The 1,153,433-nt window shown below is 42.8% G+C and overlaps 7 protein-coding genes and 1 pseudogene across 13 annotated transcripts; 3 read left to right on the top strand and 5 right to left on the bottom strand.

The window, feature by feature from the left end:
• Positions 1–44,931: 44,931 nt before the first annotated feature.
• Positions 44,932–653,392, bottom strand: SORCS3 (sortilin related VPS10 domain containing receptor 3). Its single transcript, XM_028098753.2, has 27 exons — positions 652,754–653,392; positions 483,129–483,196; positions 385,257–385,356; positions 327,926–328,084; positions 249,282–249,355; positions 200,884–200,948; positions 183,723–183,841; positions 154,063–154,152; positions 146,100–146,279; positions 137,080–137,226; positions 135,446–135,548; positions 129,694–129,770; positions 126,388–126,479; positions 116,021–116,128; positions 91,110–91,227; positions 89,967–90,100; positions 79,632–79,745; positions 77,950–78,121; positions 75,379–75,565; positions 69,420–69,553; positions 59,871–59,994; positions 58,367–58,479; positions 54,086–54,217; positions 52,251–52,350; positions 51,133–51,238; positions 45,732–45,892; positions 44,932–44,996 (listed from the first exon to the last, which is right to left on the bottom strand). The coding sequence occupies exons 1-27, from the start codon at positions 653,390–653,392 to the stop codon at positions 44,932–44,934; spliced, it is 3,681 nt and encodes a 1,226-aa protein (XP_027954554.1).
• LOC114205343 (mRNA export factor pseudogene) lies at positions 319,841–320,958 on the top strand (annotated as a pseudogene).
• Positions 653,393–820,384: 166,992 nt separating the features above from the next.
• CFAP58 (cilia and flagella associated protein 58) lies at positions 820,385–923,998 on the bottom strand. The gene is made up of 17 exons (XM_028098607.2): positions 923,720–923,998; positions 921,737–921,885; positions 917,963–918,119; positions 916,900–917,094; positions 914,416–914,553; positions 912,289–912,448; positions 908,395–908,477; positions 904,854–905,045; positions 892,847–893,008; positions 891,652–891,798; positions 885,866–886,006; positions 884,869–885,092; positions 882,271–882,382; positions 880,101–880,205; positions 827,175–827,294; positions 824,716–824,849; positions 820,385–820,802 (listed from the first exon to the last, which is right to left on the bottom strand). The coding sequence occupies exons 1-17, from the start codon at positions 923,954–923,956 to the stop codon at positions 820,691–820,693; spliced, it is 2,568 nt and encodes an 855-aa protein (XP_027954408.2). The 5' UTR covers positions 923,957–923,998; the 3' UTR covers positions 820,385–820,690.
• Positions 923,999–942,880: 18,882 nt separating this feature from the next.
• On the top strand, positions 942,881–966,140 carry ITPRIP (inositol 1,4,5-trisphosphate receptor interacting protein). 2 transcript variants are annotated; one of them, XM_028098586.2, is made up of 2 exons: positions 942,881–943,089; positions 962,386–966,140. In XM_028098586.2, the coding sequence occupies exon 2, from the start codon at positions 962,399–962,401 to the stop codon at positions 964,052–964,054; it is 1,656 nt and encodes a 551-aa protein (XP_027954387.1). In that variant the 5' UTR covers positions 942,881–943,089; positions 962,386–962,398; the 3' UTR covers positions 964,055–966,140. The 2 variants fall into 2 exon arrangements, with proteins under 2 accessions (XP_027954387.1, XP_027954386.1); XM_028098585.2 differs by lacking the exon at positions 942,881–943,089 and adding an exon at positions 960,448–960,738.
• An 8,219-nt stretch (positions 966,141–974,359) lies between these two features.
• GSTO2 (glutathione S-transferase omega 2) lies at positions 974,360–997,020 on the bottom strand. Of its 2 annotated transcripts, none has more exons than XM_028098588.1 (7): positions 996,948–997,020; positions 991,038–991,199; positions 990,661–990,769; positions 988,387–988,609; positions 987,123–987,224; positions 975,649–975,755; positions 974,360–974,653 (listed from the first exon to the last, which is right to left on the bottom strand). In XM_028098588.1, exons 2-7 carry the CDS (start codon positions 991,066–991,068, stop codon positions 974,494–974,496), a joined length of 732 nt encoding a protein of 243 aa, XP_027954389.1. In that variant the 5' UTR covers positions 991,069–991,199; positions 996,948–997,020; the 3' UTR covers positions 974,360–974,493. The 2 variants fall into 2 exon arrangements, with proteins under 2 accessions (XP_027954389.1, XP_027954390.1); XM_028098589.1 differs by having other exon boundaries at positions 991,038–991,148; positions 996,948–997,011.
• A 1,040-nt stretch (positions 997,021–998,060) lies between these two features.
• Positions 998,061–1,009,682, bottom strand: GSTO1 (glutathione S-transferase omega 1). Its single transcript, XM_028098590.2, has 6 exons — positions 1,009,351–1,009,682; positions 1,009,048–1,009,156; positions 1,005,337–1,005,559; positions 1,002,435–1,002,533; positions 999,039–999,145; positions 998,061–998,291 (listed from the first exon to the last, which is right to left on the bottom strand). The coding sequence occupies exons 1-6, from the start codon at positions 1,009,382–1,009,384 to the stop codon at positions 998,138–998,140; spliced, it is 726 nt and encodes a 241-aa protein (XP_027954391.2). The 5' UTR covers positions 1,009,385–1,009,682; the 3' UTR covers positions 998,061–998,137.
• Positions 1,009,683–1,024,105: 14,423 nt separating this feature from the next.
• On the top strand, positions 1,024,106–1,131,817 carry CFAP43 (cilia and flagella associated protein 43). 3 transcript variants are annotated; one of them, XM_088019839.1, is made up of 39 exons: positions 1,024,106–1,024,170; positions 1,025,500–1,025,753; positions 1,030,494–1,030,590; positions 1,033,343–1,033,510; positions 1,044,202–1,044,352; positions 1,049,719–1,049,878; positions 1,052,736–1,052,803; positions 1,055,388–1,055,519; positions 1,059,834–1,059,950; positions 1,061,582–1,061,662; positions 1,064,835–1,064,983; positions 1,067,519–1,067,622; positions 1,070,714–1,070,854; positions 1,071,658–1,071,830; positions 1,073,115–1,073,264; positions 1,075,333–1,075,463; positions 1,077,430–1,077,582; position 1,077,755; positions 1,078,069–1,078,170; positions 1,078,922–1,078,999; positions 1,093,253–1,093,378; positions 1,097,119–1,097,223; positions 1,098,471–1,098,587; positions 1,099,498–1,099,725; positions 1,101,291–1,101,497; positions 1,103,343–1,103,432; positions 1,103,727–1,103,807; positions 1,104,432–1,104,557; positions 1,111,905–1,112,024; positions 1,114,939–1,115,046; positions 1,117,258–1,117,344; positions 1,118,581–1,118,669; positions 1,120,665–1,120,878; positions 1,121,998–1,122,110; positions 1,123,108–1,123,267; positions 1,128,490–1,128,654; positions 1,130,557–1,130,637; positions 1,131,308–1,131,461; positions 1,131,651–1,131,817. In XM_088019839.1, the coding sequence occupies exons 1-39, from the start codon at positions 1,024,106–1,024,108 to the stop codon at positions 1,131,815–1,131,817; spliced, it is 5,013 nt and encodes a 1,670-aa protein (XP_087875965.1). The 3 variants fall into 3 exon arrangements, with proteins under 3 accessions (XP_087875965.1, XP_087875964.1, XP_027954705.2); XM_088019838.1 differs by lacking the exon at position 1,077,755 and having other exon boundaries at positions 1,077,430–1,077,577; XM_028098904.2 differs by lacking the exon at position 1,077,755 and having other exon boundaries at positions 1,077,430–1,077,577; positions 1,078,078–1,078,170.
• Positions 1,131,818–1,135,270: 3,453 nt separating this feature from the next.
• SFR1 (SWI5 dependent homologous recombination repair protein 1) lies at positions 1,135,271–1,138,875 on the bottom strand. 3 transcript variants are annotated; one of them, XM_028098811.2, is made up of 4 exons: positions 1,138,826–1,138,875; positions 1,137,957–1,138,078; positions 1,137,035–1,137,445; positions 1,135,271–1,135,941 (listed from the first exon to the last, which is right to left on the bottom strand). In XM_028098811.2, exons 1-4 carry the CDS (start codon positions 1,138,836–1,138,838, stop codon positions 1,135,750–1,135,752), a joined length of 738 nt encoding a protein of 245 aa, XP_027954612.2. In that variant the 5' UTR covers positions 1,138,839–1,138,875; the 3' UTR covers positions 1,135,271–1,135,749. The 3 variants fall into 3 exon arrangements, with proteins under 3 accessions (XP_027954612.2, XP_027954613.2, XP_087875977.1); XM_028098812.2 differs by lacking the exon at positions 1,138,826–1,138,875 and adding an exon at positions 1,138,489–1,138,814; XM_088019851.1 differs by lacking the exon at positions 1,138,826–1,138,875 and adding an exon at positions 1,138,254–1,138,814.
• Positions 1,138,876–1,153,433: the final 14,558 nt, after the last annotated feature.

Below are 1,153,433 nucleotides of genomic sequence, written 5' to 3' on the forward strand. Positions count from 1 at the left end.
AATTACTCCCAAGTTATATAGAAAGACTCACACTTGTCCCCATATAGCTGCTAGAGACCAATATCTGTAACTTGTCTACCTTAAGGAGGGCACAGACACAATCTCAAGTCCAAAAAGGTGAACAAAATGGGCTCTATGATCTGCACAGCTCATATCTCCCTGGGACTTCCAGCACGTTCCCTGTAATGGTCTGCATTCGACAGAGTGGACTATGATTTCTTGAAATAATTGGTGCACTAGCTGACTTGCATTTTTCTCTCTCATGGGTTTCTCTATGTAAATAAGAATCTACCACAGTAAATCATAAAGGGCCAAAAAGCAAAGTGCAGGGACTCCCTATTTCAGACCCAGCTATTTAAAGAACAGATCTCTTCTGGTTCACAGTGACCATCCCAGAGTAGGAGGCAGGGCCAGGACATTTTCAAAAGCAGCCTCCCCTTTCCAAGAACATGAAAGCTGTGCAGGGGGCAGCTTTAGCCAAGGGTCCTTCTGGATAACTGCAGCCAGTTATATGATGACCAAGCATCACAGTTTGCCTGGGATTGTCCTGTTTTATCACAGAAAGTCCCTCATCCTGCAACAGCTCCACGCATGCATCCCACCCCATCCCGCCCAGTCCAGGGCAAACCAGGACACTTGGTCCCCCTAGACGATTTATAGAGTTCAGACCAGACCAGAGCCCTGTGCCTTGGTTCTTGCCTGGTGCCTAATTGCATCGTTTGGGAATTTAAATGGTTGCATTTCTAAGCAATCATCTGCATTTACCTCTGGGAATTCTGATGAGCGTATGCTAATAAATCAAAAAGTGATCAAAAGGACAGAAACAAAAATTAAGAGGCAGCTAAAAAACAAAACAGGGAGCAGATGCTATTACTCCTTTTAATTCATAAAGCACTGAATTCCTTCAAGAGACTGCTCAAAACACCAATTTATCTGGGGAGCAAAGACTGGTGTAGTGGCCACCAGAAGGCTGGGTGGGAAATACAGAGGATCTCAGACCCACTACTGACTGGACCCAGTGACATCAAGAACTGGACATAATTGCTCAAGATGTTCGCATGGTATTTTGTAAGGAAGTTAGGCTTAATTCCCAGTGAATTAATGAATAAAGAATAAAGAAAAGAGAAAAGTACCTTCAATGGTATGACATTTGGAAAAGGGTCTTCAGAGTCATTATTTCTAGATGTTTCTGAACTTAAATTTAAGTAGGTTTTCTTGGCCAGCCTGCTCTCATCCAGACCATCCAGAGCCTTGTCCCACATCTGCATCATCAGGATGCATCAGTTAGAGCTGTGTACCATGAGCATTGTACATCCAGCATAAGCTCAGTGAAGCTCCAGTTATAGTTATGATGCGGGGAAAAATCAAGTATAGTCTATGCTGATCCAAGCCTTTCCCCTTTCCTGAATTAGGTAAAGTATGACTTCTTAGCCTTTATTTTTTTGAATTGCACCATCCGGAGGGGAACTCTGTCATGCCAGATCAATTATTGGGATTTCTGTGGTTAGAAAATCAGGTGAAAACCAAGAGGGTTGTTTTTTTGAAGAGTGATTCAGTAGAAGAGAGAGTGAAATGAGGAGTTTTCAGAGACCTGAAAGAAGCTATGATTCACCTTCACAATATTCTAGAAATATAAATTAGAAAATGAATTAATTCATGATTAATTTTGTGACATGAACTATGTTCTTTTAAACATGGCACCATTACAGGATAGAAGCACATAGGTCATGATCTTTAAGTTTAAAATAATATTCTATGTGGTACTATTTTATACTAATGACAGAATATGACAGGGGGCTGCCTGGGTGGCTCATTCAGTTAAGCCTTTGACTCTGTATTTTGGCTCAGGTCATGATCTCAGGGTCGTGAGATCGAGCCCCATGCCTGGATCCGCACTAGGCATGGAGCCTGCTTAAGATTTTCTCTCCCCCTCTCTCTCTGCCTTCCCTCTCTCTCTCTAAAAAAAAAAATATATATATATATATATATATATATTATAGCAGGAAAATAGGCTATTCTGGTGTATCAATAGCAATGCATAGCAGTTCTTTACATCAGTGAACGCAACCTGCTCTAACACATATTCACAACCATGTGACAGCATACTATTGTGTTACATATTCTGTTCACATTCTAGCACCTAAAATTTTATATGCAATTATTGCATTGTCAAGCAAGTCTACAGTATAAACTAGTCTGGTAATAAAAGAGTCTCATTAATTTAAAGTAAATTATGGCAATTTTGTTTAGGAGGAAATACAAAGAATAAAAAATCAGAAAGTCTGTGTGGCAATCCCAGCTGGGCCACTAATTTACTGTGTGAATTTGAGAACTTTCTTTCACTGCTTTAGGCCTTAGCAACTGAGAGTTACAATACATCCAGTCTACACAGAGATTTGGGGGATAAGACTCGACCCAAACAAGCCCATTGAGAAAAATCTCAAAATCCTATATAAATGAAAAGTTACTATGACATACACCGCACGAATGGGGACTTGCTAAAGAATCAGGAAGATACAAGTGTAAGTGTATTAAGCAGACTTTACTTTCAGTCTTCTCATGATGGTGCAGAAAGAAGAACAGAGGTAAAGCAGGCCCTATAAACTGAAGGGGGGCAATTTGGTTCAATGGTAGTGCTTCTATTTTGGATTACCATCAAGGTAGTAAACATTAAATGCATTATTTGCATTTAAATTTCCTTGAGGCTTACCCTATAATGATTTAGAGACTATTTCCCGTGGCCTTTGTCAGCTCCTCCACACACCCTGGTCCAATCTTACTGGCCCCCACATACATTTACTGGAGCAACCGCTGCATGCAATCTTGAGTCAGGCATGCCTTGGCTCCTTATTTTTTGTGCCGTTAGCGTCGGAGTTAACCAGCCCTCGGGAACACTGGCAGAGAACCCCAGCTGGTATCAGGAGGGAGCTGTCTCTTCTGCATTAAATCCCTGATTGCAAGATTTGTGGCTACCATGACAAGAAGAAGGAGTCGCCGGCAGGAAGCTTTGGTGGTCCATGAGAGCACATTCTGGGATTAAGGATTAACTTCTTGAGCCTCTGGTTTTGTACCTATAATTGGAAGTATGGCTATTTTGAGGACACCAAGAGATGCCTCATGTTTGGCATTTAGTATAACGTGGAACACATAGCCACGCACCAGGTACATATATCTTATTTATTACTACTTTCTCATCCTTTAAGTCAGTCTCCACAGTTATAGAACTCTCAGAAAACTGGATTCCTTTTCTTCGTGACTCTGACAATGCCTTGTCATTACACCTTCATGACTGTGATTACTTGCTTAAAAGCACACTTATCACCTTGTGTGCACAGCCTCCTCAGTAGCTTTTGTTCGGCTTTAGACTCCTGCTACCAGCACAATGCCTGGCACGTGGGCGATGCTCAATGCATATCTATTAAATAAAGAAATACATGAGCTCCATGGAATTTATATTAACGATCACTGAGAAAATCAGCAAAAGTCATTATGAATCATCCACCAGGCCTAATTTTCCCATCCCAACAACCCCGCCCACCCCACCATGTGGCTCTACACAGAATAGCTGGTTCTGACTGCAGAATAGTTCAGGGAATATATTTTACTGCTGGCCCGAAGAGCCTGTCATCAGGAACCTCAGTGCACTTTGATTTGCTTTTCCTCTGGACCAAGATGGCTGTGGATGTTCATAAAGACCAGAAGGAGAGACTGGAGCGAGAGAGTCTGACCTGACACTGGGCACATCATCTGCTCTTTTCTCCCCAACTTAACGTCTTCTTTGTCTTGGCTTCCCATCTCCTGACCAGGACTTTACTTTTGCTACTGTTCTCCCCAAGTCTTCTAGCCCTGAGCATCAACCCTGGTCCTGACCAGGGTGATGGATAGGTGGTCACATCTATACCAATGGGATTGGAAGTCTAGTGTCTGAGCCACCAGGCTTCAGACTGAGATGAGAATCCAGTACCGACCCCAACAGCTTCTTCCATCTGTGTGACCTTGAGCAAGTCACTGACTTCTGTCGGCTTCTGGTTTTAATCCACGTGATGAGGAAAATATATAAACGTCACAGAGTTGTTATGCAAATAAAATTTTTTCTGTTTACAACACCATTTAACCACTAAGTAATGATCATAGCAGGCTCACATATTGAGTGCTGATTCTTGGTTATTCATAATAAAAGGGTGTGATACCTTCTGGTAGGAATCTTATGGTCTCTGAGATGAAGCAAAGGTGAAGGAATAAAGCAAAAACTAAAAAAAAAAAATTCAGGAAAAATCAATAGCTAGTTTTATGGGAAATACAGAGAAATAGCAGGGTGGAAAACTGTGGAAGATCATCTAGTTAGTGTTTCCCAAATTTGCCTGATCATAAATATTTCCTCATTAAAACACACAGCTTCTAGACTTCCACCTAAGTCAACATGTCCAGAGGAAGATACTAGAGAGTTAGATTAATAAGGATACCAGGTGGTTCTTATAACTAGACAAAGTTGGGAAACCTTGCTTTATTTCGTTCAATCTCTCCTAGTTACTTGAGAGCTCTTAGGTGTGTTCCATGGGCCAACAACATCAACATTACCTGGGGACTTTTAAGAAATTCAGAAACTCAAGCCCCACCTCAGACCTCCTGAATCAGAATCTGCATTTTAAGATGACACTTAGGTGAGTCTGAGGGTCACTAATATGTGAGAAGCATTTGTCCAAGGTATCACATTTAATTATGGACCCTTTCAATGACAGAAAACACCCTACCTCAGAAAACATCATGACCTCTAGGGAAGGCTTTTTCCACCTCTAAGGACCTCTGACTGAAAATGCAGGAGCCACTCCCAACTCTGAGAGTCTGCACCACTGACAGCGTTTTAGGACCTGAGCCAAAGGTTGTAACACAGACTGGGTGTCCGCTGACATTTCCAGGATACCTAATGACAGTAGGTTATTTTTCTTCTTCTTATGTTTCCTGTTATATTTCGTGGGAGAAGCAGGACATGCCTGTATTATTTTATTATAAATTAAATGCATATTTCATATCCCAATATTATAACTTTACATAGACTTAAAACCTACATGATAAACATATCACTTTTACTTTTCATAATTAAAAAATGAAAAGAAATGCTTCAAAAATAAAGGTAAGTTGAAGGATATAAGTATAGTAAACACTCATACACCCTCACCCATTATATATTTTACTCACTTATCTTAAAATAAGTTACATTCATCAGACTAGTTAGCCCTTATACACTTGATCATGCATCTCCTCAGAGGGGACACTCTGCTACCTAGTACGGTGATTATACCTAAACAAAGTAAAGAGAATTCCCAATATCATCATCTAATATAGCACATGAATTTTAGTTTTCTTAATTTCCACAAAAACAAGTTTTTGTAGCTGAATATTTTTAACTAAGATTCAATTCAGTTTCACACATTGCATGTGGTCGTCTCCTATCTTTGGTCACATTAACTATAGAAAAGTGGTTCACAAGCTTTTAAGTCTAAGAACCCCTTTATACTCTTAAAAATTATTGAGGACCAAAGAGCCTTTTGTTTTAATGTTCGTTATATCTAGCATTGGTTAACATATTACAAATTACAACTGAGGATTTTTAAATATTAATGAATTAATTCCCATAAAATAATAATCCCATTACCCATTAACACAAATCATACTTTTTAATGAAAATCACTGTATTTTTCCAAGACAAACAGAATGTAGTAAGAAGAGTGATATTGCTTTACAGTTTACAAATCACTTCAAAGTTTGGAGTTTGGCTAAACAGAAGATGGCTAGACTCTCATATCTGCTTCTGTATTCTTTTTGTTGCAATATATTGTTTGGTTGAAATATAAGGAAGAAAAAATGGCCTCATATAGACAATCATTTACAAAATGGAGAAGTCTTTTTTTTTTTTTTTTTTTTTTTTAGAGAGAGAGAGAGAGAGAGAGCATGTCTGTGAGCAGGGGCAGGGAGGGGCCGAGGGTAAGGGAAAGAGAGAATCTTAAGCAGGCTCCATGTCCAGCGTGGAGCCAGACTCAGGGCTTGATCTCATCAATCTGAGATCATGACCTGAGCCAAAATCAAGAGTTGGACACTAACTGACTGAGCCACATAGGCACCCCATGGATAAGTCTTTTAATAAATAGTTTTTTGGGCTATTAATGAGGTGAAATCAAAAAAGGGGGCACTAACTGCTAGGATAAATGAGGCAGAAGAGAGAATCAGCGATATAGAAGACCAAATGATGGAAGGTAATGAAGCTGAGAAAAAGAGAGATAAACAACTACTGGATCACAAGGGCAGAATTCGAGAGATAAACGATACCATAAGACGAAACAACATTAGAATAATTGGGATCCCAGAAGAAGAAGAAAGAGAGAGAGGGGCAGAAGGTATGTTGGAGCAAATTATAGCAGAGAACTTCCCTAATGTGGGAAAGGAAACAGGCATCAAAATCCAGGAGGCACAGAGAACCCCTCTCAAAATCAGTAAAAAAAGGTCAACACCCCGACATCTAATAGTAAAACTTACAAGTCTCAGAGACAAAGAGAAAATCCTGAAAGCAGCTCGGGAGAAGAGATATGTAACCTACAATGGTAGAAACATTAGATTGGCAACAGACCTATCCACAGAGACCTGGCAGGCCAGAAAGGACTAGCATGATATCCTCAGAGCACTAAATGAGAAAAATATGCAGCCAAGAATACTATATCCAGCTAGGCTATCATTGAAAATAGAAGGAGAGGTAAAAAGCTTCCAGGACAAACAAAAACTAAAGGATTTGCAAACACGAAACCAGCCCTCCAAGAAATCTTGAAAGGGGTCCTCTAAGCAAAGAGAGAGCCTAAAAGCAGCATAGACCAGAAAGGAACACAGACAATATACAGTAACAGTCACCTTACAGGCAATACAGTGGCACTAAATTCATACCTTTCAATAGTTACCCTGAATGTAAATGGGCTAAATGCCCCAATCAAAGGACACAGGCTATCAGATTGGATTAAAAAACAAGACGCATCAATATGCTGTGTGCAAGAGACTCATTTTAGACCCAAAGGCACCCCCAGATTGAAAGTGAGGGGGTGGAAAACCATTTATCATGCTCATGGACACCAAAAGAAAGCTGGGGTAGCAATCCTCATAGCAGACAAATTAGATTTTAAAACAAAGACTGTAATAATAGATGAGGAAGGACACTATATCCTACTTAAAGGGTCTATCCAACAAGAAGATCTATCAATTGTAAATATCTATGCCCCTAACATGGGAGCAGCCAATTTTATAAGGCAACTAATAACAAAAGCAAAGAAAGACATTGACAACAATACAATAATAGTGGGGGACTTTAACACCCCCCTGACTGAAATGGACAGATCATCTAAGCAAAAGATCAACAAGGAAATAAAGACTTGAAATGAAACACTGGACCAAATGGACTTCACAGATATATTCAGAACATTCCATCCCAAAGCAACAGAATACACATTCTTCTCTAGTGTCCATGGAACATTCTAGAGAATAGATCACATCCTAGGTCACAAATCAGGTCTCAACTGGTACCAAAAGATTGGGATTATTCCCTGCATATTTTCAGACCACAAGCTTTGAAACTAGAACTCAATCACAAGAGGAAAGCCGGAAAGAACTCAAATACATGGAGGCTAAAGAGCATCCTACTAAAGAATGAATGGGTCAACCAGGAAATTAAAGAAGAATTAAAAAAATTCATGGAAACCAATGAAAACACAACTGTTCAAAATCTTTGGGATACTGCAAAGGCAGTCCTAAGAGGAAAGTATATAGCAATACAAGCTTTTCTCAAGAAACAAGAAAGGTCTCAAATACATAACCTAACCCTACACCTAAAGGAACTAGAGAAAACACAGCAAATAAAGCCTAAACCCAGCAGGAGAAGAGAAATAAGAAAGATCAGAGCAGAAATCAATGAACTAGAAACCAAAAGAACAGTGAACAGATCAACAAAACTAGGAGCTGGTTCTTTGAAAGCATTAACAAGATTGATAAACCCCTGGCCAGACTTATCCAAAAGAAAAGAGAAATGACCCAAATAAACAAAATCATGAATGAAAGAGGAGAGATCACAACCAACACCAAAGACATAAAAACAATCATAAGAACATATTATGAGCAACTCTATGCCAGCAAATTAGATAACCTGGAAGAAATGGGTGCATTCCTAGAGATGTATCAACTACCAAAATTGAACCAGGAAGAAATAGAACCCTGAACAGACCTATAACCACTAAGAAAATTGAAGCAGTCATCAAAAATCTCCCAACAAACAAAAGCCCAGGGCCAGATGGCTTCCCAGGGGAATTCTATCATACATTTAAAGAAGAATTAATACCTATTCTCCCGAAACTGTTCCAAAAATTAGAAATGAAAGGAAAACTTCCAAACTCATTTTATGAGGCCAGCATTACCTTGATCCCAAAACCAGACAAAGACCCCATCAAAAAGGAGAATAACAGACCAATATCCTTGATGAACATGGATGCAAAAATTCTCACCAAAATACTAGCCAATAGGATCCAACAGTACATTAAAAGGATTATTCACCATAACCAAGTGGGATTTATCCCTGGGCTGCAAGGTTGGTTCAATATCCGCAAATCAATCAACGTGATACAATACATTAACAAAAGAAAGAAGAAGAATCCTATGATCCTCTCAATAGATGAAGAAAAAGCATTTGACAAAGTACAGCATCCTTTCTTAATCAAAACTCTTCAGAGTATAGGGATAGAGGGCATATACCTCAAGATCATAAAAGCCATCTATGAAAAACCTACAGTGAATGTCATTCTCAATGGGGAAAAGCTGAGAGCTTTCCCCCTAAAGTCAGGAACGTGGCAGGGATGTCCACTATCACCACTGCTATTCAGCATAGTATTAGAGGTCCTAGCCACAGCAATCAGACAACAAAAAGAAATTAAAGGCATCTAAATGGGCAAGGAGGAAGTCAAACTCTCACTCTTTGCAGATGATATGATACTGTATGTGGAAAACCCAAAAGACTCCACCCCCAAACTGCTAGAACTCATACAGGAATTCAGTAAAGTGGCAGGATATCAAATCAATGCACAGAAATCAGTGGCATTTCTATACACCAACAACAAGACAGAAGAGAGACAAATTAAGGAGTCAATCCCATTCACAATTACACCCAAAACCATAAGATACTTAAGAATAAATTTAACCAAAGAGGCAAAGGATCTGTACGCAGAAAACTATAAAATACTCATGAAAGAAATTGAATAAGACACAAAGAAATGGAAAAATATTCCATCCTCATGGATTGGGAGAACAAACATTGTGAATATGTCAATGCTACCTAGAGCAATCTACACATTCAATGCAATCCCCATCAAAATACCATCCACTTTTCTCAAAGAAATGGAACAAATCATCCTAAAATTTGTATGGAACCAGAAGAGACCCCGAATAGCCAGAGGAATGTTGAAAAAGAAAAGCAAAGCTGGTGGCATCACAATTCCGGACTTCCAGCTCTATTACAAAGCTGTCATCATCAAGACAGTATAGTACTGGCACAAAAACAGACACATAGATCAATGGAACAGAATCGAGAGCCCAGAAAAGGACCCTCAACTCTATGGTCAACTCATCTTTGACAAAGCAGGAAAGAATGTCCAATGGAAAAAAGAGTCTCTTCATCAAATGGTGTTGGGAAAATTGGACAGCCACATGCAGAAGAATGAAACTGGACCATTTCCTTACACCACACACAATAACAGACTCCAAATCGTTGAAAGACCTAAACGTGAGACAGGAGTCCATCAAAATCCTAAAGGAGTACACAGGCAGCAACCTCTTCGACCTCAGCCGCAGCAACTTCTTCCTAGAAACATCGCCAAAGGCAAGGGAAGCAAGCGCAAAAATGTATTATTGGGATTTCATCAAGATAAAAAGTTTTTGCACAGCAAAAGAAACAGTCCACAAAACCAAAAGACAACCGACAGAATGGGAGCAAATATTTGCAAATGACATATCAGATAAAGGGCTAGTATCCAAAATCTGTAAAGAACTTATCAAACTCAACAGCCAAAGAACAAATGATCCAATCAAGAAATGGGCAGAAGACATGAACGGACATTTTTCCAAACAAGACATCCAAATGGCCAACAGACACATGAAAAAGTGCTCAACATTGCTTGGCATCAGGGAAATCCAAACCAAAACCTCAATGAGATATCACCTCATACCAGTCAGAATGGCTAAAATTAACAAATCAGGAAATGACAGATGTTGGCCAGGATGCGGAGAAAGGGGAACCCTCCTACACTGTTGGTGGGAATGCAAGCTGGTGCAACCACTCTGGAAAACAGTATGGAGGTTCGTCAAACAGTTGAAAATAGAGCTACCATATGATCCAGCAATTGCACTACTGGGTATTTACCCCAAAGATACAAATGTAGGGATCCGAAGGGGTACGTGCACCCCAATGTTTATAGCAGCAATGTCCACAATAGCCAAACTGTGGAAAGAGCCAAGATGTCCATCGACAGATGAATGGATAAAGAAGCAGTGGTATATATACACAAAGGAATATTATGCAGCCATCAAAAGGAAGGAGATCTTGCCATTTGCAATGATGTGGATAGAACTGGAGGGTGTCATGCTGAGTGAAATAAGTCGATCAGAGAAAGACATGTATCATATGACTTCACTGATATGAGGAATTCTTAATCTCAGGAAACAAACTGAGGGTTGCTGGAGTGGTGAGGGGGTGGGAGGGATGGGGTGGCTGGGTGACAGACATTGGGGAGGGTATGTGCTATGGTGAGCGCTGTGAATTGTGCAAGACTGTTGAATCACAGATCTGTACCTCTGAAACAAATGCAATATATGTTAAGAAAAAAAAAAGAAGATAGCAGGAGGGGAAGAATGAAGGGGAGTAAATCGGAGGGGGAGACGAACCATGAGAGATGATGGACTCTGAAAAACAAACTGAGGGTTCTGGGGGGGATGGGTTAGCCTGGTGATGGGTCTTAAACAGGGCACGTTCTGCTGGAGCACTGGGTGTTATGCACAAACAATGGATCATGGAACACTGCATCAAAAACTAATGATGTAATGTATGGTGATTAACATAACAATAAAAATTATTTTAAAAAGAGAGATCACAAAAATAAATAAACTTGGGGAAAAAATAGTCTTTTGAATAAATGTGGATATTATTCTTTGATACTATACCCAAACCAGAAAAGTGGTAGTTTATTATAGATTAGTTACAATGTGGAATGTGAAACTATTTCAGTGCAATTTTACTGCTCTATTATAATTGATTAGTCTATCTTGCATTTTATGCCTTTGAATAAAAAATATTGGTTCACTGGGTTATGCAGATATTCCAAATATTGAAACATTTTATTATAAAATATGAAACAAGTCACATATATTAATATCACCCCTGATCTCATCAGGAAAGTCTTCAAATTTTGTTAATATTTTAGGGTCATAGTGGCTTAAGCAAGTTTTCCAAGTTTCAATATTCTTAAATTTTTCATTGGTAAAAAATAGTATCCATTGCTTTCCATGAAGTGACATACTTACAACATTTATTTTTGAAAAGATGTCTGCCAAATATTTCAGCTGAATAATCTTAGTTTTTTTTTCTGCCTGTCATTCTTTCAAGTAAAAACAGTGTTCTATGAAACAAGTCCCTAATTCAGATTGCAACTCAAACAATTGTACAAGTGTTTTTCCTGGAAGCAACCACAGTCTTTCACATGGCAGTAGACATAGTTTATGCATTCCTAATATTTAGAAGTCATGTACTTGAGGTCTGAGATTTAATAAATTTATTATTTTTTCTGCTTTATCAGGACATTTTTAAATGAATGTCCCTCCTCCCTTTTGTTGACTATAATTGCATAGTAGTGGAACACATCATTATTCCAAGTAGAGTCTGGTTCCTCTGCCTGGATTTGTGTGACGGTGTTAAGAGTTTTATCCACTGTTGCTTTTTGCACCGGGAGTGTAAATATCAACAGAGTGAAAAAAAGCAAATAATGTCTTAGTAAAGTTGTGAAAATAGTTTTGACCTTGTGGACCCCAGAGGTCTACAGGCCACACCTTGAAAATGGCTACACTAATTTGTTCTCTGCAGAAATCTTTTCCCTTTCCCTGACTCTTTCTCTCTCTTTTTCTCACTCTTATCATCTATCTATCATTACCTATTTATCTTTTCATGCAGTATAATTTTGCCTTGCCTTGATGTTCTGGCCTTCCTCCTTTCCTCCACAATGACCATTACAGGGTTTACTGAAAATATAGATCAGAATTACATCATCTCTGTATCTGTAACAACCTGTAAGATCTCAATAATTCATTACACTTACATCTGCTCTAAGGTAGAGTTTTACCTACAGTGATTCAATAATAGGAAATTTCTGTCTGTAACCTAAAATGAAAGACATGTTTGGAAATATAAAGTTTATACATTTTTATTATCTTTGTGTATCAGATCAGGTCCTTCTAAGAAAACAAAACTCACTATATATATTTAAAAGTGTATTTTAATTTAATAGAAGTAGATGGTGACTAAGGTTATGGAAAAACTGAAAAAAAAAAAAGCATATAAATCTGTAGGGAAATCCAGATTTTAGCCATGACAAAAAGCCATTGCCATTCCTAGGCTTAAGGGAAGAAGGAGGGTTACAGTGTTGTTCTGCCCCAGGGGCTGGGATAAGTTCAAGTCTTACAAGTTAACGATCCAAAGCGGAAAGTACCTGTATAACCACCAACAGAAAATGTTCAATAGATTGAATGGATCTGAGAGAAAACAGGCCAAGGATGGACACGTATTGACTTTGTTGTAATATTGCCACAGAAGAATTTAATTTATTTTTTTTTCCCAAATCACTTTGTAGTAGTTGAGCAACTCCTACTACGTGCTGACCCCTACTGTGGGCGGTGAGGATTAGTGGTGCACAAGAAGAAGACATGACATGAAGCTGATGACCTAATGAGAAAAGACAGGCAAATAACCCTACAAATAAAAAGTAATATTAACTATGCAAAAATTTAAAATAAGATGATTTGACAGAGAGTGATTGTGTTGCCCTTGTAGATCAGTGGCGGGCAGGGGGTCACTGAGAAGGTGAGATGTCAACTGCAATATTGACAAGAGGGACCAGGCCTTGAAGACCCGAGGACATTATTTTTCAGGTCTTAAAGGCAGAAATAAGCTGGACATAGCAGAACAGAAATAAGGCCAATGTGGCTGTGAATCATGGATAGAATAGAAAATAAGAATGGGAGTTGGGTGGAAGCCAGACTGGGTAGGGATTTATCAGTCTACAAACCTTTTCATTGCAAGGTTGTAGAGTTTCCTTTTATTCTAAATGCAATGAAGTGTCATTGGAGGATTTTAACCATGGCCATCACATAATATGGCTTATTTTAAGAGGTTCTCTGGAGGGCAAGAATGGAAAGAGGGAGCTAAGCTAGTCAGGGAACCAAGAGAAAATCCACTGAAATCATTAAGAATGCTCTCAAGAGTACAGATGGAAAAGACAATGAGCCAGGCACAAAGAAGTTTATGAAGGAATGAGGGAATAAGGTAATTGAAGCAGGATATAGGGCAAGGTCTGATGGCATGAATTTCACAGAAGCAGTGGTTTTGAAGGAAGACCGAAGTGGTTTGTAAGTAGATGTCTTCATGCTCTGAGGTTCTTGGGTAAAAGCATTGCTTCACATGCCGCTTTCTCTAGAAGAGACTATTATTGCAATTTACAAGGGGACATCCAGATTTCTATTAGGGCAAGAAGGTGAAGAGAAATTTTAGGGAAAGGGGGATGGTATAGGGTAATTCACAACTAATAGATCTTAAATTAAAAGAGAACAATAGAAAGTTATTTTCTGGGAGAAATAAGAAGTAATTAGTAACTACAGAGAGTACTATGAGAAGGGGCTCCTCATGAATGAATAGTTTATTTGCTCTAAGGACCAAAGAGAACAGGGATATGAGGTATGATTAGATTAACCCCAGAAAGTCCTAGGAGGAGGTAGTAAGTAACCAGGTCAAGCTGGACATCTAGTATTTCCTAATGCTCAGGGGGCATGACAAGCACAAAGTGAGCCCAGGGTCCTTCAGGGTTGCTATTGGTAGCTGATATGGCAGAAAGCACAGGGTGGGCTGTGGGGGCTGATGTTGAGCATCGTCTTAACTCTGCAGGTCCCTGGGCTGTAACAGCACATGTGGCCTTAATCACTGTCCTCACCAAGACACGTTCATGGGGCACAAGACTCTGAATGAGAATGAGTGTGTTTCAAACTCCTCATGTGTAGACCCCTTTCTTAAGTGAAAGTTGATGTAAAGGCCCAAAACACTCTCAACCCTGAGACTCCAAGAGAGCTCAGGCCCACTGGGGTTGATGAGACATGCTTAGCACACCCCTGAACAGTGCAAACCCCAAACAAATCACAAATACCAGATTCAGTGTTGGTGTTATTCACACTGTTCTGGCTGACACGACAAACATGGTAAAGCCTCACGAATTTTGAATAATGAGACTAATATAACACACTAACAAAACTAAATTACAGTTGTTTTGTTAACAAAATGCAATTTTATTACTTTCAAGTAGAGAATGTGTTATAAACTGAGCTATAAATGGATATTATTAAGCTAAACGGGATGAGTTTATGTAAAATTACAACTCACAACAGACCTACATAGAATGGTGATGTATCAGAAGCATGTAAATCCTTTAGCATAAGCGAAGTCCTTGCTGTGGTTGAGAAATTGAAGGCAGAGCAAAAAAAGTCTTTGATTTATTGTGTCCTTGGTTTTCAAAGCTAGTACTTGTAGTTTGAATTCTCCCTTATATATAAGACCCTGAAGAATCAAAGATAAAGAAATTATTTCAATATTTACTTGGAAAAAGTAAAGTGTACAAAATTACTGGAAATATCAAGTGAATCTGGTTGGTGATAATCAGATGCCATTGTATATTTAGGTCTGGGTCCTTGATGATATTTGAACACAGATACTAAGTTAAACAGGTCAAGTAATTTATACAGGTGCAGGACTCCTCAAAAAATTTAATATGCTAACCTAGAGCATCTGAACTTGAATGTAATTAAAAAATAACCTGGCACATGATGTGATGAGCACTGGGTATTATATACAACTAATGAATCATTGAACATAGTATCAAAAACATGATAGCCAACTACATGTTGGCTAACTGGATTTAAATTAAAAAAAATAATAACCTGGGGGATCCTGCTAAGATCCAGATTCTGACTCTTTTGGTCTAAGGTGGGACCTGGGATTCTGAATTTTCCATGTGATGCCAGTGCTAAAGATTTGTGTACTATATGTACCACTTTGAGAAAGAAAAGTACTATTGTGCATCCAGACTTTATTTGATATTTGATACGACATATATTTTTTGTGGGAAGACAGATTAGTGAGAAGCTAAAAGATTTTTTTAATTCCAATTTTTGTACATATGACTTACCTTTACTAAGTAGGAGGATCTTTTAATTTCAGCCCCTTCTCTGTTTTGCCATCTATACTTTTTCTAAGCACTTAGAAGGGGGACTTGCATTATGGAGAATTAAGCAAGTTACACAGGAAAAGCAAATGCAGAATTCTCCAAAAAAGTACTCCAATGTTGGCATGGTGGTCCTGTAATAGGCTTGTTTGACATTAGTTTTTAAAATAGTATATTTCGGGGCAACTGGGTGGCTCAGTTGGTTAAGCATCTGCCTTTGGCTCAGGTCATGATCCTGGAGTCCTGGGATAGAGTTCTGCATCGGGCTCCTTCCTCAGAGGGGAGTCTGCTTCTCCATCTGCCCCTCCCCCTGCTTGTGCACTCTCTCCCTCTCTCAAATAAATAAAATCATTAAAAAAATAAAGTAGTGTATTTCCTTTAGGAAAATTAATTTTGTTTCACTAATGCTGTTTAGTCAGTGACTTCATCTAAACATGTTCTTAGAAAATGACTTTGCTTCACTTAAGAGTAAAGCCAGAGGAGCACCTGGGTGGCTCAGTTGGTTAAGCGACTGCCTTCGGCTCAGGTCATGATCCTGAAGTCCCTGGATCGAGTCCCGCATCGGGCTTCCCGCAGGGAGCCTGCTTCGCCCTCTGATCCTCCCCACTCTCAGTACTCTCTCTCTCTCTCTCAAATAAATAAATAAAATCTTTTAAAAAAATTAAAAAAAAAAAGAGTAAAGCCAGAAATTGCTCTTTGGATTCACAGACTTAGGGAATTTTAAGGTGAGCAGGTTATTAGAGTGCCTATCATCTAAAATTCTTGCTTTTCAGATGAGGCGATAGAGATCCTTCTTTCACTCTGTGCCCAGTACCACCCAGAAGGTTCTGGTAGAGTCAGGTTTAGTTCTCAAACCTTCAGTCTTTCTTTGAATTTTTAAAGGAACATGTGAGCCTCAGTGGCTCTGAATTTAAACTCAGATATTACTTATCTTGTGTACTTCTGGCTTATTAAAGTAGTTACACTATGTTTGTAAGGGTGTCAGTCTAGTATACATGAGTCTTAGGCTCCTACTCGTGACCTTTTCTTTAGTGCTTTTCAGATGCTAGAAAATGTGTGCCTTGAACTGTGTTAGGATCAGTAGCTTTTTTATTTTTTTTAAGATTTTATTTATTTATTTGTCAGAGAGAGAGAAGCATAAGCGGCGGGGGGGGGGGGGTGGGTAGCAGGCCGAGGGAGAAGCCGGCTCCCCGCTGAGCAGGGAGCCTGATGTGGGACTCGATCCCAGGACCCTGGGATCATGACCTGAGCTGAAGGCAGATGCTTAACCGACTGAGCCACCCAGACGTCCTTAGGATAACTACCTTGAAAGTTGAATGTCCAGTTGCTTCAACTTTCCTGGCCATGTTCATGTTAGGGATTTATAAGAGCCTTCCTTTCCCAGATAGATTTAACTGAATGGCCACTTCCTCCTAGAAAGAGATGTGTTTAGAGGAGTTGTAACACAGATTCAGGAACAGAGACTTACACAGCCCCCAATTATTGTCCACACAGGGGGCTGAATGTCCCTAGTAATCTGTGAAATATGCAGCAGGCACACTCTCCAATTCCAGTCGCTCGCCACTTAGCCCCAGTGAGCTGGCTGGGCTCCCATTCAGGTAATTGCATCCTGTCTGCTCAAATTTCCTCTGCAATTGCAATCAGATATGTTATCCTCCTTAGCGTGGCTGCCCAGAATGATAGTTTGGGATTCCCTTACAGCTGCTAAACAGCTGTTGTGTTCAACCCAAGAGGTGACTACATTTCAGTAGTGGGCAAAACGATTCCTTGTTATTTCTTTTCGCCATCACAGAGGCATTCTGAGGCTTAATTAATTAAGATGTGCACAGCTTCCGAGATGCAAAGGTCGATGGTAAAGAGGGCATTTATTATTAAGCATTTTTAAAGAGTTCTGCACCTGCCTTCATCTCGAAGTGGAATCTGGGGATGATATGTTACTTGCACTACAATAACTCCTGCTTAAATTTAATAAGAAAATCATTATCAGAAACTGGCATTGGCTGAATTTAGAATTATACAACATATTTCCTCATTTTATCACTTTAAATGATTTTCAGTTCTGAAGAAGCAAATATCTTGGGGCATCTGGGTGGCTTAGTTGGTTAAGCGTCTGCCTTTGGCTCAGGTCTGATTCTCCCTCTCCCACTGCCTGCCACACCCACTGCTTGTGCGCTCACTCTCTCTCTCTGACAAATAAATAAATAAAATCTTTACAAAAATAAAAAAATAAAGAAGCAAACATCTCACTTAGAACTACATTAATAAACTTTCCATTGATGATTCCACATTACTAACTGCAGATACTACAAAGGTATAGAAATTTTTTTTTGTCCATGCTTTCCCCAATTTTGACACATGGCTTTCTATGCATGTACCTTGCTCATGAAAATATGCTGTATTTAACAAACTATCCCCAAACTTAATGGCTTAAAAAAAAACATGATTTTATTACATCTCATGATTTTATTGATCAGGAGTTTGGGAACAGCTCAGCTGGGGAATTCTTCTGCACTACAGGATATTGACAAGGCTCACTTATTAGTATTCAGCTGGCAGCTGGACTGCTCTGGACATCCCAGATTGCTTTGTTTACATGCCCAGTGCCTGGTCAGAGTCAAGATGAAAGGCTAGGCTCTGCTGAGTCACTCTCCATTTAGTTTCTGGGCCTCTTCACTGGTGTCTCCAGTGGGGCAGTCAAGCTATTACACGGAGGCAAAGAACTTCAAGAGACTGAGACAGAGGCTGACAGTTCTCCCAAAGGGTGGACACAGAAAAGGTACAGTGTCGCCTTAATTCTATTTTTTGGGTCAAAGCAGTCACAGTCCAGCCCAGATTCAAGAGGAGGGAAAATAGGTTTACCTCTTAATGAGAGGAATGTCAAAGAATTACGGTCATCTTGAATCTACCATACTGACCACGCTGACAGTGTTCTTACCCATGGTAGTTTCAACAAAGAGACCAGAGTTTCCCACAAGGGACATCTTTACAATTCAACAACCAGATATAAGGACAGACTGGGTACCAACATCTTAGCTGTAACATTGGCCTAAAATACCTTTGGACATGTAGCAAAAGCAGATACTTTCTCAGCCTTGGCACCTAATAAAAGGTGCTAAGCACAATAATTCCTGTTTCTGCTCTCTAAAGGATACAGTACTGCCCCCCCAAACTATCATTTCAAATAAAATTGCAAATAGTTTTAATTATATCAAGTGCATTTATACCTAGAATTCTCAAAAAGACTTGCAGTGTAGATAGCTCAAGATATGATTCCTACTATTTTGTTGCCGAGGAACATGAAGTAGAGAGAAGTAGTAGTTGTGCTGAAAAGCCTCCAGATAATGAGTGTAGAACCACTCAGTCCAGGACTTTATCGACTTCCCTCCAGTTCCTTCTCCCTGTTAAGATTTTGACTCACAACCGAAAAACCCTTAATGAGATTCGGGATTCCTGACTTCACTATAATGGAACTGCTGCTAGTGTACCAAGTTTCTTTCTTTCTCTGGGCATGGAGTACGAGAGTCTTCCATGGCTGAAGGATGTGTGGTTTGTTCCATTTGGCCAAAATGCAGCCAAAGATGTAAGACCATTCCAGTCCTCTGGATTTTCTCTTCCTTAAGGAAAATGCATCATCTGCCTTATTCTTGACCTTTTCTCTAATTCCTCAGATCTTCCTCGGTCTTGAAGACTCAACTCCGTTTTCCCAACTGCTCTAGGGAGACGTCTCCCACTCTGAGTCCATATTTCACTCTTTCCCCTGAACTCAAAGAATTTTACAGTCCGATGTATGCATTATCAGAAATCAATTACATGCATTCTTTCACTCATCAAAATGTTCTAAGCACCTTCCCTGTGTATTTTCTAGGTTAGGTACCCTGGTAATGTAAAACCAATCACATGTGGAACTTGCTTTAAAGAGCTAACAGCATTTCAGAGGAGGGTCCTAAAGAATCATGATATACCTTGCACTGTGGTATAAGGGCATCACATACGTTATCTTATGGACACCTAACAACAATCTCTGAGGGCTTCATAGATGATGAAGCTGCAGCTTTGTGGTCCAAGGTCACATTACTAGAAAGCGGCAGAGATAGGACTTAAGCCCAGAACTGTAACTCCAGAAACAAAGCTCTTAGCCACTAGGCCCTAATGTCTTTGGATAATTGTATTATATACATGCACTTCCATATATCTGTCTCTGTGTGTAGACATAGTTATTCAGGGAAATGTATGGTGACATTTGTATTTCAAATGTCACATGAAGCATAAAAAATGCACAGGCAAGGTGCTATGAGACTTCAGACGGAAGCAAAATAATTTCATCTGAAATAAGATTTATGGCACTTGACCTGAGCCTTATCAGGACAATAGTGAGTAGTTTGGTTTAACACGAGAAAGGGGTGGGTAAGCATGGTAGGTAAGAACACAGCAGGACAAACTCATGAGAAATGTGCTAAGAAGTTTGAACTTAGTCATACAGTCATTGCTAAGTTTATAAAGGTGTTTAATGTGGGTTGACAAGATCAGAAATGAACTCTTAGAGGATTAATCTGCCAGCCTGGGCAGCAGGATGCATTGGAGTAAGACCATGTCAGTGATATAAATTAAGCCTTGTCCTTTTAATTCCTTCCAAAAGTAATTATGAGTCTATTACAAAAGTCCAAGTAAAGTAAAATTATAGCAGTCTGCCTCTATTATATACCTAATCTTGGCTTGTTTGTTGATGGTTTTAAAAGTGCATTTCTTGAATTGTTAACTGTTAATAATAAAAATAGTAACTGACATTTTTTCAGATACTTTCCTTCTTACGTTAGACCTTCACACACATTATCCACTGAATTTTCTTTATTTTTTTTAAGATTTTATTTATTCGTTTGACAGAGCGAGAGAGCACAAGCAGGGGGAGCTGGAGAAGGAGCGGGAGAAGCAAGCTCTCCGCTGAGCAGGGAGCCTGATGCGGGGCTCCATCCCAGGATGCTGGGATCATGACCTGAGCTGAAGGTAGACGTTTAACCATCTGAGCCACCCAGGCACCCTTATCCACTGAATTTTAAATGGGACACTGACTCCACAAAGCTCAGGATTATAGGCTAGCAAAGTGCTGAAGATATTGTTGCTGTTCAAAATGTTTGGTTAATTTACTAATTAATCTGCAAGTGGCCAATCTCCCTCTATTCTCAGAGCAATTCTCCAAGATGCCCCCACTCGTAGTTATCAAAGCACAAATAATAATCACACAAATGATAACAGACTCCAATAAACAAGGTATTATTAATATTCAAAATGAATCAAATTATTTAAGCACAATCATATAAGATATATATTATTATGTGCAGTTTATATACAAGGAAACTGGAGGCAGATAAGTTAAATATTTATCTGGGCTTATCTATCTCTTGGGGATGAATCTGGAATTCAAAGTCCAATAGGCATGATGATTCTGGAGCCTGTGTATACTTACTCATCAAGCTCCCAAATCTAGATTTTCTAGTCTTGGTTCTTGAGTTTTAATAAGACAAGAGATCTTTTACTAAGGGCAGAAGAAAGAAAAGCTATCTGCTTTCTAAAAACATTTTTGGACTCTCTAATCTAAATAGAGTTTGGCCATGTACATCTATATTTAGGATATAATTTAAAGACTGTCTACATTGCAAATCACAAGTTTAAACTTAACTGTGTTCTTCCAAGTTTAACATGTCTAATGGCAAAAGGGGAACTTGAAAACCAGTAGGTGGAAAGAATCCAAACTCCCTTATCCAAAATGAGACTCAATTTCTAAATCCCCAACAGGTTTTCCTCCTCCTAGCAGCTGGCTGCCAGGAACAGAGTGAGTTCACCACAGCCCTGCACAAGATTTAATGGGGTAATTAAAAAGTGTGCTGAGAATTTGGCCTGGGACTTGGTTCTGTTTTCGCTCTGCACATTTTGTGTTGGTGGAAGCAGTTTAGGCAATTCATCATTTGTGTTGGCAATGCCGCTGACATAAGTCAGTTCTTGGAATGCAGTAGGGGACAATGGTATGGTACTGAGTGGGTAGCCAAGGTTTGACAGCAAACTATAAAGGCTTTAGGGACATTTTGGCTGTGGCTAGTGTTCCTCTCAAATAACGTTAGCAGCGAGTGGCAAGGAAAAATGGGACCGCCACTCCCCAGTCTGCCCAGACTTTGGGTTTTTGTTTTTGGCCTTTTTTTTTTTTTTTTTTTAACACATCCACATGTAGACTCTCACTTCAATAAGAAAGCTTCATATGATTTTACCGATCTGATAGAAGTGAGAAATAGTATCTTTAGAGTATGTGAATGAATAATTATGAGATAGATCTTCTTTTCAAATGTTGGAGAGCATTTGTATTTCCTTTTCCATGAACTGTCTATTCGTGCCATTGAGCAGATATCCACAAACTGCAGTGCTGAGTTATGAAATGGGTGCCCACATATGACGATTGTGGAAGTATAAATGGGTTCGGCAATTTGTCAAGATTGGTGAAAAATTTAAAGTGCTTAGTCCCAACAATGATACTCTTATGTATTCACCTTACAAATAAACTCACATATGTGCAACATGACATACTTCTAACACCTTCATTGTAGCATTTTGGATAAGAATAAGATAGAAAACAACACAAATATTTATTGATTCAGCAGATGCCTGGTTGAGTAAATGATGGAAGGACCATCTACTTGCAGCCATGATGGTGTAATTAGCATAAGTTAGTTCCGCAGTCATACTTATAGGACTGGATAAAATATATGAGGTGATATTCTTCATCGGTGGACCACAAACAGCACAAGACTGTGACCCCTGAGAGAAGAGAGAGTAAATAGGCAAGGCCCACAGTGGTCCAGCCTTCTACTTAGGGAAAATTTCCTTACCATGGTACAGACAACTGGCATCCATGCAGGCTGTGGCAGTCCTTCTGAGTTGAGGGAACAGTGATCAGAATTTGGGGAACTGAAATGGCTGGAATTTGCAGTGTGGGGTAGTATAAAACAGGGGAGCTATATTCACAGAAAGCCCCAAATAATCTACACAAAAGTTACATTTACATTTATATTGGCAAGGAACAATTGGGAATTGAAATTAAAATCAGTACTATTTACAAGAGCACATACACACAAAAAACATGAAATACTGAGGTATTTCAATATGCCAAATATGTACAGTATTTTTATTCTGAGAACTACACAACACGGTTGAGACAAATCAGAGAATACGTTAATAACATAGAGATCTACTTTATTAATGGATTGGATGGTTAATAGTGTTAAAGGGTCAATTCTTCCATAATTCATAAATAGATTCAATGTAACTCAAGTTGTGTAAACATGCTAAAATTTATGTGGAAAAACAAAGGACTAAAATAATCCAAACAGTTTTTATAATGAAGAATAAAGTTGGAAATCTCACATTATCTGTTTTCAAGATTGTTATAAAGATATGGTAATCAAGACAAAGACTAAAAGAACACAAAATAGTCCAGAAACAGACCACCACATATTGATTTTTGACAAAAGGGCTAAGACAGTTCAATCAAAAAATGGTAAGTTTTTCAACAAATGATGCTGGAATAATTTGATATCCATATTTTTAAAAAGAAGAGAAAAACTGAGTCTGTGGCTCACACTAGTATAAAATTTAACTCAAAGTAAATTGTAGGCCTAAATATAAAACCTAAATCCCTAAGACTTTTCACAATAACACAAGAGAAAATCCTTGTCACCTTGCATTAGACAAATATTTCGTGGATAAGACACAAAGAGCATAAACCATAAGAGAAAAAAATGTATATATTACACCTCATCAAAATTAAAATTGAAGCTCTTGGAAAGACACTGAAGAAAATTAAAAGATAAGCTGTAGACTGGGAGAAAAATATTTGAAAAACACATTTGTATCCAATATACATAAAGAATGATCACACCTCAATAAATAGGCAAACAATCCAATTCAGTTCAATGCAGAAAGGGAAGGATTTTCAGACAATAGTGCTAGATCAACTATACATCCATGATATAACAAGGGGGGAGTGGAATTGAATGTCATCTCATACCTTATTCAAAAATTAACTTGAAATGAGTCATAGACATAAAACCTCAATCAATAAAGTTTTTAGAAGAAAATATAGGAGAAAAATCTTTGCAACCTGAAGTAGGCAAAGATTTCTGAGAACACAAAAGAACAAACAAAAAACATTTTGATAGACTGAACTTCATCAAAATTAACATTCTTTGCTCTTTGAAAGACACTGTGGTAGACAGAATTATGACCCATGCACACACACACACCAAAAAAGATCTCATGTCCAAATCCCTGGGATGATTTGAATATATTACTTTATAGGAAAAAGGGACTTTGTAGTTGCTAAATTAGATTACTATTAGATTACCAGCTAACCTTAAAATAAGTAGATTGACCTGGATGTCTGGGTAGACTGCCATGTAATCCTATGAGCCCATAAAAGCTGAAGAGAAAGGCAGTAGGGAAAGTTGAAGAGATCTGAAGCATGAGAATGGTTTAATGTTACTGGCCAGAGGGAGCCACATGTCCAGAAACAGGGACCTCAGTCCTACAACTACAAGGAACTGAATTCTAACAGCAACCTTAATGTGCTTAGAAGTACGTTCTTCCCCTGAGCCTCTGGAAAGGAACACAGCCTTCCCAACACCTTAGCTTTGGCCTCGAGAGACTGTGCAGAGAATCCAGCCACACAGCACCAGACTTATGCCATACAGAGTGGTGAGATAATAAATAGGTGCTGTTTTCAGCCACCCTGTATATGATAATTTCCTACATAGCAATAGAAAACTAACACAGTTAGTGTTAGTTTTCTTAACTAACATTAAGAAAATGAAAAGGCAAGCCAGAGACTGGGAGAAAATATTTGCAACACATATATTAAGCAAAGGACTTATATTCAGAATATATAAAGAACTCCTACAATTACATAAAAACCCCCAAATAACCCAATTTTAAACTTAGACAAGAGATTGGAACAGATAGTTCACAAAAGAGGATATATAAATGCCCAGTAAAACTGTGAAAACATATTCAACATCATGAGTCATTAAGATTCAAGTTATACACACATTGAGCTATTTTTGAACACCTATTAGAATGGCTATGATTTAAAAGATTAGCCATACCAAGAGTTGGAGATCATGGTGCAAGTGGAATACTTATACGTTATTGGTAGGAAAGCGAAGAAATACACTTTGGAAAATTGCTTGGCAATTTCTTAAAAATGTGAACAGACAACTACCATGTGATTCTACTATTCCATTTTTAGATATTTACCTCAGATAATTAAAAACATCTATGTATGCAAAGACTTGTATGCAAATTTTCATGGCAGATTTATTTGTGATAGCCAAAACTGGTGGAAAAAATACTGAATACCCATTGAGAATTGAATGGATTTCAATTTTGAAATTATGGTGTATCTATACAGTGGAATACTACTAAGCAATAAAAATGAAGGGACTACTGGGGGCCTGGGTGGTTCGCTTGATTAAGCATCTGACTTCAGCTCAGGTCATGATCTCAGGGTCCTGGGATTGAGCCCCCAACAGGCTCCCCACTCAGCAGGGAGTCTGCTTGTCTCTCTGCCGCTACCCCCACTCATATTCTCTCTCTCTCAAATAAAATATTTAAAAATAAAAGGAATGGACTACTGACACATGCAGCAAAATGGTTTAGTCTCAAAGGCATGATGCTAAGTGAAAAAAGCCAGACAAAACATAGTACATAACATAAGATTATATTATATAAAATTCTATAAAATGCAAATAAATCCATAGTGACAGAAGCAGGTCAGTGGTTGCCTGAGCATCGTGGTGGAGGGAGAGATGGTTGACAAACTGGCATGGGTTACAGAAAAATTTATTATCTTAATTGTAAAGTTGGTTTCATGGGTATATACATATGTCAAAATTTATCAAGTTGTACACTTTAAAATTTGTAATTGTTATACTTCAATTATGTCTCTATAAAGCTGTTTTAACAATGATATGGCCCACAAAGCACATTTTCCAGCCAGGGAGACATGGCTGTGGTCCAATGGCTTGAATTCTCAGATGTCATGATTATCATAAAAGTCAGAAGGACAGTCAGATAGTTAGGATTCTGTCCCAGAACGATCCAAGTCAGGGTACCTATGAGAGGCAGGTGGGGAAAGGAGGAATTTTCTTTCTCTGTCTCTATTGGTGATTTGAGGGAAGTTGGCCTCCTGAAGAACCATATTGCTATGGTCAACTCCCTTAACCCACCTTGTTATAAGCCACTGAGTTATAATCAGTTTGCCAGCATTGGACCCAGCAAAGTCAAGGGGATTTCTCAGGTACAGGGCTCAGTTCTTTTTTTTTTTTTAAAGATTTTATTTATTTATTTATTTGAGAGAGAGAATGAGAGAAAGAGAGCATGAGAAGGGGGAGGGTCAGAGGGAGAAGCAGACTCCCCGCTGAGCAGGGAGCCCGATGTGGGACTCGATCCCGGGACTCCAGGATCATGACCTGAGCCGAAGGCAGTCGCTTAACCAACTGAACCACCCAGGTGCCCTACAGGGCTCAGTTCTTAGGATTCTAGAAGACTTTATATTTGGGCCCCCATTGTTATCAAGCATTGCATTTGAGTTTGTTAGTGGTGGCCAATAGGATTAACTATAGAAAAATTTCAGGGACTCCTTTGGTTTAAAAGATAAAGGAAAACCCGGGAGAACTTTTCTAGCCAGCCCTAGAGCAGCAGGATGACTTTATCACATCTGTGAAAGAAAGAAAATTGTTCAAATCACATCTTTTGCATTTTTTATTCCAGAGCCAACTTGGAGGCCTATCTATCTGGTGTTTCTGCCTTGTAGGGCTAGTTTCCAAGCTCAGTGCTCTCAGGAAGCATAGCTGATTGCTGGGCAGAAATCTAGGAATTGCCAGTAGGGGAGAATCTGGCTCCTCTTGGTAGAAACACCCACAGCAGAGCAGAGCAGACTGACCTCCATCCCTCCCCCAATGTGCTTTGGCCCTGGCACAGACAACAGCCAGCTGCAGAGGCTTTGACCCTTTCTCCACTAGCAGAGTCAGTGCCCATTTGGGAAACAAGAAAGGATGTAATCTCTTCTCTGTCACAGGCAGCAAGATCAGTGAGCAGTTCAGATGAGGGTCTTCACATGATGTCATTCCTGTTAGCCTCAAGACATCCCCCTTGCAATCCTTATTCTCCAGGAAAAGCATTTTATTGCATCTTGAGTAAGATAAGTCATTTAACCTTCCTTACAATGCAAGCTAGATATCATCCTAAGTGTTTTATAGTTGGCAAAACAAAGGTTAAGGAATTCACCCAAGCCATCAAATAATTGTCCAATCTGTAATTTGAACACAGTTCTTGAAATATGTCAAACCCATGTACCTTCTACTCTATCAGACACCTTAGTAGATGACTCAACTTGTTTTAAGTGATTTTTATATGGTGATGCTTCCTTAGTTACAGATCTTCAGCAAACATGTTCACATTATTATCCCTGGCACCTTTGTAGGGCATTAGAATAGTAAAACAGCATCTGGATTCACAGGTCCTTGGTGGATTCCTATAGTTTTGGGTTCTCAGTCTTTAGGTTAAGAACTCAATTTTTTTCCATCATCAGAAACTAATTTACTAGCTGCACAGGAATCTGATTGATATATAAGAGGTCTAATTCATTATTTAAAAGGCTAAATAGTCCCAGAAGACAGATGGGAATGTTGGGCATAGCATCTCATCCATTCCACAAATATCCACTGTGTGTTAAGTGCTAGCAGGGTTCTAGATGCTTGGGAGAAGACAGTACATATGAGAAAGGCTTCCACTTTCATGGTGGTTACATCATCAGTCCTAAAGATTTAAATTGCTAGTTGAGGGGGAAACAGTCATGCAAGCCATGGGATGTTCAGCTTTGACTATGTAGAATCTGAAGTGTCTATGGGTTAATCAAGAGGTCATTTTCAGCAAAGGCAATGGTGTGCTGGAGTTGGCTCATGCCAGGTCTGGAGAGCCAACTGCTAAATTTTCAGTTATTTTGTGAGCTGGTCGATGCCATGGTCCGTGTATTGATGCCATGAAAATTGGCAAACTTCAAATCAGAGTTCTTCTTTCCTTTCTCAGTGAGATCCAGTTGTTAAAGATTTGCTGGCACATCACTGGACAGAGAAGCAGAGGACTGGGTATGCAGACTGGGGGAAAGACTTTAACTTCCTTCCATACAGTTTTCCACAGTGGCTGCATGAGCTTGCGTTCCCACCAACAGTGCACAGGGTTCCTTTTGCTCCATATCCACATCAACACCTGTTGTTGCCTGTGTTTTTGATTTTAGCCATTCTGACAGGTGTGAGGTAGTATCTCATTGTCGTTTTGATTTGCATTTCCCTGATGATGAGTGATGTTGAGCATCTTTTCATGTGTCACTCATATGTGGAATTTAAGAAACAAAACAAATGAACAAAGAAAAAAGAGACAAAAAAAAAAAAAGAGAGAGAGAGAGAGAGACTCTTAAATACACAGAACAAACTGATGGTCACCAGAGGAGAGGTGGTGGGGGTGGATGAGTGAAATAGGTGATGGGGAGTAAGAGTACACTTATCATGATGAGCACTAAGTAATGAATAGAATTGCTGAATCACGATCTTATACACCCGAAATTGACATAACACTGTATGTTAATTATACTCGAATAATAAAAAAGAACTTACTCGATACCAGACATATAGAGCATTAGGCCCTAACTTCCCTGGCCTCAAATAGTTCTCAAAAATGGGAAAAAGAAAAGAAAAGCCTCTGTGCTAAGAGTTCTTTGGAAAAAGTAGAAAAGGAAAATTTGAAACAACAGCTGAAGTCAGAATGTAAGGGTAGAACAAGATGGCAATAATTGAAGGTCAGTCTGATTTTCTATCAGCAAATTGAGGACAGCTCAGACTCCAAAAGCCAAACACAGGGTACCTGCAGCTTCTCTGTGTTTATAACCATTGGTTCATCATTTCAGACAGTACAGACCATTTAGTCCGCTTGACAGACCGGTTAGTTTCTCTCTGGTACAAAACCATCATCTGAACACAACCAAGAGGAATATGTTGATTTGGCTTGGCTAATTCCTATCAAAAGCAAACATATTTTTCTTCATTGAGAGCCCCAGTCCAAGGCACAAGAATAATGCACAGGCCAGAGGCACCAAGATCAGCATTTGATAAATGGGAGCTGAGTGGGCTGCCATAATTAATTAGCTCCTATAATCCTCAAATAGTACCACGAATTACATAGTTTATTATTTGCACTTTGAGATGAAAACATACATAAACAAAAGCTTAGTGATGTTAAGTCACTTGCTAAAGTCACCAGGCAGAGAAGGCCCAGTTTTGTTCCTGCAGTCCATTATTACACTGTGCAGAAGGTATCATCCAGACTTCTCACCCGAACTAACCCACACCTTCAGCAATAGTGGGATGATCACAGTCTAAGTTACACATTCACCGATCACCCTCAGAGTAGCAATGGCCTACGGGAAGGACCGTTGTAAAGAATGACCTAGAAAAGCCTGGATGTAATTAAGCAAAAGATAACATATGAACAGCATAGGAAATGTAGTCAATACCATTGTAAGGTAAAAGTGACAGGTGGTCACTACACTTATTGTGATACATTGTCTAATGCACAGAATATATGGAAGGAAATCGCTATGCTGTACACCTGAAACTAATAACATCATATGTAAACTATTCTCCAGTAAAAAAAGACAATATATGAGTGGATATTCAGTTGTGTGAATGTATTCAGAGTTATTGAGCAAAAAAATAGAAATACACAGGACTTCAAGTAATTGTTGGGAATGGTGAGCTGGTCTTAATTAGCAATAATTGCACGAGGTAATATGGCAGTGTTTTCTCTGGCAAACAGAGTTGTTGGAAACTTTTAATTAGCAAGAAAATCTCCCAAGTGTGGCTTGTATCCCTTCCCGCCAGGCAAGTGCAATGTGAAAACAGTTTGTGCAGTGACGAAAGCACAGAGTTAAATAATGAACCAGGTCTCCAGTCCTTGGGAGGGAAGCAGGGCAGACTTTCCAGGGATTCACTTAGTGTTGACTGGAGGGAGAGAAGAGAAAAAAACATAGAAGCCATTCACATACCAGATGTTCCCATTACGCAATCACTTTCAAAAAAAGCTCAGCTTGTATAAATGATAAGCATTCTTGAGTTTGGGGGCTCAGCAGCCACAGAAGAGAATTCCTCGTAGAGGGAGAGCTGCTCTCTCAGGCCCACTGCTGGGATAGGCCATGGTACTCTAGTCTTGGGGCAGGAGGACTCCACTGTGCTGTGTACTCCCCTGGCCTCTGCGCTGGCTAACCACTGGGGGCTGGGACTCTAGCACTCAGCTCTCCATGTTTGGTCGGGGGAGGTCAGAGGACGTGCTTCTCCTGCTCCTTGAGATATTATATTGAAGAAAGTCTAGGTGTCCTACATATCTTATATCTGTGCGGGCACTTTGAATCCCAGGAATGGGGATGTCTTGTTTTGTGATCAGACCACCATAGAACAGTGTCTTAGGTTGGGTTTCCAAGAAGGAGAGCCTGAGACAGAGATTTGGGGCAGGTAAATTTTTAAGAGGGTGATCTAAGATAGTAGGATGAAAAGAGAGAAAGAGTCAAGCAAGGATGTAGTCTCAGGTTGAGTTTAGTTTGGACTTGACCCCAGGGGGCTCAGGAGCATAAACGATACCATAGACGTGCCCCATCAATGCGGAGGGTTGGGGTGGTGCTTCCAGGAGGGCCAACGATCCCTCTGGGGCAGGAGCAGCTGTGAGACATTAGCAGCCAACACTCACAGATGCTGGTACTCCACTGCAGGCAAAGAAGTGCAAATACAGGTGTAGGGAGAAGCCAGGAAATTGCCTTCCAACTCATCTCATTGTGGTGGCAGCTCAGAGCCAGTATATTAAATTCATTACAGGATGGAGTATCTCATTTGATACATAAAATGACCTGATCAGATAAGCAGGGCAAACACAATTTCTCTTTGTCACCGTCTCCTATTTCATAGAGGAGGAAATGTGCCCAGATAGACTGAATTACAAGCCTAAAGAAGCCAGATAATAGGAGATGAGTTGGAACTAGAATCTAAGACATCTGCCTTCAAGTTCTGTGCCCTTTCTGCTACGTCTGTCTCTTACCGCTCATGGTTAAAGGTGAGCAAAGTCAAATGGTGACAGCAAGCATAGCGGAGATGGAGGAAGCAAATGCCATGGGGAGCGGGGACAGAGGAGCAGACCTGAGCTGGCTTCAGCAGGAAGCCTTGATGACGGGTCACATCTGGGCTGAGCCTCTTCTATGGTGGTTAAGATTTGGATGATGAAGGGATGAGAGCTTCTCAGGCTCAGGTAGTCCAGAGACTAGAATGATCCAGGGGGCATCTGGAGTAGAGTATGTGAGTCATTCTGGAGAGGGGCTGGATTTGTGCAAGCAATGTTGGGCCCTGGGTGTGTGTGTGTGTGTGTGTGTGTGTGTGCTGGAAAGGGGGTCCTCAGTCTCGGAAGCCCACCTTTGCTCTCATTCATCTCACAGTCTCTCCATGTACCATCCCACCCCTTCTCCAGCTTGTAAATTCAGTTGTAGTTTCTGAGTGTTCACTCCTGAATAACTGGCCCCAGACTGTGGAGGGTTGCATGAAATTGCTTTTCATGATCAGATGAAGCAGAAGAAAACTCTTTAAACCTAACACGCAGTTTCTATGAATTCATGATAGGATTTCATAGAATTAACATGGCCTAGAAGAGGTCAACGTATCCAAATGCCCCGCTCTTACCTTAAACACTCCTACCCAAGAGTTCCCCAGAGTCTCAAGGAAAAACACAAAGGAAAACAAATTGCCACCTTCTTGTTCCTAAGGCCTGGGCCACAAACCTTAATGCAGAAGGTGTTGAGAAATCTGAATGATCCCTGTGGCCCAGCCTAAACACTGAGGTGGCCTCCCCACCCCTTTCCCCTCCTGCTGCAAGCTCCTGGGAAATCCCAGGATAGAGTGGCTCAGTCTATTCCATGAAAATTTGGAAAGCTGCAAGAATGCATAAAAAGAAAACTCTTTTTTGCTCTGGGATGGCCACATCATAGCAATACAATGACCCCAACAACTAGCAAAGGAGGCCTGATCTGTGTCCTAGAATCTGAGCAATGGGATCACTCTCTCTCCTCCTTCAAAGAGAAGTGGGGATGCAGGTATTAGTGAAATGTCTTGTTAATAGACCACTAGGCTTGTGGGATTGAAGGACTTGTACAAGTTATGGTATCTAGTAATAATAGCTTATAAAATGCAGACTAGAGAAACAAAGTCATAGCAGACAGCCCAGATTCACTTTAGAGAGCCAAAGGACTGGCACAGTAGCCGGGTAAACTTTGATGGGGAAGGAAGAAATGGATCACGGGGCTTGGGATTGGATGCTGAGAGCCACTAGATGATGATCCCAACTTTTATTTTTTCGCTTAACCTGTGTGTGTGTGTGTGTGTGTGTGTGTGTGTGTGTTTAGGAATGGGCTTATGGTATGAGTTGAAATGATGACCCTTGAAAATATATATCCACCCAGAACCTGAGAACATGACAGGTCTCTCATTTGGAAAAGGGAATCTTTGCAAGTAAAATTAAAAGTCTTCAGATGAAATCATCTTGGATTAACTGGGTATAGCCTAAATGCGATGATATGTCTCCTTATAAGAAAGAAGGGGAGAGCACACAGAGGAGCCGTATGAAGATGGGAGTAGGGGTCAGAGTAATGAAGCTACAAGCCGAGGAACGCCAAGGATGACCAGCAGCCACCAGAATCTAGGAGAGAGGTCGGGAATGGAGTCTTCATTAGAATCTTCAGAAGGAACCAATGCTACCAACACCTTGATTTTGAACTTCTGACCCTAGAACTGTGATGGAATAAATTTCAGCTGTTTTCAGCCACCTTGTTTGTGGCAGTCTGTTCTAGCAACTCTCGGAGATTGCAGCCTGTTAAGTGCTGTGGCCCGGGACCCTCTTAGTAACAACATGGGGATGGATGAACCGCCAGTCTGCTCCCAGCCCAGGGACCTCAGCTACCAGGGAGCGAGCCTATCAAGCAGCATTCTAATCTGCATTGAAACATGGGGGTTTCCAGAGTCCCCCAGGGCCAGGGACCCCACGCAGAAGCTTCTGCCTTTGGCCCATCAGCCAGCATCCCTGCTCAAAAACATCCCATTAAACCAGGCTTAAGCACATCTCAGGGCTCCTGGGAAATATGTTCAAATGACAAAGCTGTTCTCCTTTTTGGCAAAGATCTTTTATCAAGCGATACAGAGTATATTTTCAATCATTCCCATATCACAATGAAGAGACAAACCCTGTTAGCGTGTGTTTGCTGAGAAAGAAAAAACCAAACCAAAACAAACGTAAAATGCCGCCGTTTGGTTCACCCAGGGACTAGCTGGGCTTTGAGCCTCCATGAATCTTCGCACTAGCTAGTGAAGTGTACTTCGATCTTTTTAACTTCATGATATATATTCATGTCAGTGGCTTTAAGATAAGGAAAAGACTTTGGTGAAAAATGAAACTTCTGATGAATAACCTGGAGGACATTGAATAATATACAAATATTTCTTACCCCTCAGTCAGAGAGATTCCAAATCCTGCTGGGCTTCCATCCCTGCCACTGCCATCCTTGTAGAGGGAAAACAATTGGGGAGGAGGAAAGAGAAGAAATCTAGGCACTTGGGGTGGGGGGCGATGGAGACCAGGGAAAAGAAGGGGAGGAGAAACTCAGCATGTAGTAGTTGAAAGATCCTGAAAGATGCAGGAAAATTGGCACACTGTGGATAATAACCATAATAACAAAGTTAATGATAGGCTCTCGGAAGGACCTCCTTGGTCTCAGATTTGTTAAAAAGAAAAGGAGCCATTCAGCTGGCAAGCATGGCTGAGTTTAGCAATGCAACATTCATCCCCAGCAGCCCAGTCTGGGGCTGGCTATTTGTCTCTCGCATCCTCCCAGCCCCCTTTCCCCCCTACAAAATTATTGGTATCGAGCCTCTTCTCTGAGACTTGACAAAAGAACAGGTGTAAACATTTATGGGATGGAGGGGGTGGTTTAGGGGTTGTCTTTTCTAAATTGTTTCCTACAGAAGGGAGGAGAGGCAGCCCTGGCTTTGTCAGATGGGTTAGAGCAGGACACATCTGGCCCAGAGGGGCAAGAAGCATGCTTTGGTGGGTCCAAACCTTCCCCTGCTTCTGTCCTGGTAAGGAGTCTCTTTGCTCTGCCACACAGGTGTCCCAGGGAAGCGCAGAGGAAGGTTGGGGGTGGAGGAAATGCTCCTTTATGATGAACCTGTGATGCTCTAGATGTTTTCTATTTCACTTCCTTCATAAGAACAGAAGAGAAAATGAGGCTTAGGGAGGTTAGAGACTCACCCAAGACCACACAGCTAATAAATGAAGAAGCTAGCATTGAACCTGGATCCATAGCTCTTCAAAGGCAAGATCCTTGGGACAACATCGTGAGCCTGCCCCCACCGGTGGAGGCAGTGCCCTAGAGGAGTCTGGGATAGGATGGGAGCCCTTAATTCTGAGAGCTGCGTGGAAGAGACTCCATTCAAAAGAAGGACGTTTGTATGATACACCAATAAACACTCTTAAAAAGCATATGCTGTAAATGGAAAATCGTTTGGAGAACAGACTCTTTTCCAAAGCCGGGGGGGGGGGCATGTGAAGCTGCTCGCCTTCCATTCCATGTCTTCCTCAGGTGATCTCACCCAGGCCCACGGCTTCCAGAATTCCAGTTCGGAGCCTCTAGCTAACCCCCTGTATCAGAGCATCAGGTGGGTGCTAGAGCTCAGGCAAGAAATTGGGTCCTAGGTTCCCTTCTGTTTAAAATGTTTTTCAGCAACAGGCAATGCCTTCCCCAAGCTAAGTTCTTCATCCCACAGTTCATGCACAATCTCTTGCCATGTTTGATAACCACTCAGAACCTTAATTGGTGTTGTTTTGTTCCAACATTTGTTAACAACAGCAAATTATTTATGGATGGGACATTGCCAGTAAAATTGCTAGGCAGAGAAGTTTCTCTACTTTTGTGAAAGAAATAAAAGAATAGCAGAGAACAACATAAGAGCCATTTCCTTTGCCAAGAATCTTGAGTAATGATTTCCTGTATCTTTAATACTCATTGTGAAGGACCTAAGTAATTACAGTTTCTTTTTCCATTTATAAAGACCAATAAACCATTCTCGAGCAGATACTATGCTACCACAAGTCTCTTTTGAAGTTATTGTCCATCTTTGACCTATGAATGTTCCTACTTTAACTATGCTTAATAATTGGTATTGCAGCACAATCATTACATTTTTTAAAAAAGTTTAAGAGAACTTGAATAAAATACTCAGAAACCTACTACATCTGGAAAACCATTATGTACATTTAATGTGACTTTTACTTTCTTCTTTATTTTTAAAACAATTATGAAATGAACATATGCTCATCAGAAAAATTTGGAATAATATGGAAAACACAAACTGTTGTGTGCAGATTGGAAGGTCCACATTTTTGTAAATCCAAATCTCTGATTATAAAAAAAAATTAAACAATTATTTATTTATTTTAGAGAGAGGGTGTGTGTGAGCTGGGGAGGAGCAAAGGGAGAAGGGGAGAGAATCTCCAGCAGACGCCCCGCTGAGCACAAAGCCCAGTGCAAGGCTGGGTCCCAGGACCCCAAGATCATGACCTGAGCGGAAATCAAGAGTCAAGCGCTTAACCGACTGAGCCACCCAGGCACCCCCCCAAATCTCTAATTTTTAAATTTGTTTTACAGTTGCCTTCCAAGTCTCTTTCCCACCATCCCTGCATTCCTAGTCACCCTTCAGTTCTGCCATTTCCTCCACGTTAAGAGTTCTATCAGTGTGCCAGGAGGACAGGGAAAGGAAGATTCTAGGTGGAAAAGAAAGGGTAAACCCCAACATTTGTAAATGTCATTTCCTTTGAGAATTCATCCTTCACTTTACCACCACCTTTCCTCTGGGGGGGTGGTGATTATCCCACTCTACCTGTTACTTTTCTCTAAATGATCCAAGTACTCCCCCAAAGCGTGACAGAAAATCAAATAAATACTTACAAGACTGTTCCTTAAATTGTAAGTTCCACCAGAGTAGGATGTGGCCCATAGACTCTTACCTGAAATTCCAGCACCTACAGCATCACACACTTTGTTCCTTGGTTTGTGCTCAATAAATGTTGAAAGAAGAGTGACTTTTAAAATGACCTGAAGGCTTATCCTCTGACCACCATCCATTCTGCCTTCATTCCCATCTTCTTATTTTCACGGGTGGCAGAGGAGGGAGGACTTGTTTGCTAGTGTAGGGAGTCCCCGTGGGAGAGTAAACCCAAATGCCTCAAAACCTCACTTCAAAACCCAGAGCAATACTTAACAGTTTTATTTTCCCAGATAGTTTCCCTCACCTTTCGTTTTCTAAGGCTGTCATAACAAGTACCCCAGGTGAGGTGGCTCACACAACAGAAATATATTTTAGCACAACTGTGGAGGCTAAAAGTCAGAGGTCAGGGATCAGCTGTGTGGGTTTCTTCTGAGGCCCCTCTCCTTGCCTTATAGAAGGCTGCCTTCCCCCTGTGTCTTCACCTGGTCAGCTCTTTGTAAACTGTGTCCTAATTTCTTTTTCTTATAAGGATATCAGTCGGATTGGACTTGTATCTACCCAACAGCCTCATTTTAACTTACTTCTTTAAGGCCCTATTTCCTAATACGGTCACATTCTGAGGTGCTAGAAGTTAGGGCTTCAACATATGAATTTCAGGGTGACACACTTCAGTCCATGGATCATGCAGTGAGCACGTGACCTAAACTTTACCAATTGGGAAATTTATCTGGAACTTTGAATTTTCAGTAACATGAGGATAGAAGAGATAATTGGAGTTCACTCATTCCTGAGGTAACCTCTGGTAAGATACGATCTGCCAGGAACCCCTAGTAGGAAACTGTCTGTGTTTCTTGCTCCCCACACCTCCAAAGCTATCCTAGCTCCTGCCTCTTTCCAAGTTGTGTTCTTCAAACTTGAGTTGATTCCATGGGCTTCTGATAACCTTCCCATAAATTCTTTTTGCTTGAATTTGCGAGAAGCGGTGACCCCTCTGCAACCAAGAAACCTAATTGATATAATGTAATAAATATATTTTTAAATTTTTTTAAATATTTATTTGAGAGAGAGAGTGTGTGTGTGTGCATGAGTGGGGGAAGGGGCAGAGGGACAGGAAGAGAGAATCCTAAGCAGACTTCCCACTTGAGCATGGAGCCCAACACGGGGCTTGATCCGAAGACCCTGAGATCATGACCTGAGCTAAAACCAAGTTGGCCACCTGACTGAGCTACTCAAGAGCCCCTTAGATAACTTTCTAAAAACCATCTAAGGCTTTGCTCACTGACCTCTGACCATGTAGGAGTTCACCACCCCAATGAGAGGCCCTCAAAAGACTACAAAGCGGATAGGGGATCTCCATAAACAGTTTTTGGGCTCAGATAATTGGGTTTCTAACCCTGGGTAAGGAATTAAAAAACAATTCAAGAGTGAATGGAATGTTGACACATCTCTGACTTTATGCCCCCTCTGAATTTTAATTTAGGGTGACCATACATCCTGGTTTGCTAAGACAGTCCTGCATCATGTTTGGTTTCCCAGAGTAATTATGACCAGTGCTCCATTCACCCCCAACTGTGTCCCAGTTTGTATAAAAAAATGATACCGTCACCTCATATTAAGTGTGTTTTGAGCATTAGCTTCAGTATCCAGAGCAGAATCTGTTGGAAAGCAAGTTCTCAATACAAATTTTAATTTCTTTTTCTTTTTTAAGTTTTTATTTAAATTCTAGTTACTTCAACATATAGTGTCATATTGGTTTCAGGAGTAGAATTCAGTGATCCATCACTTACATATAATGCCCAGTGCTCATCACAAGTGCCCTCCTTAATGCCCATCCCCCATTTAGCCTATACCCCTGCCCACCTCCACTCCAGCAACCATAAGAGACTATTAACTCTAGAGCTCAATAAATGCTTTTTAAATGAGTGAATGAACAAAAGGGATCTTGCCCCATTATCATCTATAGATGCACATTTAATTATTTATCTTTCTTCTACCTGATGTCACTTACTGGGTCTGTATCATTAAGCCAAGAAGTTTTGGAAGGACAGCATCTTGCTCTGAGGAGCTCTTTGAGACACATTTGGAAGTCTGCCATGTTCCTGTTAGCACCCATGGTAGTGGTGGCTCCCTCTTTAAAAGGGATGCATTGCAAGGCAAGGTGTGAAGCCCACCTGTTGTTAGAAAGTCTGCCAAGATCTAAGCTCCATGGGGCTCAGAATTCTTTCTCCCCCTACCTTCCCTCCCTAGTGCCTGGATGAGGCTCCAACTCGATCAGTAGGCAACCAACATGCCACTAATTAGGAGGCACAAGGCATAGCAGAGGATGATTAGCTCATGATGAGCACACACTGCCTAGAGTTGTCTTGTTACCATTATAAATAGATTAGAAATCTGGGGAGCATCTGTATTTTCCCCTCACAGAGGAGAATCTGAAATTGACAGGTTGAAATGAGAATGTGTCAAGTAAAGCTTTGTAATTGACAAAGATTAACTTTATTTCTCTAGACTCATCTCTCTCATCTTCCTCCCTCAGTGCCCCTCCCACAAAATATCCCAGCTGCCAATGGAAGAAGCCCAGCAATTCTCTAATTGAACCATAAGATTTTGGAAGGTCAGTGCATGAAAACCATTCTGGCGCTCTGAGGACCAGGTGTGTGTTTATGGAGATAATTAAGTGCTTCCCGGGTGATTCTACCCAGAAACCAAGGAAGATAGATTAGTGACAAGAAAAACAATCCTGTTCTCTGTTGCTTCTTGTGTGGCTTCCTTTCTCTTTCCATCCACCATGTTTGGACATACTCTTAATTGCAGCCAGTTCCTGGAGTACTGACAGCAATAACCCTCTGCAAGGGAGAATAAGCAACAAAAGACTGTGCATCATAAGAAGGGGCTTCTGGGAGAGCCTCTGGGGAGGAGAAGTAGGACCTTAGTGGGGATAAATCCTTAGAGCCTAGCAGGCTTCAGCTCATCGGACACTTTGGGCACAGATATTTCAGCTCAAGAAGTCTCTGTTCTTCTGGAAACAGACCGCATACTTTCTCAGGAGCAAATTACTGAAGGCCCCACTTTATCTGGTTCATTTCTAATAGCTTCAAACAGTGCTGTCCCCCAGATACTGAGCCGTAATGACAGATGGCATGTGTGCCTGTCATGATCTATTTTCCTGTCTTTGGTTGACATTTTGAAAAGAATCTGCATCTTGTGCTCCCTCTCTGAAAGCGCTCTCCTTGAGCTGTGACCAGAGTTGAAGGCAAGAAACACATCCTTGGTACTTCAGATATATAAAATGTAGTGGCCAGACCCAAAAGGTACAGGAAAGGCTTTACTGGAGCCACGGCACCACCACCCCCCTTTATAATTAAAAAAAAAAAAAAAAAAAAACAACACAGAAAGTCCTTAGACTAACCTCCCCAAGAATAGTTGAGGCCCCATTTATACACAGAAAATCCCCGCCCAAGTTCTTACTCTGGTCCAATATGCTAATAAGGGGAAGAAAAAAAAATGCCTCATCCTGATTGGTTGGAAGGGCCTTGTCCTGATTGGTCGATACTGTATCTGGGGCCACACCCTGATTCTGCTCTGCAGGAGAAACTTTTTGACAATAACAGCCAATAGAAAGTGTTCCAGGCGCGTGTTTTTCACCTGGGGATTGCTCCCATGGTCCCTAACTGTATCACAAGGAAAATTAGATCAGTCATTTATATTAAAAAAAATAAAATAAAAGGAGTTGTGACCTTTGGGATTAAGGTGTAAATAGCTGATTTTAACCAAAATTCTCTTCTTTTTGAGGGAGAGTTGAGGAGGACGGTATGTCTCCCTAGGTAATTGTGATTCTTTCCCTGAAATTACAGCCCTAGGTGAGAGTAGGTAGGAGACTGGTCAGATAATTTTTACAACTTGAGGCCAGGGAGGACAAAGAAAGGAGATCCAGCACAAAAGAACTTGGGCTTCTCAGGTTCAATTCATTATTTGTCAAGGCCTAGTTATTTTGTGTTGTTTTTTTTTTTACCCAAATTATCTCATTTGATCTGGGTTCCAACCCTGTGAGGTAGATAGATGTCATTATTGTCAATTTATAGATAGGAAATTGGACCCTGATTATGTCATTATACCCCTCTGGGCTTCAGACAATGAAAAAGTAATGGAGTTTTATTGAGACTTTTCATCTCTAAATAAATTGAACTCTAGGTGAGGCTCTCCTCCCATTTTTGTATACAACACCCCATTGATTCCGCTCTGAATGAACCTATATCTCATCATGATATATGGCCTGAGAACACAGAAGCAAAGAGCATTTTAAAGGGCACTGTGGGGGCGCCTGGGTGGCTCAGTTGGTTAAGCTGCTGCCTTCGGCTCAGGTCATGATCCCAGGGTCCTGGGATCGAGCCCCACATCGGGCTCCCTGCTCAGCGGGGAGCCTGCTTCTCCCTCTCCCTCTGCCTGCCTCTCTGCCTACTTGTTCTCTCTCTCTGTCAAATAAATAAATAAAATCTTTAAAAAAAAAAAAAGGGCACTGTGCTACTGTAAAGTTAATGGCAATTAAACCAAGTTTAAGGGACATCAAGATGCAGTAGTACTCGGGAGGAAATTGTTGGGCTACATCTGGTCCCCTTCGGCAGTATCGTTGGAGGAGACAGAATTTGGCAGGATCTGGTGTGTGTGTCAGGATGAGGCATTCCCATTGCTTATGTTTGCTCTCTGGCCTTCTTCCCTATGAACGAGGCCAACTGCTTTAAAAGGCAAGCAGCATAAATTGGGAAGCTGGGGCCTGGCAGCTGTCTGTTGAGCAGCCTTCTTTCTGCAAAGTGAGGGAAGCAAGGGCATCAGGCCATGGGCTGCTAAACAAGTGGGTCAGCAGGGCAATGACATGTGGAGGGAGGGTGTGAGCCACTAGATGAGGAGCACATTTGGGAAGTTAGATTCTAAACCGTTACAGACGCTCGAAGTACAGGAGCCATCCTGGCATAAGCATCAGGCTGTCCACTGACGTTCTGTAACGTGTCGTTCAGTTTTGCCTTTGTCAGGAGGGTATGTGGTGGAAAGAACACTGCCCTAATATCAAGAAGATATGGGCTCCATCTTCAGCTCCACACTCATTTGCTGTCTAACCTTAGGGAAGTCACTTCACTCTCTGCCTCCCAGTTGACCCGGCTACGGACTAAGAGAGGTCCCCTACGTATGCTCATCCTAGTCATCTATCAATTCTGGAATTGGCAATGTGCTCTTTGCACCTCTGTAAATCCAAAGTAGCCAGTGAATCAGGCCATAAAGGGTTTGCCTTTTGCAAATAAGAAATCGTGGTCCAGAGTGACTGGCTGAAAGTCAGAGATCTCCTAATTCCTGGCTTAATATTCTTTCCAAGGCGCAATCCATCACCACCTTGACTCGCAGTGTGTTTTTGTTCCAGATAACTCAATCGGGTGGCTCTCTCAGAGCTGCAGCTGTTGCCCAGGAGGAAACGAGCCAATTTGGAAGTGGTTCTCACTTCTGCAGATGAAGGTGCCTTGTATCATGGTAACAGGAGCCAGGGGAGGTGCCCTTTCCCCAGTAACTCTCCCTGAGCGATTTCAGTGGCGGATAGAGCAGTTATTCTCTAACTTTGACGGGAGAATCCTCAGAAGCTCTGCTTCAGGTGCTGATAGCTGGGCTCCACCCTGAGGACTTCTTCGGGCTTGCTTATCGGGTTTAGAATCTCCTGAGAGAAGACAATTCCAGTGAGAAACCCGACAGAGAAATACACTCTCTGCTATCTGCCTTTGCCTGTCTGCTAGGAGAAATCTGGCAGACCTGTGCTGGTGGGGGATGCACAGTCTCTATTCCTAGCATGGCTTAGCCCAAAGGAACCAGCTGACTAATGCTGTTTTACCACATATTTCACTTCCGTCCTTTTTAATCTGGTGGAGTGATTTTATCAACCCCAGTGTAAACGAACATGGGAAGGGCTCAGATCCCATTGGAAAGCAAAAACTATTGCATTTGGAAAAATACTTTTGATGTGGGATCAGAATATCAGACAGATTACATTACTGGGGAAGCTCCTTATAAACCCCTTCAAGATGTGCAGGCACTTTATGTTACGAATCACTAGTTAGACCAAAAAAAAAAAAAAATGTTTCTTTTAAAGGTAACATAAATGACTCCTCAATATTTGAAGAAGTTAATTATATATTATAATTTTTAAAAGGTGAGTAGAATCCAAGAACAGTTACACCAAGAATAATACATAATTTTTAAGTACATTCACAAATCAAAAGAAAACCTTTGTTTCATCCTACATCTTAATCATTTGAGTTCAGAAAATATGATTCTGGAATGGTCAGCTAGCATCCAAAATATAGGAGTAAATTAATGACCAAAGTTCTCTGGTTTCTTGGGTTTCTGGGATCCACGGTAATTTATTACATAGTTTGAACACTAAAAAGATTAAAACATCTAACTTACAGCCCTTATTCTAAGTACTTAGTTCACGTTCCCTTATTATCTAATGTGGAGAAGACCTACTCACTCATTCTTCCAAATTCCTTACTCAGCAGTAGGCAAGAGAAGATCTTTTGCTGGTTTGATGCATCAAACAGCATTAAAAAGGTTAACAACAATAATAGTGAAAAAAAATATACGTCTTCTTGGTTCCCTCTCCTCTTTTCATTTTCTCTGCTAAAGTCTTCAAGGCCCACGTTGCAGTTCTATCTACCACTCAGTGGGATCTGATGCCACTCAAAGATCTTGTGGTTGCCAAACCTTCCACTCAGAAGTTCCTGACCACAAATATTGGGGTAGGAAACTTGAATATGGGCCATCTAATGAAAGCTCCCCCCAGGACCACAGAAAATGAATAAGTAGAGTAGACTGAACTATCGTTACTACCGTTCCCAACATATCATGCCCTCCCCTAGACCAGAATCCTGTTGTCATACTGTTGTCATGTAACTCTGTGGTACCTTACACCAGAGGAGGTGGAGCCTATTTCCCTGTCCCACTGATGCTGGGTGTGGCCATGTGGTTTCCTTTAGTCAACAGAATGGAGACAATGGTAAACAGGATGACCATTTTGAGCCAAGGCCTTACAGGCAAAGAGTATTCTGCTGGCCTCACTTGGAATTCTGTAATCCACCATGAAAGACCATGCCCTGGGTGGCATCTGGTCCCAGAAGATAACAACTCATGAAGCAAGCCTGGATCCCCAACTGAAGCCAGCATCCCAACTAGTTCAGGAGAGCCTGGTCAGTTCAATGGAGTTCAGGCAAACCGCAACCAACCTGGAGATTCATGAGTAAAACATATATATCTGGGTTATAAGCTATTTGTTCTGTTTTGGTTTTGGCCATGTAGCCTTATTGCAGCGATAGCCGACCGACAGCAATAGGTGAAGAAACCAGCCCAAAGAGAAAAATCTCAGCCAGGTATATAGCTTTGATGTACAAAAATACATTTATTTTCAACAATTTCAAAACCACTGTCTTTTTTTTTACAGTAGAAATATTCAAATGGGACAATAAAATCAAGAACAGTATATGTACATATACTGTATATATAGACATGACTCATGCATTTGTATTCCAGTATTTAGTACAAGTATTGCAATTGTCTGCCCCATTTAACCCTTGAAACAAAAAAGCAGGATCTCTAGAAGCACTCCTTTTCCTGATCTGCGCTGTAGCCAGTCAGCCTTCTCTAGGTCGCATTCTCTCAGGGTCTCACAGACAAGAAGGCAAACGATAGCTCACAAAAATTAACAGGTACAAAATCTGGCCTTTCCTCCCATATATATATACAGTGTATCATTTTGTAAAACAAGTGTACTCAGGCTGCACCTGAAAAGAAAAGAATGCTTACGTCATGGCTTAAAGTGACCCTATGGAACAGAAGTGTGTGCGAATGGGTGGAGGGGCCAGGGGGCTGGGAACGAGAAAGCTGGCTTGGAAAGCCGCTCACCCAGAGGCAAGAACTATCTTAAGGAAACTGAAGGCAGACATTTGACTTTAAGGAAGTTGAGTACATCTGACAAGCAAATAGCACAGCTTTGCTAAAATCATCTTGGACTAATATCATGAAAGGCTAGCCCCCTCTTTGGCCTGCAAGGGCTTACACAGACTCGTGATGCCACAAATGCCCCATCCCTCCCACGCGTTCTCACTCCTCCTGTGCCGAGGAAGGAATCCAGCCAGAAAGCAGAAAAACGGTCCCTTTCTGATCCACAGCCGAGCTTCTTTAGAGAAAACCCATCTTCTCAGCCTGATAAACATCCTCCATGCTTTCCTTTTGGAGGGGAAGCCCTGTTGCCCCACCTGCGTCTCAGTTTGAAGTCTCTGGTGGGCTTCGTCTTGCAACTTCTTCCAGGTCACCGATGGCACAGAAAGCCCCCCATGTTCTAGGATGTCAGTCTACTCCTTCCTTAACAACTCGGCCCAAAGAAGCCCACCCTGCACCCCTTTATATACATAAGTAGAAACCAGCTATGGCATGGGACACAGAGATGCAAGAGTTAAGTGTGACAGACAACTGGAGAGCGTCCAGAACCCAACACATCTAGCAGGCCTGGGGGTTGGTCAGCTCTGAGGGTGAGTGCATAAGCCAACACACGCATCTTTCTTTTTTTCTGTTTTCTTTTTTACTAAACATTAAATTATTTCTTAGGAAATAAAAAGCTATTTACATTGTAATTATATACAGTAAGCCATCTGTAGCCTCGCTATTGACATGCATGAGGCGAGGGCCTCTTTCTCGTAAAGGTGTGCACGCTTTCTGCACCTACTTTCACTCCCCACCAACCCATCTCCTGCAAATCTAACTGAGAAACGGTCTATGTCTTAGAGTGTGTGTGCTGGGGGTAGGGTGTGGGTGATGTTGGGGGGCCGGGAAGGGGGGCATGGGAGGTTAATGAGAAGCTAACCCAACTTAAAAAAAGGAAAAAAAAAAAAAAAAGAAGAGACCACAAGGAAAAAGAGAGTCCTCACATGGTCAGTGGCAGAAGAAAGCAAGAAGGCCAGCGGAAGATGCCTCCTTTGCCCTTAGCACAAATACAGCCATTTATTCTTTTTGTCTCATTTTAACCAGCTAAGAATGCCTTTTGTCTCCCAAAGCTAAGCATCTGCCTGCTATTTATGAAGGGGCCCTTGGTAAACAAAAGGTAAAAAAGACATTTTCATTTTTTCCATAATAATAGTCATAGTAATCATCAAAAATAAAGTCAGAAAGATGGCTGACCACGTGGCTGGTTGGTGTTAAACGCTAGTGCAGTTGGGGATCTCCTTTGTGCTTTCGCTGTTTGCAATGGCGGCAATGCCTCCTGCAGGGGAGAGAAGACAGACAGACAGACAGAAAGAGGATGTCAATTTCACAAGGGCAGGAATCTTGTCTATTTTATTTACTGCTACATACCAAGCCATCTTGAATGGGTGCTTGATAGGTATTTATTAAATGGGACACCTGGCTAGCCTATACTACCAGCTCATTGGCTTCTGTCACCTATGTTTAAAGTGTACACTTCCCACACCAGCACACGAGGGGGGAGCAATGACTTGTCACCTTACACACCACTCATGACAACACTAAGAGCCAATATGCAGTGAACACATCCTCTGTGGCAGGCACTGGGCTAATGACATACTCTCATTTCATTATCACCACAATTTTAGAAGGTAGGTACTATTATTCCCATTTCACAGATGAGGAATATGCTAGAGCCCTCTTGTATGTGGTTATGAATTAGGACATCTACTGCTTTTGCTTCATAGAAGAAAGGAAAAATCCCAACAGTGATGGAGAGTTGGCCTCATCCCTCCCCCACTCTGACTCCAGCACTTTCGATCTTGGTCTACTTTTAAGGAAAAAAAAAAAATCTGCCACTTTCATGTGGCCAAAGGTGGCAGACAAATTTTAAAAAACACGATTATGTCTCTGTAGCCAGCCGTTTCCCACCCACCTCCAGTTTGACATGAGTTGAAGGACAGGCCACGTGGGCTGACTGCCCTCACGTTTGGAGGATGGGGGACACAGGAGCTTGTTGTACCAGCACACATACCTATGACCCGGGTGTCCAGCTCTTTGTCCAGCAGTTCCTCGGGCTCGGTGAAGTCACTGAGTGTGATTTTGGGGGCGTTTTCACTTTGGCTCACTGACCCAATCATCTCCTGCTCCTTGTCGTGTTGGACTTGAGCATAGATGTTAATCCAGGGGATTTTCCTACAAAAATCAGATTATGATCACAGGGTATGCCAAACTTGGGCCATTGGGAGATTCTGGGCCATAAGGGGGAGAAAGAAGCTATTTATAGGACAGGCCAAATGTCTGGGAGAGGGGCTGGTCACCCAGACATTGTAGCCATGAGGCCAAGAAACACAAGGCCAAAGACCAGATGCCCAGGGGAAATGTAAACCACAGAACTCCCTGAAGAATGCACCTTCTTCTGGGGTAAACCAAACGGGTGTCAACAGAAGGGCAATGCTGCTAAGCAGGTATGCACTAAAACCCTTAAAATACCTATCCCTCACTAAGTTTTACAAGGAGCTGGACTTTGAGATGCACAAGATTATATCACAGTGAAAAGACATCTTTTTCCAAGGTTGCATCAAGTTAATCAATTCACATTGGTTTCCTTTATGAAGAGCCCAGAAAAAAAGGCTTCTAGCCATTGCTCCTATCTTCAGAACACCACTTGTGGGCCAAAGATCCTAAATACTTGGACAGTCAGTTTCCTCATCTGCTCCATGGGAGTAACAATAGCTTCCTTGTAGGATTGTAGAAAGGATTAAGGCAAGGATTAAGAGAAGCTAAATAATCTCCTTCAAAGACACAAAAGTTGTAGGTTTGGAAACAAGGCAGAAAGACTTAAGGTTGGAGGAGCGGCCGGTTGAGATTAGAATTTTCTTAGAGGATTCATCTTCTGACCCCTCTCCATACCCCTGATCCACCGGGTTCCAGGCCTGTAGCCTCCTGTGAATTCCTCTCACCGAGTGCTTCCCAGACTTTAATGTGCTTATTTCTCACCCGGGTTCTTGCTAACGTGCATTTGTGACTCGACAGGTCTGGACAGGATGGGGTGAAATACTGCATTTCTACCAAGCTCCCAGGTGACACTGAGGCTGCTGGTCTGAGCCCCAAACTTTGAGCTGCAAGAACTTAGTACATCAAACTCATCCCCACCTTGGAGACTTGAAACCAGCTGTTCCCTCTAGAACACTCTTCCTTCTACTCTTCTAATGATGGTGTCCTTTTGGTCCTTCAGAACTTGGTTCTGAGAGAATTCTCCTGACTACCCCACCTCTCCTGTGAAAAATACAGACTTATGGGACAGTGTTTATGAAATAAATGAATAGGGTGTTGGGTTTAGGGTGATGTAAGAAGCAAGTGTGCTGACTTTGTTTCCCATGTGTGCTGGATCTATAGTCTCTGTCTTCTCTGCTGTACATGCAATTTCGCACAGTGCTTGGCATATGGTTGATATTCAGTAAGTATTTGTTGAGTGAATGAGTAGATGACCTCAAAACTTGTGTTCTTTCTTTCATGTCTTAGATTCTCAAACAAAAAGACCACAATTTTACATCGGAATATTATCTCTAGAAGTGACCTCTCTTACCCAGATTAAAATCCAGACATTTCTTGAAGCTGATCACTGGCAACGATATTATTAAAACTTAAGGTATCTGACACCCACCCCAATCCAGAACATTCTGCGCATTTCTGAAGGAGAATCTCTCTGTTGTCCTACAACCAAGCAGTGGTGTTTTCAAGCTTCTATACTCCCTTCCACCACTCCAACCCCAATGAGGTAGAGTATGGGGGCATTTAATGAGGTTTGCTTATAGCTAATTCCGAAGGAAAGATCCCAAAATAGGAAACATGGGTGGTTCCTACCACTCCTTTACATTCAGTTTTTGTTTCTTTAATGGTTGCTTTTCATACATTAAGAGAGGTGTCCTTGTGACTCCTACTGGTCTAAACCAGCTTAACATAATTTACAAGGACCTTACATGAATAGATTCTATGTGAGGCAGCAGACCGCAGGCTCTCTAAATATGTATAATTAAAAATTCATGCTGGCCCTTACTTTCCTCTTATCTAAATAGAAATGCAACCTAACGACTTAGATTTCTTCTAATCATAAAAGTACATATTACTCATGAGCGGTGGGATCAGCTGTAGTATTTATTAGGTGCTGGAGGCAGTCAAACTCTCCTGATCCCACAAGTTTGTGTACTTCAGAGCTGTAGCCAGAGTTCACGGCCTCCCCCCTTGATACTTCCCTAATGATACCTGGGAGGATGTGGATAAACCTTCCCTTACAAAGATTGTTCACTTTATTTCAATCTCTAAACAACAGGCAGAAAATTCTTCAACATTTTTCAAAGATGGTAGAAGGGATACAATTTTACGGCATCATGTGCACATTTTAAAAACTTGTCAAATTGCTTTTCATCTCTTAACACACGCACTCGAAGGACGGGAAAATATCAGACTAAGCCCCATTTTTGCAGGTAAGAAAGGTGGGAAATAGAGATTTAGGGGCATCTCTTGGCCTACATATTCATATAGGTTTTAATAAGAGAAGGAAGATGGATCAACCGAGTCACCCATAAAAACTTCAGTTTTTGTTTGCTCCATCTCTAAGTGTTAGGAGCCTGTGGGAGGAAATTTAGGTCTCTAAATTTCTCTGAAGTGAGTAGGCCTCAGAATGTGATGAAAGACTTGCTAAAAAAAAAAAGGCTGGAAAAACATATAAAGGCTCAAAAGTTTTCTTGGATAGCCAGAAAAAAACCCAGATCTACAGTATAGAAAGAAAGTCTTGTTAGGCAGGATTTTCAGATAATAAAAGCCATATCATAATGATTTCTAATTACTTTGTCTAAAACTTCAGAAAATAACTATCCAAGAATAAGATCAAATGTGAGAAACAGGGTGATATTTACATAAAGGAAGCTTGCGGCTCACCATAGCTCTCTTCTCTTTTCCCTGATAAGTGACCACTTGGGGCACTGAGATTGTTTTCAGTGCCTGGCACATAGTGGACACTCAGTAAATGTTTGTTGGATGAATAAGTGGTTTAATGAGTTAATGCTGATGATTACGCAGAGAAAAGTGTTGAGTCTGAAAACAGCGTGGCCAGTGATCTGGAAACAGAAACAGAACTGCCCTTTCTCTAGATGTACTGAATGTTTGCTAGCCAGGTGCAGGTATTTAAATTTAAATTAATTAAAGTTAAATACAATTTAAAATTCAGTTCCTCAGTCATACTAGTGGTTCCTGCATTGGGCAGTATACATTAAGGACATCGCAGAAAGTTCTATTGGTGATTAAAGAAACAAAGGAGCCTCTGGGAAGCACAAATAAGAACCTGACCTTTACTCATCAGCAAGCCCAGCACCCTCCAGAGAGCCGTCAAGAGAGTTCCAGGTGATGGGGAGGGAAAAAAGACCAAATAAAAGAAGATCCAATAGGACCTCAACCAAAGGGCTTAAGCGTTGGGAAGAAAACTTCCAGAAAAGGTAGCTAGAAAAGAAAAGGTAACAGATGATTGGTAAGTGTACCTAGCTGACTCTCCTGTTCATCCAGTCTGAGTGGTGTTTCTTCCCTGTGGCCTTAGCTACATAATTCACTGTCAGGGACACAGAAAGAGTTGGCTGATATTGGGAAATGACAGAGGAAGAATAATTCAGAGATGTCATTACCTGGCAGAGATTCAAGAATTCCAATGTACACATTTAGAGACGCCTACATTAATAGCTTGACTGTCTAGGGAGTTTAGCAGCATTTGTAAGAGAACAGAAAACTTCCTAAGTCACAGGATGTCTTGCCTTAGTTTGGAGATGCCTGACACAAATAGCTTTTTGCAGGACTTCTACTGGCCCTTGTCCTTAGCAACCATGAGGTTCTAGAAGTCAAAAGGTGACAAATTTGGTTTAGTTTCTCTTCAAGCTCCAGCAACCACCAGCTTCCCCACAATCAAATCCTTGGATGAATAAAAGTGTGCTTTGCATGTAACTGAAGTATATCCACAAATGGGCCTTGCCTTGACTAGACCATTTCTATATGGAATCTTTGTTCTCTACTTATGATACAAAGGTTTGTTCCCATCTTCAAAGGCAACATGGGTAGGTGGGTTCGCATGTCTTGATCCAAGAGGATATCTATTAATTGAGTAGGAAGGTAAAACTCTGTCCTGATATGGAGGGTGTTGAAGGCTTCCCACTAGTTTGGCAATGCTGAGATGAATATTGAGGAAAACCCATGTTCTGAAGCCTGAGCTACCCACTAGAAGGCAGTGAATGAGGTCTGGGGGAGAGGGTGGAGCACAGCACCTTTACAGCTGATTGCTTTCACAATCTAAAAGCATTACCTTCAGTACCTAGAAAGACTCCCAGGACCAAGTTTTGCTTTCAGAATAATTAATGATATTTTTACTTTAACCAGTCTTTGTATGAAGCACATTTCTGTGCCACTGATAGGATTTTTTGAGAGCCTACCATGTGCCGTGTTGGGACACAGAAGCCACCTTTGGATGTCATGTTCTCTGTTATCTAAAATAGCTTAGCGTTGTTGATTATTTAGTATGTACCAGGTATAGATGTTATTATATTTAAACTGCACAGTAAGCCTATTAAGTATTGTTTTGTCCATTTTACAGATAAAGAGATGAAGGCTTAGGGAGGCAGATTCAATTGCCCAAAGCTACAAATGCTAAGTTAAAATTGGGGGTCTGTCTCATTGCAGAGTTCATACTCTGAACCGGGACACCTCTTGGTAGAAGCTTATTCAAATAATGGTACAGAATGATTGATTTCAATTTCATGTTTTAATAAGAATCCTGTTGTGTCACCCCTCCTGTGGCCTTCAAACATAATTTCTGAATACATGTGAAGTTTAGTTTTCCTGATCAATTGCCCTTTAGAAACAGGAAAAAGAGGGAAAGGGTAAAGGTTGAATACTTTTAGCATGCAAATTTACACAGAGAGACCAGGTAAGCTGCAACACAAGATAGGAAAATGTGTGTGTGTGTGCGCGTGCGTGTGTGCATGCACGTGCGTGGGTCCATGTGTGCTCCAGATTTCAGCTGCATTTGGTCTACTTAACCACCCTAAATGTTTGGTAAGCTGTAGAAAAGATATCCTGAATATCCAAGACCTTACTTTAGAAATTTAGGTGAGGTTTGAAAATTCTCTCCACTTCTCTTAAAGAGAATAAATTGATTACATAGGCTATCCCTTATCTTCCTAACTCAATATACCTATAAGTTGGATAGAGTTCAGATTTTTAAACCCATTTATTCCTTGACCCTCAACCATTCCTGCTTTCCCCCAATGCCAAACAGAACTTCAAAGAGAATTAATTTCACATATGTGGGATGAGTTTAGGAATGTTGGCTATAGAAAGAATCAGCTCCCAAGAATCCAGCTTCAATAACAAAATTGAGTGACAGTAGCACATACCTTTTAAACTTGTAGATTAGAAACACAGCCAGGCCGACAAACACCACTGACAAGAGCATAAGCATGGCTGAGCTGCTGTGCCCAGCACTGGAGTCCACCAACGGAGCTAGGAGGAAAAAGCAGATGGCTCACTTGGAAGCTACTAGATGGAGGGAGTTCCCATTGGAGAAAGGAGGCCAGCTGATGTCCCAACCTTATATCTAGTCTCCACTGCCTTGCACTGTGTGCTATCCAGAAGCTTGGTTTCAATGATGAAAATAGTATCCTCAATCACAGCTTCTTAGGACAACTCCTCTGCTCTGCCTGGAGAAACTTACTGTTCTTGGTGTAAACTGAGTAATGTGTATCTAGCTAAGGGGAGTAAAGAAGAGGGGCTTGAGTGCTCTTTCTCTTAGAAGGCCTGAGTACCTGTCAACATAATTATGGGTGGCCCATTGGGAACTTTGGATTAAATATTGATGCAATGTTTCATTCTCTTCCTTTACATGGTTCTGGGAAAACACTGCTGGGTGGGCACGTTTAGAACCTCCACATCTGAAAAGTCCTATATTAATAAGAGATATTTAGCAAATAGGCTCTCCTGGAGAGCCAGTAGTGGATGCCCAATGGGACATACATTTTCAAATTCCTTTTACAAATCAATCACTAGAGCTGATCTCTGTATCAATTTAGATTTACCTGTTGTAAATCAAAAGGAGTTTTAAAGTTATCTCTTGTGGCCTCCCAACCAAGATTCATGGAATCAGAGAATTGTAGAAATTAAGAGACCCTGAGGACTACCCACTATAATCCTGACTGTTGTGGATAAAAACGAACGAACGAACAAACAAACAAAAAACAATTAAGTCAAAGCCCAAGGAAATTGTAGATTTTCCCCCAAGGTCATCCAGAGATTCAATAGCAAAGCCACTTCTAATGAAGTCTTCTTGCCACCTCAACAGGAAGCCCCAAGAAAGATGTGATTAATCTTTCGTAACCATAACTACACACAAGAGCCCCGCCCACAAAGCTATTTTCAGGCCTTTGTGGAGAAGTGTCTGCTAATGATCTCCTTCCTTTTCTCCCCAGGATAATAGATCACCATCTCCATTTCCCCCTGGATCCCAGCAGGCACTCACCTAATGTCAGCTGTGTGACAAACACAGTAACTTGAACCCCTGGCTTCAGCTCAAACTGCACCAAGTTTTGGTTTAGAGCATTAAACAGCATCTCTACAATCTGGAAAAAAAGAGAGAGAGAGAGGTGCACAGGAAGACATGACAAGAGACAGTCCTCCCTCGTGGAGCAAGAAACCAGGGTCAAGAGGCAAACAGTGACCAAGTTCTAGCAGGAGACAGGATATTGGGACATTTTCATCAATCTGGTTCTCATAGGCCTCAGAGCCCTGCAAGGCCAAAGAAGTCATTGGTGTTATTCGCTTATCCTGGAGAGCAGAGTGAGACAGAGAGAGGTGTGTCCAAAGTCACTCAGTGAATTACAGTTGATAACAGACATCGATGTTTCATTCAAACCCTGGTTCAGTGCTTTTTCATCCATGCCTTTATAACTCACCGTAGCACAACCTATTGTGGTTTCCAATGAAAGGACATCAACCCATCATTAGTTCTTTAATCTAATGAAGTAACACACACAGGGTAGAGCGGCCCTTGCCAGGATGAAAGCCGGGGACGTACGTCCCCAGCCCACTCCTCTGCTTTTTCTCTTTTGGAGACAATGGGAGGCAGACATCAAAGCAGAAGCTGCCTTCTTTTTATGGAATAATTTTTCCCCTTTACTTTTCCCCGGCAAGTCTCGGAACACATAACATCAATTTAATCACTCTGTAATTCCCACATGAAAGCTGGGGCCGACTTGGGTTATGGTCCCTAACTCTTATCTGGCTGTACGTGCCTTAATATCACAGCTGCTATTCATCACCGTAATTACCTATTTATCTAAACGGATGGATATTGTAGCTTCCAAATACAGTTCACATATGCCACTTGCTATTTCAGAATAAAGAGGTCTTGTAAAAGTGACGTGTGCATTGAGAAGCTGAATTTATTTCTGGCCAACTTGCGTATGCAGCCCTGAACTACGAGGATCTGCTTCATTTTCCAGAGGAACGGACTGTGCCGGGTCTCTGCTGCCCGAGGAGGACGTGGACGGCCGTGGGGATGAGGTGGCAGGCAGGTGAGTATTGGAGAGACACGGAAGATGTCTGCACAACGACTGCCTCGTGTGGGAGCAGATGTGTGCTTCGTGTCGATGTTGAGAAGCCTCAAACTCACTTTTTTCTACCCCTCCTGACAGCATCACGGGAAGGCAGGGAAGTGTGAGGCAGAGCACAGCCCATGAGAGCCCAGTAGGAGCAAGAAGTGAGAGAGGGAGAACCAGCTCCTTGACTTCCGGGATGGTGTGCCCATCACAGGAACCACATGCCCATTTGATGAGGACGGTAAACCACAGTCCCCTTGGACATGCTGTTTCCTTAGCCAAAACGCGATGAAACAATCCATTTCTCTCCACAGAAACATGTTTAAAAGCAGCTCGTTTTCTCTCCTGAAGCAGAACTTAGACTGACCGGGATCTTTAAGGACAAGAAGCCTATTTTCCCAGAAACATACAGGGACACTCAGATCCCTCCTTCTCTCTCTCCTGTGTCCCCCCACCCCCACCCCCCAGGGGCAGGTCACTGGGCAGGAGACCTGAGGAAGTTGCAGGAATGCCAACTGCTGGAATGAGTGCTTCTGGGATGCCTTCCCTTCTTGTGTGCCGAATGCTCCAGTCTGCGTGCACCTGGGCATTTTCTGGGCAAGCCTGTTGTTTCTCACAGCCCTGGGTGCTGGACAGACGGACAGGCCGCTGGGCCAATGGGAGGAAGCTCCCCTCCCCTTGCAGCGGGAGGTGAGGTTGTGTGCCCTTGGACTGGGAGGTGCAGGCAAGCACCCCCGCCAAGCGTTCCCTCACTTACTTGTTCCAGGTCCTCTTCGTTGCCTTTCCTCCTCTCCGTCAAGTTCTTGGGGGGAAGGATGAAGAGCTCTGCTGAAGTGGGAAGGCCAGGGAACACGGCCACCAGGATCTGCTCTTCCGGGACGCCAGTTACCTGCAGAGACCACAGAGTGAAGGTGTGGGAGAGAGCCAGCCTCCCCGAGTCCATGACAAGGAGCAGAATATGCCCGGGTGTAAGGCTCACGTGTGTGCTGCCTTACACAACATGGGAGGCACAGGGCCCAGTATATATCCAGGCTTCCTTTCTGTCTCCCCAGAGGGGGGCTGTGATTAGTCTCACTACCTCCTCTGGCTCTTACATACGTTTTTACTGAAACTAAAATACTACAGTGATTTTCAGAATAGCATTTGCTGGGAACACGGGCTACAGCCCATCCCATATTTTCCATTTTTTCTGCATGGAGAGGACTAGAGCTTCTGGCAAAAGCACGAACGTACTGGCTGCCAAGAAGGAATAAGAGGTTACAAGCAAACGTGGGGAGACGCAAATTTAAAAAAGAACAAGACAAGCAGCACGATTTTCACTTACTAAAGCAGGATTTTTGTATTAAGTTAAAATTGCTAATATGGGTGAGGCTTCAGTTAAGAGGCTCTCTCATTTGTGGCTGGGCTCACTAAAAATCAATGCACGTTGCCAATTTGCTTTTCAAAAGACTTACTTTAAGGCCATAAAAATATTCAGAGCCTTCGTGCAGTAACTGTAACTTGGAGTGTTTGTCCTAAGGAAATGATCCAAAATATAGAAAAAGCCACATACAGGAAGAAAAACATTATCTATAATAGCAAATACATGGGGAAAAACTCAAATATGCAAAAACTTAAGTAAGTAATGGCATAATCACCCGAAAGAATGTTATTTTACCATTACGATGATAATTAGTACAGTCAGCCAACATGGAAAAACACTTATGATAGTTGCATTCTGATCTATTTCCTTACATTCCTTTGGTTACAACCCTATAAAAATGTGTAAGAGTAAAAAAGCAAAATAAAACACTAAAAGTTGTGTTAAGATGCTGAGATCATGAGTGAATTTTTTCTATTCCTGAGTGTTTAGTAAAAGGATTATATTGCTTTTTGATGAAAACTTAAAGGAAGCTTCTGTCTGGAGGTAAATTCCTAAAGCAAACAAAAGTCTGAGTCATCCCCCACCCTTTGTAAAGAGTATGGTTATTCTTTCTTATGTGTCTCCTGGAGGTCTTTTATCCAGAACCCCTCCTCCTCTTCTGCCAATTCAAATAGGGTAGCTTCTGATTTGGCAGAAATACCTGCTTCCTCCAAGAAGTCTCCCCTGACTATCTCCACTTGCAGTGACCTCCTCCATGTTAGCCTCTCACACCAAGCGCTCCCAGATACCATGTCTACCACATTTCAGGGACTTAGATCATCTTGGCTGTGATATGCATGTATCTGGCTGATATACTCTTTTCTCTGATAGGTTCTTATGAATGTTTACCCAAACATTCCTGGGGGTCTTTGTGGCTATTCACTGTTCTGAAGATGCCTGCACAGAGCAGAGACTCAATAAACAGTTCCTGGATTGAATAGAAGTTGGGGAGTTGTTTCCCATCCGCTTAGCTCTGATTCATATTTGGGACTAGGCTCACAGATTGGAGTCCATTCTCAGGGATGTGATAACAGTGAGAGCACCAACTTGCAGAGAACTAGCAAGTAGCATTCAGAAGCCTGAAAAGTCCACCAAACACAGAGGATCCCTTGGAACTGGCTTTGCCAGATGCCTTGGTTTCCTGACGGGAGGCATGATCCCAAGTAGCTGGAAGTCTTGGTACTCAAGTCTATGGGGCGAGAAGGTCTCATCCCTCATCCTAACCAGCCAGGGGAAGCAAGTCTCTGGAGACCATTCTGAAGGGCAAAGCACAGAGGAGCACCCAGTGGAGTGAAGGGGGTAAGGCTGTGAGCACCATCGTTAGGCTGACCCTTCATCCCAGGGAATAGTGGTCTCGGGGGGCGGGGTCAGTCAGTTAGCAACCTTGGGGGGACTCTGGAGCTGTCTAGACTCATTTAATCCCATCCAAAGGGACACTTGAGAGACAGGTCCTCATGAAATTTAAGGCCCAGGCATCAACCGACATGGCTGATTATTATTTATTAGAATTATTATTATAATTACTAAGTCATTTATTAAAAAGCTAGTATGTTTTTAATAAACACAATCATGCAAAATATACACAATTCTGGATGTTTCACAGTCACAGACCATATTAAGAGCTGTCACATTTCCATCCCTTTCTATGAATAATCTTTTCGTAAAAAGATTTAAGATGAAGACCATCTGGTAGACAACTCCCCACAGGAATGCTCTCTTGAATCATTCTCTTTTCCTTCTTCTTCTTCTTTTTCTTTTCTGTCAGCTCCTTTTCCAGGTCCTTCCCTAGATCATCCTCCTCTGCCTTAGGGAGCATCAGCGTTCATGTCTGCCCTGCCCCCCACCCTCTGGGGGTGGTCTAATCACCTCCACAGTCTCAGGTCCCACATCTCTGCCTTCGTTCAGGGAACATCCACTTGACCTTCAGATCCATATTTTTAAATCCATATATTTAATTCCATAATTTTTATCTTCCCAACTGTTCCTCATGTGCTCCAAACTCACATAAAAAAAAAATCACATCATTGGGATGCCTGGGTAGCTCAGTCAGTTTAATGTCCAACTCTGTATTTCAGCTCAGGTCATGATCTCGGGGTCGTGGGATTGAGCCCTGCATCAGGCTCCACGCTCAGCGGGGTGTCTGCTTGTCCCTCTCCCTCTGCCCCTCCCCACCATCCACTTGCTCTCACTCTCTCTCTCTCTCAAATAAATAAATAGAAAGATAGATAGATAGATAAATAAATAGATAAATAAATAAATAAATAAATAAATAAATAAATAAATATCACACCATTACTGCTCCTCAAACATGTTTCTCTGACATGGTCCAACAAAGGGTGAGGCCATCTCCCGGCTCTGGAATCAGAAAGCTTCTCTTCTTCTCATTCCCACTACATACATACTATTAGTCACCAATTCTACCATTCAACTTCCCAAGTAACCGTTGACTCTTTCCTCTTCGAGATCTTGTTACCTCTGGTCTGGAGAACTGCAGTAGTCTTTTAACTGGTCATCTTTTGTGAAATTTCTCCCCCACCCTATTCACGTCCCACCTCAGCAGCCCATCCTCTGTACTGTTACCAGATTGGGTTTCTGAATATAAATCTATTGTCAGCATTTTTTCCTTAAATAAGAAAGCATTTTTCCAATTCCCAGTGCTTAGTGGGTGTCTGTCGGACTTCTGTGACCTTCTCCTCCGATCCTTCATGAGCTGCCCTAACCATCCTAGCTCAAGTCCAGCCGCACCGGCCTTACAACTTGTAGAATGGCTACACTAAACTCTGCCATTTCCCCAATATGTTGTGCTTTTTCAATAGTCCATGGCTTTGCACACACTGTTCATTCTACCTGAAAGACACCATCCTCTGTTAACTGTTATGTATCCTTTAAAACTGAGCTCAAGTATTCCCCGTAAAGACTATCGTAATAGCTCACAAGTACTTAATGAATCACAAATAATGTGCTAAGCTTGCGTTTCCCTGGATAGAGTGAATAATACTTTTCTCCGTGCTCCATGCTGGCCATGCCTCTGCCATAGAACTAGTCACATGTTAGACTCACCTCTACATTTGAAAACCCATGCTGCATTTGTCATTATGTTCTAGTGCCTTGTTCTGAGCAAAGGGTTAACAAAACCCTTTCAAAGCTCTCTAAGGCCAATCTGACCTTGGGTTAACTCTAGAGCTCTACTACCCTGATGGCATGTTCTGTTTTCTGGCCTGTAGCCTTCGGATTGTCATGTATAGTCAATGGTGGTCTTGTGAGTCTGAATACCTGGTTAAGAAACCCCCTTGGTGGGCAAAGAACAAGCCTAGTGCATGAGATTTGTATACACTCAATGTGTGCTCCCTCCATTAGTTCTTTAAAGGGGTCCAGCTCTTGTCTTAGAAAAATTCGGTATAAAGAGAGGGCTAATTATCATTCCCAAACACTGGTTCCTGTCTGTCTGTCTCTCCCCCCACCCCCCTTCCCTCCATCCTTCCTTCACCCTCCTAATTCGTATCTCTCTTTTGACAGAAAGATAATCCTTATATAACTGTAGAATGGTGCTTTTAACCCATGAAAATTTATTCGGGATAGACCATTTGGTTCTTTTCTTTACCTAATAACATGTAAGCAAAGATAAAGCCGACTTACTTTAACCAAAGCTCTCTTGATGACATTGCCAATATCTTGCCTCCACTCAGGAATGTCAGGGTTGTGGTAATCCAGGTTTGGAGAGAATGACAAGAGTTGGGACTGGAAATATTCTGCAAGGATAGAGGGTGTGTGAGTGGGGCTGAGAGAGGGGTGGCGGACTGGCAGATGCTTTAGGGAAAGGGTCCACTCTTCCATGTGGCCTCAGCTAAAATCCCTTCCTATTGGCGTGTTTCTTGGCTTCTGAAAGAAGGTGGGATTTGGTGACTGGGAGGGGGGCTTTATGCTCCTACCATGTAGGAGTTCCTAGCATCTTAAGCCCTTCTTCTGGCAAAAGAATATTCCTTGAAATGAAAGACAAGTATGAAACCCCAGAAGAAGGAGGTATTTGCTACTGGTGATGGTATCATGTGGAGCCAATGATAAAGCATTGACAAGCTGGGCTTGGTTGGAAGGGGGCCTTGCCACTTGTCCTCCCCTGGGTTCCTCTGACCTTCCTCCTAGAAACTATCTCAGGGGATTAGATCAAAATCCTGTGTGTAGGGTGTGGGTAATGTTCAGTTTCTTGACCCAGTTGGTGGGTACACACGTCTGTTTACTTTGTGGTAAGTCATGAAACTAAACACTTGTGATGTGTGCACTCTTCTGTATTAAATTTACATTTAATTGAAAAAAGTCCTCCAGGTACCTGATGAGAGAGCCAGAGTATCAAATTTGCAGAGATGTAGGAAAAGGTGCTACCTGAAGTGAGGTTGAAGAAATATGTTCTGAGTCAGAGGATCACATACTTTTAGTACAACTTTTTAGAAAGCCCCAGGTATAGTGGCAGTCTTTAGGGGCCCGGGGGAGGTTGTGTGGAATGGTGCTCGGAGCAAAACTTGATTTAAAATAAATTTAATAATTAGGAATGGCTTTCTGGATTGAGAACAGGATAGTGGCCTTATTATCCACTCTTCTTTCTAGTTCTGCCCTCATATTCTTAGCCTTACTCTTGAAGCTTTGCAGCCAAGGATGTTAGAATTTTCCAACAATTGGAATATGTACTTCATCTCAGTAACTCAGCCTTTAGTTCTGCAAGGTCAGGGAACCATGACTCCTCTTTTGAAATCACTGGTCCCCGTGGTCACAAAGGGTCGGTGCTGCATACATATTGTAGATACCTCAGCAGGACATCGGATCTAGATGCTTCTATGATAGTCTTTCCAGTTTAGCATCCTTCAACTTATGATATGTGTTTGTCTAATGAGAACCTGATCAGGATGTGATACAGATACATATTAGGGAATAAGAGATGCTTGTCTATGCCCATGTGTGCCAGTTTCTCTTACAGCCTCAGTGTCTATTCAGGAGCAAGGTAGAAAGTATGTTTGGAAAATTCTGGTTGACCTACATAATTTTCCCCTAGCCTGGGGAATTGCCAAAGCAGTCAGGCGTTGCCATGAGGGTAGGCAGAGGGGATTGGTTGGGCAGGAGGGAGCATCACAGAACAACTTTCAGGGCTTACCATGCACAGCAATGTCTTTTGTGTCCTGAATAAGGGCATTCCCTGCAGCCACCTGGACAGTGATGGTGTTAGTGCCTTCGGCCAGGAACGTGAAGGAAATGCTGCTGTCCAAGGTGATGAAGGGCTAAAAAACAGAAGGAGAAATGCTCATTTAGTCCTCTGTGGGATATCAGATTTTCTTCCTTTCTTACAAATCTCAGACTGTCACAAATCTGCGTGATATTTGTGTGTCCCCAAGGGATCCTAACTTGAAACAAGAAAAAAGAAAAGGGCTTTTCATAGCTTCGAAAAACTGTGATTATATCCAGTATCCAGGAAGAGTATTAATATCCTTGAAATACGCTGTAAAATGTAATCCCGAAAGATGAAGATAAGACTGGACACTCTGGATTTTGCAAGTCACTCTGTTCCTTCTCCTGGGGCAAAGTAGAAGCAACATTTGTAACCTATTCCAGCTGGCTCTGGGAATAGATCATTTATTTTTCTTCTCCTCCAATATTCTGTGTCACTTCATTTCCTCCTGTATTCCACTGGACTACAAGACCTTTCAGAGAGGTGGTCACATTTTATTTACTTCTGTCTCATCCATCCTGGCACATTACTTTCCTACAGTAGAATATATATGTTAGTTGGATGCATGGTCCAATCACTGGCATTTTGCTTTATTATATCTGTGTTTTCCATTGCAAAGCATTTCTAACATTTTAAATAGGTTGGAAAATATTAAACATATATATGTGACCATTTTAATCCTTTTTTTCTTTTTCTGCTTTATTTTCCTGATCACAACATATACAGGTTTCCCAAGGATAGAGAGAAACAGAATATATTACTTTCCTGAGGATTAGGACCTTGATAAAAGCAGGTCTTTCTGGGATAGAAGAATGCAGATCCTGAGGTTGAAGAGTCATTATTCAGGGGTCATCTTAAGGCCTGTGCCCTTCCAAGTTCCTGTTGTTTGCAAGGTATGACACAACAGTAGGAAGCTGCTCTAAGGCAGCTCTTAAAGAGATGTTACAAGCACAGATGAGCAGACTCCCTCTCCTCTTTGTGTGTCAGGACAGCCATGGGATGGAGACCAAGAAGGTAGCCATTTGAGGAGGCACAGAGCAGCTCTTGAAGGGGGTGGGTATGGGCCAGCACTCAGGCACTCCTAACTGAACATGGCCTAGATGTGTGTGCCAGAGCCCTGCAAAGGCTCAAAGGTGTGGCTTTCAGACGGCGTCCCTGCTACAAGACTAGAATTGCTTTCTAGCTCAGAATTTCCAACTAGGCCTCTGAAACCTAATTTGATTTCTTCTGCTTTAAAATGCCGGAGTTAGGCTACTGTTGCACCACAAGTATTATGCCAAGTGAAATAAGTCAGTCAGAGAAAAACAAATACCATGTGATTTCATTCATATGTGGAATTTAAGAAACAAAGCAAATGAGCAAAGAGAGGAAAAAGAGAGAGAGAGAGGCAAACCAAGACACAGACTCTTAACTGCGGAGAACCAAATGATGGTGACCAGAAGGGAGTTGGGGGGGGGGCGGGAGGGTTGGGTGAAATAGGTGATGGGGATGAAGAAGGGCACTTGCGGTGATGAGCACTGGGTGATGTATGGAAGTGTTGAATCACTGTATTGTACACCTGACACTAATATTACACAGTATGTTAACTAACTGGAATTTATTTATTTATTTAGATTTACTTATTTACTTATTTGAGAGAGAGAGAACATGAGTGGAGGGGAGGGGCAGAGGGAGAGGAAGAAGCAGGGTCCCCGCTGAGCAGGAAGCCAGATGTGGGCCTCGATCCCAGGACCCCGAGATCATGACCTGAGCTGAAGGCAGACACTTAACCCACTGAGCCACCCAGGTGTCCCTAACTAACTGGAATTTAAATAAAAACTTTAAAAAATAAAATAAAATAAAATAGAATTCTGTAGCCCCCTTATTTTATGACCAGGCTGATAGCTGGAGTTGGGCAAGATGAGAGATATTGCCCTAAGCATGTGACATACTTTCTTCTCTGTTTGCTACATGAAAGAAAGCAGTGAGCATAGAAAGGAGGACACTTGTGTTGGGCACTGGGTGTTACATGTAAGGGATGAATCAGTAAGTTCTACTCCTGAAACCAATATTACACTATATATTAACTAACTAGAATTTAAATAAAAATTTGAAAAAAAAAAAAAGAAAGAGAAAACAGTCTTCCCTTTAACTAAGGGCAGACCCCAGAGTTCAAGTATTCTTAAGGCTCAGTGAGAGTACACACAAGGATGTGGCCTTCTGAATTAAACAACGAATGAGTTGCAAATAGGTTCTGTGATGTACATCAACTCCCATGGGCTGATAGTGGCTGTTCAGTGTCCTGTGTTGAGAAGGAAGCTGAAGTCAAGCTGGGTTCAGCATACCAATGTTGGCCATAGCAATGGAATAACGTGTGCCACAGAGTTGCCATTTCTAGTGTAATAAGAACAAAGACTAGCAACGCGGGCTTTATTCAGTTGTTATTATAATAAATTACCTTGGGCAAAGTAGACCCGATTTTTAGCCTTAGTTTTTTATCTGTTCCATGAAGGGTTTGTGTTGAAAGAGCTGTGAGCACTTACTCAGCAATCAGAATATACAGGATTGATGAATGGCTTACGGCAAACTTTCTAGTCCCTACTGGTCAACCCATTCAATTTTATCTATTAGGAGACCTTCAGTTGCTTCATTACCTAGTCATATTCTTTGGAATAAAAATGAGATACCACTTATACCCAAAAGAATAGCTAAATTTTCTTTAAAAATGGGAATATAGAAGATGATTAAGGATGCAGAGCAACTGGAACTCTCATACATTTTTTGGTGGGATATAAAATGATACCACCACTTAGGAAAAAGTTTAGTTTTACAAGAAATTGCAATAATTTTTCCAAAGTAGATGTACCATTTTATATTTTATGACTTAGCAATTGCAGTCTTGAGAATTTAGTCAAGAGAAAACATATGTCCACAAACCAACAAAAATGTTCATGGAAACTTATTTGTAACAGCCCCAAAATGAAAACAGCCCAGGAATTCATCAACAGGAAAATGAATAAACAAGCCATAGTATATCCATACAATGAGCACAAAAGAAAAAAAAAGGTTACATAGTATGGATAAATCCCAAAACTATAAGAAGCAAAAGAAGCCTTACATAAAATAATTCATATGGTATAATCATATATATGAAGTTCTAGAACAGGCAAATCTAATCTATGATAGAAGAAAAGGAGTGGTTGATTTTGGGGATTGGGGGTAAGTATTGATTGAGAAAGGGAATGAGAGGACTTTCTGGAGTGATGGTAATATATATTTTTGTGTATATATACATATATATGTATATGTATATATACATATACGTGTATATGTATATATACACGTATATATGTATATATACGTGTATATATGTATATATACGTGTATATATATATGTATATATATACATACACACACATAGAAAGAGAGAGAGAGAGAGAGTTTAGGTTACATGTGAATGCCTTTGTCAAAACTCAGAAAGTGCACACTTCAGATTTGTACATTTCATCATTGATACCACCACGGGGAAAAAAGTGTAGGCAAATACTGAATCCTAGTTAATAATTTGCAAGCTGAAGCATTTAGCACAAAGTATATTGGTGTCTAAAATTTGAAATGGGTGAAAAAATTAAGATTAACTGATGGATGGACAGAAGAACAGACAGATAACCAGACGTGATAAAACAAAAATAGTAAGTGTTAATGGTAGACTACAGATGGTGGGTATACAGATATTCACTGTAGAATTATTTCAATTTTAGTGTATGTTTGAAGTTTTCCATAATAAAATGTTGGGACAGAAAACATGAAAGAAATAATCAATGTGATTTTATTTTTCCTGATTCCACGAGTGACTTTCTCTGACCATGGCTACATTCCATTGTCCTCCATTTTAGTTCCCTGCCCTCAGCTGTCATCTTCCCACCTCTCACCAGCAGGCAGTTTTCTCCCTTGACAGTTGTCTCTTCATGAAACCTTCACTACTTCCATGTCATCTTCTTCAGCTCTTAGTGGTCCATGTGCCCCTGCCTTTCTTTGCACACTCTTGTAGCCTTAGACTTGGGGAGTTGGTACTTTGCCAGACAAAGGAACCACTTTTTTTTTAAGATTTATTTATTTATTTGAGAAAGAGAGAGAGAACAGGGTAGGGAGGGGCCGAGGGAGAGGGAGAGAGAATCTCAAGCAGACTCCCCACTGAGCATGGAGCCCAATGTGAGGCTCCATCTCACAACCCTGAGATCCTGACCTGGGCTGAAATCAAGAGTCGGACACTTAACCAACTGAGCCACCCAGGCGTCCCTAAAGGCATCTCTTTTGAGAGGAGTGGAATTCTTGTCCCTGCAGATTTGCTCTTCCCTCCATCTGGCTGCTTCCCTAGGAGATCCAGGAGCCAAACAAGGGTGCAGGGCTGCAGGACAAAGGGGATGCCATCTGTGATGGGAGGGAGCATGCCATCCTATCAGCCAGTCAGGGCTCTGAGTCACAGCAAATAGTGCTGAATGGGAACACTTGGTCCCCAGGTGGCAGACCACAGGCTTCCATGCTAGGGAAGAGACAGGAGCTAATTTTGTTTTCGAAATTGCCTTTGTTGTTCATCAACTGATATGGCATCATGGCTGATTTTACCTTCCTTGCAAAGCTGGAACACTCAACAGTATTCCTGAATTCTTTGTTGGCCACCAATACCTAGTGCGTAATGCTAAATTAAATCAAGTATTTTAAGGTTCATTTACTAAATCTATTAGGCAAGCAGACACATTTATTAAGCCAGACCTCTGTTAATCCAAGCAAATTGGCCTTTCAGAGCTCTACAAATCCAACAGGAAGCTGATTGACTTCTCTGTCTCTGTACTTTGTCCAAGCTGCAGGGCCAGCCCACGGTGAGACTCCTTGGAATAATACCTTATTCCCTGCCTAGGTTGTGGGTTACATTCCTGCCCACAGAGAATCCCTTATGTGCAACAGGTCACATATTATCCACTGAGCCCAGAAAGATACTGACAAAGCTCAGGGTGACTATTTAGTTATGAGATTTCCACTTGACTAATGGAACAAGAAGCTTCAGGGAAATCTTTGAATGCAGACTACACCAGTTCCCAGACGCTGTAAGTCAAGTTAATATTGAACATTATAAAACCTCCACAATCTAAATGTATACCTTGCTAAAAGCTGCCATTCCCAAATTGGACAGACTATGCTATCACTATGCTTGCCTACTTAAAGCTTTCAGCAGATTATACAGTTACATGTAAAAAAAGTGGAAAAGGCAAGATACATAATGGTAGATATACTATGATTAGAACTATGTAAAACAACCTGAAATATATATACAAAGACCAGAATGAAATAAAGCAAAAGGGTATCTACAGATGGGTTATGGCTTTGGGATTAATGTGAAAATTCATAGTTAGGGGAAAAAAATCCCCTCAAACCTTCACACACACACACACACACACACACACACACACACAGACATATATCCAAAGCTCATCAAAAGTTTAAAGTATCACTGTCCATGAATCTGGTTCTATCTTCTGTCATCCTATAAATACGAACTTCAAACAAAAATCATCATTTATGCCACTCAAAGCCACCTGTTATGTATCCCCCCTACCTTTCAGTTTTTTCTCTAAATTTCTGCCCAAATGAATCCTCTGTTTTGTCTGAATCTGTCTATACAGAACACAGCCATGCCTTACCTTTCCATACAAATCTCTTTTCCTTCCTCTGCCTCAATTCTACTGTTTTTTCAATGCCAGGGTAAGACCAACTTCATCCATGAGTCACTCCATGATCAGCAAGGTGTGCATCCATCACCATCGAGGCTGCTTGACTGGGCCAGTACCATTACATTCCTACCACCATACCTTAGAGTACCTATAACTTCATATTCTCAAATAGATTATTTCTTAAAGGAAACAGATGGAATTTGCACTGATTTGTATTCCTCACAACATCTAGCACAAAATATGGGCTCTTGAAAAAGAGCCACAGAGCTACTGATGCAATTTCACATCTCCCCTGATAGGTCTGTAGGCCTATGAGACAATTATTGGATTAGGAATGCTTGCTCTCTTCTATTTACTTATACATCACAGTTGTTCACCATCACTGCATTTGTGTCCATCATGCCTTCTCACTTGGACTATAATCTTCTTGAAGGTAGGGACAATGTTGTACATGCTCCTCTATTCCAGAGAGCACCAAGTGAAGGTCTAGATATAAAGGCAGGGGTGAGTTAATTCTTCTTGAGAACTTGATTTAATTCAACCATCTGGGTGAACCTGCCCAATTCTCTTAGTCACAACACACACACACACACACACACACACACACACACACACACACATTACTTTCCAAGGTTATTAGCCTATGTGTTTTCTCTGAAAAATGGGATAATTTCTCCATCAGTGATGTCCTAATGATTAAATTAAATAATGTGTACAAAGAGCCTCCTACAAAGCAGAAGTAGAAATAAATGCTCAAAATTAGCTCCTTTTACAGATCAGTTTGCTACTCAAAGGGAACTAAAATACCTCCAAAATCAGAGTGCTCACCAGAACACTCAAAGACACTCATTATTTTGCTAGTCAAATATGGTGCTCATTGGATCAATTATTGGGCAATGAGGTCATCTTGATGTGTTTCTGGTATGGTGCTGCCAAAAAGCACTGAAAATACACCTCGTTCAACTGGATCAAATAACCATTCTTAGAGGTGGGAGAGAAACCTACAGAACCAAGTCAGATATACCATCGAGATGTAGATGCCATTGATGTAAAGGCTGAGCACGATAGTGACTAATATTTTCAAGTGCTTAGATTCTAAACACATCTAAGTTACTAATATTTACTATTACTAATTACTACTTGTTTACTCTGAGGTACTAATAGTTATTGATGTTATTATTCTGACATTATAATGACCAAAACTGAGGTTCAGAGAAATTGCATGATTTGATTAAATGCATATTGCAAAAAAGAATCTGAGTCTGGACTGCAGCCCAGATTTATCTTACTTCAACACTACTCTGTGCTGGGTACCCATGCAGCACTTCATGCTCAAGCTTATAGATGGGAATTCCTAACTGAAGGAACAGGTCAGGTCAACATCAAACCAAACCAAAACAAAACAAAAACAAACTATAATGCCATTCTGTCATTTAAAATTTCCTCACTTAATATGACATATTATAGATTAGCTAGAGAGATATTCCAAATAATAATTCAGTGATGTTCGTGGATTAGATATTAGTATCCTTGCTCTACCCAAAGAAAAAACACTGAGATTTAGATCAGGTGATTTGTTCAAGTGAACAAAGATAATCATTAGAGAAATAGAAACTTGACTCTGCAGTCACTTTATCTACTTCTGTGTCTATTTATCAAAATTTATTGGGTACTAATCTAGTAAGGGTCTTAAAATTCAGGTCTTAGAATACTAAAGAAAAACAAAACAAAACACGGAAAGGGGAAAAATGGCACTGTAGAGAAATTCTGTGTCTCTGGCTCCTCGTGGGTTCTGAGTAAATCACTGTGTTGACGATGGCCAATAACTGCCCTCCTTGTGCACAGCAGCCTCAGTAAAGATCACCAGGTAAATGAATACTTAACAGAAAAAAATTCCCTGGCTGGACAGCCAAAAGTTCTCAGCAGAGAAATGAACTTAAAATCCTGTTTCTAATTTTTTCCTCCCAAATGATTTTCTCTTTTTTCATTCACCATGTATGCATGCAGGGTTTTAGGGTCTATAACCTCTAGAAGACAAACACAGTGATGCAGCTAAAGCATCCTGGGGCTGGAGGTGGAGCATGGTAGCTGGGAGTTAGGAGACCGGGCTCTACAATTAACCAGATGTTTGACCTTGGGATGCTCATCTCACACAAGGAGCTTTACTTCTCTAATGTACCAAATGGGGATCTTAATAACCAACACCTGTATCTCTTGCCCGGGTGAATAATAAATTCAGAAATGCAAAAGCATTGTCGCTTATACTAAGAAACTGACTTGAAAGTATACAGCATCAACAATTCAAACAGAAAAGGGTCCCTTGGGTCCATAAGTGTAGTTCTTTTGTCAACCCATCCTAACTCCCAATTTTTATATCAAAATTAAAAGCATCTATTTAGTGAGTACCTAGTGTGTGCCAGAGAGATATATAGCATCTCACTTAGATTTCACAACAGTCAAGATGATACAGGTATTATTCTCTCCAGTTTGTGTTGAATGAATTAAATTTGGGGTCAAATGACTTCCTCAGGCTCACACAGCCAGCAGTGTCACTGTGACTCCAAGGTCCATGTTTTCACCACCATATCATGCTGCCTCCCTAAGAAAGAGCAGGGGTGAATCTTCTCCCACTCTCATCATGCAGGGGCTGAAGTTCTTTTTGGTCATCTCTAAACAAACAAAGCCATCATTGTTCATTCTTTTTTTTAAAGGAATTACTACATCAGAACTGAGAATTTATTTCCCCTTTCTTGAGATGTCCAGCATTTCTAAGTCTGATATTATATCTTTATTAAATTATTATTTTTTTTAATGAAAGATCTCAGGGTGCCTGGGTGGCTCAGTCGGTTAATCATCTGACTCTTGATTTCAGCTCAGGTCATGGGATCAAGGCCCATTTCAGGCTCTACATTCAGCACCAAGTCTGCTTGTCCCTCTCCCTCTGCTCCTCCTCTGCACATGCTCTCTCTCATAAATAAATAAATAAATAAATAAATAAATAAATAATAAAATCTTTTTAAAAAATGAAAGGTATCTCTAAGATGAGCAATGCCAATCACATCAAGAATGGCCAAGGAAAATGTAAAGATAAAATCAGGAATAGAGAAAAACATTAAGCCCTTACATTTAGGAACCCTCAGCCTAACTGCTCCCAGCTCCTCTTATATAAGTGTGGTCATTGTTGACACAACTGTCACCATCACCAGTAGCTGGGAGCAGGGGGGATGTGCCAAGTTCAGAGTCTGGCCCTCTGAAATCCCTTCTTAGAGACTTGTCAGCATTGCCACCATTCCTAAAATGAACCTTGGCCTTCGTAAATCACCTAGTAGGTCTTGGAGAAGGGTTCTTTACATGCATTGCCCCATTTGATTTTCACAGCCCTGCATTTAGAGAGAGAATTCACATTTCCAGATGGAGTCACTGGATCTCAGAGATGCTAAGTAACTCCTTTAACATTATCTATGTTGTGAGTGGAAGGCCCAGTATTAAAAAAATATAGGGCAAATGAAGTTTTAAAAATATTGATTATGGAAGCAAGTTTGTAGAGCTTCTCAAGGTACTCTTTTTTCCTTAGGATTGTTTGAACTTTCCCTATTATAATAATGAACCTGGTATAGAGATGTATGTGATATTCAATTATGTGGATTCATAGCTTTACTAAGTACTCCCTATTGCTCTCATCCCCGGTGCCCCCAACATCAACATGGCAGCTGGAGCATAGGAGAATTCAGTACAGATCTACTCAAACATGCATCAGAAAGGGCCAAACCTTTGTGCTATTCCCAAACCACCAGAAATAGGTAAGGGTCCCCAGCTGACTGGGCCACACAACTGCACTGATGTTGACCTCCTTATTTCTTATGGCGACAAATGGCACTTGGAGATGAACATGCTCCACGGGACCTGGGGGAACACAGGAAACAGTGTCAGTTTTTCTGTTCCTGGAATAAACAAACTTTATCATACTCCCAGATTCTTAATCTTAACCCCATTATCATAAACTATAATAAAACAAGGATCACAAACTCACAAATGTTGAGGTGTGTGTGTGTGTGTGTGTGTGTGTGTGTGTGTGCTTGAAACAAAGCACCTTGTATAAGAGGGAACTCAAATCAGGCTTCAGAATTTTTGAGTGACATCTGAAATTCATTTACATCTGATGTGCCCAACCATGAATGCTTATGAACCTCCAATCCAAGGACAAACTAGTTGACTAGACACTTAGCCAATAAATAGGAAGAGAAACAGCAGTCTCTTTCATTTCTGACAATTAGCCTGTATTGTGATGTGGGGTCAGTGCATCACATGGAGGGCTCTTCCATTATCCTTGATGGTTAATTGGTTCCATCCTCTTCAATAATCCGCCATTGTGCTGGTCATCTGCAATACTCAGTGGGTGTCATTCAGAAGCTGGCAAGGCTGTTTTACAAAAGGAAAACGTGTCTTTCCCTAAATCAAAGGAGAAACAAAGGCCACATTCCCAAAGAATAAAAAAACAACTGCTTGCAGAAAGGTGACCAAATTTCTCTTCTTTCCCCTCAGAAAGCTGATACAGCAGCAAGAGAACACACGTGAGCAAACCCTACCCATAATAAATGAGGATTGTAATTTAATTCATTTCCAAAACAAAATGAGAAGAGGAAAGAAAATGCTGATGAGAAATACTAACGTGTCAGTGTCGCACTCTGGGATGGGGATGTTATTTTTCAACTCTGGGGGGTTTTCTCCTTCTCCCCACTCCTTCCTCCCCTCCTTTCCTTTTTCTCTCTTTCCCTTCTTCCCTTCTTCCTCCTTTCCCTTCCTTATATCTCTCCTACTGAACCAAATCCAATTAAAGTATTCTAATTAACTGTTTACACTCTGCTAGTGCATAGTTTCCCAGTTTCCACTATGCTAGAGCTGATGTGCAAACGTGGCTAATGGTCAAGACTGCAGTCCGAATGTCTCCTTAGCCTGGGGGCCCTGAGCTCTTCTCACAGGTGGGGCATTTTCCTGATCACTCAGCCTTCACTATTTACATCGTGGGTCACTCTGGGGACAGCTCAGCTTAAAGGGAAGACAACAGATGGCTTCTTCTCATTTCTGGTCTGGTTTAAATGTAGCTGTGTGATCTTTCCCTCCATTTTCCAGAGCCTTGACCCTACACAGACTATTTCCACGTCCCCTGCCTTCCTTATAGGAATAAGAACATATGAATAGGATGTGTGGATGTTAAAAGTACTATCGCATTAGTTATGGGTTGGCACAATTTCTACCACCATCATCACCACCATCACTGTCTCCATGTATCATTGGGTAGATGTCCCTCGAAAACAGTGGGAGTTTGTCTGAGTCTCACGGCGTTGTAGGTAGATTTATGCTGGGGGAGAAGGTGTTGGAACAAAGACTGATGTTTAAGTGAGGGGAGCAGCCTGGTCAGCTTGTCCCCATCCACACCGTACTTTCCAGAACAAGCAACAAGTGTTCGAGAATCTGTGTATCTACCGCCTGAGAATACTCTCTGCCTACAGCTTGACCTGACCACAGACAGATGATCCTCAAGGTTTCTCCCAGCAAATAATTTCTTCTGGCAAATCATTTCAACCTTGCTGCTTCAGAAACACATTTGCCTGAAGGGTTAATTATTTTCAATAAGAAAGTCTGCTCGATTATTTTTGTACGGTTTGACTGTTGGTGAAAATAAAAAAAGAAAAACACAAGGTATGAGAAAACACTGGCTCTTTTTGTGACTTTATTTACTCATTTGTAGGACTTTATCTGATTTATCTTTCTTTGCTGGTGGTGTTTTACTGATCCGTGGGGAAGAGAATGAGGCCGTAGGAAGGAGTGCCCAGCCAGCCGCGTCCTGGCAGGGAGGCGAGAACTCTGTGTCTTATGATAACACCTCAGTCTTTCTCGGTGCCCAGATGCAGAGCTCATTCCTCCCCTGCTGGGCAAAGGGCCCTTTACCCTTAAAGTCAATGCTCCTGTTATTTCTCTCCCTCAAAATGCATGAAGCTCATTCCTCTGCCAGCTCTTCAGAACCCCAGGCCTTTCCACAGTTAAGTGACAATACTGCTAATGGCTTCTGGCCCTGGAAATTCTTCTCAGCTTTCTGTCACTCAGGGGCCTTGGCCCAGCCACACACTGTCAGGTACCTATGCCTAAAAAAATAAAATGAGATCTCCTTCTCCCTAAACTCATGCCAAACGAAGGGATATGCTTCCATGAATTGGCACACCATCAAACATAATCACATTTATTCCAGCTTTAAGACAAGCATGTTTGGCTAAATAGAATCTCAAGGAACAACAACATGTAACAGCTTTTTAGGGCAAAGAACCTGAGCCAGAAGCTCCAGGCTTCAGCCTAGGGATGGACACACCATAAATCAGGGAGAAGAGAGCTGAAGGGAACACAGCAAACTCCTAAAATCCTGTCAAATAGTGCTCTCTTTGATAAAAATCTAATAATCTATGTGAGATTGGTTATTATAGGTGGCTAACAGCTACTTTTGTTAGCTAATGGCCCAAGGTGAGGCCAAGAGCAGTTTCCGCTATAATAACTGTCTGGTAAATGCAGCCATGATTGATGTGGAGGTAATTATGAGTGTGATAAAAGTTTCAAGGAACATTTCCTCCTTCATGCACATAACCCACAGTATAAATCGGTTCCTTGCTGTTGTATTTTTTGCCACTAAGATACACTGGTCTTTGCACCCTTCAGGCAGGTCCACTATTGGTGGAATTAGGAATATGGGTGGGGCAGGGGGTTGGGATAGAGGAAAGTAAAATTTCTCTCTTTGTCTTCATTTTTAAATGCAACGGAAGTGCCAGGCAGAAAGTTAGTGGGTAGTATTTAGTAATTACTAGAACAGGTCACATTCATCATGTGCCAAGCTGGGTGGTAAGTGGCATTGTATACTGTGCAGGGAAATGTTAACATAGACTTGAAATTGCCATCCTTAGAAAGACTTCTGTGCAAGATTGGTCCTTGCTAGCATCTGGAAACTTGGCTTTGAGAGTGTTTCCAGTCAACACGTAAGTGATAAGAGTGGTTCAATATGCCTAGACTGTTTATGCCAATAATACGGTTTAATCTAAATATGTATTTCCCTTAGGATGTCTGGAATTCTGGCATATGCTAGGCAGAGGATGCCTACTTGACCAGTCCCCAGTAAAACCATGGGTACCTTATGACCCAGCAATTGCACTACTGGGTATTTACCCCAAAGATACAGATGTAGTGAAAAGAAGGGGCACATGCACCCCCAATGTTCATAGCAGCAATGTCCACAATAGCCAAACTGTGGAAGGAGCCCAGATGTCCTTCAACGGATGAATGGATAAAGAAGATGTGGTCCATATATGCAATGGAATATTACTCAGCCATCAGAAAGGATGAATACCTACCATTTACATCAATATGGATGGAACTGGAGGGTAGTATGCTAAGTGAAATAAGTCAATCAGAGAAACACAATTATCATGTGGTTTCACTCATATGTGGAATATATAGAATAGTGCAGAGGACCATAGGGGAGGGGAGGGAAAACTGAATGGGAAGAAATCAAAGAGGGAGACAAACCACACACGACTCTTGACTCTGGTAAACAAACTGAGGGTTGTGGAAAGGGAGATGGGTGGGGGAATGGGGTAACTGGGTGATGGGCATTAAATAGGGCACGTGATATGATGAGCACTGGGTGTTGTAATCAACTGATGAATCATTGGACATTACATCAAAAACTAATGATGTAGTATAACTTGGCTAATTGAATTTAAATAAAACAATAATTAAAAAACAAAACAAAACATGGGTACTGAGTCTCTAAGGAGTTTCTCTGGTAAATAGTCCTTCTCACGTGTTGCTAAAACTCTTGCTGGAGAAATTACACGTGTCTTGTGTGACACCATCGGGGGAGGACTCTTTGGAGGTCACAACTGGTTTCCTCCAGACTTTGCCCCATGGCTCTTTTCCCTTTGCTGATCTTGCTATTTCCCCTGTAATAAATCATAGTCTGAGTATGATTATATGTTGAGTTCTATGAGTCCTTTGAGTGAATCAACAAACACGACGGAGTGATCTTGGGGACACCTGAACCATACATATAACCCAGTCTGATTCTCATAGCTTCCCTATAACATAAGTATTCAAGATGAGGAATCAGAAGTTTTTAAAGAGTATGAAAGTTGACCAATATTATATTGTTTATATGTTTAACAAAGGGATATGATCAGATTTCAAACAGAGGTCCCTTTGATCTAAACCCTGGCTTATGAATACCTTGCATACCACTTGCCTGGGTTTTTGACCTGGTGCTTCTGGCACAGAATGAGTAGAATTGGTGGAGCGTGGCCCATTTCTAGCAGCCCCTGCCCTCCCCCACCAGAAGGTAAACTCTGCCAGGCCAAGGCAATATCTGTATTGTTGTTTCCCCAGGTCCTTGCAGAATGCCTTACATATATATATTAAGAACTCAACAGATATTTGTTGAATAAATTAGTAAATAATTGGATGTTTTCTTTATATTTCCTATTTGTTGTTATAAGAGCCCCATGAGGCAAAGTACCAGTTAGAATTAAGCCATTTTAAAGTTGGAGTTCAGAAGACCCACAGAAGAAATAACTTATCTCATGGCCATGTAGCCTGGCATCTTTAGGGACAGAACTGATCTATAATCCAGGTGTCCTCCCATGCACATCCCCCTATCACTGTTGGTCCTTAACGCTACTATTAGTATCAAAATGCTGGAGACTAGGCGGCTTATGGTTTTCCAGAAACCTTTTAAACGTGGGTTGTTTATATAGTGGAATTTGTCATCACTCAGTTGGAGGTACTCCTTGTATTCACTTAGACTCTTTTAAATATACATTTCACCATATGTAGCATATTACTCCCAAAACATCGTGGGGTATATAAATTAGAACTACAGAATCCCTTAGGCCCATGAATATCACTGATAAAGGCATACGAAATCCATACCAGACCCATAACCACACGTTTTGACCCAACAGTCTAAAATCATAGTATTTAAGTTTTAGTTTACATGAATTAAGTCCCAGGATAGCGGATACACAAAACGTATCCCGGACAAAGTACTTTGGAAGTTCAGCTGTTGTTTGCTTTGTGCCAAGCAACAGTCAATAGCAATGAAATACATTCTAGGACAACAACAACAACAAAAAAAATTGGAGAGTCTTTACAATTGTTCATAACAGGAATGAACTTGCAGTAACCTTGTATGTAAGAATTAAGTTATTTTGTGTGTTCAGGACTACAGTTTTAAAAATCCAAATGTGTCTCTTTAATCCTTCTTTGGCTCTTCCAACAGAGATTAGAAACTTACTTTGATTTGGGCTGCCTTCACTTATCACAGCAGCTTGAAAGTGAACCTGTGGCCGTGAACCAGATGAGTTTCTTCTTCCTAGATCCTTACGAGTCTCCAAAACAAAGGGAAGGGACTTTGACCTGAATGTGTGTCTGCATGTGTACACTTCCATCAGAACACAGTGGAACTGAAAAGAAGGGGCCAGTTGGGAATGTTACCCCAACTTGCAAAATAATCAACTTCAGTATCAGAAAACTGAAACACGGAGGAACACACATCTCAGTCTTTCAATTTGGGTCATTATTTGGGGTAGTAGTCACACCAAATCTAGTCTCAGCTCTGCATCCCAAAAGTCTGCGGACAGCGGGAGTTGCCAACTGGAAGGCACAGAAGAAAGGACACAGTTCAGGCTACTTACAAACCACATGCAGGAAGAGGACAGCTGTGTCTGAGCCCAGGTTGTTCTCCGCATAGGCCGTCACCTGGAAGATCCCCGCACTCTTGTACACGTGCTTGATGCCATCCTCAATGGGGCTGAAGTTAGCATAGGACACCGCAATTCCATCCCCGAAGTCAACCTGGATGTTTGTCCTTTGGAGATCACCCTGAAGGAGGCGGGGGCGGGGGGGAGGCAAGGGGGAATAGCAGTTGGCCGGGGCTCATTCACATGGTCCAGTCTGACTCCTATTGGATGCTTTGTCCTGTGCCTTCAGCATCACCCTCTTGGGAACCCAGAGCCTCTCCCAGGGGGCTGAAGCACCGTCCACACAATCATCAGACTCTTATCAGATATCCACTGGGCACTATAGGCAGGTATTATGGACATGTTATCCCCGCATGCCCAGGGCTTGGGGCAGCCTGAGCTGGTTGAATGGGTGCTAGGGGATAGCGTAAAGCCTCTAGGGAGCTCTGGAGTGGGAAGGCCGATAAATTCCCTGGCTCCCTCACACACTTGGTTGAATTATTCCTCTCCTGTGTCAAAATCCTAACAATAGCAATAATAGTAACAGCTAACACTTATAAAGTTTCTTTCAAGTTCCAAGTAATTAATCTCCTCACAACTTTATAATGCAGAAAGCATTACTTCCAATTTTACAAATGGGGACAAAAAGAAATTAAATAAGTAGACCCAAGTCTCACAGCTAGTAGTGGAAGAGTCAAGTTTTGAACCCAGGCAGTCGGGTTTCAACACTGATGATCTCAACTACATTGCTATAATTATAATTGTTCCTATGTTTTGAGATTTATTATTATGTTCTAAGCATTATGCTAATCACTTAACACATACTCTGTACACTTTCAAAATAACTCTGTGAGGTAGGATGATTATTCCCAGTCTAGACATGAATCCTGCATACCAATCAGAATTACATCTGTGCTCTGTTGACCTTGGATTTCCCTAAACCTGCCAAAGCCCCTCTTCCCTGAAGCCTTTTCCAACCATCCCAGCTCACAGATATCTCTGCCTCTTGGAAGGCCAAGAGCCCCCTGGGTGCTGCCTGGTGGTGTTGCCTGGTGGTGTAACGGCATGGGTTCAGGTGAGTGCATCTTACCATCCCAAGCTGATGCTAGGCTTCTTAAGAGATGATGCTGAACCCCACCCTTCTTTGTTCTTCTTCCCACTACACTGGGTCAATGAGTTTGGATAAATGCAATTGAACCTGACCACAAAACAAGGATCCTGGATGAAAAAAGAAGAATCGGCTCTCTCTATTTACATGGTTGTAAATAAATGGTTGTAGATGGTTGATGGAATAAAAAGGGATATACATCATTTTGGAATTATGAGCCAATCCTTCTGTCCAGTGAACGTGCACTGATCACAGTTTCATGTTCTGCCTCTTCCCCTGTGGCAACCCGGATGTGAGTGAAATATTGATACGTGCTCCCTTGCCCCCCGCACAATGGTGACTACCCTTGAGTTTATGAATATAAATTGAAGTGGAAATGAACTGGAGGCAATTCAAATGGATAAGATCATGGCTCTTCTCATCCATTCAAGAGAAGGTTTTTATAATGCTGGTCCTGGAAACTCCCTAGTGGAAATGTGATAATGACCTCCTCTGAATCTTAAAGTCCTTTAATTCAAGTGCCCAGTGTGGGTGACGGCTGAAGACTCTGTCAACCCAGGATAAGGAAACTTCACTGTCCTGTTCAGTATGGGCCAGACTTTAAAGGTTTCTAAAGTATTCACATTTGGGAAAAAAAACTCCTGGCTTGCTTTGGTCTCTTTCCAAGATCTGAAGAGCACAGAGCAATTTGCATACAAATTTAGAGGGCTTTGTAAATCAGGCAAGCTTTCTTGCCCCACCACCTCAGCAAGGAGTGCCTGAAAAGCTCCCTGGTTTGGGAAAGAGATGAAATAGCTCATATAGGGAGCAAGAAGCATACGACAGAGCTATTTCCATCCTGGAATGAATGAATGCAGGCTGATTTTACTGCCCCGATTGCAAAAGACACAAAAAAGTGAAATAATGGAGCAACTAGCTGATGGAAAAGCAACTAATGTGACATTCTTTATACAAATAAGTTTAAAGGATGGCAATAATCTTCCCCTACACTCACACTTATACTTTTAAGACCCTTTGAAAGCCTTGTGGGCTTTTTTAATCAGGGGGTTTTAAGGGTTAGAATAAAGCAAAGGAGGCTCCAGGGAGCAATAGAAAAAAATATGAATTCCCTTCTTCTGGCGAAGTTTAGAGTATATGGTCTTCTGGTGATAAACATTCCTCCAACAAAGCAGACCCTAAAGGGGGACCTCAAAGAATATATCCAGATCTGTATCTGCCCAGAGACAAGTGGGACCCTGCAGCCTGGGTCTGTGATGTGGGATGAAGGGAATCAGGTCCCAAAATATCTAAGCCTTCTTTTACCCTTTGTGTCTTCTCAGCATTGACTCTGGGACTGGGACCTGTGGGGACACATGATCTTTTTCTTCCCTCTCTAGAAACAGTGAGTTATGACCTCAGAGATCCAGGACAACACATACCTCCTCCATGAGGATGATGAAAGTCGCATTATGCCCCTGCTCTGCCACCAGGCGTCCGTCGGTTGTCACCACATGGAGGCCTCGAGGGGCTTTTCCAGGACACATCTGGGCCTTGGCCGTGTACTTCTCCCTCAGCCCGTCCGTGCAGTTGTTGGACACAATCCGCCGGTACCTGAGGAGTATTGACAGTTGTCGGTGGTGTGGGGTGAGTGTGCGTGCGTGTGTGCGTGTGTACACATGCACAGGTTAGAAAAAGAGTGCAAGAAAGCCAGAGGGAGAGATGTTTCACACAGCTGCTCCTAAAAACTGAGTCTCAAAGAATGCAGCCATTTAAGAAGCCAAACAAACGCTGAGGAACTGCTATCCCTCCATCTGAGGAAGAGCAGCTCTTTAAACATTATTATTGATCCTAACTGGTGAGCCACGGATCAGATCAGTGTCTAAACCAGCCAAGAAAAATCAATGTCTGACCCACATGCAAGACGGAAGGAGGCAGAGCCACTGGACTAGTGGAGCAAGAAAAGCAAGTGCTCCTTTCTGTGAGGGAGGGACTTGTTTGTACTTCCCTATGGCCGTCTCCAGTTCTCTCTGTAGCGAGACGCAGCTAGAAGATTAGACTCCTAACTCTGATTCATCAGGAAGCCTTTTCCTGCCTTCCCTCCACCCCCAGGACGTCAATCCAGCCTTTCCTACCTACTAGTCCTGGCTCTGGAGCCACTGGGCTATTTTATAGCACATTTTCTCTCCTTACTAATATTTCACTTCCCACTCAACACAAATACCAGATCAGAATCGCACATTTGAAGCTCCTATGCAATCCTGCTGAGGGAAAATTAGCTCAGAAAAAGCATGGGAAACCTCCCCACAAAGCACTGTGGCCTTTTAGGACAAGGGCATCTTTGTGCATAGTGATGCGACGTCATGTCACTTGACCACTGATCTGAGCACAGGAAGCTGAGCCAACAGCTTGTCCACTGTCCTGACCTGTAGGATAGACACTATTTCCACTGTCTATAAAGCTGCATACAATCAACCTCCCGGTAAATGCACATAATATAAATGCACATTAAAATGTGAAAGGTGCTGTCTCAGACCACCAATCCATTTTCCAAATCTCTTCTGGGCCATCGAGGTGGCAAAGGAGAGGGGAAGACAACAAGTCTTTAAGGCAATATTTTATCAAGCACCTGAGTAACTGCATGTGAGCAGAGAGAGAAACACACATATAATCTGACAATTAAAGAAAGTGTAGCTTGACCTTCTCATTCCAGGAAGCCCTAGAATGGGACTTCTGAATTTTCAGTTTCAGTTTCCAGCATCAGTCTAGGAGAGCTTCAGTCCATCCAGCCCTGGAGGGCACTGTAACATGTGCATACCATTTGTATTAGTTTATTTTTTCAGGGTCCCCAAAATAAGGTGGCATCTCTTTCCAGAAGATAAGGCCTGACCAAAATAATAGCTATGGTCTGTCAGAGGCAAATGGAAAAAGGTACTGAAATCTAGGAATCACAAATCTCTTCAGATGTTCCCAAAAAAGCTACAGAACTCCTCAGCTTTCCTCAGAAGCCACTTGTAAACAAACTCTCTATGCTCCAGATTGCTTCAACAGAAATGCTACCTTTGATACCAACCTAGGGAAACAGAAGAATAGCGATTAGAGTTTCTTCCGGTGTTTTACTTACCCAGTACTGTTAAGGTAGCTTTGCCCAAGGCTGCAGTCCTTTGATGGGGATGCTGGGTTGTACCAGAAAGCTGGGACACACTGGCTCTCTCCATGTCTCTCATAGCCATAGTCGCTGTTCAGAAAATGAATATTGCACACTGGTATAGATGCACAAATGCTAAAACACACCCCCATACACACAAACACAAATACATCCCTACAGCCTTCCAAAAAGCCGCAATGCATTTTTTCAAATATTCCCAGCAAGAGCAAATATTCGTACTTTGTGAACGGAGTTTTGGATTTAGAAATAATCCCAAATCATTAGAAATCCAGTGTAAAGAAAGAATAGTACATTATCAAATGAAGATTCCAGGTAAAAAAAAGGTATGGATGTACATCCTATAGCAGGTACCCTGGCTGGAGGTGGGCGTCAGGATTGCTGGAAGTTTAAAAGCATCCTCTGGATCACAGTGGAATTACTGACAGAAGTAGGTGACAATGACAACCAAGAAGATGATTTTAAAGGTCAAGATTCACTTCTGGGTAAGAGTCCACAGATGTTATTTCAAAATTAATTTCATAGATTTTATTTTAATTTTTCCTATAAATTCTTTCTCAAACAAATATATACATTTGCATTCATATAATACAAACAGCCATTCAAACTGTCCCAGATACATATAACACAGGTCCCCTGTTTCCCTACAACCAACAACACAAAACTGTGGTTCTTTTCCACATTTTCATGAAAGCCTATGATAAAATAAAGAAATTCAGGTATGATTCCCTTCTCCTTCCCTCCCATTTCAAAATGAAGAAGTAATAGACCAGTGTAGAGAGGAGGGCCCCCATCTGAAATGCAAATGGTGTTTCCTTACTTCTTGGAGTTTCATAAGGCTCCCATAGGCATAAATGTCAGGGTAGAAAAAGAGCAATAAAGTATTATTGCTCTTGAAACCAACCAGAGGTCAGTGAGGGTGGCTTCACTTGGCAGGAGAATTCATGTTTCTAAGTTAAGCATCCTGAAACCCACAGACCAGGCAGAACAATCTGGACATCTGAATATTGATCCATTGAGTGTTAATGAAACATAAAATAGCAAGGAAAGTCACTCTCTCCAGACCTACCCCTCCTTTCTTTTTCTGCTGTCATGTTCTTTGAGCCAAGATTTAATTAAAGCCCAATGAAAATGGAGGCAAATTTTGGTCTATGTGTGTGACTAGGGCAGAAATGGAAGGAAGATAGGAATACAAGTTCAATTCCACGTTTATTTATTACTCAATATGTACTGCACTGTCCTGGGAAAGAAGAGCAACAATCCTTGCCCTCAAGGACTTTTGAGTCTTTGGGGAGAGGGATACAACATGCCTCAAATCCAACCGAAGGAGCATGAAGCAGAACATGATGATACGGTATGAAGTGGTACAGTTAGGAAAGCACCAACTGATTATATAAAATGTCTTCCAGGCATTGCCACACCCTATCTCCTCACCATCTTCCTCTACACCAAACTCCTGCCTGACCAGTCCAGACCAACTTTTCAACCCTCTTTGTCTCTGCATGTGTTATTCTCTGGGCTTGAAGCCCTCTACCTTGTCTGTGTCTGATAGTTTGCTAAGTATTCTTCTTCAATATCTAGGTCAGATGACGCCTTCCCTGACTCCCCAGACAAAATCTCTGTGACCACAGCATGTTGGAAACTCTAAAGCTATAGAGACCTCTGTTGGTTTTGCTTGCCAATATAAGAGTTCAGACCAGTACTTAGGATGTTGGAGGTACTAAATATTTACTGGGTGAATGAATACTCCATTTATGTTTAAAAATCACACTAATTATCTCATTGCATTGGGTCTATCTGTGCAGGGAGATGTGAGCCCATAGTTGACCTTCCTGTGTGGACCACAGAAAGCATCCCAAGTGCTCCAGATTCCTGAGCTAGGAAGGTGGAACTCAAGACCAGCCTTGATATATCATGGCCATGTTTATATGAAACTGGAAGAAAAGGAGAAAGGGACATGTCTGTCAAGCAAATTTTTAGCCATGCCTCCTGATCAATGATTGGAGATCTCCCAGCCTGCAAGTTCACTGTGGACTCAGTGTTGTGGCAGCTTGTAACCGCTCGTGAGAATGGACTTAAAATTTCTGGAATTTTGTAAGCTCATTAATGGTTGTTAAACACAGCCATTATCAAAACTTATTTCAAATTTTAATGAAATAAATTATATTTGAAAGGTAACAAACACTCAAACACACAGATTCCTCATGATTTTGTTGTATTTATTATTATAAAAATATTATTTTATATGTAAAGCATTAGGTATTATAATTTTACCTACGCTCCTGAGGTTATTTACCTTTATGTACCTGTGTGATAAAAAGACTATATAATGTTGTGCTACTGCACATCTCTTCTCAATTCTGTATTCACTGATGTTATGTTGGTAGCTTGAAATTGGCCACATTTGGGGATATTTATAGCAATCAGCAAATGCTACTAATGAGGGCTTATTTATTTGTTCCAAGAGAGCTGGTAGTTAGATATTTACCAGCACAGCACTGAATATCTGATTTCCAAGCATTGCTTACCTGTAGAAACATTTGGGCTGTGGTGTGTCTGCACTGCTTCTGGAAAATTCCCCACCTGCTATATGACTTAAATCTATTGAATGTTCTGCTAACCCTAAGAGATATTAGTAATCTTTGAAGGAAGGGTGCCCTCCTAAACAGCTTACGGAAGGAGAGAAATGTCTTAATGCTCTTTCCTAAATGGAACCATCTTTAGCAGTTCTGTTCAACTCTGCTACGTGTTAGTGATGCAGTAATTAAAAAAGGTGCATCAGGCATGCTGTTTTGCCCCAAAGAGAAAAAGCACCCCATTAATATTTAATAACATTAACAGAAACATCACTGGCTGCCCCTAAGCTGTGGACTTCTTCATTAACTTCTGCTAAATGTATATTAAAATCTCATACTGCCCAACCTACCCCCCAGCTCTTGTGTTTGCATAATTTCAACAAACAAGCAGTTCCAGCAGCTGCTCCAACTTCCTGGGGGAAAGGTGTTTTTCTGTTGAATTGTGACATTTGGAGAGAATGTGCCAGAAAGTCTGATTTGCCTCGGGGAAGTATGCTGCCACAGCTTCTGCAAACACACAAGCAGTTTCCTTCCAGAAATAAGTCACCTCTGCATCTTTCTTGACTATAAAAGGGTTTAGAACTTCTAAAACTTTAGGGAGAAACTTGTCCATTTCCAGGAGATGTATGTCCTCCAAATCCCATTCAGGGAGAAGCCTTAGACCATCTCAAGAAGGAATAGACAAACTTCAGAAATCACAAAGTTTCTGCATATCAGAACTGGAAGGGATGCTTGTATTCATTGGGTCTAATCCTCTTAGTTGGTAGATTGGGAGGGAGAAGCAAAAGAGGAGAAGTGACTTGTTCAAGATTGTACACAGCTGACAATGGCACATGGAGGTGATAATGGAGACTCCTGACCCTTGAATCAGCATTAGTACAATCTCATGGAGCACCCACTTAATTGTCATAAGGGAGGACCCCCTGGTCCCCAGGAATGACATTCTGAGACTCTTGGAGCCCGCCCAGAAGTCATGGTCTCTGCTGGTGCAGCTGCTGGGGCTTTCGTACTCTCAGGCCACACACAGCCCTATCATTGCTTCACGGACCCCCAGTTCCTCCGTTCTCCCATTTGGCAAGCTGAGATTCCAGAAACAGTCCTCCACAGGTGTTTCTGTCCCACTTTAGGAGACAGAATCGCCTGCTGGTTTGGGATTGGACAGATAGAACTTTTTGGCAGGCTCAGAGTGAACACTCAACAAACTGGAGCAACCGTAACAAAAACATCAATACAAACAATGGAATAATAATTAACATCGTCAGCATTTCTCTAGGGCATAAGCCTAAATATAGGCATAGAGAAAGATGATTACATTCGAACTATTTCAGAAACTGTTTGAATAAACCAACAAGCATCCCTCAAATATTTCTCCTTACCAAACCCCATGCTAGCCATCTGCCCTCATCCCTCTACTCATCAACAACTCATCCCTCAACTCATCCCTCTACTCCAACAGTCTCATACAACTGCTTTTTTCTGAAGTGCTGCCCTTATTCCTTGTACTCGACAGAAAGTCTACACAGCTCCATCACCACCTCCTACAGGAAGGCTTCCATCATTACTCCTGTCTTCAACACTCTGCTCTGACCGTCTCTGGCACTTACAGTTAGGAACAGTGCTGTCTGAAAGAACCTTCTCTTCTACATCTATGCTATCCAAAATGGTAACCACTAGCCACGTGTGACTACTAAACACCCAAATGTGGCTAGTGCAACTGAAGAACAGAATTTTTAATTTTATTTATTTTTAATGCAAATAACCACATGTGACTGGTGACTATTACATGAGACAGCATAGGTCTGGATTATAGAATTTAGTCCCTAGTAATATTATTATTTGCTGTTACACTTTCATTGAGTTTGAAACTCTGGTTCATACATCTTTGCCTTTTCTACAATGCCAGTCTACAGAAAAAACATACATAATTGTGCTCTATATGCAGGATACTTACCGTTGGATGGATTTCAGACACACCTGAACTTAGTACTATAGCATCCCCCTATCTCTTCCCTCTCTCTTCTGCATTACCACATGATAAACTCAAACTCATTGTGTGGATCTGGAACCATACTGCCCATGGAAGGAAACACTAAAACACACCAAGACTTAGGACTCTGGGTCAGAATATTATTATTTTGAAGGAGTTACTTAACCTTTCTGTGCCTCCATGTCTTCATCTATAAAACGCCTACAATAACATATTCTCCTTCCAGAAGCTGGTTGAGAAGATTAAGTAAGATAATCCATCTAAAGGACTTGGTGCATAGTAGGTATTCAGCAAAAGTTACTGCTGAGTGAGTGGTTGGATGAATAAGAAAATAATTTCTGGTTCAACCTGGTTCTAGCTGAACAAAGGTATTTGCATCTCTCAGATGGCAACTCCTTTCGAGGAGCCTCACATGACTTCAGAGCAGAACACTTTTGCTCCTTTTTCTGACCACACGCTAGTCCTTGACAAACTTAATTTTCAGGGAGGATTTATTCCTGGCCCTTCACCAGTGCCACAATGGAAGTGGCTCTCTAGAATAAGCATGAAGCTACTGAGCAGAAACATCACTATTTATGCAAAATTCATGCTTATTACTGACATGCACTTTGGATGGAAGGGTGAATATTATTCTACAAAAACGCTTCTGAGAATCTATAAAACCTTCCCTCTTCAAAAAAAGGAAAGATACAGTGTGAATATACCCTCCCTTTCTGGATCCAGGCTACACTCCTTACCTGTTCCACCAAAATCAAGACGTTTAATCCATCCTCCTCAATCCTGCTTTACCAATCTGATTAAATTAGGTTACTCCCTCTCCCTGCTGTCTCTGACACTTAAAAGTTGCCTGAACCAATCAAATGAACATGACCTGTTTTGGCTTAGGCAAACAACTAGGTAGAATGAGTATCATAATTACTTACACTAACTAAGCTGGGCTTTTCAAATTCTTTAGCTAATAATACTTCCTAGTAGGAAGGACCACTGAGAAGGACATAAGGCTATAAAATTGTTGCCACGCACGGATTTCCAGCAAGGACACTGGAGACAAACCATATTTGATGGAAAAACTATATTTTTACATCAATACCTATGCTTATTGAAGTTCACTTAAAAACAAAACAATCTCAAATACTCAGTTCTACTGTCTATAAACACCACTGTAGAAAGACAACAGAAATTTCAGAAATGAAACTGTCTCTTCCATACTCAAAAGTAGTGTAAAAGTGCTTTTTAGGTCACATGATTACATTTTGCTCTTGCTCTCAGATTCTGACCACTAACCCAGCCTCCAGTCTTGTATATTTGTTTATCCTACCTCTGACTCAAGTGGTTCTTTATTATTATTATTCAAGTATAATTAACACAGTGTTCTATTAGTTTCAGGTGTACAATATAATGATTCAACAATTCTATACACTTCTCAGTGCCCATCACGATAAGGGTACTCTTAATCCCCATCACCCATTTCACCCATCCCCCCACCCTGCCCTCTGGCAACCACCAGTTTTTTCTCTGTTTTTAAGAGTCTGGTTTTGTTTTGTTTTGTTTTGTTTTTTGTCTTCTTGTTTGTTCATTTGTTTCTTAAATTTCACATATGAGTGAAATTATATGGTATCTGTCTTTTTCTGACTGACTTATTACACTTAGCATTATACCTTCTAGGTCCATCCATGTTGTTGCAAATGGCAAGATTTTATTCTTTTTTATGGCTGAGTAATATTCAGTTATATATAGAGAGATATAGATACAGATGTAGATATACCCCCATCTTCTTATCCATTTAGCTATTGATGGCCATATTTGGGCTGCTTCTATATTTTGGCTATTGTAAATAATGCTGCAATAAACATAGGGGTGCATGTATATTTTCAAATTAGTGTTTCTATTTTTTTCAGGTAAATATTCAGTAGTGAAATTACTGGATCATATAGTAATTCCATTTTTAATTTTTTGAGGAACCTCCATACTGTCTTCTATATTCTTGAGATACAACTGAGAGTGGAAAGACCACCACATAATACTTCAAATACCAGTCCCCCCCGCCAAATTCTATAAAGTCTTCTTGAACACCATATACCTACTACAATTCCAGGACCAATGGTCAAACTACTTCATTTGGAATTGGGTTAAAGTTAATGGAACATTCCAGATTAATCCATATCAACAGCAATTAACCTAGGTCATTTGAGGATGAATTCTAATTTTAAAATAACTAAACTTGAGGAACTGTTTCTTATGAAACATAAGGTAAGTCTAATAACAAAGACTTGTTTGATTTCTTAAGAAATGGCATATTTAGGAGAGAACATAGAATTTAGCTAGACTTGCATTTGAACTCCAGATTTCTCCCAGTTGTGTGATCTTAGTCAAGTAACTTATATTCCAGATGTTCATTTTCTTCTCATTAAAATGCCATAGTAACAATGTTGATATTACAGAATGTTGGGTCCAGGTGGTACCTCTACCAATGCAAGTATGGGAGCCAAAGAATACCTTGCAAAGGCTTTTTATTTCTCCCTGCTTTACTCACAAATGCATTCTTTTTTTTTTTTTAAGAGATTTTATTTATTTATTTGACAGAGAGAGTGAGAGAGAGAGAGCAAAAGCAGGGGGAGTGACAGAGGGAGAGGGGGAAGCAGACTCCCCACTGAGCAAGGAGCCCGATGCAGGACTCGATCTGAGGACTCTGGGATCATGACCTGAGCTGAAGGCAGACGCTTAATCGACTGAGACACCCAGACACCCCTCAAAGATGTATTCTGATAGCAGTTCCCAAAGAAAGGCTCAGAAATATTTTAGGCAATGCCGCCAATAATGAGTGAATGGATTACACCCAAAGGTACAACTTTGTAGATAGGGCTCATTTGGATGGATAAGCTCTGGTTTACTTGCTAAAAATACCATGGGGACCACTTAACTCTGGGGTATAAGATTAACAACAGCAGCAACAACAGCTACCATATGGATTCTTACATCACTAGGATGAATGCCTTACCTACATTAATGATGTAGATTAATTCACTTATTCCTCCCTAGCACCAATGAGATACATGATCTATATTTGTATTTTATAGCCAAGAAGGTGAAATCATAGAGATTAAGAAAATTTCCCAAGGTCAAAAACTGAATATCAGAGCCGGGATTTTTTTTTTCCCAGACCAGTAAATGTTAGTGGAATTACTGAAAGACAAATATCTAGGTTACAATTCTTCTTTCTCCATTGTGAGGTTTCCCAACAGCAGGATCTATTACAGCTCAGAGAGACACAGGAGAAAATGTAGCATGGCATGCAAAGACAGTATGCCTCCATGGAGTCAGTCTGCAGAGGGGGACACAAGGAAGACTGAAATTCATATTCTGAATATTCAAACTGACATCCATATGTCATGTAGCATAATTCTCAGGGGCCTACTGTATACATTGCTATGACAATTTTGCTGGATTGTATTGGAAATCAGTCTTCCCAAGTATGAAAATATCCTCTGTCTCCAAACGGTCAGAAGTGTCACAGATAGGACGCTAACATTCAAATTAAATTCCATTTAGCATATCCCATTTGAATGACTCTCACTGAGGTCAAGCTTTCCAAGGCATGAGTTCAGGGATGAAGAGTAGCTAGGGAGCAGCCATAGTCCTCTAGCTGGCTTGCAGTTACCAGTTATAGTCCTAGTAGAAAGTGGGGAACCAAAGAAGGCTTCCAGCACAAAGCAAGCCTCAGAAACAGGCTGGATGAGGTTGTTGGGCAGGGGCAGCTGTTCTGCACCCATTTGGATATACTTCTGTTATTCAACACCAGAAAAGCCCAGTTGCAACTCTGTCACTGCCCTGCCATGTTTATAGGCTGATGCCAGAGCCCTTAGGTTTGTCTTTTAACCTGGAATGGGTTATGGACATATCTATATTGAACTTCAACTTTTGACTGTGATGTAGGGGAGGAATTTACCCAGCTGGGATCAGAATGGGATCACCCATGCCCACACTTGGGACATCTGTTGACTCCTAAAGGAACAACATTCAGGAACATGGTGCAACTATTTAATTTACTATGGGCGAGGCACTGAAGCAAGTCTAAAGTTCCCGCCCTCATGACACTTGCATTCTGCTGGGGAAAGACAGGTGGTAATAAGGCAATTTAGAAAACATGATCACTCCATATGGTGACTAATACTAAAACCATGAAATCTGTGAGGTGTCACAGTGACAGGGTATAGGTGAGATCAGGTGGTCTCAGAAAGCATTTCTGAGAAGCTGCTATTTTTGCTGAGATGTGAGTTACCTAGAGGTGCCAGCCATGCTGAGATCTGGAAGAAATCCTTACAGTTGCTATTGTCTCTGCTAGGAATGAGCCTGGATTAATTAAGATACAGAAAGAAGATGGTAATGTGGCTGCAAAATGGTGAATGAGGGGAGAATAGTAAGAAATTAAGGCCCAATGGTAGCAGGCCAAATAATGTAGAGTAGAGAAAGCCAAGGAAGGAAGATGGCATGATATTTTAAGGGAGAGAGGAAGCCACTGGAGTGTTTTAAGTGCAGGAGTGATAATATTGGATTTGGGTTTTTACAGTCAAATTTTGGTTACTGTGAGGAAGAGAGGTTTTAGGGCAACGAGGGTGAAAATAGAGAGACAACAGACTGTTGTAGTGTCCAGGCTGCAGTAGACATGGGCAGAGGTGCTTCAGGTTAGAATGTATTCTGGAGGGGCCCCAGGTGGCTCAGTCAGTTAAGTGTCTGACTCCTGGTTTGGGCTCAGGTCATGATTTCAGGATTGTGGGATCAAGCCCTGCTCTGGGCTCCATGCTCAGCAGGGAGCCTGCTGGAGATTTGCTCTCCTTTTCTACCTCCCTCTACCCCATCCCCCTGCTTGCTCTCTCACTCTCTCCCTCTCTTAAATAAATAAATAAATAAATAAATAAATAAATAAATAAATAAATCTATCTAAATGAATGAATGAATGAATGTGTTCTGGAGGTAAAGACTCACAAGGACTTGTGGATGGACTGGACCTGACGGTAAGGGAAAAATCAAGCTCTCCTGGGATTTTTACTTAAGGAACTGTGTGTTTTATTGAGTTTGGAAAAACCAGTCCGAAGAAGAGCTGAAAAACTCCTAGCAGTTAAAGATTCAGGAAGAGCTCCCCCTTGGCCATACTGAATCTGAAATCCCTACTAGCAATTCTAGGGGAGATGGTGGCTGAGTACGTACATGGACACACATGTCTCCATCCTAGAGGTCAGTGAGATCAGAGCTGGAGATAAATATTTGGACATTTGTGAATCATTGCTTAATAGGTGAGATTTAAAGTTGTTCTTTGTGATTGTTGTTAGAGGGAGGAAGAAAATGATGAAAAGAGAGTTCACATGGAAAATCACGGTTTGAGCTAATGTGTCTGGAGGTACCTGTCCATGGTGGCAGCTCTCCAAGCTGTCAGTGCCCCACCCAACCTCTCTGGTACTTTCCCAGAGCTGCTAACTGATAATGAGAAGGTTTCCTTGGACATGCTGCTCTAATAGAACAGTGGGCTTCCTTGTGAAAACGTCTCCTCCTGTCCTCCTTCCAGCGATGCAGCCTTCCCATCTGGCCCAGGGACTGGAGCCATCAGGCCCAGAGGCCAGCAAACACACCTCCCATCTGAGGGTCATGACTTCCTCCCTTACCTCCATCTTCATCCCCATCCCCCAACAGGTAAATGTCTGACTGAAATTGACAATGAGATGCCAAGGGACTCACCATTCAAAGTCCCAGTCGGCACAGGCACAGGGTTCTGAGACCACTGTCCCTGAAGAGTCTCGGCCCAGGGCACACTGAGCTCCTGGCTTGCGTTTCTTGAATATTTTCCTTTCTCCCATGACGCAGGGCTCCCCCTTAGAAAGAAAGTCCATAGTGAGAGAGGCAGAAAAACACAAAGGAGATGAAATAAACCAGCTTCTCGATAAGAAACATTAGCCTTTTCATTCTCTTTTAGTCACTCTGTGTAGCAATCTCTTTCCCAGTAACCATTCAGGAATCTCGAGGGAAAAAGGGCCAGTCTGTTACTACCATACCAGAGGAACATCATAGAGCTGTCCCATCACTACCCTTCACCCCACCTAGCCAATGATGTCTGCTTCATCTTGTTTCTTTTCCACCTTTAGAGAGAATGCACCTTCAAAGAGAGTTCACAGATCTCCAAATTGCCCAAATGACCTCGGCATAAATTCTAGTGGAAAAGAACCCACTTCTGGCACAGTTTTAACACCATCTTCAGAGTAAAATTGAAGCTGGCCCAAAAAGTTCTCTCTCTCTGATAAACAACCATGCCTAAGTCCTCATTCCCAAGCAAGGGCAAAAAGAGGAGAAGCTGATACAAATTACATGAACCCAATGGTTCTGAGAATGCAGAAGTCTGCTTACATTGCATAGCAACAAATATCTGCCATTTCTACTAGAGTCACTCACCGCCATCCCTCACCCTTTCTCTATGGTCCTGTTTTCAGTGTTCTTGGGCCTCTTACTGCAGGCTGGCCTGACAAGTGTTCTCGCCCTCTCCATTGGAGGTGAGATGATGAAACCGTTGAAAGGTCTCTTAGCTGTCTGGGCTTATTTCTCCACAGATAGAGCTAAAGCCCCAGCTTATCATTGTTACCTCACCCCTAGGCTACTTGGTGACCTCAATGGGTAGATCGGAATCCCAGGGTGCAAAAAGGTACTGAAATACCATCTGTCTATGCTGGACCTGGATGTGTGGACTCCATCCCTTCCCCCCAAATCTACTATTATCTTTGGATGGCTCGCTACCTTCCACCTCCAAACAGGAAGGCCCAGAGATGACCAAACAGGGCTTGTGGAAGCTCCACCTCCTAGAAGCCAGTGTGCCCCTACCCTATGGTGTACCTGATTGAGCAGGTGCCAGGTCTGATAGTCCTCCTTGGTGCAGCGCCGGCTGAAGATAGATTTGTAGTCCACTTTCACCAACTGCCATTCAGAACGGAGGCTGAAGTGGCCAAAAACTCTAAGTGTTTAGGGAAGGCATGGGAGAGACAAGCAGAGAGAGCCCCCTAGTCAGTCACTAATGCACAAAGACTGGAGGGAGAGAGACCGAATTGCAGCCTGGACTCAACAGATTCTTCCAAAATGAGGTCTTTGAAGGTCACCAAGGACAAAGCGCACCATTTTATAACTCTAGCCAATTGACATGGTATTCACAGTGGGTTTAAAACTAACCATTTTTTCAGTTGCAAAAGTAATATATGTGCTTTATAGGAAGCATTGAAAACACAGAAAGATACGAAGGAAAAAATTCACCCAATAGTTCAAAATCTTCCACTCAGATAGAACTGTTGTGCATATCTTGACATGTAGCCTTCTTGTTTCACCTTAATGCAAGCACAGTTATTTTATCTACTGATGTCTACTAACAGGGACTCAGTTTTCTCACCTGTAAAGTAAATTGTATATATGTATGTTGGAGGGGGGTGGGTTAGCTAATCTAAAGTATGGCTTCCAGTTCCAATATTCTGACTAAATCTCAGTGTGTTTTAGTTGAAATCCTCATTGCTTAATTCACATGAATATCACTCCTTCCCCCTTCCCTGAAAAATCATAGTACCCTCATAAAAGGAACTCCTATTTATGTATAGTAAAGAACCATACCGGTAATCTGTGTGACTTAGATAATCAATACTGCCCTTTTCAAAGCCCAGAAGTTGATGGCCCTGTAAATATGAATGATCAATCGTTTCTAGAAAAATAGAAAAAAAGACTGATCATCCATACTCCACTCGGGTGGCATATCTTGTAATTACGATGCAAGACATCTATCATAGTGCTATAAATGGGAGAGCAATCACTCTGGGAACCTCAACCAATAGGAAGTCTTTCAAGGCACTGGATGTCTTCCATGTGAGCAAAACTTAATCATGCTCCCAGCCCTGGATTCTCGTCTCCCCACAGCCAGCTCTTCCTATGGTGACACCTAAGAGACTAACTCTCCTTCAGGGACAGTCCCTGCTGCTATCTGAAGGATGAGTTCAGATGCTTTGGGAGGGGTGAGAGTGGACTAAAATTATGAAATAGACAAAGAAATAGGATCATTTTGTGGATCGTACAACTTATATTACATCTTGGGAAATGCCCTTTAATGTTCTATCAGTTTAAAAGTTAAATACAATTTTTTAGAGTCTTGTCTAAAAGAAGATTAAACAGACTTTGAGGTGAATGAGTCTTGGGCATAAAAGGCACAGGCCAGGGAATATAGTCGATGATACCATAATCGCACTGGATGGTGACAGATGGTAGCTACACTTGTTGTGAGCGTAGCATACCGTATGGAGATGCTGAATCACTATGTTATACACCTGAAACTCATGCAAACTGTGTGCCAACTGTACTAAAAGAACAAAACCAAAAACGTATGGTCTTTATAAGAATCTTAGCTCAGCACTGAGTAGCAGAAGCCATGGGGCTAGAATATTTTGGGTTATGTGGCCAATAGCGTGTAAAGCAGAGTGAATGTAAGCACCTCCCCCCTGGGTTCTCTCTGTTCTCCTTCACTCATGCGGTATTCAGTGGTCTCCAAACCCAATTCATCCATGCCAGGTTACCACTGAAGTACTTCCACCTTTTAGTCTCAATTCATTTCATGGAGAGGTCAGGAGTCAGTTGCTCTTAAATCTCTAACAAAGCAGTTATATCTTAAAAATTTCTACTTGTTTGAAGAGAGAGTTATATTGAAAGATCGTTGGAAGAAACAAACAAACAAACAAAAACCAGTGGGAGGAGACTTGGATGAATGTCTTCTGTCTTTATCCGGCCCATCTAAATCCTCCCACATTCAAATGCTACCTCCTCTAGTCAGTCCCCCTTGGAGTACTCTGAGTAGAAGAACTTTAGTGATGCCAAACCAAACACTTCCACTTACTCCAAATAGCTTACAGTTAAATTTCATGGATCACAAAACACATCATGTCCGATTAATCCCATTCCTTTCTATGAAAGGGTTACGAGGCAGACAGAAGAAGGAAATATGAGACACATGATTCACCTGGATATTAGCAAAGCATCTGACAGTGTTTGCCATAACAGTCTTGAAGAAAAGATGAAAAAATATGAGCCAGGTGCCAGTAAAATTATGTGACTGAACAGTACCTAATTAAAGCATTAAAATCAACCAGAAGGGAGGACGTGAGTAGTCAGTTACAAGGTTCTGCTATCTGCTCTTTCCTGTTTATCATTTTTATTAATGACTTGAAGACATGAAAATAATGGTCCTCATTGGAAATCACATTTTCTGATGACACAAAGCTGGAAGAAACAGTCAATATGCTTGATGGCAGAATCAGGACCCAAAAAGGTCTTGACAGACTGAAGGGAGAGGCTGAATCTACTAACATGTGGAGTCACAGAGAGAGATGTCAGGTCCTCCCACTCACAATCACATAAGTATCGAATAAATGAAATAATGCTTGATGCAATTCAGGTTTAATAATAATAGTAGTAGTAGCGATAATTAATAATAATAATAATGTGGCAGCTTAAGACTTATCATACACAATGTGATTAATATAAGTGAATGCTCCAGAGAAACCAAAAATATTTAAGATGATCTTAGAATGCATTAATTACTGCATTTTGTTTATTACCTAGAATGAAAGAGGCAATATCCAGGTCAATTTCACATTAACTAGATCACAAAGAAAAATTGTAGTTAGTTTTGAATGTCACCATTCAATCCCCTGAAATCTTAAATAAAAATATGCATTTGTTGGCCCATGTGTATTTATTATGGAGAAATTACATTTATTTTATCAGACTTTCAAAGGAGTTCACAGTTCCCTAAGCTTAAGGACCACTGAAAAAGAGAGTACTAAGATGATGTACTGGATGGAATAGTTGGCTCCCCCAAGGGACATGAGCATGTTCTATTTCCTGTAACCTGTGAATGTGACCTTATCTGGACCTTTGCAGACATAAGTAAGTTAAAAATCTTGAGATGAAATCATCCTGGATTATCAAGTTGGGCCCTAAGGACAAGGGCCCTTATCCTTATAAGAGATACAAGATGAGAGACAGGCAGAGAGGAGGAGGCCATGAGAAGAAGAAGGGAAGATTGGAGTTCAGTGGCCACAAGCCAAGGAACACTTGGAGCCCCCATAAGATGGACGTCTTCCCTCCCCACTAGAGGCAGTGCTGTCCTGCTGCCATCTTGATCTTGGACTCTGGCCTCCAGAACTGTTAGAAAATTAATTTCTAATTGTTTAGCCACCTAATTTGTGGTGATTTGTTACAGCAGCCACAGGAAGTTCATACAGATGGTGATATGATTCAAGACCACTTTTCATCTATCTAGCCACTAAGTGGTGTGCAAACACTGGCCAGTTAACTGGGAGATGACACAGGAAGGGGCAAGGGAGGGGAGACCAAAAAGTGGGCACTCTGGGGAGATCTCTTGAGTATAAAAAAACTAACAAAATGGAAAAATGTGAAAGTTTACAAAATGCGAGAGAGCTTTCAAATGGACAAACTTGCCCACAGAGGAAAGGAATGCTCAAGACTGAGTAAACACAGAACCTCAAGCTCAGACTTAGCCATTTCCCAGGGCTGCTGCTGAGCAGGATGCGAGTGTCCTCCAGTGGCCTGGCCTCATTGACACAGACCCTCTAAGGAAGTCCATGATGTTGGTCTTCCCAACTCTCTGGGTTATCTGTTTCTTGGCTCAGAGAGCTCATTTCAGAACTGAACACAAAAATAGGGGCCCAGTCAGGACTTGTACTAATCCAGCTTCTTCTCTCCTGCAGTCTTGCCAGGCACACCCTTTCAGCTAGATTTCTTTGGCTTCTATCCCAGATATCCTTACATGGTGTTTCCCAGGTCTTTCCCCAAATTGTAAATTGATACGTTAATATTTTTACTTGGGAGAGTGCCAGTCTGCTCTCCCATGTGATCACTTTCACATGCCATTTAAGCATCTACTGTTAGGATTATGAGCTTTGCTCATTTTCACATTGGACCCCAACTAAGAGGAGGGGAGCCCAACTAAAACCCCTTGGCAACTTTCAGACATTAATGTACTCCCCATCTCTCCATCCATTATCAGTTCTGGGAAGAAAAATGTTCATCATGGGCCCCTTCCTGTGGGGCATAAGCAACTGAAACATGCTCTCTCTTTTGCATGTATCTGGGTTCTCTAATTCCGCTCAATACTGCATTCATTCACAGCTCTTCTGATTAGAGCCCATGGAAGCCAAGGAAATGACAGAAAACGCAGCAAACTTAGCAGGAGATAAAATAAGGACTAATTTAAATTCAAGAATTTCTCATCCCTTTTCATAACCACTCTTAGAACAGATGTTAACATTCACAATAGGATTTGTGAAAGTGAGAACCCAGCAGAGAAACCAGGGTGACCATCATGAGAAACGATGTCCGTCACTTTGGGGTGATAAGCACCCACAAGGTGGATTAGGGATAGAGAAAGCCAGACCATTTCTAATTAATAATAAAAGAATTTCCCAAATAATAGTTTGTCACCCATTGGAAATGTTTCTCTAAAGTTACAAAGCTCATCACTAATAAAGTAGGCACAGCATACTCCTCCCACTTGTGGTATATTTTTGGGGAACAACGTGGTTTATACATCAATTTAATATGGAACCCAAGAGAGGTAGGGAGGGTGGAAGAACCAAAGACATGGAATATCTCTAAAAGGATAATGCAATTCACAAATCAGGTGCTACTTCTTTCAGAAAGTTTTCTGTGACTGTTCTAGCAACATGAGCTCTTTCCTCAGAAGCTCAAATGGTCCTATTATGTCTCCTTCCAGAGGTTCTCCACTGTCTGCAGCAGAATCACCTAGAGGGCTTGTTAAGTATAGATTGTCTCATACCCAGACTTGTATGTTTTGAGTGACTGATTATTTGCATTTCTAAAAACTCCCTAGGTGATGTCAATGCCGGTCCCAGGACCACCCTTTAAGAAACACACCTCTAGACCACTTATCTAGAATTTAATTCTCTTATCTTTGGTCAAATTTGTGTCAACCAATTAGAAAGCTCCTTAAGGCTTGGAATGCTCCTTGTACTTCTTTGTATGCCATATGGCCTTTCAATGGTAGATGCTTGACAAAGAATAGGTAATTAATTATTGAGGAACAAAGAATTTTAGAGTGTGGTTTCTTTCTCAAATCTTTGGCAAAAAAAGGTAATTTCTAGCATGCCCAAATCCACTATCATCCAGAGTTCCACTTCCTTGCAATTACCAAGATAAACTATTTTGAGACTCTTCTGTGGAAATACATTCCTAGTCCCTCTTCTTTACTTCAAGTGTATTTTCACCAACATAACAAAACCTTATCATGTGCGATAATGTATGGGAAATCTTGAAAATTCCAATGGACAACAAATGTTCATTACCATCACCACCATATTGCTGGAACCCCCACAGACTCATACCCAAGGCCCTGCTCATCAAGAGCTTTTGATAGATTTGGCTCAATATCCCTTTTTCAAGGTACATACTAACTCAAATGCTAACTAACTCTAACTCAGGGTGTGTGTGTGTGTGTGTGTGTGTGAGAGATATTTGATACAGAGCCTTGGAGAAAGTAGATGCTTCCTACATAAATACAAATGACTGACTATCTGGAAACAGGTAGCCTTCCCTTTAGTTCCCTTGAAGTTCTCCCAACCACAGAACAAAATTAATGTATTCTCTAAGCCATTTCTCACTATATGGATTTTCAGGAAAAATCAATTAAAATTTATTACTTGTCTTTTTTCTTTTTCTTTTTACCTTGCCACCTGGATTTTTTCATGAGAGTTTTTGGCTCCACTTAAGATTCACCTTCTTGGGCTATATAAACCTAAGAGACCATCTCTTTCTTTCTTTAAACTCTTCTGGTGGGTCGCCTGGGTGGCTCAGTCGTTAAGCATCTGCCTTCGGCTCAGGTCATGATCCCAGGGTCCTGGGATCGAGCCCCGCATCGGGCTCCCTGCTCCACGGGAAGCCTGCTTCTCCCTCTCTCACTCCCCCTGCTTGTGTTCCCTCTTTTGCTGTGTATCTCTCTGTCAAATAAATAAAATCTTTAAAAAATAAAATAAACTCCTCTGGTGCCAAGAGTCTACACTACAAATGTGACTCTGGTCAGACAGTGTCCTCCTACGCTCTTGTGCTATTATTTGACTTCTAGCATACAGACGGTCTGGGAGTGGTGGCAAGAGCATAAGGCAAAGATATAGAAGACATCTTTCCCTAGTCCTGGTCTGCCATTAAATTAGCTAGGTGACCTTGAGCAAATCACTTCCTCTCTCAAGCCTTTAGCTTCCTTACAGAAGATGTCTTTAATCAGTGACACGTATACTCCAAGGATGGGTGCAAGAAACAGTTTAGGTGGAATGTGGCCCTTTCAAGATAATTTCCAAGAGTTTATTTTCTTTCACTTCCTATGTCTAACTCCAGGTGTACCTATCTCTGGTGACCCCATACACAAAGGATTTATCTATTAGAGTCATTCATCTTTGTCTCCACTGGCACTTCTTCTATATAACAGATGCTCATTAAATAGCTCTGGGTTGATTAATGGATAGAATTAATCTATCAAAGTCATTCACTTCTTCTAAAATTGGGGTAATAGCTTTACCTGCCCTTATTTCTGGGCCGAAGAACATGGTTGAGCTGCGTGTCCTTTGGGGTTTAGAAAGACAAAAACAATCTCAAGAGGGAAATAGCGGCGGCTTCTCTGTCTTTGTTATCCTGGACTGTGATAGGATTTCCACAAACAACTATGATTTTCTGGGACCCTAACTAACATACCCTGTCTAATCCACCATCAAGACTTGAGTGAGCCTTTTGGGGAGGGGTGTGATTAATCTGAGGGAGGGAAGTGGTTCACAAAAATAAAAAAAACTTCATTACAATTCCATACACACCAAGGGTTAGCTACTCATTAATTAAATGATTTCAAAGGGGATCTTGGTATATAATTGCTATAATTTAGGTGGAAACAATGCCACACTAAATGTAATTAGAGGAGCAGGCTCTGTAAAGATGTTTTTCTCTTTATAGGGAAGCAACTCTGGGTCACCTGATTCTCCCCTGCATAGTTCTTTTTCCCCACCTCCAATTATACCAACCTTCATATATAGCTGTAAAAGCCGAGAGAAGTTTCTAGGAGATGGTTGTTGGTCACAGGCCTTCAGAGAGGAAAAGGACAAAAATTCAATACTAGAAAGTGACTAGAAATGTGCAAAAGAAAGAACAAATGGTGCCTGGGGAGTCAGATTAGGACTTTACTGAGGACTAATTTTTGAGAGAACATATGATCAAACTCAACTAGGATGATGCTGTGTTGCCATCCACCTGCCCCAGAACCACCCTCCCTTTCCCTTATTTTCCTCAGGGACTCCTGCACCTGCATCTCAAGCTCTACTAATCACCAATTCCCCCATTTCTATCTGCACGAAGAAAATCTTAAGAGAACAAGGCCAAAGCTGACTATATCAGTTCCTTCCTGACTTTCCTCTCCTGTGGCTGACTCAACTGAGTTCTCAGTCATCAGACTAGAAACCGAATTCAACACCTTGTTTTTGCCATTCCTTCATTCTCTGTCTATCCCAATCTCATTCTAAATGCCACCTCCTCTTAGAAGCATTCCTTAGATATTTCAAGTCTAAGTGATCTCTCCTTCTTCTAAACTTTTGACTTCCTGTGTGAGCAGATGGGACCTTGTTCCACAGAGGCAGAGGATTTTCCTCAGTTTCTCCAGCCCTCTGCTTGAGGGACACCATATTCTCTTTGACTCCTCTTACTTCTCTAAGTATTTTTCTCACCCCTCTTCTTCCTCCCATGTCTGACTGTTGTAACTTAAGCCTTCTTTTTCTCAGTTCCTACACTTGACCTTAGCAATCCTATTCATTTCAACAACTTCAACCTCTATGTAGAAAACTCCCAAGGTACCTACTCTTGTCCTTGAACTCTCATAAGATCTAGTCATGAATATCATGCTAAAACCTTTGAATTTGATTCAAAAGCCACCCTGCAGTAGCTTCCATCTACCTTTGTAGTATTACCTCCTGCTACTCTCCAATGCTGCTTGTGCTCAAACAGAATTCTATTCCTTCCACCAAAAGCATCACGATTTCCTAGTGCCTGCTTTTCCTCTGCTTGGGATGCTGTTCTGACATCTTATCTTGTCCAATTTCTACTCATTCTGTAAGTCTCAAGTCAAATAATAGGCAGGTGATGGGGAAAAAAATGGGTTAGAGTGAAAGAAGGGGAGGGAGAGCTTTTCAAATCTAAATATTTCATAGTGGCCACTTTGATAACCTCTTTAAAAATCAAAACTACTCCTAAATAACCCATGGTTTTATTTCCAAACATATGGGGTTTTTTCTTTTATTTTCCTCATCATCATTCTATTTTTTTAAAAAGTTTTTATTGTTACGTTAATCACCATACATTACATCATTAGTTTTTGATGTAGTGTTCCATGATTCATTGTTTGTGCATAACACCCAGTGCTCCATGCAGAACGTGCCCTCTTTAATACCCATCACCAGGCTAACCCATCCCCCCACCCTCTGCCCTCTAGAACCCTCAGTTTGTTTTTCAGAGTCCATCGTCTCTCATGGTTCGTCTCCCCCTCCGACTTACTCCCCTTCATTCCATCATTCTATTTTTTAAAGTTTTCATCTAATTATAACATTCAGAGAGAACATGATCTCAATCATATCAGCTCTTTGGAATTAGTCCAGAATTTCCATGTGGCCCAGTGTATAGTCAATTAAAAAAATTAAATGTTTGCCTAAAAATTATCTATTCTCTATTTGTTGAGTTGAGTGGCATATCAGGTTTTTAAAAAAGCTTACTAATAGTATTATTTATCCAAATCATACCAACTTTTTGACTGCTTGATCTATTGGTTTCCATGTGAAATTTATTAAAATATTCCCCTATGATATTGCAAATATTCTATTTCTCCTTGAGTTTTTGTATGTTTTTGCATTACGTAATCATAACACTACACAGGTTTTGAGATTAACACTACACAGGTTTTGAGATTATTCTATCTTCTTGAGGGATTATTCTTTTTAGTTTTAACTCAAATGCTAACTTTTCTATTATGTTCCCCGTGATATTCCCTCTTCCTGCATTCCTTTCCTTAGGAAGAAATAATAAATATCTCTTTCCTCTGAATTCTGGTAGCATTGTTTCTATATTTTGCATAATACCCTTACTACTTCCAATAGGGATCAAAATTCATATACTATATACATAAGTGTCTTAACCTCCTTGCTAGATTTTAAACTCTTAAAAGTTTGCAACTTACATATGCTGTGCCTTCCACATCATAAATGCTTATCATATATTTATTGTCTGAGAGCCAGTAGAATGAAGTAGTCAAACACAAAGGTATTGGCATCATACAGGGCAAGATGTGAGTGCCAATCCCATATCTATAGAAAGTTCTTTACACATATTAATTAGACTTCAGTTTCCTCATGTGCAAAATATGGATAATAACAGTACCTGACAGAGTTCTGAGGTTTAAATGTTTTTCATAGTTATAGTGTTTTGTACAAATTAAGAAGTAAATAATTTTAAACTATTAATATTTTTATATAAAGTACCCAGTTATGATAATTTACTTTATATCCTTTGTCAGATGCCTGAGAACTTTGTGGGCAGATAGTACGCCATATGTGTTTATATCCCCATGATCTCTACAAGACTGCAAACAGTAGGTACCCTAGGAAAGGCAATGAAATAACAACAATAATAATTATAAATGCTAATAATAGTGATAATTTATCATACACTTATAATTTATTAACCACTTTGTATGGATTATCCCATTTCATTTATTATTCCCATTTAACAGAAAGGGAAACTAAGGCTCAAAGAAGTTAAGTAACTCATCCAAAAAGAATTATAGAGCAAGTAGGTGTTGGAGCCAGTCCAACTTAGGCAGTTGCTACTAATATTATAACACAGTTTTAGCACTATAATTTTAGCAAGGCCCATACACCTTTTTAAGTGTTTCATGATTCATTAGAAATCATTTGACTGCACAGTTTGGCACTGAGGTATGGGCACTGAGGTCCTCTTAGTACCAGCTCATTTATAGGCTGCCTGCACAAAAGGCAGGAACCCTGTGAAATATATAAAACTGAAAGCACAGTTGGAGGAAGGAAGAAAAGAGAAATCTGCAGAGAAGATGTGTCCAGAGAGCTTCAATTATGACCCAATTTGTCTCAAGGTCTAAGCATCTACTATATGGGCAATTATGTATTTGAATCTGAACCATGACCACCTTTATTGGTTCCTTCTCTAGCTGCGAGTCCATGGGGCATGGAAAAGGACAAACAGAATTATAAAGTCTTAGTCATCCAAGGGTCCTTGGGATGAACCATTGACCCAACCCCTTCACACGTTGGCTGGAGAAACAAAGTAGTAGTCTGCTCAAGAACACAAAGAACTGGACCCAAGTCTCCAGAAACCTAACTCTTCCTCCCACACTGATTGCTTTTCACAGGAAACCATTGCAGCATGCAGGCTGAGTCATGCTGTGCCATGTATAACAGTAGTGCTATAAGTCATTACTTGGTGGAACTCAGAGTAGACTAGAGATAGTATCTGGGGCTATGGCAAAAAAGGGAAGTCTTCGGCCAAGATTCACCTTCCACATTTTGCTGGCTCTTCCTTCAGGCTTCTACGTCTAAAGGATGCTCTGGATTTTCCAAACTCTAGCATGCGAATCTAGAACTACAGATGTGTGCTCCAGCTTCTTTTAGGAAAGAGGATTTTCTTTGATTTGTTAAGATGTAGAATTTTCCTCTATACACTTTATCGAATCATATGAATCGTCAGAATGACAGAGACAATGATGTCCCTGGTTTCTGCGGAAGTGAGCCTGCTTCTCTCCAAAAACAGCTTAGCTGTTCTCACTAAGATAGGTGAAGGTCAGAGATGCTAGGGTGATGGAGTCTAAGTTGAGCTTCACAGGAGACTGGCAAGCTGGAGGGTAGGCATAAACCTTCAATTTATAAATGAGGGAGAACCCCTGTGGGTCCCAGGGAAGAATTCTCCCACCGGTCCAGGTACTACCTCCACATTGACATGTAGATAAATGTGCCCCAAATCAAATCTTCTGCAATGACCTCGTCTGGCTACCTGTAATTTCCCCTATTGACACACTGGATTTATTTCTCATTCTCTAAGTAAACAGTTAAACCTGCTGTGGATTCCGGTGAGTCACACACCATCTTCTCTGCCACCTCCGTCCAGGACTCAGAATTAGCCATTGCTAGGAAACCGCAAATCCCAACTCAATCCTTTTACCCAGCCTTGACTCCTTTCACTGGCTGGATGTCATTAATTTGAGAGCAAATTATTAGAAACCCGGAAAACAGTTCTGAAATGCCTGCAGATTTATGATGAAGTCATTTCACAAAAGGTCACAGGCAACCCTGTTATATTTAAATCTTTCATTAATTTTTAAAATACACAATAACTTACAAATGCATCATAAATTAACCAGATGACCTTGAAGAAATTATTTAGAGCACTGCTTCATCAGAAGCCACTATCTGGCAATTTCCTGAATTTTTATTTTATGAGTGGGATTTGTCTATTTTCCATTCTGGTCTTTGATTGGATTCCAGTAGCCTGTTTATTTGAAATGATTTTGTATTAATTCACTCAGAGCATTAGTTAGCACTGGGAAGTGATGGTAGATAGTTAGGCCTCTCCCTTCCTTTAGGTCATAGCCTCAAAGGTAGAGTAAGTGTGACCCACACAATCACCCAAATATACTTAAATGCAGCTCCTCTTTTTCATTACCCAGGAGATACTTTTTTTCTCATGTGTACATTTTGATAAATGATTTCCCTTTTCTCATTATAAAAAATTAGAAAACTATAAAAATGTATAGATGAGAAAATAAAAGCCCCACTGGAGGTAACCACTCTTACTATTCTGTGAGGTTCCCTTCTATTCATTCACAGTGTTGTTCTTTCTCAGACTAGAATGTAAGCAATAATCAGAAACCACAGCCGGGGTTGGAATTGTTGGAAGCTAGGGGTTCCCTGAGGTTTATGGCAATCTCTCTCTCTCTCTCTTTCCCCCATCCCTTCCCCCCAACCATGTGTACCCACCACTACCACCACACCAATAAAAGCTCATAATTGGATTATAGAACAGATTCCATGAACTCTAGCCCTGAAATAAACCTCACACAAAACTGATTTTTTTTCCATGGGGTGTGCAAGAGGGTTTAAAACACAAACTTCCCATCGGCAGAGCCCTTGACTATCTTGTGCATGCCTTAGCCCAGCTCCTAGAACTCTTAGAACAGTGTCTATTTTGTAGTGGGCATGCAAGGCTTCCTGTTGAATAAAGAAGTAATAAATATTCTTGTAATAGGAGCTTGATACATGTGGACCCCTGAGTCCTTTTCTAAATATCTAGTTCTCTGTGGAAGGCCAAGGCTCCCCATGCCTCCTCTTGTCTCCTTCTCCATGAGCCTTCCTCTCTGCTTCCATGGAAGCAGCTGCTGAGGACTAAATTCAAACCAAAGCAGAAAGCCGTATTCTGGGAAGGCCAGCCATCAGCAGCCCAGAGTTGTCGGTCTCCAGAAATTCAGGCCGCATCCTTGGCTACTGGTGTGTGTCCGTGCCACCTGATTGTTTTCTCATTAGGGTGTAGATGGCTTAGCACTAAAGGAGGTCAGCAGCTGCAGTGGGATTGCACTGAGTGAAAGGGAGACAGGAACCAGACCTTAATAGAAATAGGTAGGGGACCAGCAGCAAGGGATCCTGGGAGCAGAGCCCATCCCCACAGCATGACACTCCAATCCTTGAGATGGTGGACAGAGGCAGGGATTAGAAGGTTTGAAAATAAGACCTGGAAGAGGCAGAGAGTGGAGGGGAGAGTAAGAAAGAAACTAAAAGGCAGTGGAACCAACAAGGCAAAGGAAAGAAAGCTGGGTTTTTGCAATGAATTTTAAGAATCATTCTATGTCTGAACAACTTTAATTCCTTTCTCAAAACTTAATAGGTTCATTCAATGGGTTAGAAAGTTTGAAGTCCATAATAGTGGTTTAGAAACTCTGGTCTGCGAACCTGTGAATAATGAGTCAGGAGTTGGGGGAAGAAGAGGAATCTAAGTGATGGACACAAGAGGGAGAAGGTGGACGTTCAAGACAGGAGGAAATGGATGGAAATCAAAAGAGCTGGAAGAAAGGAAAGGAGTGCCACCTGGTTTTCCCATGGCATTGTATTTCTCAGTCTCTTACTTCAAGTCCTGAAGCAAGAGATAAAAGGAATCCTAGAAAGCATAAAATTCAGCCCTTGCCCTTAAATGTTTGCAGTGCAGTCCAATGGTATTATTCACTCACCATGTATCTGCTGTGCACCAATCGTGCACAAGCCTCCATGTTCAGGGCTCTAAAAGATGACCAATAAGACAGTTGCAAACCCTATGAATCTCACAGACTGAAAAAGACTTCACACTCCCACTGCAGAAATGACCAATACGTGAAACACTCAGAAAACAGTGCAAAAATAAAGACAATGGCAATTTGCCATGACCCAGCCATCCCACTTGTAGGTACAGGGTTACAAGAATTCTATGTAGGCACCTGGAGGCATATGCAAAGATAGAATAGTACTGCTGAAAATAGTCCAAAACTAGAAACAACCTAAATGTCCATTGATAAGAGAATGGAGAAATAAACTGTGCGTATTCCTATCATGACAGAACGCCATATAGCATTAAAAGTGTCTGGACCAGATGGATATGCCCCAAGATAGATAATGTTGAGAGACAGACCCATGTAGGAGAATGATAGCACTTAGATAAATTATACACTTTAAAAACACATAAATCCATATTACATATATTTCTGTCGATAATTAAACACGTACTAAATGTATCAACACATGCACTAGAAGGCTATACATCAAATTCACGGCAGACCCTGATCTGTGTAGGGAGTAAGGGAAAAGGGTCTGAAACAGGGCAATAATGAGAAGAGCAATTCTCCTGGGATTCCCTGTATATTCATTTAAAAAAATCTGAAGCCAAAGTCATAGTGTGTTAAAAGTTACTAATTCCAGGTGGTTGGTACACTGGTGCTTATGAGATTATTCTTTGTACTTCATTACTGCATGTTTGAAACCCTCAAAGAGAACTGCAAGAAACAATATAGGTATGAAACTGTGGCTGTAGGATCTATAGTGGAAATCACAAATTGAAAATTTTACAGAACCCAGAAGGGCAGCTTAAATGGACCATGAGGGAGCTGAAGCAGGGGAGCAGACTCTTGTACATCAGGTGAGAGGTGGGGCCCAGAAGAGCATGCCCAGTCCGAAGCAGGCAGCTGCCTTGCAGCTCCAGAAAATTGTTAGACTACAGGCATTTGGGTTCAGTGCTGCCAGATGTTTCCAACTTTGCAAATTTGGGCTCCATTTAAAAAAATGCAGACCAAACTAAATACACCTGTGAGCCAAACCCTGCAGCTTAAGAAATTCAGTGAAAGGGAATGAGTAAGAGCTGAAGGAATTGAGGAGGGCTTCCCAAAAGAGGTGCCCTGCCTGTGTGGTTAGGATAAGAAAGGAGGAAACTTCTAAGGCATTCCAAATGATCTGCCTGTTCAATCTTTCATAAAGGAGTGCGACTGGGCATGTAGGTTGTGAGTGGGCAAAGTTCGTAGAAACTGGGTCAAAAATTCAAATTATATTTGTAACAAGTCACAATACATTAAGCTCCATGTGCCCTCTCATTCAGAGTCCACAAATTACAACCTGTGGGACAAATCTGGCCTGCTCTCCATTCTGGCAGGCCTACAAGCTAACAATGGTTTTACATCTTAAATGGTTGGGGAAAAGTAAAGTAAATGAAGAATGGTACTTTGTGACGTGTAAAAATTGCATGCAATTCAAATTTCAGTGTCCACTGGTAAAGTTTTATGGGAACACACTGATGACCATTGATTTGCATATTGTGAGTGCCTATGGCTCCTTTCACCCTAGATCAGGAGTCAAGTAGGTGCACTCGAAGACCCTGTGGCCAGCAAAATCAAAAATCTCTAGGGAAGATCTTTGTCGACCCCTTTCTAAGGGGCCAAACTTCTTCCCTGCAAGTGACCCATTTCTTGCTTATTAGATGACGGAGGCCACAAACATCTCTAATGTCCCCCTGTGGAGATTATTTCACTTAATTCCCACATCCATGCCAGCAAAGCCAAGCTCAGAGGGAGAGCAGGTGAGGCTTCTAAGGTCACAGGGATGGTAATGGTACCCTGAGGGCTCTCCCCGGAGTGTGGAGCTCCAACACCCAAGCTCTTGGCCACTGCTCCATCCAACACAGCAGTTTGTTGGTCAAAATAAGTCTTTTCCTTCCAAGCTGTTGCCAGCCCAATGACATCCAAAAGCCCCTATGTGGGCACACATGCTGCTTTTGTGTTCCTTGGCACCAACAGGAGTGTGCTTTTGGGATGATGGAAGTCGGCTGACAATGTGAAGGATGTGAACCCAGCAGCCAGCCTGAGAGGCAATGACTTCAGAATTCCACTGGATTTACCGATTACTCGAATGACTTACTTTGGGCAAAGTAAAATCGGGCTCTTCCAGCAAACAACAGAGAATTGAAAAACAGATCAATGGAAGCAGCGCTGGTTCACTTCCAATGACTTTATCGGATGCAGTTACTGGAGGCTAAACAATGCATTTATGCTCAGGGTTGGGTCTCTGTGTGGCGCTGAGGCTAGATTTGAGGGCACATTCCCTGCTAATATCTGGTCACAGTCTCTTAAGTGGAAAGAAGGTCTCTATTTTTTTTAACCTCTGCATCTTCAGGGTTTGCATAATTTTCTAGGCAAAATGTTATCTCCCCCCCTTTACTATGGCTATTAGTTCTGCTGGTGGAACAATGGATCAGAGATTTATGCCAATTAGAATTGGACTTATCCAGGGAGTCAGCAAGGCAATTGGCCCTAGACAATTTGCTGTAAGCATCTCTAGCCTTCCTACCGCTCACTCTCGCCTCTGCAGGCCAGGCACCGTCTACTGCTCCATGTTTGCTCATAATACTCCCTCTCTCCTTCTTCTCTGCAGAGCCACAAAGCCTTTTCTAGCTATTGTATTTTCTGCATTTATTGTATTTTCTGCAATCGCTTCTTTGATATCCAATGGCAACTACAATTTGCCCCATACCTTCCAACTTCATTGTTCTCCAGGTCTAGCACATGTTCATCATATCTTTTCAAACAGGTTGCGTTTGAATAGATCTGCTCTGACTTGGTGTCTGGAGCACGGTGGCCACCCCTCAAGACTTAGTGAATAACTAGCATCCCACGACTCTTGCCCCACATACCATGCTCCTTTATTGAACAAACCTTGGCGAACTCTACTACCTTTCCTCCAATTGCAGCTCTGAGCCTGATGTTTGAAATTCACATCCCTTGCTCTCAGTCTGCCTCTTCCTGAACGTGTGAGCAGAGCACTGAATTTCTCTTGAGCCTCCATGTCCATAATTGCCCAGTCATAATGATCTGATGAACTTGGCAGGGTTGTTGTGAGAAATCTATGAAATCAAATTTGGGAAACTGCTCAGATACCTGGCACAAAAGTGGGTGTTGGACAGACACAGGTTAGTAAGAAGATACTTCTGACCCCTGGCAAGAAGTGTCCACTTTCTTCCAGGGAGGCAGGACTTCCCTCTTGGTTTCATTGTTTTTTTCCCCTGAGAGGCTGCCAGGTTCTCCCTAGTTCCTGTAGAAGATCAGCTAAATCACAGCCAGTTGGTTCAAATATTTCATATCAAGAAAGAACTTCAGGGGCGCCTGGGTGGCTCAGTCACTAGGCGTCTGCCTTCGGCTCGGGTCATGGTCCCAGGGCCCTGGGATCGAGCCCCGCATCGGGCTCCCTGCTCCGCGGGAGGCCTGCTTCTCCCTCTCCCACTCCCCCTGCTTGTGTTCCCTCTCTCGCTGTGTCTGTCAAATAAATAAAATCTTAAAAAAAAAAAAAAAGAAAACTTCAAATGTAGCTTTGAGGATGCAGGAAAGCAGTGTTTTTCCATCTGATTCCACATCTGAGACACGCAAGAAAAGAGCTTTCCATAAAGGCTAATTTGGGGGCAAATAATAGACCAAAGAGGCCCGAGTGCTCTAGCAGCACATGCATCTCAGCAGCTAGAGAGCTACTGCCTGAGATGGCAATAGGCCCTCTGGCTTGTCAATCATCCGGCCCTTTTCTCAGCCTTAAGTAATAAGAATGGTCACATTTCACAATGAATTAGGCTAGACTAGATGGTTCCTGTCAAGGTTACCAAGGAGATGTTGAAATAATAACATTTGAAAAGACAGTGGAAAAAAGAGCAATGAAAGTAAGCAAATCTCATGCCTGCAAGCCGGGGACTGTCTCTCTCACACAAATTCCCCTGTTGAGCTAGTGTTAGAAGGTACCCTGCTGCCCAAGCACTGGCCTCCAGAAGTGGAAGCTGGGGGACTCTTGTGAAAAGTGGAGGAAATCAGGATCACTCCCAGGAGGGTCCCCATTCTCTAGCTGCCCCGTTGTGCCCATGCATCATTCCACCCCTTGCCTCATCATCCTCCATAGACACCTCTGCACACAGAAGGCTCTGACTCCTACCCAACCCCTACGTCCCCATAACTTGCAACTACTGGATTCTGATCATAGCACCTCAGAGTCCAGGGAAGTCACTATAATCACAACCGTGGGAAGATTATTGGGGACCAGGCACCGGGGTGGCTCAGTCGGTTGAGCGTCTGCCTTTGGCTCAGGTCATGATCCCATTGGGCTCCCTGCTCTGCAGGGAGTCTGCTTCTCCCTTTGCCCCTCCTCCCACTGGTTCTCTCTCTCTCTCAAATAAATAAATAAATAAATAAATAAATAAATAAATAAAATCTTTAAAAAAAAGATTATCGGGGGACCATAAAATACACTTAACTCATTCACATATACATTTAATCATTCAATACATATATGCCATGAAATCCTTAGTGCAAGCACAAAACTGATAAACATATGGCACCCAAAGGACAAAATATACAAAGATCCTCCCTCATAAAACTTAGAAGTCATGTATGTGTTTACACACATACACACATATGTCTGTCTTTCTTAAAGGCAGATGAAGATGAGGAGGAAGTTACAAAAAATGCCATATTTATTAATATTTATTGTTGAAAGCAGTGCAAAGGGAAACTACCTAGGGCTAAGACAGCATATGGCAAGGGGGTCCCCAGTGTGACCTGATGGGCTAAAGAAGGTGTGCTAGAATAGCTGATCTGTGAGCTGTGACCTGAAAGATACCTAGAAGTTTGGTTGTTCAAGTGTGGAGTGCAACCACCTTCTAGGCAGATATGCAGACAAAATTCTCAGGGCAGGAAGGCACCATTGGGTCAGAGAAAGGTGGTCAGAATGTGGGGGCCAAAAATGAGGTCCCAGTCATGTGGTCAGTGTAGATATTTGTAGGCCATTCAATGAGTTTGGATTTTATCCTAAAGGCAATGGACAGCCTTCTAGAGGTTTTGAGAAGAGGAGTGGAATTACCATATTTTCAATTTCAAGAACATCACTTTGGATAAGGTAAATTCCTAAACATAACCTAAGAACCCTCACGGTATCAATCTCTTGACACCCAGCCATGCACTCTTCCATGGCTCTTTGTTTTGTTTGTGTTCTTTGTCTTCAAATCAGTCATTCTTTCAACAAATAATTACTGACTTCCTACAATGTGGCAGTTCCCCTTTCAGGAGGAGTACTGAGGTCACAGTACTCAACAAAATGATTAAAAATTTGTGCTTTCTTTGAGTTTACATTCTATTACCTATTAATTGGCTTTTCACTGGTAAACTGCTATTGAAATTTCAAGACCAACTCAATTGAACTTTTTTGTGTGTGTGAAGTCTTCACTTCCTTTTACTTATATCCCGGCAATACAACTAGGGTTTGTTGATGATTGGTGTTATCTCCCTCACCCAACACACTGGCCTGAATGTTCCTTATAGGTAAAAAGAATTGTATTTACCTCTTTAATTCCCTCTAAGAGAGTCTGAAACATATTAGAAGCTTATTACATAATTTTCAATAATGAACTGTATATTATTCAGAGCTCTCCAGAGAAACAGAACCAATAAGATATGTACATAGAGTTGACCCTTGAATAATGCAGGGGTTAGGGGCATCAAGCTTCTGCATGGTTAAAAATCTATATATTAGGGCGCCTGGGTGGCTCAGGTGGTTAAGTGTCTGCCTTCAGCTCGGGTCATGATCCCAGGGTCCTGGGATAAGAGTCCCGCATCAGGCTCCCTGCTCAGCCAGGAGCCTGCTTCTCCTTCTGCTCCTCCTCCCTCCTTGTGATCTCTCTCTCTCTCTTTCTCTCTCATGCTCTCTCTCTCTCAAATAAATAAAATTTAAAAAAATCTGTATATTACTTTTGACTCCCCCAAAACTTAGTAGTCTACAGTTGACTGGAAGTCTTACCGATAACATAAAGTCAATTAACAAATATTTTGTATATATGTATTATATACCATGTTCTTACAATAAAGTCAGCTAGAGAAAAAAAAGATCATAAGAAAGAGAAAATACATTTCTAGTGCTGTACTGTATTTATTGGAAAAAAAAATCCACGTATAAGTGGACCTGAGCAGTTCAAACCTGTGTTGTTCAAATGTCAACTGTATGTGTGGGTGTGTGTGCGTGCACATACATGTGTATACATAAATATATATAGATAGAGAAAGAAAAAAAGAATTTACCATAAGCAATTGGCTTACACAATTATGGAGGCTGACAAGTCCCAAGATCTGTAGGATGAGTCAGCAAGCCGGAAACCCAGGAGAGCTGATAAGAGTGGTTGTAGGCTTGAAACCCAAGAAGAGTGGATTTTTTAGTTGGAGTTAAATGCCAGGAAAAGCCATGCCCCTGTTCAAAGGCAGCCAGGCAGGGGGAGTTCTCTCTTGCTCATGGGAAGGTGAGCCTTTCTGTTCTATTCATACTTCTAACTGATGGGATAAGCCCCACCTACATTAGGGAGGGCAATCTGCTTTATGAGGTCTACCAATTTAAATGTTAGTCTTTTCTTTTTTTTAAGATTTTATTTATTCATTTGACAGAGAGAGACATAGTGAGAGAGGGAGCAAAAGCAGGGGGAGTGTGAGAGGGAGAAGCAGGCTTCCCTCAGAGCAGGGAGCCCGACGTGGGGCTCAATCCCAGGACCCTGGGATCATGACCTGAGCCGAAGGCAGATGCTTAAGACTGAGCTACCCAGGCACCCCGATTTAAATGTTAGTCTTATCCAAAAACACACTGGGGAGGGTAAGTACTATGGTGAGCGCTGTGAATTGTGTAAGACTGATGAATCACAGACCTGTACCCCTGAAACAAACAATACATTATATGTTAATAAAAAAATTAATAAATAAATAAAAACACCCTCACAGAAACATGCAGAATAATGTTTAATCAAATATCTAGGTACCCTGTGGCCCTGACAAGCTGACATATAAAATTACCTATCCTAAACTGATAAATATTTAAATCCACCAAATGAAGGTAACAAGAGAAGCCAATAAAACCTTAGTGAGAATGAGCTAGCCTTTCTTCCTCTCTGACCACAGCTGAGCTAGAGTCAGGGTTAACTGTGAGGAGAAAAACACAGCAAATAGCCTACATCATGAGTGAGTTTTGGTTAAATGGCAAGAGTAAGCACGCTTATCCCCAAATGGGCCCCTTGCCCTCACAGTGCTTAGGGGATATATCAAGTTTTTTGAACTCCTACTTCAATCCATGTCATTGTCATTCCATGAGGGAAAAGATCTGGTTGGCCTTTTGGGTCACCTGATTTTAAAGTTGTTTTCAAATCTAAGGCAGAGACAGAAATTGCCTCTTGGCAATCTTTCCAGGGCTCACGCTTGTGGTTGTCTAAACAGCCCTGACCACATCTGGATAGTTTTCGTATTAGAGAAACTCTGAATTTAATAAAAAGTTAAAAACAGGCAGCCTGAATTGCTTATACTTGGTTGGACAACTGCTTCCAAACTCATCTTAATTTCATGAAAGAACAAATACCTATCTGTCCCAAATCCCATGTAACACAACTGTGCTCTACCCTTGTTCCTTTTCTACTTACTAGCATTTAAAGTTATCTTGCTAAAGAAGGTAGAAGGGGGCAGAAGCTTTGCCGCTCTTGCGGAGTGTTAGTGGGGAGGAAAGGAAAACAGGAGTGCTATCTTGTCTTTTCAGTAAATGGTTTGGCCCTGAGGTCAAGCTCCCTCATATCCATGTGACCAGCTAAACTCCATCTGAAGCTGAGAAAAAAGTTATTACCATTTAAGATTAGATGAACACAGAATTTAAACTGTAGCCTTAGACTTGCTAGGGAATGCCCGGTCATGTAGAGGTTGGTGTACATGGGATATTGTTCAATGTAATGCCCAAGAGAAGCATGCAATGAGTTTAAAGAGGCCCCATACAAGAAAATGCAGGATAAATCACATTATGGGATGAGGAGAAAGCTAAAAAGAAGAGGGAGCGGTATGTGTCCTTCATATAAAAGCAAGGAGCACCTGACTTTAGAACCATATATATCTTCACTGCCCAAGATTCGAGGACCATGTCAGGTTTGACTGTGATGAGCAGCCACATCTGGTTTAATAAATTCAGGCAAATTATACAATCTTCTTGAACGTGTGTACCTTTGCCTCCTTATGGAATTTAGAATTCACTACTTTAACTCCTTGATGGCCATATCAGAGGAAGTCCTAGAAAAGTGGAAGGTTTTCTTTTTATAGCTAGTGACTAAGTGAGGGATAGGACATAATTTGCAAAAGCTAGCTCACGTCAGAGATCCTCATGAGCAAAGATGGTGGTATTCCCAGTATATCATATGTTTCCCAGAATTTGTAAGAAAACATCTTAATCTCCTGGCAGAGTATTCTGGGTAAAATGACAGAGTCATTTGTATGTCACATTTATTTAATGCACAAGCATGCTAACTTTATGAAGACAGGAATTTCTGATTTGCCCATCTAGAACAGTCTCTACCACATAGGTACCAACAATTTTTTTAACTTTTATTATTATTTTTTTTTTACAGTATAACCTTACAAAGGTCTTGCCAGGACCCTAAGTCCTTGGGATTTCTCTCTCAGTGTATCTCTGTTACCTATCCCTCCCTGTATATACATACATGGATACGTGTGTATGCAACCGTCTACACATACACTCGCATATACATATTTGTGATACATGTATATCTATATATTTACCAAATCATTTGCATTTTAGAAATAATATTTATATTATACTTACTTTAAACATCTAGCACTTAGGTTACACACACATTATTGCTGTGTATCCACCAAATGCTGAAGCTTTAGACTCAAAGCATTAATGATAATATGCTGTATCTTAAATACTGTTTATGCTTTGCACAGCTACACTTGCATACAATATTGTTAACTCTTAATAAAGCAAGTTTTCAGCTTAACAATAAGAGTCTCTTTGTTTAGGAACTTTAATTAGAAATTTGGTTGGTGAGACAATTCTGTGGAGGGTGTACTTTAGGAAAATGGGAAGAAATTACTGGACAAAACTCAAATTACAGCCTTACATCCTGAGCAACAAATTCTACGGGAAATCCTTGCTCACATTTTACAACAGAACTGCCCAGAGAAGTCTTGCCATAATACAGGTTCACATTTACAGACATCAGTTACTAATGCAATACACCCCTTGGGAGGATCAGAGCAGCTCTTCCTAGGGCTTGATATCGTATCTTTCCATTTTCAACCAGAGAGCTCTGGGGCCCAACCCTGCACGTAAAACAAAGCAAATGCTCAAAAATGAGTGTTCAGTCTTTAAAAGACAAGTTCACCACCCTTGGAGGTTTGGTTTTTATTTATTTATTTATCTATCTATTTATTTATTTATTTGAGAGAGAGAAAGAGCATGAGAGGGGAGGGTCAGAGGGAGAAGCAAATTCCCTGCCAAGCAGACAGCTCAATGCGGGACTCGATCCTGGAACTCCAGGATCATGACCAGAGCCGAAGGCAGTCGCCCAACCAACTGAGCCACCCAGGCGCCCCCACCCTTAGATTTAAGAGAAAATATTACCCTGACAATTTAGAAAATTCAGAGAGAATTAAAGAAGAGAATTTAAAATCACTCTTTGTTACACTTGCCCTAAATGTTTTAAAGGCATTCTTGTGGAACCACTCAGGTTTTCTATTATAAAACCTTTTTTTTTTTTTTTAATAATGAGGACACTGGGAATCCTAGACTTTTTCTCTAGACAAGTCCTGTAGACATGAGACCCTTGCTGTACTTCTGCTAATTTGCTAAAAAGGTGAAGATTTTTAGGATTTCAACATTTTAAAAAGAGGCAGAAGGAGTGATTCTATCTTAGAAATGAAGAAAAGAATTACCAGACAGGTAAGCCACGGCTACTGGATTGTACAGAATCCTAACTCAGGTGCCCTAAATCTGAGATGAGCTTTTTGTCTATTTGTTTTGTTTGTCTTCCCCAATTTGTGTACCAGTTTTCACCACAGCTGAGTATTTGCTGTCACTCGGAAAGCCCAGAGGTCTGGCCAGTCAACACTTTGGGTGTGAGAATGGATGTAGAGAGGTGGGCCATGGCAAAGTAGTCAAGTTGGGGGCCAGATTATGACATTTGGACAAAACTGCACAGCTGTAGTTGTAACAGATTATTTTAACTGATACTCTCGGGAAAAAGTAAAGCACAGAACTAGCCATTTGCCCTGTATTTGCCTCTTCCTCAGAGCCCATGAGTCTCATCCCGGAAAAGACTGATTCAAACTATAAAGACATTCATGAACGCAAAGTTTCAAAGAACAGCAGTGTTCCCTATGGGAAGAAGACCACACTCTTCCCCCAAACCAGCAGAGAAGCATTCTGTGAGCCCCATCTGTGCCAACCCCACAACATGGCAGATTCCCTTAATATTGTGGAGCAACTCCCTTCATTCCATTCAGCGAAGATGAAGGTGTACAATGTTCTAGTCACTTCAAAGTGCGGGAGGCGAGGGTGGTATTGGCTGGTGGAGGGTTACCATGACTATCCTCCCATATCCTCCTACATATCCATGTGCACACAAAAACACATAGGTGATCAGTTTTTCAGAAATTAGAATTAGATAGACTTTTAAAAACTAGTACCAACTTATTAAAATTTTCTTTAATATTCAGAAAGTACTTTGGGGATTTTTACAATTTTAAGATCATCTATTCTCGGTGTAAAGGAACATAGAAAAATGTTCACAGAAAACTAATCTGAAGTAGAATGACAACTCTGTGTGTGTCGTTTGTGTGTATGTATGCGTGTGTGTGTGTGTGTGTGTGTGTGTGTGTGTGTGTGTGTGTGGCACAGACTCCAGGAGTTTCCCTTAAAATATTCTCTTATTTCAGTATGTTGGCTGTTTTATTTCCTGTGACTGTCCCTGTCCCTTGCCCCCTTCTGGACTGTTTTGGAAAGAAAGAAGACATGTCTTAAGACTGAAGCTTTCTGTTTGCTTGGATTTTGAATAAATGGAAATTTGTTAGAATATCTTAAATACTGTTAGAAGCAACTGGTCACTTAAGAGCCTAGCTTCTCAGATGCTGTCAGCGGCCTTCTGAATCGGTGGATATAAGAACACATATATCCACTTTACAGATGAGGAAACTAGGAACCAGATTGGAATGCTCTGGGGTTCCCTGCCTCAGTGGAGACAAAACCAGGTCTCGGGCTCTTATTGGCCACAGCAAAATAAGTACTCACGTCATGATTTGGGTCTCCACTCCTGCCTCCACCAGAGCCCCGTCAACAAAGAGAGGAACCGAAGTGAAGCCATACTTGTCCCAGGAATGGCCCTCGTCAAAACTCACCCTGGGTTAGAAACAAGTACAGGAAAGAGACAGCTGAAAACCAAACCACACTCCTTTGCAACCATTTTTCAGGTTATTAAATTCTCCTCTGTATCTCACTTTCTGGCAGTTCGAATTATCAATAGACATTCATCTTCAACATCTCCCCATATTATTACGAGATTTGATCAAAACTGCATTTCCTGGCCCAGGCAGAGACAGCACCAGAACTGCAGAAATATTTCAACATATTAGAATCAAAAAACAAAAAAAAAAACAACCCAAGAAGTAAGGCTTAGTGGATGGAGTGTCACGTTTCAAGTACTCCGAATGGAACCCGAGGCTCAATTTACAGCACAATCAATCCGGTCTGTGGAGTCTCTGACACAGATAAATTGAGTAGTGCGGGGTGTACCCTATGGGAGGGGAGGTGTGTGTCTTTCAGATCAAACTTTAAAAGAAGCCATTTCCTATTTGTTCAGAATGAATGTTAGGATCGTTTTCCCTCCCCAGTGCCACTTTCAGGAGCTTTTAGAGATGAGTGCTGAGTGTCTAAGATGAACTGGGCAATACTGTGCCATCTTTCGTCCAATAGTAAGAAAAGGTCCGGCCCTTTGTGGTTATAGCACCTGAAACTCTTTAAAGGGAAGGTTACTAGTGGAGGAGACTGGGGCAATTTTGAGTGCTTGCTTCTTTCCCTTTCTTGATATTATCAAGTACCTGACCCTCCTTCTTCCCCAAGGCAGCTTTATTTGCTTCATTCCCTGTGATCCTTCTTGGCTAAATTAATTCTTAATTTCTTCCCTGACTCCATAACTCAGGATTCTCTGAGTTCAACTGAAGGAACTCTGTAGGCTTCTCCTCTTATAATGCTGAGTGATGACTTCTTAATGGACTCTAAATCCACCAATTCAAAACTATAATCTTGGGAGTTCACTGGTCATGTATGTCTGGTTTGTTGAATGACTCCTTAACACCACCCATACATCTTTATTATAATGTTTCTTACCTGATATTTAATAAATATAGGTCTGATTTTTCCACTGAACTGTGAGTTTTTTGAGGTCAAAGGCCATACTATTCATTTTTGCATTCCTAGTACCTAGCAGAAAAATGGGCATCTAGTTGGCACTATTTAATGTTAAATGAATAAATTAACAAAAGAAATAAAGAATGATTTACCACACTCTTCTAATCCATCCATTTTTTTTGAAGCATGCTTTATGCTGGCATCCATGAACTGGATGCAGGAGTCCCTCTGCCCATTACTAGTCAACCTACTCAGTCCATTCTCTACGTATTTACTTCTTTGTCTCTCTCACCCTCTCTGGCTCTTTCTCTTTGTCTTATACTTTCTTAACATTTTTTTTTTTTTAATTTGTGGTATACCTAAGTCTATCTTCACAAAAAAAAGGAAAGCAGACAGTCTGACATTACGTTTTTATGAGTTCATAAATTATCAGTGTCTGTCTTAACTTTTTAAAAACAATTTTATTGAGTTATTTTTGACATGTAAAAATTGTATGTATTTACAGTGTACAACTTGATATTTTGATATATGTATACATTGTGAAAAGACTGCCACAATCAAGCCGGTCTTGATCAAACAGGGGTGGCAGGGTGGGGGCAGGAGGGAGAAATGAAGACACATTGGTCAAAGGGTTTAAAGTTGCAGTTATGCAAGAGGGGTGAATCCCGTGGATCTAATGTACATGATGATGACAGTTAACAATATTGTCTTGACTTTTAAGAACTTGGTCATTTCACACTTTTTTTTTTTTTTAATAGGATGAAGGTTACATAACCACCAAGTTGACCTAGAGAATGTTGGGCAGATCTGAATGGCTTTTCTTGAAAATGAGTTTCTTATTTCAAAATGGAAAACAATTGAGAATGGACTTCACCTTTCTTAACATGGATCTGCTTGGTTCTTAAAATAATCATAGTTGTTTTCGAGTATGCTGTGGCCACTAACTATTTAACTAGGAGAGAAGTCTAGGAGATAAGAAATCATTTGTTTGGTTTTCTGTTTGGGCGACTAGGATAAACTGATTATTGTATTGATAGGAAGAAGCCAAAGTGAGCTGATGACCTCTGTCCTTCTCAGAATTTCCTGACCACTGAAGGTCATTATTAACACTAGCACAGTAAATAGCAGTGGGTGCTACCAGCATCCCAGGGAAGGAGGAGGCTTCATGCCACTGCCATTGAGAACAAGGCAGAAGACAGTCATTGTTACTATGTACAATATGAAGACAAAATGCCACAGAGTAGACAAGGAGGGGCCATCACAGCCTTCTAGCTCTGAGATGGAGGTGTCAAGGAAAAGCCAAGCCCAAGTTGGAAAGAAAAAGTGGGAGATAAGAGGCCTGTTGTATGAACTGATTTCATATAGAAGGGGAAGAAGCATGAGTTAGAAGGAAGAATGAGATCAGAAGAAAAACTAAGAAATGCCAAAACCCAGGTGGGAAAGCTAGCATATACAATAACTGAAGTCCAAGGAAGCCATTATAATCCATGCTTATAAGCATAAGGAAGGGGACAGCTCTACAGAGCCAGGGCGAGGAACAGATCCCGCAGTTTTCATTTATGGTCAACGTACCACTTGGAAGCTCAGGACTGTGCCATGCAGGTGACTTTAAGAGATTAGTAATTTCTAACACATGACGATTGTGAGCTGAGGTAATTATTAAAAACCAAACAAAATAAAACTCTCTAAACAAACTCCCAAAAATAGGACATGAGAAAATTTAATCTCTTAGGTATCAGAAATTTGGGTCTGGACGGCCTGCCATTTGTGAGAGCTAGTCTTTTTTGATTGCTAGGAGTTTTCCTTAATGCTCTGAAGTAACAATAGTGAATGGTTTCCCCAAGGGATGCACCTTCTTTCCCCCACTCAGTTCAGTAGCTCCTTCATGGTCAAGACAAAGGAATTGGGAACTCTTTATTAGGTCCACAGCTGAAAGTGAAATTGGTAGGAATGTCACTACTCAGAGAGATAGATGTAAATGAAGTTCCAACAGACCTCCAAGTAGTGGCAAGACAGGACTATAAGATCAAAATAAAATAAATTTCCTTGGTCAAATATTTATTGACACCTCTTATGTGCCTGGTCTGGCAGTGGCCTCTGTTCAAAGGACCTAGTGGTGAACAGGAAAGGGAAGGCCCTAGCTTAAGTAGAATTTACATTCTAACTTGAGAAGGCAAACGATATTCAGACAAATGGGTTGAAAAATATGAGTTGTAAAAAAAATCTGAGTTATAAATACTTGTCATGAAGACAGTTAAAACAGAGTGATGTGATAGAGGGTGACTGCATAGCTACTTTGTACTGAAAATCTAAGAAAGTCCTCTTTTAAGAGGTGACATTTAAACTATGCAAAGACCCAGGTGAGAGCCATTTCCAACAGAGGGCAGATCTAGTGTGAAAGGAAGGTGCTGTGTGGGAAGGACAGAAAGACAGTCAGTGGCCTTAGGTTAGTGGGGAAATAGATTAGTAGAAGGAAATGGAATAAAAAATAAGGCCAGGAAGACCATGAAGGACCTTATTTCCAGCTGAAATGAGAGAAATAGGATTTGATTTAAACCTTAAAACATAATTTTCATTTCTTTATAGTGAATGGATTGTCAGGACTCAACATGGATACAAGGAGATGAACTAGGGGAAAGAGAAACAATTTTAAGAGACCATGTAAGAAAAGTGGTCTGGATCAACGTTACAGTAGTCTAGAAAGAAAGAGACGGAAAGGATATTTTTAGAGGTGAAATCAATAGGATTTGGTGATAGAATGTATACAGGTTGCTTGAGCAAAAGAAAGAAATCAGGGACAACATAGATTTTTACGGTTAAGCAGTTGAGATCGGGAAATGGGAAGAACAGGAGAAGCAAAGCTTTCTGCTTGTTTCTGTTTGGTTCACTTCAAGGTTTAGATGCTTTTTGGACTTCCATGTTGTGATGTACTGTCAAGGAGACCTTTGGATGGATGGATCCAAATTTCCAGGAAGTAATCAAAGTTGGGAATATAGATCTGGAAGTCACTTTTAAGGTAGGACTAACTTAAAGCAGAATGTTTAATAAGAAAGAAAAAAAAAAGCCCCACAGCCAGAGAAAGGAAAACAGTAACTAATGATAAGCTCAAACTGAAAACAACTAGGGTCACTGTCAATCATAAGTGTGTTCTAGAAATGACACTATTGTGAGAGGTGATGAAGCCACTGTGAGTCTAGTATGTGTTCACAGATAGATAACGTGAATAATAGAAGAAATTATCCTACTAAATCCTAAATACTAGGTTTAGTTACAATCCTTGTAGAGAAACTGACAATCAATGTGATTAAAGTTAAAAAACAGGTTGTTCTAGAAACAGGTTATATGAATTGAAGATAGCTTAGGGAAAAGAAGAATAGAGCTGAATTCATTACCTTGCCTTTTAATTTTTTTGGTAAGAAAGCTGTAGTTAAACAAATAAAAACAAACCTATTTGTTGACTACTGAAAAGGGGAAATGTCTGTGAAAGAAATCAGTCATTGGATGCATAAAAATATTAATTAAAAATACAGATAAAATAAAGGAGAAAATATTTCCATTCTCATAACTGTTCCAAAGAGAACAAATATTTTTGCACAAGAATTTAAGCTCCCAAGTATTTTGTCTTGTTCACTTTTACAACCCAGCCCTTAAACGAATGCTGGATAGATAGTATATGCTCAATGAATGTGTGAGGAATGAATGCATAAATGCATAAAATCTGTTCTCAGTTGCATCTCTGATCATTTTCCAGAACTTAGAAAGGGTAGACAAAGAAATCTCTTGAGGTCCTTTCTAGCTCTATGATTCTAAATATCATGTGCAATTCTGGATCAGACTTATTCAGCATAGCTCTGGGCAGCAGAACAGATACTAATGGACATTAATTATAAGTAGATTCACTACTGCTCAGCATAAAAACAATCTTTTAACAGCTAAAGCCATTATACAAGATGGGAACTCTGTCTTGGGTATATGTGAGTTGTTCAGCTCTGTGGCATTGTGGTGAAGTAGGGTGATCCTCTGGGGTGTCAGAGAGGTATCTGCCACACTAGGTGTGAACCCAAACTACGTATTCTCTAAAACCCTTCCTTATTCTAGCATCTATGACTTTATGATATTGAGATGAGATCCACTAAAAGGAACAGAATCTTCCAAGAATAACCAAGTCCTCCCCAGAAGTCTCTAGCACAGAAATAGTGCTATAATGGTCATTGAGAATCAGTGTTCCTCCCTTTGGTCAGTTGCATCACTCTTGATCACAAACACATGAGGAGGTGGCAGTTTAGCGACCGGGAAGTTCTTCACAATAACATGTGCACTTTCGTTTTTCAGAAGAGCTTATTGGTTAGGACTATTGTTTGCATGGCAATGTGCCTCTGGACAAGACACCAGCGCTCACAACCATTTATAGAAAAACAAAGGAACACAAAGGGCCAGGTGATGTTTCGTTTCCTGTTTCCAAGAACATCCTATTGGAAGGAGACACTGACAGCTTGTCAGGGCTAAGCAAACAGTAGGACCCCCGTCTACCTGCCAATTAGTAGCTCTGTCTATTGCAAGTTTTTATTAGAGCACTGCCTTCCATAGGGCGCCATTATTCATTTCACCCTAATGCATCCATGGTCTGAAGAAAATACTGGATGGAGGGCTTACCTGAAACAGCACTTAGGTTCTAATCTCTATGTATCCAAATGTACACGGTCACAAACAGATGGGTTCATTTGTATGCTGTTTTGTCTTCATGCATATCTAGCTACCTATCATTTCAATTTATGGGAAACAGCATGCCTTATTAGTCTAGCTAACATTTCCTCAGCTTTTCAATTATGACTCCTCTTTTCTCTGAAATGCAATATAGCTATTATTTAAATTTGAGAACCACCCTACCCTTGTGTAAGAGTGGGTCGGCTGGTGTTGGGTTTTTTTCCTATGCAAATATATATACATCTGTGTACAAAATAACATCAGTTTGAGGCCTACACAGAAAATAGCAATGAACGGATAACTTTTCTTTCATTTAAAATGAGCTATTTGTTTACCTTGAAGGTTGTGACTTAATTAGAAGCCACTGGTGATGAAGAAACTGCTTAAGTTTCACAAGCTTGCAATTCATAAGCATGAGACAAAAATCAGTCAAGAATCTCATAAAGAAACACTGGTGATAATGGTATAGTCAAGTCCTTCCAAAACACTCACTTAGCCTTTGAAAGAGAAGTGCAAAGGAGAATTCTTGAATGGGTTATTTCTTGTTGTGCTCTGACACACGTCCTCAAGGGCTGCCATTTAACCAGTGCAGAGATTTACAGAGAATGGCATTCACAGCTAGGCAAGTAAGCAGAAATCATGGGTGCTGTTCAAGTTCAAGGAAACATGTGTAGCATTTATGACAAATGGTTGTGTCGACATCCTTTAAATGGAGAAAATTCTATCTCAAAAGCTTAGTGTGAAAAATCATGTTTAATACTTTGTGAGTTGGAGTAGGCAAACACAGGGAGGGTGGTATTATCATTATTATAAGAGGAAGTTGAATGGGAATGCAGCTATTTTCTTTCTGAGTTTTGCAAACATTTTCTACCAACAAAAGAGATATTTCATGGAGCAAGGGAAAATGCAAACTTTGTACTGGTAACTTTGAGAGGCACGATTTTATCCTACTTACATATCCCTGAGAGAATATTAAACAATTTTTCCAGCTTGGATGGTTTCCCTCCAGAAATTCCCAGACAAATGCTCCTTTGGGAAGTGATCAGGTCTTGGGTGAGAAACCACTGCAGAACAGACTGAATGGTCAGATGTGAGGATGGAAGATGAACCAAAATCAAAACTCTCTAGTCCCTTCGTTCCACACCAGATATACTCACTTCTCCTATCCCCAAAAGGAAATAACGCCACCAAATTCCTCTTTTCCTTAAAACAAGGAAACTTTTGTGCAAAAGGCTCTAGAAATCAACCACTAAGTAAGTACTAAGTTCCTACCATAATGAAGGAGAAAGAGCAGGAGGGTGATGGTCAAGTGAGAGATGGGGTTGCCACCCCTTCTCTCAAGACTTAAGTGGAAGAAATCTGCTCAGCTATATCTGTCTGCAGGGCATTTACCGATTTTCTGATTGAGACCTCAACGGAAGTTCTTAGAACATCATGATGGAGCTAAAAAAAGTTTGCCTTTCTTGGTTAAGAAACAAATAAGCAACTGAACTTGTTTTAAGAGTTAAGTAATCCTCTCTGAGAGTACAAGTGCTCTTCAGTCCTCAGTAGACAAGTTCTTCCCTCCACAAGAAGGCAGGTCTTTGCAGTAGAGGGTATTATCTACGGGGTCAACCTGGCATTTAAGTTCTTCTGAGTCCTACCCACTCTACTTTCTCCCATTTTTTATTCTAATCAAATATATTTTCTGAGCACTCCCTACTTTTCCTGAATCCCAGGCTTTGGTAACAGTTTCTCTTCCCTTGGCTTGCCTTTCATCAGTCCTCTGACACAGGGCATCCTTTTTTCAAGAATTAACTCTCATGTCAGCAGCTACATGAAGACCCCCTTACACACTAGGCAGGACTCCATCCTGTGCTAAGATCGCAGCAATACACATGGCCAGCATGCTTAAGCAGGCATTGCTTGGATTTCTGGTGATATGTGGACTAAGCTCCTTATCTTGACTATGATCTCCCAGAGAGCTGGGGCCACGTGATAAGCCTCTGTGTACTCATTAAAGTATCTGGAAAATTCAGTAAAAAGAGAAGAGCAGCCATAACAGAGGCCTATTTTAGTGCTGCCAGGTACTAGCTGTGTAGACTTGAGCAAAGAACTTAATATGTCTGCATTTCAATGCCATTATAAACATGTGATAAAGAGTACCCACATACATAGGGTTGTTAAAGAACTAACTTAGATAATTCGTGTAAAGGATTTAGAATGGTGCCTGGAATATAATTCCTCAAAAACTCCTATCATTAGTATTAAGTAATTTCATGCTTCTAATTTATCCAAAAAGTATATAATCAGTAGTAAAGGGATGATAAAGAATTACAATGGGAACTTGTACAAGCTCATTCTTGAGTTGGTAGAGTACTTTTCCTTACAAATGGCTCCACGCATCTTTTCAAAATTTAATCTCATAATCTCTCTGTATGAAGACAGAGTGGTAGATAAAACCATTGGACTTTATGTTACCTCAAGCTCTAAGAAACTGATGATATTTGACCAGTTTTGACCAACAAAAATGGCAAAATGATATGGTTTAACTTAATAACTGAGAGAAACCTTCTTAAGTCCTTGCCAGGGTGACTTAAGCTTGAATTTGGCACCTGGAAGTCCTGTATCTTTTACTGGTTACAATCTGATGCTTCCCAGTAAAACTCTGACTTTAAAAGGGTGAGTCTCCCAAAATCAAGCATCTGGGAGTTAAGCCAGAGTCCATCCTCCAGCTCATGGCTCATCCCAACAACTGTACTCTAGATAGCATACCCTTTACTGCCAAATTTTCACTCTCAAATATTCACTCTGCTGCATCTGAAGCCTGAAATTCTTCCCCTTCAGCATATAAACACACATGATACTTATTCATCCCCTGCCAAAAGCCAAAACAAACAACAGAATCATCATCATCATCATCATCAAAATATATTCTCACAAATCTTTCTCATCATCATCATCAAAATATATTCTCACAGATCTTTGTCCTCACTGGAGGGTCATGTATATACACACTCAACCTCATTCCATAATTGACTTTATTGAGAGTTATCTACACTGTCTCCACTTCACTCCATTGCTTATCATTCATTCATTCATTCATCATTCATTTCATTCATAAATCTACTGTAATCTACCTTTCAATCCCACTTCTCTTTTGAATCTGCTCTGATACAGATCACCAATGACCTCCTTTACTCCTCTATATTGCTTAATCTTAGATTGTTTTTCATTCCATAACTAATTTGGTCTGATTATAGAATTTGGTGCTATTGATCACCCCTTTCTTCAGCATCCATGAAAACATTTCTCCTGGGGCGCCTGGGTGGCTCAGTCGTTAAATGGCTGCCTTCGGCTCAGGTCATGATCTCGGGGTCCTGGGATCAAGCCCCGCATCGGGCTCCCTGCTCAGCAGGAAGGCTGCTTCTCTCTCTCCCACTCACCCTGCTTGTGTTCCCTCTCTCGCTGTGTCTATCTCTGTCCAATAAATAAAATCTTTTTTATTATGTTATGTTAGTCACCATACAATACATCATTAGTTTTTGATATGGTGATCCACTGTTTTCGTATAACACCCAGTGCTCCATGCAGTACGTGCCCTCCTTAATACCCATCACCAGGCTAACCCATCCCCCCACCCCCCTCCCCTCTAAAACCCTGTTTGTTTCTCAGAGTCCATAGTCTCTCATGGTTCATCTCCCCCTCTGATTTCCCCCCCTTCATTTTTCTCTTCCTTCTCCTAATGTCCTCCATGCCATTCCTTATGTTCCACAAGTAAGTGAAACCCTATGATAATTGACTTTTGCTGCTTGACTTATTTCACTTAGCATAATCTCCTCCAGTCCCATCCATGTTGATATAAAAGTTGGGTATTCATCCTTTCTGATGCATAAAATCTTAAAAAAAAAAAAAGAAAAATTTCTCCTGTGTTTTTATTGTTTTGTCTACTTCTTGGTCTGTTCCATAATTTATTTTCTGCTCTGTGTGTTGGTATTTAACAGTGTTCTGCAGGAATCCCTGGTTTCTCCTTGTTGTACCCACTCTTCTGAGGCATTGGGACCACTGCCACGGCTTCACCTACCATCTAATGGCTAATGTGTCCAAATCTAGAGTGTCAGCCCAGACCTCTGTCCTGACCATCAGATGAATATATCTGAAAAATCATCATCTCTGCTTAAATATTCACATACATTTAAACTCAAATTATCTAGAACTGAAATTCGTATCTACTACATGAACCTAACATTCTTCTTGTGCCAATTTCCATTTCCTGTATTTTGGATTCTTAATCTTGTCTGCTTGAACTCACAGGTCCTTCCTGGTCTTTTCTGCTTATCTGAGCCCCCATTCCTACCGCCCTGTTCTAATCATCATACTTCCCCATCTAAATTTCTGGCCTACCAGAGGGTTAGATGATGGGATGTGTAATAAATGGATGTATAGATGAATAAATGGAAGAGGAAATGGGTAAATGGGTATAAAGTCATGCAGAAAAACTTGTCCCAACACTTTCCACTAAAAAAAAAAAAAAAATGCTTATTAATAGGGTAGGGAGCTGTCCTTACCACAAATGTCTGACTGGTAGAGGTGTGTGTTTCATGGCCACGAGGGCGCCACCCCAGTCTAGGAACCAGACATTGTACTCTTCATCAAAGATCTGGAACAACAACAACAACAACAACAACAACAATCTTAGCAACACCTTACATTTGCATAGTGCTTACAGTTTACAAAGTCTTTCACAAATATTGTTTCATCTAGGTTCTGAGCCTTCCAACAACCCTATCAGGTAGTTTGGCAAATACTATTATCCCCACTTAATAGATGAGGACATGGGCTTTGGAGAGAACAAATAATTCTCCCAAAGCCAGTCAAATGGTATTTCCAGGGCTCCCTCCACTAGTACTGTGAACCAGTGTGCTACAAGAAGTTGAGACAAGATGCTCAGCCAGATAACCCAAAGGAAAAATATGACTTCAAAAATGCTTCCCCATCTTGGCATCTGAGTAAGTTACTACTCAGCTCTCTCTTCTTTCTCATCTATGCAGATTTTTGCTAATTTATAAATGGTCTGTATCTTAGAGTGTTGTTCATAAACTGTCTAGGAATGTAAAGACAATTTCTCTAGACATTATGGTATACATGATGACTGAGTTCTTAGACTGAGCCACCATCTCCTAGGTTTCCATGCAAGCTGGATGAAGGCCTAAGTTGGGCCCTTGCAGATCTTTACTCTGAATGTGCATTGGAACACACTGCTTCCAGGGATCCAGAGTTATTCATTCTTTGATTCATCCCTTTGTCCATTACCTATTCATCTGTCCACTCATTCATTCATGCATTCAGTGATCCATTCATCCATCTACCCATACGCATTTCCTAAGCACCTATTATGATGCCAGGCTCTGAGCTATGAGAACTTCAGAGGTGATCCCACATGTATCAGTGCTTCTATTATATATAACTATTGTATCTCCAACCTGAAACAGGAAAAAAACATTTCTGCAGCTGAAAACCAACCTCCTACTTTAGATCTTCTGGAAGAAAGTGGAATTGGACGATTCCTGTAGCTCTTAACCACTACTGGTGGTTCTTACAGCCTAGATGGAGAGGTTGGGATGGTGGATTAAGTGAACCATAGTAGAAAAGGTAAGGAGGTATAAACATATTCAAAAGGGAGGGAACAGGAGGAATGGGGTCTCCTGTACATATGCCCCAGGGAACACCATAGAGAAAAAGTAAATGGATTCTCAGGCCTAACCTCTCAATTGGTTTCCTTTCTCACATTTGCCTTTTAAGGAAATAAAAATATCCACACTAATGGTAGTCTCAATGCAAAAAGGACCTCAGGGTGATTCATTTCTCTAACAGATAGAAATGGACTCTGGGCCTATAGTGCCAGTGTTTTCTCTCCAGAGCTCAAAGGTAGGCTCTGTGCTAAGCCACATAATGGAGAGGCTGGATTGAAGTCCGAGGATGAGGGGTACAAGATACTTGGCATGGGGGAGAGAGAGACACCATTATCTTTTCACTTTCTTCTCTATCACTCTGGCCACTGCTAACAATTGCCCTGTCCAACACTGGAGTGGAAACTGGAATCCTTAGCTATTTGGAAAAAGAAAAAGAAAACCAAAGTAGTAACAACACAAGGAAGGAATGTTGCAGTAGTCACCCGGCCAGGTGAGCTATTTCTTGAGTTGGAGGGACAATGGTTTGTTGCTAGGAGTTTCTGTACCAGAAGAGTTGAAGTTCTAGTTTCCATCCTCATTTGACACTTAAATGAGATTATCTTTTATTCTGAAGATATGTTCTGAATTATGTGTCTGCTTCTCATCTGCCTAATTATGGCCTTGTGGGTAGGAACCTTAACTTATTCTTTGTTGTATGCCTTATAGTACTTAATTAAAATAGCTGGTTGCATCTGGTGGGTTCTTGGTAAATTTTTCTTTTGATGGTGGTAGTGGTGACAGTGGTGGCAATGGGGGTGGTGATGGTGATGTTGGTGATGGTGATGACAGCTTCATATAGGGATCCAAGTTGGAACTTTTCCAACTAGATTGCAGATGGTGGCTGCACCTACATCATGATGTTCAGTGTTCCTCTTTCATCTTCCTCAGGTGAAAACCTTTCACCTTTAAGACTTAGTAAAATGTCAACTCTTCTTGTGAAATCTTTCCCAGTTTCTCCCAGTAGAAGTAATTCTTCCCTTTGCTCTGCAGGCTAAAAATGCTACTAAAATATATTCAGGGGCACCTGGGTGGCTCAGTTAAATGTCTGACTCTCGATTCCATCTCAGGTCACGATCTCAGGGTCCTGAGATCAAGCCCCATGTAAGATTCTCTTACAATTCTTAAGATTCTCTCCCTCTCCCTTCTGCCCTTCCCCACTGCTCATGGGCGCTTTCTCTCTCTCTTAAAAAAAAAAAAATCACTCTAAACTATAGTTAGTTATTTATGAAGCTGTTTTCTCTACTTAATTTTGAACTCCTTGAGGAAAAGGACTCCAAAATATTCAACTGCCTCCTCAGGTTTGTACTTGACACCTACTGACATTGTATTAATCTGTGTTGTTCAATACAGTGGCCACATGAGACAATTTAAATTTAAATTGATTAAAACAAAATAAAAAATTCAGTTCCTCTGTCACACTAGCCACATTTCAAGTATTCAATAGACACATGGGATGGCACAGACAGAGAACATTTCCATCTTTGCAGAAAGTTCTATTGGACAGTGTGCTACAAATGTTTGTAAAATTGAATTAATTTTTCATGTAGTGATGTATCTATTAAGCTGCTTCTTCTTACTTAAGGCTGGGCCTACATAATACTTAACCCACCAGAGACTTCCACAGCTTTGTGTTTTTAGTATTCTAACCTGCTCATCTTGTAGATAAAGAAACAGATCCAGCAAGGTAAAGAGACCTATCTGCCCAGATCCCATGGCACATTAATGATAGGAAAAGGTTCATCAGTTGTATCCCCAGAAACCAGCACAGTACTTAGCATCCAGTGGCTGTCCCATACTTACTGCTGAATGAAAGAATGGAAAAAATGGGAAAATTCTGGTTCTTCCTATTTCTCACCCAATGCTTCCATTTTACCCTGCTGCTCATCTGTCAGCCAAAATGGACCAAACTGAACAGTTGCTTCCACATTTTTTTTGCAACCACACTCATACCCTTCCTATTTCTCACCCAATGCTTCCATTTTACCCTGCTGCTCATCTGTCAGCCAAAATGGACCAAACTGAACAGTTGCTTCCACATTTTTTTTGCAACCACACTCATACTGAGCCTGAGAATCTACAGGAAAAAGAGAGGGTAGAAATTGCCCTAAATGCCTCTTCCCTGTCCCCGATTCTCCCAGTTACCTGTCTCCATGTGTTGCCCCCATCAGAAGAGATGAACACACCAATATCAGTATATGAGAGCTCCGGGCCAATGTTGCCTGAAACATAAGCAGATCGTTTATAATTGTTTGCAGATTTGGGACTGGGGGGAAGGCGGCAGAGAGGAAAGTTTTCCAAGTTATGTTTAAAGTTGATGTGGAGTGCCTGGTTGGCTCAGTCAGAAGAGCATGTGACTCTTGATCTCAGGGTCATGAGTTTGAGCCCCCCATTGGGTGCAGAGATTACTAAAAACAATGATTAATTAATTTTTAAAAATTCCTTTAAAATAAATAAAAATAAAGTTGATGTGTGTAGTGCTTTCTTGGTATCATATCAAAAACCCAGCAAGAAGAAAAAAACAACACGGGAACCAAAGTAAATAATATGACAGGAATGCATCTTTAAATGGTAAGAATCAAAGACTCGATATTAATGAGCTTGGATCTCTTGAACTATTCATGCTGTTACCAACAGTCTCTTAAAATTGATCATGATAGGTGCTCCTGAAGGTGGCAAAGAGTGGAACAGTAGACATCCGTGCAGAAGCTGGGCCTAAGGACAACTTCCTCCTCATGTATAATTGTAGCCTAAGGAAAACCGGTATGTGTGTGTCCATGTGTATACATGTGAGTGTGCCTCCAACTTAAACGTGTCCACTTGTCCCTTGTATGCCAAGCAGTTGAATGACCCAATATTATATAGACTATGTAACCAAGTTTACAGGGTGCCCAGAATAAAACGATCGTACTCAGCAGATCATGGCTATCAAGTAGGGCAGGAAAAGAAGGCATCTGGTTTGTGCCACTCTTAACTGCCTCCATCCCAACACCCCTTCATTCTTTCTTTCCCATTCTTTTTCTTCCCCTTGCAGTTATGTTCATTAAAAAAGGCAGTGATCAAGATTTTCTAGTCTACCTATGTTGCCCAAGGATCCCCAATGGGCACCCCCCACCTCAGAGCCCAGAACAGTGCCCCAAATGCAGTAGTTAATCGCTCAATAAATAATTGTGGAATGGATGAATGAGTCAACAAATGATTAAACCATGTTCCAATGTTGATGTGCTTTTGGGAAGGTATCAAGAATCAGGAAAGTACCCTAAAGATGTAAGAATTTATCATTTTGGCTGATATTTTTTTCTTTAAAAATAGCAGGAAGGGAACGTTAGCTCCCACACATCTGTAGCCTAAATAAGAGCACAATAAAAATGCAATAATGAAAATGTTAATTGAGCTCCTGACATTTAATGCTTCAAAATGAGAAATTAAAGCCGGGCTACAGCTTGTCAAACTCCCATCAGCACCAGGGAGTACATAGCTAGCCAACTTGTTTTGACACTCAGGCTTCCAAAAATAACCCTGGGGCTCACAGCTCAGGCAGTAGGTGCAAGAGGGGCAGGGAGAGGCACAGTGAGCAGCTCTGTGGAGATCTGCCTGGAATCTGGAATTCAACTCTCCAGATAGGGTTTGTGGAAGACAGAGATGAAGAAAGAAAAGAGGGATGGGACAGAGAATGTCAACTCCAATCATTTGGTGATGGTTGTCTGCTAAGAAGGATTCTGAAGCCAGAGATTTGGTTTCAAAAGAACAGAGCATGGTGATCAATCAGTCATGTCTACCAAGGTGGTTGAGAGCGAGAGACAGAGGCAGGAACAGAGTCACCCTTGACCTGGAATCTGCTGTCCCTGCTGTCATGGCTTCTTAGGATCTCTCTCATCATTTTGTACCCTCTGTAGGAGCTGGTTCTGTCAACTATCTAAGCCCCTCTTTCAAAGTTCCACCAGACTGATTTTGGAGGTGTTGTGGTGATGAGAATCCAAGGCTCATAAGCGAAGCCTGTTTTTGGAAATATCTTCGGTCAACTGAAAGGAGACCTGAAAGAAATGCTGCTGACCACAGGAACCAGAAAGTTTGTTCCCAGAGGAAGGGACAGAAAAGCTGTATCCAGGACAGTTGGCTCTTAGAACATGGGCAGTTCTTAAGTGGCCCCATGGGGAATCTCTGATAGGAGGAATTTGGGTTCTGGTGTCAGAGAAGGAAGACTTGCAGAAAATGCCTCACTGGCAAAGTGAAACCAGGAGGCTCCCCGAAGTGGTCTCTGGTCAGGTTGGAAGATGTAGCTATTCCCCACTGATGTTCCCCACTGAAGCGGTGCAATGGGAGAGAGGAAGGAGAGACACAGAGAGGGACACAGAGTTTCTCTCACCAATGGCTTAGCTGGTAAATCCTGGAGGTTCCACTGCCCTTTTTGGCAGCTTTAAACAACTTGTAAAAAACCATTTCCTCTCAGGGCTACCTTTCTTTGCTTCTTAGTTAAACACTTGTGCAAAAAAAAGAAAAAAAAAACATAAAGAGATGGAGAGAATTCTGTAGTCCTCTGGAGTAAGAGATGCTTCTCTCACCAGCCCAGATGCCCGTTCAGAGGATTAAGGGCTCGGTGAAAAAGGAAGCAGACAGTGCACAATGCACTGCAGGGAGGGATGTGCCTCCATGGAGCTTCAGTTTCTAGGAAGCCTGGTACGGAGCCGGGGGTAGCGTGCAGCCAGCACATGAAGGGGCTCAGGACTAGCTCCGGCTGGACAGAAGAGAACTAAAGCCAGAGTGAGTGTCGGTGTGGGCCTGAGACCTCTTCCTCTTCCTCCTCCATCACCTCCTCTGTAAACTGAGGAGAAGACTCATCACCGTTTCCACATGATAGAGCTGCCACGCAGTTGAAGCACAGAGAATGCTTTGCACACTGTAAGGCACCATGAAGACCGGAGGTCTTGACGCATAGGCTTGAAAGCACAGTGGTAAGAATATTTAGAACCCTGGTGTACCTGCTGGCTACAGGCAATTGTCAGACTCTCCAGACTGGAATTCCATCTGCCTTCTGAGACAGCTTCAACTGGAGTTAGAGATGGCTCCTGGTCTCCACGCAGCTTCCCTGAGACCCCACCTCAGAGTGAAGGGGAAGAGGCGGTGAGCAGCAGGAGTGGACAGGAGTGAGCCCAGGGTCACAGATACCCAGAGGCAGGTGAAATGACAGGATGTGCAAAAGGGCCCTGGAGAGACAGGCTCCATGCCAGCCACTGAAGACATCCTTGGCTGACTTCGTAATTATTTTCCTGACAGCGAACAACCTCCCAGGGATAGTGGACAAGCATGGTAAGGAGAAGCTGGGCATGAGGAGGCATGTGCCCATGACCCACGGCTGCCTTTCTGTCAGGATCTCTTCAGCTGTGTTACATCCCTCCCAATGTCACAGGGCCATTTGTATGGCAAGGAGCCATACAAAGTTATAAGTGTTACAAAGGAGGAGAGGAAAAGGCATTAGTAAATTCTGATATTCAGTTGATCCTTGAACAACATGAATTTGAACTGTGTGGGTCCACTTGTGATTTTTTTTTCCCAGCAAATACAGTACAGCACTGTAAATGTGTTTTCTCTTCCTCATGATTTTCTTAGTAACATTTTTTTTTCCTCTAGCCTATTTGATTGTAAGAATACAGTATACAGTACATATAACATATAAAATATGTGTTAATCGACAATTTATATTATTGGTAAGGCTTCTGGTCAACAGTAGGTTATTAGTAGTTAAGTTTCGGGGACTCAAATGTTATATGTGGATTTTCAACTATGTGGGGATCGGCACCCTTAAGCCCCACGTTGTTCAAGGGTCAAGTGTCTATGGACAAAAACCTTTCAAAAACAAATCTTTGGGGCGCCTGGGTGGCTCAGTTGGTTAAGCGACTGCCTTCAGCTCAGGTCATGATCCTGGAGTCCCGGGATCGAGCCCCGCGTCGGGCTCCCTGCTCAGTAGGGAGTCTGCTTCTCCCTCTCCCTCTGCCTCTCCTCCTTGCTCTTGCTCTCTCCCTCTCTCAAATAAATAAAATAAAATAAAATAAAAACACATCTTTAATGTGTCCATGTTTGTTAATTTATAAAAGCTTAACATGCAACTAATTTAGGGGCACACAATGGTCACAGGTAAAATCTACAACTAATCCCACCTCACTATGCTCTGAGCACTCTGCTGGATCTTGTAGACATACTCTTCTATCTCTAAGTTTTACAAACTCCCACAAGGTAGGAAAAAAAGAAACCTGTTTTAAAAATGGGGAAAACAAAGCCCAGTGGTTGAAGAACTAAGCCAAATTCACTGGGCTAGAGTCAGAGCTCAGCTTGGAAAGCAGGACACCAGGGTTCCTGAGTATATTCATTCAGTCAGCGTAGGTCTAGTGTATGCATATGATTTATGGATTCTGTTGAAGAAGATGTATAAATCACAGTCTTCTGATACATGAAGACCAGGGTTAAATTTCTGTAATATTACTGATGATAACAGCTAATGTGTATTGAGCATTCAATATGTCCCAGGCACTGTCCGAGCACCTTAAATCTAGTTCTTCATTTAATCCTTCAATTCTGTTATGTCAATACTGTCAACCCCACTTTGCCAATGAAAATACTGAAGTTCAGAGTGGTTAAGTCACATACGACAATGCCTGGCTATATAGTTGGCATATTAAATAATACTAACTTTTATTATTGATTACTGCTTTCTTTTCTTTCTTTCTTTTTTTTTTTTTAATTACTGTTTTCCATGTTGCTTCTATTCCAAGCCAGGGTGTCCAGCAGGCCTGGAGAAGAGGCAGAGAATGTTGCAGTCCCTGAGTTGGGAGGTCCAACCCACAAGGATTAGGGAGTGTGGGGATTACTCCCCAAGCCAGAATAGCAACACAGCCTGCCCTCATCTCTTGCTAACCTGGACTGAAGCCTGTCCTGACGCCAGTGGTGTTCCATACGGGGATTCAATCCCTATGGGGTTGAGAGAAATGGCCTAGAATGCTTGAGAACTACTCTCGCTGCAAATCTGATCCACGTGGTCAGTCACCGATGGTGTTTCAAAGTTCCTGCAGCTGGGGGCATGGAGAAGGAAGTCGTGTCTAGGAGAGCAGTGACCCAGGAGCCAGAGGTTCGGGTTGATGAGACAAGACAGAATGTGCCATCTCAGGAAATCACTGTGACTTTATCTGCTTTCATTAGAGAAAAGCCTAACACCAGAACTCTAACTTCGGAGATTAGAAGCCTGCCTTGCTTTATGCCATCAATGTATTCCTGAAAGGTACATGTAAATCAAACGCATGCTAATCAGAGCACATTCCCCAGAGATTTTCATTTTCATTGCAGAGTTGCTTTATCTTCATTTCTGATTGATGATCACTGGACAGTGGTTCCAACAATGCAACCTTAGGGGTTTTTTTGCCCTTTCCCCCAGGCTCTCAGCCAAGTGGTTAATCATGTGTAAACAAACCTTTACATGCACCAGAGACCTCCTGATTAAAAACAGCTCTGGGGTGAAAGCCTTTGCAAAGAATCCTCTGTGTAAAGAGAAAATTGCCCCAACTTATATTTGGTGAGCTAGCAAGTTCATATATCAAAGGTGTCTTAAAGTGAGAATTCCCTACGACAAACAAGCTTTCTGATCAGTTTACTTTGAGAGGAACTCTGGCCTCTTGCTAAGCACAGGGGACAGCTCTGTGACTGTGTGGGATGCGCAGTAACCTAGAAGTTACAAGTGTCTGGAGCTCTTTTCCTGGGTCACGAGACTGGCCCTGGGATTCCATGACCCTGCCTATTTTCTGGGGGGAGTGCCCATCACTTTCACCCAAATGTTCAAATGAGTCCAAAGAGGTGATAAATATTCCAGAAGCTGTCAGGGAGGAAGAAGCACAGGGAATGTCTTTCTTACCTGTAGCCACCACAAGTCCCGGGGCTGTCTCCTTGCTAGAAATTCTTCCTGAGGAATATGGATTTTCAGAGATCTGCAAGTGCAGGTGTAAGGAGCAGAAGGGCTAAAATGGAGAAGAAAACAGCTTCGTTCCGGCAAACTTCTGACACACACCCCTGCCCCACCAGAGATGAGGCTTCCAGAAACAGTCTCACACTAAGATTTGGGCAGGAGACATTTCTGCCTGAGGCAGCTAGTATGCTCACATCAGAAGCTGCCCCCATCACAACTGTAGGCCTCCCCTCCCTTCCTCATACCTGCCCCATCCATCAAGGTCCAGTCCATGGTCAGCCTTAGGAAGCCTCCCTGACCATTCCTTCCCACAGAATGATCCTGACCTTCCCCTGTTTCTGATCTTGACCATCACATCCTGCTTTTTAGAGCTGTAGGCGGCCACTGGGAGGGATGAAGCGGGGAAGCTAAGTAAAGCAGTCTCCAGGCCCTCTACCCCCTTCTTCAACCAGATTGTTTCTGTTTCTCCTTCACATTATTTGACTCCTGTTTATAATGTTACTTGAATTTTACCTAAAATGTTTGAAGACACTGTCTAAAACTAATAGAAATTTATTTACTCATTTATCCTTTTTTAGGTGTTCTTAAAAAGGATGAGGGATTTATAGATAGGTATCCTATATAATAAATAAAAACAAGAGAATGATGAAATTGGAGAAAGAAGAAAATTAGGTTAGGAAAATAAGATAAAGCCATGGGTAAGGCCTAGGAAAAAAGAAAATTCACACTATGACCAGCTCCTAGGTGGGTGCGCATTTGGCTCTGATCTGCCTGGAACCCCAGCTGAAAAGAGGGGGTTAGATTGAAATCTACAAAAAAAAAAAAAAAAGGAAAGGCCCTGTCCACCCCCATATCCTCAGTTTTTAACATAATGTCTACAGTGTGGAAAGTTGGTAATAAATCTTTTTAACAATGGCAAAAGGCAACTTTTTGCTAAGAGAGAAACATAACCATTTCCGAGGCCTTGGAAGAGTTTCTCACATAGGTCCTTTCTAAGACAGCACAGAGGGTTCATGAACTTCACTGTTAATGACCTGCCTTCCCTCCCCACCTAGAGTTCACACACCTGAGGGCAGAGAAAACTTCTTATGCATCATGTCCTCCAGAGTGCCTACCTCAATATTCCATACACCGGGCACTCCCTGGGAATGCTGACAGAGTAACCACCGTCCCATGTGGACACACCATCCTGACCTCTCCTGGGCTGGCAAGGCAACTTTTGCTTACCTTGACATCTAACAAGCACTTATCAAACTGAATCATATCAGTATCAGTTAGCAGGAGTGTTTCTACTCCTGAGCCCTGTCTGGGACTCTGGAATGCAGGCACTGTCTCTTAAACATGTCTTTATCTTACTAAGAGTTGGAGCACATAGTGTATTCTCAGTACATGCCTGTGAGTTTCAACTGAGCTTTCCATCCAAGTGGTATGGCAATCTGAGCCTGGAGATCAACGCCCTGAGGGTTGTGGGAAATGCCTGCCCAGCAAGTTCCTAAGACCCCTTGCTGGAAGAAAGCCCCTGATGGGACATCCCCAGGTGACCAGCCTGCCCTGTGGACTTCATGTGAGATGGGGTGACTGACCAGCAAGCAGTGTACTGGACTTCCACGCAGGTCCACATCTGGGGCTTGAAGTAGGCGCCAGTCTCTGCCCTTGTTGTAAGTGATATACGTCTTCACCTGGTCATCCACCTTCTTGTTTGCCAAGAATATCCCTTTGATACCTGCTACCTAGGAAAAAGGGCAAGAGATGGAGAACCATGTTGGGCCAAATGCTGATAATCTTGGAGAAGCCCTGGGAGAAGCCCCAGCGCTTTCCACAGGGTGTTGGGGGTATAAAAGAAGAGAAGAGGAGGAACATGGTGAGAAATGCCATATACCATGTGGTCTTTGGGAGAAGTTTAAGTTCATCTCTGCACCCTCTACCACCTGCCCCTGACCCAGATATCCCACTGCCCTTTTATCCATCTGCTTTTTCCTACTTTATATGTTTCTGCATTCTGTTCATAGGATCTTATCCTTGATTAACTATTAACATTCCCTCTTGAGGTGGCAGTGGTGGGGATAACAACCGAAGGAGTTACCCCTTCTGTGGAATATGTACTTTGGCTCAGGAGGAGTTTGTAGGCAGATTTTGAAAGCATTAAGGTATAGTCCTTAAGGCTGGAAGTTTAGCCTCCTGATTAGTAGTGAGGCAGATATTTTCAGGCAGACAACCCAGCTTGGTGACCTGGCATCCATCTTTGTGTGATCCTGCATAACTTCCATGTCACCTTTGGGTCTCAGCCAATGGTCACTTTGAAATAGACAAAATCAACTCTGCCCTTCCTCTTTTTCCTCAGCTGGCTAAGCATGGATACATGAGAAAATGCAGAGCACTCTTGCCAGAGTTCCTGATCTACTGGAATTTGCATACCCTTGATATGAAGAAGGGAGAAGATCATCGCCACAAAACAAGAAGCTAGAGAATTAAAAGAAATTTATGATTCAGAAGTGTTCTGGAGTAAGTCAGATTCAACTCAAACTTTTATTCCTTCCACGTCTACATTTTGGGCAATAAGAACAGATATTCTGAATGACAACAGTACCTCAAAGAAAGATTCCCTAACTTCCTGTACAATCTCAGCATGTTCCAAAGCCAAAAGGCAAGTCAACTCATTTAAATGTATATAAACATGAAGTTGAATGACAGGTTTTCTGGAAAGAGATATCTCAGAATTTTAAGTGTATTTATTCCCCATTCTTTGAGAATCATGGTTAACTGAGAGAATACTAGTGGGAAAGAATTTTATAGAAGTGAGCTCTTTTATTTTTTTTAATGACATAATTTAGTGGGTGAAATAAGAAGTTTGTTTTTGTTTTTGCTTTTGTTTTTCTTAAGTAATCTGACTGCCCTTGAAAAAGAATGCCAACGCAGATAAAAACAAACAAAAAATGGACAAAGAATGTCAAGAGGAGAACAGAATTTATCTGGGAAGGACACCACCAGGGGAATTGGACAAATGGCCAACAAAGAAATGATTAAATTCCTAACTTGAACAGAGGGTGGGTACGGACAGAAGCCAAGGTGGGGGGAGGGGCACTGGTGTCAGAGTTCTGTCCTTACCGGACAAACCCTCTCTGCCCCAGCTGCTTAAAGTCAGTGCCATTTTGGGAAGACTGCCATCTTCTATGCTCATCTAGAGGCTCTGAGGCTCTCCTATCACCTCGGTCTTTATTAAAAACCAACTGCAAAAGTGTTTCTCTTAAACCTGACTACCAATTATTCCTCACAGAGAATGGATAGAACCATCTGTATGATGGAGGCCTTTTGGTATTTTCTTCAGCCATGGAGCTGGTACTTTTTCTGTTGGACCACCAGATGATGATTCTAGAGAATGCTCTCCTATAAGCCAGCTGGTCCCCTCCAACATGTGCCCAGGGCCTTGGTGTCTACCTCCCTGGAGAAATTTACAAGTCCGACTTAGATTTTGGAGCCTGTTCCTGTGGGGCTCTTGTCACCCCCATCCACTGCCTCCTAGCTGGATGCATCACAGCATCAATTACTAGCCATTCAGTTGCCTCTTGGGTTCTTCTGGATGAGTGTCTTTGGCAAACGGAATGGTCACTACCACATTTTCTCACTGAGCACCACACCACTCAGATGGGCATTTTTCGTATTCCCTACATATTCTGAGAGCAGAATCTGGAGAGTGGGGTCTGAAAAGACACAGGGAAGCCATCTGCAGCTCTGAAGGACTTTCTCCTATAGTCGAATATGAGCCATCTCCCTCCAGTCCGAAAGAACCAGAACACTTCTGATTTTTATTTGGATTGTTCAAAACCCTTACATTATTACTGAATTGCTTCTTGGCTCTAAATCGTGTATAAATAGGCTATAATTTTACAGGGCACTTTGCTTCTGTGTGCCCTAGGCCAACAGCTTTCAAACTTCTTGACTGCAGCCCCAGTACAAAATGCATGTATGCTACAGCCTAGGACTCATACCCATGTACACATGCATGTGTGCACATGTAGGCACATGTATGTCTCTGATGCAAAAGTATCATGAAACACTACTGAGCCTCACTACACACGATATAAAGGAATGAGAGAATGAGACACCCATTTTAACTCTTCCACCCAAGGAGGTACTTGGCATCTGATAAACTCTGACCATGTTTCCTCCCACTGTTGTTTAAAATCAGAAGCATGGCTTGCAGCTGCCGGCCCCAGAGTTCAAAGAGAAGGGCACCAGCTTGGGATGGTGCCCACAGAAGATGGTAGTACAAGTACAGGCTTGTGTGGCCCATTTTCCTTCTGGAAATCAATTTGAGGTATGAAGGGGAACTGACAGCAGCTTCTTGGCAGAGCACTGAGTCCAGGTGGTATGGGCATCTGTTTCTCACCTCCCTGGGCCCTTAGGACAAGGAAACCAGGGCTCTGCTGAGAAAAGCAATTACCATGGTCTGCCTTGGGCTGTCCCTAGAGTGGAACTGGTGGTGAGGGGCTGATGAAGGTAAGGCAGGGAAATATGTGCCTGTGGAGTCTATAAGCAGCTGTCCATCTGGCCAAAGATGGGTCACTCAAGTTCATGATAAAGCAAGGGTGGGGAGCAGGCACAAGGGACAGGGAAAGCAAGGGAACATCAATAAGATGGGCAAAGAAAGCAGAACACTTAAGATGACTCAGAGAGTCTCATTTTATCCATCCTGGTGAGTTCCACATAGTCATTAGGAAATTCAAATTAAACTCACACTAAGGTACCACTAGGCTCCTTTCACAGTGGCCACACACACACACACACACACACACACACACACACACCTGATAATGCCAAGTGTCAGTGAAGATGTGAAGCAACCAGAACTCTTACATCTCAGGTGGGGATGCAAAATGAGAATACCACTTTAGAAACAGCTTGGTGGCTTTTTATAATCATATTCTACCACATTCAACCCAGCAATCCTACCCCTAGGTATTTACCCATGAGAAAGAAAAACTTCTGTTTACATGAACGTTCATAGAGGTTTTATTCATTACCACACAGAACTGGAAACAACTTTAATGTCTTTCAACTGGTGAATGAATAAACAAACCAGGGCACATCCACATAATGGAATACTACTCGGAAATTAAAAAAAAAAAAGGAACGTCTACTGATATTCAACAACATGGGTGATTCTCAAATGCATGATTCTAAGTAAAAGAAGCCAAACTCAAAAGACTATCTACTGTATAATTCCAATCACATGAAAACCCATAAAAGGCAAAACAGGAGAGAGAAAGAAATCAGACTGGTCTGCCAGTGATTTGGGGTGGGAATATGGTTGGCTACAAAAAGGCCATCAAGGAAGTATTTTGGGGTGACAGTTCTCTATCTTGATTATGGTGGTAGTTACACAGCTGCATACCCCTATCAAAACTCACAGAACTGCATACCAAAATGGGTAAGTTTTACTATACATAAATTAGGCCTCAATAAAAAAAATAAATAAATGTGAAAAAAATGCATGTGGGAAGAGCCTGGCCTTTTTATTCAAATATACATGGACTGGTTCAAACATAGCTCTACCATTTTACTATCTGTGTGATCTGAGCCAAGTTACTAAATTCTCTGCACCTCTGTACTCTCATAGGCGCCAGGGGGGATGATACCTACCACAAAGAGATATGGCAATGATAGATAGATAGATAGATAGATAGATAGATAAATTAGGGTTATGCAAACCAATACTATGGCCACTAGCCACATATGGTTACTGAGCACTTGAAATGTGGCCAGTAGGACTAAGGAGTTGAAGTTTACCTGTATTTTATTTGAAACAATCTGAACTTTAACTTAAAAACCAACACCCAATTCTGTTATTGGCAAACTTTTAAGTGTGTTTAGAATAACTTGGGTATGTGACTCTACTTTTTTGACTGCACATTTTATGAAATGTGAATACTGATCAAGTATCTCTGATGAAAATTTAGCATATGAATTGAGATATGGGGGAAGTGTAAAATACACCCAGAATTTTGGAGATTTAGTATGGAAAAATATAAAATATCTCATTAGTAATCTTTCAAATGGTGCACATACTAAAATGATAATATTTTAGGTATTTTGGTTAAATAAAATATATTATCATAATTAACTTCACCTGTTTGTTTTACTTTAAAAAATGTGGGTGGTAGAACATTTAGAAGTGCATCTGTAGCCAACATAATATATTTTTATTCAACAATACCGGTCTTAGGCATTACCTGGTATGCTGTTGTTATTATTATAATGAGGTACGAGTTGGATGCTTTACATCCAGGAAAATATTGAAGAAAATGCATCCAACCCACAGCTCAGAGCAATGTTTCCATAATATAATTTTGAGGGTGTTGGAAAGAATATTTGTTTCTTGATTTATCAGTGGAAAGCAACTAAGAAGAAATGTAGTTTGGAGTTAGTGATGTGAAGAAACCACAACAAAGCTCTACGTGAAAAGAGTATCACAGAATAATGGTGAACACACATAATAGATTGTACTCGTTGTCATCATCAGACTTGTTTTGATGGAACAGGCTCTGACACCTTAAAAAAGAAATTATTATTTGGCCTTTAAGAATTATTTTCTCACCTGATTATGTAATTACAGCCATGACAATATTGTACTTGGAAGCAGGGATTAAAGGAAGAATGAGAAGAGACTCTCTACAGAAGGAGACTGCTCCAACAGACCAAGAAATAAACAATGTCTCTGCCTTATTCAGTTTTAGGAAGTTCAGAGGGGGTGGATTCCCACCCACTGGCTTCTAAGGTCTTTTAGTGCCAAGACCTGCAGGGTGAATTCTCAAGTAAGTTCTCATTTTCTTTGTCCCCTTCCCATGGTCAAGAAGAAGCTTGACAGGGCCACGTGAAAGATGGAGTGATACACTAGTAAATAGATTTGAGTGGCTGTGCTCATCCCGAGCCAATCCACATCTGTGTTACTTAAAGGCATCTCTGACATTTCAGACAAGGTTAAACAGGTGTAATATCCTAACACATCATAATATACATTAACTTGGCATAGGAGACTGCATCAAACATCCAAATATCATTTTTAGGTATGTAGATGTAAGGGAAAAACAGAGAGAAAAATCTGCCCATCAAATAAATGCCCAACTCTTCAATTTAGCTCTTTACTAGTATCTTTGCAATATTTAACCCCACTGTTCCCCAAAGTCACTCAACATTCCATGAAAATGGGCATCTACTCATCAGACTCTGGTTCTCATCTCATGCTGGTATTCCACCAGACATGCCTTTCTCCCAAGCTCCAGTAATTCATCCTTTAAGCCAATTCATCTCCAAGTCCCCCCAAATTCCTCAAGTTAGATTTAACCTTCCTCTTTAGTGATTCTACAACACGGAAAATCACAGCTTTAATACAAGTTAGTCTGTGATCACTAACTACCCTAATAGGGTCATGTATCTTTCCAGTAGATTGTGAGTCTCATGCACCACCTTCATCTCATCAAACAAAATATACTCTATGAAAGTGCATTAATTTAGTTGAATTGAATGTGAAAGCTTCCTAGTTTTCCCAGATGCATTACTCAAGGGCATTCAGAGTCCAGAAAAATTATAGTCTCTTTGCTAACTGGCCATATGGTACACAATCTCAGTTTCTATAAGAATCTCCAGTGAAGGAGGTTAAAAACTAACGACCCCTAGAGACCAATTAAATTCGGCTTTATCTCCAAATCACAGAATGCATCTCCAGGTACAAAACGGCAACACCCTCTAAAAGCCTTCAATACGGTCATGGTCTAGATAGTGTCTGGATACAATTTATTCTCTTGGTATTAAATGCCTTCTAGAATCTAAACTCCAACCACCTATCTGGCACTCATTCTTGTACCTGGTGAGCATCTATTTGATGCAATTAGATTGGCTAGCTCATGGTCTTACAAATCTACACCATCCAACTAGTTCTTGACTCATGCAGGTCTTAAAATATGGAATGTCTTCCACTTCTTCCTCTGCAGGGCAAAAAGATGGTAATCAGATTGGTAACATTGCAAAAAAAGAACTGGGCATATACGACTCATCCCCAGGTCCACTATTTTGGGGATTTGCCTGCAAAGATCACATTCTCTGTACCTCACTGCCGTGGTGTTCTAGGAAGAGGCTTCCACAAGACAGCTTCTGATTTACTATTTGTGCATGTGACTAGATGGGTGCATCCAGGTCTGGCAGGCAGTATTAGCAAGCCCACTTGCTCCTATATAACTTTTATTTTTTTTTAAAGATTTTATTTATTTATTTGACAGAGAGACACAGCGAGAGAGTGAACACAAGCAGGGGGAGTGGGAGAGGGAGAAGCAGGCTTCCTGCGGAGCGGGGAGCTTGATGCGGGGCTCGATCCCAGGACCCTGGGATCATGACCTGAGCCGAAGGCAGACGCTTAACGACTGAGCCACCCAGGCGCCCCATCTCCTATATAACTTTTAAAAGCAGTAAAGCTGGTATTTGATCTCCACTTGTCTCACCCTTTGTCTCTGTCTCAACTGACTACAGTCTGGGCAGGTAAAAAAAGGAACTTTGTTCACAGGCTTCTTCAAAGCCCAATAAACTAGGTTGCAAGCTTCCAGAGGGTAAGAATCGGTATCTCTCCTGCCTTACTCATGGGCTTTAACACAAAGCAGGGGCCCAATGAACCCGGATAAAATTAAATGGAGAACAAACTCAACACAACTGGTTTTAGAGAAGTTGCCTGGCCTGGTATGTCTTCCTTCTGTATAGATGGAATGACACCATGCATTTTCCCCCCAAAAGACCAAAAAGGCATGGCTGACTTCAGCAAGACCAAAAAAATACATATATCTAGGCATATTCTTCATTTTGATCCATGTTCCACTTCAGATCAGAGTGTCTCACTATTCACAATGACCAAGGTGCTCTTTATTACAAAAAGAACAGCACAGTGCCAAACTCACCTGCCTTATCGATAGGGTCAGAGACACAGGGATTTCTCAATTGGAAGGTCGTCTGCAGCAATGTCTACCCTGTCCTACTGAGGTCTGACCACAGGAGTATGAATAATTGTCTCATCTCTATAGCCTCACTTATGTGAAGAGGAACCTGGTTGCAATGGCCTCAGTCCTAGGAACATTTCGTCTAAACCTTCCCACCAGAAATGATTTACTGCCCAATAACAAAGGGTATTTCTGCCTCCAGGTATGATTAGAGGCATGTAAAGGTAAGCTTCCCAAAGCCCTTTACACACCTTAGTCATCTTTACCAGTTTTTGTAATTCTAAGAAATTTTTGTAATTCTAAGAAAAAATCTGGGCCATTTCCCAAATGGGGACCTTGTCGTTAAGGGAATCAGCACTTGTCAACAACGTCCTAGGAAATCACGGTATTTCTACTGATTCTGTTTTACACCCAGTGCCATTCACTTCTCTCTCTCTCTCTCTCTTTTTTATTGTACTTCTATTCACCCCCAGAACTTTGTGTGGTCCTCTTACCTAATAAAATAACTAGAATCTTTTACCACTCTCAGTAACTTCGATACCAGTGTAGGGATGCTAGAACTTCGCCAGGCACTGCTCAGAAGACACCACAATAAAGCAGGAGCCCCTACACTGATCTCTCTATTCTGAAAGCTGCTCCCATGCCTCAAAGATGAAAACTCGTAAGGGAGCAGTTCACCCACACCATCTTAAGCTACCGCTCATGACAGACAACTCCTCCCTCCATGAATGAATGACCTCCACCAGTGTAGTAGGTGTAGGTTTGACCACCAGTCACTAGTGAATGCTGGATAATGAAATACACCCCTTTACTCAAATCAATCCATCATACCAACAAGGTGAGCACTGTGGCCAGGACCATCAAAGGTCATACACTGCCATTAGAGACATAAAAAGTGACCCAGGCTTAAGGTCACTGAAACAACTCGTTTTTCTCTAGTTCCTCTGTGGAGTCACTTGGTTTCCTAGATAAATTAATTCTTTAACTGGTGATCACATTTAAAAACAAAACCTCAATATAACTGAAAACTCAGTAAGGTGATCATATTAAACAACAACTCAAAGTAAGTCAAGGTCAGTTCTTCACCATACTCCAATGTTGGCATCCGGTGGCATTTTAGGGAATCTGTCATCTCCAGCACTGATAGTCACTTTTCTTTTCCTGTATAACTTGTTCATAAGATGTTATTTTCCAAATGATTTAAGATATACTAATAGATACGTGCCTCCACTCAGAGTCCGTAGAGTTGAAAAAGGGACTTAAGCGAGCCCACGTAGGTCAAATACCTGGGCGTCTGGCTCATAATCATGCTCATCCACCAAAGAACATTCACTTCAGCCACCATCTATTCAAGTTTGCTGAGTCAACCACCACTATAGATGCTTTACTTATGTTCTCTCTCATTCTCACAACCATCTCATTAGGCAAATATTTTATCCCTGTTTCACAGGTGACGAGATGGAGGCACAGGGAAGCTAAGTTACCTGCCCCAAGTCACACAATCGCTAAAGGGTACAGCTGCCATCTGAACCCAGGACTGGCTGACTGCAACGCTCATGTTTATCCCATTAAAACTCCTCCAAAAGAGAGGCAGACCCAGGTGCAGGACCATCTTGGCTACATACCTCATACAATTCAATAATAATGTTTCCCATTAGACCTCGGCTACTCTTAATGTTCTCCATGGCCAGGGTGAAGTAGATGCCACGCATGTCTGAGATGTAGAGGTTGTACGTGTCATTCTGGTTCCATTCTTGGACGGCTGCAAACACTTGGTTCTCATCGGTACTGATGATGTGCATGTCCTGGAAGAAGACAGAACACCTGTAAGGCAGCAGATCTCCATACCCCTCTGCCCATGGGGACCCAGAGTAATTACCATGACTTATGAGTGGTGGAGAAAAAGCCTGAGTTATAGGCGATGTTAAACAATTCTGTGTCGGACCAAGGCTATAAATTAAGAACTTCGTGATTTCTGTTCCTTGCTAAATGACAGCAAGATGGGTGTGAGGGGCTTTGGTGGTTACCATTTTCCATGGTTTCAAGGGATTCATCCACTTCCATTTTTTTTATTTTTATATCTGAAAGTTAGTGTTAGCGCTAACGGAGACATATAGCCTTGCCAGAGGAAACTCACACATGCAAAGACAGGGCTTAGCCCTTCTTTAGATATTCATTTACTTTTCCAAACTTTTTAGTGTAGTGGTTGTGAAACTTCTCTTCGGGATCTTCAGAGTCATGCGGATTTCGAGAAGCGTGGCAGGGAGGCAGAGCCAGTGGGCGGGGCTCTGGGCTTGCAACTGTCTTTCAACCAGAGCGGCACCACTTGAATCTGTTTTATCCTGGAGTTCTGCGTGATATTTGGGGAGTAAAAGGTGAGGGAGGTTCTGCTGCTAATAAAATAATATTTGAAAATCACTGATAGTAGCAGAAAGGATACTCAACCTGGAATTTAGTGTTCTGGGTCCTAGTAGGAACTCTACTAGAAGTTAGCTACATGATGCGGGATGTGTCTGTGTCCCTGAGCTTCAATTTTCTCACCAAAATACTGAAGAGGTTGGGCTACTGCTAAAACTAGTTAACATCTGAGCACTATTCTAAGGCATCTAAATGTATTATTTCAGTAAAAATCCAAATAATTCTACAACAGAGGTAGTATTATTTCCATTTTATTGAGGAACAAACTAAGGTACGCAGAGGTTTGCCAACTTGCTTCATATTACATAGCCAGTTAGTGGCAGAACCAAGTGGTGAACCTCTGTCGTAGGGCTCTAACCTTATTGTTAGCTTCTAACCATTTGGATATATAGCCTCTGGATCAGAAGTTGCAATCCTATGACCCATATGATGAATGTGAATCATAAATGTTTGGTCTGACCACAGCCTCTACTGAATACCTGATGGTGTAGTCTTTTAGGTGAAGTCAGCACTCAGGAAGACTCAGCCTTAAGTACCCAAATGTTCTTATAACCTGCCTCTTAGATATTCATGTTAACTTCCTGGTCCCTGAAGTCACTTTAGTTTAGTTTGTATACCTGGACTAGAACATTTCTAAAATCAAATCTAATCAGTTCACAATTCAAAAGAGTTTATAAAAGCCAGTTTTCATATGTGGCTAGGCGCCATACAAAGAGGATCACAAACTCAAGTCCTTCCCTAAGGAATTCACGCTGTCAGGAGGAAATGTTGACACAGATAAACACTGGACATAATGGAAGCAGTTAAAAAATTCATAACTACACAGGTATATATGCCAAAGAGTAATGGCATCCTGAGAAGGCAGGAGAGGACCCTGGTCACCGTGGTGGCAAGCATTCATAGTAGGGGCACGGGCAATTGGAGCTGACAGTGAGTAAATCACGAGGCCGGATCTAGCTTTTACCATGTTTGACCAACCTTTCCCAGAAATGATTTCAGTAATAAAAGGAGGTAGCAATGTTTATAATATCACAACTATGGAGCGCTTCTCCAAGACATTTTTCAAAAGGAGCAAGCTCATTCAATTTGGACAACGAGGAGGTGGGAAAAGTGAGAAGCGATCTGGATCTCTTTATTGGAGAATCTGTCAGATCTCAGCATCTGGCCTGGAACTCCCTAGGTCACCTTGACTAAGATCTCACTAGCTCATTTGTGCTTACACACCTTATAGAATTACAGGATCCCACTGAGCTGCTTGAAAATGGAAATACGGCTTCCTCTTAAAAACCCTGTGATGAAATTGTGTTGTGTCGGTGTGGAATGAAAGCCCGAGAACCCAGTAGGAGGGGAAATAGCAGCTGCAGGAAATACAGATTAAATTCACTTACCCTGTTAAAAATGCAATAGAAATGCTGGGCTTTTCCCAGATGTTTTGGTTATAAAAATGAATGAGCTGAGTTATTTTAGACTAAACTAATGTAAAAGAAGTAGAAAAAACAACTTAAAACACGGGGGCATATGGTCAGGATGAAAGGTAGCCAGCTTAGCCATGAGTGTGGGCTGTATCGCCTGGCGTGCAGGTACTGCAGGCTCTGGGGGACAGGGTGCTCTCTAGCAGCCAGGACTCTGCGAAGTCGGCTTGAAAAGTTCTTAATTTCCCTAAGTCACTTAGCTAATAAATGGTATTACTAATATTTAAACCCAAGACTATCTGAATCAAGAAGCTAAACTCTTTTATCAGTGGGACTATAACTCTATTATATGCATCAAAATGACCTGGAGATCTTAAGAGCACACAGACTCCCATGTTCCACTGCCTGAGGTCTGAGTCAGTGTGTCTGGTTGTGAAGGCTTAAATCCTACCATCCGAACCAGGCTTCCAGACAAGTCAGGTGCATGCAGTCTGGGTCATCACTCTTTGAAAAAGCTCTGAACTACGTGTCCTCTCTCCAAATAGATCTTCTAGTTGAATAGGGATCAACAAATAATAACCAGAATACTAAGTGTTCAAGAAGAAATAAAAGCATTTTCAGTAACATTGGTCAAATAGGGATCTGAATGATAATTAAGTGTATTTCTTGAGTCCTGTGATCTCAATCTAACCCCAAAGCATGTCCCACCTCCTTCCAAAAAAAATCAAAGACATTCTTCCTACTCCTGAGAACATGCAGGGTGAGATCTGACTGGTGATGAAGAGAGACACCAAAGTGGGGGAAAAGCAGTAAGTAAATTCTGATTGGGACTTTACTAAACTGGAACTTGGACAGCATCAGACATAACCACATTCATGTTTTTATTTGGAGAACAATTATAAATAACACTCCCCCTATGCCCTCCCATTAATTTGGAGGAATCATAGCTGCCTTTCGCAAACCTAAACGTGAGACTTTGTAGGTAAACGATGGTGAAAACACTTCCCCGTGATTGAAACATGTTCGTGTAATCTGGGCTGAATGTAACTGCATTCATTATAAAAACACATATGCTATTCAGCATCTGCCATGCACCAGACGTTGTAACAAAAATGCAGAGAGGACCAAGATGTAGAACCTGACCTCAAGCAGATGCCCAATGGCGGTGGGCATGTCATGCACTCTTTGCCTTCTCCGAAGCTGACTAAGGTCCCCGGTACAGGTACTGATAGGAGTACAAAGGCTTATAGATGGAGGTGGGGGTGGGGGGCAATCCATGGAAATGTGTGGAAGTGGCCTGAAAGCAGTTTTTCCTTGACGAAGGTGAGGACAGACAGTGGCCAAACTTATGGGGCTCTGCATGGCACACCTAAGTTTTACCCAGAAGGAAACACAAAACTAGCACAAGATTTTAAGCAGGAAAAAGAGAGAATTAGAACTGACCAATGCAGAGATTTGGTTGGGGAAGACCAGCTTCATTGTGTGATCACATTTGTCACAGAGGCAGCTTGAAAGGTGGATTTCGGTGGGGCAGGGGAAGGCTTACGAGGCGGCTGTAACAATCTCAGTGAGGGCCTAAACTAATGAAGCAAGTTTTCCATGAGAACCCCATGAAGTGGACTCGTGAGATATCAGGGAGGCAGAACCCATAGGGGATAAAGGAAAAGGGCATATCTTTAGTATGTCAGATACCTGACTTACAAAATTCCCTGCTTATTAGCATGCTCAATCATAACCCAAGACTCATAATTAAATATGTGTGTAATTACTTATTCTACGCCAGTCTCTCTCATCAGCCCATAAGCTCCCAGAGGGCAGCCACTGTGCCTTTCTTACGGATCACTTCATTTCTAGCACTTACGAAGTACCGACGGTAGTACACATGGTAGCTAACCAGTAAAAGTTTTCGTATGAATGAATAGATGGAATAAGCAAACACAGGAGAAGGGTGAAATTTTAGGGATACGACATAAGGTAGAGAGGCTGAGCTCAGTTCTAGAGTTTTAAAATGGGATCTTTCAGGGGAGGTACTTCAAAAAAGCAGTCCAGGGTTCAATGAGTATGGGATGGGACTATGGATAGAGATGTCACCCATACGAAGAGAAGGAATAAGGTCACCTAGGAACCATGAAGAATGCCAGGAGAACTTAGGATCATCAACATTTAAGGGTGGCCGGGGAAGGAGGTCCAGAAAAGTGAATCAGAATAAAATACTCCACAGGGAAGAGTATCAGGTATGAATTCTTTTCCAACAGTGGCAAAAGCTCCAGAAAGGTTAAAAAAAAAAAAAAAAAAAAAAACCAAGATAAAGTTGTAGAAATGTCTATTGGATTTGGCATGGAGGTGCTCCCTGGTAACAATGGCTAGAGGATTTTTGGTGGAACAGTGGAGAGAGGGGTGTGGGAAAGCAGAAGGCAGCTGACAGTGGGTTGAAGAGAGGATAGGAAGCAACAAAAGAAATTAGAATTACAGATAACATTTTAAGAGTGTGGCGGCAACACAGCAAAGAAGGATAAATCAGTATTTGGGGAAATGTAAAAATTAAGGAAAAACTGCCCCAAGGAAATTAAGGAAAAGGTTAATATCACTGTCATTATCATTATAATAAATTTTCTCAAGCATATTTCCCTCTCCTCCCTTTTATTATTCGAAGCGGGATTAAACATATTCTACTGTCAACTAAAAGCAAACCCAGACTTAGGTAGGGAGAGCCTTTATGTGCAAGACTATTGCAAAAGGGAGAACACTCTGGCTATCATATCTGCAAGCCCCTCAGAGTGAAGGCAGGAAAGAATTATTTTTATGTAGAGAAAGTAAAACAAGGCTACAGAGAACTGGGTGTGGGGAGCAGGGTGAGCAGTTGGCGCAAGAGGGGGCCATTGAACAGGAAACCGTCCTCCTTACAGTCAGGTGACTTTCAGAAGGGTGGTTAACAGGGGTTGTTCTGAGTTCTAGTGCCTACTTAAGCGCACAGGAGGGGGTCAAAGTTCAGGCGCTAGGCAGGGAAGGTGAAAAGCCAGACTAAGTCTGGTCCAGTCAAATTAGCCAGCATTTTGTCCAGATTGTCCCCCAGTGGGGACAAAGAGTTCAGTTAACCATTTATAAATAAAGAGTGTGGATTTGGTCTCGTCAAAGGTAAATAGGCAGGTATCTGCATCTTAGCGAGGTGCATGGGGAAGAGTGGTTTTTCAGTGAGCTACTTCCAGGAACACAAAAGAGTTGGGTATTTCTTAAACCTCGCTGGTCTGCAGAAGCACTGGGCTCAGTAAAGTTCAATGGTATTATGATGCCCATTTCACAGATAAGAAGACCTGGGCTCCTGGATAAGCAAGTGGCAGAGCAGGAAAGAAAGCTCAGGGCTTCTTGCTCAGAAGCTCCATTGCCTTTAGGCCAGGCTACCATGGCTCCCTGTCATCTGCCTCCTCGCCCCCTGCTGGTGTGTGCCTTCCATGTCCCACCCTCCCTCCCCCGCACCTATGCCCAGGGACTGGTTATGGAGGACTCAGCACAAGGTTGCTGCTCCTAATAATGCCACTCATTATTAATGGTGTTCATTTCATTCTCTGCAAAACACTCGAAGCCATGGAGTGCCCCAGGGGAGCATGTTCTGAACAGACAGGCTGGGAGGAGAGGTGTGAGGGCAGTGATGACAGGGAGCTTCTCCTTGTTCTTGTTTTTAAGCAAGATGCCCAACAGCAGCCACAGTCCTGGAACAGCAACAACTTGCTCAAAAGCCATTTCCATTTTTAAACACTTCCACCCCCTCTGTCCTCACCTCCTCGGCCTAGGCTAGGAAAATCTGAGCCAATGCTGGCTAATAAAGGGGATCGATAACCATCCAGCTATTTTCACAGCAGCCCTCATATTAATGAAGCTGCTCTGGATGGAGTTCTAAAGGGGCCACATGGATGGTACTCTACCACGATAAATTGCCATGGGGTTGCTGATCATTAATGGAGTGTTCCAGGGTTGTGATCAATCCCAGGCTTCATTTGTCCCCACCTGCAGCCACACTGCCCAGGGGAGCAAACTGTTTTCCTCGGAAGGTTAAAAATACATAAGATATGCACACAATGCAGAGACAGAACAGGCCTTACACGGGGGATATGGTTTGGAAAGTTCCTGAAATGCTTCTCCTGAGCCAATACATGGAAATCATCAAGTTACTGCAAGGGGTCTTTCTCCTTCAGAAAGAACATGATTGAGAACTTCCCTTTCCTCATCTTCTCCAAGCAGGGATACCCCTTTCCTGCTTGGGTTTAGAATATCTGATGGGTACATCCTGCAATCACAATGCTATATAATGGTCCCACACCAACCAGTCACTGAGAGGGTAGAGAAAATGAGAAGTTGATCCCATGGCCCCCAAGGCTACTTAATACAGTCCCTGCTCATCCCATCAGCCTCCTCTCTCTCTCTCTCTCTGCAACCCAGTCTCTTGAGATGATGTTTCAGTTTGTTGAATGAACCATATTCTCTCTCTTAAAATAGGGCCTGTTTGTGTCTTTTCTATTGGTTTTCCAACCCTTGTTTGCAGGGTTAACTCCTTAATCCTCTTACATCGTCTTAAACCTTTCTTAGGAAACTCATCCTCAGTATCCATATAGGTAAGCTCCACCTATTATGTCACAATGGTCCTTGAACTTCTATCCCTATAACACTCCCTACACCTACAATTGCTTGTTCAATGTCTCTCTTCTCAACCAGAATATAAGCTCCACAAAGGCAGAGACCATTTGTGGCTTCTTTTCTACTCTCTCCCTAGAGCTTAACTTATTGCCTGGCACAGAGTTAAAGCCTAAATGGGAGAAAGAACAGTTCAATGGATGAATAAAAGAAGGATCAAACAAATGAATGGATTCATGCATGCATATATGAATGAATGAATGAATGAATGAATGAATGAATGAATGAATGAATGAAAGAAACAACCAGGGGTAGACAGTTACCCACCTTCTTGTCCCATAATCCCTCCCACCTTGGTACTCATTTAGCCTTTCATGATGTTTCCCAGCACCAGCTTGCAGACCCAAATCTTTGCCACATTACATTTGATATGTGTCCAACCAGAGACTTGGCTTTTTTCTGCAGCCTCATTAGGCAATGCAATTATATCCTGTCCATGTTCAGACTGAGATTCTAAGATCCATCTCCTCCAAGAAGCCATTGTTCACAAGGGATGGTGTCCACAGGGTAAGTTTTATGATTTTCCAATAGAGGAGTTAAAATGCCATCATTTGATATTAACATTATAGTAAAGTATTCCTTTTTAATTACTCATAGTGGCAGAAGGGAGCAGAAACATAGGCAGTGCATTTACATTTGGCATTAAAATGTGGAGAGAAGCATGAACTCCACGAGACTCACCTGTGCACCTTTATGCACACGTACATAAAGTGTCTGGGCTCCCCCTGGGCCCTTCTGAGCCTGTCCCTCTGTTTGGCAGTAAGGCCTTTGCAAGAGGGAGGAACTCCCAGAAGGGATTGAGTGCTAGCTCTCCTTTCCCTGGGAAGTGACCCCAGGTGATACAGGATGTATGAGACACAGGGAATCAAAGCTCTTGCCTGCATACCCTGCTGAGCGAGGCATAGAGAACCCAGGTTCAGGGCCATCAGCAGAGGCCAGAGCCCCACAGTGGCAAGTCAGGTTCAATGCCAGCTTGTCTCCCAGGCAGAAGTCAAACCTCCCTGCCGCCCAACGTGGTGGCCTCTCCCTGCTGCTTTGTCGGACAGGACCCAGGGCAGCAGGTTGGACATACCTTGGGCAGGGAGTACTTGGGCAGCTTTATCTGGGTGAAGGCCTCTCTCCGATAGGACACATAGTAGCTGGCTCTTCCACCAGTTGTCACCTGGATCATAAGGGAAACAGAGAAGTCAGATGGCACCAAGGATCATGGACAAGTTGGAAAGTATTAGCTTCTCCATCAACAGCCACAATAGGTTTGTGATAACCTTTCAGAGAGTATCCCTTGCTGGCACTGAGCCTCCAGTTCCACAGCACCGAGTTGCTCCCATGTCATGACACTTAGACAACAAATGAACAATGACAACAGTCTTTCCCAGTGGTTGGCATTTTCGGTGAGAGCAGAGACTCTATATTTGGTCACTGTGCTCTGCACATGTACACACTTAATAAATAGTTTCAACTGCAAACAGAAGCTACTGATGTGGGTGGGATGTACCGAAGACTGATTTATTCTGCCTTAAAATAAGTTTCTAATCCACTGTCATCATGACATGATTGTGAAATGGATTTTTTTTCTGAATCTAAATAACTACTATTGCTCAAAAGCTCTAGTTACTTCGAAATTAATTTCATTTCTGATCTGAGCACAATTTTTTTCCTTCATATTTACAAATCCATGCACTGAGTGGGTGTTTTTTGGTTCTTTCCATGTGCAAGTTACTTAAAGGAATCGAGGGTCAGAGGAAGAACTCTGGATCGGCAAGTAAGAAATGCTGGGTCAGAGTCCCAGCTCCGCCATCTGATGGCTGGGGGAGTCAAACTCCGTGATCTCACTTGAGAAGGATGGATTCTTGTAGGAACCTGGAAACCACTCCAAGAAATGGTCCTCTGGCCTGGGCTCGTTGAAAAGTCCTGCCAACATGGCACAGCTCTGCAGATGGCTGCTCTCAGCCCAATCATCCTAACTCGGGGGGACATTAATATTCACCAGAGAAGACACCAGAGGCTGTTCAGAGAAAATAGCAGGATGACAATAGCAACCCGGCCGCTGTGCCGAGGAGGCAATTACTGGAGGCCTCCTCTCTGTTCTCACCAAGCACTTGCTGGAGACGGGCCAGTCCTCCCACTCCAGTCCAAACCTGGCGTCCATCCACAGCGGCTGTGGGGAGCAGGCGAGGTGTCACATCTCTATTGAAAACCACCCATTGCTCCTCACTCCAAGAGATGGCATCTTCCATGGCTCCCCCTAGCTCTGCACAGATTGGAAGCACACAGACTGCTAGGCAGAGCAAATGTTAGAGTCCACATGAAGGCAGAACCTTGGAAAAAACTTGGTGCAAAGACTTAAGCTATGAATCAAGAGGAGAGACTGGTTTGGTCCCTAGTGTTCAGCTCTATCCCCGCATCTCTATTTCCTAATTAGAGCCATTCATCTCTTGTGTTCCAGGACTTTTGTTTTTCTGGTTTTTCTTAAGATTTTATTTATTTATTTGAAAGAGAGAGCACACAAGCAGGGGGAGGGGCAAAGGGAGAGGGAGAAGCAGACTCCCCGTTGAGCAGGGAGCCTGACACTGAGCTCAATCCCAGGACCCTGGGATCATGACCTGAGCCGAAGGCAGACAATTACCAGACTGAGCCACCCAGGTGCCCCTGGTTTTTGTTTTTTTGATAAGGCATCTGTTCCAAATCTATATCGTTCTGCACTGGATTAGAAGTGGGGCATTCACATATTAAGATCAATGAGTTGCTAAGAAGTCTTTTCCTTTTTAAAATAAATTTCAAACTGCATAGAATCAGATTAAAATATAATCTTTGGTACTAAATACACAATCACCACTAGTCCTTGCTTGATCCTATTTGTTTATTTTTCTTTCTCCCTCCCTTCCTTTCCTTTCCTTCCTTCCTTCCTTCCTTTCCCTCTCTCTTTCTTATTTTTTTAAGTCCAGTCTAGTTAACATACAGTGTTACGTTAGTTTCAGGTATACAATATAGTGATTCAGCAATTCCATATATAACTCAGTGCTCCTCATAAGTACCCTCTTAATCCCCAACACCTATGTCACCCATCCCCCCACTCAGCTCCCCTCTGGCAACCATCTGTTTGTTCTTTGTAGTTAAGAGTCTGTTTTATGGTTTGTCTTTTCTTCTTTGTTCATTTGTTTGTTTCTTAAATTCCACATATGGATGAAATCATATGGTATTTGTTTTTCTCTGACTTATCTCACTGAGCACAATACTCTCTAGATCCATCCATGTTGTTGTAAATGGTTAGATCTCATTATTTTTTATGGCCGAGTAATGTTCCATTGTATATATATACCACATCTTCTTTATTCACTCATCTATTGACGGACACTTGGGCTGCTTCCATAATTTGGCTCCTGTCAGTAATGCTGCAATAAACATAGGCATGCATATCATCTTTTTGAATTAGTGTTTTAATCATAAATTATAAAACCAACACATGTATGCCTCTCAACCCAAGAACTGGAACAGTAGTTTTTAAATTTGAGCTGCATGAGAATCACTTGGAAAGCTGCTTAAAACTCAGACTTCTGGGCCCCACCTACAGAGTCTTTGAGTTGATCAATCTGGAGTGAGGTCCAAGAATTGTCTTTTCTAATGAGTTTCCAGATAATGTTGATGCTGCTGGTCTGGGGACCCCACTCCAAGCAGCTCAGAACTAGAACTTTAAAGGTAACTGACATACACTTCTAAAGTGCTTCCATGCCCCACACCTGTCCTGACCCTGGCCTCCTTCTCAGATATAGCTATTTTCCTGATTTTGTGTTGACAATGATGCTAATGTTTTTTTTTTAATTGGGGTGAAATTCCTATTACATAAAAATCACCATCTGAAGATGTACAATCCAGTGACATTTAGCACATTTGCAGTGTTACACAACCTCTACCCAATTCTAAATGATTTTCATCACCCCCAAAGGAGATCTCATACCCAGCGATGAAGTTTTTAAACCCCAAAGTATATGCTCTGGTCACTTATCATATGCTTAAAAAACAGCTCTCTACAGGACACCCTAAATATCATCAAGCTTGCCTTGGGGAAGAAAAGCGGCATCAGAGAAGGCTAGTCCCATCACTGAATGCTGGCCAGAGCACGGCAAAAAAGAAGCTTCTCCTGAGAAGATCCAGTTGGCTCCATAGAGAATAAGGTGAGAGCATCGCCAAGCTTCTGATCAGCACCATAGAACAAAACTGGGTCCCTTGCGGTTTCCAAATCACCAAGAGCCAAAGGAGAACAGAGTGTTCTCCTCAACAGGGTGATGGACCCCACCAACTCGGGAACTCAGCCCAGCCATGCCTGACACAGCCCTGCACAAGCACAAACCCTCTTTTTCACAAGCTCACACACACAACCTGAGGGACTCTGTGTTTGAGTAATCAAGATGGAGATTACACTTCAGATACATGATGGGACGAACCAAACTACTAAGGGGCTGATGAAGCCCCAGGAGCCCAGAGGTTCTTCCGGTACCTATGATATCAGAGTATCTCCCAGGGATACCAAGCCAGCTCCTACAGTTCTGCTTGGTCCTGGCTGTATCCTTCTCTGTACCTGTTACCATCTAATTCATGGTTTAACTTCACTGTAAGACCCATGGGTTCGTGGAAGGGTTTTGGATGCCACCAATGCATTACGATTTCTCTCTCTTCTCGACTCTGTTCTCTCTATTCCTACAGCCCTTTCAACATTTACTCTTGTGGGACACGTATTCCTTCGATCTTTCCTCCATGTCTTCTTATAACATTTCAACCTCCCTGATTCCTAGGCAGTGCTGGTCTCGTGGCAAGTGACTGGTGAATACATAATAATAAAAGTAATGACACAATGGTCATTGATGGAGTTCATCTACCATGATCCAGAACTCATGTAGCCATTATATAAATTATCCAGTTTAATCGCCATGACAACCCTTCAAAGACTATAAGGTACTGAGTGACTTGCCCAAGATAAGACAAATTTGAACCTAGCAAAGTTTGGCTCTAGACCTGTTCTCCTCCTCCTATGACTAAGAAGGGTCTCCATTCACCTCACACATCTCACTATAACAACAATATATTTTCTTGACTCGAAGATGTTTTTTAAAAACATATAAAAACCTCCGTAACTGGCATGTGTATACATGTTTATCTTTCTTCATATTCCAGAAAATCTGTTATGACATTGATGGCATATCTTAAAAATGATGTCTTCATAGAAGAGAGGATGTGAGGTAATAAGAACAAGATTAATAATAACTACCATGCAATGAAAGCTTATTACACAGAAAATGGGACAATAAGCAGTTTATACACCACACTTTATTTGATTCTAATTATATATGATGTAATATACAGTACCTCTACAGGTCAGGAAATTGAGGCTCAGAGTGGTCAACTAACCTGCTCGACATCACACAGCTTTTCGTTGTTACAGCCAATCTGTGACCCTCCCCTGTGTCCAAGCCCTTAACTAGGAATAGTGCATCCCCAAAATATCAAGTACAGAGCAGGGGCTCAATACTCACTGACTAACTGAGTAATGAATTGCGGGGATTAACCCACTCAACCAGAAACACTTTGAGTGTGATTTCCTCTGTTGTTTAGTGACTAAACCATGGACTCACAGAGGAGCTCTCCATTCCCACCCAGTAGGTGGTCACAGGAACTTATCTCCAGCACTCCCCGCTTTGGGAGCCAGATCCTCAGGGTGTTGGGAGGATACCAAGCTGATGCATTTGCTGCCTCTCCACTATTATTTGCATGACTCTCTGGCAACCACACAAGGAAAGAATGAAGTTTAGTGACTATTAATCTATTTTGATGAACTTTTCTCTTCCTCACAAGCAAATCTGCTGGCATTGTAAATCCCAGAGATTATTACCACTTTCCCTTTCAGTGACACCTTTTATTTCACATATGATGAATGTCATCCAATTATTTGCTCTGGGCCCATCCGTCATGCTAAACACTGAATTAGCTGGGTCTTTTCCTCACTAATGACTGGCTCGTTAATCTGATTTTCTGGATTTCCATTTTACAGGTTTAACTGGGCTCCTGGCCAGTGAAAATGATTCCTTTGGACAAATGCACTGACCATTAAACACATCTGTCTCTTCTGACTTGTTCGCATTCTTGCTGTAGCCAAATCTAACCTGACATATCTTTTATTTTTTCATTTCTCCTTGATTCTGGAAGATAGCTTGCCCTGGAGGAGAGAAATCTGCAAAAAAGAAAAAGAACCAAAGCGCCTGGAGTCATGTTAAGCCTGTTTCTGCCATAGATAGAAGAAAACTTGTAATATCTCTAGAACTCATAAGTGGGCATAGGTAATCTGAAAAGAGAAGCAAAAAATAACATTTTCAGGTGTCCACTATGTTGAGTGCTTTATATTCATGATATTATTTAATAGCCACACTAGTAATGATTACTATTATTGTTAGTAATATTAGCAGTACCCTACAAGGTATAAATATTAATAACATTCTCTGAGTATTTAGTATATGCCAAGCCCTGTTCCTCTGAACATATTAGCCTTCTATTTTATGTTCAAGTGAGAAACTGAGCCATGGGGGAAGTTACACAACATACTCAAAGACACACAGCAAGTAAATGGTGAAGCTGGAATCTGAACCCAAGTTTATCTGACTGCAAAGCTTATGCTGGTCCCTCAGGCTTGGTCAGGTTTCCAAACCTCTGTGGAGGGGAATGGATCCCATGTCACTCAACTTCCCACTTCCCAGGTAAGATGCCTACCAACAAGGCAGATCTTTTTATGTGACGGATCATATCGGTGTCTCAGTCCTGAGAAATCAATGCTCTATTGTTACACGGGAGTGAACGGTGTTGCTACTAGAATTTGTGAATAAGCGGGATCAGAGTGGAAAGAATTTCGGCTGCACAAGAAATGTAGGAAATGACATTTAGAAGGTTTCTCAGCTAGAGGACCTTGCTGGGCCCAGTATGATGGGACTAATCTGCTGAAGCAAGAGAAGTGGCCACCTGTGATTCCCACACAGCCTCTGCAGCATGCCCTCCTCCTTCAAGAAACAAAAGGGAACAGCACAGTTGTCAGGATGCACAATTAACTTTTCCAATTGCTTTTCTCATTAATTCTATTCAGATTATTTAAAATAAATCTTGACGTTGTTAGGCCTTTCTCTTCCTCTCCACCTACATAATTCCTTCCAAGATCACATTTTTTTTTCAAGAATGAAGGAGCAGGATTTGACTGCTGGACCACAAAGTTGATAAACAGCCACAGGTCTCATCAGGAAGTTGCCCTAAGTGTTGGGATGGTCCTGGGGGCTTCTGCACAGCACGTTACATTGCCCTTGCCAACTTAAGCTCATTTTCCAAAAATGTTTTGCTTAGGCACCACACTAGAGGTCTGAATCAAAATTTGTGGGCTGGCATTTGGAACAACATGACATCTTACCAGCAAGCCATCTCCTCTGCTAGACTCTTTGATGTTGAATTCAGTGTTTGTCAAACTGGTGTTTGCTCATTTTATGTCCTGGAGGCTGTGTGATATTAATGTAATATGCAGTTTTATCTGCCTGTTTCTAGAAAGAGTGGGTCTATTACCTACCACACATATACTATGCTAAGGCTGAACCTCCTTTGAAACAGATTTGCACATATAATCTTTTACTGGGGCCCTAACACAATAAAATCTTTTACTGGGCACCTAACATAACAACCCTAAAATAATCTCACCAATAGATTTGGAATAAGATAGTTGACACTGAAGCCAATATAATGCTCTCAATTTGGTGTGTGTGTGTGTGTCTGTGTCTAAGGGAGGTGCTGGAGGGAAGGTGAATACTGAGGTTGGCCAAAACATACTGACAAAGAACTGCCACCTTCACCAACCCTTGCCAAGGCTTCTTGGAACCTTCACTGCCTGCTGGGAATGGTAGGAAGGGAGAGAAAAGGTGAGTTAGAAAAGCATGGGGGAAAGACTTATGTCCAGACCATCCACAGCACTAGAAGAGGAATCGGTCCATCTGACTCTGAGTCTGTTTTTTTCCAAATTCAATCAAGGTCTGGACTTGATAAGTTTCCAATTACATTCTTTTCAAAGAGGACTCTTCCTCTGATTTTTTTTAGCATTATAGTACATTGGTTGGAATCCCAGACCTGTGCTTAAATCCTGCGTCTGCCACTTGCTGGTTTGGTGATCTTGGACAGGTAATTACTTTAACCTTTCTTCTGGAAAGTGGAGACATCAATACTACCCATCAACATGTTGTCATGAGGAGTAAACACAGTACAGCACGTAAAAAGCGTTAGCCCTGAAGCCGGCACATACTAAGTGCTCACTGCATAGAACTTGCCTCTGCTGAGCTAGAGGACAGTTGCCTGCACCAACGTTAACATCTTGGGGTCGGCTGGGGGTTGACCGTGGTGGCAGTTTATAGATGCCAACTGGAGCTTTAGGAAGTGCTGGCATAGCCACATGGACTACCTGGTCAGAAGTGACGAGGGACAGAGGACTGAAATTCTTCTTGGGGCCTTTAGGAAGGATAACTTCATGGAGAAGACACCTATGCAGACCTTGAAGCCAACATGTTTCATGCCAGAGATTGAACCATTAATGGCTGCAGGACTTACCTTCTTTTTTTTTTTAGGATTTTTATTTATTTATTTGACAGAGAGAGAGAGAGCAAGAGAGCACAAGCTGGGGGAGCTGCAGGAAGAGAGAAAAGCAGGCTCCCCACTGAGCAGGGAGCCTGACACAGGGCTCGATCCCAGGACCCTGAGATCGTGACCTGAAGCAAAGGCAGCTGCTTAACTGACTGAGCCGCCCAGGTGCCCCTAGGACTTATCTTTGTGTTCTGGCTTTCATGACTTAGAGAGAGGGAAAGAAGTTCTTGGAATGTGCATCTGACCCTTCAGGATGGATGGAAGTCCTTTGCCTTCCTTCTCCTAGTTTTTTTTTTTTTTGGGGGGGGGGGGTTGGGGCATATAAAAAGCAAAGGTAAGTGCAAAAATAAAAAAGAACAGATAAGGACTTGAATTGTCATCTCAGAGCACAAAAGTTGGGAGCACCTTGATTAATTATATATACATATATATGCATATATAATTAATATAATAATAGCTAAAAAGCCAAAAACTAAACCGTCTACTCTGAGTGTTCTAGGTCAGGATACCAGAGCTGCCTTAAAAAAAAGAAAGCAGGGGCGCCTGGGTGGCTCAGTTGGTTAAGCAACTGCCTTCGGCTCAGGTCATGATCCTGGAGTCCCGGGATCGAGTCCCGCATCGGGCTCCCTGCTCAGCAGGGAGTCTGCTTCTCCCTCTGACCCTCTTCCCTCTCGTGCTCTCTCTCTCTCATTCTCTCTCTGTCAAATAAATGAATAAAATCTTAAAAAAAATCTTTAAAAAAAAAATAAAAAAAAAAAAAAAGAAAGCAGTACCATGGAAACCCTAAAGTGACATGTTAAAACTCTTTACCAAAACATCTCCCCCTTCCTTTCTCAGAAATGGCCCTGTTCCTGGAAGACCGGGAGCTTCATGTGGATCCAGGAAAGATGGGACCAGGGAGGCTGGGGCAGATACTGTAAGGAATCTAGCTCCATAGTCTTCTTACACTTACATAAGTTTTCTCTTTGACTTGAGACCTCGCATAGCCTTTTTCCTTTCTGCAGGTGGATGTTATGAGCTCAGTTCATTGACTGAAATCTTCCCAAGCCAGACACCAGCCTCTGTCTTTTCTCTAGTATTCAAGCATTTCAGAAAATAAATACAAAATAGTGGGAAAGGAGAAGGAAAAAGGGTGTAAGGTCCTGGTATACCTAATGTCTTTGTTTCCAGTTTCAGCTTAACCAGTTATCAGATATGCAATTTTGGCGTGGTAACTAATCTGTTGGAGTTTCAGGGCTATTGTTCTATATAAAGGGAGCAAATAATTACCCTTCTCTTACAGAGCAGTAAACGAGATAATAAAATGCTCTCATGGAACTGTAAAGTGTTCTATAACGTAATGATTAGAATGTTATAATTGACCTGTGGTATGTACCTAAAAACACAAAGATGTTAGAAGTATTTTCACTGGAAAATTGCTGTGGACAGAAAGTTTGTGTTCCCCACAAATTCCTATGTTGAAACCTAATCCCCAATGTGATGGTATTTGGAGGTGGGGTCTTTGGGAAGTGATTAGGTCATGAGGGTGGGGCCCTCATGAATGGGATTAGTGCCCTTATTAAAGAACTCCATTGCCCCTTCTACCACATGTTTATGAACCAGGAAATGGGCTCTCTTCAGCCACCAAATCCACCAGTACCTTGATCTTGGGCTTCCCAGCATCCAGAACTGTGGGACAGATTCTGTTATCTGTACATAAGATTCTGTTATATGGTATATCTGCTATAGCAGTATGAACAGACTAAGACAGAAATCAAGCTGATGATACAGATAGGCCCACTCTATTGATTGTGGGGGCACTGAAATTTGCCAGTGAGGCTACAGCTATTCACAGACTGGTGGGCAATAAGGAATGTCACAAGAGAAGCAGGAAATGGATGGGCAGAGATAAAGAACAGAAGTGCATTCAGCCACACAAGATGAATGGCAGGCGTATATAGCCACTTAGAGAATGATTAATTTTATCGATATGTTCAAGATATTTTACATATCCTAAAAGGGCAAGGCAAACAAAGTCATTAATTTTCTAGAGAAGCAGGGATGATGCTTCTTTGAGACATGGGGCTTCCAGACGGCCTTGGAAATATGCGTGGGCTGCTAGATACGACAGCAAAACTTGGCCAACATGGGATTTGCATGCCTCATGAGTGAATTTTGGGACAGCAGTGGACAGATTTAAACCATCTGTCAAGTTGTTTCTCAGGAAACACTACCACTTCCCCAAGAGAGCCAGGAATATTTGTGAAATGCGAACTGCTACTTGGAGCCTCCCCACTGTACTCCCCACGTCATGCCTTTCCTGTCCTCCATCAGCAGAAGCACCTCTGGGAGAGTCAAGCTCTGTGCTCACACTTTGTATGCGCCGTCTGCTCTCATGCACAATGACCACACGGAAGAGATACTTTGCAGTCCCACTCTACTGGTAAGTTAACTGACGTACATGGGATCATGCAGCTACAAAGTGGCAGAGTCTGGATTTGAACTCGGCTCTCAAAATCCGGACCACATCCACTACACTGTGCAACCCTGAACAAGCCTAAAGTGTCTCCTGCAGAGCCTTTCCAAAGAATGGCTAATTTAGGACCAATTACCTGGAGGGATTTACCATGACCCAGATCATGAGAAGCCTCCAGCATCAATGAAATCACAGTGACTGGCATCATAAACCACCTCCCTAAGGAAGGTTCCCCACCCCAATTTCCCAGTGGGAATTCATCTTTTCTTCCTCTGATTTTTAGGGCTCTTTGTTTGTGGCCTTCTCGCTGCACTTACCAGCTGCTGTTCTAAATTATGGGAAACTGGTACCTTTTACTTCTCTTGTACTATCTTCTATGGTAGATAATGTGCTACATTCCCATTTCACCCTCTCTTAGTACCTGGCACCCATGTCATAACAACTAATATTTGTAGAGGACTCTATTCTCTGCCATTAGTTTTTATTATTGGACTGAATCTCATTTGGTCAGGGCACAACCCTGTGAGGGAGGTCTAATTACATCCCCATTTTAGAATTAAGGGGCCTGACTTTAGGTCACCTTGTTACTAAAAGGTGAGGCTCAAAGCCAACCACAGAACTTCTGCCTTGAATCCCCAGGCTCTTTTCATGTTGCCAGGCTGCTTCAGTCTGTGTCTGCTGAGTCAAGATCAGAAAAAGACAAAGTGGAGATAATTGCATGGGTTTTCACAAGTGGGTCGTGATTTTACATCAAATACTCCTTTGAGTGTTTGGCAACACAACATGGCGATAAGAGAGTGTGCTTTCCTGGGGGAAACAGAGAAGAAGATTACAAGATGTTCTTCTCTACCTACTGCTGAATCCACATGTTAATTAAGGGTCTGGCCAAATTCCCATCATTCCTTAAACACTGCTCACATTTAGATGTTTCATGATGGGTACTGGCCCCAATTCTACTATATGTTGCATGTGTTAATCAGTGAGCAAAAACTTATTCAGCCCTCTCGTGCCCAGGCTGTATCAGGTACCATGGGAATCACAGGACTGCGACCTCGTGGAGTTTACCATTTCTTTGTAAAAGTGAGCCTAACATATAAGATGTACAAATGACAACATAATACCAGTGATGATGCTCTGGTACCCTGGGCAGGTAAAGGCCAGGCGCTGGAGAAATACCCCCCAGAACCATAGTACTTTACTCCACTTATTTTCATGCTCCTTCTAGAATTACCATAAAATCAGTGCACACACGACACACACACACACCCTGTAACATAGAGTACATACATATATATATATGCATTATATGTATAATATAATGTATTATATTATACATATTATATATATGTATGTAGTGTTATTGACACTCCCACAGCCTTTGGAGAAGAATGGGTTCTCAACACTAAAAGACTTTCTATTTGTTGAATGGTATGACGGATTTGAAGATGGAACAATGGAGTAACCAGGATACGATTAAAGTGTTCTACATAACCAAGGGAGGGATGGAGAGAAAAGGTGGGGATCAGGTGGGGATGGATCTTGAAAGAAGAAAAAGATCATAGCAAATCTGGAGAAATTGCAGGAAGCGAGATCCAAGAGGGTGGGTCACTGGTCATTGGTTCCTGAAGTGGTGCTTCAGAGGAATGCCAAGAAACAGTGGGTGTGTGTAGGTTTTATTAAGTGTTTTTGCCATGCAGTATCTGACATAAACACTGCGCTTTGTTTTTGTTTGACATTTCCAATAAAAAGTTTACACCACACTGCTCAATAATCTCATTAAGATTTTATTTATGTATTTGTTTCTCTTTGCAGAGGTGTTTCATATCAAGAACGTAGATCTGCTTCAAGAAAATACCCAAGAGTTATAGCTGGGTTACCAGAAATTTATCTTTCTGAGGCTTTTTGGTTACTTATTTAGTTCTTTGTTATGAAAATTCACAAAGAGGCTTGCATCAGAAGCCTAGACATGGATTCTATACCTCCCTCACCTGTACTGGCTATTATGGGTCTCTGGGAAAAGCAGTTAACTGCTTCCAGATCTCAAGTCCATCCTAAAACGGGTGGGCATACTCACAACATATTGGTCCAACTTGTGCCAGACACAAAGTAGGGACTCAAGAATCTCATGCCCCTGTGCTTCTCATTCCTTCACATCCGGGATCCTGGTTTCCTCAGCACAAGGGTTTTCTTCAACTCCTATCGTAAGATTCTCTGCTGCCAGTTTCTTCTGGAGTCATTCAATGACTCCACAAACATGTTTTGTGTTAAAGGTTTCTGCTCCTACTTACTGCCCCTTACATATGTCTTGACCCAATTGGCTCAAAACATAAGAACATTTAGGCTCTGACTCTCATTCAAAAAGCAGAACGAGTGTACTGGTATCAGAAGGCGCAGATCAAAGTCTCTGCTCCACTCTTTACTGGCTGTGTGATCTTAGGAAAAGGACTTTACCTCTCTGGGCCTCTTCTGTGAAATGGAGGTAAGAGTAGGACTTCCCTCGCAGGATGTCATAACAACAAAATGCTTCAGTACTATGCCTCGCTCACACCAGCCACTCAGTGAGTGTTAGCTATTACCATTATATGTAATTGACTCCACAAGAACTACAGATTATTCAATAAGAAAATTAGCCAGGAGGTAAAAATCACAGACGAACGCAGAGGACAAATCTTAAATAAGAAAATGCTGAGAATTATAGTGTTTCTTATACGGAAGGGTTCTGTTAATCAACTTCCTGAGGACTCCTATCAGACATTTCAGAGGAAGTAAGGAAGCCGCGACTCCCATGCCTTCCCTCCCATGCACACACAGAATACCTAAGAAGCAATTACATCGCAGAATGAAATAATAAACACAATCATATTAAGAGCACTTTGATTATTTCTCCCTACTGCAATCTAGAAGCAATCGCCACCCGTGGCAGGCAGTAAAACCGCACACGTTTATTCCGGAGAATCAGACAGAAGGCCTTGGGGGCTGCAGACTCCGCGTTCAAGGAATCACCACTGCGCATTATAACAAGGTGTGTGTCCCTTGCGGAAACATTTCTCAGGGGGAGAAGACCGAAGCAATCTTACCTGGCCTCTAGAGGTCACAAGGCCAGAGGGAGAGGGGAAGTGGCTCATGGTCCCGTGACATACACACTGGATTAGAGGAAACAAGGAAAGAGAGAATGCAGATGAAAGAATCAGACAACTTTAAAGCCTAAGAAGCATGGAGAGGAAAGGAGCCAATCAGCTTTTTTTTTTCTATTTTGCAAGAGATGTTTCAGTTGCAGACCCAAATCTAATAGCAGTTGGTGTAGTAAAGATGAAATACTTGGAGGAAGAAAAAGAGAGAACTAAAAAGGAAAGGAGGAAGGGAGACAGGCTGGCAAAGGGAAGGTGAATCCCCAGTGCCTCCCTGTCCTTCCCTGCTTCTTCCCGCTCCCTTCTGCCCACAGGGACAGGCGGGCGGTGTCCCGGTGTCCCGTTGTCTCCCAGCCCTGCAGCCCCCTGCCTGCAGGCACTCCTCACAGGAAGGCAGGGGTAATCAGGCCCATCCTTCAAACATCTTCATTCTATTATTTCCATAATTGGCTTCTAACGTTCTGTTCGATAGATGTGGGGCCAACCAGACCGAGCGCTTGAACAGCTGCTCGGGCCATGGAGCTATTCTCTGTGCCATTGATCACAAAGACAAAAATCAATCCTGGCTAAGGAGAAAGAAGTTAAAAATAAATTGCTGGGATTGATTTCTGTTCAGACCTTCTGACTCCCAGTTTGGAAAGGTGGAGGGAAGAGTGCGCGCAGATCCACCCGTCACGAAATCATTTCATATGTCCCCATCTCAACAGCAAAATCGGGAGGTATTTTACAGGCACATACACACGTGTGTGTGCACACAAACACACAGGCACACATGAGCATAGTTTTCTCTTAATTTATGCTCTTACATTATTTTATTGTTGCCTCCTAATAACTATCAGAGATGAGAATCCATGTGAATTGTAAACTCCCATGGGAAGAGGACTGGGGTTTGTCTCGTTCACTACCAAAGCTGCGAATTAGGGCTCCATGCTTTGTGGATAGCAGTAACTCCAAAAGTACTTGTTAATGGATGACAGAGTAAATTAATTATTGAAGTCCCTTCTTTGCTATGATCAGCTCTTACAATTATGTTTATTTCTTCATTGATGGATCACAGCATGTAATTATTTTTCTTCTTCATTGTTCTGCATATGTATGATCTCTCTCTCACTAGACTAACCCCCCCCATGGCAGGAACCTTTACTTTTTTGCTTTTTAATTTTTCATCTATTGCACTATCTCCACCTTGTGCCCACCCCCCCATCCAAGTACTAACCAGGCCCGACCCTGCTTAGCCCTCGGCAGATGTATGTGAAAGGAAAGGAGGAAAGAATAGTTCAGCAACTCTCTTAAGGGATTAGCTACAACCTAAATATCTTTTGTTTTGCTTCTGACACTGAAGAAATAAGTTGGGAAATACTTCTGAATAACAGTCCCCTGCCCATCCATGTTTAACTAAATGGAGCATCCTGGAGAGTGAGTAGACTTGCAGAACAGTAGCGTTGGAAGGAAACTCTGGAGTCATACACCCCACTGCCTTGCAAACTGGATTCCATGGAGTTCAGGAATCCTACAGTGATGCCTTGGAGGTGTCCACAATGGGTGACGAAGAGGCTGAGTGTGTGGGAGACTTCAAACAGTCCCTCACGCTCCTTTAACTAGATCCACTCCACCTATGTCTGTTTTGCAAAGGTGATGGCCCAGGGTCACTGAGTGAGTTAATGGTGAGACCAGACTTAAATCCAGGAATGCTGTACTGCCCGACCCCTGTCCCTCCACTGGCCTGCCCGGCCCATCCTGTGGCACACTGTCTCTTGCCACGTAAGGGTCTCTTCCTTGGAACACTGGCTAGTCCTAAATTTAGATTCCTCAAGTCAATTCTCCACTTGGAGACCTAGCTTGGACCTTGCCCTCTCCAGAAAAGCATCCCTGATCATATCATGCCTCGTGGGTCTCCCTTACTCTGAGAAAAAGCCTAGCACTTTCTCAAGAGCTTTTGAACATTGCTCAGGGCAAGTGTCAGGCCATAGAGTCCTACCCCCTCACCTAGTCTGAAACAAAAAGAGGATAACAACATCTTCGGTCTCCTTTACCATTATATTCCCTTCTTTAGAATAACAGGGACACATTAAGTGCTCAACAAATGTTTGTTGAATGGATGAATGAACAGAGGATCAATCCTTCTGGCTAAGACAGAACCTATCACAGCCGGGAGCACATAGTAGGTGCTCGATCAAATTAAGCTGATTGACCAGCCATGGGCTCTGCCACTATTACACTCTAAAAAGACTTTAGCTCTGACTGATCATGAGGGCTTTTAGAATCAGATTCTTAAAAGTTCCTTGCAGAAATCCAAAGCATTTGTTTACCCCATTAGCTAGCTAGAGAGTTAAAGGCAGAAACTGGTTAAAATTTTTAAAAGCTGAAACTCTGAAATAAATAGATCTGTATCCTAGTTGGAATGGTAATGGGGAGAGGAGTGGACTTAATAGTCTTCTTCTCAGTCCACAGACCAACTGCCTTTATTATCAGCACTGTCGTTTTTACAATACAATTATCTTTAATAGGGGAAGGCCCCAGGAAAGGCATCCTCCTGGGAGCTTTGCTTAGAAGAGAGGGTGTGGGGAACTTACTGGGACTTGGAAGGGAAGGACAATGGGGAGACCCAGCTGGGTCATGATTCAGTAGCTCCTCTGCACCCAGGGATGGGACTCAAGAGAAGCTGTGCCCAGAAGCACATGATGGAAACTGGGTAATTCAAGGCAAGAGGTACAAGGTAAGTGGGGAAAGCTGAAGAAAGTGGAGCTGGGGATGGTAATGATGATTAACCATGCTGCCACTCACCCCCCTCTGCACCCTAGTGATGAGTGTTTGAATAATCCTCTAAGAGTATCTGAGGGCCCACTCTCAGAGGTGCGGGCATGATTACATTTTACTGAATCCCATTAAGCCCTCCTTGGGTTAATGGTGCAGAAAGTTTCTGATCTGAAACAAAACTGAAACAGATCCTGACAAACAGTGCACTGAACAAGGAGGGAGTAAGCCTTCCCTGCCCCTGGTGTCCACCACGATGGGGGCAACAGCTGCCTCTTTTTCACTTTTACAGATCCAGAAAAGTTTCTGGGAAAACCAGCTATGCAGGGTTAATGTGAAGATCTTTAGATTGGGAAAATGAAATGAGAAACAGATTACTATCCTCTTTTGCCATCCCTTATGAGCCCAGGCAGCTCTGATGTCATATCCCGACCCTGCCATCCACTGAGCTCTAGGACAAAGGGGGATTCTCTAAACGTCTCTGAAATTCTCCATTAAACACTAACGAGAATAATAACCATCACACCCAGAACCTATGAAGATTAAAGTAGAATAAAAAAATAAAATACACACTTAGCAGTCATACATTTGGCAGGGAATAAATGTAAGACACCACAAATCAGTCGTGACAACCATTCTTCCAGCTGGCTGATGGGTGGGTAAAACTGGTGGTGAGGTTACATGGAAAGAGCATTCTCATGCATCGCTGCTTTGAAAACAGGAAATTGCAGGTTTTCAAATCGTGGAAGAGACTGAGTGTGGCTGATCTCACTCTTTTGGGCTGAATTACAGAAACACTCGTGGTCCCCCGGACAACAAACCGGCTTTCTAGACCAGAATGCACAGGCTGCATCTAATCATACAAGGCTCCTGGATAATTAAACATGACGAGTGCCACCCTTCCTATAAAATATACTGCACACAGCGTCCACGCCACTACTCTTCCTTCTCATGCCCATGGAGACACTACTAATTAACAGCAGCACTCTTTCCTACTGAACCACAACAACACAGCCTTCTATGCAGCTATTACTAACTACCCAAAGGTGATACACAAAATGAAAACAATTTGACACCCAGGAGCCAGACATATCCCATTCATGTACTACCAGAAAAGCAAATACTTGTGTTATAATATGGGGCAGATGACAGAACAATTCTCTCAGAGTAAGGGAAAAGAGTCCTTGCTGTGCTGGCCTAGTGAGTAACAAGGACTGTAACTTTCATGGAGCTTCAGCAGATCTCTTGGGGAAAAACAAGTCTTCATCATTTATTAGGGGCGTGCACAGCAAAGCCCTGAATGGAGTAAAGAGATCACCAAGCCTAGAGGATTGGTGGGCTTTCTATAAATAAATAGCCCCTCCTGGAGGCTCTGTGTCTCAGCAGGAGACACTAGGGAATCATCAGCATCTGGATGGTAACTGATGCCATGTTGGAAGGATCAAAGAGATAGATGGGATTGCTCAGAGAGAGCAGAGAGAGGGAACCTACAAAAAGCTCGAGAACAGCCCATATTTAAAGGGTGGGCAGAGGAAGAGGCCCCGGTGTAGGAGAGGAAGAAGAAGATGCCAGAGAGGAAGGAGGAGAAGCTGAGGCACGCACTGTGAAAGGAGCAAAGCTGAGTGTGCTCAGGGAAGCACAGCAGGCAAGAGACCCTGGGGCTGCAGACGGGTCAACTAGGTGAATGATGGAGAGGTGTTGTCTGGATAGAATTCAAAGACATCGTTGATGAACTTGGCAGAAGTAATTTCAATGGAATGGACAAGGCAGAAGTCAGCCTCAAGTGGGTTAAAGAGAAGGAAATGAGAAAATGGGATAATAAATATGGACAGCTCTTAAGAAATCTGCTTGTGAACGCAAGATGGAATATTTATAGAGAGGAACATGGGGTTCAAAGGAAGTTTTGTTTTCTTTTTTTAATTTAAGGAGAGTAGATATTTTGAGTATTTCAATACTGATGGGAAGTCTGAAATAAGAATGAATATGCTCAAGAGATAGGGGAAGAAGGATAATAGGTAAAGCCAGGTCCCTGAGAAGTGAGAAGGGATGGGATTGGGTGTTTGGATTAAGAAATTTTATATGGGCATGAAGATGATTCTTTCTACTTTTTTTGGATAGTTCAATCTATTCACAATACTGGATACACAGTAGGGGCTCAATAAATTTGAGAGTCTCTTAGTTTCCTTGAGTTGGGTTCCCTCTGCCTGGAAATGTAGAGCCTGAGACAATGGCTGTTAACGCAGGTAGTTTTATTTTGTTTTGTTTTCGGTGGGGCGCTGTTTTGTTTGTGTTTGAGAAATGATCCTAGGGAACAGAAGTGGCAGAACTAGAGAGTAGGAAACGAGGGAGGAAAAGCAGTTAAAATCCCAAGGAGTATATAAAAAAAAAAAAAAAAATCCCAAGGAGTGTTACTGAACTGGTTATTACTATGAGTAATTGGGGCTCAGTCCCTCTGGGGACCCTATGAAGACCCATAGAGAATGGGGCTCCATATTGCCCTCCTGACAGGAGGAGAGGAGTATTTATCCACTGGCTCCAGACTCCTATCGGTCTAACTGGCCCAGAGGATTTTGCCACCTTTGTACTTCAAGGTTTGTATCTCCACCAGGATGGCTAAGGGGTCTCTCGTGAGCATCCCATTTGGGGAGAAATCAGCCCAGAACAAAAAGCAGGAGGTTCACAGTGCAGTGGAGGCAAGGTGATGCTAGGTCGCCTCTGCACACAGCTATCTGCTGAGCAAACACGAGCCAGAAGGACGTGAGGTAGCACCTCTTCAACACCGAGATCGACTAAACATCATAACTTCCCAATCAGTTCACTAATTTGTGTTTATTCATGGAAGTATTTCAAATACCAGCAGTAACTTTTACATCAAGCCACCGAAATCATTGCCTGTATAGGAGACACATCCCAGCAACGTGCTATTTAAAGAACTTGCATTAGTGCTGGCTGTTGAAAACACCTCACTTAAGATTCTGAAAGTGCTTCAAGAATATTCACCTGAAGATGTCTTTATTGAATTTCTTTTGAAGACTGTCTCTGCAACTCTTTCATTTTCCTTTAAACTCCTGTGTTGTAAATGTGTCCCTAATGATGAAATTGCTATTTATTTAACATTCAAATCTCTCCCATTAAGGCCAAATTAACATCATTTAAAATATTGCCAAATAGTTTTTCTTTGAATAATCACACTCTATTAATTTCTGCCTCAGGGCTTTTTTTCTGTTATAAAGAGAACTATTCAGGATACAGTAGCCATGCCATAGAGGCTTTGCTACCTCCCATGCTGGTCCCTAAACCAGGAACCTGAACCATCAACACCCAGGGGAGCTGGGGACCAACATGCTACAAGAAGGCACAAGAGTCTTGAAAGAGAATTAAACCCCAGAATATCTACAGTTACAAATCTATCATGAGAAGTTGGTTTCTTTGATAACTAGCACTATGGAAGGTATGTGGGAAGATTTTATCATGCACATATGTCGATACATGAGCTGAATCCATGAATAATTACAAAATGAATTGGGGGAAAAGATTCAGAAATCTTTTCCATGACCGGCTTATAAAAACTCTTATTTTTTTTAAAAGGTACGTACGTATGTATGTATGTATGTATGTATGTATGTATGTATGTATGTATGTATTTGACAGAGAGAGAGAGAGAGAGCACAAGTAGGGGGAGCAGCAGAGGGAGAGGGAGAAGCAGGCTCTTTGCTGAGCAGGGAGCCCGATGCGGAACTCGATCCCAGGACCCTGGGATCATGACCTGACCCGAAGGCAGACGCTTAACCAACTGAGCCACCCAGGTACCCCTGAAAACTCTTAAAAGAGAATGTGCTTACACAAAAGTAGGGAGGCTGGGGGCATCTGGGTGGCTCAGTCGTTAAGCGTCTGCCTTTGGCTCAGGTCATGATCCCGGGGTCCTGGGATCGAGCCCCGCATCGGGCTCCCTGTTCGGCGGGAGGCCTGCTTCTCCCTCTCCCACTCCCCCTGCTTGTGTTCCTTCTCTTGCTTTGTCTCTCTTTGTCAAATAAATAAATAAATAAAATCTTAAAAAAAAAAAAGTAGGGAGGCTGATTTTTGCATGTGGATTTATCTCCTGATTCTAGCATTTGATAAGGCTCTTAGAGCATTTCAAAGCCATTTCAGAGCGTTTCAAAGCCATTATTATCTCCCTTGATCCTCACAAAAACCTTTCAATTTAGGAAGGGCAAGGGGTGTCCTTCCATTCTATGGAGATGAGAAAATTAGGGTTCTCAAAGTCCAAGCGAGCAGCCCCGTGTTCCCCAGCTGGTAGGTGGCAGAACCCTGACTATAACCCCGAGTTCAGGGTCCTCTGCCCCACATCAGACCACCAGCTACTTGAACCATAAACTGCCTGAGGGCAGGGACAACGTCTTCTAGCCCTGCCATGCTCCACTGCACCTGGCATACTTCTAGGACCTCAAGCAATACCTGTTAACTAGCTACTAGTACTTATTAGTTGCTAATACTTCTCCAACACCTTTCAACTCCGAACAACAGCAACTTGTATCCAAATTACTGACCGGCTCCACTTACTGGAATTATCCCAGGACCCCTCTTCTGTACCCCATTGCTCCATCCACAGGATTCCTTGCTACAGAGGGGACTTCTCTTTGGCCCACATCGACACAACATTGCCAGGAGTTCAAAGTTGGATCTACACACTGATACTGGTCTAGCTGTGGATGTTGAGAAGGATTTGGCAGAGTGGGGATGGCCTTCCCTTTGAATTTTCTGCTTTCTCCATGCCTCTGGAGTATTTTGTTCATATCTTAATTATGGATCTGTGTCTGTCTCTTGTGTTTTAGATATCTGTATCAGACCTGTTGTTGTTGTTGTTGTTTTAATACAATTGCACTCACAATGAAACTCTATTCAGTGAGTGAATGAATCTTTATCACATTGAAGGCCACTTCATGTGCCGTGAAGAGGGGTGAGGCCAGGCTCCGTGTAGTTCAGTGAAGACACACAATTCTCTTAAGATGGCTTATTAGGGCTCTGTTCTTATTTCTTCATCACACTCCCTAATAGCCAGGGCATGAATCCTATCACTGAAGGGATTGTAAAGCTACCACTGCTGAACCACCTACTCTCCAGGATAATCACTAGAAAAGCTACTCCATAAGGAGAAAAGGCAGGATTTCCAACTTTCTTGGCTCAGAACATAGAAACCAACTTATCTGTATCCCCCCTGCCCCTACAGAGGAAAGCCAATTTCTCTTTTATCCATGTGGAACGGAGACATTTCAGGCAGACACTTTCCCATTAAAACAAGGGCTCTTCTGGGAAGGATTAGCTCCTTTTGATTTCACTATGATACCCCAGGCCTGGGGCCCCCTGCACAGAAAAGGCATTGACAGATTAACAAATTTTGCAGTGTTCTGTACGTCTTCAGCTCAGCTGAAAGCAGGAGATCCAACACTAGGTCCCCTCAAGCAAAACCATCAAGATGACTACCTTTACCTCTTTGTCAACAGAACAATAAAAGGTGAGGCAGAACCTTGGGGTCTCTCCTAAACCGTAGGAGCCATATGAGTAGTGTGTGGACCCTTCAACCACATACAAGATACAGAGTCAAAACTCATCATGTTTAGAAAAAAGAAATAACTGGGCACGAGGAGCTTTCCTTTAGAAGGGCAAATTTTTTTGAGGTTTTTTTTTTTTTTATGCAAAATGAATGTCATGGGAAGTTTATTATGAAGAGGTTCCCTGGGTTTTTGGTTATTTAAACTTTACTCTCAAACACATATACATTTGTGTATGACTCACTCATGGGTAAATAACTATGCCTTACACACGTATGTATTATTTATTAATTTGCAGAGAAAGGAAATGGGACTGTGTGTCACCTGAATCCCTGGTGGTTCAGTTGTCCACACACAAAAACATCTGACCTTTGACCCAGGAAGCCAACGGTGCTACAGAAAGTCGGTGGTTTTCAAACATGTCTTAGCAGCAGATGGCTTTTGTTAAATGAAAAAGGTATTAAGAACCCTGACATGCAGAGCAAACAAAAGCTAAGTGACTCTATTTAAGGAGAGGTTAAGAGGGCCAGAGACCTTCTTCCATTTTTCGGTAGCTCCTGAGACAAGTTCCCTAACAATCAATGTAAAAACTGCCAAAAAACACATTTGGCAAAAAAGGCTGGAAAGACTGAGGGGATCGACTGGCATCCTTTTCTATAAGATTTTTCCTCAATTGCAGGTCTCTGATGGCACTAAAAATAAGGGATATCAATACTCCACAAAACCAGAAAATTCAAGTGGATAAATCCCTTAAAATTATGAAATACCAAAGCCACCAGAGCCCTTTATGCCCACCCAGCTATTACTCAGCTGCTCAGACTGTAGGCAAAGAAGAAAATCAAGTGGCTCTACAATGTTCCCATTTAAAGGCCAAACTCTGGAGCCACTGCAAGCATCCTTCAGAAAATACAGTCCTCAGCGACCAGCTCTGCCGGAGCTTAGCGGAGCTCCTTGGAGATGTCACCCATGAGGGGTGGGCTGGACCTGAACCTTGACACACGACAGCTTCTTCTCTTGAGATCATTCTTTAGAAAATTGCTGGCAGGGGAGGGACATACTACCTACCAGGATGCCCTGATACTTTCCTTGCTCAGATATAAATCTGTGGGTCTAAACCCTGGAGGAGAAGCTACTATTGGTCTGAGGATTTTCCACCCTCACAAAAGCGTTCTGAGGCAGCTTTATTTCAATGAACAGAATGAGGAATCCCTGCCTTTTCCTTGCTTCTGAGATGGACATTAATCATTGCAGTACAAATCCGACCTTCTCCATAAAGCCTTTCCTGATCCCCATTTCAATTTTCAAAACTCAGACCCTCCAAAAAAGATTAAAAATTCACACTGATTTCAGAAATTTCTCTGCAATGGCTTCCAATAATTAAAAAAAAAAAGCAATAAGCAACAACAAAAAATAAATAGGTCAAAGAAAGCAGCCACGTGATCACAAATGGCCAGCAGGAGAAAGGAAGAGTAATACCACACAGCTAACCGCAGGGAAACTGCTACAATGGACAAAAAATTAGTTCTGAGCTTCTTAGCACTGTAAAGAGAGAAACATGAAGTTGCCCAGATTTCATGAAAGGAAACAGAAAAGGCTCACCTCACCCGGACAATCTCCTACTTGATTTTCCTGCCACTTCACTCCCTCCCACAACGACACCTGTCCTTGGATAAAGGTCCCAGTACATTATGTTCTCTCACTTTTTTAACTTTATGTCTGCCTCCGTTCTGCCTGGAATGCTCTTTCTCCTTCACCTACCTAACTAGTACTCCTAGTCTCCCTTGCCGGGAAGCTTGTACTAACCCTCCTCCCAAAGCTCTTCTTGCTTACTCCAAGAGCAACATGTGCTTTACACTAATATAGCTCTCATCACGCCACATTATAATTGTTTAGCTGTCTGTGTTCCCCACCGGGCTGATTGTATTTTAATATATTTAAATGAATGAATATAAAAAGGGCACTGAATAGCATAATGGATAACTGTCGGACGGCAGTTTTATAAAAATGCGGAGACATTCTACATATGGTCATTTCTTATGCAGTGAACAATTGCCAATTACCCTAAGTTGTCTTATATTGTTAGTCCAAGAAACAAGATTCCCTTGCTTTAAAAAGATAACTAACTGCATTCCCTGAGAATAAGGATGGTGTCTTATCGTCTCAGTTCAGTTCAGTTCAACAAACATTTATTGAGTACCAGTCATTATGCTAAGTGCAGGAGAAACAATGATGGATAAGACATAGTCCTGTTCCTCTTAAAGTTTACAGACCTGGCTGGGGAGACATAATACATATGGGTAAGTAGTCAGCAAAGAAGCTTCGTGCAACCCCTACTGAGGATGTCAGGGAAGACTTTCTACAGATAGCAATGCCTAAATTGAATCTAAGGATGAGTTTATCTAGTAAAGGGACATTCCAAGCAGGTTTTTCATGTAAGAAAGGCATGTTAGGCAACAAATGACATCGTGTGTGTATGGACACTGAACAGGTTTAGTGTTTATGGAAGGTTAAAATATAACAAGGGAGGTATACAGTGAGCCACAATGGCTAAGGAATTCCCATGAGGGTGATGGAGTATGCAGGACCCAGATCATGGAGGACCTTGTAGGCAATGTTAAGGAAATTAGATTTTAACCTATAAGTGATGAGCAGCCACTAAAGGCAGGGACATTGATTTTTGTTTTAAATAAATTACTTTGGAAGTCGCGCTGTGAATGGATTGGGGGTGGGGGTTGCAGGTCTAGGAACAAGAAAATCAGTTAGCAAGCTATTGCGACATTTCAGAAAATACATGATAAAGGTTTGTAAATGGTTTTAAATAGCCAAGTAATAATGGTGCTTCCTTTTTCCTCTCATGAATCACCTTGGAGCAACAAGAAAAACAAGAAATAAAGTACAAACGCTATACTCAATGAAAATATAACCCTGAAACACAATATATATGGAAAGGAAGCCAAATTCAATGAAGAACAAACAGGTTACAGACAGGCACCAGGGCAAAAATGCCTACATCTATAAACCTTGGATCAAGCCAGAGAAATAGCATTCTCTAAAGATGACATTTCCCAAGGAGCAAAACTAACAATCTATTATTTGGAACCAAGGGACTGTGGCCCAGAATAGACTGTGGTCTATTCTGGGAACTGAGCAGTTTCAAGAAGCTGGAGAGGTGTGGCTGGATAAAGAAGCCACCAGGCAGTTTTACCTTATGCGAAGAACCCATTCACAGACAAACTATCTGAGTTATGTGGAACCTCACTGAGAAACAAAGAAGATTCTTGTTATGCTGAAACAGAGCTCTGGTCTATCACCAAGAGGAACCTCCTCAAACAGTCTGTCCAGGAAGAGCTCGTGTCAGGAAAAAACAAATAATGGTTAAAAACATAAAGATAAAAGAAAACAGCACAGGAATTATAAAATAATATAGCAAACTAAGAGAGGGAAAGGAACAGAAAAAAAAAAAAATAGAAGACACAGAATAAAAACTGCTCCCATGAAGCAAATGAAAATTGTGACCATACTGCTATGATTAAGAATAATCTGTATGATGAGGAGATCACCTCTGTATGAGAAGAATTCAGCGTAAAAATACAAGAGCTAAGGGTAGATATGTTGAGACAACAAAAAGTCATAAAATATAAGCTGGCAAAGTTCAGGAAAGAAGTTCAACAATAATAGCAAAAAATGTAAAAAGGAGCCTGGACACTGCTAACCACTCGTTCATGAACAATGTGGGTAAGACTTTTTTTTTTTTTTAATATCACTTTGTTCAGGGAGTTAGAACTGATTAGAAGGGAAGAAATGATGACTTCCCTTTGCTTTTCCTGCCTATTGTACACATCCTAAGTGTCCTGGAGGATGAGAACCAAAATAATGAAACTGAAATACAATACATATTTCAAAATATAAATCAGAAACTTTTGAGAAATTAAAAAGGAAGGGGAAATTGAACCAACTGAATGAGACTTACATTTCAGGAAAAAGAACTGACACAGTATGACCAACTGCAAAACATATACTAACAAAGTAAACAGTATTCAAATATATATTTTTAAAAGGACTGTTGGGTATCAAGGGCAAAAAAAAAAAAAATTAGGACTCCCTAAAAGGGAAAATATCAGGCTGGCCTGACACAGTAAGATTCAATAAATTAATAGAGCAAAGGTCTCATGGAAAGCAAATGACACTCATTTTATAGCCTAGAGGGAGAGACAAACATATTTTCAACATTCACGAACTCACCTTTCTTGAAAACTTTACTAAAGGACAAACTGCAGACAACCAAGAAATAGGAAACCTATAGTAAAGGCCCTAGATTTACCTGTAAAACTAAAATCAAAATAAATGCAGGAATGATGGTTCACAGAAGAATGTGAATGCTCTGAATGATTTAATTAACAAAACTGGAGTTGAATACAGGTCATAAGCACCGGCTATTTTTTTCTACCTTTGTTCAGCCATGCTTCATAAAATATTTAAGTCTAACAGAATTATATTTTAAGATAGAAAAGCAAACAAAGAGATAATACAACCATCCAAAACCAGGGGAGGAATTTAAGAGAGAGGGGAGGACAGAGAAATATGTGGATATCCATAAATTGTATCATTGCGCACAAGAGGAAATCAATAGATATAATCCAAAAATAGAAGATTCTCTGTTAAATTCATAAAGTTAAGTAGCTAGAACAAATATTCAAAATTATCAAAGAAATACAGCATCAGGAAAGCAAGGAAAACACCATATAATGAGTTTTTTTTTTAACTAAAGACTAAGCATATACTGTCAGAACTAAGCCATAGCTTTCATACTCATCAATGCCGAAGGCCAATCTCACCTATGAGAAGGAAAGAACTCATTAGCTACTGCTGGCCGAATGACGCACATCTGTACCTGTCGTATGCACAGTTGTTCATGTGTAACCCACCCCCATGCTTCTACTGTATTTTAAACTTAGCCAAATTCTAGTTGCAAATAATAGCATTTCATCTGTGTTTATTTGATGGTTGATGAAATTCCATGTTTTTCTCAAGAGTATCAGCCTTTTGCATTATTTGGGGCATTGTTATTCCATGCTTCCCATCTCTCTCATGGTTACAAACAAAAATCTTAAAACGGCCTTCAAGGCCCTGTGGGATCTAGTACCCTAGGTCTATCCTGTGGCTATCTCTAAACTCTGTGACAAGGTCTCGTTTACTCCTTCCTTCTCATCTCCCTAATATTAGAGTGCCCTGTGCCCTGGTCTTTGCATTGTTTCTCTTTTCTGTCTGTACTTACTCCCTTGGTGACTTCAATTTTGCAATTCAAAAATAACACCAATATGCTGACATCCTTCCAACCTATATCCTCAGCCCTGGCCTCCCCACCACCTCTGCTCCAAAAGTCAGTACAGGGCCCAACACACCTGGCTTTATGTCCCCCTCTGACTGCTGACTTCTGCCACCCACTCCTGGTTCGCCACTCACTGAATGAGGCCTTTTCAGGTCATCCTAAATAAAACAACACCTACAGGTACCTAACATTCACATTCCTCATGAGTTTTCAGCCAGAGCATTATCATTACCTGATATATTCTGTAAATAGATAAATAGATGATAGCACAAGATAGAAAGATGGCACTTTACAGATGTAACTAACAAATAGAATCTGCCCAGCAACCCATGGAGTACTGTAATTACCCTCTTTTTACAGAGGAGTCAAATGAAGCACAGCTCGAGGTCACCCAACTAAAGTGTAGCCTGCAGAGGTCAGAATAAATGTGGCCATCGGATTTCAAACTTTAGGTTCTCAATCACCACTCTTTACAGTCTTTCATCACATCTACATATGTATATATATATATATATATACACACATATATATACATTTTTCCCATCTCCCACTAGAATATAAACACCACTTGGGCAGAAACTTTATTGTGTTCACTGTCTTAACCCCAGCTCCTAGAACAAGGGCCTGAAATGTAACAGGCAATCAATAAAACTTTATTGATTAATGGGAACTCTTATCTCTTTAAAACAAAATAAAAATTGATGCTTATAAAAAAAAAAACTTCTACTGGCTTCCAGTCTAATAATAATAAAAGATATTTCAGAAGTTAGAAAAAAAACCTGGATGTCTGCCAGCAGAGTTACAGAAAACTTTATGCAATAAAAGGAAAAATGAATTTTAAAAAATCTGAACATTTTAAATTCTAAGTCATGTTTCCCAGAAATGATTCTGCCATGTTCATCATTATATGCAGTATTAGCATTAAGGAAAGGGCAATCAGATTGGTAAATTCATAAATCATCTCTGTGCTTCTATCTTGAAAAAAATTAAATAAAGACAAAAATAATAAAGCCTCAAACTGGGACCATGGCAATGGGAATGAAATGAAAAGAAACATTTGAGAAATAACTAAGGGTGATAAGAGCAGGAGCTTGGATTCACTGAATTTGGGGACATAGACAAACCTGTAGTTTGCTACCTCGAGTGACCTGGTAGAAGATAGTGCCACCAGTGTGTCAGGTTCAAGGGGGACACGTTGATTTTATTTTAGCTGTGCAACATCCAAGTTGAGATACCAGGATAACTATTAGACATAAAGATCTGCAGTATAGAGCAGAGGTTACAACTCCCTGACTTGAGAGTCATCAGGACATGGAGGTGGTACTTAAGAACACAGGATCTCCCAGACAGTGAGTACTAGGTGCAGAGAGAAGCAGGCCAAGGGCCAAAGCTAGAGAAAACCAAGAGTTATGCCTAATACTGTTTATTTTGCATTGTATGTGTTCAGTACATACTCATGATTAAGGAAATAATAGCACCAATGACCTGCCAAGATTTAGGGAAAAAAATTCTGAAGATTCTGGCTTTTACTCAAACTAAGAAATGGGGATTTTCTTGAGCCACAAAGACCTCTCTTTCCCTCCCTTTTTCAAGCTGGTTTTTGAGTGGCTGGCTACTTTTCCTGTATTTTACAAGCCCTCAAAAGTCTACACAACTAATTTTTTAAAAGAAGCAACTCCTCCGTCTACAATTTATCAATACAACAAGTGGTCACTGAGCACCCTGCATTTGCAAAGGCTTCTTGTTAGGGCCAAGGATGAGGAGTAAAATGTGGGTATAAAATATTCTCCCTATTCTCAGGGAAATGCAATTTAGAAAGAAGACAAATCCACTAAGATTTAAGTAACAATTCCTAGTAGCCCATGTGCTAAAGGACTGGCAGACAAGAAGAGCTGCAAGGGTTCAGAGGAAGAGAGGCATCCCCAGCTAAGGGGAAGTGGGGCTGAGCTGGACTGGAGACCAGGAGTAGGGCAGAGAAAGTCATTCAGGTGCTTCGGTCTGACCAAACTCCAGAAGATTCCAAAGATCAAAGTTCCTATAGGAAACAGTTTGCAAAGGAATGGACAGCATAAGGGTGGGAAGGCAGAGTGGGGGAAATCAAAGCTGCTGTCAAAGGTCAAGTTCAATTTCACACACACACACACACACACACACACACACACACACACACACACACACACACAGAGTAAGTCACTTGGTGGAACATCACCTTTTACCTTTTGTTTTTCCTCATTTTTGCTCTTCTTTGCATTTCCTTCCAGGGAAACTCAACACCTAACACAAGGCTTCCCTCGCCTGTCTATAAATGTGAATCACAACTAGCTTTCTCTGTGAGTCAGAGATCTTGGGAATGTAGGATTTTGGACTCGGAACATATCAGGGAGTAATCAGCGCTGGAAAGGGAGGGCAAAATTTAGTGAGTTCTAGATTGTTCTAGAAAGAAAATCCTAGAGATGCTTCAGTTCTTGGGGATTCTCATTCCCAAGTTAGACAGGTCACTTTGGACAGAAACGGAATGGAGCTTTGATAAACTACTTAAAGTCAGATCCCATGGGAGATGTGGCTCTAAGTAACCTCCAAACCCTAGACCACATCCTAGTCATTTCCAGACCCATTTTGGCATAATGAAACGGCAATCCAACTGAGGATTCAGTGGGCCACTGAAGTCCTCTGTACGTGAGACTGACCCATAACGCCTTTATCTTTCACCAGAAGTCTTGGATCCCCCCAGAGAACGGGTCACCAGAGCAGCAAAGGAGGGACCACACCCCAGCTCCACATCTTCACAACAGCATGAAAGCCGCCTTCATTTTCCTGACATCACCCGAGCATCCCCTCTCTACCACTGACTGCATTTTCTGGACTCACCTGAATGAAGATATATTCATCCTGAACAACCAGGGAACTGATGTCAATGGAACGGGCAAAAGGCCCACTGCGAGTGGTCTCGGCACATTCCTGGATCCTGCAGGTGAGGTAGTGAGCATCTGAAACGGGAGAGTGGCACTTAGACACAAGGGCAAATATGGTGACAAAGCTCTCATCAGTACCCAAGGCTCTACCTCATGGGAAATCAATGATGCAGTTTAAAACAACAAGATTTCATTCACGTTCACAAGAGTTGTAATAATTTAAAAAATGGCAATATCTAGATGAGGCAAGGGAGTGGGGAAAGAGTTAATCTTACATCCTACTGGCAAAAGGGTAAACTGGTGTAGCTCTTTGGAAGAACAAATTGGAAATATCTATCAGAATTTTAAATGCGCATATCTTACACCAGCAATTCTAATGCAAGCGATGTCTTCTAGGGAAATACTCATATATTTTCCCAAAGAGTCAAGGGCAAAGATGCTCATTGTGGCATTGTGCACAGCAGTGAAAAATCAGAAACAGGCTAAATGTCCCTGAACATTTCAATAAACCAAGGTGCACATATTACAGAGGGCTAGCTGCAATTAAAAGAATTAAGTAGATAGAGAAACATTCACATGCTGATTTCTCTAAGGTCCCTGTTCCTTTCCAAATAACCTTTGACAAAGTATTTGCCAATATGATAGCATGATATAATTCAAGTCCCCAAAAGCTTTGTCTTTATAAATGTATAGGTTTGTGCCACAGTGCAGAGAAAAAAAGTGTTTTTTTAAGATTTTACTTATTTACTTACTTATTTATTTACTTATTTATCTATTTATTTGAAAGAGAGAGAGAGAGCAGGGGAAAGGCAGAGGGAGAGGGAGAGAATCTCAAGCAGACTCCACGCTGAGCATGGAGCCCAACTTGGGGCTCAATCCCACAACCCCAAGATCATGATCTGAGCTAAAATCAAGAGTCAGACGCCTAACCGACTGAGCTACCCAGGTGCCCCTGTGCATAGAAAAAAGTTTTAAAGGAACCCATAAAACATTAGCTATGATTACTTGTGGAGGAAAAGAATGGACTTGAGGAGGTAGTATTGAAGTGGGACCTTTGCTTTTTATATTATATACATCTTTATTATTTTTACAATTAGAATGTATTCACCTATTACTTGTATAAAATCTATAAAACTTGTACAATTACTTGTCAGATCTTCTGAAGATCTCAGCAGGTGAACAGCTCCTCAAGCAACCCAGGACCATGATGGCAGAAGCTGTAGCTGAATAGGAAAAATCTTTGACTATAAAATGCATTCTCATTCTGATCATAGGTCATCCAAGAAAGACAATCCACTCAGTTATTTGCTCCTTAAGGAAAAACTACAGGTAAGTCTCTGTGAAGAAACCTCTATGTACACTGGCTTTTAAAATGGTTTTTATTGGGGCATGTGGGTGGCTCAGTTGGTTAAGCGTCTGCCTTTGGCTCAGGTCATGATCCCGGGGTCCTGGGATCAAGCCCCGCATCGGGCTCTCTGCTCATCGGGGAGTCTGCTTCTCTCTCTCCCTGCCCTCCACCCCTGTTCTCTCTCATGATTTCTCTCTCTCAAATAAAAATCTTTTAAAAATTAAAAATAAAATAAAATGGTTTTAATTGAACAGTATTTAAAAATAGTAAGGGGCCAAAATGAAAAGTTAGGAATCATTTTATTATTTTATTTTTTTATTTGAGAGAGTGAGCATGAGCGAGAGCAAGAGAGAGTACATGAGAGGGGGGAGGGTTAGAGGGAGAAGCAGACTCCTCACTGAGCAGGGAGCCCGATGTGGGACTCGATCCAGGGACTCCAGGATCATGACCTGAGCCGAAGGCAGTTGCTTAACCAACTGAGCCACCCAGGCGCCCCAGGAATCATTTTAGTATTAAAAGCAGAGAAGTCTCTGTTATCACCTAAAACCACGTTCATCACTATATGCATCTCATGTGATTGTTCCTTGGAATGTGCGCCCAGGTGTGCACAGGTGTCATGGGCAGCTCGCAGGTGGCAGAGATAAAGGCAAAAGGCTTAACTAAGCAAAAATTTATAACAATTGAGTTTAAACCACGAGTACTTTAAATTATCCCCTTTTATCTTTAATTAATTAATTTACTGGTGGCTTCACCGAGCCTTTCTTGTGCACACACAACGTACCGGGGATTGCTCAGGTGCTAGGAATACAGCAGAGAGCAAGAGAAGTGTACCTGCTGACTAGGAGAGGGCTGATCACATTATCTGTAGCCAGCTATTACACACATTTATTTATACACATGAGGCTAATTTAACAAAGAAACATATTTGGGTAAGAAATGAATTCATTATGGGCTATATTCCAACTTCCTGAGTGTCCAGAGCTGAACACAGTCTATTGTTGTTGGTATTCTTACTCAGAACACATCAAACATCCACTTCCTTCTCTCCATTAGCGGTTGCTGGCGTCATCATCTGCCCACGAGTGCAAGCCTCTTCCCTTTTCTTTCCTCCACGTGCCATATAATCCAGGTGGTTCCTAGCCCTGATAATTCTGCCCCTGAAGTGCTTCCAGAGTCTCTCCCCTTCTCTCCACAAGCCCTGCAGCCTGCCTGGGGCGTGGCCTACTGCGTCTATCTCATGACTCGCCCGCACACGCGTGATGGACTGGAAACTGCACGGGCCCGAGGCAAGGAACAGAGTCATCTCTAAACCCCAAACCTGAGCTCATCTCTCCTGGCTTTCAAACAGCTCTGAGGGTCCTGGGATAAAGCCCAAACATCTTTCTATAGAATGGAAGGCTTTTTACAAGAAGCCTAATAAAATCAAATGCCTAAGGAGCCAGACAAATCATGTGTAGGAGTAAAATGAGCTGGATGAATATGACAAATGGCAGCTGGTGCACAGCCTCAGTGTCAGGGATGACTGAGGAGTGCTGGGGACTGCAACAAAATCGCCAACACTGAACTCTTCAAGGAGAAGCTGCTCCTCAGTGTCCATTCGTTGACAGGCAGGAATAAGACGTTCTGTGTTTTATAAATCTAACTGTCCCTATTTTTTTAAGGTGAAGTTGCCTGATTTTTTAAAAAATGGACAGCTAGGGGCACCTGGGTGGCTCAGTTGGTTAAGTGTCTGACTCTTGATTTGGGCTCAGGTCGTGATCTCAGGGTCGTGGGATCAAACCCCACATCGTGCTCAGCGTGGAGTTGGCTTGTCCCTCTCCCTCTGCTCCTCCCTGGGTCATGTGAATGCTCTCTCTCTCTCTCTCAAACAAATAAATAACATCTTTAAAAAATGGACGGCTATTTTAAATTTAAAACAGGGTGCAGACCAAACACTGTATAGCCAAACAAAACAAGCCTACATCCAAATACCCCCAGGAGCTGCTCATTCCCTATCTCTACTCTGTAATTTGGTTCCTACCTACCTCTCCAGAGAAGAGACAGACCCTCTTCCCCCTCTTCCCTGACCCATTAGCAAGACCAGATTGTTTGCCATTCTGTAAGTACAGCCTGCCCATGCTTTCCTCTTTGTCTCTGTTCGCAGAGAGAGCCAGGAGTGGCCTAGCTCTCCACTTCTGGCTGAGAGGGCGAGGGAAGGCAAGGAGCCCAGGCTGGGCCAGGCAGCCCATGGCCTGCCCACCAGGAATACTCTTGGACCCACAAAGCCTTAGCAATTTTCTCCTAGAATAAGGCACTAAAACCCAGCAAAAAGCTGTAGTAAACACATAGGAAGAAACCACAAGTGTTGACATGACAACCTGCTTCCTTCTTGCCAGCCAGGGTCTCTGAAAGCTCCTTACACTGTGAATCAAAGGTACACACAGGAGGACATCTGCTTGTACTGCCTCTCCCCCCACCCCCCGGGCTCATTTTCCCCTATTTACTATTCACTCTCACATTTGGACACTTTGAAAAAAAAAAAAAAAAAAAGAACCGAGAGTATTCAAGCCTTCCCCAAACAAAATCAAAACCTACCAAAACCCTGGCCCACAGCAGGTGAGCTATTGCGCCAAACTCATCCTACTTGGCTCTCCCATGCTTGCTACTGCCCAGCATGGAACGAAAGGTCCAATTTAACAGGAAAGCAGCTCTAAAATGAATTTTTCAAATCCACTTAAAATTCAGGGGCCTTGCAGTCTTTAGCTGGACTCGTACATTAGAAATCTCAATGTTTTTATTTTTCAAAACACAGAGACATGATAGTAAGCACTATGGCGCCCAATGTCTGGTGAGAACCCAGAATGGGGGGAACGGGGAGAGTAAACTATCAGGTAGGCCTGGCCAACAGATGGAAGTGACTGAGGGTGACAAGGGACTCTGGGTGTCAAAGGTGAGCAGGGGACACCAAGAACCTCACATTTGTGAAAGTTCTCAAATTCAGACTTTGGACATTATCCTAAAATGAGGCCAGATACAGTCATGGAGATTCAAAGATGAAACTGAAAGATATTTGTCATTTAACTTGAATCCCAAACTAGGCTTCTAACACATGTGGCCTTTTCATTAGCTTTTAATAAAAACTCCAGATGCCTGATAAAATGGCAGAAGGTCAGATCTCTTGAGCGCAGCATGGTGTTTGAAAGCGAGGCCTCTGAAGCTAGAATGGGCTGAGTTCAAATCCTGAACCTGCTATTTGCTGATCACCCTTGACTAAGTAGCACGGCTCTTCGTCTGGGAGATGCCTGTAAGTCAGCATTTGCCTCCAAGGACTGTCATCAGGATTAGATAAGATCATGTATGAAAATGCTTAACACATTGTTGGATCCATTTTAAAAGATTAATAAATGTTATCTCTTTGTTGTTATGAAAATAGAAGGAAATTTAACACTCAGCCTCTCTCATATCTTCAAATAATAGCACTTAATGTTCTGTTTGACTGTGGAGAATCAAAAGGCCGTATTACAGGTTCTCTTAGTAGTCATATTCCAAAATTATATCACTGTTTAATACCTTAAAGTACTTTGGGTGTGCAGACAAGAAAAAGACAAAAACAAAAACGTGTCTGAGCTCGAATAACCAAGAAGGACTTAAAGGAGGAGGCAGCCTTTGTGTTCAGCTAAGATGGAGAAGGGAAGTAAAGTTTTTTTTACTTTTTTTACTCCTGGAAAGGGAGTAAACACTATACATGGTCTTTTAGGTAGGCAAAGCTCATGGAAAGCACTATATAATCACATGTCAATGGATTAACTTTGATTAATCCATATCCTTGAACTTGTATTTTGTATCCTTTCCTTTGAAATGTTCTCAAATGAAAAACTAGAAAGACCAGATTGAATGAAGAACTCATTTGGATATCTCTGTAAGAAAATTAGAGAGTGATTTCCCCAGTGGTTGAGAGTCAATCATTACCCTGATGATTAAAGTATTTCTAAATGTCAAATGTCTTCCTAGTGTATTTCGAAGAGCTGGTGTAGTCACTGCTCCACTTAGAAAAGTTAAAAGTCAAAGCCTTTGTTTCCTACATGTGAATAGAGGGATCTACTCAGTAACTTTAGAAATATCTGGCCCTGTTGGAACTAGCTCTAGCACTGGAAGACTCTTTAGGGAAGGTGCGAACATCTCCCTAATGCATCCAGCCTTCATGCCTTCCCATGTAGCAAATGTTGGGCCAAAGGTCTCATATAGCAAGAAGGGGTGGTCTTAGACTGACTGATTCATTCCTTTTTGTAGTGGGTCAAGGTGTACATGAAACCGCAGGTGTCGGGCACTCCCTGAAGTTCCAGGAAGTGGAGAACAAAAACCTAAACTTTTTTGTTATGTTGAATGATATTGTGACTTGTGGTAATGGTTTGCCCTTGAGATTACTAAATAGTCAAACTATCCTAGCCATCTTGCCTCTTGCCACCTCAGAGAAAGAAACTTTCCATGATTCACTCAACTTCCATCCTTTGGGTAATATACATGTTGTCAAAATTTGAAAAAGTGCATTAAAATCGTGAACAAAAAGCAAATCAGTTCCTCAGGTCTTCTCTTAGAGAAATACTCAGGAGCTATTTATTTTGAATGATAACATTAACTCTCTGATGCAAATAAGTAAAAACAAGCAGATTCCAGGAACCTTTGAGAAGTTATTTAGCTTCCATAAGCCTCCTTTTCCTTGATTGAGGAGTGAGGCTAACCCGTGTGCAGGACATCCACACTGCTGCAAATGCCTGTACGGCTCCCGAGACATAGTAAGTACCAAAAACAGAATCAACGAATCGAAAAAGGTAGCTTCCATTCCTGCCTGTTGTGCTTATGGTTCTAGAGTTTTTGTGAAACTTCCAGAGGCCCAAAGGAGAACTCTAGTGTCGCCTGCTTTCTTAAGGCACAGGAGGCATCTGGCAGTTACAGATATTTACAAATCGCAGTGATCTTGAACACCTTAGGACTCCGAATACTGCATTCAGGTCTCTTTCTACTCCAATTGCCAAATAAACTGAGCCTGACTGAATATGGTGACTACATAATGATCACAGCAACGATGACAATTATATTGATGACTAGATGATGGTGACGATGACGATGACAATGACAATGGTGATGACAATGATGACTAGATGATGATGACAATGACAATGATGACTAGATGATGATGACAATAATGATGAGTGACGATAGTGATGATAACGACAGTGATGATGATGATGATCGAGATGATGCCAATGGTGACAATAATAAGGATGATGACTGTGACAATGATGACGATGATGAGGACAGTGATGAGGACGATGATGCTGACTATGAGGACAACAATGATGATGACAAAGAAAACCACAAGAAGTAACACTTTTGAATGCTCACTCTGTCTTCCGGTATTACAGGAGCTACATGTATTAACTGATTTAATTCTGGCAACAATCCAATAAGGAGTTAAAATTGTTATCATCCCCATTTCATAGATGAGGAAACTGAGGCACAACAATTAAGTGATTTGCCTGAGTTCCACAGCTTCTAGGAAATGACAGAGTTGGGATTGATACGCAGGCATACTGACAGCAGAACCAATGATCCCAACCATTATGTATTTGAAATATGGAAAAAAAATCAGTCTGGGATGCCTGGGTGGCTCAGTCAGGTAAGTGTCTGCCTTCAGCTCAGGTCATGATCCGGGGTCCTGGGATGGAGCCCCACATCAGACCCTGCTTCTCCGCTCCTTCTGCCTGCCACTCCCACTGCTTGTGCTCTTTCTCTCTCTCTCACACACACACACACACACACAACACACAAATAAATCTAAAAACACAAAAAGAAAAAGAAAAATCAGTCTGAGAATTAGACCAGAATCCATGTTCTGGTTCAGTCATCATCCCTGGTTATCTATGTGACCTTGGGAATGTTGTTGCACATTTTAGTGCTTTCCTGAAAGTGATGCAATTTTTCTATTTCAACTAAAAAAAAAAAAAAAAAAACCCTGAACCCTTTTATCAAAGACAATCCCATGTTCTCAATACAGAAAGTGTATTTTAGTGTACCTGCTCTGGGTGAATAGAAGTCAAGAGTTCTGCAATCCCGCTGACTTAACCCCACACCTCACCCCCATTTTGGCCTCTGAGTTCTTAGAACACTGCTAGAGCTTGGAGTTACACAGTTTAAAATTACTGAACTAGTCAATAATGTAAGGTTCCTTAAGAGCCAATATTCTGTGTGTCTAGAACCCAAAGGTTAGGCTGCAGAGTTAATAGTTTTGGCCTGTGTGCCAAACCCCTTTGATTACTTATGACTCCCTGGAGTCTGTTAAGAAATACTGGGCTTTATCTTGACTCAGCGAGAAGTGCAGGGATTGATTAATGACAGGTGATGGTAACACCAGGACAAGAAATGGTGGCATATGTGCTAAAGCTTTGATTCTAGAAATTTACAGGGTGCCTAAATGTCAAAAACTTTCTGCCTATATCCAGGTTCACTTATTATAGTGTTCCTATGAAACGTCCAAAGGGTTTATGCTTGAGACTTTCTAATGAACAGAAACTCATTACTTCACATAGTAACCCTTGCCATTCTGGGGTACTCTTTTTTAAAGATTTTATTAACTTACTAATTAATTAAATTATTTATGGAGCACAAGCAGGGGCAGGGGCAGAGGGAGACAGAGGCTCTCCAGCAGACTCCACACTGATGCAGGGCTTGATCCCACCACCCTGAGATCATAACCTGAGCCAAAATCAAGAGTGGGATACTTAACCGACGGAGTCAACCAGGCGACTCTTGGGGTACTCTTAATTGTTGCTCTTAGGTTCACTGAACTGAGATCTGCCTCACTGTAAATTTTAGTCTTCAGTAACACCTTTATTAGCGCATTGATGAAAAAACTAATACCTAATAAAAATATTTCTTATATTTGTTAGGATTTTTTTGAAATATATAAAGCACTGGAAGACAAAGGATCACAGAAAGGTTAAGAAAGTTCTCCAAGGTCAAACAGCTTCTAAATAACCAAAATAATTCTTCAGCTCAACTCTTATGGCACCAAGGTGATGCCCTTTTAGTGACATCCAATTGTCTTCTGGATGGAGAATGCAGGGTGTGTGTGTGTGTGTGTGTGTGTGTGTGTGTGTGTGTGCGTGTGCATATGTCTGAGTGTATATTGGGGATGGTAAGGAGAATTCACAGGGGACATTCTGAGGAAAATGACTTCTAGAAGACAATGGGAGAAAAAGTCATTTGAATCCTGAATTGCATGGTAGAAACAGGTTTCACACTGCTCTTAACCAAACTGGCTGGCTTGCCTTGTTTAAGCCCTGCCAGGACAAGAGAGAATTCAATGGCTTCAGCATATAATCTGGAAGTCTGACTCCCAAAAAGAAAGGACAGGAGTGGGCTGGAGTGGAGATTCCTACATCAAAACAAGAACAGGGACCAGTTCACACTGGGAGTTCTCCAGCCTGTGGAAGCCAGGATGAGAGAGAGGATGGTCAATGTCACATACAATACAGAAGAGCCACCCTCTGTGCTGTTGCACCTGCAGTCCCTCCAGACTAGAGCAGGGCTGTCCAACGCACATACAATGTGAGTCACAAATAACCTTTATTACAAAGTCAATCGAAAAGTGAAATTAATTGTAACATAGTTTATTTAACCCCAAATAGCCAAAATATTACGATTTCATCATGTAATCAATATAAAAATTATTAATGGGTTATTTTCCATCCTTGAATTCATAGTACATCTTTGAAACCTGGTGTGTGTTTTGCACACACGTTACATCTCAATCCGGACAGCACGTTTCAAGTGCTCAGCAACCCCATGTGATGATGTGGCTGCCACACTGAACAGCACAGGTCCCCGTCCCCCTTTCTACCATCCTCCTGGGAAAATCCAAGTCATCTCCCAAGATGCAGCCTCTTCTATGTGGCCTGCGGTTACTCCTCAGCAGTGGGAGTACCCTTCCTTTTGGTTCCTGTAGCACTTTCTTCAGGAGATTTAAGTCAGACGATCAGTGGCTTTCAGCACATTAAATCACAATAACAATCTGTGTATCTATCTGCCTCTCCCCTCCCCTGTGCACTTCCCAGTCCCAGTTGCGTCCTATTCATCTGTATACTCCCCACAGCTTAGCACAGCGCAGTGCTGATCAGAGTGGGGTCCACAGACCATCAGCAGCACCGGGGAGCTTGTCAGACTATGGAATGTGTGTTTTAACAAGCTCTCCAGATGGTTCATATATGCATGTTACATCTGGGGATGCTCAGATCTAGTGCGGTGGTTTTCAGTCCTGCTTGCATTTTAGAATCACCAGGACAATTTTATAAAGGGCCAATGCCCAGGACCTTCCCCGTGTGTGTGTGTGTGTGTGTGTGTGTGTGTGTGTGTGTGTGTGTGTGTGTGTGTATGTGTGTAAGTCCTCCAGGTAATTATAATTAATGCTAGGCTTTGAGAACCACTGTCTTTTACACATGGGAAAGTGCTCCATTTCAATGAACTGAATGTCAGAGGGTGAATAAACAGGAAACACACATTTCTACATTGCTATGAGTATGAATGCCTGCATCCCTGTCTTGCTCTGGGAACTACATAGAGTAACATTTAATTGTTTCATAGCCATATCTTGTTTCTATTCTCTGAACATTCTCACGGGTTTTAAACCATTTCTACTACTACTTATGAATCTCTCCCTCTCACCTCAACAAGTAATATGGCTTTAGACACATGAAAGTTATCTTGACTTGGAAAGTGCTTATAGTGAGTTATGATTTATTATGATTTTGTCTTGAGAGACAAAAGGGAAAGAAAGAAGGCAAAGAAAGACATGTCTGCCCTATTTGTATGTTCTCATTTCCAGCCCTATGAACCCATGCATTTTCCACAACAGGGTAATTCCAGACTCCAACATCAAGGCTCTTTCTTCATGCTTATGAGGATGGAACTGTGCTGTGCTGTAATCCCAGCATCAACTGAGGTCAGGGATCCTCAAAGCAGTGTTCCTGAATGGGTCACCTGCATCAGAATCCTATCCGGACCATGCCTAGCAATATATAGACTCCCTACAGCAGACCATTTAAACCAAAATCTCTGGGGTGGGATCGATCCCAGGAACCAGGGAACCAGGGAACCAGGTTGCCAGAGGATCATGAATATTAGAAGCTGAGAGAAACGGCCATAGGAACTGTGCTGCAGGAAGAAACAGAGAATGGAATTTTACTGCTCAAGTCACCTTTGAGGGTAATTTGCTAAATAGTAACTAGCAAATCCAGAACATGGGGTAAATGGTCTGAAAGGGGCTGATTAAGGAACAGGCTCTCCAAGATGGAAAAAAAAAAAAGGAGAATAACAAAGGAAAGTCAGAGGAAGGAAAAATAACAATTATCTAACACCTACTAGTTCTTTTGATTTAAGATTTTCAGAGAATTATTTTCATTTTAAACATATGAATCACAAAACAAAAGGGCTAGAAAAATCTAAGTTTCAACTGACTTCAAATATACCAAAAAGAAAGAAGTAACCTCTCCTGTGAGCTCCTAACGTGTCCTGTGTGTAACTATTACAAGGCAATCAGTTATTCAGGAACTGCTGGGATATCTGTCTGCCTATTCCCTTTTAGAATACAGACTTTGGGGGCAGAGATCATGTCTTATTCCCTCTTTATATCTCTAGAAATCCACGCCATGACTAGTATCCAGTAGATGCCCAGTAAGTATCCTATAAACAAATTAGACAGAAAAATGAAAAAATTATTAATTCTGTTTCATTTTACAATGAAGGAACAGGAACCTCAAGAATTTTAGTTGCTTCCTGGAAACACAGCCTCTCAGTGGAAAAAACTGAAATTAAGATCTAGGTTTCTATTTTCCCAGGCTGCTTGCCTATGAATATCTGAAAGACCATTTCTCCCTGCTCCACAAAAGGATAAACATAAATTGCAAACATGGCCCCCATGGAGACAGAACTGGAGGGATGATAGTGTTTCTGGTGCCTCTCCCACTACCCGCTCCCTGCCCCCAACCCCCCCGGCCAGGACCGTCCAACCCTCTGCCAGGGAGTGGAGACTGTACTCATTCCAGCAGTCGGCCCGGGCCCACCTGCCTCTCTTGGCAGGTAGAAAGCACAGGCTATCTCAGCAAGCACAGTGTCACCAGACAAGAAAGGACCTGGACACAGAGCTGGGAGTGACTAAGAAGCCTCTCTGACCAATGCACCACCCCTGAGAAGCAGGGTGCAGGATGCCACCTGGTCTCATCACAGACACCATTCTCTCTCTGTTCCTTTCCCCTGTCCCGGTCAAGGAGATCAGACACAAGCCAGCCCCCTTCTCTATCTCCCAGCACCATTCCTGAGTTAGGAGCCAAGTTAGGCAGGATGGGGGACTAGGGAAACATAGCAAAGCCGCCTTGTGCACCAGAGATGGGGGCATAGCAGTGTCGGGAGAAACGTCTCAGAGCTGCGGTCTGAATAAGCTGGAATGGGTGCTTGCTTTTTATCTGTCAGCTGTTATGGCTTAAACATTAAACATGCCAGCAGAAGAGGCAGAGAGAAAGGAACTTGAAACAACCAGGTGGGACTGTCTAGTATAATCCATATCTAAGGTCACAGCTAGGAAATTACAATGGTAATATGAAAGCTTTTTCATTATAAAGGTAAAAATAGCCTTTGATGCTTGGTGTCTTAATGTGGATCGCGGCTCAGGAAGCTCCCTACCCATTCCTTCGCAGGACGTCCCCAGGATACCTTTACTGGCCTTTTCTCCCTCCATGTCTAATAGCCACAGACCATAATCCACAGCCTTGCACACACCACTCTTCATGGGTGAACTCTGGGCACATGCGAGGCTCTCTGCTCTATCCAGAATGTTCTGATAAATTCCTACTAATCTCTGAAGTGCCAGATCAAACACTTTGTCTTTTTAAGAAGTTTCCCCCAACTTTCTTAGACTATTAGCCATACTCCCATTTGTAACTCAACATATGTCCAACTCTATGAATATTCCTGTCAGCTTGTGCTAGAATTACTCAAATCCTTAATGTTTCCCTAGCCAGTCTACAAGCCCCTTGAGGTGAAGATAGTATCACATTCACCTCTATGTCCCCTCAGTGACCAGATTATACAGATTTTAAATAAACACTGAATAAAAGAAGAAATAAGTGGATCAAGAAACTGATTAATTAATTAATCAGAAAAGGTAGGAAGTTCTATAAAACTAGAAGCCAAGAACTGTGTTCTCTAGTTTTTCCTCAATATAGGTTATATTAGTATTAATTTTAAATATTTATTTAAGTAACCTCAATATCCAATGTGGGGCTCAAACTCATGACCCCGAGATCAAAAATGGCATGCTCTTCCAACTAAGCCGGTCAGGTGCCCTCCCTTTTTTCCTTACATATTTATTTTAGTATTTTTTTAAATACAAACTTCTTTCAATTTCTACACAGTAATTTTTTTGGCATACAGTTCTAAAGTTTTAACAGACATATGGATTTATGTGACCACCACCACAGTCAGGTTGCCAAATATTTGTATCACCCTGAAAAATTCCCTCATGCTTCTTTCTTGGGAAATACTTCCCCCACCCTGGAAACCACTGATCTATTTCTGCATCGTTACAGTTTTGCCTTTTCCATATGATCATATAAATGGAATCATACAGTATGTAACCTTTTGAGATTGTCTTATTTTACCCAGTATAATGCCTCTGAAATTCATCTATTTTCTTTTACAGATGTATGACAGCTCACTTATCCATCCATCCATTCAAGGATATTTAAGGATATTTAGGTTGTTTCCAGTTTTGGGTGATTATTAAGTCTGCTACAGACATTTGTGTACAGGTTTTTGTGTGATTATAACATTTCTCTAGGATAAATATGCAGGAGTGAGATTGCTGAATCATAAAGTGTAACTTTATAAGAAATTGCCAAATATTTTCCCAGAGTGACTGTAATATTTAGTATCCCCACCAGTAATATATGAGAGTTCCAATAGTTTTCAATCCTTGTCAGCAATTGGTATTACCAGTTTTGTTATTTTAGCAATTCCAATAGGTATTTATGTAATGATATCTCATTATGGTTTTAATCTGCATTTCCCTAATGTCTAATGATGTTGAGCATCATGTCATCTGCCTATTTGTCATTCTTAGATCTTCTCTGGTAAGTGGTCTGTTCAAACTTTTGCCTATTTTTAAAAAATTGCATTGTTTCTTATTGCTATGTCTTGAAAGTCCCTTCTATGTTCTGACCACAAGTCCCTTATTAAATGTGTAATCTGCAAATATTTTCTCCTAGTGTCTTCATTGTACCTTCAGCAGAGCAAATGTTTTTTAATTTTGATGAAGTCTATTTATCAATTCTTTATTTTGTCAATCTTGCTCTTGATGCCAACCCACAGTTGTGGAGATTTTCTTCCATGTTTTTTCCTATATGTTTTATAATTTTATATTTAACATTTAGAAATATCCATTTTTGAGTTAAATTTGTTTAAGTTGCGAATCATAGGTTGAAGTTCACTTTTCTCCCATATGGCTGCCCAATTTTTTTCAATACCATTTGTTAAAAATTACATCCTTTCTCCACTGAATTTGTTGTCTCCTGCAACTTTGCTCAACCTACTTATTGGTTCTAGGAGTTTTTTATTTTTGTAGATTTCTTGGGATATTCTACATACACAATTGTGTCAATGAGGATAATAATAGTTTTAATTTTTCCTTTGCAATCTGTATGAAGTGCATTTGCATTTCATTTTTCTTCCTTTATTGCTCAGGCTAGGACTTTCAGCATGATGTTGAATATGTGTGGTGAGGCTAAATAAACATCTCTTCCTTCTTCCTCCTCTTATACGGAAAGTATTCAGTATCTCATCATTAAATATGATGTTAATTGCATGTCTGTTGTAGACATCTTTTGTTAGAGGTTCCCTTCTATTTCTAGTGTATTAAGAGTTTTGTGCTTTAGGGCGCCTGGGTGGCTCAGTTGGTTAAGCGACTGCCTTCGGCTCAGGTCATGATCCTGGAGTCCCGGGATTGAGTCCCACATCGGGCTCCCTCCTCGGCAGGGAGTCTTGTTTCTCCCTCTGACCCTCTTCCCTCTCGTGCTCTCATTCTCTCTCTCTCAAATAAATAAATAAAATCTTTAAAAAAAAAAGAGTTTTGTGCTTTAGTTTTTATTCTGTCACTAGCTAACTGCATGAATTTGGGTAAATTTTATTTCAAACTACCATGTCAGAAAAAAAAGGAAATAAAATACATGCTGTGCCTTTTTGTGATGATTAAAACATGAAGATGTGTGTGTATGTGTGATTTTATAAGTAAGAAAGCTCTCACCACATAGCACAAAAGAAAGGCATCATGCATTTCATTAAGAGATGTAAAATACAATCTCTCCAGGTTAATGCAGTCTTGTTATATGCGTCTTCTAAATAAACGTGAGTTAGAGCCAGTCTAAGTTGAGAGAAGATTAACTATTGAGAAACTGATTTTAAAAAACCTAGAAAATGGAACATAACCAATATATACTATACTTTAACCCAAGCGTGGCTCATGACATTTATCCCTGCTATAGTCCTGTCTGCTTTCTTTGATTCTTGACAATAGGCCAGAAACTATTCTATGTGTTTTACATTTTTTAATCTCATAAAATTTTGCAGCAGTCCTGCACCACAGGCCTTATCCAAATTTGGATCAGAATTCTTAAACTTTCATAAAATAGGTTTAAGCTTACTATAAGAAATTAGCTTAATAAAACAAAACATGGGAGCTGTCCAACAGTAGAAAAGGATGTGTCTAATTAAGCCTGAAGTCAGGGAACCTGAGGACACACTCTCAGAAGTTTTCAGGGAAGGGATTCCTACACTAGGTAGGAGGTCAGAAAATCCTATCAAGTTTTACCAACTCTAAAATACTAGAGCCAGCCTAGATCACATATAAGGCATAAAAAGGTTGACATGGGAAGCCACGCCAAGGCAGGGATCATACCAAAAACTGGCCTGTGGGTCATCTGAGAGCTAATATCTGCCCTCCTGCTGCAGCCCTGGTTTGCTCCTTCATACCCCTGCATCTCACTCTTCCCCCAGTTTCTTTCTCAGCAGTAAGAGTCAGATCATATAATCTTAGATCCAAGCTTTACCACCCTTCTGATCAGTGAATTTGAATACGTGGTATTATTTTCCTGTCTTTTTTTTAAAGATTTATTTATTTATTTTAAAAAGAGAGAGAGAGAGAGCATGAGTGGGAAGGGCAGAGGGAGAAGGAGAGAGAGAATCTCAAGCAGACTCCATGCTAAGTGCAGAGCCCGATGCACGGCTTGATCTCACGACCCTGAGATCAAGACCTGAGCCAAAACCAAGAGTTGGACACGGAACTGACTGAGCCACCCAGGTGCCCCTATTTTCCTAAATCTTAAATAGCTCTTCTGTTAAAAAACATTTTTTAAGAGTGTGGACCATCCTTCATCCTTGTCTGCTTCAGAGACTTACATTTATTCAAGGACGAAATAAGACCAATTAAAACACATACACGCGCGCGCACAGAGAAAGAAAGACAAAAATTAAGTATTCAGCAGAATGTCAGACATATAGTAACAAATGTGGCTATCTTCTAAGTCTTTTAAAAATTAAAAAAAAAGCAAATGAAATATTCCCCAAAATGCATGTTTCTGGCATATGGACTAAGCACATGTAGTTTTACTTAATGTATTCTGAATGATACTCCAACACCCACAGCCAGGTCAAAACTGAACCTCCTTACATCTATACATTTTGTAATTTCTATAACATCCTTCTCCATTTGATTAGCCTATAACTCTCTGAGGTGGGCAGGGCAAGATGAGTATTCTCAGACGATGGAGGGATTTAACACAGAGATCAGAGGGAGTTTCCACAGACCCCATCACTAGTGGGTGGCAGAACCCAAGACCCCAACTCACAAACAGGTGCCTATTCTGCTGCATCCCTCCATCACTACTATTTCTATAGACTTTGGCTCTATTGTTGACCTATGCTAATTATATTCTTATCTATTTCATATAGATCATATATTTTCACATATTTTATATATGTTTTAGTTGACTTTAAGCTGACTTTTCTGGGTAGAGAAGAGCCTTATAATAATATGATCAACTCCAGGAAGAGTAAAATGCTTAAAGCAGTGCAAAATGATATGTTATCAGTCAAATTCAGTGTAACATGTACGCAGGTGCACAATGTACAAAGGGGTCACGTTTTCAAGATCCCAGGATTCTACTGCTTGTTTGTAGGGACAATATAGTTTGCTCACCACTGTATCTCCAGGGCCTAGAACAATGCCTGGTACACAGTAGTCTGTCCTTACATATTCATGGAATGAATGAATAAACAGTTTGGAAAAAATTTCCCAGTGACTTTTTTTGGTAAGCTTAACTATATGAAGGGTTAATTTTTAAAGCTGGCAGCCCCTGTAATTTGCTGTGTGAATGCAAAGTACTGTGATGAGCTATGGACACCCCTATCTGAATTACACTGAAGATGCCAGGAAATTACTAACAGGAGCCTCAAAATTCATCACATTAACTCACATCCCCAGAAAATTCATTCCTGAGGGTTTATTTCAATAAAACATCTCCCTCGGGACCAGAGGCCTCTCCCCCTACTCTGGGAAATAGGATGGATCTGGCAGTAATGGAGCTCAGGGCTTTTCATCTTTTCAAGCCATTAAAATGCAAATTGGGGGAGGAGAGGGACCTGCTGGCAGATCTCCCCTGGCCTCACCCACGGCCTCAGCACTCACATCCATCGGCGGTCCGCACCTCCATGTGCACCAGGTCTGCTTCCTTATCCAATCCAGCCACCGACCTGGGGAAGGAAGGAGACACAGAAGCTTAGTGAGCACATGGACGGCAGACAACAAAATTGGGAAAGCATTTCAGGGCTATTACTCAGAAAGCCACTTCAGCAGAGTATGGCCACTGATGATCCTGGCAGATACAGCTGTCACGTGTAATGCTCACAACTAAGGAGCCTGGAATGGTATCAGGGAGTCAGTGACTCTCAAAACAAAACAAAACAAAACAAAAAAAACATGAAAGAGGACAGAGTCTACAGAAATCCAGGTCCAAACCTCTGTCCTTGCCTCTTCTCTACCACCTGGCACCTAAGAAGTTCTCTCTTCCCCACTATCTTCCTTCTTCCCACAACTCCCACCACCCACACACCCCTCCCCCGCCCCAGTCTTGCCATGCCTGATTCTTTCCAGCACTTTGCACCCCTCTGTCCTCCCGCTGGGAGTGTGCTATTCCCCACCCTGTCCTGTCCTCTGAGGAGGGTGTTTTAGCCTCCGCTCTGGCTATTTGCTTCAGGGCACTGTTGCCCTCCCAAGTTTGATGCTATCTGCCCTTCCTTCCTCCTGCCCAGAAACAATGAACGTCTGACGACAAACATTTTAAAAATCTGGTCTGACAAGAACAAAATTCTCCTAGGTATCAGGGTGGGAGAGCTTAAAAGTCTATGGCCAATAGCCAAAAGAAGACAGGCTGAAAATCCTTACAGACTAATTCTTGTGGGCCTCCGACCTTGCGCACGTAAAGCCCAGTCAGCCATCCCCCATGTGAGATATCCAGCCTGGAGGATGACCCAAAAAGTCAGCTAAAAGAGGTAATACAGACATTAAAACATCCATGCACTAGAGAGATCACATAATCCACTCTCTTAGCAAGCTCTTACTCACAGTCTACTTACTCTTATTTTAAATATCATTCTAAGATGGGCTTTCTGGCTTTCCCGTCTTCAGCAAGTCAGAAAGAGTAGAATTTAAAAGGATGAGAATCAACAGCTGATACCCAGACAGCAAGAACATGGAAAAACCTATGAAAAACAGACCTAAGAACTCAAAACCCAATCCTTTACACCATAAATCTCTACACTTCTCACTGGCCCTGAGGCCATTACCAAATTAGAGCAGAGTACAGTATCTGACACCTGTGCCGAGGGGAGGGAGGCAGAGAAAACAGGAAGCAGGGGGCAAGGGACATCCCACATCAAAATGGCTAGAAATGGCTGAGATGCGTTCTCACCATGAACCGACCCATCCAGTATAGTGCCACACAACCAGGAGGGAACCTCCAACTCCCAGCTTCTCACCCAGGAGCAAAGGGTATGGTCTCCACATCTAGAATCTCAACTTTTAAGGTTTGCACCAGAGGGAAGGGCTCCCAAAACACCTAGCTCTGAAAGCCAGTGGGGCTTATGTCCACTAGACGATAGCAAACAAAGAAGCAAATCTTCATGGGTGCAGGAGCAAACACTGCAGCAATTGCCCTAGGATTCAGTGTACCTTCTCCCCATCTTTCCCTGAAAGTGGTTTATCTGCATACTTTAAAAGCTGCTGCTTAAGGGCTAGGCTTCTAATTTAGCAGGCTTCAAGGGGCTGATTGTGATTCTCCCCAGAGATGGAGGAAGCCCACTGACACCTTTCCCATCTTCTCTCTGTAGCCCACTCCAAGTTGTCAGTAGCTCTCTGGAAGGAGTAGTGCACATGACCACACCCCAGCTTTCAGGGCTGCTCCTCAGGGGATGGGACCCCAGATTGCCGGGCTCTGATAGCCAACAGGGCTTCACTCATGAGTCCCAGAGGACTGCAGCAAATGAAGAAGCAGTTCTTAACCATCTACTTCCCCAAGGTTCGGTGCAGAGGCAGCAGGCTAAGAAAACCATCTCCCAGTCTTTTTGAAAGGGGTTTATCTGCATACATTAAACCTACCGCCTGAGGGCCCGGCTTCTAATTTAGCAGATATCTGGGGGCTATCTGTAATCCTCCTCATGGACTGGGGAAGCTGGCAGACACTTCTCCCACCAGCCTGCTCCAATAATAAAATCAAGTCACCAGTATCTCCCTGAAAGGAGGTTATACACATATCTGGCACCCCAGCTCTTGTAGCTATCACTTGAGCGATGGGTCCCTGGATCACCTGGTGCTAGCAGTCAGTGGGCCTTGCATTAATGAGGCACTAGCGAGACTGCAGCAAGCAAAGAAACAGTTATTAATGGGCACAAGAGCACCCCCACCCCTGGTAGCTACCCACCTGGGCCCAGGACTGAGGGAACTGGCAAAAAAAGTTTCTCCCTGAAAGCTTAACTACATATTTTCCCAGCTTGTACCTGAGGATGCAGCTTCTCATCAGCCTGTATCTCGATGCTGACTGCAATCCTCACTGACAGGTCTTGGGACATTCATAACTACTAAAAGCCACCAAGAACAAAGAAGGACACTTGGACAATCACCAATGACAGAGTTGAGAGACAGCTAAGAACTCAGTCAGGCTAGTCTACGAGGTTCTTCTCCTATATGAGATCATTCTGACAAGACTGAAAGGGGTGGCTATTTAACTAATGTTCAGAAACCAACACGAAGAGTCAAGGAAAGTGGAAAACAAACAAACAAATAAAACAACCCAGAAAAAATACGTTCCAAACAGAAGAACAAGATAGATCTCTAGGAACTGATCTTAAAAAAAGGAAGGTAATAATCTACCTGATAAAGAGTTCAAAATAATGGGCATAAAGATGCTTAACTGAGGTCAGAAGAACAATGAGAATTTCAACAGAGATAGAAATATTAAAAAGTACCAAACAGAAATCATGGATCTGATTCCATGATTTTTTAAGATAATTTAAGAGGACAATAATTGAACTGAAAAAGAGGGGTTCAGTAACAGACTAGATCAAGTGGGAGAAAGAATCAGTGAACTCTAAGATGGAAGTGGAATTCCTCCAGAGGAGTGAAAGAAAAAAGAATAAAACACGAGCGAAGATAGTTTAAGGGATTTATGGGAAAACATCAAGAGGACTAATATTCTCATTGTAGGGGTCCCAGAAGAAGAGAGAAAGGAACAGAAAACTTACTTGAAGAAATAATGGCTGAAAACTTCCCTAATTTGGGGAAGGTAACAGACACCCAGATACAGCAAGCCTGGAGAGTTCCAAAAAAGATAAATCCAAAGAGAACCACATAAGACACGTTATCATTAAATTATCAAAAGTTAAATACAAGTAGAAAAATCTTAAAAACAGCAAGAGAAAAACCACTTGTTATATACAACAAAATCCCCATAAGATTATCAGCTGGTTTTTCAGCAGCAACTTAACAAGCCAGAAGGGGGTGGGATGATATATGCAAGCACTAAACAAACAAACAAAACCCTGCTAATCAACCAAGAATACCCTACCCAGCAAAACTGTGCTTCAGAAGTGATGGAGAGATAAAAGAGTTTTCTAGACAAACAAAAGCTAAAGGAGGTCATCACATAGATCAGTCTTACAAGAAATGTTAAAGAAAGTTCTTCAAGCTGAAACAAAAAAATGCTAATTAGTAACAGTAACATCTTCTAGGATGTTTCTGGAAAAATTAACACCTAAATCAGTAGACTGAGTAAAACAGATTGCCCTTCCAATGTGAGTGGGCCTCCTCCAATCTGCTGGAGGCCTGAATGACACAAAAGAAGGAGTAAAGGAGAACTCACTTACACTGCCTTATATTCTAGCTGGGAAATTGGTCTTCTCCTATACTCAGATAGGAATTTACAGCATTGATGCTCCTAATTCTTAGGCCTTCAGACTCATACTAGAAATACACCACTAACCGTTGAATCTCCACTTGCAGATGGCGAACTCTGGGCCTTCTCAGCCTCCATAATCACATGAGCCAATTCCTCCTAATAAATCTCTCTCTTTCCCAGGCTCCTCCCCCACCCTCCTATTGGTCTGTTTGCATATGCTATTGTCTCTTCCATATCCCACTGGTCTGTTCCTCTGGAGAGCCCTGTTCTTCATCCCATTCTGACATTACAGCCTGTTTATCCATGTAAGCCTATAGCATACTTGTGTGAGTGTGTTTCTGTATTTGCTTAAGCCATGAATTACAGAGAATGATTCTTATTAACATACAACCTGTCAGACAGTGAGTTTCCTAAGGACAGAGACCCTAATTATCTTTCTCTAATATTTACTACCACACACAGTTCAAGATTAGGTGTACCTTCAGATTAAATGATAGTGATGAGAAATTTGTACTTCAAAGCTGCTCTGTCTCTGGATCCACAGGAGAAGGGATTAAGTGGCTCAACTGGCCAGAGGTAGAGCAGGGAAACTTGGATGCTATGGGTAAGAATACTCCTGCCCTTTTCCAGCACATAGGGGAAGGCCACTGCCTACTTTCAGCCATAGTGCTGGCATTAGCCTGGGGTTTCTCAATGCTGACACTGTTGACATTTTGGCCTCGATAATTCTTTGTTGTGGGGGCCATCCTATACATTTCAAGATATTTAGCAGAATCCCTGGCCTTTACTACATGCAGTAGCATTCCTGCAGGCCTGACAATCAGAACTGTCTCTGGACATTGCCTGTGATCCCCTGGGGTCAAAACTGCCCCCAGTTGAGAACCAGTGCTTATCTGAACACTATTAATTGATGCCTGGACTCTACGTCTCCCCTGCTAACAAGACAGCAAAAATAAGCACACACAGATTTCACCTCCTCCCTTAGTCCTAACACTGCTGAGATGCCCACGAACTACTGCTATTCAGGGCCACACAACCTTATCAGGAAGCTCTGACAATCATCAGGTCCCTAATCTTAAAGCCTCCCAAAGCCCCCACTTTTAAAAACCTAATGTAAGAAAAGTGCACACAGATACAGCAAGCAAAGAAATACTAGATGTAGATATTTTGTGATTTTTCTGAGGGTAGGCACAAGTTGTAAGGGATAAACCTGTGGAAATTTTAGGGAAAGTGCATATGGTAATAAGGATAAATGCTAATGGGCATTGAGACCATTGATATGTCAGGCATCGTGTTTGGTGTTTTAAATGCATTATCGTAATAAATCCTCAAAATGACTCTTTAAGGAAGATACCATTCATCGAACTTTCATCCTTGTTCAAATGGGGATAATAAGAGAGATTAAGTAAGGTGCCTAAAGTCACACGATAATAACAATTGATAGACCTAGTACTGTGTGTCGGGCCTTGTTTTAAATGCAAATGCTGATCTTGAATCCTCACATCAATCCTAAGAGTCCTGAACCAATCTTTCTGCATAGTTTCCATATTAAAAGGATGCAGTTAGGCACTGAGAGATTAAGCAACTTGCCAAAAGGCACACAGTATAGTAAGCAGCAAAACCCCAGGGTCAACCAGGCAGGTGGCTTTGAGCCAGGAGCTTAACCTCCCAGGTAAACTGCCTCTCTTGGCTGGTGAGAGGTTTGCAGGTAGCCATCTCTCTCAGAACCAAGGACCAGAACCATCTTGCCCCATTGCCTCCTCTCCTCCCATCTGAAGTCCTTTATGGCAGCGTTGTAGGAAATATACATGCACTCTGCATACATTTTCAATACAGTGTCTCAGAAAATTTTGAATTGAGACGACATGAACTGGGAGTCCCTCCTATTGGTGATAATCATTAAGAAGGATATGCTGGGAACAGAACAAGGAGGTTGGGCCAATAATAGAGAAGTAATAAATGGAGATCCTTGAAGAAGTCTGAGAAGGATAAATATAGTTGAAGAAAAGAAAATGTGGGGTTTGACCTTGAGTATCCTTTGGGTCTATGAGGATGGAATGAGCCAAGACATATATAAGAGGCACCATGAAGCTGCCATGAGTATAGGGGAGGGGTTGAGAGGCTTGCCTGCTCAGGTAGGCCAAGAAGGTTAATCATCGCCCCTGACACCTCTTCATTTGCAACCATACAAGCTCCTTCACATTTCCAGGACCCAATGTGAGGCCAAGGTGGGCTGGAAAGCCAGGAGCTGTACCCAGTGCAGAACCAGCATGGCAGGGGCACCTGGGTGACTCAGTCGGCTAAGCGGCTGCCTTTGGCTTAGGTCATGATCCCAGAGTCCCAGGATCAAGCCCCACGGCGGGCTTCCTGCTCAGCGGGGAGTCTGCTTCTCCCTCTGACCCTCCCCCCTCTTGTGCTCTCTCTCTCTCACTTTCTCTCAAATAAATGAATAAAATCTTTAAAAAAAAAAAAGAACCAGCATGGGACACATCAAGCTCCCTGTGCTTAATGCCTGCAACAAAATAAAAATGAAATTGCAAGCATCCCATTGAAGTTACATGGAGGGAAACTATCAAAATTTCTAAAATGTATCGGGTAGTAAAGAGAAATTACCTATGTGGGGATTACTACTAATGCCAAATGAAAACAAGTCATCAGTAGTGCCTTTATTTGGTGATGTGTATTCCTGGTTTTAATGAAGTGACTATAAAATAGAATGTAAAAGAACAAACCAGTATCAAGAACAGGTAAGAATCTATAAGAACCCTTATAAACATGTAAAAATTCCTCAACAGTTAATTCTCCTATCACAAGGTTTTCCTGAAACTTAACACCCATGATTGGGGAAAAACTAACATTTTGCAGGGGATCTTCCCATTCTTCCTCAAGAGGAGAAGTAAGATCAGGCCCCTTTTTGCAAGCCCCCCAACATATGTGCCAATAAATGATTTTAGTTTCTGTATCTGTGAAATGGGAAGATAACACTGACCTCACACAGTTACGGGATTAAATGAGCTAAGTAGTAAACACTTAGAACAGTGCACCTGACACAAAAAGCATTCACCACAGTTTAGCTATTGTTATTTTTCATTAGAAGGGTGGGATAAACTAATCTGCTTTCCTGCCTGCCCTCAGACCTCAGCTCCACATTTGTGGAGCGCTGAATAACAGCACTGTTCCAGGCACTAGATCTGAAAAAGCCCTGCTAGGGAGATTCAGTGTAAGTACCTCTCCCCTTCATCGGATAGATTATACACCACAAACCTGGGGACCAAGCATTGCTCAGGGTCCCTTTAACAGCCTGCTCTCCTTTCCAGGGTTGAAACCATCACGCTGAAAGGCAATCACCTCTTTCTGCCTAGGGGACACAATCCTTGACTTCACGGGCTTCTGCTGGATTTTCTCTTGACATTTTCCATCACAGTGCTTAGCACATGGTAGATCATCAATATGCATTTGATGAATGAATGATTACAACACTTTCAGTCAGATAAACTTCATAAGGCCCTCTGTAAGCCTGGAGATCACATTTGGGTTGCAAAGACAAACCTCTTCAGGCAAAAAAGATCTCACTTTCCTGCCTGTGCCCCCAGATAATGGTTATCATGTGGATTGCTCAACGGGTGTTAAAAAGGGGGAAAAAAGTCTATAGAGGCATGAATATGCATGAGGTGGTTTCTTCCTGAGGATATTTAATTTTCTAACACTTAACACTTAACAGCTAAACACACAAGGATCACGTGAAACTCTGAGAGGGTCACAGTTATTCTCCAAAACTGATGGTCTTCTGAGTTCTGAGCCAGGACCAAGGACACAGGGAACAAAGGCAATAAGGAGCCAAACCAGAGCCACACCTCCAGGGAAGAAACCCACATTGGAGCCTAGGACCATATAATCACAGGTGTTACTGATGAAAACACTTGAAAAAGGTCAAGTAGCTTTCAAACGTATTTCTGGCATATATACCATCTGTTCAAAAGCAGTCTCCAAGTCCTAACATATAAGTAGGTCAAACAGGGACTTATCGGGAACCGTTAGCTGCTCACCCAGATGCAACAGTGCCCGAGACAGCTGAATGCAGCCACCTTTCAAACACTCTGATCTCGTCCAACCCCTTCACAGAAAACTGAGCCTCCCCCACCACCAAAGACACAGCAAGTTTGCATCCTGTAGCCTTAGATTCCAATTTGGAACTTCATTCAGCCCAGCCTCTCCTAACACTCTGCTGCCAGGGGGGAGCGGCGGGGCTAGGCTTTTGTGTTTCTCTCCTTGCGAATGTGAATCCCACAGCAAAGTCTTCACCAGAAAGAAGAAAACTGGACATTGAGGATGCATGAGGATGGTACCGAGGGTAAAACAGTGGTAAGGCCAAAGCTCAAATGCTTTTAATGAACTTATCAGCTATACCTTTAAATTTACAAAAACAAACTTATCTCAACAGATTTCTCCAATTCACATCACAGTCTCCTCCTTTATGTCTTTGCTCAGGTCACCATTGGAATGCTCCCTCCATTCCACTCTGCATATTCCCTGTGCATGGCCCAGCTCAATACCTACTTTCCATGAAAGCTCCTGAACCTGGCAAAATAGTGTAATCCCTTGGGAAACTCTTTAAGGATACTAAATACCAATAGACAGACCCTATCCCAGGAATTCTGCTTTAAATTGGTCTGGAGCCACAGACTTCACACAGTTCAGTTATATCAGTATCTCCTTGTTAAAACAGATGTTGGGGCTCTACCCTCAGAGCTTCTGATTCAAGAGGTCTGGAGTGGGGCCCAAGAATCTGGATTCTTAGGAAATACAGAGATGATATCATTATACGTTCAGGGATCACACTCTGAGAAATACTAGCCTGGAGTATAGTTCAGGAATCAATAGCTTTTAGATGTTCCCAGGTGATAAAAAATGTGCGGTCAGAGCTGAGAATCACTCATTAGAGCTCAAAACACAGCCTCCACGAACTCAACCTGAAACAGCCACTTCCTTTGATATGTCAGAGCAGGAATTTGGAATCAGACTCTGAGATGAAGTCTTGGCTCTACCAGGTACTAACTGTGGAATCATAGGCCATTTACTTTACCTTTTTGTGCCTCAATTTGTCTCATCTGCACAACGGGGAGGTAATAATAGCATCCTTCTCATTATTTTTATGAGAACCAAATGAATTAAATGCACATAAAACATTTTGAAAAGAGAGGCATGTGTGTTAACATTTAACACTATATATAATGCCTACTATTATAGTGCTCCCATTATCTTAAGTACAATTAATATTTATTGAGTGCCTAATGGACCAAGAATGTACTACCAATTTAATGTTATCTCAATGCTTAAATAAACTTTTGAGACTGGTTACATAAATTTATATACCTATATATTTTATATATTTTCCCCCCTCCCCAGAAGAGGAAATGGAGATTCTGAGATGTCAAATCACCTAGCCATTGGTACAGGGTGAGAAAGAGATGGAGCCTGGATTCAAACATGGTCTGTCTTACTCCATCTTCAGTTATTTGTGGGCCTGAATTTTTTCTCTGTGCTATCCTCAAAGACAGGCTCTAGAGCTGATTAAATCACATTTTCCACCAGGGCCCAGCACTGTGCCTTGCTCTTTACTTTTTAAATATCAGCTGAGTAGATGAATAAATATACACAAATCAGAACAAGAACCCCAGCAGTGTGTATAGGATAAATGTTGAAAATAGCTCCATAATATGGTGAAGCAGATTTCATTCATTTAATTAATCTCTAGGCAATTAGGTGAATAAAGTCTTCATTTTGCATTATTATGCTGCTATTTTTTGCCATTTATCCTCAAAGCAATATTGGATCTGTCAAACACAGTCATCTGTGATTTGCTTGACAAATGTGATCATCCTGTGAAAATGCTGGGGCAGCAAAAAGAGGGATCTCACCCAGCTCAAACGAACATGGCCCCCCTAGTGGGCACTTTTGGAGCTTTCCTCCCAAGTCACCAATAATCCCCACCTCCCCCAATATTCAGATTTCTAGGTGCAAACACCCATGCCTATGTTTGTACTATATGGCCCCATCCCTTCTCTACAGCTGATTAGACTAGGGATAGACCCCATACCCAAGCTGGGTCAAACATAGTTGTTTCCCAAACTTTGGGATTGGTTTGAGAGACTGTACTGAGAGCAGGAGCAATCTGTCTTGGGCACTTATATCTGTTCTGCCAGAAAGAAGAGAGGAACAGAGAGAAAAGACAGAAGAAGAACATTCTGTGAGATCTGGAATAGAGTCCCTTCTAAGATCTGAATGCATTTATTTTCTTGGATCCCAATAATTCATTTATTGTCATTCTCTTTCTCTCTCTCTCTCTCTCTCTGCTGGTCTCTCTCTCTCTCTCAGTAAGCTACCTCACGTTAGTTACTGTTTCTTGCAACCCTAGAGTCATTACCAATACACCTGATAAAAGTTGTTCCGCATACACTGGGCCTTGTCATAACACGTGGATTCACCGCTGTCTCTTCAGCTTCCTGGTCCTCCCAGCAGAAAGGGCCCCTGACTACTAGACAAGTATCTTTCAACCTATGGGCTATGACCCATTAGTGGGTCATAAAATGTATTTGGTGGATCACGGCCCCAATTTTTTTATCAAAGAGAATGAAATGGGATAGAAAATACCAGAGAGAATCTCATGTGGCAGACTAAGTATTTTTATGCAAATTTAAGAGACATATAAAGACACAGGGTTATAATGGATCATAAGCATAACACTGCCTACTAGAGAAACAGTTTTGAAAAAGGAAGAAAAAACCAATATGGTCTAATTCTATATATTTTTATAAGTTCTTATAAATGTTTGGAACCAAATACAGCAGTCACATGAAATAGTTTCAGGACAAGGCAAACACACACCAAGAGGTCATTCCAAGCAGACAAGGAGGTTGAACTTAACTGGAGAGTCTCAGTGAAGCATAGCCAACACCGTGCTACATGCTGGCGGGAGTAATTTGAAACTGAGCTTTGGTCACTGGGGCATGATTCTGCTAATGCAGTGACAATTCATGAGGCTTTCTCTAAATATAACTGAAACAACTAGGAATATGAACAATAATCCCTCGGCAAGTACTGAATACCTACTCTATACGAGCATTCAGGGAGTTGTCAGACAGCCCACCGCTGGGCCCATGTGTTTGCTGCGTATGTGTGGCTACGGCCTGGCATAGCTCTAGTGAACAGCCGTATATTTCCAAACAAGATGGTTCTACATGACACAGCCCAAAGAAGACAAATATTGCTCATAGAAGACCTATTAATCCTATAAAACCGTCCAAGTGCATTGCAACACTTGCTGAGTGGTCCGAGAGAATGGGTCAAGTCCTTTATCCTAGACATTTGATTTTGGAATTGCCATTCTCAGACCCCACTACCTATCTCCTGAGAGTATACTATTCATTTAATAGGTATTAATGGGGTGATATATAAAGGAACCTTTGGAAAGGCATGTAGATCACGAAGGGTTTCATAGAGATGGGGAGACGAGGGCTAGGCTTGGAGAATGTGTGGGATTGGAAAGTCATGGAGAGGAAAGGGATGACATGATGCCAGGCCCAGTGGGGCAAACGGACATGCTGTAGGAGTGGAATGTTGGGCAGAGGTTATGAAAGATCACTCTGGAGACACAGTAAGAAAGAACTTGAAGGCTGTGAAAAGCCACCATCCCAGAATTATGGATCAGTTCCTACAAACTAAAGTCTATAACATTCCCTCCATTTTGATTGTATCATTGAAAAAAATCCTGTTTCTGAAGGTATAGTCATTTTATTTCTTTAGAAATGAATTCATACAAATATAACCTTTGCAAACTGGTTTATTTAGAAAAGTCTAGGCTTTTTAAAATCTTGCTTTCTCTTTTTTTTTTTCAGTTTTTGGGTTGTGCTTAAAATATTACAACTTGGAGCAAGTGTGATCCCCAAATAGTGGTGTTTGTGGTGACCCTCTCACTCCATCCTTCACCAAGGGCCTGAGTCAACACCCATGGCCACTCAGGTGGGATACAAGCCAAAGAACAAGAAATGCAAACTCAGAATGAAAGTAGTGCACACCAAACTATCCCAAAACACCCAAACTCTGCCACGTGAGAAGAGTGGAAGGGGGCGTTCTGATTGGTAGGAATTTGGATTAAGAGGGAACACTTCTCTATCATCCCCAGGGTCACATGACAGGGTCTCTTCTGGGCAGAGCACCAAACTAAGTTATTCATTCTACTATTCACACACAAATATTGAGCATTAACTACAAGTCCAGTACCAAAAAGATGATGGGGGGGGGAAGATGCCAAGGTAAGATAAGATTCCAGCTCTCTGGAAGTCCAGGCTGATGTGTGAGAAGAGACAGGCAGACAGAATTTATATGAAATGTTAGGAGAGTGGTGTGGGAGTCCATAAAGGGGTAGGTTTTTAAAATTAGGTAGAAGAAAGAGGCACAAATAGAGGAGGTACAAATAGAACCTATTGGTCCACCAGTGTGGCCCTGTGGCTCCCAAAACAAGTATTTCTCAAGAGCTTTCTGTGTATCCAGCATGGAGACTGAAGATAATATGAGGATCAGGGGGCCAGAGGCCGTGGAGGGATTGGTAAGGTGGGGCAGGACATAACTTCAGAGAAATAGATTTGTGAAGGTTTAGAGATCAGTTAAACAAAAACAATTAGAAATGAACAAAACCCTCAGTGCCCCGCATTTCCCAAGCTGCAGTTTGGGATAACACAGTTAGTGCTTACTGGCATTTCACTGACCAAATTGAGTACTATTTTTAACTCATAATGTGTTCTGGGGACAAGAACTTGTCCCTCAATAGTCCAGCGGTTAAGACAGGCGCTTTGGAGCCATAGGTTCTAGATCCTAATTCTGGTTCTACACCTATTACCTGTGTGACTCTGGGCAAGTTAGTTAACTTCCCTAAACCTCCTATTCTCCAAAACCATCAAAACTTCCTCATCTGATCTTGATGAGGGTGAACTAAAATGACAGATGCACACATTTAGCAAATGTGCACACTCGGTTCCAGGCATCTAATAAAGCATCCAGGGATGGACACACACATGTGCACATATGTGCATGACACAGATGCACACATACACTCCTTTCGACACCTACCGTCTACGTAGAAAGTGTCTAATAAAACTTCGCACTGGAATGTATCAGAAAGACCACTGGACTGAATCAAGGACAAAGACCTGGATTCTGGTGCTAGTCTGTTCACTGACCCGATACATCACTGGACTCCCCGGCAGTTTCTTGCTCTGCAAATTGAAAGCGTTGCCAGGACTGTGGGGCACCCAGGGATCCTCTCAGTCTCCGGTCCCTCAGGTTGGGTTAAGAGCGGGACTCAAGTTCCTTCTTTACATGGACAGCTCTTCGACTCCTGACTGTCAGGTTCCTTTTTGTTCCACCCCACCCTGACCCCTGCTCTGAGGGAGAACTTTTCTTTTTCTTTTTAGAGAGGGAGAGAGGAGAGAGCAAGCAGGTGGGGGAGGGGCAGAGGGAGATAGAATCTTAAGCAGGCTTGACGGTCAGCATGGAGCCCAATGTGGGGCTAGATCTCACGACCCTGAGATCATGACCTGAGCAGAAATCAAGAGTTGGATGTTTCACTGACTGAGCCACCCAGGCACCCCCAAGGGAGAACTTCTATAATCAGCTGGGTGCCCTGCAAGGCAGAGAAATCTGCTGGGGACATACCCAAGGTGCCGCTCACCCCTGGCAGGGACCACAGCCAGCTGGGGAGGGCTTCTGTGAACATGCTCCTGTTACCAGAGACAGCCTGCCCCCGCACCTCCACAGGGACATAAAAGCTGAGCAGGCCTGGCAGCTTCCAGAGTCTCTGGTGCGCAGGAGGTTCCCTACTCTGGACAGTTTGCAGAGCACTTTCACATCATCACCTAATTTTAATGGCTTAATCTCGAGAGGTAGATGTCATGGTCCCCAGTCCACAGATGACAGACTCAGAAGACTGAGGTCACCGAAAATCAGGAGCCCAAGCTGGGGTTCCCGGCCAGCCCTGCAGACTCAGCGCCCAGAGCTCCCGGCACGGTGGGCTTCCCCGGCGCCCCTCAGGTGAGCCCCGAGACCACACAGCCTTAGACGCAAGATGATGTGTTGCCCACTGGCAGTGCAGGAGGCATTCAGAGAGTTAATTAAAAAAGGCAAAGGGCATGAAGGTCATCAAAATGAAGGGCATTTTGATGACCCCAAGAAGGAGACGGCTTGGGAGGATGTTGTGTGGAAGTTCTGGAGAAGAAAGAGAAAGGAACCAGGTGTATTTATAGACTAATAATGTGCAGAAGAGGGGGAAATATGTGCCGCCTTTGACAATTCTCATCAAGTTAATGGATGTTGCCAATTATTATGGTAACATTTTTAATTGTATCTTAGCTCTGAAGAGAATAAAAACAGAATTTCCTAGTCTTTGCCTCAGGACTGTTAGGGGCACTCATTCTGGGACATTAGACCAGTGTAGACATGCCTGCCCAGAGTCTGCTCGGGAAGGCCTTAGTCGCAGCTGTCCCGGGCCTAACTGGGGTTGAAAGTAGTTAGAAAAAGGGCATCTGCTTCATGAGTTCAGGAGTACAGATGGGTGTGGAGGGCAACAGGCAAGTGTGCGAGGGGACAGGCTGTGGTCTCATACAGACCCCGCGAAGAGAACAGTGAGCACACCGCACCCCCAATGAGGACATGACAAGAGCTGGGGGTTGATGCACTATGCTGTCTTACCGCCGGCTGGTCCCTGTTATATTTGCTTTGTGTGTGTGATCTTATTTAATACTTAGAATACTCGGTGTGACTGTTTGAATAATGTCCACCTCCCTTCTGGTTTGTAAGCTTCTTGAAGGAAGGGGGCATTGCCTGCCCACGATGGTAATTTTACTTTCTAGCACAAAGCTGGTGCTCAATCATGTTAGTTGAACAAATGTTCAAATTCCTACAAGGGAGGGGCGCCGGGGTGGCTCAGTCGGTTAAGCATCTGCCTACGGCTCAGGTCATGATCCCAGGGTCCTGGGATGGAGCCCCGCATCATCGGGCTCCCTGCTCAGTGGGGAGCCTGCTTCTCCCTCTCCCTCTGCCCCCACCCCCTCTTGTGCCCTCTCTCTCTGTCAAAAATAAAATCTTTAAAAAAAACCCACAAAACAAACAAACAAGACTCCTACAAGGGAGGTACAATATTTATCTGCGTTTTACTAACAGGGGACTACAGGCTCAGAGCAGCCAAGTGGCTTGTCCAAGTCATGCAGCTAATAAATGGTAGTCCTGGGATTCAAACCCAGGTCAGACGGACCCAACTCTGGAGCACATCCTGTGATGCAGCATGGAGGCCACCTTTCTTGATGACAGAAAGGGAGGAAGGCAAGAACATGACCAACATGTGTTAATCAGCTACTCTGCACAGGGACCTTATTTCTTTACATCATTTAATCCTGAGAAGGAATCTATGAAGCATGCATTGCCCACAGACTGTAAAGCAGAAACAGAGGCCCCGGCTATTTTAGTGACTTGTCCAAGACGACTCAGGTAGCAAAGGAGAAGAGAGAGGATTCAAGTGACTCCATAACTTAACCTCCACAGAGTTTCCCTTTATTTCATGGCTTCCCAGAAAGCAACACCACACAGATGAAATTACATCCTAAAAACACCAGGCACTGAGGGGAAGAAAATAAAATTGTATGGCTTCCTGTTCCTTCAAACAAATCCTCTAGGACAAATTGGGGACAAATTGTGACGCAGATCATTTTTTTTTTGATGATCCCTCCATCCCTGACTCAACCTCTTTTCAGTTCTTGGATTTCTACAGCCAATAGCCTCATGCTTCTCATCCCCATGTGCCCCTCTCCTGCCCCAGGACCCAAGACAGTCCCCCCTACTTAGGCCTACCCTTCCTGGGTAATATTCTGGGCTCTAAGATCAGCCACCGGTAGCCCATGGATATGCCCAGGCCCTCAGCCAACAGCAGCCAAAGGAAAGAAATTGAATGAATGTAAAGATCTCCTTCAGTAACAAGCAAGGTCTTCCTGGGAGGGGCAGCACAACAAACCAGCAATAACGAGTTCTATTTATTAGGCCAATGGCAGACATTGAACACCTTCGGCTCAGCATCACTCTCTATGCAGGGGACACATGAATGAAATGCCCCCTCTGCACCGGGAAGGGATCACAGTCCAGGTGCACATACATATACTAACACCCCACGATCTCCACACCTGGGACCTGCACGAGAGTTCATGCCACAGGTTTTGAGAACTAAGCCTGGCTAATCTGAGGATCAGCCGTCCTCAATTCAAAGTCAGCACTGGTCCCTTCCTGCCTCTGTCTTTTTCTCAGTCCAACCTTGTTCAGGACATCTCACTGTACTGAACAAGGTTGACAAGGGTACTGGTGTAAAGCATGCCCTTCATGCTTAGAGAGACCTGGGTTCAAACCCAGCCCCACTGCCCACCAGCTAAGTGACCTTGACATGCACTTGATTTCTCTGAGCCTCAGAATCCTCATCTCTGAAGGGGAAATAATAATAATCCCTACCTCAAAGTGTTGTCATAAGAATTTAACTCGATAATAGAACGAAACTTCTAGTACAGGCTTAGGAACAGTACACACCTGGCAGCGATGAGTCTTTCTGGTCTTCCTAACGGATGATCAGTCTTTGACCCCCACTACTGTCATGAACCCCCATCCCCACATTATACCTGCATTGACACTGCTATGGCCACATCTCCTGGCTTAGAGGTGAAGCAGGGGAAAATCAGCAGAAATAATCTTCGGGTAGAGCTCTTTAATCTGTCCCCCAAAAGAATTCTCCCTGGGGCCCCAGCACATTTCAGAGGCATCATGTGAACATTCTCAGGCCCTGGAAACCGCAGTCCGAGATGACAGCATCGTCCTCTGAGATCCTGCTCACACCTGCATCCTTGCACCTGGAGAAGGGCTGCCCAGGTGAAGAGCAAGAAGTCAGACCCTCCTGGACAATTAAAATTCAACTGAACCAGACACTCTGTAAACCTCTCTTGGGAATCATTCTGCCAAGCCTGGGGTAGGGGCAAGACCACTTAATGGGCCCTTTTTCATCTTTAATTTCTCTGATTCAGAAAGTTTACAAGATCAATTGCTAAGCAGGCTAATGTGAGGAGATGAGGCAGCAAGTTGGTCTGGGCCCAGCGTCAGCTAATTCCTTAGTTTCTAACTAGAGCCCCCAGGGACCCACTTATATAAAGCCTGAGAACTTGCCTTGCTCAATCACCCTCCCATCTCAAATCCTCCTCTATAGAAAGAATTTGAACTGCAACCCACCAAGAATAGCAGATCAGCCCGAAGCCAGCCTGCACTTCCTAGGAACCTCGGGAAGATCCTACTTCATACACTTCGGCTTCTGCCTAGGATGGGGCTCATGAGTCCAGAGCCTGCCCCTCTCAGTCTTCACACCAAAGACCCCAGGGACCTTGCACCTTCAAAGGCTCTCTGCTGCAATGCGACATCATGATCTAGTCACTGAGCTCTCAAAGTGCACAGCCTTAAATCACATTTCTAGTCTTCCTAAGCCTTGGTTTCCTCATCTGTAGATGGGAGTCCCAACAGAGCTTTGTGGGGCCACAAGTAAATAATGCCGGTTAGGTGCTTAGCATGGCTTCTGCACTTAATAAATGCTAGCGATCACTGGCTGTCCATTATGCCGGGGCAACCTGGGGCCAGTCTCCCGTGCTCATTCAGAGAGTAAGTAAAATCGAACAGCACGAGGAAGCTCCTGTGTTTCACAGGAAAAACTGGACTGTAATCAGACTTCATTTTTGCTAGCTCCCTAGTAGCTGCTGCTTCCCCAGAGAGAAGTGACAGCCTTTTTATTCCTTTTATTATTTTCCCTATCTCCTTTATTCCTGTAGTAAGTTAAACCCTCCCTCCTCCAATATCTCCCCACAGGAAGCCACATACGGGAACAATGCTGGCTGATGACAGTGCTGCCAAATGATGCCTGGAAACAGCATGGAAGAAACAATAGCTGCCTCCCATTCAGGAGACCTACATTCTCCGAAAGGAAAACAACCCAGAAGGGGAAGAGCTCAAACCAATTGTTCCGGAGGATCCATCCTCCAGGACCCTTCAATTTCCCTAACAGGACACTTGCTTCTCTTCCCTCATCGTTGTCTGCGTATTTTCCTTAATGATGGCAGAATTAAACTGAACTTTTTCTGCACAATTGGCTCTGGGGGATTCTAGAAAGCCTGGGAAAGAACTTTCAATTTGTTCACTTGCTGAGAATGAATTCTGCTTCATATAACTCCTGACAAATTGCCATTTTTAAAGGGTTTGTTAATTTCCAATGAGCAAATGGCATATCAGATATCTTGTTTATTCAACAGATGCTCCTGAGCTAAACAAATGGTTTTTGTTTAACAAACATGGAAACATCTTGTCAGCTTTGCCGAGATCATCCTGCTTAACTATAAAGGGAGGGTCTCATGGCTCATGGAGAAATTATGAGCTGCCTCCCTCCCATAGAGAGTTCACAAAAGGGCTGGGGATAGTGTATCCACTGAAAGAGATGATGTGAAGCTCCTTGATCACAAGCTGGGAAGTGGCTCTTTGACAAAGGACCTGGGATCTCTCCCTTTCTCTAACGATGTGGATATTTCTGATTTGGTCTATTTAATCCAGCAATCTCCTTGGTGATGAATCTGAAAACAGCCTTGAAAGAGATACTCATTTGACACAAGGAGGTGGTAGAGCATTGTACGTAGACCTCAGCTTTGGAGTAAGCCTAGCTTGGATCCCAGCTCTGGCGTTTACTAACTGTGTGAACCTGGACTGCTATTGTAACCTCCGTCGATGTCAGTTTCCTCATCTGTGAAATAGGTCTAATGGTGACATGAAAACCAAAGATGCTGATGACACTGATAAATGTTTACACTATTCATCCTAATCACACTTTTGAGAAATTTTTAAATGAAACAGAACCCAGGAATGAGTGTGAGGGGCAGAGAGAATGTTGGGAAGAGCTGAACTCCTATGTCCTCCACTGTTTGGAAGGAGTAAATGTAGAATGTTGGACAATGTGATGGCTCAGTGACTCCAGCCAGAAACAAAATCTAAACAGACAGTGGAGTCTTTCCAAGCCTCAAAACTCCAGCCTGATATCATAATTATGTTCAGCCAGTGAGCTAAGGATCTGGCTAGACTAGGAGGCAGGCTGGGATGGGGAGGGCTAGGAAAGAAGGGAAAGGAACAGGCCAGCTTGCCGGGGGCACACGAGGACACATGGAGAGAAATGATGGCTGACCTCTGTCAAGTCCGAATGTGCAAGGAAAAATCCATCTGCTGATGGGTGCAGCATAGTACAACGTATTAATTATACGAGGGATGGCATTTCAAAGCCTGCTGGAAAGTATCACAGAGAATTACCTTGGGACAACATCTAACTTGTTGAAAATTAATTTACTCCACAGTTTAGATGCTTTGGAGAGATGCAAAGCGAGGTTGACCCCAGCTGAGCATGGCATTACCGTGTGCTGTCTGAATGAGCTGCAGATATTAGCGAACCCAAATGCATGGAAGGGCCACAGAAGAAGCCCCCAGGCAGCATTCATTTCCTGGAGAAGTCCTGACAGACTCTCCATAGCAACTCTCTGAGGTAGACAGTGTTCTTATCGGCATTAGGCTGATGAAGAAACTGAGGCTTAGAAAATTGGCCCAAAATACTAGAGCCTCTAATGCAGGAGCCAAGATGTCTGTTGCAGGAAACATCCACTCAACAACTCAGTGTGAGAGAGGGTGCAGGTCATTGCAAAAGTAAGGTAACTCCAGAGCAAAACTTTAGAAGAGATTAAGTAGTTTGCCTGGAGCTCCATGCCCTGTCTTCATCCTCCTGGCAAAGGGGAGGCGTGACTGAAGACCCGCAAGGAAACATCAGAACACATTTGCAGAACAGTGATGGGTGCCGAGAGTAGGTGGGAGGTGAGGAGCAGTAATGACTGTGAATTTGGAAACAGTTCTGGAAAGTGTCAGGTGTCAGAAGGCACTCTACAGCATGCTAAAGTGTTTGGAATTTAATGTCTAGGGTAGTTCTTCTCAGTCTTGATTCCCTGAAAAATCTGTGGTGGATGCCATTCAGATAAGACACAATCAGATGATGATGGGTGCCTGGGTGGCTCAGTCAGTTAACCATCTGCCTTTGGCTCAGGTCATGATCTCAGGGTCCTAGGATCGAGTCCCCCATCGAGCTCCCTGCTCAGTGGGGAACCTGCTTCTCCCTCTGCCCCTACCCTGGCTCATGCACTCTCTCTCTCTCACAAAAATAAAATCTTAAAAAAAAAAGACACAACCAGGTGAGCATACTGTGATTTTGAGAAAATCTCAAATCATCTTTAGTGAAGCCCTGAGCAGCAATGATGGAGATTCAGTACATCTCTTTATGGCCTGTGCAGAAAGACAGCTTACTACAGTCAGGAAGAGAGACAGAAGAGGTCAGGGACACATTAGCTGTCTTTCAATTGATTTCTGTTCATTTAGGAATGCAAAGTATGTAAGAATGACATAATTTTATTGATAACTTTGAATTGCCTCAAATTTCTAAAAAAAAAAAAATCAGAGGAGAGAGTGCTCATCAACATCAGTTATTTATATTTGGCCACAAAAATTTTGTGACACATTTCACAAGTAATCATGACTCACCAGTGTGTCATTACACTTTTATTTAAAATTCTTTTATAGTCCTCTCTTGACTTCAACAGCAGCTTTTAACCAGAAGATAACATCATTTTGTCTGCATTTGAGACAACTTACAAGGCAATACAAAGGATTGACTCAAGGGGCAGCAAAGCTGACGGCAGAGAAGAAACTGGCCCAAGCAAAAGATGATGAGCACCTGGTGTAAGAAAATGCCAGCAGGAACAAAAAAGGGCAAAAGGTCTTGAAGATGTCAGAAAATAGCATGGGGATCAAGTGGGTGGGATGGCTGCGAAAATGCATGAAAGGGGTGCATAGTGATTTGAGATTTCTAAGTTAGACAAGTAGATGGAGAGAGAGATTGTCACTGAGATAATCTGTGAAATCAGGAGGAATAATTTAACCACGTTGGGGGAGGGAGGAGATTTTTGTGCCTTTGGGAAATGCAAAATGTTCTGTTATGGATACTTGGGGCTTTAAGTTATATGAGAAATACCACAGTAGAGCTGTCTAGCAGTGGCTGAGCAATACTGGGGTAGAGATGTCTAGCAGGGCGTGGGAAGTGTGAGTCTGAATTTCTAGGGAGAGTAGAGTGGGGGAAGGGTTTGGTGGTCTTTACAGGAACTAACAGTAGCAATGACTAGTAGTGGGTACACTTCTCTGGGAAAATGGACCTTTTCAAAACCAACAATGATGTGAGCATCCTGGAAACACTGACATTTACAGGGTCCCCAAATCAGGAGGAGCCAGTGAAGGACGCAGCAAAGGAATGGTCAGGAAGACAGAAAGGAAAACAAGAAAATCACAGCGGTCAAGGAAGGACAACTCTGGAAGGAAGCAGACAACAATGAGAACATCGTGCTGAAGTCAGGCAGAATGAGGAATGAAGAGAAAGTACAGGATTTGGCAGGAGGAGGTCCCTGATGATCACAGTCCAGGCAAGCAATGGTGCAGAGACCAGATGGAGGGGGGCTTAAAGGTGGTTTGAAGGGAAGGAAGCATATTCATTATAATGATTTCATTAAATTTGGCAACAGAAAAAAGGAGACAAACAGGGAAGTCACTTGGGTGGAAGACCAGACGGTTTCCTTTCCTTTTCTCCTTTCGTTTTCAGGATGGATGAGAAGTAATGATGTGTTTAGGTGGAAAGGAATAAAGAGTTTGAATTTACTGGGCAGAAAGGGTAACTGATGAAGCAAAGCCCCTAAAAGGGGGGAAGAGACAGGGTGAAAGTATAACTGGGAATTTAAGTTGACTAGGAAGGGACAGCTAATCTTCTAACTCAGCAGAGAAATAGGGCCAAGCAGAGAGAACTCTGGGGAAGGAGGGACAAAGGAAAGTAGGGTGTGTTTAAATGTTGCAGCCTCTTGTTTTTATGAGACAGAATGCTCAGTGATCACTGAAAGAAAGGAACAGAGAAGAGAGGGGCAAAGTGAGTGGTGAGGGTCCAGTAAAGATTGGGACAAACCCACCAAAGGATAGGAGGTGAGCCAATTAGAGAAAAACACTGTGGCAAGAGCAAGGGCCATTTGGCTCATCACATAAGAGAGTGGAAGGAAGCAGGTCATGGATGGTATTGGGCAATATGTTATGGTCCTCTTTCTTCAAACATGGAGTGACACGCGTAGGTGCCCATAAAATAAGTGGCAGAGAAGGATGACAAATTCAATTAGATCTTTGGATGTAATGATCCAAATTCAATGTGGCAAATCCCCAATCCCATACCGGCTCTGCTCCTGGCAAGGAAAAAGCAGCAGCCTTTTCTGGCCAGTGCGGTGGCAGCCCCAATCTGTCCCTAATTTATCTCCAGCTCTTCCAACCCATAAACCCAAAGTCCAATGTTTCCTAGCAAGATCAAGTCCAGAAGAGATCATCCTGCCTTAAACACCGAAGAAGGGGAAGCCAAGTTCATAGGAAAAGATTTCAGCTGGGACAGGATGAGGTGGGGGGGAGGGCTGCTTCTTAGTATTAACTCAGGTCTTTTGTGCAACACGATCACAAAATGTCAGCCGTGAATTGTTCCATCAGATGAGCCCATGAAATGATATCAATTTTTTTTAAAAAACCCTTTTGAGTACTAGCTTTTTTTTTTTTAAGATTTTATTTATTTATTTGACAGAGACAGAAAGAGAGGGAACATAAGCAGAGGGAATGGGAGAGGGAGAAGCAGGCTTCCCGCGGAGCAGGGAGCCCCATGCAGGGCTCGATCCCAAGACCCTGGGATCATGCCCTAAGTGGAAGGCAGATGCTTAACCATCTGAACCACCCAGGCACCTGGAGTACTAGCTTTTTTATAAAGCACAATATTTACCCAGGGGACCATCCATAACAGCAATTAAAGAGAGACACTCTAATTCATTGTATTCTAATATCATGGGAAATAGAAATCCTTTAAGTACCTTTACTCTGCTTCATGGGAGCTACTTTTCAAAGTTTAAATTGCTTATTTGCACACCACTCACTTCCTAAATTGCATTTATAAATCAAAGTAGCTTTTGAGCAATTTGATGGGAGTGAAATGGATTAAGAAGAACAAACAAAAAAACTAAAGGAATTTGCAAACACGAAACCAGCCCTCCAAGAAATATTGAAAGGGGTCCTCTAAGCAAAGAGAGAGCCTAAAAGCAGCATAGATCAGAAAGGAACACAGACAATATACAGTAACAGTCACCTTACAGGCAATACAATGGCACTAAATTCATATCTTTCAATAGTTACCCTGAATGTAAATGGGCTAAATGCCCCAATCAAAAGACACAGGCTATCAGACTGGATTAAAAAACAAGACCCATCGATATGCTGTCTGCAAGAGACTCATTTTAGACCCAAAGACACCCCCAGATTGAAAGTGAGGGGGTGGAAAACCATTTACCATGCTCATGGACACCAAAAGAAAGCTGGGATGGCAATCCTTATATCAGACAAATTAGATTTTAAAACAAAGACTGTAATGAGAGATGAGGAAGGACACTATATCCTACTTAAAGGGTCTATCCAACAAGAAGATCTAACAATTGTAAATATCTATGCACCTAACATGGGAGCAGCCAATTATATAAGGCAATTAATAACAAAAGCGAAGAAACACATTGACAACAATACAATAATAGTGGGGGACTTTAACACCCCCCTGACTGAAATGGACAGATCATCTAAGCAAAAGATCAACAAGGAAATAAAGACTTGAAATGACACACTGGACCAAATGGACTTCACAGACATATTCAGAACATTCCATCCCAAAGCAACAGAATACACATTCTTCTCTAGGGCCCATGGAACATTCTCCAGAATTGATCACATCCTAGGTCACAAATCAGGTCTCCACCGGTACCAAAAGATTGGGATCATTCCCTGCATACTTTCAGACCACAATGCTTTGAAACTAGAACTCAATCACAAGAGGAAAGTCGGAAAGAACTCAAATACATGGAGGCTAAAGAATGAATGGGTCAACCAGGAAATTAAAGAAGAATTAAAAAAATTCATGGAAACCAATGAAAATGAAAACACAACTGTTCAAAATCTTTGGGATACAGCAAAGGCAGTCCTGAGAGGAAAGTATATAGCAATACAAACCTTTCTCAAGAAACAAGACAGGTCTCAAATACACAACCTAACCCTACACCTAAAGGAGCTGGAGAAAGAAAAGCAAATAAAGCCTAAACCCAGCAGGAGACGAGAAATAATAAAGATCAGAGCAGAAATCAATGAAATAGAAACCAAAAGAACAGTAGAACAGATCAACGAAACTAGGAGCTGGTTCTTGAAAGAATTAACAAGATTGATAAACCCCTGGCCAGACTTATCAAAAAGAAAAGAGAAAGGACCCAAATCAACAAAATCATGAATGAAAGAGGAGAGATCACAACCAATACCAAAAACATACAAACAATTATAAGAACATATTATGAGCAACTCTATGCCAGCAAATTAGATAATCTGGAAGAAATGGGTGCATTCCTAGAGATGTATCAACTACCAAAATTGAACCAGGAAGAAATAGAAAACCTGAACAGACCTATAGCCACTAAGGAAATTGAAGCAGTCATCAAAAGTCTCCCAACAAACAAAAGCCCAGGGCCAGATGGCTTCCCAGGGGAATTCTACCAAACATTTCAAGAAGAATTAATACCTATTCTCCTGAAACTGTTCCAAAAAATAGAAATGGAAGGAAAACTTCCGAACTCATTTTATGAGGCCAGCATTACCTTGATCCCAAAACCAGACAAAGACCCCATCAAAAAGGAGAATTACAGACCAATATCCTTGATGAACATGGATGCAAAAATTCTCACCCAAATACTAGCCAATAGGATCCAACAGTACATTAAAAGGATTATTCACCATGACCAAGTGGGATTTATCCCTGGGCTGCAAGAATGGTTCAACATCCGCAAATCAATCAACGTGATACAATACATTAACAAAAGGAAGAACAAGAATCATATGATCCTCTCAATAGATGCAGAAAAAGCATTTGACAAAGTACAGCGTCCTTTCTTGATCAAAACTCTTCAGAGTATAGGGATAGAGGGTACATACCTCAATATCATAAAAGCCATCTACGAAAAACCTACAGCGAATATCATTCTCAATGGGGAAAAGCTGAGAGCTTTTCCCCTAAGGTCAGGAACGCGGCAGGGATGTCCACTCTCACCACTGCTATTCAACATAGTATTAGAAGTCCTAGCCACAGCAATCAGACAACAAAAAGAAATCAAAGGCATCCAAATTGGCAAAGAGGAAGTCAAACTCACTACTCTTTGCAGATGATATGATACTGTATGTGGAAAACCCCAAAGACTCCACCCCAAAACTGCTAGAACTCATACAGGAATTCAGTAGAGTAGCAGGATATAAAATCAATGCACAGAAATCAGTGGCATTCCTATACACCAACAACAAGACAGAAGAGAGACAAATCAAGGAGTCGATCCCATTCACAATTGCACCCAAAACCATAAGATACCTAGGAATAAATTTAACCAAAGAGGCAAAGGATCTGTACTCAGAAAACTATAATATACTCATGAAAGAAATTGAAGAAGACACAAAGAAATGGAAAAACGTTCCATGCTCATGGATTAGGAGAACCAACATTGTGAAGATGTCAATGCTACCTAGAGCAATCTACACATTCAGTGCAATCCCCATCAAAATACCATCCACTTTTCTCAAAGAAATGGAACAAATAATCCTAAAATTTGTATGGAACCAGAAGAGACCCTGAATAGCCAGAGGAATGTTGAAAAAGAAAAGCAAAGCTGGCGGCATCACAATTCTGGACTTCCAGCTCAATTCCAAAGCTGTCATCATCAAGACAGTAGGGTACTGGCACAAAAACAGACACATAGATCAATGGAACAGAATCGAGAGCCCAGAAATGGACCCTCAACTCTATGGTCAACTCATCTTTGACAAAGCAGGAAAGAATGTCCAATGGCAAAAAGACAGTCTTTTCAACAAATGGTGTTGGGAAAATTGGACAGCCACATGCAGAAGAATGAAACTGGACCATTTCCTTACATCACACACAAAAATAGACTCAAAATGGTTGAAAGACCTAAATGTGAGACAGGAGTCCATCAAAATCCTAAAGGAGAACACAGGTAGCAAACTCTTTGACCTCAGCCGCAGCAACTTCTTCCTAGAAACATCACCAAAGGCAAGGGAAGCAAGGGCAAAAATGAACTATTGGGATTTCATCAAGATAAAAAACTTTTGCACAGCAAAAGAAACAGTCCACAAAACCAAAAGACAACCGACAGAATGGGAGAAAATATTTGCAAATGACATATCAGACAAAGGGCTAGTATCCAAAATCTATAAAGAACTTATCAAACTCAACACCCAAAGAACAAATAATCCAATCAAGAAATGGGCAGAAGACATGAACAGACATTTTTCCAAACAAGACATCCAAATGGCCAACAGACACATGAAAAAGTGCTCAACATCACTCGGAATCAGGGAAATCCAAATCAAAACCTCCATGAGATACCACCTCACACTAGTCAGAATGGCTAAAATTAATAAGTCAGGAAACGACAGATGTTGGCGGGGATGTGGAGAAAGGGGAACCCTCCTACACTGTTGGTGGGAAGGCAAGCTGGTGCAACCCCTCTGGAAAACAGTATGGAGGTTCCTCAAACAGTTGAAATTAGAGCTACCATACGATCCAGCAATTGCACTACTGGGTATTTACCACAAAGATACAAATGTAGGGATCCGAAGGGTTACGTGCACCCCAATGTTTATAGCAGCAATGTCCACAATAGCCAAACTGTGGAAAGAGCCAAGATGTCCATCGACAGATGAATGGATAAAGAAGCGGTGGTATATATACACAATGGAATATTTTGCAGCCATCAAAAGGCATGAGATCTTGCCATTTGCAACAACATGGATGGAACTGGAGGGTGTTATGCTGAGTGAAATAAGTCAATCAGAGAAAGACATGTATCATATGACCTCACTGATATGAGGATTCTTAATCTCAGGAAAAAAACTGAGGGTTGCTGGAGTGGTCGGGGGTGGGAGGGATGAGGTGGCTGGGTGATAGACATTGGGGAGGGTATGTGCTATGGTGAGCGCTGTGCAATGTGTAAGACTGTTGAATCACAGATCTGTACTTCTGAAACAAATAATGCAACATATGTTAAGAAAAAGAAAATGAAGAAGATAGCAGGAGGGGAAGAATGAAGGGGAGTAAGTCAGAGGGGGAGATGAACCATAAGAGACGATGGATTCTGAAAAACAAACTGAGGGTTCTAGAGGGGAGGAGGGTAGGGGGATGGGTTAGCCTGGTGATGGGTTAGCCTGGTGATGGGTATTAAAGAGGGCACATTCTGCATGGAGCACTGGGTGTTATGCACAAACAATGAATCATGGAACACTACATCAAAAACTAATGATGTAATATATGATGATTAACATAACAATAAAAAATTTAAAAAAAAAGAACAAACAAGTACATATATATGTGGTCATTTGAGTTTATAAGATTTTTCTATTTTTTGTCTTTGACCTCTTTTATGGAGAATGCTCTGAGCTAGGTCTGGTGTGTTCATCTTTGGCCTGGAGATCAGGTGTTCTGCCAGAAAAGGACATGTGGCTATCTTCTTAGAATGACCACCATTTGACTCTGATGAGACCATGCCTTCTGGGTTCTATCAGTGCACGAGAGTTGACCTGCTAAGGTCTCAGAGACCCAGGCTGAAGAAGAGTTTTTTCCAGAATAATATCTTGTCATTCATAATCACTCAACTCCAGGTTCTAGATCTCACCTTGGGTATTTTATAATGCTGACCTAAAAGTTTCCATCCCACCCAATTAGACACAAAGTCTCTTTGTGCTGAAAGAGTGCTCAGAGGGCATCTTGTGTGGCTGGTTTTCAAACTACTTGGGAGGAATATATTTTCCCAAACTACTGCAAACTGATATTTTTGTAAGTGCAATAAAAATATCACAGAATGTCAAACTGCTATACAAGTTTCTAAAAAACTCTCAGTGGATGTACTTATCTGTACTTATCTCATCACAGGTTGGTAGCACTTTGCAGATCAGCACTGGTCCCTGGACCACACTTAGAGTAACAGTGATGCTGGTATCAACTCCTCATTCTTCAGGTAAGGAAGCTGATGTGAATGAGGAGCAGGCAATTAACCACAAACACACAGTTTCTTAACTGGAGAATTAGGTTAGTACCAGGACTACTGATGCCAGCCACAACTACTGAACCTCGTCATAGTCACTCACATATAGATTAAGACCGATGGACGCAGCAGGAAGATTTCCTACCTGCACTCTACATGTTTTGATTTTGTTGAGTTTATTTGTGACTCTGACTAGGTTAGGTTACACACACACACACACACACACACACACACACACACACACACACAGTGAAAGCAGGACTTTAAGACTCCTAGATTATGCCGAGTCTGTCCCTTTGACATTCATATGACAACTTTTAATTGTCCTTTATTGCTTTTAGCACAGTTAAGCAATCCCATCTTTAATTCTCCGATTATTTGGTTACTGTCTGTTTTCCCTACTGGACTGTACTCAGGGAGCAGAGACCACGTGGGCCTGGCTTACCATTACATCCTGGGGCTTAGTACAATGCCTAGCTCCTAGTAGACGTTCAACATGTGTTTGTTGAAAGAACGAATTAGTGAGTGAAGAAGTCCTGTGGGGCACCACTCTGGGCTCATCTGCAGGTGCTGGGGAAGCTGGCAGCCTGCCCGGAGCTGCCACCCTGAGGGAGACGACCCCAGCAAAGTCACAGAGCTGAGCCTGGCTCTTCAAGCTACTGGCTGACTTGCTACGTTTTCTCCAGGGTGGCTCCTCAAATCTAGCCACTTCTGTGGCCCTTCATTAATACAGCAGGCAGGACATCACTTCCCTCTTCCCTCCCTGCCCTGCCTCCCGTCCTGTCTCCCCCTACTTCCTTCCTTTCGGCCTTCTTGCCTCTCTGTAACTATTCCTGTAGCTAAGACTGTGGGAGGCAATGTATACAGAGACAACCTAGAAGGACTGTTGCCTAGAAAATGTTTCTAACCTAGTAGCAGAGATAAGTACCGTGAGTAGGTCATGAGAGAAGTCAGCAAAAATAAACATTGAGACAACATGACCCCCGGAAGGTTCAACTCCTCCGCCAGGATGGCAAGCCCTTCACAATCAGACCATATCCAGTCTGGTCAAGGAGCTGGCGTGCTTCAGAAAGCCCGAAGTTCCCAGCACCTCCAGGGTGGGGAGTCCCCAGAGGGACTTCTGTCTCTGAACCTCGGGCTCCTACTGCTGTTCCACCTGAAACGTTCCTCCTGCCTTCTTTTGGCTTTGCTAGGTCTCACCTGGCCAGACTTAGCTCAAGTGCCATCACCTGGGACGTGTACACGCCGCTTCGGCCTTGTGGGGCACAAGTGACCTGCCATATGCAGGTGCACGCCAGGGCATCTGACACTCGTGGTCAGGCCTCCCAGCTGGACTATAAGGCTCTCTGAAGGAAGGGAACGTGCTGGTACGTATGCAGTGACCCCACAGTGCTCCAAGCGTGAAGCTCTGAACGCTTCTGTGGAAACAGGCTGCTAGGCCAAAACAATTTCATTTGAGACCATTTTCCCACTCTACCCCACCTGGAACACATAAAAGCAAATTCAGGGCAACAGATACAAAGAGTGTCACTGAAAGACATGGCGCCTTGCCCCGGCAGTGGTTACGCTGAGGTAACACGCGAGACAGGTTTCCAAGATTTAGTTCGTAAACTGTGAAATGTAAAAAGTCTGTAAGATGGGGACAGTAAAATAAATAAAAAAATACAACTGGGACAATAAGGTCAGCTGGAAATAATAGAAAAACTACATAATTACTAGGAATAGCAGCACCATAGATAGTGTCTACACAGTGATTCTGGGTGAGATACTTCACCTCCTGGCCTCAGTTTCCTTATCCGTGAGATGAGAGTGCTAGGCCTGCTTTCTCTAGTCTCCTGTCCCTCTAATCATCCAGGTGTCGCTTAGAAACCAGCCTGTCTCTCCTGGGCTCCCAGGGTCAATGGCTGTTCCAGAAACGGCTGCTGACTTCTTCCAAGCAGCCGGAAGGAAAAGGTTCCTATTCATTACACAGCCCCATAAATCATCTGGAGTCCATAGGATGTTTAATATGGAATCACTTAATTTAATAGTCATTTTGACATAAGGAATATGTTTTCTTAAAGCCAGAACTGGCTGTAAAACCTCAAGTGATATTTTATGGCTGCCATATAATAAAATCATTCAGCAATTAGTGATTAATGACATACAACAGTAAGTTTCTCTGTGGCCACCTCCCCCGCTGCTGTTTTTCTCTGCTCTCACCCACTTCCCAGTGCGGCGATCATACCTGGAGTGACGAGTGAGTTTTTACAATTGGGGTAGATTTCTGAGCCTAAAAGACCATCACCTCCAACAAAGAGTGTCCAACAGAGCCTGGCGCTGAGGTGGGGCTGAACAGAACCACCAAAATAGACACGATCCACGGCATGGAGCAAAGTCAAAGCATGGCGCTTCCCTGGACAAACTGCCAAGGGTGGGTGTTCGGTACCAAGTGTTGACTCCCTAGGTTCTGTCGTTTGCATGACAGCGTCACCCTTGCCAGGGAGAGGCATGACAACACTCTGAGCTTAAGAGGCTTCTTCACCTTCTTGCCTACCACACTTCTGCCCTTCACTGCACTTTTAGCCCTGACTCTCCCACCCTCAAAGTACCTGACACCCCCTTGCTGAGCGGGGTCCGGTTACAGCACGCTTCTCCAGCCTACCCTTCCACAAACACCAAAAACCAAACTTGCTGGTACCAGCTCTGAACGAGGAAAGACCAGCCCCGCTATTTTCTGGTTCACGCGAACACTAATTACAACCCTAGGGAGCAGACGATTGGTGTTAATCCCATTGGTGTTAATCCCATTGTTTTATGAACAAAGAAACTGAGGCCCTGGTCACACAGCTAATGAGCATTAGGAATATGAGTCCAACCCAGTGGTCTGTGGCCAACCCGACACTGGGCTGGCAGCCCCACCTCTTCCCTGCCTGCCACGTTCCCTCATCCATCAAAGGGAACATGGTCCCTCAGAGCTCCCAGTAAACCTCCTACACACCACAAGCCTCTGTTATAAAGTCTACTTACCAAGGGGACACCACCTACAACATACACCCATGCCAAAAACAAAAACCAAAAAATTTAAAAAAACAAACGAAACCCACAAAAACAAACAAAACCACTCAGAGAACATTGTTTTGGTGCCTTTTTACACTGGGAGAAATCATACCTAAGCCCAGAACGTGGCTTTCCACGAAGTGTGTAAACGTCATGCCGAATTTGAACATCCATTAAAAGATTTATTTCTAATGTCTCCAAATCCGTGGTCATCATAACTTGTCCATTTACTTCTAAGTACGATTTGAGTTTTTAGATATTAAGAAACCATTAAACAATATTCTAGGACCGAAGAAGGATTTGGATTTATTTTCTATTCTTCAGGAGGTTCTTTTCCTCAGTTATTTATTTTTCCTTTCATTTCCTCTTTTAATTTTAAAGCACATTTTCCAGAATTTCCTAGAGTTCTGTCTCTTCTTTCCAGTGCTCCCTGCTCCAAATAATAGCCTTTTAACAGGTCACCTGGTCTCCAGTGACTTGCCCTTCATCCCACTGCAAGAATGACCTTCCTAAGGGCCAGTCCTGAGCATTCCCTGGCCCTGAGCAGAACCCTTCAAGGTGTAGAGTATTAACTGCAAATCGTCCACCTGGCATTTAGGGCCTCTCAGCGATCACTTTAATCTTCTTTTCCAGCCTTATCAGCATCTCTTCTCCCACAAGCACAGAACGTGAACTTCCTGACAATCTCAACTATTAACAATTTTCCAAACACATCCCATGCTCCCCCACTTTTGAAGCTCTCCCCCTGCTCCTTCCTCTGCCTGAAATTTCTGCCATCACATCACACAAGCAGGCTCAGGAGCCCACACACAAGCTCTGCCTATTGGAACAGAACCTATCTTTCCAGGTTCCTCCCAAATGCCGCCTCCTCTGTGAAGACTTCACTGCTGCCACCCTCTGTCACAAGCTGTACCTCCCTCTGCCACTTCGCCATTGTCCTTTGTATCAGATACTTGGCCTTTTGTCTCAACTCTCCTTTGTCCTACTGTATCAGCTAGCATTTGCTGCATAATAAGCCATCCCCAAATTCAGCGGCTCACAACAGTCGTTCTTTATTGTGTTCATGCATCTAGAGGTCAGCTGAGGATTGGCTTCTCCCAGCTGGGCTCCATGGGAGGCTCTGTTCCATGCTACAAATCCAGCAGAGCCTGGCTCCTCTCAGAGGCAGGGGTTTCGGCATACGTCCTGTGTTCATGATGGAGTCTGGCAGGGGGGGAGTGGGGGGGCAGGGGTGTGTGTGTGGAAGCCACAGCGACCATGCCACAGCCCACATAACAGGTACTTTAAACCTTCCACTAATGTCATGTCTACTAAATTGGAGAAAGAAAGTCACATGGATGAAGCCACAATCAAGGGGTGAGGAAGTACCTGCGTGTATTGTTGAAAGGTACCAAAAATTACATGGCAGCAGGTTTGGATGTATAATTCTATTACTTCAGAGAGCTCAGAACTGGAACAACCCACATCAACTGTCCTTTATTTCCCTTTAGATGGATTCACAGTTCACAGAGTAGGTACTCAAAACCAGCTCTTGAACAGAATTGCTCAGTAAGTACATCTAAATGGACATAGAGAAAAATCAATAACCTCATTCATGCCATAGTGTTTATAAAAACTAGAGGCATTATTTTTATAATGACTAACATCAAGACAGCATTTTGCAGTTACAAGGCATTTCAATAATGTCTTACAGCTTTTAAAGCACGCCTAAATATATTATCTCATTTAGCATGGAGCGCGTGTGTTTCCAAAGATGCCCGGAGGTGGCCGTGTCTCCACCGGCTGCAACTAGTCTCTAACTGGGGCTGGCAAGTGCTGCAGAGAAAGGGGAAGCTTTTGGTAAGGGGAACCCAGTACAACTCGAAGCACAACACCTGGTAGTCCATTAACTGGCCTCCCTGGTTTTCAAACCATTTCCTAAAGACCTTCTCTGGTTTCGAAAACCTAAGGTACAAAGGAGTTGCCAGGAGACAGTACTAAGGTGGAGATTCCTGATGTCCAGGTCTAGAGGTTCAGATCAAGAGTTCTGAGGTGAGACCCAAACATTTGCATTTTAATAAGCACCTCAGGTCAGTCCACAGCAGGTTCTCCCTTGACCATCAACTGAGAAACAAAATTCTCCCTGACAGTCAAAGGAGTGGACAGGATTTCCTCTTATGCTACCACCTAATGCCAGAGATCAATACCCAGGCTACAAGGGGATCATGGACTCCTAGCGGAGAAGAACTGATCCAAGGCTCCAAAACCTTCTGGTCAGCCCTTTGAATTCTACAGCCCTTTGAAGACACAGAAGGCCTGAGAAATCTCTGAGTGCCCCCAAGGGCTGGTTCCATTCCAGGGGCAGAAGCAGAATTTGCACCCAGAAGCCCTAACTCCTACACAAACTGTCTTCCCACTATACATCACAAGTCACAGATTCTTCTCTACCCAATTTACTGAGTTTCTCCCTGCTCTAGAAAACTCCTAACAAATCTCACAGAAGGAAAGGGGAAAGGGGAAAGGGCAAAAGAGAAAGGGGAGAGGGAAGGGAAGGGAAGGGAAGGGAAGGGAAGGGAAGGGAAGGGAAGGGAAGGGAAGGAAAGGAAAGGAGGGAGGAAGGAAGGAGGGTAGCAGGGAGGGAGGGAGGGAAGGAAGGAAAGAAGGAAGGAGGGAGGCATGGCTCCCCCAATTATGCAATCCATGTTCCAAATCTCCTCTTCCATGAAAGTACAAAATAGTCATAAAACCAAATTCCATTTGTTCTATTTCACTGTTGCTTTTTTTTGTTATGTTATGTTAATCACTATATATTACATCATTAGTTTTTGATGTAGTGTTCCATGATTCATTGTTTGCGTATAACACCCAGTGCTCCATGCAGAACGTGCCCTCTTTTCACTGTTGCTTTTTTTAATGACACTTGTTAAACAGGGGGCAATAATGCTAAGAAATGTATGAAGCAGGATCTTGAGCCTCTCGTTCTCAGAGTCACGTGGACAAGTGCATGGCCATCCCATTTTAACCCCACAATGCTTTTGGCCTGGCTCCCTGGCAATTCTTGCATACTTCAGTGCCTTTTATAGATCAGCCTGGTTCCAGGGTCTGACCTTTTTTAACACTTGAGTCTCCTTGCATCCATCCAAAATGCTGAGTGGGCAGAGCAGGGATTCCCCCGGGGGCATTCTCTCTGCCTCCACTGTGCACGGTTCAGCCCAAAGTACTTGACAGCTTCCCTTCAACACTGCTGGAGGAAAAGGTTGGAGAGCATCTGAATAGGACAGGGCTGGCCAGTGGGGAGAGGAGAAGGGGCGGGGCCTGCCCCTAATCCATCATCCAGGCTGTCTTCCTGGAAGAGCAAACGTGAGTTAGATGCCTAAGGCAGGATAACATACCCTGAGTGGGGGAATTGGAGGAGAAACAGCATAGATTCTTGAATCAAGATTTTGTCCCTCATTGTAAGCAAAGGGGATCAAGGTGGTAGAATTTGCCAGTTGCTAGATTCAGAAATGCACAAACACGTACACAGGCAGAAAACTGCTGTCTTTGAAAGGCATTATGCTGACAGTACCACCTAAAAGAATTGCCTGTTTTAGGCATCCCTTTGAGAACAAAACAAGTTAGGGTGTGACTGAATGAAAGATCCTCAGTGCCATATGCCACCAGAGACGAAAGCGTCCATCTCCTCCAATCCAATCCCCACAGTCTTCTATCCACCTAGCTCTGTGAATTAGCACTTCACTTCTCAAAACCATGTTTAGGGCACCTGGGTGGCTCAGTTGATTAAGCATCTGCCTTCAGCTCAGGTCATGATCCCAGGGTCCTGGGATGGAGTCCTGCATTGAGTTCTCTGCTCAGCGGGGAGCCTGCTTCTCCTTCTGCCTGCAGCTCCCCCTGCTTGTGTGCACTCTGTGTGTGTGTGTGTGTGTGTGTGTGTGTGTGTGTGTGTGTCAAAAAAATAAATAAAATCTTAAAATAAATTTAAAAAAAACGTGTTTATGTGACTGTGGGCAATTTTCTCTTCACCAAAACGTGGTGAGCCCATGGATAGAGAAGAGGGTCAGCAGGTAGTGTCCTCACTAATACAACAGTTTATGTCGTTTGCCACCACTGAAACAGTGTCTACACTATGAAGCTGGACTTGTCAGGATGTTATAAGCACCGAAGAAAGATATCCAGAAGACTTCCATCCATATGCAACTTGTGTAAAATGAAAGGACCAGTCTAGATTAATGATTTTGTAAACATTTTTGTTTCTTTAATAAATGGTCTTCTATCTTCAAAGGAAATTGTATGCAGAAGCCTAATATATAAAAATAATTAAGAAGCTGAGTAGTTCTGGCTAAAGAAAAAAGGGTGGGCCAAGGAACTGATCACCAAGCACCTTACAGACTTTTCTGTGAATTACGTACAGTCCTTGGGGCAAATTAACTGAACCCCATAGAGCTTTCAAGAGCACCGTCAGAGAAATCAGCAAACCTCATAACATGACAGGGTCCTTTCCACTCTTAACTTTTCCATAATTCTTTAGTCTAAATGAGAGTATATCAATTCAGGGGAATATTTTGTCACCATCAAAATGATCTTCATGAAATTATGTATACATACAGAAAACTGTTCAGGTTAGGTATAAGTAAAAAAGAGAAAGATCCAAAATGGACACATATTAGAACTATAATTTTGTGAGAAATTGCTTTCATGTGTACAATAATTGTAAGATGACAAGAATAAAAACTGTCATGTTAAAAATGATTAAATCCTTAGTTTAATAAAAATTTTAATGCCACTGTATCAACTGAAATGCACATAAAAATGTTATTTTTTAAAAAAACATATATTAGATATGCATATTTTTTAAAGTCTACAATTCTGTAGTTTCTCATCAGAGAATGGAACTCAGAAGCAGGATACTTGAGAAGATTTGCATCTGCCCTGAGAAAAACCAATAGCTTATCTACTGACAGTGAGCTGCACAGAAATGCACTTAATGCATCTCAAAAAAAGTACCATATGTTAATAAATCTTCATAAAACATGTATGCAAGCCATTCACCTACACAAAAGATGAATGCTCTCCATTAGCCAGAGTGACAAGTCTAAATCATTTTCCCGGTATGTGAGGCCCTACACAATCCGAATCAAGTCTACTTCCAGTTTGATTTCTCACTGCCTCTCAATGCAAATCCTATTGTTCTGGCACAGTGGTTCTCCCTGGCAGGGGCTAGCCCAGGAAGGTGGTTTTTCTTCTCAGAGAACATCTGGCAATATCAGAATAGCTGGAGACATTTCTGGTTGTCACAACTTGGGGAGGGAGGGGTAATGTAGCATTTATGGAGCAGAGATCAGGAATCCAGCTAAACCTCTGACAATGCAGAGGACAATCATCCAGACCAAAATACCCACAAGGCTAAGGTTGAGAAACCGTATTCTAGCAGATCCACTAACTGCTCTCCAAACATGACCTCCAATCATGACCTCCGCTTTGTTCCAATTATTCTCCCTTCCCAGGAAAGCCTGCCTCCCTTTCTTCCTCATCAGTTCAACCTGCTCTTCAAGATTCCTCAATCCCAACTCCTCCAAGAAGACTCTGCTGAGCATACCAGGCTATTCCGAGCCCTGCAGCCTCTGAGGGACATTTGCTCTAATATTCTTCTGGTATTTCCCGTTTCTGGCCATGGTCCCTGGGCAATCCGCATGGATTTGTCTCAACATCTGCATCACATCTGTTAAAGCACACATCATCTGATACAACGCAATCTTTAATTTATAGTCTTACAAATTTTATTTCATTTTATTAACATCAAGCCAGAAATAATTTTCTCTAAAAATAGTTTTAACACGTATAATAATAGACATATGCTGATAGCCAGAAAAACAGATCAGAAGTGCAAACACCAACTATTAGGCAATGGGATTTGAATGTGGGAAAAAAAAAAAAAAGAAAAAGATATTCAGACACACCCAACCTTGTTTAGTTACAAAGAGAGGCTAAGTGCTATTTGCCACCGAATTAATGAGGACGGTCACTTCTTCCAATTATCTGCTTATCTTATAAGTTGTTTCATTATTAATTTTATAGCTAATATTTATTAAGTACTTATTATGTGCCAGGCTGAGAAGACTGGCATTCAGCCAGGAGGCAACAGTAGGGTCTACCAGCTGGTGCCCCTTCTGACTAATGGGGCATTGGTCAGAGATCAAGTACAATTGTCAACAGCTTTTAAGAGCAAAGCTCTCCTCCTATGTAGATCCCAAAACCCCCCAAAGAATTAATCTCTAGTCCCATCGTACTCTCCTAATCACTTAAAGTTTAAAAGACATATTTTCTTTATAGTGTAAAGTATCTAATGGCACCAACTCTATATGCATGCAGGCAAATTACAGCCACACATCATGGTTACCCAGTCCAATCATGCCAATCTGAAGAGAGATGGTGTGTGCCAAACAGCTTTACTTACTACAGCACCAGAAGTGAAAAGTCCAGAAAAATACATCAACTAGAAATGTGTAGGACCCATATGAAGAAAATGATACAGCTCTCCTGAAGAACACACAGAAGTGGAATAAAAGAAGAGACAAACCATGTGGCCAAAAATGAAAACCAGATATTGGAAAAGACCCAGTTCTCTCCAAATGAATTCATAGCTTCGCTGCAATTCCAATCAATAGTCTAATTAGCTGCTTTGGTGGGGGGCGGGAGGGAGTAGGAGATTTTGGAACCTAACAAAGTGATTCCAAATTCATTTGGATAGATAAATGAGTAAGATAAGCCAAGAATATTTTGAAAAAGAAGTCAGGGTTCTATTTTTGTTTTATTTTGTTAGGTCTTGCAGGAGAGGAGACTTGCCCAGCTAGGCACTATGCTGTGTTATCAACAATAATTAAACCACAGTAAGCTCCAGCTCGGGGCACAGAGGACCAACCAATCCAGTAAAATAAAAGCTGACTAATGCCACCAACATCAAAGTACCTAACATGGACTAGAGCTTCTCTTGCGAGAAATCATCAGAGGAAAGAGTTCATGTGCACAGAACTAAGTGGGAACATGTTCACTGGATTTTATTTTACTTAAAAAAAATAGAAATCCCATAAATTCTAAAAATACCCATCAGTATGAATAAAATGATTAACTTACTAAACTGATTATAATATGGTCACAAGATGATATGGACAACTATTAATATGAGATTTCTGAAGCATAATGTCAGAGAATGCTCAGTATTTTTATGCTACATATTACCTAATTTATATACTATATACATAGTATATAGTATATAGAGTGTATATCTAATATATAAAAATATATCGTGCATATTATTTAATAAAGCTGCATTACAAATCAGAAAACTTCAGATAATGTTCACACGGTCACAGGTTGAGGACACTATCTGAACATGAAGTAAAAGAAGACATTATAATGGGAAAAATAAAAAGATTTGATCAATTTTTTTAACTGAAAAGTATGTTAAAAATCATAAGGCAAATAAAATCCAAAGAACAAACTGGGAACAATATTGAAACAAAATGAGAGACCATATAAAGAACTCATAATAAAGAAGAAGAAAAAACAGATGGCCACATAAAAGAAATACAATGGCTAATAAATACTTAAAAACATGTCTAAACTCACCGGTCTGATAAGAAATGCAAATTAAAACAAGGAAAATCCATTTTTGCATATTGAATTAGATTACTTTTTTAAATTAAATTTTTATGAGGTGTAGGGAAGTGGTATTTTACTAATTGGAGTGGAAACTGGCATAAACCTTCTGGGGAATAATTTGGCATGATAATATTGAATATATATATATTATTTTGGTATTCTATCCTTAAAAATTCTAATCATCAGACTTTGGACAAACAATTACTTAAAGGTTTTCAAAACAACATTCCAATGCCTTTTTTAATAGTAAAAGTTTAGAAGCAAGATCAATGTTAAATGATGAATGAATGATGAAATTATTATATATCCACCAATTAGAATACAATGCAAATAATACAAGTTTTAAGTTATGTTTGGGAAGTGTAGAGGATGGTACAGGAAAATGCTGAAGTACATTTTTAAAAGGTACAAAATCTTATAAACAGCATGATCTCACTTATGATGAAAACTTAAATATTAATGTTCAAAATTATGATAGGGAAAAAAGTCTATGAAGAAGTACTTGATTTTTTTAAGTGGTATTCTCTGAGCAATGAAATTACAGGTACTTATTTTCTTTTTATTTTCCTGCCTTTCCTTAAATATTTACAATGAGCTTTCATTGTATCTATAATCAGAAAAAAAAAAGTGTTTCTTTTTAAAATTATTTGTGTGGTTTTGGCATTGCCTCTCCATCTTTCCCCATATGTCTAGCCCTTCGTGCTCCAGAATTCTTGTTGGTAAGAGGTTCTCTACAAAGTTCACATGCCTTTCCAAGCTGTTCCCGGTTTGACACCCTGCTATGGACTGATCTGAATCGTGCCCCCCGCCCAAATTCAGATGTTGAAGCTCTAACCCCTAAGGATTAGGGTCCTTATAAAAAGAGCCACCAGAGTTTGCTCTCTCTCTCCACCATGTGAGGGCACAGCAAGAAGGTGACCATATACATGCCAGGAAGAGAGCTCTCATCAGAAACTGAGCATCTGGCACCCTGATCTCAGACTTCCGGCCTCAAGAAATGTGAGAAAATAGATATCTGTTGTTTATACTGCCAGGGCTATGGTATTTCATTAAGACAGCCCCAGAAGACTAATACACACCCCTAGCCCAAGCTGGAAGAGAACATTCCTCCATTTCTTTAGTGAGAAAAAGGGTGACTCCTCCTTTTCACAACCCTGCATCCAACCTGCATCTTAAAAAGCCTCCAAGCCTTCAATTTGGTGTTTTCTCCTTGGGCTGCTCAGCTCACCATTCTTCTCTTCCTTTTCTCCTTAAGCCTCTTCCTGACCCACCAATTCTCATACTCCCTATTCGTGAGGCTGCAGAACAATTTACTACTATCCATATGTACACTCTCCCCACTTCTTCTTGTAAGGAGGAAGTCCTACATGAGCAATCTGGGCTTCAGGAAGACTACAGTGGTCAAGATGCTCTACTCTACGTGGGGGCTCTCCTGACCCGGCCCTCACAGGACAATAACTGACTCGAATCTCACCCACTGTGAGGACAATCAAACTTGCTCTCCTCTGAAAGTTTATTTATCAGTGAGATTCCACAGTCTCTGAGCTGAATGGATATTCTCATGTCCTCCATGTAATCATCTGGGTGGAATAAGCATTTGGAAGTCATGTATCTCTGATTCCAGAGACACTAGCCAAGGTTAGGGAAAGAAGGAGGAATGGTATTTCCATAGTGTCCTGGAATTTTTCTTACACTGGATTAGGTGAGTAATGTGGCTAATTTTTGAATTCTGTTTAACACATACAAGTATTTTCAGATATCCCAAGGCCTGGTCAAATAATGATGTCTTCTCCTCATAACAGAAAAGTCATTAAGTATATAGCTCCATATGTCCCCTTATGTCCTATTGCTCATAAAACACATATGTGCTAAGCATAATTATCACATGAATCCAACACATCTTGATTTCATTCAAAGTGGTGAGCATTCTGTCTTCCTCAGTGCCCTGGCTGACTACTATGGATAGCTTTTGAGCATTGCATTTGCTCTTAGCATTAACATAGCTCTTCCAAGGCCAGGATGCAACCAGACATACAGCATGGGCAGCCCCCACCAGCAAAGTAGAAACTGATTTCTGCTTGCAAGCTGAGTTTTCACATCTCCCCTCCTGACCTTGCATGTATTATTTTGAATGTAATGCATTTTTAAATTGCCACACCATTTTAAAAATGTAAGGGAGAGCTGAATTAAATATTATTTGTGGCATACCCTGGTTTGCAAAGGGCCTCTAAATCTGATCTCTTATATCAGGTCGATGCCTAAATCCCATTACTTAAGATTGCAAATGACTGTGTTTGCAAAATTGTAGATGCACATTTAGAGGCAGCTTCAAAAATTCAGCCCATAATGTTAACTTTGTTTGAAAAGACCTTGATTTTCCAGGAAGCAATCTCAAGCCATTCTGCCTGTTCCTTAACTCTGTCTCTGTCATGGATAATGTATTAAGAGCCTAAAGATGACTCGCCATGTAGTTCTTCAGGAATCGTACTTTAGGGTCTAAATGAGTTCCTGGATGAATAAAAGGAGCCCATTTTTGAAGCAAAGCATAGGATACAATTCCAGAACAGGTGAGATCTACAGAGTTCAAAATTGAGGTGAAGGTTGTAAGAGAGTTCACATCAACCATGTTATCTCAAGGTAATTACTCCCCATTTTTAACTCCTGCTTCTCTGCCCAATGTCTTCTACACCCACAGCTGCTACTATGCTGAGACGGTACGTCTAGGACTCAGACACGTGGGAGTTTTTGCCTTAAGTGAAATTAACACTTCTCCAAAAGGGCACGTGCACACTTGTTGTATGACAGATTACCATAAAACGTAGCAGCTAAAAGCAGCAAATATTTATTATCTTCCTGTTTCTATGGGTCAGGAATCATGACGTGACTCAAGTGGGTGCCTCTGCCTCAAGTTCCCTCACAAGGCTTCAATCAACGTGTTGGCCAGGGCTGCAGTCTCAGCTGAAGGATGAGTGGAGAAGGAACTCCTTCCAAGTACGCTCACACAGTTGTTGGCAGGGTTCAGTTGTTCCTTGTTGGAACTGAGTGGCTGGACTGAGGCTCTCTGTTCCTTACTGACTACTGGCTGGAGACCTCCCCAGGTACTTGCCACATGGGCCTCTCCACAGCGCAGCTCCCAACAGGGCAGCTTGCTTTGGCTAAGCAAGCAAGAGAGCACACCTGAGATGAAAACCACGGTCTTTTTGAATCCAAATTTCTGAAGTGACACCACCTCTGCCACATTCTATTCACTAGAATCAAGTCACTAAATTCAGCCCAAACTCAAAGGGAGGGGACTACACAATGGCATGGTCCCCAAACAGAGACCATTGGAGGCCATTTTGGAGGCTGCTTGCCACAAGGAGGAAATGCTAACTATAAATAAACTTATTTTTTTACATATGTTATAGGTGGGAATGTATGTTAGCATACAACTTTGATTTTTTTTTTTTTTTGAGAGAGAGAGAGAGAGAGAGAGTGAGCGTGAGCTGGGGTGGGGCAGAGGGAGAAGTTGAGAGAGAATCTTAAGCAGGCTCCACAACCAGCACGGAGCCCAATGCAGGGCTCAATCTCATGACACTGAGATCATGACCTGAGTGGGAAATCAAGAGTCAGATGCTTAACTGACTGAGTTACCCAGGTGGCCCAATGTTGATATTTTTAATGACAGGTTTTAAAGATATTCAAAATGTGTGTATTTTGGATGTAATTATTTCCCTTCTGGTGACGATCAAACCAAAAATATTAAACCCTAACAATTACCAATCCCCCTCTTCCATGTTCTAAGGGATGTGTGCCTAACAAATATTACATTGATTTGCTAGAGGAGTGGGGTGAGAGTGATGGGTGGAGAAGTAAAGCCAGAGCCTAGGTCGCCATACATAAGAAAAGCCTGTGATACTTGGGGAGGAAGGGGGCAGGGGGAGGGGAGCTCTGGAAGGGCACTGCTCTGACAGTAAGCCTCTGACTGAGAGCCTATAGAAAGAGAAGGAAAAGATGAGAAAGTAACCCGGATGATCAGGACTTGTGGAGTCAAGTACAGGCAAAGGAGTTTTAGAAAGACTCACTGTGTGCTGCATGATATAATGCTTCTTTGCAACCCATTTAAGAAAATGTTCAGTAAAAAGCAGCATTGCTCTGAAATGCTTTCTGTATTGAATGTGGGTCATAATTACTTAAATGTGACATTCCGCTGAGACTGGGAAAAACACAATCAAAGTTCTTACTTGGGCTACCTAGACACTGGTGCAAGAAAACAATCCTAGATATTAAAGATATATGCACAAAATATTAATGAAACTTATGGTAATCAAAAATGTGAAAATTTCCAATGTCCAATAAAAAGAAAACACAGTAACAAAATATGTATCTTTATATAATGAAGTATTTCATAGACAATTAAAAATGATGGTTATAAAGATTTTATACTAACATAAAAATTGCTATAATAGAACATTAAGAGGAGAAAGAGTAGATTGTAGAAATTCACATGTAATGTGTGTAGGCTACAAATGAATGAGCATATGCAGACAAAAAAAACTGGGGAAAACAAGAATAGAAGCTTTGAAAGGCAAGATTGTAATGAGAAGACTTTTAGTCCATTGTCTTTTTCCATGCCATCCCTTTCTCCTTTAAAAGGCATTTTCCTGGGACCTCCTCTGTACTTTCCCATTTTCCCTACCCTCCTCCTCACGGCCTTTCTGAAAACCAGAAGAGAGAAGCTGCCGGCACAAATCACCACTAGAAGTCTACAGTGAGTACACTGACCTTAATCAAAGTACAATAGAGGCGTGGAACCCACCCTGCCTGTCCCTATACGCTAGCCACTAATCAGCCTACAACCAGGCATCATAACAGCTCAAAAGAGCAGTCCTCAGGGGAACTTCTTCCTGCTCCTCTAAAAAGGGCTGATCTAAAACCAGTACTACATGTGGAGAAAGGGGAACCCTCTTACACTGTTGGTGGAAATGCAAGCTGGTACAGCCACTCTAGAAAATAGTATGAGGGTCCTCAAGAAGTTAAAAATAGAGCTACCCTATGACCCAGCAATTGCACTACTGGGTATTTTCCCCAAAGATACAGATGTAGTGAAAAGAAGGGGTACCTGCACTGCAAGGTTCATAGGAGCAATGTCCACAATAGCCAAACTGTGGAAGGAGCCGTGATGTCCTTCAACAGATGAATGGATAAAGGAGATGTGGTTCATATATACAATGGGGTATTACTCAGCCATCAGAAAGGATGAATACCTACCATTTACATTGATGTGGATGGAACTGGAGGGTATTATGTTAAGTGAAGTAAGTTAAGCAGAGAAAGACAATTATCATATGGTTTCACTCATATAAGAAATAGTGCAGAGGATCATAGGGGAAGGGAGGGAGAACGGAATGGGAAGAAATCACAGAGGGAGACAAACCATGAGAGACTTTTGACTCCAGGAAACAAACCGAGGGTTGCAGAAGGGGAGGTTGGTGGGGGGTTGGGGTAACTGGGTGATGGGCATTAAGGAGGGCACATGATGTGATGAGCACTGGGTGTTACACACAACTAATGAATCAATGAACACTACATCAAAAACTAATGATGTACTACATGTTGGCTAACTGAATTTAAATAAAAATAATAATAAAATAAATTAAACCAGTACTACATCTATTGACTTCTAATAGGGTTTCTTACTCTCAAGACCAGTCATTGTTGCAGCCCAAACATCCCAGAAAAGGATTAAGAGTTTAAAGTCCCTGATACTTTAGGGTGTATTATTTTATCAGAACACACTCCTGCAGTGATGGCAAGAAATAGGAACAAAAAAGACCCTGATCTTTCAGGAGACAGAATAATGAAAGGGCAGTTAATAGGAAGAGATATTGGAGACATTCTTTCTCTCTTTCTCAAGGCTATACAAGCAAATTTCATCAGACCAGAGGCATGTAAAGGCCAAGCAAGTTATACCAGAAGAAGGGAACACCTAGGGAGGGTGAGGGGCCATAAAGGCAAAGCCGTGAGCCACAAGTATTCACATTGGATGTGCAAAGAAAACAATCTTCCCACTGCAGAATCCACCTGTCTCTTAAATATCTCCCAATGGAAGAGTGGAAATACTATTCATTTGCAGCCCAGTAGGATATTAAAAAACAAACAAACAAACAAACAAAAAAACAAAAGAAAACACATACTTTTTCCCCATGACAGCTTTGCCCAAGCAGACAAGAAAGGGATTATGTTAAGACACTTTCCATAGTGTCTTAGTGTCCATATCCCAAGATACACTCCACTTTTGTGCTCTGCTTGCAAATTATAATTGCTAAAGCAGATGGGGTGATAAATGGGAACATAAGACAGGCCTGGTAATCTTCCTGTTAACCAGGTATCAAATGAGTGAAAGGGTCACATATAAAGAAGGAGTTTTCAGGTCAGTCAGTACTATTCTTTGGGCATGCACTGGATAGCTGAATCACTCTATAATGTAAGATTCCTAGGTGACCTCTCTTGATGGGGTTAGAGCATCTGGAATTCACAAAGAAAATTTTACCTCCAGATGAAGCTTTTATAACTGCTGCTAATAAATATTATGCCCCATGCCCTGCCTAACTCAAAGGCACTGTAGGGCACTAAGGAGGAAATGGAAAATAATGGCAGCCCCTGACTATTCCCAATACACGTTCATGGCCATTACAGCAAATATGAGGCATGTCTGGTTGGTTCTTCCCCCTGCACCCTTGGCAAAGATCACTTCTGGATCACAGTGTTTTTCCTACAAATCCCCTCCAGGTGCTATTTTCCATCAACTGAAGGCAGAATGAAGAAGAAACTTTATATTCACAAAGGATCCATCCCTAGACGACTACAAATCTCCAAATTATAGATAACAATATCTGGGCGATATTACTCGTGAGCTGCACGTACACTCTCTGTCTACATACAAGATAAAAGTATTAACATCATCCTTCATCTCAATGTCTTGTTTTTAGCATGCCTACACTCCTTCCAGTGTGTCCCCACTGTCCCCAACACTTCACTGCACCATCTCTCCCAGAGAAGTAGTTTTAGGGCTTTCTGTTGTTTGATTTGTTTTGACTGTACCACTGCCGCCGCACAAGAATTATGACTCAAAGAGTAGAGGGCAGTAGAGGTTAGGATGAGAAGTGGACCTTTCCGAGTAAATCAGATCCAATCAATTGTTAGCAGATGTCCACAGGTATACAAATCTCATCATGCATGGGATACAAATTTGTGTCCCAGAAAAATGATGAATCACTTAGGTGTCATGGTCTTTGGAAATGCCAATAAGCATAATTCTTAATGATTTACAATGTACAAATGATTAATGTGATATGAAATTGAAGAGATGAAAGTGACAAATGTCCAACTGATCATATCTGGTCCTTTATAGAACCTTATGAAATTGACAAGAAGAATCTTGTTCCCATTATACAGATGAGGGAACCACAGCTTGAAGAGTCTTCATGTCAGCCAGAGCAGGGCTCTACACCAGACAGATGCACACTTTGTCTTTTTTCAAGGAGGTTCTGAGGTAATGTTTCTACACCCAACCCATACAGGTCATGTCTCTTCAACACAAATGGTTTAGAGCTTTAGACAGACATGGATTTTGTCACTGGGGGAAAAAAATGTCTGTATAAAGTGAGCTCTTCCACTGCAACTCCTATGACACCTAGAAGAATAATCATGGCAATTATACATCAGAAACGAAGAAGTGATAATTACGAAGATGGAATTGCCAGCTACCACTTGGCTAGCCAGCACAGGCACTAACTTTTATATTTCCCCATGGGGGCATATATGAAAGAATCACAGAGTGCAGGAGAGATGAAACACAATTATCAGGACCTAGGGATTTATTCTTTCCACTACACAAAGGAAAGGGGAGGGCAGACTGCAGCTGGAACCTTCTCTTCTTGCTCTTTGCAAAACATAGGAAAATGCTGCCCCTCGTCCACTTACTTTAATTTCCCTCAGAAATGATGACAAGGCTTATCCAGTCTATTGTACTTTCCTTTTCCATCAACTTGACTTCCTAGTCAGCCAACAGCCTCACCATCTCAAGAGTTTGTTCCAGAAATAGCAGAGGGCTTTTTTTTTCTTTTTGAAGGACCTGTGAGTGATGGCACGCCAAGAAACTGGTCCCTTTTGGCTGAGCAAAAGGCTCTAGTCACATAGCTGGAATATCAGAGAAACAAATACTTCCTTTTTCTGCCTTAGTTTATTAAAAAATCTTAATAGTTCTAAATACAGACCCAATAATAAGTGTAATAACAGTACAGACCAAATAATAGTTGGTCTGAAAAGGGCAAAATAAGTGGGGACAGTCCAGGTGTTGAGTCAAGAGCACTACCCCCCCACTCACTGTGTGCAATCAGTAGGTTGGTACACACTGTGTACTCACGGGATGCTTCTGCAGTTATCTTTCTGAATTTTGGTCATAATTTTGTACGTACACAGGGAACTGGGTGGAGTCATTGCTTTCAAAGATGTTGGTGTGACTATATATATGTACAAAGTACTCATCACCATCCACACTACACACACACACACACACACACACACACACACACAACACCTCCACCTTATATAAGACAAAAATGGCCATCTTGTGACTTTTTAAGGGCACTGAACTAAGGTGCTTAAAAAGAGATAGAAAATAGGGACTACTTTCAAAGATTAATTTTGGTTTTGTTTTAATTAAGCATATAATTAAGCATATTAAACACTTGGGTGCATGCTTCTTAATCTCTATTCCTTTGGCTATACCTCTGCTGAAATGAAAGCAAGATACAAGTAAGAAGACTTTTCACATTGCAGCAGGGAAGAATAAAATATAAAATTATACCAAACCACGTTTAGCTTGCTACAACCAAGGTAAAAATAGCACGCACGTATAAAGGAACACCAATTAATAAAAACACTTTCTGATAGGCGGAGGGCTAATTTTCCACTTGGAACATATACTCACTCTTTAAAAAAGGCTTTTCAGAATATGCTCCACAGAAGCTGTTCTGAAGGATTTATCATGTGTGACATGGGAAAAGGATTCTTTAGTGAAATAAGTTTAGGAGGCCTCTTCAGTCTCTGGGTTTCTCCAGAGTCTTAATTATCCTAACATGAATCCTGCATCTTCACTAAGGCAGAGTTAAATAATCATCACTTAAAATTGCTTGACCATAGAAACACTTAAGAAAGGAGAAGCATTTTGTGGAACTAGTTTTCTTCAGAGTACACTTTAGGAAATACTGCTTTTAGAATAGGTACACAAAATATATACTTCTCCCAAACAAAGGGAGATTAGCACCCAGCTAAGAGCACCTGGTCATGACCTTCTCATGGAGCACCCTAGCCCAGTGCATCTCAAACTTTAACGTACACCTGAATCACTAGGGACTGTGTTACGTGCAGACTCCTACTCAGGAAGTCTTGCCTGAGACTCTGCATTTCTAACAAGTTCCCAGGTGATGCTGATGCTGCCAGTCTGTGAACCACACTGAGTAGCAAAGGGCTAGAACACACGTGTCTTCAAGTGCTGAAGGTGTCTCCAGTATTATCCTGAGTGCTATGCTCTCTGATAATTCTGTATCCAAGAGGGTAGTGGGTCTGCGGATGGGACTTACCAGTAAAACCTGTTGGGTGTGATGCGTTCATGCATGAGTTGCCACCGTCTTCCAAAGTCCATGGAGCTGTAGAGCTGCAAAACAATGAAGTGAGGAAAGCATAAGCCTCAAGGGCACAGGTCAACATAAATACACGTGGCATCCCCCTGGATAAGGACATTCTAGTGCACCAGAGTGCCGACCTCAGTTGGTATCCATTTTATCTAGATAAAAGCTATGAATATGACCATGCCATGCTTATCATGGTGACTTCTGCACCAAGTAGTTGCTAAACATATATCCAATCGACCAATGATTTTGAGCTGAGTGTAACTCCTTTCTGATGCCATCCATCATTCTCTCCTTCAGGGGTAAAGCCTTTCATAAAATTCTTATTTTTCTTCAAATTCCTTGATATCTTTAGCTCCATTCAAAACAATTCAGCAAAATTTATTTAAAATTTATTTACTGAATAGCTCCTACATGTAAGGCACTCTGGTGGACATGAAGATAAAGAAGAGGTAGATTCTGTGTTCTCAGGGAAATAAAACACATGTAAAAATACTCATCTGCTGGTATCTGAGCCAATATTATGTATAAAATATTGCGCTGTTCAAGTTTTATCGCTCACTGCTCCTATATATAATCTAAATGAAATGGACTCTTCACTACCAAGGAGGATACCACGCTTGTTTATAGTCCTAGGTCTTCACAGAGATAAGGCCATGCTTACGCCTAAGTAAGCATTACACAAGCGTGGGTGGCTCCCTCCATGCAACCTTTTCCAACCAGTCCAAGCCACTCATCTTTCTCCCTTCTCAATTCACTGCACTCATCTTTGGTTTCCACCGAACACTTATCATGAGGTAAAACGTGGTTATGTCTTTCGGATTCATCTGTACTATTTAGTTGTGTTTATATTCCTTCAATATATATGGAGTTCACCAGATATCTGTTGAATAAATCAATAATGAAAATGGGCATGTAAGAATGGATAGTAACTCATGGAATGAGAAAAAAATTCTAGAAGAGCCTCAAGACTTTGGAAAAATAAAGAAGAACCCCAGCATGGCTAATAAAGTCAGATTCCAAATTCACTTACTTTTATGGATGTAGAGTCTGACTCCTTTTTAACACGTAAGAGAAAGGCCAACATTCCTATCACAGACTAGCCAAGAGTATGGAGTTTATTTCCCATTGTATGCCTGGAAGTATAATAGCTCTGACTGATAATGGAAATAATAGAAATAATAATAAAAAGAGGTAGACTACACTGCTCTTTCACATACATTTGAGCCTTACAAGGACACTGAAAGGCAAGGCAGTTATGACTACTTGAATCCTTGCTCTCAAGCATTTTCTGACCTGCCAGGGAGCGTCAACCACTCACCCCAGGTACCATCACTATTTTTACTGTCTGCCTCTAAGAAGCTGTTCACACCAAGGCAATACTGGTTGGCATGCCCCTCCTGCCATTAGGCTATGAGTCATAAGAGACGCAGGAATCATGCCCGACTCACCTCTGTGTATCAGTGGTTACAGAATGCATATACAGGTGAGCACACAAACCTCCTGTTTCGTAGCTAATGAACTCAGTCTTGGGGAAGTTAGGTTTTGGTCAAGAACTAGGATTTAAGTTTTCTGACCCCTGGCTCCCGGCTTCTTCCATGGACTCACGGTGCCTAGTTTATAGGGAGAATTCTACCATGTTTATGTTCTTCACACTTTCACAGGTCGGGAAATTGGGAAAGGCAGAAGTAGATGGGCCTTAAGTTTATAGAAATGGGGTCAGATGAAGTATCTTCCCATTATCACATCCCCAGTACTGTTGCCCTATAGGGATGTGCTGTCTGGCATACCACACCCAGGTCACGCTGCCATCTGTAACGTTCTGAGTCCCTGATCTTGCAACTCATACAGAAGTAATTTTTGAACGAACTTCTGGTAATCTCAAGTAAGCCTTGGGGGGCTTAAAGAAGTTTTATCCCATTTAGCCCATTTCATATTGCCCATCTCTCAACTTATAAACAGATGACTCTCAAATATACATACACCACACCAAAGGGGAAAATGGGCCAGAGGTTAGAGCTCTAGAAGTTGAGAAATGGGCAAGATTAACAGGAATGGAAATGGAACAATGAGCCTTCCTAGAGCAACATAGCTTGAGCTAGGCCTTTGGAGATAGGTGGTATAGACAGGAGAGAAGGTGAGTAGAGATTTTATAGGGTGAAGAAAACAATAAGAACAAAGGTGTCAATATGGTTAAGATCTTGAACTTGGCTTATGGGGAAGTTTTTAAGAGGAAGCAGAGACGTGACGACTGTCACTGGCTAAAAGGAGGTGGAGGTTGTCTGTCTGCGCATTTTCTTGTCTGTCTCTCTTTCTATACACCCAACTATTTGTGGCTGATCCTATATTTATCTGTATGTATATTCATATTGGGGAGGGTGTTGGGAGGAAGGAGAGAGTTGGTAAGGACCAGACCATTGCATTGGAAAGAATATACCCTTATATTTTTTTGCAAGGACTGAGATTTCCATGCATAGTTTTAAGAAATGGGTCACTCTCCTTCCCATGGCAGGTGTCTGAGAGACAGATGCTCAGACTTAAGACATGTTTCCCAATTAAACACAGAAGAGACTTCGGTTGGAGCCTTCTATAACCCAAAGATATCAGACTCTCTGTCAGCCCAGATTCCAATCATAGAAGCAGAGCTCCAAATCCCTTCAAATAAAACCCAGCATGATTCTGTCTTTCTCTGCTGCGAACTCTAGAGACAAGCCAGGGAAGAACCATGAGGGTCACACTGACACAGCTGGAGTCTCAATCCTCCAGAGAAATTATCAGTCCTTCCATCATGGAGGATCTGGTAGCAGCAGAATGCCTCCACCACAGCTCCTGCTAGGACTCACCCTTGGGAGAAGCATGACTCCTCTCGTCTCATGCTCTTCCTAACAGAGAAAGAACAAGAGATCAGCTGCTGATCTCCTCATCCAAGCCTGTTCCACCTCCTGCCTCCCTTGTCTCTGGTTTTGCTTCTTCAGCTCTTCCACTTGACTGATGGGAGAAAAATTAAATTGAATTCTCTGCCTAGAGGCTGATTCAGATGAACAGAAAGAGCAGGCTCCTATTCATTAAGAGCTAACCATAGCTACCTTGTCTCTCCATCCACATAAGTTGCTGAGTCTGGAATGAATTTTATTCTACCGCAAGCTGGATCCTTGCAGCCTCTCCATTCACCTATGTGTTCATCCATTTCTTCCTTCCTTCATTCATTGACTAAAAGCGTATCAAGAAACCGCTATACTTTAAGCACTCAACTAAGGCTGGAATTACAAAGGTTAAAAATGCCATGAACGGTGGAAGACAGAAATTCAGACAATTACACTGCCATGCAATATATGTCATAATATTATTACTAGTTATCTCTGCAAGGGTAAGACTGGAGGCCATCAGTATTTTTTCTTTTGGTTATCTGGGTCTTTAAAATTATTAGGACCATGCATTACTTTAGTAATTAAAAAAGCTCTAACACTCAAAGAGAAATAAAGAATTTAGGCAACCATTCAATAGTAAGTGTTACAAGATCATTTAATGATATGAAAATGCTTATATTATTTATTTTAAAATATATTGCAAAACATGCATACATTGACACTAATTTTATTTAAGTATTGCAAAAACTTGAAACACATCAGAAGGAGATATGCCAAAATATTATCAGTGGTTATTTCTGAATTGTAGGACTATGGTAACACATATTTTTTAAAGCTTTCTATCATTTTCAGATTTCTTTACAATGGATAATATTTCAATAGTAATATAAGCCACAGTTTTATTCTATTTTTATTTTTATAATAATAATTTCTAATCATAATGTATTCATTATATTTACCTTTAAAACTACCTTTTAAAAGGCCAAAAATTAGAATTCCAATTTTTTCCATGAGTGACCTGGAATCACACAAAGCAATATGGGATTTTCCATAAAATGGTATTACACAGAGATCATCATGGATAGTGGTGAATCCTTCCTAGGACAAGCAACATATTAGCTCACATGCTGTTTAAATAGTCCTGCATGGCTTCAACCCAACGTGCTTTATGCAACACTAAAATAGATTTTCCGAACAATAAACATCTTTAGAAACATTTCTCCTTTAGGGTGCTTGGGTGGCTCAGTTGGTTTTAATCTTCTGACTCTTGATTTTGGCTTGGGTCATGATCCCAGGGTTGTGGCATCAAGCCCTGTGTCAAGCTCTGTGCTCAGCACAAAGTCTGCTTGTCCCTCTCCCCTCACTCTCTCACTCACTCTCGCTCAAATAAATAAATAAAACCTTAAAAAAAATTTCTTGTTTATACAGAGTTACATATATGAGTCTGTTCTCCACAGCCTGCCTCCTGATGCCCCCCACCCCCCGCAAGGATGATATTCCTGAACCTTTAGCAGAGAACAATCCAGATCCTCTCCCTTCCCTTCTTCCCCTATGTGTCATGGTCTCATATCTCATAACAACCACATATTCAGTGGCAACACACACACACACACACACACACACACACACACACAAAGCCCTAAATGAATCATTGGAACAGATGGAAAATATGAAAGAAAATGCTCTTTTCCTTATTGATCCAGTTATTAGTTCCCTAATTACATCAGCCTGCCAGGGAAAAGCATCTGATAGCTGAAGAACTAGAGGCAATTTAATCAATGTAATATTCCACAAGAGGAACAACAAGTTGTATGTGGAAAGCTTAAGTCCAAAGAATGATACGATTGCATTAGGAGGTTATTGCTTGAACTGTGTTCCCCCAAAAAGATATGTTGAAGTCCTAACCTCTAGCATCTCAGAATATGACCTTATTTGGAAATAAGGTCTTATTGCAGATGTAACCACGTTAAAATGGGGCCAGGGTGGGCTCTAACCCAATATGACTGATACCCTCATAAGGATAAATTTGGACACACAGACAGGAACAGAGGGAAGACAATATGAAGACACATAGAGAGAAGGGCATGTGAAGACAGAGGATTGAAGTGAGGTATCCACAAGCCAAGGGATGTCAAAGACTAATGACAAATCACCAGAAGCAAGGAAGATGCGAAGAAGGGCTCCCCTTTAAATTCTAAAGGGAATGTGGCCCTGCCAACACCTTGATTTTGGACCTCTAGCCTCCAGAATTGTAGGACAATGAATTTCTATTGTTCTAAGTCACCTAATTTGAGGTACTCTGTTACAGTGTCCCATGTGAAACTAATATAATTGACCCTTGAACAACATGGGTTTGGACTGTGTGCATTCACTTATACACAGATTCTTTTTTTGATAAATGTAGTCCAGTGCTGTCAATGCATTTTCTCTTCCTTATGGTATTCTTAATAACATTTTCTTTTCTCTAGATTGCTTTATTGTAAGAATACAGTATCTAATACATGTCACATATAAAGTATGTGTTCATTGACTGCTTATGTCATCAGTAAGGTTTCCAGTCGACAATAGGCTATTAGTAGTTAAGGTTTTAAGGAGTCAAAAGTTATACATGGATTTTCAACTGCACAGGGGATCAGTGTCCCTAACCCTTGTGTTGCTCAAGGGTCAACTGTACAGACATCTTACACCTACCACCAAGAGTAATAATGACAGGGGTGCCTAGGTGGCTCAGTCGTTAAGCATCTGCCTTCAGCTCAGGTCATGATCCCAGGGTCCTGGGATCGAGCCCCACGGTTGGGTTCCCTGTTCCATAGGAAGCCTGCTTCTCCCTCTCCCATTCCCCATGCTTGTGTTCCCTCTCTCACTGTGTCTGTCTCTGTCAAATAAATAAATAAAATCTTTAAAAAAAAGAGTAATAGTGACAGATCTTGCTACATTTCTCTGTTTTTTTTTTTTGTGGGGGGGGTTTGTTTTGCTTTGTTTTTTTGCTTTTTATTTCTACTCCTAGACATTTAGTTGTAAGACCAGAAGTCTGGTGTATGACCAGATTGTTGAATCTGTGATTAAAAGCCAAAATCTCATTTGCCTATATTTTTCTCTCCAATAATTTTCACCACACCCCTAAGGATAGTATTTTCTAAGAATAAATATGAATTAATAATGACCATATGGCGGTAACCAGACATACTCGGAAGAGGCAACAAACTATGCATTTTTATGGGAGCTTTTGGTGATTCAGCCAGATTCCCTAGAGCCAGCATATCGTCCATAAAGAGGGAAGAATGGTTTGGAACACATTTATATAAAAGCTCTCCTCTGTAGCAAATTCAAACTTAATGTACAACTGTCCTGATTGTTTTTTTCTCAAAGCCTATAGAATTTTGGTAGCATTCTGCTGAATCGTGGTCATGATGGTCTTTGTCTTTCAAATAAAATGAGGCTGGTTTGATAAAAATAAGGTTTCTGCACTTATTTCCTTGGTAGCAACAGAGGGATGGTAGGGCTTGGCTGGGCTATGAAGGACTAAAGGGAGAATCCCCTGGATTGTGGTAGTATTTATGGTAGGCAGGAGAGAAACCAGGGTCACACAGTAGCAAAGAGTCCTTTCCAATATGTGCCTCTGGCTCCTTCCTCAGATGTTCTCCAAAACACCCCTCCCCTGATAACTGGTGGGGACAACCCCATCCAATGTCCCTCTAAGCTCTGGGTACAGATAAGAGCTTCTGTCCTCAGCAGCCTTCTTCCTTTGTCCTTGACAGATATAAGGCATCTCTGCCATAAATATACTTATTTTTTAAATAGGCACTCAGGCTAGTATGTGATTCTTTTGTAGAAGGCAACATTTTTCTTCTCTTCTTGAAGATTTCTAACCATAGAGGTTGTCTTTTTCTCAAATGGCTTACATCAGTCATTCCTTTGTTTAACACGTATTTATCAAATGTCTATTAACAACCAAGCACTGTGCTACAGGTTTAGGATACATCAATGAATCAGACAAAAGTCTCTGCCCACAGGGATCTTACTTTCCAGTGGAGATCAGGAACTCAAATGCCCTCAAGTCTCTGGTGTGAATGTGCGAGGGAGGTGTAAGAAAAATGGTACCATTTTTGTATTCTTTAGACACATGATCATTTTGCTAGCACTTCACACATGAAGAAAATTTCTTTACTTACTCAAGAAGATGATTTTCCCCATTTTTATTGAAACGCTTGCCACTTTAGGGCTATCTTTTGTTTTCCTGCTTTTAATAGAGACACAAGCTCAAAAAACATGTCGTTTTCCTCTCAACTCTAAGGAAAACAGGTGCAAGTGTGATAAACTATCTGGCAGACGACATTTCCCCACAACACTGGGGAGAAACAGGGAATCCAGAAAGCTCATGCTCCATCTAAAAATGGGCTTAGCTGTTCCTTAGCTGGACAAAGAGAGCTAATCTAGTGTGATCAGGCCTTGAAATTTTTCAAGGGGACTGAAAGTTGAGATTTCTATGAGAAGTCTCTGTATTTTTCAGTTTTGGCAAAAAATTAAACATTTAAAATGTACTTCAGGGTAAATAAGATGTCTTGATCCAGCAGGCCAGGGCTTGCCTGAGGACCACCCATTTGTGACATGAATCTTAGCATAGTAGACGTATGACTGTCTGAAGGAGAGAGTGTGACTATTTGACCTTGAAGTAGGGTTACCAGATTTAGCAAATAAAACATAGAATGCCCAGGTAATTTGAGTTCAGATGAAAAATAACTAATTTTTTGTGTAAGTATATGTCCCATGCAACAATAGGGATCTGCTTGTGTTTTTTAAAACACTGTTATTTACCTGAAATTCGAAGTTAGCTGTGTTTTATCCACGTGTCCTGCATTTTATCTGGAAACCCTCCCTTGAAGTCTCCTCCATTCCATTTCTAAGCATCTGGATCATAAGATACATTCCCTTACGCTATGCGTCTCTATTTTTTGACATTGGATGTCCCAAAGTAAAGAATTGTAAATACTCCCTGTAGTCTATTAACTCACATCATTTTACTCAACTTATTTAGTATTCCTTAAGCACCTAGCATGTGCTAGGCTCAGTGCCAGGTGTGATGATCCAAAGATGAATAACACCAGGTTTCCTGACCTCCAGAAACTCAGAACTCCGGTGGGAAGACAGACATGTCAACAGATAAGTGCCACACAACACAACAAGGCCCATGCCCACAGAGGTGGACAACAGCGAGGGAAACACATGGAAGGGGTGGTCAGTGCTGTTGGGTCAGTCACTGAGCCATGGGCTGAGTCATAATGAATGAGTAGGAGCTGTCCTGAATGATAAGTTCCCCCCAAACATTGCAGCTAACAAAGGTGAAAAATTCTGGTCATTAGGAAAGATGTTGGAAATAAAACAGAAACATTATCTCATCATCCTCCAAAAGTATCATTTGCTTGGCCCTGGATCCGTGCACATTGGTCTAAGTGCCACAACAAAAAGGAGAAAGAACAGAGAAGGAAAAGGAGCCAAACAAGGTCATCTAAAGGGTTTAAGAGGAAGAGGAGGAAATAAGTGCATCAGAGTGTGGGGTGCAGGTAAAATGAAGACTTCAAGATGAGCAGCAAGAGTGAGGTCTGTAAGATCGGGGAGTGTAGGCAGATATACACTCATTCCTCAAATTTGGAAACACCCTCCCTCAAAACCTAAAAGAGGCAAGATTAAACACTGAACATGAAGAACTACTTCTAAAAGCGAGTTCATAAAATTCACTACTGTAGGAAGGTGGTGAGAAAGGCACAGGATATCCTATAAACAGCATCAAATACAAATTAAGACTCCATGCTTCTCAAAGTTGTTCGTCAAAACATCTCCCACAGCCAGAGAATACAGCATCCCACCAGGAATCTGGGAGTTTGGCCTTAAGCAGTCTGATAAAAGGACAAAGATCTTCAACTCTCTTAACTCTTACTTTGAACTTCCATGGATGTTTTGTTAGTTTATGCTACCACATATCTGTGCTTAGAATACAAGATAAATTTTTTCACAAATCTTCAGGTGAAGTGGACCCTCTAGAAAGACACTCTATACCTATTATACTTACTCCCTTTTACCACTGACCCCCAGGGGTGCATTGTTAAGCCAAATGTGAAGAAGGGATACCAAGAATGTCTGGTGCATATGTATGACTCCTCAGATTTATCCTCCTAAGTAGGACTCCAATGCCAGAGGCCATGTGTACATTTGAATAACCAAAGCCTTCTATATTTCCCAAGTCAGCAACCTACTCTCTGATGGAAGTGCTATCAACTTAAAGGTCCATTTGAGAACACAAAGCACAGATCATGCTCACCCCCTTTCTCCCAGTGCCCCCCACCCCTCAGTATAGAGTGTTTTCCTCCACTGGGCATGCAGAAACTAGCTCATAATGGGACTGATGTCTACACTGTCAAAGAAGCGACACCATGCTCATATTCCCCCTGCCTATTTCTCCAGGATTCTCTTCTCCCCCTTATTTTCCAAGTTCCAGCCACACTGGTTTTCATTTGACTTCTTAAACATGTTGTGGGCTCTCCAGTCTCAGGACTTTTGCACATGCTGTCCCCTCTACCTAAAATGCTCTCTTCCCACTCTGCATTTCTCTCTCTTTCCATTCATGTACTGAACTGCTATTCACACGTCAGGTATCAGCAGAAATAACACTTACTAAAGGAAGCCCTCTTTGGTTACCTCCTGCCCATGTCTCTCCTGCCCCCATGGCCCTCTAGTCTCTTATTTCATAACATTCATCAAAATATGAAATTACAGGGAAGCCTGGGCCACTCAGTCAGTTGAGCGTCCGACTCTTGGTTTTGGCTCAGGTCATGATCTCAGGGTCATGAGACTGAACCACATGTCAGGCTCTGGGCTCAGTGTAGAGTTGGCTTGTCCCTTTCTGTCCCCCTCTACCCTCCTCAAACTCAATAATAAATAAAATATTTTTTAAAATACTAAAAAATATATGGAATTACATATTCATATAATTATATGACTGATGTCTGTCTTCCTTTGTAGGTAGTGGGGATTGCTACCTTAATAATTCCAAGTGTTTAACACCATGCCAAGTACAAGAGGATAGATGTTCACATAAATATTCACTGAATTAATACATAAATATTCCTTTCCAAGTCTTTTAAAGTTCTATTCTTTCTACCCCAAAGCCCCATAATTCCCTTCCCAAATTTGTCTAAAGTCTACCCTTCTTTCCATATTAATTCAAACTGTCTCCCTTCCATGATGCCATCTGTGGCCATAGTTGGCCAAAAGAGGCAAGATCACAATAGAAAAACTGAAAAACTACTTTTAAAAGCAAATTCACACAACTCATTACTATAAGATTCTGGGGAAAAAGGAAGAACACCCTATAAACAGTATTTCTTTTCTCATATTTAACACCCAGTGTCCAACCAGATTCTAATAACAGTTTTCTCTTTTAAGTTCTAGAACTGTTTTCATTTAATTCCATCAAACAGTGATCTAGTCACGCATTCACTTATGCATCAAAACTTCAGGTGATCGCTTCAAATTGATCATTGATTAGAGGTTCTGGATGACAGGAATCCCCTCTGAAATTTTGATCTGCCGTCCCCCACTTCAAAGAAACTGCCTCTGGGCTGCTTAACAACACAGAATCAGAGAATAGTAAACTTTTGCAGCTGAGACTGAATCATCTGGACAAGTGTTTTTACACACGGGGAAGCGACATCTCAGAGAACCTCGGTGTCCTGCCTGTGATCCCACACCTCCTCATCTGTGAAGCTAGGATTCAAACCCAGGGTCCTGACTCCCATCTCAATGCTCTTTTTACTGCATGTGCAATTTTTTAAAAATTAATGGCATAACTTTAAAAGAAAAACAAATTAATATTACCTTACCGGAACAATCGCTCACTTGAGTATGCCATGCATGAATGACACTGTACCTTGAATCTATCTAGCATTTTTATTTACAAGTCATTCTCACAATTCGCTTTATCCTCTTTTATACTGAAGAGTATTTTCTGAGCCAACAGTCATATAAAACAATCTTATAAATAATTTACATAGTATTTACCCAAATCCATTCTTTTGTCTCCACAAGCCTATTCTCTTGACCATTTTCCTTTGCAATCAGATTCTATTCATTTTCATACATTATGATTCAGAAACATCTCATGTTAAGCAGTGCCCTTTGAACACAGATGCTGATATTACTCTGTGAGCTGACTTTTTTGTTCGAACTCACATCCCTCCACCCTAACCTGTGTTTTCTCTCTCCTTAATGATTTTGGTTTCACACCACATCTTATTATTAAATCCACTTTCCTGGCCTTTTCACTGCATCCAATTTGTCCTTAACTCCTTTCCAAATTCAGATTTGATTTTCCTTCCTAAAACCCTGAATCCAAAAGAGGCATGAAGAACTTAAATCTCTTAGTTTTAGGTCATTTATTTAATTTAAATTACCTTCTCTAAGTTAACAATAATACCTGCCTTCAGTTGGGAAGAAATGAATACTTCACTTTCCCTAACATATGAAACACCATTTAAAACATATCTCCAGGTGGACATTTCAACATGCACATGATTTTAGTATTAATATATAGCCAGAAATTTTTAAAGTTCATTCAAACTCAAGATATTAAAGGTTTAGGTCCCTTAAGATATAGGATTTTTGATTCCTCATCCAAGAACAGTAATCCTAGGAATAGAACCCAACAGAATATTACTACTCATGTTCCCTAAACATTTGTAAAAGCTGCCAGTCAAATGTGGTGAGAAAGGCCCAGGACTCTGTGTGGCAGGCTTTGTTGGATTCATTCAGCCTCCCTATATCTATCGTCTTTATAAAGCAACTCTCAGCCCTTCCCCTCAAGAGCTAGAATTTATTTCCTCACCTTTGAATCAAGGCTGTCCTTGTTCCTTGTCTTGGCATCAGAATGCCGTGGAAGTGGCAGTGTCCCAGTTTTGAGGGTGGTCTCTAAGAAACCATGAATATTTCCAATCTTTCAGAGTGCTGTCATTCCCCAAGTGACATTAGCCTGATGGGGGTTGAAAGATCACACAGAGAGAATCTAGGTATCCTACTGGAGGCCATCTCAAATCACCACTCAGCCATGTGACCTCTAAACATTAAGAGAGAGTGAGCCAACATCAGTATAGTTCCATACTCAACCATAGATGACCACAGACACTTGAATGGATCTAGCCAAGACAAAACCACCCACTAACCCACAGAGTTGTGATCAATAATGAATGTTTACTGTTTTTAAGCCTGAAAGCTAGGGAGAGTTGGTTACACAGCATTAGCTAGCTGATACACAGAGCAAGATTCAAGTTGTAGCTCTATCAATGACCTCACAGGACTGTTTTAAATTCCCCAAGCTCAGTCTTCTTATATAAGTATGAGGAAGGGCTTCTCTCTCTTATATAAGTATAAGGAAGGGCTCTCAAATTTCAAAGGCACCCAGATATCTTGTTTAAAAATGCATTATCCAAGCACCCCTCCAGAAATTCTAGAATCAGGAGGTCAAGAGTGGAGCCTGAAATCTGCAATGCAACAAGTAACGGATGACTCTAATGTACATGCTAAGAAGCCACACATTAAGAAACGCTGCTCCAAACAAAAAGAAAAGAGAAATGACCCAAATCAACAAAATCATGAATGAAAGAGGAGAGATCACAACCAACATCAAAGAAACACAAACAATTATAAAACATATTATGAGCAACTATATGCCAGCAAATTAGATAACCTGGAAGAAATGGATGCATTCCTAGAGATGTATCAACTACCAAAACAGAACCAGGAAGAAATAGAAAACCTGAACAGACCAATAACCACTAAGGAAATTAAAGCAGTCATCGTCTTTCAACAAATGGTGTTGGGAAAATTGGACAGCCACATGCAGAAGAATGAAACTGGACCATTTCCTTACACCACACACAAAAATAGACTCCAAATGGTTGAAAGACCTAAACGTGAGACAGGAGTCCATCCAAATCCTAAAGGAGAACACAGGTAGCAACCTTTTCGACCTTAGCCGCAGCAACTTCTTCCTAGAAACATCGCCAAAGGCACGGGAAGCCAGGGCAAAAATGAACTATTGGGATTTCATCAAGATAAAAAGCTTCTGCACAGCAAAAGAAACAGTCCACAAAACCAAAAGACAACCGACAGAATGGGAGAAAATATTTGCAAATGACATATCAGATAAAGGGCTAGTATCCAAAATCTATAAAGAACTTATCAAACTCAACACCCAAAGAACAAATAATCCAATCACGAAATGGGCAGAAGACATGAACAGACATTTCTCCAAAGAAGACATCCAAATGGCCAACAGGCACGTGAAAAAGTGCTCAACATCGCTTGGCATCAGGGAAATCCAAATCAAAACCTCAATGAGATACCACCTCACACCCGTCAGAATGGCTAAAATTAACAAGTCAGGGAACGACAGATGTTGGCGGGGATGTGGAGAAAGGGGAACCCTCCTACACTGTTGGTGGGAATGCAAGCTGGTGCAACCCCTCTGGAAAACAGTATGGAGGTTCCTCAAACAGTTGAAATTAGAGCTACCGTTCGATCCAGCAATTGCACTACTGGGTATTTACCACAAAGATACAAATGTAGGGACCCGAAGGGGTACGTGTACCCCAATGTTTATAGCAGCAATGTCCACCATAGCCAAACTGTGGAAAGAGCCAAGATGCCCATCGACAGACGAATGGATAAAGAAGATGTGGTATATATACACAATGGAATATTATGCAGCCATCAAAAGGAATGAGATCTTGCCATTTGCAACGACGTGGATGGAACTGGAGGGTGTTCTGCTGAGTGAAATAAGTCAATCAGAGAAAGACATGTATCACATGACCTCACTGATATGAGGAATTCTTAATCTCAGGAAAGAAACTGAGTGTTACTGGAGTGGTTGGGGGTGGGAGGGATGGGGTGGCTGGGTGATAGATATTGGGGAGGGTATGTGCTACGGTGAGCGCTGTGAATTGTGCAAGACTGTTGAATCACAGATCTGTACTTCTGAAACAAATAATGCAACATATTTTGAGAAAAAAGAAAAAGAAGAAGATAACAAGAGAGGAAGAAAAGGGGAGTATGTCAGAGGGGGAGACGAACCATGAGAGATGATGGACTCTGAAAAACAAACTGAGGGTTCTAGAGTGGAGAGGAGTAGGGGGATGGGTTAGCCTGGTGATGGGCATTGAGGAGGGCACGTTCTGCATGGAGCACTGGGTGTTATGAACAAACAATGAATCATGGAACACTGCACCAAAAACTAATGATGTAATATATGGTGATTAACATAACAATAAAAAAATTAAAAAAAAAAAAAAAAATCTCCCAACAGACAAAAGCCCAGAGCCAGATGGCTTCCCAGGGGAATTCTACCAAACATTTAAAGAAGAATTAAGACCTATTCTTCTGAAACTGTTCCAAAAAATAGAAATGGAAGGAAAACTTGCAAACTCGTCTTATGAGGCCACCATTACCTTGATCCCCAAACCAGACAAAGACCCCATCAAAAAGGAGAATTACAGACCAATATCCTTGATGAACATGGATACAAAAATTCTCACCCAAATACTAGCCAATAGGATCCAACAGTACATTAAAAGGATTATTCACCATGACCAAGTGGGATTTATCCCTGGGCTGCAAAGTTAGTTCAACATCTGCAAATCAATCAATGTGATACAATACATTAACAAAAGAAAGAAAAAGAATCATATGATCCTCTCAATAGATGCAGAAAAAGCATTTGACAAAGTACAGCATCCTTTCTTGATCAAAACTCTTCAGAGTATAGGGATAGAGGGTACATACCTCAATATCATAAAAGCCATCTATGAAATACCCACAGCGAATATCATTCTCAATGGGGAAAAGCTGAGAGCTTTCCCCCTAAGGTCAGGAATGTGGCAGGGAAGTCCACTATCACCACTGCTATTCAAATTAGTATTAGAAGTCCTAGCCACAGCAGACAACAAAAAGAAATCAAAGGCATCCAAATCGGCAAAGAGGAAGTCAAACTCTCACTCTTTGCAGATGATATGATACTTTATGTGGAAAACCGAAAACACTCCACCCCAAAACTGCTAGAACTCCTACAGGAATTCAGTAAAGTGGCAGGATATCAAATCAATGCACAGAAATCAGTGGCATTCCTACACACCAACAACAAGACAGAAGAGAGACAAATCAAGGAGTCGATCCCATTTACAATTGCACCCAAAACCATAAGATACCTAGGAATAAATTTAACCAAAGAGGCAAAGGATCTGTACTCAGAGAACTATAAAATACTCATGAAAGAAACTGAGGAAGACACAAAGAAATGGAAAAATGTTCCATGCTCATGGATTAGAAGAACAAACATTGTGAAGATGTCAGTGCTACCTAGAGCAATCTACACATTCAAAGCAATCCCCATCAAAATACCATCCACTTTTCTCAAAGAAATAGAACAAATAATCCTAAAATTTGTATGGAACCAGAAAAGACCCCGAATAGCCAGAGGAATGTTGAAAAAGAAAAGCAAAGCTGGCGGCATCACAATTCCAGACTTCCAGCTCTATTACAAAGCTGTCATCATCAAGACAGTATGGTACTGGCACAAAAACAGACACATAAGATCAATGGAACAGAATAGAGAGCCCAGAAATGGATCCTCAACGCTATGGTCAACTAATCCTTGACAAAGCAGGAAAGAATGTCCAATGGAAAAAAGACAGCCTCTTCAACAAATGGTGTTGGGAAAACTGGACAGCAACATGCAGAAGAATGAAACTGGACCATTTCCTTACATCACACACAAAAATAGACTCAAAATGGTTGAAAGACCTAAATGTGAGACAGGAGTCCATCAAAATCCTAAAGGAGAACACAGGCAGCAAACCCTTCAACCTCAGCCACAGCAACTTCTTCCTAGAAACATCGCCAAAGGCAAGGGAAGCAAGGGCAAAGATGAACTATTGGGATTTCATCAAGATAAAAAGCTTTTGCACAGCAAAAGAAACAGTCCACAAAACCAAAAGACAACTGACAGAATGGGAGAAGATATTTGCAAATGACATATCAGACAAAGGGCTAGTATCCAAAATCTATAAAGAACTTATCAAACTCAACACCCAAAGAACAAATAATCCAATCAAGAAATGGGCAGAAGACATGAACAGACATTTTTCCAAAGAAGATATCCAAATGGCCAACAGACACATGAAAAAGTGCTCAACATCGCTCGGCATCAGGGAAATCCAAATCAAAACCTCCATGAGATACCACCTCACACTAGTCAGAATGGCTAAAATTAACAAGTCAGAAAACGACAGATGTTGGTGGGGATGTGGAGAAAGGGGAACCCTCCTACACTGTTGGTGGGAAGGCAAGCTGGTGCAACCCCTCTGGAAAACAGTATGGAGGTTCCTCAAACAGTTGAAAATAGAGCTACCATACGATCCAGCAATTGCACTACTGGGTATTTACCACAAAGATACAAATGTAGGGATCTGAAGGGGTACGTGGACCCCAATGTTTATAGCAGCAATGTCCACAATAGCCAAACTGTGGAAAGAGCCAAGGTGTCCATTGACAGATGAATGGATGAAGAAGAAGTGGTGTGTGTGTATATATATATGTGTGTGTGTGTGTGTGTTTGTGTGTGTGTGTAATGGAATATTATGCAGCCATCAAAAGGAATGAGGATCTTGCCATTTGCAACAATGTGGATGGAACTGGAGGGTGTTATGCTGAGTGAAATAAGTCAATCAGAGAAAGACTTGAATCATATGACCTCACTGATATGAGGAATTCTTAATCTCAGGAAACTGAGGGTTGCTGGAGTGGTGGGGGGTGGGAGGGATGGGGTGGCTGGGTGATAGACACTGGGGAGGGTATGTGCTATGGTGAGTGCTGTGAATTGTGCAAGACTGTTGAATCACAGATCTGTACCCCTGAAACAAATAATGAAATATATGTTAAGAAAAAAAAAAAAGAAGAAGATAGCAAGAGGGGAAGAATGAAGGGGGGAAACTAAAGCAGGAGACGAACCATGAGAGACGATGGACTCTGAAAAACAAACTGAGGGTTCTAGAGGGGAGGGTGGTGGGGGGATGGGTTAGCCTAGTGATGGGTATTAAAGAGGGCACGTTCTGCATGGAGCATGGGTGTTATGCACAAACAATGAATCATGGAACACTACATCAAAAACTAATGATGTAACGTATGGTGATTAACATAACAATAAAAAATTTAAAGCAAAAAAAAGAAAAATGTAACCCTGCTCCAGATAATTCTCAGGAAAGATTAGACATTTATAACTAAGCTCACCCCCGTCTTCAGCCAAGCTCTACCCCATCACAGGTAGACAATGTCCAGCTGAAAACTCAGAGCTCCACTGAGACAGAAATATCATAAGCTTGCTCTGGGGCCTATTAGAGAAGAGTGACTTGACCTTAAGTCAGATATCTCTTGACTCCTGGGAACACACTCCTAGCTCCATTACAGAAGCCATGGCCTTGACAAAGGAAATGGCAGAGTGTTTCCACTCAAATACCATTCTGCCCAACTGCCAATGCTGGAATACAATTAAATAGCAAAAAGCATAGCTTCAACTAAAACGCACAGTAACAGCTGGTCTGTGCTCCCTGGAAGTACAATGCATTTATTACACACATAATTAGACTTCCCTCTAGATACAAAAGTGATATGGCCTATGCAAAAACTTACCACAGCCTGGCCAACCCTCGCCCAAAGCTCTCAAATGGTGCTGATCCCTGGGTTCTAAACCAGGGTGAAGAGGGTGAGAGGGTAGGGGCAGGAAGACAGCAACTGCTTTGAGGATCTTCTGTTCGTGGCCTTAACGACCCAAATCAGTGGTTCTCATCTCTGCAGGGGAGTCACCCAGGAGTTTTAAGCAATACTGATGCCTATGCCCCACCTCAGAAAAATAAAATCAGAATCTCTGGGAATATACCACCTGGGCACAGGTCTGTTTAAATCTCCCCAGGTGATTCTAATGTGCAGACAAGGTTAAATACCATTGGCCTAGAGCAGAGATTGGCAAACTATGATCCACCTGTTTTTGTAAAGAAAGGTTGATTGGAACACTCATTTATTTAGAGTTGAGTTGTTGCAACAGAGATAACATGGCCAGCAAAACCTAAAATATTTACTATTTAGTCCTTTACAGAAAGTTTGCCAACCTTGCTCTTAGGTACTGATCTTTAATACTGGTTAAGGGGTCCTAACAGGAGTTTTGTCTTGAGTGCCTCCTATCTTGGTTTCACAACCCTTTGACCTATTTTTCCAACATCAGGAGCTCAAAGTCTATAATAATTTTAGCAGGCACTTAGTATGTATCAGGCTCTAGGTTAAGTGGTTTGCATCATCCTACCTAATCCCTACAACTACCCAATAGAAAAATTCTGGTTATCTTCATTTAAAAAACAGAAAACAAAGATTTGGACAAAACTAAGTCACTTGCCTGAAAACAGAGCAAGTGTGGAGGTTATATTCAGACCAAGCTGTCTGGTTCTCTGGCCCATGTGCTCAGTAACCATACAAGCCAAGATTTACAACATGGAGACAGAGCTTCTGAGCCACACTGTACTGGGAGCTTGGGCAGGCCACTTCAAGGGGTGTAGGGAGGGGGTTCTAAGATGCCTACCTCATAGAGCTATGATAAGATCAGAGGTAGCATGATGCCTAATAAAATGAGAATGTCTGGTACAATGAAACACAATGAAACTATTCTTTTGTTGAATGTTTTCCTTGAGGCATTCCTGACTATATTTCACTAATTCTTTGCATCCATTTAATGAACTCAGTAATTTAGTGAGCACCATCCATAAACCACGTGTGGTTCCATGTGCTAAACATACAGTAGAGAACAAGATGCTGGAAAACACAGTTTGCCAATCCCTGACTTCATGGAGGTTACACGGAAGTGGGGGACAGACATTTATATATACATAAATAAGCAAATATATATATTTATATATATTACTATATTATTAACTTATAAATTAAATATTATACACTTCTCATTATCCATAGTAGTTATGTTCTAAATTGAATTTAAATAAAATAGTAAAATAATAATACTTAACTCATAGAATTGTTTTGGGGATTAAATTAGAGAATGTAAGTGCTTAGTAAAATATCTGGCACATAGTAAATACTCAATAAAAACTTTTATAGCTGTAAAAAAAATGTCACCACAAACACTGATGTAGCAACTATCATTGCTCCTAGGGGAAATCTCTGGTCACATTTTCATCAATCAATATGTAACCTTGTTTTAGGTGTGTCTCTATTTAAAGACACATTATTAAATGCATATTGTTAATCCACTAACATTGGACTCACAGCCATCCCATCACCAGAAGGCACATCATAGCCACCTTCTGCTTAGAAACACCAGCCAGACACTCAGCACACTTGCGGGTCATTTTAAAAGTGGAACCACTGCAGGAGAGCACAAAAATTGCCAAAACCATGACACACACACACACACACACACACACACACACACACAAACTACAGAAAGGACAGCTGCTTGCAGTGTAAGAACTAGAAGGGGAACGAGGGTGTCCTCAGCTGAGAACATGTACATGGGGCAACTCACCTCTTCTGCCACTCTGCTCATGTCCACAGATGACCACGAACATAATCTGAGCGTCGCTTTGGGGATTAGAATACATTTTAGCGAGTAAGTAAATTCACAAATACCCATAATGGGCACATCATGAGGGTTTGCTGTATAATGTCACACAGAGATAAAGCTAAGGAGAAAACTAAAGCATGACAAGTAGTGCCATTTTTGTTGAAGTGGTCAGAAAAGCCTTCTCTGAAGGGCGAACCTTTGAGCAGAAAGCTGAATGAAGTGACAGAGCCGGTGAGGTGAACATTGGACGGAGAGTGGCCGAAGACAGCAGAAGAGCAAGGATGAAGACTGTGAAGTGGTGGCATGGGTGGTTCTCTGAGGAGCGGCCAGGCCAGTGGAGCTGGAGTGTGTCCATGAGGGAGAAGCAGGGGGAGATGAAGTGAGAGAAAATCAGGGACAACATCATGTCCCAAGGCACGTCTGCCTAAGATAGGACCCAGGGTGTCCTTCCGTGCATGACAGAAACTACCAGAGGTGTTTGAGGGGAAGGTGGCCGTGATCTAAGTTTTCAAGCTCCCCAGCTGCTCAGCAGAGAGCAGGAACTGGGGAGGCAATGGGAAAGCTGGGAGACTAAAGCAGTGGTTGAGGTGCTCCAGGGAGAAGAGGAGGCTTGGAAGAACATTAGAGGTCTTGCTGGGGAGGTGGAGGCAATGCCAGGCAGGTCTGGTCATGGCTTGACTCTGACATCTGAGAGTAAAAGAGTCACAGATAACTGCGATTTGGCACTCGGTCCACTGAGTTGTAGAGGAAGATGAAGGCAACTGATCATACTCAGGGTATATTTTGAAGGTCGATTTGCTGCTGTATTGGAGGTGGGTTTGAGAGAAAGAGACAACTCCAAGACCTGGAGCGCATGCCAAGCGGTGTCATTTCCTGCACTTCAAATCTGAGAAGGAAATGAGGCTATGGGGGTGTCAGGAGTTGCATGCATTAACATATTCCTCAGGTTGTGTGTGTGTTTGTGAGACAAAGGGAGAAAATTACAAAGAAGTAATAGGTACTCACCAAAGATTTATAAACTACCTATTGTGCATGTTCTGCTAAGTGCTCATGATTAGACAGAAACAAAACACAGCCACCTGGGAGAAGCCTGAAGTTTAACTGGGGAAACAGACAAGTCAACAGGTGATTATTTAAAAAAAAAAAAAGGAAAGAAAGAAAAAGCCACACCTCAATACAGGTTTTGAAGCCAGAGAATGTCAGGCAATGCCCAATGCTGCACAGAAAGAACACTGGACAGAGATCCCCAAATCCTAATGTGCAGAAACTCCAATTTCTCCAAAGGAAGACCTGAGGCAGGGTGATTTTGCTGGTCATGGAAACACACCATTAGAAGTTTTCAGCTCAGGGGGCTCAGCTGACGATTACCTGGGAAGAGTTTATGAGAAACCCAGCTGGGCAGGCCAAGAGCCACAACAACAGTAAGTGCCACAGAAATGTCTCCTCACTCAGATGAAAGCCAACACCCATGAGGACTGGCATCTCCATAGTCCTTCCTTCAACCAGCTGGATATATCTCCAGATGTGGTTGTTGCTTTTAACGTGTAACCAAGAGTAATTCTTGGGGAGAGCCGCCAACAAAATGAAAAGCCTTTAAGCAGGGAAACCGAAACACAAATTCCTCCAAGGTTTGAGTCAGGGAGAAATAGCTCTCGGGGAAAATCCCTGTTGAAGGCAGGATACTTTTTTCTGAGTTTGCTTCTGCCTTTCTCTCTGGTCCCAGCACCGACAGAGACAAAACTGAAAAAAGAAAAGACAACAATCCTTTCTCTTAGTCCCCTCAGGACAGCTGTTAAAGACCAGCATTTTCAAAAAGAACTTACTCTAGAAATCCAAAAGGGAAATAGAGAAAGAAAATATGAGAACTGTGAAAGCACTGCCATCACCAAGCAGAGGTTCCTGACCCTACAAGAGCTGTTGCTTACCAGGCACACAGGCTCCATTTTGTTGCACATTCTGTTTGAAAGTTCCGGGTCCAGAAAACACCTGTTAAATTCTTAAGAAGGCAGCTCATGCACACACAGACATGTAGACACATTCCTTGGCTGCCTCTTTTTTAGATAAATGCCTGGAGTGGAAACTCCAATCCAGTGGCAGTTTGGGGGGAAAACATATGGGTATTAGGGTTACTGAAGCCCCCCCTCCCCAGGCAAACAATGCAAAACTCATATTCCTTCAAGCATATAACAAGAAAGACATGGGTTGGGCCAGGATCTGATTGCCTCTCCTTTTCCCCTGCCCCGACTGCATCCCTATTTCATGAAAATTTTGCAATCCAGGGCTGGGAGGTTCCATGAGATCAACGCTAACTAACATCCCCTTTGAAGCCAGTAACCCTGATAGATAGGCTTTGTATCTTCGTCTGATCATAAAGTGGCCCTACAACCCTCCCATGTTGGCATTCTACACTCCAAAAACAGGGAAAGACAACAGTCCAAGGCACTCCCAGCTCCGTTAATGGTTACAAGAACAGAGAAGTATGCACAACCCTTTGGAAAAGACCAGGAAGATGACTGACACAATTACACAGGGTCTATTCAATGCACTCTCTCCCCCACGCTTCGTCTGTGCTACGGCATATCACCTGTGGCATGTGAGTTACACACGGATACACACGCCCCTTCTGCCATTTTGCTTTCCATTTGTATTTTCACATTATTGTACAAAGAACACTACTGTTCTGACAGTGTTGCCATGCCAGAGTCAAATTACAAAGATGAAAGTAATTAGGCTGGGAAAGGAAATGCTGTCTTCTCCTCGAAATGGAGCCTCCCAGCCCCTTGCTTGCCCGGGGAGGTGCAAGGGCTCACTGCTCCTCATGTGAGCTGGCCCTCCCATTTTCAACTGAATTCAAGGAGTTGATAATTTCTTGCTATTTGTCTCCCCCAGCCTATCCCCATGCACAGCTCATAATTTGCCAGGAAATGTAGAATTTATTTTCCACTTCCTCCTCACTGCATTGCTCAGCAACTACTGAGGTGCCCCAAACTGATTTTCCAACACCCCCCACCACTGTCCCCAGGCAAGGGACAAAAGTTCCTATTGGACTCATCACTTGGATGTGCTCACTCTCTGTGGCATGATTTATAGAAAGGCGGCCTCAATTACAATTTCTCTTACTCATTGACAAAATGCTGAAAATACAGAATTGCCAAGATGGCACGGTACACAGCCTCCAACTCAAACAGCTTTCTGCCGACAGCCCCAGGCACCAAAAAAAAAAAAAAAAAAAAAAAAAAGCTGCTGTGCCAAAAACAATGACTTAATCCATCAGTGCCAAAGAAGGCAAGACCGGGAGCTGTTTTCCTAACTCCGAAAAGTGGCCTCTGCACTGCAACTTTCCTCTTCAACCAACACCAGGAACTCTCTGCTCGCTTTCTTCTAAGGCTGGGAGCTGAGAGGCAGCCACTGTTGTGGGCCAAGCAATTTCAGGAGCAGTCAGCAAACAGGAATTGGGAGATTAAACATTAAATCTGCATATGTGCTTCCATTGCCAGCCCTTGTTTATTCATAGTAAAAACATGAAACCAGTAACTAAAATGAAAACAAATAGACCCATTTATCTACTGGTCTTGGTTTCATTTTTATTCTGTTGATTTGAGACTGGTGGGAACTCCAAAATTGTGTTTCTGATTCTGACCCTCTGACCAGGAGTGAGCCTGGGGTAACCTCACAGGCGTCGTTGGTGGGCAGAAGGGGAAGCAGGTTAAAAACCAGGTTGTTCTTGGACAATCTTCCACAGACGTTCCAATCTTTTTTTTTTATCCTATCTGTTCTAAAGTCTCTTTATTATAGACTTAGTAATCTTGATGGCACCTTAGAAATTATTGTTTTAAAAGCTCCTTGTTTGGTAAAAGTGAGCAGAGGAATAAACTGTCATTTCTGGCTTGCCCAGTGTACTTTCAAACCACTTAACCATAGTCCTACTGGCCATGGCCTTTCACCAACTTCCCAAAATGTCCAAGATGGTTTTCTGGGTAAAATATTCAAGAAGTCATCTCTTGGCAACTGGGCTGTATTTTATTGTGTTAATTACTTAACTGAAAAAAAATTTTTAATTAATACACTTTATTCTGAGGAGAGTAGTTGGTGACTTACAGAAAAATGAAAGTACAGATAGAGAGTTGCCATATATCCTGTCACCTCCCCCTAGTATTAAGGTCTTGCATTAGTGTGGTACATATTTTACAATTCACGAGCCAATATTGATACATTATTATTAACAAAGTCCATGGTTTACATTAGGATTCACTCTTTGTGTACATTCTATGGGTTTTGACAAATGACAAATGTCTGACATTTATATGATATATAATGACATGTATCCACAATTGTGGTATAATATTCAATAGTTTCACTACCCCAAAAGCATCCTCTGTGCCCCAACTACCCATCCCTCCTTTTCCCCCAGCTCCTGGCAACCACTGATCTTTTTACTATCACCAGAGTTTTGCCTTTCCACAATGCATATAGTTGGAAACATATATAATGTAGCTTTTACAAATTGGCCTCTTTCACTTAGCAACATACATTTTAAGTTTCTTCCAGGTCTTTTTGTGGAAAAATTGCTTTTTGTTTTTGACTGATTGTTTGTTTGCTAGAACTAGTGACTTTTAAACCCAGGCCTGAAACTAGTTACTTATAAAACATCTCCCAACACTACATCAAAAACTAATGATGTAATGTATGGTGATTAACATAACAATAAAAATTAAAAAAAAAATAAAACATCTCCCAAGGTTCTCCTCTCTTAATTGTAATCTCTGAAGCAGATTGGGGACATCATGGAAAAACAAAAGCTTGGTACTTCCTAATACTTCTAAGGGTAAAACCACAGAGATTCATTTTATACTCTCTGGTGGATATCTATAAATATGTCAAGTGAACCAACCCAAATCATCCTGTGTCGGGGAACACTATTATAATTAATAGTTATTAGAATTATTCATTATTAAATTGAGAATATGCCAGAGTTCAGGTAGAAAAAAAAAGTGTTTGAACTCTGTAAAATAGCACAGAAGAGATATTCATTCAACTGATTGGTTAATTCCATTTTAGTGTATGTACATGCTGATGGATCAAGTACCAGCCAGTGGATGCTATCTGATAATGTAGTAATGACAAGGCTTTGTGCAATGCACTTTGGGCATGAGGATATCTTGAATACGCACTATGCGCATTAGAGGCATATGACCTGGAGAAGTGTGATGCTTGCAGTAATTACTGCAATGTTAGACATCAAGTGCTGGAGCTGGGGGAGGTACAGATCACAGGTGTCGTAGGAACTCAGACAAGGAAATCCTTTCTAACTGGGTGATGTGGGAGCTCATAGCCCTTCAGGAAGGGCAAAAAGTTATACATAAACAATGGCACAATGACAGAACAGCTTAAGGAGGATGAAGGTGATGGTAAAGATCAGGTGCCTATTTTTTTGTTTGTTTGTTTGTTTGTGTTTTTCTCTTTTGGAGGGGGTTTTGTGCAGGGTCTCAACTTTGTGACTTAAATCCAGCTTTTGATAGTTGCCTTTTTTTTTTACAGGAGAGTTGCTTTTGCTTTCTTCTTTTTCCCCCCCTTTTTTAAAACTAAAATAGCATTTTTAGTGAATTTGAGTATCTTTAGGCAGGGCATGTCCACACCGATGTATTAGTCTAAAATCATTCTTATATATAATCTGCCCCTCACTAACATGCATCTGAGATAAACCTGGGGTATAAGATTTGCACAGAGAATCAGAAGGTGATGCATCTATGATACAAACTGTAGAAAGGCTGAATTCCCTGTTTACAAGCTTGTAGTTCACCCTGACAGCAAGGGAGAGCCACTGAAGATTTGACAACTTTGGAAGAAACTATCTTATATGGTCAATAATTATGAGGCCCTTGCCTTAAAAGATTCTTTTTCCACAAAGATACCAGTAACAGGTAAGTATGGGCAGCCCCATGGATGCCAATGACAGAGCAAGGAAGGTTTCTGATGCAGCAACAAGAGCATGCTACACGGTCTTGGAAATCAGACACGAGAATTCTCAGAGGGCAAACTTGGGCTCTGGTTTAGTCAGTTGAGGTAAGTGGAGTCATAAAGTATTAGAGCTCTAAGGCCTCAAAATTCAAGTGTTGGTAGTTAGTGCTTTGGCAAAATTCAGGGAAGAGAAGGAAAGAGAAAGGAATGTATTTCTATGGTAACCAGTATCCAGACATAGAACAAAAAAATCAGCTGCTACTTCAGTCAGGAAAAGTGGGCCCCTATACCAAGTTGATCTTTAATTCAGAAATAAGTACATTCCTTCATTTATTCAATTTTTTACCCAACAAACGCCTATTGATGGTCTTCTGCGTGTAGGGTATTGTTCTGGATGCTCAAAGAATAGCAAAGATGATGAGATGGATTTATTCCAAGCATTCGTGGTTCTTAGATGCAAAAAGGGAGTGCACATCATTGAGCAAGGTAGAGTAAGTGCTGAACACAGGGTGTGGCACACAGTACACACTAGATAAATAGCTACTCTTAGCATCCAATGAAAGGAAGAAAGAAATGTCAAACCTCAGAGGAAGTGTGGTCACTTTTAGTTGGATGAATATAGAAAGCTTCATGGAAAAGTGGCATGATCACGGAAGTATGTTAGCATGTGGGTTGGAGAGGTAAGGAAGGAAGCAGGAGAAAGAGGCAGAACAATAAATGTTTATAGAAATGAACACGCCTCAAACAAGTATAGAACATGAAGCATGAAAGGAGGAGAAGTAGAAATGGTAGAAGTAGAAATTCCTTCTAGAACAGAAGACCCAAATGCTAACTCTAAGTACGAGCAATGGAAAACAACCGGTTACTCCTCTGTGTGAGGACAACATACTATATCATGTAGAGTTCCACAGACTGACTGAACGACAGTCAGCAGTTAGCTCAACCTCTCTTCAGTCATATCATCTATAAAATAAGGAAAGGGATGACATCTGGAGAATGATCAAACATGTCATTCTTAGGAATGTTAACTTGGCATAGGATGCTTAGAGAAGGAAGAGCCTTGAAATGACATCTAAAGCATGTTTAGGAAGCCAATACAAGTGTTGTACAATAAACACAAAAACTGAGGTGGTAACAGCGGGAATGGAAAGAGGGTGAAGTCAGTGACAGTCCACCAAGGGACAACGATTTCAGCACGGGTGAGAAGGGAGAGGAGAAGGTACAGCTTAAGTGGCAGGAAGAATGGATAGGTCTTTGGTAGAACGAGGGAAGATGAGAGAAAAAAAAACAGGTTGGAGTTTGACAGATGAGATGGCAGAGTTTTAATGTTTCTTCCATGACCCCACGAACATAAGTTTGAGAGAGAAACTAACTTTAGAGTAAGTTACTCTAATTAATCAAGGGAGAATCTGGATGAGCAGCTATGGCTTCTTCTAGACTCTCCTGAGGGAAACAATTTAATTTGATTATGTTAAGTCTGTCTCAGCTCATTACTGTACATTCTGTTTTAAAAGTTAGGAGAGAAACAAATGAAAATATAGCCTCACATGTATAACCTTAAAATGCAGCTGAAAAAAATGTCAAACCCATATTTCTACATAAGACAACTTAAGAACTTCTTTGTTGAACGTCTGTTTGTTTCCTACTCCCTACATTTTGATGTTTCCCAGTAACTTTGAACTTCCCTGGGACCACTCCTCCTTGAACCAGTTCATGAGATTTGTGTGGAACCTCCCCGACTTTTACCCTCATATCAGGTCCAGCCTTGGTAATTAGTTGAAGAGGTGGGCAGGTGATGCAATCAAAGGCAATCAGAACCAATCCCATGACTTTCTGCTAAAGGATCCCCCTTTCCACCAAGGTCACTAACACCCTGGGACAGAAGCCTGGAGTTACCAGCAGCCACCCTACCACTCTGAGGGGCAAGTTTCCTGAGAACAAAGACAATGTCTGAACAAAAATAGAGCTGAAAGATACCAAAAAAGAAACAACTGCCAGCATGGTCTGAGCTCTCAGACCCAACCACGCGTGCAACCAGGTCTTCCCTTAAATGCCACAGCTATTTTCACCCCAAAACTCCCCTTCACTTAGTGCCACTTGGAGATAGGATTTTGTCGCTTCCATCCAAAATATTGCTACCATACACAGCACATAATCAGATGTCCCACTGCACCACGGAGAACTAAGTCCAGAGAGAAGCATGTGCTATACAGCTTCAGAGGCCAGCGAACACTCCGTGCCACAGGCGGTCCCTGGAGACTGGTTCATTGTGCTTTGACTAATGAAGTTTTTACTGGGCACTGCGGATAATATAAAAAATGATCTCAGTGCAGTTCCTGCTAGTCAGGGACCTCATGATTTCCTGTGGAAACAGCTGCATGTCAAACTCAACAAACAAGTGAACCAAGTTGAAGGGGATGAAGAGTGGAGCCTAAGAGGGAAGGATCCATCCTTGTGAAACAAATGAAATTAGGAAGGACTGTTTTCTTTCTCTAAGGGTGCACTTAGTGAGCAACACTCTATGTGCTAGAACTTCTCACATTTACTATCTCTGTAGTTGTGTTCTCAAAAGCAATCGTAATAATAATAATAAAAGCCATAAAGCCCATGACAGCTTCCCCCATTTTTTTAGACTGTACTGTATAATCTAAAAGTCCATGCCACAACCTAGCAGCCTCTCGCTGCCTGGCTGATCCACTGGACTTTCTGATTACCTGATCTTTTTACTCATCCCTGAATCTGCAGAGAAGATTCTTTATTTGTTCGACACCAGTTGGAAGTAGAAAACTACCTTCTTATTCTTTGATTGCCTCTCAGGTCCTATGCATCAGTTGAACAGGACTGTCCATCGAAGATAAGGCCTTTCTACCATGCTCACCAGGACCACTTCTGTGTCGGACTCCCCTAGCCCGCCCCCAGCTACACATCCCCTAGCAGTACAATCATTTATGTAGGGACTTGCAGAAGAAGCAGATGGCTCCCTCAAAAAAATTCCCCTCATTACAACAACAAATAACCTTGATAATTACCCAGAAGTGGCAGAAAAAAAAAAAATTACCAGCATGGGAGAACAAGCAAAACTTGATCTTTAAATGAGACATAATGGAGTGTCTTGCACTGCATCAAAGTCGTTGTTAAAAATGCTGTCCTCCAAATGAAAACACGGCTCTCCTGTTTCCAAGAGTCAAATCAGCTTCAACACATCTTTCCCCCGAGGCAGTGTTCAAGATGAATAATATGGTATATGTTGTTTTAGGAAACTTTTTTTCCCTGCAACTCAGAATAACATTGATTCCATGAGCTTTGCCAGCCCATCCGTTCTCCACGCACACGCTGAGTGCAGAGACATGGCAACTCTGGCCCCAGGACCACACACAATTGGGGTGGTGGGCAGGGTAACACTGACTTCTGTCAGGGTCCGCTTTCCAGTCAACATCACAGAGCCCTCAGCAGCCTCCATCCTTTGCGGTAACAATTTATACAAGGGGGAACATGAGAAACATGATCCCCACTTGAAAAAAGAGCTACCACTACAACAGGGATGACTATTTTTTTTCTTTTTCAGTGACTGGATCGTAGACAGCGTGCTGAGGTTTTTAGCTCTACACTTTCTCCAACGTTGGGTTTCAGCTTTTTTTAAAATCCTGTAATAAGTTTGATTCTTATAAAATATATGTGATATTTGTAATATATAATGGGTAACATAAATTGATGAAGCACAACAAAACACACACCTGTACTCTTAGCACCAAAAGTTAACAAGCAGAACCTCACCTATTCCACTGAAGCTCTCTGTGTGCTCTCCCTGAGCCCTCAAGGTAAGCGCTCACCTGAATTGGCCTTTTATGGACCCCTTGCTTTTAAAAATAATTCTGCTCCATAGGTCTATAACCCTAAACACAGTATTGCTAGGCCTTCCTTGTTTCTGAAATTTATAAAAATGGTGTATTGGTATAAAGCCCTACTTGGGATATTTTCCACCCAGAATTATTTTTCCAAGATCCATCCATGTTCAATGCAATTTTTGTTCGTTAATTTTCATGGTTGAGTAATATTCCACTGCGTCGATATAACACAATTTATTCATCCATTCACCTATTTACTTCAGCTTTTTTGATGTAATAAGAAATTATGTATGAATATTCATGTATATGTCTCCTGGCAAGCATTTCCCCGGGATTTATACTCAGGAGTAGACTTTTCAGTTACAGGATTTGCACCTAGTTGGAGTGAAAGGTACTGCCAGATTGTTCTCTAAAGTGATTGTTTAAATTTAAACTGCTGTCCAGGATGTACTAAGACTCCCATTAAACCTCAACCTCCCTCATACTTGAAATTACATGGTGTCTTAATTTTGTCAGTCTGATGTGTATTAAATGATACCTTATTGTCATTCTAATTTGCATTGCAGTGATTACTAATGAGGCTAAGTATTTTTCTCATACTGGGTTGCTATTATTTCATGTTTTCTCTTAAATTTTATGCCTTTTCATTTATTTTGGCAATTATTTTGCTAATTTGACTGTATTTTCTTTATAAGTTTGTAATATTTCTTTATACGAAACAGATCCTTATCCTTTGATAGAGATGCATATTGCAAATATCTTCTCCAAGTCTATGGTTTATATTTGCACATACCATTTATGGTATCTTTTTTTAAAGATTTTATTTATTTTATGAGAGAGAGAACGGGGGAGGGGCAGAAGGAGAGGGAGAAAGAGAGACAATCTTGAAAGACAGCACAGACTCTGCGCTGAGCAAAGAGCACAACAGGGGCTTGATCCCACAACCTTAAGACCATGACCTGAGCCATAATCAAGAGTCAGACCCTCAACTGACTAAGCCAACCAGGCACCCCTATGGTATCTTTTAATGAACAACTAGTCTTCATTATTATGAACTTTAATTAATATAACTTGAATGTATTCGATTTTTGGCTAGCATTTTTGTGTCTTAATTAAGAAATCCTTCCCTATCATAGGGTATAAAAGATAGTTTCCAAAATTTTCTTCTTAAGAGTTAATATTTTTGGAGTGCCTGGGTGTTTCAGTTGGTTAAGTGTCTGCCAATGGCTCAGGTCATGATCCTGGGGTCTGGGAATGGAGGCCCATGAAGGGCTTCCTGCTCAGTGGGGAACCTGCTTCTCCCTTTCCCTCTACCACTCATTCCCACCCCCGCTCTCTCTCTCTCTCTCTCAAACAAATAAATAAAATCTTTTAACAAAAAGGTAATATTTTTCTTTACATTTTAAGTCTTAAAATACATCAGGAATTTTACTTTTATGTATCTTAAATGTATTTTGTCCCTAAGCATAAATAATTGTCTCAACATAATAATTAAAGAGTCCATCCTATGTCCACTACTCTGCTATGTCAACTTTGTTATTATCAAGTTCCCATACACGTTTTGTCTGGATCTGTTCTGAGCTCTCTATTCTGTACCAATTACCAATCTGCCTATGCCTCTGTGTGTGTGTGTGTGTGTGTGTGCACGCGCGTGTGTGTGTATGTGTAAATTTAACTACAAATTTGACATCGGGTAAGTTCTCCACCCCAGTCCAGCAACACACACTTTCTCCCATTCAAATCAGTCTGCCTTATTCTTGGACCTTTGCTGTCTTTTATGCATTAGAAAATCAGGTTGGTTAAGTTCATAAAAACACTTGTTGCTATTTGATTGAATTGTACTGAAACAGAGCAAGTGATATTTTTATGCTTTTGAGGCTTCCAGTAAATATGCATGGTATATTTCTCTACTTAGTTTGGTTTCTTTTTATGTCTTCTTTTTTATGTTCAGTTAGCCACTGTATAGTACATAATTAGTTTTTGATGTAGTGTTCAATGATTCATTAGTTAAGTATAACACCCAGCTCATCACAGCATGTGACCTCCTCAATACCCATTACCCTTTAACCCCCCTCCTCCCCTCTGAAACCCCCAGATTGCTTCTCGGGGTCCACAGTCTCTCATGGTTCATCTCTCTCTCTGATATCACCCCCATTGGATTTCTCTCCCTTCCCCTATGGTCCTCCGTGCTATTGCTTATGTTCCACATATGAGTGAAACCATATGATAATTGTCTTTCTCTGCTTAACTTACTTCACTTAACATAATCCCCTCCAGTTCCATCCATGTCGATGCAAACGGTGGGTATTCATCATTTCTGATGGCTGAATAATATTCCATTGTGTATATGCACCCCATTTTCTTTATCCATTCATCTGTCGAAGGGCATCTCAGCTCCTTCCACAGTTCGGCTATTGTGGACATTGCTGCTATGAACATTGCAGTGCATGTGCCCCTTCTTTTCCCTACATCTGTATCTTTGGGGTAAATACCTACCAGTGCAATTGCTGGGTCGTAGGGTAGCTCTATTTTCAACTTTTTTGAGGAACTTCCAATTGTTCTCCAGAGTGGCTGCACCGGTTTGCATTCCCACCAACAGTGTAAGAGGGTTCCCCTTTCTCCACATACTCGCAAACATTTGTTGTTTCCTCTTTTGTTAATTTCTGCCACTCTAACTGGTGTAAGGTGGTATCTCGTTGTGGTTTTGATTTGTATTTTCCTGATGGCTAGTGATGATGAGCATTTTTTCATGTGTTTGTTAGCCATTTGTATGTCTTTTTTGGAGAAGTGTCTGTTCATGTCTTCTGCTCATTTTTTGACTAGGTTAGTTTTTTGAGTTGAGTTTGAGAAGTTCTTTATTGATCTTGGACATCAGCCCTTTATCTGTAGGGTCATTTGCAAATATCTTCTCCCATTCTGTGGGTTGCCTCCTTGTTTTGTTGACTGTTTCCTTTGCTGTGCAGAAGCTTTTTATCTTGATGAAGTCCCAAAAGTACATTTTTGCTTTTGTTTCACTTGCCTTTGGAGACATGTCTTGAAAGAAGTTGCTGTGGCCAATGATGAAGAGGTAACTGCCTTTGTTCTCCCCTAGGATTTTGACGGATTCCTGTCTCACATTGAGTTCTTTCATCCATTTTGAGTTTATCTTTGTGTATGGTATAAGGAAATGGTCCAGTTTCATTCTTCTGCATGTGGCTGTCCAATTTTCCCAGCACCAATTATTAAAGAGACTGTCTTTTTTCCATTGGATATTTTTTCCTTATTTGTAAAAGACTAATTGACCACAGAGTTGAGGGTCCATTTCTGGAGTCTCTATTCTGTTCCATAGGTCTATGTGTCTGTTTTTGTGCCAATACCATGCTGCCTTGGTGATCACAGCTTTGTAATATAGCTTGAAGTCAGGCAACGTGATGCCCCCAGCTTTGTTTTTCTTTTTCATCATTCCCTTGGTGATTTGGGGTCTTCTCTGGTTCCATACAAATTTTAGGATTTTTTGTTCCAGCTTTTGAAAAATGCCAATGGTATTTTAATAGGGATGGTACTTAAGGTGTAAATTTCTCTGGGGAGGATAGACACTTTAACAATGTTTATTCCTCCAATAGATGAGCATGGAATATTTTTCCATTTTTTGTGTCTTCCTCAATTTCTTTCTAAGTGTTCTGTAGTTTCGAGAGTATAGATCCTTTACATTTTTAGTTAGGTTTAATCCTAAGTATCTATGGTTTTTGTTGCTATTGTGAATAGAATTGATTCCTTAATTTCTCTTTCTACAGTTACATCATTAGTGTATAGAAAAGCAACTGATTTCTGTGCATTGATTTTGTATCCTGCCACATTGCTGAATTGCTGTATGAGTTCTAGTAATTTGGGGGTGGAGTCTTGAGATTATTCCAGTCTGATGATATCAGACCACAATGCCTTGAAACTGGAATTCAATCACAGGAAAAAATTTGGAAGGAATTCAAACACTTGGAAGTTAAAGAGCATCCTGCTAAAGAATGAATGGGTCAACCAGGAAATTAAAGAAGAACTTAAACAATTCATGGAAACCAATGAGAATGAAAACACATTGGTCCAAAACCTATGGGATACTGCAAAGGTGGTCCTAAAGGAGAAATACATACCCATCTAAGCCTCTCTCAAAAAATTAGAAAAATCCCAAATGTGCAAGCTAACCCTACACCTAAAGGAGCTGGAGAAAGAACAGCAAATAAAACCTAAACCAAGCAGGAGAAGAGAAATAATAAAGATTAGAGCAGAGATCAATGAAATAGAAACCAGAAAGACAGTAGAACTGATCAACGAAACTAGAAGCTGGTTCTTTGAAAGAATGAATACAATTGATAAATCACTGGCCAAAGTTATCCAAAAGAAAAGAGAAAGGACCCAAATAAATGAAATCATGAATGAAAGGGGAGCGATCACGACTAACACCAAGGAAATAGAAACAATTATTAGAAATTATTACCAGCAACTGTATGCCAACAAATTCAGCAACCTGGAAGAAATGGATGTCTTCCTGGAAACTTACAAACTACCAAGACTGAAACAGGAAGAAATAGATGATCTGAATAGACCAATAACCAGTAACGAAATTGAAGCAGTAATCAAAAACCTCCCAAAAAACAGAAGTCCAGGGCGATGGCTTCCCAGGGGAATTCTACCAAACATTTGAAGAAGAAATAATACCTATTCTACTGAAGCTGTTCCAAAAAATAGAGACAGAAGGAAAATTTCCAAACTCCTCCTATGAGGCCAACATTACCCTGATCCCAAACCAGGCAAAGACCCCATCAAAAAGGAGAATTACAGACCAATACCCCTGATGAACATGGGTGCCAAAATACTCAACAGGATCCTAGCTAATAGGATCCAACAATACATTAAAAGGATTATTCACCACAACCAAGTGGGTTTTATGCCTGGGATGCAAGGGTGGTTCAACATTCACAAATCAATGCGGTAGAGCACATCAATAAAAGAAAAGACAAAAACCATGTGATCCTCTCAAATTGATACAGAAAAAGCATTTGACAAAATACAATATCCGATTCTGATTAAAACTCTTCAGAGTATAGGGATAGAGGAAACATTCCTCAATATTATAAAAACCATCTATGAAAAGCCCACAGGAAATATCACTATCAATGGGGAAAAGCTCTCCTTAAGATCAGGAACATGACAGGGATGTCCCCTCTCACCACTATTGTTCAACATAGCACTAGAAATCCTAGCCTCAGCAATCAGACAACAAAAAGAAATAAAAGGCATCCACATTGGCAAAGAAGAAGTCAAATTCTCCCACTTCATAGATGACATGATACTTTATGTGGAAAATCTTTTTATGTCTTTTTAAAAAGTTTTAAAGTTTTCTCCATAAAGGTCTTGCACAACTTTATTCCTTTTGGATAGTAGAAAAGTTACATTTTAAATTGTTTTCTAACTCATTATTGCTGAGGAATAAAAATCCAGTTGACTTTGCCAAGCTTTATTAAGTTTAATAATTTGTAGTTTCTTTTGAATCATATGTAGAGAATTGTATCTATCTACAAGAATGATTTTCTTTTACTTATTATGACGATTAAGACTCCAAGCACAATGCTGACTTGAGGCTACAGTATGTATCCTTGTCTCACTCCTGATTTTAAAAGAAATGCTTCTAATATTTTATAATTACACTCAATAGTATTTGTTGTATTTTTACTGATAATCTTTATCAGGTTAAAGAAGCACTCCTCTTTCGCTTGTTAAGGTTTTTTTCTTTGTTTTCTTTTCTTAGTTTTGTTTTGTAAATCACTAATGGGTGTTGAATAATTTTTTATGAGTCAGTTGAGATGTTACTGTAGTTTTTCTCTGTAAGCCTTTAATACAGTGGATCACGTTTTTAGATTTTTCTAACATTAAGTGATCTGCATTCTAGAAATAAACCAAACTCAATCTTAATATATTCCCTGTGCATACATGGCTGGGTTCAGTTTATCTCTTTGAATCTTCACATTATAAAATATGTGCTTTATAATCTCTTTACAGAGTGCATTTACTAGTGGTGTGACCACGGGTAAAGGTTCAACCTGACCTCAGGCCTGTATGACTCCAAACTCCAAGATTTTAATCATTTGCCATAGCTCTCTGGGTGCTTTGAAATTGACAACTCATGATAACATCTCAACATACAACATTTTTGTAGTGTCTACTAGGTGTCTAGTCCAGTTTTTTACTCTTAGAAGAATAAAATCCCCACCAGTTAATTTAATTACACTTGACTGAAAAAGTCATCTTTGTAGATGTGTGTATGTGTGTGAAGAGAAGAAAAGAGGCTAGAACTGCTGGCACTGAAATGCTCAAAGACCAGAGGCCATGGGTGTCAATGAAGACCGACATGTTTTTTAGGGCTGTTACGGGGAATGGCTAGAACTCGTCAGGTTCCTATCTTAATGGGAATGGGCCTCCTTACCTCCTTCCCATCTAGACTTATGAATGTATCAAATCTCTTTACCCAGCCCCACCTCTACAAAATTTCACACTTCCTTCATTCCAGACTTCACTACTGTCAATCATTCGATACTTCACTTTAGGTTGTAATTACATTCACCAGAAAATACTGGCAAGCTCTCCCCAAACTATCCAATGTCCAAAAGTCCATCTGATTGCCTCCCAAGTATGTTTTTCACATTGAACATGTATGTTTTCTCAGCCTGCTCTAGTTTCTCCATATCCTTTTTTTTTTTAAAGATTTTATTTATTTGAGAGAGAGAGAAAGAGCATGAGTGGGGACAGGAGCAGAGGGAGAGAGACAAGCAGACTCCATGCTGAATGCAGAGCCTGATGCAGGGCTCGATCTCACAACCCTAAGATCATGACTTGAGCTGAAATCAACAGTCAGATGCTTAACCAACTGAGCCACCCGGGTGCCCCTCTCCCCTATCTTTTTCTAACTTTAGCCACCCAACCAAACACCATAGGGAACTTAAATGAAGTAGGAAGAATACCTAACTCTAGGGAAGCAAAAGCCTTGGGAAACTCAAGAATGGGTGTCATGAGGTTTCATTCCTTATGTGCTATTAAAAAGCCTGCCCACCTTCAAGAGATCATGTTCTGAACATTCATGTTGCACTGCAGACCCACAGCACTGGCTCTGGATCTTTGGTTCTCTCAGACAACAGTCTAGATGAGCCTTCCCGGCCACCCTAAGCTACTATTCTCCCATCCTGGCTCTCCCTACTCCCTTCCTTGTGCTATTTTCCTTACAGCAGTTATGACCAACTAATAATATACGTTATTGTTAGACCAGCTATAGCAATAGTTGGCCAACTACATAAAACCAGTTATAATGATAAATGTTATAATTTTATTTTTAATTTGACAGATACGGCAAGCTTCATGATGGGAGAGATTCTGGCTGTCTGTGATTTTGTTTGGTTTGTTTCCTGGTATATCCAGGTGCCTTGAGCAGTGCTTGGGACATAGTCAGTGTGCAATAAATATTGATGGAAAAAGGAAGGGAAATTGGAAGGGAGGAAGAGAAGGAGGGGATGCTGGCCTCAATCTTTCACTGTGCAACCCACACTAGAAAATGATGATCACCCCTGTTGGTCACTAGAGTAGTCCCCCTACCCCTAAAATGTGGTGACAAATGACCTCAGCTCAGATATGCATAGAGAATGTCCCAGGTACGGAACGAGCAATTATAGCCATGTAATAAAGGTAAGAACTGTGTTAACCTTAAAACACCATAATCAATAGAAAAGAATGAACTACAGATACGCACAACCACAAGGAGGAATGTGAGAGTCCCTGTGCTTTAGTGAAAGAAGCCAGGCACACACAAAAAGCAAATACTGTATGATTCCATTTGTATAAAGTGCAAACTAATCAATAGTGATAAAAAGCAGAGTAGTGTTGGCCTGGGGCTAGAGGTGAAGGAAGGATGCTGTGCAAAGGGGCATGAGAAATCTCTAGTGGAGGAGATAGATATGTTCTGTATCTTGGTGGTGGTTTTGCAACAGCTTACAACTGTCAAAACTCATTGAACTATATAATTTAAATAAATGTGGTTTATTACACATAAATTATTTTTTAATAAAGCTGATAAGGAAAAATGCCATAATGGGCACAGGGAGAGGCAGATGGCTCTTTCACTCAGTCTCCCATCCAAGCAACACGAGCATTCAGACTTTGTAGTCATCGGGCCAGACATCTACAATGTGCGATGGCAACTCTGCTGTTTTCTCTAACTTACCCTCCCTCTTTCTCCAGCCATGGCTCCTCCCCCTGAAATGAAGAAATCCTCTAACAGGATCCCATGCATGCAACAGCTCCACTCGCTCATCCATCCCGTTAACTGTGTGGCCACAACAGACACTGCACCATTTGTCACTGCCTAAGATTGAACTAACACTATTTGGGCAAAGGCAGCCGAAACCCCCAACATCTCTATGGAGAATCTCACTTGGACCCTAGCCTGCCCTTCCTGTTCTCTTAGAAGTGTTTAAACATCAGAAAAGTACTACAGGAAAAAAAAAATTTGGAAGTATACTTCCAACAGAAAGATTTTTCATTTAAATGCACTTTATTGTGTGATGTATTCCTTTAATTAAAGTGTGTGTCTGGGTGCATTGGTTGCTATTACAGTGCAATCCCTCATGTTTATTGAATGCAAGAGTAGCTGGGGCAATGCGGTGGAAACTTACATATTAGCTGGAGTGGAACTTAAAGCGGTAGTTCCCTGATCTTTTGAGCTTCTAAGAAGTAGATAATCTTCAAGGTGATTTTGGTTAATGGCCAAGTATGATGAGATGTCCTCTATCAATCTGAATAGGTGTGGTCTGAAAAACCAATTCCTTTTTCCAAATACCTTGCTTGGTTCTGTCCTGTTGTCTATCTCAGATTGCATCCTTCATTTCCAGAAAGAAACACTGAACCCCGGGCCAAGGAACAGCAGGTGCTGGATGGTTTCTACAATCTTCAAAAGCTGGTACAGGGAAGTGCAATTAACAATCTGGGACATTGATATGATACTCTATGGTTTACAAAACACCTTGGTGTTTCTTCTTGGACTCCCCTTAAGGAGCTTTTGAAGTCAGGATCATAACCTCCCATAGCAACTTAAGAACCAAGACTCAGAGGATAAATGAGGCCCCCAGTTGCACAGAAACCCAGAGAGATGCATTGGATCTACGCCTCTGAGTCTGAGTCTGGTGCTTTTTCCACCAGCATGGAGCTGACATGCAGGATTGTTCCGCTTCTGCCAAGAGTTACAACTGACTTAGGGAACACTTTCTGGGTTTCAGTCTTGTCACACGTAAACAGAGCTATTTCAACATCCCTTCAGTTCTTAAATTCCAAGAGTCTTTTATATATGCTTCCATAAATTGAGAAATGGGAAACCAGAGGAAAGGGTGTTTCATATCCTGATCACCTGGAAGGCTGGTTAATTTTCTTCCCAGTCAGGGCCCTGTTATACCATGAAGAAAAACTCACCCTTTCCTTTAGCATCATTTCTGGTTTTTCTCTCAAACTTACTGAGAAAAAAAATGTCATCATAAAAGTATCAGACTTAAAAAAATCAATCCTTAATCAATAACTCCAATAGATCACTGTTTTCATTTCCCCATGGTCTCTGTCAGGCCTTGCCAACCTTTGTCTACACATTTCCATGCTGATATGTCATCTCGCTGCTGTTTCACAGGGAATAAGATACATCCTTGTGTTCTTCTTTCTGGTTAAAATTGTACCTCCTGCTAAACTTTTTCTCTCCACTTGGATTGTAAGCCTCTTGAGAACAGACACCTTAAATGTCACCTCTTTGGATGTACCTTGGCATTTACTGTTTACTGCTAGAAGCATAGAAGGACTCGACACACATTTATAGTATGTTTCTCTCCTTCTTGAATTTGTCCTTCCACAATTAAAACTGTGCTTTCTTTTTCAGATTCTCCTAATAGAATTACTTTCTCATTTAGGCTCTGGCCTCTCTCTCAGTATAGTGGTAAGTTACTTACTTCTCCATGCCATATACTTAATTCTTCAGTATCCAAATTACAAAAACAACAACAACAACAAAAAAAAAAACACCAAGCTTACCAGGTTATCGTGAGATACAAAGCACATGGAAGCACTTAACACCATATCTGGAATATAGAAGGTGCTCAATAAATACGTGCCAGCTGTGAGAATATGAACACTACGTGTCTCTGTTTGTAGTCTCTCAAAATTAAAGGGGTGAGGGGAAGAAGAAAAAAAAATAATATGCAGTCAAAACTTGCTTCAATGCTACCTTCTTGAACCCACCCAACATTGTTCTGTCAGTAACATTCAGTAAGATGGGCAGCATCCTCTAAAAATATCTTGGCTATGAAGTATCTCACCACCACCTCTTCCGATAGCACAGATGCAACAAAAACCATAGCTCAAGCATCAAATCATAGTTTAAAGCCACATCAGAGAGCTAGATGCATCCAGAATGGTGTGACAGCCTTCACATTCAGCCAGGTTTGAATATATTTCCTTGATCAGGGGCTGTTGATGGGAAGAAGGTCCTTTCATGGAGAATTACTACTAGACATCAATGAAATGTGGACCTTCATCCAAGAACTGGTTATTGGGTATTTAGTATGTGCCGGGCACTAGGGGATTCACACAAGAAAAGACAAGGTGTCTTCTCCACTGTTGCTCACAGAGCAAAAAGTAGTGGTTATAACATAAAGTGGTAGATGCTAAGATGGACATGTGTCTGCAACAATTGGAAGAGACCTAGGACAGCCTGGTAGAAATCAGAAAGGCTTCCCAGATACTTCAGCTGAGAGAGAGTTTGCTAAACAGAAATTACACTATGCAACCAGAATCATGCTTTGCCAATGACTTCCTTCCCCATCCTCTCTAGCTACCTGTTTCTTTTTTCTATTTTCTAGGCCAGCCTAAAATCTCTCCTTCTCTATGACACAGCCAATCATCTCAGCACAGAGGGACTTCTTCCCTGGAAGGAGATCTCCATACTTCTAGATTTCTAGCTGTTGTCCTGATTTCAAATTTACGTCCTTCTACTTCTGAGCTCTTGGGGCAAGGTCATCATCTGGGGTTGCTCATCATTTTATGTCCTGCACAAAGCACCTGTCTGGTAGCACTCCTATAAATAGACAACCAATGAAAAATCATCCCAACAATGGCTCTTGTTATGAAATGATCTTATGCCATGATTGTTTTTGGTTCAGAAAGCATGTTTGCAAGTATACCACTGACAGACAGGCAGGTGGTTTTGAATCCAGCTTCTGCTGCTTCACTCACTGTCCCTTCCTCACAAATTATACTCCAACATTCACCTTGGAAAAGTTACTCATGCCTTCTAGGCATTCATTTGTTCACCGGTTTGTTTGTGTCTTTCTTGGGGGGCCGGAGTGGCAGGGGTAGGGATAACAGTGGTACTTTTCTCACAGTGTTATAAAAATTAAATGATATTCTGAATGTAAGATTTTGATACAGTACCTGGAACATAGCTATTAATATTTACTGGCATCACCTGGTATCATTCATTACTGCTATGTGTGTGTGTGTTATAGGCAATTAGACTATAAAGATCCTTGAGAATAGAAATTATATCACATATTTTTTATATCTCTCATAGCACCCAACAAAGGGCTGCACAGAAAGTTGATTACAAATAATTATTAATTAGAACCCTCAGTTCCAGACTGGAATAACTTCCCTTTCTTTCTTGGGGGACAAGCTGTCAAGGATGGCTCCTCACTAGAGTGAGGATCTTATATAGGACTTTCTCAGGCTCACTCATGCAGTTGGTCAACAGGTGAATCTAAGACACTTGTCCTATGCCAAGCCTTATTCAAGGTACTGAAGTCCCATCCCAGGACTGATGAGCCCAAATCCCTGCCTTTCCGGAACTTTAATTTTAGTGAGAGAGACAAACATGCTACCCAAGAATTAACATGCTGAATGGTGACAACCCGTAATGAAGCAAAACAAAGCAGGATAAATGGTGCCAGGAACAGGTCAGAAAGAACTTGAACTTTACAAAGGTGGTTGGGGAAGGCATTCCTAAGAAGATGGTGTTTGAGCAGAAACATGAAGGCAGTGAGAACCCAAGGCAAGTGAGTAACTTGCATCCCAATGAGCATGCTAGAGAAGGGGACTGGGACAGGGCTGTGTTTGGTGACTGCAGCCAGAGTGGCTGGGACACAGTGAGTACACAGGAGGGCAGTGGGAGGCGGAGTCCAAGCAGCACTGAGGCAGGAACACAGGAAAGATGATGGAGGATCTCATGGGTCACGGAAAAGAGTGAAGGTTTTACTCTGAGCAAGATGGGATCTACCGGTGGCTTTGAAAACAGGAATGACATAATCCTCACATTTTAGTAGATCATTTGGGCTGCTTTATGGAGAATCGAGAGTAGGTGGACAGGGGAGGAAGAGGTTGTAACCCCAACCCATGGGAGGGAGGGGTGATGGCAGCAGGACCCACCAGAGCGGTGGGAGAGGGAATGTTGAGTAGTGGGCTTCTGGATGTGTTTTAAAAATAGAGCCAAAATGATTTGCTTAGGGACTGACAGTAGAATGTGAAACAGAGAGACGAGCCAACACTCCAAAGTATTTTTCCTGAAAAACCAGAAGAACAAATCTGTGAGAGGAGTAAACTTGCAAAGGAGAAGGAACAGAAACCACGTGTTTGATTTTAGAATGGAATATACGGCATATTTAGGAGACATCCATGTTGACAGTCAAGTAGGCATTTGGAGATGAACAAGCGTGGGGTACAGAGGAGAAATGTGGGATACTAATTAGGGCAAATAAATGGCATTTACAACCACAAGCCTAGATGAGATAATGATAATAATAACAGGAATAAATGAGTGAGGACAGAGATGGAAGAGGCCCAAGAACAGTGCCCATGGGCTCTTCAATATTCAGAGATGTCAGGAAGATGAGGCAGATTCGTGAGAGGCTTCTGAGAAGGAGCACCCAGTGAGGAGGAGATATGAAGGAGAATAGTGTTCCCTCCTTCACATAATTCCCCTCCCCTTCCCCCTTTCTCCCTTTCCTCCCCCTCCTCCCCTCCCCCTCCCCCTCCTCCCTCCCCTCCTCTCCCCTCCTCCTCCTCCTCCTGAACACATTTCACTGGCTTTGCTGGACATCTTCTATTCATCTTCTAAATCTCAGCCTTTGTACTCATTTTTCAGAGAGGACTTCCCCAATCTCTAATATAGAAACTACCCCCCCCTCCCCGTCATATCACATTGGTCTTTGCCTCCTTAACACTTTGGGTACGAATCTCTGCAGATACTGCTACACGACACATGGCAATTATTATCACTGCATGTTTTTTCACATGCACACGCACTGAATACCTGTCTTTAGCAAGCCAGTTGCTACCTGCACACAAGGGCCCCATGGATTTCCGTGCACCCACGGTGCACCCAGCCCTGGGCTGCGTGCCCTGCGTTCATTACCTAACTGTAACTGAAGAACCATACTGTGATGTCTGTATAATCCATCCCACTTTAGAGGTACGAAAACTGAAGCTGAGAAAGTTGAGTGAGTGGTCAAAAGAAAAGCCAGGTCTAAGTTAAAGCAGACATCCTTTCCATCCTCGCTGTTAACAACTCAGTAAATATTGGAGGCTGGGCTGCTTAAAGGGCAGCTGATTACAAATGGTGGAAGAAGGAGGAGACTTGATAAGCTAGAGCCTCACATTCCCAGACACGCCCCTACCTTTCCCCATTCTCCCTGCCGACTCCATTACTTCGCACTCACACCACAGAGCTGTCGGCGTCTGCCTATGCTGCTTATTCTCCACGTGTCCTTACTCCACAGCCACTGTCGGCCCCCCCCTAACCTGTCCTTCACCCCTGCAGGGCTCATCCGCCTGGGCTGCATCAGCCCACCTGGCTACCTCCCTGGTGGGTTCAGGCAAACCGGGGCACAGGTAGGAGCTTGGCAGGTTTCTCACCTGCCAAGGTGAAAGAGAGGTCACCACCTGCCTTTCCACCTCCCCGCTCCCTGCCTGCCTGCAGGGGCCCCCACACTTTTGCCATGGGCTCCCTCCAAGCCGATTTCAGCAGCTGGATGCACGCGCCTCCACTCAGCCCCCAGGCTCCCTCCAGGAATGCGTGGAGCCCTTTCCTGCAGCACTGGGTCCTTCAGGCGCCAGGTCCTCGCAGCTTCCTACCGCTGCCTCCTGGTGCTGCCAGCCTGGGTGTCTGGTCGTGCTGTGTTGGTCGCCTTAACCCTGCCTGTCCCTCTGAAAAAGAGTCCCTTCACTCAGTTCTCACCAAAATTCTCAGGAGCACCAATCTTCTCTGGATACAAGGTCAAAGCGCATCCCTTCTTGGCACCGTCCTGCTCGGGCCCGCGCCCCCCACCCCCATCCTGCACAATCCAGGCCAACAGGCCACCCGCAGCCTCGTGCCTGCTCCGACTTTATAGCCATCCACAGCCTGATAAAAATCAATGGAACAAAAACCCAGAGAATCTTTATCACACCGGAGAAATTTCCCATAAGTGCCCTGAAATTGTCCTGATCACCTGTGGTAAAACTTCAGGAAGGTGCGGGGGGGCAGCGGCAGGGAGGCGGGGGGAAGTCTGACATCCACGTGTACACTGGCGGTCATCCCCCTCTTTTCCCTGACGGGATGAAAAATGAAGTGCCCACAAGGAGCGCAGCCTGTCTGAGGACAGAGATAATACCCACCTGTGCTTCCAGTTCTGATGGCTGCGCTGTTTGCATAAACATTTTCAAAACCCCAGCTCCCAAGTGCGCAGGCGGGAGCCCCGCAGCATAAATCAGAGGCCGGTCAGAAGGGCAAGGTAGGGGGCCAGGCACCCAGGCCACGCTCCCGCCTCCGCACACTCGCGCAAGGATGCTGGGTAAGCACAATTAATGACAAAGTGATTTGTACAGTGTATGTAAACACACTAAACACCTTGCTCTGCACATTTATCTGACGTTAAGTGATTAACCAGTTGCATAAGCTAATATTTATACATGACTTGCAAGGTGCCATGCACATTAGGCCCAATTTATCATGGAATCGAAGAATTTGGAAAAGGAGGCAGAGTCCAGGGACATTCTGGCTGGACCCCTACATGCTGTAGATGAGGAAACTAAAGCCCAGAAGGGGACACGAGCAACGCAGGACAGAGCAAGGCAGCTCCGGGCCTGCCTCCCACCACAGTCCTTTTTCTGCCATATTATTACAATAATAAAAATATTATTATTATTATGTTAATCACCATACATCACATCATTAGTTTTTTTCTTTAAATTTTTTTATTGTTATGTTCATCACCAGACATTACATCATTAGTTTGTGATGTAGTGTTCCATGATTCATTGTTTGTGCATAACACCCAGTGCTCCACACGGAACATGCCCTCTTTAATACCCATCACCAGGCTAACCCATCCCCCCACCCCCCTCCCCTCTAGAACCCTCAGTTTGTTTTTCAGAGTCCGTCGTCTCTCATGATTCATCTCCCCATCTGATTTCGCCCCCTTCATTCTTCCCCTCCTGCTATCTTCTTCTTCTTCTTTTCTGCCACATTTTGTTACTCTCTGCAAACAAGGGAGAACAAGGTGTCCACCCCTCTTGGATTCTTGAAAAAAATAAGAATTTCTTCAACTTTCTTGAATTATTCCAGAATAATCACAGCTCACATTTCCTGAGCTCTCACTCGACGCCAGGAAGATACTAAGATCTTAATGGAGTAAATGATTTAATTCTCCCAACATCACTGTGAGATTGATGCCATTATTAAGGAACTGTGATAAAGATTGAAAGCATTGATTCTGGATCGTGACTGTCTGGGTTCCTATCCAGCTCCACCATTAACGAGCTGCATGAGATTTCTGCCCCTGTCTCTCCATCTTTGAAATGAAGATCACAATAGCATTTATCTCATGGGGGTGGTCGTAAATTAATTAATACACATACTGCAGTTATGATGGTGCCTAGAACATAGTGAGTGCTCTATAAGATATTCCCTAGTTTGTTGTTGTACTATGTTCTCTATTTTGCAGATAAGGGCAGAAAGGCAGGCAGATATTTTTTAAACCTACTCAAGAACTCACACAAATACACAGCTGCAAAGAGACAGAGCCAGGTTCCAACCCAGGCCTTCTGATTCTAGAACCAAGTCTTGTTCTCATGGATGCTGTCCAATAGAACTTTCTGTAATGATGGACATGGTTCTGTAGCTGTTCTAACCAATACAGTAGACATCAGCCACATGTGGCTCCTGAGCACTTGAAATGTGGCTAGTGCAACTAAGAAATGGAATTGTTTTGGGCGCCTGGGTGGCTCAGTGGGTTGAGCATCTGACTCTTGATTTCAGCTCAGGACATGATCTCAGGGTCATGAGACTGAGCCCCACATCAGGCTCCATGCTCTTCGGGGAGTCTGCTTGAGATTCTGTCCCTCTGCCTCTCCCCCCACTCACATGCACACTCTCTCTAAAATAAATAAATAAATAAATAAATAAATAAATAAATAAATAAATAAATAAATAAATCTTTTTAAAAAAAGAAATGGAATTGTTTTATTTATTTGGAATTAACTTTATCTTATTTGTGGCTAGCAGTTATTACATTAGACAGCTCGCCTCTTTACTTTTACTTTACTTTTATTTACTTTTATTTTACTGTCCTTATACCCTAGCTCAGTGCCTGACATATGGTAGGCACTCTTGTGTCACTCTGTAGCATATAAACCCTCATTCCCATCTTTCTGATTTTATTGCCTTCATAAGTCTGTCCTCAATAAAGGGTTATTCACCTCAGATGAATTCATAAATGCCTATAGGATGAATGAATAAATAGATGAATGAAACTCTGACCTCAGCCCAGTTGAGAAATGGCTCCATGTGAAGCAGCTGGATCTCCCAATCTCCCCTCCTCTATCATGGTGCAGACACCACTCCACAGCCTGCAGCCTTCTGGCTTCTGTCTACTCTTAAGGAGAGACCAGTGAGCCAAACTCGGAGGCCATAAACGTCCTGAATCACCTGTGACCTAAGTTCCACCTGGGCACACATCTTAGTGTCTAGAAGATAATTTGGATCTTGATGATCTCTCACTTTGATTCTGGCAGTCACAGTCCCCCATGTGGCCCTGGAAATTTCAAGAACCACTTGAAACAGATCCTGCTCTGGTACCTGAAACCTTAAGGATGCCTCACCACGGAGTCTGACCAGTCTCTGTTTGAATCCCAACTCTATCATTTCTGGCTCTTGTACCTTGGGCCACATCAATGTTCTAAAACCTAAGCTGCCTCATTTTTAAAATGGGACTAACATTGAATACTCAAATTGGTGCTTTAAAGGAACTCTCTTTCCTTTAGTGATTGCTTTAAATTCCTGGACTAGAGGAAAATTATCAAAGGTCAAATATCAAAGGTCTTCAGACTCCTCTTTCTCGTTATAGTATTAACCTTATTTTGTCGTGATTTCCAGTGTCTCCCTGCCTAGTGCCAAGACTCCTTCACTGCCATACCTTCCAGCTGACAGATGATCATTTCTACCCAAGGAGGTTCACCTAGGTTGTGCACGTTGGATTCAGCTGCCTCCACCTTTTCTAACTCCCTTATATGTTCCCCAACTGACCAATACTGATCTATAGGTAGGGACATCTCTATACCCCTGTTCAGCAGGAAGAAGTTACAGAAGGTAAGACCTTCCACCTTCAACAACCTTAAAGGTTTAAGGGTCAAAATTGTTCAGGGGGTAGATGATGAGGGAGGACAAGGCTAGCTGAGGACAAAGCACAAGCTGACACCCTGCAAACCCCCCCCCCGCCACTTCATTCCTGGGTGGGAAATGTGTGACATTCCTCCAGGAAGCTCCCAACCATCTGAATGTTAATGCCTTACTAGAGGGAAAAACAACCTTAACTTGATAATGGCAAAGGCCCCCAGTATCTTGTAGGTCCTCTTTAGCATCTGAAAGTTCTTTTGAAAACCTCCCTTTTTCCTCACCCCCAACTCCCAAGTATATAATCAGCCATCCCTCACAACCCTGGTGCAGCAGCTCTTTCTGACCACAGGTCTGCCCTGTGCTTTAATAAAACCACCATTTTGCACCAAAAAAATAATAGATAGATGATAGATAGATAGATAGATAGATAGATAGATAGATAGATAGATGATAGGATTAACAGTGCCCTTTCCCGAAGGGTTGAGACATTGAGTATGAAGAGCTTCGTGCAGCGCCCAGTGTGTTATCTGTGTTCCTGAAAGAATGTCCTGCCTCCCCCTACAAAGCTACAATGACCTCGTCCACCTCCTCTAATTGACCTGTCCTAACTGAGCCTTCCTTTCAGTGATTTTCCCCTGATGGGGTTCGATAGGCAATTCCCAAAGAAAACATGTATTCAAAGGGTGAGCATAAAGCCGGACCTGATCCCACAATTTTGCATAAATTTTTCAAATGGGAAGAGCAATTTCAAGGAAAATTTTGGATAATCTCCATCACCATCAGAAAGCACTTCAGTGCCTATGTGCTAGTGGTGTTCAAAGAAGAGGACAGAACCACAGTTCTGCCCTCCAGCTCTGCTTCAGAGAGTCCCTTAAACACAATCTGTTCTCTTTAGAAAATTGCTAACCCCAATGATTTTCTTAGTCCTTACCGCTGTAATAGCATTTGATTCTTCTCCAAATCTTGAACCACTCTCCTTCCCTAAATTCCATGGCACTGCTCTTTCCTAGTTTTCTTCCTACTTCTACCAACGTCCTTCCTTTGTCTTCTTTGCTGGCGGCTGTACAACTCTATTCTGCCACTTATTGGCTGTGTAGCCTCTGAAAACTCACCTAACCATCCTGAACCTCGGTACCATCCATGAAATCAAGGTAATGATACCTAGCTCATAGTGTTAGCTTGAAAATTATACAGGAGAGTGTGGGGCCACAACTGAATGGGACCCCAGCTCTTAACAAACATTTTGACATAGTAAATAAAGAAAAATTCAAAATCTTAAATAATTTCTGAGTTTGAAAGGAAATTCCTACATGTCAAAATCAAACTGAGAACTCAAAATCAAAGTGGTAAATGGCAATTGTGATCTGTGGTGTTTCGTGAAACACATATAGGCTCTGGGAACCAAGGGGAGGGTTCTAATAGCTACACAAGGAAAAGATTCTTGTCTTTATGCCCTACAAGGTAAATAGCTGGAAACAGTGCATATATAAATTTTGAAGTGTTATCAGATACATGACATGGAGCCTTGAAATATGTGGGCCACTATCTAGGGAAGCAGAAACAAACTGCCTTCTGATTAGAGCCTTTAATTAGGGTGGGGGAGATGGGAAGAGTCACTTGAGAGAAGACAAAACCCAAGGCTAGCTACAGCTCTGAATCTGAAGTTTCAATGTATATGACTTGCATGATGCAGAAATCTACCAGAGACAAATATGTATAAATTTGTCTATGTCCACTGATACTCCTAGAGCTCAAGCAAAAACAAAACCACCCAGAGGTTATTTTATAAATCCAGAGCATCTTGTAAAAAAGCAGACTAGGCAAGATGAACTAACCCTTAAGAGGCACACACAACCACACACACACACAAACCACTATGAGGTTTGAAATTAATGGAACTAATGAATGAGTCAGAAAGAGGCTGGAAGAGTAAAACTAGCCCAAGTAAAATATTTAGCACCTTAACACAATGCTTAGTATATATTAGGTATTCACTAGTTCCTATTCTTAGTTTTAGACATTTATTTTTGGCTTTGCTATATATCATTCACTGATTGATCCACTGACTCATTCATTTATTGAGTCATTCATTCATTCAGCAGGGGGGTGCAGGACCAGAACTGAGTTTTAGGATGACTATACTCTATGCTACCACCATATTGATTCACTACTGCAAAAAAATGATTAAAAAAATCAGAAGCAATAATGGAGGACCAGGGACCAAACAAGAGGAAGGGAGGTCCAAGGGAAAGGAAATTCTTCTGCCTACCACAGGAGGGTGGCCATGTGGTTAAAAAATAAAAAAAGGATGAGAGAAGAAGCATAGTGGGAAAGAGCTGGGAACCACTTAGGAATGCCCAGCTCTACCAGTGGACTCTAATGGGCTAGATCCATGACCTGAAGCCAAAGTTTAGGCATAAAAGGCATTCTTCCAAACTTTCTGTGTGTGCTTTTTAACAGACCAACAGTTGGACCACTGGGACATGAACCCTCCAGCCTTACATCGATAGGGCCACAGTTCAGCATGTTCAGATGTTACCACGTGTCTTTTATGACGATAGTTCTGGAGAGGACAGGAGTAAGACAAGTCCTGAGGCTCTGTCACCTAGTTGAAGGGCTTTCTTAAGGAGACTGGGGGGACTTGTGGGTTTCAAAGAACAGAGCGTCTGAACAAGGTAGAACATAAAGGGAAACTACTTCCAGTGGAAACTAAAAGAGAGAAAATTTTCATTTTTTTAAAGATTTATTTATTTGAGAGAGAGACAGAGAAAGAGAATACAGTGGGGAGGAGCAGAGGAAGAAGGAGAGAAACCCAAGCAGAGTCTGTGCTGAGCATGGAGTCGGATGTGGGGCTTGATCCCAGGACTCCAAGATCACGACCTGAGCTGAAACTAAGGGTCAAACACTCAACTGCGCCACCCGGGCGCCCTGAGAAAACTTTAATTTTACACGTAAGGCCTTTGCTAGTAATCAGAACTCTCCAAAACCAGAACTGGCTGCTTTGAGGGACTGAGCTCCCTGAAACTGGAGGTGTGTAAACAGACGCTGTGTAGCTGCTGGCCAGAGCTAAAATATGAAGGATTGGGGAGTTGGACTCAAGACCTGTTCAGCTCAAAATTCTATAAGAATTAATTAAGAAAATAAAAAGCAGAGAGGTTAAAAGAGGCAAAACAACTACCAAAATATTTACCAGTGAGATTATGTACAATGAACTCCATATCTAGAAGTATTAATAAAAACAGAGTTTAATTAAAGAAACAATAAGTATGGTTTTTATTCTCTCCCCATTTCATTCTGTAGCAGAGTGTGAGTTCATGCACACACACATAAGCCATCCAAGGAACACCACCAAGAGACACTGGCACAACTGAAATGCTAAAAATGTCATAGTTCGCACATTGTCATAAATTTCCTCCTCTGTGTGTGTCTCCATGATAAAGAGAAAGAGTTGGATAATCTGAGCACTGCTGTCTTCAACTCTGTAATTAGAGAACATGGACCCTGATGAATTGCAAATGGAGTCAGAAGCCCAGCTTGTGACTTAATGAGCAAAGACAGCCCAGTCAAAGACGTCCACACTCCATATTAATCAATGGCTGACGATTTCTGCTGGGAGACTGTCCTTAATGATATATGGTCCTATTAGCCAACTATTACCCAGTCGGCCTCTTTTGCCTGAGACCTCTGGCCTTTCGAGTTCTGAGTCTGGACAACTAGGCATTAAGGAGACTGAAGTTCCAAAGAATCTTGGCAGATAACTTCACCCAAGAGAATATACCCCCTGAAGTCTTAGAGAAGTTAAAATTCAAAGTAGCAAAAGAAGAGGAGATTTAAAAGGAAGCACATAGCTGCCCCAAGGAGAAGAAAATTGAAGTTAGCTCAGCCAGTTCAGACACCAAATCATATGAAAAGTGGTGTCATCTACTCAGCTGTGGAGCCTGGCAGCAGGCAGAACTGATTTCTGCCAAGCAGAGATGTCACATAGAGGAGGGACTTAGCATATCCATAACACCTGCTCCCACAGGACTCTCGCAACACACCTGTGAGCTCTCCATCGTTATTATCATTCTACAGAAAATGAAGCAGGCTCAGAGAGGTTATGGCATCCACTCAAGGTAACACATCTGGAAGAAGAGAAACATAGCATGAAATTTACGATTTTTGAGTCCAAGTCCAATTCTCTTCCCAGGGCCTAGTACTACTTTTCCCTCAAGGAGGCCCATTTTCAGCTGCATATTAACTATGAGATGTCCTCTAAAGTACTGATTCTTCTTAACTGAGGCTCTTTCTTCATAACTGACCTGTCACCAAGTACACATTGGGCATACTTGTACATAAGTACACTTAGGAGGTTCCTTTTTTTGGTGAAATCCCCTCATCCTCTAAAACTCAGATCCCTCCCTCCCCCAATATTCTGCAGGCTTCAAAGACCCTTCCCTGCTGGTGACTTCAGACAGTTCCTAAGGTTCCAATGGCACCGGATGCGATAAACAGTTCATGACTTTTTACCTCACACCAGACTGAGCTACTTCAGGGAAGGTCTGAGTCTGATTCATTGTTATAGCCACACAAACACTGCATATAATTATTTAAACCCTTCAAGTCCTCAGTGAAGGTTTGCAGAATGGAAAGGTAGGCTCTGGCAGGAAGAAATCAGGGTCTCATTACAGAGTCAAGATGTACACATGAAACAAAAGTTGAAGAATGGGAAATGATTAAATGCTAAACTGTGTCAAGGATTTTAACTGCTATAGAGCTAATCTCCAAGGGACAGTCCCCAGAAAACAAAAAACACACATCTATATCTCCCCTGTCCTCAATCTCTGATGTGCCTTCTCCTTTCAAGGACTGGAAGCATCCACAAAGGGCTCTTTCCAATGACTACAGTAGAGGGGTGTTAGAGTCAGGTTATCGCCTGGTCTGAAATGGATTTCTTCATTGGGATAAGACCATTGATGGGAAGGCCAAGTCTCATATCGGAGAAACAGAATCAGAGAAAAACATTCGCATCTGAAATTCTGAAACAAACTGGAGGTTCACATGAAATTGATGAAAGACAAAACTGAAGTTCTCTTTAGTTTTTTTAATGGTTAGCTCATGGTCAAGAACTGACTTATTCAAATAGCCTTTGTTATTTTAAATAGACAGTGCACCACCCTCCACATGGACTGTGTTCAAAAGAAAAGAAATAATTTCCCGAGGGGGCGGAGCAAGATGGCGGAGGAGTAGGAGACCTAGATTTCGTCTGGTCTCAGGAATTCAGCTGCATAGGGATCAAACCATTCTGAACACCTACGAACTCAACAGGAGATCAAAGAGGAGAGTAGCAACAACTATCTGAACAGAGAAGCGACCACTTACTGGAAGGTAGGACGTGCGGAGAAGTGAATCCTAGGCGATATTCGAGAGGATAGACGGCGGGGGAGGGGCCTCCGCCGGCCGCTTCTGGCAAGTGATAGAGCCGCAGAGCACAAAATTGTACCTTTTAGAAGTCGGCTCCGCTGAGGGACGTCGCTCCAGTGGCTAAGCGGGGGTGGAACCCTCGCAGGACGGTGGGGTCTCAGGACCCTTGGGGTCACAGAAAGACCGGGGGAGCCTGAGTGCGGCAGAGCTCCCAGGTATTGGAGCAGGGAAGCTGGCTGCAGAGACGGAGCTGAGGCGCGGGCTCTCAGCTCGGGGTTGCCATAAACTGTGATCGGCGGCCCAGTCGTTCCACTGCTCCTGCAGCAGGGACCCAACAGGCGGCAGATCCGGGGAGACTCCCCTTCCTTCCCGGGGAGGAGCGGCGCGGGAACGCACCGCAGGGATCTGCTGGGTTTGGAGACTCCACATGGGGTCAGGTGCCAGAGATACAAACGCTCGGTCACAGGCCGGGTGAGCACGGAGTGCGGCCGGAGACCAGGGACAAGGGAGTGACTGCTTTTCTCTGGGGGCGCACTGAGGAGCGGGGCCCCGAGTTCTCAGCTCCTCCGGGTGGAGATTGGGAGGCCACCATTTTCGCCCTGGTCCTCCAAGGCTGTACGGAGAGCTTGCAGGGAACAAAAGCTCCTGAGATCAAACCCGAGCAGCTTGCTTAGCCCAGACCGACAAGGGCAGGGCAATTCAGCCTCCGGCAAAGACATTTGGAAACCACAGCAACAGGCCCCTCCCCCAGAAGATCAGCACGAACAGTCAGCAAGCCAAGACCAAGTTGACCGATCAAGGAGAACGGGAGAACTCCAGCGCTAGGGGAATACTGCACATAGAATTCATGGCTTTTTTTTTACCATGATTCATTAGTTCATCAAAGTTAATTTTTGTTAACTGTTTTTTTTTCTTTTTCTTTTTCCCGTTTTCAACCAACATCTTATCAATCTCTTTAAAAAAAAAAACATTTTTTATTTTTCATTTTTAGAGTCATATTTTATCCCTTCATAGTAGTTACCCTTATTTTTGGCATATATATATAAGTTGTTCTCTCTTTAAAATTTTGAGATACAGTTTCTTCTAACAGATAAAAATATACCCTAAATCACTAGTGTATGGTTCTGTTCTAGTCTCCTGCCTGATCACATTCTCTCCCTTTTTTTTTTTTTAAATCTTATTTTTTTTCAAACAACTTCTTATCTTATCAAGTCCTTTTATAAAATCTTTTATAATTTTCATCTTTACAGTCATCTTCTATCCCTTCATTGTATCAACACTTATTTTGTACATATATGTCTTTCTTCCTTTAAAATTTTAGGAGGCACTTTTTTCTAACAGACCAAAATACGCCCAAAATCTAGTGTGTGGCACTGATCTATGCACTAGCCTGATCATATTTGATCACATTCTGCTTTTTTTGTATTGTTCTGTTTTTGTTTTTATCCGTTTTTTTTTCTCTTTCTTTTTTCTTTCTTTCCCTTTCTTTTCCCCTGGTTTCAGGTCTTTTCTGATGTGTATACAGTATATTTGCTGGGGACGTTGTAAACCTGTTAGCATTTTGTTCTCTCATTCATCTATTCTCCTCTGGAGAAAATGACAAGATGAAAAAAAATCACCTCAACAAAAAGAACAAGAGGTAGTACCGTCAGCCAGGGACCTACTCAATACGGACATTAGTACGATGTAGGACCTAGAGTTCAGAATCATGACTTTAAAGATACTAGCTGGGCTTGAAAAAAGCATGGAAGTTATTAGAGAAACACTTTCTGGAGAAATAAAAGAACTAAAATCTAACCAAGTCGAAATCAAAAAGGCTATTGATGAGGTGCAGTCAAAAATGGGGGCACTAACTGCTAGGATAAATGAGGAAGAAGAGAGAATCAGTGATATAGAAGACCAAATGATGGAAAGTAAAGAGGCTGAGAAAAAGAGGGAGAAACAACTACAGGATCACGAGGGCAGAATTCGAGAGAAAAGCAATACGATAAGACGAAACAACATTAGAATAATTGGGATCCCAGAAGAAGAAGAAAGAGAGAGAGGGGCAGAAGGTATATTGGAGCAAATAATAGCAGAGAACTTCCCTAATGTGAGGAAGGAAACAGGCATCAAAATCCAGGAGGCACAGAGAACCCCTCTCAAAATCAATAAAAATAGGTCAACATCCCGACATCTAATAGTAAAACTTACGAGTCTCAGGGACAAAGAGAAAATCCTGAAAGCAGCTCGGGAGAAGAGATATGTAACCTACAATGGTAAAAATATTAGATTGGCAACAGACCTATCCACAGAGACCTGGCAGGCCAGAAAGGACTGGCAAGATATCTTCAGAGCACTAAACGAGAAAAATATGCAGCCAAGAATACTATATCCAGCTAGGCTGTCATTGAAAATAGAAGGAGAGATAAAAAGCTTCCAGGACAAACAAAAACTAAAGGAATATGCAAACACGAAACCAGCCCTCCAAGAAATATTGAAAGGGGTCCTCTAAGCAAAGAGAGAACCTAAAAGCAGCAAAGATCAGAAAGGAACACAGACAACATAAAGTAACAGTCACCTTACAGGCAATACAATGGCACTAAATTCATACCTTTCAATAGTTACCCTCAATGTAAACGGGCTCAATGCCCCAATCAAAAGACACAGGCTATCAGATTGGATTAAAAAACAAGACCCATCGATATGCTGTCTGCAAGAGACTCGTTTTAGACCCAAAGACACCCCCAGATTGAAAGTGAGGGGGTGGAAAACCATTTACCATGCTAATGGACACCAAAAGAAAGCTGGGGTGGCAATCCTTATATCAGACAAACTAGATTTTAAAACAAAGACAGTAATAAGAGATGAGGAAGGACACTATATCCTACTTAAAGGGTCTATCCAACAAGAAGATCTAACAGTTGTAAATATCTATGCCCCTAACATGGGAGCAGCCAATTATTTAAGGCAATTAATAACAAAAGCAAAGAAACACATTGACAACAATACAATAATAGTGGGGGACTTTAACACCCACCTGACTGAAATGGACAGATCATCTAAGCAAAAGATCAACAAGGAAATAAAGACTTTAAATGACATACTGGACCAAATGGACTTCACAGACATATTCAGAAAGTTCCATCCCAAAGCAACGGAATACACATTCTTCTCTAGTGCCCATGGAACATTCTCCAGAATTGATCACATCCTAGGTCACAAATGAGGTCTCAACCGGTACCAAAAGATTGGGATCATTCCCTGCATATTTTCAGACCACAATGCTTTGAAACTAGAACTCAATCACAAGAGGAATGTCGGAAAGAACTCAAATACATAGAGGCTAAAGAGCATCCTACTAAAGAATGAATGGGTCAACCAGGAAATTAAAGAAGAATTAAAAAAATTCATGGAAACCAATGAAAATGAAAACACAACTGTCCAAAATCTTTGGAATACAGCAAAGGCAGTCCTGAGAGGAAAGTATATAGCAATACAAGCCTTTCTCAAGAAACAAGAAAGGTCTCAAATACACAATCTAACCCTACACCTAAAGGAGCTGGAGAAAGAACAGCAAAGAAAGCTTAAACCCAGCAGGAGAAGAGAAATAATAAAGATCAGAGCAGAAATCAATGAAATAGAAACCAAAAGAACAGTAGAACAGATCAACGAAACTAGGAGCTGATTCTTTGAAAGAATTAACAAGACTGATAAACCTCTGGCCAGACTGATCAAAAAGAAAAGAGAAAAGACCCAAATCAACAAAATCATGAATGAAAGAGGAGAGATCACAACCAACACCAAAGAAATACAAACAATTATAAGAACATATTATGAGCAACTCTATGCCAGCAAATTAGATAACCTGGAAGAAATGGGTGCATTCCTAGAGATGTATCAACTACCAAAACTGAACCAGGAAGAAATAGAAAACCTGAACAGACCTATAACCACTAAGGAAATTGAAGCAGTCATCAAAAATCTCCCAACAAACAAAAGCCCAGGGCCAGATGGCTTCCCAGGGGAATTCTATCAGACATTTCAAGAAGAATTAATACCTATTCTCCTGAAACTGTTCCAGAAAATAGAAATGGAAGGAAAACTTCCAAATTCATTTTATGAGGCCAGCATTACCTTGATCCCAAAACCAGACAAAGACCCCATCAAAAAGGAGAATTACAGACCAATATCCTTGATGAACATGGATGCAAAAATTCTCACCCAAATACTAGCCAATAGGATCCAACAGTACATTAAAAGGATTATTCACCACGACCAAGGGGGATTTATCCCTGGCCTGCAAGGCTGGTTCAACATCCGCAAATCAATCAACGTGATACAATACATTAACAAAAGAAAGAACAAGAATCATATGATCCTCTCAATAGATGCAGAAAAAGCATTTGACAAAGTACAGCATCCTTTCTTGATCAAAACTCTTGAGAGTATAGGGATAGAGGGTACATACCTCAACAACATAAAAGCCATCTACGAAAAACCTACAGCGAATATCATTCTCAAAGGGGAAAAGCTGAGAGCTTTTCCCCTAAGGTCAGGAACGCAGCAGGGATGTCCACTCTCACCACTGCTATTCAACATAGTATTAGAAGTCCTAGCCACAGCAATCAGACAACAAAAAGAAATCAAAGGCATCCAAATCGGCAAAGAGGAAGTCAAACTCTCACTCTTTGCAGATGATATGATACTTTATGTGGAAAACCCAAAAGACTCCACCCCAAAACTGCTAGAACTCATACAGGAATTCAGTCAAGGAGCAGGATATAAAGTCAATGCACAGAAATCAGTGGCATTCCTATACACCAACAACAAGACAGAAGAGAGACAAATCAAGGAGTCGATCCCATTCACGATTGCACCCAAAACCATAAGATACCTAGGAATAAATTTAACCAAAGAGGCAAAGGATCTGTACTCAGAAAACTATAAAATACTCAGGAAAGAAATTGAAGAAGACACAAAGAAATGGAAAAACGTTCCATGCTCATGGATTGGGAGAACCAACATAGTGAAGATGTCAATGCTACCTAGAGCAATCTACACATTCAAAGCAATCCCCATCAAAATACCATCCACTTTTTTCAAAGAAATGGAACAAATAATCCTAAAATTTGTATGGAACCAGAAGAGACCCCGAATAGCCAGAGGAATATTGAAAAAGAAAAGCAAAGCTGGCGGCATCACAATTCCGGACTTCCAGCTCTATTACAAAGCTGTCATCATCAAGACAGTATGGTACTGGCACAAAAACAGACACATAGATCAATGGAACAGAATCGAGAGCCCAGAAATGGACCCTCAACTCTATGGTCAACTCATCTTCGACAAAGCAGGAAAGAATGTCCAATGGAAAAAAGACAGTCTCTTCAACAAATGGTGTGGGGAAAATTGGACAGCCACATGCAGAAGAATGAAACTGGACCATTTCCTTACACCACACACAAAAATAGACTCCAAATGGTTGAAAGACCTAAACGTGAGACAGGAGTCCATCAAAATCCTAAAGGAGAACACAGGTAGCAACCTCTTCGACCTCAGCTGCAGCAACTTCTTCCTAGAGACATCACCAAAGGCACAGGAAGCCAGGGCAAAAATGAACTATTGGGATTTCATCAAGATAAAAAGCTTTTGCACAGCAAAAGAAACAGTCCACAAAGCCAAAAGACAACCGACAGAATGGGAGAAAATATTTGCAAATGACATATGAGATAAAGGGCTAGTATCCAAAATCTATAAAGAACTTATCAAACTCAACACCCAAAGAACAAATAATCCAATGAAGAAATGGGCAGAAGACATGAACAGACATTTTTCCAAAGAAGACATCCAAATGGCCAACAGGTACATGAAAAAGTGCTCAACCTCGCTCGGCATCAGGGAAATCCAAATCAAAACCTCCATGAGATACCACCTCACACCCATCAGAATGGCTAAAATTAACAAGTCAGGGAACGACAGATGTTGGCGGGGATGTGGAGAAAGGGGAACCCTCCTACACTGTTGGTGGGAATGCAAGTTGGTGCAACCCCTCTCGAAAACAGTATGGAGGTTCCTCAAACAGTTGAAATTAGAGCTACCATTCGATCCAGCAATTGCACTACTGGGTATTTACCACAAAGATACAAATGTAGGGACCCGAAGGGTTACGTGCACCCCAATGTTTATAGCAGCAATGTCCACAATAGCCAAACTGTGGAAAGAGCCAAGACGTCCATCGACAGAGGAATGGATAAAGAAGATGTGGTATATATACACAATGGAATATTATGCAGCCATTCAAAAGGAATGAGATCTTGCTATTTGCAACGATGTGGATGGAACTGGAGGGTGTTATGCTGAGTGAAATAAGTCAATCAGAGAAAGACATGTATCATATGACCTCACTGATATGAGGAATTCTTAATCTCAGGAACAAACTGAGGGTTGCTGGAGTGGTCGGGGGTGGGAGGGATGGGGTGGCTGGGTGATAGACATTGGGGAAGATATGTGCTATGGTGAGTGCTGTGAATTGTGTAAGACTGTTGAATCACAGATCTGTACTTCTGAAACAAATAACGCCACATATTTAAGAAAAAAGAAAAAGAAGAAGATAGCAGAAGAGGAAGAATGAAGGGGAGTAAGTCAGAGGGGAAGACGAACCAGGAGAGATGATGGACTCTGAAAAACAAACTGAGGTTTCTAGAGGGGAGGAGGGTAGGGGGATGGGTTAGCCTGGTGATGGGTATTAAAGAGGGCACATTCTGCATGGAGCACTGGGTGTTATGAACAAACAATGAATCATGGAAAACTACACCAAAACAAATTATGTAATATATGGTGATTAACATAACAATAAAAAAATTAAAAAAAAAGAAATAATTTCCCATCTGTAACACAATAAAGCACAAACTCCCTAGGTTAATACCAAATCCACCTCCCACCCAGGCTGACCACAGACTCACTTTCTGACCATACTTCCTATTACTCGCCATCACGCACTCTATGCCCCAGCCAAATTAAAGTACTCCCTAATCTTAGCTACACTCCCCTTTCCCTGCCTTCGTAAATTTACTTAGGCCGCCTTTTGCACTGTGTTGATTATCTTTTCCCTGTACTAATCTGACAACTTTCCCAGGAACCATGCCCCCAAAAGCCACTTTTTTTTCATCTTCCACGGTATTGTCTCAATCTCTCTACACTGAACTAAAGTACACAATGGGATGTGAGGGCAGAGGTTTGTACTTATTTGACATTTAAAATCACACTTTAGTAGTAAGAATTTTTTTTTCTACTATTAATTCTTGATTCTCAAAGTTTCTCTAATGGTTTCAAAATAGTTTTTCACACATTAGGTAATTTTCATACTTCTCTGAAACTAGTAAAAATAGTTCCATTTTAAGAGTGAAGAGTTACAATAAGTGTAGTCAGTCACACAGGACCAGAATATGGCCAATTTTGGTTAAGTGCTCCATATGCACTTAAGAAGAATGTGTGTTCTGCTTTTTTTGGGTGAAGTGTTCTATCAGAATCGATTAGGTCAAGTTAGTTGATTTGTGGTGTTCGATTCTTCCACATCCTTACTGACCTTTCCTTCTACTTGTTCTAAAAGTACCAACAAAGATTAAAGTACTGAATTTTGAATATCAGTTTTTTCAAATCACACTTATAATGTTTAGGGATAGGTCTGGAAAAAGAAGTACAAGATCTAGAAACTAAAAACTATAAAATACCACTGAGTTACATTAAAGGAAACCTAAATAAATGGAGAGAGATAATGTGGCCATGAAATAGAAGACTCAACATTTGTAAAATGTCCATTGTCCTCTGATCGATCTACTGGTTTGACGTAATCTCAATGAAAATTCCAGAAGGCTTTTCTGGAGGGTAGAAATTGACAAGTTGATTCTCAAATTCGTACGGGAATGCAAATTACCTAGAATGATGAAGAGAACTTTCATAAAGAAAAACTGGGAAGACTTACACTCCTGGACATCAAGACTTTTATAAAACTACAATAATCAAGATAATGTAGTATTGGTGTCAAGACAGAACACTAGATGAATGGAACAGAGTCCAGGAAAATACGTGCATGTATATGGACAACTGATTTCTGACAAAAGTGCAGATACATAATAATAATAAATTTTATCTCATACCTCACACCATATACAAATTTAACTCAAAACAGATCACAGTTCTGAATATAAAACATCTAGAAATGAGCAGTAGGAAAAAAAAAATCCTTGTGACCTTGACTTAGGCAAAGATTTCTTAGATATGACACCAAAAGCATGATCCAAAAATAAATAATTGACAAATTACACTTCATCAAAATTACAAACATCTCTTCATTGAAAGACACTGTTAAGAGACCTAAAAGACAAGCTATGGTAGCAGAGAAAATATCTGCAAACCCCATATATGATAAAGGACTTTTTATTCAAAATATAGAAGAGCTTTCAACACTCAATAATAACACAAAAACAATTTTTCAGTGGGCAAAATATTTGCCCAGAGACTTCACTAAAGAAAATATATAGATAGTAATCAAGCACATGAAAAATGCTCATAACAGCTACGTTACTAAGAGAATGAAAATTAAACTCACAATGAGATACAACTCCATGCTTATTAGAATCTAGGCTAAAATTGAAAAGATAGACCATAATGAGTATTAATAAGGATGTACAGCACCTGCACATCTCATGTATTCCTCATGGAAGTGTAAAATGGTACAACCACTTTGGAATATAGTTTGCCATTTTCATAAAAATTGGTACCATATGACTCCGTCCACCACTCGGTATTTGCCCAACAGAAATCAGAGCATATAGCCATTGAAACACTTGCACAAGAATGGTCACAGCAGCTTTATGTGTAATAGCCAAAACCTAGATTCAAACCAAAGTCCATTCATGGGCAAATAAGTAATCCAATGTTGGTATATCCATAAAATGGAATGTTATGCAGCAAATAAATACTCATACAGCAACATGGATAAATCTCGAAATAACTATGGGTAAGAGAAAAAAGCCATGCAAAAAATTGAGTATACAATGTATGATTCCTCTTATAAAAACTTGATAGAATGCAAACTCTTTTATAGTGACCATGAGCAAATCCCCAACTATGACTATGGTGGCAGTGGGGTAGTGAAGAAGGGTGGGAGGAAGGACTTATGAAGGGGCACAAGGAAACTCTGGAGTGGGGGTGGGTGATGGATATGCTCAATTTCTTGACTGTAGTAATGGCTGCATGGGTACATTCATGTCAACACTTGTCCAATGTGTACACTTTAACTTGTGCAGTTATTGAATGTCAATTATGCTTTGATACAGTTTTTACAGAACTCTGAAAGCAACTAGGGGCGCCTGGATGGCTCAGTGGGTTGAGCATCCGACTCTTGAATTTGGCTCAGGTCATGATCTCAGGGTTGTGAGATTAAGCCCTGTGTCAAGCTCCAGGCAGGGCATGGAGCCTGCTTAAGATTCTCTCTCTCCCTCTCCCTCTGCCCTTCCCCATTGCTCTCTCTCTCTGTCTCTCTCTTAAAAAAAGAAAAAAGAAACAAATCTGAAGACAACTCTTACAGTGGCCTTAGCTTTATTTTAAATAATGTTTATGAGCACTTAAAAATGTTTAACTTCAAAAGAATATCTTAACCCTTTGAGTATAGCTGTAATGTCAAACATTTCTGAGGCTAGGTCAGACCTTCTCCCCAGGATATGCTCTTGTAACAATCAATACTTCATTTTGTAGCACTTGTCAGAACTGCCACCAATTACTAATTTGATCAATGTTTCTCCTTCCATGACCACAGAGCTAGTATTAGTACCCTTCATTACTGAATCCCTAGGTCCTTGCACCTAGTAAGTTCTCAGTAAATATTTGTTGAATATAATATCCTTGACCTGGTATCTGTGTGACAGAGAGCAGGTTGTTGATACTTTCAATGACATACACTTAAAGCAAAGAAATGGTTTTTGCTCTCCATGCTTTTCATTTTCCCATTTATCTTATCATTTTTTCACTTGAGAAAAAGTATTTTTCAGTATTTTAAAAACATGAATCTGTTGGGGTTCGTTAGACTCTGGCCTCTGTTCGTAAGCTACCGGGAAGTAAAAAAGCCAAACATCGTGGCATAATTTCAGTGATTTTTTTTTTTTATGACTGATGGTGTGATGCTACCCATGGAGATCACACGAACAAGACCAGCTTTTTACCTGACGATTAAACTGGCATTGTTAGCATCAAAAAAGGGAAAGAGACCATATAAACCTAAGGGTAGACAAATTATATCACAAGTAATGATCTACTCATGAAACCTGAAAGCTCCCTTCGGGGGTTGGAGCCTCTGGGCTAGAAGGTTTCAGAGATCATCCGGGCCTGACAGACGTGGGAGAGTGGATTCCTCAGCCGCCTTCCCACATCTTAATTATGAAAACATTCAAGCTCAATATTAGTACAACAGTATTTGAAGAAAGGAAAGTTAAAAATCTTTTTTCCCTCACTCATTCCCTAGCTGCCTATTACAAAGCTTCTAGATTACAACCTCTGGTATCTCTACCAAGCACTTTAAATTAAAAAGTCTCCATTTTAAAGAGCCTTGTTTCAAGGACTTAGACAGCTACCGCTGGCCTCCGGCACTCTGAGCAGCCAAGGGAGGCAATGGGGCAAAATGTCAGAAAAGAAGCTAACGGGAAAAGCGACCACAAAGAAAGGTCATTATTGCCTCCATGGTACACCTTGGCAGCCGTGCCTACCCAGGCCTCCCCTCTACCACTCTGTGCTTTTGAGAAACAGGCATCTCCTTTGCCAGGAAGGAAACATGCTGTGGGCACAGCTCTCGGCCTTAGATATTTTTTCTTTCTAATCAGACTATCAGATCGACGGTGTCCTTTGGGCTCTTGTCATGGTCAGAGTCATCAGGCACTCTTCCTCCCTGTGACTTGATGCAGTCACAAAGTCTGCTTCTATTTTCAAATCATCTATCATTTGCCCCCTTTCTTTTCAACCCCACACTTACTACCTTAACCCAAGTCCTATTTATCTCTTGTCCAGGGACAACTGAAGATCGTTGTGTGTTGTAAACACTGAGAAAAACATTAGTCCCTGCATCTCTTAGGTACTTATAAAATGTAAAACCATAAAATAAAAAGCTTTCCATATGCTGAACTGAATAGCTTCTTTCCAGATTTTTCTCAAAAATCTAGGTAAGTTTAGTTACTTTCCCACAGACAATCTTGGCCAGGGAAAGCTGTCTCTAGAAAGTCATATTTGCACCAAGTTTTAGGACTAGCTAGATGAAGAAGGGGAAAAGGTCTCCCAGAGGGAAGCGCATGTGCCAAGGTATTCTGGTATGAAACAGGAGGCTGCATTCCCTGTGGCATGAGTTAAGGAAAGAGGGGTAGGAAGTCAGACAGGAAACTGTGATGGTCCATGTGCCAAGCTAAATTTATCCTCCAAACCACAGGGAAGTCAACGATAAATTTTAAGAACAAACTGATGGTTGCCAAAGGGGTGGAGGGGAAGGGAGTTGGGTAAAATGGGTGAAGGGGAGAGGGAGACACAGGTCTCCAGTTATAAAATGAGTTAAGTCACAGAAAAAAATGCACAGCATAAGGGATACAGTCAATGATATTGTGATAGCGATGTAATGGGACAGATGGTAGCTACACTTGTGGTGAACAGGGCATAATGTATAAACTTGTCAAATCACTAAGTCATACACCTGAAACTAATATAATGTCATTGGTCAACTCTACTCAAAAAGAAGAAGAAAAAGGAGGAGGAGGAGGAGGTGGTAGAGGAAGAGGAAGATCTGTAACACATTAAGGTCAACCAAACCTCTTTCTGTAACTTCTGGCAAATCTGAGATCTACTGACATTTTCAAGTGCAAAGAAAGAATAAAAATAAAATACCAAAATAAAACCAAACTAAACAAATCTAGATTATACAAGCACATAGCCATGATTCTAAAGGATAAGTTTCCATCTCAGACTTCTTTCAGACTCTGTTGCCTCAAAGTTCTTCTCAGTGGTCTCCTTGGCCTGGGTGCCATCTTTTCTGTTATGCCCTCTATGATTTCCTAACTTGATCCAGAGTCAAGCCCGAAGGTCAGTTTGAAACCTTCCCGACCAGTCTCAAGACCTCTCATGTGGCTCTCATTTCCATCTTAGGGATAAGTCCAACCCTCACTTCATTATCCCCCCACCCCCACTGCAAATCCTTCCCGGTGGATGGTTCCATTCCACATGTCTCAGGAACATCTCAGGCTACAAAGCAGGAAGGGACTCCTACTCTCCCCTCATACAGGACAGTAGAGACCCAAAGCTCAATAAGATTTCCATCACTCACCAACCTTGACATGTGTATATGTTAGGGGTGGACTGTGTTTGTTCCCTCCAAATTCCTATGTTGAAGTCCTCACCCCCAGTACCTTAGGATGTAACTGTATTTGGAGACAGTCCCTTTAAAGAGTTAGTTAAGTTAAAATGAGGTTATTAGGGTGGGCCCTAATGCACTATGACTGGTCTCCTTATAAGAAGAGGAGATTAGGACATAGATACACACAGAGGGAAGACCGTGTAAAGAAGCAGAAAAAAGATGGCCATCCATAAGGCAAGGAGAGAAGAAGAAACCAATCCTGCTGACACCTTGATTTCAAACTTCTAGCTTCCAGAACCATGAGACTTTATATTTCTATTGTTCAATCGACCTAGTCTATGATACTCATTAGGGCTGGCCTAGCAAAATAATACAGTATGTGACAAGACAGCGAACTTTTCTTTTTTTCCACCAGAATTCCTCTGAGGAGGACCTCTTCTTACTTCAGGACTTCATGGATCAATGTAAAGAGGAGTCAAAATATAGCCTGGATGGCCTGAGTCTGGGTCTGTGGATGCCTAGGCATCCAAGAAGCAGGTACAGACAAGCTGAGGATTTTGTCTGCTGTGGGACAGAAGACCTACTGAGGCTGCGGGAAGGGTCAGTGAAGGTATCAGTTTCCTAACACTGCTATAAGAAATTACCACAAACCTAGTGGCTGAAGACAACACAGATTTATGATTTTTTAATAATTTATAGAATATAAATTTAATTTATAAATAGAATTTATAGAATATAAATTACAATATTTTCTGGAAGTCAGAAATCTGAAATCAGTCTCAGGTTAAAATCAAGGTATCCATGTGGCTGCAATTCCTTTCGGAGGCACCAGGGGAGAATCCATTTCCTCGTCTTTTCCAGCTTCTAGAGGCCGCCTGCATTCCCTGCCCTCCTGGCACCATCTTTAAAGAACATCACTCCAATTTCTGTTTCCACTGTCATATTTCTCTGACTCTCCCTTTTCTGCCCTCCTCTTATAAGAAGAACCCTTGTGATTACACTGGGTTCACCTGGGTAATCCAGGATTCTCTCTCCATCTCAAGATCTTTAACTCAATCACATATACCCAGTCCCTCCTGCCCTGTAGGGAATTGTTCTGGGGATTCAGAAGTGGACATCATTGGGGGAGGGGGCATCATTCAGCTTCTGGTTTTCCTCACCAGAGGGTGGCATGACAGAGGAGAGACTAGGGACACAGAAATGTTCAAGGGAATTTCCTGAGTGGAAACCTATGTGCTACCATCCTTGACACCAGAACTCTTCAGCTACCATCACCTAATCACAAAATGCTTGGCAGAGTTGGTTCTGGATTCCCCCCCGCCCAGGAGCAGTCAACAACCCAAGAATTAAGTAGTTAATTTGGGAGACGGTACGGGAGTAGAGAAACTATCCAGGCAATGGAAGGCAGTCCATACATGGTATATTATAAGGCCAGCTAATTCTGTGGGCAACTAAAGCTTACCTGCAATGGAAAAATCTGGAAAAAAGTGTATAACACTTGGCTCAGAGTTGTCCCATGGGAGAGGTGAGGGAACAAGAGGATCTATACACTAAATTCTGTTGGTCACTGGCTGAGGGCCGCTGCCACATGTTGGCTCCCTGGCCCTTCTACTGCATAATGTGCAGAGGAGTGGGGTAGCCTCTAGAGGGTCTGGAGACAGGCTTCCAGCAAAAAAATGCAAATCCTAGCAATCAGACGTCAGTGGGAGCACACTACAGTGGAAATACCAAATGCATATGGGCAGGACATCAACAGTGTCCATTAAAATTAGATTAGACCAATGACAAGGCTGAGTTTTGCATCCTCATTGATGTGGGGTTGAAACAGTCCATAAACATGAGGTAACAGCTGACATCTGGAATACATACAGAATAAATATCAACAGAGCAGTGGCACATCTGTGCTTGTCTTATACCTGATGCATCCAGGACCGCCATTATGGCAACTCATTCTGTAAACTTCTACACAAAAACCAGCCTCGAACTCCTTGCTATCTGGCTCCAGCTCAGGACTTCTGCAGAGTCCCATTTCCAGCATTTCCCTGGTCTTAAGCCAGTTTCCCCCCTCCTCTCCCACTCCCACCACATTTGGCTTAGACAGAACATCAATCTGCACTGCCACACATCTCTATTGCTCTTTTGAGTAGATGAAAAAATATTGGATAGAGTTTCTCTCCACCTACTACTTCCTCCCTTGATTAAAAAAGAAAATTAAAAAAGAAATGACAAAAAGAAAAATCTCCAAGTGTTATTTGCTCCTTCCATTTCATTCCTAGTCCTCAGCCCTTCTTCTCCATCCCCAGCCAGAAATCAGGCACTTTGGAGTTTCCACCGCCATGTGCATGAGGACAATATGCATGTGGGTACTTTTAAGTAAGAAGTCAATGTTCTAGAATTTAATTTTCTCCTCTCACATTAAACCTGCCATTCTTCACATAATCGGAGTGATGAATGCAGAGTCTGACTTTGTCTTCCTGACATTAATACCCATCAGGACTTCAAATGCAAACAATTGTGACATTCGACTTTATAAAAATTACCAAGTGCACCAACTCCGCTTAATTAAACCATTTAAAAGTTGCTTTTGTTACATTTAATGAATGATATATTATACTTCAATGAAACATGCAGCAATACAAATACTTCACAATGCTTCCAATTAAGACTCACTTCACTTATGCCAATTGACAACACAAGTGTTCCACACTTCATTCAGTTTGTGCATTTTAAATGAACTGGTTAGTGAGAAGGGTGCTTCTGTGCTAATGAGTTTTGTAATCAAGGCATCTATTTTAATTTCAAATTGGCTAGATTGGGGGAAATTGCTAGACTAAATGACTGGTACTAATTAGGATTATAAAAATATTCATCATGCCATGGAATTAACATGGGGGTCTGATTTTCCTACATTTGCATATTGCTTGAGTTTTGGGGAAAAAAATCTTGACAAATTGTCTTCTCTTTAGTAAATTGAACAAACACTATATCTGTTTTAGCCCTTCTTTTCATTTAAAGCATAATACATATTCATGATTTGTAAATGAAGTTAAATGATTTCAACTTCTATCTTCATTACCATATTAAAGATGTTGTCTCCATAAACTTCCTTAAAAAACTTCAAATCATAGTATTACCTATTTAAATGGCAAACTCTTTGGTTTAATCTACATATTAACCCACATGTTGGAACAAATTGATGGGCAAAAAGAGCAAAAATGGACAAAACCTGAAAAGAAAACACAACTGCCTTGTTTATTTTTCTGCTGGAGGCAGAATTAATTAGTCCTATGGCCTAACATCAGTAGGCAGTTTGACGGCTTCCGGCCTCAAGGTCCCATCCTGGAACGTGCCATCAGCTGAGGGATGTGACAGAAAAACCACTGGATTCATCTGAAGGTCAAGTCTTGGCATGGCTGATTTTGCTGTCTCATTATTACAGCGTTTTCTGGGGCTGGGATTCAGTGTGAATTGGTCTATATGCGTTTCTGCCCAGATGTGGTGGTAAGTCTGTTTATCCACTAGGGAGAGTGAGGTGTGGTGGTGACTCGTAGTGGGGGATCTCAGAAAAGCCTAGGATAGAGAGTAGGCCAAGCCCCTCACTGGCTATGTGACCTTGGACAAGTTAACATTGCTCTCGAGAGTCATACGCTCACATGTACCTTGGAAATAATACTATCCACCTTGCAGACTCCTACGAGAATTCAATATAATAATGTACATAAAAGCACCTGTCACTCCCCATACATAGGAGATATTTAAAGACATATTTCTCCATTTCTGAGAAGCATCTATATGTCCAGAGCTGAATAATATAACACGGGCATGTAAGAGTTACTCAGCACAGACCTTAATTCACTGCATATGTCTCCACCCCTTGGCTCCAGAGTATCTGTTTCCATTACAGCTGTCAAATCAAATAACCAAATACTAATTCAATTTTGGGGTATAGTCGCAAAATTCATCTGAAAAACTACCAGAATAAATCACTTCTTTAACATCTATGTATAGTGGATGCTTCTAAATAATAAAACCTGTATCTATCACTGAGTTGTAAATAATATAGATTGAGGTTATATCCAACAAGAGTATAATTTTTGTTAGGAGAAAAAACATAATTTCTAGAGGTTCCCAGTTTAAAAGGGACCAGAGTGGAAAACAAAGCTGAAGAAAAGAGAAATCTCATATTCAACGTCCTCCGAGTTCAGGGAAATTTCCCTCTGCATCACACTGCCTCTTGAAAAGGTATATAAATAATGATTGGAGACAATTTCACCTAAAGTGACCCTAATTACACCTAAAATGTTTTTTAAGAGCACTATCTTGTAACTAGGGATGAACATAAGTTATTTAAAGTAGATTACTTTTCAGAATTTTTTTCAATTATAAAAGTAATCTAATGAAATAATAGAAAACTTAGAAAACAAATGGTATGGAAAAAAACCCATAAACATAATTCCATCATCTAAAGAGAACCCAGGAAATATTTGGGAATATTCCAAACTCCATTCCTTTTAACGTTTTTCTCCTTCTCTCCCTCTTTGCTTCCTTTCTTCCTCCCTTTGTCTTATTTTATTTTTTTCATATCTGTATTCAAATAGCACTACTTTACTTAACATGTCTCATGCATGTATGTGTGTGTATATGCATATATATAATGCACGTAATATGAGATATATATGTACCAAATAGGAACTAATGTGTATTCATGTTGTTACATGGTCATCATAACCACCATTTTGTTGGCTGCATAATATTCTGGCATAAAGTTTCTTAATGTTAGGCATTAAGTAAGTTTCCATGCAGTTTTTCCCACTACCAATGACTGTGATAAACATCATCATACCTAAAACTTTGTGGCATTTCGTATTATTCTCTTGGTACAGTCTCAGACGTGAAGTAACTGAATCACTGGATCAAAGTTATGATATGTATGTCTCCTTTTTTAATATTTATTTATTTGAGAGAGAGAGAGAGAGAGCACATGCACATGCACATGCCAGGTGGGGGGAGGGGCAGAGGGAGAAGGAGAATCTCCAGCAGACTCCCAGCTGAATGAGGAGCCCGATGTAGGGCTCAATCCCACAACTCTGAGATCATTACCTGAGCCAAAATCAAGAGTCAGACGCTTAACTGACTGAGCCACCCAGGCACCCCTGTGTATGTCTCCTAATACACATTGCTGAGGTATCTTCCAGGAAGGCAAACTCATGTGCATGGCTATCAATATTATGTCAGAATATGGGTTTTGCCTCAATTTTGCCCCAGTCAGGGTCATTTGTAATGTCATGCAGCTGATTTCTGGTTAAACTGGTAAAGGAAAAGACAAAGATGAATTCCTTGGAAGGAAAGTTAGAAGACAGCAGGTTAGGGAAATGACAGCGAAGGAGAATTTAAAAATATTAACTTTAGAGAATTAGATTGAACCAAAGGCAATAATTCAATGATGTTGAGTAACCCCGATTCATCCAGACCTTTCGTAAGGAAACTTTCAAAAAAATGTCCCTTTAAAATTAATTTCACAGGTTTCATTTTCAAAAATGTGTTCCTTTCTGAATTGGGGCCGTTTCCTCCACCGGCGTGAGGGTATTTTGGCCCTTGGGGTTTCTGTGCGCCGCGGCTTACCTTCGCCACCTCCGCGCCCAAGCGGGTTCGCAGGCTCCCAAGTCCTTCCTGCTGCCCGCCACTGGCTCCCCGTCGCGGTGTGACTCTCAGGGCCAGAATGAGTCTGTTTGGAACCACCTCGGGTTTTGGAACTAGCGGGACCAGCATGTTTGGCAGCACAAGCACAGATAACCACAATCCCATGAAGGATATTGAAGTAACATCCTCTCCTGATGACAGCATTGGTTGTCTATCTTTTGGCCCACCAACCTTGCCCGGCAACTTTCTTATTGCAGGATCGTGGGCTAACGACATTCGCTGCTGGGAAGTTCAAGATAGTGGACAGACTATTCCAAAAGCCCAGCAGATGCACACGGGGCCTGTGTTAGATGTCTGCTGGAGTGATGATGGGAGCAAAGTATTTACAGCATCATGTGATAAAACTGCCAAAATGTGGGACCGCAACAGTAATCAAGCAATACAGATTGCACAGCATGATGCTCCTGTGAAAACCATACATTGGATCAAAGCACCAAACTACAGCTGTGTGATGACCGGGAGTTGGGATAAGACTATGAAGTTTTGGGATACATGATCATCAAATCCTATGATGGTTTTGCAGCTCCCTGAAAGGTGTTACTGTGCCGATGTGATCTACCCTATGGCCGTGGTGGCAACTGCAGAGAGAGGACTAATTGTCTACCAGTTAGAGAATCAACCTTCTGAATTCAGGAAGATAGAATCTCCACTGAAACACCAGCATCGATGTATGGCTATTTTTAAAGACAAACAGAACAAGCCGACTGGTTTTGCCCTGGGAAGCATCGAGGCGAGGGTTGCTATTCACTACATCAACCCCCCAAATCCGCCAAAGATAACTTTACCTTCAAATGTCACCGCTCGAAGTGAACCAATACTTCAGCCCCTCAGGACATCTACACGGTAAATGGGATCGCATTCCATCCTGTCCATGGCACTCTTGCCACTGTGGGATCTGATGGTAGATTCAGCTTTTGGGACAAAGATGCCAGAACAAAACTAAAAACTTCAGAACAGTTAGATCAGCTGATGTCGGCTTGCTGCTTCAATCACAATGGAAACATATTTGCCTATGCTTCCAGCTACGACTGGTCAAAGGGACATGAATTTTATAGTCCCCAAAAGAAAAATTACATTTTCCTGCGTAATGCAGCCGAAGAGCTAAAACCCAGAAATAAGAAGTAGTGGCCGGAGATTTCTGGGTTGTCCAGAGCTGTTTCCTCTCCACTCTGCCTCGTCTTTGTACAGATTTGGGTCCCAGTGTTTGGTAGGTTGTCAGCCCTGGATGTGGATTTCAAGCCCCAGAGAAAACAATGTCCTTGATGAGCAGTCAGGAGCCCCGCCGGCCACAGTGACTGTCCTTCTCTCCATTCCACTGCCTGTTACAGATTTCTTCTGTGACTCCACGGGGTTTGAAATAGATTCTAGAAGTTAGATTCCTGTGGGCGACTGCCAGGTATTTTTCAGTGCTTCATTCAGCCATGTACGTATTTGAGAACGTTGGGAAACATTCTATGAACGCCGTACTGTATTTTGTAATAAAATATTTTGAAGATTCCCTACTAAAAAAAAAAATGTGTTCCTTTCTGTGTCATAAGGAGAATACCCAGTTTTAGGCAAAGTTGAGGAGAAACCTATATTCTGACATAGTTTTGATGGTCATGCAAATGAGTTTGCCTTCCTGGAAGACACTTCGGCAATGTGTATCAGGAGACATACACAGGGTCACCTGGGTGGCTCAGTCGGTTAAGCGTCCAGCTCTTGATTTTGGCTCAGGTCATGCTCTACATTCAGTGGGGCGTCTGCTTAAGGATTCTTTCTCCCTCTTCCTCTACCCCTCCCCCTGCTCGTTCTCTCTCTCTCAAGTGAATAAATAAATCTTTAAAAAAATGACCCTGACTGATAGTGGCCCCCTGAGGGTGGAGGATAATGACTGCACAGTGAACAAGGGGATTCTGGGAAGCCAGTCATGTGCTCCTTTAATCACAGTGCTAGTTTCACAGGTGAATTCAGTTTATGAAAATTCATCGAGCTCATGAGATGCACACTTTCCTATATGTATGTTACACCTTGCCTTAAAAGGTTTAGAGACTGACCCTGACTTTAAAAGGCCAGGTGCTGTCATACCAGGGTGAGTGGTCAAAACGGGGGCAGAGAATGGAGGCAGGATAGAAGGTATGGTCAGGTCAGGTAGACAGGTTCCTAAGTCTAGAGAGGCTTGTCAGGGAAAGGATAAGCAGAAGTCCTGAGTCCAACAGGAAAACTGGAAACATAGGGTCAGAATTAGGGACACTAGGCAGTAGTGTGAACACAAACGATCAGGGCATGCGTGAAGACATGGTCACTCCATACGGGAAATGGGTGGAAGAAGGAAGAAAAGGCTGTGAAGCTGTTCCACGTCCTTCCCACCTGTGGCTACAGTCACCTCCTTCACCAAAATACTGTCTTGGCTGAATTTCTACCATGAGAGCATAATTGCTTTGGGGAAGGTGTTGGGAAAAGATCATGAGTATCCCAGCTTATACATATATACACTGCATCTTACATTATTTTAACAAATGTTCTTTTCCCTGACAGAAATGTGTTAGCTTACCAAAATAGACACCTAGAAGGTAGAGATAGAGCACAGAAACTCTGGGACATGACACAGAGAAGCAGGCTGGGAAGACAAAGGCCACCAGATCCATAATTTTGTTGAAGGTTGTTCCTTTGAGCTAATGTTCTCGTGAGCAAAGTTGCCATGGATGGAGATTTTTACTGCATGACCCTCACTGAATGCAAGTTAATATTGTATGTTCAACCAGTTTTGTCATTCAGAACTCAGCTCAACTAGATTTAAAGGTAATATCTGAATAAAACAGAGGTTGCTCCACCTCCTTGATAAAAAATAGGCCATTCTTGGCCCACTGTTTCCGTTTTCACCTCCATGAAAGTGGCCTCACGGGAACCCGGGTTTCTATGCTGATGGAGAGAGCACATCCCCACTGTACCAACAAGATCTCTGGAAGAGCACAGTCAGCTTGCCATAGGTGAGTGGGGCTCTCAATTTTTCTCTCTCTTAAATGATACACAAATGGTTTTATAGGCATGGAAGGGACCTAATGAAATTGCAATGTTTTTCTTTATTTTTTTTTTAAGATTTTATTTATTTATTTGACAGAGAGAGACACAGCGAGAGAGGGAACACAGGCAGGGGGAGTGGGAGAGGGAGAAGCAGGCTTCCCGCCAAGCAGGGAGCCCGATGCGGGGCGGGGCTCGATCCCAGGACCCTGGGACCATGACCTGAGCCGAAGGCAGGCACTTAACGACTGAGCCACCCAGGTGCCTGTGCAATGTTTTTCTTTAAATAGAAGGTGCCCTTCATTAGTACTCTCATTCCATGGAGGATATGCTTCAAAACCACGGTCATCCCTAGTTAATCCCCAGCAGCTTTATCCCCACCAGGTGGGAGCTATAAAGCCTGTTTCTGCCAATGGCTACTGAGGAACGTTGTCATCACCTGCTAATCCTGGAGCTCTGAATACAATTACATTTCTAATCTGAGGGTTTACGGGAGAATACAAATGAAAGGAACAGCGTCATTTGAATCCAGCGTTCCCGAAACTTCCTTTTGAATTTTCAGGCCCTCCACAGTCCAGATACTCTAATTTGCCAGTGCCCTGTTCATGCAGGACACAGCAGCCCCAGATAGGGTTCAATCAGCAAAGCCTGCATGGAGGCACCATCACCTCTTCAGCTGTGGACTCTATTTGGCCAGTGACCATGCCCAAAACTGCAGCAGCTCCTTAACCAGCCTGTCAATCTGTCAGCTACTATTGAACTTGGCTGGTAGCAGGTGATCAAAAACAAAAAAAAACAAATCAACAAAAAAACATACATAGCAGCCCACTCCGCCCAACTCCTAGAACAGCAACCCTTCATTATGTGTGCTAGTGTTTCAGAAAGTGTTTTTTTATGTTGAAAATATTGTTAATTCTAGACCAGTGTAGGCTGGAAGCGTATGAAAAACCACAGAATCTGAAATCCCACAGAGTTCCTCATCTCTGATCTCCAAAGCCAGCTGTATCTGTTAAAGTTTCATTTTGCCTAAAAGATAAATGATAATAGAGACTTTTGTAACTCTACCTCTCCTGCAGAAAAATAACTGTTTTCAACTGTCTCCTGCGGAAGACCCCTGTGCCAGGATGTATGCATCTGTGAATACGTGAGCATGTGCCCACTTTAAAAAATACAAAAACAAACAAACAAAAAATCAAACCAAGTCTCTTGTCAAAATGAGGGATGTTTGAAAATCCAGCTTTCTACAGCAACGAGAACAACAACTATCCATTTAGAGGACTGTAATATCCTCAAAACCTACCTCGAAGTCTTTTTTTAAAAATCTCAGTTTGAATAATAATATTGAGCCCTCCAGCTAATCCAAAACATCACAATGTAGTTTCAGTCATCAGTGAGGCCACAGCCTGATGGAAACAAAAGAGAATCTGGCCTCTTAAATAACTGTAAATATACAGCCTTCCAAAGACGTTCTAGGGCTTTGATTCAGAGAAGAGAGGAGTAGCTTTTCTTTTATTATTCCAATTTGATCAACCATAACCTATTACTTTTGCGAGTTGTTTCACAAAGATTCTTATAAAGCATTTCCCAAGATTCATATACCCAAGAAAGAATCTCTCGTCTTCAGTAAGTACAAAAGAGTTCTTTTATATTAAAATGCAAAGTGCCAGGAGAATCTGTAGGACAGAAGAGGATCAGGAATTGGGAAGCTCCTAGGATGGCCAGAACTGAAGGACTTGGTCAAAAGCCCAGGTCAAGCTGAACAGGAAACAGAATAACTCTGCTATATTGTGACACATCAAAATTGGAGAGCCATGGCCCTCCAAAGGGTCAAGTGCAAGGTGCATTTGTCCCTACCTCCCCACCCCTTTGCAGCTTTGGAAGTTGGGAGACTTGGGTGATCTCCCACAACCTGGCCTTGACCAGTACAAGGTAGCCACGTTTCCTAGCTGACTCACAACCTGCCGTCCAGCGTCTCAACCAACACAAAGTTATGCACATGTCTCAATTTCTACGTGCAATTTTGTTCTATCCAGAATGTATTTCCTTAATTCTCCAGCAGTGGCTTCACCAAGGGAGATCTCTTGGCAAGTCTCCTGCAGCTTTGAGGTAGCAATTTGGAAGGTAAAGCAATTGGATATTGTCCCTTTAAAATATCATTCAATTAGGTCTTTTGTAATACACACAACATAACGAGATAGCCTTACCGATTCTAAAGAAATTGCTAGTGCACTTTCATCAAAGGCACAATAATGGAAACATCGATTCACTCCTCACCACAAACATCTCCCTTTGATGCTGCAGTTACCTTCCTACTCACACTTTTCATTTTCTCTAGAAGAAACCAGATGCCTCAATGCATGCACATCAGAGAAGGTTTCAGTCTGAAATAAGACATTTGTATATCAATCTCAACTCTCCATCCACCGCTGCATAGCATCCCTCTCCCTGACTCTAAACCAATAAATTAAAGAAAAACTCTTCTAAACCCTGGATGATGGAGGCTAGGTGTTTTATGCCAGCTCTGCAAAAGTTGCCAGGGGCATCGTCTGCCTCCTCAGACCATTTATTTAAAAGAATGGCAGGGTACCAGTTAGAAACTTTATGGGCCTGAAGAACATTCAGCCACTTTATGCAAAAGATGTCAACAAGAAAGAGTACCTAAGGAATAATACATCCAGAAATGTGCAGTGTGATTAGGAAAATCCATCAATACCCACTGCCACATTTCCACATATTTTTACTATGTAAAAAAGCAGCCACCAAGCCTGAAAGTATTTTGAATGCATTATATCCACAAGACTACTTCATGAGCAATGCCCCGGATGTTCTCAGTGCTATGGAGATGAGGGAAAGGGATCCTCCTTCTAGATACACCCAAGGCATTCCACGTTTGGTTTATCAACCTCTTGGCATGAGCTGTCTAATCTAGCTTGTCTCTGTATAAATAAAAACATAGTTTAGGTTTTCTGAGTGTCGTCTAAGTAAATTACCATCCAGCCTTTAATAATAGCCAAAAAATTTATTTTTTTTCAATATAGCTTCAAAATTCATAGCAATACGAAGCATCCAAACTCACAGACTACCTGACATTTGGCTAAGTCTTTCATACAATATCCACTTGATGCCATGAAAGAAATGTATTTGCAATGGCTTTTGCTTTGCAAATGTCATGTGGCTGTCCTTAGGGGATTGCATTAAGCACCTGGCACCCACCATGAGGCTCCATTAATGAGAGATATAAAGGTTATGCTGAAATTATTGTTTAAAGGTGCTGACATCTCTCTCTCTCTCTCTCTTTCTCTCTCTCTCTCTCACACACACACACACACACTCACATTTAAAATCACATATTCAAATATATACTGAGGAGCAACTGTCTCAGGATTTAAGAGAGAAGAGAAGTAGCGAAGCTATTTCAATTAAGGTTAATCTGTGGATATCGCTACACAAGGCAGTGCTTATAATTATCTATTTTATCTAATTTATTTCACTGATTGATTCCACAACATGATTACCTAATAGTTTGGCATCAAGCACTGTACTAAGGTTCTATACTAAGGAAATACAAAGAAGAATAATCTAAACTCCCTTTTCTTAAGTATAAGTTGATCAGCTACAGCAGGCTTACCATAGCATTTATGCATCCATCCACTAATTTGTTCACCTCACAGATATTTACTGAGCACCTTTTAAGTACCAGGCACTGTGCTAGCCCCGGTGCTATATCCATGAGCAAAACCGGACGTGGCCCTGCCCTCCTGGAGCTTGCAGTCTGGTGAGGAACACAGATAATCCAAAGATCACATAAGTCAACATAAAATCTCACCCGTGACAGGCCCTCTGGAGGGGAAGTGGATGGCACTATGGGAAAGAACACCACGGAGCATCTAACTTTGTCAGGGAGTTTAGGGAAGACGTCCTGAGGAAGTAATACTAGATCTGTGATCTGACAGCGACAAAGTTGACTTCAGGGAAGAAGATTTAGGCCCAGGAATGGAGCCAGGAAGACAGCTAGGATGAAGAACTGAAAGAAGGACATTCAAGGGAACATGGTAACGGTGAGTGAAGTCGGAGGAGGGACCAGCTAAGGAGGTCCTAGTAGATTCTACAGAGGACTGTGGTCTTTTTTCTGTGAACAAGGAGAAAATGCGGAAATCCTAAGATCTACATTTGGGAAATAGATTGTTCAGGTTACAGTATAAACACACTGGAAGAGGCTCTGGTCGTCACTCGAATGACAGATATAACCTAGATTTGAGTGGTGGTGGTAACAGAAGTCCATGGAATTACGAGATGGCGATAGAATGATAGGTTAGAGATGCTAGGTTAGGAATGAGGAAGTATTAAGGATACCTCCTAGGTCTCTGACTTTTGCAACCAAATAGATAAAATTAGGGAAGACTGGAAGAGAACCAGCTATGTTGGAGGGAGACCAGAAGTCCATTTTTGGAATACACTGAATCAAGAGTCTTCTGAGATGTACAAGAGACAAGGTCAAGTACACAGCTGGATAAATGGATTGTGAGCTCGAAGAGGAGGACTTATTGGGTCATTATATCTTGAAGATACTTTTAGAAAACAACAAAATGTACATGTTCGAGACTTCCCTTCCTTTGCTAAACTACAAACAATTTTACCAAATCAACACAGCATGGTATGCTGGAACATTCCCTAGACTTGGAATCTGATAACATTCATTCCAACTGTGGCTCTTCCAACTACCGGCTGGGCAGGCTTGAACAAACACCTTAGCCCTTCAGCACCTTCGTTTACTACAAATCACTATAAAATTACTATGAATACACTTTTCCTACTTGCTTCACGGGGTTGTTTTAAAGGTCAAATGAGTAAAATTATAGAGGAAACCATCTTAAGCCTATGAAATGATGCAAAGCACTGCCAATAATAGACCTGCCTGCATAGTTTGATACTAAAGAGCCGAAAGGAAAGTTCGTTGCTGCAGACAAAATGAACCCGGTTGGAATGATGAAACGTCACTGAATCCCCTCCAACATCTGGACTAAGTAAACAAGTGCTTTTCACCAGGTGGTACCTGGGTGACAAGATCTGAATAAAGACAGTGTTTGTTCACCTTTTGATCCAGACTGTATGCCAGCACCCAGTCCTCCTGCTTGGGATGGAAGAGCAGGCTCTGGATGTAGAAAGTGAGCCGGTATTTCTGATACGTGGCCCCCTCATCTGAGCTGATTAATATGCTGCTCTCCATTTCAGGATCACTAAGAAGCATGATCTAAAGAAAGGAGAGGAGAGAAAATACAGATGGAGTTAGCATGAGAGAATAAATACAAGAAATTAAAGCATAAATATAAAGTCATCTGTACTTGTATATCACAGCACAGAAAGGGGCGTGTGGGTCTCTACATGAAATATTGGCATTTTTTCCCTGATTTAGTCCTTCGTTGCTGAATGGAGCTAGAATATTATGCATGGTTAGGTCTGCATACAAATGAGGCTTCATTTTGTGATCTCCATCTTATAGGTAGTTTCATTGTTGATGTTCATCTTTTAAGTAGCGAGAGCATATTCTTATGGCCCTCTGTACCCTGACCTTGAGACCACCACACAAGCCCTCTGGCCCTCCCCCTCCCTCAATTCTCCAGGGCACTCTTCATCACACCATTGTTCTTACCTGCCCTTTAGTCAGTGAAAAGGATCTCCCTCTTATCCCACCGCTTGTTTTGTTCTTTCTGAATGAATTGTTTGAGTGATTTAATTGACTTAAGTGGTTTCAATGATCCCTTTGTTCTAGATACTTTCCCAAAGCCCATATCCCCAAAGGCCCCTGGGGCAAAGACTGCTGCTCAATAAAGTGCATCATCCCTAAGCCAAAGGGACAGAATGGTGTAGTAGAAAGGCTTTGGCATCCAAGGGAGCAGATTCAAACTCAACGCTTCTCTGTTCATCTTGGGTCACCTTGGAAACCTACTTAAGTCTAGAGGCCTCAGTTTCCACAACCATAATTGAGTAGCATGATATCCGAAAATGGCTTTGATACTTGGCGTAACATACAGTCTTACAAGTGATCGCTCTAATTATCATTGACCTTTCAGTACTTAACGTAAAAGCCCCCTCCCATCAGCGCAGATTGGCTTCTACTTACAGTACCTCGAAGACACTGATCTCACTAACCCTGTGACTGACTTTCCAGTATTTAATCCAACAGACACTTAGAAGCTCGGACCTTTCCCGCAGTTGAACTCCTGACAGTGTTCGATAGCAATGGCAATTCCATCCTCCTTTCAGCATTCCCTTCCAGGGGCTTCCATAACATCAAGTTTGTCTTGTCTCCCTTTTCATCTGTTTTGAATCCTCAACCTTCTCTGATCTCCTTATAATAATGATCATTGCTAAACCCTCAGGGTAGACCCTCTTTTCTTTTTATTCAATGCACTGTTCCTCAGTGACTTCTTCCAAGCTTTATTTTTTTCAATTACCATCTTTCTGGGGACAACTCAAAAATTCAATCCGGACATGAGGTCTCCTCTCAGTCTCAGACTCAGCTTCCTGGCAGAATCTTCTCTTTGGATGTCCACAAACACCCCAAACTCACCATGCCCCACAATGTCCCTGATCCCAGTCCTATGCCTTGCCCACCGTGTCCTGCCTGGCTCACTTCATGTTTCCACCAATGCTTTGATATAAAGCCAAAAACCTGAGATTCATCCTTGACTCCGCTTTCCCACTTGCCTCTGAAAATACCCATGTATTTTACCAATTAATTAGCTCTAAAATCAGATCCATTCTCTTCCTGCCATTGTAACTGCCATAGTCCAGAATGTGATAATCTCTACACTGGATTACTATAAAACACCCCTAGCCAATCTCAGTGCTGTCCCCACTTGCCCCCTATCCACTTTGTCACACTGTGGCCAGAACAACTATCCTATAATACAAATCTGATTCCAACATCCCCCTACATAAAACCATCCGATGGCTTATCATTGATCTTCCTATATTCTAAAATCCTTAAAACGGCCTAGCAAACTCTGCCCGCTGCTTTTGTCTCTGGCTTCATCAGCACCACAGCCCTTTTGACCTTTATTATCCAGCAAGACCCAGCTTCTTTGAGTTCCTCATGTTTGCTGAAGTGACTGAGCAAATGAGCTTATTCCCTCTTAATAGTTTTTCCTGTCTTTGGCGCTACTGCCATCAGTCAATAGGGCTACTTCTACACATGGTCTGAACCACAGGGCCCCAAGTACAAAATAAAGCCAAAAACCATTCCCAAACCATATAAAATAAAATTATTAAATAGCAGGATTTTAAAAATGTTACCCATAGCATATATTACTGTTATAAAGTAAGCTTTAAAACAGAGTCAATCCCTTTAACTGCAAAGATTCATAGTCCTTTTCCTCTTGTACTCCTTACAGCTTCCAAGACAAGCTTACTTTCTTTTTCTCAAATATTTGCTTTGGCTTCATTGAAATAAGTTATTACTAGTTATCAGCAGGTTTTTAAGGAATGGGTGCAGTATAATATTTTTTTTTCATTCATATGTGAACAATCCAGGGGAAACGTTCTGAGGTGGATTTTTCATAGACAAAATAGCTTCACCTCCCTTGGCAATGTGAAGGGGTAGGGGCAGCAGATAAAAGCACCCCTGCTGCCCTTGAGAACACCTCAGAAGATGCATCCATTCTCCTCGTGAAGTCTGAGAGGACAAATACACTGAGGAAGAATGAAGCTTTCATCACCACCCTGACTTGCTTCCCACCACGTGCTGATGGGCTACGAAACAGGCAATGAAATCATTTTTCCCCTAGTACAGAGAAATTAAACGGCTTACTTTATGCAGGTATAAAGAAGCTTCATGCCTATGATTTTAATTAGAAGATAAGACCAACATCATAAATGGACTTTATTTTATAAACCGTGAGTTACTATATACTGAATAAGGGTTACCATCAAATATCTAGTGTAATGTACTCTCTTTCCCCCAGCAGTTTCCTTCTGGGTGCATGCACACACACACATACTTGCACACACACACATTTATCCACACACAAATGCTGCATGTATGTGTGCCACACACAAATACATGTTCACACATACACCAATGCTGCATACAGGAGCACACATGCATACATTAACGAATTCATACGTAAGGCATATTGACGCTGCATGGTGGTTTTAGAGAGCTTTTGTTGGAAGAGCACATTTTTATTGCAACCTTTCTCTGACATTCTCATCAGAAATCCTTTCATATACTTTGATATCACTGGTAGGGTGAGAAGAATGAAATGAAGGGAAACAGAAACCTGTATGTTCTGGATTTCGATTCTGCACCGGGCACCTCACCAGATACTTTATCGAACCCTCACACAAATTAGGTGAAGTATCGTCAGTTGTGTTTTATAGATAAGGAAACCGAGGCCCAGAAGAGGAAAGCAACTTGCCTACTACGTCCTCTGAGCAGCCCAAATGCCACTACCTGCCCCAACACTAACACTTCCTGCACCTTCTAGCCACAGCACTTCGCTCTCTTTGCCAAGGGACAAGGAGTCAGAGAAGCAAACCTGCATCCTTTTCTTAAGCATCTCTAAGAAATCTACCAAAAAAAAAAAAAAAAAGAAAAGAAAAAAAAGCAGCTTCAAGAAAGGCCCTTTCCTCCTCTCATTCAGAGCTACCTCTGGCCTAGAGGCCATGAAGAATTAAATAAGTAGGAATCCAAAGAGGAAATAAAATGTTAGTGAAAAAAGAAAGGAAGGAAGGAAGGAAGGAAGGAAGGACCATAATATTAAGATAAATATGAGAGCAAATGCCTCACCATAAGTTGTCTTAAGATAAAATATGGGTATTGTATTTTAATATACGACATATATAACAAAAACCATCCCGATTTTTACTATTAAGCAGGGATTTCAAACACAAATGCTCAAGAGGGCAAAGCAAGTAAAATAAGTAAATGAAGGAAAAAAAGCAAGACAAGGAGTGGTGAGGAATCTGCCAACATGAAAGGCACACACCTTTCCTTAAAACATCTAAAATTAGATTTTTTTTTAAAATTGTACCCAAATTAAATATGTCTGGGGACTGAATTTATGAACTAGGCAGGTGACTCTTATGAAGTTATGATAGTTTGCTTCTACTGAAACAAAGAAATGTACAACCCCCGCCCCTTAATTTTTAGTTACTGGTATGTAAGTATAAAACCTTCAGGGATGCCTTCAGATGTCTGTGCATTCTGCATTTGTGCGATTTGGACAATATGAACGGGGAAGAGTTTCCATTGGAGACTTTTGTCCTATTTTGCTTTTGCTTCGATTCTTTATCCAGCTTTTCCTGACGTAAGATCTGCAGTGGGGGTGTATGTGTGTACTGGAAGGGGAAAAGGGTATTTCAAATATGGTTTACGAGAGTTATTAATGCTATAGGCTCTGGGGGCAGGTGGCTTAAGTTCAAATCCTCAGTCTACTACTTTGTGTGTAAACATGAGGATATTACTCATTTTTTTCCAAGTCTCTTACCTCATCTATAAAAAAAAAAAAGAGGAGATAATAATTGTATCTAACCCACAATGGTGTTGAGAGGATTAAATGAGATAATGATTCAAAGAGCTTAGCACAGGCGCATAACTGCTAAATAAACATTAATCTTTATCTTTAAATCACCCAGGGTAAGAGTGCAACTGGAGTCAGGAGCGATGCCAAGCAGGCTGGATACAAATTGAAGCAATTTGGGGATTATATGCCTCCCTCTTGGCTCCCATCATTCCTGAGCTTTGTGGATAAAAATGAAAGGGATCCATCGTGAGGGAAAGGGGAGTTGCTGTTCAGTGAACAGAGTTGCAGACAAAGTTCCAGAGCCCGGCTGTACAACAATCGTGCTCAGAGTTAACGACGCTGTATTGTAGCATTTGAAGAGCTTGATGAGAGAGCAGATCTCCTATTAGATGTTTTGGGGTTTTTTGTTTTTTTCTTGTTTTTTTATTTTTTTTTAACAACAATTAGAAAAACCATGAAAGGGTAAAAGAGAAAAAAACTACATTTTACATTGCTGGTAATATTTTAGGAAAAATGCACTCTATTAGCACATAGCAACACTGCCACCATGAACACCCATCGGTAGGTAATTGTGAATGTGCTAAATTTATTTGTGGCTTTGAATGACCACTCTCTTCTCTTCAAAGGAAGATTCTTGGAGGAATTAAACACATCACCGAGCTACGTGTGAGAACCTTATACAACCAGTCTCTGTGGATTTGGCTGTTTACTGTATGTGAATTGTCTGTATCTCAGATTAGAATTGGACAAGCTTTAGAGTTTACCAACATTTGGAATATCTTTTTTTTTTTATGTGTAATGTTTTTTTGCAGGAAATTCCTCAGCAAGTTGAATAACAGCAGCCCTAATTGTAATGGGGTTTTGCAAACTGCAAGGGACTCACGTGGAATCCAGGAATCAGGCAGGGGCTGTGCTTAGCCAACTTATGATTTCAAAAGCCTGTTAAGTTTATTTGTACCTAAACCAGTCAAAATTAGTTTTGAAAAGGTCAAAATCCTGCCCACAAATCTTTCCTCAATGCGCCCTTTCCTATTGTTTGGCATGGCTTACAATACCACTGATGAATATGTTATTTTAGTCAATTATATCCTCTCTGTTCTGTCTGCCATCTATAAAATGGGTGAAAGCTAAAGGTTTCTCAGACTCTCACTCTGCCAGAAAGCTCGGAAATGCAAAGGAACAAATTGTAGTTCAATGCTTTGAAAATGGTCTCAGAATACAAGTAGAACTCCCTCTGAATAGAAAAGGAGAATTACTATAATTTACTGTATAATTGAGTCTTAATAGGAGATGCTTAGCACAGTTAGTGCTCAATAAGAAATAACAATAATATCAATACAAGCTCACAAAGAATGCAAGAAAGATGCTCTTTAAGCTGACCCCAAAACCAACTGACATAGTTGACATGTTGTTGAGTATTGACTTACACATAAATAGAGCCTATTATAGATAAGGCTTTTAATCACTATATAGCAACATACCAGCATTCACCACCACCCCCATCCATCCATCTATCTATCCATCTGTCCATCTATCTATTTATCCATCCATCCACCATCTATCTAACACCTCTTATATCAGTGGTTCTCAACTGGGGCAGGAGTAGAGGACTTTCTGTCCCCAGGGGACATTAAGCAATGTATAGAGACATTTTAATTGCCACCATTGGGGGCAGGGGAGGGAGTTAATGGCACCTCGTGATGAAGGCCAGATATGTTGCTAAACACATTACAATATACAGGACAGCACCCCACAACAAATAATTAACCAACACAAAATGTCAATAGTACTGCTGTTGAGAAACCTTATCATAATATATACATTATATACACACACACACACACACATACATATACATATAAATCCTCTTTTGAGAAAAATATATAAACTATGTATACATTTTACAGATACATATCAATGCATATTTATGCTTCTACATGTCTCTTTCACTTAGTACCATTTATACATGCCACTCAGTACATGCCACTCACTTTGCCAAGATTAGACTCCCTATCTTTCTACCCCCACCATCGTATTGAGCATGTTTCTCCTTGTCCTTCATGATTTAATATAAGCATCACCAATAAAGCAATAATCATTGAGGCCAGTCAGGGGGGAAAAAGCCCATGGATTAAAAAATGGCAAAGAACTTGAACAGACATTTTCCCTAAAAAACATACAAAAATTGGCCAAAAAGCACATGAAAACATGTTCATCATCAGTAATCATTAGGGAAATACAAATAAAAACCACAAATGAGACAGCACACCTGACATCCACTGGGATGGCTATGATCAAGAAAGATAAAAACTAAACCCTGAAAATAAGAAGTGGTGGTGAAGATGTAGAGAAATCGAAGCCTTCTTCGTGGGAATGTAACACAGTACAGCTACAGTGGAAAACAGTATGGTGCTTCCTCAAAACATTAAAAATGGAATTTCATGCAAACCAGCATTTTCACTTCTGGATATATACCCCGAAGAATTGAAAGCAGGGTCTCGAAGAGATGTTTGTACACCCATGTTCGTTAAAGCATTATTCACAATAGCCAAAATGTGGAAGCCACCCAAGGGTCCACTGATGGAGGAATGGGTAAACAAAATGTGGCATATAGACACAATGAGCTATTATTCAGTCTTAAGAAGGAAGGCGATCTGACACACGCTACAACATGTATGAAATTCAAGGACATTATGTCAAGCGAATCAAGCCAGTCACAAACAGACAAATACTATATGATTCCACTTACATGTGGTAACTAGAGTAGTCAAGTTCATAGAGACTGAGAGTGGAATGATGGGTGGCTAAGGGAATGAAGAATGAGGAGTTGCTTAATAGGTCGAGACTTTTAGATTTGCAAAATGATTGGAGTCCGAGACTGGTTGCACAACAATGGGAAGGTACTTAACTGAATGTACCCTTAAAAATGGTTTATGATGGTCAATTTTATGTTATAAGCATTTTACCATAATTTTTTAAAAGAAACAGAAATAGAGGTGCCTGGTTGGCACAGTCAATTAAGCGTCCGACTCTTGGTTTCAGCTCAGTTCACGATCTAGAGGTCGTGGGATTGAGCCCCATGTGGGGCTCTGCGCTCAGTGCAGAATCGGCTTCAGATTCTTTCCCCCACTCCCTCTGCCCCTCCCCACTCACACTGGCTCTCTCTATCTCTCAAATAAATAAATAAACCTTTTTTAAAAAAACCCACAAAAATAAAAATCTACAATTAGGCACGAAATGACATAAAACAATGTGTTGAGGAAAATATAAAACTAATCAAACAAACACATAAACACTACTTACTCAACCATAATTTTCTGAGTCTTTGCGTCAGGCTCTATTATAAGGACTGGAATAAGAGCAATAATCAAACCAAATGAGCATCCCTGCCCTCAAAAAGCATACACGCTAGTGGGGGAAGAAGAGGCAATAAGCTAACAAATAAGTACAGTATGTCGCTTATCAGATGGTGATAAGTCCTTCAGAGCAAAATAAAGCAGGAACGGAGATAGGAAGTGCTGAAGAAGAAGATCTACAGTTTTACCACTCCTGAAAGGCTCACTGAGAAGGTGACATTAGAAAAAGGGTGTAATTTTCACTCTCGTCCTCCAAAGCTGTACCGAGAGCTTGCAGGGAACAAAAGCTCCTGAGAGCAAATCCGAGCAGATTACTTAGCCCAGACAGACAAGGGCACGGCAATTCCACCTCCGGCAAGGACATTTGGGAACCACGGCAACAGGCCCCTCCCCCAGAAGATCAGCACGAACAGCCAGCAAGCCAAGACCAAGTTTACCGATCAAGGAGAACGGGAGAACTCCAGCGCTAGGGGAATACTGCACATAGAATTCATGGCTTTTTTTTACCATGATTAATTAGTTTTTCAAAGTTAATTTTTTTACTGTTTTTTTTTTAATTTTCCTTTTTCCCTTTTTCAACCAATATCTTATCAATCCCTTTTTTTAAAAATTTTTTTTATTTTTCATTTTTAGAGTCATATTTTATCCCTTCAGAGTAGTTACCCTTATTTTTGGCATATATATATAATTTGTTCTCTCTTTAAAATTTTGAGATACACTTTCTTCTAACAGATCAAAATATACCCTAAATCACTAGTGTATGGCTTTGTTCTAGTCTCCTGCCTAATCACATTCTCTCCCTTTTGTTTTCTTTTTTTTATAATCTTTCTTTTTTCAAACAACTTCTTATCTTATCAATTCCTTTTATAAAATCTTTTATAATTTTCATCTTTACAGTCATCTTCCATCCCTTCATTGTATCAACCCTTATTTGGTACATATATGTCTTTCTTCCTTTAAAATTTGAGGAGGCACTTTTTTCTAACAGACCAAAATACGCCCAAAATCTAGTGTGTGGCATTGATCTATGCACTAGCCTGATCATATTTGATCATATTCTCTTTTTTTTTTTTTGTATTGTTCTGTTTTGGTTTTTATCTTTTTCTTTTTGTTTTTTTTCTCTTTCTTTTTTCTTTCTTTCCCTTTCTTTTCCCCTAGTTTCAGGTCTTTTCTGATTTGTATAGAGTATATTTCCTGGGGACATTCTTAAACTGTTAGCATTATGTTCTCTCATTCATCTATTTTCCTTTGGACAAAATGACAAGACGAAAAATGTCACCTCAGCGAAAAGAACAAGAGGTAATACCGTCAGCCAGGGACCTATTCAATACGGACATTAGTATGATGTCGGACCTAGAATTCAGAAACATGAGTTTAAAGATACTAGCTGGGCTTGAAAAAAGTGTGGAAGTTATTAGAGAAACCCTTTCTGGAGAAATAAAAGAACTAAAATCTAACCAAGTCAAAATCAAAAAGGCTATTAATGAGGTGCAATCAAAAATGGGGGCACTAACTGCTAGGTTACATGAGGCAGAAGAGAGAATCAGCGATATAGAAGACCAAATGAAGGAAAACAAACAGGCTGAGAAAAAGAGAGAGAAACAACTACAGGATGACGAGGGCAGAATTCGAGAGATAAGCGATACGGTAAGACGAAACAACATTAGAATAATTGGGATCCCAGAAGAAGAAGAAAGAGAGAGAGGGGCAGAAGGTATATTGGAGCAAATAATAGCAGAGAACTTCCCTAATGTGAGGAAGGAAACAGGCATCAAAATCCAGGAGGCACAGAGAACCCCTCTCAAAATCAATAGTAGGTCAACACCCCAACATCTAATAGTAAAACTTACGAGTCTCAGAGACAAAGAGAAAATCCTGAAAGCAGCTCAGGAGAAGAGATATGTAACCTACAATGGTAGAAATATTAGATTGACAATACACCTATCCATATAGACCTGGCAGGCCAAAAAGGACTGGCATGATATCTTCAGAGCACTAAACAAGAAAAATATGCAGCCAAGAATACTATATCCAGCTAGGCTGTCATTGAAAATAGAAGGAGAGATAAAAAGCTTCCAGGACAAACAAAAACTAAAGGAATTTGCAAAAATGAAACCAGCCCTACAAGAAATCTTGAAAGGGGTCCTCTAAGCAAAGAGAGAACCTAAAAGCAGCATAGATCAGAAAGGAACACAGACAATATACAGTAACAGTCACCTTACAGGCAATACAATGGCACTAAATTCATACCTTTCAATAGTTACCCTGAATGTAAATGGGCTAAATGCCCCAATCAAAAGACAAAGGCTATCAGATTGGATTAAAAAACAAGACCCATCAATATGCTGTCTGCAAGAGACTCATTTTAGACCCAAAGACACCCCCAGATTGAAAGTGAGGGGGTGGAAAACCATTTACCATGCGAATAGACACCAGAAGAAAGCTGGGGTGGCAATCCTTATATCAGACAAATTAGATTTTAAAACAAAGACTGTAATGAAAGATGACAAAGGACAATATATCCTACTTAAAGGCTCTATCCAACAAGAAGATCTAACAGTTGTAAATATCTATGCCCCTAACATGGGAGCAGCCAATTATAGAAGGCAATTAATAACAAAAGCGAAGAAACACATTGACAACAATACAATAATAGTGGGGAACTTTAACACCCCCCTGACCGAAGGGGACAGATCATCTAAGCAAAAGATCAACAAGGAAATAAAGACTTTAAATGACACACTGGACCGAATGGACTTCACAGACATATTCAGAACATTCCATCCCAAAGCAACGGAATACACATTCTTCTCTAGGGCCCATGGAACATTCTCCAAAACTGATTACATCCTAGGTCACAAATCAGGTCTCCACCAGTACCAAAAGATTGGGATCATTCCCTGCATATTTTCAGACCACAATGCTTTGAAACTAGAACTCAATCACAAGAGGAAAGTCGGAAAGAACTCAAATACATGGAGGCTAAAGAGCATCCTACTAAAGAATGAATGGGTCAATCAGGAAATTAAAGTAGAATTAAAAAAATGCATGGAAACCAATGAAAATGAAAACAAAACTGTTCAAAATCTTTGGGATACAGCAAAGGCAGTCCTGAGAGGAAAGTATATAGCAATGCAAGCCTTTATTAAGGAACAGGAAAGGTCTCAAATACACAAACTAACCCTACACCTAAAGGAGCTGGAGAAAGAACAGCAAATAAAGCCTAAACCCAGCAGGAGACGAGAAATAATAAAGATCAGAGCAGATCAATGAACTAGAAACCAAAAGAACAGTAGAACAGATCAACGAAACTAGGAGCTGGTTCTTTGAAAGAATTAACAAGATTGATAAACCCCTGGCCAGACTTATCAAAAAGAAAAGAGAAAGGACCCAAATCAACAAAATCATGAATGAAAGAGGAGAGATCACAACCAACACCAAAGACATACAATTATAAGAACATATTATGAGCCACTCTATGCCAGCAAATTAGATAACCTGGAAGAAATGGGTGCATTCCTAGAGATGTATCAACTACCAAAATTGAACCAGGAAGAAATAGAAAACCTGAACAGACCTATAACCACTAAGGAAATTGAAGCAGTCATCAAAAACCTCCCAACAGACAAAAGCCCAGGGCCAGATGGCTTCCCAGGGGAATTCTATCAGACATTTCAAGAAGAATTAATACCTATTCCCCTGAAACTGTTCCAGAAAATAGAAATGGAAGGAAAACTTCCAAACTCATTTTATGAGGCCAGCATTACCTTGATCCCAAAACCAGACAAAGACCCCATCAAAAAGGAGAATTAGAGACCAATATCCTTGATGAACATGGATGCAAAAATTCTCACCCAAATACTAGCCAATAGGATCCAACAGTACATTAAAAGGATTATTCACCATGACCAAGTGGGATTTATCTCTGGGCTGCAAGGTTGGTTCAACAACCGCAAATCAATCAACGTGATATAATACATTAACAAAAGAAAGAATAAGAATCATATGATCCTCTCAATAGATGCAGAAAAAGCATTTGACAAAGTACAGCATCCTTTCTTGATCAAAACTCTTCAGAGTATAGGCATAGAGGGTACATACCTCAAGATCATAAAAGCCATCTATGAAAAACCTACAGCGAATATCATTCTCAATGGGGAAAAGCTGAGAGCTTTTCCCCTAAGGTCAGGAACGCGGCAGGGATGTCCACTCTCACCACTGCTATTCAACATAGTATTAGAAGTCCTAGCCACAGCAATCAGACAACACAAAGAAATCAAAGGCATCCAAATCAGCAAAGAGGAAGTCAAACTCACTACTCTTTGCAGATAATATGATACTGTATGTGGAAAACCCAAAAGACTCCACCCCAAAACTGCTAGAACTCATACAGGAATTCAGTAAAGTGGCAGGATATCAAATCAATGCACAGAAATCAGTGGCATTCCTATACACCAACAACAAGACAGAAGAGAGAGAAATCAAGGAGTCGATCCCATTTACAATTGCACCCAAAACCATAAGATACCTAGGAATAAATCTAACCAAAGAGGCAAAGTGATCTGTACTCAAAAAACTATAAAATACTCATGAAAGAAATTGAAGAAGACACAAAGAAATGGAAAAACGTTCCATGCTCATGGATTGGAAGAACCAACATTGTGAAGATGTCAATGCTACCTAGAGCAATCTACACATTCAATGCAATCCCCATCAAAATACCATCCACTTTTTTCAAAGAAATGGAACAAAGAATCCTAAAGTTTGTATGGAACCAGAAGAGACCCCGAATAGCCAGAGGAATGTTGAAAAAGAAAAGCAAAGCTGGCGGTATCACGATTCTGGACTTCCAGCTCTATTACAAAGCTGTCATCATCAAGACAGTATGGTACTGGCACAAAAACAGACACATAGATCAACGGAACAGAATAGTGAGCCCAGAAATGGACCCTCAACTCTATGGTCAACTCATCTTCGACAAAGCAGGAAAGAATGTCCAATGGAAAAAAGACACTCTCTTCAACAAATGGTGTTGGGAAAATTGGACAGCCACATGCAGAAGAATGAAACTGGACCATTTCCTTACACCACACACAAAAATAGACTCCAAATGGTTGAAAGACCTAAACGTGAGACAGGAGTCCATCAAAATCCTAAAGGAGAACACAGGTAGCAACCTCTTCGACCTCAGCTGCAGCAACTTCTTCCTAGAAACATCGCCAAAGGCAAGGGAAGCAAGGGCAAAAATGAGCTATTGGGATTTCATCAAGATAAAAAGCTTTTGCACAGCAAAAGAAACAGTCCACAAAACCAAAAGACAACCGACAGAATGGGAGAAAATATTTGCAAATGACATATCAGACAAAGGGCTAGTATCCAAAATGTATAAAGAACTTATCAAACCAACACCCAAAGAACAAATAATCCAATCAAGAAATGGGCAGAAGACATGAACAGACATTTTTCCAAAGAAGATATCCAAATGGCCAACAGACACACGAAAAAGTGCTCAACATCGCTCGGCATCAGGAAAATCCAAATCAAAACCTCCATGAGATACCACCTCACACCAGTCCGAATGGCTAAAATTAACAAGTCAGGAAACGGCAGATGTGGGTGGGGATGCGGAGAAAGGGGAACCCTCCTACACTGTTGGTGGGAATGCCAGCTGGTGCAACCACTCTGGAAAACAGTATGGAGGTTCCTCAAACAGTTGAAAATAGAGCTACCATATGATCTAGCAATTGCACTACTGGGTATTTACCACAAAGATGCAAATGTAGGGATCCGAAGGGGTACATGCACCCCAATGTTTATAGCAGCAATGTCCACAATAGCCAAACTGTGGAGAGAGCCAAGATGTCCATCGACAGATGAATGGATAAAGAAGAGGCGGTATATATACATAATGGAATATTATGCAGCCCTCAAAAGGAATGAGATCTTGCCATTTGCAACGACGTGGATGGAACTGGAGGGTGTTATGCTGAATGAAATAAGTCAATCAGAGAAAGACATGTATCATATGACCTCACTGATACGAGGAATTCTTAATCTCAGGAAACAAACTGAGGGTTGCTGGACTGGTGGGGTGTGTGAGGGATGGGGTGGCTGGGTGATAGACATTGGGGAGGGTATGTGCTATGGTGAGCGCTGTGAATTGTGCAAGACTGTTGAATCACAGATCTGTACTTCTGAGACAAATAATGCAACATATGTTAAAAAAAAAAAGAAAAAAGAAGAAGATAGCAGGAGGGGAAGAATGAAGGGGAGTAAGTCAGAGGGGGAGACATACCATGAGAGACGATGGACTCTGAAAAACAAACTGAGGGTTCTAGAGGGGAGGAGGGCGGTGGGATGGGTTAGCCTGGTGATGGGTATTAAAGAGGGCACATTCTGCGTGGAGCACTGGGTGTTATGCACAAACAATGAATCATGGAACACTACATCAAAAACTAATGATGTAATGTATGTGATTAACATAACAATAAAAAATTTAAAAAAAAAGAAAAAGAAAAATGGTGTAGGAGTCCAGTGAGCTAGAACAGAGGGAAGGAGGTACAGTGTTGGAGACAGGGTCTGTATGTGTTGGAAGCAGCCTGTCTTTAGCCCAAGTGATATGGAAAGCACTGGCAGGCTTTGAGCAAGGCACTGACAGGCCATGGTTTGTATCTTGATCCTGTCAGTCCAGTTGCCACTCAGACTACATAGAGCATCACGGTGGGGGGGGGGGGGGTTGCATAGCGAGGATGGGGTCAACATCCAGGTGGAGGCCATGGTAATGATCCAGAGGGAAAGGCTGTTGACCTGGGCTAAGGTGAGTGCTGAGGTACTGAGATGTGCTCCCTCTCCGGTTATTCATTTTTTAAAGATTGGTTGATTGATTGATTGATTGATTAACTGATTTGAAAGAGAGACAGCACGAGGTGGGAGGGGAGGGGCAGAGGGAGAAGCAGGCTCCCCGCTGAGCAGGGAGCCCAATGTGGGGCTTTATCCCAGGACCCCAGGATTATGACTTGAGCCGAAGGCAGATGCTTAACAGCCTGAGCCACCCAGGCATCCCTCTGTTTATATTTTAAAGGAAAAGTCAAAAGCGTCTGCTTATAGATAAGATGGGGGGGGTGTAAGTGAAAATGAGGAGACCCATTATAAAGTTTTCTACCTATATGTTCATCTCGATGTTGCTTATCATAGTCAAAAGTTGGAGATAACTCAAATTGTCTGACAGGGTTTGGGCCTGAACAACTGGGAAGACAAAATTAGCATTTATGAGACAGGAAAGCCTGTAGAAGGGCAGGCTGGGGGATTGGGAAATAAGAAACATGGCTGTGGAAAGGCTAGGTTTAAGATACCTAACAGACATCCAAAAGGGGCCATTAAGTAGACAATGGGTAGACAAGGCTCATTTTCAGAGAGTGGGCTGGCCTGCAGATAGGAATTTACAAGGTATCCGTGCTTGAATAGCATTTAAAGATGGGAATCTGCAGATCAACAAGACAGCAAATGGAAAAATGAGCTCTCGTGCCCTGTTGAAGGGTCAAAGAGATAAGGGGGCACCAGAAAAGAAGTGTGAGAAGGGAAGGAAAACCCCAAAGAATACAGTGTCCTCAAAACCTTGAACACAAGGAAAGAGAGGTTCTCACAGAAGAGAGTATTCAACTGTGGCAAATGCGGTTGACAGTTAAGTGGGATGAGCACCGAGAATTGACCACTGAACCCAGCAACCTGGAGGACACTGGTGACCATGGCAAAGGCAGTGGAGTGAAGTAAGCAGATAATCGGTGTGGATGCGAGTAGAAGTTGGCATGACCCTTCTGGAAAGCATAGTGGCAATATGGAACCAGACTCTTATAAATATTCATACCTTTGATCCTGTCATTACTCTTCTAGGATTCTGTCCAAGGAAACCATCAGGGACCCAATAAAAGGCTAATGCACCTATAAGATCATCTCAGGGTTATTTATAATAATAAAAAACTGGAAACAACACAAGTATCTGATAGAATGATTAAATAAGGTAGGCCAAACACATTCAATGGAATATTATGCAGCCATTCAGTATGAATTCAAATAGTTTTATGACACGTGAAAAATAATCAGATGCTTAAGCAGTGTGTATAAAAGCAGGCTGAAAACACATAAGGCATAATCTCAATTTTGTTAAATGTTGTTTATATCCCACGCCTATATTTATACATAAACAACTCAAAGGAAAATTCACTACATGTTGGTAGTTACAACTATGTGGCCAGATCATAAGTAATTTTTATTTTTTCTTTACACTTTCCTATTCTTCCCAAATATTCTGCAAATAGAGCTGATATTATCTTCATAATAATGATTTTCCCTCTCTCTCTTCACACACATACACTCTATCCCATTATAGCCCTTTCAAGAATCTCAACAGGTTTATGCTACCCACTGCCTGCTCTTGGAAAAACTGGGGAGCTGGATAAGTATCTGTGCACACTGTAAGCACTGCTCTAAGCACAGGAAAAGTGTGGGGGGAAGGTAAGATACTGAGGAGACGTAAATGGAGACGGCAACGAGAGTAACTCCCAACTCAGGACTGATGATATTCCTGACATGCTCTCTAGAGCAGGAACCCCTGGTGCCCACCTACTCTCCATGCTTTAAACCATCCAGCCCACCTTGCACTGCAGGTTGCATCCGCCCCAGTCTAGCTCTGAACATGGTGTTTCCTCTCTAGAAGAAATTCCAGTACCCCTTACAGGTCATGAAAACCAAGCTTGGCACCTCAGACACTTCACAACAGAGTTTCCATATTGCTCTCAGGCTTGACCATGACAACACAACCATGTGCTCTACCAAATACTCCCCAGAAAGTTTTGTTCAAATCACTATGCCTTACCCTAACATTCCTGTCTTGGCTAATGCTACTCTTGAGCCTGGACAGCCCAGCATCCTCCCTGCCCATTCTTTCCTTCAAGGCTCATTTTCATCCCTTCCATTCCGTGAAGTGTCCTGAATACACCAACAGAACAATCTCTGCATTCCATGAACTCCGTTGGCCAATTTGTTATCACACTGAACCATGATTTTACATTTAAAATACCTGAAAATTTCAGGGCGCCTGGGTAGCACAGTTGCTTGAGTGTCTGACTCAGATCGTGATCTCAGGGTCATAAGATCGAGGCCCGTGTTGGTCTCCAGGCTCAGCATAGAGTCTGCTTAAGATTGTCTCCCTCCCTCTCCCTCCGCCCCTCCTGCTCACACTTGCGTGTGCTCTCTCTAAAATAAATAAATAAATCTTTAAAAAAATAAAATATCTGAAAGTTTCTAAGTATTTTTATATATTTAAAAACATTAGCTACATTTTGTTTCCCTTGTATTCCTCTCACTTGACCACCTAGATATTCCGTTCCTCAAAGGCATAGAGCATCACTCATTTCACGCTCCAGTTTTCTTTGCTGGGCTCAGGAAAGAACACGCTCAATAAACATCTGATGCATGGCTGAGGGAAGGTCACTCAAGGGTCTCTGAGTTTGCCTGACCAACTATTCAATGCACTGTATTTGTGACTTACCAGCACCCTAGCCAGAAAAGCTCGCTCCAACTGAATAAAAGTAGTCAGCAAAACCTTTACCGGAAGCGCTGTGGGCAGCCCGGGCATTATGAGCCCCACCTACAGTACTCAGGGCAGCAAGCCCCTCTCCACTGCAATACCTCTTTTGTGGAAATACAGATAAATTTAACACATCGATAGCCATATACTTTTTCAGCAAGGTGTTTACTTCCAATATTTTAAAAAAACAAGTCCACCCCGGGGGAGAGAAGGAAAAGGAAGTTTCACAATTAAAAAATAATGATAATAATAAAACTGAAGTCTATAGGATTTGGGTTAGAAGTAATTTGCATTACTTCTGTTGAATTATTTTTCATGTTTTGTTTTGGTTCCATGCAGGGGCTTTGATTTGCTCCTTTTGTCCTTGCCACATTAGGAGCACTAAAGAAAGATGCAAACCCAGCTGTGGACTCCCGCCCTCAGAAGGAGTGTGCGGAGACAGGGCTTAGGTGGGCAGCAGACATGGGATCTGGCACAACGTTGTCACGGGCACAGATAATAGCCAGGTGCTTTAGGAGAGGTTTGATAAATAACAAAACAGTTGCATCAAGATCATCCAAGGTGTTTGCTGTTTCGAGCATCCAAGTCGCTACTGTGCATGTCTGAGAATGGGGTGGAACCCCAGAGTGAAAAGTCACTGCTTCAACTCCTAAAATCACAAAGGCAATGGCTATAGGAAGAGATAGAGAAAACAATGCTCACCAGCATGCCTACTATCTGCCACAGAACAAACCCTAATTCATAAGCATCTTGTTAAATCTGCGTGGGAAGGACATCCTGAAAGATTCCAGGGTACAAAGGATGGTAAGTGGAAATTAATTGCACAGTACCCATTATGACTAATTTAAGAATTGCAGATTGTCACTGATACAGTATTTATTTAGTGTGCTGTCTTTACTGTTTAATTCAGTTAACATTAAAAAAAGGCGGGGGGGGGGGGACAAGGGCTTTTGTAAATTCACCTGCTAATCATATTTTTCCCTTTGGATCTTATTCTTCATATGAGAAGCCACTGACCTAGGCAATTTTCAGGGACCTAACCCTAGATATTTGGGAAAGATTATTTTAGTTAAGAGGGCAGATGACCTTTAGGTGGGTTATAGGTAGTATCCCATGTCCTGATCGGGTTAGAAGAGACTATTCAGTCAAGGGCATCACTGGTACTAGTAGCAAGGTCACTGCATTCAGGGAGCACCACCTTGCCCAGTAAGAATGCTGCTCATGTGAACACACGTTAGAGCTCAACTTCCCACACCCCACTCACTGCCCACACTTCGGAGGGGCAGGAAGGAGCTCACATAGAGCTAAACACTAGATGTGATCAACAATGAACAAGGCAACTTTCCAAGGGAACTTTGGGGCCAATGACCCACATAAGAGCCAGGCTATAATAACTGATGGCACCTTATAGTCCTTCCCCAGTACGGGAATTGGCCCAAGAAAGGGAAAGGGGGTACCAATCCCATTCTCCCAGGGGGGAGACATTCAGCTACCAGAAAGAGAAAACAAAATGGAGCCAGACCATGCAAGGAGCTGCAAGACCCGTGAAGCACTTGGTCTGTCGTTTCTACCCCCATCTCAAGACACCTGTTCTGCATCCCTTTACCTCAGGACAGGCTACACAATATCACAGGCTCTGAGTTGCATTGAATTTTATCGTTTGCCAAGTCCTTCCACAGATATTCTCTCCTTGATCCTCTCTCTCTCTCTCTGTCTCTCTCCTCCCTGGGGAAGCCAGGCCAGGTACTACTGCCTACTGTATTCACTTCCTAGTGCTGGGGACAGATGACCACAAACTTAGTGGCTTAAAACAATATAATTCCATATCTCACAATTCAGATGTCAAAAGCCCCAAATAGGTCTTGCTGGGCTGAAACCAAGGTGTTGTTAGCAAGGCTCAGCTGTTTTCTGAAAGCTCTGGGGGAGAATCTGTTTTCACGCCTGTTCCAGCCTCTAGAGGCTGGCTGCCCACATTCCTTGGCTCCTGGCCCCTTTTCATCTTCAAAGCCAGCAATGGCCAGGCCAGTCTTTCTCCTATGGCTTCCCTCTGACTGCTCTCTCCTTCTCTCCCAGGAGCCAAAGACTCCTATGAGTCCAATCATCCATCAGGAGAATCCAGAGTACTCTCCTTATTTTAATGTCTGCTGACTCAACGTCAGCCATTTATAGGTTTTGAAGATTTAATTGAAGATCTAATTCATCAGCCGTAATTCCATCTAGACTTTAATCCCCCCTTTGCCATGTGACCTAACACATTCTCAGATTCTAGGGGTGAGGACATCTTTGGGAGGCCAGGATCCTGCCTCTCACCCCCTATTCTATGGGCAAGGAACCATCACAGAGGGCGCTGAGTGCCTTCCTGGAGGTCACAGCTAGTTACCAAGTGGGAAAACTGGGCTCAAACTCGGAACTTTACCTCTGGAGTTGAATGCTTCCTGCCACACTGCCCTTTTCAGGAAGCTCAGTACAAGTGAGCAACAGGACTCAGCGAGGGCATGACAAAGAGTGCAGGCGAACAAAGGCAGAAAACCGTCAAAGCCTTTCCTCCACCGTTCTCTTCCTTTTGTTTTCTTCCTTTCAGCTGCAAATCGGACCCTTTTCTCCCCGAACAAAAGAAACTGTGGCAGTTGGTATGCTTATTTGCTTCTGGTAGGGATTTTAAGAGTTCCTGTTGGTTGTCTGGGATGCTTCCTCTCTTTCCCGAAGTGAAGCAGGTGGGGAGGGGGCAGACAGGTAGCGATCTCCCCAGGCAGGTCCTCCCCTCTCCGTAATGACCCCTCATCCTGTGCCAGGTGGTCCCCAGGCGGGCAGGAAAGAGAAAGCCACCATCACAGGAATAACCAGAGCGGAGGGCCTCACAGGGAACAACACACTGAGCCCCAGCTGCCTAGGTCGGGGAGGGTGGGCCGAGGCAGGAGAGGAGCAGGGCTGACCGGGAAGAGATGGAGGGGCCCGACGATGCCCTTCTTCTTCCCTCTGTGACTGCTCTGTGTGAGTGTGTGTGTGTGTGTGTGTGTGTGTGTGTGTGTGCGTGTGCTTTCTTTCCTCAGCGCTCAAAGGAAGAAAACCAACACCACGCATCCCCTCACCAACTTTCTGTTGTGGTTCAGGATAGCGCAGCACATTTGTCAAAAGGTCCAACTGCCACTTCTAATTCCAAAGCTCCGCAAAGAATCCACCCCTATGGTGATTTAGATTAATTGCTTCTCATTAAGAGCCAATAAACAAACTGCATTCAGGAGCTCCGCTCCTCCTCAGCCCACTGTTGCAGGGTCTAATTGCCCAGAGGGAAAGCAGAGGCACACCAGAGAGTTGTCAAACGTAATTTATAGGTTTTTAAGATCTAATCATTTTCTATAATATTAGATTAAATGACAGTCTATATTAAAGAGGAAATTACATTTCACCTTGCTTTCTTCACTTTTCCCTCCTTTTCTAGCTAGGGTTTTCAAAAAGCTCTCATCCCACAGCAAAGGGCCAGAAAACATCTTTGACAATGTACTTGAAAAGGATCAGCCAAGGGATTTTCCTGCACTCAGCAGTCTGTCCAGAGAAGCCGGACAAGAGATAAATGGGAACACACCGTTAGCTAAGCCAACTCTTATCCAGAAACCCACAAAGTCCCTCCCTCCTTCCTTCAGCCGGAGCTGTGCCATCTTAGCCCCTGACCACATTCACCACAGCTCCGGGAGTATTTATTTTGGTGTTTATGAGGTAAAAAGAGTCCCGGAACAAACATCTTACAAAATCTCATCCCCTTTAGATTTGGAATCCAACAGACCTTGTTTTTGTTTTTGTTTTTTATTTAGTCAGTCAGCCATGATGCCAATCGGTTCATCACATTCACTTATGGGGACTCTGTGTGCCAGATTCTAGAACAGGCATGGGGGACACAAGAGTGAGTAAGAGTCATAGCCCCTCTCCATTTATTAGCTCATTTATTAGGCAAACCTTCAGTTTTTCTCTGGGGGGAAAAAGTGGAATTATGCCTACCCTCAACACAGTGGTGGGTTTAGAGAAAATGAGAGAGCAGTAATGTGTGGAAACCTCCTGACATATATTGGCATTTGGCAAATGTCAGGACCTTTCTTTCCCACCTGCTCCCCAAGACATCTGAGAACAGATGTTCTCATTGGAGATGGGGGGCAAAAACAGACAATCCATTTGTGGAAGGAGAGGGGTCACGTAGGTTGCACAGCTGAGATGCGTGAAGCAAAAACCAAAAATGTAAAAATTGATAGCCACTGTGGTAGAAGGAGGTGTCCAACCTTCAAAGCACCAGGAAGGAACAGGGGGACAGCCATGCTTTGGCATCTTCAATGGCAGATTACAGAGAACCAGTTCTTGAGCCGGGAGTTTACAGCGCTTCACTCCCCACTTCCAACAGAGCTTTCCAACCCCATGTCCCCAGAGTGCCTAACTCTTGAAAAGGATCACCCAATTCACTGCTCCTCAGGCATTCTGGTGCCCCACCTTGAAGCCACTGCTGAGGCCATCCCTCTTCCTGGAATGTTCTTCTTTTCACTCTGTACACCTAAACCCGATCTGTCGTTTGAGGCCATACCAAAAGTCCTCTAAGAAAGCTCTAGATTCCTCCCTCTTCACTCTGTAGTGCTTTGTAGAGCTTACAACTAGCTGCTTAAATTACAGTAAAACTGTAAGCTTTTTCATGCAGAGGGAGATTTCCCCTCATCCACTTTAGTCCCCCACACAGTCCAATTTAGTATCTTACAGAGTGAGCTCAGAAGACCTACTGCTCTACCCCATGAGGCCTGCATTCATGACCTGCCTGAAGAAGCAGCCCTTGCTGCACCTACAGAACTCTCAAATGAGGGAAAGGGGTCTGGCAGAGCCTCAAAATGGCTCATAAGATTTCTCCTCACAGGGGGCGCTAGTCACCTCTGTTCTCACCTCACTTACTGGCCCAAGCAAACCGTACAGACAAGACTGCTCCTACTGAGGGGAGGTGTACCATCCTCCCACAGAAGAACCCCGATGGCAGGGCGGAGGCAAGGGATATTTTATACAAACAATATACTCAAATTCCACCCCTACATATGCATTCAAATGAATTGAAAACAGATATTCAAATACATGTACATTCATGTTCACAGTAGCACTACTCAAAATGTGGCCAAAACACATGGAAACAGCCCAAACATTCATCAACAAGTCAATGGATCAACGAATTACGGGACATACACATGGAGCATTAGTCAGCCATAAAAAAGGACAAAATACGGATGCATGCTACACTATGGAGGGACTTGGAAAACATGCTAAGAGAAAGAAGCCAGTCACAAAGGTCACATATTCTATGAAATGCCCAGAACACGTAAAGCCATAGAGACAGAAAGCAGACTGGTGGTTGCCAGGAGCTGGGAGAGGTGACTGCTTAATGGTTCTGGGCTTTCTCTTGAGGATGATGACAATGTTCTGGAACTAGACAGAGGTGGTGGTTGTACAATGCTGTTAATGGACTAAATGCCACTGAATCGTTCCCTTCAAGTGACTAATTTTACATTATGCGAATTATACCTCAACAAAAAAATAAAATAAGAGAGTTGTGGCCAGAACTGGTCAGCTTCTGCCTCTCCCTTGCTTGCCAAGGAAAACTAGGATGGCAATATCAAGCTAAAGATACTAGTAAGCACCAGACTAACTCCCACCTTGCTTGTACAGTGACACTGCTGTAAATCCCGCTGCTGAATGGAAAATGATAATAACACAGTTGGTCTAAACGGGTGCCACAGACCACCACCAACGGGACGGCCGGGACAGCTGCACGCACCTCACAGTCAGCTGCTGGCTAGTTGAGTCTCCTTAAAGATCTGCTTGCCTCCCACAATGCCCACGTTCCGGCTGCGCTGCAATCCACATGTCCTGCTGATTGATGGAAGCCACCGTTCCAGGTGGATTACCCTTCCCAGCAACAAATCCTATTCTAATTGCCTCAAGCCTCCTCTTTTTATTTCTTAAAAATTAGCATTACCAACAGGTTTAATCCCCAAGCAGAGGCCCCCCGTGCCTAAATGCAATGCTTGGATGCTCCCATTTTAAAAGATGGTATACAGGCACTGCTTTATATACAGCTTTATGAAGCATGTGTGATAAAAGTACCTCACCCATATGGCTTTTTAATACCATGGCAGTCCATTCAATTCAATCTCATAAAATCCAAGCAATATTTAAGTGTTAAAGGTGACTTTCACTATGATATTTATTATTGGATAATGAAAAATGGGACACGTAGCCTTCAAAACTCCGGGCAATGAAGTGAACCACATCTCTAAGCTTTTAATAAGACCACCATATTTTTTGGAAGTGACACAAACCCCCAGCGTCCCTTTTGAGATTCCCTCTTGGCAACATGAGTTTTCTTAAGAGTTTTTTGTTTGTCTGTTTTTGCTTCTTAGTGACCAAACCCCTTATCAGTTGAGGGAAAATCAGTTAAATATCTGGACCTGCCTCCTCTATCAGACTGGAAATTTTTAAGGGCAACCTTGCCCTTCCCATATGACCAAGAGTTAGTTCCCCAAGATTCTTGGTCTCCCCTTGTGATAGATATTCCTAGAGAACCCAATATAGAAAGCTACTAGAACACAGTAGAAATTTACTCTGTCACTATTCCTAACTCTGGATCTTCTTGGGTCCAACGTCCTATTGCTACTATCCATCTACTGTGCTTGGTGCCACTCACTGCTGAGTGTGTTTGTGTCCTTAGCAGACTGTGACATCTCTGAGAACACAGACTCTATCTGATTCATCACTCTTATCCCCGGCATTCAGCACAGTATCTGGTACACTGCAGGTGTTAACAGATATGTCGGAGTGAAATAATAGCCAGCTAACTCTGAGAAAACTATTACAAAGCAAGTTCATCCATCCCAACAATTTCAGTATGGCACAGGAAAAATTCGGCCATCCTCCTAAAATCCCACAGTTATCATTGATCTCACTGTTAGTCACTAGCGGCACCTTGGAAAAGACCATCGGAATTACCTGAAAAGCTTGCTAACCACTGTGCCTTCCTACCTCAGACATCTTGGCTTGGAATTTCTGCCTCAGGGAAAAGGAACTGTTGCCTCTAACAAGCACTGAGATTATTCTAACAAACACACGAGTGTGAGCATCATGCCTGTGAGGTATTTGCAGCAAGAAAACAATTCTTCTCCAGTTCCTTGCAGACTGGAAATAAAACTGTTAGTGCCTGATAATCCTCCATCAAGGATGTGGCCGTGGAGGGTTTGAAGGACTCATACAAGTAAAATGGACTGTGAAATGTAGATGCAGCCTTCACCATGATGGGTCAGTTTCCTTGGACTCAAAAGAAAATCAAGGCCTGCAGGAGAAAATGATGGGTCACACGTGCCACAGGGACAGAACTGATAATAAGGGAATCAGGGCACCATTTGTTAATATCCTTCGTTGAATCACCTTTAACCCCCTCTACCACCAGAGGTGGGGTCCCCAAATATTCCTTTTGTAAAACTTGCATAACTACACACTAAGCCCCCAGAAGGTGTGTGTCTTTCCCCAAAAGAGCTACACTTTAGGCTTTCTGAACATCACCTATTTACTGGTACCATGGTTGGAAAGTAATTAGCATCAACCGTGGAGCAACGAGCTGCTGCTTCCAGATTCTACATTTAGATTCCAGAATAGAAATGAGTGGGAATTAGCCATTCTCTTTCCTCATTAATAGGCAAGCGTTGCCATTCCTGCTAGTTTACAACACGTTAACATCACTCTAGCTACTCCCTGGCTGTTGTGCCTTGCTTAAGGTGATATCAAAGGGAAGCAAGTAAAAGTATTTGGTGTCAGTGTGTGCATGCATTTAGGCTAAGGAGGTAAGCATGTGCAGAAGGAAACTTGAATCTGCTCAGAAAAGAACATGCACGGCTCTCCACTGAGTCCCACAGTGGAAAATGGAAGGCCCCTCAGCATTTGGTCCTGTGCCATGAGTGAACGCAAACCCCAAGGATCCTAGACATCTAGACCAGGAAGCGCTAATTTAAGACTAAAGGGAGCAAAGATACAGTTTTGAGCAGTGTGTCTCAAACTCCTATATGTTCATCAATCACCAAAAATCTTACTAAAATACAGATTCTGATTCTACAGGTGTGGTGAGAGGTGTGAGATTCTGCATTTGTAACAAGCTCCTAAGTTCAGCCCATTCGGTCATCTGCAGACGACACTTTGAGTAACAAGGTCTTAGAGTGATAGAGACTGTGAGACATAGCTGGTGTCCTGCTGTGGTTCCCAAACTTTCATGGGCATCAAAACCACCACCAAAGGGGCTTATTTAACCACAGATTTCTGGGCCCCACCCTACAGTGTCTGATTCAAGAAATCTGGGGTGGGTCTGAGAATTTACGTTTTTAATGAGTTCTTAAGCAATGTATGAGCTGCTGGTTCAGGAACCACATCTGAGAAACACTGGTGTAGCAGAAGGACACCAGACACGGCACCAGGCAGAAGTGGATTCAGACCCCACGGTGGGGCTAACCTGCACATCTCTCTGAACCTGGTGTAAATGGAAATAATAAAATCTACTGGCTGGTTGGTTGGTTGGTTTAGGTGCAGGTTAAATAAGATAATGTATATACAGGGGGCACCTGGGGGGCTCAGTTGGTTAGGCATCTGACTCTTGTTTTTGGTTCAGGTTGGGATCTCGGGGTTGTGGGATCGAGCCTCGTGTGGGGTGCCACATTCAGCAGGGAGTCTGCTTCTCCCCCTCTCCCTCTGCCACTCCCTCTGATCAAGTGGTCGCTCACTCTCGCTCTGTCTCTCAAATAAATAAACCTTTAAAAAAGAGATGCATATAAAGTATTTAGCACAACTTCTTAGGATCTCAAAAATGGACAATAATGAGCTTCCTTGCTATTGTCAAGATTAGCCAAAATGAAGAATGGCTGAATTACAAGAATACCTGTCCAGAATTCCATAATCATGAATCTGTGTGTTGTGTCTGCTTTGATTTGCCCATCTCTGACCTCCACCTTTGAAACACGGACTAGTAGGTAAACCTGACTGCCCAGTACTTATCTGAGTCTTACATGTGCAAGGTAGTGTGAAAGGTGAATCTGAAACTGGGAACTAATCAAGATGGCTTCTGCCCTCGAGAAACTTACAATCTTCAAAGGAAGTTATGTGTTAGACACTTCATAGGGAACATATAAACAGCATTAGTGAAGACAAAGAAATTATCTGTAAATAGTAAAGATAACCAGAAAATATAAATATATTGCCAGTGCCTACTAGAGATATCTGAAGGGCTCTGTAATAGGAATGATCATTCCTCTAGAAACAGGAAGGTCAAAAAGTAGTCTCTCTTCAAAAAAAAATATTCAACTTGAGATGGTCCTGTTATAACACTGCTTTGCTGAAATCATTTATATTTAGAACTCAGCTTTTTAGTTACAAGACCACTGAGAGAATAAGGTTTCACATTTAGTGTGCATAAGATCACCTGGAAATCTTGACAGAACATTCAAAATCCATGCTCCTTGCTCTGGAGATGCTGAATCCGGAATTCTGTGCTGCAGATCTCTACCTCCTTCCCCTGCCCCCACTGCCCCGCCCCGCCACTGCCCTTTCCTTCTAAGATAGCATTTCCCCGGTCTGAGCCAAAGAAAAATGTTGCTTTTCCCCAAGCCACTTGGACTAGCCCTTCTATTCAAATGGAAATTTCCAGCAGGTTTTCTCCAAAACCAATTTATGAAACATGTTTGTAACTAAACCAGATCTATAAAAATAGCCTTAAAATCATAATTACAATCATAATAGATAATATTCCTAGCTCTTGCTATGAGCCAAGCTGTATGCTAAAACTGTTTACATGCAGCGCTTCATTTAACCCTCACAAGGACCCCATTTAGGACTCTTTACTTTAACCAATGGTTCAGAGGAATGTCCCGTGAGGCAGAGAAACATAACCCAAGATCTAGTAAGTAATATCACAGGAACTAAAATCCGTTATTTCTAACCCCCAAACTCACTATTGTGTACTATCCTAAAATTAGCAATTTCTTCTTTTTTTTTTTTTTGGATCAAAACAGGCAATTGGCAGTATCTCATTGGTTGTGGGTAGTGATCACACATGGTTTCATTCCAGAGGGTGACGTTTTATAAAGGACCTTGAATAGGGTAGAAAGTTCACAGGAAAGCAGCAGAAGGGTGTGGCATACAGGGGAATAGAGGTGTAAAGGTGGGCGTGCTCAGAGGAGACCTACTCTGCCCACTGCTACCCTTTATTTTTGCTCAGCTGTCACCTGATCCTGGTTTCTACCTCTGCATCTTAGATGGATGTTTCCTGCGACACCTGACACCTGTATCAGTGGGCACGTGCAGCTTAAACAAAAACTGAAGAAATTGAACTCGTGTAAATCGAATCTTATTCCTCTACTGACTCATTACCATTTCACTTCAAATTGATATTCAATGTGCAATTTAAAGTTTCTCTCCTTTTAGTTCTCCGCCAAGTAGCTAATGATCTGCAAATGAACAGTGAAATACACCATAGAACTGACCAATAAATTCACTACTCTCTCCACCCTGCCCTCCTCAGTAGGCCTAGGAACTCAAAGACTACGTATTTTACAATTCAAATGTTTATGGAGTGGGTTTTCTTAAAGGGAATACAAATTTAAACATGCACTTAGCTCTATTCAACAAGCCACAATGAACAAAGATCCAAAACCTGGACCAAGCCAGATCGCTGCCCTAAGATCTCTTTATTACCTACCTATGCGAAGGAAAATAGAATATATTTATGAAATGCTGCAAAGAGGTTCCAAGAGACAGCATCATATTTCCTAAGAAGTAAAAGATGGAAGCCACATTTAACTTCTTTTTCTTAATACTCCACATGCTGAACTCATAAGAGAACACCTTCTCTGTTAAAGCGTTTCACTCTCTTACTGAGAGAAATAATTCAGCGTGTCTATCATTCTCCTGAACTGCCAATTCAAACTAAAAGCCTAACTTACCAGGCTTCAGCTACATTCAAAACTATTTTGCTTCCCCTATGGTATATAAGCAAAAAAGCTCCTTCCACCACCCGGGTCTCCCCACTGATGCCCAAACACAAACATAGTATCTGTGGAGAACATAGCAATTTAAAGACAAAGTGAACATAGCAATTTTAAATAAAGCCAACTCTCAATTTTCTGCCTCTGGAGTGAGGCAAAGATTATGTATGCTAAAGGGGTCTACTGATTTCTATAAACACGGGAGAAAAAATAAACTGGGCTTCTACTGTCAAAGCTTGGTTATTCATACCATAGAGATGACCTGGAGGGCTGTGGAATCCTAAATAGTGACTAACCAAAGCAATTTTTTCCTTTATATCCTGGATGGTGGTCTTTTCTGCAACAAATTAGCTTGAATTAGCTTGGGCTACGATTCGCATGATTTCACAGTCCTTGGCAAAGTAAGTAATATTTAATGATGGCTGCGAGGGATGAGGGTGGTAGCCCATGGGGCTGGGAGAACAGTGGCCAATAACTAGATACTTCCCCCAGAGACACCATTGTGACCCATCAACATTGGGATAAACAGCGTGCTGGGTTTACAGCTGTCTATCCAGTTTGATAACCCCTAAGAAGAGGAACATCCCATCTTCACTCCTTCATATCCTGTGTGTTCTCCCTCTTGAGGAGCTCCCTTTCATTTAAGACTCTTCCTTTGAGCACATAAGGCATGTCAGGGTCAAAGAAAAGGGAGCCGCTGATAGATTTCAAATCAGAAAGTCAACAACATGAGGGCAGGGCTCTATCTGGGTTTTAGCTACTGTGTCCCCAGGGCCTGGCACTCTGAAAATGCCGTGAAATGAACTGCTCCATGTACAAACTGGACCCAGCTGGACCACTTCTCTCATGAGAAGTTCCTCATTTCATTCCTTTCCGCCTACCCCCTACCTCACTGCCCGTTTCTCTATGATCACCCCCATACTCCACCCAGTCTTTCAGGTTTTCATGCCCAACTGGATGCCTATGTTATATGTGAGGCTGGTTTCCCAGCTCCCTGATGTTGGTTTCTCCATTCTTGCAGGAAGCACCCACAACAGAATTTATTGGTAATAACTCACTAATTTGGTAAAGCCCTCATTTCTGTGCTTTGTAGGCCATTCTCTGCAACCTCTGTCAGGCACAGCGGAACCCTGTGGCCAAGCTACCAACCCTTTGGGGGAAAGCAAAACCCAGGGGCACTCAAGATAGGGCCCAGCAGGGATCAGTATCCCGAGTCAGTCGGAGAGGTAGACGTGTAGTTGGGAAAAGCATGAAGGTTGTATATATGTTGTCTGTTCCTCAATGCCAAGCCCATTCTTAGCCCTGCTGGGAGTCCTCTATAAAGAGTTCCTTAAACATCCTCATTCATTTTTACAGTGACAAAAATAGCTCTGGTGTCCTGACAAAGGCAATTCTGTTACTTGAGTGCTTATGTCCAAGGTTGATAAAAGCCATACAAGCCAGTACTGGGTCAGGAGGTGGACGCTTGGAAGCACTGCCTTTCTCTGGGTCCATAGGGATGGTGTATTACTGCCACAGAGGTCAGCCTCAATATCCACAAAAGGATCACAACTGTGTGTTGGCAGAGTCTTTGTGCTTTTGAACACATTGAGCGCCCCTCAAGAGGAAAGAGAATGAGCCTTTTCTCTCTAAATCCCAGCATTTTCTGAGTTTCCCTCCATCCCAAATGGAGTATGGGATTCCTAATGGTATCAGCCCTTCTTTCTAGTATCCATGGAGACAAAACTATTGTTGCCCAATCTGCATGAACTACAGCAGGCATGGATCTTACTGCTGATCTCTGCCACAGAACCTTCTTTGGTCAAAGTGCACCTCTTTCCAACAGAGTCCTTCCTTTGTCAATCACATTTTCCCTCCTGAAAGGAGAAACAGGAAAAGTGATGGGGCAATGAGGATGGGGGTAGCAGATTAGAACAGGCAACAGTATTAATTTTTATAGGGCACATCACTGCTTTTTCTGGGACGGGAGCTGTCATGCCTGGGATTGCAAACAACCCCATCTTGCTACTCCCAGAGGTAAGTTTAGCTTTAGCACAGATTCACCCCCTGCTGTCCCCACTGCTGGTACATGTGCCTTCCTATAAGCCCACCCTAAGGAACAGGCTGGGAGCTCAGAGGGAATGAGGGCTCCTGGTTTTTTGTTGGTTTGTTTTTTGTTTTTGATGTTGCTGTTGTTGTTGGTTTTTTTTTTTTTAAGTAGGACTTAAAAATTGGTTCCCATGCAGAAGGAGAAGAGGAAGGAGAATGTTTCAGTTAAGTTGGTACCCACTAGGGAGGGTGGGGAGCAGGTGAGAAGCACAGGGCTGAGCACTCCCTGAACACTCTCTACCAGTAGGAATGGGGCTTCTGGTTTCTTTTGAAACCATGGAGTCAGCAAGTCAGCAAGGCTACCAACCTGTAGGCAACTTCATGTCAAAGCAAAAGATGGGTCCTAGCATTTGTAGAGTTTTGGAAAGAGATTTATCAAAGTCCTGGCAATGGTCTGATGATGACAAAGCGTCATCAAACAATTTTGGTTTCTGCTGATAAAGTGTATACAACTACCTCCACAATAACCACACACAACCCTAGGAGAGAGAAAGAGAGAGAGGGGCAGCATGAGCCAGATGGGGAGCAATATGGCTGGAGCTCACTGAGAGACTGTGAAAATGGGACCCCAAAGGAAGAGACAGGCAACTGAACACTGCAAGAAAGAAGATCTGTATTTGCGACCCTACCTCAGTCCCCTACAAGTATCATCAACAGCCCCACAGCCCCCACTTAGCCAGTACTCATAGCTGTGAGATACCCTATGTGCTTGTCACTATGCAAAGCACTTTCATGGATTATCTCGTTTGATACTCAATCACACCCTAGAGGGCAAGCATTAATATTACTCCCATTCTACAGATAAGAAAAGTGTAGAGGCCAAGGGCAGGCACTCCAAGTCAGGCTACTTTAGCATGCAGATTATGCTGAGCTGAAAACAACCAAGGACCAAAAGACTCAGGAAGAAACTTTGACCCACCCCCAAAAATGCCTGAAAGAATTTAGACAGAGAACCTGCTCTAGGAAGAAAGCTATCACCACAACTAAATACATTCTAATATGAACTAGATGTGGTAGGGAGGAACCTAGGAAGGTCTGCTTGATCAAAGTCCTCCCAATGTCCCATTGTTTCTGAGTGGCACAGCAGACATTCATTTACCAAACAATTACTCTTTTTCATCTTCCTGTAGATCACATTCCTTCTCTTTGAAGTCCCAGACCCCTACCTCCTTCACCTTAATTCAAAATGACATATATACTTCATTAAGCCTGTCTTTGGAATCTCATGTCTATGTGGATTCCCCTATACACAAAACTAAATTTTACTTTCTTCTGTTAATCTGTCTCATATCAATTTCATTCCTAGTCCAGTTAGAAGAATCTCAGAAGGCAGAGGGAAATTATTTCCCTCTCCACAATACTAAAGTTTTCAGAACTCAACCCACTCACTCTAAATAATACTGTTAATAAGTAGTAGAGCCTAGAACTCAGGTCTGCCTGAAGCCAATGTGCGGGCTCTTAAAAACCACAAAAATGGGTGCCTGGTGGCTCAGCAGGTTGAGTGTCAGACTCTGATTTCATCTCAGGTCATGATCTCAGGGTCGTGAAACTGAGCTCCACATTGGGCTCCAGGCTCAGCTCAGAGTCTGCTTGAGATTTTCTCTCTCTCTCTGCCCTTCCCCCTACTCGCGCATGCTATAAATAAATAAACAAACAAATAAATAAATAAAACCTTAAAACACACACACCAACGGCCACAAGATGGCAACCACTTAAGTCAAAATCCATTCCCATAGTACCCTGAAGGGTCAACCATGTCATCCCTACTTGCCCAACATGACTGAGGACATACTGGTCTGAAGACAGAGCACAGCATAGAGCAAACACTTTTTTTTTTTTTTTTTTGGTGTGTGTACAGTGTGTGGTTATTTTTGTGAAACAACTATGTGAGGCTTGAATACAGCAGTCATGGCCCCCTTTTAAATCAAGGCACTTTCTTATCTTTACAAAATAATGTAAACAATGTATGAAAGTCAAAATATATAAAGTTCACAAATCATAAAGACACAGCCTCATAAATTTTTACAGGTGAATGTGCCTGCGCATTCACTTTCGACATAAAGAAAAAGGACATTAAGCAGCATCTCAGAAACCTACCTTGTGTCCCTTTTCTCCCAAAAGTAACCACTATTCTTCCTTCTTTCAACATTGACTAGTTCTGACTATTCTAAAATGCAGTATCAATAGAGCCATACAGCATATTACTTTTTTGTCTTGCCTGTATAGCTCCACATTTTATGAGATTAATCCATCTTGTCACTTGCTTATAGCAGTGACTCATTGTTTTTCTTTAATGTATGGTATTCTGTTGTATGAATAGTCTACAATTTATTTATCCATTTTACTACTGATAGACGTTTAGGTTGGTTCCAGATTGTGGTTTTTACTGCTATGAACATTCTTCTGCATGCCATGTGGTGCACATACAAATGCATTTCTGTATGATACATACCTCAGAGTAGAACTGGTGGGTCATGGGCCCTGTGTATGCTCAGCTTTAGTAGATATTGCCAGTTTTTCAAAATGGTTATAATGGTTTACATCCCTTTCAGCAGTGTATGGAAGTTCCAGTTGCTTCACATCCTAGCCAACACTCAATATTGTCTTTTTCATTTTAGATAACATGTTGGTTATATAAAGGCATCTCAGAGTGGTTTTATGTTGCATTTCCCAATGACTCATCAGCATGTTTTCATGTGTTTATGAACATTTATGTATCTTCTTTGGTGAAAAGTCAGTTCAAATCTTTTGCCCATTTTTCTATTAAGTTGTCAGTCTTTTTTAAATGACTTTAGGAATTCTTTATATATTTTATATACAAGTCCTTTGTCATATATATGTATTACAAATATCTTCTCTTATCAAGTAGCTTGTTGTTTTACTCTCTTATAATGCTTTTGTTGAATAGAGCCTATGTAAGAAATCTTTGCCAATCCAGAAGCCATGAAGACTATCTCTGATGTTCTTTTTGGGAAGCTTTATGGTTTTCACTTTCACATATCTATCTGTAATACATCAGGAATGGTTTTGTGTAGAGAGTGAAGCAAGAGTTAAGAATCTTTTTAAAAAATATATAAGGATATTCAGTAGATTAAGTTATATTTTTTAAAAGATCACCTTTTTATCACCGTATTTCAATGTTACTTTTGTTACAAATCAATAACAATATATAAATCATATATATAGTGTGTGTGCGTGTGTGTGTGTGTGTGTGTGTGTGTGTGTGTACACACCTACTCTGGGCTTTATTCCACTGCTCTATTTTTCTAGCTTTGTGCTAATACCATGTTGTCTTAATTATTGCAGTTTGAAATAAGTCTGGATATCTGGTGGTGTAATTTTTTTTTTCAAGATTGTCTTATACTTTCTTGGCCCTTCATATTTTTCAATCAATTTTAGAATTAACTTGTCAAATTCCACAGGAAATATCTGCTGAAATTTTTATTGGGATTGTTCTGACTTAGTGTGGGGGAGAATTAACATGTTTACAATATTGTTTCTATCCATAAGCATTGTTTTCTCTCCAATTTATTTAGGCCTTCTTTAATTTCTCCCAGCAATGTTTTGTAGTCTTCTGTACTGAGGCCTTCCTCATTGTTTATTACTCTATTTATTATGTTATTATATTACCTATATATTTATCACACACTATCTGATGCTATGATAAGCAGAACAATTTCATATCTTTTTAATTTTATATTTGCTCATTACAACCACAGAGTTTTTTTTTTTTATATATTGACGTTGTATCCAATGACCTTGTTATAATCACTTACTAATTCTACTGGTTTGCAGACTCTCTTGAATTTTCCACATAATTATGTTATCATTTCTTTCTCTCCAATCCTTATACATTTTATTTCTTCCACGCATTTTGCACACTGCCTAGAACCTTCATTATAATGCTGAATAAAAGAGAAGATAGTAGACATCTTCATCTAGTTCCCAATCTTAGAGAAAAACATTCAAAATTTCACCATTAAGTATGATGTCTGCTGTAGGTATTTTTCAAAACTATATTTTGTCATAGTAAGGAAGGTCTCTTCTTTTCTGATTGACTAACAATTATTACCACAACAGATGCTGAGTATTATCAAATATTTGTTCTGCATCAGTTGAGATTATCATGATTTTCTCCTTTATTTTGTAATTGTGTTAAATTATATGATTTTTAATATTAAAGTAACCTTGCAATAACCTTCCTGAAATAAACCCAATTTAGTTATGACATATATTATCCTTTTTATATTTTGCTGGCTTGAATTATTTAATGTTCTACTAAGGATTTCTACATCTATGTTCATGGCAGGAATTAATAGGTAATTTTTATTTCTTTGAATGTCATTCTCAGGCTTTGGTATCAAGGTTATGCTGTCCTCATAATGAGTTGGAAAGTCTTCCCCCCCTTTTTTATTCTCTGAAAAATTCTCTAAGACATGTGTTATATTTTTTCTCCCTAACATTTGGAAGAAGTCACTGGTAAGACCATCGCGGCCTGGTGACTTCTTGGTAGGAAGATTTTTAAATACAAATTCAGTTTCTCTAATAGATACTGGACTCTTCAAATTTTCAGTATTCCAAAATATTTCAACAGTTGCTCTAGAAGCTATGGCATTAGCCTCATAGCAGTCCTTGGGAAATGCTATAACAGGCTCCACTGGGAAGGTTCCACCCATGATCCTCCTGCCACAGTCCTCATCTTTGAGACAGATCTCCTTAATCTTCATCCTTTATCCACATTGCCTCTCTGATGAATGCAAGATTCTTTTCATTGAAAAAAAGACAACCCCTGTCCCTATAGCAGAGTGATTTATTAAGAATTTAACACAGCAGAATACACTATTAAGACATAAAATTTTGTCTTCTTTCTCAATGCTTCAGACTAATCAGCCTGAAACAAAAGTAAGGTCCCAATCCCCCACCTAAGCCCTGCCAGACAGGCAGCTAGGTCTTTGTTTGCAAGGACTAGACTCTCCTCTCTCCCAGTGGGAATATTACAACTTTTTTTTGCTACTTTGTTTCAGAGCCCAAGAAAGAAAAGAAAGAAGCTTGTACTTGGAAGCCAACCCTAAAATCATCTTTGCTTTCTTCTCTAAAGTCTATACCAGTCCAGGGAAGTTAGCCAGATTGTCTAAGTCTTGGTGCTCTCACTGAAAAGAGCAGAGTCCAAGTCCTTAGAGTCTTATTCAACAGCAGTAAGAAGGGTTGAGGTTCTCTGAGTCTGATCAGCATCATCCGGAGTGGCAGAAATTCAAATGAGGGTGGCTATGAGTGCCCATGTAAACTGTGAACAAAGTTGGTGACCTTAAGAACCCTAGAGAAGGTGGGTACAGCCCAACTCAACACGGAGGGAGTAGAGATGTTCTTCAAAATTAGCTACTTCTGCATGGATCAGACAGACACTTGTCCAGGGCCAAGTGTAGTGAAGAGCATCACCATATGAGGTCAAAGATGTTCTCATTCTTCCCTGGATTACCTAAAATCCAGCATTTTTGCATGATCTGAGAGAGACAGTCAGAAAGAATAACTGCTGTGTATTGGGTCAGTAAGTCCAGTGATGAAGGGCTTGATCTCCCAGTATCTTTTTTCATTTTCAACAAGAAAAAGTAATATTTTTTAAAAAAATATGGCTTATATTCCACCCTCTGAGTGTTGTGAAGCAAGAGAAATCCATGTCCACATCTCTTTGGACATTCTAGAATAGGGTCAGGATGAAAGCCCACAAGGAAATTAGTTTTTTAAGGAGATGAGGGCAGGCACTCCACAGAACCTCAAAGACAGTTTGGCTTGCCTTAATGTCCCTCTTACTCCCATGATACTTCTACCCAGAGAACAGAAAATACCCCATAAAACTCCAGGATGCAGGAGTATCAAGTCCAAGGGGAAACTCTTAAGGATTTTAGGAAAAGTAGTGGCAGGAACATAATATGGAGTTCAGATGGTTCACTGCTTTGATTGGGTACTTTCTGGGCCATTGTCAGTTAATAATTGCTTCTTGATTTTAGCTTTGTTGAAATGACTGTCAACCCAGTGCCAAGAACTGTGTTAGGTACCAGGAAGCCTGAACAGATAATGTATGGTTCTAGCCCTAGGGCATCCAATGTTTAGCAGGGGAGACAGAAACATAAATGGCTGAGCTGCAGGGAGATACATGCTAGACAGAAGATAAACAGAATGCTGTAAAAGCACCAAGGAGGGAGCCATCAATTCCACCATAAATGTCCTCCTTCCTCAGCTCTCTCCTCCCAGCAGAAGGTGCTAGGCTCTGGATTCTGGCAGAGGATACTGGAGGAAGACTATAAGCTATTACAGCTGGAAGCCATCAGTCCTGTTGCAATGACAGGAGAAGCCAGCAGAATGCTGAACACAGAAGGTGAGTCCAGGATGGAATAGCCAAACTCAGGTGCCATCTGGACCAGGAAAGCAGATCTAGGAAGCTGGGATAAAATCTGAAGCAAAAGCCCTCTTCGTTCGTTAGCCCTCCACAGGCCTTGCCCAGGGACAGCCTGAGAACCATCGACAGGTGGCTAAGATCCAACTACCCTGTAACAGCCTTGAACACCTGCACCATGGTTTCCCTCCAAAAAAGCAACAAGGATATTGTGCTCTGAAAGCCTGAAACATGGTGCACCAGGCACAACAATGGGTACCAGACTGGGAAAAATTCAGTGCCTGTCCCAAGAGAGCGAGCCATATTTCTACCGATAGAAATGTCAAAAGATAATATGCAAGGTGGGAGAAAACGCTGAGCCAAGTTGATCAGTAAAAGCCTCTTACAGGAGATGACCTCTGCATGGGAACCCCAAGATGGCTAGAATTCAGGTAGCAGGGAGAGAATGGGAAGGATCATTGCAAGAAGTCACCATGAGCATAAGCACAGGAGCTGCCTGGGGAGCAGAAAGGGAACTTGGTGTGTCTGAATCCTACAAAGATACGAGAGTATAAGGGAGATGAGGCCGAAGAAAATATCTGGTGCAGTTTACAGGGGAGCTTTAGCCTTCTGCTATGGAGTCTGGCCTGAATCCTGAAGACAACAGGCACTTGCTGGCAGATTTTGGGCAGGGTAGGGACTGCATACAAGCAAATTATCTCACATAACACTTCTCCCCAAGAAACACTCCTCCCTGACCAATAAACCCCATTCAATTGGAAGATGTCAAAGCATAGACTAGTCTCAGGTTATAAATTTACCTGCCAACTAACTGAGGGCCAGATCAGCCTGAGAAAGTTTGGGTCTCTGTACTCTATTTATTTCCCAGGCAAAAACTGAAGTCACGAACAACAGTAGAGAGAGAGGCAGGCTGAGGCTGAATGGGCTCCCGACGCACAGAGAGCCCTGGAAGTACAGAAAACACATTAAACTGCAGCAAAGTGAAAGGGAAAGACCGGAGTCCAAACTCTGCCAATCAGTCATCCTTCACTGGGTCAAGCGTCTACCACTTGGCTGGCTTCCATCCCCACTGGCACCTGAATGCAAACCCCTACTCGCTGCTGTGCCTTGTAATTAAAGATAAGAGTACACACCGCACTGCCAAAGGACAGCAGCCAACACATGGGTAAGTATCATTTGGAAGTGCCCAATGGCGTGGCCAATGGCATGGCAAGGTGCACACAGCAGTGGGATTCTGCCACCACTTTGCTGTGTGACCTTCAGGAAGGCCCCGTGAGGTGAGCAAGAACTGGTTCACCAGTTCCTATTTAAGCAGCCATGGGGAATGGGCATCTGCCTAGAGCTTGGGGAAGGGTTGTCCTTCCAAGACCCAAGCTTGACTTGGCTAGTAGGGACTGGAGGAAAACATACCAGATATTCAATGTCACTTTGCCTCATGGTTGAGTGCAAGTGATAGGAGCTTTCAGCCAAACGGAGAGACAACTTAAAATGGTTTGCAAAACACAGTCGGTATTGGCTATCATCTTAGAAAGGAACTTCTTGAATTTTATAGTGGACTCTTCTAATGGATTTAATATTCCATTTCCTGGCATTCAAATTAATACCCACTTTTTCTCAAATATGCTTAATTTCTAAAGTGAAATTCAACTGCAGTGGCAATGCATAAAACACTGATCCACTTGCCAAACTCGAACCCATCTTTTCAGGCCTAGTCAAATGTGACCTCTGCTCTGTCTCTTCCTCTAACTACTCATGGTAGAATTAATCGCCCATTCCTCTGTGTTACCAATGCACTTGATACATCTCTCTATTATAATATGTTTCTTGGACAGAGACCAAGCCCCATTCACCTTGATGATCCCTGTGCCTGGCATCGTGCTGAGCACAGAGTAAGTTTTCAATAAATGTTTGCTGAATTGATGGCTAGCTGGGCTGATAGGCACTCAATCCTAGGTTCAACAATAAGAATCGCAAACAGACTGTATTGTTGACTTTATATTTGTTTGCCAAGACTTATGTGTGCTCTTAAGCATAAGCCTGTCTCCTAGGATCTGGACCCATCGATACAACTGCCTAAAAGCCTTCTGAGGACTGATGGTCGGGTGGATGCAAGGGCTTTCTGGGCAGAGGAAGTAGCATGTACAGTGACACAGATGTGTGCAGGAGGGAAATGTGTTCAGGACTGCCCAGGAACGTGGATGAGGTAGGGCGAAGGCACACAGGAGGAGGTGCCAGAGGGGAGAGAGTGGATATCCCACAGTATCAAACTCAGCGTACCCCAACCAAACTATCTGTGGTCCAAAGCCTCTTGCTCTGTACTCCATGCAATGGCTTATGAATACCCCAGCCCTAACACATTTACCCAGCCACTCAACTGAAATCCTGAGACCTACCCTACAATCTTCTCTGGTACCCCCACATCCAAGCAAGCGCTAAGCTGGGCTGAACTTACCTCTCTAGCACTTCTCATGGCCAACTCCCAGGGCATCCTTCCACCACTGCTAGAGTCCATGCCCACGTCAGCCCTTGCCTAGAACATCGGGGCAGCCTTTCTTTCTCTTTTGTTTTTTTTGGGGGGGGGGTCCTGTTCGATTTCTAACATATCATTCTATCACATTTTTAAAATTTATATATAACAAATAGCTTTCCATATCAACAAAAATAATCTTTAATCTCTATATAGTATTCCATCATACTAATGTTTTTAATTTACTAATAAATCTCTCATGGTTGGGCATTCAGGTGGCTTCTAATTTTCTTTTTTGCTTTTGTAAGGCAGTGTCATACTAGACTGCTGTCAGCCTCCCCATTCTCTTTAATCACAGTGATCTTTCTAAGACACCAATCAGATCCAATGACTCCCTATTCCATCAAGGTAAATAATAACAACAACAACAAAACAAACAACAACAACAAAAAACTCCCTTGCCCAATACAGGAGACCCTTAATCATGCGGCCCCTTACCACCTCTCTTTTCCCTCTGGCACCTCCTCCTGTGTGCTTTCACCCTACCTCACCCACGTTCCTGAGCAGTCCTGAACACATTTCCCTCCTGCACACATCTGTGTCACGGTACATGCTACTTCCTCTGCCCAGAAAGCCCTTGCACCCACCCCACCATCAGTCCTCAGTAAAGCCCTACTACTGTGTTCACTCAGCTTAAATACTAGCTTCACTCAGAGCCTTCCTGACCCTGTTCGGCAGAATCAGCGTCTCCTTCCTCTGTGCCCCACAGCCCTTCTCACCCTCCTGGGCATGCCTCCATGAAAGCAAAGTCCCAGGGCATAAGACATACTCCAAAATAGTCCACGGATAAAAATGTCCTTCATTCCAACTAAACCAGCAGTTCTTGATGCTGGAAGCACGCTGGAATTATCTAGAAAACTGTAAAATCTAGGGCCTCACCCTAGCCAAATCTATTAACAGTCCCTGAAGTGATGCCTGGGCGTGGGTGGCCTTATAGCTCCTCACAAGTCTGAAGGGCAGCCAGAGGTCAGAATCACTGGCATAACTCCAGACCCTTTGAAAGCAGCTATGTGTATTTTCTAGAACTCAGGACAGGGAGTGGGTCAGAGTATGGAATCTAGAGTCAATCAAACCTGAGTTTAAAACTTAGGTCATCAACTTCTTAGTGGGGCAGATTTCTCAACCGCTCTCAGGCTCCGTTCCCACAGCTGCCAAATGGGGGTCATCACAGTGCCTAACTCACAAGGGTCAAAGGGCTGTTTTAAGGATTAATCATATCATGCCTATAAAGACAGTCCCAACCCCAAAATCCAGTGAGTATGTCATGGGATAGTATCAGCTCTTCCTTCACAGTCCCCCTCAGTGCCCAAAGCAAGCCAGCATGCACCCCAGTCATGGGGAGGACGCTCATGGAGCAGACAGCTCTGCTGCTCAGGATCCCCATCACCTCCCTGGAACTCCAACCCGAAATGCCATCACATGCTGCAGAGATTATTACTGGTGATGAGGAAGCAGTGCAAAGTGCCCCTTTCCAGCGCCAGCTGTTTCCAGAGATAATGTGAAGTCAATTTTGATTTCTTCCGCCTCTGCTGTTGTGAAGGAAAGCACAGCCAGACCTTCTCAATTGGTTATGATTCTGAAAGGAGGAGAGGAGCACTGAGCCGGGAGACTGGAACTGGGCGTGAGCAGTGGGCGTGAGCCGGCACATCCGCCTATCCCTCAGGCAGGGAGGGCTCAAAGACATCTCAGCAAGCCTCTTTCGGTTGTGAGTCTTAGAATACTAGAGGTAGAGATGAAATGAGTATGCTTACCCACACATCTTGAACAACTCTGGAATTTTTTTTTTAAATTCCTCTCACTCAAAACGCTCTGTGAAAACACACTTTAAAAACTCCTCATAGCACACATGTGCGCAGGTTGTGTGTTAAGCAGCACCCAAAAAATATATGAGATAGAGTTCCCGCTCTCCGTCCAGGGACAAGACTTGAAAACTTACCCATCACCTTCGCAGTGGGTGATGAAGCGCTGATGTTAAGTTCCAGAAATTATTTCCATACCTGGCTTTCCATCAAGAATAACTAGGAGACTTTTTTTGTTTAATACACATCCCCAAAATTCCCCAGACCTATAGAATCAGAATCTCCAGGAGGAAGTGCGGTGGGTTTCAATATTTTTCAAGGTTCCTCAAGTGATATAATGCAGACCATCCACAGATCACCTACAGAGTTTCAAGAATGGGGGGCAAAACTTGTATGTGGGAAAAAAAGGAAGTGAGATATTGGCGTGTCAGGGAAAACCTCACAGAGGAAGGAAGGTACAAGCTGAACTTTTTAAGAGGAGTAAGATTTTGGTAGGTGGAGTAGACATGCATCACGGAGAGCCAGGACATAAAGATGGGAAGGATGGTGAGCAGGAAGGGTGCTAATGTCTATATGACATTATGATCCACGCCTCTCCTTCTCTTCTCCTAACAAATTCTGTTGCGATGCCTCCTGCGTGTGGGCATGTGCTTGGAGGCGGCCGGCCGCACGCTGGCTGCCCCGGTCTGCCCAGTCCTGGCGAGGGATGCGCTGCTGGGGGCTGGGAGGGTCTGGCAGCACATCCCTCATTCGGAAAATGTGCTGTCTCCTATTCTTCCTCTGGACATTTTCACGTCTGGATGTGATTCTAGAACTGCAACCGTCTTCCCCCTGAGATGAGGAAAGCAGCCTGAGGACAAACACTCTAGATGGCAAAGCAGAAATAGTAAAAGGAGCTGGCCCTTGATGATGTCACGGCACTGGTGCACTAAACGACCTGGAAAGTACCCTACCTTTAGATGTCATCACAGGAAGCAATAAATCCCCCATGCTTTTGCGGGGCGAGACGGGGCTTTCTGTGCCTCCTGGAGCCCAAGCATCCTAACTAATACAGGCAGGTGTGATAATTTCCATTTTAGGGGCAAGCGCCTGAGGTCTGGAGCATTTAAAACTTGTCCGAGGTCACAGAACTGACACGGTGAGAGGGACCCAGCAGCGGTAAGGGAGAAGGCGGTGGGGAGGAAGCAGACCGCTACCACACTCCTCCTCTCAAAAAGTGATAGAAATTTGCACTTATTGTCAGGCATCACCACTTTGATGTGGCCTCTCCTTACTCAGAAACTTTCAAGAGCTCCCTGGTGCCTATGGGAGAAAAGCTGTACAAAGGTGTGTTTCAGCAAGTGGTGCTGAGCTTAACCGTCCACTCTTCTCTGGGGCCCAAGTACCCGCCCTAAGACTCCAGGGGGAAAATTGGCATGCAGAAGTTCATAAGCAAGCATCTGTGAGACCAAAGAGAAGTGATTGTTATAGCTGCTCCAGAGAAGAGGGGGGACAGGGAGTACTCGAAACCATTTACACTTGGTTTAGGGTCCAGCTGAGGCAAGACCGCTCCTCCAGAGAGCCACGCCACACGGCCCATTAATGCTGAGGGAGTCTTCCAGAAAAATAACTTTTTCCAACCTTGCGTCTGCGAGGCTGGTCTGCTCTGAGCTAGCGAATGAGGATGCTCTGTGATTTGGGATCATGGTGGGGCAGCTGAGACCAGGATACCAGCAGTTTATGATTCTAAGCCAGCTTTGCAGGGCTAACCTGTGTGCAAGATGCTGTTCTGACATCAACCCACTCCTCTGCAAAGGTCCAGAGCAGAGTCGGGAAAGCTTCCATGCATATCTATGCTGTCACTGCCTCCCCGGGGATGATTGAAGATGGGAGGTTCGGGCCAAAGACCACTTTGGATAATTGCATCCTATCTCTCTGCTACTCTTCTTATGTGACTGTCCGTCTTGTCTGGCCCAGGCTGACTGCTTTAATCAGTCAAGTGCCTCCCCTGTTACCATCCCCCTGACAAGCGAAAGGTACCCTATAAAAATGGGCTGCCAATAACCTCACAGGTCCCTGTGGCCAAGCCCACCTTGTACTCCGTGGCCTGCCACATCTCCCCGCTGCTCTCAGCCCTTCTGCCTGGTCCTCCCATCTGGAGCCCTTTCCCTTTGGTCTTTAACAGACCTTCTCCAATTTCAACCTTTTCTCTCCCTGTCCAGTTGTGACTCAGATTCTTCCTTCATTTTGCTGCCTTTGGCTGCTCTAGGTCCACCTTAGCCTCGGGGGCCTTATCTCTGACCACATGGCTCCCCGCTGGTCTGAAAGACTGACCTCGCCTCTTCTAATCCCGGTGCCCTGGAAATTCCAGGTTTATTGCACAAGGGCAGAGAGCGTCTCAAAGCTCCTAGCTATCAGCGTCCTCCCTAACTACGTGTCTTTCCAGGTCTGCCTGCATGATGCAGTGTCTTTCTGTGGAACTTCACAGGAAGAACACTGGGCTTGAAGCCAGAAATCTGATTTCAAAAACCACAGTTCTGCCATTAAGTACCTGTATAACCTTGAATAAGTGGCTCCCCTAACTGAGACTTGGTTTCTTTAGCAGTTTAATGAGAGGCTTGAACAAGACAAACTTTGATTTACTGACCAGCTTCATCTCCAAACAGAGCACCCAAAGTCCGAGAGAGAGAGAGAGAGAGAGAGAGAGCGAGAGAGCGAGGCCAAGAGTGCCCAGCTAGGCTGAGGGCCCACTGATAAATGGGCAGACACAACATGAAACTATCCCACAGGAGCCAGTTGTCTTGAAATTAGGGCAGTGATAAGAGTAATAATAAGCAGTATTTACGAACTGGGGACCAGGGCTCAGTCACTGGCAAAGCAGCTGCAAACAGTTCTCATTTAATACTTCTATCAGCTCTGACCTGGGTACGAAAATCACTCTGGTTGCAACAACAAGGAAACAAAAGCTTGGAGTATTTAATAATGTGCACAAGCCACCAGCTGCTAAGAGGTAGAGTCAGGATCTGAACAAAATGGCTCCTTGCCCGAGTGGAAGGAGATCTTCAGGAACCCGGCCAGCCCCTGCCCTGTGGGGGCTTCCAAGTGGGAATGCCGGAGCTTGGTCCTGCTGCTTGCTCTTGTGAATTATTGAATGCTAAGGCACTTTCCACAGGCTATTTACTGCCCCCATCCACCCCAGCATATCATTTGTCTTATGTTTAAGAAAACTCAGCAACCCTACACTCCTCTGACTTCTCCCCTCAGCAGAGAACATTCTTTTAGAACCTCTTAGCATGGGACCATGGCATTGTTGAACTAGAAGGAAACACATCCCTCTGCATATCTACACTCCTTTGTAGATAGCAAAGAGAGGTTCTAGAAGGTCATGGTGCCCATCTGAGCCCAGAAAGGCCAATAAAACACTGTCTTAAGACCTTGTGTTTTAAAGTTGGACAAGGTGGGTTCAAAACCTGGCTTGACCACTGTCCATCTAGGAGAACTTAGTGTTTTTGCCTCAGTGCGCTCGCCCTCTCTCTCACTCTCTCTCTCTCCCCATGCCCCCCCCCCACTGCTTCTCTCTCCCTCTCCCTCTTGCTCACTCGTAAAACAGTCATTCTCACCCCCTCCCCATGCCCTTCTCCCAAAACAGAAAGAATAACTGTGTTACCTTATATATTTGTCTGTGTGAGAAAAATGTTCACGTAAAACCATTAGCATGGCACACGGTAAGTGCTCAATAAACGTCAGCATTTTTTGTCTTTCTAATGCCCAAGTCAGACCAACACCCTGTCCCTGACGTCGAGCAGCAGGCTAAGCATCCATGGGGTGTCCGCAGGCACCCAGCACTGCTGCCGTAACTGCAGTCTCTGAGGGGCTGACCACCGGCTCCTCTCCCAGCTCAGTCCCAAAGGAGTGTCCCACTTAAACACAATGCCTGCCACTGTGGGGCTCCAGGCCTGAAGTGCCTGCATGCTTCCTGGGCCTGGCGCCACACAGCAAGGAGATCCGCAATCGTCAGGAAGGATCACCTTTACACAGCCAACAGGAAGCAATGCAACCGGATGTGCGTCTGCATAGACGGCGGTGGTGTTTCGTGGGGGTACAACGCTGGAGGGGCTGGGTGGGGCTCTGGAGTCAGGCAGCCCTGGAGCCGAATCCCAGCTCCACCTGCCTAATGGGGCTTGGGTGATAAGGGGTGGAAACTTGCTTTGCACACACTACCCAGGGCTGGCAACCATCACTTTTAATTTAGACTTCATTAAGTGAGGTAGAAACAATCAGTACATCGGTGAGAAGACACGGCAGGCAGGTGGCCAGAGAGAGAAAAAGAGGAGGGATGCAGAGGGGGAAAATTTTTGTTTTAGAAGTTGGAAGGACCTTGCCTCATGCTAGTTGGAGGAAAACAGATGCCCTTTCACAGGATAGTGAAGTCAGCTAGATGGACACGGGGTCCTCGGGGAGTGAGAAGCATCATGGAGCAGGGGACAAAGCCAAAGAGGTTCATTTAACCGGAGGAAAGGAAGGCACACTGTTAAGCACCTGTGCACGGCATGCAGATGTTATTTAATCCTTAAAACTGAATAAAATAAAATTGGGAGCCCCGTTTACCAATGAGAAAATGAAGGTACAGAGAAGTGAAATGACATGTGCGAGGTCACCCAGCCAGTCAGGCTCAGGCTGTGCTGTGAAACTCCCCCTTCTGCAGTCACACTGCTTTGCTGGGCCCTAGGGAGGAGCAGGATTAGGTGGCAAGTTCCTAAACTGAACACATCTTCCTCTCTTTCGGGAAGGCAGGAGATACTCATGTGCATTTCTCGTAGCTGCTTCCCCTCTGGCTCATTTCTTTCCTCTATTTGGTCATCCTCAGACAGCCTGAGCCATTTCTCAGAGTTAGACCCGTGCTGCGCAATGGCACGGCAGACTGTCTGCATCTTCCCCCTGCTCCCCGCTCCACACGGAGCTGCCAGCGCCAAGCGAGGCCTCCATTTGTCACTGAGGTCAGCAGCTCGCTCTGTACTGCCCACTCGGACCCCCAGTGGGCAGGGACAGGGACTTCCTTGCTGCAGACCTGCCCCCGAGCCATTTGGCAGACCTGAGGATCCCAGGATGCTCGCCCCTCATCACCCGGACATGCTAACCAACCGAGTGTGCGCTGAGTACGGACGTCTGTCATTCTGACCTTGGGCCGGGAATGGGGGCCGGGCCGGGGGTGAGCCATGCATGCCAGTAGCAATCGCTCTGCTTGGTTGAGCTCACCAAGGAAGAAAAAAATCGAGTGATTTCTTTCACTGGTGGTGGTGGTAGTTGCTTTTGTTACAGAAACCTCTACCTCAGGGGCAGCAAGATCCATTTGCTGTATAACTGTGTGTCGGAACATTAGGAAGAACACATCACCCTGCACCCCAAGCTCTTTGTTAAAATTGCTCTTGCCTGTGATGCTCAGAAAATACACTCAGAGGTCTGGGGAGGGCAGGGCAAGGACGGAGAGCTGGTGTGCGATGCCTAACATGGGCACCTCACCCACCCATCAGCTCTCGCCAGCCCTCCGGTACACACACAGACAGCCCTCACCCTGTCGGCCCCTGCTCAAACGTCTGCTGGGGCTCCCCATGCCCCCGCCTTGAGTCCTACCTCCATCCCTGAGATTTTCGGGGGGCCTACAATATTTAATCCCACTCTGTCTCTCTCTGGACTTGCAACTGCTAAACCCGATATGTCTGTTAAAACCCCCACAGCCTGCCTCCCCTAATGGATTGTCCTTTTGCTCTCCCTTCCTTCTCCAAATTGCAAGCTTTTTTCCAAAGTCGGCCAGTTTTTGCCTCTACTCTTCACTGGTTCTGATTATGCCACAGGATGGTATCTTCCTCAAAGCTTGGTGCTTTATTAAGTCCTTCAGACCGGGGAAATAGGGTTATCTCCTGTTTTTTTAACAGCCTTTCATATGTAAAATCCCCACCATCTCCACAGGTCATCCGGGCCTGGTGTGGAAGCCCTTTTCAGCCCATCATGTTGTTTTCTCATACCCAAGCTGACCCCTCCATGCACCAGTTCAATGCCCTCTCCTTTGGGTTGAGTCCTTAGACTTTCCATTCCTATTGCTGGCTCTGCTTTCGCCTGTACCCTGCGTTAGGTGAGCACACTAGACCAAGTGACCGCCTGCAAGGAATCCCTCCTCAGAGGCTTCAGTGAGTAACTCTGGTGGTCAGCCAGGGTCCCTGGGATAAGCCAGGCAGCAAAACAGAACCATCATTTCCCATGACTACCCGGGGACACGGGCTTTCCTTTGATCCTTAGTTCATGCCAAACCAGAGTTTGCCCAGAAGAGGAAGAGGGTTTTATTTTTCTTATTTCTTAACTCTGAACTTTCCTTAATGCTCTTTGTTGATACCTTCTGAACACACAGATGCACAAGTACACACACACAGACACATAAAATGCAAATCCAATAAAAACCAAATTTTAAAAAATAGGTTAGGCAAACACAAGCCGCTAAAAGGTACAGTTAAGTGCCTAATGTTTATTGTTCCTCTTAAATGCCTGAACAATCTTACTGCAAATCATATCTTTATTAAAAAAAATATGATATACTCAGTGCAAACCCCAAAGGGCACTTTGGAAAGAAGCCAGGCTATAGGTTTATATTCTTCCCATTTTCAAATAAAATGCAAAAGAAAAAACTAGTAATCATTTTAATGAGCCTTCAAATAAATTATTGGCTAGAGCACACTGCAGTAATTTATATGGGGAACCACATACATATATTTGCTGAGAGGGACTTTGTGACTAAAGAGTGAATTTCCAAGAATTACTTTAGATTCTCTTTCCTTTAAGTGATTAGTCTGAGTTGAACCACACTTCACATCCACTCCATCCAGTCACACTTGCGAAGACAGGTGGACACCTGTAAACCAGGATCTGTCCCCTCATGCATCCACCCTCTTCTGATGTCTTAGTTCTCCTTTATTTGCATTTCTCAGCCCCCAACTGAGTTTGATGCTTTCATTCTCCAGGGGGCGGGGGGGGGGGGTAGTTACTCTCTGGATCACTTTCTGGGTATATAAGAGGAAAAAGGTTTGGACAGGGAATCCATAAAGGAAGAAGGTTTGGTCCAAGATCTGTTCTTTTTCCTTTTTTCACTCCTTCCTTTCACACATTTTCCCATAAACACTGCTCTAGCCTCTTGGTAACTGTTAATTTATGAGGCAAGAAAAATGAGGTAGTTGTGAATTAACAAGAGTGGGGCCATTTCTCTCCAACAGCAGAATAATCCATCTCCCTCAGGCTGTCAGCAAGCTTGGTTTTAAGGGACAGGGAAGAAGACTACAGGGGGAGAAATGTGGCAGTGTGCTTCCTGGACAGGGCAGGACGTGGGGCCCTTGAAAACCCAGGGTTCTGGGGGCTGCAGCCTCTCCCCCAGGAAGCAGAGAAGCAGGCAGCCAAGCAGGGGAGGCCTGGCAGCCCCTACGGTCAGCAGGGCACAGCCAAGGAACCGGTGCACACAGGGAGGCTGATTCCAGTCTGTGATCGTAATGCCCGCTCCATCTGAGCAGATACAATCCTCTCTTCCCTTTCTGTAGCTTATTTCCTCCAAGTCAATGTTATGTTTCTCATTTTATCCTCATTTTACTCCCAACGGAGGGCATATGTAAATGATCTTTTATGCCCATTTTACAGATGGAATAACAGAGGCTTAGAGAATTTAAATGATTTTCCCAATCTCCACAGCTGAGAGAAAGGTCTAGACCAGAAACCCTAGTTCCTTCCCCAATATCTCTTCCCCAGGGGCACCAGCCCCTTGTTTCCTGGATAGCCATGTAGCCATGAGCACGGTACTCAACCATTCTGTCTTCCAACGTGCAAAAGGCAGTTTGGGTTCCAGGCCCTTAGTTTCTCAGGCAGGTTCATCTGAAATGGGATTCCAGCAGGAACTACCCTTTCGACTTTGAGACCAGAGAACTGAGAAGCTAAGGCTGTTTGTATGGCCCTACAGCTACAACACACATTCAGTGAGACAGGTGGGGAGTACATGTTTCCATCTGTTCCCTACTTGCACCCACTCGCAGCCAGCGTTCGCTATCAGATCCACCAGATTAGGAGTCAGTAGACCCAGTTGCAGTCCTGGTTCTGCTGCACTTGACTCCATGACCTGAGACAAGCCCCCAAGGGGCCTCTTCTGCTGAGAGCCTGCACAGACAGTCTTGGAGGGCCCTTTTCACTCTAACATGCAGTGAGTCTAAAATTAAATATGAGTAATAGCGAGTTAGGTGAGCACACTAGACCAAGTGACTATCAACAACCGAACCCGAGCAGGTCACGGACCTCTTTGCGCCAGACTTTCACCACTTGTAAATGGAAGAATGATAGGACCAATATCCCAGGGTTGCTGGCGAAGTATTAATGAGTCAATTCACGGAAAACATTTAGGGTAATTTGTGGCACATAGTTAATGCTCAAAAAAATGCTAGCTGCTCATCATTGTTATTGTGTTATCAACGCCACTGTCATTAATATCTCAGACACTTGTCACCGCTGGAAACAGAAATGAGTATCAGCCCAAGGAGGGACTTGTCTTACTTGCTCTTGGACACCGGGCTGATTATGCACATTGTGCGAAGGGAGAAAGCAGGGCCCACGGCGAGGAGATGCCCAGCGGGGGATGCAGCCGAGCTGGAGCACTGCCCGCGATCACGGTCGTGTCCTCACAAACCCGGGTTGCCTGCTGGAGCACATTCATGACAACAGCTCCTCTAGTTCCCTCTCCTGCAAGAGGAGGGCATGCATGCCTGGGACAAGGACAGGGACCCTCATGTGAAGCTATGCCACCTCATGCTGCTGGAAGCCAGCCCGCGGAAGTTAAACCGGCAGAGCCACTGGGTTACAGGAAAGCAACCACGTTCTGACCAAGGAACTGTAACTTCAGAAAAGAAGCTTCTAGCCTGGATGGAAGAGCTCAGCTGGTCAACCTGTGTCCATAAAGCCAAGAGCTATGGGGATCACACCTTCCAAGGACTACCCAAATGGCCGTGCATGGAGCCCAAAGTCCACGCGTCGTCACCTAGTACGATGTAGTCCTCTGAGAGGCGCTGTCCAAATGGTGGCCATCCGGACAACCTCAGCTGGAAGGAACGTCCAAGAAGCCAAGCTTGCCATTATACAGACAGGGAAACGGAGGCTCTGAGTGGGCTCTGGCTTATTCGAGAACACACAGAACCAGGGCCAGAAAGCAGAGATCTCCCTTCTATGCCTATTCTAAAGGTCTTTCCCTTCAGTGACCCCAAAGGTCCCTTTGCATAGCAGGACCTACTACACGATTCCTTGGAGTCAAATGGGAAGTCTTTGTGAGCCACATTCCACTTAGTTGATAGCCCCCACAGGCCATGAAGGCATCACTGCGGGCCCCCAGGAGGAGCACCTACTGTTATCTTTATCATGTGGCCCCCAAAGGCCACATACAAATACCAACTTTTTGGCTGGAGAACGACTTGGTACTCAGAATATGGCACAGGAAGCCACGTGGATGCAAGGGAGCGAGATGAATTTGGGACAGCCTGCCAGGCCCCACACTCCAAATCCCACATCCCAGCCCATCTCACACATTTCAAAATACAAAAGTTTCATACGGAAATATGCAGAGCAAAGCAGGAACTGACGACGGTGATGTCACAGCTGCAACCAGGCCCTCATTCCCACAGGCCCACGGTCATCGGGAGCACATTAGTAGAAGCTCCTTTCCTGAATGGCCGCCGCAGTCCCCGCCTGGCCCACATCACTCGCTGGCAGTCCCCGCCCCAGCAGACCGCGCGTCTCTAAACGCAGGAAACTCCCCTCCAAAAGACTTTGCTCAGAGCTAGACACTTAACAGATTGCTTAACAGCCTGAAATTAGCTCTCCACATTCTCCTTCTTCTCGTGATTGTTACTGCTTTGCTTCAGTGTAAGAGATTTTACGATCTGTGGATTGAAAGTGGACTCTCCCTGATCCTCCAACAATCGCAGGAGACATGGTCAGGGAACACAGGAGGCCAGTAGTTTAAAATGCCGTGTTTTGTTTCGTTTCGGGGTGTTCCCGAGTGTCACGGAGCTCAGGGTTATGCTGCTGTCTTAAGAGAACGATATGCGAATAACCCACATCCGACCACATGCACAATGCCTCTTCAACAGCCTGACAGAGGTGGCTTGCGTGTCAGAGAAATCCGACTGGTGGTTCCCACTGTATTTCTGCAGGGGAGCCTGGAAGTCATTACCCTCCTCAATGGTAAATCAATCAGAAAGGGAAGATCTAACACTCCCCTCCTCTTCCAAGAAACAGTGAATTCTCTACCACTAATGGAGAGAAAACCCCAAGCAGCAGCAGATACTATTAGGGTGCTGACTGCACCCACCCGGTCTTTGTATCCGTGCAAGGCGGCCAGCCTAGGGATCAGAGCAGACAGCATGGCCTGTGTGGTCACACAAAGATGAATGGGGGATCCTGGGCTGCTCTTGCTAGCTACTTGACAAAAAGCAAGTGGCTCAGCTGTCTGAGCCTCAGTTTCCTCACCAGTCAGATGGGAATAAAAGTACCAGGCTCAGGGGATTAGGACTGAAACTTAGAATAGGGTATAGAAGTGAATTCAGCCCAGGACTTCGGACAGGTGAGGAGCTCCATAAGAAGTAATTACCCTATTCTGGTATCAGACTGTACAGCCTCCCCACATACCGCGTGCGCGCGCACGCGCGCGCGCGCACACACACACACACACACACACACACACACACACAGGCACACCCACCTCTACTCTGCAGTACTTTAGCCAACTCCCTGGCAGACCTTCCTATGCTCTCTGCCATTTCCAAAGCACTCTTTCCAAATCTGCAGGTGGCAGCCACTTTTGAGGCAGAGCAATTTGGGCATAGCATGCCTGCATTTCCCTATCCACCTAAAGAATTGTTCTCAAATAGGCACACGTAGGAGCCAAACCCCTCTCTTGTTGGGGCACAAAGCCTTCAGCATGTTTGTATTGTACAAAGCACAGATCTGCTAAATGCAAGATTAACCTTGGCGCAGGCCATTCTGCATGGACCAGAGAGGGCAAGCACTGGCTGACAGTAGCAAGTTCTAGGAACCCAGGGGCATTTGTCTCCTGCGAGCAGAAGAAGCTGTGAGAGGGAACTCAGAGCCCCCACCCCCAGCAGAGCTCCTCCTCAGGGACACAAACCTCACACACACCTGCTTCTAGAAGGAACACACTGCTCTTCATGTGCAAATTGCCAGGCTCAGACATCACCTGGGTAATGAACTATTTGGCCAATGGCTGGAGAAAGGCAAACAGGGAGGGATGTAGAATTCACATCAAATACAGTCAGGGCAGGTCAAGGTCATTAAAATACTGCTGATGCCACCACATCACAGGAGAGTCTAGAACAACTTCAACTGGAGTAGCTCCCAGCATTTCACATCAATACTCTCATTTAGGAAAGACCAGTAAATACAACTAGTGCAAATCTCAACTTCCTTTAGGGAGTCCAGCATCACTGGATGTATCCTGACAAATTTGTCATTCATTTCCCTCACCTACGTCGGGAAAGTTGTTGCAGACTCACATTTACAAGTAATACAGCCTTGGGGTAATCAACATACAGCCATTTCCTTATCTCACCTGCTTCTAATGGCTGGGAGGTTTGGAGGTTAAAGCCTTCTAATGGCTGGGAGGTTTGGAGGTTAAATGGATTAAGCTCCTAAAAGGCAGCTTAGCATAGTAGGTGCTCAATTAATGGTAAGACTGTTACTGACAGAAGGATATACACATGTTAACCCTTATACTTTCAACCCAATGGCTTATTGGCTATCTGCATTTGGGAAGATTTTATGTTGTCAAAAAAGCATTAGAAAACCAACTACTGTGGACATTGCTGCTATAAACACTGGGGTGCACGTACCCCTTCGGATCCCTACATTTGTATCTTTGTGGTAAATACCCAGTAGTGCAATTGCTGGATCATATGGTAGCAATAGCCAAACTGTGGAAAGAGCCAAGATGTCCATCGACAGATGAATGGATAAAGAAGAGGTGGTATATATACACAATGGACTATTATGCAGCCATCAAAAGGCATGAGATCCTGCCATTTGCAACGACATGGATGGAACTGGAGGGTGTTCTGCTGAGTGAAATAAGTCAGTCAGAGAAAGACATGTATCATATGACCTCACTGATATGAGGAATTCTTAATCTCCGGAAACAAACTGAGTGTTGCTGGAGTGGTGGGGGGTGGGAGGGATTGGGTGGCTGGGTGATAGACATTGGGGAGGGTATGTGCTATGGTGAGCACTGTGGATTGTACAAGACTGATGAATCACGGATCTGTACTTCTGAAACAAATAATGCAATATATGTTAAGAAAAAAAAAAGAAGAAGATAGCAGGAGGGGAAGAATGAAGGGGAGTAAGTCGGAAGGGGAGACGAACCATGAGAGATGATGGACTCTGAAAAACAAACTGAGGGTTCTAGAGGGGAGGAGGGTAGGGGGATGGGTTAGCCTGGTGATGGGTATTAAAGAGGGCACATTCTGCGTGGAGCACTGGGTGTTATGCACAAACAATGAATCATGGAACACTACATCAAAAACTAATGATGTAATGTATGGTGATTAACATAACAATAAAAAATTATTTAAAAAAACCAACTACTATATAAATACAAGCACAATTTACTGTTTTGCCAGGGGCCACAGATCTCTGACGTTCTCACAGCCTACAAGGAAAGTAGTAGCCATTTGTTAAATAAATAACTCATTAAGTAAAAAGCAAGTGTTCCCACAAGATGAACTGAAAATCTGCTGGATTTTTCACTGGCTGTCCATGAACATGGGCAGCTACAGATAATTTGGGTGCTGTAGGATCAGAAGATCTTGCATAATGCAAGCAGAGATGAGAATCCAGAGACGACAGGTTTAAACTTTAAGACATAGATAAGAAGGAAACAAAAAAGTTGAATTACAAGGTCATTGTGATCCAGAGCACTAAGCAGTAAAGAAACAAACCAGAGTATTTTCATTTATCTCTAAATGTCATTTTGCCTATGGGGCTGGATAAGGGTAGTTCTAGTAAACTGAATATTCTGGTTAAAAGAAAAGTCACCATGTAGAGTATTTGTGAATTGTCAGCATCCAGAGGCTCAGAAGACAATCAAAAACATTTATCATAAAATGAAACAATCTAATTTCATTTTTCCTTGGATGATTCAGAAAGCACTTCAGGATCACACAGTCTCCTTATGAATTTCTACTGCTATTAAAATAAATAAATAAAACCATGGCAATACCTGTCATTTGTCTTTCCCCAATCTGAGTAAGGAAAAAAAACTGTCTCTGCTTTTAACTTTCTGGGAAGCAGTGACTCTTAAGTGGGAGTTAACTTGCTTTGATGGTGTTCCTCAGAGAAGACAGACAAAATAGGCTCAACTTTTGTTAAGTGGGGATTAATTCCCAGGAGGAACTGCTCCAGAGAGCCCATGGGGTGGATATCACTTGTAGGAAGGAGAAATGGAGACAGAATTTCTGTACCAGTGTTCTCTAAATCCCAGCTTTCTGTTCTTTCTGACCCTCAGCATCTGCGTTAACCAACCCTTTGTTTCTGCACTTTTTGTTTAAGACTTCATTTATTTATTTTAGAAAGAAATAGAAAGTGGGGGGGGGGTGCAGAGAGAGACAGACAAGCAGACTCTGTACTGAGTGTGGAACCTGATGTCGGGCTCAATCTCATGACCCCTGAGCTCAGGATCTGAAACCAAGAGTCAGACGCTTAACGGACTGAGCCACCTGAACAATCCTCCCGCATTTCTAATCACCTCTAGGTTATACCAAGGAGAGATAGAGAAGTCAGGGGTAGAGAAAAAGAGCAAAAGACCAAAGGAGACATCATTATTTTTTTAAAAAGGAGAATCATTATGAGTAGAAGCCCAACAGGAAACAGACATAACAGATGACCACCAAAATGGATGCCAACCAGTGTGTCCCTTTACATCCCACTTGGAAGAAAGACAGCTGACCTATCATCTACAAGAAAATACGATTAACTTTGTTGTGGTCAAAGGTCAAAGATCAGCACTGAAGGGTGTCTGCCACATGTCAAACACCTGCTTCTCCCACAGTGCATACACCCCAAGACATGATTCCATCTGACCCCAAGTCACTTGCATAGGATGGAAAAAGCTTTATACTGAGAGTCATGAGACCAACTGGCAATGCTGCCACCAACCAGCTCAGCGACATGGGTGGATCCATCTGTCCTCTGTAGACCTCAGCTTCCTTCTTAATGAAGGGGGCAGGGCAGAGGAAAGATTGTGACAGACCATTGCTGATTGCATTCAGTCCAGGTTTATCATGGGTCCATCATGGACGTGGCACCTAAGCTTTCCTCTGGGTCAAGAAGCAACTGCCTCAAGCTTCCAAGACAGGACTAGACTGTACATTGTAAACTACTAGGCTGTGACTGTATAGGAGGAAAAGATGCAAAGTGTGGTCTGGAGCCAAGAAATCTGGACTGAGAACCAAGAGTTCTGGCCTCTCACCTCCCTGGCTCTGTGGGCTTTTTTTGGCTTCTGTTTTCTCCTCTGTAAAATGAGGTTATTGGTACAGATAAAAGATTCTTAACTGAGACTCCATGGACATCCTGGGTCTGTGGGTGGGATTCCAGCTGTTGACAAGCTGCTAAAAACTGTCTTCCAGTTCTGTGGGCAGGGGCATGTTTCCTGGGAAGAGATCTAGAGCTTTACTCACTTCTGCAAAAGCACTAAAGTTCAAGAACTAATAATAACTGCTATTATAGATAAAATCTATGATCCCTTCCAGCTCTGATGTTCAACAAGTCACATGACAATATTGAAAACTATGGAGATGACAGCACTTTGGGACAAAGCAAAGAGAAACTATTCCATCCGAGTAACAGGTATCCAAACAGCCATCCTGATGATCATCCGGGTTTTGGCACTTGACTGGTGGGTATAGTCTCAGGTCTGGAGCCTCCTAGCTAGATCACTGGGCATCCATCACCAATACTAAACCAGGAGTCACCCATTCTGCTTCCTCCCTTTGCTGGGGATCAGGGGCGGCAGAGGTGGGAGTGAGAAGACAGGGGGATGTGAGCACTCCCGCTAGGGGTCTGAGTCAAAGCTGTTCTGCTTTGAGCGGCATAAATAATCATCATCCCAGCTCGGACTCCACCAGACTGGACTCAGAGGTCAGGGACATCTGCACAGTGGGTTGAAGCTCATTCCTGCACTTATTCTCACAAAAGAAGCGGCGAGAAACCTATGGGGGAATGCAAATCAGATCACAAGAGGAAAGCTAGGGAGTGCCGTTGTCAAGACTCCGAGAAACACGAACATGGCCTTTTAGATTCCTGGTGTGTTTCTAGGGGCTAGGCTGCCTAAGTTTCTAAACAGCAACGCCTTCCTGGCTGCAGATAGATCACCCCACCCCAGAGCCCACATATTATACAGTATTTATTTTCTAAAATGGTCCATCGTTCCGTGGACTCCCAGGCCCCTCCTCCCAGCAGGCCTCCATGACCACAGTCTGGCCTTCTGTGCTTTCCTCTATATCCTGGCTGTTAAGTCAGTTAGAAAGTCAGAGAGCAGAGGGGCCAGAAGCATCCTTCCCTTGGCAGAAACAGACTCCCTGTTTACAAAGAGCTCTCTGAAAACAGACCAGCAAGAAGAGCGAGGCTGTGGAAGAACTCAACTCCAGAGACAAGCAGAGCTACTCTCCAATCACAGAACTGTTACTTACCACTGTCTGCCTTCGGGATAGAAACCTACTCTCTCTCTGACCTTGAGTTTCTTCACCTGTAAAATGGGGACAACAGTAACTTCTAGCCCACAGATTCCCTGTGAGGATAAATGAGATAAGTCATCCCTAGCACAGAGGAACACCTTACTAGGTACATCATTTTACTGTTGTTGTCAAAATTATCATTATTATTGCTACTACTAGTGTCCAGGCAGTTACAGTGACAAACAGTGTCTGTGATGTTCCTGACCTAGAAAGAAGGCCTCTCACTGACTCCATGCCTATTGGTTTTCTTCTTCTCGCCTGGCCCCTGGCAGCCCCTGCTACCCCACAGGGAGTGCTCAGGACCCCTGACCCTTAGTCTTACCTTCCTTTTGTTGGTGGGATTGACATAGAGGTAACTGAGGACAGTCTTCAAACCTACTTTGTCATTCAGCTTCTCGTAGGTGGTGCCATAATCCGTTGATCTGCAGGTAAGAGAGAAAGGGAGGGATTGTTTTACCAAATGGGGGACTGTGTTCAGAGGGGAGCCAAGTTCTCCTTCAACGTGCACCTTTGTTCCCAAATCACAGGAGTGATTCAGAGATAAAAGGCCCCACTAATTTCGGAAGAGCAATTAGACTAGCACACCTGCTTTCTACCTAAGCTCACTCCCCTTTGCTCCCGGCCTTTCCCGGAGCCCTGACTTTTCGCCCTTTGGGAGGCTGTCTGCCTGTGAAGCTGTTGCTGGGGACTGCCTGCCTGAGGTTCAGCCAGGGGCCTCGGCGTGCTGCTGCAGAGGGAGGGACGCGAGTTCCAGCCGGGAGCTGTGCGAGAGGCCAGACTGTCTCCTGAGGTCACCGGAGTCCAGCCAACCTCACGCCACCTCCACTGGGCCCGAGGCTGGGGACCCCTGGGGTGGAAGGAAGCCCCACAGGCAGGAGCTTGGAGGGTCCAGCGGCCGTGTTGGGCCACAGCGGGGAGAAGGTGGGATGCTTTACAGAGGAACCATGGTGTGTCAGGGCCAAAAGCTGGTGCTAGGGAGTGCCGCTAACAGTTCATCACCCCAGTTATCCTGCTGGCTACCTGCTTGTCCTCTGGGCCTAACTTCCAGGGTTCTGACCTTCTACCAAAACCACAAGTCAGGACTCAGAGAGCAAAGTCAGGCGAAGCCATAGGCCCCTTCTTCTCCATCCCGCCTTTCCATGGTGGAGGAAGGAGAGCGGGTGGCTCTCAGGTAGACCCCAGCCTCGATGCCACGCTTCGTGCCTCACTCCCCAACCCCACTCCACACCCATCCCCCTCCCTTTTCAAACCAAGAGTATCATCCGCTCCACACCCCATCTTTCCCCCATTGCCTTCTTTGGCTAGATCATGAAACTTCTCCCACCCAGGCTTTAGAAAGTCCAAGGTCAGCTTAGTTTCTCTGTGGTCACCCGACCTCATGTCTGCATTCTGCCTCAGATCTCAGTGTCCGGCTCTGGCTGGGTGCTCCCCTAGTAACTAAATGCCTGCCTATTCCTACCTTTTCCCAGATTCTTCACCCACCTCCTCCCCAGAATCTGCTCCTGCCCTGGCCCATAGTTTAGTTTTACAAGCCTAGTCGCCAAAGCTTGTAGTGTGTGATGACCTTTAAGAGTTATCCCCCCTCATCTGATCGAGCAAATTCCATGTCCCCATGCCAGCTGAGATGCCCACCCTCACCTCTGTGAAGGCTCCACTAGCCCTCTTCCCAGTCACCCTCACCCCTTCTCTTCCCTGAAACAAGATTCCCCAGCCCACAGTGCACCCAAAGCACACTGCACGTGCCTCCTTTTGGCCCTGTGATATCATCGTGATGAGTTTCTTTAAGTTCTAGTCCCCCTAGCACAACATCAGCTCCCGAAGGACAAGGGAGCTCAGAGAACACTACAGTGAGACCAAAGAACATGAACTTTGGGATGTAGCAAAATCTCTATTTCTTTTTTTTTAAGATTTTATTTATTTATTTAACAGAGAGAGAGAGAGAGAGAGAGAGAAAGCACAAGCAGGGGGAGGGGCAGAGGGACAGGGAGAAGCAGACTCCCCGCTGAGCAGGGAGCCCGATGAGGGACTCGAGCCCAGAGCTCTGGGATCATGACCTGAGCCGCAGGCAGACACTTACCAACTGTGCCACCCAGGCACCCCACAAAATCTCTATTTCATTGCTAGATCCACAGCTCTCTGGTTGCATGACCACGTGCAAGTTATTTAACCTGCTAGAGCCTCAGGTTTCTTGACTGAAAAAATCAGGGAAATTTAATCTCACAAGGTATTTATTTGTAAGGATGCAAAAATATGACACATGACAAACCTCCTGGCAGGATGTAGGTATAATGAAATGTTAAAAAATATATATACATAAAAATAAAAAGGACATTCACTTCTCCTTTCCCCAAAATGTGCAAAACCAGTCTGTACACATCATACACAATCGGCATGTTTACTGAATAAATAAACATCGGTATTTCAAATCTCTCCCTAGGCTACTGGCTCCACATGGTCAGTGTCTATGGTAACTTTTATAACCAGCCCCCCAAAATTGACTTCTTATCTTCAGTCTCCTGTCTACCTTTCAGCACAGGGAATCACTCTCAATCTTGTTTGTTGCCTTTATCTCTCCAACCCAGCTCAGTCTCCCAAGTCTTAATGATTCTATCTCCTAAATAACTTGGACCCCTGGTCTTTCCATCTTCACGCCAATGCTGTGGCTCATGCATCCCTATTTTTTGCAAGAGTCCCCCAACTGGATGCTCTTCTTCCAGTCTTCTCCCCCTCCCGCCATCCTCCATGCTGTCATCAGGCCATATTTCAACCTCTGGGTCTCTCTACCTCATCCCTCGTAGTAATTACCCACTGCCTACACACGATGAGGTTGTAGCTTCCAAGCTTTAGTCTTGTCAAATATGGCTTCAGTCTTCCCCACTAGACTCATTTCCAGCCACCTGTTCACTGCCCCTTTCTCTCCAGCCTCACCGAACTCTCCTGAATGTCCTGTGTTTTCACTGCCCTCCATTTCTACAAGTATCATTCCCTTTGTCTGAACTATCCCTGTGCTATTTCCTCTGCTTGGGACATTTCTCTCCAACCTTGACACCACCAATATCACCCTCCTGCCAGCTTCCCCACTGGGAAATTAATCATGATTTCCTTTGCATTCCCATATCACCTTGTATATATTTCTATGTTAGCATTTATCCTATTGTTTCTCATACTATTTTTATTCTGGGATCTCCTCTTTGACTATAGTTCCCTAAGGGCAAGAGCCATTTCTTCTAACAGTCCCAATGCCTTGCACTATGTCTGATGCAAAGCAAGTGCTGAATGTACTGGTTTGTGTATTATTCCACTTTGCTTTGTCTTCATTTGTAAGAATGAACGAATGGTCATTCATGTTCTTGGCTGGTCAAGTTCTTGATCAGCTGCTAATGTCTAGTGGCCATTCAACACATAGTCACACCTAGGAAACACACCTCATCTAGTTGGATGCTGGCACACGTGGAAAGGTCTAGCAGCATTTGGTGCCAGGGAAGGATCTGCGGTTCACTCACACTAGCATCAGGGTTAAGTGACCAATCACCCCAAGCTCCTATCCTCTCCAGGGCAGGGAAGGAGAAAGCCTAATCTCTAGAGGCAGTTGCATACTTTTATTAGTCCAAATAAGATGTTTTATAGGATGAATCACTTCTTGGTTCTGCACTGTTGAAGACATAAAGATAGCATGGTGTGGAGAAAGAACATTGAACCTGGAGTCTAGAAATCCAGACTCTGAAACATACACAAAGTGCTACCCTGGACAAGCCAATTCCTTACACCTGTTAAAGAAAAAAATTATCCTGACATTGTTAAAATGATAAGGCAGACTTCATTCAGGACAAAGGCAATACATATAGAAACCACTGCAATGGGGTTTGCCAATGAGAGAGACTGGGTTCAACTCTGAATACAATGAAAAGCAAGGAATTTCTAGCCAAAGAGAAGGGTGGGGGTGAGCAGATGGAACATTACTAGAGGGTAGAGTAATTCCTTTATAAACTGACCTAACGGGATTCTTACTGAAGGCAGGCCAGGGTGATGAGACATCACCTAGGGGCATGGTAGGGGATGCGGAGATCAGTCAGATATTGAGGGCAGGGGATTCTGGCTAAACTGACTTAGCAGGATTCTTGGTAAAACTGGGCTTTTGAGGACATACCCAAGGGCAGAGCCTACTTGACAAAGAGCTTAGAGGGTCCTGACTAGAGTTCGGCCAAGAAGAGAGTCTGTTAAGCCCTATTCTATCATCAACACAAGAGGCTTGCCTCCCAAAATCGTAAGGCCCCGTCTGGACCTTAAATATCCTTATGCCACCAACATGGAGCTAAGCTGTTTTCCAACCAGTGAATCTTCCTCACTCTATACATAGCAAACATCTTACTTTTATAAAGAGCTAAATTTTCAGGGCTCCCTGCACGACTGATGTGACAACAAACTTCCTTCCAGAATCCAAATAAGCCTTATCAAAGGTAGTCTGCTTAGCACCACACATGGTCTCTCTTTCTACAGGCTGCAGTAAAGATTCACAGCAACTCTGCTCTTCCCCAAGAGTGGCTGCTTCTCCCAGAGTAGGGACTTCCCTACAAAGGCTTCTCCACATGTTAGCTTCCTCTGCTCATTCAGGCTGACTGAAAAGGTCTTGCTCACTGAAGACACCTCACCGAGCCAGGACACCTATGGGACGAAAGGTGCCCTGGACTCTGTCCTTTCCAGCATGGATGCTGCACACCACATTGACCACAGAACTCTGGGGGCCCCCTTTGCCTGGGGTGAGGGGCAGCTTGCAGAGAGGGTTCAGCCCCATTGCCAGAGACAGCTGCACTTGCAGAACTCACTTTTAAAAGAAAGCAGACCATCCACCACCTTGTCACTCCAGACCCCTCCAGTGGGGTCACTTGGAGGAAACAGGTTCCTTTCTCCTGTTTCAAAGCAAGCCTCTCAAATCCTGACACTAGGCTCCCAACACTAAAATGTCCAGAAATCCGGGAACATCACACATATGCATCGAGCACCTGCCATGAGCCTGGCACGAGGCCAGTTACCATTTTGAATCACTCCGAATACACAGCTAACCTGGAAAGCAAGAGGTGAGAGGCGCAAGGCCACAGGCTTTTGGCTTCTGTGCTTTGGCTTAGGTTATCCATGTCCAGCAGGTTATTCCACTATGTTCTCTGGCTCTTTCTTCCTGCCTTTTTAATGCATCATCTCCAGCACACAGAAAAATACGAGATGCCAATCATATGCCCACTACTATATTTAACAGGTATTTGTGTTCATAAACAACACAGAATCTTTTGGAGTTTTTCACATTTACATAAGCCTTATACAGGGCGTTTGTCCTGCAGCTTGCTTATTTTGCCCGACGTTCAAGTTTGGGGATTTATCCATGTTGACACACCTAGCCATAATTCATCCTTTTTTTAAAAAAAATATTTGTTTATTTGAGAGAGGGAGAGAGCATATAAGCAGGGGAGGGAGCAGAGGGAGAGGGAGAGAGAAAATCCCAAGCCCCTGAAACAGGGCTCGATCTCATGACCCTGAAATCTTGACCTGAGCCAAAATCAAGAGTCAGATACTTAACCAACTGAGCCACCCAGGTGCCCCAAATTCATCCATTTTTAACTGCTGTAGAGCATTATAGCATATGAATAAACTACTGTTTATCCTTTCAACCACTAATAAATATTTTGTTTTTTTTCCTTTAAAATCTGCGATAGTAAGCAATGTCTCAGTGAACATTCTTATCCATGGCTTCTCATGTATTTATGAAGAAAAGTTTCACGGGAGACATCCTAATGTGCAATTACTGCTACATACTCTATGCATAACGTCTGCTTTGCTGGTTATTGACAAAATTTCCTCCAAGAAGGCCACAGACACTGCCTTACTCTCCAGCTCCAACAATTTCATTCCCAGGGCCTAAGTCCAGAGCTTCTGACCCAGTCTCATCCCAGCTATCTCTGATTCCAAAGTCCTGAATTCCAGAGCATCTGAACTCAGTTAGCATCTGGGGCCCGGAATCCTGGCCCCACTAATGCTATAACTGGTTTTCCCATAGGTACCGCGGTGGGTCACACGCTCCATGGCTCCCCCACCTGCCCAGGGACCCACTTGTTCTCTAGCTGAGGATCCCAGCTGCCAACCACTCATGCTATCCCCCAGGTACCCAATGCTGACTGGCAGGCTGGACACCCTCCATCTTCAACTTCTGAGATGTCGCTGGGTCTGTATCTGGACCTGACTCCTGGTCTGAGCCCCTCAACTACACAGGGGCTCTTGTTCTATCCGGGTAGTCCTCCAGGAGAGCTCCATGTGGGCCAGCACGTCCAGAACTCCCCATCTTCATCTGCCATAACTCTGGTTGTTCGCCTGGGCCACTCTCTCCATGACAACTTCCAGAGTTGAGTTGAGAATATGGTATACTTTTATGCACCCGGCAAGCTCCCACTCCTCTAGTGAGCTTCTGGGGGAGAGGCTGGTGGCAACAAGCATATGGGCTGCTATTTTAAAAGTAAAAGAACAGAAAAGAAAAACCTGCAGCCAACGCAGCCAAGTCAGCTTCCCGGTAGAGCCGAGCTGCAACTCGACACCTCCCGTGCCAATGCCACGTTCCTGCCAGAGGTGAGAGGACTCTGGAAGGCACTGTGCCAGTTCTCGGTGGCCCGCTAGATGTTCAGGATCTTCCGTTCGCTTCCGTTCCCTTTACCACCCAGGACCTCAGCCCCCTCCTCCTTCCCTCTGCAACCCTTGTCCTGGATTCTGCAAAGCAAAGTTGTGGGAAGACCACAAGTCTTTCACTCCTGGATTCTCTTTTCAGTCTCTCAGCTCCTCCACAGACTCCCTTCTCTGTGAGGTCATCCAAATTCAGCACTCACAGGCCTGATTGTTCCTTTTCCTGTTAGCAAGTTTATTTTATTTTGTTCATTTCTTAACATATACCTATCCATTATCCATTGTGGCACCTGCCATGTGCCAATCACTGGACTTTGCTTCTCCTTTCAGACATTTACAAGTCGCTCCAGCTCAGGTTAGCAAATCTTTTTTTTTTTTTTTTTCTGTAAAAGGGCCAGAGAGTAAATATTTCAGGTTTCCCTGATCTCTGTCACAACCACTCAACTTCGCCTTTAGCTTCCAAACAGCCAAACACAGTGTGTCCGTGCGTGGGTGTGGCTGGGTCCCAATACCACTGAATGCACAAAAGCAGGTGGTGCATAATTTGGCAGCCCCTGCTGCAGCTTATTGAAGCATCAGCCCCTACCATCCCCATCACCAGCCTGACTCCCACCGCATTTCAGTCTCCGAGACAACTTCCCAAGATTCCTGCCAGGGCCGCTGATGCCCTAACTCACCTTTCCCGGCCCAGCTGCCATATCGGGTCAAAATGCCTGCCCAAGCCCCGCGTTCAAGCCCTCATGGTCTGCCCCTCCTACCTTCCATCTCCCACTCTCCCAGTGAGGGACGACTGGCACCTGTCCAGACTTCCCCCTTTTCTCTCAGCTCTCCTCATACTGATTACATGGTGGGGACTTTTCCTACAGTTTCAGCCCACACTCTCCTCTTCATTTGTATCAACAGCACCTTAGAATTACCTATTTATTCTCCGAATGGGTAAATTTTCTTTTCAGCAATTGCTAAAAGCTCTTTAAAAGAGAAATAACAAATGAAATGTCTTTTGAATCTCTGAACGTGCAGTGCATAGCTCCAAGCAGAGGAAACAAGGGAGATGGGCTGGGGGCAAAGACAACTAGACGCAGAGCCGGAAGAACTAGTTGTGTTCTGCTCTGCTAAAGCTCAGCTCAGACCATACGGGGGTGGTCATGTCAATGAAGAGGAGTGAGATACTTAGTCTAGGATCTGACAAAAGCCCTTGTTCCATAAATGCTTATGACTGTCAGTTTTACGAATGCCCCAGACTGTATTTTCCTCAAGGGCAAATCACCTTGTTTTCTAGTCCTTGATTTACACTCCTTACACTAACAGGAGGTAAGGCAGATGAATGCCCAATAAATCATTAAAGAATCTTTGGCCACTGTTTCAATTCGCTACCATGAAAGTACAAGATGGCCCAGCGGCCTGGAAAATCAGAAGACAGAACCAAGCTTCAGAGTGGCATGCCTTAGGGAAGCACCCACCAGCCATTCTCCCCGAGTATGTTCCAGTGAACTACACTGAGGACAGTCAACAAACAAAAGCCACAGGCAATTAGGGGCTCTGGTGTGTGGTGAACCACAGAGCATTCTAGGGTCAAGGTCAGGGGTTTCCACAGCACAGCTCCAGACCAATGGCTGCCCAGAGAGTCTTTATGATTGAAATGGGAAAACCAGTAATGCTCCCCTCTGGCCTGTTCCACTTCTCATCGTAAGGCCCATGCTCCAGACCATATTAATTTGTATCTTTGCAATGGCAAGAGCCCAGCCTGACCACAAGTAACCAGCCATATGACTAATTTCAGACCTCAAGTCAAGAGCAAGTGATTTAAATAGCTTCATTCTCCAAGTGGGTATTGGTCCCATCCTCTGTTTAAAAAAAAAAAACCACAGGCAGGCTGATGCCAAGGCAGAAGCTCACAAAGCTCTTGGTGACCTCTGGGTGAAAGACTGGGGTGGGGTCCTTGGCTACTGGGACACGAGTCTTTTCGTAATGTTGCAATGTTTTAAAATAAAAAGGTATCCATGTATCATTCATATAGGTAAAAATAACAGCAATAAAGTGATTTGTTACTGAGCGGTTACAATGTAGATAGTAAATTGACACATCTATAGAGGGACCCTATACTAGATAATCATTTGCATTCAAAAAGACAGCCCAACATAATCATAAGAGGATTCATTTCAGAGTCAAGCAGATTTGGTTTCAAATCCAGCCTGGAACCTTGGCTAATTACATTAAGTCTCGTGTTTCCTATCCACTCAATGAGAATATAAATATTGCCTTCATAGGATTACTGTGAAGCTTAAATAGGCCTAATATCACAGACCTCACTTCTCCACCAGTTGTTGGAAGACCCCACCGTAGAGCAATAATCACTGGAGGAGAAACTGTCCTGTCCAGTTCTGAGCAAACAGCAGCCGAGCTATGGTTACACAGTCGTCAGTGGACGGGTGAACGCCATCCCATTCCCACCAAATCCGCAGGAAGCTACCAAAAGGCACATGGGAAGATGGAGGGGTTGCTACATATAATCAGAGATAGCCTCCAGCAGGTGGCCAACACTTGCAAATTAAAGTCTAGGGAAAACAGAATCAACTTTTTTTTTTTACTAAGTTTTCCTGGGGAAAAAAATAATGAGGCACGAACTAAGAAGGTGCTGGACAGTTTTAGCAAGGCATCTGTCTGGGGAGTAGAGAGTTACCATTTCCCTTTAAAATTACATGCAGCCAGTTGGGTCCCTATGACATGCGAGCAATTATGTCTGTTTGGCAACATCCAGAAACCCCCAGGATAAAATGTGTAGCTGCCTAATGAAGAAATGTGAACTGATGGAGAGCCTCTGGACCACCCCGCTACCCTAGAGAAGTTCAATTCTGGGTCCCCTTCATTTGTAAATCTTCTTCTTCTCAGGGATAAGTGCAATGCCCTGTATGTGGTGGGCATTCAGTGCAGTAATTAGTTACTGTCAATTAACGTGAGTCTTTTCCTCCCAGGAGCAGCCAGCCTTGTAAAGAAGAGACCCTTCCCTTTGCTGGATCCTCCTCCAAGCCTCTCATCTCTCCTGGCTCTGGTTTCCTAGCACCCTGCATCTGGTGTCACTCTCCAGGAGCATTGCACCTGTTCTCTGGGGACATACATCTCTTCTTGTTGTTTTATGTCATTATTTAAGTTTTTCTGCATGAAGCTTTGTTCTCCAGACAGAATAAGTTCTCTGGGGTCAAGGAACTGCTTTGGATGTCTCTTTTAAACCCTAAAGCAGGCTGAATAATGCCATGCAAGGTAGATACTCAAACTGAGCAAATAGGTTCCAGGAACTGAAACAGTCACATTCAAACAGATTCCATTTTGACTGTGAAAATGTTCTGCTCTCAGAGCCTAGCAACAAAGCAGATGTTCCCTCATGCAGGGCTGGCTCTACCAGTGATCCTGCTGGTCATTCAGGGGAGAAAGAAGACTGAAGTCTTCCAACACCAGACATCTCCCAACATAGGAAAGAGGAGGAAATTCTCAGATACCAAGGAGTGAATCCCAGCCCTTCCAGTTGAGGCTACTATATCTTAATCACCTCATCTCCTCATGGGCCCCGAAACTTCTTCCTTTACAAGAATTATACATTGATTGCCAAGATTCCTCCATTGTGCCAGCTATGCGACATTATTTAAACATTTGCCCTCTATATTCTACATGCTAAATGCTCAAAATGAGAGGCCAGAGCACTGTAGGGCATGAAAAGCAGCCCAGGGTTTTTTGTTTGTTTTTTAAGATTTCCTTTGAAAGTCTAAGTAAAAAAAGGCAACCCAGCTAGAAGTTAGTTGGGTTTATCCTCAAGTCACAGAGTCTTCCTTAACCATCTCTGTGGCCCCTTGCAAAATGCCCCCCTCAGGATCTGAGCTAGCACTCACCTAACGCCCGGGCGGCATGGGCTGACTCAGGAGATTGGTTCCCATCGCCTTACATAAAGGCATGCCACACTCTCTGCTCTTCTTAAAAGATAAAAGTACTGAAAATTTATGGTAGAATATAAAATACAGAAAAGAATAATGCACAACATAGACATCAATTATAGCTACACCATACAGAGAAAACCTTAGTGAACATCTGGTGTTTTTTTCTCTAGTTTATGTGCACATGTACATTCATAAAAATCGGGGGTCATTCTTTGTATATGGTTTGGTGTCCTCCTTTTCCACTTAACGTAATACTTTAAGCATTTCCCCATGTTGTTAAATATTCTTCAAAAACCATTTTAAAAGCCTCACAGCATTCCAATATATAAATGTACCACAATTTATGTTAACTCTCTGCTTGGCCAGTTGGTCAGTTTCTGGCCAAATTTTTACATTATAGAACTTTGGTGTGTATCATTGTACATAAATCCTTGTGTGCATCTTTATTTGTTTCCTTAGAATAGATTCATGTAAGTGCAATTATTAGTTCAAAGGGTACAAATTATCATTAAGGTTCTTGTTATAAACTGCCCTACAGAAACATTCTGGCCAATCTGCACTTCCACTAGTAATATATGGGAGGACCAGTTTCACTGCATAGTTGCCAACATTGGGCATTACCATTTTAAATTTTCCAGACATACGTGTTCTAAGATACTAGAGGACCTACATCTTGGCACCAAAGAAAGACCTTGACTGCGTCTTCACGCAAGAATACCATGCCCTTAACAATGGCTCTCCAATGTTTATGACTCAGGATTTCTTCAGACTTTTAAACATTACTAAGGACTGGACCCGAAGAGATTTAATTCACACATTATATCAATATGTACTATATTAGAAATGACATCTGATAAAGCTTTACACTTATTAACTCATTTTAAAATAACAACAATAAAACAGAAATACCACACTTTTATGGAAAACAACTAGTTTCCAGAACAAAAACAATTTAGTGAAGAAGAGTGTCATTTTACACTTTTTTTGCAAAACTCTTCAATATTTGGCTTAATGGAAGACAACTGGATTCTATTTATGTCTGCATTTAACCTGTTATGGTATCACGTAGCTTCTAGGAAACCCCACAGCACACCAATAAGAAAATGAGAATAAATTAAGGGCAAATCGCATTTTATTATTAGAGAAGAGTTTGATGTCATTAATCCCCTGGAAGGTCACAGATATTCCCCAGGGGTTCCACAGCCACCCTTGGAGAGACACGGCCCTATGCCAAAGGACAGCAGCATCCCAAGAGGACCACCACACACAAAAAGTTGGTTTTATTGGTTTTTTGGGTTTTTTTTAACTAAAGCTATGAACTTCTTGAAAATCTCCTCTTCACACATTCTTCTTCTCTAGACCCTTTAAAGTTCAACTCCAGCCTCCTGCATAAAGCTTTCTCTTCTACCCTGCCCCATGATCTTTCCCTTCTCTGAGGCTCTACTGTTTCTAGATCACTAGAGCACTGCCTGGCCTATACCCTCTGATTTTCACAGTAACTTGTCCCCATCCAAACTAGGAGCTTCTTGAGGTCATAGATCAAGCCTCTGGCACACACTTGGGCTCAATAATTGATTTCTCAGAAGAGTGCCGCCCTAAATCACTGTAGCATTTAGGTAACCTGTACACAGGGCCTTATGCAAAACACTTTCTCTTGAAATATTTCATTCAATTCTCATGAAGTTCCTTTGACATGGGTTTTTTATATTTGTCATAAAATGAGGAAATAGAAACTCAGAGAGGTGAAGTGACTCAGTAAACAACAATGTTGGAATGGGGATAAGGTCAACCGATCCCAAATCCCCTGGGCTCTACATCACTGCTTGGCTAGTTACTTAATGCTTCACGAAGTCTCACATGGTAGGGGGTTCACTGACTCAGCCTTTCAGGGGATCTCCAAAGGCATTGCTTACTAGGAGGCATTACAGGTATTAAAGAGGAGAGTGTTTGGAGTCAAAATTAGGCTAGAGGCCTTGTTCTCCCACTTACTCCAATATGAACTGTGCACATTGCCTTATCTCTCTGGGCCTCAGTTTCCCCAACTCTAATACTGGCATAACAAATGCCACCAGGCAGAGTTGTTGGCAACATGCCGTATCAAGTGAGAAATCTGCAAAAAACACAGTGCAAAAACCAGCTGAGTTCCCTGAAATCCTTCCATTCCTTCCTAAGCCATCTTTCCACCACTCCCTGTTTCCCCTCTCAAAAACAAAGAATGACTTCAAGAAATGAAAACAGGAACTTCCTATAGTCTGAGCAATTTATTGAACAGAAAAATATTTTATCCCGAACACCTGGAAAAGTATCACTGGAAAGAGAGGAGAGTGGTTTTTATCAAAAGACCTTCACTGCCAATTCCTGCGGCAGCCTGCAGGGGTCTTGGCTCTGGAAGCCTGTCGCCACAGCCCACTCCCATCAACAGGCACAGATATTTGTCAGGCCCATGTCCCCTCTGAGTCACTGGAAGTCAGCACCTTTGCTGAGATGGGTTGCTCCCATGGCGGGGAAGGGTAGTACCCCCAACTGGGCAAGTCAAGATGTGGGGAGGAGCCAGTGCCCTGATTAGGAACAGAGTGTCTCTCAGCACATTAACAGACACCAGGACTGGCAGCAACATGATGCTATTGAGTGTCTCCAGTGGCTTAAACTTAAGCATTCAGCCAGCACCGTAAGTTCTGGTCTACTGGGTTTCCAGAATCTTGTTGTTACAGACACTCCTTGTTTCCAACCCAAAACAACGCTTCACAGTTTGATTACTCTTCTCTTTTGTAAAATGAGAGGGTTGGAATCAATGATCTCAAAAGCCCTTGCCATCTCCAACCTTCTGTGCATCTGATCAAGCTCCAAATGGCTTCTGGTTGCTTTCAAAATGCAGATCCATGCTCTAAGGATGCAAATGTGCCACTGAGGTCCTGCAAAATCTGCCTGAGTTAAAGCATGTGCCTGAAGTTAAGTGTTCAGCTTCCCAAAGGTCTATCAGCCTATGGATCCCCTATTCTAGGTACCTACAGGACAGCAGTCTGAAAGAATCATACAGTCTTGGGGCAGCAAGACCATCTCTCATTAAATAACTAGAAATCAGGGCATGAGTGAGTCCTGAAGGCCAAGGAATAAAGTCCAACACCTGAACCACCAGAAAATGATAGGCAAAATGATGCCTCACATGGGTGAAATTCTGATAAACTCCCCTCCTGGAGAGATTAGAGGAGAAGGAGAAGCGTGGAGAGGGGGATGTGTGAATAAGAAAAGGGCTCAAGAATGCAATTAGATAAAACTCTGTGAGGACAAGGGCCCTACTAAGTCCCTAGTGTCCACTCCCTGGTACTCGATCACTACTTTATTTTTTTAAGATTTTATTTATTTATTTGAGAGAGAGAGAGAGAGACAGAGACAGAGAGAAAACATGAGCAGGAGGGAAAACCTGAAGCTCACTCCACACCGAGCTCAGAGCCAGATGCAGGGCTTGATCTCATAACCAGGTGATCATGACCTGAGCTGAAACCAAGAATCAGACGCTCAACCAACTGAGCCACTCAGGCGCCCTCTGTTTTAATAAATAATAAGAGATAAATGGGTAGGAAGCAGTTAGAACAAATGCAATGGGATAGCAGTATGGTTAAATGCAAGTTTTGGAGTCAGAGACGTGGTGGTTCCAAGGCCTGGTTCCACACCCGTGACTGAGCGGGTGATCTTTAGCAGGTCACTTAACCTCTATGCACTTCAGTTTTCTCATCTATAAAAGAGGAAAGACTATCTGAGGCAACTACCACACAGTGTTGTTTGAGAGCTCAATGAGGAAATACACATAAAGCACTTATCATGATGTCGATATTACAGGTTCTCAATAAAAGGTGATACAATATTAATACAATGATGATGACTACATGTTGAAGACAGAGACATTTATTAGTGCTAAAGGATCTCAGTGGAAAGGAAGAGAGAGAGGGAAGCCTTGAGGAAAAGGTGAAGTGCGGAAAATCAAAGCAAGATAAAGAGCATGTCCAAGGGCTTCAAACCTGAAACATGCAAGTATTTTCAGAGGATAATTGGGAGATGGGCCAGGCCTGAAAGAAATGCATAAAGGGGGTAAGTTTAGATTAGTAGAATAAGACCCTGTGAAGGGTCCTGAATATCTGCTGAAGAGCTGGAACTTTATCTACAAGCAATGGGGGCCCCAAAGGCTTTTGAATAGGGCAGAGGGACATGATAGAAGCCTGTTTGGGAAGACTAATCTTTTGGTGATGTATATGATGGATCAGTGAAGCATGTCCTCCTGGACACAGAAATACTTACTAGCAATCCGTCTCACTAGCCTGATGGCAGTAGGTTGTAAGAAATTAAATAGGGATACAGAGAAGAAACATAATCTGTTTCCCAGACAGGGGGCAGAGATGAAGGAGAAGGAGCTGGTGGTGGTGACTTAAAGATTCCAAGCCACCTGAGAGCCTAAGAGAATTGTGTTGCCATTGGCAGAAATAAGAGTGGAGCTAACACCTCTGATGCAGATTATGAATGGACTTGGAGAAAGAAGAAAAACATTCTAGGCTGAGTTCCTTAAAATCAGAGCCTGCATCCAGGATTTGCAAGCTCAGAAAGTATTGAAGCAGTGCTTTTAGGCAAAACCTATCAGAAGAGAAGACGGCAAGACAGGCAAGGAGTGGCAGACTAGCAAGGATGTGGTTCTAGGTAAAGCCCAATCCAGGTAAAGCCTTGTCCCTGCAGATGGTGACCACTTCTCCCACAGCAGCTGATGGATGGGTAAAGGAAATGTCAACTTAAGGCTTGGCACATAACACTCAACAAATGTCTTCTATTATTATCAAAACTTTTAGCATGAAGAAGATGGCAAGATGTCCAACGTAGCTCATGGATGAAAGAGAACAACTCTGGGCAACTCTAGTTCTCTGCCCCTGTGCAACCTCTGTCCAGGAGTGTAATTCACTTCCCCTCCATTTCTTGATCTGCTTTGTGTTAGCAGAAAGCTAAGTAGTTGTCATTTTCTGAGTTTTCAACACTGGCCATGCAATGCATCAGAGGTGCAAAAGCAAAGTCAGGTGAGGCTTTCTAAAAAGGTGGAAGAGATGGGCTGTTTCTATTTTAAACATTTGAATATGGATGGAAAAACCTGACATGGATGCTCTATTCCTTTGGGCCCCTACCATTCACTGCTAATTCATATATTCTGGTCTAAGAGCCTCTTTCCTGGCCGGAGCCTATCTGCAAGGCTACTCTAATACTTCCGGGATTTTCTATGAGAAAATCTCTATGGCTGTATTTTCCTTTTATATGGCAGGAATCTCCCTGAAAGGGCTGTGTAACTTTAATGTTAGTTTTAATGTTCCAAGTAAGCTGAACCCTGTTTAAGAGCTGCATACTAAATTCTACAGTAAAGAATCACACCCAAATGCATATTTCCTCTGAAATAGTGGATCTGTCTAACATAAAACATGGTTTCAGTGTATAGGAAGCTGCCATTTTATTCTTTGACCCAGAAATCAATCAACAGATGTTTATTATTGAGTGCTGATGGTGTGAAGGGCACTATGCTAGATGCTGGAAAAATACCCCATATCTTGGGAATAGTAAATAGACATTCTGGCTACAGAACAAAGGTAATGTAGGAGGAAAAGAAGTGGATAAGCATTTCAGAGACTGTGTGCATCGAGGTCTAGCTGTAGTAGCAAACACCATCAACATTTAGTCACATTCCAGTGCCTTAACACTATGTTGGTGTATTTCTCACTCACATCATAGTGCAATATGGACCGGCAAGGAGGTAAGGGGCTGGAGGGGGCTCTAACTCAGGGCAATGATTCAGAGACCCCAGCTCCTTTGAGATCAACGTTCTGCTGTCTTACAGATCTTAGGAATTCTCAACTGAACTGGTGGAAGGAGAAATGAGTGAACATGGAGAATGATGTAAGAAGTGTTTTTACCAAGTATGGAAGGGACATCTATCACTCCCAGCCTCTTTGGGCCAGAATTCAGTCCTGTGGTACATTTACATGAAAGAATATAATCTAGTTGTTTGTCCTGGACAAAGATAAAATAGGTGTAGTGAATATCTATCTATTTAGTACCTGCCACAGGAACATGACGGTGAAGTTTCAGAATTTTGAAATTAGTATTTTGTCTTTTTACATAAAAGACTGACCAATTTATGACTTCTTTCTACTAAGGAGATTCTGAGCTCACTTAAAACACCCAGAAACATATCCTACTCACCAAAGGAACAGGAATATTACTTGTTGATTACCTCTTCATTTGCCAAATATTTATGCAATGTCTATAACTTGCCTGACACTATTGTAGGTGCTCAAAACACCCCATTAAAGGAAAAACAAACCAGGCAAGTATCAGGCACTTCATATTAAGACAGGAATTTTTACTTTTATCCCAATGTTCCAAATGGAGAAACTAGGTCCTTTCAACATCCCTTCATGATTAAATAAAAACAAAAACAAAAACAAAACAAAACAAAAACATTGTCAACAAATTGAGTATAGAAGGAATGTACCCCAACATACTAAAGCCATATACGACAATCCCAGAGCTAATAACATTACAGATTATTACTCAATGGTAAAAAACAGAAACCTTTTCCTCTAAGATCAGAAACAAGACAGAAATAGCCAATCTCATAACTCTTACTCAAAATGGTACTGGAAGTCCTAGCCAGAGCAATAAGGCAAGGAGAAATAAAAGGCAGCCAAATCAGAAAAGAAAAAGTAAAGCTGTCTGTTTTTGTAGATGACATGATCTTATGTATAGAAAACTCGAAAGACTCCAACAAAACACTGTTAGAAATGCTAAATGAATTTAATAAAGTTGAGGCTACAAAATCAATATACAAAAATCAGGTGTGTTTCTATAAACCAACAACAAACTATCAGAAAGAAATATTAAGAAAGCAACCCACATAAAATACTTAGGGCTAAATTTAACTAAGGAGGTGAAAGATCTGTGCACTGAAAACTATAATACCTTGATGAAAGACATAGAAGACAACACTAAATACATAGAAGAATATTCTGTGTTCATGGATCGGAAGAATTAATATTTTTAAAATGTCCATACTACCCAAAGTAATCTATAGATTCAATACAATCCCTATCAAAATTCCAACAGCACTTTAAACAGAAATTAAAAAAAAAAAACCTAAAATTTGTGGAGAACCACAAAAGATCTTAGGTAGCCAAAGCAATCTTAAGAAAAACAAAGATGGAGGGTGCCTGGGTGGCTCAGTTGGGTAAGCGACTGCCTTCGGCTCAGGTCATGATCCTGGAGTCCTGGGATCGAGTCCCGCATTGGGCTCCCTGCTCAGTGAGGAGACTGCTTCTCCCTCTGGCCCTCTTCCCTCTCATGCTCTCTATCTCTCATTCTCTCTCTCTCAAATAAATAAATAAAATCTTAAAAAAAAAAGAAAAACAAAGATGGAGGCATCTCAGGTTCCTGATTTCAAACTATATTACAAAGCTATAGCAATCAAACAGTGTGGTACTGGCATAAAATGAGACACACAGATCCATGGAAAAGAGGTAAGCCTGTGCATATATGGTCAATTAATTTTTTCTTTTTTTTAAAGATTTTATTTATTTATTTGACAGAGAGATAGATAGAGCCAGAGAGTACAAGTGGGGGAAATGGCAGAAGGAGAGGGAGAAGCAGGCTTCCAGCTGAGCAGGGAGCCCAGGGCAGGCCTTGATATCAGGCCCTGGGATCATAACCTGAGCCAAAGGCAGATACTTAACTGACCGAACCACCCAGGCATCCAAGTCAATTAATTTTCAACAAAGGAACCAAGAATATACAATGGGAGAAAGAACAGTCTTCACTAAATAGTGCTGGGGAAATCGGATATCCACATGTTGAGAGAATGAAACTGAATCCTTATCTTAAAACACACACAAAAATCAAATGCAAATGGATTAAAGACTTGAATGTAAGACCTGAAGCCATAAAATTCCTAAAAGAAAATATAGGGGTATGTGCCTTGACATCATCTTGGCAATGGTGTTTTTAATTTGATACTAAAAGTGAAATCAACAAAAGCAAAAACAGACAAGTAGGACTACATCAGGCTGAAAAATGTCTGCACAGCAAAGGAAACCAACAACAAAATGAAAAGGAAATTTATGAAAGGGGAAAAGATATACAAATTTTAAGGGGTTAATATACAAATATATACAGGGAACTCACACAACTCAGTAGCACATAAGTCAATAAATAAATAACCCAATAAAAATTAAGCAAAGGACCTGATTAAACATTTTTCCAAAGAAGACATACAAATGGCCAACACATACATGGAAAGGTACTGCCATCAAATGCAAATTAGAACCACAATGAGATATCAGCTCACACCTGAGAGGATGTCTATTATCAAAATGACAAGAGATAACAAATACTGGTGGGGATGTGGAGAAAGGGAAACGCTTCTGCACCACTGCTGAGCACAAAACTGGTGCAGCCACTATGGAAAACAGTATGGCCGTTCCTTAAAAAATTAAAAATAGAACTACCATAGGATCTAGCATTCCACTTTTGGGTATATGCAAAGAATTGAAATCAGGATCCCAAAAGGGTATTCATTGTAGTATTATTTACACAGCCAAGATATGGAAACAATCCAAATAACCAACGAACAGATAAAGAAAATATACAATGGAATATTATTCAGTTTTAAACAAGAAGGAAATCCTGCCATTTGTGACAACAAGGATGAACCTAGAGGGCATTAGGCTAAGTGATATAAGCCAGTCAGAGAAAGACAAAGACTGCACAGTATCACTTACATGGATAAACAAACAAACAAATGAAAATTTAATGTCAAACTCACAGAAACAGAGAATGGAAGAGTGGTTACCAGTGGCTGTAGGGTAGGGAAAATAGGGAAAAGCTAGTAATAGAATACAAACTTTCAATTTGAAGATGAATAAAATCTGAAGATCTAATATATATTATGGTAACTAGAGTTGATAATACTGTGCTGTGTAATTGAAATTTGCTAGAAGAGTACAACGTAAGAATTCTCACCACAAAATTAAAAATTTTAAAAATGACAAAGGTGTTGAACAAATTTAATCACCCAAGTAGAGGTTAAAAACCTCTACTTAAAATCTATATACGTTTTAGAAATGGATAGTGGTGATTATTGTACCACATTGTGAAAGTCCTTAATGCCAATGATTTAAAGCCTTAAATGGTTAAATTCATAAATTTTGTATTATGTATATTTTTCCACAATAAAACAAATGTTCATTAGAAAGTAGAAAGGAATAAGAAAAGAAAAGAAACAGGAAGGAAGCGAACTAGTCTGAGAGGCCAAGCGACTTGCTCAAATTCACACATCTGGTAAGTGGCAAAGTAGGTGTTTGAAACCAGGTCTAATTTACTTCAAAACTCAAGTTCTCCTCCCGATTCCATACTAGCTCTCAATTAAACACTTCTCTGAGCCAAAGAGACGGGTAGATGCCTTCAATACAAGCCAATGCAACCCAATTCTAAATCAGCTTCTCAATGGTGCTAAGAAGGTGATGTGCAACCAAGATTTAGCCCGCTATTGTCCACCTCCACTAGAATAAACCACATAGACTGAGTATGTGAAGTCATATGGTCTGCAGCTATCTGGGTGTGTTAAAGGCTGGCTGCCAGGCATGAGTGGGACTACCCCAGGCAACCCATTCCAACGCATGGGGACCAGAGTAGGACTTGCTCAAAGCATTGCATTCCCAGGACCACCCAACAATGGCTTCACCTGCAAGGAAGACTATGTTCTGCACTCACAAGGGAAAAATGAAATAGTATTCTCCCTAGCTTCGATCACTGACCCCTATCATCTCATAGTTTACCAGACTATAAAATAATAGGTAAGACAAGCCATTAAGTCAGTTGTAGGGGAACAACACCAGAGAAATGAAAAGCTTGGAATTTTATAAACCTTTCCAGGGTGAAAAATATATTTCCCTTAAAGAAAATAAATGGGGGGGGACGGAACAAGATGGCGGAGAGTAGGAGACCTGGTTTTCGTCTGCTCTCAGGAATTCAGCTGAATAGGGATCAAACCATTCTGAACACCTACGAACTCAACAGGAGAACGAAGAAGAGAGTAGCAACAACTCTCTGAACAGAGAAGCAACCACTTACTGGAAGGTAGGACGTGCAGTGAAGTGAATCCGAGGCGATAGTCGGAAGGATAGACGGCAGGGGAGGGGGACTCTGCCGCTTCTGGCAAGTGATACAGCAGCGGAGAAGAAAATCGGAAATTTTAGAAGTCAGCTCCGCAGAGACACATAACTGCAGTGGCTAAGCTGGGGGTGGAACCCTCGCGGAACAGTGTGGTCTCAGGACCCTCTGGGTCACAGAAAGAACGGGGGTGCCTGAGTGTGGAAGAGTTCCCAGGTATCGGAGTGGGGAAGCCGGCTGCAGAGACGGAGATGTGGCGCGGGCACTCAGCTCGGGGTTGCCATAAACTCTGATCCGTGGCCAAGTTGGGCTACTGCTCCTCCAGCAGGGACCCAACAAGCAGCAGAACCAGGGAGACTCCCCTTCCTCCCCAGGGAGGAGCAGTGCTGGAGCGCACCGCAGGGATCTGCTGAGTTTGGAGACTCCAAACGGGGTCGGGTGCCAAAGATAGAAACACTCGGTCACAAGCCGGTGAGCACGGAGTGCGGCCGGAGACCAGGGAGACGGGAGTGACTGCTTTTCTCTGGGGGCGCACTGAGGAGCAGGGCCCCAAGTTCTCGGCTCCTCCGGATGGAGATTGGGAAGCCACCATTTTCACCCTGGTTCTCCAAAGCTGTACCGAGAGCTTGCAGGGAACAAAAGCTCCCGAGAGCAAAGCTGAGCAGCTTGCTTAGGCCGGACCGACAAGGACGGGGCAATTCAGCATCCGGTAAAGACATTTGGAAACCACACAACAGGCCCCTCCACCAGAAGATCAGCACGAACAGCCAGCAAGCCAAGACCAAGTTTACCAATCAAGGAGAACAGAAAAACTCCAGCACTAGGGGAATACTGCACATAGAATTCATCGCTGATTTGCCATGATTCATTAGTTTTTCAAAGTTAATTTTTTTAACTGTTTTTTTTAATTTTTCTTTTTCCCTTTTTCAACCAACATCTTATCAATCCCTTTTTTAAAAAAAACATTTTTTATTTTTCATTTTTAGAGTCATATTTTATCCCTTCATAGTAGTTACCCTTATTTTTGGCATATATATATAAGTTGTTCTCTCTTGAAAATTTTGAGATACAGTTTCTTCTAACAGATCAAAATATACCCTAAATCACTAGTGTATAGCTTTGTTCTAATCTCCTGCCTGATCACATTCTCTCCTTTTTTTTTTCTTTTTTTTAAATCCTTCTTATTTCAAACAACTTCTTATCTTATCAATTCCTTTTATAAAATCTTTTATAATTTTCATCAATACAGTCATCTTCCATCCCTTCATTGTATCAACCCTTATTTTGTACATATATGTGTCTTTCTGCCTTTAAAATTTTAGGAGACAATTTTTTCTAACAGACCAAAATACGCCCAAAATCTAGTGTGTGGCACTGATCTATGCACTAGCCTGATCATATTTGATCATATTCTGTTTTTTCTGTATTGTTCTGTTTTTGTTTTTATCTTTTTTTTCTTTCGTATTCTTTCTTTCCCTTTCATTTCCCCTGGTTTCAGGTCTTTTCTGATTTGTATAGAGTATATTTGCTGGGGACATTGTTAACCTGTTAGCATTTTGTTCTCTCATTCATCTATTCTCCTCTGGACAAAATGACAAGACAAAAAAAATCACCTCAGCAAAAAGAACAAGAGGTAGTACCGTCAGCCAGGGACCTACACATTATGGACATTAGTACGATGTCGGACCTAGAGTTCAGCGTCATGACTTTAAAGATACTAGCTGGGCTTGAAAAAAGCATGGAAGTTATTAGAGAAACCCTTTCTGGAGAAATAAAAGAGCTAAAATCTAACCAAGTCGAAATCAAAAAGGCTATTAATGAGGTGCAATCAAAAATGGGGGCACTAACGGCTAAGATAAATGAGGCAGAAGAGAGAATCAGCGATATAGAAGACTAAATGATGGAAAATAAAGAGGCTGAGAAAAAGAGAGATAAACAACTACAGGATCATGAGGGCAGAATTCAAGAAATAAGCAATACGATAAAATGAAACATTAGAATAATTGGGATCCCAGAAGAAGAAGAAAGAGAGAGAGGGGCAGAAGGTATATTGGAGCAAATTAGAGCAGAGAACTTCGCTAATGTGAAGAAGGAAACAGGCATCAAAATCCAGGAGGCACAGAGAACCCGTCTCAAAATCAATAATAATAGGTCAACACCCTGACATCTAATAGTAAAACTTACGAGTCTCTGAGACAAAGAGGAAACCCTGAAAACAGCTCGAGAGAAGAGATCTGTAACCTACAATGGTAGAAACATTAGGTTGGCAACAGACCTATCCACAGAGACCTGGCAGGCCAGAAAGGACTGGCATGATATCTTCAGAGCACTAAATGAGAAAAATATGCAGCCAAGAATACAATATCCAGCTAGGCTATCATTGAAAATAGAAGGAGAGATAAAAAGCTTCCAGGACAAACAAAAACTAAAGGAATTTGCAAACACGAAGCCCGCCCTCCAAGAAATATTGAAAGGGGTCCTCTAAGCAAAGAGAGAGCCTAAAAGCAGCATAGATCAGAAAGGAACACAGACGATATACAGTAACAGTCACCTTACAGGCAATACAATGGCACTAAATTCATACCTTTCAATAGTTACCCTGAATGTAAATGGACTAAATGCCCCAGTCAAAAGACACAGGCTATCAGATTGGATTACAAAACAAGACCCATCGATATGCTGTCTGCAAGAGACTCGTTTTAGACCCAAAGACACCCCCAGATTGAAAGTGAGGGGGTGGAAAACTATTTATCATGCTAATGGACACCAAAAAAAAGCTGGGGTGGCAATCCTTATATCAGACAAATTAGATTTTAAACAAAGACTGTAATCAGAGATGAAGAAGGACACTATATCTTACTTAAAGGGTCTATCCAACAAGAAGATCTAACAATTATAAATATCTATGCACCTAAAAAGGGAGCAGCCAATTATATGAGGCAATTAATAACAAAAGCGAAGAAACACATTGACAACAATAGGACTTTAACACCCCCCTGACTGAAATGGACAGATCATCTAAGCAAAAGATCAACAAGGAAATAAAGACTTTAAATGACACACTGGACCAAATGGACTTCACAGACATATTCAGAACATTCCATCCCAAAGCAACGGAATACACATTCTTCTCTAGGGCCCATGGAACATTCTCCAGAATTGATCGCATCCTAGGTCACAAATCAGGTCTCCACCAGTACCAAAAGATCGGGATCATTCCCTGCATATTTTCAGACCACAATGCTTTGAAACTAGAACTCAATCACAAGAGGAAAGTTGGAAAGAACTCAAATACATGGAGGCTAAAGAGCATCCTACTAAAGAATGAATGGGTCAACCAGGAAATTAAAGAAGAATTTAAAAAATGCATGGAAACCAATGAAAATGAAAACACAACTGTTCAAAACCTTTGGGATACAGCAAAGGCAGTCCTGAGAGGAAAGTATATAGCAATACAAACCTTTCTCAAGAAATAAGAAAGGTCTCAAATACACAACCTAACCCTACACCTAAAGGAGCTGGAGAAAGAACAGCAAAGAAAGCTTAAACCAGCAGGAGATGAGAAATAATAAAGGTCAGAGCAGAAATCAATGAACTAGAAACCAAAAGAACAGTAGAACAGATCAACGAAACTAGGAGCTGGTTCTTTGAAAGAATTAACAAGATTGATAAATCCCTGGCCAGACTTATCAAAAAGAAAAGAGAAAGGACCCAAATCAACAAAATCATGAATGAAAGAGGAGAGATCACAACCAATACCAAAGAAATACAAACAATTATAAGAACATATTATGAGCAACTCTAGGCCAGCATTGGATAACCTGGAAGAAATGGGTGCATTCCTAGAGATGTATCAACTACCAAAACTGAAACAGGAAGAAATAGAAAACCTGAACAGACCTATAATCACTAAGGAAATTGAAGCAGTCATCAAAAATCTCCCAACAGACAAAAGCCCAGGGCCAGATGGCTTCCCAGGGGAATTCTATCAGACATTTAAAGAAGAATTAATACCTATTCTCCTGAAACTGTTCCAAAAAATAGAAATGGAAGGAAAACTTCCAAACTCATTTTATGAGGCCAGCATTACCTTGATCCCAAAACCAGACAAAGACCCCATCAAAAAGGAGAATTACAGACCAATATCCTTGATGAACATGGATGCAAAAATTCTCACCAAAATACTAGCCAATAGGATCCAACAGTACATTAAAAGGATTATTCACCATGACAAAGTGGGATTTATCCCTGGGCTACAAGGTTGGTTCAACTTCTGCAAATCAATCAGCGTGATACAATACATTAACAAAAGAAAGAACAAGAATCATGATCCTCTCAGTAGATGCAGAAAAAGCATTTGACAAAGTACAGCATCCTTTCTTGATCAAAACTCTTCAGAGTATAGGGATAGAGGGTACATACCTTAATATCATAAAAGCCATCTATGAAAAACCCACAGCAAATATCATTCTCAATGGGGAAAAGCTGAGAGCTTTTCCCCTAAGCTCAGGAACGCGTCAGGGATGTCCACTATCACCACTGCTATTCAACATAGTATTAGAAGTCCTAGCCACAGCAATCAGACAACACAAAGAAATCAAAGGCATCCAAATCGGCAAAGAGGAAGTCAAACTCTCACTCTTTGCAGATGATATGATACTGTATGTGAAAACCCAAAAGACTACATCCCATAACTGCTAGAACTCATACAGGAATTCAGTAAAGTGGCAGGATATCAAATCAATGCACAGAAATCAGTGGCATTCCTATACACCAAGAACAAGACAGAAGAGAGACAAATCAAGGAGTCGATCCCATTTAGAATTACACCCAAAACCATAAGATACCTAGGAATAAATTTAACCAAAGAAGCAAAGGGTCTGTACTCAGAAAACTATAAAATACTCAGGAAAGAAATTGAAGAAGACACAAAGAAATGGTAAAACGTTCCATGCTCATTGATTAGAAGAACAAACACTGTGAAGATATCAGTGCTACCTAGAGCAATCTACACATTCAAAGCAATCCCCATCAAAATACCATCCACTTTTTTCAAAGAAATGGAACAAATAATCCTAAAATTTGTATGGAACCAGAAGAGACCCCGAATAGCCAGAGGAATGTTGAAAAAGAAAACAAAGCTGGCGGCATCACAATTCCGGACTTCCAGCTCTATTCCAAAGCTGTCATCATCAAGACAGTATGGTACTGGCACAAAAACAGACACATAGATCAATGGAACAGAATCGAGAGCCCAGAAATGGACCCTCAACTCTATGGTCAACTCATCTTTGACAAAGCAGGAAAGAATGTGCAATGGCAAAAAGACAGTCTCGTCAACAAATGCTGTTGGGAAAATTGGACAGCCACATACAGAAGAATGAAACTGGACCATTTTCTGACACCACACACAAAAAGAGACTCCAAATGGTTGAAAGACCTAAACGTGAGACAGGAGTCCATCAACATCCTAAAGGAGAACACAGGTAGCAACCTCTTCGACCTCAGCCGCAGCAACTTCTTCCTAGAAACATCGCCAAAGGCAAGGGAAGCAAGGGCAAAAATGAACTATTGGGATTTCATCAAGATAAAAAGCTTTTGCACAGCAAAAGAAAGAGTCCACAAAACCAAAAGACAACCGACAGAATGGGAGAAAATATTTGCAAATGACATATCAGATAAAGGGCTAGTATCCAAAATCTATAAAGAACTTATCAAACTCAACACCCAAAGAACAAATAATCCAATCAAGAAATGGGCAGAAGACATGAACAGACATTTTTCCAAAGAAGACATCCGAATGGCCAACAGACACATGAAAAAGTGCTCAACATCGCTCGGCATCAGGGAAATCCAAATCAAAACCTCCATGAGATACCACCTCACACCAGTCCGAATGGCTAAAATTAACAAGTCAGGAAATGACAGATGTTGGCGGGGATGTGGAGAAAGGGGAACCCTCCTACACTGTTGGTGGGAAAGCAAGCTGGTGCAACCACTCTGGAAAACAGTATGGAGGTTCCTCAAACATTGGAAAATAGAGCTACCATACGATCCAGCAATTGCCCTACTGGGTATATATGCCAAAGATACAAATGTAGGGATCCGAAGGGGTACGTACACCCTGATGTTTATAGCAGCAATGTCCACATAGCCAAACTGTGGAAAGAGCCAAGATGTCCATCGACAGAGGAATGGATAAAGAAGAGGTGGTATATATACACAATGGAATATTATGCAGCCATCAAAAGGCATGAGATCTTGCCATTTGCAATGACGTGGATGGAACTGGAGGGTGTTATGCTGAGTGAAATAAGTCAGTCAGAGAAAGACATGTATCATATGACCTCACTGATATGAGGAATTCTTAATCTCAGGAAACAAACTGAGGGTTGCTGGAGTGGTGAGGGGTGGGAGGGATGGGGTGGCTGGGTGATAGACATTGGGTAGAGTATGTGCTATGGTGAGCGCTGTCAACTGTGCAAGACTGTTGAATCACAGGTCTGTACTTCTGAAACAAATAATGCAACATATGTTAAGAAAAAAAAAAAGAAGAAGAAGATAGCAGGAGGGGAAGAATGAAGGGGAGTAAGTCGGAGGACAGACAAACCATGAGAGATGATGGACTCTGAAAACAAACTGAGGGTTCTAGAGGGGAGGGGGGTGGGGGAATGGGTTAGCCTGGTGATGGGTATTAAAGAGGGCACATTCTGTGTGGAGCAATCGGTGTTATGCACAAACAATGAATCATGGAACACAGCATCAAAAACCAATTATGTGATATATGGTGATTAACATAACAATAAAAAAATTTTTAAAAAAGAAAAGAAATGAATAACTTCAACTACCTATGAATTATCTTTTGATGAAGCTTACAGATTTTAGTAGAACTGATCTTAATGGGTGGATATGTTATGATGTTGAAGTCTCCCCATCTCAAAAATGTCCCCCAACAGCCTGTCCAGTGCTTCTAATTCCATATTTAGATATTCATTTGTTTGGGTTAAGCAAAATGCATTCACTGAGATCGTTGATGGAAAAGGCAAAATCCTGGGCAACGTATTGGATAACCAATGCCTTTATATGAATTATGCTATTTGAAATTATTTGGTATGATACCAAACAATTCAAATAAAACAAGGACCAAGTTTGAAGTGAAATGTGATGGACTCATAGACATCTACCTCTTAGACAAACTCTGTCTGAAAGATTAACCCTAGTCTCCCAAAGCCCAACAAAGCTGGAACTGCCATTGCTTTGACATCCTCAGAGGATGGGTCTTTGTCTCAGGTTTGCATGGAAAATGAGCTGACCTGCCTCCAGTCAACATGTTGTATGGGCAGCACCCAATGGAGCACACCCAGCAGGCGACAGTTCAGAGCCCAGTTTTAAACTCACTGCCTCCCCTAAACGTGCTCTCTACCAGTCCAATCGTAATTCCTAGCGCCTGAGGCCAGGGGATGGTAAACTTTTTTCTGTTCAGGGCCAGACAGCAAGTATTGTAGACTTTGGGGGCAGCTGTTCAGTTCTGTCATGGTAGCACCACAGCAGGCTTGGGCAGCACATGAACAACTGAGTATGGTCACGTCCCAATAATACTTGGTGTACAGACACTAAAATTTGAATTCCTCTTATTTTTAATGTGTCACAATGTAGTATTTTTGTTTTGTTTTTCAACTATTTAAAAATGTGAAAGCTGTTCTTAGCACACAGGCTCTACAAAAACAGGAGACAGTGTGGATCTGGCCTGGGGGTCACAGTCTGCTGACCTCCACCCGTGGCAGCTGCCTACCTGCCCCCTCCCAACTAGAAGCTCCCACTACCCTTGGCTGCCCTAGCAGCACTGACACTCAGATCTCCTCCTAGACCAAGATCTGCACTCACACTTTGAGCCCATGTCTTCTTTGAGCTGTCCCTTGCCTGAACCACCCCAGTCCCAGGATGCTATCCTGGCATTTGTCCCTGGTGGTTGGCATGCTCATCTGATTCACTGTAGCTTTAGTAGTAGGAAAGCAAACAAAAGGGCTGCCAAATGTTGTGGTTCTTCATGCCTTAAAAAGATCTGTAGCTTCAGAGTGGCCATGCTGCAGCTTACCCAATGGACAGACATGCAAGATGCCCAAGCTGGGCTTCTTCCAGAAGAGAATGGGAAGCTTCTACCACTTCCTTTTTTTTTTTTTTTTTCCACAAGACCAGTGAGGAAGTATGTGTCCCATAAAGAAAGAAACTGACATTTCCAGCAGGGGAAAAAGATGCACCAAACCCATCTGGTCAGTGCAATCTGGCTAGGCCCATGTGGCTATACTCATGTTGCCTAAAGCAACAGTTTACCTCCAGGTTGGAAAATGGCAGCAATAAAAAATAAATGGAATCCAGCCAAAAAGATGACTCTCGGTAAAAAGAGACTCTGCGTAAGAAATGGGGTGGAGGGAATATTTATATACATAGAGAGAGAGAAAGACATTATCTTTTCCACCAACACATTTTTCCTAAGTTACAAATCTATGGTTTCTATTTATTCCCATTGGAGGGAAAAACAAAAACCCTGAGATTTATGAGCAGTGTTGTTTATTTATAATCCAAGAACTCTCCTCATACCATATGGTTGGGAAATTTAGAGAGACAAAGTGAGAGGAAATTGCCTGCTTAATTCAATAGCCTTGGCAAAGCTCGCAGGCAGAGAGAGCATCCCAAAGTCTACCTCCAACACATGTGCGAGCGTGTACAGGTGTGGAGGCATGCGTGCAGACAGCAGAGGCCAGGGGAGCCCTTGGCTTGCCAGCAAAGCCACAACTCGGGGCAGCGGGAATGAGAACGGCTGATGAGACCAGCTGAGGAAGGGGACTCACTTCTCCATTCTAGCGCAGACGGAGATGCAGACACGGAGAATCAGACAGGAAAGGAGAGCGAGGGCCCAGAGATGCTGGAGCAACCAGTTCTCTGGAAAAGGAAAGTGGACACGCAGCGCCTGAGAGTTCTTAGGAAGGCAAAGTGCACCCAGGATGCTACAACACTTTTGTTTAATTCCTTTCCTTCTTGGTGCTAATGGGAAATAAGCATAATTTCTGATTCCATTTCCACTGCCCAGCATGCTTTGCAAAGAAAGGCAATCACTCACTGCCTTTAAGGAAAAGATACAAGTTTGCACCTGATGGTTTTCCTTTATGCTCTACCTTCCACTTTCAGACTCAATGACAGATGGAAAGAAAGGAAAACACTGAGGTTGAAGACAACTAATACCAATGAAAACAGTATCCAGATCTGGGAAAGCACTGAAAAGGGAGAAAAAAATAAATAAATACAAATGACACAAAAGGCGAGGACAGAGGAAAGCCCAGCTCTTTGAGAAAGTCCTTGCTGACAGTGCCTGGCCACGGCACTCCATCCACCTCAGTGTCCACAGCCCACAGGACTCATTGGGGTTCCACACCTGCCACCTGCCTGTTAGCTGCCTCTTCATATGCATATGACCGCTGCTCTGGTTCACCTCCCACTTCTGTTTGGATGACTCCCAAAACTTCCTCTGCACCAGTCCCTCCTGTGGGCTCCAGTCCCACGTTCCAAATGCTGTACAACGCACCAGTACCACTGCAATCCTAGGAAGCTAGAACCGAGCCAGGCACTTCCCCCACCATAGCACTCCTCACCCATTTCTCCCCCCCACCCCCACTTGTGCAACGGAACCAAACCCGCTGACTCACCCAGGTCTGAAGCATTACAATCACTGAGAATGTTCTCTCCCTCACTTTTAATCCTGGCCAGGTCTCGTCAACTGTGCCTCAGAAATACCTCTTGCATTGGTCCTTCCTTCTTCCCTTCTGAACAACCCAAGTTCCACATCATGGGCTGCCTGGCCTGCTGGAATGGTCTCTGAGCTTGCTTTCCACCTCTGGACAGCCTCCTCCTCAGTCCAGAGGCCAACGTGGTGTCTAATCCACCCTCCTAAAGCCTAGCTGTGAGCACAAAGTAACTTTCTAGCTCAAGTACCAGCACTGTTCCATAGTGACTGTAAAATGGAATTCTGGTATTCTCTACCCCGTCTGCACTCACTTCCGACATGACTCACCCCCGACCCAGGGAGCTGCACGCAGTCCAATCTCAGTTAATTGGTTGAGGCTGAAATGGTTGGTGGCTGAGAAGAGCTATATGCTTTTTTTTTCTTTCCCTCTTTGGCTATCTGGGAGGAATGCTGCCATTGAGAGAACCTGTAGGCTTATAAAACTGAACTGATTTGACAGTTACAAATGTGTAAAACAATGATAAGAATGCAGAGGGTGGAGGGAAGAAAGGAGATTACACCAGAGTTCATGACAAATAACATGGAGGAAGCCCAGTCAGTGAGCAGCCGGAATAATTAAGAGGATGACCCCCCAAAGGGCGCGTGAGCCAGGGAAAAGTAATTTATGGACAAGGGGTACAGCCATAGCTAAACAATGAGATGAATTTGTCGGTTAGGAGCACTGCAGAAAGGTAGCAGGGAACAGGTGCTGGAGAGAGGCATAAATTTGCCACAGGAGAAAACCTGAGGTCCTTATCAGAATGGGTGAAGGAGAGTCTCAGAAGAGCAGCAGGCTGACCAGACTACTAAGTGTGACAGAGCTTGCGTGAGAAGGAAATAATTGGAAAAGCAAGGAGCCACTGTTTATCCTGCCATTAAGACTACAGGCTGCCAGGCGCCTGGGAGCTCAGTTGGTTAAGTGACTGCCTTCGGCTCAGGTCATCGTCCTGGAGTCCCGAGATCAAGTCCCGCATCAGGCTCCCTGCTCAGCAGTGAGTCTGCTTCTCCCTCTGACTCTCCCCTCTCATGCTCTATCTCATTCTCTCTCTCAAATAAATAAATAAAATCTTAAAAAAAAAAAAAAAAAAGACCCACAGGCTGCCTCTTAAGATGCAGAACAGGGACAGCAAGGAGTCTTGGGCACCTGGAAGGAAATAAGCCCTAATTCATTGAAACATACCCCACAGAAGCACCAGTTAAAGGTCCCATACCAGGGGACTGGGTGACCAAAAGTCAGACAAGGGACAAAGGAGGACAGGAGGGTCAAAAGGCATTGAAAAGAACCAGTACCTACCACTGATAGAGTTTGAAAGCCAGAAAATCACACTTCAAGTGACATCAAACTAGGGTGAACTGTGCCCTCCATTGTTATAAATGCCAAAGCCGACAAGGCAGACAGCGTGGGGACTGGACGGAAAAGGCCACTGTCATCAGTTGCTTTATACTCCGAATGAGGTTATGCTTTGGGGACTGACTCACCGCCCTTAGAGATTCAACTCCCCAAGTACCTACCGAGTATCTCCATCAGCTTTCCATCATGATCCAATTTCACAAAAACAAAATGTGAGCTGTATGCCTTCCCATTGTTCTTGGCCCAAATCAGCCACTCCATGAGTGATAAAGCAAACAAAATTGCAGCACACATGAAGCTCACAATCGGGAGGGGGGGAGATACATCGTGAACTAGTGTGCTAATAAGTAAATTCAAAAGTAATTGAGCAGCACGCCGAAGCAAATAAAAAGGAACTATGGCAGAGGCTAGTGGGGACAAGTGTCTTCTAGGAGGAGATGCCACTGAGGCTGCATCTAAAGAGCAGAGGCATGTGGGGCACCTGAGCACTACAGCGGGAAAGGCAGGTGTCAGGGCCCTGAAGCAGGAAAGAGGTTGCCCAGTTTAAGAAAGGCAGTGGGGGGGGGGGGGCGGAGCAAGATGGCGGAGGAGTAGGAGACCCGGATTTCGTCTGGTCTCAGGAATTGAGCTGGATAGGGATCAAACCATTCTGAACACCTACGAACTCAACAGGAGATCGAAGAGAAAAATAGCAACAACTCTCTAAACAGAAAAGCAACCACTTTCTGGAAGGTAGGACGTGCAGAGAAGTGAATCCGAGGCGATATTCGGGAGGATAGATGGCGGGGGAGGGGGCCTCCGTCGGCAGCTTCTGGCAAGTGCTAGAGCCGTGGAACACAAAATCGGAACTTTTAGAAGTCGGCTCCGCTGAGGGACGTTGCTGCAGTGGCTAAGCAGGGGGTGGAACCCTTGCGGGACAGTGTGGTCTCAGGACCCTCGGGGTCACAGAAAGACCGGGGTGCCTGAGTGCGGCAGAGCTCCCAGGTATCGGAGCGGGGAAGCCGGCTGCAGAGACGGAGCCGAGGCGCGGGCTCTCAGCTCGGGGTTGCCATAAACTGTGATCCGCGGCCCAGTCGGGCCACTGCTCCTCCAGCAGGGACCCAACAAGCGGCAGATCTGGAGACTCCCCTTCCTCCCCCGGGAGGAGCGGCGCAGGAGCGCACCGCAGGGATCTGCTGGGTTTGGAGACTCCACATGGGGTCGGGTGCCAGAGATAGAAATGCTCGGTCACAGGCCGGGTGAGCACGGAGTGCGGCTGGAGACCAGGGAGACAGGAGTGATTGACTGCTTTTCTCTGGGGGCGCACTGAGGAGCGGGGCCCCGAGTTCTCGGCTCCTTCCGGGCGGAGACTGGGAGGCCATCATTTTCACTCTCGTCCTCCAAAGCTGTACCAAGAGCTTGCAGGGAACAAAAGCTCCTGAGAGCAAACCCGAGCAGATTACTTAGCCCGGACTCGGCAATGGCAGGGAAATTCCGCCTCCGGCAAAGACATTTGGGAACCACGGCAACAGGCCCCTCCCCCAGAAGATCAGCACGAACAGCCAGCAAGCCAAGACCAAGTTTACTGATCAAGGAGAACGGGAGAACTCCAGCGCTAGGGGAATACTGCACACAGAATTCATGGCTTTTCTACCATGATTCATTAGTCTTTCAAAGTTAATTTTTTTAACTGGTTTTTTTTTTGAATTTTTCTTTTTCCCTTTTTGAACCAACATCTTATCAATCCCTTTTAAAAAAACATTTTTATTTTTCATTTTTAGAGTCATATTCTATCCCTTCATACTAGTTACCCTTATTTTTGGCATATATATATATATATATAAGTTGTTCTCTCTTTGAAATTTTGAGATACAGTTCCTTCTAACATATCAAAATATACCCTAAATCTCTAGTGTATGGCTTTTTTCCAGTCTGCTGCCTGATCACATTCTCTCCCCTTTTTGTTCTTTCCTTCTTTCCTTTTTTTAAATCCTCTTCTTTATTTTTTCAAACACCTTCTGATCAATTCCTTTTTTAAAATTTTTTTATAATTTTCATCTTTACATTCATATTCCATCCCTTCATTGTATCAACCCTTATTTTGTACATATATAAGTCTTTCTTTCTTTAAAATCTTAGGAGGCACTTTCTTCTAACAGACCAAAATACACCCAAAATCTAGCGTGTGGCACTGATCTATGCACCAGCCTGAGCATATTTGATCATATTCTGGTTTTTTTGTTTTGTTCTGTTTTTGTTTGTTTTTATCTTCTTTTTTTTCTCTCTTTCTTTTTTCTTTCTTTCCCTTTCTTTTCTCCTGGTGTCAGGTCTTTTCTGATTTGTTTAGAGTATATTTGCTGGGGACGTTGTTAACCTGTTAGCATTTTGTTCTCTCATTCATCTATTCTCCTATGAACAAAATGACAAGACAAAAATCACCTCAACAAAAAGAACAAGAGGTACTACCATCTGCCAGGGACCTACTCAATACGGACATTAGTGAGATGTTGGACCTAGAGTTCAGAATCATGATTTTAAAGATACTAGCTGGGCTTGAGAAAAGCATGGAAGTTATTAGAGAAACCCTTTCTGGAGAAATAAAAGAACTAAAATCTAACCAAGTCGAAATAAAAAAAGCTATTACTGAGGTGCAATAAAATATGGGGGCACTAACGGCTAGGACAAATGAGGCAGAAGAGAGAATCAGCAATATAGAACACCAAATGATGGAAAATAAAGAAGCTGAGAAAAAGAGAGATAAACAACTACTGGATCACGAGGGCAGAATTCGAGAGATAAGCAATATGATAAGACAAAACAACATTAGAATAATTGGGATCCCAGAAGAAGAAGAAAGAGAGAGAGGGGCAGAAGGTATATTGGAGCAAATTAGAGCAGAGACTTCCCTAATGTGGGGAAGGAAACAGGCATCAAAATCCAGGACGCACAAAGACCCCCTCTCAAAATCAATAAATAGGTCAACACCCTGACATCTAATAGTAAAATTTACGAGTCTCAGTAACAAAGAGAAAATCTTGAAAGCAGCTCAGGAGAAGAGATATGTAACCTACAATGGTAGAAACATTAGATTGGCAACAGACCTATCCACAGAGACCTGGCAGATAAGAAAGGACTGGCATGATATATTCAGAGCATTAATGAGAAAAACATGCAGCCAAGAATACTATATCCAGCCAGGCTGTCATTGAAACTAGAAGGAGAGATAAAAAGCTTCCAGGACAAACAAAAACTAAAGGAATTTGCAAACATGAAACCAGCCCTCCAAGAAATATTGAAAGGGGTCCTCTAAGCAAAGAGAGAGCCTAAAAGCAGCATAGACAAGAAAGGAACAGAGACGATATACAGTAACAGTCACCTTATAGGCAATACAATGCCACTAAATTCATATCTTTCAATAGTTACCCTGAATGTAAATGGGCTAAATGCCCCAATCAAAAGACACAGGCTATCAGATTGGATTACAAAACAAGACCCATCGATATGCTGTCTGCAAGAGACTCATTTTAGACCCAAAGATACGCCAGATTGAAAGTGAGGGCGTGGAAAACCGTTTACCATGCTAATGGACACCAAAAGAAAGCTGGGGGGCAATCCTTATATCAGACAAATTAGATTTTAAAACAAAGACTGTAATAAAAGATGAAGAAGGACACTATATCCTACTTAAAGGGTCTATCCAACAAGGGGATCTAACAATTGTAAATATCTATGTACCTAACATGGGAGCAGCCAATTATATGAGGCAATTAATAACAAAAGCGAAGAAACACATTGACAACAATACAATAATACTGGGGGACTTTAACACCCCCCTGACTGAAATGGACAGATCATCTAAGCAAAAGATCAACAAGGAAATAAAGACTTTAAATGACACACTGGACCAAATGGACTTCACAGACATATTCAGAACATTCCATCCCAAAGCAACAGAATACACATTCTTCTCTAGAGCCCATGGAACATTCTCCAGAATTGATCACATCCTAGGTCACAAATCAGGTCTCCACTGGTACCAAAAGATTGGGATCATTCCCTGCATATTTTCAGACCACAATGCTTTGAAACTAGAACTCAATCACAAGAGGAAAGTCGGAAAGAACTCAAATACATGGAGGCTAAAGAGCATCCTACTAAAGAATGAATGGGTCAATCAGGAAATTAAAGTAGAATTAAAAAAATGCATGGAAACCAATGAAAATGAAAACACAACTGTTCAAAATCTTTGGGATACAGCAAAGGCAGTCCTGAGAGGAAAGTATATAGCAATACAAGCCTTTCTCAAGAAACAAGACAGGTCTCAAATACACAACCTAACCCTACACCTAAAGGAGCTGGAGAAAGAACAGCAAAGAAAGCCTAAACCCAGCAGGAGACGAGAAATAATAAAGATCAGAGCAGAAATCAATGAACTAGAAACCAAAAGAACAGTAGAACAGATCAACGAAACTAGGAGCTGATTCTTTGAAAGAATTAACAAGATTGATAAACCCCTGGCCAGACTTATCAAAAAGAAAAGAGAAAGGACCTAAATCAACAAAATCATGAATGAAAGAGGAGAGATCACAACCAACACTAAAGAAATACAAACAATTCTAAGAACATATTATGAGCAACTCTATGCCAGTAAATTAGATAACCTGGAAGAAATGGGTGCATTCCTAGAGATGTATCAACTACCAAAATTGAGCCAGGAAGAAATAGAAAACCTGAACAGACCTATAACCACTAAGGAAATTGAAGCAGTCATCAAAAATCACCCAACAGACAAAAGCCCAGGGCCAGATGGCTTCCCAGGGGAATTCAACCAAACATTTCAAGAAGAATTAACACCTATTCTTCTGAAACTGTTCCAAAAAATAGAAATGGAAGGAAAACTTCCAAACTCATTTTATGAGGCCACCATTACCCTGATCCCAAAACCAAAGACCCCATCAAAAAGGAGAATTACAGATCAATATCCTTGATGAACATGGATGCAAAAATTCTCACCCAAATACTAGCCAATAGGATCCAACAGTACATTAAAAGGATTATTCACCATGACCAAATGGGATTTAACCCTGGGCTGCAAAGTTGGTTCAACATCCACAAATCAATCAACGTTATACAATATATTAACAAGAGAAAGAACAAGAATCATATGATCCTCTCAATAGATGCAGAAAAAGTATTTGACAAAGTACAGCATCCTTTCTTGATCAAAACTCTTCAGAGTATAGGGATAGAGGGTACATACCTCAATATCATAAAAGCCATCTATGAAAAACCAACAGCAAATATCATTCTCAATGGGGAAAAACTGAGAGCTTTCCCCTTAAGGTCAGGAATGCGGCAGGGATGTCCACTATCACCACTGCTATTCAACATAGTATTCGAAGTCCTAGCCTCAGCAATCAGACAACACAAAGAAATCAAAGGCATCCAAATCAGCAAAGAGGAAGTCAAACTCTCACTCTTTGCAGATGATATGATACTGTACGTGGAAAACCGAAAAGACTCCACCCCAAAACTGCTAGAACTCATACAGGAATTCAGTAGAGTGGCAGGATATCAAATCAATGCACAGAAATCAGTGGCATTCCTATACACCAACAACAAGACAGAAGAGAGACAAATCAAGGATCCCATTTACAATTGCACCCCAAACCATAAGATACCTAGGAATAAATCTAACCAAAGAGGTAAAGGATCTGTACTCAGAAAACTATAAAATACTCATGAAAGAAATTGAGGAAGACACAAAGAAATTGAAAAACGTTCCATGCTCATGGATTGGAAGACCAAACATTGTGAAGATGTCAATGCTACCTAGAGCAATCTACACATTCAGTGCAATCCCCATCAAAATACCATCCACTTTTTTCAAAGAAATGGAACAAATAACCCTAAAATTTGTATGGAACCAGAAGAGACCCCGAATAGCCAGAGGAATGTTGAAAAAGAAAAGCAAAGCTGGCGGCATCACAATTCCGGACTTCCAGCTCTATTACAAAGCTGTCATCATCAAGACAGTATGGTACTGGCACAAAAACAGACACATAGATCAAGGGAACAAAATAAAGAGCCCGGAAATGGACCCTCAACTCTATGGTCAACTCATCTTTGACAAAGCAGGAAAGAATGTCCAATGGAAAAAAACAGTCTCTTCACCAATGGTGTTGGGAAAATTGGACAGCCACATACCGAAGAATGAAACTGGACCATTTCCTTACACCACACACAAAAGAAGACTCCAAATGGTTGAAAGACCTAAATGTGAGACAGGAGTCCATCAATATCCTAAAGGAGAACACAGGCAGCAACCTCTTCAACCTCAGCCGCAGCAACTTCTTCCTAGAAACATCACCAAAGGCAAGGGAAGCAAGGGCAAAAATGAACTATCGGGATTTCATCAAGATAAAAAGCTTTTGCACAGCAAAAGAAACAGTCCACAAAACCAAAAGACAACCAACAGAATGGGAGAAAATATTTGCAAATGACATATCAGATAAAGGGTTAGTATCCAAAATCTATAAAGAACTTCTCAAACTCAACAGCCAAAGAACAAATAATCCAATCAAGAAATGGGCAGAAGACATGAACAGACATTTTTCCAAAGAAGACATCCAAATGGCCAACAGGCATATGAAAAAGTGCTCAACATCGCTCGACATCAGGGAAATCCAAATCAAAACCTCCATGAGATACCACCTCACACCAGTCAGAATGGCTAAAATTAACAAGTCAGGGAACGACAGATGTTGGCGGGGATGTGGAGAAAGGGGAATCCTCCTACACCTTTGGTGGGAATGCAAGCTGGTGCAACCAGCTGGAAAACAGTATGGAGATTCCTCAAACATTGGAAAATAGAGCTACCATACGATCCAGCAATTGCCCTACTGGGTATATACGCCAAAGATACAAATGTAGGGATCCGAAGGGGTACGTACACCCCGACGTTTATAGCAGCAATGTCCACAATAGCCAAACTGTGGAAAGAGCCAAGATGTCCATCGACAGATGAATGGATAAAGAAGAAGTGGTATATATACACAATGGAATATTATGCAGCCATCAAAAGGCATGAGATCTTGCCATTTGCAATGACGTGGATGGAATTGGAGGGTGTTATGCTGAGTGAAATAAGTCTATCAGAGAAAGACATGTATCATATGACCTCACTGATATTAGGAATTCTTAATCTCAGGAAACAAACTGAGGGTTGCTGGAGTGGGGGTGGGGTGGGAGGGATGGGGTGGCTGAGTGATAGACTTTGGGTAGAGTATGTGCTATGGTGAGTGCTGTGAATTGTGCAAGACTGTTGAATTACAGGTCTGTACCTCTGAAACAAATAATGCAATATATGTTAAGAAAAAAAAAAAAAGAAGAAGAAGATAGCAGGAGGGGAAGAATGAAAGGGGGTAAATCAGAGGGGGAGACGAACCACGAGAGATGATGGACTCTGAAAAACAAACTGAGGGTTCTAGAGGGGAGTGGGTTGGGGGGATGGGTTAGCATGGTGATGGGTATTAAAGAGGGCACGTTCTGCGTGGAGCACTGTGTGTTATGCACAAACAATGAATCATGGAACACTACATCAAAAACTAATGATGTAATGTATGGTGATTAACATAACAATAAAAAAATTTAAGGAAAGTCAGTGAACAAGGGAGAGAAAGACACATGGTAAGAACACATTATGTAGCCCAGCCTCACGTTTCACACCAAGGACACAAAGTGGGAGGAAGACACTAACACGGACTAATTGTGTCCTATGTCTTAAGCAGGGAGAGAGATTTTTCAACCATAGCCTTTGCTTTGGCCTGTAGACACTTACAGAGAGAACTAACATACACAGAACAGAATGGTCAGTCATGAGGGTGCCTGGCTGTCTCCATTGGTAGAGCATATGACTTCTGATCTTGGGGTTATAAGTTTGAGCCCCATGTTGGGTACAGAGTTTACTTAAAATATTAAAAAAAAAAGAATGGTCAGTCATGTTGGAGGTATTTTTATTGATCTTGATTTGGTAAGAGTTTGCATGTAAGACATGTCATTTTGCACCGTCCCTCAGCCAAAATAACAATCCCAATGAGCCTGATTCATCTCCCTTAGCATGGTGCTGAGCTAGTCCATTACTACTAAGTTTTTTTCTCCACTTAAAATCCAGGTATCCTCACACTAGAGACGGACAGAACCCTGAATGGACATCTTAACCATCAAACTAGAATTTTTTAAAGGGACACATCAACACCCCAGTACATATTTTTACAACATCAAACAATATAAAGTTGTAAAACTTAAAACGAGAATCCTCACAGAATATTCGTGCCGACACACAGTCTACATCTTCTTCCCAGGGGTCACAACCCTGTCTACAGAAAAATGCATTTAACAAATAAGGAGCAAGAAAGAAGCAGGGAGATTCCAGGAGCCTCGCTCTGTTTGTGATTTAAATCTTGTCACTGAAGATCCAGAAGCCAAGTCACTGCCTTTGGAGTCAGCAATTACAGGGTGTGAAATGACCAAAAGAGCACAAACATGGAAGAAAGAAGTCTGGGGACCAACGCCAGTTCTGCCTCAAAACGGACTGAGTAAACCTCAGGTGAGCACTCACCTCTCTTGACCTTGGTTCTATCACATATAACATAAGGTATAGGCACTTCTCGTTCTGGACATGATAGAGTAACCAGGACTGAATCTACCCTCCCACATGAAACAACTAAAATATACATAAATAAAATATATAAAAACAATCATTTTCAAGTCAGTGGACAACAGGCAATGAAGACCAGTGAAGTCTGACAGAGAAGAAGCAAATGAGGCAAGCCCTTCAGTTGTCCCAGACCACAGCCGAGATAGAGTTTCCAGGACACATGCAGGGAAAGAAACTGAGGTGAAGCCCAGTGATCTCCTTGAGCTGAGGTGATGCCATGGGGAGTGTGGGCAAAGGTGGCTCGAGTTTGCAAGAAACAGGACTGGAGAAGAGCCAGTACGTAAGTAGATAGACCTCACAGGAAATGCAGAGGAACCCCCTCAGGTCTTCAGCTGAGTATTACATGCATGTGAAGAAACCACCCAAGGTTGGAGAAAGAACCACTTGAAAGGGTTAGGGAACAATCCCAGAAGGTCACACAGGATCAACACTGGTTAGTGTTCACACCAGCCAGAGTGGTAACCTTCATGGAGTATCAGGAAGAATAACTCAGAAAAGTTCTGCCTCAGTAGCGGGGCAAAATCAGCCCTAAATAAACTGCCATATGATGCCACGTTATAAAGCTTAAAATCAACACCTGAAAGAATTCAACCATTTCCAAGTGACTTGAGTGTGTCCCAGAACAGTATTTATAGGAATCAACAATATTTATAGGAATTCTAAAACATCTAGCAGCCAGTAAGATAATAATCATAATAGCTGGCATCAAATAAAAAATTATTTGGCATGACAAAAGCAGAAAAATGCAACCCATAATGAGAAGAAAAAAGTCAATCAATCTAAACTACTAGTTCTGAGCTAGGGGTGATTTCTCACCCCTTCCAACCTGGGAACATCAGTCAATGTCTGGAGAAATTTCTAATTGTCATGACTGAAGATGCTAGTGGCATCTAGTGGGTGGAGAATAAGGATTCCACTAAATAACCTACAATGCACAGAATATCCCCCTCATAACTAATAATTAGCCAAACCAAAATGCCAATATTGCCACTGTTGAGAAATCAACACCATCTCAGAAATGACACAAATGAAAGAATTAGTAAAAAGGATATTAAAAGTTATTATAACTTTATTCCATATGTTCAAGAAGCCAGGAAAAAGGTGTACATGTTAATTACATATTTGAAAGATATAAAAATCAAATACAAATCAAATTTCCAGAGATGAAAACCACAATGTCTGAGCTAAAGGAGATTTATGGCAAATTCGACACTGCAAAAGGCAAGTGAAATTGAAACCATAACAATAGCAACTGTACAAATGAAATTTAAAAAAAACTGTAAAAACATAAATAGAACATCAGCGAGCTGCAGAACAACATCAAATGTAATTAGAGTCCCCAAAGGAAACGGGGGGGCAAGGGGGAGGGGAGAGGCAAATATATTTGAAGAAATAATGGCTGAAAATTTTCAAAATTTAATGAAAACTATAAACAAACATCCAAAAAGCACAAAAATTCCCAAGCACGAGAACCATGAATAAAACAACATCAAAGAACATCATAATCAAATTGCTTAATACCGGTAATAAAGACATAAAAATACAGAGACAAAAAGATATATCACAAAGACTGGAGCAAAGATATATATGACAGCAGACAAGAACATGAAGCAATATTTTTAAGTACTGAATGAAAAAGAAACAAACAAAAAAAACAAAACAAAATGATGCCAGATAGAAATCTGGATCTATACAAAGGAATGAAGATCAAAGAAATGGCAGCTATATGGATAAATGTAAGTCTTTCCTCTGATTTAAATCTCTTTTAAAAAGTCTTTTTGTTAAGAGGCGCCTCGGTGGCTCAGTTGGTTAAGCGGCTGCCTTTGGCTCAGGTCATGATCTCAGGGTTCTGAGATCGAGTCCTACAGTGGGCTCTGCGCTCAGCGGGGAGTCTGCTTATCACTCTTCCACTCCCACTGCCCCTCTCCCCACTCATGCTCTCTTTGTCTCTATCTCAAATAAATAAAATCTTTTTAAAAAATCTCTTTGTTAAAGCAAAAATAATAGCAACGTGTTGTGAGGTTTATAACATATGTAGAGGTAAAACGCATGGCTACAATGATCCAAGGGCTAGAATGGGAGAAATAGAAGTATACTGTCATAAGGTTCTTATGCCATATGCGAAATGGCAAAATGTCACCTGAGTCTAGACTGCGAACATTTCAAGGTATGAACTATAAACCCAAAAGCAATCACTAAAATAACACAATTGAAGAGTTATGTCCAATAAACCAAAAAAAAAAAAAAAGAAGGTACAATGAAATAGCAAAAAATACTCAACCCAGAGGAGGAAGAAAAAGGAAAAATGGAACAAGGGGAAAATGAGACAAATAGAAAATAAAGAATAAGGTGATAGTCTTAAATCCAAACGTATCGATAATAACATTAAAAGTAAATGGTGATGAGCACTGGGTGTTATATAAAACAGATAAATTACTGAACACTACCTCTGAAACTAATGATGTACTATAAGTTGGCTAATTAAATTTAAATTTTTTTTAAAAAAAGGAAATGATCTAAACATTCCAAAAGGCAGGGACTGTCAGATTGGATAAAAAAGCAAGACCCAACTATGATGTCTACAAGAAATATGCTTTAAATATAAAGACACAAATAGATTAAAAGCAAAATGATGGGAAAAGATGCACCAATCAAGAGAAATCTGGAGTGGCTACACTAACATCAGGTAATGTGAGTTTTAGAGCAAAGTATATTACCATGGATTAAGAAGACCATTTCATAATGATAGAGTACTCAATCTTTTTAGCAGACACAACATTCCTAATGTTTACATCTGCTAATAGAATTGCAAAATATATGAAGTATAATAAGGCACAGGCAGGGCTGGTATTCAACCATAATAATGTTAAAATAATGGAATTTGGTAAATTGCTGATGCCCCAGGCCCCAAACATCTCCCAGCCATCCCTGCGTCTCCCCTCAGATCTTCCCCAACTCAGAAACTAAAAGGGTAACATCTGTGCACCATGGCATCTCCTTACCCTATTCCAACCCTATCACCTCTATCTACACCAAATGGTTGCTATCAACTCTTCATTATTTTAAACATAACCTCTGGGCTTGGATAAAGGTAATCTCAAATTTCTTGCCATTTACAAGGTTTCATCATTGCATTTATTCAAGCCGACTGGACACAGAAAAAACGGTGAGTGGTGGAGGGGTATTTAAGAGCAAAGAAACAAGAATGGACAACATCTTCACTTGGCACGGGTAGTACGTTTAGAGGACGTGTTTGGAAAACATAGAAAACAAGGGCTTCTTCCATGGAGCCCTTTTGCATTTCTTGGTGAACACCACAAGTTTTGATGCTCTGCAGGGAAACACAAGAAAGTGCAATCTTTGGGCTCAACCAGCACATGAGGCTCTTGGCCCAACCACTCAGTCAGTCACTTTGCTCTGGTGGTACCCAGGGATTTATGGATTTGATTTCAACGTTTAATTTTCAGTTTTATTCTCAGTAGCAGGGGGATAAAAGAGTAAAATCGTTTAAAAGAGGTTAACTGTTAAAATTGTATGAGACTCTAAAAAGTGAAAGGAAGGGGAATGGTTTTACAATGCTCACTAAAAGAAATCTATGATGTCTCAATGCTGCAAGCAAGAGGAAAAGAGGTCCTGGGGGAAAGCACAGCTTCCCAGGCACCTTCAGAAAAGCAGACCATAAACTCAGGCTCTTAGAAGCACTCTCACTGGTCTCCCGCTGTGTCCATGGGCTTGCCACTCCCCATGCTGCTGGGAAGGTACGGGAGATAAGAGAGGAGGCCCGCCTGGCATTAAATGTGCAGGCCTGCGTGCTCGGACAGCCCTTGTGGGTCCGGCCGCAGCAAATCCTGACAGATGCAGCAGAATTTAAAACATCCACAGACACATGAGGAAAACAAGAAAGTAACAAAGATGCAGAGGAGGTAAGCATGATTCTCAAAAGTGGTACCATTTGAAAACAATCCAGTTCACATGAGATCCAATAAAATTCTGGGTAGGAGCCACACACCATCAATATCACCACCTGGAGATCTTGGGGCAGAGGGCAAGTCCTCAGGTAAGCACCCAACAACCTGACCCCAAGTGGCAATTCTACCCCTTCCTACAACTGGACTCCTGTCTAGGAGTGGCATTCTACGTAACAAGCCCACAGGGGCATACTAACTCGTCACCGGAAATTTGAAAGCCCTCTAAAGTCTTCATCTTCCCACCCTCCCACGCTCCATATCCATGACTGTATGTCTGGTTAATTCCTCTGCACTCCCTCTCCACACCAGCCCAATCAAATGAGCCCAAGTCTCCCACAAGTCTCCCTTGCTTCTGCCGTACGTCTTTCTAGAATGTTTTCCATGACTCCTCTCTGCCCAGCTCTTCCCTACCTATCCTTTCAGCCCTCACCCAAGCTGCTCGCACCTGGGGAGCCTTTCCCAACCAGCCTGCCATGAATGTTTTCTATTCTGAAGTCCTTCGGCATTATTATAAACAGTGAAATGTCTATGCCATTTGCTCAAATAGGGCTTTAAATTCTCCTATAATTACTGCTTATGCGAGTCCTTTATCTCCCCAACTAAATCATAAATTCCTATAGAACAAACACTCTAGAATAAATATTTTCCCTACTATGCTTAGTGAGGCATTCGTTAAATTACTTGCTAAATGAAGAAATTTGAATTGCTAGGGTTACCCAGATCTTCCACCCAAATATTCCTTTTGGGAAACTCTGTCAACCAGCACTGCTACTGAGCTCACAGACAGGAAAGTGGATAACCTGCCTGTGTCCCAGTCAGATTACTCAAAAAACTGGATGATAATTGGTCGGTAAACTGTGAAAAAAGGAACAGAAAGAAAGAAAGAAGAAAGAAAGAAAGAAAGAGAAAGGAAGGAAGGAAGGAAGGAAGGAAGGAAGGAAGGAAGGAAGGAAGGAAGGAAGGAAGAAAGAAAGAAAGAAAGAAAGAAAGAAAGAAAGAAAGAAAGAAAGAAAGAAAGAAAGAAAGAAAGAAAGGAAGGAAGGAAGGAAGGAAGGAAGGAAGGAAGGAAGGAAGGAAGGAAGAAGGAAAGGAAGGAAGAAAGGAAGAAAGAAAGGAAGAAAGGAAGGAAGAAAGGAAGGAAGGAAGGAAGGAAGGAAGGAAGGAAGGAAGAAGGAAAGGAAGGAAGAAAGGAAGAAAGAAAGGAAGGAAGGAAGGAAGGAAGGAAGGAAGGAAGGAAAGAAGGAAGGAAGGAAGGAAGGAAAGAAGAAGGAAAGGAAGGAAGAAAGGAAGAAAGAAAGGAAGAAGGAAAGGAAGGAAGAAAGGAAGAAAGAAAGGAAGAAAGGAAGGAAGAAAGGAAGAAAGAAAGGAAGAAAGAAAAAGAAAGAAACTCTCTAAGCAAGCCTGAAAGCTGTCACCATAGATAAAAGTAAACATTTTATTCAGGAAATCTAGGGAAAACATTTTCTCCACTATGTTACAAATTTTACATATTAATTTAAACAAATAGCACAATGGCAAAAAGGTTCTAAATCACATGCCATTTCTAGTTGACACGTAGTGACTTTCTTGGGCTCTTACCTAAAGGATTATAATTCCAAATCTATGTTTAGGGAAAAAATATATGTATACACACACCTACATATATATGTAATATTTCCATATATTGTATACATTATTGTATATATAATGAATGTTAGACACATATAAATATATATATAATTTATTACTTACATGGCCTCAGGGTATATTCTATGTATGTGCCTATTCTAAACAAATGGAAATACATAGAAAATTAAGGCCATAAAGTAAATGGAATGAATTCATTCCTTTTAACAAAGGTATTCAAATTCAATTTCCAGGAATACTGAAAAGAGAGAAGGGGCACTTGAATAAGAATTTTAGAGCTGCTGATGAGAAAGGGATCCAAAGAGATTTTGCTGCCTCCATACAGGAATGCCCCCAAGTAAAAGATTCCCACCCCAACACCATTGTATAAAACTATGGACCAAGTTACCTTTACTGGGAAAAAAAATATTTAAAAAGATGCATTTAAAGAGTATGGAATAGGGAGCCAAGAGACACAAACTCTAGTCCTCACACAACTGCTGTCTAGCTGGGGTGTCTGTGAGACCATCGTCTGATATTTCCAGACCCTCAGTTTTTTAATCTGTTAAATGGGAGGAATAGCCACTATGTTTTCTCTGGCTCTGAGGTTCTTGCTTTACTTTAAACATTACCAAATAACCTGTCACAGAGAATAAGTATAACTATGTGGTCTTTTTTTTTTTAAGATTTAATTATTTGAGAGAGAGAGAGAGCATGTTGGGGGGGCGGGCAGGAGGAGAGGGAGCACAGAGCCCAACACAGGGCTGGATCTCAAGACCCAGAACATGACCTGAGCTGATATCAAGAGTCAGACGCTTAACCGACTGAGCCCCCCCCAGGTGCCCCTACTCTCTCTTTTCTAACCATTGTGTTGACAATGTTGCTGTTGCTGTTCAGCTTCAGATCATATGAGCCAAGAGAAATTCTTGGAACTATTAAGAATGAAAGTAGAAAACCTAAAACATTCAGAAAACGCTATGGTGCACCCGAAACTTCCCCAAGATGATGGGATATTCATCCTACCTACGTTCTGGCTAGTTTGATGTGGCCATCTGCTTTACATCATACAACTCATGTAAGTAGGGTAGCATGGGAATGGGAGAGAAGTAAAAAGAAACAGAAAAAAATCATAAAATGAATTTTATATTTGAAGGAGAACCTTTTTCTCCTGAGCCTTAACACCCTGAAAGCATTTTTTTTTTAAAAATGGTGGCCATTAACATTTTTTCTAATCCTAACAAAATTAAAATACATAAAAATATACTTTAAAAGTCCTGCTGAGTCCTTAAGACTATATTGCCACAAGGACCACCTACACAGCAGAGTCTGTGGAATAGAAAGGAATGTTTTGAACATCTTTAAAGTGCTTCTTGTGCACTTGAAATTCAAGTGTGTGTGCCCTCAGAAAGCTACTAAGTCTCCCCGGCAGCATAAACTGAAATCTGCTGTCCTTGAGATCTTTGTTAACATGACCCTGATAAAGGCCAAAACTTGTGATTCCAGAACATGCGGTGAAGAGACACCACTGACATGGGAGACTGCAGCCCACTTGGCCGTGACTATGAGCATCCGTAAGGGGACATGGAGATGATGCTTCTTGCATGGGTGAGCTGCACATCAGTCAGTCTCCTTTGCATCAGCCTGGCTCTGGAGCAGAGATCAGCCTAGCCACTGCATTCTAGTTCCTGGCATGGTGCCTGGCACTTAGTGGATTCTCAGGAACTCTTTGTCAAAAATACTGACTTAGAAATGTATTACTAGTCCACCCACAATTTCCCAAACTCCTACCAACTTCAATGAAGCAGAAGAAATGGGGTAAGAAAACAATCTGTAAGTAAGAAATAGAAGGGATACCCTGGGCAAAGAAGCCAGTCTAGGTCTACTATGATTGGTAGCAAGCATGCCTGGAGGAACATGGAAGAAAGAAAAGCTAGAGAGGTTCATGGGACCAGATTCTGGAGAGCTTTGCTGATGGGCACCATTTTTTTCACCCAAATTACTACTTATGGAAGTTCAATACTGGATTTTGGAAATGTCTACTTTTCCTTACACCAGGATGTTCTATGGAGTATGACAGATTTTGTAACCATATTACTTCTTGAAAAAGGTCACCTCCCATCTATACCCAATGGAAACTCATCCCTCTTTTCTAAGACCAACCCATCACATACATCTCATACACTATCACCTGATTATTCTTCCCAGCTTTCATATCTAATCCTCATACAGCCAGCTCAAAACCTTCGACAGCTCCCCAAAGTCTGCTGACTGCTTCCTTAACCTGGTGTCCAAAGTCCACTGTCCTACCTTCGCTCTGGACTTTATAGTATTATATTTCAAGGTCTCTCATAGAACATACTGATTTTTACATCACAGATCCTAGATGCTGGATTGCTTTATATCACTTGTTAGGCCTTATTTATCTTTTTATCTCCTCCAGCATAACCCAGTAGGTAGTAATCCCTCCATGTTTGAGGATGAATGAATGAAGTGATCAAAGCATACATGCAGTAAATTATATCTTCTCTAAAGATCCACATCTGAAGGGTTGAAAACTGGAAGCTTATGAGCTAAGTCTTCCTGAGTAAGTACGTAAAAATATGAACCTGAATGACTTTGGAGGGGATACAAACGCTTCTGTTGACCATAGGCCCAACCCCCCCCCCAGTACCTGTCCTGCTTTATCCATTTGTTCTTCTCTGTATATTTGATTCTATAATCCTTGACTTCCAATTCATACGCATTTTAATCATAATAATAATATTTATTGAGTATTTACTTGCCAGAACGTGTTCTAGATACTTTTCACATATTACTGCATTTTACACAATCCAGCAGTCAACAGCAAGGGCCTGATGCTATGCATTTCATAGTTCAGTAATGTCAGCCATTATCCCGAATCAGAGAGTAGAATCTACAAAAGAAGAGAGAGGCTGGTCCCCACGGTTCACACACAGAAGGAACTAAAGGTGTAGCTACCGGCTACCTGAAGAAAAGGGGCCATGCCTTCTATAGGAAGTCCAGGAACTCTTGGGGAAGGTAGAGTATCAGTCTCAGGGGCCACTCTAACAAACCCACCTCCCAGCCTCCTTGGAATCAAACAAGTTGAGTTGCCCCAATCTGGCCCTGTAATACCTAAGAGGCTCCAACTAAGAAGACCCCCACCTCCTTTCAGAGCCCTGAAATGCTCAGTAGGATCACCAATAAGAAATAAGACATTCCCCAGTCGGCTGTTCTGTACAACATCCCTGAAAGACTTGACCCAAAAAGCTATTTTTCTTAGCTCAGACACTCCACCAAGCTTTTCATGATGCTAATAAATGAGGTAAAGTCTAAGGTTCTGCCTTTAAAAATACATATTTCAGAATTTTCTTTATCTTCCCTTCATTGCCAGTGAATCACTCACAGTCTCCTTATAGCCTCTGCGCAAAGGCACTTAATCTTCTCATCTAATGACACAATCTACGGAAAGAAGCCACAGTGTCTCCATTCACCAACAGCCAGATCAATCATGTGTCTCTAAGAAAATGAAGTCATACCAAGCTGGTTTTTAACATTACTGAGGGGTGTCGTTAAGACCTCAGAGACTCTTTCTCCCGATGGGCTCAGATAGCTTGTGATTAATTAGGTAGCTCTTTCCCGTAGATGCTCTCCCCACCTCTGCTGTCAAACCTACTCACCCCCATGTGGAGACTCCTGGGCTCCCCAGATCTTGTGGCAACCAGATTGAATGAGGTCCAAGAAAGTTCCCCACACCCACCCTCTACTCTGGAATAGAAAAATGAAACCCCTATGCTGGCTACTAAGAACTAACCAAGCAGATGGTACAGCCACCTGTAACCTTAAAATATGTGCCCTTCCTCCATGTAATTCCGTGATGTTGGTCTCCTGAGGACCAGGACACCTTCTTCCATACTTCACTGGAAATCAGCAGCATTCTCTTTGAAGTGAAGAGAGGGGTCAAGAAGAGATAAACACTGGGTGACAATGAAATAGTGAATTAGCATTCTTCTTTTCTAGCCCAACTTTTCACTAGCTCTTATGATATGTGCCAAGATTCTCTCATCCCAAGCTGCGGCTGGGAGAGGGCCATGGCTGGAGAGATTAGAATAGGCAGCGATAATATGGTATGGGGCAGCACCAAAATGGAAGGTTGTCCAAGGAAATATACAAATCACAGGGTATGTTATGAGCAAGGGAGTGGCCATCTGGATGCTTCTTCCCTAAACAGAATGTGCTTTCTTTCTTTAGGCCTCAGTTTCTTTATTTTTCAAATGATTCTGTCAAATTCTACAGTTCTAGGAGATCATGTTCCTTCCTCATCACAAACATGGAGACCATATTTACCGGGATTTCCTTTCAAAACCTTAGGTATTCTGAGGATACATGGTTCATAAGCTGATGCTCTGTCATTTTTTTTTTCTTTCTCACTCCACATAATAGGTTCTGTTCTAAAAGTGTCTAAAGCCAGGAGGTTTCTTTTGACCCAGGAGATAGTCCTACTTTTGATCATGCGTTTAAACCAAAAAAAAAAGTAACTTGGGAACCACCTTTATAATAAATCTGGGCATTTCACAGTTGGATTGAGAATAAAGGAGAGGTAGAAAGCAAATCAGGTGGATCTCTATCCACGATTTGTTGCAAAGGAACAACAATTTCAGATTTTTCTCCTCTACAAAAACTGGTGTACTGATCAGTGAGTATGATCTGTTAAAACCCTTCAAAGGAGAATCTTACTTCTAAATTGCACTGTGCATCTACTGAGCAGCTCAGCACCTCTGGCTTCAGATCCCATTTGGGGACTGACTTTTTCCCATCTGGGAACAGAGATGGCAGCCGGCTGCTGAGGATGCAAACAGCTTTTATCCCATTCGGTCCCTGAAAAACATGTGAATTCCTGAGGGTAAGTATTGTTGTTCCCATTTTACCAGCAAGAAAAACTGAGCCTCAGTGAGGTGTTTTGGCCAACATTGCAGCAGCTCCTTTGGAATGGAGGCAGCCCTAGCATCCAAATCTGGTAACACACCACATTCCAGGGTCTTCCTGCTCAGTCACTCTGCTTGGTTCTTGATAAAACTACTATACAGTTTTCAATCATCAGTAAATCAAAGACTTTGCCTTTAGAGTTGTCAATGTGTGTACTTATCTATATTTAAATAGAAGCAATTGAAAAATGAACACTACCCGCCCTTCTATTCTTAATATGAAGTTCTTTAGATTGTTACTCTTTTCTCTATTAAAAGAATTCACTTTAATCAAAAAAAAAGGTGCAAACTCTGTCTGCATGTTGTAGGTTCCCTCCCAAGTTTGGTCTTTGCAACTGAGTATTTCCATTTAAATGCTCCATCAATTCAATCAAAATGTTAATATTCTGATTACAAAGTATTGCTCTATGCATTTCTAACACATTTCTTTTCCACTTCTTTTCCCCAGCAAGGCACAGAGCTGGAGTTCACAAAGAGGTGGGCCATTCTGTTTTAAAGGGGGCAATTGCACACCACTATGCTGCAGTAATTGATCAGTAGAAATATTCCAGGAGATTAAACTACAATCTATATACACTCACTCTTATTCGTATCTCTTCTGTACTCTGCACATAGCTATTGCACAGCTGCTAACCCTCTGTGTGTTTGTAATGATCAGGGAGACCAGTAAACTAGCAGCTGTCCTTTTAAACCTTCATTAAACGTGGGTTTAGTGATGTTATCAAAGAGTGTAGCTCTTTTTTCATACTTTGCTGCACAAGTAATGCTGAAGTTGGAGCAAATAAACAATCATGGTTTCAACTTCAAGGCATTATCTTTTGGCCTACAGAGAATGTATATTTTAACAAATCAGATTCACAGAACCATCCTGGGAATTTTGAAATATTAATCTCTTTCTCCCCTGCATGTAGAGTGACAAATATGTGGTTTTGAAATCCAATTGTGGCTCACATCCTGACATTCTCACTGCAGAGTGAATTGTCTGTGATGGTGATCTTTTCAGTAATGACCCCATTAATACGGGCCACCTCCCTGCTTATCTGCATTTATAACGTTACAGAGCAAGGCAGGGAGGCCTGGCTGGGGGAAAGCAGGATTTCTAATCTGGGGTTGGAGAATGTGCTCGAATGTTCTGCAAGAATGCCTCCTCCCCATGGGCCAGGGCTGAAGGGTGGCTGCTAGAGGCAATAGTGAAGGAGGTGAAAACCTGTGTGATAGGATGCTTGAGGCACCAAGGAAGCCCCTGACCTCAAGAAGCTTCTCCCACCTGCTCTGACAATGATTTTAACACAAAGTAAAGACTTTCATTCTGTAATTAAGCATTGAAGGCATGTATCACTGAAAAGGCAGACCACAGTCATAAACTCAGTCATACCTGAGCATCAATACCAGCCAGCAGATTTGGACAGTGGAAAGGCAAGGCAGAGAGTCAGGAGCAGCCACAGGGGAGGGAGGGAGGTCCCACGGAAGAAAGAAGTGCTCGGGGAAGGAAGATAAATTTTGATGTCTGATACTTTTTCTCTGTGTGACTATAGGAAGAAGAGCATGGCAGCATGTGTTGGTAAGCCTCAAAGATCTTTTACAACCCCCATCACATTTTATTTCAGTCACTGGCTCATTTAGGTCACACGTGTCATTAAGCATCTAATAATCAGGTTGGGCTATAAGGAATGTAAGATAGGCCTGCTGTCTCCCCGGAACTTATAGCTTGGCTGAGGAGGCAATTTGTAATTATTTAAAAGTATAGCTGAAAGTATGAGGAAGTGAATCCAGGATGGCTTGAGCCCTGGGGAGAAGGATTTGAGCTGTGGAATCCTCACCTGCCCCAGGGTATCAGCCAGGTTGCCCACCACCATCTCCACCATCCTGAGAAAGAAGTGGCAGGTGAAATTCAACAGACTTCAACACCCTTCTTCTAGATGTTTCCACTCCTTGACCTTGCCCAGGGCCTCTGTATAGTGTTGTATAGGTTAAGGACATCCTGCCAAGGGAAAAACTGGTCTGAAACCCAATCTGTGCTCTGCTAGACAGGCTGGGAGCCCCGGCTCAGGGCCACATCTGTTCAGTAGAAGGGGTAAATTCTCAAATTCACACGCAGGCTCCATCTTCTCATCAAGGGGCCATGTACAACTAGTGGAGGTGCCTTTTGCAAATTAGACAAATGCATGTGTTAGACAGTGGGCTAGTGGTGGCCTGGCTCACCATTGTTTTCATGTACATTGCAATGCAGAATAATGGTCCCCAAAGATGTCCACACCCTAATTGCTAGAATCTGGGAATATGTCACTTGCAAAAGGGACTTTGTAGATGCAGTTCACTACAGAACTTGAAACAGGGAGATTTTCCTGGATTACCAGGTGGGCCCAACCTAATCAGATGAGTCCTCGAAAGTGTAGAACCTTTCCCAGCCGTGGTAGATTCAGAGATACAACATGGGAAGGACTTGGCCACCATTGCTGCCTTTAAAATTGAAGGAAGGGAATCATGAGCCAAGGAATACAAGCAGCCTTAGCAGCTGAAAAAGGAAAGGCAACAGATTCCCCCAGAGCCTCCAGAAAAGAACACAGCCTGCTGTCACCTTGATTTTAGACTCGGGAGACCTGTGTCTAACTTCTCTCACACAGAACTGTAAAATAATAAACTTGTGTTAAGGCGCTAAATTTGGGGTAATTTGTTAAGGCAGCAATAGGAAATTAACGTGACAGATATGACGATTATCCATCATAGTCTGTCCGTCCTAAAACTCTCCAAAATTGAGTCCTCACACACGGCAGAAGTCTCAGGAAAAACGTGTTCAGAACAGTCTCTTGTAACATGAAGCCATCCTTGAAAACCACCTGGTTCCACTGATGGAAACTGATGGAATAGGCTGGCGCTTCCCAGAGGTTCCTGGAGATTTGTCATAGCTTCAGGCTGAGCCCTTAAAAGAGATCCATTAGGATGCTGCAGGCTGCCCTCAGTGGTGGCATCCCCCACCTCTGTTCCTGGACCTTCCAGCAGATTATGCAATTCTCTCTAATCTCTTTATGAAAACCCTCCATATTTGGAGTACGGAGAGTGTATTCCCCAGAGACTGAAGCATGACTGACAATGTATAATCCTACGTACTTACATTCCAACCTACATAATTGTACTCATTTCTTCACACAAGTATTTCATTACGTTATTTTAAAACCTTTGTAAAAATCGCTTGAATGGTAACATAGTATTTCATCCTATAAGACAAATTACTTAACCATTCTCTGAACTGAGGAGTTCATTTTTTTCTCTTGTGAACTAGTATAGACATGCACATACATGGGTGCACACACATACATTTATAGTTAAAGACAAGAAACACTGGAGAAGAGAGTTCAAAGTCTTTGCAGGTTTTGAGTAAATCTTCTCAAACATCAAGTACTTTCCATGACAAACCAAGTCCTTTGCCCAAAATGCTCATCTAATGGAGTTCTCCACAGCCCCTGCCCCCAACACTCTCCTTTCCCAATCATGATACCTGTTTATTTCCTTCACAGGATTTACTACTAACTATAATTACACTGCTTATTAACTAATCTGGTTGTTAGCTGCTTCTCCCATTAGCATGTCAGCTTGCCAAGGGCAGAGACCATGCACGTCTTGTCCACACGTGGACACCCAAGGGCACAGCACAGTTCCCAGATACAGTGCAGGTGCAACATCTTTGTAGAGTAAGTGGACACACATAGTTCTCCATGAAGATCTCCATGGCTATTCCCTTGTCCCCGAGCTAATGCTCAATAAAGACCAAAGAATTTCATAAACAAATACAGTGGAGAAAAAATTGGGGGTATTTCCTGAAAGCTGGAGTTAACATAGGCACTGGGATGACAGTCAAGATACTATCAAGCCACCTAAAATCCTTTCTGGAAAACAGCAAGGCATGTATAAATAAAAATTATTCAAAATAGAAATGTTGTTATCCAAAAGACCTCTTAAGAAAACCAACTGTCTAACACAGAGATTAAAGAAGATTTTCAAAGTCAAAATATTAAAAATACAATCCATATGTTTTGGAACTTTGGAAAATTACAAATAACGACACAGCAAGGATATCCTTTGGGGGATCTGATCCTTCCCCAGGACCCTCCCTCTCATCACCCTATAAAACGAGCCTTCCTCTCCTCTCTTAGTCTATTTTCTGTCTCTCCTGTGGCATTCCTTTACAAGGCCTTGCCTTGGAAATTATTAATGGACATCTTTCTTTTTTAAATTCCAAGCCCCTTGGGGCACCTGGGTGGCTCAGATGGTCAAGTGTCTGCCTTTAACTCGGGTCGTGGTCCCAGGGTCCTGGGATCAAGCCCCATATTGGGCTCCTGGCTCGGCAGGGAGCCTGCTTCTCCCTCTCCCTCTGCCTCTCTCACTGCTCGTGCTCTCTCTCTGTGTGTGTGTGTCTCAAATGAATAAATAAAATCTTAAAAAAAAATTCCAAGCCCCTTGAGAGTGTGGCCAATCTCTACCCTGTATATCCCCAGTGCCTGGTCCAGGTCCCCACACACAGGCTTGAAGGGATAATGATACACTAAATCCCGGTGGGAAATTATATTTCTTGAACATCTTTTATGGGTCAAATACCTGTGCATTAACCACTGACTTATTTAATCCTCATCAGACATTTGATATAGTTCTATCCATTTTATAGATGAGCAAATGGGTTCTAAGGGGTAAATAAAATCGCTCAAGGTCACACAGATCACTGTGGGTTGAAATTGCTAGGGCTAGGCTTTGAAAGATGGAAAGAAGAAAAGGCAAAAAGAGCAATGGGGAGAGAGACATCTCAGGGGAAACAGCAATGTGGGAGACTCTAGGGCATGCTGGATGGCAGTGGGCAGACAAGCTGAAGCAGGGCTGGAAGTTACCAAGGAACAGTAGGTGTAGTGATGGAAATGGGGGGTAGCCTGCCCAGGCATGGGGCCATGTGGTGCGTCAGCAAGGAACCATTGCGCTGCATGTGCGGGAGACATCCCTTCCACTCTACGGTCACCAAGTGTAGGAGCCATGGAAAGCTCTATCCAAGATTCCTCACCTCCAACTCAGGCTCTCTTTTAGATCACACTGAGGTATGATCATTTCCTACAAGGACTGGAAGTTCTTTTGGGGTCTCTGGTATTGCGCCCATGGAAACAGACCTTTAATTGATCTATAATTTCTATGCTTCTACAGATAAATTTGGAGATTGCATAAGTATAAAATATCTTGGAACCTGACTTGTTAACAGCTAAAAGAAAGGACAGAAACCCAAAGATAAAGGGTAACAGTATTAAAAATAAGCACCACCCTCCAACAGCCAGAAAAATCAAAGCAAGTAATTAACATCTGATGACACAGTTATCCAAGACAAACGGGCTACAAAACAAGATGATTACAATCCTCAGAACACAATCCCTTGCAGAAATGTTTATTGCCCTTAGTGACTTACAGCTGAAGGCACAGTCCCCCTCTGTCAGCAGGCTTTGCTGTTTTTCTCAAGAAAGATCAGGTCTAACAACCAGGCCAAGGTGAGAAATACAATTTGCTACTTATTGGCATCTAACCTTGACATCCAGAGTAATACTAACTAGCGAGAAAAGACATGGTTCAAAACTCCCAAATAAACTTTAGGAACCTGTGGGCTTCTGTTTGCAGTGTTATGTGAAAAAGAGCCACCTTCTTTTTGCCATGGAAGTCCATTTAGCCATTCTAAGGCCTTCCCGTCAGTGTTACAGTGTCTAGAGATTCAAACACACTAATAATTATGTCCATTGTAGAGCTCTGCATTGACCATCAGCCTACCACTTATTCACTCAGACAGGCGTGCAGGTTTTACAATTTAGAAACATTTCTAATATGCACCATTGAGCCTGTGAGACCATCTATTTTCTCATGGACATGGGCAGGCCAGCGGCAATAACTAACTAGGAATTTCATTAGAGCAACTGGGTCTCAGCCACAATTTATAGGCTCAAATTTCTCCAACACTTCAGAGCTGAACCCGAAATTTCAGAGGTTCATCTTAAGCAAACACAGGCTTGAAACTTTGGCAGGTCAATGATTCTTAGTAATAATCAGTATCATTTTTTAAGAGTTCACTAAATTCCTGGAACTATGTGAACCATTTTACGAACATTAATTAATGTAATTATCACAGTGACTTTATAAGGTGGGCCCTACCATTATGCCCCATTTTGCAGGGAAAAAATCAAAGTTAAGAGAAGCAACTTGCCCAAGGTCACACAACTATTTAGTGAGAGCAAGAACTTGAAGTCAGAATTGATGGTTCATGTAAATCACTTTTGTGAAACAAAAGTGCAAACAATGGTATTGTGTCAAGGTGGAATCCTTGATCCAATGCCTATCCCAAAATAGAAGTCAGAGTGTAATTTTCTTATTGATCAGTCAAACACTCTTGACTTGAAAAGATCTACCACCTGGCAAACATTCATGGAGCATCTATCTATTCCAAGCAAAGTACTGTCTATAGAAGGCTTGATCCCTGCCTTTGAAGAAGATAGTCTTTTAAGGAAGAGAAGACATGTGACCTCAGAACTTGAAGGTAAGGAGCAGTTGAGAAGATGGAAGACATCGTAGACTCAAAAACAAATAGGAGTGTGGGAAAACTGAAGAAATAAGAGAATGTAATCACAAAGGGGAATTTCAAGGTTCAAGTTATCATAGATCAGGCAGGGAAAATGAGGGATGGACCAAGATTTGATGATGCTAGTAGGTGGCTGAAGAAGAGAGCTGAAGACAGTGAGGCCAGAGTACTGAAGGTGTCTTCTAACATGGATGGAGAAGTCATCACAGAAGGTGTTAAAGGACATAATGATGAAGACAGATATAAGTTAGGGACACGGTCAGGAACATGGTGAGGTATTCCTGAGGTCAAGCACTATCATCTGAAGGAACAAGAGCAGGCAGGATGGTAGTCGCCCTCCGTGACGACACCTTCACAGAGCTGAAAAACACAGTAAAGCCATTCCTAATTTCACCCATCCCGATTGCACATAAGGTTTCCTTCCATTTATTAAGAAAATTCATCTTGGGAGTTTTCAGAAGGCCCCCATAATTTAAATGTCCTGAAACTTCAGTGAACCTGTCAGTCTACAAAAATCAGGAAGTATTAGTGGCAAACGCAGGACAGGGAACAGCACACACAATTCGGGGGACAATAAGGACTTTCACAATGTTTCTCCTAACAGAAGAGCTCTTGGCAGCAGATATTCCTAACATCAGCCCCGAATGGCAATGTGGGCTAGCAACAAGACAGCAGAGGGAAAAGGAAGTAAGAGAGAAACCCAGCTGAATGTACGTGTCTCTTAGTGGCAGATCTGAATGGGCAGATACCTAAAACCAAACCAAGTACTATCTGAAAATGCCTGGTATTTTGTCATTTATCAGAATTTGTCAGCATGACCAAATCCTCTCACTCAAACAAAGAACGGGGGTATGAAGGAAGCAAACAGATAAGCAGGCTACATTCTCACCCCTATTAATGTGATTTCTCTGCTTGGCCATGTTCAGGATAAACTCCCTTCACTGTGTTAGCCTCACCGCGGCAGTGAATTTTTAATGCAAATCAACTGTCTAATAGTATTTGTATTATAATAATAACCTGGAAGAACTTGTTTAATATCAGAAGACTTAGTGGAGCAGATGAATAGTTCCAACATGATATCCATGGGATAGAAATTCAATTAGAAACTGCAAGTAGAGCTGGAGAGAGGTGGTTATAGTTCAACACAGACCACAGGGCCCTTCGCCGAGGCACAGCTATTAGCCGAACTGGTTGAGAAATTCTGTTTTCCTTTATGGCAATCTGTTAGCTTGTATAAAGTTAAATTAATAAAAACACCAAGCTGCCTCTGTGGTGGGAGAGCAGAATGAGGCCAAGGGGTAGTGGCATATTTTATAATTATGGATTAAGTGTATTAGGCCATGCAAATTAAAGATATGCCACAATTATAATAAAAATGAGAGATCATGCATCTGCAAACGGTGATTGTATGACTTCTGCATCCTAAAGAGAACACTGGGGCTCTACCCACCAAAGGCAATCATTTCTGCTACTAAAGAGAGGGAGGAATTACCTTGCATGCACACTTTTCTTCCCAATAGGTGGGACAGTGCTTCTGAAGATGTTCAAGTAAAAGCCAAATGGGGCTGCTGACTGACTCTGCTCTATGCTCAGAACTAGGTCCCACTGCTCAAAAGCCTGCTCACTGCAGTGGGGAGCACTCTAGAGTGAGTACAGGCTGCCCACCCCATTTAGGAATGAGTGCGTTCCCAGTAAGGAGGAATCTGGCCAGCAACGAAGGAAAAGCAAAGAACCAGGGGTCTCATCCCACTGAGGGAACATAGGTCCAGGACAAGGAAATCCAGAATTCAACACCCCTGACTGCATTTCTGTCTCAGAGACCCTCGCTCTGTTTCTATTTTCTGCTAGTTATGAAAACAAGAAGCAAAAGCTCTTCTTGTGAGAATGACTGACACACGGGCATCCCCTGCCCGCTGCTGCAGAGAGGGCAAGGATTCTTTGGATCTTTCTTTGCTCTTTGCTCTTTTCTTAACACATTTGTTGTGTGGGAGCATACTCGAGTGTGTGTGTGTGTGTGTGTGTGTGTGTGTGTGTGTGCACGTGGTTATAAATCACATTTTGCAAATGGAATATCAGTCCTTCTAAGCCATAAGCTCTCATGCATGGCAAATGATAATGCTTTCAGCACATAACACAATTTTCCTTCTGCCAAGACTCCAGCATATTGTGCTTTTCAGAAAACAAACTTTTCAACCCATATTGTTTGTAATGGTGTGTGGCATGGGCGTGCCTGTGCACATTTGGGCAAGCACACGACACACACACATGAGGACCTGGAGCTCAAGAAAGGAAGCTCATCAGAAACCCAGACACCCCAAAGAGTGTCAGTGCAAGTAGCCTTCTGCTTCATTCTCCCTTGCTTTTTTTCCTGTGCTGCCCGAATTCCCCAGGGATGGCTGGTAGACTAACGGCATCAGAATTCCTTGGGATGGCTGCAAAAAAAAGAGAGAGAGAGAGAGACTCCTATCCATTACTGGACCAGAGTCCCAGGAGGGTGGGCCCCCCAAAGCTGGTGTTGTAGCAGGATTGCGTTCTGTTGTGACCATTGTAATTGTGGATGCCCACTCAGTCTGAGAGTCTTGCTTCCCCAGGGCAAAGGCCCTGCCTGCAAATAGATTCTCAAAAATACTTAATCAGGAGTATCATCAGTCACCACCCTCTCACTTTCCTGACAATGAAATAAAAGTTCAGGAAGGAAACCCAACTTGCCAAAGGTCACACAGGAGTCGCTGCCAGAATTCAGTCCAGTAACAATAACCACCATTTATAATTTAACATATCATTTGAAAGTACTTTGCCAACTATTATCACATGCATTGCTCACAGCATCTTATGAGTTTTATGCAGCAGTTATTATTATATTTATATTATGGACATGGGTATAGAGGATTGGAGTAGGATTTGGTCGACTAGGGAGTAAAGTTTGTGGGCTTTATTCAGCCGACTAGACGAGTGTCAGGTAAATCTGTGAATCAATGGGTCAGAGTGAGCAGAGCAGCCTGAGAATGTGGGACAGAGCAGAAGTCACCTCCTTGTCTAAAGAAAGCACAACTGTTCCAATCAGTTAAGACTATAATCAGAACTAGAAGGCAAAGGGGCAAAATGAAGACCTCTCAGCAGGGTTTGAGAGTACTAAGCAAGCATATCCCACAGAGCGGGGTCTGCCTATCACCCCGGCGGCTCCTGCCCTCCCTCTGCAGGTTTCCAGGAAGGGCAGAAACAAGATCACCGCTAAGCTGTGTCTCAGAGGCAGGAGCGCTTTGGCCTCACCTCACAAACATCAAGAGGAAGGATCCCAGCAAGGTGGCTCAAATAAGAACGGATCAAGGATTCAAAACCAATCACCAAAGCATAATCTCATTCAGATGGGCATACTAAGAATAATTACTCTCTGTAAGAAAAATGTCTGTTGTAGACACATTGCAGAAGACTGCATAATTAAATACAGCTGCCAATTCTCATTTATCTTTCTGGAAATTTGCATTTGAAAGTCCACCTGGATTGCCAAAGGCCCAGAGCTAGTGCTCAAAATGGGGCAGAGGGCAGGAGCTCCATATTTCCAAGGAGAACTCTAAACACAACACTGGACCACTGATGAATGCTGACCCTTAAAAAATTGGTTTGCACCAATTAGTTATAGGGACCCTGTAGATAAGACTGCATGCCTTCCCTCCTCCCCTCCTGGAAAAGCTCCTTCCTTTCTCTTTGCATAATTAAACCCTAGCCATCCTTCAAGGCCTAATCCACAATGGAGTTCTCTGTGAAGCTTTCCCTGCACCTCTATTTATTCATCTGCAAAATGGGGATCATTGTAGTATCCATCTCCTCAGACTGCTGCGAGAATTTAAAAAGTTAATCTATGTGTTATTTTTGAACAGCGCATGGCATGTAGTGATCTTTCAATGTATATGACAACTACAGGCTGGTTTCTTCTCAAACTGGCCATATCTTCACATTCAAATACGCGGGGTCACACATGAGCATGTAGAGCTGTTCCGCCCACTGTGGTTTCTGCTCACTCCTGTGGTTTGTGTTGGTTTCTAAGCTCCTTGAGAGCCTGCAACCTTAAAGCCTTCAGCCTTCCCCTCTACAAACGTTCAGGAGACTGAACGTTCAGATGGACAAGAGAGGCAGACGGATGCCTCAGAGTTGGGCTCATTGCAAGATTCCTTCCAAGACAGATGTCCAAGGGAGGGGAGAGGAGAAACGGCTGGAGAAGAGGGTAGTGTGGGACAGGCCTGTCCCATCCAAACCAAGCTGGACACAGGCCCAGTGGGGTCACTCTCAACATGGCAGAATGCTGCCTTCACCATGGCTAGCCTCTCCCTCTCCAGGGTGAACTTGTTTCTCATTCCCTTCACACCTTGGCCACCCTGGGGTCTGCCCTCCTGGCCAGCTCCCTATGCCCTCTGTTGTCCTCAGGCCCAAGGCAACCTGAACCTTCACCTTTTCCCCAGACCCCGTCCAAAGTCCCTCTCAAAACAGTCCTCATGCTGATGGGCCAGGTGCTGATGGCAGTTCTAGATGTTACTTTTCTTTGAAGAGTTACAACAGTGTTTCCCAAGAACAAAAACATTGATCACATCTAATAATGATGTGTCACTTTCGTCGAGGGGCTGGCCTAGAGCTTGGCACACGGTGGGGCTCAGGAAATACCTGCTGAATAAATGCACACATGCGTGAATGAATGAACGCATGATTCCCTCTCACTGCCACTTACTAAAGGGGGTCTCGATGTTTCTCTTTCCCAAGGATTTAGATTGGCCAAGGACAGTTCCAGAACATAGGACCAGTGACAGAAACAATAAATACTAACTTAATTGTGTCCTTTTTGTTTATATGTTTCATCTGCAAGATAAAAATAGGGTAAAATGTGTCATCTCTTAAGAGCTATTGAAAATCAGAATATACATCAACTTTGTGATAAAATAGTAATAATAATAGTAATAATAATAATGATAGAGAGCATTTCTAGAGCTCTACAATATATCGGCACTGTTTGAAGAACTCTCTATGTAACGCTTCCTTTCTCCACACAACTCTATGTAGTATGTGCCACCATGTCATGCCCATTCTGCAGATGAGGACACTGAGGTCAGCTAATAATGATGGAGCCAGCAAGAGGACACAGGCAGTGAGTACCACACAATGTGTGCGGTGACGCTGCTTCCTGAGATGCCAACTGAGCGCTGAGTTCCAACCCTCAAGGCAACACATTTAAACAGGGCACAGGGCGTGTTCTGCTTTGGGTTGGAGAAGACATGGCTGGCAGCAGTGCCTGGAGGGTTCCATCGGAGAGATGCCATCAGGAAAGCAGGGGCAGGGGAAAGTTCGCTGGACAGGCAGGCAGTCCCATGCACAGCTTTGCAATAGTACTAGGTTCTGTGAGGGACGCGCTCCTTCAGACCATGTCAGAAAGAGCGATGCATCAGACATAGGAGTTAGAACTTTGCTCACAGTTTTGGAACTTTGCAATGTGGCATTTCTCAATGATGGGTTAATATCATGGATGTGCTTTTAATTAATGATCTCTAGTTGTGCATGTCACTGATAGAGACATTTCCCCAAGAAGGCAGCCAAAACACCATCCCTCAGTCAGAGAACAAACCCTATAGCACTGCGAAGTCAGAGCAGAGGAGGAAATGGATGGAGCCACCTGGGCTGAGCCACAAGGTTCCTCAGCCATTAAAAACAACGGTACATGAAAATATGAGGAAGGATGGGGGCGCGTGCTTCTAAGAACCACACGCAGCCAGATTCCTGAGTGCTAATGAATACAGAGGAGCTCGGGGTTGTAAAACAAGATGAATACCACCCCTCATTAGTGCTGCATTTGATGGCTGTGTAAAAGGAAGAAAATGATCCACTTAAAAAGGGTCTTTAACACTGATGGGTCAATTTTGGCAATTAGGATTTACGTGGATATCTTTGCACCACATTGAAATGAGCCACAGCAAAGGCAATCTCCACTCTCTTGTTTAAGCTGATGACCACACAGCTCTTTGAAGGCCTGGCTTCTCATTATCTTCTAGGTCCCAGCTCAGTTATCACCTCCTGGGCAGAGCTGGGACCAGCATGAGACAGGCAAGCAGGGTGTCTAGGCCCCAAATGTTAAGGAGGCCCTTGTGGGATCCTCAGAGGGAGCACCTCCTTACACATTGCACCCCAGGGACCCCATGGGCCTCCCCGGCCTCTCCCAGTCCCTGCTCCCAGGTGCGGTCTCCCCTGACCATGCTAATAAAGGTGCCCCTCACCTCTCCACTCCCATGCCCAATTAGTGCCTATCACACAACCCTGCGGCACTCTCCATATTGGTTATCACCTGCTTACCTGGTTATTCATCGACTATCTATCACATTCTGTCAGCTGCATGAGAGCAGGAATGTGATCCATCTCCCTCCACCCCCACCCGCCATCCCCACTGTCTCCCACAGTGTCAGCACATGCCGGCTCCCAGGAGATGGTGTACTGAGTGGCAAAAAAAAACAGCGTGTGAAAACCTCCATGGAGAACAATGTCCAGTGACCCTGGACAACCCAACAGAATCCTCCCAAGCCCTCATTCTTCCTACTTACATTAAAGTATACAGAGTGAACCAGTGTCATGGGTACGTGTTCAAGAGTGAGATACTCTAAAAGAAATCTGGGGCCAAAAAAAAGCCCCTGATGTGGGAAAGAGCAGTTCAGAAAATATGAACTCCACAAGCATTAGGACCACCTTCTCCAAATTGTTGAGAGAGAAAATGGAAATAAATAATGAATGAACCCCTCTTACAACAGGGACTTCAAGATTATTTCAGTTAATGCTCACAGGAACCCCCAGAAGTCAACTCTGTCCCCAGTTTCCAGATGAAGACATCGACGTGAAGCCTGAAGAGGTTCTAGAGTCTGTCCATGATTTCACAGCGAATAACTGAGGCAGCCGGTGTTCACACTCTGGTTTCTGCCAGCATCAAAATTACTCTCGCACGTGACCTAACAAAGCACCTGCACGGTCTTCACTTCAGTGACTCGGGCTATGAACCTAACAATGACTGACGGTCACGATTCATTGTTCCCAACTCTGGCTATTCTCAAGAATTCCTAGACCAACACACCCAACAAATCTATCCTTGAAGAGTAGTCAACATAATTAGACAATTTGCTTTTCAGAAATATGTGTTTTTTTACACATTTTACAGAACCACTCTGCTCCTTTTGCACCCTGCAAGTCCTTAACTTCTGTTACATAAACCCCTGTTGCCCTCGCCTGAATCTGTCTCTTCTTGTTCTGGCCTAGACGCCTCAGGTCCCTGACTGTGAACAGAAAGCCATGCCTCAGCACATGTCCTTGAAGGAACAACCATCACGGGCTCCCTTTTCCCTCTGAGACCTTTGTCCGGACTCACTGTTTACTGCTAAAACTAGTTCTACCTGTCTTTCCTTGCTCCTTCCCCTTCCAAGTTCCAGGGATAATACCTGGAAGGTGTCAGCCACAGGCGGATGAGTGTGAGAAGTGAACAGAGGACTCTCGTCTGATCCCTTACACATCCCCCCTCCGGATGTGACCCATGGCCGAGGACCGCTGTCCCGCCGTCAGCCTCCATGCAAGAAGCCCTGCCCTGCACAGAAGGCCAAAGATGCACAAGCCTTCTGCCCTCAGGGACTGTTCTGAGGCAGAGCCTGACTCATTGTCAGGTGCATTGCGCACAGCTTGTAGGTTACCTGTAGGGAACAGAAAAAAGCCCTATTCTTTCAAGGTTCCTCTCAGAGAAAGGCTTTTCAGACTCAGTGATTGCTTCTGGGTAAAAGCCCAGCATTTGACTGTCTTCGTGTCTTAAGTTTCCCACAATTTCTATTGTTCCTCTAAAAGGCAAAAGGTTGAGGTCACAAATCCTGAAAGATGGAGCTCCCAAGATCTTTCAGGGATGCCTGCCTTCCTGTCTGAAGTGTGCAGGTTTTACTTTTGGTCAAGCCTCTTGCCTTAACTAAGTGATATGGAGCAAGTCTTCTCCCCTCTGTGAGTCTCACTGTCCTCATCCCTACAGTCTGTAGGGAAGGCTTGATGAAATATGTCTCTTTTAGCATGAAATATCAGCAATCTAAGTGAGAGAACGTATAAAGGAAGGGATGTCCAAGGGGTTCATTCATTCATTCCCTGCCACCCAGGGAACTGGAAATCACACGTCTACCTGTCTGCTCTGGCTGGTGGAACAGTAGTGAAATAAGGAAACATTCCTACAGAAGACATAAAATGAAATGACTACAAGTGGTATAATATCTTGTGCTGTGAGAGACAGAGATTGACCAGCGCAGAGACCTCAGTTAGAAAACACGGCTAGACAACATCTCTCTGGGGCAGAGATGCTGAGACTGAAGAAATTTTTTCAGCAAGAGAATAAAATTAAAAAGAGTGAGGCTTGTGAAAAATAAGATTGGGGGCAGGCTTTTGGAAAAGGGGAGGTAGGGAGAGAAGAATATTCCAGACGCATGTGAAGACCCCAGGCAGGAAAAGTGTGGTTTGTTCTAAAGAGACTGAAAGAACACCAGCTTGCCTTTGGTGACTTGGGGCGGCATGCATCATCACCCCACAATTTGCTCCTACGGGCCTCTATGAACTTGGTGCCTCTGTCCTATCACTGATGCTTTCAGAGTGGACAATAGGGAGCACAGTGGCAGGTCTAATGACATCGCTGATGCAAAGATGTGGGGTACATTCTGGTCCAGCACTCACTGACAGATGCCACCCATCACAACACACCAAAGGGCCATGAAAGGAAGGTGGTATCACCCAGGGACACCCTTATGGACAAACCCCCTGAAGCTTGATACTGGGTACCACTCTAGGGGTGCACTGGTGACAGGAGTGGGCGGAACCTTAAAAGGACTGAGTGTGGCTTTGGGGCCAGTGTGTATAAAGAGGTCAGTGAGGTGTCCTAAGATGTCCAGAAGGCTAGACGGGTCCCTCCGGGACTGCACTCACCCAGTGATACCAAGGAGGCCAAACTCTGGGCTCTGGGGCTGTGGCTACAATGACAGAAAGCTCTCCCCCACTCCTATGGGTTCCTAACACAGGAAAATCTCTCAAAGTTTTGTGGGTTTTTTTTTTTTTTTCTTTTCCCTCTTTAATCTTAAGGCTTTTTTAAACATGTAACAATTCCTGACGTCTCTGGGCAAGACAGCAAAGCCAGAAGGCCATACGATAGCCCCACACACATGCCATCCTGTACCACTCGTTCGATACCCAGCACTTCCCAAAACATCTTGCCAGCAGGGTGTTTTGATTAGAGATAATATCAGGAACTACCTATTCCTGGCACACAGCAGCCACTCAGGATGTCCTAACAATTATAACTGCCCCCCAAGCACATATTGCCCCCACTTATCCCCCCATCTCTTGGCAATGTTCCTTTTATCAACCCTGATAAGCAATCTGGCAAATGCCACACAACAACCAGTGAATTTCGATAACTGTGGCATTCTGTGTGCGCCATTCTGTTATCAGCTGGCTGCCTTCCAACACACGCTGTCACTCCAAAATACCCATTTATCCCATCCCACACCATCTAACTGTGACAGAGGACAAGCTACAGTGCAGAAAACACTGTCACTGTGAGGCTGGTGACAGGAGCAAAAGGGGCACTAAGGACCAAGTATCCAGAGGAGGCTGCCCGGAGCTTGGGGTACCCACAGGACCCAAGGCTGCTAGACCCAGGCAGGCTTTCTATGCACTCCCAACGTGAAGACCCAAGACGCTCAGGTGGATCGTGCTCTTCCTCTACCCAAAAGACATTCATGGAACACATGTGATGTCCCAAGCACACAGCCAGGTGCTGGGAGTGATCTCAAGAAGCCAGACATGGTAAGACCAAGTAGCAGATGTGTAGGTGGGAGAAGAGATTCTAAGGGACTCCAAAGAAAAAAGAGAGAGGGTGCTCAAGAAAGTCTCCAGGAGAAATCAGAACCTAAATCCCAAAAGTGAGTAGGAGGGGAGAAGAGGGAATTCCAAAATGGGAAGTGGCATAAGGAAAGGCAGGGATGTTGGGAAGTGAGGCACAGCCTAGCTGGGAACTTAGCATTTGCTCTACTGGGAAGTTTCTCATTTCCATCTGCAAAGTAGGTACTAAGGTCCAGAGTGATGGGGTGGAGGCCACCCAAGGAACGACTCAGAGCTTCCAGCTGAGAAGTTCTGTGGTTGTGAAGAAGTCATGAGTCTGCCTATCTGAGGTGAACAGCCCAAATCCACCTGTGTGAACTTTAGCAGATTACTCATTTTATTAAAAACTCAGTTTCCCCATCTGAAAAAAGGAAAAGTACAATAGTACCTACTTCATAAGGTCTGGGGGGGACTTGATGAGATAACTGAGCACAAAACAAGCAGATGTTTCTTCAAATGAATGTCACAGCCTATTCAACAATTTTTAGCTCACATTTCCCACCTAAGGGATGGGTTTGCTGCCGTGTGAGAATACATGAAGAAGGTAAGAGCTCTTCAATCTTAACAAATAAAAGTAAGAAGGAATGTGATTTTAAATAAAGATTAGCAGACTTGATTATTTACAAAATGTGAAACCCCTGCTTTATGAAAAATAAAACTATGATAACGGGAAAAAATAGAATGGGGGAATATTGGCATCAGATTCCATGTTTTCGCTTTATGTATTACATTAAAAAAAACATGTACAGAATGATAAAGAAAACAAGTCACCAGTAGATAATCATACAAAATGTGTGGAAAGAAAATGCACTAAGGAGCTATAAATAGATAACAAATAAGAAAAAAAAAGTTCCATTCACGCTAATACAGAATCAGTAATAAAAATTTAAGGTTCAATAATAATAAATCTTTAAAACATTCATTACAAGATGAAACACCCCTGCTTAAAGCCTTTTGTCTCCCATTGTGCCCCAAGTAAAACCCAAACTATTTAAAATGGTTAACAAGACACCACAGGGCATGCCCTCTGCCCCTATGGCACATCTTAGAGACCACTCACCCCGCACCCACTGGCTTACTCCTGTTACTCCAGCTCCTTGAAAAGGCAAACTCCTCCCCACCCCCTCTACCGCAGGATCTTCGCACAGACCTGCTTGGAATATTTCCCCCTTTCTCTTCCTTAACCCACGGCTCTTGATTAATTCTGCCTTACATTTCACCCCCAGTGAAACACCCCCTGTCTTAGAAACAAGGTTTTGTAGGGGCTCCTGGGTGGCTCAGTCAGTTAAGCGGCCACCTTCAGCTCAGGTTATGATCCCAGGGTCCTGGGATCAAGCCCCACGTCCGGCTCCCTGTTCAGCGGAGAGCCTGCTTCTCCCTCTCCCTCTGTCTGCCGCTCTGCCTACTTGTGCTCTCTATCTCTCTGTCAAATAAATAAATAAAATCTTTAAAAAAAATACATTAAAAAAAGAAACAAGATTTTACAGATGTAATTAGTTAAAATGAAGTCATACTGGAAGAGAGTGGGCCCCTAATCCAGATGTCTGATGGCCTTATAGAAAGGGGGAATTTGGACACAGACATGCACACAGGGAGAACACCCTGGGAACATGAAGGCAGAGGTGGCATGATGCTTCTACAAGCCAAGGATGCCAAGGATTGCCAACAAACCACCAAAAGCTAGGAGAGAGGCATGGGACAGATCCTTCCTCCCAGCAAAAAGGTCGACCCTGCTGACACCTTGATCTCAGACTGCCAGCTTCCAGAGCTGTGAGTCAATACATACTTGTGGTTTAAGCCACTCAGTTTGTGGTACTTTGTTAGAGAGGCCATAGGAACTAATACACCCAGGAAAGCCCTCCCTGATCCCTCCACCGGGTGTCTGCTGCCTTGCTGTCTCATGGAGACTCTGCTTTCCTTCAACCCCTGTAGAGATTACTTGATGCCTGCCTCCACTTTAGAGGGAAGCAAGGAAGGCTCAGGCAGTGTGTCTGTTTGCTTCCCCACCATACCTGTGGCTTCAAGCAGGTGGGCATGCTCCGTAAGCCTGTGTTGATTATGTCTGGGGAACATGGGAATAAGCCCTGGCAGGCATGAGCCCTCACTGGAGCCTTGAAAAATTAGGACAAAAGGCAGAGCAGTCCCAACAGGAATGGAAGCCAATACAAAGCATATGCACTGTTCTAAACACTTTACCATTATTAACTCAGGATCCTCTCAGCTGCCCAGTGAGGTGGGGACTGTTGTCACTCCTTTAGAGATTAAAAAGTGGGGCCCAGAGAAGTGTCTGAAGCTCACAGCTGGGAAGCAGCTGAGCTGGGATTCGAACCCAGGGAGTATGTGCCAGTGTCTGTGCTTTGAACCCGTCTGCACAGTGACTCTCAGGAGTGTACGGGTAAGCAGGTACAGGTAACAGATAATCTCTGCTCAACAAGTCCTTCAGGGGTTATTAAGAGAAGAAGCTGAGATGTGCCTGGGTGGCTCAGTTGGTTACACATCTGTCTTTGGCTCCAGTCGTGATCTCAGGGTCCTGGGATCAAGTCCTGCATCAGGCTCCCTGCTCCGCGGAGAGCCTGCTTCTCCCTCTCCTCCTAGCCAACCTGCTGCTTGTGCTTTATCTTAAATAAATAAATAATCTTATTAAAAAGAGAGAGAGAGAGAAGAGGTTGAACACTATTCCAAACCCTCAGAGAAAGAAGACTAGACCCTCCCATGCTCCCCCTGACAATTCCATTCAGTGTCCTGGGTCTAATCCAGGAGGTATCCTTCCTTCATGTGAGACTTGCACTCAGTGGGCTGTAAATCTAGACTGCTGGGAACCCCCAAAACAGCTTCCAACCTTGGTCAGATCTAAGTGAATGTCTATCTACAGTAGGGTTACAGGCTCTAGAATCTGAGGGCCTGGATCCAAATCCCTGCTCTACAACCTACCAAGAGCACAGCCTGGGGCAAAGTTATTTCCACTCCCCGGCTCTCAGGTTTCTTGGCTATAAAATGGGGATGACAGCAGTATTCACCTCACTGCTTGTTATAAGTCTACGTTAAACACATGGAAAGCACTCCAGCCAGTGTCTAGCACATAATTAGTGCTCAGTAAGTGTGAGCAGCTGTTACTATTGATGTGGTTATTACTGTTTCCTTTTGATCCGTTCAGAATGGCCTTGATATGTTCCGTCAGCAGGAGACATGCATGTTCTTCTTGGACTATAGGGATATATCATTTTCAAGGATCTCCTTACCCAAGGAGATCTTATTCCAATAATTTCACAATAATTTGAGGCCTACTAATTACCCTAAAGCATGTAAACACGTGTGCACACCACACACACACACACACACACACACACATGCACACTGCAGTGTGTTAACTTCTCTTTTAATTTCAGAGTTGTTCTGGTTGTTTTTCTCCCAGCAACTTTCTCATCAACAACTTGACAATTTATACTAAAGTCTCAAAATGTCTCCTCCAGAAGTCTATCCTAAGGAAATAATATAAAAGGCAGGCGAAAACAAAGATTTATGTATCTAGATATTCATTACCACATTTTTTTTAAAATAGTGGAAAACTGTAAAACAATCTGAAACTCCAAAAGCAGATGAATGAATATAGTTAAGTAAATTACAGAACAGCAATATAATACACTGTTATGCAAACATTAAAATTATGTTTGCAAAACATTTTGAGTAACATAGAAAAATGCTTACTCAAATGTTATATGAAAATAAGAAACAAAATCGTTGATACAATAGGATCTCTGTGAAAACAGACAGGTAAAATAGGGATAGGTACACATGTCCTGAAACAACAATGTTTTTGAACAGGATTATAGATGGTGACTATTTCTTTAGAGTACTCTTCATTTTTCAAGTTTTGGAAAATCATTTTTATTAATGAAATTATTGCCTAAAAATTTAAATATGCAAAAACGAGAAGAAAAGTAGAAGCTTAGGAAACTCACTGTTTCTTCCCTGTTGGCCAGAGGCAATCTTGTATAACATCTCAATTCTCAAATCTTAGCGAATTCGGGCAGATAAGTTTAAAGAGAATGACACTATAAGGTATCAAAGTATCAAAGTAAATCAGATTTAATTCTGCTCAGGCTGCCTTGTTACTTCCCCACCCCACCCCCCATCCTCACAGTGAGCACATGTTGAGGAATGAAATGCAATAATCTTGAAGTCAGGCCACTCTATCCTCTGCCCCGCGCTTTCAGAATACTGAAGCCTGACCTTAGTGTGAGTACAGGGAAGCCAGTGAAGCAAGCCGCACCCCTGATGGCCCCCTCACCAGGTCCACCGTGTAAGCCAATAGTATAGAATCCACATTTCTACATCTGAAAGCCAGTCAGAGATTCAGGGACGTGGGGAGGAAGTTTCTGGTTTCCCTCAAGCAAGGGGACTTGGAGCTTACAAACCTCCCGACTTCCTCATCCCTGACCCATTAAACAGATTCATCAGATCACTGAGGGTCTACAGGGTAAGAAGATAAACACAATCAAACACATAGGTGGGTTCATAGATAAAAAAAACAAAGAGGAAAAAAACAAGACAAACGTCCTAACCATATCAAAACTGAGCCCCCGGGCTACAACTTTTCACACGCTAAATCACCGTTTCTAAAGCACAGCTATTACTTACAGTTGCTGTTCATAAACCTGTGCTCGTTCCTCTTGAGCCCACAGAAAAGGTTTCACACTGCTCAATCAGGCACGGAAGTCTTCCCCAGTGTGACATTCACTTCCTGTCCAGCCTCCTCCTCAGTTTCTTTCCCTGCCCTGCATCAACACTTTAACTCCCCGGTCTCCTGAACATTCTCCAAACCTGTCCTGGTCATTTTCTCCCCCTGGATTTTAATCTATTTCTTTATCTAGCATGCCCATCCCCCCACATTACCCATCAAAGTCCTTCTCTCCTCCAAGACCCACATCATATACTGCTCTTTACATTAAGCTTCCTCTGATTTCCCAAAGCTAGAAATAATATCTTCCTTTCTCAGGCCTCTGTTTTAAACTTCTATTTACTTCTAACAATAAATAATAATATGAAAGGCCTGTATTCTCTATCCCTATCTTGATCTGTCTCTCTCGATTGGAGATTCCTAAAAGGGAAAATATCTTCTACATCTTTGCATGGTCCACAGTGCTTAGCACAGAAATTACACATAGTAAGTCTCATTAAATGGACTGATCTAATACATGGTATAGAAGAAACAAATCTCCTGGACTCAGAGCCCTCATTCGGGAACTTCACCCTGAACCATGATGTATTTATTCCATGATGTTGAAAAGGCACCGAGCAGAGCGCTGAGTCCAAAAAAGCATTCAAAAGCAAATACTAAATGAGTTGGTCAAGGTCACAGGATACAAGATCAACAGACAAAACACAAATGCATTTCTATTTCTATTCACTAACAATACACATGTGGAAACTGAAATTAAAAACACAATAACTTTTATAATCACTCCAAAGAAAATGAAATACTTAAGTACACACTTAAACAAAGCATATGCAGGTAAAAATTTTACAATGCTGATGAAAACAACCAGAGATCTAAATAAATGAAGAGGTGTACCATGTTCATGTATTAAAAGACTCAACATACAAAAGATGTCATAAATATGAACATAGAAATCTCACTGGCCAAGTAAATATATACAGAATAATTCAATACTATAATGGTGGTATATGAATCACTTTTAACCCTAGTATAAGAGTTAAAAGATAAAAGTATTAAGAATAACTATAACCGGGGGCGGAGCAAGATGGCGGAGGAGTAGGAGACCTAGATTTTGTCTGGTCTCAGGAATTCAGCTGAATAGGGATCAAACCATTCTGAACACCTACGAACTCAACAGGAGATCAAAGAGGAGAGTAGCAACAACTATCTGAACAGAGAAGCGACCACTTTCTGGAAGGTAGGACGTGCGGTGAAGTGAATCCGAGGCGATATTCGGGGGGATAGACTGCGGGGGAGGGGCCTCCGCCGGCCGCTTCTGGCAAGTGCTAGAGCCGCGGAGCACAAAATTGGACCTTTTAGAAGTCGGCTCCGCTGAGGCACGTCGCTCCAGTGGCTAAGCGGGGGTGGAACCCTCGCGGGACAGTGGGGTCTCAGGACCCTCGGGGTCACAGAAAGACTGGGGGAGCCAGAGCTCCCAGGTATCGGAGCGGGGAAGCCAGCTGCAGAGACGGAGCTGAGGCACGGGCTCTCAGCTTGCGGTTGCCATAAACTGTGATCCGCGGCCCAGTCGGACCGCTGCTCCTGCAGCAGGGACCCAACAGGCGGCAGATCCGGGGAGACTCCCCTTCCTTCCCGGGGAGGAGCGGCGCGGGAACGCACCGCAGGGATCTGCTGGGTTTGGAGACTCCACACGGGGTCGGGTGCCACAGATACAAACGCTCGGTCACAGGCCGGGCGAGCACGGAGTGCGGCTGGAGACCAGGGACAAGGGAGTGACTGCTTTTCTCTAGGGGCGCACTGAGGAGCGGGGCCCCGAGTTCTCAGCTCCTCCGGGTGGAAATTGGGAGGCCACCATTTTTGCCCTGGTCCTCCAAGGCTGTACGGAGAGCTTACAGGGAACAAAAGCTCCTGAGATCAAACCCGAGCAGCTTGCTTAGCCCGGACCGACAAGGGCGGGGCAATTCAGCCTCCGGCAAAGACATTTGGAAACCACAGAAACAGGCCCCTCCCCCAGAAGATCAGCACGAACAGCCAGCAAGCCAAGACCAAGTTTACCGATCAAGGAGAACGGGAGAACTCCAGCTCTAGGGGAATACTGCACATAGACTTCATGGCTTTTTTTTACCATGATTCATTAGTTCATCAAAGTTAATTTTTGTTAACCGTTTTTTTTCTCTTTTTCTTTTTCCCTTTTTCAACCAACATCTTATCAATCTCTTTTAAAAAAAAAAAACATTTTTTATTTTTCATTTTTAGAGTCATATTTTATCCCTTCATAGTAGTTACCCTTATTTTTGGCATATATATATAAGTTGTTCTCTCTTTAAAATTTTGAGATACAGTTTCTTCTAACAGATAAAAATATACCCTAAATCACTAGTGTATGGCTCTGTTCTAGTCTCCTGCCTGATCACATTCTCTCCCTTTTTTTTTTCTTTTTTTTTTAAATCTTTTCTTTTTTCAAACAACTTCTATCTTATCAAGTCCTTTTATAAAATCTATTATAATTTTCATCTTTACAGTCATCTTCTATCCCTTCATTGTATCAACCCTTATTTTGTACATATATGTCTTTCTTCCTTTAAAATTTTAGGAGGCACTTTTTTCTAACAGACCAAAATACGCCCAAAATCTAGTGTGTGGCACTGATCTATGCACTAGCCTGATCATATTTGATCACATTCTGCTTTTTTTGTATGTTCTGTTTTTGTTTTTACCTTTTTTTTTTTCTTTTTTCTTTTTTTTTCTCTTTCTTTTTTCTTTCTTTCCCTTTCTTTTCCCCTGGTTTCAAGTCTTTTCGGATTTGTATACACTATATTTGCTGGGGACGTTGTAAACCTGTTAGCATTTTGTTCTCTCATTCATCTACTCTCCTCTGGACAAAATGACAAGACGAAAAAAATCACCTCAGCAAAAAGAACAAGAGGTAGTACCGTCAGCCAGGGACCTACTCAATACGGACATTAGTACAATGTCGGACCTAGAGTTCAGAATCATGACTTTAAAGATACTAGCTGGGCTTGAAAAAAGCGTGGAAGTTATTAGAGAAACCCTTTCTGGAGAAATAAAAGAACTAAAATCTAACCAAGTCGAAATCAAAAAGGCTATTGATGAGGTGCAATCAAAAATGGGGGCACTAACTGCTAGGATACATGAGGCAGAAGAGAGAATCAGTGATATAGAAGACCAAATGATGGAAAGTAAACAGGCTGAGAAAAAGAGGGAGAAACAACTACAGGATCATGAGGGGAGAATTCGAGAGATAAGTGATTCGATAGGACGAAACAACATTAGAATAATTGGGATCCCAGAAGAAGAAGAAAGCGAGAGAGGGGCAGAAGGTATATTGGAGCAAATAATAGCAGAGAACTTCCCTAATGTGAGGAAGGAAACAGGCATCAAAATCCAGGAGGCACAGAGAACCCCTCTCAAAATCAATAAAAATAGGTGAACGCCCCGACATCTAATAGTAAAACTTACGAGTCTCAGAGACAAAGAGAAAATCCTGAAAGCAGCTCGGGAGAAGAGATATGTAACCTACAATGGTAAAAATATTAGATTGGCAACAGACCTATCCACAGAGACCTGGCAGGCCAGAAAGGACTGGCAAGATATCTTCAGAGCACTAAACGAGAAAAATATGCAGCCAAGAATACTATATCCAGCTAGGCTGTCATTGAAAATAGAAGGAGAGATAAAAAGCTTCCAGAACAAACAAAAACTAAAGGAATTTGCAAACATGAAACCAGCCCTCCAAGAAATATTGAAAGGGGTCCTCTAAGCAAAGAGAGAGCCTAAAAGCAGCAAAGATCAGAAAGGAACACAAACAACATACAGTAAGGGTCACCCTACAGGCAATACAATGGCACTAAATTCATACCTTTCAATAGTTACCCTGAAAGTAAATGGGCTCAATGCCCCAATCAAAAGACACAGGCTATCAGATTGGATTAAAAAACAAGACCTATCCATATGCTGTCTACAAGAGACTCATTTTAGACCCAAAGACACCCCCAGATTGAAAGTGAGGGGGTGGAAAACCATTTACCATGCTAATGGACACCAAAAGAAAGCTGGGGTGGCAATCCTTATATCAGACAAATTAGATTTTAAAACAAAGACTGTAATAAGAGATGAAGAAGGACACTATATCCTACTTAAAGGGTCTATCCAACAAGAAGATCAAACAATTATAAATATCTATGCCCCAAACATGGGAGCAGCCAATTATATAAGGCAATTAATAACAAAAGCAAAGAAACATATTGACAACAATACAATAATAGTGGGGGACTTTAACACCCCCCTGACTGAAATGGACAGATCATCTAAGCAAAAGATCAACAAGGATATAAAGACTTTAAATGACACACTGGACCAAATGGACTTCACAGACATATTCAGAACATTCCATCCCAAAGCAACGGAATACACATTCTTCTCTAGTGCCCATGGAACATTCTCCAGAATTGATCACATCCTAGGTCACAAATCAGGTCTCAACTGGTACCAAAAGATTGGGATCATTCCCTGCATATTTTCAGACCACAATGCTTTGAAACTAGAACTCAATCACAAGAGGAAAGTCGGAAAGAACTCAAATACATGGAGGCTAAAGAGCATCCTACTAAAGAATGAATGGGTCAACCAGGAAATTAAAGAAGAATTTAAAAAATGCATGGAAACCAATGAAAATGAAAACACAACTGTTCAAAATCTTTGGGATACAGCAAAGGCAGTCCTGAGAGGAAAGTATATAGCAATACAAGCCTTTCTCAAGAAACAAGAAAGGTCTCAAATACACAATCTAACCCTACACCTAAAGGAGCTGGAGAAAGAACACCAAAGAAAGCCTAAACCCAGCAGGAGACGAGAAATAATAAAGATCAGAGCAGAAATCAATGAAATAGAAACCAAAAGAACAGTAGAACAGATCAACGAAACTAGGAGCTGGTTCTTTGAAAGAATTAACAAGATTGATAAACCCCTGGCCAGACTGATCAAAAAGAAAAGAGAAATGACCCAAATCAACAAAATCATGAATGAAAGAGGAGAGATCACAACCAACACCAAAGAAATACAAACAATTATAAGAACATATTATGAGCAACTCTATGCCAGCAAATTAGATAACCTGGAAGAAATGGGTGCATTCCCAGAGATGTATCAACTACCAAAACTGAACCAGGAAGAAATAGAAAACCTGAACAGACCTATAACCACTAATGAAATTGAAGCAGTCATCAAAAATCTCCCAACAAACAAAAGCCCAGGGCGAGATGGCTTCCCAGGGGAATTCTATCAGACATTTAAAGAAGAACTAATACCTAATCTCCTGAAACTGATCCAAAAAATAGAAATGGAGGGAAAACTTCCAAACTCATTTTATGAGGCCACCATTACCTTGATCCCAAAACCAGACAAAGACCCCATCAAAAAGGAGAATTACAGACCAATATCCTTGATGAACATGGATGCAAAAATTCTCACCCAAATACTAGCCAATAGGATCCATCGGTACATTAAAAGGATTATTCACCACGAGCAAGTGGGATTTATCCCTGGGCTGCGAGGATGGTTCAACATCCGCAAATCAATCAACGTGATACAATACATTAACAAAAGAAAAAACAAGAATCATATGATCCTCTCAATAGATGCAGAAAAAGCATTTGACAAAGTACAGCATCCTTTCTTGATCAAAACTCTTCAGAGTATAGGGATAGAGGGTACATACCTCAATATCATAAAAGCCATCTATGAAAAACCCACAGCGAATATCATTCTCAATGGGGAAAGGCTGAGAGCTTTTCCCCTAAGCTCAGGAACGCGGCAGGGATGTCCACTCTCACCACTGCTATTCAACATAGTATTGGAAGTCCTAGCCACAACAATCAGACAACACAAAGAAATCAAAGGCATCCAAATCGGCAAAGAGGAAGTCAAACTCTCACTCTTTGCAGATGATATGATACTGTATGTGGAAAACCCAAAAGACTCCACCCCAAAACTTCTAGAACTCATACAGGAATTCAGTAAAGTAGCAGGATATAAAATCAATGCACAGAAACCAGTGGCATTCCTATACACCAAGAACAAGACAGAAGAGAGACAAATCAAGGAGTCGGTCCCATTTACAATTGCACCCAAAACCATAAGATACCTAGGAATAAATTTAACCAAAGAAGCAAAGGGTCTGTACTCAGAAAACTATAAAATACTCAGGAAAGAAATTGAAGAAGACACAGAGAAATGGAAAAACGTTCCATGCTCATGGATTTGGAGAACCAACATTTTGAAGATGTCAATGCTACCTAGAGCAATCTACACATTCAATGCAATCCCCATCAAAATACCATCCACTTTTTTCAAAGAAATGGAACAAATAATCCTAAAATTTGTATGGAACCAGAAGAGACCCAGAACAGCCAGAGGAATGTTGAAAAAGAAAAGCAAAGCTGGCGGCATCACAATTCTGGACTTCCAGCTCTATTACAAAGCTGTCATCATCAAGACAGTATGGTACTGGCACAAAAACAGACACCTAGATCAATGGAACAGAATCGAGAGCCCAGAAATGGACCCTCAACTCTATGGTCAACTTATCTTTGACAAAGCAGGAAAGAATGTCCAGTGGAAAAATGACAGTCTCTTCAACAAATGGTGTTGGGAAAATTGGACAGCCACATGCAGAAGAATGAAACTGGACCATTTCCTGACACCACACACAAAAATAGACTCCAAATGGTTGAAAGACCTAAACGTGAGACAGGAGTCCATCCAAATCCTAAAGGAGAACACAGGTAGCAACCTCTTCGACCGCAGCCACAGCAACTTCTTCCTAGAAACATCACCAAAGGCACAGGAAGCCAGGGCAAAAATGAACTATTGGGATTTCATCAAGATAAAAAGCTTTTGCACAGCAAAAGAAACAGTCCACAAAACCAAAAGACAACCGACAGAATGGGAGAAAATATTTGCAAATGACATATCAGATAAAGGGCTAGTATCCCAAATCTATAAAGAACTTATCAAACTCAACAGCCAAAGAACAAATAATCCAATCAAGAAATGGGTAGAAGACATGAACAGACATTTTTCAAAAGAAGACATCCAAATGGCCAACAGGTACATGAAAAAGTGCTCAACATTGCTCGGCATCAAGGAAATCCAAATCAAAACCTCCATGAGATACCACCTCACACCAGTCCGAATGGCTAAAATTAACAAGTCAGGAAACGACAGATGTTGGCGGGGATGTGGAGAAAGGGGAACCCTCCTACACTGTTGGTGGGAATGCAAGCTGGTGTAACCCCTCAGGAAAACAGTATGGAGGTTCCTCAAACATTGGAAAATAGAGCTACCATACGATCCAGCAATTGCACTACTGGGTATTTACCACAAAGATGCAAATGTAGGGATCCGAAGGGGTATGTGCACCCCAATGTTTATAGCAGCAATGTCCACAATAGCCAAACTGTGGAAAGAGCCAAGATGTCTATCGAAAGATTAATGGATAAAGAAGAGGTGGTATGTATACACAATGGAATATTATGCAGCCATCAAAAGGAATGAGATCTTGCCATTTGCAACGACGTGGATGGAACTGGAGGGTGTTATGCTGAGTGAAATAAGTCAATCAGAGAAAGACATGTATCATATGACCTCACTGATATGAGGAATTCTTAATCACAGGAAACAAACTGAGTGTTGCTGGAGTGTTGGGGGGTGGGAGGGATGGGGTGGCTGGGTGATAGACATTGGGTAGGGTATGTGCTATGGTGAGCGCTGTGAATTGTGCAAGACTGTTGAATCACAGGTCTGTACTTCTGAAACAAATAATGCAACATATGTTAAGAAAAAGAAAAAGAAGAAGATAGCAGGAGGGGAAGAATGAAGGGAAGTAAGTCGGAGGGGGAGACAAACCATGAGAGACGATGGACTCCAAAAAACAAACTGAGGGTTCTAGAGGGGAGGAGCATAGGGGGATGGGTTAGCCTGGTGATGGGTATTAAAGAGGGCACATTCTGCATGGATCACTGGGTGTTATGCACAAACAATGAATCATGGAACACTACATCAAAAACTCTTGATGTAATATATGGTGATTAACATAACAATAAAAAATTTTTTTAGAAAAAGTAAATTCTGGGGCACCTGGGTGGCTCAGTCGATTAAGCACCCAACTCTTGATTTCTGCTCAGGTCATGATCTCAGGGTCCTGAGAAGGAGCCTCATGTCAGGCTTGGCGCTGAGCAGGGAGCCTGCTTGAGAGCCTCTCTCTTCCTCTCCCTCTGCCCCTCCCTTCCCCATTGTGCACTCTCCCTCTCTCTCTCTCTCACTCTCAAATAAATAAATAAATATTAAAAATTTTTTAAAAAGTAAATTTTGACATCACTGACATCGTGTTGTGAGAGAGAATAATTAAGTGTTGAGTTTTTGTATGCAACTGAAGTTAAGTTGTTGTCAGCTTAAAATAGGCATTACAACTATAAAAAGTATTATGCAAGCATCAAAGTAACAACAATGATAAAACCCTTTAGTAAACACAAAAATAAAATAAAAGTATAAAGTATCCTTTGATTCTACAAAGTATAAATAATCATCAAATAAGACAGCAAGAGAACAGAAAGAACTACAAAACAGAAAAAGTTAACAAAATAACAATAGTAAGTCTCTATTTATCAATGATTAGTTTAAATTTAATGTTTTAAACTCACTCACTGTCAAAAGATAAAGAGTAGCTGAACGTACTTCTTAAAAAAAAGATCTAACTATATGGTCTCTGGGAGAGACTGACTTTATACTTAAGAACACACCCAGGCAGGACACCTGGTTGGCTCAGTCAGTTGGGCAGTGGCCTTCAGCTCAGGTCATGATCCCGGGGTCCTGGGATCGAGTCCCGCATCAGGCTCCCTGCTCAGTGGGGAGTCTGCTTCTCCCTCTGCTTGTGCTCTCTCTTCTGACAAATAAACAAATTAAAAAAATTTTTTTTAAAAACACACTCAGGCTGAATGTGGAGGATGAAAAATGATATTGCATGCAAATGGCAGCCAAAATAGAGTATCGGGGTGGCTATGTTTACACCAGCCCAAACTCTCACAAGAAAAAAAAGAATGTCATTACATAATTTTAAATGGGCTAATTCAATAGGAAGATACAGAAATATATATATATTTTATATTTATATATATGCATGCACCCAACATTAGAGCACCTAAAAATATAAAGCAAATATTGACAGACCTGAAGGAATAAATAGACAGCAATACAATAATATTAAGAATCTTCAATCTCCCACTTTCAATAGCTGATAGATCATCCAGACAGAAGATCAATAAGGAAACAGACCTGAATAATACTACAGACCAAATAAACCTAACGGACATATAGAGAACATTCCACCCAACAGCAGCACACAGAACGTTCTCTAGAACAAATCACAACCTAGGTCACAAAACAAGTCTTAACAAGTTTAAGAAGATTTAAATCATTCCCATTATCTTTTCTGACCACAATAGAATAAAATTAGCAATCAATGACAAAAGGAAAACTAAAAATTCACAAATACATCAATGGGTTAAAAAAAAAAGGAAATTAGAAAATATCTTGAGATGGGGCACCTGGGTGGCTCAGTCAGTTAAGCATCTGATTCTTGATTTGGGCTCCGGTCATGATCTCAGGGTGGTGAGATTGAGCCCTGCATCAGACTCCATGCTGGGTGTGGAGCCTGCTTGGGATTCTCTCTCTCCCTCTCCTCCTGCCCCCCCCACCTCTGCTCCCACATGAATTCTCTCTTTAAAAAAAAAGAAAAAGAAAATATCTTGAGAAAAGCAAAAACAGAACATATCAAAACTTATGGAATGAAGCAAACGCAGCACTGAGAGAGAAGTTTATAGCAGTAAGTGCCTACATAAAAAAGATCTCAAACAAGCTAACATTACACCTCAAGGAACTAGAAAAAGAAGAACAAACTAGGCCCAAAGTTGGCAGAAGCAAGAAAATTATAAAGTTTAGAGCAGAAATCAATGAAATAGAGAAAAATAATTGAATGACTGACAAAAGTAAAAGTTGTTTTTTTTGAAAACATAAAAAAATAAAAATATCTTCAGTTAGACTAAGAAATAAAGAAGGCTCAAATAAATAAAATCTAAATTGGAAGAGGAAACATTACAACTGATACCACAGAAATAAAAAAGATTGTAAGAGACAATTATGAACAATTACATGCCAACAAATTGGAAAAAACAGAAAGAATGGATAAATTCCTAAAACATATGACTTAGCAAGCCTGAACCCCCTAAAAACAGAAAACCTGAACAGACCAATAACAAATAGATTGAATCAATAATCAACTCCCAACAAAGAAAAGCCCAGAACCAGATGGCCTCACAGGTAAACTCTATCAAACACTGAAAGATGAATCAATACCAATCATTCTTGAACTTTTTCAAGAAAGAAGAGAGGAAGAAACACTTCCAAACTCATTTTATGAGGCCAGCATCACTCTGATACCAAACCCAGGCACAGACAGCGCAACAGGAAAAAAAAAAAAAACCCACAGGCTAATATCTCTGATGAACATAAACACAAAAATCTCCAACAAGATATGAACAAAAACCTAATTCACAACACATTGAAAGGATTACATACCACAGCCAAGTGGGACTTATCCCTGGGACTCAAAAATGGTTCATCGTATGCAAATCAATCAGTGTGACAGACCACAGTAACAGAATAAAAGATAAAAATTGCATGATCATCTCAATAAATTCAGAAAAGGCATTTGTTACAACTCAGCATCCTTTCACAAAAAAAAAAAAAAAAACAATTCTCAGCAAATTAGGCATAGAAGGAACTTAGCTCAACACAATAAAGGCCATATATAGCTAATCTTGCACCCAATGGTGAAAAAGTACTCTCACCACTACTATTCAGCATGGCACTGGAAGTCCTAGCCAGAACAATTGGGGGGGGGGGGATAAAAGGCATTTGAATCCCAAAGGAATGAGCAAAATTATCTGCTTGCAGATGACATGCTGTTATAATGTTATATATAAGAAAACCCTAAAGTCTCAAGAAAAACAAAAACTATTGGAACTAATAAACAAATTCAGTAAAGTTGAAGGATACAAAGTCAATATACAAAAATCAGTTGCATTTCTCTCTTCTTTATTGAGATCTAATGGACATATAATTTTTTTTTGGTGTGCAACACAATGATTTGATATTGTATATACTATGAAATGATCACCACAGTAAGTCTAGTGAACATCCATCATCACTACACAGTTACCAACTATTTTTCTTATGATGACAACTTTTAAGACCTACAGTCTTAGCAACTTTCAAACATTCAATAGAGTATTATTAACTACAGTCACCATGATGTACATTATATCCCCAGTTCTTATTAATTTTATAACTGTAAGATTGTACTTTTTTAACACCTTCACTCGTTTTGCCCACCCCCTCACGCTCCCTACCTCTGGCAACTACTAATCTGTTCTCTGTCTCTGTGAGTTTGGCTTCTTTGTTTTTAAATTCCATATATAAGAAGTTTCCTACAGTATTTCTCTTTCTCTGTCTTATTTCATTTAGCACAATGCCCTCAAGGTTCATCCACACACTAGCAATGAACTATCCACCAAGAAAATTAACAGAACAATCTCATTTACAATAACATCAAAAAGAAATAAATATTTAGGAATAAACTTGACCAAAGAAGTAGAAGACCTATACACTGAAAATTATAAAACACTGATGAAAGAAATGAAAGGAAATACCAATAAATGGAAAGGCAGCCCTGTTAAGATTGGAAAAATTAACACTGTCAAAATGTCATACTACTCAAAGTGATCTATAGATTAAATGTAATCCCTCTCAAAGTCCCAATAGAATTTTACATAGAAATTGAAAAAAAATCCTAAAATTCATGTGAAACCACAAAAGATCCCAAGTAGCCAAATCAATTGTAAGCAAAAAGAAAAAAGTTAGGGGCATCACACTTCCTAATTTCAAAATACATTACAAAGCTACAGTATTCAAAACAATACTGTGCTGGCATAAAAACAGACATGTAGAGACCAGAAATAGATCCATTCATATATGGCCAACTAATCTTCAACAAAGATGCCAAAAATACAGGATGAACAAAGGATTGTTTTTTTAATAAACAGTGTAGAGGAAACTTGACCTCTACATGTGAAAGAATGAAACTAGACCCTTATCTTACACAATACACAAAAATCAACTCAAAATAGATTGAAGACTAAATCCTAAGACTTAACACCATAAAACTGCTGGAAGAAAAGAAATAGGCAAAAAGTTTCTTGACATTGGCTTTGGCAATGATTTATTGCATATGGTACCAAAAGCACAGGCAACAAGAGCAAAAATCGGCAAGTGGGATTACATCAAACTCAAAAGCTTCCGCATAGCAAAGGTAACCATCAGCAAAAGAAAAAGGCAACCTATGGAATGGGAGAAAATACTTGTAAATCATGTAACATCATGATAAAGGGTTAATATTCAAAATATATTAAGAAGCCCTACAACCCAAAAGCAAAAAATATATATATATATATATATATATATATATATATATAGCCCAATTAAAAATATGGGCAAAAAAACTGAATAGACATATAGATAAAACATACAAGAAAATATGCAAAATGGCCAACAGGTATATGAAAAGGTGCTTAACATCACTAACTATCAGGGAAATGCAAATCACAACCACAATGAGATATCACTTCATATCTATTAGGATGCATATTAAGAAAAGAACAAGAGATAATAAATGCTGGTGAGTATGTGGTGTAAAGGGAACCCCTGTGTACTGCTGGTGGGAATGTAAACTGGTACAGCCACTATGGAAAACAGTATGGTCCTTTTACTACCATATAATCCAACAACACCACTTCCATGTACACACCCATAGGAATTTAAATCGCAATCTGAAAGAGATATCTGCATTCCCATGTTCACTGCATCACTATTCACAACAGCCAAGACAAGGAAGCAACATAAATGTTCATTGATGAATGAATGAATAAAGAAAATGTGGTATATACATACAATGGAATAATACTACGTCTTAAAAAAGCAGGAAATCCTGCCATTTGCAACAACATGACACTGGAGGGCATTATGCTAAGTGAAATAAACCAGACACAGAAGGACAAATGCATGATGCCACTTAAATAAGGAATCTAAAATAGTCAAACGCATAGAAACAGAATGGAATGGTGGTTTGCCAGGGGCTGGGGGGCGGTGGGGGGGAGGGAGAGGAAATGTGTAGGTATTAATCAAATGGTACAAAGTTCTAAGTTATACGAGATAATTGTGTCCTAGAGATCTGCTGCACAACATAAAGTTACAGTTAACAATACTGTATTGCAGACTTAAAAATGTGCTAAGATGTAGATCTTATGTTGAGTTCTTATCACAAAAAATAATAATAATGACTAAAGAGGGCAGCAGGAAACTTAGAGGTGATGGATAAGTTTAGGGCATAGACTGTGGTGACAATTTCACTTATTTCCAAACTCACCAAGTTGTATATATTAAATACGTACAGCTTCTTGTATTTCTATAATATCTGTAAAGCATTTTTTTAAATGGGCCAAAGACATAAACAGACATTTCACCAAAGACAATATACCGATGCCAGGTAAGCACATAAAAAGATGTTCAACATCATTACCTATCAAGGATGCAACTTCAAACCACCATGAGCTATTACTGCCTCCCTCCTATCATGGCTAAAATTGAAAATAGTGAAAACATCCTTGCTGGCAACACTATAAAAAAAAAAAATTGGATCACTCATACATCTGTGGTAGGAATATAAAATGGTACAGCCACTCTGAAAAAGTTTGTCAGTTTCTTCTAAAACTAAACACACAACTACAACATGACCCAGAAATCACACTCTTTTTTTTAAAAAGATTTTATTTATTTATTTGAGAGAGAGAATGAGAGAGAGAGAGAGCACGAAAGGAGGGAGGGTCAGAGGGAGAAGCAAGACTCCCTGCTGAGCAGGGAGCCCGACGCGGGACTTGATCCTGGAACTCTAGGATCATGACCTGAGCTGAAGGCAGTCGCTTAACCAACTGAGCCACCCAGGCGCCCAGAAATCACACTCTTATGCATTTATCCCAGAGGGATGAAAACACATTTGCACAAAGACCTGTACTCATATGTTCATAACAGCACTATTTGCAATAACCTAAAATGGGGAACAACCCAAATGTCCTCCAACAGGTAAAAGGCTAAACCACGTGAGGTACGTACATACATGGAACACTACTCAGCAATAAATAGAAACAAACAGCAATCTGGGTGAGTCTCCAGGGAATTACACTAAGTGAAAAGAGTAACCCTGGAAGGTTACATACTGTATGACTCAATTTCTTTAGCATTTTTGAAATGAAACATTTTATAAATGGAGAACAGATTAGTGGTTCCCAAGGTTTAGTAACTAAGGGTCTGGGGAAAGGGAGGTGGTTGTGATTATAAAACGGGAACACGAGAGATTCTTGTGAGAGAAATGTTCAGTATCTTCACTGCGGTGGTGGATAGACACACACACACACACACACACACACACACACACACACACAAATGGGAACAATAAAACTGAAGGAATCTTAGAAGACTGGTGGATTGTAATACTGTCAATAAACTATTGTGATATTATAGTTTGACAAAATATTACCATTAGGGAGACTAGGTATAGAGTACACCAGTTCTCTCTGTATTATTTCTTCAAGGTGCATGTGAATCTTCAATTATCTCAGTAAAAATTTAAATTAAAAATGTGTGTGACTGCAAATGGCACACTCATCCCAAATAATATTCTATAATCAACAACCATCCTTCATAAAAGGAACAGGTGAGAATTTGCAGATGATTAAGAGCATTTTATCTGCATCTCTGTGTGAGATGGTGGGAAGGGGGAATTCCAAAAATTAAGAATTTTAGACAAGATATCTAATCAATCATAATGCCATCATTTATGAAGACTACTGGGACTATGGTACATGGTCTAAAGTTTGGAGAACAGATATGGAAATGTGGTATCAAAAACTGAGAAAGTGCTCACTAACTACATCCTAAGTTTAAAACTATTTGGGGAGGCAGTATGGCCAGCTGAGACTAACGTGGACTTTAGTTTTACAGACGTGAAGTCAAACTTCATCTCTGTTATCTGCTGATTATAAAAAACTCAGATTCATCTCTACCAAAGTGGGATAAAATCCTTGCAAGGTTGCTACAATTGATATCTTTATACATAAAGCTCCTAGCACATTCCCTGACACATTATAAATGAGTCTTTTAAATCAGTAGTAAAAGTGAAGGGATGCTCTTTAAAATTTAGTGTATTTTAAGTCTTCTTTACATTAGAATTCATCAGAAAACATGTGATACCCTTGAAGGCTATTGGTCTAGTATTCCCAAAACACCTCCCTAGCTTTTTTTCTGGTGATCCCAGTCTCCCTATGCATAGGAATGAACAAGAAGGACAGCCTAGGCCAGGAAATTCTCACCCCCAAACATAGTTAAAGTTTCAACTACTTGACTCAAGTGGTCCTTTCAATTCTCTCTCAGGACTTTAAATCACAGGGAAGGTTGCTGTCCCTAGAGAGTAGAGCCATGACATCCAGCTGCTGTGGTCCCTGGAGATAAAGACAATCGAGCCATGACATACCATGGTCCCTAGAGATGCCTAGAATTTTGTCCTTCCTGGAGTCTTATTGTTATCTCTTCCCACAAATGCTGAGTGATTCCAGTATCCTTCCAATAAACCCTGTATCTTACCTAAATTAGTGATTACGTCTATGGCTTGCAACCAAAAATTATGAATAGAAAGCCTTCCAAAGTCACCTGGAAACCATTTCCCATTTGTTGTGCCTTCTGATCCCCCAGGGAAGCTGGATTCCCAGCTGCCAACTCACCCTCATAGGGTTCATCTCAAGCAACTCCATGGATAACAGCACCTTATAACCATTCTCTTGTGGTGCCACTCTCTAAAATCAATGTTAACTGCCAATTAAACAAGCTTGATACTGACAGAATGTGAGCTATTTAGTAAGTGCCAGAGCTCATTCCAATTATTAACCTTTATGATTGTCATTTATAAAGACATGGGTGCAACTATGGATTTTTGCATGAATGACTGTGTTTCTCATTCTGAACCAACCATAAAGACAACAGATAACAGGGAAAGGTGCTATGCCGGGAGCAAATTCCCCAAAAGAAGTTGTCACGCACCTTTCAGAAGCAAAGATGGCCATGATGTCTCTTAGGTTGGGTTACATCAGAATCAAGTGGGGAGCACCTTCAAACTATAAGCAACTAGATCTTGACCCCAGAAACTGGCTCAGTAGGTTTGGAATAAGTCCCAGGAAACTGGCTTTTCTTATATTTCCCAGGTGATTCTCATGATCCACCAGAGTTGAAAGTCACTTAGACAAACATCCAAGAAACCCATTCCTAGTCCCCAGTACAGTCACTTGGCTGTAGATCTCTTATGAAATATGAATGGTAGCTGAGCTAGAAAGGCCAGGAGAGAGTGATTACTAATGTAACAGCAAGAGCAGGGGGCTGCTGAGAATGGAGAGACCTAGATTTGGGTCCCAGATCTGAAATCACTGAGCACCAACCCATTCGGGACCTTAGTTCATCCATTCATAAAATGGAATGTTCAATGCACAGGCCTCACATTCCTCCCAGAAATATGAGACGTGCCAGGCATGCATGTGAGCAGTGACTACACATATTATACCAGTTTAAGAGATAAGCGCCACTGAAAGGGGGAGCTTTTGTAAGATAAACTTTATGTAATGCATTTTAAGACTTGACTTTAGCTTTAACTTGGGCACAAAGCATTTAGAAGCAATAGCAAAATGTGAAATGCTCCCTTTGTAAGTTCAGCAATTCCTGAAAAGAAACCTCACAGACATGCAAGAGAAAAGAAGAGGGCTTTTTACCAGTTTATTGCTTCCCAAATAATATCTAGGGCAGTGGTCTTTGTGGAGAAGTTGCCAAAAGCCTCCTAAAGACATTTACAGTGTATGTCCAACAAAGTAACTGACTACCAAATGATGAGAAAGTAACTATGAAGCTTGCCTAGCTTATCTTTATAGGCATTTTATACGTGTGTGTGTGTGTGTGTGTGTGTGTGTGTGTGTGTGTATAAAACCAGGAATGGGGTATGTAAAAATCCACTCTCCTACAAACTTGGAAATAATAGGCTCTGTGCGAACTGAAAATTTTCCTTTTTTTTTCTTTTTTGGCTTCAAAGCAAATTCCAAGGGCCCACCTATCATAGTTTTACACATGTGAACATCTGGCAGGGAAATAAATTAAGGCTTACCTTAGAGAGTAGGGAAACATATCCATTTATAAACGTTATTTTAGAAGGGACTGTCTGATCCTGTTTGCTTATTAACTTCATTAGAAGGCTAATGAATCTACTGCTGAGAAAATGAGAGGGAACTCAGGCTGGGGAAAGGGATGGACAGAATTTCACACCCCTTCTCCAAATGGTGAGGTTATTTATGATCGCAATAAAGTGGCACTGCATTTGGATGAAAGCAAAAACAACATAAAATAACAATCAACAGACACAATCCATACAAAAGGGTTACATTCTCTCAGCCACTGGACAAAAATCAAGATTTATACATGTCTGGGTCCTGCCTCATAGAAGAAAAAAAAAAAAACTAGGCCATAAAAAGAACCCCTCTTTCCCATAATAAATAGGAAAACAATAAATCTGTAATCCAGACCCCCTTTTCTCCAGTGTTCTCATTTCTCTATTCTCTAACAAAGGAAGATGTTTGAGGGCTCAATATTTAGGGCAAACCCCTTTCTCATTATGTTTTTTGAAACAAAGACTTTCATAGGTTTAACGATGCTCCCTTTGTTTAATGAATTTAAATGAAGTAGTTTGGAGAGGTATTCTAGCTAACACCTGCCAACTGGCCACTATCCATCAGTGAGCAGCATGTTAGAAGAGCTGTGTCTGTGTTGTTGACACTACCCAATTTTTGACGGAAGGTGGATGTGCTAAGGACTGAGGCTGTTACCTGCTGCACATCATAAATCCCAATGTGGTGTACTTCTTGTCTGATTTCCCAGGTTGGAAGAATCAGTGGACTTGGGAGTTAAAAGAGACTTGAGAGATCATTTTATCTCACATCTCTATTTATGAGGAAACAGAAGGATGGCAAGAGTAATCCAATTTACTGGTAACTGAGATGTGCCCAGAGCCCCAGTTTCCTCTGAGTGCACTGGTCCCTGGTCCTATCTGATGACAAGAAGCCACCAAGGCGCGTTGAAAATTACACATCCTGAGTAATCTGCAGTCTTACTAAATTGGAATCTTGGGTAGGGCCCAGGAATCTAGATTTTTGACACATTCCACAAGCAATTCTGAGGTTGTGCCATGTGTGAGGCATACACAATCCCACCTTTGTTGATTACTTGGGAGGTAACAAAACTTTTCAATGGGCTTAGATTCCCTTACAGTTGCATTAAGAAGAAAATCACCAGTAATAGATGAGTTAACTCAACACTATGTTAGGGGAACTTAAATCAGATTGTGCTTTGTATCCTGTACCATTATCAGCATCTGGTGTAGAAAAACCCAGAAAGGTGTTAACCTTCCCCTTTTGCCAAGCACAGATGAGTAGCCAAAGGAGAAGACTCCAGAATATTCTCTCAATAGAAGTGTATCATTGTCCAGGCGTACCTGGGTGGCTCAGTCGGTTAAGTGTCTGCCTTTGGCTCAGGTCATGATCCCAGGGTCCTGGTGTCCAGCCCTGTGTTGGGCTCCCTGCTCATCGAGGAGCCTGCTTCTCCCTCTGCTCCTCTCCCCGCTCGCTCGCTCTCTCAAATAAAATCTTGTTGTTGTTTTTTTAAGAAAAAAAAAGAAGTATATCATGTCCAGGCATTACACCCTTAGGATTCTAGATGTGTTCTGCACCCCGCTCTCCTAAAGATATCAGTACGACACTTGTGTAGAACCTGGTAGAAGCTGTGGGGCTAGGAGAATGTGGACCTATGAACAAATAATAATGATTCTATTAAGTAATAACCAGACTGAAGGCACTTTGCATTCCATATTCCATCTCACTAACTTCTCACAAAGCTCCCTTATCATCATCCCATTTTATTGTAAATGAGGCTTAGAAAATTAAACATTGCTCAAGATGGTGCAGCTAATAAGCATTAGAGCTAGGATTTACATCCGGGCAATATGAATCCAGGACCCCCTCCTGTAACCACTACCCATATTCAATCCCATCTATTACTGGGTGTTTCTGAGAACCATGGGAACCACTAGTATATGAAACAGTCTTTCCTCTTAGGAGTTTCACACCCTAACAGAGAAACAAGATGTTTTATTTTAAACAGCAAAACAAAAAAAAATAGGTGTCATATTGATCACTTCTCTAATTCCTTCCTAGAATTGTTTTGCATCCTTTATAGAATGAGGTGGGTGATAATAATAAAAACACAGAAGTATTTCTATAGCAAGACCACTCATTGCAGAGTGCACTGTATTTTGTATATACTTATTATTCTTGCATATGCCCGATGTTGTTTCCTAGTACATTAATCTTACCTCTCAACCAAATGAAACATTCCTTGAGGATAACAAGCATGACATAATTATCCTGCATCCCCCAGCAATGAGCACAGGGCTGCTTATATAATTGATGCTCAATTAATATCTGTTCAGTTGAATGCTCTGTGACCCATTCAGGAGCTTTCACTAGATTTATTACTACCAAAAGCAAATAGAAGGAGGCCCCAGTTCTAGACAGAGGATTTCACAGCCTGTATCATCAGGCCAGCCTTCGGGACTTCACATATGAAGAGGCCTAGCGAATAGGACGGAAAGTTTTTAATTAACAGCCTAACAAAAAAATGTCATTCCAATCTGCAGTTTTGTTTCCATTAATTCACTCAGATTCAGCAGGAATTCCACTAAGGAATTGGGGTGAGCAGCTGTAGAGGGAGGGAAACACATAAATAAATCATGAGTGTCATTAAAATTTGTAAACTAATAACTTCTGAGAAGTCTTAGCAATTATTATCAGGGTTTTCTTGGCAAACAAAAAATTAATAAATCCAAAGGTCTCCATTTTCTATTAAAAAAAAAAAAAACAGCATCCCCCAGAAAGGTCACTGACGGAACAATTAGCAGAGGGAATAAATAGTCCAGTCAACAGCTTGCAGACCAGATGAAAAGTCACGGGATTCCCCAGTGGCAGGAGGATGAGACAACTCAATACAAGGAAAGTGACGGGCTGAGGCAGGCTGATGCTGCGATTGATCTGGGGCCACTGTGCTTCAGTTCCGATTGCCAAGCCCTTCTTTAGTGTAGACCAAGGGCTAGGCATTGTAGGTCTAGAAACAAAGGCTCACGGGCCCTGCTCTTGAGAGGCTCCCAGGCTGGAAACAAATCACAACACAGCATAAGTGATGCTAGTGGTGAGCAGAGGAGGGGTACCCACTCAGGGAGGATGGGCAGGGAAGCTGCCCAGGAGGATGTGTGCAGGAAGTGGTAAGCTCCAGAAACACCTTAATCAGGAGCCCCTCCACCAGCTCTGCAGGCCGCAGGAGAAATGGTTGAGCAGCCTGGTTGCTTTTCTTTTTCTTTTATTTTATTTAAAGGTTTTATTTGTTTGAGGGGGAAGAGCAAAGGGAGAGGGACGAGCAGACTCTGCTCAGCGCAGAGTAGAGCTTGACACGGGGCTCGGTCTCACAAGCCTGAGATCATGACCTGAGCCGAAAGCAAGAGTCGGACGATCAACCCACTGAGCCACCCAGGTGCCCCAGGCCAGTTGCTTTTCTAAGAGCACAGTGTGTCTCCTGCTGTTGTCAGGTAGGGGAGCTAGCAGAGAGAAGCAGCTCAGCTACCAGGTGACATGATGATGACCAACTGTCCCTGCGTGTTTTCCACGGGTAGGCACTGTGTGCCAGGCACTTCTCTAGGCAGCTTATGCATTTTATTTCATGCGAAACCCCATTCCCATGCTGTGAGGTGGGAGCCAGTATGGTCCTCATGGTACAGTAAGGACACGGAGGCACAGAGAGCTGAAGAAACGTGTTCTAGGTCACTCAGTGGCTAAGCGGAGGAGCGTGGACTCGAACCTAGGCCATTAGTCCCAGAGGTTCCACTCGTAATTACTTCGATGAGGAGGAAACCGATCCACTGATGCTGGGCCCCCTGCTTTTATTGCATCTCTCCTCCTTGGGTCAGGCTTCTATGAACCCTAACAGTGCTAGGTGTCAGCACCCCTCCTCACTGATGGGCAGCCCCCAGACTTGACACATTATGGACTGAAAATGCCCTCAGTGTGGAAGCCCTGGGTCTTTTAAAAAATGTCAGTCCCCAACCTCATTCGTCTATAAGCTTGAATCCTATATGGAAAATGCCCTTTGACTAAGGGATACCAACAGATGGTTGTGCAAATAACCAGCTTACACAGCCATCCTTGTGGTGGCAGAGAACAAAGTTTGACCCCTTTCAGTGTAACAGCACCAAGGAGTTTCAGAAAGAATGTCACGGGGGCCAAGCTACCGGCCCCCTATTGAATGCTTTTAAACAGTCTTTTGTCTATTTAGAAGTAGATGGCCTCTGAATTATTAATCCAGTGAGGCGAATAATTCTACCACACTGTAACCTGGCAGGGAATGTCATCTAGTCATGACAGGCTATTCCTATACAGAAAACTGAAGAATTCCCAAATTCAATTTCAACTTGGTTAAGCATGTTGGGCCAGATCATGAAACTGAAAGGGTGTGTGTTTAATTTAGTTTCTTTTCTCTGCACACTGTATTAGTGAGGGAGATCACAGTGCTCTAGGCTCGAACTGCAAAATACATCATCATTATCAGGACAGAAAAGAGAATGGGAGACACAGATCTTTAGGGGATGAGTAGGGCAGACAATGAAAGGTTTGAAGAAACTCTGAGGCCCCAGCACACTGGAAAACTCCCCTGAAGTTTAGAAGCAGCCCCTTTTCTCACTCCAGTCCTCTCCAGGGGTTGCTAAGCAGGGTTTTATCAGACCTATGGACCCCTGGAAACACAGCACAGAAATACATTCGTATAGAACATCTACCCAGAGGGAAAGCCTACATTATCCACCAGCTTTCCAAATCCCAAATCACACCGTCTGAGTCTATTTTCTATAAACCACACTCTGCATTACCCTCTTTGGTTTGGCCCCTTCTGTGCACATGATGAGACCCCAAACCCTTCCTCCCTGGTGCAAGGCAAGCTGCTCTGCCTCCTGCTTGGCTCCTTTCTCTCCTGCGGCCCAGCCTTACCTGGCCATTGCCCTCTGCTAGAGACACTTTTCCACTTTATCATTTGCCAAATCATAACCCACTCGTCAGTCTAACACCCAGCTCAGATTATCTTATCTACAAAAGAACATCCTTGTGTCACTAGAAATTCATGCTTCAGTTCCCTCCAATCCGCACAAGGAACAACAATCTAAATCAATCTTCTCCCCTTCCTGATCACCTGAAGATCTCTGCTAATTCATCCACAACACAGAATACATCCCGTTGGTGCCCTATAATTTCCACCACACGGACCCTGGCATCAGTGGATCCTTATAAACAAAGTCAATAACGGAATGAACACTACACAAACACAGAGGGTTATAGTAATCATTAGTCATTACAATTAAGTGAACATTTTCTAAATGTGAGTCACTGTCTTAAGGGTTTGTACATTTATTATTTCATTTAATCCTTGCAATCCATCCATTAATTCATTCACTGAGCAAACATTAAGGATCTCCTGTGTGCCAGATACTCTTCTGGGTGCTGAGAGTACAGCCCTGAATTAAAATGGACAAAAATTCTCCCTCCACAAGCTTAGATGTTAGTGGGTGTAGGCAGATAATAAATCAATCCATAAGTAAAATATTTAGCATGCCAGATGGTGGTAAGTACTAAGGAGGAAAATGCAAGCTGAGTGATAGAATATGAAGTCCGAGGGAAAGGCCTCCCTGATTAGGTGAACAGAGAGTGTAAGAAGTGAGGTGCTGTCCAGCCCTGTGGCCCCACCGAGGGAAGCAGAGAGCCAAGGGTAAGGGCTGTGATGGGGAGAAGGTAGCGTGTCTCAGCAACAGCAAGGACAACATGGTTGGAGCAAAGGGAGCTACTGCACTATTCCCAACTTACATTCAGGGAAAGAGAAATGGGTTGAATGGTGACCACCCGGAAAAAATACGTTCAACATCCTCATCCTCAGAACCTGTGATGAACCTTGTGTGAAAGAAGGATCTTTGCAGGTGTAATTAAGGATCTCAAGATGAGATCATCCTGGATGATCCTGGGGGCCTAATTGCCATGGCAAGTGTCCTCATAAGGAACAGGAGAGGAGAGGGCAGAGAGGAGGGGCCTTGGTGGCTGACAGAGGTGGAGAGGGAGTACGACACCCACAGGGGATGTCAGCAGACCCCGAGCCTGGAAGAGGCAAGGGTGCTCCCTAGAGCCTCCCAATGGAGTGTGGCCCTAAAGACACCTTGATTCCAGACTTCAAGTTTCCAGACTTCAAGTTTCCAGACCTGAGAGAGAACACATTTCTGCTGCTTTGGGCACCCAGTCCGGGGTACTTTGCTACAGCAGCCCCAGGAAACTGATACAGAGAGGTTAAGTAAGGTTCCTGCAGTTACAGAGCTCTTTGGGCGAGCGAGGTGTGACCCGAATCCTGGCAAGTAGACATCAGGGTGTTCTCGGGGCCACTCGGCAGCCTGCAGTCTCTGCTACACCCCAGGGAACATACTGACTATTATGACCAAAGGCCACACACTTCATTACACAAGGGTCTCGAGCTGTAAGCACCTGGCCTGGGTTCCCTGGCTTCGCCTGGCCCGCCCCTAGAACTAGCCAAACATGGGATGTCAGGTAGAGCTCTTGCCCATTGTATGGACAGGATTTTCTGGCTTGTTTCATTATTTGCCCCCAGAAGACAGCATGGGAGTCGGGCTTAAGGTATCAGCACAATATCACTGGGATTGGACCTGAGGGGAAGGTTTCTGAGGCTCTAATTCCCTGGGAGTCCTGTGTGAGTGGAAATAGGCATGTTCTCATCTATTAGACGAACCCCGGTTACTTATATCTCTGCCAATTCTCACTGAGCAGCAAAATTAGGTTTTGGACATCCTGTGCAAATGGAGGCAGGCCTGAGTCGATATGAGCAATTAACCCCTAAATATTTAATAGATGCTCTAACTGCTCCCCCTCCCTGGGAAACAGACTCTGGCTAGTCCTCTGCAAACAGGTCAGATGAAGAAGCAGCAAGGCACACAGATACTCAAGCCCCAGCCCCGTCTGGTTCTAAGACCACAGGAAACCCTCAGGACAGGGCTCTGGGGATGATGACGCAGCCAAGTGAATGGCCTTTGGGGACAGTGTCCTCCCCAGGGTTTACCAATGACGAAGCAAAAGGGATGGACACACACAGCCTTGCCAGAGTGTGAAGTGCCGACTCACGGTGACTGATGCAATTTGCTGTCGCCCTGTGTGACTGTCGGCACTGAGTATGTGCATGTGTGCACGCATGCGCCTGGGGCATACAGAAGGGTGAGTGCACCGGTGCTCCCCATCCAGAGCAATGCCTCAGGTCACAGCTTCATTCAAGCTCTCTCTGACCGAACCCACCTATATCCTCGCTCTCCCCATCCCCTGCGACCAGCATCCCAACAGAACAGACTTACCCAGTAGGCACAATGGGCACAGGGCTTAGTATTAGTTTCAGGGGTAGAATTTAGTGATTCATCAGTTGCATACAATGCCCAGTGCTCATCACATCATGTGCCCTCAATGTCCATCAGCCAGTTACCCCATCCCCCCCCCACCTCCCCTCCACCAACCCTCAGTTTGTTTCCTATAGTTAAGAGTCTCTTATGGTTTGCCTCCCTTTCTGTCTTTATCTTATTTTATTTTTCCTTCCCTTCCCCTATGTTCATCTGTTTTGTCTCTTAAATTCCACATATGAGTGAAATCATATGATACTTGTCTTTCTCTGACTGATGTATTTCACTTAGCATAATACCCTCTAGTTCCATCCACACTGTTGCAAATGGCAAGATTTCAATGAACTTTTAGGCTGAAAAAAGTTTTCATATACTATATTAATACATTTATCTTTACACCAATGCTGCCATAAAATATACATTTCTCTCTATATTAAAATATGTGTATTGCCAATATACATTTTAATATATATGAAGTTAAATATATAGTAAACGTTTATTAAATATATGAACTTGTTAAGTATATAGTATTTATTAAATATGTACATTAAACTTACTAACACATATATATGTTGATTTTTTTTTTAGGAGCCCACGAAGGCCACTGTGTGGACCTGAGCCCCACATGTGTCTATTCCCACAAGTACGGGTCAGAACCAGAGCTCACAGATGCAAAGGACTAGAAACGGTCCGCGGGCCAAGACTCACACCCAAGTCAGGAATCCGGCCTCCAGCAGGCTCTCCTTGCTGCTGGGCAGGCTCGTCCGCTCTCTCTAACCAGACGTGTGTTCCTCAGGCAGAATGAGACATGGCAGGAACACAAGAGCAACAACCCTGCCAAGCAGAAGGTGTGACAGGCTCCCAAAATGATAAGCAGAGTGCCAGAGGAGTTCACAGGTGAGGCCATCCCTTCCACCCCGGGCATTAAAGAGGTCTCCCATGAGGAGGACTGTTTTCTATCTCTTCCAAAACGTGCTTCCCAACTGTGTGGCTGGCATTCTTTTTGTGAGCCAGGCCAGAGTAGCTTGTTAAGAACCTCTAATCCACTTACCTCCACAGCGAGCTCTCAGTCACGCTCCCCAGATTGAAGTCATATAGCTTGGTCAGGATAAGTATCACCTGCGATGGGGAAGGGGGGGAGGGCAGAGGAGAGGAACAAAGGGGGAGAAAAAAAGGAAGCTTACTTTAGTTTGTGTAACAATATACAGTTCATCTCAAATCACCCAGAGGAGGGCTTAGTATTTATCCGTTGAGTGGAGGGGTATTATAGGATCAAGCAAGGGAAAACAGTTATTAATTTAATGTATCCCCATAACTGGTAGCATTTATTTTAATCCTGAGGATGCTTTCCATTTGAAATAAAATATGCCAAGAGGAATTAACTGGGTATCGACAGTTGTTTCTCTACATCTGTCCTCCTTGAAAGCAAGGTACCGGCCGGCTGGCTCTGATGGTTCCTACAGACACCCGGGGATCAGAGGCTGGGCTCGCTTTTGATCTGAAGATGACTCTGACTTACAGACTTGGACCTAAAAGAGTAAGAAGGAACTGGGCCTAATTCTATCCATCTACAGGGAGGTTCAAAGAGATTTTGTGTTTCCATCACTAAGGCCTCGGCAGCCACAGAGCCTTGAATGGCAGGCAGGCCCAGTCCCCAACATCCTCTGATATCATCTGCCATCTACCATTCCGCATCCGTCCTCGTCTTGGAGTAAGTAGGTCATTGGACTCCCCTGGACTCCAGGACCACTTTCCTGACTCAATTGAAATGAAGAAACCCAGAAGGAAGCTGTATGTGAAAGACAGTGGGACTTTCTGTTAGCGTTAGCAGTTTCCTGAAATGGGTCTTGGGCTGCTCAGTCTGGTCCTATGCCCTTTAAACCTCTCCAGCGGGAGATCGGGATACCAGACGTTTCCCTGGCTGCCCCATGTGTGCCTGGGCAGTGGCTCAGGCACAACTCTGAATCGACAAGGATTTCAAGCGCGTGCACCTGAATCGATTTTAATCAAAACGCAGGTGCCTAATATACAGCGCCTGCCTGCACACGTGATAATCCAGTTACACATAATTGTGTTTATCTAAATTTAATGCACAACTCATTTCACTTTTCTCAGCTCCTTCCCATTCCACAATTTAACTTCCTTCAGTTCATTTGCACAGCAGTCATTAAACTCTTTCCAAGATAATGAATTTCTGCTACCAAGATGGAACTTTCCCATTCTAGGTATCTATTTAAGATTAAAGAAAAATAATCAGCCATTATATTGAACATTTTTATGGCATTTCACTGACAACAGAACACTCACTTTGAGATGTATTCTCATCCAGCACCCCATGGGGTCGGTCAGCACAATTTCCATTCCCTTTATGTAAGCTAAGAAGAAATTAGAGGCAAGGATGTGACCCATTATAGGTCAGAGAGAGTCCATGGCAAAGTTGGTTTGGGATGTTCAAGTTCTCTGCAGTGCCATGACTGGAGGAGTCTTCTCAGAGTGCATTCTTCGGTGGAGAGTGGTGGGTGGGCAAGAAAGAGCCAAGCCAAGAACAACATCAATGACATGGCTATTGGCAGAACAGGAAAATCTACCAACTACCTGTCCTATTAACACAGCGCAACAGCAAGGAGTGTGTATCCAGTGCAGAGAATTGCTCCCCACAGGCACTCAGTGGCCCTTGCCTCTCCCACTCACAGAGAGTTTCCTCATTTATAAAATTCATGGGCTAATGAAGGCAAGGGATTTATCCCCACCCTCCCCAACCACAAGCCTAGGAATGCACTGGTAATTCCCGTTTGCTGGATTAACACACACACCTACACACAAACAGCAGACTTCATTTCCCCTTCATTCTACCTTCTTTCATCTACAAAGGCATTCACCCAGTCACTATGTAAAACCGTGGGTTGGCTATGTGCTGGCCAACACAAATTCTGGACAAACAAACTCCAAATGGCTCTTCTAGAAATAGGTCAGAACACCCATCCAGAGTTCTGCAGGAGCAAATCAGGGCATTTCATTTTCTCCCAATATCAAGCCTTCATGGACATCAAACAATCTCCAAAAAGGACAAAGTCCACATAGAGAGAAGAAAGAGGTGTAGGGGGTAAGAGTTCCACTTAACCAATAGAGCTTCTAACAAACAACTGGGTCTGGAAAGCCCTGGATAGAACCCAGAGCTGTTCTCATTCTATCCATCTCCTTACTCAAAGTTTAGACCCTCTTCTTCCCTCCCTCCAGCTTCTCTGTCCTTAATGTTTCTTGTCTATCTAATCTCAGGTTGGTGTTGGCTTCTTGGGGGCTCCAGACAGACACATCCTTCCATACCTCTATGACTATTATTTCTGCCTTCATAGTAGATAGTTCCAATTCTGGCTCTTGATTTGTACACTTTCTTGGTTAGAAATCATTGCTGGTTCCCTCTGCCTAAGGATGAACTCCAGACTCCTGAGCCTGTTATGTAAGGCACTACACATACACACATGCACATGCACATATGTACACACACACACACACTCACACACACACTCCTCCAACCACTTTTCCACAGTTCTCAAGACGCTGTCTTCTGCTTTAACAATCCAAGTTTCTCAAGGGGCTGCAAATAAACCAAACCTGTTCTCACATCTCTGCCTGCTTTCTTTCATGCTGCGTTGTATCATCTATGTCTCAGCCTTTTATTATCACCTGCATGTGCCTGCCTGTTGTTCAAGAAACAACTTAAAGCCCACCTTCTCCAGGCAGCCTCCCAGGACCAACCCAGCCATCAGAGTTCTCACTCTTCTGAAGTCCTATTGCACTTAAAACGGAATTACAGAACTTGGCACTTAGTCAAACACTATCCTGATCCCTTCTGGATCTCACAGGATTTGCCTTCTCAACTAGATTGAGGCGGGACTTGTGGTTTGTTCTTCTGTCTCCCTAACAGGTAAGCTCAATATGTCAAAGGTTCCTAAAAATAATCATTTTTGAGTCAATCAATGAAGGATAATGCTGTTTTAGTAATAAATCACAGTCTTCAGACGGGGATGGTATTAATCTAGTCTATTTCCCTCATTGTACAGAGGACGAAACTGATGCTCAGAGAGAGGACAGTACTCCAGTTAATGTCTCGATAATGTGTGACCTTGACGAAGTGCCCAGAGCACTATTCTTCCACTCCATGAGTAGAGCTGGAACTTAACCGTTACTGGGAAGCCTTGTAAATGCAGATTCTCTGGTCCCACTCCCAGCAGGTTTAATTTGGTACGTCCTGGGTAGGGTTCAGAAATCTTCCTGTGGTAACCGGAGAACCAAACTCGAGACAGACTCCATCCTACCATGATTCCTCTCCCAACTCTGTGCTGTGGTGAGCCCACCCTTCCACCATGCTGAGATCCTCATCTAGAGAAGCATCCCTCCGTTTAAGTGGAGTTGAACCTTACAAAGAAAGCACGCAGTAAGAGATGTAGGAGGAAGATGTCTCAGCCAAATCACCCCTGCATCCTCAGAACAAAGGTCCAAACACTGAGAATTTGGGGCTGAAAGCTTCCTTTCCCGAGGAGCCAGCACAGAAGGACAATAATAGAGCAATGAAGAGATGATAATGTAACCTTTAGCCTTAAGATATTCTGTGCCAAGCAAACAAAACCAAGAGTGAGACAAAGCCTGCCCATCCCTGGCTTCTCTTACCACTCAGAGCCTTCCAAAGGCCTCCAGAGATGAGGGAATTAGCAGGGAAGAAAACTGAAAGCAGAAGCAGTAAACCCACTAAGCTCCAGACTGTTGGGCAAGTACACACATCAGAAGGGGAAGACACGGGTGTACCTCGGGAATCACCAGAGGGTGGGATGTGGCACAGGAAGGGTAGCAGGGCTAGTCCGGGATCCATAGCAAAACCTGACTTGACTCCTCTTCAGCAGATGCCCCCAGAGAAGGGCGGACAGTCAAAGTCAACAAAGGAAAAGCAGTGAGCAAACATTAATTGAACTCCTGCCATGTAATAAACACTACACTAGGTGCTTCTCAATCCTCACAACAAACTTTTGAAACTGAGCAAGTGTAACATAATACCCCCGTTTCACTGATGAGAAACCTGAGTCCCAAGAGCTAAGCAAGTTGCCCCCCACCGAGGCATACAACTAGCAGGAGACAGAGCCAGCATTCCCACCCATGCGACACGCCATGCTTGCCCTGCTCGAATACAATGCTCCTCCATTCTGCAAATGTTGATGTGAGCTGGTTGTGTGTGAGGCAATGAGTAGTCATACACATAGGAAAGAAGCATATCCCTGACCTCAAGGAGTTGAGCATTTACTCATGAATTTCACAAATATTTACTGGGCTCCTCTTGGGTGAATTAGAAAGGCACCTGCTAAACTCTGGGACTCAGGGAGAGGGCCAGCGCTCAAGACCCAAGGGTGAAGGTAACTTTTGTTGTCTTTGTTCTTGGAGAAGGTAATAGGAAACAGATATGGAATGAGAAAAGAACTAGATAAACTGCTGGGAGACCCAGGTTTGTCAAATAAGCTCATTTTTTACCTAACTGGCTACAATCCTGGGGGCTTTTAGACAGCAGGAGAAATGAAAATAAATTGGAATAACTCATGAGTAAATAGTATCTCTCTTAATATAAGCTATATACCTACAGACACATACCTATAGAGTGTGGAGAGAAGTCCCTAGATAAGGGACTTATATAATAAGGTGACAATAAAGGACATGGCTAGCCTCTTACAAAATCAGCTGGTGCTGTCTTTGATGACCATCCACCTCCACTTTTCTCGTCCCCAGGCATCTAGTGTCTTCTGCTGCCCCCAGATGCTCAGGCCAGCCCTCAGCTAACTGCCTGCTCTTTAGACACACACTGAGCAGTAACTAATGTCTTTATTTCCCATTTCCCTTTTCTCTTCCATTCATCTATTCCTGACTTAGGCCAACCAAGCACAGCATAAGATTCTTGGTGATAAAGTGATCAAAAGAGAAATGGCGGCTGTTCTCATGAAAGGCAAAGTCATCCTCAACCTGCTGCTTCCAGGATTATCTATTTGAACTCAGGAGTCCAAGTCTCTGGCAGAGTTGGGGAAAGTATTATGTGGGGGCAAGGGAGCTTTCTATACTCTTCCCATCCACTTCCTATGAGAGAGGAGGTACCCACACTCAGAACTGCAGACAAAGAAAGAAGCCTCAGTCCCCATTCCACCTCAGAACCCTTCCAAATGTCCCTGTGTCTAGAATCACTTACCCTCCTGGGTCCAGCTGTCAGTCTCCTGGATGAGGTTTGCATGGCAGCCTGGAAATAACAGAACACACGCAACCTGAGGGCTGCATCAAAACCCAGTCTCACCATATGCTACTGCGTGAGACTGAGCAACTTATTTATATTTTCAGAATCTGCTCCAATTTCCTTAAAAGTGTATCCTTAATGATACACTTGCCCCCACCAACCTCAAGGGGTTGTTGATTCAAATCAAGTAAGGAAAGCTGACCTGCTTTATAAGCTGTACTATGGCAATATGAGTTATTAGTATGATAATTATTCTTCAGGAGAGAAGGATTCCAAGTGACTTTTATTTGGTGGCAGGAAAAGAGGAGTTCAGATTCTAGAGTTGCTAAGCTCCTCCTAAAAACAACTCATCTACTCTAGACCCCAACTGCAATACAGGAGGCCACAGATCAGAGCCTGTGCATTCAGCTGCCCACTCCCCACCCCCGACTCAGCTTCAGAAGGAAGGCAGGCAGCTCCGGGGGGTATTCCTGTCCTCTGAAAGGATAATGCATAATCTGCAAATTTATAAATCACTAGGACGCTCTCGCCCGTGAGCATATTCAGTGAACGGAAGACCTTTAATGCCTGTAAAATTTTACTCTGAAGGAAAATTACTTTGGTTCATTAAACCTTCCTGAAATCTTGGTGCCTTTAAATCCATGGGGTTCTCTGCACATCCCCCTCACAACCTACCACTTTATTCCTGCCCTTACCTGATAGCCCGATAGTTCGTTTCCAGCTAACTAGAAGAAGGACGGTGGCTTTCTTTATCAGAAGTAGCTGGTATGTTATGGTAACATAACAAGGATGCCAAAATGTAACCCTCTGGGACTACCTACAAGAGTGTACTTTCCAGTTCCAGCAAAGTCTGAGTCCCAGGGTCCTCCTCACACCTCCGGGAGTATTCCACCCCCCAACCAGGGAACGGAAATTGAGCACTTGCAGCCCAAACTCTGACTGATCTCCGGTACCAGGATGTCTGGCACCAACTGGGTAGCCTGAACTGTGCTAGATGTGTGCCAAATTCAGAATGACATAAAGAGTGCTCCCTGCCTGCTATGAGTTTACAATCTAGTTAAGAGGACAAGGAAATAGTACAAAATATAGCAACTTTGTCATATATAAGGTATGGAATTCCACAAAGCTGTCATCCCCTTCTCTGCTTTTTATAAGGGCCTTTAACCAACTCTGTGGCTCAGGATAGAACCTCAGCATGACCCCTGGTTCCTCCCTCATTGCACACATAGCAGGATAAACACTGAGTCTTCTGAAATATGTTTCAGTCCACTGTATTGCCTAACTTCAGGTCCCCATAATTGTTGTACTCATTCACTAAGCAAACACATAGAGAATGCTTCCTATTTGCCAGGTAGTGTGGATTCAGCACTGAAGAAAATAAGCCAGCTTCTTGGCCCTCATAAAGTTGACATTCTGGCAGGGGAGATAAACAAGTTGGTAAAGGACATAGTCAGATGATGGTGAGTGCTATGGGGGAGGGATAATTAAAGAAAAGGAGAAGATAAAGGAGCCCAGGAACGTCCTCTATGAAAAACTGGGTCTCCTGCAAAACCTTGAATGAGGCTAGAGGTTAAGTCATGTGGCTATCTGAGTAATCAACATTATAGGCCAGGGGAGCAGCGAATGCAAAGATCCTGAGGCAGGAGCACCCCCAGCATATTCAAGAAAGGGCAAGGAGACCAATGAGGCTAGAGCAGAGAGGAGCAGGAGATGAGGTCAGAGAGATATTGGGAGACTTAGATCTTGCTGGAACCTGTGAACCATTATAAGGACTCCAGTTCTTACTAAGTGAGATGCAGGCCTGCTGGAGGATTTTAATAGAGGGTGCTTCTTCTCACTCTGGTTGCTATGTTGAGAAAGGCAGGAAGGGAACAAAAGTGAATTAGGATCCTGTATTGTAATTACATCATCCAGGTGAACCATGGTGTGTGTTAGAGCAGAGCAACAGCACAGGAAAAGGGACTTGAGGGACATGATGTTTATATATATTGAAGGTAAGGTCAGGCAGAAGAGCTGACAAACTGGCTATGGGGTATGAATGAAAGAGAAGAATTGAGGACGACCCTCAGAGTTCAGGACTAAGCAGTGGGAAGCACAGAGTTGCCATTTTATGAGATGAAGACTATAGAAGAAGGAGATTTGGAGGAAAGATTAGAAGTTTAGCTTTGAACATGAAGTTTGAGGTGCCTAAGAGAATTCAAATGGAGAAGTCCAATAGTCAGCTGAACAAATGAGTCTGGAGTTGAGAGAAGAGAATCTAGGACAGAAATATCCATTTGGGAATTGTCTGTAATTAGATGGTATTTAAAGACACAAGACTAGATTAGATCACCAGGAGACAGAGTGTGAATGGAGTAAAGACATGAGGATTGAAAGCTGGAGTGTTCCAGCATCCAGAGGTCAGGGGAGTGAGAAAGGGGAAACCAGCATGTGTTCGGACCTTTCAAAATTGGCAGACTGGGTATTTGTGTCCTGCATGAATGCTCACCAAGTGGTATTTACTACAGGGCAGACTCTCAGTAATCAAATGAGTAAGATGGCCTTTAGTTGAGGCCAGTAAGCCCCTTTCCCCAGATCCCCAGTGTTTGCTCTGTGGACTCCTCTGTGGCAAAGATGGAGGCTTTGCCTGGGCCTGACATGGACTTCCTCTCGCCAAGATGATGTGGATATTCGCACCGCTATGTTCTCCACCTGCCAACATCAGAAACCAAGGCTGAGCCTCACTAAGGCACCGGGTGGTTGATTACATCGCACCCTTCCCATCACACACATGGAGCAATTTCTTCTCTGCAATTGCTTTCACTACCTGCAGTGCTTATGCTAGAATCAAAATCTTTCCATTTCAGAAGGCTTATTCACTGTCATGGTATCCCACACAACATTACTTCCAACAAAGGAACTCATTTCACAGCAAATGAAGTGCAGTAATGGGCATGTCCCCAGAATTCACTGGTCTTACCACAAACTTCATCACCCAGAAGCAGCTGGCCAGGTACAATGGTTGAATGGACATTCAAAGATTCAGTGACAACCCTAGCTGGGAGCCAATGCTGCAAAGTTGTGGTGTTGTCTTCCATGATGTGCATTTGACCAATACATGGTCAAAATACAACAGTCTGAGAATCAAGGGGCAAACATCGTGGTGGCCCTCTCATTATGGTCCCCAGTAAGCCATCACACAATATCTTCATGTCCCCACAACTTTTTGGCTCTGTTGAGAGAGAACTTTTGGTTCCTAAGGAGGGAATTGTCAAAAAGGAGACAAAGCCCCTGATCCACTGAACTGGAAGCAGAAACTAATATCCATCTATTTTGAGCTTTCATGCTACCACTGAAAAGAAGAAAAAGAGGGGTTATTTAAGAATAGGGGATAGAGAGACACCTGGGTGGCTCAGTCGGTTAAGCATCTGCCTTTGGCTCAGGTCATGATCCCGCAGTCCTCAGGATTGAGACAGCCCCATGTCAGGCTCCCAGCTCAGTGGGAAGCCTGCTTCTCCCTCTGCCCCTCCCCCAATCATGCTCTCTTTCTCTCTCTCTCTCTCTCTCCCAAATAAATCAATAAAAGCTTAAAAAAAAAAAAGAATAGGGGATAGAAATGGATGCTCACAGTAGCCGAAGGAGGGGGATTGTTCTGTGTACTTGCCGTTCTCTTTCCTGCCTATGTATTATGGGTAACAGGGACCCTGAGAATTATATTTCTAAGCCTCTCCGGTCACGTGGCTTCCAGTTTGACCCAATGGGGTAGGTGGCGTACTAGCAGGGACCAGCAGAAAAGGGAAAAGCTACTCTCCTCCCCCTTCTGTTGTGCAGTCACACACAGCAGGAGCCCGGGATGGGGACAGACTCCCTTGTAGGGGCCTGTAAAGGTTTCCGCAGTCACCAATCTTTAAGCCACTCTGCCTTTCTCTTCTTCACTCCTCCAGCCTTGTAAACAATTCCTGCCTTCAGTGTCTTCCCTTAGAAATCCTGGAGCCAGAGACCCTCACGGACACAGAATGGTCTGTGTGAGGTGAAAGAGCCCAGGAGAGTGTGTGCACTGGGAGCCAAGTAAAGAAAGCGTTTCAAGGGGGAAGGAGGGATCAGCCGTGTGAAGTGCCACTGACAGTTCATAGATGAGGAATGGACCAGTGGATTTCCCTGATGGATGACTGCAGAGCCCTCCAAAATCACTAGTTTACTTAATTTCTGATCTTCACCCCTCCTCCACCCTTACCCCAAAACGACCCTTCTAAAGCAGAGACCCAGTCCTGTGACCGACTGCCAAATAATCTCCACGGGCTTCGCACTGCCTTTAAAATCAAATCCAAATTCCTCGGCACGGCACAGAAGGTCTTTCTCCACCTGGCCCCTCTTGACATGTTAACCTCCTCCTAGAGCCACTTTCCCAAATGACATCTAAATTCTAGCCACACCAGAATCCCCATTTTCCTCCCTGTTCCCTGCTCCCAGGCTTTGGCGCAAGCTCTTCTCTCCTTGAAAGTCCTTCCCCCCACTCTTTACCTGCCGATCTCCTTCTGGTTCCTCAAGGCCCAGCTCAAACGTCATCAACACTCTGATGTCTTACCTGTCCTCCAAGACAGAATGGATTCCCCCTCAGTCCATGTTCCCCTAACTTGTTGCATGTACTTCCAATGATGCACTCGCCGGATTATATTGTAATTTTCTATTTGCATATGTATATCCACCATTAGGCTATGTGCTCCTTCAGGACAAGGATCCTGTTTTACTTGTTATTATGCCATAAGAGTATTATTATGCTGTGCCTTGACATGGTGCCTCTAACCAACAGAGATACAACACATTCACTGCATTGAAACTGTTGCCATCAGTGTTCAAAGGAGGAGAGGAGTTTGGAGTGGGGTAATCAAGGTCCTCAGAGAGGAAGAGAGGTGTAAGTGCAGATCTTAAGAAATGGGAGGAAAATGGAAATTTCCCGTCTCTTCCTTCTGGAGTATTTTATAAACTCCTTCAAGGGTGTCTTTTCTTTAAATAACCTAGTCTGCCAAGTCTCTCCAGAAGGGAGAATTCAAGGTGGTTTAGGAGAGAACTTCATCAATGTCCACAAGAGGGTAAGAAAAAGGAGACACAGGGGCAAGAAGGGAAGACAGGGAAAACAATCTTCTAAATATGACTGTATTAAGTTTTCAAGAGCTGTTATTCTGTAGGGACTTCTAGAAAAGACAAAGGTATATGCCTATACCTGACGAGATGTTAGTTAATGAAAATACTAGATCTAATCACAAAAGCATGACTTGATCAAGTAGAGTAGCTTAGACAAGAACAGAACAAATACAGAAAAAGCAGAGATGGGACACGACTATATGTTGAGCACCTACTAAGTGCCTAGCACTGTGCTTGGTGCTCTATGTGAATTATACAGAAAAGGGAAATAACCACAGTGAAACATAAACACCATTATCCACATTGTCCAAATGAGGAAACTGTCCAGGTCAGCGCCCAACACGGGTTTGTCTATTCCTGCATGATCCAACTAAGGGATAAGAGAGTCAAAAATTAACAAGCATTAGTCATCCCTATTTAAAACACGGCTATTATTAAGAAAGTACTCTGCAGAATTTGGTTGCTGTAATAAGGTAAGGGACAGATCAAGGAAACGGAAATATAGTGTTGCTGAAACAAGGAGCTTGTGAAAAATGGCTATTGAATAGAAGGGGGTTGTTCTGGTTTTGTATAACGAGTCATTAAAAATTAATTAAAAATCCATTCACTCTCATTCCCTAAGGGACTGTGAAAATGAGAGAGACAGCCGTCTCCTGGAAATGATTTAGGTAAGCATGAAGCCAAGTAAGAGGGGTGGGGCCAAACGACCCCAGAATTCTCTGCCAATGTCTATATTCCATGACAGTATTCACCAGAACTAGAGTTCATTAGCTCAAGGTCTGCCATTAACTAGGAGTCTGAGTTCAGACCTTTCTACGTGCCCATCACCCCCTCCATCCAAACACCACCAGCTCCCCCTGAGGAGGAGGCTGAGGGCAGGAACAGATGTGAGCAGATGAAAGATGAAATGCTGGCTCCAAAGTGAAGCTTTCAGAGATAATCATCAACATAAAGGAAAAGGTAAGAAATCTATTTCCTTGGGAAGGGAGCAAAACTCCAAACCAGTCTTGGTGTGGGGTCCATGCTCTGCCACTTACTTTCTGGGTGGCCTTAGAGAAGAGGCTGGGCCTATGGAGCCTCAGTGTCCTCATCTGGAAAATGAAGCCAATATCATTTCTTTCACTGGACTGTTTTTGAGAATTAGATGAAAGGTATCTTCTGCCAGGTGCACAGAAAGCCCTCAGCATGCATGAGGTCACTTCCATCCTGGTTTGTCTCTAAGCAAACCAGGTCATTTGCCACCAGAGTAGGAAAATGCCATGTCCCAAGAGGGAGCATGTCACTTCTTTAGTGATGACAACTTGAAGCTTACAAAATAAAGGGCAACCTCACCAGGTCTCTCACTGATGTAGAGATGAAAGCCCAGAGCATTCCCTGAGTGCTGGTGCTTGCTTTATGTGGACACGGATTGACAGCCTCAGCAATGGAAAGATCACAGGTCCATCAAGTCCATTTTGCCTGGTGTGTGATCCTATCCACCTGTCTCTTTTCATTTCAGGGTCTGCCTCTGTTAGTCCCGCCTGCAGGTGCATGCACTCCCCCTTCCTTCTGCTACTCCTGTCAGGGGCATCATCCCCTCTTGGTCTCAGGAGCTGAAAGAGCTCTCAGCCAAACCATTTTAGCTGCTGATCCCAGTGGATTTTCTGGGGATCAGCAATTCCCCAGATTGGAAGTAGCTACCAGCCCGAGGTGCTTCAAATGAGACCAAGAACGGGGACTCAACTAGATTGTAAGATGCCTCAGGGCAAATGAGATGGCTATAGCGTCAGCACCTGAGAGAGTTCCTGGAACCCCCTCCCCCAGCCCCACTCCGGTACACAATGGTGGAGCATATGATCTATCATCCAATCAGTGATCTCGCATTTATCACAACTTGTCTCCTATCCAACCCTACAAACTACTCTTTCATGGGCTCTACACTATGCTAAATATTGTGAGAGATGGAAAGACAAGAGATACAAAGTTCCTGACCTAAAGCACTTTCAGGGCAAGAAGAGAGATTAATATTTATACAACTACCTTTGGTGAAAATTGGAAATGGTCTGACTTACACCAGGCTGGACACATTCTACCTAATGTTTCATGTGAGTCTCGCAGTAACCCTGCAAGGTTGACATATAATAGTAATAAGTGATTTCCAAACTGGGATGAACTAGAGGATTACCCTCCAAGAAAATTTTTAGAAGAGGTGATATTTGAGCTGGCTTATTTTAGTAGGTGAAGAAAGCAATTTTTGGGGGGGAGGGGGACCTAAGGAAGCATCACAAGAAAACACAAGGAGGCTGGAATTGTCGGTCACATTTCAGGACCAGAAGGTGGTCTGCTTTAGGTGCATAGAGATGAAGACCCAGACTGGAGTCTGATAATGATGGTTTTAAATGCAAGGAATGTAAACTTCCTATTGTTTCTGTAACAGGTTACCATAAATGTGGCTTAAGACAATACAACTGTATTATCTTACAGTTTTGGAGATGAGAAGTCCAAAATGGGTTTCACTGGCAAAAATCGAGGTGCCAGTTAGGGCTGTGTTTCTATTCCCCTTCTTGAGGTTCTAGAGGAGAACCATTTTCTTGCCTTTCCCAGCTCCCAGAGGCTGTACCCATTCCTTGCTTGTGGCTCCTTTCCATGTTCAGAGCCAGAAATGGCTAGTCACTCTTTCTCACATTGTATCAGTCTCTTACTCTTTCTGCCTTCCTCTTTCCTATTTAAGGATCCTTCTGATTACATTGCATCCAGCCAGATAACTCCAAGATAATCTCTTTATCTTCAGCTCAGCTGATTACAACCTTATTTCCATTTACTGTCTTAATTCCCCTGCATCGTGTAACCTAACATAGTCACAAGCTCCAGGCATTAGTAGATGGACATCTTTGGGAGGTCACTACTCTGCCTACCACTCTAGGGTAAAGAGTTTCTACTCTACTCAGCAAATAGCACAGAGATGTCTAAGTGCTTGAGCAGGTGAATGATTTGTTGGCACCCGTATTCTAGAAACAAAATTGTCCAGAATATGAAGGGTGGATTAGTGAAGAGGAAAAACAGAGAGGCCAGTGAAAAGGATGCTGCAACAGTCGAAATCTAAGAGATAAAAGATCTGAACAGAGGCAGTGACAGTGGGAAAGAAAAGAAGGAGAAAAAAAAAAAGCCTATGAAAATTGTTGCTAAGAATTGCAAACGGGGCACAATAGAAAAGAATGGAGTCAAAGATGCCTCAGAGGTCTCCAGAAGTTAGTGTGCTTCATTGTAATTTGAAAGTGTGCACTTGAACCCAGCTCCAACACTTACAAGAGGATCATCTTGCATACTTCCATAACCTAACACCCATTTCATGCCCCAGGTTGGTTGTATGAGTTTCCAACCTAATTACCTGAATCCTTGCATCCTCCCTGTCTTTGGCTACATGCTCATGGCCAAAGTTCTCCCTCCACCCACTCTCGCTCTTGTCCCTCTACCTAAGAGATGGATGGTCATGTTTGTTATCGCCTGACCAACTGCCTGAACTTCTAAGAATTCCCCTCCGGAGATGAACATTTTTTGGCCTCACCCATGTATCTGGTCACCTCTTGAGCACATTCACAAACCATATGCCTGAATCTCACTTGTGGGTTGCCCAGATTCCCATGTTCTTCCTGAGTTGATTTTGTTCTAGATCTTGACCCAGAATGGCTGAGAACTGGGCCATGGCAGCCACATCTCAAGACATAACAGATGAAGGGCTGCCCCATTCATGTGGTAGGGAGTGGGGAGGGGGAATAGATTTTAATCTGTTCAAGCTCCTGGACAAGCACTTAGTCAGTGTCCAGAGGTCTGTACCATATATCCTAGTAAAAGGACCATCCATTCAAGCAAGAGAGTGCTCATAAATCCCAGACATTCTAATGTAGAGGTAGAGAATATTTAGTGGGTAATCAGGACCACACCATACCTAGAGAACTGCTCCCCTCTGGTCTTTTGTAGTCGCCAGCATTCCCCTAGCAGCCAAACCAATGCTCCCACTAGAAAGTTATCTGGATGGCCTAAAATAACACAAGCCTAGACTTTGTCTCCATATAACTCCTTGGAAAGGAGCAGAACCTCCAGTGGCTGATGGTGGATGATTTAAGAGCCCTCTCTCATGTAGCCTAGGACACAATAACAAAGAACACATAATTTATTTGTATTGATCCACCAGCACACATTTGATCATATCTCCCTATCCTTCCTTTTGCTAAGAATCCATGGCCACAGTCCTGAGAAATTTATCTTTTGCAAAATATCTCTGTAAAAAATAATTTCCTCACATATCTTAGCTACAGCAAAAGAGTCCAGCCAGGGAGGCTTGCCAAGGAAAAGGGGAAAGGGAGTCGGCAGCCCTTCTTGTATACTGACTCTGGTCTAAACAATCTCCCTCCATGATATGAGGAAGAAAAGTGTGCGTGGGAACCGAAGCCTCAGTTTTCAGACAGGGACTGTCAGATATAGAAACAGAAATTGGGGACAGATCAGATTCCTGCTCTAGAGGAATAAGGAACACAGAGGAGCTGGTCAGATTCTGAGACAAAGAGAAGAAATAGAAAGTGGGGAACAGAAATAAGTTTGGACCTCATGACAGACTGAGATGGCATTAAAATGCCCAGGTGTTCACCACTGCTTCCATTTAACCTTGAGTGAGTAACCTTGTATTGAGCATCTACTATGTACTTGGCTCTGCTCCAGAAGCTAGAATAGGTTAGACATAGTTTCTTCTCTCCAGAGATTCTCAATCTAACTGGGGGCCGGGGGGGGGGGGCAGTCAGACAGACAAACAAATATTTAATGTGATTTCTGAACTAACAAGGTTTCTTAACTGCACTAACTCAAGGACTCTGGTGACACTTAGAATCCCATGGTGTAGAGTCCAGAACAGAACAGAAAACAGTGGAGAAAAAGAAATGGCTTTGCATTTTGACTGATCAAGGCTGATCAACTTGGGTCGGCACAGGGAACTTTAAACCTGATGTGCTGAATGCGCTGAGTGATCATGCAGAAAGGAGCCATTGGCTTTGAAACAGCTGTATCCCTTAGTGTCCCACAGAGATGTGGTAGTAACAGGATACCCACCTTTAGCCTGTTTAGTGGCCCTTGGCATTAAGGAGACTGGTCTAGAAGACCCCAAAAGGAACATAAACCCTCCCTTCTGTCATATATTCTCCACTCCCTGTTTCTCTCCGCCTGCCAGAATCCCCCCACCCACTCTTCAAGTATCAGCTCAAGCCTGCTACCGCTGGCAGAATCTTCCATTACCCCAGTCCACAGGAATCTCTCCATCTGTGGCCAAGTTATTTCTCACTATCTCCCACCTCACATGCTTATCTCACAACTTGATCTTGATACTCCATCCATTGAGTGGTGGAGTTCCTATCCCTCCCTTTGAAAGTGGACAGATTTTTGTTACTGCCCCAACCAATAGCAGATGGGGAAGTGGTACTAAGTGACTTCCAAGGCTATATTGTGTGCCCTTGGGATTGTCAATCTCAGGTCCAAATGCCACACATGAGGAAGCACAACCCAGCCCACAACAGGACAGACCACACGCAGGGGCCACAGTGTCGCAGCCCACAGCCCAGCTGAGGACCCAGCCAAGAGGAAGCATCAGTCACCGGACATGAGGGAAGACAGACTCCGCTGACTACAGCCCCAGCCAACAATTCAGTCTCGGCTTTGACTCATTCAGCTGAGGCTCCAGACATTGCATACCTCATGCCCTATCAAACTCGTTGACCCACAAAGAATCCAAGAACATAATAAAATGTTCTTCTTTTGCATCACCAAGTTTTGGAGGGGTTTGTTATGCAGAAAAGGTACATAGAACACCATCCAAAAAACACATGCAGCATTTAAGGCAGTCATTAGGCATATGGAATTATTTTTATAATGATTTGATTCATGAAGCCTTAACCTCCACAGGTGGAAGGTATACTCCTTGAAAGAACACATTAGAACTTCACAGGCATCTTCCCACGAGTGTCCTAAATACCACATGCCCTGCAGAGTATTCATCAAGGAACCCCTCTGGCCTACACCCTCCTTGAGGAATGCCACATCTCAAAGACAGCACGATCATCCCCTCAGCTGCCCAAGCCAAACCTCCAGGAATCCTGCTATATTCCTCCCCGCAGCACGTACAACCCCACCCTACTCTTCCGTCCCTGAGGTTCATCTCCCGCCCTTCTATGCAGGCCCACCCTTCCTCCCCAACTTCAAACCCTCATCCTCTCTCATGAGCACTATTGCAACTGCCTCCTTCTGGTCTCCCTGCCTCTAGTCCACAAGCCTCTTTTCTGCAAAGTGCCAGCCTGCCCTCCTAACATCCAAATGCGATACGCCATTCTCAACCTCCTCCCTGACTCCCTACTACCTCCAGGGTAGAATTTACAGTGACTGGCAAGGCACCAGGGCCTTGTCCACCTGGCCCTGACCGAGGTCTCTATGTCTCTACCCTTATTTCCTGTCACCAGCCCTTCCCCTTGGGTTCTATTTTCTGGGTTACTCATCTGAACCAAAGAACAGAGAACCTGATTTGAGTGACTTTTTTTCAATTCTCCTCACAATGATGCATAACCAGAGCATTCAGGCTTAATTTATTCATTCTCATATTCTCTGTCTCTCTCTCTCTCTGTCTCTGTCTTTTCTCTTGGCTGAATGATCTTGTAGAAGCCTCTCTAGAGTCTAGAGCTGTGCTTTCCAATGCCATACCCATTAGCTACACATGCCTATTTAAATTTGAATAATTAAAATTAAGTAAATAAATAAAATTGAGTAAATAAAAATTAACAACTCAGTTCCTCAGTCACACTAGTCACATTCCAAGCACTCAGCAGTCACATGTGGCTGGTGACTAACACACTGGACACAGATTCTCAACTAAGAGTTGAGATTCAAGATTCACAACTAAGAGTTATTCTTGAAATATAGCTCCCTATTTTCTCACCGAAAAGGCAGACTTTATATCCCCATTACTTGTGTAGTGGAGAGCTAGCTTCTCCATGCTGCCCAGAATCCTTGCCCTCTCCTTCTGGGAACAATATCCCTTTGGGGAACCAGTTTCTCCCCATGATGAGCCATATGGTTCAGGTGGCACAAACCACAGAACTGAACCTATCCTCGGCTTGAGGAGCTGGCTCTATTTATCCTAAGCCAATCATCCACCCCAGCCCTATGGTATAGTGATGGGTTCAGGGGAAAAACGTGTTACCAAAATGGAATCAATGACAACCAAGATGAGTCTTGCTGGGGCTTCTGGGAAATTGAAGCATCCCCTTCCTTCCTCAGAAAACACCAGAAGAGACTGATGTCTTCTAAATAATACGGACTGAGGGTGTGAGTTCTAGGATACTCTGACCATTTTGCTATCTTGAAAGGAGAGCCTGAAGTTGCTGAGGGAACACAATGTGGAACCTGAGGATGCAGCCAACACTGCATAAGCCAGAATAGAAATACTACAGGAATCTAAGTTCTTGATGATAGCATTTGAGCTGCTGTAGCAAGCCTGACCTGAAGCTACTAACCTCTAGTCTTTTACGTCAAATCAGCCAGTAAATTCTTTCTGCCTCAGTGAATCCATGTTCTTAACTGTTACACCTGAACTACTCCAGCCACCCTCTAGGCCTTGGGTAAAAGTCAGCTCCTCCACAAGGCCTACCCTGGCTTCTCCAGACAGACTGCCATTGCTTCTTTGATATGACCCTTGATGCATCCTAGCATTACATCAACTTCTTACTGAATTGGGATGTTAATATTTTTTATCTTCTTATGACACTGTGGAATGCTTGAGAGCAAGTTTTGAGCCTCTTGATCTTTCTTACAAAGAAGTAAATAAGCAAACACAACCCTACCTGATACATACTAGATTCTTCTAAGTATCTGTTAATAGTAAATCTTTATAGGATAAATAGCTGCCAATTGATAAACTTCAGTTAATAACAGTAAAGGTAGTAGGACTACAAGTCAACATCTACCTCCACTACCTCATTTCACCCTCAGAGCAATCCTGTGAAATGTCCCAACCATTATTCCCTTTTCTTTTAGCGATCAACCAGAGTCTTGGGAAGATTATGTAACTAAGCTAAGTCCCACGACACATAAATGACAGCACTTGTTATATTCGAACTAAAAAATGTGGCTGTTCCCTCCCAGTGTTTCATATCCCACCTCCCCCCTGATTAAGGGTATCAATGAATTCAGCAATTTTGGCACCACGGCAGCTTGGTGTATACTAAATTCTCTGCTGGCTAAGCCTCTGTAAGGTTAAGTTCAAAGTCAACTGAACAAAATCTTCAAGATGGAACCACAAACTCAACCTCAAGCCAACTGTTTCTTCTAAGCTCAGTGGTTAAGGAGGACACAGGAAACTGCAGGTCGGGCATGATGGTGGCCGCACGACTGAGGTCAGCTCCCTGGGAGCGAGGACCTTGACACCTCCTTCTACAGTCTCCTCCCGCCTCTCTGCTTTCCTGACACCCAGGCTCCACCTCCACAGTTTGAGTCACACTCCACTTTCAGTTTCTGCCTCCAGGCCACCTACCTGCCAGGGCTTGGATGGCAGGCTCTAGTTTTTCTTCTAAAATTGGAACTTTGACTCAAAAGAGTAGATTCCGTGTGGGTCGCAGGTGATCTGGGGAACAGGAAGGAACACACACACCCCATCTCCCACCACCCAGGACATGAAGGGTCCAGGTAGACGGTACAGTGTATGCTTCTACTCCATACAGTTAAGCCCAGAATTATAGGAGAGGGACCATTCAACCAACCAGCATGTACCCAGTACCTAAAATGTGCCAAGGGCTTCTTGGGCATTGTGGACATATGAGGGGAAGATGAAGCACCTACTGAGATAGGTAAGTGAGGGGGAGGCTGAGGGCAGGAGGATATGGCGGGGGAGGGTCAGAGAGAGAAAGTGAGATGGAGATACGGTTGTATATAGTGTGTGTGTGTGTGTGTGTGTGTGTGTGTGTGTGTGTACATATAAACAAAATACACGTGCAACAGGTAAGAACCTCTCTAAGTGTGGTTCGTGGACCACAGGAATCAGACTCGTTTAAGGAACTTATTAAAAAATGCAGATTCTAGTTCCCCTTCGTGCACTGAAAGCTGAGCCCAGAGGTGGTCTGGCCTCCAAAACTGCACTGGGGCCACCAGCTGTTCGAGGCCCCTGTTGCCCGGAGACCAGAATCATCTGCGGGAAACTCCAGAGGAGGCTGGATGGTGCAACCACCTCCTGCAAGCTAGGTTTACTTTCACAACTCCAGTGACTCCAGCTAATCAAGAACTCCACAAGCAGCCCCTCCGGGAGTATTGTCTGCAGGGAGGTGGCAGAGGGCACAGGACACAGAAGACGAGGGCTAAGGTAACGGGAGCCACAGAGTATCTGCCGATGACTCCCAGATGTTTATTCCCATCTGACCCAGAACAAGAATGAACCCCCACTTTAAGGGCCGTTTGCAATGAGATCTCTGGGTCAGCAGGAGCCCAGCTTCCTTTTTACTTACGAGCATCACTCGAATTCTCCAGTAGCCTCTGATGACCCCAGCCCTGAGCAGCATGAGGTGCAGCACGAATAACATCGCACCCAAGGCAGGACACCCAGCTGCCTGGCATGGCACGATACAGACACTGGGGCCTACAGGCCGCCACAGATAGGACATTCTTGTGCAAGGCCTGCATAGGAGAGCCCCCAGTAGATGCTGAGGACGGTGGGGCTCCAGGCACATGGGAAATTCTCAGCAAACCTTTGTTGGCTGGATGCATGCAAGAACAAAGCAACCTTTAAAAAAAAGAAAAGAGCAAAGCACCCCTGAGCTCCTTGGGTATATCCCAGTGTATATACTATTTAACAGAGAAATGCCCTAGAGACTAAATGTCTAGTAGTTAAAGCCCAAATCCTGAAAGCAAACAGCCCTGGGTTCACATTCCAACACCGCTTCCTGTGTGCCCCCCCCCAAAAGCCGCTCTCTCTCTACCTCTGTCCACAGGCACCCTGACCTCACAGGCCCGCAGTAAGAAACAAAAAGAAAACCATCCATCAAGAACTCAGTGGCTGGCACATAGAAAGAAACTGGACAACATTAGCTGGTATTAGAATTAGCTCTAGAAGGTTCCATCTCTCTAAAAAGATAGAAGGATGAGAGGTAAGTGGCAGGAGGTGGAAAGTAGAGAGGCCACTCTAAGTAGGCCACTCTAAGAGGCCACTCTAAGTACAAATCTGACGGTCCCAACAACCCCCCAAAACCAGGTTCTGTTTTCCCCAGCAGCCAGCTGTGGAAGGTCAGGCTCAGAGAGGCCAAGAAACCTCCATGAGTCACACAGTGCAGAGCTAGGATTCAAGTCCAGCTGGACCTCTAAGCCTCACTCTTTCCTCAACACAAGGTGATTTATAAAAGCCTCTGGTGGGTCTGGAAGGTGAATGAGCAGAAGTTAATCCCTTCCTGGCCCATGGGCACAGCTAAGAATCCACTAAGCTCACAAACTTCCTGCACACGGGACCTGGGACAGGTATCATGAGTGTAATGTGGAAATTCGCTGCGAGGGAAAGGACAAATAAAAGAGAAACAGTTAGCAAAGTGATGCAGCTCAGTTCTATTCTTCCTTATACAGGAAAGGATAACACCTGGGTCTAAGACCCAAAGCTGTGCTTGTAGGCACCAGAGCAAGGATGTCTGAAAGCAAAAGACAGGTAGTTTATCCATAAAGAAACGTAGAGTGAACCAAGGCAGGACAACTACCCGGCGGCCCAACCTCAACAGAATACAGAAGAGCAAATTAACTCCTTTCTGAAATGCCAGGATGCGATTTGAATTAGTGAAAATTAGTTCTGAAGTTACGAAGTCTAAAGAAACAAGTATCCTCTCCACTGTAGGCTGGCCCGGGCCTACCAGGAACTATTCTAGCAGAATGACAAAGCTATTTATGCCCATTACTCTGCTAATTCCACTTTGGGTAATATACTTTTATATTCCAAAGAAATCATGCAAAAGTAGAAAAGAAAAAAGCTATTTGTATGGAAATGTTCCTAACATCGCCATCCCTCACAGGGAGGGGGGGGCAGAACAATTAAACAACCTAAATACCCAACAGCAGAGACATACTCAAGCAACTAATAGCATATTCTATGATGGACTCCACACTGTTCCTACAAACTGAACACCGAAGCTACATGCCTATATTAATACAGGCGGAAAATGTAGAAACATACTTAAGTCACAAATTAGAGCAAAGAGTACGCTGATACTTATTATAGCTACATATAAATATGTATATCCACTGAGAAACCTGTTTGGTATTAATGAGATTATATTCTTCGAAGTTATATACATAATGAAAAACTGTTTTTGTTTCAGGTATTGACTTAGCCTAAGGCCTACCTTTTAAAAAGTATGTCTGTTTAATATGTAATGGTGGCAATGCAAATATATACATCTTTACATATGGTCATAAATGACAGTTAAGACAGAATAATATTTTTAAATGAATGATCATGACGAATCTACTTTGTATAACAATTTCAAATCTTTAATTATTTATATTTAAATGTATCCAAGAATGTTATGTTACAGGATTTCCAACGGCTGACTTTCACATTGCTCTTCACTACTGTGGCTGGCCATTATTAATCGTTGTGTGGTTTACATGATGTATCAGCAATCATCCTGCACATACATCCTTCTTCTGCTAATAATGTTTGTCTGTCCTGTCTCTTTCTTGAGTCTGCAAGCTTTTTGCAAATAGGGACTGTGTCTTCCCATTTCTTCCAAGTGTATCCACAGAGAGCATCTTTGAACTTATCATTCACAGACTGGGGCTCAATTAGGATTTAATGATGAAGATAAAGAGAAAAGGAAGAATAATTATCAACCATATTTACAAGATGTAATAATGCTGAAAGACTAAAAATAGGAGCTAGGTATGAATAATTAACTTGCTGTGTTTTATTTTGGCAAAGGTCTTGGAGCAAATGAAATATGCTCCATGTTCACTAACTGATACGTGGGATCTACTATGGGTGCTAGTGATACCAAGATGAATTAAACCCAGCCCCATGCTTCCCCCAGAGTATTTCACATTTAGTGAGTTACACAGAGGAACATACAGTATATAAAGAGAGTGCTTTTGATGGGCGTCAGCATGAAGTGCCGTCAGTAAAGAGAAGGCTCTCTCGACAGGCTTCCAGGAGGAGGACTCATCCCTGAGTTGAGTCCTAAGAGGATGAAGCCATAAGGAGACAGTGGTTGGTGGAGGGACAGGAGGGGGGCTGCATTCCAGGCAAAGGGAACAACAGCTACAGAGGCATGACGATCAGGAACAGCAAGAAGATCCCACACACAGGATTTGAATGAGGGACAGCTGAACCTGGGTCACCATCAAAGCCTAGCTGTGGACGAGGGTCTCCCTCAGTTACTTTGGGTGGTGTGTGTCCTTGGAATGGGAAAGGAGGGCAGGAAGATGGGAGGGAAGAAACAGAAAAGGCCAGCGACACCTATCACTGCAGGTCGCGTCTGAACACCGGCTCCAGCATAAAAGGAAAGCTAGCTTCGCTTCCTCAACATGCCTTGAGACTCCAAGCACCACCACTCCCACTGCACTGAGTGACTAGCAACTTGAAAGCTATTCAGACGAGAGAGATTCTAGCGGAATGTTACGTGATTGAGAGAGAACACAGACCGATTTCTACCTGGTGAATTGCAAAGTTACTCTGGAATAGGGTGAGAAAAAAATCATAGTTTTCCTAAACTACTCATAGAAACCCCCCCCAAAAATTTAACTCGCCCAGATAAACTTTATCAACGAAAGAATTATTTTTTCCTGCTTGAAGAAACAGGTTTTACAATGTCTAAAATGTGGACAATGATAGAAGGAAAATGGCCTCTTCTTTTCCTCAACAAACCCATGAAAACGTTGTCATCCTGGTTCCAAATTTTGTTTCATGGCAGAGATGGATTATTCCCCTTTAACATAATTCTTTGCCAGCCCGAAGGGTCTTCAGTGGAATACTCTCATTTGGGCCATCAGTGCCACCCACCCACAGAGAGAGACCAAGGGGTATAGGAAGGACCAATCCAATGTGCCCAACCTTGAAGAAAAGAAAGCCTCCCTGCTCTGAGGATGTGTACTATGCTCACACCCAGTCATACGGGAAATGAGCTGATGCAGCCACAGGAATGGAGTATCTCAGGTTCAATCATTCCACAAATCACGCTCACACCCATCAAAGGCACTCTCTTTATATTGCTACTTTTATGTTGCAGCCACTGAGCCAGGTATGTATATTACTATATATACTATATAGTGTGTGTGTGTGTGTGTATATACATATTAGTGCATAAATAAGCTGTCCCCATTCGCAGGGAGTATTAAATCTATAATAAAAATGAGACTTGGGCGCCTGGGTGGCTCAGTTGGTTAAGCGACTGCCTTCGGCTCAGGTCATGATCCTCGAGTCCCGGGATCGAGTCCCATATCGGGCTCCCTGCTCAGCAGGGAGTCTGCTTCTCCCTCTGACCCTCCCCCCTCTCATGCTCTCTCTGTCTCTCATTCTCTCTCTCAAATAAATAAATAAAATCTTTAAAAAAAAATGAGACTTGTAGACTAAACAAAGAAATGAATGTATAATTACAAATTACAATGAAGTTTTCTGAATTAAAAAAAAAATAGTAAAGGGGATATCTGTCACATCCAGAGATCAGAACTGCCCTTTCTAAATAGTGAACGGATCATGAGAAATAGCTGGAGGCTTAAAGAACTGCAGAAAAAAAAAAAAAAATCACAGCCCACACAAGGAACAGTAGTGGTGGAGGCCCTCAGGCTGAAAAGACCTTGGCACATTTACGAAACCAAAGGAAAGTCAGCGGGGCTGGAGGGTGGCAGATCAAAGTGAGATGAAACGGGGAAGGGGGTGAAGCAGGCAGGAGCCTTGTAGAATATGAAAACAAAAACTCTCCTAAGGATGATTTTGGAGCTCAAGACCAGCTGCCGGTGTCTTGGAGTTAGAGGTGGAGGCAAACCATGGCACTAGAGAAAAGAAAGAGGTGGGTTCTTCTTCCTGTTGCTTTAAAAAAAAAAAAAAAAAAACTTAAAATTCAGATTCCCACCACCCACCTGTAACACCCTCATCAACAGGGAAATGGAGGTGAAACTGGTCCACATTTCCTCCCAACAGCCAGCTACTCTGGCTATCTTTTGGGAGGCTCTGCATGTTCCTCTTTCCCAGCTGAGACTCCTGGGGAGCAGGAGCACAGCATCACCCTGTTATGTCCTCCCCCAGCCCTGCCACAGGGCACCCACCGGCCCCAGCTTCGCCGAGACCACCTGACAGGAAGAATCTGGTTCTGGCCTGAATGGCTTCTGCTGGGAGCCGGGATGCTCAGGCCCCAGTCTCTCCCATCCTTATGCACTCGCGGCCCTGCATTCATGACTCCCTGGAGTATTTCAACCTCGTGTGTTGTTATTAGTTAAGAAAACAAAACTTTTCATTTTTGGAATCATGAGCCAGGAGTGGAGATGGAAAACAGAAAGGAAATCATATTTGAGTGGAAGAGGTTTTGTTTAGTTGCTATTTTAACTGAGATAATACAACAAAATCTAGGTCACACTTTTGTTTACTGTTTTGAGTAAATTAATAAAAGAATTCTATAGCAAACAAAATCCTGGAAGAGGTGGGGACTGAGCTTGGGCTAGGATGCACCACCTTCCCCAGCCTCATGGGGACTGAGCTTGGGCTAGGATGCACCACCTTCCCCAGCCTCGGGGGGACCGAGCTTGGGCTAGGATGCACCACCTTCCCCAGCCTCGGGGGGACCGAGCTTGGGCTAGGATGCACCACCTTCCCCAGCCTCGGGGGGACTGAGCTTGGGCTAGGATGCACCACTTTCCCCAGCCTAGTGGGGACTGAGCTTCGGCTAGGATGCACCACCTCCCCCAGCCTAGCACAGATCCGGGGGATGAGAAGTCCCCACTCTCCCTCATCTAACCCCTGAGGCTGCTACCAGATTCATCTGTTCTGACGCACACCTCTCAGGCAGGCAACTTCCTTGTTCTCAAAGTATCAATCGCTTCCCTACCTACCATCTAAGGCCTGTAGCCCTCTGTCTAGAATGCAGGGCCCTCTGAGGTCTAGCTCCTCCATCACCTCCCTGTATTACTCCCCTACTTGAACCTCTGTTCTCCATGGACTCCCAGCTTCTGAGCCCCCTCCAGCTCTAACTCCTTCTTCCCTGTTCCACAAGGCTCATCCTCAACTCCAGTCCCTCTCTCTCTCTAGGGTCCCGGTGACTAGGACAGAGAGGATGAATCCAGGCGAATGTGTGGCTCTACCACTTGAAGCTCAGTGACTTTGGGCAAGTCACTTAACCTCTGTAATAAGCCTCAGTTTCTTCCTCTGTAAACCAAGTAGGAGGCCCCTGCCTTTCAGACAATTGTGAGCAGGAAATGATGCAAGGCGCAATTCTTCCTTTGTGTCTCCCTCTCTTCTCAGAAGCCAGCCTCCGCTGCCCCAGGTGGACTCTTTCCCTGTGTGTGGGCACCTGCTACAATAACCATCCCGTCGTGGTGGTGACTGTTTGAGGTCTGATCCCAGGAAGCTGGGGCATCTCTGTGTTCCCGGGAAAGGAGCAAATAAAGGAATGTGCCAAACACCTGGCCCAGCCCCTAGCACATAAAATGTGCCAATATTTGCCCTTCTTATAGGGGATTTTAATATGTTGTCTTGTGTTGGAATTGTTGTGTGCATGTCTTATGTCTTTCACTGCATTTTAAGTTCCTTGGAGTGATGGACGGGTCTCAGTCATTTTTTTTAATTTATTTTTTAAATTCACGTCTAGTAAAACTTACTTATTTTTGGTGCACAGTTCTTTGAGTTTTGACAAATGCATCAAGTTGTATAATGACCCATCTTCGATACTTTTAGTTCTCTCTTCCTACTTTATCTCTCTATGAATGTGTACCAGAGAAGTGAACAGAAACTGAAGGAAGGAAATGATAGACAAATACTTGCTGGGAAAGTTTACACAACGTCCACCCAGAGAGTTCTTGAACCACGGCAAATCCAGAGGCTGAGACTGTAACTGCTCCACTCCCACCTTTCTACAGAGCAATCCCTTAATATCGATCCAAAATCTTAAAAAAAAAAAAAAAATGCTTGTAGCCTCTGGCCCAGTACGTCCATTTCTAGGACAACGTCTGGACAAAACAATCAGATGCCCACAATGGTTTAGGTACCAGAAAGGACACAACAGCATTGTTTATAACAGCAAACTGCCAGAAACAACATAAACACCAACAATCGAGGAAAGGTTAATTCTGGTACTTCCAGACGACGAGGTAAAATCGTATGCTCACAGGGGCACCTGGGTGGCTCAGTCATTAAAGCATCGGGCCTTCAGCCCAGGTCATGATCCCAGGGTCCTGGGATGGAGCCGCGCATTGGGCTCCCTGCTCCGCGGGAAGCCTGCTTTCTCCCTCTCCCTCTCCCACTCCCCCTGCTTGTGTTCCCTGTCTCGCTGTGTCTCTCTGTCAAATAACTAAATAAAATCTTTAAAAAAAAATCATATGCTCACATTCTTATTTTAAAGTATTGAATATAATGTATAATTGTGCCATGTCAAGTGTAAAATGCAATTTATAAAACACGATATATAATACTAACAAATGCTTTTAAATACATATGCATATATGTATATTCTGCATAAAGACAATGTTAAACAAAAATTTTTTATCTAAAGTATTAACCTAATTTTACAAAATTAAATGTTCATGTATGTTCACATAATACATCAGTGCATGATCGTGTATTTTTATTTTCATTACGTGTTTTTGTATTTTCTAACTTCTTACAATAGAAACTCCTATTTCTTTTACAATCAGAAATGTTATAAAAATAGAAGCCTTTATTTCTGCCTTAAAAATCTCATAACCTTTATTTCATCTCTAGATGATTCAGTGGTGGCTAAATTTTCACATTCAAGATGTGGCATATGGCTCTGCTTCCATGAGAATGTGCTTTCTGTCTGAAGCCTGTTCAGAAATAAGCCAGCCCACTGGTGGGTGACACATTTCCTGCACCCCCCACAGGAAGCAGACCCCATGCCAGGGGGCCGAGGCTGCCACGGCGGTGACATCAGGGGAACGTCAGACAAAGGACATTGGGACACGCAGATCGGCTTCGCCTTCACCACGAACAGGTACCTGACTGCCCTGAGCCTCAGGGCTGAGATCATGCTTCCTTCCCTTCTGCATCCCCAGCAGCTCGCAGCGTGGCCAGCCCACACAACAGACAGCTACAAACACCTGATAGAGGAGGGTGGGTGAGACATGAGTAAGAGCTGGAAGGTGGAAGAGGGAAGAGATGCTCTGAAAGTACAGAGGGGTCTTGCTTTCCTGGAGGACACAGGTGGCTGGCTGCCCTAGTGGTGGCCCCACCTGTCACACGTGCCAGCACCCATGTACATTTCCAGTTGTAACTCACAGCTTCTGTCATCGAGAGCCAGAAATGATGACCCCGTGATTTGAGTCTGGGTTGGTTTGGACTTGTTTTCCCCCAAAGAATATGGCAGAAGCAGTGGTACGCCCATTACCCGGTTCTGGCCCCGGGCCCCCAGAGACTCTGCATTTCAACGTGCTCTTTAAGAGCCCTGCTTGTCTCGCCACCAGGAGCACAGTCCCGGGTTAGGCTGTGGGGGGGGTTTCGAAACCCAGCTGATGGCCACCCAGGAGGCCAGCCGACATGGGCAGGAGAGTAGATGCATGAGGTAGCCCGGCCAAGACCACCCCAACAACTGACCAGCTGGGCCCAGCCCAAACTACTGACTCACACAGTCCTAAGCCAATTTCATGTTTTTTTAAGCTGCTGAGTCATGGGGGACATGTGACACATAGACCTTTATTTCAGCTTTTAAGTCTCTATTTATATATCTTAAAGGTATGTAAAACCCAGCACACTTAAAATGGAACTCTTGTGCTCCCTCCCGGAACCTCTAGTATTCTCGGAGTGACAGGATTATCCTTCCCATTGCGTGTGACAAAAATCTAGACATCATCTTCAAATCCCCGCTCGTCTTCTCCCACGTGGTTCTATATCCCATGCATCCAGTTCTGTTAATTTTTCCACCCAAATATTCTCCAATCCATTTACTTCTCAGTCTTTATCACTAACAATTCCCTAAGTTACGGTCAATCCATTTCCGTTGTGTGACCTCTGACAAATTACTTTACTTCTCTGGGCCTCTGTCTCCTTGACTGTAAAAGAGAGATAATACTAGTACCTGCTTCAGAGTTGTGCACAATAAGGACATAATCCATCTGAAGTGCTCCACAGAAGATCTAGTATAAAGTAAGCATTCAGTAAATGTTAGTTTGTTTTCCTTAATAATATAGCACACCAAGCCCATTTATGAGGGAACCCAGTCTTCTCATGTGCCAACACTTCCTACAATCTCACCTAGTCTGACGACAACGCAAACCACCTTCACCCAATGCCCCATTCTCTCTTTTGCCTCCAGGCCCTTACACAGGCTTTTTCCTCCACTTGGAATGTCCTTCCCAGCCACCCGTTACAGGTGTACTCCTATCCATCCTTCAAAACCCAAGTCACATCTTTACCTTCATACTTTCACCTCTCCCTGAGCCCTCCATACAGAGCTAAGCACTCCTCTAATCAGTTCCTCTTTCACGCTATCTTTGTGTTCCATACACGCTTCCACTGATTTGCACATTATCGTAACTTATTTCTTTCCATCCATCTCTATTTACTGTTAGCTAGTTGAAGGCAGAAGCCATGTCCTCATATCCCAGGCATGTAAAATAGTGCCTAGTACACAGTACGTGCTAAATAAATGCTTCACAAACGGCAAAATAAATGAAGATCCACCTTCCTGTCCTCCACCACCTCATAGAAGCAGAACATACCCTGAATCAATGAAACCAACTTCATCTAGAAGCTTTGGGAGTCTTAGTTCTTTCGGTGCCAAAGAAACTGGCACCCATGTGGAAAATATTTGCTGTCACTCCCCCACCCAGATTCCAAATTCTAGTTCAAAGCCAAGTGCCTGTCTCCCCGCCAGGGCAGCCCACAGCTTTACTGAAAATGTTTCCCTCAGCTCTCCTCTGTGCATAACCTTAGCTATATTATTTACTACCATGAACACCATAATATGTATTTAAATACACTGTAAAGGTCAGACAACTGAGCCATACCCCTTCCCGGGAATCCATTTCACACCATGGCAGAGTCAGGCCGCCCAGCACTCACTCAAACCCAGATTTGAAGGTAAATAATGAAGGCTTTTTCTTCTGGTGTGAGGACGACCTCATCATGCATCATATTCTATGGAATAATAGCGATAAATCCATCTGTTACAAGCGGGGAGAACAGCAAGTGTTGGAAGCCACAGAATGATTTTAACTTCTGGGCTGTCACCCTCACATTCACAAAGTTCAGCTATAAAAATCAAGCTCAAGTTTAAAAAAAAAAAATAAGGATCAGAGAGATGGAGAAGGCTCTCAGTGGAGAGACGCTGCTCCCAACCACCACCAATGGGAGATGCCCTGAACATGTAACTGCTAAACTTTTAGAAGACCGCTCATATGGCCTCCTTCTGGTCTAGTTCTCTCTTCACTTTTCCTTGCCCTGAGCCTTCAGTTCAGTTCTCCTTAATTCAGAGGTTCAAAGAGTTCTTACAGAAAATGATGACATGATAGGTCCTCTCTCCACAGAAACATACACTTAACGTACCATTTTCCACTCAATATCAGGGTGTTCATGGATCCCCTAAAGCCTCTCCATGTATCAAGAAGCCCCAAAACCTAATTTGTTCTACATTATCCCTCAACAAAGACTGAAAAAATGAGCAGCGGTAGGTTGAAGCCTCCAAAAACAAAACAGAACCTCCCCCAACACACACACACACACACACACACACACACACACACACACACACACAGTACAGGGAACTTAGTGAAGAGATTTTTAGGATGAGAGCTACCTAAGATCAATAGTTCAGATTGTATGTCAACTATACTTCAATTAAAAATATAAAAGTTTCTTAAAAAGAGCAACAGTCCAGAAGTGTCTGTAAATGCTCCCTGGGGTGCACATCCTGGGATGTTTTCTCAGAAGCGTTCAGAATGCTGGGAAGAAAAGGGTCGGGTTACAAGCTCTACAGAAACTGGCTCTGCCCCCAGAGCCCCAGGATCCAGGGAGTTTTCCAGAGTTTGTCATCAACTAAGGTGGAAAGTTCTCAACAGCTCAGGGCAAACCCTACTCTGGTGAACATCCCTTAGTTCTCTTCCATATGCTTTCATTATGAAAACCACAGAACACCAAAGACAATTCTGGGAAGAAAAAAAAGTCATCCATCATCACATTACCTCTCCTAGCTTTAGGATTCCTTTCTGGTCAGATGAAATGTAGACCTTTATACAGACTTGTGATCAAGGACATATGCCATTTTGAGCTACCTTTTGTTTTCACCTAATTTATCATAAATGTATTCTCATTTTTCCACAAAGACTTCATAATGATTATTATTGTTATGATGGGGAATATACCTTATTATTCTTCCTTTTTGTTTTAAATGTGATTTTTTTTTTTTTTTTTTTTTTTTTTTTTGCCATGGATGTAGCCTCTTTTCATTTTAGGGCAAGTTCTTCGGATAAATTCCTAGGTGTGGTATTACTGAATCAAAAGCCATGATCGATGCTATAAAAGCTTTGGGTTCAACCTGTCATACTGCTTTCTAAAACAATTGTTCTGATTTATAATACCACCAGAGTAATTATTCCAGTTTCATCCCAACTGAAGAAGGTTCTAGGGCTTCCTTATTAGTCACAATCAAGTGGTGTGCTGCTGTTATTTGAGGGCAATATCCATACTCCTACTGTGTCGCCTGTAACTAAGCTCCCAACCTCTCTACTCCTAGACTTAACCTCTGGGAACACAGAAAATCAACTCAGAGGAGACAACCGAGAATGGCGGAATGACTTGGACTTAGTAATAAATACTCTGTTTAGAATCCTAGCTCTACTCTTCCTCTATTCGAGAGTACAAAACTGAAGCACAGGGACCATGGTATGTAGTCCCCAGTGACTCAAACAGAACAGGTGCTCATTAGATTTGGGTGGGTTGTATTGGAAAACCAAATTACTCCTATGCAGCACCTAAGAATCAGCTATAGGTGACAACTCATGGTTTGTCTTCCCTTATTTATCTACTTATCTAAACCCTCCTTATTTGAATGAATTAATGAAACTTGAGAGTGTTCAGAGTTGATCTTTTCATAAGGCACACAGGAAGCTGACACCTACCAGCCAGGTCACCTCTAGCACTTGTGGCAGAAATCAAGTAAGTTTGCCCAATTCATATGATGTGGCATCTATTCTGGCTTCCTGATTGGTATCAATTTTCTAAATCTTATCCTACCTCTACCAGGAGCTTTGTTAACTTCTAAATATCAAATATCAACTTTTTAAAATAAATGCATTAGGGGCACCTGGGTGGTTCAGTAGGTAGAGTGTCTGTCTCTTGCCTTCGGCTCAGGTCATAATCTCAGGGTCCTGGGATTCAGCCCCGAGTCAGGCTCCTCACTCAGCGAGGAGTCTGCTGAAGGGTTCTCTCTCTCTGCCTCTACCCCCGCTCTCTAAAATAAATGAATAAATCTTTAATCACCATACAGTACATCATTCGGTTTTTTTAATTTTTTATTATTATGTTAATCACCATACATTACATCATTAGTTTTTGATGTAGTGTTCCATGACTAACATAACATAATCAATCAATAAATAAGTAAATATGATTTCCTAAGATATATCTAATAAAAATATATTGAAAAAAATAAAAAATAAAAAAAATCTTTAAAAAAATAAAATAAGTGCATTAGGATCCCACTTCCATGATGCAGCTAAGCTCATGGAAAGGGACTACATTAAGCCTCAGTTGGTGGATTTTGCTGCTAATTATGTGACAGTGGTAGAGCCACTTCATCTATTTTAGGCTCTGTATCTATATGATGGCATAACCATGCTCACCCTGCCTATTTCCAGGGCTATCAGAGTATATGAAATACTGTAAATGAGGGCACCTTTATAAAGGTACCAGGTACGATAAAGAAGGAAGGAAACTAATATTCACTTTGTGACCCTCCCATGAAGCAAGAACCATGAAGAAAACTTTCAACAACCTATTTCATCCTCTCTATAGTCCATATAAACAAGAATTTATGCACATGAAGGGAGAGCCTAGAAGAACTGAGTCCAAATCCTGATTCTGTCATTTAGCAGCTGTGTTGCCTTGGGCCAAGTACCTTAACCTTTGATTATCAACTGTCTCAACTTTAAAATAGGAATGAGGAAAATCCTTGCTCCCAAGTGCTTGTTAGAATCAAATGAGATGCTCCATGTGAAAAAGCTATGAAAACCATAGAGCAGTAAATAATTTCAAGGTATTATTACTAAGATAACAGAATGCTTTATCCCAACAAGGTAATTATATCGCTGGAGGCAAATGGGAGATGTACACCCACCAACTGGGGAACTGACATCCAAAGACAGCTCCTCAGGTTTGATCTGGGTCCCAGCATTATGTAGTAAGCAAGGACAGATGGCCCTTTCCCTGGGGTTTGAAACCGGCTTTAGGAGACAGTTGAAGATCTCTGTGACAGCAGTAAATTTAGTCAAGGAGGGAGACCTTGAGCCCTGGAGGAGAGCCCTCCAAGGAAGAGCTAAAGGAGAAAACAATCAGGAACAAAATACTGCCTTTCATGAGAATTCAGAAGGAATAATGGGGTCACTCACCTGCAGTAAGAGCCTGAGTGAGTAAATGAGCCTGGGCAACTCACGCAAGAACATTAAATTCATTCCTTATAAACAGCAATGCAGAGATACCCAGAAAGGGAGAAAGGTGATAAGGTAAAAGGACAAAAGTGCCAGTGATGGGTAGTATGGAGGATTACTGAAAGTGCTTACAGCAGTGGTTTATAAAAATATTTTAGCCCATTCTTTCTTTAAAGGAAATCGATGTGGAAATCCAATGCATAAAACAAAGTAAAATTAAGGTGAGTTAAGTGAGGAAAGGTTTGGAGCCTGAATGGTCAGGCCCACAACCCCTCCATCCCCCAAAAGCAGCCTCACTGAGGAATGTGAGGAAGCCTTTGGGATCTGACAGTAGAATCAGAGGGCCGCTGACTTAAGGGCTGGGATCTGTGACAAAGACAACCAACTCCCATTTCTCTCTCTCCCTTTTAGAGCTGAAACCCCTCCCACCACCTTTTCGTCTCCATCCAGTTAGAGATTTCATTTCCCAGCCTCCCTTGCAGCTAGAAGTGACCATGAAACCTGGGTTTTGCCAGTGGAATGTGAGTAGAAGTGGTGCATGCAGTTTCTGAGTCACTTCCTTAGAACGAAATTGACTGCTCCCTTTCTCACTCACTCCCGCATGGACATGACAATGACTAGCTTCAACCATGGGGGAAGGACAAACTTAGAAGCTAATAGAGCAACAAGATGGAAGAAGCCTGGGCCTCTGAATGAGCTTGTGGAGCAGAGCCCCCTCCCTCTCTGGACCACCCACCTACACCTGGACATGGGAAAGAAACAAATCTCTAATCTGTTCAAGCCCCAGCACTCCGAGTGTCATGGTTACAGATCCCCCATGACCTAACTCATCAAGTGTGTACGAGGGAAGGAAAAAAAGTGGGCGGGACCCTCAATTTGGTGCCTCCTACCCCACCTCCAAGATCTTCTCTGAGCCCAAGACTTGGCCCCAACACCAAAATGACAACCTATTCAAAAGACCAGAAGTTATTCATGGCTTTGAATGGTAACAGATTCTGTTTATGCTTCATTTTTTAGGGAAAGCCATTCTGTAGATGCTCTGTAGGTCCCAACTGGATCCTGGGGCTAGACTATGGCAGCACAGAGTTCCTTCCCTCTCTTTGCCTTTGCTACATCTGGCCTTCAGACATGGAGCTGGGATGTCACAGTCCTACCCATTTTCCATTTTTCAGCATTGCTGCCACCAGGCCTCTCCCAGAATGAGCCCACTGCTTTCTAGAGGAAACCTCAGCCTAGTATCTCGTTCTTTAAATCAGAAAGAGACCTATCAGCTCAGGCTGAAAGTGGTATCTCAATCCCAAGAACTATTACAAGATGTTGGAGAACAACCGTTGTATAAATCCCATAAGTCCTAACTCAGTTGCAAGTGCTACTCAGTTTCTATTCTCTTCTATTCTCTCATCTTAGATGATTCATTTGTTAAATATAGCCAGAATCAGGAGATTTTTGGTCCTCCGTTCCCATCACCTGACAGGCTCACCCTCTCTTGGCTTCAGAGATCCGGAATCTTTGTGAAACCACTGTTAAATACCAGATCATTACTGAAAATGATGATGTTGAGGTATATAAAAGAAACTTAATGCCTTGGAATATAAAAGCTATTCTAATCACTACATCTAATTACCAGGAAGAATGACTCACCAAAATATTTAAAATGTCTTAAAATATAATAAAGTGAAAAGAGAGAATGTGAGCAATTGCTTAGCAAGCTGGCAATGGGAAGTAGATCTCAGAGAATACAAGTCCCATTTTAGCATCAAAGAAGCCAGGATCTTTCAAAATCATTGTACGTTCTATTCTCATCCGTGTTTAAACTTAAGACCTTCAGAAGTGAAACTTTCAAATTTTTTTAACAGGATCTGAAGCTTGCCCTTGCCATATACTACAATGACACTGTAAGCTTTTACATATCTGTAAATTCATGTACAATTCTGGTGTTAGAACTAAACGTATGCCTCAGCATGTTAGTTCCTCCTTTCAGGCTCTGCTTCAAAACATACATGCCCAGATGAAAGTCCTCAGATGTAAAAATTATCTTCACAGCAGATTCGTATCTTACCCTCAAAGACTCCATTTGTGCTGCACCGTAGTATGTAGTTCATTCATTCACACACTCACTGTTTTTATGGCAGCATGGAGTGACAGGAACAAAAGAGACATTAGCACAGACTGAGCCAATCACAGAGCTGGGCCTTTAACAGCGTATTTTTTACTGTCAAAAATATACCCAGTGGGGCACATGAGTGGTGCAGCTGGTTAAGCGTCCGACTCCTGGTTTCAGCTCAGGTCATGATCTCAGGGTCGTGAGATCGAGCCCCCTGTCAGGCTCCGCGCTCAGTGAAAGGTCTGCTTGGGATTCTCTCTCCCTCTCTCTCTGCCCTTCCTGCTCATGTTCTCTCTCTCCCTCTCTCTCAAGGTGAGGTAGGCATTTTTTTTCCCATTTTACAAGTGAGGAAATTATGGTTTGAAAAGGCTAACAAATTTTTCCGAGGTCAGAATCAAAGATCTGTCTGGCTGCAGAGGCTGTCCATTCCCCCACACTGTCTCCCTCCAGGGAAGAAGGGAAAATGGAAAACAAATAATAAAACCTATGGTGCTTTAACCTAGTAGCCCTAAGCTCCAAATGAGACAGGCCTTTTTAATTTCCCCGTGTTTACGGACAAGGAAGCATGGGTATGGACAGATGAAATGACTTCCCCAGATGATACCAACAATAAGTGGCGAAAATGCGATTTGAACCCAAGGCCATGTGGCTATGCCCCTTGCCACTACATTAAAGCTGCCTCCCTCTACTAAAAGAAGTGAAAATACACAAATTGAAAATGAGCAATGATGGGGGTTAGCCTCACCATCAAAGTAACCAGGAGTGAGGAAGGAAATATATATGCACAGGTTTTTTCAGCGACAGACTCAGTCTAACCCGAAAGGCCATGGTTTACGTTTACTCTTGGTGTCATACAGTCAGTGGGTTCTGAAAGATGCATGATGGTATGTATGCACCATGACAGCATCAGACAGCATCTTTCCACTGCCCTAAACACCCCTTGTGCTCTACCGATTCCCTCTCCGCTAACCCCTGGCAAACACTCATCTCTTTCCTGTCCCCATGGTTTTGTCTTTTCCAGAAATGTCATAGAGTTGAAATCATACAGTATGTAGCCTTTCAGATTGGGTTCTTTTACTTAATAATATGCCTTTTAGGTTCCTCCATGTATTTTCACAGCTTGGTAGCTCATTTCTTTTTAACACCAAGTATTATTCCATTGTATGGATGTACCACCATTTTTTTTTATTATGTTAACCACCATTTATTTTTCCATTCACCTACTGAAGGACATTTTGGGTGCTTTCAAGTTGTGGCAATTATGAACAAAGCTGCTATAAACATCCATATGCAGGTTTTTGTGGGGACATATGTTTTCAACTCATTTGGTTAAATACCAAATTTTGCTAAATTGGATGGTGAGAGTATGTTTAGTTTTCTAAGAAACTGCCAAACTGTCTTTCAAAGTGGAGGTATCATTTTGCATTCCCACCAGCAGTGAGCAAGAGTTCCTGTTGCTCCACACCTTCGCCAGTATCTGGTGTTGTCAGTGTTCTGGATTTTCACCATTCTGATACGTGTGTCGTAGTACCAAAGTTGCATTTTTAAAAAGAGCTTTCCTGTGATTCTCCTGCAGATGGCTCGAGGTTGAGAAATAGGAACCTTAAAGGAAAAGAAGCCTTTACCACCAGCTTACAGTTTCTCATGTGAGGGTTACCGGGGCTGATACTAGCTGGTACTCACAGGTACAGCCCTGCCAGTTAGAATATTGACATAGTCTTAGGCCCATTAGTAAAGCACTATTGCTGCAAGCCCTCCCTATGTCCCACCGCTGCCCAAGTAGCCCCAACCCCACTGCTAAGACATTCCAGCATTTCTCACATCCTGTACCCAAGGAGCTAAGGCTTGGCCCTGAGAAGACCTCTAAAACTCTGCTCCAGTGACAGCCAGGGTCCTTCCTGACTTATTGAGCCCAGTCTCTTCAAGGTTATTAAATATTTCAAATCTCACCCCTGGAATTACCCTATGAGATTATGCACCATTTCCCAAACTTTCCTGATAACTGTATACACCTGCTGGACTTGTAAGATAATCAGGCCCCACCCTCAGAATCACTGATTCAGTTAGATCTGGGTTGGGGCCCAGGAACCTGTATGTGTGTTTTTTCCTTCTTCCTTTATTCAAATATCCAAGGTGTTGGGTTTTTGGTTTTGTTTTTATTTTTCAATCTCCCAGGGTGATTCTTATCTTTGGGAGAAAAAGCAGTGGAAAGAAATATTTCCACCCAGGCTACAAAAATTCTTCTAAGAAAAAGGCAGCTAACAAAAAAAAAAAAAAAAAAAATGAATCTTGCCATTTCCAATGACGTGGATGGAACTGGAGGGTATTATGCTAAGCAAAATAAGTCAATCAAGAAAGACAAGTATCATATGATCTCACTGATATGAGGAATTCTTAATCTCGGGGAACAAACTGAGGGTTGCTAGAGTGGTGGGGGGTGGGAGGGATGGGGTGGCTGGGTGATAGACATTGGGGAGGGTATGTGCTATGGTGAGCGCTGTGAATTGTGCAAGACTGTTGAATCACAGATCTCTACTTCTGAAACAAATAATGCAACATATGTTAAGAAAAAAAAGAAGAAGAAGAAGATAGCAGGAGGGGAAGAATGAAGGGGAGTATGTCAGAGGGGGAGACGAACCATGAGAGACGATGGACTCTGAGAAACAAACTGAGGGTTCTAGAGGGGAGGGGGGTGGGGGGATGGGTTAGCCTGGTGATGGGTATTAAAGAGGGCATGTTCTGCGTGGAGCACTGGGTGTTATGCACAATGAATCATGGAACACTACATCAAAAACTAATGATGTGATGTATTATGACTAACATAACATAATAAAATAAAATTAAAAAAAAAAAGAAAATGGCAGCTAAGTCCCAAAAGCATGGATTTTGATTGTAGAGACATTAATGAGACATGTGAAATTCAAACCCTAGTCCTACCTTGCCTGCTAGGTGACTTTGGGCAATTGATTTAGCCTGTATGAAGCCTTACCTCTCTGAAGCTACAGTCCTGCTGTAAGGATTAGGGGAAATAAATGTACGTGGCCCATAGGAGCTAGACAAACAGTTACAGCCAACATCATAAGTACCCAGCACACTGTGGACTGTCTCTCAGTTAAAAAAAAAAAAATCAGCCTTGATTCAGACTCAAGGTTTTGCTACCTTTTTCATAGCCACAAAATTGGCCAAGGCTGGCTTAGTAAACGGTATGGCTCCATCAAACCAATGTCAAATGTGGCTCCTCTGATCTTATTTATTCAGTGGACATTCAACCCACATCGTGTTTGCTTTAAAATATGCATTTAGAAGAAAAAACTTTGACTCCATTTTGAGTTAGAAAACATTTAACTCAAGCAGTGTCACTGGTCACTGAAAGTTTCATTGTACCGTCTTCTTACCTATGCCATTTGTTTTTCTTTCTATTTTTACAGCAGCAAATATTCTTGGCCCAGCTCCTTGCTTTGTTCTAAACTGAGGCATTAAAAAAGGGGGGAGGCCTCTTTCAAAGAATTTCACCCCTCCTAAAGACAAAATGATTCTTGGGAAGCCCAGCAAGCCCCTATCATTAGGGATGAGTGCCACCTCATAAGTGCTCTGCTGCAAAGAGTAGAGAAATGGGGAAATAATGAAATTACTGAACACTCAAAGTGTCAGGGACTGACAGGCTGGGGCCATCCATCACCAACTATATGAGGCATTAACATGCTGCTTTCCTATCCAGGGACAAAGACAGCAACAAGAATAGTAAATAGTCTGGAGTGGGTCTGTGCAAGAAACCAATAATTTAATGACCTGACAACCAGCGAATACCCTCAAAGTGTGACCTGCTTCTGCCCCAGAACTTGTTTTACACCCAGCACCTGCTCCTTGAGTGATACAAAATGTCAGTGTTTCCTAAACTTCAATCCTTCCTGCCCTACCTTTTTGCAAGCTACATCTGTGTAACAATTGTACTAAAAGTGATATATTTCTTTAAACTGGCTCTTCTTGGGGGGGGGATTGAAGGGGGAGACAAACCATGAGAGACTATGGACTCTGAGAAACAAACTGAGGGTTCTAGAGGGGAAGGGGGTGGGGGGCATGGGTTAGCCTGGTGATGGGTATTAAAGAGGGCACGTTCTGCATGGAGCACTGGGTGTTATGCAAAAACAATGAATCATGGAACACTACATCAAAAACTAATGATGTAATGTATGGTGATTAACATAACATTAAAAAAACTTAAAAAAATAAATAAATTGGCTCTTCTTACTAAAATTAATTGATTTCAAAAATACTCGGTATTACTACAAAAATGGAAAATCTGTATCACCTGCCATAAATGCAGAGGAATCATGAAAATAACTGCAAAGCAAGGAAAATAAGGCCATTAAAATCTAGTCAATACTGTCCCATGCTGTGGGCTCTGAGACTGAAGCCACCTTTTTTTGTTAAAATAGATTATCGAGTGTTAAAAAGGTGTTAAGACACACTAGCCCCAAACCGAGATTCTCTCCTTGATGTCCTAAAGGGATCAAAAGCACACTGAAGGCAGAAGAGAGAATCAGTGATATAGAAGACCAAATGATGGAAAATAAAGAGGCTGAGAAAAAGAGAGAGAAACAACTACAGGATCACAACGGCAGAATTCGAGAGATAAGCAATACGATAAGACGAAACAACATTAGAATAATTAGGATCCCAAAAGAAGGAAGAAAGAGAGAGAGGGGCAGAAGGTATATTGGAGCAAATAATAACAGAGAACTTCCCTAATGTGGGGAAAGAAACAGGCATCAAAATCCAGGAGGCACAGAGAAACCCTCTCAAAATCAATAATAATAGGTCAACACCCTGACATCTAATAGTAAAACTTACGAGTCTCAGAGACAAAGAGAAAATCCTGAAAGCAGCTCGGGAGAAGAGATATGTAACCTACAATGGTAGAAATATTAGACTGGCAACAGACCTATCCACAGAGACCTGGCAGGCCAGAAAGGACTGGCATGATATCTTCAGAGCACTAAACGAGAAAAATATGCAGCCAAGAATACTATATCCAGCTAGGCTGTCATTGAAAATAGAAGGAGAGATAAAAAGCTTCCAGGACAAACAAAAACTAAAGGAATTTGCAAACACGAAACCAGCCCTCCAAGAAATCTTGAAAGGGGTCCTCTAAGCAAAGAGAGAGCCTAAAAACAGCATAGATCAGAAAGGAACACAGACAATATACAGTAACAGTCACCTTACAGGCAATACAATAGCACTAAATTCATACCTTTCAATAGTTACCCTGAATGTAAATGGACTAAATGCCCCAATCAAAAGACACAGGCTATCAGATTGGATTAAAAAACAAGACCCATCAATATGCTGTCTGCAAGAGACTCATTTTAGACCCAAAGACACCCCCAGATTGAAAGTGAGGGCGTAGAAAACCATTTACCATGCTCATGGACACCAAAAGAAAGCTGGGGTGGCAATCCTTATATCAGACAAATTAGATTTTAAAACAAAGACTGTAATGAGAGATGAAGAAGAACACTATATCCTACTTAAAGGATCTATCCAACAAGAAGATCTAACAATTGTAAATATCTATGCCCCTAACATGGGAGCAGCGAATTATATAAGGCAATTAATAACAAAAGCGAAGAAACACATTGACAACAATACAATAATAGTGGGGGATTTTAACACCCCCTGACTGAAATGGACAGATCACCTAAGCGAAAGATCAACAAGGAAATAAAGACTTTAAATGACACACTGGACCAAATGGACTTCACAGACATATTCAGAACATTCCATCCCAAAGCAATGGAATACACATTCTTCTCTAGTGCCCATGGAACATTCCCGAGAATTGATCACATCCTAGGTCACAAATCAGGTCTCCACCAGTACCAAAACATTGGGATCATTCCCTGCATATTTTCAGACCACAATGCTTTGAAACTAGAACTCAATCACAAGAGGAAAGTCAGAAAGAACTCAAATACATGGAGGCTAAAGAGCATCCTACTAAAGAATGAATGGGTCAACCAGGAAATTAAAGAAGAATTAAAAAATGCATGGAAACCAATGAAAATGAAAACACAACTGTTAAAAATCTATGGGATACAGCAAAGGCAGTCCTGGGAGGAAAGTATATAGCAATACAAGCCTTTCTCAAGAAACAAGAAAGCTCTCAAATACACAACCTAACCCTACACCTAAAGGAGCTGGAGAAAGAACAGCAAAGAAAGCCTAAACCCAGCAGGAGAAGAGAAATACTAAAGGTCAGAGCAGAAATCAATGAACTAGAAACCAAAAGAACAGTAGAACAGATCAACGAAACCAAGAGCTGGTTCTTGAAAGAATTAACAAGATTGATAAACCCCTGGCCAGACTTATCAAAAAGAAAAGAGAAAGGACCCAAATCAACAAAATCATGAATGAAAGAGGAGAGATCGTAACCAACACCAAAGAAATACAATTATAAGAACATATTATGAGCAACTCTAGGCCAGCAAATTAGATAACCTAGAAGAAATGGGTGCATTCCTAGAGATGTATCAACTACCAAAATTGAACCAGGAAGAAATAGAAAACCTGAACAGACCTATAGCCACTAAGGAAATTGAAGCAGTTATCAAAAACCTCCCAAAAAACAAAAGCCCAGGGCCAGATGGCTTCCCAGGGGAATTCTATCAGACATTTAAAGAAGAATTAATACCTATTCTCCTGAAACTGTTCCAAAATAATAGAAATGGAAGAAAAACTTCCAAACTCATTTTATGAGGGCAGCATTACCTTGATCCCAAAACCAGACAAAGACCCCATCAAAAAGGAGAATTAATTACAGGCCAATATCCTTGATGAACATGGATGTAAAAATTCTCACCAAAATCCTAGCCAATAGGATCCAACAGTACATTAAAAGGATTATTCACCACGACCAAGTGGGATTTATCCCTGGGCTACAAGGCTGGTTCAACATCCGCAAATCAATCAACGTGATACAATACATTAACAAAAGAAAGAACAAGAATCATATGACCCTCTCAATAGATGCAGAAAAAGCATTTGACAAAGTACAGCATCCTTTCTTGATCGAAACTCTTCAGAGTATAGGGATAGAGGGTACATACCTCAATATCATAAAAGCCATCTATGAAAAACCCACAGCGAATATCATTCTCAATGGGGAAAAGCTGAGAGCTTCTCCCCTAAGGTCAGGAACACGGCAGGGATGTCCACTATCACCACTGCTATTCAACATAGTATTAGAAGTCCTAGCCACAGCAATCAGACAACACAAAGAAATCAAAGGCATCCAAATCAGCAAAGAGGAAGTCAAACTCTCACTCCTTGCAGATGATATGATACTGTTTGTGGAAAACCCAAAAGACTCCACCCCAAAATTGCTAGAACTCATACAGGAATTCAGTAAAGTAGAAGGATATAAAATCAATGCACAGAAATCAGTGGCATTCCTATACAACAACAACAAGACAGAAGAGAGACAAATCAAGGAGTCGATCCCATTTACAATTGCACCCAAAACCATAAGATACCTAGGAATAAATTTAACCAAAGAGGCAAAGGGTCTGTACTCAGAAAACTATAAAATACTCAGGAAAGAAATTGAAGAAGACACAGAGAAATGGAAAAACTTTCCATCCTCATGGATTGGGAGAACCAACATTGTGAACATGTCAATGCTACTTAGAGCAATCTACACATTCAATGCAATCCCCATCAAAATACCATCCACTTTTTTCAAAGAAATGGAACAAATAATCCTAAAATTTGTATGGAACCAGAAGAGACCCCGAATAGCCAGAGGAATATTGAAAAAGAAAAGCAAAGCTGGCGGCATCACAATTCCGGACTTCCAGCTCTATTACAAAGCTGTCATCATCAAGACAGTATGGTACTGGCACAAAAACAGACACATAGATCAATGGAACAGAATCGAGAGCCCAGAAATGGACCCTCAACTCTATGGTCAACTCATCTTTGACAAAGCAGGAAAGAATGTCCAATGGCAAAAAGACAGTCTCTTCAACAAATGGTGCTGGGAAAATTGGACAGTCACATGCAGAAGAATGAAACTGGACCATTTCCTGACACCACACACAATAATAGACTCCAAATGGTTGAAAGACCTAAACGTGAGACAGGAGTCCATCCAAATCCTAAAGGAGAACACAGGTAGCAACCTCTTCGACCTCGGCCGCAGCAACTTCTTCCTAGAAACTTCACCAAAGACAAGGGAAGCAAGGGCAAAAATGAACTATTGGGATTTCATCGATATAAAAAGCTTTTGCACAGCAAAAGAAACAGTCCACAAAACCAAAAGACAACCGACAGAATGGGAGAAAATATTTGCAAATGACATATCAGATAAAGGGCTAGTATCCCAAATCTATAAAGAACTTATCAAACTCAACACCCAAAGAACAAATAATCCAATCAAGAAATGGGCAGAAGACATGAACAGACATTTTTCCAAAGAAGATATCCAAATGGCCAACAGACACATGAAAAAGTGCTCAACATCGCTCGGCATCAGGGAAATCCAAATCAAAACCTCCATGAGATACCACCTCACACCAGTCAGAATGGCTAAAATTAACAAGTCAGGAAACGACAGATGTTGACGGGGATGTGGAGAAAGGGGAACCTTCCTCCACTGTTGGTGGGAATGCAAGCTGGTGCAACCACTCTGGAAAACAGTATGGAGGTTCCTCAAACAGTTGAAAACAGAGCTACCATACGATCCAGCAATTGCCCTACTGGGTATATATGCCAAAGATACAAATGTAGGGATCCGAAGGGGTACGTGCACCCCGATGCTTATAGCAGCAATGTCCACAATAGCCAAACTGTGGAAAGAGCCAAGATGTCCATCGACAGATGAATGGATAAAGAAGAGGTGGTATATATACACAATGGAATATTATGCAGCCATCAAAAGGCATGAGATCTTGCCATTTGCAATGACGTGGATGGAACTGGAGGGTGTTATGCTGAGTGAAATAAGTCAGTCAGAGAAAGACATGTATCATATGACCTCACTGATATGAGGAATTCTTAATCTCAGGAAACAAACTGAGTGTTGCTGGAGTGGTGGGGGGTGGGAGGGATGGGGTGGCTGGGTGATAGACAGTGGGTAGGGTATGTGCTATGGTGAGCGCTGTGAATTGTGCAAGACTGTTCAATCACAGATCTGTACTTCTGAGACAAATAATGCAACATATGTTAAGAAAAAGAAAAAGAAGAAGATAGCAGGAGGGGAAGAATGAAGGGGAGTAAGTCAGAGGGGGAGACGAACCATGAGAGATGATGGACTCTGAAAAACAAACTGAGGGTTCTAGAGGGGAGGAGGGTAGGGGGATGGGTTAGCCTGGTGATGGGTGTTAAAGAGGGCACATTCTGCAAGGAGCACTGGGTGTTATGCACAAACAATGAATCATGGAACACTACATCAAAAACTCTTGATGTAATATATGGTGATTAACATAACAATAAAAAAATTAAAAAATAAAAAAGCACACTGAAAAGAATTAAGTATCTCACCAAATGAGCTAATGCTACTCACAGCCACATCCATGCACCTGATGAACTCCCACAAGTCTCACACTTCAGAAAATACTACTAAGAGCTCTGGCTACAGAAGGTATGGCACTGAAAAGCTGTTCACAAATACAGAAGAAACTATGGGAATCTCAGGCCCTGCTAAATCCAAATGTGAGAAAACAACAATACTCCACCCAGCTGAAAGGTAGACAACTCATGGAATCCCTCCCCAGGAACATTACTAGGAAATATCTTAGTTTGTGATCCTTTCCTCCTTTGGATCCAACCAAAAAGGTTCAGCCAAAGCCACACCTCCACTCAGGATGGTTCTCAGTCCGAAGTAGGGCAAGGAGGCCTGACTGATGGCCTGGCCATTAGGCACATAACTTACATTATGGAGAAAGCTAAAGCTTGTAACTAGATCCTTGAATCAGGGAGCCAGGATCAAAGAAGTGTTATGGTGGCAGGTAAGACTTGGAATTGGTCTAAGATGCAGGAAATGAAAAGGAGCTGTCCCTGGTGCTGCACAGCACCTTGGTCCCAAGGATTGATTACAGAAGATAACGGGAGGTTTTCAGTTCCCAGTAGAACTGGTCTTTTCTGGCTACCACCAAGTCTTTATGTACATATAAATATACATAAATATATTTATATATATATATATAATTTAATATATATATGTTTTATATATATATTTTTACTGGACACCTCATATGGGTATCAGCAGGGCAGCTACTGGCCCTTAGCATTTTGAAAACTGGGGGAAATGAGGCAATCAATACTGGACTCAGCAGTCAGAGGCAGGAATGCTGATCATTCTACATTGGGTTGTACCATGGAAAATCATCTCACACAGCTTCAAACAGCCATCAGACATTCTTATAGGGAAGAACCCATTTGTCATTAACCAAGCCTAGAAACTAAATTCATTTTACATACAAGCAGAAAGTATTTTGCACAGTATTAATAGACTGAATTTTCTAAGCACGTAAGTACCATGTAGGTTATAAGAAGACTGCCTTTTGTTTTACGAAGGATTTTACAAAAAAGTATTGGCCATTTTTAAAAAATCATGTAGTAAATGGCAACACCATCCAAGTGTTTGTATTGCCAATACCACACACCTGTATCAGTCTGCTTTTGTAAATGCCTCTCCGTGATTCTAGGTATAGAAGCAAGCAGCTGATGACTTCATGACATCTCCAGTGTAGTCATACTCGAGCATTTATTGAAATACATCCTATTTTGTTATAAATTACTCTCCATTTATTTCTCCTTTATATTAGAGTTAGGGCATTATGTTGATTTTAATTATATGTGTAGTAGGTTACATTATCTCTGAATTTCATTTCAGTACTATAAAGTGAGTGTTTCAAAATATTTGTTATAAAAAGGGGGAAGCGGGTCGGATATGCCTGAGAAGACTGTTTTCAGCGATCGGCCCCATTGTGGTTTGTCCTCATCGTCTCTGTAACCCCCACCAAGTCGATGGAGGACCCTCCTTAGAGCAGAAAGAAACAGGCTCCTCATCCCCTCCAAGCCCTATGTCGGTGTTAGGCTATGACATCCAGAGGGACAGGGTACTTAGGCAAGGAGTTTAATTCCAGTATGGCTCCTTCTGAATCCTACCGCAACCTTCTTGTCCTGGCAGCAAGTGCTCTAAGGTATGTAGGTAGGTGTTGTCTATTGAAGTAACTTTCCAAATCTCCTCCTCTTCAACTATATGTTATATAATAAAATCAATCTCTCTCTCCCTCTCTCTCTCTCTCTCTCTCTCTCTCTCTCTCTCTCACACACACACACACACACACACACACACGATATATCCTGATAGCCCTCCTTGATCTTTTGTTTAAATCCTGATAGAGGCTCTTTTGGCCAATTTCCCCTAGATTCCTGTAGCTATTTCACCTTGGAGCTCCCAAGCCTCTCCACCCCAGACCACAGCATCTGTTCTGAGCCGCAGAGCCCCTTTTATCACTGTTTGTCTTTCCCATCAGCAGCAGCCATTTGGCTCTTCACCACTTTGGCCTCAGGATAGGAAACGTCCCAACCATCAACCTTTGAAGGAAAACGGGTGCACACGGGAATATCCCATATTCCAGAGAGATGATGAGCAATACATGTATGACATTTTCCAAACCAATATCCCGGACACAACACCTGATGAAAATATGGGCATGAAGTCTGACAGCAGAACAAAGTATTGAGAATCACAACTGTTCCAGAAATTCAGGGATGAATGATCCTGACAGGAAGATCTTAGAAGTTTTCAGAGGTAGCTGCCAAGACCAGTAGCAGCTGCATATTACTCTTCCTGGCCTGGGAACGGAGGCAAAAGGTCCAGTCCTGACCCTCCCAACACTCTGCCAGCATCTTCTCCAGATTCGCCATTGCTGCCCTGCCTCACTCCACCCCTTATATCTTGGCCATTGCCAGAGTCTACTGTCTGCTCCCCTCTCTATCTCCACATTCCATTCCTGGGAAATTTAATCCACTATGCCAGTTTCATTACCACCTAAGTGCCAATGGATCCAAACCTTCCCTCTCCCATCCAGACCTCCTTCCTGCTCTTTAGTCCTATAAATCCAACCACCTCCTAGAAAAATCCAACCTTGTGAACCACTGGTACTTCAACCACAATATGTCAAAATCATATACATTCTTCTCTCCTCTCTCTCCTGCTAAATCAGATCCCTGTTCCTGTCTGTATTCCTGTCTCAATTAATGGTTATCACTGTCTTCCCAGCACCCATAACAGAAACCTGACAGCCATATTACTAACCTAACTGTTCCCCAAACTCATGGCTAAGTCCTAAGAACATTATCTTTGCAATGATAATGTGTTACTGCATCCTCGGTTCCCACGATGTCAGTCCAGATGTTTCTCATCTTTTACCTGGAATATGGTGATACCATGGACTTACACTGATGGCTCTTTCTCCTCAGAGCCTCCCACCCATCCCCCAACCTCCTAGCACCATGGTCCTATTAAAGCGTCTAGTCAAATCTCACACTTTGCCCCCCACCAAGCTTTCAACGGTCACCCGTGGTGCAGAATCCAAGTTCCTCAACACAGTCCTCCATGACTGTTTCCTTCAATCAGGAAGGACTAGAAGCAGTTGAATCAGGCAGATCCAAGGTTGAATTACAGCTTCACAGATTTCTGCTGTGTGACCTTGGATAAGAACAAGAGTGTGGACTCATTATTTTAATTACCCTAATTGTAGAGTCTGTGTTTATTGTATATAAAGTTCAACTTCCTATTCAGCCACTTTAGTTAAAAAAAAAGTATCTATAGGAAATGGGGTTATGTTCTCTGACATTCAAAATGACTCACTTCTAAAGTGATAAAAATCTCTTCTTTTATCAAAAATGGAGACAATAATGATCCTTATCCCAGGTTTGTTGTGAGGATTAAAAAGAGAAAAATATATGTCTGTTACATACGTATATACACATGTACATTTATATATAATTATATATACATTTTACATATAGACACATATACATTTATATATAATTATATACATGTAGCATACACATATAATTTACATATAGTTTATATACATATTACAGATGTATACATTTTAGAATTATATATACACACTGTGTATATTCACATATATACATATGCATTTCTACATATGTACATATATTGTATGTGTATATATTCCAGCACAAATTCCAAGGTTCCTCTCCTCCTTTGCCCAACCATGATACTGATGTGGGAAAACTCATTAAGAGAGAAACTTGGGAAATCAATGATCCAAAAATCACTCAGTCTCAAAGTAGGGACATGGCTGTTGTGAAAGACCCAAGTCTCCTACCTGAGGGTAGAAGAACAAAAAAAAAAAAAAAAAACAAAGGATAACACACAACCTACAAAAATGTAGGAATTCTGAAAGGTAGGCCATGTAAGTCACAGTCATTAGAAGTTTCGTGAAGGAGGCTGCTTCTAAATTACCTTCTTTTGAAGGAAATAATAACTATGACGAAGAACTGTAGCCACCTTGATACCAAGAACTCTGGGAATTTCACTTTCCAAAGCCAGAAATATTGCCAAGACCATGAGGACAAACGTTCACTGCATTTCTTCTCACTGCCAGGAACGGCACAAATGCTATGAGCAACCCCCAGGGAACAAAACATTCACTGCCTTCAAGGCCCAAATGGTCTTATAAAGCCATTAACATGTTTAACTAGTGAAGCAAAGCATAACGGGATGCAGTGGAAAAGAGAAACCAACCACATGCCACAGGAGGATAACACTCGAAGTGGCATCAAGGTCGCACCTGACAACTGGGCAGAGGCCCCCAGGGTCAGTGTGGAAGAGCCATCACGTGTTCTCCACCTTCTTCCCACCACACCTGTTGCCTCCATACCTCTAACATGAGAGGCCTGTGATGTTTGAGGGTAACTCTGACTTTCTTGGGCCCTGTGTTCTAAATTCAGACCAGAACTATCCCTAAAACATGAGTTTCTCTTTGCAAGGAACATAGACACTGATCCAGGTTTCTCTCTACACTTATGCCTCTAATCTATTCCCCTCCCTTCTTTCTGATTTGATTCCAAAGCAGAAATATGACAACTCTGTGGAAGATTATAATCTCTGGCTTTGTTATGGAAAGAGATGTAGAAAATATGAATACCTGCTCTGACCACAGCCACCTAAAGACTACCAACTTGGAGAGCTCCAATTTTCCCAGAGTTGCAGAGAATTCTGGATGATCCATTATGCAAGAACAGAAGAGCTTTTCTGCTTACGAATGATGACAGAAGGGCTAAGGAAGATACCCTTGCATGAGATCCTGTGTGTCTGCAGCTGACCACATCAGAGCAGCATGAATGCCCTTCCAAGTCTTCCTATGTCACCAAAGCACAGCGGCCAGAATGCAAAATCGTAGACACCAAGACTCCCGTGTTCCAAGTTGAGAGCCAAAGGGGTGGCTTAGAGTCCATCCTTGAGGAGCCTGGATTTCAAAAGTACTTATTCCACCCAAATCCATCTCAAAAAGAATGTTCACAAAATGGCCACTCACATACCATTGATCACCACTGGACTACCACTGGGCTAGGCATCTCTCCTGGGTAGTTTGAGACCCTTAAACTCCACTGAGCCTCTCTTAAGTCATCTGTTAATGGAGGCAATATCTTAACTGGCATAAAGGCAGGGGGCTAGATCAGATGGCTTCTGGAGTTATGTTCCAGCTCCAACTCGTCTGCATAGCAACCAGGAAAAGGGAAGGCTATTTTCCAAGTTTGATGAGGGACTATTTTATGCCAAGTTGGATAGATATATGCTTGTTTATAGGGCTCTAAGTCCATATTGCCTCTAGTCCTCTACAAACACCTGCAAAGTGACCAGTTAAAGAGGAAGGTGTCTGTGTCATTGAGCCCAGGGTCTGCCTGCAGCCCTCTAATCCACCACAGCCTCCCCCTTAATTCAGGAAGTCTTGTCTTAGCCTTTCTCAGACACACCCACTACTCCACTGACCTTGCTTTGAATAGCTCATGCATATTCTTTCTGTAGATCTCAACGTTTTATTCCCAGCTGTGGGGGGCTAGGGCTACCTCCAGACTCTCCCAGTCCTACCTTTCACCTGTCACACAGCTGGCTGGGAGAATGATGCTGTTTGTAGACTACAAAACAGATCAAGGACAGAGTTGCCTGAGTCTCCATCTTTATGCAAACCGGAAGTGTCAACTTATGAAGATCAAGTAGCCATGGACTTCAATTTCCTCATCCTTAAAACAGGGACAGGAGGGTTGAATTTGGTTCATTCAGTAGAGATCCCACATGCATTATGCAAAGAACCATACTGATTCTGCTAAAGCTAAATGCCACTAGTGCTAAGACCACATTTTGCTCATCTAAGTATCCCCCTCTAGCACTGGGAGTAGTATATAGTAAGCAATCAGCAAAACAGTTGCTAAACTGTCAACCACCAAGTTATAATCTCTGCCTTCAGAGTACTTACACATTTGTAGAAAAAAAAATGGAGTCAAATAACCAACACAGAATAGAAAGTTAGCACTAAGAGAGAGATGAGCAATGAAACAGAGTTAAATCCTAAGACGGAAAACTGTTTTCATCTGGAACATCAGGGAAAGCTTAAGGGAGGAGGTGGTACATGAGGCACTAGATGGGTAAACTATTAAACTCAGAGACAGGCAAGGTCTGTCCCAACAGTGGGAACAAGGGGACCTTTCAATGGCAATCAGTCCACCTGGGGATTCCAACTCAAGACCAGAGATTTTTCTCCCCCACTGTCTTAAAAAGAATCTCTGTCCTTTTTTCTTTTCCTTTTTTCTGGCCTCCTTTCCAATATAGCTTATTTTTTGTTCCCCCTTCACCTACTTCCCCAGCCACTGCAAACTCCTACCAGGAAGTGGTTTGTTAATGTTCTTCCTTTCTTTTTGTCAGCCCTAAGTTAATGGGCTTCTGGCTAAATACTTGAATTTATGCACCCTACATTGTCTTTTCAGCACCATTTTCAGTAATTTATAGGAACTGCTGTCTGCTGCATTGTGTTATTTAATACTGTGGATGGCTTTCGAATATAGTCTGCACAGTGGTGCTTCTGTGGAGGACAGAGCAGTGTTATATGGAACCCGGATGGGCTCTCGCTCTCCTGTTCTGGGGAAGAAACTCCTGTAAGGGTGAGTTACTGAGGAGAGTTATGACAGCGTTGGCACAGAATCCCCTGAGTCATGCCAACCGATTAAAAAGAGACAGAATGAGGGAGAAAGTCCTGAATTATCCAACAAAGTTAGGCACTGGGATCGCCAAGACCCCTACTCGCCAGAGAAAGCCAGACAGAGGAAACATCACTGCACAAGTCACACAACCATATATTCTTTTTATGGGGGCAGGGGGAGCAGAGGGCTCAGAGCAGGACCGACCACCTGTTCACTTCCACATACAGCTACACTTTCAAAGGGCAACCATTTTCTTCTTAATGCTTATCAAGTTCTTGTTCTGAATTCACACTGTGCTAAGAATGATTCTATTCATTTGTTTAATTTTCTCAGCAAATCTGTTCTAGTTTCTTCATTTCCTGACAGGGAGATATGCCCCAGGAAGAGAGCCTCCCAGTTGCAACACCATATCCCAATAATATCTTGCATGACCAGGGTTTTTGAAGAAAAGCCCAAGGCAAGATGCCTTAGCCTCTGCCCTGAGTAAAACGAACAAGTCCTCACCCTCCAGGAATCTGATATCCAAGAGAAAAGAGAAGATGCATTTTTCAATAGCTTGGGGCAGAATGCATGGAGATGTAAAGAGTCAGGCTACCTCCAGGCTACCTAGCCAACTTTCCCCCACAGACTCTCAAGGTCAACACCCAGGGGGATACTTTGACAACCAAATGTGCAGGCCCAGGCATCTCTGAAGGAGGAAGATGGGACATGTAAGAGAAAGGTTCAGGAAAGGGATTGTAGAACCCCCCAGACCTTGAACAAGGTGTGACCTACAGATTATTTTCAAGCTGTATTTAATATTTTTTTTTCCAAGTGGAGCATGCCACTCTAGTTGCCACAGGCCTCACCACTTTCACTTCCTTCCTTCCTTGGCCATTTCAAACACTTATGTTACCTCTTTGACCCCTGAGATTCACAGGAAATTCTGAGAGCCCTGAGAAAGAGACTGTCCATGCCAACCTTGCTGAAGAATAACAAGACACTGGCAGAAAAGGCAGGGAGCCCAGGTGGTGGAAACAATGATGTCATTAAGAGGAAAGTTTGAGCTTCTAATAGATGGCACATAACAAATTGGTGTGGTATAAATGCAATTTATGTGGACCATAATGTACTCAATTCGTCCCCATAAATGAAGGTAAAATCGTACCTCACCTGACAGGTTCTAGTTCTTACTTATCATTAGCAGTGATAAATCCCACACAATAATGGGAGTTCCTGGAGACAACTTTTCATTCTGGGTAGCTTTGGTTAGTCACATTCAAACCACAATTTACTCATCTTTCCAAAAGCAAACCTTGCTAGGCATTATTAGATTTCAAATTCATTTTTTTAGCCTTAAGTGATTTTTGAGAAAGTAATACAAGCACATGGAAAAAAAAAAATCCAGTAGCACAAAAGGTCTTCTACAAAAAACCTTTCCCGCTTCCCCTGTCCTCAATCAAGTCCTTCCCTAGGAGTAAATAATATTACAGATATCTTGGGAGTCCTCCCAGAGATCACACTTCTAGACACTAAGTACATACTCATAGATCACACATACTTTTAAACAACTGGAAGCACACTATCTACACTTCACTGCACTTCTTTTTTCTCATTTCACATTATACCATGGACATCAGTCCTCATCAGTGGAAATAATTTCTCCTCACCCTTTTAACAGCTGCATAGTATTCTATTTTATGGCTGGACTATAATTAACTTAACCAGCTCCCAGCTGATGGATATTACAGTTACTGTTCCAGTCTTCTGCTCCCACAATGCGGCAATAAGTGGTCCTTTGGCTCCATTTTCATTTTCTTTCAATGCAGCCACTGCCTGATTCAATTTCCCCACCCTCTTCACCTAAATTCAGGAGCCTACCCTGAGAGACAGAACAAACATCTCCACAGAGCCATGGTTCTCAACAAAATGAAGTAAAATAAAATCCTCCCTCCACAGGCCCATCTGGAGGGTGCTGCTATGAGTAGAGTCTGTAAGAATAATAAATCTCTCTTGACAGGAGCTGGGAGGAGGCTGCCCAAACCGCAGTGATGGGCTTCTCAGTTTGAGATGTCGACAGGTTATATTGAAAGCAGAGAACAGAGCCATATAAATCTGTAATTGCAACCCCATTCTCATGACGGAATGCTGCCTGCTTGTAGCTGGTTCTCATTACCTGCTTACAACTGTAATTTCTGTGTGGTCTTTTTCTTTTCCTACACTGCAGTTTTCTGGGGATTCAGAGCTGGAGAGCGGTGCTAGGCATTTCTAAAAGGATAATGGAAAGGTACCAATTATGGAAAAGTGATTTCTTCTTTTGAATCCAACTGCTACGAACTTCATTGTCCCTCTTCAGGTGAGAACATCACAACCTGGTGCAAGCAGAAATTGTTTTGGGGAAAAAGAAATCCCACCTGCCCATCCTGCCCAGGAGCATCATAGCTGAATTCAAAGCACTCCCCAGCTCAAATAGATCAGTTTGTCCTCTATCCAGGCTGCCCAAAGTATGTGTCCTAGCCAAAAATGAGGAGTCTAGTTGTTTTATTGGATTCATTACAATTCATTATGGAGCCCAAACAATGCAGACCAAACAGAGGTAACCGTGGCACTAATAGGATTCATTGCAAAGGTGTTCATCATTCTGCAAAGTTCTTTCTCTATGGAGACTCCCACATCAGTGAGCCCCACCAATAAGGATACTGAGATCAGAAAAGTCAGCCTTATCCCTTACCATGTTCATTGCTATGCTCAGTTGGGGCTGTGGGGGCTGTGGACCATAACTGGTGAGACAAGTTCTAAAACCCCAAGGTGGAGACCCTGTGTCCTCTGTTCTTGCCTATAACAGCTATGGAAAGTTACAAAAGTGGCCCCAGCTCTGCAGAGGGTACTGAAAAAGGGAAGTGGGCAGTGGTCTCTTGGAGCACTGGAAAGTTCTGGTTGACTTCTGAGTGCTTTTCAGGCCAAGCTTGAGTCCAGGACCAGTGCCAGGCACCAAGGCAGACCCTGCCTGATGCTTCACAATTCTTCAATCCTAGCAGGTGGATCTTAGACCAGGAGAGCCAGTGCCCATTGAATGGAAACGCTGGTCTCATGTGGCTTGCTCTCACCCAGCTCACACTCTCCTTCTGAGCCTGAAGCCACTCCCCTCCAGCTTCTGTCTTCAAGTTTCAATTTTCTTTATTTTTTGTCTTTTAATTCCTATATCCTTTATTTTTGAGAGAAAGATTATTTTTTCATCTTTGACTCCCCAGTAGTTAATACTGTACTTGACATATAGGAACTAAAAAATATGTGCTGAATGAATGAATGAACGAATGAGCTAAAATACAAGGAGTCACTAACTCGCGGTGGCAACTTTGATTCCCCAAGAACTCTTTGTCCTCGCCAATGATAATGCTCAACACAGAGCCACAGAGCAGCCACATGCTCCAAGAAGTGTCTTGTAAATTATGCATGTCAGCTTCTGAGTTCACAAACACAGCAGTCCACGCAGCACCTCAAATCACATGCAAAACTGTGTGCATGCATCTATATGCACTCTTCTGCAAGAAGATCCTTTACTTCTATCAGATTCTGAAAGAGATCTATGGCCCCCCAAAATCTCTACATTCACAGACTTAAAGAATCAGAAAACCTGAGACCTGGAAAGGTCTCCTCTTGCCCTCCCTGATGCCGAGCAGGACTGAGGGGGGCGGGGGCACCGCAGGTGTGAGTTCTGCTGACTAACAAGCATCATTGCTCTGCTTTATGGGAACAGATAAATCACCAGGATTTAAAGAATCCCAGTCCCCGGAACGTTCTTGCGCTTGACAGCAAGCACATTTTTTTCCACCAAGTCAACATCTCCAGAAGGAGCAGCAAGCCCTGTTGAAGAAAAAGAAAAGAGTCTTGGAGCAAGATTAAAGAAATAAATAAAGCACAATCTGCAAGCTGGGAAAACAGGCTCATCCTATAATGGTGCTAAACTGCTTGATTCTCGGAAGGGAGGAAAAGAAAAAGGTGATGTACCTTGTCAGCCCTGATCCCAGATGCTCTGCTGTGAGAAGGGGCCTTTCATCCCAACCCACACAGGGGGATTCAGGGAAGCTGGGTGCTGCCTCTGAGCATGAAGAAGCACTCAGCTCTGGGTTTCTGTTCAGGGAAGTACCACCTGCATGCATGTCCTTCAGCACTGTCCAGAAAATATTCCTCATCATAAAAGGCCTGGCTTGAGTACCTGATTTTGCAAGGCCTTGCCCCACATTTAAACCAACCCCCGACCTTGTCCCTGCCTGTCTCCAGAACAGAATTTCTCTACCTCAGCATTATTGACATTTGGGGACAGATAATTCTTAAAAAAAAAAAAAGATTTTATTTGTTTATTTGATAGAGAGCATGAGGGCGAGCATGAGCAGGGGGAAGGGGCAGAGGGAGATGGAGAAGCAGGCTTCCCGCTGAGCAGGGAGCCCTTTGAGGGTCTCAATCCCAGGACCACTGGGATCATGACCTGAGCCAAAGGCAGACGCTTAACTGAGCCACCCAGGTGTGAGGCCAGATAATTCTTTGCTGTGGATGGCTGTCCTGTGCAGTTAGGATATGTAGCAGCATCCTTTATCAATAAAGCAGCCTTTATTCACCAGATGCCAGGAGCACTCCCTGTCCCACCCCAAGTTGTGACAACCAAAAATGTCTCCAGCCTTTGTGAAGGGTCCCCTGGAGAACAAAACTGCCCTGAGAATGGATGCTCTAGAATCTGCCAACTGTCCCAGGGAACACTGAGGGATGTTAGAAGGTGTTACTTAGAGGAAAATAGGATACTTTCAATAGTTAGGGAAACATCGTATTGAACAAAGATAAACAGGACCCTTCCCTGGTGGATTTCTCAGAGTCTGAAACAGATCAGGGTGTACCAAGAATCTCTGAGCAGAAAACATAATACCCAGTATTTCCCCAAAGGCACTTGGCTGCACAGTCCTTTTATCTCGGAGCATTTAGGATTACTATTCCAAGGGATTTACTTTTGGAAACACTTCTGTAAGGCAAAACTGTAAATGCACCTCTGAGGCAAACATGCCCGGAGGAAGGGATGGAGAAGCCAGGAGCAGACTATGGACACACAACTTCCCGCAACACAATTTATCTCACAACCCCAGACTTGATCATTAGAGATTAATTTTTTTATTTAATTTTATTTTATTATGTTTTTAGTCACCATACAATACATCATTAGTTTTTGATGTAGTGATCCACGATTCATTGTTTGCGTATAACACCCAGTGCTCCATGCAGAATGTGCCCTCTTTAATACCCATCACCAGGCTAACCCATCCCTCAGCCCCCCTCCCCTCTAGAACCCTCAGTTTGTTTCTCAGAGTCCATAGTCTCTCATGGTTCATCTCCCCCTCCAAGTTCCCCCCCTTCATTTTTCCCTTCCTTCTCCTAATGTCCTCCATGTTATTCCTTATGTTCCACAAATAAGTGAAACCATGTGATAATTGACTTTCTCTGCCTGACTTATTTCACCAGATTCAGACCTTCAGTCTTCAAAAGTTCCCAAATATTTTGGAAGATATTAAAACTTTAAATCACCATCAGCTAACACGTCGTAACCAGGGTAAGGTTATCAGAGAATTTCCCCACGGTGACAGCAGACCAAGTCCGATGGTCTACAGAGAATGGGAAACCACAGAGGCTCTTGGGCTGGGAAGAGAGTAACAGAGGAAAGAAATAAGGGAAGAGAGCACCTAAACAAACCTCTCCTACTTCACCATTCTGGCCAGGGCTGCCACTGAGGTAAAATTCACATTCACAGCCTCCACGTACAGCCTTCAGAAAGGTTGGAGACAGTAGGAAGGCGGTCTTGTAAGAGCGGTCAGATTTGTGTTGTGTAAAATAGATTTAAAATACTATTATTCCACTAAACAGACTTCCTTGTGATTTCCACATATTTCAAAGATCATAAAACATTAAAACTGAAAAGGACCTTGAATTATCTAACCCTATTCTTTTTTCTTTTTTAAGTAGGCTCCATGCCCAGCGTGCAGCCCATTTCAGGGCCTGAACTCATGACCCTGAGATCGAGGCCAGGAGTCAGACGCTTCACCAACTGAGCTACCCAGGCGCCCTGGTCCTATTCTTTTTTAAATGCGTTTATCTATAAAAGTCATTTACTCAAAGCCCAATACATAAAACATAAAATTGTAAATATTCTCATTTAGTATTGGCTAGAGTCCCACCCAACCCTTAACCCCCACCTCAACCTCTCTTGAAGAACCTTCTAGAAAGCCCAAGCTTCTCAAACATTGGAAACCCAGTCCCCACATTTCACAGGTCGAGGAAAGTGAGGCCCAGACAGATTATGTGACTTGCCTGGGACCCCAAGACTTCTCAGTAAGAGTTAGGAGAAGAACCTGACTCTTAGCACCGCGCTCTCCTGATCTCACCAAGTGTTGACTAAACTTAAGAAAGAGAGCACTAACCCTACAATAGAATGAGCTGCCTTGGAATGGAGCAATCGCCTATCTGCAGGTTGCCAGAACAGCCTGGTGGCCACGTGTAAGGTCTGCTCGCTGCACTGCTGTGAGGAGCTAGACATTTGTGCAGTCTCTTCCCAAAGGCTCCCAGGCACTGCCCCGTCCTGCCTCACTGTAGCCACAGGATGCTCGGGGAAGCCCACTCTTAAGAAGCAACGCAGCCCCAAAGGGGAGCCCCTGTCCGTCCTCACTGGTCCCCAAGCCGCTGCCTTCTCCTGATGAAAGTAGGCTAGCTGAAATGAACCGTGGGTGCAGCGTGACTGAGCGATGGTGCACCACCAGGTAACACATCCCTAAGCCAAGTCAACAACTCCAGGCTCAGTGCGTATCAGGCTGAAATATGACAGTGACTATCAGTCACAGGAAATATCATCAGGGAGGTTTAAAATAATAAAGCTGCCTCAGAACTCGTAATACAGATGATCCATGAACAAGATGGCAGCCCCTGCTCCAGATTACTGAGCTGTGGGAGGGCAGGTCAGCTCGCGCGTGCTCGTGAGTGTGCGTATGGGCACACATACTGGCCGAGACACACAAGTGCCCCGCCCACCTGCAGAAACAACACCAGCAGTGTGTCTTCTTTATCCAAAGGAGGAGACCCCACCATGCAAATGCTGGTAGGGGAAGTAGGCAGACCGGGGAGAGCCAGGGAAGAGGAGCAGGAAGGATCTGTCCCGAGACCAAAAGCCAGCCCAACTATGCCCACCAGACCTGGTGGTCAGCAGAAGAAACTGGAGGCACCGGATGAACTCCATCCATTCTCTGCTGCTTCCTGATATTGGGCAAGTAGCGAGCGACAGTGACACAGCGAAATGTTCTTAGTGGTTACGGCTTTTTAGGACTATTTTTTGGTTCACTCTGTGTGCTGGTCTTTTTTTCATGGGGTGTGTGTGTGTGGTGTGTGTGTGTGTGTGTGTGTGTGTGTGTGTGTGTGTGTGTGTGTGTGTGTTTTCTCCTGACATAAGCTAGTGGGTGACTCAAAGCCATGTCCTCTGAAAAGCCCATTACTACAGGCAGCCCCACATCATGCACTCCTTCTCTGTGAGCCTCAGAGATGGCTCCTGGCAAAGGCCTCTGAAATGTCAAGCACAGGGACACACGTACCACATACCAACAGGTAACATTCTGTGGGGTGGGCAGCTGTGCTGGAGGGGACGAGTCCCTTCCCCCAGCATCACAAGGGGTTCAAACCCCAGCTCTTCCACTTAGCAGCCGTGTAATTTAAGCACGCTATTTAACATCTCTGAAGATCCCATGACACATAGATGTGCGCACGAGCTCTGGAACCTTCCGCAGATGTCAGATGTCAGTACTATGGCTGCACCTGCCTACAAAGTTTCCTACTACCTGTAATCTCCAGATTACTGTACTACTGCAGAACACATCTATGTTGGTACAAAAGTGCTCTCCATTTATTACTACCAGTACTAGTATGTACAGCTAACAAAGCTACATACTATCTCTCGTAACAATTATATTGCTCCCTGATACTAAAGGATATTTTGTCGAGTAGTGCTGGCAACAGTACTCATCATAATATTCCCGTGTGTTGCTATTCTCTCCCTAAGAAGACAGTGATCTCCTGAGGAGAGATCTTACCTGACACTTCTGTGTCCCCTGTAAGATGAGCAACATCTGACAGGCACTCAGCAAACGTGTGATTGACAAAAGACCCAGGGAACTCCCGGTGGATGCCACCTGGCTGGCCACGGGCCTGGGCCCTGGAAGGGAATTGGTCCGAGAGCCTCCGTTCAGCACATTCCGGCTCAGAGTCCTCATGTCCCATCCCACCCAGAGAGCCAGATCCACACCCCATTGCCCCACAAAAGGAAAATTGGCTTTTGGATCAGAAGCCCCTCCAGATCCAAAGAGGGAAAAGAACCAGACGTGGCCATCTCATTGAACTACCTGGTCCATCCGGAAACAAGAGCAGCTCCCCAGGGCTCCTGACACTATGTGGCATGGGCTCATATGTCATTCAGGTTTGGGCAAAGCCAAGCACAGATGGATTCAGGGTTGGGGTTGGGGGGTGAGAGAACTGAGGGTCACGCCCTCAGCTTCCTTGTCCACCTCTTCCTTGTCACCTTGTCAACTCAGGGTGACCTCCACAAGTCACAGCAGGAGAGAACATTTATTATTATTACTATTATAATTATAGCTTGTGTGCTCACAGATGCCTCTGGACCTGTGATGTGCTGCTTCTCTTGCATTTGCAATTCAGTGTCTCTAGCCAAAAATACTCCTGTTATCAAATCATGCCCAGCTTTTTCTCCCCTCTGCCTCTGTACTCAGGGCAACTCTTCCCCATCCTCCACCACGCAGCCAGTTCTTCGTACCCCCCTCATCCGCATCCCACCACCCGCCTCCCTCCTCCTTCCCACAAGCAAAATAGCAATGTGCTTAAGGTTAATACACCCGCCAAGCCTCCCTCTGATGAATGACAGCTTAATGATGTGCACATCTCCTTAAATAATTCCTACTTCTAATAAGCGTGTTAGTCAGCACTTACACCACCTCAACTGGCACAGGATAGTAGTGCAGGGTGAGGCTTGTGTGCGGGGGATGCGAAGGGGCCTCCCCTGACATCCTCTCTAATCAGAGATACCTGGGAGCAAAAAGCTGCTCAGGAACATGACAACCAGCAGCAGGAGTCACTGTGCCACCTGGGAAAGGAGAAGGCAGAAGGCCAGACGGACGGAAGGATCAACATCTCAGGGGTCGGCTGATCGCTAGGCAAGAGAGAAGTCATTTCCAAGATCCCAAAATGCATTTATGAGACAGCAGCTGGACACCGCAGGGGCCGGCAGCCTCCCCACGCCCTTGGGGGTGCTCCCTGGATTGATAGTACATCACTTAGGAGGGTCCTTACACTCTTCTCTCACACGTTTTCATTTGCTCCTTTGATGCAAATTCTCCCAGTTTTTTCAGCTGTCGGCATCTCCTCTATCTGCTTAGACAACAGACGTCTGACCCCCCTTCTATCACAGAATTTCTGGGTATGAGACCACAGTAAATGTGGCTGCTCTAACAAATGACCACAACTTGGTGGCTTAAAAACAACACAAATTTTATTTTATTTTATTTTTTTGGGGGGGGAAGGCAGAGGGAGAAACAGAATCTCAAGCAGGCCCCACGCCCAGCTCAGGGCCCCATGTGGGCTCGATCTCCCAACCCTGAGATCATGACCTGAGCCAAAACCAAGAGTCGGACGCTTAACTAACTGAGTCACCCAGGCGCCACCCCTCCCCTAATTTATTTTCTTACAGTTCTGAAAGTCAGGTCCAAAATGGGTCTTACTGAGCGTAAGTCAAGGTGTCAGCCGGGCTTGCTCCTTCTGGAGGGTCCAGGGGAGAATCCGAGTTCTTGCCTGTTTAACCTTCTGGAGGTCGGCAGCATTCTTTAGCCAGTGACCCCTTCTTCCAATCACTCCAGCCTCTGGCCTCCACTGTCCCATCTCCTACTTCCCCCAACCCTGTTATAAGGACCCCTGTGATGATGTCTGGCCCACCCAGATAATCCAGGATAATCTCCCCATCTCAAGACCCTTCACTAAATCAGCTCTGCAAAGCCCCTTCTGCCATGTAGAATAATACATACATGTTCCAGAGACAAGGATGTGGACACCCTGGGGGGCCAGGCTCCAGCCCACCACAGTCAGAGTAAAATGTGCCCCAGCTATAAAACAAGGTTGCTGTGGAGCGTAAGTGGAAAAGATACTGTAAAAACACTTAACAGGGCGCTTGGTGTGTAAGTGGCCAATGACTGGTCGCCGTCCTGGTTACCAAACACAGGGAACTCATGTGACAGGTCTGAACACCTACTGTTGACCAGGAGCTCTGATGCAGATTACCTCCCCGTATGCTCACTGCCAGCCATGAGATGGATGTGATCGTCCCTCTTTTGAGGATGAGAAAACAGGCTCAGAGAGTATGTGGCTTGTCTAAGGTCACACAAATTGACAAAGGGCCAAGTTGAGGTTAAGATCCAGATTGATCTGAATGGGCAAATAACAAACGTTCAACCAGCACTGTTACCTGACCCATTATTTTACCAAATCAGGCTCCGTGACAGAGTAGCAAAACAGATTCCTGCTCCCCACCCCCACTGGCGATTCTGATTCTGTCTACAGGGAGCGGGGCCTGGAAAGACAGCTCACCCTTGAACAACGTCGGGGATGCCAATGCCCCAAGCAGTCAAAACTCTGCATTTAACTTTTGATTCCCCCAAAAACTACTAACAGCTAACAGTTAATTGGAAGTAGCTAAAACTACTAACAGTTAATTGGAAGCCTTATGGATAACATAGTCTATTAACACAAACCTTGTATGCTACATGTATTGTATATTATACCCTTACAATAGAGGAAGCTAGAGTAAAGAAAATGTTACTAAGGAAATCATAAGGAAAAAAAATGTGTCCACAGCACTGTACTGTATTTACTGAAAAAAATCCACATATAAGTGGACCCACGCAGTTCAAACCTATGCTGTTCAACTGTCAACTGTGTGTGTGTTTTTAATAAGCTAACCGTGTTCATTAGGATGCTTGGGAAAGTTTATAAAACAAGAGCCTAATCCACCCCCAAAATAATAACAGTATCCTCTCTGCAGTCACACTCAACTCTCATCCCTTTCAAACACACACACCCACATGCACACGCACACACATAAACACACACACAAAATCAGACGGTTTCTCAACAGCAGTACTACAGACATTTGGGGCCAGATAACTCAGTATCAGGGGCTCTCCCGTGCATCGTGGGATTATGTGACGGTCTCCGTGGCCTCCACCCACTAGATGCCAGGAGAGCCCTCCCCACCCCCGGGGATTTGCAGACATCTGCAAGCCCACAGCTCCACTGTGGCCTGGGCGTGTGCAATGAGCCCAAAGTCTCTGCTCCCCCACACCCCCATTTGTCTCCCTCGCTCTATGAGCACCTCCATCTCTCCCTCCCTGTAGGTTTTTCTTTGTCTCTCTGGTGCCATAGAACATGGAGGAACTAATCAAGGCTTTGCGAGGCTTCTTTTTTTTCTTTTTTTCCCCACTGCCGAATAAGCCCAGGTACTTTTATTTTGATTAAAGCTGATACCTTCAGTGAAGACAGTACAGAAAAGTTCTCTGAGTCCTGAGATATAAGATTATTACAATTTTGCCTGACCCAGGTTCTCAGAGAAGGATGAGCTGATACAGCGATCTTAGGTAAAGACCCAAGAACAGGCTGGTTCTCAGAGGTAGGCAAGGTGCATGTTTGGATTCCAGACTGCCCTTTATGAAAAGATAAAAAGACAACCTTCCGTGCAAACTGTATTTGATGTAATTAATTGGCAAGGGTGACCAACACAGAACAGGCACTTAATTCCATTTCAAATTAATCTTATTTCACTAGCAGAGTGTGATCTGAAAATGTTTTAAAAAGCCAACAACAAAAATACCTAAATATTAAGCTTAAATGTCTTATCCCGTTTTCACAAGGCAAATGTAATTGACTTTCAGATGAGGGCTTCATGCCAACTCTAACTACCCATGCAACGTCTTGGCAACATTCAAGCTGGCCTAGCAGAAAGAACTCAAAACAGACCTAAGAATTCCCCAACCCAGGGGAGTGCCAGAGAAGTCCATGGAACATGAGGAGGACTCCATGACCTGCAGGAGATGGTGGAGGAAACGGTGCGGCACTCACTCCCTTCAGAAAACCTCCCCTGGCCACTACGGACTCCCACGAACCCCCTCTTTACATGCTTTGGCACAACCACATGTCCCTCACATCCAGGTAGACTCTTGCCTTATACCCGCCCTCACCCAGCCCCCAACTCTGTCCCAACATCCTTAGCACCTGTAATACTTCGCTGAGCATACCTGTTTATGTATCTGTCTCCCAGTCAGACCGGAGTGTTCCAGAGGAAAGTACTAGGTTCACTCCCTCCAGGACCCTTAGCACCTGACACCAACAAGTGTTCAATACCTGCTTATTTAATGAAAGAAAAGGAGAGAAGGGCAGGAGGGAAAGGGCTACGTTATCATGTACTTGGCAGGGTCAGAAGCAACAACTCGGCCCTGCCTCCAGCTTCTTGCTATTCAAGAGAACACACCTTGTCTCCAAGCTAAGTGAGAATTCTTGGCTTCAGGGCTGCGTCTTTTCATCTGCAGAAGCCCATCCTGCTCCCCTGGTACTAACCCGGCACTGGAAACATAAACGCCAGTGCCCTTCAGTCCAAGAGGGAGGCAGTCTAAATGCCATGCCCAAGGCCAAGTCAGCCCTGCAGTCTGCCATTCCATCCTTACAGAACTGGTCCCAGCTGCACCAGGGCTACATCTCCTCATTGTCACCAGGAGCACGCTGACCACTGGCTTGCTAGGTCATGACTCTACAAGCTGAACATCTCTGTGCCCCGCGCCCCCCCTCCCCCCGATCAGTACACGCCCACATGAAGTGCTGATGGATGCCTCATCACGGACTGGGTGTCCGTCTGCCTGAGGCTCAGCAGGGAATCTTGCAGAATCCCCTGACTTACAGGCATCTTTGTATTCCTAATACCTAATCAAGGCCTTGCACCTAACAGGGAAAGGAGAAACCTTTATCAAGCATTTCCATGCCTCAAGCCTTGTGCTAGCTGCTTTCGACACATTCTCTCATTTATTCCTCAGTGACGAAGGGGCTCTCGCTCATCCCCGTTTTACAGATGGAGAAACTGAGATTCAGAGGGTTTACATGTATGCTCAAGGCCACAGCTAAACAAATAGCAAATCAGAGATCAAGACTCAGGCTTTTAGCTCTAAAAGCCCACATTGCTTCCAGGGCACTGTACTTCATCTCCAGAGTGGACATTCAATAAATGCTGGTCGAGTTAAACTGAATGCCCGGAACACTCTAGAATTAAATGCACACACAGACCAGGCTCCTCAGAGCTTACTGCTGCTTGTTAAAATTATTCTTGGCTAACAAGAAATAATTAGAGTCTCTGGAGTACAGTCCACTAGAAATATGTCCTTGGGAATTAGAACATAAAACAAACCTAAATAGGAATGTCTCTGCTGGCTGGTGAAGTTCGTAAAATCATACGATCTCCGTGCTGAGAGGGATGCTAGAGATCATGGAGTTCCCGTCCATGCTGCACAGAAAGGCCAACACAGGTGTAGATGGATGATGACTTGTTCAAGGTCACCCATCAAGTTGCAGCCATGACAGGACCAGAATCCATGATGGTCCCTCCTTGCTCCCTCTGCGTCCCAGGATCCCGGTTCTGAACGCCCTGGCTGCTATTTCTCGCTGCCCACAGCCCTGAACCCAGGCTCGCAGAAGGACGGCTGGCCAAATCTTTCTTGTCAGGTAGCTGGGACTCGTGGCCACAGACGGAAGCTGCCACATCATCTCAGCATTTAATCACCCGCAAAAGCCATTTCCCGCCTCGTTTGCTCCACTGCCAGAAATATTATCCTTAAATAATCAATACACAGCAGACACCCCACGAGGGACAACACTGTCTTCCCTTTTCCTGGGGAAATGGTGAAATCAGCACAGGCTGATTTCAGAAAGAGACAGGGAGGCTGCTCAGCCTTTGAGGCATGGGGGTTAACAATGCAGGCTCGCAAAACCGAGTCATAAACTCCAGAGAGCCTCCGGGGACAAGGAGAGCCTCCTTCCTGCTGTCAAGGGCCGGGACAGTCCGTTCAGTCCAGAGGAAAGGCGGATCTCCCACTGAGAGCTGTGAGCACAGGGATGGCAAGATGGGTAGCAGAGGGACTGGGGGGGTGGGGCGTGGACTGTAAGGGCACTGAACAATTATTCGTGCAGTTTCCGCTTCACCGGGAGGCACAGACCCCCACCTTTTCCCAAAACGGATGGGAACTGGCTTGCGAAATTAAACACGGCATAGAATATTATCTTTTATAAGGTCAAACTTAAAACTTTAATCAAAAAAACAATTCAAAAGGAGCAGAGAACAGGTATTTCCAGTTCTTGAGGATGCTCAGATCATTGAGAGGTGGAAGAAATGAGCACGGCCTGGTTTGTGCGACCTGGCCTGACGCCTGCAGTTTGAGCTGCTCTTTTCACTGATTTCTCCAATCTGTCTCAATATCCCCACGTGAAAAATGAGGAACCTGAAGCTCAGAGGGGCAAAACACCTTGACCGGCAACACACAGCTAGTGCCTGGCTCCCAGTTCTGAGCCCCTGCTCCCTGCCCCAGTATCAGCTGGCAGGGATGCGCCAGGAAATGTTTTAAACACCAGCTCGCGGAAAGAAAAAATAAAAGAGCCCTGATATATAGCAGTCACCAATTTCCATAGCGTAAATATTGTCATCATGGCTAATTTCAAGCAATTCATGTGCATTATACCCAGTTCAAAAAAATTCCTGAAAATGTATCAGTCAGTCCTCAAAGTCCCCGCCGCTGCGGGGGAGGGAAAGGAGGTTTCTCAGTGCACTGCCTGCCTACCTGCAGGAGCTCACAGCCTGATGATGTCCTGCGAGAGCACGGCATGCTGGGATGAAGGGCCTTGCCTCAGTCGCCCTGAGAGAGCTGACCCCCTGCCAGCCGCCTCTCCAGCCTCCTGACCTCCTCTGGAAGCCTTGGGGCTCACAACTACACTGTTCCACTGCCTGGATATCTATTCCTTCATTTCTCATCCTAAACGTTGCTTCTCCAGAGAAGTCTCTGAGGTTAGGTCTCTCTGTAAGACACTCCTACAACACCAAGACTGAAATTACAACAATTCAGTATTATGTGATGTGTCCATCCTCTGTCCAGGGATCTCAAGGACCTTTTACAGGGTCAGGGGTCAAGCAGCCATTCCATGAGTCAAACCCACCTACCTTTGTACACAGAGGCTCCCATTTCCCATGTGAGCTGAACCTATTAGTTAACTGCATCCACACGGAATCTGAAGAACAGGAAATCTTTGAATAGGAAGGCAGGTCATCTAACACACCTTCTCACACTTGAAGGTGCACAGAATCCCAAGATAGTGCTAAATGCAAATTCCAGTTCAGTAGATCAGGGGTGGCACCTGAGATTCTGCTTTTCTATCAAGCTCCCAGGTGATGCTGATACTGCTGATCTTTGGATCACACAGTGAGTAGCAAAGATCTCACAGATCTGCACTGTCCAGTACCATACCCATCCAAGCACTGTGGTTACTGAGCACTTGGCTCATGGCCAGTCCCAAGTCAGATGGCCTACAAGTACAAACTCTACACCAGATTTCAAAGGCTTAGTAGGAAAAAGGATACAAAACACTGCATTAATAATTTTATGTATTGAAATAACAATATTTTGGGGGCACCTGGGTGGCTCAATCAGTTAAACGTCCTGGGATCAAGCCCTGCATCAGGCTCCCTGCTTAGCAGAGAGTCTGCTTCTCCCTCTCCTTCTGCCCCTTCCCCCTGCTCATGCACGTTCTCTCTGTCTTTCACACTCCCTCTCTGAAATAAATAACATCTTTAAAAAAAATTTTTAAAGAAATAATATTTTGAATATACTAGGTTAAATAAAGTAAATCGTGAAAAATATTTCATGAGTTTTTTTTGTTTTTTTTACTTTTTAAACTATGGTTACTAGAAAATTTTAAATTTCCTATGGAGCTAAAGTTGTATTTCTACCGGACAGTGCCATCACAGATCTTCCCGTGAAACACAGTAAACCCCACAAAAGCAGCATCCCTGCAGAGTCCCATGGAACTATACCGCAGCCTCATCATAGGAGTCCCTGCTCCTCTTATATACAATGAGGACCCACACTCAACTCTGGAAACGCTGAGTTCATCAAAATCAAATAGATTCCTTCTCTATCAGATTTCTCAGAACCTTTATCTGGCTCCTGCCCCTTGTGAACTTCCAACAAAGGCTACAGTGTAGTTTGGGGTTTCTCAAACTGCTTTGACCTCTCTATGGCAGCGAACTGTTCCAGACTTGCTTTTCAGGCAAATTCCCATGTCCTATCCCAAGCTTGCCAAACTGGAGTTTCTGGGGGTGGGGTCCAGGAATCTAATTTTTTTAATGATCAGATGATTCTGATGAAGTTTTCTTGGAACCACTCAAAAGTATACTTTGCTGCTTGAATCCCCCTCAAAACAAGGAGCTCATCACCTCGCAACGCAGCCTGTTTGACTACTGGGCAGCTAACACTGTTGTAACAGCTATTAGCCATTGGTGATAACACTAGCATCATTACCCTAAATGGCCCCCAAAAGAAGAGTCATCTGACCAAAGGTCATAACTTATAAGATCAAGTCAGGACTTAGGGCTTGACAAGCCAAATCCTTCATTTTACAGCTAAGGAGCTAAGACACACAGAATGGGAAGTCATACTCAAGGTCACACATACAGACAGAAGTAGACATCAGACTCCAAGTCAGTGCTCATCCCCGACAGCCCTGACTCACACCTTAGCAGCAAAATGCCCCTCTGGCTCTGACTAGACGTCCTAGACCACCCAAAGGCCAGGTGCCAATTCCTGGTGGGCATCCATTAGCTCTAACAAGACATCCTGAAGTCCCCTCCCACCCCCTCCAAGTACCAGAATGAGACCCTGGTTATGCCTGACATCCCCTTCCACCTGACACTGAATCTTGCACCTGGGCCCCCAGCTCCTAGCAGGCATCTCACCCACCTGGGCACATTCCCCAGAGCTAGGACAGCAGTTGATCTTGCCTCAAGGGGTGGGAATGTCTACTGCGGCATGCCAAATACCTGACCAGATACTTATGCTCTAAAACTGCTCCTAGAAATGGAAACAGCCAGCAGCACCCCTGTGGGCACAGTGCCTGGGGCAGCCTCCAGACCCAACCTCTCTGAACTGGCCTCACCCTGGCTTTCCTTCTGGCTATAAGCTAACAGAAGCCCAACACACAGCAGTCTAGAAGCTCCCTGGGGGGTGCCTCCTTTCTCCCTCTCAGCGGTCCCCCTGGGGAGTTATGAAGAGCCCACCATCTGTGAGTCTCTCACACATAGATCCAATTCCTTATGTGGAAGTAAACTGGTGGTTCTCTGACCCTCTCTTCTGACTCTCATCAACACAGGGGAGGCGGGAGGTTTGAGAGACAGAGGCCCAGGCAAGGAGACATAGCGGTGGGGAAAGAACAGAGTGAAGCCTGATGTCAATCTATGCAGAGAGGGTGCTCAAGAGTGGAGCTCCTCTCTCCAGACATTCAGACTCCATCTGCAGAGGGAGGAGGCCTCCGTGAGCTGCCCTTGCCCCAGAACCTCCCTCCATGTCCAGGCCTTTACACACTTGTCCATATGCTCACTCTGTGCACTCACAGTGTGCCTCCGATGTCAGGTCACTCCGGTGTCACTCGGGAGGAGGAAGGCCTCCAATTAGGCAGAGAAGCAGATGCTTCTTGCATAGACAATTGGGCTGGAGGGAGCAAGGGGTGACTTGTGAAGCTCCTGAATAGCAAATTCTCCATCAGGAGAAGCTCAACAAGGACTGAATGACTAATAAGCACCATGGAGAATGAAACTTCACCATCGCCTTCAAGCGCCTCAGTGGCTTATTATAGGTGCTCTGTGTGGTGGCCATGGATACCACACTGTCGAGGAAAACAAAAAATCAGATTAGCAAAATGATGGGTTTTTTTCTTTCCTGTGTATCAAGACTTCTCCTCCTCTACCCACTTCCCCTGGCCCCATCTCGAGCACAACCTCTCATCAAATATTCCTTGCATTATAGAACGCAATTTACAGTTAGAAAAAGTAGGGCTCTAGTTTTTTTTTTAATCTAACAAATTCTCAGATTTCTCAAAAATATGCCTTGTTCAGCACCTCCTCCCTACTGAATGCCAATCGATGTGCCTACTTATCTCCTCCTGAAAGAGGAAGAGTGCCTACACCAAATGATTCTCAAACTTTGGTGCACATAAGAATCACCTGAGAGCTCACAAAACAGATTCCTGGTGCCTTCCTAGACTCTAATTCTGTGCATCTACTCTGGAGCTCAGGAAACCATCCTGATAACAAGTCAGGCACATCTTAAAAAGCTCTGCTCTAACAGTTTTAAGCGACCCAGGTCACGAGAATGTACTTAGACGTTTCTTTTCAGAAAATATGTGACTCGAGTGTTAATTCTGCTTTATCCAGTTAAAGCCCTGGGTTCTCCTTCCCTGTATCTCTCCTGCCCTGGACCACCATGAGCTTTGATGCCACTTCACCTGCAGTAAAACAATTCAGTGAGCGGCACCTACTGGCCATCTTTGGTATTACAGCCAAGCTCTAAAAGACTTGTAAATCCCGAAGAATCAAAGGAAAGAGGGGAGGGCCACAGTTCTAAAGAAAGTGGTGACATTTAGCCTAAGGGCTTGCCACAGTCAAGTCCTCTGGAGTCAGCAGTACAAAAAGGTATTATTTCTACAGGCCTGGGAGCTAGGATTGCACCTATATCTTAAGGTGAAATTTCATTTAGCATATAGGCCAGAGATCCCAGGTCTCTTTAGAGTTTTTCATTTAATCGGTGATCCAGAAAGCAGACCTTGCCAACTTTCTTGAGAAGGTCATTTTCTCAGCTGCTCCAGCACAGAGTAGGTGTACCAACATTGACCACTAACTCAATAAGTATTTACTGATCATCTTCTCTATGGAAATCATGGGCTATATCAGAACAAGTCATAGAACAAGCTCTCAGAAGGCTTACACTTGAGCTGGGAAAATAAGACCCTGAGAATCAGAACCACATTTTATGAGGGTGAGGAGGACTGGACATGAAGCTATCCACCAAACAACAACAAAAAACTGGAGGAATGTGTGCCCAAAGAATGGCCACTTTCCTATCCTTCCTCTAAACCCAGAAAAACTAGAAATCTGACATCTGTTACCTAAGCAATAATAAGTCTTACCCACCATAATGGAGTACAGGTAATATTTATGTTAAATTAAACCCCACAGGCAGTCATGGCCGAGAAAATGATGGAAGAACATGTCACACTGTGACATCTGGGGAGGGGACAGAAAGAAGGTATCATTCAAGTTATAATGCAGAGTTATGCCCTTTATGTATTATGGCCTCACATCTCCTTGAGCCCAGGGGGTAGTATTTGCTCCTCCTTCCACTTACAACTTCCCCAAATCCTGTCTTTGTCATGGTCCCTACACCATCAGCAAGAGAAAGCCAAAGTGAAGGCCCAACTTGCCGCCAGGTTGGAGGCCAGCCCCCTCCAACCATCAGCAGTATGAAGGGCCCTTCCTTTAATAAGTCATCCATCCACACTTCATTTACCCACTGCATGCCCAGGACTGTCTCTGTGCTTAAGATGCAAGACACAGCCCCTACTCCTCCCACAGAGCCCACACAGGACACAGACAAGCCAACAAGCCCTGTGAATGCAATGTACTAGGAGAAAGGTATGCAAGGATGTCACTTGACTCACTTCCCACAGTGCTCCCCTCACTCACCGCATGGGAGTCGGGGTGGGGCTCCAGCACCAGGACAAGGAGGCAAATATCAACCAGATCTGGTGAAGGCTTCCATTCCACCAAGGCTCTGTGACCCACCTTCTCCGCTCCGCTCATGGCTACCAATGAAGACAGACCACAGCCTTACCCTCTTGGTTTTCTCTAGCCTCATTTTATAGCTTCAGTGGGTCTGCCCCAGACTTTGTCTCCCTCACCCTCTCCCACGCTGTCTCCTGGGTAATTTCTCCTGAAAGCAGCAGGATCATACATACCAGAGTCAGAGAGAAGAGCTGCTTCCAGATACTCTGTAAGATAAGGAATTCTCCAGGAAACAGAGCAAATTTCCACCATCTGTGGCTCCAAAAGGCAAGTTGGTGGCTGTGGATACCCGGATGTCCCCCACCCCGGGCCTAGATGAGGTATCACGTGCAGTGGCTAAAAGCACAGACTCTGTAGGCAGACTCCCTGGGTGAGAACCCCAGCTCTGACACTGACTAGCTGGGTGACCTTGGACAATGCATTTAACTTCTCAGGAGCTTGGTCTCCTCATCTGTGAAACAGTACCTGACTCACAATGTTACTATGAAAATTAAATGAGTTAATATTTATACTGTGCTTCAAATTATACCTGAAACAGAGCAAGAGCCTTGGAAATTAAATGGAAATTTGGAAATTAAAATAATTGTTCTTCTTTCTTCCCATCAAACAGCAGATATGAAGGTCATCTAGATTCTACGCCAAGTCAGGTCACAACTCCCACCCAATGTCAACATTGCTGAAACACTACACATCATGTGCAGAGGACCAGCTGCAAGAGGGAACCAACTCTGATTGCCTGCCTACTGTAGACCAGCCACTGGCGGGAGTTTTTTCATATACATTATACATTACTTAATCACTCAGCAACTCTGAGATGTCAAAATCATTATCTCTAATTTTACAGATAAGGAAACAGAGCCTCAGAAATTCCTCTGACCTGGTTAGGAACTAGAAACCAACTCCAAGACTATAAAGCTTTGGAAGGATCCATAAACCTCTTAAATTCTTCATGTTGGTATTTGTCTGTTTCCATAGAAAGATCAGAAATTGAGCCCAAAAGGGAATGGGGTTTATGAGGAAGAGTGGAGCTGGGGAGACATCCCTCCTCTCTGTTCAGATCTGTGGAGAGAGAAATCACAGGGAACAGAGGGTGTGTGTGTGTGTGTGTGTGTGTGTGTGTGTGTGTGTGTGTGTGTGTGTTAGAGGAAACAACAAGGTTCCATGGGAGCAGAAGAAAGGTAAAGCTGGGCGAGCTGACATGGACCTAGAGAGAGGTTCTAGAGCTTAATGAGAGGAGTTTCTGGCAGGGTCTGATTCTTGGTAGAGATTCAAACCAAGTCAATCTAGTTCTAATGACCAGCCCATCACATCTCCTGTCTTCTGTCAAAGGCAGACATCAATAATCAATCACAGCACTCATACCCTCAGGTCTGTAAGCAGTCCCAGCCTTCAGACTCCAGGAAGCCCTGCCAATCAACCAGAGTTGACTACTAGATAAAATCTATGTGCCATCCCTTCTCTTCACCATGCTGTCAAAAGGAGATTAAGAAGCCCCTAGTCTTCAAAGGATGGGGACTCTACTTTAAGGAAATGATTGGGACACAGGAAACAAGTGATACTATATGTTCTTAGAGCTTGCTGGGTGAATCTTAGCTAAGAATTCTGAAAAAAAAAAATCAATGGACTAGGCAATGCAGTATAATTAACTATGCTTTCAGACACTAATAATTCATTGCTTTCTTACCTGAAACTTCTAGGACACTTTATGATTAACAAATTACCATCACTTGACTCTCACAACCACCTCCAGGCAGGCCGGTGCCTTGTAATGTGTAAAGCATGAATTCCTTATTAGTTTTCGTGGTTTGTCAATTTTTTAAGTAGGCGATCACCTCTGCAAATAATTTCCTTTGCAATTCTCATCCCCCTCATTTCTTTTCCCTATTGTTGCAACAGCCAGAACCCCAGAGCCTTGCTGCTCAGTGTGCAGTCCATGACACAGCAGCACTGGTCTCACCGGAAGCTGGCGGAAAATGCAGACTCTCCGGTCCCGCCTCAGACCACTCAGAATCTGCATTGTAATAGGATCACCAGGTGATTCACATGCACATTAAAGTTAGAGAAACACTGCTTTACTACCTGTTGAGAAATAAAAATAGTAAAAAGTATCCTGATTCTTGTTCTGATTATAATGAGAAAGTGTCTCTTTTTTCGACATCATTTATGATGCTTATTATAAGTTTTTGACAGATATCCTATGTCAGTTAAGGCAGAAAATTCTATGTGAATACTAATAACTATGAAAAAATTAAAGGTCTAGGGAAGTTAAGTGTCTGCCATGAGATCAGCCAGCTTGTAAGTAATAGATCAAGCACAAAATCCATGCTTGTGCTGCCCTCGTGCTGGCCGGCCATCACAGGTGAAGATGAACTGAGAACAAATTGTTCGTGCCTAGTGTGAGGCTCCTAGCCAACACATATTTAATGGATGGATGAATAAATGAATGACTGAATGAATTTCACTGTAAGTTGCCCGAGGTTCCCACCATCAACACACATTTGCTGAATGAACGGATGAATGTCATTGTATTTAGTTTTATGTAAGAAGTTTGTTTCTGCAGAGCTGAATGAACATTAAATTTTAGATCCTTGAATATTTGTGAACCACATGATTCAGTGTGCAAAAAGAAATCTCTATTTTAAGGTACTCTGCACTAAATCCTTTCACAAAGAAAGGAGAAAAAAAAAGCTTGCTTCATGAAAATGTACTCTCCTTGATAGATTTTAATCAACAAGTGTTGACTGGGCACAGCTCTGTGCCTATAACCGTTTTTAATTCTAATAAGGATTCAGAAGACATAAGACAATAGCTTTCATATTTAGCATACGCCAGAATCACCTGGAGGGTTTAGGAAACCACAGATTGCAGATCTAACCCTCTTTCCCCAAGTCTCTCATCCAGTAGGTCTAGAGTATGGACCAAAAATTAGCATTTCTAACAAGTCCCAGGATGATATGTCCAAGGATCATACTTTGGGAAGAACTGACCTAAAGTATCCTCCCAGCACCTAGGACAGTGGTTCTCACCTCAGCTGTACATCTGAATCACCTGGGAAGCTTTTAAAAACACTGATGCCTGGTTCCTTCCAACGACCAGGTGAATAAGAATCTCTGGGAGTGGAGCCTGGGCACTGGAATTTTTCGTAGGTTCTCCAGGTGTTTCTAATATGAAGTCAGAGTTGTGCACCCCTGTGCCCTAGAGTTTAGCTGGGAAGGTAGGAGAGATATGCAAGAGGGGTCCCAGGGCACCGGGTGCCAGAAGCAGCTGGTACCAGCTGGAGAAAGGCAAGTGCACACACCTCTTCCCAGCTCTGAATTGAGTCACATCACGTCACTGGCCTGAAACTGACCTCTGCAGGGGTATTTACACTGCAGAAATTGGCAAATGCCACAAATCAGGGCTCTCCCCACTCTCCCTAGAGAACCAGTTTTTTTTTTTTTTTTTAACGATTTTATACATTTGACACATAGAGAGAGCACAAGTAGGCAGAGAGGCAGGCAGAGGGAGGAGAAGCAGACTCCCCGCCAAGCAGGGAGCCTGACACGGGGCTCGATCCCAGGACCCTGGGATCATGACCTGAGCTGAAGGCAGCCGATTAACCAACTGAGCTACCCAGGCACCTCTAGAGAACAAGTTCTTAAACATCTACCAGCATACCACTGACGAGAAGGTAGATGTGATAGGTACCAGATGAACATTCAGGCAACAAGTATCAGAAAGATGAGAAGAAGACGAAATGCCATTGGGCTGGAGTGGTCATGGAGAACTTCATGGAGGTGGTGAGGCCAGGGGTGGACCGTAAAGGATGGATAGGATCTGTGTGGAAAGAAGGCCATCTGCCTGGGGAGGAAAACAGGAATATATGTTTGGAGGTGGGACAGGGCAAGGTGCCTCGGGGCAGAGTGCGGATTTTTGTTGTAGAAAAGTTTCTCTGAAAATCTGACTTCAGAAGTTTAGAATTTCATAGCATGGGTTTCCACAGAAAGGTGCGTACATGCTGTATAGGATCGGAGATTGGCCACACTTTCTGCAAGGATCATTAAGACAAAAGCAGGCCACAGAGTAATTATCCAGCTCTACCAATGATTCCTGGGGACCTCCTGACTTTGTACCAATCAACAGCTTGCAGGCAGTGCCTGAGAAACACCCTCCATATTCTCCCGTTGATGATACCAGTCTATTTGATTCCATGCACCTCCTCCCAGAAGCCTTTAGGGGAAAAATTTGCATCTTCAAAATCTTGCACTCATTCCCAAGGGGAGCTGGAACTGTCAATATCCATTCAGGATCCCGGAGCCTCTGTAAGAAGCAGGTGCATCTCAGTTTATTGGAAAACCAAGATGTCAGAATGAGAAAAAAATAAAGTTGGCATTGGCAAGGAAGAGCTTCGTCTCTCCCTCCGTCCCCCTAGAGGTCAAAGACAGGCTTGCAGGAGCCCTCCCTTCTGCCTGATTCCTGGACTCAGAACTCTTGCCCTGGAAGGTTTCCACTCCTGTGTCTGGGGAGGGAAGAGGCGAGAACAAGAAAAATACCCATAAATATTTCATGCAGTACCTCTGCTGACTTTTTAGTTCCCTGACCACCCATTAAAGTGCTACTATAATAATGTCATTGTTTGCTCATCATTTTCTACCTGGCTCTTCGGGAGGAAACAAACAGAAATAATAATTCCTTGCTCTGATTGGGAGGTCACAGAAAATCATCTACCACTTGCATGAAGGTTTTTGAAGATCAAAAGGCTAAACAATCACATTTTCATTTATTTGGCATCCTTCAAGCAGGTCGAATTCCGCAGACGTACATTTTCCAGATAAATGAAGCTTACCCTTAAGCACCAGATTTATTTTTGAATTTGAACCATTTCAAATGGAAATTATTCTAGAATGGTACTCACTTCCCCTATTTACTTAGACAAAATACATGGAGCAAAATATAACCTTGTTTGTAGTGCTTCAGAACCTTCATTGTGAACAGCCTGCATTTTTACCATGCTGGAATACAGGGTGTCTCAGCTTATTGTAATGCATAGGGCTGTTTGCCCTGAATTAATAGCCTCACACGGATGAGCATTCTGCATTCGCAGTTCTGCTTTTTTTTTTTTCTTCACACCTGTCCACTTTCCTGCAGCCAGTCTGCCCGCCATCGCGTCATGCCCACCTCATGCTCTTTGCCTCTAGTGTGCATTCTCCATCCTACTTGCTTCCCAATTATAATTTGTTGCTCTAAATGTGCTAGGACTTGGGAAACTTTAACAACCAACATCATTATAACACTATGTAGAAAGAGAATTAATAGGCTCTGAACAAGGGCCAAAGGCAGTGTTGGCTAAGAAAACCCTGTGACCTTGAGCACATTAAAACTCTCAACATCTTGCCTTTGCATCGCTAAACTGTATTTATTTATTTATTTATTGTCTCTTGATACATCCTGGATAGCAGAGTTTGCATGAGAAGCAATCCTTAATGAATGTCTAGAGACTTCTAGTGTTTAGTGATTTTTAATTAGCATGTGTACATACGGGTATTTATGGCTATTCATAAATACACACACACATATGTAACACTGACCATGTGCTAGGTGCTCTGGTTATGAAATCCTTTACCCGATCAGCTCAGTCTGGCAGGGAGGCAAAGCTCACACAACCCCAGTCCTGCCCCATCTCTCCAGCCTCAGCCCCCCTCTCCTGCTGAGCTGCCATTCTCCAACCACTTCGGCAAGAGTGTGCCGGGCCTGCTGTCCCCTTTGGTGTTGTGCACTTTGCACTCCCCCCATCCCAGATCTTTGCCTGGCTGTCTCCTTCTGCTCTTTCAGGTCTCAGCTCAGCTATACCCACTCTGAGAAGCCTCCCCATGTCCAAGGCTCGCCACCCCCTTCTACTGCATTACTTCGGTTTATCTTCTTTACAACCCTCCATGATCTGACATTATCTGGATCCACTCACATACTTATCGTCTACTTGCCCCACTGCCCATAAACTCCCTGAGCACCAGGGCCTCCTCTGTGTCAGCCACCAGCCCCAACTCCCCCAGGACGGCACCAGGTCCTCTGCAGAGCACCTGATGAGCTGAAAAAGCAGCACAAATGGTTAGAATACAAGGCAAGTTGGGGGCGGGGGGGGGGGAGCGCAGAGAACATGTACCCAAGCCTAGGAGTAGAAAAAGATCTCAAGAAGGTGGGTTCTAAGCTGGAAAAGTGCCTTTAGCACCTGGGCAAGGAAAGCCCAGTGGTATTCCAGATAAAAGGTCACATGTAACGGACCAAAAATATCTATGAAAATAACCCCTCCACAAAATCTCAGCCCAATTGATTTCATGGCCAAGAATCCCTGCACTGCGGGGATGGCAGTAAGACGACAGAAGCCCCTCCACTGTCCTTGCCCTCCCCAGGCGATGATTTTCCCCTCCACAAATCTAAGAGCGCACTCTCACTGTGTGGAGCCTGTGTGGGTTTCTAGGGCTACTGTAACCAAGTACCATAAACTGGGTGGCTTCAACAACAGAAACTGTCTGTATCAAGATTCTGGGGGTTGGAATCCAAGATCCAGGTGTGGACAGGTTGGCTCCTTCTGAGGGCTCTGAGAGAGTCTGCTCCATGCCTCTTCCCTAGAGTCTGGTGTTTGCTGGCAATCTTTGGTGTCCCTTGGCTGGTAGATGCATCACCCTGATCCCTGCCTTTATCTTCACAGGGTGCCCTTTCTGTATCTGCGTGCAAATTTCCCTTTAATAGGGACCCTAGTCACATTGTTTTAGGGGCCCACCCGACTCCAATATGAACTCAACTAATCATAGATGCAATGACCATATTTCCCAAATAAGGCCACATTCTGACGTCCTGGGCATTAAGACTTCAACATACGAATTTTAGAAGAACACAACTCAATCCATAACAGAGCCTCAGATTAAAATCTGTTTCCCCTGGGGTGGCTGGCTGGCTCAGTCAGAGGAGCATGTGACTCCTGATCTCGGGGCCATGAGTTGGAGCCCCACAAAGGGTGTAGAGGTTACTTAAAAATAAATAAACTTAAAAAAAATAAAAATAAGATAAAATCAGTTTCCTTAGCAGGGGCTGCCTCAGCAGGGTGAAGGCATGTCAGGGGTCACCCTCAGAAACCCGTGGAGGCAGATGGGCCTTACCAGGTCACTAAGAGGGAAATACAAAAAGAACAGCCCCCCGACCCCAGGTGTAAGAAGCAGCCTTGGAGAAGAACCACAAGAGGGATGGGAGCTCTACTTGTTCTCATGGAGGGCCACCTGACCAAGAGTACCCTACAGATCACATGATCAGCTCACAAGTCCACTAAAGTCCTAGCTGTCATTTTAAAGTGATAAGGTACAGGGCATTCGGAAAACAAGATATCCTGGAGCCTGGGCCTTGAAGAGAGCCTGGACAGATGGGGAAATGGGAGATTAAGCTTCTTGTCTGCAAAATGAGATGCTAGACAATGGCACCTATGGACCCTTCCTGTCATGGTGATCCACACCATCAGGTCCAGCTGTGACACAGTTCACACCTGGTAGTCATCATCAAATAGCTGAAGAAAGGAAGGAATAAATGAATGAGCCCATAATCAGAAGGATAAAATGCAGTAACCCTCATTCTAGTTAACATCCCTAAAAAGAAAGAAAGAAAAAAAGAAAAAAAAAAAAAAAAGACCAGGAATGAATCTGGGTTAAAGATCATCACCCTCTGGAAGTAGTTAAAATCAAATAATATTGTAGTCACTGCAACAGAGTAGTGCAAACACACTGAGGGCCTAATTAGACTTCTGAATACATATGCACACAGGCCCTGTCGGAATTTTCTCTGCCTCCAACACAGATCTCAGACCTTTTCTCCCCCCGCCAGAACGTAGCAGTTGCTGGGGTTCAGTCTAAATCCATTCTTTGGCGTGAGGGTTCCCCAGCAATCTGCCCTGAGAAGCATTTATTTCAGGGGCTAAGAATTCTCCTGTTTCCACGTCCCAGCCTGACGGGAGTTCTGCCCGCAAAGCACTGAGAAGCTACAGCCAAGAATACAATTAAGAGAAGGACAGCCTGTAATCCCGACTTTCCCTTTGTACTTTAGACAACGGCGACCAGCAGCAAGGCGGTGGGGGGAGAAAGCCACAAATGCAAGTGTCAAACACACAGCTGTGCACTGAGCCATCTCCCGGGGAAAATGAAAACTCCTCCCTTCAATGCCAGAGATTAAGAAGAGAAATCTCTTCAGAAAGAACTCAAAAGAAAGGAAGGGAAAGAGAAAGAAATAGGGAGAGAAAGTGCACACCCCCAAACTGAACTGCAAACCACCACCACAGGGCAATATCCAGCTGAACAAAAGCAAGAGGATAACCTATGCCCCCCCACCCCCCCACCCAGTCTGACAATAAAACCCCAGCCAGCCAGACAAACAGGAACACAGACACGCAGGTGCGGGACCTGGAGCTGAAGCATGAAGGAGAGCACAAAACTCAGGGTGCCATCTCTAAGAGCAAAACTCAGCCTGAGGAAGGGGCCCCCGGGAGCCAGCTCTGCTGCTTAACCTGCCTGGTATCTGAAGGACAGGCATTCCCAGCCCTGCCTCAGAGCGCTTTGCAAATGAGATGGAAATGAGCTTGCAGTGAGACTTGGGATGCACTGCGATCAGGCACTAATGGCAATTATTTAGTTTTAATAACTGGGTAATTGCTGACCAGACCAGGAGAGGCCAAAAGGCCAATGCCGTTGCTTTGCCAAGGAAACCAAGGGTTAGGTGTTAACTGCATAAAATTAAGTGGGTTGCTACCCTGGTCACTTGTAATTGGGCTGTGCTGCCACATGATGTGGGGACAGACCATTTGGGTCATCGGGCCTCTGGCAGACCCACCTGGACAAAGCAGGCACAAACTTTTGTGAGCTGTAACTGGGCCAAAGAAAGAAAGAAACCCTTAACTTGGACAACAGCAGCTGTTCAGTGCTGGCGTGGGTTAGGTGTCTGAAGATAATGGTTGATCTTGAATGTGGATACAGACCTTGCAGTTTCAGGAAAAGCCAAGTGACTATCTCAGAGGGTCTTAAAAGCAGGTGGAACTGTTAAGCGGTCACGTCCTTAGCATTCAGTCCCAGAAATCACTAATCTGAAATTCGCACGCACCAGCACCGAGCATGAACCTTCAGGATCCCAGTCAGATGTGCTGCCAGCCACTGGTGAAGGGAGGTACTTAACGTCCTAAGGGATTTGTATGGAAAATATCACCCTGACCCGATGCCCTGTGAGGTCCACTCTGATTCCACAGGCAGCCTCCACTCTGCATGCTCACTCCAGCCTCTGACTTTTCGCTCTGGCTTCTTCCATTCTCTGGATGATTTCTCCTCTCCCACTCAAACCCCACCTGCTGCCTTCCAAGCTCCACCTGACCACACACTTACCCTGCCAAGAAAGGCCATTTACGAAGAAGGTGCTTGAGTGAGCATTACCTGTCCTGCACAGTTATCTATCCCTGCTGCACTCTTCAAGCCCTCGATCAATTGCAAGCTCAAAGCGTACTTAGAGATCATCCAGTCCAACATTACAGATAAAAATAAACCAAGGCCCAGGCAGGTTACTTAGCTTATCCAGACATTCTTTTGCTAATTTCTGTTTCACCTACTGGACTCTCATCTAGCTGATAAGCTGTATGTTTCTGAAAGACAAAGCTCCTCTATTATTCTATATGTTAATCTTCTATATACCCCCATAGTAGTTAACATAGGACCAGACAGAAGTAGATTCTAAATAAATATCTGTCCATCATTGGACACTTTCCTCTCTGGTTTATTAATGACCCAACTCCAATAATAGTACTGTGGAGCTCAGAATAACTTTGACTTCCTCTAACCACACTGATGAGGAGCCACATAATAACCTAATAATTTAAAAAAAAATAAATAACCTAATAATTTTATAGAAGAACACACCACTCTGGCTGGCATCCTGCATGTAGCCAGCATCAAGGAAGGGAGAAGGGACTGGTCCTTCACACTTATGCAGATAGATCACAATTCAGTCCCCACACACTAACTGGGTGCATATCATTTGCTGGTTTTGTGTAGGGTGGCACTTGAGAGTCAAAAAAAAAAAAAAGAAAAGAAAAAAAAGACAGTCCTTGCTCTTGAGGAGTTTCAATCTAACAGGACAGATAGAATCACAGAACATGATGACTCCGTGTGACAAGTGTGATGACAGAGAAAAGGCAAAGTAGTATCATTCTCGATCATTAAAGGAAACTCTATCTCTCTCTCTTGACTCACCAACATGTTCCCCATGAACACACCATGACTGGCTTGACGATTCGCCAAAGCTCCCAACACACCCCTGCACACACTCTCCCTGCCCAAAATGTCCTCCTTTCCATGTAAATCTCACTCATCTTTGCAACTCAAGTTTCAAGTTCAATTCTAAATCATTTAGGATTATTCCTATTTCCTATCCAGGCTCTTCCTTAAACTACTTTACCACTTGCTTTCTGCAACAACATTTACTTGGTCTCTTGTGATATTTCTTGTCCAATTCTTATGCCCTTACTTAACTTTCATGCATTCTTGTTATCGATCTAAATTTTTAAATTCCTTAATGGTGGGTCCCAAGTTCTCTTATCTAGAAAATTCACACATGGACAAGTCTCAGGTGCACAGCAGGTAGTCAATACATCTTGCAGAATGACTGCATGAATGAGTGAATGAATGAATGTGCCCTATCAGTAGTCAGGTTTCAGTTGTTGTTCAACAATTCCAGATAAATCTGTCCTCTGGGTGTCTCTTCTCCTCCCCTAAACACTAACACAGACACATGATACCATTTTCAGTCAAACAGAATGAGTTCACCTGGAATGCATTAGCCACAGATCTCTGCTAAGATTAGCTAGGTTACTTCAATAGCACCTTTTCTAATTTAATTTTTTCTCTGGCATCCCCCCTCCAACCCGCCCTGACTCCATCTGGACTTTTTTAGTGCTTGGGGAAAAGGAGAAAATGAGTAAAGCGAGCTGGCAGGAATGGGGTATAATTCTACGGTTCAAACTGCCATCCACTAATGAGTGGAATAACTCTTTATTGATGCTAATAAACGAGATGCCGATACATGGGCATGGAGGTCAGGGCCTAGCCTGGTAGGGCCCCCAGCAGGGACTGACTTCTGTAATCAGTTTTCATTCCTCTATGGATATCCCAAGCTACAAGCGGGCTGGATGGAAATCATTTCCTGGGTAAATTTCCATGTCATAGCACAGCAAACAAGGCCCAGAGCCCAAACATTGTGCTCAACCACCAAGCCCCAGGAAGCTTATATTTCAGTGTCTCTCTTGACTTCTCCCACCCCAGCACCTAAAACCAAAAATGCCAATGGATAACGGGATTTTTCCCCACTGTTTTGGACTTTGTCTCTAACATCTGCTGGTAGGCATAAGTGCACAGCAGAAGTTCCTCCCTCTACAAGGTTACGGTCAAAGGCAAGCGTTAAGGCAGAAGAGCCCATGACCCGAATCTGGCCACACATCCAAATCAGCTGCAGAGCTGGCCAACAACAGCTGGAGAGATGACAACTTAGCGGGTCTTGGGAGGGACCCGACAGTCTGATTTTTAACATGGGCCCCAGATGGTTCAAATGTAGCCTGCCTATATGACACATTGATAAACAACATGGAAGCACTGCATCATGTAAACCAAATTTAAATTAAAAACAAAAACAAAAATAAAGACAGTTTCTATACAAAAAAGCAAAAATTAAAAAAATAAATAAATAAACCGCATGTGCTCTTTGGTGAGGAACGCCTCCGTGGAAATCCCAGCACCATTGTTTACGGCAAACTGGGGCAAGTCACCTCACCTCCGGCTAAGAACAGCTTTTTCAAAGAGCACTTGTAGGAATTTAAGCACATAACCCAAAATTAGTAGTGCAGGGCCTGGCACATGATGGAAGTTTAGTAAACAGAAAATGCCCACAAATATGGTCTTTGAACTCCTACCTCTCAGACTGCCTGGCCCAGTCCACATTTCACTAAATCATATCAGGTCTATCAAATTAAGGCTCTATTTCAGGATGTAAATTTGATTTAGTCATTCCACATATATAAATAATTAGAAAAAGTATACTTAGGGCTTCTGAAAATATGGTCACCAAAACGGTGGCACAGAATTCCCTAGTTCTAGGTCAGCCTTGAACTTTTAGGTCACTGATCTCTGAAGAATATCATGATAATGCTGCCTCAGTCATAACACGGGGCCACAACATAAAGCCCAAGGACAATGTCATACTAGAAAATAAGATCATGGATGAGGAAGTCCTTTGAAAACTCTACCCTAGAATAATGAAAATACCTTTTAAAACCACATTTACAGGGAACGGAGGGAAAAGCTATCATCAGAGTCACACATTATGATCCTTCTTATGCTTCTATTACCAAAGTTAATCATTCGTATAATATTAGGAAATGGGCTTTGGTTAAAGTTAAGTGTTGTTATCAGCAAATACTTGCATTCTTTCCGTTCTTGTTTTTACACCCATTTTATAGTCCGAGCATCCTTCAGAAGCCAGTCTTAATGGAAGCCGAGGCAGGACATCAGCGCACAAGTCCCCAGACGTGACCTGGCCCATCACTCTACATGGATGTAGATCACTTCTCCTTTTATATCTCTTGGCAAGAAAATTTGCTAGTAAATATCATTTAACCTTTCTCAAACAGTGAAGGTGGCCCTGGTTCCATCCATCAAATGGATTCCTCACTCTTAATTTAAAATATTAGAAGGTGCCCTAAACCTTTTTCTGTGGGGGAGACCCACGCAAATCTTATTTGGATGGATTCCCCATGGTTGTCTAAAGTCAATGCCAGATTCTTAAAAGATACCTAGCCAGGTATAGCATTTAATTAAAAGGAGGTCACTCAAAAGAGTAGACATACTCTTACTCGAGTAGTCAATTGTTAGAAAGAGTTTAGTGAAATTATTTTTGAAGCCAAAGTCCCTGTTTCCATAAGTGTTTTTTTATTTTTTCTTCAAACTCTCACTGAATTCCACCAGCAAACTCTTTCTAAGGTTGCTAAAGAGACAAAAACAAGGAGCTGTCCATAGTCATTCAAGATACATGGGAAATATTTAAACTTTCTATTTTAAGTCCACAGTAACCATCTGAAACCTAAAAGTAATTCCATTATTATATACTGCCTCAGACCACTCTTTGACCTTTGATTTTTTTTAAGATTATTTACTTGAGAGAGAGAGAGCATGAGTGCGGGGAGAGGCAGAGGAAGAGGGAGAAGCAGGCTCCCCACTGGGCAGGGAGGGAGCCTGACGCAGCTCTCGATTCCAGGACCCTGAGATCGTGACCTGAGCCAAACTTGGACGTTTAACTGACTGAGCCACCCAGGCATCCCTGATCTTTGATTTTTAACAGGAAATACTCAGATGAGAGTAATTAGATCCATGTCAGACTCAAGTGCTGGTAAGAGTAAGTGGTATTTCAGTGACTGACCAGACAGAACAACCACCACAATGGATCACAATGGAACACACTTAACGTCCTCGAGAGCTTGTTCTCAAGAAAATGGAAGGAGCCAAATGAATCTGTGACCCAGCCAGAGAGCTGGCAAACCCATGGCAAAACTAAAATGATTTCAGTGCACCCTTGAATTCCTACCACTTTTACCCCCAATGGTGACTCCCCACCATCCTACATTGGCCAACGATAGCACCACACTCAACTCTGCAATCCAGACCCTGCCCCCTGCTCCACAATGGTCTTTCCTTTCCCTAACACCGAAAGTTCCTTAAGAGTCTGTATTTAAGCCAGAGCTTTTAGAGAAAATGAACCAAAAACCTAATTCCTGCTAGAATTAAACCATTAACCACGCTTTAGCATGTGGTCCTTCCGTGAGCATTTCTTCCACTTTTAAGAGAGAAGATGAAGTCTTAATTCAATTGAATAAAACCTAAATGGTGAAATTTCAGTCACTATATAAAGTCATTGCAGGAAAAAATGAGAAAATATACCTGGGTAGGAGCCACCTCCACTTCTTTCCTCATAGCATATTAAATAAGGGGGAAGCCCACACAGCCGTTAATGTACTTTTCCGAAAATGTGATTCTTAGAGCTTGTTTTCATCCTAGAATGTCATGAATGAAATGGATCCTGATTCTAGCCTCTCACTTCACAGATGAGGAGGCTAAAGACCTCGGCCATTTAATGACTTGGCCCAAATCACACAGCAAGCTAGAGACACATCGGATTCACTCACTGTGCTTTACAAGGACTTTGGAACAATGGATATGTCCTAGACTCTTCTGCATCTACTTAACCTTTACATCCAAACAGTTGCCAAGCTTCATTTCACCTTGACAACAGCAAGAGCCTCTTAACTACTCTCCCTGACTGCAGGCTAGCATACCTCTTGCAGAACAGTGAGAACCCAGGTCACTCAAAAGCTTAGTCCCCGCCCACTGCAGGATACACCAGCAATCTACAGGAATGTCTGTTGAGATTCAACCTCCCTGGTGTTCCAGCCAAGGATTAACTTTCCATAATAGAAACTTCAATACCTCTTTTTAAGAAAACTCAGCTCATGACCAGGCACTTATTCCCTATTTTGAACCCCAATCTGTCTCCCTGTGGCTGGCACAGAAGAGCACTAGTTCTCCAATTTGAGACTACATTAAGCAGTCCTAATATTTCTTATACTTGACACCCCTTCCTATCTCTACAGGCTGCTATTATGTCTCTTCTCTGCCTTCCCTTTCTCTTTTCATATTAGGAAGTCCCCATTTCTTCAAGCATCCCCTACAGGACATGGCTTGAAGTCTTCTCATCATCAGATTCTCTTTCTCCTACATGTCTTCCAACGTGTCCATATCCTACCAAGTATTTACCCAAACAGAAAAATTAGTCCACACTAAAATATTACAAACACAATATTCCAAACTAAAAAGTGTGGAGTACAAAGAAGTCATCCCCACTCTCATTCTACACCATGCATGTATCAACATAGTTTATGGTTTTGCGGTCTTTTTTGGCTTATTATATCAGAGTTGACTCATAGGGATCCTTGAGCTTACTGTTTCCCCAGCCATTTAGTAATATTTCACTCATGATATTAATTCTCTGAAACAGGAGGGAGCTCATCTGATTTTGTGCAGTTTAATTTTGGGATTTGTAGAATTTTACATTTATCCCTGCTACATTTTGTTCTGTTAGACTTGGCCCAGATCTCTGGTCTATAAATATCATTTTATATCCTGTTTCTGTCTTAGTATTCACTGTCCCTCCTATCTTTGTATTATTCGCACACTGGATGAACTGGGAAGTATCTTTCCCAAACCGGGAGAAACAATGTCAGCATCTCTTAGGTAGACAGGAGGGTGGGGCCAAGGACGGCCCCTTACAGCAGGCTACTGGGAGATTACCTCCAGATTAACTTTCAAACATGGGTCAGGATCCTTTGAGAATGATTTGTGACCAGTTACTCATCCATCAGTTTCCCTTACATACAAATACATATTCATACTGATCACAAAGATCTCACGAGGACGTTGTTCAGGTACGTTGCCAAGATTGTTTTGCTCATGTTATTTTTTTTCTCACCTAATAGATCACTGACCCTTACCAAAAAAAAGGCAAGATTTACGCTAGCATGAATTGCTCGCATCAAATCCTCACAACATCCCAGTGATCATCACCACCTCCTCATTAAGCCCACTGACTCCTTCAAGGTTGTGACACCCATCATCTGACATCTGTCCATCTCATTCTTGAGATTTCTCAGGCTTTAACAGTGATCTCCTATGTAATGTCTTTCAGAGCCTTGGCATAAGTCTCCTCCGTGATAGAGGACTTAAATTTATTTAGATCAATATGATATTCTGTAAGTCTCTCTTTTTTTTTTTTTTTTGAGAGAGAGAGTATGAAGAGAATGGGGGAAGAGGGATGGAGAGAGAGAATCCCAAGCAGGCTCCATGCCCAATGCAGAAACCAACACAGGGCTCAATCTCATGACCCTGAGATCATGACCTAAGCCAAAATCAAGAGTCAGATGTTCAATCAACTGAGTCACCCAGATGCCCCTTCTGTAAGTCTCTTCACACACCTTGTGGCTTTTCTCATGTATCCATGTTCATCTACACATGTTCATTCTACATTGTTCATTCAGTCCAGAAATCATTTTCCTTGACACAGAAGACAAAATTGAAGTGGGAACTGAAGTGCTCTGCTTCCTCCCTGTAATGCATCATTCTAAAGGACTTCCCGCCCCCCCCCCCCCGCCCCGGGGTGCCTGGGTGGCTCAGTTGGTTAAGCATCTACCTTTGACTCAGGTCATGATCTCAGGGTCCTGGGATGGAGCCCCGTGTCGGGCTCCCAGCTCAGAGGGGAGCCTGCTTCTCCCTCTCCCTCTGCCCCTCCCCCCAGCTTGCACTCTTCTGCATGCTCACTCTCTCTCTCAAATAAATAAAATCTTTAAAAAACTAAATAAAAAAACAAATAAAGGTCCTTCCCCAATATCCATGTTCCAAATACTACAAAAATCTCATTCTTGTCCTTGGGTTTTTTTTTTTTTAAACACAAAATATTCTAAATTTTTCCCTTCCAAAGTGTTCTTTTAGGTCAATGCTACCTACTAGTTTATATTACACACACCTTGCCTTTGAACATATTTTCAAACAGACTGCTTAAAAACTGTGTCTGATGCAGATTAAGACAAAATAAAATTGTATCTACTGCTGATTCAGGCAAAATAAATTTAATAATTGTTTTCTTGTGTTGATTTTCAAAGAACAATATTCAATTCCATTATTTTGCAAGGAACCTGTAACTAGACTGGCTCAAGAAACAGCAATGAGATTATGGTTTAAAAAAAAAGGGGGAGGGGGCGCCTGGGTGGCTCAGTTGGTTAAGCGACTGCCTTCGGCCCAGGTCATGATCCTGGAGTCCCGGGATCGAGTCCCGCATCGGGCTCCCTGCTCGGCAGGGAGTCGGCTTCTCCCTCTGACCCTCTTCACTCTCGTGTTCTCTATCTCTCATTCTGTCTCTCTCAAATAAATAAATAAAATCTTAAAAAAAAAAAGGGGGAGGGCGCCTGGGTGGCTCAGTTGGTTAAGCGACTGCCTTCGGCTCAGGTCATGATCCTGGAGTCCCTGGATCGAGTCCCGCATCGGGCTCCCTGCTCAGCAGGGAGTCTGTTTCTCCCTCTGACCCTTCCCCCCCTCATGTGCTTTCTCTCTCTCTCATTCTCTCTCTCTCAAATAAATAAATAAAATCTTAAAAAAAAAAAAGGGGGGGGAATCTTTCCATGTGGAAATGTAAGGAAAAAAATGGAAAATATCAAACATGTGAAAAGTAAGCAAAATAACTGACTAAATCCTACAAACACTAACAGCTAGGAGAGTACAATAGTGAGGAGTGCTGGCTTTGTGTTTTGCAAAGTTGAAACTTGTTCAAATGCTTTCTTTCAGCTCACGCTAGGTACATCATCTTGAGAAGGCTACCTACTCTGAGGCTTCACCCTCCTCATCTGTGAGCCATGCATAACCCTAGTGCCTGCTGCTTAGGGGGCTGAGGGGATTTTATGAGAAAAGAACAATAATGAATTTGCACAGTTATTGACATACAACAAGCACTCACTAAACTCTATGGTATTTTTTATGCTCTCATTTGAAATCCACCCTTAATACTGAACACTTGGGGCCAAAAATGCCCCAATTTGTAAGGAGCACAAAATATGGGGTAGATATAAACAGCTTAGGAGAAAAAGAACCAGGAAAACAACTGGTCACAATCATGTCCAAATTGATAAAACCATCTCAGCCCGGTTCTGGCCTGGCGCTGTAACCTCCTTAAGGACAAGGTTCCCAAAGTAGGCTTCTTTGTGGCCACCGTGCGCATGCACACGTGTGCTCGCACACTTACACAAACATCATTCCTTGAGTGAGATACGTGGTAGGTGCTCAGTAACCACACCTGACTTGGCAGTGACCTCCCCAGAATTGGAAAACAAGAAGTAAAATCACAATTCTCCAGGCTACATGGAAATTAACTGCAGTAAATACACTGTCTACCTTTCCCTGGGTACTGCCTGGCCCACAGAAAGTGGAGGCCTCCACGCACTCCTGTTTTTACTTCATGACCCTCGGCCCCCCTGGCCACAGCAGATGGTTTCATGGTGGACAACTGGCCATACCTGGGAAAACTGGTTCTTTCTCCTGGGGCTCTGTTAAGCATCTTGTTACACTATTGGTAGAGATCCATAAGAAAGGTCTACAGACTCCTGCCCCTGAGGCTGTGGAATTTCCCTGGGCCCCACACTTTTCTGAGGCCTGGTTGTTCCCTGAAATGCCTACAGCACTACAGTATCTTTCCAACAAATTTCCTTTTCTTGCTTAAGTGAATTCTAGCTGGTTTCTGCTGCCTTTAACTCCAAAGGGGGAGGGGTGCCTGGGTAGCACTAAGGGTCCCACTCTTGGTTCTCTTGGTTTTGGCTCAGGTCACGAACGCAGGGTCTTGAGATCGAATCCCATGTCAGGCTCCATGCTCTGCAGGAGTCTGCTTAGACTTTCTCTCCCTCCCCCTCTGCCCTTTCATGCATTCATGCACTCTCGCTCTCTCTCTCTCTCTCTCTCTCTCTCTCTCAAATAACTAAATCTTTAAAAACAACAACAACAACAACAGCCTGAACTAAAACACTGAGAAAAACGAGGAGAGAGACCACTAGTTTCAGCAGCCCGGCCCTCACCACAGCTGCACATGCTCTGGCTGATACCAACAGCCAAAACAAGATCTCGTCATTTACTAGGTGTAAAATCAGACTCAATGGGACTCAATAAAGTTATTTAGAAAAGAAATCATGGATTCACATCATCAAAAGTATCATCAAACTCCATGAGATTACAGACTTTGGCATCAGACCACATGATGTCAGAGAAAAGCCAGGATTTGCCAAAAGAGAGATCTGTCTGAGAAGAGGAATCACGATGTCATGGCAAAGTGAAGAGCCAATGTTGGCTCGCTATGTGTTAGCAACTGCTCTATGGGCTTTTTCACACATCAGCTCATTTAATCTTCACAATAACCATGTGATATGGAGCTATTATCAATCCCATTTAAAGATGAGGAAACTCAGAGACAAGGGGTGGGCTACTTTCCCAAGGTCTCATGGCTCCCAGGCAAACAGGTCCAGGCTTCAGACTCATGGCTCTTAACAATGTGCAGTAAGTGGTGTTCCTCCAGATGCTGGCATATTCAGTGCAGAAGTGGAAAGGAGAAGAGAGGAAACTGTCTTGGGGGAATTGTTTTGCAATGTCTATGTGCACTTATTCATTCATTCAACAGACACTTACTAAAGCCTCCTACTGTCAGGCACTGTGCTAGGCACTGAGAACAGCCCCAGTGGTGCCCTTCTTGTAGACCATGAATCCCCAGGCTTACAGGATCCATACAGAGTGTAGCACAGTAGCTTACACCAAGAAAGCATTTGATCATCTTCAAGGCTCAACCTACACATCACATATGGGAAGCATTTCTTGCCTGCCTACAATCCACAGGTTAGGCTAGCACTCCTCTTTGATTCTCCAGGAACCTCATGTACCTATCACAGACTTGTCACAGCACTTTGCAAGTATCTGTGTGTCTATTTACTCCCCTATAACATAAGCTATTTACGTGTGTGACCGTGCTGTTCATCTGTCTCACTAGGGCTGGGAAGAATTCCCAGCATATGTAGGTGATCAACAAATGTTTGTTAAACAAGTTCCTCCATATGACCTATTTCTTCTTCAAAAGCCCATTGTTTGAAAATAAAAGTCACAGTAGGACACTTTGAGCAGCTGCTCCATTGACAGAGTTGGGTTTGTCCTGAACCAACCATTCTCTTTCCTCCTGAACCAACCATTCTCTTTCCTCCTGTCTTCTTTATGACCAGCTCTATCCACCCGAGAGATGAACCGGCGGATGAGGGGTCCAGACAGAGGAAGCCTGCCACTTGGGAGGAAGTACACCACTCTCAGTGAAGCAAGCATGGATTTGAACTCACGCAGACCAGACGTCAAATCCCTGCTTCTCCACTCAGTAGTCCAGTAACCTGGAGCAAGTCAACTTCTCTGAGCCTTAGTCTTCTCATTTTAATATGTGCCTCAGAGTCATTCTGAGGATGAGATGGGGATCACACAAAGGTACGAGAACATCATAGATGTCAACGAATATGAACAGCCCACCCAGCCAACACAGCATATCTTTTAAAAGCATACACTGATCCTTTTCAATGTTTTATAGACTACTTTTCTATCTCTTCCATTTGCATCTCTCTGTGTTGGTAGGTTTTTTAATATAGGTACAACAACAGGGAGCAGCTGTGAGATACAAGTGATTCAAAAGGAAAACCACAGCATTAATTGAAGATGATAGCCTCAATTAACTCAGTTTTCTGTAAAATCTTGCATGGGGAGCCCCCCTGAAACCTCCCATCTTGCAAAAACCCAAGGCTCGCAGCCATGTTCACCGTGAAAATGAAACATCACTCCTCAAACCTCAACTAATTTTATGTTTAACTTTTTTAAACAAACCGTAACAAATACTAAGTGTAGCTAATCATTCCCTGATTCCTTTGGTATTCATTGTAATAGCATTAATTACGATAAACACATTTGGAATTAATGTGCATGTCATATGCATATATCAATTCCATTCTAATTTGCCATTGATTAACGCCCGTGAAGTGAACAATGAGTCTCCAGTTTTAATACGCCACTCACGTCTTGGGCAGCACAGCCTTAAAATGGGGCCCAGGCACGCGACACCAAACCAGCAGCCTGCAGAGAGGCAAAAGGCAAGAGAGAAATTGCAGGGAGAAGATTCTGCTTGTCCTTCACTTTGCGGTGTTCACGATGCATTCTGGGGCCGCAGGTGGAGTCCAGATTCTGCAAACCCAGCATTAGAAAACACTCATGAGGGAGAAAAATCAGGCTTGGAAGCCAAAGCATGGGCTTTGGAATCAGACATACCTGGCTCAAATGCTGGCTCTGCTCCTAACTAGCCATACTGTTTTAGGCAAGTCACTCCACTTCTCTAAACTTCAGCTCCTCTGTGGGGGACACCAGAGATAATAATGTGTTCCTCACAGGACTTGTAAGAGGATTATGGGAGAAAAAGCAAACACTGCACTATTCTCGGCACGTTTTGTGTTTTAATAAAAAAAACAGCATCACCATAATTAATAATCATCATCATTACTACAATAGAAAAATTACTATTACAAGCTAGGACTCTCATCCAACAGGAAGTACCAGATAAGTATCACGCAAGCAGGCCCGGTGTGTCAAGGGGTCCCGGGGCGGGGAGGAGAGGAGGGAAGGCAAAGACACCTCTGATGGTCTATTCATTTTCAATTTTTTGTTTTGTTTTGTTGAAGAAACGGTCTCAGAAGATGGCATATGAAGGGCAGAGTGATGACGGGGCCAGGGGGAGACCTGGAGTGACCACCAGACAGAGTGCACAGGCCCGTCAAGCTTTTAAGAGTCAGTTTCTCCACTTGCAACATGAAGATGAGAGGGTCCATGTCACGGCACTGTGAGGGGCAGCTGGGGTGATGAATGGGGTGAAGGTGAAAGCATCATTATGGGAGCTTACGGCGGTTATTATTAGCATAATTAGCAGCAGCGTCATTACTAATGATCGAAGGTCTAGGGGAGCTCACTCTGAAATCCTTTCCTTGAAGCCCTAGCCTTTCCACATATGCCTGAATCAAGGGCACTTTTCATTCTCCTCTTCCGAAACTGTCTTCCAAGCTTCCGTGTCCACATCTGTACAGACCGGGCAGATGGCCTGTGTTTTCTGGCCCTGGCCTTTAATCTCACAGAATCACGCTCATGCACACAGAGGGCTTAGGGGGCATGCAGATGGCTCAAAACAAACGCATCTGTTCCCCAGGAGAAAGAACTCAGTCCACAGGCTATCCTGAGAGCCCACTCTCTGGAACACTGACTCATAGGGAAAATTTCTGTAACTGGGCACAGTTCTGGAGCACCCAGCTCCTAACACCCCTCAACCCCATGACGATCCATCCGGTCAAGGACCTCTAGCACAGGGGAATGCCTGCCACAGCGCGCCTCCCACCTTGCCTTCTACTACACCATTCCAGCATTAAACTTAACCTCCCTGGAGCTTAATGGAGCCTCCCTGGAGCTTCTGTTAAGCCTAACATTAGACCATGAGACCCTGGAGTGGGGGAGACCATTTGAACAACGATTTTTGAATCCCCAACATAGTATTAGCATATGGTGGATACTTAGTTAAAAAATAAAATCAAAAGTCTGGATACATTACAAGATGAACTGGGCCACCAGGAACCCCAGAGGGCAAGTGCACTACGACGGCTAGGTGGGAAATACTGGAGGGATCTGGAGGTAATAATAATAAACACTTACAAGTACTGCTTTCTAATGATTAAAGGAATGGCCTTAACTTACTTTTTGAAACCAAGACTGTCAAGATGAGCAGCTAATATCATATGGATGGAAAGGTATACTTTGTCCTGACTTAATGAGGCCAAGCAGTTGGCAAGATCCTAGAAGAAAGGTAAGCCTCAAATCACAGAACCTCACCCTTTTTACATGATTTCTCCACACAAACCACTTTCCTTGCGTTGAGACACACAGAAACAATGAACTAAAAAATAGTAGGTACCCTTCCTTTATAAACACTCTGCGTGATGCACATTAATCCACTGATCTTCCAGGGAGCAATGCACCTGTGTGACCCTGGCGCAGGCATCCACTCCTGACAAGGAAACGGGGATCCATACCATTATGAAAGTTACCTGGGAGACAGACCCTAAGCAGGTAACAAGAGGATGTAGAAAACCAGGTTGAGGCTATGAAAACATAAACAAGGGGACCCTTCATCTGGGAGATCAGCTAAGACTTCCCAGAGCAGGTGGCATCGAGGCAGAACGAGGAGGTAAGACAAAGCAAAAGGTTGGTATTCAGTGTATTTTGATCACTGTCTGATCTAGGAAATTACCTGCTCTTCCGAAGCCTTCATTGTATCAAGGTACACAAACTTATGAATCAAGTATTTGATTCAGTGATATATGAGTGAGGAAAGGAGGTCCCACGGATTTCTAAGACTATTTGGTACAGGCAGATATTTTTTAAGGAGTTTGCTATCATTAATGTTGATTATTTCAGTTTTATGTAATGAAAATACTACTCTGTGCATTTGTTAGCATATGTTGCAAAATTTTAAATACATACCTTTTTATCTTTTTTAATCATGCTAACAAAGAAATTCTATACACAGATTAAATACTTTCCATCTTGTCAAATACTTTCCATCCATCTCCCATTTTGTGGTCCAAGTTTTTCCTCTTCACCACATACACACTGCATCTCCTTACATACTTCCTACACAAAGGAGGTACCAACTGGAATGCTGTTTGATAGTTGAATAAACACAAAACCTGCAAATTACCATCCAGGAATCCTGGAGTCCTACAGAGGTGCCTGAACTCTGTGTTTTATTCTGATTGGCTTTTAGCAGAAATGCAATCAAAGGAGAGAAATAGGTGTGGCAGGATGGGGGGAGGAAGGTGTGATCTCACCTGTCCCAATAAAAGGGGATCCAGATCCCTCCAGATCCCTCCAGATGCACTGGGAGTGACTCCAGATCCCCCCAGATGCACTGGGAGCCTTCGGCATTGAAGCATGAGAGGACCTCATTGAAGAGCACCTGCGGCTGTGACTCCAGAAAGCACTGACCTGCCCCTGTTTCGGGGACAACTCTGAGAGCCCTTCTCTATGAAGTACAGACACAGTGTATGTCTAAGGTGCCTTTCCTTTTTTGGTAATGGACACTGATAAAAGGCTTTTCATCTGCCCAGAGTGCTTTCAGTCCTCCTAGGAGAAGAAAAAATTCAGGCAAACCTGGCACTGGGCAATTTGATCAGCCTCATCAGAGTGGAGCCAATAATAAGCCCAGGCCTGAGAATTTACCCTGGGTGTGGAACTTCCATGGGACCGTGACAGCAAAACTCAAAAAAGACTGCCTCCATTTGCCTGAAGTATTCTAAAGAGCCCTGCTAGCTGTTCTGCAAACACAGCCTCTGCTTCACCTGTCTCAGGCATTCAGAGAGAGAACCAAGACGGTCTTTTCAGTTGTCCCCCGTGTTCTGACATCTCTCAGATACAGAGGATCCAGGTCAACATGGCCCTGCGGCAGCTGATAACTAAGAATATGCCTGTACTGAGCATGCACGGCTGGATGCTCAACTTCTCTATGAATGTAAGCCTGGATCCAGTCATAGCCAGTGGCTTCCTCATATCTCCTAATAATTTTCAGAGGGTCTGATATGGGAATGCCCACTAGAGCCCACCTCCACCAGGGAACCCTGAGACACCCAGCATGTGTGGGCAGCACGTGTCCTGGGTTCGGCTGGCTTCACTTCCGGCTGCCACTTTTGGAAGGTAGAAGCGGGAGAGTCAGCTGACTAGGCTGTGGGCATTTGCAGGGCATCTGCGTACCGTCAGGAAACTCTCTCTGTATCTTCAGACCGTGGGTGCTGGGTTGTGAGTCTCCCAGGAAGACTTCAAGTTGTTGTGAGTTCTGAACTGTACACTGTTGTCCATGTGAATCAAAATTCACACAAAGTGAGCATTTTCCTGGACTATGACCTAAAAGCCATTTCATTTTTCAATGCCTCTGATAGTTTCCATTTGTGTGCACTCACAAATGTGTCTGCCTCAGAGTCTTTACATCCACTCTTCTGCTTTGGGATCCCGAGAGAGAGAGAGAGAGAGAGAGATGAAACCCATGAAAACATGAAAACCTCTCACTGGGAAGCAAATATTGCAATTTGGCCAGAGGCCCCTCAAGAAGACATGTTACCTCTGTCCAGAAAGAAAGAACAAGCAGGAGAAAACTCCTGGTTCAAATACTCCCAAGTTCTTCTGATATTATCAGGTGTTTTTAAGAGGCTACATCTGTGAATTGCTGCTTCAAAATGCATGGAGAACCTGTTTCAGGCGAGTGCCTGGGTTGGATCGGTATAAAATGTCATTCATGATGAGTGGGTGAGTTGTGAACAAAGAAAAAGTCATCACATTAAAAGTCTGAACACCAAGCAAGAAAAATGACAAATAATTGAATCAAGTTTCCAATTGAAAAAGTCAAAGGAGGACTCAGACACGGAAACATTTTGAAAAGAAAAGAAGAGGTTCACTTGCAAAGGGTACAAGGGAAACAGACTTCACAAGGGCTCATTCTCCAGAGAACATAACAACTGTTTCATCGAATAATATGCACAATTATCACAATCATTAAAAATGACTCTAATGCCACAGTGTTGTGTACAGGTCTCAGCCTATCAATTAGGAATGCTTTGGTCAGACCGACCCTTCTGGTTCTTATGACTGCAAGATGCCCTTCAGCAACAACTATCAGGAAACTTGGAAAAAATAAAAATTTATTACTTACAAGACCTGGAAATCACACAACACATCTGGGGCCATGGAGTGAGATTGCAGGTAGAGAGAGAGAGAGAGAGAGAGAGCACGCTGGCCGGGCATGCTGCTTTCATTGGGGTTGGAGGTGGGGGCCTGGGGTGTCAGGGGCTCACCCTCTATTGATGAATTTAAAACATTAAGAGCAGGGAGAAAAAAGCAAGCGGCCCAAATGGTCAGTTACAGAAATCAACCACTATTTCTAAAACAAAGCAGCCTCAGTGGGGGCGGCGGTGGCCCGTGGCTGGCAATGTGTTTACTTGAGAGAGCCATCTTTGAAGTGGATGCCACTTTAAATGGATACCCCATGATCCAAACTTAAGTGAGGCACTCATATTACAAAAAAAAAAAAAAAAAAAAAAAAACTTGTCAGGGCTCACACTATGCATAGCTCTTTGAGGATGCCAAGAATAATATCCAAAACCATGACTATTAAATTCATCAATGTCAATTTAAAATCTATATATATCTTTTTAACAAGAAGGAGAAATCTTCCTGCCGAGCAGGAAGCCCGATGCGGGGCTCAATCCCAGGACCCTGGGATCATGACCTGAGCCAAAGGCAGAGGCCCAATGACTGAGCCACCCAGGGGCCCCGTGAGAGAGAGAATCTTAAGCAGGCTCTATGCCCAATGCAGAGCCCAACACCAGGCTCGTTCTCACAACCCTGAAATCAGGACCTGTGCCAAAATTAAGAGTTAGATGCTTAACTGACTGAGCCACCCAGGTGCCCCTGAAATAGGTTTCTAAATTGACAGAATAACGGTCACTGTGCTCTCTGAAACACAGCCCTCCCATGCAACAAAACACACATGTACGTGTGCATGACACACCGTGATTCGGTGCACACATGTTCCCCCAGAGGGGCCCTTCCACTTGAGTGTTTATTTCTCTTGGGAAGATAATGGAATGGTGAGAAGAAAGCATCCCTTGCACATGAACAAAAACCCACTTTGTTTTTAACAAGCTCACACCACTTCCACAGCTTATTCCTTTTCAACCGTCCTTGTTTGAAGACAAACCCCAACCACTAGGCTTCTGCACTCCATCCAATAGACTCATGTCCGGCTGAGGAACAGATGATGGGCCACGTTCCATGATGACACCGGGAGGCCTGAGGCCCAGGAACTCAAGCATTCAAAAATTAGGATGACAAATTTAGTGCAGTCACAGGAGAACAAATAAGAAGGCTGGATGGTTTGTTTCATAAGTGGGTTCCTGGGCAGCCCAAGTATGACAACTGACAACACCAGCCCGAAGGGGATGTGCCAAGATGAAGGGGACAGCGAGTTCCACCAAGCCTCATCCCAGTATCAAAAGGAAGAAAAAGAAGAAGAAAAGAGACACATACAGCTGCCTTCACCTTGAGCGATGCCCGACCGTATTGTGTTTGGAGGGCTACATTTTTTGCGGGGGGGTGGGGGGAGGTGGTGGTCAGATGCGAGGGAGAAAAGGTCACATTTTGAAAGAAAAGAACACTGGTTATTAGAGAGCAAATCGGAACTAGTTCCAAGAAAGCTGAGGCCCGGCTGGAGCCCGTGCATGGGTAATAACCATATCCCAGACAGAAATCCTTATCAGAATGCTCATCGCCAAAGCCGGCTTCCACGGCTCCCTTTTCATCTCTGAAGCCTCCAGCGGGCCAGTGGCTCAGCAGCAGCTTTCATTAATTTCTCCTCTCACCGCTGATCTTGAAGCTTTAGCCAGGAAGGGAGCCAAGGGCTTTGTCTTTTTCATAGGTAATTTACAATTACAAGGGCCAGTTTCCTTGAATCTTACCATGGGGCAGAGGGGATTGGGGAGCAAGCTTCTTTCTCTCCAAAAGAAACAAAGGAATTGGTTAAAAAAAAAAAAAAAAAAAAAAAACCCAGCCGGTGAGAGCTCACGAATACCCTGGCTCTGGCTCCAGCCAGAAACAAACATGAAAAATAATGTAAGTTCTGAAAGTGAACAGCTGAGGATGCATTTCTGGCTGCATTTGGGGACAGCTCTCAAAAGCCACCTGGAGTTTCCTGAATCCCAAGTAAGAACTTTCAAACTATTTCCTTTTTTTTTTTTTTAAAGATTTTCTTTATTTATTTGAGAGAGAGAGAGAGAGAGAGTACATGAGAGGGGGGAAGGTCAGAGGGAGAAGGAAACTCCCTGCTGAGCAGGGAGCCCAATGCGGGACTCGATCCTGGGACTCCAGGATCATGACCTGAGCCGAAGGCAGTCGCTTAACCAACTGAGCCACCCAGGCGCCCTCAAACTATTTCCTAAGCCAATTTTTGGAGAGCCCTGAATGGCTGGTATAAGCGCCAGGAACAATGCAGGGGCACAGCTCCCGAGGAGGGGCAGCCCGGCCCCCTGCCCGCAGACATTCACCAGGCAGGAGAACCACTTGAAAGATGAGCGGCAGGGGGACAGCCCCCCCTGCCCCAGGAGTCCTTCTCTTTCTTGATGTTCTTCACCGACTCTTGAATGTGTATGTCACCCCTTCCAGGGAAAGAATTTCTAAACTGAACACCTAAAAGTGTATATTCTTTTATTAACTATAAAAAAGTTTGTTTGTTTTTTGTTTTTTGTTTTTTGTTTTTTAAGGAAAAGGGACCTCACCTGCCAGGCCTATTAATACTAAGTTAGTAACCAGCCCTGCATACATACACATCACACCATGTATACTCCCATCACATACACAAGGTCAGTGCTGTTTTTATCTCTGGTGACCAGAGAGGTTAAGTCATTTAGTCAAGGTCAGAGAGGTATGATGTGCCCGAGGTGGAGTCGAACCCAGGTCTGGCCAGCTCCGTCAAAAGCCTGCAGAAAAGTTTCTCCCGTCAAGTGGTCCCGAGCATTACCAGCGCAGGCTATGGAGGAGGATATCAGAGGTGTGCCTCTCTGCCCAAAAGTGGACCCCCCATGATTCATCCTCAAAGTGACAGTGGCTAAGGCCATCACGCCTGTGTGATCCATTATGCTGCAACCCAGCTTTCCTGAGGTCCTGTGCACTGTCGTCTGTGATCTGACTGCTTTGTTAATGATTCTTAGGAAGAAATGCAAAATCTGCCTCCGAAGCTCTTTCAATCTACGTGGGAAGACGGGGCCCAGGTGAGCCCTCAGCTAGATTACAAAAGCAGCAGTTTGTGTTTGGTGCCTAGGCTCTCGTTACCTTCTCTGCTTCGTGCCCTCGTTTGTCTCCTCTTCGTCTCTAGGAGCTCCAGACTACCTCTTGCTACTACCATTTCTCCTAAAGCTAAAAGAAAAGGCCACTAATTCATACTAAAGTGTACAGGACTACAGATATTCATCCTTATAATAAAGAAGTACGTTTCTCATGATAAAAATTAGCATAGCCCACTAGAGTAGGAAATGGGACTTATTTCTAGGGAAGAGATTTTTCTTGCAACCCTGAAAACAAACCACAAAAGCAATTTTTTCACATTTTAGATTACAACAACCTAACACATACATACTCACAACACACAAACATGCATGTAGGCACACAGACAACTTAAAAATTGTAATATTTCCACGAACTCAATCCAACTATTATATGCTGAGTGCTTCCTGCTGTGGTGAGACAGTGAGGGCAGACTGGCAAGTTAAGCAGGACACCAGGTCCATTAAGAAGCTTACCATTTGGGGACAGGCATGCATCTAAAGACACTGCTGGGGAATATCACAACCTCAGTTTTCTGGTTTCAGGGGGATGCTGAACAAAGAGCAGCCCCACGTCAATGGCATTAGGTTTGCAAGCCTGCTCAGCATGGGGGCTCCCATCTTCCTCCCCCACCACAAAATAGGGACTGAGGAAATCTTAAAAAAGGGAAACCTTTGGACGCTGCAGCAAAGTACCAAACCTGGTGCTTCCCGAGAGGAATTGAAGGGGAAACACTGCAAAGCTGCTTTATTTAAACACATAAGCTACTGGGATTATTTGAAGGCAAGTCTCCAAGATCTCCTTATATCTTAAACCGAACTCAACGCCTGACACAAAAAAATGAGCCCAAAGAGTTGGTGAAAAAGTGAATGAAGGAATGAACAAGTACATAACGTAACAGAAATTAGGGGAGGCATCCGGCCCACCACTTTTGTGTCTAGGTGGCAGCCCTGTACAGGTCCTTCAGCCCCTCTGCATCCCTGCCCAGGGAAGAGCGGTGCCGGCCCTCCCTTCCCCACCTCTCAGGGCTCCTGGGAGCATCAAAGAAGCTTATGAACTCCAGAGCATTTTCAGAAGCATAAGGCATTCTGCAAGTTCAAGGGTTGTTATTGCTCTTTTGTAGACACCCATAACAATCCGCAGCAGTTCCTGTAGGGAAATTGAATCCATCCCTGATTAATCAGCCCGTTTACTGCAGGCTGATTGTAGCCTGACTTGCCCCCACTCTGGCTCTGGAGCTCCCTCCTCCACTGTTTGCTGCTCAGATCCTCAACTTTCAGATACCAGGGCCAGGAATGGGGCCTGGAGGAGGCCTTCCTTCTCCCCAGCAGCCCCCGCCTACATGGGGTCTGGTCACCCCTACCCCTATACCCACCTCCATTCTGGGTACTCCCAGCTGCACCCAGAACACCTACACCAAGCTCCCCCAGCTAAACAGCCCCTCTAGATGACAAAGCACTGCTATGACCCTGCCCCACCCCCCTGCCAATCCTGATTGTTAGCATGGCTATTTCTTTCCAGGGAAGTGGTGAGACATCTCTGCTCCACAATATGCATGCTAGCCCAAGACAAAGGCATCTGAAAAGGCAGCAGCATGTAGGCAGATGGAGAGGCTGCTCCAAGCTAAGGAGACTGAGACTGGAGTTCATCCTTCTAATAATTTGATACTGACACCCCCACCCACCCCCTTGGGGGACCGAACGGCAAAGGCATTTGGCATTTTGGCATTTGGCATTTTTAACTTCCTGCAAGCAGAGCCTGGTTCTGAGTGTTCCTCTCTCACCAGGATCTATCATAATCTCTAAAAGCAGTGTCATGCTGGAGTGACTCGCCTCTCAAGTACAAGCACCACAGTTTAGGAACATTGTGTCCAGAGACAACAGAGAACACTGACGTAACAATGGCCCTGACCTCATGGTTCTCTATTTCTCTCTTTGTTCCCATAATGTCTGCTATTAAGCCTCCAAGCTAGCACAATTCTGTGAAAGTAAAACGATACCGTGTTTTATTATAAATGTGTCAGACTCCTTTGCTGAGTCCTTTCTTGCTTTCTTTGTATGTTGGGGTCCTTATCCAATAAGCACTCAAGATGGATTTATTGAGGGCCAATTAAACACCAAATCAACAGTAGTCCTGCCCTCCTGATACATGCACTGGAGCCAGCGAGGATTTCTTGAGCACTTGCTGTGACTAATAAGAATATTATGTCCAGGGGCACCTGGGTGGCTCCGGCGGTTAAGCATCTGCCTTCGGCTCAGGTCATGATCCCGGGGTCCTGGGACTGAGCCCCACGTCGGGCTCCCTGCTCAGTGGGGAGTCTGCCTCTCCCTCTGCCTGCAGCTCCCCCTGCTCATGCTCAATTCTCTCTTTCTCTCTCTCAAATAAAATCTTAAAAAAAAAAAAAGAATATGTCCATAATCTCATTTCAACCTCTCGACAAACCTATGAGATAGCTCCCTGTGTTAAAGAGAGGTTTAGAGAATTGAACTACTGTGCCCACGTTAGTGGAAAGGCTGAGATTGGAACGCAGGCCTCTGACTTCTGAGGCCATGACTTGAAGACAGTGTCAGTTAATCACCCGTGTGAAACCACCAGAGAACCCTGAAGGGCCACATGGCACCTACCTGTATTCCTCCCTTCCTTTGTTTTCTATCAGCGGGTCTACTGATCATCTTCAGAGGGCCAGGCACATTCCATGTACCGGAATCAGTGTCCCTGCCCTTCAGTTACTCAGTCCAGTCAATCTGCATGGGATTAATAACCTGGGCCGAGCCACGGAGGGGGCAGACTGTAGAAGAAAACTTGGAAAAACACATGGGGCATAAGGCACTCATCACAGCAGGACAAAGAGTGGGAGCCAAGTCCTACAGCCTGGCATTTAGAGTCAGGGTGACAAGGAAACTGAGGCTCCCAGAATCAGAGTGGAGGAAGAGTCAGGAATCAGGCAGCCCTTTCTGGAAGAATCCTGAGCAGTGACTCCTGGGAGGGAGATGATTTACAGTTAGTCCCCAAGCCCGACTCTTTGTCACAGAAGGAACATGACTCAGCAAATGAAGATGCAGACTAAGAAGACACATCAATTTGCATCTCTGCCTCTGGCTGGGACCCAAGAAAACTCTTTGAAAAGGTCACCGTGATATTCCCATGGATCATCTGTTATGCTCCATCACAGAGAAGTAGCTATCTGTCACAGATGTGAATGTCTGGAGCATGATGTTGTTTCTCAAAGGCCCCTCCAGGTCTCCTCACCCAGCAGTTGGCTCATCAGGAGCCAGGGTAGGGGGTAAGACCAGATAAGCAGACAGCTTCTGGCTGTCTTGGGAGTTCATTCACCCATAGTCAAACCCCACCGAGTCCCTGCCCTCCCAACCATACTAAACACACTCCATAGCCCTGGGTCATCCACAGGGTAGACTGGCAAGCCTGGACTCCTTACTTTTTTCACTCCAGGAGGGATATTGGTGATTGCCCAGAAAAATGCCTAAAGGACTCAACTGAGGAAAACATGGTGGAAAAGTGGGAGGCAGATGGGGGAGACCAGGGGCGAGGGAGATATGGCTGCTCTTTCTTGGTGCCCAATCTAAATGGATCTCTCCATTTACCGCGAAATACTTTCCCTTAATACTTTGATGATTTTCAGTATTCTAGAATGCAAGAGATATGACACAGTAGTTTAGACAGGGAGGCAGATGGACCAACTCGGGCCATGACTAGCTGCAGAGCTTTGGTCTAAACACATCTTGCCTGATCCTCACTTTCCTGGTCTGTAAAATGTCAACAAAACAGTATGTACTTCACAGGCCTACCAGAAAGGCAAATGAAATAATCCAAGCAAAGCATTCATGAGTGAACAGTGTTTGGCGCATAACACACAACCATCTCACATGCCTCCAAGTCGACTCTCCTCCAGACTACATCTCCTCACTTGACATGACTTTCAACTCTTCTTAGGATCGTGTTCCCTCTGTTAGCAGGGACAAGAAAAATAAATCCAAGATTTGCTGAAGCACCAAGTCTGAACAAAGACCTCTTCTAAGGGATGTTCACAAATCATATATTCGCACACAACTTAATAAGGTAACTATTATTGCTCCATTTGACTGACAAGGAAACTGAGGCTCAGAGAGATTCAGCACCTGCCTCGAGGTACACACAGCCTGTCGCTGGCAGATTTGCAGGTTGCCATGTTTTTCCTCTCTAGCACACCCTCTGCCTTCTGTTGTGTCCCTCTCAGAGTGCTGTGCCCAGAACAAGTCACCTCATTCCAGGTGTGGCAGAACCAGTGCCAAGGGAGAAGGACTTTCTCCAGCCTCACCACGGGCTCTGTACGTGCACTCACATAAGCTGACACATACCGAACTTGACGCTTCACATCTCCTGAAATATGAGTCTGCCAAGCCTCTCCATCCTGTAGTTGAGCAGTTGTTTCACTTTTTTAATGCAAGGATAAAACCTAACACATGACCCTATTAACCATCATTTTGATAAATTAAGTTCGTTTTTTCAAGCCTGAACTAATCATTTTGGATCTGAATTTTTTATCCGCCATATCCATTCTCTCTCCCATCGCCATGTCGCCTACATCTTCCTCTCTCTGTCATTGATTAAAGGAAATGTTAACAATGCAAGAGCAAGAACAGAACCTCGTAGCTCTAGAAACCTGTCTCTGGCGTAAGAATGCTTCGTTAAAAAGTACTCTGAGTATATTCCACGAATAACTGATCCAGCCCAAAGTTCTCTGCCTTGAGCCTAAGGTTATCTGAGAGGTTTTTCCAATACTTTGCTCAAATTAGGATACACCATGCTTACTGCAAAGAAGGGAATGAGGTTAGCCAAACAAAACTTGCTTCTTGTTTAGCAGATGATGATTCCTAGCAATTACTATTTGCTTTTCCGAGGTTACACAAACCATCTTTTGAATACTCTATTTTAGAATCTTGCCCAGGATTTTAAACCAGCTCATGAATCTATAAACTAGCTCATACAGACCACTTTGAAAACAGGAATAACTGCCTGTCTCCAACCTTCTACAACATTCCCACTCTGCAACGTTCTCCTCAAATATCACCAGCAATATGATATCACACCAAAGTCTGACATCTAACCTGGGATGTAATTGTCGAGATCAAGAGGCTTGAGCCCATTTAAGGCAGACGGAGTTCTCTATTAATTGGATCACCAGAGCTGGTCATCCACACTGATTGGTGCTGATCTACCCCAGGCTTGTGACCTGCAGGACTAGCCTCCCGGGGAGCCTGGACTTCCACTGTCACTTGCTAAGCTCAGACAAGCTGGGGCTAGGAAAGATCAGCCAGGTAGTATTTTCCAGGGCTTATACTGAGATGCTATTTGAGCCTGCAGGCCCGGGGAGAGCCCCATCACAGAAATTAGTCCTCAATTTCCAGTAGAACAGGTGTAAAAGGCTTCCCGCCTAAGGCAAGACTCACTGCAGTATCGAGGTCCTCTGGTTTACTGCACTACGTCCCCAAAGTCAAGGGTCTGTGACCTGATCTGACCTCGTCTGACCACGTGCACTGCCCTAACCTAGTTCCCAAACCCTTTCCTGGTGTCTACCACCTCCCATTACTATCTCAGGCACATCCAGACTCCCAGAATCCAGACGCTCAGGGAACACAGTTCATTCTCAGCCTCACCCATTCTCTCAGCCCTGCAACAGAACTCCGTCTCCTCGAACCTCCACCACTCAGGGCTTCGAACAGCACGGAAGGGCACGGGTGTGACCAAAGTTGAGACCTAAGCAAGGTTTAATCTCTAGAACTCATTTCCTCTAGCAGGGGTAACCTGCAAATGACAAGCTGCACCCTGACTAAATTTTAAAATCACTCAGAAGGCTCTGACCTAGAAATTCTACCTCTAAGAATTTAGCCTTAAGGAAATAATCAAGAATGATAAAAAGAGGCACAAGAGCAAAATTTCTGGAACAATCCTAAATAATATGTACCATAAGATCCAAGTATTTTTAAAAAAGATATATAAACAGATAAATGATTTGATAAACATGAAAATGGGGGAGGACAGATATTAGAGAGATAGGTAGTAGTAGTTATTTCTGGATAGTGGGTTTTCTATTGTTTTCCACATTTTCTGTAAAAACACAATGAATATTATTTTGTAATTGATAAAACTAAAAATCAATGTAGCTATGATACTTCGATAGAATTCATTCTCTCATTTATGCCTCAAGCAAGATCTAAACACCTACCACGTGAAAGGCCCTGTGCCAGGTGCTCCAAAGGGTGGAAAGAACGAGACATGATGTTGTCTTCAAATCACTTACACTTAGCTGGGGAGACAATAAGAGAGCACAAACACCATGACAAAAGACAACAGAAACAGCCTGTTTCGTATGAATGTGCAGACAGTGAGGGCCCAAGCTCAGAGGCCCAGCAAGGAGCTGATTAGCACCCTGGAAGTGGGTGGAATTTCAATAGGTGGGGATGGTGTGGGAAGGGGGTGACCTCCTGGTCCTGGTTCACCCACGACTTTACCAGCTTGAGCACTGAAAGTCCCGCATCCCAAGAATCCCCAGTCCCGGGTCAATGGAGACTACTGGTCACCCTCTTTGGGCAGTGTACTCTGGCTGAGCAAAGGTGAAGGCATTAAGATAGGATCAGGCAAGGCTTGTTCCCTGGAAGGAAGGCAGTCCACCTTGAGAAAACATGACTAGGACCCAAACCCACAAATGGCTCTGAAGTCTAGCCACAGGGAATGGATTTAACTCCGTGGCAACAGAGTGCTATTGAAGATTTTAGAGGAGGAGCAGCTTTGGAAGAATAACCTGGCAGCAGTCCACCTGGCAAACTAGAGGAGGAGATGAGGAATAAAGGTGAGATCGAAGAAAGATACCCAAGAGACTCCCTCCAGGGGAACAGCACGGCGGGATGGCACTAACACCATTTACCTGCACACGTGCAAACCAGATGGGGCGGGGGAGGCTCCTCAAGGTTTACACCCTGGCTCTGGGCTCCACCCGCCACCTCAGCTGCCATTCCGCTTGCCTAAAGCAAGAGCTCAAATGAATAAGCACGGTGTTAACTCCAAGCAAGAACACACTAACAAAGTAAACACCTTCTGCAAGCAAGTGCCTTCACAGCAATGAAGAAACGCCATGCTCCAGCACATCCATGAGGGTGTGACCAGATGTTTGCCGCATCTCCTGAGGGTAAGGTGCTCTTTTAAGCACAGGACGGTAACCCCTGGAATTCGGAGCCACTGAACGTTAGGGTAAATTTGCCTCTGGTGGCTTAAACTGCCCGACTTGTTTACTTGAAAGGCCTCCCGGAGCAGAAAGCTCAGCGGGCTGTTAAGCTTCCCGACATGGTCTTACATACAAGCAAGAGAGGGAGGTACGGGTTCCCCAATCCTAAAAACCAATTCCATCTATTTCCTTTCCCCTAATGCATACACAGAGAAACTGCTCCAATATCAACGTGAGTATAATTCCCATGGTTTCTTGCTACCAACAAGGTTACCTTCATGCAAAGACAGAGAGAGGACCCAGCTAATTTCAATCACCTTAGAATAATAATAATAATAATAAAAACACCCTGTCTTATGGGCATGTGATGTTCTTACCTTTTCAAGTGTCCCCTAATCCCGTGTTCCTTTACCCTCACCACAGTCCTGCAGGCAGGTACAAATGACCCCACCATCCCCATCTAATGGGGAAGGAAACAGAGAAATGGAGAGGTGACATGATTTAGCCTAAGATCAGACAGTGACACACAAACTTCTCTCTCTCTGTGCGGCATCCACCATCCAGTCTCCACAAACTCCCCGTTCCCCTAGGGCCTGACTCAAGAAATAGAGAAGTGGCAGGAGGTTTTGCTGTTTCATTAACCGCCCTATCACCACCATGCAGTGGGTGTGGGCTTATTTTTGTTGAGGGAATGAACCAGTTCAGGCCTCTGTGATCTTTTAGGTTATTCAGGGGCCAAGAACACTGAGAAAGAGGGTCACAGGGATGAGACGGAAAGGGCAACAGCCATCCTGCTGCCGTGGGCATCTTCTTAGAGAGGGGAGCACCACACCACGGAAACCTCCCCGTCTCCTCCTCCCCCAGACCCACCCACCCTGCAGGGAGATGGCTGCCGGGCTCTGCAATTGTTGACTGGCTCACCTGCAACAAGGACAGCCCATCCTTCCTCAGCCTCTGCAGCCCTCCCCAAACCTGGAGTGGCTCCCTGAGCCAAGAGAACCATATGTGAGTGTGGCCTAGAAAACAGCATCGAGCGAATGTTTTCATTCAACAGCAAAATTGTTTGATTTCATTCAAGCTTGTCTTTGCAAGGGCAAGTGAAGCCAGCTCGATAGAGAACCGTTAAATAGACTAATTAGGAAATGATCTGGAGAGGCGGTATGGCCGGGGTGAGGAGGAGTCAAGCAACGAGGATTGGGTTCCGGCACAGTTACTCCCTGTGTGGCTTCCGGCAGGACGAGACCCTCTCTGAACATCCGCTTCTTCCTCTTTGTTAAGTAGGAAGTACTACTGAAATCTATTCGTTACTCTCACTTTATTGTTGTTACTCCTGGAAGAATCACAAGAGAAGGAAAGTGGAGGGTCTTCCAGGTTCTGGAGATGCATTTCAGGGAGAACGAAAACCTCACAACGAATGGGAAGGTGGCTTTGTGAACTGCACCACGGGCACATCACAAGAAGCCGGAGAAAGCAGGAAAGCCAGGGGAACCTGGGCACCTCCTGCCTCCCTCCGCATCTCCACTGGTTACAGAACTCACAGAGTACCACCTCAGCTCAAACATCCCTATCTCTGAACTATCCTCAAGGTATCCCAGAGCCAAACCTAGAGGCCCAGCCTGAAAAGAGATTCCCTGAACTCAGTAACCCGTGATGCTTCCAAAAATCTTTACAGTACGACTCCACCATCATGCCCAGGGGCTGGTTCTCACCTGGATCCTAATTCCTGAAGAAATGCTGGGCTCAGGAGAGGGCACAGCTTGGTGCTTGCAAACTGACCCAGGCTGGCGCAAGCCTTGGTCCTCTCTGAACGCCAGAAAGTGAGTGTGGCCTGAGCTGGGCTGCCATGGGAAGGGCAGCTTAGCAAAGCCATTAACAACACAGCCTTGTAGGGTCAGAAAGACCCACATTAGTCTAGCCTCTGCACAACTACCCAACTATGTAACCTTGAGTAAGATGCTTGACCTCTGTGAGCCTCAGTTTTCTTATATAAGGATGATAGGAGCACTTAGCTTATAGCTCTGACCCCAGTGTCTGGCCCACAGTAAGTTAGAGATGTCCACTCGGACTACCCAGGTTCCCCAGGTTTGAAACCTGGATAAGATACTTAGCTAATGTGCAGCCCTGAGCAAATGACCAACTTCTCTGTGCTTCTGTTTTCTCAATCATAAAATGTGGACAATAAAAGAACCTATTTCTTAGACTTATTGTGAGGATTAAATAAATTAATCCCTATAAAGTGTTTAAAAAAGTGTCTACCATATTGTAAGTGCCCAATAATAAGAGCTAATACTTGTTTAAAAAAAACAAATAATAGGAAATTATTGCTGAAGGAGCTTGAAAACCAAAGCAGCCCCACCCCGTCCCATAGCCTCTTGCACATAATAGAAAATGGACAAACACGTCCAGTGAACGATCCTGGTGACCTGCACCTAATCTCCCATCACTGCTATGTTCCATCTGCTCATAAGTTGTGTTTCTTAGCCAAGAAAGGCAGAAAGTATAAACCCGTGTTACTCTCACCTTGGCCTGATGCTTCACCTACTGGCTTTTGGTGGGGATGCTGCTTACTTCTCCAACAGATTTCTTAATGAGTGAGAGACACAGATGTTATAAGCATTCTCTGAAGGAGTTGGTCTGGAGGAAGCCACAAGGAGCCACATAAAAAGGCTGCTACAGAAGATCTAGTTCGGGTCAATTCATTGCTCTGAATAGAGTGGCGGTGGGGTAATCTGGTCTAACGATGAGCACACACCTCATAGATTTGCTGTTCCTTCTGACTGCGATGCTCTTCCTCCCTTCATTCCAGCTTTTCTCAATTATCACCTCCCGGGAGGTGTCCTCTGGAACCGTTCCCTCAACATCATGTATCTGTTATCCTGCTTTGCTTTCTCTTCATAGGATTTTATGGACACTTATTCATTAGTTTATCATCTGCTTCCAAAAACCAGCAGAGACCTGCCTGTTCTGTTCGCTACTGAGCCTCGAACAGTGCCTCGTACATATATGAGCAGGCACTCAAGAAATAGCTGATAAATGAATGAATGAAGTAACGGTCTTCCCTGGCAGAGGAGACTGCCAACCGTCTGGCTAGATTACAGAGTAGACACCCTTCTACCAAATGACTTTTCTCAACCCCGGAGGATGGGCCGGGCTGGGCTGCAGGGCAAAGGGAAACTTCAAACCTGGGTCCCAATCCCATTCCTTCCGGTGGACAGTAAGACTCTGACTGCCTTTTATCTTAGAAAACACACTCAGAGACAGTCCATCATTCAATTAGAATGTTAAAGAGTTGCAACAAAATTTATTTGCTTATCACCAGGGAAACTGAAATGTCTGCAGATAAACTCTACCCCTCCAGCCCAGTTTCAGGTGGTTGATACATATGATGTGTTGGCACCAATGAGAACCAAGAGTAGAGTACTGGGAAAACTAGTTTCTAGCTGGAAGGGAAAATTCAGCAAAGGTATGAAAACACACACATACACACACACACACACACACACATCACCAAGCACTGCTGTGTGAGTCTGTGTTTTTAATGTCTTCTCCAAAATGGACAAGTGATTTAAGGAACTAAAATGTAGACTATACAGTTAACATCTCACTCTCAAGCAGAGGAGACTTCAGACGTCAATTGTAGCCCCAAACGACTTGAGTCCTGCTGTCTAGCATAGTGCTTAAGAATATGGGCTTTGAAATTAGACAAGCCTGGGTCTGGACTCCATCCCTGCCACTTACTAGCTGTGTGACCTTGAGATATTGACTAACCTCCCTGAACTTCGAGTTCCTCATCTATAAAATAAGGATAATAAAATGAACCCCATGGATTGTTGAAATAATGTATAATTATACATAAGGCAGAGTGGGTGCTCCATATGGGAAATATACTTTCATTATTATATGAATGACATCAAATATTAGCAATGTTAGGAAAACAAAAGCAATAAGAAGCATAAAAGATAATGTACCCCAAGTTATAAAGGGGGGTGGTACATATCAAAACACAGAGTAGGATGGCAACAAATGCCACCAGGATTGCTGCCTCTTCTGGGGTTTTCCTCACAGCCCTTCTGTTCCAAACCCATATGGCATTCCTGTTCTAAGCAGGGACAGAGTGAGATGGCCTGGAATGATCCCCAGGAGATGAATGAATTCCATGTGATTCATTCATAGACCCAAACACCCAGCCCAAATCTCCCCACTACCCTGCTACCTCCAAATCCCACTGCAGCCCGCTCCTTCCAAACACACAGAAGGTATATGCAGTACAAAAGGAAAGCAGTGACTTGGGAAAGCATAGGGGTGGGGAGGGTTGCTAGCCTGCAGAATGAGAATGAGAACGAGAGCCTGGAGGTCTACAGGGAATTGCTCTCCAACCAAAACCGAGAGAGGGGACAGGCAAGACAAGGTGGGGACAGAGGAAGACAAAGGGGTGAACTCCACTGTGCTGTAATGAACCTCCATCATACTGGGATGGAGAAGCCCTCTTGCCACTCTCCCCCTTTGTAAGATGACTCTGGAGTCACCAGCAATTTAAAAAAAAAAAAAAGAAAAAGGCAGCTTAGCTACGTCAAAAGGGTTCTGTGATTGCCTGAGGGGCAGGAGTAAAGAATGAGCTGGAAAAGTCATCCTATTCAGCCTGGGAGCAATAGAATCCCAAGGGAAGAAAGATGAAAATATGACAGTGGAAAGGGAACTCTAATCAATGTCAGAGTCCAAACAATGATGGGGTGAAAAAAAATGACCAGCCCAAAGCCAGCAAGTTTGGAGACAGTTCCAGAAAAACAGGAGTTACAACCCAACCTCTTTTCTCCCCAACCCAGAATGCAACCATGAATTTTTGCTATCTGTATGCACCAAACAAGTTACCATAAGCAATTTACCAATCAGTCAAGCAAACAGAAATGAACCTACTCTTTTTTTTTTAAACTAAATTCTCCCTATCATCTACTCTTTCAATGTACAATGATTCACATGGACAAGGAACCTCCCTTACTTTGCAACGTGGGTCTCTTAGGAGGAAGGACGGCCAGGGCATGGGCTGGCAAACTTCTATACTTAATTGCAAGCCTGTGGTGGCATGCAGTGCCATCGGGAAGCTGCATGAGGTGACACTGGTGCAGTCCATATTCATTCACAGCTGCGGGTGGGTTTATCCAGGGCACCAATTATCTAATTGCTGCTAATGTTCCGTATATTTACTCAGCTGCAAATTTGCAAGATGGGGCCTGACTCACAAGAAGGGGATAATAGTGGGAGATATATTTCCATTTGAAAATTCATGAATAAGCAGCAAGAGCCCTGTTTATTAAAATTCAGATGCAGATAAACAATGAGTATAGTTCCAGGAATAATTGCAGGTCTTTCACAGTTACAGAAAACCAGCTCCTTTGTCAACATTCCATTGTTCTATTTATACCTTGGGAGATATTGCACTGAGTTTCTATAAATACAACGGAAACTCATTCATCTCAACCTCTCTCACATGTAAAGTCCCAACCTTCTCAGTAATAAAAGAACTGCATCCCGAGTGTATCTGACATTAGGTCTCAAGACTGTCATAGGCGAATCTTTCCCAATATAAGAGATAAAGAAGAACAGGCTTGGATTGGACTGGGGAAGGGAGGGGAAGCAACAGGCATTCTATTCTGGTTTCTGAAATAGACATGAAGCAGCTACATTCTTGCCAGCTCTCAGTCCCTGAGTGTTAATATGGGAGATTAAAAGCAGAGGAAACAAAATGCCCAAGGTTACTTGACCCCTGCATGGGATGGTAGCTCATCAGTGATACTCATTTACACATTTTCTTTGAATGCGATTCTGCCCTTCTCTATGGATATTAGGCCCCTCTCCTATTATATTACAAATCTATATCGTGCAATCTTGAAATCTACTTCTTTGATCCCCCACCTCCAAAATACCTAGCACTACACTTTGTACCACACAGTGTTAATCAGATAAAGTCTGGTTCAGTGAAGGTCTCCTGATCCCAAGCAGCCCCAGAAAGGTATCCTGATAGCAGGACATAATTGTGCTGTCTCCAAATACAACTAATATTTATAAGAATATCACATTTTTAAATGTTTAACTGTGGAGGAGACATTGTGTGAATTACTTTCCATATAAAAAAAATCTAATCATCCTACCAGCTCTCTGAAGATGGTCTTATCACTCTCCTTTTGATAGACTAAAACACAAAGCAATAAGGGAAGTGATCCAGCCACATAGCTAGCAAGTAGCAGATCTAGAACTTGAACCCAGAACTATCTGAAATCAGCAAATATGCTCTTAGCCACCACAATGCCACATTTTTCTGCTTCTTGGATCTAACTATACACCACTCCATTTTGTGGATAAGCCCTGGAGCGTTCTATCTCTATACCATGGTTCAGACAGATGTTGCTTCTTTCAGTTAATTTAACCACTACACACACACACACACACACACACACACACTCTCTCTCTCTCTCTCTCTCTCTCTAAAACTTTTAGCCTGTGTCTCTCCATGATCCCTGGTTTGCAAGAGATGACCCCTATCTCCATAGCAATCTTTTATGTACGCATACTTACCTGTTTCATCTTTAAAGGAAAAATCATTTTACATAGATACATATATATGTGTGTGTACAATGCATATATATGTGGGGGGTCGGGGTGTATGTGTATCACACATACACATTAGCTTCTCATCAGTGTCTCCTAACAGGTAAGGTAAAATTATCCATAGGGAACTGGGATTATATCAGAAATAGGGCCCTGATGTATATGCAACCTCCCTCACCAGCTGATGTTCCATACGCTGCAGTGAAACCAGGTTCATTAAAAGGGTTTACAACACACAGAATTTTAACACAAAGGCTTCCTTCAGTGGTATATCTCTCTAGAAACTCTGGTCCCTGAACATTTCACAGGTTTCTGAGCCAAAGCAGAAGGGGCTGAAATAAGAAGTAATAGCAGAGAGAGTATCCAGGAAGCAAAGGAGACACTTGATTCATCAGCAAGACAGCAGTTGTGTTGGAAGGTGGGACAGGGGTTTGGGGAGCCAGCTGGAAGGCTCACCCAGAAATCTGTGCCCTGTTCATTGGAGATAGATTTCTGTTCACCTCTTCATTTCAAAGATGGTGGGGAAAATTCTAGCCTTTTGATATGGATTCAGCACTCCTATAGATATAGATGGCCAATTATGTGTTCAAATACCAGTGGCCCTATGAAAGTCTTATCCCCAAAAGTTCTCTCCTTCACTTACTGGATCATTCATGCATTCATTTAACAAATCATCCAACACCTACTTGAACAGGCACCATACTAGCTCAATCAGGAACATGCTCCCTAAACCGAACTTTGCTTACCCGCCCTGCTGGATTAACTGATTATGGTACTGGCACAAAAACAGACACATAGATCAATGGAACAGAATAGAGAGCCCAGAAATGGACCCTCAACTCTATGGTCAACTAATCTTCGGCAAAGCAGGAAAGAATGTCCAATGGAAAAAAGTCTCTTCAACAAATGGTGTTGGGAAAATTGGACAGCCACATGCAGAAGAATGAAACTGGACCATTTCCTTACACCACACACAAAAATAGACTCCAAATGGCTGAAAGACCTAAATGTGAGACAGGAGTCCATCAAAATCCTAAAGGAGAACACAGGCAGCAACCTCTTCGACCTCAGCCGCAGCAACTTCTTCCTAGAAACATCGCCAAAGGCAAGGGAAGCAAGGGCAGAAATGAACTATTGGGACTTCATCAGGATAAAAAGCTCTCATTGTTTCTGATGCCCACCTCATTCAAGTCCTGCCACGTGAATCACATGTTATGCCTCTCTCGTGTACCCAGGCGTTACTTCTCCCACCAGCTGCATCATGTGTTCATGAGAGCTAATTGCATTTATTCTCAAAACTATGTATAGCTGTCATTATAACTAGATTATTAAACAGTGTGTAAATCAACAGAAAATGAATACAAAAAAAATCCATGTTTCTGTAAAAGCTTATTTGGATGTTTTGCAAAGACTTGATAATGGTGAGTCATTTAAAAATGTGGTTGAACAAGTTGAAAATAGAGCTACCATACGATCCAGCAATTGCACTACTGGGTATTTACCAGAAAGATACAAATGTAGGGATCCGAAGGGGTATGTGCACCCCAGTGTTTATAGCAGCAATGTACACAATAGCCAAACTGTGGAAAGAGCCTAGATGCCCATCGACAGATGAATGGATAAAGAAGATGTGGTATATATATATATATATATATATATATATATACACAATGGAATATTATGCAGCCATCAAAAGGCATGAGATCTTGCCATTTGCAACGACGTGGATGGAACTGGAGGGTGTTATGCTGAGTGAAATAAGTCAACCAGAGAAAGACGTGTATCATATGACCTCACTGACATGAGGAATTCTTAATCTCAGGAAACAAACTGAGTGTTGCTGGAGTGGTGAGGGGTGGGAGGGATGGGGTGGCTGGGTGATAGACATTGGGTAGGGTAAGTGCTATGGTGAGCGCTGTGAATTGTGCAAGACTGTTGAATCACAGATCTGTACTTCTGAAACAAATAATGCAACATATGTTAAGAAAAAAGAAAAAGAAGAAGATAGCAGGAGGGGAAGAATGAAGGGGAGTAAGTTGGAGGGGGAGACATACCATGAGAGACGATGGACTCTGAAAAACAAACTGAGGGTTCTAGAGGGGAGGAGGGTAGGGGGATGGGTTAGCCTGGTGATGGGTATTAAAGAGGGCACATTCTGCATGGAGTACTGGGTGTTATGCACAAACAATGTATCATGGAACACTACATCAAAAACTAATGATGTAATGTATGGTGATTAACATAAAAAAATAAAAATAAAAATGTGGTTGAATCACCTGTGAACAGGAAAAGTATAAAATACTTGGCGTGGGGAAGACTCGAGAATCTTTGAATTGTTTTCCCAGTGTCTTCTTACTCCATAAAGAAAAAGAAAGCAGGAACCAGAAATTAGAGATGATGTTTCAATCACCAGCAACTGGTTTCCATCGCAATATAAGCAACTACAATCCCATGAGTCACGGGGCAGTAATGGAGGCACGTGGAATGGGAAAAGGGAGGCAGAGGGGGTAAGGTGGAGCATCTGAACCAGGCTTATGGTGGAGAAGGTGGGAAAGGGGAAGAGAAAAAGCCTTCAGCAAGAAGAAACGTTGTGTAGAGTCTTGAAGAAGAAGATCTGGCCTGGCAAAGTCGGGGTAAAGGGTATCCCAAACACACAGAGCTGCATCTATAAAAGCCCATGGTATGAAAACAATGAATTGTGGATCACCACATCAAAAACTAATGATGTATTGTATGGTGACGAATATAACATAATAAAACAAAATTTAAAAAAACAGCACATGGTACATCTGTGAATCTCCAAATAACTTGGCATGACTAGAAGACCAAACATACGGTGGCATTCTTCCCACAATGATTTGCACACTCCTGGTTTTGCCAGGTGCCATCCTGGGATCTGCACTCATGAGGCCTACTTCCTTGCTGCTCTAGGGAAAAGGTGATCCATCATACCTTAAAAAGCCCCTTCACAGATGTTCCCCAGAGCGCTGATCCTCAGACGGCTAGAACCAGGGTCTTCCTGTGCTTAGGTACCCACCCCCACCTCCATCCCACCCTCAGTTTCCAAACCCATGCAGGGTCCAAAGTTAGTTCTCAGAAAATATCACAGAAGTGAACTGGAACAGGCTATCAGCTCTGACTGACAAGAAACCCACATGGCCCAAGATGACCCAGAGCTGAAAATAACCGCATCACTTTCTCTCCTGTTGGGTGCTATTTCCTTCCCAACTGAAATGCTTACCCAACCACCCAAATGCCACTGAAATGGGTAACAGATTAGATTACCTGATAAACACCTCTACACCCTCCAAGAAATTTCCTAGTAATCACAGCAACTGCTATCTTTTCCAGCTGGTTGCTGACAACGTTTCAAAATGAATCCTCCTACACTCTTATTTTTACCCTCCACTAGCTGACTTTAATGGTAATCTCTTTAGGTTGAGAGCCCAGATGGAGTTGAAAACCTTTCTGATTTCTTTCAGAAGGGAGCTTTGGTAGGAAGCAGTTCCACCAGGCCACTCTAACATGTTTTGCTTTCATTTTCTCCCTGCCCTTACCCCCAACCCTTATAATGTTATCTCGCTTTCTTTAGAGTTCAGCTTCTAAACAAGGAGCCCAAAATCTCCTTTGGTCTTTGGGATGATTTTTGTTTAAAAGGATCAGGAAAATTTAAACTCTTGTGTAATCAATCAATTTGAAGTTTTGTCTCCTCTAACATTAATGAATTTGATCACCTGAAGGTAACCTTGGTTAAGCGTTCTGTTCACCCGTATTTCCCCAAAGCCTAGCAAAAGCGATGACAGAAAGTAGGTGCTCAGTAAAGAGAAATGGAATGAACGAGTAATCCTTACAAATGCCCCATGGGGTGAGCAAGGTGGATAGTCTTACAATTGATGACAGACTCATGAAGGTTAGGTAGTTTCCTGAGGGTCACACAACCTAGGACTCATCAAAGTTGGTCTAGAGCCATTTTACTAGACCACGTACCTGAACTCCAGCATTAGAACCGGAAGACTTTTCTTTGTTTCTACGGAGCTAAGATCAGGCCCCTGAATCCAGTCCAAGGTCCAAAGCTCTTAAGATGGAAATGCAGAGGCTGGAAAAGGGGCTTTAGGAAACACCACTTAAAACTGAATGCTGTAACACACCTGCACAGGAAACAGAAAGGGAGCGGGATGGAGGCTGCAGAAACACTGGGAGAACACCATGTGCTTCGGGTGTGCTCAGGCAGAGGAGTCCACATAGACTCCAGCAGACTGTGCACACCAGCGATCTGCAAACTACTGTCTGGGGGCCAAACCTGGCCCTCCACCTGTTCTTGTAAATAAAAGTTTTATTAGAGCGTAGGCTCACCCATCCATGTACATATTGTGCACGGCCGCTTTATACTACAAGAGCAGAGTCAAGTAGTTCACCCTGTGGCCCACAAACCCAAAAATACTGACTGCCCTTTTACAGAAACAGTTGGCCAACTCCTGGGATATTAGGCTCACTTAGCAACAACCACCCCAGCAGCAGCTGCTGCTGCAGAAATGAAACAAAGTACTACAAATGTACCACCAAGTTCAACGAGCTAGGAAGGATCATTTTCCACCCAATACCAAAAAAAAAAAAAAGACTCCATAAACCAATTACTTCAGCACTTGAAACGTGCTTAGAAGCCTTTTGTCAATAATATCTACTCTTGCCTGAACTTTTGAACTAGACATCCACTCCCTTCATTACCACTCCATTGAGGATTAGCACTCATTGGAAAAGCTACAGAAAACAAACTTTTTAGTTTATTTTAAAAGAAAAATCAGAGAAGGGCACATTGAATGCAGTGCTACAAATAAATGGAAACGCATCATGCCTTGTAAAATGGTCTAGATCTCATTAAATGATTTCTTGGCTATTATCCTCTGGGCTCACCAATGGATCTGAATGGGCTCTCCAGTGAAACCAAATGCGCGAGGTGCTCTTCTTTTGAAAGGAAATAGCATATTAAAATCAGAAAAGATGACGACCAATTGTTAGGAAAGTGGATTTCAAATGAGGAGTGTGATTTTCCATCTTTAGGCTTTGCCACTAATATTCCCTTGCAAATCTCTTAGCACATCCTACGTCTTACTTTCCCAACCTACCAAATGGAGAAAATCTTACCCATCTCCTACCCCTTACCTCCCTCCTCCCAACCAGTGATGTGAAAAGGATGCACAAAACAGCTTGCTGTGAGCTTTTTAAGAGGTCTTCATGGGGAAAGGCTAAATGTTATGTGTATATTGTTCTCCAGGGAGGGGGAGCTCAGTAAATATGAACATGACACAGTAGAACAAAAGCCTGGGAGTCAAAAGCAAATGACCTCTTAACTCATCTCCCACAAGAGCCTTATTCCAAGTAGGGCAATGCACAATGGAAAACTCTCTATGGATTATATTCTGGTAACTTCTAAGAGAAGAACTTCAACATCTTCGTCCCCTAAGCAAGTATTGCTTTCTATCAGTAGGAATAGCTTTTTCTGGAATTTGGGATGAAAATTCAAAGAGCTAAGTCACTTTCTCCAGCCAAAGAGCTTGGGTTGCAGTTGGCTGTGAGATCCACTAGGTCCCTGACTCTGATAGCCACTTCCTTTGCTGCAGTTGAGACCTAAGGCAAAGTCCCCAGGTATGGACTGATGGTGTGGAGCAGAGAGCACCTAAGGCCACAGGACCATAGGGCCCCACCCCATGACAGCAAGCATCAGCTGGTATCACCTTGATCTGAGCCTCTCTTCTCTCTCTCCCTCTCCCTCTCTCTCTCTCTCTCTCTGTCTCTCTCAATATCTCTCTCTCTCTCTGGTCTGGTCCATACACCTACCTTTGGGAAACCGCTTCTCCCCACTCCATTTTATTCTGATGAGACTGCCAATCAGAGAGTGCTGTCTCCCCGAGCTGACCAATGATTGATCCAGTGGTACGGTGGACCCATGAATCAAGCAGGAACAACTTTTTCAGAAACAAGAATAAAGAAAAGGAGAGAAGGATGAGGAGGGCAATGAGAAGAGAGACTGACTCTCTTTTCATCAACGCAAGCTCTAAATTACCACCTTACCCATCACATGAAGAGCGCCTGTTGGCAAATGAAGGCTGACAATGAGGAAAGCAGAATTAGAAGGAGAGACAGAAAAAGACAGACTCACCCAACTGAGCCTCTAGGTCCCACCACAACTGAAGCTACATCCAGCCCAGACTTCTTAGTTGAGTTTCAGTTGATTTTTTAGGTTTGGTTAAACACTTGAGTTGAGTTTCCATCACTTGCCACCCAAAGCTTCCTGACCAGTACAGTGAATGCACGTCTCATTTATCTTCATGAAGTGATCAAGGGACAGAAGGTGGATGGCTCAGGGCAAACTAGCCCACCCCTAAAATCACAGCTCGATGCCTGCCCACACACTCACGCATCTGAGGCACAGCCTTAGGCGGTACTTTGACTTCGAGCTGTTCTGTGGCATGCTATGTTTGCAATATGTCAACAGCCTCTTGAATGGTTATTTATTACATTTTTATTTAGCACTGGGTGAGAAAATAATTTCTAAGAATCTTGGAATATATTATTTCTAGAGGAAGGCTCACACTGCACCCCAGATGCAATTATCCTAATGAGTAACTATAAATCATCTATCTTTTAAAATCTTGCATATTTTAAAAAATCTGTTAGCTCCTATTATGTTCTGACAATCAAGAATTTATTATCTCTTTATCTATTTTTCCTGATTATAACTTTTCATACTTTGTACCCAAATTCTTAAATCTTTTAAGCTGATATTAAAGACTCCCACATTAGAGTGACTTTCTCCTTCTCTTAATACCCCACAAGTACCCTACCCTCCAGAAAAACGGGCCCACTCTTTCCCAAACAGACCATCACATGGCTGCCCCAGCATTTATGCAGGTGGCTCTTCTGGCCCTGAATGGTCTTCCCACCCATATCCTACTCACTCACCCAGCCATCCCAATCCCAGCCCCTCTTCAAGGGCCAATTCCCACCTCCTCTTCGAAACAGGACTAGACATCCTAGCCTAAAGCTAACCCTCTTTCCTCAGAGTTTGGACCTGTTTGCTACCTGGCATATACTTGGTAGAACTGTGACCTATATGTAGGATTGGTTTTATATTCTTGAGGAGGCGCCCTGGGGACAAGTCTTCCCTACACAAGCATGATCCCCCTTCAAGAGCTCTGCCCCCATATCCAGGGATGATAATAATAAGGTGAGGACATAGCAGTGATGACCCAGTCATCAGGGACACCAAAGCTAAAACCCAAAGTATTCAGTCTGCAAGATATTTTGGTAGTCCAAAATACTTATTCTTTTACGCATATACCCTCGGGCTTTTTCTGTGCAAATAAGTCCTGGGAATCAGTGATTCAGGCACTTCTGTCAGCTGCCCTGGAGGCTAACAGACATGATCCAAAGCCACATGATGCATCATCTCTGCTTATGAGTATCTGACATTTCCTCACTGACCCTCAAACTCTGGGAGCTTGTAGGGTGCTAGAATGCCCTTCCTTTTCCCATTCCCTTCATCTAAGTGCCACTTAGCCTCTGAGACCCTTCTATTGTGAGACTACAGGGACCCATGCTGCTTCCGTGACTCCTCCATTGCACAGGGACCCCACTTCCTCCAAAATCCTAGGGAAGGGAAGAATTCCATGGCTCATGATGGACAACTGGTTACACGCTTCCCTGTGTTATTTGTCTTCACTTCTCCTTACCTGGATTGCCAGTGTCTGGGGGTAGGGACAATTCTTTGCACAGCTTGGTTTCCTTCCCTGTGTCAAGGCCAGAATTATACAGGGTGGGCATTCAATAGCCATTTGTTCTGTGAGGGGTCTAATTAAGTTTCCTTATAATGACATCACTCATCTTTCTCCCTAAATGGTTTTATATTTAATTTGTGAGAGCTAATACACATGTGTGTATATGCACCTGTGCTAAAGGTCAGCAATACAGTGAACCATGAGAGTGGTAGTAAAAGGCCTGTTGAATATCGAAAGTAAATGAAACCCTAAAAATTCTCACCGAGGAACCTGAACACATTGAATCCATTTTGTGCTTAAAGTGATGTGTATCAGTGCACACAGTCCTTGTGCACAACTTAGATATGTCCAGTGGGCTGTCGTTTGCAGAAGGAGTCCAAGGACTTCAAAACAGGAAGCCTGGTTTTAGGTCCTGGCCATATCAGTGATCCCGTGGGACCTTGCATGAGCCGGTAAACTCTGACCCTCAGGTTTCACACCTGTAAAATGGGGCTGCTAATGTCCACCCTAATCCACAAGAGTGTTGTGCGGAGGAAATGAGGTAATGCTTTGACAAAATGATAGTGCTGCATAATGGATTTGCACGGTCCATGATTTCCTGGAGAGATGCTCCAATTAGGGGCCCTCATGAAAACCTCCTTTGCTGAACTTGAGGTAATACAGTACAAAAACACGTTAAAAAGTCGCCCTTTGATAAAGCACGATGGGGCAGGCAGCATCAGGTGCACTAGGCTTGCGTGGGCTCCTGGGTGATCGAATTAAACCCCAGACAGGACCATGAATAAGCTGAATGGCATCATTAAACTTAGACCCTTCAGTTAGATGCATTAATGGGGCTATAGATCAACTATTATGTCACAGAGTATGTTCTGGATGCATTTTAAAATTAACTATTCATAGAGGATCATTTTTGAAGTGTATTTACATGTTGGAGGCTCAGCACCCGCATGATGCACCTGTTCACTTTGAACAGCCCTCTCGTTGTGTAAAACTTAAAGCACCTGTGAACATTTTAACCAGCGTGGGTGACAGTCCTGTGATCATCAGCATATGTGCTCGGATCAAAGTCCAGACCCTAAAACTGCAAAGGAAGGAAACACCAGCTATCCTAACATCAGCCTACAGGCAAAGCCCACTGTACAGGAAAGGTTCTCTGTGACATAAAAACAAATGGCTGGCAGGACCAGCACCTGGACAATCAGGCCAAAACAAACTTTCACCAAGGAAGCCTTTGGTGCACCATATTCTTTCTTGTCCAAGTCTGTATCTGAGAGTCAATGTCTCCCGAAAAATCAGTGCCTTGTTGTGTACTAAAGAGAGCCTGGCCTTTGAATCTCTCCTCGAGCTGCACTGAGCCCTGAAATTAATTCAACAATTACTGATTCAGCTACTATTGTGCATCCAACCCTATGAGAGCTGAGGGTCCTTTATTTAAATGGTAGAATGGATGTATGAACAAAGATGTTCACTGCAGCTTGGTTCACTATATTGAAAATATGGAAACAACTTCAATACCTACCAATGGTAGTCTTAAATAAATGTTAGTGGAGCCATTCAATGGGAGTATTGTGCACAAACATCAGAAAGAATGGAAGAGGTTTATATATACAGATCTGGAAAGATGCCCAATTAGAGGAAGTGAAAAAGTAAGTTACACAGGAGAATCTATGACGGGACCTCACTAGAAAATACACACACACACACACACAGACATATATGTGCATCTATATGTTCACACATATATCATTATAAGTCTATATGAATATGATCATACACATATAGAGAAAATCCAAGGGAGACATGTGCTAAATTTATGATAGTGGTTACTTCTAGGGAATGCAATTCGTGTTGAGAGGCAGGGATGGAAAAAGGCCTTTCGCTGTTTATGTTACACATTTCAGTAATGCATGAGTTTCTTTCCACTCCTTTCCAGTGCTTTTCTACTTCTGTTATAATCATCTGCAAAAGGTTATTTCAAAACAATATACTAGACCCTCTTTCCTCAATGGAGCCTCCAGTATCCGAATAACCGCTCTCACTGATGACCATCAGCTAAGTTCCCTAATGCTCCAGCAAATAAGGGACCACAAATATACTCTTAGGGACACAGACGCAGGCACACACACTGGGAAGACTGGAAGAGCAGGTGCAGATAATAACACATTCCCTCTTCCCCTACTGGATTTACAGCACTTCTTTTCCTCATTAATTCCCCACTAAAAGATTGAGTTTGGTTAAGCTCTTCCTAAAAGCGAAAATATCTTTGGGAAGATCCTTCAGAGAGCATATGACTTCTGGTAAAATTTAAAAAAAAAAAAAATCGCCATGATAAAATTCAATTACACAGAGCTGATCCAAATGTCCCAAACCACTTCTTATAATGAAGTTCGACGTGACTTCCTTCATAGCTCCAAAGAATTCCTATTTTCACTGAAATTTATTAAGCCCTGATCACAACTGCATATTCAGTATTTTCCAAAATACAGAAAAGTGGCTTGAAATTGTATAGCTCTAAATTTTATGAAATGCTAAAGCTAGTAACATGAAAGCTACATTTACAGAGGACCTACTGCTTTTCAAGCACCACATTAGGCACTTAGATCAACGATCTCATTTAATTATCACAAAACAGAAGGGTCTTAGGTTGGGTACTTGGAGCTCTGAAACAGAGATTTGCATACATGAGGGTTTTTCCAAGGGAGAGGCTCAAGACAAAAGCCCAGGGAGAAGTGAAAGTCTGAGGACTGGGCAGAAGGACATGAAGTCTCCCTCTTTGTGAAGACAGAGGAATGATGCAGCCACAACAGAGGCTTCAGCTCATCCACAGGAATCTAGTCATCCAGCCTCAGGTCAAGATGCCAGGCTGTTAGACCTCTGACGTGGACTCAGGCTGCCTGCAGGAACAGGTATGACCTTGGACTAGGCAGCTCTCTTAGGCTGAGGGCGATTCCTGGGGAGGACTCGGCTGCCCACACTCATGGCAGGAGTGGGGGAACACAGGAAAACACAGGCTCATCCAAAAGGGGGGGATCTTGGTGATACAGCACAGCATCCACTGCATTCACTTACAATAACCATGGTCACAGCAACCAAGAGAAATTAACTAGCCTAAGGCCAACAGAAAGGCAGGATTTGAAACATCTGCTTCCAAAACTCCTTCTCTAATGCCCTGCTGCCTCCCCAAACCAAGTACCCCCTTGGGGCATCTGCCTCAGAGAAGGGTAGTTCCAGGTTCTGTATCTGACCCTTACAATTTGGACTTTTATGCTGATAAGCATATCCATCTGCCCACCAAGAGGACAGGGCGGGGGAAAGTCCTGAATCCATCAGGCCGAGCATACCTGTCACAAGCACAGAAGAGGGGCTTTACTAACAACCACATGGATAATCAAGGCCCTGTGGCTCTGTAATCACTTCAAATCCGCATCACCTCCCACAGAATCTGTGCTCATCCTACTTGCACCGTGTGTCTTACTGAAATGTTTTGTTCCAAATGCACGCATAAAAAATCCATTTATTCTATTCCATTGCCACTCTCCATGTTCCATAATAAACCACCAAGACTAGAAGCTATATGGGATAAACTGGGTGAGAGGAGAATGCATGTTTTGGCACATGAGGCAAAGAGGTAATAAGAGAGGAGAGAAGAGGGGCGCCTGGGTGGCTCAGTCGGTTGAGCGTCCGACTCTTGGTTTCGGCTCAGGTCATGATCTCAAGGATCGTGAGATCAAGCCCCATGTCAGGCTTCATGCTCAGCGGGGAGTCTGCCGGGGGATTCTCTCCCTCTGCCCCTCCCCCCCCCGACTTGTGTGCCCGTGCTCTCTCTCTCACATAAATAAATCTCAAAAAAAAAAAAAAATGACTCCCCTTGCATACTGCTTCCAACGGAGGGACAGGCATCAAACCTCAGCTGCATCCATCACCAGCTGTAAATCATGGGGCAAGATATTCTGGCAGCCTCAGTTTCCTCCACTGTTAAGTGGAAAATGATGATGCACAGACCTCATAGGGTCAGTGTGGAGATTAAATGGGATGATGAACATTAAGTGCTTAGCACTATGCATGTACAGAAAGCACTTAGCAAATGCCAGCTCTTGGTTATTACTGTCAGGGGTGTTAACATAATCATCGGCACCCTCCCAATAACCAACTGCAGCAGGAAAAGTCAGAATGAATGAAAGTGTGGTGGATGGGTTGGGTTTTTCTGAACCTTCTGTGAAGTAGGTTGACTTATAAATGGCTTTGCTTTCCTATTTAGAGATACCCCCTAAAACAGCAAGTCCTCCCCCGAAATTCTCTATCCTCTCCTGCATATCACAGCGCCCACGGTGTGGCCCGTGAAATGACAGGCACTCACCCTCACTCCCTGTGTGTGAAGCTCGCACACCCAGAGAGGGCTGCATCCCTTCCCAATCCATACACTGGAGCTCAGCCCACCTGCCTTTGCCTCCTGGCTTCACCAGTGAAAGATAAAGACTGAATCGATGCTTTCTCCTCTACTGGAGAAGGCAAGGTTCCCAGATCTGCCAGCCCCACAGAAGCTATCTAACTGTTGTTAAACCTATTTGCAAACAGGGGGCCCTAAGAAGAGTGAGCCTGGAAGCTCATGTGGCTCAAAGAGGCTTTGCTCTATGAGGACTGCCCTTGAGCTAGACCAGTGTTTCTAAGTGTGTGGTCCTCAGCTGACCTCCAACAGAGTCACCTAAGTACCTGGTTAAAAATGCAGATTCCCAGGACTCCTGAACCAGAATCTTTGGAGCAGGGCCCTGGAAGCTGCATATTCAAACAGATTTCCAGATGATTCTGATTCAACTGAAGTTCGAGGCCCCCTGGGATACAGGGATGTTTTCCTTCGCAGCCTAGATCACCAGCCTTGGTGATCATGATCTTTTTATTGAACTTCCCCAATCTCTAAATCTCTAACCCCTGCCCCCATATGTTCCAAACATCCATATGTTCCAAACATTCACTCAGTGGTCAGCAAATCCTTATTCTACACTTGAAAATGTGTAGTCTATTAATGTCCCCGGGATTTGGTAATCCATGGAGAGATGTTCCATTTTCTCAGGTAAAGTGTAAGCTTGACAAGGACAAGAACAAGAGCTCATTCAACAAATACAAGGCATCCAAAGATGGGGGCCCATCCCTGTGCAGGTAGCATGGGGGAGAGAGAAGTCTAAGCCATGGCCTAACCTTACAGGAGCTCACTGCATGTACACAGAAAACTCGACCCATCACACCCAAAGGCCTCAAAGACACTGCATCTTAACTGCCGAGGCACCTGTAATCCAGACTTCCAGCTGGAAGGTACCAGACCACATGTCCTTTCTCTGCTGCTACAGACACAGACCTCCCTGCTGTAGTCCAGGCCTCCCTCTGTTTTTTTCTCCCCAAGGGTTCCTGTATCCTCCATTCTCCCTACCCTCCACAACTGATGAGGAAGGAGATTGAAGGCTCCAATCCTTCCTCGGATCCATACTGAGACGGTCCCATCTCAAAAAGACTGCCAGTTACTAAAAGACCCCAACACCAGAGGCTGCACACAATCACCAGACCCTAAATCAGAACCTGATCAACTCACAGAAGGTTATTCCTGTGTCCACACGGCCCAGTAAGAACCCAGACGCTTGTCTGGGGTCAGGGGTCAAGTACCACAGTCCTTGCAATTGGCCAAAACAGACACACATGGAAACATCACAAGCCACATGGCAAGGGACAGAACAGCCAATGAGTGTTATTACCGAATCTACTCCACATCCTGAGTAAGCAAAAGGAACAGAGAAAAACAATGTTGTGAGAGAGAGAGAGAGAGAGAGAAGGAAAACTGGAAATGAGTGTTGTCTCCAATGCCAGGGTCAAATGCTCCAGACCAGACATGAACCAGCACAACGAAATGGCCTGAGTGAGGAGGGGGATGAATCGGGACATACTTCCCAGAGTATGTCATGTAAATCCAGGCCTGATTTCTTTCTTGTTTATTGATACTTATCCAACAGAGCTTTCTTTATTTCTGTTTCTCTTAATATTTTTTTTTTTTTTTTTTAGTTTTCTAAACCCACACACAAAACAACTTCTTCCAACCTTCCCACCCTAGCGGTTCTCACCCTCCTCCCACCCAGCTCCCATCACAGAAGGCCGCAGCCTGGTGGCTAATGCAGCGGGTCAGCCGGGCGTGAGCGGTCCAGGGGTCCCTCTGTCACTATGTGGATGGAATTCCTCTCTTTGGTTGCCATGACACCGTGGCGTGAGGGCTCTCCAGCCTCGTTACCATGGAATCCTCCCTTCCCCATCCCTTACCGCATGTCAGGAGGGCAACGGCACTGCCAGCAAGCTGCCCACAGGCTGCTGGCCAAGCCCATCCCCTGGACAGTGGCCTAGAAGAATGCAGTGGTCAGAGCCAGCTTCAACCACGCACCTGAACCAAAGCAGTCTGCAGAAGAGTTTTCCAGGAGACCCCGCAGAAGCAGAAGGTTAGCTACATAGAAACAGGCTTTTAAAACCTGTATCTGAAACACGAAGTGCTCTGAACACACGCAGGTGCTCTCTTCCATCAGGAAACCATGGGATGGTTGCTAACAGAGGGGAGCCCTTGGCACTGTCTGTCTGGTCCCAAGAGGCACAGCCAGGGTTCAACAGGGCCTATTTGGATCATGGATCACAGGGAAACACCTGTTGCCTGCCCACTACCCTCGAACCCAAGCCCACGCCTTCATTTGCTGTGTGCTCACGCTGCTAACAGGAGGGAGAGGAGGAATGCAAAAGAAGAAAAATTTATGTTTGTACAAAGAAAATAAATGTAAAGCTCCCTGCTGCACAGAAATGCACACCTCTGAATTAACCTCCTGTGTCACATGAGGATCTAGCTAGAGGAGGGTGAGGTGCCCCAGATGAAGTGACATAAAACCTTGGTTCTAGTCCTGCCTCAGCTCTGTGACTCTGGGCGAAGCATTTCTTCTCCATGAGCCTTGGTTTCCTCCTGCACAAAGCATGGGGCTCTGACAGAGAATCTCTCAGGTCCCTTCCAGGTGGCCGGGCTTCACTCTTAGCCGGGCTTCAGGGACTGGACTTCTGGATCCCCAAATTCACTCCCAATCCCCTTGCCTGGAGGACTTCCAGGTCCAGAGAACAGCTTCACCACCAAGAACGGACTTTTGTGAATGCTGCCACCCAGGGCCAGATATATTTATAAGGGAGTCTCCCACCTGCAGGCAAGGGACAAAGGACACTCCAGGCCCTCAGTGTGGACAGTTACAGAGAAATCGGCCCCCATGTCCCTTCTCCATTAACCACATCTAGGGAATACTGACCTGGAACTCCTTTTCTCCTGGCCTTCAGTGCTTCTGCTCCAGATGCCTCTCACTCTCCAGCCTATCAACAAATGGCGCTGAGTTAAGACGTGGGGACACACTGGTGAACCAGCTAACGGGACCTTGCCCTCCTAGGTATTATCCTCTAGAGATGAAGGCTGACAAAATAATCATCTAGACATAAGGGGAGTCAGGGCAGACCTCTCTGACAAGGTGACATTTAAGCTGAGACCTGAGAGTTGATATGGGGACTGTTGAATGAACAGTGACAGGATGAGGGTGTTTCATGAAGATCCAATAGCACATGCAAAGGCCCTGAGGCAGGAATAATTAAAAGACATGATTCAAGGAACTTTCAATGTGGATGAAGAGACAGATATGCAAACAACCACAATTTCACAAGGTAACAAGCACTTCATTGGCACTATCGACAAAGCAGACCATAGAAACAGCTCTGAAGGTGTCTGCCAGAGAGGCTGGTCAAGAGGGCTTCTCAGAGGAAGAGGTACCTGAGTTGAATTTTGAAGGATGAGATCTCGCCAAGACAGGAAAAAAACACAGACTGACAAAGGCCTCAAAGTATGAGGGGCACAGAGCTTTCTTAGAACTAAAAGCACTTCCATTTACTTGGAACTTCAGGTGAGAGGAGTGATGGGAGAAACGGCAAGAAAGAGATAAAGTGGGCAAGTCATGAAGGGTCTTTTGTGCCACGGCAAAAAGAATGGGGGCCGGAGTTTTGAGCCCCCAAACAGATGGAACAACAGAATGTTAACCCGATAAAAGGACACCCCCCAGTTATACGAAAAATGATGGCCCCTCTGCATGCCACACCCTCGCATCCCGGGCATGCCTGCCCACCTGCAGGGGTGGGGACAGGGCTCATCCCCCCACCCAGGTCACACAGAACCTGCCCTTGGGTGCCCCCTTGTTGCTGGGGGCTCAGGCCATGCTGCCAAGGGAGGTTCCGGGAGTCACACGTGGAGGGACAGAAGCCTGTGGGTGTAGAACAGCAGGTAACCAAGAATGCGTCAGAATCCCACCCACACCAGCTCACTCCAAAAGGCTGCTACGGGGGGGAGGGGGGGGATGAGGTGGGGAGACAGGGAAGGAGATGGGGAGGGGGAGGGGGCAAGAAAAGAGGAAAGAGAAGAAGAAAAAGAGCAGGAACAGGAGAAAAGTGGCATGAGATGCGCTAACACACCTACTGGGGTGGGAAAACTCTAAGCTCTGCTGGCTGCTTCTTTCAAGAATAAAACGGGAGGGGTCCTCATGGTTGTGTTGCTGCCACCGGGATCCGGCAAGGAGCCCCTCCACGCTCCTGCTACTCCGTCTGCCCACGGCCTGCTGGCGGGCGCTGGAGTCTCCGCGCACTGATTCACAACGCCCTCTGCATCCACCAAGCACGCAGCGCTGCATCACGGCTGAGTCCCCCCCACGTACACACACACACACACACACACACACAGCCTCTGCCCGGCAGCCCCTCGCCCCCGTCACCCCTCCTGCCCCAGCCTCCAGGGGCTGCTGACAGGACGACAGTGCTGCCCCCCACTTCCTCCCTGACCACGTCTGTGCCCAATCCTAGCTGGGACCAAGATGCGGGAGGAGATCCAGACCCAGCTTCTGAGAGGCTTGATTGATTAGGGTTCCCAGATAAAGTACAGGACATTCAGTGGAATCTGAATTTCAGATAAATAACAAATAAATGTATTTGTACTTTTATTTGCTAAACCTAGCAAATGCTATGACTGCTGGTTCCAGTATGTGAGTTCCTCTTACTTTTGCTCCAAATTCCTATCCCAAAGCTAAGGAGGAGGAGGAGGATGGGGACTCATGTTTTGAGATGCTACCTGCCAGGCGCTGTGCAAAGTGAACTACATACCTTTTTTCATCAAACCCTCATGACGACCCTATGAGATCAGTATTGTTACTATCCCCATTGTACAGATGAAGAACTTCAGGCTTGGATTTTTCTGAGGGCACACAGCTAGGAAGTATAACTAAGATTAGAACCAGGAGAGTCAGGCTCCAAAGCCTATGACCTCCAGCCCTAAGCCCCCCATCCCCCCACCCGCCACCGTGGACACCGTAGCACAGACACACTGCATTCCCCAGGCAGGTTGGGTGATTTTTAAAAGTGTGAGTCATGTGCTCTGATTGACGCAGCTTACTGCCCAGCTGGGAAAGAGAGTCCACCTTGGTGGAGGGAGGATTTAAGCAGGACTGGGATGGATGGATGGATGGATGGACGGACGGACGGATGGATGGATGGACGGACGGACGGATGGACAGAAGGGTGGGTGGGTGGTTGGGTGAATGCAGAGCCTGAGAGGGATGGGTGTGTCGTTCTGAGAAAGACCACTGACTACATGGGGCTCCTCCCAGGGGCCTGGGTCTTTTCCATCAGGTACGGCGAAAGGTTTTAAACACAAGGAGAAAGGAAGAAGGGATGGGAACAGAATAGCTAGGAAAGGGTAGGGAAGGAGAAAGCAGGGCAGGAAAACAGGACAGAAGGAAAAACTATGTCATTCTGAATTCATCTGGTTCCTTCCCAAGGTTCCTGAACCTTGTGGGCTTATTACACCAGGCTGGGGACCCCAGCTTTTCATCTCTGCAATTTCCTAAGTGTTGGTGTTCTAGAGCTCACGATGATCAGCTTTTTGTCACTTTATTTGTCCAGGAGGCTGGCTGCAGGGGTAAGGCGGACATTCTACAGCCTGAATCTGTAGCAGTTGGCAGTTCCTGCAGCCCGATCCCCAGCCCCAAGCTTGTCACCACTGCTCCTGCACCACCACCACCCCCCCACCGTCTACCATCCCCTCCCCCAGAACTGAGACCTGGAAAGCACTCCTACAGAGCCCCTGTGGCCTCCGGGAAAGACAGACCCCTGTCAGAGCTTCACTTCCAGAGACCTGCTGCCCTTCTCCCTGACCTCTCACCACAGAGAAGATGACAAGTGGGGTCTGCAAGAGAAAGCAGAGCCAGACACCCCTCCAGGGATGCCCCGTGCCGCTGCCCCCCGCCCCCGGGCTCGCCTACTTCCATTCTGTTTGCATTCACTTCGCTGCCCCAGCTGTGCTTCTCCCTGGCGCGGCCTCCCTCCCACCCCAGGGCTGCAGGACCCCCTGCCACCACGCAATGAGGAACAGACAAAGGGTCAGGAGGGGGGCCAGCCAACGCCAAAGAGGAAGGAAAGTCAGCAAAGAAACACCTATTCCACCTCCAAGCTAGTGGGTCTCACTGGGCTAGGTGCCAGCCTCCAAGGACACATGTGGAAGGGGGAGGGGAGAATGCCCGTGACCGCTGGGGAGGGGAGCAGGGATGCTAAGTCCTTCAGTGCACAGGACGGTCAGCACCAGAAGGAATATTTTCTCTACCCAAAAGTTCAATGTGCCTCCTAATGAAAAAACACTGCATGGAGTCATGCCTTATTTCCGGACCCGTGTAAGTTTTTGGGGAGGGCTCAGAGGTGTGGAAGGCGGGCCAGGGCTAGAACCCGCAGGATAAGGAATTCCAATAAACTGGGGGAAGCCGTGCTGGGCTTCGGGGCTTCAGAGCTGAGGATCAAACACAGGGGAGATGTCACGTGGGTCTGGATGTATGGGGGGCGGTGTGGTGTGCAGGTGACCCTCGCAGCTGCTGCCTCCCACTCCTGGCGGGGCAGGGAGGGCCGAGTGCCAGCCCGTGGCCCTCTGATTTCACTCCAGAAGGGCAGTGGTGCCTGGCCCAGCAGCCTCTGCCCACTAAGCGGATTCCCCTGGGGCTGGGAAGCAGCAGGGTTGGTGTAAGAGGTGACGCCAACGATGAGCAGTGAGCCCGTGCTTGGACATGATGCGTGCGCCTTTTCTCCGCCTCGCAGAGACCGTCTGGGCCTCCCCCACGTTTCGGCAATGCCCAGTTCAGTCTTCCTTCAGAGCCACCCTCACCGCATGGCTGTTACATACCCTGTCCATCTCTCGAACTCATAATTCACACCAACGTTTCCTGAGCACTTTCTAAAGAAATGCCTGGTACCGTGCACGTCCATGTGATGGCTCATTTAATCCCCACAAAACCCGCATGAGATAGGTATTCCCATCATCCCCATTTTACGGATGAGCTGCCAAGTGAGTCAAAACTGTCCAGAGGTCCCACAGGTAGTCAGTGTGGAGCGTGGCTGGCCAGCACGAAGTCTGGTGAGGGAGCACCGTGGCACGCTGCCACACGGCAGACCACGTCTGCGTGTAAGGGCCAGTCTACGGGATCCGTTCAGGCTGCCCAAGCCAAGACAGGCCCATTCCAGGTCTTGCTGGCCACTGGTGATGCTGAGCCAGACACTTCTGGTGCTGATCTACCCCAGAATTACCAGGTCTATATAACCGGCTTCGCCATTCCTCTCCAGGTTGCTGGCTGGCTGGGGTAAGAGTCAGGTGCTACACACGAGCTGGCACCAGAACTCACCCACAGCACCAGTACAATGAGCCATCACAATAGCACCAAGGTAAATGAGTAAAAAGACCTTTCCCTCCCATTTTCAGTCATTCCTACCTCAGGGCTTCATGCTGATAGTAAAATCATCCTGGAAGTTTCCCTGACACACCAGGTAGGTCTTGGTTGGCCCCTTCTCTTCCACCTCTCCATAAACAAGCAAGTGAGAAGACCAGCAAGGGTCAAACAGTTGGGGCTCCCCTCCAAGCATCTGCTATTTCTGAATCAAGGGCTCTGAGACTCTTGGGCATTCTGGCTCTGAGAAGTACTTCTCTAAGACCAAGGGGCAAACACAAGCCCATGCCCAAGCTCCCTGTTTGATCACCGTGCCCAAACAAAAAAAGGCTTTCTCTATCCAAGTCTTCCCCAGTTTTCTGGACCCATCAAGACCCAGCTCTAAGGTCACCTTGATTTAAATGGTCCATTGTGAGGAATGCAGTCGACAGGGCGAGAGTCACTATCCCTACCCCTGGGACATTCAGGGTCTTCCCCTCTGAGCTCTGTAAGGACCTGAGCCAAAGCACACTTAGATGTCATGGGTAAGCACAGTCCCTAGAACACTGGCTAAAAGCCAGTGATCCCCAGACTGGCGGTGATGCTGGGGAGGATCTGAATAGGGAAAATCCCACAGAAGACTGAGCAAGAGCCTGGAGCAGAAAGGAGAAGACCAGAGGCTGCCCGCATCTGCCCTGAAGAGAAGCTCCCAGCTTTGCTCCAGGGCCCAGAACCAGGTCCCTCCATCCCAACCTCCCTCCAGGTACTGAACTCAGGGCATCCGAGTTTCCTAACTGGGCGTCACTTTAGAGTTCTCTTCTGTCTGGGTGTCTATTCTCCAAAGACTTCAGGAACATAAAAGCATTGGATGAAGTTTCGCCCAATCTGCAACCTGCCCAGCAGCACCCCCTCTTTCCTTGGGCGGTGTGAGAGGCAGGATGCACTCACCATATCAGTGCCTACAGGAGTCCGTTCCTGAGGCCTGAACCAAGATCCTTAACCCAAGAGAAAGCATCCCTCCACCTAGAACTGGAATGGGAGAGCTGAAAACACTTTGAAAAATAATAGCTGACCTGCTAAGCATAGACAAGATGCAGGCATTCTTCAGACTTGCATGGACTGCTCCCAACAACCCCACAAAGTGGTTACCTCATTATGCCCTTTTGTACAAGAAAGGAAACCAAAGTCAGCGAGGATAAGGAACTGGTCCAAGCTCACAGAGCTAGTAAGTGGAGGGATCCAGGCCACATGGCCCCAGGCTTGGCCTCATATTCACTCATTCAGCAAATATCTATTAGGCACTGAATAGAATCAGAATTGAATCAGCATGAAGATTTTGTTTTCCAAGCAAACAAACTGCTTTCTGGAGAGGCCTTTTCTTTTCACAGCTCAGGAGATAAAGAAAAGCCAGAAAGCTTACAATCACAAAGTGTTTCTACCACCTTGCTTTGCTCAGTTTCCCCATCTCTGTCATTACCCACCCCTCACCCCCACCCCTGCTGGCAATACCACACGGGAGCTGGAAACAAAAGAGACAAATTCTCCGTCTTCATGGAGCTTCGCATTCCCAAGGGAGGGACAGACAATAAGTAAGATACATTAGAAAAATGCGTAATATGCAAGATGGTTACTGAGGAAAACTAAAGCAAGGAAAGAAGGTGAATGTGAGGAGATACACAATTTTAAATTGGGGGGAAGGGCAGGCCTCACTGAGAAAGTAGTTTTCAGTAAAAACCAGAAGGAGATGAGAGAACTATGCAGCGAGCTAGAGACAGAGCATTCCAGAGAGAGAAGAGTCAGTGCAAAGGTCCTGGGACAGGAGCACTGAGGGTCTCTTGGGGAAGAGAGGCCAGTGCAGCTGGACTGAGTGAACCAGGGGAACAAGCAAACGGTAAGGTGAGGGTACTGACGAGGGCCAATCATACGGCCTGGAAGGTTATAGTAAGGGCTCCGGCTTTGATTCTGATCAATCCCATTGTGATGGATGAAGAAATTAGGCTCAGAGAGGGCTGGTGATTTGTTAAAAACCACACAGAGCTAGCATTTAAACCAAGGCTCTGAAACAAAATCAACCCTAACAGGTCATCCCATCAGACAGAAACCCCAGGGCCTTTTCCTCATGCCCACGACCTCTTTGACCTGGCAACCCCATCTAACCTAAAACAGCCACAGGATGAATTGACGCAAAAAGACAAGCTGGGTGGTATCCAGCGGGACAGCTGACGATGCAGTCAGGGGTTGGGGAGGATGGCAGAGATGGGCCTCCCGGGGCCAAGGAAGGGACGCCAAGGTGCTGGAAACTCCCTGGCAATGGTGAGCTTTCCGTGGCTCCTTTATCTCTCCGGCTGTAAAAAGAAACCGCCTCTCCAGAAAGTGGGTTTGTTTACTTGGAGAAAATCCCCCGCTGGTTCATGAGCATCTCTCCATGTGTGTGCTGCAAATAAATAACTCACATTTCCCATTTTAAAGCAGGAAAACACGACCTACGGAGGACAGCATGTGTTACTCCCACGCGTGAGCACATCTTCCTCCCCAGAGAGAGAAGGTTCCATGGGAAGGCGTGCTACCTTCCCCTTGCACTGTCCCCCCTGCTCTCTGATCCCCAAGGTGCCCACTGGGGCCCCCGCTGTATCTCTGAGGGAACATTCTGGAAGGTGTTCGTGAAGACCCTGCCTTTGCCTTCCTGGTGCCGGCTCCCAAGGTGGGCTCTCAGGAGCACTTCGGAACTCTCAACAATGGCTCACCTGTGGTTTTCCTGCCTCCTCAAGGAGCCAGACCTCACAAGGGGCCTCTAGAGAACCTCAAAGCCCGACAGCATAACCCTTACAACAACCCTGTAAGGTAGGTTCTTTGATAATTCCCATATTACAGACAAGAAAACTGAGCTCAGGGAGGTTAAATGACCCACCCAGAGTCATATTCACCCACTGGAAGTGCCAGAGCTACAATGTGAACCCACGCAGTCCCATTTCCAAGTCCACACCCTACATAGCCTCTCTAGAGAAAGGTAGATGGCCCACCCTCTTCTGGGACACGGCCAGAGATGAGACTCAGGGGGCTGAGGAGAGAAGCATTGAACGCAGGACCAACTAATAAGTCCTGATGGGGATCAACCACCTCTATGCTACTTCATCGACCACCCCAGGCAGCCACTCTCTGCCCCTCTGGGAATGCTCTAGGTCATGCTTTCCCCGTACACTTACTAAGCAGCTCCAGCGTGGCTGGTCTGTGGGCCTCTCTCTTCCAGGGCCAGACCATGAGCTCCTTGAGGTCCCTGTTCTAGTCTGTTTGCATCCCACTGAGAGCCACGATGAGGGCTCATGGCAGTAAATATGTGCTGAGTGAATTAATGAAACAATGTGTGAATGAATGAATGGACCTGGCCATATCCAGATATTTTAGGTGTCTCCTTTAGGAACTTTAAGACAGAACATCACAACACCCAGGTCAAAGCTTCCTATCTGCCGCCCACACAGTCCCACAGCAGGACTTAAATAGATACATACATATGCTCTCTCTTGTTTTCCTTCTATTGCATTTAATTCCATGTTTCAGTTTAATTAAAAAAACACAATAGCTTAAAGTGTTGGATCCTGATGCACTCTTCTATTCATGAATATTTATCACTCTGGGCCATATAAAATTGAATAATTATTGGCAATTAAAAGAAGGTCAACATAAGGCTTTCTGGAACTCTCCACCAAAGGGGAAGGGGGAGAAATGGAACACCATGATCAAGAGCCTTGGGCAAGGACTCTGCAGGAAAAAGAAAGTCTCAGCTGACAAGGCAAAAATGCGTGCTTAGAGGGCCACCCAAACCCCTGAAGAAAGTTCCAGAAGGGTCAGAAGCAGGTCTGTTCTACCTGCAAATCATGTATTTAGATGAGAATAAGGTGCGCTTAGCACAAAAAAAGGATCACGTTAACAGCACAGGGCTTCAGGAAATGATTAGGAAAGGAAAATGTGAGCCTTGGCCAACTTACTCTACCTGAGTGCTTCCTTCTCTACCGCTCACCGGTGTTCCCAGACAAGCGAGTCATGGAAAGAAAGCACCTGGCAATGCTCCTGCTACACAGGAAGTGCTCAGTAAATGGTGGGTCCCCTCATTTCTCCTTCAAGATGGACGAGGTTCTCACCAACCCTGATTGGCTCAAATGAGCCAGCCCAACAGCTTTCACTTCTCCACAAGTAAAAGAAGCCAGTTCTCATCCCACTTAATTTCTACATTGGAAGGAAATTTGAAGGTAGATTCCAAAGTCCTCCATACACCCTAGGACAGCTACCTGTAGGGCTCCCCTGAGACTCTGCTAACCACTTCTCCTCAAGGCCAAGTTCCTCCTTACAGAGCAACAAAAACAGCTTCTTTGCAATTTCTCATTTCCTGTCGAACTTTTATCCATAAGGCTATAAAGAACAATACTTCTCCTTCTTCCGCCCAGAAGCCCTGCAAATATTAAGAGCTCTGGACCCCCAGGTCTTCTCTTTTCCAGGCTAAATGAGCCTTTGTAATAGTTTGTTTTACAGTAAGGTTCCAGCATCCTTCCCTGTCCTGGTCTCTCGGGGCGTGATGCTCTGTCTTGAGCCTCCAGACCTGAGGATAACACTGCAGACGCGCCCCAGGTGGGGAGAGCAGAGCAGGACCTCACTGTGGACACGATGCTGCTATTTCAGAGTATGTACACTTTGGGGGCTACCACAGCTCACTGTTGAATCATTGTCAGCACATCATCCATTTTTCCAACAACATATTTTGAGCACATGCTCCAGGCCAGAGACTGCTGCAGTGGACATGGCCCCTGCCTTCAGAAGGCTAACTGTGGGGGACACATTCCAGAGCGCACATGACCCCACTAGAGCTAAACCCAGCAGAGGGATCAGAAGCAGGTAGAACACTAAGTCTCCCTCACTCGCCAGCGCTGAATACTCTCTTTCATCCTAAATGGCGGTCTTGCCCCCAAGCCCTGACTCTCGCTGTCTTTTACCAGGTCCAGATGGCTGTTAAGCACCACCTCCTTTTTAACAATAACATTCATGTTCACTAATATTGACGGAGGGCTTACTCTGTGCCAGATACAGCCAAGAGTTTTACATGTATGAACTCATTCAACAGCAGCCTCTGTAGGTCTGGACTCTGCCTCTCAAAGTCCCTGGTGCGGAGTAGGTCTAGTCCACCCAACCAGTCAACCTCACATGACAGAGTCTCCTCACTTCAATAGGGTTCACTACTCCTAAAGCCTCATGCCATTGTCATACATCACCATCCTGAACTCACCACCCTGAGGGCAGAACGTAGGAAGGCATGAAATGTTGAGGCCCACTCAACATTTTGTTCTTAAAGTACACTCCAGGGGCCTATCAATGCCCAGGTAAGAAATTTAATTTTGACATCCTCACATTTTTCTGTTCTAAGACCATGCACATTTGCCTACAACTGACATCAATTATATCACTCCTGGAATGTTCCTAGGAAGTAAGAGTGTCTCCTGCTTTAAACAAATGCCTGGTCATGCACCATCCCTCCTACTTTAAAATGCTGCACTTAAGAGAAAAAGTTAGAAAAATCTCAGAGTTGGAAACAATTTCAGTGGTTCTCTTCACTAAGTATGCACATGTATGCATGTACACGCACACAAACATACACATGCTGAATGCTTTGTCTCCAGGAATGGGAAACGGATAACACTGACTCATCCACACTTTCTCCAGAAGGCCGTAGTCAGAGGATATTGGCTGTAGCCCTGGGATGGGATAAAGATTACTGCCTTCACAGAACAACAGGATAATGTCAGATAAAGGCGTCATTCCCAACATACTTTGCCCCCGGAACCTCTGTTCCAATGGCCAGTCCTAGGGACCATCAGGTATTTAATGTTTCAGTAATGAAAATGATGACTCAGGAGCCTTCAGGCAGTCACCTTCTCACCCCAACCCTCAGCCTCTTCCTCAACAGACTTTTCTGCAATGTAATAAATGCATCAGGTTCCCAGGCAGGCTATGATAGATTGGCTAATGTTAGGGGAGCATCTCGAATATATTAAAACACTGCAAAAACACATTTGCATTCATCTTTCAAAGAGTGAAAAACACTTCTTTATTCTGTTTCTTCTTTGGTGCTTTTTTGTGGTTGTTTTATATTGTTTTCACCTTAAATGGAACCATCATAATTTAGTCAGGACTAGAAAACCAAACAATAGCCTCAGGATAGACTTTGCAAAAGAGAAAGCAAAACCGACAGGAGAACTGGGCCAGCTATGGAAAGCTCGGGAAGCACAGCAGCAGCCTGGCTTGCAAACATAGCTAGGGCAGGTCCAAGACAGAGGCCTTAGCCACCTCAGATAAGCTTGGCTTGTCATCACAAAAGGTTGGGCTTGTCTGGGGTGTGGAATGGTGGGTGCAGCCTTCACTCCAGGCCGAAGCTTGCTCATTCCTCTTATTCCACGTGTACCAAAGAATGCTGGATGGCCATACCTGCAGGGCATGGACACCGAGACACCAAAGAGGCACCAACCATGTGCATTAATCTCATTCCCCAGCCATTGTGATCTGAGTGATGGGTCAACTAGCATTATGTAAAAGCTGAATTAAAATAAGAGGTAGCCCAGAGCAGAGGCACCTCGTACGATCTGGAGGGAAGGGGAAAGAAGACACATACCACCATTCCTCACTGTAGAGAGCATAAGATTGAGCTGTAGTCCATGATTAAGATCATGACTGAGATAGAGACACAGACTGAGAAAGAAACAGAGATGGAGAGGTGCAGGGAAGACCAATGTCCTAAACGCCTAGGAGGACTTTACAATAGCTGCTCTCTCATTTTACAGGTCTTCCTTTGGTTTACTCTCACTCTGGGTGCAGCAGAAAGAATAAGCCCTGGTTCCCAGAAGACCTGGGTTCTCACCCAACCTCCAGTCCTCCCTGGCCAGGGGACCTATCGATCACAACTCACCTCAGCTCTCACGGTGCCTGAAACATAGGAGGCATCTAGAAAATTCTTCTTTTACTCTTCTTGTCAGCATACATCATCTCCTTCTTCCCCCTCTTGCCTCTCTGATTCTTACTCATGTTATCATCATTATTACTCCCTCCTATAGATTAGCTTTTACATTTCTTGTAATACTCAGAGATAATCATCAAATGTTAAGCTTGAAAAAGAGACTTTTATTCCTAACCTGATAAAGGTATCTATAACCACCTACAGCAAACATGAGGATTCACTGTGAAATATTAAATGTGTTCCATGGAACTCAGGAACAAGAGAAAGATGTCTGCCATCACTGCTTCCAGTCCACACTGTAGGGAGGTTATAAGCTGTGTAACAAGGCAAGAAAGTGAAATAAAAGGTACAAAGAAAAGACCCTTTCATTATTCACAGGTGACATGATGGTATGCAAAGAAAATTTAAAAGAACCTAATATAATACTAGTAACAAACAGTTCAAAAATTGAATGTTTTTAATTCCACTTAAAATAGCATCAAAAAACATGTAATTCCTAGGAATAAACCTACTGAAAGATTTCTAAGACCTTGCCACTAAAATCCGTGGAACACTGCTGAAAGAAATTAAGAAAACCCAAATAGTGTCAATTTTCCCCAAATTGACCAATTGATATAATGTAATCCTAGCCAAAAAATCCTGGCAGGCGTTTTTTGTAGGAATTGGCAAGTTGACTCTAAAGCAAATGTGGATTTTACATAGATACTGTAAAGGGCCAAGAGCCAAGGCAGTCATGAAGGAAACACAAAAAGTTGATGAGCTTAAGTTACCAAATAATAAAATGGATTATAAAACTATAGTATTAAGACAAGTAACATTGGTGTTACAATAGCAAAAAAGAAAAAAAGGGGGTGGGCAATGGAACCAAACAGAGAACTCAAAAGCTGACATACACAAGTAAAAACCCCTAATTTGCCACAAAGATACCCTTTCAATGAATGACACTGGGTCATTTGGAGTTACATATGAAAAAAGGAAATAAATTTGACCCCCTTTTCGTATCAGATACTCAGCACATAAGAAAAGAAATTACAGGTGGATCACTGGCCTAAATATAAATATTAAAACAAAGCACGTCTGGAAGAAAACAAAGGAAAATATCTTCCTGACACAGGAACAAGCAAAGATTTTATACCCTTAAAAGAAAAAACTAACAAATTTAACTTCATTTCAATTAAGAGCATTCCTTTATAAAAATATATCATTAATAGAATAATAAAGCAAGCCGCTGACCAGAAGGTATCTATAATAAACATATCAGACAAAGAACTTAAATCCAGCATATAAAGAACTCCTACAAATCCATTTTTAAAAAGTAGACAATTAAATATAAAATGGGCAAAATATTTGAACAGGTGTTTCAATAAAGAAGATATCCAAATGACCATTAAGCATATGAAAAATGGTCAACATCCATAGTCATCAAATTAAAAACCACATGGGCTATACCACTACGCATCCACCAGAATTGCTAAAATAATTACAAATATCAGACCTTAGCAAGGAAGTGGCAAAGTTGGAAATATCATACATTGCGAGAGGGAGTATAATCAGTGTAACCATTTTGAAAAATTGGTAGTATTTACTGAAGTCTATTCTATGATCCAGTTATTCTACCCTTGGATATATACCAAGAGAAAGTAGAGCATACATACTTACTTACACACACACAAATGTAAAAAAGTTTTCATATAGCCCAAAAACTGAAACAATCCAGATGTCCATCAATTACGGAATGGATAAAAAACTGGGGTATCCCTACACTGTAATACTTTACAGAAATAGAAGAGAACAAATTAAAGCCATCTACATCAATAAGGATAGACCTCACAGACACAAAGTTCAGTGGAAAAGGCCAGACACAAAACAGAACATACTCTACATATTAGTTATCTACTACTAATGAATTACACCAACACTTAGTGGCTTAAAACAAGAAACATTTATTGTCTCAACCATTTCTGTGGGTCAGGAATCCCGGTGTACCTTAGTGGAGGTCCTCCAGTGCAGGGCTGCTCACAAGGCTCTGATCAAGGTGTCAGCCAGACTCTGGTGATCTCAAGGCTTAGCCAGGGGAAGATTTGCTTCCAGGATCAGCCATAGGGCTGTTGGGCCAAGGGCCTCCATTCGCCAGCTGTTACCCAGAAGGCAGCTCCCAGTGTGGCAGCCGGCTTCATCAGAGCAAAAGCCAGAGAAGGACCAGAGAGAATGCAAGCAGCATTCACGTCAGAGTCTTTTGTAACCTCATCTTAGAAGTGATATGCGATCACGTTTGCCATACCTCATTCATCAGAAGCAGGTTACAGGGGCCAGACCACACCCAAGGGGAGGATATTACACAAGGGCATGAATATCAGGAAGCAGAGATTGCTGGAAGCCATCTCAGAAGCTGCCTACAACACTATATTATTCCATTTATGTGAATTTCAAGAGCAGGCAAAATTTGATAGAAATCAAAATATTGATTACTTCTAGGGAGAAAGGCTATCGATGTGAAGGGGTAATGAAGGAGCTTTCTGGGGTGCTATAAATGTAAAGTTCTATAGCTTGATCTCATTTACCTGGTAGGGTAACATCAGTGTAACCATATGTAAAAAAAAATTGAGATGTATGGTTAAAATCTGTGCACTCAGTGCATGTATATTACACATCAATAAACACATGGTGGGGGAAGGATCTAGTAGCCCCTACCTTCTCCACTTTTATAACTAAGGCTGTGGAAAGATGAATTGAATTCCTGAAGGTCAGCGTAACCTCTCTCACCTGGTCAGTGTGTGCATGTCAATCCACATACACATCCAGCTGAACTTCCCCTCTGGCAGCACCATGTGAAGAGAACCTTTTGCTCTTGGAGGCAGAGGACTACACCTGTTTAATTTGCTCTTACAGCCCTAAGGTCAGGGTCACACTTGGGAAAGCATCTCCAATATATGACACAGTTCTCAGAAATCAGTTCCATACCAGAAGTTACACTTTCTGGGCTCCTTCCACCTATGGAGCCTGTTAATGATGAAAAAAAAAAAATGCCAATTATTCAGATCCTTCTAATTCAAAATTTAAAAAATCTAGATGTGATCTAGGTTATAGTCAAAGTTTTACACTGAGTTCAAAAGTGTTAACAAATTATTGGAGAAAATACAAATAGTACACTTAACCCACTTAATTATAGTTAACTTTGACAAGACAGGCATGTGGTAAGACTTTACAGGTGTATCTCACGGAATCTGAACATCAATTCCATGAGGTACTAAGATTCATGCCCATTTTGTAAATGAAGACATTTACACCTAGAGATTCTAATTGCCCAAGATCACTTTGCAAGTAAGAGGTCCAACCAGTATCCAAAACCATGTCTATCTCACTCCCAAGCCTGGGGTTTTAACTAATTCATTATATGAATCCTCATGCATCACTTAAAAAAATAAGCCACTTACTCATTCTGTTACGTGCCCGTCATAAATGGTTCTGATAGAATCAGTAAAGGGCCCCCTTATCAGTCAGACTGAGATATTCTAGGTCCCAGAAAGAACAAACCTAGATTATAAATGCATTTAATGTAGTTTACTAATTAAAAACTGTTTATGCGTGCATGCACGCATGCGTGCACATACACACACACACCTGTCACAGTAAAGTATAAGAGTAGAGCTCCAATCAGTAAGATGCTCAGCTAAGATAGGTAGCCTGGACTTTGGAAACCAAACAGAGACCGATCGACCCTAAGTCCTAGGAAAGCAACGATGAGAACTTGAACTCAAGCAGCAAATACTCCTAAAAGCTCAGCAAGGTGGTACAAATGGAGAGCAATGGGCTTCCTTAGACCCATCTACTGCCCAAGTGGGGCACGAGGATGGGAGTGCCCAGAGGTGGCCCGTGGCAAAGCACCTACAGCTCACAGAAACCTGGAGAGCATTACGTTACCTGCCACCATCTTATAGACTAGGACCAATTTTACTAACAGAAAATGTTGCTGGACCACAAGAATACAATAGGAAATCACAATCAGCCTGAACCATGCAAACAACAACAAACAAGCTACTGAACTAAACAGGATTGGGGTGGGGGGGAGAAGCTACTGAACTAAACAGGATGGGGCGGGGGGGTTGCCTGGCTGGCTCAGTTGGTTGCGCTCTTGGTTTCGGCTCACGTCATGATCTCAGAGTCCCGGGATCGAGCCCTTAATTGGGCTCCACGTTCAGTGGTAGTCGGCTTGAGGAGTCTCTCTCTCCCTCTCCCTCTGCTCTTACATGCTCTCTCTCTCTCTCTCAAATAAATAAATCTTGAACTAAACATGACTGGCCATTTCACTGGGGGAGGAACCTTGTAATGCTCATTTTAATGCTCATTTGTTACTTATCCATTCATTAAGTAGCCAAAATTTGATAAGTCTCTAAGAATTTTTTTTAACCATGTAAAACCTAGCCATATATTTTTTTCCTATAAAAAGAGCCACTGCTCATTCATTTTTGCAACAGACCTCCTAGCCTGATTCTTGGGCAAACCAAGGATCTTTTATACCAGATGAGGATATCTTCTCTCTCGAGGAGTTTACTGTCTAGAGAAAGAGAAGGTGGGGGAATTGGTAGGGAACACAGGATCAAGGGAGGAGGGCTGGCAGGCATACTTCAGGAAAAGCGAGCAGACAAATGGAGAAGTAGGGTACAGGCAGAGGAAGAGGGTAGTAGCCACAGGGCCCAGGAGATGAGCTCAGGCAGGTCAGAGCCTCTGTGAGCACAGTGCCCTGTGTGTTTAAGCGCACACCTACTAGGCGCAGAGCCACGTTCCAAGTTTAACAATATTCGAGTTAATTCCCACTCACTCTCCAATACCTCCTCACTCAAGCACCATGTCTATTCTCTCCACATCTACCACACAGTTTTAACTATAGTTTATTTACTTAATAATTGTCTACATGCACACACGCATAAAGTTGCAAGCCATGTGAGAGCACAGACTAGAGCTTCTACCTCCAACTCTTGGCTCCGCCTTTTCCAGCTGTGTGACCTTAGACAGGTTATTTAATCTCTCTGGTCCAAGAGTTCACGAACATTTTATGAGGATCAAATGGGAAATACATATAAAATCTAGGATAGCTCTCATTAAAATTATTTAATTTTCCCTAATACTGAGCAAGAACAAAGAGTCCAGGGGCCGCATTCCCTAACAGCTCCTCCTCCTTCTATTAGAGAGGTTTACTCTGGCAAGCCCTGGTCAGACCCTCCATTCAAGACTCCAAACAGGAAAGTCCTACATTCCTGCCAATACATGGTATTTTATCGGAATTCCATCCCACTGGGCAGTCTCAATCCTCTCCTCTCCCCCTCCTCCTGCCTGATGCCATGATGCCACAATCCAGTCTCTGTGACTCGGGGGATGTTTCCATGGTGACGAGCAGTGATGTCATAAAGGGGTGATTGTTACAGGGTTGAATGAAATCTGGCACCAGATGCACCCTGCCTCCTTATATAAGGGGGGGACGGGAGACAAACCCCGTGGACACGTCCCAGAAAATGGGCAACCGAATCACCCAAGGGATGGCGAGGGGTGACCAGAGGGAGAGAAAGTTCCAATCCCTTCCACACACTAGCAGCCCTATCTGGAAAAGAACGGATTTCACAGATCTCACCAAGACAAGAGTCATTTTTCACCAAAGAAAATCAAAGGAACGAACAAGAGGCAGTGACTACCGGAGACTCCACCTTCTGGTCTAGGAAGATCCAAGCAGACAGTGGCTTCAACCAGCAAAGCCCCAATGAATCAAATATTTATTGAGTAAAAAGCCACAGACTCTTTCCTACCAAAGCCTTAGATTGCCATGTGCGTCTGATTGCTCCAAAGACAAACCAATGTGATTTTGAGCCCAGCATGCCTTTTATGATAACAAGTCTTCCCAGAAAAATAGCAGCCACCCCCAGCTTAATTCCTAGAGGAATTCAAACCACCTTGTTAAGAAAATTCCCAGGGGAGATTTTATATGAAAGAGCATCCCATAATGCTGTCTGCTATCTCTAGGTTCTCTAAAAGCAAGACCAGCCTTGGGGGAGGGGGCGGGAAAGAGTGCCTGACACCAGGGGAATGTGGTTGGATGGCTGAAGGAAGGAGACCTTGACCTTGATGAGCAATGCTTGGAAGCACAGAAGCACTTGCTGAATGGAAGAACCTGATCGAGGTGACCGTCGTCCACAGCCGGTTCCTTTGCTGACTAGCTCTTGAAATTGCAGACTGAGTCACTGCCACAATTGTGAGTGCCAAGGAACAGGTCCTTCTCCATAAAAGTTTCCCTTGGTCCTGCAGGAGGCTCTGGGAGCCAGTGCTTGAGATAATGCATAGTTCTTTCTTTCTCTAGGCTGCTGCTTTTCCTGGCGAGTTGAGTCCACAGCGGTAGCTAAATACATGTGCAATGCACGTGTACTTTTATGGCCTTTATCATTATTTATGAACTAACTTCAAGGGGAAGTCATTCCCATCCAGAAAACCTGACATATGCTTTTCCATCCCCACCCATGCATAGAGATAAGATAACTGTGCTTTCTCACTATTCCGGCGAGCAGGAGATGTTTTCCGGATTTCTGGGCAGCACCAAGCCATCTACCGTGTATCCCAGAAAAGCCAAATGGCCCAGAGGCTCCATTCCTAAGCCACTCTCCAGTCCCCACACATGTCACAATCTCTCATACCTCCTGACCTTGGCCCACGCAGCCTCTAGGTGGAGAAGAGCCCCACCCCTAACCTCCCCGCCACAGCCCCTTCAACCATAAGATCTGGGTCCAGGTCAAACGGCCCAGATCCTCTCTAAATACTTCCTTCTAAGGAGTCCCTTCTCCCTCTCCTGTCCGTCCTTCCACTATGGTGGGGGGGCTCTCTGAGGGCGAGGACTGGTCCTGTTCATATTGAATCCTGGGCTGGATCACACGCCCTCGCATCGGCAGTAGACACAGGCCAGGGGGAACGGTGGGGACAGACGCCAAGATCCTTGTGCCCTGCAAATCTTCAGCTCTTCCAAAATAAAAACTGACTTTGAAAAGTAAGTTTCAGTGACTCCAGTGACTAATGTTATGGACAAGGGTCCCTTAATAAGATGGAAGACGAGCAGTGTGGTCAACTGAGAAGGCCTGGGACTCAGGAGACCCAGACGCTGGCTCTGAGCAAACGGTTTACCCTCCCGAAGCTACGATGTTCTCACCTATAGAAGAAGCAGGGAAGGGTGGACGTTTGGGCCCAAAGTCCGGCTCTGACATTCTAACTCACTGAAGCAGTACGTGGTATTTTCACACCCTGAAACAGGGGCGCGTTCTACTTCAAGGATGATTCCTCAAGGCACGTCACTGCCCTCCTAGGTTGACATGGTCCCTTTCGGCCTCTGTTAATGCCCCCCCAAGCCCCCCACCCCCCTGGTCCTGGTTACTGCTCACTGTGCATTCCCAGCTGGGCAGGGATGACAATACCCCATGAAGGGCAGCCTGCAAAACCAAGTGAACGGCTGCCTACTCAAGCTAGCCTTGTTTATGTGCGGTCCCCCAAAGGCAGTCGGCCCCTCCTCTTCCCAAACACCTCTGAGCCTCACCGTGGCCAGGGCCCCCTCCCCACCAGCCCCCAGGCACCAGCCCAGGCCCTCCCTGAGCCAGGCTAATAACATTATTTTGAACGCATCTCTGTGTACCTACATATTCTGTCATTCTCCTTGTCCATGACAAATGCCTAGTATAAAAATTACCTTCAGAAATGTGTTAAGTCGGGCAGCAAACACATCCAAAGGCCTGGGGAAGGTGAGAAGGCTGGAGATTGGTGGAGATGGTCTTCATTACTGTGCATCAGAAAAATAAAAGGAGAAAAGAGGGGCAGGGGGTGCCGGGGGAAGAAGGAACTAGTGGTTCATTCAGCAGCATGCATGGGCTCAAAGTCTATCCTGGTTGCTCAGCAACCAAGAAAAAGCATTTCAGAGAGCAAGGGGCTAATTGGATAAATGAATTAATTAGGTATTTCCGGAGTCAGGCCGTAAATGACAACAGGCTTGGGTGGCCAGTTTTTTGCTAAAGTGTCTTCCTCTCCCTACCTGAGCTTTGGTCCAGCAAATTTGGGGAACCCGGGGAGAGTGGGAGCCAGGTTAACAATGTGTCAGAGATGCTGTCCTGGGAGGGGCAGGGGATGGAGGGAAGGCCTCCTTGGGGGAGAAGTTGCACTAAACGACCTTCGAGGTCTCTTTCAACACTAACTTTTGATCGGGTTTGCCCTGCAGGGTAGGGAGGGCAGAAAAAAAAGGAGTAAATCCCCACTCTGCCAGCCTGAAGGTATCTTAACAACCTGCTTTCCCACAGCATCCTGTGGGGTTTCCCCTTGCTGTATTTAAAGCAAGCAGGTTCCCACGAAAGCCAACAGACGCTAGTTGTGGGGAGTTTGGGTGGGAAATAAGATGTTTTGTTGGTGATTGTTTTATTTTTTTTTTCCCCTTGCTCTGCTTTGCTTCCTCCTGTTGGCTTCCGTTAATCACAGCAGAACCCCACTGGCTGTTCTAATGATGGAGAGGGCCACGACTGTGCAGAGCTCATGGTGGTGAGGAGGGAGTGGGCCCGGGCATGGCTGGTGGGAAGGGAGGAGGCCAAGGGGAGAAAAGGGGAGCATCTGCTGCCAGAGCCCCCGTCTCCTGTCTCCCGGAAGGAGAGACCGCAGCGTGGGCTTCTGGTTTCGCTGTGCCTGAAACAATTTCCTGGGAGCCTCCAGGCAACCTGCCACGCCTCTCTCAGGCTTGTTTTCCCTCCTACCAAGGAGGGTGGATGGGTTTTGTGGTGGAATGAGACGGATTGATGCCCTTGCTAATTGCATCTCGCCTTTGCTCAAAATTACTAAGGGTTGCCTATTGCCAACAAAAATAAAGCCAAAATAGCCAAGGGGACATGCATGCAATGGCTCCATAATCTAACTTCACCTCATCCCTCTCTCTCTGGGTTCCCACACACACACTTTTTACCTCTGAGTCTTTATTCCTCCTGCTCCTGACCTAGAAACACCAGAATTTAAGAACAAATGTTCAGCTTAGAGAAAAGCATGGTCTAATCAGGGAAAGGCTCAGGAGCTGGAAATGCATCCCAGCCCTGTTGGGATCCGTGGTTGAACCTCATGGTCCTGAGCCCTTGCCCTCCTTGCTGGAAGCAGGTGCAGGAGACTATGGCGAGGCTCTCTGGCCCCACCTGTAAGAAGCTCTCAAGTCAGCTGGGTCCATGCGGGAGTTGTGGCTCCATTACTCAGCAGCTGTGTGACCTGGGCCAGGAACGTAACCCCTCTGTGCCTTTATTTCCTCATCCTTACCAGGAGGCTCATAATAGTAAACACTCGGAAAGGTGAGGATTAAGTGAGATGCTGAATGCAGAGCTTACAGCTCAACATCTGGCGCACAGTGAGAATACACTAAATGTTGTCTGTGATTTTCATAAAGTTATATCATTCTAGAATGAAATAAAAGTTCCTCCCCTCCTCTCTACCCAGCCATTCGCTCTGGTTCTCTCAGCCCTTCCCTACACCCAAACTCTGCAACCCCCTCATTTCCATGTCAATAATACAGCAGACTCAGTGGCCTATCATTCTCCAAAGGCATGTTCTATTTCACTACCTACTCTGTAGCTTATTAGCTGCATGACCTTGGCAATCTATGCAACCTCTCTTCATCACAGTTTCCTCATCTGTAAGGGACCAATACAATAGTAACCCCAACTTGTCGTTCGCCAGCACAGGGAAAGGAGACGGCACATATAAAGCACCCAAGACAGACACCTGACACATAGTAGGTCTTCAGTAAATGTTAGATCACCTCCCAAAGTCTTCACTTTGCATGCCAGTGTTGTTTAACTTTTCCATCTGCCTCTATTTACATGTCCTTACCTTAGGTTTCAAATTCCCAGAAGACCAGATCAAAGCTGAATTGCTCTCTGTTCAGCATCTGCCACAGCGCAGAAGCACAACTCGGAATTTGCTCACAGTGGGTTCTGAACTACTGCAGGATGATATACGTTATTTGTAAGCACATAAAAGTGCCCAAACCACAATGCATTGCTCATCATCATTCACTCCTTATAATGACAAAGATGATAACGAATACAGGCAATAACAACCCAACTATGGAGTGTGTTTGTTTCCAATTTCAGCTATAGAGAAACAAGTCTCCCATAAAAAAAAAGCTTCATCCCAAGTATGAGACTGCACTGGACATAGTGGCCAGCCTGTCAGTGATCTGGCATAACGCACCTATGCCAAGAACAAGTTGAGGATGGAACAAGGCACAGATCTCTGGGTGCAAGAACTGGGATGATTTTCGTAAATAAAGAACATGGAAGAATGGAAGATGACGGGGCGGGGGGGGGGATGGAAATACTGCCCATCTCTCAGCCCTGAATCATACAAGTTTTATCCTTTCCCCAACAACATGGGCCCCTGTGGTGGAGGAAAGGAGAAGAGGGGGAGAGATAAGGGATGGGGTAGGAGAAGGCAGAATCGAGGAACGAACGAGAAGCCCCCATATCTGCTCAGATATGGACAAAAAGAATGCAGAGCCACGGGAAGTCACTGATCTGTATTTACGGAGTTTCTGGCTGGGCAGTGAGAGAGCTCGGGAAGCACACAGCAATGACGGGTGCTCAGCAATGGCAGCAATAATCAATGCCGCTTCGAAATGGTTCAAATGGCCAACTGCTATGTTGCATAGATATTTTTAAATAAATAAGATTTGAGGAGGGGCGGGGGAAGACAGTAGAGCTCTCCCCCGTTCCCTGCCTCCTTAACCAAAGAAAACCCAGTATTAGAAGCATGTGACCAAAGGGCACCTCGGGTGCTCAGTCGGTTGAGCATCTGCCTTTGGCTCAGATCATGATCTCAGAGTCCTGGGATTGAGCCCCGCATCGGGCTCCCTGATCAGTGGGGAGTCTGCTTCTCTCTCTCCCTCTGCCACACTCCGCCCCCCACCCCCCACTCATGCTCTCTCCTCTCTAATAAATAAAATCTTTTTTAAAAAAAGGGGGGGTCGCATGTAACTGAGAGAGAGATGAAAGAGAGCCTTTGGTCAGAGTCCTCACTCTCAGTTCCTAGTGGTGTTCCGAGGCTCAGGGGGGTCAGAAAAGAAACAAGCATTTATCTGGCTAGAAATGGCACCAGCCTCCCTCTCTCCCTGAGGCCAGCCCTGAAGGTAGAAAAATTAGATTAATAGTACAGGCTAAGATTTCAGGAGTCCCTATCCCTAAAATGCCTTCCAGGTGTACCAAAGGAAATAAAATCAGTATCTCAAAGAGAGATCTGCACTCCTATATTCACTGCAGCACTATGCACAGTATCTATGATACAGAGTCAAACTAAGTGTCCACCAAAGGATTATGGATAAAGGAAATGTGGTATATACAATGAAATATTATTCGGCCTTAAGAAAGAAGAAACTCCTGTCATTGGTGAGAATGTGGGTGAACCTGGAGGCCATGCTGCTAAGTAAAATAAGGCAAGCACGGAAAGAAATACTGTGTGATCTCACTTACGTGCAGAATCTCAAAAAGTCAAACTCATAGAGTAGAAAGGGGGCTGCTGGGGGCTAGAAGGTAAGAGAAATCGGGAGAGCCTGGTCAGAGTACAAAGTTTCCAATTATGCAGGATGAATAAGTTCTGGATATCTAAAGTACAGTGCCGTGACTGTAGTTAATATTATATTACATACTTGAAATTTGCTAAGAGAATAGATCTGAAATGTTCTCACCATCATAAAAAAAATGGTAACTATACAAGGTGATGATACAGTAGCTTGATTTTGCTGATCATTTCACGATGTATACATATGTCAAAATATCACATTGTATACCTTAAATATATGCAATTTTTCCTCAGTAAAGCTGGAAAAAAGTCTAATAAAACACAAAGGCCTAAGGAAAGGGAACTGAAGCAGTGCAGGACTGATGTTAGAACATTTTCCCAGTGCAGGGAGAAGGAAGACAGTGGATGGTACTGGGCAGAGGGGAGGGAAAGAGCCAGGAAGGGGAAATGAACACATTTCCCTGGTCCCTTTCTTTTCTTATTTTACTTGAGGTAAACACCGGCCCAGCCCCAAGGCTTGAGATCAGACACAGTCTCTGGGTTGTTTCAGATGTCCTTCTGTCTCTGGAAATTCCATCCTCTGCCCAAGTGCTAACCCATGGGTGGCCCTGCTTGACTTGCCATAAATTCACAAGAAACAGTGGGTCCTACCCAGCTCACAAGGGATTCAGGACGGACTTGTTGGAAGCAAGATAAACTCTCAGTTTAAAACAAAAAGTTCAGGAAACCCCATTAGTAACTTAAACCAAGGAGAGGAGCCCCATGTGACACAGAACCATGCAGAATTTGGATGCAAGCCCTTTTGTCTCTTCCTCAGAGTCACCTGCTGATCTTTGAAGATGCTCATCCTCACCTCTTGCCATCCCGACTCCTTTTTAGGGGACATTTAAATGGGGTTGGACCTACGCTGCCTGGGATGAAAGAGAAAAGGAGGGCTGTTGGTAAGTCTCGGCACATCCCTCTGGCCATTACAGGCTTTCCTCCCCTGGACACTCAACGGGCCCCTCCACCCCTCCCCCCTCCCAGGGAGGGGCAATGGCAGGGTTGAAAAGTGCAACTTTCCTCTCCCCTTCACACACTCCCTCACGGTGGGCAAAACGGCTCTCAGGAGGTGACCGACTAGGAGGTAGACCGTGCTAATCTTCAGGACCTATTACCATCTAAAAATCTCCTTCCAGTATCCTCCACCTCAGGGCAGGAACTGTACCAAATCTCAGTTCACTAATCCCTCACAGCAGCTGTGTAATAGGGATGATAATCCCAGTTTTATAAAGGAGAGAAGCGGGTTGCAGAAAAGTAACCTGCGCAACATGACAGAGCCAGTCAGAGGTGGAGTGAGGCCCACCTGACCCAAGCACCACGATGCCACCTAGAGCATCCCTTCCCCTGTGTCTCCCCAAAGTCACTGAATGTGTTCGTTCTGCCCAACGCTCCCTTCTGGGAGAAAAAGCCCTAGACTGTATTGAGAACTTCATGGAAAATGGAAGAGCATCAGGGTGTTGTAGGAAGAGCACTAGACGAGGAGTCAGGGAGATGGACACGGGTATGGGTGCTTCCACCATCTTGGTGAATTTGATCACTCCACAACTTCACTTGGTCACGCTTTCCATATCTGGAAAAGGATGTGATTAGATGATTATTTGTTCTTTCCAGCTCTCAAATATTGTCTCTCAAATACCAGTATTTCAAAAGGACCTTACAGAGGATAATGTTTAACCCAAAGGAATGACTCTTGAATTGTCAAGTTTCAAGTAAAAACACAAACAAAAATCAAGAAGAGAATACTTCCTGCTGCCCCTCAGAAATCACACCACAAGTACAGGCAACTTCTCCTATGATTTAATAACAAGGGCAATTTAAGAGAATAACAAATATTCCCTTAAATATGTCTGGAAATGTATAGTTTATTAACACCCTTTCAAAATATATGATTGCATTTTGATTCCTGCACCTATGAAACAGATAAGGAAACTTGAGTCTGGGTTATTGACTGACTTGAGCCATTTTGTAAAGCTGGGAGATGGTGATGTGAAGGCTGGTCTTCCAATGTCAATATAATCACAACACAAGGGATACTCCTACATGTGCCTTGAGCTTGGATCTGGAGTCCTACCACAGCATGAGCCCATCCACACACCTAAGCTATCACCATCATCATCATTGCCATCATCATCCACAATGATCTTACTGGAGAACATAACAGACACTAAGTAATAGTTGCTCAAACAATTAATAAAGGAGGCTAATGCTGTTTCCATCCTTATACCCAAACACCTGCCAACTCCACCTACAAATGTGCCCTGCTTGGAGATGTGCACACATAACACTTGTGCACACACATGGCCTCCCTGCTATCTCCTCTCCTCGTCTCAGCTCCTAAAAAGGCACACTGATGGGTACTTTCTTCCCAGCCATGGCCCTTTCAGCATCCCTCAGTCGGGTACTGTCGACAGGCTTGGCTGGGACCAGAGACCAACAGCAAACCACAGGCTTTCTCCCCTGCCTGCCTACATTCAGTTATGAGGTGTGACAATGGTGTTTCACACCATATAATCCACCCTGCCCCTCCAACTCCATTTCTTAAAAAATTCATAAGTTTACAAGAAAGAGAAGAAAACACAAAACAGAACCAGAGGGGGGAAAGGCAATGGTGAAATGAATTTGACTGCAGAAGCTTATGTTCCTGCAGGCATAGTAGATATTAATAATTCAACAAAATATTACAGTAATTACTATACTTTGCAAAATCACAACAGTGCACTTTAGCACAACTCTGACCAATCTCCGTGCAACTGCAATTAATAAATAAAACACAATTCCCTATATTGAATTTGTTGTTTAAAAGCTAAATATTTTGGGCGCCTGCGTGGCTCAGTCGTTAAGTGTCTGCCTTCAGCTCAGGTCATGATCCCAGGGTCCTGGGATCGAGCCCCACATCGGGCTCCCTGCTCAGCGGGAAGCCTGCTTCTCCCTTTCCCACTCCCCCTGCTTGTGTTCCCTCTCTCGCTGTGTCTCTCTCTGTCAAATAAATAAATAAAATCGTTTTAAAAATAAATAAATAAAAAATAAAAGCTAAATATTTCATCAGAACTAATATATTTTAAATAATCAGGCAAGACCCCAAGAAAAATCCCCGGCCCCTCATCTCTCCCCACTTGAAGTGAGATCCTATCTTCACAGCGAGAGCAGAAACTGACTTCAGCTAGTAAGAAGACACCGAGTGTTAGGGCTTGAAGGCGCCCGTTGAGGGATCTGAGAACTGTTGCGCTCCAACACTCTGCTGGAATCCGGGTAGGCTGCTGGAAAGAGAGAGAAGGGAAAAAGGGGGAAGATTAATTCTTTTGGACCATGAATTCTGACCTACCTCACTGGGCTCTGGGAAAAGCCATGAATTATAAAGAGAGGTGAGGGGCAGGAAACCACCAAAGACACACTTAAGTATAGCCCCGAGCACGTATGAGGCTAATGACCTCGAAATATAGGTGAGCCTTGCTTTATACTCTAGTTATGTTCCCACAAATTTGCTACATCCAATCTATCAAGTTCTGTTGATTTTACCTGCTGTATCAGTTAACTTTTGCTGCACAAATGCTGTAGAACAAACCACTCAAATCTCAGCCGCTTATTCTCACAAGAATCATTTATGCTCGTAACTATATAGGGCAGCTGGAGGTTGGCTGACACAGCTAGGCCCAGCTGGGCAGTTCTGCAGCTCTTGGCTGGGCTGGGCTGGGCTAATGTAGGGGAGGCTTGGCTGGGAGTGGCTATATATGATTTGTCCCATTCTTCTCCCAGGACCAGCAAACTAGCCTGGGCATGTTTCCTCATGGCTACTGCAGAGGCACAAGAGAGCAGGCAGACACATGATGGCTCTTGCTAACTAAACTCAGAACTGGCACTTCTTCCATGGGCTAAAGCAAGTCACAAGGCCAAACCCAAAGTTAGGAGGTGGAGAAGGAAGGCCCCACCCCCAGAGAAAGGGCACTCCCAGGGCCCAATACAAAGTGGGTTACATAGAGGAGTGAAGAATTATACAGAGAAACCAACAATACAATCAACTCCACTTGCTAAGTACTTCTTCAGCTGGCTTCTCCTCGCCCACCTCCACGGCTACCACGCTAGCCATCACATTCTCTATCCAAAATGACAGTCTGGTCTCCTTTTCCCCATCTAATCCACAGGGTGATCAGAGTCGTTTTATTTAATGCAAATTTAATGATACGACTCTCCTACTTTAAACCCTCCCAATGGCTTACCCCTGTGTTCTCAGGCTACAGAATAAATTCCTTCCCCTGGACCCCTAAGGCCCTACCCATGCCGCCTGTCTACCTTCATCTCTCGCCAGCCGCCAGCCCACAAATCCTCTGCTCCAGCCACAACATCCCTCTCTCTGTCCCTTTCATATACCCTCTTCCCTCATGTCCCAGAAGCTGTGTGCCCAGAACATCCAGTCCTCTCTTCCTCACCTCATTAACCCCGTGCATTTGTGAGATCTCAGCTCCTCCTGCTCTTGCCTCTCTGCCCTCTCCAAGTTCAATGTGCCTCATGCAATCTTTGGTAATATCATGAACCTCTCCTTCAGAGCGCTGATCACCATTATATACTCAGAGCCCAGCAGCACCCGGCACAGAGCACGTACTCCACAAATACTTGTTGAATACTGATGAAGTTTTTAAAAGCTATCCTACATTTTTAAAGTGAAAAGTAGCTATAACACTACTCTTTTGGGGGCTAAGTTTTATATTAAAGGTATTCAGATAATAAGTGTCTATGGCAAATTGCTCTGTAGTATTTCATCCCCCCACACCATGTTGCCGATTCTATATAAATCTGATTGTAATGCATCAGGTGTCCTTAAAGGGTTGTGCATCCCTACCCTGAACAAAGCCACAGGTGGCCCATGCTAGACACCATCTTTCCCTACCCTCACCCATCCTGAGTGGGAGTGGGACACATATAATCCAAAATTAGCAGATGATGCAAAACCAGCAAGTAATCTAAGTCCTTCAAAGATCCAACAGAAATTTTCTTGACGCTAGATTTCTATCTCGATAAACCATCAAGCCAATGTGAGAGCCAAATAAATTTTTGACATGTCAAGAATGAGGGGAAAAAAAGAAAAAAACTATGGCTCAAGCACTGGGTGGCCATATAATTTATCATCCAAGCTAGAATCTTTTGAGAATTAAAAGCAATCTATCAATATTTATATCAGGATACAGGAATAAGCCAGGACACTCCTGTGCCCTCTCTACGAAAGAATACTTGAGGATAAGCCTCAGGAAAATGAAAATCAGCCCCCCCCCCAAAAAAAGGAATGGAGCCCAAGAAACAGAAGTTCTAACCTAGGAGTAGAATAAATAGAAAGAGTAAGGTGACAACAGGAAGGCAGACGAAGAAAGAAATCAGTACAAATTAGAACATCCAATAATACAACTAAGAAGATGGTATATCTTAGTATAATGATGAAAAAACAGCTGTTTCTTCTGTCTAGGAGGAAGATAAAACAATCAGAAACTCAAGACAAAAACAAAAAGCTGTATGAGAAAGCTACAGCCAAACTCATGTGGCAGAATCCTGAGCAACTGCCAGAGCATAAAACAATCTACCTGATCTCAAAGCTCAGACCACTTCTCATCACGTCACACAGATTTAGTCGTGAGGATTGTCAACCAGGCTAGCGGATTCTGTTGCAGATAATCAAACAAGCGTAATATTCTCAACATTTTATTGGTTTTAATTTATCGTGGTCTAGATTACATCTGATGTATTTCCTAATATCTCACGCTCTTCTCTGTTCTCTAATATTTTCCTAATATGGGTATCCCACACAGAAGACTATATGCTTTTTGGGTGTCCAGTCTGCATCACTAGACATTATAGCAGATGCTCCCCAAATCCTTCATATTATCTGAAAGGAATAAGGCTGAGCAATCAATACAGGTCAAGTCCTGGAACAAATGTTTTTTTAAACATCCAAATTACACTCCCATCTGAGAATTTTATTGTATCAGATGTGACTTGAAATAAATTGTACATCGTGCCTGGAATAAGAAGCCTGAGGTTTTTAACACCATGGTATGTGGGCTAATGAAAGTGTTTCACTTCTGCTGGGAGAAGGCAAAACAAGGTGGTTGCTGGACATGGTCTCAAATCTGTTGTGGAAGGACCTCTAGCTGCTTAGTAAAGGAGAGGTAAGGTGAACTAACACCTTGCATATCACCCCATTCATATTGCTTTGAGAAGTGTTCTTTTCAAAATGCTTCCAGGCTCATTATGTCATTATTTAATGGTGACATAAAGGGAGCAAAGAGGATTGTCCCCATTTCACATGTCTTTACAATGATTGACCTAATATCACATCTAGTTTGTGCTGAGATGGGCCTGCATCAATTTGTGCAACTCTTCCATTTTATAAAGAAACTGAATCCCAGAAAATTCAATGACTTTATTAGCATCACACTATGCAAAGAAATGAGTGAATGAATGAATGAATGCACATCTGCTTGGGTAAGACCAAATTTATACATGCTTAAAAGAAGCATTTTCTGGTATTTTTATCATCATTCTAGACCCTTTCCTTACTAATGCACCCATTAAAAAAAAAAACACTCTTATTCATGGACATATACTGAAGAGTCTTCATTCCCTTACACCTAAGAAATGGTGACCTGCTGAAGAGAGCATGCATCAGAAACCCAAATCTCGGGGTCTCAGCTCCCAAGCCAACATTCTTTCTAAAACATTATGATGCCCCTCATTGATGAGATCTTAGAAAGGAACATACCAACGGCAAGCCCAGCTGCTCCCTGCCCAAATCCTGATGATGTCTAAGAAAAAGAGGAATTGCACCCATTCCAAGCAGGAGATCATCTGCCAACAGGCAGAGGGAGCCTCTGTGTATTCTGAAGACCCCGCACAGGCCCTGGAGTGAGGTAAGGCTCCTCAGCCTTGACAAATGACAGGGAACACTAATTTGGAGGTGTCATCCCTTCCTCAAAGCCCCAGCACCATGTTTCTGCCACTCAGTATAACCCCAGAGTGGGCTCCTTCCTTCTGGTAGGGGCCAACTCAAAAGGAGGACCCTCTCAGAAGTGGGGTCAGTGACTTCATCTCCCTTCCCACACCCAATACATACCACAGGAGAGCTCTGAGCAGGCTTTTAAAAGAGTCTAAGGGAAATTCCTGGCTTGGTGTGATGGTTAATTTTATGTGTCAATTTGACTGAGCAGTGGAGTACCCAGATATTTGGCCAAACATGCTCTGGGTTTATCTGTGAGGGTGTTTCTCGATGAGATTAATATTTGAATCAGTAGACTGAGTAAAGCACATTGCCCTCCCAATGTGAGTGTCCTCGTCCAAGCCATGAAGGAGTGATTAGAACAAAAAGGCTGAGTGAGAAATAATTCTTTCTCTCTGCTTGACTATCTTCAAGCTGGGACACTGGTCTTCTCCTGCCCTCAGACTCAGACTCAGCCTGGAACTACAACATCAACTCTCCTGGGTCTCCAGCTTCCCACCTACAGATTTATGACTTCTTAGCCTTTCATTATACTGTCTGCTAATTCCTTATAGTAACATCCTTTACATATATATATATATATATATATATATATACACATACATATATACATCATATCCTATTGCTACATATCCTACATAGACATATATATCCTATGGCTTCTCTTTCTCCAGAAAGCCCAGACTAACACACTTGGAAATAACCAAGGTATCTTAGTTTCTGTTCCTCCAGACACATACCCTGAAAACAAAGACTTGAATTCAAGTAGCTTTTTTGGGAGGTTATCCCTAGAAATACTGTTAGGGGAGTGGGGACATGAGAGAGGGATGGGAAGGTAGCTGATAAAGCAAACAAGTTACCGTGGTAGGCAAGTGGGGCTTAATCCCAATGACTCTGGGAGATAGTGTGGAAAACAAGTCTCAGATTTACTCCACCCCAAACGTAAGGGAGCTGGGGTATTTATCCACCAACTTCCACTGGTCATTGATAAGTGGCTGCTCCCTACTCCTTGATGGGAATTAATTCCCTGATACTTCCAACCCATGCCTTGGGTGATCAAAGTGAGTTCCAGTGGGCAAACAGCCCCTGGTGCTGGTGGTTAAAAGTCAGACTGGCATGCAGAGAAACACCAAGTGCCAAGGGGATATGGGCAGGGAACCAACAGATCTGCTACAAATGGATAGACACTCAATCTACCCCATTTCCTGCCTAGGCCAATAATGAGAACATTCTTAACCAACATAACAGCCTACGATGCTAGACCCTTTATATGCACTGTCTCTAAGCTTACCAACAATCCAATAGTTCACCATTATCCCAATTTTACAGCCAGTGAAACTGAGGCTCAGAGATCTGTTCAAAGTCACTGTTGCTTGGGGACCTTCTCATAACCCAAAAGACATGTCAGAGTTTTGAGAAATCTTCCAGTCAAAAGTTTGCTTTCAAGTATGAGTAACACTGACAGTAACACAGTGAGATGAGCAACTCTTTTGCCTCTAAAAATAGTTTCCTCTACCTACCACCACCCTGGAAAACACATTTCTCTAAATCTCCAGTTTTATGGTCTCGAAACACTTATTGTAACAAGTTCCTCCACGACATGTAATCACATTCAGATATGGCAGCTTGAGCTACTTTTCTGGCCCTGGAAAAAATGTTCCACTCAGTAATTGTTCTCCATCTCCCACTGAGAACAGATGTGAAAAAGAGAAAGTTCATTTCTGATGCAGCAGTGTAATCTTTAACCTGACTCTCTAACCATCTGGCAGAGAAACTGCCTACCTCACCATAGACACCAAAAAGACTTGGGAAGTACCGAATCGGGCGCGTGGGATCTGAGCACCAGTGAGAGAGAACGAAGATGGCCAGGGGTGCAGGGCCGAGGCCGGGGGCGGGGGGTGCAGCAAGAAGAGGCCTTCCTACACCTTCAAGACACTCATTCTTTACCCAGGCAGCTTTAAGTATTTAAGAAAGGGTTTATTCCATTCAACTGAGGAGGCTTCATTTGACTGACCACCGTGCGCACACAGAGAGTGAAGGGGCACAAAGGGGAGAAAACGCCCAAGAGACAGGGGAACCACCCCGGAGCATCACTTCCTGCCAAATTTACTTCCAGAGTCTTAATTGGCTCATTAATGGGTCGAACGGACTGCAGAAAGGATGCATTTGAACAAACACCCATTTCCTTTTTTTCTGCAGGAAGAGGCTGAATATCATCTGCCCTGTTGCCAATCAGTATGCAACTAAGTGTCATCAAACAAGCCCTCCTGCAGGACGCTGTTTTTCTTCTTCTCTCCTTTGGAACAATTCCTTGTGCAGCATTTTTTTTTTTTTATTATTTCATCCTATTTATTTTCACTTCTTTCCCAGGGCAACACTCCCCCTAGTGTCTGTGCAGGGATCTTGGGTTCCATTCTTGGTACATAGGGGGCAGGCAAAAAGGGAATACAAGCCCGTATCCTGATGAGTATAAGTCACTACAAAGTAACTAGGGGGTTTGGTCAGTGTGACATTTCTGGAAAAGAGGCTGCAGATATTCTGCAGATAGTTCTAGTCATGGATATTCCCACTTTACACCAGCCATGAAGCAGAGAGAGCTAGGAGACCAAGAGAAGGAGCAAAGCTGGGACATCAAGGTCCATCTTATGGCTTCCATGTAGATGACTCTCTGGCCCTGCAGGCTCTATTTGCCACCCAGCCCCAGCAGCCCACCGTTCTTTCCTGAAGCTACACATCTCACTCACTTCCTTCAAGAAGTCTTCAGAGGTTAGCTGTGAGGTCTAATTACGGATGCCCAAGCCAAGAGAAGCTACTCTTCACCTTTCTGGGTACCTTCCTTAACCCTTCAATGAAATCCCCCCAAAATCTCCAACATATAAGCTGTTCATTAGTGTGATCTTTAACCTTGTTCTTACTATGTGATTCTAACCATTTCTATTATAAATTCTGAATATGAATTTCAAAGGCCCCAGTCATTCGCTTCTCTATCTCTTCCACTGTCTATCTCAGCACAACACAGAGAGACATCACAGAGACTCAACAGGCTGAGGACCCCAAGACAGGAGGTGCCTGAAGTGAGCATCTCCCAAGGGTTCTGGCCAAGGCTTTGCCATCGGGTCACTGGAAAACCTGGAGCAAGTACCTCCTTCCTCCGCTTCAATGTTTCTATCTGAAAACGAAGAGAAAGCCCTAGAGTACCCGGAGGGCTTACCACAGGTCGGCACTTCTTTTTAAGCACTTTGCCATGTACATGATCTCACTGAATCCTTCCAACAGCCCAGTGTGAGAGGAATTATCATTACCACTCTCTTTTTATAGATGAACAAACAGCAAAGAAAGAATAACAACTTGCCCGATGCTACACAGCTATTAAAAGACAGAGGCAGGATTTGAACCCAGGCACCTGGTTCCAGAACCCAGCCTCCTATTTACCATACGGCTGTTGCCAAGAAGTTCTGAAGAAGATTGCTCTCGTGATGAATACACTCCACAAGTATGAATTCACACCCAGACCAAGTAATCCCACAGTCCGCCTACCTAACAGGATCCTTGATTACCCGATCTAGCTCTACTTCCAGTTTTCCCCCTAAACTAGGTTCTCACCCAGTAGGTGCCAAGGAGCCCCCACATAGCGGTGGGTAGGGTTACTGGGCCAACAGTCCTGAGTGGCTAGCTCCACTGTGCTCCAGGTTCCTCTCATCTCAACCCAGTGGGGATGGTTTCCTCTGCTCCCCAGCAAGGAGTTAACAGCAGAAAGTTATTTGTGCAATCCTGAAGTTCTTAGACTCCATTACTTTTTCCAAATTTACTACAGCACATTTATTAGTGTACTCTAAAGAAAAGCATTTCCATAAATAATTAAACCCCAACTATACTGATCAAAATAAATGAGCAAAATGTGTCTGGTGATGCAAGCAGGCTTGATTCACTAACTCGAATAACGAGGTGACTCACAAGAGGCCCCCATTAACAACAGTTAGTAAGATACAGCTTGTCCGACACCGAGGAGCTTGGTATTTATGGTATGCAGCCACCTCAGTGGGTGGGCGGAGTGGATGTAGGATGTGGCCAGGGAACCAGAGAGAAGAACCTAATCTTAAGCCTCTTTGGTTAGCCTCATGTATATTCGTCCAAGGCCTCAGTCTATCCTACCTATAAAATGGGCAGCATCCTACCTCCCCTGAGTGAAAACACATAAATCCCCTTGGAAGAAAAATGGTCTGTATACCCGAGGAGAAAAGAGAAACCCGGAAGTGAGTAAGGGATGACTATACAGAGAAAAGGAACAGTAGAGTCCAGACCATAGGATGCCATGTTTCTGTCTGAGCCTCAAACCCCTCATTTCTATGCAGAGTGAGTTGATGAAGACAATTACCCACATGCACTCCCAACCTTGACATTCTGTGAGTCTCAATGCTATAGTATCTCCCCCAGGGACCCTCTCTCTCCTTCCAGCTCATAGCCTAAAGTGACTGCTTGACAATTAACCACACATCACCCCATGGCTTCTATCTTGGCATCATGTGTTATTTTAACTTTACTGATAGCAGTCTCATATCCAAAGCATATTGGAAGAACCTTGAGGCAAATGTTGTCTTATCCTTGTTTGTCTCTCCCTCCATCACATCTGTACCGACCCCACAGTGCCCAGAACACTGCCACACGTGTAGGAAACACTCAGCGAATGTCTGGGTATCTTCTGTAAGTTTATCCGGTTTCTTTACAAGTTCATCCAGTTTCTGACGTCCAAGAGAAAGAAGCCAGGATTATTGCCTAGTCCATATTACCATCTTCTTACTAAGTGGCGTAGAGATGCCTCCAAATCTTGTGCTAAAATTCATATATGAAATAATCAACCAGGTATATAAACTCAATGCTATTAAGAGACAATGTTTCCTGTCCTTTCCACGCAGCTAAGGCATTGCCCAGTTCCCCAAGATCAGTTCAGTGAGTATGTACTGAGCCATGGGACAAGCCCTGTGCCACATGCCACAAGAAGAAGAGCAAAAGTCACACTGGGGGAGGGGGGAGGGGGAGGTGCATTTGTAATGATTTCATCCCTCACCTTGAAAACACTTACAAAACAATACAAAGTTAAAATAAACAAGTACTGAACTAAATCATGATCACACGTGTGGTGCAGTCTTTAAATTCTCCGATCAGGAAAAGGAGAAACAAATGCTCTTAAGGAAAATTCTATAGAGACACTGCATTTGAATCTTGAGCAAAGCTGTGAATAACAGGTGCATCTCAATAGAGAAAGAAGGGTAATCCAAGTGGAGAAGACTTCAAGTGCAAAGGCTCAGAGTCAATGGGGCTTGGGACAATGAAGGGACTTCCTTGGCTACAGGGAAGGAACCCATCAGGGAAGCATCAAACAGAGAGGTAAAGAAGTAGACCCAGGATATAGGCAGTGAAGGGTCCTGAACGCCAGGCTAAAGGATTTTGGATTTGAATCCAAGAAGGTGAAGGTACTCAAGCCAGAAGGTAGACATACTTGCTGAAATACGCCTGGTTACAGTAACTGTCAAGTGATGAAGAACCCGAGAAAGAAATCACTGACATCCCAAGGGACAAGGACTTCTAATTCCTTCGTAGCTTCTGCTCAAGAAGACTTGAGGCTGTCACTCTTCACCTACTTGGTGGAACATGCCTGAGTCCCTCCTGCATGTGAGGCAGAGCCCTCATTCACTGCCGGCAAAACAAGAGCACCATGCAGACCCTTCCCTCCATCACCCTCCACACCAGGGGGTGGGCATGGCTAGCCAGCTTCCACCCAGCCCCTTCCCCCCATGCCAGTTCCGCCCGCCCGAGGTGGCCGGCTGATGCTCACATCCCCTATGTTCCACCTCCAAATCCATAAGACCTCTTTTCTCCCAAACTTGCTGAAAAATTATCCTTCGACGTTTTCCCACTGTAAGGAAGTGTCTCAAGCCTGCCAAGAGGCCAAAGAAAGCAGGAAATCAACAAGTGAGTCAAGCCACCAGGCCTTAGGCGTACCCAGCCTTGGATAAACCCCTGGTGCATCTTCCTATCTCAGCTGGTCTGGCTTTTCACACCTCTCTGCTCCTTACCGGATGATTCAGGGCCAGCCTATCATCCAGTTCCAAAAATCCTCAGTGACAATAACAGATTTACACGGCCCAGGGAAAAAGCAGTTCTCCCTTGTGCCCCCTGAGTCTTCTTGCCACTGGAGCCACAATCCATCCCTGCCCCCCCCCCCCCGCAACGGCCCTTAAATCCAACACAACCGGGGAAGCCACTTCCCAGCACTCCTCCTTTGCCAACTACAAAGCAAGTTCCAACTACTGCATTTCTGCAATCATTAAATCAGGCCTCCCAATTAAGAGTTTGCAAATTCTGCTCACCTTGGAAAGCACTGCTGGATCTGAGAAGCAAATCACACCCTGTAACCCAGCCATCAGGAGAAACGCAGAGCAGACAAATAGAGACAAATAGCCTCCTGTCCAGCCCCCTCCTCTCCCCACCCCACCCCCAGCCCCAGGCCAACAGTGACCAGGAGCAATTAGTGCTGCTCTGTCCCGCTGCATTTCCCAGCTCCATCTCAAAGGAGAGGCTCCCCTTGTAATATTAATTAAAAACAGATTCTTTTTGTCAAAACCCTGAAGAACGGTTTCGGTGGCAGGCTTCTTTATTAAGCCTCTGAGAAGGCAAAATGCATTAAGATATTGTGACACAAGGATTGTGAGCAGGGACGATGAAGGCGAGACAATCCAGCCAAAAGATATTTGAAAAATCTGTTTGAGAGCCACAATTAGCTGCTCCAGTGAGTGAAATACAATTAATCTGATCAAAGCTGTCACTATTTTGCACATTAGGGGTAAATATTTTAGAACACAGTCCAGCTGAATTAGTTAAAGGTATGAAATCCTGCTTGGGAGCATCTGTGTGTTCTACCTCCTAGAGTGCTAGGGAAGGGTGATCTGGAGGCGACCTGGAATTAGCAGCATTCCCTGCTTCTCTTCACCAAGGTACATTGTTGGGCACATTAACTGAAGTCCTTCCAACCAGACACACACTGCAGGGGTAGCAGCCTGCAAATCACTCTCCACCGCCAGTGAGCTGTTGGAAAGGGAAGGGGGTCCTCCAAGGGAGAATGCAGCATTTCAACTCAGCACCAGGAAGGGGTTCCCTGGCCAGGGTTACTCCAAGGAGGAGGGGGCATGGAAAAGTGGACCGTCTCCTTCACAACTTTCCAGTCTCCAGAGCCATTTGCTTTGCCAAGTCACTGAACAAGCAGAAGGCATCTTCCTTCATTGGAAAGAGAAGGGCAGAATGATGTGGGGTTTTTTTGTTTTGTTTTGTTTTGTTTTTTCTGTTTCCCTGCAAACCCTGGGGATGGAGCTCCCTCCGGGGGTGTGAAACACTCTCTTGCCCATTAATCACCAGGAACCCAGCTGGAGACTGGCATTTACCACCCCTCCAGAAGTGACACATCTTAATGAGCCTCAGAGTAGAGGCTCTGAGCCCAAGTCCCTTCACCTCTCACCCAGGACCACCTGGCAGGGTAGTAACGGTCAGAGAGGGACCCAGTCTACAGCCCCTTCTTGACAGCTTCTGGCTCAAGCCTTCCAGGCACTTCCTCCTTTGCCCCCAAGCTATCTGACCACAGTCCCTGAACCAAAGGGAATCCATGACCCCAGCCTTGGACAAGGACTTCCCTCTGCCTCCTGCCATCCCCGGGGCACAGCTGGACAAATGGAGCCGAGCATGTCCAGCCCTGCGTGCCTGACTGCGAACTGTCAGAGTGGACTTTGATTTCAGTTGTATGGGCTGACTGAAAACCCTCCCCCCAAAGGGAATTCATGTCAAGTAACGAGGTCCACCAAAGGCACCTGGAAGGAGGCCAGAAAACCCCAAAGTGTTCACAATTAAGCTGGTGGCCTTCCCAGAAAAGGACATGTTTAGTACTGTGGAAGTCAGAAGAGACGATGGAACTCTCTTTTCATGCCAAAAGAACCTGGTGCTAGGACATCTCCCTCCACGTTGAAACCAATGATGAGGGAAGCTTCCTGAAAGTTCATCGTCCCCATCACTCCTCACCCTGGCTTTTATCTACAGCATCTTCCTTTGCTGTCTTCAGGAAAGGGGGACCGAGAACAAAACCAGCCTAGTCACGTTGCAGGCATGGGTTTCCCCGCTCCTCTCATAGGGATGTTTCCTTAAAGTCCCTCAAAGACAGGGCCCCGCAAACATGTTCCCTCCTCTTTCTCTCAGAGCAGCACAGACCTGATATTCAGCGAAGCCTTTCCCGCTGATACTGCCTGCACAGTGCGGTGGGAAGAGGCATATCCAGCCCAGGTGTTCAGGAGGCAGTCGCTCTCCACCAGAAAGAAAGGACAGAACGACAGGATGGGGTCCCTGCACCCCCTGTGTGTTACCTTGTCCTTAGCTTGGACAGTTAAGACTGGCCAAGAACACAACCAATGAGCATCCTGAGGGCTGTTCCTGGATTTCCAAAATCTCCCTGCTGTCACTAAGAGCTCCAAAGCCAACTGGTCCACTCCCCAAGCGCTTCTTCCCCTCTTTCAACTACAAGCCATTCCCCCCCCGGGGGGGGGGGGGCTAGGGCTAGACTTGCCCCCTCACTTCCTCTGCTGCACCTCTGCATGGAAGATGGGCAGAGAAGGCCATGCGCATGTTACTGTTTGCAAAAAGCATCCTCTCTAAAGTCCCACCGGTAAGTCAACACGCACATAAAAATGATCCTTAAAAGCACAGACATAAGAAAACTCTTTAGGTAGAGTGAATTTATATTGTCCAAATGTGACAGTAATAAAGTCACAGATATGTGAGGACAGCACCTCCGCCTCCTAGGGATACATTCATCCCACACATTTTCTTCATCCTTCTCACCCAGTATGAACATGAACAAAAACATACACACACACTCACATACAATTCCTCATTATCAAACTAAAACGAAGTTGAGATTCCCAGGCCCTGCTGTCAGAGAATTACCTCTCCCCCCTCTCTCCTCTGGGGACTTGCAAGTCTTCCATCACCCATCCCTGCCAAGGCACGCCATACCCACCCCCTCCCCATGCCCAGAGTTGTGCATTCCGAAGCTATGGAGGTCTTCACTGGAGGCAGATGAAGCCAGCCACCGCGCCGGTGGGAAAACAGACCTCGCAAATCCTTCCAACCCAGCATCTGTACCCGGGCTGGGCTGCCCGATCTGTGCTGTGGGTCATTAAGAACCGGGAAATCTGTACTCAGCAGCGCCGATGTGGTACACTCTGCGGACTCCTGGCTTTCCTGTTATTCACTCCTTACCCCTGTGACACCCCCGGGCCCCTTTAAAATAAGGCCAGAATTTTCCAGAGAAATCTTTAATGCCAGTCATACAGAGAAACACAAAGGGGAGGGGCGGTGCTTTCCGATCAAATGAGCAAAGCTGCCTATACGGACATCCATCATCCTCCAGACTCTGCCCAACGCCGGGTTCTGATTTGATCGGAGAGCCGGAGAAGAGGAAAGGATTTTTGCAAGACTGGCTGAAAGTGGGGGGCCGTGGACGGGAGGGGAGTGGGAGAGATCGCAGGAGGCCGCCCCCCCACCTCCGCCGGAGATCGCGTTCCCCGCCGTTTCTTGGCGTGGCCGCACGGCTCCGGGCTCCGGCGGGCGGCGGGGTTGGGGAAGCCTCTCCGAGAACGCTCTGCGGGAAGCAGTAGCTGCCGGGGCCGCCCGGGCTTCGAGCCCGACGCCGGAGTGGACTCAAGGGCGCCACCTGTCGGTACAGCTGCTCTCAGGGGAACCTGGCCGCGGAAAGGGGAGAGGTGCGCAGAAAGCATGGGGACCCAACTCCACTCCGGGAGTCGTTTGTGAAGCGGGACACAGCGGCCGAGGCGAGTTTTTTTGCTCAGAGACTTGATGTGCTTATTCTTGCGTAAGGGTGAGGGGTGCGGAATGGGTGCTGAATTTCACTTCACGCTTTAAACTTTTTTTTACTGCCTCTCCTGTAGCTTTCCAGGCAGCTGCCTGGGTTTTGAAGGGGAACTCAGTGTGACCTGAAGGCCCGGGCTCGGGCGGACTAGGCGCAGCCTTCCCCCGGGCTGGGAGAAAGTGCGCCTGGAGCAGAGAGCAGCGACCCTAAGGCCGAGAAGGGTCTGGGAGTCCGAGTGGCCTCCAGCTCCCGGGTTCCCTTTCGTGTGATTGGGGGGGAGAAGGGGGGAGGCTCGGCAGTCGCCGGAATCCGTCAGTTTGCCAATTCAGGCTGCGTCCTCACCGACGAATTCAAGCGCCGGACGGGAAAACTGACTCTCCAAGCCGAGTACCAGGGAAAGGGACCACAGATCCCTTCCCTGCTCATCTTTAAGACACTTCTTCCCCCTCCCCTCCGGGCGGCCCCAAACCTAGGGTCTCCAGCAAACAAACGTACACACCATCTTACAACAAACTCCGCGAACCTGTTGGGGGCGTGGGGGAAGCCGGATGAACCTGTTCTCTCTACAAGTCAGGGCGCCCCCGCCTCTGCCTCGACCCTCCAGCAACTATCTGTCCCCCGTTCCCACCCTCCATTCTGCCCTGCTGTCAGGAGACAAGCAGATCCGCCGCCGGGCAGGTACTCACGCTGCTGTTGTGTCCCGACCAGTGCACCATGGCTTGATTGTGGGCCGAGTCCCCGGTCAGCGCGAACGAGGTGCTGGGCAGCCGGAGCTCTTCGGCCGCCGCTCCCCCGGCCCGCGGCGCCTTTACCTCCTCCCCGAGACCCTTGGCCAGAGGGCGGCTTCCTCTGGAACCATCGGCCAAGGCAGTGGCCCGGGCGTCCCCGTGTTCCAGGGCACTGGAGGGCTGCGCCCGGCGACTCCTCCTCGCGCCGCCAGACTTGCTCGGAACCGGGGTGCCTTGTCCCCACCGCGAGCCTGCCGGCGACGGTCCCCCGGTTTCTCCCTGCTTCTTTCCAACGCTGCCGCTGCCGCTGCCGCCGCCTGGCTGGGGCAGCGGCTCTGGTCCGGGCCGGCGCCCCAGTGCGGCGCCTCTCCGCGCCGTCGCCAGCTCCTCCGGCCACTGGCTTACCACTGCCCGCGGGAAGAGAGGAAGCAGCACCCGGGGCCGCGAAGCCGGGGCCGCGGGGCGTCCGGGACCGCCCGTCGCGCCCCAAGTGATCTCGGCACCAGCCAAGACCCACGTCGACAGGAGCAGGAGCCCGGTCCGGGCGAGAGGCGCCCCGGGCCAGCCTGCGGGGCGCTCCGTGCGCGCTGCCTCCATCCCGCTGCGGCTGCCGCGGCTCGGGCTGCCGAGAGTGTGGCGCCCGCCGAGGTGCGGGTCCGGAGCGGGGGGTGTGCGCGCGCCGGCGAGCCAGCGAGCGAGTGTGTGTCGGGGGGAGTGGAGAGTGGGGAGGGGGCGGCCGGGAAGGAGGTGGCTCGGGCTGGCGCGCCTCGCGGGTCCTCTCCGCTCTTCCCTCCTCGCTCTCTCGTTCAAAGGGTGATTCCAAAACCCAAGAAAAATTAATAAATAACCCCTCGGTGCTTTCCCCCCCTCAAAATAAGATCCCCCCAAATCTTCCTCACCGAGCTTCTCCAAAAATTTTTGTTAAAAGGAGTGTTCAAAGGTAATGAGAAAAATCCTCTTTTTTAAAACATGAGAATCAAGCCGGATCCAGGAGGAGGGGCTGGCGACGGACCCCAAACCAGAGTCTCTCCGAAATCCAGCCTCCAACCTGCTCCCGCCGAAGAGTTGGGAGCCGCTTCTGGCCGCGGTTGGGGGGTTACTCTTCGGGCCTGTTGTGGGGAACGGGAGATGGCGCGCGGGGAGGGTGGGGGGGTCTCGAGGGAGGAGGAGGAGTAAAGTGTTTTCAGCGCCAACTATTCGGGTTCGGAAGCCGAGGGGGAGACCAGAGCCTTCGCGTGGGGAGACAGCGCGTGGAAGCCGAGCGCGGGATGGACCCGGGACTCCGCTCGCTACTCCCGGGCCCGCCCCTCCCACCGCCCCCCGCCCCTCGCCCCTAGCCCCTCACGGCCTGCGCCCCCACCCGGTGCGGGGGCGCGGGGACTGCGTGCGTGCGCGTGCGTGCGCGCAGGCGGGAGAGGGTGAAGCGAGGGGTGCGCCAGGGGCTGGCGGGCGCCGCGGGGTGGGGGCACCTGGCGGAGCCCCGGGCTGCTTCGGTGTGCGGGGGCGCGCGGTTCCGTGCGTGCGCGTTTGCACGCGTATGTGTGCGTGTTAGTGTGAGCCACGGGGTGGGGGGCGGGGATCGGTCCGCTCGGGCTGTGGGTGCGCGCGGATCACGCACGGGCTGTGTTTGCATTTCCTGAGCCTGCGAGCCCTCAGAAAGGCAATATTGAGAGCAAGGCAGGCCGCCCTGGATAGCCCCCTCCTCCTGGCGCCCCGCGCACACATGCTCCCCCACCGGCCGCGGATGCAACCTGGTCATTCCTTAAACCTCCTGGAGGGCGAGGAGAGAGAAAAGGGAGGCGCCGGCGGCAGGGTCGGGGGTTTGCCAGCTCTCCCGGATACCTGTCTCTCCTTCCTGGGACCCCCGGTCGGAGCTTAGGAAAGACAGTGGAGATCGTTCGTTCCCACGGTGGGCGGGGGCGGGGAGGAATCCAGCCCCCATCTTCTAGCCTGAGATTGAGGTCGCGCCCTCACTTTTCCTGGATTCGTTTCTGAGCGGGCTTAGTTTTTCCTTCGAAGTGCCGACTGCCAGTGAGAGGACCCCGGTGCGGTGCAGCGCAGAGCCGGCTGATCAGACCCCCGGCCCCAGCACCCCGTACCCCGCTGCAGAAGGGCAGCCTGGGCGCGTGGGACGCAATCTGGGCTAGGACCCTTGGCGCCCTGTAGGAAAAAAGGGAGACTTCGGAGAGAGGGAAGCTAAACTCGAGGACGAGGAGAAAATGTGGTTTACAGGCCCCGGCACGTAGTGCCGCCCGCCACCTCCGAGAAGCTCCCGTGATTTCTAGAGTTGGAAAAGCGAGAAGCGCGGAGCTGGAGGGGGGGTTGTTCAAAAAGGAGTGGGATGGAGAGAGGGGCCTCGGAGAGCGTGGCGGTCTGAAGGCCCTTCCTCTCCTCGGAATTAGAGGAAGAGTTCATAGCCAGAGAGAGGGAAACCCGGGAAGAGGGGAGAGGAGAAAGGCGGGGCGAAGGGAAGAGAAGCGATCGGAGAGGAAGAGAGAAAAGGGAAAGGGAGAAGAGAGGAGAAATGAGGTGGAGGAGGGAAGGCAAGAGAAATTAGAGGCGGAAGAGGGCCCGGGGCGGGCCATGACGGATGGAGAAGGCAGAGACGGCCTGGGAATCTGAGCCGGCCACGGAGGGCGGCAACCCGCGGTTCCCGGGAGCCCCCACCCTGGCGAACATGCATTTCCAACCGCAGCTGAACTCGGAAATTGGGAACCGAGGAGGTGGGCCGGAGAACCAAGCCGGAGACAGCCCAGAATGAGCCGGGTCTTGGAGTCGGGGTTTCCCAAGCCCGCGGGCAGCGAAACACCCCAAGAAAAGTTGCGGCACAGAAGGCCGAGGTGGGCGCGGGATCGGGCGCTGGACGGGAGCCGGCAATCAGCGGGTTCCCAGCGCCCCTGCCGGGGAAGGCTGGGCGCTGCAGCTCGAGCTCCAGCGCGGGATTCGGGAGGGACGCGAGGCCCCTCTTCTGCGTGGGCTCTGGGCAGAGGTGCTAGATGTCAGAGTAGAAGTGGTCTGGGCTTGCAGGCAGGCCTTCCGGAGTGGACGTTCACAGAGACCGCGAGCGGGAGGCCTCCCAAGCCTCAGGCCCACAGGGGAGGTGTGCTGTCCAAGCCCGTGGGGGACAGTTGTCTGCAAGAGCAATGCTGGAAACTCCCTGCTCCCTCTCCCACCTGCCGTGGACCTGGACCGAGCCTGCGGAAAGGTCAGATCCTCGAGTGGACTTTGGGAGATGTGGCTATTAAGTATTTATTTGGAAAAAAATGGATGAAAGACTAACAGTTGTGCTATTTTCCCACATCTGCCCCCAATTCATCCTCTTGGCCTTGCTTTATCAATTATTGCCCCTCCTTCTATCCTCGCTCTCTCCCTCCTTCACCCTTCGCCTAACAATCCTTGTCCTCAGCCCTGTGCTGGCTCCCCCTCCGCAGCCTCCTAGTCCCCACCAGCTTTCTCTAGTGTACAGACCTCTTCAAGGAGTTCTCCCCTCCACCAGTAGTCTCCCCTTCCTCACCTGCCACTCCCACGCTGGACATTTGGCAAGCTAACGTTTGCCTTCAGGTGACTCCTCAAAGCCTTAACTCCCAACAAACACCACCTGGTGGCTTCCTTGAGACAGCGTGGCCAACAGCCTCCACTTCCTGCATTTGTAAACCTGTTCCATCTGGAAAGATCTCCTTTGGTCTATGTGGTACCAGGGTCTCCTGGGTCCTCCCTGACTAGCCAATGTCAAGCTCAGCCAACCTCTCTTCTCCCGCCACGTCTTAAATTCTGAGCCCTAACCTCCATCATGACCCCAGTTTTCTGTGCTTCATTCTCATTCCACCCTCCCTCTGTGAGTGAGCTCAAAGATCTCACCCATATCTGTGCTTTAGCTGTCACCTCTTGCCTGTTGACTCCTGAATCTACTCTGTTCTCTGTCTGCAGCTTCTCATCTGAATTCCCCATTGCTTCCTACACATGCAGGTGCACACTGAAACCCATATGCATCAAGTTCTAAAAACCCTCCTCCTCATCTCTGTCACCCAGACGAGACACTTAACATGAAACCTTGTCTACTCCCTCTTTCTAATCCCCACATCCAGAAAAATCATGGCCAAGTCCTATTTTACTTTTTTTTAAGATTTTATTTATTTATTTGACAGAGAGAACACACACACAAGCAGGGGGAGTGGCAGGCAGAGGGAGAGAGAAGCAGGCTCCCCGCTGAGCAGGGAGCCCCATGTGGGACTCGATCCCAGGACCCCAGGATCATAACCCCGGGCAGAAGGCAGTTGCTTAACCAACTGAGCCACCCAGGCACCCGCCAAGTCCTATTTTAAAAGCCTTTTTTACCTGTTGTCTCCTGTTTATTCCCAGGGTCACTGCCTTAGATCTAACCCTCATCCTCCCTTGTCTTAGGGTTTTACTATAACTTCCTGTCTTCTCCTGGTCTTCAGTTCTCTCTTTCCTCAAGCCAGCCTCCACACCAGCGCGGTCCATTAAAAGTGTAAAGTCAGCCACATAGGTAATTTTAAATTTTCTAGTAGCTTCATTAAAAATTAAAAAGAAACTAATGAAATTAATTTTAATGATATATTTTCTTGAGTTGAACATTCAACTCCAAAATATTTTCAACTCATAATCAACATAAAAATTATTGAAGTATTTTTACATATTTTTGTACTAGGACTTCAAAATCCAGTGTATATTTTTACACTTACTTACATTTCAACTACTAGCTACATTTCAAGAGCTCAATAACCACATATGACTAGTGGCTACTGTTTTAGACAGCACAGTTCGTAGATGCCTTTTTTTTTTAAGATTTTATTTATTTATTTATCAGAGAGAGAACACAAGCAGGGGAGAAGCAGGCTCCCTGCTGAGCAAGGAGCCCGATGCAGAACTGGATCCCAGCACTCGGATCATGACCTGAGCCGAAGGCTGACGTTTAACCAACTGAGCCACCCAAGTGTTCCCATAGATGCCTTTTAAAACTTAAGGAAGATTATATCATGGATTGCCCTCCTCAAAATTCTTCATGACCAACCATTGTCCATAAAGTCCAAGCTTCTCAGAATGGCTCCTTGCACTGCCTTACCTCCATGAACTTTCTTACCATATTCCTTAAGTCTGTAATCTGCCCTCTGCCACAGTTTCCATGATGGTCTGCTCTAAATGCTAGCTCTTCCATGAAATCTGTCCCCCACTATCCCATGGCACCTGACATTGAATCCGTTATTGTCACCACCTCCATCATCATCACCATCACCAAATTTTACTGCTGTAAGATGGGAGCTGTCCAATATCCATCTGGAATTTAAAAGAGAGGCTAGGGTTAGAATGGACTGTCATTTCTCTTGCTGGCATAATGCCTAGTTCAGCTGGGAAAGGCATGTTGGGAGCCAGGATTAGCCCTCACACCCACATCCACAATGGGGAGAGCAAAGAAGGCCCTCCTGAGAATGCATTTTCCCTCCAGGCTCCTGTCCCTGTTATAAACAACTGGAGAAAGCAAACAGTATCCTGTAAGTTATCCATGAGATTACACTTCTGCCACCCTAATATGACTTCTTTCCCGTTTGTTCGGTTTTTTTAACCATCACAGTGAAATAACACTTTGGGAAACTATTCTTCCCCCTGACATCACAAATACATTCTCATTCATATTCATACTCTCCCTCTCTCTCTCTCTGTCCTCCCCACCCCCCAAACATTTACTATTTTAATAGATCTTGCCATCAGCATCCAGGGACAGCATATACAGAGAAGCATTCCAATTATGCCTGTTTCTCATATTTTATAACATGTTCAGCACTCCTTATATGAGGATCTAAAGACAAATTCCTCATAAAACTTAGAGCCAGGAAAAAGTGGATTTCTCCTGTGAAACTGACATCCTTTTATAAAGGCTTTCTTAAAGTCTTAAGCCTTGGTCTTCCTCTTGTCTCCACAGTCAAGCTGAATACCAGGTTCACTTGCTCTAACTGTCTTCAGGACAAGATCTTTATCCTCTGTTCCCCTTTTACTAAATACCATTTGCTTTTATTGTCTGATACTTTTCGGTCTTACTATATCTGTGCAGTGTTGATAAGCCACTTCACATCCTTTTTGAAACTAAATAGGAAATTAATTAATTGATTAACATCAAAACAGTTCACATTGTAATTCTCTGAATTTCTACAGAGGTAAATGATTATAAAACAAACCCTGAAATGCAGATGAAAGCAATCAGAAGACCACTGGAATCAGGACACCCTACCACTGTGTGTCCGTGAAGGTAGGAAGTGTCTGTTTCATTCCACGCTATAACCTCTGCACCTGCGCGGTCCCAGGCACAGCACTGACCCTTGATAAATGTGCAATCACAGGTGAAACAGAGGAGTGTAAATAATAACACTTCTGCTTGCAGCTTCTAGTCATCTGTTCTTTTTAGCACGTGTACACTTTCTAAAGGGGCAAAAGCTCTATAATTTGACTGATGCTCTTTCCTACCACAGGTGACCATATGCCCAGCAGTCATAGGTATAGGTAGTAACATTTTTTTTAAAGATTTTATTTATTTATTTGTTTATTTATTTATTTATTTATTTGAGACAGCACACAAGAGAGGAAAGGGGCAAAGGGAGAGGGACAAGCAGACTCCCCATTGAGCATGAAGCTTGATGAGGGGCTCGACAAGGGGGTCAACAAGGGGCTGGATCCCAGGACCTTGAGATCATGACCAGAGCCAAAGTCAGATATTTAACCAACTGAGCCACCCAGGTGCCCCACTATAGGAAGTAATATTAAGAAGGTTGACCATTGTTTACAAAAACATTTTAATTAAAAATTAAAAAAATAAAAGAATCTTGGCCATAAAGTCACCAAAGACTTTATGATGAGGAAAAGCAGAAGAGAAAGAGGAAAGAAGGGAGGAGCAGGAAAGAACAGCTTCAATACTGACTTTTATTAAGGACTTCAAGTCCCACTCTGTGGCTTCTATGCCATTGCTTTACTTAATTCTGCCAAAATAGGTTTCCTTGGTTCCAGTCCATAGACTGAGGAACATGCATGTGAAGCTGTGATGATAACGGCCATCACGTGGGTGTTAATGATGAGTGTTAACATTCCCCGAGCACTAACTCTAGACCAGATGTGTAGTAATGAGTGATTAAGAGCCCAAACTTTGCAGCTAAATTATCTGTGTTCAAATGCCAAGCGTCCCAACCCCAGCTGTGTGACCTTGGACAAATTACTTAACCTCTCTGTGCTTCCATTCCTCATCTGTAAATGGGGATGGTGAAAATACTTATGATTCAGAGTCACAGTAAAGATTAAAGAAATTAATGCACAGTTGAACAAAGTGTGGCACAGATAAAGTGCTAGATAAATTTGACTGTAAATGGTCTTACTCTTCTTAACAGTCCTGTGGAGGTCAGTACTTTGTCCCCATTTTACAGATGAGGAAACCTTGATGCAGAGAGGTTGGGTTGCACGGCTTTTAGGTGACAGAACTAGGGGTTTGAGTCCAGATCTATCTGATGTTAGAGCTAAGTTCTTACACAATGGTTTATACTGTCTTCCTGCTCTAGATCATACAACATAACCTAGGCAATATTTGCATTCAGGTCTCTTTGGCTCTAAAGCCAGGGTTCTTTCTGCTGTCCCCACACAGGGACACACCAGGAGGACTGATGCTGGTGGCTGGTACTGATGGGGCACATGGCTCCTGCAACATGACTAGCAATTGAGAAGAGGGTGGTGATTTAGTTGGTGACATCCTTATCTTTAAGTGACACCCCTAGTAAGGAAGAGAAAATTGTGGTGAGTGAATTCCAGGCCTGTGATCAAGTAGCAAGTTCAGGCTGAGGAATTAAAGTCAACAATGGAAATGTAACCTCCAGGAAAGAACACACTCATTAAGCTGCTGAAAGTCATCAACAACTTTGTCAACACTTGCCCCCTACTCATGTCTCCAAAAGAAAAGAAGGGGATCAATCTAATGAGGTGGGTACAATGAAAAAGAAGGTTGGAGGAAACAGATTCTTATTTTACTCTTCTCCCCAAAGACTCTAAAAGCAATGCTGCATTTCTAGAGAAAAGGTGGGTCTCTTCAAGACAGCGTGGGAAATGAAAGCATCCAACTGAGACCCTTGACGTTGGTAAGAAGGTGAGCCAGGAGGACACACAGGTGAGCCTGGGAAGGGGCAGCGTGAGCAGTAGGAGGGGAGCCCATGGATAGTGGTATCTCCTGAGTGCAAGTGATACAAGAGAAGCAAGAATGAGGAGCCTAGATGGAGAAAGAGGGGGCAGGGATTAGCTTCCAGAGGAGCAAGAACAGCCAAGTAAAGACCATGCTGAAGCTCAGAAGAAGCATCCCACTGGGGAAAAGGATGGACTCCCTCAAGAATGGCCTGAGGCCATTTAGCTGCAGCCAGAGGAGAAGGAGATGATGTATCATGGATGCCCTTTGGCCCTCCCACCCCCACGCTTGGGCCATGACTCTTTCACCCTTCCACACTCAGAATCAGGAGCATCACGGGGGACCTAAGAGAGCTGGCAGTTCTTGGAAAATTGTTCAAGCGCAGCAGAGAGAGCAAAGCGGGGAACTAAATATAGCCTGGAAACAAACACGTGGTTTACACCCAAGTTCAGCATCAGGAAGGCAGAAAGAAGGAGGAGTGCTACTCAGGTCACAGGAACCAGAGCCCAGGTGAAGCTTCTCCTGCCAGAAACCATGCAGGGATTTGCCAGTACTCCTGGGAGCACCCTGGGTGTTCCTGCTCCCACAAGGTGCAGGCTCTCCTCCTGTGGGGTCTTTGCCTATGTTGCCTTTCCCCTCCCCACCTGCCTAATTCACTCTCAATCTTCCTTCAGATCTTAGGTCTAGTTTCACCTCCCTCAGGGATCCTCCCCTGACCTCAGGACCCCCACTATTATTAGGGTGACCATGAGCCCCAACTTAGGCTTACTTTCCCAGCCTAATTAATAATAGCACCTCCTTTCACTCTCAAAAGTGTCCCAGTTTGAGCAATAAATTGTGTGGTCACCCATCCTACCTATTACATGTTCTCCTGGGACTAGACACCTCTTCTTTAAAGCATTATTAAAATTGAATTGTTATGTGTTTAAGTAGAGATTTAATTAATGACTCTCTCTTCCCAGAGTACTATAAATCCCATCAGCAAAGGGGTCATACGTATTTTTTAATTAAACTTTTAATTTTGAGGTAATTGTAGATTCACGTGCAGTTATAAGAAATAACACAAAGACATCCCATGTACCTTTTGCCCAGTTCCCCTCAATGGGAACATGTTACAAAATTACAATACAGTATCAACAGTATATTTGACACTGAAACAGACAAGCTACAGGCCGTGTCCATCACTCAAGGATCTTCATGTTGCCATATTATAGCCACACCCATTTTCATCCTGTCTCCAACCTCCCCTGAACCCTTAGCAACCACTAATCTGTTCTCCCTTACTGTAACTCTCATTTCAAGAATGTTCTACGTGGAATCATATAGCATATAACCTTTGGGATTGGCTTTTCTCACTCAGCCTGATTCTCTGGAGATTCATCCGCGTTGTTACTTGTATCAATAATTATTCTTTTCTATTGCTGTGTAATATTCCATAGAATGGATGTATCACAGTTTGTTTCATCCATTGAAGGACATGTGAACTGTTTCCAGTTTGGGACTCTAATGAATCAAACTGCCATAAACATTCACGTCCAGGTTTTTCTGTGAATATAAGTCTTCATCTTTCTGGGATTAATGCCTAGGAGTGCCATTGCTTTGTTCCATGGTAGGCTGATAGTGTTTTAACAAACTGCTCCGGGGTTCCGGAGTGGCTGTACTGTTTTACGCCCCTGCCAGCGGTGTGTGAGTGATCCAGTTTCTCTGAATCGCCTCCAGCATTTAGTGTTATCACTATTTTTTATTTTAGTCAATCTGGTTGAAACGTAACGATATCTCGCTCTGGCTTTAATTCGCACTTCCCTAAGGCTAAGAATATGAAACATCTTTTTCTATTTTTTCCTACATTTATGTTTCTTAAAACCTGGCACAAACAAACAAAACCTGTACAAAAAGTTCATATCACTTTGAAATAGTAATCTTGAGAGACATGACTGCCTAGGACTTCCTTTTCCTCTTCCGGGGCTTTGGCCTCTTCCTGCAACAGCTTCCCTTAGAGTTCCCCTTCGGTTCAACATCCACAAGTCGTGTATCCAGAGGTAAGCTGTCTGGCTGAATAAAATATCGAATGTTATTGCCTCAAATACTCAGTGTTTCCAGCTGTCCTGGTTCTCTGTTCTTCGAGGTCATTTTCACAGCTTTGAGATGCATATTCACGCCGACATCTATACCTGATTGTGCTGTGGATCTGTGTTCCATTCTTTAATTCAACGGTTACGGTTTTGTGACTCCTTTTCATCAAAAATCTCACTAGCTTCCTCCAAGCAGCATCCTCAGTCCTTCCCATCGGAGAGTACACAAAACCCCACAACCCAGGTCTCAAAGATAAGGAATATGAATGCCTGGAAACGGAACATCTTTTTATGTACTATTTGCCAACCATATGTCCACGTAGGTGAAATATCTCTCTTCATGTCTTAGACCCATTTTCTACTTGGGTTGGTTTGTTTTTCTGTTGAGTTTCGAGAGTTCTTTATATATTCTAGGTACTGGTGCTTGTTGAATATGTGGTTTAAAAATATTTTCTCTCTCAGTCTATAGCATGCCTTTTCATCCTGTTAACAAGATCTTTCACAGAGCAGAATTTTTAAATTGTGATGAAGTCCAATTTATCAACTTTTTTTATGAATCATATTTTTGGTGTCAATAACACTTTTTGCCTAGCCCTGGGTCTTGAAGATTTCTTCCTATGATTTTTTCTATAAGTTTTAGAGTTTACATTTTACATTGTAGCTGATGATCCATTTTGATTTCATTTTTGTATAAAGTATGAAACAAGTTGAGGTTCACGTTTATGACTATAGATAGCCAATTGCTCCAACACTGTTGAAAAGCTGTCTTTCCTCCAATGAATTGCTTTTGTACTTTCATCAAAAATAAGTTGGGCATATTGTTATTCCATGTCTGAGTTCTCTGTTCTGTTCCACTGATCCATCAAATGTGCCAGTACCATACAGATTTCATTACTGCTGCTATATATTAAGTCTTGAAATCAGGTAGATTGATGTCTTCTACTTTATTCCTCTTTTCAAAATTATTTTAGCTATTTTAATACTTTTGATAAAAAGCTTTAGTCTTTTGATATAAAGTTTAGAATAATCTTATCTATATTTTAAAAAATCTTGCTGGGGGGTGCCTGGGTGGCTCAGTTAAGCATCCAACTCTTGATTTCAGCTCAGATCATGATCTCAGGGTCGTGAGATGGAGCCACACATTGGGATCCATGATGGACATGGAGCCTGCTTAAGATTCTCTCTCTCCCTCTGCCCCCCCCCACTCTCTCTCTCTTAAAAAAGAAAAAGAAAAAAAGAAAGAAAAAAATCTCCCTGGGATTTTGATAGAAATTATATTAACCTGTACATTAATTTGGGGAGAATTTTTTTTTTACAGTATCAAGTCTTCCAATCCATGAACACAGTATGTCTCTTTAATTATTTATCTTCTTTGATTTCTTTTATCAGTATTTTATAGTTTTTAGCACATAATTCCCATACATGTTTTGTTAGATTCCCATGTAAGTATTTCATTTTTTGAGTGATTATAAATGGTATTATATTTTAAATTTTGGTACCATGAATTAATTATTGGCACATAGAAGTACAATTGATGTTTGTATGTTTATCTTGTATTCTGTTCTAGAACTCATTCTAGGATTTTTGTAAATTTCTTGGCATTTTTTATGTAAACAACTACATCATATGCAAACAGGAACAGTTTTATTTCTTCCTTTTCAGTCCATATGCCTTTTGTTTGCTTTTCTTGCCTTGCTGCACTAGCTTAACTTCCAGTTGAATGCAACTATGTTGAAGAAAAATGATAAGACTGTATGTACATCCTTGGGGAAAGAGCATTCAGTATTTCACCATTAAGTACAATGTTCCTGGGGTGCCTGGGTGGCTCAGTCATTAAGCGTCTGCCTTCGGCTCAGGTCATGATCCCAGGGTCCTGGGATCGAGCCCCACATTGGGCTCCCCGCTCCACAGGGAGTCTGCTTCTCCCTCTCCCATTCCCCCTGCTTGTGTTCTCTCTCTCACTCTCTGTCAAATAAATAAAATCTTAAAAAAAAAAAAAAGTACAATGTTCCCTGTTTGTTTTTTGTAGCACTCTTTATCCAGAAAGTTTCCCCCATTCCTGTTAATGTTTTTATCATTAATAGGTGTTAAATTTCAAATGCTTTTTCTGCATCACTTGATATGATCAGTTGATTTTTCTTCTTTAGCCTATTAATATGGATTGATGTTCTTACATTAAACCAATCTTGCATCCCTGCAATAAACCCCAGTTGGTCATGGCCATTTATAGGTTGCTGGATTTTATTTGCTAATATTTTGTTACAGATTTTTGTGTCTATATTTATGAATGATATTGGACTGTGGCGCTTTTTTTGTACTATCCATCTGTTGTTGGTATCAGGGTAATATTAACTTCATAAAATGAACTAGGAAGTGTTCCCTCCACTTCTATTATTTGACAGAGTATGTAGAATTGCTTTTAATTCTTCTTTAATCTTGATAGAATTCTCCAGTAAAATCACCTGGGCTTGGAAATTTATTTGGAGGGAGTTTTTAAAATTATGAATTCAATTTCCTTAATAGTTACAGAGCTATTCAAACGATCTATTTCATACTGAATAAGTTGTGGTAGTCGGTGTTTCTCAAAAATTTGCTGTTTTGTTTGAGCTGTCAAATTTGTGTGCATAGATTAGTAGTATTCCTTTATTATCCTTTGATGTCTGCATAAAAAGTAGTGCTGTCCTCCATTCCTGATTACTAACTTCTTCCTTTTTACTTTGTCAGTCTTCTCTAAGGTTCTTGAAGTGAGAGGTTAAATTATTGACTTAAGGCTTTTCTATTTCTCTAATATATGTATTTAGTGCTATACATTTTCCTCTCAGCATTACTTTACCTGAATCCCACAAATCTCGAAGTTGTTTTTATTTTCATTAAGTGTATTTTTTTTTTAATTTCTCATGAGACTTCTTTGATCCATGGATTTAGGAGCATGTTCTTTTATTTTCATGTTATTTGGAGATTTTCCTAGTATCTTTCTATTATTGATTTATAGCATGATTCCATTGTGGTAGGAGAACACATTCTATATTTCAATTTTTTGATAATTAAAATATTAAATAATTGTATTAAAATAATAAAATATGAAAATATTGATGTTTGTTTTATAGTTCAGGATATGGTCTATCTTTAGCTATGTTCTGTATGTACTTGAAAACAAAGTATACTGTGGAGTATTTTATAAGTATTGACTAGATCCTGTTGGTCAACAGTGTTGTTGAGTTTTTCTATGTCCTTGCTGATAGTCTATCTAGTTTTATCAATTGGACAATTAATTGCAAGGGGTGCTGAATTCTCTAATTACAGTTGTATATTAGTCTATTTCTCCCTTCAGTTCTGTCAGTTTGTGCTTCACACATTTTGCAGCTTTATTGTTTGATACTTACACATTTAAGACTGCTATAACTTCTTGTTAGACTGACCCTTTTGTCGTTATAGAATGTCTCTGTCTCTGGTAATTTTTTTTTGTCCTGAAGTCTACTTTAGCTGTCATTAATACAACTAATGTCTTTTAATTAATTTTCTCTTAATGTCTTCATGGTATATCTTTTCCATCCTTTCATAGTTATAGTTGAAGTACGATTCTTGTAGAGAGCATATATGTGGGTCATGTTCGTTAATCCACTCTGCCTGTCTTTTATTTTGTATATTTAGACCATTTACAGTTTATGTGATTAATGATATATTAGTGCTTAACTCTGCCACTTTATTTTTTGTTTTCTGTTTGTTCTCTCTGTTTTTAATTTATCTCTTTGGATTCTCCTGCCATCCTGTGAGTTACTTGAACATTGTTTAAATTCCAGTTTGGTTTCATCTATAACATTTTTGAATATATCTCTGTACAAATTTTTTAGTGCTCACTCTAGGTATTGCATTAAACATACACAACTTATCATAGCCTGTCGGTTTTTCCTTTTGCCAGTTTGAATGAAGTATAAATATCTTATTTTTCTTTATAATTTTTATTTATAATTGCCTTAAATTTCCTATATATACATTTAGAACCATATGAGACAGTGTCATAATCTTTGCTTCAACCATCAAAAAATTTTAGAAAACTCAAGAGGAAAGGGAAAGCTTATTTTATTTACCAATATTTTGGCTTACCACATTCTTTCTTCCTTCCTGAAGTTTCAAAGTTCCTTCTTTTATCATTTCCTTCCTTTCTTTTTTAGGATACTTTCTGTAGTCATTCATTTAGGATAGGTCCGCTGGTGACAAATCCTGTTAGTTTTTCTTCATCTGAGAATTTCATTTTCCCTTCATTCTTGAAGGATATTTTCACTGGCTATGGGATTCTGAGTTGGTATTTATTTTCAGTACTTGAAAAATGTTGTGTCACTTCTTTCTGACCTCTCTGGTTTCTGATGAGAAATACATTGTCATTTGAATTATTTTCCCCTATAGGTAATGTGTCATTTCTCTTGCTGCTTTCAAGAATTTTCTCTGTCTCTAGTTTTCAGAAGTTTGATTGTAATGTGTCTTGCTGTGGATTTCTTTGTTTGTTTGAGGTTCACTCGGCTTCTTGAATATGTAGGTATGTCTTTTGACAAATTTGAAGTTTTCGGCGGCCATTATCTCTTTTAGCACTTTTCTTTCCCCATCTTTTTTCTCCTCTCCTTCTGTGAGTCCCAGGATGTGAATGTTAGATCTTTTGTTACAGTCCCACAAACCCCGGAGACTTTGTTCTTTTTTATTTTTTCAATCTATTTTCTGTTGTTCAGATTGGATGATTTCTACTTTTCTATCTTCTTCAAGTTAAATTATTTTTTTTCTGTTCCCTCTCTTCTATTGAATTGGTCCTTTGAGATTTTTATTTTTAGTTACTCTGTTTTTCAGTTCTAAAATTTCCATTCGGTTCTTCTTTATATCTTTTATTTCCTTGCTGAAACTTTCTATATTTCCATTTGTTTCCAACTTGTTTTTAATTACTGAAGTATTTTTACAATGACTGCTCTAAAATTTTTATCAGATAATTCTGATTTATCTGCCACTTCTATGCTGGCATCTATTGTCTTTGTCCATTCAGTATGAGATTTCCTGGTTCTTGGTATGACGAGTGGTCTTTTTACTGAAACCTGGATATTGTATTATGTTTTGGGACTCTGGATCTCCTCTGAACCTTTGTTTTAGCGGGCTTCTGATACAGCCCTGGTGGGGGAAAAGGTAGGGGTAGTACCTTGGTGCTGCCAGGTAGAGGTTTAAGTTCACATTCCCTACTTGGCCTCCATTGGTACCTGAGGGGTGGGGCTGGGGCAAGGGTGGGAGCTTCCTGTTCCCCCCAAACCTCCACTGATACCTCTCTAGCTGGAAGGGTTAGTTTGTCTCATTATTGCTTCCCATGCGGCCTCCACTGATATAAAAGCATGGCAGAGGGGGCTGGCTTCATTACCATGGGCAGAGGTAAAAATCCTGACTCCACCAGGCCTCTTCTGATACCACTCTAGCAGGGCGCCGCAGGGGTGCCTCATGGCTGCTGGGGGGCAGAAGTGGTTCCCACTGACATCACAGGTAGAGATGGGGAAGCCTCATGACCACCTAGAGCAGGTGAAAGTCTTGGCTTCCTCCATGGCCTTTTCTGACACTATTCCTGCAGGGGTTGGAACACCTTGTTACAGCCTCAAGAGGGTAGGAGTCTAGGGTCCCCATTGAGCCTTTGCTGGCATGGGTGGAAGTGAGGCCAGAGTTTTTTCTGTGGTATTTGGCTGGAGTAAAGCTCTTATAGTCTAAAAGTTCTCTGTCTTGCCAAGCTGCCCCTTTTCTAGTCCTTTAGCTAGGGAGAGCAGGATTTGTATTGTCTGTGTACATGGGCATTTCCAAGTAGATGGCATCTTCATCTCCAAGTCTGGGATACCTGAGGCAAAACAAAACAAAACAAAAACAAAAAAATAAAACCAAGAACCAGAAACAAAAACAGAATTCACATGTTATTCCTTGGGTCCCAAGGTCTCTAACTGATCTGCCATCTTCTTCCCACCTTTCAGAGTCTTCTTATGTTTGTTTTGCATACAATGTTTAGGGGTTTTGTTGTACATAGCAGCAGGAGGTATGAGGAAAAAAGTACATCTGCTCCATCTTCTCAGAAGCTGATCACACCTCCTTTTTTGTTCATCATTATATCTTCAACACCAAACTCAGTTTCTGGCACCTTGTAGTTGTTTAATGAGTGTATGAATACAACCCAATCCACATTCTCCAGAGTTTAAGTAAGCCCCTCCCACATGGAAGCTTCTGGTGGGTCTACGCTCTCTCAGGCTGTAAGGGAACCTCTTTAAGAAGTAAGTGACCTTTCATTTTCTGTAGTAAGCACATCTCTGAAGGGTTGTGTTTCTGTAAAACTGAGATAATCATAGAACCAACCTTATAGATTATGGTAAGGATTAAATAAGGAATCCACATAAATGCCTCTGTCAAACTGTAAGCTCTCAATAAATACTATTATTGTGCGAAAAACAGAATTTTTGTCAGTTAGATTGCATTTTTTTACTGATTTGCCTTATCGTTTTAGAGGTGATGTCATTTCATTTCTGATTCATTTTCAACCCGACAGTGGTCCCCAAGGCTTAGTTTCGCAGCCTCCCTCCCAGCCTTTGTGACATGCCATCAGAAATCTACAAATGGACTGTCTCTGCAGCCAAGGGTCTTTAGAATTCATTGAATTCTGGTGTTCCTTCTTTCGTCCATCCCTTTCATCACCCCCTAATTGTTCCATTTCATAACCTCACATATTGGTGTCTTTAAATTCTGCATGTTTGGAGTTGAGCGTAATTAGCTCTTTGCATGCCAGCTTTTATAAACGTTTTTCATTGGGTCATCATAGGTGGCCCCGTTATAATAATACCCAGTTTTTCTGTTGATAACAATAATAACAATAGTTGCTGCTTATGGAACATTGATTATATCCCAGGACCTTTCTTTCAGAGTTTTACCAGCATTTTATCAATTCATCCTCATGAAAGAATGGGGATATAAGCTCTCCTAAAATGAGAAAACTGAGGTTTAGAGAGGTAAGTAACTTGCCTAAGTTTAGAGGGCTGCTAAGTGCTGGAACCAGTAGCCAGCCCAGGTCTGCCTGCGGCCCAGCCCAAGTGCTCTTGCCTGGAAAGCAGGGCCACCTTCTCAAGCAACAACCACCACCATACAAATCAGTGATGTTTCCTTAGAGGCTCCCTTTCCCAGAGGTAAAGCAGTTTAAATCCTGAGCAAACCTGACTCAAGGAAATAAAAAATTCAAACAGGCTAACAGGAGGAGGTCTGAGTTCTGCTTAATTGACCCAGTGTAATTGTTTCCATTGAATTGCTCTACATCTGGGGATGGGTATTTACTAAGCAGACTGGCCCAGTGGTTCCCTTCAGCACCTGCTTTAAGATGGAAGAAGTTAATTGCATGGAAAATTCTCATCTAAATCAATGAGTTCCTTATTCCCGCCAATGCCAGAAATACACGTGCATGCACACACACAGTGCCTTGTGCCAAAAGGACTTTGCTAGAACATGGACTTGCCCATTAGCTCAGACACTGCTTCTGAATGACACAGCTCAGCCCACTTTGAGGCTCTCATAGCACAGTTATTCCAAAGAGCTGTAACAGGGCCCTCTGCATTGCAGAGAGAAGAGACCAGTAAGCGGTATGGTTCTCTGGACCCCCCAAAACAAAGACATCCCCCCTTCCCCAGCACCAAACCAGCAATAGGATGCAGGGAAAATGTGCTTGGCCAAAGTTGCCTTTTTTTCCCTCTTTGTATACACAGAGAGAAGATAAATTACAGCTTCTGTTAGTAACATAATTACTTTAATTAAAATTTAGGGGGTTGGAAAAGCCAATTCTGAATGTCAGATTTCCAGTGATGTGTGTGAAGCCAGGGAGAATGGAAATACAGCCCTGTAAATAACTAGCATATTATAACCGAAGCAGTGTGTGTGTTCTATTCACTTAGAACTGGAACAGCAATTAGATGATAACCAGGATTCCATTCCCTTGCCTCTCCCTTATTGCACACACAGGTAATAAGACTATGGTGGCTTTTCCCTTCCTTCATCCAAGCAATAGTCAACCTCCAAGGCCCTTCGCAGATTCTTCCTTGAACCCTTTGCTGAAGACTGTCCCACAGAGGTCCAACCTTCCTAATCAGCCCTGTACTTGTTTTCTGCACCATGCCTTTTTCCTCTTAATTGGACCAGTTTCAGCTTTGTGCTATATACAGCCCTTTAATTGTATTGTGTTTCCCTAAGAAGATTATAAGCTCTCAGGATGCACTGAACATGTCATTTGAAAGCACAGACATTTAGAGCTGGAGGGATCTTAGATACTATACTGCGCATGAAAAAAACAGGTCACGGAGCTATCTGGGGGCTGAGCTAGGTTCAAGAAGTCTAACTCCAGTTCCATGTGGGTTCCAACTCCTCCCTGGCTCAGTGGCATGTCGGTTCCATCCAGTATCACCCTGGTCAAGTATAATGGAAAGGGGGGGGAGGCCTTTCCTCAGACAACCACCACCCCTTTAAGCTGCATTCTAAGGGGCTTGTCCCATTGAATGGGGTGTAAAAAGGCAGGTTAGACGGGGGGCGGCGGGGGACGGACTCCTGGTCCAGAACATTATGCTTATGGCTGTCAGACTGCACAGCTCCTGTCATTTGGCTAAAGGGGAGAGTCTACTCCCTGAAGGACAAGACACCGGCCAGGCTGGCCCAAATTCTCTGTAACTCTCTGATCTGGCAAAGGACTGGGCTTGTCCTGAAGAAGTTTCTCCAGCTCCTTCCCCTTCTCCTTTCCGATTTGAGGTGTCAGGTTCCCCAGAAGCAGACGGAGTGGTTTCCAAAGGCAGTACTTCCAGGGAAGTGGGGGAAACGAGAAAAGGGAGGAGAAGCCAAGGGTGCAATTTCATGAAAGTCCTGTGGAGGATAGCTTTGCCCTGATCCCTCAGGGGTGCTCTGGAGTGTAAGTTAAACCCTCAGGGTTGTCCCAACCAGAGAACAGAGGGTTTGGTCCTCATGATCCCAATTCTTTAGGCATTGGCCAAGGACCAACTTGAAGGGACATAAGTTCTCTTCTCTTTCCTCATATGATTGGGCAGAGCAAGCTCCGGGTGGGCAAGGGCAGGTCTCTGAAAAGAAGCCACAGGTGCTGACTTAGAAGCTCAGGAACATTAACAGAGGGACCTGGGCAGAGCACCAACATTGTTAGTAGTACTGGGACATTTTTATTCCATCGACAAAAACTCAAAAATGTAATAATGTGACTTTTGTTTTCTGGTTCCATAAAGGGAGGACTTGTATGTAATTATTGGACCAGAGGTGGTGAGGAGCAGGCAGGGTTTCCATGAGGGGAAGACCCTCAGAGCACAGGTAAAGGAATGTGGTAGTTTAAGGAGGAGGGCATTCTGATCAACATGTTGAAATATCCTGCCACCACACTTAGCATGCACAGTGAGGTAGGAGTCACTAGGAAGGCTAGCTGACAGACTGCCAGGAACTTCCTCACGTGCCATTTACCTTGTTTCACCAGGAGGTGGTGGAGCATATTGTTTAAGAATGCACACTGGTTTCAACACCCAGCCCTATGACTAACCAACTGTAGGTTCCTGGACAAATTACTTTACCTGTGTAAAAATTGGGAATGATAAGAATTATCTTGTGGATTTGTTGTGAGGAATAAATGGGGGGGGGGGTGAGAGAGAGAGAGAGAGAGATTTACCAAAGCCATTGAATATAGTAAGTCCTTGCATCAAAGGAAAACTTTTCCTTTTCCAAAGGAAACCACAACATTATCTCCCACCCCACATGCTCTTTAAAACCATGACATTTTCCCATCTAGACTTCCCCAACTAGACTCCCCTTTGAGAAGTCTGGATGGGCCTGTAACTCTCCTGAATCTGGATGGGCCTGTAACTCTCCTATAACAAATAACAGGTAAATGGAACTGATGTGATTTCTGAAGCAAGATCAGAAAAGTTGAGAGCACTTCCAACTGGTTCACTGAGAATCTTGCTTTTGGAGCCCTGAGGATGACACATCGTGAGGAAGCTCCAAACAGCTCACATGGAGAGAACAAATGGAAAAGTCCTGAGTCTACATGAAGACAGAGAGATGCCAGTCAACCCCCAGCTGTTCTAGTCATTGACCACAATCCAAGCCAGAACTGCTCAGCTAAGTCTTCCCAAATTCCTGATCCACAGAAACAGTGGCAGGGTGGGGACCAAAATGATTGTTTTTGATTTAAGCCACTAAGTGGTTATTTGTTACACAGCAACAGATAACTGAAATGGTGCCTCGTAAATGCTAGGCATTGATATTGTCCTTCACCATAGCACTAGGATATCATCCACAGCCTTGTAGGTTCTGAAATGTGATTTTGTTTCATTCCAGGGAGAGGGACTCACCATCTCAGGGATGGACTGTCACTAGTCAAGGTCACAAGGGACTGATGTACAGCCCAGAATGCCAATTTACCACCATCACAGAACTGCAAGGGGGTTAAATGTTCTGCCCTCGGGCCAGATTATTTCTTTCATGTAAGAAATTTACTTTGGAAACTAAATAATCAGATTGTCTGATGAGCATAAAGTGAGAGTAAGGGAAATTAGTTGTCCAACTCAAATGATCCTACAATATCAAGTCAAGGGGACACATGGTGTTATCTCCCTGGAAAGAACCCACCAACTGCAGGATGCAACAGCCCAGACTTTGGGCCAAGACACCATCTCCTTCAAATGTCCATGGATGGACACTGACAGCATTGGTCCTTCTGTTTTTCTTTTTTCCAGCTTCAATATAGACCAGTTCCCCTTCTGAGTGGTACATGATTTCTTTAGTCCAGCAGATAGTAATGGTATTCTATGAAAAAAATGTTTCATAATGTTGTATGAAAAATGTCATATAAATTCAAGAAATACTATATCCAACAAAGTGAAAAAAGGGCTCATTAGTATAAGACTTCTCAGAACCTTAACAAATATGCTCATTTATGATGCAAACCATCCAGAGGAAGATATAATAAGACAGTGGATTCTTCCATGCACGTAAGCTTCCCCACCAGCCCCAGACTACAATGTGATTAATGCTATTTTAAAAACAGCTTCCATCTATATATCTACAATGAAATATTATGCAGCCATCAAAAGGAATGAGATCTTGCCATTTGCAAAGCCATGGATGGAACTGGAGGGTGTTATGCTGAGCGAAATAAGTCAATCAGAGAAAGACATGTATCATATGACCTCACTGATATGAGGAATTCTTAATCTCAGGAAACAAACTGAGGGTTGCTGGAGTGGTGGGGGGTGGGAGGGATGGGGTGGCTGGGTGATGGACATTGCGGAGGGTATGTGCTATGGTGAGTGCTGTGAATTGTGCAAGACTGTTGAATATATATCTGTATCACATATCACATATCTGTACCTCTGAAACAAATAATACATTATATGTTAAAAAAGAAAAAGAAGAAGAAGATAGCAGGAAGGGAAGAATGAAGGGGGGGAATTTGGAGGGGGAGACGAACCATGAGAGACTATGGCCTCTGAGAAACAAACTGAAGGTTCTAGAGGGGAAGGGGGTAGGGGGATGGGTTAGCCTGGTGATGGGTATTAAAGAGGGCACGTTCTGCGTGGAGCACTGGGTGTTATACACAAACAATGAATCATGGAACACTACATAAAAAACTAATGATGTAATGTATGGTGATTAACATAACGTAATAATAAAAAAAAAAAAAAACAGCTTCCATCAAGTTACACTTTGAACCAGGAATCATTCTGACCACTTAAGTTGTCTTTATATGTGACTTTGCTGGCCCATTAGGTTGGTTTTGTAATTTAATTATCAGAAGATTCTTCTCATTTGCCTTTTGCCCAAATTCTCTTGAGGGGTGTTACTCTGCTGCTCTTAAAGAGTTCTGGATATCGGATGGGGGGAGCAGGCATAGGGCCTATATATATAGTAATTTAGGGAAGGTGTGAGGATAGAGATCCAAAGCATTGTGATACCTACTGGAAATAACAGAAATGACTTTGGAGAGAGGCAGCATTCAAGGTGGGATTTGAAGATAGAATAGGAAGTTCAAAGGTTCAAAGGCAGAGGTAAAGAAAAGGACACCTCAGGCTGAAGGAGCAAGTTGAGCTGAAGCCTGGAGAGAAGCAGAGAATGGATATTTGGGAAGTTTGGTGGAGCACATGATGGTGGAGGGATGAAGCTGGTGATGCAGGAGGGGTCTAGAAAGCTCTATTAAAGAAACTGGGCTTTATATGAAGGTGTAGGGATCCAGAGATGGACTGTAAAAAAACTGAGTATGAACAGGTTAGTCTCCCAGGAGCTGGGAAAAGAATTGAGACTAGTGTATGGAATGCACTGGAAAAGTAAAATATGGAAAGTCACTTAGGAAGTTACCACAATATCCTGTAGGAACATCAGCTGATGCTCAGATATATGTGGTGGCTCCATAATGTTCTTCATATTTCTCTGTGCAAAGGAGACAGACTATTAAAACATCTGCTGTTAAGAAAAAAAACATCCTGAGCCCTGTGCTTGGGGCTTTTTGAAAAATCATCACCAGATCATTTTAGGCATGCAACTTTACACAATGACAAAACAAAGAGAAAGTGCTCCTTGGTGACAGCACATAAGCAAACCAAATAAATCCAGCCCTGCAGGTAGAAGAATGGGATTCATCCCAGCTCTTGATACAGGGAGACATGAAGAGACAGCCAGACATCCCCAGGCTAATATATAACAGTTGATGTCTCGTCTCTTAATCAATACTCTGTTCTGAACTCTCGCCCATATCACCAGAGGATATTCAGTTCTATAATCCTGGGGGCCTTCCTTTACATGCTGTTCAGAAGTTCCAGGGTTCTTGTACATCTTAAATTTTCAGACGAAAATCCCCTTGTCTTCAGTCCTCACAATTACAACTGGGTGATCCTGGTCTAAGCTAGTCTGGTCATCTGAGGTGACAGATCCAAGACTGAGCCCAGGACTCTTCCAACACGATGACCAAGGGCACAGTCTCCAGTCTCCCAGGCATCCCCAAGCTACCTCGCAGCAGTCCTAACGTGGGGAGTTGGCCTCTTCCCCTCACAAGACCCACAGAAGCCAGTCCTCTCCAAGGCTCAGAGAATCTCAACTCAGCTTCCCCTCCAGCTGCCTCTGCCTCTCCCCTTCAAAAGCCCTGATCTAGCCCAGGAGTCAGAGACTCAAGTACCTAGGAAGCCCAGCAGGTAGTGAAATGAATGGTACCTACCAGACGGAAGATGACAAAACGGCAGAGGACTCAAGTCTGGGTCAGGAAGACAAGGAGTGGTAGGGACCGTGGCCAACCAGACACGCATGCCTTCTGAAGGGGACACACCCATTGCAGCAACTGCAGATGTGGAGCTAATATTGACTAAGCACTCAATTTTCTGGAAAATGCCTGAAATCTGGGTTTAGATGTAGAATCTCTCCATTTAAAAGATTTTAACAACCATCAAACTTAAAAACTCTGCACTGACTAATCCTGTTCAGACTCCACCAGACACATCACTGATGTTGGCCCTTGGCTGTGCTTCTGTGAGGCACAACTGGTCTGGTGTTTCCCTTTCACAAAGCCTGGGCTTTCAGAAGCAAAGGAAAAGTCTGCTGTAGCCTGGCAACACAGAAGTTCCTGAGGCAAAGGAGTTCAGGGGTTTGTCTGTGTTCTATATTCTTGGACAAGCTTTTGAAACCTATGTTGTAGCTTATAATGACAACATAAAGCACAAATTGAAATCTCAATATGGATTCCCACCACAACTGCCTTTCCAGAGCAGCCATGGATCTGGTAAAAGGCCTGTGGGTGGCCATAACCTCCCAAGGCTTCCTGGAGGAGGGAGGATTATGGCCAGCACTGACATTCAGTTAGAACACAGGAGTTTGATTGTGTCAGCTGTTAAAATACTAAAATAAAGGATTCTCTCTCTTGTCCAAACCCTCACTATCCAAAGCTCTGAAACCACAGACGTTCAGACAATTCAGTTCTCATTATCTGAACTTACTACCTAAATGCACACTGTTCAAACTCTGTACCCGAACTAAGTACTCAGAGCTGTAGCTCTGAGCTTTATTTTCTTGGGCTTACCCATCAGGTGGCAACGCACACACAGGGTAAACAGAAAGGAGAGCAAGGTCTGGTGATACCGTTGAGCAGTTTCCCCATAGGGTAGCCCTAGTGAGAGGCAAATCCAGTAGGATCCTCAACAGAATAATAGAAGGGTCAGCTACTATGATCTGCCCTTGAGTTTATGGAGAATGACTTCAACCCCTCCAAAGATTCCCCTCTTGGTTGTCTTCTGTTGATCTCATGCCATGCTTGGGGCTCAGGGGGCTTTTGTAAGGCATGCTGTGGTTCCAACAATACAGATACACCCCGCAGATCTTCACTCTCCAGGCAGAAGGGCTGGGAAGTAGCAAGCAGAACTCATCTGATGAAGGAACAACTGACAATACTCTCTCTCCCTACCTTTCCAGTTTGGAGGGAAATCTCCACACTCCCCCACTGCTTCTCTAAGATATGTCACACCAGTGAATCATCCCATTTTCTTTTAATTCCCTCCTTTGCAAACTCCTTCTCCCCCTCCCTCCCTGCCATTTTTTGGTCCCTGGTAGTCTAGTAGACCCATGATCAGAATCAGTACATATGAGTTTCCTTTTCCTCAAAGCAGAAAGCCTTCAATTCCTCTTACTGCAACAAAGAAAAGAACTAATAACAAAGCTGTTAATGTGTCACGTGAAAACAGCCCCAGTCTTCACATCTTGCTACAAGCAGTGTGTCACTCATTTGCTGCTTTGGTCTCAGATACATTCCTTTCCTTTGCCCTGAAAGCTACACTTCCCTGACTGCCTTGCTAGCTGCCTTCTGGTTTAGCCAGTGCGAGATCATGTTGGGAGATTGGAGGGCAAAAGAGAGGGAGAAATCAAGGTATTGCTTCCCTTCTTTCTGCTTTGATTGGCATCCCTTCTCTGGTTACAGCTCACATCAGACAGTCTTTTTCATAGATCCAGTTCCTGCAGGGCAGCCCCTGGTGCTCTAAGTCCGGCTAGATGGCCCCAGCATCCCGAATCTGATCACACTATCTCCTCCCGTTATTCCCTGTACCTTAGAGCTTGTAGAGGCTTCCTGCTTTGTTAATATCTGGGTTGCCTCATGGTCCCATTTGGCTCTTGAGTTCTCCCAACGCCTTTGTAATCAATTCCTCATATTAAATTCCTTCTATTGGACTACCTAGCATGTGCCCTGTTTTTCTGACTGGATACTGACTGTTTCAAATAGGCCATCTCATCATCAGAACACCAGCCTCTGGACTTCCATTCTTGGTTGCACTTTAGGAGGGCAGAACCAAACCACTGAGAGAAGTGGGATGCATTAGCGGGATGTCATCCTTGAGATTCCAACTCTGCCAAGGCCACCACAACCTAGGAGCCCATCTTTTCTAATGTGTATCAGAGTCCTATTGTAACAAATTTATTTTAGTTGAAAGTAAAAAAATCTCCTTTTGTTTAAGGGGCAGATGATAGGAAGTGTTGTATTTGCTTTCAGGAAATTCACAAAATGAAAAATAACTCACATACTCTGGAGGAAAAGAAACTGGTCAAATACTAAAACCCACTTACAATCCCTTAGCAGTCATGGAGGTACAGGTTGGACCTAAAGGTCTTCATCCTGAGGTATCTCTCAGTTTGGAGATTAAAAATAAATTTTTTCAGACTAAGTTTTTTATTATTATTATTTCTCTTTGTCAACTGTTGGTAAAAAAAATGGAACTAATTAATTTCTTCAAAAAATACTTAATTAAAAACTTGTCATGATTATGTGTTTTTCTGCTTATCCAGCATCCTTCCTTAATTCTCCTGATAATGAAACTCAGACTTTACTCTGGAGTAAGTACCAGTGCCACACTCTCCCGACTGCCCCTTAGGTAGAGCTGATTACACCCCAAGCAGCGTGGGTAGTCACATGACTCAGGTAAGTCCAATTGGAGCACCACATGCTCCTGGTCATGGTGATTGATTGGCTCAGGAATAGGCACATGACCTAATCCAAGCCAATCAGGTCAAACAGAGCTAACCCTGAGACTTTTGCTTGAGCAACCAAGAAAGGAATGTCCTTTTTCTCACAGCTCAGGGCTGTCAAGATGCAGACTTTGAGCTCCCACATGGAGGGAGACTGCCACAGAATGAAATCAGAGAGAAATGCAATGAGGAGAGATGAGAAAGAAAGAATCCAGGTCCTGAAGGCATAATTTAGATCTTTTTATCTAGCTGTATCTGAAGTTTGCCTGCTGTTGGATCATCTATATATATTTTATGTTTTTTTGGTTTAAGGATGTTTAAGTTTGATTTCTATCAAGAGTTGCAACCAAGAGTTCTGATTAATATACCTATAACAAGTAAAGCGTTGCATTAGGCAGTGTGGAGGATCATAAGATGAGCAAGCTCTCAGGTCGTTTACAAAGGAAAGAAATGGATCCATTACTTGAAGCAGACGATGTAATGAGAACAGCAGATAGAAAGCACAACTATTCCACTTCTCTTTTGCCTCCTTTATTTCAGGAAAACTAATCTTCATACGGAGAGGGTAGAACAAATGTTTTTTCAGGGTTCAGAAATCTGACATAAATGAGGAGAAAGAAGAAAGCTCATCACTGCTTTGATGAGTCCAAATCGCTTTTCCCAACTGAGACATGGTGAAGTGTGCTTCCAGGACTTAAAGACGAGAATGCTGAGCCACTTGGGGTACTCTCTGAAAGACTGTGGGGAACTGCAAAGTAATCTGGATTTTTAAAAATGGGTTTTATTATTTACAGTCTAATGAGTTGTATTTAATCCTTGGAAAATTAAGTAGTTGGTTTTTGAACACAGAAAAATGTGTTCATTTTTCAATTAAATATTTTTTGAAGGAACTAATTAATCCCATTTTTCCCACCAGCAATTGCATATGACAGAGAGAAACCACAGTAACAAAAAGACTAAATCTGAAAAAGAAATTATTTTTAATCTGCAAATTGAGAGAGATCTCAAGACGAGACCTTTAGGTCCAACCTGTACACTCATGAATTGTAGGAGATTTGAATTGGATTTTAGTAGTTGATGAATTTCTTTTCCTCCAGAATAGCATGGGTTCTATGAACAAGTTACACCAAACCACTCCAATCTCCTTTCTTTAATAAAATGATAATATGGGCATAAACGGGACCATAGCAGATATAATTAATCCAAATAATAAAGTAGTTGGCAGTCTTTTTTTTTTTCTGTTTTTGAAAATTCTTGTTTTCAAATGAGGAAACAAGCCATATGATAGTACAGATAAAATGATTAATTATCAAAGCCAAACAGTGTTTGATCAATGGAGTAATGAAACATAGAAAGTGGCCTCCAAGGGAATGCTCTGAGGATCCATCCTATTTAAAATGATATATCAGTGATTTTCATATTATTGATTTTAAAATCATATAAAACTGCAAGAGATTGGTTGATGAAATCAGGACTTAAAAGATCATAACAGTCTACAATAATTTACCCTAAAAGCAACAAGATAACTTTTAATGGAAAAGGTAGTCCTACACTTAAGTTTAAAAAAAAAAGAACAGAATTACACAAGTACAGAATGGAGAAGACCTGGCTTAACTGCATTTCATTCAAAAAAAGATGTAGGTGACTCACGAAGTACACTATGTCACCATCATTATGGTTGATAATATAGAAGGAATTCCCTGACATGGGGAAAATCCTCATTAACATTTTCTTCAGTGGATAAAAACCAGTTTACTGAAAAGACACACACACACACACACACACACACACACACACACACACACACAGATATTAATAGAAAAAGGATCCAAAAGGTAGTAGCGGTTAACTCCCAGTGGTGAAAATATAGGTGATCTTATTTTCTTCTTTGTGTTGTTTCATATTTTATACATTTGCTGCAATTACTTTTTATAATAAAAATGTCATTTTAGTTCAATATGGATCAACAATATAACATGGATGATAAAAAGGAATGCAGTCTTAAGTTGCATACATAGAATTACATTTCCCAGAAGAGAGATATTGATCAGTTCCCTGATCTGTATGGGGACAGCCATATCTGGGATAATGAATCAAGTCCTGGACGTCATGTCTTAAAGGAGCATTTTGACAATTTGGACTCATATGGGGTTTGGGAAGGGTGTAAGTGATCTGAAGGTTAAAGAGACTTGCAAGGATGGCCTGTAAAGAAAAAAGGTAATGGAGATATGTTTGCTTTCATTATAAAAATGAAGTGTTCCCATATGGAAGGAATAGCAGATTTGTGGCAGATTAAAGATGACCCTGAACTCTTCGATACTTGTGCCATTGAGAGATGGGAATCTATGTCCCCTCCTTTTAAATGCAGATGGTTTCTGTGACTGCTTTGATCAACAGAAAATGGCAGAGTGACACTATGCCTGTTTCCAGGCCCAGACCTTAAGAGATTGGCAGCTTCCTCTTCCTGTCTTCTGGTGAAGCCGGTAGCCTTGTGAGAAGTATGCATACACTATGACCACCAGGCATGAGGAAGCCCAAGCTAGCCATGTGGAGAGGACTTGTAAAGGGAGAGATGTCTGACTAGACCCCAGCTGATCCAGCCATCCCAGTCCAGGCACCAGACATGCAGGTGAAGAAGCCTTTGGACAACTTCTGGCTGCAACTATATGAAGGATGCCAAGCAAGAATCGCCCCACCGAGCCCATCAATCCCAGAATCATGAGAGGTAATAATAGTTATTTGAAGTTACTGTGTTTGGGGACAGTTTGTTACAAAGCAATAGAAAATTGGAATGCTTGTTATGTCTAGCTTGATCTTAGTATAACATTCAATAGGGAAAGATTAAGGATTTTTGAGCAAGAGAAGTTACCTTGCCCTTCATGGTAAGTGCTCTGCTGAGACAGCGTAGGATAGAGGGGTGTGTGGCCCCTGAGACAAGCTCAGGGGTGACTTCTCCAGCTCTGTAATAAGCTGCTAGATAACCCCCACCTGTCAGGAAGACCTGACCACAAAGATAACCAAAGTTGGTTCCATCCTCAAGAATTCTCATGTGGAGGGGCACCAGGGTTGCTCAGTTGGTTAAGCGTCCAACTCTTGATTTCAGCTCAGGTTGTGATCTCAGAGTTATGAAATCAAGCTATGTGTTAGGCTCCCCACTCAGCAGGGAGTCTGCTTGAGATTATCCCTCTTCCTCTGCCCCTCCCTCCACTTGTGCTCACCCTTTCCCTCTCAAATAAATAAATCTCAAAAAAAAAAAAAAAACTCATATGGAAAGGGGACCACAGGCAGAAATAGGGGGCACAAGCAAATGGGGGTGGTGTTTATAGTGAACTGGGATTATCGTCCCTTGGGCTGGTACACATGCTAAGCCAAGTGGTGGGGGTACTTGTCCCTAATTTGCCAGTCGCTTGCTCTCCTGGTTTCTGGCTTTTTCTCTTGGCACCACCTTCATTTCTATTTTCTCCACCTCTCTACCCCTTTACTCAGAGGCCCTGCTTTTCCTTCCAATTCCTTCTCGGCATGAGCCACCTGGATTTTGGACCTAACAGACCTTGGATCCAGAGTTTAGGGCCTCTTCTGTTCAGTGCATGGGAGTAAACTTCACCCTAAGAATTCTGAGTTAGTCTGGAAGGAGAGGGAAGAACTCGTTCTTCCACAGCATCCTGCCCTTAGCAATGCAAAAAAGAGGAATACCAGAATGCTTTCTAGCATTTCCCCAGAAATGTGTTAACAATATATACTTACATATCCTTGAGATAAATCCTCCTAGAAAACTCATCACAAGAAGATGGTGCACTTCACCACAGATCTAACGGTCTCTCTTCTGAGAGGCCAGAGCTTCCTTTAGCTGAGGATCTGCCAGAAGTCACTTGTATAGGATGGGGGGAAATTACTCATCCCTGACTTTTCTCATCTGCAAAATGAGGTCTTTGGGTTCGGTGATCAGAAAGCACTCCCTTCCTGAGTTTTTCCTTCCATGTTTTTCTTTCACAATACCCATACTTGTTTCACTCTGAGACTTCATCCCAATGTGTAAAATGTCTATTTGCTCTTTCATTGACTTGTATTCTGCTAGCCAGCAAGCTCGTGAGGACAGACACTGACCTTGTTCATTACTGTCCCTAGCTCCTCATACAGTACCTGACACAAGGAAGACACGCCATAAATATTCACTAAATAAATGAGTAACTCAAGCTTTATTTTAATTTATGTCACTGTGGCTATCTTTATATATAGGTTTCATTTGTGGGATGCATACCTGGGAAACTTTCCACACACATCAGACTCAGAGGAAAAGGAGAAATAATGAAACTGTAAGAAACCAATTATCAAAATTTCAAAGTTTGGGCTTGATACATATTCACAAATAACTAGGGGCAGCCTGCAGTGTGGTGGATTAAAAATAAAGCACTTCCATGTGATTAATGTTGCTATCTTTCCAAACATTGTCATTTAGTCACTGTTGACAGGACATCCGCAAGCAGAAAAGAAGAAGAAGCAACTGTTGTGAGGGAGCAAAATTGAACAAAGTTACAGTTCTGAGTGCTGAGGGTTTGTGTTCCCTGGATTCGCATTTAAGCCAGTTCAGAGCAGATGCAAGGAAATGTGCCATAAGTGGACGTGAAGAGAAAGACAGGAGCATGTGCCCCGGTGGAAGACAGCTGGGCCTTCAGCGGATGCCAGGATTTGGGGGTTCGGGGTGCGGGGGGGACAAGATTGGGAGGGAAGGAGCTGCAGTCTCTGTCCCACTTCCAGTCACCAGTCAGTGCAGCTCCGTAGGTTTCTTACAGCTGGGGTGGGGGGTGGCCGGGCATGGCTCCAGGTAAAGATTTACATATGGTGATGCAAATTAGGGCCCCTCTGCAGTGGTGTCTGAAAAGAGCCAGTAACCTGGGGAAATGCTTGGAAGCAGCTTGGAGAAAGGAAAAGTGGGGTGGGAGGAAGGAGATGGAATGTCTTTGGCTAAAAGAACATTTTTGTTGATGAGGATGCTTTATTCACATTGGGTTCTCTGAGCCAGGATCCCAGGTAACAAGGGCTAAACTGTTGGCCTTAAGACTTAGCACCAGAAGGGAAATGCTCTGCTCCTCCAACCCATCTGGTCTCAAGATCCCTCACACCTCACACCTGTACTGCTCAACCTCACTGCAAATGAGTGGGTCTCTTTTCTGCAGCCTCTACCTTGAGGCTCCTCGAACACAAGGTCTCTCCGCTTGCCCTCTAGCCCCCATACCTAGTTGACTAATGGCTTGTAGGGTGCTTTACAGTTGTCTAAACACACCTACCTACAGCCTACTTGTCTCACTTGATCTTTATGACAATCCTTTTAGGGAACCCAACTTGGAAAGAGGAAAAGCATGAGTAACTGCTAAGTCTCTGGAGCTAGACAAAGCTGACTGAGTTTGAGTTCTGTTCTCACTTCCTAGCTGTGTGACTTCAGCAAGTTACCTAACCTTTCTGTGCCCCAACTTCCTAATCCCAGGCTGACTTTCAGCCCAGGAGGTAAAATAGAGTTTGGTTAAGAGCTTAGACTCTGGAGGCTGACTGCCTAGGTAGAATCTCTGCCACTGGTTGGCCATTTGACCTTGGGCAAGTTACTTAACATTTTGGGGCCTCAGTTGCCACATCTGGAAACTGGGGATAATGAGAATCTCTCCAACTCAGAGGTTGTGAGGATTAAACAAGTATGATGTAGGAAAAGATGTTAGGGCTCAAAGCCAATGGCCAAGAAAGAATTCTTGAGACGTCTTTGGTGCAAAAAGTGGTTTTAGTAGAGCACAGGGGACAGGACCTGTGGGCATGAACAGCTGCCCTGGGGCCATGAGGGGTGGCCCATTATATACTTTCAAGTTGGGAGGGGGTTAGAGATAGCGTAAGCCTCCCAGATGTTTTGGAAACAAGGTTTCCAGGATCCTGAGGGGGCTAGCTATTGTTGGGAAAAGGTCATTTATTACCATCCAATAAAACCTTAGTCATGAGACCTTTCAGATGTATATGGGTGGGTCATTTGCTTTGAGGATGATTGCCAACACGTGTGGGGGGGGTAGTGATGAAGTTTCCAAAGGAATTTTTATATATTAAAGTAGACTTACAGGGTCCTGGGGTCGGGCTAAGATTGCCCTTTTGCCCTCAGCAAAGTATCAACATCCAGGCAGCTGAGTCCCTGGAGGAATGTCACTCTGCCTGTTTCAAGGATTTGCCAATGGGCTGTAGGTAGTCAGGAAATTTAATAATTTTTCTTCTGCCCTTGTTTCCCACATCAAAGTGCTTATGAAACACTTAGGGGGAAAAAAAGCCTGACATGCAGTAATCACTCTGTGAGCTTTACTATTAGTCTTATCATTCTTTACAAAATATAGTTTTTCCTGCTACTAAAAGTAACACATCAGCATTGTTGAAACCCTGGGACATCTCTATTTTGCTATTTATACTTAAAATTATTTTTTAATAAGAGTCTGAGTGAACACTGCTCCAAAATATTCAGCCAATGCCTCCTCCCCATTGAACCATGTCCTCCCTCCGGGCTGTCCCAATAACTGAGCGAGGACACGGGGGTAGGAACACAGGCTCAGCTGCACACTGTCCACCCTCCACTTTGCCCCTCCTCTAATGACAACCAGGAACGACTGAGAAACAACAGGATTCAAATTAAGGCAAGAAGGGTCTTTCTCCCGCTCCAGGCTGGCTGCTTGTTCCTTTCACTTGAGTGTTGTTGCTCTGTTGTCATTTTAATTGGGCCTCTCGCCTTGTCCCGCTCTGGTAAGTAGCCACTCCCCTGCAGCATCTAGGAGGATGACAAAGTTCCTAGAGTGTGTACTGACTTGGAAAAAGAGAGGAAAGAAAATAAACATCCCTACCTTTTCCAGCAGAGGGAAGGAGAGGTCTTGTCCATGGTTCTCTGCTCCCGTGGCCTCCCTGACAACACAAGAGGAGACCCCTCGCCTTTTCACTCCTTCCGGAATGCCACAGGTGGCCAAGTGGTACTTCCAAGCACACTCCTTTGAGCTGGAAGGAGGTGTTTTTCTTAATTAGATCAGGAATGGAAAACCACTCACGTACTGTCTAGCTCAGGACAGTTTGCAGGTGGAAGGGAGTGCGGTTAACAGCAACATCAGGAAGGCAGGCAGAGACCCGGATGAGCGGCCACCCCATTAATGCCCACGTGTACTTACGCTGTCAATTCCAGTCCCAGGTCCCAGGGGTACAACCGCTTTGTAGCTGGGGGTCTCGTCATGAGAGGCCCAACTGCCAGAGCCAAGTCCCCCTTGGGGATTCAAATGGCCCCACCTTAGTTTCTCCTCCAGAGTTTTTTATACAAGGTTACAGTGTTCTGACTAGGGTCGAGGAAGGAAATAATTCCTCCGAAACAGAAGAGATGTGCGTGCTTCCTCATTAAGGAAGGACGAAACTTTATTCCATTACCGAGCGCACACTTAGCACAGGCTTTCCTAATATTTGTTGAGTGAATGGTGTTAAATTAGGGGAGTTCTCAAGATAATAAAATAGAAAAGACTGATTGTGCTTTCTTGACAACAGGCACGATGCTAAGTGCTTTACACATCTTGTTCGTAATAACCCCAGGAGATAAAAGACACCCTGAAAGAAGAGAGGAGGACACGGAGGCTTAGGAAGGTTGAATAATTATCCAAGGTCATGGAGGGGGTAAGTGGCAGAGCCAAGACTCAAACCCAAATCTTTGCCCCCAAAATCCATTCTTTTAACCACTAACAACAATAATAAAGGTAATAATAATATTGACAAACACAGTGTACCAGGCACGCTCAGCATTTTACATGTATTCATATTATGTATATATATGATCACTAGAACGTCAGTGTTACTGCATCCTTCTGACAGGTGAAGAGATTGAAGCACAGAGGCTAAATGACACATCCAAAGTCACAGAGCTCTTAAATGGCCTGAGCTGAGGCACAAACCGAAGCAATCGAGCTTGAAAGACCCTGAGCACCCCTTTGCTCTCCCCCCCACCTTGCTGCCCTATTACTCATGATGACCTAAGACAACACTGTTTGAGTGGAAACTGTTCTCTGGCAGGACTCTGAAAAAATAAATAACCAGGCAGACAGTTGCATCCAGTGTAATAAATCTGTATTACATTCTTATTTATTTGGCCCAGAGCTTCTTAGGAACTGTCAGGGACACAGCAGAAGACACATACGTTTGTCCTTTGGAACGCTAAAGTTCATTCAAGGCTGAGATTCTGGAAGTAGTTAAGTATTCACTGAGTACCAACTAGACACTAGCCCTGTGCTAGGTCTTTTTGCATCCCCTGCTTCCTTTGATCTGCACAACCAGCCCAATATGGGATATCCCCCTTGGGGATATATCCCAATAATGGGGGAGTATTATTCTCCCCCATTTTGCAGGTAAGCAAACAGTGGCTTTCAGGAGAGAAAGAGGTTTCTCGGCTATCGGCTATCGACTCTGGCCCCCCCTGACCAGGAATTCTGCCAGGCGCATCTCCAGGCCAACCAGCCTCACACATAGCAGCAGTCAGTACTCACACATAATCTTTTTTCTTAATATTCAGCGCGCACGCACACACACACACACACACACACACACACACACAGGAAAATCCTAGCTGTTTAAGAGCTAAATATAGAACTGATTGCTGGCTTCAGTGTTTATTCTAATCCGTGCACGTTCATAAAGTCCACTTAAGACCAAAATAAGGCTGACTCACATATGTAAAAGAAAATCAGTTCATATTTACAAGCTTCATAAAACCTGCTGCAAATAACTTAGGTAGAAAGATACAGCAAATGCATTTACAACTTTATCCAAATGTCTCACTAGCAGTGGTCTGGAGGAGGCTCGGAGGGGGCTGAAAACCAAGGAAGTATAAGGTTCAAGTAATCTGTGAGAGTGATATATTCTAATTACTAAATGAACCAGACAATCTAAGAATATTACATTAAAATGTTCAAAAACACTGCAGAACACTCCATTAATGGGGCTTATGACATGTTTAGAGGACCAGACTCATGGAGACACACACACACACACACACACACACACACACACACACACACACGATCTCTGGGGGAACAGAGGTGATACCTTTCTACCTGAAATGTTTGGACAATTGTTGACATTTCCACAATCCTGTACCCAGCCTAGTGCTTCCCAGGCTCATCATTCATTAAACCAACAACTACTATGCCACCAGCATCTCTTACTTGTCCTGCCCTATATGGTGCATTGAGGGAAAGATAAGAATAGAAATGCCCCAGGGCACCTAGGTGGCTCAGTCCTTTCAGGTTGGGCATCTGACTCTTGATTTTGGCTCAGATCATCTCAGGGTCGTGGGATCAGCTCCATGCTGAGTGTGGGTGTGGAGCCTCCTTGGGATTCTCTTTCTCTCTCTCCCTCTGCTCCGCCACAAATCTCTCTCTCTCTTAAAAAAAAAAATAGGAGCAAGATGGCAGAGGAGTAGGAGACCTAGATTTCGTGTGGTCTCAGGAATTCAGCTGAATAGGGATCAAACCATTCTGAACACCTACAAACTCAACAGGAGATCGAAGAGGAGAGTAGCAACAACTCTGCACAGAGAAGCGACCACTTACTGGAAGGTAGGACGTGCGGAGAAGTGAATCCGAGGCGATATTCGGGAGGATAGACGGCGGGGGAGGGGGCCTCCGACGGCCGCTTCTGGCAAGTGATAGAGCCACAGAGCACAAAATCGGAAATTTTACAAGTCGGCTCCGCTGAGGGACGTCGCTCCAGTGGCTAAGCAGGGGGTGGAACCCTCGTGGGACAGTGTGGTCTCAGGACACTCGGGGTCACAGAAAGACCGGGGGTGCCTGAGTGCGGCAGAGCTCCCAGGTATCGGAGCAGGGAAGCTGGCTGCAGAGACAGAGCGAGGCACGGGCTCTCAGCTCAGAGTTGCCATAAACTGTGATCCGCGGCCCAGTCGGGCCACTGCTCCTCGAGCAGGGACCCAACAAGCGGCAGATCTGGGGAGACTCCCCTTCCTCCCCGGGGAGGAGCGGCACGGAAGCGCACCGCAGGGATCTGCTGGGTTTGGAAACTCCACATGGGGTCGGGTGCCAGAGATAGAAACGCTCGGTCACAGGCCAGGTGAGCACGGAGTGCGGCCAGAGACCAGGGAGACGGGAGTGACTGCTTTTCTCTGGGGGCGCACAGAGGAGCAGGACCCCGAGTTCTCAGCTCCTCTGGGTGGAGATTGGGAGGCCACCATTTTCGCCCTGGTCCTCCAGAGCTGTAGCGAGAGCTTGCAGGGAACAAAAGCTCCTGAGAGCAAACCCGAGCAGCCTGCTTAGCCCGGACCAACTAGGGCGGGGCAATTCCGCCTCCGGCAAACACATTTGGAAACCATGGCAACAGGCCCCTCCCCCAGAAAATCAGCACGAACAGCCAGCAAGCCAAGACCAAGTTTACCGATCAAGGAGAACGGGAGAACTCCAGCGCTGGGGAAATACTGCACATAGAATTCAGGGCTTTTTTTTAACCATGATTCATTAGTTCATCAAAGTTAATTTTTTAACTGTTTTTTTTATTTTTCTTTTTCCCTTTTTCAACCAATATCTTATCAATCCCTTTTTTTAAAAAAAACATTTTTTATTTTTCATTTTTAGAGTCATATTTTATCCCTTCATAGTAGTTACCCTTATTTTTGGCATATATATATATATATATATATATATATAAGTTATTCTTTCTTTAAAATTTTGAGATACAGTTTCTTCTAACAGATCAAAATATACCCTAAATCACTAGTGTATGTCTTTGTTCTAGTCTCCTGCCTGATCACATTCTCTCCCTTTTTTTCTTTTTTTTTTAAATCTTCTTTCTTTTTTCAAACATCTTAGCAATTCCTTTTATAAAATCTTTTATAATTTTCATCTTTACAGTCATCTTTCATCCCTTCAGTGTATCGACACTAATTTTGTACAGATATGTCTTTCTTCCTTTAGAATTTTAAGAGGCACTTTTTTCTAACAGACCAAAATACGCCCAAAATCTAGTGTGTGGCACTGATCTATGCACTAGCCTGATCATATTTGATCATATTCTGCTTTTTTGGTATTGTTCTGTTTTTGTTTTTATCTTTTTTTCTCTTTTTTTTTCCCCTTTTTTCTTTCTTTCCCTTTCTTTTCTGTTGGTTTTGGGTCTTTTCTGATTTGTATACAGTATATTTGCTGGGGACGTTGTTAACCTTTTAGCATTTTGTTCTCTCATTCATCTATTCTCCTCTGGACAAAATGATAAGAAGAAAAAAATCACCTCAGCAAAAAGAACAAGAGGTAGTACCGTCAGCCAGGGACCTACTCAATATGGACATTAGTATGATGTCGGACCTAGAGTTCAGAATCATGACTTTAAAGATACTAGCTGGGCTTGAAAAAAGCGTGGAAGTTATTAGAGAAACACTTTCTGGAGAAATAGAAGAACTAAAATCTAACCAAGTCGAAATCAAAAAGGCTATTGATGAGGTGCAATCAAAAATGGGTGCACTAACTGCTAGGATAAATGAGGCAGAAGAGAGAATCAGCGATATAGAAGACCAAATGATGGAAACTAAAGAGGCTGAGAAAAAGAGAGAAAAACAACTACAGGATCACGAGGGCAGAATTCGAGAGATAAGTGATAGGATAAGACAAAACAACATTAGAATAATTGGGATCCCAGAAGAAGAAGAAAGCGAGAGAGGGGCAGAAGGTATATTGGAGCAAATAATAGCAGAGAACTTCCTTAATGTGAGGAAGGAAACAGGCATCAAAATCCAGGAGGCACAGAGAACCCCTCTCAAAATCAATAAAAATAGGTCAACACCCCGACATCTAATAGTAAAACTTACGAGTCTCAGAGACAAAGAGAAAATCCTGAAAGCAGCTCGGGAGAAGAGATATATAACCTACAATGGTAGAAATATTAGATTGGCAACAGACCTATCCACAGAGACCTGGCAGGCCAGAAAGGACTGGCAAGATATCTTCAGAGCACTGAACGAGAAAAATATGCAGCCAGGAATACTATATCCAGCTAGGCTGTCATTGAAAATAGAAGGAGAGATAAAAAGCTTCCAGAACAAACAAAAACTAAAGGAATTTGCAAACACGAAACCAGCCCTCCAAGAAATCTTGAAAGGGGTCCTCTAAGCAAAGAGAGAGCCTAAAAGCAGCATAGATCAGAAAGGAACACAGACAATATACAGTCACAGTCACCTTACAGGCAATACAATGGCACTAAATTCATACCTTTCAATAGTTACCCTGAATGTAAATGGGCTAAATGCCCCAATCAAAAGACACAGGCTATCAGATTGGATTAAAAAACAAGACCCATCAATATGCTGTCTGCAAGAGACTCATTTTAGACCCAAAGACACCCCCAGATTGAAAGTGAGGGGGTGGAAAACCATTTACCATGCTCATGGACACCAAAAGAAAGATGGGGTGGCAATCCTCATATCAGACAAATTAGATTTTAAAACAAAGACTGTAATAAGAGATGAGGAAGGACACTATATCCTACTTAAAGGGTCTATCCAACAAGAAGATCTAACAATTGTAAATATCTATGCCCCTAACATGGGAGCAGCCAATTATATAAGGCAATTAATAACAAAAGCGAAGAAACACATTGACAACAATACAATAATGGTGGGGACTTTAACACCCCTCCTGACTGAAATGGACAGATCCTCTAAGCAAAAGATCAACAAGAAAATAAAGACTTTAAATGACACACTGGACCAAATGGACTTCACAGACATATTCAGAACATTCCATTCCAAAGCAACGGAATACACATTCTTCTCTAGTGCCCATGGAACATTCTCCAGAATTAATCACATCCTAGGTCACAAATCAGGTCTCAACCGGTACCAAAAGATTGGATTATTCCCTGCATATTTTCAGACCACAGTGCTTTGAAACTAGAACTCAATCACAAGAGGAAAGTTGGAAAGAACTCAATTACATGGAGGCTAAAGAGCATCCTACTAAAGAATGAATGGGTCAACCAGGAAATTAAAGAAGAATTAAAAAGATGCATGGAAACCAATGGAAATGAAAACACAACTGTTCAAAATCTTTGGGATACAGCAAAGGCAGTCCTGAGAGGAAAGTATATAGCAATACAAGCCTTTCTCAAGAAACACGAAAGGTCTCAAATACACAACCTAACCCTACACCTAAAGGAGCTGGAGATAGAACAGCAAATAAAGGCTAAACCCAGCAGGAGAAGAGAAATAATAGAGATCAGAGCAGAAATCAATGAAATAGAAACCAAAAGAACAGTAGAACAGATCAACGAAACTAGGAGCTGGTTCTTTGAAAGAATTAACAAGATTGATAAAACCCTGGCCAGACTTATCAAAAAGAAAAGAGAAAGGACCCAAATCAACAAAATCATGAAAGAAAGAGGAGAGATCACAACCAACACCAAAAACATACAAACAATTATAAGAACATATTATGAGCAACTCTATGCCAGCAAATTAGATAACCTGGAAGAAATGGGTGCATTCCTAGAGATGTATCAACTACCAAAATTGAACCAGGAAGAAATAGAAAACCTGAACAGACCTATAGCCACTAAGGAAATTGAAGCAGTCATCAAAAATCTCCCAACAAACAAAAGCCCGGGGCCAGATGGCTTCCCAGGGGAATTCTATCAGACATTTAAAGAAGAATTACTTCCTATTCTCCTGAAACTGTTCCAAAAAATAGAAATGGAAGGAAAACTTCCAAACTCATTTTATGAGGCCAGCATTACCTTGATCCCAAAACCAGACAAAGACCCCATCAAAAAGGAGAATTACAGACCAATATCCTTGATGAACATGGATGCAAAAATTCTCACCCAAATCCTAGCCAATAGGATCCAACAGTACATTAAAAGGATTATTCACCACAACCAAGTGGGATTTATCCCTGGGCTGCAAGGATGGTTCAACATCCGCAAATCAATCAACGTCATACAATACATTAAGAAAAGAAAGAACAAGAATCCTATGATCCTCTCAATAGATGCAGAAAAAGCATTTGACAAAGTACAGCGTCCTTTCTTGATCAAAACTCTTCAGAGTATAGGCATAGAGGGTACATACCTCAAGATCATAAAAGCCATCTATGAAAAACCTACAGCGAATATCATTCTCAATGGGGAAAAGCTGAGAGCTTTTCCCCTAAGGTCAGGAACGCGGCAGGGATGTCCACTCTCACCACTGCTATTCAACATAGTATTAGAAGTCCTAGCCACAGCAATCAGACAACAAAAAGAAATCAAAGGCATCCAAATCGGCAAAGAGGAAGTCAAACTCTCACTCTTTGCAGATGATATGATACTGTATGTGGAAAACCTAAAAGACTCCACCCCAAAACTGCTGGAACTCATACAGGAATTCAGTAAAGTAGCAGGATATCAAATCAATGCACAGAAATCAGTGGCATTCCTATACACCAACAACAAGACAGAAGAGAGACAAATCAAGGAGTCGATCCCATTTACAATTGCACCCAAAACCATAAGATACCTAGGAATCAATTTAACCAAAGAGGCAAAGGATCTGTACTCAGAAAACTATAAAATACTCATGAAAGAAATTGAAGAAGACACAGAGAAATGGAAAAACGTTCCATGCTCATGGATTGGGAGAACCAACATTGTGAAGATGTCAATGCTACCTAGAGCCATCTACACATTCAATGCAATCCCCATCAAAATACCATCCACTTTTTCAAAGAAATGGAACAAATAATCCTAAAATTTGTATGGAACCAGAAGAGACCCCGAATAGCCAGAGGAATATTGAAAAAGCAAAGCAAAGCTGGCGGCATCACAACTCCGGACTTCCAACTCTATTCCAACGCTGTCATCATCAAGACAGTATGGTACTGGCACAAAAACAGACATATAGATCAATGGAACAGAATCGAGAGCCCAGAAATGGACCCTCAACTCTATGGTCAACTTATCTTTGACAAAGCAGGAAAGAATGTCCAATGGCAAAAAGACAGTCTCTTCAACAAATGGTGTTGGGAAAATTGGACAGCCACATGCAGAAGAATGAAACTGGACCATTTCCTTACACCACACACAAAAATAGACTCCAAATGGTTGAAAGACCTAAACGTGAGACAGGAGTCCATCAACATCCTAAAGGAGAACACAGGCAGCAACCTCTTCGAGCTCAGCTGCAGCAACTTCTTCCTAGAAACATCGCCAAAGGCAAGGGAAGCAAGGGCAAAAATGAACTGTTGGGATTTCATCAAGATAAAAAGCTTTTGCACAGCAAAAGAAACAGTCCACAAAACCAAAAGACAACCGACAGAATGGGAGAAAATATTTGCAAGTGACATATCAGATAAAGGGCTAGTATCCAAAATCTATAAAGAACTTATCAAACTCAACAGCCAAAGAACAAATAATCCAATCAAGAAATGGGCAGAAGACATGAACAGACATTTTTCCAAAGAAGACATCCAAATGGCCAACAGACACATGAAAAAGTGCTCAACATCGCTCGGCATCAGGGAAATCCAAATCAAAACCTCCATGAGATACTCCCTCACACCAGTCAGAATGGCTAAAATTAACAAGTCAGGAAATGACAGATATTGGCGGGGATGTGGAAAAAGGGGAACCCTCCTACACTGTTGGTGGGAAGGCAAGCTGGTGCAACCCCTCTGGAAAACAGTATGGAGGTTCCTCAAACAGTTGAAAATAGAGCTACCCTACGATCCAGCAATCGCACTCCTGGGTATTTACCCCAAAGATACAAATGTAGGGATCCGAAGGGGTACGTGCACCCCAATGTTTATAGCAGCAATGTCCACAATAGCCAAACTGTGGAAAGAGCCAAGATGTCCATCGAAAGATGAATGGATAAAGAGGAGGTGGTATATATACACAATGGAATATTATGCAGCCATCAAAAGGAATGAGATCTTGCCATTTGCAACGACGTGGATGGAACTGGAGGGTGTTATGCTGAGTGAAATAAGTCAATCAGAGAAAGACATGTATCATATGACCTCACTGTTATGAGGAATTCTTAATCTCACGAAACAAACTGAGGGTTGCTGGATTGGTGGGGGGTGGGAGGGATGGGGTGGCTGGGTGATAGACATTGGGTAGGGTATGTGCTATCGTGAGCACTGTGAATTGTGCAAGACTGTTGAATCACAGATCTGTACTTCTGAAACAAATAATGCAACATATGTTAAGAAAAAAGAAAAAGAAGAAGATAGCAGGAGGGGAAGAATGAAGGGGAGTAAGTCAGAGGGGGAGACGAACCATGAGAGACGATAGACTCTGAAAAACAAACTGAGGGTTCTAGAGGGGAGGAGGGTAGGGGGATGGGTTAGCCTGGTGATGGGTATTAAAGAGGGCACATTCTGCATGGAGCACTGGGTGTTATGCACAAACAATGAATCATGGAACACTACATCAAAAATTAATGATGTAATATATGGTGATAAACATAAGAAAAATTTTAAAAAATAGAAATGCCCTCAAGAAACCTACCATGTGACCCCCATGGCTTATTTAAAGAAGAAATTACTTGGGGTTTATTTGTTGAGGGAGAATCAAAGCCCAAGTGACCCAAGGAAATTACCCATGTTAAAAAGGGAGATTTGTTGGCAGGAAGAGCAGCTTCATAAGGAAGCAGGTGCGAGGAGCTGGCTTCAGTCCCTTTCTCCTCCTTGGGATGCCCTGGTTCACTCTCTAATCTCCATTCTCAAGGCTCCTCTCACTTCATCTTTCCCCACCAGCCACTCTGTGTCCACATGGCCAGGCATGTGGAGAGTGGTTGATGTGACAACCAAACCCAGCTGTGAGGGCATCAGGAGACTGCTCAAGAGAAACACTCAGAGCCACTCAAAATCATGGCTCCCAAGGGGAAGGGGTGCCACCTTGAAGACTTCATGTCCACGGGGAAGAAGCAGGCCAACTCATTTCACATGCGCTTTGAAGCTGGCTCCCTGAATCTGATTCTGTCTTGGGAGAAGGACTCTCTGCCATGGGGCCACTTTCCAAAGAGGGGTTGTAACTTACAGAGATACTCCACCTTTGTGGATGTCCGGGCTCCAGTAACTGCATCTCCTAGGATACAGAGAAGAGGAACAGGCCTGTGTCCCTGAGCCTGGGGGTGACAACATAGCCTTTGCAAGCTGCTTCAACAAAACTTAGTGACTTGAAATAGTCTCCACTCTGCAGGCATGAATGGAGAGCCTGCAAGTCTATGCTTGGTACAGGGGGACCCAGAATCAGCAAACACAGTCACTCACCTCAAGGTCAGACTGACCTCAAGGACTCTGAATCCTACCAAAGAGCACAAACATGCCCTTAATCAACCATAATCTACAGTGAAGATGGAATGTGCCTCTAAGTGCAGGGATGAAACTATATTCTGTTAAAAGACAACTCTGCGGGCACTTGGGCCTCACATTCTGCCTGAGAGACACAAGGGGTAACCCAGGCTCAGAGCCTACAGTCACACTGTTTGTTGCAGGATTTGGACCCTGCTCTTTCCTGCTCCTGGAACCGTGCATTGCCCGAGAGGGTGCAGAGGGCCCAGGAAATGGAGAGAAGGAAGGGGGATGAGAGAAGATTGCATTGCTGAGATTTCCCCCAGCCATGCTGGAGAATCATTATGCAAAATTAAATTACTAATGTACTTTCACAGTCAACAGTGTGTGGGGAAATAGATTTTAGAAGATTTGTTTGAAGCAGGCGCAATAAGGGATTGACGATGATGAAGAGAGACCTAAGGAGTACCAGGAGCAGACAGCAAAATAACATTCAATGAGCCTATTGAGTGTAAGAGTAAACGGACCCACACACCTCAGCCAGCCCTGCACTGCAATGTTACATGGTAATTAGTGTTCCTAATGATTGCCCTGGGTTATCCAGAAATGGATAAATGACAGCGACACATTGTCTAAAGTGAATAGAAGGTGCAGGCAGGATTCCATTGCCTTTGTCTTGGTCTTGGGCTAGCTGTGTGATCTCGGAAAAGTCAGTTAACTCTTCTGGACCTCAGTCCTCTCCCTGGTGAAATGAGGGTTATGGCAACTCTCAAAGGCGGAAAAGCAAAGTCTAGAAGCAAACCAAGGAATCCTGGAGAGAGAGATTATCCCAGCACGCCAGTGTCACCAGCCCTTGTGGAGGGCGACCAGTTCTCCTGCTGGACCAGCCAATCCGTATCTAGACGTTTATTCTACAGATGCTCTCTTGCTGCTCCCTCTTTGCTCCCGCTCCCCAGAAGCCCTGCTTCACAGCAATTCCACATTTGCCCAGGTTTTCGCTGGGGATAGCATGACCATAACTGTTTTAAAAGCAGGGGCACGTTGCTACTTATGACAAAGGAAAAACATATGAATATGGCAAAATTACTTCTACCCCATACCTCAAGCTGTTTAGATGCTAAGTGACTTTTGCCATCTTTAGGCAGCAAAAAAGAAAATGTGTGGCCGAGAAACCATTGAAACTCCAGTTTCTACACTGGAGAATGCTGAGGCTGAATGCGTACCTGGATGAGCTGCTCCTGCTCTTCTGGAAGCCTGCACAGTGCTGAGGGCTTGGGGGATTTTCTGTTGTCTGTCCCGTTTGCCCCATCTTGGGTTCAACCGTCAGAGCCAGTCAGGGCATGAGATTTGAAACCACCCCCCCACACACTTCCTTCCAAGTCCAGTACCAGAAGTTACTGCCTTAGAGGTCCAGTCCTGGGAGCCTTGTTCTTTAACTTCCAGAGCACACAGTTTAAAACCAAATACCCTTGGGGGAAGCAAGACCTTAATCCACAGATGGTAAATAAGTTTCATCTAAACTACCAACAGTTGATCAATTGGTAATGACTGCGTAGAGCATTGTACTGAGAAAAAATTTTAAGCTGTTCCCCAGGATGATATTCAAAGGATTTAACAACCCATCAATCAGCACAGACATCAGCTGCAGAGCTAGAGCCAGCTCTCCCAGCACAGCAACCTAACCCTAACCTTAAAGTTTCTGGGCTCTTCCAGGTCCTCTGCCGGTTTGGATGCTCACTCTTCAGTTGCTGGCTCAGTGCGGAGAGGAACAAGGGGAGCTCTGCAGGCACAGCTACTGACCAATGGCTGCAGGAGACGTTGAAACCACCTGATTCCAGGTAGCCTGTCAGCTCCATCTGTCCCCCAGGCTCATGGGAAGTGGGCACTGACAGGTTAGCCTCGTCCGCCTTCCATGGAGACAAAGGAGAGTACAGCATCATCTCAAGCATTTTCTCTCCCTGCCTGCAGACCTGACCTAACAAATCTGCGTTTTCCTCTGTGGGTCATCTGTTGTCGGCACTGTCAGTTTTGACTGGGTACAAAGAGAAACTTGAGAGGGTGCACCGCAGACACATTCATACTGGATGTGGTTACACTGATGTGTTCTGCATTGTCAGTGACCTGTTGACGTGAAACCAGATGTCATTTTACTGGCATTAACCTTGGACAGCCTAAAATGACGGAATTGCTTCTATTCAGCTTCAGTTAAAATGATGGATGGGGGCAAGCCTATTAGTCTGACACAGATGATGGCTTTCAGACCCTAGGAGTCGCAGAAAGGTGGTCGAGTTCTCCTGGCCCTTCTGGGGTGCTAATTAGAAGCTATTGCTCAAAATCTTAGGCAGAGGGCAGCTCAGGGTTGGCTTGCTGTTGGGACACCCGGCCTGGCAGGCAGAGCAGATCGCTATCTACCCTTGAAGGACATCTGGGGCCAAGGACCTAAGTCTCTCATACCTCAGGGTGCATCGCTGGGAGTGTGTTAAAAAGGATTCAGGGGGCTGCCCCACAGGATTCTAGTTCAGCAGAAATCTGCATTTTAACAACTTTCCAAACTGACTCTGCTGCGGGTTATGGATCACATTTTGAGAAACTTTAGTCAGTGGGGATGAGAACCCAAGGGGCTTCTGGGGAGATAGAAGCAGATAGTAAAATGGATGAAGACAGTGCAGTGGGAACATAGGGTAACTGACATAAACTCCACCCACTCTGGCTTTCCTAATGGGGGGACCGGCTGCTGTCTTCATCAGAGTAATGAATCAGGCCCATTAATTGATGCAGAGTAACAAGTGCTTGGTGTGCATTCGGCGACTCACCGCCTGGAAGGTGGACCCTCATCTTAGGTGAAGAAACTGGAGCCAACACCACACAACTTGAAGGTGGGGAAACCAGGACTTGAAACCAGACAGCCTGACTCCAGAGCCTGAGCACTCACCACCAGCCTGGGCTGCCCATGTTCAAGAACAATTCTGATATACCTGAGCTAATAGCTCATAATATCCTCATGGATTAGCTAGAATATAAATACAAACATCTGTTTTTCTCAGTTTATTTATTTTTATTTATTTTAAGAGAGGGCATATGAGCACGGCAGAGAGTCGGGGGGCAGGGGGAAGAGGGAAAAGGAGAGAGAATTCCAAGCAGACTCCCTGCTGATCCTAGAGCCCCACACGGTGCTTGATCTCAGGACCCTGAGATCAGGACCTAAGCCAAAATCAAGGGTCAGATGCTCAACTGACTGAGCCACCCAGGTGCCCCTGCTTCTCTCAGTTTATAATGAATACTAATGGTAGAAAATACAGAATGGAAAATAGAACTGACAGTGGCTAAAACTGTACATAATAAATTTCATTATGAGAATATAACTAAAGTATCTTATTTAGATTTATCTAGATTTGCAAAACTGAGCCCAAGAAAAGTGGACCTGAAAAAAGTAAAATCAGTCATCATGGCAAAAGCTACAATGGTCAAAAAAAAAAAAATGAAAAATAAAAACCCTGAGTGGCAAACCAAATATTCATTGTACAGTATATATGGAACAGAATTTCTCCTAATAAAAATGGAAATGAAAACCAAAATGATTAGAAATTTTCAGATTCATCACATAGCAGAAGATGATCAAGAAATTAAACGTACAGCTCAGGTCATGATCCTGGAGTCCCGGGATCGAGTCCCGCATCGGGCTCCCTGCACACCAGGGAGTCTGCTTCTCCCTCTGACCCTCTTCCCTCTCGCACTATCTCTCATTCTCTCTCTCTCAAATAAATAAATAAAATCTTTAAAAAAAAGAAATTAAATGTACTTACTGGAGTTTGCGCTTGCAAATAATTTTTTGACAAAAATTAATGTTAACATGACTTTATCCACAAGGAATCAAAATGTCCTCAGGGGGTCAAAACAGCAAGGAACGAGCTTTCAGGAGGTCACACTGGGTTGTATTTATAGATGTTGCCCATCACTTGGGCAGCCACCGAACGCCCTCACTCACAGTTAGGATTTGCGTAGTAATCAGGACACAAAATCATGCGGCAGTTGGTGGGATGCTGGAGTAGGGCACGCCCCCGGGTCCTTCCCCAGTGCTGTGCTCTCACCAGGTCCAGGTGGTTCCCAACTGACAATCACGGCTGAACTGATGCACTGATTTTTGTTTTCATCTTTGTTCTTTTTAAGTAAACTCCATACCAGTGTGGGGCTGGAACTCACGGCCTTGAGATCAAGAGTTGCACGCTCTCCTGGCTAAGCCAGCCAGGTGCCCCAGAGGCACTGTTTCTGACGCAAATGCACAACACCTCCCACAAGGGCAGGAAAAGATGTTTGAGAAACATTGCTTCAACTACTGAGAACGTGTCCTACCTCCTTGAGTCTCTCTACCCCACTCTCTCTGCCCTGGGTATTTAAATATCTGCACACTGTTTGTCAACTGCTCCTCTAGTCTACCCCATCGCCGCTGCTCATCTGGACCATGACAATAAGCTCCCCAGGCATCCTGTTTTCGCTCTGCCTCCTTAGAATCATCCATTCTGAAGCCAGAGAGATCTCTCAAAAGCATAAGTCAAATTATGCTCCTCTGCTTAAAGCCATTCACTGGTTCCCTGTTGCACTTAGAATAAAGCATAAAGTCCTTACCCTGGTTTATAAAACCCTTTACGTTCTGACCACTGCCTGCTTCACCAGATGTACTGTATACCGCCCTCCAATCCCTTGCCCTACTCCTCCTGCACGGCCTTGCTTTCGTTCCTGTTAATTCCTACCTCACACCCTTCGTACCTACAGCTCCCTCTGCCTCAAGTCCTCTGTGTCCGTCTTGTCTTGGTTGGTTCCTTCTTGACTTTCAGATCTCCGCTTACATGTCATGTCCTCGGGGAGCCCTTTCCAGAGCCCTGTCCCAAGTCAAGACACCACGTGGTCATTAATGTGTCATCCTGTTTTAATTCTCGGCAAAACACTACATCTCCTATTTTGATTGATTTGTGTGTTCATTTCTTATCTGATCATAGTACATAGTGAACCTCCATAAGGGCAAAGACTAATTTTATCTTGTTTACTCTATGTCAGCACCCAATATCTGTTGATGGATATAATGAATGGATAGAGGGAAGAATGAACGAGCAAGTGAGCGAATGAAGTACTCAAGGCTGCTGAAGTGTTGGGAGCCAGTGTGCTGGGAATACCAAAGAGAAATAAAGGTAAGGTACCTCTTCCTTCTCTCAACCCAAGACCCTCCTCAAAGTCCCCCTTTCTAGTAGGAAGCCTACCACGTCCACCATGTCTTCACCCTCCATTTACAGTTGCGGTTAGCCCTTCGTTCCTCAGTGCTGCTTTATTGCATTACCCTCCATACCTTATTGCTCCACCCCACTGCCCTGGATTGGATCTCCCCCACTACAGTAATCTCCTTGCAGGTGGGGGCTATATTTTTTGTAACCTTTAGCTCCTAATGGGCACCTAATAAATATTTCATAAACCATACGAGGTCAGGGTTGAAAGTGATCTGAGAGATCACCTTCTGGAAACTCCCATCAAGGAGGTTAGAGAGCAGAGGCCTAGAGGCAGAAAGTGACGTGCCCAAGGTTGTATGGCTAGCCAGACATAGGACACTCGGGGATCTGTGTCCTATTTCTGAGGCCAGTATTCTTTCCACTGTGTCAGTGGAGACCTTATTAGAAATACAGACTCCTGGGCACCCCCCCCACCAGACCTGGGACAGGCCCTAGCAGCAGGTGTTCAACATGGCAGTGGCCAAAGATGGTGGGCCCAAAGATGGTGCTGCTTGGGTAATCTGCTGTTAGATTGAACCATATGAAATCGCTGGCATTCAGCAGTTTTTGATACATAAACTGGCAATTTCATATGGTTCAATCTAATGATATTTTCTTGAGTATCAGGTATTAAGTGTAAGATGGGAAAAGACGCAGAGAGGAAATGATAGCTCTCTGAAAAAAAAAAAAAGAAGAAAGAAAGAGAGCAAGCAAGCTTAAGAAGGATAATAAATAGACTCCCAGGTGGAAATTTCCTGAAGACAAGGAGAGCCTCCTTTGCTGGACACAAAGCTGCCTGAGGTGTCAGGAAGGATACAAGGTATAACTGGCCATAGCAAGTTCCTCATCACAGAGAAAGTTATGCACAATAAGGGAAGCTTTTGGTTTTTTATTTTTAAGTAATCGCTATGCCCCACGCAGGGCTCACCACCCTAAGATCAAGTTGCAGGCTCTTCCGACTGAACCAGACAGGTGCCCCTTGGAAAGCTTTTAAAGTTGGCATTTATTGAGGGGATTCTCTTGCCAAGTGCTTTAAGCACTTTACATCTATCACCCCGTCCCAGCAGCAATCTCACTAGGTCGGTACTATTGTTGTCCTACTTTACAGATGAGGAAACTGAGGCAGGGAGAGGGTCAGAAACTAGCTCAGGGTTGTGGATCAGAAGTGACCCGCTGAGATTCCTGGGAAAGTTGTATGTCCACTCAGCACAGGCTTTGGGAAGATATCTCCAGCGTGGGGAGGGCAGTTGGAGGAAAGACCTTTCAGGAAACCCCCCGGCCTGGGATTTTAGGGTTCTAGGACGCTGAGTGAGCAGTTCTGGTAGACAAGTGTCTCACCGCTGTGCCTCCCCCTCCCAGGACACACTCCTCACCTCCCTCCTCCCCATCGTGGTCAGGTACACACCGTGGCTGGGGGACATGTAGGGTGTGGGTCCAGGAGTTTGGGGTTATGAACGCCTATTTATTATGCACCTGATACACACCAGGCACTGGTCGGTCTATCCACAGAAGACAGTGTATCTCATACACTCCTCTTAACACCACCGAAGATGTATATTCCTTCATTTTACAGACGAGACTAAGGCCTGGCCTTAGCTGATTAGCTGGTCCGTAACAGAGCCACAACTGGAAACGGGGTCTATCTGATTCCAGAATCTTGTGCTCTTTCTACGAAACCACAGAATACCTAGGGAATATTTCCAGATAGCAGTGGGGCCTGAGAGCTGAGAGAGGCTAAAGGGAAGAAAAGGAGTTTCTAAATTCCTGGTTCTGGCTGCCAATGCCCTGTGTCTCCTGCAGCCTCAGCCCCCGCATCCGAGAAGCTGGCCGCCCAGCCACACCTATCCCATATGACATAGGACACCCCATCCAAAGGCATGACCTGGGATAAGGGACAGGCCATTTCCCACTTTAACTGATCAACAAAATTGGAAAATCACGAGAGTCTGTCAAGACAGTCTGACAACAAACAAAAGGAAGTCAGGTTGCTCGTTAACCATTTAAATCTGGACCACACCTCCTCCCAAAGTGTAGTTCTCTTCAGGTGAGATCAGTAGGAGCACGTGTTGAGCAGCCAGCAACCCGGCAGCCCCCTCCGGTTCCCACCACGGCAGGGGACAGATGCTGTTTCCCGGAGGCGCCTGATAATGCTGTCCTTTACCCTGAGGGCTCCTCGGGCTGGCTTTTGCTTCATATGCTCCAGGAGCTCTCAGTTAGCCTCTACCCCACCATCTGCCTGAGACGGGATGGCCTTCCTGGTGGCAACTACTGTGGCTCCTGTTAGTCACAGTCCCCGTCCCCCCCCCCCAGGAGAGAGCAGAGACAGCCAAGAGCATGGCCAGGGGCCGAGTTTACTGCCACGCGAGAGAGACGCTGCCGCGGTTCTAAGGCTGATTCACGAGGGTCACCCGTTCACCCTCCAGAAGGTCTGCCGGGCAGGGGCCCTGGTGCTAGGGACCCCAGCCCTGCCTGTGGACGCGAAGAGGGCCACCTCCGTGGCGCTGAGAGGCCCAGCCTTCGAGTGAGCGTGAGCCATGTTTCCGAAATGGTTCTTCAGAACATTTATTCACAGATGTTCGATTTAAATGCCCCTTGATCAAACACAATGACACGAGTTCACTCGCAGGTGTTTACCCAAAAGAAATGACAATCTCTGTCCCCAGAAGCACTTACACACAAATACCCAAGCAGTTTTACTCTGCATCACCTAACGTCCATCAGCTGGTGGCTGGGGCAGCAACTGGGGGTGCTCCAGACAAGGGGGTGCTCCTCGGCAGTAGAAAGGAACCAACTGCTAATGCACACGGCATGCCTGAACCTCGAGAAACACTGTGCAAAGGGGAAGAAGCCAGAGACACAAAAGAATACTTGCTGTAGGATTCCATTTACGGGAAGCTTTAGAAAAGGCAAAACTAGCTACAGAAAACAGATCAGAGTTGCCAAGGCTCGGGAGTTGGGGGAGAATGTCCACGAAGGGTCATGAGTGAACTTCCTGGGTTCCTGGAAACGTCCTCTATCTGATTGTGGACTTAGTTACCTGAGTGTATATATTTGTCAAAATTCGTTAAACGGCACTCTTAAAATGAGTGAATTCCATTGTTTGTAAGCCATCCCTCAGTAAGACTAACTATTGCTTAAAAAAAATCAAACAGGTCGTTTTAAACCACAGGAAATTTTGGAGCCCTGAATACGTTTTAAATCTTCACGACGGAGCTAAAATGTCCAAGGCTTGGCAAATTCACATGACAAGGGAATTAATAAAAAGTTTTACAGGACACCAATTAAAATCTTGAGGAAACAGGTAGAGATCCCATTCGAGAATTACCAGTCTGGATAAAGCATTGCCCTCTCATTGTTTCCTTTTAAAACTCAGACCCTCTTGAGAAAAGCAGCACATTGAGCAGGACATCTTCATGGGAGGTGGGTTGGCAGACAGCTCGTTGCAGATGGAAGAGCCGGGGCTCAGCAGGAGCACGCTGCGTGGGCAGAGGCCGCTGAGCAGGGAAGCAGACATCCGGAGCCTGACCTCGACCCCTGCAAGCTTTGGCCATTTGTCCCTCCATCCAACTGTCGTTGGTCCGTCAAGGCACTCTGCCCAGTGCCAGGGAAACGAGCCACCTATGGTGCCCGCCCTCCAGTAGCTCACAGCCTCACTGGCTCTCATCAAAGAGCTGCTGTCACAGGGTCCCACCCCCTCCTCCAGGATTTTCTCCTCTGGCATCTCATTGCCTTTTCCCAGAGGGAAAGCGGGATGGGTCTCCGAGGCTTGGCCTGGCACATTCCCAGGTACCTCCTGCCAGCGTGGTCCCCAGCTCTAACCAGCAGGTCATCCCAGGCTCACGGACCACGAGAAGGAGCTCGGCACTGGCCTGGGGGTTCTGGCAGGTGGCAGCAAAGGGAGAGATTCTTCCACCTCATTTCATCTCCTGCCCTGTCCAACTTCTCCTCAGCCCTCGCTGGGCCTGCCTGTTGCTCCGAGTCGGGGAGGGGGCGGGAAACCAGACAAGAGGGAAGATCACAGAGACAGCTGTGGGCAACATGCCTGCTTTGTTAAGTGGAGGAGCCTGGGGTCCAGCTCGCTCTGCTCTCCCTGCCTGTTTCCCTTCTGCCTCTCTCTCGGTTCTCCCTGACACGGCCACCTGGCTCCTTTCCAGAAGTAGCCATATCCAGGGAAGCAAAGCACAGGTCCCAGTTGGGACCCTGGTCAGTTTCCAGAAACTGAGCTCTTAATAGCTGCACTATGCTGTTAAGTCTGTTCCCTGCCCTGTACCTAGGAAAGGAGGCAGCCCCAGAAGCCTAACAGGCTCTCCTCACCCCCTGTCTGTATTCTGTGCACCTTGCCTTGCATCCAGCCACGAAAAGATCCCTAGCCTCCACGGCCTAGAAACAAAAGTGCCCAGGAGATGGAACCTGAAGAGCTAACACACGACTGCCCTTTCTGCCCTCCTGGGATCCCTCAAGGGAGGTTGAGAGAGGGCACCTCAGGCCCCAGGAATTTCTCTGAAACGCTCTGGAACTGGTCAGGAGTTCTGGCTGCCCCTCACTTCCCACTCAGGACTCTTGGGTGGGAGATAGCACCAACTCCTGGAGAAGCCCAAGCCATCCTCCTCACACCCGCCCAGGGCCTCACGGAGGAGCTGGGAACACAAAAACATCCACCATGGCAGCCCCTCGCACCAGGAGGGGGGCAGAGAGTGGAGGGGATGCACCTGCCGCCACCTCCCCAGCTCCCCAGCGGGGACAGAAGCTCCCTGAGGGCGGCCTGGGCCTTCTGCTGCGTTCACTGCTCTGTCCCCGGGGTCCTAGAACCGCTACGAGGCCCTCGATGAACGTGTGAATGACTGAACGAATAAAATGCATGTGTGCACACATATATTTGAAAGAACCTATGTAAAATGCTTGAAATTCTTTCAAAGGAAGAAATTAAAAAAGGAAAGCCTAGATGCCTTAGGTGGTAAGTCACATGGGAGCATCTCTTCTCAGCGGAGTGTGTGAGGAAGCCAAGGAATTACGTAGTCCAGTCATTTGCAGTCCGTTCCTTCACAATGGAATCTTCCAGCATACACCGCAAGAGAAAGTGGGGTTGCTCTGGATGAGGCAGGAAGGGAAGACCAGAGCTCCCTGGAATCAACCTCTTCAGCTCTCCTCCAGCCATGCTCCAGCCCCCTCCCCTCATGGACCCATCCTGCACGCCTAGGAGAGAGGGGTGTCCACCCTCCACACCCAGGAGAGAGGAGTGTTGGGAGCACGGAGCCCCAGTGTCCAGGTGGACAAACGTCCTGCCCCATTCCCAGCCCTGGGCTCTGTGAACCACACCCCTGTATCTGGCAAGATTTCCCATATTGTTGCATAAGCCACTTTGAGGAAGGTGTTGGTCACTGGAGGCTATAGTGGCCTTAAAAAATTTCCTTCCCTGGGTGGCTTCTCTGTAAGTCTACACTTCTCCCTCTCTCCCTGGGCAGTCTCCCAGGTCCCCCTAAGCCTTTGTTTTTCCCAGCATTTGAAGCATTTGCCCAGACCAGATCGGAACCCGTGCGCCTAGGCTGAGGATGAAGAAGCAGCCAGCCTAACAACCCATGACCTTCTAGCTGATCAGCACGGTTCCAGCCTGTGGGGCTGGGGCCCTTCACACTCCATGAAGTCAAAGTTAACCCCCTTACCTCTCTTCTAGCAGAGAGGGAGAAAGAGAGAGAGAAAGAAAGAGATTGGAGGGAAAAAAAACTCTTTCATTTTTGGCAAGATCTAAATGCAATTCTAACTCAGTAGATCCATGAGAAAATTGACAAGACCCAATCCTTCGCACAAGGCATGCTCTGATTTCATGCTGACAAATTATTTTTTAAAGGGCATTAATATCACAAGCTGATAACTTCTAGCCCTGAGCAAATGATGCATTTTAATGTTTCTTTACACATAGCTCTCAGACCAAGTGAAGCTGTCTTTGGCAAAGCATTAGCAAACATTTACATTTTCAAAATTCAACAGAGGGTTGTTGTTGGGTGTTTCTTTCTTTCTTTCTTTCTTTTCATATATGCCTGGACAGAGAGATCATATTTCACACGTTACATGGTGTGGAGCATCCATTTCTAACCCCTGGCATGCTGTTAGAAGACAGCGGCGCCTGGTTTTCAGGTCTACAATTGGAAGATTGATTTTGAAAGGGAGAGATACAGTGGTTTCATCAAACACCATTACTTTGGTGGCGGGCGGGCTGTTTGTGAAACGGCTGTGTGTGTGTGTGTGTGTGTGTGTGTGTGTGTGTGTGTGTGTGCGCGCGCGCGCGCGCACGCACACAGATGCCTTTACTCCTCAGCACAGGGGTCGGCACCCGGCCTTTGATACCTTCTCCTGTCTGAGGGTCAGAGCAGGAGCCTCAGAGAGCAAACAAACCCAGCCGTCAGTGTTTTTTTCCCGGGTGCAGTCAAAGCCAAAAGGAAGGTGAACCCAGGGCTGGGTGAGAATCAGAATCCATCAGGGGTAGGGATTCATTTTCCATTTTCCATAAACACAAATCGGTTAAGAGTAAAATTAGAGGGCTGCAGCATGCCCTCAGGATCTGTTGCATTTAAAGTCATCTGACTGGGGCGCCTGGGTGGCTCAGTCAGTTAAGCATCTGCCTTCGGCTCGGGTCATGATCCCAGGGTCCTGGGATCGAGTCCTGCATCGGGCTCCTCACTCAGCAGGGGGCCTGCTTCTCCCTCTGCCTCTCTCCCCATCTTGGGTACTCTCTCTCTCTAATAAATAAAATCTTAAAAAAAAATAAAAATAAAGTCATCCAACTGTAGCTCACTCTAGACCAAAGCCTCCAGCCGCCCCACACTATACTGGTTGGAGCATGCTGACTCTGCAATGCGTTCAAATCCCAGATCAGCCCCCTTTTGGCAGTGAGACCTGGTCCAGGTGACTCAACCTCTGTTAGCTTCATTTCTCCATCTGTGAAATGGGAATAAGAGGATTGCCCATCTCCCTGGGCTCCTATTAAAAGCAAACGTGATAATCCACGTCATGAGGTCAGCATGGCCCCTGGCTGCCTGGACCTACACAGTAAGAACTGCGGCTCTTGTCAGCATCCCCTCGGCAAGGAAACCTGACCTCCCAGCCACTCCAGCATCTCCCTTTCTTACCTGGCCTCTCCTCCCATAACCATCCAGGCTAATCATTCAGAGAAACAGGATAACAAAAACAAACATCGTCCTAAAACAGAATCGCGGTGACGGTGGTACAACTCCACACATTTACTAAAACCCCTGGGACGTGGCCAGTGAGGGAATTTTATGGTATGGGAATTCATAGTCAATACAAATAAACAAATAACCAAGATGAGAAAGTTACCAAGGTTCTGAAAGGTTGGTTGACAAGGATTCACACATGGGCTGGAATCTCCCGAACGTCTGAGAGTTAGGGTCTGGGCCAAACATGCCTGACTCCTCCTCTCTTGTCCTTCAGTAAAGAAGGCTGCCCTCCCCTCTGTTCTGTGTCCCAAGGTGGGGACAGCTGATTGTGAGCCCTGAAGACAGGACTGTCAGATCCTCTCCCTGGAGGAAATCCGTCAGCACCACCCGCCCTCCTCTGTGCGCACCTTTCCTTCCTCAGGTGACATTGATCAGAAAGAACTCAATGAATAGGAATGGCACAGGGAGGGGGGAGGCTCGCCAAGGAGCCCAGACCCTGGAGCAGTCTCGCTACTGAGCTAAGGGAAAGCTACCAAGACAAGGCAATCCATTCCACCTAAAGTTCACTCGCCGTGACAGCGCATCTCTCCCACACACTCGTTCCGCCAAATATTTATCTAGCTTGCTTCCTCTCTGGGTACACAGTGGGCCCTAGCTGGCTGTAAGGGAGATGGCATTCTCCTGAAAAAAAAGCCTTTCGCTGTGCTGTGTGCACTCTGTTATTTGGCGAGAGGCAGACCTCTGGAGGGGGCTGCAGGATGGCTCCTTAGAGTCCCCAGGGCATCTTTCAGGTGCTTCCTTTCCTTCTCCATCTCTGTCCTGCTGGGGTGGGCGCAATCCAGCCTGCCTCAGTGTGACCATAAAAGGAGGGAGGGGACAGCCCTCCCAGGTGCTTGCAGAGGACACACCAGCTTTTCCATCTCTGTAGAAGCTGCCAGTGGCTCTGCTCTCTATTCGGAACCACCTCCCCCAGTCCCTCTTGCCCTGGCCTCCACTTCCCATCTCCCAAGGTTTCTGTTCCTTGCTTCCATCCTACTGAGCGTTCTCCAGATAAACCAAGTATACTTCCTGGCTGTGGTTTCTCCAACAGCCTCTCTCTCGGCAATTACATAAGGCAAAGGGAAAACACAAGTGAGAATCCCCACAACCACCCCCAGGAGAGGGGCTAAGATGGGCAGACAGTAACTGCCCTTGCTGCAGTCAGGCCCACCTGGGGCCAGCACCACCAGCGTGGCTGACCAAGCCAGCCAAGAGCTCAGGGGGCGGCAGGCTTCCACGGAAGTGGAGAGCAACAGGGAAGCCACGGAGGACAGGGCATTGGACACAGAGGATGAGCCCCGGGCAGCCCGTGGATGTGTCCTACCTGCAGGTCGGATAGGTCTTAGGGGAGTTTGGTTGAAAGATGCCCTGACCTGCCCATACCCAGAAACCCCTCAGCCTCTGTTCTTTTCACAGTTCTCTGAACAGACCAGACCTGTGTCGGGGTTTTCTGAAGCCACTCTGCAAAGCTCAAGGCCCTGAAATGACTCTGGCTTCCCACTTTCGGGCCTCAGATGTTCTCCCGTCCTGTTCTTCTGGAGCTTGGGCAGGTTCCTGCTCTTAGCAACTCCCTGGGCATCCCCGCCAGCTCCATCATCACAACTCCCCGCCAGCACAGAGGCTCCCTCATCCTTCAGAAGCTGTCTAGCTGGCCGTCCAAGGCTTGGCTTCCTCATTCCCCAGCAAGTGCTCACACGTTACATTACTCTGCCCCAGAGGGCCAGTTTCTGAAGAAGGCAGAAAAGGGAATGTGCAATACTGCAAACGGAAAGGGCCCAGGAAGCTTTCCCTAGATTCCGCCTATCTGTACTTTCCTTCCCTGGGTGGCTTCTCTGTAAGTCTACACTTCTCCCTCCAGCCAGATCTTTCCTCTCAATAAAACCCCTCACTCATTCTCTGGATTGTCAGCCCTTAATGAGATTTAGCACCAAATGAGTCCACCTCTGACCAGGCCTGTCCTGCCTTCATGGACACCCCAACCCCGACCCCTGCACCTCCACCACCGTGAACCCTCCAGCCAGGAAACATGGCAGCCATCTCTGGAATCCCAGGGGCCAGCCATAGACCTCCTGCTTTCTCCTAACTGGTGAAGATCCGCCACCTGGCATCCAGGCATTTAGCTCCTCCCCTTGAGGGTGCCAATTAGGCCGTGAATCAAGTGCCTCTCACTGGAACTCTCACTTGTAAATCCAACTGCCCACTGGGCATGTCCATGTGGGAATGTGGTAGCATTACACACTCCCCGTGACCAAAGAGAACGCTGACCCCTCCGCTCTGGCGCTCCCAAAGCCCTTCTCCCCAATAAATCTCACCACCACCCACCCAGGACCCAGAGCTTTCTCTCTCACACCTCTGGCAGCAATCTGCCAAAAAACCCTAGCAGTCCTGACTCCAACAGCTATCCTGGGTCTCTTTGCTTTTCTCCATCCTCACCAGTGCCACCCTGGTGCCTCCCATGGGTCCATGCTGTGCGCTCTGCTGTCTGTTCCTCACAGGGCAGCCAGAGGTAAAGCACCCCCTGGCTTCAAAGTCTCCACAGACCCCATGGCACTTGGAATAAAATCCAGACTCCCTTCCATGATCCACATGGTCCTACTAATCCGCAGCCCACCGTTCAGACTTCATGTCCCACCCACACTCAGTGAACGACCCACCGAACAAACAGCTGCTTCATCGACCTTATCTACCTTTGCTTCCGAAAGAGAAATTGAAACATCCAAAGGGTGTCTCCCTGTCCTGAAGAGCGCTAAAACCTCACCCCAGCCAGGAGCATTCCCCGACCTCTCCAACCACAGTAAAAACTAGAACCATCACCTCAGTTGTCTAGCCACAGTTTTCTAGCTGGGGCGTAAGCTTTACCTTCCAACATCATCCTTTCTGAGTTCACACTATTACCTATTCCCTACACAGCAGAAAAGGCAGAAAAGGCCAGAGCGGAAGTAATGGAAACTCTTTGGTGCCCCCTCGTGGTCATGTCTAGTCAGCCGGCTGAGGAGTGCCCCTAGGGAATGCGGGGTCCTTTTGCAGCTTTGGAGGTGGAGGAGAACGCTGTGCTGGGGACTTAGCAAAGGGGAGCCTGAAGCTGGAAAAGGGAGTACTCCCAGATGCCAATCCTAGAGGAATCCAGAAGAAGATGCTTGCCAGTCAATTTCTCTGTGCCTAGGATTCCTGTTTGGTAAAATAGATATAATTCCTGCACAACATTCTGCTAAGTGTGTTGTGAAGCTACCATGAGATCATCTGTACTTTTTTGTTGCTTAAAAAGGCATAGATACAGATATTATACATACCTGTATATTCTAGTACTCAATCTTGATCAATTCTAAGCCACTCCTCCTGCGCCAGCACACTTGCCTATTCATATAAACTTTCTGTAATCACCAAATGAATCAGGCAGAATGGGAATGAGGATGTACTTAAGATAATGTGTGTCTGACAAAGAAGTGCCCATATGCCACCACATCGTCATACAAAAGTGTCCTGGACAAAATGTCAGTGGGAAGACTTCACAAGCGGTGAAGCAGAAAGGCAGGGAGGGTCGCGGTTGTATCTTCCCCAGGAAGACCCAAGGGCAGAATGTTGGGTTCCGGCATTTGCAAAGGAAAGGGAGCCCAGGTGAAAAGCCAAGTATCTATGATTAAGGAAACTAACCCTAATCTCTGTATTTCCAATCCTTTTAGAGTTCCTATCTTAAAGATATTCATCTTTGTAGCCTGGAGCCTATTAAAGTGTTTGACACTAAACAGTACCTAATAAGTAGGCAGCTCACAGGTGCACATATGAATGAATGAATGCATGAATGAAATAACTTGATTGCGGAAATATTTGCAACACGTATAGCCTCTAGCTTTGAAGCTGCTTACTTTCTAGTCCTATCCAAGCCCTGGGGAGCCTTTTCAGAGCCTTCTCATACTTACTATTTTAAGTATAGTGAAAAGGATACGTGGCTTATTTTGTCATAAATGCCTAGAGTCTCTAATTCCCTCTCTCTGCACAGCTAATTTTGCATTGTCTGCCTATCACATTGTCTTAGTCTGATTTTTTAAAAAAAAAAATCTGCCTAATTCTAACAGTGAAAACGTATAACTTTTTCTTCCAAACCAGTAGTTCTTAACTCTGACTTAACTCTGACTGAACATTAGAATAAGCTGAGAAGCATGTACCCACACACACCATACGCCCAATACCCAGGCCCCATCCCAGACCAATTAAATTAAAATTTCTAGGAGTCAGGGCCTGGGCACAGTGTTTTTCCAAAGCTCCCAGTTTGTTCTAACACGCATCCAGAGTTAAGAACCACTGTGAATGAGCTGGCCTTTGCCCAGAGAGCAGAGACTTACCCATTATGCATGAGATAAAAGCAGGCTGTAATGTTGCCCTCCACCCACCCTGAGACCCAGGCCAGGAAGAAAGGATCTTGAGCCAAGGGCTGGTAAAGAGTTCCAGCCTTCACTCCTCCTTGGGCACCTCTCTTGTTGATGGCAGAGGGGAAGGGGGACCCCAAGCAAGATCTGCCTCCTCCAGGTTGGGCAGGGACAGCAATCCAGGAGCAGGTTCCCACAGGTGTAATGGTATCAGCAGACTCTAGGGTGGTCCTGCCCACTCAAGGAAGCCTGGAAAGCAAGCCATGGCCATGGTGAAGGTGGTGGGGAGGGAGCACTCCCTTTTATGGCGCTGAGAGGAAACTGGGTTTCCAATGCAAATAACCAGACATTCAAGGGAATTCTGCATAAGGAATCCTCATTTTTAAATTAGGTCTCCAGCAGCCATTCATATATTTCGAACGCAGCACATGAACCTAAATTCAACCTGCTGCATTGTATTTTCTTGCTTTTAATTTATAGCCTCAGGCTTCAACTAATTGAAGGGACAAGCTTGTGACAAAAAGGAGACCATCTTCTTACAAAAATTGTTATTAGCATAAGGCACTGCTTCCCAAATCTGCAGTGTCATTGAGACTTTCCAAGCCTTACCTACAGGTTAGGAGTTTTTTTAAGCCATGCACCTGAGCCATATAAAATAAAGTTTATCTGTTAAAGAGCAAATCATGGCTGTATCCATTTCTTCTACTCTCCACCAAACTGTTTGTTCATCTGATGTCTCCATGGTCTTAAACATTAGACGGCTGCCTTTGAAAGCACGGAATAAATATGAGCATGATTCATCACTTGGCCACGTTCAAACAGTGATTTGACCATGTCCTGCTGGCTCTCAGTGAGAACGGCCATCATCAGCTCATTAACAAGCTGCAAGCCAGATCAGAAGTCCCACCCCAGACACAGGGTACCGGTTGCTTGTCACTGGGAATATCGCCAGAAGGGCCCTTTGTGTCTGGAGGGCAACACAGGGGAGAGGGCCGTGTTTTAGGGCTCTCTGCAGGCAGCGCTGACTGGCAGGCCAGAGATCAGGAGGCACCTGCTCAAAGGGCAGAAGGCAGATTGGCATTTATCTTGACGGTATCAGCTAGCTCCAAGCAGGTACTCTGAGCTTGCCACCCTGGGGCGTCCTGCGCAGGGCGGAGGCCTTCAAGAGGCACTTTAGTCCATAGTGGAAAGAAGGAAAAATTCTTCCTCTACTCTGAAGGTCTTCCAGCTGGACTAAGAATTAAATTTACATGTGCAGATGAACGGGAGAGGAAAACCCAAAGTTGTATTAGGTGCACAAGGAGGCCCAGTAACACCTAAACAAGTGACCGAGGCAGGCAGTTTTTATACTTTCTAAACAAAGAGGCAATAAATCTTTGAGGAATTGATGACAAAGAAAGCTTAACTTTGGGGGCTTCAATTAGTAAGAAATTTTAAGTAGAATTTGGGCTGTGGTGGTGAGTTAGTAAAAAGTAGCAAGTGCTTATACAGCACTCTGGGCCCTGAATTTCCCGTCACTGGTGACAAGGAGATCTTTATCTCCTGCTACAGGGAGGGGACCTTTCACAGGGGAGATTTATTTCCTGCCTTCAGGGGGACAGAGGAGGGTTTGAGTGCCCCTATTGCACAGACTGTAACTTCTATTAAAATAATTAAAAGTAACTTTTATTTAAAATAATCAATATGCCAAAGTGGCACATTTTGGGGTGACCTGCCCTTGGCCCTTTCATGGGAAATGCGTTAGAACCACTAATTTTAGTTTTCAGAGGGCTCATCCCCTGGGATCTGCAGGAAACTAGTCTAGGTTTTTTAAAAGCCTTGAGTTCCCCCTTGCCTCCTCATCCTCCCTCCCCACCCTGCCCTCAAAAATGTGCTTGCCACAGAAAGAACATTCAGTAAATATTTGTAATAAAATTACAAACGCCAAATAAGCAATCCCCATTCAAGAGTTGACCCATGAGACACAAGAGAAGGAAATCTAGGATAGATCGTCCTCTTCTATAGAATTTTTGTTCAGAACTCTCATTCATTACAAGCTCATGATCTGAAACATCACTGTCTTGGTGGGGCTTTTCCCACTCCCTAAAATGTGAACAGAAGGTCACAGAAGGTGTTGCTAGGAGGAGTCTCAGAGATTTCTTAAATGAACCACGTTCTTTGGTGGAAGGGGGACTGGAAAGGCAGAGAATTACAGAGACCTACACATAGAAAACTTTCAATAAATGTTGTTCAGTGAATAAAGGAACAGCGTGTTGCATGGAATGTGCCAAGAATTCGGTCTTTGAGCTCCCTCTCCAGTGTCCCATGCATGGCACCACCCACAGGGAAGCAGGTCAGGACACAGCCTACACCACCTTCCTGCTCCTTTGCACCTGTAGGTTTCCACTGGAACCCACTCCAGCCAGTGAGCCCCACCTTGGTGAGGTGATGTTTCCAGGGAGCTGGAGACACAATAAGTCCAACCCAGTTTTGGAATAGATCACCGATTCTTTGATGGAGCCCCAGATTATGTAGTTAACTGTGATTAGGGGGAGAATGTTGTAAGAAATGGATTCGATAAGATATGGCCAAAAAGAGAGATGGTAGAAAATAGCAGACATAGAAAATCTTCAAATACTCACTGCACATCCAGCCTGAGGAGATGCTCACACCCCTGGAAGCCTGAGGAACTGAGGCTGAATTCACTCTTCTGACCTCACACTCCCTCCAGGATATGCTCACCATGAGTGTATCAGGCTGCTCAGTGCTCTAACAAAATGCCACAGGTCGGGTGACCTAATAGAAATTTACTTTCTCAAAGTTCTGGAAGGTGGAAGTCCAAAATCAAGGTGTGGGCAGAAGCCTGAGTTCTCTGTCCTTGGCTTACACAGGCTGCCTTCTTGCTGTGTCTTCACGTGGTCTTCCTCAGTGTGTGCATGTCCCCAGTGGCCTTTTATGTGTCTTATGGTCCTCTTCCTACAAAGACCCCAGTCAGACTGGATTACAGCCCACCCTGATGGCCTCATTTTAATTTAATCACCTTTTTAAGCAGCCAATCTCCTGTTAAAAATTCAACCAAGTAAATTTGAAGATCTGATTGACTTTATTAAACAATTCATGAATCCGGCAGAATCCTATCTAGCAAGTAGAGGGGAGCTCAGCTGAGCTAAACAAAAAAGGTTTTTAAAGGCAGAGAGAGAGAGAGAAAGAGAGAGAGAGAGAGAGAGAGAGAGAGAGAGAGAGAGAAAGAAAGAAAGAAAGAAAGAAAGAAAGAAAGAAAGAAAGAAAGAAAGAAAGAAAGAAAGAAAGAAAGAAAGAAAGAAAAGAAAAGAAAGAAAGAGAAACAGAAAGAAAGAAATTAGAGAGACATTTATTGTTTAGGCAAGTTTGCCCTCCCAAGGGGAGCGGAAAGGGTCTATCAATAAATTTCCTAGTGTTGACCAGGAAATCCCATGTTGACTGGTTGAAGTTTACATTTGTGGGGTTGCAACTGCAATTAGGTTAGGTATCAAGTCTTGGTCTCCTGACTTGGGGTCCTTGACCTAAATGACACCATTTTGGGCCTGTGGTTTTCTTTTTTTTTTTTTTAAGATTTATTTATTTGAGAGAGCGAGAATGAGAGAGAGCACATGAGAGGGGAGAGGGTCAGAGGGAGAAGCAGGCTCCTCGCGGAGCAGGGAGCCCGGTGCGGGACTCGATCCCGGGACTCCAGGATCCTGATCTGAGCCGAAGGCAGTCGCTTAACCAACTGAGCCACCCAGCGCCCTGTGGTTTTCTTTTTAACACTCCAAATATAGTCACATTCTGCAGTACTGGAGGTTAGGGCTTCAACATATGAATTTGGGGGCGGGGAATGGATGACATCTCTCTCTCCCTCTTTCCCCTTCCTTCTCCCTCACTAGCAGGTAGAGTTGCATTTTTATAAGGTCAATGCACATGCCATCAGCATGAGAGGTTTCTACATTCAAGATCCATGCTGAGTGGATGGCAGACAGAGTAAACATATCAAGCTCAGAGGATGGTGAGCTCATGGAGAACCGAGAAGGTCCACTGGTGGGCAAGATGGGGGTTGTGACTTCTGAGAGTACCTCTGGACAGACACCCAGGAAAAGAGGAAACGTTTTAACAGAGGGAACAGGGCAAAGGGAAGCAGAAGTGCCAAGTGGCCAAGATGTGTGCAGATGTGTGCTGAGCAGCTAGAGGGACTGAAGACAGCAGAGGGTTCACACCATGGAGGCAGGAGGGAGATCAGTCTAGAAGTCAAGTCAGATTGGGTCAGATCTCAGAGGAATTGCTGGAACAATGAGTATAAAATTTACATGTAGTTGTAAATCCATTCAGAACTTTAAAGTCTAGGAATGTCACAGTGAGGGGAAGGAAGGGTCTGTTTGCTGCAAAAGACCAGTCAAAAAGGTATCATGAGGTTGCAAATAGCTGGAGACCTGGGGTGACATAAGACTTCCCACAATATTCTGCTCAAAGTCAAGATTAGAAATAGTTGTTATGATCTCAGTCTGAATACCCTCCCCCCAAATACCAGAGCCATCACATGACTCATCAGCTTCAAGCCACTAATCAAAGTATAAAAACCAACCTCACACCAACGAAAATCAATTTCTGTTTTGCCCTTTGCCTCACAAATGGTCTAGATTTTCCAAGCACAGTAAAAGAAATAAGGTAACTTTTCCAATAAGATTATTTCATGCAAGAAACAGTCTCCTTTTCAATAAATAGTTTTAAACCATTCTCCCTGGTTTCTGAATTACACTACTCTCTGAAGATATATAAATATCAGGTAGCAGTTTTATTTCCTTTGAGTAGAGAGCTTTGGTTTAATAAAGAGGAGAGAGGCAGGGTGATAGACTTCTGGAGATGAAGCAAAATCTATTAGATCTTCTCAGCCATTTCACTGGGCCCGCCCAAGATTGCTCCCAGCTGCATTGACATAGTCACTGCTGCTCAGTCTAGTCCAGTTTTAAATGACTTAAGGGTTGTATATTAAAGGCTCATGACCAGCTATAAAGAGGTGCTTCTTCCTGAGATATTAGCAGAGGCTTGGCTCTAATTGTAGATGGATGCTCACCCTGCAAAAGGTCTGAGGGCACCTTGCTGCCCTTAGGCAGTACCACACCAGAGCTGTGGAAGTCACACTCATCTGGGCTATGGTCATCATCCAAGGAAAAGGACAAATGCCATGTGCACTTATCACAACCTGAGAGCAACCATGGGCTGTGCTGCTGACATAAAGAATTGCATTCTTCCTATCCATGGCAAGGAGATATGTCATTCTGTTCCTTTCTGAACCTGATTTGTATACAAGGAGGGAGGCATACCTCAAGCAGCTGGTCTTGGGATATAGGGTGGAGTGGTGCAGACATGGTCACCTCCTCCTCCTCCCCACTAAGAGTGACAATTGCAGGACTGGGAGCTCCAGAACTAGGAACATCCTGACTTGAACACCCTTAGCACCCCTTAGGTGCATAGGATGAAATGCTTTGAGTACAGTTTAACTATTTGAAAGCCTTGCTGGCCTGGTCCAGAGCTTAGAAATAGAGGAACAGGTAAAAAGAAATGGAGTGACTCAACCAAGGGACTAAAGGTCATCAGTAGTCTCAAAACAAGTCTTTAGAATTAACAATAATCAAAAGTCACTAGATTTAGCAAGCACTTACTACACACCAGACACATATATAATTTCTCCTTTTCTGGTATATACTTGGATACTATTATTATTTTACAGCTAGGGAAACTGAGGCTTAGGGCAGTTAATTCACTGCCCCACCTTATTTCCATAGCTCTCTCCCCCTCCCTTCCAATCAGCAGAATTTGGGCCCCTCATTGGCTTGCTCTCATTACTCTGCACTTGGGTCACTGTGGTGTTGTCATCCCTTGCTGTGCATATATAGGAAGGCCTGGGATCTGGGCTGTGGGGTTTATTTACTGTAGGAGATATTAAGGGTCACACATCTGACTAATTCCATCAAGGTCTTCTTAATAGTAACTCCAGGAGTGATTTCTTCCAGCCTCGGGACCTGATACAGCCCCACATGTCTACTGACCCACTAGTTTGTTTTTACCCTCAGACTTTGCAAAATCTACAAGTGATGGCATTTGGCTTTTTACATCCCCAACTGGGAACTCAGGGACCAATTTCTGTCCTGCCTCTTTTAAGTGTGTGAGACATGATTCCAGGTACTTGTGGTAACGTTTTACTCCTGGTTTTATTTTCCTTCTTCTTTCATTACTTCTCCTGCCTCCACTTTCCTCACTTAAGATTATTTTTTCTCTCATTGACACTATGTGCATCTTTATAAGTTACCATAAGCAATTTTTGAAATGAGAGGAGATATAAACAAGTTTTAAAACACAGAAAGATCTGGAGGTGAATATAGAGGTGTGTATGCCTTGTGAAAATTCAAAACTTCATCCAGCTGTATACTATGAATTTGTTTATTAAGAAGCAGAATGGTGGAATACAGAGTTCTAAGAGCCCATCCTTCCACAGAAACATTTAAAAAAAAAAAATCAAGGAAAGGCTGTCAGAATCAACTTTGTCAGAACTCTGGAAAACAAGCCAAAGTTTACAGCAATCAAGTGAGCTCTGAAACAACTAAAAGGCAACTTTAAAATGATAAGAAAGCTTTGTGACTCTTTAGTTACCCTTTGACCCAGCCCCTCTGCACCTTGACAGTGATCTTGAAGACATTAGCCTGTGTTACCCATAGGGGACCCTGGTTCTGAGGGGGGGGTGGGGAGCAGGGCTTGTTCACATGGAACTGTGTTTGTCTGTTGTAAGGTACAGGGAGCTCCTGCAGGGCTGCTGCAAGCTGCGTGTCCTTGGTTAGCCTAACACAGAACCCAGTCGGGGTAGAAAAGGCAGTGTGCATTCCTTAGAGATAGTGTGAAGCAAACAAGAAAATCTGAAGCCACCTAAGGCAAAAGGTTATAGTTGAGGCATACAATGTACCTAAAGCCAGGAAACTAAAGCTGAGGAAGAAGTTTCTTTGAGAAATTAGGGCATTCGAAAGTCCCCTTATATACTGGGGATTTAAGAAAGCCATGCATATATATGCTCAGGGTAGAATGCATGCCCAGAAAAGACCTGAGAAGACCTTACTTACACTTTCACCTGTGGCTGATCTCTAAGCTCAATGCAGGTAGGAAATGAAGGCTAAGACAAATTTTTAAATGGTCTAACTGAGCATAAAGGAATACTCCTGTACAGAACAAATCTCCATAGACTGGGACACATTTTTAATACTTGATTCTTTGAGGTTTGTTTCCTTTTTCTTCTCTCTCTCTCTCCCTCCCACCCTCTCTCTCACTCCTTCTCCTACTCCCTCTCTTTTTGGCTCCTAGAATTCAGGAAAATCTTTGTCAAAACACTAGTTGAACTCAAAAGGAATAGAAACATCAGACCACACATTAAAAGAATGTAAAAATAGTTTAGAAAAATTTCTAAGCAAATAAAGTCTACAGCAAGCAATAAAAATAAACTCTGAAGATGAATATGATTTACAGAGTTACCACATTATAATGTTCAATGTCCATTTTTCAACAAAAATTTAGGAGGTATGCAAAGAAAGAAGTATGCTCCATTCACACACATACACACACATGAATAGACACTGTCCCTGAGGAAGTAAAGACGTTGGACTTACTAGACAAAGACTTTAAATAAACTGTTTTAAATATGTTCAAAGAGCTCAAGGAAACCAGGAGAATAACGTATGAATAAACAGAGAATATCCATAAAGAGACAGGAGTTATAAAAAGGAAGCAAGCAAATTCTGGAGCTGAAAAATCTAACAAATGAAAAACTTACTAGAGGGTTTCAATAGCATATTTTAGCAGGAAGAGGGGAAAAATCAGTGAACTTGAAGATAAGTCCATTGAAATTATTCAGTCTAAGGAAACAGGGGAAAACAAGAATGAAGAAAAATGAACTTAGCCATAACCATAAAACTGTTAGAAGAAAACTTAGGAGCAAATCTTCATGACCTTGGATTGAGAAATGGATTCTTAACTCTGACAACAAGAGCACAACCAACCAAAGAAAAAATAGATTGGACTTCATCAAAATTAAAAACCTTTGTACCTCAAAGAACATCATCAAGAAAGCATAAAGACAAGCTACATGGTAGGGAAAAAATATTTGTGAATAATGTATCTGATAGCAGTCTGGTTGCCAGAATAGACAAAGAACTGTCAGAGCTCAATAACAGAAAGATGAACAACCCGATTTAAAAACAGGCAAAGGACATGAACAGACATTTCTCCAAAGAAGATATACAAATGGGGGCACCTGGGTGGCTCAGTCGTTAAGCATCTGCCTTCGGCTCAGGTCATGATCCCAGGATCCTGGGATCGAGCCCCACATCGGGCTCTCTGCTCAGTGGGCAGTCTGCTTCTCCCTCTCCCACTCCCCCTGCTTGTGTTCCCTCTCTTGCTGTCTCTCTCTCTGTCAAATAAATAAAATCTTTAAAAAAAAAAAGATGTACAAATGGCCAACAAGCACATGAAAGGATGAGCAACGTTATTAGCCTTTAGAGAAATACAAATAAAAGCCACAATGAGATACTACTTCATATCCACTTAGGATGACTATTAAAAAATATTACAAGTGTTGGTGAAGGTGTGGAGAAACTGGAACCTTCATACATTGCTGGTGGGAATGTAAAATATTCAGCTGCTGTGGTTCCTCAAACCACTAAATATAGCTACAATATTTACCAGCAATTCCATCCTAGGTACATACCCAAAATAATTGAAAACAGGTACTGAAATAAATATATGGACACACATGTTCATAGCAGCACAATATCCAAAAGGTTGAACCCCAAATGTTCTTCCACAGATTAACGGATTAAATGAATGGATATATATATTGGAAAATTAGGAATTCCAAATAAAGGAATGGAATACTGATACATTCTACAACCAGGATGAAACTTGGAAATAGGCTAAATGAAAGAAGCCAGACACAGAAGTTCATACTGTATAAATTTCATTTATATGAAGTAGTCAGAAGAGGTGGTAAATCCACAGAAACAGCTTGGTGGTCACCAGGGGCTAGAGAGGAGAAGGAATTGGGAGGTAACTGCTCTCTTTTGGGGATGATGAAAATGTTTTAGAGGTGGTGGTTGTAAAATATTGTAAATGTCCTAAATTATTTATTAATTAATTTTATGTGATGTGACTTTCACCTCAATTAAAGAGGGAATAAATCAGGTAAACCAATAAAAAACAGTTTATTAAAAAACAAAGCTACCGAAAGTAGAAATCAAGTCCATTCATCTTCATGCGCCCTCATCCCGTGATCTTTAGCACAGGCCGACACATAAAGACAATGAACGGTGTCTGCGTGGATGAAGGGATAATTTGAAGAAAAGCTATAAACTTTGGAGACTCAGAAGTCTCATAAGGTCTTTCTCACCTTTCATTCACCCTTTCTATTTGTCTGTTAAGATGTTTCCTTAGATTTTCTTTTTTCAACTATAAAAGCAGTACTCACTTGTTACTATAAGCCAAACAGACAAGTGTACTGAGTATTCCTACCACCTGCCCACCTCACCCCCCAACACTGCCACCCTACACTCTTCAAAAACACCAGGTTTCTGATATTAACAGATTGACAGTCTGGGATGTATCTTTCCACCATTTTCCCCATGCTCATTCAAATGTCCCCTGAATGATGTGTGCAATCCGTCTCTCAGTTATTATCCTGGTATTAGTATTCCAAGGATGAATTCCTCCTGGTGCTTTTATTCCTTCATCTTCTCTCCCGAGATGCTGGGGGCCAAGAGGGAATGATCAGGAGGCATTTTCCCCGGTCAAAGGAATGACACTTCCACTGCTACATGGATTGTCTAATTACACAAAGTAGGAATTTGATTTGAAACTTGAAGTGAGAAAGCTTAAGTGGGTGAGACATTTGGCAACACCCATTCTCCCATCCCTAATAGAAGCTATCTGTTATTTTATAACCATTCCCACTTGTCAGCCTCCCAGCATGGATTTTATCCAAAAGCATTTCGACTTTTATCAATTCAAAGATAGATTTTCATCACTTTCTAATATTTACTTATTTCACTTACCGTCTGCCTCCCCCACTAACACGTTACCTCCACAGGGCAGAGATTTTAGTCTGTTCTGTTCAGTGCCATATGCCCAGCACCTAGCATACCTGCCTGGCACACAGTAGATGATCAAAAGTATTCATTGAAATAAATTCTACATCTCCTCTTATAAAGCTTACCTCCCTCTAGAAAAAGTTGGGGGGTATATACATCTGGAACATTTCCTGTTCTCTCCTTCCTGGTTTCCCTCAAACATTACAGCTAGCAAGGAGGGTGGGGGAGTTGATTGACCAACAAAGCTCAAGCTCCCAGCTTCTCACCTTGCTGGGTGCCAGTGAAGTTTAGAGAGGATAAGGCCCTCCATGCACATCACCCCTGGAGAATCAAAAAGGCCCTCCACGTGATCCCATTGGATTCTGAGGCCTTACTTTGGGAGAGGCAGAGAAGAGGCATCACCATTTCAGAGAAAGACATCTGGGAGGTATCTGACTGTAAGGAGAGAGCTGAGACCAGAATCCATGGCTCCAACCACTTGTTCAGGATTATCTCCATCACCCAAGAGAAGACCCACTGCTCCCTCACAAGGTTGCATGTTAAAGCTCCGACAGTGTGTCCTATTTTTCTACCCCAGGGAGCAATGTCCCCAAACCTATTTTGAGATCAACAGAGTATAAAAGCAGAGGCTCAAGTTTATTTCAAAAAAGTACCAGTTGACCAGCTATTTTGTTAAACGCCCCTCAACTTGGGTTTGTCTGATGTTTTCTCTTGATTGGACTGAGGTTATATATTTTGGGCAAAAATACCATAGGAGTGGTATTTTTCCACAAAGTGAAGCTGTGCCCTCAGTGCTATATTCTTTGAAAGGGTCAAGGTCATAAAAGGCAAGGAAAGACTAAGGAATTGTTAGAGGCTGCAGAAGATGAAAGAGAAATAGCAACTAAATGCAATGTGGGATGCTTTAAAGGGTCCTGGAATAGACAAGGGACAGTAGTAATAGAACATCCAAAGCCTGTAGTTTTTGTTAATAGATCAGACCAGTGTTAATTTCCTCATTTTGACAATTGCTTATACTAATGGAAGTTGTTAACGTTAGGGGACACTTGGAGAAGGGTACAGGGAAACTGGACTATTCTGCAACTTTTTCTGTAAGTGTAAAATTAATTCAAAATAAAAGATTTTTAAAAGTGGTTGTTCCTTGTGGGAGCTTTCTCAGGCATTTCTTACAAGGCACTAATCCCATTCATGGGGCTCTGCCCTCTTGACCTCATCACTTCACAAAGACCCCCCACCTCCTAATACCTTCACCTTGGAGTTAGGATTTCAATATATGAATTTTGAAGCGTTCAGAGCATAGTACCAACAGCTTCTGTCCCTATTTCTTTCTGTAATCGATTAAATCCTGGACTCATCCTTATAGGTAGAAATGAAAAATAGGAATGATTTGGGTCCAACCTGACATGAACTTGACTTTTGAGGTTCTGGACAATTGTAGGGAAGTAGCGTGAGGAACACGTTCATTTTGGGAACAGACCCAAGGATCCAGAGAAAGATTTTAGACTCTGCCTCACTTTTGTGCATATAATCATATAACCATGGATTTCAAAGGCCATTGAGCACACCCTTTAGTCCCCACTCCTCATCATGTCCAGGCTCTTTGGGTCGCTGAGCTAGAAAGGTGATAAGTGACATGCTCGGAGCCACCTCCCCTGAATGCTGAGAGGGGCCATTTTTCACTCAATCCCTTCAGTGTCTCTCAGCATGAGATACAACCAGCTACCTTGTTGCCCAACATAGCAGGGAAGGGTGGCTGTCCCACATCTGCTTAGCCCATATTTTTAATTGCTTAATAATAGTGAGTGGGCGCCTCTCCTCCCCTCCAACATAGCCGCGTGGGGGGCTTTGACATTCAGGGCCCGGTGCGTGGGCAGGAAACACAGATGAGGCTGGGAAATGTCAACCTCCTACAGCTTCTTTCCCCATTAATCACAGTGTCATATGACAGGGCGCACCTCCAGTGGGGAGCACTGGGCTGGCAGTCCCCAGAGCTCAGCCCCAGCTCCAGCTCTGGCCCCACTGCTCAATTAGCTGCATGATGTAGAGGAAGGGGCTCAGCCTCTGGGACAGTGATTGAAAGCACAGGCTCGGGATCCAGACCACCCAAGTCCACCCTTGACTCCTTCACTTGCCAATAGTGGGATCCCAAGTAAATGATTTAACCGACCCACACCACAATTCCCTCAACTGCAAAACAAGCAGGATGACACCTGAGCAGCCAGGTGGCTGGAAGGACGCAGAGCCGAGCACAGTGTGAGGTCTACATTAATAAGCGTTAGTTGCTGTTATTATCCCAATTCTAGTCACCTGATTCGATTGGCTATTTCCAAAGTTCCACAGGAAATATTTTCAAAGATGAATAACACATGGAATTTGCCCCTAGCTACCCAGTCTTATGAGGACGACAAACGCAGGCATAAAACATTTGGGGTGCGGGGGGGCACTGCCTGGGGCGTGCCCTGTACCAGAAGCAGGTGCAGGAACTGCATGCAGGCTCTGCCGGCATCCTCCCATGTAACCCTCACAACCGCCTGGTTGGCTTGATCCCATTGTACCAAGCAGGAGGCACAGAAGTGAAGTAATTTGCCTTAGATCACATAGTTTGTGTCAAAGATGGGATGCAAACTCCAGTCTTAAGTCCCTCGCTCTTAAACTCCACGTCACCGGGGATTGGATGGGATTTAGGAAATGCCTCACAAAGGAAGTGGCATTTGAACAGATGAAGCCTCCACATTTTTATTATGGAAAGGCAGGATTTCTGGAGCATCTCCCAGCAATGAATCTTAGCAGCATGGGTGAGTTTTTTTAAACTCTGAGTCCTGGTTTCTTTGTTTCTGAATAATTATAGTGCCCACCATGGAGGTGACAGAAGGAGTGAGTGCGTTTATGGATGTGAAGTTCTTAATGGCATCTGGTACGTGGCAAGTGCGTAATAGATGTTGACTTGCCATCATCGTGTCATCTTCCTCGTCATTACCACAGTCCCCCGTGGGGGTTCAGTTCCCCTTGGCTGACAGGGCCACCTGTTGGTGAAAAGGGAACCTCTGTTTTCATAAGGGCTCTCAAGAGCATCCTAGCAATTCCCTGAAATGTGACAATCAGCCATTTGTTCCTTAGGTGACGTATTTGTTCTATGCCTGGGATCTCCGTGTGAACAGCAAAGCCACCAAGAGGAATGAATAACACAGACAATCCTGAAAGCACTGAGTTAGTCATTTGAGAGAGGAGTCCATGCCCAGGAAGGATAAATGAGAAGGTGAAGCAGAGGCAGAGATGAAAAAGGCCCCTACAAGTGGAGACCGCCTAGAAAGTAGGAAGAGTAGAGTGAGACGTCGTCTCCTTCACAATTCCACCAAGGGCTGACCTTTCTAGGTCTGCCAAGAGGCTGAGCCCCCTGCGCACGCCAGCTTTCAGGCAGGGATGGTACATGAGCTGGGCCCTCATTAGCATGTGCCGCTAGAGTTCCGAGGGGTGAGTGATGGCTCCCCCAGAACGGAGGCATGTTTGATGTAGGCTCGTCCGCCCCGCCATCCTTCACCGGGACCTGGGGCCAAGATTCACGTCCTCTGTCAGAGGCTCATCCAACACCCCGAGCTGGCCTCCACTGGAGTCCAATTTGTATATACTCTCTCCCTGAGAATGGCAGGCAATTTTTCAGGGCCTAGAGATGGGGAGACACACAGCAATGCTCCATTTTTCCTGGGAATAGCTTTGGGTCTGGGGTGAGGAGAAACTAAGACAAGGGAAAAGGAGGGGAGGACTCAGAAGGAATGTTATTAACCATGGATTTTTGCCTGTTTTCTGCCATTACTGCCTCCCTCCCCAGCCCTGTCTCAGGTTTTCCAGGCAAGATCACCTTTAAGAATGGTATATTATTCCATATCAGTTCGAGATTCTAGTCCATCACAAGAGACTGCTGCTCACCAGGAGAAAATAATGCCATGACGTGCAAGATCAGATTCATGAGAAATAAAATCCCCAAATCAAGATGAAACAGTTTGACTAGTTTAGTTTGAAGCTTTGTTTTGCCTCTCCTCCATTTTCTCTCTCACTTGGGTTGCCTTGTCTTTAATTCAATTCATTAAGTCCCTATTGTGTGCTAAGGGCTGGGAGACCTGCAGTGAGGGGTGAGGCGGAGTCCTGTGCCTAGAAGCCGGCCTACCAGTGGCAGGAACCAGGTCTGGGTGGCTCACTCTGCCCTGCGGCTTCCCCAGTCTCTGGGCCACAGGAGGGACCCCACAGTGCCTCTTCAGTGCTAAATTTCAATAGCGCCTTTCCCACAAAAAATGATGTAGAAACCAACAGGAGCGAAGTTTTCTTTTCTTTATCTAATCCATTCCAGGGGAATGTTTTCCTCACTTTTCATTAAAATTGGACGACAGCAGGATGCCTGGGTGGCTCAGTCGTTAAGCGTCTGCCTTCGGCTCAGGTCATGATCCCAGGGTCCTGGGACTGAGTCCCACATTGGGCTCCCTGCTCAGCGGGAAGCCTGCTTCTCCCTCTCCCACTCCCCCTGCTTGTGTTCCTGATCTTGCTATGTCTCTCTCTGTCAAATAAATAAATAAAATCTTTAAAAAAATAATTGGACGACAGCAAAGATGTTACAAAAATTGACACCACACATCAGACGACATCACCACGGGTTTGTGTGGTACCAGCAGAGGGGATTCTGGCTTGAAGGCCACCAGTTAACGCTGTCTCTACCCTCAGGTTCCTGTATGACTGTGGAGCCCCTACAGCTCTGAGCCTGGTGTGTGTAGGGCTGGTTCTCCTGCCCCATCTATCAGGATACCAGAAGCAGCAGGAGCTCAAAGATGCTTTAAAACAGAGGTTCTGACCTGGGATCTGTGCAGTATGCTCTCAAAGCCTCAGGTTGAGGAAACAAAATGGCGGCCCCCAGATGTGGGTTTGGGGCCCACCCAGGGTTTTAAAGAAAATTGAATTCGTTGAATCTTAAAATAAAGAGATCTTACATTTTCAGCTGCTCTTAAAAAATAGAAAATCTGATAACACCAGAGCAGAAGCTCAATCTGAAAATAGTCTTCCGTAAGACTGGTTTGAAGAGTGGTTTGCGTCCTTTAGACTGAGTGTGGCCTCTGCAGGTCACCACACTTCTCACCACCATCAGCTTCCCTCTTTTTTTTTTTTTAAGATTTTATTTATTTGACAGAGAGAGACACAGAGAGAGCAGGAACACAAGCAGGGGGAGTGGGAGAGGGAGAAGCAGGCTTCCTGCTGAGCAGGGAGCCCGATGCGGGGCTCGATTCCAGGACTCTGGGATCATGACCTGAGCCGAAGGCAGACGCTTAACGACTGAGCCACCCAGCCGCCCTCAGCTTCCCTCTTTTAAGCCACCTCCCCCGACCGTGTAGGTGTCCGAGTGGGTAAAAAGTCTGGCCGGATGACCTAATGGCCCGCGGCAGTGTATGGCCACCACCGGCTAGGAATTTACACTGACGGGCAAAAGCTAGCCCCCATGAATTCAGAGGAAAGTGAACTCCAGGGTGTGGGGATGGGCAGGGGTCAAGGAAAGGAGTTAGAAATGTGTGTGGTCCTACTTGCAGTCCATGTGTAAACCGTTTTGGCCAGCGCAGGGGAGCTGGGGGAGTCAAGCAGGGAGTGGTAAGTTGAGCTCATACTGTTGGAACAAGGGCCCTGAAAGCCAAGTACTATTATTCTCAGCTGTTCATGCCACAAACTCTAGATACGATGTGGGGTTTAGGGACTAAGGCTGCCAAGCTCACCCCTACATGCATTTCCACCCCCCACCTTCACAACGAGTAGAGGGAGGGGTCTAGGCCTCAGGAAATACAGGGCTGTGTACCAGGTTCTAGAAACCGCCCTCCACCTTCACAAACTCGTCATCTGTACGTTTTCTAAAGTATCCAGAGGCATCCCACAAAGACCTTGCAGCAGCAGGGGGCAAACTTCTGGGTTGAATTCTCCCAAAGTAGCTCAGGGGGAATAACAGAAGAAAGAAAGAAGGGAATAAACCTCCTTTCGGCTTCATTAGAGCTCTTGCTTAACCAAGCTAAAAATAAAACTAATTGCTTTTGCTATTCTAATGTGAAAAATCAGTTTTTAAAGGATCAAAATTCTCTCCCTGGCTGGAGAAATCATTGAATCGGTAATAGACTGACTGCCAATGAATTATGAATGTCATAATCAAGCCTTCTTGGAAGGCCAAAGTCTTGGTTACAAATGGGCACTATAATTAGCATGATGCTGAAGCAGCCTAAAGCAGACTCCCTTTTGTTTTTTTTTCTTTTTTAAGACGGAAGAGGTGCTGCTCTTCTTCAGGTGTCTGGCTTATTCCAAACAATGCCTGTTCTCACCATTAGAGGAGACATGGAAAAGCATGGGACACCATCCCCTCCCCTCTAAAAAGCCCAGACAATTTCCCCCAACAGTGATGGGGAAAGTGCTTCTGTTTTCTTCATCTATTGCATGGAATTCTCGAAACTAAAGGTATTCTAGGACAGCAAGCAGCCTCTTTTCAAATACAAGAAGGCTGAGGTATGGGCAGGGCTCAGTCCCCTACACCTTAGTGGGAGTCAGTCTGATCCAGTCCTTGCACTTGAACAAATAGCTGAGCTCTGCAGGACCGCGGGTGAAGGATATGGGCATGCGCATCAGGGAGGAAAATGAGAAGAGAAGGGCAGCCTGGCAGTGAGGGGGATGGGAATAAAACTGCCTCTCTGAGCCAAGCCCCAGTCAGGAAGAGGTCCCCTCACAACACACTGACAACAAGAAAAGCCAATCTGGATCAACAGGGCCAATAATAACAACATCCTGCCAAGAAAGAATCTTCTCAGGAGGGATTACCTTACCTTGTTTTCTGGTTTTCTGGAGGATGGATCCATTTTAAGCAAAAAAAAAAAAAAAAAGAAGAAGAAGAAGATAAACAAAAGAAAAAGAAAAAAGCTAGGAGTTGCTGCTTTTCCCTCAAATCCTTTACCTTTGACTTGGCCTCTGAGATGGGATCCGTTCTAACCAGAAAGCCTTTTCACCAGAGCTAATTCCAAGAGCTTATCTTAGCGCAGCCCTGAAAATGGCCAGTTGGGAGAAGGAGCTCAGGGCTCTTGTTCCCTCAAGCTCACGATCGAAGTTTGAGCCCAGCTCCTCAATCTCTTGCCACTTGCCAAGCACCACCATATGGGCTTAATCAGTGGTTCTCAGCCCTGACTGCACATTAGATTCACCTGGGAGACTTTTCCATGTTGCTGCCCAGGTCATGTCCCAGACCAATTAAATGTAATATCTAGGAGTCACTCCAGGCATCACTATGGGTTAAACCTTTCTAGCGATTCTAATGTGCAGTCATGGTTGAGAACCACTAACTTAATCATCCCCTTCCAGCACCTGTTCTATGTCTTCCTGCCCCTCCTCTCAGTTCCCAGACCTGCGCTGAGGGGCTTTCGTAGGATGAGAGATTCCAGAGGCAGCAACGCTTTCATCTCTTAGGGTAGGCACCAGGTCCTGAGGCATCTGTGTATGGTCCCCAGGACAGCTTCCCCACAAACCCCAAATCATTCCATTAGAAAAGACCTTAAGGCACATCTTATCCAGGGTTGTGAATAGGATTCATCCTCAAGCCAGCTCTGTTGGACCAGAAGTCATTCTCTAGGACACTACATAAAGTTCTTCTCAACAGGACATGTTGAGAAAAAGTGCCATCTTCAGTGATCAATGCCAACCAAGAAAGCAGGAGAGAGAAATGTTGGTACCAAAACTGAGCATTTGTCAAGCCTCAAAAAATTTCCTCATCTGGCTTATAGGAAAAAGAGAGCCATCGAAAAGAAGTGACATGGACATTAGCCAATTCAGTAAATCAACAAGTTAGCTTGAAAAATTTGGTCTGTGTCTAATACTCTAGAACCTAGCTACTCAAAGTGAGGTCCATAGAGCATCAGGATCAGTATCAGCTGGGAACTTGTTAGAAATGTAGGATCTCGGGCTCCACACAAGACTTACTGGGTCCAATTATACCATTTAACAAGTGCCCCAGAAGATTCTACTTGACAATGAATTTTTAAAAGTCCTGTTGGAGAGAAGATGGGACAGAGATGGGAATCACAGCAGGGTCTGCCATGGTCCAGATGAGAAATACAAGGAAAACTCAGGAAAAGAACAATGTCAAGTAGTGTAAGAGCACAGAAATGTTGTCTGGTCCCAGAAAGGATGGATATCCATGTAAATGCAAGAGCCCAGAGGCTTTGGAGAGAAGGAGGTCTTTGGGCTGGGTGCTAAAGGATGGATGGAGTTTAAATAGGCAGAAAGGGCCCCTGCCACTGTCCAGCGGCTCTCCTCCTCTCACCTCTGGGAACCCTCTGTCACCTCTGTGCCTTAGCTCCAGATGTAGACCAATTGTTTCTGGTGGGAGTTTTCTCTCCCCAAGAGGCTTGGGAACTCTTTGAGGCCAGGGACAGTCTCCTCTCCCTGCCCTGTCTCCTGTACATATCCACACAGGACCAGGCCAGAATGATCACTCAAAACATTTTTGAATGAATAAATGAGTAACTGAATGAACAAGGAAAGACTAAAGCCAGACCTGTAAAACCACAGAGTCCAGCTCCCTTCCACCCCTCTTCATCACCACCACCCTAAATTGACCCAGTGAAATTTAGGCTTGTGCCCACAATTACCAGGACATGACTTTAAAAAAAGAAAACTTAATCTATTACCCCAAAATTCACCCATTTCATTGGCTGCTAACCAGTTAGGTTCCCTTTATTCTGAAGAGAACCCCATGCTCTGTGGCCCCAACATTCGTGGATGAATCCCAGTAAGAGTAGCAGAAATTAAAGCTTGAAGGAAGGGTGTCAGAAACCCTGCCTAAAATTTTATGGGGCGGGGTAACAGTCACTCTAGAGGGTCGATTCTCCCCTAGTCAAGATGTTCCCTCTTATTCAGCAGCATTCAAAGGCCCTGACCAGCCAGTCTGCAGACCCTCCCCACCTCCATCCCTTCCCACAAAATTAATATATGTGGAAGTACTTTGTAAAGAGTAAAGAGATGTGCAGTGTAAAGAATCATCATTGCTGTATGATGAGAAAACCTCAAATAGAATCTTAAGAGTCATAGATATTTTCTGTACATTTCAAATAGCCTTACATTTGTGAACTTTGCAAAAAAAAGAAAAAGAGAGAGAGAGTTATGAGCTCTGGGGTGATACTATCTGTTTTCAGATCCTGGCTCTGGCACATTTTAGTTGTGTGACCTTGAGCAGATTATTTAACTTCTCTATGCCTTGGGATCCTCATCAATAAAAGGAAGCTCATAATAATAACACCTATTTCACAAGAGTGCTCCAGGGATAAATGAGCTAATGCATATGTGAGTTCCTAGAACATACTACATATTCAATAAATGTTAGCAATTAGTATCTGCTTTTGGTTCCTGCCCACCTTACCCTCCAGAGCCCACCCAGCTATACACATCTCATTCTATGCCCACTCTGTGGATGCTGCCCCTGGTCGCCCAGATCCTCCCATGTACATCACCCAGACCTGGCATAAGGCAGCATCTCGTGCTTCAAAGAAAACAGTGCCCTCTGACATTTTACACTTTATACCTACCATCCTCTTCAGGTATATCCTCAGGAAACTGGAAGGAGAGTATCTGATAAACTTATATGGAGTGTTACAGACTTATAGATGTCTATATTCTTTTAAAGTCACAGAATATCTGCTTTAAAAAGGAACCTGAAGATAGCAATGACCCAACAAAAAGGGACTAAACATTAGCAATGGAATTTCTGGCACAGTCCCAGATCAGGCAGGTAGGTGTTTTTTAAATAAATGAGGGGAGAAACCTGAATGCCCAACTTGGGGACGACCCTCCTCCTGCAATACCAGAGGACAAGTAGGCTCCAGAAGGAATTTCAAGGCAGATGTATGATTTGGTTAGTTCCCTACTCCTGAACTTAGAGTTCACCTTTGGGTGACAACATAAAGGAGCATCCCTGTCTCAGTCACCCCACCAACAAGTAGTCCTCCTACAGTTATAGACTGCAGATACCACCTCAGCCACGAAGGGTAAAATGCCCATTGGCATAGTGAGCTCCATGAGCTGACCCTCCCTGAGAAATCTTCAAGCACCAGCCAAATCTCCACCATTTTTGCACCTCTATCCAAGGAAAAGAGGCTCCCTCCGTGTGCAGGGGAACATGGTACTAACAGCAGGAAGGCTTAACAGTGTTGGCCCTGCTTTCTCTAGGGCAGACCACATGTGTAGGGGTAAGCCTTGGGGGAAAGAAAGGGATACAGGGATGGCTGGAGCAATGGGAGGCTGCCTCTAAGCAGGATCTCAGGCCCCACTCAAGGGTGGTTCAGGAGTCCAGAAAGAAGAGGGGAGAATTTATTTCCTATCTCTCCCTACTTGTTTGGCTACCTAGAGTTCTGACATCTCCTCGCTGCCCTACCCCATAACTGCACACACATGTGCCTTACACAACCAAGACAACAACCACAGTAGACACAACAAATACACCAGAGGGCGGCAGAAGCAGCTGTGGCCCCTGCGTGGTATGGATGTCACCTTTGTGGTGAAAAGGCGTGAGCAGGAAAGGACCAGCTGACCCAACTCTCTTTTTTCACAAAGTAAAAAGACACCGAGTCTCAGTAAGAGGCTCTCTCTTGCCTTAGATCACAGTAAGCCTGCAGCTGAGTTAGGACCAGACCCCAATTCTTTTTTACTCTCTCCTGCTGAGAACTCTTCTACTGGGTGACCTCACACAGGTCATTTCTGGCGGTGGCTGACAATAGGTACTGGAAGGATTTGGTGAGCCTGCACTTTGACAGTTCTTCCCTCATCTTGACTTGACGCTGAGGCTCTGGAGTCATGAAGCCTTGGTTATGTGTAGGTTCCCCATCTGTCTGGAAAGCATTACCAATGTGGTTCCTGCTATAATAATGCAGCCTTTGTCCCCTCCTCTGACAACGGGTGGGTTCTCATGGCGACATCTTCTCCCCAGAAGCAAAGGCTTATTTGCCATTTGGAGATGTTCCTGGTTGAAGAGCCTCTATTCCAACATCAATAGCATCTGAAACCTCTGGCCAGAACAGGGCTAGAAGTTCTTAGGGAAGATTCAAAATAGTCATACCTACCTTCAGAGAAGATATGGCATATAGGGGAGGAGACAGATCTCTAGGCCCTCAGCCTATCCAGAAATAGTAGCCAGAAGCCTCTCCGTCTCCCCATACTTCCACACTCATTCCCTCTCCACGCTCTACAAAAATGCAAGACTGATCAGGGAAAAGAATCAGTGATGTTGGAAGAAAAACAATGGATTCTTATCTCAAAATAGTGTCTCATTCACATCCCCTATTAGCACCAGCTACATTCTTGATGAATGTGTCACTTCTATGTGCTGCTCATTTTCTTTTCTACAGAACAGTACAGTCTTGTACTCAGGAGGGAGGTGAGGATGGAGAGGGTCGGGCTGAGAGAGTGAGCAAGAAGGAACTGCTGCAGTCCAGTTTTTAAATGCTACCGAAGAAACAAAAGGAGGGGTCTTCTTCAGACTAGAGGGACATGAGATGCAGAGGAAAGCTGGAATCTCCCTGCGGAGCTGGCTCTGGAAGAGACTAGATGATGTGAAAGCTGGGAGTGATGAAGAAGAATGTAGCTTAAAATCAGAAAGACCTTAGTCTGAAATCTAAGTCCTCCCCCTTATTTGCTGTGTATCTTAGACAAGGGTCTTAAATTGTATAGTGCTCAGTCTCCCCCACTTAAAATGGGATCATAATATTTGCCTCATGGGAATGTTATTAGGCTTCAATGAGCCACTGCGTGTCAACTACTTGGAATGCAACAGACATTCAGTAAATGGAAGCCAATTGTATAATGACTTTTCAGTTTTCCTTTAAGGGTTTTTAATCTCCCAAACCAAGAGTCAGCATGTTTTGCAGCAGTGACTTTCAAATCTTTTTAGGGAGCAAAATATTTTCCTCAAAATAAATCACACAGATAAAATTAGTCCCATCATCCCCTTCTCTCCCAAAGGGTCTCCTGACTGCCTCTGAACCCTTAGGGGCCTGTTGGTGCAGGATGAATCAGAAGACCTGAGTTCTAACGTCTGTCATGCCACTACCTCCCAGGAAGACCCTGGACCAGCTACTCTACATCTGGAGTCTCAGCTCTCTCACGGTTACATTGAGGAGCTTGGGGTGTGTGACCACTTATATGACATTCTGACTTCTATAACTTCAGGAAAACTCTGGTTACTGGATCTGATGATTGGCTTTTCTGTCTTTTCTCCACGCCTACCCCAACGGATCATGCTGAATGACTATGTATGGGTACTCCATGAGGTTGCTATAACCCCACCAGTAGGATGCAATTGCTTCTATTGTATGAAGCAATATCATCATGTGCTACCTTGGGCCACCCCGGGGCACTTGCATGCAGCAGAGTGGCACATGCTACAAATCAGTCATTCCCTAGGGTCCTGGGAATGAAGCTGTGGCTTTGGTCAGAGGGTGAAAGAAGCAAAAAGTGACATATCTACCTTAGTGCAAAAGACCCTGAAGTATCCTCCAAAATGGGAAGTCAGGAGCTGGAGTTTCATGGGATTTTAAAGACCACATCATTTCTCTTTAGAAGTAAATATCCTTAACCTCAGAACTACCTGTTATGAAAGAAGATGAACACTTACCAACCGCCTGAAGGCTTTAATTTGTGTCCAGAGAATGTATTAATAGGGGGCAAGTTGTCCGATCCTGAGCAAATGGCAGGAACTTGAGCAGCAAGCACGAGAAAGCAAATTCTTGAGGAGAGGGTAGACAGGCGAAGAGGGAGGGGAGGGGCCTGGCCCAGGACTTAAGGAGTTTAAGGAGTCAAGTGTAGGTCTGGGCAAGATGAATACCAAAATAAAAGCCAAAGATCTTGTCATTCCAGCAAAGCCTATCCGTCAAGATCTGCAGGCAAGGCAGAATGAGGCTTCATGAGAGGTTGAAAATCAAGTTGTAATTGTGAAAATATAGTTAAGGCATGGTATAGAAAGAGTCTGAACTCTTCCACGTCCTACCATTAGCATATACAAAACTCTGTTTTCTATATCTCCCCAGAAATGATAGCAGAATTGAGTGAAAACACATTTTAGAGTCCTTTGAAGACAATTAAATGTCTAACAAACATAAGATGCTATTTGGTAAGGTACTCGATTCAATCAGTGCTTGAGATCAGCATCAAGGTCAGCTGGCAGCTGAATTAACTGCTTTCTGGGTCTTCCTCCAGTGGGTAGGGTCTTCCAGGATAGGACTTATCCTGGAAATGAATCTTGAGATTGAAAGAATTTGTCAGGATCTGTCCAAACTGCCTAAAATGCACATGAAACATGTCATGTGGCACCCAGGCCACATATATGTTTTGCATGTAAACAATGTTTTCCCAGGAAATGACTGGCTCAGCTGGGGAGCTTGCCTAGTGGATTGCATGGAGTTAGTTCCTCAGTGTCTCCTTGGAGCTGGGGCAGGACCCTTGAAACACACCAGCAGGGGTCGGCAAAATTTGTCCACAAGTAAATATTTTAGGCTTTGCAGGCTCAATGCTGTCCTTGTAGAGCAAAAGCATCCATAGTTAATCTGTAAATAAATGAGCATGGCTGTATTCCAATAACATTTCATTTACAAAAACAGATGGTGGAATGTATTTGTCCTATAGGCTGTTGTTTACTGACCACTGATCTAAAGGGTCAGTTGCAAATCATTTTAGGCAGGACTAGGCAATACTTCACTATTACATACCCAATACATGACCCCATTTGGTTGCATATAAGGGATGTCTAAAAAGTATGAACCATCCTTTCATTATCCTGAACCTCCATTCTGGCCTTTATGCCAGATATCCATCTGGGAGAGCTCAGGTAGTCCAAGCCAACGAGTGGAGAATGTAGAAAAGATCAAGAGAAGGCCAAGAAAAGAAGAAAAATTTTTTAATGTTTCCAAAACATATATGGAAAAGAGAACCATGGACATGCAGTGTCTTAGAGTTGGCTTTGCAAGAGACCTAGTGCTTCAACCGTAAGAAGTATTTTCAGTAATCATGAACAAGAGTAGACCACTGAGAACTGAATGAGGGGGAAACTATGCCCCAGAAGCAGCTTGAGTCCAGGACGAGAACGCCCGGCCCCACATCAATCAGGCATGCATTTCATGCTCGGACCAGCAATGGGAGACCCACCTATGTTACTGTGCTTACTCCTCACCTCTCCCTCCAGCGGAATATTACTCCTCCTAAAACGTGAGAGATCCAAGGAGCAGAGAAATTAAGTCCTCGCCTGTGGACATGAAGCCAATGAGTGGGGAAATCAAGATGAAAATAGAGAAGAGTTGAATGTCAGAGCAGCTCCCTGGCTGCCATCATATTCTAAGGCCTGAGTCACTTAGTAGGGCTGGGGGTTTGTTCCTGTGAGAGTCAAGTCCAGAGAGGGGCCCCTCTCCTCCCAACAAACTCCATTTCAACTGGGGCTACTCTGGCCAGTCTCCAACTCTCTCTCGAATCTTCTGCTTGCAGCTACCCAAATTGGGAACCACTAGGAACCACTCTCCTACCCTAAGGATGCTCTTTCTTCCTTCCATGCAAGCAGCCCCATGACCTTCATGCAGGGCCCTGGAGGAGGCTTGGCTCAGCCAAGTGGGAACTCTGGGGTGAGTGAGCCCGGAGCAGACGAGTCTGTCTGAGAGGCTCCCAGAGTGACTCCCCACCACCCTCCTTGCTCAAAGGGGGTCTGGATGGCAGCTGCAAATTGCCTATGAAATCCATCCTTCAGTGCTGCCAAGTGCGGGGGCGGAGAGGCAGTGTTTTGAAGTAAAGCTATAATATGCCTGCAATAAAAGTTTACCGGCTTTTATATAGGTTCCCAATAATGAGGGGAGATATTTCAGCAGCTCCGAGAATGCCGTGAGAGGAAAAGCAATTCCTGACACCCCTCTTTAAGGCGAGAATCTGCCTTCCCCACATGGCTCATAACTGGGAGTTTTTCCCATTTAAAGGGGATTGCATCAAGTTCCGTGTCTCTTTCATTCCTCATCAGAGCTTGTAATGATTCCTCAGGCTTCCGAATCAAGAGCCATAAAGTATAACTTTGCACTGGAGATGGGTGGTGAATTTTTATGCCCACAAACCTTGGAAGAGTCAAGAGTTATAGCAACAGATAGGTAAGGAAGTGAGGAATTCTGGAGTGTTCCAGGAGTTCAGAGCTGGGGGTGGGGGCATGAAGAGAAAGTGTGTGTCCCCAGGGCGTAGACCTTGAGAAATACATTGGGGCTGGATCAAAATGTTGCTGTCCTCAACAAGGGATCTAAGAGGTGGGCTTTCCGTGAGCTGGTCAGAAACCTAAGAGGAAGTGTAGACAAGGGAGTGCCTGGGAAGAAGGTACAAACGGGCAGCCCGAGAGAACGACTGGCCGCCTGGAAGCAGAGGGAACGCCCTCCGAGATGCTGGTGAGGGGGGCAGCAGAGGGGTGGAGGCTAAGGCAAGGGGTTGGCAGGAGGGAGCCAGGCCAAAGGCAGGTGTACCCACTATGTGACCAGGAGGGATCATGGTCGCTGCTCTCCCGCACCACCCAGACAGCGAGGGCTCTTTTTGCTACACAGGAACCTGATGGCAGCCCATGCTGAGATGCCTGCGGGATGAGCCACAGCCCCGTGGGGCCAGTGGTATTCACTGGCTAATGGGCATATGTCAAACCTCATTAACAGAAACATGCCTGATTTCAAATTTGTGATCATTTGGACACAGACGAGACTCGAGTTGACATATGAGCTTTCAATGAAAACAGAGTTTGCTACACGAATCAAGAGTGTGAAAGGGTGATGGGCAAAAGGGATAATTAACCTACTTGGAAAAAAAACACCGATTTCAAGAACTTGGAATGACATTAGCTCTTTTCTCTTTGCATCCAAATAATGTCACTAACAAATGCTTGCTGTCTCATCTCAGCACAGACCCAGCAGACCGCCCCCCCACCCCGCCTCCTAACACGTTGTCGATTGCTAATCAGTGCTGCTGCATGTGCTTACAATAACAATGGCAACTCTCCCTCCTTCCAAGGTCCAGCCGGAACCACCCTCCTCTCCCCCTACATCGGGACTTCCAGGACCTCTCCGCCTATGCAACTTCCCCTAAAGCATCTGGAGCCTGGGCCACTGTGTGCCACACGCAGCCTCCCCTGAACCACGAGTTCGGCCCCACGCCCACTCTTACAGCCCCGACGAGACTAGAAGTACTCGATGACCAAAAGCAAGTCGTATTTATGGTGATTTGACCCATTAGGTCACCAAGAACTCTATGTTGGCTAATTGAAAGAGAAGTGCAATTTTCTAGCAAAATCTTTATATATGGGTATTATGAAATATTAGGAAGCAATTTAAAAAGATGAGTTGGGGCTAGATATATCGATTTATCTGGAAAGATATCCATTTCAATTTTAATGGGAAAAAATTGATTGTAGGGTTAGGCACATTGTGGGATCCCGCATTTGAAGAAAAATACTTGCAGGGGTATTTTGTAAACATTTAAATGTGTTTGAGTGCAGAGAAGAAGATAGACACCAAACCGTTAACTTTTGTTTTCTCGGTTTGGGGAATGGAGGAAAGAGTACGCTTTTCCCTTTGCAGGGCTCTGTGCTGTTTGGTGTGTTGAAATGAGCATTCATTACTTTCTACTCTGAGGGGGAGTCAGTAAGCAGTACAAACAGGGCAAAGTCCAGCTACGTCAGACTTTGCACTAACCCACACATTGCATTGCCTCTTTTCCATGAGGCTGAAGGCCAAGGCCAGGGTACGGAGGGGCCAGGCAGATGGTGTGCTCCTCCCACCACCTCATGAAGCATCCACACACAGTCTCCCTAGGGAGCTTTATAAGAGATCTTCTTATGACCTCCACAGCCCCTGCACTGCTACCTTTGAGGTTCCATCCCATCACTTGCTTCTCCCGGGGATGACCATGAGCGGTCTGGTTCTTGTATCCAGAGAGCCCTGTATGAAATGGGAGAGAGCGCTTGAGAGCTGTTTTTCTTTCCGGGTGCACACTCCACCCCCCCCAGTTTGCTCAGTACCCCCAGAGGCTGGCATCCATGGACTGCATCAATAAAACTTCCTCACCCACTGGATTGGGCTCAGCCAACAGGAGAGCAGAGAGCAAGAGAAGAGAGCAGCCCAGCCCAGATTGACAACAGCAGTATTGCTCTACTGAAAACCCCAGATCCTTCTGCATCTGTCACTTTCCCAGGGTATGGTTTGTGCCTCATGCTGGGTGGGGGACAAGTGTGGGAACAGTTTCTCCCTGTTCCTAATCTCAAAGTGCTTTACGTCCCTTGCTGGTTCCTTTAAACCTGCGCCCTTATGACCTGTCCCTTCACTATACTCCCTTCCATGCCCCTCTTGTGGGTGTGTCATCTGCCTCCTGCCTGGACCCTGAGCAGCTTCCCAGCTCTCTGCCACTAGCAAAGGGCTGTGGAGTGCTCTGACACCGAGCAAGGGCTATCTGCAAACCCGGTCTCTGCTGTGAGAAGCTTCTCCATGCCAGAGACACATATACCTTGGAAACTCCTCTCTCCAGCAGACTCTTCTGAACCTGGGGGTGGGGGGGTGGGGGGGAGCGGTTCTAACAGTGATGCCTCTCATTTCTGTGATCCACTAGCCACAGAGAGGTGGTAAACAAGCCCAGTTTACCTCCTGGCAGTCCATTTGAACAAAAGAATCTAGGCGAGCTAAAAGAGATAGAAATCTCCGTGCCCCCTCACAGGCTAGAAACAGGGGTGCTGTGAAGCCAGCCACTGTAGCCAAATCGCTCCCAGAGCAAAGTTCTGCTCCTGTGCCTCTCACCCAGTGGGTGTCAATCAGGCTGGGAACAGGGAGAGAACAGATGCAAACAAGCCAACTAAAAATACACCCGTTGCAGACTTCGTTAAATGTGCAGGAACATTCTCAGTCCCTGGGGCAATGATGGGACCTCAGGATCTCAAGAGGCAGAAGAGGGATGGCAACTCAAGTAAAACCTACTGTAAAAACAATCGCAGTAATGACAAAAATATATGCCCAATACAAAAAGTAACCCAAAACTGTTCACATTCAAATCCTATGGGATACTAACACCTAATTATTAATCAAGATAAACAAGAATGAGCCTCTGAATCAGCTTCCTTCCACTGTCCAGAGCCCATCTTTCATCCTGTGTGTGCTACTAATCCCATGCTCTCTAGAAGCCATGAGAGGGGGCCCATGCCAGGCCCCTTTCTAGACAAAGCAGGAAGCTCCAAGCAAGTGAGGCCTGAAAGCCAGGCACAGATGATGGCACATAAGCAAACAACCCCTCCACCAGCACCCACTTCTCTCCTGGCAGCAAGAAAGCAAAGGATGTTCTAGACCCAGGTTTTGAACAACCAGGAGAATAAAGGAGTGGTTTTCACATCCATGAAGACCAACATGTTACCTTTATTTGAATGAGAACACTGGACACCTTTTGTGGAAGTCCAGATTAAACTGGCCGAGACAGGACTGATTGGCTCATAGAACTGAGAAGTGTAGGGGTATTTCAGGCACAGCTAGATCTAGGTACTCAGTGGATGTCACCAGGAGTCTCTACCTCTCTGCATTTCAGATCTGCTTTCCTTAGTGGGACTTGATTCTCACTACTCATGGATGGCTCCCAGAAGCTCCAGGCTGATACCTGTTGTTAAACAACTCCAGAGGGAAGTATGAGCTGCTTTCCCAAGAGTGCCCTCAGCAATGTTAGACTTGAGTTTCAATGGCATGACTTGTGTCACCTGCCCACCTGTATATAACCAATCTCTGTGGCTAGGAGAATGGAATGCTCCGACGGGCCAGGTCTGAGTCACGTGTTCACCCCTGAGTCTTGGAAGTGGAAGAGTCTGGCATATAGTAGGCACTCCAAAAATGTACGTCCAGTGCATGAATGAATGAGTGGCCCAGAGATGTGAAAGTTCACAGTACATTGGTAATCAGTGACTTGGCTACTGTGGGCCAAAGAATGTGATGGGAAAGCCAAGAGTGAAGAGATAGTGTGTGATGTGCTGGCCACGGGCAAGGGACTTGGCCAACTGGTCTACACGCTACAGGACACATGGAGAAGCCCAGATGCGCCATCTGCCTTCTGGAGCTTACAACCTAGTAAGGAGTCTTGTTGCAACCATCCACATGTTATGGCGCAAGGGCGACGCTCCTGCAGGAGCAGAGGACGCCTTCCCACCTGGGGAGGAGTAGGGCGTCAGAATCTTTTTTGAGAGGAGTATGTGTTCCATGTGGAGTTGGCGAGTGAAAAGAGTTTGGACAGGCGAAGACAGGGACGAGCGCTTTAGGCAGAAGCGCTGCACCGCGGGTGGGGGTGGGGTGGGTAGGTCCTGAGAGGACAGGCCTGTGAGGGGCCCCAGGAAGCGGGACTCTAAATGGGCTCAGGAGGCCCCAGGGGAGGTGGGGGAAGCTAAAGCTTCTGGGTCAAGGATTCAGAGCTTTATTCTGCTGGCCGTGGGGCATTGCTGTTGCTCCTTGAGCCAGTTCCTCTGTCACTATCCTGAAAATAGCATCTTCCTGTTCTTGGGGTACAGCAACTCAAATTCATGGTTTTAGGAAATCAGCAGGATCTCTCCTCCCCAGCTGCTGCTGCAGGAGCCGTGATTCCTCTCTGAAGGGCAGCCTCTTCAGGCCGCAAATCGCCCTCCCTCTGACTTCCAACCACTTGTAGCGACAACGGCGTAGCTCATCTTAAAGAGCCAGGTTTCGCGGCACGCGTGATACACTCAGCTGTGAACTGACTGTTGAAATCCACAAGCTGTGAATCCAGTGGCTGCCAGCAAAGCCCCATTCTCTCCACTGCTTGATCTTCACGTACAACGGCAGAATTCCTATGTTCTGCTCCCGGCAGCCCCCACCGAGCCTCCTTCCCCAGACCCCTCCTGCAGTCCGTCGGCCAGCGGAGGTGTTCACGATGTCCTCTTTCCTTCCGCCCCCCCACCAACTAGAGCTCTCTCCAGTTGAGGCAGGCTGGACATTCTTGGTCAAAGCAAGCAAGGAAACCACTTGGCAGGGGTCGACTCTGCTCAGCGGAAAGGATGGACACTCAAGGATCCTTACCGGGATTTGCCCACTCTGCCAGCGATCGGTCCAGGAGGCTCAGGGAATGGCTCAGTGTGATAAGTGACCTTTGCCGGCCCTCTGGGGCGGGGGCCCCTGAGCAGCGGAGAACCTTGCCAAGGGCTTCCTGGGGGTAACCCCCATCGAGCAGCTTTACCTGGGATTCCCAGCGCCCGCACTCACCTGGCTGGGTGAGAGCTGCCTCACCGTCCCTCACACCAGAGGAACCACAGGCACAAGGCAGACAGGGTCCTCACTGTCCTCATGGTCTGTCTGTCTGTCCCCTACTCATAGCCCATGATGAGGCCTTCGGTGGCACCTGAGGTCCCACCCAGATGACCCTCTTCTTCAGCCTTCTCTTCCCGCCTTCTCTTCATATATCCTCACTTCCAGCCACACTGAACTGCCCTCTGTTCCCCCAGACACCCCTGCCCTTCATCCCTCTGCCTTTGCTCTCCCTGACTCCTCCATAAGGCCACCCCCCCGCAACCATCCCCCGCTGAGAAGCACCAGCTCCCCAGCTTCTCCCTGACTTGCAAGCTCAAACATCACTCTTCCACAAAGCCTTCCCAAGTTCCTAAGCTCACCTGGGAGGACTTCCCCTGAACCCCTGTGGTGCTCTCTGGGCATTTGTGGACACTCTTCCTGTTCAACTTTGTATTGCAACAGCATGGCTTGGAGTTGAGAATATAAAGTATGCTGTGTGGTCCTGAGAAAATGACTTAACCTCTCTGTGCCTGAATTTCCTAATCCATCCATTCCTACTACAGAGGGTTGTTGAAAAAAATGAATGGGCCAATATCTTAAAGCATGTATGGTGATATCTGGCATACAGGGACTGTTTAAAAACCAGGAGGTGTATTATCACTGTTAGGGTGGTTGTTACTATAAATATTCTATTTCTCTCACTGTGCTGGGAGTTCCTTCAGGACAGGACAATGTCTTGTTCCTACTGGAATCCCTCTCATTGCCCAGCGTATTTTCTGGCATGCAGTATGCACTTATTAGTTGATAAATGAATGAACAAATGAAAAAAAAAAAAAACAAATTGCATAGGACTGGCTTCTCTGCCTGAATTAATTAATATTGTAGCTTCTTTTCCTATTGGCCCTTCTTTACACACATTCACACACTCCTCCCCCCACATCCCCTCACATTTATACACAGTCTAGGCACATCAGATGCCTTATTCATAGAAGGAGGGCTGAAATAAGGCTCGGGAGAGGCCGGCAAAGGCTGCTTTTCCGGATACATGCTGCACAGAGCACTGCAACCAGTTCTTCTCATCATTCAGGTATTTCGCTCATTTAGTCAGTCAACACTGACTCTGCACCAGACACTGGGCTAGGTGCAGAGGCAAGATAGGCCTTGTCCTGGCTTCATGATGCTTGAATCTAGCAGAGAAGATGGACCTTAATGATTAACTCAAAGAGCTGTAAAATTATGACTATGACAGAGGCCATGAGAGCAACTGGCCTCTCTGGGAAGGGCAGGCAAGCAGCGGTACACAGCTCAGGGGCCCTTACTGGGAGTACTTGCCATGGGATTGTACACCAAGGGATGCTACTCATAGAAAAGACCATTCAAATGAACGCCTCCCAGTGGAACTGAGCAATGCAGGAGCCTAAGAAAGGCTTCTGGAAGGAGGTACCCTGGGCCGAGAGTGACAGAATGAGTAGGAGTCAACAAGAAGAAGGAGCAGAGGAGAATATTGCCGCCTGTGCCATGGCCCTGAGGCAGGAGGAAGCAAGGCGCCTTGCAGGACCAGAAGGAAGACTACTGTGGCTGAATCAGAGAACGCCAGGGACAGCAGGAGCTCGATAAGATGGGAGGGGACACAGCTACCGGACAATGTGGGGGTTTGCTGGTCAGGCAGAGGATCTGTGCCTTACCGTAAAAGTGGAGGGAAGGCGGGCAGGGTCCTTCAGAAACACCTCACAGCCCAACTTCAGCCCAGTTGGGAGGTGTCTGCCCTTGCCCTGACTTTCCATTTCCTTCCTACCTACATAGCCCCTTCCTTACACCAGAACCAAGCCTCAAAACCCCCACCTTCTAGCACACCTGGCCATGAGGGGCACATGGGGCCCTACCTGCTCCAACTCTACTTCTGGAAACCTCTTTGAGTGCTGTCATTCAGCAAACACAGATGAGATTTGTTGGAGGAATTCTTTTCTGGGAACCAAAGCAAAACCAGAGTGAGAGAGAGCACAGTTGCAAATAAGGATGGGAATGACTGAGCCTGTCTTGTGGACAAACTTCCCCGATTCCTTAGCTGCTCTTCAATCCTCCACCATCCTGGCTCCACCACCTCTTGAGAAGCCCAGAGTTTGTCCCCCTCCCCGCCCCTTCACTGCACGGGGAACGCCCAGAATCAAACCAGCCAAAACCCTGGACAGGGGTCTGTCCCCTCTGTGGACTCACTCATCTTCCGTAGCGCAGGCTTAGAGCACCTGAATTTGTGCTGAATCCAGTCAGCTTAGCCTTCTGAATTTCTCTGAAGCTTGGCTTTGTCTGAGCCACTGGTTCTTAAATCTTTGAGTGTTAGACCCTCTGGAGGGTTCTCCTCTCCTTTAGAAGGTGAGCCCACAAGAAAATGTGTCATCATTTCCCAGGGTTTATGGGCTACCTCAACCTGCCTGTGGGTACCCTCTTCCCACGCAGCTTCGGACACCCTGCCCTAGGCCTCCACTTGCAATGTGAGAGCAGGCTTTGAACCCCTGGAAACCCTCTAAGGCAGCTCCTCCTACCCTAACCCTGAGGCAGAAGGTTCTTTCCTTCTCCCTCCACACTTCCTAGAACCCAGACCTACATTTTCAAATCTACAACCAGAGATTCCAATGGAGGAGTCTTAGGAAAATCCCACCTTTGAAAATCCCAGAAGTACCCCCAAAGTGAATCTTTGCTTTGGTGAATCTCTGGCCTTTGCCCAAACCAACATATGAAAATCCTTCTGTAGGATTTTAATATGGATTGTGCAAGAAAAAAGAAAAAGAAAAAGGGGGAGAACTTTGGGAAATAGGTTTGGAAAACAGTGGATTTAACAAGGTTAATTCTGTTGCTTTGCTTTAGTACTTCTCAGAGCCTTTAATATGCTAATATTTACTCGGCCTATTTGACAACAGAACCCTCTTCACAGAGCTTCTCAGTGGTGCACAGAAATAACTTAAGAACTGCCATTCCCAACCCCTTCCAATACCAGCACAGATTAGGTAGCTCCTCAAAAGTGCCCCTACCCTCCCTCTGGGGATCTGGGAGCAGAGATTGAAACAAATGCATTGGTTGATGGAGAGCAGTGATTTTTTCATCCTTGGCTACCCATCAGAATTGCCTGGGGGGGCTTTAAAAATGTACTTCTGCCCAGACTCTACCTCCACAAGTTCTAGGTCTTCTGGTCTGGGATGGGGCTTTTTTTTTTTTAACTGTCCTCCAGGTGATTAAAATATGTAGCTAGGGGTAAGAATGTGTTGAGTTTCTTAATAGATCGGTTTTCACTAGGTTCAGCTATGAGGCCATGATGAGATGAGATGGCTTAAATAAGAGTTTATTTCTCCTTTACATAAAAGTTGAGAGGTAAGTAATCTAAGGCTGGTATGGTGGTTCTGCTCCATAAAACCCTCACACACTAAAGCTCCTGCCATCTCACTGCTCTACCATCCCTAGAGTGTGGTCCTCATCCTCATGGTCCAATGTGGCAGCTAGAGCTCCAGCTATCACATCTATGTCTTCCAGGCAGCAAGAAAGAGAAAGAAAAAAGAAGGGGCAATGAGCATGTGCCCACTTCCTTAATGAAGGCGCTCCTACACTGACAAATGGCACTTACACTTATATCTCATTGACCAGAACTTTGTTATATGGTTGGTCACACCTCTCCACAAAGAGGCTGGGAAATATGATCTTTCTTGTGGTTGGTCACATGCCCAGAGGAAGATCAGATGTTCTACAGAAGACAGAAAAAATACGTATTAGAGGACAACCTGTCACCTCTGCCATGAGTTACAAGAAGTTTAAATAGACAGTGCCCTTACACTTGCCAAGCATCCTTTCTGGCTATGCACGAGTGACCACAAAGAGGCTAGGCTAGTCCGAGAGAGTGGCAGAGGAAAGGATTCACTTGACAAGAAGGATCATCCAGGAAGAAGTCTCTCCTGGGACCCTGCTTTCACAAATGGACAAAATGCACCCCCACAGGGGCTGTGTGACATCTCAGGAGCAGCAGAGCTGGGATTCAAACTCAGGGCTGAGTATGACATCTGACATTTCGGTTGCCTGGCAGAGGGAAGGAAAATTACGACAACCCTTGCCCAGAGTAAAGAGCATCCAGACACGCACAACCCACAGCCCCCAAAGGCCTTGCGTTAATGTGAACATGTAGCTCTTGCATGGTTTCCTAGAGCAGGGGCTCTGGAAAGGACCTCCAGATGCTCAGTGCTCCCCCCACAACCCCGCCGCCCAGTGTCTATCCTGCTGGGTGAAGGCTTTGCCTTCTGCAGTCCTCTGGGAACGACCAGTGGCCAACACCTGGGCTACTCAGTACATGGCAGCTTCTTCACCTTCTTCCTTGGTAGGGAAGGGGGGCAGAGCTAGAGAACCTAGAAATGAAGTCATCACGTGGAGTGGAATGGGGAGAATTGGCAGAGAAAAGGATTACCAGGGTAGGGCTCTCTCTGGGAGTGGGGCAACCATGGGCCCCTGCTTGCTTTCTTCATCAAATCTGATCCAATTGTTCTACTCCGTTCTGGGCTCTCTTCACTCAGAGGGTCCCCAGGATTAATGCTCATCCAGGTTCAAAACACGTCAGTGGTTGACACCTGCTTCCATCAGTCAGGCAATCAAGAGCCTGTGGAGTATGGCAGACTGAGGACATGCAGAGCCCTGGGCTTGACCCTGGGTGGGAGACAGGGGGCATGACATAGAAGCGGTATTCCTTTCCCTGAGAGCTACTAACTCATTAGACAGACAGAAGGAACCCTAACAAACCTCCCAGACAATGATTAAACTACCACCGAGGGCATGTACCAGCTCTCTTAAGGCAGGTTCCCAGAAACCAGCATATGACACCTCTGTTTATGTCTCATCTGCCAGATATGAATGCGTCTGCGCTGAACTGGGTCAGCTGGGCTGGAGCAGGTGGGTGGAGATGGGTGGTCCCAGAAGGCTTCCTAAAACACCCAGACTCGGCAACTACGTGTGCGTGTGGGAAGGTGTGCCTGCATGTGCCTGAGTGCATGCGTGCATACATGGGTGTGCGTGTGTGTGCACATGCATGAGCATCTTCAGACTGGCCTTTGCCCAAATTGTCCAGCTGCAGGCTTGTCCCCGCCTCCATTTTAAGTACCCTTCTCCCCCTCTCCTCAACACCCTGTGCCTCCCTACCCTCACCTCCTCTACTGCCCAGCCACAACACACAGAAGAACCAGGGCCCCCTTCCAGCCCCAGGTATAACTGATGTATTATGATTAAATGCATAAGCTCTTACGTTACAGGGGCATTTGTCTCTACATTTTGAAAGGGGGCAATGCTTGGGCACCTGGGTGGCTCAGTCGTTAAGTGTCTGCCTTCAGCTCAGGTCATGGTCCCAGGGTCCTGGGATTGTGCCCCGCATCGGGCTCCCTGCTCAGCGGGAAGCCTGCTTCTCCCTCTCCCACTTCCCCACCCCCCCCCCCGCTTGTGTTCCCTCTCTCGCTGTGTCTCTCTCTGTCAAATAAATAAAATCTTTAAAAAAAAAAAGAAAGGGGGCAATGCTTAACCCCTAGGACTAGATCTCTAAAGGGGGGGTATAGCAGCGAGGGGCACAGGTTTTCTAACAGTTTTTAAAAGTCTCCTTTAGTTCATGCACTGTGCCGGGCAAATCATGTCCATCATCTTGTTCAGCCCTCCTAAAAATTCTGCAAAAGACACATTCTCAGCCTGATTTCTCAGAAAGAGAAACTGAGGCAAGGAGACAGGAATAGGGCTTGCCCCAGGTGACCCAGTGGTGGAGCGGAGGCATTTTTCAGCACTCTGTGCCTCGATGGGCACAAAATACGGGAGTGGGGATGGGGACATATGACCAGACAGACTCCTCAGAACCCCTCCGGGCACAGACACACAGAGAACTGCTCCTCTGTCCAGGCTGGACCCACATCCATCAGGCCCAAGGTCCTTCTAGGGCCCCACAGCCCTTCTCCTTCCCACATTTCCCTCGATCCCCCCTCCCTCTCTCCTCTCATGCTTTCATTTTGGGAAGTAATCGACAAGGTGGGATTATTTGCCCCTGCATTCACACGTCCCAAAATGAGGTGGTGGTCTGGGGCTATCCCTAAGCAGTTTTTAAGAAAGCAATCTAAACGGAATCAAGTGTACTTCCCCGCCTCAAAATTTAGCTACAGAGTCATTTCTCTAGGTAATAATGATAATGAAAAATGGCCTCCAATTATTCAAAGCCTGTTTCCATGAATAATTCAGGAGCAAAGAAGCTGGGGCTCCTTACCTGCTTGCCACAGCACCCCTCCTCCACTCCCACTCTTTCCTTGCTCCTGGAACGCTTCTTAATTTCCAAAAAAAAAAAGACTGTAACTCTCTACACACTGAAGTACCCAGGCTCTCGTCACCTGGAAATGCCAGTTAAGATAACCACCAGCAGATCCCACGTCAGGTGCCTGACAGTGGGCTAAGCATGCTGTGAGCATTCCCTCATGCAATTCTCTCAGGAGCTGGTATTTTCCACATTGTACACGTGAGGAAGCAGAGGCTCAGAAAATGAAAGAAATTATTCCAAGTTCATACAACGAAAAAGTGGTAGAGCAAGGATCCAACCCCAGGAAATGCCAGAGCCTGGGCTCCATGCCACCACTGTCCATTTGCAGCAAGGGGACAGGGCTATTTCCTGGGTTGCATTCCTGACGACCCCTCTTCTTGCCCCCACTCCCAAGTCCAAAGCAGGAGAGCTTTCTCAGCTCATCCTAGGGCTTCAGGATTTGCACAGAATCATTCCTCCTCCAGGAAGGTTGCCAGACTCCCCAGTTTACAGCACTGGCTTCTTGCAAGACCTGTTTGGTGGACAGAAACCTGGGAGATCTTTTCAAGCCCTCGGGCATCCGGAGGCAGGCTTTGCCTTATGCCAAGTCCAGTTCCTTGGAGGAAATTTTCACAAAGTTTTATGTGTAGGTGAAAACAGCCTCAGCACCCACAATACCCTCCCTCATCTTCCCATCACTATAGCAACCTATATCCCTTCATAACTAAGAGGACAGGTGGGAGGAGCAAGTTTGAAATAGCACTTTTAGCTTCCTGATCTAAGATGTTCGTGCTTGGCTCCGTTCTGGTTCTTTACCATCTCCCTTGAGACTGGGTACATGGCCCCCTGCTCTCCACTCAGCACAGGGAAGGGGCCAAGTCAGCTAAAGAAGACCAAAGCCTAGACACTTGATCCTGGGAGAAGAAAGAAGGCGCAGTCGACTCTGTCCACCCCAGTCCCAAAGAGTCTCTAACAGCCCCTTGGCAAAGTCAGCCAGTGGACCTCCTGTATCCATTCCCCCCTTCTTCCTTAGAAACAGAAGTCTGACATTTATTCCCATACACTGTCTCCAGGAGTAAAGACTCCTTACACAGCTGGGTTCTGACCACAGGAAATGTAGCAGAAGAGTGGTGGGAAACTTCCAGTAAGCCTTCTTTTCCTTCTCTTCTTCCCATTTGCTGCCGAGTACTCAGATATGCTGGCAGTACATGACGAGATCCACTGCCAAACAGGCAGGAAGAGGGTCCCTGACCTCATTCTTCTCTTGCCTGCCTACCACCTGCTCATCTCTCCTATTGGCCAGACGCACCTGGAAGAGAGAAGACTTGAGCTGAGTGGTCCTTAGTAGTCAACCTCTGGGACTCAGATAGGGAACTTCCCACCATGGCAGGCGTGACTCCAAAAGACCCCTCACCCACTTCCCCCTTAGGCGGGATCCAAATAGCTCCTAACATTTCTGCTAGAACCCCCACGCTTTGCCTTTGAAACCCACCTCGGCACTCACAACCAAAGACAATTGAGCCTGCAGCCAATTCGTATATAGACTATTATTTGTACTTGCTGATTCTTTTCATTGTTGTTGTTGTTTCCTTTTTTTATTGTGGTGAAATATGCATAACATAAAATCTACCAATTTAACCATTTTCAAGTGTACAGTTCAGGGTCATAAGGTATATTTACATTGTTGTATAACCATCTCTAGTACTATCCATCTCCAGAACTTTCTCATCATCTCAAACTGAAACTCTGCCCCCATTAAACACTAACACTCCCTCCAGCTCCTCCCCCACTTCTCCCCCGTCCAGACCCTAACAACCACCCCGCTACTTTCTGTTTCTATTAGCTGGACAACTCCAGGTACCACATATAAGTGGAATCATAGAATATTTATCCTTTTGTGACTGGCTTATTTCACTTCGCATAAAGTCTTCAAGATGCATGTAGCTTGTAGTGTATATCAGAATTTCCTTTTTTTTTTTTTTTTTTTTTTTTTTTTTAAGACGGACTCTATTCCTCTGTATGTATAAACCACACTTCGGCTTTGCATTCATCCATAGATGGATGCCTGGGTCACTTCCACCTTTTGGCTATTGGAAATGATGGTGCTATGAACAAGGGTATAGAACATAGTTCAAGTCTCTACTTTCAATTCTTTTGGATATGTGTCCAGAAGTGGGATTCCTGGGCCATATGATAATTCTCTGTTTAATTTTTTGAGGAATTGCCAGACTGTTTTCCATAGCGGCTACACCCTTTGACATTTCCACCATTGCCGATTCATTGCGTTCATGACTTTTCATGTTCCCATGATGTTTCCTCATCCAGACAATCAGTACCTCCAGGGCAAGGACAACACCTTCTCTGGCCTACAGATTTGACAGCAATAACTGTTCATGGAAGACCCACTGTAGAGAGATGCTGCCAATCTCCAAGCACATTAACAACAATGACCAAGAGCCTTTCCTAGACCTCGAGGAATCAAGGTTTTCAACCTAGAAAGAAAAACAGCCAGGAAAAGAAATGCAGGGACATCGGCTATCACATAGAAGCAACATGCTAATTCTCATAGGGGGATTTAAGGAAGGCTTCCTCGTAACGACAGCATTTGAATCAAGTTGTGAACAGAAAGAAGTATGTCTCCAGCCAGCCTGGAGAAAGGGAACTCCCACGTGAGAGACACAGGGAGAGCAAAGGCACAGCAGTATGAAAGCTGCTGGTGTGTTTGGGGAATAACAGGAGCTCCAGGGTCCAGCACCAAGAATGAAATGAGAGGCAAAGTCGGTGAGGTGAGTTGGGGCCAGGAGCAAAGACCCTGTTAGCCGCCATGTTGAAAAGTTTGGGCTTAATTAGGAGGCAGTGAAGAGCTGCTGAAAGTTTTTGAGCAGGAGATGTTATAACTAGACCTTTGTTTTATGATAAGGAAAGTGACAGCAGTATGGAAGCCTGGGTTAGGAGGGAGGAGATTAGAAGCAGGAAGCCAGGTCAGCAGGCCATTGCGAGTTGGACACATACCTCGTTAGGACTTTGAAAGCAATGCTGCGGACAGAGCAGGTTTGCGTGAGGGAGGCAGCTAAGAGAGCACTGTGCAGGGAACCCTGTAGAATGCAGGCTCATTCTCTCTGAGCTGAGGGAACCCGCTGGGTGCAGCCCTCCCAAGCCTCTCAGTTTGCATGTGGTATAGACCCAAGTCAAGAATGATTTGGCTTTCTGTGGGGTCCACTGAGGCAGAGGTGAAAGGCTGCAAAGGCTAGAAATAGACCAGCTGGGCTGGGGCAGATGGAGGGCTTGACAGGGACACAGGATGCCCTTGTAGGAAGAGCTAAGGGGAGGCCAAGTCAGGATATCTACTGATTCCAGAACCTGGGAATTCTACCAGCCTCTGCCCTCCGCCTCCTTGAGTGCCAGCAAGATGAGCTACGATCAGGTGGGCTAGCAACATCACTGTGGAAACTATGAAGGTCTGAAAACCCCTATACCCTGATCCTTTGAGAGGCCCCCCACATTTCCCAGCATCAATTTTGACAGGGCAGAAAAAAGAGAAATGAGCAAAAGCCCAGATCAGACAACATAAAGTATGTTTCCTACTCATCAGAATGTCGGATCTATTATAGTCAGAATGGAAAAGCTTCAAATTCTGTACCAGAGAAGGTGATGCTCTTACCATGTTATCTTGTATCCCCTGCACTTGGAACAGAACTCCACCCCAGAGGCCTAACACTTGGGGCTCAGTGTGCCCTGGCCACACGAGGCAGGGTGGCCAGTCCATACCTGCACCTCAGAGCTGTGGGGGCAAGGCTGTGGATTGAGGACGAACGGAGGATGAGGCTGAGCGGTCAGACCGCTGTGCACACTCCTGTGGGTTGTTCACCACACAAGGGCTTCTGGGAGCCAGGAAGTCTTTTCCTAATTTTCACAATGGCTTCATATGGAGTAGCTAGGCCCCAGATAAGACAAAGATTTTTAAACTGCTTCAGAAATCATCTCCCATCTCTGATGTTCCAAAGTCAAATACTTCTATTATTAGTTCTCATAGCCCGAGTAGCTCCCATGTGTAGCACCTGTCACATTTACAAGTTTACATCTATTTGTATGAATATTTATCAATGTCTGTCTTCCCTCCAGATCATAATCTCCAAGAAAGCAGGGAGCAAGGGGTTGCTTTGGTGAAAAGTGAAAACCACGGTCCCAGCTGTGGGTCACCATGAAGCTCTGCAGGATGACTTTGGGACCCCCATCTCTTTCTCCAGCACCGGGCTCCAGTTCCCTGGAAACCTGCTGTGGGCTAGAAGTGGATGAGAAGTTTGGCTGTAGCTACACTCCAGCACCTCCAAATTTTGAAGATAGCTCATTATGTGAAAAGCCTTAAGCCACAGGCAAGGGTAGAAACCAGATTAGGCTTCCTCACCTCTTGAGTCCCATCCCTTATGCTGCTGGTAATGCAGTGAGCCAGCCAGGGAGCCCCGTGACAGAATGACGGAGCAGTCCAATTTTCTAAAAGGCATCGAAGTCAGACTTTGTCTGAAATCTACACCCTCATGCACACACGTGGACATCACTTCAGACTGCAGAGTTACTCACAGAAGTCAGCAATGGTAAACAACACCTTTTGTAACTCTGGGGGAAATGTGCCGCTTTTCAAAGAAGCCCAATTTCTTTTTTTTTTCACCCACAGAAGCTGTCATCACTCAGGTTTTAAGAGCAACAGGCTTGGCTTAGAAAGGAAGATGTTTTGGGGGGAAATCTTACCCCACCTCCACCTCCCTTCAAGTCTTCCACCAGGGGAATAACCAACCAGTTCTTCAAGTTGCTACTCAATGTTCCATTTTGTTTCCCTAAAAAGTCCACGCGATCCCTTAAAAATAACTAACACAAGGTCTTCTACATTTCTCAGACCGTATTTTAGGTTAGCAGTTGTATTAAAAAGCTGTTGCTGCATGACAAACATCCTCTGAATCCCAGTGGCAACAACAACGTGGATCTTTCACTCACAGGTTTGCAAGTTGGCTGGGCAGCTCTGCTCCGTGCATTTCCCATCCTCATTGTGGGGCCTGGCGCGAGTCAGGTGATGGGCAAAGCATAAGAGGGCAACTCCACTGCAGCAACACATCCCAAACCTCTGCTCACATCATGTCTGCTCACATCCCACTGGCGAGCACATCCCATGGCCAAACCTAACACGGAAGGGCAGGGACAGGCAATGCAGCTTTGTGAAAGGAACGGCAAAGTGACACAGCACAGGGCATGGATCTAGAGAGGAGTAAGCCCATCCCTCGTCACAAGGAACCATCTGCTTTCCTGCTATTCACCATGTCTCCCATTTGCTGAGTTTCTGCTACATGCAAAGCACTATGGGATACCAAGTTGAATTGGATCCAGTCTCCACCCTCCAGGAATTTACAATAAAGGAAATAAGTGAGTCCATAAAAAGGTGACATTTGAATGTGAAGCAAGAGCTGGGGAAGAGGGGAGGAAGTAACACATTCTGCCGGTGAAGATCAAGGAATACTTTGCGGGGGAGGGAACACTTTAGGTACAAGAATGCTTTTGATGGGTAAAAAAGGAAAGAACCCTTAGCTCTCAAGCCAAGGGCAAGAAATTCAAGATCAGCGATGATGTCTAATGTTGTATTCTTTTGTATTGTAAACTGCTTTCGTAATACCGGATCCCAAAGACACAGAGGGTGCTAGATTGCCAGCAGGATAGTGCTGTAGAGGATTCGAGAGGTCACCTAATCGGGACCATCATGCTGCGAAGCCCTGAGGACACCAGGATGAACAAGAGCCAGTTCTTAGCCTTCAGTTGGGCAGTTCTCCCCTCAGCACAGAGGTGGACAAATGCATGGTTTGTGATTGTGAGAAATCAACAGGACCAATTTGTGGCACCCAACCACACAAAACAGGGAGAGGATGAATGTGGCAGCCTTGAGGACCAGAGAAATGCCAACGGACTTCTGGTCAAGGTCCACACTCTGAGACTTTTCCTGAAAGAGGAATTCTCTCTGCACGCAGGTGTCTGGAATAGAATTTCTCTTGAGGCCCCCGGGCCCCAAAGCATTTAGGTGAACCCTGTTTGTCTTCCCAGAACTTCGAAATCAAGAGTAGGGGACCTGGGTGGCTCAGTTGGTTAAGCATCTGCCTTTGGCTCAGGTCGTGATCCCAACGTCCTGGGATAGAACCCTGTGTCCAGCTCCTTGTTCAGCAGGGAGCTGCTTCTCCCTCTCCTTCTGCCTCTCCCCCCACCAGTGCTCACTCTCTTTCATGCGTGTGTGCTCTCTCTCTCTCTCTCTCTCATTTAAATAAAATCTTTAAAAAAAATTAAGAGTAAAATTGCCTCTTTGGATCTACCTATTCTCAGTTACATTGGGGAAACCAAGGCAGCCCAGTAGACCCTTCTCTCACTGATGATCCAATCTTACAAAGGCTCGAGGGCACCTAGAGGTTAATGTGGCTAGGAATTCTCCCTGTGGAGTCTAGGGATGGCAGTGAGTGAGTCTATAAGCACCCTGAAATGACATATGAGGTGTATGTTTTCATGAGTATAATTTTGGAGTAAGAATTCCTAGCTTTCATTATATTTACATCCTCAGTACAACTAGGACCACACCCAAGAAGTTAAAAACTTGATCCACCCCTTCCTTTATTTCTTCAATGAATACTTATTGATGCTGACCACCCAGAGACCATGTGCCCAGCACTAGGGATCCAAGGAAAGCGAGACATCCCCCAGCCTTCAGGTAGGATGATCTAGACATCATCTACCTCTTCCAAGAAGTCTGTTAGACACATCGGCAGCACTTCATACCCTTTCATAACGTGAGACATCATGCCCAATGCCATTCCTCACTGTTCCCCAAATCCTTGCCCCCAGGCCCCCTTCCCTCCCTCCCTCCTTCCCTTCATGCCTTCAATGAATATTTAAGGAGCACAGGTTTTATGCCTGGCCCGGGCTGTGTCTTGTTTAATTACTGAAACCATGGTTTGGACTGAGCTAATTTTGAGGCAATTCATCTCTATGACAAGAAAAAAAAAATTTAAAGCCTCTCATCATCTCCTCCCCGCTCCTCTCCCTACCACCCTGCCCTGCCCCAGTCAGGGAAAGCTTTGTTTTCTCCTTGAAGAAGCTGTAATGGAGACTCCTCCTATGTTTATGGTTTATGGAATGAGAACATTAGAGAATTGCCATGGTTACAGGCCCCATTCTGCCTGCATCTGAGGACCAGAGGGAGCTGGAGGAAAGCACCAAGCTGCAACCCTGGGTGCCGCTCAGCCCAGAATCATCATTAAAAAAAAAAAAAAAAAAAAAAAAGTTCACATCAGAGGAGAAATTCCTTCTCAAACAGCGAAGGGAAAATGCCAGGGCTTGATGAGATTGTTCGCAGCCTCTTGGCTGGGCTCTTTCTTCCGCATCCCCCCCACCCTTACCCCCTGCCCCATTATTATTTAAGGTTGTATTAAATCAGGCGAAGGGAGCATACGACAAAATACAACTGGGTGTCAGTGGCTCTGGCGGGACTCCCGGGCTCGGTGCCGGGCCCCTCATCTCAGCCCCTCTGTCTTCTTGGCCATCAGGGTCGGCCCCTCCCTGCAGGCCCTGCCTGAGGACAGATAGCCCAGCACTCTATCTCCCTGGGGGCTGGTGGACTCCAGGAGACCATTCCGATTCTGAAACAGAATGAGGCCATGCTAGAAACGGGCAACCAGGGTCCTGATGCAGCTCTGTGTCCTTGGGAAGGTGTCTTTGCCTCTCTGAACTATGATTTCCCTTCCTTAAAAACCAGGGCATTGGTAAGCATCCTGAAAGCAAAGCAGTGAGATGCTATTGTAAAGGGTCAGGCTGCCTGGGTCCAAATCCTGACTCTACGGTTGGCTGGTGGTAGGAATCCGGCACGGTGCTCAATTAACCTCTCTGCACTTCAGTTCCCAACCCTGTGAAACAGGAATGACAGGAGTGCTGACTGCATGGAGCTGTGGGCATAGACACCGAGTCGCTCAGAAGCAGGGAGCCTGTGCGATGTCCCCTGTCATCTCTGTGGCCACAACCTTTGAGTCTCCTTCCTTTCAGAGAGCCCAGAAACTAATACATTTCTGCAACAAGATGGCAGATGAAGCTGTTGGCTTTCTAATAGAATGATTTTGCACCCGTCTTTCTTCGTCTTCTTCCACCCTCTGCCCCTCCCTCTGAATGACCCTACAGATGGCGGGGTCATCCTGAGACCACCTGCAGGGGCCTGAGGGAGAGCTCACCTGCTGTTCATTACAGAGCAGGAGGCCTGGATTTCTGCACTCCAAGCTCCTGGAGGCAGAGACATCTTTGGGTGAGGTTCCTTGGAGAGGTAAAGTGGGAGCTAACTGAGGGGGTCCCAGTGCAGGGAGCCATAGCATAGGGGAGTAACCAGATTGTGTTAGTTAACAACAATGGATGCGATCCTTACCACCTGCACTCCCTGGGCAGGCACCACATTAAGCAAGCACCATGCTTGCCCCATTTTTCACAGTCCCAGAGCAACCCTTGGAGGCACACACTATCACACGTGGCACCCTGCCTGACCTCATACAGCTCCCCTGCGGCCGAGCCCAGCTTTGATGGTCGGGGCCTGACCTTCAGCCTCTCCACACAGTTTCCAAACATGAGCCCACAAAGAAAAGGTCTGTGGCCGGCGTAGAAAGTGCTGTGGGCCTCGGACCCCAAACCTTTTACTCTTTCTTATCACTCCTCCATTCCCTGTGGTCTTGTTGACATGCCTGAGAACTTAGTTAAGTATAACCAGAAAATCCAAGCGCCTCCGCTCTGCAGAAACCAGGAAGGAGAATTTGGAGGGCAAATGGCAGCTGTGTGAGTGAGCATGAGGCCCAGCAACCCCCTCCCACACCCACACGGAGACCCTTCCTGCAGAGATGGCCCTGGAAGAAGCAGACTTCCATTCACGAGGGGAGACTCCTTTCCCCAGGGGGTGTGTGGGTGCGTTAGTTGGTTGTATTAATCAGTCCAAGCAGCACGTCCAGCCCCCAGGGCCGGCAGGTGGATCCCAGCGGGATCAGAGACCATCTGCCTTTCTTCCTGAGCCTCATACTCGGGGCTGGGCGCAGTACTAAGTACTCCTCACAACGACCTGATTCGATAATTACTAGAGTTGTTCCCATTATATGGAAGGAAAAGGAGTCTTAGAGAGGTTAAGTGCCCCCTCCACATTCCAAGTGGAAAGTGGCAGAACCAAGATTTAAACTCAGAGCTGTCCAAATTCAGAATGCAAAGTCCGTGCTCTGTGCCCACTAAACCCCTCCTCAAGGCTGGAAGAACTCTCATAGAATCACAAGGCAGGTCTGTCTAAACCCAGAGCCCATGCCCTCAGCCCCTAGGATACCTTCCCTCTCCCCATGGAAGCGCAAACGAGTGGAAGGCCAGGGCAGGCACCAAACGCACTCAGCAGCACCCTGTGAACACCTGTCAGTGAGGTATGGAGCAGGAGGTGTAGACGCTCACAGAAAGAGCTATCCCTGAGGCGTCCCAGCTGGATGCCTGGGAGGGGGTGAGCCTGGCCACAGCAGAGGAGCCCGGCCCAAGCAAAGGCAGAGGGAGGAGGGCAAGTCGGGCACCCTGAGAAGCTAGTGAGAGGCCTCCCCCTCCAGTGGGCCGTAAGGAGTGGTGGGGTGTGCATGTTGAGTGTAAGACGGACTTTGGGGCTCCCAGAGTGGCTGCAGGCACGGAGCACCTGTCCTGCCCCTTGAACCAGGAAGCCCAAGCCCTCGTGCCCCACCCACCCCCAGCCCCCACGCAGAAGGAAAAGCAATTTTCCATATTAATATATCTGAGTCCCAAACCTTTTGACCTGTGAAAAACCCTTCCTAGTGATTTATTTGTCTCTTCTCGCTAAGACAACTGCCATTATTTTAAGTCACGCACGTAGCAGAGACACTCTCTCCCTTCTGGGGTCAGACTGGGCTTGTCATAGGGGCTAGAGAAGGCTCAGAGCGGTCCCCGGGTCCCCTGGCCCCAGGAAAGCATTGCTTGGCAGGGTCATTTACACCCCAGTAGGCAGGGACTGGGCCAGGAGGGGCCAGATGGAGAGAAAATCTGGGCTCAGGCCAACAGCCAGTAGAATAACCCCTGGAAGACTCAGTTTACCTACCTATGAAACCAGGGCACCTGGGTCACGGCCGACATCCTAGAGGAGCTCTCACGGGTTCCCCAGGGGACTCAGCTGTGGGCAGGATGACTGTCTTGTACTTAAAGGACCCTGCTTTCTCTCGGAGCGCAATACAAATAATGATATCCCCAATGTCTCACCCCACCCCATTTCCTCTTTGCTGCCAAAGGGTGGGTGTTAGGAAATGAATATTAGGAGATTGGTCAGATCACAAACAACTCGGAAGCAGCAACTTAGTCCACAATGGAACAAACACTGAGCCCCTGCTGCGTGGCCATGGGGCCCTCTGATGGGCATGGAGAGGGAGAGAATTGCCCCAGGGGGTGGCCAGAGGGCCAAGTGGCCGACAGAACAGGAACTCTGCAGTCCGAGTACCTGGGCCCCAAACCAGCCCCTGTGACCTGAGGCATGTTGTTCACCTCTCACTGGGCCTCTCCTTCCTCATCTGTAAAATGAGGTTATTAACAGCCACAGCAGAACATGATGTCTCTCCCTTCTTATATCTCCCTCATTCCACCTCGTGAATATTTTGTGGCTCACATCTGCATGGAGATCTGAGCTGTCTACCCCTCTACCTCCTATGCTCTGCTACTCCTGCTCACTGTGTACAAACCTTTATTGTGCCATCAAATATTTCCATCTTCTTTTCAGAGTGGATGTGCTGTCTCCTTAATTATAGGGACAGTGTCTGGAGGGCGGAGCTGCCTTTATGCTTACTGTTGATCCCCTCTGGGATCTGGTACAGGACCACACAGGATGAGAACTCAAGCAAGAGGTGTCTAACCAGCTGACCATGGAGGCAGGAGGGGCCCTTGGGTCAGAAAAGTCAGTCCACTGGATTGGCCGAGGGAGGACTGGCTCAGTGTGTACTGAGGTTGTGGCCTGCCATTGCCTACACATACAGGGGATGATGGACGGACGGACGGACGGATGGATGGATGGATGGATGGATGGATGGATGGATGGATGGTGGGTAGATGGGTGGATGGTGGATGGTGGGTGGATGGTGGGTGGATAGATGAATGGATGGATGGTGGATGGATGAATGGATAATGGATGGCTGGAGGATGGGTGGAATGATGGCTGGCTGGCTGGCTGGCTGGATGCATGGACACCTGGATGCATGGACAGAATGACCTTATTCTGGGGAGATTTCTCTGGCCTCTTGGTCCCTTCAAGTTTACCCTGAATCTTTATCTCCTTTCCTCCTCCACAGGCTCAATTATTCCTGCCAAGCTGCACCCGAAGTCTCAAGGGGAAGGTTGGTTAGTTTTCTCACTTGCTTATGTTGTGTAATTAAATAATATAAAAACAAATCAGTGTCATGTCCCAAATATTTCTGCCAGTGCTATCAGCCTCCTAATTAATACCATTGCTTGGTGGGCACTGGGCAGCCTGTCTCCCTGAGCTCCCTCTGAGCCCCCAACAGGTCATGCCAGGCCTGGTGCAGCCTGCACTGAGCCCCAGCCAGCGACCTCCTCTCCTGCCCACCCTGGAGACACACACTTCTGCCACATTCAGTGTGAGGCAGCCCAATGCCATCACATGCCCAAGAAAGTGGTTACCAAGATCATGTAGGGAAACAGGCTCTGTCTTTGAGTAAATGCTGGCATGGTCCTTTTAGAGCTTCCTTCCGCCGCCTTAACTCTGCCTGACCCACAGCCCGTACCCCCCCCATAAGCCTTCCCTGATTCCTCAGCCCACCCCCCTATCTGTGCCCTCCTCTGGCCTTTGCAACCTTCTGACTACTCTGTGCCCAACCTGTCTCTTTCCTCCATTCATATCCCAACCTCAGCCCATCAGAGAGGGCATCTTTCACTAGTTTCTCCTCCAAGGGACATTCTACGAAACACCTGAATGGTACTCCTTAAAACTGTCAAAGTTATCAAAAACAACAAAAGTCTGAATAACTGTCACAACCAAGAGGAGCTAAGGAGATACAATGACTAAATGGGATGAGGTATCCTTAATGGGATCCTGGATCAGAACAAGGACACTGGGCAAAAAATAAGGAAATCTGAATAAAGTCTGGGTATCAATGCTGGTTCATTCTCAGGACAAACACAACACACTAATGCAAGATGTACCAATAGGAAAACTGTGTGGGGTCTACGGGAACTCTCTCTTACTATCTCTGCAGTTTTTTTTGTAAACCTGAAACTGTTCTAAAACCAGACTATTTTTTTTAAAAGTTAATGGAAGGATTTGGGCCCCCAACCCCACCAACACATATATCCCCCAGGGCAGAACGTGTTCACACACTGTCTCCCTGCCATTTGGTGTCCCAGGAAGTTCAAGTTCCTTTAAGGCAAGAACCAAGTCTTCCCTTACTCTTATTTCATGGGTAGATTCTCAACACAGGGCCAAGCATGTGATAGGCTTAATAAATGCCTGATGATTGTTTAAAACACCTCAGGACCTCAGAAAGCTATGGAGGTGGGAAGAGATGGTAAGTGGCCCAATTTTGCATTTTAACATATATTTTCCACAAGGAAACCAGCTGATGGTGATACATTAAATGAGGCAAATTATTGCAACTTCACAATTAGCTGACCAGTCAAAATAATAAGTCACCCTTAATACATAATCATACTATCTAATACTTATAATGGGCACTCATAATGGGCCAGGTGTTGTGCACAATCTCATTTAACCCTCAGAACAATGCTAAGTAGCAAGTAGTTAGGATTGTTACAATCCCCATTTTACAGCTGAGGAACTCAGTGAGATTATGAGACCTAGTCAGGGTCAGAGGGCTAGTGATCAATGGAGTTAGATTTTACCCTAGGCAGAGCAGTCTGGCTCTGAATCCACCTTAAGCCAGTACATTCTACTTGTGCCAACTACCTACCAACCGGTGTTACTTATTTCAACCTGTTTCTCAACAAGGTCTATGGGTTCCATGTCCGCATGATTGCAAATTCCCAATAAATGGGTCAAAATAAACAAAGGTATCTGAAAGTGTCTGTCCAAACTAACAGAGAGAGGTTGCCCAGAGCTTCCACAATAGCAGCCTGTCCTCCACGGCAGCTAACCTGTCTTCCTTCTGCTGCTACGTGCTTGGTTTTGGTCCTGCCTCTGCCATCGGGTGGCTGGGTCCACTCAGGTCGGCCCCATTGTGTCTGAAGAGCCCAGGACCGTTCAAGTTGGAAAAGGCCTCATAAGTCTGCTGGTCCAGCCCTTTCATTGCACAGGACTCATGATACCAGCTGCCTGGTTATGGAAGACTGTCAAGCCTGGAAGGCAAAGGCAAAGCCCTCTTTGGTCTATTACTTTCCATGCAACTCATCAACGGGCCTATGCTCCAGAGGAAGAACTCTGAGTGGTTAAGGAAGGTACGCAAACATCCTGTGATCCCAGGGATTTGAACAGCCAGCTCTAGAGCTCCCCACCTATGGCTCAGGGGACCTACCACTTGCCTCCAGATGTGTTTGGGTACCCAATGGCCAGATGTGTTCAGAGACCACAGAGCAGAGAACTGTGGGTACCTTCGGCAGAAGAAGGGAGGCCTTGAGAGATGCCAGTGACCCCCCCATTCTCACCCCACCCCCAGTGGAAACACACAACAGGGGTTCTGCCGAGCAGCTCATTCCCTTGTAATCAGGAGTGACCTTGTTCACAGACCTGCACTGTCCACAGTGGTGACCAGTAGCCACACGTGGCTTTTTCTGATTTTAACTAAAATTAAATAAAGTTTATAATCCAGCCCTTCAGTTGCACAAGCCATATTTCAAGTGCTCACCTGTGGCTAGCAGCTGCCGTATTAGAGAGCATAGACACAGGACATTTCAGCGTTTGGGGCAGCATTGTTGGTAGATAAGAGCGCCTTTGTCAACAGAGAAAGAAATGGGGCTGCAGAATACAAATTAACCAATTGCATTTTAACAACCAAACATTCTCCCAGCTACCTGTGTGACCAAAAGATGATTGCATTTTTATGCAGAAATGGCTTTTAGTTGTACCACCTGAGGATCCAGGCAGAGCGGAAGAGGCAGAGGTATTTTCTAATGCCTCTTCCGAAGACACACGAATTGAGAGCTGATAGGATAAATGCCAGGATGCACACCCACCCAGGTGAGGAGCTTTTTAGAAATGAAAGAGAGATATTTACTTAACTGGAAAAAAGACAAAACAGCATGTTTACTCTTTACTTGGTTCTTTTAAGAAAAGAAAAGAAACAAAAGTGCACCAGCTAAAACATATCTAAGTAGAACACAAGTGTAGCAGGCCAGGCGATGTTGGCGGTGGGCGAATGAGACAGGATATTTAAACTGTCTGCTCTGACAAGAAAATTGAAGACAAATTGAGCACGGCGCTAAGCCTGGAGAAACCGAGATGGTTTCGTTGCATTGTACCTTCTCTTGCCGCAGCTCCTAGCTAGCAAGAAACAGCTCTATTTCCGGTTCATTCGGAACCTACAGCAGTCCCCCCTTATCCACAGGAGAGACCTCCCAAGACCCCCGGGGGACTGTCTGAGACCGCAGACAGCACAGAACACTGTATATACTATGAGCGTGCCGTATTTTATTGCATTTCACTTTATTGCACTTCACAGATGCTGCATTTTTCACAGATTGAAGGTTTGTGGCAACCGTGCATCGAGCAAGTCTTTCGGCGCCATTTTTCCAAAAGAATTTGCTCACTTCGTGTCTCTGTGTCACATTTTGAAATATTTCAAACCTTTCATTATTATTATATTGGTCATGCTGATCTGTGATCAGTGATCTTTGATGTTACTATTATAATTGTTTCAGAGCACCATGAACTGTGCCCATACAAGAATGAAAACTTAATCAATAAAGTATGCATTCCAGCTCCAGCCGTGGCCCTAGCTCTCCTTCACCTCAGGCCTCCCTATTCCTTGAGATACAACAATATTGAAATTAGGTCAGTTAATAACCCTACAAGGGCCTCTACTTGTTCAGGTAAGAGGAAGAATTGCAGGTCTCTTACTTTAAATCAAAATCTAGAGGGCGCCTGGGTGGCTCAGATGGTTAAGCGTCTGCCTTCGGCTCGGGTCATGATCCCAGGGTCCTGGGATCGAGTCCCGCATCGGGCTCCCTGCTCCTTGGGAGCCTGCTTCTCCCTCTGCCTCTCTCTCTGTCTCTCTCTGTCTCTCACGAATAAATAAATAAAATCTTTAAAAAAAATAAATCAAAATCTAGAAATGATTAGGCTCAGTAAAGAAGGCCTGTCAAAAGCTGAGACAGGCTGGAAGTGAGACCTCTTGGACCAAACAGTTGGCCGAGTTGTGAACATAAAAGAAAAGGTCTTGAAGGAAATTGAAAGTGCTACCCCAGTGAACACACGAATGATAAGAAAGAGAAAGAGTCTTATTGCTGATATGGAGACAGTTTGACTAGTCTGGATAGATGATCAAACCAGCCACAACATTCCCTTAAACCAAAGCCTGATCCAGAGCAAGGCCCTGACTCTTCAATGCTGTGAAGGCTGAGGGAGGTGAGGAAGCTGGAGAAGAAAAGCTTGAAGCTAGCAGAGGTGGGTTCACGAGGGTTGAAGAGAGAAGCCGTCGCCACAACATAAACGTGCAAGGTGAAGCAGCAGGTGCTGCTGTAGAAGCTGCAGCAAGGAATCCAGAAGATCCAGCTAAGATCATTCTGGAAGGTGGCTACACTCAACAGCAGATTTTCCATGTAGAGGAAAGAGCCTTCTATTAGAGAAGATGCCATCTAGGACTTTCATAGCTAGAGAGAAGTCAGTGCCTGGTTTCAAAGCTCCAAAGGACAGGCTGACTCTCTTATTAGGGACTAATGCAACTGGAGACTTTAAGTTGAAGCCAATGCCCATTGACCATTCTGAAAATCCTAGGCCCCTCAAGAATTATGCTAAATCTATTCTGCCCTTGCACAATAAATGGAACAACAAAGCCTGGATGACAGCACAGCTTCTTACATGGTTTACTAAATATTTTAAGTTTACTATTGAGAACTACTGCTCAGCAAAGATTTATTTCAAAGTGTTACTGCTCATTGACAATGCACCTGGTCACCCAAGAGCTCTGATGAAGAAATACCACAAAGTTAATGTTGATTTCATGCCTGCCAACACAGCATCCATTCTGCAGCCCATGGGTCAAGGGGTCATTTGGACTTTCGAGTTTTATTATTTTAGAAATATATTTTGTAAGACTAGAGCTGCCATCTATACTGATTCCCCTGATGAATCTGGGCAAAGTCAATTGAAAACCTTCTGGAAAGGATTTACCATTCTAGATACCATGATTTATAGGAAGAGGTCAAAATATCGACATTAACAGGAGTTTGGAAGAAGTTGATGAATCATAACAAACAACTCTTAGAACCAAGGAAAGGTAATCAATAACATAATTTAACATTTAATTAATAAATTAAATTTTATTTAATTTATTAAATAAACATAAATTTAACCATTTGCTAGGCATACTCTACACACATTGTCTCATTTGATCTTTGTATCAAATCTGGGGATGGAGGCACTGCTAGACTTTCTATTTCACACATGAGAAACACTGGGTACAAAAAGGTTTATCTGTCTAAAGTCTCAAAGGTAGTAAAGGGGAGATCCTAGATTCCGACTTGGACAGCCTGCTTCCAGAGGCTGTACTTACCATCACTACACCACACACAAGAGAAAGGCCCCAGATTCAGCAGATGCCCACGACATCTGTATTAATTACATATGCCACACAAAGAAACAAAGATATTTCCAATTCCTCCGAAGCCTGATTGCACATCTACTATGCATGGGCGCTGGCTAAGATTTAGATACTTCGGTTGCAGTTCTAGTCCTCCCAGATTGTATGTATGTACCTCTTTCAGGCACACAGAGAGGCTGGTCCTTCATGGATAATGCCCAGATCATTTTTCTTTCAAAAAACCATAGAGAAAAATAATGACATATTTTTAGCAAGAAAGGAGATGCCAGAAGGTAATTGCTTTCCAAATTACTATAAGTTATAAATGGATCAATGATTTTCTCTAGAGTTGGAATCAACAGTAATTAGCAATATGCAAATCCCACCCTGAGCCCTTTGCTGCCCACAATGAAGGGGGAGGCACCCTAAGCAGTCATTTGCATTCATCTGGAGGAGGCCCAGATGGGCGCACACCAGTTGGGGTTTGCAGGCTATGAACTGAAGGAAAGTGGAGGGGAGAAAAGTAAATCTGTGCCCTAGTGAAGTTGGGGGCCTGGGCCTGAGGGTGCTCCTCTGAGCTGAGCCTAAGCGGGATAGCAAAAAAGAATCTGGATCAGATGTACAGCGAGATTGGAGGAAAGGTAGGGAAACTGTCAGGGTTGATTTCTGAGTGGAACTGATAGGTCTGTCCCCTGAAGGAAGAAGTTGGCCTGGGTGGGAGAAATGAGCACTGGATGAGAAGCCTGGAGCCTAAGCATTAGTCCTAGCTCTGCTCTATTAGCCTGTGGCTGGAGCCAGTCACCTTACCTCCTAGGTACTTGTAAGAGGAGAGGATTGGACTAGGTGCTCCTTGTGTTTCCCTCCGTTCAGTTATTCATTCACTACAAGCACTTTACTCTACCTACCATGTGCCAGGCACTGTGCCAAGCACTAAGGACAGAAACGCAAATAAAACTTGTTCCCACCATCAGGAGCTCTCAGTTTGCCAAGAGCAAAGAATGTGAAACCAGATCATCTTTTTTTTTAATTTTTATTTATTTATTTGACAGAGAGAGAGAGAGGGAACACACAAGCAGGGGGGAAGGGCAGAGGGAGAGGGAGAAGCAAGCTCCCTGCTGAACAGGGAGCCCCACTCAGGGTTCGATCCCAGGACCCTGAGATCATGGCCTAAGACGAAGGCAGATGCCCAACTGACTGAGCCATCCAGGCAGCCCAACCAGATCATCTTAACGATGTATTCTAAGTACCCCAGGACACATATGAAAGGGTTCATTCCAAAGGAACCTGGACAGCTTTCTTGGAGGAAGTGACATTTGAGCTGGACCTCACAGAATGATTCTATACTTCATTTCCAAGCAATTCAGTTGTAACTCCATCTAGGGCCACAGAGGGTTTAAGGCAGTGCTCCTTGAGCTTTTATGAACACACAAATCATTGGGGAGCACCTATAAAATGTCCATTCTTGGGGCCCATCTCTCACAGAGTCCCATCAGTCCATCTGGGACTGGGACTGAGAGTCTGCATTTTAGCACGCTCACCAGTGACTCTGGGGCAGTTGGTCTATGGACCACATTCTGAGAAAGGACTGGTGCGATCCTTCTTGATTCTATCTGTACTGTTACAAAAAAAAAAAAGAAGAAGAAGAAAGAAAGAAAAAAAAAAGAAAGAACGAAAGAAAAGAAAAGAAAAGAAAAAGAAAAAAAGAAGAAAACCCTAAGGGCTGTTTTCAGATACTGACAAGACACTTGACGTTTGACAACAACTCCTTGAAACCTCCACATGAGTGTCCCCTCCCAAGAAACAAACTAATGGCTACCAACCACAGTGATGCGACCAAGAGCATACAAAGAACCTCTTCAAACTTGAAGCCCCATATTCCATTCATTCTGTGCACGGAGCCAGGGACTCGGCATCTGTCCTCCAGAGGTGCCCCTGGAGCAGTCTGGGAAAAGGCCCCCAAGCCGTTCACCTGGTCCCTCCCTGCTGAGTGCTGACCGGCTCTCTGAGCTAGAGGCACCTAGGTTCCTCCACCCTTGTCCAACAGGGGGTCTGCATCTAGCTCCCTCCCGGGAAGCAGAAGGCACAGAGGGCATTATGGTAGAGAAAACCAGACTGTCCCGAACAGAATGCTCACCCCCAGATCTTCACCTGGCTGGCTCTGCACGATCAGGTGGGCCTCAGTGCAGATGTCATTTCTTCCGAGAGGCCCGCCCCCAGCCAGCCCACCTAACACTTTGTCAGTCTAGCCTCACCTGGCGTATCTGGGATGGCCCTTAAGTGGTGATCCCCGATCCGTCATGTCTCCAGGTCCTCACGCCTCACACGGTCTTCTCCCCTTGGTTCTAGGCTGCTCCTGAGACCTATTTAAACCACAGAATGTAGCAGAGGGGATGCTGTGTCTTAGGAAGTTCTGGCACCTTCCACTTCTCTGCTTCTGGAAGCCTGGGGCCCTGATTTAGGAAGTCCAGCACCCCTCCTGGACAGAGTAAGTGCAGGCACTGCAGGGAGAGTGAGAGACCCAAGACGACATGGAAAGACAGAGAGAATCCGCCAACCCGCCGCCATGCAGCCCCACAGGTGACCATCAGCAAGATTTGCAAAAGAACGCATCCTGCTGAGTCCAACCCTGAATGTAGAATTGTAAGCAAATTGAATAGGTGTGGTGTTTTATTTTTTTAAGATTTTATTTATTTATTTATTTATTTATTTATTTATTTATTTATTTGAAAGAGAGAAAGATTGAGACAAAGCATGAGCGGGGGGGTGGGAGGCGGCAGAAGGAGAAGCAGGCTCCCCGCTGAGCAGGGAGCCTGATGCGGGGCTCAAACCCAGGACCCTGGGATCATGACCTGAGCCAAAGGCAGAAGCTTAACCGACTGAGCCCCCCAGGCGCCCCAGGTGTGATATTTTAAACCACTGATTTTTAGGACGGTGAATTAGGCACCAACTGATACCTGATACCATATCACTCTGTTTCACCTTCTTCATACCATTATTACAAAGAAACAAAAAGTCTCCGACCACCTCCTCTAGAAGGGAAGCTCCCCGAGGGGAGGGGCTGTTTGCTCAATGCAGCATCCCCCCCACTTGAGCCTTGCCCGGCCCAGAGCAAGGGCTCCCCCATATTGAATGAATTCACCACTGCTCATCTGAACCTCAGGCTGGACCAGGGGCAGAATGTAAGCTAAGCATCCAAAGCCCAGAAGGCTCTGACACTACCAGAGCGAGCGTCAGAGAGCCGTGTTGATTTTCCATTAACAAACCTCACACTCATCAGAGCAAACTTTAAAGGCTAAAGAAGAACAGTTAGTGAGGAATTCAGGCTTGTTCAGAGGCCCCAGAGACAGCTGGCTTGTGAGCAGCGAACGCTGCAACTCCCCGGGGGGTCACAGGACCCAGTGGCCCAGGCGCCGATCTCTGCACAGCCCCGGAGCCCACAGCTGGCCTTCTGTGCGCCGTGCTCCGAGCTCGCCCACCCTGAGTAATGACATTTCCCCGGCAGACCCTCAGCAGCCACCTCCTGCAGGAAACAGGCAGCTGCTGATGCCAGGGGAAGCCAGGGGTCCCCTCGGGGCCGGCAGGGGCGACGCAAGCTGGCTACATACGGGTCAAAGGGAAACGGTGCAGAAAGATGCTTCCTGGCTGCTTTTTGCACCAATGGCCCTCTGACACGAAGCCCCTTACTCCCACTTGCATGCTCTTCTGGTCTGTCTTTCTCTCCCCGACTATGCTGGTGAGCGCCTGAGGAAACTTTCTCTCTAGGCAGCAACTGGCTGCTAGAAAAGCAAGGGAGTGCACAAGAGTGCCATCTGCCAGGATCTCTGGAGTCCCTAAATCAGTTGACAACGGGATTTGGGGGGAACCTGGTCCACCCTTATCTTGAATTTTTCTAAGTTCCCTTGTCTTCTCTTTATGGGGGTTCTCTCAGCACTTTTGTGAAAGTTCAATTAGACAATGTATTTCAAGGAGTGTTTCTCACATCTTGCTGCACATCAGAATCATTTGGAGGACTTGCTAAATTACAGATTTCTGGGGCTCATCCCAGAGTTTCAGTAGGTCAGGGATGAGGCCCCCAAATTTCCACTTCTAACAAGTTCCCAGATGATGCTGATGCTTCTGGCCCAGGGACCACAACTTGAGAACCGCTCACTTAACATAGGAGAAACCTAAATATGAACACCTGCGCGGACACACACACACGCACACGGAGTTCAGACTTTTCTGGAATTGTCCCAATTTTTAGTCAATGGAAATATATAAATCACTTTAAACTGTCCCTACTACAGCCCTCAAGGGGCTGTCAAGAAAGCAGCCTTGCAGCAGAGTGACTGTAAAGGAAGCAGAGAGGAGAGGATAAATATTTCAAAGGCTCAGAAGTTGGTGTTCCTCGTGTGCCCAGAAAGAAGCGACGGAGTGTCTGGAGAAAAGAAGAGGAACCACGCATCTTCTGAATCCATTAGCCAGGGAGGAGTTTGAGGCAGAAGTGGGCTTTGTGGGCCGGTGGGGGGTGGGGAGGTGTTGGCTGACCAGACTCAAAAGAACCTCTTCCTCCAGCTCTAAGATCCGTGGACCACGTGTCCGTGCATCTGTGTCTCACAACCACAGCAGGTTCAGGCCCCCAGACCTGCGGAATCAGGATCTGCAAAGGTGCACTCTATGACTGATGATACACAATCCCAGGTCAGACTGCTACACACTTGAGGAGTTCCTTCCTGGCGTGACTCGAGGGTCCTTAAGGACGCAAGGGGCAAGGAAAGGGCAAGTGGGGCAGTTAGTGTTCCATGCGGACAGAGTTTTAGTCTGGGAAGATGAAGAAGTTCTGGAGATGGATGGGGGTGATGAATGCAGAACAATGAGAATGTACTTCATGCCACAGATCTGTACCCTTGAAAACAGTGAAAATGGTATGTTTTCTGTTATGTATACTTGACCATGATAAAAAAAAAAAAAAAAGACCCATCAAGGAGATAAACGTGCAATCAGTGAGGTAAGTTGTATCTGATTAGTTACAAATTACCTTCATAAAGTTGTCCAAAGGTATTGGATGGAGTGCAGAAAGGCAAAAGAGAATGTTTTGAGGTATCTCTGCCTAATTGTATGGGTGGTCTGATTCTAATAACATATATTTCTGAATAAGGCAAAAAGATCTTCAGGATAAATAGGAAGCAATATTCCTGGTGAACATCCAACACCCTTTGCTTCTTTTCTGGGCTCTCAGACAGTATTCTGATCTACGATGGGGGCTTTCTCAAGTACCACCCTTTACCCCCCCACCCCCAGGAGGCCATGTTTCCCACAGGAGCAGGTGGCTGAGAGGGCTTCTGTTGTAAATTCCCACACCACCACTCCACACTCCACTACATGCTCCATTCCCCTGGGAGCAGAGTCCTATTTGGCCACAGCAGATCTGTTCCCCAGAACCTCAATGCCAAGCCAATTGAAAAAGCTGAAGTTCTAAACTTGCAAAGCGGAAGATGCAAACGACCCCCAAGAGGATCACAAATTCCAGGAGGCCCCAGCCTGGCAAGTAAATCGTCAATGCCATCCACCGCCTTCCCCCAACACACACCGTTTATAATGAAAGTATAAGTCAAACATGGGAAATGCTCTCATTTTGCCCCAGAAATGGAGGAAGCATTGTCTGCTTATGATTTCCAAGCTCATCCAGGGGATCTGTCAGGTCCCACTTTAATCTAACCTCCTCAGCAGAGTAATGGTTGAGTTCTCCCAACACCACACCTCTCACCCTCTCCCATCTAAATGCCTACTGGACCGATCGAATCAAGGAGCTGGCACTCAATTATACATGGCCTGTGTCTTTTCCTGCATAAATCACTTGACAGAGTGCAAAAGGTGTGGGTTTCATAGCCAGAGAGCTTCGGGTTGGAGATGCACTCTGCACCTGCAGGCTGTATAACTTTGATTCTGAGTCTTGGAATCAGTATCTATGCTTAGAATTTAAGAAACCTAGCAATTAAGGTACAGAACTGAGAAGGTGAGTTACCATGGCTAGGCCTGTGCTCGGCCCTATTCATGAACACGACAGCTACCCTCTGAACACACTGCTGAGCTTCCAGACGCTGAGGAGCACCTGCTCTCCCCTGCTCCCTGCCACCACCGCCCCCCACCCCCGGCACCTGGTTCTCAAGCTTGGCTGCACAGGAGAGTCTGGTGGACAGCTTTGGATGCCCAGAGATGCTGGAGTGAGGCTTGAGTATCTGTCCTTCTAAAGCTCCCCCAGCCACTTCCCTGAAGCAAACAGCACAACATGGAGTTCAACAAATGTTCAAGAAGGACTTAATCAATTGATAGAGATGCAGAGTTCTGTGATCGATATGATTGACAGGGAGGGATATTCCTTGCAGGCATCATTATCATTAGGTTCCATTTTAATCACAAGAAAACTCCATAGAATATTAGATGCCTCCAGATGAGCATTTACTGAGTTGCCAAACACTCGGTCTTAAGGCCAAGGGTCCCAACATAGTTGTTAATTATTCGACAGCAGTGTCTCTTCACATAGAGAGTCCTTATTAGAGAAATAACCATCTTTGCCGAGACATACCTTGTTTGCTGCAGTTGTGAAAAAATAAAGGGGTCATGGAAGAATTTGGGGAGGAGAGCTGAGAAGCCCAGTGGTGTATAAATAGATAGCTGGATGGTTACTAAAGTTGATGGCAGAGTCACATAAGTCAACAACGGCGAGGTGGGGGAACCTCATTAACTACAAAAATCATTAGCAGAGAAAGAAAGAAAGGGGAGGGCTGAAAGTAGAGGTGTTGAGCTGCCAAGGGAAGGCTATTCTGGAGGAAACTGAGATCAAACCTGGAGCAGGTTCTGTGGTCAGGTCACAAGGGAGGAGCAGAGAGCTGGTCATCTCCCACACCCATCCATGGTTTTCCACAAAAATAAGGCAAGAGGTTGGAATGTTCAGGGCATTTAAATGGTCACAGTCTCTGTCTTCCATACCTATGCTCAGGGTTGTGTGGCAGCATTTCCTGCAGGCAGAGAGGTCTGCAGAGGTGACCCTGACTCTCTCCATGCCATCCATGGACATGAGGGGTCCTCTGTGATCTGAGTAGTAGTCCAGGCCAGACTCAGAATGGAGCCAGGGACCCAGATGAGCTCAGACCCCAGGTAGCCATCCCTAGCTGATGCTGCTCCCCAAATCCCAGCTCCTTCTTGGACTCTCCAAGTTCTCCTGGGTCTTTGAGTAGGGACAGCACTGACTCCTGCCATGTCCCATGATCTCAGGAGGAATTCATTCCCCTTGACTTGATTCATTCAGCTAACACATGCCATGCTCCTACTCTGTGTCAGTGAACAGGGAGGTACAGACACAGAGGATAATGCCAGATGAATGAATGAATGAATGAATGAATGCTAAATAGTAATAACAACACTAATAATAACTAGCATTTGCTAAACCCACGTCAGATGTGAGGCTCTGTGCTAAGTGCTGTATATTACCACTTTGTCTTTGGCTCATGAAGAAGGCATTATTATTCCAGCTTTACACATCAGAACACTGAAGTTCAGAGAATTTAAACAGCCAGGCCATATATCATATAGGGATTGGTGGAGCTGAAACTGAAGGCCACAGCTGCCCGCTCCAGCGTTTGAAGGGCTCAAAACCTAACTGTACACCGAGGTAAAGGTGCAGGATGATAGGATCAAAGAACCAGACCATGCGGACACCAGCACGAGTGGAGCAAAGGAGGGAGAGATTACGGGCGGGAGAGGCCCGGGGGTGCCCTGCAGTGGGGCGAGGTGGGGGGTCCAGGAACATGGCTTTTTCTCACTCAGAAGAACCCATACACATTGGGCCAGCAGTTTTTTAGGGTTTGATTCTGACTGCCTTTACCTGTAGAATGTGTACCATCCCTGGTGTCTGATCACAGTCTGATTCATACAATAGTCATTTGCTCAACTCCTATCAATTTGGGGATCCTGGGAGAAGATTATGGGCCCCCAGATAAAAATCAACCCCATGGTGAATTTACATTCCAATATTCTGCTTTATTTAAAAACTACAAAGGGACTACTTTCCCTCAATTTATTTGAAGATGTGTGTGCATGCTCATGTGCATACTTGTGTAAACATTCGCCTAAACGTGAGGCCCCAAGCACAGGGTGTGTAGAAGTTCTCCATTCTCCCTCAAAGCAGATATGCGTGTAACTTAGAGGATGCAGTGGCCTCAGGCTACCTTGTTTAAGAAGAGTGGCCATAATTTATTAGAATATGTTATACCCTTTAGAAAGGGAAAAATCCATCACATGGCCATTGCCAGGGATCTCAAAATCCTTTATAGGATTTTCCCAAGGATCCTTCATAACACCTACCCATGTGCTTCCTTGAGGAGGAGAGAAAGAAGAGCAGTAATGTAGTGTCAAAGGAATTGGGTATACGCCATAGCCCATCGAATCTGGAATGCCTATAGGGGAGTATCAAGCACCCATTCCTCACCAACGTCGTGTGAAAAAAGGGGCTGGAAATGTGTTCGAGAAGACATGATTGCTTCTCGGGACCAGTCCTGACTCAGATCAGACCTCACTCAGAAGTGTCAGCCTCTGCAGGTAGAATGCATCTGAACTTCAGGCAAGGACTGAGCAGAAGGTGTAGGAAGAGATTCAAGGCAGTGTTTACTTCCCATACCCGAGTACTGCTGACTGTGAACCCAAGGAGATACCAAATCCCACACCCCAAACCAAGTTCTATCCCATCTGAGTTCATTATTAACCTGAACAGACTTCCTTCAATAGGGTCACAGGACATAAAGATGGCAGAAAGTCCTGTCATATGGCAGAAGAGGCAGGGGATGCAAAGAAATAGAATATGTACTCACTGCTAGGAAAGTTGGAGCCAAGTGGGTCTGCTGGAGACCCCTGCTTCCAGAGAACATCTGGCTCTCACAGAGAACAACAGTGGCTCTCGCAGATTGCTTTGGAAAACCTCTCTCTTCCAAGAGGCGATATCATGCTGTTGTTAACAGGCTAGGCCTTCCAGGAGGCAAGTCCACGTTCTCTGATGCCCCATTCAGATAATCTTCTTGAGCGTGGGGAACCATGACAAGTTCCGTCCACCTTCAAGGTAAAGCCTACTATACAACTGTGCTCACGGGGGAGATTTTTAAAACCACAGCATCAAAGAACTGTAATTAAATGTGTGTGTGTGTGTGTGTGTGTGTATACACACACACACACACACACACATAAATACAGCAAATGGCAACATATAAATACGCATTTGCTTAGGTGCATAGATAAAAAGATACAATCAGATGAATGGGGAACATGGTCCCATGTTGAGCCTAAGCTGTATCACCTGTGGGACTCATATATGTTTTTGAAATATCTGACAAATTGGTCATTAGGAGGACTGAGGGGTTTACAGCAGTGAAAGTTCCTGAGGGAAGAGGGAGATAAGGGAAATCTTGACCCAAGTTCAGATGATCAAGGTGAGAGAGGAGACGTGATTCGGCTGATAGTGCAGAATCTGTCCCTTGGCCCTGTCCTTGACCAGTCCCTGAGCTGTATCGCTTGGGTCCTATTAGCTAATATCAGCTAGCATTATAGAGCATTATGGCATACATGTAGTTTTGTGTGCATTCGCTCGTTTAGCCTCTAAACAATCCTGTTTTAGTCCTATTTCACAAATAAAGGTGTTAAAGCTTAAAGAAGTAAAGAATTTCTGCAACACAGACAACTACCAAGTGGGAGAACCAGGCTTTAGACCCTAATCAGTTTGAACCCATTACCCAGATTCCAACTTCACACTATCCCGATCCCCCGGGGAGAGAGGACCCTTAATGCAAAATGAAAGAGCCCCGTGCCCAACCACTCTTGAAGGCAGCAGCTGCAGGCAAGCCTGCTTTGGGAAGCACGAAGTCGAGACAGCTATTCCTTCCAACTCTGCCACGGACTGCCATGCTTTAGCGCCTTGAAAGTTCTGGGGCATTATCGATGCCTCCCTGGCAGGGCAGGTGTTCACAGAGGGAGACCGTGATGCTCTGTGGCAGAACATGGTGGAGATGCAGAGAAGGCAGAGAGCCCTGTGGCCATGGCCGTGTCCAGCAGAGGTAGACATGCACAGTTGGCCCAGGGGCAGCAATGTCCAGCGGAAACCTGCAGCAGCTGACCAGACTTGCTTATGAAACTTCCTGGGTACACCCGGGAACACTTGAGGGGCACTGGCAAGGACTGGGGTCCTGCATTAGCAAGAGGGGGTGTGAGCCAAGAAAGCACAGGAGACCACTGGTGACATGACCCACCTTTAACATATAGGAAACCCAAGAGAGAGGAAGAGAGAACTATCTGATCCTCAGCCCGACCTTTTTTTTTGACTGATCCTGATTTCTTTCAAACCAAAAGGCCAAGTTAGATGATAAAAAAAAAAATTAATAAAATGTGCATCGAAATGAGGGTACTAGTTTCAGTAACCTGATGCCACCCTCCCCCTAAATCATCCTCCATAATGACGAGAATCTTTGGTTTAAGTCTTCCCAAACGTTCTGACCATCTCTGACCATGCAGGGAAATATCGACTGGCTCTGGGAGCAGCACCCACAGCCCCACACCCTCAAGCCATGGGGGTGTGCACCCACATCTACCTCCATACGAGCTCATGCACACCCATACAATGTAGACAAGACAGGATTAAAGGTTCAGCCCTGCTTTCTCTCAGCAGACGCCATGCGGAAAAGTGCGGGCCTGGCAAAGCCCTGTGGCTTCAGCAATCAGGCAGGGGAAGCTAATTAGTCAGTCTGAGATCCATGGGGGACATGCTGACAAACTCCAGAAGCAGCAAGCCCCTGGCCGCCTGGCTAGGGGGTGGAACCACATCAAAACGGGGGGAGAGGGGGCAGCAGGTCTGGGCGGGGGAAGGGCAAACAGGTGTTCTCCAAGGAGCCCTTTACCTACTGACCTCTTCAGCCTTTATTCCAGAAATTAGTTTCAAGCAACATTAAAGAGGTCCCACCCAGAAACAGACCCATAAATACGGAGAACACAGAGGTGGTTGCCAGCAGGGAGGGATGGGCAAAAAGGAGTGAAGGGAAGTGGGAGGTGCAGGCTTCCAGTTACAGAATGAATTAAGTCAGGGAGATGAAAGGTACGGCATGGGGAATAGAGTCAATGGTATTGTCATGGCGCTGTATGGTGACAGCTGGTGGCTACATTGTGGGGGAGCACAGCGTTCTATAACACATAGAATTGTCCAGTCACTATGTTGTACGCCTGAAACTAATGCAACATTGTGGGCCAACTATACTTCAATTTTAAAACTTGAATTATATGACTTAAAAATAAATTGAAAAATAAAGAGGTCTTACCAAGCACCAGGCACGGTGGTCATGCTTTCTCAGACACCCGTGCCTTTGAAATAGGGGAGGAGTGGTGACAGGCAGATGATGCCAAAAGTCCTAGAGCATTGCAGGGTGCACACAATACACTGTTAACCATGGAATGTTGATTCTCTATCCAATGATGTGGGAGCAGAGAGTACCATTTTCTGTCAAAACAAGCATGGGCATATTATGGAATACAATGCAAACTCTGCAGGAATGTTTTAAATTCTTTTTTTTTTAAAGAGTCTCCATGCCCATTGTGGAACACAATGGGGGGCTTGAACTCATGACCCTGAGATCAAGACCTGAGCTGAGATCAAGAGTGAGATGCTTAAAAGACAAAGCCATCCAGGCCCCCCAGGAATGTTTAAGATAGAGCAGAAGGCTATAGGATTAGAGCTACACTCCCAGACACCATCCCCTGGCCCAGGGCACATGCTCAGTATCGTCTGGAGTTGGGGTTCATCAATGGACAAGCAGAAAATATCTTTACTCTTTGTCTTTGTGTAACAATTCTAAGGGTTACATTTCAGGATCTTCTCAAAATAATAATAATAATGCCTTAATGACTTGCCCAAGCTCACCCAGCTCATGACTGAGCTAGAAGCGTAAACTAAGTGTGTCTGATTCCACCACCCGATTCAAGAAGACAGCTGAGAGAACCTAAAACCCCATTCAGACCACAAGGAAAGCAATGAGGCTCCTCAGTTATTTCCCAGATTCGCCGAGAGCACAGAGAATACCCTGGCAGGCAGGGAGAAATGGCTATGTGGAAAAAGAACTGGACAGACCCAGAGGGAGCAGGTCCCCTGATGTCCAAACCACCACTGACAGAGCCTCGGGAAACCCTGAAACAAGCAACAATTGTCCCTTCCCTTACAGGTAGGGGGTGGTGGACACTGGGTGAATCCGAGAACAAAATGTTTCTTCTTCATTTCATGTAATACACCTTTCTTTTGATGCGTTGTGACTGAGGACATCACAGAAGCCCACCAGTTGTGAAAACCTGATTTCAATTTGATCTATTTGTACACTCTTCGGACCTTGGCGGGAACATTAAGTTATAGTGGTTGCCAAGTATTTCTAAAGGTTAAAATTCATAAAGCTTGGGTGAGTTTTTATTGTATTGGCATATCTTTATTTCACTTATTCCCTTGCATGTCTTCCAAATTGAACGATATGCCACTGGCAGTGAAAGGCAGGTCTGCAGGCTGGCCGGGGAGGAGAACCTTGCCAGGGTGCTGGGGCTGGCACCCCTGGAGGACCGGAGGCTTCCTGCCCACACAGCCCTGCCCCCAGGTCACAGGAATTCACACACTCAACAGGGAGTTATCGGGCCAACTGCCCTCGGCCACAACAGCGAACTGAACAACGACAACAGTGCTTTCAATGAGTAGCAGAAACTGAGGCAAATTCACACTCTCCAATGCGTTTTGATAACCCCTGAGTAATGGCAGCAGGAGCCCAGTAACTGTATTTTTCACCTGCTACTGATTTAGTTCACCTTCCCGGGCTTTACTGCGTGCCCCAGCCTGTAAATGGAGACGGTGGTAACAGCCTTAAATGTGAGGGCCAGGACAACTAAGGAGTTTAAAATCCATAAAATTAAAAAAATACATAAAACAGAAAACACAGTGTAGCATGTGATATGATAATGACGTGGGCTTGGATCAGAGACCTGAGTTCAGGATGGGACTCTGAAGTCAGTTATCCTGTGAATTGCAAAGGTACTTAGAACAATGTCTGGCACATAGAGCCACTCCATCAGTATGAGCTTGATTAGGAACAATGATACACACGGGAAGATCTAGAAGTGACTTCTTGCTGAGTAGTACTTCCTAAGCATTTGAGACATGAACCTCAGTTACCTTTCCTCTCACCTCCTCTTTTTGTCCTCGGCTAGGTGACCGAAGCGTGCTGGGGACATACTGAATGTTGATGAACTTGTGTGTCCAATCTCTGACTTCACTGCAGACCAAAGAAACGGATGTTTTCGAACTCCCTTTGGTTTGTGGATCCGTTGTCCCTGAGAAGAGCGGAGTGGTGCTTATATCTGAATGAACCATGCTGGCCTCAGGCACCCAGGCACATGAAGGGTTTTGTTCAAGGTTTGTAGCGCTTATCACCCTTAATAATCCGGACCGTGGCCTTGAGTTCCCCATTGGATGGGGCAGTAGATGGAGCTCTCCTTACAGGATAAAAATAAATGTATCAGGCCAGGGGAAGAGGAGAGAAACAGCAGAATTGTGTGAACTGAGTTAAAAGAAAATCAGCTCTGCGTGCTATCTTCAAATGGAAATGAAACCAACTCCTCCAGCACAGGTAGATGTTGAGTAAAAAGCCCAGGCCCGGGAAGCACACACAGAAGGAGGAGAAAATCTCTAGCCACAGCTCCCCCTGACCACCCTCCCTCTGTCCCTCCCACCAGTCTTCAGCTGGGAGGAGGGGGCCCATGCTTACAAAGAAGCAACAAAGGAGCCAGTGATGATCAGAGGAGAATAGATGTCTCCACTTCCTCCCTGGTACCTTCACGCTGCTTTCAGCTCAATTAGCCACCTGTGCTCCCCTCACGCCTGGATGGGAATCAGGATGGGCTTCTGGATGGGAAACTGGAACACGGAGCAAATACCCACTGGTCCGGGAAAGGGCAGTCCACACCCTCCAGGCTCCGTCCGAGCCCCAAGAGCCAGCCACCTCTCCAAGGACGAGGACGCTGGGCTGTAGCGGGACCCTGGGCTGACGGCAGGGGCAGGCTCCCGAGAAAGGCCCTTACTTCCCAGCCAGCCCCCGCAGCACCCAACCTGCGCCGGCCTTCAGAGGGGGAACGGCAGGATCCCAAAGCACCTGGTGCCTTTCTCAGTATCTTACATGTATGAATTCATTCACCCCTGGCAAGATGCTAAAAAGTGAGGATGTCATTTTTTTTTTTTTTTAACTGATGAAGGAACAAAAGCAGAAAGAGATTAAATTGTATGACTCAGGTGATACAGCTACTCAGTAGCAGAACCGGGAGTAAGACCCAGGCATTCCAGGAGCGCCTGGGTGGCTCAGTTGGTTAAGCTCAGGTCATGATCTCGGGGTCCTGGGATCGAGCCCTGGCTCGAGGGGCTGGCTCCCTGCTCGGTGGGGAGTCTGCTTCTCCCTCTCCCTCTGCCACTCTCTAGAGCTCCCTCTAGCTCTTAAATAAATAAATAAATAAATAAATAAATAAATAAATAAATAAATAAATAAATAAATAAATAAATAAATAAATAAAAATCTTTAAAAAAAAAAAAGACCCAGGCATTCCAACTCTAGAACCTGGGTTCCTCACTATGACACTAGAAGCTTAATGGGTGAGTTCACCAGTGAGTAGAGATGGGTGAATGTATTTGAGGTCTGAAGACAAACAGATGGATGTCATTCAGCCCATCAAGCCAGAGAGCCCATGTGGAGCCAAGCTGCCCTAGAGAGATCAGCTGAGGAACGAGACGTGATTTCTGCTCTGGCCAGGCTTACTGGTTTATAATAACGGCTGATGTTTGTTGTGCACTTACCAGCACCCCAACCTTATGTTACTATTGCCATTTCATACATGAGGGAAACTAAGATGCAGAGGGGAACATGCACAAGGTCATGCAGATAAGTCGAGGTAGAGCTGAGATTGGAGTGTAGCTGTCTGACTCCAGTGGAGGTATGCCTATCCTTCCCTGTGCTGGTCATTCAGGTACAGTGGCCGATCAGGAATGGGAGAACCTCTCCTCCAACCCCTGCTCTGTGCTACAGAAACCTCGGGGCTAGAAGAGCTAGACCTGGCCCCTGTCCCCATCAGGGCCACTTTGGCTCCCTTGGCTCCTCCTGGAAATAAAGCAGAACCTTGGGCTCAGCCCTGACTCCAGCCAGTGCAGCCCTTCTCCACCAGGGAGCTGGAATTCCCAACAGCTTGTCTTCCTGAAAGCATCTGTCTTCTCCAAGCTCCTAGGAGAGTGGGCAAATGCCTGGAGGGATCTGATCCTCCTGGCCTGGAACAACCCCGAGTCTTCCATGGAAACCTGTCCAGCATGCTCGGTCCCCACACCACCCTGTCCTCTCGCCCCAAGAGACAGTCAAGTTGGCCCGACAGCCTCCCGGGGATGCTCTTCTTGATTTCAGATTTTTTGTAAAATGGCTCTTTTGGACTTTTTCAGAAGACTCTTTTGAAGCTCTGTGTTTGGAGGCACATTGAGGGTTTTCAGACTCACAATCATCATTACCCATCGCTATCCCTGATAACCTTCCTTAGTTTGAAATCTGCTCTGAGATTAATGTGGCTACTCCTGCTTTCTTTTGATTAGTGTCAGCCTGGTATATTTTCCTCTATCCATTTTTAATCGACAGACGTCTTTTTTTTTTACAATGAGCTTCTTGTAGACAACATATAGTCAGGTGTTGTTTTTTCATTCACTGCGACAATCTCTTAGCATATCAGTTATACTCACTCATGTTTTTTGAAAGCTACCGTGGTCATCCCTTTCCAGCTTTCTTTCTGCCAATCTAGACTACCTCTCTGTTCTTCACCAAGTCCATTCCACACAAGCCACTTTCTGCTCTCCATGGGCCACGGTGGGTTGTCAGTTACTCTGTTAACAATTTTATTTTGCACTCGGTCCCCGTCATTGCCGAGCTCTGCCTTTGGGGGTCGATGATCACAGTTACCATTTACTGAACATCTATTATGTGCCAGTCACTGTCTTGGATATTCTTGACTACTTCAGTGCAGGGACACTACTATTCCAGTCTTGGTGACTGGCTGCAAAAATGTCCCTCATTCTACATTGTTTTCATCATTATTTTCCAAAAGAAATTAGGATGGTCCAGAGTCCGAGTTGACACCTAAACCCTGATGTCCGCTGTTCTTGGCAGATTAGAGCCCTGACTTCCTGCCCTCTGATTTCCTCTTTTTTTTTGCCCCATGGAGGAAGGATCACTTGGCTTTTGAACCAGCAAGTGCATATTGTAATTTTCTTAATTAAATGTTTTTTAATTTTAGGGGCGCCTGGGTGGCTCAGTTGGTTAAACCGCTGCCTTCAGCTCAGGTCATGATCCCAGGGTCCTGGGATCGAGCCCCACATCGGGCTCCCTGCTCATGCAGGAAGGCTGCTTCTCCCTCTGCCTGCCGCTCCCCCTGCTTGTGCTCTCTCCCTCTCTCTCCCTCTCTCTCTCTCGCTATCTCTCTCTGTGTGTCAAATAAATAAATAAAATCTTTTAAAAAAATAAATGTTTTTTAATTTTAAAAAATTTACAGCAGAGGCATTTGAGGATAAGTATTGAAAAGGATGACTTCACCCCTTCTGGGCATTCTGATCTCATCCTCACTGTAATAATAATATTGCAGTAAAATGATAGGGGCACAAAACATTTTGGGGGCACCCTGTCCACAGCTAATTCCATGGGTGACGGCCATCTTGCCCAGGTGACGGCCTTTGGTTTGTCACTTCTGGGAATTTGAAATGGAAACTTTGAGATTGAGCCACAGATGGGAGCAGGTCAGAAGTGGAGCTTAGCTGAATCCCACTAACGGTGAAGCACTAATGCGAGGCCGGGGCTTTCTGCTGCCACTGTTGGCCTGGGAATAGCCTGGTTGCCACCTTCCCTGCGGCCTCAAATTCCACTTGGATTCCAGCAGGCCCATAGCCCTTCCTTAAGCTAACTCCAGGGACTTCTATTCCTAGCAAATATATGATCTCTAAGATAAACTGATTTTGCTTAAAAAAAAAAAACAAAAACACACGTCCTTCACAGGAATATGACAGATAGTCTCTTCTGAGCTTCAGATCATACACTGACTATAATCAAACTCCCAGGGCAGGTGGGTGCATTCCCAGCATGCGCGAGATGCTGTGGCCGAGGCCGAAGAAGAGACAGAGAGCTGGGGGGCAGCAGGCTGGTCCTATTCCATCGTGGAGGGAAGGGCCAGGAGTGAGAGCAGAAAGCCTGGCTTAGCCCCAAAAGGAACGGGAAGGAAGGCAAAGGAGCCGACTTGTGTTCAGTGCTTACTCCTTGCCTGCCACCAGCTTGCTGGCTGCCACAAAGACGGGCTGGGTTGTCTCCCGGGCTGAGCGCTTCTCCGGGAGCTGGGAAATAAACCACAACCAAACCCTCACTGACACCTTTGCCAAGCCAATAAACTGCAGTTCATGGGAAAGGTAAGCTCATCCAAAGACAGTTTTCACTAATGAAAAACTGCACAAGATACGAAAGTCACTTTTTTAATAGGAGCCTTAGAATGACTTTCAAAATTTCATGTGTCTGTATCTAGAGTGGGGGTGCTTATGTGCACATGTGCATGGGCTTTGGGGGACGGGGAGGACTCTTTGGTCGGGAAAACATAGTGCTAGAGAAAGCCACTTACTGTGTGTCCCTGAGCAAGTTACTTAAACTCTTTGAGTTTCAATTTCTTCACCCATTAAAAACAAAGAGAGAAATCACCCCATATGGTCATCATGAGGATTAAATAAATGACCTAACACATAATACCTGGCACATAGTAAGCACTCACTGGCAGCTTTTTTTTTTTTTTAAATTCAACTGGACTTGGGAGTTCAGTCAGTTCCTACAAGAAGATCCCCTCCCCCAACTCCTCGTTGTCTGCATAGGAGAGAAAGTTCCACCCGCATTAACCTTAGCCCTCTACTCTTACAACAGAAACTCCACAACATTCTTCTGCTATAATTTCTTTCCCTGTCTAAGGAAGTTGTTCAAGGAAAGCGGCAGCAAAGAAAGTGCTAGGCAACGGACCAGTGTTCATCGATGTTCATCTCGACATTTGGAATACTTTGCCTCTACCCCCCACCCCCTGTCAAATCCCCCAGGTCCGTCGATGTGCCTAGAGCAGGGGCTGCACTCAGTCCACATAAGAATAGCCTGAACTCAGGTCACATGAGACTTTTTGTCTGACCGACTCCAGGTTTCCTATTTTAATACAGCCAATCAGATTATCTATTTTAAAAAGTCCAGAATTCTGGTGCCTCTTGAGAAGTCAGACATTAGGCCACACTGGGCTCTCCTTCCTCTTTTAGTTGAGCCGAGCAGTTTCCAGTCTTCCACAGTCCTCACCACTCCCTGTTGCTTCCCATCGCTGGCCTGGCCCCAGGGCATCTGCCAGGTGTGGTCCAGAGCCACATACTTAACCCTCCCTCAGCCTTATGTTCTGTAAGAAGACAAACAGCATGGGATTCCAGGAAGCCCCTAGCACAGTGCCACAAGCAAAAAGGCAGTGTTTTGCCTTCCAGACTTTTCCAATAGGAAAAGAGCACTGGGTGGGGAGTCTGGCACCTAGGCTGTGTGTGAATTCATCCTCCCTGCTCACCTCTCTGGACGTCAGTCTCTCCTCCTGCAACTTGGGACACCTAGGAGGAGTGGGACTCAGAGACTCATGTTGGAACTGCCTTGTCATGATGTAGAGTCTCCGACTGTCTGGTTCAGCTTGGATAGAGCCGCATGATATCCCTGAGCACCTGGCTCATAGTTCAGAGCTCGTCCTATCAGAAAGAGGCTGAGCGATGGTGGGAGGGCAAACTCGCACAGCCACTCTGGAAAGTCAAAAATGGAACTACCCTATGATCCAGCAATTGCACTACTAGGTATTTACCCAAAGAATGCAAAAATGCTAATTCAAAGGGATACGTGCACCCGATGTGTATAGATAGCACTGCTGTCCACAATAGCCAAACTATGGAAGCAGCCCCAGTGTCCATCAACTGATGAATGAATAAAGAAGAGGTGGTATATGTATGCAATGGATTATTACTCAGCCATAAAAAAGAGTGAAATCTTGCCATTTGCAATGACACTTTTGCTAAGTAAAATAAGTCAGAGAAAGACAAATACCATATGATTTCACTCATATGTGGAATTTAAGAAACAAAACAAACAAGCAAAAGGGAAAAAAAGAGAGAGGGAGGCAAACCAAGAAACAGACACTTAACCACAGAGAACAAACTGATGGTGACCAGAGGGGAGGTGTGGGGAGGGGGAGGGGGCATTCGGGGATGGGGGCTAAAGAGCACGCTTATTGTGATGAGCACCAGGTGTTGTATGGAGGTGCTGAACTAAATTGTAGTTCACCTGAAACTGATAACTACGCTGTGTGTTACTAACCAGAATTTAAATAAAAACTTAAAAAAAGAAAGAAAGAAACAGGCTGAGCTGAAAAATCCCAGCCACGGAGCCTCAGCAGGAAGAAGGAGAAGAGCTAGAAATCTCTGTCTCCTGCTGGGGCGGTTCATTTACCACCAAAGACGCATGGTGGGTGGGTGTCAGAGGAAGTGGAGGCTCTGGTTGGGGATAAGCACGCAGTAAAAACTGGAAGTAGAGAAAAAAAAAAAAAACATGAAAAGCAAGAGGATGGGAAGATAAAAGGAGGGAGAGAGGGACAGAGGCTCCTGGCTGAAGGGCTGCATAATTCTGGACTAAAATAAGAATTAAATCCCAGGGGGATAAAACACTAAAAAGGGTCATCAATTGGTGTCGTGACTTACTCCCGTGCCGCCCCAGCTCCTAGAGACAGTTACATCCTCTGCTCCACCCTCCCTGCTCTGCCCAGAATGTGCTGTCTGCTCCCTCGCCCCTCCTGCCACCCAAGCCCTGGTTGCTTCCAAATGAGCCCTGGGTTCTGTAAGCTGTTTTCTTAGATTGCATCTAACATAAAATGTTCCACTAGAATAATTTTGTTTTCATTTCACCAAGCAAGAGAAAAGACCTGCGATGCTTTGAAAAAGCAACCAAGCCCAGGCAGTTTTAATAGGCTAGCGGGTGGGGTAATAAAGAGTACTTTAACAGAGATTTAAAACAAAGTAGAAGCACCAGAGATACAGAGAGAGAGAGAGAGAGAGAGAGAGAGAATGACAGAGAGATGGAGAGGCAGAGAGACATAAGCACAGAGAAGTGGGTTTTGGAGCAACCTTCTCAAACCCATACCTCACCTGAAATCCAAGGCGGGCTCTGGGACAATGGGTGCCGACAACCAGAACCTGCCCTGTCAACAATACCCATCTAATAGCCCTGGCCTGGCACGCTGTCCCTTCAGCTGGAGCTTTAGGCCAATTGCATGAGACACAGCCTCAGTCCTGTATTCATTCAACCCACATGTGCAGCGTTCTAAAGACTGCGGAAGGTCGGAACTATGCCTCTTTGTCCACTAATGTCTGCCCAGGGCCCGACATTGTCCTGACACATAGCAGGTTGCTAATAAGCATTTGTTGACCAAACAATTACTTTGTGCCAGGCACTGATCTAGGCGCAAGGGGACATGATGGAGAGTAAAAGAGGCATAGCCTCTGTCCCACGGGGCTTACAATCTGGCTGGAGAGATAAAGACCTTAAGAGACCATTACACTCTGGCATGCTGAGTGGGGGGTGGGGGAAGTTCAGAGTGCTATGAATGCACCCAGGAGGAGCATCCGACCCAGACTCAGGGAGACAGGGAAGGCTTCCTGAGGCAGGGACCTTCAATCTTTAATCCTTAGACAAAAAGGATGAAAAAGAGTCATCCAGGAGAAGTGGTGGTGGGTGGGGAGGGGACTGCAGGCAGAGGGAAGAGTGTTGTGAAGGTTCAGTGATGAGATGGGATGGAACATCTAAGGAACAGAAAGAGACCTGGGGAACCAGATGGTTGGAGACAAGGAGGTGAACGTTTGGAGGGATCCTGGTGAAGGGGAGCAGACCACTTTACATAGGGCCTGAGAAGCCACGCTGAGGCATAAAGACTTCATCCTAAAGCAGTGGAGAGCATTCAACAGACATTTATTAAGCACCTTGTATGTGTCAAGACTGGTCTTCAGGGGCGCCTGCCTGGCTCAGTCGGTTAAGCATCTGCCTTCCGCTCAGGTCATGACCCCAGCGTCCTGGGATCAAACCCCGTGTTGGGCTCCCTGCTGGGTGGGGAAATCTGCTTCTCCCTCTCCCCTTGCTGCTTGTTCTCTCTCTCTCTCTCTCTGTCAAATAAATAAATAAATAAAATCTTTAAAAAAAAAAGAGAGAGACTGGCCTTGGCATTGGGGATATGGAGGGAAGCAATTCAGTGGTGATCCTTGCCCTCGTGGACTTCAATTTAGTGCAGGGAACAGACATGAATCAAAAAATAACTGAATAAACCAATGTGTGATCATGAAGGGAGATAAACGATCCAAAATAGCCTGCTAGCCCTTCCTGTGGTGATGGGTGTCTGTAAATACAGCACGGCCACATATGGCCAGGGTGCACTGAAGATGTCACTAATGTGACTGAAAAACCAAATGTGTCATTTTATTTCATTTGTATTATCTTAAATTCAAATTTAAATAACCATAAGTGGGTAGCAGCTACTGTATTGGACGGTATGGAGAAAAGTGAATTCAGATCCGAGAGCACAAAACAAAGTTGCTGGTCTCAGGTAGGGGATCGGGTGAGCATTCCTGGGGGTGTGATATGAGGTGGCAGATACTGCTGACAGTCCTGCCTCAAAACCCCTAAGACGGGGTGGAAAGAACATTATAGCCAGAATACACGGGCTTCTGGGTCCTGGCCCTGGCTCAAGGACGCGCATGCCGGGCCATGCGTTATTCAAGCCCTCCACTTGCTCTGAGTCTCAGTTTCCTTATCTGTAAAACAGGAACAAGGGTTTTATCTAATTCACAGAACTGTTATGAGGGTCAAATGAAAGTATGTCTATAGAAAACTTTGAAACCTATAAATACTATATGAATGTAAGGTATAATTTTAGTATCTCTTTGGCTCATTTCCAGGAGAAATGCATGCCCATTGCAGAAAACTTGGAAAATGTAGAAAGATTCAAAGCCAAAAACAATTTGTAAGTAACATACTATCTTAGCTGTCTCTTCAGTCATTTTTCTTTGCATGTGGGTGCATCTCTATAATTTTTAAAACAAACACCTGCATGCTGTTTTGTAGTCTACTTTCTTCCCCTAGCAATATATCCTGAACATTCCCCCGAGTCATTATTGTTTTCAGTGGCTGCAAAGTGTTCCATAAGAAGTTATTTTACCTTCAGAGCCCATTACTTCCTTCACTAGCAGGTTGAGCGTGAGTCAAGCAAAGTCCCCTACCTGCTTCCTCTCCACAGCGGCGCTGGCATTGGGCCCAAGGATGCTGCCAGCATATTCGAATTCACAGAGCCCGGTTCCTAGAATCCATTGCCTCCATGCCCCTGAACAAACCAAATTATGAGGGAGGGAGTCCCCCAGGGCACTCAGCTGATACCACCCCTATCTGTGCAATCATTTCTCCATGGCTGCCTTGCCAGGTCCACCAGGGATCACACCTCGGCACTTGGCCCCCAGCTCTGTGTGGGTGGAATTCTCCAGGGGGTGACCATCAAGCTCCCCTCAGCAACACACCCCTCTACCAGGCTACGTGGGGAAAGTGCACTTTCTTTGTGACCAGTAAACCTTACTGGACTTCACTATTTTCAAAGTTCAGGTGGCCCCGGGCCCCCGGAGCGGCCCTCCTGCCGAATTGGTTTTCAGGCTGTGCCACTTTAAACATGATTCAAGAAGAATTACCAGAGCCTCCACTCCATCTGTCTCTGGAAATGGTCTTTGTGCTTAGATCATTTGCCAGCGACACTCCATCTCCACAATTACTTCGGCTGTTTTATCTTTATCTGTCCGCAACACTGAAGGAGAAGCAGCAGATAACACCATTATTTAAGTGACTTGTTCAGCTTCAATACTTTTGCACCTCAGAGTGTGAAATACCCCACGGCTGCACTGGCCTTTCCCTGGGGACGAGCCCCTGCGCTGTGTGTAGGTTTGAAGCATGATAAAGAGAGGCTGCTGAAGGAAGAGTTTCATCACAACCAGGCTGCATCCTTAGGAGCGCAGGAATGGGACTGAACCCCTGGTCACAGCTCGAACTGCTTCTCCACACTCCCTAACCCCTAGGTGGCCTCATGGCAGAGGCTGGGACTCTAACAATCCTCTAGCACCAAGCGCATCTTCTGTGCAACCGGAAGTTTCTGCGGTGGATAAAGCTGCAGCATGCCTGAGAGGTCAAGGGGAGAAAGCAAGAATCAGACAGTTAGGATATGACCCTAGCTGGTCCCTACACATGTATCTTTTTACATATTTACTACATACACATCCTATAGACACCAAGAGGAAAAAAGATGTTCCCGCACACCTCCCACCTGCAGGGAGATAAAATATCAGAAGATAATGAACAAAACCAGGCAGTACCTGCCAGGTTAATAAGAACAGCCAGCACTTATGGAGCTCTTAACTACATGCCAGGCATTCCACTAAACACTTCATCACATTTTCTTATTTACTCCTTGCAACTATCCTATGAGGTGTGCATGATGAGCCTCATCTTTCAGATGAAGACACTGAGCTATGGCGAGATTAAACAACTTGCCCAGTGTCATACAAACAGTGGTTGCCCCCGGGAGCTTGCTGCTTTGTGAGCAAGACACTTCTGCTTCCAAGGGGAGCAGTTACGAGAAAGGAAATAGAGGGCACAGCCCCATTCCTAATAAAGCCGATCCATCGGCCGTTTCAAGTATTAGGACCAGAGACTGACACAGCCAGTGGGTGGTGAACACAGCTCTCCATCCACCCCATTCTTCTCTAGGGACACATCACTACATTTCATACCCAGGGTGTGGTCCTTTCAGAATTTCTTTCTTTCTTTCTATTCTTTTCTCCCTTAATAATGAGATTCCGTCCTTTCCACTCAAGGACCGGGTCAAAACCAGCAGGAATACCAGCCACATGAACCAGGGGAGTGTCCTGGCAGTCGAGCCAGGTCATGGACTGGGCGAATGGGAGACAGAGATGATCTGAGAAGTCGTATGACTTCAAGGTAAGGAGGGGAGCAAGAAGAGCCCGGGATAGTATGGGACAAGGCACATCGGATCTTGGACCCAGAGGGAGAGAGTCAGAGCAGACAGGAAACGAGATATGAGGTCTGGCTTAGGGTATGAGTCCCAGCGCCAGGCTCTGAGACAAGGCTGAGTCTGAGCGTTATTTGGGAGCTGACTCTGAGAAGTGGTAGTAGCCTAGTGAGGGCTGAGGCAAGGAAAGGAAGGAAGCAAATACAGGGCATTAATAGGAAGTTTACCATTTGGGGAAATTGAGGCTAAGTTGCACCAGGAAACTCCAGGAGAAGATGTGGAACGTACCTCAAAATTGTTCCACCTAAGAGGCTAGTGAGCTGGGGTATTAGTCCACCAACACATTCACATGAATAGTTGAGGACTACTTCCATGTGACATGACTCCCAGCCTTTCAGCCTGCCCCACCTGCTCAGGCTAAGCAAGCTCCTCCTACAACCAGAGGAAGCCCACAGGCAGACAGCTGCAGAGGCTTGCAGAAAAAAAGCCCTGGTTGGGTACACAGGGAGCATATGAGCCGGAACAAACAGGAACTGGGAGGGAGAGAGAAAGAACACAGCGAAGGTCCTCAAGCTACAGGGGAGAGAAGGACTGTGAGCTCCTGAGTGCAGCCTGGCTAATGACCACACAACACAGGGACAGGCACGGCTGGGGTTTCAAGGGTGAGGGCTGGGCTAATGGGAACGCCCTCGGGCCCCTTCCCTGTCCTAGGGATGAGCTGGGCAGGCAACGGGCAGATCAGACCCTGAGCAATGAAAGGACCTCTTGCAAGTCTTTGGTCCTCTTGCCACCATCTAGCTCTCTCCGTACCCCTGCTCTGCTCTTCAGAGCCTCCGCCCCCAGTGCACTTGATCCCCAGGCCAGGGCAAAGTGAGTTTGCAGAAATGGCACCTCCTCTCTCTCAGCCCAGCCTGACTCTGTGACAGTGACCCCAGAACTGTCACTCTGCAAATAACAGTGGCCAGGGCAAGAGGAGCAGAAGCCAATGTGAGGATCTGAGACCGACATCTGTAATCGCACATTTGGAACAACGCAAACCTTCGAGCAGAAGCTCTATTTCAATTTTCTCACTTTGGTCTTCCTTAACCTCAGAGTGAGGGGGAATAAACCCTTTTTGATTTGTAGACTGAATTCTTTATAGAGCCAGTTTGTCCTCTTTTAAATGTATTTTTTCCTTTTGCTTGGGGTAGTCGCCAGAGGCCCAAAATGGGAATTTGGTACCTTGGTCAGATGGTTCAAATGTCAAAAGTTACTGTAGGGGATATCATGCTACCAATCCATCTTTCCTGCTAATCCAAAAGTCAAGTGAGTCCATGGAGGGCTTTTTTTTTTTTTTTCTAGAATTTCAGGCTCCCTGAGGACTAATTTCTCTGAAAGCTGCATTAAACTAATAGCACCATAAAAGGCCCATTGTGAGATGTAATTGGTTTGCAGGACTTTCCTATAAAAATAATAAAAAGACTGACAAAGGCAGTTTCCAAAGGTCAATTATCTTTGTGTTGCTTGAGTTGAGTGGAGGTCAGTCCCAGAATTCCATTTTATAGGCATATTAATCAAAACTGGGCCTGCCCTCCCCATTTGACCCCATCAGCTGTCAGAGAAGTCACAGGTCCCACCTTATGCTGATTGCCAAAAGGATGCTTTGGACTCCTTTTTTCCCCAGAAGAGACTGGCCCATCACCACCATGAAAGCAGAGCTGGAAGCTGAAGTCTTCAAGGGCGGAAAAACTATACCCTGAACACAGGAAAGAAGAGATAACTCAGTGAGTCGGGCAGATGTGTGCTAGGCATGTGCTTAGAGAGAAGGCCCCTGTCCCCAAGGAGCTGGTGAAATATGTTAGTCATGATTCTTGGTTATATTTAACCAAAACCAACTAAAACTAGCTTAAGTAAAAGTGAAAATCTAGTTAGCTTATATAACGGAATTTTAAGGATGGCTGGATCCGAGGGCTCAAAGAATGTCAGCTCATTGATGACAGAAAGTTCTCATTATTCTCTCTCTCTCTCTTATCTATCAATCATCCGTCCATCTATCATCTATCTATCATCTATCTATCTTTCTACCTATGAGATCTTTCTCTGTCTCTGCACTGCAGGTTCCTGCTCTTGGATAAGCTCTTTGCCACATGGTGGCAAGAAGGCATCAGGCAGCCCTTGTTGCCCATTTTCCCCAGTGAGCCACTTCACTATAAAAAAAACTTTTCCTCCTAATGTTCATATATCAATTCCAGGAAAACAAAACAAAACAAAACAAAACTCTGGTTAGCCCTGTTTGGATCCCATGCCCAACCCTGAACCAATCACTATATCGATGAGGTTGCAATAATATGATTTCTCAGATTGAGTGACACGCTGCCGCATCTGGCTAGGAGGTCTAGAGAGGGCATAACAACATATTTGACAATTAACCAGATCACATCAAGTAGAGAGAAAGGAGGTTCCTCCAAGGGTAGGATGCTGGCAGACAAAATCCTGCCCACCCAAAGAAAGCAACCCAACCTCGAAATGCACTTGACCAGTTCATTTAAGGTGTCTTCATTCCAAATATTCTTTTACTCTATTCATCCCTCCTTTCTCCTGCCCATCCAACCATTTATCTGGCAAGAGTTGGTTTTATAGGAACAAGACCTTTTCCTTCTTTCCCCTACTCAAAATAAAATCTAAAAAAACGATTGCTATTTCTGGGGCCTTAGTCTCCAAAAGGATGAATTATCCTCAAACCCTACAGTGTGTGCAAAACTCAATTAGGATGCACAAAAAAGTATGGAAGACTACACAACAGAATGTTAACATTGGTTGTCTCTAAGTGGTATGTGTGGCTCCTTTTTTTTTCTTTGTTGTATATCGTGTTTTCCAATCTTTCTGTAATGAAAATATGTTGCTTACATAATTCTAAAAAGGAAAAGGTACTGCTAAAAACCTCTCAGTCTCATTCCTCTGATTCTATATGCACCAAACCACCCTTTGAGACTTAGACTAGTTTCCCAAGTCAACTTTGCTACAAAAGAGAGAACAGTATGACCACTCAATGCACTCAGTAGCTACGTCCTTCCATAATAATACTCCTCAGCCGTGCTAATTTATCAAGTCTTTCTTGAGTCTCAGACTGCTTACAAGATGCTGAACCAATACCCGACCTCTTCTTGGCAAAACCTGAAGGCAGCACCCAAGACCCTGGAGGATAAAAATGTTTGCCTTCTCACAACAGCCCCCACGGGGCCATTACTCATTAGCTGCTAAGTGAAAGTGTACTTTCTATCATCTACACAAGGGGGGGGTAGTCTTTTGATGCAATCAGCGATTGTCCACACTAAGCATGAAAGGAATGCTCCCTTCCTGCAAAGAGCAGCAGAAATGTTCCCGCTGGGGTCGGGGGCTCCATGGAGAGTCATCTCTGTGTTGGGAATAAAGTGGAAATTATCAGACCTTTGAAATAGCTTAAACTTAGATCTTAATATTTTGAATAGGATCAAAGTGCCTTGGTATGGTACAGTACTTTTCATGGAGTGCTTTGTCACCCAGGTATAGAAATATACATATATGCCAGTCAAAAGTATTTTAACTTTTATACCCAGACCCATCTTGGAAGAAGTAGGATTGGTGATCAAATAAGAAATACAATTTTTAAAGTATGTTGGTGCTTCTCAGATGTGAAACCATTAAATGATTGAACACCAAGCTACATATGTAATATTCACATGGGCTCTGAATCTGATATAATTCCCAAGGAAAACAATGATCAGTCAGAAATAAACTAACATTTATTATTCATCTCCTATGATTTATACGTATATTTTAAGAAGTCCCTTATAACCACCCTCCAAGGTTTGGAAGGTGGGAAATCAATGAGTAATACTAGTAACTGGTAGAACCAGAGCTTAATCCAAGTCTGTCTCAACTCTGTCCTGTGCTCTTCGTCTTTCCACGACACCTGTGTGACCTTCCCAGCAAGCCCCCCAGCTATCTCTGCACAGAGCATGCATACCCATGGGCGTCACGTGTAGGAAACACTCGTGCAACGCTCAGGTGCCACATTTTCTGCATTGACTACATATTAATATGCAGGCAAGGATGCCAACTGAGAATAACTCAAATGAAAAGGGAAAATAGATGGTAGAGTTAACTCTGAACGAGTAAAATCAATTTAACTTAAAGAGTCCTTCTGCTGCTGCATAGAAAGTAGCAGCTGAGCGGTGGGTTCTGGACGAGTGTGGCCATTTCTGGATTAATTACAACCTCTTCAGAGGAAATTTCCTCAAGCGTCAGGTGGGCATAATTCTAAAATGCAATGCTACACGTCAGCAGGGAAATAACCCTACTGGTCATAAATCCCATAAAGAAATAATAAAAATGTCTCTGACTAGATAACGGCAAGACACGCCAATGTTCCAGAAAGACAAACATAAACATAAGTTGCTGCCCACTTTAAAAAAGAAGAGCTAGTGAGAAATTCACTTTAGCTACTTTGCCGAGTCCTTGCTATTAGTGCCTGCAAAGTTACGGGGCCCCGGGGACTGTTCTCAAATGCTGCATTCCAGGAGGGGTGCTGGACAAACTGGGTTCTTTTCTTCCAAAGCTAAGACTGAGGAAAGGACAAATCTTTCTTTAGAGTTTTATAGAAAACAAGACTGGCTTATTCAGAGGATGGCTTTTTTGCTGTCGTTCTTTATAATAACAAGAGGATTTGGATACACACTTGGGTTCATGAAGTATAAATCCTGCTTAAATCTATAGAAGTTAAGAAGACGTGTGGTTGGCCCCGAGGAGCAGGAAGCAGCATCTGTGTCAAATTGTATCGAGCAATGTTCTTTGTTGTTGTGAGGTGTTGATAAATCCCTGGATCTTCAACAAGGGGAGTCAGGAATAGGAAATTCATTTCAAAATCATATCTCAGGTAGGCGTCTGAGTCAAAATAAGATGAAAGTCATTAATTTTTTTTTCTATTAAGCCACCAAAACACAAGTGGAATAGTTCTCTCCTTTCCTTATTTCGACCTGAATTCTCTTAAGAACAAGGGCCAAGATGCTTGTTCTAAAGCTTCAGAGAACAACATAGATTTGTTCTTTTCCTTTTTCTTTAGCCAAACAACAAGGTGTGAACAAAACTGTCACTTAACATGTTAATTAATACAGGGAGGTATAATTAGCTGCCACAAGCATTTCTTTCTCATCTCAAACACCACTGATACCAAGGAGATTAATGTCTATATCACTGGTAGGGTAATAAGCCCACCTGATGGATAGGTGCGCTCCGCTTGTCTTGATCTGGTAACACCACACCCCAGATTAATTTCTGAGTGATTTCTTTAGCGATGGAAAGAGTCACAGAGGCAAAATGCTTCCTCAGGCAAATCTTCACATCTGTAAACATTAACAGCCTTTTAACAAGCCACGTAAACATGGGTGACGGCAACTCCGGACAACGCTGGAACAATCTCTAATGGTAACAAACTAGATAGTGAGCACCCCCCTATTTAATCACCTAAACCAAAACCTGCTCTGCCATCAGTCTGCATAAGACCATACAACAAAAAAAGACTGAAACACTATCTTTGGCAGGCTGTGTTTAGCTGGGGTTGTGCAAATTATTTATACTACATCTGGTTTTCCTTTTATTTCAAGAAAGCCAAAACTGCTCAATCAGAAAATAAAATCCAGCATGCACCTTGCCTAGTGATAAGCACGGTGCTCCTTTAACTGTATCATTCCATCACGTCTTCAACCCTCTTTTTCCATCTACAACAAAACACAATCTGTTGCCAGTCCCTTTACCTTGTGCCCCTGCCTGATTTTCTCCCTACATCTCTGTCCTGCTCATCATCCCCTGCGGCTTATATATGTGAGTCAGTTCACTGTAGCCTTTGCTGACCCTGAGATCCAGAGTCATATGCTCTACTGACTGAGCCAGTCAGATGCCCCATATTTTTTTTAATAAGTGGGAGCTTGAATGTGGTCTTCCCTATAAAATCAGTTATAAGGTATGCTACTTCTTTATGGGTAAAATTGCCATTCCATCAACTTTATTAATTCTTCAGGAGAACAGGGTTGCATTATATTTGAGTTGTGCTTCTTCCAGTATGCCTGCTCCAAACTTTTTCCAGTGCACAAATCCTGTCTTTGATAGCCCTGAGTCCTGATCTTCTCCCCTTTGCTTAAACACTTCGGGTGAAAAGGAAGTCAGCATATTTGGGGCCACCTGCTACATTGCCAGATTGCAGACACCTGCAGACCATTCTGCCTTACACTCCCTGGAGACTGTCTCCTACAGCTTGGGTGGTTGACTCTGGTTCCATTCTCAGGAGCTCCACAGAAGATGTCAACTCCCTTTCTATCTTGGTAACCCCTCAATCAACTAGAGAACACGACTTGGTTTCTGTTGTAGGAGTGTTGGGCTCAGACAGCTGCAAAAGCCTAAAGTCACACTGGATGGCTACATGGGGCCCTGGGGAACCAGAGAGAAAATCATCCAAGGGGACCAGCAGTGACTTGGCACCACATGACCCTTGTCATACATAAATGAAGATCTAATGCTGCCAAGTCTTTCAAATTTCCAAGAGAAGTGTGAAATCTGTATTTGTATGTGAAATTTCTCAGTTTTCCCAATTTTTGAAAGTTGATTACCCAGAGAAAAAATAATTTTAAATACCATGCAGGCCAAATGAAACACGCATGTGAGCCAGATCCAAACTATACAACACAAGCTGCAATCACTTCTCTGAAATGTTCTCTTCTCTGAATTAGGAATATGGAGGTTTAGCTGACAAAGGCAAATGTTGTTTGGTATCCCTTTTTATTTTTGTAGTACACACTGGCCTGCAAAAATGATTAAGTGTCCTATTGAGCACATTTATTTGCAATTACCTGGAGGTTTTTGTTTTTAAAAAAAAAAAAAAAAACAATTTCAACCAAACTAATCCTTCATGCAAACCTGTCTGCATAAATACAAATTGGATAGCTTTAAGTTATTTAGATAATTAGCCAACATCATTCATCATCCACTCATGTGTGGCCTTAGGACATTCATTTAGCCTTCCTGTGCCTCAATTTCCTCATCTGAAAACTGGGATGAAATCATTTTTCTTAGTGGAACTTAATTATTACCATCCCTTCACAGGTTGAGGTTGCATTAGCATTAGTGACTCTCTTCCAAAGAACATTGTGTGGAAAGGGAAAAATAGTAATTTTATTTTTTTTTAAAGATTTTATTTATTTATTTGAGAGAGAGAATGAGATAGAGAGAGAGCATGAGAGGGGAGAGGGTCAGAGGGAGAAGCAGACTCCCTGCTGAGCAGGGAGCCCGATGTGGGACTCGATCCTGGGACTCCAGGATCATGACCTGAGCTGAAGGAAGTTGCTTAACCAACTGAGCCACCCAGGCGCCCGAAAAATAGTAATTTTAAAGTGGAGAAGCCTGGCAAACACTACCTTAACCAAATAATAAATGTGAACCTTGCCCATGATGCCAAGTGGCTAACATGTACCAGCTGGTCTGAGGGGGTTAGAAGGGCACCGCACCTCTATGATACTCTTCTTCCAAAACCGTAATTCCCACCATATCATGAGAAAAATATCAGACAATTCCATGTTGGAATTGTGTTTAAGTAGGAGGAAGTAGTCAGTTGGGCCAAATGTTGTTGAGGGACTGTTTAAGATTAGGACAGGAAAGGTTTGCTCACTTGAGTGTTTCCAGAGGTGTGGTTGGAGACTGAAACCAGATTGGATTTAAGTGTTGAAGGGTTGAAGAGTGAGTGGAACCAAGGATAGATAATGGGTTCCAGAAGATGTTCTGGAAAAGAAAGAGGAGAAACTGGGATACAAGCTAAAGGGAGATGTAAATTCAAGTATAATTGTTTATTGGTCTTTAATGGGCCAGGTGGGTAAATATCTATATGCTCTCATTGAGAATGATCCTACAAAGTAGGACACACCAATGATGCAGGAGAGGGGTAATAAAACTTTCTGAAACAAGTCCTTGAGGAAGTGAGGAGACGGGATCCAGAGCACAAAAAGAGAGGTTGGCCTTGGTTGAAGTGGAGAGACTTTTCACCTCTTAATAGGAGAGAACTAAAGACCAGCAAAACTCCAAGTAGATGTCCAGATTTGTTGGTGGAGAGAGTATGGCTTCTATACTCTCAGTTAATATGAAGCAATCCATGAGTTTAAAGTAAGAAGGTAAGGAGTGAGGAGGGGTAGTAAAAAGAAGGCAAGGGGTACACACATGCACTAGGAGGCTTGCCAGGCCATTGCAGCAGAGAGAGAGTCAAGGGAGCTGAAAGTGTTTGCAAGGAAGCAATGGTAACTGTGGACCATAAAATCTAAGCCACATAAGGAAGGAAAGGAAGAAAAGAGATGAACAGTGACAAAGCAATGGAGTCTAAGTTTGAAAGGGCTCAATGATGTTGGGAAAGTATCTGCATTGGTTATTCTAGAACATATAATCAGGAAGAATAGGAAGCTGCTGTCAGAGGAGAGAATATTTAAAATCAAGATTTCAAGACTGGGGGGCACCTGGGTGGCTCAGTCCGTTAAGTGGCTGCCTTTGGCTCAGGTCATGATCCCAGGGTCTTGGAATCGAGCCCCACGTTGGGCTCCCTGCTCAGCAGAGAGTCTGCTTCTCCCTCTGCCTGCAGCTCCCCCTGCTGTGCTCTCTCTCTATCTCTCTGTCAAGTAAATAAAATCTTTAAAAAAAAATATTTCAAGACTGGTGGAATAATTGGATAGTGACCTGAGGTGGAAGGAAAGAAAAGTTGCTGGAAGTGAGGAACTCAAGCTGAGGTCCCAGGGCATTGTATCAGTCACGCACATGGTTGCCGAAGTCACCAGAAGTAATAAGAGGAGTAGGCATTAAAAACCACACAGTGAGACTCAAACTAAGGCCTTTGGGGCACAAGGAGAGTGCCCAGAAGGTGAGAAGGTAGTGAATGAAAGTTGAAAGGTTGGTGGGTGATATAGTATGATGGCCCAACTTCAAACACACTGGTATTTTGAAGGAGAAAAAAATAGGAATTAAAATAGAAATGCAGAGCAAGGATAATACCTACTCCATATTCTTAACCTGAAGAGCACAGACTTCTGTGAGATTTAAGAAAAAAGTTTCCACTTAAGAGGACTGCAAAGGAAGCAAAGGTGAGTCAGGACAAGGGAAAGAAGAGAGCTTCCATTCAGAAGAAAAGGTTGAGGATGTAGAAAGTTTGCAGATCATAGGTCAGAGTTTAAGAGGGTGTGATGAAGGAGAGAAAGGATAGGGGATTGGGTCAGTTTGAGCAGTATGAAAATGGAATGGCCAGGTGCTTGTGCTTTCATCAGAGACTGAGGAAAACCTCAATGTCATGATGTGGGACACGATAGAATTAGTCAAACTTATCAGTTTGAGTCTTGCCTCTGAAAGCAAGTGCCATGTTCCAGGAGGTTGCTTCCTCTCTCATGAGGTCTGAAGATGGGCTTCTCTCGAGGAGGAGATACTGTATATAAAGCAGCCATCCTCAAGTCTGGCTATAGATCAGAACCAACTCAGAGCTTTAAAAAATGTCAATGTCCACAATACACTGGGGCCAGTGAAATCAGAGTCTCTGGGGAAGGACCCAGATCTCAGTACTTTTGTAAGTTCCGCAAGTGATTCCCATGTGCAACCAGGTTTGAGAATATGGGTTCCTCTCCCAAAGAGTCAGGGGTGTGGCCTCAGCATTAGGGTTCTTAAAAGCCTTTGTGATGGCAGCTATTACAATTATTGTTACACTTAATAAGTTCCCATGCATCATCACAATGGGTAGGAGGAAAAGAAATTGTCTTTGTTTAAATAGAAAAGAACAGTGTTATTATGGAACTAGAGGAAAGAGTTCCTGGCATTCTGTCTCAGATTAAGTGTAAGAAAGACTAATCACTTATGTGAAAGAGACAGAATTGGCACAATATACTTTAATAGCCATTCAATCTTCTAATACCTATTTAAAGAGCATAATAAAGAATTCACAATCCAGGGAGGATTCTTGACCGTATCCATTCTGACAGCAGTTAAGCAGTTTTCAAGATTATTATCCATTCACCTGACCACATAGAACAATATTTTAAAACTTTCCAGGCTTTTATTAGGGCAAGGAGATGATTTTTAGATAATAATAATTAAAGCTGACATTTACTGAGCACTTACTATGTGCCAGGCACTGTGCAAATATCACATGTGATCTCCTGTAATCCTCATAATAATTCTGAGATGGGTTATTATCCTTATTTTGCAAATGAGAGTCCAAAGACTTGGGACTTATTTAACCTGCCTGAGATCAAAAAGCTATACTTGGAAGAATATGGATTCAAATTAAAAAGTTAGTCTGGTCCCCAAATCTGTGTGCCTTTAAACCCTATGCCATCTTGTCTACTTACAAGATTCTATAAGACATAAAAGGGAACAGGGTTGTGGGCAAAAATGAAGGAATCAGCCTTAGAGAAAAAGTAGAGACATGGTCTCTTGCTTGATAGAATAAAATAGAGAACAGGTATCTGGGGGAAAGTATATAAAGGAATTTGGAAGTGAAGAGAAAACTCAAAAATTCTAAAATTTACAAGGACATCTTTACATTTCCTAAAGCACTTAGCATAATAAGTTATATACAATAGAAAATCAAAACATACTGTTGACTGAATATTCTTTCAATTGTCATTGTATCATTAAATGAGAAATCTTAATGATAATAGTTGATTTGCCAAAGGGCTCACATTCTGAATGCTTTTGTACATCTTAAAAATTCTCATATTTGGGGTGCCTGGGTGGCTCAGTCGTTAAGCGTCTGCCTTTGGCTCAGGTCATGATCCCACGGTCCTGGGATCAAGCCCCACATTGGGCTCCCTGCTCCGCGGGAAGCTTGCTTCTCCCTCTCCCACTCCCCCTGCTTGTGTTCCCTCTCTTGCTGTGTCTCTCTCTGCAAATAAATATATAAAATCTTTAAAAAAATTCTCATATTTATTGCAATCATATTGTTTATACAAATAACTTAGGAAATATAAGTACTAGAAGAAAGGACGGAAAGAAGGAAGGAAGGAATGAGGGAAGGAAGGAAGGAAGGAAGGAAGGAAGGAAGGAAGGAAGGAAGGAAGGAAGGAAGGAAGGAAGGATTGAAGGGATCATTCTTCCTACCAGTAAAAAGCCAACTAATAAGTAGAGAAGGAATGATAGAATAAGAATATCACCCTTTGACAAAATATTATAATTGCTATTGATTAAGGAAAGAATCATCAATGGTGCTAAAAATAGTAGGTACAGTTTAAGGAGGAATAGAATATTAATATGGTCTCAGATTATTTATCTACCAGATATTAGTCACAAGAGTTGAAGAGTAAATTTATAGCGGAGAAACATGGTGATGCCATCTCAAGCAAACTGTCAAACTTAACACGGTCAGTAATGAGACCACTCATCAGCCTCCTGATATGATGCGTTGAAAAGAACTCAGCATCACTTCTGTGATATTCTGGCCAAAAGTATATGACCTAAATGGAGCCATAAGAAAACGTTAATATGGGGCACCTGGGTAGCATAGTCGGTTGGGCATCCAACTCTTGATTTCAGCTCAGGTTGTGATCTCAGGGTGGTGAGATAAGAGCCCTGCTTTGGGGGACTCAAGCATTGGCTCAGTGCAGAGTCTGCTTGAGTTTCTCTCTCCCTCTCCCTCTGCTCCTCCCCCACTCAAATAAATAAGTAAATCTTAAAAATAAAAAAGAAAACATTAAACAAAATCAAACTGAGTTTGAAAAATAACCTTCAGTGTCATGAAATACAAAGAAAGACTAAAGATCGCCTCTAGATTAAAGGAGTTTAAAGAGATATGATACTGAATTTTCATTTGCTATAAAGAACAAAAATATGACAACTTGTAAAAATCTCAATAAAGTCTATAGACTAGAAAATAGTGTTCAATCAGTGTTAATTTTTGAGGTTTATTTTTATTAGAGTTATGTAAGAGAGTTCGTCATTTTTAGGAAATATACTCTGACATATTTAGAAATAAAGAGACATCATCTCTACAATTTACTCTTTTTTTAATTTTTTTGTTTTGTTAATCATCATATATTACATCATTAATCTTTGATGTAGTGTTCCATGATTCATTGTTTGTGCATAACACCCAGTGCTCCACGCAGAATGTGCCCTCTTTAATACCCATCACCAGCCTAACCCATCCCCTACCCTCCTCCCCTCTAGAACCCTCAGTTTGTTTTTCAGAGTCCATCGTCTCTCATGGCTCGTTTCCCCTCTGACTTACTCCTCTTCATTTTCCCCTCCTGCTATCTTTTTCTTTTTTCTTAATATATGTTGCATTATTTGTTTCACAGGTACAGATCTGTGATTCAATAGTCTTGCACAATTCACAGCGCTCACCATAGCACATACCCTACCGAATGTCTATCACCCAGCCACCCCATCCCTCCCACCCTCCACCACTCCAGCAACATTCAGTTTGTTTCCTGAGTTTAAGAATTCCTCATATCAGTGAGGTCATATGATACATGTCTTTCTCTGATTGACTTATTTCGCTCAGCATAACACCCTCCAGTTCCATCCACGTCGTTGCAAATGGCAAGATCTCATTCCTTTGGATGGCTGCATAATATTCCATTGTGTATATATACCACTTCTTCTTTATCCATTCATCTGTCGATGGACATCTTGGCTCTTTCCACAGTTTGGCTATTGTGGACATTGCTGCTATAAACATTGGGGTGCACGTACCCCTTCGGATCCCTACATTTGTATCTTTGTGGTAAATACCCAGTAGTGCAATTGCTGGATCATATGGTAGCTCTATTTTCAACTGTTTGAGGAACCTCCATACTGTTTTCCAGAGGGGTTGCACCAGCTTGCATTCCCACCAACAGTGTAGGAGGGTTGCTCTTTCTCCACATCCCCGCCAACATCTGTCGTTTCCTGACTTGTTCATTTTAGCCATTCTGACTGGTGTGGGGTGGTATCTCATTGAGGTTTTGATTTGGATTTCCCTGATGCCGAGCGATGTTGAGCACTTTTTCATGTGTCTGTTGGCCATTTGGATGTCTTATTTGGAAAAATGTCTGTTCATGTCTTCTGCCCATTTCTTGATTGGATTATTTGTTCTTTGGCTGTTGAGTTTGAGAAGTTCTTTATAGATTTTGGATACTAGCCCTTTATCTGATATGTCATTTGCAAATATTTTCTCCCATTCTGTCGGTTGTCTTTTGGTTTTGGGGACTGTTTCTTTTGCTGTGCAAAAGCTTTTTATCTTGATGAAATCCCAATCGTTCATTTTTGCCCTGGCTTCCCTTGCCTTTGGTGAAGTTTCTAGGAAGAAGTTGCTGCAGCTGAGTTCGAAGAGGTTGCTGCCTGTGTTTTCCTTTAGGATTTTGATGGACTCCTGTCTCACGTTTAGGTCTTTCAACTATTTGGAGTCTCTTTTTGTGTGTGGTGTCAGGAAATGGTCCAGTTTCATTCTTCTGCATGTGGCTGTCCAATTTTCCCAACACCATTTGTTGAAGAGACTGTCTTTTTGCCATTGAACATTCTTTCCTGCTTTGTCAAAGATGAGTTGACCAGAGTTGAGGGTCCATTTCTGGACTCTCGATTCTGTTCCATTGATATATGTGTCTGTTTTTGTGCCACTACCATACTGTCTTGATGATGACAGCTTTGTAATAGAGCTGGAAGTCCGGAGTTGTGATGCCGCCAGCTTTGCTTTGCTTTTTCAATATTCCTCTGGCTATTCGGGGTCTCTTCTGGTTCCATACAAATTTTAGGATTATTTGTTCCATTTCTTTGAAAAAGGTGGATGGTATTTTGATGGGGATTGCATTGAATGTGTAGATTGCTCTAGTTAGCACTGACATCTTCACAATGTTTGTTCTTCCAATCCATAAGCATGGAATGTTTTTCCATTTCTCTGTGTCTTCTTCAATTTCTTTCATGAGTATTTTATAGTTTTCTGAGTACAGATCCTTTGCCTCTTTGGTTAAATTTATTCCTAGGTATCTTATGGTTTTGGGTGCAATTGTAAATGGGATCGACTCCTTGATTTGTCTCTCTTCTGTCTTGTTGTTGGTGTATAGGAATGCCACTGATTTCTGTGCATTGATTTTATATCCTGCTACTTTACTGAATTCCTGTAGGAGTTCTAGCAGTTTTGGGGTGGAGTCTTTTGGGTTTTCCACATACAGTATCATATCATCTGCAAAGAGTGAGAGTATGACTTCCTCTTTGCCGATTTGGATGCCTTTGATTTCTTTTTGTGGTCTGATTGCTGTGGCTAGGACTTCTAATACTATGTTGAATAGCAGTGGTGAGAGTGGACATCCCTGCCGCAATCCTGACCTTAGGGGAAAAGCTCTCAGCTTTTCCCCATTGAGAATGATATTCGCTGTAGGTTTTTCATAGATGGCTTTTATGATACTGAGGTATGTACCCTCTATCCTTATACTCTGAAGAGTTTCGATCAAGAAAGGATGCTGTACTTTGTCAAATGCTTTTTCTGCATCTATTGAGAGGATCATATGATTCTTGTTCTTTCTTTTGTTAATGTATTGTATCACGTTGATTGATTTGCGGATGTTGAACCATTCTTGCAGCCCAGGGATAAATCCCAATTGGTCATGGTGAATAATCCTTTTAATGTACTGTTGGATCCTATTGGCTAGGATTTGGGTGAGAATTTTTGCATCCATGTTCATCAAGGATATTGGTCTGTAATTCTCCTTTTTGATGGGGTCTTTGTCTGGTTTTGGGATCAAGGTAATGCTGGCCTCATAAAATGAGTTTGGAAGTTTTCCTTCCATTTCTATTTTTTGGAACGGTTTCAGGAGAATAGGTATTAATTCTTCTTTAAATGTCTGATAGAATTCCCCTGGGAAGCCATCTGGCCCTGGGCTTTTGTCTGTTGGGAGATTTTTGATGACTGCTTCAATTTCCTTAGTGGCTATAGGTCTGTTCAGGTTTTCTATTTCTTCCTGGTTCAATTTTGGTAGTTGATACATCTCTAGGAATGCACCCATTTCTTCCAGGTTATCTAATTTGCTGGCATAGAGTTGTTCATAATATGTTCTTATAATTGTTTGTAGGTCTTTGGTATTGGTTGTGATCTCTCCTCTTTCATTCATGATTTTGTGGATTTGGGTCCTTTCTCTTTTCTTTTTGATCAGTCTGGCCAGGGGTTTATCAATCTTGTTAATTCTTTCAAAGAACCAGCTCCTAGTTTCGTTGATCTGTTCTACTGTTCTTTTGGTTTCTATTTCATTGATTTCTGCTCTGATCTTTCTTATTTCTCTTCTCCTGCTGGGTTTAGGCTTTATTTGCTGTTCTTTCTCCAGCTCCTTTAGGTGTAGGGTTAGGTTGTGTATTTGAGACCTTTCTTGTTTCTTGAGAAAGGCTTGTATTGCTATATACTTTCCTCTCAGGACTGACTTTGCTGTATCCCAAAGATTTTGAACAGTTGTGTTTTCATTTTCATTGGTTTCCATGCATTTTTTTAATTCTTCTTTAATTTCCTGGTTGACCCATTCATTCTTTAGTAGGATGCTCTTTAGCCTCCATGTATTTGAGTTCTTTCCGACTTTCCTCTTGTGATTGAGTTCTAGTTTCAAAGCATTGTGGTCTGAAAATATGCAGGGAATAATCCCAATCTTTTGGTACCAGTTGAGACCTGATTTGTGACCTAGGATGTGATCAATTCTGGAGAATGTTCCATGGGCACTAGAGAAGAATGTGTATTCCGTTGCTTTGGGATGGAATGTTCTGAATATGTCTGTGAAGTCCATTTGGTCCAGTGTGTCATTTAAAGTCTTTATTTCCTTGTTGATCTTTTGCTTAGATGATCTGTCCATTTCAGTCAGGGGGGTGTTAAAGTCCCGCACTATTATTGCATTGTTGTCAATGTGTTTCTTCGCTTTTGTTATTAATTGCCTTATATAATTGACTGCTCCCATGTTAGGGGCATAGATATTTACAATTGTTAGATCTTCTTGTCGGATAGACGCTTTAAGTAGGATATAGTGTCCTTCCTCATCTCTTATTACAGTCTTTGGTTTAAAATCTAATTTGTCTGATATAAGGATTGCCACCCAAGCTTTCTTTTGGTGTCCATGAGCATGGTAAATGGTTTTCCACCCCCTCACTTTCAATCTGGGGGTGTCTTTGGGTCTAAAATGAGTCTCTTGCAGACAGCATATCGATGGGTCTTGTTTTTTAATCCAATCTGATAGCCTGTGTCTTTTGATTGGGGCATTGAGCCCATTTACATTCAGGGTAACTATTGAAAGGTATGAATTTAGTGCCATTGTATTGCCTGTAAGGTGACTGTGACTGTATATTGTCTGTGTTTCTTTCTGATCTATGCTGCTTTTAGGCTCTCTCTTTGCTTAGAGGACCCCTTTCAATATTTCTTGGAGGACTGGTTTCATGTTTGCAAATTCCTTTAGTTTTTGTTTGTTCTGGAAGCTTTATATCTCTCCTTCTATTTTCAATGACAGCCTAGCTGGATATAGTATTCTTGGCTGCATATTTTTCTCGTTCAGTGCTCTGAAGATATCTTGCCAGTCCTTTCTGGCCTGCCAGGTCTCTGTGGATAGGTCTGTTGCCAATCTAATATTTCTACCATTGTAGGTTACATATCTCTTCTCCCGAACTGCTTTCAGGATTTTCTCTTTGTCTCTGAGACTCGTAAGTTTTACTATTAGATGTCGGGGTGTTGACCTATTTTTATTGATTTTGAGAGGGGTTCTCTGTGCCTCCTAGATTTTGATGCCTGTTTCCTTCCTCGTATTAGGGAAGTTCTCTGCTATTATTTGCTCCAATATACCTTCTGCCCCTCTCTCTCTTTCTTCTTCTTCTGGTATCCCAATTATTCTAATGTTGTTTCGTCTTATCGTATCGCTTATCTCTCAAATTCTGCCCTCGTGATCCTGTAGTTGTTTATCTCTCTTTTTCTTAGCCTCTTTATTTTCCATCATTTGGTCTTCTATATCGCTGATTCTCTCTTCTGCCTCATTTATCCTAGCAGTTAGTGCCCCCATTTTTTATTGCACCTCATCAATAGCCTTTTTGATTTCGACTTGGTTAGATTTTAGTTCTTTTATTTCTCCAGAAAGCGTTTCTCTAATAACTTCCACACTTTTTTCAAGCCCAGCTAGTATCTTTAAAGTCATGATTCTGAACTCTAGGTCCGACATCGTACTAATGTCCGTATTGAGTAGGTCCCTGGCAGACGGTACTACCTCTTGTTCTTTTTGCTGAGGTGATTTTTTTCTTCTTGTCATTTTGTCCAGAGGAGAATAGATGAATGAGAGAACAAAATGCTAACAGGTTAACAATGTCCCCAGCAAATATACTGTACACAAACCAGAAAAGACCTGAAACCAGGGGAAAAGAAAGGGAAAGAAAAAGAAAGAGGAAAAAAAAAAAAAGATAAAAACAAAAACAGAACAATACAAAAAAAGCAGAATATGATCAGATATGATCAGGCTAGTGCATAAATCAGTGCCATACACTAGATTTTGGGTGTATTTTGGTCTGTTAGAAAAAAATGCCTCCTAAAATTTTAAAGAAAGAAAGACATATATGTACAAAATAAGGGTTGATACAATGAAGGGATGGAAGATGACTGTAAAGATGAAAATTATAAAAGATTTTATAAAAGGAATTGATAAGTTGTTTGAAAAAAGAAAGAAGATTTTAAAAAAAAAAGAAAAAAAGGGAGAGAATGTGATCAGGCAGGAGACTAGAGCAAAGCCATACACTAGTGATTTAGGGTATATTTTGATCTGTTAGAAGAAACTGTATCTCAAAATTTTAAAGAGAGAACAACTTATATATATATGCCAAAAATAAGGGTAACTACTATGAAGGGATAAAATATGACTCTAAAAATGAAAAATAAAAAGTTTTTTTTAATAAAAGGGATTGATAAGATGTTGGTTGAAAAAGGGAAAACAAAAATTAAGAAAAAACAGTTAAAAAAATTAACTTTGATGAACTAATGAATCATGGGGAAAAAAAAGCCATGAATTCTATGTGCAGTATTCCCCTAGCGCTGGAGTTCTCCCGTTCTCCTTGATCGGTAAACTTGGTCTTGGCTTGCTGGCTGTTTGGGCTGATCTTCTGGGCGAGGGGCCTGTTGCCGTGGTTCCCAAATGTCTTTGCCGGAGGCGGAATTGCCCCGCTCTTGTCGGTCCGGGCTAAGCAAGCTGCTCGGGTTTGCTCTCAGGAGCTTTTGTTCCCTGCAAGTTCTTGGTACAGCTTTGGAGGACCAGGGCGAAAATGGTGGCCTCCCAATCTCCACCCGGAGGAGCTGAGAACTCGGGGCCCCGCTCCTCAGTGTGCCCCCAGAGAAAAGCAGTCACTCCTGTCTCCCTGATCTCCGGCCGCACTCCGTACTCACCCGGCCTGTGACCGAGCGTTTCTATCTCTGGCACCCGACCCCGTGTGGAGTCTCCAAACCCAGCAGATCCCTGCAGTGCGCTCCTGCGCCGCTCCTCCCAGGGGAGGAAGGGGAGTCTCCCCGGCTCCGCCGCTTATTGGGTCCCTGCTGGAGGAGAAGTGGCCCGACTGGGCCGCGGATCACAGTTTATGGCGACCCCGAGCTGAGAGCCTGCGCCTCGGCTCCGTCTCTGCAGCCAGCTTCCGCGCTCCGATACCTGGGAGCTCTGCCGCACCCCTGGTCTTTCTGTGACCCCGAGGGTCCTGAGACCACACTGTCCCGGGAGGATTCCACCCCCCGCTTAGCCATTGCAGCAACGTCCCTCCGCGGAGCCAACTTCTAAAAGGTCCGATTTTGTGCTCCGTGGCTCTAGCACTTGCCAGAAGCGGCCGACGGAGGCCCCCTCCCCCACCGTCTATCCTCCCGAATATCGCCTCAGATTCACTTCTCCGCACGTCCTACCTTCCAGTAAGTGGTCGCTTCTCTGTTCAGAGAGTTGGTAGCTACTCTCCTCTTCGATCTCCTGTTGAGTTCGTAGGTGTTCAGAATGGTTTGATCCCTATTCAGCTGAATTCCTGAGACCAGACGAAATCTAGGTCTCCTACTCCTCTGCCATCTTGCTCCGCCCCCCTCTACAATTTACTCTTAAGTGGTTCAGAAAAAAACATAGATAAATGAATAAAGCAAATATAATAAAATGATAAAAATTGGATAATCTGAGTGAATGATATCAATGAATTCTTTGAATTATTCTTGCAACTTTTCTGTAAGTCTAAAAATAAGTCAGAAGTGGGGTGCCTGGTTGGCTCAGATGGTTAAGCATCTGCCTTTAGCTCAGGTCATGATTCCAGGACCTGGGATCGAGTCCCGTGTCTGGTTCCCTGCTCAGCCGGGGAGTCTGCTTCTCCCTCTCCCTCTGCTTCTCCCTCTGCTGGTGCTCTTTCTCTCTCTCAAATGAATAAATAAAATCTTTTTAAAAAATAAAAATAAAAATAAGTCAGAATAAAAAATTGTTTGGGGCACCTGGGTGACTCAGTTGATTAAGCATCTGGCTTCAGCTCAGGTCATGATCCCAGGGTCCTGGGATCGAGTCCTGCATTAGGATCCCCACTCAGTGGGGAGCCTTCTTCTCCCTTTGCCCCTCCCCCTGTCTCATGCACTCTCTCTCTCAAAAAGAAATAAATAAAATCTTTAAAAAAATTGTTCGGATAACCCTCTAAGGTAATCCACAAGCAATTTATCTACCAAAACAAACTTGCCCACTTTTTAAAGGAAGACAACAAACTCTAGACACTCAATGGTGTAATACTCACATTATCTAGCATCTAATAAAAAATTACCAGACATGCAAAAATGCAGGAAAATATGACCCAAACCAGGAGAAAATTTAGTCAAAAGAAATAATCACAAATTACAGAGATGATATATTAGTAGACAAGAATTTCAAAACAGCTATGATAAATATGCTCATGGATGTAACGGAAGCATGAACATAAAGAAGAGAGAGAGGAAAGATATAAAAATAACCAAATGAAACTTCTAAAGCTGAAAAATATAATATCTAAAATAAGAAATGTATTAAATGTGGTTTAACCACAGAGTATGCACTGCCCAAGGAAGTATTAGTGAAACTTTAATGCATTGCAAAAGAAACTCTCCAAAGTGAATAACAAAACAAAAAAGGAGGAAAAATTGAGAATTTAATGCCTACTCAATACTATCAAACTATCTAACATAAAAATAATAGTAATCCGAGAAAGAGTGTGCACAAAAAAAAATCTGAGAAATAATGGCCAAATTTTTTCTAAATTTTATGAAAACTATAACCTATAGTCCCAAGAGTCTCAATAACCCCCAAGCAGGATAAACATAAAGAAAACCACACCAAAGCATATCATAATCAAATCCTAAAAATCAAGTATAAAGACAAATTTTGTAAAGCAAAAGACATATTACATTCAGGGGAACAAAGATAAGAATATTTGCAGTCTAATACATACCAGAAAACAATATAACAACAAGCAAAGGGAGAAGTTGGCAAAAGGATACAAACTTTCAGTTATAAGGTGAATAAGGTCTAAGAATCTAATGTATAACATAGTGACTGTAATTGATGACACTGCATTGTATAATTGAAATTTACTAAGAGTAGAACTTAAATGTTGTCATCCCCTCCAAAAAAAAAAAAAAGGTAAATATATGAGGTGATGGATGTATCAATTAACTCAGTGGGGGGAATCCCTTTGCAACGTATACATGTCAAATAATCATGTTGTATACTTTAAATATCTTACAATTTTATTTGTCAATTATGCCTCAGTAAAGCTGAAAACTCAATACAAAGCAAACAGGAAAAGAGAAACAATAAACAGATGGGACTACAAAACAAATAGTAAGATCGTGGACCTAAACAATACTAATAATTGCATTAAATGTAATGGGTCTAATTCCTCCAATTAAAAGGGCAAGATTGTCACACTGAACTTGAAAAAAAGCAATATTCCACTATATTCTATCTATAATGAGCATATTTTAATATTAGGATATCAATACCTTAAAAGTAAAAGGATATGGTGGCGCCTGGGTGGCACACTCAGTTGAGCATCCGACTCTTGCTTTCTGCTCAGGTCACGATCTCAGTGTTGTGAGATCAAGCCCCACATCAGGCTCTGCACTCAGTGTGGAGTCTGCTTGAGATTCTCTCTCCCTCTAGCTCTGCCCTTCCTGCTTGTGCTCTCTAAAGTAAATAAATAAATCTTAAAAAAATAAAAGGATATAAAAAATATAATACAAAAACACTACAAATAATAAAGCTGGAGCGACTATATTAATATTATACAAGGTAGACTTCTAGACAAGCAATATTATCAGAAATAGAGATAATTCATAATAAAAAGATCAATTTATCAAGAAGACATAATCCTAAATATGTATGTACTATTAAAGCTTCAAAATCCACACAGCAAAAACTAACAGTGAGTGGATAAACAAAGCCACAACCATATTTGGAGATTTGACACTCCACTCTCAGTAATCAATAAAACAAGTACGAAAATCAGTAAAAATTTAGAGTAGCAACAAGTTTACCTAATTGACATTTATACAACACTCCACCCAACAGAAGCAAAATACATATCCTTTTGAGGTGCACATAGAACAAGAAACAAGATAATCCATATTCTGGCCTATAAATTTGAAATGATTCAGAGTATTCAGGGAATGATGAAATAGGTGAGGGAATGGTGAAATAGGTCATGGGGATTAAGGAGTGCACTTGTCATGAGGAGCACTGGGTGATGTATGGAATTGTTGAATCACTATATTGTATACCTGAAATTAATATAACACTGTATGTTAACTATACAGAAATTAAAATAAAATAGTAAAATGAAATAAACAAAGTATACAGAACATGTTCTTTGATGACTATAGAATTAAATTAAAAATCAGTAACAAAAGCTATCTGGAAAAGTACCTAAATGTTTGCAAATTTAAAAACATGATTCTAAACACCTCATGAGTAAAACAAATAGTCATAAAAGAAGGTAGAAACTAATTAAACTGAATAATAATGAAAACATAACATTAAAATATATTATTTATAAATTATTTATAAATAAATTAAAATATTTATATAAAAAATATAAATGTTATTTTATATATAACATATATAGAATAAAATATATTTTATATAAGATAATATCTATAACATATAAAATGAATATATATGTTAACACAACATATTAAAATAGCCAAACTGTCAAAAGAGCCGAGATACCCTTCAACAGATGAATGGATAAAGAAGATGTGGTCCATATATACAACGGAATACGACTCAGTCATCAGAAAGGATGAATACCCAACTTTTACATCAACATGGATGGGACTGGAGATTATACCAAGTGAAGTAAGTCAAGCAGAGAAAGTCAATTATCACATGGTTTCACTTATTTGTGGAACATAAGGAACAGCATGGAGGACACTAGGAGAAGGAAGGGAAAAATGAAGGGGGGGAATCGGAGGAAGAGATGCACCATGAGAGACTGTGGACTCTGAGAAACAAACAAGGTTTTAGAGGGGAGGGGGTGGGGGGATGGGTTAGCTCGGTGGTGGGTATCAAAGAGGGCACGTACTGCATGGAACACTGGGTGTTAGACACAAACAATGAATCATGGATCACTACATCAAAAACTAATGATGTAATGTGTGGTGACTAATATAACATAATTAAATTAAATTAAATTAAAATATTAAAATTAAAATTTAATTAAAATTAAAATCGGATGCATTTAAAGCAGAGTTTAGAGGAAAATGTATAGCTTTAAAGGCTATTTTTTTAAAGGAAAGGGCTAAAATCAATTACAGTAAGAAGCTATAAGAACAAGAGAAAATTAAATCCAAAGTAAGTGGAAGAAAATACTAAGTATTAGAGCAGAAGTTAATGAAATAGAAAACTGACATTAGAGAATAATTAAAGAAATAAAGAGCTGGTTCTTTAGAAATATTAATAAAATTTTGTTGATAAACTCCTAGCTAGACTCTCATAAAGAAAAAAGGAGAGGGGCGCCTGGGTGGCTCTGTCAGTTAGGCGTCTGCCTTCGGCTCAGGTCATGGTCCCAGGGTCCTGGGACTGAGTCCCACATCGGACTCCTTGCTCAGTGGGGAGCCTGCATCCCCCTCTGCCTGCCTCTCTCTCTCTATCTGATAGATAGGTAGATAGATAGATAGATAGATAGATAGATAGATAGATAAACATAAAATAAGAAAAAAGGAGAGAAGATTCAAATTACCAATATCCAGAATGAAATAGGAAGCATTTGTTCAGATCTTACCAATGTTTGGGGTAGTATAAGAATATTTTGAACAATTTTATGCCAATAAACTCAACAACTTATATGAAATATATGAATTCCTTCAAAGACACAAATTATAAAAAGTGACACAAGATAAAACAGAAAAACTGAATAGCCTTATATCTATTTAAAAACCTTTACACAAGAAAAATTATAATTTCAGATGGCTTTACTGGCAAATTATATTAAATATTTATGGAAGAAATAATATCAATTCTACAATTCTATCTATTTCAGGAAATAGAGAAGGAGCATTTCCCAATTCAGCTTATGAGGTCAGCAAAATCTTAACACCGAAACCATAGAAAGATACCACAAGAAAACTATAGACAAATAAACCTCATAAATATAGTTGTAAAAATCCTTAACAAAATATTAGTAAGTCTAATTCAACAACATATAAATACATTAAAATGACAATATGACAAAGTAGGGTTTACCCCAAAAAAAAGGCAAAATTGGTTTAACATTTGAAAATCAAAGTGATATACCATGTTAACAAAATACAAGAGAAAAAAACATGATTATCTCAGTACATGCAAAAAAAAAGAGCATTGATGAAATTCAATATACATGTATGATTAAAATATCTTAGCAAACAAGAAATAAAAGGCATCTATGAAAATCCTACAGCTAACATCATACTTCATGATGAAGGGTTCCCCTGACATCAAGAACAAGGCAGAAATGTTGCTCTCACCACTTCAATTTAAGATTGTACTAAAATTCCTGACCAGTATAAGTATAGTAATTGTGAATAAAAAAGAAGAAAAAAAGAGAAACTATCTTTATTTGTAGAAAACATGATTATGTTCATAGAAAATTTTACATAATCCCCAAAAGCTATAAAACTAATTAATTTAGCAACGGCCTAGAATACAAAATAATATACAAAAAAAGTTGCATTTCTACATACTAATAACAAATGGAAAGTAAAAATGTAAATACCATTTATAGTAACATCAGAAAATGCAAAATATTTAGACAAATTTAATAAAATATGTGCAATATCTGTACACTGAAAACTACAAGAAGTTGCTGAGGGAAATTTAAAACTATCTAAATAAATGAGAACATGTACCATATTCGTGGATTGAAAGCCTCAATATTGTTAAGATGACAATATTCCCCAAATCCATCCATAGATTCAATGCAATCCCAACCAAATTCCCAGCAAACTTTGTTGTAGAAATCGACAAGCTGATTCTAAGCTGTATATCGATATGCAAGGGACTTAGAATAACAAAAATATTCTAAAGAAGAAAAAAATTGAAGATCTTACACCACCTAATTTTAAGAGTTACCATAAAGCTATTGTTAATCAAGAGAGATAGATATGGAACTACAAAACAGAACAGAGAGTTCATAAATAGAACTAGTCAAATGGTCAACTGATTTTCTACAAGTGTTCCAAGGCAATGCAATGGGTAAATGATAGTCTTTTCAGCAAATGGTGCTGAACAACTGGATATCCATATGGAACAAAAATGAACCTCTACTCTAACCTCACACCATACATAAAATTAACTCTAAATGGATCATAAATACAAACATAGAGGCTAAAACTTCTAAAGAAAAACACAGATTAAAAAAATCATTACTGTCTTGGAATAGGCACAAATTACTTAGAACAAGGAAAGTATAAACCACATAAGAAAATAAAAATAAATTGGACCTTATTAAAAATTTAAACGTCTGTTCTTCAAAATACACTGTTAAGAAAATGGAAAGGCATTTGCAATCCATCTATCTGACAAAGGTTTTGTATCCAGAATATACAAAAAACTACAATCTAATATGATAAAAAAAATAGGCAAAAGATTTGAAGACACTACACATATGAATGACCAAAAGTACATGAAAAAATGCTTGACATTATTATCAGGAGATATCAATTTAAATATGAGATATTACTATATATCCAAAAGAATGACTTAAAAAATACTGACAATACTGAATATTGACAAGGATTGGAGTAATTGCAGTTGATGCACCTTGTTCATAGGAATGTAAAATGGTCCAATCAGTTGGGAAAACAGTCCAGCAGTTTATCAGGTTAAATGTACACTTACCTTTTGATCCAGCAGGTTCATTCCTCAGCATTTACCCAAGAGAAATGAAATATTTGTTCACATAAAGACTGGTACATAAATGTTCATAACAGCTTGATTCATGATAACTAAACAACTTGATTCATGAAACAATCTGAATTCCCAACAATAGGTAAATCAATAGACATACTGTATTATGTCGATGTAATGGAATATTACTCAGCAATAAAAATGAAAAAATTACTGATATACACTACAACATAGGTGAATCTCAAAAACATACTACATGAAAAAAGCCAGGCACTAAAGAGTATATAGCATATGATTCCACTTATATGAAATTCTAAGAAAGACATAACTAACATAGAATGATGAAAAACAGATCCATTGTTGCTTCGGCAGGATGGGGGCTGTGAATATTGACTGCCAAGGGACATAAGGGCATTCTTGGAAGATGATGATTATAGTTATTTGGGTATATGCTTTTGTCAAAACCTACTAAACTTTACACTTAAAACATGTGCTTTGGTTATATGTAAATTGTATCTCAATTTTATCTTTGATTTTTAAAAACAAAATATATTTATATATACTTATTTTAAAAGTCCAAGAAGATACACTCAAGATAATAAAACAGTTGTATTTCAAAGGTCATATTCAAAACATTTAACAATTAGGAATTATAAGCACCAATTGATCAGAACAAATGGTGGGCATGAACAATTGGAACAACCAACCCATGTGAATGAGAGGAGTGTTGGCCCCAGGAAACACCATTTATCAATAGATGGTGGGATTGTTGGTGCCCTTTTCTTCTTTTTGCTCATTCATATCTTCTAACATTCTATCCACATTTTCAATCAGGTACTTCAAAATAAAGGGGAAAAATCTATCTTTAATTATAAAAAAGAAAAATGGTACCCTGTTGATATCACATTTCATACTGTTATAAAATTCTAATGGGTCTCAAAATCCTAATGGAACTTTTAAATAATAGATATGAGAAATGGTGTACTAAAAAAGCATTGAATTAGGAGTTAAAAATGGATAATGTCATAAAAATATTTCCCATCCACTAAAAAGAAAATAGTGAGATATATTTTTAAACTATTTTACCATTTTAATATTTTAAAATGCCCTCCCTTTGCTCCTATTCCAACTAGATCTCCACATAATTGGTTATGTTTACTAAGAGACCTAGCATTTTTCCTCAAATGGTCCAAGCTCTGAAATGCCACATGGCTCAAAATTCATTATATAGCATTTTCCAATGGGTATCTTGGCCTAGGTCAAACTTCAGAATCTGAGAAAGCCAGGAGATCAAATGATAATTATCAACCCTGGATAAATTTTTATAGCAAAATGACAGCCCATGACCAGAGACTTGCTATTGCCTCCTCTTAGCATAACTACCTCTGTCTCTATGGCTTTATCACAGCAACAAACCTTTGCTCTGGGCAATTTCTTTAGAGGTAAGCACAATAAAAACCTGTCTATGAGAGCAGTTGCTGAGAAGCTATGATCAGCAAATAATGACCAGGGACTCCGTTTTATCATGTCTCTCTCCATCCACAGAGAAACCATACCAGCTTCCTCATCAGGCCAGTGGAGGAGTCAATGGCTGGTTTAGCAACAGGACTTCTTTCTGAAACTCTGAAAACCCCAGGGTAAAATGATGCTACTGAACAATTTCCTAATGTTGCTTTACAATGCAGCTCAAATTTGTGATTTTAAAAGCACCTCAGCCCACTGTGAGTTCACAGTTACCTCTCATGATTTGCAAATCTCAGTGTTTTTAACAACTCACTTTTGTACTGTGGCTATGGTGGTAACACCTGCACCTAATAGTTATTGCTTCTAATACCCTGGGCTGTCAGGGTGTACAGCAAATGAGAAGCAGTGGCAATATCTTCAACCTTTTCAAGTCTTAATTTACTCCTCCTACGTTTGAACATAAGCATACTGAGCCATCCTGAGCTGCCCTGTCATCTACCGGAGCCCGCGCCGTCTTGGCTCATGGGACCTCTGTCATCCACAGAGGCTGACTGCCCTGCTCCATCCCATGGAGAAAAAACAAGAAGATGGCAGGTAGACACCACCAGGGTCTTTCCCTCTGGAAGCTCTGATTTTTGAAGGTGAAAAATCTGTCCTCAGAGTACAAAAAACATATATATAGAATTTTTCGTGAGGTACCTGATGTGGCATTTCTGCAAGATATTCAACCTTAAACCACACTACAAAATCCAATTTCATCCCAACATTGTAGGGTCATAAACATTGTTTATTCTCTAATTTCAAAACACAAGTTATCTCTGTGTAATAATAATAATGGCAGGTATTTGTTAAACAGTCACTATGTGCCTGATACTATTCTAACCTTACCTCTGCATTAATTCATTTAATCCTCAAAACAACTCATTGTTACAATACGCCAGAACTCGAACCCCGCATCTGCCTCCGAAGTCTTTATCATACCGAGATAGATCAAGAATCATAGACACCTTTCTCCCTAGAGAAGTGAACCTCTTATGAAGCCGTCCAAGGACTCAGAAAGAAGTTGGCTACAGATACACCACAAAATGTCCCTGAATGGACCGGAAAACTTCCAAAGTTGTACATGTATAATAACTTTGCCTTGCTTTACCTTACCTGCAAAAGTCATTTGTCTGAAAAAATACGGCCCTGAGGTCAGATATCACCAGGGATTTTCAAAAATGGAAATGGTCCCACTGTGATTCTTTAGCTTTAAGGTGCTCTTGGCAAATTCTCTAGGGTACATACCTATCCTCCACCCTCTTATACGGTACACAAAGAGTTGATGACCACACCTCACCACAGGGTCACCAGCTACAGTGCAGGGTGATTTCCATCTGTCCCTTTCCTCCTGGGACCATGCAGGAAAAGCAACAGAGGATGGTACTGCCTAACCCACTGCCCCCAGCCTTTAGCGTTTTCACTGCTGACAGTCAGCAAATGCCATTTCTGTCTCCCGGCTGCCCCTAGGCTGCCAGACCCTGCTTTGCCCGCAGGCAGAAGGACCCCTGCAGAGCAGTCCTTGACCAACGCCAGTCAGCATGGGGCTTATAAATACTCCAGCTCCCTTGCCCCTGACAGGGACAACTCTGAGCTGTGATTACATTGTCTCCAGAGCCCCCTGCAAAATGTAGCCAAAGTCTCCCACCATGGAACTTGACTTAAAATTGCATACTAGCTTGATTGCCTTCCCTTCTCTGACCTACTTCCCCACTATTAGTGGGTTTCCTGGGATCACTTCATAATAAATCACTTCCCGGTCATCATTGTCTTGGATTTGCTTCTGGGGGTGAACTGAGAAAGACAGCAGAACATGCAGATGATCCCTCTAAAATCCCACCTCTCTGTATAATCTCAACAAGCATCTTGGGGTCATTAAGCCTTCTGCTCCTTGCAGTGGGAACCTTGGTCCCATAGGACAAATGGAATGATCCACTTATATTGTCCTCATCCTTGAGCTGCTTACTCCTCTATAATTTAAAAAATTGCAGAGGTCAAGTTCTTGTGAGAGATGACCAAAGTGTCCTCACATAATATTCCTGAATGAACTCACTTAATGAAGAAACTTTGAACTGAAGTCCACATAACTGTGGCTTCAACAGAAAGATAATACAATGGATTCAATGACTCTAAATGTTGGCCTAAAGCCTGCAAGCCACACAGATCCTTGTCCTACATAACTCTGTTCTCCAAGTGGGAGGTCTAAGAAATACAAGGCCATTGTCAGAGAACACCAGCCCACATCCCTCATTTTAAAGTCTTGGTTCCACTGAATCAGATCCTTATGTTAGACATTTCTCAAAGTAGTTTTAAACTTTAATTACATACTCTACCAAAGCAAAGATCAAAATCTCTACAAAGGTCCTTTTTTATTTTGTATGATGAAGTATTTATTAGTTTGTCTCTTTGGAATAGATTTTCATACCCCAGGCCTGAAAAGAAATTCCACATAGAAATCATTCTCAAAACACGTTTTAAATACTTGAGAGTTTGTCTTTTTTTTTTTCTCACCTCATTCAATGACTTGTTAATGAGGAATGATTTAAAAAGATTCTTATTAATAAGAAACACACTGCATTTCAAAAATATTTTTAAATGTAAAACCTATACACTGATGTTTGTAATAGAGAAATTCAGATCCAAAATTTCATCTCTACAGAGTGTCTAGATATGTGGTGCGTTTCAAATCAATCAATGTGGTAGTAACAAAAGATTTGCTTTATGCAATGTGTCAGCCTAACTGAATGATATAACTACAATTTGTTAATATCCATGAGGACCAAGTAGAATGTCATCACTCTTATATGTACATGACGATGATAGTTTTGTATTTCTTTTCATCCTAGAATTTGAGCACTGATTTCTCTAAATATTTAGGATCCAAGGGATTTGAAAGAGATTCCTCCAAAATGTTTCAAAGTGAATTTCATGAGCTGTTCAAATGCACCCAGCCAGGAGCTTCAGGTTAGGACTTCACTTTGGATGGCCTGTTGAGGGGAAATCCACCCCCAGTAAAACGAGGGCCAGTTGGCTTGGCCGTTGAGAATGTGTTATCCATGGGTACTCTGTCCTTATTTCTGTAAGACAGGAGGTGAAAGTTAACTTCCTTAACATCTTTTTCCTCTTCTAAGTGTGGTGTTCTCTAAGTTCCTAGGGTGAGTTAGCCACTGAACACTGCTTTGATTAAAGCTTCCAGTTTTAGACAAGGTGGTTGTTTAAATCTAATTAGGTGTTCACTGATAACACACAGAATTAGGGAAAGACACAATTAAATGTACCGTCTTAACGGTGATCTAAATGTGGACATTAAAGCTCATTATAACTCAATCACTATAGACTTGAGACTTCCAACTTGTAATCACCTTCCTGTTTTATAAAACATTTGTTTAGTTCCAAAGATCAGTCAGAAGAATCTTTCTCTTGGCTTAGTTATAATGACTAATTCACCATTTACCAACTTTTATATTCCAAAGTTGCAGTGGAAACTTATAAATATTTACCACACACACAAGATATCTTCATCAAACTTGGATATTTGTAAAATACAAATTTTCCAGACAGGCAGCAGTTATTATTAGAAATAGTTTAAGATACAAGGAAATCTGAGAAAGATAAATAAGATAGCACCTTTGGCAATAGATAAAGGAAAATCTACAACATATCTCCTTTAAATACACACACATATAGACACATATTCACACACACACAAACACACATTTGCACACATCACATTCAGGTCTCCTGCAGAGGTAGCTTAAATTTACACAAATTCCCTATTGTGTATTTAGGGGTCTTAGAGAAAACATCTTTGGAATCCCTTTTTAAAAATAAAAATTAAGCTAACAACTAAGACCAAACCCAATTAGACTTGACAACTAGAAGTGATTCACCTTAAGGGAAAGAATTCCACCTTTGGGGAAAGAATCTGGCTAGTTCTGCAAACTCGAGACCAGCCTGGGGGTCCGGGGCAGGAGAGTTAGAGGCAGGTGGGTGAGGGTGCAGGTCAGGATGGAAACATGATGAAAAGGGTGTTTTACAAAAGTGAAAGAAGGCATAAAGGCAAAAATGGCATGAGCTGCTATTTTATAAAGAGCAAGTTTAGGGAAAACATCCATAGAGATTATTCTAAATAATTCCATTTGGAAAGAACCTGTGGAGGATTGACTAATCAATCCAGCAGTCTCTTAGCAGGATTGATTTCATTATTATTAAAAAAAAAAATCATCCTCCATAAGTAGGACAAAAGCTTTAGCCTTGAGTGGATCCAATAAAGAGGATTCTTTCTAGTACTTGGCAACCTGCATACCTGATGGCTGGTGGATGCAGGCAGCCCCCTCCCCCATCCCTCTCTTGCCTTCAGTAACGTAACTTTCCCTCTCTGAAGGAACTTCAGCTTACCGCTGCTGGCTTGGTCTGAGGTGACTGATGGGAATGATGTCTCCTTTACACTGCCTTTGTAATATATTCGTGGACCATCACACTGGCCCCCTTCAGCCTCCTCCCTTCCAGTCCACACCCTCTCCGCACCTTGTTCTTGCCTCAGCATACTTTCCTTCAGCACCTGAATCCTTTTGCTCTTCTCCCGTAAACCCCTCTCTCTGTCTACCTCCAGTGTATGGATCCCCACCAAAATGGAACCGCCAATGACACACTAACCAGGTCAGAGTGGCTACAAGTAATGACCATTTTAGGGCAAGAAGAGGACAGGTAAAAGCAAGGATTCTAGAGCCGTGCTATCTGATAGAACTTTCTGCGATGATGGCAAAGCTCTCTATCTAGAGCCTAATGCTGTGTCCTCTACCTCCATGTGGCTATTAAGCAGTTGAAATGCGACTAGTGCACCTAAGGAACTGCATTCTTAATTTGATTTAGCTGTAATTCATTTTAATTTAAAAATCCACAAGTGGCCTATGGCTGGGGGCATTGCAGTTTTAGTGCATGTGCCACTGGGAGGGGCTGAGCCCACAGAGGGGCATTCCTTTTGGTTCCACACGCTCTCTGTGTCCAGAAAACTGTGTGGAGGGTGTCTGGGAAGGGGATCAATAAGGTCAACAGGCCAAACTCCAGGGCCAAGGTGGGGAGTTAGTCAGCTCTAGAAAGTTAACTAACTGCTTAGCTAAGCTGGCTGTTTGTAACTGTGTAAACTAGACTGCTGGTCTCCAAAACGGGTTGCATTTACTCTACAAGATGAGTAAGATGACCCACTGGGAGGTACAAAGAAGGTATTTAAGATTCTATTCATATTTTGTCTTTCAAAAATAAAAAAAAATCTCAGTTTACTAATTACTGACAAAGTGACAATAGTATTTTGCACACAATTTACAGAAATTAAAATATATTGGAAGTAGAAAACTATTCTAAAAAATTTCATTTTAAAACTCAAAACAAATATATATTTAATATGCATGTATATATATGGGGGCTACAAGCTCAAAAGTGTTTTACTGATAAGATAATGTAATCAAAATGCTTGAAGGCCACTGAACTGGACACATGCCTCACATTGGAACCAGCCATCAGCACAACCCTGGTGTTCCTAAAAGAAAACCACCATGTTTCCACCCAACATGCACTAATTCACAACATTAATATCAATGGTTCTCCAGCTTCCATGAACATGGAAATCCCCTGAGGAGTGACTGACCTGCAAATTTATCCAAAGCCTGCAGAATCCAAACATCTGGAAATGGGGCCTGGAAACCTGCATGTTCACCAAATCCCACCAGTGTATCTGAATCAGATAGTTGCCAGACCCAGACATCAAGACAGACCCACCAAAATTAGCTCTAATTTTTAGCAGGATTTTATTCTACCAAGAAGCTGGCATCTGAATGTGGAATGAGGGAATATTCTGATTTACAAGAAGGGCAAATTTTTCCTGGCAAATCCATTTGCATCGAGTTACTTTAAATAGTAGTTTGTCACTGACAAATCACAGGCAGATGCCCCTCCTTCACCAGGTCCCTGCAGTGCCCACATGGATGAAATACCCAACTTGACTTAAACCCACGATGTGAGCCACTACAGAATTAACTAGATAAGTTGGGTAATGCCACACAGCCAAACCAAGGTTCAAACCCACTGATTCCCTTGGGCCCACTCTCTCACCCTAGCCTTAAGCAAATGATGATAACCAAGTGAAGAGACATTTGTCAGTCCACATGTAGGTATCCTGAAACCCCAAATGTCAACCTGAGAGGGCATCATCCTCTCCTCAGAGAAGAAGAGCTCACGTCACGCCCCCAGCAGATACTGAAGGCAGTTACTAGACATAAAGATGGTTCAGAGACCGATTATCTAAAACATGGGTAAAAAATGATCTGTGGGGGCACCTAGGTGGCTTAGTTGGTTGAGTGTCTGCCTTCAGCTCGGGTTGTGATCCTGGGGTCCTGGGATCGAGTCCCATGTCGGGCTCCCTGCTCTGCGGGGAGCCTGCTTCTCCTTCTGCCTCTGCCCCCCTCCCTGTCTCTCATGAATAAATGAATTTAAAAAATCTTTTAAAAAAATGATCTGTGAGCTACTCATCATTACAGTGGCACACCTACGTTCTTGGAAAGAACAGCTTTACCAAGCCTCCACCCCTTAGCAAAATTACCTGTGTTTGTAAACGTGGATGTGCTTTTTGTTTGTACAAGCCTGATCGTGAACCTCGTTTGCAAACATTGTTATGGCATGACTATCTCCAAACCATGAGAACAGTGTTGGGGGGGGCATGCGGATCACACTGTTTCCTCTGCTCCATGTGAGGTCCACCAATGAGCAGATATTAATGGATCCCTGTTCAGGTCCTAAGGAGAGGCCTTAGTATCAGATGAGACATGCATATTGCTCTGACACAAACCAGTGGGGACCTGTAGAATGTCATTTGTTCACCCTGTGCCTTAGTTTACCCCCCATGGATTCCATGACTCTGTGACTGTCTGCCAATTATTTTCTTATCAGCAGGTAATAGGCACAACACAATTAGAAGAACATTTGACTAATTCTTACTTCTGAATGTATTCTTTACGTTTCTGAGCTAGGTATTTCTTCTTTAAGTTCATCAGTTCGTTGGTAAGTTTCTCGATCTCATATTTATATTCTTGGCTCTGCGATTCATACATATTCAACTCTGAAGACAAAACCTAACAGGACAAATAAAGCAGCATTAGCAGAAGAGACTCAGTGAGACAATATCCTTTCCTGAGATTTTTTCCTAATCTGCTGCCATTTACCTCAGTGAGGCAAGTGATATAAAACCATGCCCAAGTTTAACAGCTAATTCACTCACTTCTGCCAGTTCTCAAGGTCTGCGTCTAGGTAAAAATCTGACTGAGGTCTGCAGACTCCTAATCCAAAAATGACAAAAAGAACTCTCAGGCCACATTCAAGCAGGCTCACATATGAATGGTGTAAAGTCTTTCAGGTATACTGTGAGCAGAGACAGAAAAACTCCCAGACATACAGTATCAAACTGCATTTAAAGTCTTTTTAAAGAGCATTCAAGGAAGTCATCACTAGGGAGAGTGATTCATTTGATGATTATGGTAAAATTTATTCTGGAATCATCCTGCCACCACCACCACTAAGTAGGCATCAAATTTATGTGTTTTCCTAGGTTGCTGTTCTGTTAAATGTCTGTCACCTCTTTATGATGTTCTTTGGGACTCTGCACAGGTTCTTTCTTTCTCCCAGCACCACAGTACTTACCTCTGAGAAGCAGGGAGCTGATACGTGCATGGGAGAGTCTAAAGCATGTGTGATAAGAACCCTGATTATCTGCCTCTTCCACTCTGGTGTCCCATAGATGCTACTGGTCTCAGCTGAGCAGGAAGAGTGGGAATTTACTCATCTAAACAGGATGTGTAAAGCATGCCCAAGCTAGGAGTACACCCCACAGAAACCAGAGGGAAGGAAGGAAAGCTACCATTCTAAGGGGCATGCAACAGACGGATTTGTTTTTCCTCTTGCTCACTATTTTAAAAATTTGCACAAAAGGGGGATCGTTGTCTTCTGAGTATTCATCTGCCTCTGAACGCTTTCTCTTAATCGCTATGAAAATGATTCTGACTATGCTATCATGAGCTAAAGAATAGGACTTTCATGTTGGGACTTTCAGGTTCAGGTCTATTAATAGTCAAACAATTAGGAACAAAGGCTCTGTTTCCAAACAATGAATATAGCATTTCCTAAAAGAGCCCAGATAATGAGGACAAACTGGCAGACTGGCTGAGGACCACCACCTCTGAACCTCTTCCACCAGGGGTCACATTTCATCAGAGCAAAATTCTGGATTTCCTGAGTTAAAGGGTTAAAATACCAAAAAGCTCCTGTAAGCCATATAATGCAATCTAGCGCTGATGTGGCTATCTGACAGTAATGTGAAGACAGACATGTGCTTTTCTCATCTATACCCACTCCTGAGAAAATGAGCTTTTATTCTGCTTGGCATATACAATTGTTTAAAAGGATGAAAATAATCAAAAGATTATGCCTCATGCAAAATTTGAAATACATCTCAGGATACTCATATGAAATAAATACTGTGAGTGATAAGTTGAAAATTAATGTTCTAACTACACTTCTGTTTCATCTGCCTCTTTTAAAGTAGAAGGATGTGATTTTACAATGTCCTATTTGTGAAAGGATTGGAACTAGACAAGGAGCATGGCATCTGTATTACCCCAGGCAGAAAGGCAATGATTATTACCCCCATTGCGCAGGTAAGTGCCAGAATTCAGCCGGCGTGTGCTACATTCTGTGCATGCATATGTGTAAGACTTCCCTGACATGCCAAGAATATCTAAGTACTTGCTGAGGAGGTAAAGCTCCAGATACAATGGGAACACACACTTTTTGAGAAAACTTTTAAAAGGCACATGTAACAATAAAACATTCCATCTCCCCAGCTGAGGTTCTGAAGTCACTTAGGAGGGAATTTATGCTAACTGAATTCTAAAGTGATTTTACTTTCCTTTCATAGCAACTGATTTGAGAGATGGTCACGAAGGCAGGCCCTGGGGGCTGGAGACCGACCTGTGCTTTCTGCACATTTATTGCAGGTAGAAGGAAATAGCAAAAACCTGCTTGGGCACAGTGGTCTGCTTCTGGGGATGACGGTGTTAAAATGTTTCCTCTGTTCTTTCCCACCATCCAAGTCCTCTCATTCATCTTGAGAGCATCCCTATACACGCCACCCCCCAAATTTCCATTCTGGTGCCATCATTCTCTCTCCAACTCTTTCTTTACTTGCTCACCTCCCTCTTTCAGGAAGCAGAGAATCGTGGGGTCTATTAGTTTAGCTGCAGGGGGGTAGCTCTGAGATGTGTCCTGTTCCTCCTGGGACTGGAATTCTCAAAAAGCCAACCTCTGTTGCATGTGGCATTGGGAGACCGGCTCCTTGTACCGAGACAGTGGACTTGTCCGGGTCCCTAGCGTGAGGCCAGGAAAAGGCAGAGGCTCCCACTTACTTTCAGCTGCTTGGTCTTCTCCCGCAGCGTGTGGCGGTAGATCTGTAGCTGCTCTGCAGCCTCGGGACCAGGCTGCCGGGCCAGGATGTGCTTTAGTTCCACATACAGTTTCTCCTTTTCCTGGTGGTGAGCAAAACCACAAGGGAGATGAACAGCCCCTTCAAGACAGGGAAAGTGCCTTTACCAGCAAGGTCGGGAGAACTTGGGACCATCCTAAGATACTTCGGAGTGCCACACTGATCACATTCACCATAGATTCTATCAAGAGTGCGTCCAGGGGCGCCTGGGTGGCTCAGTCGTTGAGCGTCTGCCTTCGGCTCAGGTCATGGTCCCAGGGTCCTGGGATGGAGCCCCATCTGTTTCCTGCTCGGCAGGAAGCCTGCTTCTCCCTCTCCCACCCCCCCTGCTTGTGTTCCTGCTCTTGCTGTCTATCTATCAAATAAATAAATAAAATCTTAAAAAAAAAAAAAAAGAGTGCGTCCAAACAATCCCAGTCAAGGGCTTAGGATGGGCCCAGCATTTGGATACAAATAATACGACATATGAGGAAGGAAAAGTCTCTCTCTACCTAAACTTATGATCACACAACTGAGAGACAAGGGCAGTGATGGAAGATTTGGACAAATGTGGCCAGTAAAAGTAGGGAGTGGGGGAGTTTTCGCAAAAATGTCATTTGGATTGTTGCTTAAAGAATGAGTAGGAGTTTTTCCCCAAGCAGAGAGAGAAAGGAAAGGTTTTTAGGCCAAGGTTCAGAGTCAGGACACGGGAGAAGTGAGTCTAGTTCAGTAGGTGCCCTGGGCCAAAGGAGCGAGTAGTGGAGAGAAAAGCCTGGGCTCATAGGTAGGTTCCAGGCTTTGTAGTTTGGGAGGAAAGGATGAGCTGTGCTTGGGTTTGTCTTCAGAGGAATAGCTCCAGCAGGAAGGCAGAGAACAGAGTGAGGAGACTGCTCAGGAGACCAGGATAAGCAGAAGATGAAAACAGATGGGCCTAAGATAGAATGGAAAGAAGGTAGATATGTGAAGACATTCCTGAGATAGAATCAGTGGGATTTGGGGAAAGATCAGACAAGTGAGGAAGGAAGGAGCAGGACCAAGAAGACTCCAAGGCTTATAATATGGACACCTTGGGGGCTGGCAGGTGATGGTAATGGAGGCAGGGAGGCTAGGAAAGAAGGGGTGTGGGGAAGGGGGAAGGAACTGTTCCCACATTCTCTTCTGATTATCAGGGGGTCTGGATATGTTGAGCTTGAGGTGTTGTGGGATATTGAGAAGAAGAGTTGAAAATGCGTTCAAACAAAAGTTCGAACAAAAGAGCAAGTTGGAACTGGAGGTGGGTCATGGCTAGGGTCATGAGAATGGCTCCATCAACTAGGGATGGCATTTGGGGTGGGCCAGAACAACGAGATCTTTGGGAGAGCCAGCCTATCAGGGGTAGGCAAAGAAGAAAGATCCAGAGAAAAGGGAAAGCAACTGAATGTCCCCCAACCAGGAAATGGCAGTGTTTACAAAGAGAGGCATGATTTGAGTGGTCAGTGATATCCGATGGGCTAAGAAAAGAAACAGAAGGGGAATTGAAAATGGCCTTGGGGAAGGCCTATTAGGATGACACCACTGACCATAGAGAGTTTACAATAACATTGGGGGAGCAAAACTCACAGAGGCTGGAGAACAAATCAGAAGTAGGAGGTAAAGAAAGCGAGTCTTTTAAGAAACATGACATGGGAGGGCGGAGCAAGATGGCGGAGGAGTAGGAGACCTGGATTTCTTCTGGTCTCAGGATTTCAGCTGAATAGGGATCAAACCATTCTGAACACCTACAAACTCAACAGGAGATCGAAGATAAGAAGAATAACAACACTCTGAACAGAAAAGCGACCACTTTCTGGAAGGTAGGACATGCGGAGAAGTGAATCCGAGGCGATATTCGGGAGGAGAGACGGCGGGGGAGGGGGCCTCCGTCGGCCACTTCTGGCAAGTGCTAGAGCCGCGGAGCACAAAATCGGAACTTTTAGAAATCGGCTCCGCAGAGGGACGTCGCTGCAGTGGCTAAGCGGGGGGTGGAACCCTCGCGGGACAGTGTGGGCCCCTCGAGGGACAGGACCCTCGGGGTCACAGAAAGACCGGGGGTGCCTGAGTGCGGCAGAGCTCCCAGGTATCGGAGCGGGGAAGCCGGCTGCAGAGACAGAGCTGAGGCACGGGCTCTCAGCTCGGGGTTGCCATAAACTGTGATCTGCGGCCCAGTTGGGCCACTGCTCCTCCAGCAGGGACCCAACAAGCGGCAGAGCCGGGGAGACTCCCCTTCCTCCCCGGGGAGGAGCAGCACGGGAGCGCACCGCAGGGATCTGCTGGGTTTGGAGACTCCACACGGGGTCGGGTGCCAGAGATAGAAATGCTCGGTCACAGGCCGGGTGAGCACGGAGTGCGGCCAGAGACCGGGGACACGGGAGTGACTGCTTTTCTCTGGGAGAGCACTGAGGAGCGGGGCCCCGAGTTCTCAGCTCCTCCGGGTGGAGATTGGGAGGCCACCATTTTCACCCTGGTCCTCCAAAGCTGCACCAAGAGATTGAAGGGAACAAAAGCTCCTGAGAGCAAACCAGAGCTGCTTCCTTAGCCCGGACTCATAAGGGCGGGGCAATTCCGCCACCGGCAAAGACATTTGGAAACCACGGCAACAGGCCACTCCCCCAGAAGATCAGCACAAACAGCCAGCAAGCCAAGAGCAAGTTCACCGATCAAGGAGAACGGGAGAACTCCAGCGCTAGGGGAATACGGCACATAGAATTCATGGCTTTTTTACCATAATTCATTAGTTTTTCAAAGTTAACTTTTTAACTGTTTTTTCTTATTTTTCTTTTTCCCTTTTTCAACCAACATCTTATCAATCCCTTTTTTAAAAAAAACATTTTTTATTTTTCATTTTTAGAGTCATATTTTATCCCTTCATAGTAGTTACCCTTATTTTTGGCATATATATATATGTTGTTTTCTCTATAAAATTTTGAGATACACTTTCTTCTAACAGATCAAAATATACCCTAAATCACTAGTGTATGGCTTTGTTCTAGTCTCCTGCCTGATCACATTCTCTCCCTTTTTTTTCTTTTTTTTTTCTTTTTCTTTTTCAATCTTCTTCTTTCTTTTTAAAAACAACTTCTTATCAATTCCTTTTATAAAATCTTTTATAATTTGCATCTTTACAGTCATCTGCCATCCCTTAATTGTATCAACCCTTACTTTGTACATATATAAGTTGTTCTTCCTTTAAAATTTTAGCAGGCACTTTCTTCTAACAGACCAAAATATGCCCAAAAGCTAGTGTGTGGCACTGATCTATGCACTAGCCTGATCATATTTGACCATATTCTGTTTTTTTGTTTTGTTTTGTTCTGTTTTTGTTTCTTGTTATCTTTTTCTTTTTCCTTTTTTTTTTCTCTTCTTTCTTTCCCTTTCTCGTCCCCTGGTTTCAGGTCTTTTCTGATTTGTATAGAGTATATTTGCTGGAGACGTTGTTAACCTGTTAGCATTCTGTTCTCTCATTCATCTGTTCTCCTCTGGACAAAATGACAAGAAGAAAAAAATCACCTCAGCAAAAAGAACAAGAGGTAGTACCGTCTGCCAGGGACCTACTCAATACGGACATTAGTACGATGTCAGACCTAGAGTTCAGAATCATGACTTTAAAGATACTAGCTGGGCTTGAAAAAAGTGTGGAAGTTATTAGAGAAACCCTTTCTGGAGAAATAAAAGAATTAAAATCTAACCAAGTCGAAATCAAAAAGGCTATTAATGAGGTGCAATAAAAAATGGGGGGACTAACTGCTAGGATAAATGAGGCAGAAGAGAGAATCAGCGATATAGAAGACCAAATGATGGAAAATAGAGAGGCTGAGAAAAAGAGAAATAAACAACTACAGGATCACGAGGGCAGAATTCGAGAGATAAGTGATACAATAAGATGAAACAAAAGTAGAATAATTGGGATCCCAGAAGAAGAAGAAAGAGAGAGAGGGGCAGAAGGTATATTGGAGCAAATTATAGAAGAGAACTTCCCTAATGTGGAGAAGGAAACAGGCATCAAAATCCAGGAGGCACAGAGAACCCCTCACAAAATCAATAAAAATAGGTCAACACCCCGACATCTAAAAGTAAAACTTACGAGTCTCAGAGACAAAGAGAAAATCCTGAAAGCAGCTCGGGAGAAGAGATGTGTAACCTACAATGGTAGAAACATTAGATTGACAACAGACCTATCCACAGAGACCTGGCAGGCCAGAAAGGACTGGCATGATATCTTCAGAGCACTAAACGAGAAAAATATGCAGCCAAGAATACTATATCCAGCTAGGCTCTCATTGAAAATAGAAGGAGAGATAAAAATCTTCCAGGACAAACAAAAACTAAAGGAATCTGCAAACACGAAACCAGCCCTACAAGAAATATTGAAAGAGGTCCTCTAAGCAAAAAGAGAGCCTAAAAGCAGCATAGATCAGAAAGAAACACAGACAATATACAGTCACAGTCACCTTACAGGCAATACAATGGCACTAAATTCATACCTTTCAATAGTTACCCTGAATGTGAATGGGCTCAATGCCCCAATCAAAAGACACAGGCTATCAGATTGGATTAAAAAACAAGACCCATCGATATGCTGTCTGCAAGAGACTCATTTTAGACCCAAAGACACCCCCAGATTGAAAGTGAGGGGGTGGAAAACCATTTACCATGCTCGTGGACACCAAAAGAAAGCTGGGGTGGCAATCCTTATATCAGACAAATTAGATTTTAAACCAAAGACTATAATAAGAGATGAGGAAGGACACTATATCCTATTTAAAGGGTCTATCCAACAACAAGATCTAACAATTGTAAATATCTATGCCCCTAACATGGGAGAAGCCAATTATATAAGGCAATTAATAACAAAAGCGAAGAAACACACTGACAACAATACAATAATAGTGGGGGACTTTAACACCCCCCTGACTGAAATGGACAGATCATCTAAGCAAAAGTTCAACAAGGAAATAACGACTTTAAATGACACACTGGACCAAATGGACTTCACAGACATATTCAGAACATTCCATCCCAAAGCAACGGAATACACATTCTTTTCTAGTGCCCATGGAACATTCTCCAGAATTGATCACATCCTAGGTCACAAATCAGGTCTCAACTGGTACCAAAAGATTGGGATTATTCCCTGCATATTTTCAGACCACAATGCTTTGAAACTAGAACTCAATCACAAGAGGAAAGTCGGAAAGAACTCAAATACATGGAGGCTAAAGAGCATCCTACTAAAGAATGAATGGGTCAACCAGGAAATTAAAGAAGAATTAAAAAAATGCATGGAAACCAATGCAAATGAAAACACAACTGTTCAAAATCTTTGGGATACAGCAAAGGCAGTCCTGAGAGGAAAGTATATAGCAATACAAGCCTTTCTCAAGAAACAAGAAAGGTCTCAAATACACAACCTAACCCTACACCTAGAGGAGCTAGAGAAAAAACAGCAAATAAAGCCTAAACCCAGCAGGAGAAGAGAAATAAGAAAGATCAGAGCAGAAATCAATGAAATAGAAACCAAAAGAACAGTAGAACAGATCAACGAAACTAGGAGCTGGTTCCTTGAAAGAATTAACAAGATTGATAAACCCTGGCCAGACTTATCAAAAAGAAAAGAGAAAGGACCCAAATCAACAAAAACATGAATGAAAGAGGAGAGATCACAACCAACACCAAAGAAATACAAACAATTCTAAGAACACATTATGAGCAACTCTAGGCCAGCAAATTAGATAACCTGGAAGAAATGGGTGCATTCCTAGAGATGTATCAACTACCAAAATTGAACCAGGAAGAAATAGAAAAACCTGAACAGACCTATAACCAATAAGGAAATTGAAGCAGTCATCAAAAATCTCCCAACAGACAAAAGCCCAGGGCCAGATGGCTTCCCAGGGGAATTCTATCAGACATTTAAAGAGGAACTAATACCTATTCTCCTGAAACTGTTCCAAAAAATAGAAATGGAAGGAAAACTTCCAAACTCATTTTATGAGGCCACCATTACTTGATCCCAAAACCAGACAAAGACCCCATCAAAAAGGAGAATTACAGACCAATATCCTTGATGAACATGGATGCAAAAATTCTCACCAAAATCCTAGACAGTAGGATCCAACAGTACATTAAAAGGATTATTCACCATGACCAAGTGGGATTTATCCCTGGGTTGCAAGGCTGGTTCAACATCCGCAAATCAATCAACGTGATACAATACATTAAGAAAAGAAAGAACAAGAATCATATGATCCTCTCAATAGATGCAGAAAAAGCATTTGACAAAGTACAGCATCCTTTCTTGATCGAAACTCTTCAGAGTATAAGGATAGAGGGTACATACCTCAGTATCATAAAAGCCATCTATGAAAAACCTACAGCGAATATCATTCTCAATGGGGAAAAGCTGAGAGCTTTTCCCCTAAGGTCAGGATTGCGGCAGGGATGTCCACTCTCACCACTGCTATTCAACATAGTATTGGAAGTCCTAGCCACAGCAATCAGACAACAGAAAGAAATCAAAGTCATCCGAATCGGCAAAGAGGAAGTCATACTCTCACTCTTTGCAGATGATATGATACTGTATGTGGAAAACCCAAAAGACTCCACCCCAAAACTGCTAGAACTCCTACAGGAATTCAGTAAAGTAGCAGGATATAAAATCAATGCACAGAAATCAGTGGCATTCCTATACACCAACAACAAGACAGAAGAGAGACAAATCAAGGAGTCGATCCCATTTACAATTGCACCCAAAACCATAAGATACCTAGGAATAAATTTAACCAAAGAGGCAAAGGATCTGTACTCAGAAAACTATAAAATACTCATGAAAGAAATTGAAGAAGACACAAAGAAATGGAAAAACATTCCATGCTCATGGATTGGAAGAACAAACATTGTGAAGATGTCAGTGCTAACTAGAGCAATCTACACATTCAATGCAATCCCCATCAAAATACCATCCACCTTTTTCAAAGAAATGGAACAAATAATCCTAAAATTTGTATGGAACCAGAAGAGACCCCGAATAGCCAGAGGAATATTGAAAAAAAAAGCAAAGCTGGCGGCATCACAACTCCGGACTTCCAGCTCTATTACAAAGCTGTCATCATCAAGACAGTATGGTACTGGCACAAAAACAGACACATAGATCAATGGAACAGAATCGAGAGCCCAGAAATGGACCCTCAACTCTATGGTCAACTCATCTTTGACAAAGCAGGAAAGAATGTCCAATGGAAAAAGGACAGTCTCTTCAACAAATGGTGTTGGGAAAATTGGACAGCCACATGCAGAAGAATGAAACGACCATTTCCTGACACCACACACAAAAAGAGACTCCAAATGGTTGAAAGACCTAAACGTGAGACAGGAGTCCATCAAAATCCTAAAGGAGAACACAGGTAGCAACCTCTCAACCTCAGCCGCAGCAACTTCTTCCTAGAAACATCGCCAAAGGCAAGGGAAGCCAGGGCAAAAATGAACTATTGGGATTTCATCAAGATAAAAAGCTTTTGCACAGCAAAAGAAACAGTCCACAAAACCAAAAGACAACCGACAGAATGGGAGAAAACATTTGCAAATGACATATCAGATAAAGGGCTAGTATCCAAAATCTATAAAGAACTTCTCAAACTCAACAGCCAAAGAACAAATAATCCAATCAAGAAATGGGCAGAAGACATGAACAGACATTTTTCCAAAGAAGACATCCAAATGGCCAACAGACACATGAAAAAGTGCTCCACATCGCTTGGTATCAGGGAAATCCAAATCAAAACCTCAATGAGATACCACCTCACACCAGTCAGAATGGCTAAAATTAACAAGTCAGGAAATGACAGATGTTGGCAGGGATGTGGAGAAAGGGGAACCCTCCTCCACTGTTGGTGGGAATGCAAGCTGGTCCAACCCCTCAGGAAAACAGTATGGAGGTTCCTCAAACAGTTGAAAATAGAGCTACCATACGATCCAGCAATTGCACTCCTGGGTATTTACCACAAAGATACAAATGTAGGGATCCGAAGGGGTACGTGCACCCCAATGTTTATAGCAGCAATGTCCACAATAGCCAAACTGTGGAAAGAGCCAAGATGTCCATCGATAGATGAATGGATAAAGAAGAGGTGGTATATATACACAATGGAATATTATGCAGCCATCAAAAGGAACGAGATCTTGCCATTTGCAACAACGTGGATGGAACTGGAGGGTTTATGCTGAATGAAATAAGTCAATCAGAGAAAGACATGTATCATATCACCTCACTGATATGAGGAATTCTTAATCTCAGGAAACAAACTGAGTGTTGCTGGAGTGGTGGAGGGTGGGAGGGATGGGGTGGCTGGGTGATAGACATTGGGGAGGGTATGTGCTATGGTAAGCACTGTGAATTGTACAAGACTGATGAATCACGGATCTGTACTTCTGAAACAAATAATGCAATATATGTTAAGAAAAAAAAAGAAGAAGATAGGGGAAGAATGAAGAGGAGTAAGTCAGAGGGGGAGACGAACCATGAGAGACGATGGACTCTGAAAAACAAACTGAGGGTTCTAGAGGGGAGGGGGGTGGGGGGATGGGTTAGCCTGGTGATGGGTATTAAAGAGGGCACATTCTGCGTGGAGCACTGAGTGTTACGCACAAACAATGAATCATGGAACACTACATCAAAAACTAATGATGCAAGGTATGGTGATTAACATAACAATAAAAAATTATTAAAAAAAAAAGAAACATGACATGGGAAGAACAGAGATCTGGAAGTAGTTTGAGAGAACAGATAAAAAGCCAAGAAAACTAGGATGTATACCCTTGTAGAACTAAAAGAAAGGGCTTGCTAGGACCCCACAGCAAATCATAATTTCATAATTGAATTTATCCAACAAACAATATAGAATTCCCATTTGTACCCTAAAGTTTAATTGCTTGTAATGTGTTTTCAGATTCTTGAACTAAAGAAACTACATACAAGGGAAGATTTGTTTCTTAGGCATCTCAGTTCTGGATTCCCATTTCTCTAAACTGCAATAATTTCAGCAAACTTTGATAAAGACTAGTGTGTCTATTCATTTGTCTCCGTACATATTTATTTCTTTAAAATAATTATGTTAAAGAAAAAAATATAAGTAAAAGCCCTCTCAATAAATGACACATCCAAGCAAACAGAAACTGATTTTTACCTGGAGCTAAATATTCTTAGCATTGTCATCAAATAATCCGTTTTTGACAGAGAACATGAGAATCATTTTTTAAAAAATCAATAGAAAAAAATTCATTAACCACTCATTGTTACCATTTGTTTTAGATTTTTCTTCCCCCTGGCCAAATTATAGAAATTTTATCACAAATAACATGACTCTACTTTCAAAAGAATGTATATAACTTAAGAATTAGTTGGTTGGAATAAGATTCTGGAGAAACATGTATCAAAAAACAATACTCACATTTAAGAAATAATTCCAGAAATAAGGAAATCCAAAAGCTCATGCAAAAGAATATAACTTGAACAAATAGAATTACAAAGTGGTGGATTTTCCTTTGTTGTACAACACCTCCCATCACACCTTACAATATAAACTTCCCAGTAAATGGATGTAGCAAGCAATGGGAAAGATGTCAGGAGGTGAGTTTATTTTCTATAGCCACTTAATGCCTGCTCTGTTGGAGAAATAACACTTCTGACAAAGCTTCAAGATTCAATCTGGAGAGGGTAATAAATATGTGGAAAAGCCCATGAAACTGTTTTGTCCATTTCTTTTAGCTCCCCTTCCTCTCTACCGGAATACAGGTGGACTTGAAAAGTAAAGAATGCCACAAAGACAAGGGGGAAGCAATCTGGCTTGGGATATAATAACGTCTTGAACTGAAAAGATCGTCTTACTCCAAGAACCTTCAAATGTTTCCCAGGCGGAACACTTTTCCATGGCTCTTGGCAGGGAGGAGACACAGAGGAGAGAGGCTAGAAAAAGCAAATATTGCTACCTCGCTTTGTAAGTGAGAATCCCAAGGTCAACAGCAATGAATGGTGTGTCCCAAAGTCCAAGATGTGACAAGTCAAAAACCCAGTCGTGATATACTCGAGAATCACTTTTCCCACGCAGTGCCTTCTCTGGGGCTTGAACACATGTTATAACCCTGAAAGAACTTGGAGGAAATTGTGCTACATAATTCCTAAAGGCCACATGATACTATCAATAGAAGAATGGAACCAGAATGTGAAATCGGGTTGGCGGCCAGGGGAGAGTATGCAGAGTTAAGAGCATGACTCAGCTCCCGCGACCTAGGCCAGCTGAATGGACTCCACCCACACCCTCTAACAGGATGTGTGATCTTCACGTACAGAATGAACGAGACTGCCATTTAGCCCATCTTCCCCTACCTCCACTTCCTGGCTTTTTTCCAAGGCTGTAAAAGGCATCAAAATGGATTTATTCTAAAGAATAACTGAACGACTGAACAGCAAGGACCCACAAGTATGGAGAAAAGTGAAGAAGCTGAGTGAATTACCATTAAAACTGTTGCAGTATTCAAAGTCAAAAAGTTCTAAGAGTTAAATCACCCAGGCGAAGTGATGCTTGTGTGTTCATGGTGGGCGGAGAGAATACCAAATGAAACTTCAGGGACCAAGACAGTGGAAATGGGAAGAGCAGAGGGCAAAAAGAGTTGGGGGGTAGTGGCTGAAATACATTACCAGGCTTCAGTGTGCATAAATTTTGGTCTGTGTTTACAATAGAAAACCTAACTGATAAAACCAAAGTGAAGGCCGGTCAGCATTAACATTCCAGCTGTGTGTATCATACAGATTTGTATTTTGGGAGAGCGTTCTGGTAATTTAGATAAATATGGAGTGTTTGATGGATTGGAGGTCTTAAGTACGATTGTTTTCCAATTTATTTCTCTCCTAACCCTCTACAAGGGCCAACCAAGCTCTTCAAACATTGTGCAGTGGTGTGTATAATAGCCCCATTTAGAGACAAAGTGTGCAATTCTATTATAAAGAGAATCTATCTTATGCAACAGAGAGACTCATTAGGCTGCCCAACGTATATGGTCTCCATCAGCCAGCAGCAGACCAGCTGCCTTGTAATACATATCCTGCCCTTCTTTGTGAAGCTGCATTCATTTCCTTTTAAACCAAGTCAATTAATTTGTCACCGGGCTAGAAGCACCATATGTCAATGAAACATCATAAGAAAATCATAAATAGTTCATTATTTCCCCACCAACAAAAAATTGCATCTTCAGGTTCGCATTTCTTTATTTATTCAGAGTTTGTTCATAAGGCATATCAATATTACTTCGTAGTATGCCTCACTCTCTAAATTACTTTGTGAACAGCTATACTGGATTCTTAACACCAGGAGACTAGCTCTCACTTTGGCTGAGCACGACTTGTAAGCATAAAACATATTCTGTCCATCTTCGGAATGATGCTCCCTTGCAGTTGGACAGACTGTCAGACATGGTTCTGGATTCTTTGGCTGCAAGAGCCTCTGCTAAGTTATGCTGGATAACAGCATGGCTCATTATTAACATTGGCTGAGTATAGTGGTAAGAAATTAATTACAGTATTAGCTTCAAATAATGCTGCCATTACACGGTGACAGTCTGTAACCCCAGATTGGAAACTCCAGACACGAAGTCACTCAGACTTCAGGTGTTTGTATTTTATCTGACAATAAATTAAAAACCTACATTCTGAACAGTCTATGCAAATCAGAGTCAGTGCTATTCTGGGTACAATTCGGAGGAAGAAATGGAGTTGCTCACAGAACTCCTTTCCCCACCGAGCTACAATTTTATATTCACTGTCTGTATATATTCCCTGTCTTTTGCTCTGCATCTTCAACTGAAAACAGAAGGTAGTTCACATTCAACATGCACCTTAACACCTCTTCTTCCTCAGCTCGCCTACTTGAGGCAACAACTGATTAAGAGGAACTAATTTATTCTGTTTTAATCTGAATCTGTGCTTGGCAAATGCCAGTGCATTGATTCTGTTCACCCTGGATTCATCAATTTGCTTGGGCGAGCATTGCAAATAATTGCTTCACCCTGTGAACTAGCTAATTCATGTGAATCAGGCAGCTTGGCTCCTGATCCAAAGACACATGCTTATCTATACCCCCCAGGGCAAAAACCACTCACTAAGATGCTTGGATACTGTGCACTGCAAAGAAAGAGACACCAGTTTATCTTCACTCTAGCTCACCCAATGGGTTCAAGACGAAGGTGGTTTAAAAAAAAAATCCCCTAATCACTACTTCTGGGAGAGCCAACTTCACAGAGACGCAGAAAATCTTTTTTTCCAAAATGTCAAGATACCATTTATATTACTTCAGTATTGGGCGCCTGGGTGGCTCAGTTGGTTAAGCGACTGCCTTCGGCTCAGGTCATGATCCTGGAGTCCCGGGATCGAGTCCCACATCGGGCTTCCTGCTCAGCAGGGAGTCTGCTTCTCCCTCTGACCCAACCCCCTCTCATGTGCTCTCTCTCTCTCTCTCAAATAAATAAAATCTTTAAAAAAATTTATATTACTTCAGTATTTAGTCCTTATGAATTCATTCTTTCCAGTTGTATTATGAGCCTTTAAGGTCAGAACTCTGATGGATCTTTCTATGTGTCCCTCATACCTGCTATTGCCTTCTACTCATTCTAGATGCTCGATAATTTTGTTGCTTGTGATTATACTATCAGCAAACTGTGCCCATCATATTTTAGCAATACACATCAACAGAGGTGAGATATATTTATGGTGAGAACTTTTACTTTAATTAGACCACTGTAACAACTCCCAGTTAGCAGAGCTTATATAATTCACCCTAATGAGCTGGTTGTTCCTACAAATCATATACCTTTGAGTGAAACTTTTTCATTGCGCATATTTTGTATAACTCATGAAAACACTTGGTATACAACCTTGATCTCTTAGTAAAATGTTTATAGTGGCTTCTGATAGTGTAAGTGGTTTCAAATGCCTATTTTAATTCATAAGACTGGCAAATGGCTTCACATTAATTGGCTCCAAAGCTCTGCTTGTATGTGCGTTTGCATACAGACACATGAAAATCCAAGCTTAACTGGTTTTTTTTAAAAGCAATTCTTTTTTATTTTTTAAGATTTTATTTACTTATTTGACAGAGAGAGAGACACAGAGAGAGGGAACACAAACAGGGGGAGTAGGAGAGGGAGAAGCAGGCTTCCTGCGGAGGAGGGAGCCCGATGTGGGACTCGATCCCAGGACCCTGGGATCACAACCTGAGCCGAAGACAGACGCTTAACCAACTGAGCCACCCAGGTGTCCCGCAAGTTTAAGTCTTAAACTAAATAATGTGTGGACTTTTTAAACAGCCTCCTTAAACACAAGAATTCTAATTGCACACATAACTCTTCTACAATGAAAAAAATGCATTACATTTTTGCCTGTTTGCTTGGTTTTAGTTTGCTTTCCACTTTCCCACCCCCATCCATAATCCTTAACAAAAGACTAAAGCCAAATTTAAAATTTTAAGCAAAACTGCTTCCCTCTTTATATGAAGGCAACTCCAGAGCACTGCCTAATTTATCTAGAGATGCCTCTTTTTGTTAGTAGGAAAATAAATTAGAAACTCTGTAAACATATTACATTTCTATCTAGCTTTAGAAAAGGGAAAATAATGGCTGATACCTTGGGGCTTTCTTGTTTATTGGCTTTATAACGAAAATGTCAGTAACCTGAACTCTGGACCTACCTTGTTTATGATGTCATGAAGTGGTAAAGCCCCCTGGAGAGGCTGGGAGATGCAGGATTTGGGGATGAAACAGAATTACACAGCTGAGTTCCTCATGAGCAGGAAACTGCTTGGTTACACAGTGGTTCTTGGCTCTGGATGTAGATGATTAAGTGTTTTATGAGGCACAGGAGAAATCTGCACACACTAACCTTCACCATTTTTGTAATAATAGGAAAAATGCTTCTGGTACTTTCTAATATAAACAACACAAACTTTCTTAAGAGATCTCTTTGCAATGGGTTTTGTTCTCAAATGCAAATATATGTTTGTGAAGTCCGGGACAGGGTATATAATTGCCTAGATTGGCCTGAACTTCATTACCAAGACTGCTGGCTGGTTTTACCCTTGCACCTTATCCCACAACTTAACGTATGTGAAGAATTTGCACATATTAAGTCATGATGGTGTTGGCTTTTCTTAAAACCTATACTGAAGTTCTAGAAAAATTCAAGTCCACTAAGATCTTATTTAGTGTCAGCATGATGCATATGATTGTGCTAGTTTCATTCAAAGATAAATAAGGTCCAAACTTCAAGGAGCTCACTTTTCAGCAGAAGGAAAACAAATAACTAAGTCATGAAATAAGACAGAGTATTGCCAGGTCCCCAAAGAGGTGCTAGGAGTAGTGTGCGGTGTGTGGGTAGGTTCAGAAGTAAAGATGATATTCATTTGGTGGACTGCAGAGAGGGAAATATTTCAGATGGATCTCAGTGGGAATAGTAGTCATAGCAATAATATTTGTATTCATGAATTAGAGAAGGGTCTCACTACCAAAGGACAAATTGAATAGACAAAGCCACTTGAAGTCAATCCACTGAAAAATGGGATCAATTTTCATAATAAATAGCACAGAAAAAAGTTTGAGTTTTTTCCCTTAAAAAAACGGATCTAAAATTCATTTTAAGAATTTAATTTTTTGAGTATTTTGTCTTATAATTTTAAAATTTGCATTTTAATTGTAATAATGTACAACTACTGGATCAATTAAAATTATTGGGTTTGGGGGCGCCTGGGTGGCTCAGTCATTAAGTGTCTGCCTTCGGCTCAGGTCATGATCCCAGGGTCCTGGGATCGAGCCCCGCATGGGGCTCCCTGCTCAGCAGGAAGCCTGCTTTTCCCTCTCCCACTCCCCCTGCTTGTGTTCCCTCTCTTGCTGTGTCTCTCTCTGTCAAATAAATAAATAAAATCTTAAAAAAAAATTATTGGGTTTGGGGGACACCTGGCTGTCTCATTTGGAAGAGCACCCAACTCTTGATCTCAGAGTTGTGAATTGAAGCCCCACTCTGGGTGTAGAGATTACTTAAATAAATAAACTTAAAAAAATTATTGTTTTTTTTAAGATTTATTTATTTATTTGAGGGGTGGGGAAAAGGGGCAGAGGGAAAGAGAAAGAGAATCCCAAGCAGACTCTGCACTGAGCACGGAGCCGACACAGGGCTCAATCTCACAACCCTGAGATCACGACCTGAGCCAAAACTGAGTGAGATGCTTAACCAACTGTGCCACCCAGGCACCCCAGGGCTTTTTTTTTTATATAGCTAATGATATTATGGTGCAATTTGACTTCTTTCCTATATCTAACTTCTGCAGTACAACAGTTTTTAAATTTTTTATTATGTAATAACCATACAAAAGAATATATAGCATGTATGACTATAAAGCATAATAATAAGATGAATGCCCATGATGAATCCATCACCCAACTTATGGAATAGAACATCATCAATACCTAGTATCTGTGCATTCCTTTCTCCCTCCCATCCCTGTGCCTACACACTGCCACCATCAGCCAAGGTAAGCACCATCTGAATCCTGCTGTTGTCATTCCCTAGATTTTTCCATATAGTTTTATCATACATCTATTATTTAAGTTTGCTTTGCTTTGAGCTTTATAAAAATACATCCCGGCGTATGTAGTTTCTTTGCCTTGCTTGTTTTACTCAACATAATTGGTAAAAGATTTAATGATGTCATTAAATACATGCTTCTGGGCATGTATTTAATCTGATATTCTGTTGGGTGAAAATTCCACAATTTACCATTCTCCTGTCAGTGGGCATTTGGGTTGTTTCCGGGGTTTTGTTTATATCAACAATGTTGCCATGAACATTCTCATGCACGTTCCATAGTCCCCAATTACAAGTCTTCCCAGCATGTAGACCTAGGAGTGGGATTCCTGCATCTTAAAGAATATAAATGTTCAACTTTGTAAGAGAACGTAAAATGATTTTCTGAAGTGCTATCTAAAAATCCCCACTGATCCATCTTTGCTATTGCTTAGTGTCACCAGGCATCCCTAAGCAGAGGACCCAACTAAGAAACAATGTGCATGAAGCTGCCAAATGTGTGGTAATTTATAACAAAGTAATAGATAACTAATACAGACATCATAACTTTTGTCCCTCTAGAAATAGTAAAACAGTATCTTAATATGGTCATACATTTTATTTCCCTTCTTATAAAATAAGGTTAAGCATTTTTTTCAAGTTTATTCATCATTTGTGTTTCCTCTTCTGAGAAATGCCTGTTTCACACACAAGTTTTCCTATTTTTTACCGTTGTCTTTTTCTTACTGATTTATAATTCTTTATATATTCTGGATAAAGACATATAAAGTTTGTGCCTTGCTTTTTTATGACTTCTTTGAGGAGCAGACATTCTTAATGATAATGTAGTAAGATTTATCTATAATTTCTTTGATGGTTAGTGCTTTTTGTATTTTAGTTAAGTACTCAGGCATATTATTTTTAAAAGACTTCCGTTAGCAGAAATATTCAAAGCCTTCATTAATTTCTCTCAAATCTCCTCTTAATCCTTTGATGTTTAAAACATTCTGTTTTGAGATACCTACGCTTATAATTGTTTGATTTTCTCTTTTCCTACCAGATGCTGATTTGCCATTGCCTGTGATATGATTCCAGAATTTTTCTAATATCACTTGCATTGTTTCAAGTGATCTGGCATGTTTTACAAAGCTTACAATTGCTTTGCATTGCATTTGCATTTCTTGTTGGCTAATAATAACCTGGACAATCCTACTGAAAAAGAGAGGCCAGCGATATCAAGATGGGCAGGAGTTAGTCACATGATGCTGGTAGGGATGTCTGAGTATAGGTAACAGTCATATAAATGGCAAGCTCTTTAGTGAACATACTTATGTTATGAAAATATTCATTTTCCTGCACAATCTCAGAATTTGGGTGAACTGAACAAAAAATACTGGAAAAGAATAATAGAAGCAGTCACCGCAGCTCCCATCTACAGAACAGGTACTGTGGATGTGCCAGGCATGGTGCTCAGCTCAAATGTGGCATTTCTTTCTGTTTAAGATTTTATTTACTTATTTGAGAGAGAGAGTGAGAGAGAGAGTAGAGCACTAGCGGGAGGGAGGGGCAGAGGGAGAGGGATAAGCAGACCCCTTGCTGAGCACGGGGCTGGATCCCAAGACCCTGAGACCATGACCTCAGCTGAAGGCAGACACTTAACTGACTGAGCCACCCAGGCGCCCTTCAAATGTGGCATTTTAGTAACTCGTCACAACAAACCTGAGAATTGGTTATTATCCCTATTTTCCAGATGAGAAAGTTGAGGCTTGGAAGTGTCAGTGACTTACCTAAATAAAACTAGAAAGTAGCAGAACCAAGAGATTTCAACCTATATAATATAGAACATTTCAAAGATTGAGATAAACATATTATACCTATATAGAGATACATATATGTGTGTATGTAAAGATACACACATATATATAAAGATATAGATAGATATGTAAAAATATGTGTATATATATGTCTGCATGTGTGTATATATCTCCATCCTTGTTCTTAAGCATTACTCACACTGCTTCCTATAGCATGTGGAAAGTAAAAGAAGGGAAAAAATGAACAAAAGTATAAAGGTAAGGAGGTGAGAGCATAAAAGCATCCAGCAAGCCTGCAGTATATGCAAGGAAAGTTGCAAGCGACTATCTTACTAGACTAGAAAAGAAGACTGTATGTGTCTTGAATGACAGACAGATGAGTTTGTTTTCAATACAAAAGGCAGGAGGAAACCATGGAATGGAGGGTTTCTTGGTGAATAATATGTTAATAACATTAATATATTATCGTATATTATACACATGTACTACTCTAATAATTTATAAGACACATGTAAAATAGAACATTTTAAAGACTGAGATTAAAATGCACATATATGTAGAAGTTCTGATATTTTCTTCAATAGTCAGTGGATTGTCTTAGGTGCTCTACATTGAAGAACACTGGTCTAAGATAATAGAATTGAGGACCTACATCAGAAGAGTGGCTGGGGGACAAAACATATAAGGTTAGAAATAGATGTAAGAGCAGGGGGAGATGCAATTTACTTGACTCAGCAACTGACCTAGCGGGAGATGGATGGAGGAGTCAGAAGTGACTCTGGCATTTCAAGCCTCTGGGTGTCTGGACAAGGGGCCACACCATGAACATGCATACCCAAGCCAGGGAAGGAGCTGGCTTCAGGAAGAAGATGGTGAGCTCCATTGTAAAGAGTCAGCAGGACATCTTTTTGACAAACTACTATTAAGGAAACTGAGGCTCAGCAAGGCTAAGGAATTTGTCCAAGATCACATACCTACAAATTGCAGATGCAGAGCCAGGATTCTAACCCACGCCAGTATGACTCCAAGCCTGAACCAGCACACTCTCGGCTTCTTCCAACCTGTTATCAAGCACCCCGCCTCCACCATTCTCAGTCACCAGCCAAACCAGAGGGACGGCCAAGGTAGAGAGGAATCAGGAGAGAAAAGAGCAGCTGTGTAACTGTACATCAACAATGATAGCTGCATAAAGAAAGCGCCTTACACAGTCAAGTTATTAAAACATGCAGTGGGGCCAATGAAAGGCAGCTGAGGGAAATTTTGCTAACTTGGAAAATTCTTTGGAGTAATACATATTTTTAAATAAGCCAAATTAAATTTTAAAACAAGAAATACTCTGATGGAATTACATACTCAAGCTGAAATAACTCCAAGTAATTTGGATTTTGTGACTAAATCCTAAAAAGTTTCTAAGTAATCATAGGACAGTGACATCACAGAACGGGCTCAGAGCAGAGAGGGCTCTGTCCTGCTCTGCTCCTTCCTGTTTCCTGTGCACCCATCACACTAAGTCATTCTCCCTCCCTAATCCACCAGATTCTTTTAAGCCTCCTTGCCTTTGCTCTGGCCACCCATTCCTCCCTAATGCCTTTCCCCCACTCCCAGCTCCAGCCCTTGTCCAACACCTCTCCGCTCCAACCCTTGTTCAACACCTCTCAGCTTCCAAAATGTTGCTCAAAGTAACTTCTTTTGGGGGGCTTTTCCAAGTTTCTCAAATTAACTGCATCTTTGGTGCTATCACAGTGTTGTTAAGGATTTTAATCTTGGGTGGATTTAGTCATAGAGCAGTTCCCACTTTCATGCAGAGGATTTGTTCCAAGAGCCCCAGTGGATGCCTAAAATTGCAGGTAATACCAAACCCTATACATTCTATGTTTTTTCCCATACATGCCTAGCCATAATAAATTAGGTCCAGTAAGAGATTAAAACCGAAAAAGAACAATTACAACAATATACTGTAATAAAATGTGGTCTATACTGCGGATATGGTCTCTCTCAAAACATCTTATTGTGCTGTCCTCACCCTCCTTGTGATGGTGTGAGATGAGACAAAGTGAGGTGAATGATGTAGGCATTGTGACATAACCTTAGGTTATTATGGACCTTCTGACTATATGTCAGAAAGAGGATCATTAGCTTCTAGACCAAGGTTGACCACAAGTAAATGAAACCAAGCAAAGTGAAATTGCAGATAAGGGGAAACTACTATATTCTTCAGTTTATGGTGCACTATCATCACTGGTTCCCCTTTAACTTTATATATAGCATAAATAACACTACAATAAGCATTTCAGTGTGGCAGAGTTATGCACAACTGAGTTTTTTTCTCCGGATTAATTCCTAATGTAGAATTTCTGAGTCACATTAGAAGGCCTTTCATACATACTACCAAACTCTCTTCTAGAAAGTTGACATCAATGCAGGGGCACCTGGATGGCTCAGTCAGTAGAGCATCCAACTCTTGATTTTGGCTCAGGTCATGATCTCAGGGTTGTGAGACTGAGCCCCGCGTAGGGCTCCACACTCAGCATGGAGTCTGTTTGTCCCTCTCCCTCTGCCCTCCTCCCCCACATCCTCTCCTTCTCTCTCAAATAAATAAATAAATAAATAAATAAAATCTTAAAAAAAAAGAAAGTTGACATCAATGCAAACTTTACCCACAGTATATAGAAGTGCCTATTGCCCCCATGTTCTCACCAGCACTAGGTATCATCATTCTGTTTTTCATCTTTGCCAACTCCATAGGCCAAAAAAAGGTAATTATTCTTTTAATTTTCATTCTTTTGATTACTAGTAATGTCAATTATATTTTTATATATTTATTAGCCATTTATATTTCTTCCTTTGTGAACTGTTTACATATGACCCCTCCCACGGAGGTGATCATCTTTTTCAAATCAATTTGCAAAAATTCTTTATATATTAAGGATATTAACCCTTTCTCTATCATATTTGTTGCAAATTTTTTTGCCTTTCTATTTTTAAAATATTTTCTTCTGTACTGATGATGTTCTCAACTTTTTATGTAGACAAAACTATCCCTCCTTTCCTTTGTGACTTCTGCCTTTGATATTATACTTAGAAAGTCTTTGCCCTTTCTCTAGATACATACCCTAGAGACATGCTTATATATGTGTACAAGGAAACTTGTACAGGAATGCCCACTGAAATACTTTTACAGTAGTGAGTTTGGGGAAAAATACCTAAATGTCCATCACTTAAAATATAGGTAAATATAGTAGAAATATACAGTAGAAGGTGCCTGGGTGGCTCAGTTGGTTTGAGCTTCTGCTTCAGCTCAGGTCATGATCCCAGGTGCTGGTATGGAGCCCCATATTGGGGCTCAGCAGGGAGTCTACTTCTCCCTCCCCCTCTCCCTCTGCCCGCTCATGCTCTCTCTCTCTTTCTCTCTCACACTCAAATAAATAAATAAAATCTTTAAAAAAAGAAAGAAATATACAATAGAATTATCCACAGTATCTATGTATATCATCATGGATATTTCTCAAAATATAATGTTGAGTATGGAAAAAAAGAACACTTGCATAAATGTAAAGTACACCAAGTAGTTCTCTATGTTGTTTTTGATGCATCAATTTGCAGTAAAAGCATAAAAATACACTGAAAGAATATACATCAAATTCCTGATAGTTTTTGCCCCTAGAAAAGTCAGGAAAGAAATAGAACTTCAAGGGGTCCACCCAAACTGAAAGAGCTACTCTATTTATTTTTTTAGTCTAAAACAAATGTGACAAAACATTAATATTCGCCATTCTGGATGGGTGGCAGGTTTATTTGTTCTATTATACTTCACTTTTCTGCCTTATAATATTTCCCCAAATGAAAAGGGGGGGATTTCCTCCACCTTCCAAGAATATATAGAAATTCACTTTTATTTTATTCTATAACTTCTGTAATATGTCATAAAATTTAGAGTATGGTATGAAGTAGAACTCTAACCTAATGAATGAATGAAAATGAATGAGTGAATGAGCAAATAAATGAAAAGAAGAATGAATGAATGAACGAATGATTCTTAATGACTAATTCTCTGTCACTTCTATGAGAGCCATCATTCAGATTACATTAACATACTCAGCAAATCAGAGAATTTAGTAGCCACACTGATATTCAAGTAATCAGGGCCAAAAAGTAGATCTGCACCAGTCAGTGTGGAAACCACTTGCCATATGTGGCCACCAAGCACTTGAAATGTGGACAGTCTAAATTGATATGTGCTCTAAGTGTAAAATACATACCAGATATTATAGACTTAGTACAAAAAAAGAATCTAAAATATCACATTAATAACTTAAAATTCATTTCGTGTGAAAATAATAATTATTTTGGATAAATTCAGTTCAACAATGTATATTATCAAAGTTAATTTCATCTGATTCTTTTTACCTTGTTACTGTGACAACTAGAAAATTTACAATTACAGATATGGCTTTTTATTTATTTTTTATTGGATAGCGCTAAAATAGAGCAACAGTGTTGCTTTAGATCTAAAATTATAGAAGAAAAAACATGTCCAGTTTTCACATTTGCCTAGTCTGAATGCAAACCAGCCACCTCTTTATATAAATAATGGTATGAAACTAGATGAAAAAGTATGAGGTCATTACGCTGCACAGCCGACAACTTGGAAAATTAGACCTTACACAAATTGTTCCATAAAGCAACTTAATAAAATTTTAGGGAAGTGGAAAATTTTGTATTAAGTTCTGTAATACAAAATAGGCTCATTTCCAAAAGTAGACCATAAGGTGAGAAAGTGACATGAAATACACCAACCAGAAAGAAATGACATTCTGTTGTCAGTCTCCTCAAGTTTCTGTTGCCCCATGGACCACCATGGAATCAGTTCGTGTTATTCAGTGGTCCTGGGGTTACTTTTTTTTTAACGCAGTCTCCTCATGTCTAGACGGTGATGATTCTAGTGTAGCCCCATGACACTAAGATCCAGATGTGGACCTGTCACAGAGAAGTATCATGGTCAAAGAAAGCTACCAAAAAGTAATTTCAGACTAACTTCAGTACTTCGCTGGCATCAATGACTGTGAAGGGGGTGTATTATCCACATGGATACTTAAATCCCTCCTCTCCCATAACCTGCAGATCCTCTCACATCCTCAACTCCAAAATTCCTAGGAAAACTTCTTTCATGCGCTGCCCACCTATTCCTTCCTTCATTGTTTTCATGACTATGTATCTCAAAAGCCAGGAGAACTGTTCTGATAAGGGCACACCCCTCCCCCGAGTGGGTAAGAGAATATATGGACGTTCCTGTGGGGAAGAGAGCACAAAGCCAGAACCATCTCTAGCAGACAGAAGAGGGAAAAGCTAGGGCGGGGGGAGGGCGGGGAGACTTTTACATTTGGTGTCCTGTCCAAACCAGCCAAAGCCAGAAGTTCTAAGTCTACACGTAGGGGAAGGTTCAACATGGGGAGCGCAACTGATTAAAAGATCAGATTTTATAAAACAAAAGTTGAGGGGGAGGGGAAGTGAGCAGAGGTATAAAAATGTACCCTGAGTTGTGTTTTAACGAGGAGAAATTCAAGTGGGATCAGACCCTGCAGCATGGAAGGATTTCACAAGTCAGAGAGCGTCAGTAATAGTCTACGTGAAAGAAGAATTAAGTCTTCTTCAAATAGCTGCCATTTGGAGACATACTGATTTTCAGAAATGACCCTTACAAAGGGATGGTAAATAATAAGGAAATTTTTTCATGAATTTAGGAAATAGAGTCAGCTATAGTACAATAGGCCCTGGGTTTTTTTGTTTGTTTGTTTGCTTTGGTTTGGTTTGGCTTTTATCTGATTGAAGTAGGCTACCTGAAATTCCATGGCCAGTTTACCATGAATGCCACTAATTCTGGTGGCTGGCTTTAAAATGCCCTAAGTGCACGTTCCACCTCTCTGAATGGAGGCTCCTAGCCTGCCATCTCTCTCCCTCCTTCACTCTGCCCTCGCTGGGACCTGTAATCACTCAACCCTCCACTTGGCTCAGCCCATTAGCCTCCTCCTGGCTTTATGGTTCTGCTTCCCCCACCTCTACCCCAGAGTCAAATACTCCTGAGTGCCCTCCACAACACTTTCAGCCCTCCTCCCCGACATTCTGTTCCACCTGCCAGGCACGTTCCCAGGGCTACCTCTCTCCTGACCATTTCTCAGCTCCCAGGCCACCCAGCACTGTTGGAGGGCAATGCAGAAGGTACTGAGTGGGGCCATTACAAGTTCAAGTTAGACACATTGATTTGTTCCCTCCCTCCTCTCACTCATTTTCATTTCTTGTGAACACCCAGATATCATCTGCTCAGCAGCTTCTTCAGACCTCTCTCCTCTGGACCCCAGTTTCACTGTGGTCACACTCACTCTCAGCAGATGACCTGATCCAAACAGACAGAAAGCATCTTAAGAGACCCCAATCTTCCTCACAGGACACCAGTGCTACATAAGTTCTCTCTCCCTTCCTGTCCATATCAAGTGAAGAGCTGGAGGCCTTCACCTTCTTTCCTGGTTTGTGCATGTGAATGACCTAGGTGGACATCGACCCATGCACAGAAATCCACACGTTCTATAACGCTGCACACATGCAAACACACATGCCTACCCTGAATCTCCCCTCCTTCTGTGCTTCCTCTGTGCTCGTGCCTGACATCGACATGAACTTTACCCTGTCTCTAAAATGTTTACCAAGCACTGGAAGAGCACGTGTCACTCCATTCCACTTGGGGAGGGGGGCTGCAACAAAAAGAAACAGAAGTCTTGCCTACTTTATTTTATGTCTCTCAACACCTTGAATCTTTTATAACAGAAACGTACTCAAATTATGTGTGTGTTTAGTGTTTTTCCTCCGGCCTTACAGAGCTACACATCTTACACCGGTAACCCAAGTCTACTGTCCCCTCTCACCATCTCTTCCCTTGGAGCCCCAGCAGTCAGGCTTCATGCCCAACAACCTCCCAGAACTGGACCCTCAAAGGGCACCAGTGAGTGACTTCCTCGTGGTCACATCCTCCCCTGAGTTCTACCTCTCTTGGCAGATGCCAAAAGTGATAACCTACTCCCTCCTTGAAATTCTCTCCTTCCTTGGCCTCTGGAACTGCCCACCAAGTTCCATTGCAAAATTGGACACATTTCACTGAAAGACCCTGCAAACAGCCAAACAAGCTTCTTTTTCTTCTAAAGTTGAGGGAAGTGACAGGCACTGCAGAATGCGGAGCCTCTAAATGTGTGTATGTGTGTCTGTTTATGAAACATCATCCTCTAAAGAGCATACTACACACCCTCACACAGCCACGCTCCCCACTGTCCTCACTCTGGGGAGAAGTCAAAGATGAGAAGGTCACTCTAAAGTTCCCATAACCCTCAGAGCTGCCAAGGGGACTTCCTGTCAGCCACCTTCTACTACAGCCCCACCACATGGGCCATGGGGCGGGGTCCTCCCTGAGCTGATTCGCTCAGCCTCTCTCCACTCCACCTCTCTCTCTTACCTCTCTCTTGTGAGAAGAGGGCAAAAACCATGTCCTACCTGAACAGAATTTTTTTTTTAATTTATTTACTTGTTTGAGAGAGAGGGAGTGAGGGATGGGACAGAGGGAGAGGGAAAGAATCTCCAGCAGACTTCCTGCTGAGTGTGGAGCTGGACTCGGGGCTCGATCCCATGGCCCTGAGATCATGACCTGAGCTGAAATCAAGAGTCAGATGTTTTACCGACTGAGCCACCCAGGTGCCCCCTGAAAAGGATTTTCAAAAACGAAGAGGGGTTCAGTGCATGGACAAAACAAGGACAGACATTCTCTGGGGAATTTTATTTTCAGAAACAGAAAAGAATATCTGTGTGTAGAGACAATTAGACAAACCTTTTGAGTGTATATTAGAAATCAATGAGTGTAAGCATTAAATAAGGTGGTGCAGGTGGGAGCACTGTGCAAAATGTAACTCACTAGACAAATGTTAGATGCTTCCATCATCATCCATCTCAGAGTTGTTGAAGACGAAATTAGACAATATATGTAAAATTGCTTTGTCAACTGGAAAAAGCATTTTTTGATTGTAATTATTATGTGATGTTTTGCCTCAGGCTAGATTAAGAGTCAGACCATGGCAATATTGAAGAAAATTGAAATACCTGCTAATTTCTTTTAAATCCACATTCCTGGAGCTGTTTATAAACTGAGAATTCTAATTAATTTCCATTTTCTCACCTCTTTTCAGATGAATTGATTACAATAAACTTCAAACTCTATTAACAACAGAGTCAAAGTTCCTGGCGACTGTTAACTAGACCATGGAATTTGGAGTTGAGGCCTGAAAGTCGTCTTTTGTGCCCTTTCCATTCCATTTTCTCCTGTGACTATTTCAGTTTTTTTCATTTCAATCTCCTTGGACATCATAACATCATGGTTCTACTGCACTAGCTTCTGGGCCTTTCACTCTATCTCAGCCTCTCTGATTTCCAATCCGTCCTTCCTTCAGCTGCCCAACAACCCAACATCATTTTCATTATTCCAATTAATTTCTTAAAATAACTAATATTACAAACAAAGTGATAAGTCAGGAAATAAAAACAAACTGAATATTTATTGGAAAGGAAGAGGAAAACCATTGCTTATTAGAGAAGACATGATTATATAACTAGAAACCCCAGAAAATTAACTGAGAAGCTATGTAGTAGGATGGGCTGGATACAAATAAGCATGCAAAAATCAATAGCTTTTCAATATGGTGGCAGTAACCAACTGGAACACATAATGGGGGAAAGATTTCTTTCGCCTTAACTGCCAATCCCTACCGGAGATATAATCAGGATGAGTGAACCAGGATTAAAGGATTACCGAAGTCTTTAGTTTTTCTGTGATAGTAACTATTTGTGACCTTTGTGTGACATGGGTGTTCTTCCCTGTTTTATTTTCATCTTCTGTTTAAGGTTCAAAAAGTCTCCTGGTCCAAAGAAGACACCCAAATGGCCAACAGACACATGAAAAAGTGCTCCACATCGCTCGGCATCAGGGAAATCCAAATCAAAACCTCAAGGAGATACCACCTCACAACCGTCAGAATGGCTAAAATTAACAAGTCAGGAAACGACAGATGTTGGCGGGGATGTGGAGAAAGGGGAATCCTCCTCCACTGTTGGTGGGAATGCAAGCTGGTGCAACCACTCTGGAAAACAGTATGGAGGTTCCTCAAACAGTTGAAAATAGAGCTACCATACGATCCAGCAATTGCACTCCTGGGTATTTACCCCAAAGATACAAATGTAGGGATCCAAAGGGGTACGTGCACCCCGATGCTTATAGCAGCAATGTCCACAATAGCCAAACTGTGGAAAGAGCCAAGATGTCCATCGACAGATGAATGGATAAAGAAGAGGTGGTATATATACACAATGGAATATTATGCAGCCATCCAAAGGAATGAGATCTTGCCATTTGCAACGACGTGGATGGAACTGGAGGGTGTTATGCTGAGTGAAATAAGTCAATCAGAGAAAGACATGTATCATATGACCTCACTGATATGAGGAATTCTTAATCTCAGGAAACAAACTGAGTGTTGCTGGAGTGGTGGGGGGTGGGAGAGATGGGGTGGCTGGGTGATAGACATTGGGGAGGGTATGTGCTATGATGAACGCTGTGAATTGTGCAAGACTGTTGAATCACAGATCTGTACCTCTGAAACAAATAATGCAATATATGTTAAGAAAAAAAAAGAAGAAGATAGCAGGAGGGGAAGAATGAAGGGGAGTAAGTCGGAGGGGGAGATGAACCATGAGAGACGATGGACTCTGAAAAACGAACTGAGGGTTCTAGAGGGGAGGGGGTGGGGGGATGGGTTAGCCTGGTGATGGGTATTAAAGAGGGCACATTCTCATGGAGCCCTGGGTGTTACGTACAAACAATGCATCATGGAACACTACATCAAGAACTAATGATGTCATGTATGGTGATTAACATAACAATAAAAAATTTAAAGAGAAAAAGAAGTCTTCTGGTCCAAGCTTCAGCCCGGGTGACCTTGGGGTGGTGGCAGGGCGGGGGGCGGGGGGGGCAGCAGGAGCAAGGGGAGTGGTGTGATGTAACTACTGGGCCCCAAGGCACTGGGTCACCAGCAGCACCTGAGAGTCATCACTGACCAGGATGAAAACTGAAAACCACTTTTGACTCTTCTCCCTTGACCTTCACAGACATTCAATGGTCAAGTCCTTTAAGACGGTCTTTTTAAAGAATTCACTGATTTATTCCTTTCTCCTCACCATGAATGCCTGTCTCTTACCAATAGCCTCAGTAACTTGGGCCCAAATTACAACTGTTTCTTGGCGGCTCCTTCACCCCAGTCCCTGACCCCCTGTCCATTTCAGCCTTTCCTCCTGGTCACGTGTACTGTGCCACTCCTCTGACTAGTTAATATCCTGAGGAACACAGGCCTGGAAGGTTAACCAAGTTGGGCTAGAATACGGATTCCCCTCTCACCAGCAACTACACGCGTTTGAGACCCAGTTCTGCCACTGGTTAGCTCTGTGACTTTGACCATATTACTTAATCATTCTGATCCTCAGTTTCCTCATTTTTAAAACTGGCCTAACATATAAATAGTAAAAATTATTGTGAGAATTAAAAATAATCCATAACATAAAGGATCCATCACAGGATTGGATACATCATAACACAATAGGCATTTAAAATCTATAACCTCCGCCATGGGAGCTGGAGTCATTATCACAATTAGTCCATACTTGTCTCTGGGAGCAAGCTGAATGCCTATCTTTGGTCTCTAAGACCATGTAATTGGTCCCCACCTAACATATTCAAAGGTACTCTCTGACACCAAATAGCTAGCTGTATGTCCCTGTTCCTCCGCCCCATTACCACGCCCCAAACATAGTCACCCCACCTCGGAACTTTGACTCTTCATTTTTCCCTCCACCTAAAACGCCCCTTTCACTTGTTTCCAAATATGCCTCGTTCAAGCAAACTTTCCATTACAGGCCTTTCCTATACCAGTGCCATCACCGTCACGTGCAGTTAGCTCTTACTAACCTGCATGACTAGTTCTGTCCGAGACAGTTTGAATGAGTTATCTCATTCGGTCCTCACAACAACCCTATGAACCCAGTGCTATTACTCTGACCATTCTACAGCTGGGCCCTGAGAGGGTAAGTTGCTTGTTCAGGGTCACAAAGTTGGACATTGGTAAAACCAGGACTCAAAACTAGTTCTGAGCTCACAATTGCTATCCCATTCTTCTTCAACACTTATTTTTAGGCAATGGTTGGGTAAGCAATTGTAACCTGTCAAAGTCCAGCCAATCACATCTTCTTTGTCCGTGAGGAAGCCAGTTCTTATTCATCTCCCCTACTGCTACCCCTTTGGCACTTACAGCTGTTTTAAACAACAAACACCATATCATATTCTCTCCTAGACAGTGTCTCTTCTGCATAATTGGACACTCACTATTGTCAGTATCCAGTATAATGTAATGATGCATAATTGGGTATTGTTCACTAAGTGGAACCGTAAAGTGATAGTCTGGATTTTTTAGACACTGCTCATAGAGACCAGTCTCTTTTTTTTCTCAGATATACCTCAGAAATCTTCTGAAACAGAATATAAATTTCTTGCATGTCTTATATTCCTTTGTGTCTCACAAACTTCTGCAGACATTAGAAATACCCCAAAATACCTTTTGGTTCATAATTGGTCTTCCAACCAGGCTCTCTTATTTGTGGGGGTGGTGGATCCCTGGACGTATGCAGGACAAAACAGGTTTAAGAGGGAACGATTTTCTATTATCGTCTCAGAACAGAGAGCACACTCGGTCCCTATACACGCTGGGAAAAATATTTCCAGTTGTCAGAAGCCAAAAGCAAACTTAGTTTGATGGCATCAATATAATGCTTAATGTGCTACATATTTAGCATCTGTTCCAGAGGAGACTGTGTCAGGAACTCAAAAAAGTTCTCCTGGGCATATAGGCAGCTCTCAGTCTGTCTCCTACACATTAAATACACTCAGGCTAGGGAATATACATTTTTAAATGCATGAAACATGAGCCAGACATGACACCCATCTATCAGAGCTGCTTTAAGGATAATAAAATCAGTGCTGCCATTATAAGGAGAGGAAACTTGATGACCCACTGGAGATTTCTTCCAATCTAAACGATTCTATAAATTCCCCTAAAATCATAAAAAAGCAGATTAAGAATTCATGTAGGTGTTTGGACTATAAATACAAATTAATTTCTGCTCCAGCTGCAATTTTTCTCATCCTTGTAAGAAGCACCTCTATCTCTGAGGTATTTCTGGGTGAAACACCAACAGAGTAGCTAAAGATAGACAGGACTCCCCCAGGTGGGCGCCTGTTTTCTTCTAATTTCATAAATAAATCTGCATCTTGAAATGAACTGAATTGAATCTTGCTGCTGTCCAAAAACATTTATCACTGAAAATCTGTTTTGTTTGGGGAATAAGATATAATTGTATACAGATTCAATAAGAATCTAAATGTTCCACTGAGAAATTCTTTATTGAAACTGTTTTGTTTGGACTCTAAGTAATCTATTTATTTCTATTTTCAGTTACTAGTCATATTATTGTATTTGTTTTAACTAAAAAAAAAAAATTCCTCCTTAAACACTCCTCTAATGAAAAGAATTGAATAGTTTCTAGTATCAGTTCTCAATTGGTTTTGTGAAAATTCCAACTGACTTTATAAAAGAAAGAAAATTAATTCTTTTTTAATATCCCCTCACCTATTAGAGATCAATAATAGAAATCAAAATCATAAATAACATTTTTTAGGGATTAATTTATCAACTAATACATTTTTAGCTCACATATTTGCTCTGATTCAATGTGAAGTCAGACACCAAAATAGAAATGAACAAATGGATTGTGGATCATTTTTCCAAATGCATGGGGATAAATGCATATCCCTAAGGAAATATGCTCAGTTATGACATCACAGCTGGTTCTCCTATAAAAAGAACTATGTCCTGCAGCAAACTATAATTTCCCAAATAAAGGGAATAAAAGATTAAAGAAAAGAAAAGCATGTCAGCAATAAAATCCAAGGATAGCAATCAGATGCCAGGCACATTAAAATACCATATCTGACAAAGGATTGAAAAAAAGAAATCTTGTACCACTTGAATGCTTAAATGCAAAGTATTTCCACTCAAACTCACCAAAGATAAGAAATTGGGGTATATTGTTGCAATAATGGCTGCACACATCCATGATCTTAGACAGTTGTGTCCCACACATTTAACTTGGCCATGTGACTTGCTTTGGCCAATGGGGCAAGTATGACACAAAATGGAGGCTCAAAGCCCGTGCTGGGGCTTATCCTTTCTTGCTGCCCTTAGGAACCCTGAGACTGTCATCACGAGAATAAACCTGGGCTAGCCTAGTGGAGACGTGGTTCAGTGGCTGACATCATCCCAGCCAACTGCCAGCACCAACCACTGTACATGTGAATGATGCCATGTAGACCAACCAGCTCCCAGAAACCTGCTGCCTGCAGAAACATGAGTGAGTCCAGGCAAGCCCAACAGAAGAACTGGCTAGGTAAGCCCAGTCCAGATTGTCAGCCAGACTTAAGGCCTAATAAATGAGCATTGTGTTAAGCTGCTAAGCTTTAGACTGGTTTGTTATACAGCAAGAGCTAACTGATAACAAGGTCATCACAGAACTTATTCCATAAGCACACCAACTGATGGCCTGCTCACCATAGAGGTAAAGTGAAAGGCTGCCCCAAGGATAGATGGGTCTAGCAATTATTCCTGAAAGTGAGGTCACACATGAAATGCTGAGTTGTTATACTAAAGCTGCTTATAAGCCACTGTCGTGGAGATCCTTCCAAACTCCACCTCCAAAGTGCAATACCATGACACTGGCAGCTAACATTTATTAAGTGCAAGCATTGGGCAATGGACTTGGTAAAGACAATCTCCTTTAATCTATACAAAACCTCATGTGAAAGGGATTATTATCATCTGTATTTTACAAATCAGACTCGGAAGCTTAGGCAAGTTAAGTAACTTGCTTGGGGCCGCACAGTATTAGGAGAGAGCTTGAACTCACAACCCTGATTTGCTCAAGGGTCCAAGCTCTTAATCACTAGGCTTTTCTATATGATATTCCCCCAACCCCATCCCCCCTGAAAGGCCTCTCCAGTCCAGTGGGCTGAGAAGTTGTCTGCACCAAGAGACTTATTCTCTCCTTCTTGAGGAAGGCCAGCACTATATGGCCCAGGCCTCTTGTGATTATATGCTGATCAGATTAGCAATGCCTCCCTTCCCAGTCTTGGGGGGATGTGGGTGGGGAGGAGAAAGGAGTCATGGAAGAGCTAGAAAAACAGGTTGACAGTTGGGCAGAAGTTCCTTGTTTCTTGTGGGCAGAGAAAATGTTTCCTTGAGAAGAGGGAAGAGGTTCGATGTCTGCTGCACATTTAATATCTGTCTGTCCTTTGTTAATGAAACATCTGGAATCAGGCCTGCTATTTCTTGGATCCCTGACAATTTAAACGGCCTCAATCCTCTTAATACTGAGATGAAACCAAGAGTGAAGAGAAGGGTGTCCATCAACACAGCCCCTCTTGAAAACCACTTGTTTTAAAGCAAGTAACCCGAACAAAACCTTTCCTAAAGCAAATCAAAGATCTAGGGCACTAGTCAGCTGAGTATCTCCTTGGGTTGGCTGAAATCACAAAGTGTTTAAGGGATGCACAGCTGAACGTATAAACTGGTTTTTAACCTCTGTCTGCCTAATGGAGGCTACCAGAGCCAATCTCTTTTTAAGAAACTCCTAATGCTTGCGGGACTCAAACACCCCGGGAAGTTATTCCTGGCACACTGATAGAGAACTAGTGAGAAGGAATAGAAGGCAGGTGATAATTGAGCACATTAAGTACACCTAGGCAAGTGTGAAGGGACACAGGGTGAGAACTGTATTCACCTCAAATGAAGCTGAACACAATTTCAAGAAAAGCCCCAAACATTTGCATATGAAAAGCCTGCTCCCGCCAAGGAGACCAGCAGGTCCTGCACAATTGCCCTTTTTCCGAGGCTGGCAGATGATTTCTGAGGGTCCATAGACCTCTCTGGCCTTTAGCTCCTTCATCTGTTTTTAAATGGGGCTGTTGCAAAGATGAAGAGATAAAGTCGGAGCTCCTTCATTTTAGACTTCTTAGACGTGAATAACCCTCCCCGGCCCCCCACTGGCCAAGCTCTTGAAAGCACCAGCATAATCTTACTGATTTCATCCACCGCTAAGTTTTAACATGAACTAGAAAGAGACTGATAATACTAATGTAGTGTTTGCTCTGGTCCAGGAACTACTCCATATGTTTTACATATATTAATATAATCCCTCCAGCAACCCCATGAGATAGCCATGATTATCCCTACTTGACAAATGAGGAAACCAAGTTACCACGGACAGGTTAAGTAACCCACCCAGGGGTTCAGAGCTCATGGCAGAGCCAAGATTCAAACCATAGTCATCTAGCAATAGGATCCACGCTCTCAACAAATACAAAATTGTCAGGAGCACTCACCAATCGCTTCATAAAGGAAAGGAATGTACAAAAAATAAAAGAGAATGCCATTTCAAAAAATACGTAACATTTTACATCTCCAAAAGAGAAAGAACGCAGGGGGAGCAATGCGGTCCCCAAAATTAAAAAGTAAAATTAGCCTTATGCTACCCAGTCATTGTGCTCATTATATTACAAACCAATGAAACACTTATGTTTGGGGACATACACATTCTCCCAGTCCCCAGATCAGCATTTGGGAACTGCTGAGATACGACGCACAGAAAGCACTTCCACAACGTGCCCAGCAGACATTCCTGGTTGCTGTGGTGCTAGAAGATCATACACAAGCTGCCCAGGAACCCACCTCTTAGAGTGTTCACACTGAGCCCTTACACACACCAGACGCAGACGGGCATATAGCGTGCCACAGGCAGGCCACACGGATGTCTGCCCATCTCTGTTTATGACCAGGTTCGGCACTCCGTTTTCTGAACTACCTGTCTCCAGCAGCTCCTCCCATCCTCCCTGACACATGAGGAGCAGGTGCAGGGATGTACACATTCCCCCAGGAAGTCCCAGGACGAGGGGACAGTGGAGAAGCAGACCACAAGGAGCACGCTGGGGGAGAAGCCTCCTCAACCATCCCCGACAGTTTCAATATTCTCTGGTGAGGACAGCAAGACTTTGCGGATGGTGTCTCCCCCTCTCCTCTCACTCTCCTTCCCCTTGATTTTGAAACAGAACAAAACCCTGCAGATGGGTTTCTAGCCAGCGGATTTCACTGTGCCTTTCTGTCCCTCGGTCTGTCTGGGGAGGGAGCATCTCCAACAACATCAACTCAGCTTTGCGGAGGATGAGCACTTAATTATCTGCCAACGGAGCAGGCAAGAATTATGTTTGGTGCAGGCTACACCACCAGCGACTGGGGACGTGATATTAAAATTCTGCCTTCCATTCCTTAAAGTGGTTCTTTCCTAATTAAGCAATTCCTTTGGAATTGGGGAAGGGAATAGTTGTAGAAATGAAATGCTCAGTGGCTTTACTGGAAGGCGCCCCAGAACAGTGGTGAATGGTTCCGGTCTGGCTTCCAACGACGAAGGTTTATAGGTAGGGTTAGCGAGTCTTTTCTGCAAAAGGCCAGAGAGTTACTTTCGTGGACTCTGTGGGCCACACGGTCTCTGCCGTAACTACTCGGCTCTGCTGCTCTAGCACAAAAGGAGCCAGAGATGATACATAAATGGATGAGTGTGGTATGTGCCAATAAAACTTGATTTGTGGATGCAGAAATTTGAGGTGCATTTCATCTCATTTTTACATGTCATGAAATAGGGTCATTCTTTCCATTTTTTTTCTAGCCCCTTACATGCATAAATACCATTCTTGGTGTGAGCCTTGCTGGGTCATCGCTTACCAAACCCTGGTCTATAACTGCAGCTCTGGCATATCCTAGCCGTAAACTCTTGGGCAAGTTTTATTGTGAAGCCTCATTTCCCGCCTCTGTAAAACAGAAAGAATAACAGCACTGGCTCATCTGGGCTTCCTGTGGATACAGTGAAAGCAAAATGCTCTAGCGCAGGGCAGCTGGGCACATCCTCAGCGTGCTAGAAACGTGAGCTGTGACTGCCATTCCCCTCCACTCTTCAAAACTCTCTGCAGCTTCTGCCAAATCCATCCACACTACCATCAAACAGGATCAAGGTTCTTCATGTCTCCATCAACAAAGAAACATTCTAGACTTTTCATACTAACAACACTAGACATTGAGAATTAATGGGGCCCTAAAACATGCCTCAAACCCTGGATGCACTCATTTGTCAGTTTCCCTCCTAGGTCTCAGTGCCTGGAGCTCAAGAGCTGGGGACCAGAGTGTGAGGTTATCCTGCTCTACACCAGAAATTGTGATATTTTTTGAGCACTGGCCAATTCTCATGAGCACAGACATTCCCCTAAGGGCGTCATGCAGTTCTTTCCCGTCATCTTCAGGAACTGAAAGATGCTGAATAAGATGATGAGTTCCAAGTTTCAGAGAAGTGTTTCAGGTTTCAGAGATGATCTGAAGAGTTGGAAGTTAGGCAAAAAGCAAGACCACGCACCTAGTAACGTCACGTCGCAGGGCTCCTTCCTGAACCATAGATAGCTCTTGCAAAGAACCAGTATACTACACCCATGGGGATCTTGTTTAAATGCAGATTCTGGGGCACCTGGGTGGCTCAGTTGGTTAAGCGACTGCCGTCGGCTCAGGTCATGATCCTGGAGTCCCGGGATCGAGTCCCACATCGGGCTCCCTGCTCAGCGGGGAGTCTGCTTCTCCCTCTGACCCTCTTCCCTCTCATGCTCTCTATCTCTCATTCTCTCTCTCAAATGAATAAATAAAATCTTTAAAAAAAATTTAAATGCATATTCTGATTCATTAGGTCTGGCAGGGTCCTAAGAGTCTGCATTTCTGAAAAACTCTCCGATGATGCCAATGCCTCTGGTCCTAGGACCAGGCTTAGAGTAGTCAGGTTCTACATGCAGTGAAAATGTAAATTTTGCCCATTAATGACCAAAGTGATCTACAAGGGATTAATCAATGGGCCATGGTTTTCATGGTGAAGAGCCTTTAGAGCCAGACTGCCGAAGTCCAACTCATAACTCCACCAGGTGCCAGGTATGTGGCCTTGGGGGCAAGTCTCTCAACCTTTCTTTTTTTTTTCATTTTTTTATTATTATGTTAATCACCATACATTACATCATTAGTTTTTGATGTAGTGTTCCATGATTCATTGTTTGTCCATAACACCCAGTGCTCCACGCAGAATGTGCCCTCTTTATACCTATCACCGGGCTAACACATCCCCCACCCCCCTCCCCTCTAGAACCCTCAGTTTGTTTTTCAGAGTCCATTGTCTCTCATGGTTCGTCTCCCCCTCCGACTTACTCCCCTTCATTCTTCCCCTCCTGCTATCTTCTTTTTTTTTCTTAACATATATTGCATTATTTGTTTCAGAAGTACAGATCTATGATTCAACAATCTTGCACAATTCACAGCGCTCACCATAGCACATACACTACCCAATGTCTATCACCCAGCCACCCCATCTCTCCCACCCCCCACCACTCCAGCACCCTCAGTTTGTTTCCTGAGATTAAGAATTCCTCATATCAGTGAGGTCATATGATACATGTCTTTCTCTGATTGACTTATTTCACTCAGCATAACATGCTCCAGATACATCCACGTCATTGCAAATGGCAAGATCTCATTCCTTTTGATGGCTGCATAATATTCCATTGTGTATATATACCACCTCTTCTTTATCCATTCATCTGTCGATGGACATCTTGGCTCTTTCTACAGTTTCGCTACTGTGGACATTGCAGCTATAAGCATCGGGGTGCACGTACCCCTTCGGATCCCTACATTTGTATCTTTGGGGTAAATACCCAGGAGTGCAATTGCTGGATCGTATGGTAGCTTTATTTTCAACTGTTTGAGGAACCTCCATACTGTTTTCCAGAGGGGTTGCACCAGCTTCCATTCCCACCAAGAGTGTAGGAGGGTTCCCCTTTCTCCGCATCCGCGCCAAAATCTGTCGTTTCCTGACTTGTTAATTTTAGCCATTCGGACTGGTGTGAGGGGGTATCTCATTGAGGTTTTGATTTGGATTTCCCTGATGCCAAGCGATGTGGAGCACTTTTTCATGTGTCTGTTGGCCCTTTGGATGTCTTCCTTGGAGAAATGTCTGTTCATGTCTTCTGCCCATTTCTTGATTGGATTATTTGTTCTTTGGGTGTTGAGTTTGATAAGTTCTTTATAGATTTTGGATACTAGCCCTTTATCTGATAAGTCATTTGCAAATATTTTCTCCCATTCTGTCAGTTGTCTTTTGGTTTTGTGGACTGTTTCTTTTGCTGTGCAAAGGCTTTTTATCTTGATGAAATCCCAATAGTTCATTTTTGCCCTGGCTTCCCTTGCCTTTGGCGATGTTTCTAGGAAGAAGTTGCTGCGGCTGAGCTCGAAGAGGTTGCTGCCTATGTTCTCCTTTAGGATTTTGATGGACTCCTGTCTCACATTTATGCCTTTCAACCCCTTGGAGTCTATTTTCGTGTGTGGTATAAGGAAATGGTCCAGTTTCATTCTTCTGCATGTGGCTGTCCAATTTTCCCAACACCATTTGTTGAAGAGACTGTCTTTTTTCCATTGGACATTCTTTCTGCTTTGTCAAAGATAAGTTGACCATAGAGTTGAGGGTCCATTTCTGGACTCTCTATTCTGTTCCACTGATCTATGTGTCTGTTTTTGTGCCAGTACCATACTGTCTTGATGATGACAGCTTTGTACTAGAGCTGGAAGTCCGGAATTATGATGCCGCCAGCTTTGCTTTTCTTTTTCAATATTCCTCTGGCTATTCGGGGTCTCTTCTGGTTCCATACAAATTTTAGGATTATTTGTTCCATTTCTTTGAAAAAGGTGGATGGTATTTTGATGGGGATTGCATTGAATGTGTAGATGGCTCTAGGTACCATTGACATCTTCACAGTGTTGGTTCTTCCAATCCATGAGCATGGAACGTTTTTCCATTTCTTTGTGTCTTCTTCAATTTCTTTCATGAGTATTTTATAGTTTTCTGAGTACAGATCCTTTGCCTCTTTGGTTAAATTTAATCCTTGGTATCTTATGGTTTTGGGTGCAGTTGTAAATGGGATCGACTCCTTGATTTGTCTCTCTTCTGTCTTGTTGTTGGTGTATAGGAATGCCACTGATTTCTGTGCATTGATTTTATATCCTGCTACTTTACTGAATTCCTGTAGGAGTTCTAGCAGTTTTGGGGTGGAGTCTTTGGGTTTTCCACATACAGTATCATATCATCTGCAAAGAGTGAGAGTATGACTTCCTCTTTGCCGATTTGGATGCCTTTGATTTCTTTTTGTGGTCTGATTGCTGTGGCTAGGACTTCTAATACTATGTTGAATAGCAGTGGTGAGAGTGGACATCCCTGCCACGTTCCTGAGCTTAGGGGAAAAGCTCTCAGCTTTTCCTCATTGAGAATGATATTTGCTGTAGGTTTTACATAGATGGCTTTTATGATACTGAGGTATGTACCCTCTATCCCTATACTCTGAAGAGTTTTGATCAAGAAAAGTGTTTTTTTCTGCATCTATTGAGAGGATCATATGATTCTTGTTCTTTATTTTGTTAATGTGTTGTATCACGTTGATTGATTTGCGGATGTTGAACCAACCTTGCAGCCCAGGGATAAATCCCACTTGGTCATGGTGAATAATCCTTTTAATGTACTGTTGGATCCTATTGGCTAGGATTTGGGTGAGAATTTTTGCATCCATGTTCATCAAGGATATTGGTCTGTAATTCTCCTTTTTGATGGGGTCTTTGTCTGGTTTTGGGATCAAGGTAATGCTGGCCTCATAAAATGAGTTTGGAAGTTTTCCTTCCATTTCTATTTTTTTGGAACAGTTTCAGGAGAATAGGTATTAATTCTTCTTTAAATGTCTGATAGAATTCCCCTGGGAAGCCATCTGGCCCTGGGCTTTTGTCTGTTGGGAGATTTTTGATGACTGCTTCAATTTCCTTAGTGGTTATAGGTCTGTTCAGGTTTTCTATTTCTTCCTGGTTCAATTTTGGTAGTTCATACATCTCTAGGAATGCACCCATTTCTTCCAGGTTATCTAATTTGCTGGCATAGAGTTGCTCATAATATGTTCTTAGAATTGTTTGTATTTCTTTGGTGTTGGTTGTGATCTCTCCTCTTTCATTCATGATTTTGTGGATTTGGGTCATTTCTCTTTTCTTTTTGATAAGTCTGGCCAGGAGTTTATCAATCTAGTTAATTCTTTCAAAGAACCAGCTCCTAGTTTCGTTGATCTCTTCTATTGTTCTTTTGGTTTCTATTTCATTGATTTCTGCTCTGATCTTTCTTATTTCTCTTCTCCTGCTGGGTTTAGGCTTTATTTGCTGTTTTTTCTCTAGCTCCTTTAGGTGTAGGGTTAGGTTGTGTATTTGGGACCTTTCTTGTTTCTTGAGAAAGGCTTGTATTGCTATATATACTTTCCTCTCAGGACTGACTTTGCTGTATCCCAAAGATTTTGAACAGTTGTGTTTTCATTTTCATTGGTTTCCATGCATTTTTTTAATTCTTCTTTAATTTCCTGGTTGACCCATTCATTCTTTAGTAGGATGCTCTTTAGCCTCCATGTATTTGAGTTCTTTCCAATTTTCCTCTTGTGATTGAGTTCTAGTTTCAAAGCATTGTGGTCTGAAAATATGCAGGGAATAATCCCAATCTTTTGGTACCAGTTGAGACCTGATTTGTGACCTAGGATGTGATCAATTCTGGAGAATGTTCCATGGGCACTAGAGAAGAATGTGTATTCCGTTTCTTTGGGATGGAATGTTCTGAATATGTCTGTGAAGTCCATTTGGTCCAGTGTGTCATTTAAAGTCTTTATTTCCTTGTTGATCTTTTGCTTAGATGATCTGTCCATTTCAGTGAGGGGGATGTTAAAGTCCCGCACTATTATTGTATTGTTGTCAATGTGTTTCTTCGCTTTTGTTATTAATTGCCTTATATAATTGGCTGCTCCCATGTTAGGGGCATAGATATTTACAATTGTTAGATCTTCTTGTTGGAGAGACCCTTTAAGTAGGATATAGTGTCCTTCCTCATCTCTTATTACAGTCTTTGGTTTAAAATCTAATTTGTCTGATATAAGGATTGCCACCCCAGCTTTCTTTTGGTGTCCACTAGCATGGTAAATGGTTTTCCACCCCCTCACTTTCAATCTGGGGGTGTCTTTGGGTCTAAAATGAGTCTCTTGCAGACAGCATATCGATGGGTCTTGTTTTTTAATCCAATCTGATAGCCTGTGTCTTTTGATTGGGGCATTGAGCCCATTTACATTCAGGGTAACTATTGAAAGTTTGAATTTAGTGCCATTGTATTGCCTGTAAGGTGACTGTGACTGTATATTGTCTGTGTTCCTTTCTGATCTATGCTGCTTTTAGGCTCTCTCTTTGCTTAGAAGACCCCTTTCAATATTTCTTGGAGGGCTGGTTTCGTGTTTGCAAATTCCTTTAGTTTTTGTTTGTCCTGGAAGCTTTTATCTCTCCTTCTATTTTCAATGACAGCCTAGCTGGATATAGTATTCTTGGCTGCATATTTTTCTCGTTTAGTGCTCTGAAGATATCATGCCAGTCCTTTCTGGCCTGCCAGGTCTCTGTGGATAGGGTGTTGCCAATCTAATGTTTCTACTATTGAAGGTACATATCTCTTCTCCCGAGCGGCTTTCAGGATTTTCTCTTTGTCTCTGAGACTCGTAAGTTTTACTATTAGATGTCGGGGTGTTGACCTATTTTTATTGATTTTGAGAGGGGTTCTCTGTGCCTCCTGGATTTTGATGCCTGTTTCCTTCCTCATATTAGGGAAGTTCTCTGCTATAATTTGCTCCAATATACCTTCTGCCCCTCTCTCTCTTTCTTCTTCTTCTGGGATCCCAATTATTCTAATGTTGTTTCATCTTATCGTATCACTTATCTCTCGAATTCTGCCCTCGTGATCCTGTAGTTGTTTCTCTCTCTTTTTCTCAGCCTCTCTATTTTCCATCATTTGGTCTTCTATATCGCTGATTCTCTCTTCTGCCTCATTTATCTTAGCCGTTAGTGCCCCCATTTTTGATTGCACCTCATCAATAGCCTTTTTGATTTCGACTTGGTTAGATTTTAATTCTTTTATTTCTCCAGAAAGGGTGTCTCTAATAACTTCCACGCTTTTTTCAAGCCCAGCTAGTATCTTTAAAGTCATGATTCTGAACTCTAGGTCCGACATCATACTAATGTCCGTATTCAGTAGGTCCCTGGCAGATGGTACTACCTCTTGTTCTTTTTGCTGAGGTGATTTTTTTCATCTTGTCATTTTGTCCAGAGGAGAATAGAGAACAAAATGCTAACAGGTTAACAACGTCCCCAGCAAATATACTCTATACAAATCAGAAAAGACCTGAAACCAGGGGAAAAGAAAGGGAAAGAAAGAAAAAAGAAAGAGAAAAAAAAAAGAAAAAAGAAAAAGATAAAAACAGAACAAAACAAAAAAAAACAGAATATGATCCAATATGATCAGACTAGTGTATAGATCAGTGCCACACACTAGATTTTGGGCGTATTTTGGTCTATTAGAAGAAAGTGCCTCCTAATATTTTAAAGGAAGAAAGATTTATATATGTCCAAAATAAGGGTTGATACAATGAAGGGATGGAAGATGACTGTAAAGATGAAAATTATAAAAGATTTTATAAAAGGAATTGATAAGATAAGAAGTTGTTTGAAAGAAGAAAGAAGATTAAAAAACAAGGAAGAAAAAGAAAAAAGAAAAGGGAGAGAATGTGATCAGGCAGGAGACTAGAACAAAGCCATACACTAGTGATTTAGGGTATATTTTGATCTGTCAGAAGAAACTGTATCTCAAAATTTTAGAGAACAACTTATATATATATATGCCAAAAATAAGGGTAACTACTATGAAGGGATAAAATATGACTCTAAAAAATGAAAAATAAAACAATTTTTTTAAAAAAGGGATTGATAAGATGTTGGTTGAAAAAGGGAAAAAGAAAAATTCAAAAAAAGAAAAAAACAGTTAAAAAAATCAACTTTGAAAAACTAATGAATCATGGTAAAAAAGCCATGAATTCTATGTGCAGTATTCCCCTAGCGCTGGAGTTCTCCCATTCTCCTTGATCCGTAAACTTGGTCTTGGTGGGCTGTTGGTGCTGATCTTCTGGGGGAGGGGCCTGTTGCCGTGGTTCCCAAATGTCTTTGCCGGAGGCGGAATTGCCCCGCCCTTGTCAGTCCGGGCTAAGCAATCTGCTCGGGTTTGCTCTCAGGAGCTTTTGTTCCCTGCAAGCTCTCGGTACAGCTTTGGAGGACCAGGGCGATAATGGCGGCCTCCCAATCTCTGTCCCAGAGGAGCTGAGAACTCAGGCCCCACTCCTCAGTGCGCCCCCAGAGAAAAGCAGTCAATCACTCCCATCTCCCCGGTCTCCGGCCGCACTCCGTGCTCACCCGGTCTGTGACCGAGCGTTTCTATCTCTGGCGCCCGACTCGGTGTGGAGTCTCCAAACCCAGCAGATCCCTGTGGTGCGCTGCCACGCCGCTCCTCCCCGGGGAGGAAGGGGAGTCTCCCCGGCTCTGCCGCTTGTTGGGTCCCTGCTGGAGGAGCAGTGGCCCGACTGGGCCGCGGATCACAGTTTACGGCAACCCCGAACTGAGAGCCCGCGCCTCGGTTCCGTCTCTGCAGCCGGCTTCCCCGCTCCGATACCTGGGAGCTCTGCCGCACTCAGGCTCCCCCGGTCTTTCTGTGACCCCGAGGGTCCTGAGACCACACTGTCCCGCGAGGGTTCCACCCCCCACTTAGCCACTGGAGCGACATCCCTCAGCGGAGCCAACTTCTAAAAGTTCCGATTTTGTGCTCCGCGGCTCTAGCACTTGCCAGAAACGGCCGAGAGAGGCCCCCTCCCCCGCCGTCTATCCTCCCGAATATCGCCTCGGATTCACTTCTCCGCACGTCCAACCTCCCAGTAAGTGGTCGCTTCTCTGTTCAGAGAGTTGTTGCTATTCTTCTCTTCGATCTCCTGTTGAGTTCGTAGGTGTTCAGAGTGGTTTGATCCCTACTCAGCTGAATTCCTGAGACCAGACGAAACCCAGGTCTCCTACTCCTCCGCCATCTTGCTCCACCCCCCTCAACCTTTCTGTGCCTCACATTTCCCACCTGTAAAGGGGCAAGGTGACAGCTTTCATCTCAGGGGTGTGAGGATGATTAAATGAAATAATCCAGGGGGACCTGGGTGGCTCAGTCATTAATCGTCTGCCTTCGGCTCAGGTCATGATCCCACGGTCCTGGGATCCAGCCCCACCTCCCACTCCCTGCTCCGCGGGAAGCCTCCTTCTCCCTCTCCCACTCCCCCTGCTTGTGTTCCCTCTCTCGCTGTGTCTCTCTCTGTCAAATAAATAAAATCTTTTAAAAAATAAAAAATAAATGAAATAATCCATATATAAATCATTTAGAAGAATGCCTAAGACATTGTAATGTCCAATAAATGTAAGATAATCAGAAGATCAGGAAAAATAAAGATCCAAGGAATTATCTTAAAATGTGCTATAGGAGGTTTGTTCCCCTATACAGCTAATGACTTGTGCTGATCCATTGAAACCCTCCTATCATTCAGGCCATTTTACAGTTAAGTAAACCAGACTTGCATCCAGTCAGTCATAAAATTAACTTAGGGAGAAAGTTCACCTTGAAAGGGCAGGGCCCAGATGCCAACAAAGAAACAGCGATTTCCAGTTCAGTTCCTTATTTATATATCTGAGGGGCAGGCCCATTCCCTAGACCGTTAGGCACAAGAAATAGTGAATGCATATGACAATTTCCTAAGCCACACAAACATGAACTACACCGAAGTATTTTTCTCACTTGGGTCATTTCAATGTGTCACTTTGGTATGTAGTGTGATCCCATGCATCATAATCCCCTGGAGTAATTAACTCTTCCAGTCTACATATCAAGGGAAATCTCAGTGTTCTCATCTGTACAATGAATGTTCTGGGTAAAATAATCCAGTGTTCATGGTGTGGGGGTCAAGTTTATTTCCCTTCCCCTAAATTGTGGCTCCTCTCCTCCTCAGGTGAATCACCCTCCTTCCAGCCAGCTATCGCTCACTGTGTGCTCACCACCACCCTCAAGGTCTGTGTGTGGGGAAAGCACAGAGCCCAGCACACAGGAATCAGGCAATAAAGGATGACTGTGATTAGAGCCAAGTCAGGGCACCATCTTTTTAAATGAACCACACTATGACCATGTCATCTGGTTACTGGATATCAACTGGAATGCCAGGAGGCTAGCGGAATGTGGGAAGGCCAAATGGGAACTTGGCTGGGAAGATGCCCACCGCCTTTTCTGAAGTTGGATTAGCAAGTTACCACTCAAGTGAGAAGCTGAGTGAGTAAGGGGCTGGGAAGAAGAGGATCTACTGGTTGCTGGTCCTCAGGACCTGTCGGGAAACCTCATCTCCTACCACAGCCCGAGTCTCATCCTCTCAGTCCATCTCAAAATTTCAGTTATGGATGAAATGCCTGGCACACTGGCATGACCATCATTTCCTGGAACACTCTGGAAGCTTCTACCTCAAGTGCCAGTGGAGTCAGTTTTCTGCCTCAGGCCAGGGCTTCCTCAGATGTGGGCATGGATACAACTACAGTATCTCAATCTGCTTTCAGAAGGAGCCCAATGCCCCCAACGGGGGCGGGGGGGCAATTTTCAACCAGTGGGGAATGGGAGTCAATGAACAATGTCCCAGTCTCCCCTCCTTTGACTAGACAATTCTGAAATAGTTTCAGTGTGGATCCTCAGAGAAATTCCAGTAGCACTGGAACTCAGATGCCCACAGGGTGACCAGCTGTCTCCCTCCCTCTACTGGCTTTTCTTCCTTCCTGGTCTTACTCTCCTGCTCCCTCACTCCAGCTTCCTGAGACCACCTCCCAAACCAGTGGAACCCAAGCTATGTCTCATTCTCTGATTTGGGGAATCCACACTGACACCCCTGACCACACCAAAGTTTTTTTCAGAGTCTTACAGCATCCTGTACAGAATCACAGCCTTGCTATACTGCCCTGTGGCTGCAGAGCCCCAAGGTCTTCCAAGGCCAAGATCAAGTGGAACCCTGAAACCCCAGGTGTCCTGGCACATAGATGGCACTCAGTAACTATTAGTTGAGTGGATACCAGCAATATATCTGCTGCCTGTGCATTGGAGGGCCAGGAGGCAACCGTTGGTCTTTTTAACAACTCAGGGAATTCCTTTTCTGTTTTAGAAAAGCTTATAAAATGAAATTAAGACAGAGACGTCAGCAGCAGGGGAGAAAACATCTTAAGAAGGTCCATCTTTGGGCGCATGGGTGGCTCAGTTGGTTAAGCATCCGCCTTTGGCTCAGGTCATGATCCCAGAGCCCTGGGATCAAGTCCTGCATCAGGCTCCCTGCTCAGTGGGGAGTCTGCTTCTCCCTGTCCATCTGCCCCTCCCCCTCCCCCTGCTTGTGTGTGCACTCTCTCTCTCTCTCAAATAAATAAATAAAATCTTAAAAAAAAAAAAGGAGGTCCATTTTCTATTACGTCCACCCATGTCTGGCCCAACAAAACACACCCCAGGTTTCTCCACCTTTTTGCTTGCCTCCTCGGAAAGAACCCAGCTTCATTCACCTCTGACTGTCCATCACCATAAACCACCTGCAGCCTCTCCTTCTCCTCCCTCCTCATCTCCTCTTACTCTTTTGATTTTTATGCTCTGTACTTCCATCAAGGAATCACAACAAAGGACTAGATCAAAGAAATTAAAACAAGTAAAGCTGATTGTGCTGCTGCTGTTCCTTTAAATCTCTTTCTCCCCCAGGCCTTGAAGCCGGAGGTGGCAAACTGCCTCCTGTGGATCAAGGGTTGTTCACAGTTGTGTTTCTGGGAAGTCCATACAACGTTCTAAGGTCGCCAATATTTAAAATTCAGTATAGGAAACATAAAAATCCACATTTCAAGGTATTCTTGAAAAATTAAAGATCTGATGACATGAGAGCACAATGAACTAGGATGGGGTTAGCTGATTCCTAGAGATGGGACCCACAGCCCCCTATGTACTGCAATCCCCAGCACTCGCTTTTGCCTCTGATGCAGAGGCCCCTGTCCATTTCATATTGCCATTTCTGATTGTGATACACAGTTTACTGTGGTCTCTCTTGTTACCTGCCTGGCCCTAAGGGTGGGTATATTTGAGCTTGCTACTCCATATTTAAACACTTAGAAAAAAACAAGTCCCAACTGCTGTGTCTGTTTCTTGTGTATTTAAGTGCCTCTGGCAAAAGGTTAGGGCTTCCTACTCTAATGCTATCATGCCTTATGCCATTATTTGGAATCCCATCTTGATGATGATGATGGTGATGATGATGATGATGATGTAATGATACTTGGGTAACGGATGGTAGTCACTTATGGCACATATGCCTGCCTAATCCTACAGATGCCATTTTGTTTTTTAAATAAGTCATTAACAGGGATTCAGAAGAGATGAGGAATAAATGCATTAAAAACAGAAAGAAGAGATCACCAGGAGGCACATCTCAGGTATGCTTGCATTGCCCTTGCTCCCTTAAAGGGAAGAGTAGAGTGGACTGGTAGGCAAAAGAAAAGAAATCCTTCCCATCCACACCTTAGATTCCAATTCTCACAAGAATGCAAACTTCTTCATCTTACCACTGAAGCTGTAAAGTCAAGCTCAAAAACCATTTTCACCTTAACCCTGAGCAAGGGGAGAACTCTGAGTGCACCCCATGAATCAGCAGGCCTTGGCACACAAAAGGGACACTGACAGTTTGCATCAAGTTTATAGATCCATAAACCCACAGTAAATACCAGACTCCTACAAAGTTAGAAGTTAGTAAAAAAAATGCAAAGGCAATAGGAAGAATAATTCCCATAACCTCTCAGAGCTCAAAGACAGAACTTAAATGGCTATGAAACATATCACTTACTGAATGACCACCATTCTTCCAACATTTAATCAGTCACTAAACAAATATCTGTGGGCAAGAACCTAGGAATGAAATGATCATCAAGACAGACACAGGCACTGCTTTTGTGAAGCTTAGAGTCTAGCAGGAGTCATTAAACACATAATTACAATTATTTTGTTAATTACAAGTGTAAGGAGGGTATGAAAGAGACGTCAAGATATGGGAACATGTACCAGGAGATCTAACCTAGGAACGGGGACCCCCCTGAAGAAATAGCATTTAAGTTAAGGCCTAAAGGTTGAGTAGGAGTTGCCCAGGCAGACAGCCTGTCCATCATTATTGAGGACATCCTACATGTCCTGCTACCATATCAGGCATTGGCGTTAGAGAGAGATGAATTATCCCTTTCCTCGAAGAACTCACAGTCTATTGGGGTTAAGTAGGCTTCTATCTTATCTGCTGCAGAGAAATGACGGGGTCTCTTCATCACCAGGTACCAAATTAAACAGTCATTTAAAAAATGTTCTGACACTCAGAAAAATTCAACCAAAAATCTTCCTAATTGCAACATGTTCTAAGTGCAGAGAATTTCTCAAATAATTTAAAAAAGGGGGGGGCGCCTGGGTGGCTCAGTCATTAAGCGTCTGCCTTCGGCTCAGGTCATGATCCCAGGGTCCTGGGATCGAGCCCCGCATTGGGCTCTCTGCTCGGTGGGAAGCCTGCTTCTCCCTCTCTCACTCCCCCCGCTTGTGTTTCCTTTCTCACTGTGTGTCTCTCTGTCAAATAAATAAAATCTTAAAAAAAAAAACAGACGACGTTGAGAAACTGTCGAATCCCGTGGAGCACCTGGGGCTTCCCCAAGATAACAAGACATGTCGTGCGGGGATCTGTAAGCCATAGGAGGAAACTTGCCGCAGGTGCAGGGCGACACAACCATGCCAAAGAAAGGTTAAATGAGGGACTGAATAAAGGGGAGTGGAGCTGGATGTTAAACTTTGGAGAACTGTAAAACACTGTTTTGTGGTTAATAATGTTAACAATAATAATACAGTTAATTGTATCTGTATTAACTGATACAGATACAATAACTAATTGTATCTGTGTCTGTACATACAGAACATTGTTAAAGATAACCAAGCACACTGGCAAAGTTCTATGTGGACTTAACACATTCAGTTCTGTGGGTAAGTACTATCATCATCCCCATTTTATGGATGAGAAAACTAGGGATTAGAGAAGACAAGAAATGTCTGGGGGGTGATTGGGACAAGTGGCTGGACTCACTAAACAAGGGACTTGGGCTTTAATGGCCATGAAAGGATAAAAGATGAGGTGCTAGGCCTGTGTGAAGTGGGTAACTGATACTGAGACTCCTCCACATAAAGTTAGGGACTTAACGGGGTTACACCCTCAGTGAAAAGAGATGATAGTTAGAAGTCCACCCACCGGGACAGGAAGACCACAAAGAAATCTAACAACATCTCCTGGGCTTTGAGTGAGGAAAAAAAGCTTTGGCTGTCTGGTGAATTTATATTCATGGCTCTTCTGTCACAAGAGTTTGGGGTTCTAATATACATGAACTAAGTTGTCCAAGAAACCCCAAGGTGAGAATTTAATATAAAAAATTATCCTAAGCAAGTGGTATCTCCTAGGGCACCTGGTAGAAACAAATGAAAGGGTGTACCCTTAACCTGAACCATTCCCAAGTCCTAGAAATAAAGCCTTTCTGAAATTAGTCCACAACCCAAAATTACAACACAAAAGGAAAAAGATCCAGCATGAATCAAAGTCAGCAGTCATAGTACACATAGTACACAAAGTACACATAGTACACAAAGACTGCCAAGGCCTTCAACTAATAGAATAAAGACTACAAAATAAATGTTTAAATTAATTAAAGACATAAGGGAAGAAATAAAAACATAAGAAAAAATCAAGACACTAGCAACAAAAACCAGTCATATGGGGGAAAAAAACTCTAGAAAATAAAAATAAAATCATTGAAAAGGAAATCTTGTTCAATTGACTATTAGCAGATAAACACACCTTGACGATTTAGTGAGTAAGAAGACAAAGCTGCAAAAATGTAACAGAAGAGATAAAGAGAAGAAAATATCAAAGAGCCAGTAGATAAAGAAGAATGAATGAGAAAATCCAACCTATATCTGGTAAGAGTTCCAGAAAGAGTGAATAAAGAAGATAAAGAAGACACTATTTTTTAAAAAGATTATTTATTTATTTTAGAGAGAGAAAGATCATGCATGTGTGTAGTGGAGAGGGGCAGAGGGAGAAGGAGAGAGAAACTCAAGCAGACTCCAAGTTACATGGGCCTTGATCTCACGACTATGAGATCATGACCTGAGCCAAAATCAAGAGTCAGACACTTAACCAATGACACCACTTAGGTGTCCTGATAAAGGCGACAAAGACAAATTCAGATTCTGATTCAGGAAACAGCAAATCCTAAGCACAGTCAGCAAAACTAAGTTCATACCAAATGCATTGTGCTGAAACTCCAGGACACCAAAGACAACTGGAAGCTCTAGCAACCAAACAGAAGCAAAGGCAGGATGCCTGAGGAGGAGCAAGAATCAGGAGACTAAGAGCAGACTTCTTAATGGCATCACTAGAAGCTAACACAAAGTCCTGCCAGCTTGAAAGTACAAACAGAAAATAGAATTTCAACTTAATCTCTCATGAGTATGGCCAAAATAAAAATATTTTCAGATAAGCAAAGGAGAGTACAGCCTCTGAAAAATTTATCACTGAAATAACTATGAAAAGATGCACTTTCAAAAGGTGATGGAACCTAAATATAAGGAATTGGGAATATGAAGAAATAGAAAACGAAAGAACTGGGGGTGCCTGTCTGGCTCAGTCGATGGAGCATGTGACTCTTGACCTCAGGGACATGAGCTCAAGCCCCACGTTGGGTGTAGAGCTTACTTTAAAAAATTAAAAAACAGGGACACCTTGGTGGCTCAGTCAGTTAAGCGTCTGCCTTTGGCTCAGGTCATGATCCTGGGGTCCTGAGATCGAGTCCCACAAAGGGAGCCTGTTTCTCCCTCTCCCTGCCCCCAACTCGTGCTCTCTCTCGCTATCTCTCTCTCTCAAATAAATAAATAAAATCTTTTTTTAAAAAAATTAAAAAACAAAGAAAACAAAAGAACTGGTAAACATCTTGGTAAATCTGAATAAACGTTCATTGACTCTATAAAAACCTGACTAATGCTGGCAGGACCATAGCGGGTATTTGGAGTTAAAGCATCCAGGTCCTTGTGTCATTAAGAATAAGCGTATGGATCAACTATAGATTGGTTTAGACTTGATGTCCCCTATGTGTGTTCAATATTTGAGGAAATCCTTAAGACACAGAGTGAGAATTACATTGAGTGGTGGGAGTTATTCAGAAAATAACTAGATAAACCAGGAAAAGGAAAATAGGAGTCATTGGGAGAGAGAAGTAACTGATAGAGGGCAAAAAGAGAAAATAAAGAAAACTCAATCCAGAAAGCAGGAACAGACCTTTTTCGAACATTAAAATAATCAAGGTAAATAAAAGAAAATAAGTAGATAGAAGTAAACCGAAAATTATTAATAAATACAAGTAGACTAGACATACCAATCAAAAGACAAATACATCAGATTGGATTTTTTTTTTTTAATTACAAGATACTCACCTAAAATATAAAGACACCAAAAGTTTAAAAGAGATGAGTTTTGTGCATAGAAAACTCATGCACAAAAATCCCAGGCAGAGTTACATTAATATCAGACAATTTTGTAAGTAAAAACATTAAGGATTGAAGAAAGTTCTCACATAATATTAAGGGCACAATTCACCAGGAAGAAATAACAATTGCAACCTTTTACTCACCTTAGGAACATAATTTAAAATGTACTTAAAGCAAAAAAAGTGACAGAACTATAAGGAGAAATAGATAAATTTCTAAACATTTTCTCAGTGATTATGCAGACAAAAAAATTAAGAAATATACAGATCTGGACAACATAATTAGCAAGGTTGATCTGATGAACATCATAGAGACGCCTGAAGCTTGAGAGTACACAACACTTTCAAGCACTCAGGCATCAGTTACAAAAACTGACCACCTTCATTGGTCCCAAAGCAAGTTTCAACAAATTCCAAAGAATCAGTAGAATACAGACCACTATGCAAAAAAATGAGAGATCAGTAACTAAAAGGTAACTTAAATGCATATATATTTGGGAATTTAAAGTTGTACTTTTAATTACCATAAGAGGAATAGCAGATATTTTTTAAGACTTACTCTCAAAGGAGAAATAATTCTGAAAACAGAAAATATTTAGAACTAAATGAAAATAAAAATACCATATTTCAAACCCTGTGGGGAGGAACTCAAGAAATCATTTAAAGGATGTTTTATAGCTGTAAATGCTTCTCATAGAAAAGTAGGTTTAACATTAATGAGCTGAGCACCAGTCTTAAGAAGGTAGAAAAAGAGGGGCGCCTGGGTGGCTCAGTCGTTAAACATCTGCCTTCGGCTCAGGTCATGATCCCAGGGTCCTGGGATCGAGCCCCACGTCGGGCTCCCTGCTCCGCAGGAAGCCTGCTTCTCCCTCTCCCACTCCCCCTGCTTGTGTTCCCTCTCTCGCTGTCTCTGTCAAATAAATAAATAAATAAATAAAATCTTTAAAAAAAAAAAAAAAAGAACAGTGTGAATCTCTGCTTTAAAGAAAAAAAAGAAGGTAGAAAAAGAGCAGAATAAATCCAAAGCCTATAGAAGGAAAGAAGTAATAAAATTAGAGCAGTCAATTAAGCACAAAACAAACTTACAACAAAATCTCCTTTTTAAAGAAAACAACTCGATAGTAACCGGAAAGGCAAGGTAACGCACTGGTAGAAAGTGTGAGCTCTGGAGGTGATGGTCTGGTTTGAGGCCTCTCTCTGCCACTTCCCAGTTGCATGGCCTTGGGACGTGACTTGTGCCTGCATAGGTGGAGTCAGAGCCTAAATCCCAGACTACCCGCCAGACCCCAGTGCCCATGCACTGATTGTGAAGGTTATCCCCACAACAGGACTTCCGAGTTGTATACTCTGATGGGAGTAGCTTCCTCCCATAAAGAAACTGGGTATTACTGCCCCCATTGAGCAGATGGAGAAACTGAGGTTTGGAGAATTTATGTAAGTCTCCCTCAAGTCATGTAATATAAGGCATTGGAGCTGATTCAAGACCAGATCTTTCTGACTCCAGAGTCTGCCCTCCTAACCACCATGCTCATCTATAAGAGAAGAGGACTATCCCCATGGGCCATTCAGCAGAGCCCTGCTCTGGAAAGCTATTTCCTATATATACCCAACCTCAGCAGCAATGTCTTTTGAAGGCAAAATGTAAAAGAGAAGGGGTAAAGGCATAGAAGCCCCTTGCTCAGGTATAGAAGTTCCTGCTCTTACTAATGGTAACCCAGCAGCTAAGCTCATGGGCTTTGGAGTTAGAAATAACAGGAATGGTTGTTAATATTTATTAAATGCTACGTGCCAAGCATAACACGAAGCTTTTTTCATCTTCACAATCTCCCTTCCCACAGGTTCTGTTATTGTCCCCTAACACAGATTAAGAACCGCAGGTGCAGAGAAGTTAACCCCACGCAGCTGTAAATTGGCAGAGGCAGGATTCCAACTCTGTCCCCCTAACCCCAGAGCTTACATGCTTATCCACACTGCAGTCCTGGAGCCCAACTTCCTCATCCACTGACTGGGGGTGACAATATCCACCCCACCCCCTGAGCTGTGAAGAGGAACTGAGACAAGTAAGGAAAGCCAGCCGCAAGTACCTGGCATGATGGTAGGAACGGTGGTGACAGCCCATACTTGCAAAGACACAGGCCTAGAAGGAGGTCACCAGTCCCGATTGCTCCAGAAAAACTAAATGCATAAAATCCACAGAAAGAAGTCTTGCTTCCAGTTCATTTCACAAATCTTCAAGAGGACAGATCATCTGTGCTCTGTGAAAGCTTATTTTCAAAATCAAAATCATAGCATTTCCCATTATAAAAAGACATAACGAAAAGTATTTAAAAGAATCTGACAAATAAAACTGTAGAGAAGTGGGGGATGAAGGCTCACATCACCCAATACAGTAAGCCTAGCCTTCAACTTAATTTTCCAGAATTCTTGAAATATCAGTGATGGCAGCATAAAAGACCAATTAATCATGTTGTTTGTTCTCTGTGTGTGAGTCACTGTCGCCATCTACAGTTAAAGATGGAGCCTGCAGTGCTGCCAAATAGCTATTTCTAAAGGCAGTCCTAGAGATGGTGACTCAGCTCAGTGAGTCCAGAAAAGGAAAATGCTACCTGCAAGAGCAGCTCTTTCTCAACCACCTCTTCCGTCTTGCTGATGAGACGTTTCTGCAGGGTGTGAATCTTCTGTATCAGCTCAAAGGTACTGGGGTCACTGGCCTGTTGGAACAAAATAAAGCAGCAGAGATATCATCATTTCCAAGCCTCAAAGTCTCTGTGTAAAATAATTATTGTTGTATTAAGATGTATTGTAAACCTGCAGACCCCAGACAGAGAGAATTAAAGCCAAAAAAAAAAAAAAAAGCATAATAGATTGCAATGGCCATCAAACAAGACTGAAGTTTGGCTACTGTCTTATCTGTTGGCTCTAGTTAGCCAGTAAGTGGAAAACGAGTGTGTTTATTCCACCGGGGGGAACAAGGATAATACTAATAATAACAATAATGATCGCTACTATGCATTATACCTTATTCTTTGCCACCATCCTGACACCATGCTAAGTGCTTTTCATACAATATCAAATTTTAGGCCCACGACAGTCCTAAGAGAAAGTGTTGGTCTTCCCCTTTTACGGAGAAGGCAACTGAGGCTCAGAGGATTAAGTTGTCCACCCACACTGGTAAGGGTCAGAGCTGGATTCAAGACCAGGTATGCCTGGCTCTAAAGCCTGCCGTTCTTCATTACTATGCTCTGAGGCTTTTCCTCCTATGCCCTCTGTTTCCAAATGAATGAGACAGGCTTCCCTAACTTATTCAAACTCAGGATTCTCCTTTGGTAATTGCCAACAAGAAGATTCATTATAGCTTATGATGGGGAAGGTTTCTAGGATGTGGACTTCTGCTAATAATTGGCAGCAAAACAAGACCATGGCATTTAGCTCTCAAATGGGGTTATCAATCCGTAAAGCTTTGAGGCACCTTCAATAACTATCTGTATACAATTCAAACAAATGCTACAGTTATAAATTGATAATCTGTCCTCTCAAATTTGAGCCAAAGTTCTGCTTTCAACTGTACTGACATTTTGAATTAATCTAGCAGCTAAATATTTTCATCTGCTTCCCCAATATTTTCTAATTTTTAAATAGAAATTGACACAGAATTGGAAACTTTAAAGATCTGCTTGAAAACACATGGAATAAACTAATGCGACAGTAAATGAATTTTAAGTTTTCAGCTCTACTTCCCCAGACACATCCATATTATTGTTGGTTTAGTAAATGACACCACTCTTGGCATTTAAAGAGGAATAAATGAGGGTCGAAACCGGGGGTGCTGGGGGGGAGAAAACATTCCACTGACTTTGACTTTGCTTAAGAAATACTAAGCAGTGCCAACTGATACCCACATCCTGGGACTAGAACTGGCATACATTCATCTGGCAAGACTGGACGCTGTTAAAATTCAGGGCTCATGTTTACATAACAATTTATAATGCATTATCCTTAATGCTTTCTTCATTAAAAGGAAAAAATAGAAATGAAAACCAAACACTGACTTGGCTGATGGCTCCTTCTTATGTCATATAACTTTATCCTCCCCAAACCCTAACTGTTGGTGTAGGAGAAGCCCCTCCTGGCACCCACATGGCTGGGCACAACTCTGAGAGATGGCTATCTTTTCCTTGACTAAACAGGGCTTTTCTCTGTTATCTGCAGGGCTGGTGGTAACGTCTATCAGGAAGTCATAAAATAAAATATGAGAGTTGTTATCCATCACCTACCAGTGAGATGTTGGCTGTGTCCCCAGATCCTAAAAGAAAGGGTTTGGCTAACACAATGCTAGTCCTTCGAAAAAAGAGCTAGTTGACAAGAGCCTTATTTCCTGTGGCAAAGTGAAGAATGCAGAGACCAGCTGAAAGGAGGTATAGATGCCAGTGGCCAATGTGGCTGAAGGCAATCAATAATCCGAGACAGGCAGTGTTAGGATAACTGGTTGACCAAAAACTACCTAATAGGAAAAATGTCCATTGGTGAGGCCAGCTCACAACTCACCCTGGGTCTTCTTTAAACAGAAGGGATTTTGTCCAAGACTCTTTAAACAAAACCCAAGTAAACCATCTGGTTTTGGAACAACCCAATTTACATTTGATCCAGACTTACATTTTAGGTGACAATTTGCATAGCATTAAATAAAACCGAGCTTCTTCCTGTGCTTTAGGTAGAAGATCGTGCAGGGTAAGAGAAGAGATCTGGGAAGGAGAGCAAGGCTCTGACAGGTGTTACCTCAAGCTTCCTCCATCTGTGCACGTTCATGGGGTTCTCCAATTCCTCCTCCAGGGCTCGACATCGTGTCCTCTCCTTCAAGAATTCTCTTTGCATGTGGAAAAGCTCCTGCCTGAATAAGACAAACTTTCCTTTGCTAAGAAATTCTCCACCCATTTGAAAATCATATCTTTATGTGGTTATGGACCCACTACATCTTACATAAAAAGTTGGCATTAGGGAGACTTCTGTGAACATAGACCAGCCTCCAACCTGGGCCAGACACAGATGTTATCAATCCTTGCAGAGCGCCAACTTCAGCGTTAGCTTTAATGAAAGTACCAGAGCTTCAGAATCATGATTCTGAACAACCAAGGAGTTGACAAGTATATGGAAAGAACAGGGAGGAAGTGAATTATGAGAATTTCAATATACTCTTCGATGCTTCGATGCTATATATCTCTATACAAAGAACAATCTATCTTTTATGTTCTACCACAAAATATGGCACCTGACTGTAAGACTGTAGGACACCGAGGCTCCGGTGATAACCTGACACCAGTTAGGGCAGTGCATGTCACCCTGACTGTGCATTGCAATCACCTGGGGAGCTGTACAACCCACTTTGCCTGGACCCAATCCCCGCAGAGATTCCGCCTTCATTGGTCAAGCATGTTACTTGGGTTTCTTCGGTTGTAAAGTCCTCCTGGTAATTCTAAGGTGCAGCCAGGATGGAAAAAGCCCGAGTTAGGAGTGATATTTTATTTGATGTTCCACAACTAACTACACAGATGGCTGCAAAAGTCCTGAAGAACTAGGTCTGGCTCCAACCTACTACTCCAGTCTGCAGGATTGCAGTTAACTACTTAACTAGTTAACGGGCACTGCCCTACAGCCATTCACAGGACCCTGGGAGCGGGCTGCCACCCTATGGAACAAGGCGCTTTGTTGGGGGGTGGAGAAGAGGCAAACGCTCACATTGACATGGGCAAGATATTATTATCTGTCCTCGTCTGCTGTGGGTGTGCAGATTACTAATACCAAGCCATCTCTTTTACTTAATTGCTTCATTTAAACCAATAATACAACTTCCCCTCATTAGCAAGACAAACCATTAGAATTAACTGCATGATGTTCACTCAACAGGGAGCTCAGCACAAGCTGCTTAGAATTAAAAGCATATTTTTAACACTTGGATTTTCTAGAGTGTTGTCAGAAGAGGAGGGTGGGAGTGAGTGTTAGCTCCTGTTATTGACAGTTTATTTTGTTCTGGACTCTGTGCTAGGCACATTGTGTTTGTTTTCGTGTTTAACTACAAGTCTAAGGCTCAGAGAAGTTAAGTGATTTGCCCGAGGTCACACAGCTTGTGGATGGCAAGGCAGAGATTGGAACTCATGCCAGCTTGCCCCCAATATCTTTAGTAAGTTGTCTTCCCATTGAAGAGAAAAACAAAATCTATTATCCACAAACCAGCGATACTGACTAGGAATGGGTAGAATTTGGCCCTTTGTGTCTATAATAAAAATAACTCATGGCTGGCAAGTTTAGTAATGATCTTTGAGATCATTCAATAGCTACTTAGAATGAATCTATTTGTCTTTGAAATGTCAGTGGTGGTAGCTCTGGATAGTAAACTTATGTGTGATTTTTTTAATCCCTTATTTATATTTTTTCTGCATTCTCCACATTTTCTACAGTGAGTTTGTACTACTTTCATCATCTGAAATACAAGAGACTCTAAAAAAATGAGTATGATCCATCCTTGATAGTGGCAAATTCCTTGCTATTCCTGAATATATTCACTGCATCTAAATATCAAAACTATCTTCTAATTCAATTCATTTAAGAAGCAGATGCAGACCGTGTCCTTGTCCCAAGGTGGTCAAGGATACTGTCATCTACAAGTCCGTGGGGAATAAGGACAGCTACGGAGACAACACCAGGCCTGTTATTTGGTTTCCTGCAATTGCCTATATAAAACATGGTGATGTTTTCCCAAAGGGGAAGTAGATCTTGTATAATGCAAGATTTAAAGCCAGAGAAGGCCCACTAAGCTAAAGTGAAAGCTGCAGAAGATAAATCAAGAGTGAGATATAAAATTTGGCCGCCTTCTAAGGAAACAGAGTTTTCAAATAGTGATAAAATTAAATTTTTCCCTTCTTTTCATTCTGTATATAATTCCAAGAAAAAGATGTGCAAATGTTACCAGGATTAAATTTAAATATTGCTGCTCGATCGCTTGCAGCATTGCTACCTTCTTAAATTCTAAAAAGATCATTGGGGGGAGATGGTTTTCTGAATTGTAACTAGCTTGTGTCTGTGATTTGTCTTGAAATTTTTTTTGAAAGCCAGAATATGTTTCTAAAAAATCTTTCTGCACTCACTTATATTCCCTTGAGAGGAAACTAATTCACTTTTTTGGTGACATAGAATGGGCACAATGTAGATTCTGAATTACGGAAAAGTTGTTCTCATTATTTGCTCATAATTCCATCATATAAAAATTAATTTATACAACTTGATAAAGAACTTCCACAACCAACAAGCAATGAACATAAGGTCATTTCAGGAGCTCCCCCCAGACCGCGGTACCCTCACATCTGAAGGGGCTCCTATTACCTGAGTTCATCAACATTAGCCACACTCCTGGCAAGTATCCCCTTTTCTCTGCGAAGTTTCTTAATCTCAAGTTTGAGAATTCTCATGTCCTCCACCCTCTGGTTGTACTGGCTCTCGCCTTTATTCAGCACAGACTGTTGGATCTTGATCTTCTCGTAGAGCAAAGCCAACTCATCATTGCGCCGGACAAGCTGAGACCCGAGGATATCTCTCTCGCTGATGACCTAGAAAGATAGGGAAAGGCATGGCTATCTGGGAAACAAAAAGTCTCATTTTCATTATGGTAGCCTCTTTCCTCCTGTCGAAGATCTCTCAAATGTCCATGTGTACTAGGCATCCAGTGGGCAGGGCACTAGAAAGATCCTGCTAGACAGTCAACAGAGCTCCTCCCATGTGTTTGCAGTCCCATTGGAAAGAGAAAGAGTACAACAAATCATCCATCATCATCATCATCATCATATCATCATCCTATATCTCTTGGCCTGTGGGTGTTTGATTTTTTTTCCCAACCCGTTATTTTATAAATGTTAAATTTTGAATGACTTTATGGTGGGCTAGTTCTTGCCAGTTTCCACCACTCCTTACTGTCTTACACTGGCCAATTTCTTTTTCAACTTGCCAGATCTCTGAAAGCATTTAAGTTTCTAACTCCCTAATTATGCATTTGAGTTTCTAACTCCAGAATTATGTAATTATTCATCGCAATTACATGTGAGCAATTATATTATACTAGAATGTAAGCTCCCTGAGAACAGGGGCCTTATTTTCCCATTGGCCAGGGTAGGCCCAGTGCCAAGACGATAGTGAGTGCTTATAAATATGACTTGAATAATGAATGAATATCTCATAAGTAATCAACAGAAGATGGGCTTCTACTGCTATTCTTCCAATAGATTGAATGTAAGAGCTTCGAGAAGAAGGAGGATTCATGAAAAGTTGAATCAAACAGTTGTGTCTGCTGATGAGGTCTGCAGGTCTGGTGAGGAGATGTTCCTACCTGGTCTAATTCCTTCTTCTGTCTCAGCCTCTCCCCATCAGCCTCAGCAATGATTCGCAGAAGTTTTCTCTCTTCCACTTCCTGCTTTTCAATGAAGTGTTTGGTCTCCAGAGCTTGTTGTCTTAGCTTCTGCAGCTCGGCCTGACAAAGAATGAAAGATACAGAGAGATTTCACTCTGTAGCAGTACAAACCTGGACTGCAGGGCCCAGATTTAGATGCACAGTTGTTCTTCTTACATTTCCTCTGATGTTTCGTTTAACACGTTTGATCAAGCAAAACAAGCTTCACACACACACACACACACACACACACACACACACACGCACATGCACACACACAGGCCTGTAAAGAAACAGCAGTGCACATTACAGTGGTCATGTTTATTCTACGAGATGTGCCCTTGTGGGATTTCCATCATTTTTCTATATACATGTAGCAGAGGCTTCATTGGTATTCAGCAGCTCTTCTCTTACCAGCTAAACAAGGTGAGAATTCACAAAGAATAGTGCAGAGGAGGATGTAGGGGTGAGGACGGGGGAGGGCCTTTGTATGCACCTGTAATGGTCCTAATACCACCAGCACACCAACTACAAAGATAAAGCCTGTTGCAAGCAAAAATTAGGTTAACAAAGATAACGACCAAGTGTCTGTCTTACAAAATGTCTTGATGGAACAGAAGAGATGTCATGGTATAAAAAGATATATGGATCCTATTCCTCAGATGCTTCCACTCTAGATGAGAAGATAAGATACACAAATATTACGTGACTATTAACAAGGCCAGACAGTGATTTTTCAGTATCTTTATTAGCACACGGACAGGGAATTGATGTTACAGAAGGTCAGAGGACTACGGTTGTCAGGGAAGCTTCCTGGGAGAGCTCAGATCTTGAGGCTCTTGAGGTTACATGGAAATTGTAAAGACAGGGTGCCATGGACTGGTCAGTTTCAGAAGGAAAATACCTCTCATCGAAGGACACATTCCCTCCAATTCCACAAGTATGTTTGTGACCTACAGTATCTCAGGCATGATACCAGGACTTTTGCATAGCTACTCTCATCCCCGTTTTACAAATTCAATGTGTAGGAGACAAAGAACAGCAAATTTGTTTGCCCAAGGTCACACAGCTAGTAAGGAACAGACTTCAGATCGCAACCCAGATCTTTTGATTCCAAAGCCTGTGCCCCCGCTGTTGTCACCACCCAATTGTTCCAGGTGAAATACAAAAAAGTAAGACTTGAAAGATTCATCATCCACTAGAAATGACAAATATAACCAACCACATCACAGTGTGGGAATGCTATCTACTGTGGGAAAAGGGACAAGGGAGTACCCAGGGATGAGTTTCTAATTCCTGCCTGCCTGGGGGTTAGAGGGAAGAACCAGCGAGAGCCTTTGCAACTGACAGATACTTCCTAAGAGAAGAGGCTTGTGTCTGGGGTAAGGCATGAAACAGCCACCATGCGAACTGTGAAGTATGTGCCCCACACAGCCAAGCATCCAGTGTGGCTGGATTATTAGAGTGTGGGGTAGGGAATATCAGGAGCTAAAACTGAGCCAGACTGGGAAGGGTTTTATGTGCCACACACTGTACAGAGTATGCAATGAGGAGCCACAGAGGTATTCACATTAAAGGAAAGAAGAGCATGTCTTTGAGAGGTTCCATGCCCACATGGGAAGGACAGGTGTTTATCACAGACCAGGTCAGCAGAAAAAGAAACAAATGAGAGGAGAGCTCCGATTTCACCCACACCTGGAAACACAAGGGAGATGACAAGATGGTATTAAGGCTCCAACTTTTCAATGGCTTGCAGGTTAGCAAGTGACAGTAAAAAAGTAATACATGTTTCCTTCAGTGAAATATTGGAACCCACCCCCCACCCAGAAAGTTGACCGGGATGATAGAAAACCTCATATTTGCAAGTGCCTGTGACCCAACCCAACTCGAGTTGGGTTGGGCTCATGAAGACCAAGAGCCATTAATTCCATACCTCAAGCTTGTCCAAACAGAAGATACTGCACACCTAGTAATAGACATGTACTGTCACAGACTAAATGCATCCAGCTACTGTGAAACCAAAGGGTTCTTTAATGACATTCGGTTAGTTCACCCATGAAATGTGTTTTGGTTCAGGGATAGGCAAAAGGAAAGACTTAGTGAGAAAAGAGCTGGTCTAGTATTTACCACTTTGGGGGATTGCCTGTTGGGAAAGAGAGCAAAGAACCAGCCTTTCTCTTTCTATCATCAGTTAAGGTGACAGTGAAGACAGCCATAAAATACCTGTGTGGTTCACGTTTTCTTTAATAAAACTTTTATTTTCCCAGATGTGCAACATTCACTTCCCTGTTCCTAAGTGCCAAGAGCTGATCAGAATCCATCAGCAGAACAAAATGAAACCCCTGTTACATTAAAATGCAATCAACGGTGTGTAAAAGTATCTGTCTGAAATGTAAAACCATTCACGCGTTTGGCATTGCTGTGTGTATGTGGATTTTTCATAATATATCAAAATTCTGAGTGGTCTCCTTATGTCATAAATTTATGGGCTATAAACAAGATGTTTAGACATCTTAGGCATTAGACTATGGCGGCAAATGTTAACATCAACAAAATACCTTGAGTCTAATGCATTTAGCAGCTATAAATCTGAGCTGTCTCACCCAGGAGAGATGGTAACTGCTGTGCACCCAAAAGCCCATCAAGCAATGTTCTAGGTGGGACCTGAGGTATCCTCATCTCTCAAAGCGTTACCGGTGGTATGAAGTTGTAATACACTCACAGGACACACACTTTAGTCACTGCTTCCACAGTTAGTTTTGTGATAGGTGTTACAGAATATATATCATCCAATTTGGCTGCAGGTATACATCCTATCTCAAGAACCATACATGCAGGTGTTTCACCCATTCGTACATGATCCCGAAATTCACTGGGTGTCACAGAAACCATCTGTTTACATCTAAGATGAACAGGACCACCTAAAGTTTTCCAGCCATGAGAATAAATGGGCTTTCCTTGTCTCTCTGTGGCAGCTCCCATCCAGGTCATCCCAGTAAAAAGATAAGGTGCCCTGAAGCCAGTTGCTAATGTGATGCTGGGCTCTGGACAGAGAGAATCTGCTGCTGAATTATTCACCAGGAATCAAAGTGCTGTCACAATGATGTGGGATGATTTGGAGGTGATGAGGCAAAATTAGGGGCTTGTTAGGACATTCCAAATGAGACGGCTCCGTCAGCACTGATGAAACAAGACTGGGACAGAATGGGCAGATGAATGCACATGCTTCAATACCTAAGAGGACTATTGACATTCTGTCATAACCATAATGTGCTGATGATGTCTAGAATACTGAGAAGTCAGTAGGGCCTGGTAGCAACTGAGAAAGGAAAAGAAACATGGAAGGAGCAAGATGTTTCTTTTGAGGGGGATGAATGAGGATGATCTATTATGGACAACAGTTTTTCATCCTGGAGAAGTAGTAAATTGGGTTGTCCTGTCAAAAGGTGTCCCACGGTCTACCACACAGGAGGGGACTTGCCCTTCCAGGAGGGATTATGTGCCCACAGAGCTCTGTAGAACACAACAATAATAAGCTAAATGTCTCTTGGAGCATGGTTACTAAAAAATCTGCCCTTCTTTCCAGGGTTTTGGTTTGCAAACTTCAGATGCATGAAACCCAGAGACCTGTGTGAATCGTGATTCAAATATGAGGCTAAAAAAGCCAAGAGGCTGAAACTCAACATTTGAGCTGTCATATTTTTCTAAAGAATGTCAAACAGGCTTCATGATAGGCCAAAATTATCCAGTCGAAGCACCATTGCAAGTCACCCTTGGATAGCCTCAAATAATAAATCAAGCAGGCATCCTTTTTCTGTTCCTCATTCTTATCTCAATGGAAAATGTGGGGGGGGAAGTTATCCTGGTTTCACAATAAGTCCAAAGCAATCATCTTTCTATAATCAATGGCCCCAAGCTCTCCAGACCTAGGATTCCCCACTTAGAGCAGACTCTCTAGGGCAGAAGCCCTTTATACTGATCTTCCATGTTCACCCACTGCTAGCTCTGCTGGTCCAGGACCAAAAACAGAGCCCTTAGGCCTTTATATTCTTTTATTATGATGCTTCTTTGGAGCTATGTATGTATGATGATGGAAGGCATAATTGAAACAAATATTAACCAAAGTCAAACTCTAGAAAATTAGGAAGAATTGATCTTTTGCCTAGGACATTGCTTTTCCTAAAGCAGAATCTTGTAGAAGGCAGTTAGTTCCACCTTGGACCCCATTATGGGGTAATAATCTTTTGAAAAGAACATCAGTTGGAAAAGTAAGAGATGAGGATCGATGTCATCCCATAAAAAGAAAGAGATGATGTACCAAATAGAGTTACACTGAAGCCTCGTTAACGTGGATCCATGAGGCCCATGGTGAAGCAATGTTTATAATAAGATTCTTCTGATTCACTCAATGATAAATAAACCCATCCCACTACAGGCTCCAGGGTAGAACAAGTTACCATCTACAAAATTATTCTTTGGAACAAGGAAAACAGGGGCAAAGATGCAGGATATTTTCCAATTAAAAAATATATATTTATATTTCTTTATATGGAAATGAATTTTAATGCAGAATTTTTTTATTCCTTTTTTTATCACAAGCTAGAGTGGGGAGATGAAAGTCTCAGGTAAATATCAATTATTATATCCTTTCTGTAAAGGTCCTTTTGTTATATTTTAATCTTTCTCAAACCAAATGTGCCTTGATTTCATGTAGTAGTTTTATTTTCATGAAGACCTATCATTAAGTTGACAAAACCTATTATGAAATTGAGAGTGCATATTTCAATCTATGGCACCTTGAATCAAAGAAATTTGGCATTGAAGCTGTCCAACATCAGCTACACATTTTCAAGATAGGAACTATCTTTGAAAACTACTATGTGCAGAAACCAAGACACCCAGTCTCTCATTTGCTATAGAGTTCCTCCAAGTGGCTCATTAACATCCATGAGTATTCTGCATATACATTTTCAAAATGAAAGTGATACTTTCATACTCTTAGTTCCTTTTTAATTCCTTGGTCAAATGGATTGAAGGGAAATCTATCGGACTGGATAGGAAAAGAAAAATGCATTAGGTTTAGTGAATGTGTATAATAAAACATATTTTGTTCGGGGTTTGAAATGGTATAATTATTTGGTATGTATTCTTGGAAAAAGTCCTTATATTATATTAGTAGACATATGATGTTCCAAGTTAGTAGATTTAAAAGGATATGTCTTAGTAATATATATGAAGACAGAGGTGATTCCCTGGAGGAGTGGCTAAGGATAGTGCAGGCAGAAAAGTCAGGTGCACATAAAGCAAATACCTAAATACAAAGACAAAAGGTCTTGCCAGCACCACCTTATGGAAGGCCCAGGGAGGAGTTTGGGAGGGTTGGGTGTGGGTGTTGGACTCAGGTTGTAAATGCAAAGGGACTGTGGCAAGCCTGCAAGCCCCAGGACCTCTTGGTCACTGCTGACCTGCTAGATTCTCTCCTGCCGATGTAATGATAGCAGTTGGTGAACTAGGTGCTTATGCATCCCCACTGGCCTCTTCCCCCCTTCTACCTGGGAGCCCTGCCCAAAAGGAAGTCTGACCTGACCTGGTAGGGTTAGAGCTCATCCTCCTGGTTCCTTGGTTGTTCTCCCTGCCCCTTGTTCCTTCAGTGAGCATGGAACCTGCCTCAAGGGGGGGCAAACAGATAGACTACTGCTCCATCGCTTTTATTATAAGTTCTGTACCTTCAAAGTTTCCTTCTCCTTCTCTATCCGCTGCTGTTCCAGATGTAGCTTCCCAAGTGCTGACTCTTTGGCTGAGATTTCTTCTTTCAGCTGATCTACCTGATGGGTCATAATCTTTAATTTTCTTTTCATTTCTGTTATTTCATCCTAATAAAATGAAAGGAGAAATGTTTGAAAGTGAATTAAATAGACATCATCATCTGTATAGAAGTTCAGTACATATTCAAGAGCTTTTAAAGGAGGTTCTCTCAAAACAATGGTCTCCTAACAATTACCACTGGGCTATTCCTTTGTCCCTTGTGCCCATCAACCTCCAAATACTTGATAGCCTTAACTCTCAAAATATGCTCATGAGATATACACAAACTATGCATAATGACTATGCTACACACACACAACACACATACAACAAATACACACAACACACATACAAAACACACAACGCATACATACACAACACACGCAACATGTGGAACACACGTGACGTGCACAACATGCATACAACACGTGACGTGCACAGCATGCATATAACACATGTGACGTGCACAACATGCATACAACACATGTGACACACATACAGCACACAGAGCACTTGTACAACATACACAACAAATACATGCAATACATAGGACACACAACCCACAAATGTGACACATACAACAAACACACAGCACACAATACACGTACAACATACACGACATATACATACAACACATACGACACACAATACATTCGCAACAAACACACACGCAACAAACACACACGACACACATACAACAAACACACATATACAACACACACGCTTTATTCCTCATTTTACAAGGAAGGAATTGGCCCCACAACACACATTATAACTAAAAGATCACAAAGCAAAGATCTGCAATTAAATGACAAGAGCATGCTGCTCCCCTCTGAGACATGGTAGCTATTAGCAGTTTTAAAAATTAGAAGCAGAAGAATGGCAATTCTACATAATAATTAAAAGCAGGACCCTGATCTTCACATCCCATCAAGTTGTGTCATTTCCACTTCAAACAACTTGATAGTTCAGCACAAACCGATCTTCTCTTTCGGGTGAATTCCATGAGATTTCTTGTTTGCCCTGTTCTCAATTCTGCCATTAGGAAAACGGAAACTGCTTTAAACCCAGAAGTGGGGAGGAGTCAAAACGTAAAAACATAAGTATATTCTTTACCTGAGCCTCAACCAAATTTTTGCTGTACAGATTCCTGTCTGACCTCACAGCTTCATACAGGTTCTGTTGCTGTTTTAATTTAGTCTCTGATTCAGCGATTTTTTTCCTGTAGTCAAAAATCTGCATTTCACGGATTTTTATGTCTTCCATGTTCATGAGGACCTGGAGAAGAAAGAAGTTTATGAAATGGTTCAAGAGCCAATCTGTGGTTATCAGCTCAGGACAAACAGATTTTGATATAAGGGTAGCTGGTAGAAATGTTCACAATCAGACAATCTCACTGTGGCTATAACCACTGCAATACAACACAGAAATTCAGCCCAGCTGATGAGGGGCAGACATACATTTTATCTATGCTAGAGTTCTGCTCCAGCATGAAGGCTTAGCACAGTTATTTTGTGATCACAAGAGGGAAAAAAAAAAAAAAGAAATTCTTTCAATTCTGAAAACCTCTCCTGAACACCCACCCACCAAAAGACAAAATGAAAAGGCACAAGTTTAAACAGACCTTCACATGGAGCACTAAGAAAGATAAGAAATAACTTAGCTGTTTGGCCACACTCGCAGCTTTGGAAGTTTAACCATGATAAAGAAAAGTGGCCTTTGGACATCGATAGCAATCAAAACGCTGTCTGGCCAATGTCCAACGCACTCCATCAGGGAAACTCAAAGGACTTCATAAAAATGCATTCTATTGTGCACAAAACACTTCTAGGCAAGATGAGATGTGAGAATAACTGCCTGTTTTTTGCAAGTATGAAAAACGGAGGCACAGAATTCCACCGTGAGCCGATACTTCTCAACAGGCAATCCATCCCTCTGAAATTACATAATCATGACTCTCAGCTGCAGTGTCCACAGAAATTGGTATTTTTAAGGACAAACTGATTCGAAAATTCCTTAAAAAGAAAAACTTTTGCAAGGAAGACTGATTGAATCAATGGCATTATGGTCTGGACAAAAGCTAGAACACACAGGAGAAAAATCTTCAGAGTTTTGCTGCACCGCAGTGGCATTCTCTTAATTAATGGTTTACAGCTAAAGGAGATAAACAGAGCAACGTGACAGAGAATAGAAGGCCGGGCATGTCCTTGCAGTTACATGGCCAGGGAAGTTTCCTCTGAAGAAGAGGCATTGTATCTAGAACTGAACAGTCACAAAGTACTTAGACCTTTGCTGTGCTCCTATTCACTGTGACTCAAGTGTGGGCTACCTGTGAGCAGCATGTTCCCAATCCTTGCACTACAGAATCCTTTTTCCACCTGTGGAATTAATATCCCAGAAAATACGCTCCAAGAAACCTTGTTCTAAAGTTTCCCCATCAGAGGTAATGATGGCTGGTGTTTAATATATTCATCCTTTATATCTCTAAATAAACACCTACCAAAGTTTTCTCAGACACATTTAAGGAGGGATGGGATTAAATGTTAGTAAATGCCTTTCCAGAATATATTATTTTGTACCACTTTTTTTTCTTATTGTGTCTATTGATCTGATATACTTACTAATAAGTGTTTCCCTTTAGAAGTATTTTAATTCTATTTCTTTATACATATCCCCATGTGCCACAATTTTAAATAATGCATCAGTGTGAAATATTTTTTTCTTTTATTTATTTGGACCTTCCTTCTCTCTTCTACCCATATTAGTCCCTCACTGACACATAAAACAGGTTAACAATTTAGCATGTGTTCATCCACATTTTCCTTTTAATTCTACATATTCTATTCAGGTCTTCTAGCATAGTAACAGCTAATATTTCTCAGACACATTCTATGTACCATACGTTTTATAGGTATTAACTCATTTACTCTTCACAAAAAACGTCTGAGATGTGCATCATTATCACCCTAATTTTACAAAGAAGGAAATTTCAGTCAAAGAAAGTAATATCCACAAGTACTCAAAGTAAACATAGAGACATGGGTATTTGTTTGTCTTCCTTTGTCTTGTTTTTTAGGTTTTGTTTTTATTTTTTAGCAAAATGGGATCTTCTTATAGATGTTTGTATGCACCTTGCTTTTTAATCACTCAAAAATACTTAGGGATCATGTGGAGTAGCTCTAATTCGCTCTGTTGAAAGATGGTTTAACACTCCACAGTGTGGCTGAGCCGTCATAGACTCAGCTCTTCACCTCTGATGGGCATTAGCTTGGTTTCCACTTCTTCGCCACTCTGAACCCTGCTGCACTAAACATTTTGGTACATGTGTCCTTATGCACTTGTGCTTTCACTTCTGTTGGGATGGATTCCCAGGGGTGGAATATCTGGCTCAAAAGACATATATATATTTTCAACTTTAATAGATATTGCTAGATTGCTTTCCAAAATGGCTGTAACACTTTACATTTCCATAGCACCAGCAATAGGTTTCTTAATAGAAAAGTATCCTTGCCATTTCAGGATAAACCCTCTTTGGTCATAACTGGATGATTCTTTTAATGTACTGTTGAATTTGGTTTGCTAGAATTTCATTTAGGATTCTGCATACATATTCACAAGTGATCGAAGTCTATAACTTTCTTTCCCGTTCTATTTTAATATCAAGGTTTCTGCTAGTTTCATAAAGTGAACAGAGTACCTTTCTGTTCACCCATTCAATCACTCACCCATTTATTCATTCACTCAATAAACATGTGCGGAGGACTTATCTTTGGCAGGTACTGTAAAAGCATTAGCGACGTAAAGAACAATAAGACACATTCCCTGCCCTCAAGTTCACCTCTAGGGAGTGACTCCACCACAAAATGGGTAATCAAGGAATATAAAGAACCAGGAAACTGAGACATGTATTGGGTGTTGTGAGGGAATCAAACTCTGGAAGGCTAGTGTTTCTAGTTTCTAGTTTCTCTTCTGAGGATGGTCCTACACATACAATTAAGCAGTTAATATCTGGGATTTACACAATTTGTGGAAACTACCTCTTCCTTTTTATGCCTCAGCCATCCCAACCAAGGACTCATTCAGACCCAAGCTCTTTCCCAGGCCTGGAGTCTTTACTCATTATCCCTGCAGGAGGCATGGGTTATATACATATCAGTGCAGGAATGCCAATCAGTATTACCCCAAAAAATGCAAAGTGCATGAGCAGCACTTTTTCTGAAGTTATATAGCCTGAGAATTATTCAATTCTCAAAAGTTTGAAGAAACTCAGTTCTAAAGTTATTGGGCCCTCTGTGAGTGTTGAAGCGAATTCTCCCTCAACTTCTTTAGTGGCTTCCACAGTTACTAATCTTCCTATGATTACTAGTTCTCTACAAGTCAAACCTTGATGTATGTACATATTTTCAAGAGAATTACCTATTCAGCCAATTTTTTTGAATTTATGCCACTAGATTTGTACAAAGTATTTTTACATGCTTTCACTGTTTTATTGTTATTAAATGAGATCATCCAGTTCGTGTGGAAAGAGAGTGGCCCAAAGTAAGAATAAATACAGATTCTGGGAATGGTTTGGATGGTTGGTTGAGGGCCTAGAAAGAACAAAATTAGAAAATCTGAGACAAGAAGGTCTGGAGAAAAGGTAAGTGCATAGATCTGAAATGAAAAGAAACCCCTTTCCTTTTCCCATCATTTCTTCGATCCGTATCTGTAGAACCCTTAAAAATGAGTAGCAGGCAGTCTTTTAAGTTACCACCACCAATAACTAAAATGTGTAAGTTAGAAATAAATATAAAACCTAAATAAGATATCCATTACTGGATCTGTTATTTGTTTTATTTAAAAAAAAAAAAAAGGAAAGGCACTATCTTAGACTAAAATTTAGCCTTTCTATGGACATGATCATCCTCTTTGGGGTCAGTGAAATGAATGGATTGAAAATACTTTGAACAGCATCATCAGCATTCAGAATATCAAGCAGCACGCCAGAGAAAAGGAAAAATTTGCTTGTTCAATCACTTCGAGAGATGTTATAACAAGAATCATCCTTTGCACAGACAGAATAATGCTCCAGAGAAAGGATGCTGCCAAGGGCATTTCTGTTGGGAACATCCAACTAGCAGGGTCCATCTTTCTGCACACAACAGTGCAGGAAATCACAGGGCACTTGCTTCTGGATTCTTGAAGCTGGGAGTAATAACGACTCATCATGATACCAAGAAGATCAAAGGTATTTTAGTTAAATGACAATGAAAAAAAATATTGAAACTAAGGGAAAAGACAATTTACAAAGCAATTTAGTTCTAAGTGTCAGAACTCAATTTGTTTTGATGGAAATCATTCAAACCAATGTCAAATCCTGAAAATTCATAAAATGTGTGGGGTGTGAAGTAGGAGCAAAACCTTTAGTCAGCAGAATGGCCCCTGTTGAAAATGGCATCTCAGAGAACGTGGGATGCCAGCTGTGAGGCTGGAGCTTAATTAATTGATTACACTTTAGATGCCTCAAACCAACTGACACCCAAATATGAAAAGCTTTGTTACAGCCAGAGACTTGGAGATCCCAGCCTTTGGAAGCCCACTTCAGACTAGCCCAGAAAATGCTTACAGTGCAGTCTAAGGGTACAGTCCCAGTTTATAACCTACTAGCTTTTCTTTTTCTGTTAAAACAACCTGCCAATAGAAGTAAGAGTGAGATAAAAATCAATAATGCATGCTGGAAATCTGCAGCATAGTCAAAACATCACATAGACTAAGGAAGGGTAAGAAAGTAGGTCACTGAATTTGGAGCCCTTTAACTTACATTTGATGAAATATCAGTGTAATAAACTCCTCCAATAAGTTTTTCTGACTCAGTGTCAATGGTTTGAATGCTGACAATGCCTTTACCTACATAATGAAACTGAAAAACTCACTGTCTGGAAAAAAACAAAACCTATGTGGCTGGGCACGTGAGATTTTAAGTCTTCTCTATTTTTCTTGCTTTCTTATTTTATTCTCTACCTTAAATTTAGAGAGGAATATCTGTGTTTCTGGGGTGTTTTTTAATATTTTATTTTTTTAAGTAAGTTCTCCACCCAACATGGAGCTCCAATTCACAACTCCGAGATCAAGAGTCACACGCTCTACTGACCGAGCCAGCCAGGCGCCTCTATGTTTCTGTTCTTAATAACTTATTACATTAGGGGCGCCTGGGTGGCTCAGTCAGTTAAGCATCTGCCTCTAGGCTCAGGTCATGACCCCAGGGTCCTGGGATGGAGTCCCTGTGGTGTCAGGCTCCCTGCTCAGTGGGGAGCCTCCTTCTCCCTCTCCCTCTGCCTGCCGCTCCCCCTGCTTATGAAATCGCTGTCTCACGCTCTGTCAAATAAATACATAAAATCTTTTAAAAAATAATAAATAACATGTTACATTATATTATAAAATGAAGGATATAATCATATCTATCTCAGAGGGCTATTATGAGGATTTAAGTGAGAAAATACATGTATTTGTACCATCATATTAGTACCTAGCAGATCATAATTTAATCATTTAATAAATAACAGATTATCATAATTGGTTAATATTCTGTCATGTTAAATACTAGTACTTAACAAAAATAAATTTGATTTTTCTATGGATCAAATTCTGTTTTGCAGGAAAATAGTAATACCTAGTACACTAATTTTATAACAACACAAAAAGCTTATAATTTGTCTATGAAAGATGCTCTGTATAACCAAAGAAACACGAGTTTCATTTCATCATGAAATACCTATTCAGCCAACAATATTTCTTTGATCAACTTTTGCTTTCCTCACTCACTTGTAAGCCCTTGAAAGCACATTATTATTCCTTTTATGGAAGTTTTGTCTAGGAGAGTTTTGCTTGACACTGTTATAAGCACAGAAGCAGAGAGCTAAGGAACATGGAGGTAAGGATTCATTATGAAAGAATGTTTTTGACATTTATAAAATGTCTGGAAAGGCAAAGGCCAAAAGTTTAATATTTAGAATAAGAAAGGAGGGGTTCTAAAATAAGCCAGGTGAATAATGTACAACATGTGCCACAGATTTAATGATTAAACCAGGAATGGTTTTTTTTTATTTTTTATTGTTATGTTAATCACCATATATTACATCATTAGTTTTTGATGTAGTGTTCCATGATTCATTGTTTGTTCATAACACCCAGTGCTCCATGCAGAATGTGCCCTCTTTAATACCCATCACCATGCTAACCCATCCCCCCACCCTCCTCCCCTCTAGAACCCTCAGTTTGTTTTTCAGAGACCATCATCTCTCATGGTTCGTCTCCCCCTCTGACTTACTCCCCTTCATTCTTCCTCTCCTGCTCTCTTCTTCTTTTTCTTTTTTCTTAAAATATGTTGCGTTATTTGTTTCAGAAGTACAGATCTGTGATTCAACAGTCTTGCACAATTCACAGCGCTCACCGTAGCACATACCCTCCCCAATGTCTATCACCCAGCCACCCCATCCCTCCCACCCCCCACCACTCCAGTAACACTCAGTTTGTTTCCTGAGATTAAGAATTCCTCATATCAGTGAGGTCATATGATACATGTCTTTCTGTGATTGACTTATTTCACTCAGCATAACACCCTCCAGTTCCATCCACGTCGTTGCAAATGGCAAGATCTCATTCCTTTTGATGGCTGCATAATATTCCATTGTGTATATATACCACCTCTTCTTTATCCATTCATCTGTCAATGGACATCTTGGCTCTTTCCACAGTTTGGCTATTGTGGACATTGCTGCTATAAACATTGGGGTGCACGTACCCCTTCGGGTCCCTACATTTGTATCTTTGTGGTAAATACCCAGGAGTGCAATTGCTGGATCGAATGGTAGCTCTATTTTCAACTGTTTGAGGAACCTCCATACTGTTTTCCAGAGGGGTTGCACCAGCTTGCATTCCCACCAACAGTGTGGGAGGGTTCCCCTTTCTCCGCATCCCCGCCAACATCTGTCGTTCCCTGACTTGTTAATTTTAGCCATTCTGACTGGTGTGAGGTGGTATCTCATTGAGGTTTTGATTTGGATTTCCCTGATGCCGAGCGATGTTGAGCACTTTTTCATGTGTCTGTTGGCCATTTGGATGTCTTCTTTGGAAAAATGTCTGTTCATGTCTTCTGCCCATTTCTTGATTGGATTATTTGTTCTTTGGGTGTTGAGTTTGATAAGTTCTTTATAGATTTTGGATACTAGCCCTTTATCTGATATGTCATTTGCAAATATTTTCTCCCATTCTGTCGGTTGTCTTTTGTAAACCAGGAATGGTTTTAACCAGAATTTACAAAAGTTGAGTAACTATGGTAGACTGCAACTTATAATGCCATTCCTGGTTTCTCTCAGTTTAACTAAGAGTGAAAGTTAGAGCTCAGCAGAGGAGGAAAGTATGAGAATAAAAAGCGCTGAATCACTGTACTAGATTATCTTATGGTTCTGCAAATATTCACTCCCTCTCCCTGTCCCTACCACTTCCATGGGAAGAGTCTTCCCCTCGCTGTTGGGCGTGGACATGTGACTTGCCACGGCCAATGAGATGTCAGAGGAGAGAGCCTGGAAATGTGCTTGTGTGGTGGCTTTCCTTTCGTTCTCCATGAGAACACCATGCATCCTGGAGGATCAGAAACATGTGGACCAAAACCAGACCCAACTCACAGCCTCCAGCCAAGTGCAGGCAAGCCTAACCTAGACCACCTGAGTCCCACTCAACTGCAGATGTGTGAGAAGTGCTGGGGTGCCTGGGTGGCTCAGTTGGTTAAGCGTCTGCCCTCAGCTCAGGTCGTGATCTTGGGGTCCTGGGATCGAGCCCGAGAGTCTCTTTCTCCCTTTTTCTCTCCCTCTCCCCCTCCTCACCATTTGCACTCTCTCTTGCACTTTCTCTCTCTCATATAAACAAGTAAAATCTTTAAAAAAAAAAAAAAGTGCTTATCTCTGCATGCCAGTGAGATTTGGTAGTTGTGTATTATGCAGCATTAGTATGGCAAATGTTGACTGAGACAAGCACATAAGAGCCATCCAGTTCTGGCACAGAAAAGGATCTTTCTCGTTTGCAAATGCCAAGTTAAATTAATAAAATGTAATGTAGGGCTTTCAGTATCTAAGATTTCACCTTTCTTTCTCCAAACAGAAAGAATGAGAAGGCAAATGTTGACACTGTTTTTGCAGCCCAGAAGGCAGAAGAGACCACGCCGTAAGTCACTCACAACTAAAATTGCTGAGGATGATACCGTTAAGATTGTCCATTATGGCAACGTGTTTCAAGTGAATTTAAAATGGGGGAAGACCCATAATGATAAATACATTAACGAAGAAGAATTTAATATAAATACCTAAAAGTATGTCTTTGAGTGGTTAATTCAGATCTCTAATTACACTTTCCATTCATTCTTTCAAAAAATATTTGGTACCTATTTAGGAAATAATATGAGGAGCTCAAAATTGAATACCAATCCTTCTCCTATGCACAGCGATAAAACTAGGGCAAACCATATAAGTAATTTTGCATTCTGTTTTTATCAGATTCATATTGTGAACACGTACCCCATTTTAAAAATATTTTTCAAACACGTGGTTTTAATGGTACATAATATTGTATCAGATAAGTGTAGCACAATTTATTTTAAAGAATATCCTTTTATAAAAAAAACTCTTTGCATTTCTTATTTTTCCATAGATTGAGTTCTTACAAAAGAAATTGCTGGGTTAAAACTTGGAACAAAGTATTCTCACTCCAGAAGTTGATGAAAACATCAATTTCGTGACATTATCCCCAGCCCCTGATATCAGTCGTCAACTCCCTAGAAATAGAACACATGAAAGGGAATGTTCTACTTGTGAGAATGAGGTGTGTGAGTGTGTGTGTGTGTGTGTGTGTGTGTAGCAGAAAAGAAATAAATATGGGAGGGGCATATTTCTTATATGTATTAAGGACATGCAGGTCCTTAATAAGAAGTTCACTGCATCAAAAACTAATGATGTATTGTATGGTGACTCACATAACATAATAAAATTAAAAGAAAAAAAAATAAAGAAGTCCAGGGGTGCCTGGGTGGCTCAGTTAGTTAAGCATCAGACTCTTGATTTCAGCTCAGGTCATGATCTCAGGGTCATGAGAATGAGACCTGTGTTGGGCTCTGCAGAGTTGGCTTGAGATTCTCTCTTTCCCTCTCCTTCTGCCCCTCCCCCTGCTCACACATACACACTCTCTCTCCCTCTAAAACAAATAAATAAAATCTTTAAAAAAGAAAAAAAAAAGGTGCCTGGGTGGCTTAGTCAGTTAAGCGGCTGCCTTCGGCTCAGATCATGATCCTAGGGTCCTGGGATCAAGCCCTACATCGGGTTCTCTGCGGGGCAAGGAGCCCGCTTCTCCCTCTCCCTCTCCCTGCCACTCCCCCTGCTTCTGCTTGCTCTCTGTCTCTCTCTCTGTGTCAAATAAACAAATAAAATATTTAAGAAAAAAAAGAAGTCCAGAGATGACCCAAGTTGCTGTAGCAACTGACAAGAAATAGAAAAATTGCAGTTGATAATTTGTTACGAACTTGTGCTTAAATGATTTAGTGATACATTATATAATCTTGTGAAGTTAAACATAAGAGTTATGAAAAACAGTTACCAGCAAAACTTGGTACCTCTCCACTTTTACAAGGAAACAGAAAAATAAACAACCCTGTATTAAAATCAGTGATAGCATCCTTTTTATCACTCATCATCTATCCATTTGTTTAACTAACACTTCATTGGTTTTATTGGTGCCTACTATTTACCAGCACACTGGAAATGAAGAAATGAATGAGATAAAATCCTTGTTCCCAAGAGCTCACTGTAAAGTAGGAAAAACAAATGTGCAAAGAAAGTAATTACAGGATAAGTGCCATTCCAGAGATACCAACAAATCGAAAAGGAGGGAGTCAGAGCAGGCTTGAGCCCAGAGATGAGCATTTGAGCTGGGTATTGAAGGATAAAAGGAGTTTTTCAGGCAGAGAGGGGAAGGAAGGACTTCCCAGGGAGAACAAAGAGCTTGGACTCTGTCCCATAAATCACAGTATACCAATTGCTTTGTCTTGCGTGGGTTATAGGTATGTACCAAAATACTGACTCCCTCTCCCGGGTGGGATCAAGCAGTTAGCATCCCTAGGTTAGTCCCCTCCAGCCCTGAACAGTTTCCCCCTTATTCCCAAAGGCTATAGACATATTATTTTCTACGTGTGCTAAGGATGCAAAAAAAATGTTAGAAAGCACTGGCCCAGGTTACTGAGAAGTGACAGAAGTTTGTAAGGCCAGGAGTGATACCAAGATCACATTGGAATTTTTAACAGTTAACTTTAATAGTGTGATGGCAGCCAGGGGTGGAGAGAGACTGATTATCAGGAAGGTGAAGCAGAAAGTTGCAACAGATGATATGTTCAGATATATTTCCCGTCTCACCAAACAGCGCCTCTCCCTTAGGAGGATTATAATCCTACCCAGGGATGTTGGGCTTGGCCATGTGACTTGCTTTGGCCAAGGGAATATGAGTGGACAAGGCCTATGCCCTTCCCTCCCCAGCTAAAGCTCTAAGAGCATCACAAGGTCCACTATTACACTGTTTTCACTCTTAAAGAGGCCAGCACATCCCAACAGAATCAGCGTGGAGTGAAGAAGACACGAAGCAGGGCGGCAGCTGACCCATAAAGGCCTTCGACTTGAGCTAAAAATGAATCTTTGTTGCTATAAACCACTGAAATTTGAGGATTATTTGTTACAGCTGAAGCTGACAGATGCGGAGTCTGGGCTGGAGAATACGATTGGAGGATATGAGTTCCTGAACTGACCACTGGTTTTCTGAGAGTCAGGAAATCAATCAACGGTGCTTGTAAGATGATTAAGTCAGAAGAGAAACACACTGTATTGCTATGGCCCTCAATCAGGGCTCTAAGAATCATGGGTGGGGCGGGGGTTGGATCTTTTACAAGGAAGAGGCGTCCAGTCTGGGCTAGACTGAGCATATGCTTTCGTGTTCCTCCAAACTTATGTTCTACAAACATCTGCTCAGCATTTATTTAGTCTAAGCGAGAAGCTGATTTCCTAAAGCAAAGCTTGTTTCCCACTTCCTTAATGTTTATAATTCAAATGTTGGCTGTCCTCCTTGTCATCTTCACTGAGATTCCACTCCAAAACAAAACAAAACAAAACGTAAACATGCAAGCACACTGGTAAACACTGTAGATTTCACTGAGGAGATGAAAGACAGGGCTTACACTGCAGAGCAGATAACATTTTGCCCGGGGTTGGGGGATAGGGGCGGCGGCAAATCTCCTTAAACGAATCTTCTCTCCAAAACGCTCTTCTCAGCATCATACTGAAAACTTTACTCCATTTCCCAATGCCCCTTCCTGACACCATGAAACCCCCCTCATGAAACCTCCTGCTCTACACCATCTGGGAATGCACTGAAGACAGCACAGTCCAACCACTCCTGCTTAATGCTGGCAATGTGCTAAGACAACCGGTTAAAGTAGATTTGAAATCCCTGAAGTCGTTCTTCAAGACACTGCCGTGAGCACCCTCCCTCCTCCACAGTTTACAGGAAGTAGAGATCTGGGACTTAGCTACTCAATGTGTGAATTTCTACCACCGGTGAGGTTTCAGGTTCACAACAGCTGGAAAATAAAATGCCCTTTGAATGTGTGAACATTTACCTGATGCCAGGAGTCACTCACATCTTAATTTGAGGCCATTTAATTAGATCCCTTCCTCCTAACAACTAGTTGGAATCCTCCGTCTGAGGGGGACAAGGGTTTCAGGGACAGAGGTGGGGGGTGAGAACAAAGCATGCAGAGATGGTGATGCTGACAGCACCCCCCACCCCCAACCCAAGCGTCCAACCCAGGGAAGCTGCACAGCAGGGTAACAGGGGAGGGATCCCGAAGGGGAAACGGAGACCCCCGAAGCATTGGCCTTGTCCACTTCACAGTTTGACCCAGATCAGCCCTGGGACAGCTTTTCTTCTATCAACATCATTCCTCTTAAATTCTTATGCAAACCACCAGCTCAAATCTGAAGAAATCCTCTTTGCCACAGTGTGTGACCATCAGAAAGAATTGTACTCCTCCCACATCCTCGAGGAGTGACTTTACCTTTTGGGTCAGGTCACTGGCTTCATTGATGTACCGATCTCGCTCCTTTTCCAGCTGAAAGATGATCTTTCTCTGCTTCTGAGCCTCATCCTTATAGTTCTGGATTTCTTCCTCCAGGTTCCTCTTGGCTTGCTCATGGAGCTTTACCAGGTCTATCTGTTTCTGGGTCGCACTGACCGCCTTAAGCATATTCTAAAAATAACGACAACAGAGCAGTCACGTTACTCAAAATGTGTGGGGATTTTTGGATAAATTTACCCCTGTTTCATCCCTAAAATAATTAGATACATTGTTTTTTGGGTGAATAAAGATAATCATATTCTCTATAGCTTATTTAGAGCCTACTCTGTTAATTTTGCACAAGGCAAACACATACATAAGTACACTAAGTGACCACAACATACCAAGGAAGTGAGCACTATTTTGCTCCCATTTTAAGGGTAGGAAACTGACACTCAGAAGTTAAGGTGCTTACCTACAAGTTCATACAACAGGGGAGTGGCAGAGCCAGGATTTGGGTCCAGGGCCGGCTGACCCCAAAGGTAAACCCCATCCCAGCTCTGGCCTTGTTCCTGTGAGCTTAGAGCAATTGAACCTAATCACGTAACAGGGCTTTGACTGCAAAGTAAAATAAAATCAACTCGTTGAAAATGCAAATATCTAGAATTAATGTATGATCCAACAATTTCACTCCTGGGTACATACACCCAGAACTGAAAACAGATGTTCAAACCAGAATTTGTACATGAATGTTCACAACAGCACTCGTCACAAAAGCCAAAAGGGGGAAACAACCGAATGTCCATCAGCTGATGAAACAGGTCATCAAAATGTGGTATAACCACACAGTGGAATATTCATCAGCCACAAAAAGGAACAAAGTCCCAATACAGGCTACAGCATGGTTGAAACCTGAAAACATTATTCTGAGTGAAAGAGGCCCTACATAAGAGGTCATGTATAATGGGATTCCGGTTATATAAATATCCAAAATAGTCAAATCCACAGAGGAAGAAGGCAGTTTCTCTAGGGTTGGGAGAAATGGGGCGGGGCAGGGGGGGATAACTGCTTTACAGGTGCAGGGGTTCCTTTTGGAGTGATGAGAATGTTCTGTAGCTAGAGCACTGTGATAGGTGCACAACACCCCAAATGTACTCAAGGGCACTCACAGTAAATTCTGTTTTATGTGTATCTTACCACAATAACACAACAACGAACCCAGTTTCTTAAAATATGCAGATGCCTGTGTCCCAAAGCCAGAGATTTCGATTCAGTGAATCTGGGAGGGGACCCATGTGCCAAGAATTTTTTTTAACGCTGCACAAGTGATTTCTGCTGCTGCAATGGAAATTCCTAGGATTGGCTGCCCAAGAAGCCAGGCTTGCCCTGAAAACAAGGAATCAATGGTCTTTGCAGCTGAGCTGATGCAAGAGGGTTCACGTCTCTGACCATAGGGGAACAGACCACGGACTTTTGAAATAGGGCCTTTAGCTTTCTGCAACTCAATAGAGGACATAAACTTGGGAGCTATTGGTGATAGCCATTTTTTTGCCAAACAGACTGGAAACAGGGAGGCATTCTTCCCCAAAAGAGAGGAATGAAAGCAAAAACTCAGCAGGAAATCCAGTGATGGCAGAAATCCAGTGGCTTTCTGTATATCCCAAGAATGTCAGGTCAGCTTCCTATCAGTTCCCGAGGCCCAGCTGTATCCTTGGGTCCCACAAGGCACCTGGTTGTCCCTTCCCAAATCTCCAAGCAGTACGGACCTGCAGCCAGGTCTGAAAACCACTAGAATATAAACACACTACACCTCAGTTGGGTGATGATGCAGAAAAAAGAAAAGGTCAACTTGATTTTCAAGCATTGAATTAAACATCCACTCTATAAAAGACAAAGCCATTTTAACATGACACTGAAAAACAAAAATATATTAACATTGCTTCCTGTCAAAAACATGTCACTCATTCATTCAATGAAAGGGGCATTTCAAATCAGTGGGGAAAAAATGCATTATTAGTAAAGGTTGCAGAGGGTTGGGCGCTGTGTGAGGTTCTAAGGAAGGATGCACACTGGCCAGAAAGGGAAAAAAAAAAAAGTATACCTTGCCTTGGAAGAGGAACTGACGTTAGTCAAATCAAACAAATAAATGTGAAATTAATGTTGTGCTACATGTCCTATTGTGGCAGAAAATCTATTGGTTGTCTATCAGTATACATAAAATATAAATGGGTTAAATGCATGTCTTAAAAACACGTTTAAAAATCTAAATCTGGGGGCGCCTGGGTGGAAAATCTAAATCTAGGGGTGCCTGGGTGGCTCAGTCATTAAGCGTCTGCCTTGGGCTCAGGTCATGATCCCAGCGTCCTGGGATCGGGCCCCGCGTCGGGCTCCCTGCTCTGCGGGAAGCCTGTTTCTCCCTCTCCCACTCCCCCTGCTTGTGTTCCCTCTCTCGCTGTCTCTCTCTCTGTCAAATAAATAAATAAAATCTTAAAAAAAATCTAAATCCAACAACATTGTTTGCATGTGCAAATTTATTGAATAAAGGAACAATTTCCAGGATCATCCAAAAAACAATGGTTTTCTAAGGAGCGCTCAGCATGTAAAGATAGGTAAGCTCCTATTTCCTGAGATCCCTTAAATAGTCTTCTTTAAGCTTCCAGAGTGGTCTATTTTGTCAATATTTGTTCAATTCTGGGAAGCCGAAAGAAATAATGAAAGTTGGAGTAAAAAAAATATAAGCTGTTTCTACGTGATGAGATGACTGTCTGGACCTAAAGCCATACACTGCTCTGGAAGCAGCCTCCCCACTCTCCACCTGGCCTTTTGATTTTTCCTCCCGGGAGGAAATCCCTGAGCAGGAAAGTTTACCCTAAATTTTGGAACTAGTTAACCTCCTAAGAGTGACTGACTGTCAATGGAAGGAATCTTCTAAACTGGTTTGGAGAGGAAAGGGGTAGGCGTCCTCCCTTGGTTGGAAGCTTTCTAGGCCTCAAGCTCCTGCAACCCCTCCTTCAGCCTTGGACCAGACTGAGCTCAAAGACTAGGAGATATAAGGGCTGAAAACAAAAACAAAAACCTACAACAGTCCCCAAAAGATGGCGGGAAGGTTTATGGCATCAACCGGCCTTTCTTATACCAAACTCCTCGAAGGTAAATTGTATTAGCACTCACTTGTATCTTCTGGATTAGCAAAAGTTGCAGTTTATAGATACTAAATTCAGAAATTTTGATCAACCACTTAGGATGCCAAATAACACACCAGCAAGAGAATCAGAATCCACAAAACGCTCTTAACCCTGCTCGTTTATGTGATAATTCCCCAATGTCCCTTCTTGCCACAAGTGATAATGCAGTTTCAGTTCTCAGCCCAGGAATGGTGGACTGTGCCCGGCAGCTTGGAAGAGAACTGACCACGATGATTTATTTCTGATCTACTTTTGTTCGCTTCAGAGTTTTCTTTCCCCAGCACAAGGGGTTAGAGGCAGATATCATAGCATTAGAGAAAGACACTTGTTTACCAGGGCTATGGGAACACACTCACCTTATTTAATATGTCCCTTTCTCTCAGAAGCTCATCCATTGCTTTCTTATCAAGTTCTGCTTGTTTCTTTGAAGCCTCCACCTCTAAATGGCCAAGGAGAAGAAGAAGAAATATGGAGCCAACCCAAGAAAGAATCTGCCAAGGCCAAAGCCAATGCGACACAGAAACAGCTTTACGCGTTTATCTGCAGCTATAAAACTCCTATTTATTGAGTGTTCCATGATCTTCATTATAACTCAGTGAAGGAGGTCTCCTGTCCCACTGAACACATGGAAACTGAGTATCAGCAGAATTAAGCCACATGCCACCCGTCTGCGACCAAGAGGTGACAGGGCTGAGGCTGGGAGCATGGTTTCTCTGACTCCAAAAGTCCTTGCTCTTTTTAAATCTTTTTAATTATACAAGTAATTAGGAAGACAGAAACAAGTGAGACATCCAAATGAACAAAAGGGAAAAAAAATTCAAGTCAAGCAGAATCTACTTAGGATTTTGATGGGTCTCTTTCAGGACTTTTTCCTATGCAAATATGTGTGTGTATAAAAATACAGATATACACACATTCCTATATATATATACACCAAAAGTGAATTATACGACACATACTGTTTTGTAGTTTGCTTTTATAATTAACTAACATAAAATAAATGCCTCTCTATATTATAAATGTGCATCTACAACAGAATTTTAATGGCTCTGTGATACTTCACTATACGAAAATGCATAATTTATTTCACCAATCCCCCACCTTAACATTTAAATTGCTTCCATTTTACTTATTTATTTGCAATTATAAGCCATATATCTGTGAAAGTTCTTATTCATTTGTTACTCTAGAAGAGGAAGTCCTGGATCGAAAGCGATTAAAAAAAAAAAAAAGGCATTTCTCTCCTACTGTCAAATTTTGCTCCAGAAAACTGATAGCATTTAAATCCACACCCAAACCACCACTGGGTATTATGCTCTTTGATCTCTTTGACAATCCAATAGATTATTAAAACCCTATGTCTGTATTTAATTTACATTTCTTTGATTAGTAGTAAAGTTGACTACTTTTTCATGTTTAATGACCATTTACTTGTATTTCTGTTTTTAAAATTGCCCACACTTGCCCTATGCCCATTTTTCTCATGAATTGTTTATCCTTTTTGTGGATTTGTAAGAACTCTTTATATATAACAAAAATACTAACTCTTCGGCAATATTTTCGTCAATTTACCTTTATATAGAGAAACTTTGATACATTAAAAAAAAAACCCTCAGCTCTTATTTCATTAAATCTTCTCGATCTTGGCTTTCTGGTTTCCACATCTGGTATTAACTTTTTTTTTCCCAAAAAATAACTTATTGGCATGTTACCATCTTCTTAACAATCCATACCGCAAGCTGGTGTGAAATAATATCTTGATCTTGATGATAACCTTTTCTTTTTGTGCCTTTTCCAATCTCTTCCACTGATCTGTTTTATCAGGCATTTTCACTACACTCTTTGATTACTGAAGCTTTATAATATTAAACGCCTCGTAAAGCAAGTGCTCCCTCATCACTCCTCTTTTCCAGAATTTTATGGCCATTGTCACCTGTTTATTCTTCTGGAGGAACTCTAGAATCAGTCCTCAAGTCCCCAAAATATAACTTAATGAAATTTTTATTGGAACTATTAAATGTATAGATTAATTTAGGCAGATTTATATCCTTATCATATTGCACTTTCTCATCCAGGAACCTTGTATATCTCTCTATTTTTCAAGTCTTCTTACTTTATACCCCTCAATAGAATTCTGTAGCATGTTTTATATACATGTCTTGCAGATATCCCGGTAACTTTATTTATAGATATCTTATTACTTTAGTTGCTACTGTGAAAAGGAGTTTTTCCATCATATATTCTAGCCAATTCTCTGTACGAAAGGAAGCTATCGATGTGTATATATTTATTTTATAACCTGCCACCCCAGTGAATTCTCATTAGTTCTGGCAGTTTATCGTTAGTGCCTTGGGTTTTGTGATAGAAAATCATAACACATGGAGGACTCGTGCTCCTAATTATTATGTCCAATGCCACTCTTTGATCAGGCACATCAAAAGGTAGAGGTCCCTAAGAAGAAATAATGATGTTAACGAGATCTATAAAATAACCAGAGGAGAGAGCATGATGAATTCTGTAAACATGATTTAAGAATGAAGAATTGGGTCCAACACTAAATGAATAATTTTTTTTCAGAACTATTGCAAGCAAAAATACAGAAATTTAAATGTGGGAGTGTTTTGAAAGTCACTAAACCAGTTACAAAATATGATCTAGTAATTCCATTTTTCTTCCTGTCACTGAACACATTAGATTATAAACTCATGCAAGATTGTAAGCATTCTGAGGGCAGGGACCTCCATGCACCCAAAGCCAACCTTAGTGCCTGCACATAGTAGGTACTCAATCTATTGAAAGAATGGATAAATTGTCAAGCCACAACTGTACCTCAACAAAAGATTATTTCCTGATGTCTTGGAAAAATATCTGCACTGTTCAAAGGCTTACATAACAAACACAGTTGACCATTGAACAACATGGGAGTTAGGGATGCCAATCCCCCACGAAGTTGAAATCCACATATAACTCTGACTCCCCCAAAACTTAACTACCAATAGCCTACTGTTGACCAGAAGCTTTACTGATAACAGAAACAGTCGACTAACACATCTTCCGTATGTTATATGTATTCTATACTATATTCTTACAATAAAGTAAGCTAGAGAAAAGAAAATGGTATTAAGAAAATCATAAAGGAGAGAAAATACATTTATCTGTACTGTATTTATTGAAAAAAAATCCACATATAAGTGGACCCACACAGTTCAAACACATGTTGTTCAGGGTCAACAGCATTTCTGATAACCTTACCTAGATATTTAGGTTTTACCTAACTTTTAGTGAAGCGATGTATGTTTTTATGCTGTTACATATGTTGCCTCATTCGGGGACCTACAACTCACAGTAGCCCACATAAGTTCGACAACATGTTCCTGCCTCACATATTCTGGTGTACTTAAATTCAAACCCGGATCCTCCGTCTCTGAGTCCGGAGCTGTTTCTGCCACACCAAATTTGACTAGTAAATCCTATTTTCAATTCTATTCTTTTTCAGAATGAGATGGCATTCTATCTTACTACTTATATAAATAGTAATAAACCTGGATAATAATAGATGCCATTTAGTAAGCACTTACTATGTGTTAGGTACTATCCACAACGTGTATTAGCTTTATGTGTATTAGCTCATCTCCTCCTGCGACAGTAAATACAATGAAGGCGGGATCCAAGCCCAGGTAGACATGACTCCCTAGTTTGTATCCTTAATGGTTTTTCTGTGCTATAATGGCCTTCCATGGCACTTAAATTTTTCCTCCACAGGGCGATGTGATAGCTGGTAAAACAAGTGTCCACCACATGGTAAAGGACTAACAGAGAAAAGAAGTTAGGAGCCTTTTATTTTTGCCCCACTGATTCTTGTCCCAAATACTGCTAGTGGGGGACATTTGTTTTAGTTTATCCCCTATCTTCCATGAGAAAAGGGGTTAAAGCAGAAGGTCATGTAGAACCAAGACCTAAGAGTACATATGTTATTTAGTCCAGTGACAAGTATGGAGCAATACTTTTGGCTGGATTTAAATTGTGCCAATATAGTCTGTTGAAGAATTTTTGAAGGTAAGAAAGTTTAAGATATTCAAAATGATGTCCCCTGCATATTGGCTGCTTACCAGCTTGAAAGTTATTTTACTGATTACATTTGGCATGGTTTGTGTTTGTATGCACAGAGCCCTGGGTTACCAAATGACATTAGTCATCAATGAAATGTTTACAAAGGAATAAAACAAAGTGCAAAATGGTTCTTGGTTTACCTCTCTCTAATCCCAAGATCTGATTTTTTAGAGTTTCCTTGTTCTGTTCCACTTCTGACTTTTGATCTTCAATCTGGTGCAATTTCTTATGGATTTGTTCTCTGATTTTGTTGAGCTTCCCAATGTCAAGCCGCATCTGATGGACTTCTTCCTCTTTGGCCTGTAATTAATGAGACAGCATTAACCAGGGACACTCAGCAAATAAAGGACCAGTGACTTCATGATGGTAAACTCAGAACCAATAAAAGGAAATTGTTCCTGTGTCAGTCCAAAGTTGTTCTATGGGTTAAACAAAAACGCACACTGTTTGGTTTTGAGAGAAATTGAAAAACTACTCTCTGAATAAAACATGTGGCTTTGTAAGCTAAAAAATAATGAAAAGACTGATTAAACCTGATGTCTCAAGTTACCACTGAATTGTTGAATCAAACAGGATAAGAATGCTGAGTTGTATGTATCATAAATGTGTGAATTTTGTGTACAAATGCTGTAGTCGATGGGCAATTTTTATGGATTCACGGAGTGATCACTCTCAAAAGATTATTAACATGCTATAATATATTCAAATACTCTTGTGAACCCATGTGCCCACTTTAGTGTAATAACATACACTAGAGAAAGGGCCCTCCCGCCTCAGAGGATGTTAGTCAGTGGGTGTACATACAGATACGTGGACAGGGCAACTTGAATAGGCAAGTCTACATAAGGGCAAAAAGTACCAAAATAATAACTCTAGAAAAAGAAAACACCAGATTTTTGTCAATGGACTTCAAGATTTGTGAATTTTTTTAATTTAAATTAAATTCATTTTTTTTTAATTTGCCATTCTTAGAAATTACCGGAAAAGCAACCAGTGATTCTTCTGCAAATCAACATTAGTAATTATCCCCAGCTCTTGACAAGGAAGAAACTGCACTGAGCTGGGCATGTCATTCTCAGATTATTGCTAGAAGTAGAATTCCGTAGGTTCAGAATCTGATAACAAAAATACTCCATCTTTCAAGGTGCCCCATCATGTTATCAAAGAAGAGAATTAATGGCATAAGCATTTTTACCTTAATTTCACCTTAGGGGCTAATATATTATTTTGCCTTAAGTAGCCATTTCATTTCTGCTTCAATTTACAGCTTTCTCATAAAGAATGGTTTCAAGTCAAACCATCCAGGACTGCTTTAAATGCTCCTCCGCCTCAGAGTTACATGACCCAAATTAGCTGAACTAAGGCCCTTTCCAATTAGAACACTAGAATGTTCTAACTCAGTAGTTTTTAATCCAGACCCTGTGGTTAGACTTTAGAAAAATCCTGGAAACCTGAGACTGCATTCAAAATAAGATGCAAAATGTACACATAAGTGTGTGTGTGTGTGTGTGTGTGTGTGTGTACATGCTGTCATCAGACTGTCAAAAGGGCCTATGATGCAAAAACTGTTATAATTCACTGATCAAATCCATGTATCATTGTTGATCAGTCACTCATTTTGTGCCTAGTATCCTAAACGTAACCAGAGAAGGGTTTATGGATTTTTTCAGAATCTGTGATAAACACAAAGCTGCTCTGTTAAGCAGGTAGGTATACAATATGTACCCAAGTATACAGCTTTTATCCAAACATAATTTGCAAACATTCTTCACTGAGGACTGGGAGAAGAATGGAAAGACTGTTTTGCAATTTACAGTGGACAGAAGTAAAAATCATGGTACTACAATCCTGGAAGTAGATACCCAGGAGTACCAATCCATTCCCCGACCCCTCCCATTCCACCTTCTCCAGACAAGTCGTAAAATATAATCTGACTTCTTTGCCACTCGCTCACGTAAATGATTTAACTAGTAAGTAGTTACTTCCAAGGCTAAGTTACAGAGATGAGCATCGGAGCTGGCTTTCAAAACCATCCGCACAACCATATGATCAATATTCAGGTTTGTGGTCTTAGAAGAATGGAAGTCATCAAAGTATCTCCTTCTAGGCAGAAAGCCATCAATGAAGGCTTGTGCCTGCCTCTGACACATCAAGGCTAATATAGGTTACCCAACCAAGGGCTCCAGCCACAAAGGCAAACCTAAATTAATAGGGAATGAAGGAGGGGGTGCTAGGGAATAGATAGGTCCTCGTCACTTGGTGTTTACTTTGAGCTCCAAAGACTTCTGCTGGTTTTCCTGAGATAGCTGCTCACAAACCAAACTGTGTTGTTCATTCTCTTGCTGAAGTTTCGAATTTCTCATCTGAAACTGCTCCAGCTCCTTTGCAGCTCTTTCATTCAAGATCTGAAAGGTACATAACGAGCTGGTTAATGCTTTTTAATCTGATTACAACATCTGCATATCCACACAGGAGCCACCACCGCCCCCTCCACCACGCTGCAAACCCCCTGGGACAGTCACAGCAAGCACACTTTCTTTGTCTTTGTAGAAATTGTTCTTTATCCCCGGTGAAAGCACTAACGCACTCAAATATGATAAACCATACATGGCTGAGGAAAACGACGCCCTCTAATGAATAACACAGAAAGCATAATTTTTTTTTTCCCGAGAGCCTTGGGAAGTCTTGTTCACAGGTGGCGGATAAATATTTTAATGCCTGTTTGCCATTTGGCAAGCTTCACATACGCAACAATTGCTATAATCATTGCAAATGAGCTAGAGATTCAAACGGGTTTTATCAGCTGTGGGGCTGGGACGCTCCATCTTCAGAAGCAAATCCTGCATTAACATGCCTACCACATTTTCGTGAGCAGAACCATTCATGGACACCAACACAGAGACCATGCCCCTTAAATCCAACTGAAGTCGAAACCGTGCAACAGCAGTGCAGGGATTTCTATCTGCCTGACTTCAGTGTCAGTAGGGTTTCTTCTTCCCTTCCTTGACTATCCTGAGCAGACACAGTTTTATTAAACAAAAAAAAAAGAGGAATATATTGGGGGTGGGGTGGAGCCATTTCTATCGGCAGACTAGTGGGGGGGGATAGCAAATGCGCTGAAGGGAAAAGAGAGAAGATGCTTAAACAATTATTACAAAATATAACTTGATGCAAGCAAAAGTTAAACATGGGAGGACTCCATCCAATTTCCTGTCAATGGGGACTAAATAAAATATAGCCAGCTATGCCAAAAAGGAAATTGTCTTTTACATGAGTCCTGGATATTGCTAAACAAAGCACTGTAGTTTGATCATGATGTTCAAAAACCTCACAAATTTCATGCTCCAAGACATCTCGTGTTTTTCTTGTGGATACTTGCATGTTGTGTATTACCTGTCTGATTTCTGGCTCTGTGCAAAATTAATGAGGCAATTGGCCAAGGAATATGTTCTAATATCTATTTTTTAAGTGGCAAAATGTTGTATGGCTTGACAATTCTTTGGAACCTTCCTAAGAGAAAATATTTTCAAGAAATGACTTTTCTCCATTACATGAATTGCTTCTTGAAGAAATGAGAGAAGAGGGGCACCTGCTTGGCTCAGTCAGTTGGGCATCTCTTGATTTCAGCTCAGGTCATGATCTCAGGGTTGTGGGATCAAGCCTGCCTAGGGCTCTGCACTCAGAGGGGAGCCTTCCCCTCTCCCTCTGCCCCTCCCGCAGCTTGCACGCACATGTTCTCTCTCTCCCTCCCTGTTCCATTCTCTCTCTCTCTAAAATAAATACATAAATCTTAAAAAAAAAAAGAAAGAAATGAGAAAAGACAGACCAGAGTTACTACTATTTGAGTTACCTTAAACTGCTATTATAGGGGAAATGTTAAAAATGGTACCATATTTAAAATGCATAAAGACTGAATATGGTTTCCTAAACTTGAAACTTAAAAATAAGCCTATTAAAAATTAAATCATGTAATGGTCACACAATGAATACTTTGAGTCTGAATGGCCTTTTGAGCTCTGTCCAATAGAACTTTCCACAATATGAACATTCTCTAGCTGTGTTGTCCAATATGGGATCTACTAGACTTTGAGGCTAGTGAGCATTTGAGATGGTACTAGAGCAACGGAGGACTTAAAGTTTTCATTTTATTTAATTTTAAATAAATTTAAATCGCCACACATAGCTAGTGGTTACCATACTAGACAATGCCGCTCTATAACTACGTGGCAACATAAATGAATCCCGCAAACAGAATATTGAGCCAAAGAAGTTAAATGCAAAGCGCACACCCTGTATGATTGCATTTCTGTAAAGTACGAAACCAGACAAAACTAAACTCTGCTGAGAATTCAGAATAGAGGTGAACTGTGGGGGAGAGAGTGACCGCGAGGGAACACAAGGGACCATCCGGGGTAGTGTTTATTGGGCTGGGTGCAGGTGACCAAGATGGGTTTAAGTGGAAAAAATTCATCAAGCTGTACACTTGTGACTTACACACTTTGCTATGTGTATATTATACATCAATAGAAGGTTCAAAAGAAATTAACCCGTTGGAGCTGGGGGGAAAAAAACAAAAAAAGGAGGTCCTATCTACCTATCTGAACTGTTCAAAGAGCAATGCAATGCTAAGTGTTGTTTTATCCACATCTCTACTGAAGAGAGTTTGCTGCTTTCCAAAGAAAATTCAAAATGCTCCAAAGGCACTCTTCCTGTTTTTGCGGGGACTGCGATGTCACCCACACCCAGCGCACCTTCTGCTCCTTCAGCTGCTGCTCCAGCTTCTGAAGCTCCTCCTTGCTTTTCTGCACATACTGCTGGAGGGCCTTAATTTCTGTCTGCCTGGTGTCCATGTCCGTCTGAATCTGCCTGAGTTCTTTCTCTAGTTTTTCCTTCTTCCGAGACTCTCGTGAAGCTTCATTCTGACGTTGCTGGATTTCTTGCTGGAACTAGGGGCAAAGAAAGGACAGGAAGGAAAGAGATGAAGCCCATGCCAGGACATGTCTCAACCATCTGAGATTCTCCCTTTCTCAAATCTTATACTTTCAGGGCAGCCACCTTGTAGTAGCCTTTCCCCTGCAGGACAGTCATCTTTGAACCCCAATGTTTAAACTTCAAGAATATTCTGTATTGTTTTTCAGAGTCTTAACCAAACATCCACCCAGATGGTGGGAACAAATCCACAAAGAATGGTATAAAATCCAGTTAAATATGGAAGCCCAGAATTCTAGAGAAGCTAAGCATGGAAAGAATTCATCCAATTCTCTATCAATAGGAGCTAAATAAAACGTTGCCAGCTACCCTAAGTATGAAATTATGTTTCACATGAGCCCTGGATATTACTAAACAAAGCATTCTAGTTTTATCATGATAACCAAAATCTACGAAAAATCTTTCTGTCATCTCATGCTCAAAGGAGTCTCATGTTTTTCTCCTGGAGATTGCACGTGTGAATCATCTAGTTGACTTCTGGATTTACATAAAAGCGTTCAAAAGGGGTCCTTACAAAGGAGAAGAGCCAAGGAAGCTACTTCTTCCACCATCCCCAAACGCAGGGCATCTTGGCCTTTACCAGGGACACCTTAGGCCAAAATTGTAAGCAGTGCCCCGTCTTAGTGACTTCTCAAAGAATGTTGAGAGGAAATATACAAAGCAAACTGCTCTTGCAAGAACAAACCAGAGAAACAAGCAGAACTGTGGATGCTCCGTTTGGGCACCAGGGGGTTAGGAACAAGGATGTTGTTCTCAGAGGAACAAGATGGGAAGGACTTCTGGAAGTTAATGTTCTTTCATCTTGCCCTCCGTGGCAGAGCAGACCTGACTGATGGCCTGCTCTGCCTCCTCTCTGCACCGCTCCATTTCCTGCTGCTGTTCAGTGGTCTGAGCTAAGGACTCTCGTAATTTCACCACTTCTGACAAGAGCTGGTCTCGCTCCTTGGTCACTTCTTCTTTGAACTTCAGTAAATCTTGGATACTAAAAAAGAAGAACACAGGAGTCAGGCTAAAAGGTCATCTGCTCAGGAGTCCTCCTTATCACCCTCTGAGCTTGTGTTCATAGGCAAGACTTCGGGTCAAGGACTAACACTATTCAGGTGTGAAAGAGAAAGATCTTTATGCCCTGACCATGGACATGGTAGCTGCTTGTGAGCTGTTAACTGAAAAAGAAGTTCCAATAATAATATGCATAATATGATCCCTTTTCTTATCTTTAAATAATTACAGTGTCTGTGTATATGTGCATGTATGTGTTTTATAGACATCTTTATAGCAGTCCAGAAAAATAGATTGAAACTTGTAACTGGTTATCTCTGAAAAGCGGAATATCACTTTGGAAGAGTTGGAGGGATAATTTTTACTCCTTAGTTTCCACGCCTCTGTATTACTTCAATTTGTTACAGTAAGACTACATTGCTTTGTCAACTCTTGTAATTAACCCTAAGGAGATGTTAATTTAAGACATTATTTGGTTAATATATCCAGTGGAGGGCTATGATCACAGCCATAAAGTCAAAATGAGGCACACTTAAGCAAATAATACACATCACCGGTTTTCTATCCATTCACCCAGAGATTAGTTTCTCCCAAAGGGATGCAACCCAAATGAAATGTTCCGAAGAACAAAATTTGGAAAATCATTCATATGCCAGTTTTTAGAGAGTATGTGATAATATCTGTTGATTTGAATTGTAAACCAGTTACTTCCTACATCTCAAAAACCATTATGTATGATTTGGCATGACTTTCCGCAGAATTAGTGTTTTGAAAGCAGAAAGACTATGTCTGATCTGACCTGTGCAGCAGAATTAAGGTCTAGAGCAAGACAGCTACGTGAGAGCCAAGAACGCAGAGAACTTGCACTTGAAGCACTTGCCACTGACAGTCATCAAACAACTGTTGGAAGCACAGTAATCTGACAATATTTATTTACCAATAACTTTGATAGAACATAACTGCTTAATAAGGAACCTTCAAGACCACATTCAGCTTCTTCTCCAGAAACAAAACCTTGAATTCTAAGGTTACTAGGAAAAGAGCTACACCTAAGTGCACTCTTGAAGATGAAATTCTGGCCTGGATAGTTTCTTCAGTTCTACTCCTCACCGTGTTCCAATTCTCTTTAATACTCCCCCTAACTGGATTGCCTGGGTGTCTCAGTCAGTTAAGCCTCTGACTTTGGCTCAATCATGATCTTGGGGTCCTGGGATTGAGCCCCGCATCAGGCTCCATACCCTGTGGGGAGTCTGCTTCCTTCTCTGCCTCTCCTTCTGCCCCTCTCTCCACTCGTGCCCACTCTCTCTCTCTCTGTCTCTCTCAAATAAATAAATAAAAATCTCTCAAAAAAAAATACTCCCCCTAACTGATCAGTTCCCTCACATTGCTCTTCAGTAGTTGCTTTGGTGATGCTTGACTTTTTTAAACAAGAAAATAGAGCTCGTTATTATGGACACTGCATGTGCCCGGCTAGCTCAGTTGGTAGAGCATGAGACTCTTATTACGGACACTGCATCTTCTGTTAGTTTTTCCTTTTCTCTCTCCCAATGCCTGCACTTAGAACCATCTCTCAACGTTGGATAAATGCACCTAGAAAGTATGAGAAACCTAGACACCAGTTAGATATGGTTAAAAATGGCTAACAAAGTGTGTGTGCTCATTCCTGACTCATTAATTAATGCAAGGTTTTGCATGCCCTGCACAGTGCTAGACGCCTAAAGGGAAGGTAAAGGTGTCTTCCTTCAAGAAGTTCACAGCCTAATGAGTAGCAAAGCATATCAACAAATAATTTCAATACAATGTGACCAGTGCCATACTTGAGATAGATGTTGTTTGGGTTCTATGGAAACAAGAGAACACAGTGATTCTCATGTTTACTCATTGGTTCTAGGGGTGGGAAGGAGGTTGAAACAGAGATGCTGAGAGTGATGCAGTTAAGATGGTCTTTGAGATAGGTCTCGAATGGGTGCATAGTTGTTTACTGTGTGGCAAAAGGAAGCAAAAACATTCTTGGCATAGAAAACAGTACGTTCAAAGGTGTGGAGGCATAAGCAAGTATGGTGTTTCTGGACATGAATCTAGCGAGGCTGACGGGCAGATCTATGCAGGGCCCTGAAAGACATGTTCAAGACTAGGCTGCATCCTTTGGGAATGGGAAGTTATTGAAGGTGTTTGGAACATGTACTGGAGATAGAAGCACACAGGTACATGTTTCAGAAGCCTAAATCTGATATGTGGAAGACAGTGCAGAGGGGAGATGTCTCCTTGAAGGCAGGGAGACCAGTGAGCTGTCCATCACCAAATCCAGCAGAGAATGTGGGGCCCAAAGCAAAGCACTAGCACTGCTGATAGGGAGCAGGGAAAGACAGAAGAGAGGCTCAAAAGAGAGAATCAACAAGATGAAGCTTTAAGGCAGCAATGTCCACAATAGCCAAACTATGGAAAGAGCCTAGATGTCCATCAAAAGATGAATGGGTAAAGAAGATGTGGTGTATATATATATATATATATATATATATATAGATACACAATGGAATATTATGCGGCCATCAAAAAATGAAACCTTGCCATTTGCAACGACATGGATGGAACTAGAGGGTATTATGCTAAAAAAAATAAGTCAATCAGGGAAAGACAATTATCACATGATCTCACTGATATGTGGAATTTGAGAAGCAAGACAGAGGATCATAGGGGAAGGGAGGGAAAAATGAAACACGATGAAACCGGAGAGGGAGACAAACCATAAAAGACTCTTAATCTCAGGAAACAAACTGAGGGTTGCTGGAGCGGAGGGGGTGGGAGGGATGGGGTGGCTGGGTGACGGACACTGGGGAGGGTATGTGCTACGGTGAGCGCCGTGAATTGTGTAAGACTGATGAATCACAGACCTGTACCCCTGGAACAAATAATACATTATATGTTAATTTTAAAAAAGATGAAGCTTTGAGGGATAGAGGCCTAGAGCCTGTTTAATGGTCTAGAACCTGAGAAGTAGGAAGGATGGTGATGGGACTAATCATGAGGGCTGGGGCGGTTGGAGAAGAAGCTGGAAATCCGAGCAAAAAAACAGCCAGTTCCATTCCTCACAAGTCTGAAAGAAAGAAGCCTAAAATATTTACTCATTTGGAAATTGTAGTACATATTTCTGCAGAGCCAGAAGTTTAATATAACCACAAATTAGGAGTTCTTGGGTATGGAGAAAGGGAGCATTAAAAACAAAAAATAGCAGCAGATGGAAAACAATCTCCAGGAAATCACCAGAGAAGGAGACTCCCGTATCACAAAGAACATTCAAGGTGACGCTGCAAGCCCCAGGTCATCTGCCCAAGAAGGGGGCCTCTGCAAAAGCAAGTTCAACATCCATCAAGAAGTCATGACCTAGGGGCACCTGGGTGGCTCAGTCATTAAGCGTCTGCCTTCGGCTCAGGTCATGATCCCAGGGTCCTGGGATCGAGCCCCACATCGGGCTCCCTGCTCAGCGGGAAGCCTGCTTCTCCCTCTTCCACTCCCCCTGCTTGTGTTCCCTCTCTCGCTGTGTCTCTCTCTGTCAAATAAATAAATTAAATCTTTTAAAAAAAAAAAAAAGTCATGACCTACTTGCTATCCTGGTCCATGGACAGGCCAGACCCTTGCTCCACTAGTTTGGTTAGGTTCACTATTTCCTCTTTCAGGGCAAGGATCGTTTCCTTTGCCTTCTGCTCTTTGTCATAGGCCGAGTCCACCATCTTCCATGCCTTTTCGATTTCCTATATGCGCCACGGGACATCAGTGAGAAAAACCAAACTAGGATCCAGATACAAAATAAACTGAGCAAATAGAATAATAAAACAACTCCAATATAGTAGTCATTTATGGGGAAAGAAGGTTACATATTATACATTATGCATTCCATTTATATTGACTTACTGAATTGCTCAGCATGAGCTAGTGGATCCTGAACAGCAGCTTTAGGGGGTTCCTGGCTCACATTCCTGCAAGGGCGGCTGTAACTAGGGGGATATTTCTGATGTTGAGATAGGTTTAAATAATTAAATTTAAATTTAAAAGGAAAGTTTATGTGCTTTCCAAGCCCAGATATTTTTGGAGGAAAAAAAAAAAAGATCAGGAGTGGCCTTGGATCCAAACCCTGAATGTGAAGGTCCTCACAGATTCCAAATAAAAAAAAAAAATCTGTTTTGTCCTCAGGTCCCAAGTAAGCGGTCCTGGATGGCGATGTTGGCTTTAGAACAATTCAGAGCAAGGTGGTCTTCACTGTCATGTAATTGTACACAACAGCCTTGGTCATTCCCATTCCAGAAACCCATGCCCAGGTTGCAACAGCCTTGAGTTTTCTTGCAAAATTTTGTCCAGTGGAATGTGAGTCCTTTATGTAGGTAAGAACCTATAAACTCAAGGTGACAATACTCCACTTTCCTGTTGACAAGGCATAAAATGAGTGGAAGAGAGGATTTCCATAAATTCGTGCCCACTCTTACATTAGAGAGAGAGAGAGGAGTCTTGGGTAACTTCACATAACTTAATGATTCAAAATAGTTATGGGGTATTTTTTTTGTAGCAACCATACATACTATTTTCAGCAAAACAAATGAAGGATATTTAAGTGAAAATGTGATTATAGGAAGCTTTGTCCCAACCAATCTCCAATTATATTTTAATCTGTTCGTGACCTCCATTTCCAGTTTTCTAATTTACAATAAAAATGTTTTTTTTTCCATCATAAGAAGAATTAAAGCCTTCTTTTATTGGTTTTTCAGCAAAAAGAAGAAAATGATGATAGAGAGAAAGTGGCACTTTAAAAAAGGTCATTTCTAAGAAAACAGATGTCATAACTTGCACTGGTCTTGGAAATTCATTTAAATTGGGTGATGTTTCATTGTATGATATCAAGGGACTTATCTAAAAAAGTTCATGAGTTATTTCTCATCACTAGGTTTTTAATTATAAATTAAAATCTCTTAACCTTTTACCACCCTAAGGCCAACAAGGAACATTTACATTTTACCCTCAAAATAAAGCAACACACTTGAGAGTGAAAAAATAAAGGGTAAAACGGAACCATACTTGCTCAATATCCCCCAGATTGAATCCCTGGTCTCCCATTATGAGGAACTGCGAGGATCAAGGAGGAAGGAAGATCATGAAAATTACTATCTAGGAATTCTCAAGGTAATTTCTCCTAAAGCAGTGGGAAAAGCAAAAACATGAAAACATTCTTTTAAAAAAATCCTTAGCAAGCTATCATCATGAGATATCTAATTACTCATCTTGTATCAAACAAGACATACCGAGGTCCCTAATATTACACTTACTTACCTCTAATTCTTTTTGCTAACCCACTATTTCTTAGAAACCCAAGCCAGTAAGTTTCTACGTTATTTTCTGCATAGTGCAATTCACCCAGGCTAATTATTTCCTTTGAAAATGAACACTATTCCCTAGGCTTAATGAATATATAAATTTTTACTTAATAACTCATTTACTACCAGCCTAGAGCTGCCAATATAAAGAAAGAAAGACGTTTTAAATACAGGATGCGTTTATGGCAGCGCTACCTCAGTTCATTTCTATAAGATCACTGACCTTCTTCAGGGATGCAATGGTGGTCTGATCATCCTGGGAGAGCTTGAGGGCAGTGGCGACCTTTGCGGAATTAACCACAATCTCTGCATTTAGCTCTCTGCATTTGGCCATCAGACGCTTTTCATTATCGTAAGACTTTTTCATGACAGCATGAAGCTTCTCATATTCGATTCTAAATTTCTCCAGACTTTTGTCCCCTGAAAGTTCATTAAGAACCTCCTGAAAATCCCTTTCCATTTCTTCAAATGCAGTTTCTTCCAGCGCTAGTTTGTCACTCCTTTCCTGTACAAAAGATCAGGAAGGGGAATGAGTATCGCAACGTGTAATCAGGGATTGCTGTTATTAGCTATAAATACAAGACCTTCACCAACCCAAAATAAAAGCCACTGACAAGACTATATGATGGAAAGACAGCTTGTTCATCCCCTGATGCATGTATATATGTAAACATGTGTCTTAGGATAATAATATTTATAATATAATGATAATATATTATATCTATATAATAGTAATATTTCCTACCACATGGTGTCAAAGAGCAGATTAAATAGGATCATTCATGTTAAACACTTGGCCACGTGCTGGCAAACAGGAGGCACCCAATAAATTTTTATAGCTCTTATGATTATGCCAAGCCCTGATTTGTTTTCACTTCATTATGCTTCTTACTGCCCCCGGGAATGCAGAGATAAGCCATGGCATCTCATGGTCAGTTATAAGGAGATTTTGGTGTCGATACCATGAAATCACACATATTCACAATGAACCCCAACTGAAATATGGAATAGTCTCCTAAAAGATATCCCATCTTTTTTATCTCTTAAAATAAATAGGTGAGGTCCCCTCCACAAGTATATTGAAATACCCCCTGTGCCGTGCTCACAGGCCTTCTCCAGATTCTCTTCCTATGCTCAGCTAGACAACAAATTATTTTTTTTAAAAAGCCCAGACGTATAAATGTAACTCAAACATATGACTTAGAAGAGAACCCGGGACTCGGTTATATAAGAATTCTCATTTCTTTAGTGTTAAGGGTTGAATCTGTCCCCCAGAAAGGTATGTAGAAGTTCTACCCGCAGTACTGCAAGTGTGACTTCGTTTGGAAGTAGAGTCATTATATTCATATATATAATCAGCTAACTTGAGGTCATACTAGAGTAGGATGGGCCCTAAGCCAGTAGGACTGCTGTCCTTATAAAAAGAGGGAAAAGTGTAACTGTGTAGTGATGGATGTCTAAATTTATTGTGATAAGCATTTTGCAATACACACACACACACACACACACACACACACATATGTGCGTGTATATAACAAATCATTATGGTGTACACCTAAAACTAATACAATGTCACATGTCAATTATATCTCAGTTTAAAAAAAAAAAAGTAGGGGGTGGGATTTGGACAGAGACACAGACACAGGAAAACACCACACAAAGGCAGACATAGGGATTAGACTGAGGCAGCTGTGAGCCAAGGAAAGCTAAGGATGGCTGGCTACCATCAGAAGCCAGGAAGAGGCAAGGAAGTCTTAGAGTCTCAGAGGAAGCAGAGTCCTGTCAACACCCTGATTGCAGACTTCTAGCCTCCAGAATTGAGAGACGATAAATCTCAACCGTTTAAAGCCACCCTGTTTGCAGCACTCTGTTATGGCTTGCCTAGCAGACGAATACACCTTCTTCTTGTTAGACACAGCACAATAATAACAAAGAATGAGGATGGTTAATATACTTATTTATTTGTTCAGCGAATGTTTATTGAACATTTGCTATGTGTAAGTTGGCATGCGGGAGCCTGCAGGAGGCAGCAAGGTAAGGGATAAACAGCCCTCCCACAGGGAATTCCGACATTAATAGTTGATGGGGTATGTTTTCAGATAATGGAAGTAAGGAATTTGATACCTGCCATAAAATGGATTCAAAATTCTACAAGGGACCTATAGGAAGTTGGAACTACTCCCAGTAGCAAGAATGAAAGCAAATTTCCTAAAAGAGGTGGTATTTGAGCAGGCCCAGAAGGGAAAGAGAAACTTTCACGGGTGAATATGGAGAGAAAAGGTATGCCTGGCCCACTGCAAAGCTTGAACAAACGCTCAGGGCCCAGCAGTATCCAGGATTTGAGATTGGTTAAGAAGTTCACGTTGGCTAAAGTGTAAGGAGTATGAGAGGGAGAAGAAAAGAGAAGACTAGATAGGGAGTTAAGGATAGACTAGAGGCCTTGAGTGGAATTCTAAGGGCTATGGAGTGGATTAATCTGTAGGCCACACAGACTCACTCAAGACTTTGGAACTGATAAGGTTTGAAAGGCCTTATTTATGTATGTAACATTATGCTTTGATAGTCTACCCTAAAAAGAGCTTCAACATCAATACTCTATCGCGAATCAAAAAAATCAACTGAGATGATTTCTCGAATCCCCCAAAGAAAGTAAAATTTAAATACACCCTGCAGATTTAGGGTAAGCAATCTTGTTTACCTTCCCCCTTGACGAGCCCATCTTGCCCAATATAAAGTAAGTCTACATATTTTGGGTTTTCAAAAACACTTATACTGCTGATTTCCAAAGATGACACCAAGGCAAAAGAATCCACATCTTAAAATAGATGTGGAGTAACAAGCATATCTATAACATTTTGCATAACAACATTACTGCTAATGTTAAACTCAACAGAGGTTTTCTTACTGACTAAAAGCAGCTTATTGCCAACATCACAATACAGCGATTCCACAAAAGAGAGAAAAATCGTATTAAGAAAATATGGTGCTTCTGCTGCCCTGTGTTTCCCCCTTGTTGGTGCTAAACATCAGCACACACCAAAATGTATCATGGCAATGTTCTCAATTCCATCCCTGTAAATGGTATTAATGTCAACACTTGATCACTAGCCTAATGATTTCTTTGCTGACTAGGTTTTCCCTGTACACCTGGCACTTAGCACAGGAAGGGAAAAATATCAAAGAAAGCAAAGTTTCTAAAAAGTACTTTTATGAACAGATTTGTTCACATTGTCATTTTAAAAATATATCGCTACTAAAAGCACAGCAAAAATAGTCTCTGAGCTGTGACCAATAACCAGTTGGTGTCTACACTCTCAGAGCACCTAATGGTATCTATTTTGGAAGCACCATTTTAACATGAACCGGTCAGAAAAGAACTGTGATGTTCCTTCATTCAACACCTATCTTTTGAGGGTTTACTACCTGCCAGGCACTGCTCTAGGTGCTGGGAATACCAATCAGTGGGGAAAGGACAAGGAGAAAGGACAGGAGAGCTGCAGTGATAAATGAGGCCAGAGTGTTAATGGAGACTTGTGAAAGCAGAGGTAAGGAAAACCTGGCTGACATCGAGCGAGAAGAAAAATAGAAAAAGGGAAGAAAGGAGAGGAGCTCACGAAGGGGAAGGGAGACCGGGAAATAATTTGTTCATGGTGTTGGTATCTGGGGCTTATGTGTGGAGAACAAAGACGAATGAGATGAACCAAGATGACCAGCGAGGGAGAAAAGGAGGGAATGCTCAAAAGCGAATAAAGGGATAAATAAAGGAGAGCTAGAAGGAACAGGAGGAGGAGATGTGGAGGAAAGGGACGTGAACAAGCGAGGGTCACGGGGTGAGTGTGGTGGACACCAGTGTGGATGTGAGAGGGACATGAGAGTGAGGAGCCCAGGAGTGAGGAAGAAGAGGGTGGGAAGGGGATTGTACGCTAAGGGAAGGAGGGAGCTTTGCCCACAGGAAGACGGAGCTTATAAGGGGAGACTAGATGCGGAGGAGGAGACGGAATGATGAGGGATGTGAATGGTGTAGAGGAGACAGAAGGAAGTAGACTAGAATGGGGCCGTGGTGGTGATGAGAGAAGCGGGGACGAGGCTGGTTTCGTGGGAACACAACCTGCGAGGGTGCACAGAGCCCCTTGCTCAATAAGCCCCACACTTGGTTTAAGAATTTGAAATTCTTAATAATTTGTTAACAGAGGGGCTCTGCATTTTCATTTTTCATTGAGCCCCACCAATTATGTAACTGACCCTGTGACAGGTGACAGGTGAAATGAGGGAGGACTCTGATGGGGTGATGGAGGAAGAGGGTAGAACCACATGGTGAATGGGGACTGTGACCAGCAAGTGATGACAGGGACTCGAGATAGTCCGAATTACAAATGAGGGTGCTAATGGACAAAGGGTCAATAAAGGGCTGCAGAAATGACCCCTCATCAGTGAGGCTAAAGATGGGGTATAATGCAAAGTGAGGGGAGCGAATGACGCTACAAGATTTTAACACAGTGATCAATGACTACACAGGGCATTGGTGATGGGTGAAGAGCTTAATGGAGACGTGTCACAGCAGGTGATCAGATGATAGGGAATAGTGGTGTGACAGGTGGACAAGGATCAGTGAATAAGGGTGACAGTGGGTCTCTATGAAGCCTTCCTCCAGGTCCCCCCAGTCAGCGTGTATCTCTCCTGTGGTATCACCTTATGGCTCAAAATCTAGGGGTGGGTGCCTGTCCTGTGCGCGTCTGGAAACTCATGAATTTCATACTATGTTTAACACAGCGCCAATCTTAAGAGTGGGGGTGGGGTGTGTCTACCCAATTGAGGTAAAGGGGCCAGAACCGTCGAGACAGAGGGGTGGGGAGAGGCTGCGGGTGGGGATAAGATGTTGATGGCTGGAATGTCGGAATCAGTGGACCTGACGGGAGAAGTCAACAGTAGGAGAGGGACGATGGGGAGGAGTCGAGCGAGAAACGACAGAGAGAGGGGCACTGACTCCTGACCTCGGCCATCCTGACGCTCTCTGGGGGTGGCCTCAGAGGCTGCAGTGGAGATCGCGGAAACTGGGCCCGAGTCTGAGGAAGGGTCTGTGCACTTCCCCCAGCGCCTAAAAGGGCGCCACGTTATTTGTATCCAGCGCAGGGGCGGGGGCAGAAACCCAGTCCTCGGCGCGTCCTCCCGTCGCCTGGCAACCGCCGCGCCCTCTGGGGAAGCTGGAGGAAGGCCGAAAGGGTCGGAGCCTCTGGGGCGGGCGCTTGGGCAGTGTCCCTTAGAGGCATATGCAAATTTCCCTGAATGGGGCGGGACCAAGGAGGCGAAGGGGCGGGGCCTCTGAGAGGCTTGGCGGAATCCCAAGGTGTGCAAGAGGAGCGGGGGAGAGAGGGAGGTGGGGCAGAGCCCGGAGGCCGCTAGGGCCCGCGGAGGACCAACGCTTAGATGGAAATGTGGATCAAAGGCTTCTAGAAGGACCGGCAGCCACCCTTTGCTCTCCGTGACAAAGATTCGGTGGCGGGAACAAGAAATAATCGCAGTTCGACTCAATTCGACTCTAATGAAGCAACTACTGTGTGCAAGACATGGAGGGGAAAGTAAGGTAGAGAAAACACAGACCCCGCTTTCAAAGGGTTTAGTCACCAGTGGTGAGAAAAATAGGGTGCAGCGCTCGAAGCACCCTAGGAAAACGGATGTGGAGCCACATTGTGAAAAGCTACCTTTCATCTGGGGCTCCTTTCTCAAGACCGCTTCTTCTCCCTCTCCTCCACCATCCCCTTTAGGCTTCAGGTACAGAGTTGGAGTAAACAACTTGGTTCATGAAATGAGCAAGACCCCTCTCTTGTTTTATCTGTTCCCTTTACCCCATCCTTACTCCCATCTCTCCTCAGTCCCATAGCTATTCAGGCTACTGTGCATGGATATGTATTTTTGAAAAGTGTACACACTTTTATTAGTGTATTTTTTAAATGTTTGATAATGATATTGGACTTAGGGATCATCTTATTTTCTACTTTTTTTTTCATTCCATATTCTTTTTCCGGATCTGTCCTTTTGCTGTTGGTATTGCAATCCTAGTTCATCACTTCTGATTGCTGCATAGCATTCCATATTGGACATCCACACATGTGGCTTCCATTCCCCAAATGGACACCAAGGCTACCTCCACCTCTCCAATACCACGAACAATGCAGTGATAATCATCCTTGCCCCTGGTCTTTTATGGACCTATGTGCAATTCCTAGGAAATATATGCCTAGGAATGAGACTGGTAAAGTTACAGGGGATGCACAGGGCCATTGCATTGGGTTATGCAATTTGTCCTGTACAAAGACATCCAGCCATGAGGCGTGTGAGGGCTAGCACACAGTCCCTACTCTTTCCTATGTCATGTGCCCTGCTGAAGGAAGATATGCCCTTTTCTTCCCACAAAAGCTCTATCAATTAATGAACTTAGAAGGTTACAACCATCCAGAGGGTATGCCTTTTTCAAATTCATCTGCCTAGTGGTGGAAACTATTCTCCAATGGCACAAAAGTGCCTAGTCACTCGGAAAAAGCCCTGGGCTTGCATCACCAAGTACTGCTGGATTGCAACCCAGAATTACTGCCCTATACTATGCCCCACTGCATAGCCCTGTCCCCCACTCCCAGCCTTGCCAGCCCGTGGTAGTTTGTTTATTCATAAACACTCACATAGTGTTTACTAAGTGCCAGATACTGTTCTAAGTGCCTTGCAAAACCTGACTCATCTAATTAGCCAATTTGATAAATTCTGTCAATTATCATGAAAGTTGTGTCAACATATTTTTGTTTTACTTTGCATCTCTCTCACTACTAGTGAAATTGAACATTCTTCATACATCTATAAGCCACTTGGGGTCCCCTTCTGTGAAGTGTCTATTTATAGCCTTTGTCTATTTTTCAATTGCTCTTTTTCTTTTTGATTTGATTTGCAAGAGGTCTTTATAAAGTCTTGACATTAATCTGCTTTCAAAGACTGGAAACTTTGCTTGTAATGTCCTTTGTAAGACAATAATCCTTCATTTTGTAGTCCTTCATCTTTTTTTTTTATATACTCTTTCAGATGATTGAGCAAGTCTTTCTCAACTCCCCCCAAGATCATAAAGGTATTCTCTGTCATTTTCTTCCATTAGTTTCATAGTTTTATTTTTTAGCATTCAGTTCTTGAGTCCATTTGGAGTTCACTTTTGCATATGATGTGAGATAAGGATCCAATTTTTTTTTCTCAATAGAGTATGCCCATTTTCAACATCTTGGTTCCCACATATAGATGGGTCTGTTCTGACCTCTCTGGTTTGCTCCTGTGCCAGTACCACAAGGTTTTATTATGATGGTTTTGTAGCCAGTCATCATGATTAAAGGATTGATTGAAGTCCCCCACCCCTACTTCTGTCAAGACTGCACTGGCTTCTCGTGAACCTCCATCACCCCCTATAATTTTCAGGATGTTTTTCAAGTTCCTCATGAGAAACCTTAATTGGAACATTACTGAATTTATGAAGGAACTTGGGGAAAATTCACATTTGCACGATTATATCTCATTCATGAACAGAGACTGTGTATCTGGAGGACAAACATGACATGATATGGCTGAGGCATAATGTGCATGGAAGTGATGGGAGAGGGGGCAGATGGAGCTGGAGAAGCAGGCTGAACCAAACTGCAAGCAAAGCTAAGAGAAATGAGGTGAGCCTAGGACAGGCAACACGACTCGGGCTGCTTTGTGTGTTTATAGGAGACCTGATCGTACACTGGGACTATCAGCTTGTGGGACCACCGTGATCCAGAGAGACTCCATAACATTCCTGAAGGTACATAACAACAGAGAAAGATTTAGAGGGCCCTGGCCACCTATATCTTGTACTGGAGTCCATTGTGGTGCTATATGTCTTCCCATTTCCCAAGAATCCCCTGAAGGGTTATTTTACAAGCAGATGGCCTGCCAAGGTGACAGAAATTCAATCCAGAAAACACTTTTTTTAAGCACTGGCTACAGTGTAGGTACAAGGCTGGCCACAGGAACCACGGAGCTGACTAAAACAGAGACACTGCCTTTTGCATTCACAGTCTGGCTTTGGGGGAAAGAGAGAAAGGAAAATCTGCAATTAATTCTAACACTATATGATGGTCTAGATGGTCTAGAACATGCCATGTCACCAGCAAGCACTATGGGTGCTCTGGCAACCTAGACACTGATACGTGAGAGCCGCACTAACAATATGGGGACAAAAAGACCAGAACAAAGGAATCAGGGATCCACAGGGGATGGAAAGGAACATGACACGCTGAACTCACAGGGAAGAGCTGCAGGTGGACATCAACCTGGATGGCTGAATGGATGACAGGATGGGTGGTTGGACAAATTAATTTATGCTGATGAAAGAAAGTGCTTCATTTCCAATTTTCCAGATTACTGAGGCCCCTGCTCCCCTTTGTTGTTGTAATAAAAAGGGGCACTAGGTGGCATCATACTACCAAAAGTCCTCACCTTTTAAAGTCTCAAGGAGAGTGGCGCCTGGGTGGCTCAGTCGTTAAGTGTCTGCCTTCGGCTCAGGTCATGATCCCAGGGTCCTGGGATCGAGCCCCGCATCGGGCTCCCTGCTCCGCGGGAAGCCTGCTTCTCCCTCTCCCACTCCCTCTGCTTGTGTTCCTTCTCTCATTTCTCTGTCAAATAAACAAATAAATAAAAATAAAGTCTCAAGGAGAAACAGCCCACCAAGATTGAGTCGGCTCCTAATTTTAGACAAGAGTGCTTCTATCAATTTCATTTCTCATTACATCCACTTTATTTATTGAGCATCTACTATATGGCCAGCCTATGCTGCATACTGTGGAGAATATAAAAGGAGCTGAAGAAAGGATCTCGTCCTACCGGAGCATAAGGAGGAGCAAAACATGTATGGCACCCCTCCCCCACACAAAAAAAATTTTAAACCAGTTCAAGGCCGGATGCAGTAAGCACTGAAATGAGGATACCGGAATATAATATCAAGGGTAATCTGGCCCCTTTGACTCTCTGGTGCCTTCTCCCACAGCTCACTTCTTACCCCAATGGCTTCTTTCAATTCCTTGTGTATGTCATATTCTTTCCCACTGCTTGGAGTTCACAGAGGCTCATCTTTCTGTCCAGTATACTCAAGCCTCCCTCTTCCCCACCTGGCTGACTCCCATTCACCCTTCCTTCAGACCTCCCTTTCTCAGGGAGATCTTTTCTGACCAGCCCTCAACACCAGATTACTTTTATAAGTATCATGTTTTCTACTTCTTGGACCCTCCCACAACGGTAATTAATCATGTATTCACAGAAATGGTTGCTTAATATCCATCTTCTCTACTGGACTATCAAACAACAAGAAGACAAAGATCATTTATGTCTTGTTCAGCCCTATCTCCGTTAGTATTACAGGCTGAACTATGTCCCCCCAAAATTCGTATGTTGAAGCCCTAACCCTCACTTACCTCAGAATGTGACTATATTTGGAAATGGGGCCTTTAAAGAGGTGATTGAGTAAAAATAAGGCCATTAGGTGGGCCAAAAACAATCTCAATTGTGTCCTTATAAAAAGAGGAAATTTGGACCACAAAGAGACACCAGGGATTCATGTACACAGAGGAAAAGATATAGTGAGAAGGCCATCTGCAAGCCATGCAGAGAAACCAGACCCACTGACACCTTGATCTTGGTCTCCTAGCCTCCAGAACTGTGAGCAAATAAATTTCTTGTTGTTTAAGCCACCCAGTCAGTGTTACTTTATTATGGCAGCCCAGCAAACTAATATAAATGACCATCACTCCTCCCAGTTTATAACTATTAAGTGAATGTCTATTGAATGAATTCTAAAACAAGGAAAAACAGTGAAGGATGGCATATTAGGAAAAGCTACATGGTAGACATAGTTCTTGAACTTGACCTTAAATGATACAGATGGATTAGAGATATGGAAGAAAATAGAAGGAATCCCAAGTATGGGAAGGAGCATTGGGCAGATAACAAGACAAGAATGCAAAAATCCTGCTACAGGGAGGGTGGGGTCCCTCTCAGGGTCCAGTGGACACCAATGTTGATAAGAGGGTGTGGGTGAATGCAGAGAAGTGGCTGCAAACGCAAAGACCAGGGACAGCCAAGGACACACCCATTAGCTCTGCCACATAACTTGAATAAATGATCATGAACTGTAATACCTCTGCAAAGCTCTTTGTTTAAACCTGGATATAAGTGCCTCCCACGGTATCCTCCCAGGATCTCTAAGCTATGCGTTGTGACTGATTAATAAGGACCACATTATATACATAGCGCTCACCTCCTCCGTAGCACCCAGCGAGGATATAAAGTGAAACTCCAGAAAAGCAGAAACACTGAGATGTGGTCCTACATGGAAATTCCCAGCCTGCAATGCAAAGCAACTGTGTCCTAAAGGAAACCTACTCCTCTAAGGGATCAGAGAGGTCCTGGAGGCAATTTAGGGGAGAGTCCTCACAGCCCACAACCCCCTTTTCTAAGACTAGTAACTCCCACCAGGAAGTATGTTCCTCCCAGAAGCCAAAATGTTGTAGATGGCCCTATCCGACTCCCTGGCGCCACAGCTGAAAGCATCGGGGTGGAGACCTGACCCACATGACGTCGATTCCATTATTTTTCCTGGGGATCTATAATTGGGGTCAAGAGTTGCAAGCCACTCATTGCTGGGGCCTGGAACTGAGCATGTGAAGCCCAGGAGAGGCATAGAAAGGTAGGCTGTGTAGAGGGAAGAATAACGCAAATGAACATGGAGGAGAATCCACAGGCCCAAGAGAAGAAGAGAGAGTCGGGGAAGGGGGCCTCCTTGGTGGTCGATGCCTCTTCAGAGCCTGGTAACAATCCTCAGAAGGCCCGGCAACACCTACACTCTTGAGTTCTGCCAGATACGACCTCCTAACAAATTCACCTCATTTCTCTAAGCTAGTTAGTTTCCATTGCTTATACCCCCCGAAAACCCAAAAGCCCTGACCAACACGAATGCTGTTTATGCAGGCATTCTAGTGATGTTGCTTGAATTTAGTATCCGTGAAATCTAAGAACTGTATTTGGGGCCCCAGACAAGAGGGTAGAAACTGCTCCAGTCATCATATCTAACATTTCTCCTCCAGGCTGTTGAGAAGATTAAAAGCCCACGTGTTGACGAAAATTGTTAGCATTTATCAGCCGACCCCCTGCTCACCTTGGATGACAGAACAGAGTCCCAGCTAGCCGGTGCTCTCCAAAACTGTGCGGGCCATATTTTATTCCTTTTATCTGCTCCTTTTCCAGCCTGCTGCAGACCTAACTCCACAGAACATTTGTTGAGCATTTGACAGCCATTCCCAAAGCGTCTCCATACAAACTCCCCTCTTGATACCAGAGGAGGTGACAAAGATCAGGCAGATTTATCAGGAAGATTGAAAGATTGGCCATGGGGTAGGAGCCGTGGGCGATCTGCCACTGCAGGCGATCATTTTTACCAGAAGGGGATGATAGCGTTACAACCATGCTGTCATCCAACCTGCCTTGCATTTTCTTGGCTGAACAGCAACTATGCTTCTCCCAGTCAGATTACTGTGGGGTCTCTGGTTCATTCAGTTGGTGCTCTTGCCAGAGAGGCCAGGCCAAGATGGCACTTTGATGCCTTCCGAGAGCCAGCGAGGACTTTCGCAAACGAACTGGCTAACCAGATTAGTTAAAAAGACTGAGGAGCTCCATACAACCTGTTCCCACTACAAATGAATAATTAAATTGAAGAAATAAATGAGTGAATAAATAATTTTTCAAAAAAGTCCAAGCACAAATCCCTTTGATGATGGGCCAATGCTCTTATGTCTGCTATTCTCTGAAAACACCTCTAGACTTTACATATGCTGGTCCCTTTTCAGGAACATCCTACGTGTCCTTCTTTGTCCAGCTAGCCTTTTTAAAACTCAGCACAGTGTCACCTCCTCCAGGAAGTCTTCCCTAGTTGCTCCTCTGTGTTGCTAGAAAACCTCAGTGTCACTGTCAATACACAATATTGTGAGCATGTGTTTATTTCTGTCTTTCCCACCAGACTAGAAGGACCAGTTTTTTCTTTAAATATATCTATGGTGCTGACCCAGAAGTCAAAATAGAAAGTTTGATGAAGGAAGGAAAAACACAATTTGCTTATACACTCAGGGACACAGCAGTTACTTTTAGGAGTGCCTAGTGACTAAGGGAAGTTAAAAGCCATTGGAACACAAACATTTGAGATCCTAAGGTAGTTAACCAAAATCATCTCCAGGTACACACCCAGGTCCCCCCAGCAGAAGTATTAAGGATTATAGTAAAATCTATTTATCTCCTTTCTTTCCCTATCCTTGATACAAGGGCCAAAGTTTGAACCAAATCATTTTTCTTACCCACAGGGCCAGAGGCACAGTAGGTACTCAATGGAAGTTGACCACTCGTTTTTCATAGCAGAAGATAAGCATCTATAAAATGAAACTATTTGTTATGTTAAAGGGATAAACTCTCCTTTCTACCCTGTGAGTAGGTTTCTTTCTTTCCTATCTCTGCTGCCAGATCTACTGAATAATTTCAGCAGCAGAACATGACTGCTGAGCATCTCCTGTGAACAGGTGTTCTCAGAGGCAACAATGGGAGGGAGACAAAAAGCCTCGAGCCCCTCCTCCCACCCCCCAAGGAGCTTGAAACCCAGTTGAAGCTAAGCGGGACCATTCAAACCTCCAGGACAGCAGAGACCAGTCTAAATTGACATTGTATTTTTAGACTCTGGCACCAGAGTCTGCCAACTTTTTCTGTAAAGGACCAGAGTAAGAAATACTGCGGGCTTCATAGGCCACATGGTCTCTGTGCTCAATTCTGCTAGTATAGTGCGGAGGCAGCCACAGACAGTACAGAAATGAATGGGCATGGCTTTGATCCAGTAAACTTTATTTACAGAAATAGGTGGCACTCCGGAGTTGGCCTGCCAGCCATCGTTTGCCAACTCCTGATTTAGCACAATGTCCGGCATGTAGTAGGTGCTCAAATATTTACTGAGTTAATGAATGGGTGAATGAATGAGTAAGTGAATGAGTAAAGGCAGGTTTTTTTCTTAGGATTACAGCATGGTGATTTTAAAGTCCCAGTGTAGGGTGCCTGGGTGGCTCGGGTGAGCGTCTGCCTTCGGCTCAGGTCATGATCCCAGAGTTCTAGGATCGAGCCCCACATCAGGCTCCCTGCTCAGTAGGGAGTCTGCTTCTCCCTCTTCCTCTACTTTCCCCCTGCTCATGCGTGCTTTCTCTCTCTCTCTCTCAAATAAATAAAATCTTTTAAAAAAAAAGGTCACAGTGTACCATCTTTAGACATTAACTACAGGGAGAGCAATGCATACCTATGGACCGGAAACAAATTTGATAGAAATTATCTGACAGTTGGAAATTTGACATGTCTAAACCACTAACAGCTTTCATAACAGAAATGTGAGCTAGAAGAGTGGTTTAAAGAAGCATTTTGGGGGGCGCCTGCCTGGCTTAGTCAGTGGAGCACGTGACTCTTGATCTTGGGGTTGTGAATTTGAGTCCCACAGTGGTGTAGATGGAGTTTATTAAAGAATAAAAATCTTTTTTTTTTTTCAAGTAGGCTCCATGCCCAGCGTGGAGCCCAGTGCAGGGCTTGAACTCATGACCCTGAGATCAAGACCTGAGCTGAGATCAAGAGTCGGATGCTTAACTGACTGAGCCACCCAGGCATGCCAAGAATAAAAATCTTTAAAAAAATTAAAAAATAAAAAAAATTTTTTTCTCCTACTCTGGATCATGACTCATAGTAAGTTATGGCCTGCATTTTTATTTTCAAAAAAGGATAAGAGATGGGTAGAGAAAGAAGAGGGAATATGTCAGAGTATCTCATGTGTAGTAAGCATAAGGATTATTTTTATGGAATCTGTTTTTCAATTATAACACACTTTTGTGTGTGAGTATATTGGGTTCTGAGGTAGAGTGTATTTTCCAAAAACATTTGAAAAACATTTTAACATTGTAATCTCATTCTTGGGGAAATTCGGTGTAGTTGTACACTTGAAGGGGTTTCACTTTGAACAGAAAGATATAGCATAGTAGTTCAGGTCAAGATTCTGGAGCCACAGTGCCTGGTTCAAATCCTGGCTCTGCCACTTATTAGCTGTGTGACCTCAAGCAAGTTACTGAGCCTCTCTGAGCCTCATTTTCTCCATCTGTTCCATGGGAATGCTAACGATACCTTCTGTGTGGGGTTATTACGAGAATTAAATGAGTTGTTATGTATAACGTGCTTAAAGCAGTAGTATAACCACATGGTATAAGTTTTACCTGCTATGCTGTCACTAACAACAATGTGACCTTGAATATGTGATCTAGTTTCTCTGGGCTTCACTTTTGTTGGTAAATAATCTCTAACCCGCTGGTTCCAAAATCCCTAGAAGAGGGAGGAATTCCCAGCACAGACCTTGAGGAAAGAAATAGCCAAATGTAAATCATCCATCCTGTTCAACTGACACATCTGAGGTCTCAGCAAAGCAGCCAGTTCCAGTGAAATGCTCTGTAAGCCAACTTGTTATCGCCTCTTGAAACTGCGCACAAAGGTGATGTCACGATAGCAAGAGATCGACCAAATCAAGGAAAATGCTCTTTTTTTCCCATCCATCACTCTGTTCATGACTAGCATTGGCTTCCTGTGTCTCCCATTGTCATGTATTTTATTCCACATACTGGGATAATCACAGCTGGGGGTGAACAGGAAATCTGTCCCCCTGTTTGTTTGGGTTTATTTTTTTAATATTCTTGACTCTGAAGTACAGTGTGAGGCTGCTCTACATTTGGTTCGGTGTCGGTCACTAGTCACCTTTCACTGTGGAATTTGAAGTGACATCTAGCACCTGAGATTATGAAAAAAATTCCATTTACCTTCACACACACACACACACACACACACACACACACACACACACACGAGGAACAAGCCAACAGAAAAAATGGGTAAAGTTATAACAATCTACGAATGAAGAAAAAATAAAAATGGCCAATAATCATGTTCCATTCAGCCTCACTTGTAATTAAAGAAGTACACAACAACACATTGAGATATCTTTTTTTACCTATAAGAGAAGCACACTAGAAGACCCCAGGCAGCTCAATCAGTTAAGCATCTGACTCTTGATTTGGGCTCAGGGCTGTGAGATCGAGCCCCGCATCAGGCTCCAAGCTCAGCATGGAGTCTGCTTGAGAGTCTTTCCCTCTCCCTCTGCTCCCCCTGCTCACGTGCTCTCTCTTAAATAAATAAGTAAATAAAATCTTTAAAAAAAAAAAGAGAGAAGTTTATTTCAAAAAAAAAAAAAGAAGAAGAAAAAGAAAAACAAAAGAAGCACCCTAGTTGAAGTTAAGTAACAGACAGGGCTGGAAAGGATGTGGGGAAACAATCATTCTCATACTTTATCAATGAGAGCCTAAATCGGTGAAAACAGCTGTGGAGGATGCTTTTGCAACATGTACGTCACCTTTGCCCTGACCCAAAACTATCAAAGCATTCATCTATATACAGACTTGTCATTTGAGAAAAATAAACCCCCTATTTGTTTAAGTCTCCTGTAGTCTCAAACACATACAAAATTATAGCCAGGTATTCTATTACTTGTAACCAATCACATTCCAAACTGACAAGTTAAAAAAAAAAAAAAAAGAGGTGAAAGAAGACATCCTTATCATCCTTATCTTGCACTAACTTGAACATGACATTTCTAGTATTTCCTCATTAAAAGCATGATACTAGTTTTGGGACCAAACTTCACCCTTTATTTTTATCATGCTACAGAAGTATTTAATTATATTTTGATATACTGCTGGAATTCAGTATTAATATTTTAATTAGGATTTCTGAAAGAGTATTTATAAATGAGATTAATATGTCATTTCTCTTTATTCTTCCCTTTTATTAAGATTTTATTTATCTATCTAACTATCTATTTATTTATCTATGAGAAAGAGAGAGTGGGAGAGGGAGGCAGAGAAGCAGACTCCCCGCCCAGCAGGGAGCCCAACCTGGGGCTCCGTCTCAGGACCCTGAGATCATGACCTGAACCAAAACCAAGAATCAGACACTTAACCGACTGAGCCACCCGGGTGCCCCTTCCCGTTTTTAATGAGTTACTGCTACTGGATTTTTGACTGATATATTATTACTGCCTAATAAGAAAAGAATTCCAACCATTGAGGTTTTTTGAGTGTAAATGACTAAACTTTTTATTTCTACATATTGTATTTGTACTTTTCAAATTTGCCTATTCTTTTTTCATAGTGCTATTTCTATCGTTTTATCTTTTTTATTTTTATCTTTGTAATTATTTTGAAAATGACTATTTTATAGTCTTTTTCAAATTGTTCTATTGTATCGAGTTAAGAAGCTAATTTTCTTGTTTATTATACCTACCAATCCCATCCCTCATGTGGTTCGCTCCCTAGTTTATAATTTTGTATTAAAAGCTCATCTTCAATGGGGATTGTTTATGCTGCAAGAGATCAGAAGAAACAACTGGGTTTTGCACTCACTTCTGACAGGACCAAGGAGAGTCATCCCTTTGGAACCAGCTTTGATATTCTGTGTTGACTTCAGGATAACCTCCCCACATGGGTTGTGTAAACTGAGCCTCACACCTACGCATGCCATAGCCAGGCTAGTGGTTTCCATTTCTATAGCAGACGACTTCAGTTCATCCAGAGCTCCAGACAAACCACCAACTTCCTCTTGCTGGGACCCTGGGCAAGTGGGAGAATTCTTTTCTCCATCCTCTATTCCTTAAGATCTTCGGCAGCGTCCCAGCTGTGGGCAGGCGTCCCTAGTCCAGATCTTTGCCTTTCTGGAACCCAAGGCCTGGGTGAGTCCTCACCTCCAGTCAGCCATTTGGACTTATTTAAAAGAAGTCAACTCTCCCAAGGTGCTTCTGAGTTCTCCCTTCTTGCCTCACCCCTAGAACTCCCCCTTTCTTCCTTTCAATCATTGCTCTTTTTTTTTTTTCAGCTTTTGTGTGTTTGAAGCAGAGGGTCCCTAACTTCTTGGTCCCTCCTGCTCCCAGAAGCTGAATCTTTGTTCTTTCCTGTCTTTTTAAAAACCCTTTCTAGAGTAAGCACAAGGCACTCTGGAAACTACATGGCCAGGAGGGGGAGTCTAACCTAGGCATCGTGGTTGAAGGAAGAGTTCCTGGAAGAGAAACTGCCTGTTTTGAAGATCGAGTGCACCTTAAGCCAAGCCAAAAAAAAAAAAAAAAGTGTATATGCGTGGGGTGAGAGGTTGGAGAAAGAGGTGGATGGCAGTTGCAGGAAGAAGATAGAGCACATGTGAATATCTACGCGGTGGGGGCTGGGAACAAATCCCATATCACATTCTGAGAAGCACAAGTTCCCAGAACTGCACAGACTTTGGCGCAGAACGTGTAGTGAGATATGAGGTTGGTGAGACAAGTCGAGGCCAATTCATGAACGGCCTATGTGCCAGGTTAGGATAGTGGACTCTGTGCTGAGAGCAGAGGGGAGCCAATACAGGTGACCACCTGGACACACAAAGTGAAATCATCGAGTTTAAAAGAAAGACAAATCTAAGAAATGTTCCTTATATAAATATACACAGCCTATTAGAAATTGCTGAAACAACTTTGCACACAGGATGACAATCCCAGAAGGCATTTAAGTACTAGCCTTCACATTCCAGCATACATAACCCTGAACTCTTACCCCAAACATTATAAGGCAGTGTAGGGGTGCTCAGGTCGGTGTCCCTACCCTCCAAGAATTTCTTCTGCCTGCTTTGGGGAGGAGTACCCACCCATACAACTTGGCAATACACAGCTTTTTCACAAATGTTTCCCTAGATCACCCAGTCAAGAAGGCAGAATTTCCTCTGCCCCTTAAGGTCCTTCTACTAGCCAGAACAAGAATCAAACTGACATGAGACAGATTTTTTAACAGGAGAAAATCAAATTTAGATTCCTATGTAAGGGGAAGCCACACAGACACGGGAATTGCAAAGACAGTGCAGCAACAGGAGCTAATGTGAGCTGAGGAGAGGGGTAGGGGCCTGAGGATACAAAGGGGAGACTAGTAGCAGGATGGTGAAAGGAAAAGTTTGGAAAAAATAACTTGCCTTAATATGCAGAGAAGCTTCTTAGGTAAAGAGAAATCTCTGTTAAGAGCTCTCTTCCTAGTGCAGGCAGGCAGTTGAGGGGGTGGTAAAGCGCTTTCCCTGAATCTGCCCCGGGTTTGATTGCGTTTAACTCAAAATAATGTTCCTGCCAAATTGGCCCATCTGGGGGCAGCCTGCCCTTGCCCCCTACAAGCCCATTCCCCATCCCTCCCCACCAGCCCCTCAAACTCTGCCATAACTGTCCCTGATGTAAGGAAAGAGCTATGTGCAACAGCAGAAGCTTGAAAACAAGAGTAACCTGGGCCAAGGGCCAGGGGGTCTATTTTTAGCACTTTGTTTCACTGCCTGTTTATCTTTGAGACTCAGCCTAATGTCTTCCAGGCGAGTGTTAAAGTTACTTGGCCGGCTCCAAGAGGAAAGGAAATAGGTGATGGACCGTGTGTTCTCATAATTTCCCCAAGGTGCCCTCAGTGGCGTCCCAAAGCCACTTCATGCAGGATTTATTCAAGCTGTCGCCGGCCACTTCTACCGGCTGTGACATTGGAGTAGGTCTCAAGGGGAAAAGAATAGGTTATGGATTTCGTAACCCATTAAGGACCACCAGGTGCGGCCGCTGACCCTCCCGGCCTCAGCTCGCTCGAGCCTAACTTCACAAACAGGGTGTAACTCCCACAACTGTAAACAAGCTCTGGACCCTACAGCGCCCTCTACAGATGGAAGCGGGCGGTCCCCACGCTCCTTTGTGCCGGGTTACTCGGGGAGAAAGGCAACCAAGCATCGGCTTATCGTTCAGTCTGGCGAGTTATTTCAATCCATTCAAGCCGCAAAAAGAGAAAAGGGCCGGTGTCGTGTCTCCATTTATATTTCCCTCGCGAGGACAAAAGAGGTGGCCCCGGGAACTCCGCCGCTTGTAAAACGCGCCGCGGGAAAACGCACTGCCTACTGGCCGTGATTTAACCCCTTCCGTTCCGCCAGCCCATACCGACTTTTAAGGTCGTCCTCCCCGACTCCCTGTCCACCCGCACCAGTTGACTCCGGTGGCCAGAGACCGACTCGCCCGGTCACCCTGCAGTTCTGCTGGCCCCTCTGAAGTTTCTGGGGGTCAGTGGGCCGACCTCTGCGGCAGCCCCGGCTCCGAGCCCTCGCAACCCTCCTGGTCCTCCTTAAGAAGCTTCCGCAGCCCGGGGTAGAGGCGGGTGTTTTGTTCTTATAAGGTGGAAAAAGTTTCTGTGACATCCAGGAAATGAGTAACTCCGCCGCCCTTAGGGCCGCGCTGATGGAGGCCTGGAGGCGGGAGCCGGCCGGGGTGTCGCCGCCCCCGTCCCTCTAAGTGCCCGGCAGGGCGCTCGGCCGAAGCCGCCCGCGAGCCGCGGCCTCCGGGCCCTGGGGACCCGCGCGCGCAGCCCGGCTGGCGCGGTCCCTGCCGCGACCCGGATCGAGACGAAGGCCAGCGTAAGCCCCGGGGCGTCCACCTCGCGTGGTGGGGGAAGAGGGGCGCGGGGCGGGGGGACCGCGGGTAGGCGGCGCTGCGCCCGCGGTGGAGGGGCGCGAGGGGCGCGGGCGGCTGCTCGGCCGGGGGCTGGGGTGCCTGGGGAGACCCGGCTGCGTGGTCTTCTGCGGCGCGCGCGTCCTGCGCCCCCGCGTCTACGCTCCAGCCCCGGCCGCGGACCCCGGGGGCGCCTCGCTGCAGCCCCGCGCTGCGGGCAGCTCCTCCTCCCGGCGCCCGAGGCGGGGCCGCGACGTTGTCCCTTGTGCCCCGGCGATCCGTTACTTCGGACCGTCTGAGCGGAGTGCTCGGGCAGAAAGACAGGCCGGGTCACTCGGCTCTTCGGCCATCCTGCTTTCCCCTCCTGGAAGGAGGCAGGGGGGGAGTGCAGCTTGTTTTTTCTCGGTTTAAGGTAGTGAAGCTGTGGGGTTATGGGGGCCGGATGAGGCCTCCACAGCTTCCTCTTTCGGGACTCTTAGTGGAGAAGACCCCGCGCTGTGCAGGACTTTCTCTAGCGGCTACTATACGTAGCCTCTGCCGCCTGACCCTTAACCCTATCCCCACTCCTCCCCAGTTGTCTCTAGCTTTCTGGCTTCCAGGTGAAGGGACTCAGAAGCCCCAGGGCCAAGCTTCCCATCCGAAATGCTCCTCTTTAAAAACCAAAATGCTGCCGAGCAGGAAGCGAAAATATTTTGCTGAGCGACTCAGGGACCACAGGTTGCCTATGGCATCCTCTGCCTGGTGTGCGAAGGAACCTTCTTCAAAACTAAAAGAGCTCCAGATACTGGCAGATCCTAGACCCCGGCCTTTGGGCTCTAAACCAGTTTGAGAATCCTATTCTATTTTCTCGTTACTCTTTTGAATTTGACCCAGGCGCTTCCCTTTTACAAACCAGTTCTGCCTCGGAGAGGCTGCCCGGTAAAGCTGACCCGAGCCTGGTGTAGTTCCAGGTCCAGGCTGGCTGTGAAAACGGCATGGCAGACGCCGGGAGGATTGCAGCCATTGGGCTCTTTATTAATAACACGCTGGGAAGTGCTCTGGAGGCCTCCTCCCAGCCTACGTGCCTAAGTGGCTTTCATTGTTTGCTAATTCCCTGTGCCGGCCACCGCTCCAGGCCAGTCTGCCCTCCTGTCTGCACCGTGGGTAACCACAAAGTGGTTAGACTGACTCTCTGCGCTCTCTGGGTGGATGGAAATCCTTGTTCAAATGTCATACCCTCACTCCGCAATTTTCAGAGATGCAGCCGTTTCAAGCTCTGGCTTTCAGGGGGCAAGGGTCTGAACTTTTAACCTGATGCCATCATCCCAGAAGTTGTCACCTTACCGGCAATGGCTCCCAGCTCCTGCGGTGCTCAAAGGGAAACAAAGAAGAGGGTGTGGGGAGGAACTTTTTATCTGAGGGCAAGAACAGGGAAGAACTTCTGGTAGAGGCTTCTGGCAAAGTTGCCCACCTCAGAAAGTACTGTCTGGGAGAAAACTGGTTTTGGGGGCGCCTGGGTGGCTCAGTCGGTTAAGGGTCTGCCTTCTACTCCGGTCATGAACCCCCCGGGGTCCTGAGGGGGGAGACTGCTTCTCCCTCTCCCTCTGTCCCTGCGCGCACATGCTCCCTCTCTCTCTCAAATAAATAATTTTTTTTTTTTTAAAAGAAAGGAAGGAAGGAAGAAAAGAAAGAAAGAAAAACTGGTTTTGTATTTTTCCCTTCTTGAACCCCTGGGGTCAATAAGAGAAAGACAGTGGGGGATTCTGTCTGCTGGAGGGGTACACATCTCAGTGGGAGGCAGTGACCAGCAGAGCCCCTGGAAGAGTAGTGTTGGGCCACTGGAGGGCATGAGCTCAGGGCGCCATGCCACCTCTTGGAAGGGGCGGCACTGCCAGAGGGAACTGGTCCAGAGGAGAGGGGATGGCAGGGGAAGGGGGCTCTGCAAAGCTCGTCTTATGAGGGAGAAGGGCGTGAACTGGCAATAGTTGTCTCCGGGATGAGAAGCCAAGGGGGATGAGGCTGTGGCCTTTAGGAATCTCCAGCACTGTCACTTGAGAAAAGGAGAAGACTTGCTCTGTCTGACCTCAGAGACTCAGTGAGTAGGAGAAACAGGGAGACAGATCTTACTCAGAAGTGAGGAGTAAACTTGCCAACAACTAGAACTCCTCCGTTGGCAATGCACTGCCCATCCCTGTTGGCAGAGACAGCTGGCCATCAGCAATTAGGGAGGCCAGAGTCCCTTCAGAGGCCAAAACTGTGGCTCCGTATTTGGGGCTGAGAAGTCCCCTTAGTAGGGATGAGGTATTAGTGCAGCCTGTGGGGTTTTAACAGACTAGTGTCCTAGAGTGCTGGGGTGCTGAGGACCGAGGACCTTACTTACGACTGAGACCAGTTTATCCCAGACAGACTGATCTCAGTCTTGCAGGGGAGAGGGATATGTTAGAGAATGCCAAGGGCTGTTAATAATAACAGCCAAGGCTGTTGTTAGCATATTCCGCTCCTTGTGTGAATTAGAATAAGATGTACCTTTCTGCAAGAGGATGACACCTTGGTGACATGTAGGATACCACCTTTGGGCCTCATCTTGATGGACATGGCCAAGGCACATAGCTGGACAAGTGCATGTGAACTGGATTCAGCCTCACCATATTCTGGCCAGGTGTTCTTGAGCAGTACACCACCTGTGCAACCATACACAGCAGCCATAATAACCAACAATTATTGAGGGCTTAACATTTATTTGCCAGGCTTTCCCCCCACCCAAAAACCACTTCCCTTTCAGTAAGTCATTTAATCTTCATAGCAGTCCTATGAGGTAGGCATTGTTATCCCCATACAGATGAGGAAGGCTAAGGCATAGAGCAGTGACGTGTTCAGGAGCCTGGAAGCTGAGTCCCATTTACTGAACATTCACAGAACAAGAAGCAGGTTAAGCTTTAAAAGCTAGTTTGGGGGGCACCTGGGTGGCTCAGTTGGTTGAGCGTTCAGCTCTTGGTTTTGGCTCAGGTCATGCTCTCGGGAGTCATGGGATCTGCCCAGTGGCAGGCTCCACACTCAGCAGGGAGTCTGCTTGGGAGCTTGGGATCCTCTCCTCTCTCCCTCTGCCCCTTGCACTGCTTGCATGCTCTCTCATGCCCTCTCTCTCTCTCATAAATGGATACATCTTTTAAAAAAGAAAAGAAAAGAAAAGAAAGCTAGTTTGGTTGGGGGCCCTTGTGGGAAGAAGGGAAGAGCAATTGCTTTTTTCTTTGTCAAAGGAAGAAATACCCCCTCTCTGCTCAGACGGAAGAAAGATGGAAAACTCATCTGGCCGCAGAAAGGCGAGGAAAAAGAGCGCGCTCAGCCTTGAGGGCTCATGGGAGGCCTGGCCCAAGTATCAACTGATTTTCCTTTTTAATTGCTGGGCAGTATGAGGTGGCAAATCCAGTTTGGGGCCTGACATGAGGGTGATGAGTAAGTGCCACCTGGGTGTGGTGCAGAGGGAAAAGGCCACAGCTACTCAGGGCCCCTGACCTAGGCAGGAAATGACCCCAGGAGTGGAACGAGGTGGCGAGTGTCCAAACATGCTGCCCCAGCACTTCGCACCCCCCAGTCCCCAACTCTTCCCTCTTCCCTTCTCTGTCCAGGCCCTTCCCGAGCTTGTTCAGGAAATCTTTCCCCAAATTCCATTTCACACCTTCATTTATATATGATCACTTCTTTTCCACATCAGCCATTTTAGCACTTAATTAGCTGGAATTAAACATGTTACTACCTACCATCTATAGACAGTATTTTAAATAAACTCGCTTCTCAGCTGATGAGGATGCCTCAAAGTCTCTTGGGAAGAACCAGCTGGTACCCAGCAGATTTCCCATAAAGGGTGGTATTTATGTGGATCATGTCACCTATCCCAAGTCTAGCTCTTAGCTCTTCCTACTCAGAAACCCCATCTCCACAATTTTCCAAGTGGTTTGGACTTGGACAACTGAGTCACTTCGAGAAGCTCCCAGAAGTCGGTGTGCAAATGAGAATGCTAGTTTTTTTAATTTGGAGGACTTGTGACCATCACCATCATGCAGACTAGATGGTATCTGATCCCTGCATCCTGGGCGAGCCACATGGGAATCCAAATTTCCGGACAGCTCGTGCTTGGCAAAGCAGCATAGGGAGGGGGTTGTCTAATAGCACGGGGCTCTCTTGACTTCTGTGGCCCGCTCATCAGTGGAGAGATATCTGCCCAGTAGACCAGTACTCCAGTCAGCCTGGCTGTGTAGGTCTCTTTGGCCAATGTCTCAGGGGTAGTGTCTACCTGATAGGATGTCTCCATTTCCTCTTGCATAACTTAGCTATTTTTATTTTACTTAATTTGTTTAGTGCTTTATAAGCATTAGCTCCCAGCTACATAGAGTTTCATTTGCATAAGTTAACCACTACACAGTTTCAGGGTTGGAGGCCAGGCCCTCGGGATAAATGCTATATGCAAATTAAGAGGACTTGGTCAGGTGGCCTGGATGGGTCAACAGTAAGCCAAGCACAGAGCAAAGAACATGGTCCCTAATCAGCACAGGTGCTTGGGGAAGTGGAAGACCCCAGACTGGCAACTTACGGCAGGTCCTCTGCGAGGCGAGCTTGCCTTGGGTCAGCTGGCCTGCCCAAATGGACTCTCTGGATTTAAAGGGCTCTCTGTGATCTCTGTCCAGGCCCCCCCCCGCCGCCGGGGCCCATCTTTAGTAGGCCACAGTCTCCAGATGCCTTAGCATCTGGGGCTTTGGAGTAGGGTGGACTTGGGTTGAGTCCTGGCTCCACTGATCAGTGGATGGATGTGCTCTGTATTTGGGCAAGTGCTTTGACTATTTCAAGCTTCAGTTTCATCATAGGTAAAATGGGGATAACCACTCAGAGGACACGTGTAGAAAGCACTGCGCACTGTGCCTGGCACAGACCTCTAATGTGGCTGGTATGAGCTCTTAAAGGCAACCGAGTTCAGTCAAGGATCCACAGTCTCTGTCGAATTGGGCCCCCAGCTTCCCCATTTGTGCCACTGATGTCTGGCCAAAGGACAGGGCTATAGGGACCCAGACTGTCCCAGAGGCTTAGAAGGAAGGAGCTCATCTGATCTGAGCCCTTGCTGTGGTTGGTTCAGAGCTGAGGACAAAGCTACTAGTCCCCACCTTTCCACCTTCTCTTGGGGAGGGAGAGTCAGATTTGAGGCTGGGTCTGAACGGGCATCCATCCAGAGGGGAGAGAAGGGTGAGGTTTTCTGGGAGAGGAAGAAGGTCATTTGGGGGTGCCTAAGAGGTCTGTAGGGCCCTCCTCAGCAGTTTGGGACCTGTGATAGTCCCTCTGTATCCAAATGACCCACCCCTGCCATCAGCGGAATGGAAGCACCTCCAGGTGACATCACTGTTGCCCACGGCAACACCTCACCTCCACCCTAAGGTAGCCAGGGAGGAATAAGAACCGGCCCAACTGTAAGACACGTGTTGAAGGGAGGGAGCACAGAACGAGTGACATCCACAGGTGTGTTTCTCAGGGGCTGGGCGAGGGGAAGAGGGAAGGGCTGCAGTTCAGAGGTCTAGGCTGGGAGCCAGTTGGGGGTAGATCTCTGGGCCTTGGGCTTGGCCGAGGGACTAGAGCTCCGTGCTGAGGGCTGCGATCTTGTTTAGTTCTCTGAGCTGCAACCAGGAGCAAAGAGCATGACTCCTTAGAGTAGCTTCTGGCAGCTTCCATGGCCCCGGGTTTCCCTTCTACAGCCTGAATCTGGTAGGGGAGAGTGGGAGCTAGGGGATCAGCGATAGGGAGATCAGGAAAATGGCTTTCCCTGCTTCTCCACCCTCACCCCCAAAGGACAGCGGGACCCAAGGATGCCCACGTCCTCACTGCAGGGACTGACTTAAGAGAGAACCTTCATTCATTGCTTGAGTACTGGTTGTGCAGGTACGATGTGCAAGGCAGTGAACACACTTGGGATTCAGTGGCTTCGTGGAGCTTTATAATCAAAGCACGCAGAGAGGAGGAATGTCTGGGATGTGCTGCTCCAAGAGTTGGTACCAACTGGGAACAGAAGCGAGGTCTCACAGCTCACCCCTCACCAACTCTAGCACGCCCCATAGAATTTCAAGTCGGCCTAAACGAAAACTGTGGAATCCCTTTCTCCCCAGGAGTTCATACAGGGGTTTGGAGGCAGTGGAGATAGAGCCAGGATTTGGGGAGTGGTGGTAGAGAGGACAGGCATGGGTGTCAACTGTGTCCTGCCAAAGAACAGAGTCCCACAAAGTCCGAGTGTCAGAGGTGGGAAGACAGCAGGCAGACCCCCTACTCCAGGTCTCCTCCTGCGTGACTCTGTGATATTAGCATTTGGACTCATTTCTCTGCCTGCTTAATGGGGATAGGAGCAGCCAGTACCAGAGAATGTACAGAGCACTTTCGGATCCTCAGATGGCAGTCCTGGAAACAATACAGAGCCCACGATTTCCAGAGGACTCATTTGCAGGTGAATGACATAGTGGGACACACTCGGGAGGAGGGCTCAGCTTTGGAGCTATCCTGGGCTCCTCCTACTCTCTCCCCCAGGTCATTTCCCTGAAGTGGATACAGGAGTCTCCTAACCTGCACCAAACCATAGGGAGGGCGTTGTCATAATTCTAGTCCTGCTTGTTGGTACAAAACCATGTGCTCATAACAAACTGTCCTCCCAGGAGCCTGTTTCAATAGCCTTCTTCGAAGCAGTCAGGGAACCTGCCTGAAGGTCATGAAAAGGTCCTTTGTTTGCTGAAACTTTGTTCCAGAGTCAGTGAAGGGGCAGGACCACAGTGAGCCTGGGCTGGAGGGGAAGAGAATGGGGGATGCCTAGGCCCTACCCCTGCTTGCCACCCCAAAATGCCCCTTTCTCCCTGATGCCTCCCGGCAACAGGCACTGTCCAGTGTCAGAAGGGCCCTCCCTCCCTTTTCCCAACACACTGTCCTTTCAGCTGCAAAGCCGGCTCTGACATCTCAGCTCACACACCCAGAAGCTCCAGTGGGAGGGGCCTTGAAAGCCCATTCCCTGCTTCATGCCCAGATTTCACTTAAATTGGCACCTGCCCTGCCCTAAACGGTACAGGAAAGCCCCTAGGTGCATGTAATATTTCACAGACAATCGGGTCACTGAGCAGCACAGCATGATGGGAAGATTGGAGGCTTGAAAGTCAGTCCTGAGTTTGAATCCCGGCGCTGATAATGAGCGAGGCCTCGCCACTCTGTGCCTCAGTTTCCTTATCTATAAAATGCAGATAGTGCCTCTTTCAGAGGTTTATTGTGCAGATGAGACCCGTAAAGCATTTTGCACAATGCCTAAATCTCCATAAATGTCACATGTCAGCTGCTAGTTTTTAAGTTCTCCCATGGGGTGTCAGGGCCATGGGGCTGGTCTGTTCTTTTCCAGAAAGGGAGAACTGCTTGCCACTCCACCAAGGGTTGCTTCTCTGCTTCTTTTCCGGAATTTGCTTCAAATCCTGTATCCTCCGTTTATCTTCTATTTCTGTAAGACTCTCAAGCAAGGAAGTGGGTGTCAAGGGGAGAGGCAGCTGGGGGTCAGATAAACTTGTGTCAGAGTTCACTCCTGGGTCATTTTCTTGGTAAACATGGGTGGTGAGTCAGCCTACAGTTTGAAGAAGGCCATCCAGACCTGAAGTGGCTGAGGTCTGTCTTCGGGCCCAGTCTGGAAGGGTTTTTGCTCACATTCCCCAAGGCGCTTACCACTGTTAGCACTTTGCTTTTCTGACTGCAGAGCACCTCCCAGGAAGAAAAACCTTAGAAGTGACTTCATCAGGGATCTCCCACTACACCCCCATTTCAAAAAGCAATGAGTTTTTTCCCCCACTCCTGACTTCATTGATTCACTCAGCATGCATCGAGGAACACCTGAACCTTTAATACCAGGCATCAGGGCCCCACGGTGGTTTCTCCTTCTAGGTGCTCAAAAGGCCTGGAGGATTGGTCAGTGTTGATGCTGCCAGACTGGGGCGGGGGGGGGGGGGGGGGCTGGCGCGGGTGGCGAGCTGCGAGCTCTCCAGGTGCCAAGCTTCCTGCACTCCCTCTGTGGCACCCCCTGGGGCCTTTTGAAGAAACAGGGAGGTGGAGGAGACAACCAGGCCAAGTCCGCAGGCTTCTGGAATGCTGCAGGGTAGTCGGTCACCCCCCCCATCTCCCCAGAGGAGTCCCTAAGATGCAGGATTTAACAAATCAAAGGGGAGACCTGGCTCACCCATACCAATGCAGATCACCATGCCCTTTACGGAGCACCAGCATGTATGGGACCACCATGCCAAGAAGGAAGTACTGTTGTCCCCCAACTGAGAGACTTGGGATTCAAACCCAGGTCCTCTGATTGCAGAGTCTGGGCCTTTTGCTGCTGGACACTAAGCCTCCTCAAAGTGTTAAGCTCTTCTGAGCTAAAGATCTCGGGCTGTTTCTTTCTGGGTGGCCTTGGGGTGGAGTATGTCCCTGTGAACTTGGCAGAATCAGGGGCTGCTTGCTGCCTGCCCCAGCCTGACCCGCCCGTCCTGTCGTTGGTTCCCAGGCGCCCCTACTACGCGCCAGGCGCAGCCTTGGACACAAGCCAGGGCAGAGCGCGGGCATCATTCCCTCCCTGTGGCTGGCTGTTTCAGTCGTCGTTTCGTCTGATTCACAGGGAAGAGGACTCTGTGCAGTCCTAGCCGATTCTGGGGGTAGTTTTGCCAGCAGTTCCCGGACTTACAGTCGAGGCCCCCTGCTTTCTTGGACGGGGAGTGCTGGTTGGCCCTGAACTGAGGCAGCCCTGGAGAGGGCGGGCGGGCCGGCCGACCCTGTTGTTCAGCCCCGGTTCCTGCCGCAGAGAGCACAAGCTCTGAGGCGTTTTACAACTGGGTTGGCCTCCATCTTGCCTTTATTAATTCCCCTTGCTATTCCCTTAAGATGAAAGGGGTTTTAGATCTTTGCAGGCGCAGAGCGTGTGTGTGTGCGTGTGTGTGTGTGTGTGTGTGTGTGTGTGTACACATACATGCAGGAGGCCCAGAGCTCTTCCCTTCCCATCCCCCTCCCCTCCCCCCTCCCCCCTGCCCAGCTGGGGCGCAGGCATTGTGTCCAGTACCGCCCAAGCCCCAGGGGACCAGGGTGGGAGAACAGCCTGGGATTTCACTGTGTGGGGGCCAGAATCCCTCCAGCCAGGCCGTGAGTAAGAGGGGGCGGGTGGGGAAACTGTGGAAAAGTCCTGGGGGCGCCTGCCCTCCCTGGAGAGGCCAGGTTGTGTTTGTGAGCTGGTCTGTCTTTGTTCTCCTCCAGCGATCACAGGAAGGTGGCGCCCAGCAGCCTGTTTCATTCCATCCATCCCCGGCTCATCTGTGAGAGGGGGAGCAGGGTGGCCAAGGGAGGGCTTTGTCTCCACTTTGTTTTCCTTTGTATTTTCTCTCTGGTTCCTGCTCAGCCCCCTCGAAGACCCTCCCCATTGAGCCAGCTGTTGTCTGGAGCCTGCTTTCCATCACTGCAGCCTGGCCTCCCTGCCCCACAGCCTAAGTGTGGCCCGTCCTGAGCATTCACTGCTCTGCTTGGAGGCAGGGAGTGGAGAGAACGCAGGGTGGAGGGAGGGAAGGGGGACAAGTCTGGGGGGAGCCTTGGCATTCCTGCGGAGGTGGGTGTTAATGTTCCCTCCCAGCCAGCTCTTGTGGGCGAGATGGGGCCCAGAGGCGGAGGGAAATTCTGAGAAGCACTAGCTCAAGCCAAGGCAACATCTGACGGTATATGAGGGCTGCTTCACTGTGGGAAATGGTTACCTCTGTGTTTCCATTGTTAACACGCCCCTGTGATCTCAGGTCCAGAAATCTGAGGTGGGAATCCGGGGACCAGGGGAGACGCTTTGGTGCACACTGGCTGTAGGAAACGCTTCCTTCCTGAGAATGGAGGACGCGTGTGGTGCCTTCTTTTGAAAGCGGGTGTCTCCAGAGGGCAGGATGTGAGCACCCTTGTGGGTCCCCAGGATCGCATGCGTCCTTGGTGCCCCGAGCAGGCAGCGCTGCATGTGGGTCTCTGCCAGGCACTTTGGGGAATGTCAAGACGAGCCTTCCGGGCCCTGGAAGTTGTGGGGTCAGACCAGAGCTCAGGCAGCTCACTATGATAAAAGAGCAGGATGGGGTGAACCGGGGAGATGGCGGGGTCTGGAGCTGTGGGCCCGGCAGGGCCTGCAGCCCCTCTGCGCTTCCCTCTCCCAGCTCCGTGGGCTCCTGCCTGTGAAATGGGGCTGCTGCACTGGTGAGCGGAGCTACCTAAGGGGAGAGGCAGGGGAGCAAGGACTGTGGGCTCCCTGCTCTGGGACATCTCCAGAGATGCCATCTGCACAAGGCACCAGGCCTACCCGTGCTCAGAAGGGCTTAATACATATGCTGTCACCCCCTGTCCCCATCCCCCTACTTGTTCTTGTATCCCTTTCAAGAAAGAAGGGTTTGTCGCAGGAGTTGGGGGTGGAGAGGGATCAGGAAGGCTCTTGGAGGCCCTTTCCGAGATGGGCTTGCTGTGAGGACCATCGGGTAGGGTTTGGGTCATGTGGTGTGGACACGGTGCAGGGAATCGGGGCCAGTACAGGAGATGTTCAGGGGACAGTCAGTAATCGGAAGTGGCCAGGGCAAGTGGGAAGAGAACTGAGGGGTCCCCCAAGGCTGGGGGCCAGGCCCTGAACATCAGTCTTAAAGCTCTGACCCGTGTCGCAGTGAGACGGAGAAGGGCGACCTCCAGGGGGGAGGAGGTGGTGGCTGGGGGTGACGGAGGGCTCCGAGGAGCTGAATCCGAAGGCTCCACCTCAGAGGTGGCAGGGGGGTGGGGTGGGGCCAGGAGGCTGTGTTAGTCTCCCAGGGCCGCTTTGACAAAACACCACAAACCAGCTGGGTGGCAAAATGACAGAAACGACCCTCTCAGAGTTCTGGAGGCCTGAAGTCTGAAATCAAGGTACCCGCAGGGCCACCCTGCCTCCGAATGCTCCGGGGGATCGGGGAGGGGTACTTCCTTGCCCCGTCCAGCGTGCAGGGGCTCCAGGCCTTCCAGCTGTGGCAGCTTCGCTTCAGCCTCCGCCCCCGGCTTCTGTCACCTTCTCTTCACTGTCTGTTTGCTCCTTTTCTGTCTCTTTATAAAGACACTTGTCGCTGGATTTAGGGCCCATCCGGGTAATGCAGGCTGAGCTCATCTCAAGGTCCTTAATTTAATTACATCTGTAAAGATGCTTCCTTCCAAGTAAAGTCACATTCACAGGGTATGGGTGTTAGCATGGGGACTTATCTTTTTAAGGGTCACCGTTCAACCCACTGCAGCAACTGTTGGATTCAGGGTGGCCTGGGGGAGAACAGGTGAGAGAAAGCTGGATGTGGACCAGGACAAAAGGTGCCAGGGGGGCCCCTTCCTGTCCCTGGGGCCTGCAAGCTTGCCTGCCATGCCTTAGTGTCTGAGACGCCAGGCCTCAGTCTGTCCGTCCCAGGACACTGTGATTTCCCATGACGTGCTGTGGGGACATCAGGCAGCATGGCTGGACGGAAGGACATCCTGTCCTTCCTGGGAGATTGATGGCTTCCCTGCCTTCTCCGTCTGTTGCTTGCCAAGGGATGTGTATGAGCTGCTGATGGAAGAACAGGACCAGGAAGGACGTGGGCTCTCCCACCCACATCAGCGGAGTCCAGGCCCCTCTCCTTCCTGCCCTTGGGCTGACCAGCTGCATGACCCCAGACCAGAGGATTGGGTTGGCATCCTGGTGACTTTTTGGAAACCCCTCCCCTCCTGAAAGCGGGCCTTGAGGAAACTGAGTGGTTTGGCCGGTGTGACTGGCCACCCTCTGTGCGTCTGGCCACCGTGGCCATGGGGCCATGACAGCAGAGCTCACCTTGATGAGAAGGCCGCTCCCCTCACGGCGTAAACTTTGCCGTGGGCTCTCCTCCACTGGGCATGGCGGGCAGGGTGGGGGGGGTTGTCCCTCTGCTCTCTCCCCCACTCCGACCAGGGTCCAGTCTTGGCCCCTGCTTCTTCTGAGCCCAGTGTGGGATCCCCCCTGGGTTAGGGAGGGGCGGTGGGGGTCTGGTTCTCCAGTCCTGGGGACCACAGACCTTAGACAGTAACACCAAGTGCTCCTCCGTGCATACCCAGTAGGCTGCAGAGTCTCTGTTCTCTTCTAGTCCCTGGAGAGGCTGTGGAGAAGGCCTTTAGGTAAATCCCTAGCACAGGCCTGGCCCATGGCCAGCCCTCATAAATGCCAGTTATGATTATTCTGGGGGTGGCTGCTGGAATGACTGGGAGACACTGGAATACAGTCAGGACTGGGTTTGGGGAGAAGGGTCGAGACAGGAGGGCTATTTCAGGGAGTCCTGTTCCCAGAGGAAATGGTAGGAGGTGGAATTGCTGAGGGGGAAGAGTGAGGAGAGTCCCAGGGTCAAGGGCAGCCTTGAGGATGCTTCCTAGGGGGTGGGGAGTGCCAGTGGACAGGAGAAAGGAGGCACGTAGAGGAGGCTGGGGACCAGGGCCCGCAGGCTTTAGGTGGCCCACTGACATATTTTATTTGGCTTCCATGGTTTTCAAAGAATTTTTGAAATAGCACCCGACATTGTAAAATTGAGGGATGTTGATAAAATCCAGATTTCTGGCTTCTCTTGGGGAAAAAAAAAAAAAGATCATGCCATTCTCAGCACACAGCACATGCGATGTGGTGGCTTTCCCCTTTAGACAAAGCGTGTGGGACCAGTTGACCCCGTGCCCATCACTTGGATTGCTAGCATCGGCAGCCTCGCCCATTTACTCCAGGGCCCTGCCCCCCGCCCTCTCCCCCACGCTTGGTCTTACAACCCTTGCCTCCAGGAAGGTGACTGAAAGGAGGGAAGGGAAGGAGCCCAGTGGCCATGAAAGTGGCAGGCTGGAGGAAGGTGAGCCTGGCTGGAGGCCAAGACAGGTGTTCTTCTTGGGGAGGGGGGTGGAAGGCGGTGGGGGTGGCTGTAAGGACACGGAGAGGAAGAGACACTGGGGGCCCAGCACCTCACCCTTCAACTCATTTCTCAATTATACTTTGTTGGTTCTCTTCCTTCCTCTTTCCTCACTTCCTTTCTCTGCCTGCCCTCCGTCTCCTACCCAGGCTTGGGGCCACAGGACCCAGCCCCTCCCCAGTGCTGCTCAGGCCCTCCCCTATCCCTACCCCCATTGGGGGTGCACACAAAAAGGAACCTCAGCAAGAGATGGCCTTGCTGGGGCGTGGGCCAGTCTGCAAGGCCTTTCTCCTCTCCTGCAAGGGACTTCTGTCCTGGAAGGGTGAGAGCCATCTATGCTGAGCCTGTTTACACCCCACCCACCCACCCCAGGCTCTGAGTTGGGTGAAGAGGAAGGAGCTTGTGGAGACATGTCACTCCCACAGCGACCATCTCCTCCCTAACACATGAGAAGTCAGCTCTCACTGACATTGGGCGCCTGACAAATGGGGCAACCTGGTGCCTGGGAGGAGACAGGAAGACATTCAGCTTTTGGAACTTGCTGGAACTGTAGCTAGGAAGGCAAGGACTTGTGGGCAAAATGACACAAAGGAAGAGCAGGAAGGTGGCCTGACCGGCAAGAGTTCTAAGAAGGGCAAGGGAGGCCTGCACTGAGGGGCCGGCTCCCGGAGGAGGGGCCCGTGAGCTCGTCCTGAATGAAGGTGCCCCTGGGCTGGGCAGGGAAGCTGACGCCAGCGTGCAGCGTGGGCTCCGCTAGAAAGAGGCATGGGATCGGGGTCAGGCAGGTCAGACCGCAGGGTCTGCAGACAGGGCTGCAGACAGCTTGCTCATGGGGCCCAAACTCCACCCCAAGACTCAGGGTCAAACTCGAGCTCTGCATTCAACCTATCCTTTCTTACAGTCCTGTTTCCTCGGGGCACAGCCAACCCGGATGATCTGGGTGGTCGCCCCTGGCCATGATGCCTGGGAGGTGGCAGGGCTCACTCATCCCCTGGGTGGGTGGAGGGAGTACAGAGGGAGGGGGACAGCTCACAGCAGACAGGGAGCCTTAGAAGCCACACAGGAGACCTTTCTGCCTTATCAGTCTCTTCACAAGGTAGGATGTTGCAAGTACCTAACTCATGCTCTGAGAATCGAACGACAGAATACACGCCGAGTACTTAGCTTTGTACGTTCTGGCTGTTCACGGGAACACGAACGCCCGCCGCCCCTTCTCTGTTGTCTGTCCGTCCAGGAATCCCTGGGAGGGCCTGCCTGCCTGGATCACTTTGACCCCACCCTCCTGCTCAGTCAGTCTCTTCTTTAGGTCTCTTTAGTTTCATATGTAAAATGGGCCTTAGATGAGTACAACACTAAATTCTGACTTCCTTGAATGTGTGGCTTTATTGCCCCCAAACAGCCGTGTACCTCGCCAGGTGGGCTTGAGAAACTCCAGCACGAGACCGGGCGCACAGTAGGGGTGCAGCCCAAACTTACTGACAGCTCCGTTTCCCCTGGCCCCTTATTCCTCAGAGGGTGCAGAGCCTAAGCAGTGGGAAAGGGACCCAAGGAACGCCTCCCCCCCCCCCCCGCCGGGGCCTGGGCTGCAAGTGGCTTCCCCTGCCATCAACCCACCTTCTTTATTCTAAATTTGTAAGGAAACCACCTCAGCCGCTCCTTTCAGTTCTGAAGATGACGCCAGGGCCGGGGCCACTCTTGCTGTTATAATTAGCAGAGCTAATTGCATCTGACAAGCTGGGTGTGGGGCAAAGCCCCCACGAGCTGCAGGATGGGGCTGCAGGGACACCGCAGGAACCATGCCCTCCTCCTCCCTGGAGGCCTGCCTGGCTTGGGCAGGGCTGGTTGTCAGACGTGAGTGGGTGCTGGAACCACCCGAAGGGCCCGTTACAACATAGGTGCTGGGCCCCAGCCCTGGGATTGCACCTGTGAGCCCTGCAGCATCCAGCATGTTCCTTGTGCATAGTAGGTGCTCTATAAACATGGCAGGGTGGAAAGAACTTGGGCTTTCCAGGTGGAAGCAGAAAGAACAAGCTGTATCTCAACCCAGCTGTACCTTTTCTAGTTGTGTGGCTAGAAAATTGCTTTTTGTCTTTTGCTTGGTTAACCCATCTGTAAAACAGGGATAACACCAGTTAGGTTATAGGGGATCACTGTGCACCCGGCACTCCTAGTGAGGGCTTGATAAATGGAAGCATATCTCTATTAGACAACTCTTAGTGGCATTCATTGGATCAAGCTCTGATTGGGGTGCTGGGGGGCTTTGGGGGATGCAGGAGTGACAGACCCTAGGGAACAGAGAGGCCATCTAGGTTTCTCCCCCAGAGTCTGAGGCCTCTGCTTAGAATAAGGATCTGAGAAAACCACTGGTCTAGGTCAACCACCTGCAGCCCTCTGCCCCAGCCCCTGCTGCCTCGTGACCCTGGCTCTTTGCCAGGCTAAGTTTAGCTGTGACCTGCATAGGCCACCACACTCTGTGGGCAGGGGCTGGGGGTGAAGAGGAACTCAGCAGGTTTCCTGCCGGCTTCCTGGCAAGCGGACAGACAAAAGCCCTCAGAGTGACCCAAGTTAATTTTTAAGCCCAACCCATCTGGATGTCCCGGGCCATGTATTGGGGCAGCCTCATAGGGGTAAGAGCCTTGGACCAAGGCAGAAGTGGACAATTTTGAAATTGGGAAAAGGGGCCCTTTGGGAAGGGGTTATGTGTGTGTGTATATGTGTGTGTGTGTGCACGTGTGTGTACATGCATGTGTATTCCATGGTTTGGGGAGAGCCTCCCAGATACCTGTCTGTCCCTGTGGTCTCCAGTAAAAGTCACACCACTCTAGTTCCTTCTCATTGTTCTAGCCCCGTGGCCCCCAGGGCAGTATTCCCTGTGGCTTGATTTGGGCAGGGGGAGTAGAGGTTCCAACTTGGCCCCCTCTGGTGAGCACTGAGTAGCCACAGTCTATTCCCCATCCCTTAGGTTGCCATAGGCAGAGCCGGCCTGTCCAGACCTTAAAAGGAGCAAAAAGACAGCTGGGATCTCATCTGATCCCTGGGAGCGAGTTGATGGTTTAAGTAAGGAGTGAGTCAGAACTCCACCTCCAGGAGGATCCAAGGCTCCAAAGGCTTCTCCCCATTGCTGGGGGGCAGGGTGGGCAGAGCGGCATGCCAAGGGACAGCTACGTTAGAGGGAGCATTTTGTGCTTTCAAAGCACTTTTGAGCGTGCTTTCCTCCGCACCCCTAGGACTTGGCAGGGCTGGTGTGCTTAGCAGGTGAGAAAACAGAGGCCTGTGGAGGCCTAGAGGGAAGGAGCAAATATTGAAGGGCATCTACTCTGTGCCAGGCACTGTGCCAAGCACCTGAAATGGATTATGTCCCGTAACTCAGCCTTCTAGGAAGGAGGGTCTGCTGTTAGAACCTAGGCCTCTTGGCAAGGAGCAGAGTCACGTTCAGACCCAGGCCTGTCTGCTTCTAGAGCCCAGGCTCCTCCCACTTTGTCAGCCCATCTCCCTCGTGCTCCGGTAACCCTACTCCTGTCAGTGTTATTGTGGGCTGCTTGCATCCTGCCACAGTACCTTGTAGGGGCACCTGCATCGCCCCTCAATAACCCCTATGGGCAGGGTCACTGTGTTTCCCCCATCCCATCACAGATACCCTTTCATGAGAAATCTCACTTGGGGGCAGGCATTTTGCTAAGGACTTTATTATATGCATGACCTCGTTCAAGCTTTACAACATCAGGTATGATTATGCCCATTTCACAAATGAAGAGACTTAAGGTCTAAGAAGTTGAGTGATTTGTCCAAGGACACATAGCTAGTACGTGCCCATGTTGGCTTCTAGCCCCATCTTGTCTGCTTCAGAATCCATCCTCTCAACCCCTTGCATACAGAGTCGATGTTGGTTTGGAGCTTTGAATGTTGCCTGTCCCAGTACAAGGAGGCCGTTATAGTCCTTGAACAAGGCATGAGGATGCCCACAGGTAGCCCCGTGGAAGCTGTTGGGGAGAGAGAAGGAAAACTTCCCAGTCTTAAGGCTTGACGATGGCGTCACTCCCCACTTGCTGGCCTCCTACCCTGAGTTGGCATGGAGACTAGTCATGAGCTGCCCAGGACTATACTGACCTGTTGGGGTCTGCTGGGCCCAAAGGGGGCTGCCTATAGTACAGGGGCCTTCAGGGGCCTCAGAACCTCCAAATTCTCTCCCAGCTGGTTGCTGCCTGGTGCTGTGCTTCTTAGCACTGCACGCCTTGATCTTAAAACCCTGATCCATGTCAAGAAGCCAGTTTCACAGGTTTGCCTCGGACCACCCTGGCAAAACTTTCCATTGAGGTTTCCGTCATGTGGAAACCAGGGCTGACCTGCCGCTCCTTGTCTTAGGGAAGAAAAGCTGGCTAGCTTCCCCCTGGACTTCTTCTTCACCCCACACCCCTTCCGGCCTGACTTCCTGCACTTTCTCCTGGCCTCTCTGTCTCCTCCTCAAGTTCACCCTGAGGCCTGAATGTGTGTGCACACTGAACTCGGCTGCCGGCGGACCCCGCTTTCAGTTCCTGCTTGCGTGTCCAGCTGTGTATGGGATGAAATCACATCTGAGCAGCAGGCTTTACCCACGCGTGGCAACTCAGGTCACGTACATCCTGGCCCTGCTGGCTAGAACCTGCAGACGTGTCTTTACCTGATGCCACGTCCCTGTTCCTTGGCACCATTAGGGTAAGAACCAGAATAAGTGGTTTTAAGGGTGTAAATTCAAGGATAGGGAATGGGGCTCAAGGAAGGTGGAGAAGCTCCTGTCAGCATGCCTTGGCATACGGGGGGCCCGGGGGGCCCTCTGTGTCCTCTGTTGTCCAACAACGTCATTTGGCCATTTGCTCTCGTCTAGAAGTCCCAGGCAGAAAGGGGGCGGGGAAAGCACGGGAAACGCCCGTTGTTACTCCCCAAAGTTCCTGCCTGGGAGAGGTGAGGGTATAATGTAAGGCTTACCCTGTAAGACTGTGCCTTCCAGACTTTAATGTGGATGGTATTAAAATGCAGATTATGGTTCAATAGGTCTGGGGTGGGGCCGAGGTTCTGTGTATCTTAACTCCCAGGATTGTAAGGGGTTAGCCCTTCCCTAAAAATCACTTGAGATCTAAAAAATCCATTTGTCCTGGAGGAATGGAGTGTCTCCCTTCACAATTAAGAACTCAGATTTTAAGTTTAGACGACTCAGGAGAGGAAATCCAATGACTCAATCACTCTGGTTGTCTCCAAGATTGCCCTAGGGAGAGACCCAGGAGAAGGCCAGGAGGTCAGTGTCTGAATTTGGGCTGAGGTCTTACAGATCCGAAGTAGAGGTTTGCAGTAGGAGAACGCAAGGGCCCAAAAGTGCTTCAAAAACACTTGCTGTTCAGTGAATCTATGCTCTGCACCATCCACTATGCCATGTACACCATCTGCGTGGGTCGCCGCATCCCTCGGTACTGTGACCCTGTGGGTCCTATGGCCTTCCTCTCGTCCAGTAAGGAAACTGGGCCTCAGAGAGGTGTGTTAACAGCTAATCAATGACAGGGCTGGCCTTGGAACTCAGCCTTCTTGTTCTTAACCACTAGGCTCTACTGCCTTGAGGAAAGTCACATTCACCACAAGGCATTCGCTGGGGAGAGGTGGGTTGAAGTATAGGAAAATGACTCAAACCGACTTAAAGTGAAGATATTATTGACTTCTATGACTTTAAAAGTCCAGAGGAAATGGCTTCAGGCATAGCTGGGTCCAGGGAATCTGCTTTTGTCTACGCTGGCATCTTTCTCAAGCAGACCCCCCCCCTTTGAGGTCTAGAGAGCTCCCCCCCCCCCCCCCCGCAGCTGCGATTCTGTTCCCTGGCAAACCTAGTCTTTCTCCCCATGGTCCCCAGCAAATCCCACCTCTGTGTCCTGCCCATTGGCCGGAGGGAGGTCCTATGCTCCTCACTGAACCCACAGTGTGGGGGTGGGGGTGTGGAATAGCTTGGGCCCGGGTTATATGTTCACCACTGGAGCTGGGGGTGGGGTTATCCCCACCCAAGCCATAGGTCAGGGGCCAGAAAAGGGTTGGCTCCTGGGGAAGGTGGGTTGCTGCTTCCCGAAGGAGGAAAGCCTGGGCAGACAGAAACAGGACAGCCTCCAGGAGCTGCTCAGCCAGGATTGCTGGTGTGCAGGGACTTTGCGGTTCTTTCTTCCAGGGCTACACGGAGGCACGGGCTGGGGGGAGACTGCGGGCTGGGCGGGAGAACTGTGAGACCTTCTTCTGCTCGGTGGGACAGAGGTCGGTGAGAGGGTCCGGGGAGGAAGTGGCCTGGAGGGAAGCTGGGTGTGACCTTTGGTCTGTCTCTCTGTATGGCAGGCACGTTCCCGCCATGGCTCTGGGGCTCTTCCGTGTGTGTCTGGTGGTGGTGACGGCCATCATCAACCACCCGCTGCTGTTCCCGCGGGAGAACGCCACGGTCCCCGAGAGCGAGGAGGAGATCATCCGCAAGATGCAGGCGCACCAGGAGAAGCTGCAGCTGGAGCAGCTCCGCCTGGAGGAGGAGGTGGCCCGGCTGGCGGCCGAGAGGGAGGCCCTGGAGCGGGTGGCCGACGAAGGCCAGCAGCAGAACGAGACCCGCACGGCCTGGGACCTGTGGAGCACCCTCTGCATGATCTTCTTCCTGGTGATCGAAGTGTGGCGGCAGGACCACCAGGACGGGCCTTCGGCGGACTGCCTGGGAGGGGACGAGGACGAGCTGCCCGGCCTGGAGGGCGCCCCGCTGCGGGGCCTCACCCTCCCCAACAAGGCGGCGCTCGAGCACTTCTACGAGCGCTGCATCCGCGGCGCCACAGCCGACGCGGCCCGCACCCGGGAGCTCGTGGAAGGCTTCGTGGATGACTTGCTGGAGGCCCTGAGGAGCCTGTGCAGCCGGGACGCGGACGTGGAGGTGGAGGACTTCATTGGCGTGGACAGCATGTATGAGAACTGGCAGGTGGACAGGCCGCTGCTGTGCGACCTCTTTGTGCCCTTCGTGCCGCCCGAGCCCTACCACTTCCGCCCGGAGCTCTGCTGCTCCCGCCGCTCCGTGCCCTTGGACCGCCAGGGCTACGGCCAGGTCAGGGTGGTCCGGGCCGAGGAGGACGCGCTGGGCTGCGTGTGCGGCAAGAGCCCGCTGGGGGAGGACATGCTGTGTCTCCTCCATGGCAGCCACAGCGCGGCGAGGCCCGCCCGCGGGCTGGAGGCCCTGCTGTGCGCCGGAGACCCCCCGTACCTGGACACGGCACGGGTCATGAAGTGGTTCCAGACGGCCCTCACCAGAGCCTGGCGCCGCATTGCCCACAAGTACGAGTTCGACCTGGCCTTCGGTCAGCTGGACTCCCCGGGCTCCCTCAAGATCAAGTTCCGCTCGGGGAAGTTCATGCCCTTCAACCTGATTCCCGTGATCCAGTGTGACGACTCGGACCTGTACTTTGTGCCCCACCTGCCCAGAGAGCCCTGTGGGGAGACCCCGGCCTCCAGCACCGACTGGCTCCTGTCCTTTGCCGTCTATGAGCGACACTTCCTCCGGATGACCTCGAAGGCGCTGCCCGAGGGGGCCTGTCACCTCAGCTGCTTGCAGATCGCCTCCTTCCTGCTGTGCAAGCAGAGCCGCCTGACCGGCCCCAGCGGCCTGGGCAACTACCACGTGAAGACCGCCCTGCTGCACCTCCTGCTGTCGCGGCCGGCCGACTGGCAGGCAGGGCAGCTGGACGCCCGGCTGCGCGACTTGCTCCGCTTCCTGGAGAAGAGCCTGCTAGAGAAGAAACTCCCTCACTTCTTCATTGGCAACCGCAAGGTGCCCGAGGGCATGGGACTCCCTGAGGCCGTGCGCAGGGCCGAGCCTCTCAACCTCTTCCGGCCCTTCGTCCTGCGGCGAAGTCTCTACCGGAAGACAGTGGACTCCTTCTACGAGATGCTCAAGAACGCCCCGGTGCTCATTCGCGAGTATTCCCTGCGTATCCCGTCAGACCAGGCCAGCCCGCCCCACAAAGCTGTTGTCTTGTAGAGCGTCCGGGACCCAGGCGGCCAGGACGCGGGGCACCCCACACGTCCACGCCTCTGGGGGCATCTGCAGGCCCCTGCCCGGGAGAGCGGCGGGCGCTGTGCGGCATCCCGGCTCAGCCCACCAGGGAAGCCTGGCCCTATGGCCCACGGAGGAAACAGAATTCCAAGCTGGAAAAGCTGATTTGCTTTCTCACCACTGGGGCCCTACTGGTGAGGTTATTGTCTGGGTTTGGTTGATCCTTTGCCGCTTACTTTTGGATCACCACAAATGGCCAAGATGATGACAAAATCCTCTCTGGACGTGGAGCTAAAGACAACGCAAACATCTATGCGGGTGTAATTTTTACATCCCAGGTCCAGGCTTTACTTAATTATCAACAGAGGATCTGCAGGAATGCTGACGGAGATGCATGTTAAGACCCTGCAGCCTGTTTCCAGTAATCCTTGGCCCCAGGCATCCACGGCCAAGGCACCAACAGGAACAGTTGTGGGAATTTGCAACCTTCCATCCACGGCCTGCACAGTAGGGGTCCTTTTAAACTATTTGTAGAAAAGACCTAGAAGAGATTCAAGGCCCCAAGGGGCCAATGTCTGTTGCACAGAAGTGGGTACTTGGTGGCAGAGGGAAGTTTCAGTCAGCCACTTTTTCAGCTCCGTGTCTCACTCAGGGTGCACCCCCTTCTCCCACCCCTTACCCCAGTGTGCTGTGCCCTGAGCCCTGTAGGTGCCAATATACCATGCTGGGGACAAGCTCCATAGCTGGTCTCTGACCATCTGTGTGGTGGGGGAGGGCGGATACCAGAGGTGGAAGCTGCAAGAGACACAGGGTGACTGGGGCAAAGGGTAGAACCTGTCCCCAGGGTGCTGATGCCCAGTTCAGAGAAGATGGCAGAGCTGAGGAGGGAGGGAGGGATGCCACAGCCCTGAGTTTTCCTCAGCAGAGTCGCAGTCCTAGAACCAAGCATGCCTGGAGGCAAGAGGAGACCCCGCTCCATCTGTTGGCCCCAAGACCCATTCACTGCAGTGGGGCACCCTCAATGCACAGAACCCCCCTTTCTGGATGGGCTTTGCCAGCCACACAGATGACCAAGACCCGAAGAGGCTCGGCTCACTGGAAACATGCAGGGATAACTCTGCCGACCCAGCCCCCGAGCCCCAGAGAGGTCACCCCAGTACTGCTGGGGGCTGTGGTCACTGGGCAGGCGCCAGAGCCTGCGGTGGGAGCTGGCCGGTCTCCAGGCCTGGGTAGGGGGTTGGGAAGCCACTCCTCGTCCACTTCTGGCTTCACTGGCCCTTTGGGAGTTTCTCCCATGGTACTGCCTCAGTAACCCTTGCAGCGAGCCAAGGGGGAGGCAAGAAGGAGCACACCTGAACCAGCACCTGAGTTCCCCTCCAGGGTTTAAGCTGGCCAGGCCTGCCGAACAGCATTCCCCATTCTCTGGGGATGTCGGGCTCACCACGAGCTGCGGAGGATTCTGTCCCTCACCCAGGGGTGCTCTCACCTGGCCCCAGCGGTTCCGGAAGATGGACGGTTTGCCTGGCAGGGTTCACTTGCGGCAGGAGGCTCGGCTGTGATGGGGCACTGAGGCCTGTAGGAACCCTTCCACGGAAGCTGGAGTCGGACCACGCAGACTTGGGTCTGGTCTCCCCAGCGCCGTAGCGGTCAGCGTGCTGCCAGGAAGGGTGGTCATGCCCGCGTGGCCCCCGGCAGTAGCCCCAAGCCCCCATTCAGTTGTGATTTGTTTCCAGAATCGGGGTGAATTCCCATATTTATTATTGCCCATGCCTTGCCTCCCCCCCCCCATCCTTAACTTGTTGTGCTTGGAGGAGACCCCACAGCCGGGAACCAGGCTCCAGAAGCCAAGACCAAGCCTGAACCTCCCTCAGCCTCCCCTTGGCTTCCAAAAAAGTTCACTGAAAAATGACCTTCTGGCCTCTTGTTTATCCAGAGAAGACAACTCAGCGGGGCAGTGGGGATCTTCTATGCACCAAAGCTGCTTCTGAAGCAGAAAACAGCCGAGCTCTCGGTGTTTCATGCTGCCTTATTTATATGAAAGGAAGAATTAAATTCTTGCAAGGAGTAGAAACTGGTGTTTGTTTTACCTTCAGGAGGTCTGTGAGGTTCCCTGGGCCAAGTTGGGGAGCAGGGAGGGTTTCCTGTTGACCAGCGGAAGCTTTCACTCCCTTTTGATTCTTATGCTTTCAGGAAACTTGTTAAAAAAAAAATCACAAAATAGAGTCTTTCTAGCCCATCTTTGAAGCAGCCTACAGAGTTCCAGAAGGGGAACGTGGGGGATGTCAGCCCTAGATCTTTCCCCGAGCTCGATGTGCAGACAAGTGTGGGGGCTGCGAGGAGCACGAAGCTTTTGGGTTTTGAGGAAAGAGATTGTCTTTTCAATGGAGGGTTTAGTCCATCAGGGCATTTGGCAGGCCTTTCCACTGAGAACAGCCAGGCCTCTTTCTCTGAGGAAGCTCTCTCCTTTCCCAAGCAGGCTTGAGCCCCCCCGGGCATCTGCTCGCTGGTTGGATAAGATGCTCCAGAACCACATTTTGCCACACGTCTTGGTCTGGACAGCACTGAAAGAAGGATGGTTGGCCCGAGGCCAGGATGTCGATTAGGTTGGGAAGGGCCACGAGAAAGAGGGGAACACACTGCTGGCTGGTCCCAATGGAGGAGCCCCATTAGAGCCTGCTTCTCCGGCGGTGGTCCCGTGTCACCCGGGTGCGGGTTTCTGGGCCACACTGCAGACTTAAGTGGAGTCGCTAGGAGTCCAGCCCAGAAATCTGCATTTTGCCAAGTTCTCCAAGTGATTCTGAAAGCCCAAGAGCCACCGCTACCTGGGGGGATTAGGCACTGCCTGAAAGATGGGTAAGACTGAGCCGGGGAAGTGTTCCAGCCAGAACCGCGGAGTGAGGGGAGGGGAGCATGACAGACTAGGCAACAGTGAAGTAGCACCTACTTTATGCCAGTCACCCTTCTAGGTGCATTTATGTACATTAACTCATTTAATTCCCATGTCAACCCTATGATATGGGTGCTGTTAACAACCTCCCCACTTTCCGGAGGAGGACACTGAGGCACAGAAGGATAAGTTGCAAAGCCAGAATTTGAACCCAAGCAGGGCTGGTATATATGCTGATAGATACTGAGAAGTTTTAGCAAATGAGTTTGAAAATGTTGGGGCTGATCTCAGAAAAGCCTTTAAGGCTGAGCCAAGGTAAATTTGAACATCATACAATAAGCAGTGGTGAGCCATTGCTGATTGGTGAGTGAGAAAGTAAGCTGATTTGCCCCTAACCGTGAAGTCCCTGACTATGTGGTCAGCACTGTGTTGGGTGCTGTGGGGGTTTATGGCCAGCTTCCAGGGTGGCTGGGGTCAGTGGCGACCGTGGCAGGGTCGGTGAATGTCCCGGAAGTTCTAACTTAAGTCACTCCGTAAGCTGATTCAGAACATCTTCATGCTCCATGTGGTCTCCACCTCATGGGACAGAGATGGAAGGTGGTTTGGTTTGGCCAGCAGACCGGGAACAGAGAGTGCCAATAACCACTTGACTTGTCCCCCCCCCCCACTTCACCCTCCTCTGCTTTGCCCCTGGGAAGGGCATCTTTTAGAGTTAACTTTTCTTATTGCCATCCAAAAATAGCTTGTTTTTCTAACTAGTTGCTTTTTTTTTTAATTTTATAAAAACAATACAGTCATAATAAAAAAATTCAACCACTGACAGAAAAATTAAGTAACAGATAAATGCATCCACCCCTTACTTCTCCATCCATTCCCCAGCCATAACCGTTAGGAAGTTTCTGGTGTATCCTTCCAAAATTTTTCTATGTATGTATCATATGTGTGCATGCATCCCTTTTCCTTTTTACCCAGATTGCATCATACCGTCTAACTTTTCTGGGATATCAACTTTGAACATTTGGTTCTACCCTATTTTTCAAAATAGTCGCTTCCTTACTATCTCCCAGTATGGATAGGTGTACCCTAACTTACCCAGCCTCTCCTACCGAGGGACACTTAAGTGTCTCCACTTTGTTTGCTATTATAAACAACACGGCAGTGAACATCTCCGTGCATAAAGTGGTCTTTGAAGTGATCCTCCCTTCTGGTAATTGCTATGATAATGTACTCACCAACTTGGTATATATGGATTCACCACCAGTATCTTACCATAAAAGTAAACTGTTGCCTGGATTTTATTCCATCATCATGACTCCAGAGTGAGGAAAAGGCATTTTTAAGCCAAGTACTGAGCAATACAGCGTGTGTTCTACCCTGGATCAGGTGCTATGTGGGGAATAGAAGTATATGACGAAGGCTCTGCCCCACGGACATGGGTCTATGAGGAAGACAAAACTGATGGCCAAAAAATAAGCCATGTTTACAGTAAAGAGCGTTAAGTAATTGAAAGTGAAATGATGTGGCTCTAAGGCCTGCATGGCAAGAGGGAATTCGAGAACTCCCAGATCAGCTTTGGGTTTGGGATTCTCAGCTCCCGTATACACAGGAAAATGTGAAGAGCCTCCCCAAAGAAAATCAACTCAACATGATTGTTTTCCTGTCCCCAGATGGGTGTGTTCTGTCCCTTTGGCCCCGGGGCTGGTTTATTTCTTCCTGCACAATGTGGGGCCCCTGCTTTCCTGGTGTAAGTGGCATTTTCTCTTCCTTTGATGTTCCTCTGCAGCCCCACAAAGAAAGAAACCAGAAAATAAAGCTTTCAACAACAAACTCTCTTCCAGCAAGATGTAACCACATAAACCTCAGAGATGTTCAAAGACATTTCTTTTTCTTGCTGGGAAAAGGTAGGTCTTTAAAAGTGCCGGGTGAGATTTGCAGGACAGGGGTGGGGTAAGAGGTTGGGAAGAATTTGGTTGCATCTGTTTCTTTAAAACCCACTGATCAGTGATCTTCTATGTCTCTCTTAAGGTAACTTTATTTAAAATAGAAACAAAGCAAAGACCCACTTCCCGCCATTTCTCACAAGCCACCCTTGGGCCTGTCTTCTCACCTGACCAGAGATGACTCACACAGCCCCCAAGGCCTCACTGTTCACTTATTTCCAGAGGGTATAATGGACTGTGTTGGACCAAATGTCTCTTGGGACAGTGGTTGGACCTCCAGTGACTGATAGTTGTCTTGGGTCCCCTCCAAAAAGCATGGCTAGTGCTGAATCAGCCCCAAGATACCAGCCAAGGACAGTGAGTCAGCCCATACATACCCCCTACCCCAGGAATCAGGGCCAACCAAGAGACTGCAGAGACCTCAAGTAGAGTCAGACGCAGGGCCCAGGAGGTTGGTGGCATTCTGCCCTCTCAATATCCCTAGCTTTGTCCAGACCAATTCCTAGAAGCCCTCTCCACACATTTGTGTCATCCTTGCAACATTTTATAATCTGACCAGGCAGGGAAGCTACTGAAACTCCACCCATCCAGAACCAGACTTCCAGCAGCAACACCAGCTCAGCCTGAATGTTTCACGATCCAGGCAGAGACAAGGAAGTATGGACCCCTGCCTGAACGCCACGCACCCACTCAAAATGGAGGCCCATATATGAGGTACCGCCCACTAGACACCCAACACCTCCCATGACAGAGCCATGCAAAGACCAAGGAGTCTGAGATTTCCAGACTGTGTAAGTGACACAGGGGCTGAGAACTCGGGCTTTGTGTTCAAATCCCAGCTGTGCCATGTCCTAGCTCAGCAAGTCTCCTAATTTCTATGAGCCTTGGTTTTGCCTGTTTCTTCTATAAAATGGGGATGGAACTGTCCACTTCATAGAGCCATTGAGACAATTGAGTAAAAAGGTCACATGGGAAGCACTTAGCTTAGGGCTTGGACAACAAACTCAAAACAAACAGTAAACAACAACAAAACTGTAAACAGAAAGTTTGATATTCTGACTACCTTGTGCTCCTTCCTCCATACACCGGAAGACTGGGTTTTAGGCTAGGGTTCCAGCAGAGCGCCCAGCTAGCTCTTCCTCTGGCTTCCAGCTGAAGCAGCTCTTGCTGCCACTGCACCTGGGATGTCCGTCTCCCACCCCACCCCTGCTGCCATCAGATTGTCCCAGATAAAGTCCCCAAAGAGGGACTTTATTATGAGCAAATGAATGGCCAATTACCATTTTACTTTAGGACGGAATTTTAAAAAATGATTCCTGCCCTTACCATCTCTATGGTTTCTAGTTATTTATCCTGGTACCTTTCTCCTATGGCAGAAATGCACAGAAACATACACACACACACACACACACACACACACACACACACACACTTTGAGACACTTTCTACACTTTCTAATTCCCTGAGCATAACTCAAATATTCCCCGGCTTTGGAAGCATAAGCCCAGATTTATCAAAGGCTGCTCCTGCTAACCGATTGCCAGGCTAGATTCAGAAACCCCAGTCTTGTGCTCTTAGGAGAGGGTCTGCTCAGGCTCCCCTGGGTGGGCTGCATGGCAGAGCCTGCCTCGGTTGCTTTGTCCTGGGCCCGACAGGCTTGCACATACACTTTCCAGCCTGCCCCGCGATGCCAGGGAGCTGACTCTTGCTTTTCAGCCACACCCTGGAATGGGGCTGTCTGCTAGGACAAGGAAGCAGTCCTGCCGGGACCCCTGCTGTCCGCAAGGGGATTCTTGCAGTGCTGCATCCTTGGGAGGAAGTGACAAGACAGATTATTCCACAGTTCTTACCTGGAGCACCTGTCCTTTCCCTGAGCAGCATACCCCTGGGGCACCTGTGTGTTCCACAGAGCGCTCAAGCTAATCACTGCACAGGCTTTCAGTCATTTCAGACCCCTCCTACTTAAATCCGCTCCAAGAGGGCAGAGAATCGAAATTCTGAGTATTTCACAACACAGGAAAGGGTATTTATTTTGCCATCATCAACAATATGGCAAGATTGGGGGATTCAGCGATCAGCTAGGCTTGGGGAGCTTGGAAGGGGAGGAAGAGAGAAAAAAGTCCCAGCTTCCAAGGGCTCACACGTCATTTGAGATTAAACCCACATTTGTGGAATCAGAAAACACTCCAAACTGTGAATCAAGCCATGTGTGATGTAGGACATCTTGTCCCACAAAGTGACGGGAGAATGAGCACAGAGGTCAAGTTTGATCTTTTGCAGAAGTCTCGCCATGTTAACAGGGTTGCCTGCCACTCACTGAGCATCTACCTGGCAGGTGCTGAGCCCTTTCATGGATGGTCCCATCATTCTTCAACAACCCTACGAAACAGACACTTAATGGTCTCATTTTACAGATGAGAAACTGATGCTCGCAGAGATTACGCAACAGAATTTAACGAGTGGCAGCGCTAGGACTTGAGCTCAGTATGTCTGACTGAACAGCCCTATTCTTACCCACGTGGGTACACTACCTCTTGGCACAAAGAAGAATTTTTATCTGAACTTTGCAAGAGAAAAGACTGGTTGGAAAAAAAACAAAAACAAAAACAACCAGAGGCTGTTCTGAGGAAGACTGCAGAGCAGAGGAATCAGCATTCATAAAGGCTCAAGAGCTCTGAGTAGCCAGAGGTGAGCAAAAAGTTTGAAAAAACCGATGTCCAGCCTTCCAGGGACTCACAGAGGAAGATGAATGGGAAATGAGTCTCCTGGGTGGGCACAGGGTTCGGTGTGTGGGAGAAAGGGAGAAAGGGGCTGGAGGTTAATCAACAAGAGCCCCCCGCCCCTGCCCTTTAGCTGGATATTTGGTTATTTGTGAAGATTTCAGATAACAAATGGAACCAGGCCCACATAAACCAAGACCGTTGAGCTTGGTTCTGAAGGCAGGGCAGCACAGAACCCCTGCATCAAGAAGGCCACTGACTTTGACAAAGAAACATGGACCAGGCAAGACATGAAAGTGAGGAGTTAGTGAGTGACACCCTGCCCCCCTCCGCCCCTGCCACAGCCACCAAAGCTCCAGAGAGCAATGTGGATGCACACGCAGGAGAAACACTCCAGCTTGTACCTTATAATTCAGATTTAATCCACTTGAACAGTCGAGGACTGTGTTGTCTGAGATCGGAGAAATTTAGAGCTAGAAGGAATTTCAAGTAGCGCTGACTCACCGTCTCCCCTCCCCCTCCCGCCCCCACCACCACTGCCAACTGTCCCAGCTACCCCACCCCACCCCCAGCCGCATCAGGATGTCACTGACTCGGTCCAGATGGGCTCCAGTTCAGAACCTCTAAGGAAGCGAGCTTCACAGGACCTCCTCTGGTCGTGGATTCCGACGTTAACCTCACGTATGACAAGAAGGCTCTTTCAAATGCTGAGATTCAAACTATTTTTCTCTTTTTCTGCTCCGCGGGACCTAGAGAACAGCTTTCACCTTAAATCTGTAGGTTTAACATGCTTTTATAAGATATATACCAATTGTTAAAAGTGGTTATCTCTGCAACATGAGGTGGTGGAAGAATTCCTTTTTTTTTACATTGTTGCATTTCTTTTAAAACCCTGATATATTACTTCTGCCCTCTCCTGCAATAAAAGACATGGTATTTTAAAAGCTCCTCACGGAGCATGATTTAATTGCCTCTTGTCTCCAGGCTAACTCCTTGTAGTTTTATCCAGAAGTTGACAACCGAGTCCTCGGCGGGGCAGGCGGGTGACATAAAAGACTGAGATGGAGACATGGAAGGCAGTGCGGGTGACCGAGGCAAACTGCAGAGAGCGTGCCTGGCCGAAAGGCATCCACAACCCAAACTGGGCTGTGGGCCACCAGCTTGCAACCTCTCCACGAGCACGTTCCTCATCCTGTGTAGCCTGGTTTTTCAAGCTTTCCAAATTGGTATGTAGAGCCCCAAACAGAACATCTTTGGTTTTGGTCATCCAAAGACATACCATTATCTGTTGTGTCAACAGCAATCTTGGTCTCACGCCAAATACTCGCCAGCACACAGGATTTACACGCCCAGAGACCGATCAGTCTCCAAGTCCTACGAGACGCCTCAGGGGCCCAGCAAAGATCCCAGGAAAATGTGACTCGCCGACTTTACTCTGCACTGGCTCAGGTGCCATGGCAACAGGGCGCCCCATCCTGAGCAGCTGCCACAGCAGACTGCCCCTGTCATGCGGAGCCTCTTCTGGCCAAACAGGCCACCTCACCAAGCAGGCTTGCTTTTGTCCAACTGGCTTGAAGTCACACGGGTAACTATTTACATGAGTCAAAATCCACCCAGAGGCAGCAGATGGCCGGGCCGGGCTGAGACGTGGGGAGAAACTGGGCTGGTTGGGCTGAGTCAGAGGCAGGGGCTGCAGACAGCTCCCCAGTGGGCACTGCCAAGTCAAAACATCACTCCCACCACTGTGTGGTTTTTCGCCCCGCTGGGAGGCTGAGAAAAGATGAGGCGTGAACACAGCTGAAATGATCACAGGCTTTTGATCCCTAGACCCTGAGATAAAATGGCATTGGACAGGCCCATCCCACTCCTATGGGGTAAGTGAGGAGAGGCCTCCAGGCTCGGGTACCTGCCAGCAGCCCTGGCCACCCTCCTGAGATCTTGTCACCGTCAGTGGTGAGCAATGCCAGGCAGAGCCACACGGGGCCAAGACAAACAGCTCCAAAGCACTGTTTCAAACCTCAACCAAGATGAGTGGAATGACCAGGGGCTCTTGCGTTTCCGTCTTCCCCCCTTCCCCCCCTTCCCCCGGGGCTTGGCACACAGCCAGCAACCAGAGGCATTTGTTGGGACAAATTGAAAGTGTGTGTGACACAAATCCAACAAAGTGACCTTTGCCTGTGACTGGGTTTGGGGCGTGTTTATTTTTTTAAGGCAGGATGTCGGCTGTAGAACATTTTGTGAGCCATCCTGAGCCCTGACAGCACCGGTGAAAATCCTGACGTCATTAGTCCAGGCAGACAAATGGGTGTTTCACTTCCTGCTTTGGAATTCTTTCAGTCATAAGACCGTCGGTGTCCCCCAGGCCCATGCCAAAGTGGGAACGTGAATGACACTCATGCATGCCCATGTGGACAGCAGCTCTTGTGTGCCAAATGGAGAGGATTTGGACCTGGAGTGTTTTCTTCTTCCTCCTCTTCTCTAGCTTTCCGCTCACCAGGGAGGTTGTGGACGGTGCCAATCTGTGGTGATGAACGTCATTGATGGGCAGGTCTTGAACATCCACATCAGCATCAGCACCAATAATCTGGAGGTCAAACTGGGCCAAAGGCCAAGGAGTCAGGAGGCACACAGGCTCCCAGGCTCCCAAACGTGTTTGGACATTAGCACTGGGCACTAGAGATTTCTAGAGAATCGTTAGAAGGTATGGGACAGAAGAGTCACACAAATGGATTATCAGAAAGAATACATTTTCTGTCTCCACGTTTATTGGGAACCGCAAAGAAAACGAACAGAGATTGTCAGACCCACCAAAACAATTCCTGATGCAGAGTCACGACATGCTTGGGAATTCTGGATGGTGAAGGAGTGGACTGAGGCTCAGCAAGTTAGCCCATAGTCAAAGGCATCAGGGTTGTTCTGAAAATAAAGATTCAAGAAGCCCAAGAAAATGTTCTTATCTATGAGAAGAGCACACACTGTGGGGTCTTGCTTCATGGCCGCTGTCCAGAGCCGAAGTGCTGGTGTGTGGTTCAAACAGCTGCAGGACAGGAAAGAATCGTCAGCTCATCTGAAAGGGAGGCCATCGGGAAACGTGGTATGCATTGCTTTTTAGAGTTACAAGACACAAAAGGTTGGTTTATTTGGGCCGTAAAGTTATCTTAGTTACCTTATTATCAACTGATCGTGATCATATACAGGAGGAAAATCTTATTTTGGGAACAGTCGTGTGTGTTTTGAATTACAGAAGTTGTTGTTGCTTTTAACAACACCGTTAAACAACACCATTAAAATACCTGTGGACTGCCTGCTCTGGGGAAATAAAGTGTGTGTGCTTCACTGTTGACCCACAAAAAGACAACCCCCTGTCATTCTTAGATTTTTACTCTAGGGAGTTTGAAAAAAGTAAAGACAAGTAGTTCCCAAAAACACTTTTTAAAAATCAGCAAAACCATCATCAAACATTGAAATAATGGAGCTGACCGAGCCCCTTCAAAGATAGATCGAGAAATGGAGGTCTAGGATATACAAGTGACTTGCTCAAGATGGTACAACTGGTTAGTGGGAAATCTGGGAGGGGAGGGTTCCCAGGCCATGGTTCATTGCTCCATCCCCAGATGAGACAGGTTTTGGTCATGTTTATGTTGAGACATAGTTTAAAATATCTAAATATGTTCTATCTGACCTTCCTTCAGAGACAGCCAAAGTAGGAGATGCAGGAGAGCACTGCTCGGTGGGTTTGGGCCCACACATTGTGAGGGTATAGATGTAGTGCTGTCTCGGCAGGAGCCGGTTCCCCAGTGCCAGAATTGTCTGGCACCCACCTTGTGACTGGCTGGGAGGAGAGCAGGTGCCCACATAAGTTCAACATCTCTGAGCATCATGGGAACAAAGCCCGTGTTCTGCCTGGGAACACTACACGGTCTCCCTGAGTCCACCGGGGAATTTCTTCTACTTTAAACATCCTACATTTCCACGGTGAATGGCTGGCCATTCTGTTTGTTACCCAATCAACCCCATAGCCAAAGGTCTTACTCGGCGATTCCATATACATCCAGCCGCTCAAACCAGGGCCAAAAGAGGTAATCAATCATGGAAATACAGTCTCCACCAAAGAAGATGGTGTTCTGATAGCCAAGAATCTAAAAGTTTAAACAGAACAAAAGCAAGTTAATTTACTTACCTGCTGGCATATTTAGAGATGCTAAATACCAATATCAAATTGATTCCCAAAGAGGGAGAACCAAGGCTCTGATTCTCCTTCCAATTTGTTACACAATGTGTCTGCCCTTTTCCTGAGGTTTCTTCCATTTCCTTTAGGGCCAAACTCCCAGCCACACTCAGCCCCACCCCCTTTCAACACTGGAGCAACGGAGTGGCTCATCTGACTAGGGAATCTGGAGGAAAATCCAGGCAGGAGGAGCTCAGTCCATGGAGACAGGGGCCCTGCCCCACACCAGCCCATGACTGAGAGGGAGGGGACCTCATTAGCAACCCTGCTTGCTGCAGTTGTGATCCCCATTCTCCAGGACCCACTTTATCCATAATTAAGGGGATACCATGGTCTCCATATGTCTTCCTCTTTAGACTTATTTCTCCATTCAAAACTAATGCAGTAAAGAGCAAATGCTATTTAGTGGATTCCCTCAAATCTCAACACTGTCTTTATGTCATATTTTCTTTTTTTATTTGAGCTCTTTGAACTTGTCGACACTTTTTGGCCACTCAACACTATCAACTTTTTACATTAAAATAGAATTTCTCATTTCCAAATGGGACAGATTTATCCAGATAGATAGACTGTAAAGCAAACAGATAAACTCTCAACAGATAGCCAAAATACAGTAAAAAAAAAAAAAAAAAAAAGGTAGTTGAAAATTTTCAAAGCTAGGAGAGGTTATTGTTGAGCCAGGTCTTTTCCAAAGAGAAAAGTATAGTGCCAATTACCTAATTAAATCAAGCAAACAACTCTTTGACCCATATAACTCATAATCAACTACATACTTTCCTACAGCTATAGAGCCAGATTCCTATAACCTTTATCTGGATTTCTGTATTCCTCTCCCTATCAGTCTTGATTGTTCATACTCCAGCTTATGAACTCTCTGATGTAGTCTACAGTTGTAGTTAAGAACGTCAGCTCAGGAGCAGGCAAACCTGGTCCTATGCTAGGCTCCACTTCCTATTCAATATAGAATCCCAGGTAACTTACCTACCTACCTCTTCCTCCAAGCCTCACTTTCTCATCTGTACAATGGTGATAAGTTAGTGCCCACCTCAGAGGTTATGGTGAGGAGTGACGTAATCATGCATCAATAAACATAAGCTCTTACAATGAGAAAGCAAACAGACGTCCAAAGCTTACATCTACAGAGGGCAGATGCATCTCTGACAGAAAAGATCGATGGGATCCCCCACCTGCCACCCTTCTCAGAGGAGAAAGCAAATCTTGTTGCCCTAAAGTCCAAGTTTTCATTATCCCCCAATATGGCATGGGGGAGTTCCTGTGACTAGTGTCCTGGAAGTCTGAAAAATGTTAGGTAGCATCACTTTGTTCCAAGAAAACTAACAGGGTGGTACTAAACCACCCAAATCTGGCCAATGAAAACTGAAAACAGAGGCTATTTTAAGGCATAAGGAAAACAGATCTGACTTACATCAGAAAGGAACAAATTGTTCAGTTTTTATGGATTCCAGACAGCATCAAATCTTCTTTATGTTCACAAATGGACAATAATTACCCAAGCTTTTACCACTGGCTTCAAAACATATACCCCTAGCTTATTATTGGCTTTCAGGGCACAAATCAGAATGAAATCTAAATCGACCAACCCTGGAGCAAATAAAGCTCTTCTGTTTACAGAGCAGCAGTATTCCTGGGAAAGTTCTTGTCAAAACAAATCATATACGGACATTTATTGGAACCCATGATAGGTCCTTTGGTAAAGTGATATTTTGAAAATGGATAACTGCTTAGTAATTGATATTTATTTAGTGTATACTTTTAAAGCTTTTTATTTACTCAAAGTAGGAGTATGTCTTAAATATACATGTTATAGATACAATTAATTCTTATATAAACACTCAAAGTAATTCAAGCCCTATCAAAATACATGGTACAATAAAAAGTCAAGATGAGCCCCATAGACATGGAATAGATAAGGCATCACCTATCCTCTGCCAGCCCCTCCCAACCCCAAAATACATAGTCACAGTCCCTCGGACTTTCTTCTTTAAGATTTTATTTATTTATTTGAGAGAGAGAAAGCCAGAGACAGAGCACAAGCAGAGAGGGAGGGGCAGAAGGAGAGGGACAAGCGTGGAGCAGGGAGCCCGATGCGGGGCTGGATCCCAGGACCCCGGGACCATGACCTGAGCCGAAGGCAGACGCTTAACCCACAGAGCCACCCAGGCGCCCCTCTTGAAATCTTGAAGATGCTCAGTGGGAGCGCTCCCTTCCATGTGAACCTGATAACCTTCCGACCTGTGCAGTGGCCTTTCCCTTTAGAATCACAGAACATCAGTATGGGAGGGGTCACCAGAACTCCTCTAGTGGGACTCCCCTCCCATTTTACCATTTATTCACACCATACTCATTACACAAGGGATTAGAGATGCAGTGTAAAAAAAAAAAAATATGTGCCATAAAATATTAAACGTGGAAAATAATAAAACGCTAAGATCAGAGAAAACAAAAGTTAGAACAGAGGGTCAAACCAAGGAAGGAAAATGACATCAAGATATCAAGCCCAGGATCCTGCAGAGTTCCTTAAATAAAGCTTTGAATTTGACTTGGGTTTCCTGGCTGCCGAAAGGGAGAGGAAAACAGGCTGGTGAGATTGATTCTTGCCTCTCAGGTGGAAGCACAAAGAGACTCTCACTTTTCAGGAGAGGAAACAGTCCCAGGGAGTTAAAGGAGCTCTCTGGGTGGCGCAGAGCTAAGACAAAAACAGCATTCCCCTTATTCCCAGGCTAGAGCCAACCCTTGTGTCACTGAACTTCAAATATGTAAGTATAGGACTCTAATCACAGCAGCTTCGCCAAGTTGCTTGTGAATTCTTTGTTCTTTAAATTTAAGTATCAGCAAAAAGCTGGGAATTGGCAAACTCAGAAAGCCCTGCCCCTCTGGAGCCAACGCTGGCCCAGCTGTGAGCTTCCCTGTAAGAACTCCCTCCTCAGTCCTATTTTCTCTCTCAAACAGGGGCTTTGCCAGAGCACCTACCCCACTGGGAGATGAGACACAAATCATGGTAAAAAACAAACAAAACAAAACAAAAACAGACAAACAAAAAACCTTATCAAAATTCTTTCCTGGGATGCCTGGCTGGCTCAGTCTGCTGAGCACGGGACTCTGGATCTCAGGGTTGTGAGTTCAAGCCCCACGTTGTGGGTAGAGATTACTAAAACTAACATTTTTTTAAATTTTTTATTGTTATGTTAATCAGCATACATTACATCATTAGTTTTTGATGTAGTGTTTCATGATTCATTGTTTGTGCATAACACCCAGTGCTCCACGCAGAACGTGCCCTCTTTAATACCCATGCCCTCTTTAATACCCATCACCAGGCTGACCCATCCCCCCACCCCCTCCCCTCTAGAACCCTCAGTTTGTTTTTCAGAGTCCATCTCTCATGGTTCGTCTCCCCCTCCGACTTACTCCCCTTCATTCTTCCCCTCCTGCTATCTTCTTCTTTTTTTTTCTTAACATATATCGCGTTATTTGTTTCAGAGGTGCAGATCTGTGATTCAACAGTCTTGCACAATTCACAGCGCTCACCATAGCACATACCCTCCCCAATGTCTATCACCCAGCCACCCCATCCCTCCCACCCCTCACCACTCCAGCAACCCTGTTTGTAAAACTAACATTTTTTCAAAATTCTCTCCTTCCTGTTCTATTCCATTGATAACGTCTTCAGGCAACTTTACTAATAAATAGTTCTCCTGTGTTCTCAGTTTAAACTCAGTCGCTTGCTTACAGCCAACTAGCTCCTCTGACAGATTTTAGGATAAATAGTAAAATAAGACAGTAGGATTCCCACCCCCGAACATGAAAAAGCCCGGATGGAAGAGGCCCTTGTCTTCTTCGAGGGCCTCTCGGGCTCCCCCAGGTGGACCCAAGAGAGGTTCGCGCGAGAGAGCCCCGTGGAAGAAGCGCGTCGGGCTCCCCCTTGTGGCCCTCAGTGGTGAGGCGCCCTGGCCGTGGCTCCCCCAGGAGGTTCACCAAGGAAGGAGGTAAGAGAAATCTGTAGGGTTTTGGGGAGAGAAGCAAGATCATAAAGAGAAGCAAATCCCAGACTTCCTCACACGAGGCATTCTAAAAAGCTTCCATCTACAGTCTTGGGTAGTGAAGCTTGGGATCAGCTTCACTAACTGTGCTTAACCTTGAGAGGTCCCTGCCCTGCACCCTGCCATTGCCTCCAAGGACAGACAGCCCGGTGGCTTGCAGAGGTGCTGGCTGTCCTTGCTGGAGAACAAAGAAAGCCGTTTTTCTTCATGGAAACGGTTCCTAAGAAGCAGAATCCACCCCCCAACCCCCAAAGGACACAAAACCACCTGCCAATAAATGAGCAAGGAAGGCCCTTCTCCAGAAGCAGCTGAAAAGTACTCACTCCAGGGCAAAAATCCTGAGTCCATAAAAGTAAGAGAGGGTTCTCAAGATTTCAAATTTCAGGTTCCTGTTACACCGAAGTGCAGCTGAGGTTGAACTAACGAGAATGAACTGATTCCCTGCAAAATTAATCAACTGTATAGAAACAAACTTGGAGTACATATAAAAACCATTTCTCCTCTGGAACGAAGCCCCTCAGACGTAGGGTCTGGGATGAACACGCCCCTCCTGCTGCTCATCAGTTATGACCTAGAGTCCCCTATGAAGATTCAGAATGCAATTTGTCAACCTTTAGGGCTTAAAGGACCAAACTGAAAATTCTATGCTGGAATCCTTTTAATGGACTTACTTCTTTTGTCAACATATATGTGTATAGTAGTAGAGGGGGAAGCTAGTAGGCCAACGCTTGACAAGTCAAATACCTTTAAAGTGATGGATGATGGATGAAAATATAAATGGATGTTTTTAATTTCCCCTAAAGGGTAAGATGACTTCTTACTCGTAAAAGCTGTGGAAGAAATCACAACAGGAAAGACCTATATAGCACGATATTGTTAAATGTTGTATTTCTATTAAGTACAAAAAAGATAAGCCAGACTAAAAGTTAAAAACAAAACAAACAAAAAACAAGTGTTTTTGAAAAATAGGCAAATATCCTTTACATATAAGGACCTCATTAAGAGGAACTTTTACAAATCAACAAGGAAAATCAGAAAGCTCGTAATAGATGGGTAACAGACCATTTTCACAAAGAAAACACAAAGAGATGGCATACTTGGGGGGGAAATCTTCTACTTCACTAGCAATCAAAGAAATACAAATTAAGTCAACAGTGAAAACCTACTGCTTCTTTCCAAAGCAGGCAAATATCTTCTTTAATGAAATCTCCCCACAGTGAAAAGGGGACGTGCAAGAGAATTTTTATAACTGCTGGTGGGGGGCAAACAGCACAGGTCTTTGGGGAAGCAATTTAGCAGCACAAAGGTCAAGCCTCTAAATGTTCATACCCTTTGATCTGGTGATTCCATTGCTGGAAGTCTGACCCAAGGACATTCTCAAATAGAGAAAATGTTTTTTATGCAAAAAAAAAGCTGCCGTTTCTTGCAGCACCATTCACAATGGTAAATGACTAGAAACAATCTAAATGTTCCTGATGGGGGTGCTGGATAAAATAACTCCGGTTTATACACATGGCAAATTATGTAGACTGAAAGTGATTTTTTTTCTATTTTTAACGATTACACACATAACACAGAAATACATTCTCATTATTTAAAAAAATTCAAATGATAGAAAGCAGTTTAAATGGCAAAGACCTGCCCTTCCCCATCCCTGCTTTTATCTACTTTTCTTTCCTATCCCCGTACTAATCCCTTTCCCAGGAGCAGCCTCTATTAGGAGTGCGAGGTGTATCTCTCTAGGCATTCTTCTGGACATTTATTTACGTGTATATGTACACATATGTACATTTGTTTTCTTCTACAAAAATGGGATCATGCCATCTGCATTACTGTGTAAGTCACTTAAATATTTCTAGGCAATCTTTCCATGTCAGTACACAAGGATCTACCTCATCCATTTTAAACTGCTGTACAGAATTCCACAAGATGAACATAATTTATCTAATCATTCCCCATCTGATGTACGTTAAGGTTTATAATTTTTCACCCTCATAAATAATGCTTCTCTAATAAATGCTCTTAATACATATAAACAAGCATTTACAGAGTTTATAAAAATATGGGAAGATCTTTACATCATAATGGAAACCTAGTTCTATGTACAGTACAATTTTAACTACATAAAAGTATACACAGCAGAAAAGAACAGGAAACAAAAAGTCCAAAATGTCCAAATGTCCAAAACAAAAAGTCCACCCAGTAGTTGTTTCTGGGTAGTGGGATTATGGATTTTTTTTGTCTGAGTTTCTAACTTTTTCTGTATTTTCCAAATTCTCTCTAAAGAACAAGTCTTTCTTTACAATTGGAGAAGAGTAAAATTAATCTCTAGATAATAGGAATAATTATTATTCTATTATTTACATGGTGGTAGATGGTATAGCAGGAGGCTATTAACAGAAATAGAGCAAATATTAGTTTACCTAGAAAGCAGCTGTCAGAATTGGACAATGGATGAAGTTACCGAAGTAGCAATAGCACTAAAACCACCCAGTCAGCCACTGTCAATAGAGGATAATCAGTTCCCTGATGTGGAAGGATAGTGGTTACAACTAAAAATGGCATATTAGTAGATAGGCTAGATCAGCTAGCAAACCCTAGAGAACTGACAACATAGGTCCAACACAAAAACTTGTTCATAAATGCTCACAGCAGCATTACCTGTAGTAGCTAAAAAGTGGAAACAACCCAAATGTCCATCAACTGATGGATAAACAAAATGTGGTATATCCATGCAATGCAATACTTTTCAGCCACAAAAAGGAATAAAAGATGAACTTTGAAAACATTATGTTAAGTAAAAGAAGGTCATGAAAGGCTAACATTGTATGCTTCCATTTACATGAAATGTCTAGAACAGGTAAATTCATAAAGACGAAAAGTAAATTAGTGGTTGCCTATGGCTGGGAAGGTTTTGAAGAAATGGGAAGCCAATGCTAATGACTAAAGGATTTCTTTTTAAGATGATGAAATGTTCTAGAATTAACTAGTGGTGATGGTTGCACAACTATGTAAATATACTAAAAACCACTGAACTGTACACTTGAAAAGGGTGAATTTGTGGTATGTGAATTATGTCAATAAAGCTGTTATAAAAAATAGCTAGTAACAACGAATTTAGTTTGTAGACATGGTAAGTTAGTTGATAACAAGATAAATTTAGCTTATAAATCATTTGCCATACACAAAAGGCTATAGAAAATTATTTTCAGTGAACAATTAGCCAGATATAAACTTTCTTTCCTTCCTGTCCTAGTAACATCAAAAGAGAAACAACTAAGCAACATATAAATAATTTCATTATTGAAGTTAATAAAAATTAAAAAAGAGAAATAGCAAAACTTAACCAAGACACTATGGTCTAACTGGGCACAAATGTGTTCTTTCTGGAGTGGAGGACAGATTAAAAATTAAGGTTATGGGAGAAATTTTGAATCAAGAAAATATTTAACTAGAGATGCTCCTGGGTGTTGTAAATACAACTTATACAAATTTGCCCTCACGCAAACAGCGGCACACACAAGGCACATAATCAAATTGGGCGAGGTGGGAAACTTTGCGTGGAGATACCACAAGGTAGGTTGGGGAATGCCAAGAATTAAAAACATCAAGTGTCCTGTGGCCCCCAGAAGCTGAAGGCCTCAAGTTACTAGGCAGGTTGTCCCTTCCTCAGCGTTTCTCCAGAATTATCTATGTTACTGCCCTTCTCATTCCCTTTTATTGAGTTCTGCTGATGACTAGCAGGAGCTCAAGCAATAGCCAGAATACAGAATTCATTATGCACAGAAACACTGACTTAGAGCACAGTTCTGAAGCATCAGAGAAATCTGGCCGAATCCTGTCTTTCACTGCCCTTGTACTTGAGCTGACTATTTCCACAATGAAAACATTCAGAATGAGGGCACGGGCAAAAAGAAGGAGGAGAATGAGAAGGAACAGAAGCAGCATTGCTGAAAGGTCTGGCACATTCAAATCCACAAAGATAAAAACGAAGGTGGGCTCAAAGTGCTATTCTGATATGGTGAAATCAATCACAAACGTTATAAAAAGAATAAAGCTAAAAAGATGAGTACCACTGAGGTTGATTCAGTAAAGGCTCGAAAGTTGGTTTGAAAACAGAAAGCGTGGTTACAGAATGGCCTCCCCGTCATTTTATTTTTTTATTTTTTTTAAGATTTTATTTATTTGACAGAGAGAGACACAGAGAGAGAGGGAACACAAGCAGGGGGAGTAGAAGAGGGTGAAGCAGGCTTCCCGCCAAGCAGGGAGCCCGATGTGGGGCTCGATCCCAGGGCCCTGGGATCATGACCTGAGCCGAAGGCAGACGCTTAACGACTGAGCCACCCAGGCGCCCCCTCCCCGTCATTTTAAAACTCACGAAAATGTTCAGAACTGGAAAGCAAGCGGGGAGACTGCTGGTTTAATCATGAAAACAGCAGTCGTGCATCTCAAAGAATTGTGAACCTATTACAGAAAAATGGGTTACAGAACAAGCACAGTTAACCTTTAATTTGGATGAAACTACTTTTTAAGAAAAAATTTTAAAGTCAGGGGCATTTACTTCAAAAGAAGAAACTGTCAGGGTTTAAGGCTGTAAAAGGTAAACTGAGCCTTTTGCTTGAGAATAACATGGCAGAAGATTATGTATCAGTATCTCAACTTGCTTATCCCTCAGAAAGGCCACGTATATTTAATACACTTTCAGCTCACACAGAATCCTGATTATACAAAACCATGCAAAAGAGTTGCACGAGTCAGGGAACATTCTCTATCAAAATAATTCTGACAAGTTTCTATCTCACTAGAATCTCCTAGAGTTAATATACTGGTATTTAGATGATTGGATCAAATAATTCAAGCTAAATGGGCATGTTTCAGATTCTGATATTACTTACATTTTATTTATAATTCATGTTAATGATGGGACAAAACCACATTCAAATCTGCTAGAACAATGCTGAATACTCACTCACTCAGAGGTCCTTAAATACCATCAGTGAAAGCTACCTAAACCTGGGCTAGTTAACAGGTTATTTCTAGGACTCAGCTACTGAAGATAAAGTGGAAATGTGTTACTCAGTGATGTGCTGGAGCAGACCAATCACCAATCACATCTCTTCTCAATGCTGAGCTTAGAGACACAGCATTGATAGGTCAAAATCAGCCTTTGGTGGGAGTATTTACATCACTGAAATCAGAAAATGGTATAAACCAGAGCTTCTTTTTCTTCTTTCTGAGAGTCATTTCTTATAGATGATTATTCATCATCTATAAATACTGCAACTGTACAATTCTAATATTTGAGAGAGAAAAAGAGAGAGAGCATGAGCAGGGGGAAGGGCAGAGGGAGAAGCAGACTCCCTGCTGAGAAGCGAGCCTAATATGGGGTTCCATCCCAGCACCCTGGGATCATGACCCCAGCTGAAGGCAGACATTCAACCAACTGAGTCACCCGGTGCCCCCTGGGAAAGCCTTTGAATAAAGGGGCCTGGCCTTTGCCATTTTTTCCCTCTGTTCTCCTTTCTGCAACCTGGAGCTTAGATGTGATGGCTGCAGTTCCAGCAGCTGTTTTGTCATTTTGAGGATGAAAGACTTGTACTAAAGATGACAGAACAGATGGAAAGAAAGATCCCTATTCCCTAGTAACTATAAAAAAGCCATCAAAATAACCCTGAACTGCACTACCTCTGGCTCTTTTGTGTAAAAGAATAAAGCCTTATAAAATAAGTTTACAGTAGGTAGGTCCCTTTTACCAACAGTCAAATAAAATCTCTAATGAATACAAATCTTAGCTTCATTGGCAGAAAGTACAGAAGCCATGCAGAGCTACTTAAGGAATGCAGTACCTCAGGGAAAGGAAGAAATTCATCACATGCCTTTCTCCCTTACTTGCCAGATTTTCTTTTCTTTTCTTTTCTTTCTAGAAATGACATGATTTCATATATTGAAAAAAAAACCCAAAGAATATACAATAAATATTAGAGCAGGATACAAAATCAATATGTGAACATTAGTTGCATGTCCATATCCTATCAATGGAAAATCTGAAAAAAAAATTTAAGAAATCACTTCCATATACAATAACATCAAAAAATAAAATATCTAGGAATAGGTACAATAAAAATGCAAGTTTTTTACACTGAAACTACAAACAGTTTCAAAATTAATTAGAGAAGATAAAAGTAAATGGAATAAAAAAAAAACACAGTATGGTAGTGGCACAAAATCAGACACATAGATCAGCAGAACAGAATAGAGAACTCAGACATAAATATATTTATACCAGGAATATAAACTGCTATAGCCACAATGGAAAACATTATGGAGATCTGTCAAAAAATTAAAAATAGAACTACCATATGAACCTGCAACTCCACTTCTGGATATATTATCTGAAAGAAATGAAATCATTACCTCAAATGAGATATCTGCACACTCATGTTTATTGAATCATTATACACAAGATATGGAAACAACCTAAATGTCCTGTGATGGGTGAATGGATAAAGAAAATTTGGTATGTATGTTTTTTTCACTATTTTTTCCATTTAAATTAGTTTCAGAGGTAGAGTTGAGTGATTCATCAGTCTTATAAAACACCCAGTGCTCATTACATCTCGTGCCCTCCTTAATGTCCATCACCCAGTTGCCCCATCGCCCACAGCAACCCTCAGTCTGTTTCCTATGATTAAGAGTCTCTTGTGGTTTGTCTCCCTCTCTGATTTCATGTTGTTTTATTTTTCTGTCCTTTCGCCTATGATCCTATGTTTTGTTTCTTAAATTCCACGTATGAGTGAAATCAAATGATAACTGTCTTTCTCTGATTGGGTTATTTCACTTAGCATAATACCCTCTAGTTCTATCCACGTCGTTGCAAATGGCAAGATTTCATTTTTTTGATGGTTGAGTAATATTCCAGTGTGTGTGTGTGTGTGTGTGTGTCACATCTTCTTTATCCATTCATCTGTCGATGGACATCTGGACTCTTTCCCTAGTTTGGCTATTGTTTCCTTGCCACATTTTCAAGAATAATTTTATAGCAGGTGAGTGGAGGGCAAGCACCCACAAGTTAAAATTAGATGACTAGTAGCTGAACTTATCAAAGACCGGCAGAAAGAATAAGTCTGGGAAAGCAGAGGGTGTCAGAGTGACCAGGCTAGGGACCCTGCATTGCTTCTTCCACTGTATCTGACCAGGAGAGGGGCCCCTTTTTGTACCTCTTCAAGGTTGCAGAATTCCTGACGCAGGGCTAGCTTCAGATCAGCGCATTTTCTCCCACATCTCAATGCTACCAGGCACTCCTTGGTCAAATGTGGGACCTAATCAGAGAACACAGGTTCTTAGTGGAGAAGTCTGAGGAAACTCTGTGCTCCTGCTCTGCCTAAAAATGCAGCCAGAGCTTTATCACTCCAACTTAACAGGCTGACACCCACATCCAGGCTCCCCACCTCCTCAGAGGGTCATCCCTGTGGCTCCAGAAATCCACTGTCACAGCACCATGGTAAAAGAGGGTGCTTTAAAAGGGGTTCTCCAGTGCTCCTTACTTGCTCAGCTACTCCATGCTGTACAATCTTAGGCGGGGCACTTAACCTCTCTAAGCCTCAGTGCTGTCATCTGAAAAATGGATACAATAACAGTACCCACCCTAAAGGGCACTTGTGAGCATTAAATGAGTTAACCTGTATAAAGCCGGTAGGATAGCGCTTGGTACAGCATAAATGCTCAAGCTATGTCAGCCACTGAGGTCCCTGAGTTCCTTTTATCTCTTTTCAAAGAGAACTATCATCAGGGCACCTGGGTGGCTCATGTTGTTAAGCATCTGCCTTTGGCTCAGGTCATGATCCCAGGGTCCTGGGATCGAGCCCCACACATCAGGCTCCCGGCTCTGCGGGAAGCCTGCTTCTCCCTCTCCTCTCCCACTCCCTCTGCTTGTGTTCCCTCTCTCGCTGTGTCTCTCTGTGTCAGATAAATAAATAAAATATTTAAAAAAAACAAACAAAGAGGACTATAATAAAATTTCCCATCATTTTTTCTTGGATTATCAACAGGTACGCCCTTTTCTCTCTTCCTCACATTTCCTGAACAGTTGGCACTATTGCTCTGCATAAAGGGCAGTCCCCTTTCATGCATTACCTTTTTCACACCCCAACATTTTTTTACCTGAAACTTTAGAAATATTCCCTTTAACACACTACCAGTTTTCAGCTCTTTCAACATTCCTACCACCTGTCACACCATCAGAACCATGCCATAACCATACCTCTTGAGACTGCTTATTGAAATAGAAAAGAGCCTATCAATTAAGCCTTTAATCTTTAATATTAGAGGTGACAGCCCTACTATTATTCCATACTAGTTACCCTCCTAAGATGCAGGCAGTATTAAAACAAAACAATTAGATCAATGATTTAGCTTTAAAAATGAACTGACATTTGGGAAATGGACAGTATGTATGTGACTTTTTTAAAAAACTGGATATACCTTATAGAATAACTCCAGTAACATCTTTTGGCGAGCCCGCTCATAAGGGTCATATGGATACAGCTTTCTTCCAGGATAAGCATCATCCAGGTATTCACAAGCGATGACAGATTCGTAGATCAACTGACATTTACTGTTCTCCAGGACAGGAATTTGGCCAAAAGGGTGCTTTGTATAGTACCACTCAGGCTTGTTTCTCAGGTTAATGTTGATAACTTCATGTCTTAAAAAGCAAAGGGAAAAACAAGACAGAACAAGAATGAGGGGCTTACACAGGCAGACACTCACCCCGAAAGCAGAAGCAATCAATTTATAAAATTTAAGTTTGCAATAAGTTTTCCGAAGTTTAAGTTTTTCCAGAGAAAAATACATAGCAACATCACTGTCTCATTCACATAGTTAAGATGTGCTAAATGTTTTCTCTGCCTTGTCTCACGTGCTCCTTGCGATCCCTGGCTCCAGGAGTTTGAACTTCCTGCCCATTATCACTTCAAGGAAACAGCAGAGCCACGCTGAGAGCCAGGCAGTCTGACTCAGAGTGCACACACTCAACCACAGCATTACAGGGTTTCCTGCATTTTAGAGCTTGCAAATAGACATCTGACATTAACAGGTCACAACAGAATATGGTAAATGTCAGCAGTTATGAGCTCGAATTCTGGCATCAGAGTGCCTAGGGTCTGGACAGTCTAGCTTGTGATGTTAGCCAAATTCCTTAACCTCTCTGTGCTCAGTGTCCTTAATTGTAAAATGGGATAATAACTGTACCCATCTCTTGGCACTGTTGTGAGAATTGAATAAGTGAGTATGTCTAAAGTGCTTAGGTACATAAGCATCAATAACCTCTTATTCTTCCCATTATTAATTATTATTAGAGGCTCAAGCCTATAAAGTTACCAGAAGTGCTCACCTATGTTTAAAAGATTAAAGGAAACAAATGAGTATGTTCTTTGCTCAGTCAAGGAGATGGTCTTAAATCCTAAAGCAGTGGTTTTCAGCAGGGTGTGATCTTGCCCCATCTGCAGGGACACAAGTCAATGTCTGGAGACATTTTTTTGGTCATCATAGCTAATGGATAGAGGGCAGGGATGCTGCTAAATACCCAACAATGCACAGGACAGCACCCCACCCCAACCCAAACACACATATACACACAACCAAGAACTACCTGGCCCAAAATGTCAATAGTGCCAAAGCTGAGAAACCCTGCCCTAAAGAAAGCTACCAGTTTGTCACTAAGGGTAAAACATCGAGCTATTGTTATTTTAAAATAGGTAACCTTAGGGCCAAGGAGATTTGAGCAATAAGGAAGAATCTGGAAATACATTCCATATACACTCAACAAAGCAGAATTACATAATTTTGTTTAAAATGTCTCTATATTAGTATTTCTCTGACATGAATCTGAAACTCTGAAGTCATCCCTTAAAGGATGGGCTCTCCAAGAGTCAAAAGCCTCACTTTGGCTTTGAGGCCAGATGCAAGCCTGCGCCCTCTCCCCACCCCACCCCCACCCCATCCCCTCCCCCCCCCCCCCCCCCCGTCCCTATTCCAGCAAACTGGCTCTGCCTTCCATATCCAGACCTCCTCTGCAGGTGCTGGTTTCACAAAATTCCTTCTGGAAGAAAATGTACCTATTTCTCAAGGATGTCAGAACCTTCAAGACGCCTCTTCACCGAAGTTCTTTTCTATGTCATTGTTTGGAACTATCTGTTCATTCATTCATTCAAAGAATATGTTTAAACACCTACCTTGCACCAGGCTCTCTTCTAGCTCATGAATAAAAGAGACAAAAGCCCTACCCTCAAGAACTTACATTTAGCCTTGGGGGCGGGGGGAGCGGTGGAAGTGGGGCTGGTAGCGTGGAGGAAAGAGGGAGAAACAAAAATGTCGGAGGCGGGAAGCGCCGTGAAGAAAGTGAGTGCAAGGGCACTGAAGGGGCTGGGGGCGGGGGCCCGCAGGCTGGAGCAGTCCGAGAAGGCCTGGGGAGCCTCCGCAGTGCCCTGCCTTCGGCAGCGAGGCGGCACGGAGCCTTCTCACCGGAGGCACCGTTAGGTTTGCACTGAGTTGTCCTGAAAGTTTGACGCACGGACATGGCTGGGAAGAAAGCTCGGCGGTTCAGGACCGCCCGCTACAGAGCCCGCCCTTGGCTAACCCTTTACTGACTTTGCCTCAGAGGCAAGGGACACAAGGAGCCCCTCTGAAGTCTGAGCAGGGCGCCCCGGATTTTGAACACCCCGCGCGCCTGTACGTCTCTGGCCTCCGGCTTCTCACCTGATGCCTTTGGCCCGGAGGACAAGGCGCGTCCTGTGCGCGTAGGGGCAGAACCTCATGCTGTAGACGCGGATCAGGCCCTCTGGGACCGGCCCCGGGGGGAGGGTTCCTGTGGGGGGTGGGGAGGAGGCAGGGGCCCGTAAGCCCACCGGCAGAGGGGCTCACTCGCTTCCCCGGGGACCCCAGGAGAACCGCGCGCGCCCCGCCTCCCGCGTCTGAGAAGACTCATTTGTATGTGGCTTTTGTGCAGAGGATCCCTTCAAATCCCTCCTCGCCGCGCTGGCCTGGGGGCCAAGGCCGAGCAGCCCCCTCACCAGAGCCAACTTTCCCAGCCACGCGGCGCCCCCAGTCCGGGGACCGCTGTCGAGGGGGCTCACCTTTCCCCAAGGCCCTAGTCGCATCCTCCATGATCTCCGAGCGTCTGCGAAGCTTGGAGCGGTCGCCGCGGCCGCAGGCTCCGAGGACAGCCGCGCTCCAGCGCGCCCCTCCTGCCCCAAATTCAATTTTTGAGAGACTGAGCTCGGAGTGGGGGCGGGGGCCTGTAGGGTGGCGAAGGAGGCAGAGGGGAAGTGATCTGGGACGGGAGCCTGGATACCTTAACCAAGAGAGCACATCCCCCGACTTGGAAGCCTAAATGTTGGGAGTGGGCAAGAAACCCCTGAAAAGTACCCCTTGCCTTGAACACGTGGGTAGGGCATTCGGTGGGGTCTCTCCTCCACATCAAAAAATCCCTGAAGAATGGGCATTTGAACTCCAGCATGTCCTTCAAAGGAGTTTCATAAAACTTGACCAGGGTAATGATATGTTTTCTTTCCCACCCTAAGCCCTTCCTCCTGCATCTCCCTATAGGGACACAACCTCCCTATAATAAGATTTGTTTTATGTAAAGCCAAATTTCCTCAGGATATAGCAGATAAGGAAGAAAAACTTGTTAGTGTTGAGATCTTGCATAACCCTGAGAGTGAGTACCTCCTTAAACTTTGTGCCCTAGACCCCACACTTGCTTCACCTTAGTTCTGGCCCTATTTGTGAGATTTTGCCCTAGCTATGGAAAACAGGTGATTAATAGAAACATTATTTACCTAGAGGCAGAAACAAATTTGTGAACTCTTTCCACCCCCAGCATACATTTCAGAGAAAACTCTTTCTGATTGCTATGGAAAACATGGCCAACAGCCCAGCAATGTGGGGCCACTTGGATGGCTCTTCCATCTACCTTAGATAAAAGAGGTAGCTGGCCTTTGCTCAGACCCTCATAGGCTGAGATCCTGAAATTCAGCAGGTGGTAAAATAATTCCTTTAATTTTACACAACTTAGTTGAAATGGGAATTGTTTGTTGATGGACTGTATAAGACTGACAGGTAAAGAAGGAAAGAAAACTATGATATGTCCCACTTACACTAAACGATTTCCCTTGACTACCTTATTTGATTCCCATGACTACTCAGTCAGGCAGCTAGTATTATTCCTAATTTACACAACAGAAAACAGCCTCAGAAAAATGAAATTATTTGCCCAAAGTGACCAGCTAATGGGGTCAAAGAACTTTAAAAGTCTAAAGCCTGACTTACTGTCTTGACCTCTAAAGGTGGTAACAGTATGAAGAGGAAAGAACATAAGTCCTGGAAAAGACATAGCACATAATAGCTGCTCATATGTTAGCTGAACCTAAATAGCTTTGTTAAAATGACAGAACCTAATTATGTAACTTATGAATGGGTAACTGCTGGCCTTTGGAATTCCAATCTATTTAGAAATTCTTGGTCAATAGGTTAATATTTTTTTCTACTGAATAAGAATCTTTTAAAATCTTCAGAATAGTGACTCAGTTACATTTTTTGCGAAGTCAGAGTGACTGCGTGTGATTTTGAGTAGTTGTCACTTTATGAGAATTGGAGAATGGCAAAAATGTTTGCATAACTGTTCTCTGAAAATAAAAACGCATATATGTCAGCAAGACATCTGGTATTGGAAAAGGTAAATTGACTTGCTAAGCTAACAATTTTGTGCTTTGGGAGACAGATAAAGTAATAGGATGACTGCTGTTCTGGAGCTAATTTTGATCAAGAAGAACAAATTCGGTGGTAAAATGAAAGCAACAAACATAACCATGTCATGGGGGACTTTCTGGTAGACAAGCAGATGACTCCCAGGCAGACAAATGTATCCCCACATAAAGAAAGCAGATTTCAAAGAGCTGAGAGAAAATATATCCAGATTCTAAAGGGGAGGGCCATAAGAGGAATGTGAAATTGTTAAAATAAAAATAAATGATTATTTACACGTATTTGGTGCTTTATGTATATTCACTCATTTAATCCTTAAAATAGTCCTATTAGAATTCTATAATTTCATTTTAAAAGATGACTAAGCTGACGTTCCAAGGTCAAGTCACCTGTCAAAAACCTCACAACTAATAAGAGATAGAGGGAGGATTATGAAGCCTGGAAGTTCAACTGCTGGGGCAGGACTCCAACCAGAATCTTATTATTTATACCAAAGATGGGCAAACTTTTCTGTAAAAGTTGAGATAGTAAATACTTGAGGCTTTTCCAGCCATCTCATCTCAACTACTCACCTCTACATTTTAGAGTGAAAACAGCCATAGATAATATATAAATGAACGGGGGTAGCTGTGTTCCAATAAAACATTATTTATGGATGCTGAATTTCAATTTTATATATATTTTTAAAAGACTTTTTTTTAGAGTAGTTTTAGGTTCACCACAAAACTGAGACTATATGGAGATTTCCCATATACTCACTACCCCTACACAAACACAGCCTCCTCCACCATCAACATCCCCCATCAGAGAGAGACATTTTTACAATCGACAACCCTGCACTGATACATTATTGCTCAAAGTCCACAGTTTTCATGAGGGCTCACTCTTGGTGAATTTCATATAATTTTCCTGTGGCACAAATTATGGTTCTTCTCTTGATTTTTAAAAACCATTTAAAAATGTAAAAACCATTCTTCACTCTTGGGCTGTACAAAACCCAGCAGTGGACCGGATTTGGCCTACTAGCCTTAGTTTGCCCATCCCTGCTCTATATTGACAATGATAGAATTAGCAATGGACAAACTGGGAATTCCACTTGTAAAGTGGAAGGTTACTGGATCACCTTTTTACTATGCCAGAAGAGAATATATTTCCAACTTTCTTCTCCTCATTGCCACCTCTTAAGGGAAACCAACGCTAAGATTTGGTAGCTACTATTTATTAAAAGTATATCTGTGTAGGGGCGCCTGGGTGGCTCAGTCATTAAGCGTCTGCCTTCAGCTCAGGTCATGATCCCAGGGTCCTTGGATGGAGCCCCGCATCAGGCTCCCTGCTCCGTGGGAAGCCTACTTCTCCCTCTCCCACTCCCCCTGCTTGTGTTCCTGCTCTCGCTGTCTCTGTCTCCGTCAAATAAATAAATAAAATCTTTAAAAAAAAAAAAGTATAAGCATCTGCCTTCAGCTCAGGTCATGATCCCTGGATCCTGGGATCGAGTCCCGCATCAGGCTCCCTGCTCAGCGGGGAGCCTGCTTCTCCCTCTGCTTCTCTCTCTCTCTGTCTCTCATGAATAAATAAATAAAATCTTTTTTAAAAAAAGTATATCTGTGTAGGGGAAGTCACGTTCTAAAATGGGAGTGTATTTGGTGTAGTTACAAAAGAATAGACAGAACAATGGAAACATTTCTTCCTCTGAAGGGAAGCAATATAGTGCCAAGATTCTCACTTGGCACTATATTTAAACCCTGGCTTTGGCACTTAGGCAAGCTCTCTAACCTCCTGGACCTTCATCTTCCTCATCTCTAAAAAGAGAACACGAAAAGTACCTACTTGATAGGTTTTGAATATTGAATGAAATTGTGCACATCATCAGTATAGTAAGAGCTCAGTGTACTTGGAAAATTAATGACTAATACTAGTGAATAAGAACACATTTAACAGCATAGCACACTCCAATTTTGTATCTATAAAGATGAAATGCACTGCAATTCTGCTTTGCCAAGCACACTAGAATTGAAATTCAACTCAGAATACTTATTTCACCAGTTACCAATTTAATACCAGTTGAATGGGTTGAATGCTGCAGGCTACATTTCAGTAATGTGGTTTTGAATCTTACCACTGAATGCTATGGTTTCCCTAGAAAGATTTTAATTACAACATTTAAACTTATCCCTACGTCCTTTTTAAGAACCAATGTGTACCTTTTTGAAATCCTATAAGCAAACGCTCTTCTTATGTTATTATATCATGTTTATACCTCTATTATACTGATTCACTCAAGCGAAAAGAAAAAAAAAAAACAACACAATAGTAATAGCACCATACAAAACCTGCTCTAAATCCTTTCTAGCTACCTGAAATATAATCAGATCTGTATTGAAAATGTGGGAAACTTCAGTCATGGGTGATAATGACTCAAGCCTTCTAGGAAAAGAATGCCACTGCAGAAATAATTTCTTTACTCTAATTACACAAGTCTCTACTTTGAGAAAAGAAGAGAAAGTGGAGTTTGCATTTTGCAGTTTTTAAATTTTTTTTTTTTTTTTTGCCACACCAATCTCTGGCAGTAACAGAAACCAGAGGACATTCCTCTTCATATTTTAAAAGCCTAATTTACATGAAAAATTATGTTACTGGGTATTCAAAAATTGTTCACCAAGTTCAAAGAGTGGGATAAGTAAGGGAAAAGGCTCTATTTTCACATAGGCCCAAACTCAGGGCTGTTTCCAGGAAGTTAGGATCATAGGGAATCTTGTGTTCTAATGCCTTTGGGACTTTTTTATTTCATTTTTATTGAGATATAATTGACATACGGCTCTGTATGAGTTTAAGATACACAGCATAATGACTTGATTTGCCTAAATTGTATAATGATCACCACAATAAGTTTAGTTAACATCCATCTCCTCATACAGGTATTTAAAAAAATTCTCCCCATGAGATCTTTTAAGATCTACTTTCTTACTTAGCAACCTTCAAATATACCATACAGCAGTGTTAAATATAGTCATCTCATTGTACATTACATCCCCAGGACTTATCTTATAACTGAAAGTGTGCACCTTTGACCACCTTTATCCAATTCCCCCCTGCCCCCCATCTGCGATATATCGAATAAGATTACTAAAGTTATCAGAAGTGGGCCTTCATCTTCCCGTTAGGGAAAACTTAGTCAAAGGAGACTTGTTTTTAAGTACTGGATTCTGCTTTCCTATTCCTATTTCTCTTTACAGCTTGCGGGATCAAAGAAAAAAAATTACAACATTTTAATATGATAACATTTGAATGAGTAAAGGCGGATTTTCAAGATCCTGAAATCAGCCAAAGTCAAACGTTTGTAAAATCAAACAAAACACACTAAGTTTGGAAAAGGAACATCAGCACTTCCTGTTAAATCCCAGACATAATAGTGGTGTGTCATAAAGGTGGATACTATCCTCTCCTGGCTCAACCTCTAAATGCTAGTGAATAAAGACAGACCCTGGAGGAAGCATATGTAAACTCCTACCTCTGAATGACTGTAGGAGTTCAGGCTAGCTTGGTGACCTTGGGAAATACACCATTTTCTATGCCCTGGTGTTCCCATCCATAATTTAGAGCGAGAGTACCAATACATTCTGTGATTTGGGGAGGATTACTTCAGATACTGATTGAGAGGCATTCCCTATCTAGTAAGCATGTAACATTAGCCATTATTTTTATTAGTATTTGAATGTAGCAGGAAAGTCCCATATGTACTCACAAAGTGAGGACTTTCCCGTGGACCAAATTCCCGTGCCTGCCAGTACCCTATAATGTAGCTAACCTAGTGGCGCCCAATGCAGGGCTGAGAATTCCTGATCCGAGGTCTTTACATGTCTCCAGCCAAATCAGAAAAATAAGAACAATTTAGAGGTTCTTTTTTTTGTTTGGGGTTTTTTTTTTCCCTAAGCTAAAGGGATTCGCTTTAAAATTACAGACCTCGCACTTTTCTTGATGTTAAAGTCTTTGATGAAACTGATGAAGATAAGTCGTTGGATTTTTCTTCTAAAAATGTTAGGCAAACCCGAAATTCCTGAAAAATCCCCAAATCCAGAACTGACCTCAAACCCCTTCTCCCTTTCAATGCCTCGCAGACCGGACAAACCCACCCGGTGGAGGTGATAAAGAGAGACGCCCCGAGGGACCTCCCCGCGTCCAGCTGACGGAACCTGATGCGCAGCGGAGGCGACAGCAGAGGACAGTGGCAGCAGAGGGAGGTGGGGCCCAGGCGGATCCCGCCCCTTAGAACGCGATCCTACCCGCCAACTGGCCACGGCGCTTGGAGCTCCAGCCAATCCTTAAAGCCTTTGGAAGCTCCACGGCCAAGCGGTACTAAGTTGAGCCAATGGGCGGTCGCGTTACAGGCTGCTGGACACCGAAGTCGCGAGTCGTCCCCGTGTCTGTGGCTGGCAAAAGTGGAAGCCGGGTAGTGGCTGGTCGTGGTACCTCTGTGCCCGGGTCTACATCCGACTGAAATCCACCCGCAGCCGACCCGAGCCTAGAGGGTGGGCCAGGCGGACGGCGGCAGGGGTGGGTCCGCCCGGAGCCTGGGCGTTGGTGGGGGTAGCCTGCCGGAAGCCTTTTGTGAAGTCAACGGGTTCTTACTGCCTCTCAGGGTGCGGTCCCCAGATCGCCTGCATCACCATGTGACGGGAGGAAGCTCATTTCTTTCTGCCATCATCTTAAGGACTCACAATCTCAGGATCTTGGTGAAGTCATCTGTAGAATGAAATGATGTTCTCCGACCTACCTTCTTCTCATGGAGGTGAGGTGATGATAAAAATTAGAAGCCCAGTGGGCTATGGAAGCTATGGAAGATGGCATATTTCTGAATTACTCATCCAGACGTACACTGAATTGATGGATGTGGCCTTCACAGTATTTAATTACTTCTATGGGATGCCTACTGGGTACCCATAGAGTAGGTAGGAGTTGGAGTAGGAGTTGGTTGGAAAAATTTGAAAGGGATTGAGATTGGAGACTGGGAGACCAAATAGGAGGACACCTAGTCACCTGACTTTGAAGCGATGTGAGTCTGGTCTTCAGTGGTGACAATGGGAATAAGAAAGGTAGTGAAGTTGATGGAAAGAATGAGGAACTGAAAACTTGAGAGGGCAGCTCTTGAAACAACAGGGTATCCAAGTGGAAATGTCCTATGGGCAGTAAGAAATCTAGGTTGAAGTTCAGTTCTCACCAGAGATGATGACTTAGAGGTTTTCAGCATAGACTATGATAAAACCCTTAGAATCACGTGAGCATCCTGAGACAGGAAATGTGCTTACATTTCTGCAAGAGGGCCTTAAGGAAACCCCACAGTTAAGCCATGATGTCAAATCAGAGAAGGTGATCCAGTGAAATGTGAGAGCACTTGGTAAAATTAAACCTTATTTTTACTCATATTAGTGAAGGAAAATATCAGACACTTCTTCATTGCTGACTCCTGCCCCTATCAGAGCCCATAGTCACAGGCCTCAGGGCTGTTCTGCAAGTAGAGATTGAAGAAACCTTGAAGGACCTTGGGCTCAGTGAGGAGAGCTGATACTGCAGGATCTTCCCTCATGGCTGCCATCCAGAGCTTAAGTTTTGGAGTGTGGTCTACACAACTGTGGGAAGAGAAAAGGATGAAGGCATGAGCTAGGTTAACTAGGAAGGCATTACAAAGGCTCCTATATCATTATCACTCTGCAGTTTCCTTTTTGTTTTCCTCTAATCTTTTAAAATAATTTCTTTAAAAGGCACATAATCAGAATATTAGATTTGGAAGATATTGTAGAGGTCTTTGTTTTATGGAAAAGGAATCTTAGAGTGAAGTGACTTGCTCAGTTAGCATGAGAATTATTTGTCCAGGCAGACTAATAACTTTTTAAAAGAACATGAAAGACAACCATGAATGTTATATATGTATTCTACAGCCAGACTGAATAACTCTAAGCTCTAAGAATTCAGAGTAAGCCGAGGTGGCTGCCAAACTTCAAAACATGGAGTTTGGAAAATAGTGTGGGAATTCTGCTGGTAAATGAGAGGTGGCTTTGGTCATAACAATCCTGCATGACATACTTATAAAAATGTACATCCTTACGGGGTTTTAGCCAGAAGGGAAGGAGTAAGTTACTTTTAAACATTTTACTACATGTCATAGAATTCTCTGTCCACCCCTCCCCCACACACTCCAGGAATGGAGAAGGGTGGTGAGTATATACCCTGGACAGTCCAAGATTCTCCTCCTGTCTGCCTGTTCCCATTCATACCAGTTATATAAAATATTCTAATTTTTGTTCAGAAAAAGGTCAATATATACTCTTCCAATTATCATTATCCTAAATTATGTACAGAATATTCAAATGTCTTACTCATTTAACTCCAGAACTTCCAGCCATTCAAACCAGGGCCAGATGAGGTAATCAATCATAGAAAGAGAATTGCCACCAAAGAAGGTTGTCTTCTTATTGGTAAGAACCTGGACATTAAACAGCATAAGAGTACTTGTTATTTGTGCATTTAGTAAGACTCATCATCAGAAATGATGAAGGCAAGTAGAGCAAGTGAGAGCGGCAGCTTTTACCCTGACATATTCAACCTGGCTTTTTGTTTGAACTTTAGAATCTCCTGGTTTGGGATGAAGCCCACAATCAACAAAATAAACTGGAAAGTAGAGAAAAATAAAGCAAGCAACAATACAAGATCTTTGTAATACATATACCCAGCAAAGGACTGGTATTCAGAATATAGAGAGAACTCCCAGGAATCAATAAGAAAAAAGGCAAATAACTCAATAGAAAATGGGGCCAGACTTGACCTTCACGAAAAAGGATATTCTAATGGCCAAAAACCATGTGAAAAGGTATTCAACTACATTAGTCATCAGGGAAATGCAAATTAGAGCCAGAATGTAATACCACTACACATCCTTCATAATAGTTAAAATGAACAAGACAAAATTAACAATTAGGGTGTGGAACCACTGCTGGTAGGAGTATAAGCTGGTGCAACCATGTTTTAACAGTATGTACTAAAGCCGAGGGCATGCATTCTCTAACCCAGTAATTCTACCCTTTGGAAATGTGAACATATGTTCACCAAAAGATAGGTGGAAGGATGTATTGTAATAGCCCCAAAGTGGAAATGTTTACTGTCCAACAGGAGTAAAATAGATAAACTGTGCTATAGTCATATGTTGGAACACAAAGGCTAGGAATGAATTACATACAATATAGATGAATCTCACAAAGCTAATATTGTATGAAAGAAGCCAGACCCAAAAGTGCATATTATATAATTCCATATGTATAAAGTATAAAAACAGCCCAAACTAATGTCTCTTGATATGGGTGCTGGTTCCATGACTAGTCATCAAGCTGTACTCATGCTTTGGATACTTCTCTGTATGTAACACTTCAATAAAAAAAATGACTCAAAATACACTGGAAATAACTGGGTGAACTGTTAGACAGATGTCAAATAAAATTATTTGAAAACCAAACACAAATAGTATGTTTCTATAATTCAAGAATGTGCATTGGTGTTAATGGTTTTAACAAAGTAGAGGAACTAATTAACACCAAACCAACTTACCTTTTATAAAACTTCCATAGTTTTCCTCAGGACCCATATAACATTCTGCATTGTAGATTGATGGCTTATATCTACTGGAGTATTTGTCTTTTGTCTACAACCAAGCTAATCATCTGAAGAGTATAGACCATATCTTACTTTCTACCTACCACACTACCCAGTAGAGTGCCTTGTAATTATTAGGCACTCAGAACTGTACAACAAATCAATGTTAACTGGGCCTGTCCTTCAACTGTAGTGTTTGGTTATTATATTGTGTATAAATTAAGTATGGCAGTTTCAGTCAGAAGAAAATAACCCACTCAGCAGCCTAAAACATGGAAATGGCACTACTCACTTTATGGCATGACTTCTTAATCTGGAGTCTATGAAGGTAGATGGGGAAAAAGTACATACTGCCCCTCTCCCCCACTAACCCCAAATTTAGCAGGTATTTCCATTATGAAATGAACCACAGTAGCATTAATCTTATATATTTTAATTTAAGCATTTAAAAATGCTGAGAAGGGGTTCATAGGCTCTACTAGGTTGCCAAACACAAAAGAAGTCTTAATCTTCAAAGGAACAATATCCCATATGTATTCTCTGACCATAATGTAATTAGATTAGAAAATAGCAAAAAGTTCAGGAAATTTACAAGTACACTGATAAATAGCTAAGCAATGAGAAAATCAAATGGAAACAGCAAAAAAAAAAACCAATTTAGAACAGAACAATGAAAGTCCTGCCTATTAAAACTTAACTGGATACAACTAAGATGTTACTTAGAAGAATGTATTGGTCATTAATGCATTATACAATCAAGAAAGACTGAAAGTACGTGCATTAGCTACTGAACTCCTGAGCTAGTTAGTAAAAGAGCAGAAACAGCCAAACCCTATCAAATAATTTCAGAGATTAGAAACACAGGGAAAGTAACCCAACACATTTTATCAGGTTAGAATATCCTTAATGTAAAAAACAAAGACACTATGAAAACAAAATAATAATCCAACCTCATTAACAATATGCAAATTCTTTAAATATTAACTAGTTCTAGAGTATATATGAAAATCCATTGGAAACAAGTAGGTTTTATCTCAGTAATGCTAGGATGGTTCAACACCAGAAAAATTTGTCAATAACACCATATTCATCAGATTAAAGGGAAAAAATTCCATGAACATCTCAATAGATGTAATAGATACAAACAAAACATTCAACAAAATTAAACACATTCATGATTTTTGTTAAAATTAGCAAACTAGTAACAATTTTCTTAATGAAAATAAGTTCCAAAAAAATCTACAACAAACTTAATACTGATAAAATATTAGGATGCATTCCCATACAAGGCAGGAACTATGTCTTCCATCAGTAAAAACCCAAGGCTGAGAGTGAATGGAATGTCTCAAGACCAAGAGAAAGACTTGATCTAAAGGCCCAAATGACAGCTGTGCCCCAAAGGAGGTAAAAACTCATCCAGGCTTCTCTAAGTGTCTTTATGATTCATGACAAAATCTGGTGGGAAATGTTTATTATGCACTATTAAAAAAAAACAAACAGCATGGTATCTATGCCCTGATTACAGTTATGTTAACTTTTTTCTCCCTTCCTTCCTTCCTTCCTTCTTTCTTTCTTGTTTTGTTTTGATATATAGACAAGGACTAGACACAGGCATGGAAAAATGAAAACAGATGACAAATTGTGGAAATGTTAGTGCATTTTTTTTCCTTGTTATTTTATTGTCAGTGTGACAATGTTTTAAAAGCAAGCCATGACAAACTATTTTTAGGTGTTTCGGTTTGTATCTTAAACACAACATCTTATAGCAATCTGTCGTAACCTAAAATTCCTCATTTGGTGTTATTACTAATTGCCACAAAGAGATTTGGGAAAGGGGAGTATAAAGAATAGTGTGGAAGGGGTGCCTGGGTGGCTCAGTTGGTTAAGCGACTGCCTTCGGCTCAGGTCATGATCCTGGAGTCCCGGGATTGAGTCCCGCATCGGGCTCCCTGCTGAGCAGGAAGTCCGCTTCTCCCTCTGACCCTCTTCCCTCTCGTGCTCTCTGTCTCTCATTCTCTCTCTCAAATAAATAAATAAAATATTAAAAAAAAAAAAGAATAGTGTGGAAGGAAGAAGTGGGTGGATATAGTGTATCATTTACTCTGACAAAGGCTTGGAGAAGAGATTACCTCCTCTAGCTTGTTGAGTTCTTTCCACAATTCTTCTCTTAGGCCATAGCAGTCTTCCTCATTCTGTCTTCTCAGAAAGCTTGTTACCAAAGATGGAACCTAGACAGAGAATAATTTCTCAGTTACCAGTGTGAGGCAAACTATACCGGTCCCCTCACAGAAAAGCATGATAGAACCCTCAGAGTCCCAGATCAGGGTGTTCGAGAAACCTGAAAGTGCACCAATTCCTGTGTTCACAGAGGTCGGGTACTGATCTTAGAAAGTTTTGGGGCGTAAGGAACTATTTGGTCAGGATTTTATAAGTTGCAAATAACAGAATCCACTTTGGTGAGTTTGAGCCAAGTATGTCTTAAAAAGACACTGAGTGACTCATAGAATTATTGAGAGGCTGACAAAATAGGCTGGGGACTAAGCTGGAACATCCGGAAATCATGCTCAGAGCTGGTGTAATGGTGTCAGTGAGCTGAGCCCTGGGTGCTGCCGTTTGCGCTGCTGCCAAAAGTTAGACTCCAAAGTGACTAATACCTCGAGCCCTGAAGCCGTCCTGGGTCTGGAATTTGATCCTGCAACCACCACTGCTCGCCAAGGCCTGGAGCTCTGCCACTGGCCACTCTCACCAGACCCCGTGCCCCACACCAAGCCTGTCTCCCCACACTGCTCATTTCCGAATCCAGCCCTATGGTGGGCGTTTCTGACAGGAAGAGCCAGGGTCCCAGGCTTCCGCCTCAGCTGCAAAGGGAGCTGGGGAAGAGCATCTTTCGGCCTTCTGTCTTGGGGAGGACCTGAGAAGGATGTTCAAAAGGTGTAGTGTCAGATGCTTCGGGGGTCGTGCTGGAGGGGTTTGTGTGTTTTAATACTTTAGTCTTTGGTATGGTTTCATTGCAAGAGACAGAAGTCCACTCATCCCGGTTTAAGTCAACGGGTGCTTGTAAAAATGCAGGACAGTGTCCTGAAATGCCATCCATGTCCACACAGCTTGCCCTCATTGGAAGTGAAGGTTTGCAGGCAGCACTTCTGTCCATGGATCCATCTGGGCCTGCCTGGTTTTTTATCCCTGCTTTTCCTTAAATGTCTGCCTCATATTGTTCCTCTATATCATGTCCCTTGGCAATGCTCTTAATTTCTACTTCCTTAAGTTAATTTTTGGGGGCACCTGGGTGGCTCAGTCAGTTAAGCATCTGCCTTCGGCTCAGGTCATGACCTCAGGGTCCCGGGATCGAGCCCCATGCCGTGCATCTCCCTCACCCCTCCCCACTGCTTGTGCATGCTCTCTCTGTCTCAAATAAATAAAATCTTTTTAAAAATTTATTTTTTGTATGGCTTTGGTTTGTTAAGTCTCCAATTTTATATATATATACACACACACATATATTTACACACACACATACACACTCCTCCAAAGCTTCAACACCTTTACCGTTAGTCTCCGTGTCTCAGTTTCAAGTTCTCAGGAGAGAAGATGATTGGGCTGGGGATGCAGGTGGGGGCATTTCTGGTTTGCTGAGCTATGGCCAGGAGGGGAGGGTCATATGGTACCGAAAGCCCCCTCTTCCCTGAATGTGAGCTGGGAAGTAATGGTGGGCATCTCCAGTTTTTAGCTTATTTTCTTTTGAAACAATACAATGAATCTCTCTCTCTCTCTCTCTTTTTGAAAGTAATCTCTACACCCACTGTGGGGCTTGAACTCACAACCCCGAGGTCCAGAGTCACATGCTCTACCGACTGAGTCAGCCAGATGTCCCTATAATGAATCTCTTGTGACTATTTTTTTAGTCCTCCAACATCTTTCTTGTAATTGTCACATTCCCTATCCATCACCTTCGACCGTGGCATCTGTGCTATTCTTTCCCTCTCGTTCTGCCAAGCTAGCTAACTCCCTCTCTCTTTCCCATTGGTTTCCCTTTGCAATGTCTCCTTACACAATATGTTCTCTCTAGAAATTTCACCTTCTAGTTATTTCTTTAACCATTTAAAGAAGACAAGATATGCTGACACATATCCTGACAAATAACAGGGCTATCGAGATAACCTGACACCGCTATTCTTGTTGTCCACTGTTGGGCAGTTCTTTGTGAACATCAATTGTTTGAACTACCTACAACCCTGACGCTGATTAAGATACAAACAGGTCTTCTACAGGAATGCCATTTACTCAGTCAGCTGACAGCTATTGCCAATACACAGCAGGTACCTGCTGCTAGACCCTGTGGCCAGAACCACAAGAGCCAACACAGCATTTACCATGTCAGACTCTGCTCTAGGTGTTTTATATAAATTGATTTTTATCTACAAGAAGGGAGCAATTATTATACTCCTTTGACAAGTGATAAGCTGAGGCACAGAGGTAAATGAGTAACTTTCTCAGAGTCACACCTCTAGGAACTGGCAGAGCTGGTCACAGACCTAGGCAGTGAGCCAACAGTGATGGGAACACGGCCTCACCTGAAAGGAGGTCAGAGTCCTGGTACAACACACAGGCAAGAAAGTGGGCAGTCACTGACAGGGAGAGGTTAGCATCTGTGGGACCACAGAGCTGAGCACAAACCCAGCCTGGACAAGCTTCTGGAAGGCAGCAGAAGCTGAGCAGATACATGAAAGAGGACTTGGAGATAACCAGGCAAAATGAGAAGGGGGAAGAGCCTTCCAGCAAGAGTTTAGGAGGAGGTGGTGAGTGTGGGAAAACAAAACATTCAGTGTGGCAGGAACACCGTGTCTGAAGAGTGAAGAAGGCTGACTTTGGAGAGGCAAGGAGAAGCAGGAACCAGATGGTGACAGGGCTGGCAGATAAGAACACTGCTGTGTTTTCCTTTCCCACATCACTGAATCATAAATGACAGCACTGATTTAGCTTAAAAAACAAAGTTTTTTTTCAAATAGGTGCTGAAATTTCTTATACACACACCTTAGAAAATAACTCAAACACCATCTTTTGGCAAGCTTTCTCATAGGGGTCGTCTGGCAACAGCTTCTTTCCTGGATATTCTTCATCCAGGTACTCACAAGTGATGGCAGAGTCGTAGATCAGTTGACCCCGACTGTTTTCCAGAACTGGCACCAGGCCAAAGGGATTCTTCTTAAAGAACCATTCAGGCTTATTTTTCAGGTTGATGTTGATGATTTCATGCCTGAAAGAGACAAAGACAATGAAGAGAGTGGAACTTTTTTTTTTTGGTACTGCCGAGTAAATCCTCACTGGCCCTACCATCCACTCAGCCGATCAGACCCCAAATTTAGGATTCAACTCAGTCTTGATTCCTTTCCCCTTGCTCCCTCTTCCTCAAGTCCAGTGGATCACCAAGACCTGTCAGCTAGACCTCCAAATCATAGCCACTTCTCAGCTTTATCCCTGCCTCCTTGTCCAAAACATCAGCTGCCAGCTAGACCTCTACAGTAGCCTCCCACCGGCCTCTCAGCTTCCACTGTGCCCACCCTACAGTTCATTTTCCACGACAGAAGTAAATTGGATCAGGCCATCCTCCTGCTTGCAACCCTGTGATTGCTCCTCATTGCAATGAGGATAAAACCTAAGCCTCTGTAGCATGTGATCTGGCCCTTTCTCACCTGTCTCACCTGTTTCTAGGACTTGCCCTTTGGTCATTACAAGCTGGCCACAGTGGCCTTTTTTATATTTCTTGAATTTGCCAAACAGGTTCTCACCTTAGAGCATTTACATTTATTGTTCCTCTGCCATCTCTGCCTGTCTTCTCAGGTCAAACACCACATCCTCCAAGAGGCCCTGACTACCTGGTCTGAAGCTGCTGAGACCCTCCACTACATGATCATCCTATTCTACTTTCTCCATTGAACTGATGATATGTATCTGAAATTACATTGCTCGTTTATTTACATCCTTATTATGTCACCTCCCTAGAGTGTAAGCTCCATGAAGGCAGGGATTCTATGTGCCTTGTTCATATTAATAAACAAACATGTAAATGAGCAAAATTTTTAAAATAGATTTAAATGCTATGAAGACAATAAAAATGGTTTCGGACAGGGTACTCAGTAAGTATTTGTTGAATGAATGAATAAGTGTAACTGCTTCAAGACTGTCAATAAGATACTCCATTTTGAGCTAAGAGGTGTTCTTTTTTTTTTTTCATTTTATTTATTTATTTATTTGTTTCTTTGTTTTTAGATTTATTTTTTTTATTTTTTTATCTTTTTTTTTTGATGTAGTGTTCCATGATTCATTGTTTGTGCATAACACCCAGTGCTCCATGCAGAATGTGCCCTTTTTAATACCCATCACCAGGCTAACCCATCCCCCACCCCCCTCCCCTCTAGAACCCTCAGTTTGTTTTTCAGAGTCCATCGTCTCTCATGGTTCGTCTCCCCCTCCGACTTACTCCCCTTCATTCTTCCTCTCCTGTTATCTTCTTCTTTTTCTTTTTTCTTAAAATATGTTGCGTTATTTGTTTCAGAAGTACAGATCTGTGATTCAACAGTGAGCTAAGAGGTGTTCTAATTGTAAATTATCTGAGGTAACTAATTGAACTGTATTCACTACCTACTATATGAGAATCAACATAAAATTCAAATCCTTTTGCTAAATTGAAAAGAAAGTTCCTCACTTTTACAAGAATATTAAGGAATCCAAAAAATCCACCCATAAAAGAAAGTTTCAGATTAAACGTCCATGCACTGATATTTTTAAAAATGTTACATGGGTAAATCACACTAAGCAAACCCAAAAGGAAGAAAACAGATGAAGTCCAAGCTATATTCAGACTGTAATTAGATCTAACTTGTTTCTTGCCTGAGAGGTTGCAGAAGAAATAAGAGACAGGAAAGTTTCATATAATTGTTAAAGCCATGTCCATATAATTGTCAAAGCTGGTTCATTGTTCAATAGAACAGGTTAGTTACTCAAAAATAACATACGCTAACACCTATTTCCCCATCCATCTCAGTAGTTAGAATAGCGTTTAGTTTGATGATTTAAATATGTAATCCCCAATGGAAACAGGAAGGGCTGCATGGAACACTAAAATACATTTCTGTATCAAGAGGTTCATGTGCTGACAGATTACTGGACACTCAGATACCAGCCATCAAAAGAAATACAAGGCCAGCTCCCTGCCAAGGAATTATCAACATTTCTGAAATTTTATACCATGAAAACAAAAGGTAGATCCCGGGCTTTTGTGATAAAGAAGGTTCTTAGAACACACATGCATTTGGTAATCTGACATTATGAGCCAACAAGTGAACACACCTGCCACAACAAGTTGGAAGATGTATTTCTTAGAGAAAACCATGCTTTGTTAGGTGATACCATGCAGCAAAAATCTAGCACCTCTCTAATGAATGTCATCTGGGCAGCCAACTAAAACCTGATCCATGAATGTAGAAGACCTCTGTTGCATGCACTATCTGGTGGCTGTTACCATTCTTCACCACCACACACAATTTGGTAAAATCAGCTCAATCTTCCTTTGGAAAACTGTCCCAGTAAATAAGGTAGGGTTGTTTCCAAGGGGCCCAGAAACCAGGACTTCACGTCCCCCAATCCAGCTGTGCCTTGCTCCTGTACTTTTCAGTGACACAAGCACAAGGTACATCTTTTTTCAATCCAATTTGAATAAGATTACTCTTACTTGCAGTAAAAGAATTCTAACACAGCAAATACTGCAGTATTTGAATAAAATACAATGTTCTGGATAAATGTTACTAAATGTTGAGTATTTTGCTATGTGTTCAGAATCAATTTCATCCAAATAAGATGCAAATCTTAGTGAAGTGATGGCTAACCCGAAAATATTTTTTTTTTTCTTTAGAATGCATCTTAAAATCTTTTAGGGAAAATTATTGTCTGCTTAATTCTCCCCCTATAAGACTAAAATTAGTTTATAAACCCTAAGCACATGGATGGAAAATTTCTTAAGAATGGGGGTTTTAAACTTCTGCACCACAGGTTATCTAATGTCTGCTCAACAGTTTCCAAAGATCACTGGAAGGGAGGCAATGGATATTTGGTGTCAGGAGCCAAGTGACTACTGCATATTCCCCATGGATAACCAATAGGTCAAAAACCATTTGGTTTTTAATTTCAAAGAGGCTTCGCAGAAGACTGAATTTTTAGGCATGCACACTTTGACTCAACAACCCAACCTACAGGAATTATGTACAGTTCAGTAGAGTTGACTCAGGACTCTGCCAGTAGGGTCAAGGCCTGGACTCTGTACTGGAGTAAATTACCAACTATTAGAAAAGGGACTATATAATCAGAATAACAGCAAACAGGATCCCAGAAAACAGACATGAATGTAGAAGTGGGATGAAAGCAAAAGGGCAGTGGACCAGGAATCAGTGATCTCCCAGAGCTGAAAGAGCTGCTGCTGGTCCTTACCTGTGATCTCCACTTACCACCAACCTTACGAGGGCCTCAGCTTTTCAAATCCATAAAATGGTTAGGTGGATTGAAACGGGGTGTCCTAAACTGGTGTAATTTGTGGCAGTACTCCCACCCCTCACCCCAGGAAGTGGGTTCATAATTTGCTTTGACCCCCCAAAAGTCTGAGAATAGTTTATTTTGCAGGAAAGGAAGCCCGTGGGGCCCCATCTGAGATTCCCACCCGGCCGCCCCCACAGCAGCTGCCTGGGCCCTTACCTGATTCCCTTGGCCTTCAGGACCAAGCGTGTCCTCTGGGCGAATGGGCAGAACCTCATGCTGTAGACGCGGATCAGGCCCTCGGGGACCGGTCCTGGGGGCGCGCTTCCTGCGGGGGAGGCGCGGAGGCGGTCACTGCCCGGAGAGCGGCGGGGACCCCCATCCTCCCGCCATCCCAGGGCCGGGCCGCGGCCCCATGCCCGCAAGTGGGGGTCCCCCCAGGTGGCTCCGGAGCAGCCACACCAGGACGCGCGGCTGGGAGTGGCCGAGCTGCCCCCGCCTCTCGCAGCCCGCCCGCCTCACCCTTGGCTAGGCTCCTGGCCGACCCTCCGGACATCGCGGCGCAGTGCAGACAGAGCTCGCGCCCCGGGTTTGCAGGCAGTTCAGGAAGTGGTTCGCCCCTCCCTCCGTCCTTTCCTTTTCCCCTCCTCCTCTCCGGAGTGCCTGCGGAGGTCGGCCGTCAGTTCCGCTGGGGCTGTGTTCTCCCGCCCGCGTAGTCACGGGCGCTTAAAGAAAACCGGTGCCCGGCTACCCCAGTGCGCGGTCCTGGCCGCCGCCCCCAGGCTCTGTTTCCCACTCTCTGCAAGGAGGGACGCTCTGCCCCTGCGGCCGAGGGCCTGCAGGGAAATCGCAGCCGAGACGCCCAGCCGACGCGCCCACCTCGGGCTGGCCTTCCGGGTTTTGCCCGGCTACCGCTCAAACACCGCGGCCGGTGGTTGTGCCGAAGTGTACTGCGCTGGCCAAGAGAGGCGCCCACGTCCAGAGACGCAGAAGAAGCTCGACACGCCCCCTCCCAGAAGGATAGTGGTCCCCAGTCCGGCCTCCACGCGGGCCCAAGCCTCACCCTGACCCTGACCCTGACCCTGACCTCCCACACCCCGCACACGGCTGCTCTCAGGTGCCACCGGTCCGGTTGCAGTTTTCCTTCCGCCCCAAAGCTACCCTACTTCAAGGCTTGGAACCTCAGGCCCAGAGCTCGCTCACAGTTCAGAACTTATTTTGCAAAGATACCTACCTGTCCATGATCCGGTGCCAGGTCGCCCAGCCATCTGCACGGCTTTTTCCTTTCCTTGTCAGTAAATATGACTACTGGGAGGGCCGTTGTTCCTACTGTCACCTGTAGGACACATCCTTTTAATTTTAACCCAAAGGAAACAGCATAAATGTGGCTATTACTAACGGAATGATGGCGCTGCTTTCAAAAATCTATTAAAGGTTTGGATTTTGAAGCCAAGTAGGGACACAGGCTCAGAGTCCCGCAAGCGGGCTGAGTACATTTAGAGAGTAGATTATGAAAAACGTCTGGGTAGAGCCACTGCTGAAACAGTCCCTTAACTTAAGGGGGTAGAGAAGAGGCTCCAGGGCGCATGGTACAGACACAGGTAAAGGTTAGTCAGTGTTTCGCTCCTCTGCCTAGATTTGAAAGCTGGTCCCTAACTCCTGTGCCATTTATTTGCTCAGGGCATTGGTGTCTGTTTTATTTTGATTAGTTCTGTTATGGGAGAGGCAGAGAATGAGTGATAAGCGCACCAATCTTGCAGCGTTCCTGCCTGGGTTTGATCCTGACTCTACCCCTGTATTAGTTTGAAAGGGTTAGGTTAACAAAGTACAACAAACCCAATGGCTTAGACAACAGAAATTTACGATCACAGTTCTGGGGGCCAGAAGTCTGAGATCAAGACTGTGAGGGAGAATCTATCCCATGCCTCTCCTCTTGCTTCTGCTGGTTGCACTGGTAATCGGTGGCATCCTTGGCTTGTAGAAGCATCACCCCATCTCTGCCTTCACCTTCACATGGCATCCTCCCTGTATGCATGTCTATGCCCAAATCTCCCCTTTATAAGGATGCTAGTCATATTGGATTAGGGGCCCACCCTACTCTAATACAACTTCATCTTAATTTAATTAATTAAAGCTGTAATGAACCTATTTCCAAATAAACTCACATTCGGAGGTACTGGAGGTTGGGGTTTCAACGTATGGATTTATGAATTAATAATTCAATGTATGAATTTATTTTGAAACCATATGAATTATAATAATCCCTTATTAACTGTGTGAATGTGGACAAATTCCCTTTATATTTTCGTTCTCTCATCTGTAAAATGCATGGGTAAAGACTTCCTGCCTCCCTTATAGAATTTGAAGAAGTATTAAGTTAGTCAATATATAGAAAGCACTTAGAACAGTTCTTGGCACAAAATAAATGTTAAAGAAATGCTTATTATTACAGATACTAAATGAAAAAAATCAAGGCCCATTTCTTGCTAAAACATGGGTCTTGCTTAACTCTTTTTTAGAACACTAACTTTTTAGAAGACCTTTTAGCACATTTATGCTATCATGCAAATTAACCCTGCAAATTTAAATCTGATTGGCCAACCTAAAAATTTGAGGTCGGGGCATTATTTGAACACTTTTACTGGTAATGGCCTGTCCTCTAATTAGTCTGACTAGTGTAACATTTCGTTGTAATAATTTAAAAGATCCAATTTGACAATAAAGGAAAGGTTAATTGCTCAAAGGAAGAAATTGAAAAGAAACTATATTGTTCCAGAATACTACTGTCCTGTATTCTGCTGTGAATTATAGTGGATCATCTCCAAGCCCTTGTGTTTGTGTACATAATGTGACCATCTGAATACACACTGCTGTTAGCCATAGGTGAAATGGCACAGTATTTCACATTTTACAACTGTAATTGTCAATAATTAACCTGAGGGGGACTAACTTGAACTGATCTTGTTGGTTAAAGATCAAGAGTTGGAGGTCCCAGTCATAAGAAACAATTTTCCTTTCTTTCTTTTTTTAGAAAGAGAGAGATCTTGGGCACGAAAGGTGGGGGAGGGGCAGAGAGAGAAGCAGACTTCAGGCTGAGCAGGGAGCCAGATTCAGGACTTCACCCCAGGACCCCAAGGTCATGACCTGAGCCAAAGACAGACACTTAACCAACTGAGCCACCCAAGGGTCCAAGAAACAGTTTCTTACCTTCTAAGTACCACCTGTCTTTACTGACTATATACACCCACTTGATACAAAATTCTTTTAGGACTTTTTAGGAATGTAACTTGTTTTTTTTTTTGTTTGTCTTTTGATTGGTTTCAAGTTTTTATTTAAATTCTAAGTAGTTAGCTTATAGTGTAATATTGGTTTCAGGAGTAGAATTAAGTGATTCATCACTTTTTAAAAAAGATTTTATTTATTTATTTGAGAGAGAGATAGAGATAGAGACAGAGATAAGGAGAGAGAGCATAAGCGGGGAGGAGAGGGAGAAGCAGGCTCCTCGCTGAGCAGGGAGCCCGATGCGGGGCTCGATCCCAGGACCCTGGAATCATGATCTGAGCTGAAGGCAGATGCTTAACAGACTGAGCCACGAAGGCGCCCCAAGTGATTCATCATCTACATATAACACCTGGTGCTCATCACAACAAGTGCCCTCCTTAATACCCATCACCCATTTAGCCCATCCCCCACCCATCTCCCTCCGTGAACCCTCGGTTTGTTCACTATAGTTAAGAGTCTCTTATGGTTTGCTTCCCTCTCTTTTCTTTTCCCTTTCGCCTACTTTCTCCTGTTTTGTTTCTTAAATTCCACATATGAGTGAAATCATATGGTATTTGTTTTTCTCTATTTCACTTAGTATAACACACTCTAGCTCTATCCATGTCATTGCAAATGGCAAGTTTTCATTCTTTTTGATGGCTGAGTAATATTCTTTATCCATTCATCAGTTGATGGACATTTGGGCTCTTTCCATAATTTGGCTACTGTCCATAATGCTCCTATAAACATCAGGACTGTAATTTGAATAATTTTATACTTTTTAGTATATGATCAATTAAAATTAGTAAGGTATTTTTATAGAATGAGTTAGGAATATTGAAAGTCACATGAAGAAAAAAGAAAAAAAAAGAAAGTCACATGAAGTGTTTCATTCTTGTTATTATTTTAATTAGTTATATTTAAATTTTCTTTAAAAATTAGGAGCCTCTGTCTTCTTACAAAATTAGCATTCTATGACAGTCCATAGCAACCTTCATCAAAGAGATTCCATGGAAAAATACAGGCTGAATATTGAGTGAAAGATTTAGTAGAACCCAGAATGAGGCCAAGTGAACAAAAAAATCATTATAATCCTCACAATAAGAAGCCGTATAGGAATAAATGGTTCATAAGGAAAGGAGCTTGAATGGCAAAAAAGGAAAAAAAAGAAAAAAAAAAACAAGGAAGGGGGGGTTAGTAAAAGTACACTGAGACTACAATGAATAAATAATTTGTGGTGTATTCGTCTATTCATATAATGACCAGCTATCCAGCAATGAAAACTAATAAACTATAGCAGTAGCTATTAACATAAATGCATCTCAAAAACATAAGATTGAGTCATAAAAGCAAGTCACAAAATGACACATATGGCATGACTATATATATTAACTTGCAAAACGAGGGGTGCCTGGGTTAGCCCACTGGGTGGCTCAGTCAAGAGTCTGACTCTTGATCTCAGCTCAGGTTTTGATCTCAGGGTTGTGAGTTCAAGCTCTGCATGGGGGCTCCATGCTGGGTGTGGAACCTACTTAAAAAAAAAAAAAGAACATGCAGAATGAAACCATGTCAGTTATGGCACATGCATATATTGTAGAATTGAGAAACAAGGAGCAATAAACAGAATTCAGAAGAATGAATACCTCTGGGGCAAGGAAGAGAAAGAAAAAGAGAGGGCACATGGCATAGTGGGGTGCTTCTAGGGTATTGGTTATATTCTGTTTTTTATGCTGGAATGACTTCTGGACAATGGAATTGAGGTAGGAAAGGATGAGATGAGAAGAAATGAGATGGAGACTGTCTTCATTTGAAAAACTTTTCATATAGTCTGAGTTATTCTTATATCTTATATCTCAAAAAATTTTTTTTAATTTAAGAAACTGATTTTGAAAAGAACAGGTAAAAAACAAAAACAAAACAAAAAAACAACCTATTAAAAGGGATTGTAGGGAAGAAAAATTTGCCACCCCAAAATGTGTTTCTTTGGCATGTGGATTTTAGCCTGATTATTTTTAAGAAACAAAAGGCTCAAGAAGAACCTTTGACTTTCCCCCCAACTACCTAAAAGAATTTGGGTAAATGACCTGTTCAAGGAAGGGAGCTATCACCATAAATGACAATATAATATAAACTATGTGTGGTAGAAAGAAAGAAACTTAGCAAAGTCTGTTTGTTAAAATTCCCTCTATGTCATACTGTTTCTATATGGCCCAGCAAACATTTGTTTACCAAGCATTTGCTCTTTTTCATCTTTCTGTAAATAGTTCTCCTCCCCTTTGAAGCCCCAGATTCCTGCCCCCTTCTCCTCAGTTCAGGATGACATATATACCTCATTTTGCCTGACTATCTTTGGAATCTCTCATGTTTATGTGGATTCTCCAAACATATATAATTAAATTTGATTTTCTCCTATTAATCTTTCCCATGTCAATATAATTCTTAGACCAGCCAAAAGAATTTTAAAAGGTAAAGAAAATTTTTTTCTCCCCAACAGCATGATGTTGGTCTATATCAACTGATGGTCTATATCAACTGAGGTCTATATCAACTGATGCAGGAACACGTTCAAGATATATTGTTAAATGAAAATATTGTAAAACAACATGTAAGAGATCATTTCATCTAGTGAATGCACACTGCCTGCCAGGTGTCTACTAAACGTTCTACATGAAAATTTTTTAATTCTCAATTAAACCCGAAGAATTACATAAAAATTAAATTGAGTAAGAAATACTGTTAATATTACCATCTCATGGATGAGGAAACTCAGAGAAATTAAGTGACTTTCCGGGGCGCCTGGATGGCTCAGTTGTTAAGTGTCTGCCTTCGGCTCAGGTCAGGTCATGGTCCCAGGGTCCTGGGATCGAGCCCCACCTTGGGCTCCCTGCTCTGTGGGAAGCCGGCTTCTCCCTCTCCCACTCCCCCTGCTTGTGTTCCCTCTCTCGTTATGTCTCTCTCTGTCAAATAAATAAATAAAATCTTAAAAAAAAAAAGGAATTAAGTGACTTTCCAATAGCAACATACATCTGAATGGTGGAGCTGGTTTTTCAATTCTGAACTGACTTCAGAGTCTGATCTCTTAACTACTACCATATTCCATCAATTCTAAGCTGTACATTTCTCCACTTTTGAACACTTCTGAAAATTGGACTATATCTTAAAATCACTATAGGCTGGGTGTAGTCCTGACATGGATGTTATTGTTTGTGCTTGAGCTTGCAGGATGGATGTCAATGGCTTGAAAGAGAATCCCAGAGAAAATAAGAGAGTGCCTTTGTTCCATTATTAATGAAATGCTCTTGTTGGCACAGAGGACAATGCAGGGGGTGGGGGGTGCAAGTAAGGTAGGGGTAAATGAACACCTATGACTCTGACTTGAGAAATTATTCAAAAGAGCTGGATTGTAAAAGTGAACAAGTTGTAGGAAAACCCAACTCATGTAACTTATATTTTCTTTTTTATACTTCCACAAGAGTAATATGTTAATAATCTATTTCTAAATAAGTTTCAGTTCTTTTATTTATTTTTTTAAAGATTTATTTAGAGAGAGAGCAAGAGCACGAGTTGGGGGAGGGGCAGAGGGATCGAGAGAGAGAGAGAGAGAGAGAGAGAGAGAAGCAGACTCCCCGCTGAGCATGGAGCCCATGTGGGGCTTGATCTCACAACCCTGAAATCATGACCTGAGCCAAAATCAAGAGTTGGACGCTTAACTGACTGAGCCACTCAGGGGGCCCAATAAGTTTCAGTTCTTTTACAATAAAAATCTATCTAAGTTTTAAAGAACACTTTCAATAAGAATAAAATAAAAATTCTGAGTGATGAGAAAGGATTGTTTTGTAAATTTTTGGTAGATTTCCCCCTTATTATTTTATCTGAGATTTTATGAAATCTAGTATGTCTTGATCATATTTACCTCTAAAGTACTTACTGACTTTAAGGAAAAAATGCATTTTTAAAGTGATCAAGTATAAAAATACATACACACACACACACACAGACACACACACACACACCTGAAGCATTATTTACCCTACCATGTGGGATGCTTTGTGAAATTTTCTGTTCTATGTTCTTTCATTTAAAAAAATTGTTGGTCACAACTTAGTAAACAGATCATACAAATTGCTAGAACACAAATATGTGCTACCAAAGCTAATGAACAATTTAAGGGAATTTGATAATCTTCCTTCTTAGAATTAGCCCACTATGCATTGCAAGCTTTCAGTGTGCATATAAATCACCTTCCTTCCCAGGCTCAATAGCTGAGGGAAATGACTTGCAACTATGTAACAGAACCATATGCCTATATTGTACATTTTATATAAAGTCATCTTTAGATATATTATTTCATTTAATCTTCATAAATAATCCTGTGAAGGCAAGCAGGGAAAATATCAGATTCACTTTATAGCTCATCAAGTTAAATTGCAGAAAGTTTCAGCTTTTCCAGTTATCACATACCCAGTAAGAAGTAATAATAAGAACATGAACTTTTAGGCCGGGGGCTCTTTTCTCTAAATCACATAGCCTCTGAGAGTATAATCTGAACTCAAATGTGTATTTTCACCACTTCCCCCTCACTTTCTTATTGTGGACTCCAGATTTGTCATAGATTACAATGAAGCATCTGATCCTAGACTTGTCATGCCAGGTTTCTACCAGTAAAAACATATGGCTGCAGAATGTATATTTTTAGGAAAGCACTGTTTCCTTGCTTCTAGTTTAAGGGAGCATGAGTATGAAAGACCTTTGGGCAAAGAAAATGGAAAGGAAGTTAGATGAAAGGATATAAAATGGAATGTTTTGGTGGATTTTAGTGCTTTTAAGCTTTTACTTTTGTAAGAAGTTTCAATGAAGAATTTAATGTAGATGAACCTTGAAGCTTTTTTTTTTTAAGATTTTATTTATTTATTTGACACAGAGAGAGAGCTAGAGCAGGAACATAGGCAGGGGGAGTGGGAGAGGGAGAAGCAGGCTTCCTACCGAGCAGGGAGCCCGATGCGGGGCTTGATTCCAGGACCCCGGGAACATGACCTGAGCCAAAATCAGACGCTTAACCAACTGAGTCACCCAGGCACCCCAGAACCTTGAAGCTTTATAAAAGGACATCCAAATTCAAATTTTGAATATGTAGTGATGCTGAACCATGGTCTTCAAAAACTTGGTACTTAATGCTCTCCTAAAGCGCTATTTTAAGTGACATTTATGGCACAATGCAAATTGATCCGTTTTTGTCTTGGATTTCTTTAAATGAAGTCCATGCTAGAATCCAGAGATGACCTGTGTTCTGCAAAATTGCTGGGGGAATCTAAGACCCCAGGGACCTCAGAAGCCTTGCCCCACCCAACTCAATGCTCTCCACAACCAGGTACCTTCTGCAGGGGTAACTTCCCGAATTTTTGTTACACTGTAATGTTTTTTTTTATCATATTCCTTACAAATTTCACTGTTTTTCCTTTTTCATCATCTCCTACAAAGTTTTTCTCCCACATTATTTTATCTTTCATTACATAGTTTGTCAAGCATATGTAACATAGTACCATGAACACACACCGCAAGGAGTGCCCCAGCCAGGGACCCCATGCTTCAGAGGGCCCATGCCTCTGTGGTGCAGGATAGTGTTCAACATTCCCCCAGAGCCTTGGCGACCCTAAAGATCTATCTTGATGACAAACCCTCTTCCTGCCCTGGAATTCTCCACTGTTGTCCCAGGTCCTGGAAACCAGACTACTTTCTATGTTTGACCACTGTGAGGTTTGTGTTACTTCTGCTAACACCAGAGGCAGAAATTATTTAGAGACTGTAGGGGAGATCTGAGTGGCAGAAATGCTTGCATAAGAGAAAAGACAGATTAATAAATTTGTGTAGTCCTTCCTTTCTGAGAGTATGAATGTATCACTGCATTCATAACTAAGTACCCTTTCCCAGTAGAATCAAGTAACTATTTTCCTTTTTTAAGATTTATTTATTTATTTATTTATTTATTTATTTATTTATTTATTTATTATTTGTCAGCGAGAGAGAGAGAGAGAGAGCGCACAAGCAGGGAGAGCAGCAGGCAGAGGAAGAAGCAGGCTCTCCGCTGAGCAGGGAGCCTGACTCGGGGCCCAATCCCAGGACCCCGGGATCATGACCTGAGCCGAAGGCAAGCACTTAATCCACTGAACCACCCAGGCGTCCCAAGTAACTATTTTCTTACTTCTTTTTGGGTTCCAATTTGTGGTTCCAGGGGCTCTCATGAATTAGTGTGGCATTGGCAATAGTAATACATGAGACTGAGGAATGTTTTACGATACAATACAAATCTTATTGTGCCTACGTTTATTTATGTACATAGGTCGTACATGTTGGAGCCTAACACCAATTCTTTACTTTGACTAGATGGATATTGAACATTAGAATGACAATTTTTGATATAAAATATTTTAAAAGATTTAATTAAAATAAAAAATGAAATAACAATTTTGGCTTTATTTTTAAATTCTGATTTGAATTTTTAATTTTCATTCTTGTAATTTGTGTTCTGACTTTTAAAGTTTCATAAATCATTTAAAATACTTAGATAAATGGCTTACAGGTGTCTATATTCTTCCCTTGGAATTCAGGGTGGGTCTGATGTGATAATCTCCCCTCTCCCCTTTAAACTAACTAAATTTCTTAGTCATCTTCTTTAAAGCATTGTCTAACACTGTATATCCAGTGTATTATATACTTGGATGTTGGTTACAAATCCTTTCCATGTTTCAACAAAGTGTAGTTATTTCAGTATCAAGATCAAGGAAGCAACTTGGGACAAGAAATGACATCATAAAGGTATGTTCTACATACACTGTAAAAATATTTGAAATGTGAAAGTAAAGCCCAAAAATGTTAGATTAAATGCACATAATAATAACATTCAGCCATTTTTACTAATTGTCCCAGAATTGCCATAAAAATGTAACCTCATTCCATATTCTTTATTCTAAAACTTCTGGGAATTATGAAGGATTCCCTATTTTTCCTCTTCTTCCAGAAAAAAACACTCAATTCAAATTAAATGCCCAGTTTGATTTAAAATTTCAAGTCTGCACATCTCTGGAAAGAAGGGCTCTTTAAGACAATTAAAAATACCCGGGATCAAAAGATACAAATGTAGGGATCCGAAGGGGTACGTGCACCCCAATGTTTATAGCAGCAATGTCCACAATGGCCAAACTGTGGAAAGAGCCAAGATGTCCATCAACAGATGAATGGATAAAGAAGATGTGGTATATATACACAATGGAATATTACGCAGCCATCAAAAGGAATGAGATCTTGCCATTTGCAACGATGTGGATGGAACTGGAGGGTGTTATGCTGAGTGAAATAAGTCAATCAGAGAAAGACATGTATCATATGACCTCACTGATATGAGGAATGCTTAAACTCAGGAAACAAACTGAGTGTTGCTGGAGTGGTGGGGGGTGGGAGGGATGGGGTGGCTGGGTGATAGACATTGGGGAGGGTATGTGCTATGGTGAGCGCTGTGAAATGTGCAAGACTGTTGAATCACAGATCTGTACCTCTGAAACAAATAATGCAACATATGTTAAGAAAAAAGAAAAAGAAGAAGTTAGCAGGAGGGGAAGAATGAAGGGGAGTAAGTCGGAGGGGGAGATGAACCATGAGAGACGATGGACTCTGAAAAACAAACTGAGGGTTCTAGAGGGGAGGAGAGTGGGGGGATGGGTTAGCCTGGTGATGGGTATTAAAGAGGTCTCCACACATTCTGTGTGGAGCACTGGGTGTTATGCACAAACAATGAATCATGGAACACTACATCAAAAACTAATGATGTAATGTATGGTGATTAACATAACAATAAAAAATTTAAAAAAAAATACCCGGGTTCAAATCCATTTGAGATTGTGATAGCCTGTACAAAATTCTTAACTTTTCTGAGATTCAGTTTCCCTGTCTATGCAGTAGGGATAAAATAATACATGTTTCTTAAATGGTAGCAGACACAGAGTAGCGGCCTAAGAGCTGTTATTATAGCTGAGCAGAGAGGAAATCTGTGCAGAACTAAATATGTCAACTTGAGTTACATATTTCAACTCTCTGAGCCCCAGTTTCCTCTGCACCATGGTTATGGGGAGGATCCAGATTTTATTAAGTTCTCAACACATAATAGGAGCTCAATAAATTGTGGTTTATTATCATCCACTATTATATAATGGGCCAACTACCAAAGAATAAGAAGGTACTGCCTATTGCAAATGGTTATTCCTTTACCTTAAAAACACTCATTATTTACATTTCTTTTTACCCAGAGAAACAATGCTCACTTCTTGGTTTTTCAACTTTTCTTATAAACATTGCTACCTTTCACAAAAAGCAAATAATTAGCTAATACACTAGAGGTCATTTATTCATCTACTTAATGAAATGTTTTCCAGTATGCTGTGTAATCTTTTTCCACGTTTAAATAGTCCTAGAAAACCTAGTTGACGGGTGAAAAACTTAGTGAAAATTCATCTTTCAGATATCATGGAGTTTGATTGGGACCTAAGAGAAGCCGGGAGTGAAATAATCTCTTAGTGGGACATAAGCATTTTTTTGTTCTGTGGCTGGCTGTGGACAGGTTTTGGCTTTAGGGTTCAATGAACTTGAATTGACCACTGTTCTTTGGAGGCATTGAGCTGAGTTCTCCTACAAAGATTAAAACCTAATGCTGAGAATTAGGCTTATGCTGTCCAGGACTGGTCTAATGGTGATAGGGTGCAGATTTGCAAGGAGAAAGGGAGTTGAGAGGGGTAGATTGTGTTTAGGGGGGTTGGGTGCTTCCCAAAAATGGTAGAGCATACTGGTTATCACCTTAGGATGCTTAGGGCTGCTCCTACAGGTCACTGATTAGAGAAAGAACTTGTTTCTAGAGGAAACTTTTGCTTCTACTATCTGTAAATCTTTCAGAGTGAGCACTGGAACAGATTTTCCTGAATTTTCCCTACCAGTCCATCCTCTGATATGATCAGTATTTCCCCCTCCAGACTAAGAAAGGCCACTCATCTTCCTGCAACTCACATGGTGCAGAGATCAGGGCATCTCCTCCTGAATATCAACAACAGATATCCCAGAAACCCAGCTGGAGACCTTTTCATCTAAACCCCAGTCAGGTTTCATGAAGTAAGATAGCCGTAAGATGGCTTTTTCCAATTTGATTCCATTCAGTTCCTCTTGTGCTCTAGCACTGGGCAAGTTCAGATTTCTAGGATCATGCCTGAGGTCAGCCTGGTCAGTATCTCTTTTCCAGAGTACACATTTCCTGCCTACCTTATATCCTCTTTCTACCACTTACCCTGGGAGCAGTGGCAGGATTTGCCTCATCACAATCTTCTCTGCTGTTGGCTTTAAGATGCTCAGGTTGTGGTTAAAGGTATGTTTGGAAGGAGGGCTTGGTCAAAACACAAATTAACCAACTAGTGAGGGAGTGGCAACAGGAAACTGCCCAGGGTTTAGGAAGTAGCGGAGGGGAAAGCTTGACTTTTCTTCATGCCACTTCTCTCTGTGACTCAGAAATGTGGGATTTTGTCAGACAATTCTGTGCAGTTCTTTAACACTAAGCACTGCATGTGTTGGGCACTCATATTTCAGAAAAAAAAATTCTTTAGAGAGAAACACCTGTCTCCTTTCCTTCTTCACCCTGTTTCAGTGAAGGGCACCACTATCTCTGACTGTGATAATCAGAAATCCAAAACCATCCTTGATTCTTCCTTTTCATTTATCCCTCTTTATCAGTCCACCACCAAATCCTATAGATTTTCACCTTCTAACATAATTTTTAATACATTAACTGATCAGTGGTTTTCAACTAAGGGTGATTTTGACCCCAATGGATGTTTGGCAATGTCCATGGACATTTTTGATTGTCCCAACTGTGGAGGTGTTACTGGCAGGGATGCTGCTAAATATCCTGCATGGGGCTCCCCACGAATCCTCCAATTCAGATTCAAATGCCAATAGTGGTGAGCTTGAAAACCCTGCCTTTGTCCCCTTGTTAGGACCATGAAACGGGCTCCTAACAGAACTTCCTACTTTTATTTTCCCTACTCTGCTGGCCAGTTGGTAATCTTCCTGCAGCCAGAATCTTTTATAGACATAAATTTGATCATGTCATTTTCCTATTATTTAATGTGTTTGCATTGGCTCTTGGGAGAAAAACCAGAATTCTCAACTTGGCCTTTACCTGACCCATGGCTCCTTCTCTAGCCTGGTCTTCAGTATTTTCTTCTCATCTCCCTCTGCTCCAATCACACTACCCTTCCCAGTTCATCCAATCTGTTGTCCGGTCTTAACACCTTTACAAAAACTTTCCTCTGCCCATCCTACTGCCCTGACCCCTGCCAGCCCCAGCAATCACTCTTCATCCTTCTGCTTTCAGTGAGAATGGCACATGCACGCAGAAATCATCTGACTGCCCTTCCAACTAGGTGAGGACTGATATAGGAAAGATGTTGGGGTCCAGAGCTGACCGCCAAGAAAGAATTCTTGAGCCATCTTTGGTGCAAAAGGTGGTTTTATTAAAGCACAGGGGCAGACCTGTGGGCAGAAAGAGCTGTACCGGGGTCATGAGGAGTGGCCGATTATATACTTTCAAGTTGGGAGGGGGTTAGGGATAGCAAAAGTCTCTAAGGAATTTGGAAGCAAGGTTTCCTGGACCTTGAGGGGGGCTAGCTATTGTTAGGAAAAGGTCATTTATTATTGTCCAATAAGACCTTAGTTATGATACCCTTCAAGTTTATATCAGTGGGTCATATGCCTGGGGGATTGCCAACACATATCTTGGGGGGGGGGGTAAAGATAAAGGAAGTTTCCAAAAGAATTTTTATATGTTAAAGCAGACTTACAGGATCAGGGGGTCAGGCTAAGATTGCCTTTTGCCCTTAGCAAAGTATTAACATTGAGGCAGCTGAGTTCCTAGAAGAATGTCACTCTGCTTGTTTCAAGGACTTGTCAATGGGCTGTGAGTAGTAAGGAAATTTAATTTTTCTGTTGCCTTTGTTTCCCACATCAAGGACCTTAACATAAATGTTTACTCAAAGTATCATGCTCCTCTTCTTTTTAGTTCAATCTATAATTCTGTATTTGTGTAGTGAAATGGACGTCAATCCTCCCCTTTCTGGACTCCCCCAGTCTCTAAGTTCCAAGAAGGAAGAGATTTTATCTGTTTGGCTCGTTATTTTGTTTCAAGTGACTAGCTCAATGCTTGGGAGATACTCAGTAAAATTTGTGAACGAAAAGAAGGAGAAAAGGTGGCAAGACAGGGAAGAGAGACCTAAAGAAGAGAAGGGGAGGGCAGGCAAGAGAGGAAGGGAAGGGAGGAGAGGGGAAGGAAAGGGAGGGAGGGGAAAGAGGGTATAAGAGGGAAAAGGAAGAAAGAAGGACAGGATGTTGGCCTTTCAGCCCGGTTACTTCCTGAAGCTGTCTGCCTCCTTGAAGTCGCCGTGGGCCCATTTGAGAGTAATATAGTAATTAGAGGCTTGGAGCTCTAGATTTAGATGACGCCTGGCTTTAAGTCCCACTCGACTTTGCAGCCGGAGACAAGTTGCTTCTCTCCACTTTACTTTGCTTCTCTGTAAAATGGGGCTGATGAGTGATTTGAAGCTTAAATGAAATAATGCCTGCGTGGCGCTTGGAACAACGTCTGGAGTAGTCAGCACACAATATTAACCTCAGCTATTGATATTATTAATATTGTCATTACTTGCCGCAAGGTAGGCCTTCCAGCACCCACTCTGAGGGGCCCGCCCCTCGCTTCGCTCACCGCTCTTTCATTGGCTGAGGCGTGGCAGCGCTCCCACCAATCCGCTAGGCTCGAGACGAGCAGGTCTACAGGACAGAACCAATGGGAGCAGGGGTTACAGTCTCCTAGATACGGTGGTAACTGCGGACGCTTTGCGGTCGGCGCCGCTGGATCTTGGAGTAACGGCTGCAGACTCGAGGCGGCCTCGGGCATTTCCTACCCGGGACCCCGCTGAGAGAAACGCGGCTCATGGCGCAAGGCCGGGAGCGAGAGGAGAACGTCTACGCCACCGCCGGCGCGTCCCTGTCCGTGAGGTGCGGCGTCCACCGCCCGGCGACGGACTTTGGTCTGCCGGAAACTTCCTTCTGACCTAATCCGCCCCCTACCCTCTTCTTCCTCCTATTCTTTAGACCCGTTCTCCCGGAAACCTGGACCTCTTCTTTATCCCCCAACGCTTTCCTGCAGACTCCCTGTGTGACCTCTTGTCTCCATCCCCCGTCCCCTATTTAGTGACCGCATCTCCAGCTGTTTGCACCCCTCCCCCCACTTTTCTGTGACCCTACCCCTGTCACGCATCCACAGTTGCTCACCTCCTCTCCTCATTTCTGCCTCGTCTTTCTGGCTCAGTACCCCGTTTTCCCCTGACCTTTCGTACATAAGCTCCCCCCCCCCACACACACACACCCATCCTGCCTTCCTGTCCTCGTCATCTTTGGTGATTTCCCCCCCTAAGTTAGGGCAGTCAGTCCCTTCCTTCTAACCACTATCCACTAACTTTGGATTTATTTGCACTTTGAGTGGTCTTTGAAAAGCATAAAGAGCTGCACAGATAAAAGGGGTATTTCTTTGCTTCCACATTTTAGAGTTTCATACAGCCTCTTCCACCGGCCCCGGCTCTACTCTCCAGGCCGTGGAAGTCTCTCACCAAACTAGTGTCCTTCTCTTTCCTTCCCCACCATCTTTAAGCACAAATTTAGTATTTAAATAAAAGTAGAATCAGACTCTCCTTCCGAAGGATACACCCACCACACATTCCTTACTTAAAAATACATCCCTTTTGTGTTCTAACCTTTTTATTCGTGTTGACTTAATTCCATTTACTTTCTGCATTTATCTGTATTTTTAGATCTAAAATAACAGCTATACACCCTTCATCGTGGTAAAGAAACAGTTTTTCTACTTGGCTCACAACCACAAAGCAGGCTGCCCGATTCAAAGTTGTTTTTTTTAAGCTTATTTTTAAAATCAAAACAAAGATAATAGAACGGCCCAGGATACACCCTGTTTTCTCTTAGATCAGGCTCTTTTCTCTCTCTGTCATTTTTACTTTTTCTTTTCCAAGTATTCAGACCCCAGAAATCCTTCTGAGACTTTCTCAGGTTTGATCGGAGGATTTGCTTCACTGAAAAAGTTCTCTGAAGAAGGCTGTTAAGACCTAAGACTAAATCTCTATAGTGCCTGGACCCAAACTGGTCTCACAGCCAGCCTATGTATTCTTTTATCTTAGAGATTGTTTTGGGCAGAAAGGGGGTGAAGATAGAATAGATGTGTTTCAAATATTTTGATGGCTTTTTGTTTGCTTTGTTTAAAAAAAAGTATTTGAAATGTTTTATATTGATGGTGACATATTTTTTCCCCCAAAGATGGGTCCAAGGATTCCCTAAGCAGAATGTTCAGTTTATCAATGACAGCACCATCTGCTACCCTTGTGGGAATTTTGTAATATTTATTAATATTGAAACCAAGAAAAAGACTGTACTCCAGTGTATGAATGGAGTTGTGGGTGTCGTGGCAACTAATGTTCCTTATGAAGTTGTGGCTTTTTCTGACCGGAGGCTAAGACCTCTCATCTACATATACAACTTTCCTGGATTGACCAGAAGGAACAAATTGAAAGGTAACCTGCAAGACTCTTCATCTGCCATAACTAAAGGATTTTGTTATGTGACCAAATCTGGTTCTTATAAATGAAGGGTGTTTTATGTTTATTTTTGTTTTTTATAATACACATTTTTAAAGAGGGAATCAGGCTGATCACAGAGAATTTAATTAAGTGGGCTACAGCCTTGCTACTCAAAGTGTGTGGTTGTTTACCTTCAACATTGGCGTCACCTAGGATGCCTGTTATAAATGCAGAAATGGCTCCCATCCCCAGACCTAGTGAATCAGAATCTGCATTTTAACAAGATTCCCTGGGTGATTCATATGTACATTAAACTTGGGAAGCGCTGGGCTAGAAGACTTACAGCACTAAATGCAGTTTAGTGTTTTTTCAGAAGATTTTTTTTTCTTTTCTGATGATTTATTGAAAATCCAAGTAAATTGATAGCATACAAGTTCTAAAGTCTCTGAGTCTCAATTTCCTTAGGCGTGGGGACAATGGTAGGATCTACTGTTAAGGCTGTAGTGATAATAAATGAAATTATATATATATGTATATATATTTGATATATCAATTATATATGTCATGTTGACACATATAATTGATATGTCAATGTGACACACGCACATATATGTGTCAATCACTGTTACCCACCATTTATTATTATTCACTTATTCATAGATACAGCTGACCCACAATGGGCTGCTGCACATCTACTGGCGTTTCCATCTAATGATTCATTCCCTCATTTAACACATCAAGGTTAGAAAGCTCAGGAGAGCTTAAGCCTAGTCTTAGTTATTTAGGCTTATGGGTCAAATAAGTCTTTGGGTTAAGCCAGGGAGTTCATCTATAATGTGTAACATTTTATTTGTGGGGAAATTTGTATTCTCAACATATTAAAACAACTTTTAAGGTGTAACCTGTTCATACATTGGTAACTGTCTATATGGACTGTAATTACTCTTCATCTTTAAAATTTCCTCAGTTTGCTTATGTGACTATAGCCCTGTCCAAGCAACTAAGAGTTAATTCAAATCAGTAGCCAACATTTATATTAAATAATGAAACTCTAAAGGCATTCACAATAAAATGATGATTAAGTCATCAAGGATACCTATTGTTACCACAGTTATTTAGTATCAACCTGGAATTTCTAGCCAATGCAATAAAATATGGAACAGAAAAAGTATATCTATGGAAAAGAAGATTATGGAAATGCAATAGTCCTACTAGGACTAATGAGAGAATGTTGTAAGATGCTGGTTTCAAAATACCCACACGATTAGTAGAAGATTTAAATACTTAGAAATGATTCAGGAAGAAATGTGAGTGACCTCAGGCGAAGAAAACTACAAGAATATCATTGATTTAAAATATTTAAGCATATACAGACATATTCCTGGATGGAAAGCCTAATTATTATATAGTTCTTCACAGAAAATAATTCCTAAGTTTGTCATGTTTCAGAGAGCAAGGAGGATGTAAATGATACTAAAGTTCATCTAGAACAACAAAAAGTAGAGAATAGGAAAATTGGAAAGAGAATGATGGTAAGACAGAAGGTCCTTTTAATATTATTCTATAGTGATTAAGAGTGTAGTATTGGTGCAGGGTTCACCACATCAGTGGAAGAGTTGAAGATTGGGGACAGGCTTGAATATATAAAAGCTAAGTATACTCTCTCCTCATCCCCAAAATAGATAATATAGATTATTTAACAATTAAATAGTGATGTTAAGAAAATTATTTGAGGGATGCCTGGCTGGCTCAGTCAATGGAACATCCGACTCTTAATTTCAGGGTCATGAGTTCAAGTCCCGCTTTGGGTATAGAGATTACTTAGATAAATAAAATAAACCTTAAAAAAAAAAAAAACAATTTGTGCTCTTTTTCGTGGTGCCTCGGAGGTGGTAGGCTGCTTCAGGATGAAGCCGAACATCTCTTTCCCAGCTACTGGCTGCCAGAAACTCATTGAAGTGGACAATGAATGCAAACTTCGTACCTTTTATGAGAAGCGTATGGCCACAGAAATTGCTGCTGACGCTCTGGGTGAAGAATGGAAGGGTTATGTGGTCCGAATCAGTGGTAATGACAAAAAGGCTTCCCCATGAAGCAGGGTGGGTGTCTTGACCCATGGACGTGTCCGCCTGCTGCTGAGTGAGGGGCATTCCTGCTATAGACCAAGGAGGACTAGAGAGAGAAAGCGCAAATCTGTTGGGGTTGCACTGTGGATGCCAATCTCAGTGTTCTCAACTTGGTCATTGTAAAAAAAAGGGGAGAAGGATATTCCTGGACTCACTGATACTACTGTGCCTCATCGTCTGGGGCCCAAAAGAGCCAACAGAATCTGCAAACTTTTCAATCTCTCTAAGGATGATGTCTGCCAGTATGTTTTGAGAAAACCCCTAAACAAAGAAGGTAAGAAACCTAGAACCAAAGCGCCTAAGATTTAGTGTCTTGTTACTCCACATGTCCTCCAGCACAAACGTTGGTGTATTATTGCCTTGAAGAAACAGCGCACTAAGAAAAATAAGGGCTGCAGGATATGCTAAACTTTTGGCCAAGAGAATGAAGGAGGCCTAAGAAAAACGCCAGGAACCAATTGCCAAGAGACGGAGGCTGTCCTCTCAGAGCTTCTACCTCTAAGTCTGAGTCCAGTCAAAAATGATATTTTCTAAGAGTGATGAATAGATCAGACATCAAAAAGAAAAAAAAAACAATTTGAACAAAAGTATCAAGTTAGATATTCGTGTTATACTCTACATCAAAACATATGTCAGACAAAAATAAGAGTTCATTATAAACAGCAAACCTATTGGAAAAGTAGAAAGTATGGTAGAATATTTAACAATTTCAGAATGGGGAAGAATTTTTCACACAAAGGAAAAAATTAAAAATAGAAAAATTGACATATTTGATTACATACAAATTTAAAACTTAAGAACATCAAAAATACTATGAAAAATTAATAGGCAAAAAATAAACTGAGGAAGATATTTGGAACAAATATGACGAAGTATTTTCAGAATGTTTATGAAACAATAAGAAAAAAACCAAACATCACATTAGAACAACGGAAAAAGTAACTGCCCAAACCACAAAACTACAGATGACCACAATCATCAATAACATTCTATCTCAACATCCTTTTAAAAGCTTGATGTTTGAACCAAGATGAGGTTTTTCTGCTTATCAAGATCACGACTTTTTAAAGCTGATAACTGCTAGGCAGAGTGCCGTGAAATTGGTAGCACACTTTTTTGCTGAAGGTGGGAATAAGTTTTTTCTTCCAAGTTTTTATTTAAATTCCAGTTAGTTAACATATAGTGTAGTTTTGGTTTCAGGAGTAGAATTTAGTGATTCATCACTTACATGTAACGCCCAGTGCTCATCACAAGTGCCCTCCTTAATGCCCATCACCCATTTAGCCCATCCCCCACAGTGGGAATAATTGATACAATCTTTCTGGGAAGTAAATATTACCATATTTGACTCAGTTAAACTCAGTTGAGGAACTAGAATTCAATTTTAAGGAAATCAGAAATATAGTCAAAAGATTTGTATGCGCAGGAGTTAAAAGCACTCTCATAATGGCAAAAGATTGGAAACTTCCTACACCTCTAGTAATATGAATATGGTTAAATAAATTAAAACATCTCACAAAGGAGTATTATATAAACATAAAAATCACATTTTTGAAGAATTATTAATGATAAAATGCTCAGTGTAATGTAAACAATAGGAGTAAGACTGTATGACCTGTCTTTTAAATGAATTGTTATATATAATATTTAATCCATGATTGTTATAGCTATAAAAAGCAGCATATTTTTTTCAAAGTTATATTTAAAGAAAAAATGTATATTTACAAGTAAGCACAGAAGAAAATACCAGAAATTTACTGGATTTGGTAGTGAGATTACAGAGGATATATTTTCTTGTAAAGCATTTTTTTTTTATTCATGTCAAAAGACAGACATGGGAGAAGGTAGATCTGGTACCTATGGAACCACACTGAAGAACAGCAGATAGAGGGGAAATCAGATCTTCATATGCAGGAGGGCAGAAGCATCCTCACGATGCACATTTTAAACACGTTGTTACTAAGACTTTTAAAGTTATGTTTCATGTCTTCAACTACAGGGACAAATGAGAAAGAACTTTTTATAATTGTTCCAAGAACTGGAAGATATTAAACAAAGGGCCAGCTGTGGCCCAAGGTATAGAGATCTGGAAGTAACCTAGGATGATTACAACACCCCAAAGTATTTAAAGTTGTTTGAATAACTTTCCTAATTACAATGTTTCATATATTTATGGAATACGTAATCCTTCTGGGTCATTTCAAATCACACTGGGACATACATGATACAGTACACTCAGTTTTGATTGAAGTCTAGAGACAGTGACCTAATGGTCTTAATTCACTTTAATATCTTTAAATTTTTTCTTTTTTTAAAAAAGTAATTTCTATGCCCAACATGGGGCTTGAACTCACAACCCTGAGATCAAGAGCCACATGCTCTCCCGGCTGAGCCAGCCAGGTGCCCCACTCTAATGTCTTTTAAAAAAGAATCTTAACTTTGCTTTTAGCTTTCTGTTCATAGTCTTAGAAATCAGCTAGGAGATGTGCTATTCCAAGAGCTAAATGCTTTTGAATTATGTGCAAATCATTAGCTAAGGTAAATAAACTGTAAGACCAGTTAATCTAAACGCGATAATTAAATCTTTGTAATGGATTCTATATTTTAGGCAATGTTCTTCTGGACTACACTTTACTTTCATTCAGTTACTGTGGCACCTACCTGGCTAGTTACTCCTCTCTCCCAGAATTTGAACTGGCCCTTTGGTAAGTTAACAGTATGCTGCAGAATTCCTTTCATTGGATTACATTTTAATCTTGTCCTTCTGGATTGTATTAAAAGACATAGATGTGAAAAATCTGGAACAAGGAAAAAAATGGAAGGAATAGAAGTCCTGATCAGAAGGTTGAATATAGTTGCTACTTCTAGGCATACAATTTGGCAGGGCAAAAGCTATATGAGAGCAAAATTATCGTTTTGTTGATGTGTTATAATATTACCTTATTGGGTAAAGAAAACAAATGTATAAAGTTTCATCATTCCTTCAAATAAATGGTAGCTTTGAGTGGTTTGCCTGTTTTCCACTAATGATGAAATTAAGATGTACTCTCTCTCAGAGCTAAGCTGGAAGTAATTGTTTTTAGAGACATTAGAACAGTTATATGTTCAGAGAGTGGAACATTATACCTCATTTGCCAGCTGTATAGGAAATACCTATGGATAAGACACATCTGTGGTCTTTGCTGGGTCATTTCATAGGGCCAACCTCAAAGCTGTACTCACTCTTCCATCTATAATATAAACTCCCTCACGGGGGGAGTTTTTCTTTTAAGGGGAAGTACAAACTGTTTCAGGAATGATTGAAGATACACCTTACACACAAGCATTTCTTATCCAAAAATATAATCTAGGTTCAGAGAACCACATTTAGTTTATGCAGTTTCTTTTTTTAAAAAACAGCTTTATCGAGGTATAATTGACAAAAAAAACTGTCCATATATTAAGAATATAATTTGATAAGTTTTGACTTCTGTACGCATCCATGAAACCATCACCATAATCAAGATAATAAATATATCTGTCACTCCAAAGTTTCCTTGTGCCCCTTTCTGATCCTTCCTTATTGGCTCTTCCACACACACCCTTACACCACCCTTGCCCCATCCCTCAGCCCCAGCCCCCAGGCAGTCATTGATGTGTTTTCTATCACTCTGGATTTGTTTGCATTTTCTAGAATTTTATATACAGGGAGTCATCCGTTATGGACTCTTTTTTTTTTTTTTGTCTGTCTTTTATGCTGCATAATTACTTTTTTCATGCAGCATAGTTATTTTGAAATTGCTTATGCTGCTGTATGTATCAATAGTTCATTGCTTTCTATTCCATGGCATGAATATACCACAGTTTGTTTATCCACTCACTGATGGATAGATTAACTAATCAATCCATCAGTTGCTGGGGCTGCCATTAACAAAGTACCACAAACTGAATGGCTGAAACAACAGAAATTTATTGTCTCACAGTTCTGGAGGCTAGAAGTCTACGATCCAGGTGTAAGCAGGGTTGGTTTCTTTCAAGGGCTATGAGGGAGAATCTGTTCTAGGCCTTTCTCCTTGGCTTGTGAATAACTGGATTCATGTTCACATGATGTTCTCCTTGTATATGGATCAGTCTCCAAATTTCCCCTTTCCTTTTATAAGGATGTTCATCCTACTAGAGTAGGACCACACTAAATGACCTCATTTAACTTAGTAAAGACCCTATTTCCAAATACAGTGACATTCTGAGGTACTGAGGGTTAGGACATCAACATATAAATCTGGGGGGACACAATTCAACCTATAACAGTACTTAAAGGATGAGTAGGAACCAACCTGTGAAGAAGATAAGGAAGAGGATTCTAAGCAGCGGAAAGATGTGCAAATGCCATGAGGTCAGAGAAAATATGGCAGACTTGAAGATTTAATTAAGAGAGCATAATGATGGCAACCAGAGATTAGCCATGAGAGGCAAATACCCAGTAGTGCAATTGCTGGGTCGTACGGTAGCTCTATTTTCAACTTTTTGAGGAAACTCCATACTGTTTTCCAGAGTGGCTGCACCAGCTTGCATTCCCACCAACAGTGTAGGAGGGCTCCCCTTTCTCCGCATCCTCACCAACACCTGTTGTTTCCTGAGTTGTTAATTTTAGCCATTCTGACTGGTGTGAGGTGGTATCTCATTGAGGTTTTGATTTGTATTTCCCTGATGCTGGATGATGTTGAGCATTTTTTCATGTGTTTGTTGACCATTTGTATGTTTTCTTTGAAGAAATGTCTGTTTATGTCTTCTGCCCATTTCTTGATTGGGTGTTGAGTTTGATGAGTTCTTTATAGATTCTGGATACTAGTCCTTTATCTGATAAGACTTTTGCAAGTATCTTCTCCCATTCTGTCAGTTGTCTTTTGGTTTTGTTGACTGTTTCCTTTGCTGTGCAAAAACTTTTTATCTTGATTAAGTCCCAATAGTTCATTGTTGCCTTTGTTCTCCTTGCCTTTGGAGACGTGTCTAGCAAGAAGTTGCAGTGGCTGAGGTCAAAGAGATTGCTGCCTGTGTTCTCCTCTGGGATTTTGATGGATTCCTGTCTCACATTGAGGTCTTTCATCCATTTTGAGTCTATTTTCATGTATGGTGTAAGGAAATGGTCCAGTTTCATTCTTCTGCATGTGGCTGTCCAATTTTCCCAACACCATTTGTTGAAGAGACTGTCTTTTTTCCACTGGATATTCTTTCCTGCTTTGTCAAAGTTAGTTGAGACAGAGTAATATTTTAAAAGCACATAGTTATTTTGCTTTCTTAGAAGGGTACAGTATAATGATAAGTGTAATTACTAATAAATTTTATATTTAACATCATGGGCTAAATGTATTGTGAATTAAGGCTTAATTTATGTAAATTGTTTTCAAATAATTAGATAAATGTTCTCAAGATGTGAAATTCAAATGAATTATTTTTTACAAAACACAATTTCCCTCTAAGGAACTGGGAATCAGGTGTTATTTTGTGCAAGAAGACACAACCTGGTATGGATGTAAGCCAGATGACTTTTAACCCTATGAACTGGCGCCAGCTGTGCTTATCAAGTCCAAGTGCAGTGACCATGTGTACTATTGAAAGAAGTAACCAGGAGCATCATCTCAAAGCAAAGTAAGAGACTTAGTTACTACACAGCAAAATGGTGGTCTTAGTTTGCTTTCATGTAATGTGATTGCATCAGTTTGATGAATTAACTGGCTTTATATGTACATATTAAACATCTTAAGTTATAATATCTTTCTACATATATAATTACCTTGGAGTGCTTGCTTGCATTTTGAAAGGATTCTTTATGACTTGATTTCTCGGTGAGGTTCTTTTGAATATCAAGTCATCCTCAAGCTTTTCCCAACATGTTTTAATTTACCAGAATTTGATTTGCTCTTAGTATTTCAAAACATGCCTATTTATAAAAAGGATAGTTATGAATTTTGATCCTATTACTTTGATGCCTAGTTGGAATCTCAAAAATAAGAGATATGGAAAGCATATAGATTATTCCTTCAGCCACATAATCTATAAACAGAAGGGTAGTTGCATATAGTGGAGTCATGGGAGTTACATATTTAAATAGAACTGGGTCAGAAAGAAATTTTATGACCAGTGTCCTGGTGATCGATGATAATGGTGTGTTTGTTAAGGAGAGTTCAAAGACTCAAGGTGCCTCTAAACTGACTATTCTCAGTGTATTCCACAAAGTTAAAGACTAAGTTGATATTGGACATATATATCCTTGAAATTACAATTTTTGAAAAGTTGCCTTTTTCAAATTTTATTTTATTACGTTATATTAATCACCATACATTACATCATTAATTTTTGATGTAGTGTTCCATGATTCATTGTTTGCATATAACACCCAGTGCTCTATTCAATGCGTGCCCTCTTTAATACCCATCACCAAGCTAACCATCCCCCCTCCCTCCTCCCCTCCAGAACCCTCGGTCTGTTTCTCAGTCCATAGTCTCTCATGGTTCATCTCCCCCTCCGATTTCCCGCCTTCATTTTTCCCTTCCTTCTATCTCCCCCTCCTCCTCCTCCTCCTCCTCCTCCTCCTCCTCCTTCTTCTTAACATATAATGTATTATTTGTTTCAAAGGTACAGGTCTGTGATTCATCAGTCTTACACAATTCACAGCACTCACCATAGCACATACCCTCCCCAATGTCTATCACCCAGCCACCCCATCCCTCCCACCCACTACCACTACAGCAACCCTCAGTTTGTTTCCTGAAATTAAGAATTCCTCATATCAGTGAGATCATATGATACATGTCCTTCTCTGATTGACTTATTTCGCTTAGCATAATACGCTCCAGTTCCATCCATGTCGCTGCAAATGGCAAGATTTGGGTTTTTTTTGATGACTGCATAATATTCCATTGTGTATATATACCACCTCTTCTTTATCCATTCATCTGTCGATGGACATCCTGGCTCTTTCCATAGTTCGGCTCTTGTGCACATTCCTGCTATAAACATTGGGGTGCACGTACCCCTTTGGATCACTACATTTATATCTTTGTGGTAAATACCCAGTAGTGCAATTGCTGGGTCATATGGTAGCTCTATTGTCAACTTTTTGAGGAACCTCCATACTGTTTTCCAGAGTGGCTGCACCAGCTTGTGTTCCCACCAACAGTGTAGGAGGGCTCCCCTTTCTCCACATCCTTGCCAACATCTGTCGTTTCCTGACTTGTTAATTTTAGCCATTCTGACTGGTGTGAGGTGGTATCTCATTGAGGTTTTGATTTGGATTTCCCTGATGCCGAGCGATGTTGAGCACTTTTTCATGTGTCTGTTGGCCATTTGGATGTCTTCTTTGGAAAAATGTCTGTTCATGTCTTCTGCCCATTGCTGATTGGATTATTTGTTCTTTGGGTGTTGAGTTTGATAAGTTCTTTATAGATTTTGGATACTAGCCCTTTATCTGATATGTCATTTGCAAATATCTTCTCCAATTCTGTTGGTTGTCTTTTGGTTTTGTGGACTGTTTCCTTTGCTGTGCAAAACCTTTTTATCTTGATTAAGTCCCAATAGTTCATTTTTGCCCTTGCTTCCCTTGCCTTTGGCGATGTTTCTAGGAGGAAGTTGCTGTGGCTGAGGTCGAAGAGGTTGCTGCCTGTGTTCTCCTCTAGGATTTTGTTGGACTCCTGTCTCACGTTTAGGTCTTTCAACCATTTGGAGTCTATTTTTGTGTGTGGTGTAAGGAAATGGTCCAGTTTCATTCTTCTGCATGTGGCTGTCCAATTTTCCCAACATCCTTTGTTGAAGAGACTGCCTTTTTTCCATTGGACATTCTTTCCTGCTTTGTCAAAGATGAGTTGACCATAGAGTTGAGGGTCCATTTCTGGGCTCTCGATTCTGTTCCATTGATCTATGTGTCTGTTTTTGTGCCAGTACCATACTGTCTTGATGATGACAGCTTTGTAATAGAGCTTGAAGTCCGGAATTGTGATGCCACCAGCTTTGCTCTTCTTTTTCAACATTCCTCTGGCTATTTGGGGTTTTTTCTGGCTCCATACAAATTTTAGGATTATCTGTTCCATTTCTTTGAAAAAAGTTGCTGGTATTATGATAGGGATTGCATTGAATGTGTAGATTGCTCTAGGTAGCATTGACATCTTCACAATATTTGTTTTTCCAATCCATGAGCATGGAACGTTTTTCCATTTCTTTGTGTCTTCCTCAATTTCTTATGAGTATTTTATAGTTTTCTGAGTACAGATTCTTTGCCTCTTTGGTTAGATTTATTCCTAGGTATCTTATGGTTTGGGGTGCAATTGTAAATGGGATCAACTCCTTAATTTCTCTTTCTTCTGTCTTGTTGTTCATGTATAGGAATGCCACTGATTTCTGTGCATTGATTTTATATCCTGCCACTTTACTGAATTCCTGTATGAGTTCTAGCAGTTTTGGGGTAGAGTCTTTTGGGTTTTTACATAAAGTATCATATCATCTGCAAAGAGTGAGAGATTGACTTCTTCTTTGCCAATTCGGGTGACTTTTATTTCTTTTTGTTGTCTGATTGCTGTGGCTAGGACTTCTAGTACTATGTTGAATAGCAGTGGTGAGAGTGGCCATCCCTGGCATGTTCCTGACCTTAGGGGGAAAGCTCTCAGCTTTTCCCCATTGAGAATGATATTCACTATGGGTTTTTCATAGATGGCTTTTATGATATTGAGGTATGTACCCTCTATCCCTACACTGTGAAGAGTTTTGATCAAGAAAGGATGCTGTAGTTTGTCAAATGCTTTTTCTGCATCTATTGAGAGGATCATATGGTTCTTGTTATTTCTTTTATTAACGTATCACATTGATTGATTTGTGGATGTTGAACCAACCTTGGTTGGTCGTGGTGAATAATCCTTTTAATGTACTGTTGGATCCTATTGGCTAGTATTTTGGTGAGAATTTTTGTATCCATGTTCATCAAGGATATTGGTCTGTAATTCTCCTTTTTGATGGGATCTTTTTCTGGTTTTGGGATCAAGATAATGCTGGCCTCATAAAATGAGTTTGGAAGTTTCCCTTCCTTTTCTATTTTTTGGAACAGTGTCAGAAGAATAGGTATTAATTCTTTAAATGTTTGGTAGAATTCCCCTGGGAAGCCATCTGGCCCTGGGCTCTTGTTTGTTGGGAGATTTTTGATTACTGCTTCAATTTCCTTAGTGGTTTTAGGTCTGTTCAGGTTATCTGTTTCTTCCTGGTTCAGTTTTGGTAGTTGATACATCTCTAGGAACGCATCCATTTCTTCCAGATTATCTCATTTGCTGGCATATAGTTGCTTGTAATATGTTCTTATAATTAATTGTTTGTATTTCTTTGGTGTTGGCTGTGATCTCTCCTCTTTCATTCATGAATTTATTTCTTTGGGTCATTTCTCTTTTCTTTTTGATAAGTCTGGCCAGGGGTTTATCAATCTTGTTAATTCTTTCAAAGAACCAGCTCCTAGTTCTGTCGATCTGTTCTACTGTTCTTTTGGTTTCTATTTCATTGATTTCTGCTCTGATCTTTATTATTTCTCTTCTCCTGCTGGGTTTAGGCTTTATTTGCTGTTTTTTCTCCAGCTCTTTTAGGTGTAGGGTTAGGTTGTGTATTTGAGACCTTTCTTGCTTCTTGAGAAAGGCTTGTATTGCTATATACCTTCCTCTCAGGACCACCTTTGCTGCATCCGAAAGGTTTTGAACTGTCATGTTTTCATTTTCATTTGTTTCCATGAATTTTTTTAATTCTTCTTTAATTTCCTGATTGACCCATTCATTCTTTAATAGGATGCTCTTTAGCCTCCATGTATTTGAGTTCTTTCCGACTTTCCTCTTGTGATTGAGTTCTAGTTTCAAAGCATTGTGGTCTGAAAATATGCAGGGAATGATCCCAATCTTTTGGTACCGGTTGAGACCTGATTTGTGACCTAGGATGTGATCTATTCTGGAGTATGTTCCATGGGCACTAGAGAAGAATGTGTATTCTGTTGCTTTGGGATAGAATGTTCTGAATTCATCTATGAAGTCCATTTGGTCCAGTGTGTCATTTAAAATCTTTATTTCCAGAAAAAATAAATAAATAAAAAAAATAAAATCTTTATTTCCTTGTTGATCTTTTGCTTAGATGATCTGTCCATTTCAGTGAGGGGGGTGTTAAGTCCCCTACTATTATTGTATTGTTGTTGATGTGTTTCTTTGCTTTTGTTATTAAATGGCTTATATAATTGGCTGCTCCCATATTAGGGGCATAGATATTTACAATTGTTAGATCTTCTTGTTGGATAGACCCTTGAAGTAGGATATAGTGTCCTTCCTCATCTCTTATTACAGTCTTTGGTTTAAAATCTAATTTGTCTGATATAAGGATTGCCACCCCAGCTTTCTTTTGGTGTCCATGAGCATGGTAAATGGTTTTCCACCCCCTCACTTTCAATCTGGAGGTGTCTTTGGGTCTAAAATGAGTCTCTTGCAGGCAGCATATCGATGGGTCTTGTTTTTTTATCCAATCTGATACCCTGTGTCTTTTGATTGGGGCATTGAGCCCATTTACATTCAGGGTAACTATTGAAAGGTATGAATTTAGTGCCATTGTATTGCCTGTAAGGTGACTGTTACTGTATATTGTCTCTGTTCCTTTCTTGTCTATGTTACTTTTATGTTCTCTCTTTGCTTAGAGGACCCCTTTCAATATTTCTTGTAGGGCTGGTTTCATGTTTGCAAATTCCTTTAGTTTTTGTTTGTCCTGGAAGCTTTTTATCTCTCCTATTTTCAGTGACAGCCTAGCTGGATATAATATTCTTGGCTGCATATTTTTCTCATTTAGTACTCTGAATATATCATGCCAGTCCTTTCTGGCCTGCCAGGTCTCTGTGGATAGGTCTTTTGCCAATCTAATGTTTCTACCATTGTAGGTTACAGACCTCTTGTCCCAAGCTGCTTTCAGGATTTTCTCTTTGTCTCTGAGACTTGTAAGTTTTACTATTAGATGTCGGGGTGTTGACCTATTTTTATTGATTTTGAGGAGGGGTTCTCTGTGCCTCCTGGATTCTGATGCCTGTTTCCTTCCCCAAATTAGGGAATTTCTCTGCTATAATTTGCTCCAATATACCTTCTGCACCTCTCTCTCTTTCTTCTTCTTCTGGGATCCCAATTATTCTAATATTGTTTGATCTTATGGTATCACTTATCTCTCGAATTCTGCCCTTGTGATCCAGTAGTTGTTGATATCTCTTTTTCTCAGCTTCTTTATTTTCCATCATTTGGTCTTCTATATCGCTAATTCTCTCTTCTGCCTCATTTATCTTAGCAGTTAGAGCCTCCATTTTTTATTGCACCTCATTAATAGCCTTTTTGATTTCAACTTGGTTAGATTTTAGTTCTTTTATTTCTCCAGAAAGGGTTTCTCTAGCATCTTCCATGTTCTTTTGAAGCCCAGCTAGTATCTTTATAATCGTCATTCTGAACTCTAGGTCCAATATCTTACTAATGTCTGTAGTGATTAGGTCCCTGGCAGTCGGTACTGCCTCTTGTTCTTTTTTTTGATGTGATTTTTTTCCGTCTTGTCATTTTGTCCAGAAGATAATAGATGACTGAGAGAACAAAATGCTAACAGGGTAACAATGACCCCAGAAAAATATACACTAAACAAATCCGAAGAGACCTGAAACTGGGGGAAAATAAAGGGAAAGAAAGAAAAAAGGAAAAAGAAAAAAAAAAGAAAAAGAAGAAGATAAAAAAAAGAAAAAGATAAAGATAAAAAAAAGAATATGATCAAATACGATCAGGCTGGTGCATAGATCAGTGCCACACAGTAGATTTTGGGCATATTCTGGTCTGTTAGAAGAAACTGCCTCTCAAAATTTTAAAGAAAGAAAACTTATATATGTACAAAAATAAAGGTAAATACAATGAAGGGATGAAATATGACTATAAAGATGAAAATTATAAAAAATTTTATAAAAGGAATTGATAAGAAGTTGGTTGAAAAAAGAAAGAAGAGAAATTTAAAAAAACACAAAAACAAGAAAAAGAAAGGGAGAGAATGTGATCAGGCAGGAGATTAGGACAAAGCCATACAGTAGAGATTTAGGATATATTTTGGTCTGTTAGATTGCAACTGTATCCCCAAGCGCCTGGGTGGCTCAGTCATTAAACATCTGCTGTTTAATGACTGAGCCACTGTATCCCCAAGCGCCTGGGTGGCTCAGTCATTAAACATCTGCCTTCAGCTCAGGTCATGATCCCAGGGTCCTGGGATCGAGCCCCACATCAGGCTCCCTGCTTGGTGCGAAGCCTGCTTCTCCCTCTCCCACTCCTCCTGCTTGTGTTACCTCTCTCGCTGTGTCTCTCTCTGCCAAATAAATAAATAAAATCTTAAAAAATAAAGCAATTGTATCCCAAAATTTTAAAGAGAGCACAAATTATATATATACCAAAAATAAGGTTAACTACTATGAAGGGATAGAATATGACTCTAAAAATGAAAAATAAAAAAGATTTTTAAAAAAGGGATTGATAAGAATCTTGCCATTTGCAACGACATGGATGGAACTGGAGGGTGTTATGCTGAGTGAAATAAGTCAATCAGAGAAAGACATGTATCATATGACCTCACTGATACGAGGAATTCTTAATCTCAGGAAACAAACTGAGGGTTGCTTGAGTAGGGGTGGGGTGGGAGGGATGGGGTGGCTGGGTGATAGACATTGGGGAGGGTATGTGCTATGGTGAGCGCTGTGAATTGTGCAAGACTGTTGAATCACAGATCTGTACTTCTGAAAGAAATAATGCAACACATGTTAAGAAAAAAAAAAGAAGAAGAAGATAGCAGGAGGGGAAGAATGAAGGGGGGTAAATCGGACAGGGAGATGAACCGTGAGAGATGATGGACTCTGAAAAACAAACTGAGGGTTCTAGAGGGGAGGGGGTTGGGGGGATGGGTTAGCCTGGTGATGGGTATTAAAGAGGGCACATTCTGCGTGGAGCACTGGGTGTTATGCACAAACAAAATCATGGAACACTATATCAAAAACTAATGATGTAATGTATGGTGATTAACATAACAATAAAAAATAAAAATAAAAATAAAAAAGGGATTGGTAAGATGCTGGTTGAAAAAGGGAAAAAGAAAAATTAAAAAAATAGCAAAAGAAAAAAGAAAATTTAAAAAATTTACTTTGACAGACTAATGAATCATGGGAAAAAAGTCATGAATTCTATGTGCAGTATTCTCCTAGCACTGGAGTTTTGCAGTTCTCATTGATTGGTAAACTTGGTCTTGCCTGGCCGGTCTTGCTGATCTTTTGGGGGAGGGGCCTGTTGTCGTGGTTCCCAAATGTCTTTGCCTGAGGTGGAATTGCCCTGCCTTTGCTGGTCTGGGCTAAGTAACCTGCTTGGGTTTGCTCTTGGGAGCTTTTGTTCCCTGCAAGCTTTCTGTACAGCTTTGGAGGACGAGAGTAAAGATGGTGGCCTCCCAGTCTCCGCCCCAGAGGAGCCAAGAACTCGGGGCCCCGCTCCTCAGTGAGTCCCAGAGAAAAGCAGTCAATCACTCCCGTCTCCCCGGTCTCCGGCCCCACTCCGTGCTCACCCGGCCTGTGACCGAACGTTTCTATCTCTGGCACACAACCCCGTGCGGAGTCTCCAAACCCAGCAGATCCCTGCAGTGCGCTCCCATGCCGCTCCTCCCGGGGGAGGAAGGGGAGTCTCCCCAGATCTGCCGCTTGTTGGGTCCCTGCTGGAGGAGCAGTGGCCTGATTGTGCCGCGGATCACGGTTTATGGCAACCCCGAGCTGAGAGCCCGCGCCTCGGCTCTATCTCTGCAGCCGGCTTCCCCGTTCAGATACCTGGGAGGTCTGCCGCCCTCAGGCACCCCTGGTCTTTCTGTGACCCTGAGGGTCCCAAGATCACACTGTCCCAGTGAGGGTTCCATCCCCTGCTTAGCCACTGGAGCGACATCCCTCAGCGGAGCAGACTTCTAAAAGTTGTGATTTTGTGCTCCACGGCTCTATCACTTGCTGGTAGCGGCCAATGGAGGCCCCCTCCCCCACCATTTATCCTCCCAAATATCACCTTGGATTCACTTCTCCATATGTCCTACCTTCCAGAAAGTGGTCGCTTTTCTGTTCAGAGAGTTGCTGCTATTCTTTTCTCTGATCTCCTGTTGAGTTCGTAGGTGTTCAGAATGGTTTGATAACTATCTAGCTGAATTCCTGGGACCAGATGAAATTTAGGTCTCCTACTCCTCCACCATCTTGCCCCCACCCTCCAAAAAGTTGCCTTTTTTTTTTTAAAGATTTATTTATTTATTTGAGAGAGCAAGAATGAGAGAGAGAGTACATGAGAGGGGGCAGGGTCAGAGGGAGAAGCAGACTCCCCGCTGAGCAGGGAGCCCGATGTGGGACTCGATCCCGGGACTCCAGGATCATGACCTGAGCTGAAAGTGGTTGCCCAACCAACTGAGCCACCCTGGTGCCCCCAAAAAGTTGCCTTCTTAAAGAAAATGTAAAGTTGTCTAACTGGAGAGCCTGAAAACCTAGAGTAAAACCAAGATAAAACCTAGCCTTTAAACAAAGAGTACTGACCCTCTTTTAGTTCAGTTCTCTTTGTGTCTCAATTTCTTTTTTATAAGAACACAATGAATAGTCAAATCTGTCTCTAGGCAGAGACATTCATAAAATGGGTAATGTCTCTATCATATCCTTGCCAGGTGGGCAAATAATTTATCTCAGCGTTCTCTCCTTTTGTTTGCCTTGAATATTCTCATCTAGTTCTGAATGTTCAATTGTGATTTTTCTATAAGCAACTGAAGTGAGAGGCAAAGTGAATGGATTGTCCCGGTTCAGAAAGCAAGCAGGATTAGAAAACACTCAAGCCTTAATTTGAATAGTAGATACTATTTTTTCATGATAATTTTTCAAAATTATTCATCATACATAAGACATAACCAACGAAATGTTGAATTTAATGCATAAAACCATGAATTTTTCAAACACCACTTTATAACCACATTATGGGTTAAAAGACATATGGTAGATTTGAAAATGAATTCTTTTTTTAAAAAAAGATTTATTTATTTGAGAGAGAGAGAGAGGTGGGGGAGGGGCAGAAGAAGAAAGAGTCATAAGCAGATTCCACATTGAACACAGAGCCAGACTCGGGGCTCAATCTCTCTCAACCCTGAGAACAGGACCTGAGCCAAAACCAAGAGTCAGATGCTTAACTGACTGCACCACCCAGGTGCCCTGAAAATGAATTCTTGATATCAGAGGTTGCAAAGGTAGCTGAATACAACCTACATATACAGATGGTCCTTGACTTAAGATGGTTGCACTTAAGATTTTTCAACTTCAGGGTGATGCCAAAGTGATACACATTCAGTAGAAACTGTATTTCAAATTTTGAATTTTGACCTTTTCCCAGGCTAAAGATATGTGTTACAATACTCTTCTGTGATGCTAAGCAGTGGTAGCTGCAGCTTCCAGTCAGCCACATGGTCATGAGTGTAAACAACCTATACACTGACAACTATTCTGTACCTTCCAACCAGTCTGTTTTTTACCTTCATTTTAGTATTCAACCAATTACTTGAGATATTCACCACTTTATTATAAAATAGACCTTGTATTAGATGATTTTGCCCAGCTGTGAGTTGGCAACTAATGCAGTTTGCCCAAATAATGTAGGTGTTCTGAGCACATTTATGGTAGGCTAGGCTAAGCTAAGCTATGATGTTCAGTAGGTTAGGGGTATTAAGTGCATTTTGACTCAGGATATTTGTTTATTGGGATATAACCCCATCATAAATAGAGGAAGATTTATATGTTTATTTTGGCCCACATTGATTTTTATTTGAATTAATTGCCAAATTTTAATATTTGAGAGATTTCTCATAAATATCCAGATTATGATAGTCTCTTGAAATTTTGGAACCAGAATTCTCAACAAACTCTCTTGGCTGGAACTGAGTGTCACCTATACCACCTATAGGAGGGAACACACTTTCCCATTTGCCATAGTCCCCCACCTGGCCACAGCTCATTTGCCTGGTCCTGCCAGTGTTCAAATGTATAATTCCTGCTTTAGATATCAACTTTGAAAATTTTAGAGAATTCCTATGTACTTAATTTATAACTGCATTATTGTCCTTTTGTGATATATATTTTTAAATCTACTCTTTGGCGTTTATCTGGTTTGTTTGCTTGTTTGTTTTTTTACAAGTTATAATACCCCCCACCTTTTTTATCACCAATATGTAATAGTTATATCAGTGACTAGTTTTTGTTAATTTGATTATTCTGATTTCTCTTTTTTCTAAAGGTCAATAAAACTACCTATGGAAGATGGATCATTTTTTAATGAAACAGATGTAATTTTCCCCACCTCGCTGCCCAAGGATCTTATCTATGGACCTGTGCTCCCACTGTCAGCCATTGCTGGGCTAGTAGGAGAGGAGGCAGAAACTTTCAGGGTAATTACCTGGCACCTCTTCCTGTTCGCTTAGTTGATTCTCATAACCATCCCATGAGACATGCAGGGTAGAGAGGATCATCCTGGTTTTCAATACAGATTAGCCCTGGAGAGGACAAGAAATGAAGGCTCTGGAGTTTTGAGTTTGGTTAACTGGAAGGATGGCACTGATAACAGAAAGAGGGAGCCCAGACCTGATTTCAGTTTTGGACAGATTGAATTTGGGGTGCTGGGAAGGCATCCAGGTATAGATGCCAGGTGGAAGTTGGGCAAGTGGACCTATTGCTTGGGTGGAGAAGGTAGGGCTAGAGACACTGAGGCCAGAGTCATCACCATAGAAGGGTGAGTGGAGCACTGGAGTGGGGGAGGGATGATAGAAAGGAGAGTAAATGTGTCAGGGAAGAGAGCCAGAGAGGAAACTGATTTGCCAAGAATTGAGAGTTAGAAGATGACTCTGACAAGGAACACAGAAGTAGAACAAATCCAGGAGAGGAGAAGAAGGCCATGGAAAATAGGGGAAGAAAGTTTCAAACAGGAGTTTGTTAACAGCTACACACTCATTCATTCAACATATTTGTCAAGCTCCTCCTATGTAGCAGGCACTGTTTTAGGCAGTGGGATCTCATGATGACCAACCAGGCATAATCTCTACCCTTGGAGCTTACATTCTATCAGGGAGACAGCAACAACAATGACACCAAAAGTAAAGACATACATTAAATCATTGCAAAATGTGGTAATTATTATAACGGGATAAGTGGGAGGGGGTGGACGTGAGGAAGAGATTAACATATGCTGGTCAAGGAAGGCCGCTGGGGAGACAACACTTACCATAAGATTCGAAGGACAAGGAGCCTCAGTGCTACAAACAGGTCAAGAGTGTTCAGGCAGAGGGTGCTGTATGTGCAAAGGCCCTGGGGGAAAGAAAATAAATCCGTGTGTTTGAGAAGCTACCTGTAGTGGCTGCAGCACAGTAAATGATGGGGGAGTGGGGTGCTGGTGCAGGTCAGGGGGTAGGCAGGGAGCAGAGATAGCACAGGCAGGTCCTTTGGGAAACAGGAGCTTGATTCTGCTAAGCCTCTCGAACTTAGGTTATGCTAATATTTGTGTTAGAACTCCAAGCCAAGGATAAAGGAAGTAGAAGCTCCCAAATATTTTGACCACTGCAGAGAAATAAGCTATAGATGTTAAAAATAACTCAGTGGTAATTAGTTCATGAAAAATTTCTGGCAAGCAAGAGAAAAGGTTGTGTATGCTCTTAGTATTTCCTCTAAAGGATGATCATTGTTCACTTTTTAAATACAGAAAATGACCAATTCTTTATAATAGCACAAATCCTAGCCTTAGAAATACAACTACACTCAGCCACAATGGGGCAGCAAAGTAAATACAAATAGATCAGCTTTCAAGGTTTACAACTTGAAAAAAATTCTTCTGTAGTTAGTATTTGATGCCTAGGAACCCACATTTTCAACCATCTAGAATCTTTTCTTCTGCCATAAATTTCTGTAAGAGCCCTTGTCTTTCACATTTTGCACAACAGGATGAACCCTACCTAAAATATGTAAAATTCAGGCATCTGTCTTTGTCATTTGAAAAATGCTACGAAATGCCTTCTTTAAATACTTAAATGTGGAGCCACCATTTTTTAAAATGCTCATAATAAACAGACATATTTGTTGCCTAGGATTTTTTTTACTCAGTGCATTTTAACCTTTTTCTGAAAACAGAAATTTAATGCTAAAGTTCTACATTTTAAAATCACACAAGGAATGTTAATAAAGCCATATACTTTACATTTACATTACAAATTCATTTTTCCAATATTTATTTTTTTCATCTTATAGATAAGTAAGGTGAAAAAATGGCTAAAACATTGATTAATGTCTATACAGTGAGTGAAAGCATAACCAAAAATAGATCTCAAATGTCTTTATTCTATTTGTTCCTTTGAATGACATTTCTTATGACGTGGCTACCAACCAACGGCAAAGAAATGAGTAATGAACTGATCTATATAAATAAGAGTCTTAAAAATTGACAGGCTATGGACTTTCACAAAATCACAAATATTAAATACTCCTATTATATCTCTTGTAGCTAACACTATAAAGGCACATCATACGCCTTTAAATAGGCCTGCATCACATTACACAACTTATTTAAGGCATGAGAAACAGTATCTAGCAGTAGCATGGGGGAAATCAAAGGCAGATATTATCTGGGCAGAAACTGGATCCAAAATAATGAATTTAATCTCAAGTGTCCAGTTTTCTTTTTCCATCTACCTTTTTTTTTTTTTAAACAGAAGTCACTATATAGGAATTCCTTTTATAAACAAGTATTCTGAAACATATTTGGAAACTTACATTTTTTAAAGCAATAATATTAAGTTGGATTCTAATTTTTCATGTTCGGTCTTCAAATGATCAAAATGTTTGATTTATGATTCCAGAGAGCTAAACAATGAGGTGATATTATCAACAAATATTTTTATATTATTGGCACATTTTTCTTTTAAAATTTTTGGAATTAAAAACTATAGTTTCTGTTCACATAATCCATATTGTATCACATTCATTTTTAAGCGGCACAGAACATATTTATTGATAAGAGTAATAGAAAGATAAGCCCAGCTTTATCGTAAAGTAAGAAAAGTCAAACACAATACTAGTTTAACATAATAAGGCCAGAAAAGTCCAAGTTTTAAATCTTCACTTTCTGTTGCATACACATAGATCCACTGGTATGAGAACCAGATATGTGTGCTTTTTAAAAGATTTTTGAACCCATTGCCATAATGTAAGAGTCTGTCCCTTTGTGATATATAGCCTAAGGTTAGATGTCATCAAGACAACCTAAGAAACTTTCAAATAATGGTGATTAAACAATGGCATTCAGTGAGTAACTCTTCCCTATGAGTCAAATCTCAATTGGATACCACAAATCAATTAATCAGCAGCAGTTTAATCCTTTTGGGTGGTTTTGTGCCCCCCTTTTTGGCCCATAGGGTGGCCAGATTATTAATCAAGTATTTATTTTCTAACAATCCAAGGCTATGAGGGCATGAAATAGATCAATCATTGACCAAAGTCAATATATCCTTTTAAAGAATTATCATAGTGACTGCTGCTATGTATGATTTTTGCCTTAGTCATATTTCAGATTCCATTCCAAATGATAATAATTCTCTCTCCACGCTTCCTTCACTCCACCAAGAAGAACCACATGCTTTCTCATCAATGCTCCCATAATATTTAACACCCCTCTGCCATAACCTACCATGTTTTCTAATTCTGATATTTGTTGATACTTCTTCCCTCAACAAGTGATCATCCTATTGAGAAGAGGGATCCCTTAGGACTTGGCACAATGGCTGGTATATAACCAACATCCAAAAAATGTTTGTTTAAATATCAATTACATAACAAATTTATATCTGTTGAGAATCCAGTAGAAATACTTTGACAGCAACACACCTGCTTTACCTTGAATCTACAAACCAGTCCTAAATTAAAAGAACAGTATATAATACATTATTCAAATAATTGAGTATTTATTAGAAAGGTGGCTTGCATATATTGAGGAGTTTTTAATGGGAAAATGACTGTTTATATAGATTTGCAGTATTCCCCAACTTCTGCTTTATTTTTCTCCATAGTGCTTTTCAACATATAATCTTCTATATATTTAACTTCTTAACTTATTTTTATTCTGTTTCCCCTCACCAGGATGTAAGCCCCATGAGGGCAAGGAATTTTTTATCTGTTTTGTTCACTGCTACATCCCTGTGCCTAGAACAGTACCTGGAATGTAGTTAAGTGTCCAATAAATATTTGTTAGATGAATGAAAACGTGAACAAAAGAATGCAATAAACCTGGAGCTCTCAAGGAACTTAAAAATTCTGTTAATCTGGCCAATAGCTTAGTAAAAATGTTTTCTGTTCCAATGGGTGTAAGGATTCTAAAGAAAGCAAAGCATTATGTTATAGCTAATGTAATTCTAAATAATGCTATAGCATAACAAAAAGCTCAGATAGTACTAAATGTTATGTTCTTAAAATAAATAAATAAGTAAACTAGTATGTTTGACTTGTTTAAATAGAAAGGAAGGAGTACTATTATTATGATATCCTGAATTCAGAATTTTAATCAGTGCTGTGAGGAGCATGTGCCCTAAAAAGCTGCCACAGCTGCCTTGACCTCCAGGAAAGACAACAGGTAGGCCTATATTTAAAAGGAGACTTGCTCCATGCTGACAAAGGGGGCTCTCCCCTGCCGGACATGAGTATTTAAAGCTGCAGGGGACATACCACAGGGAGGTATTACAATCTAAAGCAGAGATCAACAAACCATGACAGGCTTTTGTTTGGCCCCAAGCTAAGAATGTTCTTTTACACTTTTTTATAGAGGTGTTTAAAAATATAATGTGGATATATGACAGAGACCTATGTGGTCCACAAAGCCTAAAATATTCACTGCCTTTTCCTTTACAGGAAAAGTTTGTCTTAGATCCTTGTCCATGTTATTTTTACTCCCCAAAGCCAACTTTTCTTTTAGGCACATTCCATAGATTTTGTGTGTTCCTCTTTGAGTTTTCCATGGTATCAAAATCACATAGGATGTTTCAGGCGCCTGGGTGGCTCAGTCGTTAAGCATCTGCCTTCGGCTCAGGTCATGATCCCAGGGTCCTGGGATCGAGTCCCACATCGGGCTCCCTGCTCTGCGGGAAGCCTGCTTCTCCCTCTCCCACTCCCCCTGCTTGTGTTCCTGCTCCTTGCTGTTTCTCTCTCTGTCAAATAAATAAATAAAATCTTAAAAAAAAAATCACATAGGATGTTTCATGACCCACATTAGAGAGGCCACCAGAATCAGGCAAGTGTCCTCTTCTCATTTCCCATAAAAGCTAACTAAGCAAAGGACCTGGGCCAACCTCTCCATAGCCATTCAAGGAAAATCATATCCACACTCCACTGCAGAATCAGGAGGGTGAAACAATGACAAAAGTCTTCCTCAAAAAGGGTGATCTTAGCTAGACACTGACTTTTGTAGATTCAAGACACCAAAAAACTCTACCAAAAAACAGTGTAGAAGTTACTACTCAAAATTTTCATGAAAATCTGTGACACTAGAACTCTAAATGTGCTGGCAAGACCATCTTATATAGTCTTACTGAATTAAAATATAGAGAGATAAATGGAGCAAGGAAGGATAAGTTCACTTAGCTCTTGGCAAATGGCAGGATCAATGAATATACATAGGTCCATAATCATTTGTTTCTTTCTGGAAGTTATTCTGTTGGGTATTTCTCTGGCTCTTAAACCATGCATGCGATCTTAACACAAGGTTTCTGATTTTTCCCTAAAGCCTAAAGATGATCTATATCCTTTGCTTCACCCATCTATGCACTGCTGGACTCCAACAAGTGACCTATATGTTGGCTGTGAAGAGGGTCATCTTTTAATGGTTAATGGAGAAACCTTGAAGGTGACTCTACTTAATAAGATAGAAGACAAAGTACCAACGGGTGAGAAACTGCTTTACTTCATCATTCCTAGAAGTGTAGCCAGTGGTGATGGTTTTACACGTGAAGATGGATGTTTGTTCCCTATTTTTAATACTAAAATATTATTTATTATTACTAAAGTAATAAAATACTTTATAAAGAGATGTATTTTCATCTCCATGAGACAGATGAGAAAATGGAAGCATTGAGAGATTAAGAAAAATGCCCAAATTCACATAACTAGTAAACTGTGGAGCTGACACCTAAACCCAGGCACTAAGACTTTAGAGTCCAAGTTCTTAGCTCCTATGCTGTATCCTTTCCGATACATATGACTGTTCTGTTTAATCAGCAAATTATGCCCTTTCCTGCCCTCCACCCTTCTCAAAGCCTTTTTTCACAATGACTTTTTCTTTTAAGTTTAACTGCCATCTTGAAAATTACCTTTGTGTTCCTTGGTTAGAATTTCTAAGAGAATATGATCCATTCTCCTTAGATCTGGTGTCCATTACTGGTCCCATTAGCTGTGGCCAGGGTTGGGCCTTAATCACAGGAGCTAATGTCCACTCAGTAGGGGCTAGGTGTAGACCTTTTGAGAAGGGAGCCTCGCCAGGGCGAGCTTCCCAATCTGTCCAATGCACTCCATTCCAGTTCCTCTTATTATTTCCCATTTTGATTTCTGCAACAACTTTAGGACTGACTTCATTGGCCTTAATCTACAGCTAACCCAAAGGAGGCATCTCATCCCTGCCAAACTGTCCTTAAAGACCGTTTCAGCATGCAATTCAAGGACTGCTCTGCCTTGATTCCAAGCCCTCTCTAATTTGATCCTACCTTCTCCATTCATACTCTTTCCTTCTACTCCCCAGGATGAGTTTTCTGATCTAGCTAGTCATTTCTTCCTGTCATTTCACAGACCTGCCTCCTAGCTCACTCCCTTGCCAATTTACTCTCTGAATCCTTGAACTTCTAGCTCAATACCACCTCCTACAGCAAGTTTCCCCCAGGACAGTACCCCTCATCTACTCCTGCTCCCATTGCCTGACTCAGACTTCACTGGGGCCATTAGGTTTGACTTTCCTGCCCCCGCCATGGCTTCCCTTTACTGTCACTTGTACCCTCCAGGCTAAGTTCTCTCTAATCGTGCATCCACACTGCCATCCCAACCTTAAGGCAAAAGTTCGGTGCCCCTCTGTGGGATTCCATCAGACTCACTTCCTTGTTAGAGCCTCATCCTGTGCTTTCACAATTTCCTTTGTGCATGTCTGTCTTCCCACCAGGTATCAATTCTTTAAAGTCAAAAACTATGTTTTACTTATCCTTTGGCTCCAAAGTTTAATCCCAGAGACTGCTACAGAGTAAATTAGTGCCTATATATGTTTGTAAAGTGATTCTAAAGCAATGTTTCTCATTTCCAAACTGTTGTCACATCTGTAATATGTTATACACAATTTAGGACTTAATCATGTGTAGTCTTATATTGTTTACTGTTTCCTTCTTCTATACTATTCCTAATAATTTTCATGGTATTTTATAAATGCTTTAGTATAAATATTTGTCTAACCTCTTCAATGTGGAAGACACTAAGCAAGGTGCCTCAGAGGTGACATAAATGGCAAATATATGATCTTATAATTTTCACCCTCAAGGGATTTATATTTTATTAAAGAGAATTAAACAAGTAGATAATTATAGCCAGGTAGATTAAGATAATTTTATTAAAGTGAAACTTAACAAAGTGCTATGGGAATTCAAATGAGGGAAACAGGCCAAGTTAAGTCATTTTGAAGGTGGATTTGAATTCTCCCTTGCAGGATGGGGTTACAGGCAGATGAGGGTAGGTTGAGTTTCGGTCAATGGCATCTGCAGAGACAAGAAAAACTGAGGAAGGTTGAGACACAAGAAGTGCTCCAGTCTGTCTGGAGCATGGAGTGTTACACAGGGCTAGTGGGGAACAAAGGGACATATATACCATGTCTGACCTTGAATGTCCAGCTAAGATGTTTATACTCAATTCAGCTGATAGTGGACAGACATCAAAAACTCCTGAATGGGGATGTACCCCAAATAGAATTGTGCATGGGCAGATTAGTTTAGCCATCATTCAAGAAAGGACGATCCTAGAAGCAGGTGGCTATAAGCATCCAGCACCTAGACTAGGCCTTGAGTCATAAGAACCTGGACTCTAGTGGTACTTGGATTGGAAAAGAAGGAACTGCTGGGAGGTAAATAGTCTGAAGGAAAGGACAGTATGCTTCTTAGCATCTGGCAAAATGCCAAGATGCAGTATACAGTAAATAAATAATTTGATGGATGCTCTCTGAGCTTTTGATCTTATAGTCCTCATGGTTTATCTACATAAAAGGTAATACGCTTTTGTTCTTTTCCCCCAAGGACAATATTTTATTAATAACAATATTCTTATAGAACATTTTTTCTTTTTACTTTCTTTTTATCCATTTTTATTGATTTACCGAGGTTTGAATTTACATACCATAAAACGTACAAATCTTAAGTATGCAGCTTGATAATAAGTTAGGTTTGGTTTTATTTGTTTTTTCCTGACATCTTAAAATCTCTGACAATGCTTTCCTAAAGTAAGAAAATATATTAGCTATATAATTCTATAATGTTAGTTACACAGATCTGATGGTACAGAACTTTGAAAAACTCATGTGATTTACATTAGTAATCAATGCTGAGCAGCTTTTATTATTCATTGTTTGAAAGGCATGATAGCACATATTCTGATACGAAGTTGATTTTTGGAAAGGATTACAGAGAAATGAATAGTCCTAGGAAAGCAAGAGATTAATTACTTTGTATTGCACTTTTAATTATAAGTCACCTGTTTTACCTTGTTTTTCTTTTCCAAAAGAGGGAAGAAATCTTATCAGTCCAGTCACCATGGTATATCAGAAGGGAGGAGTGCTTATTTCTGGAATTGTAATGTATTTTATTCTTCAAAATTAATTGCTTTCAAGAATATATACAATTTCCATTTGCTGCTACTTACTATTATGAGTCATAATTTGGGATGTCAGGTTCTGTCAGATTATTAATTAAAATTGTTTTCTTTTTGGATACAGTTATAAAACTCTTTATATGGATAATTTTTCAAATATATATAAAAGTAGAGAGAACAGTATAATGGACTGCCATATATCTAGACTTTTGCAAATAATCAAAAATAGAATTAAAAACTCGGGGCCCCCCAGAACACCTAATATCTGTCACCCAACTTCATGCCTGTTTGTACACTTAATACATTAGGTTGTCAGACACAAACAGAACCTTTTGTCTAAGCTTCAGCTTAGACCCTTGTACATACTCATTTAGCTTACATGTATTATACTGTTATTGTTCATATTAGAATTAGCATTAATGGCCTTCAATTACTTGGTGCTTACTTTGTACCAGGCATCCTGCTAAGTGCTTTGCTTATATTATCTTATCGGTTCTCATAATGACATTATCAAGTAGGAATATTGACATTCTCCTTATACAGAGGAAGGAGCCAAGCCTTACAGAGTTCACCAGCCAGTAAATGGAGTCGCTGAGGCTTGAACCCAGATGTGTCAAACTCTAAAGTCTTTGCTCTCATGTATTAGAGCATGCAGCCTCAGTTAAGTAAGAAAAGGGGTCAGACTACCTTGCTTTTCCATGGTGTTGTATCATTGCTAAGGTTCGGAGCTGACCTACACTAAAATCTCAGGTCTACTGGTAGATGTCCCAAGAACACTGTTAGCTTTTTCTCTTCCACTGCTACAGATCACATTTCCAGGACCCTGAGAGCAGTTAGGCCATGATGTCAGGTTGAGAGATGTAGCTCCACCAATGAAAAGCAATCTGGAGCTCATAAACCTATATTCAGCTGGTAATCCATCCCCCTCCCCTGCAACCTTGCAACAGACTATCCTCTCCCCCAGCACCCTCCACCCCCGCCACCCTACCTCCTACATTTAGTCTGCATTTATGGCCTTTTATGACTTTTGTCCTTCTCAAGGCCACCCGCGGCATTTTTTACTTTTATTTTCTTTTTTTTTAAATTTTTTTCAAAGAGAGAGAGCATGAGCAGGGAGGGACAGAGGGAGAAGGAGAGAGAGAGAATCTTAAGCAGTCCCTACACTTAGCACAGAACCCAGCACAGGGCTCCATCTCATGACCTTGAGACCATGACATGAGAGTCAGGTGCTAAACAAGCTGAGCCACCCAGGCAACCCTCACCCTTGACATTTTTTAAAACCTAGTTTAGGGGCGCCTGGCTGACTCAGTAGAGCAGGTGACTCTTGATATTGGGGTTGTGAGTTCAAGCCCCACATTGAGGGTAGAGATTATTTAAAAAACAAAATTAAAAAAAAACAAAACAACTAGATTAAAGGAGTGGTTGGAGCATGTACTCCCTGAGAAATGGAGAATGATGATGAGTTTGGAGAAAGCACCTTGCATGTTTTATCCCCCAGTTCCCAAGTATGTGAACCCAGCCATCTCACTAATGCATATACTCTAGTTATAGTGGGATCCAATCTAGAAATGATGGATTAATTTGCCCAAAGCCTCTTCACTACTGTGAAAACAGCTTAAATTCCTCTTGAGAATAGTTAAATGAACCTAAATCTGTTTACGGCCAACCAACCAACTGATTTTTACTGGATACTTGCCCTCTTTCTAGCACTGTGAAAGAAAACCAGAGAAGGATATAAAGGAAATAAACAGCACACTCCCTACATTTGGGTCACTTAGGGACAAAAGAAATGTATATAATAATGAAATAATATACATTAAGGCTAGTGTTCCTTGAAGTAAGGAGACTGCTATATATATATATACAAGCCACATAATGAACTGCTTCATTTGCCCTACCTCCTGTATAATGAAGAAAGTGGTAAAAAGATAAATGCTAGATGGATGGAACTAGAGGGTGTTATGCTAAGTGAAATTAGTCAGAGAAAGACAAATACCATATGATTTCACTCATATGTGGAATTTAAGAAACAAAACAGATGAACATAGGGGAAGGGAAGGAAAAATAAAATAAGTTGAAAGTTGAGAAGGAGGCAAACCATAAGAGACACTGAAGGAAACAAACTGAGGGTTGCTGGAGGGGAGGTGGAAGGGGGGAAGGGATAATTGGGTGATGGGCATTAAGGAGGCACTTGATGTAATGAGCACCAATGAATCACTAAATTCTACTAATAAAAAAAATTTCTAACTTCATTAAAGAAGATATTACTTGGGGGAAAAAAAAACATAGATGCTAGAGAAATTCAAAGAAAGGAGAGATCCGTAAAATTTTAGGTCACAGAATTTTGTGTCACCAGAGATAAAATTGAAATGACCAGGAAGGGTGGTTAAAAGTTGCCTAAATAAAGATAAGACAGGGCATTCTAGATAATGTAAACATTGATGATGTTTCCAAAAATAAACTGTGGATGGTAGTCAATAAGTCTTAGCTTGTTTGACATGGGAAGTATACTCTGCATTGACTGAGACTGATTTTCTTTGTTTATCTCATTGTTTTGGTCGCTAGGATGGCTTTGTGTATTCTTTTACCATTAAAGATTCAACTTACAAAGTAGAGGATTTTCTTGAGATTGAAGAGCCTGTGGCACATATGATGTTTTCTCCAAATTACCACATGTTGCTGATTCAAACAGACAAGGTATGCTAGATGGTGATTTCTTGATATACAGTTTTCAAATATTATTATCATTGCACTACAGGAATGAAGGGCATAGTGCTACATAGTGATACTGTACTAGTCAGGACTCCTTTGGTTACAAATGAAAAAATACCTAACTTAAAAGATCTAAATAACAAAAAGTGTTTATTTATTCATTTGTTTGTTTTTGTGCATGTAACTAAAAGACAATGAGTTAATCTGAATCCAGGGACTCCCATGATGCTGCTGACCTTGTTTTGTGACCATCTCTTGGCTCTGTTTCCTTTCTGCTGTCACCCTTCCCATGCAGATTCTCCTGTGAGGTGTCCAGAGAGCCTCCTGCAACTCTAGTTTATATTTCTACCATTGTGGTGACCCTAGTGGAAATACACCATGAAAAAATGTCCTGGAATTTAGATTCATTGTACTTACTTGGGTCACCTCTCTACCCCTGTGGCAATTACTATGTCCAGGAGGATTCTAAGCTGTCATTGGCCAGGCCTAAGTCACATGCCTACACTTGGACCCTGTGTAGAGTCAACCCAACCAAACATGGACTGAGATTGGGGTCATAGATGGTTCTCTAAGGAAAGTATGGGTTCTGTAAAAGAAGAAGGGAAGGGCAATAAATGCAGGATAAAATGAAATGTCCATCTCAACTACACTGTTAGAAAGACTCCTAATTAATGGAATGACTCTCAAAAGTCAGGGTTAGCAGTAGTTTATATTGTTAGGCAATGACTTTAGATGGATTTTAAGGAAAGATCAATGATTTTCTGCCTAAAGGAAACTTAAATTTAAATATGGAAAGATTTCATTTGCTGGTAAATACCTGAAGTGAAAACAACTGTGCTATGTTTTAATAAATAACAAATAAAGGACAATCCTAAAATATCTATGGAGAACAGGAAACAACAACAACAAAAAATGTAACATAACAGAAGGGAGAAAGACTGAAATAGAACTTCTAAAAGAGAAAATATATTTAAAAAGTAAAAAATAAATATGTCTGACAGAAGATTGGACACAGCCAAATGAGAATTAGTGACCTGGAGATAGATCAAAAGAAGTTATCGAGAATGTAGCCCAGATATACAGAAGGGTTCTTAAGAGACATGAATGATACAGTGTATGTTGGACTGGAGCCCCAGAGAGGAGAGAGAGTAGGATAAGACAATATTTAAAGAGATATTTTCCAGAACTGATGAAGACATGAATTTACAGATTCAAGAGGCCCAGTGACTCTCAAGCAGAATACCTAAAAAGATAACCACACTTAGACTTAACAAAGTGAAGCTGTTGAAAACCAAAGACAGAAAATCCTAAAAGCAATCAGAAAGGAAAACAGATTATTTCAAAGGAATTTCAATTAGACTAACAGCTGACTTGTCTGTGGCAATAATGTAAGTAAGAAATAGTGGAATGCTACCTTCCATGTAGAGCAGGAGGGATCAGAAAACTATGGCCCTGTAGGCCAAAACCAGCCTCCTGCTTGTTTTTACAAATCAAGTTTTATTGGAACACAGTCACACCCATTAATTTACGTATTGTCTATGGCTGCTTTCACACTACAATGGTAGAATTAAGTAGTTGTGAGAGATCACATGGCCAGCAAAGCCTAACATATTTACTATCCGTCCATTTATAGAAAAACTATGCTGATGTAATGAAATAAGCTAACTACCCCCTGGAATTCTATACCCAGTGAGTATACTTTTCAGTATAGGGGTGAAAAAAAAATTTTTAGACATTCCAAAACTGAGTTTGTCAGCAACAGACCATTACTAGAGAAAATTCTTAAGAATGTACTTCAGGCAGAAGGAAAATGATCCCAGATGGAAGATTATGTTGCAAGAATGAATAGTAGTAAATGTGTGGAGAAATGTAAATGAACACTGCCTGTATAAAACAGCAAAAATAATGTGAGGTTGGGTTTTAAAAATAACATTGAATTAAAATCCCAGACAACAATAATGCAAACTGGAGGGGAAGGAGTAAATGGAATAAAGTGTTTCAAGTTCATTATTTACCTTCCAAGGCAGAAAGTAAAGGTTTTAAGTAACATTGTGGTGTTTATAAATTAAGTATGCATGTTGTAACTTCTAAGGTAACCACTAAAAGAACTGAAATAGTAGATGAAATTTCTACATTAAAAATGGGGAAAGTGAAATGTTTTTTAAAAAGCAACCCAAAATAAGATAAGAAAAGAGAGAAAAAGAAACATAAAACAAGTAAGAAAGTAGAAGCATAAATTGTAATATTTAAACTCAAATATATTAGTACTTACAATAAAAGTAAAACAGATAATAGATGTAGTTAAAAGGCAAAGGTTGCAATACTGAATTTAAAAAAAAAGCAAAACCTAGTTATGTACTGTTTATAAGTGATACAGCTAAAGCATAAGGGTACAGTAAGATTAAAAGTAAATAAAAAATACAATAACATTGAAAGTAAATTTAAAAATTGAAAGTAGGGAGGTGCCTGGGTGGTTCAGTCGTTAGGCATCTGCCTTTGGCTCAGGTCATGATCCCAGGGCCCTGGGATCAAGCCCCGCATCAGGGTCCCTGCTCAGTGGGAAGCTGGCTTCTCCCTCTCCCATTCCCCCTGCTTGTGTTTGTTCCCTCTCTCGCTGTGTCTCTCTCTGTCAAATTTAAAAAAAAAAAAAAAATCTTAAAAAATTAAAAAAAATAAAATTAATTAATTAAATAAATAAATAAAAATTGAAAGGCAAAAAGACAGAAAAGGATCTAACATGTAAACATTAACAAAAAGAAAGCCAGTGGTGCTATATGAATATTAGGCAAAATAGACTTTCTGGCAAAAAAAATTACTAAAGATAAATGGGCTTATTTCAAGAATAGTAAAAGGTTAAATTCATTAGGAATATATAAACATTTAAAATATATAGGGACTAAATAAAATAGTCCCAAAATATATAAAACAAAATGTGACAAAACGACAAGAAGAAACAAAGTCATAATGTCAATGGGAGACTTTAATACACTTTTCTCAGTATATGATAGAATAAACTGTATCCCCAACACAGCAGCCAAAGTGAGAAAAACTTTTCCATTTTCTCTTCAGAACCTTCCAGTGATTCCCCATGTTATTCTGACTACAAGCCAGAATCCTCACCAGGCTGTACAATCCCTTCATGATGTGGATTCTACTCACCCCCGGGCCTTATCTCCCCCGACCCTGCTTCCTGTTGGCCCTGCTCCAGTCATGCTGGCCATCATGCTGTATTCTTTAACTTACCCAGCATGTTCCTCCCTCAGTGTTTGCACTGGCTTCTCTCTCCGTCTGGAATGTGCTTCCCACAGAATCCACATGAATCCTTTCTTTCCTGACTTCCTTCAAGTCTTTAAACTCACCTCCGTAAAGCCTTTCCTGGATACCCGGTTTAGAATATCACATTCTAATTCTACCATGTCATATCCTCTTACCCTGCTTTATTTTTTGATTCTCACAATCACTGCTGTTTAGATACTTTGTCCATTGTCTGAATCCCCCAGGAGGATGTAAACTCTATGAGGGCAGGGAATTTTTGTCTGTTTTGTCCTCTAATGTAGACCCAGGATCCAGAGCAGTGCCTGGCGCAGTGTATCCACTCAATATTTGTTGAAGGAATGAATGAAAGGTAAAATCAGTAAATATCTATCAAATTTAGACTCTACAGAGTTGTATTTTTTAGATAAACAAGAACAGAAATATTCATGTTTAACTCAAGTAAACTTGAAGAACTTGCTGTTAGTTGAAAGCAGACTTCTTATTGCTACTTAAGTGCCCACACCATATTGCAGTTACTTGGCAGAGGACCTCAACTGATAGGATAGATTTTTTTGAAAGGTGAATTGGCAGCTGAGAATGATAAAGAAGTCATTAAGTAACAGCTTCAGCCACACCTCCACAATTTCCACAAAGGCTTATTTAAAAGTTTATATCAGTGCCCACCATGATCTAGTATGTGATAAGACTTAGCTCACCTTCACAACTTTTCTGGTTTTCCACATTTTCCAAGGTTTTTTTTTTGTATAAATAGACATTATTTTTGAAGTCAGAAAAAATGTTTTATTGTATTTTATAACTTTTGGAGAAAAGAGGAAAGTTCCATTGATTATTTTAAATGACGAATGAATAGATGAATCAATAAACAAATTAAGCATCTAGATTTTAAGTTCCTCAAGGTCAGGGCTTTACTTAAGTTAATCTCTAATTTCCCACACAGTGCCTTGCTCACAGTGGACATTTAATAAATATTTGTTGACCTGTATACACAACAATTGTGTTCTTTCTTTCTTTCTTTCTAAACAGGGATCTGTTTATATTTACACTTATTGTGAGAAGCCAACCTTTGATAAAGTCCTAGAGGCTTGTGATGGGAAATTTCAAGCAATTGACTTTATCCCACCCGGAAATGAATACTGCATGGTAAGGAATACTTTATTATCTCACAGTAGGATTTAAAGAAAAGATTTTGGGAGATCATGTGCAACCTTACACAAATAGGAGGCAGAGGGTATTCTTGAGGATATGGAAGAAATGCCAACCACTTCCATCATCAGATCTACTCCCCAGTTAGAATGGCGTCATTGTATTGTGACTTCATAATATTAAGTGTCTGAAAACAGTCAAAGCAATTGAAATCTTAGGAGCTATCCTGTTTATACTCACCATCCAAGTTTTTCAAGCCAGATCTTTCAACACATTCATTACTAAAGAGTTATCAAAACTCATTAAACAATTAGTGTTAACCCTCTTTCAGAGTGGTACAGACCCTCTGAGGATGAAAATGAAATACTGGCCATGCTTGAAACATGAATTCAATCTACTTAGGAAAAATAATCCACCTGCTACATTCAAAAAAGAAACTCTTTTCCTGGTGTTTAACTGCTTACCTTTATTGATCTCAAGAAACATTTCATTTTTTATGATTCATCAATAAATCCATTAAGATTTTGGGAGTCCTAGCAAAGTATGTACAAGAGCTATATGAGAAAAGTTTCAAAACTGATGAAAGAAATCAAAATCTAAATAAATAAATATTGTATGTACTTTGCCACAGAAAATATACAGATGGCAAATAAGTATATTAAAAGATATTCAGTATTATTCACCATTAGAGAATTGCAAATGAAAACAATGAGATGACACCACACACATATTAGAATGTCTAAAATCTAAAACACTGGCAATATCAAGTGCTAGCAAGGATATGAAGCAACAGAAACATTCATTGCCTATAGGAATCAAAATGGTACAGCCACTTTGGAAGTTTGGCAGTTTCTCACAAAACTAAACATACTCTTACCTTATGATTCAGCAGTTGAGCTTCTTGTTATTTACTTAAATTGATTGAAAACCTATGCCCACACAAAAACCTTCACATTAATGTTTATAGCACCTTTATTCATAGTTGCCAAAATTTGGAAGTAACCAAGATGTCTTTCAATAGGTAAATGGATAAACGAACAGTGGCATATCAATACAATGGAATATTATTCAGCACTAAGAATAAATGAGCTATTAAGCTATGAAAAGACATAGAATAGCCTTAAATGCATAACATTAAACCAAAGAAGCCAATTTAAGAAAGATGTATGATTTCCTCTATATGACATTCTGGAAAGTGTGCTCAGCTCAGGTCTTGATATCAGGGTCTTGAATTCAAGCACTGTGCCTTTTTTTTTTTTTAAAGCAAAGTCTGTTAGTTAAGAAAACAAACAAACATAATTTCCTATTTCTAGCTTTATTCTTTAAGCAATAATCCTGTTGAATGTCCAAGTAACTCAATTATGTTACATGGAAAAACATTTCACTTTTCTATTCTTAGTTATTATATGTTACTTAAATTGTATTAAAGATAATAGTTAAGAAAAGATTATAGGTTAATTTTTGTTCAAATCAGAAGTACTGATGTTGTGATTGTCATTATAATCCATATGAGTAAAATAAAATTTTATACAAAATCATCCAAGTTATTGACATACTATAAAGGAATTTAGAACATGTTTCCATAACAGAGTCTTATTTTCCATTTAGAGTTTTCTTTTTTTTTATAGACACTCACACATTCAGGGGAAGTTTGTGTTTGGTATATAGAAGATGGTACTTGTGCCAGCAGGATTTATCTGAATACTCCAGTAAGTGTGCCTTATAAATGGATTAAAATATTGAATTCTAATCCAATCTATGTTTTCATAATTACATGTCAATAGTCTGTGGAAATACTTGTTGCAGATGCCTTATTGCATTTCTTACCCTATATATTTAGAATAATTCTTCTGTATAAAATATATTCTACAGCCCAGAGGGTGGAACATAAGGTACTAAATTGGTGTATAGGAAAGTTTTTCTGAGGTGGCAGTTATTTCCAAAGTCCTAGTGGTTTATATCTCACTCATACTATAAGTTCCTTGTGGATTGGCAGGGTCTCTGCTCCACAGAAGCCCTCTCTCAGGAAGCCAGACTGAGGGAGGATTCACCAACTAACTAATAATAGCTCCTCGGTGCCATAGTATGGGAAGGGAGTGCCAGAGAGTCTTGAACTAGCAATTAGTTGCTTTTTCTCAGAAATGAATCACCCCCTTGGCCATAACTAGTTAAATGGCCCCATCTAACCTCAAGGTTAGAAATGAAAGAAAATTCCCATTCTAACCAACTTGAGCCAAAAATAAAATAGCAGGGTTTATTGGCTTAATCAACTATAAAGTATAGTACTTGTCTGGCCTCAGATGTAGCTCAGTCCAGCAACTCAAATGATATTACCAAGGACCTTGTTTTTCTCTCTATGTCTATAGTTTCCTCTTAGGCTTCTTTTAGTGGTACCCAAATACCACAGGTGTCAACCTCACAGGTGTCAGACCATCAGGAAGAAAGCCTCCTCCAATGGGAGGAGGAAGAGAAAAGAAGTTTTTCCTTTCCACAACGCTAGATGTCTTCTGATGTCTTAATAACATCTCTGAACTAATCATTGTGGACAGGGGAATGAGAAATGCCAATTGGCTTAAGCTCAGCCTCGAAAATGAGAGTCAGATCTGTTTCATTGAACCCCCAAAAATAAGAGAGATGGTTTCTCAATGGATATTCAAGGAATTTTCCAGAAGGAAGGTGTTTGGATATTGGGTGACAAACCACAATTGCTCACAACACTCGCCACAAGGTGATACCATTATTTCTGCCATGTTCATAGTACATTTTACATAAAATAATATTTTAAAATCATAAAAAGACCAATAAACAATGGCAATGCTATTTTCCCCTTATATTATCATCATTTGATATATTACACAGTTCTAGATGAGATATGGATCTTGGATTTTGGTAGTAGGTAGGGAAGTTACAATCCTTCCCCTTTATAAAATTAAAATCTCAATTATAAAACAAGAGGAAGCATCATACCTCACATAAGAAAATTATAAGACACAAAAGATGCACAATTCAGTGGGATATAAAAAACCCTGACAAGTAAACATAAAAATTCTTACCTAAAACACTGAAATATGAATAGACTGCACTCTGGTGACAAGAGCTCATATGTGTTCATTTCTATTAGAACTACTAGAGCTAGAAGAGATCTTAAAGCTCATCTGATCACATCTCCTTTCACAGACAAGAGACATACAAATGGTTAACAACCCACCCAAGAGTCTCTATAATCAGGGAGAGAGAGGCACCACGAGAAGGTCTGCTTCTGCACCAGAGATCTTCCCTTCACCTGAGCAGAGGGGAGAGATTCAGACAGTGTTCACAGTTAATTTGACAAACCATCATTGAGCTCCAAACCAGGCACGGTATACTCATGTGGATCAGCCTGAGCTGGGGATAACTGGTGGTTTTTCTTCACTGGAGAATACTGCTGCCTTGTGGGGAATTGATAAGTGCACTGACCCAGCAATGCTGAGGCCAGATCTCCCTGCCTATCCCTGGGACTGTGTTCTGCATGAACATTTTAGGCAATGGTCCTCAGAGAACCTGGCCCAGCACTATGATGGGAGGATATCTGGACACTAGAAGCTTCCCTTGATGGTACTTGCTAAGGTAGATAAGACCCCTCCAGATATTGCTGTCCATGTTTAGCCTAGTCTACTATTGCCCTGGAATGGAGGATAATTTCTTTTTTTTTTTTTTTTAAGATTTTACTTATTTATTTGACAGAGAAAGAGACAGCGAGAGAGGGAACACAAGCAGGGGGTGTGGGAGAGGGAGAAGCAGGCTTCCCGCGGAGCAGGGAGCCCGATGCAGGGCTTGATCCCAGGACCCTGGGATCATGAGCCAAGCCAAAGGCAGATGCTCAACGACTGAGCCACCCAGGCGCCCCTGGAGGATAATTTCAACAGATTATTTTGAGAACACACACACACACACACACACACACACACACACACACACTGAGACATCCCATAAAGACTTTCTTTTAAAAAAAAAGAAAAAAAGAAAGACCCTCACCATTTCATTTCCATTTTCACACTGAGATACCACTGAAGACTCAACCCTTAAAATTCACCTTTAAAAATAAAATAAAAACCTCCTCGGCTGAGCAAGTGTGCATTCTAATGAGGCAGGACACAGGAGTTCTCAGCTTCATCATCAGCTATGGGATCCTGAGGCAAATTGCTATTCTTTTCTTCACCTCCATTTTCTATTCTACAAAATGATTATCTCTTAAGCTCCTTTCTATTTCCAATGTTCTGTGATTTTATTCAAAACAACCTACAAAGTATAATTATAGAGGAGTGAAGCTGATTGCTTAAGTGTCATGAAAGCAAATTTATTCTCCTAGACATCGTATTCCGTAAGTGATTGTGAGATGAGCAGGAATCTGTGATGCATGTCTTTGGTTACAGAATACACGGGGTGTGATATGGTTATTTTCTTGTCTTCCCCCATCATACCAGCATCCCAAGATCTACCATTATCCAACAGATGAATGCTGATTTTTAAAAATCACTAACATTCGGTAAAGATGTCCAGAAGATGCTAGGAATGTATTTTAAATTTGTTTTATTTTTTCATTATTATTGGTATAATCATGTCATCATTTAAGGATAAAAATGAAGCCATGGTTTAAAGCTCAAGAAATCTCTATATTTTTATGCTTCTAACACTAGGATAAAAGAATAACATGTAGAGACTCCTGTGACTTATGCTATTGATTAGCTCAGGAATGCAGCGTGTCTAATTTGTAATACCACACTACACTTGCCACTCCTTGTTTGGATGGCTGTCCAAATAAACTGTTGATTTTTATGCATGGTAAAGCAGGCTTTGTGTTCTGGCACGGTGAAGTTAAGCATGTGGGGTTATTTTAAACAGGCAACAGTGCTGGCTTGCTCTCCTTCCTCCCTCTCTGTGGCTGTGGGCACCATGGGGGGCTTCATCCACTTCCTCGATGTCAGGGATGCAGAAGCCCCTCAGGCAATTCACAAGGCCTTCCCCTCCAAATGGTCTGTACAGCACCTCCTGTAAGTACTTCCTGCTTCTGGCAGCAACATTGTCAAGGCCCGTCTGTTGAGAATTCCAGTAAAGCCATAATTTATTTTTTTTTAAAGATTTATTTATTCACTTGAGTGGGGGGAGGGGTAGAGGGCGAAGGAGAGAGAGTCTTAAGCAGATTCTGTGCTGAGCACGGAGCCCAATGTGGGGTTCAATCGCACAACCCTGAGCCAAAACCAAGAGTCAGACGCTTAACCATCGGTGCCACCCAGATGCCCCAAGCCATAATTCCTTTCAATTTTAAGTTTTACATGTTTTGTTTTGAAAATGAATACATTGCCTCAGTTCAGCATTCCAAAAGGACAGAGGGGTGCATGGGGAAAAGTCTCCCACTCTTGTCCCCAAACACCCAGTTCTCCTCCCTGGAGACAGCCTGTTCCCAATTTCCCATGTATTCTTTCCAGAGATAGTCTATCCATAAATAAGCAAAAAGCAAATATTCCTTTTAATTACACAAATAATTATCAAGCCCTTAAAATGTGCTATGTGCTTGGTTCTATTAACTTCATGAGATGGATGTTCTTGTCTCCTCAGGGAGATGAGGCACAAGGTGTTTAAGTGACTTGCTTCATGTTACACAGGTAGGAAATGGCAAATGTCAGGAGCAGAACACAGGCAGTTGGGCTCCAGAGTCACTGCCTTTGCTTTTATTTTTCAAGTTTTTATTTAAATGTCTTTGCTTTTAGATAGCAAACCATATACAATGTTCTATGCCTCTTTTTTTTTCACTTCATGGTATCTCTTGGACCATGATTTCTATCCACACATAAAGACCTTCCTTATTCTCTTTTATGGCTACATAGTACTCCATTATATGGATATACTATAATTTTTTATTTTAATTCCAGTGTTGTTTTTTTTAAAGATTTTATTTATTTGACAGAGAGAGACACAGTGAGAGAGGGAACACAAGCAGGGGGAGTAGGAGAGGGAGAAGCAGGCTTCCTGCGGAGCAGGGAGCCCGATGTGGGACTCGCTCCTAGGACCCTGGGATCATGACCTGAGCCGAAGGCAGACGCTTAACGACTGAGCCACCCAGGCGCCCTAATTCCAGTATTGTTAACATACAGTGTTATATTAGTTTCAGGTGTACACTATAGTGATCAACAATTCTATTATACATTACTCAGTGCTCACCATGCTAAGTGTACTCTTTAATCCCCATCACCTGTTTCACCCTTCCCCCACACATCTCCCCTCTGGTCACCATCAGTCTGTTCTCTATAGTTAAGAGTCTGTTTCTTGGTTTGCCTCTCTCTCTTTTTCCTTTGCTCATTTGTTTTGTTTCTTAAATTCCACATATGAGTGAAATCATAGGATAATTGTCTTTCTCTGACTGACTTATTTTGTTTAGCATTATACTATCTAGCTCCATCCATGTTGTTGCAAATGGCAAGATTTCATTCTTTTTATGACTGAGCAGTATTCCATTGCATGGACATACACCACATCGTCTTTATCCACTCATCTATCGATGGCACTTGGGCTGCTTCCATAATTTAACTATTGTAGATAATGCTGCAGTAAACATAGGGGTGCCTGTATCCCTTTAAATTAGTGTTTTTATATTTTGGGGGTAAATACCCAATATCCCATCATTTTTAAAAGATTGTATTGATGGGCATTTAGATGACTTCACATCTTTTGAAGTAATACTTTTTAGAAGACAGCACAAAGACATTGGATTTAGACTCATCTGTTGCTCTTATTCTTTCTTTTGTTAATTTGTCATAATAGTATTATCAGAACTGACATTTGTGCCCTGCTTTACAGTTTGAGGTGCCGTCATACACTGTAGCTTATTGAATGTGATCCTCACTACACTGGTCAGAAAGGTATTATGCTTGTCCCTGTTCCACAGATGAGAGAATTCAGGTTCAGAGAGGTGAAGAGAGAAGCCTTTTGAGGATTGCCCAGGTAGCGCCTAGAGGAGCTGGATTTCTACCCACCGCGTTGTTTCCTGCAAGCGGCCCCCTCCCGCTCCGGCAGAAGACCCTTGACCTCCCTCTGTCTACATGTTTGCTGCCTCCTCTTTCTCAGAGCCTCTTCTCTTATTTTAATTTGTATCTTCCCATTTTTCGAATTTGATGAAGGTGCAGAAACATTTCACTACATTCTTCCTCCCCCTGTGAGGCATTAATACTGCAGAGGGCTGCGATGTTGCACTGATCACTGGTGTAAGGACTGTTTATTTCCCCCAGAAATACCAAGAAGGCTCTGCTATCATACTTCATTCACTTATGATGAAGATGCTACTGCATCTTCTTGACTGTGCACTTATAAGCTGCAATTTGGAAACTGCATTAACCTAGAATGTCATGATTGCATTTATATGTCATCAATTGGCTTTTTTTATAAGATGGGATAATATTAAAAGTCACAAACCATAAGAATGACTGGTTTTGAGTGTATCTCCATGCTATCATTCAATAAATTTGTTTACCATCTTATTAGTGAAACAAGCAAAATTGATCCTCAGATTTCTTGTTTTCTTTCTTTTCTAGTTATGACCAGCGAGGGATATATCTATTAGTTGGAACATCAGAAGGCTATGTCTTTATTATCAATGCCAATCCATCAAGCTTGTTTCAGATCCTTGGATTCATAGGTACTACATGGAATGCTTATTAATTTAAAATATTGGTCACTTCATTCCAAAGAATTTAAGATTGTGGAAATGGGGCTCTAGTGAAACAATTATTTGTGGTATATTTTCTAAAAAAGAGACATTTAAATAACTGCTGTAAGTTACATAGGAGAATTCCTACATCATATTTAAAGGGTTTTTGGTACATCTGCTTGGTACATAGTTGATGTTAAATAAACCTTCTGAAATAAATTAATGAATTAATTTAGATATTTCTAATGTTAGACATTATATATAGTGTATATATGCATATTATATACATTATATAATATATGTGTATGTTATACACATATATATAATGCTAGATATTTCTAATGTTATTACAAAAGGAGTTTGGTTGGTTTATCCTTGAAATATATTTTAAAATGTTTTATTTCTATTTAATAAAGATAGCTAAAGAAAGTTTTATTACATGCATCTTTAATATTTCCTCTTTAAACAAAATGATATCCAGCTTTTTCAATAATGTCATCCACATGCCCAGGTAAACTACAGACCTGGCAGGTGAGGTAACACTTGTATGATAAATAGTAAGAACTAATACTTTTCTTTCTGGCTTAAGGACCAAATATATATGTATATTTTCCCCAAAACATATTTTTAAATTTATTCATTGACTTTTTAAAATTAGTGCGTGACTACTAGGTGTGAAATGCTGAACCTAGGCCAGTGGGGGCATGGCAAGGCCAAGGAGACAATTTAGTGGTGGAGGAATAAGCAGAGTGCTGTGTGGTCTCAGAGGAAGAAGCAATTAATTCTGCCAGGTATGAGGAAAGGAGTGGGGGTAAAGGGGGACACAGATAAGGAGGTGTAGAGGATTGGGGGAGAGTTCTCGGAGGGTGTAAGTCAGGAGGATGGGGCATATTAGTATTCCCACTCAAGATAAAAGACTGAGCAAAGGCACTTGGAATGGTAGGAAGTCTGGTATAATAGGTAAACAGAAGAGTTTATTAGATGATGATCATGGCAATGAAGTCTGAAAGAAGACGAGGGTCTTGAATATCATTCCAAGGAGTCTGGACTTTTTTCTGTGGTTAATGAGACACCGTCAGAAGTTTTCAAGATGATACAGGTATGATTTGACTTGGATTTTAGAGGACGACTCTGCCACAAGTGTGAAGGATAGAGCTGAAAGGCAAGAGAATGGAATAAAAAAGATGAGTTAGGGAATAATTATAGTAGCCCAGGCAAGAGTGATATTAATCATAACAACAGCCCACATTTATTGAGGGATTCCTTGCCAAGTGATAGTCAGTGTTCTAAGAACTTGGCATTCATTCATTTAACCCTTACAGACAACTTTTATGAGGTAGAGACTACTACTATCCCAATTTACAGATGAGGCAATTGAGGCACAGTTAAGTACTCATTCAGAGTCATATAGCGTGGTAACAGTGGAGCCAGGACTCGAACTCAGGAAGTCTATCCTCAGGCTTTTGCTCTTATCCACAGTGCAAACACTATGCAGCAGTTGTAGAAAGAGAAAGAGGGGACAGCTCTGAGTGATGGAGTTGATAGGACTTGGTATTCCATTAAATGTGAAAGGGGAGGATCAGCAATGACTCCAAAATTTCTAGCCTGTGATTTCATCAAATGAAGTAAAAACTCAAGACAAAAGGTTGAAGGATAATGTGAGCTGACAAGCTCTGTAGAGTTGAAGCTAATAAGCTCTTTAGTGGGGAATATTTAGCTAATGTTTGGAAATGGAGATTTGTAGTTCAAGTCTCAATGATAGAATTCTGATCTTGAAATTATGGAAGCTGATGAGATGGCTTAAGAAAACAGAGTAAAAGCAATCCAGTTGCTTAATGAGACCAAACAGGTAAGCTAAATATGTAAATTTGAACACATGGAGCATGGTAGGACCTATGGCTTACTTCAGAGTGGATGTACATCCTGCCTAAATATTCCATTTTTTAATATATCTGGTCAGTCAGAGTGTGGGATGGGAAAAGCAATTTCCAGTTAAGTTATAGACCAAGGAAGATGGTGTAGTGAAGCAAACAGGACAGGCCAGAGTAATGAGAGCACTGGGAGTCACCCACTCCAGAAAGACCTTGAGGGAGGAAGCTGGCTGAGGGTGTGGACTAGCACGAACTTGAGTGCAGTGAGGGATGGGCAGTCAGAAAGTTAAGTCAGTAAATAGCAACTCCTGTTTTAAGGAGTTTGCAGCAGAGAAAAGAGAATTGGCATAGATGGCAACCATGGTGGGGAAGCAGGGTTGTAGCAAGGGCTCAATTTGAAGACCGGGGAGTCTTGAGAGCTGAATAGAAGAAATCATAAAAGACATAAGAAGATAAAATGAGGTCCTTGAGAGCACATGGTCTAATAGGAGATTAGTGGCATGAGTTCAATATCAGAAATGTGAAGGATTGCATTTTGTTCATACAAAAATGCCTTCTGGATAAGAACATTGAGATCCACTTTGTATCGGATGTCTTTGGTCTTCTTTGTTATGTCAGAGGAAAGATCATCAGCTGAATATCTGAGGGGAGAGGCTGATAAAGTGGACACATATAGAACAGCTCCTGTGGAAAGGGGGAGTAGTGACTCTGAAAGAACCAAAGGTGTGCCTCAGGCATGGCACCTTCCAGAGGCCTGATTTCCAGAGGAGCAAACTCATCACGTCATGGGCATTTCCACAACCCCTGCAATACCTTGACTATAGATGCAAAGAACACTGATGCCTGAGTTGATCCAATATCAGGAGTGGATGAACAGGCCACAGTGGAGCATCAAGGGGCTGGAGCATGGAGGTGCTGTTGAGGTGAAGATGGCATACTCCAGAGGCTTCCCTGACAGGGAAAGGAGCTGAGGCCCACTGAGCAGGCTTGAATCTGCCAACCCAGATATCTAATCATGACAGTTCCTCATCATTCATCAAAAATGTCCCCATCACTTATATTTAAAGATTACTTTAAATATGCAGTAAATAAATTGAAATCTAAAGATTTAGTGAAGGCAATTCTATAACATGGTATCTTACTTGGGAAGATAAAAGATTCTTTAAACTTATGAATGACCACTTATGATGATATCCGTTTGCTTTCAGAGGTAGGCAAAGACATTTTACAAATATCCACAGTGTCTCTTTTGGAAACAGACATAGTAGAAGTGATGGTGCTTTCCCCACTTCCAGAAACAGGAAGAAGCAGATTGGAAATATTTACTCTGCCTAAAATACTACCACAAGGTAAAGAAAAATCAAGCAACCAATTCTGTGCTGGGTCCAGATGAGTAGCTGCTTAGCTTTCTTTCTCCCCCCGCCCCCCAGTGATTGCATTTTTTTCCCTCTTAGCCTGTGAAGAGGGAAAATGGCCATCTTTTGTGCATCTTACAAAGTAAAACTGATGTAGCTGCTAACCAATGTGATATGTGGACTTTCCTCTGGACCTTGTCATTCATATAAACCTATCTTATTACAAGAGAAGAGAAACAGGGTCAACTGGCACTTTTGTCAGATTGATTTGTCATTTTGTGATATCTCTTGTTTTGTAGCTTCAAATATACATGGTTAACTTCAGACAGGTTACTGTGTAGTTACTTTCACTGACAGAATTGTAAGGAAAGCTTTTTGGACAAAGACGTCTGATAAAATAGACACTCTTTGTTTTATATAACAAATATATTTGGGTAGCTAGTTTGCAAATACATAATTATAGAGCATAAGAGAGCTGAAAAACCTCAAAGTACTCTTGTGTCTTAATTAAGACTCTCTAGACCATCATGAGTATCTTTTAATATGCCTCTACTTAATTGATTAAATTAGCCAAGACCTTATAAAGGATATTATGCACTATCAGTCATTTAATACTCAAGTACTTCTAATGAAGTTCCAATGAAGTTGTTTTGAATCATTTTTATCCTCTCAATAGCCTCTGCATTATTAACTGAGCATTTAAATTTTTATTTAAATTTTCATAGTTATTCATTATGATTAAAAAATAAAATCAATATACAGTGCAAATGATCTCTCTTCTTCCTCAAATCTTATAGTTTCTGCGAGCTTTATTGATGAAAGTGGGAGGCTGAAAGATGCACTCATTCACAAGTTCCGGTATGAGATAGAACACAGTCTGTCTTCTGCTGTGCTGGACTTTCAGAGTCACCAAATATATGGCTTCTGTAACCAAGTGCCATATATCTGCAGCTACCTTCTTCCTGAGCAAGTATGCCAAAACTTAAGCGTGCTATTGTTTATCTTAGAAGTCAAGATTGATACATTGTATTAATTAGACATAATCCATACTTTAACATTATAGTCCAGTTAACAAGGGCTTTACTATAGTAACATAATATTCTTGAATTAGATACATTATTAGCATTATTTGTTAATCTGTCTTACATACCTTTGAGCACTGTCATACTTGTGCTGCATACATCCTGCTTGTCAGATAAACATGCAGATAACACTATTATTTTAGTGCCTTTAAAAACAACATAGCCATGGAACATCTATTCCACAGGTATCAGGTGTCCATGGTTTTCCATGGAACTTTGCACCTGAGCCACATGCAAAATTGCACAAAATAGATAAACTATGTTTCTGCCATCCTTGCATTACACTCATTTCAAGCATCTCTCATATAATAAGACTCCTGCTACACACACTGGCCCAGATTATCTACCACCCTTTCTTCTAAACCTACCTCTTCCAGGGCAGCCAATGTCAGCAAGGTATGAGACATAGAAATTCCAAGAAAGAGAAATGTTTGTGGTAAGGAGAATTCAAGGAAAGCTTCACAGAGGAAATAACTGGCTTTTGAAGAATAGGTCAGACTTAGACATGGAGAAATATTGTGTACAATCTTGGCAGGGGGTGGGAGTTCCTGAGGTAGAGAGGGGACAGGTTGGTGGGAATGGAGTGGGGAAGGGCATTCCAGACAAAAGTCATGGCATGTGTAGGGGCTTGGAGGTGGAAGTACATGAGGGAATACTGACTCATTCAACTGGACTTGAGCATGGGGGTATGTGAAAAGAATTAGTGAAAAATAAAGGCTGTCAGGGACGCCTGGGTGGCTCAGTCAGTTAAGCATCTGCCTTCGGCTCAGGTCATAATGGGGGGGTGGTCCTGGGATTGAGCCCCATGTCGGGCTCCCTGCTCAGTGGGGAGTCTGCTTCTCCCTCTCAATACTCTGCCCCTCCCCCCTGCTCATGCGTGCATGTGCTGTCTTTCAAATAAATACAAAAAATCTTTTTTTAAAAATAAAGATTGTTGATGCAGGCTGGGATCTTTAATGGTAGCTAATGTATAAAGACTTCTTTTGGTTGGTTAGGACAAACTTTAATTTGCAAACAGAGATGAAAATGTGGTGCAAGAAATGTGGTGTATCAGTTTATTTCCATCGACAGTGTTTGCAGATTTGAATCTGACCATATATGCACAAGTGCAAGCTTTAAGGTGCTGCTCCCCTGATCTTTTCTATAATGGGGTCATGTTCTTTGATTGGCAGGAACACAGTGGTATTTGCATTCTTAAGCCATACCAAAAAGTGCAAAGCAAACACTATGGACCTGGAATGCTCTCTCTGTCTCCACATGGGTTGTGGCTCATAACAATAGCTAAAGGTGGAATTCTGTGTATCCGAGATGTTCATACTTTGGTAAGCTACTCTTTTTTTTTTTTTAATCTTGGGATGTATATCTTGATATCATATAAGGAAAAAAAGCCCTAGGGAAGTAATTGGGCTTCTTTCATAGGTAAATTAATTCATAACTTATTTACCACTGATGGTAGTATTGACTTAAACATTTTACAGGTGTTTTTATGTACTGAGGTTTGAGCTTCCAAGGGAGGAAACACCAACCAATAGACAGAGACCTGCCAATAAAGAGCTTGGGACAGGGATACTGCAGGTGAGCTGCAGCCCAGCTCCATCACCACTTAGTTGTGTGTCTTGGAGACTCACTGAGCTTCACTGAGTTTCAGATGCTCATCTGTAATATTGGGGAACTTTTCATGCTCTCAGCCTGTGGGATTCTGATGAGAGCCAGGGAGAGGGCATATGCAAAACTGCTTTGGAAATAGTGAATTGCTGTGTAAACCTAGGGATTATTACTCCTGTCTCCCTGGCCTGGAACGACTCTGGGCTGGTTGCTGCTGTCCCTTCTCCCCCACCCAGCTCTTGAAGTGATGCTGGAAGAGCATAAGGGAGAGGGTGTGGCCCTTACTGAGTCCTCCCTCATCACTTGTGGACCTCAACATCACCAGTACTGCTACCGTTTCTGATTTCCATTGAGAAAGTGAAAATAGTTTCTTCTCCCCCAACTGTGGAGGATCCTTTTCTAGGTTTTGAGACCAAATTGAACTGGTTATCAGTATACTTTAATGAGGCTAGTGATTCTTACCCAGGGTTCTACCCCACACACCTGAAGCCTTGCAACCACCTACATGACATACTCCTGCAGGTCCACAGATAAACTGGACCCTGGTTTGTACATCCGACTCTCCTTGTTCATCTGTGTAAGAAACCATATTTGGACTACAACTGAGCAAAACTGATACTATTATTATACAGGAAAAATCTTGAATCCTTTGGAGATTATTTTGAAGTTGACAATTTGCAAACTTTGCTACATTGTCTCTTATTCAAATGATTTATAATATATGCCGCTGCTGATGGTGGCATGACGTGGCAAGGCATCAAAGTTCTTCTGGGTGATTCTATGCAAAGCACCTCATATATGAGGTTATTCATGCAGCACTCTTTGTAAAAGCAACCTAATGATCATCAGTGGAGGACTGGATAAATAGATAACACTATATGAACAATACATAAAGAAAATAGGGAATATTATGCAGAATGAGAAAATATTTATGCCACAATATGGAAAGAACCTCAAGATCTACTTTTAAGAAGGAAAAGCAAGGTGCATAATATATTATGCTACAATTTATGTTTAAAATTATGTCTACATAAAAATTTGTTCATATACATTTAAAAGCCTCTGAAAGGATGTTAAAAGTATTAATTACACTGACTGGCTATGGGAGGTGGCTGGGGAATGGAGACAGGAAGGAGATTTCACTGTATACTCTTATAGTTTTTGAATCCTGAGCCATTTGAATGTATTGCCTATTCAATAAGTTAAATTAAAAAAAAAATCATGATTGAGAACCAGTGTGACACAGAAATCCCAGTTTTTAGTCAAGGAACTTAAACTGTTGCCCTGTGTAACAAATCAGGGATGTGTTTTGTTTGGGTTCTACTTGAACTGGTTTAGCATGCTTCATCTGGGACATGTTACCCTCCATCCTTCAGAGTGCCTACTACCTTCTCTCAACCACTCATCACACATAAATGAAACCTACCTGACTCTTGAAGGCATCTGAATCTGCCATTTCTGCTCACTCAAGGCCCATCCCCTAACTCTGTAGCCTTTAGCAAGTTGCTTCTGTGTGTCTGGCTTTGCTATTATAAATTGGTGGTAACAGTCCCTCTCCTTCCATTCTACACAAATGAGAAAATAAACCAGTATTGGTGAGTGTGTTTTGAACTAGGCATTTTCAGTACTATGTATTACTAAAACGCTACTTCCATGCCAAATAAAATGCTGTTAACAAGTACAAAACAATTTATCAACAAGCAAAAGTGCATATGACCCTCTTAGAAAAACCATGTGGTAGAATTGCATTTGTAATTTCTGTGCTTTGTTCCTAAAACTATTGAGGAAACATTTGTTCGAAGTCGGAGTCATTCTCACCAGGGGCATGGGATTCAATCAGTGAGAATTTCAATGGATGGACAAAACATTCTGGTGAATGGGAGAGATGATGGCACCCTTGTTTACCTAAGATGGAGGTATGTACAGTGTACAGTAAGCAACTTCATGTGGTATAGTATTTTAAAATAAAGATTTTACTATTTACATATAGCAAGGCCACCGTAACAGGAGACAACTGCCACTGAAAAAATGATTATACTCACAGATCCCAAGAGGAGGAGGTTTGCTAAGCTCTGTGCCAGGGCCACATGGGAAAGCACCTAGGTGGAAGGAAGGAAGCAGAGGGAACAAAGGAAACATGGGCAAAAGTCTTATTTTGGTTTTCATGGGAAGGAGCAGGCAGATTTAGCATTGGCTAGTTTGGATAATTTCAGCAGGTCCTGGGGCATAGATGCTGGCCTTGGTTGTCTGGCGCTTGGCCCAGGGGTGATTAAAGCAGGGAAATAGTAGCCCTGAGTTGGAGGTGTGGGCTCTGGATTGATTGGTTTGCATTTGAGAGGTGGCTTCAGAGTGAGTGGTTTCCTATCTGTAACAATTGGCAGGTCTTGGAAGGGGCCGTCCCTCTAGTGTCAGCAAGACCCCAGATGTCAAAGCACCAAAATACAAAAAATAACAAGACATAGTTAGTACATATGAAATGATCAGTCCTCCCTTTCATAACACCTGTTGGAGGAGTACAAGGAATGAGGACAATCCTGAAGAGTAGATAATTTTTTAAACTCCTATTCATCCCTTAAAAACCTGACATAGATTTGTATGCATGTGCACGAACATGTGGATATACTTCCCTAGTTAGACTTTGCTTAGACAATATTAAATTATTTAGACTTTGCTTAGATTAAGATTAAAATTCTAAATAAAATACTACTCAAGCATGTAAATGATGGCCAAAGCATAGAGAGCCTGAAGGTGATAGCCTCGACTTTATATGTTGCCTTGTTTGGCCTGTCAATGAATATCATTAGTTAGTGTGCAATTTATTTCCGCAAAAAAATATCTTGTGGCGCTTTCTGTGATTAAAACAGTAACAAAACATGGACTTTCCCAGTGACACTGTGAAAATGTTAAATATTTGTAAATATTAAATAAATGTAGATGGAGATTTTATGTCCTAACAGTTCTGGTAGTCATTTATATTAGAGACTCATTTGAACACTGCATCACCATGCCCATTTTATGCAGGTAATCTAAGTAAAATACTAACTTGTATCTCATATATAAGTCCTGACACACATCCTGTACAGTAAATGAACAAACAGCATCTCCGGCAACAGCGAACAAGTGCTGGAGCCCTCTGTATAGAAGGAAGGACATTTCCATCCATGGGTATTTAAGCACGTGGACTTCTGACTCAAAACAAAGTTGAGTTTGAAACCATGGTCCAGGACTTACTAATTTGTGACCTTAGGCACATAACAATACTCTCTCTAAATCATCTATAACAGTGTTACTCAAGGTGGGGTCTGCAGCAACCATAGCTTGTTAGAAATGCTTATTTTTGGTCCTTACCCAAAGTTTCTGAATCAGAATCTCTGTGGGTGGGGCCCAGGAATCTGTTTTTAACAAACCCTCATCCATGCAATGCTGATGTGCCTAAAATTTGAGATGCCCTGGTATATTGCATGGAAGTAATGCTTCCCTCAATGGTGGGTGGGGGTGATGAGGACCAAATATGACAGTGTGATTATGTATGTGAAGCAGTGCAATGACTAGTACATTCTAAGGCTCCACCGGAACAGTGGCTCTTCTGTGCAGTGGCCAAGGTTGGTCAGAGGACGTGTCGGGTAAGGGTCCAGGGACAGTGTGAGAAGAGGTCACCTCAGAGAGATCAAGAGGACTGTCATGTCCGGGAGCCTATGAAAGGGCTCACTCTAAGAAGTAGAGTACTAATAACTACAGGGCACTGTGGAGAATTAACCCCATATTTCTTTGTGTAGAAATGGTTAGGTATCTGGAAATAATGCTGTTAAATAATGCTGCTAAAATGTGACATTTTTAAATTGTGATTTTGTAGTCCGTTTCTTTTCCTTTTTATTAATATAGGTGGCTTGGAGGAAACCTAGCCAGTGAAATTATCCATTATTGCCAGAAACTTTTAATTTCTCTGAGCAACACCATGGATGAGGAGAATGATTATTTAAGTATACAACAAGGAGAGTCCTTGAATTTGGAATCAAAATCTGAACACACAGTTGAGTTCCAATATATCATTTGTCCTTCCTTCCTTCCTTCCCCTCTTCCCCCCACCCACTCTCTCTTCCTTTCTAAATCAGATATCTGCTTTCAGTAGGAAGGAGGAATGGATGGTGTAGAAAGGCAAGGGGATTTTTTTTAAGTGTAAAGACCCCCAAAGGAGGAAAAGATTGAGAGTCTAAGTACAAATTTACTTTGGGCTGGGCTTGATAGGCAGGAGCATGTGGTCTACAATGACAGGAAGGAGGCAAAGAGTGATTTGGTGAATGTGTGACCTGTCTGATCATTTTTGCTTTCTCAGTGAAAAGTGTGGCTGATATAAGGACAGACTGGTAGGAATTAAATTAATAAAATATTACATCTTGGGCAGGCAAAATTTTTGATATTATTTTAAATATGCAACAAGTGCAAAGAGATCCAAAGCAATTATGTGAAGTTGAGTGGGAGGAAAAGAATTTTAATTTTAAGAAATATCTGTCTTCTTCTAAGATAAATGAGAATATGAAGCCAAGCATTGATTCATCACAAGAAGAATTAGTCCAAGTTGACAATTTAAAGGAAATGCCCTGGATACAACAAAAAAGCCAAGAGGTATCTATAAAACATGGAAGAGGTTTGAAATGACATTCTGTAAGTGTGCCAAATAGATTAGTTTCCTATGAAAACCCATTGGAAAGTTAGAAAGTAGAATGAGATTCTACTTGGCAGAGGATTACATCCTACAAGTGTAACTTTCCTGAAATCAAACACCCTAATCTAGCCCAACCTTTTAGATGAAGGTATTAGCTTTAGGAACAGTACTTAAGCTAATATGAAACAGAACAAACATGTCTAGGGGAAGCCAAAGTGAGGTATAATCAGATACTTCATGTTGGGGTGAATGTTGGAGGATGCTGCAAAGTTGATTTAAAGAAAATGGGTGGGCCAGGAACAGGAGAAAGGACATGGTGGCTTCAGATGTGCAGGAAGGTGACAGCTAGCAGCTTGTGTCTGGATTTAGCTTGTTAGTCTCACTCAAGTTCCCAATAAAAAAGCAGACTAGTTCCTTTGTCAGCTATTCTCTATTTAACTTTTTTTACTATTTATCTTCTTTCCGTTGGCCTTCTAAATGACATCAGTTGCAAGTTGCTTCGAGGGTCACTTACATAGCAGCAGGAGACTTAAGCAAGGCACTGCAGTGGTGGTATTTCATGCACACTTTGTATTATTAGTCTTTACAAAAATTGTTTCCAGAGAAGTGCTACCTATGTATGTATGTACCCCTGTAAGCATGTATCTACCTGTCTATCATATAACTATCATTTCTCTTGCCTGTTTAAGTGATATACTTGTTCCATTTCAGGCCATCAAAAATGAGGTTAAACTGTTTTCCAAGAAAAGGAAAGAGATAAAAACAGGAATCAAAGCACTTGCTAAAACTGTAAGTGTTATGATTTCATAAATGAATACACTGGCCTCAGTCTAAAATTCCTTTTTGAGCTTTATTTTATCCAATACAGCATGAGGAGCTCATTTTTCCCTCTGCCAGTAAGGTCGGTTTTCTGAGGTGCTGTAACATGGTGGAATTCTTACCATATCATACTATATATAAACAATGGTTTTCTTCTTGGTCTTCCTGAAACACTGGGTCTTACTCTTTTTTTTAATTTTTATTTTTATCAAAGTTATATTCTTACAGTTTTACAATTTAAATAATGAGTTATATAATTAAAAATAATGTTTTTAAAGCAATACCTGCCCTACTTTTCTTCACTATGATTCCTGTACTCCCAAGGTAAATGTTTTCAATTCTGAATCTTCAGCTTTTTTGTTTGGATATTTTACCTCTGTCTTTCCAAATGGTCTATTTTTTAAGATTTTATTTATTTATTTGAGAGAGAGAATGAGAGAGAGAGAGCATGAGGGGGGGAGGGTCAGAGGGAGAAGCAGACTCTGGGGAGCCTGATGTGGGACTCGATCCCAGGACTCCAGGATCATGACCTGAGCTGAAGGCAGTCACTTAACCGACTGAGCCACCCAGGCGCCCCTCCAAATGGTCTTTTTAATACTGTTTTTTCTTGACATTTCTATTTTGACACTAACTGTGGGCTTCCTGGTTTGGAAGATGAGTATTTAGGCTCTTTTACAGCCCATCACTACAACATACACATAAATCCCTACTCAGTGTGCACACTATTATAGTTATGTAAATATTCCTCAAAGCCAAGTCACATGGTATATTATGATTAATTTCCATTTTTATAATCATATTTTTTCTGGAGTTAATAATTGCCTACGTTTTAGATTAAGCCTTTCTATGTACCTGTTACCGACTCAGACTCTCTCAAAATGCTAAAAACTCTTCTCAATACAGTCAAATACCTGAGGTAGTCAAGCTGTCAGTGGTTCATTGGTTTGTTTGTTTTCATGACCTCCTTTTCCATCTTCCAGCTCTAGTCTAAGCACCCTGCTTCCTAGACCAGGTACATGGTCTGCCATCACCTGCTATCTGAGTTGGAGTCCCTCTTTCCAGGGCCCCATGCATTTTTCTTTGTTTTCTTGATGTACACTTTCAGTAGCTTCCTAAGCAGGACCGTTGTGGTGTTGCATGCTTGAGGACATCATTCATCAGATAGACGTGCTTCTGGCATGCCATTTAAATGTAATGCAGTGTGGATGGTGCCTGCCCCCTTAGAGGTGTACAATGCTCTGGCTCTGTTCTTGGGAAAGGGCATGTAGGAGGGATATTTCTGAAACATGGTTTTTCCTAAAATGTCTTTATCCTACCGTCGTACTTGTTTCATAGCTTGCCTCAGTGTTCCTTGATTTCCCCTCAGAATTTTGAAGGCTTGCTCCATCATCTTGTAGCTCTCAGTGTTTGCTTTAGAGAATCCAATTCCTTTCTGATTCCCAATTCTTTCTAGGTAACCAGATTTTGTCTCTGCAAACTTATAGGATCCTTTATCCCAGCTGTTAGGAAATTTCACAGTTATGCACCTTGATAGATTTGATGGATATTCTTGGTTTGCTGGTGCGGATATATTCCCCACCCTTCTCCTCTCTGTTCTCAGCCCCAAGAGCTGGCCTTTGTGGTTATTATTAATGTGCTATCTTGCCTCTGGCTTCTGGTTGGGCATAGTCAATGAGTGGCATCAGCAGGAGATGGGAAGTGTCTTTATTCCTCCAGTGGCCTCTTTGTGGTATTATGATTTTGCAGTCAGAGCCAGCTCTTTCCTACAGCTACTGATCTCTCCAGGTTCCAGTACCAATTCCCACCCTTGCCCTTCACACGTAGGAGTGGTGATAGTTTTCTGTGGTTGCTACTCTGAGATGCTTTATCATGCCTTGCTGGTTGGCTTTACCCTGACAATCCTTCTGTAAAAGTCCCTCTCCCCAGTTATCCCATTTGAGTGTGTCATCTATTTTGTACCAGGCCCCTAGTTCATTTGCTAGTTTTTGTCTTTCTCATGTGCTAGACATTGGTGTGCACTTTCAATAAAAAACTTTGTCTTTCAGTTCTGGGAAATGTCCTCACATTTTTCTTTGGGAATTTCCTCCCCTTTGTTTGATTTTCCTTATTGCTAATTAGGTTGAATATCTTTTCGTAACTCTAAAAGACCTTCCTCTTCTGTGAATTCATTGTTCATATCCTTTGCCGATTTTTCTATCAGGTTGTTGGTCTTTTTCCTTTTGATTGTAGAGTTCTTTGTTTTTATTTTTAATTTATATTTGTGATAATTAGGGCTAGCTAAGCTGTGATAATAACTAAACTCCAAAAATATAGTGGCATAGGGATTGGGAGTTTATTTCAGGTCATTAGCTGCTCTGTTCTATGCAGTTGTTCAGAGATGCGGGAGGCAGAGATTCTGCTGTCTTCAGCACCTGGCTTCTGACGTTGCCTTGCTTGAGCTCGCCACAGTCAGCTGGGAGGGGGAAAGAGCACAGAGGTGTGCAAGGGGAAAATCTAGAGCTGGCTTTATTATTAGGCTGAGTCACATGAAATCACAGTTTTATATGGTCCAGCCTAATATACGACAAATATTTTTGCCTTGTGTCTTAACTTTTATAGTACACCTTTTAAAATGCAGAATTTATGTTATGATCGGAATGTATTGATATTTTATTTAGAGCTTTTGTCCTGTATATCTGATTTTTAAAGGTCTTCCAAAGTCTCTCATATTTTTTTTTCTAATACTCCTTTATTTCGCCTGTAATTTATTTTCATGAATGGTATGAGGTATGGATCTAGATTTATTTTTTCAAATGAATAGCCCATTTCACCAGTGCTTTTTACTGAATATACCACCCTTTCTCCAGTGACTTGCAGTGCTTCCTCTGTCAATCCCTGGATTCCCATGTATGCAGTATTGTTTCTGGACTCTCTATTCTGAAATTGAGTATTGATCATTTCCTAGGCTAATTCCAAACTATTCTGATAATTATCTCTTTATAAAATTTTTTTAAAGATTTTATTTATTTATTTATTTATTTATTTGACAGAGAGAGACACAGCGAGAGAGGGAACACAAGCAGGGGGAGTGGGAGAGGGAGAAGCAGGCTTCACACCAAGCAGGGAGCCCGATGTGGGGCTCACTTGGATCATGACCTGAACCGAAGGCAGACGCTTAATGACTGAGCCACCCAGGCACCCCCTTTATAAAATATTTTTATACCTTGAAGATAATTCTCCCTTTACTCTTCCTTTTCAAAAAAAGAAAAATGTTGGCCTTTTGATTCACATTTATTTTTCTATTTGAATTTTAAGATTGGCTTGTCAAGCTCAATGTAAACTCTGATTTGCCTTTGAGAATACATTGCTTATCTTTGATTTGAGTCAGAATTTATTTGCTATCTCTGAAAGTTTATGTATATATAATATATATTAAAATGTATAATATAAATCTTTTTAAAATTTTTTATTTAAATTCAATTTAGTTAACACATAGTATATTATTAGTTTCAGGGTAGAATTTGGTGATTCATCAGTTGCATCTAACACCCAGTGCTCATTACATCAAGTGCCCTCCTTAAAACCCATCACCCAATTACCCCCATCCCCCTACCCACCTCCCCTCCAGCAACCCTCAGTTGGTTTCCTATAGTTTCCTATAGTTAAGAGTTAAGAATCTGCCTCCCTCTCTGTTTTTATCTTATTTTATTTTTCTTTCCCTTCCCCTATGCTCAACTGTTTTGTTTCTTAATTCCCACAGATGAGTGAAATCATATGATAATTGTCTTTCTCTGACTGACTCATTTCACTTAGCATAATACCCTCTAGTTCCATCCATGTCATTGCAAATGGCAAGATTTCATTCTTTAGATGGCTGAATAGTATTCCATTGTGTATATATATATACCACAGCCCCTTTATCCATTCATCCTGTTGATAGACATCTGGGCTCTTTCCATAGTTTGGCTATTGTGGACATTCTGCAATAAACATTGGGGTGCACGTGCCCCTTCAAATCACAATTTTTGTATCCTTTGGTTAAATACGTAGAAGTGCAATTCCTGGGTTGTAGGGTAGTTCTATTTTTAACTTCCTAAGGAAGCTCCATACTATTTTCCAGAGTATCTGCACCATTTTGCATTCTCACCAACAATGTAAGAGGGTTCCCCTTTCACCACATCCTCACCAACACCTGTTGTTTCTTGAGTTGTAATTTTAGCCATTCTGACTGGTATGAGGTGGTACCTCACTGAGGTTTTGATTTGTATCTCCTTGATGCTGAATGATGTTGAGCATTTTTTCATGTGTTTATTGGCCATTTGTATGTTTTCTCTGAAGAAATGTCTGTTCATGTCTTCTGCCCATTTCTTGATTGGATTATTTGTTCTTTGGGTGTTGAGTTTGATAAGTTCTTTATAGATTCTGGATACTAGTCCTTTATCTGATAAAACATTTGCAAATATCTTCTCCCATTCCTTAGGTTGCCTTTTAGTTGTGTTGTTTCCTTTGCTGTGCAGAAGCTTTTTATATTGATGAAGTCCCAATGGTTCATTTTTCCTTTTGTTTCCCTTGCCTTTGGAGACAGGTCTAGCAAAAAGTTCCTGCGGCGGAGGTCAAAGAGCTTGCTGCCTATGTTCTCCTCTGGGATTTTGGTGGATTCCTGTCTCATATTTAGGTCTTTCATCCATTTTGAGTTTATTTTTATATATGGTGTAATAAAGTGGTCCAGTTTCATTCTTCTGCATGTGGCTATCCAATTTTCCCAACACCATTTGTTGAAGATACTGTCTTTTTTCCATTGGAGTCTTTCCTGCCTTGTCCAAGATTAGTTGACCATAGAGCTGAGGGTCCATTTATGGGTTTTCTATTCTGTTCCATTGATCTATGGGTCTGTTTTTGTGCCAGTACCATACTGTCTTGAGAGTGACAGCTTTGTCATACAGCTTGAAGTCTGGAAGTGGGATGCCTCCATCTTTGGTTTTGTTTTTCAACATTACTTTGGCTATTCAGGGTCTTTTCTGGTTCCATACAAATTTTAGGATTGTTTGTTCCAGCTCTGTGAAAAATACTGGTGGTGTTTTGATAGGGATTGAATTGAATGTGTAGATTGCTTTGGGAAGCATAAACATTTTAACAAGATTTATTCTTCCAATCCGTGAGCATGGGAAGCCATCCGGCCCTGGACTCTTGTTTATTGGGAGATTTTTAATTACTGCTTCAATTTCCTTGCTGGTTATGGGCCTGTTCAAGTTTTCTATTTCTTCCTGTTTCAGTTTTGGTAGTTTATATGTTTTTAGGAATGTATCCATTTCTTCCAGATTGCCTAATTTGTTACCATATAATTGCTCATAATATTCTCTTATAATTATTTACATATCTTCCGTGTTGATTGTGATTTCTCCCCTTTCATTCATTATTTTATTTATTTGGGTCCTTTCTCCTTTCTTTTTGATAAGTCTGGCTAGGGGTTTTTCAATCTTATTAATTCTTTCCAAGAACCAGCTCCTAGTTTCATTGATCTGTTCTATGTTTTTTTTTATTTCTACATCATTGATTTCTGCTCTAATCTTTATTATTGCTCTTCTCCTGCTGGATTTAGACTTTATTTGCTGCCTTTTCCAGCTCCTTTTGGTATAAGATTAGGTTGTGTACTTGAGACTTTTCCTGCTTGAGAAAGGCTCGTATTGCTATATACTTACCTCTTAGGTCTGCCTTTGCTGCATCCGAAAGGTTTTGAACTGTCATGTTTTCATTTTCATTTGCTTCCATGTATTTTTTAAATTCTTCTTTAATTTCCTGGTTGGCCCAGTCATTCTTTAGTAGGATGTTCTGTAACTTCCATGTATTTGTGGTCCTTTCAAATTTCTTCTTGCGGTTAACTTCAAGTTTCATAGCATTATGGTCTGAAAATATGCATGGTATGATCTCTGTCTTTTTGTACCGGTTAAAACCTGATTTGTGGGGCGCCTGGGTGGCTCAGTCATTAAGCATCTGCTTTCAGCTTAGGTCATGATCCTGGGGTCCTGGGATCAAGCCCCGCATTGGGCTCCTTGCTCCGCGGGAAGCTGGCTTCTCCCTCTCCCACTCCCCCCTGCTTGTGTTCCCTCTCTCACTGTGTCTCTCTCTGTCAAATAAATGAATAAAATCTTAAAAAAAAAAAGAAAAGAAAACCTGATTTGTGACCCAGTATGGGATCTATTCTGGAGAATGTTCTATGTGCAGTCAAGAAGAATGTGTATTCTGCCACTTTAGAATGAAATGCTCTGAAGATACCTGTTAAGTCTGTCTGGTCCAGTGTGTCATTCAGAGCCCTGGTTTCCTTGTTCACCTTCTGCTTAACTGATCTGTCCATTGCTGTGAGTGGGGTGAAAGTCCTCTACTATTATTGTATTGTTATCAATGAGTTTCTTTAATTTTGTTATTAATTGGTTTATATATTTGGCTGCTCCCAAGTTAGGGGAATAAATATTTACAATTGTTAGATATTTTTCTTGGATAGACCCCTTTATTTATTAGGTTATAGTGTCCTTCTTCAACTCTTATCACAGTCTTTGGTTTAAAATCTAGTTTGTCTGAGATAAGAATGGCTACTCCAGCTTTCTTTTGATGTCCATTAGCATGATAAATGTCTCTCTACCCCCTCACTTTCAATCTGGAGGTGTCTTTGGGTCTAAAATGAGTCTCTGCGTGGAGCACTGGGTATTATGCACAAACAATGAATCATGGAACACTATATTAAAAACTAATGATGTAAAAAAAAAATAAAATGAGTCTCTTATAAGCACATATTGATGGGTCTTGTTTTTTTATCCATTCTGATACCCTATGCCTTTTGATTGGAACATTTAGTTCATTTACATTCAGAGTAATTATTGAAAGATATGATTTTAGTGCCATTGTATTACCTGTAAAGCTGCTACTCCTGTAAATTGTCTCTGTTCCTTTCTGGTCTTTGCTACTTTTGGGGTCTCTCTCTGCTCAAGCAGTCCCCTTTAATATTTCTTGCAGGACTGGTTTAGTGTTCACAAATTCCTTTAGTTTTTGTTTGTCTTGTAAACTCTTTATCTCTCCTATTCTAAATGACACCCTTGCTGGATAAAGTATTCTTGGCTGCATATTTTCCCCATTTAGCAAGTTGAATATATCATGCCAGCCCTTTCTGGCTTGCCAGGTCTCTGTGGACTGGTCTTCTGCCAGCTATATGTGTCTACCGTTATAGGTTAAGGACCTCTTGTCCAGAGCTATTTTCAGGATTTTCTCTTTTTCTTTGAAAATTGCAAACTTCACTATAATATGTTGAAGTATTGACCTATTTTTTTTTTTAATTTGGGTTGATTTTGAGGGGAGTTCTCTGTGGTTCTAGGACTTGAATGCCTATTTCCTTCTCCAGATTAGGGAAGTTCTCAGCTATAATTTGTTCAAATAAACCTTCTGCCCCTATGTCCACAATAGCCAAACTATGGAAAGAGCCAAGATGTCCATCAACAACAGATGAATGGATAAAGAAGATGTGAGATACACACACACACACACACACACACACATGCACACACACACACTGGAATATTTTGCAGCCATCAAAAAAATGAAATCTTGCCATTTGCAATGACGTGGTTGGAACTAGAGGGTATTATGCTAAGCAAAATAAGTCAATCAGAGAAAGACAAGTATCATATGATCTCACTGATGTGAGGAATTCTTAATCTCAAGAAACAAATTGAGGGTTGCTGGAGTGGTGGGGGGGTGGGAGGGATGGGGTGGCTGTGTGATAGACAATGGGGAGGGTATGTGTTACGGTGAATGCTGTGAATTGTGTAAGAGTGATGAATCACAGACCTGTACCTCTGAAACAAATAATCCATTATATGTTTTAAAAAAAAATAGTAAGAAGGGAAAAATGAAGGGGGGGGAGTTGGAGGGGAAGCTGAACCATGAGAGACTATGGATTCTGAGAAAAAAACTGAGGGTTCTAGAGGGGAGGGGCGTGGGGGAATGGTTTAACCTGGTGATGGGTTTTATGGAGGGCACATATTGAATGGAGCACTGGGTGTTATACACAAACAGTGAATCCTGGAACACTACATCAAAAACTAATGATGTAATGTATGGTGATTAACATAACATAATAAAATTAAATTAAAAAAAAAAACAAAAAACCCTTCTGCCCCTTTTCCCTCCTCCTCATCTTCTGGGACTCCTGTAATATGGATATTATTTCACTTTATGGAGTTGCTGAGTTCCCTAAGTCTACCTTCATGATCTAATAGTTTTCTTTCCCTTTTCTTTGCAGTTTCATTATTAACCATAATTTTATCTTCTGTACAACTGATTTGCTCTTCTAATTCGTTCATCCTCATTTTTATGGCCTCCACTTGGGACTGCATTCAGTTATAGCATTTTTAATTTCAGCCTGACTAGATTTTAGTTCTTTCATCTCTGCAGTAAGGGATTCTCTAGTGTCTTCTATGCTTTTTTCAAGCCCAGCTAGTATGCTTACAATTGTTTTAAATTCTAGTTCAGACGTTTTACTTATATCTGCATTGATTAAATCTCTGGCCATCATTTCTTCCTATTCTTTTTTTTGGGGTGAATTCCTCCATCTCCCACAGTTCATTTTTCTGGTTTGTAGATGTTCAGCTTCCTTCTCCAAGACTTCTGATCGATTTCATTGGTGTTCACAATGATCCAATCTTTATCAATCTGTGTTCCAGTGAGGAAGCATGCTTAGGGTCACCCAACTACTTCATCATCTTACCACTCCCCCTATAATGTAAATCTTATATATAATATGTATTATATACATGTAATATTTACATGTAAATAAATATATGTCTATTCAATTAAAAATCCTTCAGTGACGTTTTACAGTCTAGAAGTGACTTGGTATAATTTTGTTATTAGGCTTATTTTAGATATTTTATAGTTTTGTTTTGTTTTTTTGCTTTTGTGAATGGAATATTTTTCTATTACATTTTCTTTTTATGTTCTTTTTTTTTTAAGATTTTATTTATTTACTTGACAGAGAAAGAGAGAGAACAAGCAGGGGGAGCGGCAGGCAGAGGGAGAAGCAGACTCTACGCTGAGCAGGGAGCCTGATGTGGGGCTCGATTACAGGACCCTAGGATCATGATCTGAGCTGAAGGCAGACATTTAACCAACTGAGCCACCCAGGCGCCCCTCTATTACATTTTCTAATTGGTTACTACTAGTATATATGAATATTAATGATTTTATGTTTTATATATGATCACCTTGCTGAATTCTCTTTTTAGTTCTGATCCTTTGTCAATTGTTTCTCTTGTATTGTCTAGGTAAACTATCATATCTTCTGAAAATCATGTCTCTTATCAATTTTTATACTTCATTTCTTTCTTGTCTTATGCCAAGGGCTTCTAATATAATAGTGGTCATGAGAGTGGACATGCTTGTCTTCTTCCTGACCTTAATGGGAAAGTTTCTAACTTTTAAGTGTGATACTTGCCTCAGCATCTGTTAGATATCCTTTCATAAGTAAAATTCCTTTCTATCCCTTGTTACCTAAAGAGTTTTTATTGTGAATTTTATTGTGAAGTTTATCAAATACCCTGTATTCCTCCAATAGACATTGGTCATTTTACACCAGATTCCATTTGCTAGTATTTTATTTAGAAATTTTGTATTGCTATCCATAACTAATTGTTCTCTTGTACTTTCTTTGTCTAATTATGATATCAGGGTTATACTAGTCTTAACAAGTGATTTGAGTAGTTTTCTATTTTTCCCCCCATGCTTTGGAACAGTTTGTATAAAGTACGAAGTCTCTCTTTTTTTTAAATATTTGGTTAAAAAACAAACAAAAAACCCACACACACGTATAAAACCATCTGTGCCTGATTTATGTTAGAGGAGTTGATTCTTTTCTTTGTTTCAAGTTTTTCTACAGTCATTAGTCATCAGGTTTTCTATTTCAAGTATAGATTTGATAAATTACATTTTCTTAGAAAATTGTCTGTTTCACCTATATTTTAAAATATATAAATGTATACAATATTCTAATTTCACATCTTTCCTGATTTTTCAGTTATAGCTCTCTATTCCTAATTGTATATTTATGCCTTTTATCTTTTTTCTTGATCATACTTTATAATAGCATTTCTATTTTATTAATATGGCACAGTTTTTATTGACTTTATTATGATAAGAGAACATTATATGTGATTTTATACCTATATATTTGACTATTTTAGGGTTTTATCAATTGAGAATTTTATTTGTTCTTCCCTACTTCCATCAGGTTTATTTGTCCTCATTTTGTTACTTTTTTGAGTTGAAAACTTCATTTATTTCCTTTTGTTTTCCAATGTGTGAAAGCCTAGAAATATACCTCTCAGTACCACTTTGACTATATTGCATTGATTTTGATAAGTAACTTTCTCATCTTTCCTTAGTTGTAAACATTTGTAATTCCATTTTGAACACATCAACCAAAGGGTTTCTTAGAAGAATGTATGCATCTGTCTGTTTTCATTTTTCATATTGCTTTGCATGTTATTATAGATTGTTTTGTATATCTTTCTTTTGCTAACTTTGAAATTTATTTCACTGTGGTCAGTAAATAAAGCTTGTTGAGATTATCTTTGTAGCCTTGTATCCAGTCGCTTTTTGTAATTGTTCCATGTGCGTTTGTAAAGAATATTTTATTCTCTGGGTTTTTTTTAGGGCGGGGGAGGTATAGTGTTCTTTAATTTCCTATTAGATCAATCTAATTGTGTCAAGTTTCTATATCCATATTTATGTTTTTGCTATTTGAACTGTTATTTTCTAGGATATGATTAGCAATTTGTCAATTTATCCTTGTATTTCTATCAATATTTATGTCAGACGCCAAAATGTGCACGAGAGATATCCTCAATAAATTATTCCTTTTATCCTTATATCTATCTTTTTCTCTTTTAATGTTCTTAATCTACATTTTGGTTTTTATATTAATTTTTGCTATATTTCTTTTTGCTATATTAATTTCTTTGCTATATATTTCACTTACTTATATACCTTTCTCCATTCCTTTATTTCTAACTTTCTTTTGTCTGCTAATCAATATATAGCTGGATTATTTTTTGTAAATCCTGTCTGAACTTTTTAATAGGTGAGTTTAGACACATTTATTATGATTATTGATATGTTTAAAATTATTCCTGCCATTTTATTTTTGGTTTTCTATTTAACATATTTTCAAGTTATTTCTTTTTCCCTCTTTCCTATCTTCCTGGATTGCTCATACATTTTTTTATTATTGTTCTATTTTTTCTTTACTATTTTGGGAATCATAATTCTATTTCTATATTAAAAATTCTAACCCACATGCTTCACTTTCCATTCTTCTACATCATCTGGTGCCTTCCTAGTCAATGGAAGAGCACAGCAGCACTGATATCACCTGGAATCTTGTTCTCATCCTGAATGTCCTGAATCAGAATCTGTTCTTTAACAAGACCCCCCCACCCCGTGATTCGTTGGCACATTAAAGTTGGAGAAGCTCTGATTTAGTGTGTATCATACTGTATTCACCCTCCAGATAAGATAAGATCTTCAGTGTGTTATTGTTACGTTTTACTTTTTCAGCTTCCTCTGTTTCCCTCACCTTCTCTCAATGATATCATTTGGAATTATAGCTCTAAATTTCTAGTTTTTAAGATGCTTAAAAACATGTAAATCTTATTTAGTCTTAAGTCTTTCTACCCAGCTTCCTCTGGCAGTGATAATCCTTTCAGAGGTGTGGGTATGGGTGAACTTTCTGAGCCCCTGACTGTCTATAAATTATATCAACCTTGCACTTGTGTGATAGTTTAATGACTATAGAATTACAGATTTAAGGTTTCTCTTCCCCTGAAATATTTGATCCAAAGCTATTGATCCAGTCTATTCTTGCATCCAGTGTTGCTAAGGTGGGTCTTCTATTAGATTCTTCTACTTGGCAATATTCTTTTGCCCTTTAGAAGTGTTTCAGATTTGGTTCTTAAGTTTCACAACATTTCTGTGTCTAGACCTGGGCCTGATCCACACTGGTTGTGCCCTTTCAGTCTTGAGTATTCATGCTGTATTATGTCTTTGAAAATTCTCTCTTGTTATTTCTTTCAACACTGTGGCCCCCGTTCTCTTTATTCTCTCTTTCTGAAGAGTATTAGTTATAGGTCCTTCTAGATGTGTCATACAAGTGCCTTCAGTTTTCTTTCACACTTTCTCTCTCTTTATCTATGTATCTATCCATTTACTTATTTATTTAGATTTTTTTTAAAGATTTTATTTATTTGGAGAGAGAATGAGAGAGAGAGAGTACATGAGGGCGGGGGAGGTCAGAGGGAGAAGCAGACTCCCTGCTGAGCAGGGAGCCCGATGTGGGACTCGATCCTGGAACTCCAGGATCATGATCTGAGCTGAAAGCAGTCACTTAACCAACTGAGCCACCCAGGCGCCCCCCCAGCAGAATTCTTAACTGATTCTTGCAGATCACTAATTATCTTCAATTGCATCCATCTTGCTATTCAGCCCATCTATTGAATATTTTTTTGTTTCAAAGATCAAACTTTAAGTTTAGAATCTCTTGATTCTTTTCATGAGATACAGTATTTTGCATCCCTAGTTACTGTAAAATTCCACTCTTGTTTAATTAACTCTTTGTGTAACAAGTCTTCTGTATATTGAATTTATTGTCTCTCTTCAATGGTCTTGTTGTCCCCCAAATATTGGTAGTCTCTTATTATTTTTATTATTGTATGCTCATCTTTAAAATTGACATGCCCCATTATAATTCCACCACACCAGTTGAAACTTCTTGGGAAGATGTGTAGGAGATCTGACTTCAGCAGGTATTCTGGTCTGTTTTTAGTAAAATGAGAAGGGGTGGGTGGTGTTGGGAAGTGGCTTGGCCACCTATCTTGTGGCAGGGGGAGATGTCCTCTCATTCCTTCTAGCCACTGGCACACTCCTTGTCATTGCCCTATCTCTCCCACCCAAATATTCATTCCAGTTCCCTCCACTTGGCAGCAAACACCCATGTTATTACTGTTGGGCCCCCTGAGGAGTTTTATCAAGTGGCAATACACATACAGGCAGGTTCTGTCCACTGCCTGTTTACCCCCATGTAATACCCCCAACTAATCACTCTGCCAGTTACTTCTAGGTTACCCCATGCTCCTATATCTGATGTAGCTTCTACATTTTATTAAGTATTGTCTTGTGAGCACTTGGGGCTTTCATGTATCATTCAGATCCATCTGATTTTCATTTTTCAGATGTTACAGTTTCCATGGTACTGAAGGATCCTTTTTTCCCTCTTAATTATAGTAGAAGATTTATCTATTTATTATACACTTCTTTCCTCTTAATTTTATGGATTGAGGCAGGAAAGGATGATTGTAAAGCCCATTCTCAGTCAACCATTTTGAAATCAAAGTCCTCAATTTTTCTATTATATTTTCTGATATTTTGTTGATTTGTAAGAGCTCTTTATATATTGAAGATATTAATACTTTGTCATATATGTTACAGTGTATATTCTTTGGCCCTGAATTTTTTGAGGTTATAAACTTTTAAAGATAATTTTTATTTTAGAAATGTTTAAATATGTATAAAAGGAGAGAGAATAATAAAATAACAAATCCAATGACCAATATTGTTTCATCTATACCTTTACCCACTATCCCTTCTCCTGATCATTTTGAAGTAAATCCCAGATATTATATCCTTTCATCCTTAATTATTTAAGTATGTACTTCTAAAAGATAAGAACTCTTTTTTTTTTTTTTTTTTTTTTAAGTAGGCTCCACACCCAGCATGGAGCCCAACATGGGGCTTGAGCTCACAACCATGAGATCAAGACCTGGGCTGAGATCAAGGGTCAGATGCTTAACTGACTGAGCCACCCAGGCACCCCAAAATAAGAACTCTTAAAACACATAACCACAATACCATCAGCACACCTAAATATCAATAATTCCTTAATTTCATTGAATGAAGTGATGAATTTACACATTTTTCTTGTTTTTAGATTAATGAGTTCTTAAGGGTTAATTCTGAAAACTTAAGTGACCACAATAAGCCCATAATGCTTACTTGATAGTTACATTTAGATAAACAAAACATCTCTTTTTTTACTGACTGCTGTCTAAAGAGCCTCAGAAAAGCATGTCTAAAGAGATTCAGAAAAGCATGTCTATAAAGTTTAATTCTTTACTTGTCATCATTCTTTCTTATTTGAAAATTCAGGTTCTGACTATGATGGAAGAAAATGAAACAGTAGATAATATTGCAAAATTAGACCAAAAGGAATTTGGCCTGGATCTTGAAGAACTGGAAAGACTTCACGATGAAAATGAGGAAGAAGTAGCAAAGGTATTGAAAAATCTAATTTAAGGACCTTAAAGAAATATAATGAAAGAAGTAAAAAGAAAATGGGAAAGAGGACTTTTCTAGGATAATGCAAATAAAACAAAACCTAGTGCATATAAATACAATGAGTCCGAGAATTATTAAATTTGGAAGTTAGGGGAAAGAAGAGTGTCTAGGCCAGCCACACATCTGATGTTTTGTCTCTCCTTCATGACATTTGTTCCAACCATCTTCCACCATATGTTTGAACATTTTTAGAAATCCTCTCAGCCACCTTATGCCAACTTTGGACCTTCTGGTTTAGTGAGCCCTTCCCTTCCCCTTCCCTTCCCTTCCTTTCCCTTCCCTTCCCTTCCCTTTTCTTTCTTGTAGGCTTCACACCAGCATGGAGAGAAGATGAACAATTACCATGTTCCCTGTGTGTCTTCTCTTGTCTATGCTAGCAATCCCAGGTCCTATGGCCATCATATAATGTAGTTTCAATAGCTTCATCATCATCATGCATTTTCCCTCTGGTTTCATTATATTTGAGTATGGCATCCACAAAAGAATTCCAATTATTATCTGTCCAGTTTAGAGAAAAACACACACTGAAACTTCTAATTCTCTAGATACTAAACTTCTATTGCTATAGCCTTTGCATCTCTTTGTGGTGGTCACATTATATTGTTTACTTGTATGGATTTTATTTTAGGTCAAAGTCCTAATTGTGTTTTACACAGAATGTTCTCAACCTGCACAGTACATTTGATTTTTTGAGTGTGCAAGAATAAAAATGTTTTTTTCTAAGCAAGAGAAGGAAATGTGGTTGGATTCAAGGACATTTAAGTGGATTATAATTTGTTCAACAACTATATCAAAATGAGGCTGATAATTTGATGCCTCTAGCAGAGAGGTTTCCAGTCATGTGCTCCAGAACTCTCTCCTGTTAAGCATGTTAATTAATGACTGGGGTAAAGATATAGAAATGAGGCATATTTATCAAATTAGTGAATGACATGAGGCTGAGAATGAAAGGAAATACATTGGATAACAGAATCAGGACCAAGAGGACCTTAATAGACTGACTCAAAGAGGTAAAATTCACCTCAAGGAGGTAAAATTCATCTATCCATTCATTCATTCTGCAACATTTATTGAACACCCATTACATGCCAGGCACTATTGTCAGTGCTGGGAATACAATGACTGAGATAGATAGGTCCTGCCCACATGGAGCTAATCTGGTGGAGAAGACAGACCCTAAACAAATCTCTCTATACTGTATGATGTAAACTGAATTCTGTGATGGATGTGAGGTATCTACTTCTGTGGTCAAAAATCACTTGAAAGAGGTGACATTTCATTTGGGTTTGAAAAGGAGAGAAGGAGTTAGCTATGCAAAGAGTTAGGGGAAGAGAATGGCAGACTAAGGACACACCATGAATGAAGGCCCTGAGTCAGAAATGGAGTATTCCAGGAACAGAAAGGCCAGAAGGGCAGTAGCACAGTGGACAGGAGAGAGCTTCCTGGAATGGGGTGGGAACAGAGGCCAGCTCTGAAGACCTCATACATCATGGTAAAGAATTTGGCTTTTGTTATGGTCAACAGAAAGCTATTAGAAATGATCCCATTTTCTTATTTATAACAAATAGGCACCAATTTAGGGGCTTTTTCAATGTTACTTATTTTGATGGTCACAACCGTCCAAAAAGGTAGGTTGTTGTTGTCCTGACTTGAGGAAACTAAGGATTTGGACCTAGAATCACTTGGCTAATTTCTCACAACTTGAATAAAAGCCAGGAAGCACTCCCAGTCTGCCTACCAGGCTTCAGGCTTTTCCCCTTCGACCCTGGCTTCATCCAAGCCTGTAATGCTTCCTCCCATTCTGGCACCTAGCCTGCTCAGCTTGACCACTCTGCAGTGAGTTTGGGTTGGGTACCTATGCCCATCCTCACTCTAGTGTTGCTTCTCCCTCCAAGCTCATGTGCAACCACTCATCCCCACGAACCTCCTCCTCTGGCCTACTGACCTACAGACCACTGATAAACCCACCCTGATTACCCCCACCCCATGCCTCCCCTCCAGATGCTCCTTGCCACTTAATCAAATTCCTGCATATTCCCCAAGAAGTTTTCATGATCTTCTGAGGCAGTCTTTGGTACAGAGAAAATCTCTTCACATGCTTGTTTGCCCAATATTATTACTTTTTTTTTTTTTAAGCTCTGGGCTTTAAAGAAATATTAGCCCCAGATTGGATGTGATAGTGAAACCAGATGGTCCAGCACAGAACAGTGTTAGCAGATGACACCATAAACCCAGTTATATTTGGGAAGATACTACTAGTCCCTGGGAAGTGTTAGTGGTACCTACCTGTCAGGGATCCCAGTCCTAAAGGGACCAGGATATTAGTTAGCTCCGGTCAGGATCTCAACCACAGGGAAAAGACCAAAGCCCAGTAATGACAACCTGGACACAGAAATAGGGACAGAGCCTGGAGGGGTTGATCAAATAGCCTCAGAAGTGGAGAGGGGAGGGCTGGGTAGGCTGGGAATCAGGCAGGTTCCGACAACTGATAGGCCAAAACAGCTGTTTGTTTAAGGAAAAAATAATTTACAACTGTATTAGCCATTAACTCAATGGATAAAAAAGAAATAAAATGCAAATTAAACAAAGCCTTTGATCAGACAATGAATAAAGTAAGCATGAATGATTGAATGAACAACTATGACATTTTCTAATCCAGGGGATATTATTCTTAACTAGTTTGCTGATAATTCTGCCAACAAAGAGAAATACAAAAGAGGTTCTGAAGAGGATCCTAAGGACTAAAGATTGTTGGTCCTCACTTTCATAATAGGTCTTTTAGCAAACGCCATTAAAACAAGAATTTTTTTTTTAAAGATTTTATTTATTTGACAGAGAGAGACACAGCAAGAGAGGGAACACAAGCAGGGGGAGCGGGAGAGGGAGAAGCAGGCTTCCCACGGAGCAGAGAGGTCATGGATTCCATGACCCTGGGATCATGACCTGAGCCGAAGGCAGACGCTTAACGACTGAGCCACCCAGGCGCCCCTAAAACAAGAATTCTTAATCACTTAAAGGTCAAGCAGTTGGCTTACTTAAGCAGATAAAACCAATTGAGGTAACATGTTTCTAAATGAGAAAAGGTCAAGCATATGATCCCCAAGAGTCATGGGACATTTATTTATAGTGGATATAAATAATAGAAGAATTAAGTGACCCCAAGACAGAGGTCACAAACTTGCACTTCAAATATGCATTGACAAGAATTAAGCCAACATTTAGATATCTGGTAGTTTCATAAAAAGTACACATTTTCAAAATTCTCTAACAAAACAGGAAGACCCGGCATAGTGGGTTCGCTCCCCAGCCCTGCACCAACCCGCCAGATCTGTGATAGTGTGGATTTTAGCTATCTAGCCCACCATGGCCATGCAACTGGCCTCACACTGACTTGGCTCATGTTTAGGACCTGTCTGCCTTTAGCGGTGTTTATGTTGATACCCTGGTCCTCAAGGAAGGGAATTCCAAGCCTTCAGACTAAACTTTAGGAAAGGTCCTTGAGACAGGAAAGTGTTTCTCCCCAAGTGCATCTCAGTACAGGGCAGTTCTGTGTGGTGGGGCAAGAAGACAGCCACTAAATGTGCAGCCATGACTGATTAGTGAATTTATAATTCAGATTATTTTTTAAGAAGCCACATATTCATGTTTATTTTTTCCCTTCATCTACGTTCTGCAAGATAAGAAAGGATGCAGAGATGCATAACCTTGCCAAGGCCTATTTGGCTGAACTTATTAAAGAAGAATGCTGGAATTCGATGGCTGTGAAAGGTCGAGCTCTTAAGGTAACAGACATAATTCCAGGTACAACACCTTAGCTGATAAGAACCTTCATTGAAAGTCTCATGGCAGAAAATTTTTTTAAATAATTTTAAGAAAATGCATACGTGGAATAACATTCAGAGCATCCATGCCCTCCCTGTTCCAAATTCCACCTAGTTGTGACACTTTCTCTTGTTATCATTTTTCCCTCTCTGCTCAGTGCCTGTGCACTTCCAAGCCACCATCTCTTAAGATTTTCTTTCCTCTATGAACTACCTGCATCCGCTCTTCATACTATCTCTTCCAAAAGGCCACGTCACTCACATTCCACACAGATCGAAAACTAGACATAATATTGTTCACAGTTCTACCCGTACCCTCTAAACATCTGGGTTTTTTAGTGCTTTTTCATTGAGATTCCTCCCAACACAATTTCCCTCTTTGTGTAGGGTGACCAGAAGTCCCAGTTTATGCCTGTGGTCCTAGAGTAACTATAAGAGCACCCTTCTCACTTTCAAATATGCCTCCCCCCAATTTGGATGATGAAGTATATGGCCATGCTACATATTTGTGATTGAGTATTGCTCTTAAACAGGGTTTCATTAGAGCGGCACATTTGGGGCTGGATAATTCTTTGTTGTGGGGGTTGTTCTATGGATTGTAGGATGTTTTGGCCTCTATCTACTAGACCCCAGTAGCATCCAAAACTCCCATTAGTGAAAATCAAATATATCTCCAGACATTGCCAAATGTCCCTGGAGGGCTGGGGAGGAAGGGGACAGGGCAAGCAAAATCACTCCTGGTTGAGAACCACTGCTCTAGAAATAAATCCCTCACAAAAGCACAGTATTTCTTTTTTTTATTGTTATGTTAATCACCATACATTACATCATTAGTTCTTGATGTAGTGTCCCATGATTCATTGTTTGTGCATAACACCCAGTGCTCCATGCAGAATGTGCCCTCTTTAATACCCATCACCGGGCGAACCCATCCCCCCACCCCCCTCCCCTCTAGAACCCTCAGTTTGTTTTTCAGAGTCCATCGTCTCTCATGGTTCCTCTCCAAAAGCACAGTATTTCTACCCAAAGTTTACATCATTACTAATGATGTACATTGTTTAATTTTAAAGAAAGTTTCCACTGTCAATTCCACTCACGCATGATGACCGATGACCATTTTGATCAGGAATAATATCCTTCACTCCACCTCTGATATGCACAATGGTACTACAAGTGAATTTATTTTATCTTGCTTTTTTTTTTCCAAGTGCTTTCACATGCCCTATGTGGTTGAGAACTTTCCAATGAAAGAACGCACGGAAGAAGAGTTGAAAGAATTAAAGAGAGTTTTGAGGCAAAAGAAGATTGAAACAGAATGTCTTAAAGTACAATTTTAAATATATATGTGTTATTTATATAAGTAATGTGTTTTATTTTAGGGTCTCCATACAGATTTGAGTTAGGATACAACTTAAGATAAGTTTAGATAATGTTCACATTTTCATTCCTTGTTAATTTGTAGAATATATTTTAATAAATATAGGAGCTAAATCCACACAGTAAATCAAGAAGCCTGTAATCCTATACAATACTAGCTAGCCCTCAAATAGGAGGACATGCTTTCAAAAAATGAGATTTGGGGTTTTGTTCTTGTTCTGGTCAGAAGTTGTCTTCATCTACCCTACTCTTTTTATCTTCTTTTATCATGAGGGATTATATTTTTAAATAATTGACCAAAGATGAAGTAGTATCTGTTTTGATGGAATTATGGTTTTCCTAGAGCAATCCACTTGTTTGTTTGTTTGTTTTAAAACAGCAATCTCTATCAGACCGCCAAAAAAACACTTCCCATCAATGTAGTTTTGGTCAGAACTTTGCATCCATTCTTTTTCTGAAACATAAAATGAAGGCATACTTCAAGTCTTCTTAACCTACACTCGTCAGTCCTATGTGAATAAGTTTCTTTGTAAACATGAAGAGAAGGTATATTTTTTAATGTTTAAGTACCAAGAAAGACTCATGGTATTTATAAGCAGCTGTCATCCTGACAGAAATATAAATTATTACATACTATCAAAGACAATTTTTACTCTCTTGACTTATCCACACTTTATCAGTTTCCAAAGCTTAAATCTCTTCTGAATCAGTTTCAGGATCTATCCATCACTTTGAATTCAGTTGTTGGCAAGACAATTTAACATCTAAAATGACTGAAATATTTAAGTTGTCGCAAAATTGCCCTTTAGAGAATTCTTATTACTGCATAACTTTTGTGTCACCTTTTTCTATATTAAGCTACGGAAGGAAATTGTAGAGGTTCAGTCTACAATTACCTTGGTTAAGAAGCATCATGAAGAGGAGGATGAAGAAGAGGAAGAAGAAGTGGCAGTAAAAAATTCCAACTTGCCCAATTACCTGCTTGGCAGTCTGAGTACTGATTTTGGCGTACAAGCCCCTTTGTTGTCAAGCCAATTGGAACTTCATTCCAGAGAGGAGAAAATCAACCAAATTATATTACTGAAAGTAGGTGAATTTTTTCTTTATCCTCTAAAATCTCTAAAACTCCCCATGAGGCATCTTGCAAAGGCTCAAATTGAAATCTAATGCTAATCAAATGATGTCTTTAAGGTACATAGAGAAATATCCAGATGGCTAGTGTGTCCATGTTCTTCAAACAGAACTTGTGTACAAGAGCTGCTTTCATCTCTTTGGACTGGGTTCTATGATAACAGGTTTTCTGAAGAATACCTACGCTGGCTGACACCACAAACAAACTCTTCTTCTACTTAGATTTTCAGTAAGCTCAGAGATAAAAGAGATCCTTGAATGCCATCTTCTAGGTAACTCAGATGTCCGTTAGATCAAGATATGATTGCTTATCTATCCCCTTAACCTGGGGAAATACAATTTCCTCTCTAAGACTTCCATAACTTCTCTTCTGGGACTCAGGAATAAGGTGCAACATCCCACAAGCTCTAAGCTCCTACTCCTTACTCTCCACTGAACAAGTCAGTCTCAGAACACATCTGTATATGCCTACCAAAAGTTTTTGAAATTTCAGTTACAGACTGCACCAATGTGGATGCTTCAAAATTTAATGTTGACCATTCCTTTTCCTGAAAGTCCTCCAACCATATCTGCCATTTGAGTTCCAGCCTCCTACCATGATACTCTGCTCTCTCTTCCTATTTTTTTCTTTTCTTCTCCTCCTCCAACCCCTGAAATTCCTGTGCGTTTATATCCAAAACTGTTTAGTTATCTCTTTTGTTGCTCAGCTTTTGCTGACCCATGCCCTCACTGTCTCACCTTCCTGCTGTTTTATTAAGGCATTTTCCTACAAAGTTAGTTTCAGCCCAAGAGAAATTCTGGTGTCATCTGTTAAGATCATCTTTCTACCTGCTTTAATGGTTTCATCTTTGGTAGGACAGATATACAGACTGAACTCTGATGGTAAAATAAGGCTACTTTAGTTGACCATCATTCCACTCACCAGCACAGGTGGGAACAATCCAATCAGACCCACTGCCACCTGGACAACTGGCTGATCCAGCTAGCCAACTTAGTCCCCTTCCTACCTGAGAATGACCTGACCATATTGTGTGTGGTTGTGCTTTTCTGGAAATTCTCCAAACAACCTCTACAGGCCATCCTTTCCTTACCACATCTCCCCCAAACAAGGCCTCAAAGGAAGACATTTCCCAATTTAAAGATCCCATATCACTTTTTAAATATTTTATAATGGGGTTTTTTAGAACGTATACAAAAATTGAGAGAATAGCCCAAAGAGTCTCCAAGTATCCATCATCTACTTCAGCATTTATCAAGATACCTGCATACTGAGTTACGTTTCCATTTCAGGAAGTAGATTGTGATATAACAGTTATGCTATTGCCTTAATCCTACCCATGGTAGGATGCCACTGTGGATTACTGAACAAAGAAATGACTTAATATAAACTGTATTTTAGAAAGATTAACTTCCTGATAATTCATAAAGTGATTGTGGAAGGAAAGTAAAACCGTGAGACCATGTTACTAGTAATGATCTATAACATGTGATGTATTCTCAGTATTACATTGATATTTCAGGATGTCATCTACAAGGTAAAAACTGCTTTCAACAATGAGTTTGATGCTGCATATAAACAAAAAGAGTTTGAAGTTGCACGTGTGAAGGAAAGAAATGTAAGAATTAAAGAAATTATTTTAGATCTGGACTTGGAAGAAGTGGTCTGGCAACCAGAATTTGATGATTGTGAGAAGCCAGAGAGAACCCTCATTGTGGAAAACAAAGAGGTACTAGCTAGCTGTGTTATCCCTTCCCTTTTCTCTCAGGACATTTTCCCACATTCTTACTTATTCATCTTGTGTGCAGTACTGGAAGTGACTGTATCAGGTGGTATTCTTGGTCACAAGAAACAAAAACAGTTGACATTGCCTCAGCAATAATGAGAATTTCTTTTGGAATCCTCTGGAATCTAGGGAAGATTTGGATGTCAAGCCTAGAAAGAAGCAGGGACCAAAGACTGAAATCTCATGGGGAGTTAAGAAGTCCGCTTTCTTTATCTCTTAGCTCACCTTTGTCTGCATTTCACCTTCCTCTAGCAGTTTCTACTTTATTTCTCCTCACTCAAGCAGACAGCTGGTCCAAACTAGAACCTCTTAGTCCTAATTCCACATTTGACTAGAAAGAGTTTCATTGACCCAGCTTGGGTCCAGCGCCTGTATCAAAGAGGGTTGGATCACATTGTGGAAGAGAGCCCGATGAAGCTCCAGTAATTATCTGGGTCATTAAGACAGTATGGATCCCAGAGAAAGGGGGCTCAGTGGTCAGCCTTTTTTTTTTTTAAGAGAGAGTGTGAGGCATGGGGGCCGGGGGCCATGCAGAGGGAGAAGCAGAGGGAGAGGGAGAGAGAGAATCTTAAGAAGACTCCATGACAAGTCCAGGGACCAACATGGGGCTCGATCTCACCACCCTGAGATCATGACCTGAGCAGAAATCAAGAGTCGGATGCTTAACCTACTGAACCACCCAGGCGCCCCACTGATCAGTCTTCTTAAAAGGTGTTTGGCCAGAGGTGGTTACAAGTAAATGCTTAAAGAAAATCATTAAAATATAACCAAATTTAAAATACTAAAAAAAAAAAAAAAAAACCAACAACTTTGCTCATATGAAACCAGCTTGATTTCTTTGGGACAAAAAGTTAATAGTGTTACTTAGAAATAACAGCAAACACTTATATAGTCCCTGTTAAAAGCCAGGTACTGTTCTAAGTGCCCTAGATAGATGGAAACTAATTTATCATTATAAGACCTTACAAGGTAGGTACTAATATTACCTCTATATTACAGATGAGGAAACTAAGGCACAGAGAGGTTAAGTAGCTTGACCACCGTTAGAAAGCTAGTAAGTGACAGATTTGGGGTCTGAACGCAAACCCTTTTCCTTCAGAGTACATCTTCATCTCTACAGTCTACTGTACTTGTTTAAGGAAATTATTTCTTCCAGAACCTGTCTCCTGCCTGTAACCTAAGTCTCTGGAGCACTGTGATAGCAAGGACCTCACTCTGCGGCTCTCACCAAGATCCTGCTGGGGGCAGTCTTCGTATGTGCATAATTAACCTCACCACACTTGCTTCTTCTCTAAGCCCTTCTACATCAGGAGAGTGATCCTGTTACAAGCCAACTTATGATGTCTTTCCTTTGCTTAAAACCTGCAGTGGCTGCTCATTTCACCTCTGATAACAAGCCCCTTTGTGACTGCCTACCTTGCTCTGGGCCAGCCACACTCTCGTTCCCACAATTCCTTGAATGCTCCAAGCTATTGACCTCGCAGGAGCCCCATCCTACAGGATTTGGCTAGATGACATTCCTTTGAACCCCTTGTCTAAATCAGATCCCTATTATAATCTCTTTAGTGATGGAGAAGAGCTTTGAGAGCTAATAGAGAAGTAACGATCAATTTTCCCAGCCCTCTCATTCTAGATCTCATCTTTGTCCCAAGATAGGAAATTGATTGTGAAATCTGGTTGGTTCCTTTATCCTCTCGATACCTTCTAACCTCCTCCCTGGTGTGTGGAAGGAAGGTTTGGTGTAAATTGTGTAAGAACAACAGCAGGAAACTACATTTTCTCTTTCAGATTACAGCTCAGAAAATGCTTAATCCATGGCTGAAAGCCAAAGCAGAATTGACCGCAGCCCGTGAAATGGAGCGATGGCTTTTGACACGGGTATGCAGTTTTGCTCAAACGTACCTAAGACCCTCTTTCCTAGGTATATTTGTTCCTAATTTGATTGAATAGTCTTGTATTTTACTCCACTATAGAAACACATCAGGGCATTTGTCATGGTCAGAGGTCCCTGGAATCTCAGGGGCCTCCTTCTCCTCTTCCCTTCATGCCACTCGCCACCTTCCCCAATTCTAAATGCCGTCATTCTAACATGGGGTGGGAGGCTGACTCTGGTCCTACCAGAGGGCCAGATCTTTGTCTTAGCTACCCTCCCTGACCCTGGCTCTTTTCCAGGGCCCTGACACAAGGCACCGAGGCCTGATGGACATGATGGGAGGAGTTCTGGAAGTCAAGAAGGAAGATATTTTGAGAATGGTGAGATTTCTGGACATTCTTATGGAAGATGGAATGGGGTAGAGAGAGCTACTCAAATTTGATCGTTTTTGTCTATATTGACCTGAATTTTAGAAATTCTACAGCAACAAATATATAACCTCCCAGTACCTCATAAATATACCACATTAGGCAAATAAGAAATTTGAAACTGCAGACTTGCCTCCGCATCTTACATAAAGCAAACAAAAGAACAAAAACAAGCAAACGTAGTGGTTTTGGTCTGGATAGAAAGCAATGATAATGTTGCATCTGTAATTCTCTGGATATAAGATGAAACATTCCCTTTGATATGTGCCTTAGGTGTCCCTGGAGCCCAGGTGTAGTTCTAGCTATGAAGATATCGACATACATCTCTGAACCTGTCACCTAAGGGTCTCTATATGTCCCAAATTGCCCACTCTCGCTTATGTTCACAGAAAAGCAGTTGTAACTTTTTTCATGTACTTTCTTCAAAGGGTCAGGCCATTGTCTTGCCAATATGAAGAACTATATCCCTTGAAAGGGCTCTTTTTTTTTTTTTAACTGTAATGACAATTCTGATCTTTTACTGTACTGCTATATTTATGTTTGAGCCATGGTGTATGCTTTCCTTTTTATCTTCAGGTGATTCCTCAACCTGCTTTCATGGTAAAACCTGATGCTCTATGGTCTGAAGAGGAGAGGAAACAATTCAAAGACTATGAGAAGAAAGTCAAAGAGTTAAATGAAGAAAGAGATAAGTATAGAAAGGTCAGAAGAGCAAAGAATTAATATACCCTACCATGGTTTTGTTCCAGTATGTTTTCAAATTAAGTGTTCTTTATTCTCTCAGTAGTTGTTAGTAGCTTAAGGATACTGTTTCAGCTTAAATTCTCAAGAGAATTTGGGGAAGTGGGTAGAGATAAATTTGAAGAGTTAACACAATTTAAAACAAAAAGAATGTATTGCAATTTTTTTTAAAGTTCTTGTCGATTTCAATATTTCCCAGATTGTTAAAGTTCATTTGGTCCTCCATTCTTTCTTCAAATGTTTAATGAACATCTATGAGAGTATGTTCTAGGCACTGCTCTGTATCTTCCACATCTGTTTGAGTTCAGTCATAACTCTTGCTTGATTTCCTCTCAACCTCAAGAAAAGGATCTGACAGAAGAATGACACAATCAGCAGCACATACTTTACAGTTCTAACTTGAGATATTTGCAAAGCAGTTCTCCCACTGATATCTCCTTGCATCTCAAAGAAACATTCCCACATTAAAATTGCTTACAGTTCACAGACCTGTGTCCCTGAAACAAATAATACATTATATGTTAATTTGAAAAAAAGAAAAAAGAAAATTGTTTACAATTATAATAGAGATATAAAAATGGATGGTGTACAACCAAATAAAAAGTATCTATTCGGGGGGCGCCTGGGTGGCTCAGTCAGTTAAGCAGCTGCCTTCAGCTCAGGTCATGATCCTGGGATCCTGGGATCAAACTCCACGTCCTGCTCCCTGCTCAGCGGAGAGCCTGCTTCTCCCTCTCCCTCTGCCTGCCACTCTGCCTACTTGTGCTATCTATCTGTTGAATAAATAAATAAAATCTTTTTAAAAAGTATCTATTCCGCTATGAAGAAGGTAAAATCATGGCATTATTTGAGGCAGGGCAGTTTGTCAGCTTTATAGTGGCTGTATCTCATGAGCAACTTCTTTGGACCTATTGATAACCTGTTCCCATTTTTATTCACAGCAGTCCTCTAACAGTGCCCTCACATTTCATCCTAAGATAGTATTTCCCAAAAAGCCAAAATGAGCAGTCTTGAATGCAGTGAAAATTTCAAGCAGTTAGGGAGTATAGATGCCTAAGGTGGCAGCATTTATTTCATGATCTCATATTGTGAAATAGTCTGCTGCCAACACCCTCACCTCCCTGCTCCTTGGTCAAATTCAGTGGGTAAAAGCCAGCCATGGCTAAAGCCAGTACTCAGCCTTCTCTGCACCTGCACTACACACCACGATGTGGGTAAAGAAAAAAATACTAACTGATTTCCCTCCAATGACCTTACTCTTTATTGGGTCTTCAGAGCTGTTCGGTGATGCTATTCCATTTCCCCACCCCTAGCTGACTCCATACCACCTGAGGATCTTGTCAAGAATATTTGATTTGATTCTGTCATTTTGAGGAAATGGAAGCATCCTGAGATTTCTAACAAGCAGCCTGGTGGTGTGGCTTGCTGCTGGTCAGAGGAGAACGCTTTAAGTAGCAAGATCCTAGAGGAGCACGTCCCACATTCTCCTCTGTCTCCAAACTTCCAACACCTGACCCCCTTGGCTCACTCACCTCATTTTCTATTTCACTGGGAGGGGAGAAGCAACTACAAGAGATTTTCCTTACTCTTCCACTCCCACATCTACCTCCCACCTGCACAGAATCCATAGACTCTCCCTTTCTCTTTCTTAGGGATGAAATGACCTTGCACCTGCCCAAGGCTGGTCCTCCACTTGTGCACCTGATCCCATCCCATCTTACCATTCGGGCAATTTGCCCCTTTTTCTCACATCAGTTTTTCCCTCCAACATAGACATATGTTGTAATATTATACATTGGATACATCTCTCATTGTATAGAAAAGAGAATAAGAAAGAAAAATAGACTCCTTTGAAGAGGATTCTGGAATTCTTTCTACTATCCTTATGACTTTTGAGTTAGTCTGAATTTATTTCAAAGTAAGTTAAAAGGGTAAAAAAAGTCCCTGGACCCAACTTTCCTCTCAATCCACTGCCCAGTATCTCCTCAGAAAACCCCTAGAAAAATCTGTCTTCACTGTCTCCAATTTCTCTTTTCTCAGTCTATTGGAAAAACCTTTATATTATGGAAAATGTCAAACATATGAAAACATAGAGAAATAGTATAATGACCTCCCCCATCCAGCTTCAACAATTATCAAGTCATGGCAAATCTTATTTCATTGTATATCTCTACCAATTTTCCCAATACTAGATTATTTTTTGCCAATTTTTATTTTAGGATTATTCAAATGTACAGAAACGTTGCATGAGAAGTACAGTCTATATACCATATACCTGTGTCAATAGTGCATGCATGTTCTGTATATCTAGTATACCTGTACCATATACCTTAACCCATCAGCTTTTAATATTGCCACAGTTTTTTGTATTTTGTATTTTTCTCCTGAATTATATATGTGTGTGTGTGTATACTGTTCTTATCAGTTTAATATCTGATATTTATCCAATTCCAATTCAACATACCCTAAGGTTCTTCTCTCTTTCTCTAATTTAGCATGTAGATCTCCTTTCTCAGGGCGAGCTCTAGTTCCCCAAATATAAGTATATTTATTCATTTGCTCAGTCCTACAATATACGTATAATGTCTCTACCAAAAGCAAAACTTCTTGGTAGGTTTTAAGATTTCCTTGCACCTCTTTTTGTTCTTAGGATATATCTCATGGAGGGCAGACTACCTGCACATTATATTCAGAATTTATTGGGACTAATCCTTTTTTCCCCTTCTGTGTGGATAACATTATCAACTTGATATAAAGTTCTTCATGCAGCGCTGTTCTTATTTCAGGGGGAAGAGGCCAGTGCGTCTTCTGATTTCATGATTTTCTTTTGTTTCTGCAGGACCCTTAATCTTCACTTCTTCCTTTCTTCTTTCCTTTCACCCAAGTCTCCAAGAGGCCCCTCCCTCTTCCACGCTGCCTCACTCTCCCCAGAAGCAGCACTGCCTGAGACTGCACCTCCAGTCCCTTTGTTATGATTTTCCAGAAGCTTCTCTTTGGGCACTGCAACAACTCCCACCCTACTCCAAACACAAGCATCTCTTACCTGATTTATGGCATTAGTTTCTCTGCCCTTCTGGTCCCCTGATCTGTACCCCTCCCATTTTACCTCCCACCACTCTCCCGGAACCTCCTTGGTGTTCCTCAAAGATACCCAGCACACTCTTGACGCCAGCACCCACAGCTCATTCTTGCCATGGGCCCTTGACATGCTGTGGCTGTTACCGGGGGTGCTTTCACCCCATTTAGCCATACGGCTTGCTGCCTCACCTCTTTTGGATCTCTACTCGGTTGTCATCTCATCTTCCTACATAACATGGCAAACTCCCTCCCCACCAGCCCCTCTCTATCCGCCCTCCCCCCCCTCCCCCCCGCTTCGTTGTTCTCCAGAGTGCTCATCCCCACCTGGCCTACATCATCCGTACTTGTTTACACGTTACCTGAATCCTCTACTAGAATGTAACATGAGGGAAGAGATTTGGTCTGTTTTGTTCATTACTATATTCCACGTTTTGAGAACTGTGCTTGACCCATAATAAGCACTCAATAAATATTTCCTGAATGAATAGATAAATTTATTGACAGCTATTATGTGCCAGGCACTCTCCTAGGGCCTGGTGATCTGCAGATGAAAGGCTACCACCTTCACCCTTAAGAGCCTAGTCTGGTCAACTACAACAATACCTTCTTAAATTGCAGGCCATGTTTTTGTCCGGGGCTGGGAGAAATTCTTGGTCTGATGGATTCTGCATTGTTCATCCTTACCCTCCTATTTAGTCTCCCACCTTTCATCTCCCCTGCTTCTCATTTTGCAGCATCTGATACAGTTTTGGTTAAAATTAGATTTTCCCAGGAATGTTTGAGGAAAAGTGACACCCAATTCTTTAACAAATATTCCTTTGGTTCCCACTATGTGCTGGTCACTGTGTCGGGTCCCAAGGAACACTTGCTGAATAGACAGACACAGCCCTGGCCCCTCCCGGTGTTCACTGCCTTGGGGTTGTTCTATGGATTGTAGGATGTTTTGGCCTCTATCTACTAGACCCCAGTAGCATCCAAAACTCCCATTAGTGAAAATCATGGGAGGAGTTACACATTAACTGGAAATTCACAGAGTAGTTATTTAACTGCAGTATGACGAATCAGGATGGACAAGTTCAGGTGTCACTTATGACAGTAAACACAGAGACACTGACGTAGATTGGGGCCACAGGTACTCACTAGGTCCCCTTTTCAGGCTGGCGTGCCCATCCCCTTATGGCTGTGCATGTCTCATACCTGAGACCTTTGGTGCCTTGTCCTTGGCTCATCAAGGGGCATCCCTTGTTACAGCATACAAGGCTATACCACTGCCCCTATCCAGAAAAGCCTGTGACTGACTGATGAGATGGGGATACAAAAGTCCCGCCCAGTTGGCCCAAATTGGGACAGCTCAGCAGAGCCTCTCCATTACCCTTATACCCTGGGAATCAGGAGAAGGCTGGGCCACCTAAGAGCACATTGTTGCTCAGCTCCTGCCCCTTCCCTGCCTGCTTCCCTTCCCCATTTTACAAGTGTCTCTGAAAAAGCACTCCCTCCAAAAATTGCATACACTGGAATCCTGTTCCAGGCTTTGCTTCTAAGACTCAAGGTAGTGCCTAAGACAGGACCCAAGGCAGGCTTACTTGAGAAAGTGGCTTTTATGCTCAAGTTGGAAGAATGAGAAAAATGACAGGTTGAAGAGCAGGGAATGGAGATCAGACAGATAGAAAAGCATATGAGAAGGGCCTGCAGTGAGAAGAATGTGGGACATTTGAAGCACAGAGCAAAAGGCTGTTCTAACACTAAAAGAGTTCCTTTCACACTGGAGAGAAGGGTGGGCTTCAGACCCTTGGACAATCTGATCCCAGCAGGCTGAGCCTTTGGTCATTTGCCAGGTGATGGTGCTTCCATTGTCCAGGAACACATGGCTTTGATACACAACTACTGGGCCCACAGTCCATGGGATTTTTTTCCATTTCTATGAGATTGTGTCATAAACAATGGCAAGCAAACTGACCCTGAAGCGTGCTTTTCCTGTATTTGTTTTATTTTAGTATTTCATCATTGCTTAATTAGGTTTATTTGGGTGGTGTTTCTCCTTGTGTCAAGTGCCTCTACATTTTGCTAAACTCTCTTCATCACCTTCCCAGAATTAGTCTCTCTCTTCATTAAACCAGCATAGACAGAACTTGGCTTTTTCTTTAACTTAAGAGAGAGAGAGAGAGAGAGCACACACACATGCATACACACACTCCTGTGCAAGAGGGGTCGGGGAGGGGCAAAGGGAAAAGGAGAAAGAGAATCTTAAGCAGGCTCCATACCCAGCACGGAGCCCGATGCAGGGCTGTCTCATGACCCTGAGATCATGACCTGAGCCAAAATCAAGAGCTGGATACTTTAATGATGTACAAATGTTGGCTAATTGGACAAAACAATAAAAATAAATAAATTTTTTTAAAAAGGAGCTGGACACTTAACCAACTAAGCCACCCAGGTACCCCATAACTTAGCTTTTTAAAGTAAATTTAAAATAATAATTCTATTATTACCATCAATTTATTCAACTAAGGATTATCAATGAATGCTAAAACTGGTGGATGAAAGTTTGATGAGGAACAAGATTTTTACATGGTTTCTAAGTATCTTCCCACAAATTAATTAATTACAAATGGAAAAACAGTAACTGTACAATAGAGAAACTGGCAGACACTACTTAACCAAGTGATCACAATTAACATCACCAATGATGAAACAAACCCACATCACATCTCTTCATGTGGTACGCTGAGAAGGGTACAACATGATTCATGTGATGTTCCTGTTAGTAATGTACCACCTGTTTTAAGCATGAGAAAATATCAGACAGAGCTAAACTCAGTGACAGTCTACAAAATGACTCACCTATATTTGAGTGTCTGCAGTTTATTATCAAATGATCATGAAAAAGATAGAGCTAGGGAGAGAGAAAGAGAAGAGATTGAGCTAGTAATAAATCAAATGGGGCAGAACATTAGCAATAGATTAATATGATAAAAAGTATATGGGAATTCTGGGGCACCTGGGTGGCTCCATTGTTAAGCATCTGCCTTTGGCTCAGGTCATGATCCCCGGGTCCTGGGATCGAGCCCCGCATGGGACTCCCTGCTCTGCAGGAAGCCTGCTTCTCCCTCTCCCACTCCCCCTGCTGTGTTCTGTCTCTCGCTGTGTCTCTCTCTGTCAAATAAATAAATAAAATCTTAAAAAAAAAAGCATATGGGAATTCTTTGTACTATTCTTATAACTTTTCTGTAAATTTAAAGTTATATCAAAATCTTAAAGTTACAAAAACTTTTAAAGATAAAAATTATTTGTAATGGTATATCTAGGATTGATCTGCTGATACTTCTTTAAAAATAAAAATTTATAGGGGCTCTGGCTCAGTCAGTTAAGCATGTGACTCTTGGTTTCAGCTCAGGTCATGATCTCATGGGTTGTGAGATTGAACCCTCATCAGGCCCTGTGAACAGCAAGGCGTCTGCTTGAGATTCTCTCCCTCTGCCCTTCCCCACTCATGTGCATGGTTGTGTGCACACACACTCTCTCTCTCAAATGAATCTTTTAAAAAATAAATATAAATTTATAGCTTTCTACTTACCTACTGTGTGTTTAGCTCTAAGTCCTTATAGAATTTCAAAAAAGTAGGGGGAGAGAGGGTAGGTGGGATATTTTCCCCCTGTTGTAGCTACTCAGCTACATAATTGTTGGAGAGACAACAAATACAGAAAACAAAAGAGAGTATAATTATATATGTTATATCTCCAACTGTCTATATCTATCTATATTTCTATCTCTGTCTCTACCTCTATATCTATATACTTAGTCTTTATTTCCTTAAAATCTAAAAAATTCCATGAAGATATATCATGGCTTAAAAAAAAAAAAAATCAAGATTTTTTAGGGCCAGATTGTATACCTGGAAATTTCTGTCTTATAGAGAGAGAGTCAGAATTTCCCAGAAAGATTTGCTGAGATTTGTCTTACTAGGCCTATCTCTGCCTGCACCATTAGCCATGATCAGTTATTTCCTTTTTTTTTTTCCCAATGTAATCTCTTTAAAGCAAAAATCTCAGACTCACAATATATTAAACAGATCCAGGTGGAACATCTCTGGTTGAAGAGGGTGGAGGGCCCAGGACACTTCACAAGGTCTGTCCTCCCCCTGCGCCCCTCCCTTGCAGCACAATGTGAACACCCCTTCCTTGGAGCATTTGATGCTCCTAGACGTTAACTTTGTTATCGACTTCCTTCCAGTCATTAGAAGCAGAAATGAAGAAACTTCAAAACTCCATTCAAGAAAGCACACAGAATTTTGATGAACATTTGAAAAGACTCTTTGAAAGGAGAGTGAAGGCAGAGATGGTTGTCAACCAGGTAAGGAGAAGCTTTATTTACAAGGCCTTTTCTTTTTAAGGAGCCTCAGGGGCCTCTGTTCTTAGAAAAAAGACCAACACCCTTTCTGGCACCATGGTCCTGCTTGTGCTGGCCTGGTTCCTGCTCCAGCCTCACCTCTGCCACCCTCCCGCTCACTGCCATGCTTCCTGCTCTGGTGCCTTGAGCTCACCTCGGTGCCCCTTCCTCCCAGCTCTGCCTCCTGGCCCCTATCTACTCAGCTACATATGTCAGGTCCCAGCTTACAAGCCAGTTCCTCAGACTAGGCTAGAGCCTCCTAGTATATGCTCTGTTCTTTTACTGAATTTTAATTTATATGAGATTACTTTTTAATGCTCCCAAAACTATAAGTCTGTCTGATTCATCCCTGTATCTCCAGAAACTAGCAAAGGGCTGGATCATACTATGTGTTAAATGAATGAATAATCCACCTGCCCCAAAAGATCCGATGAAAAATCTGGCTTAATTTGACTCAGCAGTAAGAATATAAATGACACGGGGCGCCTGGGTGGCTCAGTCGGTTAAGCGACTTGCCTTCGGCTCAGGTCATGATCCTGGAGTCCTGGGATCCTGCATCGGGCTCCCTGCTCAGTGGGGAGTCTGCTTCTCCCTCTGCCCCTCCCCCTCTCATGTGCTCTCTCTCTCTCTCTCATTCTCTCTCTCAAATAAATAAATAAAATCTTTAAAAAAAAAAAGAATGTAAGTGATGTGTACAGTAACTAGAAGCAAGAAGACCAAGCAGTGAAGCCTTTAAATTCTGAGGAAAAATTATTCCTAGCATGGGACTCTATACCTGGTCAAACTATCAGTTGAGTGTAAGGGAAAATAATGATATTTTGAGAAATACAAGATCTCAAAAATTTATATGTATCTTCCAAAGCAAGGGGGTCAGCCAAAAAAGATGAGAGAAGATAAGGGAACATCTAGGAGGTTGTCTCTGTCCTCTGGGTCCCAACAGGAATGGTACACTGAAAGGGTTACACTTAAGAGGGTGTAATGCCAGGACTCTTTACGGAGGTATAGTCAGGGTTAAGGGGAAACAGCAAGGAATGGTGAAAAACTAAGAGAAGTAGCAGGAATGTTACTGTCTAGTAACATCACTAGAGCTAAAGAGGCAAAGGAAGGGAGCTGCTACCAGGACCCAGCAAGACCTGTAGCCTTGAGAGAGAGGCTGCTCTTTGGGAGTCTTGGCCACAGACAGGACATAACCACTGGCCCAGCAGGGAGAGAGTGTGTATATGGTGGTTGGGTGGGGGGACACTGGGAATAAATGCCCCAGCACTAGTCCATAAGAGCCGCATTAATCATAATGCCCCCAAAGTGGAAACAATCCAAATGTCCAACAACTACATATAGATAAATAAAATATGGTTTATCCATATAATGGAATATTATTTGGCAATAGAAAGTTCTAATACATGGTACAACATGGATGAACTTGACTTGTATGAAATTAATGACTTGTATGAAATATATCTTAATAAAGCTGTTATTTTAAAAAGATAAGCTCAGAACATCTTTTCATACAAGATAATGAGGAAACTATCAAAGACTACCAGGTAATATCCAAAGGACTCAGGGGCCAAATTTAAAAGCTCCCCTAAAGGGAGTAATTTAAGATTCAACAATGATAATCATTGAAATTAACTGAAACCCACCAAAGTTGTTTAAATTTGTGAATTTGTGATATTTTAAAAAGAAAAATGCCTATTGTTCACCTTCAGAGAATAACAACCAATTCATTATGTGGAAACTGATAAAGAGAATGCATTGAGTATTGATTCCACCTTCCTATATGAATTGTACCACTAGTTAACTACATTTCAGATAAGGAGAAGCATCTGTTTATAAAAGAATTTTAATTAATAAGTGAAAAAGGAACGATAGTAATAGACTATCACCATCTTGCAACTCCCCATAGATTAACAGGTTGGGGCATGGAGTGTCTACCATTACTAACATCACAAAAATGCAGATATCCTAACATTATGTGTGTCCCGATCAAAGAACATAGTATCACTTACGGTATTGCCAAAGGGATCAAACATGTGTCTGACAAAGCCTCTGATCAGCTGCCATTTTTCAGGAAGTACATGACATGAAGGATACTGATGAACGCACTATAAGTATGCAGATAGCAAAACCCAGACCAGGAAAAATTATAAGAAAATGTGAAGAAAGGAAAGGGGTGGAAGGGAAACTGTGGATTATAAGATTTTTAAAATGTGACAATTTTTAAAATGGACAGGAGATGCTGTAGTGCCTAGAGAGATATACCTGGGTGATAAAACCATAAAGAAACACAAGAGAGGGCACCTGGGTGGCTCAGTTAACCAACTGCCTTCGGCTCAGGTCATGATCCTGGAGTCCCGGGATTGAGTCCCGCATTGGGCTCCCTGCTCAGCAGGGAGTCTGCTTCTCCCTCTGACCCTCTTCCCTCTCGTGCTCTCTCTCTATCTCATTCTCTCTCTCAAATAAATAAATAAAATCTTTAAAAAAAAAAAAAGAAACACAAGAGAGTGATTACTCTGAATGTCAGGAAAGTAATTATTACCAGGGTTGAGATTGTGAAAGGGACACATGGAAGGGGCTTCTGGGATGGGAAAGTTCTATTTCCTGAACCGTGTGGTGATCGCAAGTGTGTTTTACCTTTATAATAACTCATTAAACTATACATGGTCTTGTGTATTTTTCTCTATGTATGTTTTATCTTACAGTGAAAAGATGAAAAGGTAAAATAACTGAGCAGTTAGTGCCACAGTCTATATTCCCTTTTTCTTAAAAAGAATTTCTCTTATTTGTATGTCATAAACCTGCTTGATGAGTGTCAAGTCTATGACCCTTTCTCAAATAGATGTAGTGATCATTTTTCCAACCTTTTTAAATATTTCTACAGGAGGAATTGAAAATAAATAATCTTGTCTTTTCTTTACTGTTGGATGAAGAAATAAGCTCCAGAGAAGCATTCCTAAACAACTACCTTACAAGGAAGCAGGAGGAGAAAGTAAGAATGATATCTGATATCTTGAGTAAAAGGATTTTCTGACAGACGTGCTCCTTGTTTAACAAGCTCTCAGGGGCATCTGGGTGGCTCAGTCGGTTAAGCATGGGCCTTTAGCTCAGGTCATGATCCCAGGGTCCTGGGATCGAGCCCCACGTCAAGCCTCACATCGGGCCAAGCTCAGCACAGGGTCTACTTGTCCCTCTCCCTCCCCCCCTCCCCCTTCTCATGCTCTCTCTCCTTTCACATTCCTTTCAGCTGTGTGTGTTCCTTGGCTCCCTGTCAGGGACTTGGCTCCAGGGTCAGGTTGAAAGCACCTGCTCTTATCTGTTAATGAAGTTATGAGATTCTGTATCTGCAATCATTTATTCAAAAGAACCATGTGACTTTCATATGACATATGGTTTATAAAATGAGACAATATAGCTTCATGGTTGAAAGGACCCACTTTTAACCACCGACTGGCTGTGAAAATGTGGGACCTTGGACAAGACGTATAAGCTTTTAAGCTACTTGCAAGCTCTTCTCTGGGAATATTGTTCTCTCTGGATCATTTGGAACCCTAAGTTTTACTAAACATGTAAGTAATGTGGTAGCTTATAGAATGAAAACCTGTCATAGTCTGGAAAACTCTAATAAATAGTGTGAATAGATATGTTCCACTAAAGACACAATGAATGCAAAATGCTGGTCACAGAATAATTTTCAAAAGATGTCAGCTTTTATTAGTAGTATTAACATTTATGAATGAATGATTTAATATCATATATATATCATATATATGACATAGGAACTTAGTTTTTGCTAAAAGTCCATTAAATAGCATATGCAAACACCTTCTGAATGCAGCCCTAACTCATAACAACGCTGCAAGGTACTGGATTTCTTTTTTTTTTTCTTCCATCAGCACATTTAATTTTTTTTCTTAAGGTACTGGATTTCTTTCACAGGTGAGGAGACCATCTCAGAGAGACTAGTAAACATGCCTAAGTTACCCATCAGAAAGTAAAACAGCAGGAATTAGAACTGTGAAAATAGATGAAGACCATTCAAATGAGAATAAGTGGACTATTTATTCAGAACTTGATATAGTAAGAGATCAGCCACCATCACTTGTGTTTGGTGGACACTCAAAGGCAGGCAGGCGGATGGGAAAGCTTTATAATAGAAAGAAGAGAGGTTCAGGTGTACCCTGATTAGAAGTTGTTGGCATGGGGGAAGGGGTGCCTAGGTGGCTCAGTCTGCCTTTGGCTCAGGTTGTGATCCCCGGATCCTGGAATCAAGCCCCATGGGGCTCCCTGCTCAGCGGGGAGTTTGCTTCTTCCTCTCCCTCTGCTTCCCCTGCCCTTCCCCCTGCTCCACTCATGCTCATTTGCTCTCTGTCTCTGAAATAAATAAATAAAATCTTAAAAAAGTAAAAAAAAAGTTGTTGGTATTGGGAAGCCAGTGGGAAGTTAATTAGAAGACAGGCAACCTATGTGATTAATTTGGGGAGCATATTCAGTTTTCTTTGTTTGGTCCTAAACTGGAAATGGTGGCAAAAATTAGGAAAGCTGAAAGTTACTGATCAAATCATGACAGTCTGGAACTGATCATTGCTGAGGATATGGTTTTGTTTCCCGGCTAGTTGCTACAGGGGTTGTGGGTCAGAATTCTATTTGTATATGTGGTCTGGCATTGTCTGTTTATATATATTCAGTCTCTCAGAAGCCAAGCCCATGTGAATCCCAAGCTTGTGCAATTTCATCATTATCATACTTCCCTGTTCCACAGTCACTTACACACTCACTCAGCTGGCTGTACTTTGAAACAGGTGATTAGGGGCGCCTGGGTGGCTCAGTCATTAAGCGTCTGCCTTCAGCTCAGGTCATGATCCCAGGGTCCTGGGATCCAGCCCCGCATCGGGCTCCCTGCTCAGCGGGAAGCCTGCTTCTCCCTCTCCCACTCCCCCTGCTTGTGTTCCCTCTCTCGATGTGTCTCTTTCTGTCAAATAAATAAATAAAATCTTTAAAAAAAAAAAGAAACAGGTGATTAGATGTTTTTTCTTTCAAAGTCTCCAACTGATTTACTTTCTGCTATAAATGTTATCTCTAATGGATATTTCACTGATACATTTATCTTGTACTAGGAAATTTCTTATTTTTAGTATCCCCAATATGTTTGTTTATCCTGAAAAAACTCAGTTTCAATTGTCTATTCTTGATGTTATTATAGAACCAGACTTCAGAGGCCATCCAGAAAGCCAGAGAAGACCTTGACGTGTACAAGGAACACTATGACAACTTGTTGGCAGAAGACAAAGTGAGAGCTATTGTCTTATCCACTCACCAATGCAATTGAGTTGCTGCTTAGATTTGGGGAAGATTTAAAAGGATATAATTTAATTTCCTCATAGATTTTTCTCCTGCTACAATTCTCAGTTATCAGTGAACTTCATTCTGAGCCATTGTATATTTCTGATAACCACTGTGTAAAATAAATTTTTGTAACTTCTCTGGTTTAAATTTCTCTTGTACAAAAAAAGAGAGAGCACCTAGATCTTAGGGCTTCTCAAACTTTAAGTTGCAGTCCCCACTAGTTGGTCATGAAATCAATTTAGTAGGCTATGACCACAATTTTTTTAATTTAATTCCAGTATAATTAATGTATAGTATTATATTAGTTTCAGATGTACAATATAATGATTCAACAATTCTATATCTTACTCGGTTCTATATATTATGTATAGACCATGATAAGTGTATTCTTTATCCCTATCACCTATTTCACCTAATACCCCCACTCCACCTCCCCTGTAGTAACCATCAGTTTGTTCTCTATAGTTAAGAGTATGGTTTTTTGTGTATCTCTTTTTCTCTTTGTTCATCTGTTTTGTTTCTTAAATTCCATTTATAAGTGAATTTTTGTGGTATTTGTCTTTCTCTGACTAACCTACTTCACCTAACATTATACCCTCTAGGTCTATCCATGTTGTTGCAAATGACAAGATTTCATTCTTCCATAATATATATATAATATTTATCCATCCATCTATTGATGGGCTCTTGTGTTGCTTCCAAACTTTGGCTATTGTAAATAATGCTGCAGTAAACATAGGGGTGCATATATCTTTTTGAATTAGTGTTTTCATATTCTTTGGGTAAATACCCAGTAGTGGAATTATTGGATCATATGTATGACCAGTAGTTTTATAAAGGAAAAGAATAGGATAGAAAAAACATAAAGAACAGAATAAAATAGAATACCTTGCATATTTTACTGGTAAATATTATTTTGTGAAAATTTCAGTTCTGAATGATTTCTAGAACCTTATATGAAATAACATTTGTAATTCACAGAGGTACTTCCTATTCGAATTAAATCTTTGAGAAATTCTTGCATAGCAAGTGTCACCCTCAAATAAGTCTACTTTATAAACCAAATTTTCATGGATTTTTAAAATCAAAGTAATTCAACCCTATATTTTGAAAAATATTGTCAACAAAAAAAGGGCTTCTGAAAAAAGTTGCAATCAAGCAGTAATATCTCTGTCCTTAGGTTCTGGATCGCAGCTTTAGAAAAGAATTTTCTGAAATTCCCAGTCATCAGGTGGATATACTCTACAAACTTTTTAAGCGCCGACCAAGGTTTGTTTCTCCTTTGCTATCATTTTTCTGAGAAAAAAAGGTCATAAATGAAGAGGAGTGTTGTTAGATTTCAGCTTTTTCAATCCCAGCTTGATAGAAATATTCAGTGTAACATCTTTTATGTGAAAATGTTCAAGTGTCTTTATCATAACTCAGGGTTTTTTTTAGATTATTCTTACATCTTAAGGTAAGCAATGAAGAAAAATGATTTCGTTATTTAAAAAGTTAAGTATCTAAGCAAGCATTGTGCTAGCATAGTCCTATGAAAGTAGTTCCTCTTAAGATAGTGGTAGTATACGGATCTATAATTTTTCCCAAGATGTGTTCTAGCGAATATGAGGCCCTTGTTGTATGAATTGGAATTACACGTAAAAGGCTTTCAGAACAACATATGTTTGGGAAAATCCTGGGTTAAAAGAAAAAGTTAAACAGTTTATTAAAGAACTTCTCAGAACCTGTTTTAGGCCTTTGGTATAAAAAATAGAGGGGTGCCTAGATGGCTCCGTCGGTTAAGCGTCCGACTCTTGATTTCGGCCCAGGTCATGATCTCAGGGTCGGGTGATTGAGCCCCAAGTCAGGTTCAGCACTGAGCGTAGAGCCTGCTTAAGATTCCCTCTCTTGGGGCGCCTCGGTGGCTCAGTAGTTAAGCGTCTGCCTTCGGCTCAGGTCATGACCCCAGGGTCAGGGGATCGAACCCCACGTCGGGCTCCCTGCTCAGGGGGAGTCTGCTTCTTCCTCTCCCACTCCCCCTGCTTGTGTTCCCTCTCTAGCTGTCTCTCTGTCAGGTAAATAAAATCATAAAAAAAAAAGATTCTGTTTCTCCCTCTCCCTCTACCTCTCCCCTCCCCCCACTCATATGCACGTGCATGCTCTCTCTAAAAAAAAAAAAAAAAAAAATTAGAGTAACCAGTATTTTCCAAACTTATTTGGCCAGTCAGAGCATCTCATATGATTGTGTTCAAGACAAAGTTTGGAAAATGCCAGTATAAATGATTGAAAATAACCATTATCAAAAATGGTTCGAAAATAATCAGGGTTTTATACTGAGAGTAGCATTAGAATTCATTTCACAGATTTCTAAATTTTTCATACTCAGATTTCCATAATTTTCAATCAAAGGTAAGCTAGAAATCATGGAATTTGTTACAACTGTATAGGCACATATTTGAGATACAAACTCATTCTCTCACTTTTAACAGGTTACACACAACCCAGGAAATTCAGCCTAGAACATGCCTCATATCTTGGTTTCCCTATTTTTAAAGGAGTGAGTCATAATAAGTCTTGTGAAGAAAGAAGCAACACCTTCCACACATTGGGGGAGGCAGCAGTGGAAAGAGCATAAGCCTTCATGTCAAACAGAATTAGCTTTAAATCCTAACTCTACCATCTATCAGACCTGTGGTCTTGGACCAGTAGCTTCTCTCAGACTTTCTTCATCTAGAGAAAGAGGATAGCAATAGTAACTTCACAGCGTATTGTAAAGCATCTAGATAGTGTCTGGTACAAATCTTTGTACCTTTCTTCCCTTCCCAGCCACAGCCCAGGGAAACAGAACTAATCCATTAATGTAGATTTTGAAAGGTGCTTCTCCAGTTCAGTTTATATCAGAAATATTCCAGGCTACTCATTTGTAAAAAGGATACTGGCAGAGGATATGTGGGACATAACCAGGGAATAGCCATACTCCTCTTGGGCATTTACTTGCCTGCTTAAAATACACAGAAGGGAGACTTTAGTACAGGTAAAGCTGCCAGTGCTGACAACAGTTAGGGACATCAGTAGGCCAGCCAAGGTCACGCCTGGGCATCCAGGGAGTATGGAAGAAGGTCAAAATGGGTGCTTTTCTCTTTGGAATAATCCACCCACCAGCCTCCACTTGCCAAAAGAAAGTGTCATGCAATGTTGTACTGATGCTAAGGGTTGTATAATTTAACATTGATTTCTTGTGTGTGAGAATGTGAAAGGTTGATGGGTTTTTCTTGGCAATACCAGGATTCACAAACAGAAAATGGACTCAGATACCGCCAATATTGTGCCTTTTGGAGAGCGACCAGAATCTGGGAAATTGAATAAGGATGGCTTTGTCCAGTTAATGAAAGCCATGGATGACTTGGACAATATTAGTAACATGCCAGAAGGCTTGGATCCCTCGGTCTGGGATCATTTCTGCATGACCAGACGAGCAAAAGTGGAAAATGAACAGAAAGTATATAATAACATTTTATTTTATTCCATTTCAATTTAATTTCATTTCACTTAGTGTACTAATATCAAATATATAGTTTATAGTGACCAGTGCTTCCAGAAATGCTATTTAGGTTTTCCTGCTAAGGTAGTAGTTAGTAACATTAGTAATAATAATGATGAGATAATATTAACCTTAATGGCATTGAGGGCTAAGCATAGGTCTATACTTCTAAGCCCATGCTGTCCAAAATGGTGGCCCCTAGCCACATGTGGTTATTGTTTACTTGAAATAATGTGGCCAGTCCTGATTGAGACATGTTGTAAGTAGCATGAAAAAGGAAGGGAAAATGTCTCAATTTTTTTTATATTCATTACAGTTGAAATGATGTTTGGGATATATTGTATTAAATAAAATATATTGGTGAAATTAATTTCACCTGTTTCATTTCACATTTTATAATGTGGTTCCTGCAAAATTGAAAGTTAAATATGTGGCTCTCATTAATGGCTCACATTGTATTTCTCTTGGGCAGCACTGTCGTAGACACAACTTCCTTTCTCTCTGCCCCGGTCTGGAGTTGTCCTCAACCCTTTTTGCATAGATTAGAATTATATTTCACTAGAACCTACTTTATATTTGCTAGACTATTTTTTTAATGTGGCAAAGGTAGCAATTTGAGAATGTATTAATTGAGAAAAGATTCCTTCCTTTTGCTGTTTCTTGACCACCTTCTGCCTCCCCTCCCCATAATTCCCTAAATTCAGTGCCACAAAATCAGACTGGCATATTTTTGCTGAGGAATCTATGATTTTATCATTTTATCTGAGATGACGAGAACAAATTTTAAAATAAGATATATATATAAGGAAAATTACAGTTTATTGCATATTTGATTTTTAGTGAGAAGCAACTTTAATATTTTTCAAAATATTCATGGAATGTACCATGTAAGTTTTAGGTGTCTTATATAACATCATGGCAGGGCTTTAAATTTTTATAAATCTAGAAAAATGGGCTTGTTAATAAGGCTTTGTAACTAAGTGAAACATCTATGTTTTCTAAAGTTCTTTAAAATTAGTTTGCTTTTATTTCTAAAGCCCTACATGCTCTAAGATGTTTGTGGTTTGGTTCCTTCAGGTAAAGCAAAAAGCAGCCGGCTTAATGGAAATGATGGCTTTTCTGCGGAGGAGAACAGAGGATGATGATAAGTTGAAACAGGAAATTGAAAAAGTGTTCCATGAACTCATGATGTAATTTCAACTTTTCATCCATGTTCATTTACACAGAGTCTAAGCTAGGGCTAAGTTAGATTGTGTTGTCATGGGGGGAGAAATCTTACTGGCTGGTTTACAGGCGGCACAGACTGGTCTCTCTTGCTGGGCTTTATAAATTCTCCTTGAAAAAGTGCATTTTGTTACCAAAGACCTTACTTCAGAATGGAACTTACCTACAGGTTCCATTGCTCTTATTAGAAATAGGCAAGTTTTGGTAAAACCTTTCTATTTTTTAACCTGCTCCTTCCACATAAATACAGTACAAAGAATTTGTTCCTGCTAGTCAGCACCTTTGGGCTCAAGCCACACAAGCAAACTCTGGAAAATTAGGTAGATATCCAAGGAATTCACATGTAGACAACTAACCAGCTAATATCTTTTTCTTTAAGAGAGATTGTATTTTGCTGAGTGGTTGGGATACTGTTCTAAGTCCTTGATTCACTTTTTCCATATTCGCAGCCACTTTGATAAATGCTTCTCTGGTGTTCCCAAATTCATCATGATACATCACCCTAGATCTAGGCTCTAAGGAGGAATGGGACTTAGCCAGAAATAGATATAAGTAGCATACAGATTAAACATTGTTAATAAAATATCAGAAGTTAATACATAAAGTCAGAACTTTAAAAGATGTGTTATTTGGTAGCATCTCAGTTTTTTTCCACTTATAACCAAAATTATATTAATCTTTTCTTAATCATAAAGTAAAACTTTGTGACTGCATTTCTGTCCATGCCATTCTTTGAGCAGCCCAAGTGTAATTCCATATCAACAAGAGGATGTATCATAAAGACCTCCAAGGAAGCTCATCATCAGGAAAAGATGTTCTGCATTAATCTCAGCAGGTTTTCCTTCAGCTTAAGTTTGAAATTCAAGTTGAAAATTGAGTTTGAATTTTATGTTCTCAGATAATAGGTGAAATTTGAAATATAAGTATATTACAACTACTTACTTTGAAGTCTTCTCAATATAGATTGCAGGAAGAGAAAGTGAGGTTCCAGTTGAATTTGACAATCCAAATTCTCCTTAAACAAGGACAAGTGGAGCTGGAAAATTTTCAGTTATTGCTGGAGTATCCTGATGCAATTCTCATCAACAAAAACATAATTGAAGACTTGAATTCTGTGATTCGGGTAATTATCATTTTTTAAGAAGAAAGCCAACAGAATAACCTGCTGTACCAAATTTGTTCATTATGCTCCCATTTCCATGATAAATCATTTTCATTCGGTTAAATCAGTGGTTCCTAACTCTGGCTGTACTTTAGAATCACCTGAAGAACTTCACAAATGTTTCCAGGCCCCACCCCGAGGCATGGTATTTTTTAAAAGCCTCCCAGATGATTCTAAGTTATAAGAAGTCCAGCACTACAAAGTTAAATGTTCATTCTAATATGCCTTCATTTTGTTAAGCTCAGTCTACTCACCTAATGATAATTTTAGATAAGATTAGATCACTGATTTCAGACCTTGCTTATTTTCTAATATAAGCATTTAATGTTATAATTTGTCTCTAAGCATGATTTTAGCAGTATTATGCAAATCTTGATATTTTGTCTTTTCATTTTCTTTCCATTTAAAATATTTTCTAATTTCCCATGTAACTTCTTTTTGACTCATGGGCTATTTAGAAGTGTTATTTAATTTCCAAATATTTGGGAATTTTGTACTATTTGGGAATTATGTGCTAATGTTGCCATACATTTTACTTTTACAAATACTCCAAACCCACAAAACACTGCCATCATTTTGCTTTAGATAATTATCTTTTAGAGTGATGAAAAGTAAGAAGAAAGCATTTTCTATTTCCTTTCATTTTCACTATTTCAAGAAATCATCTTTGTAGGGATTAAAGTGTCTGTCTTATACCATATATCTTCTACTTAAAGAACTTCTTTTAACTGAATTGCAAGTTTGCCTGTATTGAATTCTCTAAGTTTTGTCTGAAATTGTCTTTGATTCACCTTCATTGTTGATAGTTTGGTAGGTTCCCTGGATTGGAAGATTTTTTCTCTTTTCCTCATCCTTTTGACTTTAAGGGTGTTCATTTTCTTCTGACTTACAGAGCTTCTGAGAAGAAGTCTACTATGTATTTTTAAATCTTTGTTCCTTCTAATGTAATATGTCTGCCTTTGGGCTTTTCTCTTTATCTTGGTTTTCAGAAGTTTGAATATATGGCTAGGAGTGTGTGTATGAGTATACAATCCTTTTAACATACTGTTGAATTTGGTTTGCTAATATTTTATTGAGGACTTATGCATCTATTTTCATCAGGGATATGGGCCTGTAATTTTCTTCTCTTGGGGTGTCCTTGTCTGGCTTTGGTATCAGGGTAATGCTGGTCTTGTAGAATGAGTTGGGAAGTATTCCCTCCTCTTCTATTTTTTTAAGGAGTTTGAGAAGGATTGGTATTAATTCTTCTTTGAATATTTGGCAGAATTCACCAGTGAAGACTTCTGGTCTTGGGCTTTTTATTTTGTTGGGAGGTTTTTTAATTCTGATTCAATATTTAGTTAGTATAGGTTTATTCAGATTTTCTGTTACTCTTTGAGTTAGTTTTTGTAGTTTGTGTGTTTATAAAATATTTTTCTATTCCATTTAGGTTTATCTAATTTGTCGGCATACAATTGTTATAGTATTCTCTTATGATCTTATTAAATTCTATAAGGTTAGTAGTAATGTCCTTGATTTTAGGTGCTTATAGCTATAAGTTTCCCTATGAATACTGGTTTAGATGTATCTCATAAGTTTTGGTATGTTATGTTTTTACTTTCATTCATTTCAAAGTATTTTCTAGTATCCTTTGTGATTTCTTCTTGGACCTATTATTTTAAAATGTGTCATTTAATTTCTACCTATTTGTGAATATTCCACTTTTCCTTCTGTTACTGATTTCTAGTTTCATTACCTTGTGGTCAGAACATGTATGTATGATTGTATGATTTCAATCTTCTAAAATTTATTAGGATTCATTTTATGACCTATATATGATCTATACTTGAGAATGTTCCATTTGCAATTGCAAAGAATGTGTATTCTGCTATTATTGAGTGGTGTGTACTGTATATGTCTCTTAGGCCTAATTAGTTTATAGTGTTCAAATCCTCTATTTCATTATTGATCTTCTGTATACTTGTTCTATTCATTATTGAAAGTGGGATGGTGAAATCTCCAATTACTATTATGGAACTATTTCTCCTTCAATTCTATTGGGTTTTGCTTCATATATTTGGGGGCTCTGATTTTAGTGCATATGTGTTTATAATTGCTATATCTTCTTGAAGTGTTGGCTTCTTATCAGCAAACAACGTGCTTATGTGATATTAGTATAGCCACCCCAGCTGTCTTTTGATTACAATTTGCACAGATGGTATCTTTCCATCCTTTCACTTTCAAGCTATTTGTTTCACTGAATCTAAAGTGAATTTCTTCTAGACAGAAAATCATTGGATCATTTTTTTAATCCATTGTGCCTATCTCTGCCTTTTACCTATAGAGTTTAATCCATTTACATTTAAAGTAATTGTTAGTGGAAAAAAGGGGGGGGGACTTTACCATTTTGTTATTTGTTTTCTATCATATTTTCTGGTTCCTCAATCCCTCCATTATTGCCTTGTTTTATATATAGTTGATTTTTTTGCAGAGTACCATTTTGATCCCCTTGTCTTTTACTTTTCTATATACATTTTAGTTGTTTTCTTAGTGGTTACCATAAGAATTACAATTGACATCTTAGTTTTATAACAAACTAATTCAAATTAGCACCAACTTAGTTTCACTAGTATATAAAACTCTACTCCAGTACAATTCTGTTCCTCCCCTTTTCTGTTGTTATTGTCACAAATTACATCTTTATGCATTATGTGTCCATTAACATAGATTTATAATTACTGTTTGGTGCATTTTTCTTTTATATCATAGAGGAAAAAAGAGTACTTACAAACAAAAAATACAACAATACTGACTTTTATATCTACTATGTAGTTGCATTTTATTTTTAGTGTTGTTTTTTTTTTTTTAATTTCTTCTTATGACTTTGAGTTACTGTCTAGTGCCTTTTGACTTCAGATTGAAGGACTCCCTTTAGCATTTCTGGTACAGCAGGTCTACTAATGAGGAACTCCATCAGCTTTATTTTCTCAGAGTATCTTAAATTCTCCTTCATATTTTGTTGTTAGTCTAAGTGCAAAAATCATTATCAAAACTGCTGATGGATTCAAAGTGAATGGTAAAGAGAAGGATCAAGAATAAATCCTAAAGTGTTGGCTTTTGAGCAACTGAGTAGATGATAGTGTCATTAACTGACATGAGAACAACTATAGACATGTAGCTTTGGCTGGGACATAAAACGAAGAGTTTTGGACTTTGTTCAATTTGAGATGCACATAAAACATTCCAACGGAGGGGCACCTGGGTGGCTTGAGTTCTTGATTTAGGCTCAGGTCATGATCTCAGGGTCATGGGATCAAACCCCACAAATGGCTTCTTGCTCAGCGGGGAGTCTGCTGGAGATTCTCTCTCTCCCTTTCCCTCTGTCCCTCCCCACTCCTGTGCATGCTCTCTCTCTCCCTTCCTCTCTCTCAAATGAATAAATAAATTTTTTAAAAAACCATTCCAATGGAAATATCAACTGGACAGAATTTAGAGCTGAGATATAAATTTAGAAGTATTCTATATATAGATCACATACAGATAACTACATATGGATTATTATATATGGATTATTACATATAGATATTTACATATGGATAATTTAAGCCATGAGCATGCTTGAGACCATCTAGGAATGGGACTTTGGCCAGTGCCCAAAGTCCAACTCTGATAAATCTAGCAGAGAAGGAGTTGCCAATGAAGGAGGAAACCTGAAAACCATGAGAAAAATGTCTCCAAGGACAAGGGACTCATGCACTATTGTCAGTTACTTGACAAGAGCAGTCTCAGTGGAAAGTTGGAGCAGAAAGTCAATTGGCTGTGACTGAAGAAATAATATGAAGTGAGGTTGTAGAGATGGTGACTATAAATAAATCTTAGAAAAAAAAGTTGACTGAAAGGAGAACAGAAAGGAGATGTGCTAGCTCTACAGCAGTGTTTTTTAACCTTGGCACTACTGACATTTTGGGCCAGATGATTATGTCCTGTGTATTGCATAAAGTTTAGTGGCATCCCTGGCATCTACCCTCTAGATGCCAGTAGCAACACCTCCCTCCAGTTGTGTCAGCCAAAAATTTCTGCAAACATAATCTTAATTTCCGATGGGAAGGCAATATCTCCAACATTTGAGAAACACTAACCTAGAAAAATGCTTGAACTTAAGATTTTGGAGCTGTTACATACAACAAGATCAAGGGTATAATTGTGGGATTTGAGTGTCTGAGTGAGATGGAGAAGAGATCATTGAAAGTGAGAAATTCAAGGAATTGAGAGACCAAGCAGTGATCAGAAGATGAAAATAATTTTTAAAAAGAATAGCATGATGGAAAATAATTTTTAAAAAAGAGGTAACTTTAAAAAAGGTATGGTATAATATAATGGCATGAACTTCAAAAAGCTGTTTTTTAAGAAGAAAGATGTAAAATGTTAACTGATGGAACTCATACAAATTTATTTTAGAGACATGAGTTTCACTGTTAGCAATCTGGGAGAACAACTTCATGAAAATATTCCTGAACTTCATGTAGGCAATTTGAAGTCAAGTGCAAAACATCTAGGTGTTTAAATATATTTAACCCACTCAATTTTATTTTTTATTTATTTATTTTTTTGCTTTTCCACTAGCTACCAATAGATACTGTTGTGCCTGGCTGCACTGAACTACAGTCCTTTGTCTATAGTGTCAGGAAGCAGGGTAGAGAGTAGGGGTACAAATGCATACAGCCTGGTAGACTGGTGATGGCAAAAAGCGTTCCTGCCTAATTACTGACATATAAAGTAAATTGGCTATGCTGTTTATATATATTTTTTAATCCTTTCTGTTTAGTACCTATCAGCTTATTAGTGATCAGTAATTTTTTAATGTCTACTACATTTTTAAAAGGAAGATAGAGGGGTGCCTGGGTGTCTGACTCTTGATTTCGGCTCAGGGTCGTGAAATCCAGCTTTGCGTGGGGCTCCACACTGGCCATGAAGCCTGCTTAAGATTCTCTCTCTCTCTCTCTCTCTCTCTCTCTCCCTCTGTCCCCCCCCCCACTCATGCATGCACTCTTTCTCTCTCAAAAAAATAATTAATTAAAATAATTTCCAAAAAAAGAATTACCTCTGTGATCCAAGTGTTTTCTAAGAATAGCATTCAGCTTCAGATATTCTGTATTCTGTATGTAGAGTCCTATGAATATCAAAATGTACTTTTTTTTTTCAAGACTCAAGGACAAAAGAAAGTTGCTAGCATGATGGAAAGTAAAGATGTCCACAAAGGAATATTTCAGATTGAGTGGGAACATAAGAAAATGGAGATGGAAATGGAAGATCTAAATCAGAAGGCTTGGGATATTCAGATGCTGTTTTTTTCAAGAGATCGTCAAAAGGTAAGTTCTCCCTGCCCCACTATGTAATTTTAATTTCATTCATTAATGTATTCATTAATTCAAACAGTATTTAATAAGACACCTCTGTAATATCAAGCACATTCTAAGCCAGTAGTTTTTCATGATGTGTCTGTGAATTCTTTGTCTTCTGATGATTTCCTAATCGTCAAATCCAGTGGTCTGTCTCCCAGTCATCACCATCACTCAACTGTTAGTAGCATTTGACCATCTTAATTGCCCATTCCTCTGGCTTTTTTCAACCCTGTTTTCTGCTATTTTTCTTCCAACATGTCAGGCCACTCTGCCTCTTTTACTGAATTCTCTTTTGCTTCTAGCCCCCCCCCCTTTTTTAAAAGATTTATTTATTTATTTGAGAGGGAGAGAAAGAGCACAAGTGGGAGGGGCAGAGGGAGAGAGAGTCTGAAGCAGACTCTGCGCTGAGTGGGGAGCTCCACTCGGGGCTTAATCTCACACCTAGAGATCACGACCTGAGCCGAAATCAAGAGTCAGATGTTCAACCGACTGTGCCACCCAGGCGCCCCCTAACTCTTACATATAACTATTCTTTATGATCCTGCCTTTTGCTCTGTTTCCTTCCCATGCCCTCTCCTTTGCTGATCTCGATTTTTCTAACTTCAGTGATCACTTCTAAAAGACCAATCCAGGTTCTCAGTTCCTGATCTCCCTCAAGCTCTATTTCTACATTCCCACCTCCCAACAGCAACCCTTCTTAATATGCTTATTTCTGTTCTTTTCAACCACTTACTCGGGCTTATAGTTGTGGTCATCTTTGATTCCCCTCTCCCGTCTTCCAAGTCTTGCCTAGTTTACCTACTTATTCCCTCCTTCTTTATCCCCACTGCCGTTAGCCTGGCTCAGTTTTTCTTTTCCATGATTTAGACTATTGTATAATAATCCAACTGGGGGGCACCTGGCTGGCTCAATTGGAATAGCATGCAACTCTTGATCTCAAGGTCATTAAGTTCAAGCCTCATGTTGGATGTAGAGATTACTAAAAATAATAAAATAATAATAATAATAATAAAATAATAACAATAATAAACTTTAAAAAAAATCTCCTAGCTGGTCTCTTGACCTTTGGGCTTTCTCTTATCTAATTTATACTGTATGTTGCTTTTAGATTAATATTGCTGTTCAGCTCTAATAACCTTACTACTCCACTCAAACATTTTAAACTGCAACTTCTTACCTGGCAAATGAATTATGAAATCTTTAGGTGGAGGATCTGCATCCTTCAACCTAACTTTTCAAATTCATTCCCACTGTTCCTCTTATACATTAGTATTCTCAAAACAAACTGATTGATATTTTCTAGGATTTTACTTCTGTGCCTTTTCTCATTACTGGTTCTTCAACCTGAAATATCTTTCCTCACATTTTTCACATCCCAAATCTATTTTTCAAGGTCTAATTTAAATGCCACCTGCTCAAAAAGCCTCTGGATTTCCCTAGTCCAGAAAAACCACATCCTTTCCCAAACAACCTTTGAATTTGCATGTCACTGTACATTATTTTCTGGCAACTAATCATATCTACATGCTCTTTTTTTGAAAGCTAAAGTCATGTTATCTATCTTTGTATCTCCCTTAGTATCTTTAACTGGAACACTATTAATATAGGGCTCAAATGAGACACTTAATAAATATTTGGTGAGTTGAATAAATGAATGAGAAAATAAACTCTAGGCATTTGTAAATATTAATATACAAGTGAATGTATCAATAGCTAAATACAATTAAATATCATGGCACAAAAGTCAAATCAATCTTAGATAATTTTGATGAAAATGGTAACTTTCAAAACTAAGAGTGTTTTATAAAGTATTGAAAGAATAGAGTAAAATATTCTTACATATTTTATGGGGTCTTTTTCTTCTCCAAGTACCTAAATGAACCAAACTATGAGACTCTGATTGCCATTCAAATTGGAATAATGGAGCAAACCATTGCTGTTTTAGAGAAGGTAGGTCTCAAAGGTATTGATCATTATAATCCCAACAGTTTTGAATTATTTGAACAAAGCCATAGTGTTCCAAGTCATGAATTCAAACAGAACCTAATAAAATCGTGGTCCATTATTGACATTCAGGATCTAGAGGTCCCTGAATAGAGTCTTTGCAACCATAACAAGTGTGGTAGACTGAAGTACTTCTTTTAATATTAGAATTAACCGCTTGGGAGATATCTGAGTGTGCATGAATTTCCAATTTCACATTAAGTTGTGATTTATGTAACAGAAGTGTTGATAGTCTTTCTTGGGCTTTGTAAAGCCTTTGTTTTTTCATTACTGCTTAACAAATTTTGTTTTGTTATGTATATATGCTATACAAGTTAATCAGTTTAGCTTGTATAGCATATATAAGATGGAAACAAAGTAATCTCAAGGCTATGAATTTTTTTAATCTCATTTTTGAGAATATATAAGATTTTTTCTAACATGTCATATTAAAATACCATTCTATCTTTAAACAATTTAGTTAACTACTATATTCAGGCATTATGTTAGGCAATAGGGATATGGTGATAAGATGATATCTTGATAATAATGAATTTAAATTTAAAAAATAATGTCTTTGTAAAATGCTTTTTTTCAAAATTATTTTTGTGGGGTGTCATGGGAACAAAAATTTCAGACCCACAAAAAGAATGTGGAAAACTGCAAAAAACTACTAAAAAAACTGCGAAGGTACAGCAATCAAAAAGATGTAGCAAATTATACTCTAAGCTGCAATTTACGAGAAGAGTTGGTGGCTGTCTCAGAGAGAAAAGACATCTGTAATGCAATGGGTAAGAATATTTTTTCTTTACTCAACTGTAGGTTTCTTTAAAAGTAATCACTATTCCTGAAATCTGGTCAATAGTTACAAAACTACCAGCATTTCTTCTACATGTTTAACTGATTCTGAGTGCTGTTTCTATATTTGAAAATATAGATAATAATCCAACTAATTCTTTTCTTCTTCAATTTTGGGGTAGGGTCTAAACTGACTTGTGAAAAAATTGCCAAAGAACGATATGAAAACATGATGCAACAACAAAAGTTAACAAATATTGCAAAACAACAAGCTGAACAGATTTCAATACTGCAGGCTGAAGTTGAACGATTAAGGATGAAAACATTTCCTGCTCTTGTTCAAATATAAAAATGCTGGTGGGAAACACAAGGCAATCAATCATTTAAAAAATAATTTCACTTTATTAAAATGATTTCTTTTTCTCCCATATCAGGATATTTAAGTAGAACTTCTTCTTAGTTGCATATTTTTAATAGCAAATTATTTAATTTCTATCTTAATCATTATAAAAATGTTTGTCTTGCATGAATGTGTAAAATATCATGAATTGTTTTCGTTCAAGAATGAACTGAAAATATTCAAGATGATTTTACTCAGTTACTCATTTAGTCTTAATTTTTATCATAAAGACAAAAAACTCTTAGCCACTCCTGGCATTTCTAATTTTACAAAATTACCAGAAAACTTATGAGTTAATGGATGATTTTTATATTTTTCTATATTTCCCAAGTTTTCTTCAATAAGCATTTCTTCTATAATCAGAAAAAAAAGTCTCAGAACATTAAGGATTATTGCCAACTCTAGCAATGAGAACAAAGTGAACTGTTTCCTTTTACCAAGGCTTAAACTATTTGAAAAGTACAACGTATTTTTTTCTGCATAAACATAACATAGTCTTCTACATTGCATATTCATTGAAATAGATGATGATAACTAAATAATGAGAAGATTAAATGGTCAGGAAACTGCTTCCCCCTTCCATAGCCTGTGGACTGCTGCATTCCAAGATGATACCATTGGGATCCTTGACCACAATCTGCAAGGAATGTCATGGTCTCATTCTTCTGAAATTTGTGAATTAAATGTTAAGTGTAATCTGCAACAGCATATCTAATGTGCATAGGTGTAGGTAAAGCAAGAGAACTATTATCATAAAACCTTCTAAAAAAATCTTTAAGATATTTAAAATCTTCTAGAGACTGCTAGGGTAGTACCATAATTGATCACCCATATACTGATCAATGCTGGGTGGGAATGTAAGAGAAATAATAGGCCCAACATCACTTTTGATAGCCCTCCTTAGTACCAGAATGACCCCTCAAGTAGTTTATATGGCTGATTCAGCAGACAAGTGCCCACTGGTAACATTTCCTGCATCTCGGATCCTTCACAATTATCTCTGAGAAGGTGATTGTGGGGGTGGGAGGCTGGACCCAAGGGTGAAGTGTGTGAAGAGTACAAATACTTTGTACTTATGATGAGATTGTCAAAGTCCTTTGTCCTCTTGGTTTGAGTCAATCATGGTTCTACTAGGCTTTTTTTCTCTCCATTTTTTCTGGTGATATAAATTCAAGGTGACCAGGATTAGTTAGTTGCCTTATTAGGCTCCATTTGCTAATAGTCAATGCCACAAATTTCACCATGGATTCCTAGATCTTAACACCCTATTTAATTTCTATTTCTTGGTGGCTACCCTGGGTGACTCTGATAATTCAAGCTTTTTGCTATGAGGCATAGATAGAGTGGAGGTTAGCAGGAATCTCCTGTCTGCAAGCTATATTCTACTAGCAGCGCCTTTCAACAGGAGACATCTTCTGGTTTTGGGGGTTGGCTTTTGAAGGGCACATGGGTCATCTACCCCAACCCACTCTAGATATTGTCCATGGTACTGATTCCTCTTACCTTCTGCTGAACTAACAGCAATTATATTTTTATAGTTCTTTAAATTATCTGTATTATCAAGTAGTAATATAATTAACTGGGTCAAATATAGCATGGTTCTTAGTAGGGCTCTCTTGCTGGGTTGCCTGGTTTCAAATCTTGGCTCTGCCACTTGAGCTTTAAATAACTATTTAGTTTTTAAATAATTACTTTATCTTAAATTTCCTCATCTTTAAAATTGGATGCCAATAATTTTAATACTCAAATGAGTTAACACACTTTTTAAACTGGCACAAAGCAATGCTAATTGGTAGCTTTCATTTTTATGAATAAAAATATAGTATTCAGTGATTTTTAAAATAAATGTATCCCATTAAATAGAGGTGAAATTCAACAGAAATTATAAAAAAGGGTCCTGCCTCATGGGCATCTTGGGCATCAAACTCTCCCATAAGCCTGATCCATGTTCCATGACCCACCTCCCGTTGCAGGAGTATCCATTGTGCTGCTAGAGCCCTAAACACCCAGCTAGTGCCTTGGAAATGCCTATTACTATGTCCCCATCTGCTCTCCCCAACTCTCCCAGAACTAGAGTCCCACTGATGCTATAGTTCCTCCAAGTGGACATTCGAGGGTGACTCCAGGGGATATGCTAATCAACAGTAAGTAGCTGCAGCCAAATACCGGCACCATCACTAAGGAAACCACTTCCCATGCCACGTTTAGGTTTTCTAGCTGTGTAGCGAGCAGCAATGGAGGCTGATAGGCTCACAACAGCACAGGTCCCTAGGGATACCCACCTAGGAATCTCAGGGTCAGGGGAGGCCCATGTGAACCCTGGGTCAGTCGTCCTGGGGTCATGGCAGCTAATGACAATGGCAGTGTCTAGAAGGTAGAATTTGTGTGTGTGGTGAGACGGGGGTGTGTGGCAAGGGGGAAGGGTAGTACCAGCATGGACACTAACAATTAGAATGGATGCAAGAGCAGGGTCCTAAGGTCTCCTGCTATGCCAAATATTAATGGTCTGTTAGATCATGGGGCGGAACTGGGCCAAAAATGGGGTACACCTGGAGAAGGAGGGGCCTCAGGGTAGTGGCTATTTATCTACTAGTAGGGAAATACATTCAGGATTTTTTTTTTTTTAACTAAGTAAAGCTGTTTTAGCCCTTAAAAGGACCCAAAAGCAGAAATCCAGAAGGCCCTCAGGAAGGACTGGATAATAGAACCAGGAAGCCACTGATCCACAAAGCTCTCTCTCCATCTAACATCTTTGCCTTTCTTTTTTTTTTTTTAAAGATTTATTTATTATTTATTTTGAGAGAGTGAGAATGAGAAATAGAGAGCACGAGAGGGAAGAGGGTCAGAGGGAGAAGCAGACTCCCTGCCGAGCAGGGAGCCCGATGCGGGACTCAATCCAGGGACTCGATCCAGGGACTCCAGGACCATGACCTGAGCCGAAGGCAGTCGCTTAACCAACTGAGCCACCCAGGCGCCCCCATCTTTGCCTTTCTTAGTAAGGGCACATACTATCCTTCTTAGCACACCAGCTTTTCTGCTTCCAAACTTACCTACAACAGCTTCAGTCACAAAAAGAGATGGGCTTTCTTTTCCTGAGCACAATTCCAATTCTCAGACTGGGCCAGCTTGGGTCATATCTCTGTATAAAGCCCCAAGGACAGGTAGCATTGTACAATATAGCAGCCAGAAACACAACCCTATGAAGGTGGGTTTCTGGCTGAGGAGTCACTATGAACTGAATAGATGCAGCTAGAAAGCTAAACAAATGTGAAGGACCTTGTATACCTTGAAGTGGGGGATGAGCATATGTTGTTTTTAGAGATAGATGGCGATTTCACTAAATGAGATGAAGAATACAATAAACAAATTTGAAAAGACAGGGAAGAATAAAATTTTGGACATATGAACAACTTTAATTACCTGCTACAACCATGCAGAAGGAAATATGTGGTAAATGGATAAAAACACGGTTCATAAACTTAGGAGACAGGCAGGCATTTTTAGACCACTTCAGGTTTAGGCATTAACCAGACTGAAGTATTTTTTAACATTTAAAATAAAACCTTAAAAAAAATAGAACTTTTTTACCACAGTAAACAAAACAATGTATTAAATTTGACTTCCAGAAATGACCAAATTATTTTTTAAACATGATTTAATTTTTTTTCACATTTCTTTAAATGTCAAGTTTTCTTTGGCAAACTTATCCAAAATGCTAAATTTTCATTTTAGAACTTATTTTATATTTATATAACAGAGTGCCCTAAATTGATGTTCATCAGGATACCTTTCTCTAGGCCCTAATGGCTTCCACCTTCCTTTTAAAATGTATTATCTTTTAAGTTGTCATTCTCAAAAATATTCTGGAAAAAAATTATGAATTAAACACCGATAAACTCTTCTTCATTTCTGTTATAGTGTAGTAATTTATCATCTAACCCACAGTGGTCTATCAGCTGAGTAAGGCTGAGTTTGTTGTTCTCTTCAGACATAGCTGACTGCAACTCATAAAGCAACAGCTGGCTACAGCTTCTCCACTTCTGTATTAACATCTGTAACTGAGACAGGTCATTCTGAAATAGGAAAAAAAAAATAGGTCAATAACTAGCTAGGCATCCTATTTTAACTTACTTAATGAAAGTTGTTAAATTAGTAAATGAGTAGGTTTAAAGGGTAACACACTTGGGTCAAGATTGGGACTTCTACCCAGGAAAAAGGAGGATGGTTTTAAGTAGAATGGTTACAATGACCCTCAAATTGAGTTCTATGGCTATTTTGTTTGGTCCAACCTCTGGACCATCCTTATCCTCAGGGACAAATCAAATCATCATGAAATAGGGCAAAACTATGTAGAGAAGCAACAATAGGTTAAAACAAAATGAAACGCTTTTTCTATGATAGCTGTACTTTTAAAAACTGAAAATATTCAATATAAATAAAATATAATAAATATAAATTAAAATATTCAACAATATTTTTCAACATTCACTATCTCCTAAGACCCAAGTCGTTATATTTAGAAAAGTCCTAAAAATTGAAGACAGCAAATAAGATCTACTATTCCCCCATTTATACCACATTCTGGGGAAGGAGCCACTACATAGTCATGAATGATCCAGGTCAGTAAAGGTTATCTTCTTCCAAGTGCCCAGCCTCTACTTAATTCAACCTATCTGGGTTGAAATCTAAAAATCTAATTTATATTTGTTGTTTTATCAAACAAAATACCTGTTGTTTTATCAAATTAAAATACCATTTTAATAAGTTGGAAGAACACAAGACTATTACTAAAAATATTTTTTATTGTACTTTGTGGCCCATTTTTAGCTTTTTTAATCAGTCACTGGCAGCTGTCACTTTTGTTCTCACTGTACTTGGCATCTATCATTTGATATTAATATTGCTACACGCTGGAAACTGGAGAGAAAAATTTCAACTGCATATTAAATGAGAGCTGGGACTTTCTAAAGTTGTATCTGGTGTTTAGGGGCCTCTTCTACTCTAAATCTATGACTTACATTTGAGTTACAGTTGTTGGAAGCCAGGTTTCTCGATAAATGGCTTATTGCTTATTATGTCTAAATAAACTTATTTTCTCTTGGAAATTACTTTCCTATCATTTATCTAAAAATAAAAAAAATTAAGTGGTTCTGAAATTATTCTCACCTTTGATCTATACATTTTGACCAGTTTTAGCCTCCGAAGAAAGTCTTCTTTCTCCTCAATCTGCTTCACCAATTTCGCTCTTTCTTCACTTAATCCTTGTTTTGGAAGATTCTCATTCACAAAGTCACTTTGGAGATCACTGCAAGACTCAGTATCAAGAGATTTAGATTCACATGCACTGATACTCTTGAAGGTATTTTTCAAATATGTACTTTCTTTGAATTCACCATCTATGTGTTTAAAACTTTCTTGAAGTTCCAAACAGTTTTCTTCTATTGAAGATGCTGGTTTCTCAGGAAAAGTCTGATCGTTTTCTTCATTCTCTACTTTAAGACGTTTCACCACACTGTAACAGGAATTAAATGAAGATCTAGTTTTCCTCAATCGTTCTCTAAGTGTTGCACTCATAGGCTGAAAAAAGCACAAAACATTAATCAAGAAAAACATTCCTGTGTAAATAAATCTACTAGAATTAAAGACCTTATATTTCTTTAGTTGACACCACTAGATGGCTTTATATCTCCATATATCTAAAGTAACCATCACAAAATGTCTTTAATTTAATTTGTTCAGCAACTAGCACATTCCTGACACTACTGAGTGCTTCAGTTACAAATTAAGGAAAAGACCTAGATCCCTGCCACCAAAGACCTTCAGAATACTGCAGATTCAAACTTCCTCAGTTTGGAATTTTGTAGTAACCTTATCTGAAACTAAATGAAAATAACGGATTCAAGATGAAAATGGGGGGGGTCAAACACATTATCTTAGGATAAAGACCTAAAATTATTTAATAGTTCCGTATCTACTTATTGATCTACACATTATGTTAATTGACAATTTTCGGTAGAATTATACCCACTACTGGCACAATACCTAGAAATACAGAATAGCTCCAGTGTAAGAACTAAAATATTCATACTTGTTTTCTTGTGCTACTTGTCCGGGGAGATGGTGGTTTGACGCAAGCCCGCGGAGTGCTAGGTAAAATCACACCTGAGTCGGATGGGTTTTCCATCTTGAAAATAAAATCTTGGTTTACCTCTAAAAATAAAAAAAATAAAAAAAAATCAGAATGTAGATAAAATTAACCCATCTCTATATATTCAGTTTTTGTAAACATAACTTTTTACTGTTGTACATGTAATCTCCACAAATAAGCCAGCAACAAGTTCACTTGGTTGTGATTCATTCTTGCTCTTTTGCAGTTTCCATTTACCTTCCTAAATAAGACTGTGTTGGTCCACATGGTGACTACTAGTTTTTTCAGGACAAATTAGCATCTCATCATTTTATCTATCAAAATATCCTCAAATCTGCCACGTAGGGGGTGGGGAGAATAACAATTTTGTAATTCTCCAGGAATTCTTTAACTTCGTTACGCCAGCTTTATAATGAAAGGAAATACAAGTGAAATCTTGACTCGAAAAACATAATCAGACCTGTCACAGTACCTTAAACCCTAAAAAGCTGTGTGACTAGAACCAATGCCCACTCAGGCCTGAGGAACGAGGAACCCAAGCCCATCTGTGCCGTTTAAGTAGCGAACAGACCCTGGAAAGGAGAGTTGGCTTAAGTTTGTTTCCTCAAACAAAGGCATCAACTTCAATGGGGGATGGGGGGGAGTTCCTCCCACCTCTGCAGAAAACCCACACTAGCCTTCGAGAGACCCCAGGTCAGAGGAAGGTTTGAGAGGTCCCCTGACCGCAGAAAGGGAGCTCTACTCGACTCCACAACAGACACCCGAAGCAGCCCAACTCTCGGATATTCCCTCGCTACCCCACACTCTACCTCCCTCCGCCATCCCCAGAGTGCAGAAAACGCGCGCTGCCGCGGCGGGGCGGGGCCGCACGGGAGGCGGAAGAGAGGCGCGATTGGCCGGATTGACCGACGCGCGCAGCTCCGCGGGGCCCAGCGCCCTAGGGCGGCGGGACTGCGCGCTCGCGGCCTCGAGCGCCCGCGAGGAGGTGGTGGCTGAGCGGGGCTACGAGAAGTCCGCAGAGACGCGTGATTGGCCCGGTGGACTGACGCTCGCCGTTCTGCTCCGCCCAACGCCAGAGCTCTAGGGAGCTGTGCGCGCGCGTGGCCGCGAGCCTTTGCAGGGTTGGGGGAGAGCTGGAGTGTTTCCGAACGCCAGACGGACGAATTTTGAGGGAGCCGTGCTGCTTTTCGCGGCTTACCCCCCCCCTTTCTTGTCCTTGCCTTCCCTTCCAGCTTCCTTGTTTTTGTGTGCGTGAAGTACGCCTGGGCGTGCCCCTCCCCCGCCCCGCCGCCAGTCTCTGTCCTCGCTCACCACAGCCAACGTCAGTCCTCACACCTGGCGGGACCCGAAGCCGCAGAGCCGGCTGTGGGTTAAATTTACGGCCCTAAACTCTCCTAAGGCAGAGCCCCCAAAAGAGCAGCGCTGGATTAAGTGGCCTGTTGGGAATCAAACATGTTAGAAATCTCTCCAAGAGGCCCAGCGGATGATTGAGCTCATTTCCAGCTTTTGATGTCGCAAACGGCGGTTCTGTTACAGGTTTTCTACTGTATCTACCCCCAAATTTAGATTCTGTAGCTTGGCTTCAAATCTCCTGGTCAAATTTGAGAGAATGTAGCCCCTTTGGGCTACACAGAAAGCAGACCAATTACTAAATAAGATTGTGTTGGTCCAGAATTAAGATGTTCGAGGCAGATAAGGCCGTTGCTGAATACTGGACAGCAACTTTGTCTAAAATAATCCTAGGGGCGCCTGGGTGGCTCAGTTGGTTAAGCGACTGCCTTCGGCTCAGGTCATGATCCTGGAGTCCCGGGATCGAGTCCCACATCGGGCTCCCTGCTCAGCAGGGGCCTGCTTCTCCCTCTGACCCTTCCCCCCTCTCATATTCTCTCTCTCTCTCTCTCTCTCTCTCTCTCTCTCTCTCGTTCTCTCAAGTAAATAAAATCTTTAAAAACAAAATAAAATAATTATGGGGGCGGGGGCGCTGGCTGGCTCAGTCGGAAGAGCCGTGACTTGATGGGGCCCGAGTTTGAGCCCCACCTTAGCTGTAGACATTAAGTTTGTTTTGTTTTTTTAAGATTTTATTTATTTGAGGGAGAGAGAGCACAAGTAGGCAGAGTGGCAGGCAGAGGGAGAAGGGAGGAAGCAGGCTCTCCGCTGAGCAGGGAGCCGGACGTGGGGCTCAATCCCAAGACCCCAGCATCATGACCTGAGCCGAAGGCAGCCGCTTAACCGACTGAGCCACCCAGGCGTCCCTGTAGAGATTAGTTTTAAAAATAAATAAAACATTTTTAAAAATCCTCACTTCCTGGTGGCGACGTTCTGTTGCTGTGCAACAGTAAAGTTAAATAAATTGGGTGGAGCACTGGGTTTGGGGAAAGACAATTACTCAGTAATTTCTGAGTCACCTGGAAGTTGGGAATTTTAAGGAGCTGGTGTTTTCAACTTAATGGCCATTGTAAACGTTGATACTCTCTCTTTACAAACAACTAATATCTTAGAAGTGCCAGAACCCTGAGGAATTAACTGAGTCCTAAGCACCCAGTGCAGTGATTAAGGACATAAACCTTGGAGGCAAATTGCTTAGGTTCAAATCCTGACACCATTATTTTATATGCTTTGTAAAGTAGTGTCTCTATGCCTGGGTTTCCTCATCTGTAAAATAGGGATAATAGTATCAACCTCCTGGCAATTGGAGGATTAAATTAGAATTCATGACAGGCAGGGAAAACAGCAAGAGATATTTAGGAAGCACTCAATAGTCGTTATTTTATATATGCAACTATATTCACCATTCGCTAATTGATATAAAGGTATGTGTCATAATTCTTTAATCCTTCCACTTACCTCCCGAAAAAAAGCCAGATTTTTTAAAGATGCTGTAATCCATAAAACCCCACACAATTTAAGCCGTAAGTAGCAGAAAACTTGGTGCCTCCATATATAACTAATAATATATATTGCCCTTCTAAATTTTTTAAAAATTATATAAATTAACCTCAAGGAATTTACAAAATGAAAGAGAGAACTCATGATTTTCTGATACAAGTGTTATTCACCTCACCAAGCCACAGGTCTGTCTGTACATTTATTTCTCCCTTTACTCATCCACCGGCATCAGTTACTCACACTGAAAAGAGCAGAATGATTTGTCCTAACACCAGAAGCACAATGCAGACTCTGCATATTCCTTATACCTTGGGGCATAAGGTTGGGTTGTTTTTATGATTCTCTAAAATCAGCTGCTCCAAAATCGTTTTATCATGACAGCCCAAGCTTAGAGCTATGTTTTTGCTGGCTGCATAAAGGAAAACAACATCTTGCCTTGCAAATGTTCTGACTTGCTTATTATGTGAACTGCTATATGAAATGGGATTGTTTTGGCCAGATTTTCAAAGAACTTCAGAATAAGTATTCAGAAAAACCTGTATTTAGAAATGTGCATTTGTTGACCTACATCTCTGACTTCCATGTGTTGTTAGAACTGAATGATCTTCCCACATTTAAGGTTGTATTTTACTTACTCCAGTGACATCCCCAAGTGGAAACATAGCTTTCACTCTCAACTTGGTGTAAGGGATCTGGAATACCCAGCCCCCTTACAGTTTTCATTGTATCTTTAGATAAAGCCTAGCAAACATTTCCATGACTTTAGGTGCCCAAAATCAATTGGCTTGTAAGTAGTTTGTTGTTTGTGACACAGGACATTGTATGTTACTTGAAACTTTTCAGAGTGGGAAACATACTGCCCTAGAGAGCCAGAAGGCAAGGACTCCTTATTCTACCATAGAGAACAATTTGAACAATAGAATTCTATGATAATAGTAATTAATATTAACCTAAGGCAGGCTTTCCCTGTGTGTTTTTAAATTTCTCCAATACCCAAGGCTACTGTTAGCTACTTTGTTATTCATTAGGGAGTGGTAAATATTTCTTCCCTTAGTCTGTGATTATTGTCAGTGGGATGATGACATAGGCCTAAAAATCTTTATGAGGCTTTTTTATTCTTTTTTAATAGCAATAAGAAAATAGTCTTTCTCTCTTTCTCCATACACACACACACACACACGGTTAAGCCACAATTTAAAATTTCATTTCACTGGATTTATTTATTTTAAAATTCTTAACTGTAACATTATTTTACAAATCTTAACTGTAATCTCAGGGTGACCTAAATTCCATTCCATTGACTTTTCTGTATTAATACAATTTTTATATCATGTAGATACACCTAGTATCCATAAATTTCTTTTAACAACTAAAAATATAAATATAAATTTTTAAAACCAGGATTAAAATCCAATTGGGTGAGGTATTGTATAAAATCCACATGATTAAGTTGATTTATAAGGTCCATTAGGGCAAGTTAAACAAAATTTAATACAAATTTATAACACTCACAAAAACTCTACTAAATTCTCTTAAGTGGCTTTCACTATTTCTTCTGACATTTGTATATAAGTTGAAAATCTTCAAAAACTCTCCTCTATGTTTCTCTTGCCATGAATTCAATTCTCATAGACCTATCCATGGTAAAGAAGATGTGTCTTAGAGCTGCCATTTTATAAATTTCCCTTTGAGTAACTGACAAACTATTTCTATTTCTTTTCTTTATTACCTAAAGATCTCCTATGGAATTCAATAATGTATAATTGATTGATTTGTAGAGACTGTTGAAGGCTTTTTTTTTTATTAAAGTGTGACCTTTGTTGTTAAACTGCTTGATATTCTTTAGCCTAATTACAGATTTTATTTTCAACCTCAAGATGAAAGAGCCCTTGACTTAGTAGCTACTAGGCATGCCTGAGAGGTTGCCCTACTGAGTAGGCTGGCTACTTGGAGTGTGAAGACATGGGGAGGGTCAATAGCATTAGTGTGATAAAAACTTGTCCACCATGTTTCAATAAAAGTTTGCTGTCTTGTAATAGAAATGTTGTCCACTTCCCTTTTTCACACAGGTCTAGAGCAGTTAAAGGGAATATAATTTCTGTAGGCTCTCACATAAGTGTGAATTGGGCCAACAATTTCAGTTCATCCTTTAGTGAATTAGAGGACTGGGCTGCCCTGGATATATTTATATTCATATATTTATATTCTTCCACTCCCTTTAATGTTACTTAATCTCCTTTTTACCAAACTAATGTGAATAGTAGGGAAACAAGGGCCCAAATGCCTAAGTTTCTTTGTACTCTTGCACCATTCCACTCCTCAATACAAATAAACATTAAAAAAAAAACAAAAACAAAACTTGTCCACCACAGGGCTACTAGAAAACTTACCTGGTAACTAATACTGAGGGTAATATACTGAACAAGAACCTGAAGAGCTCCTTTCACCTGGTGTTCCTGTCCTTTTATTTTATCAGACCTGGCATTTTGTCAAGTCCACTAGAGACTAGAAGAGCAAGAGCATCTATGATTCATCGCTATTACTGGGGTGTGTTCTCTTGGAGAAGAATAGAGTGATTCAGGTTAGATTAATAATGGTGAGGAAGGGGGTAGGTAGGGTGTGTGTGGAGGGAGGGTCGTGGCAGAGGAGTTAGACTGTGGAAAGGTAATGGTAATAAAAGTATAGCTGAAGGCCACATCTTTCTCAAATCCTTTATTAACTCAAATGTCACTGCTGCATTCATTTGGAGAAAAAAAGGCATTAGATGTCAGCAAATCCTTAAGCAACAGAACATGCCTTATAATCATCCTTAACTACCTGAAGTGTGAGAGATAACAACTCCCAAGATAATTTCACAGTATTGAAATCTGTTTGAAGAGCCTGCAAAGAAGTCAATGCAGTTTTCTACTCTTGCCTCTCGTTATTGTTTCAGTCTTGAGAGTATAAAAGCTTTCTTCTTGGTGATATTTTTCAGATGGAGAAGCAAGAATGTCTCATGGTACCAGGAGAATAAGGAGTGAAGAGACCATTCTACCATGTTCTAGGACACTACTGATCTGTTTTCATATGTTCTTCTAACCCCTTGGCAAACTTTGATGATAAGTATAGTAATAGAGAAAATCTGTGAATCAGCCTATAACCAGGAATTTTCTGGTCTGGTTCAGGACCTGATAGCAAGATTGAAACTTCATCTCTTTCCCACCACTCCCAAAGGCAGCATAAAAATGTCTTAGATTTTCATCATGGGCCTTATGAGCAGTACCAAACCTCATGAATGCAGAGCCCCTGATCAAGAGATCTGAATCCCCAGGGAGGATCCATTGGAGAGGCATTATCAAAGATGGGGGAGGTGGCTTGAGCAAAGGCATCTTTTCCTTGATCCTGTCTCCTGCACCTCCAAGACTGCCTCATGCCTATGTCCCCCACACCATGCCTAACTTGTCAGTGACATCAACATTACCCAGCTCTCCACTCTGTCACACATCTGTGGCCACCAAAAAATAATGTGTGAAACTTAATGATGATGCTGGTGACCCTCACCTGACAAATGATATCGCCATTTTTTATGGTGAAAATATGTGTTTCCCATGGATAAGATCTTGGAAAGGAAGCATAGAATACAGCTACATTCCCCCTGACTTGGTCCTCCAAGACTTCACCCAGCTATTTAAACTTCATTAACACAAAATTAAGACAGATAATACTTTTCCTTCAACAATGTACACCTTTAACTCAAACTCTTCCCAAACCTCCCACCTCCCAAAATTTCCCCTTACGTGCCCCTCTGGTTATTATTATAGCAGCTATCAAAGTACATCATCTCAGTTATTTTTCACTTTTTGATGTGACATCACAAGTAAGTCAAATTATCCCTTTCTTAGAGCCATTTACAAATTTTATCTTTTTTTTTTAAAGTCAAGAGAAGGTCACTCAGTTGTTTTCCAGTACTCCACAGTGCATGGGAATGCAGGCTTAGTCTACTTCCACTGCACTGCTTATTCTCTTCCTTACACTGTGTAATAATTTGTGAATCTATGCCTTTCTGTGAATGCTGGTTGTTGAAAACTCAACTTCTATGTTACCAAAGATCTACTGTGAGTGGAATTCACACCAAAGGCAGGGATAACATTCATCAGCAAACATGGTCTTCTCAAACTTTTGAAAGCCTGTCATTGGGCAGATAGAATACCATGATACCAAAGAACACAGGTTTGGGTTTTGGAAGGCAGGCAACTAATCACGTCCACATTTGTTAAGCAAATTCCTATGAAACTATAAATTATAAGCTGCCCATAGGTTTAAAAAAAAAAAAGCATTACTACAGGTTGCCATTATCTGAAATGCCTTCCTAGCCTAACTCTGGGCCATTGAAATAGGGTGTTTTAAACCTGCACATACAAGTTTAAGATTTCTGTAAAGCTGCCAAATCTTTAACATAACAATAATTAACATAAAGCTTGTGCAATTAAGCTGCCCCAAAAGGAAAGAGTTTGAATCTTTGGCAAGATGTTCCTCTTTTTTAAAAAAGCAGCCTCACCAGTACACATTATCTTCACTCAGAGCTGTTCCCCTTAGGTTTTGCAGGTATGTGAAGCTGACTTTGTTTCATTCCAAAAATTGTCTGTAGGGATAACAATTTATTTTCAGTCACTAATTTTCAGGATGAATCAATCCTCATCAAACCAATTTTACCCACCAATATAATCTGCTATGACTATTTCCATTTTTATAGTTTGAAAGACTCATACTTGCCGATCCCCTCAACCTAAATAGAATTCTTCTGTGCTGAGAATGGGATTAATTTCTCAAAATAAATTCTAGGAAGAGAATTCATTTCAGAAGAAGAAATTCACAGATATCAAACAATAGATGCAGTGAGCCAGTACCTGAAATGACTTGATTTTAGGGAGTGAAAATAGCATATTACTACAGGTTTAAAAGACTACAGCTTAGAATTATGTGGACTGAGAGTATAAATCTCCCTCTACTTATGATGGAATTACATCCTGATAAACCCATTGTAAAGTGAAAATATTGTTAATTCAAAATGCATTTAATACACCTAACTTACCAAACATCCTAGCTTAGCTTAGCCTGCTTTAAATGTGCTCAGAACACTTACATTAGCCTACAGTTGGGCAAAATCATTTACTTCATAATAAAGTGTTGGATATCTCATCTAATTTATTGAATACTGAAAGGGAAAGACAGAATGGTTTGTATGGGTACAGAATAGTTTTAAGTGTATGGCTTGTTTACCCTTGTTACTGCATGGCTGACTGGGAGCCAGGGCTCCCCACCACGGCTTAGTAGTGATCAGAATTCAAAATTTTAAGTTTCAGATTTTCTAAGTTTATGGTTTCTACTGAATGCATGTCGCTTTTGCACCATGGTAGAGTTGAGCAATCGTAAGTTGAACCATCATAGGTCTGTACTAAAAAGCTAAAATTGAACATTTGCAGCTCTGAAGGCAAGCTTTATAAACCCATCAATGACTGCTCAAGCTAAGATTATAGGAAGCTTTCCTGGATCATTGCATCCATAACTGAACCCATCCTCAAGAGTTCAAAATTCAATACCAAGAATTCTGTAGGAGAAGAAAGAATGAGAGGGACATTATAAAGTAAAGACATCTTTACTATATGTTTCTTGCCCTTAAGGAGAATAAAACTCTTGTTTTTAAAACAACATTTTTTATAACACATTACTGATAACTAGGCTTGGTTATGTCATACTACAAGTTACTCTGCAAATTTAACCTGGGTTTTGAGGTCCAAATGCAGATCAAACACCACGAAACCTGGGCACATTAACTGGGGCTATATTCTGAGAAAATCATGATTTCTTCCTTAATGAGAAATGCATACCTCAGGTGCTTTAAGGCCTTTCATACAATTGAAAAAAAAAAAACAGATATGGAAGTTTAAGATTTTATGACTAATAAAGATGTAAACATGCATTATAGGTATACCTCTACTTTCTTAAGACTGATGCAGTGTTATAAGAATCAGGGTAAAACTGATTATATCTTGTAAATTAGATAAGCCACATTTTACAGCAGGTAAAATTTTAAATGAGTAAGGCTGTAAAGCCACAGACCTTGCTTCAATTTTCTTTAGCATTCCAAACCTTTTCATTGTTGAGTTTCGTTATTGTGTGCAGTGAATTGGGGATGATATGGGCTGTGGTCACAAACTGTGAAGGTGAGGTTGCTTACACATGACATAATCATGGGTTGTCAGTTTAAATTGGGGAAAATGGGAAAGGCATTTGGGATTTTTGTTTGAATACAACTTTGGGTGAATACAAATGATACACACTGATGTTTACAACTGTTTTTCTCTGGTTCATTCATTCTGCTGGGAATAGGGCTGCCGCAGGAGATAAGACTGAATCAGAGCCGCTGGGAACTTTAGTGTCCCTACTACTAACAACTAACACGCTATGTGGGACTTTGGCAGATTCAGTTAAAATTCTATGGTCTCCGTTTTCTCATCTATGAATTAAAGAAAGAAGAGTAATCTTTCCAAGCTCTGAGTTTCTCTAATTCCAGTTTGGGTACATTTTGGTATACCTGAAATTACCAGTTCCCACCATGACTCAGTTCACAGAAAGTTAAAGTTACAGATAAAATTCCCTGTAGAAACAATCATTGAACTGACACTATGGAAGATGTGCTAGGGGCTAAAAATGGAAAAGTAAATATATTTTTTAGGAATTTACAAAGACAAATTGGATACTTCAGTATTTATCACACAGATTCAATCAGGATGAACCCTGGAGAAATTTGTTATATGGAGGATTTTTTTTCTTCACTGACCTTTCCTTCCTCTTAGCAGCCCTCCCATATCATCAGAGTCCCAGTCTCCCAAACCCTGGGCTTCAGGCTAACTCTCACTACCTGTCACTTGCCACTGCAGGACACACTCCTGGTTATTCTGCTTACTTTTACTGTCATCTACTGGAACTCATATCCTTGCTTTTATTAAAGTTTGTTGCTTACCATAGGTGCTCAATAAGTGTGTTCTGAATGGATAAATTAAGAATAAATGATTAATTATTTAATCAGTAACTCAAAAGGTGAAAATCCCAAAGTAATAAGAGAAAGTCACAGTGTAGCAGCCTAATAGAGCAAGGGATGGGGGAATATTAACAGCAGGCAGAATTTTCACTGTGCCCTTTGAATTATTGATGGGGGCTGGTTACCAGAAAGACCAAGCCATGATTAGAAGTTTGGAATTTTCAGACACCATCCCTCCCCAACCACTTCTCTAGAGAGAGGAGAGGGGCTAGAAGCAGAGTTAATAATTGATCATGTCGATGTGAGAAAGCCTCCATAAAATCCCAATGGTATGGGCTTTTAAGAGCTTCCAGGTTGGTGAACACATTCATGTACCAGGAGAATGACACATCCCAACTCCACAGGGACAGAAACTCCTGTGCTTAGGACCCTCCCAGGTCTCACCCTATGCATCTTTTCATCTGGCTGTTCATCTGTATCCTTTATCATATCCTTTAATAAACTGGTAAACAGGGGCACCTGGGTGGCTCAAGTGTTTGAGTGTCTGACTCTTGATTTTAGCTCAGGTCATGATCTCAGGCTCATGAGACTGAGCCCTGTACTGGGCTCTGTGCTTAGCTCGGAGTCTGCTTGAGATTCTCTCCTTCTCCCTTTGCCCCTCCCCCTGCGCTCTCTCTGTCTCTCAAATAATTTATCATATGGGGTAATAATATCTACTCTATGAAATATAATGATGCAGATAAAGTATTTAATATGGAACTTGCCAGATAGTAACTCTCCACATAATGGTGGTGAAGGTAATGATGCTGGTGGTGATTACCTTAAAGCTGAGGACGGAGACAAGTGGGCAAGACAAGAGAGCTGCTTGATCAGAGAACTTTTGTCATCTCTTTCATTTAGCCAAATTTTCTCAGATTGTGCTCCAATAGAACAATAGTGTTCTATGAGCTAGTTAAAGGTGTTTTACAGGTAAAATTGAAATTAGGTTGATCTTTTCTAAATTTGCAGAAAAAAATTAAAATAAGTTATAGGATGCTTCTAATTACAATCTTTTCTATGCACTCTTCTTTACACTTTTGTGTCTGCTAATGGACAACAGATAACAAATGAATAGGTAGCAAATGAATATTAAGAAGAAACATCAGTAAACTGATTTAAGTGTTTATTCAACATTCAACAAATATTTGTTTTATAGAAGTTTGGGGATTTTTTTGGGTAATGACTTTGGTCACATTTCTTGCTAGTATTATTGCTCTTAGTTAATATAACAAAATGAAATATGGCTTTATTTCATTCTGTTCCCAAAGAGCCCATGTCATCCCCATGCTTGACCCCTTGCAGAAGTATGTGGTCTGCTATTGCCAGCATCTCATTGTCTGAAGCTATAGAGTCCTGGGTTTTAGGGCACCCTTAAGACTTTACTAAAATATCCATGGAGAACCCCACTGTTCATCACCTAACCCCCTCTTATGTTAGAGGAACAATGTCTTAAAAATACAGAATTTTTTTAAAAGCTGTAATCTTGGTTACTCCACACTTCTGTTACTTGTGCTACATGCTATGAATGGGTAAATATATCTGTATCTCCTAGATACACTATATACAAGGATGTCCTAAAGAGTGCGAGTAAGAAGAATTGGGAAACATAGAGGAAACGCAACCTGCTTTAGCCCATGCTCTATACTAGCCATCCCCAAGAAGAGAAACAGTGCTTCTACTTTTTCTAGAATTTTTCACATCAAATTTTGGAAACTGGAAAAATGACTAAATCTTGACTCATCTTCCTCTCAGAAATCCTCCGAGGCTCAGAGTAACTTATTGATTGCTTGTTCTTGATAAGTGGGTGAATCTAGCACATTTCTAGGTGTTGACTGGCAGGACTAATTAACGAGGACTGCAGGATGCCAATCTGGTGAGTAGCCTTGGGCAGCCCTCCTCTTATGGTGTGGCTCAGCGTTACTTCTTCCATTAAGATGCTCTTACTAAGTCTTCCATGTTAATTCAGGGGCATGGAAGCAAAGGATTTGGAAATCTCATTATCCAGACACAGATAAAATGGCTCAAAGAACATGGCATGAATTCTGAGACCCAAGTCTAGGATTCTCCAGATACTTCATACTGCTGAAGGCCTGGATGAACGCTTCTGTTTGAGTCAGAAACTTTTATTTTTGCAAGTAATGCTTCACATTGAAGGACCATCACCATAATAAATTTCATTTTTTGTATTTTTATTAATTGCTTATCTCAAGGGCTGGATTTATTGCTGTGAAGTGAATCTGAAACCCTAACAAAAATTAGGAGTAACAATCTCTCTTCCTAAGGCTTCTGTACCCAGACCACAGTTGGATTTATAATAAAAGCTTGATGGTTAGCCTTAGTCTTAAACAGAGTAAATTTAGAATCCTCTTGGAAGAATTTCCTGCAAAACTTTCTTATTGTAGCTATGTGCGCCCTGATATTGCTGAATATGCCACAAACAAATCCTTTAGTACACAGAATCTTTTTCTACACTCTATCAACCTTGAGCTTCAGGAATTAGAATCTTAATATTTTTTATTCCTAAACAAACAAATCAAATCATTAAATGTATAAGAAGAATAACCAAAATGAGTTTATTACAAGAGTACAATGCTATTTCAGCACTAGATAATCAACATACTTCACCATATTGGCCAAAAAAAAAAAAAAAATCATATGACCATCTAAATAGATGGTTAATAAAAAGCATTTTGATAAAGTTCAACATTATTTCATGCTAAGTAAAAGCAAATTAGTAATTTTAAAAAACTTATCTAATAAAATATTTAATTTAAAAACTATGATAAATATAATGGTGAAATGTTGACTTTTCCTTTAAAATCGAGAATAGCAAGAATGCTCACTATTATCATTTCTATTCATCGTTCTGAATGATGATGTAATTCTTATTACAAAGTATAAAGCAAAAAAAGAAAGAAAATACACAGGGACTGGAAAGGAAAAAACAAAACTATTTGCAGATGATACGACTGAGTATACAGAAAATCCAAAAGAATCTAGTAAATTATTCTAAATAATATGAGAATATAGTAAGATTACTACACATAAGGTCAAAATGGTAAAAAATCTATTAAACATAATAGAAAATGAAATTTTAAAAAACATTATTTTGAATAGCATCAAAAACATTAATACCTAGGAAAGACATAAAACCCCTACACAGAAAACTATGAAATGTATAAACTATAAAATTGTGGAACATATAAATTGTGTTTATAAAACATAAGCATATAAACTATAAACATTAACCCATAGACCTTAATAAATGGAGATGTAGACAAGGGCTTCTGAATTGGAAGACTACATTTTAAAGATATTGAGTTCCCTCAAACTGGTATATGGATTTTGTGCAATTTCATTTTTTATTTTTTATTTATTTTATTTTTTTATTTTTTAAAGATTTTTTATTTATTTATTTGATAGAGACACAGCGAGAGAGGGAACACAAGCAGGGAGAGTGGGAGAGGGAGAAGCAGGCTTCCCACGGAGCAGGGAGCCCGATGCAGGGCTTGATCCCAGGACCCTGGGATCATGACCTAAGCCGAAGGCAGATGCTTAATGACTGAGCCACCCAGGTGCCCTGTAATTTCATTTTTTAAAAATTCTTGGCAGTTGTTTGTGTATATGTGTGTGTTTGACAGGTTCATTGTGAAGTTTAACTGGAAATGCAAAGGCCCAAGAACAGCCAAGATGCAGTGAAAAAAGAAAAACAAAGAGGAACAAAAACAAAGAGATCAAGTTGTTGATATCTTGTTGATAGCAAGATATCTTGATATCTAGACAGTGTGGAATTGGAGCAAGGAGAGATGAATAACAGTGAAGCAGAGTCCAAAAAATACCCATGTAGAAGTAGAGACTTGACCTATGATAAAGATAGCACTGGGGCGCCTGGATGGCTCAGTCAGTTAAGCATCTGCCTTCGGCTCAGGTCATGATCCCGGGGTCCTGGGATGGAGCCCCACCTCGGGCTCCCTGCTCAGTGGGGAGCCTGCTTCTCCCTCTCCTCCTCCTCCCACTCAAGCTCTCTCTGGCTATCTCTGTCTCTCTCTTCTCAAATCAATGAATAAAATCCTAAAAAAAAAACTAAACTAAACTAAGTTTGACCCCTAACTCATACCATTCAAAAAAATCAGTTCCAAGAGGATTTAGATCCAAATGTGAAAGGTTAAAAATAATAATTTAAAAGACTTATAAAAAAGGATATCTTCATGAACTTGGGAAACAGAAAGGTTTACTTAGTTAAGAAATGAAACACACTGATCATTAAGGAAACAATTAAGTGTTCTGTTTATTAAAATAATGTATTTAATAAGATTGGAACATGCCACAGATTGGGAGAAGTTATTTACAAAATATATAACTGATAATATCAAGGAAATGAATAAGAAAAAGACAAGCAATCCTAATTTAAAAATGGTCATGAAACTTGAACAGGCACTTCACCAAAGGGTCTACCCAAATGGCCAATAAATACACGAAAAGGTAGGAAACCTCCTTAGTAATCAGGGAAATTAAAAATAAAGCCACAGTGAGATAATACTAGACCCACCAAAATAGCAAAAATGAAACAGACTGACCATACTAAGTGTTGGTGTGGATATAGAGCAAATGAAACTCTTACACACTGCTAGTGGGAGTGCAAACTCCTGTGGAATATCTGGCATTAGTTTCTAAAGTTAAATGTGTACATACCCTATAACCTAGTGAGTACCCTCTGAGGTATAGTTTCAGCAGGAATTTTGTGCACATGTTCAACAAAAGACATGTATAAGAAAAGTAGCAGCATTTTTCATAATAGTCAAAGTCTGAAACAATTCAAATGTTGATATATAAGTAACACGTAGTCCATTCATACAGCGGAAAGGTGCACAGTATTACACATGACAATATGGATGAATCTTATAAACACAATGTTGAGCAAAAGAAGTCATACACAAAATATTACATATCATATAATTCCATTTTAATGATTTCAAAAACACACAAAATTAATTTATGGTACTAAAAGTTCCTGGAAAGTAGAGTTTCTGAGAGCTGGTGATGTTCTATTTATTGCCCTAGATGGTATTTATGAGGGTATGTTCACTTGATGATTATTCATTAAGCTGTATTATTATAATTGGGCACCTTTCTCTATGTGTGTTATTTTTTTAAAGCAATGAAAACAAAAGACAAGCAGCCCATGAATCAATTACTTTCCCTTCATGTTTCAAGATTATTCCTTTTTCAAATTCAGAAGTTCTGAGGTAGCAACAAGCATTTCTACATATTAGCTGTATTATATATACTTATTGGATTTGAAAAACTGTTTATTAATAAACTATTTTTTAGAACACTTTTAGGTTTACAGAAAAATGGAGCAGGAAGTATAGAGTTGCCATATATCCCCTTTCTCTCCTTCTCTCCCCACCAATCACAGTTTCTTCTATTATTGGCATCTTGCATCATTGGTGTGATACATTTGTTATAAT

Source organism: Eumetopias jubatus, unplaced genomic scaffold (genome assembly GCF_037043125.1).
Source record: "Eumetopias jubatus isolate StellerSeaLion01/CBP00866 unplaced genomic scaffold, mEumJub1_p1.0 scaffold_17, whole genome shotgun sequence".
Taxonomy (NCBI): Eukaryota; Metazoa; Chordata; class Mammalia; order Carnivora; family Otariidae; genus Eumetopias; species Eumetopias jubatus.

Excerpts from the sequence above, each read along its gene's own strand:
- SORCS3 (XM_028098753.2), bottom strand. The coding sequence starts at position 653,392 with ATGGAGGCAGCGCGCACGGAGCGCCCCGCAGGCTGGCCCGGGGCGCCT. Across the intron at positions 78,122-79,631 it reads AGCTACCTTAACAGTACTGG|GTACCGGCGGATTGTGTCCA; the intron begins GTAAGTAAAACA and ends AATACTCCTCAG. Across the intron at positions 51,239-52,250 it reads TGTCACACAGCTGACATTAG|CTCCGTTGGTGGACTCCAGT; the intron begins GTGAGTGCCTGC and ends TTTTCCTCCTAG.
- CFAP58 (XM_028098607.2), bottom strand. The coding sequence starts at position 923,956 with ATGGAAAGGGATTTTCAGGAGGTTCTTAATGAACTTTCAGGGGACAAA. Across the intron at positions 914,554-916,899 it reads AGCAGCTGAAGGAGCAGAAG|ATCTTGAATGAAAGAGCTGC; the intron begins GTGCGCTGGGTG and ends TGTACCTTTCAG. Across the intron at positions 905,046-908,394 it reads AAAGGGACATATTAAATAAG|AATATGCTTAAGGCGGTCAG; the intron begins GTGAGTGTGTTC and ends CGTTATTTTTAG.
- ITPRIP (XM_028098585.2), top strand. The coding sequence starts at position 960,707 with ATGCCACGTCCCTGTTCCTTGGCACCATTAGG. Across the intron at positions 960,739-962,385 it reads TGTTCCTTGGCACCATTAGG|GCACGTTCCCGCCATGGCTC; the intron begins GTAAGAACCAGA and ends TCTGTATGGCAG.
- GSTO2 (XM_028098588.1), bottom strand. The coding sequence starts at position 991,068 with ATGGAGGATGCGACTAGGGCCTTGGGGAAAG. Across the intron at positions 988,610-990,660 it reads CTCCGGGCCAAAGGCATCAG|ACATGAAGTTATCAACATTA; the intron begins GTGAGAAGCCGG and ends TTGCTTTTTAAG. Across the intron at positions 974,654-975,648 it reads GATGTATATGGAATCGCCGA|CTGTTTGAACCACACACCAG; the intron begins GTAAGACCTTTG and ends CCTGTCCTGCAG.
- GSTO1 (XM_028098590.2), bottom strand. The coding sequence starts at position 1,009,384 with ATGTCCGGAGGGTCGGCCAGGAGCCTAGCCAAGG. Across the intron at positions 1,009,157-1,009,350 it reads GGCCAGGAGCCTAGCCAAGG|GAAGCGCGCCCCCAGGACCG; the intron begins GTGAGGCGGGCG and ends CCTCCCCCGCAG. Across the intron at positions 1,002,534-1,005,336 it reads TGTTTGAGTTATTTTCTAAG|GTTCCATCTTTGGTAACAAG; the intron begins GTGTGTGTATAA and ends TTCTCTGTCTAG.
- CFAP43 (XM_088019839.1), top strand. The coding sequence starts at position 1,024,106 with ATGGCGCAAGGCCGGGAGCGAGAGGAGAACGTCTACGCCACCGCCGGC. Across the intron at positions 1,024,171-1,025,499 it reads GGCGCGTCCCTGTCCGTGAG|ATGGGTCCAAGGATTCCCTA; the intron begins GTGCGGCGTCCA and ends TTTCCCCCAAAG. Across the intron at positions 1,059,951-1,061,581 it reads CCGGAAATGAATACTGCATG|ACACTCACACATTCAGGGGA; the intron begins GTAAGGAATACT and ends TTTTTTTTATAG.
- SFR1 (XM_028098811.2), bottom strand. Across the intron at positions 1,137,446-1,137,956 it reads CAAGTAGCACAAGAAAACAA|CCTATGAGTGCAACACTTAG; the intron begins GTATGAATATTT and ends TGCTTTTTTCAG. Across the intron at positions 1,135,942-1,137,034 it reads TCAAAATGTATAGATCAAAG|AATGACCTGTCTCAGTTACA; the intron begins GTGAGAATAATT and ends TTCCTATTTCAG.